At 37.4% G+C, this 1064664-nt stretch overlaps 5 protein-coding genes, 1 non-coding gene and 3 pseudogenes across 28 annotated transcripts; 5 read left to right on the top strand and 4 right to left on the bottom strand.

The window, feature by feature from the left end:
• Positions 1-15334: 15334 nt before the first annotated feature.
• Positions 15335-43122, bottom strand: CRYZ (crystallin zeta). Of its 3 annotated transcripts, XM_003830581.5 has the most exons (10): positions 42691-42827; positions 40226-40264; positions 34543-34666; positions 32949-33101; positions 29036-29199; positions 24432-24483; positions 19954-20103; positions 16954-17055; positions 16753-16848; positions 15335-16311 (listed from the first exon to the last, which is right to left on the bottom strand). In XM_003830581.5, the coding sequence occupies exons 3-10, from the start codon at positions 34651-34653 to the stop codon at positions 16150-16152; spliced, it is 990 nt and encodes a 329-aa protein (XP_003830629.4). In that variant the 5' UTR covers positions 34654-34666; positions 40226-40264; positions 42691-42827; the 3' UTR covers positions 15335-16149. The 3 variants fall into 3 exon arrangements, with proteins under 3 accessions (XP_003830629.4, XP_003830627.4, XP_008954283.4); XM_003830579.5 differs by lacking the exon at positions 40226-40264 and having other exon boundaries at positions 42691-43122; XM_008956035.5 differs by lacking the exon at positions 40226-40264 and having other exon boundaries at positions 34543-34659; positions 42691-42788.
• On the top strand, positions 42881-75652 carry TYW3 (tRNA-yW synthesizing protein 3 homolog). Of its 3 annotated transcripts, XM_003830582.6 has the most exons (6): positions 42881-43130; positions 46261-46341; positions 48407-48505; positions 57981-58052; positions 61528-61661; positions 72871-75652. In XM_003830582.6, the coding sequence occupies exons 1-6, from the start codon at positions 42957-42959 to the stop codon at positions 73088-73090; spliced, it is 780 nt and encodes a 259-aa protein (XP_003830630.1). In that variant the 5' UTR covers positions 42881-42956; the 3' UTR covers positions 73091-75652. The 3 variants fall into 3 exon arrangements, with proteins under 3 accessions (XP_003830630.1, XP_003830631.1, XP_034823575.1); XM_003830583.6 differs by lacking the exon at positions 48407-48505 and having other exon boundaries at positions 42957-43130; XM_034967684.3 differs by lacking the exon at positions 57981-58052 and having other exon boundaries at positions 42957-43130.
• A 361687-nt stretch (positions 75653-437339) lies between these two features.
• LHX8 (LIM homeobox 8) lies at positions 437340-464996 on the top strand. Its single transcript, XM_034967706.4, has 9 exons — positions 437340-438318; positions 440211-440297; positions 440708-440869; positions 444568-444689; positions 446695-446915; positions 447422-447525; positions 452176-452271; positions 460353-460536; positions 464282-464996. The coding sequence occupies exons 1-9, from the start codon at positions 438238-438240 to the stop codon at positions 464356-464358; spliced, it is 1134 nt and encodes a 377-aa protein (XP_034823597.1). The 5' UTR covers positions 437340-438237; the 3' UTR covers positions 464359-464996.
• Positions 464997-486491: 21495 nt separating this feature from the next.
• LOC112438338 (U6 spliceosomal RNA) lies at positions 486492-486595 on the top strand. Its single transcript, XR_003026784.1, has one exon. It is a non-coding gene; the product is annotated as a U6 spliceosomal RNA (small nuclear RNA).
• Positions 486596-505628: 19033 nt separating this feature from the next.
• SLC44A5 (solute carrier family 44 member 5) lies at positions 505629-1020198 on the bottom strand. Of its 17 annotated transcripts, none has more exons than XM_055117228.2 (27): positions 1020094-1020198; positions 1016498-1016554; positions 1005183-1005328; positions 938580-938699; positions 837917-837998; positions 693382-693420; positions 642639-642687; positions 603992-604065; positions 578700-578784; positions 554912-554996; positions 546578-546703; positions 545467-545527; positions 541981-542104; positions 540476-540559; positions 537494-537606; positions 531260-531391; positions 525875-525974; positions 523316-523408; positions 522773-522860; positions 522008-522270; positions 521384-521478; positions 519263-519366; positions 518117-518190; positions 517431-517501; positions 517214-517302; positions 514982-515066; positions 505629-507328 (listed from the first exon to the last, which is right to left on the bottom strand). In XM_055117228.2, exons 5-27 carry the CDS (start codon positions 837927-837929, stop codon positions 507222-507224), a joined length of 2154 nt encoding a protein of 717 aa, XP_054973203.2. In that variant the 5' UTR covers positions 837930-837998; positions 938580-938699; positions 1005183-1005328; positions 1016498-1016554; positions 1020094-1020198; the 3' UTR covers positions 505629-507221. The 17 variants fall into 17 exon arrangements, with proteins under 17 accessions (XP_054973203.2, XP_054973177.1, XP_054973179.1 ...); XM_055117202.2 differs by having other exon boundaries at positions 505629-510217; positions 1020071-1020184; XM_055117204.2 differs by lacking the exon at positions 1020094-1020198 and adding an exon at positions 1019149-1019300 and having other exon boundaries at positions 505629-510217.
• On the bottom strand, positions 834560-834657 carry LOC112438386 (U6 spliceosomal RNA; annotated as a pseudogene).
• On the top strand, positions 878127-878708 carry LOC100988338 (large ribosomal subunit protein eL29-like; annotated as a pseudogene).
• Positions 1020199-1020485: 287 nt separating the features above from the next.
• ACADM (acyl-CoA dehydrogenase medium chain) lies at positions 1020486-1059825 on the top strand. Of its 3 annotated transcripts, XM_063600366.1 has the most exons (13): positions 1020823-1020952; positions 1022971-1023092; positions 1024544-1024631; positions 1028790-1028887; positions 1028999-1029068; positions 1029675-1029775; positions 1030942-1031022; positions 1036255-1036385; positions 1042103-1042211; positions 1045707-1045847; positions 1046734-1046829; positions 1057467-1057715; positions 1059025-1059825. In XM_063600366.1, the coding sequence occupies exons 5-13, from the start codon at positions 1029041-1029043 to the stop codon at positions 1059094-1059096; spliced, it is 1008 nt and encodes a 335-aa protein (XP_063456436.1). In that variant the 5' UTR covers positions 1020823-1020952; positions 1022971-1023092; positions 1024544-1024631; positions 1028790-1028887; positions 1028999-1029040; the 3' UTR covers positions 1059097-1059825. The 3 variants fall into 3 exon arrangements, with proteins under 3 accessions (XP_003830620.1, XP_034823687.1, XP_063456436.1); XM_003830572.5 differs by lacking the exon at positions 1022971-1023092 and having other exon boundaries at positions 1020486-1020952; XM_034967796.3 differs by lacking the exons at positions 1022971-1023092; positions 1024544-1024631 and having other exon boundaries at positions 1020730-1020952.
• LOC100987437 (dihydrolipoyllysine-residue succinyltransferase component of 2-oxoglutarate dehydrogenase complex, mitochondrial-like) lies at positions 1038952-1041070 on the bottom strand (annotated as a pseudogene).
• Positions 1059826-1064664: the final 4839 nt, after the last annotated feature.

Here is a 1064664-nt window from a genome sequence, read left to right as displayed (position 1 = left end):
AGGAAGCTGCTGAGAAAGCTCGGGAGAGGTCAGAGCCTCAGTCAGGGCAGGGAATGTGGAGATGTAGCAAGTAGAAAATTTTCTTAGGAAAGAACATCAGCCAAAATTAAAGCATGTTTTGGGTGTGGACTCTGAGAAAGAAGAAGGATTTTGAAAAGATCCTTTATGTCTATATGGTTACAAACAAAAGGAGCATTTATTTTTCTTAAAAATAAAAAAAAAGAGAGTCTGGCCTTTTAGTGTAGATAGCTTTCTTTGTGTGTGGTCTTAGGAAAGAGTTAAAATATTTCACATCTTATGAGCGCATAATTGCTCAGCAAATCCAAGCACATAATTTTATAAAGTAAATTTGGAGATTTTCAAAAAATATTGATCTCACCTGAAGGCAGTGCTTAATAAGTGCAATTTGGAGACAAGGACTCAGAGACACTAATTTGTGTCAACAGTGCTTAAGTGCTCCAATGAAAAACACACTCAAGGTCCTTGAGAAATTTGGATGACCTTAATAAATGTTTTTTCAAAGGAAGGTTTAAAATATTTATTTATTTACTTACTTACTTAGAGACAGAGTCTTGCTCTGTCATCCAGACTAGAGTACAGGGGTGCTATCGTGGCTCTTGGCAGCCTTGAACACCTGAGCTCAAGCGATCCTTCTGCTTCAGCCTCCCAAAGTGCTATGATTACAGGCATGAGCCACTGTACCCATCCTAAAATTCTTAAACCAATAGCTATAGTTATAAATTGAGAAATTAAATATAGTGAAAAATAGGCCATGATTTCCCTCTCTGTCAAAGTAACTCAAAAGAATACATTTTCCCATTGAGAATCAGACAAGGGCATGCACTTATATTCATTTATTTAACAAATATTTACTGAGTGTTTGTATGTATGAACTAAGATAAAAGTATTAAAAATAATATAAATCCCTCAGCTTCCAGGAACAGATAGTCCCATTCATTAAAGTGTATATATTTAAAGTATATATATCACATATATGTATACAATATATACATACTCCTGTGTGTATGTATGTGTGTGCACATGTGTATGAGTGTGTGTATACATCTGTTTTAACCCATGAATTGCGAGGAAGTATTCTAGAAATAAACAATGAAAACTTTCTTATGTATTAGACATATTTTACCTGTGACAGCTGAATAGTGAGAACAGAGTATTTAATTATAATACCACTTATTTAGTCAAGTATGTTAAAATATAATTTACAGACACAAGGAAAAAAATAAATAAAAATAAAGAAGAAACTTGAATTAACCAAAGTTATAATATAATAATTATAAATATTACATATATATTCACTTGTATGGGTACTATGTACAAAGACATATATATTTTAAAATCATTTCACTCAATACATTACATGGTTCCACAGGAATAATTATTACAGTGTTCTTTTAAAAAACAAAGTGTGTGTTGAATATATTAAAAAGAGGTACAAAGGAATAAAAATTCAAACATAGAGTGAATTAATGTTGCCAGCTAATGTAATTAGAACTATCACCTGGGAAAACATATCCCACAATAAGCAAGGAAGCTGAATTATTTCTATCTACAAAAATATTTGATCAGAAAATAAAAATTATGTTTATTATGAAGTCTATTTTTTAATCATCTGCTTAAAATCTGCAACATGTATTTCAGAGGCTAATTTAAATGCCATCTGGTGGCATTTATTCTTATTTTGGAATTTTATATCAATCTGAATAAATTTTAAGAATTGAAAAAGTAAAATGATAAAAATAAAATTTCTTATAAGAACCAGATTTGGCTACGTAATATTGATTTCTTCATTGGAATGATTACCACATCCTGATCTACAAAATAATGAGCTTCCATGAGGGTCATGTAAATAAGCAGTATTGCCAATGTACAAGTGTCCTATATCAAACCTGCAAGGGGTAATTGTCTATAATTCAGCCTCCTACAAGTTTGGACATGCTTTACATGTAGCCAAGTGGATGAAAATATGAGATAAACTAGTTTATCTTGTGATGTTAAAAAATGAAAGAAAACTATTTTAAGTGTATTTGAATTTTTCAATGTAGGTAATCATCATTGGAAAGATGGTTTAAAATTAAACTTTATTTCATATAGCCATGCAAATTTCACTATTGGTTTTACAGAAATGTTTACTCCGTTTTGAATAAGACCACACAGGTATATCTCCTTAAGAATTACAGATACAATGTGTTATATTACAAGATACATAAACTGTTGAATGAATTAATTAATGTCATCAGCTTAATGACTGAGTTGGGCTAAATTATGATATTTCTTTCAAACACAAGATTACACCAAAGCCCCATCATCTTTCACTGGATTATTGCAGTGGCCTCTAAGTGGTCTTCCATTGTCTGTTCCCTACACAGCAGCCAGAGTGGTCTTGTTAAAACCCAGCTTAGATTGTGTATTTCCTGAATACCCTCCTATGACTGCCAGTGATGAATAGTGAGTGGTTTGAGTGGATTGCCACTTACTGGGTCTCAGCATCTACTGGAGCATCTTAGCCTGCCACCCTGTATAGCGAATGCTAGAATGCCAAAGTTTCTTTTAAAGTTTTTAAAAATTGTTATATATTTAAGAGACACAAGTGCAGATTTCTTTTTTTTTTTTTTTTTTTTTTTTTGAGATGGAGTCTCACTCTGTTGCCTAGGCTAGAGTGCAGTGGCGCGATCTCGGCTCACTGCAAGCTCCGCCTCCTGGGTTCACGCCATTCTCCCGCCTCAGCCTCCCGAGTAGCTGGGACTACAGGCGCCCACCACCATGCCCGGCTAATTTTTTATGTTTTTAGTAGAGACGGGGTTTCACCGTCTTAGCCAGGATGGTCTCGATCTCCTGACCTTGTGTTCCGCCCGCCTCGGCCTCCCAAAGCAGATTTCTTATACTTGCTATTCCTTCTGCCTGGAAAGCTCTGTATCCGGATATCTGTCCACAGGACTGACTTCCTCATTTCCTTTAGGTCTCCTGTTCAAATATCATCTTTCCTGACTATGCTGCATAAAAATAGCAACTGCTCCTGATATTCTCTTGACCCCTTGCTCTATTTCATGTTTCTTTGTAGCTCTTCTCGTCGCTGGACAGTGTACTTGCCTGTCTATCTGCTTATTGTCAGTCTTTCTCCATTGAAATGCAAATTCCATGAAACCAGAGTCTTTGTCACTGAAGTATAACCTACTTGCAGAACAATGTCTGGCTCAGAGTAAGGGTTTAACAAATACTTGTTAAATGAGTAATATTTACTTGAAACATTTATGGAAGATTTAGTCAGATGGAAAAGCAAAAGGTTTTTACAACTTGTCAACCACTTACTATGAGGAAAGTACTATTTTCTATCTTATGTGAGGCAAAAGATCACAGACCCATTCCTGAATAAATGAACAGAACAGTGGGAGTCAAATGTCAATAAATAATTGTAATCCATTAATTCATTCAACCTTTATTTATTGAACATTAAGTAAAAGGCGGCTAGATTTTTCAAATCTTTTCTATGTGCCAGGCATCAGGCAAAAACATAATAAGGTTTGTTTAATATATCTTTCATAACAATCAAATAAGTAACTATTATCCCTGATTTACAACCAAAAAACCTGAGGCTTTCCAAGGATATCCTGCTAGAGTCCAAGGTTGCCACACTACTGAAAAATAAAGACTATACCCTAGTTCTGTCTCATTCTATATTGTTACGGTACTGAAAGGAACACAGAGAAAAGCCACCTGATCATTAGTGAGGTCAGAAAAGCCTTCTAAGTAAAAGTAACACCTATGGTAAACCTTCAAAAGTAATATACTGAAATTAGGCAAAGAAAGGAGAGAGAGTAAGGCATCCTGGCCTGAAGAAATAACATCTGTGAATTATTGTGATATTGTAATTTCCATGAAGAGAGAAACACAGGTCTTAGTGCCTTTGTCTTTAATAATAAAGTAGATTGAAATTTAACTGTCTGAATTTGTTACTAAAATATAAATATACACCCCTCTAGAAACAATGACAGAATGAGTTAATATGTGATATAACTCAATCAGGCAATGCAAATAATCAGCATGAAGGAATTACCTATAAGCACAAGATTGAGGAACATCTAGTATTCCAGATTTTAACAAAAGAGATATGATTGCCTATAAACAACTTTTCCCATTTGTAGTATATAATTAAATAACTTATGTGGCAATTAAATTACATGCCAATTAAATAGAATTGCAAGCGCTAACATAACAAGTTAAAACAAGTGGAAGTTATTACTGAAGCACATCAATTGCCTTTTTCTACTAAGTTGAATTGACATTTAAAAAATTAATACTGACCTATGTTATGCACTTTCAGTATTTAGAATGTGAGTCAGGCTGTTAAAAGTTTTAAAGGTAAAAAATTGAATAAGGGTAAAAGAAGTAGATTCTTGTTTCACCTAAATAAAATAATAAACAAAAATAATTTTTAATAGATTGGTTTTACTTATTTTTTAATTCCTTTTTTTCTCTGAATAATCAAAAATAAGCTTTACTTTGAAGTAAGATGGCAGGTGCCCAGAGCTAAGCTTTGATTGCACATAAAGCCAGCTTTTTCATACTTGATCCAAATGTCAAATGTCAAATTTCTACTTTACAGTTAATGTACAAACATGTATATATACACCTCTGTGTGTTCTTCTGTGATACAATTTAAATTTCAAATTAAATGTGTATACATACATATGTATGTATATATATACACACACATACATACACAAATATATTAACTTTTATTTAAAGTTCAGGGGTATATGTGCAGGTTTGTTACATAGGTAAACTTATGTCCTACAGGTTTGTTGTACAGATTATTTCATTGCCCAGGTATGGAGCCTAGTTCCCATTAATTATTTTTTCTGACCCTCTCCCTCCTCCCACCCTCCATACTCTGACAAGCCCCAGTGTGTGTTGTTCCCCTCTATGTGTCCATGTGTTCTTATTATTTAGCTCCCACTTATAAGGGAGAACGTGTGGTATTTGGTTTTCTGATCTTATGTTAGTTTGCTAAGGATAATGGCCTCCAGCTCCATCCATGTCCCTGCAAAGGACATGATCTCATTCTTTTTTATAGATGCACAGTATTCTGTGGTGTATATGTACCACATTTTCTTTATCCATTCTATCATTGATGAGCATTTAGGTTGATTCCACATCTTTGCTTATTGTGAATAGTGCTGCAGTAAACATATGTGTGCATGTGTCTATAATGGAATGATTTATATTCCTTTAGGTATATACCCAGTAATGGGATTGCTGGGTCAAATGATATTTCTATCTTTAGGTCTTTGAGGAATCACCATACTGTCTTCCACAAAGGTTGAACTGATCTACACTCCCACCAACACTGTATAAGCATTCCCTTTCTCCACAACCTCACCAGCATCTGTTATCTTTTGACTTTTTTTGGGGGGGGGTGGGGGAAGGAGTCTTGCTCTGTTGCCAGACTAGAGTGCAGTGGCGTGATCTTGACTCACTGCAACCTCCACCTCTCGGGTTCATGCGATTCTCCTGCCTCAGCCTCCTGAGTAGCTGGGATTACAGGCATCCGCCACCACGCCCAGCGAATTTTTTGTATTTTTAGTGGAGACGGGGTTTCACCATGTTGACCAGGCTGGTCTTGAACTCCTGATCTCATGTGATCCACCCGCATCAGCCTCTGACTGGTGTGAGATGGTATCTCATTGTGGTTTTGCTTTGGATTTCTCTAATGATCAGTGACATATTAATCCTGAGAGAGAAAATTGTACAGGTAGGAAAACCTGGCCTGTTATAATCTTTCACTCATCAAACTTGAGTGCCTGGGGTATGCTAGGTCTTATCCATCATCTCAAGTTGCTTAAATTCTAGGGCAAAAAAAGCTAAAATTAAGATGAAAATATTCATTCCTCCTGATAAGCAACCGCACGAGTTTTACCTAGTCCATCTTTTTGTCTATTGTGAGGTTTATAGCAATTCCCTTTCCATCATGACTGGAGTGACATCTGATGAATAGCTGCTTCCACATTTCACTAACCTTCCAAGGGGAAAGATGCCTATCTCATCTTCTAAATACTGCACACAAAGACATACACAGATCATCCTAAAACTAATCAAATGATTAATTTTCAAATTTACTCAGAGAAAAGGTAATAAATGGAAATAAATGGCATGAGCAGAACTAGAGGCAGGAGAGTGCTGGGTTTGAAGGGCAAATTGGAGGAGGAGGCAGAACAGCACCTGCTCCTTATGATTGGCTACATCTACAATATACGAAGTGGTGAAAAAGCTGGAAGTTGAAGGTAGATTACAAGTTCCATCCAGGGCTAGGTTTCAATGAGTGACTTTTGAAGAAGGATGGTGATTCAAGATAATTGAAGGTAATTTAGTGACCAACTTAAGCTTGGTGGGATGTGAGAGCTGCTTAGAGCCTTTGGACTGAGATTGGCAATGAAAGATCAAATGAAGAGAGGGACTGAATGAGGTCAAAGAGCAGGGAAAATTGAAATGAGGGAAAATGATTGATATAGTCTGAATGTTTGCATGATCCCCAAATTTACAGGTACAAGCACCTAGCGCCAAGATGATGGTACTAGGAGGTGGGGTCTTTGGGAGGTGATTAGGTCATGAGTACCCAGAGAGCTAGCTCTGCCCTTCCACCATGTGAGGACACAATGAGAAGGCACCATCCATGAACCAGAAAGCACATCCTTGCCAGACACTGAATCTGTCGGACCCTTGATCTCGTATTTCCCAGCTTCCAGAACTGTTAGGAATAAATCTCTGTTGTTTAGAAGCCACCCAGTCTAAGGGACTTTGTTATAACAGCCCAAATGGACTAAGAACATGATTTTAATATCCACAACATGTTTTTTTTTTTTTTTTTTTTTTTTTTTGAGATGGAGTCTCGCTCTGTCACCCAGGCTGGAGTGCAGTGGCGTGATCTCAGCTCACTGCAACCTCCTTCTCCCAGGTTCAAGTGATTCTCCTGCCTCAGCCTCCTGAGTAGCTGGGACTACAGGCACATGCCACCATGCCTGGCTAATTTTTTTTTTTTTTTGTATTTTTAGTAGAGACAGGGTTTCACTGTGTTAGCCAGGATGGTCTCAATCTCCTGACCCCGTGATCCGCTCGCCTCAGCCTCCTGAAATGCTGGGATTACAGGTGTGAGCCACTGTGTCTCACCCACAAATGTATTTCAGAGGTTAATTTAAACACCATCTGGAAGCTCTGCCCTAGAACCTGATTTCCTCCCTCTCTAATGAGTTTAGAAAGGTGTGCAACCTAATTTCTAGTCCTCACCACCTGGGGGTTAACGGGTAGGGCAAATGAGGCCACAGAAATAGTAATAATGCAAATTCTATTATTCAGTGATCCCAGTGCCTGGTTCAGGGTATAGAGTTCCCTGAAAAATCTTCTCCAAGTATTTCTGGGGGTCCAGGGCTCTCTAGACCCAGTTTACTTTTCCTGCTCTTGCAGCTGCTAAGTCTTGCTCCTCTGCTTCTCCAAGTAGCAGCACCTAAGTGCTGCTACTTTTCCACTGTGCATTCAGTCTGGAAGGGGTTCTTGGCAGAGGGATGAATTAAGAATGACTGCCAGGCTTGGCTAACTAGGTACACAGTGTCTTTATACACTGAGATACGAAATACAGGAAGTAGAACAGGTTTGTTATTGGGGATAATTTGATTTGGAACATGTCGATTTTGAGAAGTTTTTAAAACATCTGAGTGATAACCAGTTGTCAGTCTAATATATGGACCTTAGGGCCTAGAACAGGCTAGAGATAAAGGCTTGAGGGTCACCAATACCCAGTGATACTGAGGCCTGGTTCAGATGCCAGTCAGAGGGAATGCATAGAGGAAAAATAAAAAACAGAAAGTAAAGCACAGCAACATTTAAAAAGCAAGTGGAAGAAGTGACGCTTGCAAATAAAGCTGAGAAGGTCCAGAAGTACCAGGAGAATGATATTTTGGAAGTCAGGATGGGAAAGACATTGAGATGTTTATATTTTTAGGAAGAAGATGAAGATACAAGATTCAGGGGCTGATTAAGCAAAGTTCATGGAGAGGCCAGAGCAATGAGATTTAGAGAAATTGTGCTTAGTAAGAAGGAGGGCCATCACTTTCAGTGAAGCAGGAGAATGGGACAAAAGAATGCAAATAAATTTTTAAGTGTGAATAGGATTATTTCCTTCATTGTAAAAAAAAAAATCCAGATAAATTGCCTACCATTGGGTAGAACAAAACTCTAGAAAGTAGTGTTCCTCATTTGGTTAGCTAGTAGGCTGACAATAAAGAAGCAAAGAATTCCAGCAATTGAAGAGTTTTCATTTATGTGGAAACACAGTTTGATAGACATAAAAGGGAACATAATCTGAGAAGCACTTAGAAGCTATAGTGATAGGCCTATAAACAAGACTAAGTGAAATCAGCTAATAAACTCAAAAGCTACTCTAGGATGAAAGAAACTGCAAGACATGTAAAAACTGAAATTACATGGATAAACTGTGAAACAGAATTACAGTGTTAATTCCTAAGCAAAAAAATATTTATTTCACCAAATAAAACATGGGTACAATTTTGTTAAAATTTGTACCATAAGAATCCATTTGTACCATAAGAATTCATTTGTACCATTAGAATCCATAATGGAACAAGTGTTGTTGATCTTTCTGACATGCCTGAACGAGATGAATGTGAATACTATCTTACATTTCTGCCTCTCCTAATGGTAATATTTCCCTTGAAACCAATGTATCCTTTGCAGTATGTTTACCCCATCTGATTAGAATTACTTTCAACTAATTCTATGCTTCCAAAATAATGGCAGCTAACACTTACATGGAGCTCCATATGTGCCAGGCACTTTATATAAAGTAATTTATTTACTCCTCACAATAACCCCCGGTAGATGTTATTAGTATCCCCATTTTATAGTCACACATACTAAAAGAGCTTTGATTAGAGGTGATGCTTACAATTGGATTTCAAATGTGATGCCACAATCAAAATAAACATCCAAAGAAAATCAATAAGCCCAAGTTCATTTTGGGTTTTGTATTAACTATGAGTTAAGTCTGAGAGTTCATTTCTAGAAATGCAAACACAAAGTTTTCCCCCAAGAATAGTTCTCATCACCTGAAGGATACTTTATCTTTTGAAAATAAAATGGAATATTTTCAAAGGACAATTTATTATTTCAAAAAAGAAATAAGTAAATCATTTTGATCCACTTAGTTCAAATTCAGTACAAACACACTATAATTTTGTACTCAGCATGTTTTAAGAATAAATCATAAGTTATTAGCACAAGTAAGAAATACAGTTGACCACTGAACAAATGTGTGGGTCCACTTATATGCAGATTTTGTTCAACCAAAGGCAGGTGTATTTGCAGGATGTGAAACCCACAAATATGGAGAACTGACTTTTTATATACCCAAGTTCCCCAGGTATGACTGGGGGACTTGAGTATGTGAGGATTTTGGTGTACTCAGAGGGTTCTGGATTCAATCCCTCATGTATACTGAGGGACAACTGTTAATCTGAATGCACAGACATACAATTACAGAAGATTCAAGATAATATAAATATATACATATTTGGAAATTCAAAGTAGGTTATTTTTATTTTTGATGTTAAGATTTTAGATTTTGTTAATATTTATTATTTAATAAATTATCCTTCCTAAATAGACTTTAGCTACTGATTTGTCAGAAATAACTTTTTATTAAAAATAATAAATTTGAAAATTTTGAAAAGTGTTGGGGAAAATATTTATAATCCCAGCACTAAGACAAATCATTTTGATAACTATCTACTAGGCATCTCTTGAAATGCATACACAAAAAGAATTATATAGAAGTAGAATTATACTACATACATCCCATATCTGCTATTTAAACTTATTAATAATCCTCTTAATACTATGCCTTAAACATTTTCGCGTATCTAGAACTATGGGTCTACTTTGTCATTATAATAGTTACATTGCATTGCACTGTATGGATGTATTGGCATTTTAAGCATTCAATTGATGGAAATTTAAGTCATTTCCAATATTGTACTATAATAAGCAATGCTGCAATGAAAATGATTTTGGCACATCTTTCCAGATATGTCTATCTCTTTAGGATAAATTTCTGTAGTGAATTAATGGATCAAAGGAAATCCACATTTTAAAATTTAAAGACATTACCTATCTGCTCTCCAGAACAGAAACAATTTTATACTCCTACCCATAGTACATGAGTGCCATTTCCTCTATTACTAGTGAGGTTGAACAACTCCTTCCATAAGTTCACTGGTTATATGTATTCAGTCTTGTATCCATTCATGCCATTTCTTTTGTGGGATGTTTTGCATTTACTAATTAGTTTGGATAATTTTTTAAGGTTAATATTTTTATTTGTTATTGGAGATCTTTGTCTACTTTTCCTATTTTGCTTATTCTTCTATAGTTTGGGATTTTGAGTAATGGTGTAAGGCTTTTCATCCCTCATGATTATAAAAATATTCTACCATGTCTTGGCTCTGTCACCCAGACTGGAGTGCAGTGGCACAATCTCGGCTCACCGAAACCTCCGCCTCCCGGGGTCAAGCAATTCTTGTGCCTCAGCCTCCCGAGTAGCTGGGATTACAGGCATGTACCACCAAGCCCAGCTAATTTTTTTGTATTTTTAGTAGAGATGGGGTTTCGCCATGTTGGTCAGGCTGGTCTTGAACTCCTGACCTCAGGTGATCCGCCCGCCTCAGCCTCACAAAGTGCTGCAATTACAGATGTGAGCCACTTACACCTGGCTCATCTAAAAGTTTTTGATGCTAGAAGTGAAGTCAAATATTAGCTTTATTTTTTTTCCCAAATGGGGAGCCAGTTCTCTTATTGAATAACCTCTCACCGCACTCAAAAGCCATTTTTATCATCCGCAAAGGGAAGCAGCATACCTGGACTCTATTTTGTTCCACTAATCTGGTTATCATTGAGCTAATACGAGTCCACCTTAGTAACTCTAACTTGGGAAAAAATGTTCACATCTGCTGGGACTGGTTCCAGCTCATTTTCTTTTCTTAATTTTTCTGGCTGCCTTTTTCTCCCCCTCCCTCCCCCTCCCCCACCAAAAAAAAACAAACACCTTTAGAAATATGTTGTCAAGTTTCTAAAAATTCCTATTATTTTGACATAAATAACTGAATTTCTAGCGTATGAAGGGAGAATCTTTACATGAATCTGACCAAGAATCATTTCTTTGAGTAATCCTTTATGTCCTCCATGAGAGTTTTGCAGTTTTCTTTTTAAAGGTCCTGTGTGTTCTTGTAAACTTGGTAGCTTGTATTTTACTACTTAAAAATTGTTTTTTCTTAAATTTTTGTGGGCACATAGCAGATGTACATATTTATGGGGTACATGAGATGTCTCGATACAGGCAGGCAATGTGAAATAAGCACATCATGGAGAATGGGATATCCATCCCCTCAAGCATTTATCCTTTGAATTACAAACAATCCAATTACACACATAAGTTATTTCTCACCGCTTTTAAAATTAGTGGTAGTAGTGGCATTGCAATTGTGAAAGAGATCTTTTTTCATTATTTTCTAATTTTCTAATATGAATCATTACTGATTCATATTAATTTCTATATATTATATAATTAACCAGTTTTCTTAACTCATCAATAGTTTTTCTGTTTGTTCTCCTGTATATTCTAGGTTTTGAATAACATAATTGTAAATAATGATCCTTCAGCATGCTCCCTTCCAAATCTATGTGAAATTTAAACATTTAAAGGATATATCTTATTACCAGGTCTTCATTAATTTTACACAGACATAATTAATATTACCAGTGAATAAACTTAGCTCTTTGGTTTAGGCCAGGAATTTTCTTTAATTATTACTTCTTTCATTATTCTGTGAAAGTTAGGGGGCATGCCTATAATTTAAAGGTTGTTTTTGCTTTTTGTTTGTTCTATCATATTATTTTCTTCATCTTTTTCTCTATACTTTTGGAGAGTTATGAAATTTGTTCACGTGACCAAGTTTTCTGTAATGTCAGTCATGCTCATTTGCACCTCCTCTGGGGATTTGCATTTGGGATTCCTTTTTGCATATTTCAGGATGCTCTCTCTTCATTCCTCCTCTGTCTCAATTTACTCTTTTTTGGCTAATGAAAAGATTATTAATCATTTAAACACGTGTTTGTGCAAGACAGAGTGCTAAGTACTACACGACCACTATCTCATTTAATTCTTACAATTCTGAGCTCCCTAAGCTCCAAATAATTAATTTGCCTAGGATTCCATAGCTCGTCAATAATAGTGCTAGGCTTTAAATCCAGTTTCTTTGCCTTCAGAACCCATGCTCTTGACAACTATACCAGAGATGTACTTGTGGCCTTCCTCCCTGCCCATAAGAGAGGTCAGTTTCTTCCAGATCAATATCTGGAGTGAGATAGCCTCTTCAATATTTTGTGTCAATTCCAGTGCCTGCTGGACTAAGGCACGGGCATCTTCTGCTCCAATTTTTACATTATCTGGCTTTGCTAGAGTCAGACAAATGTTGTTTGCACAAGTCTTGTATTTCTCCAGCAATTCCACTCTCAATCCATTTGCAAGATTTTCTCTGTGGTGACATCTGAGGGTGCAAAGTTCCACTTCCTCCTTAATCTATAGCTGTACTGAAAACTGAAACCTGTAGTCTCTAAAATGCATGTGAAAGCAAGGAGCTGAAGGATACTGTGGGGTGGACCTAGACCTCAACTCTAGCTAGTTCAGATGATTTCTGGTTAAAAAAAAAAAAAAAAAAAAGTGTGCGTGTGTGTGTGGGCGGGGGGCTTGGTTTTCCAGGCAGTGTACCTCCTGTGTCCCAAGTTAGAGGCAGTGATTGAGTTGTGGCTTTTTCCTGCCTACTCTGTAGATAATTTGGTTCAACGAATCAAATGATTAACACTTATGTTAGAAATTCCCAGTGGATTTTGTCACATGGTTTTCTCTTCACTGTCTTGTACCACTGGAGTTTTGTGGGTATTTTTACATGAAGTTGGGAATGAATAAATCAGGGACTGCGATCTGTAGTTATATTTAGCACATTTAATGAACATCCATATCACATAATTTTGGGATCAGTATTAGACTCACTTTTAACGACACACATGGAGTGTCTCCATGTATGACTTAGGGGTCGACACAGACCAAAGTGAACTTACGTTTCTTTCTATAACATTTCCTAGGCCTTGTCCTGGGATGTAGGAAGTTCCCACAGTATAAGCCCTACGGATTAGCAAAATTGTCATATGACAATTTTTAAATGACTTTTTAAAGCACTGTACTAAAAAAATGAAAGCATTAGAAATGATTGAGTATTGAGCTGAGGTGTTTTTCTGTTTGCGAGATACGGTCAAGGAGGCGGAAAGAGGTAGGTCAAAGTGACCTGACAGGTTTTGCTGTTCTTGGAAATCGTGCAGAAAAAGAAAGCTCTTTATACCACAAATTGGGGAAGCCCCTTGGCACACATACAATTTCTTGTCTCAACAGGCGAGTTATGGACATTAAAAAAATGCTAGTTTTTTTTTTCCCCCTTTCAGAAGCATCCTATTTTTTACCTCTATGGTTAAAGCTACTATGGATGGAGACAGCTAACAAATGCATCAAATGTATTAAATGTGTGACTGCAAATCCCAAGCTACACTAAGTGCCCTTCCTCTGTGTCTGTCACCCTTGTGATGGTTAGTTTTGTGTCAACATAGTCATCATGTGCCACTTACATATTTATACAAAATTATCAGTTGACTTTAAGGAGATGTCCCTCAATAATGCAGGTGGGCCTCATCCAATCAGTTGAAAGCCTTAAGAACAAAAACTAAGGCTTCACAGAGAAAGAATTCTGCAAGACTGCAACAATAGAAACTAGTTGTATTTCTAGCCTGCTGGCCTGCCCTACAGATTTTAACTTGCCAGTCCCCATAATTGCATGAGCAAATTCTTTCAAATGCATCTCTTAATATATTTTATTGCTTGTTTGTCTGGAGAACCCTGTATGACACTCCCTTATATTCTAAAATGTTTTACTTGGGTCTCATCCTTACTCAACTGTAAGCTCAAGGATATGCACTCTGTCTTATATATCTCTGTATTTTCAAAATCCAACAGGGTGCTTTCTCAGACTCTAGGTACTCAATAAATACTTGTTGAACTAATGGATGCACAGAATAATCTATTAGAGAAGCCAGAGGTACAGTGAGCAAGGAAAGCCAGAGGCCTGGAAAGTTAAATTTATGGTTTTATATCGACAGCCCACAAAAAAGTCAGCTGAATTTGAATCTCCTAGTCATGTGACCTTATGTTGATTCACCTTTTTGGGCTCAGGGTGCTGACCAATTTGGTCTCTAATACATTACATGACTAGGTCACACAAGTCAAAGCAACCAGGAACAGAAATCCAAAAGACTGAGTTAAGCAATGTTTGTTTATTATACAGGTTATTCTCTACTTTTCATCAAGAATGGGCACTGAAGACTATGTAGTAGCCCTAAGGCCACAGGCACCAACCAAGTAGTGAATGCAGTTGGCTGAAAGTTGGGACAAGACTAAAACCACAGAGATTTATGCAGAGAACATACCCAGTGCTACATCATAAATATGGTAGTTAATGCACACAGTTTGGCTAGTTTTGGCTTCAAAATTAATTAAACTGTATCAATGTATTTTGAAGTGTTAAGTCATCTGTATGCTTTAGCTCTTTCTATAGATGAGGCAAATATACAAACAGATTAAACTGACTTTTACAGAATAATTATTCTTTTACCTTGTTACATGGAAAGGAATCCTCCATTTTAGGATGCACATAAAATGCTAGCCTATGTTGATGACATTGCCTTAACACTTTTTTTTAAGTAATTTTACAGGGTAGTTAACCTGTAAAAGAAACAGTGGATAAACTTGGAAAATGCTAATAGCAAAAAACACTTCAGCCATGGCACATACAACCAGAAGCCAATGATATCCTTCAACTATAGAAATTAGCGGTGTTTTCTGTTTATTACTGAAGCAGGATTCCATGTTCAAGCCAGAAATTGTCATTCAACAGAAAAAATCAGGTCAAAACAATCAATCACATAATGTAGCAAGACAAAAGTATGTGCTCATGTGAAGAAAAACAAAAACAACAAATAACCAAACTTTTATTTCCTTGAATATAATATTGATGGCAAGATTGCTAAGAGGTCATCCCTGTATTTAGTTTAGATAAAGGCTTCCAGCATAGAACACTGTTAAGAAGTAACTGTCAGGAGCTATGCAGAAGTGATGAGAGGCAAATACTATAAAAACTAGAAAAGCAGGTTTTAATTTTCTATAGACTTTATTACACATTATTATGTTATGAGACAAATGCAGATAATTCTTAATTTATCAAATTTGTGAGCTTAATTATTTCAACAAAAATATTTGACCCTCACCAGAAAAACAGATAACTCTAAATCTACTCTGAAAATCTAATCAATTGCGAAGTATTACCTATTTGGAGACTATGTATTATATCAAAGATAAAGCTACTATTCTCACAGAACATATGGGGTCATTGGCAGCCAACCAATAATGAAGTAAATATTCTAATATTTGGGAAAATACTGAGAAAACTAATAAATTGTCCTGGACATTATTTATTCTTGCCTTTACAAAAGACTTACACATCCAAATGAGATTAGTTTAGAATAGAGGTTTTTAGTTCAGAAAATGTTCAAAGTCCAATACAGTCATGGCTAATCAGAGACTAGAGAACCTTTATAAAGGTAAGTAGGCTTGAAAACCCTTGGAAACTGAGCAGTCTTATTTTGAACTAGCATGTTTTAATCAAAGGTATGGAATTAATCAAATATCAATTAAGAATTACTGGAATGCACCCTCATGCCAAATGACGACTAACATGCTATTTCCTACTATGATGACTCCTTGATTTGAGACAGATGGCATAAAAAAATATTGCTAGCTATACAATGAATTTTACTCTTCTGCTTCTGCTCTCTAAAGAAAAATCTTATTTTTTCACCTAAGAAGCTCATGGAATCGAATGTTAATTAAAGAAAAGATAGGGTAAGTACAACTGGGGGAAAGACAGTACCTCTAATTACATAGGAAATCCATGAAAGAATTAATCATCATAAGAGAAGAATCATTTTTCCAGTAGCCCCACTACCATGAATGATATTTTCATGAGCCTCAGCCACCTTCTCCAATGGATATTGAGAACCTATCACAGGTTTCAACCAGCCAATTTCCATTCCAGCCTGAAGGGCTGCTGCATATTGCTGAAATTCCTCCTAAGAAAAGGAAAAACAAATTTCTTTTTGTAGTGAACCATACGATTTAATTTTCAGAAGCATTAAAAACACTTCAGAATCTAAGTGTTATACCATGAAGAGTCTCTTACAAATATGTGACTTTTGTCAACTTGTCCAGAACTATAGAAAAAGTAGTTATCTACAGGGTAACCATAAATCCCATCTGCCTGAGACAGTGTTAGTGTACAAAATACCTGTTGTCCTGAAATTATTACTAGTATCACATTTCTATCTCAAAAGGTATGCTTACCTGGATATAAATTATACTGTCACCCTAGTTGTCCTTCTGGTGACTAATACTTACCAACTCCCACTAGTCATATAACTAAGTTTAACATCTATTCAAACTTTCAACTTGCCTGAGTAGGCAAACTGTACCAATGTTTAAGTTACCAACATCAGAAGTACTTCTTTTCCTACCTTGGTTGAGGAAAAGAGAGTAACTCCAATTATACTCGACTCCTTTGCCATGGTGTCCCGTGGGTTTATTTCAATAGTACCTCTGCTGCCAACAACCTAACATGAAAAACAGCAATTCTACAGTTAAAGATTACTGTAAAATAGTGTTAAATTCTGGTAAAACATTAAAGTGGTTAAAAAAAAAAGAAAAGGAATACTTACTATCACTCGTCCTCCATGTGACAGAAGACTCAAGTCTTTACTAAGATTTACATTAGCTAACATTTCAATAATTACATCAATTCCTTTCTCACCAACATATTTCTATATAAAAGAGAAATGTAGAGTAAGATAGCAAGTGAAAAACTGTAAAATAGCTACTATCTGTACAAGATATTATAGAAATATGTTTCAAATGATATATAAATGCTACATCTTTGAGACTAATAATGCAAAATTTTAAATAATCTAATTATATAATCATGATGTAATTCCAAGGTACCAGCCAGAACATCTAAACTGATAAAAATTTGTACTAAATACATTGCTGTAGTGAAATAAAGTTTGTCTGGAATTTTCGGGTGCTAGGCTCAACTTGAGTATAAAATACTTAGCTGAAATTTTCTATCTGTAAAATAAACTTTCATAAAGAAACAATAAATCAAAAGCCCCAAACCCCCAGGGGGCTCCCATTTTTATTAATAAACAAAAAGCAAAAGAAGATATCATTAGCTGTTCGGTTTTGCATGATTTTTGTTGTTTTAGTGCATTTGGTTTTGTTCTAAATGGTTTATCGTCTGTTTGACGCACTAACTCTTTTGGGCTCTTGGATGTTGGATGCTGGCTCTTACAAAAAGCTACACACATCTACATTATATGCATTTTATTTTAACACACACACACAAATGAATCCCTGCGCCCAGGATTGCACTAGGTACCAGGAATACAAAGACAAACATAGGGAGCTCAAAACAAAACTAGTGAGAAAGATGGGAAATACTACAGTCATAGCTATAATGTAATGGGCTAAGTAACACATTAGCAGAAATAAATCATAGAATACAGAGAAAAAAGGTTAAGGTTTGATTGCCTGCCATGGTCAGATAAAGTTCCACAGAGACGATGAACTGGGCCCTGAGGGATGAATAGGAGTTTCCCAAGCCAAAAGAAAGGAAGATGAGTAAGGGGAAGCTAGACCTGAGGCTGAGTCAGTCTGGACCAAAGAAACAGAAAAGCAAAGATGGAGGGGACTGAGAACACAAGATCCTTGAAATACAAGCGGAACTGAAGTACATAATCAGGTAAGGGGGAGTGGCAGGGAGAGGAAGAGGTAGGAGAAAGGAGACTGTAAGTTGGGACAGATAGTGAAAATACAGTGAATGCCATATTAAAGGATTTGGATTGTGTGGGGGTTTTTTTGTAGTTGTTTTGTTTTGTTTTTTTCTTACAAGGGTTTATTACTGCATGTGCAAGTGCAGTAGGGAACAGAGAGACAAAACTCCTCTCCTCATAAAGCTTCCATTTTAGTTATTTCTGGAGATCTTTTTTAAGAGGGAGATGACAGCATAGATAAAAGGGGATATTAGCTCAGTTATGAATAACAGTCAAGGCTGGAGAAACTGAGGCCTAAGCTAAGTTATGGTGGTCAGTGGAATAGAGATAAGGAAATACATTTGAAAGTCATGTCAGAGATGAAACTGATAAAATGAGGTAACCAACTTGCTGGGTGGGAGGGAGAATGATAATTAAAAGACAGGAAAAACAAACAAAATGAGGGTTTCTGTCTTGGGCAACCAGATGAGTAGCAATGTCTAGCGGGTTGATGGCATGAAGGAAGTGAACTCAGGCCAAAGACAGTTTTGGAAATCAACAGTATATGGGTAGTAAGGGAGCCACAAGAGTATATGAGACTGATCAGGATGAAAGTCTAGCACCAGGGAAGATGAGAGAGCAAGCAAAAACAACCTAAGGAATATTAATATTAAATAATATGAAGAGGACGGAGATTGAAAGTGAAAAGTCAGGAAAGTAAGAAGAGAACCTGTTTCAAAGAAATGCGGTCAGGGTCATATGCTCCTGAAAAATCAAACAAGATGAAGACTGAAAGAAGACCAGCAGACTGTTAATTAGGAGCTTCTCAGTGACCTCTGGGAAGCAGTATAAATACTTGGGCTATAAGCAAAACTGCAGTGAGAAGTGGTGGAAGGTAAGGAAGTAAAAGCAATAAATGCTACTTTTTCAAGAAGTTTTGTGGGAAAGAGGAGGAGAGAAAGGGGGGTGAGATAAAGGTTAAGAGAATGTTTTTGAGAATGTGAGAAACTTAAGCAGAAGGAGTCAGTGGAAGCTCCCAAGACCTCATGGTCTTAAAATTAGGTTATTGCTGAACAAAAGCCATACTCTTAAAATAACGGGCCATTTTTCATCTTTGTGAATATTCTCGGATAATGGTATCAGCAGTGCTAGATCTTAGGTTCCCCAGACGTATAACAAAGGAGTGCTTTTGTTCGGCTTTTTGGCAAGATGATTGCAAAAAAGGTAATAAACTCTCACTCTTATTTTTTCCTTCATTTGTAATGATCTAGTTTACACAGTACTCAATATTTGGGAAATTCTAATCTCCCTAACGTGAGGAAGTGGTTGAGGATCAGCAAAGCAATAAGTGTTTAGCAAATTGCTAATATAGTACAAGTGAAGAACTTCAGAATCTGCTTGAATTCTGTTAAATGCAGCAACTAACTAAATGCCACCTCACCATTTTGGATGCAGTAGTGATTATTCCTCCAAAGCATCCAGCTAACAAATGAACTTTATTCCCTGGGCCACACAGATCCAGTTTGTAATTTACAGATATCTCACCTTCCATGAAGAATTCACATCAGTAGAAATTATATTAAGAATACCTCACAGTTGCAAATACAAAGCTGCAGCTTTACTTAGAATGTTATTTGCATTAAAAAATCAATTTTTATAGCTATAAGATTCTAGAGAAGCTATATTCTATTTAATACACATAAACAATACAAAAATGATAGTAAAAGTTTAAAACTTAGACATCTCTGTTTTTTAAATAAATTAAAGTTTTAAAACACGCATAAAAATTCATCGCACTGAAAAAAGGAAGCAAACAGCTTTAAAGGAGTAGTTGGTTAAAAACGTATTAAAAAACCACACAAGTCTCCAAGGAACAAAGTTTGACTTTTGTAAAACAGTGGAAAATTTTACCTTAATTTTATCAATATAATTCACTTCTCTGTGATTGAACACTTCATGGGCTCCATTTTGCAAAACAATCTTTTGTCCTTCCTCAGTACCAGCAGTGCCCAAAACCTTTAAGCCATAAGCTCTAGCAATTTGGCATGCTGCTAATCCAACCTGAAAAACAAATATAACCCAAGAGTTATATATTCTCTACATTCCTGTAAACACTTAAATACATACAATGAACTTAAGATTCCTATAGGACCCACCCTAACTTTAAGGAACTTAAGAGTGTAAATGAAGAAATAAGAAAAACAGCTAACTTTAACTGAGCATTTAAAATATTCCAGGAACCATACTAAATAATTTCTACATATTGTTTTATTCTATCTTCACAATGACCCTATAAAGTAGATACTATTATTGTCCCTATTCTACAGATAAGAAAGTTGAAGCTTCAAATTATAAGTAATTTGGCCAAGTCATATGCGGAGATGGAAACAGGAGTTAGACCAGTCTGACTGCAGAACTTGAGTTTTTAACCACTGCATCAAGATGTTTGCAGGGTTTAAAGATGATCAGAACATGCTCTCTGACTTCTTTGTGCATATGAAATTCTAAATAACAAATGTAAGGCCTCCACCATTTAAGTAGAAGAGACAGGTATATGGGCAAATTAACTAATTCATCCATATGGTGAATGTTTATAGAGTGTTTACGATGTGCTAGACATGGTACTTAATGTAAGAAATAAACCTATATTCTAAGGGTGGAGGAAGATAATAGTCATATGAGTGAATAAAATAAATTCAGGAAATAAAAGTGCTAAGAAAAAATAAGACTGGCTGTTGGGTTAAAGAGACAGGAATAGGGGCTATTTAGGTCATCAGGAAGAGCCACTCTGAAAAAATGAGACCTGAAAAAAGTGAGGAACAAGCCACGAGAACATCCGGTCAGCCACGTGGAGGATGCTGTGGGCATAGTGAATGGCCATGGCTAACCTGGCGAGGTGGGAATGCAGTTGGGGTCAAAGAACAGAAAGAGGGGCAGTGTGGCTCAGGGAGGGGCGTGTACGAAAGGGTCGAAGATGAGGCCAGAAAGGCCAAGTCACACAGAATCTGAGGGGTGAGGGTAGAGGCTTCCGAGTATATTAAAACCTGTGCAGAACCACGGGAGAGCTTAAGCCAGGAAATGATCTGGTTGACTCAGGCTTTAAAAAGGTTGCTCCAATTACATGTGAGGCACAAAGAAAGCGGCGAGGAAAATGGGAGGAGGAAGATCAGTTTGTAGCTGTTAGAACAGTCTAGATAAGAGATGAAGCTGGCTTGAACAAAGGTGGTGGCACTGGAAAAAATAAACAAATTCAGATATAGTTTAGAGGTAAGCTAATGGGACTTCCTCACAGATTGAATGCGGGAGATGAGGAAAAGAGAAAAATACAGGCTGTCTCCTATGTCTTTGGCCAGATTAACTAGGTAGAGTGAGAAGACCGGAGAACACTAAGTTTGTGAAAATCTCCAGATTTCACTTTGCCAAGTGTGGTGGCGCATGCCTGTAATCCCAGCTATGTGGAAGGCTGAGGCAGGAGGATCGCTTGGGGCCAGGAATTTGAGGAGTTTGGGATTGCAGTGATCATGCCACCGCACTCCAGTCTGGGCAACGGAGCAAGACCCTGTCTCTAAAAAATAAAAATAAAAGAATCACTTGGAACATGCTGAGCTGCACAGTGCTCATCTACTTACAGGCGAAGATGTTCAGCAATCAGTTGAATATGAGTATGGACTCAAAAGGGTTCAACTGGAGATATATATTAGAGATTCATTATCTTACAGATGGTGTTTAAAGCCAAAGGATTAGGTGGAACATGGTGGCTCATGCCTGTAATCCCAGCACTTTGGGAGGCTGAGGTGAGTGGATCACCTGGGGTCAGGAATTCGATACCAGCCTGGGCAACCTGGCAAAATCCCAGCCTCCCAAAATGCTGGGATTGTTAAGAAATCACTAGAATACCAGATAAATGTGCTTAGTATAAAAGAGAAATCAAAGTAATTTAAGAATATAGACAAAAGAGCAATTACTTAAATAACAATACTAGGAAATATATCTGATTAGATGACAAATGATGGTACAAATAAGTGTCACATACATTTAGAGCAGAGTTTCCCAAACTTGGCACTATCGACATTTTGGGCCAGATAATTATTTGCTGTGGGAGACTATCCCATGTATTGAAGGATATCTACTCTCTAGATGCCAGAACCCCTTCCCCAAATTGTGACAACCAAATATGTCTTCAGACATTGCCAAATGTCCCAGAGCAGAAGGAGAAATGATGCAAAATCACCCGCTACTCATAAGCAGTGATTTACAGGGAGGACCGGGTTCGGCAAGAAAAGAATTAAGATGAAAAATAATGATAGAAACAGATTAAAGCTGTAACAGACCTCCAGGCCTGAAGTGGACCTTAAAGATTGTATGGCACATGGGAATAACGAGGCTGGACTCAGCCAGGTTATGGCAGGAATTTGTTTAACTGAAACAAACAAATACCTGAAACTCACTGTCTGACGGAGGAGACATCCAATTAGATAAAACACAATCCACTATGGGGTGGGCACAATTAATTTCCTATTTTAATTTTCAAATTTAAATAAAAGACCTCTAATAAAACCACACTTTAAAAAGCTAACGTAACTACATCTCCTTGTGTTCTAACTGCTTTAAAAGGGCACTCAATAGCTCTTTTAAAAAGGCACTGTTTATTCTATTCTTGTCAACAATTATACCAGCAATACTCCTTCAACAGATTATGCACCATTATGTGTCAACTATTTTTCTTCTACTTATTTTGCTAACACTAAAATAGGGCACTCCCCACCAACATATCTGGATAATAGCTGTGTTCATAAATTCCACACCATTTTAAACACACAACATAATCCCAAAGAAATTCGAATTAAATGAGGACAGAAAGTACAAACAGAAGCAAGGCAAAACCCAGTACTGTTTCCCTCTGATAGGACAGGGAGGATCAGAAGCACTTCACAAACCAGGTCGCCAGCCTATCCCTGCCAGCTGAGGATTTAACAAACTCAGCCAGCTCAGACAACAGTGTGGATTTTACCTTAAAAAAAAATCATGGTGAAGCAACTGGGCTTTTTACAAGAGGGTAAAGGGAATATAAAGAGATTTTCTTTAAACTCTTCTCTCCCCTTCCTACTGAAATCTTTCCCTTCTGCACAGAGCACTAAGTTAGCTCTCTGAAAGCCAGGGTAATTTAAATAAATGTATGTGTTTGACAGACCCTTTAGTTATTTAGGGTTAAATTTAATTTAACCCAAAAATAGCCTCTTCAGTGAAGTTAAACAATGGGAGTTTTGGACAAGGTATATCTGTCATATTGTCTCAAGCCCCATAAAGACAATCCTAGTGTTTTTTCATAAATTGTTTGATCTGTGAAATCCTTTAGAATTGATCTACTTGAAGTGTAGGAAGCTAGGTGTGAAACCTCGTGATTAATCTACCTAAAGAAACAGAGAGACAAAAAGGACTGAAATTACCTTGGCACTTTTAAAGGTAAATTCACATTTTCAGGATACCACTCATTATTCAGGGGACAAGTGCCATTTAATAGGTTACTTCTTTCAATCCACTCTCCAGAACACACAGTGCTCTGAAATGGTTAACAGCCTCCTCAAAGTAAGCATCTAGCCTCAGGCCTTTTATTTTTAAAATGCAAAATCTTATCTCCAAAATTTCCAAAGCATCCAGTGATAGAGTTCATGTGGATTTCTTGTTAAATTCTAACTGCAGAGCTCTAACTTTTCCCTCTAAGCTCCTGAGAGGCAGATTGGCAGCTAGTTTCTCGAAGAGGTTTCTGACAGCCCTGCATTGGGTGATTTCACTGAAGGGCTTATTTTAAGTTCTGAGTCCTCCTCCCCCATTCCCCCACATTAGCATTTTCAGCCATGGGTTGTGGTGTTAAGGACAGGGCTGTATACGTGCACTCCATGGATGTCATCAAAGCGCAGCAGGCAAGCAGCAGAAGGGAGATAGAAAGGACTAAGAATTCACAGTGTGGCTTTACCGTGCTGTCTGGGGCAACATAGGTAAGCTTTAATGAGCCTTAGTTTCCTTATCTAAGGGAATATGGAATTAATATCAACCTTAAAGAACTGTTTAAAATTCTAAATAAATATTCTTATAACATATGCTACTTGAAGGCAAAATCAAGGCCAGTTTATCTTAGTCTACACCCAATACAGGTGGAAAATCTAACATATTTTTGAAGGGGTGCTCTGTTGAGTTTATTAACCAAGAAATGCTAAACTAATGACAAAACATCACCTTCAGAAGACCAAAATCAAAAGTTTTACTACATAAAGAAAAAAAGCACCTTTGACTCTATTTATAAATCTGACTTTTAAAAATGACCAAAGGAACTATAATGTGAAACCCATAAACCCAACCTTGTTTCAAAATACATTAAAAAAAATACTTACTCCTCCACTCGCCCCATGAACCAGAACACTTTCTCCAGCTTTCACACGGGCACTGCAAAGGAAAGCATAAGTTACATCACCTTATTTTTTGAAGCTAATTAATCTCGGGTGTTTTCATCATCTTAAGGAATTTCTACCCCTAGTCTGGCTAACACTTACACAAACAGCAAATGCAACCTGACATACAGCCCCAAATATTCCCTAAGCTCCACAGAATAAACAAAGCCTTCAATTCATTTATTCCTTGAACAAATATTTATTGGGAGTCTTTCTGTTCCAGGCACTATGCTGCTGGACACTGGGATGACTATGTGGTGCTACTTCTGAGTGGCTACAGTCCTTGTGGGTTGTGAAGTAAAATTGCTGAGCCTGGAGGATCTGGAATCTCTCATTCCCATATATCCCCACAGAAAGGGCCTCAAAGCAGGTTTATTATATAGCTCAGTCTTTATTCCGTGGTCTAGAGTAATGTCCAAGTAAACACAGTAGCTATTTTTTTTGCCCAAGGAAAGAAAGTAATTTTTCTTCTCCATGTCTCTGAACATCAGGTTGCACCAGCCTTGTACTCTCATTTCAGGGAGGAATGCTGAGTTAGCAAAGGTCAGAGAGTAGGAAATGCAATAAATTCTATCACAAAGATTCCCATGTCATCCCCCTAAAATGTCCAGATTCTCTGGTGAAATGGCATTTTCTTTTCACTTCCAGTTCACATGACTACTTTTCTAGTATGTACTGAAAAGAAGGGACATGCAGCAAGGCATGAGGGGATGCCTCACTATTCCAGATGGACGGTGCCAATGTCAAAAGCCAGCAGATGCTGTGAGATCCAGATCTGACTCTCAGGAAGGCTCTCTTACTTCCTCAAACAATGTGGGGTGGCCACACTGCAGAGACATTATAGAACATTATGCTCCACCTGGGAAAGAGAACAGTAACCAGAGTCCTGCTCCCAGCTATGCACCAACAGCTGAGAAGTGGCAACAATGAGCAATAAGTAAAGCTTTCTCCCACACTCTTGCTTAGAGCTGAAGGGACTGAGGACAATATGTTAAAGTAAAACATAAACATAAGGGGATAGGATGACTAGTGTTAAACTATGGGATATGAAATACCTCCCAAAGAAATTTTTCAAAAATTCTTATAAGATGCCCCTCAAACACTAAAGACACATTCTCATAAATCCCTGGGGCCTGGGGTGAGGGGAGAAAAAGCAGGCAAATCCCCTCCTGAATCCTTGCACAGAGTCGCTGTGACAGTTAATTTTATGTGTCAACTTGACTGGGCCAAGGAACCCAATATTTGTTCCAACATTACTCTGTTACAGAAACTGTTTTTTTTTTTTTTTTTCGAATGAGATTAACAATGGAATAGCTGGATTTTGAGTAAAGCAGATGACCCTCTAGAATGTGCGTGGGCCTCATCCAATCAGTTGAAGGCTTTTGTTTTCAAAGACTGACCTCCGATGAGCAAGAGTAAATTCAGCCAGCAAACTTTCTATGGACTTAAACTGCACCTCTTCCTTGTGTCTCCCATCTGCTGGCCCACCGCAACAGATTTTAGACTCACCAGTCCTCCACAATTTCATGGGCCAACTCTTTAAAATCAATCAATCTGTGTGTGTGTGTGTGTACAGAGTGACTGATTCTTAAGGAATTTATATAGAGATAAATGATAGATCAGATCAAATAGAAGATCAAATAGATAGATGATTGACTGATAGATAGACAGACAGACACACATCCCGTTGTTTGTTTCTCTGGAGAACCCTGACTAATACAGTCATGTTCCCTGGTGCTCATAGCACTCAGCCTGGCCTTCCATGCTGCTGTCCCTTACCATCTTCTAGTCACTGAAGACTAAGACCTGGCACATAGGCTTTCTCTCCCACCCCAAATCCAGCTCCAATCAAGGAGACACTGCATTCCCCAGAAAGAAAATCAAGCATCATAGTTCCTGAATTTTCCTCCACTTATAGCCACTCTCTCCCAGGGCTTAACTACCAGCAACCATTCTCCTTGAGAAATATCAGATGCCAATAACCAATATTATGACAGTAATCTATCCTAATTCTGAAAACCCATATTCTCTCAAAATCTTTCTTCAACTATGCAGAGATTACTGACTCTCAATAGCTCCATTTCTGCCCACTTGCTGCTCCAGGCCTTCCTTCCGTCCCTACTCAGCCTGGACTCCATAGATTGCCCAGCCTCCTCTCCCCACAGCCCCTGTGCTCTCATTTCTTTTGCACCATTCAATTTTGCCACCAGCATTCCAGCCCTGGATTAATGTTCAAATCTAGCTTCCTTGATACTCCATCCAAATGGCTAAGTATTACAGAAAAAAATCACATGACCATGCATTTTGGTGCCACTTCAGCTCTGATTCTTAAAATATCACTTTTTGCCGCCTACTTGTGAAAAGTGAGGCAATCACACACAAGTACCTTCAACACTCCATCTCCCTATCCATAAATGTTTCCATAATTATATCATCTTTACCCCTTCTAGGTTTTACAGATGAGCTGTCCTTTCCATACTGGAAGCCAATCTCTCTACCTATGTCCTAAGTCCTTTCCATCTTGCCTTATGCAGATCTTATTCCATCTGTAAATATGTTCAAGTCTTGTCTATCCTTAAAAAAAAAAAAATCCCTTTTTTCCACATACTCTCCTCAAGTAACCTTCTACTCTCTCTTCCTTGTCTCCCCCATTTTTAAAAGAATAGTTTCCATTCAAGGAATTGATTTCCTCTTCCTTCCTCAATCCACTCAATCAAGCTCTTCCCACCATTCTATTGAAAAGGAACTGACTAATGTCACCAATGACCTCTTAATTGCTGGGCCCAACTGTCATTTTTTTTCTGAACAGACCTCTGTTGCATTTGACAGCTGGCCTCCCTCCTTAGTAGCAATATCAATTGCCACTCCTAAGGCTGCCAGCAGTGATTGCGCACTTACCCTGTGCCAGCCCCGTACTAAGAACTTTATACACATTACCTCCAAGTAATTCTTACCACACCCTAGCAGGTAGGTGCTGTCATTATCTATGTTTGTCAAATCAGTAAACTGCCCTTGAGATGTTTAAGTAACTTAACCAAGGTCACACAACTAGTACTATGTGAAGACATTGACCCAGGCTGTTCTGTCTTCAAAGCCCATGCATTCACTGGATGCTTAAGGAATACCATGACCTCTAGATTCTGCCGGTCATGGAATCCTTTCGGTCTCTTACAACTCTATCCTTTTTCTCTGACTATATTCTTAAATGGTGATGTTCACAAGGACTCTATTCTCACTCCAGTGTTCTCACTCCCTGAGGAATTTCAACCACTTTTCACCTTGTCAATTCTTACCTACATGCTGCTCTCCCGAAATTTGTATCTCCAGTCTTCAAGCTTCCCACTTTTTTATCCAATAGGCTACTGAACTTCTCCATTAGGATGTGTCTCTCACAACTTCAAATCCGAAACTGAATACAGCTTCCGTTTGAAACTTTTTCCTTCTTTTCTTTGTCACAGTTAAACATGACCCAAGCTAGAAAGCTGGACTACTCTTAAGTTCTTCCTCATTCTCTACCTGAAAATAATCACCAAATACCCCGATTTTACCCCCACTAAATAGTTATTTCCTCTCTACTTACTTCTTCTACCAGAGCCCTTGCTCTGGCCCATAAGGATTTTGTCTAGTGGAGACTCCTATAAGACTCTCTTATCTCTCCATTCCTATCCTCAAATCCATCCTACACACAGCAGATAAGTGATCTCAATAAAACATAAATACGACAATAGCAGTCTCCTGAATAAAGCATTTCATTACTTCCAATCCTCTACAGAGCAATGGATAAGCTCTATAATCTGTCTTTTACAACCTGAATTCTATCTGATGACAGCTAACATTTATTGAGAGATTACTCTGTTCCAACTTTATTCTTCGCTACTCTTTCTCTTGAAATCTCCTCTCTAACAAAATCAAGTTTCTATAGCTGTTCCCACACACCATACTGTTTTTCCCCATACTATTCCCATTGTCCAGAATGTCCTCTCTCCTTCTAGTTACCCTTCCTGAGGTGAATTCCCTCAATGCTTTTCAAATACTTAGTAGATGGGATTAAACTATAGACTCTCAGGCACCAGCTATGGAAACTGACCAGAGGGTCTGGGGTAGGGCCCAATAGTGTACTATTAAATTGCTGCCTAAATGATTCTAATGGATAACAAGATTTTTGAACCATGGCTTTAAAATAATCTAAGTCTTACACCTTGCCAGGAAGCCCTACCTCATCACCACAGGCACATGCCTTCTGAGTCTATATATCCCTATGCACATCTCTACCACTGTACTTTCCACATTATATATAAATATGATCACTCTTATGTCATTTCCCTTACTAGACTGTGAGCATCTTGAAGACAGTGTTTGCTCTTCTTTGTATCCCTAGTGATTAGCACAATCCCCCAAATTCACAGTTTCCGTTATATAAATGTTTAATGGTAAGTAACTGGTAACCAAATATGATGAACAGATGGATGGACAGACAGCTAGAAGGCAGGCAGTTAACACTATCCTCTTTTGGCATTGGCCATAAAATTGACAGAATGTGTTATTACCTGTGGATCAGAGCTCGATAAGCAGTAAAATATGGAATACCAATGGCAGCTCCTTGTTTAAAGTCCAGTTTTTCAGGTAGTTTGTAAACAGTGTGGTCTGCTGCAAGAGCGTACTCTGCATAGCCCCCAGAGATGGTGCTGCTAGTGAAAACTCTGTCACCTTTCTAGGGGAAGAGATAAATGAATAAATGCAGGAAGACTAAGCATATTATGTCAAAATAGGTATAATCCTTTATAACAAGAAATAAGTGAGTACTTATATATTGTCCTCTATAGGGTCTCATATAAATAAATTTTTTTTTTTTTTTTGAGACAGAGTCTTGCTCTGTCACCCAGGCTGGAGTGCAATGGCATGATCTCGGCTCATTGCAACCTCCGCCTCCCGGGTTCAAGCAATTCTCCTGCCTCAGCCTCCTGAGTAGCTAGGATTACAGGCGTGCACCACCACGCCTGGCTAATTTTTGTATTTTTAGTAGAGACGGGGTTTCACCATGTTGGTCAGGCTGGTCTTGAACTCCTGACCTCATAATGTGCCCACCTCGGCCTCCCAAAGTGCTGGGATTACAGGTGTGAGCCACCATGCCCAGCCATAAATCATTTTAAAATACTTCACATTTAAAAATATTTATTAATGGGAACCAATAGGAAGAAAATCTAAGGAAAACAGAAAAAATATAAGAAAAAGAAGGATAAACTTCCTTGAATGGCATCATAATGATGTTGATGGCTCAGTCCATGAAGAGCTTGCTATACCAGGCACTGCATTAAGTGTCTCTGGAGTGTTATCTAATTTCATCTTCACAACAGCTAGTGAGGTGGGCATGTATTATCTCTACTTTAGAGCAATCCCCACTACACAGATGAGTAAACTGAGGAACAAAGTAGTTCAATAATTTCCTCAGATCAAGCAGCTAGTAAATAGCAGTCAATATAAACTGTTATTTTTGCCCAAAATGCTAGGGAGAAGAAACAAATAAGATATGAAGTTTCTTCCGCACACCAAACACCTACTCTAAATCCCATCCATGAGTTTCCTCACCCCTGCATTGCCGTTATTTCTCATGCAAACACCCAAAGGCAGAAAACCATACTAGGACCCTGACAGCAGGATGACCCAGGACAGCCTTCTTCTTGTCACGGCACCAGAAACACAGTAAAGCCTCAACAAATGTCTGCTGGACCTCACTATTAAAAAGTAGATGCAGGACTCAGGGTGAAATAATGCCCTAGGCCAGGCATTATTGGGCCAGTATGTAATTTGCACATTAGGGAAAATTAGACTGCCCACCGTAACCACCTACCTTAACTCCTCCTTCTTAGAAAAAAGTAGATATTCCTTAGAATAGGCAAATTATTAAGGTAATGATTGCTCAGTATACTTTAATTGAAATCTGAAAATGTAGAAATGTTATCTGATAGGATAAAGACAAAAAAGATTCAAAAGCCATCCAAGAGTCAAAGACAAGTATCACCACTTAATATGGTTGCCCAGAAATGTCAAATATGATGAAGATTAATCCAGTTTTAACAGCTAAAAAACATGTTTAATTGATTTCAATATAATTCAAACATTTACTGTGAATATACTACATAGAAAGCATTATTTCAAGTTATGTGAGGGACAGCAACACCACTGTCCCTAACCTCAAGCATCCTAGACTCTAGGAGGAGAGAAAAGCAAAGGATAGAAATAATTATAAAAAGCGAGGCAAACATGATGAGCCACTGAAGATAGGTACAAGAAAAAGAAAGAAATTACTTCTAAGTAGAGGAAATTAGGAATAGCTTTATCGAGAAGCTAACAATTGAAGTAAGTCTTGAAGAACAGGACAAGATTTTGAAAACTAGAATGGGGAAGAGTCACTACGGGTGAAGGAAACAAAGTTGGCCAAACGATAGGGACAGGAATAAATGCCACGAAATTAGCAGCATTTATTACCAATGAGTAAGCAGACTAATGTGTGGTATGTAACTGTTTCAGGAGATAAAATGAAAAGAAATTGAAGCTAAAGTGTAAAATCCTTTGAATCCGTGTTTGTAAGTTTCAATTTAATTCTGTCAATTAGAAGAACCAATATAAACAAAAACACAGAGATGAGAGAGCATGGGATGTGCAGGGAAGGACAAACAATTCATTACTGAAGAATAAACTACACTGTGAGGAGGAGTGGGAGTTAAGACTGGAAAGACAGATGGGAGAGAGCATGAAACAGTCTTATTTCATAGCAATAAGGAATTTTAAGAGTCTCCCTGAAGTCTACAAGACCATGGATGCAAGAATGAAAACAGAGGTGTAAAACAATCAGAATTAAATTCTATAAAGTGATTCATTCTAGAGTAAGGATGAATTCCAGGGAAAAGAGAAAGTTAAGTGTCTACTATAGAAATTCAGGTCAGGGGTATAGTTAAGTAGGTAAGATAGCCTGAACTAAACTACTGGCAGTGGAAATGGAAAGGAGAGAGAAAACAGTTCTAGTAAGGGAAAGCGAGGAGTAATCCTCAAATCCCAGAAGTCACCAAGACAGTCACACAAGAGAGGCGCTATCTGCAGTGAGAAAAGATAAGCTAGTTTTAGACACGTTTTGTAAGAGATTTCTGGAGGTTGACCATGTGAGTCTAGTGTCTCCAACAGAACTCTCTGTAATGATGGAAATGTTCACATCTGCACTGTCCAGCAGGATAGCCACTGGACACGGGAGGCTATTAAGCATTTGAAATGTTGCTAGAGTGACTCAGGAACTGAATTTTCAATATGAATTTAAGTTGAATTTTAAATTGCCACATGTAGCTAGTGGCTACTGTTTTGGATAGCACAGATCCAGAGCTTAGCAGAAAATTCTATGCTAAAGATGTAACATGTGATAATGGCAATAAAAAGAGTGTATGAGATTATGAAAAAGGTAAAGAATACAGAAAGCAGAGGTCTAAATAGAGACTGAGAGCCCCAGACAACACCAAGATTTAAGGATATCCAGAGAAAAAGAGAGGCCTGAAAACGGAGGCCCAGAAAGGAGGGGGAGAGGAGAACAGAAGAAAATGATGTCACAGAAGCTGCAGAAAAAGTTTTTTTAAAGAAAAAGTGGCTAAGAGTGTCAAATGTCACAGAGAAATCAAGAAAGATAATGACATAAAAGGGCCCATTAACTTCAGCAATACAGAGGCCATTAGTGACATTAGCAAGAATCCTTTCAGTGGAGCGATGGGGGCAGAAGCCAGGTTGCCACAGGCTGAGGAGTGGAAGGCTGTATGAATTTGCCAGTCTTCCTGTACAGGGGCACAGTAATCTTCTCTGTCTCAACCTAATTTTGGTAAGGTGCTGCCAAAGTTGAGCAGGTCAAGGAATTATGAGGAAAGATGCTAGGACATGAGCTTACTATGAATATGTCTTTTGGCATATATATATGTGTGTGTGCGTATATATATATATATATATATCCTGAGCATAACATTTTCACTGAGTCAGAGCTCCAAAACTGTATAGTGACCTTGCATTTTTTCATGTTTTACTTATTTTTCAAAAGAATTAACTTTATATTATAAAGCAAAATTTATAAAAGAAATTAAAAATTATGTTAGCTTATGTATCATCAAGAGTTAGGAAATAGTCTAACTTCCTTGTGTGTTTTCTTTCCTTACAAATTTCTATTAAATCAAAAAAATCACAGTTCATTCTGTGGGGACATGAAGATACAGAAATTACCCAGCACCTATTCACTACAATGTAGTAAACAAATAAGGCCTCTGGATAAAATCTAATTTCTTAATTCCTTTTTTGACTAGAGGAGTCCCCCGAGTGGCAGAAATTGTGTAATGGGGCCTTTTAAAACCTTAAATAAGATGCAGTTGAAAGCTATGTTCAAATATTTTTATGAAATAAATTCAGCCAAAATAGAAATAATTAAAAATGCAATACCTTGAAAGCAGATGCATTATCTCCAACAGCTTCTATCACCCCAGCCACATCTGAGCCAGGAGTATAGGGTAAGAGTGGTTTTCTACTATAAGTACCAGAGCGAATGTATGTCTCCACGGGGTTGACACCACATGCATGGACCTTGATTAGAACCTGCAATGACAATGTATTTTAGTTCACAGAAAGAATTTAGGCATTCATTTAACTTTATGCTAGGACTGTGCTGATTATGGGAGCTATCAAAATGGGAGAAAAAAGCAAAACAAATAAGTGCTTGCCTTCAACAAGCTCACATTCCAAGTTTTACAAGCTAACATAAATCAGTAAGACAGAATGGCTTATGTACTGCATTAAAAACATTTTGGGGAAAATAGTGAAAGAAATATCTAAGGGGATATGTGGCAGAGACCTCTGCATGTTCATCAAACCCGTTTTCTCCTTTTCCTGGGTACACAGAAAGAGTGGTACTTCTTCGCCTCCCTCATGGTTATGAGTAGCCAAGTAACTGAGTTCTAGCCAATGGAATGTTAGCAAAAGTGACAGTAGACACTTGCAGACCTGACCCATTAAAACTTCCTAGCCAAGCCACATCGTGCTTTTCTTCTTCCACGGAGACCCTGAAGACGGGTTGGGTGGCAGAGCCACATGAAAGAAGAAGCTGAGTCCCTAAGTCACTGTTGGAGAACAGCTACCCACCCACATTTGAGAACTTTTAAATTTAGTGTATAAGAAATAATTGTCCATGGCTGGACTATTGCAATTTTTAGGTTACAGCAATTGTGGGAGCTAATTTTACCTTAATTAACACAGAATGATTACCTCTGGTATAAAAGTAAGGGAAGGCTTTATAAAGGAAGTGGTATTTAGTTAGGGTTTAAAAGATAAATAGAAATTCTTTAGGAAGGAGAGAAAGGATAGGTTGGGTAAAAAAAAAATAGCATGTGCAAAGACAGAGGAATGAAAGGAAGTCTTAAGGAAATTGGACAAAAGCTGATGTTGTTACAGCACTGTATCTCTACATGGAGAGGAAGTGATGAGAAATAAATTTGTAAAGATAGATTATATCCAAACTGTAAAAACTCTCATAGGCTTGCTAAGAAAATTAGACTTGGGAGCCACGGAGGATGCAGTAATAAAAATACATAATTTAAAATCAAAAGTGTATTGTTAAAGTCATTGGAGATGATTAAACTATATACTTAAATTCTCATGAATCACACATGAAAAAGCATGAATGCAAAAGAAAATTGTTTTCCCAGCATGCAAAAAATAAAAATCATGAATGTTTGTAATAGAATAACTTATTCAAAATTCCTTATGTGTCCATTCAGAAAAATCCAATTATTGCACTACATAGATCATTCCCTAAATCAAAAATTTTCTTATAACCAGAGGTTATTCTTTTTCATACATCTACTTCACTAATTATCAGGTTTATGTTAACTTTATCAACGTCCATATGTATATATAGTGTAAATTGCATCCTAATTCAATGTTTTTAAAAATAATTGTGAGTCTGCTTCTTTTGAATACTATGTGCAAGAGACTCACACTCAGTATAATTATAGCCTCAATAAAGTAATTTTATTTCTACCTGATGGTCTTTTGGAATTGGTACTGCAATATCTGATCGCAATTTCAGGACCTCTGGTCCACCAAATTCAAAAACTCTAACAGCTCTCATCAACTTCTGTCCAGTCGCCATGGTGATCTAGATACTAAGAAAGAAAAAAAATTAATGTATTGTCACATTGTATCTAGGATATCACCATGTTTTTCCCCACTGGAGGGAGCAGATCAAACAATTTTTTCAAATAACAACTTAAATCATGAGCTTACCACTGATCTCATTTCATGTTTAAGGACCTTTCATCTTACAAATCCCTCAGCTATAAAGCAGAATCCTTCATGCTACTTCCTGTAGGGATTCAGTGCCTTCAACAAAGGAATCAAACATGCAAACAAAAACATCTGGATAGACATAGCATGACACCATATTTAGGTTTTCTTGCTTGAGTTGCAATACCTTAGAAATTTTATGAGTTGAGTTTTATTAACATTAGGTAAACTGACCTCCTTTTGTTAGATTATGAAACATTCCAGACATTTACCTGACACCCAGTGTATTGGTTCATTTTCATACTGCTATGAAGAAATACTGGTGACTGGATAATTTATAAAGGAAACAGGTTTAATGGACTTGCAGTTCCACATGGCTAGGGAGGTCTCACAATCATGGTGGAAGGCAAAGGAGAAGCAATGGCATGTCTTACATGGTGGCAAACAAGAGAGCTTGTGCAGGGGAATTCCCTTTTATAAAACCATCAGATATTGTGACACTTATTCACTGTCACTAGAACAGCATGGGAACTCCCTTCCCCCATGACTCAATTACCTCCCACCAGGTCCCTCCCATGACACATGGGAATTATGGGAGCTACAATTCAAGATGAGATTTGGGTGGGGACATAGCCAAATCATATCATTCTACCCCAGGACCCTCACAAATCTTACGTCCTCACATTTCAAAACCAATCATGCCTTCCCAACAGTCTCCCAAAATCTTAACTCATTTCAGCATAAACTCAAAGGTTCACAGTCCAAAGTCTAATTGGAGACAAGGCAACTCTCTTCTGCCTATCAGCCTGTAAAATCAAAAGCAAGTTAGTTACTTCCTAGATACAAAGAAGGTACAGGAAATGGGTAAATACAGCCATTCCAAATGGGAGAAATTGGCCAAAACAAAGGGGCTACAGGTCCCATGCAAGCCCAAAATCCAGCAAGGCAGTCAAATCTTACAGCTCCAAAATGAACTATTTTGACTCCATGTCTCACATCCAGGTCACTTTGATAAAGGAGGTGGGTTCCCATGGTCTTGGGCAGCTCTGACCCTGTGGCTTTGCAGGGTAAGCCTCCCTGCTGGCTGCTTTCATGGGCTGGCATTGAGTGTCTGCAGCCTTTCCAGGCACACAGTGTAAGCTATCAGTGGATCTACCATTCTGGGGTCTGGAGGACAGTGGCCTTCTTCTCACAGCTCCACCAGGCAGTGCCCCAGTAGGGACTCTGTGTGGGGGCTCCCAGCCCACATTTCCCTTCTGCACTGCCCTAGCAGAGGTAGGTTCTCCATGAGGGCTCCGTCCCTGCAGCATACCTCTGCCTGGACATTCAGGAATTTCCACACAACCTCTGAAATCTAGGTGGAAGTTCCCAAACCTCAATTCTTGACTCTTGTGCACTGGCAGTCCCAACACAACATGAATGCCTCAGAGGCTTGGGGCTTGCACCTCTGAAGAAATTGCCTGATCTGTATGTTGGCACCTTTAAGCCATGGCTGGGATGCAAAGCACCAAGTCCCTAGGCTGCACATGGCATGGAGGCCCTGGGCCCGGCCCAGGAAACCATTTTTTAACTCCTAGGCCTCTGGCCTGTGATGAGAGAGACTGCCGCAAAGGTCTCTGACATGCCCTGGAGACATTTTCCCCATTCCATTATCTTGATGATTAACATTTGGCTCCTCCTTACTTAGGCAAGTTTCTGCAGCTGGCTTGAATTTCTCCTCAGAAAATGGGTTTTTCTTTTCTATTGCATCTTCGGGCTGCAAATTTTCTGAAATTTTATGCTCTGCTTTCCTTTTAAACATAAGTTCCAATTCCAAACCATATCTTTGTGAATACATAAAACTAAATGATTTTAATAATGCGCAAGTCACCTCTTGAATGCTTTACTGCTTAGAAATTTCTTCAGCCAGATACCCTAAATCATCTTAGGTTCAATGCTCCACAGATGTCTAGGGCAGGGGCAAAATGCCACCAGTCTCTTTGCTAAAACACAACAAAAGTCACCTTTGCTCAGTTCCCAACAGGTTCCTCATTTCCATCTGAGACCACCTCAGCCTGGACTTTATTGTCCATATCACTATCAGCATTTTGGTCAAAGCCATTCAACAAGTCTCTAGGAAGTTCCAAACTTTCCCAACTCTTCCTGTCTTCTGAGCCCTCCAAACTGTTCCAACTGTAACCCAGTTTCAAAGTCGCTTCCACATTTTCAGGTATCTTTACAGCAGTACCCCACTCTAATGGCACCTATTTACTGTATTAGTTCATCTTCATACTGCTATGAAGAAACACCTGAGACTGGGTACAATTTATAAAGGAAAGAGGTTTTGGGATCACAGTTTCACGTGGCTGGGGAGACCTCACAATCATGGCAAAGGAGAACAAAGGCACAACTTGCATGGTGGCAGACAAGAGAGCATGTGCAGAGGAACTCTGCTTTATAAAGCCATCAGATCTCTGAGACCATCCTGGCTATCAGTGAAACCCCATCTCTACTAAAAAATACAAAAAAAAAAAAAAAAAAAATTAGCAGGGCATGGTGGCAGGCGCCTGTAGTCCCAGCTACTCAGGAGGCTGAGGCAGGAGAATGGCGTCAACCCGGCAGGTGGAGCTTCCAGTGAGCTGAGATCATGCCACTACACTCCAGCCACTACACTGCAGCCTGGGCAACACAGTGAGACTCTGTCTCAAAAAAAACAAAAAACAAAAAAAAACCCATCAGATCTCATGAGACTTACTATCATGGGAATAGCATGCAAAAGAAAAGACCTGACCCATGATTGAATTCCTCCCCCAGGTCCCTCCCATGACACGTGGGAATTATGGGAGCTACAACTGAAGATGAGATTTGGGTGGGGACAGAGCCAAACGATATTACCCAGCTTTAACAAATCTTAACATTTAAAAACCTAAACCATTATAGATATAATTGAAGCCAAACCTGCTTCTGTCCCACCCTTTCAAGAGGTGACTATAACCATAAATTTAGTACTCATCATTCTCAAGTATTTAATACCACTTCTACATGAGTATGTAATATTAAACAATATGTGTTATTGTTTTGCATGTTTTCAAACTTTATTTACACAGTTTAGGGAATATAAAAATCTCAGAAACTTAGTGCTGAAAGGAAAAAGAAAATTCTGATTTGAAAAAGAATTCTACAATTCGCTATTTCCTTTTAGCATTAAGTTTTTGAGATTTATCAATGTCAAAACACTTGGCTTTATGTAGTTCATTCATTTTAACAAAAGGGGAAAAACATCAAAAAACTAAAAACAGTGCACCATATGCAATCTTTTATAAATTACAAGGGCACAGCTAACCTTTCTGTCCTATCACTGTTAATACCAAATGAAATGAAAACTCAGAGTTCAAATAACCTATAAAAAAGCAAAGAACATTTGTACAGAAAGTTATATAATCTTAGAAAAATTTTTGTACCTGTAAAGATGTAATGAAAGGTTTTGACTATATCCCCATAATTTTATCTGTGGGTTATAATTTCTTGAAATCAACCAAATAGTGTTAGATTCTGCCATCACCTAAAACATCTGCCTCAACCACAAGAAGTTTAAACATTAAGAAGAGCTGCAGAAACCAGGACCTGATATGAAAGAATTCAGACTTTTACTGTATCAAAACTCCACACGGGACTACTCAGAACAGAGCCCATACAGGCTATTAAATGTCATTCCACATTTCCACATACAGCAGCTGGGGCAAGGGGTGGAATCATAAGTATTTTGGTAGTGTTATTGATGGGAAGTTCTTGATATAATTAATCAAAAGTTTGTGCCATTTTAAAACCCTTAAAAGGATTTAACACAATGTCTAGCACAAAGGAGAAAGTGACATTTCCAAAGGTTGTTTAGCAATGACATATCCTGAAGGGTGGTCCTTGGGGAAAAACAGAGGCAGAAGCAGGCCGACGGCATAAAGACTGCACTTTAGAACAGCTTGGCAGTCTCTGACGGGGAGATGATCTGTCAGAGGGCAGGGCTGGGAAAAAACAGTCCAGTCCTACTCAGCAATCTCACCACTCTACTTCCATTCAGGTCTTCACTCTAGCTCAGAATTCCTTAGACAAGAAAGTGAAAGTATCAAGAAAATAAAAAAGAAAAAGGTAGCCCAGATGAGAATTTTCCATGGTGGATATAAGAACATAGAGGTTGTTTTTGTTTTGTTTTGTTTTTCAACATGACGTTACGGAAAGAGCAGGTTTTGGAATATGCAGCTCGAGGTGTGAGTCCCAGCTCTATCATGTGGGAGCCACATGGCCTTGGGCAAGGCAGTCAACCTCTTGATGCTGTTTCCTCATTTGAAATCTGGGATCCCACTCAGAGTTACGTGCTAGAGATGTGGCAAGCACCAAGCACAGAACTTAGCAAACACATGATCTTGTATACAGTTGACATCATTATTGTTTTCCCCTCTATTCTTCTTTTCAATTTCTGAATCATAAGGATTGCCTAAGCCCAGGAGATCGAGGCCAGCCTGGGCAACATGGCGAAATGCCATCTCTACAAAAAAAAAAAAAAAAAAAAAAAAAAAAAATTATCCAGGTGTGATGGCAAGCACCAGTGGTCCCAGCTACTCAGAAGGCTGAGGTGGGAGGATCGCTTGAGCCCAGGAGATCAGGATGCAGTGAGCCATGATCCTGCCACTGCACCACTCCAGCCTGGGTGACAGAGTGAGACCCTGTCTCAAAAGAAAAAAAAACAAAAGCAGCAGACTAGAGAAGTCATTAAAATGTTATAAAAAAATATACTCTATAGTTCTATAATCATCTTTAACATAACGATATTTACAGAACTCTGGTTATCAAAATAAGCTCTTATTCTCAAAGAATTCGGTCTAGAAGATGACTTAAACAAAACATTAATACTAAACATTGGTTGTTACGCAATGTGTATTTTTCTGAACCTTAACTGTACATGAAGCGGTGTGTTAAACTCAGAGAACACAAAGAGCAAGAAGAAAATGCCCCACCCTGCCCCTAGCTTCTGTAAGCTGGGTGCTCTCTCTCTCTCACACCTACACACATAGCCTATGAGATGCTTGCTTTTTCCATTTTCGATATCTACCTACTTCCTACATATTTCTTTCACTCACATCTCACGATTACCATAAAAAAACCTGTTGTAATAATAAAAGTAAAATTACTCTGAAATAGGATCTGTATCTTTTCCCCCCCACATTTTGGCATTGGCTAAGTTGGGAGAAAGGAATAAAGGAAGATGACTCATCCTACTGGATTTGGAAGACTCATCTGCTTTGCCCAGTACTATCTGACTACATTATCCTATCGGGCTTGAAAGTGATGGGGCATGGCCTGACCACACTATCTCCAACTTTGCTTCTGTTGATCTTATTTCCCACTGAGCCTTTAGCATTCTGATTCATCAGGCTCCAACCTGCACTCATTGCCTTTGAACTCACCTATCCACGGGATCATCATATGCTTCATAACGATGAAGCCTGTCAAAGGAGATTACACAAAGAATAAAATAACGTGGCATACTGATGGCAAATAGGATAATACTTAAAATCCTGTAATACCAGATTTCTTCTAAAAGCATAAGTCTTCCACCTCCATTGACTTAACTGTTTTCAGAACAGGTAGAGAAGTTATTTAAACTATTATTTTATGCAGAAGTAAAAATAAAATCGCCAACCATTTTATGGATGAGAAAACATCACAAGAGGTTAAGAGACTTGGTCAGGGTCACACAGAAGCAAAGCTAGAACCCAAGTCCTGTAATTAAATGGTGTTAGCTGATTTTTTTCTTTACCATCCTTTTCATCTCACCCTTTGAGATGCTGGCATATAAGACCCTTTACTTCGTAGAGATAAACTTTACAATAGTGATAGTGAGACAGATTGAGCTAGAAAATGTGAAATCAAACTAACCTGCAGGTAGAATCGCATATTTTATGACTAAGGCATCTGCTTAGAGTTTGAAATTTCTCAAATGCCCACTAAGTCAGGGAATGCAGCAGAAATACAAAGGACATGATTCTATTTTTAAAAATGTATATAAAAAAATTACCCCCTAGCATCGGATCCTTGTGAACAGGACAGGCCTTTCCATTGCTTGTGCTTTTTAATTAAACTATACTTCAAACAGGCCTTCCTGTTTATCAAATATAAACTTTTAAAAATTAGAGTCCCTTGGTTTAATTTTTGGTTTAATTTTACCTCTGAAACGTTGCCAATATGCCTTACAAATCTAGGAAATAGGAAATCTAAAATCCCTCTTCCAACAGTGATCTTTTTCCTGGCTATGCTTGTATCCATTTGATTTCAACGAAAATTAAAGGAATTGGGAAAATGTTAGGAGTATATTTTAACATAGGATGAACAGATCAAGTCACAAAGCCAGAGCAAAGGAACATTATGAGACAAGAGCAAAAGTAAAATTAAATAAGAATTCTGGCAAGAATTTTAAAAACTGAAAACTTAGAAAAAAAATCAATCATTACAAATTGTTCTGCTGCTAATACACAATGACTCATGTAAGCATATGGTTTATTATTAACCCAGAAATGTAAAAAAGGCAAGAATTACAAGTGGTCAGAGAAAGTCTCTTCCTGGCTGTGTGATCTTATCAGGTCACTTCTGTTCACTTGAGATAGGACGGGGTATGAAGAGGGGAGGAGTTTAATAATTCCGGACTCCTCCAGGTTCCACGATCGTATGGAACAGGGCAGTCTGTTCCCTAATGCTGGAGGAGTAGAGCTTGGAGAGATTTGCTGCTGAACTCGCTGCGCTAACCAGACACGTAATCACAGTGGCTTCAGTGGGACTCGCACAGCAATTTCCATTAGCTACGGACAAGCATTCCAAACTTTAGCCTTTAGGTTTAATCATTGACACACCTTCCCTGGTCACTGAGTCTCCTCTAGACACTCAGTATAAACATCCAACGATGTGTTAACAGGGTGTTTTGTAATTTTGTTTTGAAGATTATTCTAGGTGGTGGGGGTCACAGGGTCAATAAAACTATATACATTTCTCTCAAAGACTGCAATCCTGATGGCAAAGCTGGAGGAAGCTCCGGGAAACCTGTAATTGTGGGAATCCAAGACAAAAAATCCCCCACAGCTGGGCTGTGGGAAGGGGCCCTACCTAGGAGAAGAAATCAAATCCCCTACAGCTGGGCCGTGCGAAGGGGCCCTACCTAGGAGAAGAAATCGCCTACAGCTGGGCTGTGGGAAGGAGCCCTACCTAGGAGAAATCACCTACAGCTGACAGCTGGGCTGTGGGAAGGGGCCCTACCTAGGAGAAATCCCCTACAGCTGACAGCTGGGCTGTGGGAAGGGGCCCTACCTAGGAGAAGAAATCAAATCCCTACAGCTGGGCTGTGCGAAGGGGCCCTACCTAGGAGAAGAAATCCCCTACAGCTGGGCTGCGGGAAGGGTTCCCTACCTAGGACAAATCCTCTACAGCTGAGAGCTGGGCTGTGTGAAGGGGCCCTGGACAGACCGCTAGGCGCTGCTGCAGGAATCCCCAAACCCAGGCACTGGCTGCAGGGAAGAATCAAGCGGGTGACTGGCGGGGGGGTGCAGCGTGGGGCTGGGGGACAGGGAGTGCGGGGGGCGGAGGCTGGGCAGGGGTAGTGGCAACGGACACCTCATGGTGTGGTAGCCTAAACTCAGAGCCTAAACGCAGGACCAGGGCTAGGAGCCCAGGACCAGAAGGCAAAACTTCCTACGTGATTTATGGATGGGAACTTGCAGCCCCTGGAGGGGAATGGCTTCGGTCTGGAGCTCTACGCACTAGTTCTCTGGGAGGACAGAGGGCAGGAAAGGGGTGCAGCCAAAATCAAACTCGGTTCCACTTGGACAAGCAGTGGGGAGATTCGCCGTCTAAACAACTAAGGAGAGTTTTTAAAACCACTTACCAGAATCTAGAGTGGGAATTAAAATCTGCGTGGGCTTCTTCAGATTCCACAGAAATGAGGACTGCCACAGCTTCTCCAACTTTTGCAGGCTCCACCCAGGCTGTGCGCCTCTCTCCACCCCTAGGCGAAGGCACTAGAATTTCCCAAATTAAGAACGAAGAGGAAGTTTGGACCTTTTCGGCCACCGCTCGCTTCAATATGGCTGCCCCCAGGGAGAGACGAGGCCACCGTGAAGGAGCCGAGCGCAGACCCTGAGTCCCTCACCCATGGATCGCAGCGCGGAGTTCAGGAAATGGAAGGCGCAATGTTTGAGCAAAGCGGACCTCAGCCGGAAGGGCAGTGTGGACGAGGATGTGGTAGAGCTTGTGCAGTTTCTGAACATGCGAGATCAGTTTTTCACCACCAGCTCCTGCGCTGGCCGCATCCTACTCCTTGACCAGGTGAGGCCCCTTTGCGCCTGTCCATCGCCTGCCTTCTAGTGCGAAACTTTAGGAGCCCTGTTCCCATCCAGTGACGACCCGATGCAGCATGTCTGTGTTTGCTCCTCTGCGGGGTGGTCTCTGTTTCTTTATATGTGAAATTTAGGGGATTAGATCAGTGCTTCTAAAAGTTTAACGTGGCTATTAATCAGCTGAGGATCTTTTAAAATACAGATCCCGATTCTTTAAGTGTAGGGTAGGGCCTGATACTGTGCATTTCTAACAAGTGCCCAAATGATGTTGAAACTGCTGACCTGGGAACTATCTTGTGTGGCAAAGTTTAGAAAATTTGATTTTATTATATGAATACTAAGGGAATTTAAAGACTTTGTAGTTTGCTAAGGTATTGAATGCCGGAATCCGCTCATCAACAGCTCTGACAAATCATTGTTACTGCATGCTTGAACATCACCAGTGTTAAGGAGTTTACTGCCTCCTAGTGAGCCCCTCCATTATTACAACTCTAGTAGTTTTACGCAGAGAAAAGTACGATCGTATATAATTTAGGATGGTTAGACTTTTTTTTTAAAACTTTTTGATGGGTTTACAGGGGTAGTAAATGCATTTTGACTTACATTTTCCACTTATGACGGATTTATTGGGATGTAACCCCATCATAAATCAAGAAGCAGCTGTACAAGCCATACCTCCTTATTTGCAGGTTCAGTTACCCCAGTCAACAGCAGTCTGAAAATATTAAATGAAAATTCCAGAAATAAACAATTAGTTAAGTTTTAAATTGCATGCTGTTCTGAGTAGCGTGATAAAATCTTGAGCCAACCAGCTCCTTCCAGAATGGAAGGTGAATCATCCCTTTGTCCAGAATATTCCACTATATACTCTTGCTGCCCTTTAGCTACTTGGTAGCCTTCTGGGTTATCAGATCGACTGTGGTGGTATCACAGTGCTTGTGTTCAAGTAACTCTTATTTTACTTAATAATGGCCCCAAAGTACGGGAGTAATGATGCTGGCGATTTGGATCTGCCAACAGTAAGTTTTAAAGTGCTTTTTTGAAGTGAAAAGGTGAAAGTTCTTAAGGAAAGACTTAAGGAAAGAAAAAACAGCATATGCTGAGGTTGCTAAGATCTACGGAAAGAATGAATCTTGTCAGTGAAATTGTGAAGTGAAGAAGGAAAAAGAAATTCATTCATCTGAGGTTTCAGGCATCCACTAGGGGGTCTTGGGACATATCCCCTGAGGATAAGGCTGCTTGGGAGTGATACTGCTTAGATTAAAAACCACTGGCTATGTGACCTTAGGAAAGTTATCTCAACTCTGCCCCTTCCTGTTCTATGAACTGAGGATAATAAAAAGTATCTGCTTTATAGGGATTTTGTGTGGAGAAAATAGGATAATTTTTTTTGAAATATTTGGCATTGTGCCTGGCCCATGCACTGTAAAAGTTGGCTGTGTACTGATTTTATTCGTAGTATTGGGTTAAGAGCATGAAAGACAGCACATTGTTAGGCTCATTCTTTAGGTCCATTATTGACTGATCATTTATTTGCTGATCTCTCAAGTTAGCAGGGCCTGTTCATTTTTAAATCACTTCCATTACCTCCAGAGCAATGGCATTCTTGCCCACAAACTCTCTCTTGCCCCATTTCCATAACTCTATCTCGCCTTGATTTTTGCAATGGTTCTCTAACAAGCCACTTAACTACTCTTCTCCAAACCATGTTTGACAAATTGCAACTCTGCTTATCTCTCACCTATGCTATGTTTTATTACACATTTTTCTACATCAGAAAATCCAAATGCTTACTCTAGTATACGTTTCAACCTTTTTTTCATTGCTTTTCTTCATCTTTAGCTAGTTACTGAAACTAAACTGTTCTTTTCATCTTGTATTTACTTGCTTTTGCTCATGTTTTTTGGCGGTTTTTTCCTGAAATGTTTTCCTATCTCTGCATATCTGAGACATGATTCCCAAAACTCCCCTCTCCCACCTGAACACACAAACACATACTACCTACTTGGAAGTAATGACTGCTTCTGTACTGGTTAGACTTTTATTTCTTATCTTACACCTTGTATTATGGTTTATTTTAAAATCTGCCTTATTTCAGTAAGGATTTGGGGCAACTTACAAACAGGCAACACAAGAAAAAATAAAAAGTGGGAAAATCTGGATAAAGAAAATATAGATAAGATGAAGCCAGCGATGGCATTAGTTTCCAATCCCACCACTAGATCCTGTAAAGTTGCTAGAAGTGGGCCATACATTTGGCTCTAAGATTCAGAATAGCCAGCACAATGTCAGATACGTAAGTCACCATCACCGAAGTCATACAATGAAGTCAAAATATTTATTTAGGACATGCATGGCAATTCCCGGTTCCAAGGGCAGACAGCAGAGTCTCTTGTGGATCCATCGTATAAATTATAGTTACTTTGAGTATAGTGATTTCTGTTCATGTGGTTTCCTGCATCCCCTTTCCAGTGTCCTTGAGGGGTAGATTCTGTGTATACCCAAAGTACCTAATAGAACTTTGCAAATAAACATTTGTTCAATTTAAGTTAATATTAAAATGTTTGCCTTCATGAAACTTTGACCTTTCAGTCTTAGCTGTATCCTTCAGGACTACATCTAAAGTCTAATTCAGAGGTCACAAATTTATGCCTCTAGAGACCAAGGAAGTATTATAAATGTGTAAATGGCATAGGTGACAATAAAGGGTAGTAGGTCTTGTGTGGAATTGGGACAGTGCTGTCCTACAAAAGAAATTAAAATTATTTTTTTTTTCATTTTTAAATACTGTGCTAGCCAAATAGCTAGAGTACAACTCAGGTGCTGCTAGTATTATCCCTTATACTAATCCCTTTTCTTCTTGCAAAATCATGACTATATTTCAGAAGATGTTTATCAAGTAGTTTTACCTTTCACATAATTTTCTACCTCAAGTTATTTGGGCTCATTCTTATTCTGGGTTAACATTACCCAAAAACATACCGAATTGTTTTTATTAATACTTAAAATCCTGACTTGGGATTATTAATTTAAGAAAGCCTACAATATACTATGCATTATGCTTATTATTTTTTGTAAAATATTATATGAAACTTAAATTATGTTATTTTTTATTTTAGGGTATAAATGGTTTTGAGGTTCAGAAACAAAACTGTTGCTGGCTACTGGTTACACACAAACTTGGTGTAAAAGATGATGTGGTAAGTTTTAAAAAATAAATTTGGAAATAAACTTTTAAATTCAGTTACTTTAAATACATATGACAAGAATAGAAAATTCAAGGTAATTTATATGCAGAATTATAATGGCTGAAGATTATAAAACCTAGAGAGCTTTCATTACAATGGCTCTTTTTGGGTTGTAGGAGATAAAAAGTATGGAAGCATTACTTACTGCTACTCAACAAAACACATCCTCTTGGACACAGCAGAAAGTTCATGGATATTGGACACCTATTGGATCCAAATTTTGAATTTTAATTCTGCTATTTGAAAACCCTGTAACCTAGAACAAATTATAGAAAGAGAAGGGGATTAGCACTATCTCTGTGTTACCAGCTTTACTGATATAAATAAATAATACATTACTTACTTGCATTGCTTTTTGAAAATCTTCATATCTCTGCTGGGTTATTTAGTTTCCTAAGGTAAAGAGTTTAGATGAATTCATAAGTTTTTATCAGCCAGGCACTTTTCATTCCCAGTGAATTTACAAATCCAATTCTGTTTTTAGCAAAAAAGATAATTTATTTAACTGGAAAGGGCGAATGGAGCTAGAATCAAGTATTGCTGGTTCAGATGTTCAAATCTTATCTTCAGAGTACCCACTTCATTTTCATCTTTAGGCACTGGTTCTCTGCAGTGTGCCTTTATTCTCTTCTGCTGCAGATAATCTTTGTTGCAGAAATGGTAGCTGTCAGCAACACCAGTAGAAAAAGAATTCCTTTTCCTGCAATTCATGTGTCCATCTTAGAGAAGGACTTGGAATTGTCCTGCTTAGATTAGGTGCTCTCCCTCTTAGGTTAATTATTTTTGCTAGTGGAATGTGATGATATCCTTGATCAGACATAAGCAAGCACTTGGCACCTCTGATATTGTGATAGGGAGAGTGATGTGTGACAGGGTAATGATTGACAGCCCCACCAGAAATCAAATGGTGTGAAGGCAGGACGATGTTGCCCAGGGATGCTGGGCGGACAGAAATAATAACTGTCTTGTATAAATTCTAGCTCAGACACAATATTACATGTTTCACTAGGGGGTCAGACTATGCCGCAGGATACACTGTAACATGGGTGCAGCCAAGGTTAAAAGGCAGGCAAGTGCTACTTAGGGAAGAGACTAGTACCTGACTCAAGGTCACTAACAACAAAAAACACGCATACTAGGCTCAAGTGTTGTAACATTTGCTTATAGCAGGAGGGAAGACACTACACAAGATCTAGCCCTTTGCAATGTATCAGTCCCCATGGCTAGCAGATTGGTTCCACAGCTGATCAGGGCAGAGTGATGGCATGTACCCCACTTTGTGCTGCAGTAGCTCCCAGACCCTGAACACTGCCGCATAGAGTCTGAAATACAGAAAGCTAGGAACATGCTTAGGGGCCATTGGTTCTCATGTAGCTGAGCAGTTCCAAGGTTCCTCTCCCAAAGTTAGGAGATAGCAAAAACAAACAAGTGAACAGGCAAAAAAAAAAAAAAAAAACTGCAAGTTGCAATTGTTACAACAACTGTGCCTGTTACAGAGGGAACAGGAACTTACTGGCTGTGCTCTGAGCTCTTTGCATGCACTGCTATTTGTGAGGTTACTAGTGCTGCTGGTAAGCACTGGTGCTTGGTACAGGATGCTTCTTGGGAACATGGGTGGCAGTTAGGCTTTGTTTGGACCCTTCTCTCACATTACATTTGTCTCTATCTCAATCTAACAAAAAATTTAAACAATCCTAATACAGTTTTTGTATACTACATTTCCTAATGAAAAATCCGTTATGGAATTAAATAAAGTAGTAGTTTACTTCTTCAAAGCACACTAATAGGTGGAAAGAATGGTATAGAAGATTTATGGGAGAACTAGAAATTTTAAGAAAATAAGCAAATAAATTTTTGGTGAAAAAGGACCAAGAAAGCAGAGGGAAAAGTTATTGCAGAAAAAATATGCTGAGTGATTCTGAAAATTTCTAAGAGAAATTGAAGTTATGTATGGGGTAAAGGGTCACCAAAGGACAGGCCATATACTTGTGTCTGATACCACTGTTCATTTATTTAGATTGTAGCTCTGAAGAAAGCAAATGGTGATGCCACTTTGAAATTTGAACCATTTGTTCTTCATGTGCAGTGTCGACAATTGCAGGATGCACAGATTCTGGTAAAATTTTGTTGTAATTGTACTTGAATTTATAGATATGTGGGTAGATGTAATTTTAAGCTTTTAACCTGCTATAAATATCAATGAGATATTACCTTATTCAACTAGTTATGTATTTATTATTTATTGGTCTGCTCAATCTATTAATTTTTAATATTAGAAAAAAAGAGTAGCTAATCATTGCTAGGAAAATATAAGTCCCAGGTTATGCTTCCTGTTTTCTTTCTTAACATTTTTATTTATAAATTTTACTTCAGCATTCTATAGTTTGTTTTTGTTTGCCAAGCTTTAAGAAAAAATACTGTGGAACTACATGTAAAATTAAGAGTTTTAAAGAATATTTCATTTTTCCCATTTAAATGAGCATGACGTAAACATCTGTGTAGTCTTGATTCTCCTTTTTATACCTTTTATATATTTATATATAAAACTGAATTGCATTTTAAGCAACAATAATGTGTTGAGTCTCAGTGTGTCAAGTACTAGGGGCACAGTGATGAACAAGATTAGAGACTGTCTTGGTTCCTCTTCCAAAGTTAGGAGACAGCAAAAACAAACAAGTGAACAGGCAAAAAAACAAAAAACAAACTGCAAGTTGCAAAATGTTCTACCAAAGGAAAAAACAACCTGGTAATAGAGAACAGTGCAAGAAGCAGCTCACTTCAAGATAGGCTTCTCTGAAAAGCTTTCTTTAAGCTAAGACTTAAAGGAACAGAAAGAGCTAGGCATGTAGCTGGGAAATGAACATTCCATGAAGATGGAAAAGTACATACAAAGTTTCAGTGGGTCTAGAGAGTGGAAAGAAGGTGCCAGAAGGAGGCTGGGGCCAGGTCAGTTAAGGCTTTGTAGACCAGATTAAAGAGTTTGAATTTCTTTCTGAGTTCAGGGAAAAGTTATTGAAGGGACAGTTTTAAGCAAAGAGTGGCTTTCTAGGTTTTTGTTCTGAAAAACTCAGTTCTGCTTCAGCATAGAGAAAGGAGTGCAGTAAGTGAAAAGATATGAGTTAGGAGTAGTTTGTGGTGATTTAAGTGGGAAGTGGTGGTAGGTTGGTGTAAGGTGATAGCACCAAAGCAGGTGAGAAAGGAATAGATTCAAAATGTATTTCAGCATTTGAATCAACAGACTTGTAAGACTGCCTGGGGAAGGACAGCCAGAGGGAGGAGGAGAAAGAGGAATCAAGGATAACTACTTAGGTCTGGCTGGAGCCCCTAGCTGTATGGTAGTCGCCTTTATCCAGATGGGGTGTGCTGAAGTTGAAGTGTGTCCACAATTGGTTCCTTCCAGTGGGTTCTTGTTCTCGCTGACTTCAAGAATGAAGCCGCGGACCCTTGCAGTGAGTGTGACAGTTCTTAAAGATGGTGTGTCCGGAGTTTGTTCCTTCAGATGTTCAGATGTGTCCGGAGTTTCTTCCTTCCAGTGGGTTTGTGGTCTTGCTGACTTCAGGAGTGAAGCTGCAGACCTTCTCAGTCAGTGTTACAGCTCTTAAAGGTGGCATGTCCAGAGTTGTTTGTTCCTCCCAGTGGGTTCGTGGTCTTGCTGATTTCAGAAATGAAGCCGCAGACTTCCACAGTGAGTGTTAACAGCTCATAATGGTAATGCAGACCCAAAGACTGAGCAGCAGCAAGATTTATTGTTAAGAGTGAAAGAATAAAGCTTCTACAGTTTGGAAGTGGACTGGAGTGGGTTGCTGCTGCTGGCTCGGGTGGACAGCTTTTATTCCCTTATTTGGCCCCACCCACATCCTGCTGATTGGTCCATTTTACAGAGTGCAGATTGGTGCATTTACAATCCTTTAGCTAGACATAGAGCGCTGATTGGTGCGTTTTTACAGAGTGCTGATTGGTGCGTTTACAATCCTTTAGCTAGACACAGAGCGCTGACTGGTGCATTTTTACAGAGTGCTGATTGGTGCGTTTACAATCCTTTAGCTAGACACAGAGCGCTGATTGATGCATTTTTACAGAGTGCTGATTGGTGCATTTACAGTCCTTTAGCTACACACAGAGCGCTAATTGGTGCGTTTCTACAGAGTGCTGATTGGTGCATTTGCAGTCCTCTAGCTAGACAGAAAAGTTCTCCAAGTCCCCACTTGACCCAGAAAATCCAGCTGGCTTCATCTCTCAATCCCCCCTCTAAACAGGACACCTCAACTGCTGCTGGGAATTGGGCGATGACGGCTCTAGCTACTTCCTGCTGGATAGGGGTGAAGAAGGCGCCCTGCAGTTGTAGTGTCCTCCAGAAGGGAACTCTTTAGACCAGTGAAAGGGCCAGTGGGTCTGTCCAGGGGTCCTCAGTAGAAGTTGTTAGTTGAGCTCGTTTGGCTACAGTATATAGTTCTATCGCAAAGAGTATGGTTAGTATGCTGCTAGATAATATGATGAAATAGTAAAAGGATTCCATTAAAGGGGTAAAGAGAGGTGTTAAAGATTATGTAGGTTTTCACTTATCTTTTTTAAGGAGGAATGGGTTTTTCCTCAGGATCAGAGGTAAGAGCCTTTTTAGTCTGGGATGTTTCCTTCCAAAATAGGAGATGCAAGTCCTCCAACGGTTCGCAGGTGTATCGAGGCTGGTCTGGCTGATCTTGGGACTCCTGAGCTGATGGTCCCGCAGGTTCCTCAGGGGGTGTCCAAAATTTAACTGGGGTGTGGTGAATCCAAGATTCCACTCCTGCCATCTTAACTGCAGTGGGGGTAGAGAGGATTACCGAGTATGGTCCTTCCCACAAAGAATCTATAGATGGGGAGGTAGAGGGGAGAGATTTGACTAACACTGGATCTCCTGGTTGAAACAACTCTGTTCCCTTTTCTCTGTGACATCCTTCAGGTAGGTTTTTAAGGTTTCGTTGATATTTTGCCAAAGAAGTTATATTTTTGACCAAGTTGGCCGTTTCCTGATCAAGTAGGAGTTCATTTGTGAGAAGTTCTTCCATACAGCATTTCATATGGACTGAGCCCCATTTTGTGAGGACAATTTTGGATTCTCAACAAGGCCATGGGCAAAAGAATAGGCCATGGGAGATGAGTTTCTTGTGTTAGTTTTCTTAAGTGCCTCTTGAGTGTTTCATTTGCCTTCTCGACCTTCCCTGAGGATTGTGGCCTCCAGGCGCAGTGAAGGTGATATTGTATCCCTAGCTCCCTGGAAATGTCCCTGAGTTATCATGGCTTTAAAAGCCAGACCATTGTTGCTCTGTAAGCTTTGGGGAAGCCCAAATCTAGGAATTATTTCATGAATTAGGACTTTAATCACTTCCTGAGCCTTCTCTGTCTTGCAGGGGAAAGCTTCTATCCAATTTGTAAAGGTATCAACACAGACCGACAAGTATTGAAATCCCTTTGACTTAGGCATATGGGCGAAGTCTAATTGCCAGTCCTCTCGGGGATAGTGACCTATTCTTTGTTCCCCAAAAGAGGCCTTAGGATGAACTAAGGGATTATTCCTTTGGCACACCCCTCACAGGCTTTGACTCCCTGTCGGATGGCCTGGAGGAGATTTGGCCCTGTAAATAGGGATTTGGCCATTTGATGCGTGTTTTCAATACCCATGTGAACAGTTTGGTGGAGGGTTTTAAGTATTTTCCACTGGCTGGCTTTGGGTATAAGTACCTTTCCTTCTTCTGTCGTTAACCACCCCAAGGGGAGAAAACTATGCCCCCGTGAAAGTCCCCACTCTGTTTCGGTTGGGGAATACTGGAGCTTAACCTCTTGGAGGGGGTTGTTCCATACCAAGCGTCCTTCCGTAGGTATGGGATGTTCCGCCTGGCAGCAATTTTAGCCTCAGCATCTGCCCGACGGTTTCCTTCTGTCTTTTCTCCTTCACCTTTCCGATGGCTTTGGCAATGTAAGACTGCCACCTCCTTGGGTTTTTACACTGTGTGCAGTAACTCCATAATTTCCTTGTGGTATTTAATGGGAGTTCCCCCAGAGGTTAGGAACTCCCTTTCTTTCTATATTGCAGCATGGGCATGTAGGATTAGATAAGCATACTTACTATCTGTAACAAAGTCTCCCAATCACAACTGAGGAGGTAGGAGAAATACCTGGTTACAGGCTGTCCCAGGATTCCTTGGATGGTAACGGACCTTGAGGACAACTCCCTGAGACAGGAGATTAACACTGAGAAAGCCACACCAGTGTCCAGGAGGAAGTCAATTTCCTGGCCCTCAATGGTTAAACATGCCCAGGGCTCAGCGAGGGTGATGACATGAGGTGGCACTTGCCCCCGGCAACCCGAGTCCTGTTGTTAGGTCAGCTGGTTGGGGGCTTCTGGCTCAGAGAACGTTTGTTCTCTGGGGCAGTGCACCTTCCAGTGATTGCCTTGGCATAGCAGACATGGACAAGCGGGCAGCTTGTTTCTCGTTGGACAATCTTTTTTAAGGTGTCCTTGCAAACCACACTGGTAACAAGCCCCACCGGGTGATTGGTCTGCTCCATTTTATGTCCTCTCTGAACCATCAAGGTTTGTTTGTCTGAGGGCCATGACTAAGTCTGCAGCCTTTCTCTGATCTCGCTTTTCCTTTTGGGCCTGTTCCTCTTGGTCCCTATTATAGAACACCAACGTTGCCAGGTTTAATAATGCCTCCAGATTTTTTCAGGGCCCAGGGCTTGCTTTTGGAGCTTTCTTCTGATACCTGCAGCTGATGAGATAATAAACTCATCTTTAAGGATCAGTTGACCCTCGAGTGAGTCGGGTGACAGGGGAGTATATTTTCTTAAGGCCTCCCATAGCTGCTCGAGGAAGGCAAAAGGATTTTCTTGCTTACCCTGTGTTATGGTGGACATCGTTGAGTAATTCATGGGCTTTTTCCTAATTCTCCTTAGTCCTTCTAGAACACATGTCAACAGATGTTTACGACTCCAGTCCCCATGATCTGAGTCAAGGTCCCAGTGGGCAGCCATACTGGGGATGGCTTGCTGACTGGTAGGGAATTTGTCCCTTTCTTCGGCTGTCATTCTATCATTTACTTGACTGAGATATCAGTTATCTCCAAACTCTCGGGCTACAGCTAAAGCCACATTCTTTTCATTAAAGGCCAGGGTTTGATCTAACAATAGCATGACATCTCTCCAAGAGAGATCAAAGGTTTGCCCTGGAGCTTGTAGGACATCTGTATACCTATCAGGATCATCTGAAAACTTCCCCAGATGTGCCTTGATCTGCTTTAAATCAGAGAGGGAGAAGGAGACATGCACCCAAGTTGGGCCAAATTCCCCTCCCGCTACAGCTTGAAGGGGACATAACTGATAGCCCAGGCATTTTTGTGGTCCTTTGGAGATTTCTTTGCTTGTTTCCTTCGGGGAGGGGGAGATTAGAGGAGGCTTATCATTAATAGGAAGGGGAGCTATAGGGACGCTAGGATGTGGGGGTAAGCTGAGCGATCCTCTTGTAGGATGTAAATTGCAAGTTTGCATAGTTGTGTATTTTCCTTCAATGAAAAGAAAGATTGGACGTAAGGTATTTCACTCCATTTACCTTCCCTGTTACAGAAAAGGTCAAGCTGCAGGATAGTATTGTAATTTATACTGCCCTCAGGTGGCCATTTTTCCCCATCAGAGAGAGAATATTGGGGCCAAGCTGTAATGCAGAAAAAAAAAAAATGAGCCGCCTCTTTTTCAGGGTTTGCGGGTCAAATTGGTCCCAATGGCTTAGGATGCATTTCAAGGGTGAGCCTGTTGATGCGTGAGTGTTTGGCCGACAGGTGCCTGGTATTTAGCCCCCGAATTCTAAGGAAAAATAGGACAGAATAGCAAGCGAAAGCAGGCCAATGGTACTCGCCACTTGGCAATAGGCGATTGTCCCATCTGGGTTGCCAAAATATGTCCCATCTGGGTTGCCAGATGTGTCCCAGCTGGGTTGCCAAAATGTGTCTAGAATTGGTTCCTTCGGGTGGGTTCTTGGTCTCACTGACTTCAAGAATGAAGCTGCAGACACTCCTGCTGGTTACAGTTCTTAAAGATGGTGTGTCCGGAGTTTGTTCCTGCAGATGTTCAGATGTGTCGGGAGTTTCTTCCTTCGCGTGGGTTCATGGTCTTGCTGACTTCAGGAGTAAAGCCACAGACCTTTGCAGTGAGTGTTACAACTCTTAAAGGTGGCGTGTCCAGAGTTGTTTGTTCATGCCGGTGGGTTCATGGTCTCGCTGACTTCAGGAGTGAAACCGCAGACATTCGCAGTGAGTGTTACAGCTCTTAAAGGTGGCACGTCCAGAGTTCTTTGTTCCTCCTGGTGGGTTCATGTTCTCACTGACTTTAGGAGTGAAGCCACAGGCCTTCACAGTGTGTTACAGCTCTTAAAGGTGGCCCATCTGGAGTTGTTCCTCCCTGTGGGTGAGTGGTCTCACTGACTAAAGGAATGAAGCCACAGACCTCCGCAGTGAGTGTTACAGCTCATAAGGGTAGTGTGGGCCCAAAAAGTGAGCAGCAGCAAGATTTATTGTGAAGAGCAAAAGAACAAAGCTTCTACAGCGTGGAAGGGGACCTGAGCAGATTGCCACTGCTGGCTCGAGTGGCCAGCTTTTATTCCCTTATTTGGCCCCACCCACATCCTGCTGATTGGTCCATTTTACAGAGAGCTGATTGGTCCATTTTACAGAGTGCTGATTGGTCCATTTTTACAGAGTGCTGATTGGTGCATCTACAATCCTTTAGCTAGACACAGAGCGCTGATTGGTGTGTTTTTACGGAGTGCTGATTGGTGTGTTTACAATCCTTTAGCTAGACACAGAGGCTGATTGGTGCATTATTACAGAGTGCTGATTGGTGCATTTACAATCCTCTAGCTAGGCAGAAAAGTTCTCCAAATCCCCACTCGACCCAGGAAGTCCAGCTGGCCTCACCTCTCAGAAGGAATGGAAATCAAGAATGTGATTCATATGTTAAGTGTGAAATGTCTGTTAAGACACCTGTTTTTGTCTGCTAGCGTTGACAGAACAATATAACACAGACTGGATAGTATAAACAACAGAAATTTATTTTTCTCACAGTTAAGAGGCTGAAAGTCCAGGATGAAGGTACTGGTAGGGGTAGTTCCTTCTGAGGCCCTTGTCCTTGGCTTGCAGGCAGCTGCCTTCTCCCTGTGTCCTCTCATGGCCCTTTCTCTGTGTATGCATGTCACTTGTTTCTTCTACTTCTTGTAAGGACACCAGTCCTGTTGGATCAGGGCTCCATCCTTATGATTTCATTTAACCTAATTAACACCTTAAAGGCCTCATCTCCAAATATAGTCACATTGGAGGTTAGGGCATCAACATATGAATTTTGAAGCCCTGTAGACACAATTCAGTCCATAAAAACACCACCTAAGTGAAAATTTCAAATAGACATTTGGGTAGAAGTCTGGAACTCAGGGGAGCCATGTGGACTGAGGACAGACATTGAGAAGATGCCAATACACAATTATTATTTTAAGCCATGAGCCTAGTTGAAATCACCTGTGGAGAAAGTACAGAAGAAAAAGAGAAGAGGGCCTGAGGAACACGAGCATTTAGAGATAGTCTCCAAAACATGGTGTTTAATCATTTAGTGGCTCATGGCTTCAGTCTCTGCTCTAACCCTGAACTTTTATCTAACCTTATTTTAGTCTCATTATACCACATCACATCACTGATGTGTCTCCAGACTTTAACTCTCCTGTTTCTATATCCATGTTCTGTTCTCTGTGCTAATCCTGATTGAGCCCAGCCATGCTCTTCTTTGGGCCTAAGCCTCATTGGAAGGCTAACATTTCAGGGAGCTAATTGAAGTGGACTTAGAGGAACTGAGAAATTCACTCATTCACAGCCCCTTTTTGAGGGGGGTCCTTACCTAAGGAGCTTATATTTGTATTCTAGGGGACAGAGGCAGACAATAAGTATGTAATAAAACAGAATTTCTCACTGTGAGATGTGCTGTGAAGGAGATAAGAAGGGCACTCCACTAGAGAGTCAGGGGAGAGCTGCATTTAAAGAGGTGGTTAAAGAAGGCCTTTATTCGAAGATTGCAGTGAGCCGAGATTGCACCATTGCACTCCAGCCTGGGTGACAAGAGTGGAACTCCATCTCAAAAAAGAAGAGGACCTTTTTAGGTAGTAGCATTGAATGGAAACAGGATGAATGACAAGAAACCAGCTGATGCAGGAAAGGGTTTGGAGTATGCAAAGAACAGAAGGGAAGTCACTCAAGGTTAGAGAAAATAGCAAGGGCTGGAGCAAATAGAACATCATTAGTCATGGTTTAGAGCTTGGATTCTGTAGAAGGGGCAAGAGTGAAAGAAGAGACTAATTGGGAGACTCCTCCAGAAGTTAAGGAGAGAGGTGATGGAGACTTGAAAAAGAGTGGGCAGTGGATGTGGCAAGAGCTGGATTAATTTGAGGTAATCGTAGAGGTAGAATCAATGGGAATTGGGTATAGGGGATGAAGAAGTAGAAAGCATCAGGGCTATCTAGGTTTGGAGCTTGAGCAGCTAGATAGATGATGGTGTCATTTACTGTAATTAGACTGGATGTGAGTATGTATACATATGTGTGTGTGTATATATATGTATACACATATATACACACACATATATACATATGTATATATATGGGCGTGTATATATGTGTATACACATATGTATGTATACATACACATACACATATACACACATATACACACGTATATACATATATACATATATACATATGTGTGTATATATGGTATTTAAACCAGGGAATCTCAAAAGGAGAGCATGTACTTAGAGCAAGGTTTCTCAACCATGGCACAGCTGGCATTTCAGGTCAAATAATTATTTGTGTGGGGGCTGTCCTGTACAATGGAGAATGTTTAAGCTGCATCCCTGGCCTCTACCCACTATTTGCTAGAGATCTCCCTTCCTCTTCCCTTGAGTTGTGACAACTTAACAACCAAAAATGGCTTCAGACATTGCCAGATGGCCCCTGGGGTTCAAAATTATTCTTGCTTAAGAACTACTGAGCTGGAGAAAATAAGGGACCCATGTCTGCTCCCCAGGGCTCTGTGACATTTAGAGACTGACAAAATAACTTACAAAGTCACCTCAGTCAGATCAGAATTTGTGTGCTTTCTATGCTTTCTTATATCATTTCAACAAAGTTTTTTAAGCAATAGAAGGGCTATTGAGAAACATTGTACTCATTTTAAAAGATTTTGTTTTGTTTATTTTTATACAACACAATTAGAAGAATGATTGTTTTTTGGTTACATTCTGCTTTCTGGAAGCAATCACTAGCCAAATGTCACTGTTTGTGATTGAATTCTACTTTTACTCTTTCTCAATGACACATCCATAGTTCATATTTCAATATTTTTCCTGATGTTAGGAGTTTGATCAAAGTCATTTTTAAGCATAGTCCGTATTGGCTAGACAAAAAATTTTTTTAAAAACCTTAATAGCTTTTAGGGTTATATATGTTTCTGTAGTTTGTGGAGCCAAACAGATGATCTGGTTACCCACAGTATCAAAATGTAACAAGTTTTATTTTCTTACAGCATTCCATGGCAATAGATTCTGGTTTCAGGAACTCTGGCATAACGGTGGGAAAGAGAGGAAAAACTATGTTGGTAAGATATTTTGTCAAAGAGCAATTTTTTTTAGTGTAAAGTGATCCAGAAATTGAATAACCTAATTAGACTCCTGCCTTTAATGTCTCCTTTCTCAAATCTTCTTGCCATTCTCTTACTCATAAACCCTCAGTGACTTACTCCTTCCTACAGGGCAAAGTCCAGAGTTTGGATTTACAGTTGAGGTCTTATTTAATAATATTCTTCTCCACTTACTTTTAACCTGATTCTTAACTCTGCCCTCCTCATCCTAAGTAGGCAAGGCCCAAAAGCACTATGACATCATGGAAAGAGTCACAGAGAGAGTTCAAAGTCCCCTTTACTGATACCTGCTGGATCACAGCTGTGTGAATTTGGGCAAGCTCCTCAGTCTCTCAGGGTTTGAATTTTCTCAGCAGTATCAGTGGTCCAGAAAACTACTGTCGTAGGGCCACATTCAGCCCACATGGGGCAGGATCCCACTATACTCATTTGATTACTTATTGTCTGAGGTTGCTTTTGTGAGACAATGGCAAACTTTAGTAGTTGTGACAGATACTATATGGCTTGCAAAGTCAAAAAATGTTTACTATCTATCCTTTTAGAGAAAAGATTTGCCGACCTTTCGACTAGATGGTCTTTAAGACTTGCTTTCTTTTTGAGTCCTTCTCTAGCCAAGCTAGCCCTTAGATATTTCGCCCTATTCTGATCTCCTGTGATATTTACTGTTTGGCATGGCATGTTTTTGAACTATTTGAGATTACCCTCCTTCTGCCTTCCTATATTCTCCTATTTTCTATCTATTTTTAACAATAACCTATTTCCCAAATAGGGGTGGATGACAAAAGAGGACACCCTTAAAGCATGGCTAAATAGAAAATCAAAGCCTGGCCAGGCGTGGTGGCTCATGCTTGTAATCCCAGCACTTTGGGAGGCCAAGGCAGGCGAATCACGAGGTCAAGAGATCGAGACCATCCTGGTGAAACCCCATCTCTACTAAAAATACAAAAATTAGCTGGGCGTGGTGGTGCGTAGCTGTGGTCCCAGCTACTCGGGAGGCTGAGGCAGGAGAATCACTTGAACCCAGGAGGTGGAAGTTGCAGTGAGCCGAGATCACGCCACTGCGCTCTGGCTGGACAGAGCAAGACTCTGTCTCAAAAAAACAAAGAAAAGAAAATTAAAGCCCGTGGTACTGGTTTGTGTCCCCAACTCACTCTTTACTCCATCTGGTAGCCCAGATGAAAGCAGAGCCATTCTTTCACCTTCTTCTTTGTTTCCATATTCAATTCGTTATAGGTCCTATCCATGCTGCCCCTCGTTTCTAATACTTGACCCCACCCTGGGTCTTCTGGCACTGCCCAGCCCTCAAGATCCCTAACCTCAGTCTTTACCATTGTCTCCCGACTAGTCTTCTTACTTTAGGTCTTCTCCTTGAGTCCCTCCAACCAGTGCTCTCAGAATCCCCCTTTAAAAAACTCAGGGCCTCAGCTGGGCGCGATGGCTCATGCCTGTAATCCCAGCACTTTGGGAGGCCAAGGAAGATGGATCACCTGAGGTCAGGAGTTCGAGACCAGCCTGACCAACATGGTGAAACCCCATCTCTACTAAAAATACCAAAATTAGCCAGGCATGGTGGCATGTGCCTGTAATTACAGCTACTTGGGAGGCTGAGGCAGGAGAATTGCTTGAACCTGGGAGGTGGAGGTTGCAGTGAGCCAAGATCATGCCACTGCACTCCAGCCTGGGCAACAGACCAAGACTCTGTCTCAAAAAAAAAAAAGAAAAAAACCTCAGGGCCTCCAAACATTTTCTTGGTATTCAGGGTCTTACCCAGACTATTTTGCATCTACCTGTTTATGTTCGTCTTCCAATTACATACTTATGCTCCAGCTATATAGAACTATTGGTTGTTTTCCAAGGGTATCATGCTCTTTCATGTCTCTATGCCCACAGATAAGTGGTGCCTCTGGCTGGATTTCTTCTCCCCCTTTCTCTCCCCTCCTCCTTTTTTTTTTTTTTTTTTTTTTTTGAGATAGAGTTTCACTCTTATTGCCCAGACTGTAGTGCAATGTCTCAATCTCGGCTCACTGCAACCTCCGCCTCCCAGGTTCAAGTGATTTTCCTGCCTCAGCCTCCCAAGTAGCTGGAATTACATACAGGCCCTTGCCACCATGCCTGGTTAATTTTTTTATTTTTAGTAGAGACGGGGTTTCACCATGTTGGCCAGGCTGGTCTCGAACTCCTGACCTCAGGTGATCCATCTTCCTTGGCCTCCCAAAGTGTTGGGATTACAGGCATGAGCCACCATGCCCGGCCCCTTCTTAATTTTTATGTCTGGTGAAATTGCACTCATCCTTTAAAATCCCAACTCAATTGCTGCCTTTCCCATAAAGCTGAGTTCTTAGACTCAGTTGCTTCTCTTCAACATTTTCTTGCCAGTGTGTGTGTATGTGTGTGTATGTACATGCACATGCATGCATGTGCGTTTCTTCTGTCATAAGTCTTAAAGCCAGAGGTCATGTTATAGTCACCCTGTATCTTCATACCTTATAGGGAGCCTAGAACATTGCAGATGCTCAGCAAAAGTTTATGGAGTGGCCAGGCATGGTGGCTTATGCCTGTAATCCCAGCACTTTGGGAGGCCGAGGTGGGTGGATCACCTAAGACTGGGAGTTCAAGACCAGCCTGACCAACATGGAGAAACCCCGTCTCTATGAAAAATACAAAATTAGCCAGGCGTGGCACATGCCTGTAATCCCAGCTACTCTGGAGGCTGAGGCAGGAGAATCGCTTGAACCTGGGAGGCGGAGGTTGCTGTGAGCCGAGATTGCACCATTGCACTCCAGCCGGGGCAACAAGAGTGAAACTCTGTCTGAAAAAAAAAAAAAGAAAATGTATGGAGTGAATTTTTATTCTCATAATAATTTTTATAGAGCTTGTATGGTTGTTCTTAACCTCTATCCAGTGTTTGCCTCTACTTGGAACATGTTGACTATTTCATCAACAGGGCTATTAAGATTGTGAACCCTAAAGCATTGAGAAGCAGCTCCTGTGTATGATAGAGGAGGCATAGTTTACTCTTGTAACTGTGCTCTGCTCCAAGAGCACTGAGACCCTTTGGCATCCAGTTCTTTTTTATTTTCCCTTGAGATTTCTGTTGAGGTTTTCTTTCTTTCTTTAAGTCGTGTATTATGGCTTTCCAAGCTATAGTGAGATTGAAATTGTTAAAAGTTATTTGATTCTTTGATATCATCTGTTTCTCTGAAAGGTAATGTATAGAATATCTTTCTTTAGAAATGACTGTAGATGATGGAAAAAATTTTATTTAATCTCCTTTGCTTTAACTGTGCTCAGCTAAATTCTATCAAAGCGCTGACTTAACTGTTGTAATGGAACTAAAGTATGTTAAAACACAGCCCTGACGGGACTTTTCTTGAGTTATTTTCAGTTTCTGTGGTATCTAAGTCTTCATATCTAAATTGTTTTTTCCTTGTAGGCTGTCCGGAGTACACATGGCTTAGAAGTTCCATTAAGCCATAAGGGAAAACTGATGGTGACAGAGGAATATATTGACTTCCTGTTAAATGTGGCAAATCAAAAAATGGAGGAAAACAAGAAAAGAATTGAGAGGTATATTAATTGGTTATTTCCATGTTATTCTTATATGCCTAGATCATCCTTGAAAACATTAATACTTACCATCTTCAGTTTATAATGTCAACTGCTTATCTATTTGTAGATAATTTAAAAATACTTTTATTATCATTAATAATAAAAAGATGATCAAAGTAATAGATGAGAGTAGGTCTGGCTGCCATGGGCACTAAATGGAGCATACGGGAGAGGCTCTCTGGGGGATGGTAGGCACATGACCACCAGAAGCCGGCATAAAGGGGAGAAACATAATTATTCTGGAAGGACAGCCCAGCAGCCACAGGAACTGTAACTGATCAATTTGTGAAGGCAGCCAGGGAAGAGATGCACACTGCCCCTAGATGGGACCTATCAGAGATTACCTAGTCTTTCCTGTTGAGGGGAACAGCTTGGTTGACTTTTTTTGTCTGATAAATATTTCACTTCTCTGGCTTAGGCTAGTTTAATACCAAACTCTTGTCATGGATTAGATCTAGAATTGCCATAACTTTCTAAATAGGAAGGTATGGCTTTCATTTCACGTCTCCATACTTCTTTTGTTCTTCATCGTTACCTCCTGGCAAAGGAAACTTTTATATTATTTTCTCTAACAACTTTTTCCCAAGAATAAAGTTTATATATAAAGCAGTAAATATTATGCTGTCTTTCATATATGAAAGTAATGCCACTGACCTACCATCAGCTAGATGCACAGTTTTGAGTTATACAAGGAGTAATAGCCAATTTGATGTCGTTTATAATTTTCTTCTTTCTTCTCCCCACTCTTTTGGCTACTTCCATTCAGTCAATCGCTGTCTGAATATCTCTTCAGTCATTCTGTCTCCATCCATACTGCTTCTTTCCTCATTCATGACCATCGCAATAGCCTCATTCAGGATGCTTCTGGTATGCCTCTCTGCTAAGCCATTCTTTATCAAATCATGTTTGTAAAGTGCAAAGGATTCCTGTTGCTTAACTTGCCTGCTTAAGATTCTTTAATACTTAGAACTTTTTTTGAAGCATTGAAGGCCAACAAGTGCTAGTGGTGGCAGTGTAAAAGGGTGAAGTGAGGTAGAAGTATGCCACCAAGGCAGAACTGGGTTCAAATCCTGGTTCTGAGTCACTCAGTGTGGTTCCACCAAATTGCTCAACTTTCCAGACTTCAATTTTCTTATCTCTAACTTCTGGGAAATACCTATCTTAAAGAATAATTATTATATTCATTAGATAGTGTATTTATAATGACTGCCCTGACCCTGTTATGTTTTGGACTCTCAGGACAGGATAGCCATTCTCCTTCATTGATTCATAGAGAATAAACCTATAATCATAAAAATATCACCATTCAGGCTTTCTCAACTAGGGTTCCTCATTTGAACCACATAATTCACAAAGTTATTTGAGTGACTATTTTCTGAATTCTCCCAAGGATTTTATGTAACATGTACTATTTTAGATACATTGGAGAAAAGTCAATTCATTACTTACAATGGATGTCTTAGGGTACTAGAGCTTAATTTTCCAGCCACACCCTGGTTGAGAAAAACTGACCACAAAAACCTGGCCACAAAATACTTTGAGCAGGTATTCTAACTAAAGTAATACTTTTAAATAAGCAAAACCCATTCCACCAGACTACAGACTACTATATGTAAGTATTTACTGGTACCATTCCATAAGTTTACCACTTATTAAATTGTAATCCAGTGAGACTGTTTGCTAAAACATAGGAGGTAGCAAATCAGTTTTTTCTGTTTCCTTTCTTGAATTTTAACAAGCTTATAAATAGAGCCCAAGATCAACTAACTGTACACCTGGTGAAGTTAATTGAGCCACGTTCACCAACTATAAAATCAAATTATGCTTAAATCCATTGACTCAAAAATATGTTTTGAGATTATAATGTGCATGCTGCCATTAAGAGCCATGCTTATCATATAAAATCAGGGAAAAATTAAAGAAGGGTAAAAATGTCTTAAGATACTGATTAGAAGATTACATGTGAATTTAGAAAGTGAGAACAAATTAAGGAGCTCCTTTGGGAACAGCTGTATGTTCAACCAAATGCAGTGAAAGAGTTACTCTTCTGATGTTGAAAAGAGAAAAAAATCCTGGAGGTGATGAGTTATGCAATCAGACATTCATTAAGTACTAAGATTGGTTTGCCATAGGACCAAAGTTTCACAATTCAGAGAATTTCAAAAACTCAAAAAATTCTGAAAAACATTTCAGCAATAAGAAATATTCTATAAATGTGAAAATTAAAGAGGTAGAATATTTTTAATAAAAAAAAAGGCCTTGTTCATGAGAAACAATTCCTAAGCCCACTTCTTATGGAAAGAGACTTATCCATTGGGTTCCTGTTGTTTCTGGAGCTGGGCAAGACAAGACCTTCAAGCAGCAGACTGCTTTATAAACATCTAATTTGGAGACTGGAAGAGACAGGGACTGACACCAGATGTAGGAAGACAATTCATACATAACGATCTAGAGAAATTTGGATAGCTATTGACTGACTACAAAAGGAAGGCTATCTTTGAATCTATTAATAAGCAGTCAGCACATGGGTCAGATGAAACCATCATCTGGCTATGAGTAGCATAAAATTAGCCATGTGCTTTTCACCAACTGTGTAATGAGAAAATATTACATAAAATGTACAATAAAGGGGCAGAATATATTGTCATCTAATATTGTTGATAAAGCAAATCTGGAAGAAAAGTAATTGAATCCACTTTCAATGGTTTTTTTTTTAAACTCTATTTTCTGATAAAATGTACGCAATAGGAAATTTACCATTTTAACCAGTGGCATTAAGTGCATTCACATTGTTATGCAACTGTCGCCACTGTCCATCTCCAGAACATTTTCATCATCACAAACTAAACTTCTATACCCATTAAACACTAACTCTCGATTCCTCATACTCCATTCCCCTGGTAATCACTATTCTATTTTCTCTATGAATTCCACTATTATAGGTAATTCATCTAAGTGGGATCATACAATATGCATCCTCCAGTATCTGGCCTATTTTACTTCGTTAATGTAGGATTCATCCATGCTATAACATGTATCAGAATTTCAGTTTCTTTAAGAGTGAATAATATTCCATTGTATTTATAGACTGAATTTTGTTTATTCATTGATGTGTCAATGGACATTTAAGGTGTCTTTCCCTTTTAGCTATTATAAATAATGCTGCTCTGAACATCATTGTACAAGTGTCTGATTCACTGCTTTCAGTTCTGTTGGATATATACTCAGAAGTGGTATAGTGTAATCAAAGAAAGCATATTGGAAGAAGTCACTGAGCAGGGCCTAAAATGCAGGCAGGGTTTTTATGTGAAGAGCTCTGTGGGAGGGGGAAATAGCATGATAGATAAAAAAGAAGAGCATGAACAAAGGAAAAAGAGATAGTGATATGGTTTGGCTTTGTCCTCACCCAAATCTCATCTTGAATTTCCATGTCTTGTGAGAGGGAGCTGGAGGGAGGTAATTGAATTATGGGGGCAGGTCTTTCCTGTGCTGTTCCTGTGATGGTGCATAAGTCTCACAAGATCTAACGGTTTTAAAAACGGGAGTCGCCCTGCACAAGCTCTCTTCACTTGCCTGCTGCCATGTGAGACATGCCTTTCACCTTCCACCATGATTGTGAGGCCTTCCCAGCCACATGGAACTGTAAGTTCATTAAATCTCTTTCTTTTGTAAATTGCCCAGTCTCAGGTATGTCTTTATCAGCAGTGTGAAAATGGACTAATACAGTAAATTGGTACCACTATAGTGGGGCACTGCTGAAAAGATACCCAAAAATGTGGAAGCGACTTTGGAACTGGGTAACAGGTAGAGGTTGGAACAGTTTGGAGGATTCAGAAGAAGACAGGAAAATGTGGGAAAGTTTGGAACTTCCTAGAGACTTGTCTAATGGCTTTGACCAAAATGCTGATAATGATATGGACAAGGAAATCCAGGCTGATGTAGTCTCAGATGGAGGTGAGGAACTTGTTGGGAACTGGAGCAAAGGTGACTCTTGTTATGTTTTAGCAAAGAGACTGGCAGCATTTTACCCCTGCCCTCGAGATTTGTGGAACTTTGATGTTGAGAGAGATGATTTAGGGTATCTGGCAGAATTTCTAAGCAGCAAAGCATTCAAGAGGTGACTTGGGTGCTGTTAAACACATTCAGTTTTATAAGGGAAGCAGAGCATAAAAGTTTTGAAAACTTGCAGCCTGACAATGTGATAGAAAACAAAATTCCATTTTCTGAGGAGAAATTCAAGTCAGCCATAGAAATTTGCATAAGTAATGAGGAGCTGAATGTTAATCCCCAAGGCAATGGGGAAAATGTCTCTAGGGCATGTCAGTGGTCTTCACAGCAGTCCCTCCCATCACAGGCCCAGAGGCCTAGGAGGAAAAAGTGGTTTTGTGGGCTGGGCCCAAGGTCCCTGTGCTGTGTGCAGCCTAGGAACTTGGTGCCCTGTGTCCCAGCCACTCAAGCCATGGCTGAAAGGGACCAATGTAGAGCTTGGGGCTGTGGCTTCAGAGGGTGCAAGCCCCAAATCTTGGCAGCTTCCATGTGGTGTTGAGCCTACGAGTGGACAAAAGTCAAGAACTGGCATCTGGGGACCTCCATCTAGATTTCAGAAGATATATGGCAACACCTGGATGCCCAGATGGAAGTTTAGTGCAGAGGCAGGGCCCTCATGGAGAACCTCTGCTAGGGCAGTGCCAAAGGGAAGTGTGGGGTCAGAGCCCGCACACAGAGTCCCTACTCGGGCACTGCCTAGTGGAGCTGTGAGAAGAGGGCTACCATCCTCCAGACCCCAGAATGATAGATCCACCAACAGCTTGTACTGTGTACCTGGAAAAGCCACAGACACTCAGTGCCAGCTTGTGAAGGTAGCCGGAAGGGAAGCTGTATCCTGCAAAGCCACAGAGGCAGAGCTGCCCAAGACTATGGGAACCCACCTCTTGCATCAGCATGATCTGGATGTGAGACATGGAGTCAAAGGAGATCATTTTGGAGCTTTAATGTTTGACTGCCCTGCTGGATTTTAGACTTCCATGGGGCCTGTAGCCCTTTTGTTTTGGCCAATTTATCCTATTTGAAATGGCTATATTTACCCAATGCCCACACCACCATTGTATCTAGGAAATAACTAACTTGCTTTTGATTTTACAGGCTGATAGGCAGAAGGGACTTGCCTTGTCTCAGATGAGACTTTGGACTGTGGACTTTTGAGTTCATGCTGAAATGAGTTAAGACTTTGGGGGACTGTTGGAAAGGGATGATTGGTTTTGAAATGTGAGGACATGAGATTTGGGAGGGGCCAATGGGGCAACCTGGTGGGAGGTAGTTGAATCCTGGGGACAAGGTCTTTCCTGTGGTGTTCTCATGATTGTAAGTCTCATGAGATCTGATGGTTTTAAAAACGGGAGTCTTCCTGCACAAGCTCACTTTTCTTGTCTGCTGCCATGTGAGACCTTCCACCATGACCATGAGGCCTCCCCAGCCACATGGAACCATAAGTCCATTAAATCTCTTTCTTTTGTAAATTGCCCAGTCTCAGGTATGTCTTTATCAGCAGCGCAAAAATGGACTAATACAGATGGCAATATGTAAGCCATAAATAGGGATCAGTGAATGGTTCAGTTTACCTGGAAGATGAGAGAGTAAGAATTTCTGTTGTATCACTTTGCTGCTTTTCTTCCTGCTTGTGATGTTTCTTCTTAGTTTCATTGTAGGTTTCTCTTCTTCCTCTTCATTAAATACTGTTCTTCAAGCTTCTGTCCTTGGCCCATGGCTTCAACTAGTTCTGCTACTTTTCCATGTACTGGCAGGTCTTCCAAATCTTTCTAGAGTCTTGGGCCAACATATCCAATAACCATTTGAACATATCTAATTAAAATATCTCACCAGCTTTTTCTTAACATGTTTCTTATCTTATTCTAAATCCCCCAGCCGTTTTCTTGGTTCCAATTCTTATCATCATTTACCAGCCATTTTCATGGTTCTGATTCTTATCATCATTTACCAGTGCAAAACAGGTGTTTCTATTACATTGAATTACAATTACTTAATTGCACATCTTTTTTTTCCACTGCAACATGGTCACGTTGAAGATAGGACTCCCCCCACCAGCCCCCAACCTTACACACATACACAAACACACTTGAGATATCTTATCCTACAATGTAACATGTATCTGGCTCATAGTAGAAGCCCAAGAAATGTTTATTGAATTAATGATAAAAGATAAAGGAGCTTGAAAGTTAACACATTATATTGAGTTCTCCAAAGGCAAAAACAGTTTCTTGTTCATTATATTCTGAGTGTCTGGAATGAGAATAGTGGTTAATAAATGTTCACAAATTTAGTTGACTAGACTTTTTCATAAATAGTGCTACTTTTTTTAAGGCTTCAAAGCATTAGGATGATTATTCTGGAAGACCTGTCAGATGGTTTAGAGATGGGGTGAGTACAAGTAGGCTCTTTCTATAGCCTAGGGAAGAAGTAATAGGTCCCTGAGTAACAAGATGAATGAGAATGAGACTGCAGAATATCCATCAGACATGGCAGCAGATTGGAAATATGGGTAACACAGAGAAGGAGGACTAAAGAATAACAGCTCTCTTAGATTCCTCATAGTTGCTAGTCTTTATCATTTTTCTTTCTTTCTTTTCTTTTTTTTTTTTTTGGTAGAGATGAGGTCTTTCTATGTTGCCCAGGTTGGTTTCAAACTCCTGGCCTGGCCAGAAGTGATTGTCACGCCTTAGCCTCCCAAAGTTTTGGGATTATAAGCATGAGCCACTGCACATGGTCAAGTCTTACCATTTCTAAAAATGGGTCTAAAGCAGCTAAATAAATAACACACATTTCCCTGTATAGTTGACCCTTGAACAACATGGAGTTAGGGTTACCACCCCCCTATGTAGTTGAAAATCCACATGGCTTTTGTTGTTGTTGTTTTTGAGACAGGATCTCACTGTCACCCAGGCTGGAGTACAGTGGCATGATCTTGGCTCACTGCAACCTTCGCCTTCCAGGCTCAAGTGATCCTCCACCTCAGCTTCCCGAGTAGCTGTTACTACAGGCATGTACCACCAAGCCCAGATAATTTTTTGTATTTTTTTGTAGAGATGGGGTTTTGCCATGTTGCCTAGGCTGGTCTCAAACTCCTGGACTCAAGTGATCGCCCGCCTTGGCCTCCCAAAGTGTTGGGATTACATGCATAAGCCACCGCACCTGGCTGACATATGACTTGACTCCCAAGAAACTTAGGTACTGATATCCTACCTTTGACTGGAAGCATTATTCATAACATAAGCAGTTGATCAGCACATGTATTGTATGTTATATATATTGTGTACTCTATTCTTACAATAAAGTAAGCTAGAGAAAAAAGTTATTAAGAAAATCATAAGGAAGAGAAAATATATTTATTATTCATTAAGTGGAAATGGATCATCACAAAAGCCTTTGTCTTCATCGTCTTCACCTTGAGTAGGCTGAGGAAGAGGAGTGGTTGGTCCTGCTATCTCAGGGGTGGCAGAGGCAGAAGAGGTAGAGAAGGTAGAAGGAGAAGCAGGAATATTTGGTGTAGCTTTTATTCAAAAAAAATCTGCATGTAAGTGGACCTGTGTAGTTCAAAACCATATTGTTCAATGGTCAACTGTATACTTAAGACCAAATAAGTAAATAATATAAAGCGAAAACATATATTTTATTTTCTAATAGTTTTTCCTGGGACATCCCCCATGCCCCCATCTTTTTTCCTCCTAATTCGTCTCTTAGCACATTGTCAGCTTCCATTCATCCTTGCAGTTCAGCCCAGGCATTGGATCTTATGACGGAGAGCATTTTGTGATTGCAGTTGGAGCACTGTGTCCCATCTTTTTCATGGTGTGTTAAATGTGGCTTTACAGTTCTGTAGCTCCTGTTAAACCATGAGCTCCTTGAGGGCACAGACCACAGACCACTTCTCTGGGCTTCTAGTACTGGGCACTTGGCCTGTCACATACATGTTGTTTTTTAAAGAAAATGCTAGTTAAATTCTAAATACATATTAGAATAGCCTTCTTTGATATTTGTGAATGATGGAAGCCTAAAGGAAATAAAATTGTGCCTCAGTTTCCTCAATTCTGTGTTTTTGTTTGAGAAGTTAGAGAAATTCCAGCTTTCTGTTGAAAGTGGTTTTCTAACTGACGTTGAAAAACAAGAATTCATTTTCTCAGGCTTGGCCTGAAAACTTATGAAGAGTTAGACTAAGTACAAGTTGTCCTATGCTATGATAATCTTGACTGCAGAGGCAGAAAAACTGAAGGCTATTTGCTTTTCTTTCAAGGAGAGAAAAAATACAGTTGCCTGAACATACTTTTTTTTTTTTTCCTTAAATCTCAGAGCTCATTTTGTTGCCTGTGAGAGTTCAGAAAATTGCACTTTTGAGAATCAGGCTTAAGTGTTACTGTATAAGGGGAGAACATAACTTTTGACTTATTGAGTACTATTTCTCAAAGGACTTTTAAAGTTCTCTTAGAAAAGGGAAAGGAAAACTAGTATTTGAAGTTTTTATTCAGGAAAGGATCTTTGTTCCATTTTACCAGTTGTTTTGGTACCCTAAGGACATAGCTTTGAATTCTTAGGTTCTTTAATGGTTGATGATTAAAGTAAGGCATACATTCCTTTTTAATTACTTTTTTTTAATGTGATGGATGAGGCATTTTTCACAAGCTGTTAATTCTCGGTGATCATAAAGGAGCAATTTAATCTTATCTTTCATTTTCTAGGAAGAAAGTATAATCCAGAAAAAAACACTCAGTTACCTAAGCCTAAAGTGCAGGGTTGATAAAGAATGGTAGAAGATGAGGTTGTATAACAGGGATGGCGTCTTATGATCAGGATGAGCCACACCATCTTGTGGCATGCTCAGATTTATGTTTTAGATAACGTTAATGTAAGTCATTCTGAACAGGCTGTGTGGAACATGAGAAGGATACCAGTCATTGACATCACCTAAGATGGTGACAAGACCTAGAAAGAAAGATCAAGTCAAGCATAGAAGTTTTCATCAATGTAAGGAACCAAACATTATTGATAGATGACATGAGGGGCAGATGGAGGAATTTGGGGAAATGTTGATGAGCCAGTTTTATTCTGACCTCATCTCTCAGCTCTGTGGTAGCAGGATATGGAAAACATAAGCAGTCTCCGCTTGGGAGGAATGACGGAAGATGGTGTCTACAGGGGAGCCAGGTTTCAGTAACGGAAGGATGTAAAGGGTGCATTAAGTGAAAGGATGTTACCATGGAACAAGGCCCAAAAAGTTATGTATGTCACGCATCTCAGTCTTTTTAAATTTAACTCTATGTCTGTTTTTGAAATTAATTCATTCATTGATAAAAATATTTATTGAGCATCTGTTGTTTGCCAAGCACAGCACTAGATATCAAGGTGTACAGTGATGAGTGCATAAGTTCTTGAAAATGGACAGGATGTGTACTCATCATGTTGTATATGTATTAGAGTTAGGTGACATATTTAGGAATAGGTGGATATTTGGAGTTTTCGAGTTTTATAGGCTTCGTAAGTAGAACTTAGCCTGTTTATTGAATCAAACAAAGATGAAAATTGGTCCAAATAGAGATCTATTCTGTAGATATCAAAAATTTCTTGCCATAGTCTCCCATTATAATAGGACATAAAAGTAAGATGAGATCTCTGCAGTGGCAGGGGGGTTTCCTAACTTTCAGATCATTCTGATTTGAGACCTAGGATAACACATTTATAGTTACATTTTTATTCTGGGGTTATTCATTCATTTATTCAATATAGTCTTACTGAGTATGCCAGCACTCTACTACATGCTCAGAATATAACAGGAGACAGGTAGATAGGATCCTTGCTCTCATGAAGTCTATATTCTATGAAAGTAGTCATTTTTGATAACTAACTCTCTGGGTACTTACATATATCATCTGTAATCCTGTGACAACCCTGATAGCTACAGGATAATAATATCCAGCTTTATAAATGTGAAAAATCAAGACTGTGGGAAATTAATTGGAATTAGCTGACATCACCTTTCCTAAAAGAATGTTGGTGTCAAATGCATGCAACACACCATGCTATGCTGCCTGCTACAGGCTACTGTGTCAAGCAGAGTTTTGTGTTAGTTGTTAACATGAGGGTAGAAAAGAAATGAGGCCTGGTTTTCAGAGAGCCTACAGTTTATTGTATCACAAAACTAACACTAAAACTCCAATAGAAAAATGAATAAAGGGAAACAATAATTTACACTAAAAAATTCAAATAGCTAATAAATGAGAAACATTCTATTTTACTTACAAAGAAATGAAAGTTAAAATAATGCGATATCATTTTCACCCATCCAGGTAGAATGTGTTTTTTGATGGGAATATTCAGTGTATAGGTGTAGTGATCTCTCTCAAGTGCAGCTATTAGAAGCATATTTCTTTGAATATCTATTGTGGGAAACAAGCAGTATTTATCAAGAGCCTTGTAATGTTTATGCCCTTTAACCATGTAATGATATTTCTAGGTGTCTATATAAAGAAATGGCTAAAAACTCACATCACATCATTTTCAAAAATGCTTACCACATTTTTGTTTGTATCAGGGAAAATTTGAATGTAAATAAAGGCCAATCTAGATGACATAATGTTGTACTGCCACTCTCAATAAATATTAACTTTGAAAAAACAATGTAAAACTTTATATGTAATATTCTAATTGTGACAAATAGGTATATGGATTAATTAATAAATACATTAATTCAGACTACATTAATAAACTGAAAAGAAAAATATTGAGAGGAGTTATTTCTAGTTATGTAGAGGTGATCTGTATTTGTAACCTCACACATTATACAAATTACCTAAAATGAGCCATTACATTTATGTAATAATAATTGCATTCTTTTTTACCCTCTTCTTTGACCCCTACATTTGGTTGGAAAGTGAGGTAGGACAGAGGTTGTCAAGAGGTGATTCCAATCCAGTTTTCAGGGCTGTTCTTAAAGAACTGAAATGCATTTATTTCCCTAATAAAACATATTATTTATTTGATTTATATTTATAAAGCTAATATGGGACATAGTCAAATTTACGTAACTTATAAGCTCTTGGTGTATTTCAGTCATTTCGTTTCAGTACACACAGATATAACAGTAGTACTTATTTCTTCACAGGTTTTACAACTGCCTACAGCATGCTTTGGAAAGAGAAACTATGACTAACTTACATCCCAAGATCAAAGAGAAAAATAACTCATCATATATTCATAAGAAAAAAAGAAACCCAGAAAAAACACGTGCCCAGTGTATTACTAAAGAAAGTGATGAAGAACTTGAAAATGATGATGATGATGATCTAGGAATCAATGTTACCATCTTCCCTGAAGATTACTAAGCTTTGGTTCTGATGTATCTAGGCCGTAATGTTTCCACTAGGTTTTATAAAGCTGCTCTTCATAAGAGTATTTTAGTTTGTTGAGTGTATCAGCCATTCATAAGCCAGTAATGACAAGTGCAGAGCTTCAAACTATAACTTTGTTGCCCAGAGGATGTGCAGTCGTCATCTAAGCTCTCAGCAGTACCCGGCTTATCCTACGACTTCACCTGAAATGCTATAGTTATCCCTACTTTTTTACCAGTTTCTCCCAGAAGCACCTGCTTAATAAATCAAAGATGTTTGAATGGTGTCTTATTCTGAAATAACCTGACCTAAGACAGGTATTTAGATTATTTTGGATACATTTTGAAAAGGGATAGCATAAATATTTTAAGTAAAAAGACCTTTATTTTAAATAATAGTGGATATTTTAATGCTGGAAATTAGCATTATAGTTGATATGCCAGAAATTATATCTTTGGTTGTGATTTAAACTTATGCTATAAACTAAATTAATGATGTAAATACATAGTTTTAAAAATTCTTTTAGGGACATGTAACTTTTAAGTATCACTTCTATAATATGTATTATTATAGGAACAAAGATTTGGGAATAATTGATTACAGGAGAGGAAGTACTGGAATTCCAGTTCAAGGAGATACCATTTCATTTAGGACTAAAAGGACAAGATACAAGTTCACATGATGGGAAAAATCAGAAAACCTCTCGCAGACAAAGGGTATATAATGGATATGAGGCATCAAAAAGCATGGTATAGTCAGTGATGGGGAATAGTCCAGAAAGTCTGAAACACAGCATGTGATGCGAGTCAAGGTAGTTGATGCCCAACTGTGAAGGGCCATTCTAAGCTAGCATGGAGGTAGACAGTGTTTCCTTAATATGGCTGCATATCAGAATTACCTAGGTCAGGACGAGGCATGGAGATGCTACTTTAATAGGCCCTGCCGCAGATCTTCCAAACCAGAATCTTAATCCTGGAGTCTAGGAATCTTTATTTTTCACACAACTCATCCAAGTGGTTCTGGTAAAATCAGTCCAGCACTTTTAGAACCCACTGATAACAGACTTATTCCTGGAGACAGCATTTGAGGAGGAATTGAAGATTTTCTAATGAAAAGAAAAAGGGTCACATGAACAGATGTTGCAGTGTACCTGTGCCAGGGATTTCATGTGTACACTTTATAGGAGAATAAGCAAGAGCTTAGGTAAGTTATAGTCCTTACCATTGGGTCTAAGGCAGTTTCCAGGAAAGCATGGCAACTCGTTCAGCTATGTAAGTTGAACTCTGTACCACTTGGGAGGGAACATTCCCTTAGATGACAATGTCAGTGGCACTCGAAGTTGTGCAGTGCACATTCTTATCTACCAACATATACAGCAGTCCTTCTGGGAAGGAAATTTTGGCAGGAAAGGGAACTCACAGTGTCGGAATGCCTGGAGCATTTCTTCTAGTCTGGTGGACAGAATATGGAAGTATCTGCCTGGCAGTGCAGTAAATGAAAAGAGAAGATAAATGAATAAAAAAAAGTTATAAATAACAGTAGGAAAGAGAGAGTGCAGGTGGAACGAGCCTATCCTGTGGTGAAATGACAACACATTCTGCAGTTTTGAAATCTAAGAGGCTCATTGACTTTTCTTCATTCATTTAAATTGATCTCCAAGAGAACTATGTATTTTAAAGATTCCATAAACTGAATATATGAATGAGAATTAAGAAGAGAGGGGCTGCTTCCTAATCTGTTTATATAAGGTATAGTATAGTATAATCTGTTTATATAAGGTTAGTAGAGAGGAGACACCAGGTGCTGGCCATAAACCTAAGAAGACATTGAATCCCATTCACTCCTTAACATTCCTTAATATACATTCATGAGCTACATAACATTTTAATCAATGATGGACCATATACCATATACGATATGGTGGCCCCATAAGATTATAATGGACCTGAAAAATTCCTATTGCTAGTGATGTGGTCATTGTAAAGCTGTAGCACAACACATTACTCACGTTTGTGGTGACAGTCATAAAAGTATGGTACATATAATTATGTACAGTGCATACATAATACTTGATAATATGTTACTGGTTTGTGTCTTTGCTATGCTTTGTATCATTATTTTAGGGTATACTACTTAAAATGTTAACTGTAAAACAGCTTCTGACAGGTCCTTCAGGAAGTACTCCAGAAGAAGGCGTTGTTATCATAGAAGGTGACAGCTTCATGTGTGTTATTGCCCCTGAAGACCTTCCAGTGGTACAAGATGTGGAGGAGGAAGACAGTGATACCGAGGATTCTGACCCTGTGTAGGCTTAGGCTAATGTGTGTGTTTATATCTTAGTTTTTCACAAAAAGGTTTTTCCAATGTTAAAAAAATATATAAAAAAGCTTATAGAATAAGGATATAAAGAAGTATTTTGTACAGCTGTACAATGTGTTTTAAGTTAAGTATTATTACCAAAGAGTCAAAAAGTTTTAAGAAATTAAAGTTTATAAACCAAATGTTCATTGTGAGCCAAGGTTAATTTATTGAAGAAATAAAACATTTTTAATGAAATTTTGTGTAGTCTTAGTGTCCAGTGTTTATAAAGTTTATACAGTAATACGTTTATACAGAACATCCTAGGCCTTCACATTCACTCACCACTCAGTGACTCACCCAGAGCAACTTCCAGTACTGCAAGCTCCATTCATGGTATGTGCCCTGCACAGATGTGCTATTTTTCACCTGTTATACTAATCTTAATTGTACCTTTTCTATGTTTAGATATGTTTAAATACATAAATACTTATCATTGTGTTACAATTGCCTACAGTAGTCAGCACACTAACATGCTGTACGGGTTTGTACCCTAGAAGCAATAGGCTCCACCATGTAGCCCAGTAGTGATGTTTGCGTGACTAAATCACCTTACAACCCATTTCTCAGAACATGTTTCTATTGTTAAACAACACACAACTATTTTATTTATGTGTTTTATTTATGCCTGATCACCAATATCAACTGAAACACAGCAGTTTAGTAATAATTTAATACACACCATAACCTGCCTATTGAGAATGGCATTATATTTGTTTTCATTGTAGTGGCTCCATCCAAAATAAAATGATTTTTTTCCTTCCTTCAAGATGAAGGCAAGCATTTATTCCTATGGTCTGGATTCCTCATATCACCTACAAGTTAACTGCTTTTGTGTTCTAAAAGAGAGAGGAAAAATGAAGTTGTCAACCTTATTGAAAAACAAGGAGGGAAACTAAGGAACATGCTTTTGCTTTTGAGGTTCTAGGCCAGAAGTCATAAGCTGTAACTTGTCCAAGTTATGGCCAAGCAGATATGTTTTGTGTGGCCCACATGGAGTATATTTTTTCTAATTGAATCAACATTTTAAAATATGATGATTTAATATTTAAAACTATAAAGCGTATCTCTAGTTTGTTTTGTGTGTGTTTTTTTAATTGGAAGATCTGGCTGGAGCCGTCTCACATTCCCATAGGACAACACTTAGCCGTTCAAGTACTAGCTCCTCCTTTTGGATAAGACTTGTTTTCCTATTCACCCCAGACCCAGCACCCCCTACTGGTTCCCTGACACAACTGCTTCAATCATTTACACATTGGTCCCTGTGGGCACCAGCATTGGCAAACTTTGGTTAGATCTTTGGGGAGAATTAAAGTCTATTATTATGTTAGTATATTATATAATAAATAAGAGATGAGAGCAGGACCAGCTATATAATTTTCAAAGGACAATGCAAAATGAAAATGTGGGACCCCTTAAAAAAGGTTTAAGAATTACAAGATGGCAACAGCGGAGCACTAAATCACGTACAGGTACATCTAAGCACGGGGCCCTATGCAAGCTGCACAGGTTGCACCTACCTGAGGCTTGGTGCTTTAAGGGGAATGGGTGCCTTCCCACTCAACTGGGTGTTTAACCCTCCTCCCCACATTGAGAAGGAGGCAGAGTGCTGCAGATTCTGTGATGTGCCAGGACTTGACTCCTGCTCACATGTGGCGCCCTTGGGTTCCAGGACAGTGGGTAGCTGTTTGGAAGCCTGCAAGGGTGGATGTTTTGGAAGCTAGGGCAAAGGTCTCAGTGGCTACCCTTAGATGGAGTAAACCGTAGTCCTTTTCAGAGCCACTTGATTTCAAATGTGAGCAAAGGCAGTGATGAGCACCACGTTTTGAAAACAAGGGCTTTCTCCATTTTGAGACGAGTTATATGATTTGCTGGGTTAAGTGTTGAAGAGCCATGAAAAATGATCACCATCATTATTCTTATAGATGGGTCCTTGAGCAAGCTTTAATTTGACTGGAGTTGCGGGGAGTAAATATTACACTCCCATATAAGGTGTATAATAGTGACTATTTTTTAGTTATGATTTTTGGCTTTTAAAAATGGGCTTTGACCTTCAAGCCTCTTCTTTCCATACTCTACTGGGCTTCTGTCAACATTCACGCTTCTCTAATGCAATAGGATTTTAATATTCACAAATGCTAATGTTTTTAAACTTAACAGTCCTTTAATGTCCTGGGTTTTTATGCATTCTATTCTTGCCAAGCAAGAATTTATGAGCCCTTTTTGGTTTTGCCTTTAATGTGGTTGAATTTAAACTATAACTTTAACTCATTGCATATTTTATTTATTTATTCATTTATTTTAATAACATTTTTTGGAACAGTTTTAGGTTTACAGAAAAATTGAGAGAAAAAGTTCAGATAGTTCCCATGTACCCACTTTATCTGCCCACACACGATATCCTTTATTATCTTATATATCCTACATGTTACATTAGTGTGGGACTTTTTGTTACAATCGATAAGCCAAGATTGATGTTTCTTGACTAAAGTCCATATTTCATGCCTCTCTTCATCTCTCTTCAATTCTGTTCTCTCCTGTAACTATTAGTCTATTAGTCCTATATTATACCTACTTATGGGCCTATTCTCTATATTGTCTAATCTTTTCATCCCCCTTCACCAGCTTCTCTTCATCTCTATGTGTGTCATTCTGTGTCATTCACTCGGGTTATTGTTTAGTTAACTCATACCCTCTTCAACTGTGTCTAATCTACTGCCTAGACAGTCCGTTGAGTTTTACATTTCAAAGATTATATTTAATTATTTCTAGTTCTTTTTGGTTCATTTTCAAATCAGAGGCAGATTATTTAAAGGTTCTAATAATTATTTCTTTCTATATACCTTTTCCCAGATATTTCAATAAATTATATTTACACAAACCTTTCATACACTTGTATATTATAGAAATGATCTACGTTCTTTAGCTATTCCAAGGATAATTGAAAAGAATGTCCTCACCACTACCAAATCTAAGCCATGCAAGAAGAAAGTGAACTATTTCTCAATAACCAGATTGTTTACATGCCATTTTTATTGTTTATTCATTTACATGACAAATATTTTTTGAGCACCCACTATATGTCAGTCACATGCAACAGGACAAGGACTCTGCCTTCATAGAGCTTTCCTTCTAGTAACATTATTAAAGACTTTGTTTGTATTGGCACTTGCCTAGGATCTTTAGTGCTCTTTAAATTTTACTCATCAATCAGGGCTCAGCTCAAATGTTGCCTCTTTTGAGAAGCTTTCCTAAAAGCTCATTTCATAATTAACTTCTTACATTCCTGTTTTTCCATAGCACTTTCCCAGTACTATATATACATAGCATTTTGTTTATACTTACATAACCACACAAACCAAGAAGTCTCTTGGTAGCTATTAATTGCATACATATATATCTATCCATCACCACCATCATATTAAACTTTGACTAACTGAGGGACAAAGCTGTTTTTCCAATATTTTTATATCCCCAGCATCTTGGACATTGTTTTTTTTTAACAACTACTTTCTATTCTGGTTTATAAATGCATTGTAGATGGGAGAGTTCATGAGTATTATGTAATTCATTATTTTATAAGCAAATGACAAAATCCCTAACCAAATTATATTACTATTCAATTCTTGAAGGAATCTTGAAATTGATAAAGTTAAATGACTGAAGTTAAAAAAAAGATGCTTAGAAGCCACTAAACGTGCATAATACTATTCTTTATATCTCACAAAATATCCAAATTTCCAGATGTTAGTATTCCAAGATATACCTTGTGACTAAACATGATAGGTCTTGTCTTTCTTTTTTCACACCAAGCCTTTTGAAAGCCTTTTTATTTTGAAATAACTTCAGATCAACAAATAAGTTATAATAGCACTAAGAATTCCTGAATATACTTTACCCAGAGTGACCATTCTCTCTCTCTCTCTCATATACAGACATACAGTACATATGAATAATCTCATATAAATATACAAACTTTTGAGAGTAAGTTAAATATATTTTACTCTTCACTCTTAAATATTTCAATGTATATTTCTTTAGAACCAGGAAAGTCTCATATAATCTCAGAAAAATTATAAAATCAGGAAATCTAACAGTTATACAACATAATTATATAATCTGCAAAACTTATCCAAATGTCATCATTTGTCCCAATGATATTCTTTGTAGGATAAACTGAATTGCATTTTGTTTCATATGTCTTTAATCTTGTTTAATAGTACATAATTGGTTATAAGCCTCTTTCTTTGATAACATTGACAGGCTTGAAGAATACAGGAAAATTTAATAGCCATCGATTTATATTTTTAATATTCATTTTTAACTAGATTCAAACTATGCATTTGGAGCAAGAATATTATATAAGTGATGTGTTCTTGTCAAAGCATGACTTCAGTGGGTACAGGATTTCAGTTTGTCCCATTATTGGTTATGTTAACTTTGATCTCTTGGCTAATGTGGTGTCTGCTAGGTTTAATGGTAATTTTCCCTTTTGTAATTAATAAGAAATTTGAAGGATGCTCTACTTTGAGAATATGTAAATAACCTATTTTTATCCAACTTTTACCCACTAATTTCAGCATCTGTTGATTATTCCTCTCCAAATAAGTTATTACTATGATTGCAAAATAATGATTTGTTACCTCCATTATTCCTTGTACGTTTATTAATTGGCATTCAACTTTAAAAGACAGCTTTGCTTTCACACTCTCTCCCCACATATGAACTCATGGATTCTTGTTTGATTCAAAAGGTTATAATCCATTGCTATCATTATTTATTTTAATGTTCATATTATTCCAGATTTGACCAGTGGGAGCCCCTTCAAGTTGACCCCTGTCTACTTTTAACGTATCTCTTTCAGTGTTTGAGCATCTCCTCATTATCTTGCACAAGGAGGCCTTCCAGGCTCATCTTGTACATTCATCGCCCCCAGTCATAGAATCAGCCAAAGAACCCCAATTCGTTTCGGTGGGGACTGGCATTTAGAAACAAAGTTCCTAAGCAATAAGTGCGTTCATGACAGATTTTCTCTTTTTAAATTACAGAATTATTCATCAGTCTATAATAATCAGTAAATAATCATTATTCAAAGGTTAGATCTTATAGTTTACATCGTCCATGAGATGTGTTGACAGAAATGACATATAAAACTGTCTACTAAGTTCATTTCTCTGTGATATAGCAGCGGGAATGTTCATATTAATATACTGAAATACTGTCTCATTATATTCATTTAATGAATTTTTTTATTCCTCAGCTTTTCATATCAACTCCTACCTATTTTCTGTGACATCATAAGACTTAAATAAACTGTCCTTAACTCTTTGGAGAAAATAACTTTGCAGAGATCAAGAAATATTGGCTAATTTCATTATACTTAACAATTGCCAATAAATTATTCAAACCTGTTTATCTTTGTGGCTAATTTTTAATGATGCTTTGAAATGAGGCAAAAGCAAATGTATAAGTCACGTAGACTAACCAGTCTCTCCTACAGCCACTGTCTCCCACAGCAATAGGCATATTGTCAAATTGAAGTTTCATTCATAGGTTCTATGAAACGGTGGGTAAAGAAGGAAAAAGGAGAAACCAAATGCTCACATTGTCTGATTTTTCACAATTATCCACCAGGTGGCAGAGTACTACACGCAGTGGACACAGTAGTTTGAGCTTCATTTAAGACAGAGTAGGTTTTCGTTTGTTGTTGTTTTTTTATAAAAACAATTCTATAATATTTTGATAGTTTTATTTTTAAGAAATAATAACATTAGGAAAACATAATTTCTGCTTATCCTTCTAATAAATTAAATTATCTAATATCAAAGGATAATTCGGTCATACGGTATTTTAATAGCAAAAGCTATCCAGAAGTTTTCACCTTTGTTATTAAAGTATGCCATTAAAATTATGTTATTTCTAAAGAGTAAAATGAAAGAAATATTGGGAACAAGAATTTACTTCAAATCTTTAGGCTGTTTCGGTCTAAAACCTGCATTTAGTTAAAATTGTGAAATCATTAAAAAAACTTCGTATCTTTAATTACATTATTCACACATCATGTATATATGTAAGGAATTCATAATCAACATCATTTTGTACAAATTCAAGGGATAAATCCTATTTATCCTATTCTAGCCAATTTCCTTAGACGCCTATACACACTAGACAGGGCTTATTTATTTGTGTATAGGTCTCTAAGGAAATTGTTCTCTCAGTGTATCTGTATTAAATCTACTCATGGTCTGAAAAAAGTAAACAATTACAGTTAAATTTATTAGGATTATAGATTTTTGTGTCAAACTGTTTGCATTTATACTTTTAATATTTCCATTCCTCATGCAGTCCCGTTTATTCTTTATGTTAACTGTAATGTTCAATACTTGAACAACAAATAGTTACAATATTTAACTACCTACATTTAGCCACCAAGTCTCTAAATAATCCATTGCTTCCAGGTTAAAACAATCATTCTAAGATTGGTAGTAATTCATGCCTAATGACAACTTATTCTGGATTTTGTACAACTATTGATAAATTATTTTTGATCCCTTAATTTTAAGGGATTTTGTGACACTGATTTCTCTTTGTGATTGTGTAAGTAAAATGGAATATACACTTTCAGTTTAGAGGACACTGCTGAGGATTTCGAAATACAGCACAGCTGAGTACTTAGGACTACAATTGTGGTTTGTGGCAGAAAAGTAGAAATAAATTAAGAGACTCTGGAAGTAAAGTCTGATAAGAAATATTGTCCTGCATGCAGATAAAAATAACCAAATGCTGAGAAACCTTTAGTGATTTGTTGTCTTGCTACTGCTAGTGTGTGTTAGATTTAGTCCCAGTAACATCTGGTTTATCCTTGTAATCTCTAGTTTGCACTTTTTATTTGAAAAACAAAGCAGGATTTTTCTTAAATATCACATTTGTATTTTCACTTACAAACTTTTGGAGGTATTTGGCATGTGTTCCTCCGTGAACTTAGCGTTTTTGCTTTCTTGCCTGGATCTCCGTTTTGGATGCTAAACTTAACTGCTTCCCCAGATTTCTATATTGCACTCTTAGTAAATCAATCTCCTAAATGGGAAAATATTATTTGTGGGGACATTCTTTCACTCAAGGGATGAAGAATGGTTATTTAAAAGGGTTACATTTCATCAGCCATTTCTATAGTCACTTTCTTTTTCTGCCTTTCCATATTTTTTAAATGGAAAAGCTACATATGATCCCTTAACTTGGTTGGTTGGTCAGTGGGCTGACCTGTTGATGTTGAGCGTCTAAATATAGAAATGAGCATATAGCTTGCATCAGTTCCAGTATCATGCCTTCTTTCTATGGAAAATACATGATTCAATTTAATTACATAATCTGTCATTCTCTAAGACAGGGCTTCCAACAGGGCTAAACAATTCTGAAGCGGGTTTGTCTCTTTTTTTAAGACGGCTAATCAGAAGGGATTTGTGATATTGAAATCACTAAGAGATAATTATGAATGATTTTGTGCAATTCAGAAATGAAAAATTCTTCCCCAAAGCCCCAAATCTTTGAGTCTGTTTTGTTTTAAAATAACGGAAATTTGTTTCTTCACTTATATATCATGCTAGCATTGTTAGGTGAATTTCTTAAATGCCAAAAATGAAAATATACTTCCACAAGAAAAGATGAATGAATTTTAAGTGACAATAAGAAATGACATGTAATATAATCCTGGAAGTAGAAATTTCCACAATGATAAAAAACAAGGGAATTTATTTCATGAAAATAATATTAATAATGGTTTTTGACACTGAGATTTTTCATTGTTTCTTTACAATCAGAGAAAAAAGACATTTTTCAGAAAACTTTCCTTAGTCTGTTGACACGAACACCAATTTTTGCGATTAAAGTAGAAACCAGTAATTACATTTTAAAAAAATGACACTCTGGTAATTATATATTTAAAATATGAATCCTAATGTTTAATTAGGTCATATGACTGTAATATCAGCTTGCATTAGCAGGAGATTATCAAATCCCAGCAATTCATTCCATAGAGCAATACAAGTTAGAAAAGACTGCTATAATTGTGAGATTTAAATAGAATAAACCGTAATGCAGTACAGTATTCTTTAAATATTTTAATGTTTACTAATGTTATTGAGTAATGAAGTTTATCATCATGGCATATTCTTCTTAGATAATTACTCTGTTAGCAATAAGCACATAAGAAGGTTGGTATTTTTTTTTCTTCCAGGAAAGCTTTCAAATTAATCTCAGAGCAGAGTTCAAAACATGTATTTGAAAGTGGCTTTCTGTATTTCTAATATGCATATGTATGTAGTATTATTTATTTTCTGAATGTAATTACATTGTTCTTGGATGTTAGGTAATTAATTTTTATTTTTTAACCTGTATCATAAATCTATAAATTATTAGTTCTTACTCTCATTTCTTTCTATTTTTCATTTATAAATAATGCAGTGCAAATAAAACCTCTTATTTTTAACATAAGTATCTATCTCATTTATGACTGATACTTTCTAAAAAGCTTACGTATATGCCTGTATTTTGTATTTTAATGTTTCATTTTGCATTAATTATAATCAGTGAAGGTTTTTTGTTAATTTTTGTCTTAATCCCTCCTTGCTTCTATAAACCACACTGATTGGTATTTACTAGCTTTGGTTATTTGACACAAATACAAAAAGTATCATAGTAGAGTTTATTTATTAATTATTGAATTGTAATGCAATCTTCTTTCAGCAATATTTTTCTTAGTAAAGAGATCTGTATACAATGTACATGTTGTACTTCTTTGATACCCTGTGGGAATTGTATTCCTTAATATTATATTTCTATCTCAAAGTTTGCTCTTTAAGATATAAAAATTAAGTGGCTACCATAGAATTCATTTGTGTAGGTTTAATGAGACAGTACTTTTAAATACTTAAGTTTTAGAGTCTCCTTATAATGTAGCTAATGATTTGCACAGCTAAAACAGCTTGAGTACTTTTCCATTTAACCATAAAAGCTAGGATTTCCCATATATAAGTAACTTTATTACTCAAGAAACTTGTTTTGAAATTCTTCCACACATTATCCTTGATGATGCTATCAGAATTTTTACTAAAAAATCTTTCCTTTTTCCTTCTTGTAGCTACATCTGCTATAACTCATGGCTATAAATATATATTGTATAATGAAAACAAAGTCCTTTCTGGATGACAAGAATCTCAAATTGCTTGAGTGGCTCTGAGGATTAGATATTCTTTTATTTAATGGGCAAAAGGACAGTGATTTCCTTTATCATACGCTTTGATTGTGTCTTTTTGTATTGACTAAAGCAGCCTATTATATTACAGGCACAGACAAAATAGGTGCTAACATTATTGTATCTATCGATGATATTTGGTGCCTGTGATTCACTGTAAGGAATCTACTTCCTAACACTAGGGGTCATTTCAGCTTGTGGCAACAGTGTATGATATTTAGTTTTAATAAAAGAAGAGAGTAGGAATATGACATTTCCTAGAAAAATATTATCCTGGAGAAACATTTTCCTGGGCTAGGATTCCTAATTTTTCCCCCAGTTAAAGTGTGAACAGATTCTGTTACAGTGTCTACTTTTCAAAATTAAAACCAAGAAGTGCTTTGGGTTTCTTTTCTTGAGCTCATTTTTGTTAATTCTACTAAAATGTTCAGGTTCCACTCCTGAAGGCATCATGTTTCATCTCACATTTTGCCTCTGGTTGCTACTTACTATTTTGTCATCTTTTGGGGTTTGCTTGGCCCTTTTCTTCAAGCCTTTACATTCTGATCGTCTTGAGTTACAATGGAAGTCTTACTTATTTTTCTCTAATTTTCAAACTGCTGTGAAGTATAGCACACGCATCTGCTAGAGTAGAGCTTTGTTCTTTCCATAACAAAATAAACACGTTCTATTATAGGTCAGATTTTCTACCCTTAAACGTTTTTAAAATTTCAAGCCGTTTCTTAAAAGTTCTTTGATTTTCCTCTCTGGGACTTAATAATATAAATTACTTATTTCTTTTTAAAAAATCACTTTAAGGGCATGGTGCTAGACATGCAAGATGACATAAGAAACTATTTTTTACAGAATAGCATTATGTATTTTCAAATGAGCTCTAGATTATGTAATATGAATTATGATCCTGTTTATATTGAATGGAGTGGGTAATTGCAAGCTATAAATCATTTCTGCATATCTGAAAAATTTAGCCTTCTTATTCGAGTTGCACACATAAATAAAGAGAGTTTTATTTGTTTCTTTAAATCTATTTTTTTAGATCTGCTTAAAATCGGCTGTGCTTCAGAAAGTGTGGTATATTATGTTTAATCTTTTCAATCTAAAATCAAAATATTTTCTTTGATTCAAAAACTAGATATGTTTTCCATATCTAGCATATCCTAACATATGGAAAATACCAAAGAAAGTTATTTTTTCTACTAAAAATGAATAAGTGATAAAAATGTTTATTAAGCTTACATTCATGCAAATGATAGAGAATTGCCCTTTTTCTAACTTAGAATCAGAATTACAGCCTGATTTTGCAGACATGACAATTGGCCCCTGTATAGCTACAGCTGCAGCAGAGGCCTGCATTCTGCTTACCAAATTCTGTCATTGGTTACCTACCTATAAAAGGGAAATGAATGACCAATACTGTGTTTTGGTTCTGCTAATTGTCTATTCAGTTTTAATTAGCTTGTTTTAATTTTGGAAATAAAAGAGAATGAGGCATATTTTCAATAGTTGACATTTAACATTCTCAGATCTGAGGACAAAACGGTTCTAAATTACAGATAGGTTTTATTATAAAGATAACGGAAAGTGGCAAAACACGAGGAAACAATATTACTGCTCACACTTCAGGCTTAAAGTTGCATGTTGATGTCAAGCATATTCTATTACCAAAAATCACTGATGCCTTTACTACATGAGGCTAATATGCCACGTTCCTAAAAATGCATAATTTAAAGCCATTTGAAAGAATGATTTTGAAAAAGTAACATATAATACAAAAGGTATGGTAGTCAGATAAGGTCAACCAAGTTCTATTTTAATCTCTGTCATTGGCTAGCTGTGTGACTTTTAGGAAATTATTACCTTACTGTAGCCTGTGTTTTCTCATTTGTACAATAATAAAGAGGCTGAATCTCCAAAATAGCATCTATGTAAAAGGAGCCTCATTTTAAAATATTAATGAAATGCTTGGCTATATATATCTTTCAAATATATGTACATATGCACATACACATTCCAAGTTAGAAGCTAAAAAGTAAGGTTGTAGATAATGACTGTATATTACAATATTTTCAGTAACAAAAGCATTATCTGAGCCAAATTCATCAACACTGAAAGAAAAACAAACTCAGTGAAGCATTTAAAGGTATTATTTTTTGTGAAGTCCAATTCTCTGAAAGGTCAAAATCCTTTCCAAACAGTGGTACTCAGAGAGAATCACCCAAACTTATTTGGGTGTATTATAGGTAAATTGTGCAAAAGAATTCACAGCTCCTCTTCCTCCTTTCTTCTTTGGAGACCCTTAATTTTGACCACATTGAAACATGTGACATGGCATACAATATCATCTTTCTCTCTTTCTTCTTTTTTTTTAAAAGCATATTTTCAATATATATTAGTTGCTATTCTATCATAGTGGCAATGGGATTTGATGTCATGAAAATGGTAGCCCACAAGAGAAACACATTACAAAAGCAACTCCTTTCCACCCTTCCCTCCCCCTGAAATAATAACAATTTGCTAAATTGTTGGGAAGTTGTTATAATTCCTTTTCCAAATTATTACTCGCCCTTTAGATTAGAAATGAGGCTCGGGTTAGCAATCAGCTATAAATGGTAGGATTTTTAAAGTAAGAAGCACTTGTCTGATTGTGAAGTGGAGGCCATTACTGCCTTGATTGGGCCTTTTTTTTCTTCAGCTTGCTTGATTTGTGGTTGAGAGCGCATATTCACTCCTGTACTGTGAGCAATCAGAGGCTCCCCCTCTCTTTTTTGCGCAGCGATTTAGGGTCCACTACTTTGGCACAGCTGCCACCTTTTAGCCTCCATCACGCAGAACATATCTCTTTAAAAAAAGGGGGTGGGGGATGGGAGCAGGTAACCAATGTACATTTGGCTCATTAATGTGCCTATTTTATATTTTCAGAGAGAAGTTTTTCACTCTAAATAACAGTCATGTTGGAACTTGAACTTCTACACTCAATAAATAAGTTTGGAAAGCGACTTGAAGCTTGTTAGAGCATATTTCCCATTTCTCTAACCCTTCAAAAAAAAAAAAACAGGTGTAGTGGTAAAAAGCTGGGGCTGAGACATCAGAGGGCACATTCAACTTTGACACTAGCATAGTCTTTGTTCTCTAGAAAATATTACAGAAACAAGATCTTTCTTGTTTGCTTTATTTTGGAGGGCATTTTATACGTTTCCTACCATATTTAAAGCCTATGGAAAGAAGGCATTTAAAAACTCTCGAAAATAGAAACTTACGTTATCAGGTTCAAAAATTACTTAATAGTTCCTCTAAGTTAAAAAGATTTGTTCTTGTCAACAGTAAGGGATATTTTTATTAGGAGTTAAACTCAGCACATTTTACACCTTAAAACTTATTAGAAAATCACCAAAGAAACTGGAGTTTCAACGTTGGAATGAGCTGATCATCTTCAAATAACTATACACATGTAAGAATCTGTGCCCTACACCCCTCTTCTGCTCCTGTTCCCCCAAATTAAAATGTCCTAATAATTTCCATGAAATGAATTTTCTTAAAAACACCCTCGAGTCTGGGTCATAATAAACCTGTGTAATAAAAGGAAGTTCACAAAGATTAATACCATTCTGGTAGGTAGTAATTCCCTCAAAATCTGAGTCAAAACTCATAATGAATTTTTCCCCAGTTTTCTTGAGTTATAATTTGCCAACCATAAAATTCATTCATTTAATGTATGATTTAATAAACTTTTGTAGAGTTCTAGAATTGCACAACTATGATCACAACCTAATTCTAGATCATTTCTATCATACTAAAAAGAAATCTTACACCCATTTACAATCACTCTCCATTCTCACCCCTAGCCCTATGCAACCATGATTCTATTTTCTATTTCTATATGTTTGCCTTTCTGGGACATTTCATATAAATGGAATAATATGATATGTGTTCTTTTCTGTCAGGCCCTTTCATTGAGATATTTTTAAAGTTTGGAGGTTCCTCCACACTGTAGCATGTACAGTCCTATTTTTCCTTTTTAGTGATGAATAGTATTCCATTGTATGAATGCATCACATTTTATCTATTCATCCAGTGACAGACATTTGGATGTGAATTGTTTGTGCTTTTGGGATGTTTGTATTATTACTGTTACAGACATTCCTGTATAGATCTGTGTGTAGACATATATTTTCATGGGTAGATACATAGGAACAGAACTGCTGAGTCATAAGATAAACCTGTTTAACTTTTTAAAAACTGCTAGCCTGTTTTGCAGATGTTTGCATTATTATACATTCCCAACACAATGTATAAAGTTCCTATTTTACCACAACCTTATCAACACTTGTTATTGTCTGTCTTATTAGTTATAGCCATTTTAGTGTGTGAAAATTTGATCTAGTGATTTTGATTTTTATTTCCCTAATGACTAATGATGACAACCTTTTCATGTGCTGATAAGCCATTTGTATATTTCTTTGGAAAAATGTCTATTCAAGTCCTCTGCCCATTTTTTAGTTTTTTAAAATTATTATTAATGAGTTTTAAGGATTCTTTATATATTCTGGACATAAGTCCCTTATTGGATATATGATTTGCAAATATTTTGTCACAGTCTGTGGGTTGACTCTTCACTTTCTTGATGGTGTCTCTAAAGCACAAAAGTTTTTAACTTTGAGCAAATCTCTTTTGAACTCTTAATGGAGAACGATATCCCATCAGTTCCTAACATAATTGTTTAAAGAAAATCAGAGCAAGATAGAAAAGTAAAAGGTTAAAAACAAAATCAACAGTCAATTTGTGTCAGTTTGAGAAGAAAGAAATTGTTTTGCATTACATTTCCTTTAAAGTAACATGAAAGTTTTCACTAAAACAAGCTTGTTTTTATTGTTTTTTAAAATCTTCATTTCTAATTTCGTGTTCATCATTAAATCTCTTCCTTGGTAGGTCAGCAGAATCTCAAAATTGAGCCTTGCCCAGGTCCAAGTGGTTTTGAACAATGCATATGTAAATGAACCTGAAGCCACAAAACCCCACTCTCTGTGCTTCTCCCTCTGAGTAACAGTAAATGACAGGAAAAATCAGGATGTAAAAAAGCTTATTCTCAGGCAAGAGACCCTGAGCTTTGCCCTCCCAGGCCTACTGCAGGATGTTATTTGTAAAATGCTTTCTTCTCAGCTATACTCACAAAAGTGATTACCAGCAGCAGCACCTTTACAGCCATTGCTGAAAATCAAGCTCACCAGGCAAATCTGGTAGAAATGTGGACAAAACTATTGGTAATTAATGCATTTGTTTTTGAAGTTCGTTGGTAGGGGGTCAGAGGGCAGATGGGGGGAGCTTACCTGTAAGGAAAACCCAGAACTTTTTTGTAATCTCCACAGCTCAGCTCTAAAGTAGCAGACGTACATGTACCTTGCTTTTAGCAATAAAATTGATAAGCATTTCATTATTTTCTAGAGACCACAATTTAAAACCCCTTGCAGTGAATCCTTTTAGAAATCAAATTATCAACTTTTAATGAATTACTTTGTAGGTCCAGTTTTCCATCCGGTATCTGTTGTATATCACAAGCAAGATATAACTATAATACAGTTTGGTTGCTCTAGAGGCCTCTCATTTCTCTCCCACCCTTTTACCAACAAGAATTTAGCCACCAATACCCAATAAACACAACATACAATTGCACAAAACATTAAGGACTCTTATTTGACTTAGTGAACTTAAAAGTGTTTCTTTTTTTTTTACAAAAACTGTGGATATAACTAATAATTCAGTAATTATCATTATTATATTTTATCTTATAGCTGCAAATGTTGTTGCAAATATAATGTTAAAAATGGCAAGTGCTGCATGGCCTGAATATTTCCATCAAATTTCATTGTACACAGTAGAAAGAAGTCATTATTTCTATTATTTTTATACTTGACTTGGTACTATGAGCCACCTGGATTACTTTTTTTAAAAGTGACTCTCAATGGAGACTCTGCTAAGAATATAATTCAATCTTAAAGACAGAGTTAATCCTTTTTTGACAGAGTTGCATAAGTTGTTCAAATCCATACACTGAAACCTAAACTGAAGGATGGTGCAGTTAAAGCTCTTGATTGTAATCAACCTAGTGATGTTGAAAAGCAGTGCTAATATGCAAGGAATTAAAACAGAAAGGCCTATTAAGGATAGTCAAGTTTCACCAGAAATAAAATTAGGTTAGTTGAGAATAAGAAATTGTCTCAATAAATGTAAAGTAACTAAAGCAGTGCCTAGTAGTTTTTATAAACGAAAATGGAAAAGGCATAGCCCCCACACAATAAGCTATGCTCTGGAAAGAAAAGAATGCCAAATAGAAAGGGGAAAAGACTGTTGATGTCTTTCAAGAACAAATGAAACCATTAACAGAATAACACCTGTGGTTTGGATCAACAAGACTTATTCTAAAATAAGGTGAATATTCTTTGATTTCTTAACTGACTGTTATATCAACTGAGCAACTTTATACACAGCAAGGAAATAAACCACTTTTCCCTCATCATGAAAGTTCTGCAACAAGGGAAATAGTTCTAATTCATCAAAATCTGAGTAGAAGCAGGGCTTATCAGCCCATTTTATAGCCAGAATATTAACAGTATATTATTAACAGAATATTAATCCAGGTGTCATTTTTTTTTGGCCCCCACATACCATGCAAGACATCAAGTCCCTGAAAAGTCCTCAATACATTTTCCGGGAGTCTGCAGAAGATACCATGTATAAACTAAGTAAACTGTTTTGAGATATGTGCTTACTACTGTTTCCACTGGGATGCTAACACATTTACTAACCTTCACTTGTGCTTCCGTTAGATACTGAAGTGTATACCAGACACCACTGTTCCTGTCAGAAACTAACACTGCCTCCTTTCAGGAACCTGAAGTTCCCTCCATGCCTTATCACTGCTCTGCCAGGTGCTGGCTACACCCAACGTACTGAATTCCTCAATGCGCCAAATAAGCATGGTAAAGGGATATATGTCTCCGACTGTTTGCATTACATTCTATTTGATGCATCTGCAGATCTGCCCTTGCCCTAATGTGTTACAGAACTTTTAATAAAACAGTGCTTTCTTTCTTCACCTCCTCCATTCCTTCTCCCCCTCCGCTTCCCTCTCTCCTTGTCCTTTCATTTATCCTTCCCCTTCTCCTCCCGCTTCTTCTTCTCCTCCTTCAATTTATAGCACTCCCTCCATGACGATTATCTGGATGTTGATCTAAGTGTCAAGCACCACACAGTACTCAGACTTGATCCTGTATCCCAGGTTAGCTCTATTTTATAGTTTCCACATCTTTGCTTAAATTTCTCATGTCTTCATGAATGTTTTCCACCTTTTCCATTACAAACTTCTGTGTCATAAGCTGCCTATGGAAAGGGTGACACGACAAAGAACTGCAGGTGCCCTCTCAGTCCTGAGAGTAGACACTAGCCAAAAGCTAGCAAAAAGCAGATTCCTCAGTAATACAGTTGCAAGAAATATAATCTTTCCAGCAATCTGAAAGAGGTTGGAAGTAAATTCTTCCCCATTCAAGCCTCCAACCCAATACCTTTATTGCTACCTGCTTAGATCCTGAGGCAGAGAACCTAGGCTCAGACACTTGATCCACAGAAATGGTGAGATAACAAATGAGTGTTGTTTTAAGTAACTAAGTTTGAGTAATTTGTTATACAATAGAAAACTAATGAAGCTTTCTAAAACTGTGTTAGTGGTTAAGATGCTGGAATCTGGGAACAACTGCCTGGGTTCACAATTCAGTTCCACCACCTTGAAAAGTTACTTAATCACCTTGTTCCTCAGTTTTGTCACATATAAAATGAGAATAATAATGGCATTTCTATGAATAATTGTGAACACTAAATTAGTTAATATAGGTAAAGCATTAGAATAGTGCCTAGCACATAGTAAGAACTAAGTGTTTGCTATTATAATAATGATAAAGTAGCAAGTAATATAACCTATTAATAAAACAATACTAAGCTTTTAAAAATGATAAAATAATAGTAAACATAAAATACTTATGATAAATAATATAAATAACAATATATTTTAATATCACCATTATTATACATATCAGAGTAGATTAGGTGATACTGCAGTAACAAAAATTGCAAAATCTCAGTGACTTTTGGCATCAATATTTATTCTTGCTCATATTAAATGTCCACCGCTGACAGGAGCAGTCTCTATTCATTGTATTCCCATAGACCCAGGCTGATACTGTCTTGAATGTTGCCAGCCACTGCACCAGAGTAAAAAAAAAAGTACTGGAGAGTCTCACATTAGTAATTAAATGCTCCAGCCTGGAAGTGACACACCTCATACCTCATTTCTACCTGCAACACATTGGCTCTACACAAATATAAGGGAACCAAAAACATACAATTCTACCATGTATTCAGAAGTAAATAGCGAGGCAGAAATTTTGGCAAAAAGCACTAAAGACTACCACACTTGCTACTATCAGTGTTAGTGTTCTACTCTTTAACCTATGAACAAATTTTGATAAAAATAAAAACTAAATTTGAGAAAGAAAACAAGGTGCCAGCCACACTCAAAAGGGTTAATCTTAGTTATTCTTGTCTTAAGTTGTTTGAGGCTAAACTTGGACTATCCTAAACCTCATTTGGATGTAAATTATTAGAAAACAAATCACTGGTGTTTCAATATATGTCAGTTACACCCAGACATGTTTGCCTCTTAATACTACGGATATTTTATTGAATAGTTATATTATTTTTAGAATGTAACTTACTACAATTCTATTTGTTTTGATATACCATAAAAGCAGATTTTTATTTTATCAAGATAGAAACCACAAACAACATTAAAAACTACAAAGATGATCATGTGGAAAGCTCCATTGCATCAGATTGGGCTCCCCAAATTGTAGAGTCATACTCTATTTCTGGAGGTGGACAATTGTTCCAAGAAGCCAAGCCTATAAGCAAGGATTATTCTGGGACTGGAGAAAGCCTCGGAGTCCAGGAGCAGACCTAACTGAGCAGAGTATATGGTTTGTAGTGTGGTCTTTTGTGACTCACAATGGATCTTCACTTGCTACTTCTGGGAAAAACTTAAATCACTTTTAAAAAGTAATATACACAAATAGATAAATATTTATCTGAACTTCAGGTGGTAAATGCTTTTCTAAACCTCACTCTAAAGAAAACAAATATATTTGGCAATACAAAAAAATGAAGACAATGACAATTGAGAAGTTTTTTGTTTCCTAAAAATAATGAAAATAGAAACAATGTCAATATAAGTGTAAAAGAAGATACCTACTATATATGTGTGCAGAAAAAAAGAGTTAAAGTCATTCTATATAAAGAGAATGTGTAAATCAATAAAAAGGGATATCATTGTAGAAAATTAGCAAAAAAGAGAAAAGTAATTTACAGAGGAATAAGCACAAATAGCCAATAATATATCTAAAAGATACAATCTATTTAATAATCAAAAATTAAAGTTAAAATGATATTTTGTTTTGACTCTTTGCTAAAAATAAAATGATTTATAATAGCCATTATTGGTGAACTTGTAGAAAAATGAGGACTAATATTTGATTACTTAACATTTAATACATTGAGAAAATACTATCTTCAATAAAAAAGAAAACAATGAAATATTAAAAGTGGTATGATCAAATTTACTAACACTAGAAATAATAAATAATATTTTAGAATACATACACAGAAACAAAAGCTGGAAAGCTATAAATCAAAGTTAATTAAAAAAATGGTTACCTATCTTTGGATAGAAAACTGACAAGTGACTTTTGTTCTCTTAATTTAAAAGAAATATTTTTTTCTAAATTTTGAAACAGTCTCAAATTAACAGAAAGGTTGTAAGTATAATACAAATAAATTTAATTTGCAGCTCTTAAATGGTCATAACATAAACCATTTGAGAGTCAGTTGCCAACATATTACCTCCAATATCTCTGAATACTTCAGTGTGTATTTCCTAAAAACGAAGACATTCATATGGATACCCAACCACCTGAAAAATATCAAAATCATGAAAATAACATTGATACATTACTACTATCTATCTTCAATCCCATTTAATTTCCGTTAAATGTCCCCCCAAATGTACACTGTAGCAAAATAAAACCAGTTCAGGATCACATATTGTATTTAGTTCTCACGTCTCATGGTATATTAAAGGGACATGAGAACTAGGAAGAGTTCCTATAGTTCCTCAAGCTTTCTTTGACTTTCATAACTTTGATATTTTTGAAGTTTACAAGCAAGTAATTTTAGAGTGTCCCCCAGTTGGTGTTTGTCTGGAATTCCCTAGTGATTAGATTCTGGTTATGCATCTGAGGCATGAATATCACAGGAAGCAATGATGTATTCTCACTCTATCCTATCAGGTAGTTCACAATTTTGATTTGTCAGCATTATAAATCATGTTCACTTTGATCATTTTATTAAAGTTGTGTCCTCTAGGCTTCTCCATGTAAAGTTACTCTTCTTACTTGTAATTAAGAAGTGTTTTTGTAGAGAGATGCTTTGGCACTATGCTAATATTCTTTCTCATCCAACTTCAATTTATTAACTGGTTTCTTATTTTGTTTTATTGTAATCTATTAATAACACTATTTTGATGCTTAGTTTTTCCTCTGTTTGAGCAGTGGAAGCTTACATGCCTCGTCATTTGTTGAGTACTTTTTTGCTTTCTGTCACAGCAAGGTATTCTGAGCTCATCTTGTATTTTCCTTCTTCCAGTCCTGGACCAAGTCATTTCTCTAAGGAGTCTTGATTTCTTTTAGTGCAGAATGGCATTTAAAAGATAACATTTTAGAGCCAAATGTGCTAATTATTTGCTTGTCACTGTTCTTGGTCCCTCAGTATACAGAGCTGTAAAACATATGCATTTACACCCATGTTTACATCTATATTTATTTTTATATATTCCTATAGTTATTGAAATCTATAAATTAATACCAATGCCTTCAATTCCAAGCAAATCTCACAGTATTCTTTCCCATTTTCATCCTTTTCATATTTGCAAATCCTTTCCTTGACAATGAGAAACCTAGCTCTCATGATTCTTAGTATTTCTTATTTGACTAATGCCTGTGTATGTAGCAATCTCCTATCCTACTCAGGATCTGACTCCCCACAGCGACCCCCTCCCTCCAATCCCTTCTTATCCCATTGGAGCTGTGTAAGACATGTTGGGCTGTCCACACAGAGAAATGCCCTCCTTACCTTGCTTGGGCTCTAACTCCCCATGCAAGGCAGTCTTCCTATGAATATGCCGTCCTATTTTCTCTTAATCACTAAGGGAAATGGGTAAGGTGTGCCCTTGTTCTGGGCCATTGCAACTCCTAAACCGTTACCCCACTGCAAGGCTCAGCTCCACCTACAGGCTCTGAGATCTAATTGTTTAGGGAGGGAAAACGAAGGACAAATAGGATGAATATTGAAACTTTTTGATATTTTGCAAAGTTCTTACAATAAATGTATATTAGTTTTATAATTTTTAAGAGTTTTTTGTTAATTTTAAAGATCAGATTTTGATACATTAGACCAAAGGTTAGCAATCTTTCTGTAAAGGGCCAAATAGTAAATATTTTTGGCTTTGCACTCTATACAATGACTGTCACAACTGCTCAACTCTGCCATTAGGAAAAGCAGATGGTCTTAGCTATATTTCAATAACAGTTTATTTACAAAAATGGGCAGCAGATCATATTCGGCCCTCAAGTCATAGGTTGCCAATCCCTGTCCCTAGGGTTTGGGTGCAATAAGCCAAAGTTCAAGCCTAAGCATGCTCTTTGAATACCTGTGAGATGTTAGACAAGTAGTTTATTATCTCCAAGCTTCATCTAAGATTTTTGGGAGTCTCTCATGGACTATCAGTTGTGTAGCTACATTGTAAATGGTAAACTGTTACATAATATACTTACTAAAGATGCTAACCCAGAAATGAGTTATGAGAGGGTGAGATGATTAAAAAGAACACATAAATGATCAAAAAAAGAAAAAAACAACCCCATCAAAAAGTGGGCGAAGGATATGAACAGACACTTCTCAAAAGAAGACATTTATGCAGCCAAAAAACACACGAAAAAATGCTCACCATCACTGGCCATCAGAGAAATGCAAATCAAAACCACAATGAGATACCATCTCACACCAGTTAGAATGGCGATCATTAAAAAGTCAGGAAACAACAGGTGCTGGAGAGGATGTGGAGAAATAGGAACACCTTTACACTGTTGGTGGGACTGTAAACTAGTTCAACCATTGTGGAAGTCAGTGTGGCAATTCCTCAGGGATCTAGAACTAGAAATACCATTTGACCCAGCCATCCCATTACTGGGTATATACCCAAAGGACTATAAATCATGCTGCTATAAAGACACATGCACACGTATGTTTATTGCGGCACTATTCACAATAGCAAAGACTTGGAACCAACCCAAATGTCCAACAATGATAGACTGGATTGAGAAAATGTGGCACATATACACCATGGAATACTATGCAGCCATAAAAAATGATGAGTTCATGTCCTTTGTAGGGACATGGATGAAATTGGAAATCATCATTCTCAGTATACTATCACAAGAACAAAAAACCAAACACCGCATATTCTCACTCATAGGTGGGAATTGAACAATGAGAACACATGATCACAGGAAGGGGAACATCACAGTCTGGGGACTGTTGTGGGGTGGGGGGAGGGGGGGGATAGCTTTAGGAGATATCCCTAATGCTAAATGACGAGTTAATGGGTGCAGCACACCAGCATGGCACATGTATACATATGTAACTAACCTGCACATTGTGTACATGTACCCTAAAACTTAAAGTATAATAATAATAAAATAAAATAAAATTTAAAAAATCCAAAGGAGTTTGGATTTTATATTAGCTAGTGGTTATTTACTAACATGAAAATGAAATATGAGGAAGATTAACCTAGCAGTGAGTGAGGGGGTGAAAAACATGGCCTTAAAGTGAAGAGCTAAGAAATGTTTGCTAGGGCCTAGATACAATACCTGTTGAAACAATTTGATCCAATATAGACTAAGAAGGTAGAGACAGTGAGTCTTTATAACCAATATATCAAGAAAAGCAAATGGTAGGAAGGGGAAAGGAGAAAGGAGAGGGAGACGAGGAAGGCGAAGAGAGAGAAATGGGATAAAGAATTTTTTAAAGATTCATTTGCATAACAAATTACCAAAACACATTATTCTGATTCTGCCAACAGACTATAGCCATTCATACTGAAATTTTAAAAATACTCAGACTTAAACTGCACGTCACATTTTTTTGTATCAAGGAAATGAAACAGAAGAAAATTGCCTGAGACTTAAGTACATTAATTCAAAAGTCTTAAAAGCTAAAGAAGGGAACATCTACAGACTTCATTAAGGAGTCTATTTAATATGGTATTAATACAAAAATAAGAAAGCTTCTCTCCATCTCCTGCTAAATTACTCGCTAGAGATCTGGGAGGACTGGGCAATCTTAAGAATGTCCTACTGATACCTTCCCCATTGTTTGTTCAACTTTACATATTTATGCTCTTGAACATCATTCATCTATGATAGTAGCTCATGGGTGAGAGGTTGCTCAAGATGAAAGGTTCACCATTAACATTTTTAGCCATTTTGAAGATTACTACAAATTTCCCAATGAGTCTAAAATTGGTCTAGGAAATTTTATCCTATCAAAAAGATCTCTGTTCTGCCAATGATATGATTTGGTTTATCAGTAAAGACATTAGTTTGGGATCTCAGGAAAAAAGAAGTATCATAATGTGAAGGGTTAATAATTTGAGAAAATAAATTGCGTGCTCTTTCTTCTCCTCTATAGCCATTGCCTATCCTCCCTGGAGAAGTGTGGCCACCATTTGTTTCATGAGGTTAATTGTCAAATAAAAACAAATCACAACAGAAAATTATTTTTATGCTTAAAAACAATGGGTCCAGATGTCAGGGGAAAAAAATGGGAAATAGAAGCAGAAGCAGTTAGTTTGACCCTAAGTTTCTAGTGTTGGCTCTGCTTCTTTCCTAGGACAGGAAATCGTTATTTTATTCCTGCTCTATGATAAACATAAAGTACGGTGCTCAGCAAACTAGATGTTCAATCAATGAATAAACAAATCTAAGACCTTGGGTAAGTCATTTACCCTATCTGGAACCATTTTAAAATTTTGAAATAATATTCTCATTTTAATTTGATATGAAGATTTAAAATGTGCTCTATCAATGTTAAGTGAAGAGTAGCTGTGATGATGATGGTGATAAATAAAAAATAGAGTTGCTATGTCCCCAGATTCCCCTGCACATTTTTTTTTCTTTTACCCAAGACATTTGTGATCTTTTCAATATCCGGTGGAAACATAATTGAAATGTATAAAACCATGGAAGCAAATGTTTTTCTCTAATTTAGAGAAAGAATGATGTTCAGGTCTCATGATAATCCCAGAGTCAACATTCTTCTAGATAGAGGAAAAATGAGGGGTACATAGACAGGAGGGTTGAAACCCATTCTTACGTGAAAGAAGAGGCCACTACATTTGTTCAGAAAAGGTAAGAACAAAATGCTAATGCACTGAACCAATGGACTGGCTGAGGTGTCTGCTTTGATGCTTGGACATAACAATGAAGACAGCCCCAGTTACCTGATTCCCAGCCCAATGCTCCAGCCCTTTGTCACTTATTAGACACATTTCCTCTTTAATAAAGTTCTAATTCAAGGGTCCATGTCAGATGGGGGTGATTTGGAAACATTTTAGGGACTGAAGGTTTATCAAAGTACTGTAATGGCCATGGAATGATTAAAAGGAATGTGTGTGTTCAAATACAAATGAAGAATGATCTGAAGGTAGGGCACAAGGAATAGCAGATGGTAACTATTAATTATTAGCCTATTAGCAAGGCTTCAGTCCAGTAAGAAAGAAGGTATTCTATGTCTGACTCATCATCATCTAACAATTTCAGTGCTTTGATTTCTCACAAGAACACAAAAAGAAGACATTTCCTCCTTCTGTTGGTATGTTTGAGAGAGAAAAATTGTGTGGCAATGTATGGAGGAGTACCACATTAAATTCCTGAACATATATGTCAGGAGCACAACAGACAAAAAAAAAAAAAAACCACCCGAAGCATGAATAATGAACAGCTCTGGAGACATTATTCTGTATATCTCTTGTTCTTAATTAATGCACTTCTATAAGACTGCACTGGCACATGGAGATTGAGACCCCCCTCTCAGCCTTATCTGCGTTGAGGTAGCATATAATAAGCGTGTAGTCAGTTTGTGCCCTAGTCAAACGGTTTTAATAAAACCCTACAAGCACTTCAGATATGAAGCTGGGGGTGTGTGGGAGGTAATGCTAGGCATGAGCCGAGCCCAACTTTATGAATGAAGTGGCTACATGTCATTAATGTTTCAATAGGTCCCCTAACAAGGGTAATTGGATCTCCAGGGAACCTCACCAAGCTTCCAAGTTAAATTTGCCAGTGGTGAGGATGCTCAGGTCTTGAAGGTAAGCGGAACCATTCCTGTTTTACCTTGAACCCACGGGTCAAACAGGCCTAAGGGAAATAGTTTGAAGCTGTCATTTAACATTATTGCCGACATGTACTGTATTTCCAAGCAGCCTGCAAAAGGAGCCAGAGACATGCATGCATGGCCCCAAGCTGCAGGGTGGTAGCATGTCACATGTCTGGTAACAGAAGGGGATAACCATCCCAGTACAAACTTGACATATATAAATTGATTACATAAGTGGGCAGTGGTGGTCCTTTCAAGTATTCTCCTTTTGTTTGAGCTTTACAGTAAAATTACCAGCAGCAGTTTACAATTAAGGGGAATAATAATAACTGAATATGCTTTCATCTGCACATACAATTATAATGAGCTGCATGCCTTAATAGGATTGTGAAAAATCTGCGTTTGACCCATAGAAAAAAGTAAACATTCTTGTTCTGGATACTATATCATTATCACAACAAAGAGAAACTCCTGAAATCTGATGATTTAAACATCTGGAGAATGTTAATCACTTCAAAATGACGGATGTTTTTTATTTCAGCTTTTGACAGACACACTCCTTTCATAGATAGATGATTATTTACATAAATTACATCATCAATGTGAAAAAAAATCAGAATAACTTCAAAGGATAAAATGCTTAATTAAGAAGAGACTTGTACTTCTACTTTTTCTCTCTTTCTCTGTTTTTCCTCTAAAGGAGGAGTAAAAAGGCAAATCTACCAATTCCATTGTAGGTGAATATGTAATGAGGTAGTTGTGTTTTTAAATTTCTTCATGTAGAATACATATAACTTTAAGAATAAATTACTCAATTTTTAGTATCCTGAAGCTTATTAATTGCTTTAAGTCCACTTCTAATTTCTAAAGTTTCCCTTTTTAAAATGGCAATTTGGGGTTCACTTAGTCATTCCAATATATGAAACAGAACAGATTCAAGCTCAAGTTGAGTCTGAAATTCACCCTCTCTTTTCGTTCAACTTTCAAATTAGCCTTGGTAGATGGAGGGAAACAAACTTTTAAAGCAACTCAGCACTGAATGAAGAGTTTAATAGATCTTATTTCATTGTTAATGCAGGAGTTTTTTTGTTTTGGACTTTTCGTTGTTGTTTTTTGTTTTTGTTTGTTTGTTTGTTTTTGTTTTTTGGTGGAGCCTGAGAAAATAAAAGTCAAGAGCAGCCCAAAAAGAAAGAATTGAAAACTCTGCTCTTTCAAGGAGCTCTGGCTGTAGTCCCTCAGGGTCTGCCTCTGACTGGCGGCATGCTGCCTAATGCTGGTTGGTAGAACTGGTGCAATTTTGTTGATCCACTACAATTTCCTCCTACACTCGGAACTGATCTGCAGACTGACCTTAGACAATTTGTCTTCTTTCAGGGAGAAATGTCACCCAAAAGGAAGCTATTAAGTCAAGAAGGTAATTCTCTTAGAACAGTCCACTGTATAAACAGAACTTGACCTCAAGTAATTTATTGCTGGTCCCTAACAAAGAGACTTAAGATTTAGGTCTGATATAGTTGAGATCTGAATCTGTCAATACAAAGGGCAAGCCAGAATCTTGCAAGATTTCTTTTGAGTGGCCATGTTTAGAATATAAGCCAGATCAATATAGTGTTCACACAGGAAACTGGCATTTGGTCTTTTAGAACGAAAAGTTCATTTTATTAACAAATCAGAAATTTGTACTTGCACAGTTCAGCCACTTCCTTAATGACTCCTAGATGATTTTTGTTAGGCTAATACCTAAACATGATATAAAGACTATATTTCCTTGAAAACACTGGGTTAGTTTCAGTGCTCAAGATACAGGTATGTCCCACATTGCTAAGAGGTTTATTTTCTTTTTAACAGAGTGGAAAGTGAAAAGTTAAATTTCTTAGTTGAGTGGAATGAATCATGTTACTTGGGGGCACAGAATCCAATCAATGAGCATCTCATGGTTCAGGATCTGAAAGGGTCAAACTGCTAAGCTGTCTCTTGACAATATCTCATGGACCACCTTTGACGGATGGATATTAGAGAGACTTCTAGAAAAAAAAAGGAAGAGGAGAAGAAAGCAAAGGAAAGGTAAGAAGTATATTAGGAAAACCCTTTAACTCACTTTAAACTACTTGTTTATGGTTACTATGGTGAAATTTCCCATTTCCTATTTACAAATGAGGATTTTTCTGCCTTTTCTATTACAACTCTAAATCCCAGCTCCCTTGATTAATGAATAGCTTGTTCAATGATTCCCTTGTAGGGTCCAGGTATTCTGCTGTGTCTGCTTTCATTGGTAAAAGCCTCCCCTACCTCCAGCTCACCATTTCTAGGCCCTCTCTTTTCCAAGTACCTCTCTCCTCCTCAAGTCCCATCCAATTCACCAACCAGCTCTACCAGGGCTGGTCCTGGAGACCACCCACATCCTACAAGTGGAAAAGTGCTGAAAACCTGTCAGCCACAGCTGACAGAGAGTCGGTCAGGGTAGATTTTAATGCTGTGAACATTTTGCTGATATTTTTCCACAGAGCACTGCCTGGTGTTGACATTTTAGGTTTCAAAGTAGCAACTAATACTTTGCTTCTTGACTGGAACTACCTTTCAAAACAGTAGCTAGAAAGCCTTGAGACTTTTAGAAATCTCCATTTGTTCAGTCTATAAAATGGGGCTAACACCACAACTGAATCCCCCGGAAAAACTGCAACACCTCCCTCACGTGGATGAAGAGCTTTGAGATACTCACAGGAAAATTCTAAAGAAGGAAGTGGAGAGTATAGTGATGTTTTTCTAAATTAAAAGTGACAACCAGCATTTAGTAGGGGAATCAGAAGACAGAATTGAGAGCAGGAAGCCTTATATTCATTACAACAGATGGTTTAGTTTTCACTGAAGAGGAAGCAGCTGAGTGAATGAACAGGGGTATGTCCTTAAAAGATTCAGCAGCCATCCAAATACACAGGAACAATCTAGTGGAAACTAAGGACTTGGACTAGTCTGTATTATACAAAATAAAGCATCCCTACTGAGTTTGACTTCAGCTGGCTGAAGTCATAAGCCACAGTGTTCTACTGTTAAATAACACCAATATAATTACTACTGGCACAGCTTTAAAAAAACAGGACTTTGTTCAAATTCTTAACACAAAGATAAGTCACATAGCAAATCCGTAATCAATGCCTGTTGAAAAAAATATTGAATGATTTTCAGTTCAAGGAAAATGTTTTCACTGCTTGGCTTTCCTCTCATCTCTTGCCCATCTCTGCTTTTCTTTTTTTATTTAAAAAACAATAAAACATTTCATTTGAAATATAAAACATGCAGCAAAGCACAGGATGTAATATAACAGACCTCTGTTTTCTACCACCAAGATTAAACAGACTTTAATGTTTTTTAAATATATGCTTGATATCTCCCTCTTTTATAGACATAAGTGTCATATAGCTATAGCCTCACTCCATCATCCTTTTCCCCTCAGTTCTCCTCAAAGGTGAAAACTTATCTGCAGTTTTTTAAAATCATTTTTGTACATATGTTTGTACTTTTCACTACATTAGTATGTGTTCCATACACTATCATTTCATTTCACACTTTTCATACGTGGTATTATGCTTTATATATCCATTTGCAACTTTCTAACACATAAGATTTATTCATATTTATGTATGTGATTTAACAGCAGGATAACATTTCTTTATCCCTTTATGTGCATAACCCATTCTCTTCCTGAGGGGCCAGTCCAAGTTCTCAGTAATTGCTAGATTGATCCCAATAAATAGGATGGTGGGATTTTTTGTTTTGTTTTTTACTATTACAAACAAGGTTGAAAATGACATTTTTGTATATATATTCTTGAATGCATGTAAGAGAGTTTTTCTAGGAGTCAAATTGCTAGAAGCTATGGAATGATCATCTTCATTCTCATGCATTGCCAAATTCCTCTCTAAAATGGTAACAATTTATACTACCATCAGCAATAAATAAGAATTGCTGTTTCCTCACATCACCGCTAACACTTGATGTAAACCCACTGATTAATTTTTGTCAGTTTAATGGTTGTGAAGTTATATCTCATTGATATTTTAATTTTGTCTGACTACTAATACTATTGAGCATATATTTTAATATTTTATTGACTATTTACACTCCTATGAATTGCTTGTTCATATCCTTTGCTAATTTCCCTTCTGACTTTATGACTTTATGTCTTCTTATTCTTGTTGGTTTTTAAGACAAAGGTTGCAAAATATCTTTCTATGTCAGTCTTTTCATCTTACAATGTCTTTTTCATGAAACTGCTTTTATTTTAATGGGCTTAAATTTATTGATATTTTCCTTTATGATTTTTGCGTTTTGTATTCTGTTAAAGAAATGCTTCTTCACATAATGCCATAAAAGTTTTCTCTAATATTTTCTTTTAAAAGATTTACAACTTTTATTTTTATATAATTATTATTATTATGTAGAGATGGAGTCTCACTCTGTCACTCAGGCTGCAGTGAAGTGGTGCGATCTCGGCTCACTGCAACCTCAGCCTCCCAGGTTCAAGCAATTCTCCTCCCTCAGCCTACCGAGTAGCTGAGACTACAGGCACATGCCGCCACACCCAGCTAATTTCTTTTGTATTTTAGTAGAGATGGGGTTTCATCGTGTTGCCCAGGCTGGTCTCAAACTCCTGAGCTCAGGCAATCTGCCCACCTTGGCCTCCCAAAGTGCTAGGATTACAGGAGTGAGCCACTATTTTTTAAATTTACTTTTGCATAAAATGTAGGGGTCTGTTTTAATCTTGTCCCCGTGTCAAGAATTGAATAATTTATCCCTCATCCTATTATTCACAACTCTCTTTTTTTGTAGACTAAACTTCCCAATATATATGATTTTCCTAGGTCTCTATTTTTATAGTCTTATACCAATATCACACTTTGGCTCCCCAAAGATGTCCACGTCCTAATCTCTGGACTCTGTGAATATGTTACCATGCATGGCAGAAGGAACTTTGCATATTTGATTCAGTTAAGGACCTTGAGATGGGAATATCCTGGATTATTCAGGTGGGCCCAACCTCATCCAGGAGTCCATAAAAGGATAGAACTTTTCCAAGCTGAGGTCAGAATTAGAGGGATATATAATTACAGCAGAATGGTGAAAACCATGCAAGGTGGTTGGCTTTGAAAATGGAGGAAGGAAGCATGAGCCAGGAATGCTGGCTGCTTCTAGAAGCTGGAAAAGGAAAGGAAATAGCTCCCCAAGAGACTCTAGAAATGAATATAGCCCTTCTGACACCTTGATTTTAGCCCAGTAAGAATTGTATTGAAATTATAATCTACAAAATGCTAACATAATGTATTTGCATTGTTGTAAGCCATTAATTTTGTAGCAATTTGTTATACCATCCATAGAAAATGAATATAAATAATAAGAAGAATTATCTCCTACTGTTTTTCTTTTCTAACCTTCCTGGTTATTTCTGGACCTTTATTCTTTTATTTGAACTTTAGAATGAATTTATCAAATCATATAAAAAATGGAATTTTGATTAGAATTGTATTAAATTCCAATCAATTTGGTAGAAGTGGCTGTTTTTATAGTAGCAACTCTTCCTTTCCATAAAGTTGGTGTGATGGTGAATTTTTTAAACAATTCATTCAAATTTATTTATTTATTTATATTTTAAGTTCTGGGATACATGTGCAGAATGTGCAGGTTTGTTACATAGGTAAACGTGTGCCATGGTGGTTTGCTGCACCTATCAACCCATCACCTAGGTTTTAAGCCCTGCATGCATTAGCTATTTGTCCTGATGCTCTCCCTTCCCTTTCCCCCACCCTCCACAGGCCCTAGTGTGTGTTGTTCCTCTCCCTGTGTCCATGTGTTCACATTGTTCAACTCCCACTTATGAGTGAGAACATGCAGTGTTTGGTTCTCTGTTCCTGTGTTAGTTTGCTGAGGATGGTGGCTTCCAGCTTGTGATGGCGAATTTTACATGTCAAGTTGACTTGGCAATAGAATGCTTAGATATTTAGCTAAATATTATTCTGGATGTTTCTCTGAGAGTGTTTTTGGATGAGATTAACATTTAACGTGGTAGACTGAGTAAAACAGATTGTCGTCCCTAACGTGGGTGGGCCTGAGCCAATCAGCTGAAGGCCTGAATAGAACGAAAAGGCTGACCCCTCCCTCCAGTAGGACAGAATTCTTTCCTTACTGACTGCCTTTGAACTGGGACATTGGCTTTTTTCCTGCCTTCAGACACTAACTTAAATACTGGCTCTTCCTGGGTCTCAAACCTTCTAGCCTTTAGTCAGGAACTAAACCATTGGCTCTCCTACATCCCCAGTCAGCTGATTCACCCTGCAGATCTTATGATTTGCCCACCTTAATAATCACATGAACTGATTCCTTATGATAAATGTCTTTATATATTACATTTTCAGGTCATCTTTTCTAATTTTTCTGCATATAAGTTTTTCACATATTTTAACAGATTTATAGGTTTTATTGGTATTATAAACAGTACCTATTTTATAATTTTAATTTATAGTTTGATGCTTGAGTATAGATTCCACATAAATAAATTTTGAATATTTATTTTATTTTCAGAAATGTAACTGAACTCTGCTATTGTTTCTAATGCTTTATGTTCTCTTGGACAGTCTATCTAGATGACCATATTAGCTGATATTAACCATTTTGTTTCTACTTTCTAATCTTTATGTACTCCCTTCTCAATCTACTAAAGTGTTATAACATGTATATTGTGTTATAGCGTGTGTATTTGTGAAAGTAAGCTAAATGCTATAAAAAATAGATGAAAGCTTTCAGTGGCTTAGTAAAACTGAATTATCTATTATGTAGTTCAACATATATTGGCAGGAGAACTCTGCTTCAGCAGTTAGTCCCTGTATTAGGCTGTTCTTACATTGCTATAAAGAAATGCCTGACAGTGGGTAATTTATAAAGACAAGAGGTATAACTGGCTCATGGTTCTGCAGCTGTACAAGGATGGCACCAGCATCTACTCAAAAGCTCCCTGAAGTCTCTGGGGAAGCCTCAGGGAGCTTTTACTCATAGCAACAGCAAATTAGAAGCTTCATGTCACATGGCAAAAGCTGCAGCAAGAGACAGGGGGAGGTGCCACACATTTTTTTAAATAACCAGATATCATGTGAACTCAAAGCAAGAGCTCACTTATCACCAAGGGGATGGCACCAAGCCATTCATGAGGGCTCTGCCTCCATGATCTGAGTACCTCACACCAGGCCCCATCTCCAACACTGAAGACCACATTTCACCATGAGATGTGGAGGGGACACAAATTCACACCATATCATTCCACCCTTGGCCCCCAGAATCTCATGTTCTTCACACATTGCAAAACACAATCATCCCCTGCCAATGGTCCCTCAAAAGTCACAAGTGATTTCAGCATCACTCAAAAGTCAAAAGTCTCATCTGAGACAAAGCAAGTCCCTTCTACCTATGAGCCTATAAAATCAAAACAAGTTATTTACTTCCAAGATACAATGGGGGTACAGGAATTGGGTAAACTTTTCTGTTACCAAAGGGAGAAGTGAAACAAAAGAAAGAGGCTGCAGGCCGCATGCAAGTTCTAAACATATCACGACAATCACTAAATCTTAAAGTTCCAAAATAATCTCCTTTGACTCCATGTCCCACATCCAGGGGGCACAATGAAGGGGTGGGCTCCCAAGGCCTTGGGCAGCTGCATCTCCATGTCTTTGCAGGGTTCAGCCCTTGAGGCTGCTCTCACAGGTTGTTGAGTTCCTGTGGCTTTTCCAGGTGCAGGGTGAAAGCTACCAGTGGTCTACCATTCTGGGGTCTGGAGGACAGTGGCTCCCTTCTCAGAGCTCTACTAGGCAGTGCACCAGTAGGGACTTTGTGTGGGGTCTCCAACCCCACATTTCCTCTTGGCACTACCCTAGTAGAGGTTCTGTGCGAGGGCCCCACACTTGCAGTAGGCTTCTGCCTGGACACTCAGGCTTTTTCATACATCCTCTGAAATCTAGGCAGAGGCTGTCACACCTCTTTCACTCTTGCACTCTGTGCCCTTGCAGGCTTAACACCACATGAAAGCCACCAAGGCTTATGGCTTGCACTTTCTGAAGTGGTGGCTTGAGCTGTATCTGGGCCTCTTTGAGCTGAGGCTGGAGCCAGAGTGGGCCTGGGTGTGTGGAGGGCTGTTCTGAAGCTGTGCAGGGCAGCAAGGTCCTAGGCCAGGCCCAGGAAACCATTATTTCCTCCTAGGTCTAAGGTCCTGTGATGGGAGGGGCTGCCTTACAGATCTCTGAAATGCTTTGGAGGTCTTTTTCCTATTGTCTTGACTATCTGCACCTGGCTCTTTTTAGTTATGCAAATCTCTCCAGCAAGTGGTTGTTTCACAGATTGCTTGAATTTCTCTCATCAAAAAGCTTTTCCTTTCTCTGCCACATGGCCAGGCTGCAAATTTTTCCAACTTTCACTCTCTGCTTCTCTTTTAAATATAAGTTCCAATTTTAAGTCATTTATTTGCTCCTGCATCTGAACACAGGCTGTTAGATGCAGCCAGGTAATTTCTTGAATGCTCTGCTGCTTAGAAATTTCTTCTGCCAGATACCCTAAATCATCACTCTGAAGTTAAAACTTCCACAGATCCCTAGAACATGAATACAACGCAGCCAAGCTCCTTGCTAAGGCATAACATGGGTGACCGTTGCTCTAGTTCTCAATAATTTCCTCATTTCCATCTGAGACCTCAGCAGCCTGGACTTTACTGTCAATATCACTATCAGTATTTTGGTCACAGGTATTTAACGAGTATCTAAGATATTCCAAACTTTCCCTCATTGTCCTGTCTTCTTCTGAGCCCTCCAAACAATTCCAGCCTCTGCCTGTTACCTGGTTCCAAAGTTACTTCCACATTTTCAGGTATGTTTATAGCAGTACCCCACTCCTCAGTACCAATTTTCTGTATCAGGCAATTCTTGCATTGCTATAAAGAAATTCCTGAGACTGAGTAATTTGTAAAGAAAAGAGGTTTAGTTGGCTTACGGTTCTGCAGGTTGTACAAGCACAGTGTCATCATCTGCTTGGCTTTTGGGGAGGCCTCTGTGAGCTTTTACTCTTGGCAGAAGGTGAAGCAGGAGATTTCATGTCGTATAGCAAAAGCAGGAAGAAGAGAAGGGGGAAGTGTCATACACTTTTTGACAACTAGATCTCATGTGAACTCAAAGCAAGAGCTCATTTATCATCAAGAGGATGGTGCTAAGCCATTCATGAGGGATCTGCCCCTATGATTTAAGCACCTCCCACCAGGCCCCACCTCCAACACTGGAGACAACATTTCAGCATGAGATGTGGAGAGGACACATTCAAACCATATCAGTCCCAGACTTAAGCATCTTCCTTTATGTGACTCGGCCGTCTTCTAGGACTTTCTCCTCCTCAGCATAAAGTCACATGGATAGAGAAAGAGAGAGCCTGGAGAGTTGTATGGAAGATTTCGTTATGGCCCAGGTGTTGAAGTGATGTAAATCACTTTTCCCTCATTGTAATTACTAGATCTCAGAGTCACCTGATTCTACCAAACTGCAAAGGAGACTGAGAGATATAGGCTAGGTACCCATGAAGAAAGAGAAGTAGGATTGGTAAATACATAGCAGTCATTTGTGGTATCCCAGTTTTCTTTAGATAGCTTTTTGGAATCTGAATTTCTGAGCCAAAGCGTATGCACTTTTAAAGAGTCCATGTTATTTTTATACTTTATTTTTGCATACAATGTCATATGGGAATATTGGTACAATTTCCAATTGTCTTCAACAATAGTAAAAATAAGCAATTAAGACTTATTTAAAAAATTAATCAAGCTCTGTCCAAGGCTGCTATCCTCTATGAAGTTATAGTAACAGTCTAAATTCCTTCTAACTAAAAACTGATTCCCAGCAGACTACATCATTCCAGGGCTGTTAAGTAGGTCATCTCTGGGGGGGAAAAAAACAACTACAGATGCACCCCATTCCACAGGAAATATCTTTATCTTCATTAAATCAGGGTAACAAAAAGAATGACAGGAAGAAAATTCATGAAAGAACACCCAAAGCCATGAGGGAGGGAAGAGAGGAAGTGGAGGTGACTTGCTGATCATGAAGATGGTAAAAGTGAGAATGTGGTGAGGCTATGAAGTATGCAAAGGCCACAGGTCTGCTCTACCTCTTGCTGAAAGAAATTTCTCTTTCTCCTTCAACAGGTGCCTCTTCGAATCTTTGTGATGCCTCTCAACTTCATCAAAGGTCATTTTGTAAATACACAGTTTAATTTACACAAATTTTACTACCTGGAAGAAAATTTTCCCACATTGCCTTCATTTCTGCACTTCAAACCTTTGCTTAGGAATTTCCAGGAAAGTCTCCATACCATTGGTCAACTAGAAACTAACTTCTCTGTGATGGGCATCAACCACTATTATGTTTCATGTCTAACACAGGAGTGCTGGACTTATAATAAGCTCCACTTATTCTATAAAGGAATATAAATAAGAAGTGACGATGTATTTAGGGATCTAGCATCCAGATTAGAGAGAGTTAGTTGATTGGTTACTTAGGTAACAAGTGATTTCCAAAAGGAAAAGTAATGACCTGATGGTGTGTATGTGACCAAACGTCAGGTTACCAACCATAACTGTCTGCAGCCTACATCTCAGATTTTCCAGTTTTCCCTGATGTTTGAGCCCTAGGGGTTAGTTATACTAGGAAGTCCCCAGAAGAATGAGCTCTAGGTGTAATTTTGTCACCCTGTGGCAAAAAGCGCCATAGAAGAAATACTACATCTTCCTTCCCAGGACCGCTGTGGTTAGCCAAAACATTGCTGGCTGAAATTCCTAACTGTGGAAGAGAGTAGCAAATTAGCTAATCAGAATTGCAAATTAGGTGAAAACAATGTGATAATTTATTATGAAGCCTAAATTAAAAAGCAGGCTATGCTAATATTAACCCCAAAATCTACTTAGCCCCTTTTCACGTTTTATTAAATCCCTTAATATCTTTCCCTGTGTAACTGTATCTCTTTTCCCTTTCTGCTTCTAATATTTTCCTTCATGTGCCTTCCTCCTTCTTTCTCCAATATTTCCATCTTGTCCACTTTTTTCTCCTCCCACTCCATCTTTAACTTCTTTATCTTCTTATCCCCCAACTGTTTTGTCCCCTTCCCAGAAGTCATTAACTGGCCTTTATCACGATACCAAACATATTTTTAATACTGATCATTAGTGTTAAAGACAGTCTTTAAAAATTCCTCAGTCTTAATGTAAAAGTTAAAATTAATTGAATGTTTCATATACAAATTTAAGTAACCTAACCTCATCTGAACACTTGGTGTGCTTCACAATTCCTTCTATTCTTTTTTTTTTTTAATGTGAACATAAAAATCTCCTAAAGAAGACATTAAAATACACTTGTCTGCCCTCTCCTTTCTGATTATGTAGGTTTAGAGTGGAACTGGGGACTTCTCATTTTTACCAAATATCCATAGGTGATTCAGATATGGGTGCTCTGCAAGATCACACTTAATGAAACTTTGCATTTTCTTATCTTTAATTGTTCTCTACACTCTCTCCCATGTTACCAATTTTAAAATCTCTTCTTCTATTTTTGTTTTTTTGTTTTTTTTTTTTTGAGATGAAGTCTTGCTCTGTGGCCAGGCTGGAGTGCAGAATACATTGTGCAGGATCTTGGCTCACTGCAGACTTCACCTCCCAGGTCCAAGCAATTCTCCTGTCTCAGCCTCCCAAGTAGCTGGATTACAGGAATATGCCACCACACACGTTTCACTATGTTGACCAGGCTGGTCTTGAACTCCTCCCTGCCTCAGCCTCCCGAAGTGCAGACCTGAACCACCATGCCGGGTCTCTTCTTTTCCTTAACTAGTGTTCCATTATTGGAATGCTAAGCATGTGGGAGTTATTTATATCCTACTGCTCAAGGTCATCACCAACGTCTGATTGCAAAAATTCAAAAAATTGCAACCTCAGGCATAAATGGGTTAAACCCCAGTATTCACTATCTACAGATGACCTTGCCTGTTACTTAACAGATAACAAGGTAACTAAGGTACATTTCTTCAGTTTCCATTCTTTGAGTGTCTCTCTCTTTTTTTCTGAATCCATCCTTGCAACTCTTCTCTTTATGACAGAGGGAAGAGAACTTCCTATCCAAGGCTGACATTTTGCCCAGTATCTTGAGACTATCTGCAATCCCATTATTCAGAAGACAACTCTCTCTCCTCTAACTGCCATCATTCTTCCTCCTTCCTTCTCTCCTTCCCTCTCCCACCTTCCCCACCTTAATAATCCTTTACCTTTCTTGTTATTGTCATTCTTATTATTAATGACACAAAGATTTGTTTCTCCTATGAACTGATAACCTTCTTGAGGACAGGGCCTACATATTCCTTTTTGTATACCTACCTACAAAGCATCTAGTTCAAACGTGTATTCACAATGAGCCTCCAATAAATATTTGTTGAATAAGTGATTAATATTCTTCTCCCTAAAACAAAACAAAACTGAATGGGTTGCTTTGTCCTTAGGTGTGTTTCTCAAAGGAATCTTTTTTTTGAATCATAGAGATGATGATTCCTATGTTGGATTAAGGAATTACACTAGTAGCTGGAGAGCTGGTCAGAGGCAGGAACAATCAGAAAATGTAGTGAATTTTCCCATCCAGAATGGCAATTAAAACTAAAATATTTAGGAACAACTTTCTCAAGAAACATGCAATATTTATATGTAGGAAACCACACTGATTGGGATATGCAAGGAACCTTGAATAAATGGAAAGGCATATTTATCCTTCTGGGAGCCGAAGGCTAAAAACTATAAAAATGTCAATTCTTTGTAAAGAATTCTTCCAACATTACTTGTACTTTTGCAAGCCACTAAGAAACTCAAGGTGTGTATATTCAGGGCAACTTGAATCTATGCTCCAGAGAAAAAAAATAAAATAAAAATAAAAGAAACCCAACCCAGAATATGATAATACTTTTGATTTTCTATCATGGCCAATGGAGGGGGCAGTTTCAGAGGCTTCTGTGTGGTGTTTGCCTCTGTGCTAGTCCTTATCCCACAGATCAAGGAACCCATGGGAGGGCTCTGCCAATTACTAAGTGTGAACATTTCAATTATACACTTGAGGCCTGGGAAAATGGCCACTGGGTTTGTGAACACAACTGACCCACTGAGGGAGATCAAGGTTAGGACTCCATTTACTACCTGGATCCCACTGACTGCTGCACTAATAGAAGAATCCATTGTGACACTTCCTTCAATGTCAACTTGTACAATTGTTTCCAGTAGTCCTTGAAATGTCTGGGTATTCTTACTCCAATGTATGGTCACCTAAGTGAAAGGCCATATGTCCCTTTGGATAAAGATACAGAGAATCATTATGACAAAACTTGCCATGCTATTCTAAGATTCTTCCTCATGGAGACATAGCCTCTCTTTTTAGGCACTGGGTTTAGGTCTGAAAATTGCCTGGTTCAGATCTGAATCATGACTTTTAAACTAGGGCAGGAACCCTCAGCTTCCTGATCATCCATGCTCAATTTCTTTTGGTTAAATAAGTTAAGCATATGCTTGTTGACTGCCCATCCATCTTGCCCATAGGAATGCTGAGTTCCATGGACAAACTCTATAGTTCTATGTAGGTCAGACTTTTCGGATGCCACTCTGAACTTGGTACTCATTAAAATAATTCTGCCTATTTTGCTTCTGGTTACATGTTGTCACTTTGTCTCTATTATTTCAGAATCTTTTTATCCCTTTGCTACTAGAAAGCCTAGTTCTGAAACAGTCCTGGATTACAGAGAACAGCCATTGATCTTAATGATGCTAATGCCACCTTCTCCAGCACATTCTTTATTGTTTTGACAGTGTTCCCCAGCTGAACATAGCTGATTGGCAATCTAGCATGCTCACCACTTGGGTCTTTTAATCCCTTCTACTACCATCTCCCATGGCAAATCTGCATTTCTATTTCATTTAGTGTGGGCTATCAGTTTTTCCAAGCTTTCAACAGCCATTCTAGAACATACTAGTGTTGTCTCCTAGGGTCCTTGCCAGGGCATTAAATCCTGTGTCCTGGGAAAACACTCTTATATTGATAAACTCTCTTTTCCCCAATTTTATATTCTATCCCTTTGATTCAGCGCCATCAGAATCCAGTCCCACATAAACTCTCCTGGCTTGTGGATTGGTGCTATCACCTAGCAGAGGATAGCCTTGGGCAAGCCAGCTCCCTTCATGAAAGGACAATTTTCACATCCACTGATTATTCTTATCTAAAATAATTATTATTATTGTGGCTGCTCAATAGCAATTCTCTAATTCCTTTATTACTTTAGTTTATGTATCTCTAAGACCCCAAAATAACAAAACAGAGAAAATGTAGTGACAGGTAATATTTGAAAAAAAATATAAATTATCCTCAAATGAAAAACATTACCTCTCCAGGAATCAAATTGACACAAATTAAGACAATACATATTTCATTGGAAAAAAAATTACTGTTTTTGAAAATAACATACTCAGTTTTGGCAAGGATGTAGTGAAAATGTGAATTTTTATTTCCTTGTGAAGAGAGCGTAAGTTTGCATTAAAAAATTTACTCTTTGTTTTCCAAGAAACAAACAATTCCTCCTCTAGGAATCTTCGGTAATTCCTTTTTGTCTAATTTTACTTTCTCTTTTTCTTCTTAAAGATAGAATTAAATTATACTTTGAATTAAAAGTTTTCTTAGTATCATCTCATCTGCCTTAGCTTGCACTGCCATACCAAATACCATAGACTAAATGCTTAAACAACAGAAATTTATTTTCTCACAGTTCTGCAGTCTGGAAAGTTCAATATTAAGGAGCCAGTGTGGATGAGTTCTGGTGAGGACTCTTTCTTTCTGGCTTCCAGTTGGCCACCATCTCTTTGTGTCCTCACATGACACAGAGAGAGAGAGAAAGAGAGCAAGATCTTCCTCTTCTTATAAGGCCACAATCCTATCTGATTAAGGCACCAGCCTTATTACCTGCTGAAGACCCTATGTCCAGATACATTGGGGATTTAATTTCAACATATGAATTTTGGGGAGATACAATTCAGTCCATAGCATCATCTTAAAATAATTGGCTTTAAATATTTATCCTACCATTTGTATACTTACAAAGGGATTTGTGAGAAATGATATTTGTATAATGTTAACTTTGGTGATTTCTGAGTGATAAGAATTTTTTTGCTTTTCACACTTTTCTACCTTGAATGTTTTTATAAAGTTACTTTTAAAAATTATAAATGAAAAAGGAGTGTCTTTTCAAAAGCACCTTGTTTGCTACCATGTTGAGTTGAAAGTGAGGGAAGAGTTTTTCATCACCTTAAAGACTCTGATCAGTGCACTCAAATGTCCCCACTAAACATTCCTATGAAGACTACAAGAGATAAGGGAAAAAGTATGCTATGGGAGGAATTTCTGGGGGTATAATCAGATGATTTCCTTGAAGTCTTATATAATAGCCTTTAAGTTGACTTGATTTTTCCATTTTATCCATAATATATCTGTTTGTTTCCATATAAAAAGAATATTTAAAATTACTTACTCTTGAGTAAAATTCATGTTCAAAGAAAATGTATCATTATTTATCCCAGGGCTTTAAGTGCCCCTTGATTCAATCAGCTTACATCTGGGGGCACTCAAATCCCTATTTGAGAAGCATGGGCTTAATTTAATTATCAAAATTATCATTTGCCTGAACTTCTACAAATTGTAAAATACCTTCCACATAAATTATCTTACTGGGACTCTCAGCATCCTCTTTTACAAGCTCAACATACTTCACCCAGTCCTTCAGCACTGGAATCCCTCCAGACTCAGTCCTATGCTGCTTTATCATATAACTCTATATTCACTGCCTAGATGATTACTTTTCTTGACCATGGTTCAATTACCTATTACATTCCAGTGATACTGAAATCTATATCTCCAGAGACACGTATACAACTGTCAGCTTGACAGCACATTATGGCTGTCTAAAAATCATTTTAAACTTTAAATATCCAGTATGAAATTCATGATCTTCCTCCAAATCTTGTCCATTTCCATTCAAAAGTGCCACCACCCTTCTAGCAAGCCAGAAGAAACTGGTGTAATCTCTGACACCTGAATATTTCTTACACTCCCATCTATCACAAGGTTTGAGAACATCTAAAAACACCTTCAGTTAGTTTATATCTCACAAGTTCACTACTGCCATCACCACACCATCCCAGTCCAAGCTACCATAATCTTCCTGACTACTGAAATATAAATATTTAAATTTCTACTTGGAAGTCTAGCAAGCATATTAAAAAGAGGCTGTCCACCTCAACCAATTCTTTTCCCCGTCTTCCTCATGGGAAAAAGTACCACCATAAACCTAGTTCGTTAGATGAAAAATGAAGACATACTTCTGGATTCCCCACTTTATCTCATACAATATAGGTCAACACACAGTTATAGAACATGTTTATTATCACATAAAATTATCTTTAACAGTGCTGTAGCAAGTCTTGAGATTAGATAGAAGTTTGTTCTTTTTTTAAGAATTGCTTTGGTTATCCCAGGTTCTTTGTAGTTTTGTATGAATTTTGGAATAAGATAGCCAATGTCTTAATCCATTTGTTTGCTATAAAGGATCATCTGAGACTGGATAAGTTATACAGAAGAGAGGTTTATTTGGCTCATGTTTCTGCAGGCTGTACAAAAAACATGGCACCAGCATCTGCATCTAGTGATGGCTTCAGGCTGCTTCCACTCATGGCAGAAGGGGAAGGGGAGCTGGTGATATGTACGTAGAGATCACATGAAGAGAGAGGACGCAAGAGAGAAAGGAGAGAGGTGCCAGGCTCTTTTTTAACAATCAGCTTGTGTAGGAACTAATAGAGTGAGAACTCACTGCCTGTCTCCACCACCAGGGAGGGCATTATTCTGTTCATCAAGGATCCATCTCCATGACCCAAACACCTCCCATTAAGCCCTACCTCCAACACTGAAGTTCAAATTTCAACATGAGATTTGGAGGGGTCAAATATCCTAACTATAGCAGCCAATTTTAACAACAAAGTTACTAGAATTTTGACTGGGATTGCACTGACTTATAGATCAATGTAGGGAGAAGTGACAATAATGTAGAATTCATATTCATAAAAGACATGGCATATTTTAAAAATTCATAAAACACGTGGCATATTTTTTCATTAGTTTAGGTTTTCATCAATTGCATCAGTATTTTAATGTCTGATTGTTTTCTGCTTATATTAATATATGGGAATACAACCGATTTCTGACTTTGAATCCCGTGATCTTGTAAATCTCACATGTTCTAGCAGCTTTCCTTTAGGTTTCTTGGGATTTTCAATGTACTCAATCACGGTGTCCACTAATAAAGACAGTTTTATTTCCTTCTTTTAAATCTGCATGCCTTTCTTTTCTTTTACTTGCCTATTGTACTGACTAAGAACTCTAGTACTATGTTAAATAGAATCTTGAGGAAAGCATTCAGTCTTTCAACCTTCAGTATAATATTACCTGTAGGTACTTTATCAAGTTGTGGAAGTTCCTTTCTGTTCCTAGTTCGATGAGAGCAATTTTTAAATCAGTCACAGAAATTAGATTTGTTCAAATGCTTTTTCTATATCTACTAGAATAATAATATGTCTTTTCTTTTTAAATTCAGTTACTATGATGAATTACATGGATAAAATTTCAAATGTTAAATTTTGCTAATTGAGGTATATCCCACTTGATCATGATATAGTATTTTTTATGTATTGCTATATTTAATTTGCTAATTTTCTTACAGATTTTTGAGTCTCTATTGATAAGAGATATTTCTTTATACAGTAGTACCCCCTTATCCACAAGGAATATATTCCAGTACACCCAGTGTATGCCTGAAACTGCAGATGGTACTGAATCCTATATATACTATTTTTTTCTACACATACATACCTATTACAAAGTTTGTTATAAATTAGGCACAGTAGGAGATTATCAACAATAATAAAATAGCACAATTATAACAATATATTAAAATAAAAGTTACGTGTATGTGTGCACTTTCCCTCTGTCTCAAAATATGAAATATTTTATTGTACTACACTCACCTATTTTCAGACCACGGTTGACTATGTTTGATTATGAGTGACTGAAACCATGAAAGTAAAACTGTGGATAAGGGGGGAACTACTGTACTTTTATTTTTATTCCTGCATTTGGAATAAGGGGAATGAGGATCTCATATCAGTTCCCTCCTTTTTATTTTCTGAAAGCATTTGTGTGGGACTGGTATTATTTACTCCTGAAGTATTTGATAGTGTGGTATTGTTTTTACTAGATAAACACTAGTATAATGAAACATATCCTATATAAACATATGAATGAAAAATATTGTTCCAACCATAAAACACTGCATTTTTGTATCTCCCAATATAGTAGAATAATTTATATTTTCATCAGTTATGTTCTTAGACCAGCATGCAACTTAATTGTTTCTTTAGATTTGACGGGAGACGAGTCAGCTAATAGACACCCTCAGAGAATTACTGAGAGAGGAAGACAAGTAACAGATTTTACATTTATTATTTCGTGACCCTATATACATAAATGATCATTTTTATGTGCTATTTACACCACATTCAGATCTAAGGGGAAAGACACTTCAGTGAAATTTTCCTTAATCTACCTCCTCATCATGCCTCCCATTTTAAACGCATCAAAACTACATAAACTGAAAAATAATTTACTGTTAACATTAATAATGGAGTCAGAACCACAGATGCAAAAAGCAATGAACATATGATCAATATTTCTTATATGTGATTCCTTAATATTATATGCAGAAAATAAAAGAATATAAAGAATTTAAGAAGGTTATATATTTTGGGTCATTATTCAAAGACAGAAATATTTATAATTATACTATAATACTCTCTATGCTATGAAATTATTTAATAATTATATACTTATTTAATAATTTTATATTAAAGATAATTCAATATAATCATATATTGTTATATATAATAATTGGTAATTATATGTTAAATATAATTATATATTGTTATATAATAATATATTTAATATAATCACATATAATAAATATATAATTGTATATATTGTTATATAATACATTTTATGTAATTATAAAATAGTATAATTATATAATAGTTATATTTGTTATACCTACATAAGTATTACATTATAAATTATATATTATTTCATATATAATTATTATAATATAATAATTATATGTAATTATATTAAATATAAAAAATATTATTATATAAAATATTAAATATAATTTAGTATAATTATGTTTATATAATTGTATTAATAATATTGTATAACAATTATACATTGTTATATAGTTATATCTATTACATATCATATGTAATGATTATTAATATAAAATTAATAACTAATGTAATACATTAATTATTAATATATAATAATTAATATATAAATAGTTAATATTATAATTAAAATTGCATAAGATAATTAATTAATATTATATCATAGATATCTATATTATATTATCTGTATAATATAATATAATAATTAATGTAATTGTGTTTATATTTAATTACATATTTAATAATTACTATTAAATTTAATTTATATTTACATTTTTATTCATTTTTAAGTTATCCATTGAATCCCTATTTATGTTCAAGAAATACAGGCTACCATTAATGAAGAATTATAATGTGTTCTCAAAGAATATTTTAAAATTTCAAACATTAAGAACTCTGGCTAATATTATCAGTTTTACATTCTTCCTTCTCAAATATTAAGTAAATTGAAATTTCCTCAAAGTTTTTTTTGTAAAAATGAGGCAGAAAGGTAACTTTTATTATAAAGGAGACGGGAACAATAAATCCAACTTCAAAGCCTCCTGTCAATATTGTTTTCTATTCTACTTCAGAAAGGTTGTTTGAAGGGAGCTGAAGTACTGGTTTTCAGAGCTTTAGAGTGAGCACTGCTCAGATGGCAAATTTCCTGTAGGAAACACATCCAATTTAAGCCTGGTATCCTACCCCTCATAACACACTGAAGCCATACTACATTAAAACCCAAATATCATGCAAATAGTTAGGCCAATGGCTCTGGAAAGCAACTCCGGTATTATAGGAGTACACCACATATGCTTTGATTGCCATTCATTAGCATGGTTTCCAGTAACAGTGACGTTTCCAAGTGATGCAGAACTGAAAGCAGATTCTGCATGAAATCCCCTTCCTGTACTGCACCTGGTTCCCACTCCGCCTTCCTTGCCCTCCACAGTGACGCTCCAGGCCTGGTTCCTGTCACTAGCCAGGCTATGGTTTCAAATCCCAACTCTGTGTTCTGGTTTTCTTCTGAGTCTTACTAGAGGCTTATAGACAAAATGCAGGCTCCCCATAATCTGTTTGAAAAGCCCACTGCATTCAGCAGGAAGATATGATTATCCTTTAGTGGTGAACACTGTGCTGTGTGTTGTCATTGTGGAGAATATATCCTTCAAGTATGTGTATGAAGGGAATCAGACTGGGAATTGGGGGGCGGGGGAGTGTGGTTTGTTTCCAGTCTACTGGTGAAACAACCTCTTCTCTGCCAAAAAACCTCAGATCCAGTGTCTCTTGGGAACTCTCTCCCTAGGTTTTACTTTGAAAACCATCTGCTCTCTCGGTGAGTATTGGCTCACCAGGGAAATCCTGACATCTCGGTCTCAGCCTCATGTCCGAGGAAACTCCATACCCAAGTCAGCCAAGACTTGGGTGTCCTTGGAGAGAACATTTTGTGGATCCAGAACTTAGCATGTGTTTATCTTTTGGGCCAAAAATTATCCAGAGATGAAACTAAGTTTCTAATTATGCAAATAAGTACCAAATATACTCCTTTTAAAAGAAAGCCATTATCATATAGTGTAAACAGTCTCTGAATTTCAATTTCAGTTCTGCCAATTAACCACCACACGACCTTGCACAAGTTGCAGATGAAACCTGGACACTGAGTGATCTGAACTGAAACAAATACAAGCAGAAAAACCAAAACCAAAAACTATTCTTTTTCACTATGTCTCTTCAAATGTACTCTTGACCTGTTTCTTCCTCACTGTTACAATGAAATCTTGGCAGGTTTCAAAATCTTTTTATTATGCTCAGGTAATAGAAGTGCTCCAGTCACTTTTATGTGTACCCATAGTCTTATTACAGGGCTAAGAATGTAATAATCCCTGCTCCTTATTCTTACCACTGCCACCACCTCTCACCTTGATATTGCTTTAAGCCTGGAAATACAGAATGAGGGAAAAGCACATTTCACTTCTCTCTTTTCTCCGTCTATTTTTCCTCATCCTCCTGTTCCTGTTTTTAGGACTTATCTGAGTTCTATCAGGCTTGGAGATGGAGAGTGAGGAAGAGAGGTATGCAACACTTGAGTGTTATTTGAGTGGCATGGATAAAATCTATGCTGGAAGCCCCTGAGTATGGCAGTGTTCCAAAGATGATTCTTCCTCTCGTGGGATGCTTTGGTGAGTTTCTTAATGATATCCCAACTGGATTCCTCTAATCACAACTCCCTTGATGCTTACTTGTTGCTTGCTAGCTGCTTTCAATTCTTCCCTCAGCCTCTGATCATGTGGCAGTCAACTACCTAACTGGGGTCACACCTCATATTCAGGCTGTTTCTTGAAGTGGTGGTGGGGGGTGGAATTTAAAGTAGTTCCAATCACCTCTCTCTCACGTGGCTCTTATCTAGCCTATGAAAAAAACTATTGCATCCTTGTCTCACCATGCTGTTGATGGATAAGGTTTTCATTCCTAAGTTAACCCTCTTTCTCTTGCTCTATTGTCTTGGGACAATTTGTCTCTAGTTTCTTTTGCCTTCCCTTGCTTCAGGGATCCAGGATTACAGGACAAGTCCTGCAAATAATTCCTTCGAAGCTTACTTTCTTAGCTCAAGGAGGGAAACAAGCACCCCTTTTATCTCGCAGGAGTAGAAACGCCTTCTCCATTGTAATCCTCTCTCCCAGCTATTTCAGCTTCAGCATTTTATACTTTCAAGGTGGATGATGGCTCAAGATCTCAAAATCAAGTCCATGTAACTCTAAATCCTGTGCTCTGAATCAGTAGGTGTCTTGGTCTGTTTTGTGTTGCTCTAAGGAAATACCTATGGCTGGGTAATTTATAAAGAAAATAAGTTTATTTGGCTTGCGGTTTTGCAGACTATGCAAGAAGCATAGCACCCACTCTTGTATCTGGTAGGGGCCTCAAGCTGCTTTCACTTACAATAAAAGACAAAGAGGAGCTGATATGTGCAGAGATCACAGGGTGAGAGAGAAAGCAAGGGATGGGTGAGGTCCAGGTTCTTTTTTAAAATAATCAGCTCTTTTGGGAACTTAACAGAGTGAGTCCTCACTTACCCATGAGGGAGGGCATTAATCTATTCATGAAGGATCTGCTCCCATACCCTAAACACCTCCCACTAAGCCCCACCTCCCAATACCACCACACTAGGAATTTAATTTCTTTTTTTGTTGTTGTTTTTATTATTATACTTTAAGTTCTAGGGTACATGTGCATAACCTGCAGGTTTGTTACATATGTATACATGTGCCATGTTGGTGTGCTGCACCCATAACTCGTCATTTACACTAGGTATTTCTCCTAATGCTATCCCTCCCCCATGCCCTCAACCCATGACAGACCCTGGTGTGTGATGTTCCCTTTCCTGTGTCCAAGTGTTCTCTTTGTTCAATTCCCATCTATAAGTGAGAACATGCGGTGTTTGTTTTTCTGTCCTTGTGATAGTTTGCTCAGAATGATGGTTTCCAGCTTCATCCATGTCCCTGCAAAGGACATGAACTCATCCTTTTTATGGCTGCATAGTATTCCATGGTGTATATGTGCCACATTTTCTTAATCCAGTCTATCATTGATGGACATGTGGGTTGGTTCCAAGTCTTTGCTATTGTGAATCGTGCCACAATAAACATACATGTGCATGTGTCTTTATCAGAGCATGATTTATAATCCTTTGGTTATATACCCAGTAATGGGATTGCTGGGTCAAATGGTATTTCTAGTTCTAGATCCTTGAGGAATTGCCACACTGTCTTCCACAATGGTTGAACTAATTTACACTCCCACCAACAGTGTAAAAGCTTTCATATTTCTCCACATCCTCTCCAGCACCTGTTGTTTCCCAACTTTTTAATAATTGCCATTCTAACTGGTGTGAGATGGTATCTCATTGTGGTTTTGATTTGCATTTCTCTGATGACCAGTGATGATGAGCTTTTTTTCATGTGTCTGTTGGCTGCATAAATATCTTCTTCTGAGAAGTGTCTGTTCATATAGGAATTTAATTTCATTATGAGACTTGGTGAGGACAAACATCCAAACCATAGCAGTAGGTAATATATATTACATTATGATTGATTGATAGCACTTTGCCCTCAAAAGTGAAATAGCAATTGATAATGAACAAAGCTTCAAATGAAAAGGAATAAATACATTAGATTAGCATGTGCTATTCAATCTCTACAAAATTCTTCAAATAGTACCTCTCACCATTCTTTTTATTATATCCTTCTGGAAGTTCTATAGGCATACATTGGCCTTTCTTATTCTAGCCTCCAAATCTCTTAACTGCTTACACATTTTTTTTATCTGTTTATGTGTTAGCTTCAGTTCTGGAAATGTTACCTAAAAGTTATTCTGGAAGTGCCAAGAACTGTTTGATTAAAATATAATAAATAAATGTGTACCTGAGTTCTCAAGAAAGTAAGCAAAATCCTCAAGGATCAGATGTGAGATGGTAACTAAAAGATAGAGTGGTAAGAATATAAACCCAATCTGTGATAACTCTCACTGGGATGAGGTTAGGAGGGAGGAGCCAGCATATTGACAATTTCAGAAAGTGTTTTTGACATTCACACACAAATTTGAGATATTAGGCCTACATGTGGGAGGGAGTGGGAAATGTAATACAAGTCAAAGAGCTACAGCATCAGTGAATGACAGGGTGAAAAAAAGAAAGAAAGAAAATCTGCTCGCTGGCAAGAAGATAACAGAGAACTTGTCTATAGGTGGACAAAGTCTCCCTTAAGACTTTATAACCACAGAACTGAAAATCATGTGTACTTTGGTCTCAAATTTTTACCATCTTTGTATTGTGGGAAACCGTAAGCTGAAACAAATGACTCCAAATTTGTTCTCAGGCCAATATTATCCCTAGATTTCCTGGAAGAAACCAACACAAAATGCTGTCAGTTCAGGTGTACTGAGTCTCATAGTTAAAGCCCCACTAAAGATCAGTTCACAGTTCCAAATGCTACAATCAAAGAGTACACAATTCATTATGAGTGCTACAAACAGCTGATTAGATAATATAATGTGATAGAACCTATAAGACTGATTATTTTTAATGTTTCAAAAATTTTTCAGACTTACAGAAAAGTTGCAAAAATAATGAAAAGAAGTCCTAGATACCTTTAATCTGGATTTTCCCAATGTTTAACGTAAGCATTCTATTATAGATATACAGATATTTTTCTGAACCTTTTGAGAGTAAGTTACAGATGTAATGCCTATTAACTACTAAATACTTCAGTATGTATTTCATAAAATAAGGCTATTCTCATATAATCACTGTATATAATTATAATATCAGAAAATAAACAATGATATAGTTCTATTATCTAATCTACAGATCTTATTTAAATTTTGTCAATTGTCCATTGAACATACTTTAAAGTAAAAGAAAAAAATGTTTGTCTAGTTTAAGGTCCAATTCAGGACCATACATTGCTTTTAGTTGCTATGTCTCTTTTGTCTCCTTCAATCTAAAATCCTTCTTCAGTCTTTGTCATTTATGACCTTGATATTTTTGAAGATTAGAGGCAAGTTATTTTGTACTGTATCTCCTAATTTCGTTTTCTCAAATTTCCTCATGAGTAGATTCAAGTTAGGTATTTTGGGCAGGAATAATATTGTGTTCTTCTTAGTGCATCATATCAAAGGCAAATGATGTCTATTTGCCCTTTTACTGTGGGAGATTAACTTTGAGCACTTGGTTAAGAAATGTATGTCAGGTTTCTTCAGCACAAACTTACTATTTCTCCTTTGTAATTAATAGATTTCATGTGGAGAGATACTTTGAGACTATGTAAATATTCTATTTCCTATCAAACTTCTACCCATTCATTTTAGGATCTCTTGATGATTCTTACCTGAAACAATTATTACTATGTTAGTTGCCAAATTATGTTAAATTAGTATTTTAAATAAATTAAAATATAAAATAAAGAAATGACAACATAAAAAGAAAAAAACAACAACAAAACTAGGCAGATTTGTAAAAGAACTAAAGAGAACATCCAGAAATGATAGACAATGTCATTGAAATTCAGAAGTTAATGGATGAATTAAAAATACATTAAATGCAGCTGAACAGAGAATTAATATACTAGAAAATGTGTCTGGAAAATTATTCAGAATCTAACCTAGCAATATAAAGAAATGGAAATTTTTAAAGCAAAATTAAAAGGCATGAAAGATCTAATGAGAAGGTACAACATAGGTTTAATAGATGTTTCCAAAAAAAAAGAAAAACAGGAAAGAAGTAATTTTCAAATAGTGGCTGAGAATTTTGCAAAATTATTAAGACACAAATCCTTGGATTCAGGATGTATAACAAGCAGAATAAATAAAACTAAATCCACACTAGATATACCTTAGTGAAATTGCAGGACATCAAAAATAAAGAAAAATTAAAGAACAAAAACAAAGTAAAAAGGACAGATTTGCTACATATGAAGAATGAGAATCCAACATACAGCAGATTTATGGACAACAACAAGAGAAGCCAGAAGACAATGGAGTATTTTAAAGCTGAGAGTTAACTGTAGTTCCCCCTTATCTGTGGTTTTGCTTTCCACATTTTGTTACCTGCAGTCAACTGCAGTTCAAACATACTAAATGGAAAATTTTAGAAAAAAAATGTTAAATTTGAAATTGGGCACCTTTCTGAGTAGCCTTGCCCAGGTAAGATGTGAATCTTCCCTTTGTTTAGCATATCCACACTACATACACAATCCACCTGTTAGTCACTGATTAGCCATATTGGTTGTGAGATTGACCGTTGCAGCATCTCAGTGCTTGTATGCAAGTAACCCTCATTTCACTTATGGCTCCAAATCACAAGAGTAGTGATGCCGGCATATTGTTATAATTGTTCTATTTTATTATTGGTTATTGTTGTTAATCCCTTAGTGTGCCTAATTTATAAATGAAAGTTTACCACAGGTATGTATGTATAGGAAAAAACATGGTATGTACAGGATTTGGTACTATCCACTGTTTCAAGCATCCACTGGAGGACCTGGAATGTTGCCCCCACAAATAAGGGGAGACTACTGTACTGTCAATATAGAATCCTCAGTCAAACTTAACAACCATTTAAAAGAGTGTAGCCATACAACAATTTTAAGACAAGAAAATGCTGAGAGAGTTTACTCTTTATAGTTTCTCTATTTTAAAAAATTTTAACACTTTTATGTGGTAGGCAGAATCCTAAAATGGCACCCATGATGCTTACCCGTAGCTATTGTAAACATACCTTCTACTAGTTATTCAATCAAACATTAATCGGGGTGCTGTCGTAAAGGGATTTGGCTGATGTATTGATGTCCCCAAATCAACTGGTCTTAAGGAGATTATCATATGAGACCTTTAGATCTGGGCTTAGGGATCAGAGACAGGGAAGCCAGAGAGACTCAAAGTGTGAGGGTAGTTGAAGGAGGCTACATGGCAAGAAACTGGGCAGCTTCTAGGAGCTGAGAGTGTAGACCCAAGCCAACAGTCACCAACAGAATGGGATCCTAAATCCTACAACTACAAAGAATGGAAGTCACCAATATACTGAATAACCTTGGAAGCATATTATTTCCCAGAGGCTTCAGGAAGCAATGCAGGCTGGCTGACAACCTGATTTCAACCCTTTGAAAAGCTGAGCAGAGGTCCAAGTTTCCATCTGTGTCTGGACTCTTGATCCACAGAAACTGAGAGAGAACTGAAAGGATGTACAGGCATACCTTGGAGATATTGCAACTTCCATTCTAGTGCACCAAAATAAAGCAAATATTGCAATAAAGCGAGTCACACAACTTTTTCTGTTTTATAGTACATATAAAAGTTATGTTTACACTACACTATAGTCTATTAAGTGTGCAATGTCATTATATATAAAAACAATGTACATATCTTAATTTAAAAATACTTTATTGATAAAAAATGCAAACAATCATCTGAGTCATCAGTGAGTTACAGTCCTTTTGCTGGCAGAGGGTCTTGTCTTAATGTTGATGGCTGCTAACTGATCAGGGTGATGGCTACTGAAGGTTAGTGTGGCTGTGCCAATTTCTTAAAATAACAAAACATTATAGTTTATTGCATTAGTTGACTCTTTCGTGAAAGATTTCTCTGTAGCACGAGATACTGTTTGATGGCATTTTAGACACAATGGAACTTTCATAATTGGAGTCAAACTCTGCCACCGCTTTATCAACCAATTTTATGTAAACATTCTGATTTTTTTGTTGTTGTCATTTCAGCAATGTTTACAGCATCTTCGCCAGGAACAGACTGCCTGCATACACTACATCCATTCTGCAGCCCATAGATCAAGGAATAATTTTGAGCTTCAAATCTTATTACTTAAAAACTACGTTTCATAAAACCATAGCAGCCATAAATAGTGATTCCTATGATGGGTTTGGGCAAAGTAAATTGAAAATCTTCTGGAAAGATTCATCATTCTAGATGCCATTAAGAACATTCATGGTTCATGAAAGGAAGTCAAAATATAAACATTAACAGGAGTTTGGAAGAATTTGATTCCAACCTTCATGGATGACTCAAAAAACCACTTTTTTTGCTCATCTATAAGAAGCAACTCATTTTCAGTTCAAGTTTTATGAGACTGCAGTAATTCAGTCACATCTTCAGGTTCCACTTGTAATTCTAGTTCTTTTGCTATTTCTACCACATCTGCAGTTACTTCCGCCACTGAAGTCTTGAATACCTCAAAGTCATCCTTTTCCGGAAGGTTTTCAAATTACTCCTTGATCCATGGGCTGCAGAATGGATGTTATATTAGCAGGCAGGAAAACAAGATTCATCTCCTTGTACATGTCCATCACAACTTTTGGGTGACTAGCTGAATGTCAATGTGCAATAATATTTTAAAAGAAATCTTTTTCTCTGAGCAGTAGTTCTCAGCACTGAGCGCCACATATTCAACAGACCAGGATAGATGCTCTGTCATCCAGACTTAATTGTTCTATTTATAGAGCAAAGGCAGAATAGATTTAGCACAAATTCTTAAGGGCCCTAGAATTTTTAGAATGGTAAATAAGCATTGGCATCAGCTTAAATTCACAAGTTGCATTAGCCACTAACAAGAGAGTTGACCTATCCTTTGAAACTTTGGGTTCAGGCATCGAGGGCATCTTTTTCCAGTATGAGGCTGTTTCATGTATGAAAATCTATTGCTTAGTGGAGCCACCTTCAACAGTTTTCTTACCTAGGTCTTCTAGATAACTTGTTGCAGCTTCTACATCAGCACTTGCTGCTTCACCTTGCACTTTTATAACTTCTCTGATTTTTCTTTAAACCTCATGAGCAGCCTCTGCCGGCTTCAAACTTTTCTTTGGCAGCTTCCTCACCTCTCTCAGCCTTTATAAAATTGAAGAGAGTTAGGGCCTTGCTGTAGATTCAGTTTTGGTTTAGGGGAATGTAGTGGCTAATTTGATCTTCCATCCACTAAAATGTTTGCCCTATCAGCAATAAGGCTGTTGTGCTTTCTTATCATTTGTGTGTTTGGTGGAGTAGGACTTTTACTTTCCTTCAAGAACTTTTCCTTTGCATTCACAACTTGGGTAACTGCTTGGCACAAGAGGCCATACAATTTGGCCTCTCTCAGCTTTTGACATGCTTTCTTCACTAAGCTTAATTAGCTTTTGATTTAAAGTGGGAGACTAGCAAATCTTTCCTTCTCTTGAACACTTAGAGGCTATTGTGGGATTATTAAATGGCCTAATTTTAATATTGTTGTTTCTAAAGGAATAGGGAGACTTGAGGAGAGGGAGAGAGTCAGGGGAATTGCTGGTCAGTGGAGCAGTCAGAACACACACATTTATCAATTAAGTTCTTCATTTTATAGGCACAGTGTGTGGTATCCCCAAACAATTACAATAGTAACTAGTAACACCATAAATCACTCATCACTGATCACCATAGCAGATATAATAATAATGAAAAAGTTTGAAGTACTGTGAGAATTACCAAAATGTGGTGCAGATACACAGCACGTGATAGTGGAAAAATGGTGCCAATGGACTTGATCAACACAGGGATGCCACAACCTTTAATTTGTGAAAAACACAGTTATCTGCAAAGCACAATAAAGTGAGGTACAATAAAAGAAGGTGGCCTGGATCAGTGGCTCATGCCTGTAATCCCAGCACTTTGGGAGGCCAAGGCAGGCAGATCACTTGAGGTCAGGAGTTCAAGACCAGCCTGGCCAACATGGTGAAACTCCGTCTCTACTAAAAAATATATAAAAATTAGCTGGGCGTGGTGGTACATGCCTGTAGTCCCAGCTACTCAGGAGGCTGAGGCAGGAGAATCGCTTAAACCCAAGAGTCAGAGGTTGCAGTGAGCTGAGATTGTGCCACTGCACTCCTGCCTGGGTGACAAAGTGAGACTCCATCTCAAAACAAAAAACAAAACAAAACAAAACAAAAAAACGCTTGCCTGTATGTTGTTGTAAACCCCCAAGTTTGTGATAATTTCTTACACTGCTATGGAATACTATTACACTGTATTTTTAAAAGATGGAGACAGGAGATATAAAAAGCAATGGGTAACTCTAAACAAACTGACTATATAGGACAATGTAAATAATAATAAAGATGGGGGAACACACAGAAGTTAGAAATAAAATACTAGCAAAAATTATATTTCAAACAGATGTTCAGAGTTAAAAATTGGAATATCATTGTGTTGATTGGAAAGAGCCTAAAGATACTGAGTAACTAGATTATTTAAAACCAGGTATGTATGTTTAAAATATGACAGCAACCACTAGAAATTGAATGTATAAGATTTCTTTTCACTGTATTATGGGTAATTTCTCAGATCTATTTTTCATATCACACATTCTGTCTTCAGCAGAATCCAAACTGCCTTTTATCCTTTTCATTGTGGCTCATTTTGTTTTGCTTTTTCGTTCTTTGCTTCATCCAATTATTCAGCAAAGGAAGTCATAAGGTGTGATTATTTATTTTTATATCACTATGTTTTAAGTAAAGTGTTTTAGCTTCGGCTGCTGTAACAAAATATTATAAGGTGTGCGCTTAAGCAAACATTTGTTTCCCACAGTTCTAGGGGCTTGAAATCCAAGATCAAGTTGCCAGCATGGTTGGGTTCTTGGTGAAGGCTTTCTTCTGGTTTACAGATGGCTGTCTTCTCATATCATCACATAGAGGAGAGGGTAATTTCATACCCTTATAAGGACACTAATTCCATTCATGAGGGTCCCATCTTCATGTTTTACTTACCTCCAAAATATCTCACTTCCAAATACCATCACATTGGAGATTAGGTTTCAACATATGAATCTGGGGGGAGAGGGGACAAAGAGTCCATAGCATAAAAAATTCTAGATACAGAGAAGATTACAAGTAAATCAACTCTCATAATTCACCACTATTAACATTACTATATCTCTGTGTTTGCTTATATAGATATTTATATTGGTAACCTATAAAGATATATGTGTGTGTCTACCTTTATTATGTTTATGCGATTCATACTTTCATTAATAATTATAGCATAATAGTTAAAAGTACAAACTTTGGAGTCAGAGACATGGGTTCAAGTCTAGCTCCAGCATTTACAAGCTTTGTGAACTTGGGCAAATTATTTAATCTTCTGAACCTCAGTTTCTTTATCTGTTAAGTGGAGGGGATGATTACAGTACTTGCCATATAGGATGGTCATGGAATTAAATTTCAGTTACTATTTTTTATTTCTAAAATGTACTTTTTCAAATAACCATTACTCTTTTCTTATAGGGTCTTACCATTTCATTAAAAAATTTTTATTTCCTTATTTTATGTCTCTAATTACTTTAAATATATTTGCTTTATAGGATCTTTTGGGTAGTTCTGTCTTTTCAGGTTTTTGAGGGAACACATTCTCTTTTGGATTGTGTTATTGCTCTAGTTTTTCATGGATTGTTTCTCGACGTGATTTACTTTTTTTAAATTTTTTTTCATGAGAAGATTTTAGGTCTTCTGTTTAGATGCTATGTCCTCCTGATCTGTGGTTTCAAGAGCTCACATTACTATCATTATGGCTACTGTTCATTTTTAATTCCAGCACATCTATGTTCCTTTTCTTGTTTGCTTAACTGTGTATTTTATCCAGCATTTCTTCGGGTTTGTGTTATTATAACTGTAAGAAATCATCTCCATCAGTAAAATTCTAGACATATCAAAATTGGGAAAATTTTAGAGTGGACACTTAGCTTCCCAGCATCCTCCAATAATATGTAAGGACAAACTGTTTCTAGTAAAGTGCAAGTCTGGTCTTGATTCATAAACATGCTAAACTGTCAGCCTCCCTCTCCTGAATTAAAAGCATATGCATCACTCTACTAGTTAAGCAAGACATTCTCATTTGACTATGTAAGTTGCAAGGAATGAGAAGGAAGGGCTTGAAGAAGTTTATGGAGGACAGGAAAGAAAGTAGAGAACATTAGTTTTTCAGACTTTTGTAACAGTCTGAGTTCTAAGGAAATGAAGACAGGCAGTTACAATGTGCCTTTGAGCTTTAACATCTGAGGTATTTCCCCAGACTCTTCCCCAGTGAGCAATCCTAAATGGGTTGCCAAGAGAAATGATCAGGGCTATTAGAATAGCTTTGTGACAACATGGAAATTTACAAGATACTTTCACACTAGAAAATTATAATAATGTAATAAGTGTATTACATTTTTAAAGAATAAGGGGATTATTGGCCAATGGCAAGGATTTCTATAATGTAAAAGCCCCAAGAATTTTTTAATAAGTAATGTGATCCACATGTACAGATAGCTGTAACATTACAATACAATAAAGACAATTTACTTCAAAACTCTTGAATCATGAATCTAAAAATTATAGCGCAATGCAAATAAACATTCATTTCAGGTTCATTCTGAGCCTGAAATAGTTCTTAATGGTGGTGTCTCATACTTCAGTTTGCAAATACACTTCATAGCTTCATTTAGAGTATACGCATTTCTGGTTGGGAGCCTTTATCTGGAACATGAAAATTACACTGAAGACCCTAGACAATAAATCCATGACATTCCAGAAAAACCTCTTAAGCAACATTAATATTACATACAATTACATAGAATTTGATTCACTTTCCAGAATGATTGGGTCATCATCTGGCTTGGTAGAAGATTTGGCTGTTATCAGGCATATTACACTTGGTTTTATTCCCTATAGGGCCTGAAGGGGAGGTCAAATAGTAACAGAATATCTTTTTTTACCACTGTGCTAAAAGACAATTTTTCTCCCCTCCTGGTCTGTCAAGATTTAAATCCCAACTAACACTGGCACATTACTTAACCATTCCTCCATGACTGTTTCCTCATCTAAAAAAAGTGAAAAACATTAACTATTCCACGTGCTGTGAGGATCAAATAAGCTAAATCATAGTTGCTAGTATTATTATACTATAACATTAACACTTATCATTTTAGGCCCTCGGGAAACAAATAAAAATAATAACGATGGTACTAAAATGTTACTTTACAAGAGACTTTCTAAAGATACATCTATTGAGGACTTATATTGTGCCAGGCAATTTAGAGTCCTTATATCTTGTTTTCCTAACACGACTCCAAAGTTAGCACTTTTATCCATGTTTTACAGATGATAGAAATGTGGTTCAGATGGGTTAAATTATTTAACTGTGACCAGCCAGCAAATTGATTTGAAAAGACCAATGCTTTTTCCACTCTTTCTACTGATGCAAGGACAATTTGACCCAAATATGAAAATGATCCTAGCCACTTCCACTTATTTTAATGAAAAGTGAGTGTCGTCATAATGGAGTAGGGGACATATATATAGCTAATTACTGAAAAGAGGGTTGGAAAAAGGCTCAGCTTTTCCACTGACAGGCTTTATGGCTTTTGCAAGTCATCTTACCTCTCTGGTCCTCATTTTCCACACTGGTAAAAAGAGGAACTTGGACTAGTCTAGTGCACCTAGTTAATTTTTCTGTCTCAGTTTCATTATTTGTGAAACAAGAATATAAGTTTGCCCTCTCAGGGAAATTTTGGGGATGAAATGATTTTGAAAGTGTCTTCTAGTTATCTATTTCATAACAACTTACCAAAATTAATGACTTAAAACAATAACTATTATTTCTGTTCACAGTGAATTGGGTTTTGATAAGACCAAGCTAGGCAGGTTTTGTTCAGGGTGTCTCATAGAGTTTAAGCTGGACAGTGGCTAGGGCTAGGGTCACCTTTAAAGCTTCCTTAGTTACCTGTCTGGTGCCTGAGCTGAAAAGGCTCAAACATCCAGGGACTGGAGGAGCTGGGGCTGTTTTTCTCTCTCCACATGTCATCGCTCCATGTAGGATCTCTACAAGGCAATGTTGGGATAGCCAGAATGCACACATGGTGGTTTAAACACAAGCTGTTATTATCCCAAGAAAACTTGCGGATGATACATATCCTTTCCTAACTGAACCTCTGAAATCACACAGCATCACCTCTGTTTCATTGTATTCATTAAGGAAGTCAGTAAGTACTAAGTCCTACTCAGGTTGAATAGGAGAAGGCATAGACTCCACCTCTAGACAGGAGGAGTATCCAAGAATTGCACACATACTTTAAAAACATTCTTTAGACCACCAAAACTTGCTGAAAGTGTAGGTATTGTTATTAATTTTATGCAGATGCAGATTATTCTCTCTGGGAATTATTAACAGCAAATAGAAAACATTTCATACCAAGTGGATTCTAAGACTGCCTTCTCCAAATGTGAAATTGTCGTGTTCTTAGGAAATATCTATCAATTTTTACGTTAGTCAAAGTAAAATATAACATGGATAAAAAAATTGTAAAAATACTACTAAACATGATGCTATCTCAAGCCAAATACATTTTTAAAGCTCATCTGCTTAAAAAAGACTGTTTTCCTTTTTTTTCCTGTCTGTTAAAATGGATAATAAAAAAGTGACTATACTAAGTATATTGGGGCATTTGGTCACTTTTGAAAATGCGACTGGGATTTTGAACCATGCTTTATAATCTGGGCCTGTTAACTATGAAGCCATTCTTAGGAACAAGAAAGGTGAGAGGTATGATTTCTTCTGTAAGGGCTACCAGGGTCTTAGAAGTGCCTCAGTCTCATAACTAATTAAAGATGAAGTTCTGCTGAGAAAGCTTCATTGACGAATTCAGGGATTTTCAGGGAGTTATCTGTTTAGCTAAAACTGGAAGCCAGGTCAGCTGACTCTTATTTCAGTGCTCATTTAATTATTGTACACAGTTTCTCAAGATCACTGCAAAACTTGCATGATTTTTTACTTGAGAATAAAATGCATTGAGAAGTTTAATATCTCTGTATAGTTTTGACATAATAAATGTCCTATTGTTTAAGCCCTGTTAAATTCCTATTTAAATTTGCAATGGAACCAATGTATATTTTCCATAATGGCAAGTTATTTTATCTCAGAAGTAAATAAATCAATAAATATCCCCAATTTCCTTTATTCACTGCTATAGATCCATGATCCATAAGTTTATCTAAACCCTTCTTGATTCTATTTATTTTCTTAAGCTTGTATAAATTCTGAGAACCATCACTAACTCTAGAACTCCATAGTGTTTAATTTAAAATGAACTCTTTAAAACTACAAGGGTACCTATAAAGTTTTTAATAGCTAATCAACTCACTCAGCTTTTGTCTTTCTGTAACAAAAAGGTGTTGAATTTTAAATTAGAGATTCCATATCCAGCTTGAACAATTTAAGAGTGTGATCCTATTTTTATAAGATAACATTTTTTATTCTATCTATATATTTTTCCATCCATCCATTCAAACATCCTTCCCGTATCTCCATGTATGTATCAGGCAATATTAACCAAAAAGATATCTATTTCCAGAGTTAAGAGAGGTGTCATTTGGAATTATTGAGAGTGATGGGTAGGCTTTTACTTTTTATTATGTGCTTTTCCATGCTGCTTGAATTTTCTATCCTTATGTAAGTATCACTTAAAATAACTCAGTTAGAATTGTGTGTTACTTAACATTTTAAACATACATTGGGGCCTGTCAGGGGAGCAGGGGGAAGAAGAACATCAGGATAAATAACTAATGCACGTGGGGCTTAATACCTAGGTGATGGGTTTATAGGTGCAGCAAACCACCATGCACACGTTTACGTATGTAACAAACCTTCACATCCTGCACAAGTAGTCCAGAACTTAAAATAAAATACATATTAAAAAAACAAAAATGCAATATCTGTGAAGCATAATAAAGTGAAACACACACACACACAAACACACACACAAACACTTTGATATATATGCTTCATATAATTTAATGCTCACTGGGACCTTGTAAAGTAATTATTATTATCCTTATTGTATGAAAAATGAAACAGGCACTGAGAAGTAAGGTAATTTTTCCCAAATGACACACCAAGAGTGGTTCCTCTCTAACCATGGGGCTTATACTCCAAGATCCCCAGCAGATGCCTGAAACTGCACATAGTACAGAATTCTATATATACTGTGATTTTTGCCTATATGTACATACCCATTATAAAGTTCAATTTATAAATTAAGCACAGTAAGTGATTAACAATAAATAATAGTAACAAAATAATTATAACAAAAGTCATGTGAAGGCGGTCTTTCTCTGCCCCAAAAATATCTTATTGTACTATACTCACCCTTCTCCTTGTGATGACGTGAGATGATAAAATGCCTCCCTGGTTAGATGAAATGAGGTGAATGATGCAGGTGTTGTGACATAGCATGAGGTTACTACTGGCCTTCTGATGATATGTCAAAAAGGAGGATCATCTGCTTTGGGTGATCCTGGATCATTGGGCCATGACAATGTTGACGGCTGGATGTCAGAAGCAGACAATGTCAATGACTAATGTATACATACATTAATCAGTGTCATGTATATAGCATGTATATGCTGGACAAAGTGATGATTCATGGTTATCTTCATTGCTACATATTAATAGGTGATTAATACCTTTTACAAAAAAATTATATTAAAGATTCATTCAGCACCTACATATGTCAAGCACTGTGCAATGCATTACAGAAACATCTTATTTAATCTTCGTAACAATTTTCCAATGTAATTATTTGAATTCATGGCTTTTGTTTTGATTCTGTGCAATACTAAGTATTAGCAGTTGAGTATAGCAAAATAATAATGTATGCTTATACTTATTTTCTGTTCACATTACTAATTGTTGGCTATTTTTTTTCAGTATGTGCTGTGTTAATGATCCCTATTTTAGGAGAATTAAATTCTTAGATAAAGAAAATAAATGTCAAAGTTAGGACAATCCACTTTTTTATTGATTGTTGTTGGACATTAGAACACATTTGAACTTTAGCCAACATACCTGTAAGATTAAGCATATGGAAGACTTCAATGCTTCAACCTCTGGCACTCCTACATAATGAGTTTTCCTTCTCATGGCAATACATAGTCTAATTAGATTATGGCCAATATTTTAAGGGCATATTGATGTCATGGCACTCTTTTCCTAAATTTAAAATGCGTATTTACATAGAAGAAAGTAAGAGATACTTGAAGTTCCTTTCTCAAAGCCCTTTGCCTATAAATTTTGTTTGCTTGGCTTTTTCAGTTGCATCTCATTTCAACCTGCTAAATCAGAATACCATAGACTGCATGGCTTAAATTTAAAAAAAACATTTATTTCTCATAGTTCTGGAGGCTGTAAGTCTGAGATCAGGGTGACAGCATTGTTGGATTCTGGTGAGGACCCTCTTTTGGGTTGCAGGCAGTGATTTACCTTTGTATCTTCACATGGTGCAAAGAAAGAGGAAGACAGCACTCTGGGATCCCTTTTATAAGGGCACTAATCCCATTCATGAGGGCTCCACCTTCATGAAATAATTACCTTCCAAAGACCCCACCTACTAAGACATCACCTTTCGGGTTAGGAATTCAACATATGAATTTTGCAGGGACACAAACGTTTATTCAAACCATAACGTGTTCTTAAATATGAATAGAGGAGGAATAAATCTCTCCTTTGTCTAAATAAGGCAAAAGAGGTTATAATCAACTTTCTACACAGACTCACATTTTTCTTTAGGAAACATAATAGAGTGATCAGAACATCCCACTCCTTCTTGGACAGGTCACTTGACAATACAGGAGTATGGCTATCCTACAAGTGCAAATACATTTTGTCCTCATCTTTAGCATCAGTGAATGTGACCAGCTCTGGAGCTTCAGATCATTGTGATGATTGAGGATTTCCACATTTTTGCAGAGAACTAGGAGAAACGTGGATTGCATCTGGATATTGCAGGACATTAAATTTAATAACAAATTAAAAGCAATAAAATCCTTTGGCCAGTCTCTCTTTTGAGATCCTGTCCTGAAATTTCTATCCAATTATGATTTTTAAAAAAGTCAAAATAGAATCTGCCCAGATAGGGTAGATCCCTACAACACACAAGTAGAAAAATGTAAAGTAAAAAAATATCCATAAAACCCAGCACAACCCACCAAACAGCTTTTATGGAGCAAAGAAGGGGTTTTGTACTACATTGATCCAGAATATCTTGCCATGCTCATTAAACTACCCAGGTTATTTTTCATTTCTCAATTTTGTATATGTAATATATAGCAAATAATAAGTTAATCTGAGTAGCAAAAGCAGAATTGTAACTTTTCAAAACTCTGATACTTTTTGTGAAAAGAACTAAGCAAATCATGCTGTCTTCTGCTCAACGGGGCATAGGGAATAGTGGCCCTCATCCCTCTTCATGTGCTGAAGGCTGAAATTATTCAATTTTTAGATCTACAAAGCTTTTCCAGCACTCAGACAGCCTGGCCCTGAAGATACATGAACTTAATAAATATTTTTGGATGGTGCTTAAAGCTCTTAAGTTGCTAAATAGCAATAATCACAGACTTTGGCAGTGTGCCCTATTAGCACATCTTCAACTGTTATATAAGCAGCCCTAAACGAAAATTAGCCCATGGGACTCCTCTAAACACTCTGCTAAAAATAAACTTCATCATCTCTCATTTCAATGTTCATGAGGTCATAAGCATTTTGTACATTCCATGCACTTGTCATGTCAGTACCTTTGAGCTCAGGAAGTTAGCACCTAGAAAAATCAAATATTGAGATCCTAATGGATTCCAGAAAATAGATTTCCCTCTTCAGGCCTGAAAAACACATACAACTTGAAGACTACTGATTATGCAAAATCCAGGTATAAAGCAATATAGTATAAAGCATTTAGCAAAAACGTTCTCTTGCTATTTTTTTAATTACCTGCCTGACACATGCTCAAAGACAGGATGGAGACTTGTGTCCTGCAGAGGCTTCATATATATTTGTTATTATTACTATAAATGCAATATAGAGTTCATAGCCAAAAATTAAAAAGAACCTAAGACAGGCCTATCTTATAATATAGTCTTGAAATGTAAATGAAGCAAAAATAGTACAAAGGATGGTACATTATAAAGCTGAAAATGTTAGTTGCCAGTACTGTTGTTCCCTATCTGCCTGGATTATTTCTTAATGGTTCTTTTGTAATATTTTGATTTTTCAAAATATGTGGAGTTCTTTTTTTCTCAGAAGTGAGTCGTGCAACCTTCTCCAAGTAGAACATTTTAGCTTTTCTCTAATGTATAACTAACTATTCCTGAATTAAATTTCCTTTCCTTTTTTCTTAGAACATGCCCCTAGTGTTGGGACAGCTTGCAACATTAGCCTTCTCCTCTGGTCCTTAGCAACCTCTGCCAAATGCTAACCTGATCCTTTACATGACAAATAGATATTATTGGCAAATCAGAATTCATATATTGCTCCAGGTCAGGATCAAATTCAGTGTCAATACCAAAGGCTTCCCCAAAAAAGAGTGAAAGTACCTTACTCATTCCAAACATGTCACCTTCTTTTACTAAAATGTCCTAAGTATTAAGCACTCTCTTTTCCTTTATTAATAACCCATGATTCATCAGTTTCCAAGATTCCTTACTAAATTAATCTGAATTAAGTAAATTAGATGCCTTCATTTAACAGATCCCACAAGTCCACAGCTAGTTGGAGAAAAAGTAAAATTTCAATTTCACATTCTTATAAATATTCAGGCTCACATATTTTTATCCACTGTTCATCTTGTTAATGTCAGCCTCCATAATTTATTGACCATGTAAAAATATTTTAGCATGGAAAGTGGAGAAAATGAGTGAGAATAAATCATTCAGTGCTCTTCCGCAATGCAGTCCGGAAGACCTTCATTTTAAATTCTGTATTCAAGCAACCGTTGAGACAAATTGGTTAGCAGTTCATTATGGGAACAATTTCAGAGCTCATTCATTTAGACTGTAAGGACTTTTCTGTGTTACTGAAGGCAGCCAACTCATATTTGGTGGTTTCAAGAACACAATACTTGGTGATTTCTAAAAACTACAGTATATGCTTCAGTTCTTAAAATTCATCATCTAATTTCCTCTGTCTCCCTTCCACTGGGTAAGACACATCTGTCAACACATGTGCTATTGGCCTATTATTCTTCCTCCAGTGGTTATTGAGCTTGACTCTCTATGCTGTGTCAGAGAAAAGTTGTTCTGACACATATGCAGGCACCATGGGGTAATGTAAACTATGCAAGGGTTAAAATTGGTCACCCCTCATCCCCACCCCTGTGAATCTACATAGAGGGAAAACTAAACATTGTTTTAAACAACATGACTCCCATAATCCTATATATTAGGAATTTACATTGTGAAAGTTAACTTTATTCATTTGTTTTCCTAACAGAACAACATATGTTATGCTTACATTTGAAAGCAATCTCAGAAAAAGGGCCTGCATGTGAATGCAATTGGCTGGGAGTTCACATTTCCCTTTGACAAAATTGTGAGCAAAACACATGTTTTTCCATCTAAGTTAGAAGATGGAAAATCATGCATTATTTTTCAGGCTTTTGTGGCATGCCATTTAAAATCAATGCATATTTCTTCATGCACATTTTCACAAATGTCAATGTTGATACATCCATCAGATCTGTTGTGTTCAATGCCTTCAGCACCTGGAGAACTTGTACTCTTGAAAATATTTTCCCCCTAACTTTTCAATTTGCTCCTGAGAATTGTAATTCTTTTTGACTAGTGATAAGTGAAAAACAGAACCCTCTATCTTTGTTTCCTGCTGAAGGAATAGAAATGTTTCTGTATGCTTGCTTTTAATTTCATGTAGGCCAAAGAATGGCTGTTCCACTAACTGCTATACTACAATAATCTCTCCAGCTCATCTCAAAACTCACAAAGAAAAGAGAAGCCAAGCAGCCACTAACATGTTATAGGTGACATAAGACAATCTGGTACAAGCAGAAAATTCTAAATATAGGAACTCCTGGAAGACAAATAATTTGCAAATAAAACAGAAAATATCATTATTTTGCCAGAAGAGTACTCATTTTTTTCTTACTGTTTAGGAAAGAAAGTAAGCTTTTTCTAAATTCTAGTTTTTTAAAATAAAACTTGGCTAGAAAAAGGAAATTGTAGGTCTTCATTTTAGCTATACACATTCAGGAATAAGGTTACCGGGAAGCCAATCAGACATTGATTGGATAGGAGAGAGAAAAGGACATGCCCCATGAGTAAAGTAATCTATTCAATATTAGAAAGGGCAGGATGCCAGCAGTAGATGTGTATAGACAGTGACTTCCTTCAATTTATGAAGAAGGGGTAAAGGTAAGCAGAACATATACTGTTTGCTACAAGTACTTAGAGAGATGTATAGAGTTTATCTTTATTTCTTTCAAATACATGATTAATTTTGAAATGAGATGGGCAGAAAAACTATCCACTAAACAGAAAATAAAGTAAGTTGGAACATTTTATGTACTTAACTCGACATCTGAGTAATCTAAGAAGTGGCTTTTAAAATCAAGAGCAAAATTTTGCTTTGTAAGATGCTGTCAGAATCAACGTGCCTTTATTCAGCTTCTACTGCCTATCGCTTCACCTACCTTTGGCCAAGACCAAATGTAGTATTTTTAAGTTGAATGACTTCACACATATAATATAGCAAATGACTTACTTTTTAGAGAGGTAAGTATAATCTCAAGGCTAGTATTGGGAGTAAAGTCTCTTGACATGTGAAATATGTCAAAACTTATTTTTTTTCTATACTTCAGATTAGAAGATGAATGCATTTTCTTCTAACCACAAAATAATATGATGCATGTAAAATAGGTAAATAAGTGAAACTTTATTTTCAAATCTGTTACAACTAAAAGGAGCACCAAAAGAACTATATTTCCATAGTGAGTAGAAATAAGTAAGTTGCATAAACATAAATATTTACTCCAATGAGCTACTCAGTCATCAGCATTTATTCCAGAGTTCTCAGAGCACAGAATTAAATAAAGTTGATGGTGAACTAGCATTTCAAATTATAAAATCAAATTAATCTTTCTTTGGGCATGAAGATGGGAACTACAATTTTCAAGAAGGAGCAAGTATCTCTTCATAACAATTCTGAAAATGGTGCTTTTAATTTGAAAATGTGCAACAACAACAAAAAATTAATTCAAATGACTTGAATCCTTCCTAAGGAATGTGTAATATATAGTTCAACAAGAGTTAACTTACATGTAAACAATCACAATGAATTATTAGTCATGCACAGGCACACATTCAATGTGTCTATCTATAGATATTCACTAGCATTGGCAAGGCTGTAAGCCTAGGGTTACTATATGTTCTAATTTTGTGCCTAGGAAAGTTTCACTGTAATACTATCCTTTTTCATTCTCAAGAGTCTCCTGGTTTGGATGATAAATTTTACAGCAACATTATGTAAGTCCCAAGTGGCTGATATGATGTCTTAGTATGAATTCTCCTATTTTCTTGTTTTCTATATGTTGTATCTCTGGTTTGCCCATGCTAGTCTGGCTTTCTGGAATAACCACATCAATATACTCAATAAACAGAATAAAGAGCCTTATAAGTTTTTCTGTATATAATTACTCAAAGTTCAATCCTTCATAAGTCTTTACTTCTCTTCTATAAAGAGATCAACAGTGCATGTCTAGTGTTACTATTTCTGTTACTAATTGCTATCACTTAAATGTGTGTAACTCAAATTCTTCCAGATACGAAACTACATGCAAAGCACTCTAAGCATCCATGATTTGGGGCTGCATTCACCTGCCTGGAGACTTTCCATCGTCTTTCAAGACGACTTTTACTCTATTTTTCCCTTCATTCATAATTGTCCCTCAACCCAGGGCATCAATAGTTATATAAACAAACAAAATTGAAATCTAAGGATAGAGTTCAAAGTTCCCCACTGAGGAAAATTTGCTGCACGGATGAGGACTTTGCTATTTACCTCTTCATGACCATGACAGATTAGTCATACCTGGGAGTCAAAGAAGATATTTAGAGACTGAATTGATCCCTGAACTGACACTAGGATAATGATGTTTTAGTAAAAGGAAGCTGAATTTGACATTCTCAGACCCAATTCTTGGATGCTGACTGGTTCAGGGACACTGTGTATGTTCATGGTACAATCCTGGGAGGTGTCTCTCATACAATATCAGTCAAACTTCTGTAAACCTGTGTGTTTCAAGTTCTTCAGCAGAGTCCAAAAACCTACAGGTTGGTTAGGCCTATAATCACCATAAGGAGAGAGGCCTCCTGAGAAGATTCCAGGCGTAGAAGTGCCAGGAATCATGGTGATAAAGACAACAGCAGGAAGTGAGAGAGAGTGATAACAAATGCCATCAGCAAAGCTGAGAGCCACAGCAGTGGTTCTCAGCTGGTCATTTCTAACAGGCTCAGATGATCAGTGCTGGTCATTTCTGACAGGCTCTGAGAGCAGCAACAGCTGCTATAGAACATGACAGCCAAAGATGAATAGATTGGAAAGTATATCAGCAATAGCAGCCAGAAATCATCAACTTTCACTAATGATGGGAAGATGGTAGGTGATGGGAGTTAAGAAGGATGGAGTTTGGAGTTAAAAATTTCTATGTAAAATCTGTATACTCTGTTGTCAATAAGTTTGGTGGGACCTATAGAAATAAAGATAACTTGGAAAATGATCAGTTGCCTATTTCACTTACATTCCCTAGACAGACACAAGCTTTCTGACACTTCTAGTAGCAAGTAAACCATGTTCAGGGTAGCCAAGAGAGTTGCGTGTGTCTATCTCATAATGGTTGAGCAACAACTGAAGGGCAACAGAACATCTGTTGGATGCCTTTCCATAATTATGTAATTTAATCCTCATGCCAACACTGCAAGTTTTGAATTCATAAAACCCATTTTATAGATCACTAAAATGGACCTCAGAAAGACTTAAGTAATTTGCTCAAGTACACACCAACAAGTGACATAGCTAGGATGTGAACACAGATCTGACTAATTCCAAAGCCAGTGCTCTTCCCATCAGACTCTGCTGCCTCCCTGGGAGCCCAAGATAAACAATGGAAGCAGTCACCACAAACACCAAGACCTCTCCCTGTCTACCTCCTGCCCCCTGCAGAGGGAAGTAGATGTTCGGCAAAGTATCCATACTTCTGGGCTCTGAAACCATCCATTTCTGAAACTGAAATCCAACAACTGAGAAGCTGCTGACATGGCTGTTGAGTCCTGCCAAGTCCCCTGGGTTTGAGGGCATTTTGGTGTAAAAAATGTTGATAATCACTGTAAATGGAGGAGTATGACTCTTAGCCCGGAAAATGAGGCTAGTACTTAAGTAGTTCTGGCAGCAGCATCGATATTGTGGTACTGGGAGGTACACGCTTTTTGCATAGAAAGTAAAAAATAGAAATAAACAGATTGTCTGGAACTCTTCCAACCACTGCCCCTCCTCTATCCCACTTTTGCCATCCCCCAGGGCTTGTAACCCAGTTCTCTCAGTCCCAAGTGTGGTTTTCCCTGTTAAATGCTTGCAGAAAGCAGGTGAAGTATGTGTTGCACGGGTAGATAATGATTGTATCTCCAGAGTACTAGTGTATCAGGCAGTGATGTTACTGTGGTTCCCACAGGTCCAAAATGAGGTTCTTTCTGAGGCAAACAGCATGAGCAGTTTCATACAGAAGACGGATGTCCCAAAGAAAGCTAGACTTCCATAGAAAGGGAGATAAAGTGGAAGGTCTCTGTAAGCTCCTCATAGAAATTGAAGCGTGAGGAGAATTTAGAAGAATCACAAGCATGGCAGGGTGTGCCAATTTTATTAATTAGTTGGTAGATAATTCTTTAGATGTTTAAAATGACATCTGAGAGATTTCCTCTAATGTCAACATATATGAAGACTGAGTTGGTCTTAAAATGCCATTATATTAAAGCTACAAGGAATATTACTAAGTGGAATACATTTCTAATATTTAAATTTCATATGTTTTCATCGTTAAGTCTGTGGAAAAAGAAAATATTTCCATGTTGACACCAGCATTTATTAAGCATTGTTACTGTTCTGCTCTCCATGCTGGGCTTTAAAATATATTATTTTAATTACTCTTCACAAACTACTTGCAAAGTATTTTGCAGATAACAATTGACATTTGTTGAGCATCTGCTCTGCACCATTTTAGGTGGTTTATGTATATTACTTAACTTAATCCTCCATAAAGTTGATACCATTTTTTTCCATTTTATAGACAGTGATAGAAATTATAAGGAAATGGTGATTATTTAATATAATTATATCTAGCATATATTGAAAAATTATTCTGTAACAGGCACTGATCTAAATACTTTTCATATATTATACAACTCTATAAAACAAGTACTGTGGTTACACCCATTCACACACAAAGCAGTTGGCTAAGAGAGTTTAAGTAATTTACCTAAAGCTACACAGTTAATGTGTATCAAAACCCAATTAGTTAGATTTCAATGTCTACTCATTTTAACCACTGCATATTTGCTCACAACTTAGTAAAGACAGAAAAGTTTAATAACGCTTCTAAGATCACACAGTTATAAAGAATAGACTTAATAAGACACTGAGTCCCAGGATTTTTTGTTTTGTTTTTTTTTTGTTTGTTTGTTTTTTACTTCAAAGTCTATGTCTTTTCCACTTCATCAACAGGTTGCCTTTCTAAGAAGTATTTCTTTGGCAATGAGATTCTACCATAAAGCCTACAATACAAACCCTTAATTATTAACACCCATTGAGTTCTCCTTATGTATATAACAAAAAACAGACTCGATGTGGACCAGAAGACTTTGGCTTTTAGGTACAGTGAAAAGTTGAAGATGGTGTTTCAAAGTTAAACAACAAAACTTGAAAGGCACTGTGAACAGTGAAAACGAAATTAACTCTTTTGGCTTAAGTAAAAATATAGCTTGAAATATTTCCATTTTAAATCTAAATTTTACTGATAAGACATGAAAATAAAATCCTGTCTTCTCTAAGAAATACCATTTCCTAAGTCAGCTAAACAATTGAGTGTCCATCAAATTTGACCCATCCTGCAGTGAATTTTCAAGTAATTTATTCCAGGTATGTAAGCATAAATTCATAAATGATAGCAAAACAAGCGGTATGTTCTTGCTCATTTAGTGTACTCATATTTATCAGTTTCTAGACCTGAAATAGATCTAGAAAAATATATCCATTTGTATTTCTTTAAAGACATTCTTAAATGGAACTTTTAAACCTAAGTAGGCAACATACAACGTGGCTTACACGTTTTGTTTTGTAATTAATCCATAAATCATCTTTCACTAGTGGAAGCTTATTCTGAAATTGTATTGATTATTTACATCTCTTAACATTCTGATGAATATGTGTTCAATGAATTGATGTCCTTTCAACCATTTCATGTTCTTATCTATGATTAGTTATAAAGAGTAATTTCATATTGAATACATAAGCCATGCTCCCACCCAGTCATGAAGTAGAATCAACACCACACCTTCAAATGCTAAGTTAAGTTGATTTAAATGCATGTAGTCCTAATTCAATGTAGGCTACAGTTAAATGTGAAATATAATTTTATAGTTGTATGTTATCAGAATGCTACCTTCCTGTCATGATATCTGTAATTTATATTGATATGATCTAGGAGAAAAAATGTGTGTGTGTCTGTGTGTGTGTGTGTGTGTGTGTGTGTGTGTGTGTGTGTGTGTATGAGAGAGAGAGAATAAATCTCATAGGTAAGCAGTTCAAGTCTGGTGTATCGGCTCAACAATGTCTTGCTTCCTCTGTCTTTCTGTCCTGTCATATTCAGCGCATTGCTCAAGGTCCAAAGTGGTTGCCTGAACTCTAGTCATCATATTTCTATTTCAGGAAGCAAAAAGAAAGAAAGGAGAAAAAATATATATAATGGCTGCTCCTTTTAAGGAGGCTTTCAAAGAGGCCCACACCACACTTTTACTTAGATTTTACTGAACAGAACTTTGTCACACTGTCACACCTAACTATAAGAGAAGCTGATAAATGTAGTCTCATAGATACGTGTGTTAGCATTGCAAATAAAATTTAATTGATAAATTAATAAAATTACTAAAAGAAATATTAGGGAAGGCATATTGCAATCTGCCACAGTACCCATTAAAGATGAACAAAACTATTTCTAACAGGATATTGGGAATATATTTCAAATTTTAACATTAATTTTAGCTTCCAGTATTTTCAGTTTGTTGCATTTCAGCACCAACTTATTAACCTCATGCTGTATGTCAGGCACTATTATAATTATAAATTCTTTTGATGAGTTTATAAATTATATAAAATATAATTTGTGTGTTATTTTATTATATTTATGATGTAAATTTATAATTATAAAATAAATTTCTATTTTAATATAAATATAAATTTATATTTAATTTAACATTAAATAAATGTAGATTATAATTTATAAATTCCTTTGAGGAATTTATAGTTATTCATTTGAGGTTAATATTGAGGTTAATTCCTTTAAGGAATTTATTATTCATTTGAGGGATTTTATAATAATCAGGACGTTTTCCATTGACAGTGACAGAAATCCTATTCAAACTAATGTTTGATGTTTATGATAAATGTGCTTTAACTGACACAGAAATTGGTATCAGTTTCCCTTCTTTGCTTTAGGAATAGATAGATGATAGATAGATGGATAGATAGATAGATAGACAGATAATAGATCGATGGATAGATTTTTTTTAAGTAGCATGATCATCATGTAGGCATGATTCTAAGTGATTGATATGTATTGACTCATTTAAATTCACAAAAACTCTATGAAATAGGTACTACCGTTGTCATTTTAAAACTGAGGAAATGGGCACAGAGAGATTAGTCAATGATGAATTTGGAATCAAATTCAGATAGTCTGGCTCTAGAATTCACCTTTATAACCATTATACTATTGTGCTTTTTGGAATGAATGCTTTCTAAGCAGCATATAACTCTGTAAAGTTATGAGTCTTTGATTTTTACATACATAATAGCTATAAATATTAAAATAAATTTAAACATTAATATTAAAGTCACTTTTATATTTACTTTTTACACATTTTTTATTTACTTGGTTCTTTTCAGTATTGTTATAAAATGCTTACCTAATTTTAAATTCTGCTTATTCTGATTAATAATAATTATCATTGTCTTTTTGATGTTCACATTGACCATTGGAAGCCCCCGACACTGACTCCTTTATATTTTTAACATGGCCTCTGATGTCATGGGATACATACTTGCTTTTTGACAACAAGAGGACATTCCAAACCCATCCTGAGTTTTCCAACCACAAGTATCTAGGAAATTCTATTTCATTTTGGTGTTGAAATAATATAAGACATAAAAATACAGGTATTATGAGTACTTATGAGAGTTGGTGATAGGAAAAAGCATGGCTGCTGCTATGGGACATTTTTAGTAGTGATGGAGTGGTAAAATACATCCTTTTTAAAGACATTAGCTCATACAAATTTTCCAATTGAATTGGCTGTATTTTTATACTCTACTGTTCTTATAGTATGAGATTTCATCAAGTCTAAAGACCTTCTATCATAACGGCAATAGGGAGAGAAATTCAAATATAAAATAAAACAACAACGAAATAGCATTGACACCCTGTCATATCCCTAAAGATTAAAAAAACAAAGCAAAACAAACAAACAAAAAAGACTGACAATGCACTATATGAGTAAGAATGAGAGGAAACAGTCAGTCACAAATGTTACTAGTCTAAATTAGTATAACACCTGGAAAAGGCAGTTGCCAATCTCTAATAAAAGCCTAAAATCATACACATCCTTTGAGCCAGCAACTTCACATCTAGGAATTTATTCTACAGATATTGTCATATACATGCAAATGATTTATGTACACAGTTATTCATGCCAGTGTTGTTTGTAAAAGCAAAAAATGTGGAATCAATCTAAATGGAGAAGTAAATTATAGTATATTAACACAATGGTATACTACTCAGATATTAAAATAAATAATGACAAAAGTTCTTATGCAATAACATAGAATAATATTCATGATATATTGTCAAGTGAAAACAGCAAGTGCTATAGGGCATATTAAATGAATCATTTGTACTTTAAAAAAACACTTTAAGGCATATATATCTATGTCCTGTATGTGTGAAGTACCCATGTACCTATATGTGTGTATATATATAACATATACTTGTATATAAATGAAGCATTTGTAAAAGGATAAATAAAACACTGGTATTAGCGGTTACCTTCAGAGTAGGAGTTGGGAGAGCTGACTCTACATCTGTCCTTTTTTGTTCCATTTGAACACATTAACTATTCTGTGACTCCTCCAAATTAATTAAATACAAATAAAGTGGAAAGGATATATTGCATTCCATTTACTACACAAAATGTAACCTTTAGAAAGTTCATACTATTGAACTTTCAGTTCATGGGATTAAGAATTTCATAAAACAGATCAAAATGAAGATAAATCAACAGACTGAAATAAAAAGGAAGCTGGCTGAAATACAGGCAGGATTATTTTTTTAAGGATTGCAAGAAATTAGGAAATATACATTTTAAAACTACAATTACAATCATAAAATTAAAATTAAAAGTAGATTCAATAAAAAGCACAGCTGAAGACAAAGCAGAAAACCAAACCAGTAATGTAAAAGACAAACTGGGGAAGTGTTAAATGCACAGGAAAAGGACAGATTGATGAGAAAGATGAACAGTGATCTGATATATGGTGCATGGTATTACCTAGGAAGAAACAAACAACGGAATTGGAATCAATTGTTATGACACCATAAGAGAAAATTTTTTCAAGTTGACAAATGATCCAGGTCTGTGATGTAAAGGTCCTAAAATGAATGAAGAGATATATATTCTTGGTCATCTCTTTGTACAATTTAAAATAGTCTGGCTCCAGGTTCTCCTCCAAATTACTGTACAACAAAGATAATAAAACAAATGAGCAAATTTGGAGTGGGTAATAACTTTTATTACCAAGAAATTTGTCACTCAACCATACAAGCATGAGTTCAAAACTCTGATATTTAAAAACTAATGGTTTTTAAAAGTTAATAAAAGTAGCAGCAAATCAACAAAAACAACAGGAAAGAAAAACAAAATATTCAAGTAAATGAGAAATGTGCAGAATTTCAATAAAAAAAAAATCTTAATCCAAACTGGTCAATATAGAGAGACCATATCTCTACATTAAATTTAAAAATTAGCCAGGCCTGGCAGCACATACCTGTGGTCCCAGCTACTTGGGAGGCTGGAGTGGGTGGATTGTTTGAACTCAGGAGGTCAAAGCTGTAGTGAGCTGTGATTGTGCCACTGCACTCCAGCCTGGACGACAGAAAGAGACCTTGCTGCAGGAAAAAAAAAAAAAAAAAAAGTCTAAGATTTTATATCCCAAGTTTTTACTGCTAACAACAAATAAGCAGTCACAAAACATTGATCAAATGGAAAAAATCTAAATTAACCAATACATTTAATGAGCCCCCAAATAAAATTTTCGTGGCACTTTCTGAACTTTGTGAAGCTGAAGGTTATCCAGAAGAATAAACATGGATGAAGAACCAGAAGGGAAAAAAGACAATGAGTACCCTATCCTTGTCAGATATAAAAAAGTTAGAATATTTGAAATAGTATAAAATGACATCAGGATAGGCTGACTAATAAAACAGAATAAAAGTACAAGAATAGACCCAAGCACAGATGAGAATTTATTATAACATAAAGGTAACATTTCAAATCAGTGTGCAAATGATTGATTACTTAATAAGTAGAATAATTTCCTAAATATTTAGAAACTTAAATTCTTTTAAGTTTTCCATGCATTAAAGACTTAGGGGCAGGAAATACATTTTTAAAAGTTCTAGAAGGGATATACCAGTAAATATATCTTACTAAGATGGACATGACATTTCTCAGTACAAAGAAAAATATCGACTAATTTGATTTCTGTAAAGCTACATCTTGCAAAAATTGCCATAAAGCTAAATGATGAACAACAAACTAAAGGAAATATTTCAGATATGGGTGAACTACATGCCACTGTTATCCTTATATATAAGAAACTATTATAAAACTAATAAGAAAAAAATGAAAATATGGCAAGAACATGAATCAACAGGCACATGAAAAAAGAAGTGCGTATGGCTAATACAACAAAAAGATGTTCCATGTAACTTGTATTTAACAAATGAATTATTAAATAAGACTTTTTAGTCCTCATTAAGTGAACAGTTCAGTTTATAAAACGATGTGCAAACTAATCGTGTGTGTGTGTATGTGTGTGTGTGACAGAGAGAGAGAATATATACCAAATGTAGTCTGAGTCACTACTGAGGTAATTATTCTGATTTATACTGTTCTATATTTATTCATTATTTATAATAAACATGTATTAATTTTAAAATCATAATATAGCACATAAATATTTTCGAAGAAAATGTACTGGACATAGATATTTTTAAACTTTAAAAAATACTATTTTCATGCTCCATAGCATGTTACAAAACAGAAAAAGAGAGAAATTTTAGAATGCATTTTACCAACAGAACACAATCTCAACCTCCCGCAAATGATATAAAGAAAACAGAGGTACATAAAAGAATATGGGAATAATTAGAAAGACATATCACATAGGTGGGTAGAAGAATGAATATTATAACAATGTCAATTCTTTCAAAAATAATTTGTAGACCTAATGTAGTCTAATCAAAATCTCGATGAATTATTTGCAGGGTAAGATGAAAGGAGTTTAAATGTCCCTGGAAGAAGAATCAAACCATAGAAGCAAAAATGAAGAGGGCAGGAAAAGAAAAGTGCTGACGGTGGATTAATTGATCAGACAATTAAAACGTTATAATGCCTTGAGAACTGAACAGTGAAGAATTGGTATAAAAATAGATCAATGCACCATTTAAACAGAATAGAAAGTTCTAATACAGATCATAATATGTGTTAGATTTTAATATATAAGAAGAGAAAAATATTTAACAAACGAAGTTGTAAAAATTAGTTAACTTTTCTGATAAAACAAAATAAAATCCTAAGTTTACACCAAAAAGGAGGTGTTCCTTTTTTACTCTCTTCTCCTTTCTGCTAACTGAAATGTAAGCTTGATGGCTACAGCTTAGGCAGCCATCTTAAATCATGAAGTAAAAGTCTATTTCAAGGATGGGGAAATAACAAACTTGAAGTCTTTGTCCTTGATAGCAGCTGCCAAACGACTCCTAGTCCGCTTACCAACAGACTTAATTTATGTGAGAGTGACATTAACATTTGTATGCCACTGTTATTCAGCTTTTCAACAACTCACAGCTAAATTTAATTCTAATTGATACACCTGGGTCAGAACAGTTGAAACCAATAGTACAAACATGGTTGCTAAGACTGGCCCTTCTGCAGGACTGATGGTTAGGGATAAGCAGCAAAGAAGGGGTTTTGAATTATTCAATCACTTCTAAAGATCGACAATATAACATGATGTATTATGAAAAGGTTTCTGATCAAGTATCAGTTAGGTTATTATCCAGGATTTAGTATGTGTCAAAATAGATTCAGGGCAATATTTAGAAACTACTCTGATTGTTGCTCCCCATGTTCTTATTCCGGGTTTATCGTATATATGCCTTACCATAGCCAATGAAACCAGAGTTGGCTAGCTTTTACTACTATTGAAATTCATTTATCAAAAGTGTACTTCGTCACTACCATGTACTAAGCACCATTCTAGCGATGCAGTAGTAACTGCCAAAAAAAAAAAAAAAGAAAAAACACGCTGCCCTCATGATCTTGTATTACAGTGAAGGGAGGCAGAAAACACCCAATCAAATAGCTAAAATATATAGTATGTAAGAAGTTGATTAAATGCAAAGAGAAAAATAATAAAGAATGGAAGGAGGATAGGGAGTGTCAGAGGGTAGCAATTTTAGATGGAGCTTGTAGAGAGAGCATTTGTAGGAAGGAGATGAAGTAGCAAGCCATCTGATATTTGTATTAAAACACTTTAGGCAGAGAGAAGGGCAAGTGCTTGGGGTGTGCAATGCCTGGCAAATTTGAAGAATAGTAATGTGGGCAGTGTGGCTGGAACGGAGTGAACAAAAGGGAGACTCACAGGGGATGGGATAAGAAAGGTAGAGGGGAACCAGCTTGTGTTGAGCTTTGGAATCTCTAGCTTTTACTCTGAGTGAGATGAAAAGCCATTAACAAGTTTTGAGCAAAGGAGTGACTTGATCTGATTTAATTTTAAACTAATCCTTCTGGATGCTGTACTGTAAATAGACTAGGCATACATACAGAGACTGATTCATTCAGGAGAGATGACGGTGGCTTTGACCAGTGTGGCAACACTGGGGATGCTGAAGAGGAGTCTGGATACCTTTTGGTGATAGTGATGACAGGTTTGCTCTAAGGAATTGGATGTGATGTATGAGAAAAAGAGAGAACGAATGGCTTCAAGGGTTTTGGCCTGGGTAACTGTTAAAAAGGTGATGTCATTTACTCAGATGGCAATTACTATACTAGAAAAGTCTGGACCTCTCTGTTGATATTCTAATTCTCTCTGAAGTCAACAGTCTAGTTGACTGCTTAGGACACCTGCACTTCACCCCATACTTTAAAGGGCCTGGACTTGGCCCTCCCAAGACCATGTCTTTCTTCACAGGGTGAGGCTTCCATGGAACCAAGAAGATGTGTCACTCAGCCTCCACTTCTAGATAATGTTCCAGGTGGGACCCTGGAAATCCCTGTCAAATTCTCTAAACCCACTTCCAGGATCTATGTAAGTGCCTATCAATCCAAGTGCAGGCCAGACCATCAATATATGTACCCCCAGCCCAAATGCATAGTAGGGGATAGCTGAATGTGAGATAGTAGGGGTTATGGATGAAATTCAGGGTGAGGTGCTCACACACATCTGTGCTAGACCTTTTGTCAAGTGAGACAGAGCCAGGGGTAAGAAGAAAAAGGGGGCAAGTTATGGGTGAGGTCCTAACCTTCACTTTGCCACATTTTGGCATGGAACTCTGGGATGCCTGAAAATTCTAAATTCAATTCCAACTTGAAAGTTTATTATAAAGTATATTTATCAAGCTAGGAATATAGTACATATTTTATTCAACAGGTTGAGAGCCTGACATAAATATTTAGGTGTGTGGTATGTGGGCTCTAGGCCCTGAAAATTATAGGTCTTGACCTGCATTGTAAACATATTGCCATTGATATCAGGCACATATTTACTTTCCTAGATGGGACCCTGAGAAGTAGAGACTGGCCTATTACTGAACATATTCTCTTAACATTCTTCTGTGGTAACAGACATGGATTTATTTTTTCAGATGGGGCCCTAAAAGGAGTCCCCTCTTTACACGCTCTCACAGTTCTTAGCTCAGTATTGAGCACCTGTGCAAGTGTTGGAAAACTACTGATCCTTTCTATTCTAAATTTTCATACCTTCAAAACGGTGCTAACAGCTTAAAGATTCTTGTGAGAATAAATAAATAACATATAAAGTAAATAAGCAAAATGCTAAGCATGCTGCCTCACACATAAAAAACACCCACATGATTGTTGTTCTTTTCTCAGTAAACATTATCTTACATTTTATGCATTCTTAAATTTTAGAAAAACATAAATAACTACAGAAGCAATGAAACAATTTACGTAAGTGTTTTTCTAATGCCCACTGAATTCTCTCTCACATCAAAACCTGGGAGAACATTTGCATGCAGATAAGTAATTCTTGTGTTCTGTTTTAGAAACTAGTACCATGTTTGCTTCTTGAGTTAAATACAGAATTCCCATTAGTGTTGATGGTAATTAGCCCTGCAGAACAAAGAATGATGAATGGATCCCCTGCTGAGGAATTACTTTAATGACTTTGAACTTTAAGAAATAAACTCAAGAAAGCTACACATGAAGATAACCTCAGGGCCTGCACTCCTGCTGCCATCCTAACTACTATTTTCAGTGGGTAGTCATAAACAAGTCACTTCTCAGCCATATTGTTCTTTATGATCAAATATATGAATAGAATATTCTAGAGGATGTGCCTTAATTTAAGAACATTTGACAGTCCTTAGTGGTACAGACTCCCTGTTTACTGTAAAATGCCCCAGCTATCAACTCAAAGGCCAATCTATATTACAGTAAAGTTGCAGTAGTAGGAATAGTAGTTGTAATTGTAATAACAGCATCCACCTTGATTGCTTTCATTTCTGATCACCCACCTAAACTGAAGGTTCAACTCTATCCAGCATTTTTAATATGTTCTTGTTACGTTCCTGTATTAGTCAGTTCTCACACTGCCATAAAGAAATACCTGAGACTGGGTAATTTATAAAGAAAAGAGTTTTAATTGGCTCACAGTTCTGCAGACTACATAGGAAGCATGATGCTGGCATCTGTCTGGCTTCTGGGGAGGCCTCAGAAAACTTGCAATCATGGCAAAGGCAAAGGGAGAGCTTTAACTCACGGCAGAAGGCCAAGCCAGAGCAGGCATCTTCACAGGGCCAGAGTGGGAGGAAGATAGAGAGTAGGAGAGGTGTCATACACTTTTTAAACAACCAGATTCATGACAACTCATTCGCTATACAGTACCAAGCGGGGGATGGTGCTAAACCATTCATGAGAACTTTTTCCCTATGACCCAGTCACCTCCCAGGCCCTCCAACATTGGGGATTACAATGTGACATGAGATTTGGGCAGGGACACAGATCCAAACCATATCAGTTCCTACTGTGTTTTTCTTATTCACCATAAAACTTTATATCTTCTCTACTCTTTATAGCCTTCGTTGAGCCATACTGGGAAACAGACCATACAATCAGGGAAACAAATTCTCATTATATTAAGTTAAATTATACCAAATAAATGTTTGTGCTAAAATTAAGAATAAAACTGTCATATGATCGAGCAATTCCACTTCTGGATATATACCCAAAAGAATTGAGAGCAGGGATTTAGAGAGATTCTTTGTATACCCATGTTCATAGTGGAGTGATTAGCTATAGTCAAAAGCTAGAAGCAACCCATGTATTCATGAAAAATTGATCGAATAAACAAAATGTGGTACATACATGCAATGGAGTATCATTCAGTGTTTAAAAAGGAGAAAATTCTGATACATACTGCAAAATGGATGAACCATGAAGACATTATGCCAAATGAAATAAGCCAGTCACAAAAAGGCATATACTGTATGATTCCACTTATATGAGTTATCTAAAGTAATTAGATTCATAGAAACAGAAAGAAGACTGGTGGTTACCATGGGCTGGGGGGAGGAGGAAAAGGGGAGTTGTCATTTAGTGGGATACAGTTTCAGATCTGCAAAATTAAAAAGTTCTGGAGATCTGTTTCCTAACAATGTGAATACAATTAACACTACTATGCACTTAAAAATGGTGAAGATTATAAAATTTCTGTAGTGTGTTTTTAACCACAATAAAACAAAAATAAAAAACAGAAAACTTTTTGTTTTGAGTTATAGTTTTTCAACAAATATGCTTACGTGCTTACCACATACCATATCCCATGCAGGCTTAATATTTTGCTAATGATGACATTAGGGAGCTGAGAGTGTAGCCATATAATAAAAGTTTGAAAATAGAGATGATTGAATAAAACTTTGCAATATAATTCTGTGCGTTTATCCTCTTAAATAATTATGCGTATAAAGGAATGCTCTCTATTGCTGGGGAAATCTTGTGCTGATTTATTTCCCTTTCCTTTACACACACCCTTACGTTAAACACATTTCTTTACCCTACTAGGCCAAAGCATCTACAAGAAGCATGCACTATAGCAAGATGAATTGTAAATGGCCTGACAGGCATTACTCAGCCTGAGATCACCAGTTTGGTGTTTATCTATGTACAAGAGCCAAAGTATTCCTAAAAAACTGCTTTAACTGCAAATTTCTGAGTAGCAAAGCTATTTTCTCACTTACATTAAAAAATTAGAGAATTGTTTTCATGGAAAATATTTTGATCCAGAGACATAAGTAGTGTTCTAATTACACCTACACAGGCAGTTTTTCTTCTTTTTAAAAATTCTTTTTAAATAATTTCACCTTTTAGTTTATACTCAGGGGATACATGTGCAGGTTTGTTACATGGGTATATTGCTTAATGCTGAGGTTTGGAGTGTGATTGAACCTGTCACCCAGGAATTGAGCATCATATTCAACAGTTACTTTTTCAATTTTTAGCCCTTCCACTCTCACCCTTTTATTAGTTCCAGTGTTTATTGTTGCCATCTTTATGTCCATAAATACCCAATAGTTAGCTGCCACTTATAAGTGAGAATATGCAGCATTTGGTTTTCTGTTCCTGCACTGATTCACTTAGGATAATGGCCTCTAGCTGCTTCCACGTTGCTGCAAAGGACGTAATTTCATTCTTTTTTATGGCTGCAGAGTATTCCATAGTATATGTGTACCACATTTCTTTATTCCCTCTCTTAAAGACTTCCTGAAATAATATATTATGAAAAAAATTATTATAGATGATCACTTATTAAGAGTGATGCCCTTAAAACTGACCAATAAGATCTTTCAGTAAATATCTATTATTTCATACCAGCCAACTTTTAGGCACTGCCCTAGAATCATAAATCATTGTTAAATAAATATACTCATGCTGCTACTCCCCCTGAAGTCCCTACATAGACTTTTCCATGTGACAAATAGGATGCAAATCAATGTTTACAGTTGCTGTGGTATCAATACAGAGATACTTTATTTCTGTCTCAGATTGCTGGCACAAAGGTCCTAAAAGTCTTGTAATTCCCTGAGTGATTAGGGATAGGAGCTTCTTCTGTTTAAATGAGGTAAATCTTTTTTTTTAATTTCATTTTTAGTGTTTGTGGGTACATAGTAGGTGTATATATTTATGGGGTACATGTGATATTTTGATATTGGCATGCAATGTGAAATAAGCACTTCATGAAGAATGGAGCATCTATCCCTCAAGCACTTATCCATTGAGTTGCAAACAATCTAATTATACTCTTTATTATATATTGTACAGATAGGTCATTATTAACTATAGTCAACCTGTTGTGCTATCAAATACTATGTCTTATTCATTTTTTCCAACTATTTTTTGTACTTATCAACCATCCCCACCTCCCCCCATCAGCCCTCCACTACCCTTCTCACCCTCTAGTAATCATCCTTCTACTCCCTAGGTTCATGAGTTCAATAGTTTTAATTTTTAGATCCCACAAATAAGTGAGAACATGAAATGTTTGTCTTTCCGTGCCTGGCTTATTTCAACTACATAATGATCTCCAGTTCCATTCAGGTTGTTGCAAATGAGAGGATCTCATTTTTTTTATGGCTGAATAGTCAGTCCTCCATATATGTATCACATTTTCTTTGTCCATTCATCTGTTGATGGATACTTAGGTTGCTTCCAAATATTGGCTATTGTGAGCAGTGCTGCAACAAACATGGGAGTGCAGATACCTCTTTGATGTACTGATTTCTTTTATTTTGGGTATATACCCAGCAGTGGTATTGCTGGATCAATGATAGCTCAATTTTTAGTTTTTTGAGGAAACTTCAAACTTTTTCCCACAGTGGTTTTACTAGTTTCCATTCCCATCAAAGTGTACAAGGGTTCCCTTTTCTCCAAGTCCTCGCCAGCATTTGTTATTGCCTGTCTTTTGGGTAAAAGCCTTTTTAACTGGGGTTAGATGATATCTCATTGTAGTTTTGATTTGCATTTATCTGATGATCAATAATGTTGAGCACCTTTTCACATGCATGTTTCCATTTGTATTTCTTCTTTTGAGAAATGTCTATTCAAATCTTTTGCCCATTTTTCGATCAGATTTTTAGAGCTTTTTTAGAGAGTTGTTTTAGCTCCTTATGTATTCTGGTTATTAATCTCTTGTCAGAGGGGTAGTTTGCAAATATTTTCTAAAATTCTGTGGGTTGTTTCTTCACTTTGTTGATTGTATTGTTTGCTATGCAGAAGCTTTTTAACTTGATGTGATCCCAGTTGTCCAGTTTTGCTTTGGTTGCCGGTGCTTGTGGGGTATTGTACAATGAATTTTTGCCCAGACCCATGTCCTACAGACTTTCTCCAATGTTTTCTTGCAGTAGTTTAATGGTTTGAGGTCTTGTATTTAATTCTTTAATCCATTTTGATTTTATTTTTGTATGTGGTGAGAGATAGGGGTCTAGTTTTATTCTTCTGCATATGGATATTTAGTTTTCCCAGCATCATTTATTGAAGGGACTGTTTTACCCCAACGTATGTTCTTAGCACCTTTGTTGAAAATGAGTTCACTGTTGGTGTGTGGATTTGTTTCCGGGTTCTCTATTCTGTTCCATTGTTCTACGTACCTGTTTTTATGCCAGTAGCATGCTGTTTTTGATCACTACAGCTTTGTAGTATAATTCGAAGTCAGGTAATGTGATTCCAAATGAGGTAAATCTTGGTAGTCCTCTAGTTAGTTTCAGGATGGGGGCTGGGAACCAAAAAGACTAATGTTTGATTAGAAATGTGGAACCTTCTGCCCCAATTCCCAAGCTCCAGGGAAGTGAGATGGGGTGGCGATTGAGTTAATCACCATGATCTAATAACTCAATTGATCATCTCTATCTAATGAAACCTCAATAAAAAAAAACCCAAATGATGGGTTTGGAGAGCCTCCAGGTTGATAAACACATTTACCTGCCTGGAAGATTGTGAGCCTCCACAATCTTCATAGTCCATAATCTCCCACACTTGGGACCCTTCCAGACCTGGACATGTGTATCTTTTCATTGGCTATTCATTTCTATCCTTTATAATAAACTGGTAAGTGTAAAATCAGTTGTCCTATCATGTATGTGTGGGTTTATTTTTGTACTTATTATTCTGTTTCATTGATCTACTTTTCTAACTTTATCCCAGTGAAATGCTGCCTTAATTATTATAGTTCTGTAATATGTCTTGAAATCAGATAACAATAGCCTCCACCTTTGTTCGTTTTCCAAATTTGTGTCGTCTATCCTAGGTCCTTTGTATTTCCAAATGAATTTTTGAATCAGTTTGTCATATTCCAAAACAATCAAACAAACAAACGAACAAACTTGCTGGAATTTTAATTGGGATCTTTCTTAATAATTTCTAATTTCATTCCATTGTAGTAACATAACATACTCTGTATGAATTAAATCCACTTAAGTTTAAAATTGGTTTTATGTCCCAGAATATGGTGTATCTTGGTAAATATTCTGGGTATGCTTGAAAAGAATGCACATTCTGCTATTATTGAAGGATCTTTGATCAATCTATGTCAAGTCAGTTGATAGTGATGTTCAAATCTATAATAACCTTGCAGATTTTCCTATGTAATTATCAAATATATTAACTATATTTAGGATTATAGTTATTAACTCAATTATTTACTATAATTGAGGATTTGCCTATTTATCCTTGCAGTTCTATCAGTTTGCCTCCCATATTTTGAAAGTCTCTATTAGGTATATAACTTATTATGTCCCCTTAATTAATTGGCCTCTATACCATTTTATTAATCTGTATCCATGTTGATATTCTTTATTCTGAAGTCTACTTTGATATTAACATAGCCACTACTGCTTCCTTTGACTAGTGTTTGGATGATATATCTTTGTCATCCTTTTACACTTAACCTATTTGTGTCTTTATATTTAAAGTGTGTTCTTTTAGACCACATGATGCTCTATAGAACGAGCTGAAAAATGTTCCATTTTTTTCTATTTATTGGAAGAGTTTGTAAAAATTTGGTATTAATTCTTTCTTGATGTTTGATAAAATTTACCAGTGAAGCTATCTTAGCCTGAGATTTTCTTTGTGGGTTATGTTTTTATTATGAATTCATTCTCTTTATTTGTTACAGGTCTGCTCAGGCTTTCTGTTTATTCTTGAGTGCATTTCATTAATTTGTGTCTAGGAAGTTGTCCATGTCATGTAGGTATCTAATTTGTTAGTATAAATTTGTTTATGGTATTCCCTTATAGCCTATTTTATTTCTATAAATTCAGTGGTAATATCTTCTCACTTATTCCTTATTTTAGTAAAGTCAGTCTTCTCTTCTTTTTTATTGATCAGCCTAAAGACTTATAATTTTGTTGATCTTTTCAAAGAACTACTTTTTGTTTCCTAATTTTTTATTTTTCCTTTCTCTATTTCATTATATTTCTGTTTTAATCATATGACTTCCTTCCTTTTGTTTGTTTTACATTTAATTTGCTCTTATTTATCCTGTATCTTCATTGGACCTTTGGGTTATTGATTTGAGATATTTCTTATTTTTTAACATAAGTATTTATAGGTATAATTCCTCCTCTAAACACTGCCTTAGTTGCATCCTATAAGTTTTGGTCAGTTGTGTCTTCATTTTCATTCATTTCAAAGTATTTTTATAATGTTCCTTATGATTTCTTCTTTTAATCCATTGGTTATTTAGGATGATTTAATTGCCACATATTTGTGAATTTCCCAAGTTCTTTCTGCTATTGATTTCTACTTTTATTCCATTGTGCTTAAATAAACACTTTGTATGACTTCCATCCTTTTAAATTTATTGAGACTTGTTTTCAGGTTTAACATATGATTTATCCTAGAGAGTGTTTCATATACCCTTAAGAAAACTGTATATTCTACTATTGTATGTCAATATTTTATATACATCTTTTTTGTCTAGTGGGTTTCAGTGTTATTCAAGTCTTCTGTTTTATATAGACCTTCCATCTAGTTGTTCTACCCATTTTTAAAAGTGTGATATTGAAGTGTCAAATTATTATTGTTGAATTATGTGTATCTCCTTCCAATTCTGTCAATATTTTGTTTTATCTATTTTGGGACAAGCAACAGACTCTTACCTCCATCTTCTGAACTCAGGGAGCTTTCTGAGCTTTGCCTGTGGTATCCTTCATCTAGCATGGCCTCGAAATTCACTCAAGACGGTAATATGGAACAATCATAGGGCTCACCTAATTTGTTTCCTGTCTCAACCATTGTTTCATATATTTTGTCCAGTTTTCTTTGGTTATTTCAGTTGGAAGAATAAATCTTGCCTCTGTCATTCTAAGAAACAGAAGCTAGTTATGTTTTAAGTCAAATTATTGCAAGATAATATCTCAAAACAAATTAACAAACTTTTTTAAAAAGGTCTGGATAGCAGATACTATTCATATACTATTACTATAATGTTACTATTTTAGGCATTGCCAGCCCTCTAGTCTCTGTCATATATACAGTACTTAACTCTGCTATTGTAGCACAAAAGTAGCCATAGACAATACATAAGTGAGTGTGGCTAGTCCCAATAAAATTGTATTTACAAAAACAAGAGGTGGTGTTCTGGATGTAATTTGCCAACCTAACTTAAAATATTAATTTTTGTTATGTGTCTTTTACAGACTTCCTTTTCTGTGACCCTTCCTTCTGTTAGTCAGATATTGCTTAAAAGAGAATTAAAATTGTTATAAATGGATGCAAAGGAAAAAGAAACTGACAAATTTTTAAACTGCCAAAATGGGCTCTTGAAGATTAAAACAGAAGTTTCAAGGAATGAAAAACAACCAATTTATGCCATAACACCAGAAGTAGAATTTAAGAAGAGCCAGACAACTTCATACATACTCTTTTCATCCTCCCCTCCCCTCCCTATTCTCATCTTTAGTCTTTACGGAAATAGATAAAAGTCACTGGAGCTGACGAGATTAGGAAAAGAGAAATGTGGTGTTGCCTTGGTCAGGGAGCCAGACATGACAAAAGATGACAAAAATAAAACACAAGGAGAGGATGGGGTAAGTATTAGGAGGCTCTGACTACAGTCAAGGACCAGTGCCAAGGAGATTCACAACATCTGGGTCGGTATCTACAAATCCTGAGTCATTATTTATGTGAGCTCTATTACCCATTCTTTTCATTTCTGTAGGTTAAGGGACTTGCTTTGACAGTCTCTGATATATTACCTGTTATATTATTATTCAACAGGACATTTGCCCATTCCCAGCTGAGCCCCATTCAGTCTAGTAACTAGTGAAGATGGATACTCCCATCTTTAAGAGACAAACACTTTTAAATTAAATTTTCACTTCCCTCCCCTGCCCCTCCCCAAAACAGACAGTGGGATGCTTGTCACTTGGAAAGGGATGAGGATATGAAAAGAAAAGTCCCAACAGGTGTTTTGGGAGATAATTAAAACTGGGAGAGAATTAGAAGAGGAGATAAGCCTCATCTTTATTATGTCCAACTATCCTAAATATATCCTCCAAATTTAGTGAAAATATCTACCTTTTCTGAGTGAAGCATTAACTGAGAATTATATCTCATAGATTGGACAGCATTTCAAGTTGGAATAAAAAAATACTCTCAACCAGTTTTGTGATCCATAGTTACTGATTTAGGGATTCCGTTCTTTTAATCCTTAAATGTATTTTATTTTCTGGTTGTTTAAAAATCTTTTCTGTTTGCCCAACTCTAATTCTACTAGTTAGAGTTTACAACCATACAATTGATTATTATTGTTTAGGCAGCTTACAAAAATTTAAAGGTCTACATCAATCACCTGTAATGGCATCTAATAATAGTACTCTTAGAAGAATAACGAGATCATGAGAGCTTCAAAGGACATTGGAAATCATAATTTCATCTTCATCATCGTACAGATGAGGAGATTGAGGCCCTGATAAGTGAAGTTGCATATCCAACATCACAAAAGTGGAACAAAGACTAAGATTAAGGTTTTTTGACACTAGTCCATGCTCTTTTAATGATTCTGTGCCAACAGATACATCATTTAGTTCAAAAATTTCCTGTGGAGCTTGAAATACATCTTAATAATTATTTGAGATTTCTTACACAAGAGAAGCCCTATTTCAGCACAAAATAATTTTGCAAAATAAATGTAATCTATGAGAAAATGAAAATCTGACCAACTGTGATATTTCACTAGCCCATTCATACGTCACCAAAGACAGTACAACTGACTAATGAGAACATTCATCAGTAGTGTTAAGTATCAGTTCCAAAGCACTGTGTACTAACTCTTGCAACAACAGCCCTTGGTATTATTAATCTGCTTCTGGTTTCTATTCTTTCTCACCAACACACTTTCTCTTCACAGTCAGGCCCCTTGGAGTTGATTCGAAAATACTGAGCTTAACCTGGCCTTAGTAAAGAGAGATTTATTGTAAAGAATTGAGAATATTTCCCAGAACTTCACGGCAAATAATTCAGCAAATGCTTTATTAGGAACTCTTGGGAACCCATGGTTTCTCATCTCTTCCACTTATCACATCTGCCCCCACTCTTCTCATCTGCATTTTTTTAAGTAGGTGGATTAGGTCAGAGCACAGTCAACAATACACAAAAGTCCAAAAAGTGCTGCTGAGAAACAGCCCCAGCCTCCAAGTCCACATTGCCTTACAGGTAAATTACCTCTTCTAAAAACTGTGTGACAGCATAAAGGAAGTTACTGAAATTTCTAATGTAACTGAGTATAGAAATAATGCTTACCACAGAAATTCTTTACATAGATATAAGGCTGTAGAATTTTCAAAATGCCTCCACATTCTCTTCTTTTCACCTCACCTTAATCCCATGGAGGAGGTGACCAGGTGTCATTCATCCCATTTTGCAGCTGGAGAAACAAACTCAGAGACTTTAAATGATTCATCCAAGCAATCAAATCAGATCTTGAATCCAGGTTTCCTGGCTTGTAGTTCATTTGCCCTTTCAATAACCATATCCATGGCCGCTGGCCTGTGAAAGACAGAAGTCGTGGTGATGTGGAGGTGAAGACGGCCAAGATAGGTGAACTCAACAGTAACCTATTTTAAAACTTGGTTCAGAATCCTACCAGTCTACAAACTGATTATTATTCTTGGGTCTCAACTGTACCCATCTTCCACCTTTCCTGCTCTTTCTTGTGGACACACCAAATTATTTTAATCTGTGTTTTCTAATTTTACTTAACTTTTAACTTCCTATGGTCTGATTCCTTTTCTGATTGTGAACCAGGAGTGACCTGAAAGACTGACAGAAAATAACATGAATGGTGATAACAATGATAATAACAACCTAAGGCCAGGCTTCTATAGCATTAGTTTCTTTTGGAACTGAGGAACAGCATAAAAAAATTTAAAGGCAAATGTTAAGTATCTGCCACTAGATGAAAGAATTTCTTATTTAGTGATTGATATGAGCCTGAGGAACTAACTCCATGTGTTGAAGCAGAGCAGAAAACTTGAGTACAAAGGTATTATGCAAACAAAGAACAGTATTTCCATATGTATAAGTTTGGGTCTGGCTGAAGTGAGCTCTGGGCACCTTCTCTAACACAGACATGCGAATCTGGGATTTGTATCTAAAACATTCTTCATGGTTAGATCATTGTTTATATAAATGTAAGGTGGTAGTTTCTGGTAGGATATCCTGAGTGAGAATTTGCTAGTGAAGAAAACCTGAGGACAGATTTTAAATGTTTCCAAGGAACATATAAACACAGTGTTAACACAGCATCAGCCTATGTCAAGTAAAGCAGACAACATCTTGACATAAGTTTTCTCCCACCAAGAAATTTGCCTTCGTGAACACCAGGAATCAAATCTCGAAGAAATGAATGTAACTTATAAACTTAAAACAGAAATCATGTGGCTCATAGGCCTATCCTCAAAGAAAACTGACTGGAGAATTTTAATTCAAATTGATGCTAAAACTGAACCTGCTCACTAAAATGTTCATTTTACACATCTTTAATTGACTAACATAAGAAGGATATGTTTTGTGTTTTTAATAAAATGACTACTACCTTGAATATCAATTATTACACTAATAATTAACCAAAAAAATCCAAAGTAATGTCTCCTCCTACCCCAGGAATAAACATTGTTACAGCAACTGCTTGCCTTCCTTTCATTCAAAACTTCCTCTTTAACTGAGTACACACAACTCCTTCCTGGTCACCATCACATTTCTGTTCTTCCATGTTCACCTCTCCCTAGGCTGACATTCTGGACTGGAAGAATGATAGGAAACAATGAAAGAAACCACCAAACCAAGACTGATGGATAACTTAAAAGAGAATCAAGTAAAAATGCTCACTGACAGAAACCCAGTCACAGAAACTTGAAACCTCAAGGTTTAAATTTGGAACGAAACTACAAAAAGTAAGCAGCGAATCCTATGGAAGAAAGATGCAAATTAGGCAGATGAGTGGCAATGAAAATGCATGCCTCTTCCCCTTATTTCCCATAAGGATTTATTTCATTCCTCCTACATCTTTACATTCTCTCTTGGCTTACTACAGCCTCGATATCCTGGCCTCAAGCGATCCTCCCACCTCAGCCTCCCAAGTAGCTGGGAGTACAGGTGCAGGCCACTATACTTGGCTAATTTTTGTATTTTTTGTAGAGATGGGGCTTTTCCATGTTGCCCAGGCTGATCTCAAACTCCTGAACTCAAGCAATCCACCTGCATCAGCCTCCCAAAGTTTTGGGATTACAGGTGTGAGCCATGGCACGAGGCTGGACTTTTCTGTTTTACTCCTTTTTTAATGGCTGCTTTTCTAATCCTCAACTCTTCCATTTTTTTCCTAACTTCTCATCAACCCTTTTTCCTTTTTCTTTGGTCTGCATTTAAGTTTAAAATATGAGGGGCTTTTATTGTAATTCACTTATAGTTGAAAATCCATTCGACTGCGAGGCAGTACTTCAGCTCAGGGGAGCTGGGATTCTGTAGCAAGCCCAGTCAGTGTCAGATCTCTGCACCAGGGGCAGGCTAAGCCTGTCTTTCACTATGTCTGGCCTGTGTGGCCAGTTAAGGGTGGATGGAGTCTTAAAGCCTCTTTCTTCTGGGTTTTGTTGATACTCAAAACCAACTAAAAATCCCCTGCTACTACATAAGGTACAGTTAAATCTGGAAAAAAATGGAAATAATTATGGTTTTGTGGCATCACTTTAAAAATACAAGCATCTTTTCTATTATTTTTCTTTTCTTGCAAATAACACAGAAGTAATATGACTTCCCAGGGATTAACTTGCTCATCTGACCAAATTTGGCTCAACATCTTGACAATGTCTGGTTAAAAGATGTGACTACCACAATCATAGCTTCTTATCCCCTACACCATGTTTTACTCATTACCTGGCAAAGGTACAAGCCAACATTCTCGTAAACCTTCTGATTTCCCGTTCATAATTTGAGGAAGTAAACCATGGCCGAGAAACCACATGAAACTCCATTAAATGAATCTAAATAAATGATAACTGTCCAAATGAATCAGCGTTTACCCAAATTCCATGCACTGCAGAGAGACAGGAATGGTCAATAAATACCAGACTCTCAATAATCACAATGCACAGACTTGATCTCAGGGTCAACTCCATCTCAGCTGAATGTAAAGCGAAAGGAATATGTACAATCCTGGTCACAGCTAGAAATGTGCTGGTTAAACAACAGACCTCATGTGTCTTTGTAATAACTGACACACAAGGCAGAATAAATTAGGAAAACTGAGTCAGGCCATTAAAATGGATGCTTAAACAGGAAAAGAAAAAGATTTTAAGGACTAAGGATCGCTTTGAAAGATTGCACAGAAGGTAACTTTTAAATTACACAAGATTTTTTATGATCATAACGAGGTCATTTTCTTGGCAAGGCTGTGCCTGAATGGTTTCGTTTGTTTGTTTGTTTGTTTGTTTTGAGACAGAGTTTTGCTCTGTCACCCAGGCTGGAATGCAGTGACACGATCTCGACTCACCACAACTTTCGCTTCCTAGGTTCAAGTGATTCTCCTGCCTCAGCCTCCTGAGTAGCTGGGACTACAGGCACATGCAACCACACCTGTCTAATTTTTGTATGTTTAGTAGAGACAGGGTTTCACCATATTGGCCAGACTGGTCTCAAACTCCTGACCTTATAATCCAACCGCTTCGGACTCCCAAAGTGTTGGGATTACAGGCGTGAGCCACCTCACCCAGCCCCATCTGAATGTCTTTTATCCCTTAAACAAATGTTTGTGGAATTCTTATTTTGTTTCAGGGAATGTGCTAGGTACTGGGGATATAGCAAACAAGAAGAATATACTTCTTATCCTTATAGGCCAAGTCCAGGTCATTGCTTGTTTTTTGTAAATAAAGTTTCATTGAAACACAATCATTTGGTTATGTATTTTGTCTCCAGCTGCTTTCATGCTATAATGACAGAGCTGAGTAGTTGTGACAGAGATTGTATGACCTGCAAAGCCTAAAATGTTTACTGTCTGGCCCATTAGAAAGAAGGTTTGTCAACCTCTGTTCTAGAGGGGAAAATGAACATGTATATGGAAAATTATAAAACTGTTTAATAAGAGCTAAGATGTGGGAATTGTGCAGTGTTATGGGTTGACAGAGAAGAGTACCTAGTCCTAATTTGAAAGATCAAGGAAGATTTACATTTAAGCTGAGACCTAAACATTAACAAGTAGGTAACCAGTTGTTGGGTACAGAAAGTATCACATGCAAAGACCTAGGGGCATTCACGGAACTGGAAGTATAGGATGTCACTTGACTAGAATAAGGCAAGTGAGGACAGTAGAGAAGAGAGATGATGGCAGAGGGAAAATCAGGACCCAGATCACAAATATTCCTCAATACTATCCTAATAAGCTTTGAAATTATTCTGCGAGTTTAAGGTGTAGGGTGAAATAATCAAGCTGTATGAATCTATAATTTGGTGTTTATATAGGACTTATAAAAAGGCTCATTTCTGACACAGTCACCAGGAAAACAAAAGCAATGAACTTTGAAATTGAGATTCATCAGGAAATGCTAATATTCAAATTAATCCATCCCCCCAAACTTTATCAACCCATGGCTGTGGGAATTAAGTGGCTGGGACAGCATGATAAGACAATTTCCTAGAACTCTTAAGCCAAAGCATCAGTTCCAGTTTGTGCTCCCAGCACAATCAAAGCACACCTGAAAAGATAGTCAGTGATGGATGCTATATTAGTCCATTCTCACATTGCTATAGGGAACTACCTCTTTTATGAAGGAAAGAGGTTTAATTGACTCACAATTCCACAGGCTGTGCAGTAAGCATGGCTGGGGGCCTCAGGAAACTTACAATCATGGCTGAAGTTGAAGAAGAAACAGGCACATCTTCACATGGGTGGGAGGACACTTTCAAACAACCAGATCTCATGAGAATGGTATCACAAGACAGCACTAGGGGCATGGTGCTAAACCATAAGAAACCACCTACATGATCCAGTTACCTCCCATCAGGCCCCAACGCCAACACTGGGGATCACAATTCAACATGAGACCTGGGTGGGGATACAAAGCCAAACAATATCATTCTGCTCCTGGCCCCTTCTAAATCTCATGTCCTTCTCACATTTCAAAACACAATAATGCCTTCCCAACAGTCTCCCAAAGTCTTAACTTATTCCAGCATTAACTCAAAAGTCCAAAGCATAAAGTCAAGGGACAGGGTTGAGGTCATAGCAAAAGTGTGGATACAGGAAGGGATACAAAATTGAGGTCAATAATTGAATTTATTACAGTAGATTAAGTAATAGACCATGTGATTATCTGGGGAAGGGGGTCAGGGAGAAAGAATCCCAGGAAGAGTAAATAGCCAGTGCAAAAATCCTAAGGCAGGAGGATCCCTGATATATTTGAGAAACAACAAGGAGTTTCGTAGGTCTGGAATGCAGTAAGTGAGGAGGAGTGTAGTAGGAGGTGAGACTGAAGAAGTAATGGCGGCCAGATGTGGGGAGAGAATAGCCATTTGAGTGAATGAAAAATCAATACAGGGTTTTGTTCAAAGGGCTAGCACAGTTTGACTTATACTTTAAATGAATCACTCTAACCCATGTGTTGAGAATAAACTTGATGAAACAACGGTGGAATCAGGGAGAACAGTTAGAAAGCTATCTCAGTAGTTCAGGTCGAAAATAGTGGTACTCAGTGGCAGCAATGGAGATGATGAGAAAAGGTTAAATTTGTATATATTCTGATGTCAGAACCAAGAAGATTTCCTGACAAATTGGATGAGGTGTGTGAGAAAAAGAGAAGAGTCAATGGTGACTTCAACATGTTTGGCCTGAATAGCAGAAATGATGGAGTTGCCTTCAAATAAGATGAAAAAAACTGCATGTGAAATAGTGTGAGATGCACCTTGGTGAGGAACATATTGAGTTTGTGATGTTTACTAGAAATCCAAGTGGAGATGTCAAATAGGCAAGAAGATACTAAAGTTAAGGAGAAAAGCCTGAGTTAAAAGTATACATTTGGGAATCATTGGTTTGTGAATGGCATTGAAAGCAAAAATACTGGTTATGTTCACGAAGAGAGTTAGTGTAGATAGGGTAGGTTTAAAGACTGAGTGTTGGGGAGGTCCAACATTAAGAGATCTGGAAGAGGAGGAACAGAAAATAAGACTAAAATGGAACAGCCAATGAGTATAAAGAGAGGCATAAGCAAGTATATAGACATTGTACTACAACGGAAGAAGTCAAATCTAAACTGTCCCAGTTGCCTCAGTTTTCAGGCAGGGCAGGATGGCTTTTTCTTCAGCACCTGATATGGTTTTGCCTCTGTGGCTCTGCAAGGAACAGCCCCACATAGCACAATGCCCCTGTGGCTCTGGAGGGTAAAGTGCTCACAGCTGCTTTCATGAGCTGGTGTTGAATGCTTGCAGTTTTTCAGGTGCACAGTGCAAGCTATCAGTGGATTTATTATGCTGGCATTGGGAGGTGGTGGCCGTCTTCTCTCAGCTCCACTAGGTAGTGCCCCAGTGGGGACTTTGTGTGGGTGCTCCAACCCCACATTTCCCTTCTCACTGCCCTAGTAGAGGTTCTGCATAAGGGCTCCACCCCTGCAGCAGACTACTGCCAGAACATCCAAGCATTTCCATACATCCTTTGAAATCTGAACAAAGGCTCCCATGCCTCAACTCTTGCCCTCTGTGCACTCGCAAGCTTAACACCACATGTAAGACTTGGCAGCTTCTGGGTTGCATCCTCTGAGGCAGTGGCCTGAGCTGTAACCTGGCCCCTTTTAGCCATGGCTGGAGCTACAGTGGCTGGGATGCAGGGTGCTATGTGCCAAGGCTTCACAAAGCAGTGGGGCCCTGGGCCTGGCCCACAAAAGCATTTTTCCCTACTAGGCTTCCAGGCCTATGATGGGAGGGGCTGCCACAAAGGTCTCTGAAATGCCTTGGAGGCATTTTCCCCATTGACTTGGCTATTAACATTCAGCTCCTCTTTACTTATGCAAATTTCTGTATCCAACTTGAATTCCTCCCCAGAAAAATGGGTTTTCCTTTTCTACCACATGGTCAGGCTAAATATTTTCCAAACTTTTATGCTCTGCTTCCTTTTTAAATATAAGTTCCAGCTTAAGATAATCTCTTTGCACACACATATGAGTATACACTTTTGTTGTGATTACTTGTGGTGCCTTTGTCATGAAATCTTTGTCCATTCCTATAGCCAGGATGGTATTGCCTAGGTTGTCTTTCAGGATTTTTATAATTTGGGTTTTACGTTTAAGTCTTTAATCCATCTTCAGTTGATTTTTGTGTATGGTGTAAAGAAGAGGTCCAGCTTCAATCTTCTGCATGTGACTAGCCAGTTATCCCAGCACCATTTATTGAACAGGGAGTCTTTTTCCCATTGCTTGTTGTTTTCAAAGGTCAGATGGTCATAGGTATGCAGCCTTATTTCTAGGCTTTCTATTCTGTTTCATTGGTCTATGTGCCTGTTTTTGTACCACTACCATACTGTTTTGGTTTCTGTAGGCCTGTAGTATAGTTTTAAGTTGGGTAACATGATGCCTCCACCTTTGTCCTTTTTGCTTAGGATTGCCTTGGCTATTTGGGTTCTTTTTTGGTTCCATATGAACTTTAAAGTTCCATATAAATTTTAGTTCTGTGAAGAATGTCAATGGTATTTTGATAGAAATGCATTGAATCTGTAAATTGCTCTGGGCAGCATGGCCATTTTAATAATATTGATTCTTCCAATCCATGAGCATGGGATTTTTTCATTTAGTTTATGTCTTCCCTGATTTCTTTGAGCAGTGTTTTACAATTCTCCTTGCAGAGATCTTTCACCTCCCTGGCTAGCTGTATTCCTAGTTATTTTATTCTTTTTGTGGCAATTGTGAGTGGGATTGCCTTTCTGATTTGTCTCTCAGCTTCACTGTTGTTGGTTTATAGGAATGCTGGTGATTTTGTGCATTAATTTTTGTATCCTGAGACTTTGCTGAAGTTGTTTATCAACTGAAAATGCATTTGGGCTGAAACTATAGGGTTTTTTAGATATAGGATCATGTTGTCTGCAAACAGGGATAGTCTGACTTCCTCTCTTTCTCTTTGGATGCCTTTATTTCTTGCTTTAGTTTGATTGCTCTGACAAGGACTTCTAATACTCTGTTGAATAGGAGGGGTGAGAGAGGACATCCTTGTCTTGTGCTGGTTTGTAGGCAAAATGCTTCCACCTTTTGCCCTTTCAGTAAGAGGTTGTTGGTGGGTTTGTCATTGATGGCTCTTATTATTTTGAGGTGTGTTCCTTCAATTCCTAGTTTATTGAGAGTATTTTAAAGAAAGGAGTGTTGAATTTTATCAAAAGCCATTTATGCATCTATTACGATAATTGTGGTTTTGTCTTGAATTTTGTTTATGCAATGAATCACATTTATTGATTTTTATACGTTGAAACAAACCTTTATCCCGAGGACAAAGCCTACTTGATCACGGTGGATTAGCTTTTTGATGTGCTGCTGGATTTCATTTGGAATTATTTTGTTGAGGATTTTTGCATTGATATTCATTAAGGATAGTGGCCTAAAAGTTTCTTTTTTTGTTGTATTTCTTCCAGGTTTTTAGTTTTAGGATGATGCTGACCTCATAGAATGAGTTGAGGAGGGGTCTCACCTTCTCAATTTTTGGAATAGTTTCAGTAGAAATGTTACCAGGTCTTCTTTGTACATCTGTTTGAATTTGGCTGTGAATCCATCAGGTCTGGGGTTTGGGGTGTTGGTATGCTATTTATTACTGATTCAATTTCAAAGCTCACTATGGTCTGTTCAGGGAATCAATTTCTTCCTAGTTCAGTCTTGGGAGGGTGTATGTGTTCAATAATTTATCCATCTCTTCTAGGTTTTCTAGTTTTTGTGCATAGAGGTGCTCATAGCAGTTTCTGATGGTTATTTTTATTTCTGTGGGGTCAGTGGTAATATTCCCTTCATCATTTCTATTTGTGTTTACATGGATCTTCCTCTTTTCTTTCTTATTAGTCTAGCTAGTGGCCCAAATTATTAAAATTTTCAAAACACTAACTCATGAATTTGTTAATCTTTTGAATGGTTTTTCATGTCAAGATTTCATTCAGTTCAGCTCTGATTTTGGTTATTTCTTGTCTTTGCTACCTTTGGGGTTGATTCATTCCTGCTTGTATCATTTTTTTCTGTTGTAATGTTAGGTTCTTAATTTGAGATCTTTTTAACTTTTTGTTGTGGGCATTTAATGCTATAAATTTCCCCTTTAACACTTCCTTAGCTGCTTCCCAGAGATTCTGGTATGTTGTACCTTTGTCATCATTAGTTTCAAAGAACTTCTTGATTTCTCCCTTAATTTCATTATTTACCCAAAAGTCATTCAAAAGCATGTCGTTTAATTTGCATGTAAGGAATTTTCTTAGTCTTGACATCTATTTTTATTGTGCTGTGGTCCAAGAGTGTGTTTGGCCATAATTTCCATTCTTTTGCATTTGCTGAGGATTGTTTTATGTCCAATCATGTGGTCAATTTTAGAGTAAATACCTTGTGGCAATGAGAAGAATGTATAGTCTGTTGTTATGGGGTGGAGAATTCTGTAGAGTTCTATCAGATCCATTTGGTCCAATGTTGAGTTCAGGTCCTGAATATCTGTGTTAACTTTCTGCCCCAATGATCTGCCTAATACTGACAATGGAGTGATGAAGTCTACCACTATTATTTTGTGGGAACCTATGTCTCTTTGTAGGTCTCTAAGAACTTGCTTTATCAATCTGGGTGCTCCTGTGTTGGCTGAACAAATATTTAGGATAGTTAGGTCTTCTTGTTGAATTGAAACACTTACCATTATGTAATGTTCTTCTTTGTTCTTTTTGATCTTTATTTGTTTAAAGTCTATTTTGTCTGAAATTAGGATTGCAACCCCTGCCTTTTTCTGATTTCCATTTGCTTTGTAGATTTTCCTCCATCGCTTTATTTTGAGCCTATGGGTGTCATTACATGTGAGATGGGTCTCTTGAAGACAGCATACCGTTGGGTCTTGCCTTTTTTTTTTTTTCAAGATGGAGTTTTGCTCTGTCACCCAGGCTGGAGTGCAGTGGCATGATCTCGGCTCACTGCAACCTCCGCCTCCCGGGTTCAAGCGATTCTCCTTCCTCAGCCTCCTGAGTAGCTGGGATTACAGATGCCCGTCACCACACCTACCTAATTTTTGCATTTTCAGTACAGACGAGGTTTTACCATGTTGGCCAGGCTAGTCTAAAACTCATGACCTTGTGATCTGCCCACCTCAGCCTCCCAAAGTGCTGGGATTACAGGCATGAGCCACTGCACCTGGCCGGGTCTTGCTTTTTTATCCAGCTTGCCACTCTGCGACTTTTTTTTTGAGATGGATTCTCACTCTGTCACCCAGCCTGGAGTGCAGTGGCATGATCTCAGCTTACTGCAACCTCCGCCTCCCAGGTTCAAGCGATTCTCCTGCCTCAGCCTCCTGAGTTGTTGGGATTACAGGTGCCTGCCACTACACCTAGCTAATTTTTTTGTATTTTTAGTAGGGACAGGGTCTCACAATGTTGGCCAGGCTAGTCTTGAACTCCCAACCTTGTGATTCACCCGCCTTGGCCTCCCAAAGTGCTGGGACTACAAGTGCGGCCACTGCGCCCGGCCTCTGTGACTTTTAAGTGGGAACACTTAGCCTATTTACATTCAAGATTAGTATTGATATGTGTGGAGTTGACCCTGCCATTGTGTTGTTAGCTGGTTATTATGCTGGCTTGCTTGTGCAGTTGCTTTATAGTGTCACTGATCTGTGCATTTAAGTGTTTTGTTTTGTATTAGCTGGTAGTGGTCTTTCCTTTCTCTATCCAGTGTTCCTTTCAAGATCTCTTGTAAGGCAGGTCTGCTGGTAACAAACTCCCTTAACATTTGCTTATCTAAAAGGATCTTATTTCTCCTGTTCGGAAGCTTAGTTTGGCTGGATATAAAATATTCAGTAAGAGATTTTTTTTTTCTTTAAAAACTCTGAATATAGTCTCCCAATCTCTTCTGCCTTATAGGGTGTCAGCTGAGGTCACTGTTAGCCTGATGGGGTTCCTTTTGCAGGTGACCTGCCGTTTTACTCTAGCTGACTTTAATATTCTTTCTTTTATTGGGACCTTGGAAAATCTGATGATTATGTGTCTTGGGGATAATCTTCTTGTGTAGAATGTTGCAGGAGTTCTCTTTATTTGCTAAATTTGACTGTTGGCCTCTCTAGCAAGGTTGGGGAAAATTTCATGGATGATATCCCGAAATATGTTTTCCAAGTTGTTTGCTTTCTCCCCTCCCTTTCTAAGATGACAATGATTCACAGATTTGGCCACTTTACATAATCCCATACTTCATGGAGGTTTTATTTATTTATTTTTACTCTTTTTTTGAAATTTGTGTCTGTCTCATTTCAAAGAGCCAGTTTTCATGTACTGAGATTCTTTCCTCAGCTTGATTTGTGTGCTGTTAATATTTATGATTTTATATATGTTAATATTTATGATATTATATTTATGATTGCATTGTGAAATTCTTGCATTGTGTTATTCACCATTAGGTTCTTTTTTATATCAGCTATTTCATCCTTCAGCTCCTATATCTGTCATTTTACTGTGGTTCTTCATTTCCTTGGATTGGGTTTTGCTGTTTTCCTGAATCTCAATGATCTTTGCTCCTATCCACACTCTGAATTCTATTTCTGTCATTTTAGCCAGCTCAGCTGGGTTAAAAACTCTTGTTGAAAAACTGGTGCAGTAATTTGGAGGACATATGTCACTCTGGCCATTTGAGTTACCAGTGCTCTTGCATTGGTTCTTTCTCATCTTTGCATATGTGTGTTCATTAAGAGCAATCAGGATGATGTCATTTACATTGACGCCATCAGAACTTGTGCAATCTTCAATGCCTTCATCTGAAAGATACTAACCCACCTGAGACAATGCTGCTTCTCAATTCTTCTATCCTAACCACCCTACTTTTAAAAAAGAGCTTTATTGAGATATAATTTTCATTCCATTAAATTCACCAACTGAAAATATACAGCTCAGAGTGGCTTTTAGTGTATTCACAGTGTATTTATTTCCTTTCCTATGGCTACTGTAAAAATTACCATAAATTTTGTAAATTAAAACAACACAAATTTATTATCTCACAATTCTAGAGGTCAAAATTCAAAAATTTGTGTGTCATTGAACTAATGTCAACATGTTGATCAGGTTGATTGCCTTTCTGGATGCTCCAAAGTATAATCCAGTCTCTTGACTTTTCTAACTCCTAGAGTCTGCTCATATTCTTTGTGTCTTGGCCCCCTTCCTCCATCTTCAAGGCCAGCAATGGCTGGTAGACTCTTTGACTTCATGCCACTTTTCTGATTCTGACTTTTCTGCTTTTCTCTTCCTCGTTTAAACACACTTGTGATTATATTAGGCCCATGCAGATAATCTCTCTGTTTTATAATCAGCTGCTTAATAACCTTCATTTCATTTGCAACCTTAATTCTCCTTGCCATTTAACATACCATATTCATAGTTTCTGAGAATTATAAAGTGGACATCTGGGATGAAAAGAGTGACATTAGTCTGTGGGCTACACACAGAGTTGTGTAACCATCATCACAATCTAAGTTTAGAACATTTAGAATATAACGATTCCTTCATAATCATGGTATTTTAAACTGCAACAGCCCTCTCCTATCAATAATCCCAATTTCCTTACTATGCTTTTTTTCATATCACTTATTACCTTCTAAAAATATCACTTGCTTTCTTGTTTTGTTAATTTTATAATTGTTTGTCTCCTCCCAGTAGAATGTAAACTCCAGGAGGATAAGGGTTTTGTCTGTTTTGCTTACAGATATATCCCAAGCATTATAAACAGTGTCTAGCACTTAAACAGGTGTTCAAATACTTACTGAATGAACAATTTCCTTGTCAATTTTAGAGCACAATATGTCTTTGTTCTGAAAACCTGAGACTGACGTCCTCCAGAATTTACTGGAACCTATAGTTTATTGCACTGTAATAGTTTTGTATAAAGTTAAAAAGGAGAGACTTCCTCTCTTATCATTACAGACCAAATTGCAGATATATTATCCCTAACCCTCGATATCTAGGTCAGTGTCACATAGCTGTATTTAGACCCTTGGTGGAGTAAGTCAATAGGGTTTAAGACTCAGGGAATTTAAGATGAACTTCTGTTTCAGACACAGGCCCTTTATGAATATGATACTCTTTGGATAGTGCAATTGGAGATACAGCAGAGAATAATCATCACAGATACTACTTATTGAATAATTAGTAAGTACTGGGTACTACACTAGGTGCTTTACATGTGTTATGTACAATTTTTAGCACAATCGTGCAATATAAATACTATTATTTTTTTCAGGTGAGCCTCCAAGAGGTTTAGTGATTTCCTCAAGGTTAACTGATTATTAAAAGGTAACCTAGGATTTGAACTGGGTCTGTCTTACTCTAAAGCCCTCTTACTGTCTGATATGTTTGGATCTGTGTCCCCACCCAAATCTCATGTCAAATTGTAATCCCCAATGTTGAAGACTGGGCCGGATGAGAGGTGATTGGATCATGGGGGTAGATTTCCCCCTTTGGTGTTTTTGTGATAGAAGTCTCATGAGATCTGGTTGTTTAAAAGTGTGTGGCACCTCCCCATTCTCTCCTCTTCCTCATGCTCTGCCATGTAAGATATGCATGCTTTCCTTTCACTTTCTAAAATGATTGACTGTTTCCTGAGGATCCCCTAGAAGCCACTATGCTTCCTGTACAGCTGGCAAAACTGTGAACCAATTAAACCTCTTTTCTTTATAAATTACCCAGTCTACATTATTTCTTTATAGCAGTGCAAGAGAGGAATAATACAGAAAATGGGCACCAAGTAGTGGGGCATTGCTATAAAGATACCTGAAAATGTGGAAGCAGCTTTGGAACTGGGTAATAGACAGAAGGTGGAGGAGTGTGGAGGGCTCAGAAGAAGACAGGAAGATGAGGGAAAATTTGGAACTTTCTAGAGACTTGTTAAATTGCTATGACCAAAATGCTGGTATTGATATGGACAGTAAAGGTCAGGCTGATGAGGTCTCAGATGAAAATGAGGAACTTATTGGAAATTGGAGCAAAAGACACTTTGGCTTCTTAGCAACAACAACAAAAAAATTGACTGTATTATGCTACTGCCCTAGGGATCTGTGAAACTTTCAACTTGAGAACGATGATTTAGGGTATCTGGTGGAAGAAATTTCTAAGCAGCAAAGTGTTCAAGATTTGGCCTGGCTGCTTCTAATTGCCTGTGCTTATATGCATAAGCAAGGAAATTATCTGAAAATGAAATTTATATTTAAAAAGGAAGCAGAGTATAACAATTTGAAAACTTTGCAGCCTGGCCATGTGTTAGAAAATAAAACCCATATTCAGAGGAGGAATTCAAGCAGGCTGCATATATTTGCATAGCTAAAAGGAATGCAATAGCTATTAGCCAAGATAATGGAAAAATGCCTTGAAGGCATTTCAGAGACATTTGAGGCAGCCCCTCCCAACACAAACCTGGTGGCCTGGGAGGGAAGAATGGTTTCCCGGGCCAGGCCCAGTGTCTCACTGCCCTGCACAACCTCAGGACACTGCTCCCTGCATCCCAACCATTTCACTTTCTGCTGTGGCTAAAAAGGCCCAAAATACAGCTTGGGCAGCTGCTTCAGAGGTTGCAAGCCACAAACCTTGAGTGTTTCCACATGGTTTAAGCCTGCACATGCACAGTGTACAGGAGTTGAAGCTTGGGAGCCTCCACCTAGATTTCAGAGAATATATGGAAAAGCCTGGCTGTCCAGGCAGAAGCCTGCTGTAGGAGTGGAGCCCACATGGTGGAGAACCTCTACTAGGTCAGTGTGGAGAAAAAATGTGGTGTTGAATCCCCCATACAGAGTTCCCACTGGAGCACTGCCTAGTGCAGCTGTGAGAAGAGGACCACCATTCTCCAGATCTCAGAACGGTAGATACACCAACAGCTTTCAACCTGCACCTGGAAAAGCTTCAGGCACTCAACACCAGCCCTTGAGAGCAGCCTTGGGAGTTAAGCCCTGCAAAACCACAGGCATGGAGATGCTCAAGGTCTTGGGAGTCTACTTATTGCATCAGTGTGCCCTGAATGTGGGACATAGGGTCAAAGGAGATTATTTTGGAGCTTTAAAATTTAATGGCTGCCCTGCTGGGTTTCAGACTTGCATGGTCCTGTAGCCCGTTTTTTTGGCCAGTTTCTTTCCTTTGAAATGGGAGTATTTACCCAATGCCAGTATTCCCACTGTATGTTGGAATTAACTAACTTGTCTTTGATTTTACAGGCTTATAGGCAGAAGGGACTTGCCTTGTCTCAGATGAGAATTTGGAATCTGGACTTTTAAGTTAATGCTAGAAAAAGTTAAGACTTTTGGGGACTGTTGGGAAGACATGATTGTATTTTGCAATGTGGGAAGCACATGAGATTTGGGAGGGTCCAGGGGCAGAATAATACAGTTTGAATCTGTGTCCCTGTCCAAATCTCATGTTTAATTGTAATCCCCAACGTTGGAGGGGTGGGGGGCTGCTGGGGTGATTGGATGATGGGGGCAGATTTCCCCTTTGGTGTTATTTTTGTGGTAAAGTTTTCATGATATCTGGTTGTTTAAAAAGTGCATAGCACCTCTCCCCTCTCTCCTCTTTCTCCTGCTCCTGCCATGTAAGATGTATCTGCTTCCCCTTCACCTTTCATCATGATTGAAAGCTTCCTGAGGCCTCCCCAGAAGCTGTCATGCTTCCTGTACAGCCTGCAGAGCTATGAGCCAGTTAAGCCTTTTTTCTTTATAAATTACCCAGTCTCAGGTATTTTTAATATATATAGCAGTGTTTGAATGGACTTATACACTGTCCACTGTACCACTATACTATCATTTGATCCCATTAAGACCATGTTTCTGGGGAACCTCATATATTGTGGAAAAAATCAAGGCATTAATAATCCATAAATATTGTTAATAAAATACACATTTAGCCAGTTCAACTTTTATTTCATCATTTTTTTTGCCTGACAATTAAATAAATACTACTAGGTAATTCAACTACTTGTTACTTTACATCTTGGTATAGTATTGCTAATTTTGCAAAAATTTCCTCAAGGCCTTTCTGACCTGGTTTTCACACATGTTCCTACCTTAGTCTATGCTTGTCTTGAAGCTACTAGACCAAGCATCCTACAGTTAACCCAACATCATATAAGTCCTAGTTGGTATTTGGATGGTCTTCGTCTGCCACTCCACTTAACTTTCCATTTGAATCACCGCAATATCTATGAACTCATTATGAGTACTCAAGAGCTCCATTTCTAACTAGACCCCCTTCATTTCCTCTGTCCAGCCTCAGACTATGTATACAATAAGCCATCAACATTTTATGTGTGTTCACTTTCTCAAGTTAGGATTAGTAACCTTGCCAATATCCATACCCTTCCTCTTTTCAGTAAACTAGTAACTTTAATCTTCAATGTCCAGAGGACATAATTCTGGAGTCACATTTCTTTCCTTGTCAGCATTCAAGTTAACACTATAGAGGCCTTATTTATGTAATTCATGACCAGAAACTATCAATGTCTTTCAATGAAAGCCCATACCTTGAAGTATGGGAATGGACACCTTTCTTTAGATGCTGGTTTCACTGCTAAATAGTTACGTACATTTGGACCAGTAACTTTATTTCCTCAGTTTCTTTATCTCTAAAATGTTTTAATGATACTCATTTCATAGGGTTTCAAGATTAAATGACATAATTAATGGGTGCCTAGATAACATTTTTTAGAGACAAGTTTATGCATGTAAATGTTTTTCTTCCTGAGTTTTCCACTTTAATTTACTTTCAGGAAAATTGGTAACTACCTCTATTCCTATTATTATTATTATACTTTAAGTTCTAGGGTACATGTGCACAACATGCAGGTTTGTTACATATGTATACATGTGCCATGTTGGTGTGCTGCACCCATTAATTTGTCATTTACATTAGGTATATCTCCTAATGCTATCCTTCCCCCCTCCCTCAAACCCATGACAGGCCCCGGTGGGTGATGTTCCCCTTCCTGTGTCCAAGTGTTCTCATTGTTCAATTCCCACCTATGAGTGAGAATATGCGGTGTTGGGTTTTCTGTCCTTGCGATAGTTTGCTGAGAATGATGGTTTCCAGCCTCATCCATGTCACTGCAAAGGACATGAACTCATCCTTTTTTATGGCTGCATAGTATTCCATGGTGTATATGTGCCACATTTTCTTAATCCAGTCTATCATTGATGGACATTTGGGTTGGTTCCAAGTCTTTGCTATTGTGAATAGTGCCACAACAAACATATGTGGGCATGTGTCTTTATAGCAGCATGATTTATAATCCTTTGGGTATATACCCAGTAATGTGATGGTTGGGTCAAATGGTATTTCTAGTTCTAGATCCCTGAGGAATCACCACACTGTCTTCCAAAATGGTTGAACCAGTTTACAGTCCCACCAACAGTGTAAAAGTGTTCCTATTTCTCCACATCCTCTCCAGCACCTGTTGTTTCCTGACATTTTAGTGATCACCATTCTAACAGGTGTGAGATGGTATCTCATTGTGGTTTTGATTTGCATTTCTCTGATGATGAGCATTTTTTCATGTGTCTGTTGGCTGCATAAATGTCTTCTTTTGAGAAATATCTGTTCATATCCTTCACCCACTTTTTGATGGGGTTGTTTGTTTTTTTCTTGTAAATTTGTTTGAGTTCATTGTAGATTCTGGATATTAGCCCTTTGTCAGATGAGTAGATTGCAAAAATGTTCTCCCATTCTGTAGGTTGCCTGTTCACTCTGATGATAGTTTCTTTTGCTGTGCAGAAGCTCTTTAGTTTAATTAGATCCCATCTGTCAACTTTGGCTTTTGTTGGCATTGCTTTTGGTGTTTTAGACATGAAGTCCTTGCCCATGCCTATGTCCTGAATGGTATTGCCTAGGTTTTCTTCTAGAGTTTTTATGGTTTTAGGTTTAACACTTAAGTCTTTAATCCATCTTGAATTAATTTTTGTATAAAGTGTAAGGAAGGGATCCAGTTTCAGCTTTCTACATATAGCTAGCCAGTTTTTCCAGCACCATTTATTAAATAGGGAATCCTTTCCCCATTTCTTGTTTTTGTCAGGTTTGTCAAAGATCAGATGGTTGTAGATGTGTGGTGTTATTTCTGAGGCCTCTGTTCTGTTCCATTGGTGGTCTATATCTCTGTTTTGGTACCATTACCATGCTGTTTGGGTTACTGTAGCCTTGTAGTATAGTTTGAAGCCAGGTAGCATGATGCCTCCAGCTTTGTTCTTTTGGCTAAGGATTGTCTTGGCAATGCGGGCTCTTTTTTGGTTCCATATGAACTTCAAAGTCGTTTTTTCCAATTCTATGAAGAAAGTCATTGGTATCTTGATGGGCAGTATGGCCATTTTCAAGATATTGATTCTTCCTATCCCTCTATTCCTATTATTATAGGGAAGGTATGTGTTTGGGGAGAAAATAGAAAGATTTTTATAAGGATCACCCACTTGTGCTTTAAAAATAAAAAGTTCAGAGGAAGCAATTCATGAGCATAACAGGATAGGTTAAAATATCTTGAGGATGTATGAAATCAAAATTTTTTCAGCATAAAATTAAAAGGATTCCCATGTGCTAGGGAAAGTGCTAAAGAAAAGTCTTTGAAACTCAGAACCAAAGTGGGACTATCCCCTGTTTCTGGCAGTGACACTGAGATTTGGCAAGATCCCCCAAAATTACATTTGGTTAGTATGTCAGGATCATGGAAGAATATAATGAGGGAAAAATCTAGGCGGGTAGCTTGGAGTGAGATTTTGCCACTTATAGAGTTTTATTTTGTTAAACAGAAAGTAAAGAGTTTTAAAACAAGGTAAGATTTTACTCAAGAGCTATTTTAGGAAAATTAATCTGAAGGCAGTCAAAATTGGAGAGAAAAACTGCTGGAAGAGAGAGATTAGATGGAAAGATAGGGATTACAATTTATTGCAATAGCCAGAGACTGAAGTGATAAAAATCTTAAAATTGTACGGTTTGAACCTCCCAGTTGCTGAACTTGAAAAGCTAGGTGAAAGAAGCACTTTGGCCAGGATTTCAAGATGCTCTTGGCTTTGCCTGAGAGAATTACAGCCATCCGTGAACTAAAACAGAGTTTGAAACACAAAGGTGTTAGGAATCTCATTTAACCTGGCCTCAGCATGCCAGGCATATTATGGGATGGACCCTTTGTCTTCTCTTCAGCAATCCACTTTCAATAACCTCAGGACTAAGAGGTAGAAAATTGGATGCTATGGAAAAGGGAAGGCTGAGAGAGTCTTGAGTGGCTCACTGATTGTAATGGCTCCAAAATCAAGCTAGCTGCACTCTTGCTGCCAAGTGTGTGTGTGTGTGTGTGTGTGTGTGTGTGTGTGTTTTCTTTTACACAGTACTCCAGAATATTTTTACCTAGTTTAAAAATCATTATTGCTATTGAAATACAAACTAGACTTTCATTAAACAACACATACTGGAAAGGTTTGAGGGTTGCCAGTTAAGCTTAGGGAAGCTTTTTCACTGCTCTTAGAGCTGTTACTCTCACAAATGAGAAAGAAATCCCCTGGTTACCATAAAGCATTAGCAAGATACTGACTGTACCTAAAAACTTAGTAACTATTGAATCCAGAAATAAATACCACATAACCAGTTATCTGGATAATTCTAGCCAAAAGATTACTTACTAACCTCCATTTTTCCTTGGAATGAAATATAGAGAAATGATAATATTTCACTAATTTTTATTTAAGGAATAAAGGAAAAGAGAATAATAAATTTTGAGATTCTACTATGTGACAGGTACTTTGCTAGGATTTTGGTATACATTATTTCCTTCAAATTTTACAACAACCCTAGAGCTGAATATTTTCACAAAAGAAAAAATAGAACCTCAGAGTAGTAAGGTTACATGACCCAAATTAAAATGTGTAAAAATTTATTTAAGCTGGATTCTAGTCCAGGTTTGTCTCTCAAATTTTAGAAGAGATAGTTTAGGGAAGTATATGATTAATTTCTAAATGAATAGACAAGAACTACTGATTAACAGGAAAGAGAAAAAACATACTTCTAACATATGCCACCTAACTGATATTGGTCCCATTTTATAAATATGGAAATTAAAGAGCTGGAATTTCACCCATTCTGACTGCAAAACTCCTGCTGTCTTTCATTGCACAGATTCAAAGCATGCTAGAATAAAAAGTTTCCTTATTTTATGCAACATATTTATTTAATAGACAGGCAAGTAGAGGGTAAATGAATTTTCCACAGGTAAATAAGTTATCAATAATCAGGAGGTTTTTTTATCAGCTCATGGAACATTTTCCATGGTAGACCATGTGTTAGGCTATAAAACAAGTCACAATACATTTTTAAAAATCAAAATCGTATCAAGTATTTTCATGGCCTACAGTAGATTAAAACTAGAAATCAATTCCAAGAACTGTTAAAACAATACAGATATATGACAAATTTAAAACCTACTCCTGAATGATTTTTGGGTCAATGATGAAATTAAGATGAAAATTAAAAATTTTTGAAATGAATGAACATAGAGACACAACATACCAAAAAATCTGAGATATATACAAAGCACTGCTAAGAGAGAAGTTTATAGCCCTGAATGACTACATCAAAAAGATAAAAATATCACAAATTAATAATGTAATATTGTACCTCAAGGAAGTAGAATAACAAGAACAAACCAAAGCCAAAGCTAGCAGTAGAAAAGAAATAACAAAAATCATAGCAGAACTGAATTAAGGTGAGACAAAAAAAAAAAATCCAAGGAATCGGTAAATGAAAAATTGTTTTTGAAAAGATAAAATTGACAGACCGCAAGCAAGATTAACCAAAAAAAGAATAGAGTAGATTCAAATAAGCACCATTCAAAATGAGAAGGAGACATTACAACTGATACCACAGAAATATTAAAGATTATCAGAAACTACTATGAACATTTCTATGACCACAAATTAGAAAACCCAGAAAAAATGAATAAATTTCTGGAAATACACAACCTCCCAAGATTGAATCAGGAAAAAAATAGAAATCCTGAACAAAGCAATAATAAGTAGTGATACTAAAACACCAATAAAAATATTTCAACAAGGTTGGGCACAGTGGCTCATTCCTGTAATCCCAACATTTTGGGAGGTTAAGGCACAAGGACCACCTAATGTGAGGAGCTTGAGATCAGCCTGGCCAACATGAGAAAACCCTGTCTCTACTAAAAATACAAAAATTATCTTGGCATGGTGGTTCCCACCTGTAATCCCAGATACTCAGGAGGCTGAAGCAGGATAATCACTTGAACCTGGGAGGCAGAGGCTGCAGTGAGCTGAGATCACACCACTGCACTCCAGCCTGGGCGACAGAACACAACTCTATCTTAAAAACAAAACAAAACAAAACAAAACAAACAACAAAAAAAAAGTCCAGAAATAGCTGGATTTATAGCCAAATTCTACCAGAAGTACAAAGAAGAACTGGTACCAGTCCTACTCAAACTGATTCAAAAGTTTAAGGAGTGAATCCTCCCTAACTCATTCTATGAAGCCAGTATCACATTGACACCAAAGCCAGGCAAGGAAGCAACAAAAAAAGAAAACTCGTGGGGAGGAGCCAAGATGGCCGAATAGGAACAGCTCCGGTATACAGCTCCCAGCGTGAGTGACGCAGAAGACGGGTGATTTCTGCATTTCCATCTGAGGTACCGGGTTCATCTCACTAGGGAGTGCCAGACAGTGGGCACAGGTCAGTGGGTGCGCATACCCTGCGCCAGCAGAAGCAGGGCAAGGCATTGCCTCACTCGGGAAGCGCAAGGGGTCAGGGAGTTAGTTCCCTTTCCTAGTCAAAGAAAGGGGTGACAGATGGCACCTGGAAAATCGGGTTACTCCCACCCGAATACTGCGCTTTTCCGACGGGCTTAAAAAACGCCGCATGAGGAGACTGTATTCCGCACCTGGCTCGGAGGGTCCTATGCCCACGGAGTCTCGCTGATTGCTAGCACAGCAGTCTGAGATCAAACTGCAAGGCTGAAGAAAGGCTGGGGGAGGGGCGCCCGCCATCGCCTAGGCTTGCTTAGGTAAACAAAGCAGCCCTGAAGCTTGAAATGGGTGGAGCCCACCACAACTCAAGGAGGCCTGCCTGCCTCTGTAGGCTCCACCTCTGGGGGCAGGGCACAGACAAACAAAAAGACAGCAGTAACCTCTGCAGACTTAAATATCCCTGTCTGACAGCTTTGAAGAGAGCAGTGGTTCTCCCAGCACACAGCTGGAGATCTGAGAACAGGCAGACTGCCTCCTCAAGTGGGTCCCTGACCACTGACCCCTGAGCAGCCTAACTGGGAGGCACCCCCCAGCAGGGGCAGACTGACACCTCACATGGCCGGGTACTCCAACAGACCTGCAGCTGAGGGTCCTGTCTGTTAGAAGGAAAACTAACAAACAGAAAGGACATCCACACCAAAAACCCATCTGTACATCACCATCATCAAAGACCAAAAGTAGATAAAACCACAAAGATGGGAAAAAAACAGAGCAGAAAAACTGGAAACTCTAAAAAGCAGAGCGCAGTTCCTCACCTGCAATGGAACAAAGCTGAACAGAGAATGACTTTGATGAGCTGAGAGAAGAAGGCTTCAGATGATCAAATTACTCTGAGCTACAGGACGAAATTCAAACCAAAGGCAAAGCAGTTGAAAACTTTGAAAAAAATTTAGACGAATGTATAACTAGAATAACCAATACAGAGAAGTGCTTAAAGGAGCTGATGGAGCTGACAGCAAAGGCTCGAGAGCTACGTGAAGAATGCAGAAGCCTCAGGAGCCGATGCGATCAACTGGAAGAAAGGGTATCAGCGATGGAAGATGAAGTGAATGAAATGAAGTGAGAAGGAAGTTTAGAGAAAAAAGAAATGAGCAAAGCCTCCAAGAAATATGGGACTATGTGAAAAGAACAAATCTATGTCTGATTGGTGTATCTGAAAGTGATGGGGAGAATGGAACCAAGTTGGAAAACACTCTGCAGGATATCATCCAGGAGAACTTCCCCAATCTAGCAAGGCAGGCCAACATTCAGATTCAGGAAATACAGAGAATGCCACAAAGATACTCCTCGAGAAGAGCAACTCCAAGACACATAATTGTCAGATTCACCAAAGTTGAAATGAAGGAAAAAATGTTAAGGGCAGCCGGAGAGAAAGGTCGGGTTACCCACAAAGGGAATCCCATCAGACTAACAGCGGATCTCTCGGCAGAAACTCTACAAGCCAGAAGAGAGTGGGGGCCAATATTCAACATTCTTAAAGACAAGAATTTTCAACCCAGAATTTCATATCCAGCCAAACTAAGCTTCATAAGTGAAGGAGAAATAAAATACTTTACAGACAAGCAAATGCTGAGAGATTTTGTCACCACCAGGCGTGCCCTAAAAGAGCTCCTGAAGGAAGCGCTAAACATGGTAAGGAACAACCGATACCAGCCGCTGCAAAATCATGCCAAAATGTAAAGACCGTCGAGACTAGGAAGAAACTGCATGAACTAACGAGCAAAATAACCAGCTAACATCATAATGACAGGATCAAATTGACACATAACAATATTAACTTTAAATGTAAATGGACTAAATGCTCCAATTAAAAGACACAGACTGGCAAATTGGATAAAGAGTCAAGACCCATCAGTGTGCTGTATTCAGGAAACCCATCTCACGTGCAGAGACACACATAGGCTCAAAATAAAAGGATGGAGGAAGATCTACCAAGCAAATGGAAAACAAAAAGAGGCAGGGGTTGCAATCCTAGTCTCTGATAAAACAGACTTTAACAAACAAAGATCAAAAGAGACAAAGAAGGCCATTACATAATGGTAAAGGGATCAATTCAACAAGAAGAGCTAACTATCCTAAATATATATGCACCCAATACAGGAGCACCCAGATTCATAAAGCAAGTCCCGAGTGACCTACAAAGAGACTTAGACTCCCACACATTAATAGTGGGAGACTTTAACAACCCCCTGTCAACATTAGACAGATCAACGAGACAGAAAGTCAACAAGGATACCCAGGAATTGAATTCAGCTCTGCACCAAGCGGACCTAATAGACATCTACAGAACTCTCCACCCAAATCAACAGAATATACATTTTTTTCAGCACCACACCACACCTATTCCAAAATTGACCACATACTTGGAAGTAAAGCTGTCCTCAGCAAATGTAAAAGAACAGAAATTATAACAAACTGTCTCTCAGGCCACAGTGCAATCAAACTAGAACTCAGGATTAAGAATCTCACTCAAAACCACTCAACTACATGGAAACTGAACAACCTGCTCCTGAATGACTACTGGGTACATAATGAAATGAAGGCAGAAATAAAGATGTTCTTTGAAACCAACAAAAACAAAGACACAACATACCAGAATCTCTGGAACACATTCAAAGCAGTGTGTAGAGAGAAATTTATAGCACTAAATGCCCACAAGAGAAAGCAGGAAAGATCCAAAATTGACACCCTAACATCACAATTAAAAGAACTAGAAAAGCAAGAGCAAACGAATTCAAAAGCTAGCAGAAGGCAAGAAATAACTAAAATCAGAGAAGAACTGAAGGAAATAGAGACACAAAAAACCCTTCAAAAAATTAACGAATCCAGGAGCTGGTTTTTTGAAAGGATCAACAAAATTGATAGACCGCTAGCAAGACTAATAAAGAAAAAAAGAGAGAAGAATCAAATAGACACAATAAAAAATGATAAAGGGGATATCACCACCGGTCCCACAGAAATACAAACTACCATCAGAGAATACTACAACCACCTCTATGCAAATAAACTAGAAAATCTAGAAGAAATGGATAAATTCCTCGACACATACACTCTCCCAAGACTAAACCAGGAAGAAGTTGAATCTCTGAATAGACCAATAACAGGATCTGAAATTGTGGCAATAATCAATAGCTTACCAACCAAAAAGAGTCCAGGACCAGATGGATTCACAGCTGAATTCTACCAGAGGTACAAGGAGGAACTGGTACCATTCCTTCTGAAACTATTCCAATCAATAGAAAAAGAGGGAATCCTCCCTAACTCATTTTATGAGACCAGCATCATCCTGGTACCAAAGGTGGGCAGAGACACAACCAAAAAAGAGAATTTTAGACCAATATCCTTGATGAACATTGATGCAAAAATCCTCAATAAAATACTGGCAAACTGAATCCAGCAGCACTTCAAAAAGCTTATCCACCATGATCAAGTGAGCTTCATCCCTGGGATGCAAGGCTGGTTCAATATACACAAATCAATAAATGTCATCCAGCATATAAACAGAACCAAAGACAAAAACCACATGATTATCTCAATAGATGCAGAAAAGGCCTTTGACAAAATTCAACAACACTTCATGCTAAAAACTCTCAATAAATTAGATATTGATGGGATGTATTTCAAAATAATAAGAGCTATCTATGACAAACCCATGGCCAATATCATACTGAATGGGCAAAAACTGGAAGCATTCCCTTTGAAAACTGGCACAAGACAGGGATGTCCTCTCTCACCACTCCTATTCAACATAGTGTTGGAAGTTCTGGCCAGGGCAATTAGGCAGGAGAAGGGAATAAAGGGTATTCGATTAGGAAAAGAGGAAGTCAAATTGTCCCTGTTGGCAGATGACATGATTGTATATCTAGAAAACCCCATCGTCTCAGCCCAAAATCTCCTTAAGCTGATAAGCAAATTCAGCAAAGTCTCAGGATACAAAATCAATGTACAAAAATCACAAGCATTCTTATACACCAACAACAGACAAACAGAGAGACAAATCATGAGTGAACTCCGATTCACAATTGCTTCACAGAGAATAAAATACCTAGGAATCCAACTTACAAGGGATGTGAAGGACCTCTTCAAGGAGAACTACAAACCACTGCTCAATGAAATAAAAGAGGATAGAAACAAATGGAAGAACATTCCATGCTCATGGGTAGGAAGAATCAATAACGTGAAAATAGCCATACTTTCCCAAGGTAATTTACAGATTCAATGCCATCCCCATCAAGCTACCAATGACTTTCTTCACAGAATTGGAAAAAACTACTTTAAAGTTCACATGGAACCAAAAAAGAGCCCGCATTGCCAAGTCAATCCTGAGCCAACAGAACAAAGCTGGAGGCATCACACTACCTGACTTCAAACTATACTACAAGGCTACGGTAACCAAAACAGCATGGTACTGGTACCAAAACAGAGATATAGATCAATGGAACAGAACAGAGCCCTCAGAAATAATGCCACATATCTACAACTATCTGATCTTTGACAAACCTGAGAAAAACAAGCAATGGGGAAAGGATTCCCTATTTAATAAATGGTGCTGGGAAAACTGGCTAGCCATACGTAGAAAGCTGAAACTGGATCCCTTCCTTACACCTTATACAAAAATTAATTCAAGGTGGATTAAAGACTTAAACGTTAGACCAAAAACCATAAAAACCCTTGAAGAAAACCTAGGCATTACCATTCAGGACATAGGCATGGGCAAGGACTTCATGTCTAAAACACCAAAAGCAATGGCAACAAAAGCCAAAATTGACAATTGGGATCTAATTAAACTGAAGGGCTTCTGTACAGCAAAAGAAACTACCTCAGAGTGAACAGGCAACCTACAAAATGGGAGAAAATTTTTGCAACCTACTCATCTGACAAAGGGCTAATATCCAGAATCTACAATGAACTCAAACAAATTTACAAGAAAAAAACAAACAACACCATCAAAAAGTGGGCGAAGGACATGAACAGACACTTCTCAAAAGAAGACATTTATGCAGCCAAAAAACACATGAAAAAATGCTCACCATCACTGGCCATCAGAGAAATGCAAATCAAAACCACTATGAGATACCATCTCACACCAGTTAGAATGGCAATCATTAAAAAGTCAGGAAAAAACAGGTACTGGAGAGGATGTGGAGAAATAGGAACACTTTTACACTGTTGGTGGGACTGTAAACTAGTTCAACCATTGTGGAAGTCAGTGTGGCAATTCCTCAGGGATCTAGAACTAGAAATACCATTTGACCCAGCCATCCCATGACTGGGTATATACCCAAAGGACTATAAATCATGCTGCTATAAAGACACATGCACACGTATGTTTATTGCGGCATTATTCACAATAGCAAAGACTTGGAACCAACCCAAATGTCCAACAATGATAGACTGGATTAAGAAAATGTGGCACATATACACCATGGAATACTATGCAGCCATAAAAAATGATGAGTTCGTGTCCTTTGTAGGGACATGGATGAAATTGGAAATCATCATTCTCAGTAAACTATTGCAAGAACAAAAAACCAAACACTGCATATTCTCACTCATAGGTGGGAATTGATCAATGAGAACACATGGACACAAGAAGGGGAACATCACACTCTGGGGACTGTTGTGGGGTGGGGGGAGGGGGGAGGGAGAGCATTGGGAGATATACCTAATGCTAGATGACGAGTTAGTGGGTGCAGTGCACCAGCATGGCACACGTATACATATGTAACTAACCTGCACATTTTGCACATGTACCCTAAAACTTAAAGTATAATAATAAAATAAAAATAAAATAAAATAGAAAAGAAAACTCAGACCAATATGCCCATTGAACATAAATGCAAAAATCTTCAACAAAATACTAGCTAACCAAATCTAACACTAGATCCAAAAGACAATACACCATGATCACTTGAGTTTTATTACAGGGATAGAAGAATGGTTCAAGCTATGCAAATCAATAAATGAGATTTATCACATAAACAAATAAAAACAATAACCATATGATCACCTCCATACATGCAGAAAAAAATTTGATAAAATCCAGCATCCCTTCATGATAAAAACCCTCAATAAACTAGGCATAGAAGAAATATACCTAAATAAAATAAAAGCTATATATGACAAACCCACAGCCAGCATCATAGTAAATATGAAAAGGTAAGAACTAGAATAAGACAAGGATGCTCACTTCTCCATGCCTATGCAACATAGTACTAGAAGTCCCAGTCAGAGAAATCAGGCAAGAGAAATAAATAAAAGGCATTAAAATTAGGAAGGAAAAACTCAAGTTATCTCTATTGGCTGATGACATAATCTTATACCTAGAAAACCCTAAAGATGCTGTCTCCTAAATTCAATAAATAAATTCACTAAGTTTTAAGCTACAAAATAAATGTAAAAAAAAAATTAGTAGCATTTCTATACACTAATACTATGCAAGCTGAGAGCTAAATCAAGAACTCATCTTAATTACATTAGCTACAAAAAAAAAGACCCTAGGAATACATTTAAACAAGGAGGTGAAAGATCTCTACAAAGCACTGTTGAAAGAAATAATAGATGACACAAAAAAATATAAAAAATCCATGATTATGGATTGGAAGAATGAATATCATTAAAATGATCATTCTGCCCAAAGCAATCTACAGATTTGATATGGTTTGGCCGTATTCTCACCCAAATCTCAGCTTGAATTCCCACATGTTGTGGGAGACACCTGGTGGAAGGTAATTGAATCATGTGGTCCGGTCTTTCCCATGCAGTTCTCATGACAGCAAATAAGTCTCATGAGATCTGATATATTATAAGGGAGAGTTTCCCTTCCCAATTTCTGTCTTTGCCTGCTGCCATCCATGTAAGACGTGACTTGCTCCTCCTTGCCTTCCACCATGATTGTGAGACTTCCCCAGCCACATGGAACTGTAAGTCCAATTAAACCTCTTTCTTTTGTAAATTGCCCAGTTTCAGGTATATCTTTATCAGCAGCATGAAAATGGACTAATACAGTAAATTGGTACCAGTAGAATGGGGCACTGCTGAAAAGATACCTGAAAATGTGGAAGCAAGCTTAGACCTGGGTAACAGGTAGAGGGTGGAATAGTTTGGAGGGCTCAGAAAAAGACAGGAAAATGTGCGAAAGTTTGGAACTTCCTAGAGACTTGTTGAATGGCTTTGACCAAAATCCTGATAACAATATGGACAATAAGGTCCAGAGTGAGGTGGTCTCAGATGGAGATGAGGAATTTGTTGAGAACTGGAGCAAAGGTTACTCTTGTTATGTCTTAGCAAAGAGACTGGTGGCATTTTGCCCCTGCCCTAAAGATCTGTGGAACTCTGAACTTGAGAGAGGTGATTTGGGGTACCCGGAGGAAAAAATTTCTAAGCAGAAAAGCATTCAAGAGGTGACCTGGGTGCTGTTAAAGGCATTCAGTTTTATAAGGGAAGCAGAGCATAAGAGTTCAGAAAATGTGCAGCCTCACAATGTGATAGAAAAGAAAAATCCATTCTCTAAGGAGAAATTCAAGCCAGCTGCAGAGGTTTGCATAAGTAACAAGAAGTCAAATGTTAATCCCCAAGACAATGGAGAAAATGTCTCCAGGGCATGTCAGGGATTTTCGTAGCAGCCCCTCCCATCGCAGGTCTGGAGGCCTAGGAGAAAATAGTTTTATGGGCCAGCCCCAGGGACCCTGTGTGTGTGCAGCCTAGGGACTTGGTGCCCTGCATCCCAGCTGCTCCAGCCATGGCTGAAAGGGGCCAAGGTAGAGTTTGAGCCATGGCTTCAGAGGGTGCAAGCCCCAAGCCTTGGCAGCTTCCACATGGTGTTGAGTCTGCAAGTGCACAGAAGTCAAGAATTGAGGTTTGGGAACCTCTGCCAAGATTTCAGGGAATGTACGGAAATGCCTGGATGTCCAGGCAGAAGTTTGCAGCAGGGGTGGCGCTCTCATGGAGAACCTCTGCTAGGCAAGTGTGGAAAGAAAATGTGGGGTCTGCGGCCCCACATACAGTCCCTACTGGAACACCACTTAATGGAGCTGTGAGAAGAGGGCCACCGTCCTCCATACCCTAGATTGGTAGATCCACTGACAGCTTGCACCATGCACCTGGAAAAGCCACAGACACTCACCACCAGCCTGTGAAAACAGCCAGGAGGGAGGCTGTACCCTGCAAAGCCACAGGTGCAGTGCTGCCCAAGACCATGGGAACCTATCTCTTGCTTCAGCATGACCTGGATGAGAGACATGGAGTCAAAGGAGATCATTTTGGAACTTTAAGATTTGACTGCCCTTCTGGATTTCAGACTTGTGTGGGACCTGTAGCCCCTTTGTTTTGGCCAATTTATCTGATTTGGAATGGCTGTATTTACCCAATTCCTGTACCCCCATTGTATCTAGGAAGTGACTAACTTGCTTTTGATTTTACAGGCTCATAGGAAGAAGAGACTTGCCTTGTCTCAGATGAGACTTTGGACTGTGGACATTTGAGTTAATGCTTAAATAAGTTAAGACTTTGGGGGACTGTTGGGAAGGCATGATTAATTTTGAAATGTAAGGGCATGAGATTTGGGAGGGGCCAGGGATGTAATGATATGATTTGGCTGTGTCCCTACCCAAATCTCATTTTGAATTCCCATGTGTTGTAGGAGGGACCCAGTGGGAGGTAACTGAATCATGGGAGCAGGTCTTTCCTGTGCTCTTCTCATGATAGTGAATAAGTCTCACAAGATCTGAAGGTATTATAAGGGGGAGTTTTCCTGCCCAATCTCTCTCTTTGCCTCCCACCATCCATGTAAGACATGACTTGCTCCTCCTTGCCTTCCACCAGGATTGTGAGGCTTCTCCAGCCACGTAGAACTTTAAGTCTAATTAAACCTTTTTCTTTTGTAAATTGCCCAGTCTTGGGTATGTCTTTATCAGCAGTGTGAAAACAGACTAATACAAGTGCAACGTAATGCCTATCAAAATATCAATGTCATTCTTCACAATATTCAGGAAAAAAAATCCTAAAAATCATAAGGGACCAATAAAGAGCCCAAATGGCCAAAGCAATCCTAACCAAAGTGAAAAAATCTGGAGGTATACATTACCTGACCTCAAATTATACTACAAGACTACAGTAATCAAAACAGCATAGTAATGGTGTAAAAATGGACACATAGATCAATGGAAGAGAATAGAGAACCCAGAAATAAAGCCACATACCTACAACCAACTGAACTTCGACCAAGTCAACAAAAACATAAATTAGGGTAAAAACACCCTATTCCGAAAATGGTGCAGAGAAAATAGGATAGTCATACATAGAAAAAAACTGCATCCATATCCCTCAGTAGATACAAAAATTAACTCAAGATGAATTAAAAACTTCCATGTAATTTCTGAAGCTATAAAAATCTTAGAAGAAAACCTAGGAAAAACTCTTCTGGACATTGGCCTAGGCCAATAATTTATGACTAAGACTTCAAAAGCAAATGCAACAAAACCAAAAATGGATGTGATATGGTTTGGCTGTGTCCCCACCCAAATCTCATCTTGAATTGTAGTTCCCATAATCCCCACATAGTAGGAAGGACCCAGTGGGAGTTAAGTGAATTATGGGGGCGGTTACCTCCATGCTGTTCTTGTGATAGTGAATTCTTATGAGATCTGATGGTTTTATAGGGGGCTTTTCCCCCTACTTCACTCTGCACTTCTCCTTGCTTCCACCATGTGAAGCAGGATGTGTTTGTTTCCCCTTCCACCACGATTGTAAGTTTCCTGAAGCTTCCCCAACCATGCTGAACTGTGAATCAATTAAACATTTTTTCTTTATAAATTACCCAGTCTCGAGTAGTTCTTTATTAGCAGCATGAGAATGGACTAATTAACAAGTATGATCTAATTAAACTAAAAAGTTTCTGCACAGCAAAGGAAACTATAAACAGAGTGAACAGAACTACAGAATGGGAGAAAATTATTGCAAACTATGCATGTGACAAAGGACTAATACCTAGAATCTACAAGGAATTCAATCAAACAACTGAACAAAAAAATAAATAACCCCATTAAAATGTAGGCAAAGGACATAAACAGACACTTCTCAAAAGAAGACATATAAGTGGCCAAAAAGCATATGAAAAAAATGTTCAACATCACTAATCATCAGAGAAATGCAAATTAAAATCACAAAATACCATCTTATACCAGTCAGAACAGCTATTATTAAAACATCAAAAAATAACAGATGTGGTCAAGGATGCAAAGAAAAGGGGATGCAAATTAGTCCTATCAAAATGATATGGAGATTTCTCAAATAACTAAAATAGAACTACCATTTGATTCAGCAATCCCATTACTCAGTATCTACTCAAAGGAAAAGAAATTATTATATCAAAAAGACGCCCCCACTAATATATTTATCTATTTATCACAGTACTATTCACAATAGTAAAGTCATGGAATCAAACTAAGTGTCCAGCAACAGATGATTGGATAAGGAAAATGTGGTATATATATACCATGGAATACTACTCAGCCATAAAAATGAATGAAATGGTGTCATTTGCAGCAATGTGGATAGAACTATAAGCCATTATGTAAAGTGAAATAACTCAGAAACAGCAAGTCAAATACTGCATGTTCTCACTTATGAGTGGACATGCAAATAATTTGTACACATAGATGTAGAGAATGGAATAATAGATACTGGAAACTCAGAAAGGTGGGAGGGTGGGAGGGGGGTGATGATGAGAAATTTCCTATTGGATACAATGTACACTACTCAAGTGTATACATTCAACGTCCAGACTTCACCACCATGCAATACACTCAGGTAACAAAACTGCACTGGAACCCCTTAAATCTATTTTTAAAAAAGATTTTGAGTCTACTTCTGAGGTTCTTTTCAACATCGCTAATGTTCAACATCACTAATCATCAGATAAGTGCAAATTAAAACCACAAAATACCATCTTATGCCAGTCAGAACAGCTATTATTAAAACATCAAAAAATAACAGACGTGGTCAAGGATGCAGAGAAAAGGGGATGCAAATTAGTCCACTGTTCTAAATTATGACAACTGTCACTCAGAAGTCTTTCAGTTGAACTTTCAGTAAGGGTTCTGTCATCTTCAGGGTTGCTTCTTTAACTCTTCAGTCTAAATCACCATCATCTCTCTCCTATCCTACTGCAGTCACCACTTAATAGATACACCCCACTAAACAACCCATCTCTCTTTACTTTTGTTCTCTTCTGATCTAAGCTCTATACAACCAGCAGTCAAATAAACTTTTTTAAATATTAACCTTATTTATTTTGTTTTTATTTATTTATTTTTTTGAGACGGTGTCTCGCTCTGTCGCCCAGACTGGAGTTGCAGTGGCGCGATCTCGGCTTATTGCAAGCTCCGCCTCGCAGGTTCACGCCATTCTCCTGCCTCAGCCTCCCGAGTAGCTGGGACTACAGGTGCCCAGTACCACACCCGGCTAATTTTTTGTATTTTTAGTAGGGACGGGGTTTCACCGTGTTGGCCAGGATGGTCTCATTCTTCTGACCTCATGATCCGCCCGCCTAGGCCTCCCAAAGTGCTGGGATTACAGGCGTGAGCCACCGCGCAAGGGCCAAACTTATTTTTATGATATCTTTAAAACCCTTCAATGACTGCTGATGTATTTAAATCAAATTTAAAAATCAATAACAGTGCTTGTATAATCTTGCCTGACTCTTCCTCTTGCTTTTGCTTTGTATCACTCTCTCCTTCCATCACTGTACTTCAAACACACTGCCCACCATTCATTCCTCATACACTTTCAGCTTATCTTTTCAGTATTTTACCAGTTTAAATATAATTTTCAGAGATGCTTTGCCTGTTTGCCCAGTCTAAACTGGGTGTCCCTTTAATTTTCAGTCATAGAAGCTTATATTTTTTCTTTGTTGTACTTATCTCAGTTTCTAAATACATGCCAGTTTTTGTGGTGGTTTACTGTTTGCCTCCTGCTCTGAACTGTAAAGACCATAAAGGTAGGGACTAGATCTCTTTTGTTCTCTGCTAAATCTTCTGCTTTATCAAAGTGCCTAATACATAGTAGAGGCTCATAAATATTTGGTGAAAAGGTGAATAAACACTCAAGAATAGCCTAATTATTTTAAGATTTGTTATGAAATTTTCTCAAAACAAAATTTACTAAACGTAATTTGCTTTAATCTTAAAAATCAAAGTTTTTATAATGTACTTGATAGTGGTAAAAAAGTATAAAAGAAGTATTAAGAAATACAAGTATAGACTGGGATTAACATGTTATATATACCACAAATATTGGAGAAAAGACTTCAAATATGTCCTACTTCATGAAAAATATTTAATGAATAGTGACTTTTTCTGCTGATTCCAAATTTAGTTGGAATAACATAATAAAAAGTGAAAAATACCTGGCCTTAATCAATTTTCTCCTCAATTTTATTGTTCTCAGGTTAAACTTTGTTCTAAAGATAATAAAATGTCCAAAGAGTAAGTAAAAATGGATTCCTTGACTATATGAAGAAGGGAAGATATAGTAATCTATTCACAAGATGTGACATCAGACTGGTTTTGTATATGTAAAGCAGGATGTACTCATTCATTAAAAAATATCTGCCTAAGAAGTACATGACTGTAAGGAAATTAGAAGTTCTGCTCACGAATTTATTAACTGACAAATCTCATAATTCAGTTATGTGCTGATGAAATATTCCTGACAAAATACCATGACAGGATTTGTTTTATTTACTCATCAAAGAAAAGCTCAGAACAAAATAAACAGGATAATCATGAAATTCAGGTAATTCAAGTTAAACCATATAGAGATGAGTTTGAGTGCATAATATACACACACATACATTTATATGTTAATGCCACTGAAGCAAAAAGTGTTTTCCTTAGCATTTTGAATTATACTCAAATTCTTCATTTAATTTTCCCTGTGTGGACACAGCCACTATGACACATATCTTCTCACATAAATTCTACTTGAAGATTACAATTAAATTGATACTTAGAGCTAATTTCACTATAATTTTGCTATCTTTCTAAGTAACAAACTACCTCTCCATTCACTCTCTCACCTAACTTCTTCAAATCCTTTGTGGAATGAGGCAGAGTAAAAATATTTAAAATAAAATAACATCCTAACTTGATCTATCTTTGTGAATGTTATAAATGGGGTCTTAACTAAAATGTATAAATCTTCTCCTTTGTGAGTCTTAATAGGCTTCTTTTTACCAGACGGAAGTAAAAGGTGAAAGTACATGCAACATGTGCTTGAAATGCTGCTGTCAAGGTTTTCATAAAATGATACACCTCTAAACATCCCATCACAGTTCAGATGTGTTGGGCCTGATATTTTTTAAAAAGTAGTAAAACAGCTAACTACAGGTATAGGCAGAAATCTGTTCCAGATTCTGCATAAAGGCTTCTTGAGACTTTTCTTAGTGATATTTAAAATAAAAAGCAGTACAGCATCCCAGAGCACAGAGTTAGAGAACATAAGGACCTACTCTATGTATGAAAATGACAAGATACTTCTAAGCCTAAATAATTGTGGTCTGAAAGCTATGTGAGAGAAATTGCCCACATTAGTTTACAGGACATCTCCTGGCCAGCAAAAGGCAAGATCAAGAAAAATAGATATAGTTCCCTTTACGGTAATCATTTACAAAGTACTGCTTTCCCAAACCGTCTTTCACATAATTCATATTGCAACTCTGTGGTATAGGTATTAGTCTTCCCATGTTGCAGATGAAGGAAATCATACCCTGAAAACTTATACAATTTGCCCGGTATCTTCACTGCAGCCAAGTGACAGTCAGCTTTTGCCTCTGGTTCTTCATATGCCAAATATAGTGCTATTCCCACAACAACACCAGGATGTTACATCTACCAAGCTTAAGCTCCTAAGCGCTTTTTGAATCTTGTTTTTGCTCACACAGATTACATTCCTCAGGCCAGATTAAGTTCAACACTCCTATCAAGAAAGACAATATAGTTGTGTAAGTGTGATTGGCAAAGAGCGTGGCTGTAGTATTTCAGGCCCTGAGATACACTGCCAGGATGGGGATATGGCCTTGAGTAAATGAATGCTATTCCTTGTTGAATTCTCTATTATTCATTGACTCTCATAGCTCTCCTCTCTTCCTGATCTTTTATTAAAATCTAACCTATTGTCTTAAGAGATAGTTCAAAATTAAGCCAAAATAAAACTAAAGTTCCTCAAATGTTCTTTGAATCAGTTTTATTATCCTTACTAATGAGTTCAATCTTGATACATGTCCATTCTACATTTGTATGAGAATCGTGTTTTTTAACATTTTTGAAAATTATATAAGCTCTTAACAATGTGCTATGTGTGCTTTTTCTTAAATTCTTAATTCTCAAATCAATGCTATAAAGTAGTATTATTATTTCCACTTTATGTAGGAATACAGGCTCACAGAGTTGAAGTGACTTTACTGAATTTGCAAAGCTAGAAAGTGGTAGAGATGGAAAAGGAATGTACAGGGAGGAGCTAAAATGGCTGACTAGATGCAACCAGGAAGAGCTTCTCCCACCAAGAGAGACCAGATGGTCAAGTACACCAGCACGCTCTGAATACATCTTCAGAAAGAAGGCATTGAGAGTGTACAGAGGAAAAAAGCAGACCCCATGATGAAAGGGGAAGGAGCTAGGAACACTGCAAGGAATTGCCAGCACCAGGGCTTATCCCTTGCCCTTAGCAGCTCCTACAGGAGTGAGTAAAATAGGTGTGGTGAGTAAAATAGAGCTTCTGCAGAAGGGGTGAGTAAAATAGAGTGGCACACTCTCACCACAGACCTCTGGAATCCTAGCTGCAGGAGAACTTCAATTATTAATGGAACATCAGCCCACACAGATGATAAAGAACCAGCTCAAGAACTCTGGCAACTCTAAAAGCCAAAGTGTCTTCTTACTTCCAAATAGCTGTACGCAGTGCAGCAGTGGTTCTTAACCACACTGAAAAAGCTGAAAGAACAGACAGAATTGAGAATCTGCATAGCGGCAGGACGTGGTGGCTCATGCCTGTAATCCCAGCACTTTGGGAGGCCAAGGCAGGAGGATCACCTGAGTTCGGGAGATTGAGACATGCCTGACCAACATGGAGAAACCCCGTCTCTACTAAAAATGCAAAATTAGCCAGGCATGGTGACACATGACTGTAATCCCAGCTACTCAGGAAGGCTGAGGCAGGAGAATCACTTGAACCCGGGAGGCAGAGGTTGTAGTGACTTGAGATCACACCATTGCACTCCAGCCAGGGCAACAAGAGCAAAACTCTGTCAAAAAAAAAAAAAAACAAAGAAGAATCTAGATAGCAAGGAAGCTCACCAAAATATAGGACAACATTAAAGCCCAATCCAATAAAAACACTAGAACAGTCCAAGAGTTGAAAGACAACATAGTCATTTTAAGAAAGAACAAAACTAAAGTGGAAATAAAAAATTCACTACAGGAATTTCAGAATGCAGTTGGAAGTATTAATAACAGAATAGATCAAGGTGAGGAAAGAATCCCAGAGCTCAAATGAACCATTCCTTCAAATCAACACAGACAGAAAAAAAAATAAAGAAAAAAGAATTTTAAAAAATGAAGAAAACCTCCAAGAAATATGAAATTATATAAATGGACAAGACCTGTGACTCACTGGCACTCCTGAAAGAGATGGAGAAATAGTAAGCAACTTGGAAAACATACTTAAGAATATTGTACATGAAAATTTCCCCAACCTCACTAAAGAGGTTGACATGCAAATTCAGGAAGTTCAGAGAACCCCTGTGAGATACTGTACCAGACAACCATCCTCAGGACACATAGTCATCAGAGTCTCCACAGTCAACAAAAAAGAAAACAATCTTAAAGGCAGCTAGATTCATAAAACACATTTTTAGAGACCTACGAAAGGGGCAGCTCACGTACATAAGGAACTCCATCAGAATAACAGCCGACCTTTCAACAGAAACCTTCCAAGCCAGAAGAAATTGAGGGCCTATATTCAGCATTTGTAAAGAAAAGAAATTCCAACCAAGAATTTCATATTCAGCCAAACTAAATATCATAAGTGAAGGAGAAATAAAATTCTATTCAGACAAGCAAATGCTATGGAAATTCATTACCACCAAACCTGCATTACAAGAGGTCCTTAAAGGATTGCTAAACATGGAAACAAAAGACCATTACTAACCACCACAAAAATACACTTACTTACATAGACCACTGATAATATAAAGCGACTATACAATCAAGTCTATGTAACAACCAGCTAACCGCATGATGCTGAGTTCAAATTCTCACATGTCAATATTGCAATGTTCCAATTAGAAGACAGAGTGGTAAGTTGAATAAAAAAGCAAGAACAAAGTGTATTTTGTCTTCAAGAGACCCATTTCATTATGACACCCATAGGCTCAAAATAAAGGGATGGAGAAAAATCTGCCAAGCAGACAGAAAACAAAAAAAAAGCACGGGTTGCTATTCTTATTTCAGACAAAACAGACTTTAAACCAACAATGATCAAAAAGGACAAAGAGCATTACATAATGGTAAAATATTCAACAAGAAGACTTAACTTTCCTAAATATATATGCAACCAACACTGGGGCGCTCAGATTCATAAAACACATTGTTAGAGACCTATAAAGAGACTTAAATAACCAAACAATAAGAGTGGGAGACATTAACACCCCACTGACAGCATTAGAACGAGGGTCAAAAAACTACCTATCTGGTACTGTGCTCACTAGCGGGGTGACAAAATCATTTGCACACCAAACCCTAGTGACACACAACTTACCCATGTAACAAACCTGCACATGTACCCCTGAACCTAAAATAAAAGTTGAATAGGGGAAAAAAAGTGGGAGAGACAATCTGTCTTATCTGGAGCCTTAGTCACAGTTACAAAGACCCTCTTACTAAAGCTTTAAATGGCCTCCTCTTCTCTGAGGTAAGGTAAGGCCATTGAGGAGCATAATAAGTATGAATATCCATGAACAAAGTATGATTTATTACTATGGGTTCATATCACAGGTTGATATAATACAAATCATTTACATATTCTTTTGATACATAATTATTGAGCACCTAATATGTCAAGTCCTGTTTGTTGATTGAGGGAATACAGATGATTGGTGGTAAAAAGATAAGTCAGGCACAGATTTTATTAAGGAACTTATAGTCATAAATAAAAATAACTAAAAAGTAAAACAGAAGCAAAAAAATTAATGTTTATTTTCTGTGTTTAATCATTCAATGACTATTAACACCTAGTATGTGTTAGGTACTGTGCTGTATACTGGAGGTATGGCAAAGAATAAAACAGTAATAATCCTTGTCCTCACGGTGCTTTTATTTCACAAAAAGAGAAAAACATTAAGTAATTGTAAGCATGACAAGTGTTTTAAAGGATACTTATAGTATGCTCTGCAAGCATGTACCTGGAGAATCCTATCTATTGGTGTTTTCTTTCTACTCTGAATCTTAAAAAATCTCAAAAATGCTGTAAATATCAATTTTATATTTAGATAAATATAAATTAATATCATTAAAAATACAAGATTAAAAGGGGCATGTTTCCTAAGAGATATAGACAAAGAAGTATAAGAATTCAGAGGAAAGTGGAATTGCCTCCAATAAGGGTGATAAAGGGACACTATATGGCCTAGTGACATTTGAAATGAGGAATGATATCAGAATGGTCCCATATTTCTCTTTTAGCATGACAAAACTGTCAGTTATATGCACTACAAATCCATCCACACCAGTTTCTCGACTGGAGGAAATGCTAAAACTTGATTTAAGTAAGGTATCTTCACTATCCCTACATACCCACTTCCCTATCTTTTGTCTTACAAGAAAAATAAATACTCCAAGACAGAGTGGTTAATCCCAAATCCACACCTAGTCCTTGCTGCCTTCTAGGTGCTGTTCACTTCCCCTCACAGTTAGGGGTAGCCATGTGGATAATTCCATCCATTTAGGATGCAACTGGAACTCTACAGGAGTAGGGATAGATTCTGGGAAAGCAGCTTCCTAATAAAACAAAGAATACCACTCGTTTTCTTTTCTTCCTGCCACGAAAGGAGATACAGTATCTGGAACTAGGTGGAAACTTAAAACTCAGCAGCTGTCTTATCACCATGAAAAGATGTCAAGAGCACAAAGAGATGGTGACACTAATATGGCTAAGCCACTAAACCACTGTTAGCAGCTGCTTATCTCCATACATCTTATAGTGTGAGGGGGGAAATGTTCAAGTTCCTATAAATTAAGTTACCTGTCAATAGAAGCATCCTTACAGGATATAGTAAACGTTCCAGGAAAGAGACCAGAAAGCAAATTATTCTGAGAGGAAAGAAGGGATCAACATGAATATTAAAGAGCTGGTGAGTGTGAAAATGTAACATGAATGTTAGGAAAATACCAGCAAAGAGAGGATTTCTCCTTATCTAATCATGCGCTCTCTCTCTCCCTTCATCCCAGAGTAATACTACTATTTATTTATCACATTCAGATCTTTTCCATTGGCTTTCTGTTTTGGCAGATGAAAATAACTCTTAATACCTCTTCCCAACCTAGTCTTTCTATATCCTCCCCATATGTTCACATTACAAGTTTTAATTAGTGATTACAGTTTACATTATTTTGACTACGTAAATGATACCTACTTCAGAGTCAAGTGGTATACAGTGGACAATGGATACACATTGTCTTTTGTATAATTTTGTCTTTGTAGTCCTCCAATATGGACTAGCTACTCTCTAGGCCTGATGCCCCATGGTCGTCAGGTACTCCCTTTTGTAGCTGTCTCATAGTAGATAAATATTCTTTGGGTTCTATAGCTTTGTTTCACTTAGTCTTCTTCTTGTTTTGCTGCATAATCTCATAGCTTCCTATGAAGTTGTGCATGAGATGTAAATTTCCACTTTGCACTTCTGAACATTTTATTTATTCTATGCCCACACTTTACTAATATGTGGCTTAGGTACAGAATTCTGAATACTATTCTATTTTTCTTTATTATTAATTGCCACTGTTCTTTTTTAATGTAACTTACTTTCTTCTCTGTGAAATCTGGAGATTGTTTTAAATCCCTGATACCAAAAATTTGATGATTACATGCTTCAGTGTGAATATTTCTCACTTACTGTGGTGGGCATTTCCTGTGCCCTTTTATCCTATGGCAGTGATTTTCAAACTGTAGTCCCTAGGTCAGCAGCATCACTGTCATCTAGGAACTTGTTAGAAAAGAAAGATTTTGAGTGCCACCTTAGGCCTAATGAATCAGAAACTCTGGTGGTGAGGCTCAGAAATCTGTGTTTGAACAAGTCCTGGACATAATTCTGATGATGTATGCTAAAATTTGAGAGCCACTAATCTAGACACATACTCTTTAATTCCAGAAATTTTTCTTGAAGGTTTTCTTTTTTTGATAATTTCCTCCACTCCATTCTCTCTATTTTCTTAGTCTGGAACTACTGTTAATTAGAGATGATAATCATGGATTGATACTCCAAGCCTCTTTTTCTTTCTTATTTTCAACCTCTTGGTCATTTTATCTTCTAGAATATTTCCCTGATTTTAACTTCCAACATTTTATCACTTTTTTTTTCAAATTTTGACTATTTTTTTTTATTTCTAAGGGATTCTTCTTGTTCTCTGGTGTTCTTCATATCTAGCATCTCATTCTTATTTATGGAAGCCATATCTATATTTATCTGTCTAAGGATCTTAGAGTCTGGGCAAAAGTTTTATTGTGCATGTTTTCTGTTTCCTCCAGATTGCTTTCATTTTCTACCTTTTTTTTTTTTTTTTTTTTTTTTTTAAGACACAGTTTCACTCTGTCGCTCAGGCTGGAGTGCAGTGGTGCGATCTCAGCTCACTGCAACCTCCGCCTCCCGGGTTCAAGCAATTCTCCTGCCTCAGCCTTCCAAGTAGCTAGGATTACAGGCATGCACCACCATGCCCGGTTAATTTTTGTATTTTTACTAGAAACGGGGTTTCACCATATTGATCAGGCTGGGCTTGAACTCCTGACCTCGTGATCCACCTGCCTCAGCCTCCCAAACTGTTGGGATTACAGGCATGAGCCACCACGCCCGGCCTATTTTCTAGTTTCTTTTTCTCTCTTTCTCATGTCAGAGGCTTTCTCAAATACTCTGCCATCCTTAGAGGAGTAAGATTATCACAAATTTGTTTAATCTAGTTGCCACCTTGGCATCCACTTTTAGTCCTGACATAAGTTATTTGAATCCTAGTTGTACTCCATCACCTTTGGCCTGGTTAAAATTTCCCATCCCCGCACGGTTTTTTATGATATAACCTGCTTGTTCCTGATTTCACTGACCCAAAACCCAACACATCCCACACCTGCTGACCATGATAAAACCTAATGTTCAACACCTAAGTCATGTAAATAAGTTCTTATCTTTGCAAGTGTTTTCTTTGAACTCCAATCCATAACCCCCTTGTGAAAGCCTAAGGGAAAGCACCCCTCATCCTTAACAAAGGCATAGTCCTACAGGTCCTCTCTCTCTCTTTCTCTTTCTCCCCACCTGCTGGTTGAGCTCCCTGTCATCTCTCAACTTCCCATTGGTGCTCCTGACCTCTCTAGGTTTCCTCCATTTTATGCATTTTGGTTTTCCTTCCTCATTGTGTCTCACCTGACACACACACACCTGAACCCAACTTTCTCCTCCAGTCAGGGGTCTCCTAAAGAGTAGCTATCTTAGCTTATGGCCACTCCCAACAAAGAGAGAAACCTCAAGACCAAATCAGAAAGAAACCATAATCATAGAAATCACAACAGGAGATAGGTACAACCCGTGACTTACTTTGGTTAAGAAAGTATGAGCAGAACTATGTCCTTGAGTGGTGAAGCTTCAAAAGTCAATTAGCAATTTGTCTTCCTCTTCTCTTGCCTAAGTAATTCTAGAAGCATATGTCAATACCGAGCCTCCATTAGCATGGGTGCCTGAGTGGCTGTGATAACCAAGAGTCCCTGGTGACTTGTGTATGACACAGATATCTTTAAATTGTTACTAGAGCATAACTGAACTTATCCTGACTGATAAAAGGGAGAACTCATGTACTGTTCAATAAATTAATCTGAGTCAATTGGGTATGCATAGGAAAAAACAAAATGGGATTCTTATCCCATCCCATACATAAAAATCAATGCCAACTAAATAAAAATTACATTAAAAGCTTTGGAACTTTTAAAGAAAACATAAATAAAGTATTTGTGACCTTAAAGTTGGAATTATATCTAAAAACAAAAACCTTATCAATAAAAGGGACATTGATCAACTCGGCATTAAAATTCATGTTGTAGGTACAATACCAAAATCCTGATGCATAAAAGAAGAAAATGATAAATTATACTTTATCAAAGCTAACAACTTCTACTTCATGAAAGAAAAAAAAAGATGTAAGGAAGGGATCCAGTTTCAGCTTTCTACATATGGCTAGCCAGTTTTCCCAGCACCATTTATTAAATAGGGAATCCTTTCCCCATTGCTTGTTTTTTTCAGGTTTGTCAAAGATCAGATAGTTGTAGATATGTGGCATTATTTCTGAGGACTCTGTTCTGTTCCATTGGTCTATATCTCTGTTTGGTACCAGTACCATGCTGTTTTGGTTACTGTAGCCTTGTAGTATAGTTTGAGGTCAGGTAGTGTGATGCCTCCAGTTTTGTTCTTTTGCCTTAGGATTGACTTGGCGATGCAGGCTGTTTTTTGGTTCCATATGAACTTTAAAGTAGTTTTTTCCAATACTGTCAAGAAAGTCATTGGTAGCTTGATGGGGATGGCATTGCATCTATAAATTACCTTGGGCAGTATGGCCATTTTCACGATATTGATTCATCCTACCCATGAGTATGGAACGTTCTTCCATTTGTTTGTATCCTCTTGATTTCATTGAGCAGTGGTTTGTACTTCTCCTTGAAAAGGTCCTTCACGTCCCTTGTAAGGTGCATTCCTAGGTATTTTATTCTCTTTGAAGCAATTGTGAATGGGAGTTCACTCAGGATTTGGCTCTCTGTTTGTCTGTTGTTGGTGTATAAGAATGCTTGTGATTTTTGTACATTGATTTTGTATCCTGAGACTTTGCTGAAGTTGCTTAACAGCTTGAGGAGATTTTGCACTGAGACGATGGGGTTTTCTAGATATACAATCGTGTCATCTGCCAACAGGGACAATTTGACTTCCTCTTTTCCTAATTGAATACCCTTTATTTCCTTCTCCTGCCTGATTGCCTTGGCCAGAACTTCCAACACTATGTTGAACAGCAGTGGTGAGAGAGGGCATCTCTGTCTTGTGCCAGTTTTCAAAGGGAATGCTTCCATTTTTTTCCCATTCAGTATGATATTGGCTGTGGGTTTGTCATAGATAGCTCTTATTATTTTGAGATACGTCCCATTAATACCTAATTTATTGAGAGTTTTTAGCATGAAGCGTTGTTGAATTTTGTCAAAGGCCTTTTCTCCACCTATTGAGAGAATCATGTGGTTTTTGTCTTTGGTTCTGTTTATATGCTGGATTACATTTATTGATTTGCGTATGTTGAACTAGCCTTGCATCCCAGGGATGAAGCCCACTTGATCATGGTGGATAAGCTTTTTGATGTGCTGCTGGATTTGGTTTGCCAGTATTTTATTGAGGATTTTTGTATCAATGTTCATCAAGGATATTGGTCTAAAATTCTCTTTTTTGGTTGTGTCTTTGCCAGGCTTTGGTATCAAGATGATGCTGGCCTCATAAAATGAGTTAGGGAGGATTCCCTCTTTTCCTATTGATTGGAATAGTTTCAGAAGGAATGGTGCCAGCTCCTCCTTGTACCTCTGGTAGAATTCAGCTGTGAATCCATCTGGTCCTGGACTTTTTTTGGTTGGTAAGCTATTGATTATTGCCTCAATTTCAGCTCCTGTTATTGGTCTATTCAGAGATTCAACTTCTTCCTAGTTTAGTCTTGGGAGGATGTATGTGTCGATGAATTTATCCATTTCTTCTATATTTTCTAGTTTATTTACATAGAGCTGTTTATTGTATTCTCTGATGGTAGTTTGTATTTCTGTGGGATTGGTGGTGACATCCCCTTTATCATTTTTTATTGCATCTATTTGATTCTTCTCTCTTTTCTTCTTTATTAGTCTTGCTAGCAGTCTATCAATTTTGTTGATTTTTTCAAAAAACCAGCTCCTGGATTCATTAATTTTTTGAAGAGTTTTTTGTGTCTCTATTTCCTTCAGTTCTGCTCTGATCTCAGTTATTTCTTTCCTTCTGCTAGCTTTTGAATGTGTTTGCTTTTGCTTTTCTAGTTCTTTTAATTGTGATATTATGGTGTCAATTTTAGATCTTTCCTGCTTTCTCTTGTGGGCATTTAGTGCTATAAATTTCTCTCTACACACTGCTTTGAATGTGTCCCAGAGATTCTGGTATGTTGTGTCTTTGTTCTCGTTGGTTTCAAAGAAAATCTTTATTTCTGCCTTCATTTCATTATTTACCCAGTAGTCATTCAGGAGCAGGTTGTTCAGTTTCCCTGTAGTTGAGCGTTTTTGAGCGAGTTTCTTAATCCTGAGTTCTAGTTTGATTGCACTGTGGTCTGAGAGGCAGTTTGTTATAAAGGCTTAAATGTTAGACCCAAAAGCATAAAAACCCTAGAAGAAAACCTAGGCATTACCATTCAGGACATAGGCATGGGCAAGGTCTTCATGTCTAAAACACCAAAGGCAATGGCAACAAAAGCCAAAATTGACAAATGGGATCTAATTAAACTAAAGAGCTTCTGCACAGCAAAAGAAACTACCATCAGAGTGAACAGGCAACCTACAGAATGGGAGAAAATTTTCGCAACCTACTCATCTGACAAAGGGCTAATATCCAGAATCTACAATGAACTCAAACAAATTTACAAGAAAAACGCAAACAACCCCATCAAAAAGTGGGCGAAGGATATGAACAGACACTTCTCAAAAGAAGACATTTCTGCAGTTAAAAAACACATGAAAAAATGTTCATCATCACCGGCCATCAGAGAAATGCAAATCAAAACCACAATGAGATACCATCTCACACCAGTTAGAATGGTGATCATTAAAAAGTCAGGAAACAACAGGTGCTGGAGAGGATGTGGAGAAATAGGAACACTTTTACACTGTTGGTGGGACTGTAAACTAGTTCAACCATTGTGGAAGTCAGTGTGGTGATTCCTCAGGGATCTAGAACTAGAAATACCATTTGACCCAGCCATCCCATTACTGGGTATATACCCAAAGGATTATAAATCATGCTGCTATAAAGACTCAAGCACACATATGTTTATAGCGGCACTATTCACAATAGCAAAGACTTGGAACCAACCTAAATGTCCAACAACAATAGACCGGATTAAGAAAATGTGGCACATATACACCATGGAATACTTTGCAGCCATAAAAAATGATGAGTTCATGTCCTTCGTAGGGACATGGATGAAGCTGGAAACCATCATTCTTAGCAAACTATCGCAAGGACAAAAAACCAAACACTGCATGTTCTCACTCATAGGTGGGAATTGAACAATGAGAACACATGGACACAGGAAGGGGAACATCACACACCATGAACTGTTGTGGGGTGGGGGGAGGGGGGAGGGATAGCATTAGGAGATATACCTAATGCTAAATAACAAGTTAATGGGTGCAGCACACCTACAGGGCACATGTATACATATGTAACAAAACTGCACGTTGTGCACATGTATCCTAAAAACTTAAAGTATAATAATAATAAAATTTAAAAAAAAGAAAGAAAAAAAGACAGAAAATATTTGCAAGTCACATACTTGATTAAGAACTTGTATTCAGAATATATAAAGAATTTTCAAAATGTAATTGTAAGAAACTAACACAATCTAATTTTTTTAATGGACAAAGATTTGAAAGATACTTCATCAGACAAGATACATGGATTACAAATAAGCACATTAAAAAAAGTCAACATCATTAGTTATTAGGGAATTGCAAATCAAAATCACAATGTGATACCACTACCTGGCCATTTGAATGGATAAAATAAAAAAGTCTGATTATACTAAGTGTTGATAAGAATGTGGAACAACTGGTACTCTCAAATGCTACTGATGGGAACGTAAAATTGTACAATGACTTTGACAGTCTGTGAGTACTATAGAGTTAAATACAACTACCATGTGGCCCAGTCATTCCACTTCTAGGTATCTATGCCCCCAAAATGAAAGCATATGTCCATATAAAAGCTTGTACATGAATGTTACTAGCAGCTTTATTTGTAGTTGGCAAAACTAGAAACAATACAAATGCATTGATACGTGAATTAATAAGCAAATTGTGGAACATTGCTGCAATGAGAAACTCCTTAGTAATGAAAGAGACAAACTACTAATACATACAACAACATAATGATGCTTAATGAAAGAACACAAAACATCTTCCTCTCCAAAACAAAGAGTACATGTTATATGATTCCATTTACATAAAACTCAGAAATGCAGACTAATATATAATGGCAGAAATTAGACCCATCGTTTTCTGGAAGAGGATACATGAAGAGATAGAAGGGAAAGTTACCAAGTGACAGGAGAAAACTTTTGGATGTGATTTTCTTGATTGTGGTAACATTTCACAGTTGGACAAACATGTCAGAACTTACCAAGTCATACAATTGAAATATTGATTGTTTTCTTTTTTCCAGTTTTAGTGAAATAAGTAGTTTTCTTTTATGTCAATTATACTTCCAAAAATCTAGCAGTAGGAAAGTAAAAACACATAAGTAAACACATACACATATACACACACATGAATGCATTATGAAATCTCTGGTTTCTTACAAGCTACCAGAGAGAAAAGACAATTTTTCTAAAAAGAAAATTACAAGATTAACTGAAAATGTTTCATGAGCAACAGTAGGTGCAGGAAGACAGTAAAGTACTATCTCCAAACTAATTAGGAAAAATAACCATCAGCCTAGAATTCTATACCTAAACTATCATATAAGAGTGAGGGCAAAATATTGACTAGATATTAATAAGATATAAAGACAAAGAGTGTTTAATACCTACAAACTCTCACTGAAAATTACCAAAACATACACTTCACAAAGGAAAAATGGAAACCTAAAAAAAAGAAGTAGGATTGAAAAAGCACTGGTGACCAAATAAGACTAGTCCTTGTCTTGTTGAGGAGATGGTAAGAGAAACTGGTAAAATTAATCACTTAGGAAAAATATGACATTAAAACTGTTAAAATATTAACCAATTATAGAAAAGAAATAGAATATGTAACCATCAAACTAGAAAAGAAAAAAGTGGTAATCAAAAGAAATGCTACTAATAAAACAGAAAGCAGGAAAAAAAAAAAGAAAAAGAAAAAGGGCTATAAGTAGAGAACATTAAAAAATGGTGATACTAAAAAGATAAGTAGAAAACTTCAGGAATCACAATAGATGTAAATTAAATACACTGACTCAATATGAGGCACATTCTCTTTTGCAAACAACATGCCTAAAACAAATGAGAAAATTCTTTTAAAATATGAAAATAAAGGAACAGAGAAGTATATATAGATTCAAAATAGAATTTTTAGAGTGTGCAAAGCTAATAAAACAAAATACAGATCATGTTTAAAAAAATTTTGTCCTAAGTTAGAATGAAGAAAATTGATAAGATTTAAATAAAAAATATAACTCTATGAATAAAGTGAGTAAAACAAGATATAGTCTAAAACAAATTAAGATCTATACTTCTAAATAATGCATTAGTAAAAAGATATCTATTAACATTTAAAAATAGTTTGAATTGAGCAGAAACAAAAGAACTGGATACCAACATGGGTGAACTACAGCTAAAATTACATGTGGAAGGAAATTTACAGCCTTAAATGCATATATTAAATTAAATTACTGAAAATTAATGAGTTAATAAATATATATTGCAAGAAGAAACGTTCATCTGAATTTGGGGGCTCTATTAGTAGTTCATTTTGATGGCCATATGGTAGTATGTTATTTGAATATACTAAAATATATTTATTCTCTTTCAGAGAGCATTTGGGTTTTTTCAAATTGTTGTTATTGTAATATTGCAATAGACTATTATATTAATACATAACTCCTGTAGTAAAAGTTTGAGAGTTTCTCTTAGGCAGATATCTAAGAATAGAATTGTTGAAGTGTAGGGTTTGTGAATATTCAATATTACAAGATAATGCCAAACTACTTTCTAAAATGGTTATACTAATTTATGTTCCAGCAGTAATTTAGGTACTCCAATTCTTCCTAATATTTGCCAATCAAAAGAATGTAAAATTCAAATGTGAAATGGCATCTCAATGTGGTTTTGAGTTGTATTTCCCAACTTGAAGAGGTTTAATATCTCTTTAGGTCTTGATTAGTCACAATTTTTTCTAGTTCATGGGTTATTCTTATCTTTCTATTGAGTTGTTTACACTTTTTGTAGTTCTTTTTTATAGTCTTGATTCTAATCCTTTGAAAATTTTATTTGCTATAAATACTATCTCCCAGTTTGTAACATATATTGTTTTTAATATTTTTATATTTTGGTAAAATACATATTACATAAAATTTATCATTTTAACCATTTTTAAGCATTCAATTCACTGGTATTAAGTATATTCACCTGTTGTGTAACCATCACCACTATCACCAGAACTTTTTCATTATTCCAAAGTGAAAGTTTATACCCACTAAACAATACCTTCCTATTACCCTTCTTCCTAGCCCCTGGTAACCATTGCTCTCCTTTCTGTCTTTATAATTTTGACTATTCTAGGTAACTCATATGAGTGGAAAAACATAATATTTGCCCTTTTGTCTCTGGTTTATTTCACTTAGCATAATGTTTTCAAGGTTCATCCACTTGCACAATAATGTTCCATTATATGCATATGTTACATTTTATTTATCCATTTATCTGTCGATGGATATTTGGATTATTTCCAGCTTTTGGCTATTGCTAATAATGCTGCTCTGAACATTCGTATATTAATATCTGAGTCTCTGCTTTCTATAACATGTATTTTGTACTTTATTTAAAGTTTCTTTGATCGAGATATTAATTTTATAGAGCCTTGTTAGGAGATCTTTCTCTACCCCAAGATCAAAATGGTATTTAGCTATATTTTCTTTATGCAGCTATATGTAGTAATACAATGATGGTTATAATGCTCAGATTAGTGGTATCTTTTTGATAAAGTTAAAAGCAATCAAAATGTTATTTTAAAGGAATACATATATATGAAAAAACATTTTAAAACATTAAAGAAGTGATGAAAGACAAGATTCAGGATAGTGCTAGTGGGGATGGGTAATGGGACAGAGATGTGTTGGGGTAGGAGGAAACAGAAAGTAGAAAGATGAATGTTAAAAGAATCGGAAAAGAAGAAAAAAATCATTATTCACAGATAGTATAATCGTGTATGTCTATAATCAAAACAATATTAAAAATTGTTAGAGTCTTTAAGGTTTGTGGATATAAAAATCTATAAACAAAACCAATTAGGTCTCTATATACTAGCAACAAAGTTAGAAAATGACATTTTTCAAAAATATGTCATTTAAGACAGTAAAAAAATATGGCATACATAGCAAGATGTGCAAGACCCTTGTAGAAAAATTATAAACTTTACTGAAAGACAATAAATGGAAAGATACATTGTGTGCATAGGTTGGAAAAAAAATCATTATTTTAAAGATGTCAATTTTCTCCTGATGGATCTATAGACTTAAAGCAACCCCAGACAAAATCTTAAACAGATGCTGTGAGTGTATGTATGTGTATGTGTGTGTCCATATGCAGGACTTCCACAGCATAGTCAATAGTACTTGAAAATTCACAAGACCAAGAACAGCCAAGATCTCCCAGAGAAGAAAATGCATCCAGGGATGAAAATGTACTATAAAGCTACAGTAATTAAGACCATGTAGGATTACTGCTTAAGGAGTTAATTATATATTAAGAAATGGCAGCAAAAAATACAAACTACTCAAATTCTATCTTATTTCTATATGTTCCTTAATATTTGTTTATTTTTAATAGGGTATTGGGCCATGTTTCTGTTAATTAATAATGACTAAACAAAAAAGTGTTGATGGATGTCAACTCGAAAGGGAGTTATGCTATAAAACTCTGTCTTATGCTTTTTATATTTAATATTCTTAAACAGCATGGAAGGATAAAATATTATTTTCACAAAATTATCTTGACAGTTATATTCTTCAGTTATGTTCTCTCACAATTTTGACAATTATTTTCTTTAACTTTGCATATACTATGCACTTTACAAAGCACAATTTTATAGACATTATCATATGTAATCTTTACAACAAACCTATGAAATAAGGAAAGGACGTAATTTGGGGTGGAATAAGTTTGAATCTATTATTGCCCTGAAGCCAACAGCATATAATGGCCTGAATTAGTTTTAAAAAATGAATTATACAAATACAGAAGGAAGGGATCTAGTTTAATGGCAATTTTTAGATGGAGTTGAAAAGGAGCCTTAACATGAGAAGAGATAATAATAAACAGAATTAATGAAAGTGTTTTAGACTGTTCAATAGTAGCAAAATATCCAATTTAAGGGAAGTGATGGCAAACTGTACTCTGCATTGGTCAGATAATACTGGAATGCTACGTTCAGATCTAGGCACCATGTTTCAAGGCACATTAATATACTAAATAACATCTGTAAGAGGAAGATTAAAATGGTTAAAAAATTTAAACTATTATCAGAGGAATGGATGAAATTAGCCTGGAAAATGAAATCTCTCATCAAATGTTTTAAAAAGGATCATGTTAATAGAGAAATAGAATTATTTAATGTTGGCTCAAATAACAGATATATGGACAACAGATGAAAATTATAGAAATACAGATTTTGCCTCAGTAAAGAGAAACTTTTTTAATTCAAAGTGTTCGTTCAACTTAAACTTCAGTTTTGGTATTGTGCAGATTAAATATCCAGATGAGTGCCTGACTGTTTTTTCTTATTTATTGAGTCATGACATGCATAAAATAAAAGTGCACTTATCTTAGATTTACAGTTCAATGAATTTTTACATTTGTAAACTACCATACAAATCAGCATGGAGTACATTTTCTACCACCCCAGAGATAAGTACTGTACTGTCATGGGGTTCATAATCTGGAGAAGAAGATAAGCTATAAGGGAGGTTCTGAAGCTCTATGAGAGCATCTAACAAGGAACTTAATTTCATCAAGGAGTCAAGTATCCCAAGGAAGAGACATTTAAATAGAGACTTGAGAGATTAGAAGTTAACCTGGCAAAGGATCATTTTGTTTGGGACTTTTTTGCAAGGTTGGTATAGCATGTGCAAGTCCCACCATTCAAAAGGTAAGAGACAGCATGTAATGTTTAAGAAACAGAAACAACTATGAAGGAAAACATGGAATAAGAATTCAGGTAAGTAAGTACCATACAAGTTTAGTGTTCCCTTTAGCTGATCCTGAATAGCTTCTGACACTTCCACATAATATTGATGAGAAAGAAACTACTTGATTGGAACAAACCAAAGAATATAGTAATTTTTCTCCTTATGTCTGAGTTTTCCAGAACCTTCTCTCTAGGCCAAAGCCTCCCTTTCCTAACTCTGCTCTTACAACTCCTTCCCAGTATCTTCATATTTTATTTCCTACATCTCATGTTTCCTATTCTTTCCAGTTGCTTGTATATAAATATTTCTCTTGGGATTCTCTCTGTTTTAAAGCAAAAGATTTCTTCAAGAACAAAAAAAAAGGTGAAAAAAAGAACTGATACTCTGTTAGGAAACATATTTATGGACTAAACTTTACTAAATTAGATCATTTGTCCCAGTCTAGGAAAGCAGTCTTATCAAACTTCTATTAATTATTAGCCACAAAAGTCCAATGTTCTTACTAAGAAAATAAGAGCCACTGTAAATTAGAACTTCAAAATCTTTTTCATATTCCTTTCCATTGTATTCCACTTTTTGTGGCATGTTCTAATTATACATTTCTAAAAATTGTAATAAGAGCTAAAATTCATAAAAACCTTAGCCTGAATGAGGCCTTTTTCTAAAATCTTTATGTGTATTTAATTATGTAATTCTTAAAACAATCCATGAGGTAGATAACTATAATTATGACTATTTAACACATGACTATTTAACAGATGAGAATACCGAAGCACAAAAAGGATGAGTAAATTGTTCAGGATCATATAGTTTGTAAGAAACAGAGTCTAACCAAGGCAATTTGGCTTCAGATCCTCAAATACTAAAAGAGTATTTGTTAATTACTATGATGAAAAATTGCAACTGTAGAAATATCTGGTTTGCAGAGTTTCTTCTATATATCATTGAGGCCATTCATGGAGTACTTGTGAATTGTCATATGTATTTTCTTGCCTAAATAATCCCCATAAAGAATTTCTGAAAAGGGCAAAAATCTAACTTCCCTTTTTCAATAAACTCTATTTCCCAACATAGAAGAAGGGTGGTTAGAAGATATCATGGAGTCTCTTAGGCTGTGGCTCTCAGGAACTGTGGCAAGAGGAGAAAGACTTCCTGTTCTTATAGCCAAGAGCAATCTTAAAGAGGGAGGTTGGTCATAGGATTTCTACCTCTGTCTTTGTCATCTTGATTCCTTTGGATCAGCCCTATCTCCCACCTTTACCCCACTTCTCATACCCCGCCCAACCCCAGGTTCCCAGTGTCCTGGACTGCTGCCTTTTTCACTGTGACCTAAAGCACCTTTCCAATACCGTCCCAACTCTGACCCTCTTCTTCAAGAATATGCCAACTAATCCGCCAAACTACCCTGTGTGTTAACTAATGATGCAGTAGTCTCTTATATCCTTGCTGTAATATAATAATAAAAGCATTAGAAATGGAGTCAGATGCTTCCATTTCCCACTAACTATATGACCTGGGCAGGTTATATAACTTCTCTGAACCTCAGTTCCTCATTGCTAATAAAATAACAATGGCCTATAGAATTTTCATAAAGAATTTTGCATCTTATAAAGTACTAGAAAAATACATGAGTTCATTGATATGTCAGTCAAAAACTCTTTAAGAGAGTCTTGTATCTGGAGATGTCTTAACCCATAGGATAAATATTTATGATAGGAATGTTAGGTGATGTAGGTAGCTGATACAGGACTTAATTAGGGGACTGAGATGATCTTTCTGCATTCTTCAAAACACATATCAAAACCAGATGTCTTTTATTCCCATATAGCTCTATATGGTAATCAGGTGCACAATTGATATTATATGAATGTATCTACCATAGTGAACGTTTACCCCCCAATCTGTTAGCAAATATAGTCTGAATTGGGGTGGGAGGACTGGGGGCAAGTCGACTGCTTTGGTTTTGTACTGTCCTAATCAGCCCTTATAACAGTAAATTGTTCTACATACATATCCTAATGAACATTAAGCCTCAAAGAAGTTTCATAGACATTTTGGCAAGATGTCTTCATGTAGTACAAACCTCAGATCACTACTGGAAGGCTGTTTTGTGTTTTTGAATAGCTGAAAATATACTGCCTATTTTTAAATTGCAATTAACTATTGTTTTCTTAGGCATGAGTCATTGAATTTGGTCATATGCCACCTCTGAATTCATTGATATAAATTTGTATTTACAAATATTAATAGCAGAATATAATCCACAACCTTTATCCACACAAATTGCAGTAAATTACAGTTCACTAAATTGCTCTAAGAGGAAAAAAGAAATGGTCATGGATTTCATAAAGTGAATACATTATTACTAAAATAATTACAGATTTGTCACCTCAAAAATATCCAGTAGCAACTTTTCCTCAAAACTAATCGGGATTAAGTAAAGATACTTTCAGACCATATTATATATCATCAACTTTATAGCTACCAAATCCCTTTTTTTGAGGGGGGTATTTACTTTAGAAAAGTTGGTCCTTTTTCTTTCTTCTGAAGAAAAAATAATGTATAAAAAGGAATATTAAAACATGTTTATAAATGCATTAATTTCATTTGTAGAAAATTATATGCCACTGATGTTATATAACTATTATTTAATGTCATGTTATAGAATTGTGGTTTATCATTAACTAACAAGAAATATAATCCATTTAGTATAGAGAATTTGATGTAATTTAAAACCGTAGCAAAAAAAGTCAGTTTTTTGTTTATTTTGCTTTTGAAGTAGTACCCTCCTGAACAAGCTAAAGTTTCACAAGAAAAACTTTTTGAGCAAGCTTCCACTGTCCTGTGCTAACTTTCATGTTAAATAAATTATATATACACAAAGCATATGTAAATGCTCACACAATATACAAGTTTGTTATATATTAAGTTTGAATCAGAAACAACCGAATACATTCTTATCTCAGCATAAGACTTAAAAAAGGACATTAAAATCTATGCTTAGTGTTGAGTAACTGAACAAATGGTGACTGATAAGATTTTCCTGGAGGCCAAGAACAATAGACACTGGATGGAAACACAAGGATTATTCCGTAAAATAAAATAGTAATCAAAATGTTTGTCAACAAAAGTCTGTAGATCTCTGTTTTAATGACTTTCAGTGCTAGCTAGAAGTGATCCAAGTTTGCTTCCGGACCTTTTACTTTCTGCAGTTATACAGCCAAAAGTTCATCAAAAACTGATGGGTCCTATAGCGCGTTCTATTGTTTTATGTAAGCCCAGTTCATAGGGGGAAAGTCACAAGGTGTTGATTTTTAATGCTAATTTTGATTTCTAATGCTTACAATAAATTAAGTCAGCCACTTTGTAAGTTCTGTACTGCCATACATCATCTAAACTGCTCAGTGAGGATAAAACATTTTAGAAGCTTATAATTCATACAGTATGTTTTGATTATTTTATACAAACTAAACTCAAACAGCAAAAGGGAAATTGTTGTGTGGTTTAAGGCCACATAATCTGGTTTCAACTCTTGTCTTTGCCTGAGTTAAAGGCATACTCATTAACTTGAAACAATAAACTCAAATTTTATGTCTCTGGAGAAAATTTAATTCAGGACTTTCGCAGTATCAATGGTAAATATTACACGCAGGCTCAATATGATTTTATACAGATATACAGGACATATAGGTAAAGTAGTCAGTGCCAAAATTTTTAATGAGCAACAGATATATTCATATCATTATCTTATATATGTGTACCAGCCCCTTACATGCACACAAAGTTTTCTAGCTTTTATAGTTTCCTAGCTTTCTCAGTGCTGAATTATAAGCTGTGGTTGTAACTTGAACATTTATTTAGACTAGAAATGTGGAGTAAGATTGAAATAGTATTAATTAAATACCACATTTAGAAAAACTGCGCCATGCAAAAGTCACTAAAAAAAATAACTATCCATCTGAGGTTTATAATAAAAAAGAAATGGCAAAGGCTAATAAACAACCTCCTAACACCTTAGCCAGATGTGATGGAATTAGACAAGGCATTAACACAGAGAAAAGATAAAAAGATGGAATTTTTTGTGAGTATTTTTTTTCTATTTACAAAACTAAAATGAGTAAAATTTAATGAAAGAAATAGTAGGATGCAGCATATTGAAAAGAGAAGGATGCATTGTAGAAAAGAGTAGAAAATAAAAGAAAATATCTAGAAGGCAATGAGGCTGAGGGAGAAATAAATTATTTTCACATATAAGAGCAGACCACAGTTCAGCATATATTTCACTCATATGTTTGACTCTTAAACCTAGTCAAATTGTTTAACTCGTGAACACATAATATAAGGCTATAAACAGTCAAGAGAATAATGAAACTTAGTGATTTAAAGCAAAATTATACTTTTTCCATACTAGTTGCACTATTATTCTTTGGAATGGAAAGGTTGGAAATATGTAATTCATACTGGACTAGTCATTGCGTATTTTTTCAGAAAAAAATTCATATATTCAGTCTGGATTTTTTTTAACTTTTATATTAGGCTCAGGGGTACATGAGCAAGTTTGTTATACAGGTAAATTCATGTCATGGGGGTTTGGTGTACAGATTTTTGTCACCCAGGTACTAAGCCTTGTACCCAATGGTTATTTTTTTCCAATCCTCTCCTTCCTCCCACCCTCCACCCTCAAGTATGCCCCAGTGTCTATTGTTCTTCTCTTTGTGTCCATATGTTCTCAATGTTTACCTCCCACCTATAGGTGAGAACATGTGGTATTTAGTTTTCTGTTCCTCTGTTAGTTTCCTGAAGATGATGGCCTTCAGCTCCATCCATGTTCCTGCAAAAGACAGGGTCTCATTTTTATGGCTTGCATAGTATTCTATGGTGTATATGTACCATATTGTCTTTATTCAGTCTACTGTTGATGGGCATTTAGGTTAATTCTGTGTCTTTGTTATTGTGAATAATGCTACAATGAACATATGTGTGCACGTGAGAATAATTTATATTCCTTTGGGTATATACCCAGTAATGAGTTGCTGGGTGTATTAGTCCATTTTCGTGCTGCTGATAAAGACATACCCAAGACTGGGAAGAAAAGGAGATTTAATGGACTTACACTTCCACATAGCTGGGGAGGCCTCACAATCATGGCAGAAGGCAAGGAGGAGGAATTCACATCTTACATGGATGGTGTCAGGCAAAGAGTGAGCTTGTGCAGGGAAACTCCAGTTTTTAAAACCATCAGATCTCATGAGACTCATTAACCATCACAAGAACAGCCCAGGAAAGGCCTGCCCCCATAATTCAGTCATCTCCCACTGGGTTCCTCCAGTGATATGTGGGAACTGTGGGACTTACAAGTCAAGATGAGATTTGGGTAGGGACACTGCCAAACCATATCATTCCACCCCTGCCTCCTCCCAAATCTCATGTCCTCATATTTCCAAACCAATTATGCCTTCCCAACAGTCCCCCAAAGTCTTAACTCATTTCAGCATTAACTCAAATGTCCACAGTATAGTCTCATCCGAGACAAGGCAAGTCCCTTCTGCCTATGAGCCTGTAAAATCAAAAGTAAGTTAGTTACTTCCTAGATACAATGGGGGTATAGGCATTGTGTAAATACAGCCATTTCGAATGGGAGAAAGTGGCCAAAACAAAAGGGCTACAGGCCCCATGCAAGTTCAAAATCCAGCGGGGGAGTCAAATCTTAAAGCTCCAAAATGATCTCCCTTGACTCCATGTCTCACATCTGGGTTACACTGATGCAACAGGTAGGTTCCCATGGTCTTGGGCAGCACTGCACCTGTGGCTTTGCAGGGTATAGCCTCCCTCCTGGCTGCTTTCACAGGTTGGTGTTGAGTGTCTGTGGCTTTTCCAGGCACATGGTGCAAACTGTCGGTGGATCTATCATTCTGGGGTCTGGAGGATGGTGGCCTTCTTCTCACAGCTCCACTGGGTGTTGCCCCAGTCAGGACTCTGTGTGGGGGAAAAGGAAAGTGACTTCACATTTTCCTTTTACACTGCCCCAGCAGAAGTTCTCCATGAGAGCTCTGCTCCTGCATCAAAATTCTGCCTAGACATCCAGGTGTTTCCATACATCCTCTGAAATCTAGGCGGAGGTTCTCAAACTCAATTCTTGTCTTCTGTACACCTGCAGGCTAAGCACCACATGGAAGCCTCCAAGGTTTGGCTATTTCACCTTCTGAAGCCACAGCCCAAGCTGTACCTTGGCCTTTTTTAGTCATAATTGGAGCAGCTGGGATGTGGGGCACCAAGGCCCTAGATTGCACCCAGCATGGGGACCTGGGCCCAGCCCATGAAACCACTTTTTCCTCCTAGACCTCCAGGCCTGTGATTGGAGGGGCAGCTGTGAAGACCTCTGGCATGTCCTGGAGACATTTTCCGCATTGTCTTGGGGATTAACATTTGGCTCCTCATTACTTATGCAAATTTCTGCAGCCAGCTTGAATTTTTCCTCAGAAATTTCCCCTCAGAATTCTTCAGAAATTTTCTTCAGAAATTTTTCTTTTCTATCACATTGTCAGGCTACAAATTTTCTGAACTTTTATGCTCTGTTTCCCTTTTAAAACTGAATGCCTTTAACAGCATCCAAATCATCTCTTGAATGCTTTGCTGCTTAGAAATTTCTTCTACCAGATATCCCAAATCATCTCTCCCAAGTTCAATGTTCCACAGATCTTTAGGGCAGGGGCAAAATGCCATCAGTATCTTTGCTAAAACATAACAAGAGTAACCTTTGCTCCAGTTCCCAACAAGTTCCTCATCTCCATCTGAGACCACCTTAGCCTGGATTTCATGGTCTGTATCATTATCAGCATTTTGGTCAATGCCATTCAACAAGTCTCTAGCAAGTTCCAAACTTTCTCACGTTTTCCTGTCTTCTTCTGAGCCCTCCAAATTATTCCAACCTCTGTCTGTTACCCAGTTCCAAAGTTGCTTCCACATTTTCGGGTATCTTTTCAGTCATGCCCTACTCTACTGGTACCAATTTACTGTATTAGTCTGTTTTCACACTGCTGATAAAGACATACCTGAGACTGGGAAGAAAAAGAGGTTTAATGGACTTACAGTTCCACATGGCTAGGGAGGCCTCACAATCATGGTGGAAGGCAAGGAGGAGCAAGTCATATCTTACATGGATGGCAGCAGGCAAACAGAGAGCTTGTATGGAGAAACTCCCATGTTTAAAATCATCAGATCTTGTGAGACGCATTCACCAACATGAGAGCAGCACAGGAAAGACCCACCTCCATGATTCAATCATCTCTGCCAGGTTAATCCCACAACACATGGGAATTGTGGGAGTTACAATTCAAAATAAAGTTTGGGTGGGGACATAGCCAAACCATATCACTGGGTCAAATGCTAGTTCTGCTTTTTAGGTCTTGGAGGAATCGTCACATTGCTTTCCACAATGGTTCAACTAATTTCCACTGCAACCAACAGTGTATAAGTGTTCCCTTTTCTCTGTAACCTTGCCAGCATCTGTTATGTTTAGACTTTTTAATGATAGCCATTCTGACTGGTGTGAGATGGTATCTTATTGTGGTTTTGATTTGCACTTCTCTAATGATTGGTGATACTGGTTTTTTATTCATGCTTCTTGGCTACATGTATGCCTTCTTTGGAGATATGTCTGTTGATGTTCTTTGCCCACTTTTTAATGGGGTTGTTGGCTTTTTTCTTGTAAATTTGTTTAAGTTTCTTATAGATGCTGGATATCAGTCCTCTGTCAGATGTATAGTTTGCAAATATTTTCTCCCATTCTGTAAGATGCTTGCTTATTCTCCTTTTTTTATTATTTGTTATTATAATTTAAGTTCTAGGATATGTGTGCACAAGGTGCAGGTTTGATACATAGGTATACATGTGCCATATTGGTTGCTGCGCCCACCAATTCATCATTTACATTGGGTATTTCTCCTAATGATATCCCTCTCTCAGCCTCGCAACCCCTGACAGGCCCAGTGTGTGATGTTCCCTTCCTGTGTCCAAGTGATCTCACTGTTCAATTCCCACCTATGAGTGAGAACATGCAGTGTTGGGTTTTCTATCCTTCAGATAGTTTGCTGAGAATGATGATTTCCAGCTTAATCCATGTCCCTGCAAAGGACATGAACTCATCCTTTTTATGGCTTCATAGTATTCGATGGTGTATATGTGCCACATTTTCTTAATCCATTCTATAATTGATGGACATTTGGGTTGGTTCCAAGTCTTTGCTATTGTGAATAGTGCCACAACAAAGATACATGTGCATGTGTGTTTATAGTAGCATGATTTATAATCCTTTGGGTATATACCCAGTAATGGGATTGCTGGGTCAAATGGTAATTCTAGTTCTAGATCCTTGAGGAATCGCCACACTGCTTTCCACAATGGTTGAACTAATTTACACTCCCACCAACAGTGTAAAAGCATTCCTATTTCTCCACATCCTCTCCAGCACCTGTTGTTTCCTGACTTTTTAATGATCGCCATTCTAACTGGTGTGAGATGGTATCTCACTGTGATTTTGATTTGCATTTCTCTGATGACCAGTGATGATGAGCATTTTTTCATGTGTCTGTTGGCTGCATAAATGTCTTTTTTTGAGAAGTGTCTGTTCATATCTTTAGCCCACTTTTTGATGGGGTTGTTTGTTTTTTCTTGTAAATTTGTGTAAGTTCTTTGTAGATTCTGGATATTAGCCCTTTGTCAGATGGGTAGATTGCAAAAATTTTCTCCCATTCTGTAGGTTGCCTGTTCACTCTGATGGTAGTTTCTTTTGCTGTGCAGAAGCTCTTTAGTTTAATTAGAATGCATTTATCTATTTTGGCTTTTGTTGCCATTGCCTTTGGGTGTTTTAGTCATAAAGTCTTTGCCCATGCCTATGTCCAGAATGGTATTGCCTAGGTTTTCTTCTAGGGTTTTTATGGTTTTAGTTCTAACATTTAAATCTTTAATTGATCTTGAATTAATTTTTTAATAATGTGTAAGAAGGGATCCAGTTTCAGCTTTCTACATATGGCTAGCCAATTTTCCCAGCACCATTTATTAAATAGAGAATTCTTTCCCCATTTCTTGTTTTTGTCAGGTTTGTCAAAGATCCGATGGTTGTAGATGTGTGGTGTTATTTCTGAGGCCTCTGTTCTGTTCCATTGGTCTATATCTCTGTTTTGGTACCAGTACCATGCTGTTTTGGTTACTGTAGCCTTGTAGTATAGTTTCAAGTCAGGTAGTGTGGTGCCTCCAGCTTTGTTCTTTTGGCTTAGGATTGTCTTGGCAATGTAGGATCTTTTTTGGTTCCATATGAACTTTAAAGTGGTTTTTTTCCAATTCTGTGAAGAAAGTCATTGGTAGCTTGATGGGGATGGCATTGAATCTATAAATTACTTTAGGCAGTATGGCCATTTTCACAATATTGATTCTTCCTATCCATGAGCATGGAATACTCTTCCATTTGTTTGTGTCCTCTTTTATTTCGTTGAGCAGTGGTTTGTAGTTCTCCTTGAAGAGGTCCTTCACATCCCTTGTAAGTTGGATTCCTAGGTATTTTATTCTCTTTGAAGCAATTGTGAATGGGAGTTCACTCATGATTTGACTCCCTGTTTGTCTGTTAATGGTGTATAGGAATGCTTGTGATTTTTGCACATTGATTTTGTATCCTTAGACTTTGCTGAAGTTGCTTATCAGCTTAAGGAAATTTTGGGCTGAGATGGTGGGGTTTTCTAAATATACAATCATGTCATCTGTAAATGGGGACAATTTGACTTCTTCTTTTCCTAATTGAATACCCTTTATTTCTTTCTCCTGCCTGATTGCCCCGGCCAGAAATTCCAACACCATGTTGAATAGGAGTGGTGAGAGAGGGCATCCCTGTCTTGTGCCGATTTTCAAAGGGAACGCTTCCATTTTTGCCCATTCAGTATGATATGGGCTGTGGGTTTGTCATAAATAGCTCTTATTATTTTGAGATATGTTCCATTAATACCTAGTTTATTGAGAGGTTTTAGCATGAAGGGCTGTTGAATTTTGTTGAAGGCCTTTTCTGCATCTATTGAGATAATCATGTACTTTTTGTCGTTGGTTCTGTTTATGTGATAGATTATGTTTATTGATTTGTGTATGTTGAACCAACCTTGCATCCCAGGGATGAAGCTGACTTGATTTTGGTGGATAAACTTTTTGATGTGCTGTTGGATTTGGTTTGCCAGTATTTTATTGAGGATTTTCTCATCAATGTTCATCAGGGATATTGATCTAAAATTCTCTTCTTTTCTTGTGTCTCTGCCAGGCTTTGGTATCAACATGATGTTGGCTTCATAAAATGAGTTAGGAGGATTCCATCTTTTTCTATTGATTGGAATAGTTTCAGAAGGAATGGTACCAGCTCCTCTTTGTACCTCTGGTAGAATTTGGCTGTGAATCCGTCTGGTCCTCAACTTTTTTTGGTTGGTAGGCTATTAATTATTGCCTTAATTTCAGAGCTTGTTATTGATCTATTCAGAGATTCAACTTCTTCCTGGTTTAGTCTTGGAAGGGTGTATGTGTCCAGGAATTTATCCATTTCTTCTATATTTTCTAGTTTATTTGGGTAGAGGTGTTTCTAGTATTGTCTGATGGTAGTTTGTATTTCTGTGTGATCAGTGGTGATATCCCCTTTATCATTTTTTACTGCACCTATTTGATTCTTGTCTCTTTTGTCCTTTATTAGTCTTGCTAGCGGTCTATCAATTTTGTTGATGTTTTCAAAAAACCAGCTCCTGGGTTCATTGATTTTTTGAAGGGTTTTTTGTGTGTCTATCTCCTTCAGTTCTGCTCTGATTTTAGTTATTTCTTGCCTTCTGCTAGCTTTTGAATTTGTTTCCTCTTGCTTCTCTAGTTCACTTAATTGTGATGTTAGGGTGTTGATTTTAGATCTTTCCTGCTTTCTCTTGTGGGCATTTAGTGCTATAAATTTCCCCATACACACTGCTTTAAATGTGTCCCAGAGATTCTGGTATGTTGTGTGTTTGTTCTCATTGGTTTCAAAGAACATCTTTATTTCTGCCTTCATTTTGTTATTTATGAGGAAGTTGTTCAGGAGCAGGTTGTTCAGTTTCCATGTAGTTGTGTGGTTTTGAGTGAGTTTCTTAATCCTGAACTCGAATTTCATTGCACTGTGGTCTGAGAAACAGTTTGTTGTGATTTCTGTTCTTTTACATTTGCTGAGGAGTGCTTTACTTCCAATTCTGTGGTCAATTTTAGAATAAGTGTGATGTGGTGCTGAGAAGAATGTATATTCCATTGATTTGGGTTGGAACGTTCTGTAGATGTCTATTAGGTTTTCTTGTTGCAGAGCTGAGTTCAGGTCCTGGATATCCTTGTTAACCTTCTGTCTCTTTGATCTAATACTGACAGCGGGGTGTTAAAGTCTCCCATTATTATTGTGTGGGAGTCTAAGTCTCTTTGTAGGTCTCTAAGGACTTGCTTTATGAATCTGGGTGCTCCTGTATTGTGTGCATATATATTTAGGATAGTTAGCTCTTCTTGTGAATTGATCCCTTTACCATTATGTAATGGCCTTCTTTGTCTCTTTTGGTCTTTGTTGGTTTAAAGTCTGTTTTATCAGAGATTAGGATTTCAACCCCTGCTTTTTTTGCTTTCCATTTTCTTGGTACATCTCCCTCTGTTCCTTTATTTTGAGCCCATGTGCATCTTTGCACGTGAGATGGGTCTCCTGAATACAGCACACTGACGGATCTTGACTCTATCCAATTTGTCAGTCTGTGTCTTTTAATTGGGGCATTTAGCCCATTTACATTTAAGGTTAATATTGTTATGTGTGAATTTGATCCTGTCATTATGATGTTCGCTGGTTATTTTGCCCATTAATTGATGCAGTTTCTTCATAGCATCGATGGTCTTTACAATTTGGCATGTTTTTGCAGGGGCTGGTACCAGTTGTTTCTTTCCATGTTTAGTGCTTCCTTCAGGAGCTCTTGTAAGGCAGGCCTGGTGGTGACAAAATCTCTCAACATTTGCTTGTCTGGAGAGGATTTTATTTCTCCTTCACTTACGAAGCTTAGTTTGGCTGGATATGAAATTCTGGGTTGAAAATTCTTTTCTTTAAGAAAGTTGAATATTGGCACCTACTCTCCTCTGGCTTGTAGGGTTTCTGCTGAGAAATCCACTGTTAGTCTGGTGGGTTTCCCTTTGTGGGTAACCCAACCTATCTCTCTGGCTGCCCTTAACATTTTTTCATTCATTTCAACTTTGGTGAATCTGACAATTATGTGTCTTGGGGTTGCTCTTCTCGAGGAGTATCTTTGTGGTGTTCTCTGTATTTCCTGAATTTGAATGTTGGTCTGCCTTGCTATGTTGTGGGAGTTCTCCTGGATAATATCCTGAAGAGTGTTTTCCAACTTGGTTCCATTCTCCTCATCACTTTAGGTACACCAATCAAATGTAGATTTGGTCTTTCACATAGTCCCATATTTCTTGGAGGCTTTGTTTATTTCTTTTTACTCCTTTTTCTCTAACCTTGTTTTCTTGCTTTATTTCATTAATTTGATCTTCAATCTCTGATACCCTTTCTTCCACTTGATCGAATCAGCTATTGAAGCTTGTGCATGCATCACGTAGTTCTTGTGTCATGGTTTTCAGCTCCATCAGGTCATTTAAGGTCTTCTCTACACTGTTTATTCTAGTTAGCCATTTGTCTAATCTTTTTTCAAGGTTTTTAGCTTCTTGCAATGGGTTCGAACATCCTCCTTTAGCTTGGAGAAGTTGTTATTACCGACCTTCTGAAGCCTACTTCTGTCAACTCATCAAAGTCATTCTCCGTCCAGCTTTGTTCAGTTGCTGGCGAGGAGCTGTGATCCTTTGGAGGAGAAGAGGCACTCTGAATTTTAGAATTTCCAGCTTTTGTGCTCTGGTTTCTCCCCATCTTTGTGGTTTTATCTACCTTCGGTCTTTGATGACGGTGACCTACAGATGGGGTTTGGTGTAGATGACATTTTTGTTGATTGATGTTGCTGCTATTCCTTTCTGTTTGTTCGTTTTCCTTCTAAGAGTCAGGTCCCTGAGCTGCGGGTCTGTTGGAGTTTGCTGGAGTTCCACTCCAGACCTTGTTTGCCTGGGTATCACCAGCGGATGCTCAGTTGGAAATGCAGAAATCACCTGTCTTCTGTGTCAATCACGCTGGGAGTTGCCTAGACTGTGAGACAAACCCTAGCCACATCTCCAGCACACAAGAACTTCAAAATGTCTGCACCGCAGCAGCCAGGCCTTCCTCCAGGACCTCTTACCCCAGGATCTTGCTTCAAGTGCCAGAAATCTGGCCACTGGGCCAAGGAATGCCCGCAGCCTGGGATTCTTTCTAAGCCGTGTCCCATCTCTTGTTTGTTCTCTTTATAGTTTCTTTTGCTGTGCGGAAGCTCTTAAGTTTAATTAGATCTCACTTATCAATGTTTGCTTTTGTTGCAATTGCTTTTGGCATCTTCATCATGAAATCTTTGCCAGTTCTTATTCCTGAATGTTACTGCCTAGATTTTCTTCGAGGATTTTTACAGTTTTGGGTTTTACATTTAAGTATTAAAATCATGTTGAGTTGATTTAGTATATGGCATAAGGAAAGGGTCTAGTTTTAATTTTCTACATATGACTAGCCAGTCATCCCAGCATCATTTATTGAAAAGGATATCTATCTATAACAAACTCACAGCCAGCATCACACTGAATGGGCAAAAGCTTGATGAATTCCCCTTGAAAATGGGCAGAAGCCTGGTACTGGTACCAAAACGGAAATACAGACCAATGGAACAGAACAGAGGCCTCAGAAATAACACCACACATCTACAACCATCAGATCTTTGACAAACCTGACAAAAACAAGAAATGGGGAAAGGATTCCCTATTTAATAAATGGTGCTAGGAAAACTGGCTGGCCATATGTAGAAAGCTGAAACTGGATCCCTTCTTACACATTATTAAAAAATTAATTCAAGATCAATTAAAGATTTAAATGTTAGAACTAAAACCATAAAAACCCTAGAAGAAAACCTAGGCCATACCATTCAGGACATATGCATGGGCAAAGACTTTATGACTAAAACACCAAAAGCAATGGCAACAAAAGCCAAAATAGATAAATGCATTCTAATTAAACTAAAGAGCTTCTGCACAGCAAAAGAAACTACCATCAGAGTGAACAGGCAACCTATAGAATGGGAGAAAATTTTTGCAATCTACCCATCTGACAAAGGGCTAATATCCAGAATCTACAAAGAACTTACACAAATTTACAAGAAAAAACAAACAACCCCATCAAAAAGTGGGCAAAGGATATGAACAGACACTTCTCAAAAAAAGACATTTATGCAGCCAACAGACACATGAAAAAATGCTCATCATCACTGGTCGTCAGAGAAATGCAAATCAAAATCACAGTGAGATACCATCTCATACCAGTTAGAATGGCGATCATTAAAAAGTCAGGAAACAACAGGTGCTGGAGAGGATGTGGAGAAATAGGAATGCTTTTACACTGTTGGTGGGAGTGTAAACTAGTTCAATCATTGTGGAAGACAGTATGGCAATTCCTCAAGGATCTAGAACTAGAATTACCATTTGACCCAGCAATCCCATTACTGGGTATATACCCAAAGGATTATAAATCATGCTACTATAAACACACATGCACATGTATCTTTATTGTGGCACTATTCACAATAGCAAAGACTTGGAACCAACCCAAATGTCCATCAATGATAGGCTGGATTAAGAAAATGTGGCACATATACACCATCGAATACTATGAAGCCATAAAAAAGGATGAGTTCATGTCCTTTGCAGGGACATGGATTAAGCTGGAAATCATCATTCTCAGCAAACTATCTGAAGGACAGAAAACCCAACACCGCATGTTCTCACTCATAAGTGGGAGTTGAACAATGAGAACACTTGGACACACTGGTGCCTGTTGGGGGATGGGGGACTGAGGGAGGGATAGCATTAGGAGAAATACCTAATGTAAATGACGAGTTGATGGGTGCAGCAAACAAAAATGGCACATGTATACCTATATAAGAAACCTGCATGTTGTGCACATATACCCTAGAACTTAAAGTATAATTAATTAATTAATTAATTAAATTTAAAAAAGAAATATCTTGCATAATTGAGTTCAGGGATTTTCAAACTCTCTTCAAGAAATTTCCTCTGTATCTACATGTACATAATTTACTGGTTCATTGTGCAAAGTCCTAAAGGTATGATACTCTCAATTTTGTGTTTCTATCTTCATCTTGTTTCTCACCACGAAAAATATGGCATCAGGATGGGTGCAGTGGCTCATAACTGTAATCCCAGCACTTTGAGAGGCCAAGGCAGGACGAAAAAAAAAAAAGAAAAGAAAACTGGCACAAGAGAAGGATGCCCTCACTCACCACTCCTTTTCCACATAGTATTAGATGTCCTGGCCAGAGCAATCAGGCAAGAGAGATAAATAAAGGGCATCCAAATAGGAAGAGAGAAAGTCAAACTATCTGTTTACAGGTGACATAATTCTATATCTAGAAAACCCCATAATCTTGGCCCAAAATCTTCTTCAGATGATAACTTCAGCAAATTTTCAGAATAACAAAATCAACATACAAAAATACCTAGCATTCACTTTCTTAAGATGACCAACTAGAAGCAGCTGTGGTCCACGGTACTCACAGAGAGGAATGAAAGTGGTGAGTGAATACACACCTTTAACTGAAATATTCAGGTTCTTGCATTGGGAGTGATTAGGCATAGAAGTCAACCCATGTAGAATGAAGAAAAGCAGGGTGGGGCAACATTTCACCTCAGAGTGGCACATAGCCAAGGGAAGCCCCACCCCAAGCCAAGGGAGGTGGTGAGTGATTATGAGACCCTGCTTGGGAAACAATGCTTCCCCCATGGATCTTTGCAACATTTGCATCAGGAGATCCCCTCGTGAGCCATGCCAACAGGGCCTTGGGTCTGACACACAGAGCTGTGTGGATCTCGGCACAGCAGCTACTCAGGCATACACAGAATCCCAGAAGCTTTACATACTCTTAGCCCAGGGATCCCCAGCAAGCCTAGAGGTTCATACATATCCTTAGGCAGGGGGCTGAATCCAGGGAGCCAAGCAATATTATTCTGTGGGCCCCACTTACAGGGTACCTCACAAAATAAGATCCACTGGCTCGAAATTCCAGCCAGCCAGCAACAACAGAGTGGAAACTGCCTGAGACGGTGTTCCTGGTGGGAGGGGCCTCTGCCATCTCTGTGGTTTGGTCAGCTCAGCCATTCCAACCCACTGGTTTTGGAGAGTCCAAAGAGCACAGACAAGAAAGGGTCCCCTCAGTGCAGCGCAACCATTTTGCCAGATCATGCCCAGACGGCTTCTTTAAGCAGGACCCCAATTCACTCTTCCTCAAGGGGCGGGTCCTCCCAGCTGGGTCCTGGAGCCACTCTCATCCATGTTCTATGATGGACAAAGCTCTAATTTCCCCCTGGGGAGGAGTGCCTGGGGAGTGGGGCAAGTCGCCACTTTGGCTGCCTTGGCTGTTTGTGCTTCTCAGTCCAACCTGTGGGCCTTGAAGAGCCCATACCAATCAAGGGCTGAAGGAATCCCCAACAAAGCACACCCACTCTACCAAAAAGCAGCCAGACTTCTTTAAGCGGGTCTCCGATCCCATTCCTCCTGATTGAGACCTCCCAACAGGGGTCTCCAGCCACCTCCTGCAGGTGCACTCAGGATAGCAACAGGTCAGTAACCCCCACTGGAACAGAGGTTCCAGAGGAAAGAGCAGGCTGTCATCTTCACTGTTTCACAGGCTTCACTGATGATACCTCCAGATATGGGAAAAACCGAAGCAACTAGGGTCTGCAGTGGACCCCAGTAAACCACAGCAGCCCTAAGGAAGAGTAGCCTGATTGTTAAAAGAAAAAACAAGCAAACAAAAACAACAACGACAATATCAACAAAAAGACCGCACAAAAAGCCCATTCAAAGGTAAGCAGTCTCAGAAATCAAAGGTAGATAAGCCCAGAAAGATGAGAAAGAATCAACACAAAAATGCTGAAAACTTAAAAAGCCAGAATGCTCCTTCTCCTCCAAAAGACTGCAACACCTCTTTAGCAAGGGCTCGAACTGGGCTGAGGCTGATTGCTGAAATGACAAAAGTAGGCTTCAGAAGGTGGGTAATAACAAATTTCACTGAGCTAAAGTAGTACGTTGTAACTAAATGCAAAGAAGCTAAGAATCGTGACAAAGCAATACAGGAGTTGACAGCCAAAATAGTCAGTTTAGAGAGGAACATAATCAACCTATTAGAGCTGAAAAACAAACTACAAGAACTTCACAATGCAATCACAATTTACTAAATACACCAAGTGGAGGAAAGAATCTCAGAGCTTGAAGACCATCTTTCTGAAATAAGGCGGGCAGACAAGAATAGAGAAAAAAGAATGAAAAGGAAAGAACAAAATCTCTGATAAATATGGAATTATGTAAAAAGACCAAACCTACAACTGATTGGGGTACCTGAAAGAGACAGGGAGAATGGAACCAAGTTGGAAAGCATACTTCAGGATATCATTCAGGAGATCTTCCCCAAACTAGCAAGACAGGCCAACATTCAAATCCAGGGAATGCAGAGAACTCCAGTAAGATACTCCATGAGAAGATCAACCCAAAGACAATAATCAACAAATTCTCCAAGGTCAAAATGAAAGAAAAAATGTTAAGGGCAGCCAGAAAGAAAGGCCAGGTCACCTACAAATGGAAGCTCATCAGACTAGCAATGGATCTCTCAGTGTAAACACTACAAGTCAGAAGAGATTGGGGACCAATATTCAAGATTCTTGAAGAAAATAATTTTCAAACTAGAATTTCATATCTGGGCAGACTAAGCTTCATAAGCAAAGGAGAAATAAGATCCTTTTCAGACAAGTCAATGCTGAGAGAATTTGTCACCACCAAACCTGCCTTGCAAGAGTTCCTGAAGGAAGCACTAAATATGGAAAGAAAAAACTATTACTAGCCACTACAAAACAAAACTGTTACTAGGCACTACAAAAATACACTGAAGTAAATGGACCAGTAATACTATGAAGCAACCACATAAAGTCTGCAAAATAACCTGCTAGCATTATGATGACAGAATCAAATCCACACATAACAATACTAATAACAATACTAACCTCAATGTAAACGGGCTAAATATCCCAATTAAAAGATGCAGAATGGTTAACTGGATAAAGAGTCAAGACTCATTGGTATACTGTCTTCAAGAGATCCATCTTACATACAAGGCTCAAAATAAAGGGAAGAAGGGAAAGTTACCAAGCAAATGGAAAACAGAAAAAAGCAGGGGTTTCTATCCCAGTTTCCTGACAAAACAGACTTTAAACAAACAAAGATCAAAGAAGACTGAGAAGGTCATTACATAATGGAAAAGGGGTGAATTCAACAAAAAGATCTAACTATTCTAATATATGTGCATCCAATACAGGAGCACCCATATTCATACAGTGAGTTCTTAGAGAACTTCAGAGACTTACATTTCCACAAAATAATAATGGGAGGCTTTAATACCCGATGGACAATATTAGACAAATCACCAAGACAGAAAATTAACAAAGATATTCAGAACCTGAACTCAGTACTGGATCAATTTGACCTGATAGATATCTAAAGAATTCTCCACCCAAAACCAACAGAATATACATTCTTCTCATTGCCACATAGTACTTACCTTAACATTGATCACATTATTGGAAGTAAAACACTCCTCAGCAAATGCAAAAAACTGAAATCATAACAAAAAAATCTCTCACACCACAGCACAATCATATTAGAACTCAAGATTAAGAAATTCACCCAAAACCAGAAAACCACATGAAAATTGAACAACCTGCTCCTGAATTACTCTTGAGTAAATAATGAAATTAAGACAGAAATCAAGAAGTTCTTTGAAACTAATGATAACAAAAATACAACGTACCAGAATCTCTGGAGCACAGCTAAAGCAGTTGTAAGAGGAAAACCTATAGCACAAAATGCCCACAACAAAAAGCTAGAAAGATCTCAAGTTGACAACCTAACATCACAGTTAGAAAAACTAGAGAACCAAGAGCAAACAAACCTCAAAGCTAGCAGAAGACAACAAATAACCAAGATCAGAGCTGAACTGAAGGAGATAGAGACATGAAAAACCCTTCAAAAATCAACAAACCCAGGAGCTGTTTTCTTGAAAAAATTAATAAAATAGATATACCACTAGCTAGACTAATAAAAAAAAAAAGAGAGGAGATTCTAATAAACACAATCGGAAATGATTTGGGGGATACCACCACTGACTCCATAGAAATACAAAAAACCATCAGAGAATACCATAAACACCTCTACATATGTAAACTAGAAAATCTGGAAGAAATAGATAAATTCTTGAAAACATACACCCTCCCAAGACTCAACAAGGAAGAAATTGAATCCCTGAACAGATCCAATAATGAGTTCTGAAATTTATGCAGTAATAAGTGGCTTACCAACAAAAAAAGCCCAGGACCAGATGGAGTCACAGCTGAATTCTACCAGGGGTACAAAGAAAAGCTGGTATTATTTCTGCTGAAGTCCTTCCAAAAAATTGAAAAGGAGGGACTTCTCCCTAAATGATTCTATGAAGCCAGCATCATCCTAACACCAAAACCTGGCAGAGACAACAAAAACTGAAAATTTCAGGCCAATATCCTTGAGGAATATTGATGCAAAAATTCTCAATAAAAAACTGTCAAACTGAATCTAGCAGCACATCAAAAAGCTTATCCACCATCATCAAGTAGGCTTCTCTCCCAAGATGCAAGGTTTGTTCAACATACACAAATCAATAAATGTGATTCATCACATAAACATAGCTAAAGATAAAACCACATGATTATCTCAATAGATGCAGAAAAGGCCTTTATAAAATTCATCATCCCTTCATGTTAAAAAAACACTCGATAAACTAGGTATTGATGGAACACACTCAAAATGTTAAAAGCCATATATGACAAACCCCTAGCCAATACCACACTGAATGGGCAAATGCTGGAAGCACTCCCCTTGAAAACCAGCACAAGACAAGGATGCTCTCTCTCATCACTTCTATTCAACATAGTATTGGAAGTTCTGGCCAGGGCAATCAGGCAAGAGAAATAAATAAAGGTATTCAAATAGGAAGAGACAAAGTCAAACTGTCTCAGTTTGCAGATGACTTATAATCCTATATCTAAAGATCCCATCATCTCAGCCCAAAAACTTCATAAACTGTGAAGCAACTCCAGCAAAGTCCCAGGATACAAAATCAGTGTGCAAAAATCACTTGCATTCTTATACATCAAAAACAGGCAAGCCAAGAGCCAAATCATGAATGACCTCCCATTCATAATTGCCACAAAAAAGAATAAAATACCTAGGAATACAGCTAACAAGGCAAGTGAAGGACATCTTCAAGGGGAACTACAAACCACTGCTCAAAGAAATCAGAGATGACAAGAACAAATGGAAAAACATTCCATGCTGATGGATAAGAAGAATCAATATCGTGAAAGTGGCCATACTGCCCAAAGAAATTTATAGATTCATTGCTATTTCCATTAAACTACTATTGACACTCTTTAGAGAATTAGAAAAATCTATTTTAAAATTTATATGGAATCAAAAAAGAGCCTGAAGAGCAAAGACAACCCTAAGCAAAAAGAACAAAGCTGGAAGTATCATGCTACCTGACTTCAAACTATACTACAAGGATACAGTAACCAAAGCAGCACAGTACTGTTACAAGAACATACACATAGACCAATGGAACAGAATAGAGAACCCAGAAACAAGACTGCACACCTACAACCATCTGATCTTTGACAAACCTGACAAAAACAAGCAATGTGGAAAGGATTCCTTATTTAATAAATGGTGCTGGGAGAACTGGCTGGCCATATGAAGAAAATTGAAACTGGACACCTTCCTTACACCATATAAAAAAAATCAACACAAGATGGATTACATACTTAAATGTAAAACCCAAAACCATAAAAACCCTAGAAAAAAGTCTAGGCAATACCACTCAGGACATAGGCATGGGCAAAGATTTCATGATGAAAACACCAAAAGCAATTGCAACAAAAGCAAACATTGACAAATGAAATCTATTTAAACTAAAGAGCTTCTGGACAGCAAAAAAAAATGATCAACAGAGACAACCTACAGAATGGGAGAAATATTTGCAGTCTATACATCTGACAAAGGTCTAATATCCAGCATCTATGATGAACTGAAACAAATTTATTTATTTAAAAAAATTGAAAAGTCGGCAAAGGACATCAACAGAAACTTTTCAAAAGAAGACATACATATGGCTCAGGAACATGAGAAAAAAACTCAATATCAACAATCATTAGAGAAATGCAAATGAAAACCACAATGAGATAAGATCTCACACCAGTCAGAATGGCTATCATTAAAAAGTCTAAAAATAACAGATGCTGGCGAGGTTGCAGAGAAAGGGAACACTTATACACTGTTGGTGGGAGTGCAAATTAGTTGAATCATTGTGGAAAGCAGTGTGGTGATTCCTCAAGGAGCTAAAAACAGAACTAGCATTTGACCCAGCAATCCCATTATAATCCCATTATATTCCCGAAGGAACATAAATTGTTCTACCATAAAGACATACATGCACACATATGTTCACGGTAGCACTATTCAAAACAGCAAAGAATTGAAATCAATCTAAATGTCCATCAATGATAGACTGGATAAAGAAAATGTGGTACATATACATACCATGGAATAGTATGAAGCCTTAACAAGGAATGAGATCATGTCCTTTGCAGAAACATGGATGGAGTTGGAAGTCATTATTCTCAGCAAACTATCACAGGAACAGAAAAGCAAACACTGCATGTTCTCATTTATCAATCAGTGGAAACAGAATGATGAGAACGCATGGACACATTGGGGGAAACAACACACGCTGGGGCCTGTTGGAGTGTGAGGGATAGGAGGAGGAGGGAGAGTATCAGGAAGAATAGCTAATAGATGCTGAGCTTAATACCCATTATGCTGATGGGAGTGATCTCGTGCAGCAAAACTCCATGGCACACATTTACCTATGTAACAAATCTGCACATCCTGCACATGTACCCCAGAAATTAAAATAAAAGTTTTTTTAAAACACACAAAAAAACCTATGACTGTGTTCATTTCACAAATGAGAAGACTGAGACTTAGAGAGGTTCTGTAATTTATTCAAGGTAATATAGCTGGTAAGTTGTAGAACCAGAGCTTGTATCGTGTTTTATTTGAATCTTAAACCTGATTATTGGCCACCACACTTTACGGACTTCTTCCCTTTTGCCCCTTCAAAGCCCAGATTAATCCCAACTCTACCATGTATTCCTTTTTGCAGGAGTCAGGTAAGTGCCACAAGGCATAAGAATTAACACTTTTTCTCAACAAAAAGTAGAGTGAAAAAGTTAGCCTTATACTAGCATTGCCCTAATATCAAAACCAAACAAAGATATTACAAGAAAAGAAAGCTACAGACACAGACCAGGCTAAAGAAGATAATTACATGATCATATTAATAGATGCAGAAAAAGAATATGACAAAATCTAACACCCATTCATAATAAAAAAAACTCAGCAAACTAGGAATAAAGAACTTTCTCAATTTGATAAACAACACCAACAAAAAAATCTATAGCAAACCTCTTACTCAATGGTGAGAAACTTGAAGCTTTACCACTAAGATCAGGTAACATAAGGATGTCCTCTTTCACCACTGCCTTTCAACATCATACTATAAGTCCAGATAATGCAATAAGAAAAGAAAAAATAAAAAGCATACAGATTGAGAAAGAAAAAATAAAACTGCTTTTGTTCACAAAGGATATGATTGTCTTTGTAGAAAATGACAAAGAATCAACAAAAACAGAAAGAAAAAGGAATTCAAATGAATAAGCAATTATAGCAAGGTGGCAGGATACAAGATTAATATACAAAAATAAATCACTTTCCTATATACCAGAAATAAAAAACTTGAATTTGAAATTAAAAACACAATGCCATTTACATCAGCAATCCAAAATATCAAACACTTAAATATAAATCTAACAAAATGAGTACAAGCTGTATATAAGAAAAACTGCAAAACTCAGATGAAAGAAATCAAAGCACTAAATATATGAAGAGATATTCCATGTTCATGGACAGAAAGACTCAACACTGTCAAGGCGTTCATTCTCCTTAAGTTGATTTATAAATTAAATCAAATTCCAATCAAAATCCTAGTAAGTTATTTTGTGAATATTGCCAAAGTTATTCTAAAGTTTAGATGGAGAGGCAAAAGACCCAGAAGAGCCAACCCAATATTGAAGAAGAACAAAGTCACAGGCAGATACTACCCAACTTCAAGGCTTACTGTAAAGCTTTCATAATCAAGATAGTGTGGTATTGGTGAAAGTATAGACAAATGGATCATGAAAACAGAATAGAGAGTCCAGATTAGACCCACATAAATATGCACAACTGATCTTTGATAAGGGAGCAAAGGCAATACAATGAAGCAAAGAGAGTTTCTTCAGCAAATGTTGCTGGAAGAACTGGACATCCCTATCCAAAAAAAAAAAAAAATCTAGACACAGATAGACCTTACACCTTTCACAAAAACTAACTCACAGACCTAAATGTAAAATGCAAAACTATAAAACTACTAGAAGATAACCTAGGAGAGAACCTAGATGAGCTTGGGTTTCATAAAAACTTTTAAAACACAATACCAAAGGTATAATCCATAAAAGAAATAGTTGATACACTAAACATCATCAAATTAAAAACTTCCCTTCTGTGAAGACACCCTGAATGAGAATACAAGCAACAGACAGAAAGAAAATATATGGAAAACACATATCTGATAAAGGACGGGTATCCAAACTACACAAATAATTCATTAAATTCAGCAATAAGAAAACAAACAACTCAGTTTACAAATGACTAAAGATCTGAACAGACACCTCACCAAAGAAGATGTAAAGATGGCAAATAAGTATATGAGAGATGCTGAACATCACATGTCATTACAGAATTGCAAATTAAAACAATGACATACCACTATAAACCTATTAGAATGGCCTATCCATCCTGGTGTGGTGGCTCATGCCTGTAATCCCAGCACTTTGGGAGGCCAATGCGGGCAGATCATAAGGTCAAGAGATCGAGACCATCCTGGCCAACATGGTGAAACCCCATCTCTACTAAAAACACAAAAATTAGCTGGGTGTGATGGCGGGCACCTGTAGTCCCAGCTACTTGGGAGATTGAGGCAGAAGAATTGCTTGATCCCGGGAGGCGGAGGTTGCAGTCAGCTGAGATATTGCCACTGCACTCCAGCCTAGCAACAAAGCAAGACTCCGTTTCAAAAAAAAAAAAAAAAAATAGAATGGCCTACCCAAAACCTTAACAATAACAAATGCTGTCAAGGATACGGAGCAACAGAAACACTCATTCACTGCTGATAGGACTCCAAAATGGTACAACCAACTTGAAAGACAGTTTAACAGTTGTATTTTGTTTTCTGGGATTTAAACATTTTGTTTGTTTGTTTTGTTTTTTCACAAAACTTAACATACTACTTTACCATACAATCCAATCATTGTACTTCTTGGTATTTACTCAAATGAGTTGAAAATTTATGTCCACCCAAAGCCTGCACACAGATGGTTATTGCAGCTTTATTCATAAATGCCAAAACTTGGAAGCAAACAAAATGTGCTTCAATAGGTGAATGTGTAACAAACTATGTGAACAAACATGCATACAATAGAATATTGTACAGTGATAAAAATAAATGAGTTACCAGGCCATGAAAAGATATGGATGACACTTAATGCATATTACTAAGTGAAAAAAAGCCAATCTGAAAAGGTCATACACACAGTATGATAATAAAAAGATCAGTGGTTTCCAGGAGTTATGAGGAGTGGGGTCAGGGAAGATGAATGAGGCAGAACACAGGGGATATTTATGGCAATAAAAGTACTTTTTTTGATACTACAATGGTGGATACATGTCATTATGCATTTGTCCAAGCTCATAGAATGTACAATACCAAAAGTGCCCTGATGTAAACTACGGACTCTGTATAATAATGATTTATCAATTGTAACAAATATATTACTCTGGTATAGGATGTTGTTTGTTGGGGGGTCTGTGCATGTGTGGAGGCAGAGGATCTATATGAACTTTGCACTTTCTGCTCAATTATGCTGTGAATCTAAAACTGCTCTAAAAAATAAAGACAGTATTTTAAAAGATACAAACCTCCAGGACAAATAGAACAGAAAAAGAGACAAAATTTTGAAAGATGGGGAAAAAAAGGTGAAATGAATGGAAACTGACTCATCAAGGCAGAGGTAGTTGAAACCCAACTGCCTAGAGAGAGAAACATCAATGAAAAACAACAAATTTGTTCTGCTATACTGTAGAAAGTTTCAGGAATTTAAGGTAGTTGAAACCCAACTGCCTAGAGAGAAACCAATGAAAAACAACAAATCTCTTCTGCTATACTCTAGGAAGGTTCAGGAATTTAAGGTACCAGGCATCTCTGAAGGCCGGGGGGAAGGGAAGGTGAGTACAAGACAAATGATTTTTTTTTAGTCTAAAAAGGAAATATTTAGAGTTTGGATGCCCTCCCACAACCTACACTGCCAGTAAATTACACTCTTGCCTGCCAAGAGAAAACATGACATTGCTGTAGAGAGTGACTGACTCAGAGAGGTTCTGGTCTTGAGGACACACGAAAGACATGCAATCCAGGATACAGAAAATCTAAAACAAAAGTGAAAGAGAACATCCAGGATAATGATAAAGAAAGATATCAAGACAACTACTATATATAGTAGATTTAGAAAGCAATCTGTCATGTTAGATCATAAAAAAGGAGAATTGATGAAGGAAGTTTCTAAGGGGGAAAAGTAGAACTTATCAATTACCTATGAGGATTGACAGTAATAAAAGGAGCTTTAGAATTTAAATAGAAAGCTTGGGGCTGAATAAAAAGAAAACAAGCACATAGAAAACTAAGCAAAAATCAACACAAGATAGTTAATTCTAGAAAAAACAGTAAGTAGATTAAAAATAATGTAACAGATTGTTACAGGATCAATGAAAGTCAAATTGTGTGATCCTAATAATATGAATAATATGAACACTAAATTATTTAACCAAAACAAAAAAAAATAGGAGAATGAAGGTAGAAAAAGTTTGAACAGAATGAATAAGAAAGCTAAAGCCTTGTGTTCCATAGTAAAAATCAATACATAATTTCTAAAATTGAAAAATCAAGAATTCACAGTGTAGCACGTCATTTGAGTAGTTTTTAATATCATTCCTGAAAAAGAAACTCCCCAAATATAAAATACAAAAGAAAAATCAGCAAAAAGAGTTTTAAATAGTTGCCTCTGAGGAGCAGGAAATTGGGGAGCAAAAGATGCTGTAGACAGAGGCTGCCATTTTTTCATCAAAGGCCAGCTAGACTTATATCCCACTTTTCTCAGGAATGTTAGTTTTATGCTTGTTTTTCTACTGTCCTATCCAGTTAGCAACCACCTTTTATTCTCAGAAATGCATGACAAATTAAATGTTGAACCCAATTATAAGTTTAGTAGTTATTTTACTTCTAAATTATGCAAATGTATTACTGTATTAAAAGTTTTTTTAAATTAAAGTGGGGGTCTGAAGTCAAAATAAAGTATTTATTTATGTCTTTTAATACTTTATGATTTGGGGCTCTGTGCCTCCTTTTTTTTTAATCTACAAAATAAGGATTAAAACAGTTCTCATCCCACAGTTTTGTTATGACTAAATAGACCATTTCGCACAATGTTGTACACATAATAGGTACTTAATAAATACAAATTATTATTGTATTAAATGCACAAGGCTATGACTCAAACGTTTTCTCCAAAACTCATGTTGTAATTTAATTGCTAATGTAATGGTATTGGGAGGTGTGGGCTTTAAGAGGTGATTAGGTCATGAGGACTCTGCCCTCATGAATGGGTTAATGCCATTACTGTAGGAGATAACTCCTAATGAAAGGATACATTTTGCCCCCATTAGCTCTCTGTCTATCACACTCATTTGCCCTTCTGCTTCTGCCATGGGATGATCCTAGCTAGATACCAGAACCATGTTCCTGGACTTCACAGCCTCCAAACTGTGAGCCAAATAAATCTCTTTTTCCTTTGTAAATTACCCAGCCTGTGGTTTTCTGTTACAGCAGGAGAAAATGGACTAAGACATCCACTAAATTTAAATTTATTCAGAATGAAACAATCTTCTCATATTCATAATAATCTCATAATCTTTAATATTATTGGAAATAAGTGACAAGTTTAAAGCTACATTTCTTTTCTCTTAAATCTATAAAGCATATTGAATAGGCTGTCTGCATGATGGCTTGAAGAAGGAAAGGCCAAATTTGGAACTTTTGATTACAAGGCAAAGACCCAGTAAAACTAAAGTCATTTAGTCCATTCAGATTTTTTCAATCTTCATATCCTAGAAAAATAAATGTCTCATGTTTTCATATCTGATTTTCCCTATATATTTGTCTATTAATCTTTACTTTCTGGACAAATGACCATGTATAATCACATATTGCTAGCTATCATGGAAGCCTGCCTCCTAGCTGTGATGGCAAGAGTTTCTTAGTCGCTACACTCTATGGGATTCTGGTAATACACTCTATGGGATTCTGGTAATTCTTGTAAGGGATCTATAGAGTCTATGGGTTAGTCAGATATGTGGGCAGCCTAAACAAGCTGAATCTAAATGTACTAGATCAACATTATTTCAAAAGAGTCCTATCAAGAGTAAGCACTATTTTACAGGTCAAATACACAATAAGTAGGTAATTTTTGTAGCATCCAGTAGAGAACTTTTAAAACAATATAACATCCTTATGGTTGTTATTTCAATAAATTGATTAAACTAGATATGATAATTAATTAGGCAGGTCCTGTGTTTTAAACTTTATGTTCTAATTTTTTATGTTCCAGCTTTCTAAATTTTATTCATTTGAAGTCTCACTTTCTTCATGGTCTTTTGCAAGAACTCTAGTCTATACAATCTCCCTTCCTTGATCTTAACTACTATTTTGACAATTTTTAAAAATTTGGCCTTCAATTATTATTATTATTAATATTATTTTGAGACAGAATTTCGCTCTGTCACCCAGGCTGGAGTGCAGTGGCATGATCTCAGCTCACTGCAACCTCTGCCTCCGGGTTCAAGTGATTCTCCTGCCTCAGCCTCCTGAGTAGCTAGGATTACAGGCACATGCCACCATGCCTAGCTAATTTTTGCATTTTCGGTAGAGACAGAGTTTCACCATGTTGGTCAGGCTGGTTGCAAACTCCTGACGTCATGATCCACCCGCCTTGGCCACCCAAAGGGCTGGGATTACAGGCATGAGCTGCCGTGCCCAGCCCCTTCCATTATTTTTTAAAAGACTTATGTATATAGGTCTCACAAAATTGTAATCAATGGCAGGAACCTTGCATTCATAGCATAACCATAAAATAACAACTTTATTTTTACTTTCAAATGAATGTTATTCTCTTCCAAGTAGTCACTTGGTATTCAGGCAACATTCAAAACTACTACCATTTTTTTAATACTATGATGCTTATAGTACATTCTCCTTTATAACCTGTTATAATGAATTTTCTTTCTTTGAAGATGAAATTTATTTTGCAAAACAATCAGTAATTATTTCTCACCAAATCTAGTACCAAGGTAAATGAGTAAGCAAGGGTAGTATTCGTGCTGTTTTGTAGTTTAAATAGTTCTGAATATAATTCCTGAAAGAGCAGCTCCCCAGATTTTTAAATGTAGTAACTTTCAGCCTCCTACTATTTTGTCATTGTTATAGATTGTACTTATTTTTATATATAATTTTAGAAATGTTTGTTTTTTAGTCTCATGTCTCCCTCCTACATTTCTCCTTTGTACTAAGTAAAATGAAGACACATGATGGGCACTTAACCAATGTCTATAATACTGAAACCTCTCTGCCTTTCTTTCTGTAGGAGGCAACCAGTGATCAGAAAGAAACGTAATAAAAACCACCTGGGCAATTCCAAACAACTCAGCATCTCTGGATTGAAATTAGTGGTTCGATTTCCATCAAAAATTTCTTTTTTTTGTTTGTTTGTTTCTCTTCTTCCATTTTTAGAACCAAAGACACCAATTCTGATACTTAGTTTTAAAAAAAATTCTAGACAGGCCTAGGTTTCAAGTTCTAGAAGAATAAGATAGAGCTGCTGGAATATTATGCTCAGATTCTCTTGGCCTTCCCTCTTACAATAAATACATCCACTGCTGTGCTTGGCAAAGTGACAAAAATAGCTGTCTCACTGAGGGACTGCAGGGGAGGTAAAACCTATCCTGGCACAGGCTCTCAGGCTGACTCCTTCTGCCAAGGACTCTCATCATTTTGACATATTGGTCTTGCTAGACTGACAGGAAAAGGCAAGAAAGCGGGTGAAAGGAGAGGAGAGTTCAACTCACTGACCCTTGGGTGGAGCTTTGCTTCCAGCTGTCCCCAACTTTTGCAATTTTGTAACCTTTTTCACTCTTGCCCTGGAGATTCCTATGGGAATGGTGGAGTTCCAGAACCACAGCCCTACAAATGGGAAGGGACATTACCAGTTCAAATAACCCAGGAGGGAGGAAGAGAAGAAAAACAAGTAGAAAAATATGAAACACATTTAAAAAGAAGAAAGATGAGGAAAGACAGAAAATGAAAATACATTAAATACAGAAAACAGAAAGAAAAATTTAAAAAAGGAATTAAAAAAGAAAAAAGCAGAAATAAAAAAGAAATTGAAAAGGAAAAACAGGAAGATGTAACAAGAACCTTTTCTGTGTGGTATATTGACAGAGGAAATAGAGAATCAAGGGTCCTAATGCCTGTAAAGTACATAATATTAGGAAAAATGCTAAAAAAAATGCCTACTTTTTTCTTAGCTATAAAATGGGCAAAATAAACTTGCTTATAATATTGAAAACTTTACCTGCTGAGTAAGCGTGCTACATTAAATCCATTAACAGAGTGATTTGGCTGGAAATTTTGCCTGAGTAAACCCTATGTCATCAAGATATACAATTAACTTACATTATTCCCAAGTTTTGCTGATATGCTCTAACCCTATTTCCACCACTTTAAATTATGTTTAAATTCTCATTATATAGTATTCTTGCCACTTTATATCTGACCTCCCTGTCTGCTGTTTACTTGATCTCAATTCATTCCACATAATGACAGACTGATCTTGCTGAAACATTCCCTAAACATACAAAGCCTTTCTTCAAAATCCCTAAGTGTGGCTCCAGATAAAGTTCAACATTTCATCCTGCCATCCAAGAAATTCCAGGATTGAATCCCAACATACTTAATAGTCACAGCCACCAACCCCTACTTTCACATCTGTCCTAAGCAGCCTTGCTGGTTGAGCCTTTATAAATCTTTTCTATCTCTGTCCAAATGTCAGGACTATATAAATTTTTTACTTGTCAACTAAAAGTGTTACTTGCTCTCCAAATAATTAAATTCATTTAAAAAAGGACAGCTTTGAAAATGGAAGAGAATAAAAATGGCCCTGTAAACATAATGATAAATGTGTAAATACTGATTTAAAAAAAAAACAGTGCATGCAGGACAGAAACAACAGCAGCCACCACCAAAGCTGCAGGAACAAAAGAGATTCAGAGAGGTGCTGGTTCTGTGGGAAGAAAAGCTTTTATTCATGCATTCAGTCATTCAACAAATATGTATTGAGCACCAACCAGGTGTTAGACAGATGAGGCTAAAAAGATGAAAAGACAATCCCTGCTTACAAAAGTATACTAATCAATGTTTGGGTAAATTAAAGTGGTACATAATGGCTGGAATATGATATCCAAGGGAAGTAGTAGATAATAAACCCATACAAAAACACGTGCTGCAATTTGAAGGCCTTTAATATCATGCAAAGAAGTTTAGATTTTACTCTCTAGGTGTTAAGGAAAAACTAAAATTTTAAGCAGAAAAGTAATACGATTCAAGTAATTAGAAGTGGAATATAAAAAAGTAAAACTTCCAAAGTTCAGACTTACTGGTGTGTGGGACCTTTCACCAAGGTATGAAATTTTGGAGAAAGACCAAGTTTCAGGAAAGACAATGAGTAAGTTTAATTTTCAATACACTATGTTTACATGCTTTTGTGACAACCAAATGGAAAGAGCTTATAATGAAGTCGATGGTGTAGGAATCTATAAATGCTTATGTGATATAGAAGAAGATGGGAGTTAAAGGGAATCAGAAAATTAAGATACTGAGGATTAAAACTAGTATAGAGGCTGGGCACTGTGGCTCACGCCTGTAATCCTATCACTTTGGGAGGCTGAGGTGGATCACTTGAAGTCAGGAGTTTGAGACCAGCCTGGCCAACATAGTGAAACCCTCTCTCTACCAAAAAAAATACAGAAATTAGCTGGGTGTGGTGTTGCCTGCCTGTAGTTCCAGCTACTCGGAAGGCCAAGGTGGGAGGATTGCTTGAACCTGGGAGGCAGAGGTTGCCGTGAGCCAAGTTTGCACCACTTCACTCCAGCCTGGGCGACAGAGTGAGACGTTGTCTCAAACAAAACAAACAAACTAAAAAGGATAGAAACTTAGAAACTGACCTGTCTGCAGCAGAGTCACAGTTCTTATTAAAATGAAACCAAACAAGGACCAAAATTCAATAGAATACGTTGAATAGATAGAGCTGAATGGGAAAATTAATATAGGATATTAGGTGAAGAACTCTCAATTATAAGGAACAAGCACCCCCAATTTCCCCACCAAACTATACTAACACTAGGAATTCTACTTGACAACAACCACTAATACCAACATTACCAGTGCTATCAGAGTCTCAGAAAAACAACCTTGCAAGTATTGGAAAATCATTGCCACTGCTGCCCTTCCCACCTGCATCAGCAAAAAATGGAAGCTCATTTATAGCACCCTACTCAAGATCCTAAGTGCAAAAGAAATTTGGAATTTGAGTTTTGACATATCCTTTGAAGAACAGAGACAAGAAGGAAACCAAAGTAAACAACAGAATAAATAGATCAGAGGAAAAGAGATTGGAACTCTGACTTATTCATTAATGACTAGAGAGATTTTTAACTCTATGGAGAGAAATTGACAAGTATAATAACAATAAAAACATAATAAAATCTATTGTTAGTTTAGCAGTTATTATATGCCAAGCACTGTATACACTACCTCTAAACTTCATAATAACCCTGTATGGCAGATATTACTATCATCATATTACGCATGATAAAACTGGAGTCAGAGATGTGAAATGAGCAATGTCACACAGCTAGCAAGTGGCTAAGCCATTAATTTATGTTTAAATTTACATATAATAATTGTACATATTCATGGGTTATATAGTAATGTTTTGATACATGTAATTGTGGTGATCAGGTCATATTAATTAGCATATCCATTATTTCTTTGTTTTAGAAATATTCAATAACTCACTCTAGCGATTTGAAACTATATATTATTTTTAACTACAGCCATCCTACTGTAGAACACTAGAACTTATTACTCTTATCTAGTTGTTGTTTTGTATCCTTTAACAAATCTCTCCCTATGCCACCCCTTCCTCCTCTCCCTCCTGGACTCTAGTAATCTTTTGTTCTACTTTTTACTTCTGATATCACCTTGTGATAGCTTCCACACATGAGTGAGAGTAAGTGGCATTTAACTTTCTGTTCCTGGTTTATTTCATTAACATAATGTCCTCCAGTTCCATCCATGTTGCCACAAATGATGAGATTCCATTCCATCTGATGGCTGAATAGTCATTTCATTGTGTAAATATGCCACATTTTCTTTATCCATTCATCTGTTGTAGACACCTAGGTTGGTTCCGTATCTTGGCTATCATGAATAGTGCTGTAATAAACATGGGGATAAATATTTCTCTTCAATCTCTTCAATATACTGATTTCCTTTCCTTTGGATAAATGCCAAGCAGTGAGATCATTTGGATCATATAGTAGCTGTATGTGTAGTTTTTTGAGGATCTTCCATACTGTTCTCCATAGTGGCTGTGCTAGTTTACATTCCCACCAACAATGTATAAACCTTCCCTTTTCTCCACATCCCCACCAGCATTTGTTGTTGTTGTTGTTGTTGTTTTGTTGTTGTTGTTATTTTCCATTTGGATAACAGACATCCTAACTGGGGTGAGATAATACCTTATTGTGGTTTCAATTCTCATTTCCCTGATTAGTGATGTTGAGCAGTTTTCAAATATTTGTTGGCCATTTGTATGTCTTCTTTTGAGAAATGTCTATTTAGATCATTTTCCCATTTTTAATCAGATTGTTTGGTTTTTTGCTGTTGAGAAGTTTGATTTCCTTGTATAGTCTGGATATTAATTCCCTGTCAGATGAGTAGTTTGCAAATATTTTCTCCCATTCCATAGGTTATCTTTTCACACTATTGATTGTTTCTTTTGCTGTGCAGAAGATTTTTAGTTTGATACAATCCCATTTGGTAATTTTACTTTTGTTGCCTGTGCTTTCAGGTTTTATTCATAAAATCTTTTCTTGGCCTGGCACGGTGGCTCACGCCTGTAATCCCAGCACTTTGGGAGGCTGAAGTGGGTGGATCACCTGAGGTCAGGAGTTTGGAACCGGCCTGACCAACATGGAGAAACCCCGTCTCTACTGTAAATACAGAATTAGCCGGGCATGGTGGCGCATGCCTGTAATCCCAGCTATTTGGGAGGCTGAGGCAGGAGAATCATTTGAACCCAGGAGGCAGATGTTGTGGGGAGCTGAGATCGCGCCACTGCACTCCAGCCTGGGTGACAGAGCGAGACTCTGTCTCAAAAAAAAAAAAAAAAAAAAAAAAAAAAATCTTTTCTCAGACCAAAGTCCTAAAGCATTTCTCCTATGTTTTCATGTAGTAGTTTTATACTTTCAGGTTTTATTTTAGTTGTTTAATCTATTTTGAGTTGACTTTGTGTAGGGTGAAAGGTGGGGATCTCGTTTCATTCTTTTACACGTGGATAACCAGTTTTCTCAGCACTATTTATTAAAGAGTCTGTCCTTTCCTCAGTGAGTGCTCTTGGGGCCTTTGTCAAAAATCAGTTGGCTGTAGATAGTGGATTGATTTCCAGGTTCTCTGTTCTGTTGCATTGATCTATGTGTCTGCTTTTATGCAAGTACCATGCTGTTTTGGTTACAACAGTTTTGTAGTGTATTTTGAAGTCAGTTAGTGTGATGCCTTCAGCTTTGTTTTATTTACTCAGGATTGCTCTGGCTTTTTAGGGTATTTTGTGGTTCCATACAAATTTTAAATTTTTTTTTCTATTTCTGTGAAGAATGTCATTGATATTTTTATAGAGATTGCATTGAATGTGTAGATTGCTTTGGGTACTATGGTCTAACTCTTTATCTTCTCCATGCTCTTCTGTCAAAATGCCACCAACATGGAATATATGTAATTAGGTAAACATTTCTATATGAATAATGTAGTAACATTTATTTATGCTTTAACTATATATTTTAAGTTTTTCTTGAATAATTGCTTTGATTCTAAAATTTTCATCAATGACATCTGTTCCAGGTTATAGAAATGTCTAACCTGAGATGAATGCTAATGAAAAAAGAGGTCAAGAAATGTTTCCACTTAGAGCTGGCCACAGAGTAGGGAATGTTATACAGATCAAGAGATTCCATTTGGCCTCAGAAAGACCATGGAGGTTCATCCTTCTGAGAATGGGAAGATTAGATCAGGCCAATCCATGGTTATATTATTCTACAACAAAGGTGACTTTTTCATGACCAAAGAAGGCCTTGCTGATGAAACATAATAAAAATGGTGCTGCCATTTTTAAAACTTCCAACAAGTTTATCATCAGGGCATATTCTTACCTCATGAATTTCCATTAGTTTTTCTGACAGAGTTAAAACATATACTTCTGTGTTCTGGCTGAAATATTCCTTCAAAAAGTTATAAAAGCTCTTGATAGTAAACCCACATGTCAGAGAATATGCTGCAGGTGGTAAGTAAATTTCTTTGTTTTCACTGCATTTAAATTTCTCTTTCTAATCACCCTTGAAGATATCCATAATGTTAACTTATTTCTGTATAATGTGTGTGGTATAAATGATTCTGTTCTCATAAACAATGCTTTCTTTATTATCAAAATGAAAGTATACTAGAGTAATACTTTTAAAATGTAAGTTGGATCCTGTGACTCCCTCCCCGATGAAATCCCTTCAAAGGCTTTCCATTGTTTTTATAGGAAACCCTAAAGTCCTTGCCATGTTGAAAAAGGCCCTGAATGATCTGGTTCCTGCTTACCTCCCTAACCTCTCTGGTATCACTCTCCCTCTGGAATGCTATGTTTCACCTATCTAGGTCTCTCTCTCTCTCTCTCGCTCGCTAGCTCTCGCTCTCTCTCTCTCTTTTTTTGCTCTATCTTGCTCTATCACCCATGCTGGAGTTCTATGGTGGGATCATCATAGCTCACTGCAGCCTTGAACTCCTGGGTTCAAGTGATCCTGCACCCTTTGCCTTTCACATATCTGGTATTATAGGTACCTGCCACCATGTCTAGCTAATTTTTTAATGTTTCATAGAGACAGTGTCTGCCATGTAGCCCAGGCTTGTTTTGAACTTCTGGCCTCAAGCCATCCTCTTGCCTCAGCCTTCTGAAGGGCCAGGATTACAGGTGTGAGCCACCACACCCAACCCTTAGGTCTCCTTTTGATTTCTCAAATGCACCAAATCCTTACCCACTCAAAGCCTTTATACATATTGTTCCTCTGCTTGGAGTGCTCTTTTCCAGTTCTCTGCAGAGCTGCCTGTTTCTTGGCCTTGGGTCTCATCTCAAATGTTCTTTGTTCAAAAAGGCCTTCACTCATTACTATCCCTAAAGGCCTACTTCCTACCTTATCACAAAGGCATTTCTATGACAATACCTGGGATATTTCTCTTTCAGCACCTATCACAATAGATTTGTGTGTTTGCTTGTTTATCATCTGCCTCATTCACTATAATATTGATCCATGAGCAGTGGCTAATGCCTGTAATCCCAGAGCTTTTGGGGGTTGGGGTAGAAGGATCACTTTAGGCCACGAGTTCCAGACCAGCCTGGGCACCACAGAAAGATTCTGTCTCTACAAAAAATTTTAAAAATTAGCTGGGTGTGGTTACACATGCCTGTAGTCTTAGCTATTCAGGAAGCTGAAGTGGGAAGATTACTTGAGCCCAGGAGACTGAGTCTACAGTGAGTTATGATGGTGTCACTGCACTCCAGCCTGGGCAACAGAGACAGACTCTGTCTCTAAAATATATTAAGAGAGAGATCCATGAAGGCAGTGATATCATCTGTCTGTACTGTTGTGTACTGTTTTGTTTGGTTTGTTCATTGTTTTTTTGAGACAGAGTCTCCTTATGTCACCCAGGCTGCAGTGCAGTGGCACAATCTTAACTCACTGCAACCTCTGCCTTCCAGGTTTAAGCGATTCTCCTGCCTCAGCCTCCTGAGTAGCTGGGATTACAGGTGCACACCACTATGCCTGGCTAATTTTTATATTTTTAGTAGAAACAGGGTTTCACCATTTAGGCCAGGCTGGTCTTGAACTCCTGACCTCAGGTGATCCACCCACCTCGGCCTCTCAAAGTGCTAGGATTACAGGTATGAGCCACCGTGCCCAGCCTGTTGTGTACTTATTAATAGCACAATAGCTGGCAGACAGTAGTCACTCAATAAACCTTTACCAATAGAATGAATGGAGCAGTGGAAGAATGGAGTCAGCATGGCCTGTGCCCTCCACCCTACCTCAGTTTTCTAGGTTTTTATTCCATGTCACATCTTGTTTTCCTGGGTCACATATAATAAATATTCCTGTAGTTCTTGATTAGTTTTTCAGGCTCCGCTTCTCTAAAAAACAAGAAAATCTTGTTTTACTAGTTTGATTCCTTTTTCTTTAAAGCTTTTACCTCAAGTGCTACTAACTCTCAAGAGCTACTGAATCACTTTGCTACCCTCCGTTGTCTGGAGAATTGAAGTTTAATCTATGGTCTACCCTTTACGCAAGCTAGCATCTAATACACTCTATGATGCAACTATTTGTTACTGCTATGTAGCTACTATTCACCATTGGCAGGGCCATCAGATTTCCCCAACTCCCAGTTTCACTTGTAGCCCTGGTGCCAGAAAGATGTCTCAGGAGTGCTGTGAAATAATTTTAGAGGCCTGGGAAAGCAAACGATTTAGAAGTACCTTGTTCATTTATTCTGAATAAATTTGTTCGTTAGGATAAGAAACTATCAAACGATGCAAAATGGGGTTTTATTCATCTTGATGAGGATGTTTTCAAATAGCTGGGCAAGAAACACCTTTTCCATATGTCTCACTCCCTTAAAAATTAACTGCTGAGCACATAATACCAACTGTGAACATCCCCATCAAGTAATTATAGCTTTAAAAATAAAAATAGCTCAAATGTAATAAAGAACCCAAACTAAACCCTATGGAGCAGAGACATTGGCTAGTGTTTGAGCATTAATTCTTGTCCATATATTTAGAGATACATGGTGTCATTGCTTTTGATGTAGTATAAACCTCATTTTCTAAACAATGTATTTAATTGTACTTCAACTTGGAGGGATAAACTGCGTTTGGTAAATAACAGTTTTGTGCAAAAGCTCACACAGGACAGGTATTCAATATCTTTTACAATTCTTTCTTTACAAGGTAGACTAAGACAGAATTTGAAACACTTCCTCATAATTGCTAAGAATGATTTTAAAATGATTATTATACAACTAAAGCCTCTATTTTTCAAACAAACACTGTTTTCTGCATTACTATATAAGATAAACACAAAAAATAGGAAAATAAGAAGATACATGTTCTTTAAGTACATAAATCTTGAATTTTGTTTAAGTGTGTTTGTAACGGATTACAAGTGTTTTTTTTTGTTGTTGTTGTTGTTGTTGTTGTTGTTTTTGAGACAGAGTCTCGCCCTGTCACCCAGGCTGGAGCGCAATGGCATGATCTCGGCTCACTGCAACCTCTGCCTCCTGGATTCAAGAGATTCTCCTACCTCAGCCTCCCGAGTACCTGGGATTACAGGTGCGCACCACCACGCCCGGCTACTTTTTTGTATCTTTAATAGAGATGGAGTTTCACCATGTTGGCCAGGCTGATCTTGAACTCCTGACCTCATGATCCACCTGCCTCAGCCTCCCAAAGTGCTGGGATTACAGGCGTGAGCCACTGCACCCGGCCACAAATGTTTAATTTTATTCTGTGTCCCTTATGACTATTTCCAATTCTGTCACACCAAAACGACCTTGTCCTCGGTGTAGTTACTATAAAAACACATTAACACATATGTAATATAAAAACTAAACATTCTTTAAGACTTTTTGTTTCCTAATCTCCACACATACCTAATCATCTATTGATCCCTCAATCTTTCTTTCAAACGCAGTTACAATTCACAGCAATGTGTGAATGTGTGTGTTTGTGTGTGCATGTGTGAATGGGCATATGTTTGGTGTCTTGCTAGATAATGATGAGCTAAGCTTAATTACTTCATTAGGCAGCAGGCCGTAGATCTCCTGCTGTCATCAGGGGCTGATTAGAATTTTAAAATATTATTTTCACTTAGTGGAATCTCAATTAAATAAATAAATTCCATTTAAAAGCAGCTACAGTACATTTGCTGTTGGTTTTGCCTGTTTACAATTGTTCTTGACCCTGAATTGCCCAAAGTGGTACATAGTTAAATTCTGGCAAATCTAATTTTACCATTTAAAATATGACAAGACTTTTCTGCTGTGCCAGAATATGCTTATTTTTGAAAGCATGTTCCCTTTTTTGCATCTCTAACATATTTCTCTAACATTATTCTGTCCCTCCTAAATTGTTGGTTAATATAAATTATTGTTGTATGATGAATAGACTATATTTTTGTTTACTTTTTTTTTTGAGACAGAGTCTTGCTCTGTCACCCAGGCTGGCGTGCAGTGGCATGATATCGGCTCACTGCGACCTCTGCCACCTGGGTTCAAGTGATTTTCCTTTCTCAGCCTCCCAAGTAGCTGGGATTACAGGCGCCTGCCACAAAGCCCAGCTAATTTTTTGTGTTTTTAGTAGAGACGGGGTTTCACCATGTTGGCCAGGCAGGTCTCGAATTCCTGACTTTAGGGGATCTGCCCACCTAGGCTTCCCAAAGTGCTGGGATTACAGGCGTGAGCCACTGCACCTGAATGTTTACATTTTTATGTATTTATTTCAGGGTGACATTTGCAGCTCTACCCAGACAACCATCACAATCTAAGGAAGGCAGAGAGCTGACTTATTCTGCTTTTAGTTACCCCTAACAGAGCTCTGAGAAGAAAGAAAAGAGAGAACTCAGAAATCTGGTTTTGGGTCCTGAAAAGCCAAAGTCATTAGATAAGTACCCTTTGGTATTCCTGCACAGAGCCAGACAACTTCTGGTTTATGTAAGCAAAGTTATTAAATTGTCCCTATCCTTCCTAATTAAAGACCTGAGCATGAATTTTAGGTTTCTTAGAGAATCATTGTTGGGTTTGAGGCACCACAGGCCACCCAGGGAAAATCCAGCTGCATCACATTTGGAGCTGTCCTATCATAGTCTGGAAAAAATGTTCCAATCTTCAAAATATGTCTATACCACTTTATTTTACTCCTATGTGAGTCTTACGAGGGGAAGGGGTAAAGAGAGATGAGAAAGATAGTAGTAAAGGAGCATTCTACATGAAAAGTCCTTTGGAAAAAGAACTTATCAATCTGTAAAGAAACTGATTTACAGTTAACTGGCATAGATCAGGTATACTCGTGTCATCAGTTTGTAGCAGGGCATTTTATGCCCTGCCTACAAATAGAGAGCGTGCAGAAAGTCCCCTTCCCTCCCAGGACTCAGGGATGGCCCCAGGCATGATTTTAACAGTGGCAGAGTGGCTTTACAATGGCCTCACTTTCCTAAAATCATCTCCTCCCTTTTGATCCCTAGCATCTCCATGATCCCCAGGTGACCAGGTTCTAGTATGTAGCAGCTTGCCCGGCTCTATTCTCCCTAGCAGGACTACCCACAATTTGGGATATATCCATTCTCCATGATTGCCATCTAGTACTTTTTCACACTGCTGATAAAGACATACCCATGACTGGGTAATTTATGAAGAAAAAGAGGTTTAATGGACTCACAGTTCCATGGAGCTGGAGAGGCCTCACAATCATGGCAGAAGGTGAAAGACATGTCTTACATGGTGGCAGACAAGAGAGAATGAGAGCCAATCAAAAAGGGAAAACTCTTATAAAACCATCAGATCAAATGAGACTTATTTACTACCACAAGAACAGTATGGGGGAAACTGCCCCCATGATTCAATTACTTCCCACTGGTTCCCTCTCATAACACATGGAAATTATGGGAGCTACAATTCAAGATGAGATTTTGGTGCGGACAGAGCCAAACCATATCAATTACTTACCAAATATAACCTATGTTTTCTTATGATCTTACGAGAAAAATTGTTAATCATTCTGTTTGGGAACAAAAATGGTCTTGACTAAAAATACCATAGGGTATTATAAACATAGAATCTTGGATTTTTGAGGGATAATACTTTAAAGATTATTTTACAAATGGGGAAGCTGATTTCCCAGTGAAATTGTCTAATTTCCTTAAGGTTACACAGGTACCTAATAATTGAGCCAGAACTAATGTCTGTTTCTCAGTTCCTAATCCATTGTTTTTATCCATGACATGTTGCTGCTTAATATTTCTGCCTTATAAAGAGATAACATTTAGGCATAGGCTGTCTAATCTGAACAATAAGATAGGGAGTTTAGGATCTGATACACAATCTTAAAATGTAGTATAGCCACTTCTCTGGGACTTCTTCCTTAAAAACACGTTTAAATCTCACAATTTACTTAGTTGAATTGGATTACATGCCTGTTCATTTGTTCCTGGCGATATCATCCCTTAATCTCAGTAGAAGAGGGACTGCAGCAGTTTCTTCTAGAAATACTGGTAAGAGCCATTCCCCTGAAAAGTGGTAAAGAAATATTGGTTCACTTAATGAGGGAAGTAGCGATAGCCCAAATATCACTTTATGTCATTGATATGGTTTGGCTGTATCCCCACCCAAATCTCATCTTGAATTGTAGCTCCCATAATTCCCACGTCATAGGAGGGACCCAGTGGGAGGGAATTGAATCATGGGGGTGAGTCTTTACTGTGCTATTCTCATAATAGTGAATAAGTCTCACAAAATCTAACGGTTTTATAAAGGGAAGTTCCCCTGCAAAAGTTACCTTTTGCCTGCCACCATGTGAGACATGGCTTTGCTTCTCCTTGCCTTCTGCCGTGATTGTGAGGCCACCCCAGCCATGTGGAACTGTAAATCCATTAAACCTCTTTTCTTTATAAGTCACCCAGTCTCAGGTATGTCTTTATTAGCAATGTGAGAACACACTAATACAGTAAATTGGTACCAGAAGGGGGTGCTGCTGTAAAGATACCCGAAAATGTGGAAGCAACTTTGGAACTCGGTAATATTCAGAGGTTGGAACAGTCTGGAGGGCTCAGAAGATAGGAAGATGTGGGAAACTTTCAAACTTCCTAGAGACTTGTTGAATGGCTTTGACCAAAATGATGATAGTGATATGGACAATAAAGTCTTGGCTAAGATGGTTTCAAATGGAGAGAAGGAACTTGTTGGGAACTGGAGCAAAGGTGACTCTCGCTATTTTAGCAAAGACTGGCAACATTTTGCCCCTGCCCTAGAGATTTGTGGAACTTTGAACCTGAGAGAGATGATTTAGGACCTCTGATGGGAGAAATTTCTAAGCATCAAAGCAATCAAGATACGACATGAGCATTGTTAAAAGCATTCAGTTTTGTGTATTCACAAAGATATGGTTTGGAGTTGGAACTTATGTTTAAAAGGGAAGTAGAGCATAAAAGTTTAGAAAATTTGCAACCAGATGATGTGATAGAGAAAAAAACATTTTCTTAGGAGTAACTTAAGAAGTAATTTAATGCAGAAATTTGCATAAGTAATGAGGACCCAAATGTTAATCACCAAGACAATGGGGAAAATGTCTCTGGGCCATGTCAGAGGTCTTCACAGCAGCCCCTCCCATCACAAGCTGGGAGGTATAGGAGGAAAAAATTGTTCACGGCTGGCCTAGGGCCTTGCTGCTTTGTGCAGTCAAGGGACTTGGTGCCCTACATCACAGCCATGGGTAAATGGTACCAACATAGCACTCAGGCCATTGCTTCAGAGGGTGCAAGCCCCAAGCCTTGGTGGCTTCCAGATGGTGTTGGGCCTATGGGTGCACAAAAGTCAAGAACTGAGGTTTGGGAACCTCTGCTTACATTTCAGAGGATGTATGAAAAAGCTTGGATGTCCAGGCAGAGATGTGCTTCAGGGGCAGTGACCTCATGGAGAACCTCTGCTAGGGCAGTGCAAAAGGGAAATGTTGGGTGGGAGCACCCACACAGTCCCCAGTGGGGCACTGCCTAGTGGAGCTGTGAGAAGAAGGTCACCATCCTCCAGATCCCAGAATGGTAGATCCAACAACAGCTTACACTGTGTGCCTGAAAAAGCCTCAGACACTCAATCCCAGCCCATGAAAGCAGCCAGGAAGGGGACTATACCCCGCAAAGCCACAGGGGCAGAGCTTCCCAAAGCCATGGGAGCCCACCTTGTGCATCAGCATGACCTGGATGTGATACATGGAGTCAAAGGCCCCATTTTCATTTCAGAGCTTTAAGATTTGACCACCCCATTGGATTTCAGACTTGCATGGGGCCTATAGTCCCTTTGTTTTTGCCAATTTCTCCCATTCAGAATGGCTGTATTTAGCCAATACCTGTACCCCCATTGTATCTAGGAAGTAACCAACTTTCTTTTGATTTTACAGTCTCATAGGCAGAAGGGACTTGCCTTGTCTCGGATGAGACTTTGGACTGTGGACATTTGAGTTAATGCTGAAATGAGTTAAGACTTTCGGGGACTGTTAGGAAGGCATGATTGGTTTTAAAATGTGAGAACGTGAGATTTGGCACAGGCCAGAGGAGGGATGATATGGTTTGACCGTGTCCTTACCCAAATCTCATCTAGAATTGTAGCTCCCATAATTCCCACGTCATGGGAGGGACCCAGTGGGAGGTAATTGAATCATGGTGTGTCCGGAATTGGTGGGTTCTTGGTCTCACTGACTTAAAGAATGAAGCCGCGGACCCTCGCGGTGAGTGTTACAGCTCTTAAGGTGGCGCGTCTGGAGTCTGTCCCTTCTGATGTTCAGATGTGTTCGGAGTTTCTTCCTTCTGGTGGGTTCGTGGTCTCGCTGGCTCAGGAGTGAAGCTGCAGACCTTCGCGGTGAGTGTTACAGCTCTTAAGGCAGCGCATCTGGAGTTGTTCGTTCCTCCTGGTGGGCTCGTGGTCTCGCTGGGCTCAGGAGTGAAGCTGCAGATCTTCGCGGTGAGTGTTACAGCTCATAAAAGCAGCGTAGACCCAAAGAGTGAGCAGTAGCAAGATTTATTGCAAAGATCGAAAGAACAAAGCTTCCACAGTGTGGAAGGGGACCCAAGCGGGTTGCCAATGCTGGCTAGGGCAGCCTGCTTTTATTCTCTTATCTAGCCCCACCCACATCCTGCTGATTGGTAGAGCCGAGTGGCCTGTTTTGTCAGGGCGCTGATTGGTGGGTTTACAATCCCTGAGCTAGATACAAAGGTTCTCCACTTCCCCATCAGATTAGTTAGATACAGAGTTTCCACACACAGGTTCTCCAAGGCCCCATCAGAGCAGCTAGATACAGAATGTCGATTGGTGCATTCACAAACCTTGAGCTAAACACAGGGTGCTGATTGGTGTATTTACAATCCCTGAGCTAGATATAAAGGTTCTCCACGTCCCCAACAGACTCAGGAGCCCAGCTGGCTTCACCTAGTGGATCCTGCACCGGGGCTGCAGGTGGAGCTGCCTGCCAGTCCTGCGCCGTGCGCTCGAATTCCTCAGCCCTTGGGTGGTCGATGGGACTGGGCGCCGTGGAGCAGGGGGGTGGCGCTCGTCGGGGAGGCTCGGGCAGCACAGGAGCCCATGGAGTGGGTGGGAGGCTCAGGCATGGCGGGCTGCAGGTCCTGAGCCCTGCCCCGTTGGGAAGGCAGCCAAGGCTTGGCGAGAAATCGAGCGCAGCTCCGGTGGGCCAGCACTGCTGGGGGAATCAGTCCACCCTCTGCAGTCACTGGCCCGGGTGCTAAGTCCCCCATTGCCCGGGGCCAGCAGGGCTGGCTGGCTGCTCCGAGTGCAGGGCCCACCAAGCCCACACCCACCCGGAACTCCAGCTGACCCGCAAGTGCCGCACACAGCCCCGGTTCCCGCTTGTGCCTCTCCCTCCACACCTCCCTGCAAGCTGAGGGAGTGGGCTCTGGCCTTGGCCAGCCCAGAAAGGGGCTCCCACAGTGCAGTGGGGGACTGAAGGGCTCCTCAAATGCCACCAAAGTGGGAGCCCAGGCAGGGGAGGTGCCGAGAGCAAGCGAGGGCTCTGAGGACTGCCAGCATGCTGTCACCTCTCAATGGGGCCAGGTCTTTCACATGCTGTTCCAGTGATAATGAATAAGTTTCACAGGATCTGATGGTTTTATAAAGGGGAGCTTTATAAAACCTACGCAAGCTCCCTCTTGCCTGCCACAATGTCAGACATGCCTTTGCTTCTCCTTTGACTTCCACCATGATTGTGAGGTCATCCCCAGCCAGGTGAAATTGTGAGTGCATTAAACCTCTTTTCTTTATAAATTACCCAGTATCCAGTACGTCTTTATTAGCAGAGTGAGAACAGACTAATACAATCGTCCCATTTAACACATGTGAATGCATGAGTGCAGGCAGATGTTGTTAGAGTAAATGGACAGGGTTGGAGGATTAATGCTGTTAACACTGCTGCCTGCTGATAGTAAGAGAAGATAATCTCACCCTGTTAAACAGCCCACCACCTAAGAAGCTTAACTTCCCACAGTCAGCAGAGCCTGGCATGATATCAAGGATGAGTTTTAAAACAATAATAATACTGAGTGCAAGGATATCATTTTAAAAATGGGATGAGGAGAAATTCGGAGAAAGAAAAGATGGGAAAACTAACCAAATTAACATGTCAAGCTACTTTTCAAGTCTTAAGAGTGCTATGGTATGATTCATTTGGTCCTGAGGAAAGTGTTGGGTAGCAGTATAAAGCATTTTGGCTTTTCTAATATTCCTATTACATGATTTGCCAAGGTCACTTTGTTTGGGGTTTTAGAGTAGTTTTTTTCCATTTTATTTATTATTTATTTATTTTTTTATACTTTAAATTCTGGGATACATGTGCAGAACGCACAGGTTTGTTACATAGGTTATACACATACCATGGTGGTTTGCTGCACCCATTAACCTGTCATCTACATTAGGTATTTCTCCTAATGCTATCCCTCCCCTAGCTCCCTACCCCCAACAGGCCCCGGTGTGTAATATTCCCCTCCCTGAGTCCATGTGTTCTCATTGTTCAACTCCCACTAATGAGTGAGAACATGCGGTATTTGGTTTTCTGTTTCTGTGTTAGTTTACTGAGAATGACGGTTTTTAATGGGTAATTTTTTTCAAAATATCTCTGTACAACCACCCTTATAAATATATTTATAAAGTTTACCTGTGGCTTCAAAACAAGATAGTATACCAGCACAGAATGTGGTTTCCCTTCCCCTAAATCAACCCTAGAGAAACCGCAGACTTGAGAGGGAAACATAGGTCTGAACCAACCAATATAAAAGCAGTAAGAAAACACCTAGGGAGAAAGCTTATGAAAGCCATTGTATAGGAGAGCGGCAGCCTGGGTCACAGCATTAAGCACTAGTTTAGAGACAGCTTTAAAATTCTGTTCTTAACCTTCCTCACAGATTACTTTGGGATAGTCATAGTCTGCCTCATCACCAATAAATCCACAGCAACCTTCCAGGTCACTGCCATGGGGTAATATAAAGGCAGAATAAAAGTCCTGCTGGAGTGAAAATATATTCCCACCACCCAGTCACATGCCATGTATCATTCCTTTACTTCTTCCCTATCTAAACCCCCTGAGCTGATGTGTTACAGCCCAAGGGGATTGCCTCTGTCCAGGAATACAAAGGAGGTGGCTGATGCACTGCAGTTAAACAGAACATTGTATAAAAATATACCATAATAGTAATACACAACTTTAAAGACAGAGATCCCATGTTAGATATTAATTTTTTTAAAAGGATTAAATAACATGCTGTTTAAAAGATGTATCAAACAATAGGATACAGAAAAGAGAAAAAAGTAACCTGCTAATTATTCCAAATTCCAATGAAAACTGGAATTGCACTGTTAACCTCTCACAAAATAAAAATCCATGGAAAAAATCATAAAGGACAAAGAGAAAGGACTAAGAGGAAAATCAAGAGTTCCCTTAATAAAGGAAACAATAGTGCAAGAATATTTAGGCATTGTGAACATAAATGCACCTATCAATATGGATAGGTAGCAGTGTGAACAAAAATAGACAAAAATTGTAGCTTAAGACTTTAAAACACACCCTCAGAAACTGTTAGATAAAGAAAACAAAATTAATTTCTAACTTGGTAATTATGTTGCAATAAAAGTAAAAGTTAATAAAATTTTAAATCCCATATATCTGAAAGCCACAAAATATGTATTAAATAACCTTTGGAAATCATAACAGAAATAACAAAGTATTCATAACTGAACAATGAAATTCATACTATATGTCAAAATTGGTGAGTCACACCTGAACAATATTTATGGAGAAGTTTATAACTTTGAACACATTTATTAGGAAACAGAAAGATTAAAGAAAAACATAGCTAAGCATTCAATTCAAGAAGGTGAAAAAGGTAAGAGAAAATATCTTTAAAAAACAAGGAAATAATAAATTGAGAGTGGAAATCAACTAAATAAAAAATTTAAATAGAAATAGAGAATCATAACACCAAAAACTCATTATTTGAAAAGGTCAATAGGTTAAATTAATCTCATGCAGGATCAAATGCAAAAATAAATAAATAAAATAAGGACACACAGATAAGCAAAATACAGTATAAAAATAACTATAGTGCTGGGATTACAGGCGTAAGCCACTATAATGTGGGAGGCCGAGGCAGGCGGATCATCTGAGGTCAGGAATTCAAGACCAGCCTGGCCAAAATGGTGAAACCCCGTCTCTACTAAAAATACAAAAAAATTAGCTGGGCATGGTGGCACGCACCTGTAATCCCAGCTGCTTGGGAGTCTGAGGCAGGAGAATTGCTTGAACCTGGGAGGTGGAGGTTGCAGTGAGCCGAGATTGTGCCACTACATTCCAGCCTGTGCAACAGAGCAAGACTCCATATCAAAAAAAAATTAAATAAATAAAAATAACTATAAGCACAACATGTATTTTTAATAATAATAAATAGTATTATGAAAAATTATATTGAAGTAAATTTGAAAACCTCAATGAAATGCATAAATATCTGGAAAAATATAAAATTCAAAAGTGTATATAAGAAGAAATAGAAAAGTTGAATGGACAAATTGGCACTGAAGAAATTTAATTTCTAAAAACGTCTCAGGCCCATATGCTTTTACAGTTGAGTTCTACCAAACTTTCAAAGATTAGTTAATCCCGTAAAGAGAAAGGAAAAGAAGACTGACCAGTTCATTTGATGAGGCAAGTGTAATCTTTATTTAAAAACTGAGTAAAGATAATACTTTAACAGGAAATTGTATATTTCACTTATAAGCATAGATGCAAAAATTCAAAATAAAGTTTTAGCTACATGTATCTAATTTTTTTTAAGTTTTAAGGATAGCATTATCATACATGGTTTATCCCAGGAATGCAATGACATTTCAACATGAGTAAAAACTATTGGTGATATGCACCACATTGATAGACTACAGAACAAAATCATATATTTTTTAAAAATACAGAAAATGATAAAGTTCAACCAATACCTTATAATAAAACCTTTTATAAAACTAGGAATTAACAGAAACACCTTTAACTAGATAAAGGTTATATATCCAAGCCCTTCAATTTTTAACACATTCCCTTTAATTTTGGAAACAAGAACAGAATACCCATTTTCTCTGCTATTAATATTGTAGAGTGAAGTATTAAAAGGGAACATCTTCTACATAGGAAAAACAACAGAATCCACACATGAACTACATGAATTCTTAGAAGAGTTCAGCAAAGTTGACAGATTCAAGATCAACCTATACAAAATCAATAGCATTTCTCTATATTAGCAATAATCAACTAGAAAACATATAAAATTAAGATGATATTCTTAAAGGAAACAGAAACTATAAAATTTCTAGGAATTAAAGAGTACTCAAGGATTTATAGAGGAAAAACTTAAAATTCTATTAAAAGCCTATAAGAGAATAGAGAGATATTCTATCATCTTAGAAAAGATTATAATAGCTTAAAGATCTAGTTTTTCATATTAATATATAAATTCAATGCAATTGAGATCAAAATTCCAAGTAGATTTTTTAAGGTAAAACATATTCTAAAATTGGTTTCAAGAAATTAAAATCTATGATTAGTTTAAGTCAACTTTGAAAAAGAGCAAATAACAACAAGAAATAAAGAATAAGGAGCAAAAAATAATAAGTAAGAAGAGACAGTATGGAACAGTATAAGACAAATAGATAAGCAGTATATAGTAGGGAGTTCCAAAAAGACTTGCAAGCATAAGAACATTATATATGATGAAGTTGGCACTAGAAATTGTGGTGGTCATGAAAATGTGCAGCTCAGAGTTCCTGCTGAAGACATGGAGTTGACAGCCCCAGATGCTGCCCCTCTGCATCCACTACCACATTCACGCCAAGCCCACCCTTCTTAGAGAATGCTCACAGCCAGGCCCTGAGCACAATGGAGGCACCAGTTCAGGCCCATTCCCATAAGACATGGTATTCCTCTGACAGACAGCTTTGGTGTATAATAACTCTACTGGCCTGTCCAAAACTTTCTTAAAACTGTACTATAATTTGAGACTTTTCCTACCCAATCCTCCTTCACAGGTGTTAGAAGCTCATATCAGCAGCCTTTTTGGCCCTCTCCCCTTTATCCTTCATTGGTGTTTTCTCCCATTAATCTTTTGCACATCTAAATCCATTTTGGCCTCTGCTTCTAGGAGAACTTGAAGTAACATTTTAAAAATGATGAACAGACAGATTATTGAATAGATGTAATTGGGGAAATTGCCTCCCATATAAAGAAAAATATAATTGTATCCCTAATATCATAATTGCAAGTGAATCCCAGATGCATTAATATTTAAATAAGAAAGGTATAAATGAAAACCTCAAAGAAGATAATGTCATCTAGGGCTAGTGAAAGACTCTCGCTTTTCAAAAGCAGCCGGGTGCGGTGGCTCACACCTGTAATCCCAGCACTTTGAGAGGCCGAGGCGGGCTGATCACGAGGTCAAGAGATTGAGACCATCCTGGCTAACACAGTGAAACCCCGTCTATACCAAAAACACAAAAAATTAACTGGGCGTGGTGGTGGGCACCTGTAGTCCCAGCTACTCGGGAGGCTGAGGCAGGAGAATGGCGTGAACCCGGGAGGCAGAGCTTGCAGTGAGCTGAGATCACCCCACTGGACTCCAGCCTGGGCCACAGAGTGAGACTCTGTCTCAAAAAACAACAACAACAAAAACTACAAAAGCACACATAAGGCAAAGGTATTAATTTGAGAACCTCAAAATTAAGGACTTCTGTTCAGTGAAGAACACTGTGGCATAGATTACCTCAAATATATTCTCTTCTGTCTCTAACCCTGACAGATTTTCTTAATTTTAGGTGAGAACATGGCCTCCTGAATAAATGACTATATTCATCAGCCTCCCTTGTAGCTAGAAATGACCCTACGACTATTTTCTAACCAATGAAATGTAAGCAGATTTCCAACAACAGTGTGTACCTTCTACCTTGTGCCCTTTAAATAAAGGAGCATGCTCTCTTCTCCCTCTTTTCCCCTTTCTCATGGCTGATGAGAGCCACCTTGCACCATGCTGAGAAACCAATACTCTAGAAATGGTGGAATAACAACACAAAAGGATCACTTCCTTCTAAATTGTCACTTGGAGGAAAAACTCCTTCTTGTTGAGCCACTGTTATTATAGGGTTCTACTACAAATAACAGAGTTACCTCCTAAATAATATAAACACCATGGATAATGTTAACGGACAGGTCACAGATTGGGAGTTCATTGGCAATGTCTAAAATCAAGAAGATAAAAATCTAAAAGATGCAAAAAGAATCTAGTGCAAGCAAATAAACAAGAAAAATAAAAAACAGGCAAAAGCTATTAACTTGCAATTCACATAAGAGGAAATCTGAAAGACTAAAAAGCATATAAGGAGATGATAAATTTTATTAGTAATTAGAGAAATCAAAATTAAAATAATATATCACACCCATTAAATTGTCCAATATTGAGTAATGCTAGAAATTGATAGTGATGTAACATTATAGGGATATTCTTGTACTTTTGGTAGGAAGGTATACACAACCATTTTTGAAAGCAACTTGGCAGAGCCTAATTAAATTAGGTATACATATTTCCTTTGGCCTAGCAATCCTACTCCTGGATAGATGTCCCAGAAAAATTCTTACAAAGATCCCAAAGCAGATACATAAAAGACTGAATTACAGGGATATTTCTGGTAGTCAGGAAATGGAGATACTGTAGGTCTCTATCATTGATGGAACAGGTAAATAAAATGCAACCATTAGAAGCAAAATATATCTAATGCATATGATATATAGATACTAAAAATAGTGCTGAATAAAACAAGAAATACAACGAGATTTAAAGCACTAGATAATTATGTAAATTAAAAATGCATGTCTACCAAAATAACATATTTTATAAATAAATAAATATTTATTTCACAAAAATAGACACAAAAGACCCTACATTAGAATGGTTGAAGAATAAGGATAAAATGAAAAATAAATAAATAAAATGACAAAGAGGGCGGGCATGGTGGCTTACCTGTAATCCCAGCATTTTGGGAGGCTGAGGCACTAGGATCATTGAGCCCAGGAAGTCGAGACCAGCCTGGGCAACACAGGGATACCTGTCTCTACAAAAAAATGAAATAAATTAGCTGGTTGTGGTGGCCCAGGCCTGTGGTCCCACCTACTCAGGAAGTTGAGGTGGAAGGATCACTTGAGCTCAGGAAGTCTAGGCTACTGTGAGCCATTATTGCACCAGTGCACTCCAGCCTGGGCAACAAAGCAAGACCCTGTCTCAGAAAATAATAATGAAATAAAAAGTAATAATAAAATAAAATAAAAAGGGTCATAGCATACACTAGTGATGACAGTGTGCTATATACTAAGTATAACTAATTCAATCTTCTGCACTCCAAGTCTAAGAAAAATAATCATAAAACAAAATAAAATTTATACAAATAAATTGCTACAAAATTAACTCTGCCCTTCTTTAGTACATGCATTATTGTTTTCTTTGTATACTCTTTGAGGTATTTTTCTTATATAACAATCAATCCTGTGAATCCTGTAAGAATTAATTTCACATTAATTTTCAAATTAATTTTCACAGGTCTGTAATCTAGGGAGTTAACCGGAGAGTAGAGGTGGTGATATGAAGGAAGAACTTTAAATGTTATTTTATCTTCTGGAAACTATATCTACATCTTCTCTGAATATGTGATTTATTTTAATACTAGTTCCTAGTATTATCTTCCTTTTCCACTCTAGGCTCAGAAGTACTAATCTATGTTCCTAGTGAACCTTTCTCTGTTTATAATTAGCAAGCCTAAAAAAGAAATGGAAAGGAGGTGGGGAAGTGATATGGTTTGGATCTGTGTCTCCACCCAAATCTCATGTTGAATTGTAATCCCCAATGTTGGAGGTAGTGGATGAGCTCTCACAAGATCTGGTTGTTTAAAAGGTATGGCACCTCCTCCCTCTTTCTTTTACTTCTGCTCTGTCCAGGTGACATGCTTGCTTCTCCTTCACCTTCTGCCATGATGTAAGTTTCTTGAGGTCTCCCCAGAAGCCAACTAGATGCCATCATGCTCCCTGTACAGCCTGAAAAACTGTAAGCCAATAAAAACCTCTTTTCTTTATAAATTACTCATTGAAATATTTCTTTATAGCAAGCAAGGACAGACTAATACAGGGGGATAACCAGAAAAAAAATGAAAAAGAAAGATAGCTAGTAAAATAAGTGCCTTGCTTTTTTATTCCATGTAGACTCTATGTCTTTAGGGTTAAGAGAATAAAAAGTACTGAGTGTGGAGCTCAGCTTTGAATCACTGAAACAACAACCATTTACCAGAATCCTTTCATGATCTGTCTCTTTCTTGGTCAGCCAACTCTTCCGCTCTCTAAAAGGTTCTTAATGCTGTAAGCCAAAATTGCTTGACTTCCTCCAAGTCTGATAGCCCTATGGATGCCTGTATATATTTCCTATTGGGAATTAATTCATAAATTTAGATTCAAAAGTGGATTTAGCCTTGTTATTTGCATCTCACTTTGGCAATTCCTTACTATAAAAAACTGTGCTTTGATTTGCTAACAGGACACCTTCTAGACCCTGTGGAATAGAGAAGCTCCACAGGATCTGTGTTCCCCACAGTGAAAATGGCCAAGTGTTCATCATTTGTCTTGAAAAAAGGGAATCTAAAACTAATCCTCGCTTTAGGTGAAGAAGCACTAATGTATTCACTCTACTAGAGCAAATAGATAAAAAAAGCAAACAACTATAGTAACAAAAAAAAATGTCTAGAGCAAAGAGGATCATGGCCACAGCAGGGAAAAAAGGATCATGGCTACAGTGTGGCTATAAATGCCCAGTATCTTTTTTAATAAAATACATTCTATAACCACAACCAGCTTCATGGATGTGCAACCAGTAGAGTCTCACAGGGCTCCATATTCGGAAGGACCCCACCTGGGGTTTAATGCTCTGGGATGGACATCTTGAAACTCTCCCAGCTGTGACTTGCCACTGCTCCCACCCTCTTCCTGAGGTAGCTACCAGTTCAAATTGACTGGAAGAGGTCATAGTTCCCTCCTCCAACCTTTCTCCCTGCTTCTGCATAGGGATCTGGGTGCAGGAAAGGTCCAGGTTAGGTATTCATCTCACCGTGCCTCTGGGTGTCAAAGCAGCAGTGCATTCAGTGTGTGACTCCATGGGGTCTCTCACCCAATCCCACTCAAGTATCAAGTAAGGCCTGGTGCTGGACGCCCATCTGCAGTAAATTAGGCAACATGCCTTTGGGTAGGGGAAACTAACTTCTCTGCCCCTGACTGTGGCTCCAAAGTTTCATTTTGCCCTGAGCCTGCAAATTACATAGTCAATTTGGCCTAAATCCTTCCAGGATCAGAATCAGTACTGAAAGGACATTTTTGAGGTGTTGGGGAGAAGTTTATCAAGTATTGTGACTCTACGATTGTTTCTCTATGTTTGATCATCTTGAAGTTCTTACTCTGGGTCCCAGTGCCCACATCACACTGGCCCCCAGGGTGCACTCCTCCCTCCTACCATGTGGATTTAAGAAATCCTCTTTATCATCTTTCATGCAATTGAACCAAGCCAGAAACTTCAGAAGTGTTTGTTATATGTTGAAGAGAACAAAAATAATAATAAACACAGAATGCACAGGGTATAGAAATGTTCCATCTAACAAAGTAAAAGTTGTGGTCCTAGGATAGCAGGCTTGTTCTTAGAAAGCCTATGACTCAACCATTCCATGTAATAGCCCATTCTACTCCCCTTACCTCTCCACAAACTTTCCCTTTATATATTTTTTAATTCTTTCCAGCAGTTCTAGTTTCCTCTCAGAGTAACCTATTACCAGGGTGACTTATACTAGGAATTAAGTTATATTTCAAAGGAAACCCTGCCTTCTAAAAAAAAAAGTAGTTTTAGCTTTATAGACCTACCATATAGCATAGCCATATTATAATAAAGTACAAAACTATTTCATTCATATATAAGGAAATACGTGATATAGCAACAAGGATATATCATTCCCTAGTAGTGGAATGCTAGAATATTTTTGTTTGTTTTCATCTCAAATTCTCTACAGTTAAACAATAATGTAGTCACAGGATCCACTGAAAAAGTAACATAGATTTTAGTGGCCATGGAAAGAAAGTAACATGTTCAAGCTTCTCTTTAAAGACCTGACATTGAACTGTGTTCCTAAAAGTTTTATTGTATTGCTTTAATACTTGATTGAGTTTTCTAATAAGTATGACCTAATTCTAACAGTATTTGATGGTTTTATTTTTCTTTTGGGTGTCATAGCTTGCTAATTTGTTTTCATATTTCTTCCTCATACAATTGGTTGATGTTAGCTATGATAGACTTTTTGTGCCAGCTTATATAATAACAGGCAAAGTCCTGCCAACTAATAAATAAATTATCTTAGGCTAGTAGATCCACGACTTTTGGATTTCATGGGATAGTAATTTTTTTTTTTTTTTCTGAGACAGAGTCTCCCTCTATCATCCAGGCTGGAGTACAGTGGTGCTATCACAGTTCACTGCAGCCTGGACCTCCCAGGCTCAAGTGATCCTCTTACCTCAGCCTCCCAATACTTGGGAATACAGGTGCACATCACCATGTCTGGCTAATTTTTAAATGTTATGTAATGACAAGATCTCCCTATATTGTCCAGGCTGATCTTAAACTCCTGGGCTCAAGCGATCATTCCACCTCAGCCTCACAAAGTACTGGGATTACAGATGTGAGCCACCATTCCCAGGTACTGGCAAATAATTTTAAAGTGAAGGTGAAACCGATAAATGATTGTCAATGTTTTATTTTATCAAGTAAAAAACAGTGGAAAGTAAAACACGATAATATTATTTCATAAAAGAAAGGATATTTTAACACTAAAGGAAGTCCTTTAACTGAAGAAATGAAGCTATGAACTCACTCCATTCTCATTTCGTTGGGGAACACTGAAGATGAACATCAAAGATCATCACTGTTATTAAAAGAAAAACTTTAGACAAACTACATTTAACAGAGTTTAATTCAGCAAAGAATAATTTGTGAATCAGGCAGCCCCCCTAAGCAGAATAGGTTCAGGGCAACTAGACAGAGAAAGAAAAGTGACATTAAAGAAAACTATGGTAAGTGAGGTACAGAAACAGCTGAATTGGTTACAGCTCATTTGAACAGTTGGCGGCCTGTGAGTGGTTGAAGTATAGCAGCTGTGATTGGCTGAGACTCGGCTACTTGTTACAAGAGCACTTCCAATCTCTGTACACATCCAGGTAGGTTACAATTCACTATGTACAAAGAAACTTTTAGGCTGAACTTAAACTATGTAAGGAGGCAGCTTTTGGCTAAACTTAATACTGGGCAATCTCCTGAATTAGAGGTTGGCAAAACTGTTGAATTCTTAATAAATATTTCCCTCCAAACTTTTCAACTGCTTTAAATATTTCTGTAATTTTTATGAACTCTTAGATATGACAATACATGAGATTCAACAATATGGACTCTCTTGTTTTTCAAAGCCATTCTAAATTTAAAAACCGTTGAAGTAAACATTTCATACTTTTTTTATTATTAAGAACAGTAAACAGAAAGCACTGTAAAGTGCCATTGTCTTCTCTTGAATTCACCGAGAAGTTTTTTTTCTGTCTTGTGCTTTGTATCCAAAACTTTTATTATAAAAAAATAGAATGCCATATATTGCAAGTTTGAGACATACTATGCATTATTTTTAATACCTGTGACATTACTTTCTAACTAATGGCCTAATTTGACAAAGTAAGCCTCTAGTCTCATCACTCCATATCAATATGAATGTCTTCTTCTCTTTACAAGGCTATCTTACAGATCAAATTTATCTTGGAAAGTATTCTTTACATAAATACATACATACACACACACACACACACACACCACACACAGAGACACACACATATATACACACAGATAAAAAGCGTTGGGAATTTAAAAAATTCTGACGAGGCTCTTTGCTTAATAAATGTGGTGTTCCTATATGTATTTTAAGCATATCTATCTAGAAATTTGTTGTTTCCTATGCAGAAAATAAAACACTGTATAGAAATAATGAGAAACTCAAACTCCCTCACCCTTTGTTGCATAATAATCAATGTAAGATATTATAAGGAAGTATTTATTATATCAAAACGAAGGACATTATTCTGATAGCTGTTGGATCTAAAATATAACATTTGACTTTCAAAGCAAGTAAATCAGCAGAGCTCCATATAGGGACTCGACCAACAAAGGATCATGAAGTTAAAAAGTCTCTGTTAATCAATGACAAATTTAGTACTTGTTGCTACGATTACAAAGATAATAGTTCCTTTATGTCAGTGCCTTTGGTTTTGCAGCTGTAAAATAGCTTTGAAATTCAGCATTTCAAGGAATAGAAATTAATAGGAGGTCATTTCTACCAGAGAAATTTTAGGGGCCCATCCTCTCTAATCATCATTAAAAACTAAATCCGTAGGAGAAGAGGCACTTTACTGATTGTCAAGTGGAAGCTATTATTCATTTGATGAAGCTCTTGGCACCGTGCCATCGATTCTGCACTACAGCCTGCTGCTTGTTCTCCTTCATCTCGTGCAATCAGGGTTGTTTCTGCCTGCCAGGAGCTATTTATAGAGCAAGGGGGGAGAAAAGCTGATATGTTCTCCTTTTTGAAAAACAACTTTCAAACTTTGTAAGTACAAATCTGTTTTCCTTGTCACCAGACTGTGTCTGCTTTTTACGTCAATGTAGAAGATAAGGAAGCTGACTTCAAGACAACTGCCCTTCCTAATAATGAAGATGGGATTTGGTTGAGTCACAGGCTACACTCATATTGCCTCTAACTCCCCCAGGATTTATATTCCTCGAAACTACATACACCGTCATATGTTCATAGTGTAATTTTGTCATTTCTACACTTTGTGTCCGTTCCTGTTCTATATCTTAATAATTTCTGGAAGACACTCTCTACTTTCTTATTAAAAGCATATATATTTGGCCCAAAAAAACCCTCAAAATATGAATGTAAGAAAACGGTTGGGGGCTTGATTTTTTTTTTTTTTTTGAGAGCTGGTTTAAACTGAATTAACAGATTTTGGTGAAATTGTTCTTTCTACACGTATAAAAAATGAATTTTCATAAATTTACTTAAAATACTGGTAATCTTAGGTGATATAAACCTTATTCCCAATTTACCCACATGATATGGACACAGTACTCTCAAAGTTATCTGCAAGCATTTTCACTGTCTTGCATTGCAGTTGTGAACATATTTTCTAATCTAAACTATTCAGAATCTTTATTTTTGAAAAAGTTTCAGACCTTAATCTCAGCAGTTGCAAAAACCATGTACAATTTTTTACCCTCTAAAATAATATATACAGAAAATAAAAACAAATAGTAGTCTGCATTCAATATGCTCATCATTAAGAATAGCAATAGCAACAGTTCTGATTGCTAAAATTTAATGAAAAGGAATCGTATTTGTTTAGAATTTAAAAAACTGAACTTTAAAAATACATGAAAATGCCAAAATTTTATGCCCGTGGATTGTTTTATGCAGATTCTTTTGAGAAATTTTGTTGGTGACTCTATCAAATGTTTTAACAAGAGACTTTTTTTTAAGTAGCCATAGAGGGTCTCTAGTAAATGTTTGCTTACAAACAGAATATTGAAGACTCCCTTAGATGGTATTTTAAAAAATACAATAGAGGATTAGTCAGAGGAGTGAAGTTATTCTTAGGAGAATAACTTGAGCTAGCAGGGTGAGAAACAGATCAAGGAATTTATTTGCTTTGTTTTACATTCTTAGAAGACCTACATTTCAACATCCCTTTTAGACTGTGGTATTTTCAGCATCCAGGCTTGCAGCAGTGACCAGAATAGTATGTTTATCTGTGAGGCTATAATACCTTTTCTTCTAAAACCTACATACCTACCACTAAGACATTTACCTAGAAAAAGCCAACATTAAATTAAATAGCTTTTGAACAAAAGCTATAGAATAGAAAGTGAGATTATTTATCATGGATCCATGATAAATAGACAGTCAATTGAGATAAGAAGAAAATAAAAAGTTCATTTGACTCTGAATTTTTGAAAATAATTCTGCATGGCCTGAACTTCTAGATAATTTCTGCCCCCTTCCCCCTTAACTTTCAGTTCTCAAAACCTTTCTCTGTATTCTTTCATTCCACACAATGAAGCAACTGAGGCACTTTTAGGATGGGATTATTAAATCTCTGCCACTAATTTGACTGCTTACTACTGGGGATCTGAAGGCTAGGCTACTGGAGCTAATCATCATCTTGAACATTTAATAATTCACTCAACAAGCATTTATTCAGTGCCTATTATGTGCCTACCATCATTCTAGTTGTTGAGATACATCAGGGAAGAAAAAAACACAAAAAAATTTTGTATCCTCATTAAATTTATATTCCAAAACAAAGATCATCAAAAAATTGTCTTTATAAATATAGTCCTATGTTTCTCACAAATGAACATTAACTGAAGGGAGACACGTTCTTAACAGTTACAGTTCTTGAGCATTGCCCATATATGCCAAGTACTGTGTCAAATAGTTTTCTATGCATTATTTCGTTTAGTTAATCCCATTTAATCTTATTATTCAAAACAATTCCCATTATATCGATAAAGAAATGGATATTTCAAAATAATATTAAAATATTTGCTAAGGTTAGAGAGGTAAAGGGAAGATTTAACGCAGGTCTCTCTCATTTATAAGAATAGTCATTCCAGGCCGGGTGCGGTGTCTCACACCTGTAATCCCAGCACTTTGGGAGGCCGAGGCGGGTGGATCATGAGGTCAGGAGATCGAGACCATCCTGGCTAACACGGTGAAACCCCGTCTCTACTAAAAATACAAAAAAATTCGCCAGGCATGGTGGTGGGCACCTGTATTCCCAGCTACTCGGGAGGCTGAGGCAGGAGAATGGCGTGAACCTGGGAGGCGGAGCTTGCAGTGCGCCAAGATGGTGCCACTGCACTCCAGCATGGGCAACAGAGCGAGACTCCATCTCAAAAAAAAAGAAGAGTCATTCCAGGCAAATCTTCTACTGAGGACTTAGTACCATTTATTCAGCAAATATTAAAAGTGCCTAATATGTGTCAGGCACTGTTTTAAACACAATATATTCATGAATCAAAGAGGACAAGGTCCTGCCTTGTGCCTCATAAACCCTAGTTGTAGCAGACAAACAGTAAAAATAAACATAACAGGTAAGCAAATATGTATTACATTAGAAGGATAACATTAGTGCATTGGGAAAAATAAGTCCAACTTTTTTGGTAATAACTGGATTTCTTAAGTTAGAGAGAAAGAAAACTTTTTACTTCAACTTTTATAATTAAAAAAAAAAAAAGAGCCCAGGGACCTGTGACTTAACAAAACACCCCAAAGGATAACTGTTAGAGAAGAACACACACTGTAAGGAAGAGGTGACTTCATACTGAGATAAACGGACACCTGTTTTCCACCACCGTGGAGAGCTGGACTTGTCATTTTGACCAAGAGGAGCTTGCGAATAAAGGACAAAGCAGGGCATCAGTAATTGCCCATCTGGACTACAACAAACACACATAAATCACTGGAAAATCACGTGTGGTTTGATGACATTTATCTACTTTGGCTTCCACTGACTGGCATGCCAAACCTCAGACACCAAAATGACTAAAGTTGGGGAATAAATACCCATCATTAAATTTCCAGTAGTTTAATAATTATCCCTCTTCCTGAGGACATGATTAAACCTCATACAACAGCAAAACTCCAACAAACTAAGCGACTTGGCATCAGAAGTGAAGGGAAAGTAAATGTGAAAAAGAGAAAAAGGATGAAAGTAACAAAGAAAATGAAAGAAAATAGAGGGAAGGAAAGGTATTGACAACATATAGAGGAAAATCTCTTTGGTGGTTGTCAACCACCTTTTGGCTTAAGTCAATCCACCCACAGGCACTAAACAAAGTGATTTAGCAGCAATTTGGATTGTACCTCATTCCCACCATTACAGGAGGTGGAACAAGCTCACCCTAGTGGCACCAAAAAGTGCAGAAACACAGAAAATATAATTCTACCCTCCTGCCAAGCCTTTTCCTAGGGACAAGGATAAGGTAGATCTTTTTAGCACAAAAATGGTGAACTTTGTCTCTCCCTGTAGTACTAACTATATTTCATCAATATTGCTTCCTCAAAAGAGGAAAAAATGTAATCTATCTTTTAATATTATGTTAAGTGGTCCCAGAGTTACAATTGGCTCAAACCTCAGTCACAGTTCCTTATGATGGTTGAAAACTCAAAATAGTTTTATATCATTGGAACTTCCGGGTACAGCTGAAGGGAAAAAAAATCTTATTACTGACTGGGACTAAGAGAAAAAAATTGACTAAAAGATGATGATAAATCTCATTTGTGATATAATGTAGGAATTACATATTAACTGAGGTCAAAATCAATGCTCCTTAAGTGGGCTCCTTCTCCATCTTTCCTATTTATAAACTGAAAATATCCTAGCAGGTCAACTCCAGAAACTATGTCTATATTCCTCACTGCTATAACTCTACATCCTAGAATAGTGCCTAACAAACAATAGCACTTAATAAATATTTGACCAGAAAAGTTCAAATTAATAAATTTATTAATATTATTTTTCTACCTCACAGGAGTACAGTATCATTTAGATATAATTACACATTTCCTTGAGTTCATTAGGTAACCTACAAAGGCAAAATGACTCTTAAATTCATTGTATTGTATGCCTCATTATTGACTTTTATATAGAACTTTTTCTTTTTAAGCGAAAATACTGTGTTACTCTCTGGTCAACATATAAGTGAAAGGAAAGTAACTAATATTTATTGACTCACTAGGACTGGCATGTGCCACATGCCTGCATATGCACTATCTCACTTATTTTTCAGGGCACTCTGATAAAGTAAGCATTATTAATCCCCTTTTTACAAAGAAAGAGACATAAGTTTACAGAGATTAACTAGTTTGCCTAAGGTTACGTAACCAGTAAGTGTCAGAGTTCAAATTCAAACCCAGACCCTTCTGATTGCAACGTTCATACTCTTTCCTTCTATTATATCAAATTGGCAGAGGAAAACATATTAAAGCTACAAAACCAAGCATCCATCTGTCAGACTGAAAAACTTCTCCTCAAGCTTGGGATATGTCTGAGCTCGCATGTTTGTGTTTTCATTATGATAATTCCAGCAAAGGAGAAAAATGTCAATTGAGTCCAAACACCAAAATATCTTTTATTTAAAGATTTTATTTTATAATCATATGCTAAGAAATTGCTCTTCTTTCAAAGGGGTCATTTTATTATAAATGTTTATTTCCTTATGTTTTAGTTTGACTTACCTTTAGTCAGATCAATCAGAAGGAAAAACACAATTTAAAGAAAATCAGAGAAGGAATAAAAAAATACAAAGAAAAGAGAATTGGAGAGATCCTGAGCAGCATCCTGGTAAATCCACTGATGTCCACCAAGGAAGACGTAAAAAACAAACCTTTCTTGATGAATACCAGTTTCCTGGAAGTGGACAATTATGTTCTTTTCATCCAGAAAGTTACTTAGAAAAGCCAGCATGACCTTTGCTTAAATCTCCTGTGAATAAGCTCTGGAAGATGTCCATGAAAGTGTAATCCTATATGAAATTGAGCAATCCTGTAGAAATTAGATTGATTATGAATTTAAGTCTTAGGGGAAAAGGTCTTATGCTGGTAAGTGAAGCAAAGATTATCTGTATTTTCACCACTGGTATAACCTGCACATAGATATTGCATGCACCCCTGAATTAATAATTACCAGCATTGAAAACTAAAGAGAGAAGCCTTTAGTGTGACACAGGAGTGCTAGTACGTCTGTGTGTTTCTTTCTTGGAAAGAAAAAAAAATCCCCCCCCAAAAAATGGCTCATTTTTAACTGGTCTATGTAAAACTCCCTATAATAAACACATGTTAAGTTAAAGAAGAAATTATTCAGTAAAATTTATAAAGAAAAATCATTTTGATAAACTTTTGGCAGCCTCAAACTACTTTAATGATCTGATCAAAGTTCGAGCATTGGTATTGGAAATCTCTGTAAGTAAAACTCTGCCAAAAGCAGGTATTAGGCCATGAGCATAAATAATCAGAATTATAACCTACCAAAAAGTGGTCTATGTTACCAATCTGTACTGTGCCTCAGTCTTTCTCACCCTAAGATAGAGTTTGTAAGCAATTCCTTTCTAAAAGAAAATATTTTAAATCATATTTGTTCTATAAATAGGCAATTACCTATGTGGTTTCTTTTGAGGGATAGAGTCTATGTGTCCCAAATATCACCCTTTGTTACACACATACTGCTCTAAAACTAAGAAACTCACCAGTAACGGTACTTCTTTGGTCTAAGAAATAATGTATGTTAACTGTCCATATAAATATATATCCTTTCCTTTAAGAGCGTAATTTGAGGGAAATTGAGTCTATTTCAATATGGGAAAGAAAAGATTTTTAATATCCATAGAAAATATCAGATGGCAAAATACCAGTTAAATAAGTAAAGATTCCAGAGTGCGTGACAATAGAAAGTTAAAGGTAAATTTTTCTAAAATAATAACATAATTCATCTAGCTCACCTTACTTAAGAAGATTAATGTATGCAAAGCTCTCTGAAGTCCTTGGAAAAAAAGCCACAGAAATAGAGTTCGTAATTATAGCTACATCTCCTAGTGCCTAAACAAATCTTGGTTAAAAGTCACATGAATTCATTCAGATCACCAGACAACCATTTTAGTAAACTAAAAGTAAAAACTCTCACATGCTAGTCAAGAAGCCAAAGAGTTAAATGCAACCTGCAAGGGATCTCATTCTAACCAGGATTCAACTTGGGTAGTATAAGAATCTCATTCACATATTTTTAATGGGCATCTTTCAGACATTTAAAGGAGAAAAAGATTAATAAATTATCTCCAGTCCCTACTCCTAACATGCAAGGAATGAAAAGACTGCCACCTGTCTAGGATTTGAGTTTCATAGGCATGTTTACTACATCAAAGCATCAAGGGACAGGCTTTGAGAGAAGACAGACAAGATCAAGAGACTTGCACATTTTAAATAAGATGTGAAAATTACGACATAAAAGAGGATCAGAACCTCTCTTTATTCATTCACAATTTTGAGGGCCCTTAAGTGAGGGCCCTTAAGTTAGGCTTAAATTTACTGTATGTCTAGGAAAAGGTTTACTGTGTAAAAGGAAATTTAAGGGGTAACAAATGTATTTCATAGAGTTTATATGGGCTCTATGAAAGCAAGGTGCTTTGAGATTCAAAGATTAAAGGCAACTGTGGAGCCTCATAAAGCATTCACATTCCCTAATGCTGTGAGAATATGAGAAACTTTCTCAGCTGTTGTCAAACAATTTTTTCCATATTTCTTCTTTTCTGATGCTATCTGTACCAACAAAAGCAATAACACCTTACATTTAAGTTAAGCTTTAAAGATTACAAAAGGAGATATATGTTACCTTTTTTGATCCTTATATATATTCTGAAGGTAGTTATTTTTGTCTTAATGTAGATGAGGCAATTAAGATAAAAAGAAATTTAGTAATTTGCTCAAGGTTACATACAGGTAAGCAGCAGAATTAAGTGTCAAAGCCATGTCTTTGGACTCCACATCCATGACACTGTCCCCGACCAACCTAGATTTATCTACCAGGTAATGATATGGACAACCTGCTGATTTCACAAGGAAGACATTCTAGTCAGAACTGTTAAAATACTTGATTTTAGTATTAAGGCAAATTATAGTAATTTTCATCACTGATAGCACAGTGAAGGTGCAAACTACAACTCTTTTACATGATGCACACTAAGCAAATTGATTAGAGATTTCAGGTTGTTTCTGGATCTGCCTAAGTGTGGCCATCTTGCTGATGCAAGTTTTTTGTGTTTTTTTTTTTTAATTTCTGGACCTGAACTTGTGAAACTGAGTTTCAGCAAATTTCAGGACGTGTTGATGCAATCCACATGCAGTGTGCATGAAACGCCTAGGCCATAGCCCCAGGGGCAGGTGGCTCCTTTGATCTGTATAGTTGTAAAGGAAACATTTGGTAATTAGACTTAAAAAGTACCCTGGAGGAAAACAGGAAGGCATTTGTACAATGAAGTGAAACTCTTCTTTTTCTGCCTGAATCTCATTCTTTCAGGAATAAGAGAGTCTGAAGGAGAATTCTGAGGATAGAAGGAACTTCAGAGGTAATTGTTAGATTGGTTCTTGCAATAACAATAAAAATAGACGTAAAAAATCAAAAATAGCTGTTTATATCAAAGCTTATAACAAAAAGCTTCTATAGTAGTATATTTCAGTCCTACTTCACTGGGTAACAAACCACCTCCAAACCTAATGGCTTTAAGAAAAAACAAAACAAAACAAACAAAAAACAAAAAAACGCTTTATTGCTTTTCACTATTCTGAGGGTTTGGCTGGGTGGCTCCTCTGCTGACATCACCTGCACTTTGCACTTACAAGCAGAATTCACCTGGAGGGTCAGCTATGTGGTCTATAGTCAAGGTGGGAAAATAGACTTCACCTGTTGATGGCAGAAGTCACATTGCATAAGTTTGTGGACACAAGAAGCTTAATTCTTGAGAGGCCATGTTTTAACAGTCTACCACACTAGGGTTTTTAACACCACCAGTACGCAGAATCATCTATTCTGAAACAAAATACTAATAACAGTCTCATTCCTAGAGACTGATTTAAGTTGTGTGGGGTGAAGCTCAGTCATCAACACTTTGTAAAAGCTCTCCAGGTGATGAAAATTAAGCCAGAATTAAGAACCCAGGTTTATATTTCAGTGACTGAATTTTTGCAGTTGCAGAATGAGTGAAAGTACTTCGCAGTAAGAATTTCATACAAATGTAAATGATAAAGGGTAAGATGAAATAGAAAACAGAAATAGAAGACAGAAAAGTATTGAAACAATGTGGATAAAAAAACAGGACAGAGACACTGTCTCCATCAAAACTAGCTATGAATTTCTACCAGTAATATCCTACTCAAGAGATATTGGTGATTGATGACTATACGTTATATTTGTTGTTTGTTGTATTCATATGCATAGATATGCTTAAATATTTTATTATAAAATCCAGTACACAGTTCATTTTGCTGTTTTAGTGTTTCTCAATTGATCCTTTGTATTTTCCTTCTAATACATGGGTTCTCAACATGGGCTGAACCGAGGAAGTTTTTTAAAGAATGCTGACTGATGCATAAGCCCAAACCCAAGAATTCTGATTTAAGTGTCCTGAAATGGGGCCCCAGTATCAATTCTTCAGGTGTTTCTATTGTGAAACCAAGCTTCAGAACTGTTGCTCTAAGACGTCATGTTAAACAAAACTTTTCAAGTATTCTTAAGGAGTGTTCAGCAATGACTCTGATAAATCAATACTATGTTCTCTCTTAGGGTTCTAAAATAGCTCTATGAGGGCAGAACCCATATCTTGTTCAACTCCATATGTCCACATCCTGGCACAATGAGTGGCATAAGACATAAACCAGCAATTGATTTATTGAATTAGCACCCCAACCTATTGTTATGTGAATTTGAGTGGTAACTGAATATGCAACAGTTTCCGGAAATACCTTGAATTCATCCAAAACTTACTGAGAAATCTACTGTTGGCAAAGAACTGTGACAGCTGCCTCATATATATATATATTCATTGTATAAATGCCAAGCCATTGGAAAAAAAATGCAATTGGCAGCTACATCCAGGGTAAACTAGTAACTGCAAAATCTTGTATTGCTTGACTACCCAAGTATTAACTGAAATAGTCATCCCCATCAGACACAGGCAGAGTTTATATAGTGAAACTATTTAAAACAGAGTTTATTAACAGCCAATATTCCTACACTCCATAGCACAGGAGTGACCTACCCAAGGACATGAGTCTCAGGCACCCCAGCCCAATGCCAAACAACTGTCTTTTTTACTCTTAGTTACATTCACCTTCCACATTTGCTCTTACTTCTTACTGTGTTCCAGCATCTGTTGAACTCCTAAATCCTGTCTTAAACTTCTGTTCCCAACAATGTTTAGCCTTTGGAATTTGACTTCTCTAGTTTCAACCCTCCATCCTCTCTAGAATACAGCTTAGACTGATTCCCTGACTTTTTTTACTCTCAGTCAATATCCAGAAAATGATGCCAGTGGATATCTAGACATGGGGCACTATCCATGATGTCCCACTAGACTGTAACCCATGTAAATTTTTCCCTCATCCCCAACCCACACAGCTTCAGGTCACGAAAAAATAGACTAAGCACTCAAGCTCAAAATCTTCATTATTTTCATGATTTATTTCCAAGCCCTCTAGTCTGCCTACTCTAGAAGGACTGGAGGAGGAAATCAGGAACCCCTCACCTTGAGTAAACAAGTTTATAGACCAGTGGTCCAAAAGTCCCAGTGTTAAGATCAAACTAGCAATATTTTGATGTACCCCTCAACAAGTAGAAGCCTAACATCCTGGTGTTTCAAGGATCAATATATTTTATATATCTAGTCTTCTATACCACACACTGGGGCTGCCCCTTCCTGTATCAAGAGAGTATATGGACTCAGGAGATTTCATAAATCAAGTTTTCCAAACTAATATTTGGCATTCTCCTAAATAAGAGAATTAATAAATATAGGAAATGATGAATTTAGCAAAATCAAGCTGATTTATTTAGTGGAGGTCTTCTTAGAGCTTTTATATACACTGTGACTTTCCAGCACCAGGTGGCTCCTAATGCTGCAAAATCAGTACTGATGATTTGAAGAATTCTGTGATTTCTCACTAACCATCCCAAATCTGGAGATGAGTAAACTGAATTTATATCATTTTATCTCTTTTTATATCATGATTGGCTGAGAAGAGAGGGTAGGAGGTACAGGTGGAGAGGGATGGATTAGAGACTGGGAAAATTGGAGAAATGTTTAGGGCTACTAAATAGAAACAAAGACTGTGGGAATTCTTACTAAATTGGGGGAGTTACCAAAGCCCTAGATTATCTCCTCACCATATGAATAGGATATATTTGTGATAAGGTAAAGTGAATTTTGATACAGTATATTTTACAAAATCTCAGGAGAGCAAAACTTCATACAACATTGGCTGAACTCTAATCAATTCCAGAAATCTTCCGATGCACTCTAACCACAGAAAAGTGGATGGAATACAAACTACCCAGCTCAAAAATTGAGCTCAGAGGGGAAAATGAACTAAAATCAAGAAAAATTCATTAATAGCATATAAAAGCAAATAGAATGTCTAGAAAACATGATAGCTTTGTTCAGCATAAGCAATATTTTATGCAGGTAAATGATATAACAATTATAGTTATCGTACTATAGAAGTAAAACAGTAAAAACAATAAGGGTAAAGAAGTAATAATAACAAAATGGAGGTCAATAGCCTTTTCAGGAACAAATGTAACTCAGAGGGTAGGAAAAAATTCATTGAGTGCTACAGAAGAACATAATAAAATAAGAATAAAATAAGTTCTTCATCAACTTAAAAGATGAGATAAAATGGGAGATTGCAGAATAAGAAAAAAACAGCTTTTTTAGAGAACTATGAAATAAATTGGAGACTGCAAGAAAAAATAGAATTACTAAAATAGAGGGAAAGCTTGAGGTAATCAAGCAAATACAAAGGACAAAGCCAAAACATTAAAACAATTAAAGAAAATATTATAGATATGAAGGACAGGTGAAGACAACAATGAAGATATAATAAATCATTCTGAACTATACAATCTCCAAAATAAAAACCAAAATATATCCAAAGATATAATACAAGACAACATATCAGAAATAAAGGAAAACTTAAATCTGTGTATCTAAAAGACAATATTTCAGGTGAAAATACAATGATCAACAAAAAATATACTTTAGTTGTTATTGAATTTCAAAAATAAGAAAAACTCTTCAGGAATTCCCTGCAGGAAAAAAAAAAGTCACATTAGCTTCAGACATCTCCATAGCATTGGTTGCCAAAAAATTTTAGAGCAATATCTACAAAGTTTTGAGAGACAGAAAGTATTACCTAAGAATACTATATCCAGGTAAGATATCTTTCAAGAATTAAAATAGATGCATATTTTAAAAAATAAAAAACAGAGGGAATGTAGCAGCTATGAGCTACTGTAAAAGACCCAGTCAGTATCTAAATTATTAGTAGGCAAGTCAATCAAGAATTCAGGAATGAAGGAGCCATGGTAAAAGACAGAAGGCTAATTTAATGGCTATTAAACTTGGCAATGAATAAACAGTAATATATCATGCAAAAACTGAGAAAGTGTGAGCAGCATAATACAGAATATGAAAACATTTCATTTAAAACATTTTCCATAATCTTTATTTGTAATGTTGGAGGAATTTTTTGTGAAATAATGCTGCTTATCAAGCAGAAATATGTATTTGAAGTTGAAGGGACTGCAACACATGGTTGAAATTTGAAATATGCAGCTTTTTCATGGCCCAACTCCAGGAGCACCATGCATATTATAATCTCAACAACTAAATGTGGTGGCCCTGTAGTTTCACTTCAGTTTTTCTTGTATTAAATTCAAATAAGACCATACTGAATGATTTATTTATACAAGCATGACATTTACTATCAATATATTTATCAAAGTATTTCTATATGCATATAATATCCCTTTATCAATAAATGTGCAAAGAAGATATCTTAATGTTTTCCTCCTCTTAAATATTATATAATTATGTTTGGATTTAACTGTTTAATAACTAATTATATGGAGATATGTAGCAATTTATAAGTGATGTTGAGTAGTCAGGAGAAACTATGGTACTGTCCTTGTCCTTTACTTTGGTGAATCTGGTTGTTTATCTGTCATTCATTTTATCCTTTTTAACATTCCACTCTGTCCATATATGTCTGAATCCTAAAAAAAGTTCAGCCTAGATGTGCTGAACATAATTTGTCCCACACACCTAATTTCCTGGATTTAATTTCTCTCTCAGAGAGCCTGAAGAAAGCATTCCTATGTGCCATATGACCCACATCATGGCCACAGCTTATTAAACAAGGATGGACACCAGGTCCAAGACCAATTCTTTGGTTAGCCATGAATGAATGAATAATTTGAATCAAAAAGAAATAGAGAATGTAGTAATTGGTGATAGCACTTGAATTAGATCAGAGTGAGGACAGCCATGTTGCGCCATGTGAAAGACGAGTAAGAGAAAAACCTAGTTGCTAAAGAAAGGAAAGAATTAGGCACTGTTAGAGAAGAAAAAAAAATTGGCCAGGCATGGTGGCACTTGCCTGTAGTCCCAATTACCCTGGAGGCTGAAGTGGGAGGATTGCCTCAGGAAGTCAAGGCTGCAGTAAGCCATGATGGCGCCACTGTTTTCCAGCCTGGGTGACAGAGCAAGACCCTGACTTATGGCCGGGCGCGGTGGGTCACGCCTGTAATCTCAGCACTTTGGGAGGCTGAGGTGGGCGGATCACGAGGTCAGGAGATAGAGACCATCCCGGCTAACACGGTGAAATCCCGTCTCTACTAAAAATACAAAAAAAATTAGCCAGCGTGGTGGCGGGCGCCTGTAGTCCCAGCTACTAGGGAGGCTGGGGCAGGAGAATGGCGTGAACCTGGGAGGTAGAGCTTGCAGTGAGCGGAGATCGCGCCACTGCACTCCAGCCCGGGCAACAGAGTGAGACTCCGTCTCAAGAAAAAAAAAAAAAAAAACCCGACTTATTTACTTACATAAATAAATAAATAAATATGAATTAGACAGTATTAGAGACCAAGGCAGTGAGAATTTGTGAGGCCAAAATTAAGAGGGAGACGCCAAGAAAAAGGAGCCTAGAATTTGAAGCCACTTTTGCCTTGAGGTAAATACTAGTACCAAATGAGAATACAGTATCTGAGAGCCTAAGAGTTTGAGAAGCTAATCAAAGCTTTCAACAGTCATAATTCAGAGGCACAAAATGTAAGAGTTCAAGGAGTTCCAAGGAAGTGGGGCCATTAAAAACTTCTAGCATTTAATTAGGAATCTGAAGGGTTACTTGCTAAAGTAAAAGAAATAGAAGAACCCTCAAAAGAACTGAAGCCCAGCTTTGAATCATCTCAATCTTTACTGCAATAAGGTGATCTCCTAATTAGATTGCTTGCCAAAAGTAAAAGTAAATCCTCTCTGGAGGAAGAAAACATCATTTAAACTTAGAGAACAAATGCTCAGCACTTAAATAAAAATAACCAAGCATACAAAAAAAAAAAAACTAAAACAAACAAGATTTGACTACAAATGAGAAGAACGAATTAACAAAAAATAGAAACACACTTATAGGGTGTCTAAATACTAGAGTTTTAGACACAAGTTGTAAATTGTTGATTAATACAGTCAAGCAATTCACTAACCAGCATTATGTCTCTTCTAAGCATTACATAGTGCTGCGATTACAGGCATGAGCCACCTGGCCTGGGCAAGAAAAAATCTTAAAGGCAGACAGGAGAAAACTTCATTACTTTAAAACAAAGCAACAGTAAGTCACACGATGTAACTTTTGATAGAAATAATGGAAGCTAGAAGGGTATGGAATAATATCTTCAAAGTGTTGAGGGGGAAACACCACTAAAAAAAAAAAAAGAAGGAAATGTGATAACATATTATATAACAAAAGTGGAAAGTGAAATAATAAAAATTAATCAATCCAATTAATCCAAAGAAGGCAAGAGAAGAGAGGAAAATGAACATAGGAGAGGTTAAATAAATAGAAAAACAATAAGATTATAGACACTTTTTAATCCAAATACATTATTAATTACATTAAATATAAATGAATACCCCAATCAGAAAAACAAAGATTATTGAACATGAAAAAAAATCTAACAACTATGTAATGCTTAAAAGAGACATAATGCTGCTTACAAGAAATATAATTTAAATATATGCATATGGAAAGATTGAAAGTAAAAATGGGAGAAATATACCATCAAACACTAATCAAAATAAAGCTGGTTTACCTATACTAAAACTAGAAAGATTAGATATGACAGCAAAACAAACTGAGAAAAAATGATATTTCACAATGATGAAAGGGTTAATCTATCCTTTAGAATGTTAAAATTCTAAATTTTTATGTACCCAATAACATAGCCTCAAAATATATACAGCAAAATGGACCAAAAAACTACACAGAAATAGAGAAACTCATACATGACAAAGAACGTAGACCTGCACAGAAGGTTTTATGGGCCAGGCCTGGAAGTAGTGTACATTACTTCTACTCACATTCCATTAAGGTTAAGAGTTCTAAGCAGTAGTGGTTCTCATACCAAGTAGGTGATTAATATTTAAATTTGGGGATTGAATAATTTAAGGAGAAATCAAACTCAGTTCTAGAGAAAGTGGCTAGCTGAGACCCAGTGAAGAGATTAGGATCTCTAGCCTCCTGTCTAGGATTCAAGTTTAGACTTCATCTTCAGTAGAAGCAGCAAGGGGAAAGAGGATAGACTATCCCAGTACCAGAGCCATAACAAGGGTCAATTCAGCAAACTGGCCACATCTGGTGGAGGTTAAGTAGGGAACTGAAGCAAAAAGAGTTGTCCCTAACACAGTAATCACTCTCCTGGCATTTAGACAACTTTAGAAAGGCTGAAATAGTCTCTCTTCAGGTCTTACTCTTAAGGAAGGGGAGAGAGAGAGAGAGACTCTAAATAGTACAAGACTATGATGGACTGTGATGAGCCTGCAAATAATTATAGATCATGAATGCGAATAGGGAAGGCAGGTCCTGATAAAAGAAGCATTTCTTTTTAGCTAAGTTCAATGTGGAGGACTCTCTCCCACAACTCAAAATTATTTTCTTCTAAGGTGGCTTTATTTCCCTTATTTTCAAAAGTTTTTTTAACCATATCATCCCCAACTTTTCCATTGGTAGCTGAAGTCTTTTCTCTTTCCACATTATTTAACCACATCATTCCCACTCCACATAGGTTACAGAATTTGTATTAAAGCTGAGAAAGGAAGAAAAAGTCCTGGCCAGATTCTAAGCAGAAGAACAGAGAGGCTAGAGTAAAACATAGGGATTAGCCATCAGAATAGGATAGAAAGGGAAATAGCAAGTGGCCACAGGATGATTAGATCATGAAATCCTGTACTACAAAAAGGTGACAGACACCTGAGATATAAGCACATGTCATAAGCTCTAAGAATTTAGCAACTGATGGTTTATTTTGGAAGAATTAGCAGGAAGAGAAAATAATGTAAATGTGGCTGGACTTATTTCAGTAAGCCTAAGAGTCAAGAACTTTCACATACTATTTAGAAATCCATGGTTATGTGGCCAGACAATCTCAAAATGCTACATGTCAGTCATGTGAAATCTTGGATAGACTTTTATTGTGGGTAGGAAATTTAAATTCAAGCTGAACTTTCAAGAGAAAAATTTGGCTGGAATTCTTTACCCTGGAGCCAAGAAAGGAACTTCGGATTCACTAGTCACTGAGGTATTTGTCAAAAATATGAATCCATGGAATTTTAGCCCATTCTTCATATGCTAAAGGCATAGACAGAGCTTAGCTTAAGCAAAAAGGTAAGTTGAAGAGTTTGTACTTTATAGCCTACCAAATTTCCTTGTATATCTATATCCTGCTTCCCTTTCTTCTCTATCCTGGAGACACTCATGCTTCATTCCAAAGCTGAAAGCTGTAAAGGCCTGTATTTCTTCAGAGTGTCCTATATACTTAACTTCTTATCTCTGCTTTACAGGTGAAAAAGGATGCTCAAGGTGTTTAAGTTTGGATTAGCTCAACATAATACAGAGTAAAAGTGGTAGAGCTCATTTGATTTCTTTTCTTCCTTTAAACATCCACTAATTCATTTATTCATTTTCTTAACATGTATTTACAAAGAGCATGTTATGCATAAAACATCTAACTTTCGCATGGAACCTCATGACTTTTTCAATTAGACTTTTCTTTTAATCCCCATAATAACTCTCTAAGACAGATAGGTTTCTAACATCATTTCACAGATATAGTCTTTAAGTTTCAAAGAGGTTAAGTAATTAGTCTTAAGTCACTAGGTTTATTAACTCTCAGGGCTAGGACTTGAATCTGGGTCCTCTCATGATAAATTTGGAAGAACTGCCCATTAAATAGTGCTAAAGGTGCAAAGAAGATAACATATTGTTCCCACCTTCAAAAATATCATCTAAAAACCAAAGACAGATTAAATATTAATAACTATCTAAAGCAATATAGATACTATTAAAACACAGTGCCAACTGGTAGACAATAAGTGTCAAGGATTCAGAGAGGAAAAGGATCACTGGTAACTGAGGAATCATGGCAAGTTGCACGAAAGGATCAGACATTGAGATGGTCATTAGAAATTAAGAAGATTGTGGCTAGGTGTAGTGGTTCACGCCTGTAATCCCAGCACTTTGGGAGGCTGAGGCGGGTGGATCACCTGAGGTCAGGAGTTCAAGACCAACATGGTGAAACACTGTCTCTTCTAAAAATACAAAAAAAAAAAAAAAAAAAAAAGCCAGGCATGGTGGTGCATGCCTGTAATACCAGCTACTCAGGAGGCTGAGGCAGGAGAATCACTTGAAGCCAAGAGGTGGAGGTTTCAGTGAGCCAAGATTGCATCATTGCACTCCTCCAGTCTGGGTGACAGAGCAAGACTGTCTCAAAAAAAAAAAAAAAGAAAGAAAAAAAAAAAAAAGAAAAGAAAAGAAAGAAAGAAAAGAAAGAAATTAAGAAGATTTAGGTAGAAAGGGAGGAAGGGGTCTTTAGTGCTTTAATGGCATAGTGGATGATATGAATAGTAACAGAGGTAGAAATAAACACACGTGACATGTTTAAGGGACAGTAAGTTGAGTAATAATAATAATAATAGTTGCTGTTTATTGAAAGGAAACAGCTTAGTGATTAAAAGCATTGCCTCTGAAAACAGACTCCTTGGGTTTAAAACATGTTTCTGGCCCTTACTAGCTTTTAAGATAGTAAACTAATTAACTTTCCTATTTCTCAGTTTTCTCATCTGTAAAGTTGGGATAATATTACCTATTTCAGGGGGTGGTTATAAGGATTAAATGAGCTTACAAAATATGTAGAACAGTGTGCAAACACTATGTAAGTTGAGTTATGATATCGTTTGGCTCTGTGTCCCCACCCAAATCTCATCTCAAGGGAGGAAACTGGTGGGAGGTGATTGGATCATGGGGTCAGTTTCCCCTGCTGTTCTCATGATAGTGAGGGAGTTCTCACAAGAGCTGATGGTTTTAAAGTGTGGCATTTCCTCGCTGTCTCTCTCCTGCAGCCATGTAAGACATGCCTTACTTCACCTTTTGCTATGATTGTAAGTTCCCTGAGGCCTCTCCAGCCATGCAGAACGGAGTGAATTAAATCTCCTTTCTTTATAACTTACCTGGTCTCAGATAGCATCTTTATAGCAATGTGAAAATAAACTAATGCAAGTTAATTAAAAGTTCTGAAAATATTGTAAATATTCTCTACTCCAGGCATTGTACTAAGCACAATTTATTATTTCATTTAATCTTCATAATCCTATCAGGTATGTACTATTTTCCCTATGTTACTAATAAGAAAATTAGAACTACAAGAGATAAATTCCTTAAGATCACACAGCTGGTAATCTGAAAAGCTGGGTTCAAATACAAATGCAGACTGTGCTTCTAACCACTAACCTATACTTTCTGGATATAGGAAGCAGTGGGAAAACAAAGAAAAGTAGGTTGAGGCCGAATTATGGAGAGCCTTGAAATCATCAGGCTAAGACGTTTAGATCTTATACTACAAGCAATGGAAAGCCACTAAAGGTTTCTGGACAGTGAGGTGTTTTAGAGAGATTTATCTAGTCACAGAATTCTGAATGAATTAGAAAGTTCTGGGCCATAGGAATATCAGGGACACACAAGCATATCCAAAATCAGTTTGAAGAATGGAGGACTTCGTTGTTGTTGCTATTGTTGTTCTTTGAACTTACTCTTAAAGATTCATCCATCTCTGTGACCCCATTTAGTCCCTAAGCCATAATGTATAATAGCTTCAATACCAAATAACCATAATTAATAATAGCTTCAACACCAAATAACCAAAGGAGATGTTAAGACATCTATTGGCTGATTCCTAAACCCACCTAAACCAAACCATCGTGTACTCTTTAGCTGCATAAATACAGGTACAGAAATTTATGTATATCTTTATTTCCTTTGTGGTGTACAAGTTAAAGGTATTTAGCAACCTGAACTAGAATATGAATCAATGCGTGTAATTTCTCTGCATTTAATAGCCCTACTCATCTACCAGATGTCATCCCCAACTGTAAAGCATTGCTGGAGAAAGCCATTCAACCAGAGTTGCTACTTCTACAAGCTTATGATCTTCAGCCTCAGCTGGGATTCAAATGCTGCCAAGCAGTGTTTCTTGGCAGCTCTGATTAGATATCTCTCCTTCTCTTTCAGCAGCTATTTCAAATTTTCACCACTCTTAAGCCTTCTATATCTCTTCCTCATCCCACCATCACTGATACCTCCTACTCCACACACACGTGCTCAACAGATGACCTTTTCTGTGTTTTACTAGGAAAATAAATTTAAATGCAATGAAGTAGGAATTTCTAAGCTCCTCACTTGCCACCATCATAAATTTATATGTAAACCCACTTATTTTTATGTCTTTTCCTCTTGGAGCAGTAAAAAGACATCCTTCCCTATGTGCAAAGCTAGTCTTTTCATCTATACTCTGGATTCCCTCCTAACTCTATGATATCACCCAACCAATTAATTTCTCTCAATTTAAAATTTTCCATCTTCCCTCTCCACTACCTCTTTCCTTTTAGCAAATTTTCTTAGAGTTCTACTAGTTAAAAGCCTCTTTTAATCCATCTCCCCTGACATTCTTCTCCATCTCCCTCGTTCTTTCCTTTCAAAGTCTAGTTGCTTGAAAGAAGATCCTTATATTCCTTGGGCTCCTTCATCTCTTCATCTAGTCTTTTGATTTTTCTTGTTCACAGAATTGGATTGCTCATAACCCTTGGTTCATGGCACACTCATTGGTTCATCTATGGCCCACTTTTAAATATTTAGTTAGTTGATCAGAGACTGCCTGCTCTCTTCCCCCACTCTCTCCTGCCTTACACTTTCCCTTATATATTTTTCCCAAAGAACACTCTCTTAATGAATTTCATAACCTAAATTCCTATCTTGTAGTCTTCTTCTAGAAAAACTAACCAAAGATACTAAAGCTGATAGAGCAGAAAGATTAAAAAAAGAGCCTGAAACACTGGTGAAATCTTGAAACCACCGCACTAATCCTGGACTGTCTAACTCTGGGCTTCTTGTTATGTAAGAAAAATACCTTCCTATTTGGTTAAGAACCTGTAGCTGGGTTTCCTGGACTTACATGAGAGCATATCCCCAAAATCCCAAAGCTATCTTCTCAAGCCCAGATCATTCTTCTAAATTTTGGATACACAAGTCTAAGTACTTTAGTAATATCTCCATTTAGTACTTCAAACCCATCTTGCCCAAAACTGAACTTATTTTCTCTCTAAATATGCACTTTCTGTATCTCAAACAACAGTGAATGCCACCCCTAACTGTTCAATTGTCCCAAACAAAATTCCAAATTACAAACAAAACCCTATATCCCTTCTTAGCAATTCCTTCCCCACCTCTCCATATCACATTCCTCTCTATCATTGCCCCAGGTGTATTTAGGCACTAGGTCCAGTCCCATGGATTCAATCTCATAAATATATATTTCAAATACATTCTTTCCTCACCATTCCTACTGCCACTGCCTCTGCCTTACTCCAAGCCCTCAGTATTTTGCTGTTTGATAACAACCTCCTACTTGGTCTGCTTGCCTGTTATCTTTATCTTCTCCAATTCATTCCTTACCCCACTTCCATCAGATGGATTTTAGCTTGGCAGGAGACAAAAAGTATTCTTTTCTCTTCCAACAAGTATTCTTCATGGTAAAATAGGATAAATTCGAAGTGGTTATTTCCTGAAAGAGAAAGAAGAAAGAGAAAGAAGAGAACTAAATTCAACATCTTGTTTCACAGATATAGTTTAAGGATATGTACAAGAAAAGATGGGGTTCCATGAACTGCATTAGTACAGTAGAAGCAGAAACTTTGAGCCAGAAAGGCCTAGGAAATCCAACAACCCTTCTCTTCCCTACTTTTCCACCAAATTCCCAGAGAGATAGGGAAGGACACAGGACTACAATTACTGTGGTTTGAAACTCAAGCAAATTTCATTCAAATTTCAGATGTCCTCCTACCTCTCTGATTGCTGAGCTACAACCCAAATCTGGTTTCATTTGTCTACTTAAAATTTTTCAATGATTTTCCGTCACCATCAGGAAAGATGTCTTAGATTAACCCTATGACTCAGCTGCAGCAAACCACCCTGCAAACCTAGACCACTGCTATGATCTGAATATTTGTGTCCCCCCAGAATTCGTATGTTGAAACTTAATCCCAATGTCATAGTATTTGGAGGTAGGATCTTTGGGAGGTGATTAGGTCATGAGGACAGAGCATTCATGAATGAGATTTGTGCCCTCATAAAATAGATCCCAGAGAGCTAGTTGTCCCCTTCCACCATGAGAGGACACAGTGAGAAGGCACCATTCTCTGCAGGAAGTGGGCCCTCACTAGACACCAAATCTGCTGGTACTTTGGTCTTGAACTTCCTAGCCTCCAGAACTGTGAGAAATAAAGTTCCAATATTGACAAGCCACCCGGTCTATGACATTTTGTTATAGCAGCCAGAAAAGACTAAAACAACTACACTACTCCAGTCACACTACCTCATGCTTCCATGCCTTTTTATGTGCTGTTGCCCCTGGCTGGCATACCATTTTGTTCTACCTTTTCTTCCCTACTGATAAGTTCTATTTTTCCTAGAGGTGAAGTTCAAAGCTTCTCTTGACCTATAAAGTCTAAATGCCCTTCAACTGGATTGCAATATTACTCTACGTATACTTCTATCAAAGCATTCCTAAAGCTATGTAATATTCCAATGGACTGGGCAGAGGGAAAAAAGCTATATAGTAATATCTGTGAAGCTGTGAACACCTTGGAGGAAGAAAGTACAATTCCGTTTTCCTCTGTGCCTCACATACAGTATGTGTTCCTTCTCCAAAGCTTATTTAATGAATTTTTTTTCACCATTTACTAAGGACTTACTATTATCCAGGTTCTGTACTAAGGGTTTTATTTTTTTTTCAATACTCACAAAAACTCTATGAATTAGGTACTATTATTAATCTCTATTTTATAAATGATGAAAGTGATTAGAGGGAGCCAAGATGGCTGAATAGGAACAGCTCCAGTCTACAGCTCCCAGCATGAACAATGCAGAAGAAGGGGGATTTCTGCACTTCCATCTGAGGTACCGGGTTCATCTCACTAGGGAGTGCCAGACAGTGGGTGCAGGACAGTGGGTGCAGCGCACCATGCATGAGCCAAAGCAGGGCGAGGCATTGCCTCACTCAGGAAGTGCAAGGGGTCAGGGAGTTCCCTTTCCTAGTCAAAGAATGGGGTGACAGACAGCACCTGGAAAATCAGGTCACTCCCACCCTAATACTGAGCTTTTCCAATGGGCTTAAAAAATGACACACCAGGATATTATAACCTGCACCTGGCTTGGAGAGTCCTACGCCCAGAGAGTCTCACTGATTGCTAGCACAGCAGTCTGAGATCAAACTGCAAGGCAGCAGCGAGGCTGGGGGAGGGGCGCCTGCCATTGCCCAGGCTTGCTTAGGTAAACAAAGCAGCCGGGAAGCTGGAACTGGGTGGAGCCCACCACAGCTCAAGGAGGCCTGCCTGCCTCTGTAGGCTCCACCTCTGGGGGCAGGGCACAGACAAACAAAAGACAGCAGTAACCTCTGCAGACTTAATTGTCCCTGTCTGACAGCTTTGAAGAGAGTAGTGGTTCTCCCAACACGCAGCTGGAGATCTGAGAATGGGCAGACTGCCTCCTCAAGTGGGTCCCTGACCCCTGAGCAGCCTAACTGGGAGGCAACCCCCAGTAGGGGCAGACTGACACCTCACACAGCCGGGTACTCCTCTGAGACAAAACTTCCAGAGGACCGATCAGGCAGCAGCATTTGCAGTTCACGAAAATCTGCTGTTCTACAGCCACTGCTGTTCTGCAGCCACCGCTGCTGATACCCAGGCAAACAGGGTCTGGAGTGGACCTCTAGCAAACTCCAACAGACCTGCAGCTGAGGGTCCTGTCTATTAGAAGGAAAACTAACAAACAGAAAGGACATCCACACCAAAAACCCATCTGTACATCACCATCATCAAAGACCAAAAGTAGATAAAATCACAAAGATGGGGAAAAAGCAGAGCAGAAAAACTGGAAATTCTAAAAAGCAGAGTGCCTCTCCTCCTCCAAAGGAAAGCAGTTCCTCACCAGCAACGGAACAAAGCTGGACGGAGAATGACTTTGACAAGTTGAGAGAAGAAGGCTTCAGACGATCAAACTACTCCAAGCTACAGGAGGAAATTCAAACCAATGGCAGAGAAGTTAAAAACTTTGAAAAAAAATTAGACAAATGTATAACTAGAATAAACAATGCAGAGAAGTGCTTAAAGGAGCTGATGGAGCTGAAAGCCAAGGCTCAAGAACTACATGAAGAATGCAGAAGCCTCAGGAGCTGATGCGATCAACTGGAAGAAAGGCTATCAGTGATGGAAGATGAAGTGAATGAAATGAAGCAAGAAGGGAAGTTTAGAGAAAAAAGAATAAAAAGAAACAAACAAAGTCTCCAAGAAATATGGGACTATGTGAAAAGACCAAATCTAGTTCTGATTGGTGTACCTGAAAGTGACAGGGAGAAAGGAACCAAGTTGGAAAACACTCTGCAGGATATTATCCAGGACAACTTCACCAATCTAGCAAGGCAAGCCAACATTCAGATTCAGGAAATACAGAGAATGCCAGAAAGATACTCCTCGAGAAGAGCAACTCCAAGACACATAATTGTCAGATTCACCAAAGTTGAAATGAAGGAAAAAATGTTAAGGGCAGCCAGAGAGAAAAGGTTGGGTTACCCACAAAGGGAAGCCCATCAGACTAAGAGCGGATATCTCGGCAGAAACTCTACAAGCCAGAAGAGAGTGGGGGCCAATATTCAACATTCTTAAAGACAAGAATTTTCAACCCAGAATTTCATATCCAGCCAAACTAAGCTTCATAAGTGAAGGAGAAATAAAATACTTTACAGACTAGCAAATGCTGAGAGATTTTGTCACCACCAGGCGTGCCCTAAAAGAGCTCCTGAAGGAAGCGCTAAACATGGAAAGGAACAACCGGTACCAGCCACTGCAAAAACATGCCAAAATGTAAAGACCATCGAGGCTAGGAAGAAACTGCATCAACTAACAAGCAAAATAACCAGCTAACATAATAATGACAGGATCAAATTGACACATAACAATATTAACTTTAAATGTAAGTGGACTAAATGCTCCAATTAAAAGACACAGACTGGCAAATTGGATAAAGAGTCAAGACCCATCAGTGTGCTGTATTCAGGAAACCCATCTCATGTGCAGAGACACACATAGGCTCAAAATGAAGGGATGGAGGAAAATCTACCAAGCAAATGGAAAACAAAAAGAGGCAGGGGTTGCAATCCTAGTCTCTGATAAAACAGACTTTAAACCAACAAAGATCAAAAGAGACAAAGAAGGCCATTACATAATGGTAAAGGGATCAATTCAACAAGAAGAGCTAACTATCCTAAATATATATGCACCCAATACAGGAGCACCCAGATTCATAAAGCAAGTCCTGAGTGACCTACAAAGAGACTTGGACTCCCACACAATAATAATGGGAGACTTTAACACCCCACTGTCAACATTAGACAGATCAATGAGACAGAAAGTTAACATGGATACCCAGGAATTGAACTCAGCTCTGCACCAAGCGGAACTAATAGACATCTACAGAACTCTCCACCCCAAATCAACAGAATATACATTTTTTCAGCACCGCACCACACCTATTCCAAAATTGAACACATAGCTGGAAGTAAAGAACTCCTCAGCAAATGTAAAAGAACAGAAATTGTAACAAACTGTCTCTCAGACCACAGTGCCATCAAACTAGAACTTAGAATTAAGAAACTCACTCAAAACTGCTCAACTACATGGAAACTGAACAACCTGCTCCTGAATGACTACTGGGTAAATAACGAAATGAAGGCAGAAATAAAGATGTTCTTTGAAACCAACGAGAACAAAGACACAACAACCAGAATCTCTGGGACACATTCAAAGCAGTGTGTAGAGGGAAATTTATAGCACTAAATGCCCACAAGAGAAAGCAGGAAAGATCCAAAATTGACCCCCTAACATCACAATTAAAAGAACTAGAAAAGCAAGAGCAAACACATTCAAAAGCTAGCAGAAGGCAAGAAATAACTAAAATCAGAGCAGAACTGAAGGAAATAGAGACACAAAAAACCCTTCAAAAAATTAATGAATCCAGGAGCTGGTTTTTTGAAAAGATCAACAAAATTGATAGACCGCTAGCAAGACTAATAAAGAAGAAAAGAGAGAAGAATCAAATAGACAATAAAAAATGATAAAGGGGATATCACCACGGATCCCACAGAAATACAAACTACCATCAGAGAATACTACAAACACCTCTACGCAAATAAACTAGAAAATCTAGAAGAAATGGATAAATTCCTTGACACATACACCCTCCCAAGACTAAACTAGGAAGAAGCTGAATCTATGAATAGACCAATAACAGGATGTGAAATTATGGCAATAATCAATAGCTTGCCAACCAAAAAGAGTCCAGGACCAGATGGATTCACAGCTGAATTCTACCAGAGGTACAAGGAGGAGCTGGTACCATTCCTTCTGAAACTATTCCAATCAATAGAAAAAGAGGGAATCCTCCCTAACTCATTTTATGAGGCCAGCATCATCCTGATACCAAAGCCTGGTAGAGACACAACCAAAAAAGAGAATTTTAGACCAATATCCTTGATGAACATTGATGCAAAAATCCTCAATAAAATACTGGCAAACCAAATCCAGCAGCACATCAAAAAGCTTATCCACCATGATCAAGTGGGCTTCATCCCTGGGATGCAAGGCTGGTTCAAATCAACAAATGTAATCCAGCATATAAACAGAAGCAAAGACAAAAACCACATGATTATCTCAATAGATGCAGAAAAGGCCTTTGACAAAATTCAACAACACTTCATGCTAAAAACTCTCAATAAATTAGGTATTGATGGGACATATCTCAAAATAATAAGAGCTATCTATGACAAACCCACAGCTAATATCATACTGAATGGGCAAAAACTGGAAGCATTCCCTTTGAAAACTGGCACAAGACAGGGATGCCCTCTCTCACCACTCCTATTCAACATAGTGTTGGAAGTTCTGGCCAGTGCAATCAGGCAGGAGAAGGGAATAAAGGGTATTCGATTAGGAAAAGAGGAAGTCAAATTGTCCCTGTTTGCAGATGACATGATTGTATATCTAGAAAACCCCACTGTCTCAGCCCAAAATCTCCTTAAGCTGATAAGCAACTTCAGCAAAGTCTCAGGATACAAAATCAATGTACAAAAATCACAAGCATTCTTACACACCAATAACAGACAAACAGAGAGCCAAATCATGAGTGAACTCCCATTCACAATTGCTTCACAGAGAATAAAATACCTAGGAATCCAACTTACAAGGGATGTGAAGGACCTCTTCAAGGAGAACTACAAACCACTGATCAACGAAATAAAAGAGGATACAAACAAATGGAAGACCATTCCATGCTTATGGGTTGGAAGAATCAATATCGTGAAAATGGCCATACTGCCCAAGGTAATTTATAGATTCAATGCCATCCCCATCAAGCTACCAATGACTTCCTTCACAGAATTGGAAAAAACTACTTTAAAGTTCATATGGAACCAAAAAACAGCCCGCATCGCCAAGTCAATCCTAAGCCAAAGGAACAAAGCCAGAGGCATCATGCTACCTGACTTCAAGCTATACTACAAGGCTACAGTAACCAAAACAGCATGGTACTGGTACCAAAACAGAGATATAGATCAATGGAACAGAACAGAGCCCTCAGAAATAATGCCAAATATCTACAACTATCTGATCTTTGACAAACCTGACAAAAACAAGCAATGGGGAAAGGAATCCCTATTTAATAAATGGTGCTGGGAAAACTGGCTAGCCATATGTAGAAAGCTGAAACTGGATCCCTTCCTTACACCTTATACAAAAATTAATTCAAGAGGGATTAAAGACTTAAATGTTAGACCTAAAACCATAAAAACCCTAGAATAAAACCTAGGCAATACCATTCAGGACATAGGCATGGGCAAGGACTTCATGTCTAAAACACCAAAAGCAATGGCAACAAAAGCCAAAATTGACAAATGGGATCTAATTAAACTAAAGAGCTTCTGCACAGCAAAAGAAACTACCTCAGAGTGAACAGGCAACCTACAAAATGGGAGAAAATTTTTGCAACCTACTCATCTGACAAAGGGCTAATATCCAGAATCTACAATGAACTCAAACAGATTTACAAGAAAAAAACAGACAATCCCATCAAAAAGTGGGTGAAGGATATGAACAGACACTTCTCAAAAGAAGACATTTCTGCAGCCAAAAACACATGAAAAAATGCTCATTATCACTGGCCATCAGAGAAATGCAAATCAAAACCACAATGAGATACCATCTCACACCAGTTAGAATGGCGATCATTAAAAAGTCAGGAAACAACAGGTGCTGGAGAGGATGTGGAGAAATAGGAACATTTTTACACTGTTGGTGGGACTGTAAACTAGTTCAACCATTGTGGAAGTCAGTGTGGCGATTCCTCAGGGATCTAGAACTAGAAATACCATTTGACCCAGCCATCCCATTACTGGGTATATAACCAAAGGATTATAAATCATGTTGTTATAAAGACACATGCACACATATGTTTATTGCGGCACTATTCACAATAGCAAAGACTTGGAACCAACCCAAATGTCCAACAACGATAGACTGGATTAAGAAAACGTGGCACATATACACCATGGAATACTATGCAGCCATAAAAAATGATGAGTTCATGTCCTTCGTAGGGACATGGATGAAACTGGAAATCATCATTCTCAGCAAACTATCACAAGGACAGAAAACCAAACACCGCATGTTCTCACTCATAGGTGGGAATTGAACAACAAGAACACATTGACACAGGAAGGGGAACAACACAGTTTGGGGACTGTTGTGGGGTGGGAGGAGGGGGGAGGGATAGCATTAGGAGATATACCTAATGCTAAATGATGAGTTAATGGCTGCCGTACACCAACATAGCACATGTATACATATGCAACAAACCTGCACATTATGCACATGTACCCTAAAACTTAAAGTATAATAATAATAAAATAAAAATAAATAAATAAATAAATAAATAAAATGATGAAAATAAGCCACATAGAGGTTTAGTGGTATATCCAAGTTCACACAGCTAGTAAGTGACTAAGCATATGTCAATAATCAATATCAAGTTCAATAATAATAAACATTTATAAATGTTTTGAAGTAGAAATGGCCATATGAGAATATATACAAGTAAGCCAAAAACTATACTTATTCATTTATTCAAAAATATTTACTGAGGATATATTAAGTGTTAGATACTTTTCTAGGTGCTTAGAATACAACAATTAGCTAAAACAGTACCTGCTCTCATAAAGATTACATTCCAGTTTGTGGAGACAGACATTAAACAGGTATATAGAAATGACAGAGAGAGAGAGAGAGAGAGAGAGATTCATTAAGTGCTATGAAGAAAAATAAAGTAGGGTAAGGAATATTAAGAATTGGAGATGGATAAATGAAGGAGGTCTGTTTCTTATGGGGTGGTAAGGGAAGGCCTTTATGATAAAGTATCTTTTAAGCACAGAGATGAATGAAATGAAGAGTCTTGTAGATACCTGGAAGAAGAATATTACAGGCAGAAGACACAACATATTAAAGGCTCTGACAGGAAGCAAGCTGGATGTGTTTAGGGGAACAACATAGCTGCAATGGTGTAAGCAAAGAGGAGAAAGGCATCATTCAACTGTACTCTGAGTTTCTCTAAGCAAATGTCTCTGCCCTTTAAAGCAACTCTCTAAGTAAAACTAATTAAACCCCTTTTTTTGCTGTAACTCTCAATTTTTTTAAGAAAACAAAACATATTGCTTAATTTTCTTTAGGTCTGCTATGATTTTGCTCATTCTCTGGGTATGTAGGAGAGAGATAATGTTCACATCTCAACTGAAGAGTTGCATAGTTTTACTGGAGATCTGTTACTTTTCATTTATTTAAAGAAAACATATGATCATTGATGGAGAAAAGAGAAAACCCACAGAAAGTTCATTGTGGATGAAATATATGGAAAAATAAGTATAGTCACGTTAGTCTACCAATTAGGAGAGCTAGGATAAATTAAAAATAAAAATAATTGTACTAAAAGTTAAAACCAGGTAAATCTAAAACTTCAGGACCCCAAAGCTACCACTCAAAACAGCCCAATATCAACTGAAATGAATGTCCAGTCCAAAGATACATCAAAAAGTAGATGCATTCAAATAGCATTTAAGTCTAAAGCTGAGTGCTCATTTGCCAAGCAGACAGGCCATTAAAAACCTGTGGTTTTGGATGTTTTCAACTGAACTTGAATTTTCAGATGTATAAATTAGTTTACCTCCTTGGAAAGACATGATTTCCTGTTTTGAAGAGAAATGTAGCCTTCTAAAAGCTTACTTAAAAGGTTCAAAAGGCTACTTGGGCATCAAATAACTATTAAAAACAATATTTTGACTATTTAAGTGTAAACGAATCAGAAACATATGGATTAAATTTCCCTTAAATTGCACATGCACCAAACTTAAGAGTAAAAGCATGGGTGAAACCTGTTTTGGATTTCAGTGAGCCCAAAACATTTGAAAAATCATCTGAGATGATCAGTGAACTCAAAGTACAGCAGGATTCATCCTTCCTTAATTCATCCCTGTCCTACGCTTCTGGTCTTAATATAAGGAAGAGTGTAAGTACACAAATAGCTTAGAGGTAAAATGTCTAGATCTAAATTTAAATGAGATTTTAAAATAAAGAGAGAAGAAATTGTTAAAATCTTTTTGAAACCTGTATTTAAAGAGAAAGTCTTTATGGTAAAGAAAATCTGAAATATTATTTAGACTCCTTGTACAATTTATTTTTGAGTCTCTAATTAAAGATTGAATTCGCATGATTCTAGGATGAATAATAAACCAACTTTTTAAACATATATTATGTTCTAGTCACTGTGCTTAGCACTGTCACATTCATTATTTCTTCATTTAATCTCACCGAAAAATAGCTTTAGGTCCCTGTTATACACAGAGGAGACAAGATATTTGTTGTTTACTCAGTCTTACTCTTTTCACCTTGAGCTGTTTACAATTAACAACCTGAATCAACTAACAAAAATATTATAATTTCCTCATCAAAGTAAACTAACATTAAGAATTGAAGTCCTTAGCTACTAGTAGTAGAACTACACAGTACTGGGAGACTGCATAGAAAGTAGTTAAGAGCACATGTTTTTGGGTAGCAAGATGTTTAGTCTTTTTATACCTAACTCCTTTGTATAATTGGAAAATACTTGTCCCATAAAATCGCTGTGAATATAAAATGGGAAGTTGTATGTAATATGCTGAAAGTAACTGCTTAATGAAAGAAAACTATTGCTTAAGAAATATGTGTATATTCACGTGCTCAATAATTATTTCTTCCAACAACGTCTCAGAGCCAGACTGTGTCACTTCCTGTAACTCTTCCTAGTATGGGCACCTCACTTCTCTCTCTAGACTCCCTAGGCCTAACTCTTCACCATGCACTGAGTAGATAATTAATAATTTCCACACCTGTTGAAAAGATTGCTTGGAACTACTTCCATCACAAGTTACAACCATCCACCTTATGGACTGTATCCTGCAGGATACCGTGCTGGCTACTTGAAGATGGAGGCTACTTCAGCACGTGTCAGGCCAGAAACTACCTGTGTCAACCAGTGGGGCTTGCCATGACCCATCTCCTACTAAGTGACATATAGAGGGAGCCTCCTTTTTCCCATTAAAATCTAGCTTGTCTCCTCTACCACCAGTTTAGGGAGTTTACTGCGTTCTAAGAAGTGATCTTTCCCTGGATACCTCTTAGCTTCTTCATTCTGCTCATCCACTCCGCATAACTGAGAACTGGGTAGCTCCAAAGTTCAGATTCATTATCTCTGAAAAAATGTGATAAAACATTGATATCACCCTCCCTACCAGCTACTCATGCTTTCTTATCTGGGGGCCATTCCTCTATCTCCCTGTGACCTCCAACTATTGCTCAGCAGGGAGATGGAAATAGAGTGCCTGGGAATAGTTCCCAGAACCATACTGTTACCTACAGAAAAAATATCACAGGACATTTTTCCTTGACCACTCCCTTCTCTGGCAAACACTTCCCTGTATGTCCTTTTTCTTGGGAAAAGGTCTGATTTCCCAGAATGACAGGCAGACCATGAGTCTCATAGTTCCTGTGAAGTTTTTAAACTTTTGAGTTATATCTAACCTTGTCAAATTTGCTGGTTAATCAACTTTCCATTGCCTGTCGGCAGTGAAAACCTGACCAGAAAAGATGTCCTAGCCAGCAGGGAACTGTGAGTTACTTATCTCCATGAGGTTTTAATGAGGCACATTAACTCAACCACTCTAATAAATCTGTACCTAAGGTAATTGGTTATAAATGCCTAGTGAGAGGCTGCATGTGGAGTGAAGGTGTTGAATGTTGTGTACTCACCACAGGTAAGAATTTTAAGAGGCAACTTAATGGTTTGAGAGCCATCTAATTATCATCAGGTTGTTCTTTGGTTGGTTTACTCTTTGTTTTAAGTTTGCAGGACTAGAAACTAGCTTTAAATCAAAGCTTAAGAAGATGAAAGTTACTGGTACTTAACAGAGAGCCCCCCCTTCAACCACGTGCTCTCTTGCAGAGGGAGGAAGAGAAATAATGAGACACTATGCCCTTCCTACAGCTCCGGTAATATTCAATTTTGGTTCATCCGTCAAAGGCAGGGTTAAAGCTGGCAAAGTGGAAGAATTCTGAGTGCTGCTTAAACTTTCATACCCCATTACCCACAGTCTTATTATTCAGGCCAGTCTGGAACAAGGCTGCAGGATTGTTGGGTCACCGTAGAAGAGAAAAATCATTATTGGAGCTGCTGGACTAATAATAGAAGGTGACTGAGTGAAGACATAGCTCAAAGTGGTGCCAAAAATCAGAGACACCTCAAAGCATAATATAATTGTCAAAACCCAGGGTATGTTTGTCAGACTGAGCATTGCAGAGCAGGATCTAGGTAGGAATTTATACATAATGTCCTAGTGTGTTATAACTGTGACCAAGGAATTATGTCCATATCTAACATATCTCCAGCCAATGGAGGTGGTTACAATGGACTTGTTTCTAGGGTAGACTTCTAGCCTGCAAAGAGACAGATGAGATATCAGAAACTTGCAGTAGGCTGACTTCAGGAGGTAAGTTATTCATCTGAGATACCTGACTAGGGTACTAGGAAGAGTAACTAGGCAAGCTACCAGGTGGGAAGTAAAGACTTCCCAAGACTCCTCTTTTTCAAACATTTCTCCCTCTTTTCCATAGCCACAACATCCCACTCAATTGCCAAAGTCAGAAACATAGGCACTATACATATTGTTTCCCTCTCCCATACCCTTCATATCCAAATCAAACACTAATCTTTTCTTCTGTACCCTTTAATGTCTTTTAAATTTCTCATTTCTTTCCATCCCCACTGTTATTACCTTAGTTCAAGACACCATCATCTATCAGTTGGATTACTATAGTGGCCTCCTAACTGTTCTTTCTGTCTCCATTTTTTACCACTACACTCCTTACAATCTATGCTCTAGACCTACCTAATTCCTTGTAGTTCCCTAAATGTGCTATGCTCCCTCTTGCTTCTGGGGTTTGCATATCTTCAGTTGGCTAAGTCTCACTCCTCCACTTCCTCAAAGAGCACTTTCCAAATTTCCAAAACTAGGCCTGGGGCTCCACCCCTTTGCTACCAAGTAGCCTATAATAAGGGCTATAAATATCATATTGTGCCTCTCTCTTCTCTTGCCTTGATCTTTTTTATCAACATTTTATTTCTAGGTCTTAGCGTAGTGCCTGGACCACAATAGGTTCAATGATATTTAATTAATATTTGTGACTTGGAAGATATACTCCTGACATATCAGATTTTGAATCTAAATAATATTTTTTAAAAAAAAAGAGTTAGGGAACATACTGGATCCCAGGAGTTGTGACTGTGCCTCCAGATTCTGAGTCTGAAGAATGTGACTATACTCAATGCTATGGTCTGAACATTTGTATCTCCCCCAAATTTTTTTGTTAAAATTCTAATCCCCAATGTGATGGTATTAGAAGGTAGAGCCTTCATCAGTCACCAAACCTGCCAACAGCTTGATCTTGGATTTCCCAGCCTCTAGATGTGTGAGAAATAGATCTCTGTTGTTTATAAGATATCCAGTTTATGGTATTTTGCTACAGCAGCCTGACGATACCCAAAGAAGAAACTAAGCTTCTAGCAAGTTTGGCTTAAGGAGTGGCAGAGGACCAAGATTGGCATTTCAGTGATCAAGAAGTGAATAACTGAATAAGGCAAAAGAAAAAAAAAATAAAACAGTACAAAAATAAAACAAAACACCAGGCAGAGCTAACAAAACATGTATACCTATGTTACAAACCTGCACATTGTGCACATGTACTCTAGAACTTAAAGTATAAAAATAAAAAGCAAAAAGACCCCCCCACCAAAAAAAAAAACAAAACAACAACAACAACAAAAAACAATACGTCCTCATCAAAATGGAGCTCTTTTAGTGGTAGGGGTGGCAGAAGACATTAACAATATTTGAAACTCTTATTCTATGTAATAATCTATTCAGACACTTCCTTTGGAGATTCCTATTTTCAGAAAAATCATCCAGTCACCCATTCCAACACTGAGTCTATACCAATATTTGTTCCAAGCTGATCATAAATTCTCCCTGCCTTCCCACCCCTACACATAAACTCTACCCACTGTAAATCAAGGTTATCAGGCACAAGTAAAACCAAGACCTAACCTTGATAACCAGTAGTAAAATGTTACTTTGCTAGAATGTAAGTAAACCTTTTTTGCACACTCCTTTTAATATAGAAAGCTGAAAAAGTTGGAATAAAACAAGTTAAAATCAGTGATTTTACATGATAATGTGAGAACAAACTGAGGATCCTAGTATATAGTAATGTTGCATTTAGGATTAGTCAGAAAGTAAAGCTTCTTAATTCTATTTGCATTAATTAGTCAAACAAACACTTTCTGTAGAGGTATTTGACACTCTCATGTGTTGAGATTTGCCAAAATATGCTAATCATGGTCAATCCTCATGTACCATGTGAAGGCTGGGCTGCTATTCTGTGTGATTGTTCAGGTGGCTCACTACATAAAGTTGCCTAGCCAGAATGATGACTGGAGGCTACAGCCAGCCTGCTGTATGCTCAGTAAGCTTCAGGCCCTGTCATAGGGCTTGCATCACCCAGTGGACAGGGTATCTTTTTCTAATCTACACAAAGGTACCATATGGGTAGTATAGGTCCTGTTTGAAAGGGTTAAGACTCAGACACTGTCATAGCTCTCAAGTAACCCTAGAAGATCCAACTTCTGAGTTATATATTTCAGAAATCCCACAGGCTCTCATCAATCTGAGAATATACCATTCTGCCCTCTAATCATCATGACTTTGAGTCTGAACTATTAAATGAACCTACTCAGCCACTGACAATGAGAATTTGTGCTTACAGTGGAGACTGCCAGACCTCTATACTATACATGAAAAAAACAAAAGCTACAAAAGTCTGTTACAGGATAGAGACAAAGCAAAATTCAGCTTTTTATTTATATCTCAGACCTGCTTGATTCCAAGTTCTTTGAGGACACTTATGTCTTTGGTTGTTAGTACTATATATCAACTCTTTGAGAACACATCTTCTCTGGGACTCAGTTGTCTTACTGACTTATGAGATCTAGTTTCAGTCTCAAGCCTGAGTCTTTCTACCCACACCCCTCCAAAGCTGACTATCCTTTCCACTAGTGATAAATCTCATCCAAGGCCCAACATATAGGCCTGTATAGGAGAAGGTCTCATATGGGCCAAATGATGAAGCTGAGGCTGACAATATGGTATATTTTATGGACTCCAAAATGCTAAACTTCACAAAAGTGTTTTCCTGTTTAAGTATTATTTCATTGTTTCCCTTAAATGCCTGTTATAAATACCTAGTGAGCTCAAAAGAGTCTGTCATATCATTAACTTTATTAATAAGAACAATAACAACAAATATCTAATCTGGTAAAGACCATCAAGCTAATTTCTAGAGATCAAAGATTTATGAAACTCAGGTCCCACCCATGAAAGTTGCCCCAAAAATACTGTATTATTTCTCAAAACAGCTATCATTAAGGGAAGCCTTGGCCATAACCAGGATGCCAGAGGCACTTCAGGAGGGCAACAAGACAAAGCAGGCCTAGGCTTCAAGGTACTTGAGAGCAGGATAGTAAACTAATCCTTTAGCCCTCAGTTTTTCCTAAGGCTGGCCCCACTGCAGAGTATTCTCCCTCCCTTAGATGACTCCTTAGAAAACCCAATCTCCTCTTTACTGTCTGCAGGTCTTACCTTACCCCCAGTATCTCTCCATATTCTCCCCTAAATGCCAAATTTGGTTTCTGTGCCTGCCTTTTTAACTGAGATCATGACATTCTTCCTTAAGACCCAGAATCATTTCTTACTTTGTCTAGGATCAGCCTCTATAATCTCTTCAAGTTTTTCCAGAACTTTTTAGTAAATTAACTAAGAATTTTTTTTTAGAGATGATGACTGAATATTCATATTATCACTACAGTCTTGCACTCTTTGGTGAGGCCCAGGAAGGCCTAAGTTTTCCTCCCACTTCAGCCCTGCTATCCTGACAGGTGGTCCTAGGCTGATGGTAATGTGTCTCTGGAGATCAAAATCCACATTGATATCACTTACTTTTCTTAACATCACTACTTTGGGCTGCATGATTACTGTTATCTACCTGTTGATATTATTCATCTTGCCCTTCTATGGTTCTAGGGGTCTCATAACTCAGTTACAGTTTTTGTTATTGCCTGAAAGAGGAGAATGAGAAATGAACTAGCTTTAGGGTGGATAAGTTGATGCAATCGACAGCAAAGAGAAAAGAAAGAAACAACCCAAGTCCTTGATGATTTTTTTATTGTGGTAAAAAAATAATAACACAAAATTTGCCATTTTAATCATTGTTAAGTGTTCAGTTCAGTGGCATTAATTAAATTCACAATGTTATGCAATCATTACCACTATGTATTTCCGAAACTTTCATTGCTCCAAAGAGAAACTTTGTGTCCACTAAGCAACAGCTCCCATTCCTCCTTCTCCTCAGCTTCCAGTAACCTCTAATTGACTGTCTTTATAAATCTGCCTATTCTAAATATTTCACCAAATGCAATCATACAATATTTGCTCTTTTGTGTCTGGCTATTTTACCTACATTTAGTATGTTTTCAAGGTTCATCCATGTTTAAGCACATATAAAAATTCCTTTCTTTTTAAGGCTGAAAAATATTCCACTGTATGTATATACAGCATTTGTTTATCCATTCATCTGTTGATAAACATGTGAGTTATTTGTACCTTTTGGCTATTGTGAATAATGCCGGAATGAACATTGGCATACGAATATCTGTTTGAGTCTTTGCTTTCCTTTTTTTTTTTTTTTTTTTTTTTTGGTTATATACCTAGGAGTGAAATTACTGGCTCATCTATGTCTAGCCTTTTAAAGAATGCCCAAACTGTTTTCCACAGCAGCTGTACCATTTACATTTCCATTAGCAATGAATGAGGATTCCAATTTCTCCACATCCTTGCCAACACTTATTTTCCTTTTATAAACATTATATATATAAAACCATCCTAGCAAGTATGAAATGTGGTATCTCATGATTTTAATAGGCCTTTTCTTAATGACTAATGATGTTCTCCATCTTTTAAGGTGCTTATTGGCTATTAGCATATCCTCTTTGAAGAAATGTTTATTCACATCCTCACCTCTATTTTAATTGGGTTGTTCATCTTTTTGTTGTTGAGTTGTAGGAATTCTTTATATAGTCTGGATAGAAACTTCTATTAGAGATGTGGTTTACAAATCTTTCCTCTCATTCTGTAGGTTGTCTTTTCATTTCTTGACAATGTCGTTTTATGCACAAAAGGTTTTTTTATTTTTTGATGAGGTCCAGTTTATCTACTTTTGTTGTTCTTGCTCTTGGTTTCAGTGTCATATGTGAGAACCCATTGCCAAGTTCCATGTCATAAAGAGGACTTCCACATTTTCTTCTAAGAGTTTTATAGTTTTAGTTCACATTTAGATCTGGGCCTGTTTGTCATGCCTATAATCCCAGCACTTTGGGAGGCCAACATGGGTGGTTTGCTTGAACTCAGGAGCTTGAGACCAGCCTGGGCCATATGGTGAAATCCCATCTCTACAAGAAATACAAAAATTCCCTGGGCTTGGTAGCACATGCCTGTAGTCCCAGCTACTAGAGAGGTCAAGGTGATAAGATCTCCACTTGAACCCAGGAAGTGGATGTTGCAGTGAGCCAAGATTGTGCCACTGTACTCCAGCCTAGGCAACAGAGTGAGACTCTGTCTCAAAAAAGCAAAAAACAAGCAAACAAAAACACAAAAATTAATTGGCCATAGATCTATGGGTTTAATTCTGGAATCTCAACTTCATTCCTTTAGTCTACATGTCATTTTTTTTACGCTCTTGATGACTTTTGAGTTGCTGAATTAACAAACCCTGAAGTCCACTATATTCATTTTCTATTGCTATGACTTCTGGGCCTTTTGGCTAAGATCAATTGCATTTTTTATGCTGCTATCTATAAATTACAAATGGTGGCTTTAAACAAACAAAAACAATTACTATCTTACAGTTCTGGAGGTCAGAGGTTCAAAATGGGTTTCGCTGAGTTAAAATCAAGGTGTCAGCAGGGCTGCCTTTCTTTCTGGAAAATCTAGGTTATCTCCCTATGTTAAGGTCAGCTGATTAGCAACCCTAATTTCATCTGCAGCCTTAATTCCCCTTTGCCATGCAACATAAAATGTTCATAGATTTCTGGAAGTAGGACATGAACATCTCTGGAGAGCCATTATATTGCCTACCATAGTCACTCTAGCTCTGGACTGATAGTCATTCAATACAACAAATTTCTCTATGTTTAAAGCCTACATAATTTAAAGCTGGGCCTTACTTATCCACCATAGTCTCCTAACACCACTCAACATAATGTCTGGAATATAATCTATGCTTGATAAATATTGTTGAAAGATTCATTTATTGATACCCTCAGTGTCTAGGTAGTTTAGGCAAGTATTTTTAAAACTAGATCCCACAGAGGCCTAAGCTTCCCTTGTTATGCCTTATGGACCACTTGAGGTGAGGAGGGGGAACTGCTGAGGAGGAGGTTAAGTTGGGACCAACTCCTAGCCTAGCTTCAAGCAAAGCAGTTTGCCTATACTATGTTTTTCATATTTTGATATTCTATGTTAAATTTTATTCATAAAAAGGGACTCTGCTACTAAAGAAAATTTGAAAACCTCTGGGAATAGGTCATTGACAACAAAACACAATTTCAAAATGTCTGCCTCATGAAGATGTTGATTTTATAAGATAAACTGAACCAGCTCTCAAGGTGAGTTACCCTTGTAATAGGAAGGACGTGCTTCACATGGTGCCCAGCTGAAATTGGGTTGAGTAGACCTAGAGCATGAAATAGTCTCTTTACAATGCAGCATTCTAAATGTAGTTTCTCATTCAATTCCCAAATATTTATTTCCAATTAAGTAATCCCTGTGGCCCTGTAAGTTTCACAAAGCTCATTGGAATTCAGTTGGAAATGAAGAACTGCCTTTTCTAAGCTACTGAGAAAAGAAAAACAACAGTGACCACTGTTAAGTGCTTACTTACTCTGTGGCAGGCACTGTACTCAGCAATTTACACACATTATCTTTCGTGTGTATGCCGTCCTTGCCAAAGTCCTGCAAAGTACGCAGTGTCTCCACTTTGCTAATAAGAAAACTGGACTAATACACATTAAATAACCTGCTGAGACCACAAACCTCTTTAAGAAATCTTTCAATATTTCCCACGATATAGTTTGAATATTTGTCTCCTCCAAATCTCATGTTGAAATTTGATCCCCAATGTTGAAGGTGGGGCTTACTGGGAGGTGTTTGGGTCATGGGGGTAGAACTCTCACAAATTTCTTGGTGCCATTCTCATGGGAGTAAGATCTCACTCTTAATTCCTATTATAATACATCTGGCTGTTAATAAGATCCTAGCACCTTCCTCTCTCACTGTCCTCCTTCCCCTCCCTCTTTTCCCCTCCCTCACTCACTCCTTCTCTTGCCATGTGACACATCTGCTTCCCCTTTCCCTTCTACAGTGATTGGAAGCCTCCTGAGTTCCTTACCAGAAGCAGATGCCAGTGCCATGCTTCTTGTACAGCCTGCAGAACTGTGAGCCAAATAAACTTCTTTTCTTTATAAATTACCCAGCCTCAGGTATTCCTTTATAGTCATGCAAATGGACTAAGACACTGCCATACAGAGGTCTTGTCACTGGTAGGCTGAATTCTTTCCCTGTTCTGTATTGATTGCAAAAAAAGAACACCCAATTAGAACAAAAAACAAGCAGGCTTTATTTCTGGCCAGAAATGAAGAAGAAGTGAGCTTACACTCTAAAGGCCACTTACCCCTGAACAATAGAAGGCATGAGGTTTTTTTGGACTGCATATGGGGAGGGAAAGGAATGTTAGCATGTGCAGGGTGGTACCCCAGACATGCAGGCTCAATTCATAAACATACATCTTCATGCAGCCAGTGTACATAGAATGGCAGAGATTTTCTTTTTGGAGAGGGAATTCTAGCATTATAATAAAATGTTAATAATCTAAAGACAACTAGGGGTCATCTGTTCCAGTTAGGGCCTGTTTAGGGGTCTTATCTCCCTCTTATATCTCATCAAGGGTCAGGAAGCTCTGGGGCCATCCTTGGCTGTCTGGTTTCTTTAAACAGCTGTGTCTACAAATAAATGACTAAAAAATAATAGTAAGAAAAAGAATGTTCACAGCTATTTCATCAGGCTGCTCTGGTAACAGTCTCAAAGATACCCATAAGACTAGGTGAACCGTCTATCTTGCTATCCTAAAATGATCCTTTCGTTTATATCATGTCCAGTGGCACTCACAGATATTCCAGATTTATAGTCATGTTTATGTGACAGTAAGTGATATGGAATGAGGCATCTGAGTAAAGACCACACCTTCACTAAGGCGTACAATATTTGGTTGATTTTGGAATAACTGGGAAAGTACTTACTGAAATCCCCACAAAAAGTTTAATACTGTGCGTAACTGAAATATAGTAAGCAGTTTTTACCAGAGGCAACTTAGCAGACGTTAACAGTCTACGCTAAGGCAGTCAAACTTGGGTTTTGGTTTGAATCCTGGCTGTGTGACCTTGGCAATTCTTAATTCTGCTAAGTTTATATGGTCTCATATGTAAAACTGGGGTGATAATAAACACTAAGAGAATAAAGCAATACTATGACAGTTGGAGGTGTCTGAAATAGTCCCAGTCACATAATAAATGCTCAATAAATATTGGCTATTAGTATAGTTGATTGATTTTAAGACTTTTGGATATGAATCTTAAATATTAATTCTCACTGCATATTAGCAATTATAATTAGTAGCAATAATAATAAATTACTAAAATAACAAAAGTTGCTCCTCTCTTTCCTGATCATCTTTTTCTCTCTACTGGAATGCTCCCTTCAGCATCAAGTCAGCTATAATATGCTTCATCTTAAAAAGCAACCCTCTTGTGCATGCTTTCCCCTAGCTATCATCCAATATTTATCCTTTCCATTAAAACAAAAATCTTCAAAATTCTGTTTATCTTGTTTATACTTACCATTTCCACTTCCTCTCCTCCATTCTTTCTTGAAACACACTGATGAGATTTTCCTTCCAATACCTCTTTGAAAACTGCTTTTGCCAAGATCACCAATCACTCCCTCATTGCCAGATCCAGTCCTCATCTTATTTGTCCTATCAGCAACATTTGATACAGTTGATCACCCCTTTCCTTTTTTCTTTTCCTTTTTTTTTTTTTTTTTCAGGCTGGCCTCTAACTCTTGTGCTCAAGCAATCTTCCTGCCTCAGCCTCCCAAGTGGCTGGGACCATAGTCACACACCACTTCTCCCAGCCTTTTCCCTTTACTGTGCCATAATAAGAAATAAAAGAAATAAATGTTTGTTCTTTGTCCCTTTTTCCTGAGAACAAGTTCCTAAAACCCTTGTGATATCCTAGTGACAGGGTAATAGGAGTTTCTTTTCTAATATTTGGTCTTTGTTCTGGTTCCTGACACAAAGCTCCTATATCCCCTGGAATTTTCTAAGTGATAGGAGCAACTTTTGTTGTAATCTGGTGATTCTTGTTAGGCTCTTAGGTAGTTTTGGAATGAGTGCTAGCCACCAGAAAGACCAAGACATGATTAGAGGGTTGGACCTTTCTGCTTCCTCCCCTCCAACCTCAGGGGAGGAAAGGAGGGCTGAAGACTGAGTCAGTCACTAATAGTCAAGGATTAAATCACTCAGGGCTATGTAATGAAGCCTCCATAGAACTCTTAAATGCTGGGAGTCACAAAGCTTCTGGGTCCTAAACACATCAAGGTGCTGGGAGGATGATGAGCCAGGAGAGAGTATGGAAGTCCCAGGCAATTTCCCCATTCATCCATCTCCTCTGCTTGGCTGTCCCTGAGCTGTATCTTTATAATAAACCAGTAAGCATACATAAAGAGTGTTCTTGAGTTCCATGAGCCATTCTAGCAAATTACTGAACCTGAGGAGAGGGTCTTTGACCTCCCAATTTGTAGGTGGTTGGTCAGAAGTACAGGAGGCTGGGATTTGTGACTAGCATCTGAAGTGGGGGAGGTTGTCTTGTGGCACTGAGTATTTAACGTCTGGGGTGGCAGAATTGAACTGAATCGTTGAACACCCTGTTGGCATTAGAGAGCTGGTTAGTGAGAGGAAACACCCACATATTTGGTGTCAGAAATGCTGTGAGTGAAAACAATTCCCTGTGAATATGACAGCAGTCTCTTAGTCCTTTTCAGTCTTCTCTATTGGTTCCTACTCATCTTCCGGAGCTCTTTTACTTAAATGCCCCAAGTCCAGATCCCTTTGTCCTTTAGCTGAACTCACTCTCTAGGTGATCTCATCCAGTTCCATACTTTACATGCCATATACAGACTAACAGTTCAATCCCAACTTTTCCATTAAATCCCAGATTTGTTTATCCAACTAGATGTCTCCTTTTGGATGCCTACTAAGCATCTCAAATACAACATGGCTATAACAACCTGAACATCTGTTTTTCTGTTTCTACTTCCACCGCCATCCCCACCTCCACTCTTCCTTGACTCCATAAATGGCAACTCCATTTTCAGTTGCTCAGGTCAAAAATTTCTTTGACGCTCTCCCCCACCAATTCCTGCCACATCCAGTCCATAAGCAAGTCCTATTCATTCTACTTCAATCTGGTTTCAGTCTAGTAATTTATCCTACAATCTACTAAGCAGCCAGAGTACCCTTCATTTTAAAATTTACATCAGATAGTGTCATGCCTCTGCTTTAAAATCCTATAATAGCTTCCCATCTGATTTAGAATAAAATCCTAGTACTTCCCGCTAGGTTACTCCACTCTAACCAGACAGATATCCTTCATGTTCCTTGAATACTCCAAGGCTTTGCACTTATTTGCCCTTTCTGCTTGGAGCATTCTTTCTACTTATTTCTATGTAACTTTCTTGCTTACTTTATTTAGGTGTTTGTTCAAATGTCACTTTGTCAGGGAAACCTTGAAATAGTCATCTCATCTTCATCAATATCTATTCCCTATGCTACCTCATTTTTCTTCAGTCACTTTTTATTTCTTTTGAGTTATTTGTGTTCCTCATTATACTATAAATTTCATGAGTATGTGGATTATGTCATTTTTTAAAATTATCCACTGCTGTAGCCTAAATGCCTAGAAGAGTACATGGCACACAGCATAAGCATCTAAAGTATTTATTGAATTAATAAATCATTTCTTAAGCTCCTACTATACACTCATTGTCTTAGTCAATCCTTACAACCACCAGAGTTAAGTGCTTGGACATTAGTGTCAGAATAACATGAGTCTGATGCTAACACTTTTACTGGTTGTAAGTTAGGCAAGTCACTTACATTCTCTAAACTTGTTTCCTCATCTGTATAACAGGAAATAATATATATTTTATGGCATTATTTTGAAGATTAAAAGGGCTAATGCATGAAAAGCTTTGAATAATACCTAAAAGTATCTGAGTATGAATATAGATAAGAAAATTAAGAATCAGAAAGGTTAAACAACCCAAAGTCAGACAGGGGTTATAAAAACAGGAGATTAAGCTAGATAACAAATATAGAGTTCTAAAGCTCAAAAACTTGTGTTTGATTATTCTCAAAGCTACATCAAGACAAGCAGCTTTTTTCCATCATTTGTTTCTATACCTAAAAAGCAGAGTGCATCCTTTGTTTTCAAGTTTTATGAGTGCCTGTGTAGGTGTCCTGTTTTCTGGAATGGGTACTATTACTTTTCTATTTTCATTTATGCACACAACAAACATATGACTAGGAACTTATAGTTTACTTAGGAACATAAGCCATGAGCTTTGGTGGCAAGAAAGAAGAAGAACTGAGAGAGTGCTAAAGAAATTCAGACAAGAGTGTCATATCTTTATTTCTGTGTAGGTGAGAACATTCTCCTATTCTTTTCCCCAATCCTACCTCATATGGCAGTTTCTTTGTAAAGCCCTTGCTATGGAAACACAAATACGTGAGAATGACCCACATACATTAACTTTTCTCCTATGTGTTAAGCATTCCTGCTTACATTTCTAGCTTCAATTTTTCAAAACAAAAATGCATAGATAATCTATGGGGGATAAACCATTGTAGTTACTATTCATCTCATGTGGTTTGCACACTCTTAAGTGGTGCCTCTGGGTACACCATGAAAAGAGCTTTAATTAAGAGCAAACATACTTGGGTTTTACTTATCTTGGGTCCAATAATCAGACTGGAGTTCATGAAGCGGGGAAAAAGCAGACACTTTTCCAAAGCTTTTGTCTACTTCTGCAGTTATAAAAAACAAAGCCACATATATTGTGTAAGACTATTTACAACCTCTGGAGAGAACTAATATGCAGCATTAGCGTGCATGGATATTGTCATGTGTTGAAAGAAACACACTTGCGGTGGGCTTGTAACTACAGAATTTTGGGGTTGAATTTCAGGATTTATTGGGTAAGGGAGTGATTTATAGGGATATTGATATTTTAGCATTTTCTGTTCAACATGGGAATTAGGGGATTATCCTATCCCAGGAAAAATGAAGGCAAAAGCTATATGTCCCAACTTTAATTTTTAATAACGGTAAATTTGCAGGGTTGTCAAGAATTGGATGGTCCATTTGCCAAATCTCTGTTTTACATATGTACTTTTTTTTACCATATTATTCCTTTCAAAAGGATGTGTTGCCAAGAGTCATTCCTGTCATGGTGTTTAGTGCCAGCGCTGACCAAATAAGAAGCTGTTCATTGTTAGAAAGAACTAGTTTCAGAGGCACAGATGCTATATTAGTGTTGGAAACATTCCTGTTTGGAAGCCTTTGTGTTTCACACTGAATAAAATTGTATTATATTTACCACTGCTTCACCCAGAAACCCCTCCTCTTTTTATTTATGGTAACTTCAATGTGTTTTTTTTAAACTACATCTGGACTGCAAATATAAAAAATACATTAGTTATAAGGAGGGTTGTGACAATGAGACAAAATCCTTGCCTTTACTGCTTTCACTCAAAGGCCTGGAACTCTTGTTTATGATTCTATTTCATAAAGTTAAGCCCCTGGGCAAACGTCTCTAAGCCTCAGCATCCACATTGGAAAATTAGGAATTATATCTACCACCAAAAAATGTTGTCAGGATTTAAAGCTATAACCCTCATATACCATTTAGCACATACAGCAAAGGCAAAATAAACACCCTGTAAATGCTAAGTGGAAGGGGAGTAGAGTGCTAGTTTCAATGCTGTTCTTCCCTTTATAAACTGTGCTACTTTGGCCACTTAATTTTTCAGTTTCCTTCTCTTTAAATTGAAGTGATATATTACTGATATGGTTTGGAGCTGTGTCCCCACCCAAATCTCATGTTCAATTGTAATCCCCAGTGTTGGAAGTGGGGCCTGGTGGGAAGTAATTAGATCATGGGAGCAGTTTCTCCTGAATGGATTAGCCTCATCCGCTCAGTGCTGTTCTCCTGATAGTGAGTGAATGAGTTATCGTGAGATCTGGGTGTTTAAAAGTGTATAGCACCTCCTACTTCTCTCTCTTCCTCCTGCCCTGGCCATGTAAAGGCACTGCTTCCCCTTCAACTCCACCATGATAGTAAGTTTCCTGAGGCCTGGAGAACTGTGAGGCAATGAAACCTCCTTTCTTTATAAATTACTCAATCTCAGGTATTTCTTTATAGCTATTCAAGTATGGGCTAATACAATTACCAACATAGATGTGTGATAATTAAATGTGATAAGCATCTAAAGTGCTTACCACAGTGCCTGACACATTGTAAATGTTCTATACATTTGGCCATTATTTCTAATTTATTACTTTTTGAATGCTTTAAAAATAACATATTTCAGCATATTTCAGCAAATCATCTATGAAATAAATTTATTTTCCATAAAAATGTAGATTGGCATTGGACCTGCTATAACTAAGAATTTATTATAGGCAATTATAAGTCCTAAAGTAGATAAGGTATATCCCTGAACTGATTAGATTATTTAAAAATCTTTCAGTCTGGATACCTCAATCCTAGCATGGATATATTCAGGCACTGCTGATTCAGATCCTGTTGAGAAACCTGTAGGCTCTCTGAGTTATATATGCCCCTGGAACAGGCTAGACATGCAAAGTATAAGGAGCTCTTGTCTTGCCCTCTTTGGGCTCTGCCCCATCTAGTCCAACCTCCTGAACCAGTTTCTCTGACTCCTTGATCAACACCTCTGTGGATCCCAACTTTCATGTCTCCTTCTGTTAGAGCTAGGCTTTGGGCTTTTAGTTCCTCTGGAATCCAGTTATCCTATCTTGTAGTCATTGTTGGTGTTCCTATATCCAGCTAACTCTGAATAAAAAATTAAAGATATGCACATACAAAAACCATCATTAACGCAAGTATACGGAAGATACACCCACCCAGAAGATCTGATGCATGCAGTCAATGCAGTTGGAGAGAAGCCACTATGAAGATGAAGTCAGGATCACAAAACTTTCAGCACCAAAAGGGTTTCTGGTTGTTCACATGTTCACTAAAGAATATGGCATTCTGAAAGCCAAAAAAAATCTACTTTGTGATAGATTGGTGTATGAGAGCAATGCAGAAATATTTAAGTCCTAAAAATAGAGGCACTTGATTCACTAATTCATTATTTCTGCAAACATGTGGAGAAGTAAGAAGAATGGCTGGCCGGGCACGGTGGCTCACGCCTATATTCCCAGCACTTTCGGAGGCTGAGGCAGGCAGATCACGAGGTCAGGAGATCGAGACCATCCTGGCTAATATGGTGAAACCCTGTCTCTACTAAAAAATACAAAAAATTAGCCAGGCGTGGTGGTGGGCTCCTGTAGTCCCAGCTATTGGGGAGGCTGAGGCAGGAGAATGGCGTGAACCTGGGAGATGGAGCTTGCAGTGAGCCGAGATTTCGCCACTGCACTCCAGCCTGGGTGACAGAGCAAGACTCCATCAAAAAAAAAAAAAAAAAAAAAAAAAGACTGGCTAATGTTTATTGAACATTTTCTATGTGTCAGACATAATTCTAAGCACTAAGAAATAACTATCATAGGAAAATAATGCTCTTAATGTCTCTAGTTCACTAAGTAAACTGAGATGCAGACAGATTAAATAATTTACCCAAAATCACATGTCTAGCACATGACAAAACCAGGTACTTTCCATGTACAAGGCACTTTGCCAGAGGGTGAGGATATAAAAATAACAAGATCTAGTCTTCGCCTTCAGGAAGATTAAACTCAAGTGAAAAGTCAGGCAAAAAGAGTAAGCTAATGAAGGAATTTCAAAAAAGTACTATAAAAGGCATATAAAATGAGACGAAGAATTCTGAAGAAACTACTTTCAGTAAGGTGGTTGTTATGAGCTAAATTGTGTCCCCCAAAATCCTTACATTGGACACCTAGTACCTCAGAATATGACTGTATTGCCAAAAGGGCCTTTAAAGAGTTATCTAAACTGAGGTCATATTAGTAGGGCCCTAATCTAATAACTGATGTACTTATAAGAAGAGGAGAATAGAACACAGACATAGGAAGAACCATATTAAGTATCTGAAGAAGATGACTATCTACAGGCCAAGGAGAGAGGACTTCAAAAGAAACCAAGCCTACCAACACCTTGATCTCAGACTTCTAGACTCTACAACTGTGAGAAAATAAATTACTGTTGTTTAAGCCACCCAGTCTGAGGTACTTTGTCATAGCAGCCCTAGCAAACTAACACAACAGTCAAGGGAGGCTTCTCTCTAAAGTGAGGACATTTAAAGTTAGGACTTGCAGAATAAAAATAGTAGAAGAGAGATCCAGGCAGAGAGAAAAGCAAGAGCAGAGCCCTTGAGGTGAGAATTAAAGGATTTATGCATTCTTCTGGTTTCAGAAGTCATCATAGCCCCTTCACTGAGTGATTCCTGACAAAACACTTTACAATTTGGAAAGTATTTCACAGGTTTATTCTCAATTATCACAACAGCCACATGAGGGGGGTATTAATAGCTTCATTTTACAGATAGGAACAAAGGCATCAGAGATATTAAGTGACTAGTCTAATATCACACAGTAACACAAGAGCCAGAACTTGCATCTAGTTCCCCTGATATCAGAGCCAACATTCTTTTAATTATACCAAACTTTCCTCCTAACTAAGAACATTCCAATGTTTCATAAAGGGCTGTAGGAATCTTATGTTATCACAAGAATTTTATAAGGAAAATATTGTGTCATTAGATTAAACCTTATATCATAAGGAATCTTATGGCCATATCTATGTACAGAAAGTCAGATTAAGAGTTGAGAAATTATAATCAGGGTAGAGAGGTCTTCTGGACAGCTCAGCTTTTCATTTCTTCATATGCTTCATCTCCCTACTCCTATACTCTCCTCTTTTAGTCCGTTGTAATGATGGTGTTATGGGTTATACTGGGTATTTTTTAAATTTGTTTTCATGAATAAGATATTTTAATTGCTTTAATTCCCCCTCCATTTTAACTGGATAGGCCCATCCATAACCTAGAAACCCAAGAATTCTCTTCAAAATGGCTTTGATTTAACTATAGCCTTTGCAAAATGGAACCTCAACAACTACCTCCAGTGCTTGCCAGCAGGGCATGAGGAAGTAATGCAGGCAAGGGAGATTTCCATATAACACATGTGTTCTAAGTACAAAATTACAATAATTAGAGATGGCAAAGACTGAGCAGTTTATCTTCAGCAAGGTCAATGAAAGATTATAAAATGTTTAGTCTAGGCCGGCTCCCATTCTTCTGAGGCCACATAAAGTGAACAAACCATATATGCCTTCTCTAGCAGACAATTATATTATCTAATCAAATGTAGTTTTAACATATTTGTACAATGTCATGACCCATAACCCTATCATATTTCACAATCAGTTTTTCCCTCTGAAGTATATGAAGATCTGAATGTATAAAAAGTCACTGACTATCTATTAAGTTATTCAACATCTATTTTAAGAGTCTGTTATGGAGAAGCACATTATTAGCATTGTGACATTTATAAAAATAATTAAGAATAAGGCTAGCCTTCAAAAATGAATGTAAAGGTCTAACAGACAGATGTCATCTATAGCTATGCCTGTAATTCAAGGAAGAATTTGGTAAATTGTGGAGAAAGCATTGAGAAATGAAAGGGAGAATTCTCATCTAATCTCGACGTTTAGGGAGCGTTTTACAGAAGAGAAAGTGCTTAAACTGGGCTATGAGAGGTAGTTAGGATTTCAACTGGTAGGATTGCAACTGGTAGAAATGATAAAGGGCTGACTTTGAGATAAAGAGAAAAAGAAATGAGCAAAAGTAAGAAAAAGTGAAGCATTTCTAGGGGACAATTTGATGAAAACTAACATGTCAGACTGGGAAGCAACTAACTCTTATTTTATAAACAATACAGAGCCACTGGAAGTGCTTAAATAGGCAATAGTCTAATGAATGCCTACCATATACAAGACATCAAGATTGTCCTGCTACATATGAGTCTATATTTTAATTCCCACAATCCAAATACCTACAACACTGAAAAATGAGGAAACTGAGGCTTAGGAAGATTAAATACAAAATGAGTAAGGCTTTAACATCATTAGAATTATGGTCCAGGAGACATGTCTAGTAATCATGTAGCAAGAACTCCCATTTATTATCAGAAACAAGGAAAAGAGGAAAAGATGATTTAGGATCAGGATAATGACATGCTACATTTTAAGTGAGTAAAAGGCAGCGAAGTGGAGTTTTCCAAATACTAATTTTAAAAGTAAGAATGGAATTCGTAAAAGAAGTCACAGCTAGATGTGAATTTGAAAGTCATATCTACAGAGGTGATACATTAAGTCATGGGAAATACAAGATTGCAGAGAGCAAATCAAGAGAAGATATACACAAATTGAAGAGGAAGATGAAGAGAATGAAGGAAGATGAGAGTAGAACAAACACCTTGAGAAAAGCAAAAAACTATGTGGAGAATGCTGCTCCAAAGCAGTAATGAAGTCCAGGTAACATTAAAGCAAGGATTAGTGGTGAAGTGAGAGAGAGGAATAGTGACTTTCTACAGGAATACTGATAGCCTATGAACATAAAAAAACAGGAAGTGAAAACAACTAGTCAAGGGGAAAAGAAAATAGAGAGTTGTTGAACCCGTCATGGATTCCAGACTGAGAAGAAGGGCAAGTGGATTCTGCTTTTCCCATCGTCTCTGGCAATCCTTAGTGTGGCTGAATTGATTGTTTTTAAAAAGCAAAGATATAGACATAGGATTATGTCATCTGCAAACAAAGATAGTTTGACTTTCTCTATTCCTATGTGAATACCCTTTATTTCTTTCTCTTGCCTGATTGCCCTGGCCAGAACTTCCAATACTGTGTTGAATAGGAGTGGGCAGAGAGGGCATTCTTGTCTTGCACCAGTTTTCAAGGGGAATGCCTTCAGATTTTGCCCGTTCAGTATATTGGCTATGAGTTTGGCATATATGGCTTTTATTATTTTTAAATATGTTCCTTCAATAACTAGTTTATTGAGAGTTTTTAACAAGAAGCAATGTTGAGTTTTATCAAAAGCCTTTTCTGCATCTGTAGAGATAATCATTTGGTTTTTGTCTTTAGTTCTGTTTTTTCTGATGAATCACATTTTGTCTTTAGTTCTGTTTATTCTGGTGAATCATATTTGTTGCTTTTCATCTGTTGAACTAAACTTGCATCCCCAGGATGAAGCCTACTTGATCGTGGTAGATAAGCTTTTTGATGTGTTGCTGAATTCTGTTTGCCAGTATTTTATTGAGGATTTTTGCATCAATGTTTATCAAGGGTATTGGCCTGAAGTTTTCTTCTCTTCTTGTTGTATCTCTGCTAGGTTTTGGTATGAGGATGATGCTGGCCTCATAGAACGAGTTAGGGAGGAGTCCCTCCTTTTCAATTTTTTGGAATAGTTTCAGAAGGAATGTTACCAGCTCCTCTTTTTACCTCTGGTAGAATTCAGCTGCAAATCTGTCTCGTCCTGGGCTTTCTTTGATAGGTAGGTAGGTTATTTATTACTGCCTCAATTTCAGAACTCATTATTGGTCTCTTCAGGGATTCAATTTCTTCCTGATTCAGTTTTGGGAGGGTGTACATGTCCAGCAATTTATCCATCTCTTCTAGGTTTTCTAGTTTCTATGCATAGAGGTGTTTACATAGTATTCTCTGATTGTTTTTTATTATTATTATTTCTGTGATTTCTGTGTGGTCAGTAGTGATATCACCCTTATCATTTCTGATTGTGTTTATTTGATTCTTCTCTCTCTTTATTAGTTTAGCTAGTGGTCTATTTTAATAATTTTTTCTGGCCCCCCCCCAAAAAAAACTCCTGGATTCGTTGATTTTTTTAAGGGATTTTGTGTCTCTGTCTCCTTCAGTTCATCTCTGATGTTGGCTATTTCTTGTCTTCTGCTAGTTTTGAAGTTTGTTTGCACTTAGTTCTCTACTTCTTTTAGTTGTGATGTTATGCTGTTAACATGAGGTCTTTCTAGCTTTTTAAAATGGACATTTAGTGCTATAAATTTCCCTCTTTTAGTGCAATAAATTTCCCTCTCAACACTGTGTTAACTGTGTCCTAGAGACTCTGTTACATTGTATCTTTGTTCTCTTTAGTTTCAAAGAACTTCTTGGTTTCTGCCTTAATTTTATTATTTACTCAAGAATAATTCAAGAGCAGGTTGTTCAATTTCCTTGTATTAATAGTTGTGTGATTCTGAGTGAATTTCTTGTTCTTGAGTTCTAATTTGATTGTGCTGTGGTCTGAGAGGTCATGTGTTATGATTTCAGTTCTTTTGCATTGGCTGAGAAAGCTTCTGAAGCTGATAAGCAACTTTAGCAAAGTCTTAGGATACAAAATCAATGTGCAAAAATCACAAACATTCCTATATGCCAAAAACAGGCAAGCCAAGAGCCAAATCATGAATGAACTCCCATTTATAATTGCCACAAAAAGAATAAACTACCTAGGAATACAGCTAACAAAGGAAGTGAAGGATCTCTTCAAGGAGAGCTACCAACCACTGATCAAAGAAATCAGAGATAACACAAACAAATAGAAAAACATTCCATGTTCATGGATATGAAGAATCAATATCATAAAAATGGCCATACTACCCAAATCAATTTATAGAGTCAATGCTATTCTCATTAAGCTATCATTTACATTCTTCATAGAATTAGAAAAAAAGTATTTTAAAATTCATATGGAACCAAAAAAGACAATCCTAAGAAAAAAGAACAAAGCTGGAGGCATCATGCTACCTGGCTTCAAACTATACTACAAGGATACAGTAAGCAAAACAGCATGGTACTGGCACAAAAACAGACAAATAAAGCAATGGAACCGAATAGAGAAAAAGAAGTAAGACCACACATCTGCAACCATCTCATCTTTGACAAACCTGACAAAAACAAGCAATGAGGAATGGATTCCCTATTAAATAAATGATGTGGGGGGAAACTGGCTAGCCATATACAGAGAATTGAAACTGGACCCCTTCCCTATACCATATACAAAAATCAACTCAAGATGGATTAAAAACTTAAATGTAAAACCCAAAACTATAAAAACCCTGGAAGAAAATCTAGGCAATACCATTGAGGACATAGGCACAGGAAAAGATTACATGACGAAGATGCTAAAAGCAATTGCAACAAAAGAAAAAATTGATAAATGGGATCTAATTAAACTAAAGAACTTCTGCACAGCAAAAGAAACTATCATAAGAGTGAACAGACAACCTAGAGAATGGGAGAAAATATTTGCAATCTATCCATCTGACAAAAGTCTAACATCTAGCATCTACAAGGAACTTAAAAAAAAATTTACAAGAAAAAAATGAACAACTCCATTAAAAAGTTGGCAAAGGACATGAAAAGACACCTGTCGAAAGAAGACATTTATGTGGCCAAAAAACATATGAAAAAAGCTCAACATCACTGATCATTAGAGAAATGCAAATAAAAACCACAATGAGATACCACCTCATACGAGTCAGAATGGCTATTATTAAAAATCAAAAAACAACAGATGCTGGAAAGGCTGCAGAGAAAAAGGAACACTTTTACACTGTTAGTGAGAGCGTAAAGTAGTTCAACCATTGTGGAAGACAGTGTAGTGAATACTTAAAGACCTACAGGCAGAAATACCATTTGACCCAGCAATTTCATTACTGCATGTATACCCAAAGGGACATAAATCACTCTATTATAAAGATACATGCACACATATGTTCACTGCAGTACTATTCACAATAGCAAAGATATGGGACCAAAGTAAATGTCCATCAGTGATAGACTGGATAAAGAAAATGTGATACATATACACCATGGAATATTATGCAGCCATAAAAAGGAATGAGATAATGTTCTTTGCTGGGACATAGAAAGAGTTGGAAGCCATTATCCTCAGCAAACTAACACAGAAACAGAAAACTAAACATCACATGTTCTCACTTATAAGTGGGAGCTGAATGATGAAAACACATGGACACGTAAGGGGGAACAACACACACTGGGGCCTGTCCTCTGACAGGTCCGGGGTGGGAGGAGGGAGAGTATCAGGAAGACTAGCTAATGGATGCTGGGCTTAATACCTAGGTGATGAGATGATCTGTGCAGCAAACCACCATGGCACATGTTTACCCATGTAACAAATCTGCACATCCTGTACATATAACCCTAAAACTAAAATAAAAGTTGGGAAAAGAAACTAAAATAAAAGTTGAGAAAAGAAAGAGCAAATATCAAAAGTAATCAAACATTAAAAATTCAAAATAAACATCCAAACCTACTTTGTTTTCCTAAGGAACATAGGTCTATCAGCCTTGACTAAAGGAATAAAATATGTACATTGTTCAATATCATTCAATTTGGCCAAATTTTCCTCCATAATTACCAGCCAAGAACCAAATTCTGACTTTACATAAGTACTACTGACCTTCCCATAAATAACTATTTTAAGAGGTATGCAGGAGATAGGCGATAAGGGAAAACTTACTGGAGAAAGTGACATTTAACGTAAGTGCTTAATAGATGTTCCTCCTCCTCCCACACATATGTAGACAGGACCTTGAAAGCCTAAAGACATTATTTCCAAAAGGTTATTCTAGAAACAGGTGGAGGGGTTGGGGGTATGTTGCTAAAAATTTGATTATGATCCTAAGTACTTTCCCCCTGTTTATTCTCTTCTAGAATCCTAGAATTTTAATGCTGGAAAGGGCCACAGAGATCTCAATCTAAATTTTATGAGTGAGAAAAATCAAATCCAGAGAGTGTCAGTAATATGTTTATCTATGATCACACAGCTGGAAAAGCTGGGCCAAAACTGAAACCTGTCTTATTCTTTTTCCATAAACCCAGAACCAAGCACCAAAAAAGATCTCTAGAACTGCTTTAGGTCCAGAACGATAATTATCTTTAGAGATAACACTACTCCTCTCTATCAAGGGTAGGCTAGGCCTTTCTTTGACTATAATCTTGCTACAGTTCATTCACAGTGACATTATCATCCACTCTGAACTCTTTCCTTCCTCTGTCACTTGTCCCTAAGTTTCCTGGAAAATTAGGTTGAATAACAATGATAGGAAATAATAAATGATCAATCTTTATTAATACTGATGACTATGGTCTTCAAATTATTTTATATTTTTATATACCCTAAACGTGTTCCAGGCAGTTTAGCAAATAGCATAAGTAATGCCTTGCCCTGTAACTAACATACAGGCAATGGACAATGAAAGTATTTTCCATGTAATGTTCACACATCTTTAAACTACAGAAAAGTGCAGGATCCACTTGGATTTTGAAGCCTGACACATTATGAAAGGAGACATTTCTGTCAATCGTTTGATCTCCAAGATACTTATCTCATTAAAATCCAGGATTCTTTGATGATCATATTGGCTGAATGAAAACTTACCCATGGCACTGTTAGGGAATTATTATGAGCCAAGAATGTTATTTTTTATTTTGTCTTTAAACTTTCCTTTTTGAATACGCAAAATATGTTCCTTAAAATCTTACTACTTTCATCATCTTCCTTAAGCACACATTTTAATGAGACTAGGAAAATGCTTATTTTGTTTTTGCAAAGAGAACTGAACAAATCAGGTAAAAGAACTCTAGTTTTAACTTAATTAAAGCTAAATTAAGTGTGTGCCTTTTTGCTTATTTAAATGGCTGAATGTTTTTGCTTGTGTTATTGTTCTTGGCCTACACTGATTTTCACTGCCTGTAAAGCCCAAATTTACTAGATATTTGCTAACTCTACAATTCATTCTAAGTCACAAATACTTAGCTAAAAATATACACACAAGTCTTCTGATTTTGCATGATACATTTATTTATGGACAGTGTAGGTTCATGACTAGGAAAAAAAGAAAGAAAAAAACTTGTGTTCAAATTGGTTAATAGTTCTCCTTCCATCTTTATATAAGGGAGGCCTGAAAACTTGTTCTACTTTTTACCTCTCTCAAGAGTTATTTTAGAATAACTATTTACAAATTCCCTAGAACAAGGAAAATACAAATTTGTCTATATTCAAAGGGGATTTAAAAGATAAGAAAATATTTTTGTTCATCTCTTACATGTATGCAAAATGTTCTTTCACAATTGCATAAGCTAAATAGTATTCAATAGTTATGAAAAGGTGCTCTTCACCACCCACTCCACCAGTTCCCTATTTAATTATTCATAGAAGAAATTAATTGAGTAAAAAATAATCTGCTGTTCATTTGCCTAAAATAGAAGCTACATTATCAAGAATGATGAACTATAGCTAAGAGAAAGTAAGAAATGCAAATATCCTTTATTAGTACAAAGAAAAAAGAATGCGTATTTCCTCAAAATAAAGTAGACTGTCAGCTACATCCGATACTGTGTAATTCAGGGCTGTTTGAACTTTTTGGTTCTTTTTCCTACTCTCATCCCACTTCTGGAAAGGGAACTATTCATAGTGGAGGATAAAGGTTACCTAATAAGACTATTATAGAAGGTATATAATTTACAGCCATTATATCCTACATCTATATAATTTCTATAACTGTTTAGTATAAATAGTAGAAAACACTTCAGTATGTTGGCTCTGTGTGTTTCCCCATTATACCATTTGTAAGTTACAATCATACGTTTTTAGCCTAAACTTTTCTTTGTATATGGTATTAAAATCCACAGTCAAGTCATATCAAGTTGGGATATACTTTATGCAAGGGTCATCTAGAAGCTTAAGTATACAAAAACAACCAACCCTAAGAAGCTAACTCATATAATTATCTCTTTTGAAGCTTCCATAACTTGTTACTAGCATGCTATTTCTTATCTTAAAATTCTTGCTAAACATCACTTGTTTAGGGACAAAAAAAATCTAACACATGTTTTGTTCCGTCAGTGTATTTTTCACAGTCCCATATCTCAAAAAGAAATCTACAGCAGATGAAGCTTACGTACACTATAAAAAGTCTAGCCATGTGAAATGTGATTTGCCATCATTACATTACACATGGAAGACAAGTTGACTCCACTGTGAATTTTTCATCAGCCAAGCAAAAGACTAATTGAAAAAATAGTTCAAGTTTTAAAAGTTTACTACTAATGTATGTGTTTATTAGCCATATTCTGAATAGAACTTGACTAACAGAGCATGGCCTGGCTATCAGACTTTACTGGATTGGATTATATAATGCAAAGAGAACTGCACCTGCAGTTAAAATAATTAGGTTTGAGTCCTTCTTCATTGATGTGCTGTGTGGCCTAAAGCAAGTCTCAACCTCTCGGTACCCCCATTTTCCATGTATTTTTTCATTATCAAATAAAACTAATTTGCAAATAAGTTAAAGAAGTGGAAGGCATTTGGAAAATTTGGAAGTTCCATATAAACACAGATAATTACTATTGTTGCTATCCAGGCATTCTAAGAAAAGGATTCTTAGCTTGTGTTGTAGCTATTGATTGTACACACATTTATAGGCAATTTATTAATATGCTTAAATTGGGGTTAAAGGATGGAATCATGTGAATAATTGAGGGTTTTGCCTTTCCTGAGACCAGTCTACACAGCGCAAAACAGGGTGGAGCATTTCTACATGGAAATCTCCACACAGCCAAACTCAAGCTAGGCTAGAAAATCTCACTATCAATTAAAAACTTCTTTAAAATCTTAAGTGTTTTTATCATTGCTTCAAGTTTCTCACTGGTTTAGGAAACCCAGCCATCATTGATCTAGTAGTTCTCATTCATTCATTCATTACTGAAAAGTTTGGCTATCATCTTCCAGCTAAACTGTAGTCATAAAACAATAACAAAAAAAGCCTAAAAATCAAAGTTTATAAAAATTGAGTAATTTCTCAGAACAAGAGAAACATCTAGAGACACTGTGTCCTCTTCTTCCTGCTCCTAACATTGTACACTTGCCAAATGTTTAAAAACTGCATCTGGTCATACTCCAATATCCAATCTATCCAGCAGAGAAAACACCTGTTGTGGCTTCAGAAATACAATAAGAAGGAAAATTAAGAGATTGCCACTAGCCAGAATGTTTTAGTAGAAACATAAAATACATTGATATACCTCTCAGAAGATACTCAACTGCTTTTCACTCCAAAATAAACCACAGTGATATCCCCATAGAGTTAGGTAGGTAATTAGGTGGGTGCAAAAGTAATTGTGGTTCTTGCCATACATAAGATTATCAGTAGAGGTTCAGTGGAACCTCTATATATTATTAAAATCCCAAAGAAGTATGCTGCCTCAAGCTCAGTGTAATATCAAGTATTGTTCCAAATTCCAAGACCAAAAGAATGCTAGAAGTAAGCTAACTAGCTTTTCATACAAAGCTAAAAAGATATTAATTAAACCACTTTTAGGACAGAAACAAAGCTTTCTGCTTCTTTTGTGTGCCACCTAACATCTAATCTGAAGATACAGAAATTTAATACATGGCTGTTGTTTGACTAAAGGTACATAAGTAAGATTTCAAAAACTCTGACTTATATATTAGATTAATGTAGTCTGAAATAAACTATTCTGATTAATCAGTGACTCAGATAATAAGTGATGTGTATCCCATACAGTTAAGAACATTTATCAAATCATTAGAACATATTAGAATTTTCTGGAAGTAAATTGAACTTTTTTTCAGTGTTTCAGTAAGCCCACCAAAATATCATGGGTCTTTAGAATAAAGAAAATTTTACTGTTTGCCAAATACTATGTTAAACCATTTATATGTATTAACTAGCTTTAACCATTTTACTACTTGTGAGGAAGGCAGTATTTTCTCCATTTCACAGATGAGAAAACTAGCCACACAGCTTGTAGATGTTGAAAACAAAACCCAATTCCAGATTGGCCTACCTCCAAAACTGGTACAGTAATCTTAACCATTACACTATACTACCACACTCTCCTCTTTGGAGGCTCACAGCTCTGCATAACAAATATTATGGCTTAAAATGCACAGCAGAAAAACCCCTGCAATTGATAGAATTCTTCCAAGGTCCATGCCACCAGTGTTCAAAGACTAGCGGAACACCAAACGGAAAAAATCTCTGGTTAAATCTGGCTAAAGGAGACAAAGCCTGAAGAAGATTGCAGGGCTGCAAGTCAGAAAATGTTGATCCAATAACCTGCCTAACTGTCTATAGCTGCTAATCCTCCAGCAGGATTAGTTGACTGCAACTCTGATGGGAGGCAGTTGTTTAAGATTGCTTCTGGGTAGCCAGATTTCTATTATCTCCCTTTTATGGAGGGACACCATAAACTGCACCATGCTCTAAGGTCAGAAGCAGTTCTCATAGGCTTTTCTAGCTGCTTCCTCCAGGGCAACTGGCTGAGGACACATGACTAAGGGAGTAACCTAAGTAACTTGAGCACTGGTTTAAGAGCTGGAGTTTGTTGCTTGCAAGAGTGTGTGCCCAACAGACTTCCAAAACAGATGTGCCAGCACACAGCCAGACTACCCAAATTGCTTTTCTCTGCTGTGTAGCGGTCAGGCAGAAAAGGATGGTTGCCAGCAATATACCAGCTACCACAGGTGGAATGCCCAGCAACCCTAATCTGAAGAAATATTTCAGAACTTTTATTTCACAGTTTTGTCCTTTTCTATTAGTTATGTAGGAGCCTCTTAGCTAAACCCTAACAGATGTCTCTTTAAAATGTTATTAATGCCAAACTGAAAGTGACCTTAATCTCTATAGAATTAATGTTATTTTTCCTGCAAGTGAAAGGAAAATCAAAAACAGAAGAAATTCAATTCAGAATGCTACTGCTTAAAATATTAAATACCACTACATAACATCAATGCCCTCATTAATGAAGAAAATATGTTGGTTTTTATGTTTAAACCATATGAATATATGCATATTACATAATTAGAAATAAAATGCGTGTGCATATCTTTTACTTTCTTGAGCTTGGCAAATAAGAAGAAGATGGCTTCTCTATATAAATGTTTTATTTCTTTACGATTACTGAAAAGAATATATGTACACAAATATTTTATATGGCTACTAGACTGCAGCATTTTTACCCCCAAAAATTAAATATGGTTGCATTTAACACTACAATTCCAAGTTAAGAAATCTGTAATTATAATGTCACTAAGAAAATCATAATTTTGGGGGGGAAGATAAACTACTTTTTTATATCAATTATATGACAAAATTAGAAAAAATATACTTACCTCATTTTTTAATTGCCTATAAATATTCCCTATAACTACCCTTCAAAACATTTTCCACTCATTTATCTAGCATATTAGCTATTATGGAAAAGGCATAAAATTGGCATTTTAATTCTATTTATCCAAAAATTATTATAATTAATTCTCCCTAACAGAAATACAGTTGACCCTTGAACAACATGAGGGTTTGGGGTACTGACACTCCATGCATTCAGAAATCCACATCTAACTTTTGACTCCCCAAAACTTAACTACTAATAGCCTGCTATTGACCAAAAGCCTTACCATAACATAAACAGTCAACCCATATTTTGTATGTTATATGTACTATATACAATATTCTTAAAGTAAGCTAAAGACAATGTTCTTTTAAAAATTATAAGTTAGAAAAAATATATTTACTATTCATTAAAGGGAGTAGATAATCATAAAGGACTTCATCTTCATGGTCTTCACATTGAGTAGGCTGAGGAGGGTGACAAAAAATAGGGAATGGTCTTGCTGTCTCAAGGGTGGAAGAGGCCGAAAAAGTAGAGGAGGTGGAAGAGGAGGCAGGAGAGGCAGGCACAGTTTGGGGTAACTTTTATTTTTAAAAAAATCTGCTTATAATTGGGCCCACACAGTTCAAACCTGTGTTGTACAAAGTCACAATATCCATACTTCTATTTTCACATCTAGAATAATTTAGTTATTTTATTTTAGATATGATTCTGTAGTGTCTATGATTTCTCTAAATAAGAAAGTAGCCCCAAAGATTTCTCACGGCAGCCCTAAGGGAAATATCTGCAGAGGTAAAGAAGAACATATATTTCTCCTGCCAAGAATGTCTCTACCAGGAGAGCCCTTTGATCTTAATTTAGTCTGCATCCACATTCTAGACCCTACTCTTTCTCCACATCTCTGTGAGGTAAAGATCAGCAGAATGCAATATTGCCCATGTTGTCTCTCCAGTGAGACTTCCTAGGTGTGAATATTAGCTTTGCTATTTACTAGCCAGGTAGCCCTGGACAAGTTACTTGACCTTTCAAACTTCAATTTCCTTTGCTGTAAAATTTGGCTAATAAAAGTACCTACCAAATGTCAAATAATTATACAAGGCACTTAGTAAAATTATTGACAAGTAGTAAATAGTCACTACATTTAGATTTTAGTATCATATCTATGAGATCATCCAGAGAGTTGAGGAAGGTATATTTACATTAGTGAGCAGTAGAACAGATGGCAGAAACAAGTTCTGTCACCAAGTCTAATGCTATTTCTAATGATATACATTAAATGTCCCTGAATAATGCCATACAAAAATGAACTAAAAAAATTTATCTTCTCACAAGAAGAGAATCTGAAGTTGAACGCCAGACTTCAATAGCATTGCTAAAAAAAGAAAATGTGAAGAGGTTAGGAATTGGGATCCTCAGGAGGAATATATTTTTTTCATTAGTGTCAGCCAAAGTGAACAGAGAATAAGCAAGAAGATACACTTTTGGGATGGCAAAATAAGAACTTCATATAATGATAAAGTAAAGACCTCAGAAAACCCACTCCTCCTAAAAAGCAACGTGAACACTGGAAAGAATTGCCAAAATCAACCATTTTCAGAACTTTGGAAATTAACTTAAAGCTTGCAACAATCCAAGAAGTGTTTATTTTAAAAAGAAAAAAGACTGACTCTCACTGACCACTAAGCCAACTAAACAGAGATTTAAATGGCCACATACAATCAAAAAACAGACTTTACAGAATTAATACTGGAAAGTCACTTGACAAAAAGAAACAACAGCAAAAAACCCCTGAGAAGGAAGAATGTGATTTCAAAAATTGTCCCATTATATTGTCTTAAATGTCTAGTTTTGAGAAAAATATTATGAGACATGCAAAGAAAAAAGAAAGTATGGCCCATACACAGCAGGGGAAAGCAATCAATAGAAACTATGACTGAAGATATCCAGATGTTGGACATACTGGACAAAGACTTTGAACATAAATTTGTTCAAAGAACCAAAGTAATACTGTCTAAAGAAGTAAAAAGAAATATGAGAATAATGCTTCACCAAAAAAAATACCAGTAAAAGGATAGAAATTATTTAAAAGTTGCTAATAGAAATTCTAGAGCTATAAAGTATAACTAAATTTTGCTAACCTGCCAGAAGGTCTCAACAGAAGAATGAACAGATTAGCAAAAGAATTAATCAGCAAACTTGAAAACAGGCCACCATCAATTGCTATCATTTAGTCTGAATATCAGAACAAAAATAAAAGAAAAATGAACAGAGCCTCAGAGACCTAGAGGACAACATCAAGCATACCAAGATATGCATAATGAGAGGAGAGAGATAAAGGGATTAGAAGAATATTTGAAGGAAAATAGCCAAAATTTCCCAATTTGGTGAAAAACATTAATCTATACAATAAGAAGCTCAAGAAACTCCACGTGAGATAAACTCAAAAGAATTAACACTTAGACACATCATAGTTAATATGTTGAAAACTAAAGACAAAGAGAGACTATTCAAAGCAACAAGAGGAAACAATTTATCACATATAAGGGATCCTCAATAAAATTAGCAGCTAATTTCTCATCAGAAACCATGGAACCAAGTAACTAATAGGAGAATATATTCAAGGTGCTGGAAAAAAAAAAGTGTCAACCAAGGATTCCAAAATTATCATTCAGAAACGAAGAAGAAATCAAAACACTCATATTTTAAAAAAACAGAAAAATGAAAACAAAAAACATAATTTGTCACTAATAAACCTTCCCTATAAGAAATACTAAAAGAAGTCATTTTAGCTAAAATAAATGGTCACTACACAATAACTCAGATCCACACAAAGAAATAAAGAGCACCAGCAAAGGTCACTGTATGCGTAAAAAAAATAAAAGACCATAAAAATGTTTGTAACTCTTTTCTTCTTTTATCTGATTTAACAGACAACTGCATAAAACAATAATTATGTGTTGATGAACCTAATTATATGAAATGTAATTTACATAACAGGAAATAATGCAATATTACAGCAAAGTTTTTATATACTATTGAAATTAAGTTGGCATTAATCCAAACTAGATTGTGTTAAGGTAAGATGGGAATTGTAATCCTTAGGGCAACAAGCAAGAAAATCACTCAAAAAAAATACAATAAAAGAAGCAATGAGAAAATTAGACTGGCATGCTATAAAATATCTATTTGACATAAAAGAAGGCACAAGTGGAAAAATAAAAAAATAAAAAGGGCCGGGCACGGTGGCTCACACCTGTAATCCCAGCACTTTGGGAGGCCGAGGCGGGCGGATCACAAGGTCAGGAGATCCAGACCATCCTGGCTAACATGGTGAAACCCTGTCTCTACTAAAGATACAAAAATTAGCTGGGCATGGTGGCAGGCGCCTGTAGTCCCAGCTACTCAGGAGGCTGAGGCAGGAGAATGGTGTGAACCCAGGAGGCAGAGCTTGCAGTAAACTGAGATTGCACCACTGCACTCCAGCCTGGGCAACAGAGCAAGACTCTGTCTCAAAACTAAATAAATAAATAAATAAATAAAACATAAGTTGTATAAAATACAAATAGTAAACTGTCAGGCATAAATCTTAATCATATATTACATTAAATATAAATTGATTAAACATCCTAATCAAAAGGCAGAAACAGGTGTAATGGTTATTTCAAAAGGATCCCAATAAATGCTGCCTAGAATTGACACACTTTAAATTCACAGACACAAATAAGTTGTATGTAAAAGAACTGAAAATGTTATACCATGCAAACAATGAACAAAAGAGAGCTGGAGTGACTAAACTAACAGCAGACAAAATACACTTTAAGATAAAAATGTGTGCTAGATACAAAGAAGAAAATTTTATAATCATAAAATTATCAATCCACCAGGAAGACATAACAATTATAAACACATATGTACCTAACAATAGACTCTCAAAATACACAAAAGAAAAAGTCACAGAATTGATGGGAGAAATAGGTACATCAACAACAATAGTTGGGCTTCAATATACTACTTGCAAAATAAGTATAGAACAACTAGACAGAAGGTCAGCAAGGAAATAAAAGACTTGAAGATTATTAGACCTGTAAGACATCTAGAGAATATGTCACTAATCAACAACAGAATGCACATTACATTCTTGTCAAGTACACATGGGACAGTCTCCAGAAGAAACCGTATGTTAGGCAATGAAACAAGTTTTAATTAATTTCAAATAATTAAATTCATATAAAGTATGTTTTCTACCACAGTACAGTGAAATTAGAAAGCAGTAACCAAAGGAAATTTGGGAAAATCACAAATACATGAAATTTAAACACACATCCTAAATATCTAATGGGTAAAAGAAGATATCAAAGGGGAAATTAGAAAATATTTTGAGATGAATAAAAACAAAAATCCAATACACCGAAACTAATGGGATGATGCAGCTAAAGCAGTGAAAAAAGGGAGATTCAAAACTGTAAATACCTATAAACAAATGAAAAACTGCCCTGGTGCGGTGGCTCACACCTGTAATCCCAGCACTTTGGGAGGCCAAGGCAGATGGATCACTTGAGGTCAGGAGTTCAAGACCAGCCTGGCCAAAATGGTGAAACCCCATCTCTACCAAAAATACAAAAATTAGCCCAGGCGTGGTGGCACACACCTGGAATCTCAGCTACTTGGGAGGCTAAGACAGGAGAATCACCTGAAACCAGGAGGTGGAGGTTGCCATGAGCCGAGATCATGCCATTGCACTCCAGCCTGGGTGACAGAATGAGTGAGACTCTGCCTCAAAAAAAAAAAAAGTGAAAAACTATAAATACCTGAAAAAATGAAATAGTGACTAAAAAGGCCATAAAGAAAATCAACAAAACCAAAAATGTATTCTTTGAAAAATCAAAAATATTGATAAGCTTTTAAAACTGATCAAGGAAAGAGAAAAATTTTGAAAAATCAGGCATGAAAAAGGGGACATGACTACCAACCATAAAAGAATAGAAAGGATTAAAAGGGAATACTAGAAACAACTGTATAACAACAAATTAGATAAGCTAGATAAAATGGAAAAAATCCTAGAAAGACAAACTAGTAAAACTGACTCAAAAAGAAAAAGAAAGTCTGAATAAACCTATACTAAGTAAAGAGGCTAAATTCATAATTTTAAAAGTTCCTATAAAATAAAGCTCAGGCCTAGATAGCTTCACTGGCAAATTCTACTAAACTTTTCAAGATAATTTAATGCTACTTCTTTAAAAATTCTTTAAAGGCCAGGTGCAGTGGCTCACGCCTGTAATCCAGCACTTTGGGCGGCCAAGGTGGGTGGGTCACCTGAGGTCAGGAGTTCAAGATCAGCCTGGCCAACATGCTGAAACCCCATCTCTACTAAAAATACAAAAAGTAGCCAGGCGTGGTGGCAGGCACCTGTAATCCCAACTACTCAGGTGGCTGAGGCAGGAGAATTGCTTGAATCCAGGAGGCAGAGGTTGCAGTGAACTGAGATCACACCATTGCACTCCAGCCTGGGGGAAAAGAGTGAGACTTCATCTCAAAAAAATAAAATTATTTAAATAAGTAAGAGCAGAAACACTTTTCAAGTTATTTTATAAGGTTAGTATTAACCTGATACCAAAACCAAAGACATCATTAGAAAAAAAAAAAAACTACAAGCCAATATACTTTATGAATAAAGAGGCAGAATATCTTAACAAAATACTAGCAAAGAAAATCCAGCAACATGTAGAAAGGATTACATACCACAATCAAGTGGGATTTGTTTCAGGAATGCCTGTTGGTTTAACATCTGAAAATCAATCAAGGTAATGCACCATAATAATAGAATAAAGGAACAAAATTATAATCTCAATATGTACAGAAAAATGTACTTTTTGTGGGAAAAAAACACTCAACAAACTAAGAATAGATGGAAATGTTCACAATGTAATAAAGGCTATCTATTTTTTTAGAATCCACAGCTAACATCAGACTTAATCATGAAAGACAGAGTAGTTCCCACTTAAGATCAGAAATAAGTTACCGGCTTGTGTCTATAACCCCACCTACTCTGGAGACTGAGGTGGAAAGATTGCTTGAGCCTAGAGTTTGAGGCTACAGTGAGCTATGACTATGCCGCTGCACTCTAGCCTTGGTGACAGAGTGAGACCCCGTCTCTTAAAAAAATAATAAAAAGGCTGGGCACGGTGGCTCACGCCTGTAATCCCAGCACTTTGGGAGGCCGAGGCAGGCAGATCACAAGGTCAGGAGACTGAGACCATCCTGGCTAACACGGTGAAACCCCGTCTCTACTAAAAATACAAAAAATTAGCTGGGCATGGTGGAGGGCACCTGTAGTCCCAGCTACTCGGGAGGCTGAGGCAGGAAAATGGCATGAACTCAGGAGGCGGAGCTTGCAGTGAGCCGAGATCTCACCACTGCACTCCAGCCTGGGCGACAGAGCAAGACTCCGTCTCAAAAATAATAATAAATTAATAATAATAATAATAATAACAAAACAAGGATGTCTGCTGTTGCCACCTCTATTCAACATTGCACTGGAGGTTTAAGGCAAGGCAAGTACCCAAGAAAAATAAGTAAAAGGCATGCAGGTACAAAAGGAAGAATCTATCTCTATGTGCAGATTTTTGTTACACAGAAAATTCTCAAGAATACACAACAATAACTTTTAGAATGAATAAAATATTTCATTAAGATAGTATGATACAAGATCGATATAGGAAATCTATTGTATTTCTATACACTAGCAATGAAGAATTCAAAACTGAAATTAAGAAAATTAAGAAAGTAATTCTATAAATAATAGCATCAAAAAGAATCAAATAATAATAGATTTTACTAAAGTATTGCAAGATGAGCACTGAAAACCACAAAACATAACTGAAAGAAAACCTAAATAAATGGATGGCTATTCTATGTTTCTGGATCTATATAGTTAACGTTTTTTAAGATGGTGATGCTAACTACAATGATCTACAGATCTAAAACAATTCCTATCAAAACCTCAGCTGCTTTTTTGAACAAACTTACCTTAAAGTTTATTCGAAAATGCAAGGGACCCAAAGTAAACAAAACAACTTGGAAAAAAAACCAAGTTGTAGAATGTATACATCTTAATTACAAAACATACCAAAAAGCTACAGAAATCAAGACAGAATGGCACTGGCATAAGAGTCGACAATAGATTAATAGAATAGAATTTAGAGTCCAGAAATAAGTCCAAACTGTATTGTCAATTAATTTTTAACCAGAAAGAATAGTCTTCAATAAATAGTGCTGAGGCAACTGGTTATCCACATGCTAAAGAATGAATTTGACATTCTAACACACATCGTATACAAAAATTAACTCAAGATGGATGACAGAACTAAATGTAAGACCTAAATGTAAGAGCTAAAACTATAAAACTGTGAGAAGAAAACACAAAACTATATCCTCAGGACTTTGCATTAGGCATTAGTTTCCTAGACAAGAAATAATAGATAAATTAGATGAATTGAAATGTTTAAACTTTCTTCAAAGAACACTACCAAAAAGATAAAAAGACAGTCGACAGACTGAGAGAAAATATTTGTGAATTGTAAATTAGGTCAAGGACTTGTATCAAGAATATACAAAGAACCCTTACAAATCAACAACATAAAGACAAACAACCCAAGTAAAAAATAGACAAAGAATTTAAGTACAGATTTCTCCAAAGAAGACAAAACAATAATCAAAAGCACATGAAAAAATGTACAACACCATTAGTCATTAGAAACACAAAAGTCAAAATCACAATGAGATAGTACTTCACGGCAACTAGAATGGCTACAATAAAAAAGACATACAGTAACAAGTACTCAAAATAATTGTGGAAATATTAGAACCCTTGTGCATTGCTGATGGAATTGTAAAATGCTTCAGCTTCTTTGGAAAAGTTTGACAATTCTTTAAAACTTTAAACATAGAGTTACTATATGACCCAGGAATTCCACTCCTAGGTAATATATCCAAAGAAATGAAAATACATGTCCACACAAAACCCTTTACATAAATGTTCATAGCCAAAAAATGGAAACAACCTAAATGCCCATCAACTAATAAATGGATAGACAATGTGGTATAGCCAAACAATGGAATATTATTCAGCAACAAAAGGAGTACATGCTATAGTACATGCTACAAAATACATGTTATAACATGATACAGCATGCAACACACATGCTACAACATGAATGAAATTTAGAAACATGTAAAGTGAAGCCAGTCACAAAATAAAAAAACCTTTGTACACTTCCATTTATATCAAATAATCAGAATAGGTTAATCCATAGAAACAACTAGATTAGTACTTGCCAATGGCTGGGGGAGGAACATAGGAAGTGACTACTAATACCCGTGTGTCTTCATTCCACTTGCCAATGGCTGGGAGAGGAACATAGGAAGTGACTACTAATACCCATGTGTCTTCATTCCACTGGGTTTCTTTTTGCAGTGATAAAAATTTTCCAAATTCAATAGGGGTAATGGTTGCATAATACCATTTTAGTGAATATACTAAAAGCTACTGAATTGTACATTTTAAGAGAGCGAATGTCATACTATGTAAATTATATGTTAACAAAGCTATTATAAAAATAATAAAACAAAGAAATGCAGCTGTCATAGTGATTTATTTAAAAAATCCAGTAGGCACAAATAAATGAAAAGATATTCCATGTTTATGAATTGTAAGAAATAATATTGTTAAAATGTCCATACCACCCAAAGCAATCTATAGACTCAGTGCAATTCCAATCAAAAATCCATTGGCCTTTTTCACATAAATAGAAAAAAAAATCCTAAAATTTATTTTTGACCCCAATAGCCATAGCAATCTTGAGCAAAGTGAACAAAAGCTAGAGGGATCACTTTATCTGATTTCAAAATATACTACAAAGCTAAAGTAATCAAAACAGCATGGTACTGGCATAAAAACAGACATACAGACCAATGAGCAAAATAGAATCCAGAAATAAATTCACATATTTATAATCAATTGATCTTTGGTAAAGTCAAAAACACACAATAAGAAAAGGACAATCTCTTCAATAAATGATGTTTGGAAAACAAGATATCCACATGCAGAAGAATAACATTGTACTCTTATCTCATACTACATATGAAAATAAATTCAAAATACATTAGAATTAAAGTAAGACCTGGGACTGTAAAACTACTGGAAGAAAACATAGGAGAAATGCTTCTTGACATTTGTCTGAGCAATGATTTTTTTTGATGTCACCCCAAAAACACAGGCAACAAAAGCAAAAATAAATAAATGGTATTATATCAAACTAAAGAGGTTTTGCAAAGCAAAGAAGCAAGCAACAAAACAAAAAGGCAACCTATAGAATGGGAGAAATACTTGCAAAGCATACATTTGATAATATCCAAAAGATATAAAGAACTCAAACAATAAAATAGAAAGAAAACAAATAACCCAATTAAATCATAGGCAAAGGAATTAAGTAAACATTTCTCAAATAAATACATAGAAATGGCCAAAAGTTACATGAAAAGATGCTCAACATCACTAATCATCAAACACATGCAAATCAAAACCACAATGAGATACCACACTTCACGCATATCAGAATTGTTACTATTAAAAATCAAATGAGGAGAGAGGGAGACCAAGATAGCAGAACAGAAAGCTCCACAGATCATCCCCGCTTCAAGGACACCAAGTTAACAACTATCTACACGGAAGAAGAAAAAAAAAAAAAAAAACAACACCATAAGAAGCAAAAATTAGGTGAGCACTCATAGTATCTGGTTTTAACTTCTTATCGCTGAAAGAGGCATTGAAGAGATAGAAAAAGCAGTACTGAATCACCGATGTGACCTTGCCCCCAGGCCTGGCCACAGCAGCAGGGTGCTGAGAGCATCTCTGAGCAATGTGCAGAGAGAGAGAACACAGCAATTGTGAGGCGGTGAACTTAGTGCTGCTCTGTTAGAGCAGAAAGGAAAACCAAACCAAACTCAGCTGATGCCTTGTATTAGTCCATTTTCACACTGTTATAAAGAACTACCTGAGACTGGGTAATTTATAAAGGAAAGGAGTTTAATTGACTCACAGTTCCACATGGCTGGGAGGCTGCAAAAATCTTAAAATAATGGTGGAAGGTGAAGGGAAAGCAAGACACATCTAACATGGTGCCAGGAGAGAGAGAGAGCAAGGGGGAAAGTGCCACACTTTTAAACCATCAGATCTCATGAGAACTCAGTCACTTTCACAAGAACACCATGGGGGAAAATTCACGTCCATGATCTAATCACTTCCAACCAGATCTCTCCCCTGACACATGGGGATTAAAATTCCACACGAGTTTTGGGTGGGGACACAAAGTCAAACCATATCACACCCACCCAGAGAGAGAGTATTTAAACCAGCCTGAGCAAGGGAGGAGTCACCAATCCCAGCGGTTCAAACTTGAGTGCCTGCAACCCTTTTGATCTCTAGGTAAACTTGAAAGGCAGTATAGGCCATAAAGACTGCAACTCTTAGGTGAGTCATAAGGATGAAATAGGCCCAGGGAGAATGGACTGGGGCTGGTGGGGGTTGGGAGGAAAAGCATGTTACATAATGAGACACCAGCTGGGGCAGCCAAGGGAGTGCAGACATCATCCCTCCCCTAATCCCAGGCTGCACAGTTTATGGCTCCAAAAGAAACACCTTCCTTCTGTTTGAACAGAGGAGAAGAGTGGGGAAGACTTTGTCTTGCAACCTGGATACCAGTGCAGCCACAGCAGGATAGGGCAACAGTCAGAGTCATGAGGCCCCTGTTCCAGGCCCTAGCTCCCAAATGACATTTCTAGACATATCCTGGGCTAGAAGGAAGCCTGCTGCCTTGAAGGAAAGAACCCATTCCTGCCAGCATTCATCACCTGCTAACTGAAGAGTCCTTGGGCCCTGAATAAGCAGCAATCATACCCAGGTACTACATCAAGGGCCTTGGGCAAGCCTCTGAGACTTGCTGGCTTCAGGTGAGATTCAGAACATTACCAGCTGTGCTGGCTATGGGACACTCCTGCTTGAGAAAAGCAGAGGGGAAAGTAAAGGGGACTTTGTCTTGCACATTACGTACCAGCATGGCTGCAGGGGTGTAGAGCAATAAGCAGGCTCTTGAGGTCCCTGATGCCAGGACCTGATGGTTGGATGACATTTCTGGACCTGCCCTTGGCCAGAAGGGAGCCCACTGTTCTGAAGGGTGAGACCCAGACCAGGCAGCATTTACCAGAAACTGACTTAAGAGACCATGAGCCCTAAGGGGACATTGGTGGGTCTGACAGTACTCCTCATGGCCAGGGGTAGTGGTGGCCACAGGGTGAAGATCCTCTGCCTTTGGAAAAGGGAGAGAAGAGTGGGAGGGACTCTTTTAGACTACGTCTTGTGGTTTGAGTGCCAGCTCAGCTGCAATACAATAGGATACCAGGTAGACTTCTAAGATTTTTTACTCTAGTCCCTGACTCCTAGACAGACAGCACCTCTGGACCCACATGGGGCTTAGGGGGCCTCGTCACCCTGAAGAGAATATCCCAGGCCTAGCTGGCTTTGCCACTTGCTGATTGTAGAGCACCAGGACCTTGAAATAACATAGGTGGTAGCCAGGGAGTGGTTACAGCAGGCATTGGGTGAGACCCAGCACTGTGCTGGCTTCCCGTGTGACTCACTGCAGTCATAGTGGTACTGGCCACAGGCTGTGCCTGAGTCACTCCACCCTCACTTTAGGTGACTCAGAACAGAGAGAGAGAGACTCTGTATGTTTTGGAGAAAGTAGACCAAATCTACATCCGATTGGTGTACCTGAAAGTGATGGGGAGAATGGGACCAAGTTGGAAAACACTCTGCAGATATTATCCAGGAGAACTTTCCCAACCTAGCAAGGCAGGCCAACATTCAAATTCAGGAAATACAGAGAATGCCACAAAGATACTCCTTGAGAAGAGCAACTCCAAGACACATAATTGTCAGATTCACCGAAGTTGAAATGACGGAAAAAATGTTAAGGGCAGCCAGTGAGAAAGGTTGGGTTACCCACAAAGGGAAGCCAAAGAGACTAACAGCAGATCTCTCGGCAGAAACCCTAAAAGCCAGAAGAGAGTAGGGGCCAATATTCAACATTCTAAAAGAAAAGAATTTTCAACCCAGAATTTCATATCCAGCCAAACTAAGCTTCATAAGTGAAGGAGAAATAAAATCTTTACAATAAGCAAATGCTGAGAGATTTTGTCACCACCAGGCCTGCCCTATAAGAGCTCCTGAAGGAAGCACTAAACATGGAAAGGAACAACCAGTGCCAGCCACTGCAAAAACAGGCCAAATTGTAAAGACCATCGATGCTAGGAAGAAACTGCATCAACTAACGAGCAAAATAACCAGCTAACATCATAATGACAGGATCAAATTCACACATAACAATATTAACCTTAAATGTAAATGGGCTAAATGCTCCAATTAAAAGACACAGACTGGCAAATTGGATAAAGAGTCAAGACCCATCAGTGTGCTGTATTCAGGAGACCCATCTCATGTGCAGAGACACACATAGGCTCAAAATAAAGGGATGGAGGAAGATCTACCAAGCAAATGGAAAACAAAGGCGGGGGTTGGAATCCTAGTCTCTGACAAAATAGACTTTAAGCCAACAAAGATCAAAAGAGACAAAGAAGGCCATTACATAATGGTAAAGGGATCAATTCAACAAGAAGAGCTAACTATCCTAAATATATATGCACCCAAAACAGGAGCACCCAGATTCATAAAGCAAGTCCTTAGAGACCTACAAAGAGACTTAGACTCCTATGCAATAATAATGGGAGACTTTAACACCCCACTGTCAACATGAGACAGATCAACAAGACAGAAAGTTAACAAGGATATCCAGGAAATGAACTCAGCTCTGTACCAAGCGGACCTAATCGACATCTACGGAACTCTCCATCCCAAATCAACAGAATATACATTCTTCTCATCCCCACTCACACTTATTCCAAAATTGACCACATAGTTGGAAGTAAAGCACTCCTTATACAAAAATTAACTCAAGATGAATTAAAGACTTAAACGTAAAACCTAAAACCATAAAAACTCTAGAAGAAAACCTAGGCAATACCATTCAAGAAATAGGCAGGGGCAAAGACTTCATGAATAAAACACCAAAAACAATGGCAACAAAAGCCAAATTGACAAATGGAATCTAATTAAACTAATGAGCTTCTGCACAGAAAAAGAAATTATCATTAGAGTGAACTGGCAGCCTACAGAACGGGAGAAAAATTTTGCAATCTATCAATGTGACAAAGGTCTAATATCCAGAATCTACAAGGAACTTAAACAAAATTTACAAAAATAAAACAACCCCATCAAAAAGTGGGTGAAGAATATGAACAGACACTTCTCAAAATAAGACATTTACGTGGTCAACAAACATGAAAAAACCTCATCATCACTGATCATTAGAGAAATGCAAATCAAAACCACAATGAGATACCATCTCACACCAGTTAGAATGGTGATCATTAAAAAATCAAGAAACAGCAGATGCTGCAGGGGAAATGGAGAAACAGGAACGTTTTTACACTGTTGGTGGGAGTGTAAATTAGTTCAACCATTGTGGAAGACAGTGTTGTGATTCCTCCAGGATCTAGAACCAGAAATACCATTTGACCCAGTGATCCCATTACTGGGTATATACCCAAAGGATTATAAATCATTCTACTATAAAGACACAAGCACACATATGTTTATTGCAGCACTATTCACAATAGCAAAGACTTGGAACCAACCCAAATGTTCATCAATGATAGACTGGATAAAGAAAATGTGGCACATATACACCATGGAATACTATGCAGCCATAAAAAAGAATGAGTTCATGTCCTTTGAAGGGACACAGATGAGTCTGGAAACCATCACTCTCAGCAAACTAACACAAGAACAGAAAACCAAACAATGCATGTTCTCCCTCATAGGTGAGAGTTGAACAATGAGAACACATAGACACAGGGAGGGGAACATCACACACAGGGGCCTGTCAGGGGGTAGGGGACAAGGGAAGGGAGAGCATTAAGACAAATACCTAATGCATGTGGGGCTTAAAACATAGGTGATGGGTTGATGGGTGCAGCAAACCACCATGACACATGTAAACCTATGTAACAAACCTGCATGTTCTGCACATGTATCCCAGAACTTAAAGTATAATAAAAAAATGCATCAGAGTGCTTTAATAACAGAATAGATGAAGCAGAAGGAAGAATTTGTGAGCCTGATTTAAAAACACAGAGTAAGAGCAGACAAAAGAAAAAAAGAATAAAAAACAATGGAGCATGTCTACAGATCTAGAAAACATCCTCAAAAAGGTAAATCTAAGGGTTATTGGCCTTAAAAGGAGGTAGAGAAAGAGACAGGATTAGAAAGTTTATTCAAAGGGATAATAACAGAGAACTTCCCAATCCTAAAGAAAGACATCAATATCCAAGTATGAGAAGGTTGTAGAACACCAAGCAGATTTAACCCAAGGAAAATTACCTCAAAGCATTTAATAATCAAACTCCCAAAGGTCAAGGATAAAGAAAGGATCCTAAAAGCAGCAAATAACCAATAACATACAATGGAGCTCCAATACATCCGGCAGCCGACTTTTCAGTGGAAACCTTACAGGCCAGGTGAGAGTGACATGACATACTTAGGTGCTGAGGGAAAAAACATTTACCCTGGAATAGTATATTAGGCAAGAATATCCTTCAAACGTGAAGAATAAATAAATACTTCCCCAGACAAACAAAAGCTGAGGAATTTAATCAATTTGATTTAATCATTTTTGTACCTGTCTTACAAGAAATTCTAAAGGAAGTATTTCAATCAGAAAGAAAAGAACATTAAGGAGCAATAAATAATCAACTGAAGGTACAAAATTCACTGGTAATAGTAAGTACATAGCAAAACACAGCATTTTATAGCACTGTAACTGTGGTGTATAAACTACTCTTATCCTAAGTAGAAAAATTACATGAATAACCAATCAAAAATAATTACAACAAGATATAGTACAGTAAGATATAAATAAAAACAAAAAGTTAAAAAATGAAGGGACAAAGTTAAAGTAATTTCTTATTAGTTTTTTGTTTGTCTGTCTATGCAAATAGTGTTAAGTTGATAGAAGATTAAAATAATGGGTTATAAAGCAGTCTTGGTAACCTCAAACCAAAAAACATGAAATGGATACATAAAAATAAAAAGCAAGAAATTAAATCATATCTCCAGAGAAAATTACCTTCACTAAAAGAAAAACAAGAAGGAAATAAATAAGGAAGAAAAAACAAAAACAACCAGAAAACAAATAACAAAATGGCAGGAGTAAGTCCTTACTTATCAATAATAATATGGAATGTAAATGGACTAAACTCTCCAGTCAAAGTACACAGACTGGCTGAATGGATGGGGGAAAAAAAAGAAGCAATAATCTGTTGCCTTGAAGAAACACATTTCACCTCTAAAGACACACAGACTAAAAATAAAAGAATGGGATAAGATAATCCATGCCAATGGAACAAATAAAAGAGCAGGAGTCACTATACTTATATCAGACAAAATAGATTTCAAGAAAAAAAACTATAAGAAAAGACAAAGAAGGTCACTACATAATGATAAATAGGTCAATTCAGCAAGAGGATATAACAACTTTAAATACATATGTGCCCAACACTGGAGCACCCAGATACATAAAAGAAATATTACAGCTAAAGACAGAGATAAGCCCTGATACAACTGGAAACTTCAATACCCCACTTTCAGCATTGGAGAGATCTTCCAGGCCAAAAATCAACAAAGAAATATCAGAGTTAATCTGCCCTGTAGACCAAATGGATCTAATAGATATTTACAGAACATTTTATCCAAAATCTACAGAATACACATATTTTTTCCTCAGCACATGGATCATTCTCAAGGATATACCATATTTTAGGTCACAAAGTAAGTCTGAAAACAGTCAAAAATATGAAATAATATCAAGCATCTTCTCTGACCAAAATGGAATAAAACTAGAAATTAATAAAAAGAGGAATTTTGAAACAATACAAATACATGGAAATGAAACAAAATGCTTCTAAATTACCAGTGGGTCAATGAAGAAATTAAGAAGAAAATTGAAAAATTTCTTGAAACAAGTGATAATGAAAATACAATATACCAAAACCGTGGAATACAGCAAAAGCAGTACTAAGAGGGGGGGTTATAACTATAAGCACCTACATGAAGAAAAAGAAGAAAAACTCCAAATAAACAATCTATGATGCATCTTAAGGAACTAGGAAAGCAAGAGCAAACCAAACCCAAAATTAGTAGAAGAAAAACAAATAATAAAGATCAGAACAGAGGCTGGGCGCAGTGGCACACACCTATAATCCAAATACTTTGGGAGGCCTAAGCGGTTAGATCGCTTGAACTCAAGTTCAAGACCAGTCTGGGAAACATGGTGAAACTCCATCTCTACTAAAAATATCAAAAATTACCAGGGCATGGTGGCACATGCCTATAGTCTCAGCTGCTCAAAAGGCTAAGGTGGGAGGATCACCTAAGCCCGGGAGGTTGAGGCTACAATGAGTCATGATCATGCTACTGCACTCCAGCCTGGATGACAAAAGTGAGACTCCATATTACAAAAAAAAAAAAAAAAACCTCAGAGCAAAAAATAAACGAATTTGAAATTCAAAAATACAAAAGATAAATGAACAAAAAGTTGGTTTGTTGAAAGGTTAAACAAAGCTGACAAACCTTTAGCCAGACTAAGAAAAAAAGAACATCCCTAGACAAAATTGACAAATTCCCAGATACATACAACCCGCTAAGGAAGAAATCCAAACCAAGAAGAAATCCAAAACCTGAACAGACTAATAACAAGTAATGAGATCAAAGCCATAATAAAAATCTCCCAGTAAAGAAAAGCCCAGGACCTGATGGTTCTGCTGTTGATTCTACCAAACATTTAAAGAAGAACTAATACCAATCCTACTCAAACTATTCCAAAAAATAGAGGAGTAGGGAATACTTCTAAACTCATTCTAGGAGGCCAGTACCCTCATACCAAAACCAAAGTCACATCAAAAAAAAAGAAAACTACAGGTCAAGATCTCTAATGAATATTGATGCAAAAAAATCCTCAACAAAATACTAGAAAACCAAATTCGACAATACATTAGAAAGATCATTCATCATGACCAAGTGGGATTTATCTCTGGGATGTAAGGATGGGACAACATACACAAATCAGTCAAGATACATCATTTCAACAGAATGAAAGACAAAAACCATTTGATCACTTCAATCGATGATGAAAAAGCATTTGATAAAATCCAGCATCCCTTAATGAAAACAACCCTCAAAAAACTGGGGATAGAAGGGACATACCTCAAAATAATAAAAGCCATATACAACAGACACACAGCTAGTATACTGAATGGTGAAAAACTAAAAGCCTTTCCTCTGAGATCTGGAACGACACAAGGATGCCCATTGTCATCACTGTTATTCAACATAGTACTGGAAGTCCTATTTAGAGCAATCAGACAAAAGAAAGATATAAAAAGCATCCAAATTGGAAAGGAAGAAGTCAAATTATCCTTGTTTGCAAATGATATGATCTTATATTTGGAAAAGCCTAAAGACTTCACAAGAAAATGATTAGAACTGATAAACAAATTCAGTAAAGTTGCAGGGTACAAAATCAACCTAGAAAAATCGGTAGCATTTTTTAAAAATTTTTTCTTTTAAGTTCTAGGGTATGTGTACAGGATGTGCAGGTTTGTTACATAGGTAAACATGTGCCATGGTGGCTTGCCGCACCTATCAACCCATCACCTAGGTATTAAGCCCAACATGCATTAGCAATTTTTCCTAAAGCTCTCCCTCCCCTCACTCCATCCCCCGACAGGCCCCAGTGCATGTTCTCCTCCCTGTGTCCATGTGTTCTCATTGTTCAGCTACCATTTATAAGTGAGAACATGTGGTGTTTGGTTTTCTATTCCTGCATTAGTTTGCTGAGGATAATGGCTTCCAGCTCCATCCATGTTCCTGCAAAGGATATGATCTAGTTCCTTTTTATGGCTGCATAGTTTTCCATGGTGTATAAGTACCAAATTTTCCTGATCCAGTCTATCATTTGTATATGTCAATAGTGAACAATGTGAAAAAGACATTTTGAAAGTAAACCAAATTATAATAGTCACACACAAAAGTAAATCTCTAGGAATTAACCAAAGAAGTGAAATATCTCTATACTGAAAACTATAAAACACTGATAAAAGAAATTGATGAGGATATTTTTTCCAAAAAATGGAAAAATATTCCATATTCATAGATTGGAAGAATTGATACTGTTAAAATGTCCATACTACCCAAAGCAATCTACAGATTCAGTGCAATTCCTGTCAAAATACTAATGACATTCTTCACAGAAACTGAAAAACAATTCTAAAATTTATATGGAACCACCAAAAGATCCAGAATAGTCAAGTCATTCTGAGCAAAATGAAGAAAATTGAAAGAATCACATTACCTGATTTCAAATTATGCTATAGAGCTACAGTAACCAAAACAGCATGGTGCTGGCATAAAAAACAGACACATAGACTAATGGAACAGAGTAGAGAACCCAGAAACAATTCCACACACCTACAGTGAACTCATTTTCAGCAAAGGTGCCAAAAACATACAGTAGAGAAAAGACAATCTCTTCAATAAATGGTGCTGAGAAATTGGATATCCATATGCAGAAGAATGAAACAAGACCCCTATCTATCACCATATACAAAAATCAAATCAAAATGGATTGAAGACTCAAATCTAAGACCTCAAACCATGAAACTACTGCAAGAAAACATTGGAGAAACTCTGCAGGACATTGGTGTGGGCAAAAATTTATTGAGTAATACCCCACAAACAGAGGCAACCACAGTAAAAGTTGAAAAATTGGATCACATCAAGTTAAAAAGCCTCTGCAAAGCAAAAGATACATCAACAAAGTGAAGATAAAGCCCACAGAATGGGAGAAAATATTTGTTAACTACCCATCTGACAAGGGATTAATAACCAGAATATACAACGAGCTCAAACAACTCTATAGGAAACAAATCTAATAATCCAAACAAAAGATGGACAAAATATTTGAATAGATTTTTCTAAAAAAAAAAACAGAAAATGGCAAACAGGTATATTAAAAAGTGCCCAAAATCATCGATTATCAGAGAAATGCAAATCAAAATTACAATGAGATATCATTTGACCCCAGTTAAAATGGCTTACATCCAGAAGACAGGCAATAACAAATGCAGGCAAGGATGTGTAGAAAAAGGGAACCTTTGTACACTGTTGGTGGGAAGGTAAATTAGCACAACCGCTATGGAGGACAGTTTGGACTTTCCTCAAAAAACAAAATATTGAGCTAGTATGTGATTCCACAATCCCACTGCTGTATATATAAATAAAAGAAAGAAAATCACTATATTAAGGAAATATCTACACTCCTGTTTGTTGCAGCACTGTTTACAATAGCTAAGATTTGGAAGCAACCTAACTATCCATCAATAGATGAATGGATGAAAAAAGAAAGGTATAACATATACACAATGGTGTGCTAGTCAGCCATAAAAAAGAATGAAATCCAGTGATTTACAACAACATGGATGGAACTGGAGATCATTATGTAAGTGAAACAAGCCAGGCTCAGAAAGACACACATAGCATGTTCTCACTTATTTGTGGGATTTAAAAATCAAAACGATGGAACTCATGGACTTAGACAGTAGAAGGATATTACTAGAGCCCAGGAAGGGTAGTGGGGAGCTATGGGGGTAGGTATTGATGGCTAATGGATACCGAAAAAATAGAAAGAATGAATAAGACCTACTATTTGATAGCACAACAGGGTGACTATAGTCAATAATAACTTTACATTTTTAAATAACTGAAAGAGTAATTGGATTGTTTGCAAATCAGTGGATAAATGCTTGAAAAGATGGGTACCCCATTCTTCATGATGTGCTTATTTCACATTGCATGCCTACATGAGAAAATCTCATGTACCTCATAAATATATACACCTACCATGTACCCATAACAATCTTAAATTAAAAAATAAAATAATAAAAAAGCAGAAGATAAGTGTTAGCCAAGATGTGGAGAAAAGAGAACCCTTATATACTATTGGTGGGCATATAAATTAGTACGGCCATTATCGAAAACAGCATGGATGTTCCTAAACAAATTAAAAATAGAACTACTATATGGTCCACTAATCCTACTTCTGGATATATATCCAAATGAAATAAAATTAATATCTCTAAGAGATATGTGCCCTCTCATGTTCATTGCAGCATTATTCACAATAGCCAAGATACAGAATCAACCTAAGTGTCCAACAGATGAATAGATTAAAAAAATGCAGTGTATATATACAATGGTATATTACTCTGCCTTAAAAAAGAAGAAAATCCTGTCATCTGTAACAACATAGATGAATCTAGAGAATAATATGCTAAGGGATGTAGGCCAGGCACAGAAAGACAAATACTGCATTATCTCACTTTTATGTGTAATCTAAAAAAGTCAAATTCATAGATACAGAGAATAGAATGGTGCTTGCCAGAGGCTGGGAGATGAAAGGGCTGGGGAGATGCTGAAATGGCACAACGTTTCAGTTAATCAAGATAAATAAGTTCTGGAGATCTAATGTACAGGTGACTCTAGTTAATAATACTGTTTTGTATACTTGAAATTTGCTAAGAGAGTGTATCTTAAATGTTTTCACCACATACAAAAGGCAAGAACTATGTGAAGGGATGAATATGTTAATCAGCTTCATTATGATAATCAATTCACAATAGCTACATATATCAAAACATCATGTTGCATACTATGAATATATACAATTTTTATTTGTCAATCACGCCTCAATAAAGCTGGGTGGGGAAAGGTAAAAGGTGGATAGGGTGTGGTTTGCCTCTAACAGTTTGAAGAAATGCCACCTTTTGTTTCCATTCTTGGCCCGCTTTAACAAACAGTCATATCTATGTAAGCTGGGGTCTGACTTGTCACAAGCAGGCAGAGGAAAGGGAACAGAGGGTTTCACTTGAGTTAACTGTCAAAGCACTTTCAGCCAAAATCTCAATCATTGGGTGCACTTGACAGATTTGGAAAACAATTTCTGGATCCATCCAAAAACCTGGAACTGTTGTAAGAACAATTCATCCCCTTTATTTGTCCTAAGATAAGTTCTGAACACAAGTAAAGAAAACCAGATTGCTCTATATCAGAATAAGTAAACAGACTGCACTAAAAAGCAAGATTGAAGGTAGCTTAAAAATACATCCAAGTTGTCCTGAAAGCTTTCAGTGCTTCTGACAATACAACAATCACATTAGCATCTATTTTCCAGTTTATACCTATTGGAATCTCTTCTTTCAACTCTGTTGAATTTTCAACCTTTTTCTACTAGTGAGAGGCAGAAAACCCGATGGGTTTAAAACCTGGATCTACCACATAGAGGAAATCATTCCTCTACCACTAGATGAAATCTTTCAACCTCTCTGGACCTTAATTTCTTCATTCCTAAAATAAGAATTAATAAGGTCTGGTCTGTCTACCAAATGCGGTGGCATGCAAATCAATAGATGTATGTAAAATTACTCTAAATTGTAAAATTCTACATAAAACACTTAGCATAATTAATATGAGCAGTACAATTAGTTCATAGCTAAGGTGGCTTGAAAATCCCTGCGCTTGATAAACACAAGGAAGAAGAATAAGGAATTTTTGCTAATCTTGGAAGAAACAGTAGTGGAAGGGAGAGAAAAAAGCAAAGATAACCTCCTTTGGAGTTCTCTTTTACAACTGGGCCCTTCTGTGAAAATTTTCCCCACATTCAAAAATCATGTTCTTCAATTCCAAGAGTCAGAATGTTCAACTGTACAACTCTGAACTCCTTTTCAGCATCAGGCAGGACTAAATCCAAATTATTAATACAGTACTTGTTTTATTTAGAATTTCTAAATGGATGTTTTCATTTACTTGTTCAGCTAAAGTAGACTATAGGCAGTCTTAAATATATCAGTCATGCATCTTTGATTGTCTTATGTCTCACTTCACAGTAAGACATTCTGTGAAGCAGAAAATACTATGGTTGAAGGAGCATTGCATAAACTATCTAAAAGGAGACCTGGAGCTCTAATCATAACTTGCTGTCTTGACCTTGAGCAAATCACAACCTCCTTTTGTTTGAGCTTCATTATCTATAGAACAGTGGTAATTATATCTGTCTTATATCCCTCATAGAGTAAGGGTGAAAGTCATGTGAGATTATCTGTGAAAGCAAGATATTTAAAAGATAAAAACTGTTAGGTAAATGCAAAAGAACTAGTAATGTAGGGTTTTAAATATATACATATATATACACACACACATATATATATAAAATATCATTCTATATGAATTCTACCAATGCATTTTATTTCTCCTTCCAGAGCAATACAAAATAAGACATCTTCCACACGCCAGCCTTTCATTTATTTACCATTCAGACATTTATTAAACATTATATACAAGACAGGTTCCTTTGTAGAAAATTGAAAAAATAAGTTCTGTATGAAGGTATCTGGATTGAAAGTGCAAATGTGCCACTACGTGACTTTGAGCAAATTGTGGACTCTCACCGTCAGTTACTTTAATAGCAAAATGGAAGTGATACTAGCCATTTTGCAAAGTTGTTGTGGCATTTCAAAGGAGATATTATATATAAAATTACCTAGCAGAGCACTAGCATATAGAACTGCTCAATAAATGAAGCTCCTGTTATTATTATTTCAGGTATATTTTCTCATGTCATTCAACCCAAGAACTCCTAATCTAGATTCCATAACCCCGTTGCAACTGCATGCAAAATTTACGTATATATGCACAAGTGCATCTTTCTGGGAGAAGGTACATAACTTTCATCAAATTCTAAAAACAGTAAAAACAGTCACTTCAACATAATCCATAAAGGTGATATCCAGCATAGAACACAATATTCCAGGAGTTGACTTAAACAGTGGACAAGGTTGAAGCCATTAGCCCCCGTAAAGCAGCTCCCTTCCACACTCATAGGAGACATCACAAATCAATCACTAAATTATGTTCCACTGAGACCTGAAGCAAACTAATAATGCCCCTCAAAAGATAGTTCTAGATAGACACTACCATTTTGCTAGAGGAACCTCTGAAGGTTAAACTCACTTGACCTCTTGACCTAGAACCAGCTTTTTTTTCCCTTTCACTTAGCTGATTTTAAGCTGATAGTCACCTGAAACCATTCTGTCTTTTCAAAGAATTGATATGCCATATAAACTTCCTACATCCCTCCCTCCATCTTATTACTTATTCAAATGTCAAAAGTTGGCCTCAGTCTTTTAAGATCATGTTAAATAATAATATAGTTATCCATTCACTTAATCATTTATCTAAAAAATGTTTATTGTAATGTCCTCTGTGTGCTTATCATCCACTGTGGGACTGTTAGCCAGCTCTCCAAGCTTTCAGTCATACATAAATTTGATTGATATGTTTCTGGGTCATTAATAAAAATCATATTAAAATGGTATTTATTGCAATTAATATGTAGATGTAAAACAAGATACCCACAAAATTTCTAACTTAGGCTACTTCCTGAATACAGAATTAGTAGAAATAAATATGTAATGGTTGATACTCCAATTATTAATTTATTGCCTCTAAGCTCCAAATCAATTCTTCATTACCTGCTCTGCAATAATGAAGCAGAAACCTGTAAATATTTCTTTTGCCAGCTGGCACAGTGCTAAACTTTGTCAGCAGAGGTCACTGGAGGGATACTGAAGAAGGAAAGAGTTTATGAATCTAGTTCCGGTATACTCCTCTTAGAAGGCTTCTGCACTATGAGCAACTTCTGTAGCATCCAAAGGCCAGTAGCATACATCACATCGTTGTGAATGGCTTCCCTCATTGCCCTCTAAGGTAACTTCTTCAGTGCCCAGCTCCTTAAGCAATTGAGGGCCAGCAGTGCCTGGTGGCCAGCAATGTTTGGCTTTGCAATGAAGTATGGCACCTCCGTTGGAAGCCTTCCTATAGCATCCTTTGGGAAGCTTTGCAGCAGGTTCTGAGTCACACCACCGCTCCAGGGACAGCTTTCTCAAGCACCCAGAAACTATATTATCAGCAAGTCCTGCCAGCACAACACCTCAGCAAATTCCTCCACCATTCGGTAAACTGCACCCTGTCCAACAAGATCTGGATCTCAGCCCAGAGGCATAGAGGGGCTTTTCCTTGGATGCTCTTTCTCAGCCACAGGGGTAGTGGCTGCTCTCTATGCCTGCTATTCCAGTACTGTTTAGAGATCTCTTTGTCCCATTCTAGCCAATTCCTCATTACTCCAATCCCCAGTTATAGCTAATAACTCTTTATATTAAAATTGTCCTGTTCAAATTATCATGTGATTTCAGTCTCCTGATTGGACTTTGCCTGATATAAAATTAAAATCACAACTGATCCAGGAGATAAACTGACAAAGTTGGGATTTTAGAATTGGTTTGGTCATGCGCTTGGGCTTCAGCATAGTGCTGAGCTCCTTGCCAAAAGGAAATAGGATGCTATTAATCCTGACATGCAGTGGCATCAAAATTAATCAAGCTATCACTTGTCACTTATTGTAATGAAAAACCAACTGAAGCAAATGCTTTGAAATCCAAGTGGCTCCTGCACTTGAACATTATAGCAATAATGATAATATTAAGGACTGTGACGTGGGATAGAATCTTTTAAGTGTGACTTGAATGCCTATTTTGTAATACCGGCAAGCTCAAATCCTTTAACTCTCAGTTCAAGTCACGGCCTAAGAGCCATAAAGCTTTCATGATAGCCCTAAAAGAATCTCTAATTTCTGTAGCCATGTGGCGGATATTGTTGAAAATAAAACACAAAATATAATTGTGTGAGTTTCTGAGTTATAATAGTTGAACTGACAGTCTTGCCAAGTTTCTTACATGACAGTACTGATTAAGAAAGAATGGAATTCAGAAACTTGGGATAAGATACCCAGTTGGACCCAGATGAAACTGACAGTCTTGAAAACTCCACTATTAATACACACAACTCTGATCCTCCCTTACCAGTGGAAGTAGCTTGCCCTCTAGTATCTAAAAATATAGCCTTCCTTTGCTTCAAAATCCTGTGATAATGTCACCTGGTGAACATATCTTGAAAGAGAACGTTTATTTTCCTTAAGACCCACCACAACCAGTTTCCATTGCCACTATATCCATAAATAGAGTTAAATGTCAGTATGCCCCAGGGATCAAGAACATACCAGGACCTAGGAAGAAATTATTAACATACACAAAACCTGCAACACTTTGCTAAAATATATGCAGAAACCATGGGAACATGTGTGGGTCTCGACATGTAGGCACCTGGGAGAAGCAAGTACTAAACCAATCTGGAGGCACACCCAAAACAAAAACATTATGGGATACCCTAAAAAAAAATTTTAAAGCCACTAAAGACTAGCTCATGATTAAATAAATATAAAATCACAAGGAAACAGTCCATAATAGGCAAGAATCAAGAGATACCAAAAAGGTATAATTAAAACCATAAGAATAGAACAAGATTCTGAAACAGATGACAAAACAAACATCTTTAAGTAACATGAAAGAAAGGATGAAAATCCTAAAACTAAAAAACTATGAAAATAGATGTTAGAAAAAGAGGCAAACAGAACTTTAAGACATGAAAAATGTCAATTAAAATTTTCAAACTTAATTAGCTATAGCTAAAGAGAGAATTCATGAAATTGAAGATAGGTCTGAGAAAATTATCCATAATGCATCAGAGATTTTTAAAAATTGAAAAACATCAAAGAGCATTTAAGAGATATGAAGGATGGAGTGAGAAGGTTCAAAGTAATCCTAATCAAAATTCCAGAAGAGGAAAATAGTAGCGAGAAGGTAACATTAAAAGATATGATAGTGGAGAATTTTCTGGTATTAATGAAATACATATATCCTCAGATTCATGAAATTCAAGATGTCTTGAGTATGATATAAATAAATAAAAAAGACACACATACTGTAATAAATCAAAAAAAATCAAATAGAAACATAGTATCTTAAAAAGTAGAAAAACATTATATACAGGGGAAATATTTACTGTTGATAGCCCTCTCAACAGCAGCAATATGTCAGGAGACAATGAAATAGTAACAACAAAGTGCAGAATAAAGATAACTTTCAATCTAGAATTCATCACCTAGTTTTTTTAAATCACTTTAGTAGAATAAAATAAAGATATTTTAGAAAAAAGTATTAAGAGATTTAACAGAGCCTCACTGAAAGAATCACTCAAGGATGTATGTTAGGAGAAAGACTATAAGCTTAGAGGGACTGAATTAACAAAAACCATAATGTTAAAGTACTAGTAAACATGTGGGCAAATCTAAAGAAGCTTTACCCATATAAAAACAAAGACTATAACCAAAAAAGAAAAAAAAAAAGGAACATTCATTTTGGAGGTCAAAATTAAGATGGAACTCAACTATTAGGCAACAACATGTAAGGAAAGTAGGAGGGATGCATGTTAAAAATAGCTAAGAAGAGGATAAAAATATTTTCTTAAGACTTTTTAAGCAAGGGTGTTAAAAACATTTAAGTAATCACTGCAAGAATAGATACAAATGTATAATTTTCAAATTAACAGAAAAAATAAGGGGAAGAAGGAAAATGGAAAAATAAAACAAGCAAGGAAAAATTATGGTGAAGTGACAATTACAAAATAAGATAGCAGAAATTAAATGAAATGTATCAATAATCACAGTAAGTATAAACATATTCAACTTGTTAGTTGAATAAATGAAACCTTTTTAAGGTTCTGTATGACATGTAGAAAATGCTGTGTTGGCGATTAGAAATCCAAATCAAGTCTCTGCAATAAATATTTGTGGCCATTTACCCAATTCCAAGACACCAGTTCACAGACCTGGAATCCCTATTTTATGGGGTAGGACATTGAGAAAGAACCCTGCAACATGGCCATAGGTATTTACTATAAATCTCTTATGAGACTTCCCCAGAGAGATTTGTGACCATATACTAAAATGATTATGCATTAGGTAAAAATAATTATTCTGGCTTTATGAGGGTTTTATAGTTGCTCTAAATTGATAACCTCTGAAGACTCAATGTCAAGGTGGTATATTGTCAGAGCAGGGACTTAAATTAGATGGTGAATAGAGTCTTGCCCCAAGTATGTCCTGCAGTGAATTCAGTGGGCCCACAGATATGTCTTGTGACTATTTCCTTGGTTCACAAAACGTGTAATTATAATAGATATACCAAGCAACTCAAAGAATCTGTATTTTAGATCCCTGACCCTGGAGGAAAGATTAATGTGATAGGGAAAGCCTATTGGAAGCCCCTGGAACTGTTCCTATCCCACTTCCCAAAATAGCAAATTGAAAGCAACATTGTATCCCCATGGAGATGATTTGCAGGGATTAATGCCACCAGTGAAGTTTTGAAAGATGCAGAAGTGATGTTTTTATTATATGCCCATTTGACTCACCTTTTGCCTGGTGCCTTTGAATTACTGAAAACTTAAATAGGTGGTGAAACCCATTGTAATCGCTATTCCAATAGTATTACATTTACTAGGTATAGCCCTCCACCCTTCTTGTGCAGCTACCGATCTCACAAATGCTATTTTCTCAATTCCAATTGCTAAAAACTATTGGAATCAGTTTACCTTCAATTGGTGTTCATAACAGTACCCCTTAACTGTACACTTCTGGGATGTAAACTCACCTGCTACCTACCATAATATAGTCAAAAGAGAACCAAATCACCTATCTATAGACCATCCCAGTGGTCCATTACATTTAAGACATAATGTCATTTGGACCCAGTCAGCAAGAAATAGAGAGTACTACAGACATCTTGAGAAGACACATGAATGCCAGTGTAAAATAAACCCTATGAAAATTCAGAGACTTGCCACATTAGTGAAGTTTCTGTAGCATCTAGGAATATTCTTTCTAATGTATAAGACAAGTTTTTGAACTTTACACTTTCACACTGAAACTCTTGGGCATATCCTTGGATTTGGAGGTAATATGTATCACACTTGGTTGTGATTACCTTTACAGATCCAGGATGGGTACATGCTTCCCAGTCATGTGAAGTTTATGATTCACCAGATCCATGGTATTTGGTGTATCTGTGGAAGATAGGTATACATATATTTTATTATTCCTCATGATTCTGAGTGAAGAATTTGGATAGGGTACAACTGGAATGGCTCATTTCTGCTCTACTTTATGTCTGCTGGGGCTGGAATGTCCAAGATGTCTTTTTCACTCATATATCTGTTGCCTCAGCTGAAATGGTCCAAACAGTTATGGTAGAATGATCCAAGTGGGATCATATGCCTGGCTTCTTTGTTCTTAAAATAATCTATGTTCCTTAATTTTCTTCCATATAGTATTAAGGCCTCTCCCTCTTCATGTGACCTCTCCAACAGGGCAGCTAGAGTTCTTATGTAGCAGCTCGTTGCTCCAAAAGTACAAAAATGAAGACTCCCAAACTTTCTTATTGCTTGAACTCAGAAGCCCTACAACTTCAGCCCACATTCTAGTGGTCAAAGCAGACGCAGAGCTAGTTAATAGTCAAGGGAAAGAACTATACAAGAGTGTAAATACCAGATGGCATGGCCCATTAGGGATCAACAATACAGCAGGCTACTAATCCACCTTAAGTCCCCTAATTATTCATGTTCCTTCTACAAGTAAACTATTCTCATTCACTCCTAATACTTTCAAAATCTCATCTCATTTTAGAATTAGGCTTTGGTTTGAAGTCTAGGATCTCATCATCTAAATCAGGTCCAGGTGTGGATAAGGATCTTCTACACGGTTCTTTGTATCTGAAAACAGAAGAACTAAAGAGACAAGTTATCTTCCCCCACACATCCACACACAATGTAGAGGGAGAGATAAGGTAACAACAATAGATAGTGCTCACCAAAAAGGGAGATAAAAATGAGAGGTACAAGGCAATCACTGGTCCACAGCAATTGAGAAATCAAGTCAGAAACATGTTGCCAACTCTCCCTGCTCCACAGGCAGAGAATGTTCACTGATAAGAACCCAGATCAAATCCCTGGAAATAGTTCTCCTAAATTCTGGCACTTTGGGGTCTGGCATCCTGGTTGCATCCCTGATTCATGTCCTGTTCTATGGGTTAGCAGCCATCTAAGCCTGCTTTCTGCTCACAGGAAGTTGATGGGCAAGAGACTTCTTTTCATTTTGATTGTCTCTGTCTCTTTAGTGCAAGCTGATGTAATTTTTAAAATTTTTGTGGACTTCTTGTGTATCAAATTATAAATCCATACTATTTGACAAAAAGCATGCCCCAAGAATCATTAAGACAGTCCCTCTCCAATATGGGCTAAGCATCAGGATGCTGTGGGAGAGTATCTTTAAGATTTTTAGAGCTCACAGATCTATAGTAAACAAAACAGCATGCTACTGGCATAAAAACAGACACATAGACCAATGGAACAGAATAGGGAATGGAGAAATTAATTCACATACCTCAGCCAGGTGCAGTGGCTCACATCTTTAATCCCGGCAGTTTGGGAGGCCAAGGTGGGCAAATCACTTCAGCCCAGGAGTTTGAGGTGAGCCTGGGTAACATGGTGAAACCCCATATCTACAAAAAAACACAAAAATTAGCCTGGCATGGTTGTGCACACCTGTAGTCCCAGCTACTAGGGAGGCTGAGGTGGGAGGATCTCTTGAGCCTGGGAGAGCAAGGTTTCAGTATGCTGTGATCATGCCTCTGTATTCCAGCCTCGGTGACAGAGTGAGATCCTGGCTCAAAAAAAAAATCCACACACCAACTATGAACTCATTTTTGACAAAGGTGCCAAAAACATACACTGAGGAAAAGACAGTCTCTTCAATAAATGGTGCTGGGAAAACTGGATATCCATATGCAGAAGAATAAAACAAGACCCCTATCTTTAGCCATATAAAAAAATCAAATCAAAACGATTAAAGACTTAAACTGAAGACCTCAAACCGTGAAACTACTACAAGAAAACATTGGGGAAACTCTCCAGGATATTGATCTGGGCAAAAATTTCTTATGTAATATCCCACAAGCACAGGCAACCACAATAAAAATGGGCAAATGGGATTACATCAAGTCAAAGTTCTGGACACCTAAGGAAACAATCAACACAGTGAACAGACAACCCAGAGAATCAGAGAAAATAGTTGTCAACTACCCATCTGAGAAGGAATTAATAACCAGAATATATAAGGAGCTCAAACTCTATAGAAAAAATATAATAATCTGATTTAAAAATGAGCAAAAGTTGAAACAGACATCTCTCAAAAGAAGACATAGGGCAAACATGTATATGAAAAGGTACTCAACATCATTGATCATCAGAGAAATGCAAATCAATACTACGATGAGATATCATCTGACCTCAGTTAAAATGGCTTATATCCAAAAGTCAGGCAATAACAAATGGTGGTGAGGATGTGGATAAAATGGAACACTCATAAACTGTTGGTAGGAATGTAAACTATTATAATGACTATGCAGAACACTTTGGAACTTCCTCAGAAAACTAAAACTAGAGCTACTATATGATCTAGCAATGCCACCACTGGGTATATACCCAAAAGAAAGAAAATCAGTGTTTAGAAGAGATGTCTGCACTCCCATGTTTGTTGCAGCACTGCTCACAATAGCAAGGATTTGGAAGCCACTTAAGTAATCATCAAGACGAATCGATAAGGAAAATGTAGTACATATAAGCAATGGAGTACTATTCAGCCATAAAGAAGAATGAGATCCTTTCATTTGCAACAACCTGAATGGAACTGGAGATTATTATGTTAAGTGAAATAAGCCAGGCACAGAAAGACAAACTTTGTATGTTCTCATTTATTTGTGAGATGTAAAAATCAAAACAATTGAACTCATGGACATAGAGAGTAGAAGGATGATTACCAGAGGCTGGTAAAAATAACAATTGGTACAATAATAAATTAATTGTGCATTTAAAAATAACTAAAAGAGTATAACTGGAATGTTTGTAACACAAAAATGATAAATGCTTGAGATGATGGATACCGCATTCCCTATGATATCATTATTTCATATGTTATGCCTGTATCAAAACATGTCATGTATTTTTTTAAATTTTTCATTGTTATGGGTACATAGTAGGTCTAAATATTGATGGGACTCATGAGATATTTTGATATAGGCATGCAAGTGTAACAGTCACATAAGAGTAAATGAGGTATCCATCATCTCAAGCATTTATCATTTTTTGTGTGTGTTACAAACATTCCAATTATACCCTTTTAGTTATTTTTAAATGTGCAATAGATTATTGTTAACTGTAATCTCCCTGTTGTGCTATCAAATAGTAGCTCTTATTCATTCTCTCTAATTGTATGTTTATACCCATTAAGCATCCTCACTTCCCTCCCACCCTCACACTACCCTTCCTAGTCTCAAGTAATTATCATTCTGCTAGCTCCATGAGTTCAATTATTTTAATTTTTAGCTCCCAGAAATCAGTGAGAACATGCAAAGTCTGTCTTTCTGTGCCTTGCTTACTTTAACATAATTTCCTCCAGTTCCATCCATGTTGTTGCAGATGACAGGATCTTATTATTTTATTTTATGGCTGAATAGTACTCCATTGTGTATATGTGACATTTTCTTTATCCATTTGACTGTTGATGGACACTTAGTTTGCTTCCAAATCTTGGCTATTGTTGTTTGTTTGTTTGTTTTTGGGATGGAGTCTCGCTCTGTCACCCTGGCTGGATTGCAGTGGTGCAATCTCGGCTCACTACAACCTCCGCCTCCTGGATTGAAGCAATTCTCCTGCCTCAGCCTCCCAAGGAGCTGGGATTACAGGCAGGCACCACAACGCACAACTAATTTTTGTATTTTTAGTAGAGACAGGGTTTTGCATGTTGGCCAGGCTGGTCTTGAACTCCTGACCTCAAGTGATCCACCCGCCTTGGCCTCCCAAATTGCTGTGATTACAGGTATGAGCCACACGTCTAGCCTTGGCTATTGTTAATAGTGCTATGATAAACATAGGCATGCAGATATATCTTTAATATGTTGATTTATTTTCTTTGTAGTATATACGGGGCAGTGAGATTGCTGGATCATAAGGTAGGTCTATATGTAGTTTTTCTGAGGAACATCCATACTATTCTCCATAGTGTCTGTGCTAATGTATATTCCCACCAACAGCATATGAGAATTTGCTTTTCTCCATGTCTTTGCCACAATTTGTTATTGTCTGGCTTTTGCATAAAAGTAATTTTATCTGGGGTGAGATGATAACTCATTTTAGTTTTGATCTGCATTTCTCTGATGATCAATGATGTTGAGTACCTTTTCATATACATGTTTGCCATTTCTGCATCTTCTTTTAAGAAATGTTTATTCAGATCTTTTGCCCATTTTTTATTTGGATTATTAGATATTTTCCTATAGAGTTGAGTTTCTTACAAATTCTTGTTATTAATTCCTTGTCAGATGTGTAGTTTGCATATTTATTCTCCCATTCTGTGGTTTGTCTCTTCACTTTGTTTATTGTTTCCTTTGCTGTGTGCAAAAGCTTTTTAACTTGATGTGATCTTATTTGTTCATTTTTACTGTGGTTGCCTGTGCTTGTGGTGTATTACTCAAGAATTCTTACCATAAACCAATGTCTGGATAGTTTCCCTGATGTTTTCTTGTAGGTGTGTCATAGTTTGAGGTTTTCAATTTAACCCTTTAATCCATTTTAATTTTATTTTTGTCTATGGTGAAATATAGGGGTCTTGTTTCATTCCTCTACATATGGATATCCAGTTTTCCCAGCACCATTTATTGAAGAGGCTGTCCTTTGCCCAATGTATGTTCTCGGCACCTTTTCAAAAATGAGTTCACTTCAGATGTCTGGCTTTATTTCTGGGTTGTCTGTTTTGTTCCATTGGTCTATATGTCTGTTTTTATGCCAGTACCATGCTGTTTTGCTGACTATAGCTCTGCAGCATAATTTCAAGTCAAGTAATGTGATTTCTCCAATTTTCTTCATTGTGATTCCTCCAATTTTCTTCATTTTGCTCAGAATGACTTTGCCTATTCTGAGTCTTCAGTGTTTTCATATAAATTTTAAGATTTGCTTTTTTCTCTTTCTTTTTTCTATTTCTGTGAAGAACGTCATTAGTATTTTGATAGGAATTACATTGAATCTGTAGAATGCTTTGCGTAGTACGGACATTTTAACAATATTGATCATTCTAATCCATAAACATGAAATATATTTCCATTTTTTTGTGTCCTTTTTGATTTCTTACATCAATGTTTTATAGTTCTTATTAGAGAGATCTTTCACTTCTTTGGTATGCCCTTGAAGTATGCTCCTAGGTATTTTATTTCTAGCTATTATAAATGGGATTACCTTTTTTTATTTCTTTACTTTTTAAATTATTGTGGGTACATAGTAGGCATATATATTTGTGGGGTACGTCAGATGTTTTGATACAGGCATACAACTTTAAATAATCACATCATGGAGAATGGGGTATCCATCCCCTCAAGCATTTATCTTTTGTGTTACAAACAATCCAATTATACTCTTATAGTTATTTTTAAATGTACAATTAGGTTATTATTGACTATAGTCACCCTGTTGTGCTATCAAACAGTATGTCTTATTCATTTTTTTATAACTATTACTTTCTGTACCCATTAACCATCCCTACATCTACTCCAGCCCCCTACTAGGCTTCCCAGCCTCTGGTAAACATCCTTCTACTCTCTATGCCCATGAATTCAATTGTTTTGATTTTTAGATCCCACAATTAAGTGAGAACGTTTGGTCTTTGTCTTTCTGTGCCTCGCTTATTTCACTTAATATAATGATCTCTAGTTCCATCCCTGTTGCAAATAACAGAATCTCATTCTTTTTTTGTGGCTGAACAGTACTCCATTGTGTATATGTACCCTTTTTCTTTATCCATTCATCTACTGATGGATACTTAGGTGGCTTCCAAATCTTGGCTATTGTGAACAGTGTGGCAACAAACATGGGAGTGCAGATATCTCTTCTATACACTGATTTTATTTCTTTTGGGTATATACCCAATGGTGGCATTGCTGGATCATATGGTAGTCCTATTTCTAGTTTTTGAGGAAGCTCCAACATGTTCTTCATAGTGGTTATACTAATGTACATTCCCACCAACAGTGTACGAGGGTTCTCTTTTTTCTCATCATCACAATCATTGGTTATTGCCTATCTTTCTATTACATTCTTGATTTCTTTTTCAGATTGTTTGCTGTTGGCATATAGAAATGCTACGATTTTTGTATGTTGATTTTGTATCCTGCCACTTTACTGAATTTATCAGTTCTAATCGTCTTTTGGTGGAGTCTTCAGGTTTTTTCAAATATAAGATCATATTATCTGCAAACGAGGATAATTTGACTTCTTTCTTTCCAACTTAGATGTCTTTTATTTCTTTCTCTTGCCTGACCGCTCTAGTTAGGACTTCAAGTACTATGTTGAATAATAGTACTGAAAATGGGCATCCTTTTCTTGTTCCAGATCTTAAAAGAAAGGTTTTCAGTTTTCCCCTATTCAGTATGATACTAGCTGTAGGTCTATCATATAAAGTTTTTATTGTGTTGAGATATGTTCCTTGTATACCAAGTTTGTTGAGGGTTTTACCATGAATGGATGTTGGATTTTATAAAACACTTTTTCAGAATCAATTGAAATGATCCTGTGGTTTTTGTTCTTCATTCTGTTGATATTATGTATCATATTGATTTATTTGTGTATGTTGAACCATCCTTGCATCCCAGGAATAAATCCCAGTTGGTCATGATGAATAATCTTTTAAATGTGTTGTTGAATTTATTTTGTTAGTATTTTGTTGAGGATTTTTGCATCAATGTTCATCAGGGATATTGGCCTGTAGCATTCTTTTTTTGATGTGTCTTTTCCTGGTTTTAATAACAGGGTGATACTGGCCTTGTAGGATGAATTTGGAAGTATTTACTTCTCTTGTATTTTTTAAAGCAATTTGAGTAGAATTGGTATTAGTTTTTTAATTGTTTGGTAAAATTCAGCAGTGAAGCCTTTGGGTTCCAGGCTTTTCGCTGCTGAGAGACATTTTATTAGGCTTCAATCTCATTACTTGCTATTGGTCTATTCAGGTTTTGGATTTCTTCATGGCTCAATCTTGATAGGTTGTATGTGTCTAGGAACTTATCTGTTTATTCTAGATTTTTCAATTTATTGGCATATAGTTGCTCATAGTAGCCTGTAATGATCCTTTGAATTTCTGTGGTATCAGTTTTATGTCTCCCTTTCCATCTCTGATTTTATTTGGACTTTCTTACTTTTTTCCTACTCTGAGTAAAGGTTTGTCAATTTTTTTATCTGTTTTTTACAAAAATCCACTTTCAATTCATTGATCTTTTGTATTTTTTTGTTTCAATTTCATTTATTTCTGCTCTCATCTCTATTATTTATTTTCTTCCACTAATTTTGGGTTTGGTTTGCTTTTGCTTTTCTAATTATTTGAGATGCAACGTTAGGTTGTTTATGTGATGTCTTTCTACTTTTTTGATGTAGAATGGTAGGAGTAAGTCCTTACTTACTATAACTACTGACTTTCTTCTGAGTACTGCTTTTGCTGTATCCCATAGGTTTTTGTATGATGTGTTTCTATTTTCATTTGTTTCAAGAAACTTTTTAATTTCGTTATTAATTTAATCATGGACCCACTCGTCATTCAGGAGCATATTGTTTGCTATGCCAATTGCCATGTGTTTGTACAGTTTCCAATCTTCCTCTCATTACTGATTTCTAGTTTTATTTTCTTGGGTCAGAGAACATACTGTATTTGACTTCAATGTTTTTTGTTTTTTTAATTTTAAGACTTGTTTTGTGGGGCCAGGCACAGTGGCTCACCCCTGTTACCCCAGCACTTTGGGAGGCTGAAGTGGGTAGATCACCTGAGGTCAGGAGTTTGAGACCAGCCTGGCCAACATAGCAAAACCCCGTCTCTACTAAAAATACAAAAATTAGCCAGGCGTGGTGGTGCGTGCCTGTAATCCCAGCTACTCAGGAGGGTAAGGCATGAGAATTGCTTGAACCTGGGAGGCAGAGGCTGCAGTGAGCTGAGATCATACCACTGCACTCCTGCCTGGGAGACAGAGCGAGACTCTGTCTCAAAAAAAAAAAAAAAAATAACTTCCTTAGTGGCCTAAAATATGGTCTATCCTTGAGAATAATCCATGTGCTGAGAAGAATATATATTCTGCAGCCACTGGATGAAATGTTCTGTAAACCTCTATTAGGTCCGTTTTGTCTATAGTGGAGATAAAGTATGATGTTTCTTAGTTGATTTTCTGTCTAGATGATCTGTCCAATGCTGAAAGTGGGGTGACAATATCTCCAGCTAGCATTGTATTGGGGTCAATCTCTCTCTTTAGCTCATAATATTTGCTTTATATACCTGGATTATCCAATGTTGGGTGCATATATACTTATAATTGTTAATTCTTCTCACGACCCCTCATCATTATATAATGACCTTCTTTGTCTCTTTCTACATTTTTGTCTCAAAATCTATCTTGTCTGATATAACTATAGCTACTGCTTTTTTTTGGCTTCTGTTTGCTGAAATATATTTTTCTATCCCTTGATTTTCAGTTTATATGTTTCTTCATAGGTAAAGTGTATTTGTTGTAGGCAACGGATCACTGGGTCTTGAGTTTTTGTTGTTGTTTAATACCCATTTAGCTTCCTCATATCTTTCAATTGGAGAGTTTAGTCCATTTATAGCCAATGCTATTACTGATAAGTAAGGACTTACTCCTACCATTTTGTTATTGTTTTCTGGTTGTTTTGTAGTCTTCTTTCTTTCCTTCTTTCCTTCCTTCCTTCCTTCCTTCCTTCCATCCATCCTTCCTTTCTTCTCATCTACCATTTTGAAAAGGTGATTTTCTCTGGTGATCTGTTTTAATTTCTTGATTTTTATTTTTGCGTATCTGTTGTAGGGTTTTAAATTTGAGGTTATAATGAGGCTTTCAAATAACATCTTTTACTCATTATTTTAAACGGATGAAAACTTAACACTGATTACAAAAACAAACAAATGAACTAACCAAACAAGCATAGAGAAAATGAATAAAACCTCTACACTTTAACTTCATCCCCCCAGCTTTTTAACATATTGTTGTTTCTAATTACATCTTATTATACTGTTTATGTCTTGAAAAGTTGTTTAGTTATTATTTTTGATCAGCTCATCATTTAATCTTTCTACTCAAGATATGAGTAGTTTACATATCACAATTACAGTGTTAGAATATTCTGTTAGTCTATGTACTTACTATTACCAGTGAATTGTGTACCTTCAGATGATTTCTTGTTCCTTAACATCCTTTTATTTCAGATTGAAGAATTCCATTTAATATTTCTTGTAGGACAGGTCTGGTGCTGATGATATCCCTCAGGTTTTTTGTTTGTTTGTTGGTTGATTTGTTTGTTGTTTTTTGTTTTGTTTTGGGTTTGGTTTTTTTTTTTTTTTTTTTTTTTTTTGGTCTAGGGAAGTCTTTATTTCTCCTTTGCATTTGGAGGATATTTTTCTTGGATATACCATTCCAGGGTTAAAAGGTTTTTGCCTTCAGCACTCTAAAGATGCCTTGGCACTCTCACCCAGCCTGTAATGTTTCCACTGAAAAGTCTGCTGCCAGACATATTAGATGGAGCTCCATTGTATGTTATTTGTTTCTTTTATCCTGCTGTTTTTTTAATCCTTTCTTTATCCTTGGCTGGTAGGTGACATTTACAGTTATGCACCAGCTATGGCAGAAGCCACTGGGTACGTGCTTTATGTTTGTTTACTGGAGAGTCTCTCTGTTGTCTCAGAAGTTGGGCTAGTCTGTGGAATGCCTGGTGTCCTGAGTTCCCTGCTCATCCCCAGAGGCTGGGGGACAAAGATGGGCAGAGATGGACTGCCAAGCTCTCCCTCAGATACCCCAATGATGAGCACCAGTACCAGCGCTGATGGGGTGGCAAGGAGAGCTTATGGTGAAATTCAACAAGTTCTCCAGTGGGTGAGGGAAGAGAGGGTTGCACCAGCTCCACATTCTGGACAGGCAGGAATGCGATCTGCCTCCCTATCACCCCTCTGTCCCAAGTCTTGTGACTTTCAGTTCAGACAGACACTGTCATTTATTTCCATGCTACAGTGTAACTGAGGGCCATGAAAAACACCTGTCCCATGGATTTCTGCTAGAATGGCCTCAGGATGGAACCTTTTTCCTCAAGCCAAAACAGACAGCTTTGCAGCTCACCTGACTTCTACTGCAGGAACACTGCCCTTCAGTGTAGAAAGTGGGAGGGGACCACCCTTCATGGAAGCCCAGCCTTGGTGGGCACACCACTAGTAGGGATGCAACAGCCCCTAATAGCACTGGAAAGGCCATCTGCAAGTATACCTATGCAAACCGCCTGGGGGAGCAGTTACAGCTGCATCCACCACAGTGGGCAGGGGTGAGGAGGAGAGGGTCCCATCTTCATGTCTCTTCCTGAGCACCAGAGCTGCCTGTTAGTGGGCTAGAACCACACTCTTCCCCTACAGACCTCAGTGCTGTGTCCACATGTCTGCTGGAAGGAGCACAGTCACCTTCAGCTCACAAGCAGGAAACTCTCAGGCACAGGAGTGTGTGCACTCTGGTTTCCTTTGTTCCAAGGGGTACTCCTTTGGAACACTGTATTCTCCCTTCCCCTAGGAGCAGTCTGCCCTGAGAGTTAGACCTATGGGAATCCTGCATTCTTCTGAATCCCACTGGCCCTCTGTGGTTGCCACAGTCCAAGTGTGCGGTGGGGAAGGTTTGCAGGGGATCCGGTGATGCACAGACAAAAGTGCTGAGACTACATGGGCAGGATAGAATCCCAAAATGGGTGCTCACCCCGTATACCTGCTACTCCAGCTCGGGTCTCAGAGAAGGGCAAGTGACCCTGTGCTAGCTGGAAGCCTGCTGCTCTGCTTTCAAAAAATTCCAAAATCGCTGCCCACACCAGTGCTTGGACTCACAAGGGTAAAGGGCAGGACTCTCCAACAGTTCAGAAACTAGCACTCTGCTGCATGGCTGAGGGGAACAAAAATACCTCCAGCTACCCTTTCTATGGGACTCCATGTTCCTCAGGGGTCAGTCTCTCCCAAACTCTTGTTTCCTTCTTTTTCTGTGCCCCAGCTTTTTCCCATGGGTTCTCTGATTGGCTCTAGACATCTCCCCTCGGTATTCCACTCTGGCCATAATTATTCACCTATAACTTTGGTTCTTCTGAGGAGAACTGGTGACTGATGTGCCTAGTTAGACATGTTGAAAAAAAAAACCTAAAATTTTAAAGAATAAAAACAAAGAAAAGTCAAATCCTTTCTTAAATACCAGCAATGAACAATACAAATTTGAAATTAAAAACACAATACTATTTACATTAACACCAAACAATTATATACTTAGGTATACATCTAAGAAAAATGTACAAGATGTATAGGAGGAAAACTCCAAATTACTGATGAAAAAAGTAAAAGATCTAAATGGAGAGCCATTCCATGTACATGGATAGAAAGACTCAATACTGTCAAGATTTCAGTTCTTCTCAACTTGATATATAGATTCAACACAATCCCAATCAAAATTTTGGCAAGTTATTTTATGAATATTAACAAACAAATTCTAGAGTTTATATGGAAAGGCAAAAGATCCAAAATAGCCAACACAATATTGAAAGGGGTAGAACATGGTCAGAGGGCTAATACTACCCAACTTCAAGACTTACTGTTAAGCTACAATAATTAAGACAATGGGATACTGGTGAAAGAACAGAAAAGTAGATCAATGAAACAGAACACAGAGTCCAGAAATAGACCCAAAGAAAAATAGCCAATTACATACCTATGGGAATGGATAAAATCCAAAACACTGACAACACCAAGTGCTAAGAATGTGGAACAACATGAACTCTCATCCATTACTTGTAGGAATGCACAATGGTACAGTCACTTTGGAAGGCAGTTTGTCAATTCCTTACAAAACTGAACACATTCTTATCATATAATCCAGCAATTGTTCTCCTTAGTATTTACCCAATTGAGTTAAAAACTTATGTCTACACTAAAACCTACATACCACCATAAAAGATAAATGGATTTTTCAAATTTAGTATACAAACACAACAGAATACTATTCAGCCATTTTTAAAAATTAAATCCTATCATGTGAGACAATACGCATGAACCTACAGGACATTATATTAAGTGAAATAAGCTAGGCACATAAGGACAAGTACTGCATGATCTCAGTCATATGTAGAATCTATAAAAGTTGATCTTATAGAAGTAGAAAGTAGAATAGGGATTACCAGAGGCTGTGTAAGATAAGGAGAGGGAAGGATAGGGAGAAGTTGGTCAATAGGTACTATTTTACAGTTACATAGAAGGAAAAAGTTCAGATGTGCTATTACACAGTAGGGCAATATAGTTAACAATAATGTATTATAGGTTTCAAAATAGCTAGAAAAGATGCTTTTGAATGTTCTTACCACAAAGAATGGATAAATGTTTGAGATGATACATATATCAGTTACTCTGATTTGAATGTATACATGTATCAAAACATCACGCTTTACGCCATAAATATGTACAATATATTGTATATATAATTGTGTATCAATTAAAAATAAAATTCAAAACTCTATACACCAATGTTTATAGCAGCTTTATTCATAGTCACCAAAACTTGTAAGCTATCAAGATGTTCTTCAATAGTGAATGGATAAACTGTGGTATATCCATGAAACAGAATATTATTCAGTGATAAAAATGAATAAGTCATAAAAAGACATGGAGGAAACTGAAATGTATATTGCTAAGTGAAAGATGTCAATCTGAAAAGATTACATACTTCATGAGTTCAAATATATGACATTCTAGAAAAGGCAAAGCTATGGAGAAAGTAAAAGGATTACTAGTTGCAAGACTTCCTAGACAAGGGAGTGAGGGATGACTAGGTATAGCACAAGGGATCTTTAATGCAGTGAAACTATTTTATATGATACTATAATGGTGAATATATGTCATTATACATTTGTGAAACTCCATAGAATATAAAATTCAGAGTGAACCCTAATGTGAACTATGGCCTTTAGATAAAAATAATATGTCCATCTATCTATGTAGACAGATAGATATCAATAAATTACTACAAATACAAATTTACCACAATAATGCAAGATGCTAATAATAGGGGAAATGAGGTGGGCAGGGTGGCACGTGGTATGAGAAGTACATGGGAACTCTTTGTACTTTCTGCTCAATTTTTCTATAAACCTAAAACTGCTCTAAAAAGTAAATTCTATTAATTAAAAAGGGGATTAGAAAGAGAGCAATATGTTATGTCCTTCAGTGGAAGGTCTTAAACAGAGTAATTCTTCCTAATTTGATCTATACATTAAATTCGTTACAATCAAAATTCAATTTTTTTCATGGAACTTGACAAGTTTACACTAAAATTCCTATAGAAGTGTAGAGAGCCAAAAACAACCAAAAAAACCAAAGATGGTTTTAAAGACAAGGCATAAACTGATACTTATTGACCTTGTTTCATTACTTACTAAGACGACAATAATTCTGACAATGTAGGACTTACAGGTAAGCAGACTAATAAAATAGAATGAATTAAAGGATCCATGTCTATATTAATTTCATAAAAGATCAAAGTGACATTATAAATCAGTGGGAAAAGGGTGGACAAATAACTATCCCTATGCCACTGTCTTTTCATGTGATGGAGATCTTCAAGTCTACAGGACTGAACGTTGGGAAGGAAAGATGAATGTGAAGTGGGGAACAGCAAAAACAGCCTGGATCTCATAAGCATGAGCTGAAGCCAGTGAGGACAGACTAAAATTCCTGACAGTTCTTGTTACCTCCAATCTTGATGTACAGGCATTCTATAGAAGCTGGGGCCCTTCTTCATGGAGCTAAAACACACATACCAGACCCAGGTGCTAGAGAAGCTAAAGGAGGATCCAGGGGAAAGTAAAACAGTCACAGCCTTACTGCTGCTTCATGCCAATGAGGTGATCCAGCAAATATAGGATAAAAGTGTAGGGCTACAAAATGCCTGTTGCTTCACTTCAGCCCTCCAAATCTCACACAAGAATCTCTCTTATGGCCTACCCTAACTGAAAACATACACAAAAGTAAATCCTGGGAAATTTAGTTTAGCCTAACCAAACTGACATACTATAAAGCCAGCACGATTAGGAAAAAATGTATTAATACCATCAGAACAAAAAAGCAAACACCACATATTCTCACTCATAGGTGGGAATTGAACAATGAGATCACATGGACACAGGAAGGGGAATATCATACTCTGGGGACTGTGGTGGGGAGGGAGGAGGGGGGAGGGATAGCATTGGGAGATATACCTAATGCTAGATGACGAGTTAGTGGGTGCAGCGCACCAGCATGGCACATGTATACATATGTAACTAACCTGCACAATGTGCACATGTACCCTAAAACTTAAAGTATAATAAAAATAAAAATAAAAATAAAAATAAAAATAAAAAAAATACCATCCCCGAGAAAGGACACAGACCATAGAAGAAAAGATAGATAAACGTTAACACTATAAACTCCTCTATGTCAAAAGAGACTATGAACAAAGTTAAAAGACAAGCCTCATACACCTAAAAGATAATTGAAATCTTTATAGAAATCACAAAAAGATTCATATCTAGAACATTTTAAAAGTTCCCACAATCAGTAAGAAAATTTTATGCAAATCAATAGATAGACAATTCAGGGAATAAAAATCTATAATGGACAATGAGCAGGTGATCAACTTCACAAACGTATCAGAAAATAAAAATTAAAATAATATCCCTGAGATTGGCAAAAATGTAGTAAATTTGAAAACACCAAGTATTACTGAGGACCCAGGAAAAGGATAGTTCTTATACATTGTTATTAAAGTATATACTGGTACAGCCATGTTGAAGAGATAATTTAATAAGTTGTGTGTGTGTACATGCACATAGTAGAGAACACAGAAATTTCACTTCTAGGTGTCTTAAAAAGAAACTTGCACATGTATATGAGAAGACATTAAAGAAATATTTACTGGAATACTGTTGACAACAAAAAAGTGACATCAACCTAACTATTCTTCACTTGGGGATAAAAAAACTGTTTATTTACACACTGAAATATATAGCAATTAAAATAAATTAACTGCTTTTAGTGTATCAGTATGGATAAATTTCAAAAAATGTTAATAAAAAAAGTTAACAAAGTTTCAAAATGGTACATAGAGTAGGATAATGTAAAAGTCTGAGCACATATCAATAACGTGTGTGTGTGTGTGTGTGTGTGTGTGTGTATAAATGCATACATATTCTGGACCTATACATATGTAGTAAAAAATATATGCATAGAAAAATGCCCCAAACTCAAAATACTACTGTAGTTTCTCATGATGTGAGACAGAAAAGGAAGTGCCAGGAGAGTGGAACTTTAGCTACCTCCGTAACATTCATTCATTCATTCATTTATAAGAGGGATCTGCTAAAATTTAAAAATCTATAATCTGTGATGGCTACCTGGATGTCTGTTTTGTTATTTTCTGAATTCTATATACTTATAACATTCCATAATGTAAGACAAAACACTTTAAGAAAAAAATTAAAGGCACACATGAGAAATTTATTTCACAGTACACCTCAGAAATTTATTTCACAGTCTCATGTGTAGGGACTCCATTTAACAGTTGAAGACCTAAAAACAACTATGAGATAGATCACTTTAATTACTTACAATTAAATTCACAGAAAAAATGATCAAGCAGACCATGTAGATGAGTTTAAATCTATACAAAGACTGGATAGGACCAAACAAATAGTTTCTAGTAACATGCAATGGACTTTGTGTCTAATCTTTGGATGTAATATCTCTTGAAGGATACATAAGAAACCAGTAATCAGTAGTCATAATTATTAAGAGAAACAGAGGAACCTAACCAGTAGTTACATCATTAAGAGAAACAGGAATGAATAAGCAGCAGTGGGAGACTTAAGTTTTCACTGTGTAGCATTTTGTAATGCTGAAAGTTTTTTGACATTTGAACCTTTCCAGAGTATACAATATCATATACGTAAATTTTTAAAAGGCAATCAAATATTTTCCTCCAATTGTCTTTCTCCTTTTTCAATGTAAACAGTCCTGGAAGCAGTAACACGATGATATCTCAGGGTAAGTTAGTTTACAGATGACATTCTGTAAACTAACTTATATAGAGGACTATAATAACAGAGTGGCAAATATTTGCTACAAATGCCACTACTCACTACTCTATTGCCCGTGACAGATATTGCAAATCTATGTGGCACTTTTTCTTGCCAAACCAAAGGCTCCAGGCAGCCATTGTCAATTGATCAAAGATAGCACTCCAGATAATGTTTACTTGTCATACTTACTTCATAAGTATATACAGTAAGTATACTTGCTCTATGCCGTGAATGAACAGTACGTAGGAAAAAATGAAAGAAAAAATGCAGAAGAAATTTTGATCTTCAATGGAAAACTATGCATTGTCTGGAAGACACTATTCTGGGTTGTCCGATTTTAGTCTTTCATTGTCTTTGAGCCATTTTACAACTTTAAAATGCAGGTAATTGATAAAGATACAAATTATGTCCTTTCGGGTAGAGATTTAATAGACTTCCCTTCCCATCTTGTGGGAAAAAACTATTTCACCCTCATTTGCATGTTTATTTCAGTATTCCTGATCTATAAATCTGCCTGTTTTACAGATTCTCTTTTAGCCAGTTATGACATTTCTCTGGTCCCTCATTGAATGAGTTAAATAAAATCTTTAACAGGTGTTCATTTTTATATTCATATAAGAGTCATTTTACTTTTCAAAAAATTTTAGAATGTTGTAGGGTAAGACAACAAAAGGAGACACATCAAAAAAGTAGGAGCAGTATCTCCTTTAGGGCACACTTTGCTTACTGTAGTATTTTACTTTACAGAAAGATTTCCTGCACTAGTATCAAAGGAATATTCTAGCAGTGCAGAAAGCTCAGGTGAACAGATTCAGGGTTTTTCTTCTTAAAATACATCAACATCTGAGCAGCCATATGGAGAATAATCAAAATAATATTCAAAATCTTTATTTTACTTTGCTCTTTTCTACAAGGTCACTGGCCCAAGTTATCCAAATACTAGTCATATTATATTCACAGACACAACCTAAAAGTAATTTCCCCCAAAGAATTTGTATTCTTTTAAGATTTCTGAAAAGTTGACTTATTTCTAGCAGGTTCCTTCCAGCTCAGTTTTCACTACGCAGCTTTGTTAAATTCATTCACAGGATTCTGGAGGCAGACTGAGAACATAGGACTTTCCAACTGGGGAAGTTTATGTATGCCCTCAAATGTTGCACCCCACCCCCAGCTCCCCGCTCAAGTCACCCCACATCCAATTCAAGAGCCTTGTTACTATACCAAGAGAATAACAAAAGCCTGGTTTTGTTTGGTTTTATACCAGTATGGCAGTATGACAAAGAACTCCAGTTTCTATAAACAACAGTAACTAAGCCACAGTTTTACTGAACACTGACCTAGCTGCTTAAGGTAAGAGAGCAAAAGATAGCTGAGTTTTTAAATTAAAACCACAAACAATGTGAGTTCCTCGCTTTCACAAAGTAGGTATCTAATTAAAGCTTTTCAAGACTATTCTACTCCCCCACCCCAAACCTGCTTCCTAGAGTTACTTTTAACTGCAGTTTTCACAGAAAATAGAAAAAAGAGGAAATGATTTGTAAATACACAAAAGACTGAGCTCATCCTCAGTGACTCCCGGGCATACTCCTGGAGAAGGGCTGAGCAATTAAGGTGATTGTGGAGGTCATAATCACTGTAGCTTGCTGTGAAGTTCGTGTGAATATTTGAATATCAATGCATGTAATATATGCAGAATTAATTTTCAGAAGCCAGGCTACATTGTTTACATGGAATTGAAAATCTCACTGCCTAGCTTGTGTGTATGGAGTTCTGAATAGAGAAACAAAAGGAATGGTTAAAACCATGCTTAATGGGGTCCTGAAAACACATTTTCAAAAAGGATCAGACATGATTTTTAAAAGGTAGCAATTTCATTTCTGGGAAAAATGACTTTTTTGCCCTCTGGATCTTCTTCTTATCTCCTTTTTCTGCTACCCATTGTCGATGATGATTTGGTAGTTGCTGAAATTGTTGACTGTTCTTTTAAAAAACTAAACAAAATTTACGTGGTAGCAGGTGCTTTCACATTTTATTAGCTTCCTTTTTTAGATGATAAAATCAACCCCAGAAGAGTAAAATGACTGGTTGGCCCAAGGTCATAAATGACGGGGTTAAGATTTGAACTCATATATCCTAACTTCATTTTGTCAGACAGAACCTTAAAAGTAATTTTGTTGAAACACCTCTGATATTTTCCTTTTAAAGACATTTGTATTTAAATAATCTTCTCCATTGCAATTTGGCACCACTCCAAATATGCAGGCAGCTGTGTATGATGCCAAAATTCATCTCAAGTTTATATACTAATCTTCATTTCCATTACTGTCACCCTCAAGACATTATCTCTCATCTAAACTACTGCAAAAGATTGCTAACTAGTCTCCCTTTGTCTACTCTTACCTTTCCTACTTCTTTCTTCTCTCCTTACATAAATCAGATCATGTAATGCTACTGCTAAATTCTTTCAATGATTTCCTATGGCACTGAAATAAAATTCAAATTCCTGACCATGACCTACATGACCTGATTCTTGGCCCATTTCTCCAGTGTCATCCTACTTTGTACTACTCTCCCCACAACTAACTATACTGCAGCAACACTGGCCTTCTTTCTACTCAGCAAACACATCAAACCAATTCAGTGTCAGGGCCTTTGCACTTGCTATTTCAGTTTCTTGCCAATTTTTAGCTCAAATGTCACCTCTTCAGGGAAGCCTTCTTCTCTATCAGAGTCTTTTATTTTAGTTTTTTTATAATGCTTACTACTATGAAATTTACTCATTTATTTGTTATTTATTTCTTGTCTTCCTCTTCTAGGAGTCTGTTTTCTCTCTTTCACCACTGTATCTCTTGTTTATGAAAAATGCCATAACTGGGTTGAACATATGAATGTGTGAATGAATAAGGTTGTCAAAGTCCAGTTGACAGCATTGCACAGATAGTTATGTGTGTTGGTTGGGGACAAACATCAAGGAGGAGATTTTTGTTCTTAACAAGGAGAGTAAGTGTCAGTACCCTTTCAGAATTTGTTTATGCAAAAAATTTTCACAAGCAATTCCCTGAATCTCATTCATGACTCCCTACAAGGCCATGGAACACAAATTAGGAACCTCTGTTTTAGTTCTAGTATATAGTACAAGTACATTATCTTGACTTACATGATGCTGAATAATTTAACTTTTGTTTAGTTTGCTTTACTCCTCCTGCTCCATCTCTGCAATCTAAGCTCAAGCCATACTGGATTACTTTCAATTCTAGACTCTTACTAGAAATTCACCTGCCTCTAGACTTTTCTTTTCCCCTACCTAGAAACTACTTTTAACTCCCACCCCTGACTTTCACCTAACTCTAATTTTTCAAATCGCTACATAGACCTCATTTTCTCTAGGAAGTCCTCCCTAATTAAGTATGAGTTTAGAGTCCTAAAAAAGGATCTCACAGTCTATTCTGTACTTGTCATATTAAAACACTTCCACAAAGTATTGTGATTGTCAGTTTACATTATTCACATGCACAGATTCAGGGAATATGTCTGTTTTATTCAACCTGGTATCAATAGTGCCTAGTATAAGGCCTCACACAGAGAAGGGCCCTTATTAATATTGGGGAATTAAAACAAACTTATCTTCCTGGCCTCCCCTTTATTTTTATAAATGTTGGTATTTCATATCAGGAAGTATATATGAATGTCAATCATATTATACAGGATCTTCAAATTAGAGTTTCCAAATTTAGTCACAAATTTTGTTTCTGATTTTAAGGAGAAATTTTTCAAAGACTAATACAGTTTGTATCAAGGTTTAAATTGTGTCTTTCAAATGTTTTCAAATGGTAAAATAAAGGGTAGTAAAACAAGCAATATTTGTAGTTACAATAAAAACAGAAATTTCTCCAATGTCACATTCATGTTAATACTGAATTTGCCTGTCTGTGGAATGCTTATTGCTATTGAACAATAACTTGAGAGGCCATGTAAATCACTCAATCAGCTTCTAAATTAAGCCAGTTTAAAGATCTTTCATGGGTAAGTTTAAATAAAACAATAATATAGCATGAATATATACTGTGGGAAACTAATGAGCCTGATGAATTAACAGTGCGATCAGGAGGCAGAACTAGCAAGCAATTTGGGTAATAATAAATGTTGGTGCTAATCTCTTCAACTTTGCTTCCTCTGTATTTTCATAGTAGAAGGAACACTTACAAACACAAAGACTTTTGATAGTCTACCAAGAAAAGTTCCTAATAATACTTTACTCTTCCAGCACCATTCATCTCCAAAGGGCCTTAAATATATTCCCCTTTTCTCATTTCAGATATACAGGGGGACCCCAACCAAGGAATGGCTCTTTATTCAGAATTCCCAATGAGACCGTTCAAATCCTATGCAAGAGAATCATCATTTTGGAAAAACATGTGTGCCTTCTAAGACAACTCATTTTTTAGTTTATATGAGAACCAGAGATGAAATATGAATATGAGCAAAATAAGCAGAATCACAATTCAGAGAGATATGGCTTGGAAAAACAAAATAAAAGGATGTGTTTACATAAATTATAAGCATTCCAGGGCTAGGATATTATTCTTTCTCCAGTTCTGTCAACCATTTACGTAGTATTGTGTACACTTGTGGCAATACAGAATGAATAATAATAATTAATACAGTATGTTTGTTCTGAATGTCACAGACTTCTTCTCATTGGGTTCCTGCAGTGCACTTTTTTTTTAGTTAATTTATAATTGACCATATGTATTTCCCAATCTTCGCCTGTTAGGCATGTTTCTCTACAAATCCACTAGTGATTATTTTGGACAAATATCTGCTATATCATTATTAGCAAGGCATGGACTTCAAAGAGTTCAACTTGGATAGTGTTGGAATGCTGGCCAAGAGCTTTAACCTCAAAGGGGTGTGATTTCGGTGATTTCTGGTTTCAGATGGCTCTGAAATGGAGAACAGAAATGGGGAATCGGTAGGGGAGTAAGAATAAAGAAGGGATAGCAAAATCAAGCATGAAGCCATACCAGTACCATTTAAAATACCAAAACATTAAAATTCAAAGCCATCTTTTTTTTCATCCTTCTAAGGTATTTATTTGTTGAAGGAATCAACAAATCAATGTGGAGAGTCCCTATTGAAACAACTTTCTAACTGGCTTCCTCACAAATCTTCTTCCTTCTCCAATCTATTTTACAGACTTCTGCCAGGACAATCTATAAGTATAGTTCCAGCAATAATTTTTCTTTAATTAAAAAAAAAAATCAAACTAACCACTGCCTGTACAATAACTCTTTGGCATGGATCCTAGGGTCCCTTGCAATTCAGCTGTGCTGGACTTTCTTGCCCAATCTCCTTCCACTCACCTCCACACATTCTAAGTGTCCACAATATTAATCCTCCCTACATTCTCTCAAACATCCTCTGTTGAGTTCCCAGGAATATCCCTAACTCGTCTATACTGCAGTGCCTTTTTTTTTTTTTGTTACTTACTCTATAACACTCATCCTCACTTTGTAAACCAAAAAAAAACTTTCTCATCACTCAAGGCACAGATCAAATATCATCTCCTCCATGCTAACTTTCCTTACTCTCCTCTTATTAGATGAGCTAATTCCTCCTTATCACTTCTTAGTTTATGTGACAAGCCACTAACCAGTCTCCTTCAATAGACCAAATTCATGGGCAGAGACATCTCTTTCAGCCTTAGGTCAAGCACAGCAGGTGCTCAGTAAATATTTGCTTAATAAAGGTATGAATTACTACAGCTTTAAAACACTAAAATAAAATGTGAAAAGTACATTTTCTTAGCAGGCAATACAGTGAAATCCCTAGCAATGCATATCACACCACTGTCCTTAGTATTTGCCTCCAAACAGAATAAAAACAATTATTGATAGAAACAGCCTATAAAGCAGATACTGGCTCAATCCCTCAACAAGTTCTATATAGAGGTTACGTTCTAGGTTTCATTTAGTTTGTGAAGCCCAGAAAGGGCACCCCCACCCCACCCTAGCAGTAAGCATTAATCACACTGAAAGTGCTAAATCCAGTAACCTCTAAGTGCACTTAAGTCCCACTCAAAGTTAAGGGAAATTATGTGTATACGAGAAGTAGAAGGGGAGGAGAAATAAGAAAGATGCCTTGCTATTTCATGAAAAAGTCAGGAAAAAGACCACAAAGGTTCAATTCCCGAGAAAATTATCACCCATTTGCTGTCACTTTTTCATCTTCATAGGAATTTATTGGATTAGGAAAGACCTTTGCTACTCCACATTATCCCAAGCTCCCAGTTGCCTTTGCATTAGTTAATGTCTGCACTTCCTGGTTAATTGTGGCAGACTAGCAGCAGGCTGCACAGATGTCAGATGTCATGCTCTATCAGATGAAGAGGTTCCTGCCTCAGGCTGTTTATATATGACCTACCAGGATTTCCTGCTGCATGATGAAATAATTAGGAGGCCCTGGCAAGCAAGGAATAATGTTGCATGTAAGTTGTAGCAGCGTTATATTTGAAAACAAAATTGAAACATTTGGCTTATCTGTATCAGAATCTTCCTTAGGTTTACTGTGAACATTCTATTCCTTATTTTTATAAAACTTACATTGGTGTTAATTTTAATGTTCACCGGAGAATACAATGAGTTTAGCAAGGCTTTCTTTAATGCTTGTGCTGTGATTTTAGTCAAGAGTAAACAGGGTAGGGAGAGGTCATTTTTGTTTAATTTTCTAAATAAAGTTTGTCTTTTGACTTTTATAAAAAACCAATTCTACAGACTCAACAAAGTCTGTAGAAATACAGACTTTGTAATTGGTAAAAAAGTTAGTAATATTTTCTAAATCAATTAATCCCTAAGTCTTACTGAACTCTAACTTCTTTCTCACGCAGAAAATAAGTATGCATTCTGTTTATAATAAATGTTTTGTCCATAAGAGTATATTCAAAGACTATAAGCTCTTAGCCACATATGATTCCCAAGGTACCAGGGAATCATCCTGTATACAAACGTGATTCAATATTAATAATAAAAAATCCAATAATTTCATAAATTCTATCAACACAGCTAAATCGGCTGGACAATTTAGATCAAGTTATATTAGTAGGTTTTCCACTACCATGTTATGTATCCCTCTGCCTTAGTTCTTAATACCTGTTCACATTCTTTATTAAACCACTCACCTTCCATAATAAGACTGTAAACTTCCTGAAGGCTGTCATGCATTTTTTGTATCTCCTATTCCTAGTACAGTACTTAGCACATGTAACTACTCAATAAATTTTTGTTAAACTGAATTATATAATATGAAGTGAGGAAGGGAGAACAAGTGCTTAAGAAAAAAGTAATGATGCAGTTGAATTCCTTAATTCTCCTTATCTTTTTCTGTGTTTATGTAATGCAATCTTTCTGTGTAGGTACAGTGTAATCTTTCTCCCCCTTAATCTTTCTACCCACTAATTCCTCACTGCTGCAATTCTTCTAAAAAAGCTAGTGATTCTCAAACCCCTCATCTGAATCATGGGCTTAGTATTATTTGTTTATATATAATTCCTATCATAAATTACTAAAAAAAATTAAAATCCATCCATGTTTTGTTGCTTGAGAATCATACATACAAGAAAGAGATGAGGTACATTCCTGGAAAGCCAAGGAAACACAGTTTCAGAGCAGAAGGGAAGTTTCCTATTATAGTAGTAGGAAAGTTTTAAGAAAAGCAAGATACAAGATATTTAAGAACAGCAAATGGTTTTTTCCCAAGCATCAACCCTGATCCATTAATAATAGCTACCATGTAAAGAGACAGCTTCCAGGTTCTGTGAGAAAGTACAATAATTCATTGGTGGTGTCTGTCTTGGCCTTGGAAGAAGTAACAACGTAAGTACCAACTACCTGCATCCCAGTAGTTCTTGCTAATGACCCAGAAGGCTGCAGTTATTTTAGAGGAAAAGTGGAGAACAAAGAGACGCTCAAGTAAACGAGGATCTCTGAAACACAGCAAAAGTTCAATTAGGCACCATACCCAGGTTTTGGCCTCCCACTACCTTAAGCTGCTTAATAAACATGTATTGACCACCTATAGGAGGCATACAAATAAATATAAAATTTTAATATTACGTGATTAATAACATTAAAGCCTACAAAGAATGTTAAAGGAATTCAAAGTGAAGTGACTAACCTTGGTGGTGATAAGAGTAAGGGATGCCAGGAAAGGTTTCCCAGAGAAAGAGATGGTCTGAAAAAGGCTTTAAGTATAGTAGAAATTATCCAGACCAAAAAAATAAAAATAAAAATAAAATAAATAAATAAAAGAAAGGCATTCTGGGCAGCATATACAACAGCATTCAAGGAAATATCCTTAGTTCAGTTGTGCTGTTTAATTGAAGTGCATGTGTGGGATAATTAGAGATAAAGTTAGAGAAGTGGAGAACAGCTGGACCTCAAAAAACTTTGTGTGTCAACAGAGTGGAGAATTTTCAGCAGGTCAGTGGTTTTTATCTCTTTCTCACCCTGCATTGACTATACCTTCTCTATCCCTTTTCCCTCAGTGATAAACACGTTGTGGTCTCTCCTTTACGACAAAAATTTTCCTTTGATCCTAAAATCTCACTGATTGTATCTTCCCTTCTCTCCCAACCAAGTAGACAAGTTTCTGAAAATAATCATCTAATTTCAGTCTCTACTTCATATTTACCACTAAGCCTACTGTAATATGTTTTCTGTCCCATTGCTCCATCTGACTCCATGAGAAAGCACCCTCAGCAAAGACTCCAATTAACTCTGTTGTCTGTTCTAACAGGCCTGGGTCTTAAGAGGACCGTTAGTGACATCTGACATGACTGATAAGCACTTCTTTGATGCCTTCTTCCTTGGCTTCCAGGACATAGTCTCTTTTGCTTTTCCTCTTACCTCTCTAGCATCCCTGAGTCTTCACTGCAAGCTCTGCCTCCTCTACAAAAATTTTAGATGCTAATATACCCCTCTTTATACATGCTACTCGTTAGTGAATTCCTTTCCATTCTTCAAGATCCAACCAAAATGCCACCGCCAAGGTAAAGCTTGCTCCTGAAGTACTTCATTTACAATTATCCCACCATATTGCACTTATGTGCATGTCAGCCTCTTCCTGTAAATGGTGAGCTCTTCAAAGGCAAAGGCCATGAATCATACAGTATCATTGTATCTACAGTCATGTGCTGACACTTGGTAAATATATTATCTTTCCTTATTGCAGAAAGGAAAGGAGGGTTAGTCAGTGGTACCCTTTGCATGAAATGTTCGGGTCTTAGAGCCCCTAAAGGGTAGTAATCCCTCATGTTACAAAAAGAAATTGAGGCTCAGAATGGCAAGGCGATTGACCCAAAACCACAGAGCATACAAAGGGCAAGATTTTGAAATTCCAATTTCCTGCTATTTCATAGCTTGCCTGCTCCATTTTAAGTAAAAGATTCATACAAACTATCAAAATCAGGAAAGAATTTTAACTCAGCAGTTCTGAATTTACAAGTAACTGTATAATAGACGGAACAAAAACAATTAGTTTGTGCAAATTTAGGTATCTTCTGTTTCTTAGGAGTGTGAAAGAGAAGAAGGATGCTAAAGATGAGAAATTTCTAGAAGAAACATTCCTGTGAGTTGCAGAAGCCTTGGTGTTTAATCCAGTCAGGAGATCCTCAGAAATGCAAATTACCCACTTGAAATAAGAAGGCACCTATTGTTCAGCCTTGATTGCCTCTGCAGGCCTACAGGCAAGGAAAAAAATATATATTTGAAGGAGAAAGGAGTCTAAGTAAACTGCACACATAGAAGAAAAATTAAAAATGAAGCCAAACTCCAACAGGGCTTCCATTTACCATCGAAGTGAGAAGAGATTATAGAGAAAAACCATTTGTGATTCTCAATCTTTTTAACTTTGTGTTGATTTTTGTTGTCTCCTATTTTCTTATAGGTGTTGATAAATCTAAATATATATTACAGTAGTTCCCCTTATCCTAGGGAGATATGTTCCAAGACCCCTAGTGCATGTGTGGGGTAATTAGAGTGAACGTGTGGGGTAATTAGAGTGTATGTGTGGGGTAATTCAAGTAATTACCTCAGTGGATGCCTGAAACCACAGATAGTAAAAAACCCAACTGCTGTCAATCAGAACATGTTTCTGTTCATGTCTTCCACAAATTTAATGTTTTTTCCATCCTAAGCAGTTATCATGCGCTACAGCCATACATTTTGCAGTTTCATGTGCAACAGCAAAACTAGCATACATTTATTTTTTCTTCTCCACAATTTCACAGATAAAAGATTCATTCTTACCACAGAACTTAGCAACCTCAGCATATAATTTTTGTCCTTACTTTTTTTTTTCTTTTCGTACTAAGTCAAGAACTTTACATTTGCACTTAAAGGAATCGAGTTACTGTTTCTCTTTGACATAATTGAATTGCCACCCACCACTACTCTTGTGCTTTGGGACCATTATTAAGTAAAATAGGGGTTACTTGAACACAAGCACTGTGATACTACAGCAGTTGATCTGATAACCAAGGAGGCTACTAAGTGACTAATAGGTGGGTAATGTCAGACAGCATGGAGACGCTAGACAAAGGGATGGCACAGGGCCTGGGCCGGATGGAACAAGTTGGCAGAAGATTTCATCATGCTACTCAGAATGTCACACAATTTAAAACTTGTGAATTATTTCTGGAATTTTCCATGTAATATTTTTAGATTGTGGTTGACCTTGGGAAACCAGATGTGGAAAGGGAATCCATGGATAAAGGGAGACTACTGCATTATATTTGTCCTGTAGAGCCCTACCTCCCCATCCATAAATGTATACAGGGAGAAAAATTAGAGATGTCTCATTAATATAAAATACTTTATGCCAACAGAATAGACTTATAACAATAGTAAAAATGATAGTTTTCACTCATTTTGACATGTTCTTCATTCAGATTTTTGTTTCTATCTTACTTCTGCAAGTTCTATTCTTTTGACTTGGAAGAAAATATGCTGATTTTTTTTACTTTATTCCTAACTCAATTTATCTTTGCAAGGAAAGGCTTAGTGAGCAAAAACATAAGAAAACTTTCAAAGTCTGAGTTTAAAACATAATGAATCCTTCAGAAGAAAATAAACAAGGTGCCTTTTTTTTTCTAAAATAATTCTCATCTAACCTGTTTACCAGCTGAGAAATAAAGGCCTTATTTAAACTTGAAATTTTTTTCATCTCTTTACCCTATCTCCTTTTCATCTTTATAAACAGAAGAAAATCTAGAATTACTACACTAACAAAGGATACAGCTGAACTACACACAGGTTAAAACATTCTAAATAAAGTAGAGAATAATAAATAATAGAATAGTCAAGGGAGTTAGCATAATAAACACATGAAGAGTAACATGACATCCTACAATGTAAGATGCCTCCCATTTCTAAGTATTTTAAACTTCCTAAATGGAAAGAGAGCTTTAAAGGCATAAGCTAACATTCTATTTGCATCAAAACTAGAGAAATCATATAGTCCACTTCTTAACTAATTCTAAAATCCTCATTAAAAATAATAGTGATAGCAGTAGTAGTGGAGGCGGTCATGATAGTGGTAATATCAACAATTACCATTCATCATTCACTGCACATATTTGCAATATGTCAATCACTATGCTAACTGCCATACATGCATTATCTCATTTAAACCTCATAACAATCCAGTTGGATAATTATCTCCACTCTACAGATGAATATTCAGGTATATTTCTGGCTACTGGTGAGCTAGCTTCTGTCAGAACATTTTTAATGTTAAAAAATTTATTACTTCCTAAGGCAGCCCTTTCTATTTTAAAATGATTGTGTTCAAAAACTTTTATTCATATGGACCCCAAATTACCTTCATGAAACCCCCACTCGTTCACCTTAGTCCTATTTTTTAGAAGCAAAACATGTCCAATATTTTTTCCAAGTGACAACCCTTCAGATCTTTGAAGATTGCTATCATGATATCATTTGCTATAACTAACCTGGTTCAGTATCACTGCAGCTAGATCTATCACCAAAGCCAGGCCAACCAATTTACTCCTCATCTGAAAACTCAGTTTTGAGCCAAAATCTGAGAAAAAATTAGCTTCTAGACAGGAGAACTATAGAGAATACTTTATCTCACATCCTTTATCACAGCAAGTTACCCTAACGCTGGCTTTTTTCTAGTTTGTGATTTTTTTCCAGTTTATGGTTAACCAGTTATCTGTTTCCTATGACAAATCCCCTGCCTTAATTTTATTCTACTCTGAATCCTTCAGTGATTTCTAATAGGAAATATAAGTCATTAGCAAACTCTACAGGGCAAATAATTTCAGGTTTCACTCTTACACTCTTTAAATAGTATCTTGTTGGTAATGCACATTGTATTTTAAAAGAATTAGAACTGAAAATGCAAATAACCAACACGTATTAGTGATTGCTGCAAGCCAGGCACTATTCTAAGCACTTTACTTATATTAACTCTTTCAATCCTGACAATCCTATTAAGATTGGTACTGTTATTATCACCATTTTAATAATGAAGAAACTGAGGCATAGAAGCTGACTAACTTGTCCAAAGCAAGTCCTATGGAACCTGGAATAGAAATCCAGGAAATATGACTTAACTCTTCATCGCAATATTATGCTTCCTTCCAGTAAATATTAAAGTCTTCTGGAATCTGAAAATTGTTTCCTATAGTTTGGCATGTTCCAGCAATTTCCAAAGAGCCTTCTAGATCAGCAATGTTTTTCTGGGTCATTCCACTCCTCTTTTGTGAATTAACACATCTTTCTTCTTATAAGAGTGGCTGCAATACGGGCTGGGAGCAAGGATACTTTGACTCAGGAATGAGGAATCAGAAATGCAGGTTGACCAACAAGACTCAGTAAGATCCAGATTTTTGTGGGAAGTGGAAGAAGAGGGATGCGACTACTTCAAGTGATATTGAAGATACAGTTTCTAATATATACTAATGTGGCCACCACTGCCACATTCAGCTATGCTCTGAAATGAAGACCCATTGGTCAATTATATCTATATTTGGTTCAACCTGTGTATCTTTTCAGGACTATGTACTCTCAGTTATAGTCAAAAGACTGGGTCTATTTTGCAAACTCATTGTCCTGAATATGAAAACAGAAAAAGCTAGAGTTTTGTTTGGAATGGAGCTCACATGAGTTCTATAGTCATCTTCCAAGCCAACAGTTAGAGACAGTATAGTTGTTTAACTAAAGACACTTAACCTTCTGGCCTTTTAAAATCTAAACTGAGAGGATACTAGATAAGAAAAAATCTGCCTTTCATAGTCAGCAGTTATGGAAATTAAAGAAAAGAAAAATGACTTTTTACAGGGACTTTTTGTTCATCATAGGTTAAAAAAGGTAAAAAATAAGGCTCATTTTTAAGATATCTCACTTTCTGCTCAAGTGCTATTTTGTGTCAAGCTCAATTGTCCACACAACGTATATACATAATCTATCTGTTAGAACTCAAAAAAGAATCTTATCTATTTTGACCAACCTAATCATGACTGAATGAATGGTTCCATCATTTCAAGAGAAAATTATAGCGAGCTATCCCACATATAGGCAGTTTTAACATAAACCATTCTCTCAACCTAACTAAGCAGTGGAGATTCTTATTTTAGGATGGAATGAATCTTCCAGATCTTGGCTCTGTCTTTTTTTCTTGGCTGCCTTCTAACTATTTGTAACCTCTTGTTGGTTACTTTATCTCCCTTTACATCTTTTCCTACACTCCCACTCAACCCCAACCTCTAAAATGCAAATCTTTTTTATATGTCAGCCTCCATTTGTCAAGCTGGATTACTGATTCAGGCATTTTTCTGCTGATTTAAACAAATCGCTTATCAGTTATTTTTCTGTCCCTAAATCCCTATGCTATAATAGGGTAATATGAGGAAATGTTCATCTCTTACTATCTTTTCTAAAGTAAAACATGCCTATTTATTGCACAACTATACACACACAGCCCAAGTCCCACAACCTTCTCAACTTTACAATGAGTAATAATTTCTTTTTTCAAACAATACAAATATATCTTCACTTTGGGAAGACAGATGAAGAATTTATCCACATGTATTTCTGATGCAGGTGAAAAGACAACAAAATATACTAAGAATTTAAGAACTTTCTCCATCTTTGTCATGTGACCATTCTGAACAGTCCCAGAAAAAATGGCATTTTCACTAAACACATGTGTGTTTCAGCTCTGGATAAATGTATTCTTACAATATTTTTCATTTGCTATATCATCTTTCCAAATAGTTTCTCACAGTCTATTAGCACCTCTCTACAAATCTTAGCAGCCCACAGCCCACAAAATATTTCCAAGTATCACAGTAGTTGGTTTCATACCCAATGTATACAAGGCTTGTTCTTCAGCATTCCATCTCCTGAAAAACACAGAATAGTACAAATTCTCTGGCCTGTGGGGCAAGAATGAGGTTCACAAAAATTTGTCAAGATAAATTCACCAACTTCTACGGCAGAAAGCACACAACAGTGGAAAGTTTCAATATTCACCTTCTCAGCTTCTCTATTCCCTGGTGTACACAACCTTCTTCGGAAATGGAGCCTGCTCTATTCAGAAGAGAAGTTCTCTCCTATCTATCATTTCACTTTCTGTGGTTTCAGTTACCTGTAGTCAACTGCCATCCAAAAATCTTACAGTATTTTGAGAGAGAGAGATAGAAAAAAGGAGATCTTATTCACATAACTTTTGTTACAGCATATTATTATAATTGTTCTATTTTATTATTAGGTATTGTTGTTAATCTCTTACTGTGCCTAATTTCTAAATGAAACCTTATCAGCAGTATGTGCAAGAAAAAAATCATAGTATACATACAGTTCAGTGTTATTGATGGTTTCAGGCATCCACTGGGAGTCTTGGAACATATCTGGAGCGGATAAGGGAAGACTAATCTAACCTGGAAACAATTTTTGTCTCTTTTTCAAAGAAAAAGGTGCTAGAGATACTAACTGAAAAAGCATCTGCCTTGGCTGCATAATAATCTTCTTGAGACAATGCAGGGCTTCTGCCTATAGCTGTGCAGGTTGCGTTCTGCACAAAAGTACTAAGCCAAGAGAGCAAGTGTGGCTAAAATCTGGGCTTTACATAGTTGGACAAAACCCATACCCTTAGGATGTGACTGCTGAATGGAGGTACCTTTACTAATTTGTGCAAAGGCACTAATGGGCTAGTGGTGACCCTGTAGATAAGGAGCATATCAGCTTTATGATATGGTCCCAGCATTTTGAACAACCCATGACACATAAGAGCCACAAAGTAAGCATTTGAGAGGTGAGGGGAGAGAAAGGAAATAAATAATTCTCCACAAGTAGTATCAATAAATGCAAAACTCAAGCATAGAATCTGAGAGAAGTGCTCCTTTCTTTGGCTGTATAATGTGCACTGTTAAACCTGCAAAGTCAGAGAAAAAAGAAAAATGAGCATTATATGTTGTTACTGTTTTTATTCATTTATTTTTAAAAATCATGACAAACATAAATTAAACTACAACCTAACTTTTAATCATCCTGACCCCCTAACAATCTAGCCAAATGTTTTTGATGCCAGGAGTATATCAGAATTTTATTAAAAATAAAGAACATTTTGATGGGCAAAATATTTTGTAAACTTGCAATGCATTTCATCAAGGTACAACTGTGTACTTTCTACTTGTAACCCAATATTAAAAGAAGTAGCATGATTTTTAAGTTACGAGGGAAACAAAACTTCTGTAAGCCTATACTCAACTGTATTAGTTACCTGTGGCTGCTATAACAAATTATCACAAACTTGATGGCTTAAAACAACAGAAATTTATTCTCTTAGAGTTCTGGAGGTCAGGAGTCCAATATCAAGGTGTCAGAGGATCACACTGTCTCCAGAAGCTCTTGAAAGAATCCATTCCTTGCCTCCTCCAGCTTCTGGTGGCCGTTGGCCTTCCTTGACTTGTGGCCATATCTCTATCTGCTCTGCCTTTACATGGTCTGGTCTTCAGTGCATCTTCTCTTCCACATGTCTAATTTCCCTCTGTCTCACCCTTATAATAATATGTGATTACATTTAGGGCCCACCAAACAATTCTGGATAAATTCCTTCTCTCAAGATCTTGAATGTAATTGCATCTTTGGCTCTATTATGTAATATTCCCAGGCTCTTGGGATTAGGAAGTAAATATATCTTTTGAGGTGCCCTTTTTTGCCTGCTACACCCACATATTGTATTTTACTGTTATTATATTATCCGAATAAATATTCATATTGTTCTCAGTTTTCATGGTTCTGTAAATAGATTACAATACTTTTAGGAACTCTCTTGAAACAGGAAAGATTCCTTACTTAAGACACCAGAATTTTTTATTCTAAATCTGAGTCCAAATTCAATGACAACTCTTAAGGAACATGTTTCACCTTTATATGGTGAACCTCCTATAAACATTCTGAACTAATTTTGTGCAATTCTGAAATATTTTCTTTAGATATCATAAACTGCTTTGTTACATAGTTGTAGTTGAACTGATAGTGCCAAATTACTAGACAAATAAAATATTTGACAAGTCAGCCCTTTCTCCTTTGTCAAAATCGGCTTGTATCTCAGAGAAATATAACAAGCTGAAGCAATTGGTACTTTGCAAATTGCCAAAATTATGTGCCTAAATTAGAATTTCATCAAATAATGGTGATGTTAACATCAGCTTACTATATTGACAACTATAGTGTAATGCTTTTAAATGTTTAGAATAAATTTCAATAAGAGATTATGGATAAAAAGAAGTGATAGCTGTCCACACAGATTTAAAGAGGGCTAATAATATCATAGCTATATCTTTATGCCCAGGGAAGTTATTGTTTTTTGTTGTTTTCAGTGTACCCAGAATTGAATAAGCTCCTGAAGACTGATTTAGGCTAGCTAAACTCATCAGAGTTCTGATTCATGAAGCAACATGTTCATTTACAATGAGGAATATGGTTTTCTTCAGTGATCACGGGAATGGGTCTGTCTGTTATTCAGGGAATCCCTTTCTTCAGATCAAAATGCTCAGAGGGCTGATTTATTTATCAGAAAGTAGCATTGTTAGCAAGGAATCTAAGCAAATTGAGTTTGAAATAGTAATTTATATGAGCCATGCACAACCTCACACACATATTAAGTTTCCACACATGGTTAATATCATCTAAAACCTGATGATTCTTACTTGCCTTACATTTAGAAAGTAGTCTTACTTTCAAGTTTTAGGGACTCCTCACTTTGCACCAATGTACAGTCTGTAACATGGTTAATTGGGTTGCAATCAAATAATCGAATTGGGGTTTTCTAATGCCAGTATTTTGGCAGCTTTAATAATATATCTTGAGTGACTGGAGCAAGTGAGTAGATACTACTTAGAATTGACATGATAGCTAAGATCACCCCAGCTAATTACAATAAATAGCTTTAATGTAAAGTAAATCCTTCACCTTTGACAATGATTCTGTCAATTACTGCAAGCTTAATTTTTTTTTTAAAGGCTGAATCTATACTTCAAACAAACAGGTTTAGTCAATCTCAGAAAGTGTATAAATGACGCAGTAAGGAGTCCTCATCCTGAGCCAGATCTAAATCCAATGATTACCAAATGAAAAAAAAAAAAAAAAAAAAGGAAGGATTTTGGTTTCTTTTCTCTGTTTATTCAAAAAAATTTACAAAATCCTATTGTTGACTATTATAAGAATAAGCAGGCTATCCTTATCTTGTGGTCTTTTCTCAGTTCACACAATTATTTTTGCTTCTTTTCCCTGGATGTAATATGCTTTTCCTTTACATTGTTTTAAAAATGCCTTTAGGGCATTAGGGTGGTGCTAGTTCAATAAAAGGCAGTCATTGTCTAATGATATAGGACTGATTCACTAACTGTTTGCAAAATATTTTGAAATATTGGCATTAACTTTAAAAACCAAAAATTATTATTTCCCAGTAGTAATCATAACTTTGAAACGCTAAGAAAGGAACAAATCCAGCATCTAGCAAAAAGACATGCATGCTGAGTTGAACCATACTCATTCATACATTCACTCATTCATTCAATGAATATTTATAGGGTGCTAGGATTTTGCCAGGTACTAAGAATACAATGCTGAGAAAAAAAAATACATAGCCCCTGTCTTCATGGAGTTTACAGTCTAGTAGTAATTTCAAATTCCATCAGATCAATGTATATTTCCTAGTCATGTTCTGAGAATGCTTTTGATTCAGGATTTTTGCTCTTCAGTTCAGCTAAGTCCAGGTTCTTTTCTTACGACCAGGAAAAAATTAGGCACGCAGACACATGGAAGGATGAGGAGGGCAGAATTTATTAAGCAAAAGGAAAGTTCTCAGCAAACAGAGGGGTCCTGCATGCAGACTTCCACCTCACAAATTGAACACCAGGTCCAGCACACCTGAGCTGAAGAGGCCAGGCTCCTCCCTTGCATAAGGCAAGAAATCCTGCTGGCTCCACCCCATTCCCCCAGTGTGTAAGTGGGCATGCCCAGGCAAGCCATAGGTAGTATCAGAAAAGGCAACATTCTATTGGTTAAAAGGCATTATTCAGAAAGAATCAATCAGGAAAGACTGGGCAGCAGAAGTTCTCCCTCTGGGTTTCAGGTTTCATCCTGGACCAGCAATCCGGTCTTTCAGCCTTCAGGCTGTTTTAGGCTTGAAAATGAGGTTTCACTGTGGGGCGGGGGGGGGGGGGTGGGGGCATTCCCTATCTGCCTAGGCCTTTGTCTGTCTCCTGCCTATATAATTTTTACGTTAGGACAATGAGGCAAATTGAAGTCGTAGATGGTAACAGTGACAGTACTGTCTACTTCTTGTAGACAGTAACGGTGAATACTGTGAATAGCCTAGATCTTGGTATACATGATATAAAGAAGACAAAATGAAAGTAGATATTTGAAGGACTGTTAGGTAGAAGCAGGAGTAGATTATTTGTTACTCTAAAAGCAGAAAGACATGGATTACAAAATGTTACATTTTGACTTAAAATTTTTTAAAACTGTAAAAAACTAGAATCACTCAACATCAGAGATATCCAAGAACAAAATAAGTATCAATCACAAATACTACAGAACAAATTACTATATTGCATGGAAGACTGTCTTGCTGATTGCCAATGTGTCTTCTGTTTATAATTTTAATATGCTAGGATCCCATGAATCTGTTTAGTTTATTTTTTGTTTTGTTTTTTGTTTTTTTTAAATAAATCAGCAAAAGAAAACAGTTACTAAGAAAAATAACCTTTTTGGTAATATCTGCAGTTTCCAGATAGATTATTTAGATTATAAACCTACTCTCATTTATCTGAAAGTATCTTAACTCTACTTCACTTTGTGTAGGTTCATACAATGTGCATTAACTTAGTCTTAACATTTTTAATAGTTTCAAATTGCTTTTGAGGTTGTGTTTTCTGCATAAATTAACCTTGAACACAAAATTTTCACTCAAGGGTAGATAACTTTTCTTAGCATACCATTACATGAACAAACCAAAGTCCAATTTAATCTATTTTCTTCATTTATAATTGACCTATTCTTCACCATCTATGATTTTTTAGTAACAAATATATTTCTGAAAATTCTGAAAAGAATGTATAAACCTCATTTTCCACAGCTACATCATCCTTATGTCTCAAATCCTAAGGTTATATTTCAGGGACACTACTTTCATGCTATGGAATTTTTGGTTCAATATCTTGTCAGATTCCATTATTTTCAATATATTTCTCATGGTCATTTCTGTTGTTCTACATTTTCAACAAAGGTGACATATCACTAAATAGGGCTGACCTAGGTGATCAACATGAAGTTTCAGTAGTGACAATATGTAACTTTTAAGTCTAGGTCATAAAAGGCATTGCAGTTTCTACCTTGAGTTATTGGATCACTTGCTCTGGGGAAAGCCAGACAAGCAGGTCATAAGAACATTCAGTCATCTCTTTGGAGAGCCCTAGGATGTGAGGAACCAAGGCCTCTCACCAATAACATGACTAGCACAGACTAACTTGCCAGTCTCTTGTGAGAAGTGAATATGCCAGCCACAGTCAAGCCTTCAAATGACTACAGCCCAACCAACATCTTGACTACAAACTCATGATAGAGCCTGAGGCAGAACCACCAAGTTAAGCCACTCCTGAATTCTTGTCTGAGAGAAACTCTGAAAGATAATAAATGTTTATTGTTGTTTTAAGCAAATAAGTTTTGGTGGGATCTGTTTCACATCAAAAGATAACTAATATACAGCATATTCCTAACCTCACATATATTTATGCTATCATTACTTATAGAGGGAAACATATATTGCTCACTTTTTAAAGTCTATTGTATAGTGTTTTTGTTTTGGTTGTTGATTTTATTTTTTGTCTTTTTATTAATAAAATCTAAATATTTTTGAAGATCAATTACATGAGAAAATGTTCATGTTAGTGTTTAATGAAAAAAGCAAGTTACAAACTCTCTACAAAATATGAATTATTCCAAAAGGTTAATTTACATCTATGCATAATGAAACAGTTAATTACTCCCACATAACAAACTATGCCCAAATTCAGTGCTTAAAACAACACAACCATTTATTTGCTAACAGTTATGCAATATGGACTGCATTGAGTTGGGCAGCTTATCACAAGCTGACTTCAAATTCACAAGTGAGCCCCATTAATACCACATGGTAAGCTGCCCATGTGGTATTAATGGGGCTCACTTGTGAATCTGAGGTCAGCTTGTGGCTTGACTGGAACTGAAGAATCCAAGATGGTTTCATCCTGTGTCAAGTTCCTAGGCTGGTACATCTGGAATGGATGGGATTTAGCAGTCTCTCTCTCTCTCCTTGTAGTCTTTCTGCAACAAGGCCTACCTTTCCACAAGACGTCATTCTCAAATAAATTACCTCAGGCTTCTTTATATCATAACACAGGACAAAGAAAAAGCTGCAGGCTGCCTAAAGACTAGATCTAGAACTTGTACAATTCTACTTTCACCACATTTCATTAGAAAGCAAATCAGATTCACTGTGAGAGAGGCCTACTCAAGGACATGAATTCTGATAGGTATGGTTCATTGAGAACCATTCCATAACAAATTAACACACACAATGTCTGTATTTTCCAAACATTCTAAAATAAAAATGCATTGCTTGTGATTTCAATAAAACAATAATTTTAAAAATCTGATGACCATAAAGTCAATATTTTGGAAGACAGTCATTGTCACTGCTGAGGCTAGTTTTGAGGAAAATAAATCTCTGATTGCTACGGCCTCATCTGGGAACAGAGAGTTCTTTGGGTCGATGCATACTGCTTAGTTAGAGCTCTTATACCAAATTCATGTTTAATAAGTGTGTGTGATGCCAATTTTAATAATTTCTAGGGATGGAAAGCGTCAATCCAATCACTATTCTCTGTACCTTGTTTTGTCTGCAATATTTCTGGATAGATAAAAGCACAGGGGTTAGGGTAGAAAAGCTTGGGGATAATTCATATTGCTATATTTCTCAAAAGAATCATGAATAGGTCATCAGGGACAATAAGAATGTTTAAATCAATTAACTTTTATTTAAAAATGTATTACATTCAAAACCCAATCTTGGGTACCATGTGGAATGCAAAGCAATGAAAGACAAATCTTTGACTCTACTGAACATTTAAAAAGTCAATAATCAGAAGGATCTAATATGAATCTTAAAAGATTGTCCCAAAATAGCTTTGTAAAATATTTTGTTGATATAAAAATTACAAATGTAACAACCAAACTTAGCAACTACTTTTCTTTCTCAAGTGATGGAACTAATTGGACCTATGACAAAAGACCTTGCCAACAGGAAAGATGCTGGCCCCACAGTTTGTAGTGGTTACAATAATGGTACCAACACTTGGAATAGTGGATGGAATCTTGAGCTGCCTCTGATGGTTAATATTAAGTGTCAACTGGATTGGATTAAGAGTGCAAAGTATTGTTTCTGGGTGTGTCTGTGAAGGTGTTGCAAGAGAAGATTAACATTTGAGTCAGTGGACTGGGAGAGGAAGATCCACCCTCAATGTGGGTGGGCATCATGCAATCGGCTGCCAGTGCAGCTAGAAAAATGAGGCAAAAGAAGGTGGAATAAGCTGGTTTGCTGAGTTTTCCGGCTTTCATCTTTCTCCTGTGCTGGTTGCTTCCTGCCCTTGAACTTCAGACTCTGGGTTCTTCAGCCTTTGGATTCTTGGACTTAACAATAGTGTTAGCCAGGGACTCTCACCTTCAGCCACAGACTGAAGGCTGCACTGTTGGCTTCCCTACTTTTGAGGCTTTGGGACTTGGACTGAGCCACTACTGGCGTCTTGTTCCTCAACTTGCAGAAGGCCTATTGTAGGACTTCACTTGTGATCACGTGAGTCAATTCTCCTTAATAAACTCCCTTTCATATATGCATACATTCTATTCATTCTGTCCCTTTGGAGAACCCTAACTAATACGCTGCCCTTTCTTCTTTTCCTTTTCTAGCAGACTTTTGCCTGTCCTGTGGCCCAGAAACAGCAGTTCTGAGCTACAAATCTGGTTTCAGTAGGATAGTAGCCCAGAAAGCCAGTACGGTAAGCTTGAGTACACCAACCTCCAGCTTCAAGTCTGTTCATTTACCCCAAGCCATGCACCAACCTATCTCAAGATGACTGAAGTCAACATAGCATGATCAAGAAACAAGCCTAAAACTACATGTCAGAAGTAAAGCATAAGGAGCTGATACTTTTTAATTATGAAATATCAAAAATTAAAATGCTTAATTATTAGAAATGATGTTATAATTATAAGATCATTAGAAATGACGTTATAGTAACAATAGTGGCCACCATTCATTGAATTCCTACATCTGTTTTTTATCATTCTAGCCACTATAACTACATTATCAATAATAATTCTATGAGGAAGATATTATTACAAACCCTCTCCCCTTTATACCTAAAGAAACTATTTAAGTAACTCACCCAAGGTCATAGAGTTTGGATTCCAGCCCAGGTCTCTCTGATGCCAAATCAGTATTCTTTTTACTTACAATCTATAGTACTCTCTTACTCAAATTTAAATAAATGATTCTCTCAGAAAGTAACAAATTTGATACAAACTACCATTGATTTTAGACATATAAATAAATCTGATGTTCAAAACTATTTTATTGGTTTCTTGGGCATATATATAAGTTGTTTCATCATCCTTAGAAGTTTTCTACATTTCAGAAACTAACAACATAAGTTATTGAAGTGTGCTATTTCTTGGGTCATCCTCAATATTGTACGTTTTATAATAACAGCTCCCATAAGACAAAAGCATTCAATAGAAATTTATGAAATGAATGCACAAATTCTATCTTTAGCTTTTTAGTAAGCAGTGTCAACTTAGAGTGCTCCACAAATATTAGTGATTATTATAATTACCTCAATTAAAAAGTACCAAAAGAACTAATGAGGTTTGGTGAACTCCTAAAGGATTTTCTACATGTCTAAAATTTTTGAGCCTTAATTTCAAGTCTCGTATAAATATTTTTGAATTGATATTGCAGAGATTTATCTATAGACTTTTTATCTTTATTCAGAATCTATTAAAATTATAGAACTCAAATATATTTGACTTCCAAGGACACTTGAAATTCTTAGCCCACAATAGTTTATATTGGATTGAAATGATGTCTTTAAAATATATATATTTATATTACAGATTTACATATTTTATTGACTAAGTGAGGAATACTGAATTCATGAGACAAACCTGGTAGAAATTATATTTAAAGCTACTAAAATAGCTATGAAGGAGTAACTACATGAGTGGATTTCCAGGTCATAGAATCAGTTTGACTAAAATGTTACAGGAAATCTATTTCTAGCTGTCCAACTAATTAAATAGATTTAAAGACTAATACTTGATATGCCAAGGGCAGAACAAAAGCCTAGCCTAGAGGGATTGGATCCTCTTCTTTTTCTAGCCCCCTTTATTTCTAGGAGTCCATTACACCCTAGATTTTGTTTGCATTTGTCTCAGTTTGCTTCATTCTGTACATTTCCAAGTCTTTTCTTGATAATAATTTTATTCCCCTGTCTGCCTTCTCCTGGCAACAGCTGACCTGGCTGCAAGCCCAAAACCGGGTAAATGACAAATCACTACCAGATGAAGCTGCAAGTTTTACATAGAGTATTTCCTTCAGGCTCAGAAACTTTGAGGCCCAATAAAATTACTGGAGTGATTCAGAATCACGGGGAGATCTATTTTTTGTGAAAATTTGTTAGGTTCTGCTAAATGATACAGCAGTAATAAAGAGTCTTATTAAAAATTTTCAAAATCAGAAAATAGAAAATAAGTTGCCAAGGGCCAGGAGAAATTATAATGGTGACTGGGAAAAAAGTTATTAAGCAAATGATTACATGACAAATTCTCTGCTTTTAAATTATTTTCCTGAGTATTTTTAATTTAAAAATGTATTATAAAAAAGTATGCATAATTTTTTATTGAAACATTAGAAACCAGACACTTCAAAGAATAAAATCACACACTCTCACCATTAAAATATTTGACTATATCCTTTTTTAAAAAGTTCTGTTACTTTTTTATTTAAATATTAAATATAGTATCCATATATAACATTCTAACCAACAAATAATAAAACTTTACTTTTAAAAACTTTATTATTATTTGGGTTTAAAGATGGGTTTTTAAGAGTATATGTACAATAATTTTTCTAGGATCTAATGCAAGCTTGTCCAACCCACAGCCTGTGGGCCGCATGCAGCCCAGGACGACTTTGAATGCAGCCCAACACAAATTTGTAAATTTTCTTAAAACACTTTTTATGAAATATTTTTTAATTTTTTTTTTTTTAGCATATCAGCTATCATTAGTGTTAGTGTATTTTGTGCAGCCCAAGACAATTCCCTTTCCAATGTGGCCCAAGGAAGCCAAAAGATTGGACACCCCTGAATGAATAAAAAAACAGAAATAAAAAATTTAGTTCTAAAACTAACAATAAAAACAAAACTACTTATGGGAATCACAAGTAAAATTCTCTTAATAGGCCTTTCTAATATGTTTAGAAATATTATAAAGAGGTGGAATTTTTCACCTCTTAGAGTCTTAAGAATCTACCTTCCTTAGTCCTCAGCGATAAATATCAGATTTTTAAAAATCTTACTTTATCCCACATGCCATATAACTTGTTCTGAAAAACAGTTGGAAAACTATTTCCTAAATATATGTGGTATTATTTGGGGGCAATGCTGATGACATTTAGAATGGTTATATACACAAGTAGAAAACGTACAGGGTCTACGAAATTAAAACTGAACATCTGTAAAATGCTTTGTAAAAGAATGTAAAAAGGTTATAAATCAATTTGTGGGTGTTTAAAGCAACGCATATTTGCCCTGCACTTTGCAGATTTGATTTATTCTCAGCTTAATGATGTTTACATAGGTTAAGCCTTCAGCAAAGTTCAAGGAGCCAAATTTCTCCATAATTCCCTCCCACCAAGGTATCCTCATTAAATTTTGGTATAATGGCAAGATCTTGCAATCAGAAGACCTAGGTTTTTATCCTTCGCCCCTTACTAACTATGCAAAGTTAAGAATCTTGCTAAACATAATCCTCCATTTCCATATCTTTAAGAATGAAAATTTGGTAATGGCTATTTGATGGTCACTCTTTAAGCATTACTTTTAGGATCAAAATCAAAGAGATATTATATACAGGTAAAATTCCTTTTTAAACAGTAGTGCACTCCATAAGACAAGAAAATGTTATTCTTAAAACTGTCTTCTCTGGTCTGGCAATATTTATGCTGCACCTTCTCTTTCATCCTCACTCCCCCTTTGAAATGAACTAATACAAAAATTAGCCTCCTAAATCTTAGAGCTAATTCAATTGTGTGATTATAAGAGACCTAGAGCACTACCTAAGAAATATTACTGCATTTCTTGGGGCAAAGATCCCAGTTCCCTCAATGTTAGCTAACTTATTAGTAAATTTCCCCATGGGAATTAAGACCTTGGCAGACAAACAGTAAACTTCTGCTTACAAAAGGTTTTTGCAAACTGACCACTTTCACATTTTTCCTGAAACATCAATTTAGACAAAGCAGATGTGAATTTGAAGTGAATAAACCTTTTTACTACAGCAAGAAGAATGGGAGTTATTGACATTAAAAAGGGAGGCGGAGATATGTAAAATTGAACTCGAAAGTTTATCCTTTTATTCGTAAAAGAAAAAAATATAGAATTACTATAAAGTAACTCCCACCCCCTACTCCTTCCCTTCCTCCCTAAAAGAGTATGCTTTGGCTGTGGGACTGACTTCTGGATGTTGTAGTGTTTTTTGTTTCTTTGTGTTGTACGTAAAAGTCTGAAGGAATTTCAGAGTCTATTAAAGTTATCACTTCTTTAACATTACACTTAAGACGAATAAGCCAAGGACTATCTTAAAGACAGAAATATCAAACCCTTATCCCCAATCTACTCTATCCATTAGAGAAAATAGGGTACATTGAGGGGGATGAACATTTTTCTTAAAGGGACAAATACTCATTCTTTTGAAACTCTGCCCAACGTAGTGTCAAAAAAATTAACTACATTGCTTTATGACGGTAACATAAAAAGAATAAAATTAAAACAATGCAAGCTTTTAAAATTAGTTAAGAAAATGGCTGGGGCACCATTTTTTTCTGTCACTATTAATTATTACCCATTTTAAACTGCAAATTTGCAGTGTAATGTTCTGTTCCTCAGAAAAACAAACAAAAAATTTCTATCCCCTGACTGAGATAAACTCCCTTCATGTGGACTTTTCCGATTTGCAAAGTCGTCTTCCCAGCTTCCCTCTGTCTTTCTCCCTGGCCTGGAGCCACTGCCTGGGTAAGGGCCACCCAAGGCTGACACTGAATGAATTCCAGGCAAATTCCATAGCCAGTCGGACTTTTTTCCTCTTGTACAGAGTAGTACAGTAAATGGTTATAATAATTAAAGCAGCATCATTGAGCTCTGAGTGCTTAAGGTTGATGACCCCCAAAAATGAAATTTCAGTGAGCCGAAGATGGAAGTAAAAGAAACTTCAAAGGATCGTGTCTAGACGACACCTTCCTGTCTCAGAGAATTGCTTGCAACCTCCACTCAGATGCAGACAAGCGAGAAGGAAAGCCTGTCAAAGTTCATTGACCATAGGTAATGATACAGGGTAATTTCTTCTGATAATGTCACCCAAAAAGGAAATTCTACAGACCAAACCGATTAAGACCTCAAGGGAAATATATGAACAAAATTGTTTTTTGTTTTTTGCTTTTGTTGGGGGGTTGTGGGGAGGAGAGTATAGTTCTGGATGGGATTTTTAAATTGATTAGGACCTTTTTTTGTAGAGGGAGAGAAAATGAAACTAAATTTTTTAAAAATATTGTGATACGTAAAAGATATGTCTTTTACAAGTTTCCATTATATATTTATGAACTCTTATATCCTTGGTTCCTTACAATCAAAAACCATTTGCCTTATCAAGAGGAACACAGCTATTTCTTTGAAAAGAAAGAAGTTGATTTGGCAACTCTAATAGTTTATATCTTACTATATGTTTCTGAGATGAGACAGAAATATATGGTTTGTGATTAGCTGAATTGATTTTATGTGAATATATATTTAGTATGAACACGTTTATAGCATACATTTATTCATGTATAAACAGTGTGACTAAAGAATAAATAGAAATTTTAGTAATTTCAAGCTGTCTTATGTGAGATATCTAGTGTTTATTATTATATTATGTTTATATTTTTATCTAAAGTGAATTTTTTAATGAAGACATAAACTTCATTTTGTGTTTTAAATTATTTTATTTTCTCCATTTGTCCAAATTGCCTTTAAATTGCCTCTTAAAAAGTGTGAGTGTTTTAGCTCTTTATAATGACCACCGAGTCAGTGGGCTGATTTATCTTGAAGTACATGTGTATATTAACGAAGTGTACTTCACATTCCAAGATAATACATCTGGTGATTTATAGCCATATGAATGTGAACAGGCTGTGAAAGGCTGATCTTGCTAGCCATCCCTGGCAGGCTATATGGATGAAAATAACTCTTTGATCCTATAGCTAGCTACAAACTAGGGTAGCTAGTCAGGTGGGTCTATCTCCCTGTTTATCAGAGTGGGTCCTATATTATCCTGCATTATTTGAAAATAGGCTTTGCTGTACCCCTTTTCTCACTTAGTTTGACACTTCAGTAGGCACCCTCACTGATACTTCCATATCTCACTCTGGGATAGTGAAACACTCACTCTCTACAACTTCTATGAGATTGCAACCTTCTTCCAATGTAGTTTTCTGTAAAATAAGACTCATATGTGATAGTCATGACTATTTTTAAAAGTTGTCCATGATATTCTGGAACTTTGATTTGGTGAGAAGCATAAAACCATATCAACAGCCACATTTATCAACCCTAATTTGGTTTCCTGTTTTTCTTTAAATATGCTATTGAACAGTGTGACTCAGGTATCAAAATTCTAATAACCATTAGTTATTTATTACTAATGAAATTACATGCTTCTACAGTAAAATTGCTGTAATTTAGGCTAAGAGAAAAGAGTAATTACAAACTAGGAAAAGTCTCATTTGAAACTTAAAAGCTATTATCACTGTTATTACTTTTCAGATTATTACTTAAATTACAAGTAATATATATTCTATATTATTATTTAAGTCATACTTTTAGGACTAATACATTTTGCCTGGGAGACATCTTTAGAAAACTTGCTTATTTAAAATTTCAACACTTACGTTTTTCTGATTATGAAAGTAATTAGGGATGCATTACAAAAAAATGTGAAGTGCAAAAACATTTAAAGAAGAAAATAAAAATCACTGATCACCAACATTTTCACACATTTCATTCTATTCTTGTTTTCCATATATTATTTTGCATATAGTTGAGATCATACTTTACATGATTTTTTTTTTAATTATACTTTTTTAGGGTACATGTGCACAACGTGCAGGTTTGTTACATATGTATACATGGGCCATGTTGGTGTGCTGCACCCATTAACTCGTCATTTAACATTAGGTATATCTCCTAATGCTATCTCTCCCCCGTCCCGACATGTTTTTAATTATATCATAATCATCTCGCTCTTCAGAAAAATTATTTTAATAACTATATAATACTCTATCCTAGAAATATATCTTAATCATGTACCTAATATGAATATCTTGCTTGCTACAAATAACTTGCTATTAATGACAACAAAAAAAGCTGTATATACTCCTTCTGCACAAAATTAGAGGCAACCAGCACAAACTTTTTTAAAGCTCCCTCCTTTCATATTTAAAAATAAACTAATGCTCTGCAGTTAGTAGTAGTGAACAAAAAGCAGCAGAGAAGAAAATACCCATGACTTTCTTCTTGTGCAACTATATTCTGTTGCATTTCCTTCCAGTCTTTTTTCTTTCATTTTAACACATTTGAAATTATTTTGCATATAGAATTTTGTATCCAGCTTTTCTTGCCTAACATATCTGAAGCACTTTCATGACATTAAAATTATTTATGTATTTATTGTTTTTAGTGACTTATTAATAACTACATTAGGTTTCATCACTTGAGTAAAGTATAATTTACCCAACCACATCTCTAGGCATTTAGACAGTTTACAATTTTTTCTTATTATAAATAGGGCTGTGCCAAATCTCTTTGAGTGCAAATCTTTATGAGCATTTTATATTATTTTCTTTGCATATATTTCTTAAAAAGGGAATACAGCATTATAAACCTCTTAAAGGTTTTTTTGCTATATTGTTTTAAGCTATATCAGTTTTTACTCCCAGCAAGAATGTAAATTACTTTCACCGACACCAGCATTATCTTTTAGGCTTTGCTAATCTGATTTGTGAAAAAGGTAATTTAATTACTCTACTATTTGCATTTTACCAGATACAATGAGGTTAATTTTTTAATATATATTTCGTAGCCATTTGTAATTCTTCTTTTATAGAATGGTCATACCTTTTGTCCATTTATCTATGGGACTTACTGCTTAATGACTTGTATGAACACTTTACACAACAAGGTTATCAATTCTTGGTCACATTTGTTGCAAATGTATTACACCTTAGAACATTTATTGTTTAAATAATACACAAGACCATATTTTGTAAAGTATACAAGATATGTTATTTAACATAATCATAGTTTATACAGAAATTCTATCTCAAAAAAGTCCCTGAGGCTGGACATGGTAGCTCACGTCTGTAATAATCCCAAAACTTTGGGAGGCTGGGGTGGGCAGATGACTTGAGCCCAGGTGTTTGAGACCAGCCTGCACTACATGGCAAAACACTGTCTCTACAGACAATACAAAAAAATTAGCCAGGCATGATGGCATGCACCTGTAGTCTGAGCTACTCGAAGGCTGAAGTGAGAGGATTGCTTGAGCCTGGGAGGTTGAGGCTGCAGTGAACCCTGATTGTGCCACTGCACTCCAGGCTGGGAAACAGAGTGAGATCCTGTCTTGAAAATAAATAAATAAATAAATAAATAAATAAAAGATAAAAGATAAAAAGTCCCTGAAATATTCTGAATGTTACTAAAATAATATTGCATAAATTATTCATGAGTATTCTCTCTAAAGAAAGGAAGACTCCATTTATATGATCACCAACTTTAAATTAGCAGAGTTTGAATTAATAAAGATTCTCTGAAGGTAGATTAGACACATTACCTCTCTGTCACTTTAAAGACTAGAGATGATTATAAAATGATAATGACAATTCACATTTTTTTGTTTTGTTTTCACATAGGAAATCATGTGCACATGCAGAGATCTTCCAGATTCAGACACTCCTGTAGGAATTTCTGTTTTTGCAGCCTATTGAGTATAAAAACATTTCCAGAAGATAAGAAACAATCAACTTCAGGTCCCCTATGACATCATTAATTATGAACGAGTACAATAAGCAAACTAGTGATAATATAATGAACGTATTTTTTAAAGTGGAAAAAATGAAACCAATATGGCAAAAACTCTTCCTTTCATTACATTAATAATAGAAAATAGATTTCATAAAAAATACTATTTCATTTTAATTCACTCAAAATGATAAAAGGGGCTTGGTGCAGTGGCTCACACCCGTAATCCCAGCACTTTGGACGCCTGAGGCAGGCAGATAGCTTAAGCCCAGGAGCTGGAGACCAGCACTGGCAACAAAGTGAGACCCCCATCTGTTTTAAAAATTAGCCCAGCATAGCAGCATGCACCTGCAGTCCCAGCTACTGGAAGGATGGGGGCGTGGCTGAGGCTGAGGTGGGAGGATCATTTGAGCCCCAGAATCAGAAGTTGCAGTGAGCTGATATTGCATCACTGCACTCCGTCCTGGGCAACAGAGCGAGACTCTGTCTCGAGATATATATATATATATACACATATATATACATATGTATATATATGTGTATATATGTATGTATATATGTATTTATCGTGATTAAACAAAACTCAAATGACAAATTGTCTTTCTAGCTCCACAAAGCCTTTTAAATACTTAATTGTGTTATACAGCTTTAAATTATTTTGTAAGTTATAAAAAGCTAATACAATTATCATTCATGCCTTTATATTTTGATGCTTTGAGGGGTTAACAAATTCTGAGTAAAAACATTCATTTAAGAAATCCAGGCTAGTTATGGTGGCTCACGCCTGTAATCTCAGCATTTTGGGAGGCCAAGGCTGGAGGATCACTTAAGTCCAGGAGTTGGAGATGAGCCTGGGCAACAGAGTAAGACCTCATCTCCACAAAAAATAAACAAAATTAGTTGTTTTCTTCCTTTTAAAAATCTACGTTTTTTTCTACAGGATCCAACAAAGTGAAGAAACAATCTTTTATCATTTAAAAATGTAACCCATCCTGCATGTGAGATTTTGGGTGGTTTTTGTTTGTATGTTTAATATTTTAACTTTTAGTAAGTATATATACCATATTTATAGTTAGAACAAATGACACAGAATGATTTTTAATTGGCCCCAAAATATTTTTCTAGTTTGTCTTCATGGCAAAAAAAAAAAAATGTTAGTAGTCCAAAAAATTAAGCCTTGAAGTCATCATATCTACTATTATAATTAATCAAATAAGCAGTTCACATATAACAACTGTTTCTGGCTCAAAATTATACTTTTTTAAACAATTGTAATAACTAGCAATCCATGTATGGCTTTCTTTTCAAGCATTTCTGCACCATCTAAGTAGCTCATGAGCACTCTTGGTTTTTTCTCCATTCAAAGTAAGTCAAACATAAAACAAATCTACCTTGATTCACATACAAGGGCTTTGTGCCTAATGATATGGACATCATGAAACAGCTGGTACCATGTCTTTGATGAACCAAATAGAATGCAGCTAAGAAAATAAAAGTCAAGTTTCCAACTCTAAAGCACTTTTACTTTGTATAAACATAGCTCATTATTTCACATTATAAAATGTGAAAATATATCCAGTGTTGGCATAGCTTATAAAGTGCAAAAAACAAACAAACACAAAACCCAAAATAGCCTATGCTCTTCATTGTAGTGTCTTTTTAGTTTCATTGAACACATCAACTATTTCAAAATGTCTTTCTCAAGATTTTTAGGGTTTTTTTTGCGGGGGGGGGGGCCTTGACATTGGCTTTAAACATTTTGGAACATGTTCATTTTCTTATTTGTGTTCACACAGAGGAATTCATATGAAATTAATGCCTACACTCTAATTCTAAAGTTTAATGCCCAGTTGTTTAAAATAACATAATCTTAATAAATGCTCTATTTACTAATTATAATATAGTATTATATCCTATTAGACAGACATAAGTATGATTAGCAAACAATTATAAATGCTAACTACATTTATAATTATCTCATGTTAAACATTATAAAATATTATATACAATATTATATAATATGTTACTGCATAACATTATCAAACTTAATTATGATTATTTATACATATTTGGTTATGAGGAATAAAACTATAATCTAATGCCTTTTAAAACATAAACTAGCATTTCAATTTTTATTACTTTTTTTAAAAAATTATTATTCTACTTTAAGTTTTAGGGTACATGTGCACAATGTGCAGGTTAGTTACATAAGTATACATGTGCCATGCTGGTGCGCTGCACCCACTAACTCGTCATCTAGCATTAGGTATATCTACCAATGCTATCCCTCCCCCCTCCCCCCACCCCACAACAGTCCCCAGAGTGTGATGTTCCCCTTCCTGTGTCCATGTGTTCTCATTGTTTAATTCCCACCTATGAGTGAGAATATGCGGTGTTTGGTTTTTTGTTCTTGCAATAGTTTACTGAGAATGATGATTTCCAATTTCATCCATGTCCCTACAAAGGACATGAATTCATCATTTTTTATGGCTGCATAGTATTCCATGGTGTATATGTGCCACATTTTCTTAATCCAGTCTATCATTGTTGGACATTTGGGTTGGTTCCAAGTCTTTGCTATTCTGAATAATGCTGCAATAAACATACGTGTGCATGTGTCTTTATAGCAGCATGATTTATAGTCCTTTGGGTATATACCCAGTCATGGGATGGCTGGGTCAAATGGTATTTCCAGTTCTAGATCCCTGAGGAATCGCCACACTGACTTCCACAATGGTTGAACTAGTTTACAGTCCCACCAACAGTGTAAAAGTGTTCCTATTTCTCCACATCCTCTCCAGCACCTGTTGTTTCCTGACTTTTTAATGATTGCCATTCTAACTGGTGTGAGATGGTATCTCATTGTGGTTTTGATTTGCATTTCTCTGATGGCCAGTGATGGTGAGCATTTTTTCATGTGTTTTCTGGCTGCATAAATGTCTTCTTTTGAGAAGTGTCTGTTCATGTCCTTCGCCCACTTTTTGATGGGGTTGTTTGTTTTTTTCTTGTAAATTTGTTTGAGTTCATTGTAGATTCTGGATATTAGCCCTTTGTCAGATGAGTAGGTTGCGAAAATTTTCTCCCATTTTGTAGGTTGCCTGTTCACTCTGATGGTAGTTTCTTTTGCTGTACAGAAGCTCTTTAGTTTAATTAGATACCATTTGTCAATTCTGGCTTTTGTTGCCATTGCTTTTGGTGTTTTAGACATGAAGTCCTTGCCCATGCCTATGTCCTGAATGGTATTGCCTAGGTTTTCTTCTAGGGTTTTTATGGTTTTAGGTCTAACGTTTAAGTCTTTATACCACCTTGAATTGATTTTTGTATAAGGTGTAAGGAAGGGATCCAGTTTCGGCTTTCTACATATGGCTAGTCAGTTTTCCCAGCACCATTTATTAAATAGGGAATCCTTTCCCCATTGCTTGTTTTTCTCAGGTTTGTCAAAGATCACATAGTTGTAGATATGCGGCGTTATTTCTGAGGGCTCTGTTCTGTTCCATTGATCTATATCTCTGTTTTGGTACCAGTACCATGCTGTTTTGGTTACTGTAGCCTTGTAGTACAGTTTGAAGTCAGGTAGTGTGATGTCTCTGGCTTTGATCTTTTGGCTTAGGATTGACTTGGTGATGCGGGCTCTTTTTTGGTTCCATATGAACTTTAAAGTAGTTTTTTCCAATTCTGTGAAGGAAGTCATTGGTAGCTTGATGGGGATGGCATTGAATCTGTAAATTACCTTGGGCAGTATGGCCATTTTCACAATATTGATTCTTCCTACCCATGAGCATGGAATATTCTTCCATTTGTTTGTATCCTCTTTTATTTCGTTGATCAGTGGTTTGTAGTTCTCCTTGAAGAGGTCCTTCACATCCCTTGTAAGTTGGATTCCTAGGTATTTTATTCTCTTTGCAGCAATTGTGAATGGGAGTTCACTCATGATTTGTCTCTCTGTTTGTCTGTTGTTGGTGTATAAGAATGCTTGTGATTTTTGTACATTGATTTTGTATCCTGAGACTTTGCTGAAGTTGCTTATCAGCTTAAGGAGATTTTCGGCTGAGACGATGGGGTTTTCTAGATATACAATCATGTCGTCTGCAAACAGGGACAATTTGACTTCCTCTTTTCCGAATTCAATACCCTTTATTTCCTTCTCCTGCCTAATTGCCCTGACCAGAACTTCCAACACTATGTTGAATAGGAGTGGTGAGAGAGGGCATCCCTGTCTTGTGCCAGTTTTCAAAGGGAATGCTTCCAGTTTTTGCCCATTCAGTATGATATTGGCTGTGGGTTTGTCATAGATAGCTCTTATTATTTTGAAATATGTCCCATCAATACCTAATTTATTGAGAGTTTTTAGCATGAAGTGTTATTGAATTTTGTCAAAGGCCTTTTCTGCATCTATTGAGATAATCATGTGGTTTTTGTCTTTGCTTCTGTTTATATGCTGGATTACATTTATTGATTTGCGTATATTGAACCAGCCTTGCATCCCAGGGATGAAGCCCACTTGATCATGGTGGATAAGCTTTTTGATGTGCTGCTGGATTTGGTTTGCCAGTATATTATTGAGGATTTTTGCATCAATGTTCATCAGGGATATTGGTCTACAATTCTCTTTTTTGGTTGTGTCTCTGCCAGGCTTTGGTATCAGGATGATGCTGGCCTCATAAAATGAGTTAGGGAGGATTCCCTCTTTTTCTATTCATTGGAATAGTTTCAGAAGGAATGGTACCAGTTCCTCCTTGTGCCTCTGGTAGAATTCGGCTGTGAATCCATCTGGTCCTGGACTCTTTTTGGTTGGTAAGCTATTGATTATTGCCACAATTTCAGATCCTGTTATTGGTCTATTCAGAGATTCAACTTCTTCCTGGTTTAGTCTTGGGAGAGTGTATGTGTCGAGGAATTTATCCATTTCTTCTAGATTTTCTAGTTTATTTGCGTAGAGGTGGTTGTAGTATTCTCTGATGGTAATTTGTATTTCTGTGGTATCGGTGGTGATATCCCCTTTATCATTTTTTATTGCATCTATTTGATTCTTCTCTCTTTTTTTCTTTATTAGTCTTGCTAGCGGTCTATCAATTTTGTTGATCCTTTCAAAAAACCAGCTCCTGGATTCATTAATTTTTTTGAAGGGTTTTTTGTGTCTCTATTTCCTTCAGTTCTGCTCTGATTTTAGTTATTTCTTGCCTTCTGCTAGCTTTTGAATGTGTTTGCTCTTGCTTTTCTAGTTCATTTAATTGTGATGTTAGGGTGTCAATTTTAGATCTTTCCTGCTTTCTCTTGTGGGCATTTAGTGCTATAAATTTCCCTCTACACACTGCTTTGAATGTGTCCCAGAGATTCTGGTATGTTGTGTCTTTGTTTTCATTGGTTTCAAAGAACATCTTTATTTCTGCCTTCATTTCGTTATGTACCCAGTAGTCACTCAGGAGCAGGTTGTTCAGTTTCCATGTAGTTGAGCGGTTTTGAGTGAGATTCTTAATCCTGAGTTCTAGTTTGATTGCACTGTGGTCTGAGAGATAGTTTGTTATAATTTCTGTTCTTTTACATTTGCTGAGGACAGCTTTACTTTCAAGTATGTGGTCAATTTTGAAATAGGTGTGGTGTGGTGCTGAAAAAAATGTATATTCTGTTGATTTGGGGTGGAGAGTTCTGTAGATGTCTATTAGGTCCACTTGGTGCAGAGCTGAGTTCAATTCCTGGGTATCCTTTTCGACATTCTGTCTTGTTGTTCTGTCTAATGTTGACAGTGGGGTGTTAAAGTCTCCCATTATTAATGTGTGGGAGTCTAAGTCTCTTTGTAGGTCACTAAGGACTTGCTTTATGAATCTGGGTGCTCCTGTATTGGGTACATATATATTTAGGATAGTTAGCTCTTCTTGTTGAATTGATCCCTTTACCATTATATAATGGCCTTCTTTGTCTCTTTTGATCTTTTTTGGTTTAAAGTCTGTTTTATCAGAGACTAGGATTGCAACCCCTGCCTTTTTTTGTTTTCCATTTGCTTGGTAGATCTTCCTCCATCCTTTTATTTTGAGCCTATGTGTTTCTCGGCACGTGAGATGGGTTTCCTGAATATAGCACACTGATGGGTCTTGACTCTTTATCCAATTTGCCAGTCTGTGTCTTTTAATTGGAGCATTTAGTCCATTAACATTTAAAGTTAATATTGTTATGTATGAATTTGATCCTGTCATTATTATGTTAGCTGGTTATTTTGCTCGTTTGTTGATGCAGTTTCTTCCTAGTCTCGATGGTCTTTACATTTTGGCATGATTTTGCAGTGGCTCGTACCGGTTGTTCCTTTCCATGTTTAGCGCTTCCTTCAGGAGCTCTTTTAGGGCAGGCCTGGTGGTGATAAAAATCTCTCAGCATTTGCTTGTCTGTAAAGTATTTTATTTCTCCTTCACTTATGAAGCTTAGTTTGGCTGGATATGAAATTCTGGGTTGAAAATTCTTTTCTTTAAGAATGTTGAATATTGGCCCCCACTCTCTTCTGGCTTGTAGCATTTCTGCCAAGAGATCCGCTGTTAGTCTGATGGGCTTCCCTTTGAGGGTAACCTGACCTTTCTCTCTGGCTGCCCTTAACATTTTTTCCTTCATTTCAACTTTGGTGAATCTGACAATTATGTGTCTTGGAGTTGCTCTTGTCGAGGAGTATCTTTGTGGCGTTCTCTGTATTTCCTGAATCTGAACGTTGGCCTGCCTTGCTAGATTGGGGAAGTTCTCCTGGATAATATCCTGCAGAGTGTTTTCCAACTTGGTTCCATTCTCCCCGTCACTTTCAGGTACACCAATCAGATGTAGATTTGGTCTTTTCACATAGTCCCATATTTCTTGGAGGCTTTGCTCGTTTCTTTTTATTCTTTTTTCTCTAAACTTCCCTTCTTGCTTCATTTCACTCATTTCATCTTCCATCACTGATACCTTTCTTCCAGTTGATCGCATCGGCTCCTGAGGCTTCTGCATTCTTCATGTAGTTCTTGAGCCTTGGTTTTCAGCTCCTTCAGCTCCTTTAAGCACTTCTCTGTATTGGTTATTCTAGTTATACATTCTTCTAAATTTTTTTCAAAGTTTTCAACTTCTATGCCTTTGGTTTGAATGTCCTCCCATAGCTCAGAGTAATTTGATCGTCTGAAGCCTTCTTCTCTCAGCTCATCAAAGTCATTCTCTGTCCAGCTTTGTTCCGTTGCTGGTGAGGAACTGCGTTCCTTTGGAGGAGGAGAGGTGCTCTGCTTTTTAGAGTTTCCAGTTTTTCTGCTCTGTTTTTTCCCCATCTTTGTGGTTTTATCTACTTTTGGTATTTGATGATGGTGATGTACAGATGGGTTTTTGGTGTGGATGTCCTTTCTGTTTGTTAGTTTTCCTTCTAACAGACAGGACCCTCAGCTGCAGTTCTGTTGGAGTACCCTGCCGTGTGAGGTGTCAGTCTGCCCCTGCTGGGGGGTGCCTCCCAGTTAGGCTGCTCAGGGGTCAGGGTCAGGGACCCACTTGAGGAGGCAGTCTGCCCGTTCTCAGATCTCCAGCTCCATGCTGGGAGAACCACTGCTCTCTTCAAAGCTGTCAGACAGGGACATTTAAGTCTGCAGAGGTTACTGCTGTCTTTTTGTTTGTCTGTGCCCTGCCCCCAGAGGTGGAGCCTACAGAGGAAGGCAGGCCTCCTTGAGCTGTGGTGGGCTACACCCAGTTTGAGCTTCCCAGCTGCTTTGTTTACCTAAGCAAGCCTGGGCAATGGCGGGCGCCCCTCCCGCAGCCTCCCTGCCGCCTTGCAGTTTGATCTCAGACTGCTGTGCTAGCAATCAGGGAGACTCCATGGGCCTAGGACCCTCTGAGCCACGTGCGGGATATAATCTCCTGGTGTGCCGTTTTTTTAAGCCCGTCAGAAAAGCGCAGTATTCGGGTGGGAGTAACCCAATTTTCCAGGTGCCGTCTGTCACCCCTTTCTTTGACTAGGAAAGGGAACTCCCTGACCCCTTGTGCTTCCCAAGTGAGGGAATGCCTCGCCCTGCTTCGGCTCGCACACGGTGCGCGCACCCACTGACCTGCGCCCACTGTCTGGCACTCCCTAGTGAGATGAACCCGGTACCTCAGATGGAAATGCAGAAATCACCCGTCTTCTGCGTCACTCACGCTGGGAGCTGTAGACTGGAGCTGTTCCTATTCGGCCATCTTGGCTCCTCTCCACAATTTTTATTACTTTTTAAAAAGCCTAAATTTAAAGACATGATTTCCTTAATACAAGACTGTTTTATATGTAGTTATCACAAAATAAATAAACTCATAATATTGACAAAGTCTCTATGTCTTTAATCATTTTTTAAATTTCATTTTCACAATAAAAATATCACCCCCAAAATTACAACTTTTAGAAAGTGGTTATTTTGTTGTCCCCAGAAAATATGTACTTTGTTATCTCAGTAACAGAGGTAAATCTTCACTACCTAAATACTGTATTTTCCTCTATCATAATAGTTTGACACGGAGAATTAAGATGTTGGCAAAAAACAAAACCACTGACTCCCCTTGCTATTTCACCCTGCATAAAGACTCACTTTAAAAATCTTTTGTCAAAAATAAAAAATTAAAATGTACTGGGAACAAACTATGAAAATATATCTTCTTTATGCTCTAATCCTCATCAATTACTTTTATCAACTCATAAATTCAGGATACATTGCTAACCAATTTTCTCAAAACACTGTAATAACATTTTCCACAACACAGTTTTTTTTCTTTTTAAATCCAAATGGAATGACTATCAACCTTTCATTCATGTAATATAAATGAAATTTTGGTTATTTTCACTGTAATTTTAGACATTCATAAATCTCTACTTAGCATTTCTCTTTGGTAATTTAAGATATTTTATCAAAAATATTATTTAAAAAATTTTTTCCACGGAAAAGAGGAGGAAAAAAAGTCCTAAAATTAGAGATGTTTTACTTGTAATTTAAATCTTGCTGAGACTTTTGGCTTGGTGTCCTCAAAAGAAAAAAAAAAGCCCCTTTTACAATGGATACGATAGCAAAGCGGCCAAAAAATGTTAGACTTGAATATTAAGGGTGTGGTGTTTTACTTTATTTCCCCTTACCCTGAGATCTCTAGAAATCATTTCCAAAGATAAAATTCTGATTAAACTATATCTCAAGCAGATCTAACAGAAGATCTAATACAAATAATAATTGCACTTATTGCACTTGACCCATTACATTTTACTTAAACTTTAAAGATATGATAATCCCAGCACTTTGGGAGGCTGAGGCAGGCAGATCATGAGGTCAGGAGATCTAGACCATCCTGGCCAACATAGTGAAACCACATCTCTACTAAAATACAAAAAATTAGCCAGGCTTGGTGGCACATGCCTGTAGTCCCGGCTACTCAGGAGGCTGAGGCGGGGCAATCACTTGAACCCGACAGGTGGAGATTGCAGAGAGCCGGGATTGCACTATTGCACTCCAGCCTGGCGACAGAGCGAGACTCCGTCTCAATATATATATATATAAGTGTATGTGTATATATATATATGTGTGTGTATCTATATATATGTGTGTATATATGTGTGTATATATGTGTATATATGTGTGTATATATGTGTGTATATATATGTGTATATATGTGTATATATATATGTGTATATAGGTATATATATGTGTATATATATGCGTATATATATATTTAATTAGCTACCTGTGCATATTTTAAATACATCAAATACAATATTTACTTGTAAATTGCTTGATTTGAAATAAAGCATTTTCCTATGCTTAAATTTTAAACTTACTTAGAGGGAAAAAAAGATACTAGAGCTCTACCCTAAAAGGATCAGCAGTGAACATGTTTAGAACTGCATGTACTGGCCTGTAACAATTTACTTTAAAAACCACCAAAGCCAGTGCAGTAACACATGCACCTGTAGTCATAGCTACTCAGGAGGATCATTTGGGCCCAGGAGCTCAAGTCCAGCCTGAGCAACACAGTGAGATTCCATTTCTAAAAGTCTGGAAAGTCTCTAGAATCACTAATATGTATGCCTTTGGTCAATTATCTATTGCCACAGCAACTGACCATCGGAGAGCCTAATCAGAAGAGGATACCAACTGGTAAGCTTTATATGAGCAAACCGTGAAAAGAAACTGAACCCCAGAAAAAAGGTACCATGTAGGTCCAGGAAAGATCTCTACCCTAACTGTGTGCCCTAGAGAGCCCATTCTTCATTTTAAAGGAAAATAGACTTTTCCACCTAACCTCTCCATTGAAGACTTTTCAAAACCAGAGTCTAAGCCAAAGAGAAGCAAACACCTGAAGATATAAGACATTTATTGTATAGTTTCTTAAATGCACCTCCCACCAGCAATTAAAATAGTGAACGACATCTTGATGAATGGAATACATAAGACTTAGAAAGTCTCAACCAGCAAGGCTGAAACATGACTAGTTCTGAATTTCTGGCTGGCAAATAGCCGCAGTATATAGTTATCCCCTGAATTTCATGATTTTCAAAAGCTTTCAAGTTGGAGTTTTAAGTTTCCTGTTGGTTATCTTTAGGGTAGATGAACATTTTAAGAAACTTCACAGAAATAAGAGATAACTATGCTTTACCTTAAAACCCAAATTTCCATAATTTTTTCTCTCTTTACAATATCAAAATTTATCAATATGTCAACATTACTTTTAAGTACTTTATTTCTTAAGAGCCATGGGAAAGTAATCTATGAGGAGTATTTGTCCCATGTAAACCCACAAACTGGAAAATATTATAAGCAAAACAAGTGAACAGTAACTCAATATAGAGAAAAATAGGCAATACCCTTTTTGAGAAAGCAAATTCTCAAAAATATTTAGAAGACAGTTTAAAGTTTAGCAAAAAAGAACATCTAAGCCCTTTATCAGACACTCTGAATTAAAGACTCAATTGCCCAAAATATTTTGAAAGAATATCAAATGGTAGAATTAGTGATTTGATAGTTACTTAGTAATACAAAATACTTTCTTATATATGAAAGCTTCAACTACATCATGACAAGCAAGTAAGTTTATTTATTTTTCTCTGATCTAAACTACCAGATTAGCTAGTAGCTGGAAATAATTGACAGATGTGAAAACTTCTCTGTAAAACAGTTTTCTAAATAACGTATCTGTGCTGAAACTGAAATAGGTAATAAATACTTAAGATTAAGCATTCTGAGATGTGCAACTGACTCTGAAGCTAGCAACTTCTAAATAGTGTTTGTTTGCCTTTGAGGTGTTTTGGTTTTAAATTCTTTCTGTCCTGTAAACTATCAGGTTTTTTATTTTTTTATTTTTTTAAATTAAAACTACAGTCACCAGTTCCATCAGGTCATAGCCTATAGGAGGAAAGTATAATCTCTTTGTTCCATCACTATATTTTTACCTTCAGGATCTGACCATGAATTTATTTAATTATGAACAAATATTTATTAAGCACCTACAACAAATGAGATGAGAAAAATAAGAGATAAGTAAGAAGAAATATGTTTTAACAGGGTTTCACCTAATAAGAAATCACTAAAATGTATCTCAATTAAAAGGTTTAAAAAGATATATGGTTAAAATATTTATCATATCTTTTGTTCTCATTTCTTTTGCTTTTTAATTATTTATTTACTTTGCTCTCAAAGTAAATAAATATTCGAGAATTTACCTATCCCTATTTTCAGGGTTGAATTAAATTCTATAATACATTCTTAAATAATCAGCTGTAGCAGTAACCTTGAAAAATAGAAATAAAGAAGCATTTTAAAATTCTTTTAAAGAATGCATAAAATTAATTCAGAGAGAAAAGATGAAAAATGATATTATTCTACATCAGATAATTGGTTCATAAATATTTTTATATTGTCATCTATTCCTATCTGTGGGAAAAACCAGTTGTAGAGTAAGTTATTTAATGTCTATCTCAGCCAGCCATCTGCCTGTAAGCATCAAGGGATGAGGAAGGACAGGACTGGTCTGCTCTGTTTATCAGAGTGTTTCCCAAGCGCTTGCCACAGTGCTTGGCCCATAGCAGGTGCTCAATAAATATGCATTGAATGAATATCCATAGGCCATCTTTTCCATTCTCTTGCTATCAGAAGAAAGGGTCTACTGCTGCTCTGCTAATCACTCAGGTTGTCTGTCTCTTTCTGTGTAAAGAAACAAACAACAACAACAACAACAAAAACAGTTCTGTCTATGTACTCTCCCTCCTTGGGGAAAAAGAGCTTTAGTGCCATAGCTCTAAAAATCTTTCCCCACAGAAGGGTTTTAAACTTCCTTTTCGTAAAGGCTTGGCTGTGAAGGGAAGACCAAGAATCAGCACAAATTCATTGGGAGATACATAGTTAATCTCTGCAGGTGCATAACCTTCTAGGTTAGGCAGTCTCTGACCATTTGTTATTCAACCAGGAATTTCTATGGTTGAAGACTTCCATTATAAAGTCTTTAGAAAGTCCCAAACATTTCTAATCCCTGGGTTCCACACTATCTACCAAAATCAAATCCCCTGAATTTAGATAGGAATTACAATAGAAACCACTACCAGACTTCCTCATTATGGTCCCTAAGCGCCAATGAGCCCTTATCACTGTGACTTTCTGTTTATTCACATTTAGAATGTCCTTTACAATTCATTCTCTAGAGATTCACAACTTACCTAACATTTGCTTATTGCTCCACATTTAAAAAAAATCTTGATACAGTATCTCTTTTGATCATCACAATGACCTCAGTACTTAGTCAAAGAAGTTATTTTCCCAATTTGCCAAATAAAAAGTAGGCATAGAAAGGTCACAAGTCTAGTAAGTATCAGAGCTGAGTCTTTTATCTCTAAGTTAAGATGTTTTAAAAAAGATGACTTAATGTACGAATCACAAACTAGTAACCTTCTTAAGTGTCTCAACACACTTCTTTTATAAAACAAAATTAATTTAAATGTGCGTAAGCAAGCTACGTCATAGGCCCCCATGCTGTATGGTATTTTACCAAACCCTTCCCACATTCATATTACTATCTGATCATTAAAATTGTTTGCACTGTGATCCCATCAAATGGAACAGTCATTCATTCATTCATCCATCCATTTGTTCGCGAAACACAGTTGTAGTCACTATCTGAGGTATTAGGAATCAATCTTAAGTTCCATAAGACATACTCACTGACCTCAAAAAGTTTTTAGGCTAGTAAGGGAATCACATAAGCCCATCTGGACAAAAAGGGTAACAAATAGAGGAACACACAAAACGCCAGCCAAGCATAAAGGTCAAATATTTAAATCAGTATGTGAGGATCAGATCATAGAAGGTAATCTATATGGCTAGTATGTCTCCATTACCTCTCTCACTTTGGTTTTCAAATGGCATTCCAGAGTGCAGCTTTCAAAATTTAAATTCCATGTCCTTATTAACATTCCATCATATGGAATGATAAGTTTAGATTTCACTTCAGATTAATCTCAATTCATTACAGATTCATGTTAAACACTGGTAACTACGTTTTGGAGGAAAGCTTAAGGCTATAATTCTACCATAAATTTTAAATTTTTTAAACAGATATTCAATATATAACAAAAAAGGTAGATAAGAGAGATGCCTTATTTCTGATCAACAAAAAAATTATATTCTATTTTATAGCTAGATTATAGCCACTTCAAATGTTTTAACACCACATGGACCGCTGTTTCTAAGTACATATAGTCTTATTGTATCAAACTCAGTGAATGTGAAAAGCCACATAACCAAAATGTACCCAAAGGGAACACATCAAGTTTTCTATACATTGCCTAATACTCACTAAGCCTCTGAATGTAAAAAAACTGAATTATATTTTTTAACTATTTGTTGATTTGTGAAAGGGGCTCTGGCTCAACTACAACATAAAAAAAAGTTTGGATTTGACATCTTGGAGTTTCTACCAAAAACCCTAATCCAGTCCAAGACTGTCAAAACTGTCAAAAACAAAACTGTACTAGTTTTGTATTCGTCTTTAAACTCCTAGCCTCACGAATCAGCATGTATAGGAAAAGAACATGTAATGAAGGTGCTAATTCTGTTATACACCTTGAGCTGTTCTCAGTATATCAGTTAAGATACTTTCGGCTGAATCAAAAAAAAAATCTAATTCAAGATAGTTTAAATCATAGAAGTAATGTTGAGATATAGTTTTAACACAGAGGCTCTGATTCTCATTCATTTTCTCAGCTTTGCCCTCTCGTTTCCCCCATGTGTCAGTTTTATCCTTGGGCCTACCCTTCCTGGACACAGGATGGCTACATTTGCTACATTCTCCCTAGTTTATGTCTAGGGAAAATAGGGACTATCCAACATCCTGAAGATCAAACAAAACTCCTAAGGATTATTTTGACTAGACAATCTTGCTTCATTCATTCTTTCAACAAGTATTGATCACCTACTCTGTGTCAAGTACATTTTTTGGCACTGGGAATACAGACTGAACAAAACAGAGTCTCTATCCTTATGGAGCTTGAGTTCTTGTAACCATTCATTAATCAATCAGTGAGACAGGATTGATTTACCTCCATTGATTTACCTCCTGGGCCTAGGATTAGGGACAATCCCAGTCAAACCACATGGCTACTACACAATACTGCGAAGAATAGAATGAATGCTGGTGTGACAACAGCAATGTTTACTACTCTTACCTATAAATATTTTGGTGATGGGTATTGATAATCAGTTAGATTAATTCATACACAGTTCTATATGAGTTGAGAAAAGATATGCATACAGAAGTGGTTTATATAGAGATAAACTATACTTTGGGGAAAGTGGAAGTAATAATGCCTTGCAGTTGTAAAGTGGGCCACAGATCCCAGCCATATTCAGCATGATGAGACTTCTGTGCTACCCAGATGCTACTGAAATGCCAACCACCTAACAAAAATTAGCCATGCCAATGTTTTTGCCACCATAATTAGTACCAGGAAATATGTTTAAAAAACTTTTTTATAACAATATGTTTTTGGAAAGTAAAATATCATCACACTCCATACCAAGACTACAGAATGTCCTAGTTCCCATTAGTCTCTTCCATGGACACTGCCTTCATCTGTGAATTTAGTCCTGCAGATATCCACTAAGGAGACCTGAATGGGGATGGCCATTTCAATCTAAGCCCATTAAAACAACCAGAAAAAAAAAATGCATGTCATATTTATAGTGAGAAGTCTCTGAAATAAAGATAGAGTATATTATGTTTACAAATGACCTATCACATTACTTGTTTTCAGCTCTGCCTCACCAGAATCAGTAGCGGTGTTTACTTAACACCAAACTGTAAGGCTAAATCACTAAAAATAAGATCCCAGAGACAGGGTATTAGAAGAATCACACTCAGTGTGTCTTGCAGTGGGCATGAACTAAATAACCAAGTAACTGCCCGATTCAGTAAATATGAGTTCTCAAGGAAATCACCTCCAGCTTAAGTGAAAATGCTCATATGGAAGGCAGCACTGAAGGTGGGCTTTAAAGGTTGAAGGAAGATGCGTAGAAGAATTAAGGAGACAGGTTTGGGAATTTGCAAATATTTTTATTGGTTGGAGTAAGGAGATTATCAACAGTAGCAATTAGCCAACTGTTAACAAATGTTTGAAAAATTCAGAATTGGAAGATTTAAAATAGTAACACTTGATCTTTGTAATTTCAACAATTTTGTGGAGTAGTTTTGCTTTAGGAGATGAGTGTCATTGTTTTGCTCTTGTTTTCCAAGCTCTGAAAAATAACATTAAATATATGTCTTATTTTGTTAGACTTGGATTCATACTCTGAGCTGGAGTCAGTTAACTTCTCATAAGACAATATTGATTAGCTTTGAAAAAGGAACTCCTGCTAGTCTAGAGACCAGAATTCAGCTACAACTTCATTTTCACAAATAAACTATGACATGGTGGTACTCCAACAGGAATATAACCTGAAGAAAAACTTCTCTGGAAGACTGTCAGAACTAAGATTTCAAAGCTGGCTTGAGGAAAACTCTTGAAAATCTGTCAACAGAGTTTTAGTCCTAAAAGCCAGAAAGATTTTCAAAGGGTAATGATATCTTACTTTTATGACCCTTATCTCCCCAAAAGATGGGGAAACTGAGGCTCAGAAAGTTATGTGATTTCCCCACGGTCACAGAGCTAAAAACCAAAGGGGCTGAAATGAAAACACAGGTCGGTAGATTCCAACTCTAAGACCTTTCACTTCAGCATTCTGCCTTTCTAAGAAACAAGAAGTTGAGAAAAATTGAGAAAATCAGAAATAAAATATGTGACAAATGCCAGTAGAAATCAATAGCTCATATAAACAGGTCTGTGATTATGGTGAGGCAAAATGAGGAGCAATCTTCTCTATAAGAAAAGCACAACACAGACTTAGTCCAAAACCCAAGATTAAACAGAAAACAATTAAAACGGCAATGTTTCCTCGGGGTAAAAAGCATTAAATTAATTCAATCAAATAATTTATCCTTTCTCTCCTGATATTTTCCAGCAATGTATAAAGGAAGAAAATTATACTTTGATCTCTAAAATTATCAGAGATAGTAACTAAATTTAACTTTATGGTAATTCTTGTAAGTGCTAAAACATCTTAACATCTAAATTTTTTACTCTAAATTCCCAAAACTTTCCATAGACAAAAACTTTCAACTTTTTAACAAGAAAGTCTGCTAAATAGTTTATCCCCAATTTGTCTGTATGAAAAACAAACTCAGCTTTGCAGTTTGGGGATAATTAATCCCCAAAGCTAGCAAATATATGGTGGAAAAACAGCAAATACTGACTTCAGTAATATATTGCCTTGAAAGATAGTATCTGTAGAATCCTCCTTCCTCCCCTAATCATCTAAAAGTTTTCCATAATAAAAATATAAAATTATTATGTAGGAAAGTGAGAGGGAAAGGTTAGAGGAAAAGAGCTGTTCAGGTTTTAAAATCCAACAAACTAAAAAACTAGCCCCAATACTGTACCCAATCACCACTCTTTCAACAGATTCTACAACAGACCAAAGGAATAATTATGATGCAAGACTCAAAACAATCCAGCAGATGTTTTAGGAACACCAAGTTAAACCCATCCCCTCCTCATACCTGAAAAAGTACAGAAGGTATAGGTTATCTCAAAAGCCATAAATTAATTCCCGATAGCCTTGTGGGGGTAATTTGCTTTCATTCCACACAAATGACTTAAAGATTCAACTTTAAGATTTTTATAACATACACAAGGTATTGTGATCATCTGATACTTTACTAATTCATATACAAAGTATTGTGATACATTACAAAGTGTTGTGATATATATACTTTACTAATTCATATACAAAGTATTGTGATCATCTGATACTTTACTATTTTAATGCCTTTAAGATTTTTAAAACATACACAAAGTATTGGGATCATCTGATACTTTACTAATTCAAAGTCCAGGGGGTAGATAAAAATCATTAAAGAATTACAGGGATGAGCTAGTTGTATTTTTGTCAGTCTCCTTAAAAGATTGAGAATTTTCTGAGAACAAGGACCACCCATGTCTTATTCTTTGTATCCCCAGTTCCTGGTACATAGTAGGTGCTCAATACATACTTGATTAATTAAATTCACAAAGATGTATATAGTTTTCTTTTGATAATCATTGACACTCATTTGAAGATGCCTTTTTGTACTGATGTAACTGCAAAATTTTTTTAAGAAAATGAATCAAATTAATTATTCTTCCAATCCCACGTTTTATAAGAGTATAACTAAGAACTAAATATGTGTAGGAGAAGGCATTAGACCTTAAAGAGGCACATAGAAAACTCATATAGAAGTCCAGATTGACTAAATCAGGTTTATTATTTTATCCATTAGTCTAAGCTGATTAATTGGAACCAGACATGTGAAGATCCATAAGGTTTTTTAGTAACAATTACTTAAAAAGAAATTTATAGGCTACATTTCAACACATCCAAATTAACAGTTTAAGAAAAATGTAGATCCTGATAAATATTTAAAAGTGTATATAGGCAAAAATGTTATGATACTTATTCTCTTTTTATAACCATACTTATTACACAGTTAACAAGGTACTCAATTCCAAATGATTTGTATAAATAATGTCAATTATCCACATTACCATGAATATATTTTATTTAGAAATTACACCAAAACAAAAATTTGTTTTCTTAAATAAACAAACAGAATGACGATACATCCCTAAGTAGTTATTTAATAGACACACCTTAACCACAGCATCTGATTAATGAGCAATAAAAGCAGTCTGTCCAGGTAACAACTAAAAGAATGTGACAACCTGGTTTTGGTAGATCGCAAAGAAAACTTATTTGTCAATTGAAAAATACTGATCTAGGAATAAGTGGCAGAAGCTTATTAAACCAAATGTCAAGGTTGATATTTCTAGACTTATAACTAAAATATCATGAGAAATTGCCATTTTTTAAGTTTTATACTGGGGTACACATATTGGATGTAAACAAGATAGGTCAATCTATCAACCAAAGTGTTCCATTCTAGAAAAGATATTTGAAATACACAGCCAATATTTGCTTTTTCAAGCCAATTCCTGCCTTGCAGTTATTCCACTGTTAGATATAAGCTTAGCCATCAAGCATAGATGCTTGAACATATTTTGAATTACCACAAATGGCCTTAAGGTTGTTAGCTTTTGATAATATAATGCAAAACCCCTGAGTAGCCACAAAATTAAAAAAAAATACCACTTTAGGTAGACTCAATGCTTATCTGTGTTACGTTTAATATATGCTTAATATGATCCCATTACAATGTTACTCTATTTTACTATTTTAAAAGTCAATTATTACACCTTTGGAATAATGTCAAAAATATAAATTCCAAGTTTAATATAATGAAGAAATACACAAATTATCAGAATTATACATTAACTCCCAATAGCCACCATCCAAGTTCTGTGCGTGTGTGTGTGTGTGTGTGTGTGTGTGTGAGAGAGAGAGAGAGAGAATTGTTTATTTGGGTTATTTTATTTTAAAGTTTTGTTTTGTTTCCAAATATTTTTCCTGTACTGTTTTAATAGTTCCTCCCATCCAACACTTAGCTCAACTGCTTTTGACCTATGTGAATGTGTTTCTGATGTCTGCCAGTCAATACAGAAGCGTAATTTCATTAAAATATATTATATATGCTCAGGACTGAGAGAACATTATAAAATGAAGTTTGGCTAAAGTTCAACAGGGCATCAAATAGCACTGGCAAGAATTTTCTTAGATGGTGTAAAATCTTGCTAACACAATAGTGTGTGCTTAACACAGGAACAATATCAGAAACAGATGTGTTCCAAATGACCAAAGTACCAAACAGAAACAATAATCATGGAATATGCATTTAAAAACAATACGCTTGCCAACTGAGAAAAAAAAAATTTAAATGCATGTCTTTGTCAAATAAGAAATGCTACTGATATTTTTCCAGACTAAACTTGGCATACAAATATTTTCCCTTTTGCATTCTCTTATATATTGGCATTAAACTTCTATGAGGGTGGCCAAAATTAATGATATAATTATTAATACATGTTAAAAGAAACTAATCATAGGAAAAGGAAATAAGTCCTTGATTTAACCTAAGAAATTCAGAGGATCTAAGGCCTTCTATCCATCATTTGGAAGGGAAAACATTCTCAGCCCAGAAGAATCTCACAGGCGCGCGCGTAGGTAGACACACACACACACATACACACACACACACACACACTCCTTTTACCTTTTAAAAGGGCTGTATACTCGTGCGTGGTCAGTTACATGTATTTGCCCAAGCATTACACCATAGTATTAAAAGTTCTAAGGACCAAGGGCTATGGCTGGCACAGGAACTAAAGCCAAGTAGAAGAAACTCGAATCCCCGAGGAAGCCCTCCCAGAGGCTGAAATCGCGGGCCTCCGGGGTGATGGTCAGGCCCAAGGCCCCTAGCGCCTGGCCCCTCCAGGGCTACTGCCTGCCCGCCTAGACGCCGCGCCCGAGGAAGGCAGGCGGCGAAGCCTCTCCGAAACGACAGCGGCCTCACCCGGCCGTATCGCTCCCTCCAGCCTTTCTTCCCGACTCGGGCATCCGGAGCCTGTCCACCTCACGGGACAGCTCAGGCACATGTCTGTTCTGACCTAGTTAGGCCTTGCCCCCGTGGCCTTGTTGTTTGTTGCTGGTTTTTCCTCTTATTTTCACAGCGTTTTGTGGGGTGCTCGAATGTGTACAGCGGGACTTTTGAAGTGTTGGACAAGAATTACCTACCTATTTACCAGTAGATACGGCTGAAGGAAGGAGGGCTTGGGCCTTGAGTCTCCTTCAGGCTCTCCTTCTCAGGAAAGAAAAGTCTTATCCTCTGGAAGACCGATCTGATTCCAGGAGAAGAATGTTACCCATGTGAAACCCAAGCCTCTGCCCTGGGGTTTCCCACGGAAAAGGATGCGAGGAGGGCGGCGGTCAAACCCACCAGGGCGACGCGAGGAGCCTGTCTCAGGGCCTGGCCTTAGGTAGGCGTCCAGGCTCTCGGAGCCGCGGCCACCCACACCGACTCTGGATTAGTGATGAGGAAGGGCGGGGGAGAGGATCACACAGGTCCTCCACCTGCTTTCTGAACAGAGCTTGTTTCCGGGGCACCCGCTCTCGTCGCCCAGCCCTGCGCCCAAATGCCTCAGTGCCTCCCGGAGTGCACCGCGCGGTGGGGATGCTCCCAACATGCACTGGGGCTGGAGAACTGGGGCCTGAAAGCCGTGGGGACCTGCCTGACTCCAGGGCGTTTCTCTCGAGGTCGCTTTCGAAGGCAGGCGCCAGCCCAGGCCTCCGGGAGAGAGAAAGGGCCTCAACTCCCAATGGTGGCGCCCTGCGGGCCTCCGCCTCGCCTCGGGCGTTGGGGTGTTACCAAGGAAAAGCAACAATATTTATGACCAGCAGGCGATGAGAAAGTGTTCGCCCATCACGCGATCCATCTCGCTCCCCTGGCTGATTGCCATCCTGGAGACCATCCAACCACCCCCCGGTCCCCCCGCCCCCATCCCAGGCCCAGGCTCCACACGTGCCTAACTCCATTTCCGCCTGACTCCATTTCCACCTAACTGACCCGGCGCAGTGCTCAGGTCCCTCAAGACTCGCCGCTCCTACCCCGCCGCCAGTCCCGCCATCCTCAAGGTCTTCTAAGAGAATTCTCATTTCTATTATAATACTTCAGGAGACTGGGAGGAGCCACACAGCCAACCTGCAAGGGCGCAAAATATTCTTTACATGCAGCACAATGGTTAAGACCTTGTTATGAGTTTAGGTTCAGCCTCTGTCGCTAGTTTGTCGTGAGAATGTGGGACACCTCTCTGAGCTTCAGGTTCCCCATCTGTGAGTCAGGCATAATAATACCTACTTCACAGAAGATTGTGAGGAATACATATGACAACATATGTAAAAGCCGGGCAAAGCTAAGCATGTTACTTCTTATAAAAGGATGCAAATTCATCTCTAAAAATACAGTCTTTTTAGGAAAAAAGTTGTCTCAGCCTTGGGGGAAGGGTGGTTTAAAGAAGCAGGAATTCTGGCTTAGTTTACTGCCTGCTTTTTTTCTGTATCCTGACCTCTAAAAGACAGATTTACATGGATTAATCCAGGGTTTTTTTTTTTAATGCAAGAGGTTCCTCCCCACACAAAATACCCCAAAACTACCGAAGCAGGGCAGAAGTATTCTGAAGGAGAGGAGGGGAAAGAAACCTTAAAAAGGCATCGTATGTATTAAAAGCTTCAAAAGAAACTGCCGCCTATTTATTTCTTCCCAAAACTTTGAGATGCAAAAACAATAATGATGCAAACTGTAAAGAGCTTAGCCAGATCAGGGTGTTATTACTGAAAGTTGGAACAACCTAAAGACTCCATTTAAAATTAATAGTAATAATAATAAACACCTGTCGGAGGCCCTTCTGAGGAAGGGGGGTGGTATTTGAGGGAAATAAATGGGATTAACCACTTCTGAAACAATTTTTGCCGTGTTTCTAAGCCTACAGCAGCTATAGCTGAGTTCGCAAATCTTCTTGGTGTGTCTGCCAAGAAGACACACCAAGTCTTAAGAAACCTAGTGGTTTCTCCCTTAGCGCTGAGTAATTTCAATATCGCAAGCGCTGGTAAAACCATTCCAGTTTGCATGGTCTCTTCCAGCCCTTTTTCAGGACTTTGGAATCCCAGCCAATTCCTAGACAAGGGCCTGTTTCTGCTTGGATGGACTGTGACTGGGGAGAGACTAGGCCCAGCCACCAAGGCACCCAGGGCACACTACTGTGATCCGCTGTAGAGTGGGACCTGTCGTACTCAAGAATCAAGACTCCATCTACTGCCCTCGCGTCTCCTCCGTGTTCTTCCTCCTCTTTGTGGACTGTAAACGAAGGTGTATCTCCTTTCTAGGCCAGAGAGGACGGCGTGCAGCAGCGCCTGGCTCCAAATGACCTCAGCTCCCATTCTGACTGTCCATCTTGGGTCCTCTTTTTACCCTGAAGCAAGCCAAAACCTACATCAATGTCTGGCAATCACACACAGCATTTCCAAGTGCGCGTCCAGAGTCTGTCTATGGGGGCTTGCCCCAGGCTTGGCTTCTCCTATCCAACACATTCCTACTGGCCGCCCCCTCCCCGCCCCCAGAGCCTCCTGTATAAACAGAGGCTCTGACTCAGTTGGTCTCTTAGGCACTCAGAGTAGGTTTCCCAATTTAATTGCAAACGCTGAGGTCTGAAGGACTCGCAGGAGGGAAGAACTCAAATGAAGCATAATGCCTGAGGATCCCTTGGAGGTTATAAGCTTATAAGCCTCTGTTATAAGACAAAATAGCAAAGTAATTAAAAGTCAGCCCTCCGTGTCGGATGTCTGGGTTTGAATTCTGACCTGGCTTGGTAAAATATGACTTTGGGCAAATTAAAGAAGTGAGGTTGTATATGCCACAACATCAGTGGGGCGTTTGACAAATAACAAGCCACTTGCTAATTATTATGTCAGAATTTTCATGCCCTTTCTTACCTAGCTCTTCAAGGGCTTGAAAGATGCAGGAACTGGGCAAGAAGGTACCTATGCAAAGAGGTAGGAGCGCTAGAATTAAGAAGGCAGAGAAAGACATGAAACCCCCTGCGCCTGCCAGCATATACTTTCATTCAGAAAGCAATTTTTTATTGTCTAGTGCCAGGCACTGAACTAGGTTTCGGAGCGTCGTCAGAACAGCACATGGTTCCTGCATCCAGGAAGCTTGTAGAGCCTCAGGAAGAACTGCAGGGGTCGACTTTATTCACGTTTGTGTCGGGAAAAACTATTGCTAAAGGCTTCTCCCGAGTGGTCAGTGAATGAGAAACAATAAATAGCCTTTGCACAAACTGAACCACGCAGCGCAGCCTCTGCTACTGCACACAATAACAGGAGTTCGGTCAAGGCCCAAAAGGAAAGTTCCAGAAGTGAACGCGGACCTTTGGACCTCAGTCAGTACGGAGATCGAGTCACCGTCTATTCAATCCAGGTTTTGATCCACTTGCTGATGATTAGACATCAAATTATGCAATCTGCAAGGAAAAAGAGAGAGAACGATTTTACCGCCGATTTAAGCGTTCTCCTTTTTCCCCTTCGTGGCCGTTTTATTCGGCACTGAAATGCTGTTTAACCTCAGCAAGAGTAGGCGTGGGAAGGTGGTGCTCTTCCCCACAGCACACCAGGCACTCCCCAGCTGCTCAGCGGAAGTGGGCAGAGGCAAGAGGCTAGCGGCTGGACCACTTGTGCTGGAGTGGTAAAGAACTATCATGAATCCATTTACTGAAAGTGTCCATTTCTGAACTCACCCTAAAGAGGACAAACACCGCAAAGTAGTTAAAAGTCAGGCATTCGCGTCGGACGTCTGGGTTTGAATTCTGCCCTGGCTTGGTAAAATATGGCTTTGGATAAATTAAAGTAGGGTTGTGTGCCATAACGTCCGTGGGGGCATTTGACAAATAATAATCAACAGCTATGATTACTGCCATTTTCACAATATTCAGAAGGTTGTGCAAACTGACAGAAGGGTGCCAAGCATTTTTAAATGTTATAGATTAACTCTCAAATAAACCAGCGACAAAGGAGATGAAAAAGGTGTTCATTGTGCATCCTTGGGCCTAGTTGCCGCGACAGAGGTGGCTACAGGCAGCTGCACTCATCTCTGGAGCCTCTGCAGCCCAGGGAGGTGCGTCTAATCTCATGACCCTCTGAACCCCTAGAAGTGGTCAACTCGCTGAAGAACATTGACCTACTCTTCACTGGGGAAATTGGGCCTTTGGTGGCTCCTCTACATCCAGACCTCTCTAGAGAGGTGAAGGAGGATGTGGTAGGAGAAACATTATATTCACTAAGAACCTCCTGTGTGGATGAGCACTTAATTCAACATTGTGATTTTTATGACAATTTCCAAGTGATGCCATCTTCATTTTACAAATGAGAAAGTTCAAGTGTTAAAAATTTAAATTGCTCAAAATTCCATTACACATTTGACTAACTTCAAACCTGTGCTCTTACTATAATAACACGTTGCCTACCTCTTAAACCCTCAACTCCCACGAAGGAAGGAAGGCAAACAGGGAAGGAGGAAGGGAGAGGAGGAGGATAGGAAGGAAAGGAAGAAAACCTTGCCACAGTTACAAGAACCAGTCTCCTGTAGCAGAAATGGCATATAGAAGTTATTTAAGTTTTTAAAATTCATGGCTCAAGATTCTTGGGCCAACTTTTTTTTTGTAAAAGCATAGCTTTATGAGTTACACCGGAGGTGGAAGTGTTGCTGGGGAGAACCTTAGACACCAAAGTTGTGGGCGGTCGGCGGCGCAGGCTTGTGTGGGGGCTCATTCACCCTGGCTAACAACTTGAGCTGAGGGTTCCCTTATCAAAATGTCATCCAAGCCTGTGAATAGGAGACTCACACAGCCCCACTTCTGCCTCTCACCTATCCCCAGAAACCGAGAAAACCATTCTGGTTTTTGCACTTAGATAAAGTTTAGCTTTCCTGCCACACTGGCCGAGTTGCGCTTTCAGACATCCCCGGGGAAGTGGGAAAACGGGGATGTGGAAGGGGAGGAGAAGCCTAAAGGGTCTCGGTTCCATCCTCTTTCTTGATCAGCGAACTCCAGGCTATATCTGCCCGGTTTGCCTAGGACTTGTAGGGAAACGCGGTAAAGGGAGGCGGGTAGAGAGTTGGATTCTCTCTCTCTCTCTCTTTCTCTCTCTCTCTCTCTCTCTCTCTCGCCACGTTGGATTTCGGCTTTTACAGAATTATGCGGGCAGAGTTCTGTAGAAAGAGGTTAGAATCAGGTTTCCATTGGTCCTGATTTGTTTATCATTCTAAACAGTAAAATGCATATAAAACCGGCACCTCCAAACCACAGGCGTGCTTAAGGCGCTATTGTCGGCTTGGAAATGTCACAATGAATAAATGGTGTGATGGACTTTAGCGTTTCGCGCCATAGCTTTTAGCCGGGAAGCTTTCCAGGCTGCCCTGCTTAATTTCGGCGTGGTTCCTAATTTTCTCTCTCCCATCCTCTCTCTTAGACTGGAAACGCTTCCCCTATTTCTTCCGTAGCGGACCGGGAGAGCTTACTGGCGCTCTGCGAACCGGCTGAAAAGAAACACCGAGTCACTCGTACAGACTCTTGGTCGCAGAACTTGGCTTTCCGCTATTGGTCCTCCAGAACCGCTTGAAACAACTGGCCCCAGCTGGCGCATCAGACCGCAGTGAGGAATGCCTCGGGGCGGGTGGCGAAGGCAGGGTCTGCCCGCCAGTGGATTCCCGGGTGTCCCGCGTGGAGCAGGCTTGCCCAGCTGGGAAGCCCATCAAACCTCAGTCTTGGCCCACAGTGGGAGAGAGACCAGTGGGTCCCAGACGGAGGCCCTCGCCCGCTTTTGGCGACCTCCACTGGCGTGAATAAAAGCACCCCTCTCTTACCCTCAGAAACTGTGGGTAGCAAGGTCTAAAACGGAGTCTGGGACCGGTAAGTCCCAAGGTGAGCCCGTATACAGCTCTGCCATCTCTGAGGGGTTATGCAGATTCTGAGCAGGGTAAGTTTGTGGAAAGAACCTCTAGAAGCAATCTCCTAAAGTCTTTTTCCAGACTAATATTTATAATGGTTACACGTGATGGGCAAAAATCCAAAGACACGGTCTCCTAACCCTGAACCAAGTGTGACATCCACAGTTTCAGAGTGGTTTTAGCTGAGATTTCACCTTCAGGGATCGAAGGAGTCGCCAAACAGAATTCCGCCAGAATCTGCACCTTCTTATGATCGCGAAAGTCTCCCCATCCTCCACCGCCTCCTACAGTCCTATGGCCCACTGTACCCTTGGCGCTGGTGCCCTGGAGGTGGGCGGTGAGGGCCGCGGGCCAGGGAAAGCTCGGGTCCGCAAGAGCAGGGCTCTGTTTCTGCGCCTGCAGGCCGCCCGGGAGTCCTGGATGCGCCTCCTTTGACCACGTTTTCTCTCAGGCTCCAGCTGTGCCTCGCCCCGGTCTCCACAGGTCTGACCCAGGCGAGTCCCTAGAAGGCGGGCAGGAGGAGGCGTAGCAGGCGCAGTTTCGGGAATCCGAGTTTCCGGAGATTGCCTGAGCACCGCAGAACCTCCAGGTTAAGTTCTCTCAAACGTGTGGTTACTCACCCCGAGGAGCTCAGAGGCAAAGGGTTCAATAGTCAAGTTGGTGGGGACTTTCCCTACTTAAAGTTATAATTTGCTAATTCGGATCTATTGCTTTTAAATATCGAGTTCCAGAGACCTCTGTCAATGCAGGCTTAATTTCATCCCACTGATGAAGGATGTTTATAAACGGCGCCTGCAGTGCGAGCTGAGTGTGAAAATATCAGTTTTATGCCTTTTGATAAGAATTACCGAGGCAGAAGGCTTATTAGACGATTACAAATTTCGCAGCTGCTCGCAGCCCAATTAGGCAGCTCTTCGGGTGAGTGGAAGCTGTGGGGGTCAGGGCGGGTTGATGTTCCCTCTCTCCAGCCCGGACCTCCAATCAAGGCCTGGCTCCACGGGATCTAGACCCCTTCCCTGCCCCCATCTGTTTTTAGAGAGATACACTCAAGGCTTCCCTTGAGCAGGAGAGGCACAGCCTGGGACAGGACGCACTCCGAAGTCTCTCAGGCTGTCTTTCCCGTGGGCTTGCAAAAAGCCCTGTGGTCCACGGATGTTGGTAGACACCTTGGGTGGGCCTGCCGCCTCTGATTTTCAAATTTTCAATTTAGTAGGTAGGAACTGTCACAACGCAGGCGATTGCTTTTCCACCTGTGGACACACAAGATGATGTTTTTTTGATCAGAGTCTTCGTTCAAAATTGGAATCAATTGGCGTTTGGGCTAAAAACCCTCATTACTAAGACCAAACAAACAAACAAAAAACTCTTTTGATTTTTAGCCCAAGCACCCCTGTAAAGTAGGAAGATAACTTTTCCGTTGCCCCAGCCGAGGACGAGCGCGGGTAAGAGGCGTGACGCGAGCTCCAGGGAACCGGGCCACCAGGAAGAAGCTATACCTTCCTACGCCCACCCCTGACGAAAGGTCAGAAGGTCGTTGGACCCCAGACCGACAGGACGATCAGCCCTGGGATTCATAGCAAACACATTCCCCTCTTCTTGCACACTCGACCCCCAGCCAAAGGCTTATACCGCCCAGGACATAGAAATTGACTCACCGCCCAGAGGCTTACAGCTCAAGGAGGGGTGCGCGCAGCTGCACCCCGGGACAGGTCAGCATCCCACAGGGCGCCTGGAGTAAAGCGAGGCCAGACCAATCTTTCAGGTCTTCTGCTCCTGTCTGACGACCATTCTTCTTCCCCAAGCCCAGAAACCTCTAAAAATGAATCATTTTCTCCACTTATGCAGAGATAGACGCTCTTAGATCAAGGTTAGTATTTTGAAAACCTGACTGAGAGCCGCCTGATTAGGCGAGGGTGGGTGGAAAGACCGCATAAATGCCCGCACCCCCGCCCTGCTTCCCTAACACTGCTCCAGCTCTCTCTGGATCTCCAAATGACCCGCGCGATAAATTCTCCTCAATAGTAGCCAGACAGTACCCCAGATTCACTTTAAACCCTAACACACACACACTCACACACACACACACACTGTAATTAAATATCCAAACCGGACCTTTATGTTTAATTCCACTTTCAACGAAATCCTGCTCTATACACGACCTGATGGCGCCAATGTTCTGCACGACTCTGACTTTCCATTCGGAAGAGCGGTCTCCAGAACGATGCTATTTCATGGAAAATGCATTATGTGAATTTCTCCACCACCCCCAATACCGATTTCTGCATTTGATGAAAAACACAAGTCTTTCTGGTTCCCACGCACAAGTTAGCTTTTGGAAAAGTCAGTCCACCCCAATCTTTCAATTTTCTAAGAGGGCACAGATTAATTATATCGTCCTCCTCCCTTCGCTCGGTAAATTTAAACGAGATCTCCCAGAAAGGACCGGCAGGGGGATGGCTAATATTAACTTGTGCGCAGCTGCGCGAAAAGAAAAACAATGGCGATAGGAAAATGCTCTGAAGACTCTAGTGTTTATGGGAGAAAAATGCAATGGAGGAAAAACTAAATTTGTAGTGGTAACTCGGTCCCAGACTCTTACACAGGCTCACTTCATCACAGGAAAGGCTTTCTATCTCCTCCGTTAGCCGGCTGCTGACCGAGCTGGGGTCTGGGCAAGATCATTTCGCTCTTTTTCTTCTATACAAATAAGGCAAGGAGATAAGATATGTGTGTGTGCCTGTGTGTGTTTTACATATATATTTCCATCTAATTAAAGCAAAATCCTGTGATTCTGTTAAAGGCCTTTAAGAAATAGACTCCTAGATCTTCTTAGTTTCAGAAGTTTAGTTTTTTTAAATGGAAACAAAAATCATTAAAAATAATCTTTTAACCAAATTTGTCTTTATACACTAAATAATGAAATAAAGTTTATACCACAAAGAGTCTGTTTAAACAAACACACCTTCCAATCTTAATCGAAATTACGGTACCCTGAATACCTCCCTCCGCCGCTTCCCCGCCCCGCAGTCAGAACTTGAGGCAGAAGACAAGGCTGCTCGGGCTTATATTTTGTCTAGGAGATGAAAGAGCAATACTCATTAGCAACATACTTTTGTCTTTCTTGTAGCCTTGATTTCAAATCTAGTCGCAAATCATAAGCTTTTGTGTTGCTCAGATGTTCCTTATCTTAATGAGAAAACTTTTCGGAAAGGGAGCGCGAACTGCTAGGTAAGTCAGCTCCCAGGCTGCCAGGAGCGGTGGCATTCCTCGGCTACACCGGACAGCTGCGAGTTTCAAGAGAATGACTAAAACTTTCAAGTCACCCAGACCTCCACTTCCCCTTCTGCTTGCTGCAGAAAGAGATGTAACCTGAATCTTTGTTTAGGTTTGGGTTGGGGAGCGAGAATTTAAAAGTTATGGCAAATGCAGACAGCAGATTTTTTAAAGTCAAGTTAACAGGACATCCCCCAATTTTTTTTCTTTAGTACTAAACCTGAAGTCAGTTGGCGTGTTCTTATAAAGATTTTAACATGTAGAGAAGGCGGGTTTTCCTGAAAGAGGCGAAGCAATTTCTCCAGGAAAAGACTTTCCCCCACACGCCCCCTTCCTTTATATTAGGTTCCACCCTCTGGAAAACAAAACTTTTTTTTTTTTTTTTTTTTTCTTTTCCTGGAGGGACAGAGCTCAGTGAAGCTGGGAAAGGAATTTTAAGAACGGTTCATCAGAAAGTGGTCAGGCCACAGCGGCCTCTTTGGACGAAGACACACTTGTAGCATTATCCTTCTCGGCATCAGCTTTTATTAGTGGATCGGGGCGGGGGAGGGGGGAGATCGGCAGACACGGACAGCCTCTGACCCTCTGGAGTTGGTATGTGATAAGCAGCCCTAGCAGTGCCATGTATTGGAAGAACGATCAGATGTTTGTGTGTAAACTAGTAGCAAAGGACGTGCCGGAGCTGGCAGTTCCCCCTGAGAAGGTGAGCGAGCCGACGCCTGGCCAGACCAGCTGAATCGCAGTGTCCTTGAAACTCGAGTTGTGTGGGCTCCTAAACAAGGTTCAGAAACTACCTGTAACGGCCTCATCTTCAGACCTGGCAATTTTTTTTTTTATTACGTAGTAGCGTTAGTCAGTAATCATTGCACTCCCTCCCCAAAAGCTCACTTAACCTGAGACATGGAGACTGTAATTTGGGAGATGAAGCCTCGAGCCTAAGGCGCTCTCAGGTCCATGTGAGTCGTGCTTTTGTTCTATTTGCTGTGGTGATCGTGGCGGTCCGGGAGAGTGGGTCGGGAGGACTGGGCGGCTGTCGGGTGGAACCGGAGACCTGGCTCGTTTCGTTCGGCTGCCCGCGGACACTTGCCTGCCCTGAGGCACACCTCCCTCTGCGGGGCTCCAGAAAGGCCTCCGGGATCCCTGGGCTTGCCGGGAGAGCCATTTTACCTAAAATGCCAAAAGAAAACCGCAGGGCACAAAACGAGTCACGCGGTTTGTCTGAGTAGACTGGGGAAGCTGACAAGCTCTCACCTCACTCGGGAGGCAGGACCTGTGGGTATTTGGTGTTTTAAGTTTGAAATCATCTGCAGCCTGTCTGAGGGCCTCAGCAGGACCCGCGCGGGGCGCCCCTGACTATTTCTTTGCTCCGAAGCCGGTTGGGGACACCAGGCGAAAGCGGAGCTGTTCTGTTTAAACGCCCTTTGTGTGTGAGGACGCGGCCTCAGTGCAGCTACGCTGGGTCCCGCGTAGGGAGCGCACCCCAGAAAGGGAGGGTCTCGGCCGACGGTCCGGGAGGCCCCCAGGTTGGTATCTTGCCTGGTGCTTCCAGAGGGAGGGAGAAGGGGAGGTGAACAGTCAGAAATGCAGAAGTGCGAGTTCGGGGGACCCACCCGCCCCCGAGCTAGAGTTTTTGGAAACGAAAGCGGTCTAAGCCCAGAGACGCTGCGTTTTCGTTTAAGAACAAAACTCCAGCAAATACTTGGAAACACTTGAGTAACGCGCGTTGTTTCTTTAAAACATTTTGTCAGAGGTTGGGTGAGTTCTTGTAATGGCACAAATTAAATTCAGCTGGATATTTTCCATTATTCTACCCGCTTTTTGCGCTGGTTAAAAATAATCCTTTAGTAGCTCAAATGTTGACTTACTGAGCAATAAGTGGCAATTTACACCTTAAAGAAACGAGTGTAAATCACTCGCCACTCTAATTGCTGTAAGTTTACGAAAGAGCTGCTGGCTCGGTTTAATCTGAAGCATTTTCATTCAAATTGTCATCGGAACAAACACCAGGCTTCTTAAATCCCGCTGTAATTAGCTTTCAAGTATCCTATTAAACCTCTTCACCTTTCGGGCTATCCTATTCAAAAAGCCCCCTTTTAAAAATATATATGTGTCTTGCTCTTTTAATTGAGGTTATTAAAGAAATCAAGTTTCTTCTCCCACCCCCTCCTCAATCCTCTTTTCTTCTCTCGCACTCCACCTCCCACTGCCCCGCACCCCCTTTAGCCCGGTGTTCCCCGCTCCGCTATGATTGACGTCTGGAAAGAAAGAGCTTTGTGAGGGGATGATTGTTATTAACTTGTTATCCCCGGCGGGGGGGCGGGGAACCGACGTGCCCGGGTGAGCGCCGGAGACCCGGAGCCCGGGGAGCGCGGGACGAGCTACCAGCGCTCGGGTGGCGGCCGCCAGCGGCCAGCGAAGGAGGCTGCGCGCCAGCCCGCCCGCGGCGCCCGGGCTCCGGCGCCGTGACGGCTGCACGCGCTGCCCCGCACTCTGAGGGCCTTCATTAGCTCGCTCCCCGCGCCGAGGCTGGGGCGGGCAGCACGCTCGGAACTTCTGATCTGTTTCTCCATACTTTCTCCCCCTCCTACTCCGCAGTGTCAGGGGCTCATGTCAGAGGAGTGCGGGCGGACTACAGCCCTGGCGGCCGGGAGGACTCGGAAAGGCGCCGGGGAAGAGGGACTGGTGAGTGCGGAGGGGCTCGCGTGCTGGCAAGACTGGCCGTGGGGAGGCGGCGCGGGACGAAGGGCCGCTGTCCCTGCGCTCCTTCCAGGGCCCAGCTGGCCCCTCCTGCAGCAGACAGAGGACGGGGCGGGGAGGGTCTGGGTGGGGTGGGAAGCTTAGCTGGCCCGCGAGGAGGGCAGGGGCGCAAGACTTCTGGGGTCCGAATAGGTCAGGGGTCGGCAGCCCCGGCGGGTGCGTGGCCAGAGCTTGGACTCGGGGAAGAGGGCGAGAATCGTGACCTTAAGAAGCTGGGGGTGGGGTGGGGTGGCCAGGGGGAAGGGAGGGGAGGCGGTGGGGGCGCCCTTGTGGGTAGGTGGGATGCGAAGGGGAGGAGGGGTCTAGAACCGCCTGCGCCTCGCGGTTTCCTGCAGGTGAGCCCCGAGGGAGCGGGGGACGAGGACTCGTGCTCCTCCTCGGCCCCGCTGTCCCCGTCGTCCTCGCCCCGGTCCATGGCCTCGGGCTCCGGCTGCCCTCCTGGCAAGTGTGTGTGCAACAGTTGCGGCCTGGAGATCGTGGACAAATACCTTCTCAAGGTAGGATAGGGCCTCGGGTGCGAGGCCCAAGGGGAGCGGGCTTAGCGTGGGAGCTCTGGGTAATGTTCCTCCCACCAACCTTTCCGTTCAAGTTCTGGGTGGAGGTTGTAGGCTTTCGCAGAAAATCAGCCCAGTTTAGGGCAACTCATGCGGTGGGATAAAGTGAGAAGAAATCCCAGACTCTTCTATGTCGTTGCAAAACAGCTAATGTGTGACACATCCTGGTCTGGACGCGCCGTATGTGTGTGGATGCGCTGGAGTCAGCCACCGGCTTGTAGTGGAAGGGAAGTGGAAAAACCCTTATCCATTCTGAGACAGAAACCTGCTTAGTTATTTTTCACCCAGCCCTGAATTATTCCTTTCTTAAACATCTTTGTTCCCTCTAAACGGACTGTGGTCTCTCCACCCCAGTGACGCCCACGCCCATGACTGCTTAGAAGAATTTTAAGTTGGTATGTATTAACTGATTCCCTTTTGCAGTGTCTCTTTTGGTGAAAGCCACTGTAAAGTAGCTTAAAGGATCTTTTCTGGACAAATTTTAAAAATACAGTCCTATGTTTTTTTACAGTTACCTGAGGTTTTTCCAAAGTAAAAGTTTATAGGTCCATTTAAATAAAAACCATTTCAATATCTTCCTGCTCTTATTAAGGTTTAATACTTCTAGGCCACTCAATGCTGTTGTTACATCATCTTGAGTGCTTGGGGAGAAAATGGAAATTGATATAAAGTTAGACACACACAGCCTGGGAAGAAGTGTTTCAAGTGTGGTTTGAGAGTTGATTGTCTTAATTTGTTTTACTTTTCTCTTAAAATATTGTGGGGGAATTTTGGAGTAGAAATTTTGGCAGGCCACAGTTATCCACCTCAGTGCAGATCATGGTCCCATGTGTCTTAATCAGAATATCATGGGGTTTCAACTTAAACAGCTTTTTAAAACCACTATTTAAAATAATGGTCTCTCCTACACTGAATTAGTAGCAAACCAGTTCACTTTCTATTCTCTCCCCACCCTGCTTAGGTTTTCAAAAGGATTAATTATGGAGAGTATGTGTTCAAAATTCGTGTTAGTGGGTTTCTTTAAGTTTCTACCTCAACATACAAAGCTGCTTCATCTGTAAAATGGGAATGCTACCCTATAGATAAAACCTAGAGAAAATGCCAGAAGAAGTTTTGGTAAAAAGATTTAAAAATGACTAAATTAATCTTACTTGGTGGTTGATTCTTAAAGCTGGCAAATTAACATTGGCTTTCTCTTTAAATCTGCATTCTTAAGATTCCACTTTCAATGTTTCTAAAACTGAGCCTTTTGGATATTGCAAAATCATCTTTTGGGTTAAAACTAGCATCCTATTTTTAATGAGCCCTCTCAATAATTACCATAATCTTTAAGAATGTTTCTGAGTAGACCTATGAAGGCTCTAACCCTTCACAGCAGAGAAGATATAGAAGGGTTATGATGAAGTGACATTTAACACACCCTCTGAAATAGATAATAGTTTCTAGTGTTAATCTTGTATACATTTATATATTATATATCTTTGTATTGTATAAAAATCTAAGTTAAGTGAGTTACATAAAGCTTTCCTTTGTAATAGGGCAGGAGTCCTCCCAATGAAGCCTTCCATGTACAGTATTATTGTACCACTTCTTGTATTCTTTAGTGTGTAATTTCTAACTAAAGTTTGATACTATATGATTGACAAAAACTGAATTATTAACCTTTATTTTCCATTTTGAGTACTTCCTGCAGAAAAGTTTGAGTTTAACTTGAGTCACTGATTAAAAAAAAAAAAAGTTAGACCTAGTATGGAAATATTATTTTAGGGTGTAAATAATATAGAAAAACACTATCTTGTGAGGCAAATAAAATGGAGTTAGAAAAGTATGACAGGAGTTAGATGCATTGATTACCTTGTCCAATAACTTCAGTGCTCTGTCCTTTGGGTAGTTTTTCTGGCTTGGTCCAAGTTGTATGTTTAGACATACACAGATTAGATTAATAGTAGGTTTATAGTCTCCAGAATCTCCTCTCTTCACCTTACTTTACTCCCTGGCAAAGAAATGGAAGATAAACAGACATTTTAGGAGGGAAGTGAACTTTGAAAAAAGGTGACAACCAGGTCTGGCTTTAGGAGGGAGTAAGAGGGAGGCCATGGCTCTTCCCCTAAAGCCTAGCTTTAAAAACAAAACAAAACAAAATCCTGGTTAAGACTGAAATACAGAAGGCCCTAAACAGTGGAATTTTAAAGGAAGCCTGTTCTTCTAAACTTTATACTGGTTGGTCTCATTTTAGGAAAAAAAATAAGGAAAATGCTTTTTTTACTTCCAAGGCAGTATTCAACATTGTTAATATTATTTATTCAGATTTCCTCAGATTTCTTTCTGTTTTCATTATTTTAAATATTGTCTATAGTGAGCATGTAAGTTCTAAGTTCTTGTAAAGACCAAAACTTTTTGAATGTCATCAAAATGAGACTCTCATTAATGCTTTGGAAAGAGACACATAACTGTAATTAGAAGTCAGTAAAACTTTCAGCTTCGGAGTACCTTTTATATATTGCAGAAAAACATGTTGGACCGTAGTTCTAATTCGATAGACACATAGTCTTTATTATGGAACAGTTGAGCAAAAGCCATATCTCACAGTCATTTACTTTCCTATTTTAGTCATTGGATCCATTTTTAGGGTGTAATTGGTGTTTTTGTATGTTACTGTTCTTTTACATGACATTCAATTAAGCATAAATCAGGTTCTTGTGTCCACTTAACAAGAGCAAACTTTGGGAGCCTGCATTGCATGCAAGCCAGTTCTATCTAATACACATCTTCATACTCCAGGGCTAAAGTTGTAGCGCTTATAATATAATGGCAACAGTTTAAAGTGAAAGTAATTATGACTTGTTCCCTGGATTGACAATATTTCATGTTCCTATTTAGAAAGTATAAAATACTGGCCTTATTAAACACCATCTTATGTTTTACTACTTGAAGTGTAAGTGGAAAACAATGCTTGGGTGCTTTTTTAGAACCACTTATGATTAGATTTATTTTTTTCTCCTGTAGCCAAATCAATAAGCAGTTTTACCAATATACTTTACTACTTACTTCTATTGTTTCTGTTCAGCTGTTTAATATTAGAAGAGAACCCGGGCTTCTGCTACATCAACATTTAAATTTATCTAAGCAATTTCTGTCCTGTATAGGTAACTATCTTACAAACCTGCGTTTTCACTTTCTTTATTGCTCTGTTTAGGAGGTATACAGTTTATAATTGTTTAGCCAAAAAATAGGTTGAGAGAGTATGTGTTTTGTCTTCTTTAACCACAAGGTTTCATGCTGGGAAGAACTTGGTAAAATATAACAAAAAAACCTGTATGTAGGACTTTAAAGTAACCAAACTATTCCCTGTGTTCATAAAGGTTCCATTTAAGAAAGAAAGAAAAAGCAACCTGAATTCTTCAAAGGAATAGAAAATATTATAAACACAAAATGTGGCATATATTAGTATAAATTTTTGGTTGAGGTCTAAAAGATAATATATCCAGATACATGTTTACAAAAATGACATCTTTTGGATGAAAACATTCAGAGCATGTGTTAATATATTAAGGGGCCAGTTTTTTAAATTGCCCAATACACAAAACCAATGAATACTTTTCTTAAATATGATATTACAATGGCTTCTCTTCCCTTCACAGGTGAATGACCTATGCTGGCATGTCCGGTGTCTCTCCTGCAGTGTTTGCAGAACCTCCCTAGGAAGGCACACCAGCTGTTATATTAAAGACAAAGACATTTTCTGCAAACTTGATTATTTCAGGTATGTTATGAAGCTTTTTCTTAGTAGATACTTGAATAAATTATTATGCAAAGAGACTTTTGTAATAGGCTTTTTCTTGTTCAGTTTTATTTAATGAAGCCCAGTTTTTCTTATTTAAGAGATTTCAAAATGAGGGTGCTTTCCTGTTTGAGATATAATGTGTATAAATAAGCATGTTTATCCTTTTTGGGAATTCAGTAGACAAAAGTTAAATAATACTTTCACTTTGGGGAGTGAAAGTTTGAGGCATTACAAACAGGGAATCTTTTTTGCCGTACATAGGTATAAAGTATGAAAAACAAGATAACTTATGACAACGCCCCTGTTTGGTGGGAATGGTTAGATGAAATAAAATCATTATGGGGGAGAAAAATCAAGATTTTGTTATGCTTTTACCAGTTTACCATAGAATGATCCCTACTTATAAACCTATAAAATTCTAAGGGTTTGGCACCATGATAAACCATAGTATTCAGAAGAATTGACCATTCTGGTATAAATACACCAAATCTAATTCTGCCTCAAACTATTTCTTTTGTCCAATCTTCAGTTTCTGAAATTAGATGAGATATCACATTTTCTGCATGTGATCTCTGTGTAGTTTAAATTTAAGGTTTCTTCCAAGGTATAATTCTGTATGAACAGTTGTGTAGAAATTAAAATAATTCTCAAGAATGACTTTTAAAAATTACAACATATTTTCTTTATTTACTTTTCTAAATGAAAAATGTTCATTGTAAAACGGGGAAATTAATACTATATAATAAAGGCTGTAATACTAATTATGTTTGTACTCCATTTCAAAAAATTATTTCAAAGAGTTTAGTGATTAATTTGAATAAAAATTGCTAGGTAATTTAAAGTAATTTATGAGACCCAGAGTCTTCTTTAAAATCACAGAATTTTATAATTACCAAAAAGGCATATTTCTCAGCAGGTTTACTTTTTATTACTTCAATATTGGTAATAATTTGCTTCCTCATTCACTTGGGATAGGCTAATCTTAATTTTTGGTAGTAACTTAAAGCCCTTTGAAAGGTTTACTTTGAAAGATTTTACAAGTGAAAGTCTAGTTCTTTAGGATTTTTAAACTCCTTGCTTCATGTTATATTCTGAAATTTGTCTTTAGGATTCTATTTTTCAGAGTAACTAAAAAAACAAAGTGGTAATAGCTTTAAAGATGTATCTGTCAATAAATAGACACTGACTAATCTAGTGTGATTTGGGCATGCAGGGCCACGACTGTGATTGTAATAGGAGACATAACAAAGAGTTCCAGTCACTCAGGCTGTAAGAAGAAAAGAACTATTTACATATAGCTTTGGTATTTTAAGATTGACCTGCATTTAATGTCCAGTTAGGACTCTGAAAATTTAGAAAATATTTCCTTCCTTCTATGGATAACAATACAATAGCTTTTTCACCAAAGGAAACATTTCTGACTTTTCCTTTCTCACCCAACAGGGTGAAGAATTTCTGTTATATACATTCTTTGATAATTTCAACATTAAATATTTACATATTTTAACATCCTAAAAACGATATTTAAATCATTTTCTAATCTTAACTTGGTTTTAAGAAGTCATTATTTGTATCTTCGGTTTTTCAGTATAAATATCTTCAGCATACTTTTGCACTTTTAGATTTTCAGTCTGGAGAGTATGTGTGTTTATCTTGATTCTTTAAGTAAATTTATAAATATACTGATATTTGATACAACAAAAGGGATTTTAAAACTCATTTTAAAAGAAAACTTCAATCTTCTTTTAGAGGAACAGAGAAAAGGTCTTATTTTTATAAACAGGTTTGAGTTGTGACCCTATCTCATCTTGATTTCTTATTATATTGACTTTTAGAAAAATAATTGATTCTTGTTTCATTCTCACAATATTTAAATACTTAGGTTATTTCAATGGGGTAACATAATGTGCCGGTTTAATATTCGACTGATGAATATCTCACCAGGCATTAAAATATTTACCTTCCACACCTCTATTTAATGTAGAAGGTATGGAACTCGCTGCTCTCGATGTGGGAGACACATCCATTCTACTGACTGGGTCCGGAGAGCCAAGGGGAATGTCTATCACTTGGCATGCTTTGCCTGCTTTTCCTGCAAAAGGCAACTTTCCACAGGAGAGGAGTTTGCTTTGGTGGAAGAGAAAGTCCTCTGCAGAGTACATTATGACTGCATGCTGGATAATTTAAAAAGAGAAGTAGAAAATGGTAAATATGTACTTAAATACTTTTGAGTCTTTTGAGACAGTGAATACAGGAATAAAAATAACTTTTCCTAAGGTCATCTGAATGCATTATTTTGTACAATGTATAAGTGTGGTAAAACTCATTAAGTACTCTACTGTTTGTGATGGTCTCTATTTGTTTATTTACAAGGAAAGCCATGGTGTATGTATTAGTTTTGTGCCATATTCTCAGGCAGCAGCTTTGAGTTAGGGTTTTGCTTTTCTTTTTGTAAATAGTTGTTTTCCTGTATTTGCTGGGCCTTAGATGTGTACTTCTAACTTTTTGAACTTTTCACTAAATATACAAGTCTGTAAATGGAATATTTTTTGTACAGTATATCTGTAGTATGTTTTAAAACTTAAGGGGTTTTGCCGTCTAGAAAACATATACAGTTACACAAAAAGCCAAGAGATATAAGAAACCTGTTATTGCAAGATGGGTGTACCCATTTGAATTACCAACATATATAGTGTGTTTTTTAAATGCAGGGAATGGGATTAGTGTGGAAGGTGCCCTCCTCACAGAGCAAGATGTTAACCATCCAAAACCAGCAAAAAGAGCTCGGACCAGCTTTACAGCAGATCAGCTTCAGGTAAGCATAACAATGAATTTTTGATTTTTGAAGCCCCTCCCAACCAAAAAAACAAAAAGTAACCTCCATGCTGCCCAAAAACATTTTTATGTTTTCTAAAAAATTAGCCTATGTGTTTTATGAAAACTAATTTGGTGAATATATGAAAACATACTTATTGCCCTAAAGTGTTTGCATTTCTAGCATCATAATATAATATGAAATAGTCATTCAAGTTTTGTTTCCCTGGGGTCTATTGGTATCAACATCAAAGTGGAAACAAAGTATTTTGTCCTGACTTCCTGATTGCATCGTTCTGAACCAGGCATTTATATTACTACACATAATTGCAATGGAAGACAAAATATTTTGAGACTCTGAAAAGAGACATACATGTCCCATGTGAGTCTATGGGACGCTAATGTGTTAGTCTTTGTAACAAACTGCAATGAGTCATTTAATGAACACAATTGTACGGTTTTTGAGTAGGAAATAATTGAAAGTGCCTTAAAGTAAATAGGAAACTACTGGTTGACTACAATTGAGCAGATTCCTTTATGTTTTTAAAGGTGGTAAAGGGAGTACTTCTATAATTTGATATTAAAGTTTTATTATGTCTCCTGAAAAGGGAGGGTTTTTTTTTAGCTTAGTTGCCCTAAACATGATTGTTATAAATTTGATTTATACAAATTATCAAAATAATTAAATTACTCTTTGCTTTATAAACCTATATAATGATTCCTTCTGGCATTTTTGCAGATAATGAAATCATATTTTCTAAAAGATTAATGTGGCTGAGGTATTTGTTTCATGTTAAGGAAAAGTAACATTTGTTGAACACCTATCACACTGCTGGGTGCCTATACATAGTATCCATCTTAGCTCAGACTTTAAAGGACATTTATGCAGTGTTAACAAATGAATAAAAGTAACTTTTTCAAAAATCACGTTTAGTATTCTAAGACCTGCCAGTATTTAAGATGGATACAAGTGTTTCAGGAGATAATTTTTATTTTGAGAATGATTTAGGAAAGAAACCTTGATGTGACACACATATTCCAAGGGAACGTGGCAATGGGAAGCACTCTAGCATTAAAATCTAGATCCATTCAGAAGAATTTTCCAAATGGATGATTGTTTCAGATTTCTTAATTTAGGCATAAATTCGATTTCTTAATTTAGGCATAAAGTACATAGTCAATAAGCAAAAAATGAAAGATAAGCCAATTGAAGGAAGTATCTCTGTTTGAGCCTTGCTTTCTGGGTTCTTCATTGGATTATTATGAAGATCACACAATGCCCTGTCAGAAGATGTGAGTACTTCTGAAAGACCTGGAAAAATACTCAGTCACTAAAGGTGTCTAGTTAAAATAGAATCTCTAATATAAATCTGTTTTCACAATGGTCTGTTCCCATGAAGGACTGGCTGTAATTTTAATAATTACAAGGTTGATAACTTTTATTTGATATAATAATTTATTATTAAAAATAAAATTGTGAAAATTTGAAACCACTGTAGATAGACACTTTTCTATGGGAAAATAATTACAAATACTAATTAAATAAAATGGGAATAATATTTGTGGAGGTCTTTTTATGCCAAATCCTATACCAGGCATTTATCTACTTTATCTCCTTTAACTTTTACAACAAACCTCATTCAAGAGTGCAGGAACTCCTCAAAGCAAACCACCAAGGGAATGGTTGAGAAGAGATTTGGAACCTTCTCCTCAAACATCTGGTCTCTTCATTTTGCTTGATCTTCCAGGAGACCATGAGTGGAAGTCTGTCTTATCAAAACTCCAATTAATAGCAGCAGCAGCTAAAACAAAAGAGTGAGATTTTGAATCTTGTAGATAGCCTTATGGTTAAACATGCATAAAATATTTAAGCCTTGCATTATGGTATGTAAATGTGATCTAAATCATAAGTTTTAAAAATTGTATATCAGAATTATAGGTTTTAAAAAATGAAAGCATATTACCATTTTCAGATTACTGATGAAAGCATAGGTAATATGCTTTCAAAGTATATTCTCATTCAATATTTATTAGCATTTTATCTTATGGAAGGGGTGGCTGAAACAAATGAGATACAATCTTTGTCCTAAAGTGGTTCTTTATAATTTAGGAATCTGAAATAGATATTTTAAAAAACTTTGAATCATTTATTTTAGCCAGACACTCTAATAAATTTGGTATCCTTATTGTCAAACTCTCCTACATTTAGGAATGCTGAATATTTTCAAGTAGAGCTTGAATTTGGCAAGATAATAAAATATTACATGTGACCAGTGAGTAAGTCAAGACTATCTAGTCAGTACCTGCTTTGGACAGAGGAGAGTTAAAATGGAAGGGATAAATAAGAAAAATTTCCAAAATTATTCTATAGAGATTTATGGGGAGAAAAAATAGTTTAAGACTCAGAGGATGTATTGGCAAATATATTTCAAATACCGCCCCATTTGTAGAAATGATATTTAAGAATTTCCTGCTAATATTATGGATTGCTTATTCTATGTAGAAGCACTCACTTAGTGATTATTAATATTAAACACACCAAAGTTAGCTCCTGCTTTAGTCTGTTTTCAGATTGAGTTACTGCTATGCAGCCTCCTGACTTTTCTGGTAGATCTCCTGGCCTAAAAATGATGAGTGTCTACAGAGGCTCACTCCTTGTCCACGTTAGAAGAACTTGGAAAAGGAGTGAAGTAGGCTTCAGCAGCATTAGTGCCTAGAGAATAGTGAAACTAAGTAGAAATTAAAAGTACCTCTTTTTTCTTTTTGTGTGTGTGAGACTAATCATTGATACTATTGAAAGGAAGAACAATCAACTCATCTTACTTTTCCTTTAGAATATTTCAATTCTAAATGATCAGAGTTGTTTTGCTTTACTCTTTAATGAGAAATTACTTAATTAAATACAATTTGATTGCAGTTAAATTTGTGAATTTAAAAATGCATTTATGAAAGGCATGAAGTTTCTGTTTTGTAAATTATTAATAATGACCTTACAAAAAAAATCCCCAAATCTGTTCAACATTTTTCTATTTGAAAAATTAAAAAACAAAGACATAATTTGCTCGTTCTTTTTCTCTTTGGGGTTATTACATGTTCAACTGCATAGAAACATAACTCTATTTTCACAGGAAGATACCAAAGTAACACATTTGGAGTAGGAAAGAAAGAATAAAGTGAACTGAGCAAGAATAAACTTTTAAGCCAATTCTGCCCTTTTTTAAAAGCAAAAATCCATGTTCTGTTTACAGTGAGTCTGTAGATACAATATAGTTAGATGGGAAGCCAAGAATACTTAATTCTAGAAGGGTAAATTTGTAAACCTCAAAATTTGTAAACCTCAGAAGGTTTCCCAGAACAATATTGGCCTTTTTTTCTACACTGTCTTCAGATTTTCCTTACATTGCCAAGTTTTACTCTGTCAGAAACTCTTAACATACTCTCTGACAGAAAGGGAGTTTAACTCCTAGGGATACGAAGAATAAGACATTCCCCTTGATCTCAAGGAACTCACTTTCCACTATGGAGATAAACTTGAAAACAAATTATTTAGCTACCCTGTGACAAGTGCAGTGGCAGAAGATAGTATTATATGAGGAGCATAGTGGAGAATGCAATTAATTTTGCCTGCTGAAAAGAGTAAAGTCCAGCAGTGCTTGAGGTCTTTAATAGATTGGTTACCCACATCCTGTGCCTGTAGACAAGCACAATCACATTGGGTGCCAAACTCTTCTCTCTCATTCTTCATAATAATACATTTTTTACATTTTGTAATGCTTCCCTCAGTTGACTGACTTTTAGTAATAAAATTCAAGTATCTCACTTAATTCTCATAATGATTCTCTTTTCTGAAAGAATTCGAAGTTTTTGGCTTGTGCTTATATTCTAGTACTCTCTCCCACACTACTCTTCTCCCTTTATCTTTTATTATAGGTAGTCATTGGCATGTCAGCATCTTTCTGCCAGGAAATTAAATCCAAAGAGTTTTGTTTCATATTTCACTATCTCTTAGCACTTGGCATAGTGGTTTCAATCCAAAGTCTTACATCAGAATCACCTGTAAGCTTTTAAAATATATACATGTTTAGACTCTGGTAAATTCTTATTCAGTGGACTGGTGAGTGTCTCTTTTTAGACACCTTTTTTTTGCATAGAGCTAGTGCTCAAAACTATGATGGAGTTGTTACAATTAAGTGGAATCCTTCTGTTGATCTGTATACTATTAGGTATTAGGGGCCTTGAACATCTTTAGCTCAGGAAAGGTTGGAGACAAATGTGATATGATTTTTGTATTAAGTTTTCAAATGTTGGCAATTTTTTAACAAAATGGAAAAAACAATAAATGAAACTATTGCTATTTGATTTGTGGGTTATAAGATTGAAAGAAAAGAAAAGGTGAGCTTATTTTTAACAGCATAGTTGAGAGAGTTTTACATTGAAATGGATTTTTTTAAAGTTCTCAGCATAGCAACTTGTGTATAAATTTACAAAATATGCATTCGTTTTCACTTACACATATTTCCCCATACCGATTTTCAAGTAACAAAAGTATCCCATGTTCTTGTGCATGTCTTACCTCTTATGATAAAAATGCAGGAAGAAGACTGAGCTGCTTGTTTTTAGCTATTTACTACATACATGTTTTAAACAACAGGTTATGCAAGCACAGTTTGCTCAGGACAACAACCCAGATGCACAGACACTCCAGAAATTGGCAGAAAGGACAGGCTTGAGCAGACGTGTGATACAGGTGATTACTTTACTTTTTTTTTTTTTAAGGTTTTTAAAAAATAGATATCGGGTCTCCCTATGTTGCCCAGACTGATCTTGAACTCTTGAGCTTAAATGATTCTCCCACCTCAGCCTCCCAAAGTAATGGGATTACAGGATGAGCCACTGTACCTGGCCACAGGTGATTAACTTAAAGGTCAATCAAGAGAAACAAAAAATTCTAATTCTGGGTATTTATAAGTATGCATTGGGGTTTTTTTGTGTGTGAAGAAATGTGAAAACATTGCTTTCTCATTTTAAGTCTCTTCACATTCTAAATCAAATTTTTAAAATGTAATGATTATCCTGCTTGGGCTAGGCTACCATTTGTCAAATGAGTCTTTGCTCATGTTACTTCATTCAGTACTCACAGCAACCCTAAGATCCTCAGGCTAAACATGTTCCAAGATAAATCTTGCTCTAAGGTCAGTGTTTTTTCCTACTTTTTTTATGATTGTGTGTGTGATGGCTGCTGATGGCCTTTGCCAAAGATCCAGGGAGAGGAACTGGTGTGAACAAAGCTGAAAAGTGATGAATTAGTGCAAGTTTTTTCAAATGTAGAATTTATGTTTGGAAATAGTGGGAAATGAAATTGTTGGAGTTAAAGTTGGAGAGGCCTGTGAATGCAGAGTTCTCTTATGAGCAGGTAAAAGCCATGATATGTGATTTTAGGAAGAAAGGGCTAGTCACAGCACATGGGAAGAACTGGAGTTGGGAGAGACTAGATAGAGGTAAGCAGCTTAGTTGGAAGGCTGGAATGCCCAGCAAAGTAGTGTGGTTTTGTTGTTGTTGTTGTTGTTTGTTTTTTGTTTGTTTGTTTCTGAAGAGACACTTAACTGGGGTAGAATTCATTTGGGAAACTTTTTGAAACAGGGTCATGTGTGGCCTAGGCTGGAGTGCAGTGGCGCAATCACAGCTCACTGCAGCGACCTCCAGGTCTCAGGTGATCCTCCCACCTCAGCCTCCCAAATAACTGGGACCACAGTTGCACACCACCATGCCTGGCTAATTTTTAAATTTTTGTAGAAACAGAGTCTCACCGTGTTGCCCAGGCTGGTCTCAAATTCCTAGACTCAAGTAATCCTCCTCCCTTGGCCTCCCAAAGTGCTGGAATTATTGGCAATGAGCCACCATGCCCAGCTGAGAAACATTTTATTGAGTGAACACTGATGACAGTTGATGGATGCTAGAAAGACAAGAAAGAATTGGTAACTGCAATGGGGAAGCAGAGAGGAGTCAAAGAGTAAATGACTCTGCCAGGCTCAGTTGCTCACACCTGTAATCCCAGCATTTTGGGAGGTCAAGGCAAATATGTCACTTGAGTACAGGAGTTTGATACCAGTCTGGGCAAGATGGTGAAACCCCATCTCTACAGGAAAAAAAAAACAGCCAGGCATGCTAGTGTGTACCTGCAGTCCCAGCTACTCGGGAGGCTGAGGTGGGAGGGTCACCTAAGTCCAGGAGGTTGAAGCTGCAGTCAGCCATGATAGTACCACTGCACTCCAGCCTGGGTGATGGAGTAAGATCCTCTCTCAAAAACGTCAGTGACTTATAAATTTCAAGTCAAAGTAATCTTGGGAATGGTGCCATTGACAGGAATGTGAAAGTCAAAAGAAAGCTGGATTGGAAGTTGGACCCTTTTAGCTGTGCTAATTATGCAGTGATGGTGGCAGTTAACTATGCAAACAGGTATTTGAAAGAATGAACAGGACTCAAGCAAAGAGATCTAATGCCATGAAATTAGATAAGATCCTTTAGAAAGAGATCATAGGGTATAAAAGGTGAAGAACGGGTTTCAGAGAGGAGAGCAGGGTAAGAGGTGCTATTTAAATGGGACGTAGTAACAGCCAGAGTTGAGGAAGGAGTCGGGTGGAGAAGAAGCATGGAAGCTGAAGAAGTGGGGTGAATTCAAGAACGAGATGGCCAGCTATGTCAAGATTATCAGAGAGACCAGGGAAATGGAAAATAATTTTATTTCTTTTTTTTTTTTTTTTTCCGAGACAGAGTCTCTGTCACCCAGGCTGGAGTGCAGTGGTGTGATCTCAGCTCACTGGAACCTCCGCCTCCCGGGTTCAAGCAATTCTCCTGCCTCAGCCTTCTGAGTAGCTGGGATTACAGGTGCAAGCCACCATGCCTAGCTAATTTTTGTATTTTTAGTAGAGACGGGGTTTCACCGTGTTGGTCAGGCTGTTCTCAAACTCTTGACCTTGTGATCCGCCCGCCTCAGCCTTCCAAAGTGACGGGATTACAGGGGTGAGCCACCGTGCCTAGCCGGAAAATAATTTTAAATAACACTGGAAGTCCAAAAAATTTAAGGAGTGAAAGCAAGTAACCATAAAAGGCAAGAGGAAACTCAGGGAGGGGAGAGGCAAATGTCTTCATTGCACATATTATATTTTGTTTCTTAATTTGGGTGGTTGATACATGGGTACTTATTCTTCTGTAAGCCTAAAGGTTTCATAATTAACAAATCACCTGTACAAAGAAGCAGATGGAAAAGACCTGATGATACTGCAGCTTCTCTAAAGACCTAGGGTTCACAGTGTTTTAATTGACTGCAAGGTAATGAGGCTGTCTTAGGAGACAAGTTCTACCACTTCAGCACTTTCAGATATCCAGATTATTGTGCTTATTTCAGAGTGCCAAATTTTAAGAAGGGACTAATAAGCAATCTGAAAAACATACTACCTCAAAGGCTACCAGGGTTGTGAAAGATTTAGATCATGCCATAATATTAAAGGCAGCAGGGATATTTATCTGGAGATAAGGCCAGGAGATGGTAAGAGAAAGAGTAATATCCAGAGTAGGTGTCTTTAAATATTTGTGAAAGGCTTCCCTGCAACGGAATGTAGAAAAAGGCACTGGTGTTCACTCATAATGAATTTTTTCGTTATTGAAAGGCTACACAAATGGCACGGACTACCAAGGAAGGTAGTGAGTTTCCTGTGCCTGGGAGAACAGTTTTCTTTGGCAGGTAGTTCCGACTCCATGGGCTAAAAGTTCCTTCTAATTTAAGACTCTGTATATTCATAACAATGATAGCTTCAGGTAAGTCAGATGCATGACTTATATCATTTTGAAGTTGGAAGCAAAGAAGAAGGAGAGTTTTCTTAGAGCTTTTCATATTTGAAGGACTAAGGAACACAGGCAGACATCTGTCATGTAATTTCCAGGCATTTAGGTTACTAGTACTATGAGCAAGTTAACTTTGCCCTAAGCCCTACCATTTGGAGAATATATTTTGAATGTTGGCTTTCAGTATGTTAAGGTTGAACATTAAATATTTTTGATATGATTCCAAAGGAAAGAGTACTAGCATGCTTATGTGTTTATTATTTGTATCTATACATAGGCTCACTATATGTTGTAGCCCTTCAGAGTATTTTATAAGAATTACTGTGATCTCAAATAGTAATCATACTTTCCCTCAGCCTCCTTCCTAGCATTGGGCATAATATTTTAGAAAGGTAAGAAAAAAGAGTTTTTATTACTAGACTTCTTCTAATATGCAAACTAGGTCACCCAAAGATTAGGAGGAAACTGGTCTGATACATGGAGAGTTTCACGTTTCCTAGTTACAAATATGCTTAGTAAGACATTTGTAATAAAAGCAGAGTGTCCTTATACTGAAGTCAAAGAATAAAGATGAGTGATTTTTTTCCCCACACACTGCATCCAGATACAATCACTGTTCACATACTCTTTCAGATAAGTGAATTATGACTTTTATGTTGTGCAGAGACAGAGTAAACTATTGCTATTTCTTCCAATCAGTGTACTAGGAATACCCTTCCATATTAACATCATATTTATTGCCACATATATTGAGCATAGCACAATTTATTTAGCTTCCAATTTTTCACTATTATAAAATGCTGCCATGAGCAACATTGTATATCTACCTTGCGTGCTTGTTCAATAGTTTCCTTAGGATAAATTTCTGGAAGGGAGATTGTTGAGTCCCAAGATAAAACATGCATAGGGCCTTTATACAAACATGAAATCTCTTTGCCTTTGAGAAAGTTCATACAACTTTATTCTGCCAGGAGCTACGTACAAGAGTTCCTTTTCCCCAACTCTGAAGAATCCTGAATACTGTTACTCTTTTACATCCTTTACAATTTAATAGTTAGAAAAGAAAATCTCATTGATTTTATTTCTGTTTCTTATATTATCAATGAGCTTGAACAAATTAGTTTATTTTTTCATTTTTAAGACCGTATGTTTTTAGCTCACTCTTCTGTTGGGTTATTTTCTCTATATCTTACTGATATTTATTAATCCTATCTGTCATGTTAACCTTTCACGGTTCATCAATTTCCTTTTTATTTTTTCCACACAGAACATTTATATTTCTATGTGTTTAAATCTCCCAGTCTTTTGATGGTTTTGGCCTTTTTTTTGTTTTGTTTTTCTTTTTTTGAGATGGAGTCTCACTCTGTCACCCAGGCTGGAGTGCAGTGGCACGATCTCAGCTCACTTCAACCTCCGCCTTCCGGACTCAAGCAATTCTCCTGCCTCAGCCTTCTGAGTAGCTGGGACTACAGGTGCGTGATACCACACCCAGCTAATTTTTGTATTTTTTGGTAGAGACGGGGTTTCACCATATTGGCCAGGCTGGTCTCGACTCCTGACCTCGTGATCCACCCACCTCGGCCTCCCAAAGTGCTGGGATTACAGGAGTGAGCCATCGCGCCTGGCCTTTTTGTTTTGTTTTGTTTTGTTTTTTGAGATGGAGTCTTGCTCTGTTGCCCAGGCTAGAGTGCAATGGTGCAGTCTCAGCTCACGGCAACCTCTGCCTCCTGGGCTCGAGCGATTCTCCTGCCTCAGCCTCTCGAGCAGCTGGGACTACAGGCACCTGCCACCATGACTGGCTAATTTTTGTATTTTTAGTAGAGATGGGGTTTCACCATGTTGGCCATGCTGGTCTTGAACTCCTGAACTTGTGATCTACCACCTCGGCCTCCCAAAGTGCTGGGACTACAGGTGTGAGCCACCACGCCGGGTCTAGTTTTGGCCTTTCTTATGCTTCCATATCTAGAGAGTATTTCAATGTTGCCTTTTGTTTTCTTAAACTTTTATTGTTTCAATTATTTACGCCTAAACTTTAATTTATCTGGCTTGGTTCATGGGAGATAGGGTTTTATCTATTTTTTTCTCTCTTTCAAACTCTATCAGTTTTCCCTAAATCAGTGAAACATGCTTTCCCAATAAAATCCCATCTTTGTCATATATAAAATTATTATATTTGGCTTTTTGTCTGGGCTTTCTAAAGGTTTCATTCTCTGCATTAGTATTTTGCTTTTCCATTATATCTACATGGCCTGATTTTAGCTTAGTTTATGATTTAGAAGTCAAAAAATTTAAAGTAGTTACTCAGAAAATGTTAACTCTTGTTGGAGGTTTGCAAACAAGAAGGAGGAAATTTTGTCAGTGAGGAGAGTCAAAAGGACTTATATTTGATTCTGAAGCTGGGTAGCATTCATGCCAGAAGGAATTTCCTGATGTCTGGAATCTTAAACTATATTTTGCTCTACCAGTTAGTTACATGATACTTTGTTTTTGCAAACCTCCTTCTGCTTGATTACCTGTGGATGATCTTTCCAAGAAGCTGCTTAACAAGATAGTTATTCTGCTGTTTATATTATACCTTCTTCATGTTTATTTACAAAGTTTGAGTGTTTTTTTTTTTTTTCAATCAAAAGATGGTGTTTCTTTTGTTTTACAACTGCATAGGTTCCATTCAATATATAATTTATTGGAGACAGATACTTTGAAGAAACTCTGGGAATCATAGTGCAACATGTTTTAGGTTATATGTAGTCCTCTGGCGTATATGTCTTCTGGGTCCCATAAGGGAAAAAGGCCGGTGGCAGTGGTTCCCCCTTACACATTGGAGAATGAGTAATGTCATCCTATTTGGGTGAGACTAGTGTTAGTAGTGACATCTATTGTTCCAGAGCCTGTGGGCAGAACTGTGGAGTTTGGGGTGTGGTCTATAGGTATCTCTGAGTCTCACTAACACTCCAGAGAACAGGGATGTGGAGGAGGCTGTGACTTCCCACTTGTCTTACTGGTGGATACCTAAGTCTTGTCCCAGAAACATTCCTTAGCTGCTACTTTTCAGCCTCCTGCTCAAGGCTATATACCCCACTAGATTATTAATTTTTTATTCTTTTAGTTTTTATCACTCTTGAGAGTATACTTTGCCAACCTTCTATTTTTGAATGCCAGGGGCAGGGTGTAGTTCTGAAGTAAGGCCAGCTTTTTCTTATAAATTCTTTGCAGCTTCCTTTTATTTCACATTAATCAGCCCTGATTGCCTTGTGCCGTCAAGGCCCTACCACCAGCCTTGAACAGACTTATGCCCCTGATGTTTTCCTGGCCTCATATCCCTGATCCCAAAATGTTCTCATGCTAAGTTTTTATCCCTTCGCCTCTCTTTCCTCTCATGACAGAATTGTTTGGAGTGATGGAAAAAAAGTGATCAGTATTTTAATGAAGAAACACTCTCTCTTTTTTTTTTTTTTGAGACGGAGTCTCGCTCTGTCGCCCAGGCTGGAGTGCAGTGGCATGATCTTGGCTCACTGCAAGCTCCACCTCCCAGGTTCACTCCATTCTCCTGCCTCAGCCTCCCAAGTAGCTGGGACTACAGGCACCCGCCACCATGCCTGGCTAATTTTTTGTATTTTTAGTAGAGATGGAGTTTCACTGTTTTAGCCAGGATGGTCTCGATCTCCTGACCTCGTGATTCACCCGCCTTGGCCTCCCAAAGTGCTGGGATTACAGGAGTGAGCATTCTGGGCAGCCTAGACTGACCTGGATGTAAAGCTCCACTTGCCCTGAATTTGCTTCTTTTATTTCTGCAGTAGAGTGGACAGCAGGGTGGTTAGCACTTTACATTTTGTGAACTCTCATCAGTGGATGTGTTTGTATTTAATTCTACTTAAATATTATGAGTTTTTTTCTTATTAAAGACCTGACCTTAACATGCTTCTTAGGGAATAGCCTATGTATTCACCAAGAGAAATTGAACTCAGCAGGTTAAAATCTGACTGGAATAACTGAATCAAGAGGTTTGTAGAAAGCTTTAAGTTCTCAGTAGGGATTTTAGTCATTTGAACAAGGATTTGAAATAAGTCCAGCAGGTGCCTAAGAATACATTTAGTAGTCTTTTTTTTTTTTTTTAAAGTTCTGATTAAAAGAGCTTTTTCTGCTTTTCTTTTTGTCCTAAATACCAGTAGTAAAACCAAGGAGATTTCTCTGGAATTCTTGAGGGCCCTTCCCCACCTTTTCTGGGGAAGATGCCGATTTAGTATAGAATTGGCTTTTATTTTTATTTTTTTAAAATCTAATGGAGTTTTTGGGGTATTTTTGTTTTGGCTTTTTTGTTGTTGTTGTTGTTTTGTTTTGTTTTGTTTTGTTTTTGAGACAGAGTCTTGCTATGTCGCCCAGGCTGGAGTGCAGTGGCGCAATCTGAGCTCACTGCAACCTCTGCCTCCTGGGCTCAAGTGATTCTCCTGCCTCAGCCTTCCGAGTAGCTAGGATTACAGGTACGAACCACCACGGCCAGCTAGTTTTTGTATTTTTAGTAGAGACGGGGTTTTACCATGTTGGCCAGGCTGGTATTGAACCCCTCACCTCAGGTGATCTGCCTGCCTCAGCCTCCCAAAGTGCTGGAATTACAGACATAAGCCACAGCACCCAGTCAAATCCAATAGAGTTTAATAATTGCATTCAAGGGGTAACCTTAACATTTGACCAACTCAAATTCAACAAACCAAAATCCCTTAAGCAATTGGTCCCCTTTCCTACTTAAATAGAATTGGCTTTTAGGTAAATCACCAGAGAGCTATCAACTGAGCAAGAAAAATGACCACTGTTATTTGGACTAAAATGTTTCTTTTCTGTCTATAGAACTTTTATAAAAGCTGAGTTACATTTATGCAGTGCTTGTGTGGTAGTGTGATTGAGGTTGCATTCATTTTTTAACTGAGTTGATAATGTGCTCAGAAGCTGGTGTGTAACCTACCTACTTCTCTTGCTTTTCTCCCTGCTCAGGTGTGGTTTCAGAATTGTAGAGCACGCCACAAGAAACACGTCAGTCCTAATCACTCGTCCTCCACCCCAGTCACAGCAGTCCCACCCTCCAGGCTGTCTCCACCCATGTTAGAAGAAATGGCTTATTCTGCCTATGTGCCCCAAGATGGAACGATGTTAACTGCGCTGCATAGTTATATGGATGGTAGGTATCCCAACATTTAACGGCTGTCTCCCAGGCAATCAGCAACTGGTAACTTCTAATATTAGATTATTGATACAATTCACATTTTGAAATATTACCTCAGTAGTAGCTGAAAAATATTGTGGGGGGTGCAGTAGAGAGCAAAATTATCCAAACATTTTTATTTCTGTGATTACATTTTAAGGAAGAAGTTTAATACTCACCTTGCAGCTAAGATGCAAATATTAATAATGACTCAATGCTTGATCTTTACTTAGAAATTTTTTGTTTGTTTTTACCGGTAAATATTTAAATACTTTATTTCCTGTGATCAGAGCAAGTGTTCACTCAGATCTTTAGATGGGAGTTTAATAAGTTTTGTTAAAGAGTTGTTTTTTATAGAAGAAAATCACACATTTAGAAGAGTGCATACGTAATAACTATTCAGCTTGATGAATTAATAAAATGAATGTATCCGTATAGATATTGCCCAAAGTAGCAGATATAATTAGCATTTCAGAAGCCTCTCTTATGTCTCCTTCCAATTATTATCCTTTTCTCCCAAAGTAACATGGCACTGATTTCTAAAACCACCCTTTAGTTTTGCCCTTTTTGAACCATACAGAATGTATTTTGTGTCTCACTTCTTTCAATTACATTGTGAGATTCACCTATATTATTGTGAGAATCTGTTATTTGTTTTCATTGTTATATAGAAATCCACTGTAGGAATATACCACAATTTATCCATTTCCTGGTTAATAGATATTTGTGTTTTTTCTAGTTTGTGCTTTTATGAATATGCTGCTATGGACTTTATTGTACATGCTTTTTGTGCACATTAATTCACATTTCTACTAGATATGTACCTGGGAGTGGGACATAAGGTCATGGGCTACACATATGCTCAACTTCAGTCATTCTGACAGATAGTTTTTCACAGTGGTTGAACCAGTTTACACCTTGACCAGCAGCAAGGTTCAAGGTGCTTCACATCCTCACCAACACTTGGTATGGTGTAACTTCCTGATGTTAGCAAATTTGATGATTGTGCAGTGCAATCTTATTTTAATTTGCCTTTCCCTGATGACTGAGCATTTTTTCATCAGGCATTTGTATATTCTCTTTTGTGAAGAGCTGTACAAGTCTTTTTGTCTTTTGGCCTACTGGCTTGTCTTTATTATTTATTTAAATGGATTTGCTTAAGTTCTTCATGTAATCTGCATATAAAGCTTTTTGATAATTGTATGTGCTTAGAATATTTTCTCCTACTTAGTAGCTTGGCTTTTTCTACTCTCTTAATGGAATGTTTCATTGAGCACAAGTTCCTAATTTTAATGTAGTTTATTTCATCATTTTTCCTTCATGAGCCATGCTTTTTTTGGTGACATGTGCAAGAAATTGTTTATACTCAAAGATAATGAAGATATATCTTCTATGATATCATCTAGAAACTTTGTTTTACCTTTGCTGTGTAGATTTACAATTCATTTGGAACTGAATTTTGTGTGTGGTGTGAGGTAGAAAGTGAAGCTTTTTTGTTATGTTGATGAAAATAGAAAATGTCCAGCTTCTCTGTAGAGACATATTTGCCATAAATCAAATGTCCATATGTTGTGTCAATTTCTGTACCTTCTGTTCTATTTTATTGGTCTATTTATTTTTGTGTTGCTACTTAATCATTCTAATCATGGTAGGTCTATAATTTTTAATATATGATAACGCGTTTCTATTTTGTTGTTATTCAAGTTTGTATTGCCCATTCTTGGCCCTTTATGTTTTCATAAAATTTACCTACTTGTCTATTTCTACCCCAAAAGGGAAAACAATTAAGATTTTGATACAATCTATTACAGCAAATATATTGATCAATTTTAGGAAATTGCCATCTTAACAGTATTTTCTTCCATACCATGAACTTTAGCATGTCTTTCCATTTGTTTAGATCATCTTTAAATCATCTCTTATGATTTAGAGTTTTCTGTTTAGTAATCTTGCACATCTTCTGTTAAGTTTATCTCTAAGTATTTCTTTTGATTCAGTTGTAAGTGGTATTTTCTCTATAAGTAGAAATCTGGGTTGGTAGTTATTTTCTTTCAGCGCTTTGAAGATATGATTACCTTGTCTTCTGATTTTCATTGTTTGTTTTGCATATGGATAGCTAATTAACCTGGCCCCATTTATTGGTAAAGTCAGCTATTGACCTTCTTGCTCCTTCGAAAATAAACGTCTTTTTTCCTCAACTTTTTTCTTTGTGTTTGTCTTGAAAAAGTTTTATCATACTGTGCCTGGGTGTGCTTCTTGAATATGTAGTTTGATGTCTTTCATTATGGAAAATTCTCAGCTTTTGCCTCCTCAAATATTGTTTTTGCTCCTATGAAAAATTTTTCTTGTTTTCTTCTGAACTATTTTTCTAGTTCACTAATGCTCTCTGTATCTAATATCCTGTAAAAAAAAAATCATCCACCGACTCCTTAATTTCATTTATTATGTTTTTCAGTTTTAAGATTTCCATTTATATGCTGAAATCATCCATTTTGTCACTTTATCCTTATTTAAATTGTTATACTAAAGTTCAGGTGTGATAACTCCAATATCTGGATCTTTGGTGGGTCTATTCTGTTTTCTTAATTTTCCTCTTTATTTTCTTTCAAGTCATGTCTTGTTATTTGTCTTCTTATTTGCTATTGCATTTCAGATGTTGGGTATGAGTAACTAAAAATAATTTGAGGCTGTGGATGATATCTTCCACTAGAGAAGATTAGTTTTACCCCCCAGGTAGTCAGAATAGGGTGAAATCAACTTAATCCAATCAGGCACAAATCCTTAAGAGGGCTGGTGTATTTTTGTTTTACTACTTCTTGGAGTTAGCCCTTTGGAATCACAAATGAATCCCTGTTTTGTTTTGTTTTCTGTTGTTGTTTTTAACTAGGGCTTCTCCTCTTCAGCGGGCCCTGCTTTTTAATTTTTGTTTCTCACCACTCTGCCAAAGTCTAACTTCTGAATGCTCTGCTAAACTTCTTGGCCTATCAGACATTTGTTTTGTTTTAAATTGTCACTTTGTGGGAGGAAAAGCATCCTCATTTTCTTTCCCTCCACTCTGGGACTTTGTAAGTCCTCACTACTTAAGTGTCTTTCAGATGCCTTCAAACAGATTTTAAAAATTTTGTCCAGATTTCCTAGTTGGTCTCAGAGAAAGGTTTGGTTTGAAGCAACATAGCCCTTGCTGAAAGCAGAAACTTCGTTTTAAGTTTTGGTTAGATAAAAAATCAGAGCCTGTACTGTTGTTGCCATTTACTTATACTAGCATTAAAATTGTGTGTGTTCACATGAAAGACAGTAGTGTTGCTTGAGTCCAGTGTGTTTTGATGTATGCTTAGGGAGGAGGTAATTAAACATTAATGAAAGAAACTTGGGGAAGATCATCCTACACAAACACCTTCATGAGAAAGCTAGCAGCATCTCTGAAGAGGAACCCATGTCTTTCTAGCTTCAGGGTGAAGTGCAGTGAATGGGGTATGGATGGAGGACATTAAAATGGCAAAATCTTGTGGCCCCAAATAAAGATTTGGGGGTAAAACTGTTCCTGGACTCTCACTATGCTGAATAGGTTAATGCTTCTGCTGAGGTCAGTGGAATGAGTGTAGCTTGGTGCCCTCAGCTATAATGAGTGATGAAAACATTGCCTTGGATTGTTTTTGTTTGTTTATAAATCAGTTTTATGCACCCTACAAAACTGATCCACAAATTTCTTTCTATTTTGTAGCTCATTCACCAACAACTCTTGGACTCCAGCCCTTGTTACCCCATTCAATGACACAACTGCCAATAAGTCATACCTAATTCTGTTTTCAGGGATAGACTTGATTAAGGATATAAATTTGTCATTTATTATGTATAAAAGACCATTGAAAAGATATTACTGTTAATTTTTTATTTAACACCTAAAGCATTTCCAACATCACTTTGCTGCCCAGGTATGTATCTATAGTTGGCCTGCAAGACACTTTTATTGATTCTTCATTTTTTGTAAAACTTATGTTTACAAGAAGAAAACAAATCAAAACATTTTTTGTATTGTCTGGAAATAGTTCACTCTAGTGTGTATCTGTTAATTTATTTGTCATCAAAAGAGCACTTTGCCTAAAAGAAAGGACTGACAAGTGTGCAAAATGTTTACAATCTTTTGTGAAATTGTAGTTTATCATTAGTTTGTATCTGTAAGTTATTGTTATAAATATTACCTGTATTTTTTGTTATATACAACTTTATACTTTGAAGCTTGTATCTGTGAATTTGCAACTGAAATTTATTTTGCCAATGTTTTCTGAATGAACTGAATAAAGCTTCTGTTGTAGCATGCCATGCAAACACATTATTGTGTTTGTGGTTGATGAATTATGGCTGTAAATAACACTATAGTTTAATAAGCCCACCATTCTGAGTTTATTAAACATTTTCCATACTTGTGAAAATTTCAACCAGTTTGTCCTTTTTGTGTGTTTTCAGCAGTAAGTTGACTTTAGTCTCTTTAAAATCTAACAACTAATAAGTTTAAAAAGTATTGTGTTTTGAGCTGTATTGTATGAATACATTTGAGTAGGAAACATATTATTCAAAAAAAGAACACAGTAAAACATTTAATTTGGCAAAAATTGTCTTTTAGGCCAGCTAATAAAATCAATGTGAAACAGAAGGCAGAACACTTTTCAGAATGGACTTCAGAGGGTATTACAAGCCAGAAATGAAATATGGGCCATAATATATTTCTTCAGGAATGAAAAAAGAGAACTAAAAGTTTCTAGAGCAAGAACTCTTTGCATTTTCTTCTTGGTGAATACCCTTTAGGGATGGTGATTCTGAGAGCTGAAATCTTAAACCTCAGGACTTTATCTTATGTGGCAGTGGACTTACAAATTTTTGAATTTAAAGAATTTAGTACTCACTTTTTGTCTTTTTATATGCCAGTTGGGGAAGAAAAATGGTAATGAGAAAAAACTTTTAGAACTTAGATTTAAGTCTGTGTTTAACTGAGCAGATTTACATCAGGCTGAGGACTGGAAATAATAGCAGAGTATTTGTAATTTTATTCTAGTAATCATAAATACAACCAGAAAGTAATCATATGGATATAAGTAACTTATCTGCCTGAAACCAGAAGCAACAAACCTGCTTCATTATGGGAGAAAGGGGAGGGATTTTTTTTTTTTTTTTTAAACCGGCTACTCTATTTTAAATCCCTTTGTAGCCAGAAGTCAACCCATCTAATCTTGAGCCTGATACTAATCTCTGTGGGTTTTTGTCTACCTGTCCCAGGCATGAAGTGGTGAGGTCAGCTTTACCTTTACCTGATGTCTAGGAAAGCTTTTGTAGTATAGCCAAGCTCTGCACTGTTAGCAGTTTACAGCATTTCCCAGCTGATTATAATTGGCATCCCTTAGCTTGGGAGGTGGCTGATTGTGAGTATTCATTTTTATTTGCTGTCTTTTTCCTGTGCTCATCATCCTCTGACTCTGTACAGAGAGTTTTTACAAAATATATCACCACCCTTTTTAGTTCCAAAGATGAATGCCCAAAGTTGAAGTAAAACTTCCTAACAAAGAGGCTCAAAGCTATCAAAATAGATGAGATTTATATATCCTGCATATAAAACTGTTAATCATGAAAAGAGATAGATATGAAAGTACTAAAAATATGATATGTGATAGAAGCTTCTGACTTTGCTATCTCTAGCCAGAGATCTTATTTTTAAAACCTAATATTAGGAAAGAATTGAAGTATTTCCATGCTAGTAATATTCAGTGTTTAAGTATGTGAGCACAATACTTACTTGAAATTGAGTATGGTCAGCTTTTGTGAAGATTAGAGAAAGAAAACTCTATATTGTTGGAGTAGCAAAGATGTGGGTAACAAGTAGTTATCTCTTAGGTGTGAAGACATTCATGAGCTGTGAGAGGGTAGGATACCTTTTTTTTTTTGCAATTCAAATCAAGAATCCCATTCAAACATTGAAATGGAAGTCACACTAAGTCAATACTCTTTAAGTGATTCTTTTTATTTGGACAAGGTAGTATTTAGTAGTAGTTTTACATTTGACAAATGTCATTTTTAAAATTCCACATCACTCGTTGTAAATTATAAGTACATCTGTTTTGAATATCCCATAATAAACATTGTTAGATAGAATCACAGCTCATGCTTTTAAAATTTGTTACAGTCATCTGAAAGCTGATAGCTGTAGTATTTCTTGATGTGGTATATTATGTGTATAATTACTCTACTAGCATGATTAAACTAGGTGGCATCTTGGGACTTTTGTTATGGCATGGATGACTTTACCAGTTAGCAAAAGTAATGTTTCTATTTTATTATTTAGAACAGAAGTAATTTAGGTTGCAATACACTAAGTACCAAAAGTATATTAGTGTAGGAAAAATTCTCAATGGCTCCTACCGGAGGAGATAAAGAAACTGATATTAGCACTATATGATTTTTACTCTTTTGAAACACAACTAAATATTTAGATGGATCTGAGTCCAAAAAAAGTTCAGGTACACTGGATGACATCTCATAAACATCTACTTGGATTCAATCAGATAGTAAGTACTATTTTGTAGCCTACATTTTCCCTTTAGTAAATATCTTTACAAGTCAAATATTACCTACAATATCATTTTAATTGATATATAGTACTATGTCCCCTCAAATTTCTTGTATTAAAACATAGTCTGCAATGTGGTGGTATTAAGAGGTAGGGCTTTTGAGAGATAACCAGGTCATGAGGGAAGAACCCTTGCAAATGGGATTAGTGCCCTTATAAAAGAGACCTAAGGGGCTTGTTTGCCCCTTTGACCTTCAGCCATGTGAAGACACACAGGTGCCATCTATGAGGAACGGGTCCTCACCAGACAGAATCTGCTGGTGCCTTGATCTTGTTCACTACCTCCAGAACTGTGACCAATACATTTCTATTGTTCATAAATTACCCCGTCTGATATTTTGTTATAGCAGCCCGAATGGACTAAAACATATAGTATTACACTGCTTGAATAAAACAATTTTATTAGATAAATAGGTTGTATCTAACTTTTTATTATTATGAATAGAGCCTAACATTGTGAGCACTTTCAGGATGTCCTGTTTGAGTGCCTCGGGGGTATTTTGATATGTATTCACAGCAACTTCATGAAATGGATTCTATTATCACCCTTATTTTACAAACATAGAAATTAAAAAATTGATATGTCCACTATCTTGGCGGCAAGTAACAAAGCCAGTATTTGGATTTAGCAGCTCAGTGATTCCAGATGCCATAATCTTAACCACTATGCTATACTATTACCATTTTAAATGACACTGTGAAGGCATCTTTGTGGCTACCTGCTACCTTTTAATGTATATTCTTATTTCCCCAGTGTGAATTCTTGGAAGTGGAATGGATGTGCATGCATAGGTTTAAAAGGCTCTTGAAATGCATTGATTTCCCACCAAATGTTGCACTAAATTACATCTCCACCAGCAGTGTTTGAAGTGTTTTTGGAACCCTTGTCTGTCCTGCCTAAATTGGAGTTGATAAATATTTTTTAATCTTATACTCAAAAATACAATTTTAAAAAACTTTATTTATTACTTGATATAAAATTGTAGTTTGCATTTCGGAGAACCAGTATCCTTTTTTTTTTTTTTTTTTTTTTTTCCAGGCAGAGCCTCGCTGTGTTCCAACTACTGGGCACAAGTGATCTTCCCAAGTAGCCAGAACTACAGATGCATGCCACCACACACCACACAAATTTTTTTTTGTAGAGACTAGGTCTTGCTGTATAATATGACGCACAGGCTGGTCTCGAATTCCTGGGTTCAAGCAGTCCTCCCACCTGTCTTCCCAAAGTGCTGAGATGATAGGCATGAGCCACCACTTCCAGCCGAAAACTAGTATCTTATAAAGGGGCTAAATTTAAGCACAAGCTGCCACTTTTGTGACTTTTTTTTCCCTTTAGTTATTCTGCATATATGACTAAAGTGAGCATTCATTAGGATTTTTTCAGCTGAGGTTTCATTCACTTGATATCAAATGTTTTACTTTATTACCTGGCACTCTATCATATTCTATTTTCTTTGTTGCTGATTATGGTGATAACTTTATTACATGGTCCTTCATACTTTTTAAATGCGTTTCTGTATATCATCATGCTCTCATTCAACAGATGAGGGAATTGAAATTTAGGAAGCTTCAATTAACATAATTAGGCCTTTGGTTTTAATATGCAAGAATTCTCCAGGGCACCAGATTATTTTTATAAATGTATAGAGATCTTAGGAGAATAAATTAACAAATTTCCCCCAGTTCCTTGAGTTTCATAAGAAATAGACTGCCATAGGCTTAGATGATGTGAAAACCACTGCAAGGAACTGCTTCTCCTTTTCTAAATTGTCATCAAGTACAGTACTTACCACAAAGATCTAAACTTGCTAGGGGGCTGAGAGTGGAGTTTAGGGATGGACTGTGTATGGGCACTTGTATGGGGGTATCAATGGAAGAAAAAAAGATGTTAAGCAATAAAGAATAGAAGGGGTCCTGGGGAGGTAGAAACAACATCTGTCTTGCTTTCCATTACATTCCCCAGTTCCTGCCACCAAGTAAGCACTCAGGGATTGAATGAGGGTGGTAGAAAAACAATCAGAATAAGACTCTATGTTTGAGCGTCCTAGGATAACTTCAAATTCCAAAACAGATCTTTTCAAATCCTTAAGGAAAATATTCTACCCTTCCTTTAGCAAATATCTTATATACCTGTGGCAATTTATATTCTTTTTACACCATTTAGCATGGAATGTGAGACAGCTGGATTTTGACACTTTCTCTGACACCAATTAACTGTATCCCAAGGACACTTAGCCTCCCTGCATGCTGATTTCCTCAACAGTAAAAGGAAAGTTTTTATGAAGCAAAAGTGAGATGAATGGAAAAAAGACATGATAAAAACATGATCCATTAATTTTGAAGGGCGGGGTTAGTGGCAGGAAATCAGGCACTCTGAGGCCGGGCAGTTGGAGCTGATGGAGCACCAGAAGTTTGGCAAGCACTGCCCTATCCCAGGCAACCCCAGGAACAAAGCACTTTGTGCATTTCTTTAAATAAAGTCAGAGGTGGAGCATCTATGCTGCTAATGAGTTACACATTCTCCAGCAAAGTGTTTTTACTCCAACCTCCCTACAAATGGAAACCATCTATTTCCTGTCTACATTAACTCCCTTCTTGATCTTAAAGAATTATTCAGTCAAGTAGAGGTATGACCTTCTGTGATTTGGATGTAGAGAGTCTGTAAAATTTAGTTTGCAGAAATGATTTGAATGTTTTCCAAAATAATTTTCTTAAACCCAAAGGAATTATGATGCCATATTTGAAAATGGAAACCATTGTTACAAATTCAATTTCAAAATATTTACTTCCCGGAACCAGGGTGATGTCTCTAGAGAACCACTACTAGTTATTAGCTCATTTCTTTCAGATGTATTGGAATGAGGCTGTTATTTTGCCAGCATGGTTCTGAACCACAAATTTCATCTTTGGTTGAAACTCCTCCAAGCGAGACCATATGCAATTTTCCTAGTTCATCATTTGTCTTTCAGAAGACAGCATGGTGCATTTATGACAATGGTAAAAACATGTCTCAGGAGTCTTGGTGAACAAAACTAGCTTGACAGGCTCCACAGTAGAGCCTAGCACTTGCAAAGGGTCATCAATGGAACCAAGGTGGAAGAAGGATCGGGAAACTTCTAACAAAGACTTGGATCCAATCCTATAATGGGCTTCCTCTCCTGTTAGGACAGAATGAGGGCGATGAGACAGTCCACAGGAAATTCATGGGCTCAGAGGAGCATGCAGTGCTCATGTAGGGCAGGGGATAAGGTGTCGAAGTGGAGCTGAGCTGGCACAGGAGCAGGCAGGGCAAAGGCAGAGTTGCAGCCTCTGTGTGTCACTTGCCTGCTTGTGTTCTAATCTGAGAGCGGACTTCTGGCCTTTGTGAAGCATTAGTTTATTCTGCTCTGTCATGGACATCTGCAGGAATGCCATGGCAGTAGGGCTGAAGCTACATTACAGACAACATGGAGAAGTACCACAAAAACTTTCATGTCATGCTGTCTGGAGTCCTCGTTTTGCCACATCCCACCATGGTGACTGTGGGCAAGTTATTAAACTGCGCTGTGCCAGAGTTTTCTCATATGCAAAATGGACTAATAATAGCACTTTTCCCAAATGGTTATTGTGACCCTGTGATAAGATAGTACATATAAACTGCTTAGAAAAGTATCTGGTGCACAATAAACCCTGAAGTTATCTGTATTTATTCCTTGGTAAACTAACTCCTAACACCAGAGGGAAAAAAATGCCACCATCTTTCACTAGCTTTCCCTCTTCTTTCTCCATTTCTCTTTTCCTGACTAACAATTCCTCATCATCCAGGACCAAGCTCAAATATCATCCCCTCCAGGAAGCCTGCCCTGATTGTTCCCCACACCCCACCCCAATGTGGGTGAGTTCTTTGTGTTCCCATAATTTCCTCAAAGGATATCTCTACACTTTAATACATTTTATTATAATTTTCCTTCCTCAATTTTGTCTCAAGACTAGACTAGAGACCCTAGACTATTCATCTTAGGGTTTCTAGGAGCTAGCACAGGGCATTGACAGAGCAGTCTCTTGACATGGTTAATTTACTCCATGCCAGGATCCCAGGGACAGCCTTTCCCCAGCAACTCCTCAGCCTGGGCTACACGATGGCCCATGGAAGTTCTCTGCCTCAGATGAAACTGTTTCTTGTTCTCTTCGACTAAGCAAAACAGACAGGTTGGGTCATTATCGAGTAATTCGGGCAAGAGAAGCAGCCAAACACATGTTTTTATCTGAGTTACCCAAATTGGCTGACTCCCCAGCCTGCAGTTACTGGGTAATTGCTCAATCTTCCATTTGGCTTTTACTGTGTAAATGTGGCTGCAGAGTCCTTTTATTTCTCTCGAATGGCTCCTCCCATTTTCTGTCTAATATAGGTTAAAATGTAAAGTTTTCTTTTTCCTCTGCCCGCAGTAGCTGTCTAGGCCATCAGCACACCTTGCTTCATTAGCCTTCAAAGTGGGCCAGAATGGTCGGATAGGGATCTAGTCATAGTTTTCTGTTTGTTTGTTTGTTTGTTTGTTTTAGACAGAGTTTCACTCTTGTTGCCCAGGCTGGAGTGCAATGGTGTGGTCTCGGCTCACTGCAACCTCTGCCTCCTGGGTTCAAACTATTCTCCTGCCTCAGCCTCCCAAGTAGCTGGAATTACAGGCACCCACCTCCACACTTGGCTAATTTTTACATTGTTTTTTAGTAGAGATGGGGTTTCACCATGTTTGCCAGGCTGGTCTTGAGCTCCTGATCGTAGATGATCCACCTGCCTCAGCCTCCCAAAGTGCTGGGATTACAGGCGTGAGCCACTGCACCTGGCCTGGTCATTGTTTTCTATTTGTCCTGGATAATTTGCTGTCAACCCCTCTTTTTTTTTAAAGAGAGAGGACACACAGGAAACACATAACTCAGTCATATGTTTCACACACTGGGAGCTTTTCCTGTTCTGGCCTCAGGTGCAGGAATTCTGAAATCCCTTTCTCAGAAGCTATGACCACAGCTCACTGTAGTTTGTGGAAAGCTCACAGGGTCTGCTTTCAAGTAGTTAGAGCCTGGTTCCAATTCCAGTCCAGCCTCTTACTACCTATGTAACCATGGGCATATCACTTACCAATTCATCATATGCTGCTTGTTTTACCCTTGAAATGTCTCTAGAATTTACCTGCTTCCCCACATCTTTGCCACTCCTACCTACTGCAAAACATCATCTCCCACCTGGACTATTAAAATAGCTACACAACTTTTTCCGGGCTTCCACCCCTTTCCCCCTAAAATATGTTCAAAGAGATGTGTTTAAAACCTAAATTAGAACTTTTCTGTTGAAACCCCCCCTGTGGCTTTCCTTCATATTAAGAAGAAAATGTAACATCCTTTGTGGCCTTGAAGGGCACTTTTCATGGGGTGGCCACTTCACACCCATGCACCCCATTACTTTCTGCCTTCATCTCCTACCCTCTCCCCTACTCATTCACTTGCTCTCTTGCTTCCAGTCACACTGGCCTCCCAAGCTATATGCAAGTGGGCAGGATAAAGTAGTGTTTATGAGATTTGGAATGAGACAGCTTGACTCTGCCATTTTTCTGGCTGCATGTCCTTGTTGCTTAATCTCACAGAGCCTGTTTCTCTTCTGTAAATGAGCACACCACTACCCACTTTGCAGGGTTACCCTGAGGATTAAATGAGATATTAAATATAATGCAGTTGAGCACAGTATTTGGCATATTGTCAACCCTACGTCAAGAAGTGGTGGCTACTGAAGTGAGGTGTGAGTGAGGAGAGTGGGCGGTGGAGGTGGGTGGGTGCTCTGAAGTGGAAAAGGGGCTCTAGAGCTTTCCCTAGAACAGGATAACCCTTTCCCTCACAAACAGTACTCCAATTTCAAGCCCAATTTCTGCTGAAGTTCAGCTCAAGCCCTTTCTTTTGATGTTCTTAGTAGAAATATTTAAACTATCACTGAGCCATCCCAATGAACTGTTGATTTCCCCTGCATACTCACTCTGCCAGCCCACAGCTCCATTGCTCTGGTCTGGCGAAGGCCAAGCCCTTGAAGAATTTATTCCCCGGAAGCCTGATTGATCTTGATTGCCTTTCGTGGCCCTACTCCAAGTTCTCCGTATCACTACTCAGCTGTGGGTCCCATTTAATAAAGGCGCCACAAATGTGGAGGGGGAGCTCCTGGTCTTTGCCAGTGAAACTGGCTCACTTTTCAGGCTTCATGGTGCTGCCCTGGTTCCACTGTTGGATGAACACTCTAGGAGCCTGCCAGCTATGCCAGCTCTGCCAGCTCCATTTTTTCCTTTTCGGCAGATACCCCAGGTCTATGTTGCCAGAGAAATGGCCACTATGTGCTGTTTGGATTCTTACCTCTGTGCTAACATGAATCCACACTGTCATGCCTGCTGAATCATTTTTCTCTGCTCAGCTGAAAACTCAAGACTTCAGTGCTTCTGGGCTACGATTTCTTTTGGACTATCGAGTACAAGAACCTGTGGATTTTAGACCAGTCACCTTGTATGGTAATTGAAATTTTAACAAGCTAAATGAGTAAGTGATATAAAATTCTGTTTAATATTAACTCTTTAACCCAGGGAGTTAGGTAAGTGCCACCCATTGGGCCTAAATCATAGCACAAAATCACTCAGTTGCTCAGTTGGCCAGCAAGTCAAGCAAAAAAGACAAAAACAAAAGCAAAAACAAACACAAAGCCAGCTTCCCTATAAACTACTTTGATCAGCTTTTTAAGCTTTCCCAAACTGACCATATTATTTAATTGTTAAGAGAACCTGTGGACCTTGGGACACAGGAACTGCAGAGTGCTTAAAAATCACTGAAACACATGAGCTGTCTATTTCTTTACAAACCAATGACTAAAAAGATAACAAGTTTTAAATCAGGCTGTAATTCAGTGGCTCTCAAATTTTAAGATACTCAAGAGTCATCTGGAGACTGGGGAGGTATTAGAAATGGTCAGTCTCAGAGATTCTGATTTGTCACATCTGGGGTAAGGATCAGAAGTCTCTGTCTCTCCTAAGCTTCCTGGAAGGATTCTGCAGCAGATGGTCAGAGATCACACTTTGAGAAACCCTGAGACTGTAGGAGGGAGTTGCTAATTCACACCATATTTGCCCTCATTAATCTACTGTTTATTTTTCTAGTGTCTGCTGTGAGCTGGGGGCTTAAAGTACACTATATTTACTGTTTACAACATTGCCACATGGTATATTATTATCATTCCCACTTTACAGATGATACAATTGAGGCTCAGCACGGCCAAATAACTCACCTGGTGGGCTGGGATTTGAACTCAGGTCTTTAATTTCTTTTTTCACCCCATATGATACAGTGAAAGTTGAGAATGAGGGAGGCAGGTGGCCTGGGAACAAGCCAACTTAAGGCACACTCAGAGCTTAACCAGCCCTGGCAGGTCAAAAAGTTAGAATAATTAGATCTATTTTGTTTACACCAAAATTCCTTTTGTTGATTTTTTTTTAATTCCATGAAATCTTTTACCAAAATGTTATTTGGCATTATGCAGTTGCCAAAATGTGAGTTAATCATTTGAGTGAGTACACTTGGTAGCCAACATCTACATATTTTTCAAATATGCAGACATTTTGGCTAGTTACAGAGATACTGACTTAAGCCTAGTTTTAAGGTAGGAAATCTGAGTCACTGAGTGACCAAGAGATGGGGCCAAATTTTTATTATTATAATTATTATTTAGTATATTTTCTCTACCTGGTGTGCTAACCTGCATGGATGCAAATGCGTCTTCCAAAATGGGAAGGGCCCAATATACTCGGTGTTGCAGGAGGTTGTTCTCACATGAGAATCACTTATCCAAAGAAGCTGACAACTGAGGATAAAGTGAATCAGTGCTAATAGGCATGTTCTCTGTGCCTCGAGAGAAGATTGACCAAGCTGCAACCATAACAAAAATGCTACTGAACTGTTCCATGCTGTTAAGATGGTGAAGGCTGGGGTGAGCAGGAAGGTAACACCAGAGGAGGGCTGCTGTTCCAGGTTTCAGACGATGACTTATAAAGTTTCTCTTGCCTTCCCTTCTTTCCACCAAAGAAGGAATGATAAACAGGGTAACAATGGCCATCTTAAAGACTGAATGGCAGAGGGAGAAGGAGCATGGTAAGTCTGTGGCTTTGCTAATGGACAGAATAGAGTGGCACAGCTCCTATACTGAATGCTTAGCCAACATCTTGGCAGAATGATTGGTGTTTGTGTAGGGCGAGAAATACTGGCCTGGAAACTTCAGGGATGTGCTGGTAGAATAATAGCAAAGAGATTTGCACAGCAGCTGCTTGTCTCATCCCTGGTTCTTGCCAAAGCTTCCCCCATCTTTCATCTCTTGAGGCACAAAAATTCCTCTCTTGCAACAATACTTCAATTCCATTTTAATATTCTTATTCATCAAATGGCATTTTACAGCCTAATTTAATGACCTTATAACACACACACTCTACTCATATCACAACTATTTGGACTGCTGCTTACAGATATATGAGACCACTATACTAGTCCTGAGATCTTTAAACAGTCACATTTAAATACAATTTAGGAATTATTTTGCCCTCGTAAGTCTAGGCCTAATAACTATTGCCCAAATAGGAGATTTCAAAAGAGAATAGGGAAGATTTGATTGTAGCCACTGTTGAATTTGTCCATCAAAAGTCTTTTGAAGCTTCCTTTGACACAACATAACTTCTAGCCATGGTGAAATGAGGAAAGACTGACTGAATAAGAAGCTTATATCTCTGCCAGTGTAAGATTTTTCCCCAACCTTATGTGTTTCATTTTATTTTCCATAATTCTGGGTATGAAATTCACATCATTTCCCTTACCAGGATATTCTGAGGTTCAGCAGGAATTTGATTGGGACATATTTTCCTGAGCATCTGCCTGAATTCTCCTGCCTTGAATATTTTTAAATCTTCATTCTTTTAGTCATGCTCACAGACTCAGTGCCTTGCAGAATGCTGGAACAGTCTTTGGAGATCATCTTATCCAATCCCCTTATATTACTTTCTCAATCCAAATTCCTCTCCCTTCCAGCTTTTCCTTAGAAATGGAAACAAAAATAATCGTGTTTGGGCCCCCTGCCTGAATCTCCTAGGAACACCCTGGGCTCTGCTAAATGATTTGCTTGCCAGTGGAGTCTCTCTGTGAGAATACTGAACTGCTCCCAAGTCTTCATGACACTACCTGCTTGTACCTTAAAATAACTCTCAGCTGGAAACCCTAATGTCAAACTCTGAATTCTGGTATTCTGTTTCTTTTCAGCTCAGTCTCTTTCTTTTGAAGAAAGGGCTCTGTCATTAAGTGCTGATTGTGAGTATGCTCAACCTGTTCTGGGAGTCTTTTGGGAGATTCCATTTCCACTGGAGTAGGCAAGATATCTAGGAAAAAGAAACAAGAGAATATTAATATGAATACCTGACATTTAGTGAACACTTGGTATGTGCCAGGCACTGTGCTAAGAGCTTACACATGTTAACTTTCTTTAATCCTCCCTATATCCCACAAGTTAGTTATTACCATCCCTATTTCATGTTTGAGGAGACTTGAGCACAGGTCACAAAGCTTGTAAATGGCAGAGCCAGGATTTAAATCCAGGTGGTTTAGCTTCAGGATATATACTCTTTTTTTTTTTTTTTTTTTGAGACGGAATCTCGTTCTGTCGCCGAGGCTGGAGTGCAGTGGCACGATCTCGACTCACTGTAAGCTCCACCTCCGGGTTCACGCCATTCTCCTGCCTCAGCCTCCCGAGTAGCTGGGACTTCAGGCGCCCGCCACCACGCCCAGCTAATTTTTTGTATTTTTAGTAGAGGCGGGATTTCACCGTCTTAGCCAGGATGGTCTCGATCTCGTGACCTCGTGATCTGCCCGCCTCGGCCTCCCAAAATGCTGAGATTACAGGCGTGAGCCACCGTGCCCAGCCCAGGATATATACTGTTAATCATTATGCTATCCTATCTCCAAAAATCTAAGGTGTAAGCAAGAAACCATCTTAATTTACATGAGTTAGGGAATTAAAAAAGAAACTGATCTTTTTGATTGTCTGATAAAATAACTCAGAGACCTCATCCTAACTGCAAGTTTGTACTTCTTCTTTCCAACCATGGTAGCTTCTGGGATCCTAGCTATACAGTTTGAGCATCTCAAATCTGAAAATTCAAAATCCAAAATGCTCCAAAATCTGAAACATTTTTGCACCAAAGGAAATGCTCCTTGGAGCTTTTTGGATTTTGGATTTGGCAATGCAAATATTCCAAAATCTAAAAAAAAAAAAAAAAAAAAAAAAAGTCAGAAATCTGAAACGCTGCTTGTCCCAAGCATTTTGGATAAGGGATGTTCAACCTGTACTTCCTTAGTCCAATGAGTTGGTCTTTATTACTCTGGTGCTAAAGAGAAATCACTTTCAGTTCTGTTGGAGACACTCATGATTCATTTGGCTCTTGTGCCAAAAGAATGTTGTTACTGAAACATTGGCAGCCTAGCAATTTGGTCATCTACCCTGCCCCCTATCCTGGCCATCCTGGAGTCTGGTACAACCCCTGTCTGCTGAAGAAGGGCTTTGGTGATATTAGGCCCCTGTTCCTGCCAGCTGGAAGCTCTCCAGATACAGAGAAGAGGATGCCTCTCTTCTGATATCCTCACCCTGGATATACTCAGCTATAGTCCCTCCCTACACCTGTAATTCCAGCTCTCAATAATTTTTTATGCTGGGGTCCATAGCTTCTCTATTTTACACATGACTACATGTGAGTGTGTGCAGACACACATGCATACACACACACACACACGCCACAGCCATTGCCCCAAGACAGGTCTGCAAGTTCTGGAGGCTAGAACCAATTCCTTCCCCTAATTCTGTCCTTTAGCCCTGAAATTTCAGCCTCAAAAGCCATCCTATTTCCTGTTTCAGAATAAATGACATTTCCTCTAGAGAAACACTCCCCCAGCCACCCCGGCAACATATTATACAAGGTAGAACATGATAAAGTGCTACAGTGCATGGTAGCAGATAGAATATATCTTCACAATTCCTGGTTTTCTTTTTTTTTTTCATTTTATTTTTATTTTTTATTTCTTAAATTTTTATTTCGATAATTTTGGGGAAACAGGTGATGTTTGGTTGTATGAAAAAGTGGTGATTTCTGAGATTTTGGTGCATCCATCACTCGAGCAGTGTACACAGTACCCAGTGTGTGGTTTTTATCCCTCACCCCCTCCTACCCTTCCCTGGAGTCCCCAAATTCTATCATATCATTCTTATGCTTTTGCGTCCTCATAGCTTAGCTCCTGCTTATAAGTGAGAACATAAGATGTTTGGCTTTGCATTCCTGAGTTACTGCACTTAGAATAATGGTCTCCAAGTCCATCCAGGTTGCAGCAAATGTCATTATTTTATTCCTTTTTAGGGCTGAGTAGTATTCCATGGTATAGATCACATTTTCTTTATCCACTCATTGTTTGATGGGCATTAAGGCCGGTTCCATATTTTTGCAATTCAAAATTGTGCTGCTATAAACATGTGTGTGCAAATGTCTTTTTCATGTAATGAATTCTTTTTCACTGGGAAGATGCCCAGTAACGGAATTGCTGGATCAAATGGTAGATGTACTCTTAGTTCTTAAAGGAGTCTCCATACCATTTTCCATAGTGGTTATACTAGTTTATATTCCCACCATCCAGGTGAAAGTGTTCCCTTTTCACCATATCCATGACAATATATGTTTATTTTTGATTTTTTAATTATGACCATTTTTGCAGGAGTAAGAGGTTATTGCATTGTGGAATTTGATTTGCATTTCCCTGATAATTAGTGATATTGAATATTTTTTCCTAAGTTTGGCCATTTGTATTTCTGCTTTTGAGAATTGTATATTCATGTCCTTAGCCCACTTTTTGATGGGATTATTTTATTTTATTTTATTTTATTTATTTTTTATTATACTTTAAGTTCTAGGGTATACATGTACACAACGTGCAGGTTTGGTACATATGTATACATGTTCTGTGTTGGTTTGCTGCACCCAATAACTCTTCATTTACATTAGGTATTTCTCCTAATGCTATCCCTCCCCCATTCCATCATCCCCCAACAGGCCCGGTGTGTGATGTTCCCCGCCCTGTGTCCAAGTGTTCTCATTGTCTAGTTCCCACCAATGAGTGAGAACATGCAGTGTTTGGCTTTCTGTCCTTGTGATAGTTTGCTGAGAATGATGGTTTCCAGCTTCATCCATGTTGCTACAAAGGACATGAACTCATCCTTTTTTATGGCTGCATAGTATTCCATGGTGTATATGTGCCACATTTTCTTAATTCAGTCTAACATTGCTGGACATTTGGGTGGGTTCCAAGTCTTTGCTATTGTGAATAGTGCCACAATAAACATAAGTGTGCATGTGTCTTTATAGCAGCATGATTTATAATCCTTTGGGTATATACCCAGTAATGGGATGGCTGGGTCAAATGGTATTTCTAGTTCTAGACCCTTGAGGAATCACCACACTGTCTTCCACAATGGTTTAACTAGTTCACACTCCCACCAACAGGGTAAATGCATTCTTATATCTCCACATCCTCTCCAGCACCTATTGTTTCCTGACTTTTTAATGATCACTATTCTAATTGGTGTGAGATAATATCTCATTGTGGTTTTGATTTGCATTTCTCTGATGGCCAGTGATGATGAGCATTTTTTCATGTGTTTGTTGGCTACATAAATGTCTTCTTTTGAGAAGTGTCTGTTCATATCCTTTGCCCACTTTTTGATGGGGTCCTTTGATTTTTTTCTTATAAATTTGTGTAAGTTCTTTGTAGATTCTGGATATTAGCCCTTTGTCAGACAGGTAGATTGCAAAAATTTTCTCCCATTCTGTAGGTTGCCTGATCACTCTGATGGTAGTTTCTTTTGCTGTGCAGAAGCTCTTTAGTTTAATTAGATCCCATTTGTCAACTTTGGCTTTTGTTGCCATTGCTTTTGGTGTTTTAGTCATGAAGTCCTCGCCCATGCCTATGTCCTGAATGGTATTGCCTAGGTTTTCTTCTAGGGTTTTTATGGTTTTTAGGTCTAAAATGTAAGTCTTTAATCCATCTTGAATTAATTTTTGTATAAGGTGTAAGGAAGGGATCCAGTTTCAGCTTTCTACATATGGCTAGCCAGTTTTCCTAGCACCATTTATTAAATAGGGGATCCTTCCCCCATTTCTTGTTTTTGTCAGGTTTGTCAAAGATCAGATGGTTGTAGATGTGTGGTGTTATTTCTGAGGTCTCTGTTCTGTTCCATTGGTCTATATCTCTGTTTTGGTATGAGTACCATGCTTTTTTGATCACTATAGCCTTGTAGTATAGTTTGAAGTCAGGTAGTGTGATGCCTCCAGCTTTGTTCTTTTGGCTTAGGATTGTCTTGGCAATGTGGGCTCTTTTTTGGTTCCATATGAACTTTAAAGTAGTTTTTTCCAATTCTGTGAAGGAAGTCATTGGTAGCTTGATGGGGATGGCATTGAATCTATAAATTACCTTGGGCAGTATGGCCATTTTCACGATATTGATTCTTCCTATCCATGAGCATGGAATGTTCTTCCATTTGTTTGTGTCTTCTTTTATTTCGTTGATCAGTGGTTTGTAGTTCTCCTTGAAGAGGTCCTTCACATCCCTTGTAAGTTGGATTCCTAGGTATTTTATTCTCTTTGCAGCAATTGTGAATGGGAGTTCACTCGTGAATTGGCTCTTTGTTTGTCTATTATTGATGTATAAGAATGCTTGTGATTTTTGCACATTGATTTTGTATCCTGAGACTTTGCTGAAGTTGCTTATCAGCTTAAGGAGATTTTGGGCTGAGACGATGGGGTTTTCTAAATATACGATCATGTCATCAGCAAACAGGAACAATTTTACTTCCTCTTTTCCTAATTGAATGCCCTTTATTGCTTTCTCTTTCCTGATTGCCCTGGCCAGAACTTCTAACGCTATGTTGAATAGGAGCGGTGAGAGATGGCATCACTGTCTTGTGCCAGTTTTCAAAGGGAATGCTTCCAGTTTTTGCCCATTCAGTATGATACTGGCTGAGGGTTTGTCATAAATAGCTCTTATTATTTTGAGATACGTTCCATCAATACCTAGTTTATTGAGAGTTTTTAGGATGAATGGCTGTTGAATTTTGTTGAAGGCCTTTTCTGCATCTATTGAGATAATCGTGTGGTTTTTGTCTTTGGTTCTGTTTATGTGATGGATTACATTTATTGATTTGCATATGTTGAACCAGCCTTGCATCCCAGGGATGAAGCCAACTTGATCTTGATGGATAAGCTTTTTGATGTGCTGCTGGATTCAGTCTGTCAGTATTTTATTGAGGATTTTTGCACTGATGTTCATCAGGGATATTGGTCTAAAATTCTCTTTTTTTGTGGTGTCTCTGCCAGGCTTTGGTATCAGGATTATACCGGCTTCATAAAATGAGTTAGGGAGGATTCCCTCTTTTTCTGTGATTGGAATAGTTTAGAAGGAATGGTACCAGCTCCTCTTTGTACCTCTGGTAGAATTTGGCTGTGAATCCGTCTGGTCCTGGACTTTTTTTGGTTGGTAGGCTATTAATTATTGCTTCAATTTCAGAGCCTGTTATTGGTCTATTCAATGATTCAACTTCTTCCTGGTTTAGTCTTGGGGGGGTGTATGTGTCCAGGAATTTATCCATTTTTTCTAGGTTTTCTAGTTTATTTGCTTAAAGGTGTTTATAGTATTCTGTGATGGTAGTTTGTATTTCTGTGGGATCAGTGGTGATATCCCCTTTATCATTTTTTATTGCGTCTATTTGATTCTTCTCTCTTTTCTTCTTTATTAGTCTTGCTAGAGGTCTATCAATTTGTTGATCTTTTCAAAAAAATCAGCTCCTGGATTCAGTGATTTTTTGAAGGATTTTCTGTGTCTCTATCCCCTTCAGTTCTGCTCTGATCTTAGTTATTTCTTGCCTTCTGCTAGCTTTTGAATGTGTTTGCTCTTGCTTCTCTAGTTCTTTTAATTGTGATGTTAGGGTGTCAATTTTAGATCTTGTGGGCATTTAGTGCTATAAATTTCCCTGTACACACTGCTTTAAATTTCTCCCAGAGATTCTGATACATTGTGTCTTTGTTCTCATTGGTTTCAAGTAACATCTTTATTCCTGCCTTCATTTCGTTATTTACCCAGTAGTCATTCAGGAGCAGGTTGTTCAGTTTCCATGTAGTTGTGTGGTTTTGAGTGAGTTCCTTAATCCTGAGTTCTAATTTGATTGCAGTGTGGTCTGAGAGGCAGTTTGTTGTGATTTCTGTTTTTTTACATTGCTGAGGAGTGCTTTACTTCCAACTATGTGGTCAATTTTGGAATAAGTGCTATGTGGTGCTGAGAAGAATGTATATTCTGTTGATTTGGGGTGGAGAGTTCTGTAGATGTCTGTTAGGTCTACTTGGTTCAAAGTCAAGTTCAGGTCCTGGATATCCTTGTTAACCTTCTGTCTCTTTGATCCGTCTACTATTGACAGTGGGGTGTTAAAGTCTCCCATCTTTATTGTGTGGGAGTCTAAGTCTCTTTTTAGGTCTCTAAGGACTTGCTTTATGAATCTGGGTGCTCTTGTATTGGGTGCATATATATTTAGGATAGTTAGCTCTTCTTGTTGAATTGATCCCTTTACCATTATGTAATGGCCTTCCTTGTCTCTTTTGATCTTTTTTGGTTTAAAGTCTGTTTTAAAAGAGACTAGGATTGCAACCCCTGTTTTTTTTTTTTTTTTCTTTCTGCTTTCCATTTGCTTGGTAGATCTTCCTCCATCCCTTTATTTTGAGCGCATGTGTGTCTCTGCACATGAGATGGGTCTCCTGAATACAGCACTCTTGAAGGGTCTTAACTCTTTATCCAATTTGCCAGTCTGTATCTTTTAATTGGGGTATTTAGCCCATTTACATTTAAGGTTAATATTGTTATGGGTGAATTTGATCCTGTCATTATGATGTCAGTTGGCTATTTTGCCTGTTAGTTGATGCCGTTTCTTCCTAGCATCGATGGTCTTTACAATTTGGCCTCTTTTTGCAGTGGCTGGTACCGGTTGTTCCTTTCCATGTTTAGTGCTTCCTTCAGGAGCTCTTGTAAGGCAGGCCTGGTGGTGGCAAAATCTCTCAGCATTTGCTTGTCTGTAAAGGAATTTATTTCTCCTTCACTTATGAAGCTTAGTTTGGTTGGATATTAAATTCTGGGTTGAAAATTCTTTTCTTTAAAAATGTTGAATATTGGCCCCCACTCTCTTCTGGATGGTAGGTTTTCTCCTGAGAGATCTGCTGTTAGTCTGATGGGCTTCCCTTTGTGGGTAACCTGACCTTTCTGTCTGGCTGCCCTCAGCATTTTTTCCTTCATTTCAACCTTGGTGAATCTGACAATTATGTGTCTTGGGGTTGCTCTTCTCGAGGAGTATCTTTGTGGTGTTCCCTGTATTTCCTGAATTTGAATATTGGCCTGCCTTGCTAGATTGGGGAAGTTCTCCTGGATAATATCCTGAAGAGTGTTTTCCAGCTTGGTTCCATTCTCCCCATCACTTTCAGGTACACCAATCAAACATAGATTTGTTCTTTTCACATAGTCCCATATTTCTTGGAGGCTTTGTTCATTTCTTTTTACTCTTTTTTCTCTAAACTTCTCTTCTGACTTCATTTCATTAATTTGATCTTCAATCACTGATACCCTTTCTTCCACTTGATTGAATCAGGTACTGATGCTTTTGCATGTGTCACGTAGTTCTCATGCCATGGTTTTCAGCTCCATTAGGTCATTTAAGGTCTTCTCTACACTGTCTATTTTAGTTAGCCATTCATCTAATCTTTTTCAAGTTTTTAGCTTGCTTGCGATGGGTTCGAACATCCTCCTTTATCTCAGAGAAGTTTGTTATTACCGACTTTCTGAAGTCTACCTCTGTCAACTCATCAAAGTAATTCTCAGTCGTGCTTTGTTCTCCTACTGGCAAGGAGCTGCGATCCTTTGGAGTAGAAGGGGCACTCTGGTTTTTAGAATTTTCAGCTTTTCTGCTCTGGTTTCTCCCCATCTTTGTGGTTTTATCTACCTTTGGTTTTTGATGATGGTGACCTACAGATGGGGTTTTGGTGTGGATGTCCTTTTTGTTGATGTTGATGCTATTCCTTTCTGTTTGCTAGTTTTCCTTCTATCAGTCAGGTCCCTCAGCTGAAAGTCTGTTGGAGTTTGCTGCAGGTCCACTCCAGACCCTGTTTGCCTGGGTATCACCAGCATAGGTGCAAAACAGCAAATATTGCAGAACAGCAAATATTGCTGCTGATCCTTCCTCTGGAAGCTTTGTCTCAGAGGGGCACCTGGCTGTATGAGGTGTCAGTCAGCCCCTACTGGGAGGTTTCTCCAAGTTAGGCTACACGGGTATCAGGGACCCACTTGAGGAGGTGGTCTGTCCATTCTCAGAGCTCAAACACCATGCTGGGAGAACCACTGCTCTCTTCAGAGCTGTCAGACAGAGATGTTTAAGTCTGTAGAAGTTTCTGCTACTTTTTGTTCAGCTATGCCCTGCCCCCAGAGGTGGAGTCTACAGAGAGAGACAGGCCTCTTGAGCTGCAGTGGGCTCCACCCAGTTCGAGCTTCCTGGCTGCTTTGTTTACTTACTCAAGCCTCAGCAATGACAGACACCCCTCCCCCAGCCAGGATTGCCAGTTCGATCTTGAACTAGGAGTGAGCAAGGCTCCATGGGCGTGGGACCCTCTGAGCCAGGCACGGGATACAATCTCCTGGTGTGCCATTTGCTAAGACCATTGGAAAAGCACAGTGTTTAGGTGGCAGTGTCTCGATTTTCCCGGTACAGTCTGTCATGGCTTCCCTTGGCTAGGAAAGGGAAATCCCCAAACCCCTTGTACTTCTTGAGTGAGGCGATGCCCCGCCCTGCTTTGGCTGGCTCTCCATGGGCTGCACCCACTTTCCGACCAGTCCCAATGAGATGAACCAAATACCTCAGTTGGAAATGCAGAAATCATCTGTCTTCTGCATCGATCATACCAACAGCTGCAGACCGGAGCTGTTCCTGTTCGGCCATCTTGGAAGGGACCCCCATTTTATTTTTTTTTCTTGCTTTATTTTTTGAGTTTCTTGTAGATTCTGGATATTAGTCCTTCGTTGGGTGCATAGGTTACAAAAATTTTCTCCCATTCTGTGTGTTGTCTGTTTACTTTGCTGATTATTTCTTTTGCTGTACAGAAGCTTTTTAGTTTAATTAGGTGCCATCCATTTGTCTTTGTTTTTGTTGCATTTGTGTTTGGGTTCTTGGTCATGAATTCTTTGCCTAAGCTAACATTGAGAAGAGTTTTTCAAATGTTATCTTCTTGAATTTTTATGGTGTCAGGTCTTAGATTTAAGTCTTTGGTCCATCATCAGTTGATTTTTGTGTAACGTGAGAGATGAGGATCCAGCTTCATTCTTCTACATGTGGCTTGCCAATTATCCCAGCACCATTTGTTGAATAGGATGTCCTTTCCCCACTTTATGTTTTTGTTTGCTTTGTCAAAGATCAGTTGGCTGTAAATATTTAGCTTTATTTCTAGGTTCTGTATTCTGTTTCATTAGTCTACATGCCTATTTCCTTTTTTTTTTTTTTTTTTTTTTTGAGACTGAGTTTCACTCTTGTTGCCCAAGCTGGAGTGCAATGGTGCGATCTCAGCTCACCGCAACCTCCACCTCCTGGGTTCAAGCAATTCTCCTGCCTCAGGCTCCCAAGTAGTTGAGATTACAGGCATGTGCCACCACACCCAGTTAACTTTGTATTTTTAGTAGAGACAGGGTTTCTCCATGTTGGTCAGGCTGGGCTCAAACTCCCAACCTCAGGTAATCTGCCCACCTCGGCCTCCCAAAATGCTGGGATTACAGGCATGAGCCACTGCGCTCCACCTTACATGCCTATTTTTATACCAGTACCATGCCACTTTTGTAACTATAGACTTGTAGTATAGTTTGAAGTCCAGTAATGTTATGCCTCTAGGTTTGTTCTTTTTGCTTAGTCTTGCCTTGGCTATGTGAGATCCTTTTTGGTTCTTTTTTGGTTCCATATGAATTTTAGGATTGTTTTCATAACAAGAAATTTCCTTTAAACATGTTGGCTGATTGTCCCACCCTTTTTTCCTTCCTACATAAATAGAAATATTAGATGAGTGAGGTTAGGAGTACTACTGAGAATGGTTAGCTGTTCACTCCTCTTTCTTAGGAGCCAGCTGCCCTTGGGGAACAGATATCTGCCTTGCTGTTATTACAAAACTTGGCTTATGTGCTCACTTTAACAGCACCTGTACTAAAATTGGAATGATACAGAGATTAGTGTGGTCCCTACACAAGGATGATATGCAAATGTGTGGAGTGTTCCATATTTTTAATCATTGGCATCCCTGAAAGAGATGGGGAGGGCACAAACAACTTGAAAACTGTTCCAGGTTATAATTTATGAAAACTTCACCAACCTCTCTAGAGAAGTCAACAGTCAAATTCTGGAAATACAGAGAACCTCTGCAAGATTCTACAGAAGAAGATCACCCCCAAGACACATAATCATCAGATTTTCTAAGGTCAAAATAAAAGAAAGGAATGTTAAAGGCAGCTAGAGAGAAAGGGCAGGTCACTTACAAAGGGAACCTCATCAGGCTAACAGCAAGCTGCTCAGCGGAAACCTTACAAGCCAGAAGAGATTGAGAGCCTATATAATGTTCTTAAAGAAAAAAATCTTCAACCAAGAATTACATATCCAGCCAAACTAAGCTTTCTTAGCAAAAGAGAAATAAAATCCTTTCCCTATAAGCAAATGATGAGGGAGTTTGTTACCACTAGACCTGCCTGACAAGAGATTTTGAAAGGAGCACTAAATATGGAAAGGAAAGACCATTACCAGCCAATACAAAAACACACTTAAGTGAACAGACCAGTGACACTATAAAGCAACCACACAAACAAGCCAGCGTAATAACTACCTAACAATAGAATGACAGGATCAAATGTACACATATCCATATTAACTTTGAATATAAATGGGCTAAATGCCCCCACTTAAAAAGCACAGAGTGGTAAGGTCTATATAGAAAACCAAGACCCAGCAGTATGCTGTTTTCAAAACACCCATCTCACATGCAATTACATCCATACATTCAGAGTAAAGGCACAGAGGAAAATCTTCCAAGCAAATGGAAATCAGACAAAAGCCAGACTTGCAATCCTAATTTCAGACAAAACAGATTTTAAACCACAAAGATCAAAAAAGACAAAAGAGGTCATGACAATAATGGTAAAGAGTGCAATTCAACAAGAAGACCTAACTATCCTAAATATATATGTACCCAAAACAGAAGCACCCAGATTCATAAACCAAGTTCTTAGAGACTCACGAAGATACTTAGACTCCCACACAATAATGGTGGAGACATCAACAATCCACTGACAGCATTAGGCAGAGACAGAAAATTAGCAATGATACTCAGGACCTGAACTCAACATTAGACCAAATGGATCTGATAGATCTCTACAGAATTCTCCTTCCCAAAACAACAGAATATACATTCTTCTCATCGCCACCTGACACATACTGTAAAATAAACCAAATAATCAGATATAAAAGAATCCTTAACAAATAGGAAAAAACTGAAATCATACCAAACACACTTTCAAACCATAATGCAATAAAATTAGAAATCAAGACTAAAAAAATTTATCAAAACCACACAATTACATGAAAATTAAACAACATGCTTCTGAATAACTAACATTATTCATAACTAAATAATGAAATTAAGGCAGAAATCAAGAAGTTCTTTGAAACTAAGGAGAACAAAGATACAACATACCAGAACCTCTGGGACACAGCTAAGGTAGTGGTAAGAGGGATATTTATAGCATTAAATGTCCACACCAAAAAGTTAGAAAGATCTCAAATTCACAACTTAACATCGCAGCTAAAAGAACTAGAGATGCAAGAGGAACCCCAAAGCTAGCGGAAAAGAAATAACACAAATCAGAGCTGAACTGGAGACCAAGACACAAAAGACCATTCAAAAGATGAATAAATCCCACAGCTGTTTTTTTTTTTTTTGGAAAATTAATAAAATAGGCCATTAGCTAAACTAATAAGAAGAGAGAGAAGATGCAAATAAAAACAATTAGAAATGGCAAAGGGGATGTTACCACTGACCCCACAGAAATAAAAATAACCATCAGAAAGTACTACAAATACCTCTATGCAAACAAACTAGAAAACCTAGAAGAGATGGTTAAATTCTTGGACACATACACCCTCCCAAGACTGAACCAGGAAGAAATTGATTCCCTGAACAAACCAATAACAAGCTTTAAAATAGAATCAGTAATAAATAGCCTACTAGCCAAAAAAAAAAGCTCAGGACCAGACAGATTCAAAGCCAAATTCTACCATATGTACAAAGAAGAGCTGGTATTATTCCCACTGAAACTATTCCAAAAATTGAGGAGGAGGGACTCCTCCTCATCTCATATGAGGCCAACATCACCCTGATACCAAAACCTGGCAGAGACACAACAGAAAAAGAAGACTTCAGGTCAATATTCTTGATGAACATTGATGCAAAAATCCTCAACAAAATACTGACAAATGGAATCTAGCAGCACAGAAGAAAGCTAATCCACCAAGATCAAGTAGGCTTTATCCCTGGGATGCAAAGTTGGCCCAAGATATGCAAATCAATAAATGTGATTCATCGCATAAGCAGAACTGAAAGCAAAACACATATGATTACCTCAATAAACTAGGTATTAAGGGAACATACCTCAAAATAATAAGCGCCATCTATGGCAAACCCACAGCCAACATCATACTGAATGGGTAAAAGCTGGAAGCATTCCTCTTGAAAACCAGTGCAAGACAAGGATGCCCTCTCTCACCACTCCTATTCAACATAGTATTGGAAGTCCTGACCAGGAAAATGAGACAAGAGAAAAAAACAAAGGGCATTCAAACAGGAAGAGAGTAAGTCAAATTTTTCCTGTTTGCAAACGACATAATCTTATATCTAGAAAACCCAAGAGTCTCAACCCAAAAGCTCTGTTAGCCTATAAACAACTCCAGCAAAGTTTCAGGATACAAAATTAAAGCACAAAAATTACTAGCATTCCTATACACCGATAATAGCCAAGCCAAGAGCCAAATGAAGAATGCAATCCTATTCACAATTGCCACAAAAAGAATAAAATACCTAGGAATTCAGCTAACCAGGGTAAAAGATCTCTACATTGAGAATTACAAAACAATGCTCAAAGAAATCAGAGATGACACAAATGGAAAAACATTTAATGCTCATGGATTGGAAGAATCAATATCATTAAAATGGCTGTACTGCCCAAAGCAATTTATAGATCCAATGCTACTCCTATCAGACTACCAATGACATTCTTCATAGAACTAGAAAAAAACGATTTTAACATTCATATGGAACCCAGAAAGAACTCAAACAACCAAAGCAATCCTAAGTAAGAAGAACAAAGCTGGAGGTATCACATTACCCAACTTTGAACTATATTACAGGGCCACTGTAACCAAAACAGCATAGTACTGGTACAACAACAGACACATAGACCAATGGAACAATAGAGACACCAGAAATAAGGCTGCACACCTACAACCATCTGATCTCGGACAAAGCTGACAAAAACAAGTAATGGGGAAAGGACTCCCTATTCAGTAAATGGTGCTTCTGATTTCTTGCTCCTGGTCTGCATTCAAGTTGGGGAGACATTTCCTTTATGCCCTGTATCCATGATAAAAGGCTGCAAGGAAAGTGTTTTAATCTCTTACTTAGGGTATAGGAGAAGGAAATGGTTTGCGAGGACATGGTGTGCCCTTGTCACAGGTGTCACCACAGCAAGGTCCTTCAAATTAATGACACAGGAGAGGATGGTTTCTGAGAACTTTGCTTGTTAGCTTCCAAGGCAGCTTTGAAAGGCCATGTAGCTGTGATTTCCTGAGTGCCAACATACATGCACTCAGGAAATACCATGCAGGGCACTTGGCACACACAATTCAAAACAATACTACCAGACAACTATTTAACAGATGAGAAAACTGAAGCATAGAAAGTTTCAGTGACTCCTTTAAGCTTGCCCAGTGAAAAAGTGGCTGACCTATGCAGAGCTGTTTTAACTTATAATTGGAAGCCCTGCTGATTAACTGCAGTAGCAGTTCTGAATTCCCAGGATCAGAGTGAAACTGCCTAGACTGGTATCTTGCTCAGAATAGACAGATGAGTGAATTAATCCATAGTTAAGATGAGTCTGCCCAGTAAGCAGCCTCTTTTTGCCAGCATAACATTCTCCTAGTGAAATCTTAATGTTAAAACTCAACATACAAAAATCAAAAGCTGAGCAACTTCGGTTGACATGAAGGTGGCTGAACCAGAGCACCACTTGAGGCTTCCTTCTTATTCCCACCTAAAGTCCCCAAAGCACTGCCATAAAATTGCAAAACTTGGCCCCAGTAAAGTTTGAAAACTACCAAATGAGTCCAGCTCCCAACTCAGCATGATAGACAGTATGCTATTTATCAGAAAAAGTCCTGCATTGGGTTATAGGGTGTTAACATGGAACTCTTCCTATTTTGGTTTCTGTTGACAACAGATGCCACATTCCAAAATGACAGACCATCTTGGCTGAGAAATTATTACAAGACTTGTCCGCAGCATACAGGGTATAGAAGGTTCAAGTTGTTGGCTATTGGAAAGGGTCTTGTGAGGAAAGTATTGGGGGGGTCCCTTTCCTTCTCATCATCTCAATTCAAGGGAAAGAGGCTCTGGTGCGTTCATTTGGAGAATTTGAGTCTTGCTACTTCTGGTTGGCAGGCATAGTGGAGCAAGGGAGGATGAGGAGAGAAAGACTTGGCCAGTTACTTTACCAGTGGAGTGGAGAAGAAATGCTGTTGTGATAGTAAGGGCCTGCACTTACAGATTGTCAGTGTGTGAAAACAAGACAGCATGGGAGTTTTCTTAGATCTTGTTCAGTGGGGTCACCTGAAGGATACTAAAGCCCCAGCAGAAAAGAAGCTGAAGGAAGATTCCTAGGGACAGAGGGGAAAGGAGAAACAGTTGGACTAGACTGCATTCACCCAGGTCAAGGAAACTACAGACAGGAGATAACCAGGAATAAGAAAGATCCCTGAGGAGCACAAAAAAGAGTCAGCTTAAACACCTGCCAGCCCCAGGGAAGGTGAGCCATTGTAGCAGCACAGTCACAGTGGCTTTCATGCCCCTTCATCTGTCCTTCCTTCCCTTCCTTCCCTTCCTTCTACATGGAAGGGTCAGAAATCATGGTGAGCCAGCTATGGGAGGAGAAAAAGCATGAGGCAAAGAAATAGAGAAATCTTATACTCCCATAACATCCCTTTCATTTTAAATTACTGTTTTGTTGTTGTTGTTGTTGTTTTGTTTTTGCTTTGTTTTGTTTTGCTTTTTTTTTTTTTCATGTTAAGTGGCTGTAAAACTTTCATTTACCTAAAGGGCTTTTTATCCAGGGCAGGGAAAGACCACACTCAATGAGAAGATTTAAAGACAGAGTGGGAGTCAAATGTCAACTTTAGTTTGTATTTATACCCATACGTGTTGCTCATCCAACAAACAAATTTTACTTATGTTCAGATGAAATATACACCTTGTAAATTCTTTCTATAGAGTCTAGTCCAGCCTTCAGGAACTTACAGGTCAAGACTTTCTACAACAGCTCTGGGAACTTTTGAGCAAAGATTGTCCTGTTTCTCCTGAACTACTTTTCTCCAGGCTCTTTTCTCATGGGCCACAGCTTCACAATTCTCTCTCTTGGGCTCCCTCCCTTGGAACTGCCTGTCCTCCATACGTTTTCTTTTGTCCTTATGGAGCCCATTCCTGGGCCCAGTGCTCCCTAGGTAGAGGCACTATTCCTCTTTGGTGACTGTGAGGAGAATTCCTTAATGTTCTCCATCGGAAAATTAACCTACATTGAAATGATAAAGCTCCGAACATGTGAGGTCTTCTGAGCTTTGTTTTCCTTTCCCTCCATCATCACATTCAGATCCTGAGAACTTCCATCATGAAAACATCTATGAAAAGATCTGGGCACCAATGACTGTGTTCACAGCTTTGAGCTTTCAGCCCCACTATCAGACTTTTTAAAATCAATTCCATCTTAACACCCTCTATGGACACTGCCTGTTCTGAACTGTCTTCTGAACCTTTCCTTCTTCTCTCAAATAGGATTTTATTTTCCTCTTTACATATTTTGTATTGACTTTGGCATGCATCAGCAGTAACCAAGTAACCATTCTTGACATCTTGGCCTGCTGTTTAGAAAACCCTCCCACAAAATTTCAACAAGAACTACCCCCTAGAGATGGTATCAGATAGCATTTGCCGTTATAGACAGTCATATTGCTATTTCCCAAGATATCTTTATAGGAAACAGCTGGCTTCTGCCTGCACCATCTGACAGACAAACAGCATTATCAAAACATAAGCAGGCTGCTTCTTTCTTGGGATAAAGGAAAATAAGATAACAGTGAGTAAACAGAAAATTATGATCCTTACTTTCCCCTTGTTTTCTTGTATTTAATCAAGTCATTTTCTAAAGGGAAAGTTTGCCATCAAAATTTGGATGCAGGTTACTAGACCAGCCAAACAAACTATTAATTTATAAAAATATCATGATAAATATAATTCAAGCCTTTAAGTGAAGAGAAAGGAACTAGCAGCCCATTCTATTGATTTTAGCACACATAGCACATGCAGCTGATATGTACAATTTAATTTATGGATAGGGTGTCTAAAGATGATTTTCAGCATCATCTATTAGCAAATGAAACAAAAAAAGTCATGAAATAAAAACAGTTAAATGTTTTCTAAGTAGATTGAAATTAGAAAATATCTAATAGCCCTTTGCTGAAACTAAAATCTCATCACAGTAATATCAAATGTTAGTGATGTCATAAAAACAATAATATAAAACATACTAACTGACTTGATTTAAAATGTAGTCTATCAATCAGGAAAAAGACATCCTTTCTAAGATTGATATCTATCATTGTGTTCTCCCTCATCATACTGTAATCTCTATGAGGGCAAAGACCAGGACAGCTTTGTTAATTCTAACACTAATACTGAATATCGCCTAACACTAATACTGAATGAATATTGGCCATTTAATCAACTGTTCAATGCTATTCACTCATTCATTTTTTAGTCATTAACAATTGGATTCTTTGCAAAGGCCTCGTCAAAATAAGGATAAATATGATATTGCCCCTGCCTCCAGTTGCTCACAGCCAAAGGAGAAAGACAGACTTATAAATATATTATTGTAACACAAAATGTTCAATGCTCCAGGAAATATTTGAGCTGAACACAGATGAGATAATGGCTAACTCTGCCCTGGGGAAAAAGCAAATCTTTTTAGGGTAGGATTCCTTTTAGCTGGGTCTTAACGAATGAGAGGCCAAGGAAACGATAGAGTGTAGACGGACTCTTTAACAAATAAATCTGAAAAAAACTTTTTTCTTTATAACCTAAAAGTCAAGATTATTTAAATAGACTTTTTTGGGGCTTTTTATTGCCATTCAGAATCATGCAGAGTATTCTTTAATAATCAAAATTTTTGCCCTATATTTTTCTTTTTGAATAAAAAGCAACAGATAGATCATTCCACTTGGCTACATGTTCATACGTTGATTACTCCTCCCAAATTTGGAAATTGATTTGAAGTGATAGTCAAGCTTGACATTTGTGTCCCACTGCTTATTTTGTTTTCACAAGATTGTTTTCTATATTATGAGATGTAAATACCATTTCTCAACCAGATATCATTTATCTTGTCCTAAATAAATAACTGCTCAAAGTAATAAAATCAAGATTCTTCAAAACAAACCATGAAAACATCATTCATGCCAGACCAAAGGAGAAAAAGAAATTTAAAGATACGTGTAGTGGAATTAATTTTATTAAACCATGAAAATGTTGATCTTGTCTACATACATCTGTATATTCTGGAGCTGGAACTTTTTCTTAGAGATAAACAAAATGTTACAATGTTTAAAAATGTCTTCATAAATAAAATAATCCTCTTTGGGGAAGATAATAACCACATCTTGTGCTAACAGTAATTCTATGTAATGTAAGATATTAGCATATTTACTTAATATTTTGTTCAAAGAGTTTGAGTTTAAAAAAAGAAAAGATTATGGTGATAGTTACATGACTCTGTTTGTTAAAATTCATAGAATATACACTTAAAAGGTTGATTTTATTGTATGTCAACCTAAAATATAAAATTTTCAAAAATTTAGAAGAAATGAAAAGATATGAGAGAGAGGAGAGGAAGAGAAGAGAATTTTGGTTTTATCATTTGGAAAACATTAAACTTTGAGCCCTTCCCCTGACACTCCTCTGGACTCCTTTCCAAAAGGCAAACACTTGGTACATTTTAAGCAGAAAAATTAAAATCGATCACCCACACAGCCAGGCCAAGAATGAAGAGCAAAAAACCTGGAATTTGACAAGAAGGAAAGGGATCCAAGACAGGAAATTGACTTGGTCAGACGTGTGGAAAATCAAGGCAACCCACAATGCCATTAATGAAGGTCCCCATAATATGGCCTTGCCTCTACACCCCACCCGCAGCCCCCACTCTCTCCAGCTGAGAGGATTTATTTCAGAGGAGCAGTGCCAGCGCCTTCCAAGGGAAACACGGTTGGAGCACGTTTTACCATGCAATGCTACAAAGGAGGCACAGGTGGCATGCTGGAAGCTCTTCCTCAGGATGGAGGGAGGGAGCCAACCGCAGCCAGTGTCCTTGATCCTGGTCTAAGGAAACTAAACCCCACTGAACAGAAATCTCAGCTCCAAAGCCAAAAAAGGGAAAACACAGTTAAGAGGTCTTTATTCTTCAAAACAGCAGAAGCTGTGTGTCTTTTCCTGTCTCCTGTTACTAAAACATGTTAGAGGCAAAGTTTACTAAGAAGATGGTCATTAGAAATGACCTAAAGATAATGGGACTAAAGAATATTAAAAAGGATATGAAAGTGGATTGCCATCATTGGCCAGAAGCCAGTGTTAGATCAAAATTGCACAAGGATTAGCCAAAGAGGATATAGACCAAAGCATAACCATAAACTGCCCAAAGCCAAGCATGTCTGTTAGCTCAACAGTCTGTGCACAGTTAGAATTGATTCTTGCAGAAACTTTTATAGTTTTACATGAAAAGGAGAAAAAATATGTATAGCCAGTCTTCTAAGAAGAAAAAAAAATGTTACATATTTGAATCCTATCTCCACCACTGATGAGCCCTGTGACATTTGGTTATTTATTTGTGCCTTAATTTCTCCATCTATAAAATGGAGAATATCACTACCTATTTCATATAGTTGTTTTAAGTGATTAAATACAGTTAAGACATCTGGAACAGTGAGTGGCAGATACTAAGTGGTATGTAAATGTTAATTAATATAGTTGTCATATAATAAGCATTTCACATTAGAGTTGGTTTTGGTATGCCGATACCAAGTATATTCTGAAATAGCCCTGAAACCTGACAAAGGTCTGTAAACCATGCAGAGGCTTGTTATAAAATTCCTCAAGTTTTCCTACAGAGCCATTTGCTAAGACTACCATTGATTCTTTCTGGATTTCTAGCCATATCTCCTTGAACCCAATTCCAGTATTCCTAATTCCCAAGGCCTATTTTATCAGAATAACAGTGAAGTGCAATAAACCCTGAGTTTGCAGTCAGGTGACTTAATGTTGTTATTTCTCTACTGAGGCACCTGTCAAAATCAGTGCCCCTTCCTGGACCCTTGATTCCTCCCATCACAGAAAGGGATCGGACTGGATGACATCTATGCTTCCTTTTAGTTGTGATATTTTGTTGTTCTTTTATAACATTTTAAGTAATTTTTTTTATTTTTTACTTTTTTCATACATTGTGTCCAGGCGCTATGCTTTTTTTGTTTGTTTGTTTGTTTTTGAGACAGAGTCTCGCTGTGTTGCCCAGGCTGGAGTGCAGTGGTGTGATCTCGGCTCACTGCAGCCTCTGCCTCCTGGGCTCAAGTGATTCTCCTGATTTAGCCTCCTGAGTAGCTGGGATTACAGATGTGCACCATCACACCAGGCTAATTTTTGTATTTTTAGTAGAGACGGGGGTTTTGCCATGTTGGCCAGGCTGGCCTTGAACTCCTGACCTCAGGTGATCTGCCTGCCTTGACCTTCCAAAATGCTGGGATTACAGGCATGAGCCACCATGCCCAGCTAGGTGATTTATTACATTTTTCATCTGAATGTCTGTTGCAGAGATACAGTGCAAGAGGACTTTATTTATGAGCTAATATGCTTTTCCAGCTGCCTTTTGGACATCTATATCTGGATACTCCCTGCAGGCTCCTTCATCTCTCTATGTGAAGTCAAATTATCACCTTTCTATCATCCCATGAGCCCAACCTGTTTCCCTCCTGAGATTCCCAAGAATAACCCCACTGTACTTTTTGTCCCTAGCTTAAAGTGTCAGCTGCCTTAGATGATCCCAGCACATTGCCTTTCCACATTTCTCTCCTGTCTCCTCTCTGCCATCTTTGAGCAGCCACTTAGGTTCAGGCTCTTCCCAGTTCTCCTTTGACCTTGCTTCTTACATCTTAATGTGCAGCAGAATCACCTGTGGATCCTATTCAAATGTAGATTCTGATTCTGTAGGTCTGGGACAGCCAGAGGTTCCACATTTCTAATATGCTCCCAGATAATGTAAAACTGCTGGTCCCCTATCACACGTTGAAGAGCAAGGCACATAGACTTCTAATGAGAGCCCCAGAATCCAGAAGGTTTCCGTTTTAATCTAATTTTCGGGTTTGTATTCTAAACTATGCTTCTGTTCTTTCCTGCTAAAATATGGCTTGCATAATTCAGTAGTAAATAAAATCTCTTCACAATATAACTCCAACCTGTGTTTTGCCTTAACTTCCAGAATCCCTAGCCTACATTTATCTAACTAGCTACTTTGAGGATGTATTTTTCGCTTTCTGCCTTCATGCCTTGTTGGGCTCAATTCTTTGCTTGAAGTGCCATCTTCCCCCTTTTATTTGTGTTACTCAAAATTTTATAACTCCTGAAGACCTGACACAAATACCACTTAGTCCACAAACCATGTCTATTTCCCTGAAATTCATCCTTTCCTTTAAATACTCATGGTGCTTTGGTGACTTTCTGATGATTCACATTCTGCTTTAAATTTTATATTTATACATCTGACCCCTCTCCCATCAGACCAAGGGCTGCTTAAGGGGTTGTTTCAAAGCAGGAAGAACTGTTTAGAACAATTGAACAGAAGCACTCCTTCACTAATCATTCAAATTCATATAGGCTGAAAATATGAAACAAAAAGTTTAGACAGCTTCACACAGCATGAAACTATTAGCCATTATTGAGGGTAACTCCAACTTTTGGGGCATACCTCCTACTTTTTTATTCATTTAGCCTATATTTACTAAGGGCCACCTCTGTGTAAGACCCCATGATGAGGGCAGTGGCAGGACCCAAATAATAAGGCTGGCATCCTGGAGGTCCCTGCCATCTGGTTAGGGAGATAGTGAGGGGGCCACTGAGGGTGTCCACTGCAGTCTCCTGGGCTCCTGCTTGAGGCAGGGTCCTGGACCAGAGGAGCCATGAGCCTTGTCTGCAACATAATTGTTATGTTCTGAAGGCTTATGGCTCTGGGGATAACACACTTATTAGACAAACACTGTGAGGATTTATCTAGAAATGTGCTTTCACTGTAATTCCCTGCATTTGATAGCCTCCCTTTCCAGCATTTATAGCCACCACCTGTGCTTTCATTATTCACTCTAATGTCTCTGTTTGAGGCTGATGTGCTTAATTTTCCAGTGTCTCAAAGGAAAACAGGAAGTTTCTCTCATGAACTTAAGCTTCCCATTTACTCATGAGTTACTCTCTTAAGAAATAAGGATCTTGGACACATTCATTGCCTGTGTAAGAAGGAAGATCCTTAGCCACTAGGATCAGGAAGTGTTGACATGGCATCCTTAATGCTTGTTGATGAAGTTAGATAAAGATTAGTTTATCTGCCTCTCCTAAGAAATTTCTCCTGAGAAATTACATTGTTAGAAAGCCTAAATATGTGATTCCCAAACATTCCTCTTTATAATCTGAGAATTAGGGAATCTTACAACTTGAAGGTAGTTGAGAGATTGCCGGGTTCATTCTCTCATGTTTTGCTCTTGAGGAAACAGAGACCCGTGATCATTTGCTTAGTGGAAGAGCAAGGCCTCAAACATAAGTCTTTAGAGTCTAAGGCTAAGAGGCTAAGTGGGAGAAAGAAAACTACATATCTCTATCTATATAATTTGTATCTCTCTACTTCTTTCCATATCTATCTGTCTCTCCTCTGCAATGTGTCAGGTACTGTGTTTTTGGTACTTTAGATGTCTTACCACATTAAATTTTCACATTACCCAAATTCCCAGAGGCAGATGTTGTCCCAGTTTTATAGATGAGAAATCTGAGTCTCTGAAAGGTGAAGTAACTTTCCCGAGAGTAGGTAGAAAGTGTATAGATTATACAACATGCCCATGCGCCCTTCCTCAAGGAAAGACTTCACCTGGTGGCCAACAGGAAGGGGTCTTGCTATTTGGTGGTATAAGAGGGAGAAAAGGAAACAGTCCTTATCCTTAGGTGAATGGATGAGGATATCTTTATTCTACCTTATGGGTTACTGCTTTTTTTCTATTCCCACCTCTGAGTCTTATTTCTCAGTCATTGTGTACTCCACACCAAGAAGCTTCCCAGCCCTCATGCCTCTTGGCTCACAACCTCTCTCTAGTATGGTATTCATTCCTGGGGCTCCCATTGTCCTCCTGCTTCAAACACTTGTTATTCTATACTTTGAGACCTAATCTATCTCCCCAGCTTCGGTTACTCATCAACAATTGCATGCTGTGCCCATCCCAGTGGTGCACAAACTCAAGGGTCAAAACATGAGACTCATCTCTCTCTCCCCTCTCTCTCTCCCTCTTTCCCTCCCTTTCTCTCTCCCTCCATCATTTTGGAAGTCTCATTTTCTTCCTGATGCCTTTAATACCTTTCTTTCTTCAATTCCCTATACCTACTTTCAATATTCTTCTGAAGACAACTCAAATCCTATATTCCCCATGAAGTATTCTCTCACCTCATTTACTTATTAAAGGAGCATTTAATAAGCACCTGTTGTATGATAGAGAGCAAGGCAGATACAGTCTGTGCCTTCATGGGACTTATAGTCTGGCGGAAGCTGTAAATAACAGCAGTTGTAATGACTGCTCTGAAGAGAAAGCAATGGACAGTGACAATATACTTTTAAATCTTCCACACTGCCTTCCATTCAGAAGGATTTTAATAACGATCGAGTTGGATTTTTTTTTCCCTCAAATCTGAGGGAAGATCTGGTGGTGGCATCTGTTAGCATGCATTTGTATCTGGTTCCTGTGAGCACTATTGTCAATATTCTGCGGTCTTTGCTGTCTGGGACACTTCAGAGGTGACTGATAATCAAGTGATCAATTCCGGGTGAGAAAAGTTCATGGAGCTGTGCTGCATGGATATTAAGTATAGTCTGAATCAAGCATCAAGCAGCTGCTTCTTTGGGGGCCAACTGGGTGGTACTGGCAGGAATTTCAATTCCCTGGAGCTTGAAAGAAATACACATGACACTCTTTAATGTGAATCCAGCTAAAAGCTGGCTGGGGAACAAGTGACAGCCAGATAGCTTGCCCTGCCATAGTTGTGAATCTTCCCTTTGAAGATTGCATTATTAGAGTTCTTTCCTCCCAAAACACTGTATTATAAACCTAATGCGTGGCTCAGTGGTTTAGGGATATATAAGAAAGCATAATAGAAAACATTCTAGATCAGCTCCTATTTCTGTTCTCAATATTAAGATAATTTTGGTATCTGTATCTGCCTAAGCTTCATATTAAGAGACGGAAAGAGATTGTTTTTTGTATTTCTTGATAGCAGCAATAGACGAGAGTTACTCATGTACTCTGCTGTATGCTGCTCACACACATCAAATTACCCTCCTAACACATATACTTGCATGTCTTGCACATGTACAGGCACATGCTGCAGGCATAGTCCTCTAAGGCAATCAAGGCACATCAAGGGTCCTGCCTACGTGTGCTTTTAAGTTCCATTAAGGACTCTTGGAGAGTGACTATTTCATAATGGCTCACACTTGATAAAACCAGTTCAAGAGCAATTTATATGCCCAAGACTAACATATGAAAAAACAACAACGCAGAACAAAAAATTGTATGAGCAGCAAACCAAAATTATTTTTTAAAGTTTCTAATAGCAGGAAAAATTAAACAATTTTATAAAAAGGGTAAATTTAACAATTTATGAAATAATTTAATTTTAAAGTATTAATTAGGAAAACACAGAAACATTTTTTGTTAAGATTTGGCATGTTTCATATCGGAAATTTTTTGCTCCATTAACTTAACATTTACTTTTTTATATGAACTGGGAAATATATTTGTTGTTTAGATATTCTCTACTTCTCTCTATCACTTAAAGTGCTAAAATTAGCATTCTAAATATATCCTGATGCTCCAAGAAACTATATTAAAAAACATAGTTGTATAGTTCCAAAAATCTCTACTTTGCTCTTTTGATTTGATTTGATTTGATTAAAATAAAAAATTTAAATTTGATTTCTCTTGACCTCACCTCCCTAAATCACAGTGATAGTTCAAGTTACATGTTATAGATGGCAAAATGATTTGCCTATCTATAGTTGTTTAAATAACATGATATAAAATGACTTCTAGCCACTTCTTTTTTCTCTCTATTGCGGTCACCAAAAGCTAATTTAGGACTCACTAAAAGAAAAGGAATATTGCTTTTAAACATGGTTTTTTCTTTGCCGATTTTATTTAAGACTGGTAAGCCATCTTGTTCTGTCTCAGAAAAACAGGAGCCTCACCTATAAGGCTGGAAATAGTCCTCTAGACAGATTTGAAGCCTGCAGTTTTCAGGGGTTTCCTGTCTACAACCCAATGTAGAGAAGCAGAATGAAAAAAGTCTTTCCACTGACCTACACAAACTCATGGAACAGGGGCTGCAGAGAAAAACCTCTATCAGATTAATCAAATGAAGATCTATGGCCTTAATTTTGAAGCCTATGATCATCCAGTTATGAAACATTAAATTTAACTGTTATTCAGTTTCCAGAATTATTTAGAGAATAAGTAAAGATTAAGGGACTCTAGAAACGCCATTCAATTTGCCAACTTCACAAACCTGGCTTAATATCAGGATTTAAGAGAAAGGTAATGGTGAGGAAGCATGAGACAGGAGACCTGAAATCTCAGTGAAGTTCCCCTTGGGTACTCCGAAAGAGTCTGTCATTAGTGACCCAAGAATTCAAGCTATGTTAAAAAAGTCTCATATGGGATTTGGACTGAAGCTCCAGAGAAGGAGGGAAAGTCACCTATATCTTCTCATTTACTCTGGCCTGGGTGCAGGGATGGTAGTGGGAAGAGTCTTCCAGTACTGTGATGCCCTTCACTAGCTTCTCAGAGAGGCCCAAATAAACTGTCCACTGGGGTAGGAAGGGAGTGGTAAAGTCCAGGTGCTGAAAGTCTTCAGTCAAGAGAATATCACTGTTAATGACTAACAGGCATTGCCCAACTCTAGGTACCAGTCCTCAATAATGGATATGATGCTCACTCTCATGTTATCTTTTCAGCAGCACTGTGAGGAGGGGGCTTGCTTCAGTTGTCAGTTGAGGAAGCCTTTGAGCAGTTTAACACCTTGCCTGTGGTCGCAGAGTAACAGGGTGACGTTGGAAAGCTCCCCTTGGCCTGTTTCTCAAGCCTGCATTAACTGCCTCCATGCTATATCACAGGGCTCTGTCATTTGCCTTTCCTTATGCCCTAGCATGGTTCAGAACTCATACTATTGATCTGCCAGTCCATAGCACAAACCACCTGCTGGTTCAAGTCTTCATTTTCATAATTTTTTTCCTCTTCCACCTCCATTTCCTCCCAAATACCTTATTAGAAATTCAGACTTTTGTAAGCCAGGGAAAATGAGAAAAGAGATTGAGTTGGAGGAAAGGAAATGACAGGGAAGATCTGAAAAAGAATCCATCTTGATGTTGAGAGGAAAGAGAAAAACACAAGCTCATCATGACAGCAAAGCTTTGGCTAACATGTAAAAGCACTGTGAAAAAGAGGCAGATGTTTTTGAATACCTTAGTCATAAATCATATTGGGACATCATTCTTTTTTTGCTTGTTTAGGCTAAATGCAAATAAGCATGTGATTAGTTTCATTGTAACACAGTTGGCTTCAACGCTGTTTATCAGAGGATAGAAAAATAATTTTATTTGCTTAATTATTAGCTTATGATTTGCTATTGAGTTTCTTTTTCAATAGATTTATGAATTGCGTTCAGAAGGCACCCCACTTCCCGTAACATTGCCCTCTTGGATCCCACTAGAGATTTTTGTGTTTTAGGTTCTCCAGTCTCTCCTTGGATACCAATGCTTTTCACAACATCCTACCTTCATTTTCTCCTTTCTGTGCAGACACACATGCAGCAGTGCACATTCATCTGCCTGGAAGAATGTGGAGATTCCAAGGTTATTCTAACAATGGATCAAGTTCAGGCTCCACGTTAATTTGTAAGTACAATGAAAACATCTTTCTCTTTTGATAAACTTTTCCCACCCTTGTTAACATACTGTGCTCTTTAATTGCAAAGGGACAGAAGATGAAGAAGTATCATGTTTTTGTGCCAGTGGTAGAAGGGTGTTTTACTTGCATTGACAATTTCCCCACTTGCTTAAATTATTGTGATTCATACAGTAAATACAAAAGAAAAAAAAAAGCCAAGGAGTTAAATTTAAAGAAAATAAAGCTAGTGACTTCAAATAGTAAAATTGAATTGCTTGCTTTTAAATTTGTCACATAACAGCCCCCATTCCCCCAGTGCAGAAACCATGACAAAAGATGTCGCCAGATTCTACACATTTTGGCTGCCTTTCATTCCAAGCAATTGTGAAGTTGTAAATGGGGGAAAGGACAGTTAAGTTTGACCTGATACATTTAATAGGGTCCATGATGGTAACATCATTCTGTTGTCTAAGCCTTGAATAAATGATACTCTATGTCCATGAATGAATGCACTTTTTTTTTTTGACAGAGTCTCGCTCTGTCACCCAGGCTGGAGTGTAGTGGCACGATCTCAGCTTACTGCAACCTCCACCTCCCGGGTTCAAGCAATTCTCCTGCTTCAGCCTCCCAAGAAGTTGGGACTACAGGCTCGTGCCAACACGCCTGGCTAATTTTTTGTATTTTTAGTAGAGACGGGGTTTCACCATGTTAGCCAGGATGGTCTCGATCTCCTGACCTCATGATCTGCCCACCTCGGTCTCCCAAAGTGTTGGAATTACAGGCGTGAGCCACCGTGCCCGGCCTCACATTTGTTTTAATGGGGGTTGTCTTTGTTTTCTTGATGATGATTGATTCACTAATAACCGGAAGTAACTCAGCTAGGTCCTGAGAGAAATGTCTTTAATGCCCATTTTAGCCCTAATATGGGAAGTAACTTCGAAGAAGTAATGTTTTATCTGCACGCTCTCTCTCTCTCTATATATATATATATATATTTGTTTTTTTACTTACTTTATTTATTAGACCTAGATAATGAGAATTAGATTATAAGACACAAAGTTGTTAATACCAATGGAATGTGGATCTGCTATATTGATTTTTTCATTAATGATTTGTTGAATTGTATTCTTATAATCATATATCTATATTTTATTATAAAACAATCATTTACACACATCTAAGGTTAACATTTGCAAGAAACTGGAAAAAACGTTAAGATGTCATTTCATACACTATGGTCTGCAATAATGATTTTAGTTCAAATTTGTCCCCATATCTTTTGCCAACAAAAACTGATTTATAAAGCATGTTCCCCAATCCAGAACCAGATAATATGGGAGATAATTACTATGCCTGGTTATAGTTTAAGAACAATTTCCTGAGGCACCACTTGTAAAAGTGAAAGAACATACATTGGAATGAGTGCTAGTCAGCTGTATACTAAAAGAAAAGTGAGAAATTGTTACACAGAGCCTGTTTTCCAATAGCAGTTTAAATAAGAACTACATTGTCCCTGACAATCCCATAGAACCTTTCATAGTGTGATTTTACTATACAGACACACTAACTCTTTTTAAGCTCTTTAGGGACACAGAAAAACCAGATTAATCATTGCACAATTGTATATCATTTATTTACCAACTAAGTGCTTCACCATTGAAAAGTAGGAGTTATTAAGACGTAAAGCAGAATTTGACTTTCTTGTGGAAACTACATTATATTTTATTTCAAATAAAAAAGAATCATTAGCCATATTAATACCATGTCTTATTATTTTATTATCTTATTGTGTTATTTTAAAAGAACACTGAAAACTGCAAGATCATTGTTTAATGTTTTCATTGAAAGAAACCCATTAAATTCTAGGGCTGGGCGCAGTGGCTCACGCCTGTAATCCCAGCACTTTGGGAGGCCAAGTCGGGCGGATCACCTGAGGTCAGGAGTTCAAGACCAGCCTTGCTAATATGGTAAAACCTCATCTCTACTAAATACAAAAATTAGCTCAGCATGGTGGCGGGTGCCTGTAGTCCCAGATACATGAGAGGCTGAGGCAGGAGAACTGCTTGAACCCGGGAGGCGGAGGTTGCAGTGAGAGGAGATGGTGCCACTGCAATCCAGTCTGGGAGACAGAGCAAGACTCTATCTCAAAAAAGAAAAAGAAAGAAAGAAAGAAAATAAACCCATTAAATTTTAAAGAATAATTAATTTTGAAGATTTAATATATAATTCAACCTAAGACAAGACATCAATATATTTGTTTTAAAATTTAGCTTAAGATAAATCAGTGATAGGTATGTTTAATCTTGCTTTAGGAAACTGTTAGTTAATTGGTGTTCATATTCTTTAGGGCCTCTAAATTTATATCCGCCTTGAAAATAATGTTTTCCTCCTATAAATTTTGACAAAATGAAATGAAGGACTGAGCAAACCTTTGGCAAATAAAAACAAAGAAAAACTAATTTAGGCCGTTTGATTTTTTTTTAAAGTATCTCATCCATTTAGCTTTGACTTATTTCCTTTGTATAAATTATCGGTTTCACTTATTTGATTTGTCAATGCACAGCTGGAGAAAAGTGGAAAATTTTAAAAATATAAATCTAGATTAAAATAAAAAACCCACCTAGATATTTGGTATAGAGAAGATACTGTCATAGTATAGTGGGTTTTGAAAACAAAAGCTTTTCTTTTTCTAGATTAAAGAAACCAAAAGACAGGCAGTTATTTCTTATTTAAATCTTTATTAAAAGAAAAAAGATTTAAAACAAGTAACAACAAATTTCATTAAATATTCAACATTTTAATTATCAAAGATATTTAGACAATACGTTTCTAACATTTCTGCACAGCAGAAGCACACTGATTATAGAGCTCAGACTGTCATGTGCTCATGTGAGTTTATTTTTGGCATAAAAGTATCTAAAGTCACATTTAAACAAATGTGATAATATTTTATAAACTGATAGTAACTTACTGATGATTGATTCTCAAAGCTTTCACAAATTATCATTATATGATTGACATTCTCTTAGGGTGAATACTTTTCTGGACTCTTTCTGTAACAAACACTGAGTAACCAACTGAATTAATTTCCTTAAAAGTTAGTAGTACTGGTAAAATTATTTAAAACTGAATTGGAAATTATGTTCCTGTTTATAGTAGTACAATACAATTAACATATTGTAAGTAAACTGATTTTTTCATACCAAAAGTTAGAAAATGAAGTGGCATATATAGAACAGGCTTTGATGAAAATAAATGATCATTTAAAAGGGAGCTATTCAGTACATGACATCTGTGAGCACCCTTTCGAGGAGTAAAGTTTCCCTTTGCAATTCCTAGAAGTTTCTCTTTCTGATCTTTGTAAAACACTGAGAAATGCAGTATTATACCTATTGTATTTTCAAAGATCTACTATAGAAAACATTTCATTTTAAAACTTCTCTTTTAGTAAAAAAAAAAAACAAAGAAATCCAACAAGTGTTCTTTCGGGGTTTGTTTCTTCTTGCGTGTAGTACACATTCATGAATGTCCACTAGGCGCAAGGGAAATTGTTTAGCTGCACAATGTATTCCATAACAGTGAGGATATCAAACAGAGCAAAATGACAAATGTTTTCCAATCAGTGAGCTAAGAGTGAAACAAATGCAATAAGACTTGTTTTAATCACGAAACATTGCAGGTTTTAATTTTTTAAAAAACAATGTTTGTAAACTTGCCCATAAAAGCTGGGTAATATTAAATAGCCAGTAAGGCACTTTGTCAGAGGGCGAAGTAGTAAAGGCTGGATGATTGGCAATTTGTTTAAGAGGAAACATTCTATACTTAAAGAGAGCAAACTCTGAACTGGGGCAGTCCTTTCACTGATTTACTGTCCAACGAGAGTGGGAAAAACTTTAAAATTTTTAATTTCACTTTGCTGACCAATTTTCCCTGCAGAAGAAGTCTTTTAGTTGTAATTTTAAAAATATATTAGGAGCTATCAATTTAAGTAATGTATCATTTTTCAATCTAAGATTTAAAAGAATATTAACATATTCAGTAGTATTTTCAAAACATCCAAGCCACTCTTTAAAAACGAATTACAAAACAAATGATCTTAGTATAAAAATGTTTTATGTTATTAACAATTCCCTTGCGACTTCTGATGGCTTCACATAGTACAGTATAAGCTTTGGTATAAAACATGCAAATGCAAGCCAACAAGGTCGTGAATACAGTGTTGCTAAACACAAAGCACTTATGAAACAAATGTTGCACAGACACAGCAGATGGAGAAAAGGTAACACACAGCTGTAGGACGACCAGTTTGCTCTTCTACTGCTTCCTAGTTTGTGGATTTTCCTCCTGGAAAATCTTCAGCAAAGGTTGACTCACGTAATAAGGTCTTGCAGTAGAACCATCATTTCTTTCTAAATCTTCCACTAGGAGGAAGAATGGTACAGAGTAAATATCAAAGCAGAACTGTAAGAGAAGTAACACCGCCATCTGCTGTATACTCGCTTTACAGCAGTTCAAAATCCTTTTTTTGTTGTTGTTTTTTTGTTGTTGTTTTTTAAACAGCATAGTTTGGCATCAACATTATTGTAAACATAGTTATGTGAAAACAATAAGCCCTTGTGATTATGTCAGCAAGATATTATTTCATTCTGTGTAACAGGTCAGATTCTGCCAATATTGCGTGTCTCTCAGTTGCATGATTGAGAAAATAACTTTCACCTTCTTTTTTTCAATTTACTTTCTAAATTACTATATTTGCTTAAAATTGATTTTGTTTTGCCATCAATAATTTAAATAGTATAGCCTTGAAAAATAAAAATTGTGAAATTTCAGATTTCAAACACCTCAACTGCAAATTTTGAGGAACATTGCCCTGGTTTTTCACAGTTTTTAGTTTAATTGCTTTGTAAGAAAATGGCTTCTAAATATCTTCTCAAAAACAATGCTCATTTTTATTCTACATATTTCAATTACACAAATAAGTAGTAAATGGAGAATATTTTTCTGACTAGATGTTAGCTCATAATATAAATTGGCAACTAGTTTATGTGTTGATTTTTATTTTATTCAAGTGATTTTTTTCAACTTTTTTTTTTTAAACAGGGTTTTGCTCTGTCACCCAGGCTGGAGTGCAGTGGTGTGATCATGGCTCACTGCAGCCTCGACCTCTTGGGCTCGAGTGACCCTCACATTTCAGCCTCCCAAGTAGCTGAGACTACAGGTGTGCGCCACCACACTTGGCTAACTTTTATATTTTTTATAAAGATGGGGTTTCACCATGTTGCCTAGACTGGTCTGGAACTCCTAGGCTCCAGTGATCTGTCCATCTTGGACTCCCAAAGTGCTGGGATTACAGGCGTGAGACACCACACATGGCCAATTTTTCAACTTTTATGTGTATCAGAATCAACTAGAGAACTTTATAATAATTCACATCATGGCTCACATCAAATCACAGTATATCATCAGAATCTCTTGGGCAGAGCACAAACATCTATAGTTATAACAAATTCTCAGGTAGAGGTCACTATTCTACTAGTCCTTTGTTGTGGCCTTTGTCTTGTTGAATAATAAAAGAATAATCTGGAAAGATAAGTTGTCATTATCTGCATTATGCTTCAAGGAGAATAAGAATGCAGAAGGCTCTTTGCCAAAATGTGAAGCCAACTGACACTTTTGAATACAATAATCTCAAGAATGTAAGCCAAGAACAAGCTGGTAGTCATTATATATTAAAAATCTTCCCTATTCATTGGCTTATTGCTATTAATTAATCTGCCACAGAGTCAGTTTAAATCTAGGTGTCTACACTTGAAGATAATTAATACGTATTTAGATCAATCTATAACACAACAATACATTTCTGACTCTTTTCTTGGATATATGAGTGATATTCAGATCAACATGTTCCTTTCTGTCAATACATAAATAATCCTTATATACAAGTTTAAGGTAAAAGCCAAGAAAATACAAATTGATTCAATGCTCCTTTTGGGGTGCATTTTTACATGGTTAACCACATCATACACATTTGCACACAGGGGATGGCTAGGCAAGATGTGTGTCTGATTCATGCTTTGTTCTGCCATTCAAAACTTACACATGACTATCAGAAACCTCAGGCAGCCAGCGGTGGCAGGTGGCAACAACTTTCCTCCTAAGCCCTGCAGAGAGAGATTTCCTAACCCACAGTATGCCCCTCATAAAGGTATTAGATGATGGAGGGCCAACAGTATATTTCCTTAGGGTAAAATCTGAAGTGTCTTTCTTTTCTCTTTCCTCACTGAAAGGTGAGACAAAATCAAACCTTCTGTAGAACAAAGCCACACAATCTCTTTAATCTAGAAATACAGGTATACTCATGAAAAGATATAATCACTCTTCTGAAACAAATTCATATTGATTTTCTATATAGTGGGAATAAGACATTTGGGTTAAAGACAAAAGGCATGAGTTATGTAACAATTTCAGTTTTGTTCAGAATATTTTCACCATGGACAGAGGTTCATGTTGTTGGAAATGACACTCCAGAACTCAGATTCGACTTCAATATAAACATGATTTCACTAAAACAGAATGGGCTCTGAAGGTTCCACAGTATTTTTTACCCAGTAATGCTCTCCGTAGAACCTATATAACATTAACATCTATGTTTGTTATGGACATGACTCACTGAAATATACTTCCTAGGGAACCATTAATACAAGTTTAATCACAGTTTAGAGAGTTGTCCACCAGCTTGAACAGTATAAATATAACCATAGCACCATATTTACAAATTTAGTACCATATGCTGGTTAACTATAAATCAATATTTTATGGCTAATTAATTACACATTTATAGTGTTTTCAAAAATTGCCTGAATATCCTTTACAAATATACACTTATAAAAAGAAAGGCTATTAAAGTGCTGCAATGGAAACAGCACGCTGAGTTATAAAAGTTATTAAAACACTCTCGGCTACAGATTTTAAAAAACGTTTGACATTAACATTTTGATCTTTAGCTGGGACCACCGTCTATAAAGTAGACAGCAGCTAACGTCATCAAATACCTGACACCTCAGGTGGTACCAGGTGCTGACTTCTTACAATTAAGCACAGAAATTTCACATTACTCAAAAGCAACATTTCCAAATTACAATCAACCTAATTTACACAACTTCTACTTAAAAGTGAGTGACACTGTTTGGAGCTTTTCTACTCTTTCTGCTTCTGGGGAACTAGTTGCTTCTTGATCAGAATTCCGTGCAGGTTAGGGGTTACGAAGTAGGGTTTTTCTGTAGATCCATCATTTCTTTCCAGATCTTCACCTGTATATGCAGCAGCCAAAGCAGGCAAAAGCAGAAGCAGCAGAACAATTATATACATTTTTATAAATTGGAGGGTCGAACAGGGAAAAATCAGAAAAATCAGTGTTAGAAAGTCAAATATAAGACAAATTAGTGCAGTTTACTTGCTGATTCTGGGCAAGGTAAGAAACCTCAACCTCTGCCAGGAAACACTGAAACTTCCTAAATCCCTCCCACTCCCAGAGAGATGTATTTTGATACTTTAAAGGCTAAGAAGATATTCTATGTCCCTTCAAAAAAGTGTCATCTTTAAATTCTATAACTGTTCATTTCAGAAAGATATAAATTGCCAAATCCTCCGGGATGGAGCTGAATAGGAAGTATATTAATTCTGTGATAAATGTAGAATAATAATGGAATTTCAGACTTTCAAGTCACTTCTAATGGTAGTCCATACTCCGATGTTACAGACGAACACCCTGAGGCCCAGGAATATAAAACAACTCGCTGAAGTCAAAAGCTCTGAGGTAAATAGGATGAGATAGGGACCCAGCTTCTTGACACCTAGTTTTGCTCTTGTTCTACTTAACTATAAGGCACCCTGTCCTAAATTCTTGCAGTCTTCCTCAGATTGTATTTGAAAGCTAATGTCAATGTATTCTGACTCTTATAATACATTAATTTACCTTTCAGCTTTGCTTAGGCTAATATTAAATTGATGGCATGTTCACTGACCACCCACCTGCTGGCTAGTTGGGAGGAAGCACCAGAATTATGCTGAGAAACAAGGATACATTTGCATGAAATTAAGCCTCCCGCAGATATATACAAATCACAGCAGATAGTAGCTATAGTCTTGGGAATGGTTGGGTCATTGGTTTAGTAGATTTCTACTAGCGCTCACAGTGACCTTCCTCACATACAAAATGAAAAGCAAAAGAGGGAACATGATAGATGCTGAACATTTTGCTTTTTTTTGTCCTTTATCCTATTTCTATACAATAGTCCCCTCTTACCCACAGTTTTGCTTTCTACAATTTCACTTTCTGTGGTTTTAGTTACCCAAGGTCCAGAAATATGAAATGCAAAATTCCAGAAATAAACAACTCATTAATTTTAAATTGTGTACTATTATGAGTAGCATAATGAGACCTCAAACCGTCAAGCTCTATCCCACCCTGGCAGGGAATCCTCCCTTTATCCAGCATCACCTCGCTGTCTAGGATGCTCTTCCCTTAGTCACTTAGTAGCTTTCTCAGTTATCTGTTGCAAGATCACAGTGCTTGTGTTCAGGTAACCCTTATTTTAGTTAATAATGGCCCCAAATTGCAAGATTAGTGTTGCTGGCAATTTGGATAAGCTGTAAAATGCTTCCTTTAAGTGAAAAGGTGAAAGTTCTCGAGTTAATAAGAAATAAACTTATACTGAGGTTGCTAAGATCTACATAAGAACAAATCTTCGGTTTTTTGTTTGTTTGAGGCAAAGTCTCGCTCTGTCACCTAGGCTGGAGTGCAGTGGCGTGATCTCAGCTCACTGCAGCCTCTGCCTCTCAGGTTCAAGTAGTTCTGTTGTCTCAGCCTCCAGAGTAGCTGGGATTATAGGTACCCGCCACCATGCCTGGCTAATTTTTGTATTATTTGTAGAGACAGGGTTTTGCTATGTTGGTCAGGCTGGTCTCGAACTCCTGACCTCAAGTGATCTGCCGGCCTCGGCCTCCCAAAGTGTTGGGATTACAGGCGTGAGCCACCATGCCCGGCAAAACACATTTTTTATACGTGAAATTGTGAAGAAGAAAAAAGAATTTTAAGCTAGTTTTGTTGTATCTCAAACTGCAAAAGTTACGGCCACAGTGTATGATAAGTGCTTAGTTAGGATGGAAAAGGCATTACATTTGTGGATGGAAGACATAAACGGAAACATGTTCCAATTGACAGCAATTGGGTTTGGTACTATTAGAGAATTCTGGCATGTCCAGGGGTCTTGGAATGTAACCCCCATGGATAAGGAGAGATTACTGCTATATATAACATATCTATCTTGTTATTACTCTTAAGGTACTGGTAAGAAGTCTGGCCTGGATCACATTAATAAGCATCTACAACTATTATTTTTTTCCCACTCTGAGATGATGAATCTCAGTACCTTGTAATAAAAAGATTCCATGTTTCTAAAAATGAAGTGTTTACAAATGGTTTGCATTGTAAAAATCACCAGTTTTCTGGCAGCCAAGACAATAGGAATAAATAAATAAATAAATAAATAAATAAATAAATAAATAAATCTACACATTCAGAATTTGGCTCAGGGCATCATTTAAGAAGAATATTTTACAAAGTGTGATGTTGCCCATAGTAACAGCTAGGGGAGGAAGAGAAACACAATTTAAGTTTCCTTGTTCTTTGTTATCACAGACAAGCGTCTCTGAAAGGAAATGATTCATGTCAACATGCAATACACTGAATCAAGCTGATGTACCTGGCTTTCAAGGAGTTGGCAATTAATAAAGATGATGGAAAACATTTCTTACTGTCAAAATTCAAAATCAACTGCCAAACTTAAAATCCACATATTAGCCAAAACTTCCAAAGACTGGAAGCTAGTAGGTTCTAGACATTTCCTGAGACAAATTTTCGTAAGTATTTTCAGCTACAAGAATGGGGAAGGTCACACAGTGATTTCCAGGTATTGCTCCCATGGTTAATGTTGGAGATGAGAGGAGAGATCTTTGAGCATTCTAGAGCCCTGCCTCCACCGTGTTTTAGTGTTTGACCTTATTCGTGCTCCTTCTTCCATCCCATACCTGAACTGTTTGTTCATGTGATATTTTGTAGATAGATGGCTTTCCTTAGACCACTGAAGCACTAGGAAAACATTAAACATTTCATTTCCATTTACAACCAGAGGAAGAGCTAACTAGTACATAAAGTTCTCCTGAATTCTTTGTCCGGTTATCGAGAATTGATTTTAACAGGCTCAGAAACAAACAAACAAAAAACAAGGCCAAATTTTTTCTAGGAGGTTTTCTTTGAATATATCTCCCTATAGTTATCTTCTGTCTTGATCCCAGTGTAAGTTGGTGCTGTGGGTTATTCTAAAATGCAAACTGTAAATTTTATACTAGTGGATTGTTCAGTAATGGCCTGTCAGAGAGTAAATGTTCTCTGTTTCTCTTAAGGGCAATGTGCTAGAGAAATAATCTCTCAGGATGTGTAGTTGTGCAGCTAACAAGTTCTGCTTTTTTACTTACTGACTCTACTTTCTGTTGGTTTGCCAAAGAAATGGCATGGAAGGTGAAGGCCAGATTAAGCTTCTGCTAGGTACTAGGTTCTCCAGGACTTTTCAAGTGAGGTACTAATATTAAAAATATCTTTTTTTTTTTTTTCTCAGAGCCAGGATCTTGCTCTGTTACTCAGGCTGGAATACAGTGGCACTATCATAACTCACTGCAGCCTTGAACTCCTGGGCCCAAGTGATCCTCCCACCTCAGCCTCCTGGGTAGCCAGGACTACAGGTGTGTGCTACCGTGCCTGGCTAATTTATTTACTTATTTATTTATTTTCTAGAGATAGGGTCTCACTATGTTGCCCAGGCTGGTCTCAAGCTGGGCTTCAAGCAGTTCTCCCCATCTTGGCCTCTGAAAGCACTAAGATTACAGGTATGAGCCACAGTGCCTAGCCAAAAAAAGAAAACCCTATTTTGTGTACAGGAGTTGCATATGCAACTATAGGAGCGTCATGTATAAGTCAGTGATGAAAGCTCTAAAGAAGTATTTTAACTCTATGTATCAAAATTAATCCAACTATTTCCTAGAGGCACTCATCTCTGAATCCTATCCATTTGTCATTGTGATGCACAGTGCGAATTGGCCCTATATGTCCTCGAAACCACCTTGTCATCTTGGCTTTATCAGAATTTATAAATCCTCTCCTCAAAGAATTCCACATAACTAGTTCCCAGAGTCCAGTTATGTCTTCAGTTCTGTTAACAAAGCATGGCAGAAGCCAATCATTATTATTCACTTAAAAAATCAAGAAATGAACAAAATAATTTCATGCTAACAGTATGCCATGAAGCCTGTGCTTCATTTCAGTAGTTGACTCTTCTGTGCTTTGCAAACTCCATTCTCTTAGCTGTTAAGATTTCTTTTTAAATTTTGTATTTTTCTCTAAGCTTTGTTGAGGTATAATTTTTTTGTCCAACTTTATTGAGATATAATTAATAAATAACAACTGTAAATATTTAAGGTGTGTAATGTTTTGATATATGCATATATTGTAAAATGATTGCCACAGTCAAGCTAATGAACATGTCCATAACTTCCCATAGTTATCTTTCTGTGTGTGTGGTGAGAATACTTACGAGCTTAGCAAATTTCAAGTTAACAATACAGTATTATTAACTATAGCCACCATGCTGTACATGTGAGTGCCATAATTTATTCATCCTGCATAACTGAAAGTTTGTACCCTTTGACCAACATCTCTCTATTTTACTGACCCCTCAATCTCTGGTCATCACCCCTCTACTCTGTTTCTATGAGTTTGACATTTTTAGATTCCACATGTAAGTAAGATCATGAAGTATTTGTCTTTCTGCATCTGACTTATTTCTCAGGTATTATGGTTTAAATAACATCTACTAAGCAATATCTCTTTCCAGATAAACACGTTTTGTGGTTGCAGCCAGGTAACAGCAGATCCCCAAGACAGCTAAGGACATGGGCCTTCACCATCTCACCTTTCAGTTATCCACCGAAGGGGGAAAACACACATACTGAATACTCACAGAAGCAGATGAAAATTGTTTCAACACACATTGCATAGACGCTGAAGAACCCATGTGCAATCAGGTAAGACCCAAAAATGACCGTCTGTAAATGGATGAAGAACAGAACCAACATGTCATTTACTTTGACAAGAAGAAGAATAATGCAGCTATAAATGAAAGCCATGATGAGAAAGTTTTGAAGTACTCTGTATGGGAAAAGAATTCAGTATAGAGAACAAAAAGTTCAATGATAATGCTTCTGCATACTTTGTACTGAGACTTAAACAAGTTTTATTAAATTAACTGCCTTTTTTTTTCTTTTTTGGGGGGTACTATTTTCTTTCTTCCTTCCCTTCCTTTCCCCTTTCTTTTCTTTTCTTTTCTTTTTTTTCTTTTCTTTTCCCTCCCTCCCTCCTTCCCTCCCTTCCTTCCTTCCTTCCTTTCTCTCTTTCTCTTTCTTCCTTTCTTCTTTCTTTCTTTTTCTTAATAAAACAGAAGTTTATTTCTCCCTAGGATAACAGTTTATAAGAGGTGTTCCAGATAACAGAACGACCCTTCTCAACACAGTGATCCAGGGATTCTGGCCACATGCCCAGCTCTTTAGAAGAAAGAGAGAACAAATTTTTGTATCAAGCAAAGAGATTTTGCCAATGATATTTTGTGTCTCTTCAATCAGTTGATGCCAGTGTTTTTATTTCTGAAATATTCTTTTGAATTCTTTTTAAACTTTTATTTTTTTTAACTTTTATTTTTGGTTAAGGGGTATGTGTACAGGTTTGTCATATAAGTAAATTATGTGTCATAGGGGTTTTGTGTACAGATTATTTCATCACCCAAGTAACAAGCATAGTATCCAATAGGTAGTTTTTCGATCTTCTCCCTCCTTCTACCCTCCACCCTCAAGTAGGCCCCAGTGTCTGTTGTTTCCCCCTTTGTGTCTATGTGTACTCAATATTTACCTACAACTTATAAGTGAGAACATGCAGCATTTGGTTTTCTCTTCCTGTTTCAGTTTGCTTAGGATAACAGCCTCCAGCTCCATCCATGTTGCTGCAAAGGACATGATCTCATTCTTTCTTACGACTGTATAGTATTCCATGGTGTATTTGTACCACATTCTCTTTATCCAGTCTATAATTGATGACCTGCTCATTTTCTTCCTGCCACCCCCAGTACTTAGCAAACATATGTCAGTTTTAGTATCTTGTACCCAAGGCAATAAAGCATTAGGCATTAAGAGCACATACTGCCTGGGTTTGAATCACAGCTCAGGCACTCAACAAGTGAATTAACCTTTCTGTGTCTCCTAGATAAAATTGGCAGCGGGGGAGGGGCAAATGTGAGTAATGACAGTATTTTTGAAATGTGGGTTAAATGACTTAATATATTATTATGATAGATACTGCAGGGCTTCACCCAGATCTACACTGCCTCATCCATCCTCAATTGTTGGAAATCTAGGCTGCTAATGACTCAGTTGCTTCCCTTACTAACAATTGCCCTTCCTGCAGGGAATTGCCTCACCCAAAGTTATACCCTCATGCAGGGGTCGGTTCATGACCAAAAACTACCTGATGCAGCATACAAAGGTCCAGCCTCTTTGCCAGAATGTCCTGCAATTCTGAGGCCTCAGCTGTAACTTCGGCATGGGTCAGCTTCTCCTGCTACCTATCCTGCCCTCCTCACTTTCTTACCAATGTATCTCAGGAGACAGCTTCCTGACATACCTTCCGCATGCAATCCTCTGTCTCAGGTTATTTCCAAGGAACCCAGTCTCTAAAGTAGAATGTGGGTTGGCATAAAGTAAGACCAATAATTTTAGCTATCATTACTATTTCTACTATTCCTTTTTAAAATTGTGCTATCTCTGATAAATCACAGAATCAACAATACCCAGCTGCTACAGAATGAATTGTGTACCCCCTAAATTCATTTGCCGAAGCCCTAAGCCCCAGTGTGATTTGAAGGTGGCACCTTTGGGAGGTGATTAGGTCAGGAGGATCGGATTAGTGTCCTTATAAGATAAATGAAAGAGATAATCTCTCTCTCTCCCCACCATGTGAGGATACAGGAGGGTGTCTCTCTGCTCACCAGGAAGAGGACCCTCACCAGAAATCAAGTTGGCTGACACCTTGATCTTGGACTTCCCAGCCTTCAGAACTGTGAGGAATAAATTTCTGTTGTTTAAGTCATCCAGTCTATAGTATTTTTATTATAGCAGCCTGTACTGACTCAGACACCAGCTCTTACCAGCAAAGGTACCCAGTAGTAATTTAAAGATGCTGGTCCTTGTGCAATCACTGGCAGTCTTTGTGTGAAGAATAGGAAGGCCAGAACACCTACATTGAAAAGGTAGAACATGTATATTATACTTTTGCAAAGGAATATAGTTTTTTGTAGTAAAGCAGTTTTTCCAAGCATCTTTTAAACTTTTTTTTTTTTAATTATTTTCATCATGATTACTTACCTATACTTCCAGCAACTAGAAGTTTCCCCAGGAATAATACAAAGTATGTAACTTCATCTGTAACTGCAACTCTGAGTATCAGAAAAAAAGAAAGTATAATTCTGTGTTTAAAATATACTTGGTACTTGAAATTTATGGCAGTAAATTTTCATGAGTTTATTTTGGTGTGTCTTTGCTGAAATTGTATTTGGCAATTGTTTTGCAAGAAATGATGGTGGAACTCATGGATGATGTTCTGACTTATTTTTAATGTAAACAGAAGATGGCATTGTAGGGCTGTCAGGAGCCCTGCAGTGGTGGTGTCAGCCTCTCTGATTTGAAGCCTATAGACACCCTGAGTCCTGAGGATGCTGTATTGTTCTCTGATTTTGTTCACTCAGGCTCCACCAATTCTGGGAGGGGGAAAGATGATAATGTGGTTCATCTGGGGGAATTTCTTGAGCAGAGGGGATAATAAAAATGAAAAAATGCCAATGGACCTAAAGACACAGGTGGGTAATGGAAGCAACAATTCTCAGATATGAAAATAAATTAATGGTATGAGAGATAATATTTAAATCTATCAAGTTAAAAGATAATATTCATATCCAATAATGCCACCAACACTTTAAATAACAACATGTAAAGGATGTAATGCTCAAGGTTCACTACATTGTTAAATTACATTGTGCAGCCTGATTACTTACTTCAAAACATTTCTCATCAGCAGATTGAAAGCATCTTTTGCTGACCTGCAGAAGTTTCTGCCATATATTGCAATCTGAGGAAGACAGTTGCTATTATTCTGGAGCCAGTAACATACTCTAACAAGTCAAAAGACAATCCAATGACAGGAAGGTAACCAAATTAATTCCTGTCATTTGTAGAGCTATCTCCACTCTTTTTTCTAACGTGTATTTGTGGGACACACTGTGTGTCCTCAGCTCTACACAACTCTCAGGGTCATTGACAGTCAGGTGTGCTTCCGATACTGTATGCCCTCAAACTCTGGGGGATTAGACAGCCTTAAACAGAGGCAGGTCTTTTTCCCAAATTCCGGATAATGGCTTCTGTCCTTAAAATGTTTGGGCTAGAGTTTATTGCTAAAAAGGTTAAATATTGTAGTCTCTACATAAAAAATTACTCTTAAGGAAACCCAATACCTTTCACTAAATTTGATTTATTGATGAATAGGTTTAACATAATACTCTCATTGGAGGTAAATTAATGACTGTTTGAATCTCCGTAACTATTTCAATCACTTTTCCAGACCCTGTGCTACTGTGATAACAAGCAAATGTCATAAGGTTATACTGTAGCTTTCTAAAGGTTAGAAGAATTATATTTCTGGATCCCTTATGTTAAAAAACATATTTAGGAATTTCCATATAGCCATAGGAAACAAGTAAAACTCAGTCAAACATTGTCAATGTCCACACATTTCAACACAAGATTCATAAAAAGGATAAGACCCTTCTTTAAAATTATGTAAATTCCAGAATTAGAAAGTATTTTCTTCTCAGAATAAAACATAGATTAAATACTCTTTCTTCCCACTAAACTATGCCAAAGACACACAAAATCATTTTTTATCCAACACACTTACAAGTTTCCAAAGTGTGTAATATTTTTTTCTCTCAAAAAAGATATTGCAGGTAATAATAAAGTATAGTTCAGATACTATCTCAACTAGGGAAGCATATCCCTGAATCATGCATTGGATTCACAGGCCTTATATCAGCATAGTGATAAATTCAACTGCATGATGTAAAAGTACTTTAGAGAGGGCAATGTAGACACGAGGTTTGGGATTGCAAAGAAGCAGCTTAGTAAATAATAAATAATCTACCTACCATAATATAGGCATTTCTGTTTAAAAACTTTATTGCATTTTCCAAACACCAGAAGCAGCATCTCAGGCAGCATTGTAGGAATTTAGAAAATGTGTTCTGGGTACCTATGAGAAGGAGATATTTAAATCTATTAGTGATTTGCAGCTGAACCTTATCAGTCAAAATAAATATAATACAACATTTAAAATGAGATTTAAAATTTTTTATTGTTATAAAATATACATAATATAAAATTTGCCATTTTAACCATTTTTAAGTGTACAGTTCAGTGGCACTGAGTAATTTATAATGTTGTACAACCATCACTGCTATCCGTTTCCAGAACTTTAAAATCTCAAACACAAATTCTATGCCCTTCAACAGTAACTTCTCATTCCCCTATTCCCCCAGCTCCTAGTAAACTCCATTATATTTTTTGTCTGTATAAATTTGCTTCTTCTAGGTGCTTCAAATAGGAGGAATCATACAATATTTACCCTTTTGTATCTTGCTTATTTCACTTAGCATGATGTTGTCAAGGGTCATCATTTCATTCCTTTTTAAGGTTGAATAATATTTCATTGTGTGTACATAACACATTTTGTTTATTCATTTGTTAATTGGAATTTGGGTTGTTTATACCTTCTGGCTATTCTGAATAATGCTGTTACGAACAGTGATGTGCAAGTATCTGTTTGAGTTCCTTCTTTCAATTCTTTTCATGTATATCTAGATATGGGATTTCTGGGTCATATAAAATTATATTTAAAATTTTTTTAGAAGCTGCCATACCGTTTTCTACAGTGACTACATCATTTGACATTCCCTCCAGCAATACACAGGGTTCCAATTTCTCCACATTCTTACCAACACTTGTTATTTTCTGCTTTTTTCTTTGTTTATATATATATATAATAGCCATTCTAATGTGTATGGAGTGCTGTCTCATTGTGGTTTTGATTTGCATTTCCCTAATGACTAGTGATATTAAGCATCTTTTCATATCCTCATTGGCCATTTGTATATCATTTTTGGAGAAATATCTATTCAAGTTCTTTGTCCATTTTTGAACTGGGTTGCTTATTATTTTGCTGTTGAGTTGTAGAAGTTCTTATATGTTCTGGATATGAATTCCTTATCTGGCATATGATTTGGAAATATTTTCTTCCATCATGTGGGCTGTCTTTTCACTCTCTTGGTAGTGTTCTTTGTTGAATAAGTGTTTTTAAATTTGATGAAGTTCAATTTATTTTTCTTTTGTTGCCTATGCTTTGGGTGTACTATCTAAGAACTAATCACCAAATCCAATGTCATGAAGCTTTCATCTTATGTTTTCTTCTAAGAGTTTTATAGTTTTTGTGCTTTTGTTTAGGCCTTTGATCCATTTTTAGTTAATTTTTGTATGTTAATGTAAGATAAGGTTGAACTTCATTCTTTTGCATGTGGATATCCCATTTTCCCAGCACCATTAGTTGAAAAGACTGATCTTTTCCCATTGAATGGTCTTATATGTGAGAGTTAGTTTCTGGGATTTCTGTTTTATTTTACCTCTATATGTCTGTCCTTATGCTAGTACCGCACTCTTTTGATTGCTGTAGATTTATGATAAGTTTTGAAATCAGGAAGTATGAGTCTTCTAGCTTTTTTGTTCCTTTTCAAGTCTGTTTCCAATATTAGTAATAAAATATTTTAAGGTACATTCCAAGCAAAGTTTATGTGTTTGTAAATAATATATATCAGGTATGAAGATTTATGCCCGTGACACCCACATTTATATTTTAAGCCTAACCTGACCTGAACTATAGACTTGGAACTGCCAACCTGACATCTCCATCATGCTTCTCAACAATAACATCTCAAAACAGAATTCTTAATCTCCTTTTTGAAATTTGTTTCTTCTGGCTTCCACAGCTTAATAAATAGGATCACACACCTTTTCTCTCTTTTATTCACCACTGTCCCTCCCCTCCCCTGACATCAACTCCTTCAGCAAGCTCTCTCTGGTTTTCCTTCAGAACAGAACAGGTCCCAAACATGCCCTTTCATCCTTACTACCCTAGTCCAAGTTATAATCATCAGGTCTCCCCCAACCCCCGACCCAATTTATTATCTTCACAAAAGTCAGGACATCTGAAATCTTACGTTTAAGACGGTGGTTCAAGTATTCTAGTACAATTTTAAACATTTGAATTAATGCAATAATTAAAGATCCAAATGCTAGGGATCCTGTGTGATATCTGCACAAAAATAAAATGAGAATAAGTTAAAACTTAATACTATTATTTAAAGGGATGCTAATTGAATAATTTTCACAAGTAAAAGGTATCTGCAGAAGGATTAACAGCAAAGAGACTTTTGCACTCTCTTATTTAGATTGATAGAAGTCTCTATAGAGGATTTTAAACCATATACATCTGTCTTATCCTTTATCAGCATAAATGACACCAATAGTCTATCATCATAAAATAGGATGTTTTTACTGCTCAATGGAGACACAGAGCCAAGTTAATCCTTGATCTTTCATTTGGTATCCTCCTCTATCTTTTTCTCTCTCTAGTAACCTATAGCATTTAGAAGGAAATTGGCTTGGGTAGGGATTGTAAAACTGGCTATGAAACCAGACAAAACCAATGGGCATCCATGAATTTTGATTCATACCTTTGATTTCATTTGTACCTTGCCACTTGAATTAATGAGCCAAGACTGAATTACAAGCACACTAAATGTAACTGACAAGACAGGTGTAGGCTTCAACTTGGAACTTACCGTATGGCTCGTCCAAATGCAGTAAAAAGTGGATATCGTGGGATGTCATCAGGTTTTTTCATGGCCCAGTAATAAGTAGCGAATGCACCAGCAAGGGCGCACTGACCCAATGCAATGACGAAGTTTATAAGCCAGAGAAAGACAAATAAGTTGTATACATGGAAGGTAGGGATGTACTGATGGTACAAGCTCTTTCCACCATAGAAAGCAAAGTTACACAGAGCCCCAGGGCAAGCTTTGGCAATTTCAGTTGTATTAAAAATCTGCATTGAGAAAAAAGAACACAAGGACATAATATTAAATATCACTCCAAGATAGCAACTCCCTGTGTTTTCCTCTTCCCCTTAATTGCATGTCCTGTTGTTTCTCTGTTAGCTCCTGCTCTTACTCCTCTATTTTCTGTCATATCACTTTATATAATTCTCTAATGAGTGCTGGAAAGTATCCCATTTTTCATCAAATGCTCATAATCAGTACCCACTATAATTTCACATTTATCAGTGTTGTTGTTGACCATACCTACTTTCTATGGTCTTGGGTATATGGTAGGGCAGGCAAGCTCAGGAAATACAGTGCTTTCTCTCCATTCCGCCCACTGTTTTCAATACTCTCCTGCTTACCTGACGCACACTCCCCTTCAGCACATAGTTGTCCCCATCAGTGTATAGGATCTCTGCTTCGGGACAATTCCTATCACAACTACAAAATGAATTGCAGCAGAAGTCTATATTGAAGTAAGTAAATGAAAGAGTTTCTTGTACTTACCTCTGGGTCACAGGTTTGATTTTCATGTATACAATGCCCCCCAGGAGCTATGACTTTGTATACAGGTACCCCCGATGTCGCCAAGAAACTGAATAAACTCCATTAAGGATAAACCATTTGCTGGTAGATTGAAAATAAATGGACAAGAAAACAACACAGACAACTCAAAAGTGCATGAGAAATTAACTTCAAAAATGCCTAATATTTTAATAATATTCATCTATTTTTCAGGCCTAGATTAATGTAATGTGGGCCAGCTGCACTGAGTGGCCCCTTAAAAACAGTAAAATGTATAGGAGCTTTCTTGGCTTATTGCTAAAGAGCAGTATCATGTGGAGACAAAATAAAACAAATCTACAATATGAACTATTTGAGGGGAAATTCAATCGGTAGATTGAAACGTTTTTAGAGCTTGGGAAAAAAATAGTTATTTCTTAGTACATTCCTCATCTTCCCAGGGATAGAAAACACTGAACACAAACTCCTGGTTCACGAGTAGTCATGTGAACCTGAGGTTTAAAGAGGCCAATTGCCAAAGGATACACTGCTGTCACGACCCAGTAGCAAATGCAGATTGAGAGCAAAATGAAAGTTAAAGCTGGATAGACTAATGTACTAGGAACATATCCAATGGCTCTGAAATAAAACAAATAGTTGAAATTCAATTGTTAAAACTAGAAATAAGCTTTAGACTGAATTGATTCTAAGAAAACTGCTAATAACCACGGACTCTTTTTTGGTGATCATTCTGGCATATTCTCAGTTGGTTTTACATTTTTATTTATTTATTTACTTTTTTAAAAAGTACGTTGAGGCATTTTTCCGATGCACATGTTAGACTCCTGCCTAAAGTCCCTCAAATTTTCCTCCCTTTGGTTACTACTGTCTGATTTGATACATTGTAATCATGGCATTTCTTCCTTTCGTTTAGATTCTTAGACTTTTAAAATTGAAGAAGACCTTGAAGATCATGCGTCACACTGAGGGAATTCCCCACTAATTCAAGAATCCCCTATACTTCTTCAGAATGTGTTCACTAGCCTTCGGTGAACACATTGAGTGATGGGTACTTACTTTTACATGACATGGCTTATTCTATTTTCTTATCAAGGTATTAGAAATGTCTTCGTTATCTGCCTGTTTGCAACCTATATCCTCTAACTTCTGGGGAAGAAATGACCATTTTACCATTTTTTCCACATAGCAACACTTCAGGTAATTCCTTATTCTTTTTTCTTTGGAAAATATAATGTCTATTTGCAGTTAAATGTATTTTTAAATTATAAATTTAAATTATATTTGAAAATATAATTTCTAAAATGCAATTTTGGAAAATATAATTATCAAGGATAATAATTTCTTTGATATTTTCTAATAGGACATGGCTTGTGAAATGTTCACTAACTGACTGCATTACTTCTAATGACTTCTGTTACATGATCTTTTCAGCATATGACACTGGATTAAACACAATACTGTTTCATATGGCCATTGAGAAATCAGATGAAAATCTTATCACTCCTAATGCATTGATGCTTAGATTTTTTTGTATTTGCTACCTTCCTCACCTCACTATTTAAGCTATACTGTTTTCTCTTTTCTCCATACACTGCTGTTAAGTGAATTATTGTGTGTTCTTAGGTTTACCCTGTATTCTCACACCTATTTATTTCAGTCCTTATTACCCCCTGAGCAAACTACCAACCTGTTTCAGTTTTACTGGCCCTTTAACACAAACACATATGCTCACACAAATGCACATTTAGAAGTGAAACAAGTAGAGCAAGTTACAGTGAACTGCGCAATATCATACTACTTAAGAAATAAACCCAGAAAATCAGTAGTTTTCAGTGTCTAATGATAGGTTATTGTGGGAAGGAGAGAGAGTTTAACTAACTGCTTGTTAACTATTTAAACCACTGACTTCAGGTGGCACTATTATAATAAAAATAATAATACAGTAATTTTCTTCAAATAATCCTTAAAGACTGTTAAAAATAATTTGGTTCTTGGTCATTAACAATGTAGTTTCCATCACACTAAATAGAGAGCATGGGCTGTTGGCTTTATAATAATGCTTTCCCGGTTACTTCCATGCATTATTAAAAAGTTCACAGTATTATTCTTGAATGACCTTTTGGAATAGTGTGGAAACTATAGGTGTTATTATCTCTTGGCATGAATTTTATGAAAGATTTAGTGTTTATTTTGTAACTTTTAAAAAATAAAAATGACTCTTGGTATAAAGTGTTCCTAAATTATGGGCTTTAGATATGAAATGTATAGTCTGGTGCTCCTAGAATCAATTGTCCTGTCTATTAGAAAATTATGTCACTCAGACAGAAGTGGCAATAGCATATAATTGACTTTATAGAATTATGGTGATTTAAAGTTTTGCAAATGATCTCAACCATTAATATGAACATATGACCCAGTATGAAAATAATATTACATGTAATCTAGCTAACTTTTATATAGCACTTTATCACTTACTTTCACATGTGTCATTCTCCTAACACATATTTGGTGTTCAAAAACTGCTAATACATAGACTAAATAGGTTTTACCCTTATTCTACCCAATGATTATTGAGGTTTGGGGATATTAAAGGACTTGTTAGTGGTGATCTTTCTAATAAGTGACAGAGTGTGAACTTGAACAAGTTTTCCTGAATGGAAGATGCTTTCTTTTAAAAGTCTTCTTCTTTTTTTTTTTTTTTTGAGACAGTTTTGCTCTTGTTGCCCAGGCTGGAGTGCAATGTCACGATCTCAGCTCACCACAACCTCTGCCTTCCAGTTCAAGTGATTCTCCTGCCTCGGCCTCCAAAGTAGCTGGTTACAGGCATGTGCCACCACGCCCGGCTAATTTTGTATCTTTAGTAGAGACGGGGTTTCTCCATGTTGGTCAGGCTGGTCTCGAACTCCCGACCTCAGGTGACCAGCCTGCCTCCGCCTCCCAAAGTGCCGGGATTACAGGTGTGAAACACCGCGCCCAGCAAAAAGTGTTCTTAAAAGGAAAATAGGTGAGATATTTATGCAAGGGACAGTGACTGATTTTACTGACTGATACACTTTAGCTGAGTTTCTACATTAAGGGCCTTACTTGCTTCCTTCCTTCAGCAGGATAATGGCGACTCGGATTCGATTCCTGAGGAAGATCAGCATGAGGATGACAATCACTTCAATGATGCAGAGTATTATCACTTTGAACAGGAAAAAAAAAAAATCAGTCTGTAATACAAGTAGATACGGAAACAAACCTTCCCTGCAAATGCTAGGATTGAACTTTATGATTATTTCTGCCAATTCTGACACCTCATAATCTAAGAAGTGTTATCTCTCCAAAAATGCCAATCTTAGAAATTAACTTTCACAAAATCCTAAGAAATCTAGATTAAAGCCTTTAGCAAGAGCCTGAACATCTCTTTTGGAAAGGGTTCATCTCATCCATAAAAGCATTTCACACAACTTGTAGAACTTAGAAAATAGGAATGGAAAAAGGGAAGGGCTGCTTTAGGTAGTTCTATTTTAGATGTTTTCACCTTTAGTTCATTGAGTAAGACAATATACAGAAGACACGTTTTGAGCTGTTCACTTTCCTCATAATGCCTCTTAACTGTCCTTGCTGGCTGGCAGGGCAGGTTCTTGGCTGTCCCATTATTATTTTGTGACTCTTCGCACTATGGGCACCATTGATGGAATCGGGGTGTAAACTTAACCCAACTTGGCCAATATAAGTATTAGAATTTAAACTAAGGGAACCTAGTTTAGTCAACTTGATTTATTTAGTCTTGAATTGAAGTTTATAAATCTTGAATTGCAGGTTATACAAACTGCGTCAAAACCATCTTTATGTGAAATAAGTGAATCTGCAGAAAAAGAATAAAGTATAGTTGTATAAAGAAAGACAGCAAGGAGAGGAAATCTTGGGTTCTTTTTGGCTTTCATTTCCTGACTCCAAGTAAACTTTAAAGTCCAGCTACCTTTCTGCTTTTTTGAGTTTAATGAAGCACTTCTATATCCTTACAGTAAATACCATCTGCTCTGTTCTCAGCCTGTTCCCATTTTCTTTTCTCTTCAGCTAGCTTGAACTAGTTTTTTTAAACTTGAAGCCAAATATCATCAATTATTATATTTCCTCATTTCTAAGACATATCCTTAATTAAATAATAACTTTTTAGGAAAAGTGAAGAAACACTTCATTAAATGTTTAATAATTTTAAGATGCATCCTGATTTCAGAAGTGTTAAAAAGTAAAAGGTATGGATCTTAAAATCAAGAAACAGAATCTAAAATTGTACAAGGAACTTAATGGAAACTTAAATTCCCACTTGTGAAAGAATCCAGTCTATAACCTCCTTGCTAGATGGTTATTTAGCTCATGCTTGAACCGTTCTGTTGATGGAGAGCTCATTATTTCATTCTATTATTATATCACTAAAATTCTGACACATCACACATCAGTTACTGTCTCCGAGTAAGCAGAAGTTCACCCAGAGGTATATGAAGATCTTAGTAACGTATCATCTCACTTCTACATCTTCCTTTAGTTATACTACGTATTTATGTTTTCATGTACATTTTATTCTCTTAAAACACCAATTTGAACCCAAAATTGTGGCATGTAACCATATTATGCTAAAATTGTTACCTTCTTTGAATGAACCTATAAAGATAATACATATAAGAGTCACTTTATATTATGACATTGCACCGTTAAAAAACCCTCTATATCTAACTTCCACCTTTATAAAATTGCACCCTCAAAATAATTACATTAGAGAAATATAACTCTCTTTTGAACTTACATACAGTCATGCACTGCATGACAATGTTTTGGTTAACAATGGACTTCATATAAAATGCCAGTCCTGTAAGATTATAATGGAGCTGGAAAATTCCTATTGCCCAGTGGCATCGTAGTGCAATGCATTACTCATGTGTTTGGAGTGATGTTGGTGTAAACAAACCTATTGTGCTGACAGTCATATAAAAGTACAGCACATACAAGTAGGTATAGCATATAATGCTTGATGCTAATAATGAATGAGTTTGTTATTGTTTTATGTATTTACTACACAATAATTTTTGTTATTTCAGAGTGTACTCCCACTACTTACTATAAAAAAAGTTATCTGTAAAACAGCTTCAGGTGGGTCTTCCAGGAATATTCCAGAAGAAGGCATTATTATAATAGGAGATGACAGCTCCATGTTTTTTATTGTCCCTGAAGACCTTCCAGTGGGACAAGATGTGGAGGTGGAAGAAAGTGATATTGATGATCCTGACCCTGTGTAGGTCTAGGATAATGTATGTATTTGTGTCTTTAAATTTTAAATTTTTTGTTTCTAATTTTTTAGATAAAATAGAGATACGGTCTCATTCTGTTGCCCAGGCTGGTCTTGAACTCCTGGGCTCAAATGATCCTCCCACCTTGGCCTCCCAAAGTGCTAGGATTATAGGCATGAGCCACCATACCTGGCCTGTGCCTCCATTTTTAACAAAACATATTGAAAGTAAAAAAAAAAAAAAAAAAAAAAAAAACTTTAAAAATAGAAAAAGCTTTTAGAATTAGAATGTAAAGAAAGAAGATGTTTTTGTACAGCTGTTTGTATAAGTGTGATTATAAAAGAGTCAAAAATTAAAGCTAAATGTTATTATAAAAGAGTCAAAAAGTTAAAAAAATTAAAAATTTATAGAGTAAAAGTTATAGTAAGCTTAGGTTAATTATTGAAGGAAGAAAGTTTTTAATAAATTTATTGTAGCCTACATGTACAGTGCTTATAAAGTCTACAGTAGTATACAGTAATTCTTTTCACATTCACTCACCACTCACTTACTGACACCCAGAACAACTTCCAGTCCTGCAAGCTCCATTCATGGTAAACACTCTCCACATGGGTACCATTTTAAAAAATCTTTTATGCCATATCTTTACTGTATCTTTCTTATGTTTAGATACACAAACTCTTGCCATTGTATTACAATTTCCTACAGTATTCAGCAGAGTAACATGCTGTATAGGTTTGTAGACTAGGAGCAATAGGCTATTACGTGTAGCCTAAGAGTTAGTAGGCTATACCATCTAGGTTTGCATAAGGATACTCTATGATGTTTACACAATGAAAAAATTGCCTAACAATGCATTTCTCAGAATGTATTTCTCTCATTAAGCAACACATGACTATCCTATATCCCCCCTTTTGTTTGAATAAGAGTAAATAATATAAATATATTTGATGCCCTATAGAGTCATTAGTATAACTGTAACTTAACAAAGGATGAGACTGGCACCTGAGGACTAAGAGATATACACGAATTCATAGTTAGTTAATAGCAGAGATGTGAATAGAACCATCTCCGAACACAAAATAGAACTCATAAAATTACAATTTTGGTATTTATAACTCTGCCTACTTTCAGTGTTTGTGTTAATGAGTGTAATTTCATATATATGCTTTTGTTTTTGGTGCCTAGAATTTTGTCCAAACACAGAGCAAGTAATCAATTAAAATCTGAAAAGTGAGTTATGAAAGCGGAGGCTTATTTGAGTTATCAGTATTCCTAGACTTGAAAATTCTAATAAGCTCTGTATTTTCCTAAAGGTACATCTCTTTACTTTTCCAATGGCAGATTCTGATCACCTCAATGGCATTTGTGTGGAAGGGTCTTATGAGACAGCCGGGGGTGGGCACAGAACCTGTAACTAAGATCCATCCAAGAGTAAAACTAGAAGTTTCAATACATAATGGGTGACATTTGTCACCTTTAGAAATAATAGACAACAGTAAGCGGGTTGCTGAAGAGATGTGGAATCATTTAAATTCAGGAAAAATGATGAGGATGCAATTCCCTCCCTGATCCTGATGAGGATGGCTGATTTTTGCAGTTAAAAAGGAAAAGGTATAAATGAAACAATTCCATAACATATTTGGAGAAAAGATGTCAGTGAAGGATATTAGTCTGCATGAGAGCTAGAAATGAGAAGCCAAACAGTAAGAAGTTGGAGTTTGATACAGTATTTTTTTTTAAGAGAAAAACTAAATGTGGTGGAGAAGGAATCTGGGAGGGACATCTGTGCTGCTCAGCTAGGTCATCAAGGTTGGCATCGTCTGAGGAAAGCATCTCCCACCGCTGTCTGAGCCCCTTTGCTAAAATAGCTTCTGATTGGTAATCTTGCTTTCCAGGTGCTCTGATCCCAGGAAGGTAGTGTCCTATATGGAATATGTCTGCACTTTGGTCACCAGGAGACTATCCTAATGATGTAAACAAATATAGGGTGCTTTGGTGACTTAACATGAGCTTGTCCTTGAAAGCCTGAGTATCCTTGAATGAAGTGGCAAAGTCAAGTTTTCAAATTGATGGGAATGGGACGCATGCCTGGAATCATGATGCCCCACCAAGATATTGCACCCTTCTGAGGTTCTTTCTGGGCTTCTTACCAGGCTTCCTTGAATGTGTATTGTCTGGCTCTCTAACTTCAAGAATATAAAGATGATTTTTTTTTAAAGCAACATGTAGTTAGAGATTATTTTGAAAATCTTGATTAAAGAACACAAATCTTACAAGGAGTATTAAAATAACACCATTCTAGGAATATAAGATTAAAACCATCACTAAAATCATCCTGCTTAAAAAATTTTGTTACATTTAAATAAATATTTACATTTGTTAATATTAAAAAATATCCTTAAGAAATTAAAAACCTTGAAGAAACACTTCAAACATGCAAATTTATTTTCAGATACTTATTACTCATAATTCCTATAAGTGGTTTAAATGTTTTGTTATAAAAAATTGTTGTTTGTTTTTCCTTTTCCTTTTTTAAAAACAAGTTTGAGGCTGGGCACGGTGGCTCACGCCAGCACGGTGGCTCATGACAGCATGTTAGAAGGCTGAGGTGGGAGGATCACTTGAGCCCAGAAATTCAAGACCAGGCTAGGCAACATAGGGAGACCCCATCTCTACAAAAAATTTAAAAATTAGCCAGGCATGGTGGCACACATCTGTGGTCCTAGCTACTTGGGAGGCTGAGGTGGTAGAATTGCTTGAGTTTGGGAGGTCAAGGGTGAAGTTAGCCATGATTGTGCCACTGCACTCCAGCCTGGGTGATAGAGCAAGATCCTATCTCAGAAAATTAAATAAATAAATAAATAAATAAAAAGTTTGAAAAATCAAGCATTTGTTTCTTTTTAAACATCTTTCTTAGACATCAGGTTAATGCCTATAAATGTCTACAACCAAACCATTTTAATTTGAAGGCAAATGGCTTGAGGTCCTTGTAAGGTAGTATATTCTTAGATTATACAATAAATTTTCCTCAATGACTTTTCCACTTACTGTAGTTAGAGGAATATAGACACATTACTTTTTATGACACTAGTGATAAATACATTTAACAGGTTATACCAACCCAAGTTTTCCTTTAGGCAAAAAGATATTTTCTCATTATTACAATTTTAATGAAACCAGTTTTTAAAATACTCACTAAATGCGAACCATGTTTGTTGCAGTTCAAAGTACATGCTTATGTTAGTCTGAATCCCGATGTCATAGATAGTTAATACAGAACTTGGGCGTTCCTGAAGATTGGTGTACTGCTGGTAACAGTGCCATATTCCTTGAAAAAGAAAGAAAAACAGAATAATATAAAATATGATTTTCTGAAATAGGAGCTATATGTGCTCATCATACATATCTATATGAAACTGATCAGCATGGTAATTTCTGCAAAGGCAAGACACATATTTACACAGCAAATATTTTATTTGGATCCAATAGTCTAAACATGCTACTGTATTTGATATAAATGTTTTCAGTATTTGTCTTGATAATTATGGCAACATCTGGCTTTAAATGTCCTTTTGACTAGAAATGACCTTAATGTCCATCAGTAAGACATCATGATATATTTGTTCCGTAGAAAGATGCATCAAAAACTCCTCCTAAGGTTTATACCTAATACGAATTTATGATTATCCATTTATTTATCCTTGCAATTCTATGATTTTTGAGGTTATTTTAATAGATGCAACAAGTTTAGGGTTGGCATATTTTTAGTGAACTAAATCATTTTTATCCATAACATTGTCATTCTAAAATCTATTTTGTCTGATATGTCTTCTTCCACTTTCTTTTGTTATTGATTGCTAGTATATTCTTTCCATCCCTTCACTTGCAAATGTTCTGTTTCCTTACATGTTGTATAACTTTTATAAATAATTTATAGCTCCAATTTGTATGTGTATATTTTAATCTGACCTGACAATCTCTGTATTCTAATTGGTGAGTTTAACATATTTATACTTTATATATTGATATATTTATATTTGTTTCTATGTTCTTAATTTTGCTTTTCATGTTCTACTTTGTGTCTATACTTCTTTTCTTCCAATTCTTGTCTTTTAAAAATTGATGATTTTTTGTTTGTTTACTTATATTCCATTTTTCTTCTCTACTCTTTTTGAGCAATCTATTTTTATAATAGATTACCTTGAAAGTCTGTTCTTTTTTTTTAATAAGCCTAGAGTCAATATGTTAACAAGAAATACAAGACCTTAGTTACTCAATAATCACCCACTCTAATTATTGCTCAATAATTTTGTTATATACATTTTAAATAAATTAGTTAGCATGTAGGTAAAGCTAAACAAATTTTGCCTGCATAAAATAATAATTTTAGTGTCCAATGTCTAAAGCAATTATTATTTTATGTAGGCAAAGTTTGTTTAGCTTTATCTAAATGCTTACTAATTTATTTTCTTTGTTCACTATCTTTTCTTTTTTTTATTTTTTATTTTTGTATTACATCTCATATATTTCTGTGGAATCATTCTCCTTCTTCTGTCTCTCATAGCTGCATTCAATCCATCAGGAAATACAGCTATTATACAAATAAAAGCATGTATGGCCACCCTCAAGAGTTTCCCTCATTTGGCATATAAATTTCGCAATCATCTCCTTACTGGTCTCATTGCTTCCACTCTTGCCTCACCACGGTCTATTCTCAACACAGGGACTAGAGCAATCGTTATATCTCATCTCTTTGCTACCCAAAGCCCTACATTGCCTCCCTGTTTCATTCAGAGTAAAAGCCTAGGTTTTATAATAATCTGTAAGGCTCTGCTCCCTTCATAAATTCTATGACCTCATCTCCTACTATTTTTTCCTTTACTCAGTACACCCATCCACACCAAGCTCCCAGCCATTTCTTCAACACACTCTTATGTTATAAGGCCTTTGCTCTAGCTGTACCCACTGTCTGGAACTTTTCCTTCACCTTGACTGTCTAACTCCATTGCTTCCAAGTGTTTTCTTAGATATTTTCCCCAAAAGAGCCCTCCTACTAATACTGCCATTTTCACTCCTTGCCCTACCATGGCACTCTCAATCTCCCCTTACCTGCTCTACCTTTTCTTTTTTCCATAGCAATAACCACCTTCTAAGATATATATTACTTAGACTGTGAGCATCATGAGAGTAAGAACCTTAGTCTGTTCCTTTACTGTTGTAAATGAAGAGTCTAAAATAGTGTCTGTACACAGCAGCTGTTCAATTGATATTTGTTGAATAAACAGAATAATGTATGACTAGATGTGGATTTCTCTTCCTTTACTCTCCTTAGTATAATGAGGGCTTCCTATATCTATGGATCCATGGTTTCATTGGTTCTGGAAAATTCTCAGCCAAGAGCTTTCAAATATGGTTGATATATGTTAGGCCTTTCTCAACCTATTTTCTATTTCTTTGAACCACACAATCATATTTTTGTCCCTTTGTTACATTCTGCTATATTTTTGGTAATTACTTCAGATTCATATTTCAGTTCATTAATTCTCTATTTTGCTGTTTAGCTTATCAATTAGTTTTTAATCTAACATTTTTATTTTGAAAAGTTCTATATGGCTCATCTTCATGTATGCCTGGACATTTTTGTTGATTTTTATTTTTGTTGCCCAAGCCTTTAATAAATGATACTCCATGTCCATGAATGAATGAATTCACTTTTTTTTTTTTTTTTTTTGAGACAGAGTCTCTCTCTGTCACCCAGGCTGCAGTGCAGTGGCACAATCTCAGCTCACTGCAACCTCCACCTCCTGAGTTCAAGCGATTCTCGTGCCTCGGCCTCCCGAGTAGCTGGGACTCAGGTGTGTGCTACCATGCCCAGCTAATTTTTGTATTTTTTTTTAGTAGAGACGGGGTTTCACCATGTTGGCCAGGATGGTCTCAATCTCTTGACCTTGTGATCCACCTGCCTTAGCTTCCCAAAGTGCTGGGATTACAGGTGTGAGCCACTGTACCCGGCTGTGATTCTATCGTTAATTCTTTAAACCTTTCATGCATGGTTATTTCATGTTCTATATCTTTCTTTCTTGATTTGTTTTTGTCTTTTGAGACAGAGTCTTATTCTGTTGCCCAGGCTGGAGTGCAGTGGCATGATCTCGGTTCACTGCAACCTCCTCCTCCCAGGTTCAAGCAATTCTCCCACCTCAGTCTCCCAAGTAGCTGGGACTACAGGTGTGCACCATCATGCCCAGCTAATTTTTGTATTTTTAGTAGAGACAGGGTTTCACCATGTTAGCCAGGTTGGCCTCCCACTCCTCACCTCAAGTGATTGGCCGCCTCGGCCTCCCACAGTGCTAGGATGATAGGAGTGAGCCACTGCAGCCAGCTACATGTTCTATATCTATTAATTCCCATATTTGAATTCTTGGAGACCTCAATCTCATGTTTATAGTATCCACTGATTTTCACACAGAACTGTTTTCTTGCAGGTCAGGTAGTCTCGGACTTTATTGATCTGAATCTGTGAAAACCTGGTGACGTTAATTGAGGAAACTTTCATCTAGAGGAGATTTACATTTGTTTATTTTGGCAGTCAAAGGGTACTAACAAACTGGGGTCACTTTAGACATTTCTAGGATGCCAGACTTACTCCAGGAGTTTCAGGTATGATCCCCTGTTCTGCTGCCAACTCAGGTCTAAGTCTCCCGATCCCAGCACTGCTATGGGTTACCCAGTGCTTCCTGCTTGGTTCCCCGCTTTGATTTTAGCTCATGAGTTATTTTTTCCATTTGGAGGAGATTTCCTTTATTTCCTAAAGTTTATCAAAACAATGTATTATATAAAACAATACAGTGCAATACTCTTTTTAATGTCACGATTTCATAGCAAGAAGGTCCTTCAGACAGTTTACTTTCCTCCTACTAGTGAATGTGAAAGTCTAGACAATATTTTCCAATTTCTCTTTCTTTGCTTTCTCTCTCTTGTCCTAGATTTTTAAAAATTATGATCTCTGGACTTCAAGTCCTCTTTCCTCAATAATATTCCTGAATAACAATAATATCAGCAACAACAAAAATAGACATTATTTATTGAACATTTACTATATGCTAGCAAAATCTAAGTACTTTATAAGCATTATTTTCTTTAGTAGTCACAGATTCCTGTTATATGATTGAGAAACCTATGAATTAAAGAAAACTGTATGCTTGCAGAGGATCACAGTTAATATGTGATGAATCTGGGATCGTGCCTTTTTCATACCTTAAATAGATGCTCATAACCAAAGTGTTATATGTCTTCTCCTGTATACCTCTTAACCTGTTCTGGCCAATGAGAATTGTTCCATTGCTGTTCATAAACACTTGCCCACAAGCAGTCTGGCTTTTTCTCTGCTCAGTATGACACATCCACATTGTTATTTGCTCTAGTAAATGGGCTGCTGTCAGTAGGAAATTTCAGTAGAAAAAAATTGGTTTCTCATGATATGTAGAAAGTCAATTGTCCAGGATAGTAGCAGAGGTCAGTTACATGTAGTCTTATTTTCTGACACTCCTCAACCTAACTGGACCTTTCCTCCCTCAATAAATACCGTCAAGCTTACTTCCTACACCATTAATTTTCGGGTTAATACTATCTAGGGAGTCAATAGGGAGCGAAAATTAGTTGTTTTACCTGCATTTTTTATATGTTGACCATCTTTCTCCTTTTTGCCATTGTCAAAACGGCACTACAGCCAATCTCAGATTTTTCTTGCTACTTAAGACATCAGTTAAGCCAATAGCAGACTTTACTGCCCTTTCCTTCCTGATGACAATGCAAGAGTGATTGAATCACAAGCCCAGACTCTCCAGTGGCAAAGGGCAGAGATTATTTTAAGCTCCAAGCAGGAACACAAAAACAAGACGTTTAAACAACTTTTTTTTTTTTGCAGTTTCTGATTAGAGAATGGAAGTTCTTGTGTTCCTGGACCAGAGTGATCCACCTCTTATTTGTTACCTGGCTGTGCTCAACAAGAAGCCCAGGTGGGATGCAAGAGGAGCTGTACAGCAGGAGCAGATAGGGAACACCTGAGAAGACCAAATGATTTACTAAAAACTCATTGGAGATAATGAGGAGGGTAATAACAATAACCCAATGCATACTGATTGTCAGCTGTGTTCCAGGTACTGCTCTAAGAGCTTTATATTCATTGTCTCATTTAATCCTTAAGATCCTCTGAGATGAAGATACCATTATTATGCTGATGTTATAGATGAGAATACCGGGTCTTTTAACCACCAACAAACTTCCAAAGTTACCCAGTTGTATGTTATGGAGCTGGATTAGAACACAGGCTAACTATACAACCTGCAGATTCAACTGCATTCTTATATGTGCAAAGCTCTTCTTCATTGAATGACAGAAATAAGAGATTGTTATTTTTGATGTCTACTACCATAAAACTGTTGTCAGTCCAAATGGTGCCGTAGGGGAAATCATTCTTTTAAATAGAAACATCTCAAACATTCATATAATATATTGGCTCATACCTTTTTTAGAAGACTGAAAGGAAGCTGCCACAGGTGGTATATACTGTTCCACGTGAGACACTTTAATTCATATGTAGAGCTCACATTATACCTGATATGTATTGTTTTGGGGGGATCAAGTTTGTGATTAGATTTCAACCTTGATTTTAAAAATTGTATTTGTATAAATTTATGGGGTACGCATATAATTGTGTTATATGTATATATTGCATAGTGGCTCTTAGTGTATCCATCGCCTGAATGACATGCATTGTATCCATTAAATAATTTTTCATTATCCACCCCCTTCCAGTCGTCAACCCTTCCACGTTCCCATTGTCTATTACTCCACACTCCACGTCCACGTGTACTCATTATTTAGCTCCCGCACATTATTTAGCTCCCACAGACAGTACTGTAATTCTCCATACAAAAGTGTAATTCGGAATACTTGCCTCTAGAGGGCAATGCTTCATTGTGGAGTACCAATTATTAAACGGTGTGACAGCACCTGGATTAAACGTACTAAGTTGAAAGAGAAAAATAGATCACACTTCTGTAACTTTTCGGACCTGGCCTTTGATCGGATAGAAACGTTAAAGAAATAAAAGAAGTTGTCTGAAATGTTTTTCATTAATCTAAAAGGATTTCTTTTTACCTCCTTCTTAGTATCCATGAGGCAGGAGACCAAAGGCTGGTAGGGAAAAGAGTAAAATGTTCTGACAGCATTTTTTCCCCAAAGATACAGGAAGAAAAAGTTACAGAGACAATATATGCAAAATGAAATATTTTTCTAAGTTTAAAGCTTTTTTGAGGGTAAAGAATAATTAGATCCACTGAAAACAAATGCTTTCTGGTAACTGATAACAGCGATTGAAAATAAAAGGATTATTCTGATATTTGACAATTTGAAGAGGAGTGATACCTACCATAACCTATAATTCCAATCACACCAATCATGAAGACCCAGAAGAGGCATCCAGCTATGAACCTCAGAAGTATCAAAAATATCCAACTAAGGACCATGGCGATCGTCAGGCCACTAGAAAAAACCCACAACAAACACAGTGGTCAATTGTGCTAAACACAACATATTACAAACATCAAGACAAAACTTTTTTTCTATTCAAAATTATTCTTAAATTCTTTTATTTTACCTGGCTATAGAAACATTAATAATGTTAAAAAGTATAAACAATGATTTCCATTAAGACTTTCATATGAAAGAATAGGATCATCAGGGACTTTATACAGAACTCATCTTCGTGTACCTGGGTAAACTGAAGTCTAGCATCAGTCATTGTTCAAGGAAAAATACAATTTCTCCAACCTACAATTTTGATCTATCGGAGACAGTTGCCATGTCTTATTTTTTCCCTTCCTACCTATCTACTAGGTCATAAATTGTGAAATGTATTCATGATGAATTTGTTCTGTTCCATTTACTTAGTGACTGGTGGAAATCTTCTATAATATGGCTATCTAGAAGTAAGAGAATCATTTTGGGGCAGAAAGATAAGAAAAATAACTGGCCATCCCTGGAGCCCATAATGCTGTAGTCATTATCACTATGGTCTAATTATCTCTAGGAGTTTGTGATGCCTTACGTCATCCAGACTTCTATTCCAGCTCCCCAGTGATCTGTGGGCCATTATTTGGAATCATGATAAGGCTTCTGTGTCTCCAGGGACATGTGACTTTATCAAGCAATTAACAGCATGACTATTTTCTGTCAGCTTTAATTTCTTCTTAGAGCTTGACTGAACTACTAGAGAAGCTTCTTTTCCTCCCATATATCCAGGTTAAGGTCACATTGGAGTCTTCTGATGTAATTTCCTCAAAGAGAACTCATTAAGATCGGAAAGTTGGCTGACTGTTCTATTAAGAACTGATATGTCTGGTGCTATCTGTAAGTTTCCAAACATAGCAACAGACAGAGTGTGGTACATTTATTAAGTTATTGTCTCAAGTGTTATCTTTTTATTATAAAAAATCTCAATAATTACTGTCACTGGATAGATGACAACACAGTATTGAAGTACCATGGTCTTGCAAAGCCTGCGCTTTTAACTTGAGAAGTCATTCCCTCTTAAAATCACGGACACTTTAATGCTTAAATATTCAATATGGTTGAAAGATTATTCCATGGCCTAGCCCAAGGGAAGTATTCAGAAATGTCAGAGGAAAAAAAACAAAAAATACAGCTGTTTCAAGCATATCAATACTTTAGATTTATATTTATAAAATAAACAAGAGCAGAAGAATTGAAAATAAAGGGAGATGTTCATGTTTTACTCTTATGAGTGGTGCCTGGGTGGAGAGGGTTTCATTGTGTGTTTTGGGGGTGAGGTAGGCAGGATAATCTATCATAATGTACACTTGTTCAGGTAGGTGTAAAAAAGCCAAATGAAGAAGAAGCATGGAAATTATCTAGTGACATTTGGGTCTGACAATAGGAGAATCAATTTAAATACTGTCAAGAATAGACTACAATCTCTGCTGGAGAGAAATCCTAACATACTAATAGTAATTACTGTAATTGTTTAGGACAAAGCATCAAAATGAGTAAAATCTCATAAAGTGATCTAATTTTACAGCTCTAAACACCACATACAACTTAGACTTTATTATGCATCATATAGTTACATGCATCTATCTTGCTCCACTAGTGTTTTTTGTACTGTTCCCTGAACCACATTTTTTTTGTGCTGCTACATTCAAGGACCCATATAGAAGTTAGGAAAACAAAGATGAGTTAGACATAGTTACTACTGTAAAAAGTTCATACTTTATCAGAGGGAAAGGGCCAGGTAAATAAAACACAGAATGGTAGGTGCTATATGGAAGATAAGTATGTGTGTGTATTTATAGGTGTGTAAACACACACATGTACACACATGATGGGTATGAGAAACACATAGGAAGAAGTAAGTAATTACATCTGGGGAAGATAATAAAGGTTATAAATGATACTAAAGCTGATTTTTAAAAAGGAGGTGCAGTTGCCCAGGACTCAGTACCAGGAAAGGAAACAGAATGTGCAAATTTACAGGATTTGATAGTCTAGGGATGGGCACATTATTTGATATGTTTAGAATATAGTGTTAACCAAGAAACATGGGTGGAGATGAATCTGAGAAACTAAATTGGGCTAGGTTTTAAAGGGCCTTAGAAGTAACTGAAAAAGTTTTAATTTTAGTCTTTGACCATTAGGGAACCATGGGAGCTTTTAAGCACTGGAGGGTAACAAAAGAGCCAGACAGTAATGACAGTCTTAAATGGGAAACACATTTACCTATTCCAGTCCAGTGACTACATTTCCTTAACTTTCTAGGAATGCAACTCTTATGCCTAAAAATGTTACATCTCCTCCTCCTTGTTATCTATACATATATATTTATGTGTCGCATACGTAGCTATGTAGCTTTCATAACTACAATGACTTCTGGTTATGATGAATACCAATCATTACGTGGAAGGGATGTGTTGAAAAATAGGAACGATCCTTTTGAAGTCAAGGGAGGGACAAATTAGAAAAAAGAATCTGAGAAACAATCCTGCCTCCACAGTAGCATGTGATGAGAAGCACATGAGTATTACAGATACAGAAGTCCTGCAGATATTGCTCCATGTGACTTGAAGTATATATTCATAAGTACTTTTATTAGTACTTTAGTGAATAAAATTAAAATTTACATTCTGCCAACAGTGGGCATATTTCCAAATATCTTTTCCCTGTCTCACCTCACCTGAAAAAGAAAATGGCAGGAACTGACATCTGAGTGAAATTTGTTATGCCACCAGTACATTTCTTTTATTCATGAATAAAAATATAAAATTTGAAGGTAGAGTTCTACAAAGATAAAATCAGAATGGGGCTGGAGAAGAAACATCTATGTGTTTTCACTTACATGAGAATCCAATACCAAGTTCTTGCATAGTCTTCAAACACTTTCAATCCAAGTGACTTTGCATCAAGAAGTTTATTGATACCACTGCATTGAAAGAAGGGAAAAAATCAATTATTTTTTGATGACCACTAAACAGAAATGTTCTTTTTATGATAAAAGGGATTCTTCAAGGTGCTGTTGAAAGCATGTTTTCAGAAACCATCTATCAGTAGTGACTCTTTTCCTAGCCACGATAATACATAAAATGTCACTTCAGTAAACCTGCAAAGGTAGTTATAGCTGCACACAGAGAGAACACGGTTTTCAAGAACGGTGAACAAATCCTTTTCCACTGTATGCAACATTCCCTCAATATTGCAGAAACCTCACTGTAAGAAATGAATTTAAATGATAAGATTAGCTTTTAATTTGCAAAACCCATAGTCAAGAATGGACATGATCTTTAATTCCTCTTCCTAATCCTGACAGTAAGGCATGATGGAACACATACTAGAAATTTCACAATCATCACTGTCCAATTTGAGGAATTATCAAAGTGAACACATTTATGTAACTAAACATTGTCAACCCCTTCTTCATGTGCCCCAGTTGCAACACCTCTCCCTCCCTCAAAGTAACCACTATTCTGACTTTTGTGATAATTCCTAAGTTTTCTTTTTCATTTTACTAATTATATATGCATCACAGGGAAATAAATTTAACTCTGCTTGTTTTTGACTTTTATATCAATGAAATCATATTTGTATCATTATTTTGAGACTTCTTTTACACAGATTTATATTTCTGAAAATCGTGCAAGCTGCTGTTGTATTCTAAATCCGCAGGAACTACACTGTACTAATTATACTCCTAAAGTCTTTTAAGATAAATAAATTTTTAGAATATCTTTTTTATCTATAATTCAACAACTGAGCAATGCAGCGATATGCTGTATACATTTATGTTTGTGCACATGTGTGTACGCGTGCACACAGGGAAATATATTTTCCAGTAACATGGAGCACCATGTGTGTAGAGCCAAGGGACGTGGGGAATTTACTGCATTATGCTTAGTACATAGAAATTTGATATGCCACCAATACATTTCTTTATGTCACACTTCTATACCTGTTGATAATGAAAGATTTAACCATTTTGAAAAGCATCATTATTCTTTCTTTTATTTTCTTTTTTTTTTTTTTAAATCCCAGCTAGTCAGGAGGCTGGGGAAGGAAAATTGCTTGAACCCGGAAGGTGGAGTTTGCAGTGAGCTGAGATATGGCCCCACTGCTCTGCAGCCTGGGCAACAGAAAAAAGCATCATTATTCTTTCTAAATGATTCTGGGTTCTCCCTTACATGCTCTTCTTAATGAATATGTATCAAGCTCTTCAATTGACAGTAACATGTATATTTCATATATATATATGTGATTATTTTCCTATAACCCTTAACCCAATAGGCGCTTTAGTCTCGAGTGCAATGACAAAATGCATCAAACTGAAAATTAGAATGTAAACACACATACTTTGCAGCAATCCCGAGTTCTACAACACTTCTTGTCCCTCCATTTCCATCTTGAAACACCATCTTACTTCCTATTGTTAAAGTGCCATTTTTGGTAGAGAAGTCAGGGAAACATCTCTGGAGAACTGTAAAAATAAATTAAAATTATTGTAATCACTTCCCTATTTCTTCTTTCATGATGTCCTCCCTTTCTTAAGCTTTCTGTTATATATAATCAAATTCTTGCTAGGCATGCAAATTGCTCAATATAGATAGCTCGTTGCCTGTTACTTGATGATATGATTTTCTAATGGTCCTAAGACTAGAAGGCAAATATGATCACACTCTGAAACTACATTCTAAACTTGATTATTTTACACCTGGTATATTCATCAAGTCATCATAAATAAAATGCACATCATAGGTTTTAAAAGAGTAACAATGATACATATCATTCATGGTAAGCACATCTTAGTAGAAAGGCCACATTAACTTGTACAGCTGGATGAGTTTAGTTTTACTATTAAAAATACATACTAGGAACTACTTGAGCAAAATTTTGAAAATTGGGGATCAGTGAATAATACCTTGGCAAATAAGAACCAGCTCAAATTTTAGGCTACTAAAACAATTAAATTTTTGTCTGTGAATTCTTAACAATTTGTCTCCCAGCTTTTTCATTGACAACAGTTTTTTAGTGGAGCTGAAAATGGAAATTCTGAAACTATCAAAAGAGGCCTACACTTTGTAGACTAGTATGATTTCTAAGAAAAGTAAAATCACTGTTCAATCTTCTATGTTCTTATTTTGATTGGAGTCTTTGCCTCTTTACACATTTATTTCTAAAAATATTTTAAAACCACAATTTTAAAGGAAGAAATAAGGAAAATCAGAAATGGATCATTTTCATATTTTTTTTCTTATAAGAAGCATCACTGATTTGCACAGGTTCATATGTAGTTTAAACCTGAAAATATTAAAGCAGTTGAGCTGGGGAAAGAAAAAATAGGTCTCTTTAAAGCCTTTCCCGACTTTCCTGGCTTAAAAGGAATTTTCTTGTCTGCTCACCTCTAGCTTCTGCTGCACTTAGGACGGGCTGATTCCTTTACCTGCCCCACCTTTCTACTGCTCTTCCCTTCCTTTCTGTGGCAAATTTGACACAGTAGCCTTTACCAGCTGCTTCTACACCCTCAGTTTAATCAGAGTTTTGGCCCCACCACTTCATGGAAATTATCCTCCCAGTGATCCCAATGACCTCTGAATTGTCAAAACCTCCAGATATGTTTTAGTCTTCATCCTGCTTAAACCCATTACCTAGCACAAGGCTTGGCACACTGTAGAAATCAGTCAATATTTGCTGATGAATGAGTTAACTTTTTCGAGCCTTTGACATGGTAGATACTCCTTGGCATATTGAAACTCTCTTTTCTTGGCTTCCATGGTCAGTTTCTCTCCTGTCCTCCCATATTTCTGTGCACTCTTTCCCTTTCTACTTCTTAAATACAAGTGTTCCTATCTAGAGGGTCCCTTGACCTTATTTCATATATTTTTTTTCTGGATAATCTCATGCAATCTGTTAGCTTTCATTACTAAATGTGTTCATTACATATTTGGAAAGTGGATAAAATATTTAAAAAATTAGTCCTTCCACCTACAGTGTACTATATTAACATTTTGGGGAATTTCTTTCCAGTCTTTCTTCTACGATAAATATTTTTTGAGAGTCAAAATCACACAAGACATGCAGTGTTTTCCCTTGTTTACTTGTTTTAACCTTACTTATTTCCTTTTATGAGCTCTTTAATGAACAAATTTTATTATCTGCATACTATTCCATTGAGTGCTATTTAATCTTATATTAGGAGGAACACAAGTTGATTACAACATATAATGTCTTTCTCACTAGACTGTGAGGGACTACGCCTTATTCATTTTTGTACCCTCAATGTATACTTTATCCTGTGTACTTAGCCAAACTGTACTTGTAAGGGCAGAGACTATGTCTTATACCTTTATACTTATTATATCTTTTGTTACTAATGATTTATATTTATCCTTTTGCATAAAAATTTATAACATTGATTTTGGCTATGGACATTTGTTGCTGAGAGCTTCCTGGTAAGTGCTGTTGCTGTGGGACCTACATCTTTGCTTCAAGGTCTTTTATGACCCAGGGAAGAGTGATGGAAGTATGTAAGACATATTTGGTGGTAGCTACTTCAGTGGGTATTTGACTATCTACTCAAACTAATGACTAATGCCTTTCCTCCATTTTAAGAGAAATATATACATTGTAAGAAAGTGAATAAATAGAAAAAAGAAAGAAGAGTGAAATTTCCCACAGTTTTGCCACTCCCAAAATGACTACTTAATGTTTTGGTATATTTCGTTCCAATCTTTTTCTTTGAAGAGGTTTTCTTGTTGTTATTTATTTGTTTGTTTTAATTTATACATGTTTATCATTATAAGGACGGTAACAGTTTGAATTTTATTTAACATTATAACATACATGCATGTTATTCTAATAGTTATATTTAATAATTCTAAAATATTTCATTTACTGAATACATTATAATTTAAATATTCTCTTGGTCTTGGATAGTAGAGTATTTCTTTCTTTTTTCTTTTTGACACTTTAAATGTGATGGACATTTTAATGTAAAGCTTTTTTTGCAAATTAGGATTATATCCATAAGAAAGAAAACTCAGTGATTATTTCATTTTCTTCTTTTTCTTTTTTTTTTTTTTTAGAGACAGCGTTTCACTCTGTTGCCAAGGTTGTGTACAGTGGTAGAATCATAGCTAACTACAGGCTTCAACTCCTGGGCTCAAGTGATCCTCCCTTCTTGACCTCCCAAGTAGCTGGGACTACAAGTGCACATTGCCATGTCTCACTAATTTCTTTTTAAAATTTTTGTAGAGACAGGGTTTCACTATGTTGCTGAGGTTGGTCTCAAACTCAAGCAATCCTCCTACCTTGGCCTCCCAAAATGCTGGGATTACAGGCATGAGCCCCTATGCCTGGCCTCATTTTGTCCAGAGTATACAGTTCATAATTTTAAAGAAATAAAATATTGACTAATTCCAAATATATACAAATATTTCAAGTGATAAAGACAAGTATATGTCCTCCCCCTACTCCTTAGGCAATTTCTGAACAAACTTTTCAGCTAAAATCAGGAATGGGTGTATATGAGCATATCTGTGTGTGTGTTTATACATGCTTCCAAAGTACCAAATGATCAATCTGACTGAGCTTTCAACATTCAATCTTTTTCTTGTATGTTTACGAAGGAAAATTCAAAAATTCAGAGTTCCAGTGAAAATGTACCTGGCTGGAGCCAAGAGATGAGCTCTACTTTTGACTTTCCTGCTAATCAACTCTGGGACTTTAGGCAGTCAGAGGACCATTCTTGGCCTCAGTCTCATCAATTGTGAAATACGGGAACTTAATTAAGTAGCATTTTGGTAGATTCTATGTTTCTAAGGTAAAATAATTGCCACTTACAAGGTTTGCTTGGAAAAATCGCTGTTGGACAATCATCATCCAGTAAAAGTTGTGTGAGAGACTAAAATAGAAGGAAGAATGTTAACATTTCAAAGGCCATGTGATGATTACTTTATACTCAATCTAAATATGTCCTTTAAAAAATTTAACTCCATAATAATCTCCTTATTTCAAATTACTTCTACTAATAATATTAATTGTAAGATTATCACACACACAATCTTGCTTGACATTCTTAACTGTCCTAACTGTAATTCAATCGGACCAACAATAATAAAACCAGATCATCTGAAAACAAGGAACACCTTTGGAGGTGTGTGTCTTTGTCTTAGCCATATCCTGAGTCTCTGATTTCTTTATGGTTTTTTTTTTTTCTGGAAAAACAACATCTTCTCTAATTTAGAAACCATTCATATTATTTAACATTGTGATGATTTTGAATTCTCTTACGTATCTCTTAACTGTCCTAACTGTAATTCAATCGGACCAACAATAATAAAACCAGATCATCTGAAAAGAAGGAACACCTTTGGAGGTGTGTGTCTTTGTCTTAGCCATATCCTGAGTCTCTGATTTCTTCATGGTTTTTTTTTTTTTTCTGGAAAAACAACATCTTCTCTAATTTAGAAACCATTCATATTATTTAACATTGTGATGATTTTGAATTCTCTTACGTATCTCAAACCTAGGTAAGGGTTGGGGTTTTTTAAATGAGTTGTTATCAAACTGGGCTTGGAAATAAAATTCTACTTGTTACTAAGTTGCTATGGGGCTTCATCACCACATTAACGAAATGGTGACTGCAAATGACATTAACTCCTAGTTCTAGAGTAAAAGTCTATCCAAGTAGATAATTTATTAGTGTCGGGGAATAGTAGAAGCTAATTAACCAGACATAACAGTCTTTCATGACACCCCAAATCTACAAAATGATGTGCTATAAATGGTGTGCATGCACACCCAGTACACATGCATTTGTGTTTCAATGAAATTGTATCTAATCATTTCCTAGAAGATTTGGGAGCTTGTTCAGTAACAAATTCTCACGTTACACTTGAGATTGAAAAAAAAAGTTAAATTGTTCTCTTGCTTTAAGCCTAAACACACATACCTTCACAGGCTTAGCAGTGGTCTTACAGAACTGACGGTAGTCTTCCCAGTAGCTTTTGTCTTTTGTGTACAAAAGTTGCATTTCCACATAGGTTAAAAATTTTTCTGGGCACTTGGAGACACAGATCTGTGAACGAACAAAGTGATGAGAACTGAACTGAGTTGAACAAACCCAGGAACTACCTATAAAGCTAGACTTCTAAATTATCCACCATAACAAAAAGCAATGCACTGTTTTCCATCTAAGAAACCTAAATCAATTTCCTTGCTCTCTCTCTTTTTCTTTCTTTTTTATTTTTTTAGAGACAATGGCATGACCATGGCTCACTGCAGCCTCAACCTTCCTGGGCTCAAGTGTCCTCCCACTTCAGCCCTTTGAGTAGCTGAGACTACAGGCAAACACCACCATGCCCAGCTAATTTTTGTATTTTTTGCAGAGTCGGGGTTTTGCCATGTTCCCCAGGCTGGTCTCAAACTCCTGAGCTCAAGTGATCCATCCATCTCAGCCTCCCAAAGTGCTAGGATTACAGGTGTAAGCCACTGCACCTGGTCTAAATCAATTTTCTAGTCTTATTGTAAAAAATGAAATTTCATGTACTAGTTACCAATCTCTATTCTTTGCTCTTTGATACTGATGTTATGTTAAAACAAGATACCATACAGTGATAGACTTATTTTTAATTTTTGATTTTGAGATAATTGTAAATCAACATGTAGTTGTGAGGAATAATAGGGATTTCACATACCTTTCACTCTGTTTTCCTCAATGGTAAGAACTTGCATAACCATAACACAATATCATAAGCAGGAAATTAATATTGTTACTGGTATAGTTTGGTTATTTGTCCCCACATACCTCATGTTGAAATTTGATCCCCAGTGTTGGAGATGGGGCCTAATGGGAGGTGTTTGGGTTCATAGATGCAGCAGCACCCTGTTCTTATAGTTCAGGGAAGCATCTGTCCTGTTAATGGGGGGTTCATGAGGGCAGATCCTCCTTGTTCTTGTGATGATGAGTAGCTTCTTAATCTATTAATTCCCTCAAGAGTTGGTTGTTAGAAAGAGCCTGGCACCTCCCTCATCCTCTCTCTTGCTTCCTCACTAGCCATGTAATTTCTGCACATGCCAGCTCCTCTTTGCCTTCTGGTATGAGTGGAAAGCAGAAAGCTGAAGCCCTCAACAGAAGCAATGCTGGCTCCATGTTTCTTGTACAGCCTGCAGAACCATAAGCAAACAAACCTCTTTTCTTTATAAATTACCCAGCCTCAGGTATTCCTTTTGTAGCAACACTAAGCAGAGTAAGACAGTTAGAAGCCACTAACCTTACTCAGAGCTCACCAGTTTTATATTCACTTGTTTGTGTGTGCCTGTGTATGTGTGTAGTTCTATGCCATTTTATCAGACATGTGGTTGTGTGATCACTACCACAGGACAGAGATGGACTTTTAATAAAACACTTTATGATTTTACAGTATAATTTAAGATTAATATTGCCTGTGTAGTGAATGCATATTCAGGGTTAAAATCTTCCTTCCTTTCCTAAATATGAATAAAATGATGATTTAAAATTCTCTGAATATTGAACACTTATGCCACTAATAATTATTAGTGTCCATGAATTCTCAAACACAATTCTCAAAATGTAACTGGGGTTTTATCACCATAAGAAACTAACAAATCAAGGCTATTTGGCACAATCAATCATCATTATGGTCTTTTACCAATACCATCTAAATGTGGACAGAGAGGTCATCTTTGCAATTATTTTACATTAATAAACTTTGGGGGCCTATCAGTGCCAAGCCAGATCACCATGCTAGTTCATGAAGCCACCATAGAGTGACTGAAATCCAATTAGTAACTCCACAGAGGGAAGGCAGAATCAGAGGAGATACACTCTATTGGTTTTGCTTTTTTTTTTACAATAAAAAACAAAAGTCAGATGAAGCCACGTGAACTGCAGCTAACCCTTTCAAGTCTCTCCATCACCTTTAGTTCCTCCTTCTGAAATCTTTCTCAGCCCTGACTTGCTCCATCTCCCTACTCTGGTAATTATTCTCATTGGCCAACTTGTAGCTCAACCCACTGGCAGTTAGGTAAAAACACTGCTGCTTAGCTGACATCTCCTTTCCATCTTTTGGGTTATGTACCTGCTATACACAAAGGCATTTGGTGTGGACCCTACAGCTAAGTTAGCAGGAGAATAATGAAATGTATAGGCCTCAAATCTCACAGTTAATATTTTCTTGAAGCAATAGCAGTTCAATTCCCTCTAGAAATTTTAGCAGGGCAAACAACTCATCTCCACATCTACACCTCCACATGTATTTCCTCTTTCTTAGTCTCTCATCCACACATGTGCATGCACACACACAATGACATTTGCATATTCATGTACCTTCAGAGAAAATATTAGTGGCTTCATAGGTATCTTTCTAAGAAAGCTGAAGAACAATTTAGGGACATTCACAGCATGCAACACACCCACATCTTTTAGAAAGTTAAGATGATTACCAATGCAAATGTCAAAAGTTCATTCTGATTGGAGCCAAGCTGAATAAACCATTAACATATTAGGAGATACTTGACAGACATTTAGACTTCAACAATTGACTCATGTAACTTTGAAAGACAACTGAACTACTTCTATTGAATACACTTAAATGGATTTATAAAAGTGAGTACTGAAAGAACTAATGCTTTCACAGGCTTTAAATGATGGTAGGTACTTCTGAATTGAGACCATGATGATTCTGTATTTATAAAGCACACACAAACAATGTATACTACACATAGAAAAGTGCTGTGTATGCAACACGTAAAAGAAAGTAATTAAAATAGTAAAACGTAGTTTGTTAAGGAGAATCACATCAAATCTCATTCTAGACACAAATGAGCTGTTAAAAAACAATACAACTGCACTTTACTTTCTCCTTCTATCAGACCAATTTGTTCACTTCAAATAGGGTGCAGATTAGTAGTAATCAACATATAATTAGCCAAAATGAAGGTCACATTGAGATTGGATGTTCTAATTGATCACAGTCTGTCCTTTAAGTGCTTGTGACACATGTCTGGACCATGCCAGCAGTTAACAAAAACATCATGCATAGAAATATGGCTCAGATCAGTAGATGCACCACTGTCTGGAAGACTAAATGCAAGTCTTCATTAGCAGTCAATAATGACTCAGCTAATAATGAGCTAATTCTGACTCAGTTCTGATTCTCTGTGCACCACAAAGGGCACTTTGCATAAAGCTCTGTATTACCATTTCTATCTTTAATTCAGATAGGCTTAACACTCAGTTACAAATTGGAATTTGGTGGCTGGGAGAGTGAATTACATTGAAGGTTAAAACACCACATTTGTTATGAAGAAAAGATGATCTAGTAACTCATTTATGAAACAAGAAAAAAGCATAATATGCAAGTATATTTTGTTTTATCATAGGAATGATAGATTTGTAGAGTATAGTGGAAAAATTCTTAACTAGAAGTAGGAAGATATTCATTCTCTCATTCATTCAGTCATTTGTTCATTCATTTAATAAATATTTACTGATCCCCTACTCTGAGCCTGTTCCAGGCACTGAGGACAGAAATAGTAGTGAACAACACATAAAAATCCTTGCCCTCAAGCAATTTGTCTTCCAGTAGTGGTAGTGGGAGAGATATAAGAAATAATAAATAAGTAAAATGTTTGTCATAAGATGGTAATAAATAGTAGTAAATAAGATGGTATAAGATGATAAATAAATAAGGCTGGAAAGGAGGCTACAGAGAGAGAAAGGAGTGGCTGGGTGGGATTCTAATTTTGAAGAGGTAGTCAAAGAAGCCTCACTAAGAAGGTAACATTTGCAGAAATTCTTGGACAGGATGAGCAATCAAGACATACAGTCATCTGGAGAAATAATTCTCTAGGTAGGGAGAACAGCAAAGTCTAAGTCTCTGAGGCAGGAGAGTTCCTGGATCCTTTTAAGTATTAATACAACAAATGGCCAGTGTGACCCAAGTGTAGTGAGAAAAGGGAGTAGAATAGGATATGTGGTCAGACAGTGGGTCAGACAGTGAAGGATCTTACAGGTCATTGTTAGGACCTTGGCTTTTCATATAAGTAACTTGGGAAGCTATTGGGGCATTTAAGCAAAGAAGAGACATAATCAGACTTATATTTAACAGGACCACACTGGTTACTGGGTGGAAAAGAGACTGCAAAGGATATGGGGGCAAGGACGGAAACAGAAAGACCAGTCAGGAGATCCTTGAACTAATCTAAAAAAGAGGTGATGGCTCCTTGAACTAGGGAAGAGGTGGTGAGAAATAGTTTGGCTCAGGGTACATTTTGGAGGGAGACCTAAGGAGACCTCAAACATGGGTATGAGAGAGAGAGAAATCAAGGATAAGGTAGAAATCAAGGTATTTGGAGCTGGCATTAATTGAGACAGGGAATACATTGGGGTGGGGAACAATTTTAGGGATAAAGTCAGAGATTAGGAATTCAGTTGTGGACATGTTAAATTTAAGATGCCAACCAAATATTCATGTAGAAATATCACATGGGTGGTTGGATAGAAAGGTCTGGAGTTCAAGGAGCAGATTTATTTGGAGATGTAAATTTGAGAAGTCAGTAAGTAGATGGTGTTAAACCCAATGGACTAAGTGAGATCATCAAAAAAGTAAATACAGACTTAGAAAAGGACCAAGCTTCTTGTGGGAGGGAAATACAGTGTTTAAAAGATGTTAGAAAGATTAAGATAACTCATCAAAGGAGACGGATAGGGAATAGACAGACAGTTGGGAGGAAATATAGAAGAATGTTGTGCCCTGGAAGCCAGGTGAAAAAGGTATTTTAAGGAGGTGGGATTGATTAAATACTGTTGTTAGATCAAGTAAATGTGGATTTAATACTAACCATTAGCTTAATAATGTTGAGGTCGATGGTATTGTTTAGGGGAAATTGAAGTAGGGATAAAAGCTTGGATGAGAGTGAGAGGAAAGGATTTAGATAGGTAAATGTGGACTATTCTTTTGAGGAGTTTTGAAAAAAAATAAAAAAGGCACAGAGATATAGACCAGTAGCTGGAGGGGGATGTGGGATCAAGGGAAAAATTTTTTAAGATGAAAGAAATAACAGTAGTGAACAAAACAGATAAAAATCCTTGTCCTTAAGCAATTTGTCTTCTAGTAGGGTGAGACAGGAACCAAATGACAGATAAGTAAAATGTTTGTTGTAAGATGGTAATAAGTGGTAATGAATAGATGGTATAAGATGGTAAGTAAATAAGGATAGAAAGGATACTAGAGACAGAGAGGAATGGCTGGGTGGAATTATAGTTTTGAATAAGTATTCAAGGAAGCCTCACTAAGAAGGTAACATTTGCAGAAATACTTGAAGAGGATGAATGATCAAGCCATAGCTTTGTATATTGATGGAGATAATTTAGTAGAGAAGGAAAAAATGATAAAAAAACAACATTTCAAAGTGATGTACTTAATTATGCAAGAGGATGAGATTTAATGCACAAATGGATGGGCTGGTCTTAGAAGCACAGGCAGTTCACCCATGGGGAATTAGAGGGAAGGCAGAATGAGTATATGACATAGACGAAGATAGGTAGGCAAATGGATGTCAGAGAGGGAGATTTTAAAAGTTGTCTTCTGAATGCTTATACTTGCTCCGTGAGACAGGAAGCAAAGTTAGAAGCTGGCATGGAGATTGGGAAAGAGATCTTGGAAGTTCCAGGTGAGAAGAAAAGGTGTGAAATTCTATAGCAGTAGGCTATAGAATGGACAAGGGTCTGTAGTATGGTTGAGAGACAGCATTAACAGCCCACTTGAAGTTAGGTCCTGAATTTAAATGGCTGTTGTATGTTTTTCTCCAAGAACACACAGCTGCCTGGATTCAGGCATGGAGTAGGCTGAAAGCTACCTTTATAGTCAGGTTTTGCCAGGGACTTACAACTAAGTGAAAGGGGACAATGGAATTGAGAATGTTTATACAGGAGTGATTTCACTGAGAGACTGTGGAATCTAAGTCAGGTAAGGAGAGAGATGCAAACCTGAGGGAGCTGAGCGATACTTTGGATGGGTTAGGATCAGTGGTTTGCAGGTCCCAGTAAGGTAAAAGAATTATTGGAGTTGCAGTGTCAGAGGAATCAAGATGATCAGAGAAATTGAGATTACAAAGGGTAGCAATTATTAATACTGGAAAGGTCAAGGGTTTGCCCTTGGGGAAGTGGGTAGAAGTGGTCACAGAACTAAGATACCAACATCCCAAGTGGGCTTTAGTCTCAGCAGAAGTAAGATTTCAAAAGTCTTTGAGGGAGATGAGGAAGCAAAAAAATAAAGCAGATTTACAAACTAATCCTAGGGACTAGCTTTGGGTATAGTTACCGGCACATGGAACCAAGAAGAAGCAAAAAAGTCAGAAGTCTATTAAGTTTCTGAAGTAACTGTAATGCTAGAAAAAATCATGAGGTAGCCTTAAAAAGCCTTTCACTGTTAAAATAATATTTGTGATATGAAACTTGCACAACTGGAAGTGAGCTTCAAAGCAATATGGGCCCCAAGACAGCACACTTTCCACTGCTCAGCAATGGTGTGGCCTGGAGGCTAAAGGACAGAAAATCACCTCCCAGGTGGCCAAGCAAATGGCTATAGGAAGCAATGGACAGGGAAATCTTCTCAGAGAACACAATCCAGGTGAAATAAAAGACTATTCTCCATTGCCACAATCCAGAAACTGCTGTGTATTTATCACTCCTTTTCTAAATGAGAGTTTGTAATTCTATTTTTTCTGTCCACGTTACCATTGTACATGTAGTGTCAAGACTTGATAAAGAGAACTATACATCATCTATAGATTCTGGACTTTGAGTTAAAAACAGTACTACATGTGATTCTGGGTTCTCCTTTGGGAAGAAGAAGGGTGTTCTGGAGGCCAGAGAGGTAGACTATAGAAGACACGCTTAACTATTCATTGAGGTTTGTGTCTCTTCTTCCATTTGTTCCATGGTATAGAAAAGGCAGCTCAGCTCATAGCTACATTGCTCAATTCCTTTCTCCTTGAATCTGGGTGTGACCTATTTTTTTGTGGGATTAGAAACATATAAATTTCTTTTTTAAAAACTTTTATTTTAAGTTCAGAGGTACATGTGCAGGTTTGTTACATAGGTAAACTTGTGTCATGGAGTTTTGTTGAACAGATTATTTCATTACCCAAGTATTAAGCTTAGTATCCATTAGTTATTTTCCCTGATCTTCTTTCTCCTCCCACCTTTCACCTTCTGATAGGCCCCCATGTCTGTTGTTCCCCTCTTTGTGTCCATATGTTCTCATCATTTAGCTGTCACTTATAAGTAAGAACATGTGGCATTTGGTTTTCTGTTCCTGTTTTAGTTTTCTAAGGATAATGACCTCCAGCTCCATCCATGTCTCTGTAAGGGACGTGACCTTGTTCTTTTTTTATGGCTGCATAGTATTCCATGGTGTATATTTACCACATTTTCTTTATCCAATCTATCATTGATGGGCATTTAGATTGATTCCATATCTTTGCTATTGTGAATAGTGCTGCAGTGAACATACATGTGCATGCATCTTTTTAGTAGAATGATTTATATTCCCTTGGGTATATACCCAATAATGGGATTGCTGGGTCAAATGGTATTTCTGTCTTTAGGTCTTTGAGGGATGCGACCACTTATAACCAGTTTGTGTCTGTGGCATATGAGTGGAAATGCAATGTGTGAAGCTTCTTATCCAAGGCTTTTAAGAGCAGGAGTGTTTTATTCATCCTCACTGTGTCCTTTTCATTGCTGGATGCAGATGATGGGGAGGATTTAAGGAATAGCAGAGCCACCCTTAAGTGCTTAAGCCACCCTTAAGATGGAAGGGGCCTAGAGGAGAGTACCTACTGACCACAGACACCTGCCTTTTACTGTTATATGGTCAAAAAATTAATGTTATTGTGTGAAGTCACTGAAAAACTTGGTTTGTTAGTTACAGTAGCTAGCTTTACTTTTCCTAATACAATGTTGATCTTGATAAAAACTCCATTTCTCTGGGCTGCACATATTTATTTATAAAAGTAAGTGGTTGGACAAGACAATCATCGAGCTTCCTAAGTGATTCTAAAATGATTAATTTCTGCTTAGTTTTGATTGTATATAAACTAATATAAGCTCATACTTGTATCTTCCCATCTTCTAGAAATTCATAATGAACCCCCTGCCCATACACACACAGAGAGAACTCAAATGGAATTTCTCAATTCTTTTATCCAAGAATGTTCAGAATGGCTGACACTACCAGTGAGGCACCTTTTGCCTTACCTGTGTGGTAGGGCACTGTAGGTTTAGCAACACGGAGGGACTGGTACAGCGTAACAGGTTAAAGTAAAACAAAATGGTCTTGTTCCTGTTAAGAAAGAAAACACAGTCTTTTTAGTGACCATGGAAATGTTCCATATCATTTCAGACCCTGAACACTTTTGATAAATAACCTTTAAAAATTCGTTTCATTATCTATAGATGGCTGAAATATATTCTCCCTCCCCCTTAGGTACCTAACCTTTAAAGTATCTTTTTTTTAATAGTAAAATGTTGAAACAATCAAACTATCCATCAACAGAAGATTGCTTAAATAGATTTGTATACCCATAAGGTAGAACATTACATTGCCATTGAAAATAATGCTAAAGAACAAATTTAATGGATGGTGAAATTTACAATATGTCAATTTTAGGAAGCAGGTTACTAAAGAGTATTAACATATGGTTTGATTTTAATTTTATTAAAAACAAGTATAACATGAAGAAACATTATTACATCTGAATGTTGGGATTATATTGCTTAGTTTATTTTTTGTGCTTTTATGGATTTCACAAAATAAATATACATTACTTTGGTAATCTGAAAAAACATAAATGAATTAAGTGATACTTTCTCTCTGCTGAAAATTATAGCCAGTGGCAGAGTAATGAAGCAGGTTGATATTCATTATCATTAGCTTTGAGTGGTGTATTACTCTGCTATTTAGCAAGCCACAGTTCTCTTTTGAATCTCAATTTTCTCATCAGTAAAATGAAGATAATACTATTCCTACCTACTTCACAGAGTGTTGGGAGGGCCTAAGATAATGCGTAGTGGACTTAAGACAAGTGGTTGCCCAACTTCAGCATGCACAAGTAAAACCTGAAGTGTTTGTTCAACATTTTGATTCCCGACTCTTTCCCAACCCTTGAGAGTCCAAATGTCTAGATATTGGGCCCAGGAATTAGTATGTTTTCCCCTAAGCTCCCCAGTGGATTCAGAGAGAGTGTTCTGTAAACCATATCTTAAGAAACACAGCTCTAAATATTCAGGAAGAATGTTTCTTAACTCTTTGTCAACTCCCCAGTAAATTAATGTGACTACATGCATAGCACAAAATGTAATGGGCTATTGAGCAATATTTTTCCTACCACTCAAAATCAGTAAGTAGGATCCAAATCTAAGGATCAAGAAAGTCTTCCACAAGAAATTGGGGCTAGATCCTTTAATCACTTCTACCTGCTTCCTACACCTGTCTACATAAGCCAATATTGTGGGGAGGGAGATGGATCAGAGACAGTGGAGTTGGCAGGATACAACCAATGATTGCAGTTAATAGAACTTTCCCTACCATCCTCACTGAGGAGAGGACTAGTTGTTTCTTCCAAATTCCAAGTTATAGAGGGTTCTAAGAGAATCTCTCATAGAGACTGAAGGTGCAGTAAGAGGGGTAGACCAACATCTCATTTTTCAATTGAACGTCTCTTATGTGGCAGACCTGCTAGTCAGCCTTCCATGCCCATTTGAGCAGGGAGAAATGAGACCCAAAGAGACCACAAGAGAATTGAAAAAAAGTCAATGAGGCAGAAAGAGGGCAGCAGTAAAACAGCCCATCATAATAGGATATGGAGTCAATAAATGGACTTGAGCCTCCCTGGTGGTACCTCACCTGACATTAAGAGACTGTGGAGGTGAATCACCAGGGATGGAGCTGAAAGGGTTTGGAGGAGGGCAAACCAAAGCTGATCACTTACATGAAAGAACTATTCAGTGAGGACTCCCCCAGAAAATGTCCACCTGCACCCCATGAGAGAGCCAGCCCTTGGATGCCCGCCCCAGTGAGTGTTGATGGCTGGTCAGTTATGTCCGAGCCACAGTGACAACAACAACAGCAAAGTAAGTCCACAGAAATATTCCAGTTGCTTTTTCTTTAGTAAGAAGGGGCAGTAGCTAGGAAAGTAACACACATCGTCCCTTTTCTTCTCTTTCCATCCCTCACAGCATAATGAATAAGCCAGAACCAGAAAGGAAGAGAGGAGACAAGTAATAGCAGGCCAGGCCCTCTCTCTCACTCCAAGTTCTTTGGCAGAGTCAAACCTGAGCTTGGGGATTGGAAGAAATGAAACTGAAATCTTAAATTGGACTACATTGAACTTTTAACAACAGAAAGTGTCTGAAAACTGTGTAATCTGCCCGAAATATCAAAGTGAGAAGGGAAATCTGAAAAAGCATTTTTAAAGGCAATGATATGAGAAAAATAAACCCATTCTATGTTTGTATTCCACTAAATTCAAATGGCTGAAGAAGCTGTTCATAAATTAATACACAATATGTACAAGGCTACTACTTTGAGATCTACAAGTGCTAGCTTGGTTGTTTCACCACCCAGTCAACTACATCATCCACACAGTCTCACAGTGCATGTGATTCAAATTTGTACTTGAGCAAATGAATAAATTATACATATCTTGGATCACTGGGGTCCCTTGGGAGTATTTAAAACTGTGAATGGTAAATCAGTAAGTGCCAAGAGTTTGCCATAGGTAAAATTGATTTATAAACTGCAAACTGCTATGTAAACTCAAGTTATTCACCAGATTATATTATCCTCAAGGGTAAGGTTTATACCTTATTCATCTTTACATCCTACCTTGCCAGAACTTAACCTCATACTTGGCCCACTCTAGACACTTATCAGATGTTTTGGAATGAATGAGACCAATTCCATAATAAGTTTTTGAAAATATTTATCTCAAAGTTTTTTCAAGTAAGTCTTAGAATCATCCTTAGTACTTCAGCACAAATCTATAGTCATTCTATCACAGTCACTGATATTCTCAAATTTCAGGGGACCACAACTTTTTTTTTTTTTTAGATGGTTTCTCACTCTTGTCGCCCAGGCTGGAGTGCAGTGGCGCAATCTCCGTTCACTGCAACCTCTGCCTCCAGGGTTCAAGCAATTCTCCTGCCTCAGCCTTCTGAGTAGATGGGATTACAGGCACCTACCACCACGCCCGGCTAATTTTTGTCCTTTTAGTGGAGACGTGGTTTCGGCATGTTGGCCAGGCTGGTCTCGAACTCCTGACCTCAGGTGATCTGCCTGCATCGGCCTCCCAAAGTGCTGGGATTACAGGCGTGTGCCAGCGCACCCGGCCAGACCTCAGATTTTTTAGGTGCAAAGTAGATGGTGGTGGTTGCAGCTGAGCAATTCTGTGGAAGTAATTGAGGAAGTAACTCATAATTTAACTTAAATTATATTTCCACCAAGAAACAAAATAGAAACAATAGCAAACTACTAGTTCCAGGTGATGTATCAGGCACTTAAGCCTATCTCTCTTCTTTCCTGAGACTCATTGGAATAAAATAATAAAAGTACCAATAAATGAATAAACCTCGCCACACAAGCTAAGAATGTGGAGGATGTGATTTGATCACAATTTTACAGGAGAGTTCAGCAATATTTGGAATATGGGATGCATATTGAAGTGTGCTGAACAATGAATGCACATACAGGGGTACAGGGAGGGTAGGACAGAATTTGCCTGTTAGAAATCATGAAACATGCTAGACTGAGTTGTAAGTGAGAAATGTAGCCAAAGCAGAGAGATTAATTGAAAGTTTCTTTACAGATTTTCAGTGCAAATCAGAACCGCTGTGTTTCTCCCAGACCTCTATGCTTAGAATACCAGCATCCAGAAAATAGCTGATGAGCTAAAACTAAAATTGCAAAAAAAATCTCATAATGTTTTAATAAAGTTTATGATTTTGTGTTGGGCTGCACTGAATGCCATGCTGGGCCACGTGGAGCCCATGACCTGTGGGTTGCACAAGCTTGTTTTATGGCGTTTTGAAAGCCAGTGCCTGACATCCAGCTTTCCACCAATTCATGCTGTAATGGAATATGACAGTCAACACAGCCCTGTCACCCCACATGGTGCAGAGGCCTCCTTGGTAAGATGACCGACTAACACAGCAGCAAAGCAAATCCACCCAAACCACCCAGTCCTTTTTTCTTTAGTAATAGATAATTATGTAGCATCAGGCATATATGAGGAATCAAAACATAAAAGAGAAAAACTAAACAAACAAACAAAAATTAAATTATTAAAATAATTAAGGGCATAGGAGGGAACTTTAAAACCTCTAATATATTCAGAGAAATTTAAGCAGATTATTCACAAAATAAAAATGTGATGTTATTGTAAAAGAATAATTGGAGAACAAGAAAGGCTTATAAAGATTAAAATATAATTGCCAAAATAAAAAAAATCAAAAGAAGAGCTGGAAAAAATTAAGAAATTCTAAAATACAGAACAAAAAGTCAGAGATGAAAAATAGAAGGAAAAAAAGGAGAGGCACTGAGACGAATCCAGGTATGACCAATAGTTCCAGAAAGACAACTGAAAAAATGGAAGGGATAAAAATCGCAAAGAAATAACAGAAGAAAATTGTCCAGAGCTGATGAGAGTCATAGTTCTTCAGGATTAAAGGACTTACTAAGGACTCAAAGAAAGAATTAAACAGGCCTCTATCAAATTGTGAGATTTCAGAACACTAAGAATAAAGAAATGATTTTAAGTACTTTCTAAAAGGAAAATACTTATCATGATGTATGTGAATTCTACTGGCATTAGACATTCTGGATAACAAAAATGATGGAGCAATGTCTTCACATTTCTGAAAAGAATTGTTTTTCAATCTACACTTCTATAGCTATACCATCAATCAAATATAAAAAGAGAAAAGAAAAGATGAAGAGACAAAGAAGACATTTATAGGAACTCAGCAAGTTTACTTCTTATGCTTTCTTTTTTTAGGAAGGTAATTGAGAATATTCTGCATGAAAACAGGTGGGTCAACAGAAAGAGAGGCAGCCTTGGGCTATAGGAAACAATAAATTCACATACTTATACTAAAAATTATTATTTATATGAAATTAAAAAGTTAACTGGGCATTCTGTGCTTTTGTTTCATAAATCTGATAACTCTAGAAAAAGACAATTTAACAAGGTAGAGAAGCCCCAGAATTAAAGCTATGCAATAGGCCTACAATTTACCAGGTCCTGAGTAAAGCAAAAGGACAGCAGCTCTGCAAGGTAGATCTTCAGGGAAAAGGGGCCCCTGAAAAATAGTATGATTGAGATGGCAGAAAAGCACATTGTTCTGATGAAGGCTATCCAAGAAAAACCTTGTGGGTAAACAAAACATTATGCGAGAAAGTCACTATGTTGAAGCAAACTAAAATGTGAGATGATCCTATGCTGCTAATGAAGTGTGAGATTTGGCTTTGATATCAAGGACATGGTACAAATAAGAAAGTAATGGCCTGACAGTGAATACAGTTTGTAGAGTTATGACAAAGCAAAAGATTTTTAAATCATTTTCAAATTCTGGAACCAACCTACCAATACATCATGCAAGATTCTGTTGAAGTTCCAGAACTGAACATAAATGGTGACAAATCTGATCATGTAAAATGGTATTTATAGAAAGTATTTCCAGAAAGTAAAAGGTGAAAGGGAACGAAAAGATGGACAGAAGGGTAGGGGTGATAATATCCTCTTACATAAAGATGAGCTGAGACACTGACAAAAGTTAGCAGAACAAGAAGTAGAGGTATTGCATACTATTTAAAGTCATAAAAGTAACCACAAGGAAATCCAAAAGTAGTAGTTTAACTACCAAACATGGGTGAAGGGGATCAGTAAGATAATGTATATGAGTCAGAAATCTTCATTTCCCATAGCAGACTGTCAGTGGATATTATCTAAACTTAATAAGCACAAAATAAAATAAGCTTATTATTTAAAGTTCTGTAAAAACCAACTGCCAGAAGAACTAAAACCAGAGAGAGAAGAGATTGTCCCAGTGAAAGGAAAGTGTGGGTGAAGAGTCCTAGGATGAGAGACCATTGCTTTTATTATAAACTCTTCATTACTATTTTGTTTGTTTTCACATGCATATATTATTTTGATTCAAATTTTAAACATTAAACAAATTGTGTGTGGATACTGGTAGTAAGTTCAATCAAAGAGATTTGTGAGATGCTTTTGCCATTTTGTCAGAGGTCAGTGAATTGAAAACTAAGTTGCTATTGCTTCACATAGATGCTGAATTGGATGCAAGGCTTAAAAGGGAGGGACTTCAAAATGGCTGATGAGAGGCATATAGTACCCACTTGCACTACAAAGAAGAACCAAAATAACAAGTAGATAATCACACTTTGAATAGATCACCTAAGCAAGAATGCCAGAATTCAACAGCCAAAGTGAACAGGAAACAGCTAAGGCATGGAAAAAGAGTGAAGAGAGGCAGCATGCTCAGCCAGGATCAGCTGGGAACCTAGAGAGGCTTTCCGATGCAGGAAAAGGGTGAGAGACCCCTAGTGGTCCACATTCCCAACACAAACTCCTGCAATTCTAGCCATGGGTGAGCCCCTTGACCCACTCAGGCACTGAGACTAACATAGGAAATTGCCTGGAGACTGCATAACAGCATTGCTCCAAAGAGAAAGCTTCTACTGGGTCTCACAACCCTCCCTGAGGTCTAAGAAGAAATAGCAAGGTGGCTGGCAAGATGGCTGAATAGGAACAGCTCTGGTCTGCAGCTCCCAGCAAGAACTACTCAGAAAAAGGGTGATTTCTGCATTTCCAACTGAGGTAACCAGTACATCTCAGTGGGACTAGTTGGACAGTGGGTGTAGCCCAGGGAGGGCGAGCCAAAGCAGGGTGGGTTGTCACCTCAACCAGGAAGCATAAGGGGTCAGGGAACTCCCTCTCCTAGCCTAAGGAAATAGCCATTAGGGACTGTATCATGCACTCTGGCCCAGATTTTGAGCTTTTCCCACGGTCTTCGCAACGCGCAGACCAGAAGATTCACTCCAGGGCCCACCCCACCAGGGCCCTGGGTTTCCAGCACAAAACTGGGTGGCCATTTGGACAGACACCAAGCTAGTCACAGTTTTTTTTCATACCCCAGTGGCGCCTGGAATGCCAGTGAGACAGAACTGTTCACTCCCCTAGAAAGGGGGCTGAAGCCAGGGAACCAAGTGGTCTGGCTTGGCAGTTCCCACAACCACGGAGACCAGAAAGCTAAGATCCACTGGCTTGAAACTCTCACTTTGAGCACAGCAGTCTGAGCTCGACCTGGGATGCTTGAGCTTGGTCAGGGGAGGGGTGTCTGCCACTGCTGTGGCTTGAGTAGGTGGTTTTACAAAGTCGTTGGGAACAAAGTCGTTGGGAAGTTGGAACTGGGCGGAGCTCACCACAGCTCAGCAAGGCCACTGCTGCCAGACTGCCTCTCCAGATTTCCTCTTCTCTGGGCAGGGCATCTCTGAAAAAAAGGCAGCAGCCCCAGTCAGGGACTTACAGATAAAACCCCCAACTCCCTGGGACAGAGCACCTGGAGGAAGGGGCAGTCGGGGGTCCAGCTTCAGCAGACTTAAAAGTCCCTGCTGGCAGCTCTGAAGAGAGCAGCAGATCTCCCAGCACAGCGTTTGAGCTCCAATAAGGGACAGACTGCCTTCTCAAGTGGGTCCCTGACCCCTGGGTATCTTGACTGGGAGACACCTCCCAGTAGGCGCCAATAGACACCTCATACAGGAGAGCTCTGGCTGGCATCTGGCAGGTGCCCCTCCGGGACGAAGCTTCCAGAGGAAGGAACAGGCAGCAATCTTGGCCGTTCTGCAGATTCTGCCAGTGACACCCAGGCAAACAGGGTCTGGAGTGGACCTCCAGTAAACTCCAGCAGACCTGCAGCAGAGGGGCCTTACTGTTAGAAGGAAAGCTAACAAACAGAAAAGAACAGTATCAACAGCAACAAAAAGGACATCTACTCAGAGACCCCAGCCAAAGGTCACTGACTTTAAAGACCAAAGGTAGATAAATCCATGAAGATGGGGGGAAAACAGCACAAAAAGGCTGAAAATTCCAAAAACCAGAACGCATCTTCTCCTGCAAAGGATCATAACTCCTCGCCAGCAAGGCAACAAAACTGGACAGAGAATGAGTTTGACAAATTGACAGAATTAGGCTTCAGAAGATGGGTAATGACAAACTCCTCTGAGCTAAAGGAGCATGTTCTAACCCAATGCAAGGAAGCTAAGAACCTTGAGAAAAGGTTAGATGAATTGCTAACTTTAATAACCAGTATACAGAAGAACATAAATGACCTAATGGAGCTGAAAAACACAGCACAAGAATTTCGCAAAGCATACACAAGTATCAATAGCAGAATCGATCAAGTGGAAGAAAGAATGTCAGAGATTGAAGATCAACTCAATGAAATAAAGCGAGAAGACAAGATTAGAGAAAAAAGAGTGAAGAGAAATGAACAAAGCCTCCAAGAAATATGGGACTATGTGAAAAGACCAAATATATGTTTGACTGGTGTACCTGAAAGTGACAGGGAGAATGGAACCAAGTTGGAAAACACTCTTTGGGATATCAGCCAGGAGAACTTCCCCAGTCTAGCAAGGCAGGCCAATATTCAAATTCAGGAAATACAGAAAACACCACAAAGATATTCCTTGAGAAGAGCAACCACAAGACACATAATCATCAGATTCACCAAGGTTGAAATAAAGGAAAAAATATTAAGGGCAGCCAGAGAGAAAGGTCAGGTTACCCACAATGGGAAGCCCATCAGACAAACAGCAGATCTCTTAGCAGAAACCCTACAGGCCAGAAGAGAATGGGGGCCAATATTCAACATTCTTAAAGAAAAGAATTTTCAACCCAGAATTTCATATCCAGCCAAACTAAGCTTGATAAGTGAAGGAGAAATAAAATGCTTTACAGACAAGCAAATGCTGAAAGACTTTGTCACCATCAGGTCTGCCTTACAAGAGCTCCTGAAGGAAGCACTAAACATGGAAAGGATTAACTGGTACCATCCACTGCAAAAACATATGAAATTGTAACGACCATTGACGCTATGAAGAAATGACATCAACTAAAGGGGAAAATAACCAGCTGGCATCATAATGGCAGGATTAAATTCACATATAACAATATTAACCTTAAATGTAAATGGGCTAACTGCCCCAATTAAAAGACAGACTGGCAAATTGGATAAAAAGTCAACACCCATTGGTGTGCTATATTCAGGAGACCCATTTCACATGCAAAGACACACATAGGCTCAAAATAAAGGGATGGAGGAATATTTACTAAGCAAATGGAAAGCAAAAAAGCAGGGGTTGCAATCCTAGTCTCTGATAAAACAGACTTTAAACGAACAAAGATCAAAAGAGACAAAGAAGGGTATTACATACTGGTAAAGGGGTCAATGCAACAAGAAGCAGTAACCATCCTAAATATATATGCACCCAATACAGGAACACCCAGATTATAAAACAAGTTATTAGAGATCTACAAAGAGGCTTAGACTCCCACACAATAATAGTGGGAGACTTTAACACCCCACTGTCAATAGTAGACAGATCAATGAGACAGAATGTTAACAAGGATATCCGGGACCTGAACTCAGCTCTGCAACAAGCAGACCTAATAGACATCTACAAAACTCTCCACTCCATATCAGCAGAATATACATTCTTCTCAGCACCACATTACACTTATTCTAAAATTGACCACATAACTGGAAGTAAAACACTCCTCAGCAAATGCAAAAGAACAGAAATCATAACAAACAGTCTCTCAGACCACAGTGCAATCAAATTAGAACTCAGGACTAAGAAACTCACTCAAAACTGCAGAAGTACATGGAAAGTAGACAACCTGCTCCTGAATGACTACTGGGTAAATATTGAAATGAAGGCAGAAATAAAGATGTTCTTTGAAACCAATGAGAACAAAGACACTCCATACCAGAATCTCTGGGACACATTTAAAGCAGTCTGTAGAGGGACATTTATAGCACCAAATGCCCACAAGATAAAGCAGGAAAGATCTAAAATCGACACTAACATCACATTTAAAAGAACTAGAGAAGCAAGAGCAAACAAATTCAAAAGCTAGCAGAAAGCAAGAAATTACTAAGATCAGAGCAGAACGGAAGGACACAGAGACACAAAAAACTCTTCAAAAAATCAATGAATCCAGGATCTGGTTTTTTGAAATGATGAACAAAATAGTCAGCTAGCGAGAGTAATAAAGAAGAAAAGAGAGAAGAATCAAATAGACCCAATAAAAAATGATAAAGGGGATATCACCACCAATCCCACAGAAATGCAAACTACCACCAGAGAATACTGTAAACACCTCTACTCAAAGAAACTAGAAAATCTAGAAGAAATGGACAACTTCCTGGACACATACACCCTCCAAAGACTAAACCAGGGAGAAGTTGAATCCTGGAATAGACCAGTAAAAAGTTCTGAAATTGAGGCAGCAATTAATAGCCTACCAACTAAGAAAAGTCCAGGACCAGATGGATTCACAGCCAAATTCCACCAGAGGTACAAAGAAGAACTGGTACCACTCCTTTTGAAACTACTTCAAACAATAGAAAAAGAGGGAATCCTCCCTAAATCATTTTATGAGGCCAGCATCATCCTAATGCCAAAACCTGGCAGAGACACAACAACAGAAATTTCAGGCCAATATCCCTGATGAACATGGATGTGAAAATCCTCAATAAAATACTGGCAAACTGAGTCCTGCAGCACATCAAAAAGCTTATCCACCACGATCAAGTCAGCTTCATCCCAGGGATGCAAAACAATAAATGTAATCCATCGCATAAACAACCAATGACCAGAAACCACATGATTATCTCAATAGATGAAGAAAAGGCTTTCGACAAAATTCAACAGCCCTTCATGCTAAAAATTCTCTTTAAACTAGGTATTGATGGAATGTATCTCAAAATAAGAGCTATTCATGACAAACCCACAGCCAGTATCATACTGAAAGGGCAAAAACTGGAAACAATCCCTTTGAAAACCGGCACAACACAAGGATGCCCTCTCTCACCACTCCTTCACAGTATTAGAAGTTCTGGCCAGGGCAATCAAGAAAGAGAAATAAACAATGGGTATTCAAGTATGAAAAGAGGAAGTCAAATTGTCTCTGTTTGCAGATGACATGATTGTATATTTAGAAAACCCCATCATCTCAGCCCCAAATCTTCTTAAGCTGATAAACAACTTCAGCAAAGTCTCAGGATACAAAATCAATGTGCAAAAAGCACAAGCATTCCTATACACCAAGAACAAATAGAGAGCAAAACCATCAGTGAACTCCCATTCACAATTGCTACAAAGAGAATAAAATACCTAGGAATCCAACTTACAAGGGATGTGAAGCATCTCTTCGAGGAGAACTACAAACCACTGTTCAAGGAAATAAGAGAGGACATAAACAAATGGAAAAATATTTCATGCTTATGGATAGGAAGAAACAATATTGTGAAAATGCCATATTTCCCAAAGTAATTTATAGATTCAATGCTATCCCCATCAAGCTACCACTGACTTTCTTCATAGAATTGGAAAAAACTACTTTAAAGTTCATATGGAACCAAAAAAGAGCCCGCATTGCCAAGACAATCCTAAGCCAAAAGAACAAAGCTGGAGGCATCACACTACCTGACTTCAAACTATACTACAAGGCTACAGTAATAAAAACAGCATGGTACTAGTACCAAAACAGATATATAGACCAATGGAACAGAACAAAGGCCTCAGAAATAACGTCACATATCTACAACCACCTGATCTTTGACAAACCTGACAAAAACAAGCAATCTGGAAAGAATTCCCAATTTAATAAATGGTGTTGGGAAAACTGGCTAGCCATATGCAGAAAGCTGAAACTGGATCCCTTCTTTACCTTATACAAAAATTAACTCAATATGGATTAACGACTTAAAAATAAGACCTTAAACCATAAAAAACCCTAGACAAAAACTTAGGCAATACCATTTAGGACATAGGCATAGGCAAGGACTTCATGACTAAAACATGAAAGCAATGGCAACAAAAGCCAAAATTGACAAATGGGGTCTAATTAAACTAAAGAACTTTGGCACAGCAAAAGAAATTAACATCAGAGTGAACAAGCAACCGACAGAATGGGGGAAAATTTTTGCAATCTACCCATCTGACAAATGGCTAATATCCAGAATCTACAAATAACTTAAACAAATTTACAAGATAAAAACAAACAACACCATCAAAAAGTGGCTGAAGGATATGAACAGACACTTCTTAGAAGAAGACATTTATGCAGCCAACAAGCATATGAAAAAAAGCTCATCATCACTGGTCATTAGACAAATAAAATCAAAACCACAATGAGATACCATCTCATGCCAGTTAGAATGATGGTCATTAAAAAGTCAGGAAACAACAGATGCTGGAGAGGATGTGGAGAAATAGGAATGCTTTTACACTGTTGGTAGGAGTGTAAATTAGTTCAACCCTTGTGGAAGGCAGTGTGGTGATTCCTCAAGGATCTAGAACTAGAAATACCATTTGACCCAGCAATCCCATTACTGGGTATATACCCAAAGGATTATAAATCATTCTACTATAAAGACACATGCACACGTATATTTATTGCAGCACTGTTCACAGTAACAAAGACTTGGAACCCACCCAAATGCCCATCAGTGATAGACTGGATAAAGAAAATGTAGTACATATACACCATGGACTACTATGCAGCCATAAAAAAGGATGAGCTCATGTCCTTTGTGTGGACATGGATGAAGCTGGAAACCATCATTCTCAGCAAACTAAAACAAGAACAGAAAACCAAACATAGCATGTTCTCACTCATAAGTGGGAGTTGAACAATGAGCACACATGGACACAGGGAGGGGAACATCACACACTGGGGCCTGTTGGGGGGTGGGGGCTTAGGGGAGGGATAGCATTAGGAGAAATACCTAGTGTAGATGACAGGTTAATAGGTACAGCAAACCACCATGACACGTGTATACCTATGTAACAAACCTGCATGTTCTGCACATGTATCCCATCACTTAAAGTATTTAAAAAAAAAAAAAAAGGAATAGCAAGGCACCATTTTCAGAGCCTGGAACCTACTGTACCGCATCCTGTCCTAGGGCTCAACAACCCTTGTGTCTCCACATCCCTGGAGCCCCATTGACATCCCCTACCTGCAGCCATGTGCTGCTGCTGGCTGCTCTCACCAAGGCCAAAGTGCAAGCCATTGGCATTGATCCCCATGTGCCCAGTGGCAGGGCCACCACACGTTTACAAGTTCCCTGAGAAAGATTATTCTGTTTGCAGCTGCCACTCAAGGCCAACTTGTGTGATTATGAAAAATTAAAATCATATCAAGTTTCTTCTTAGACCACAATAGAATACAATTAGAAATCAATAATGAGAAGAGCTTGGGAAACTATAAATACAGGGAAATTAAATAACATGCTTCTGAATGACCGTTAGGTCAAGAAAGAAATTAGGAGGAAATTTAAAAATTTTTTCAAACAAATGAAAACCAAAACACAACGTATCAAAACCGATGGAATAGAGAGAAAGCAGTGCTAAGAGGAAAATTTATGGCAGTAATGACCTACATCATAAAAGTACGAAGACAATCTAACAATGCACCTCAAGGGACTAGAAAAGCAAGAACAAACCAACACAAAATTAGTAGAAGTAAATAAAAATGAGAAGAGAACAAAATAGAGATTAAAAAACAATGGAAACAATTAACAAAACAAAGTTTTTATTGAAAAAAATAAAACTGATAAACTGCTAGCTAGGCTAACCAAGAAAAAAAGAGAGAAGACCCAAATAAATAAAATCAAAAATAAAAGAGGAGACATTACAACTGATACCACAGAAATGAAAAACGCTATCAGAGACTGTTATGAAAAACTGTACACCAACAAACTAGAAAAATGGATAAATTCATGGACACATACAACCTACCAAGGTTGAATCAAGAAACAGAAAAACCAAACAGACCAATAACAAATAATGAGATTGGATCAGTGATACAAAGTTTCCAAACAAAGAAAAGTTCAGGACCAGATGGTTTCACTGCTGAATTTTACCAAACTTACAGAGAAGAATTAAAATCACTTCTCTTCAAACTATCCCAGAAAATTGGAGAGGAGATAATTCTTTATAAGTCATTCTGTGAGGCCAGCATTACTTTGATACCAAAACCAGACAAGGACATAAAAACAAACAAACAAACAAACAAAAAAACACTACGGGGCAATATCCCTGATAAACATAGATGCAAAAATTCTCAACAGAATACTAGCAAACTGAAAGCATATGCAACTGGGGCAGGGGCTGGGGAGTGAAGAGAGGCTGGTTAATGGGTTAATGGTTAATGGGTACAAACATAGAATTAGATAGAAGGAATACATTTTAATGTTCCATACCATGGAAAGGTGACTATAGGTAGCAACAATGTACTGTACATTTCAAAGCAGCTAGGAGATGGGACTTGAAATGTTCTTAACACATAGAAATGATAAATACTTGGGTGATGAATACACTAAATACCCTGACTTGAATATTACACATTTTACGCATGTAACAAAATATCACATGCACCCCATAGATGGGTACAAATATTACATATTACATATCAGTTTTAAAAAATCTTAAATAGAAGAGCATTGTCCTCTTAATCTTTCTTGTTTCCTTATCTTAACCTCATGGGGCCAGGTATTTCAGTCTTGGTAATGGTGCTACATCAGACAATGTTCAAAGTAATTTCAGCACAACCTTTACAAGCTGAAGTTTTTGTAGTAGCCAGTAGGTGGCATCAAAAATCAATCACGTTCTCTTTTTTGTGGAAATCTCAAAGAAAAGGTCTGTACCTAAGTGTCATGAGCAACTTTCCCAGAGCTCAAGAGGCAGAGAAAGTTACACACAACAACAAAGCACTCCGTTTTCCTTTGAAGTCGCTGTTTCATCTCTTTTGACACTGTAAAAACCCCTGGTGTTTCTCCTAGAGTCTTTTCGGTTAGATAAAGCACAAAAGGCCAAAAGCCACATCTCAAATATCACACCACCTCTAAACATGGACTTTAGGCTCGGTTATTAAGGAATGTCTTCCAGAGTTGGGAATCAAAGGATTGCTTAAACACATCATGACAATTGTTAAAGTCTAACAGGTAAGTTTCCCAATTTTAGAGCTGCCTAAATTTCTTACACATCCTAACATAGATGCATTTCATTTTGGCATAGAAATACACACACACACACACACACACACACACACATTTATTTGTGGTGTTTAAAACATGTAATGATACTTTTACAAGCTATGCTATGTTTAAGATTTTTAGGCCTGGGTTAAACAAGTAAAATGGAAAGCCAAGTTCACTGCAACTGTCTGTGTGTAACCTAAACAGCATAAGACTTAGGGTTAGAATGTGCTACCTTTGCCATTTAATAGACAGTTGAACCTTAACAAGTATTTTAAACTTTCTGAATTTTAGTTTTCTATATTTCCAAATAATAGTAATAATAGTCAGACTCACTTAGCAGTGTTGTTGAGGACCTGATCAGATCTTTAAGCTGACCTCCACTTTGGGAGCAAATCATTCTTATCTGTGTTACCCCTTTTTTCTCATTCATTTAACAATGAATTTACTGAGCACATACTGTAATGCCAGACAATGCTGTAGGTTCTGAAGATACGACAGTGAAAAAGACAGAGAATGGCCCTGATCTCAAAGCACTTTAGGCCCAGCCCGGGAAGATAAATGAAGCTAACCAATTAATAACCAGGATAAATTCAGGCAGTGATAAGTATCTAAGACAGTAAATCAAGATCTTGTGCCAGAGACTAGGAAGAGGAATGGTGAAGGTGAGTGCGGCTGCTTCAGATGAGATTGTCAGCACTATATTTTAGACTTAAAAAAGCACACTGCGCTGAACACAATAGATCGAATCCATAGCTTTCTTGACTTTATCTCTGAAGACCAAGAGACTCTTGAAGAAGAAATCTGTGCCTTATTTGCTCTAGTATATTGCATAGTGACTGGCCCATTGGAGGACCTCAACAACATGAAAGTGCTTTTAGAAGGCCAATGCATGCTTCTCCTACATGACTGTTCTCTCATTTAATTTTTGCTTCATTATCAGGAAATAAAGACTGAGATAGGTTGTGTTCCATGCCATGGGTCAATGCTATAAGGAGGTAAAGTCAGAATTTGACTCCAGGGTACATATTCTTTTGAGAAAATGTTTATCTGGTTTTTTTTTTCTTTTAAAGGGGCTTTAATTATGAAGACAGTCTATTGTCTCAGCATATTTACTTCTTTTTTAAATTATTTAATTTTGGAAAATTCGGTGGGAATATAAAAGTGATACACATTTTTGGTAGAAACTTGCAATGCACATAAACATACAAGAAAATAAAAATACTTAATTTTCTGTCATGATTCTATAAGAATATCTGCCATTATATTTATTTTTATTTTTATTTTTTTAAAATCAAACAAGGTCTGGCTCTGTTGCCCAGGCTGGAGTGCAGTGGTGCAATCTCAGTTCACTGCAACCTCCACCTCCTGGGCTGAAGCCATCCTCCCATCTCAGCCTCCTGATAGCTGGGACTACAGGCACTCCATCATGCTCAGCTAATTTTTTTAAATTTTTAAATTTTTGTTTTTATTTTTTGGTAGGGACAGGCTTCCACCATGTTGCCCAGGCCAGTCTTGAACTTCTGGGCTCAAGTGATTGGCTTGCCTCGGCTTCCCAAAGGGCTAGGATTACAGGCATGAGCCACCTTAGCTGGCCTAATTTTTAAATGAAAAAAAAGCTTAATATTTTTCTGCATACATGCTTATTGTGAACCATTGAAACAGCTCAAGAAGGTATAAGGAAGCAGCAAGAATGTTATTTTTAAAATGTAAAATGGATTGGGTCACTCTTGTTGGAACACCTTTCTATGTCCTTCTCTGCACTTATAAATAATCCAAATACTTTATCAGAGTCCATAGGACACAGAAAATATGACTTCTACCTGTTTCTCAGACATCTCCTCATTCCACCACCCTCTTTATTGGCTACGTTTTGGCCTCTTGGCTTCCTTCTAGTGCTAGTCCTGGTGTATCATAGGGTCACTCATGCCTCAGGACCTTTGCACTTATTGCCTCTGGCTTGAGTGCTCTTCCCAGGGCTTTTGAAAGGCTGGTGTCTTCCTGGTCTTCACATCTCAGTTCAGAAGTCACCTCCTCATGAGAGTGCTTCCCTAACCCCGTAACCACAAGGTAACTACCTCCCATTGCACACCAGTCATTCTCCGTTAGGCCATCTGCTTTGTTTTTTTTCTTCATAGCATTGATCACTATTTGAAGCTATCTTGTTATTTACATTTTTATTGAGAATCTCCCTTTAACTTAAATGTAGGCTTCATGAGGGCAGGTAGCTTGTTCATTTGTTTTTACTATAACCTCAGCCTTTAGAAAACTGTCTGGGATATAATAGGGGCTCAGAAATATGAGAATAAAAATAAAAATATAATCCCATAATTGAAAATAATTACTGTAAGCATATGTATATCCATTCAGACTTTTTTCTTGCATATGTTTTCATATATGTGAATATAGAGTATACAAGGGTACAAACATACCAACAAAATGAAATTATACTACACATGCTATTTTAATAACTTCATTTCTTGAATTAACAATATATCTTGGGCACATTTCCTTGCCAATAAATATATCTCTACCCAATAATTAATGATTAAATGGTATTTTATAATTGACTATACCGTAATTCATTTAATCAATTCCTATTGAGAAACATTTAGGTTGTTTCCATTTTATTATTACTATTACATAGTGACTATAACATTAGGAAATCTATGCAAATTTCCACTAGATGAGTTTCTAGGATGAAAACTACTGAATCAAAAAGAACCTATATGTTTGATAAATATTTTATAAAATCTGATAAATATCATATTACACTACTGTCAGTAGAAAATGAGGTGATTTTTTCTCCTCACTCTGGCCAACACCGGAAATTTTAATATTTTAAAATTTACTTGACAACCTATAAGACAAAAATAATATTTTAATTCATTTGCAATTCCTTTTTTAACTGTAGTTGAACTATATTTCAATCATTATTGGCCATTATATTATTTCCTGTTTATGACTTTTACCTACTTTCATATAGGATGATCTATTTTTCTTTTTGATTTTGAAGAATAGCTCATATAAAAAAGGTGTTGATACATTTGGTCAGATATATATGTTGAAAATATTTGTTTTTCCTAGATTTCCATTTATCTTTCAACTTTGTTTCCAATGAGTTAAGGTGTATTTATGTGTTGAAATTCTTCAAAATTTCTATTTTCTGCTTTTGATGTTATCTTTAGAAAAGTTTTCTTAACCCCATAATTCTATAAATATACCCTTGCATTTTCTTCTGTTACTTCTATGGTTTTATATTTTATATACAAAATCATCAATGCTTTAGTGTTTATTTTGGTATAAGATATGAGATAAACATCCAATTTTATTTTATTTTTATGAATGGTATTTCAGTTAATTCAATACTATTTATTTAATAATCATCTTTCTGCTACTGACTTGAAATCCATCTTTATCACATTCAAAATTTATATTTTTAATAGGATTTATTTCTTTCTGTCTGGCTTTATAATAGTTTCACATTGTTATAATAATGTTACTATTATGATATATTTACTCCAATATTTTCCCTTGATACCATTTGATATGGTTTGGCTGTAACCCCACCTAAATCTCATCTTGAATTATAGCTCCCATAATTCCCACATGTTGTGGGAGGGAACCCGTGGGAGATAATTGAATGGTGGGGGCATTTCTCCCATGCAGTTCTGTTAGTGAATAAGTCTCACAAGATCTGATGGTTTCATAAGGGGAAACCCCTTTCACTTGGTTCTCATTCTGTCTTGTCTGCCACCGTGTAAGACGTGCCTTTTGCCTTCTGCCATGATTGTGAGGCCTCCCCAACCACGTGGAACTGTGAGTCCATTAAGCCCCTTTTTCTTTACATATTACCCAGTCTCAGGTATGTCTTTATCACCAGTGTGAAAATGGACTAATACACCATTTTATACAATAAAACTTATGCTTAAAAAACTTTTAATATTGACTAAAATCTTGCATTTTTGTAAATATTTTACTACTGAAAGTCCAAATATAATTTAGAGTAACTTATTAAAATTTTTAATTAATACACATTTATCATAAGAATTAAAACAATCATGAGACTTAAAAATGTACATTAGAGCAGATTACAGGATTCAGAAACAAATACATAAATTTATTATTTAGGAATTTTTTTAGAAATCAGAGAGGAAATGGGTATATTATTCAACAAACGATTCTGAAATAATTAACTCAGCAATTTGGGAAAATAGTTTGATTTCCACTTCAGTCTATATACAAAAATAAATTTCTAGGGGATTAGAAATTTAAATATAAGAAGGAGGCCATCAAAATACTAGAGAAATATTGGAGAATGTTATTTTCAGGGTGAGGAAGGCAATGATAACCCAGACCCCAGAAACTGTAAGGGAAAATCAACAGAATCAACTGTTGAACATATATACATGATTTTCAGTGGTTCCATTCTATTTCATTAAATTGATGGGCCATAATTTACTATCATTCACATATTGTTGAGTATCTGTGTAGTTTCCAATATATTATTATTTTGAATAATACTTTAATGAACATGTTTGTGTTAAGCGAAGATTATCTTTGAAAGATCATTATGTACTGAAATTTGTGCTGTCATCTTTTTGTTTGACATAAGTGGATCATTGGCTTATGTCTGGAAAACTTATTGTTACAAATGCCCTTTTAAAAATAAACTGTCTTAAAGAACTAGAGATTGAGAGATTTGTATGGTTTCTTTTACCACTTGGTGCTCTCTTTGTCCTTCATAGTGTGAAGGTTGCAAAGGTTTTGTGGGCAATGTCTAGAATTTTCTGAGTTACTGAAGTTAAAATAATTACCTCCCTGGATCAAAATTTAGCCCAGTCATCTCTAACAGGCGATGAGGAGTCAACTAGTCCCCTATAAATTTACCCTGACGTGATTAGGAATTTGCCCCTCTCCTTAAATTTCTGGGTTTTCTTGATTGTGATAATTCTACTTCATGAATTTTGTTAACCATTTTCTGAATCTGTCTTTTTTCTTTTCTTATTTACATTTAAAAATTATTTTTAAAAATGTTAATAGTTTTTTGGGTACAGATGATTTTTGGTTCCATGGATGAATTCTTTGGTGGTGAATTCTGAGATTTTAGTGCACCCATCTCTTGAGCAGTATATACTATATGCAATGTGTTTTCTTTTATCCCTCACCTCCTCATAGTCTCCCCACCCTCGAGTCCCCTAAGTCCATTATATCACTCTGCATGTTGTGTGTGTGTGTGTGTGTGTGTGTGTGTGTCCTCATAGCTTAGCTCTCACTTATAAGTAAGAACACACAGTATTTGGCTTTCTATTCCTGAGTTACTTCACTTAGAATAATGGCTTCCAGCTCCATTCAAGTTGCTACAAAAGGCATTATTTCATTCCTTTTTATGGCTGAGTAGTATTCCATGGTGTGTATATACAACATTTTCTTTATCCACTTGTTGGCTGAGGGGCACTTACGTTGGTTCCATGTCCTTGCAATTGTGAACTGTGATGCTGTAAACATGTGTGTGCCTGTGTCTTTTTTACATAATGACTTCCTTTCCTTTGGGTAGATACCCAGTAATGGGATTGCTGAATCAAATGGTAGACCTACCTTTAGTTTTTAAGGAAACCCCATACTGTTTTCCATACTGGTTGTACTAATTTACATTCCCACCAGCTATGTAAAAATGTTCCCTTTTCACCACATACATGCCAACATCTATTGTTTTTTGACTTTTAATTATGGCCATTCTTGCAGTAGTAAGGTGGAATCTCATTATGGTTTTAATTTGCATTTCCCTGATGATTAGTGTGTTGGGCATTTTTTCATATGTTTGTTGGCTATTTGTATATCTTCTGTAGAGAAATGTCTATTCATGTCCTTAGCCCACTTTTGATGGGATTGTTTGTATTTTTCTTGCTGATTTGTTTGAGTTACTTGTAGATTATGGACACTAGTCCTTTGTCAGATGCATAGTTTGCAAATACTTTCTCCCACTCTTTGAGTTGTCTATTTACTCTGCTTATTTATTTTGCTGAGCAGAAGCTTTTTAGTTTAATTTGGTCCCATTTCTTTTTTTTTTTAGACTTGTAATATTTTATTTCTCACAAGATAGATATTGTATCATGACCAGTTTGCTTTTCTTTTTTTTTATTTAATTTTTTTAGTTTTGTTTTTGTTGCTTTGCTTTTGGATCTTAGTCATGAATTCTTTGCCTAAATCAATGTCCAGAAGAGTTTTTCCAATGTTTTCTTCTAGAAGTTTTATGGTTTCAGGTCCTAGATTTAAGTCTTTGATCCATCTTGAGTTGATTTTTGTATTAAGTGAGAGATGAGGATCCAGTTTCATTATTCTACATGTGGCTTGCCAGTTTTCCCAGCACCATTTATTAAACAGGATTTCCTTTCCCCAATTTATGTTTTTGTATGCTTTGTCAAAGATCAGTTGGGTGTTAAGTATTTGGCTTTACTTCTGGGTTCTCTATTCTTCTCCATTGGTCTATGTGCCTATTTTTATACCAGTACCATGCTGTTTTGGTGACTATGGCCTTAAAGTACAGTTTGAAGTCAGGTAATGAGATGTCTCCAGATTTGTTCCTGCTTAGTCTTGCTTTGGCTATGTGGGCTCTTTTTTTATTCCATATGAATTTTAGGATTGTTTTTTCTAGTTCTGTGAGGAATCCTGGTGGATGAGAATTGCACTGAATTTGCAGATTGCTTTTGGCAGTATGGTCATTTTCACAATATTAATTCTATCCATCCATGAGCATAGGATGGGTTTCCATTTCTCTGTGTCATCTAGGATTTCTTTCAGCAGTGTTTTGTAGTTTTCTTTGTAGAGATCTTTCACCTTGTTGGTTAAGTGTGTTCCTAGGTATTTTATTTCATTTTTTGCAGATGTTGTAAAAGGGATTGAGTTCTTGATTTGATTCTCAGCTTGGTCATTGTTGATGGAGAGCAGTGCTACTAATTTGTGTACATTGATTTTGTAACCCGAGCCTTTAGTGAATTCATTTATCGGGTCTAGGAGCCATTTGGATGAGTCTTTAGTTTTCTAGCTATGTGATCATATCATCAGCAAACAGTGACAGTTTGACTTCCTCTTTTCCAACTTGCCCTTTATTTCTTTTTTTGTCTGATTGCTCTGACTAGGACTTCCAGTGCTATGTTGAATAGAAGTGTTGCATGTAGACATCCTTGTCTTTTTCCAGTTCTCAGGGGGAATGCTTTCAACTTTTCCCCATTTAGTATGATGTTGGCTGTGGGTTTGTTACAGATGCCTTTTATTACTTTGAGGTAAGTCCCTTCTATTCCTTTTTGTTGAGGGCTCTCATCAGAAAGCAATGCTAGATTTTATCAAATGCTTTTTCTGCATCTATTGAGATTGATCACACAATTTTTGTTTTTAATTCTGTGTATGTGATGTATCACATTTATTAACTTGCGTATGTTAAACCATCCCTACATCCCTGGTATGAAACTCACTTGATCCTGATGTATTATCCTATTGATGTCCTGTTGGATTCAGTTAGCTAATATTTTGTTAAGAATTTTTGCATCTATGTTCATTAAGGATATTGGTCTGTAGCTTTCATTTTTGTTATGTTCTTTCCTGGTTTTAATATTAGGGTGATACGGGCTTCCTAGAATGATATAGGAGGAGCCCTTCTTTCTCTAACTTTCGGAATAGTTTTAGTAGGATCGGTACCAATTCTTTGAATATCTGGTAAAATTCAGGTGTGAATTCATCTGATTTTGGACTTTTTTGTTGTCAATTTTTAAAATTACTGAGCATCTATTCTTAAAATCTGTATATCTCTTGGAATAATATGCTACATAATTACAAGTGGGCAGCATAGACAACATAACTGAAGTGTCCTCAGCTATGTTTTTTGTTGTTGTTCTTGGAAGTCAGGGGTGTGGTTGCTTTGGGTTTGTTTTTTTTTAACCATCTAGAGCCAGCTTTTATAGAAACTGGATTGGTTTTGAAGAACCAAAAGATCCAGCAACCACCCCAGGTTTCCACAGAGAAATGGACCAGTGAGAGAAGAGGGAAGGTTTTCTAAAAATGTGAGATTTATGGGGGGCTGCTTGTGTGTGTGGTTTATTTTCTTAGATTAGAAAAATAGACAATGTGCTTTCAGAAATGAAAACTTCTGTTATGATTACCATTAGAAAGAAATTTGATGGAACATTCTTCCTTGTTTGTTTCAGCTACCCAGGGACATTGCCCACAGCAGCCAGGTTGCTTGGAAAAGGATACCAAACATTGAAGACTTTCTGGGTGTGCCCCTTACTTCGAAAGGTGGAATGATTTATCAGTAGACACTGTGACAAAAATAATCTTAACAATTGGACTGTCTAGCTTTGTAGCAGCTACTCATACCTCAGTCTTCTAATAGCCCATTTATAAGGCATTTTAAAATATAGCTTCTGATAAAATCATTGGTCCAATCTATTCATTATAATTATATTTTTATAACTAGAGTCTTCATGCATTCTAATAAAATGCTGCATAACACTGACATCATGTCTTAAGACATATAATATAAAACTTCCCAACTGCTTATAGCTATCTGTTAGAAAAAGGGGAGGGAAGGCTTCCTTTATGAATTTAAATCTTCTTAAGAATTCTAGTTGGATTACTGCAAAAGTGATATCTAGGTTCCAGTTTAGACAGTAAAATCACACAAAGCAAAGGTGGCCATACTCACTCATTGGGAGTGCCCTTCTGGCCACAAAAGTGGCCCTGGCTGTCTGTAGGATAGGCTGCTCTTCTGGGGTCCCCATGTACCCAGGCTGCAGGAACAAGAAAGGACAAATATGCTATCAGCAAAAGCCAGCTAAAGGCAGTTTGATTTGAGATATTAGAATGCACCACTGCAACACACTAACCTCTCCCCTCAGTCACAGAAGATTATTGATTTTCTTCAAAGAGTAATTTCTTAATGAAAAGTAAAATAAAATATGGATGAACCAGTCAGAAAGCACATTTCTCTTATTCTCTCAGGATTCAGCTGGGTTGTAGCCAAAACATGAGGTAATGCACTTAGAAAATGACATTTATTAAAATGTGAATTAGAGGGCACATTATAAAAGCTCAGTTGGCTAGAAGTCACTTTTTCTAGGGTTCAAAACTAAATGACTTCATAGCAGACCTAATACATTTCCAGTAAATAATATGATGTAATACTTTTGGGTTATGCATAGGTGAAAACCATTAAAAAATTCAAAGGAATGAAACTATAATGCCCAATTCAAATTTACTAGTTCTTTATGATTTCATGTGACATTATAAAGGCAAACAATAGCAACTGCAGAGGCAATATGTAATAAAGACTTACCCTAAGTTCTGTCTGATAATCTCAGAGCTTAATAGAAGTATCAAGTGATCTCAAACTTCATGAAAACTAAGGACTTGATTTTCTATGAAGACAATGGGCTCAAACACATTACCCTTATTTTTTAAGAATTATAAACTTAATTTGAGAGCTAGACCATAGGACCACAGAGAGTAACGTATATCAGGTCAATTAGGAAATGCTTTCTAATTTTAGCTGAATATTTCTAACTTCTCCAATTTGACTAGTACAGTTCCTAAAAATCTGGGAAATGTGCTCAGGTCATCTAATGCTTGCCTCTGAATATGGAAACATATCTCTTTGTCCTTTGCTTCCTTTAACATTTGCCCAGCTATCTCCCTTCCCACATTTATTGGATTTGACATTTCATGTTATAATTCAATCACTCTTATGTATATGGCCTGTGTGACTTGGGAAGATAAAAAAATCAATTCTGTATGAGAATTTCAATATGGAAGAAAAATTTTTCTCAATAATTTTTCTCAATCTAAGCCTGTCTTTTTAGTATCTAGCACTCACAAAAGTCCCCTTTGTCTAATTCTTTCTCCAATGTCATAGAGGCCAAATTGGTTTCATCTTCTAATACCTTCTTATTAAATCTGACTCATTTGGGTAGCTCTCAGCTGCCATATCTTCCCGTCTCTATTTCCCAGAATAAAAAAAGTGGACTACAAATAAGGCATTTAAATAACAAAGTGTTCAATGTGTGATGTCTCCAGACCCTGTATCATTACATTCTGCTTCTATACCTTAGTTTGTCATGTTTTGGCTAAATCTAAGAAAGAGCTTTATTTTACCTATTTTTCTGTAATGTTTTTAAAGCTTTATTCTAAAATGCCTTATTCTTTTTTTGTATACAATTATTAATTCAGAAATGAGCACCCGAAGCATTTGGATTGTTAGATTTTCCCTGAGTGAGTCACTTAATTATTTTGAGTCCTGACTTTCTAATTTGTTACTACAAAATGAGTATAATAATACCTAATCCCACAAGACTGTTGAGAATATAAAAGAAGATAATGAAAATAGAGTGACTAACATGGTGCTTGGCATACAATATGGACTCAGTAATCTTAGTTCTTGTCTTATTTGGGTTTCCCCAAAAGCAAAATCTAAGACAAGAGCTTTGATGCAGGTGGTTTATCTGGGAGGTGATTCCAGGAAGCTTAAATAGGTATAAGGGAGATGAGACGGAAGGGAGCAAAGCCAATCAAGTGCATGTTAATGAGTGGAATACTGTTGCGGGCAGCTGGGGCTCCATCCCTCTGGGAAACTTCTGCAGAGCCGTGTGGAACATGTCTGTCAGTAGGAATTGTAAAACTGCCCACCACAGCTGCAAAAAAAGTCAGGTGGGTCAAGGGGAAGCAGGGTCAGGTATCCGCAGCATCTGCTATTGTTTTCTTTCCCTTTTTCATCATCAATTAATTAAGCAAATGATTTACTAAATGATCATGATGTGTCCCATACTAGAAGTCATACCAATGTGAATTTATGTTAGAGTTCTCAAGAAATACATGAAAAGGGGAGAATAAGGTTTGTAGAAGGTTTAGAGAACAGGTGAGACTTGAGAAAGACTTTAAAAACTAATTAGGATTTGGACATGTGGCTGGAAGTAGGGAAGGATTTATAGATTGAGGAAATAGTATAATAATAAGATCTTTCATTTATTAATTGCTCACAATGTGACAGCTGTTGTGCTAACTTGATTACACCCATTGTCTCAGCTGAGTCTTATAGCAAGCCTAAAAGGTAGGTATTACTTTCACCTGAATGGTATAGATAGCTGCAGCTCAGAGTTTAATTTACTACTCAAAATCACACAGCTTTAAGTGAGATAAACAAGGTATGAACTCAGGTGTGTTGCTTGCTTTCTATTGCCTGTGGTTTTAACCACCAAACTAGAAAGGCGATAATGCTTTCTGCAAAAGGATAAAGCAGGAATGAGCTTGTTAACAGGGGGAAAACAAGGACATCAGCTAAATAAAGATCAGCAAAATGTTCATAATGTAGGAAAAGAGATGACAGGCAATTTTGGAGCTTTTGCCATTTGGAGAGAAAAGCTTCATACTTGTGGCAGGGGGAGAAGGAGCGTATCTGATTGGGAGGGATCTGAGTGTCTGGGGATAAAGGAGAGAGAGATGAAGATGGAAGTGTCAAGAGAAGAATACTCCTTCTTGACTTTCTGGTTTTGAACTGTGGCAGGTGGTTGTGTTTACTGAGCTGCTGCTACACCTCTCCACACAGCCTCTGGCACAGAAGTTGTGCTGCAGATGGTCTGTGTTTGAGCTGAAACATAAAGACTTTGAGCTGAAAGCTACAAAAAAGAGGAAAAAAAGGAGATGGGCAGCAGCCATCATTTTGTCCCTATTAATAAATTAAGGAGCTTCTGACATTTTACTCCCTTTCTTGGAATTTTTCTATTCATGGAACATCCAAAACTATGCTGTCCAATATGGTAGCCACTATCCATGTGTCTATTCAGCACTTGAAATGGCTTCTCCAAATTGGGACTTACTGTAAGTGCAAAATACACATCATACTTTAAAGACATTATAAACAACAACAAAGAAGAATATCTTAATTTTTATATTGGTTACATTTGAAATATTTTGTTATATTTAAGTAAATAAAATATATTAAGTTATTATTAAAATTATTTTCACCTGTTTCCTTTTATGCTTTTAAATGTAGCTATCAGAAAATTAAAACTTACACATATAATTCACTTTATATTTCTCCTGGACAGGTCTGTTCTAGTAGAAAGAACAGTGTCAAGGGCTTCTTTAAGGTGATTATGAGTGCCATAACGTCACCAGTTTGTATGACAGTCATTCTCAAGCACATCATACCCAACACATCCTTTTTATAATAGTTAACAATGCTCCTTGTACAATCTTGAAATAATAGTCACAGATAATATATGCCAAACTCATAATTTCCTTTAAAAAGGCAATAAAATATCCTATGTAATATGAATGAGAAATAATAAAAAATAATTTATAATTAAATAGTATGCACATCAATATGCAAATGCTCAAATGTGACTAAACTGGAAGAGATGTGAGTAGTCAAGTGCTTACACCTAGTAGAATCACTGTGAATGTAGCAGCTTTAAGTGCAGGATGAAATATGTATATTGAATAGGAAAATCAAATACAACAAGTGGTGTGTTTTGAATGATATAATTTTCCTAAATGAACAAATTTTAGCAAATTCTAACAACAAAAAAGTAGAATCTTCTCTCAAATTCCCTTGGTACTTATTGCAATAATGCAAAATAACTTTTATTACTTTATTTTATTTTATATTGTTATTGATATATTATAGTTGCACATATTTTTAGGGTACACATGATGTTTTGATACATGTATACAAGGTTTAATGATCAAATCAGGATAATTGGAATATCTATCACCTCAAACCTTTTTCTTTGTGTTGGGAACACTACAATTCTTGTCTTCAAGCTATTTTGAAATACATAATAAATTATTGTTAACTGCAGTTTCCCCACTGTACTGTCAGATACTAAAATTTATTCCTTTGAATGGCATATTTGTACTCATTAACCAACTTCTCTTCATCTCTCCCTCCCTCATTCCCTTTCCAGCCCCTGCTAACCACCATTCTACTCTGTACCTCCATGAGATCCACTTTTTTAAGCTTTTGTAATGTTAGAACAGAATTTCTAGATTCAAATATGTGAAAACAAGTTTTCACCTACATCAGTGGGACATGGGAAAGTCAAGCAGAAAGTGAGGTGTAGGAGTAAGCCACCTTGAAGGCACATCCTCCACCCTAACTCAAGCCTTCAGTTGACTGCAGCTTTGGCTTACATCATAACCACAACTTCATAAAGAACCTGGACCCAGAACCACCCAACCAAGCCGTTCCTACATTCCTGACCATGGAAATTGTGAAATAAGAAATATTTGTTTTTTAAGTTGCCAAGTTTGAGTGTAGTTTACAATGCAGCAATAGATAATGAATTATTATATAGTTTTTAAAAAATCTTTTTTTGTTCTTCAGAATTTATCTTATAGCTTTTTTACCCTTTGACTTATATTTTGAATTAATGTATAGTATCCCCAAACAGTTTCCTTTTTTTACAACTTATAAAGTGTATGTTTGTATGTATATATACATGTATGTATGTATTTTTATTTCAATAGGTTTTGGGGGAAGAGGTGGTGTTTCATTACATGGATAAGTCCTTTAGTGGTGATTTCTGAGATTTTGGTGCACCTGAGCAGTGTACATTCTACCCAATGTGTAGTATTTTATCTCTCAACCCCTCCCACTTTTTCCCTAGAGTCTTCAAAGTACATTGTATCATTTGTATGCTCTTGCATCCTCATAGCTTAGCTTCCATCTATAAGCGAGAACATACGATGTTTGGTTTTGCATTCCTGAGTTACTTCACTTTGAATGATGGTCTCCAGTTCCATCCAGGTTGCTGCAAATTACATTATTTCATTCCTTGTTATGGCTGAGTAGTATTCCATTGTGTGTGTGTGTATATATATATATATATAATATATAATATATATATAATATATAATATGTAACACCTTTTCTTTATTCACTCATTGATTGATGGGCACTAGGGCTAATTCCATATGATATGGTCTGGCCTTGTGTCCCCACTAAAATCTCATCTTGAATTGTAATCCAAATTATAATCCTCACGTGTTGGAAGAGGGATCTCGTGGGAGGTGATTAGATCATGAGGGTGGTTCTACCATGCTGTTCTCATGATAGTGTGTGAGTTCTCATGAGATCTCATGGTTTTATAAGGGACTTTTCCCCCCTTCACCATGCATTTCTCCTTCCTGCCTCCATGTGAAGAAAGATGTGTTTGCTTCTCCTTCTGCCATGATTGTAAATTTCCTGAGACCTCCCCAGTCATGCTGAACTGTGAATCAATTAAACCTCTTTCCTTTATAAATTACACAGTCTCGGGTGTGTCTTTATTAGCAGCATGAGAACAGAATAATACAATAAATTGGTACAAGAATGGGGTGCTGCTATAAAGACACCCAAAAATGTGGAAGTTACTTTGGAACTGTGTAGTAGGCAGAGGTTGGAGCAGTTTGGAGGGCTCAGAAGAAGACAGGAAAATGTGGGACAGTTTGGAACTTCCTAGAGACTTGGAGGGCTCAGAAGACAGGTAGAGGTGGGAAAGTTTGGAACAACTTAGAGACTTGTTGAATAGCTTTGACCAAAATGCTGATAGTGATATGGACAATGAAGTCCAGGCTGAGATGATCTCAGATGGAGATGAGGAACTTCTTGGGAACTGGATCAAAAGTGACTCTTGCTATGCTTTAGCAAGGAGAATGGCAGCATTTTGCCCCTGCCCTAGAGATCTGTGGAACTTTGAATTTGAGAGAGATGATTTAGGGTATCTGGTGGAAGAAATTTCTAAGCAGCAAAACGTTCAAGAGGATGTGGAGCATAAAAGTTTGGAAAATTTGCAGCCCAACAATGTGATAGAAAAGAAAAACCCATTTTCTGGGGAGAAATTCAAGCCTGCTGCAGAAATTTGTCTAAGTATCAAGCAGCCAGATGTTAACCACCAAGAAAAAGGGGAAAATGTCTCCAGGGTATGTCAAAGACTTGAAAGGCAGCCCCTCTGATCACAGGCTCAGAACCTAAGAGGGGAAATCGTTTCCTGGGCTGGCGCCAGGTCCCCCCCCTGCTGTATTTAGCCTAGGGACTTGGTGTCCCACATCCCAGCCACTCTAGCTGTGGCTGAAAGGGGCCAGGGTATAGCTCAGCCCATTGCTTCATAGGGTGAAAGTCCCGAGCCTTGGCAACTTCCATATGGTGTTGGTCCTGCGGGTGCACAGAAGACAAGAATTGAGGTTTGGGAACCTTCACCTAGATTTCAGAGGATGTATGGAAATGCCTGTATGTCCAGTCAGAAGTTTGCTTCAGAGGTGGAACCCTCATGAAGAACCTCTGCTAGGGCAGTGCAGAAGGGAAATATAAAGTCAGAACCTCCACTGGAGCATTGCCTAGTGGAGCTGTTAGAAGAGGCCCACCATCCTCTAGATCCCAGAATGGTAGGTCCACCAACAGCTTGCATGATGCAACTGGAAAAGCCACAGACACTCAATGCCAGCCAGTGACAACAGCTGGAAAGGGGGCTGTACTCTGCCAAGTCACAGGGGTGGAGCTGCCTATGACCAAGGGAGCCCACCTCTTGCATCAGCGTGACCTGGATGTGAGACATAGAATCAAAGAAAATCGTTTCAAAACTTTAAGGTTTAATGACTGCCCTATTGGATTACAGACTTGCATGGGGCCTATAGCCCCTTTGTTTTGGCCAATTTCTCCCATTTGGAATGGGTGTATTAACCCAATGCCTGTATCCCTATTATATCTAGGAAGTAATTAACTTGCTTTTGATTTTACAGGTTCACAGGCAGAAGGAACTTGCCTTGTCTCAGATGAGACTCTGGACTTGGACTTTTGGGTTAATGGTGAAATGAGTTAAGACTTTAAGGAACTGTTGGGAAGGCATAATTGTGTATTGAAATGTGAGAAGCATGTGAGATTTGGAAGGGGCCAGGGGTGGAATAATATGGTCTGGTTCTGTGTTCCCACCAAAATTTCATCTTGAATTATAATCTGAGTGTAATCCCCACGTGCTGGGAGTGGAGCTTCATGGAAGGTCACTAGATCATGGGTGCAGTTTCGCCGTGCTGTTCTTGTGATAGTGAACAGCAAGTGAACCATACAGATCATGAGATCTAATGGTTTTTATAAGGGGCTTTTTCCCCCTTTGCTCTGCACTTCTTCTTCCTGCCGCCATGTGAAGAAGGATGTGTTTGCTTCCCCTTCCACCATGATTGTAAGTTTCCTGAGGTCTCCCCAGCCATGCTGAACTGTGAGTTAATTAAACCTCTTTCCTTTATAAATTACCCAGTCTTGGGTATGTTTTTATTAGCAGTGTGAGAATGGGCTAATACACCATATTTTTGCATTTGCGAATTGGGTGACTGTAAACATGCATGTGCAAGTATCTTTTTCGTATAATGATTTCTTTTTCTCTGGGTAGATACCCAGTAGAGGGACTGCTGGATCAAATGGCAGATCTACTTTTAGTTCTTTAAGGAATCTCCACACTTTTTTCCATAGTGGTTGTACTAGTTTACATTCCCACCAGCAGTGTAAAATATTCCCTTTTCATCACATCCACATCAGCATCTATTTTTTTTTATTATGGCCATTCTTGCAGGAGTAAGGTGGTATTGTGTTGTAGTTTTGATTTGCATTACCCTGGTAATTAGTGATCTTGAGCATTCTTTCATGTGTTTGTTGGCCATTTGTATATCTTCTTTTGAGAATTGTCTATTCATGTCCTTTGCCCACTGTTTGATCAGATTCTTTGGTGTTTTTCTTTCTGATTTGTTTGAGTGTTTTGTGGATTCTGGATATTAGTCCTTTGTCAGACACATATTTTGTGAAGAGTTTCTCCAACTCTGTGTGTTGTCTGTTTACTCTGCTGATTATTTCTTTTTCTGTGCAAAAGCTTTTTAGTTTAATTAAGTCCCATCAATTTATCTTTGTTTTTTTGTCACATTTGCCTGTGGGTTCTTGGTCATGAACTTTTTGTCTAAGCCAATGATCAGAAGAGTTTTTCTGATGTTATCTTCTAGAATTTTTATGGTTTCAGGTCTTAGATTTAAATCTTTGATTCATCTTCAGTTGATTTTTGTATAAGGTGAGAGATGAAGATCCAGTTTTATTCTTCTACATATGGCTTACCAATTATCCCAGCACCATTTGTTGAACAGGATTTCCTTTCCCTACTTTTTTTTTGTTTGCTTTGTCGAAGATCAGTTGGCTATAAGTATTTGGCTTTATTTCTGGGTTTTCTATTCTGCCCCATTGGGCTATGTGCCTATTTTTATAGCAGTACAATGCTGTTTTGGTGACTATGGCCTTATAGTACGGTTTGAAGTTGGGTGATGTGATCTGTGATCCCTTCAGATTTGTTCTTTTTGCTTACGCTTGCTTTGGTTATGCAGGCTCCTTTTTGATTCCATATGAATTTTAAGATTGTTTTTTCGACTTCTGTGAAGAATAATGGTATTTTGATGCGAAATGGCCTAATCTGTACATTGTTTTCAGCAGTATGGTCATTTTCACAATATTGATTCTACCCATCCATGGGCATGGTATGTGTTTCCATTTGTTTCTGTCATCTATGATTTCTTTCAGCAGTGTTTTGTAGTTTTCTGTGTAGCGATGTGTCACCTCCTTGGTTTGGTATATTCCTAAGTATTTTGTTTTTGTTTTGCAGTTATTATAAAAGGGATTGAGTTCTTGATTTGATTCTCAGTTTGGTCACTTTGTGTATAGCAGTGCTACTAATTTGTGTACATTGATTTTGTATCCTGAAACTTTATTTATTTATACTGAATTTATTTATCAGTTCTAGCAGCTTTTTGGATGAGTCTTTAGGGTTTTCTAGGTAGACAATCATATCATTGGTGAACAATGACAGTTTGACTTCCTCTTTACTGATTTGAATGCCCTTTATTTATTAATGTTGTCTGCTTACTCTGGATAGGACTTCTAGTACTACATTGAATAGAAGTGTTGAAAGCAAGCATCCTTGTCTTGTTTCAGTTCTCAGGGGGAATGGTTTAAACTTTTCCCAGTTTAGTATAATGTTGGCTGTGGGTTTTTCATAAATGGCTTTTATTACCTTAAGGTGTGTCCCTTATATGCCAATTTTGCTGAGGGCCTTAATACTAAAGGAATGCTGAATTTTATCAAATGCTTTTCCTGTGTCTATTGAGATGATCATACAATTTTTGTTTTTAAATCTGTTTATGTGATGTATCACATTTATTGACTTGCATATGTTAAATCATCCCTGAATCTCTGGTATGAAACCCACTTGATCATAATGTATTATCGCTTTGATGTGCTGTTGGATTCAGTTAGCCAGTGTTTTGTTGAGGATTTTTGCATCTATGTTCATCAGGAATATTGGTCTATAGATTTTTTGTGTGTGTTATGTTCTTTCCCGGTTTTGGCATTAGGGTGATACTGGCTTCATAAAACGATTTAGAAGGTTCCCTCTTTATCTTTTGGAATAGTGTCTATAGGATTGGTACAACTTTTTCTTTGAATGTCTGATAGATTCATCTGTGAATCTGTCTGGTCCTGGACTTTTTTCTTGTTGGCAATTTTAAAATTATCATTTCAATCTTGTTGGTCTGTTCAGAGTTTCTATTTCTTCCTGGTTTAATCTAGGAGGGTTGTATATTTCCAGGAATTTATCCATCTCCTCTAAGTTTTCTAGTTTGTGCACATACAGGTGTTCATAGTAGCCTTAAATAATCTTTTGTATTTCTGTGATATTGGTTGTAATTCTCCCATTTTGTTTCTAATTGGATCTTCTCTCTTCTTGATTAATCTCACTAATGGTCTATCAATTTTGTTTATCTTTTCAAAGAACCAGCATTTTGTTCCATTTATCATTTTTTGTGTGTTTCAATTTTATTTAGTTCTTCTCTGATGTTATTTCTTTTCTTCTACTGGGTTTGGGTTTGGTTTGTTCTTGTTTCTCTAGTTCCTTGAGGTGTCTATTTGTGCTCTTTCAGACTTTTTGATGTCAGCATTTAATGCTATGAAGAGTCATCTTAGCACCACTTTTGCTGTATCCCAGAGGTTTCATTAGGTTGTGTCACTATTTTCGTACAGTTCAAATAATTTTTTTAATTTCCATCTTGATTTTATTGTTGACCCAATAATAATTCAGGAGCAGGTTATTTAATTTCCATGTATTTGCATGGTTTTGAGAGTTCCTTTATGAGTTCATTTCTGATTTTATTCTACTGTGGTTTGAGGGAGTACTTGATATAATTTTGATTTTCTTAAATTTATTGAGACTTGTTTTGTGGCCTATCGTATGGTCTATCTTGGAGAATGTTCCATGTGCTGTTGAATAGAACGTATATTCTGCAGTTGTTGGGTAGAATTTTCTCCAAATATCTGTTAAGTCCATTTGTTCTAGGATATAGTTTAAGTCCATTGTTGCTTTTTGACTTTTTGTCTTGATGACCTGTTTAGTGCTGTCAGTGGAGTGTTGAAATCCCCCACTATTATTATGTTGCCATCTAATTCATTTCTCAGGTCTAGTAGTAATAGTTTTATAAATTAGGGAGCTCTAGAGTTAGGTGAATACATATTTAGAATTGTGATATTTTCCTGTTGGACTAGTTCTTTTATCATTATATAATGTCCCTCTTTGTCTTTTTAAACTGTGGTCACTTTAATGTCTGTTTTATTTGATATAAGAATAGCTACTCTTGCTTGATTTTGGTGTTCATTTTCATGGAATATCTTTTTCCACCCCTTTACCTTAAGTTCATGTGAGTCCTTATCTGTCAGGTGAGTCTCTTGAAGATAGCAGATGGTTGGTTGGTGAATTCTTGTCCATTCTGCCAATCCAAATCTTTTAAGTGGAGCATTTACATCATTTACATTCAATGTTAGTATTGAAAAGTGAGGTACTCTTCTATTCATCATGATAGTTGTTGCCTAAATACCTTGATTTTTTTCATTGTGTTGTTTTATAGGTCCGTTGAGATTTATGCTTTAAGGAGGTGCTATTTTGGTGTATTTTGAGGATTTGTTTCAAGATTTAGAGCTCCTTTGAGCAGTTCTTGTCATGCTGGCTTGGTAGTGAGAAATTCTCTCAGCATTTATTTGTCTGAAAAAGCTTGTATCTTTTTTTTCACTTATGAAACTTGGTTTTGTTGGTTTTGTTTAAGGAGCCTAAAGATAGGACTCCGGTCCTTTCTAGCTTGCAGGGTTTCTGCTGAGGAATCTCCTGTTAATATGATAGGTTTTCCTTTATAGGTTACCTGATGCTTTTGCCTCAGAGCTCTTGAAATTCTTTCCTTTGTCTTGACTTTAGATAACCTGATGTATATGATAATCTTTTTGTGATGAATTTCCCGGTTGTTCTTTGAGCTTCCTGTATTCGGATGTCTATATCTCTAGCAAGGGCAGGGAAGTTTTCCTCGATTAGTCCCTCAAATATGTTTTCCAAACTTTTAGATTTCTCTTCTTCCTTGTGAACACAAATTATTCTTAAATTTGGTTGTTTATCATAATCCCAAACTTTTTGGAGGCTTTGTTTTTTTTTAAATTATTTTTCTGTCTTTGTTGGATTGGGTTAATATGAAAGCCTTGTCTTTGAGCTCTGAAGCTCTTTCTTCTACTTTTTCAATTCTGCTGTTGAGAATTTCCAGGTATTTTGTATTTCTCTAAGTGTGTTCTTCATTTCCAGAAGTTGTGATTGTTTTTTATTTATGCTGTCTATTTCTCTGGAGATTTTTCTGTTAATATTCTGTAACTTTTTTTGATTTCTGTAAGTTGGTATTCACCTTTCTCTGGTGCCTTCTTGAGTAGCTTAATAATTGACCTTCTGAATTCTTTTTTTTTTTTTTTTTTTTTTTTTTTTTGGCAATTCAAAGACTTGGTTTGGATCCATTGCTGGTGAGTTAGTGTGATCTTTTGGGGATACTAAAAAACCTTGTTTTGTCATATTACTAGAATTGTTTTTCTGGTTCCTTCTCATTTGAGTAGACTATGTTGGGGGAAGATCTGGGGCTCAAGGGCTGCTGTTCAGATTATTTTATCTCACAGGGTGCTTCCTTGATGTGGTGCTCTTCTCCTTCCCCAAGGGATGGGGCATCCTGAGAGCCAAACTGCAGTAGTTGTTATTTCTCTTCTGAGTCTAGCCACCCAGTGGAACTAAAGGGCTGTGGGCTGCTACTGGGGAGTGTCTACGAAGAGTTCTGTGATGTGATCCATCTTTAGGTCTCTCAGCCGTGAATACCAGCACCTACTCTGGCAGAGGTAGTAAGGGAGTGAAGTGTACTCTCTGAGGGTCCTTGGTTGTAGATTTATTTACTGCCCTTATTTTGTATTGGCCTCCAGCCGAGAGGTGATACTTTCAAGACAGCATGTATAGGAAGGATACAAGCTTGCTCTAGGGTTGTGTGGATAAGTATTCAGGTTTCTCGGGAGCTGGATGGGGCCATGGAGCTTCCAAGAGGTTGTGTCCTTTGTCTTCAAAGGTTTTTGGCTGTCTCACAGAGCCTCAGCAGCAAGCCCTAAAAAAACTTTTATATTTGAAGGAAATAATTTCACCATCTTTCTTTTTTCAAATTAAATATTCATAATAATTAGGAAACACATCTTTTCTATTTAATTTATTATGTGTTAAGCTTATAGCTACACTTTCTAGGATTTTAATATTTTTCAGTCCTCACTGTATGATTTAACACATGGAATCCTAAACTTGATTTAAAATATTCCCTAAGACCTAAACTATTACACAGTATCTGACATCTATTTACCTTAGTTCTTAAAGTAAACATGAAAAACTTTATTTTAAAATTCCAGTCTAGAATATGATCAAACTCCTTTCATTCATTCATTCATACTGAATTGTCAATTGTCACATTTCTATATATTTGGTCATTCATGAATGAATGATATAGGCACACATAAACTCTGAAGATATAGAGATGAATACATCTCATATTTAGTATAATACTATTTCTCAACACATTCTTCCTAGAGAAACTATATATGATACTGATTGGCAGTGCAGAGGGAAGACAGGTTCTGAAGATTGTTAGTGTATTCTCTTAAGCTCAACCAAGTCATCGCCTTAATTTCAGCTGCTCTTCAAGTTGTTGTCTCTATGCTAGAACAAATCAAAACAGCCTCTGTCGCTTTGGATGCAGCACTAGATCAAACAAATGCTTTCTCCTTTTTCCGATAAGTGGATAACCTTAGGGGCATTTGCTTTTACCTGGTAAGGATAGTACTGCATCTTCACTTTCTTCCCTCAAGGGTATATGACCTTCTAGCTCTTTGCCACAATTTAGGCTACAGGGTTTTGATAATATCCTTACTCCACAGGATGCCACACAGATTCCTTATATTCATAGCATCATGCTGTTAAGATCTGGGGAATAGTGGTTAGCATATAATCTTGATGCCTTATAAAGACACACATGTGCTAATGGATAGGAGAAAAATATGACAATACAGGAGTCTTCCACCTCATTGAAGTTCCTGAGGGGTCCAGTAGTTATATCTTCTCCATAATGAAAGATAAGTTACTGTGTCTTACATTTTCTGCTATTAAAAGGGGTGCAATACTTATTAGTTGTCAGATTTGAGTAGAGCTCAGAGAAATAAAATACTTTTCAGATAATCTAGGCTGCTGTACAAACAGGTGTGTCACTGGGTCTAAAATACCTGTCAGAGAACAAGATGGTTTATGGGGCCTGTGGCAAATGTCTATGAGAGTCACAGTAGAGGTCTCTAGGGTGTTGAAGAAAATCCATGTTTTTTTCAGAAAATAACTATTCTTCTTTTGAGAAATAGCCCCTTGGCCCTGAATGAACACCCAATGACATGAGCTTCCCATCATAATGTTTAAAGGATACTATTCGGTCCATCAAGCCTAGAGGTGGTTGTGCCCAGAAGTACTCCATTCCCAATGGATATGACATTCCTACAATGCTTCAGAAGGTCATAAAGCTCAAGAAAGTTACATAAGAAGAATTCTTACAATAATAATATATTAACTTCTGATGCCAATAGGCATGTGTTAAAGAAACACATACATGAAAAAGTCCCTTTGATCATGGAAATTTAATCATGGAAAGGTACCTTTGATCAACTGACTGAAGAAAAAAAATTAAACCAGATTTATAGACGGCTGTGGAGGATCTCTTAGCATTGACTAGGGTAAATTTTTCTGGTTGTCTACTTTGACCGAAAGAGTAGAAGATCTGAATCATTTAATCTATTCATAGATAGAAGCCAATGATTTGGCTACATTGTCATGGACTACAAAAGAAAAATATTAGACAATCAATGGCCAGGAAGTTTGAGAAATACCTACAAGGGTTGACTTCTAAATGGACCCAGAATTTGAGATACTTTTGTCTCACATAGCTGCTTAGTGAAGCCCCTTCTGTAGAGGTAGTTTTCAATAATCAAGATGGAAACCACTCATTCAATGATTTTGTAATAAAGTAACCATGATAACAGGGATGAAGATTATGTGTGGGTTTTGATAACATGGACTTGTACTCACAAAAGATGACCTGGCTTCTAACAATGTGTATGCAACAAATTTATCAGCATAGATGACCAACACTGAACCCCATTCACCCAGAAGTAGCTGGCATAATGGAAAAGTAGAATAACCCCCTGATGAGCCAGTTATATCCCCTTGTAGCAAACAATGCCCTTCGAGGCTGGGGAGCTGTTTTCTAGAGTATGGCAGGATCCTAGCAGGAGACAGATGTTAAACTCATATAGAATAATTGAGTAGAGTTTAATAAAGAAGATATTTATAAAGGTATGAACAGCGTGAAGGGAAATAAGCAGGAGTTGATGTAGAATCCAGAGATTGGCACCAATAGGGAGCAGTTTCCACCCCTAGGCCTGAAGAGGCCCAGAAGAAGTGACCCAAACCCAGGAGGAGAAGCTGAATGGAGAGAGCTCACTGACAGCACTGACAGGAGCAGGAGTCTTAGGGAGGTGTAGCCAACCTGTTGTGACCCATCAGCAAAAGAGTCAAAGGAAGAAATTCTACAAACTCGCGCTCCTACCTTCCAATCTCATAAAATTGGAAGTCAGAGGACAAGAGAGCCACTTGCTGTAACCCATAAATGCCAGATTCCCAGGGGACAGAGCAGGATGAGGAGAATAAGGAAAAGATTTGGAGGGGAAAATGAAAAACGCCCAGCCCATATTCTGAACAAGTGACCAGCCTATTAAAGAGTGGGACTTCAGATATATACGGCAAGACATTCAGCACTTCATTTAAAAAATATATAAGGTTTTCAGACTTTCTTTAATCAGAATTTACTGCTACATGAAACAGCGATAGCAAAGAGCAAGAAGATACACCCAAATTTCAAGGTCTATGAATTGGAAGGAGAGTAGGATGTAAAAGATGGGACAAAGCATATCCTTAAAACAGATTTGCAGAAAATAGACACAGAATTGAAGAAAACAGAAAAACAACCAAATTACCAAGAAATGGAAATAGGCTTTTTATAACACCTGTGGGTTTTTGTTTGTTTGTTTGCATTTGACTTTTTGCCGATTACTTTAATACGCTTATTTTTCTGATTATTCTAAGTGGATGCTAGACCACCACTATTCAAGATTTTATTTAAGATTTTGATTCACATTAGAAGATAAGTTTTTCATTTTCATTTTAAAGGTAAGGAAGTATTTGAAATAATGAGGACAAGAGTTTATGGGGTTTTTTCCTTCATTCATTGTACAAATAATTTCTTCATTCATTCTACAAATATTGTTTAAAGTGCTTCCTCTGTGTCAGCACCAAGCTAGAACCTGGGAATATAATGGACCTTGCTCTCCCAAAGCCTACAGTCTGTTGGGAGAAATAGATTTTAATGAATTAACTGCACAAATAAATGTAAAATTCCAATTCTGACACGTGCTACAAAGGAATCATGAAGAACATGATTCACAGGGGCAGATGATCACATGACGGAGGTCAGGGATGATGTTTCTGAAGAAGTGATTCAGGAGCTGAGACCTCAAAAACGAATAGAGGCCCAAGAGGCTTCCAGCAGATGAACAACATGGACAAAGGGCCTGTGAGGGGTGGGAGTGTGATGGGTACTGAGGACAGAAAGGAGACCAGTGTGGTGCTTACACAGAAAGCAGGGTAGGCCGGGCACGGTGGCTCACGTCTGTAATCCCAGCACTTTGGGAGGCCAAGGCGGATGGATCACGAGGTCAGGAGATCGAGACCATCCTGGCTAACATGGTGAAACCCTGTTTCTACTAAAAAATACAAAAAATTAGCCAGGCGTGGTGGCGGGCACCTGTAGTCCCAGCTACTCGGGAGGCTGAGGCAGGAGAATGGCGTGAACCTGGGAAGTGGAGCTTGCAGTGAGCCGAGATCGCGCCACTGCACTCCAGCCTGGGTGACAGAGTGAGACTCTGTCTCAAAAAAAAAAAAAAAAAAAAAAAGAAAGCAGGGTAAAGCAAATTTCAGATATGGATGGAGAGTTAGCATCTTAGGATTTTCTATGATGAACTACAGGGAGATTTTTTTTAGTTGTTAGTGTCAGCTGTGAATTCCCTGGTAAAGGTTCTGTTCAGGCAGGTCCTTATCTTCCTATTCAAATTTTCTTGGACGAGGTTGAGGCCACCCCCTATTCAGTGTTTCTGGTCTTGTCTTTACTTGCTTAACTGTGGTTCTATAATTAGCCACATCTTCTTGCTTTATATGAAGCAGCTCTCATGGTTCCTAAAAATCGATACAATGTATTGTATCTGAAAATGTTACATGTAATACTCATTAACATCTACTAGTAAATAACACTTTTTTGGGAGACCCATGAAATCCTTTGAGGTTTTTCTGGCCAAAGAATGAAATATTGCCTAAAATAATTTTATTTACTCCATAGTATAAGCATTAACTGAAGGAAAGAACACCAACTATTTAGGTATGGATTATGATAAAGAATACACTCCCCTTTTTAGTCTATACATAATAGAGACTAATTTTTTTAATTACTGAAGATTGACAATGGCACTGCAGCAAAGTGACCCATATCAGTCTCAGAGGGGCAAGACTGAAGATAATAGATTGTTGATGATCTTTGCAGAAGAATACTTGCCTTTCATTTATCCCCCAAACTGTTATTGGATACTCGCTGTTTTAAGCCCAACTCAGTGTGGAATTAGAGGAGGCAGGAGGGGAAGGAGGAAGAGAAAAGCATTAGTTGAGGATCATGGGGTTCTGGTCTACCCCTCTCTCTGTAACTTTCATTACTTATTCCTCATTTATTGTTTTTATTAAATAAAATACAGTATAGTGTAGTGTTCAAGAGCACAGGCTCTAGAATTAAATTACTTGGGTTACGTTGGTGAATAAAACCAATACAAATCTGGTTCAGTCATCTTTTTTCTTCATTATCTCACTGTTTTAGAATAACTTTAAAACACCACTTTAAGTGAAGCTGACTCATGTTTGTGCAGGTGCACATGTGCTTCATGTGTGCATAAAACAGAGAAGAGAGAAGAGAAATTATTTGTAAAAGAATTCTATTAGGGAAATTCATAGCAGATAACCAAAGATTGGTAAGAGATGGTGAAAAATTTATTCAGGCAAATTATCTTTTCACTCATATCGAGGAAATGCATGTTTCTGAAGTACCAGGAGCGAGTATTATGATCTAACATTATCTCTCATTTTCAAACATTTGCAAAGCATGTTCTTGTTGTGCTCTAGGGTTGAGTCAGGAGTTGCAGCCATTTAAAAGCCCTCTGTCAAGGAGAAAATGTGATTAGACCAACTGCTTGCACTGACACTTAAAAATTAACTGCAAATCTGTTTGGGGCAGGGAAGGCATTCCCTAAACACTTGCTGGTTGGGAATGTTGGCTTTCGAATCATTACTTCGTATCCCTTAAAGGTACATTTTAACTGTTTTAATATGTGAGGAACAGGCCTGCCAAATTGTGCTTATGGCTTTTTAACACAAGCAATTTACAAATGCAATGAAGCAGATAATAGGACACATGATACCAAATTTGAAAATCTGTGTTGATGACACCGCTGCTATAGAAACATTTTTGGAAGCAGTCCTGTATCTTGTTGCTTAGATAAGAAAAATGTTGTTTGTCATTTCACAGGTGGCCTCTTCTACCCAATGGTGAGTTTAGGGTCATGTCCTTGAGCACAAATCAATCCCTCTCATGATAACAATACTCCACTTAAAATCATCTACCATGAATGCACTCAACAAAGTAAACAGTAAAAAACTCACTCAATACTAAAATATCTGCTCAAGTAACAGTGAAAACTAAATGCTTTCTTTTTAAAATGAAGACTTCCAAAATAAAAGGAAGTATAGGTTTGTAATTTAATTTGTAAATATTTATATATTTGTAAAAAATGCAAAAGGACATTTAATACTAATTCTGGTTATAAATACAATGATAACATTTTTCATTAAGAAAAGGTTCCTGGAACAATTTGAAAAACAATAGAACTGGAATTTCTAAAAATTCTTACTTTTTAATTGGGAGATATGATTTTACTTGGCTAAAACAATGTTTCCAAGCTGTGATCTGATAGGTTCACTTATTTCCAAAAGTAGATTAACAGCACAATGTAATTTCCAGTTATACTCATTGCCAATTGCCAGTTTCCTCTTGCAATGAATATTGTGGTCACACCACCAAGTTCCCAAATTAGAACAACAGGATGCCTAGTGAGGTACAGATGGTTATTATAAAAAAGACAAGATATAAGCGTTGAGGAGATGTGGAGAAAAAAGGAATTCTTGTACACTGTTAGTAGGAATGTAAATTAGTATAGCCATTATGAACGATAGCATGGAGGTCACTCAAAAAATTAAAAATAGAATTATCATTGATCCAGCAATCCCACATCTGGGTATTTACCCAAAAGATTTGAACTCAGTATGTTGAAGAGATATCTGTACTCCCATGTTCATTGCAGCATTATTCACAATAGCCAAGATTTGGAATCAATTTAAGTATCGATCAATAGTTGAATGGATTAAGAAATTATAGTGTATGTGTGCTTGTGTATGTGTGTGTGTATGTATACATACATACACATGTACACACAAAATGGAATATTTTCAAGCCTTAAAAAAGAAAAAAATCCTGCCAAGTTGTGACAGCATGAGTGAACCTAGAGGACATGATGCTAAGTGAAATAAACAAGACATAGAAGAAAAGTATTGCGTGATCTCCTTTATATGTGAAATCTAAAATACTCCAACTCATAGAAGCAGAGAGCAGAACGGTAGGTGCCAGGATCTGGGGGTGTGGGAGAAATTAGGAGATAATGGATAAAGAGTAAGAACTTTCAGTTATAAGATGAATAAGTTCTAGAGATCTGATTTACAGCATTAACTACAGTTAATAATGTATTTTATTCTTGAAATTTGCTAAGAGAATATATCTTAACTGTTCTTTCCAAACTAAAACTCACTTACAAACAAAAGTAACTACGTGAGGTGATATATATGTTAGCCTGACTGTGGAGATCATTACACAAGATATACATATACTAAAATACCAGGTTGTACACCTTAAATATATACTTTTTAAAATGTGTCAATCATAGCTCATAAAGCTAAAAAATTAAATTAAATTAAAAATGTATATTTATGTGTTTATTTATTAGTAAGAGAAACTGTTCACTGCTTCTTTGTATGGACAGAATGAAAAAGTCATCTTGGAATTATCTTTGTTCTTCAGAAGGTCACTTGAGTGACTTCTCTTAGTTATGAAAATATGCTTTCTTCCTTCCTCATGTTTATTGGGATAGAGGAAGACTAATTTGCTTTAAGAGAAGGAAGAGATAAGACCTCAAACTTTTCTCCCTGAGATTTTAATTTAGGATAGATCAGATTGACTCTGAACTAGGTTTGCTGGACAAAAAGGATAAAAATACCCTCAAAGGGAACTTACTATGGAGGAAGAGACTGGGCTGGGGTCCTAGGCTTAAAAGCAGGGCCTAAGAGTAAGGGCTGGTTCTGATCAACCAAGAAGCCAGTTTGGATGCAGCCATTCTGACCCTTGTCATGCTTTGGGAACCAATGTTTGAATATTGGTGAAAGACTTAAAAAGCAGTAGTCTTGGATTGGGAAGCCACTACAGTAGTGGGAAGATTAAGATGAGCAATGGACTATGAAATGTACTAAATGGCACAACCAAAATGTCAGATCTCCAGAACAATACAAAGTCTCTACACCTAGAAACTGGAAATCAGATTGCTCCCTCCTTGGTGTTTTGGGAAAGTTTAGTCAGGAAAGAGTGTGATGTGCTAGATTTCCTTAAGTAATAAATGAAAAAATAGATGTGACTGTATTATTGCCCCAAAACAATAAACATATAGTTTGATATCAAAAATGATGAGGTAAATTTTGACTACTTTATTATTAACTATTTTGTTTATTCTCTACCTTATTCTACAAAGGATTAAGGCTGAATATGAAAATTTAGCCTTATGTAATTATGTAAACTTCTTTCTTTCTCTACTTGGTATTTTCAGTTCCACTGTCTCCAGTCTCCAGTCAAGCCATGATGCCATTCCTTTAATCCTTTGTACTGATCTATAAATTATCTGCATGTCAAGGCTCTTTACTGCTGTGCTTTGGCTTGGTTCATTTCTCTATTAAAGAAGCAATCACAAGCCTGACCGTATTCAAGGGGAAAGGATTGCAGATCCTACTTCTCAATGGGAAAAATGACAAAGAATTTGCAGCCATGTATTAAGGCTACCATAGTCCACCCTCTAGCCAGTTTTTCTTCTTTTTTTTTTTTTAACATTCCCTCCAAATGTAAATACACTTATCTTCTCTCAAGATCCCCAGAAGCTTCATCCAATTACCTCATCAGGCTCTGGCTTAAGGTCTAGATCTCATCACCTAAGTCAGGTCCAAGTGTGGACAAGGCTCAGCAGGGTTAGCTACTTTCCTGAGGATGATTTTTTTTTTAGCTAGATCATTGAATTCATTAGGTACCTTTCCTGCATCCCTCATTACCACAGCAACAGTGACGCCAGACTTTTCACCACTACATAGCGAGGTGCCCTGCCCCCCTGCTTCCAATCACATCTTTCTTATTTTCTTTCAAACTCACCGACAGCCTCCTCAAAACTCACGGGGTTTCTGAACACCACCTGGTCTCAAAACCAATGCCTGTATTGTAGGTTTTGTTAAGCCAGGATCCCACTTCCAGGTACCAAATTTTGTTCTGCTTATCTATTGTTGCACTCCCAAACTCACTGGCTTAATATAATAAATTTTTATTTTGCTCATGATTTGGGGTGTCAGGAATTTGGGGAAAGGCTTAATTCTCCCTTGGGATCTCTCATACAGTCAGGTGTTGACTGGGGCTTCAGAAAACCCAACTGGGCTGATAGTGGACACTAATTATCCCTGGGAGCCCAGTTGAGCCTGTTGGCCAGGACTCCTCCACGTAGCTGCTACACATAGCTTGAGTTTCTTACAGCATGGTGACAGAGTTCTGGTCTTGTTTGCATTAACTTTCTTGTTAACTTTTTACTTTCTCAGCTACTAGAGATAATTACCCCTGGGAAAGGTTAAAAAAAGGAAAACCAAAACAAACTTTGGATCCTAATTTTAAGCACTTCCTAAGTAAATACAGTAATGAACTAAATCACCCAAAGAGTAATCAATTTAAAAAGAAACCAAATTAAAACTATTTCTTTACTTATTTATTTTTGAGACAAAGTCTGGCTCTATCACCCAGGCTGGGATGCAGTGGCGTAATCTTGGCTCACTGCAACATCTGCCTCCCAGGCTCAAGCCATCCTCCCACCTCAGCCTCCCGAGTAGCTGAGACTACAGGAGCACACCATGACACCTGGCTAATTTTTGTATTTCTTGTAGGGACAGGATTTCGCCATGTTGCCCAGGCTGGTCCCAAACTCATGAGCTCAAGCTGTCAGCCCCTCTTGGCCTCTGTAAATGCTGGGGTTACAGGCATGAGCCACTGCCACCACACCTGGCCATAAAAATTTATTGAATGTTAAAATTGTGCTATTATATCATATACTTAATGATAGCAATAAGTAAAGAATAATTTGCATAATAAATATTCCTATTTTTTTCTAATTAGTACAATAATTGAATAGTAACCATCACCAAAGTAGGACAAAGAAGGGCTGTTACCATAAAGGTTAGTTTGATCTTTCAAGATTTGATTACTTCTACCCAGACTCCACTTCATCCACTTGAACAAAGGTTCTGTTGTTCATCAATCAAATGTTAAGTGTCTCTGTTGCATTGAAGTATTACCCTAGCTGGCCATATTCCACATAAAGGGCAAAGAACAGTTTCTCTCAGCAGATTTTGTAAAAAACAAAACAAAACAAAAACAACAACAACAACAACAAAAATGTATCTTCCATGGAAACACTTCTTTATGAAAAGATCATGGATGAAAGATAAGTCTACAAAGGCACTAATCTAATATAGTTGGCAAAAGACACCAAAATAACTGTAACACATCAGTGAAACTGACAGCATCATATTTGCTCAAATGAAGGTATATATTCTTTCATGGTAAAAAATCCTTAACACTTCTAGTAACCTCTGCCATAGTTTCCCCTCATGCTTCTTTTAGTCCAACATTAGATATAATCAAAGAATTAAGTTTATCTTGAAATGAAGCCAGTAAGGCTATATATAGTTCAGGGATTTAAAAAAGTATATATATTTTGTAAATTTTGTGAGTCACTAATTTTAATCAGTGGCACTGGGATTAATCTGGAGACATCACTGAATTAATTTACTACTCAACACAGTTTTTTATTGAGTAACATTAATCTGCCAATTTCCTTATGTGAATTAAGACATTTACAAACTGAATTTGGGGTTCTGGGGAAAAAAAGGCAAATTTCTTATCTTGCTCCAGAGAAAATAATGGCATACACTCCTCTGTTTTGTCTACAGAAGAGTGGCAGTGGGTTTTCCCACTCTATATAAGGACACAAAGCATTTTTCTGTGGACTACATTAGACTGGCTTCGAGATACAGAGGAGAGACTTATTTGATGAAAGAATAAGGCCTCCTAGTGAAAAGATCCTGGTCACAGGATGAGATCTTTGTGAAGTTCCTGTGTGCAGTCAAACTTTAATAGACCAAATTATGGGTTGCCATGGAAATAATATTGTAAATTATATTGAAAAGAATTTATTAAAATTCAGAACAACTCAGTTATACAATGGTAGCAAACAAACTACTACCCAGAACTGTTATGCAGCATTATTGGTACAGTTAGGTATTATTTCATTTACTCCTCACAACAGCCCTGAAAGGCAGGTAATGTTTCCACACTTTCCAGGTAAGAAAACTGAGGTTGAGTAAGTAACCCAAGACCATCAAAAAATGCTGAAATTCTAGATGTGCCTGATTCCAAATCTTTCACTTATGTAACACATTTCAATTCTATGATGAAAAGTAAAAACAAACAAAAAATTACACAGATAATAAAGATGTGTCCCAAAGTGAGAGAAACCAAAATTCTATATTTTGTGTAAGAAAATTTATTTTATTATAATATTTACTCTAGAGATTACATATTGTACTACAACTTCATTAATGTTTAGAAGTTAAAACACTTTAAGAAATAATGAAAGAATGTTCTGAAGTTCTTAGAAGAATATATTTAGCTTTGTGATTTATGCTCCTTTATTTTTCTCTCCCTCCCTATTTTCCTGTCTTAATTTTTTGAATTCTCCAATTCTGTGTAGCTTTTGCATGGCAATATTGAGATTATCTTTTGGAAATGACTTTCTTTCAGTTGGTGTTCTCAAAGTATTTCTCTTATTGGAAGATAAAACTGAAGAGCAGGGAAAAATGTTTTTCATTGTTCTCCAGTTAGGATATAACTTTCTTTCTGCTAATACATTCTATCCACATTGACTCCATGCCATTAATTATTGGTACTAGCTAATATCTGACTTTCACAACTTTCACCCTAATAATAACATATTAAAGTTTCCTAAGTCAGAATTTAAGGGACAGAACCTATGTCTCTGGGGAAAAAGAAGTTTGATCCATTCATATACAATTGTGAAACCTTCTTACAGAAAATATTCACACTAGTCCCTTTGGTAGTTGTTTAAAAAAAATCCAAATGGGCCAGGCACAGTAGCTCATGCCTGTAATCCCAGCACTTTGGGAGGCTGAGGCGGGCAGATCATGAGGTCAGGAGATCAAGACTATCCTGGCCAACATGGTGAAACCCTGTCTCTACTAAAAAAAAAAATACAAAAATTAGCTGGGCATGGTAGCGCATGCCTGTAATCCCAGCTACTCGGGAGGCTGAGACAGGAGAATCACTTGAACCAGGGAGTTGGAGGTTGCAGTGAGCTGAGATTGCGCCGCTGCACTCCAGCCTGGGAACACAGTGAGACTCTGTCTCAAAAAAAAAAAAAAAAAAAAAAAAAAAAAATTTCAAATAAAGAGTCTCCATACTTCTCTTATTTTCACTTTCATAGAAAAATCTTTAACCTAACAATAAATAACAGAGTATATCTTTGCTAGCTATCACTTGGGCAAAGAGACTAGAACTTTTTGTATGTCAATGAATTATCTGGTGAAATTCTTAATAATTGTTCCTTCTTTTTAATTTGCTTATAAAAAGAAAAGTTTATATATTTAGTATTACCTAAAAAGATCTAGGCCCTAGTTCTTATTAGCAAACAGCAACATGAACATAATTAGTTGCTTATTAGAATTTCAAAAGTAACAATGATTAAAAAGAAACCACAAACTTTTCTCTTTCTGCTTTATAATTGTATTTACTTAAGTAATTTGGGCTTGCCTTTGACTAAACTGTTTTATGTTCATTTTTTATTGTCTGCTACCCGATAAATCCTGGTGAGGCACATTTCCTCCAGGAAAGACAACAATCAATAATAGGAAGGCTTTTGGAAGACAATAATTAATTTTTTATATGTGACACTGACTTAGTTATTCCATTAGCAAGTGTTAAATATTTTCTATACCTGTATTTACTCACCCACAAGTCCTAAAATAATGTAGCCAATAATACACAGTAGGAAGATCATACAGCACAGAACATCTGTACAACTCCTAAAGACAAAAAAAGAAATAAATAATTAAAAGAGGTCCCAAATGACTTCCTGTTTACTGCAAAAAATGAAGAGAGAAAAAGATAGTAATAGTGAGATGCTATTTCATAATTGCATATTTTATTCAATAATTTGGAAAGGTAGATCAGATGTATTTCTGCAAAGACATTAGCAGCCGTGGAGGGGCCATAGTTCCATGATTAATGAACATCCCTCAGAACTCCTAGTATTTGTTCTCTCTTATTTATTTGTAAAATGTTTTTAAAGATTAGAGTATGCCAACATCAGATAGCCATTTTTTATTTGAAATTGTAATATAAGCTATTTGATTTTATGATTTTCTTCTTCATGCCTCCTTCACACATGGTATAAAATAGCCATTTCCCACCCTCTTCTTCTTCATTTTCTTCATACACATTATAGGGGTACTATTATTAGATAAAGGATTGACTACATTAATTTTCTATGGGGAATTGAGTTATAACTATTCCAGGAACAAGGTATATAAAGCATTAAAAATAAAATGCCTCAAAAGTATAAGTTTTCTAGCTATTTCTGTAAGCTACACATTGTAAATGTAGGTTTAGAGGAAATCTGACTCACAGAGAGTCAGTGATGTGCTAAAGGTCAGAAGCCCAGCCAGGATCCAGCAGGGATACTCAAGGTTTTCAACTAAAGTATTTTCTATTCCCAATATTACATCTTGTTCAGCTTATAAGTGGTTTGGAAGGTCAAAGTTATGGCTTGAAAGTGAGCAGCAATACTGTCATTCTTTATTTGAAACTTAATGAGGACTCCGTTAGTAAAGAAAAAGATCAGCTCATTTGACAGAATTAAAAGTTGCACATGAGAATTTTCATAGTAAAAGTTATTGATCTTGAGGGCACACAGATATGCCCTAATCTTTTAGCACAGGCAGGTTGAAGTTATGCACTTATTTTCTGAAGTGGTAAGTAATGAATAATAATTGCACAGTAACAAACACACATTGATAAAGCCTGTTATACTTGTATTACTTTCAGAAACATAACCTTGAGAGATTCCTAAGAATATCTTTAGGCTATTATGGGTAGTAAAGTGAGTTCGCTTACTTAAGGTACGTGAAAGAGGTTCTTAAAGAAGGGGGCAAATATCTAGATCTCCAACGCCAAACCTTTTTCACTTATGAGTTATGTTGATATGATTGTAATTTTCTGCAAGGTTTTAAAATAGCTACATCTAAAATCAATTACACACATTCCTATAATTCTTTACCTTGGAACAGGAAATGGATCTTTCATAGAGAAAGTTAATTGTGGGCAAACCAGAAACAAACTGTCATTTGTTTAAATCTAGTTTCAACCCAGGAATTTTTCATTTCATTTGAATTTAAGAATTATGAGAATAATAATAACAAGAGAAGAAAGCAGGTGCTCTAGTTTTTTTTTTTTTTTTTTTTTTTTTTTTTTTTTTTTTTTTTGGTTAACAACCATTGTAAGCAAAAACACGCTTGGGTGGGAGCAGGGTATCTGTTTCACCTGCATTCTTACATATCCTACTTAATATTAGATTCTCAGTCTGTCAGAGCAGTTGTTACATACCTCAACACTGAATAGAAAATGCATGCAGGTAAGAAACTCAAAGAGAAAAATCTAGAGCATAGATGTGCTTTAATTAGAAATATTGCATTTTTCAAAGCCCTGGTGTGTAATCATAACTACCAGGAAGCTGGAGAAAGGGATATAATCAGAAGCACCAGCCAGGGTGGCCTGCCATCCCGTCCTTATATATCTATAATGTTATATGTTTGTATCATTTCTAATAATACATAATATAACACATACAGTAGTCTCCCCTTATTCACAAGGGAGGCATTCTAAGACCCCTAGTGAATGCCTGAACTGCGGATGGCCCCAAACCCTGTATTTTGTTTTTTCCTATGCATACAGACCTATGATAAAGTTTACTTTATAAATTAAGCACAATGAAGAAGTTAACAATAACTAATAATAAAATAGAATAATTATAACAATATGCCGCATCACTACTCCTGTGCTTTGGAGCCATTATAAAGTAAAATCAGGGTTACTTGAACACAAGCACTGCGATACTGGGACAGTTGATCTGACAAGCAAGATGGCTAGCAAGTGGCAAAAGGGCAGGCAGGTTAGGTGGCCTGGATAGCGTGGATACACTGGACAAAGAGATGATTCACATGCTGGGTGGGACAGAGTTTGATGGCATGAGATTTTATCCTGCTATTCAGAACAGTGGGCAATTTAAGACATAAATTATTTATTTCTATAATTTTCTATTTCATATTTTCTGTGCATCACGGATGGCCACAGATGACCTCGGATAACTGAAACCTCAGAAAGAAAAACTTCAAATAAGGGAGAACAATTGTATTCATAATGACTCTATGTTACATACTATTATAAGGTTTTGTATTTATAATGCTACATAGTCAATGCAAGTAGAGGTAAACATCTAGGAAGATCAATGAAAGAAACTTAACAGTTTCAAAGAACAGAGCACAAGGACAGAAGCAGAAGCAGATCCCAAATGGAAGGTTTTTGTTTGTTTGTTTGTTTTTGGAGCCGGAGTCTTGCTCTGTCACCCAGGCTGGAGTGCAGTGGCATGATCTCAGCTCACTGCAACCTCCGACTCCCTGGTTCAAGCAATTCTCCTGCCTCAGCCTCCCAAGCAACTGGAACTACAGGCATATGCCACCATGCCCGGCTAATTTTTGTACTTTTAGTAGAGACAGGGTTTCACCATATTGGCCAGGCTGGTTTCGAACTCCTGACCTCGTGATCCACCCACCTTGGCCTCCCAAAGTGCTGGGATTATGGGCGTGAGCCACCGCACCCGGCGGAAGTTTTTTAAAAAGTAAAACCCACACTCTTTCACTACTTGCACTAATGAATGAGCATCAGTTGGTGTTTTGGTTCTATATAGGGTTTTACACTATAATTTATTTTTTATTCTTTGGTGCCAAGGAAACACTAAAGCATCAGGAACTACCCTGTCCCCACCCAACTATTTCCCCAGCAGTCTCTCACCACAATGGGACAGCATTTCTCAATAATTCACACCTTAAGATGTTTGGAGATTCTCTTCTGGGGCCAGGGAAAATAATATATTAAAGTCTGCTGGGAGGGGGGAGGGATAGCATTAGAAGATATACCTAATGTAAATGATGAGTTAATGGGTGCAGCACACCAACATGGCGCATGTATACATATGTAACAAACCTGCAGGTTGTGCACATGTACCCTAGAACTTAAAGTATAATAATTAAAAAAAATATTTCAGTAGAAGATCTAATTACATAGTGATTGCTTTATTCCTTAAACAAAACAAATTTGTATGGAATGCTTACTATATGCATACAAATAAAGGATATAAATATCCAAAAAAAAAAGTCTGCTTTGTTTTTCTGGTACACTGTTTTAGAGAAATGGCAGACCATACCCTATGGCCAGACTGGTTAATTTTGTCTTACTTAACCAGAGAAGGTTTTTGAACAAAAACTAAGAATTCAAATCTCCCCAGTAGTAGACATTAGTATTTCTAAATTTGTTTCTGTAGCAACTTGATTCACTTTATTGTTTTAGAAAATTTTTAAAATAGGTGTGTGTGTGTGTGTGTGTGTGTGTGTGTGTGTGTGTACTTTCAGGTAATTATAATTACCTGCTATTTTTTCCATTAATTTATCTGCTTCTCTCCCTTTCCTCAGATATATTCTCTCTAAAAAAATAATTAGTGCTTAGAAAGTTACCGGAAAATTGAATGTGAACAAATCAAAATATAGCTTGGACACCATTTTGTGAGTCAAGGAAAGTAGCAGAAACTCAATTCAAATGTTTAGAAGTTGTAGTGCCTTATCATTGTTTCTTTATTTTTATTTCAGAGCATCTGTCACAATCCTAAATGTTCTATAGGAAATGAGTTCTTTTTTTAAGAAAAATAAGGTTTTAATTGGGATAGTTCTCAAAACTCTTTAGACAGCTATTGAGATAACTGGGTGATCTAAGCTCATGGCTGAAAATTATTCTGAATCATATTCTAGCTAGAGGCTTGTCATAACTGGACTTTTTCCTTAGGTGGATTCATTTTTACTTTCACAGCAAGCACTGTGAACCATTGTACTAAGCTAAAAATGGGTTGCATCCCACTGGGTCCCAGAAAGAAGACAGAAAGAATAGTTACAGAGACAGTTGCCCAACTCTCTCCCTCACCCTCCCTCCAAATCAAAGTCCCACTTTTTCAAAACAAGCTGCTCACACCCCCATTTATCAGAGAGCCACTCAAAACTTTACTTAGATTGTGTTTCTCTGGCATAAAAGTGTTTTCAAAAGTTAAACTACAGAACTACTATTGCTACCTTATATCTATATTCCAAATTAAAAGAATAAGAATAGGATTCCAATTACATGTGCATGTGCAGACTTCCCTTTCCTCCTACTTCTAATCCACAAATATTGTATGCCTATAGTCATCCAGACTTAAAGTGTTGGGAGTTGTCTTTGACTTTCCCTTTTTGTTAGCTTATCTTTTATATTCAATTGACAAGTTCTCTTGACTCCTTTTCTCTGATATGTCTTTCATCCACCCCTTTCTTTCTATTGATGTTGCCTGGACTTAGTCCAGGGTTTTTAATCCTCTCTTCAGACTATTGCCGTGGTCTCTTAATTGGGATTTTGCAAGTAGTTTCTGCCTGATCCAATTCGGTCTGCACATCACTGATATTACTGATATGTGATGAGTCAGTTTACTGTTTAAAAAATTGCAGGACCTCTCCATTACCTATTTAATAATTTCCAAATATCTTCACTTCATGTTTAAGAACCAAGATCAATCCTAATTCAAGCCCCAGGCTACCTTTCTAGCTGTATCTCCCATTATTCCTTCTTAATGTGTTTTAACCAATTTGGACTTTTTCAAACAATGATACACAGCCCTTGGGCACACTCAGAGCTCTCTGCTCATAGCACCTCTAGACTCCCCCTCTGGGATAACCATATGTCCCAATTTGCATGGGATAGCCAGGGTTTACACCTCTTTCCCTAGAATAACCGTTAACAATGTTTCCATTTACTCTCAAAAAAGCTCCAGTGTGGATCGCCACATTCTATACTAAAATCCTATCCCTCAAGTCAGCTGAAATGTCACCTCCTTCTTGAAGTTTTCAACTAGAAGAGCTCTCTAATCCCCGTAGACCTAGGGAACTTTTGTTTGTATCTTTAAGGCAACTATATTTAATCTATTATAGCCTAGACCAAGGGCAGCAAACTACAGTGTATGGGCCAAATCTGGTTTGCTGTCTGTTTTTGTACAGCCTGCAAGCTAAGAATAGTTTTTACAATTTCTAAACAATTTTTTAAAAATCAAAGGAATAATATTTTGTAACCTAGAAACGTTATGTAAAATTCAAACTTGCATTCATAAGTAAAGATTTTTGGAAAACAGCAATACTAATATATGTATATCGTCTAAGGCTACTTTCTTTTGCTACAATGGCTTAGTAGTTGCATTAGATACCACCTGGCCTGCAAAACCTAAAATATTTACCACCTGGACATTTATAGAAAAAGTTTACTGACCTCTGACCTAGACCATAAAGTCCTCTATTGCAGCATTTAGCAGAGTCTTGCATGCTACAGACATACAACAATCTATGTCCTGTGAATTATTAGTGAGATGCATCCTTCACTGACAGTCTAATGCATCATAAACAGGGCCTGGTAAAAATCAAAATGCTGTGTTTCAAATTTCAGATCTTTTTTATTTTTTGTAGTGAATATGTTGCTTAGAGATTCAAATTTTTGGTCAAGCTTAAACATGCTATCTGGACATTGCTATCTCCAGTAAAATAAATCACTAAAAAACAAATGCAAACAAAAAAAACCAATTAGATTTAATTTAGAGGTAATAAGAGAGTTTTGTTTGATAAGTGCATATTTTGGTTTCACACTAGTTCTTATTCTCCAACAACTGTCATTTTGCTTCCTTTTCAGGGACAGCTTTCTACTCTCATCCAGAAACTGATTCATTTACTGGTTTCCTTTCTTTGTGGCAGATGAAATTCCAATGATATCAACCATCCTGAAAGGTCATTAATATCAAGCATTAGAGTGAGAACAGAAGTCCTAAAAGTCATTATTCTCTGACAGATCATCCATTTGTGCCTAATGAATCAGTTTAGGGACTGTCCACTGCCTGTGATTCCAGTCGGATGCTCACCTCTCATTTGAAAATTGTTGGTGTCACCTGGGTACATCTGTCTACAACATGGCTGCATTTATAACCCAAAGTCTAGAAGCATTGGTCCTCTGTGGTTCTGTTGGCACCTGAATGATGCCATTCAGTCATCTGTTACTGCTCTGATTCTTACCACAAAAGTCTGTCCCAGGAAGCAGAATGAATGCTTCACTTCCCACAGGCTTTATTAGAGGATAATGCACTTTGGGGCCATCTTTCAAGCTTCACTGAGATACGTTTGGCAAACTGCAGACCGTGCTGTGAATTAGATCATCTGAGTTGCTACTAGTCAGTGTCAGCTGGACTCTATTTTGAACTATTTAGGAGTAGAGATCTATGTAAGTTAAAAATATTTTCCCTTTTTTCCCCTACTTCTCACGAATAATAGAGAATCTGGTGATTTTTGAGAGGGACATCCTCTAAGAGCTTGCGTTTGAAAGCATTAATTGTATCCACCCCCTTGGTTCCAGTTTCTCTTCTTCCCACATACATTGTCTGACAGTTCTTTGTTGTTCTGTTCCCCAATCCACAGCTTTAGGTTATGCCGCACACCATTCTTTGTGTATGTGAGAGCTGAGGTTTTATTAGAAGGCAAGTTACACTGGCTGTTTCTATAAGAGGTTAAAGATTATCTTGAAGAATTTCGCTCTGTTACTGAAATCAGAAACCTCATAGAAAGGCACAAATGAGCTTTTAATTACATGAACCTGTATTTTCAGGTGTTTGATATTAATACAAGTTTTTTAAGCGTCCTAAAAAATTTTAAAGATGACTTTAAATTTACATTTACCTTTGAAGATAATCCTGGCATCCAACCATTGAGAAAGAAGTGTTGGTTTTGTAGGATTATTATTTTTAACACATTTTAAACTGTTGTTTAAAAACAAAATGTACCAAATGACTCAATACCCTATGAAAAAACAGTATAATATTGATAATATCTTTCAAATGTATTAGGTTATATAAGATAACATTTAAGTATTGTAGCTGCTTTAGTTAGTTCTTCTGAGTAATTAGATCTTAAAAGCTTCTCTATCTTCTGATTAGTCTTCTATTCTAAACTGCTTGCATTTGGGTTTCCATTGCCTTGAGAGAATAGCTTTAACTGGTTGTGATTTATATTTTCATTTGTAAAGAGAAATGAAACCTGATTTTTTTTTTTTACAAAGAGGAGTTTAAGTGATGCCTGTATAAAAGTGTCTTTTGTTTGAAAGGGGGCAAGATAAGACAAAATTGGTTTTACGATGTTATTCATCGTGTGTGTAAAACTTGTATAATATTCAGTAATCTGTCAGTAGGTGGAAACCACTCTGCAAATGCTAATAAAGTGAAAGCGAGATCACAGTTACTGCTTATATTACAGCTGGGGCATTGTAGACCAAAGGCACTACACAGCAGGGTGCAAAGAGACCTAGCTCTAGACAGCTTTGGGACATTAGTCCAAAGTCATCAACAAAGGTTGAAGGGAATTCATATCTGTTTGGAACACTTTTTAATCTTTTTGGAATAAGTTAGAATCTATGCAGACACAGAGTAGTGCTCAAAAATGTTTGTTAAAACAATGAATGAACTTCTGGAAATTCTCATTCAGCTATTAAAATAGAAAAATGCATGTCTCCTACTAATCATATGATAATCTTTTTTAGTAATTAAAAGCATACACATTAAAGTGAGGAGATTACTATTTGTCACCTCAAATTTTAATAAGTAAATAAAAAATATTGCCTGATGATGATAGGGGACTTAGAAAATTGCAAGCCCTTTGACCCAGTAATTTTCTTTTTAGTAATTTATACCATGGGCATAATTATAGATGTAGTAAAAATTTATTTATAAAGATTTAAAACACTGCACTGTTTATAATAGAGAAAAGTTGAAAACAACTTTTAGAACAATATTTAATTATATGAAAAAATGTTTTAGGCTGGCATAGCGGCTCATGCCTGTAATTCCAACACTTTGGGAAGCTAAGTTGGGGGGATTACTTAAAGCTAGGAGTTTGAAACCAGCCTGGGCAACATAGTGAGACCTGGTCTCCATAAAACATTTTAAAAATCAGCTGCATGTGGTGGCATGTGCCTATAGTCTCAGCTTCTTGGGAACTTGAGCTCACGAGTTCACTGTTGGAGTGAGCTATGAATGTGCCACTGCGCTCCATCCTAGGAAACAGAGCGATACCCTTGCCTCTAAAAAAAATTTTTCAAATAATTTTTAAAAATAATAAAAAGGAAAACAAGATTTCTCTATTATAAGCATATTTTACTTATTGGTTTTGGAATTATTTCAGTCCTCAAAGGAAAACAGTAAATACAACATGCCATATTTGACATAAATAACAGCAAACATTATACAAGTATGCTATTGGTAAACTTTAGTATGAATGGGAGGTTTGCACAGATTTTGGAAAGAAAATTAACAAATTTGTGAAATAGTATAATAAGGAATAGTTATTGCCCTGGGTTGTCCATAGCAAAGAAGCATAGGCATTCGGTACATACCTATTGAATGGATCAATGAAAATATTATCTGAACATTAGACAATATTTTGTAGACATTTTAAAAAACACATAAAATGCTGTATCTCTCCTGTTCTCAAAGTGTTCAGCAAAATGGGAAACTCCAACCATTGTAATGGAAATTTGAATCATTTGGTTAGAGCCCAAAGTAGTACGAAAATTCTTTTTTGTGAATATTTGCCAACCTATTTTATCTACAGGCTGGTTATACTATAACATAGCATTACTAGTAACAATAGGGTCATTATTATTAGCAAAAGTAAAAGACAAACTTTGTAGAGGTGTTAAGATAAAACTAAATATTCCCTAAATGTTTATTGATTTGAAATTATTAAATATAATCTCCATGTAATAAAGTTTAAATTTGTACCTAGGTGATGTATCTGTTAAGAATTTGCTTGGCTGAAAACACCAGGAAACTTAAAGCCAGAAATGTGGTTTAAATTTCAAGGAATTTATTTGTTAAATACAACAGGAAGTGCTGCAGTTGGCAGTCCTGAGCTGGGGTGGTGCATCATCCAGCGATGCCATTAGGGACTTGACTCATTTCATCCTTCCACCCCTCTCATTCTTAGCTTGTAGACATTTGTCTTCATGTTTATGCCTCATGTCACAAGTTGACTGCTGCACTCAAGACACCTGAATCTCTTCAAAGAGTCTTTGTTTTTTTATTTAGGGAAGAAAGTCCCTCCTGGCAGTCTTTCTCTTTAGCTCATTGGCTATTCCTGTGTCTCATGACCATCCCTACCTGGAAGGTGCTTTAAAAAAGTGTTTGGCTTTTCAGCTTCTCTACTAGTGGATACAAGAGGAAAGATGATTTGGAATGCATGTTGAGTGAGACAAATTACAGAATATATCACAGCTACTAGTGAGATTTATTTTAAACAATTATAAAAAATAAGATTTTCCCATTCTAATAATTTCAAGTCAACCCAAATGGATTGTGCAAATAATATGGGCTTTTTGCAACTATTATTAAATACTAAATAGAAATATAAAACTGAATATTATATATTTTCACAGAATTCAAGTAAGTTAAACTGAGATTCGTTTCCCAGCAAAACCATGTTCTAGAGCTGATATCAGTAACAGCAAAATAGCAAGTAGTTAGATTTTAACTCTGAATAATTTTATATTTTATATTCAATTGTTTATATAATTCTTGACATTCATATTCAGTGAAATGGAATTTTAAATTTAAATTTAGCCATAGTAAATATACACATTTACAGTTGTCATTACATTGAGTATTAAAATATAAATTTTTAAAGTTAAATATATGCATATATATTTAAATCATTAGACATAAAATGTATCACAAACTGTACTAGTCTCTTTCATTTTAACATAAGATATTCAAAATAGCATCTTTTTTTTTTTTTTTTTTTTTGAGATGGAGTCTCTCTCTGTCACCCAAGTTGGAGTGCAGTGGCATGATCTCGGCTCACTGCAACCTCCGTTTCCCAGGTTCAAGCGATTCTCCTGCCTCAGCCTCCCGAGTAGCTGGGATTACAGGCACCCACCACCACACCTGGCTAATTTTTGTATTTTTAGTAGAGACGGGGTTTCACCATGTTGGCCACGCTGGTCTCGAACTCCTGACTTCAGGTATCTGCCGGGCTTGGCCTCCCAAAGTGCTGGGATTACAGGCGTGAGCCACCGCATCCAGCCCTCAAAATAGCATCTTAATGTTGGGAATGAGTCATTAGGCAATCTATACTTAATTTTGTCCAGAGTGGTCTCGGTTCTCTTACAACAAAGCACTACAATTCAACTTACATAACAGGTACCAGCTCCTACTAATATCCTCTTTTCTGCCATTCTGAAATATGGCCTTCAAAGACTCTAATTTCATGATTAATGAGGTACCTATTTTGTGCCGGATACTGTGGCAGATGCTATGAAACGTTGGTGAACCACACAGATAAGATGCTTTCTCTCACGGAGTTCCCAGTTTAGTCTGGGGAACAGATAATAAATAAGTAACCATCAATCAATAAAATGATGACAGATTGTGTAACTGCTAGGGAAAAAAACATGATTCTATGAGGGAAAATATTAAGGATGGCCTACATATAGAGGGTTCATAAGGAAGGGCTCTCTGAAGTGGTTGTAGGACTTGTATTTCAGGCAGAAGAAACAGCAAATGCAAAGGCCCTGAGGGCAGGTGAGACCAGGGTATGTCCTGGGAGCTGACAGATAGCCAGTGATATGGTTTGGCTGTGTCCCCAACCCAAACTTCATCTTGAGTTGTAGCTCCCACAATTCCCACATGTTGTTAAGGGGGGCTGGTGGGAGATAGTTGAATCATGGGGGCAGTTACCCCCATACTGTTCTCATGGTAATGAGTAAGTCTCACGAGATCTGATGGTTTTATAAGGGGAAACCCCTTTCACTTGGCTCTCATTCTCTTTCTTCCCTGCCACCATGTAAGATGTGACTTGCTCCTCCTTGCCTTCCACCATGATTGTGAAGCCTCCCCAGCTATGTGGAATGGAGTCAATTAAACCTCTTTCCTTCATAATTCCCCAGTCTCGGGTATGTCTTTATTAATAGCATGAGAACAGACTAATACAGCCAGTGTGGATACAACAGGGGAGAAAGGGATAGAGCAGCTGCTACAGTTTGAATGTGTCCCCCAAGGTTCATGTGTTGGAAACTCAATCCCCAATGCAACAGTTCTGAGAGGTGAGATCTTTGAGAGGTGATTAGTTTCTGCCCTCATGAATGGAGTCTCAGGAGTGAGTTCTATATCTGGAGCGGGGATGGGGGGTGTTACAGAAGCGAGTTTGGTTCTTTCCTGTCCTTCTTCTGTGGCACATGTGATGCCTTCTGTCATGTTTTGATGTAGCCCCTCGATCTTGGACTTCCCGCACTCCAGAACTATGTGCCAAACAAATTTCTATTCTATTATATATTAATATATAATAATATATATATAATCTATTCATTATTATATATATAGCAGCACAAAACATGCTAGGGCAGCAGCACAAGAGGTGGTTGGTACAATTAAATGACTGAATAGCCCTCAGTGTGGAGGAGCGTGGACTTTTCTGTCAGGAGAGTTCACTCACAACATTTCATATGTTAAAGGACCTGAAAGTTCATGACTCACCTTGAAATATACTATCTCATTTGGATGATTACAAGTTGTAAAGTTGATATGAGAGCTGTTATTAATACATCACTTTACAAATTAAGTCACTCCTGATTACAATTTCAGTTCATTTTCTATTGGAAGTTCTTGAATAGGGGGAGTAATATAACAAAAGTTCTATCTCAGATTTATCTTGACCAGGATGCAGAATGAATTGGGATGAAGCGTGTGGTGAATGCGGTGTGGTAGCAACACAGAAGAGAATGAAACCAGGGCCAGTTCTGTTTCATCTTCATCATCAGCCTCCCACACATGTCTGTTTTCCTGGGTACCAGGAATACTGTGAAAATAAATGTCAGAGCATGGGAGAGTCTTCAGCTCCAAAAAGATGCCTCATGGGTTGAAATGGATATGAATGGATTTCTCTCTAACGGTTTTTAACACAGAGGGAAGAAACAATGGTTATGGATCATTTCAGCACCAGATCCTATATTTGTCTCTCTGACAGTTTTCAAAGTAAACTATTTCACTTTTTTTATTACATCAACTTGATAAAAGCATATTTTCTCTAAGCTCTTGGAGATCAAAGATCATATTTTTCAGTTTTCTGCTGTGAATGTAGTTAGCTGGCATCTGTCTTTTCTGTAATGGACATAAGGGGTTGTTGCTGTATTGTTGGCTTTAGTCCCTGAGGATCAAAAAAGAGCTGGCCTTGACTGCTCCTGGATGTGGACTGTCCATTATGAACAATATACATGACAACTTACTGAACTGTGTTGTTTCTAGGTCTTGTCAACTGTATTTAAGGGAGCAAAGACAGAGTAAAAGCAAGGAGGGAAAGAGGATAAAAGTGACATCTAGAAGCAAGACAAAACCAAGATAGAAATAAGCTGAAAAGGGATTTAAAGGAGAAAGAAAATGAGAGGAAGCAGTAGGGCTCCTGATGAAAATCCGAAGTTATTAAAGATTGAGAAAGAAAAAGGCAAAAGAGAATAAATCAGAAAAAGAAGATCAAGAAAAATGCAGAAAACTATTTCTGGTTATATGGAAAGGAAAATAAAAGTTGTACAGTGAAGGAAGCTTACTAACATCTGTTTGAATCTGGAGAAAATATAAAAGCAGATACATATCCTAGTGTAAAAGTACTAGCTTATGTGCATGAGAAAGCAGATAATAAGGTGCATGGCATGATGATATTAATTTCCCGTAAATGTATTTAATTTCTCTATTTTTACTTTATAGTTTAAATAATCCTAACAGTCAGATACACTAGAGAAAAGTTTAAAGACGTTGGTCTTTACTGTTCTCCTCCTTTAAACATTTACAGTTTATTCCTTTCTAATACAACAACAGTTTTTCAGCTACCAAAAAGCCACTTAACAGACTCATGCATCTCTTTGTCTCCCCCTTTACTAGACTTAGAGAATTTACCTCAACTCAATGTCTGTGCAGCCTGGTCCCAGTACAGTAACAGAACGACCTGTAATCCAGTGCTATCTTGCATGGACAATAAAAAACACACCAGCATCATCTTTCATATTTTGATGTAAAAAGCATGTGAAATCTATGTTTTATTATTAAAAGCTCCAAGACTTGCAGACTTTCACATTTGCTTCATCTTTCAGTTACTGGAAAAATGTGCCAAAGTGTGTGGAGCAGTCTATCTTTAGACTTTCATTGATGCTAGGGTTGCAGTAGTGGCAATAACAATAGGTGAGATACAACTTAAAGACTTAAGAAGGCCATAGTGAAATATGCCCAGCACATAAAGAATTTCAATTTACCTTAAGTAATGCAAGTATTTAGAATGGTAACTGGGACTCCTAGGCTCTATTCTCAGGAGATCAGCATCAAATAACTCTGAACCATCCCTGATTCTTGATCATCACTTTTATTGAGCTCAATGCTTTTCAGAATTTAGATCTATCAAATTTGATTTTAAATTTGGGCAGCAAATTAATATGATTGCTTTGTTTTAGTTAGTGTTCACTAAGAGTTTTCCTAGAAGAATAAAGTATTAATTTTAGGTAGTTGAACTGCAGATTTTAGTCATTCTGTCTCATCATGCTGCAAAGAGAAAGGAAGAATATACTAGAATACAGTCTCCTATCTGGGCTTGAGCCTTAAGGCAAAGATTTGCCTTGAGAATCACAATCTGGGAATTTAGATTCTATCTACAATTAACACCTGGCAAGTCTCTCAACTCCCCACTTACCACCACAAAGCAATTGTTTCTATCCACAACGGAGTTGCAGGATTATTTATGCAGTATCTGTAAAGCACGTAGTACTCCTCATAGAAAAAGTTGAGTTAGGAGTATATGTCCATTTATGTGTGTTTTAAAAAGCAGAAAGGGAAACAGAAAACTGAAACTTTGACATGGATTGGATTATAAATTATTACCATCATTATTTATACATCTATATATAAAAGCTTAAAAATAAAAAGCTTTAGGGCACAAATAAGTTTGCACCAGTCTATAAAGTCTTTGGTTTTCTAACCTGTAAGGTCTAAATTATCCCAATAATATTCAATATTGGTTAATTTTACTAGGCAGAACACCACAATATATGTATACTTTTAGTATGCCCCCAAACATGAATTTCCCAGGAAATCATAATTATTAGCACTCCATCCTTGTAATCATCCCGTCTGGTCTTCTAGAAAAACCCTCTCACATGCACTGTCTTTCATCTTTTCTGCTCCTCCTCAATCTTCCTTGTGGACTGTTCTGTCTCTACCTGTGTCTTAATGTTTGCCTAAACCTCAGGGCTTTCTCATGATCTTCTAATTCTATCTGTTAATCTAAAGTAATCTCATCTATACCATAGTTTCCAAGACTTTAGCCATGATAACAACCCTAACCTTTCTCCTGAGTGCCAGCTTACTTTTAAATTTTCAAATGTTCCAAATCGAACTTACTACTTCTCTGTGAGGTCCCAGATTTTCTCTCTTCTCCTTAACTATCTCTGCCCACCACTCACTCTTTCATCCAAGCTAAAAATTCTGCCATTCTTGACTCTTCTCTCTTATCCTCCACATTTAGTTGTCTGACAAGCCCTGCTGATTCTCCATCCTACAATGTTCTGTTTCTTTCCCTCCAATCTCATTGCTACTTTCCAGGTTGAAGCCTCATCATCTCTTATATCTGGAGTGATAGCACAGCCTCCAGACAGCGTCTTGCCCTTTTTGGCCCCTAATCCACATTTTATACAATACATAACTTGACATATAAATCCACTAGTCAAAACATTTTGAGACTTTCAATTGCTTACAAAATAAAATCCAGATTTCTTAGTCTGGCCCTTGCTAAGCTGCTCAAAATTACTTTTTATCTTCTGTCCACTCTCACGTACAACCTTTGCATTCCCAAAATCTTAGTGGCTTTTTATCTTGATGAACCATATACATTTTGATGTATTTTACCTGTTTTTGACATTTAAAAATGGCAGTTTCATATGGCTCAACTAATAATGGCTATCTGCCTTGAAAGCTCTCTCACCCTTAAAACTTGTTAAAACATCATCAACACCCAGCTTAAATGTTACCACCTCTGTGAAGCCAGCTTAAATGTTACCATCTCTGTGAAGCAATCATTTGCCACACTAGGTTAAAGAGCAGTTCCCTCTTTGATGCTCCCTTACCTCTGGCATAACACTGTGTTCTAATTATTTGTACCTACTTGTCTCTATCATTTGAATACGGGAAAATTCAGGGTAGAACTTGGGACTTAATTAACTCTATATCTTTACTTCTATAATCAGTAGTTAATAAATATTTGTTAGATAAATGAATAGACTTCTTTGGAATTTGTTATACAAAGGAGCTGGTAAAATTTTTGGTTAAAAGTAGAAGGAGGGTTAGTATTCTGATTTAACATATTTTACAATGCTTCTTTTCTCTTTTTATATCACCTTCTCCCTTTGCTTCTTACTGGGTAATGTATTTGTTCTTACCAGATGGATTTAATATGGCTATGAAAGAAATGCTTATTCACTACCAGGGCACATGGCCACAGTAAGTCTTGATGTGCATATATAACCCACATGAATGCAAATGTGTAAGGTTGAGCCAGCAAAATCCCAGAAGGCAGCAAACAAGATTAGGCAGCAATCAGAGGGCAAATCATTTCTAGGCAATATCAGATTGTTTTTGATAACATTCGAACCAAAATTCTTTTCAAAAGGAAAATCCCAAGAACAACAGAAATAGAAGAGATGAAGTTTGTAGAAAAATAGGCCTTCCAAGTTAGCACTTAGGATATTGCATATTTTAAAAGTATGATTTTAAACCAAGAGACTATGTATGCTCCAATCTTTCAATCATCTCTGATACCAGGAAAACGCCATTTAACATAGACTGATCTAGGTGCAGACAAGAGGTGCAAGATCACAGCAGGTCAGTGAAAGATGCAGCATCAGGGCCACAGCCAGACTTAGACTTAAGAAGGACTTATACCAGGACAGAGACTCTGCCTCAGCCAGTTTCCCCACACATGAGTGAGAAGGAATTTTTAATGCCAGAGACATAGTGTTCTGATTCCTACATATTACTGGTTGCTGGAATAGATAAAAATTAGTTAGAAAATTAAATGTAGCAAATTCCTTAGTTGGGTTCAGTTGCTTATTCTCAATGTTTTTGTGGTTTCATGAAATCCCTTTCACACACAATTAAAGACAGGTTCTTAAGAAAGATACACTATTTAAAAGCACTATTCTGGTGGGTTGGCAGAGTGAACATCCTAGATGTCTTAATCAACTCAGGCTGCTATAACAAAATACCATAGGCTAGTTGGTTTAAATAACAGCCATTTATTTCTGACAGTTCTGGGGGCTGTGAAGTCTGAGATCAGTGTGCCCGCATGGTCAGGTTCTGGTGAGGGGCTTCTTTTCTGATTTACAGCTGCTTCCTTCTTGCTCCATCCTCACATCACAGAGAAAGAGCACTAGCTCTCTGGTTTCTTCTTATAAGGGCACTAATCCCATCAGTAGGACCCACCCTTATGGCCTTCTCTAAACCTAAGTACCTCCAAAGGCCCCACCTCCAAATACCATCACATTGGGGATTAAGGCTCCAACATACAAATTCTGGGGGACACAAACCTTCAGTCCATAACACCAGGTAAGTAGCATTTCTCCTAGTGTAGTCAGAATAGAACCTACTCTCATTTGGGTGTGCCATCCCTCTTGCATACAGTAAACCTCTTTTAAAAGATACAGTTGAAGTTGGTCATTTAAATCTGCTCTATAGGGCTGAGCTCAGTGGCTCATGCCTGTAATTCCAGCAACTTGGGAGGCCAAGGTGGGAGGATCACTTGAGGCCATAGTTTCAAAATCAGTCTGGGCAACACAGTGAGACCTTCGTCTCTACACAAATAAAAACATTAGTCACACAGGGTCACGAACACCTGTAGTCCTAGCTACTTGGGAGGCTGAGGTGGGAGGATTGCTTGAGTTGAAGCGTTCAAGGCTACAGTGAGTGATGATTGTGCCATTGCACTCCAGCCTGGGCAAAATCCCATCTCTTGAAAGAAAGAAAGAAAGAAATCTGCTGTATAGATGTATAGATAAAAGTGAAATATTAAGTATTTTACTTTTGTTAGTATATTTTTAATTTTAAGCCAGATGATCTGCTTTATTTTATGCAAAAGCACAGATCAGTAAGTCAGATAAAAATGCAGTTCTATGACATGTATATATGGGTTTCATATAGGAACTTGAGGATTCATGTCCTTGAATCTTGGGATAAACAAAATCTCAGAAGAGGCAAAAGAATGACACATAAGCCAGGTTAACTTACATTGCCCTCTGGCTTTCAATGTGGAAGCATTACCCTTGGATAGCTCTTGAATATTCTACTCTAAGCTTCATTTTTGGCCAGCACAACTCTTTGTGGCTGCCTTGTTCCATGGTCTCTTTGGTACTCTTGGCAGCTGTCTTCTATGGAGAACTGAGCACCAGAATAAAATGAAGGGCAAAGCCCTGCTTCCTTCAACACCAGTATTTAAAGTTAATCTAGCATTCTTCATTTCAAATATACAGTTCAAATATCACTCCCAACCCCCCCTGCCAACGCACATCTCCCCAGCTCATATTTTCAAGGCCTTTCTGGATCTGCAAATATGTAAATCTTCAGAGATATGTGCTTAGTTCTCCAAAGCACATCAAGACTATTAAATAATAAGGCCCCAATAAAAATCTAGCTATGCTGACATTTAGATGACAAGCTGGTAAACAGTACATTATGTTGATTTTTATTTAGCTCCATATGATTCTGTAAAGACTTTTGTGTGCTTTGTGATACATTAATATTTGTACAAAAGAAAAGTACAATCTTTCCTTCCTTTCCCTACCCCCAATCCCTGGGCAAAAACATTCTCTCTGAATATATGACTAGCTTACAGGAAATAGCATTTGTTGTAGATGCCATATCAATTCAGATGGTAGAAAAATTTATAAACATAATCCCAGGATAATAGGTTGAATTTGTTATAAAACTTTTGAAGTTTGATTTTATTTGCGGCATGGACCTCAATAATAGATAGCTCTCAATCTGTTTATTCCCAGAAGTGATACTGAAAGGTGAACAATTCTTAACTTTATTAAAATGTTTTTATTATAGATATATTTATGTCATTATCAGTTGTTCTAAAGACAGTGAAAGAAAAAGATCTTAAGTCCAAGACCCAAGTTCTGCCTTTTTTTCTCCTGAACTATATTCCGTAAACCCCACAAGAGGCAAGACTATGACGGCATTTCTGCCTTTCTACTATCATCATTCTGGCGAGGAGAACAGACAAAAATATGTGTGTTTAACTATAAAGAAGGGTTATAGTTTGGATTGTCTTAGCATGGATCACAGGGAATAGAATGTATAATGATCATATATCATGAGTAGCTCAGCAGAAGGCTTTCAAAATATAACAGATAAAATAAAAATGTATCCTAGAAGAGGAAAAAAATAGACTTAAGTAAAGGAAACAGAGGATAAAATACTTAAATGTTGAAAATGCTGTGAAATATTCTTATTTCATTTTCCTAAGTTTGTTAAATGCTTGGCTTTTGTACGTGAATTGGAAAATCTGTTCTCTACTTCCCCAATCTCCTACTCTGCACCATCTTCACTCTGATCCTTTTCAAATCTTACAGACCTTCCTAGCCTAAAGAAGAGATAATTACTCAAAAACATAAAAATGTGTTTATTATACATAATTCAAATATTCTGGGAAGTCAAGAATGTAGGACGTCTAAGCCTATAGTGTAATATGGTTTACACAGAAGCTTACATTTAAATTTAGTAAAAGCTACCTACCAGCAGCCTCAAAGAAAACCAGATCTTTGAAAAAATAATAGAGAATTGTATCAAACTACATCTGACTAGGCAAAAAAGAAAATCCATAAAAGCAATCAAAGAAATTTATAAAAGGAAAAATGAACAACAAAAGATAAGGAAGTTGATCATAGAAATCCTAGAAATAAAAAATATTTTGAAAGGGGGATTTTATAATTAATTTGCTCTGTAGCAAATATTAGAACTATGTGATAGGTGTTTAAATACAACACACCATTTATTTGCAAAAAAACCAAATGCCCATGTATTGTACTCTAAAAGACTTAGCATAACGAAAAGAAAAAACCAAAGATATATACATATTGTGCCTTGTAAGTTAAGGGAGGTCAAGTTCATCCTATGTGCCTAAGGATATAAGTTTGTCATTAAGTTATAGTCCAAAGGGTTGAATATTAATGGTTGCTAACTTTCCTTAATGGGAGCATTATTTTGAATGACATATATTTGTCAAATAATAAGGATCATTTAATTATATGTATGTCCTCCTAACTGCTTAACATTCAAGAGGTATGTGACCTAAATCATAGATTTGGTTAGATAACTTTGTACCTGAGGGTCCCTTCCTGTCCAATTACCAAGCAAGCTTTTCAAATGCACTGAAAGATTTAATTCATAAAGCCCTTAAGAGCCTTCTGGTAAAAGGTTGAAGCAGCACAAATAAGCTACTGATACATGACCATGTTTCAGAAAATCATGCCAGGACTCTAAGCAAGTGTGCTTATTTATCATTGCTGAATTGCTACAGTAAGGCAAAAAAAATTCCCGAGCAATATGAATATATTTATTATAAATATGTAGGAGAAAATGCAAATTACAGTTTAGTATCATAATATTAAGATGTTTATTTATAACTTTATGACATTAGAGAAAGCATTTGTTGCTCAGAAATCTTTGTCTATATATAACTACAGGTCTCTAATTTTATGAGACAAAGGTTACTTGCCTATATTTATTGGCATTTTGTCAGTTCCAAAGCTGCTTCCACATTTTTAGGTATTTATTATAGCAGCAATCCACTTCTCAGTACCAATTTACTTCTCTTAGCTCAGGCTGCTATTAACAAACACCACAGACTGAATGGCTTAAACAACAGAAATTTATTTATCACAGTGCTGGAGCCTGGGAAATCAAAGATCAAAGTGCCAGCCAATCTGGTTCCTTATGAGGGCCCTCTTCCTGATTTCTAGATGAATGCCTTCTTGCTGTATTGTTATATGGCAGAGAGAGAGAGAGAGAGAGAGAGAGAGAGATCATCCCTATTGTCTCTTCTTACAAGGGCACTAATCCCATTCCTGAGGTCGCCACCCTTGTGATTTAATCACATCCCAAAGGCCTTTACCTCCAAGCACCATCACACTGAGGATTGGGGTTTCAACACGTATATTTTGGGGGACACAAACATTCAGTTTATAGCAGAGATTCATCAAAATATAATGAAGCAGATAAAATATTCAACAATCCATTCATAGTGCCTGATTTATAAGTTTATTTCCACATGTATTTTAAAAATCATGCTTTATATAAATGATAATTTAGTATTAGCGACTTTTTCCTTTTAAATTTCACCAAAAAATATTTGATTCATCTTTAACACCCATGTCTTTGTCATTGCTAGGTTTCTTAGTCCAATTGTTCAGAGTATGTCAGTTTCAATTCTAAATTGTCTGAGATGCAAACTTTTTTGAATCCATTGATGAATTTCCATGGGAAATTCAATTCCAAACTTCCCATTTGTTATCTCCACAATGTAACTACTTCTTGCATTGCTTTAAAAATTGATCTTTAAAAGGATTGTTTACAGGCCAGGTGCGGTGGCTCACGTCTGGAATTCCAGCACTTTGGGAGACTGAGGCAGGATTACTTGAGGTCAGGAGTTTGAGACCAGCCTGGCCAAAATGGCAAAACTCCATCTCTACAAAAAAATATAAAAATTAGCCTGGTGTGGTGGCACATGCCTGTAGTCCCAGCTACTCTGGAGGCTGAGGCAGGAGAATGGCTTGAACCCAGAAGGTGGAGGTTGCAGTGAGCTGAGATTGTGCCCCTGTACTGCAGTCTGGGCAACAGAGCAAGACTCCATCTCAAAAAAAGAGCATGGTTTACAATGACATCCAATATTGCTACAGCCAAAAGTAACCAATACATCCTTATTATTTGCTCCCTCTTTTCAAAAAAAAAAAAAATCTCATTTCATCTGATGGTCTGTAATGATTTCAAATTAGCACGGTGATCATTATATGCTGGTGTGTCTTCCCCCAAATATTAATTAACTCTTCTAGATAAAGGAATTGAGAGAAAACTCAGTAATTTAGGAGACATTCTTAGGATTCCAGAAGTACTCAGCAACCAGAGGACATTAGACATTTGACATAATTTTGAGGCAAATCTTGGATTTAGAACCAGTCTCAACTTCCGTTATCTTTTTCCTCCACCCATGGGATAGATACGGATTTCCTTTCACTCTCAGCTTGCTTCCTCACTCAGCAAAAACAAAAAAAAACAAACAAACAAAACACTGCACGGACAGATTTACTTGAAAATGATTTTGGAGAAATACAGGAGAAAGAACTCTACACTCATAACCTAGACCTGGATTCCAACCTTGTCTTTGCCACCAAGTCACCAGGTAATTGTGACTAAGCTTTTTCATGTTTTTAGGACTCTGTTTCTCATCCGAAAATAGGAGACTGAACCAAATAAACTCTAATGTTCTTTTTTTTTATTATTATACTTTAAGTTTTAGGGTACATGTGCACATTGTACAGGTTAGTTACATATGTATACATGTGCCATGCTGGTGCGCTGCACCCACTAACTCGTCATCTAGCATTAGGTATATCTCCCAATGCTATCCCTCCTGCCTCCCCCCACCCCACAACAGTCCCCAGAGTGTGATGTTCCCCTTCCTGTGTCCATGTGTTCTCATTGTTCAATTCCCACCTATGAGTGAGAATATGCGGTGTTTGGTTTTTTGTTCTCGCGATAGTTTACTGAGAATGATGATTTCCAATTTCATCCATGTCCCTACAAAGGACATGAACTCATCATTTTTTATGGCTGCATAGTATTCCATGGTGTATATGTGCCATATTTTCTTAATCCAGTCTATCATTGTTCGACATTTGGGTTGGTTCCAAGTCTTTGCTATTGTGAATAATGCCGCAATAAACATATGTGTGCATGTGTCTTTATAGCAGCATGATTTATAGTCCTTTGGGTATATACCCAGTAATGGGATGGCTGGGTCAAATGGTATTACCAGTTCTAGATCCCTGAGGAATCGCCACACTGACTTCCACAATGGCTTCCACAATGGTTGAACTAGTTTACAGTCCCACCAACAGTGTAAAAGTGTTCCTATTCTTTGCAAAGTAAATGAATCATTATTATAATTCTATTTCAACAAAAGTATTAAATGATACTAATTCTTTTAGATTCTATGGTTGAATGTAATGAGTAATTAAATATGTTTCGCTAATTCTTCCTATTTCTACTTCTGCTACCTTAGGTTTTGGCTTTACAGCTCAGTTGCTTAACATGTTAACATCTATGTTTATCTCTAAAGTTTATCTCTAAAGTCTTTTTAAAGAATCAACTAAGCTTATTTTGGGTTAAAAAATGGCTATTGAGCTCATTCAGCATACGTATTTCAAAGCAACCAACAACTGCCATTTCCATTACCTATTTTTCATGTTAGGCTAAGAAAAGTAAAATTTACTGATGTTTTTCTAACCCCAGCTTCCCTACTGTGCACAATGAATAGTTAAGCAGAACATTAGCAGAACATTTTCATTTCTAACTCTAGCCGTGAAGATTTCCCACCACTGTGACACAGAAGGATGCACACTTAAAGACAATACATTTATTTAGTGGATATGAACGTCTTTTGACTAGAAAAAGAAATAACAATCATCTGCAGTACTTTAAATAGCAAACATCTGTTTTTCCCAACATACTTCAAACACTTTGAATTTCCTGATTAGTTGTTATATGAGAACTGTATTTCTGAAAGACATAATGAGGCAGTTTAGAGATGAGCTTAAATGATCTTCAAAGCAAAGTGAAGAAAAATGCTCATGCTCTGGGTAAGGATGGTTAAGCCAGATCCACCATAACAGGAACAAATAAGAAATAATTCTTTCAACTATTTGCATTTAAACTGAAAGTTCTATTAAGTATTGCAAGCAAAGGAGGATGATATAAATGAGCAAAGCATAGAGAAATGAAAATATAGCACTATGGTCTTATATCATAGCAACAAAATCCATGATGCTATTAAAGCAATCTGTGCTTGACTAAGCTAAACATAAAAATATTTGAAGTAATGACATGAAGCATTTTTGTGAGTATTACACAAGTGCATGCATACATCATGAGGTAGGTTCAAGAAGTGTATGTACAAACACATTTATGGGCAATTGCTCCAGTCTGAAGGTTGCAAACTTATTTTGGCCACATCAGCCCTTCCTCAGGAATTTGTAACATAAAATGAAGAGGATCATCTATTTTTTCTCATAAAATTTTCTAAAAAGTGCATTGTGCCAATATTTCCAGGTGACATTTGTTTTATTTTTAACCCATAATTTTTATCTGCTCCATGGTTTTAAAAATGTTTTTACTGAGAAGATAAATATCGCAAGTCAAATACCAAAGAATAACAACAACAAGGAAAAGAAATATAGACCCAATGAACAATGAAAGTTAAAGTGCTCTCACTATTTTTTAATCAAGCAAATATTTAGTAAGCATTTATTATATACCAGGTCTTGTACTAGGGGATGAGGATCTAGAGAGAAACAAAAGCTTTAAGGAACTCACAATCTACTCATGGATAAAAACACACAAACAAGCAAACAAAAAATTCTCAACACAACCAGGGTAATAAATGGAGTGTATAATGCATAAAGCACTCGAAGAGCATAGACAAGAGGGGAACTGATTCTGCCATGGAGTAACTGAGGCTGAGTTGAAGAGGGAACATGTGGACTTGACCTTCACATGTGAGTAAAAGACAGAAGAGGGCACTGAGGACACCATTTTTCAAATTGTATGAATAACAATAAAATTTTAAGAATCTGATACATTTATTTTTCTCAAGACCTTTCTTTAAACACCTATTGTTGCCCTATAGGTACTGATGGATTAATTTCCCAGAAATATTGTTAGGTTAAAAAAACACAATTATAGCATGTTATTATTTATATGAAGAAAGGGAGATTTTTATATATACATATATACAGTATACAGTAGTCTTGCCTTATCCACAGTTTCGCTTTCCAAGGTTTCAGTTACTCTGGGTCAACTGTAGTTAGAAAATTGGCAAGTACAGTATAATAAGGTATTTTGAGAGACAATGAGAGAGAGAGACCCCATTCCCATAACTTTTTTTACAGTACATTGTTATAATTGTTGTATTTTATTATTAGTTACTGTTGTTAACCTCTTCTTGTGCTTAATTTATAAATCAAACTTCATCATAGGTATGTATGTGTAAGAAAATGCATAGCATATGTTTCAAGCATCCACTGAGGGTCATGTGCATGCATGTGTGTGTGTGTATGTGTGTCTGTAGAGTATCCCTTATCCAAAATGCTTGAGACCACAAGTGTTTCAAATTTCAGATTTGGGAACATTTGCAATGTACATAATGAGATATTTTGGGGGTGCAACCGAAGTCCAAACATGAAATTCATTTATGTTTCATATACACCTTATACATATAGCCTGAAGATAATTTTATACATATTTTAAATAATAAATGTAACCATCACATGAGGTCAGGAGTAAAATTTTCTACTTGTGATGTCATGTCAGTGCTCAGAAAGTTTCAGATTTTGGAGCATTTTTTATTTTAAATTTTCAGATAGTGATGTGCTCTCTCTCTCCGTGTGTGTGTGTGTGTGTGTGTGTGTATAATATTTTATATACATATAAAATATTATGTATTTCATATATATGTATATACACATAAAACCTGCTAGAGATGAAACACTGCTCAGGAAAGTATTCCATATTCTGAATTAAGACACCTTGCTTTTATTCTTACTGTTTTTTTTTTTTCTCATTTGGAATACTTTGTCCTTTTCCTGCAAAATACTCATCTTGCCCACCTTTCAAGGCTCAGTTCTAAAGCTTTCTCCTACATTAAATCTTATCTTTAAAATATAACTGGGCTGTCTCTTCTATGACTGAAAGTCCTATTTTGCTCTTCCAATCACAGTTTAGTAATTAACAGCTCTCCAAGGTTGTATGAGCTAGTTTTAACCCCCCAATTGTATTGCAAATGATATAGGTGGTATATAAGGTTAAGGAAGTAGACATGGTCTACTAACCTGGAGTTAGAATCAATAAACAGCACACCAACATTATAATAACCTAGTTTAGGAAAACCAAGAGTGTTTAACAAATTCATAAATTCAGCACTTATATTATGTACAAGCATTGTATTATGTACAAACATTTTGGGGAGGAAGTTGATGGCAGTGGGATAGGAAATCAAACCTCTTCCAGAAAGAGATGGAGTTTCATTTCCTCTTTTATTGAACAGTAGAAAATTAAATTATGGATAATCCATATGGAGAAGATGGCTTGTATGGTTGCAACTTTAGCTCCAAAATCTTAAAAAACAAGTGATATCAAATGCAAAACTGTAGAAGAACAGAATTTTCTCCACCTATTGTAGGGGATAAACTTGCCCATCTACAGAAAAGGAAACTATAAAATGCTAATACATATTACAATGGATCATTTTCAGGAAGAAAACATTAAGAAATAAGGTACATGTAAATCAATTGTGGTATGAACTTTTTTACTTTAAACTTTGAGTTAATGATATTTTCCTTCAGTTTTCACCATTGTTTCTAAGCTTTATTTTTTTTTTACTGTCTGATAGTAAGCATCCTATGATGAATAAACAACAAATTACCAAAAACATGAGATTAGTAATGATTATGAGGAACACAACTTTGCCAACATGAAGAAATTGTTTCCTGAAGACATTCAGTAAATAAATAGAAGGAGACTTCAATCAGAAATAAACTCACAGTGTGATCTGAATTCAAAAGTCCAGAGAATGTAAACTGATGTCTATGCTGGTAAATCATGAAACACAATATCCTGAATACAGTTCAACAAGCAACTGAAATCTAAATGACAATATGATATGTGTTGGGAAGTTTAAATCTAATTTTATCATGTTTAGACTTAAAAAATATGCAGCTGTGAGGTTTGTCCTCACTTTTACAATTTGGGTTTATAAGGCTAGCAGTGAAAAGCTATTCCTTTTCTTCCAGACACTATACACGAAGTTTGGGTAAGCTCATATCAAGTAAAGAATCATGCTTGAGTGATGGCTTCAATTACCAAAATAGAGAGGCATCTCAAGTAATGCTTAGCTGACAGGTGCATACACTATTTATATCCTAATCCCTTATTTAACCAACCCAACAAAATAATCATTACAAAACTAATATGTGAGTAGAAAAAGATCTAAATTAAATACCAATACCCAGATAAAATTAAATACCAATACCCAGATAAAATTTAATATATTTCCCCATTAATTCTTCCTCACAGGTCTAACTAGAAAATGACCTTGGTATGGAAACCCTGCATAGTCATTACATTACGAAAGGCATGTTAGTGCGTGAAGAGGACTCTTCCAGTCTTTGCCTTTGTGCCTCCTGATAAGCTCTTTCTTTGCCCAGGTTCTCTGCACTACTGTTTAGATCTGGTAACCTGGCTCCACACTGTTAGTTTCTGAAGGACTGAGAAATCCCATAATGGGATGCTGCTACTAGGATCGCCCCTACGGTCCTAGTTCACCGTCTCCAGGATGGTTACATGGTAGGTGGTGCCACGCCCCAGGGCCCCAGTCCACAGAAACTACCAGCTGCTTTCCATCCCTGCTGGCTTCCTAACCAAGCCTACCCACTGGTCTTCTGTCCATCTGAGCACAAACTGCCTTTAATTTTTTAATAGAAAAATAATCAATTTTCCCACTGTCTTGCCAAAAGAATGTACACTTAAATATATAGATTGATTGAGAGCAAATAAAAACAAATCCATTTAGCAGCAAGACAGCCTGGGCAGAACAATATTTGAAAAATATAGCTAATATATTCTTCTGACACAGGTATGTTGGTCTGACACAGGAATACGGTAAGACAGATAATATTAGTTTCTCTAAAAAGAGGAGATATGGGTCAGTTACAAACATTTTAGTTGTAACCACAGTAAAGGTGAAGGGTCAGGTGAATTTGGTTTGAATGAAATATCAAGATACTGTTATCTAAGAATAGGAGATAGAAAAAGAAACTGGACACCATGTATGGGCTACCTCCCCTATGCCCCCAGCTGCCAATTCATTAGGCAGCTGTGTTCTATGGCAACTATGACTTCTAAGAGATTCTGGTGCTGCAGGTTCACTATCTGGCATTATCTCCTGAAAGCAAGGTATTAGATGATCATATGGCCCTCCTTAATTCCCTAACAAAGCTCCCTGGGAAAAAATAGTCTCAAATCCTCATCATGGCTTTCAAACCCCTCTACAATCCCGCATGATCTATTCAGCTTCGTTGCCAAAGTGTCTTCCATCCTAGTCTCTGTTCAGCCCCTCTGGGGTACAATGGGATATGCTATGCTCACGTGCTGTGATCCACACGAAAAAGCTCCACCCTGGTTTCCTTTTAAGGAAAGACTGGCTGCCCAGCAGTGAGGAGTGTGGTATGCAGACAGCCTCCTGTCTCCAGACAATGTCTGCCAGAGCCTCAGAGCCACTTGAAAATGGAGGGTGTGAGGAGAAAGAGGATCAAAAAACTACCTATTGGATACTATTCTTATTACCTGGGCAATGAAATAATCTGTACACCAAACCCCTGTATCACACAGTTTATCTATGTAACAACCTTCGCATGTACCCTTGAACCTGAAGGAAGAGTCAAAAATAAGTAAATAAAGATGTGGTCATTTCAGAATTACTCTAGACTCCTCCCTGCTGGGTAGCTGAGGCTTTGTTGGACCTAGCAGTTTGAAAACTTCCTCCCTCTTGCCTCCTTTCCCTTCTTTTCACAGACACTGATCACTAGTAAAGAGCCTGCACCGCAGACTACATCTCAGCATCTGACTCCAAGAACCCAATCTGCAACACATACCTCCATGAATCCAATTATCTTTTCCATTCTTGTATCTGTTAAATCATTCTCCTCCTCCAGGGTCTAACTCAATGATACCTCCAAGAAACATTTCTTGATTTTTTTTTTAGTCAATAATAATTATTCACTTTACTCTGTTCCCCAAGTTATGCTTATACTTCTATTTAGCAAGTCATTCATTTTTAAATGTATTAACATTAGTGGTTGAAATTTTAAGTTTATTGGGAGCATAGTCTGTGTCTTATTCAATTCTGCATACTCCACTAGAATGAAGGAATAAACTAATGCACAATCTGGAATCCTCCTTAACCTCTTTTTTCCTTTTCCATAAAAACTGAAATGAAATTCTGCCAATATTTCATCTCTGATATTTTACACATATGCCGAGGCCCCTTCACTTTTCAGCCATATGTTTTATTTAGGCTCTACTTTTTGGTCTAGCCAAGCAAATCTACTTTGTATGGCACATGCCTACTCCTATTTTTAAGCCATTGCAAGAGATACTATCTACCTCCTTTGCCAATATGATCCTTCCTTCAAAATATTGCCGAAGATTCTCCTACTACATGAAGCATTCCAGGGTACTGTCACCCAGCTTCAGTCACCTCAAGATCTCCTGGTTCATGTAATTTAGGTATCTAATATATGCCCACAAATCATTGTTCTTCATCACTTTTAAGTACCAATTTTTATGTTCCCTTAAGTCTTTCCTACGCTAGAATAATATTCTGTGTGGCAAATGAAATATATATATATATATATATATATATATATATATATACACACACACACACACATGCATATATGTACATGCATATATATACATATATATGCATATATATACGTATATGCATATATATATATATATTCTAGATTAATAATATATGAGGCTTCACTTCCCCATTCCCAAAATGTGTGCTTCATATTTTCTCTGCCCTCTCCAACACTCAACACTCCAGCCCTGGGCCTTCCACCACCACCACTACCACCCCACCATCACCACTGCCACCACCCCTGTGATGGCCTTACCTCATAATTTATTGAGAAAATAAAAGCAACCAGCAAGACTACCTCTTCTTTTCATTATCAAAACTATTGACACTCCAACATCTCTAACATATTCCTTGCTTACTATCTTGCAACTATGGTTCAAAGTCCCTGCTTCCATTGTAGGCAAGACTCTCCAATTGTGTTCTGGACTCTGTCTTTAGGACTTTGTCTCCATAATTTCTTCTTTATCTTGTGTCATCAGTGGCCTTCTAGATAATGTCTAGCACCACACACCACCATGTTCTAGTGTCTCCCATCTTCAGAAAGCTCTTCTTTGGCCCCAGATTCCTCTCATCCACCAGGAAAACTTACTGAAAGTGTTGTCTTTATTGCCCCTGGTAGCCATCTCTACTAGATTCACCACACAATCTCTAATGAACTCTTCTTAGTCACACTTTAGTGGCCACTGCTGCTGAGCTTGCTCTTGATGAAGTCACTAATGACTCATATTGCCAAATCCAATGATCATTTCTCAATTTTTATCATTTGACCTTTCAAGGTAATCAACATACTGGGCCACTTTAAAAACCACAACAGAACAAAAACCCAAACTCCTCTTGTAAAACTTTCTCTCTTTTTTTTTGGCTTCTGTAACATCTCATTCTCCTGCCTTTTCTCCAACTCACTGGGTGTTCTTCCATGTCCTGTACTGATTCTTCCACCTCTGCTTGATCTCCAAATGCTTTTGAGTCTGGAGTGTTGTTCTGGGGCCTCTCCTCCACCCTCCTAAGTGTTCTCATCCAGAAGCTCAGCTTTAAATCTTATCTGTAGGGAGACAACTCCCAGTTCTTGATCACCAGCCCTCATTTTATTCTTCACTGAGCTCCAGACTCATGCATAGCATTCACAGGCTGATATCTATTTAGTATCTCAAATTTAACACAGGCAAAACAGAAGTCTTAACCTCTCTAATCTTTTCATTTTTACTATAGGGGAGCATCATTCTCCTGGTAGTTCAAGTCACAAATCTAACAGTTACTCTTGACTCATTTTTTCTCTTGCTTTTCACATCCAATCCCATCAGTAAGTGCTGCTCCCTCTACCACCAAAACATATCTTGAGTCTATACAAGTCTCTCTATTTCCACTACCACTACCCTCTTCCAAGTGACTGACTCCTTCACTTAGACAACTGCAAAAGCTTCCTGTGAATCTCCTTGCTTCTGATTTTGGACACTTAAATTCTCCACAGGGCAGTCAGGATGAGTTTGAAAAACAGATTAGCTCACTCTGTTACTAAAACCCTCACATGACTTTTCCACTGCACTCACTGTAAACATGCTTAGCTTGCAGAGCATCTCCTACCCACCCACTGCCTAAGTCCCGCTCCCATCCACCTTGCTGCACTCACATGGGCCTCTCTGCTCCCTGCACTAAGTGTATTCCTGCCTTAGGGACTCTTCATTTTGCCTCCTCTATCTAACATGCTATATCCTCAGACTCTGCCTGACTTACTCCTCTTATCATTCAAGTCTCATTTCAATTGTCACCTCCATAAAGAGATCTTCCTTCATCACCAAATCTAAATTAACACTTCCCCTCCCCTACAAAGGCCCTGTTACATCACTCTGTTTTACTCTCTTCCTCGTACTTATGTTCATTTCTCAGATGTTTTCTGCCCTATTTCTTCCCTCTTCCAAGAAGACACCCACCTTATCTATATTGCTCATCACAGTATCTCTAGTGCCTAGAAGACATGGGGCATGAAATAGATGCCCATGAATGCACATAAAATATGCTCTATGAAAAATGCCTCTTGTAATTTAAAACTAAGAAAAATCCTTATATACTGAATAATTGGTATATTTTCTTCCAATAAAAAGAACTGTATAATCCACTATGTTTTTCTTTTTATATTGACATGTAGAAAGCCCACTGATAAATTTAATTTCAATATCAGCTACTGTATTAGTCTTGAGTCAAAAATTTCTTTTGGGACTTTGAATTTCTATTTTCATTTTAATAATTCTAATGCATCCAGGTGTTTTAAGTCATTTCACTTAAGATCCTTTCTAGAAAGAGGCATATAGGTATATAAGTAAATAGAAATGAAAGCTTGAATGTTCTATAGTTGTCCTTTTTTTCTTTATACACAAAAGAGTATACTAAACAAATTGGTAGGTGTCACAATACTGAAAATAACTATTATTATAGAAGGTGGAAAATCTGTCTGAAATTTAGTAAAATCATTTATTTTACCTGAAGCATTGGAGAGGTGGTAAGTTCACTATCATGAAAAGATTCAAGGAAAGAATGAAGAGCCACTTATTAGGGATGTTGAAGAAAGGGTTCATTCATATAAAGGAGTTGGATTAAGTGACCTCAAAGTCCTTTCCAATCCTGAGATTCACTGACTCTGTGATTCAACTCTTGATGCCAAATCACAAAAGAAAAAGTTCAGCTTTAGGCCTTAGTGATAGCACATAATGCACTATGTGGACACACACCACACATTCTTATAAATTCTAAAGTGTTGTTATCAAGTAGACATCTCAAATCATTGTGACAACACTGTGCTGTCTTCTAAATGTATGCCTTTCTCATATTTGCTTCTTGTTGAATTAATTGGTATGCTTTTTCTAATTGTAGAAGAGACTTAAATATATGAAGGTAGGGCTCATTATCATAGAAAATTATGATTGAAAACCTATAGAAAAAAAGAACACAAAATTAAAAAAAAAAGTAGGTCCTGTGTTGTAAAAATGTCTGCAAGAGGTTACAAACCATTTTGATTTGTAAAATAGTTTGGAATAAAAAACCTACGTCCGTAGCACTTCCTTTGAAAACTTTTTTATAAAGTCTCAAATGTAGAAGGAAATGAAGAGAAATAAAAGTAAATAATTGCCCCAAATGGCTAATTCTTCAGAATGCAAATGTGAATTGAAGATGTGCTCTAAACCTGGCATTTACATTCTTCATTCAGAATGGAGCAAATGGCCTAATGTGATTAATTATTTATCAGCGTGACTCTTTTCCACAGAAAGATGTAGGCTAACACTCATCTTTAATATTTGTGGCCTCTTTTATTCCTCAATATATGAGCTTGTTCTTTTTTCTATTTTTTTTTTTTGCACTTTAAAATGTCACTGTCTACAAGTTATTCCTGATAATTATGCAAATAACTTAAAAACTCTGTAGGCACCTTTAAATCAAGAGATTTTTTAAAAAGTATTAACTATGCTTTCTATGTGCTAGGCACTGTGCTATGTGCTAGAAATACAAAGATAAACTAAAGAAAGTTTCTCCACAACAGAGTTTGAAGTTCAGTAGGAGAGGCAGATAATAAAGAGATTAATGTGATCAGTGAAATTAATAGTTATTGATGAAAGCTCTGGAAAAAGGAGAGTGTGTCTAGTACTGATAGGAGTAAGAAGAATATAGAAAAAATTCAAAGAAGAGGTGACCCTTGCACTCATACTTGAAGACATTCCAAGAAGAGCCAATAGTACACATCAAAGTATGAGAGCCTGAGAACACTTATCCTTTCATTGTAGTCACACTTGAGTTCTTTCCATTCCTCAAACATTCTAAAGTTGTGTCCATCTCAGGGACTTTGCATTTGTTATCTTCTGCCTGAATGCTTTGACCCTAGATCTTTGCATGGCTGGCTCCCTCTTGTCATCCAACTCTTACCTGCCATCTGCCCAAGAGCCCTTAACAACAGCCCAGTTCCCCATTCACTCTCAACCATATCATTTGATTGTATTTATGTTACAGTATTTATCACTATTGAAAGTAGCTTTATTCATTTCTTTGCTTATATAATTGATGTCCTATCTAGAATCTCAGGTCTATGAGAAGCCAGAAGCTTGTCTGTTTTGTTCATCAGTGTATCTTCTGGGCTGAGAAAAGTATCTGGTATATAATGCATATTTGCTGAATGCATAAATAAACTATCATCCTGGTCTCAAAATTAAGGATGGACTCAATCCTGAAAAAGACAGAATTCTGGCAGGACAGAGTTGGTTAGAAGGAAAGCAAGACAGCATTTAAAAGACGATTTCAGTAACTCAGCTAAGAGATTATTAAAGCCTCGACTCAGGCAGTTGTCCTGGGAAAGCAGAGTTCTAAGAGTAAAAAGAAGACAAAATCTGCAAGGTTTTAGGACTATTATATATTCAGGGTAGAAGCAAGAATCTAGCACTATTGTGTTTAACAACTAGTTTGATTGTAGTTACATTCACCAAGGAAGGAAACACCATGAGAAGGAGCAAGAAGGGTATAAAGGGCAAAGGAGCTCATGAGTTTAGGCTTTAAAATGTTGAGTTTAGGATGCCCATGGCACATCCAGGTAGAACTATCAAGTAGAAAGTCAGAAATATAAATATATTTCTGAGGCTTTTTGAAATACTGATATATTTCTTTTAACTAAAACACCTATAAAAAGGGGACATTTTGAAAGAACATTAAAGTCTAGTGGAAAATTCTCTCTTCTGAAAAATATCCTCTGATCACCCCTGGAGTGAATTGCAAGAACTCTTCCTTGGTGCTCCAAGAGTAGTCTGTGCACTTATAATACCACGTTGTAGTTAGTTGCTTGCTTGGCTGACTCTTCAGTTAAGCCATGAGCTCCACTACAAACAGCTGTACATTGCAGACCTGTGAGTAACAGTTTTGATCATGTCACACCACTCCCCCGGTACTAATTTCTCCAATGAGTTCCCACTGCCTAAGAATCAGCTCCAAATGCTTTAGCATGGTATTCAAAGCCCTACATAATTTTGTCCTAACATATCTGCCTAAACAATCTCACTCTGTGTTCTCTAAATGCTTGAATAAACTCTCTGCTGAGCCAAACCAGTTATGTACATTTCTGCAGGGTCTGAATATTGATTTTGTCATGCCCTAGAATTACTCCAACTCAGGGATGATGACTGGCACTAACAAAGCTCACAAGAGACTGATGTCTAAAATCAGAATGCCAATGAAATAATTTACATTGAGAAATTTAATTGCTGAGCCGAACTGATGTTCATGTTGCCCTGACCAGTTCATTCCTCCCTGTAGGCAAACTACATGAAAAACCTAATTATCAAAAGGTTGCTTGATGAGTGTGGAGTCAGAACAAGGGGAATTACATGAATAGAATATCTGATGGCATCCATCTCTGCTAGCCTGTGGTCAAGAGAGCAGGATCCTTACATCGGATCCTCTCATCAATTTGACTTGGTGCCCTAATCTGGAGAGGTCTTGGATGGACAGAGTTGGTTGATCATCATTTGTACTTCTCTTTAGATATGTTAATAGATTGAATAAATTTATCATCAAGCCTTGCTGGACTAGAAGCCTTACAGGTCTCATTATGGTGACTATCTACATCTGTGCTTTAATTATGTGTTAATTTCTAGTTTAACTCTTAGAAAACAGTGCTATTTTCCAAATTCCTAAGTTTGGGAAAGTGCCTCCCATAAATTAGTAGTCTTCTTTGCTCTGTGGCCCTGCCCAGGAATCAGCACCTCTGACCCCAGCCTCAGAGTGCCCTTCCTTCCCTGAAATCCTGCAGCAGCTTTTGCTGTGGACCACACATTTGGTGCACAGCCCATGTTACTTGTGCTTGCTCTTTAGCTTTCCATATGCTTGTGGGGTCTTGTCATCTGGTGTGTAATTTCCCTTGGAGTGCATTCAATATTTGTGTGAGTAATTAATGATGAGGTCTAGATTTTCATTTTTTCTTAGTATACCACTGGTTATAGCACCTATTCCTTGGACAGCGTTCTGTTTGTAAAATGTATGGTTATTATTATTATTTTTTTTTTGAGACAGAGTCTTTCTCTGTCGCCCAGGCTGGAGTGCAGTGGCATGATCTCAACTCACTGCAACCTCTGCCTCCTGGGTTCAAGCGATTCTCCTGCCTCAGCCTCCTGAATGTGAGATTAAAGGCGCGCACCACCACACCCGGCTACTTTTGATATTTTTAGTGGAGACGGGGTTTCACCATGTTGGCCAGGCTGGTTTCCAACTTCTGGCCTCAACTGATCTGCTGGCCTCAGCCTCCCAAAGTTCTGGGATTACAGGCATGATCCACCGTGCCCAGCCAGAATATGATTATTTCTTTCACAGCTATGCTTGAAAATGTCAGCATTATTTAAAATTGCATCCTTTTTTCAGGATAGTTTACATATTTAAAACAAAAGGAAACAAACTCCATCTCTAAAACCCGAGATGATAATATGTGGCCTTTATTACAGGATGCCAACTGTAGCAATTTGGACTTTATTTTCCTAGACTTGGAACACAGGTCAAGTAAATGATCATATAACATTTTAATGACTTTGCCCTAATATAAAAAGAGAGAGATAAACAGAATAGGCTGAACTTTTTGTATGAGGACCTGTAAATCTTTGACCTCCCTTGACACAGCATACTTGGATCCACACCATATGCAGTGTCATGCCCCCTGTAGACATGTTATAAAAACTAATTGACTTGAAAAATAGTATGAGGTGTATTCCATGAGACCTAGTAATGCAAATAGTGCAGAGAACTCTGCTACTACTTTCCTGTTAGCAGAGTATCTTATTTAGGAATATAAACCCAATATCACACCATTGGCATCTGAAAATGGTTGAGGGTTCAGATAGCATCTTAGCAAGAACTTTAAATATAGACTTAGAAGTCCTGAAGTTTAAACCCATAAGTGAAGCTTCACTTACATATGCTGACTGTTTTGTCTCAAGTGTAATAACGCTATGGCCGTTACTCAGCCCCTTTTGAAGTTCATCCTTGTGTTTATCCCTGGATTCTATGTCACACTGCTTCCTTCCCATTCTTGTTTTCTTTCCTTCACTCCTTAAATAAATGTGTATAGTACCCCTTACTCTATCAGAAGAATTATGCTAGTTGGTAATAATACAAAGATGAGATGTTATTTTCCTCAAAAATAAGTGGGCTTATCAGTAGGCTTCCTACAAGGCAGTATAGGAAGAGAAACAGTGGATTACATGGTTCTTACCTAACAGAAGAAAGCATACCAATTCTCCATTAAATAAAATTTAGTTAGGTCTACATTATGAGATGAATTTCTCATGTAGCATCTTATCGGAGAGCTTTCATTTCTTAGTTTTCTATGTGTATTCATTTCCAATGTCTAATGCCAAGGATAATGCTGAATATCTTTTTCACTAATCAATCATTTTTTGATTCTGTTGAATATCAGGGAGAAATCTTGGGGCCTGAAGATCTATTTTGTGAAAAGGGCCTGGGGAAACACCTTAAACTATCAAAATCATCTTCTCTTGGTTATTGGACAATAGCTCTCATACACCCAGTTCTTGGTAGATGGGAACAAATGAGACACTGAGTTCACCTCTCCTATGCATGACCATCATCCCTTCGTCTTTTCTCAAAACAAACACAGTTGGGTGGTGACTAGGCACAAAATGCTGCCCTTGTGAACTGAGAGAAGAAAGCAGAACATAGTGGACTCACAAGCAGAGAATGCTGTAAGAGTCTGTCTGAATATCCAATAACATTTGGGATTTTTCAGGAGAGCTGCATGATGTAAGCACAAGGTGTTATTAAAGCCAGTCCTGCTGCTAAAGGCAATGTGGAGAATTGGGGGCTTCTTACTTGCTCCTTAAACACCCCGATTATTTTCCCGGTAAGGACAGTATAGAACCCTGCTGTCTGAAAAAGTTACAAATAGGCCAACTGTGTCTTCCTGTATTTATGCCCCCCTGGTTTTACAATGCTTTCCTCCATTCTTGGATTGAAGGCGGAGGAAGGTCTGCCCACAGAATGACCAGCTCACCTTTGAAGGTCTTTGTGGTGCCGGAGGCATCAAAAAAGGCCCCAGGTAAAAATAAATTACTCTCCTCACAGTGATTATCACAGTCATTTAGACTTTACCTGAACTACACGGTTCCATCATTAAATTCTACATAATGGAAGACAGGAGATCTCACCTCTTTTACTACACCTAAAACCAGCCAGGCATAATTCTGCTCTCTTATCTATGGCCTAGAAAGACACACCCGTAATCTGTATTTCCTCTTTCTAAATGTGTCAGCCTATTTATTATAATTATTATTACTGTTGAATCTGATTTATACCTAAAGTTCCCTTGAAGCCAACAGGCTACATTCAATGCTTACAAATAAGTTATTGTAAAATGGATGTAATGATAGTAAAAGTAGCCACTACACTGAATGAGGCTGTTTGTATACTAGACAACAAAATGTATTCATGGTGTTACCATGGAGAGAATGGAGAGGTTTTGGACTCATTTTAAAGAAGGTGCCTTTATTCTAAGTATACCTTTAAATGAGTAACCTGAAACAAATGACTTGTTTTTTTTACAAAATTAGAACAAACTGAATATACATCTCTTTAAAGCTGGGCTATTATAGGGACATAACAGTAAATGCTAACGTACATACTGATGGTTGGCACGTGCAAATGAGCATGCTGATCGCTAGTTCACATCACGGTTCATTATGACATACAACTGACAGAAATCAAAGTTAAGCAAAAAACAGCCACCAACTGCACAGTCTTCCCTCCATATGTAGACATTTTACCTCACAATCCCCTTTGTGATTAGCAAAAAGCTTGCAAATAGAGGCTAAAATAAATAATAAGAGGACTATGAATTACTGGCTAATTTTAAAATGGCACAGAACCTTGGAGAGGGCAGGAAGCACCAGCTGAGATGAGTACATATTTCCCTAGAGCATTTTAAACTATCTTAAAGTGCACACGATGCATTGGTGAATGACTGCCTCTGAGAAAGCACTCTGATCTTGGAAGCTGAGCAGCACAAATACTTGGCTTGGAAGAAGTTGGCATGGCAACTCTGCATTTGCAATGGTGAGTCCCAGAGTAAACAGGTGCATAAAACAACTACTTGAATGAGTTTGCTTCTCTACAAAGTGGTTAAATCTCATAAAGCATTTTTTTCACTTCTCTTTTTGAAAAGTACAAACACTTAGTTTAATAATGTAAGGCAGTTCATTTGCTAACGGGAGAAGATATTCATGACTCATGGAAAGATTTATTCTCTGTACTTTCCCTGTGTAAATAAGGTGACATTTAGGCAGAAATATATCATTTTCCCCTCACAGTAGACACAATTCTCCACTGACTAGAAAACAGTATCTCCCCCATCCCCCAAAGCTTTCTGTGTATGTTTAAAAAAGCATATTCCCCAAAAAATAATTGCTTACCTGTTGGCAACAGGCCCCTTGAAATCTGGGTCATATGTCCTCGGATCACCTGCATTTAAAACAAAGACATTTTAAGCATATAAGCCAGCAAATAAATTAATATAAAATATTAATGAAGAAATATCTACATATTGGTTAGTCCACTGCTCAGTGCAGTGATGAATTCATACTTTGGTTTGATGAAACATAAGTATGTCTTGGTTACAGTTGTCAATTCTTTCTCCTCTCTCCAGCTTAGAAGGAGGACTGGGAAGAGTGGTTAAGGAACATATTCCATATACCCAGTGAATGTATCCTCCCACCATACTGAGTACCAACATTAAAGATTGTATCCAGGGTAGCAAAACTTGAAGCCTTTATGGTCTGCAAAACAATTTTACCATCTTCCATCACCAAGTGTTGCTGAGGACTTGTGAGGTGCACAGTTCAATATGAGATGCCTCCTTATCCCAGCTCTCCCATTCCTCTCAGTAGATTAGAGTTTCCTTTGAGAAGTTCAAATACTAGGTACTGTTGGTCTCTATCATGTTGGCTGTATGGTACATAAAAATTAATGTTCTATTATAAAAACATTTTTATTGCAGTTTTTTCAATCTACTGGCAGACTTCATGCCATATGGGAAGGTGCCCTTGTCACTTTACTGCATTATGATTGTGATATATTACCCTTTTCTTTAAACAGTGAAAGTACATATGGAATGGCTTTTTTCTCCCTACATGTACTGTGTGGGCAGACCCAGTAACAAATTATGTAAAGTCATTGCTGGCCAAGGGTGTGCATTTTGCAATCCCCGACTTCTTGACTCTTCCCCTACAACCTAAGCATTCCCACCTGTTCCTCTAGGGATTTGTCCCTATAAAAAGGTCTGGTCCTGAATAAAAGATAAAATTTTCCTGTTTGAGACAGTTGATTTGTACTTCAGTGCCAAGTTCTCTAGCACACTGTCTGCTTCTCTTTTTTGGACAGCTTATCTGAATCTGCCTCACTGCAACAGATAATATTAAAAGTGTTTAAGTCTACTTTATCTGAGAACTGACCATCCCCCTGTCCCCCAATCCACAGGAGTAGGTCTTTAGTAGTGACATTTCTTCTTTGTGCCTGTTTTCTGGCCATGGCCAACTGGATCTGGTTCAGATATTGGATCCAAGCTGGGCCAGTCAGATTCTCAATCCCAGGAATTTAGAATTAGAATGGACAATGAGTTATTCTCAGTAGAAGACTGGAACTGCAAAAGATAAACCTCGAAAACAAGAGAAGCAGAGAAATCTGGCTTTCAGAAAGAAGTTATTGAAGTAAATGTTCAAAGAGAAACAGAGACGATGGTCCTAATGGCATTTATCTTGTGGTCTAGTTCCTACCTGAAGCCCAGCGTTGAGTTTCATGAGATACCTTATAGTCTTAAACTGCATTCCCTTTTCTCACTTTTAACTAGTTCAAATTGGTTATATGTAACAAAAGAGCCAAAGAGTCCTATTAATAATTCGTTCTCTCTTGGCTTACATTTTAACTATTTATTTTAACAACATTTTTTGGATCCTTGCCATGAACACTGGTGTGAGGATATGAAGAGGAATTTTTCAGACTAAGTCTGCCTTTATGAATCTCATACTTGAATAAGAAATATAAGCTCGAGAGGGCCGGACATGGGTGGCCCACACCTATAATCCTAGCACTTTGAAAAGCCAAGGCTGGTGGACTGCTTGAGGCCAGGAGTTCCAGAGCAGCCTGGGTAACCTGGCAAAACCTCAGATTAGCTGGGCGTGATGGTGCACACCTGTAGTCCTAGCTATTCCAAAGGCTGAGGCATGAGAATCCCTTGAACCCAGGAGGCGGACGTTGCAGTGAGCTGAGATTGTGGCACTGTAGTCCAGCTTGGGTGAGAGAGCAAGACAGATGAGAGAAAGAAAAGAAAGAGAAAGGAAGGAAAGGAAGAGAAAAGAAAGAAAAAGAAAGAAGGAACGAGAGAGAAGGAAGGAAGGAAGGAAGGAAGGAAGGAAAAAAGGAAGGAAAGAAAAGAAACATAAGCTGGAAACATCATTTCAACACTGTGTGGTAAGAGCTGTGATAGAGAATGCTGTGGGGCACAGGGCGGGTCACGAATGAACAGGCTTCACAGGCTCCTAACACTCAGCTCTGGCTTCATTTTCTGCTCATGCTCTGACCCTGTGCTCTTTGACTTGAATCTTTCACTCTGATGTTGAACAGTAATATTTGCATCATTCCTGGTTCTAGATTTCAGTTCCCTAATCTGTCTGAATAGCTGAAATAGCTCAAAAACTTTTAGGGGTACAAGATTCCAACAATCCCCCATATCAAATATTCTAATTCCATAGATCTGAGGAATGGGCCTGAGAATCTGTATTTTTAGATGACCCACTAACTGACTCTGATGCACAGACAGATTTGGGAACCATTAATCTATTTGATTTTAGTCTCAATTTAATAACTACATCCCAGTTTACACACTGTCATTATGTCTAGTTCTACTTAACAGACCAACCTAATGGAGAAAATGAGGAGAAAAGCAGGTCATCATGATGTGTATGAGTTTTGGGAGACAGTACCATTAGATGTGAGGAGCCAGTGAAAGAGTTTTAGGAAGAGACACAGACATTCAAGAAAGTCAAATAATTTCAAGAAAAAGGAAAGATCATAAATTCTATAAAATTTATTCTTATTTGTACCAGGGACTACCGTAAGTTCTTTACATGTAGGTCTGCCATCTTGCACAATTCCACATAGAACGCAATGTGAATTGTACTTCTCTGAGCACTGCAATGCAATAGCCCTAGTGTATTTATTATGTCATTTAATGTTTCTAAAAATTCATGCCATTTCAATGTAATAAAATATGCCATTATTATTATTCTATTTTACAAATGAGGAAGTTGGGGTACAGAAAGGTGAGATAATTTTCCCTAGCTCACTCAGCTAACAAGAGGCGGAGGTGGCATTGGAAGGCAGACTGTCCAACTCCAAAGCCTGTGTTGAACCATTTAGCAGTAAGTTACTCACTGGTCATTTTAAAGTAATCCCACAGATGAGTAAGGAGAAGACAGGTTTAAAGGGGTTAACAACTTCTATTGATTTTGTAACTATTTGCTGTTTACATTAAAGGTAGGCAAAACCAGCTTAAAAGTATTTAGGCTGGCTTCCAATCTTCCTGTGATTTGTACCTCACCAAGTGAGAAAGTGGATTGCAGTGTAAATGAAATGCCATTGTCGAATCTGCCTGAAAAGCTGACATTTTCTGATTGTAAATCCTGGCTGCTTTATATTTCAGTTGAAAATACACCAAAACCAGTCAGATGATAAGACTGAGCTGATTCTGTATAGTAATGACAGCTGGAAAGTGATTACTTCACCCTGCCCCCATGTGCTGGCAGAATTTGTATTGTCATGCAAATTTTTATATCCTGCAAATCAATAGAGGGCAGTGCTTTTATAGGGGCCCTCACGTACTCTAATTGCGTCTCTGGAATAAATAGACTGAAGGGCCAGCTAAATGAAAAAAGCCACAGTGGTTCGCTGTCATGTGGCTTAGCTCCTTGAATGCAATTCATATTTCTCACTTAAAGACAAAAAACCCTAAAATTATATAATATTTTATAAGCTTCTTAAGTCATTTGACTTTCTGATCACCAAGTTTATTGTCTTGCAACAGTAAATTTAGAATCATTGAAAAACATTTATAAAAGACAGCTACACATTTGTTGTGGTGGTTAACAGTTGGTATTGCAGCCATACAATGCAATTTCCAAACCAGAAATAATTCATGAAGATTAAGGAAAATAGTTCAGGTAATTAATTCAATTCATAGGGGCAGATTTCACATGGCTCCATTGAAAGCAAATGGCAAGATAAAGCAGCCAGTGATGCTTAGAAAGACTCTTTTCTTTAAAAGTAATCTGTTTCTCAAAGAAAATGACAATATAACTACCATTGATAAGCTATAAAAAGTAAAAATCCAAAACATTTGATTTTATTCCTGCAGGAATACTCTCCTTCTGAGAACCTAATATTAATTCAGATAGCAAAAAAGGAACTCAGGTGGGATGAATACATGTTCTAGAACTTAAAAGAGACCTACTGTGAGTAAGCAGGTCAGATTACTTTCCAGTGAACATGGAAAAATGGAGCAGTACAAAATTAAGACTTTAATATACAACAATAGCCAGCAGAGAAATGTGAATACTTAAGTACGTGTTTTGTTTTATTTTTAAAACATGCTTTATAGTATGTCTATAAAAGAGGGCCTGTCGTTTCATTCAAAGAAAGGGTTCTGTTTTCCTCTAAGTCTCACCAAATAATAAGGAATCATGTTCTTAGCCATTTCTTACAGGATGATGTTCCCACTTCTTAGCCCAACACACATGGCTTTTTACGATATGGCTCATCTCACCAGTCTTATTTCTTATAATGCCCCTCTTTTAACTTGATCTTATGCAATTCTGTACTATGTATGGTTCCCCCCTTTTCATATTCATATTCTGTTCCCTCTGAGTAATGTGACTTTCTCCTCCTTATTCCCTTGGTGATGGCTAAAGGAGGCCTACACTTCCCCTCACAAACTTCCTACTGATTCTCAAGAAGGACAAGAACAAAGACATTCTACTGGCCACTGTGCCAAAGTGGGCCAAAGTGAATTCCACCCACTTTGACAGGAGAAGAATCCTGAGAACTTCCAAAGAATTCCATTCCAAAGCAGCTAATTCCATTAATCTCTGAGACACAGTACTCCCATTTGCATTGTTGAGCTTAGGACACTATAATACAGGTTATCTGTTTACATGTTGTGGTAGACAGAATAATGGCCTCCCAAAGATGTTCACATCCTAATCCCTGGACCCTGTAAATGTTACCTAATATAAGGAAAGGGATTTTGCAGATGTGAATAAATTAAGGACCATGAAATGGTGAGATTAGCCTGGTTTATCTGGGTGAGCCCAATGTGATCACAAGGGTACTTCTATAGGGAAAAGGGAGGCAGATGAGTCAAAGAAGGAAATGAGACAACAGAAACAAGGTTGGAAAGATGCAATGTTAGAAAAACTCAACTGGCTATTTCTGGCTTTAAAGATGTAAGAGAGTCATTAGCCAAGGAATACAGAAGCTTCTAGAACCTGGAAAAAGTAAGAAAATGGATCTCCCCTGGACATCCTGCTAATCCCTTGATTTTAGCTCATTGAGATGTATTTTGGACTTCTAACATCTAGAAACGTAAGATAATAAATTTGTGTTTTTCTAAACCACACTTAGAATTGTGTGGTAATCATTACCACAGCAATAGGAAGCTAATACACATGGCTATTTATCCTACTGGATTACTACATAGTTTCTCTAGGGCAGAAATGAGATCTTGGTTATTTCTCTGTTCCTGTTACCTACATTAGTGCCTGTTGTACACATAGCAGGCATTCAGTAAATATTTACAAGATAAGTTTTAAAAGAATGTCAATGTAATTTTGATATCTTATATATTTAATTTAGATTATGAAAATACAACTAAAGGATCAATCTTGGCAGTCACCAGCAAATCACTTTAGATAAATTTCAACTTAGATTAAAGGAAGTTAATAGACTCCTAGAAGTGCACTGATGTGAAAAATTACTCCCCTTATCACCAACACTAATTCAGTATCTGATTGTAATGTCAAGGCAAGTAGAAGCTGACAAAGGAAGTAAGGGAGAAAGTATCCCATATTGGTGAATAAAAACTGGGTATCAAATTAACTGGTATAAAATGTTATTTCTACCATCTATAAGCAGTATGATCTTGGGAGAATTACTTTTTGCCCCTCTAACCTTCCATTTTTTCATCCATAAAATGATAGATAACGGAGGGAAAAAAAGTTGGGAAACAATTTCTACCTTCAGAGGGGACCAACTAACATGGGAAACAGTAAAATGTAAATTACCCACATAACTAAAGCGATCAGTGTAGAATCAGTACAAACCAACTTGTTGAATTGACACGTTGGCTACAAATACTACCAATAATTCTAGAAGGATTTCAGTGACTAAGCTGGGTGTGATGGTTATGGAATAACTTTTAGAAGGAGAGAAATTTTAACCATACTTAGAGGAAAGAATGTGTCATGTGTGAAAGCTAGACAACAGCACATACTTAGCTGTAACAAAGAGCTATGCCTAGGGAACAAGACATGACAGCAGTTAGAGGAATTAAGCACATTACCAGGAGTTGGAGAAGGACTTACACCACCCCCAAAGTCTTCTAAATAAGCAACATAATTGTTATGTGTTTATATATTTGATGCAGAGGAAATAAGAAAGTTAAGGCAGATGAATCAATGAGGAAATGGCTGTTGTATTTCAGACATAAGATGGTAGATGCCTGGCTGAGGCTGTAGCTGTGAGAGAGGATGAGGTAATTCAGGAAGCATTACAGAGGAATACATTTGTTGGGGGTGAAAGAAAGGGCATGGTACCCTACTTCATCACCTAATGATGACAACACCTCATGCAGAAAATGATGAGCATTCCCAAAACTCATCTCAGGCAGAAACATGACCCCACATTGGACATGGCATGATTAATGGAAATGCAAATGAGATTCCTTCAGCACTGATTTCAAACCAAACAATACAGTGGTATCATGACCTATGATGGTTGTTTTTCCTCCCAGTCTGAGTAACTTCCTAAACAAGAGATGATGAATCACCTTATATTCTACCAAGAATGTCAAATCTCTTGTTTTAAGAAACATTTTCCAAATCACTAGGATGTTTTTTAAGTAGTTTGCATCATCATTTGAAATAATTTGCTCTATATGAACACAAATCATAAACAATTCAGTTATAACCTTAGAAGTAATAACTAAAAGAAGCACCTCAAAAGAAAAAATATATAAAGCACTCAGGCTGCCTCTTAACAGACTGATTTTATAGGCAGTGCTGAAGAATGGACGTTTAGGGGGCATTTGAAATGCACTTTTGAAAAACTGATTTTTCTTGATTAGTGTGACAAAGCAGTGAATTTGTGCTATAGAACAGCCATGAATTATTGGATAATCACACATCATCTCAGAATAAATAAATTCTGAATCAATAGTGATTTAAAAAGAAAGTCTGGAAGCAAACAAGAACATGAATTGAGCTTGAAGGTTATCAGCTTGGGTTTTCTAACATTTCTTTCTAGCTATATTTGTATTTTATTGCTCAACATGAATCACTCAAAAAAAAAAAGACCTATGAAATACTCTAATTACATTGAAACAATTCCTTATTTTCCTCTAGTTTCAAAGGTTATGCAATTCATTATCATGCCAGGCCCTTTTCCCCTACCTTCTAAAAAAAATAACAACTTCACAATTAAAGATGGAAAACGAACAGCATACGCATTCACCCTAAATATAAAATAAGTGACTTCATCTTGCTTTTCTGAGTGCGGAGTTCAGGCAGCGGCACAGTAAATGAATAAAGATTGGGGAAAATGATAATTTTCATCATTAAATAAATGTAAGAATTAAGTTCTTCTGTAAGAAGGGGAAAATTGTCTTTAAAGTTATAGCCAAGTAAAAGACTTTCTATTAAACTTAAGAATAAATACCACTAAAGAAAAACAGCAAGAGTTTGTCAGTTTATCACAAGTGCCTAAAGCAGTTTGGTAGCTAGTGATAACATCTCTCCTGCTTCCTCATATCACCCACAGGTTATTGATGAGAATAAAATTAAACTGCTTATCAACTCTGACTTTTGCCACAACTCAAGAAGACAGACATTAATAATCACTGGGAAAACATCCCTATTCCTGGGCCTAAAGTGTAGGAAAGAAAACATGTTTTAGTGCACAATTTCTACCCACAATACATCATGATCTAACAAATAAAAACTACAGGTGGAGTATTCTATTAGAATCTGTATCACATGGATGCTTCTATTTACAGGGTAATTGAGCAAAAATGGTGGTAAACTACGATCTCTCACCAATGGGTCAGGCCAGTCACTTAGAACTATAAACAGGAGAAACAGCAGACAACAGAGATACATACAACCTACTGTATTATCCATTATAAGCTGTTATTGAGAGAGAGAGAAAGAGACAGAGAGAGAGGAGAGATCTTCTTTCCCAGGGCTAAGGGAGTGGTGCTGAGTGTGTGTGTGTGTGTGTGTGTGTGTGTGTGTGTTATAGATTAAGATAATCATAAGAAATAGATGCCTAGAGCTGATCTCACCCTCTTTTGGAGTTGTATCTCCTTGGCTAAAGTCAAAGATACAATAGCCTGGATTTTATATACTTGTAAATTCTGTGGACCATATGTGAGGCAGAAATGTCGATGAAATTTTTTTCTCACAAAATGGATTTTTTGTAAAGAGACTGAACATATTGTGAACTAATTGTCAAAAGAAAACCTTGGGATTATTTCTGTTATATTCCACATAGATTTGGAAGAGAGAGTGAAAGACTAGAGAAGGAAAACCTAGCATTTAAGAAAATGGATTTGCCTCATATTCTTCCATGATGCCAGTAGTAGAAAACTGTGAGGATAAATCTGCAAGGAAAAACTATACCTGCTAGCTTCAATTCCAAAAGTATTGTAGGCTCCCTTCTCTCTCTCTCTCTCCTCTCTCTCTCTTTCTCTTTCTCTCTCTCTGTCAAAGCAACTAAAAATTTGAGATATAAAGCTTAAAGAATATCTTAAAAGCACTATAAAATTGACAAAATAGTGGAAAAATATCAGGCCAAAATACAGGAAAAGGGAGAATCCAGAGAAAGAAAGACACTACTAAAGCTACTATAGCCTCAAAGATATTTATCAACTTAGCAAATTCCATGAGCAAGGGGGCCAGAAGACATAACCTAGAGGCTGTTCAAGATGAGGGCTCAAATAGACTGTCCCTCCGTACAGTTGGAACTTTAGAGAGCTATCCCTCAGATTAAATCCACCATAGCCTTAAGAATGGTGGCACTAAGCAAAAAGATGAGGAAAAACACCTCATTTGAATTTGCAGTGTATGTGAAGTAATCAAACTCTATTCCACCTGTAGGTGCTCCTAGAAAACTGACAGATTAATAACAACAAATGACCTCTGTTGGAATGTACTTTTATTCTATGTGTTCTCATAATAGTTTTCCAAAGAAAATATGCAGCTCACACAAAAAAAGCTACATCAGGAAACAAGACACCAAGAAAGAACTAGATCATTAGCAAACAGAAATAGATACACGAAGTCTTCAGATATTTAAATTATTAGTCCTAGTTTATAAAACAACTATGTTTACTGTTTTTTAGAAATAAAAGACAAACTTGTAGATAAATGTGAAGAACTATAAAAAGTTACCTAGTAGATTTGAAAATGAAGCAAATTGAATCAAGAAAAGAAAGTCACAGCAAATGAAATGTAAAACTTGGTAGATAAATTTGACATCAGATTAGACACAGCTGAAGAGACAATTAGCAAACTAGAAAGTAAGTCAACATAAATTATTTAGAATGTAGCATAGAGAAATAAAGAGATGAAAAATATTAAAAAATAATTGCCGGGCCAGGTGTGGTGGCTCACACCTGTAATCCCAGCACTTTGGGAGGCCAAGGCGTGTGGATCACCAGAGGTCAGGAGTTCTAGACATGGGGAAACCTCATCTCTACTTAAAATATACAAAAAATTAGCCAGTGTGGCAGTGCACACCTGTAGTCCCAGCTGCTTGGGAGGCCGAGGCAGGAGGATTGCTTGAGGTCAGGAGTTCTAGACATGGGGAAACCTCATCTCTACTTAAAATATACAAAAAATTAGCCAGTGTGGCAGTGCACACCTGTAGTCCCAGCTGCTTGGGAGGCCGAGGCAGGAGGATTGCTTGAGCCCAGGAGGCAGAGGTTGCAGTAAGCTGAGATCGTGCCACTGCACTCCAGCCTGGGAAACAGAGCGAGATTCCATCTCAAAAACAAAGAAAAAAAAAGTAGTTGTTACACTGAGGATGGAATGTGAGGATGGAATGCAACGTTCTAACAGATATCAAATCAGATTTCCAGAAATAGGGAATAGAGATGATGGAGACAGGCAATGAAACAAAATAGCCACCAACATAGAATTCTATATCTGGTGAAAATATGTTCAAAAGAAAGGGTGAAATAAAGACACTTTCAGCCAAAACAAATGAGAGTTTGCCCCAGCAGGCCCTCACTAAAATACATTGTGTAATGAGAGAAGAAAAAGTAAGCCAGATCAAAGACTTTCGATGAAAGAAGAAATGCAGAGTGAAGAACTATGGAGAAAGGAGAATGATCATTTATTATTTAAAGCAATAATTAATAAAGTCTTGTGGGGTTAAATAAAACGAGAAAATTATGGCAATAATATAATATAATCCAAAAATTGAAATATTATGGACTTTGGTATTATGTAAAAAAAGGGTAAAATATGAATGCATTTTAAACTTTTATAAGTATGCAGGCTGCAATTTTAAAAGAGTAGAATCAGCGTACATTACTTCCAGACTAGTAGAGGAAGGAAAATAGAATACGAAATTTGGTCCATCTATAATCAGGTAAGAAAGAAAAGGAAAATAAACATAGACCAGTCTGGGAAATAAGAAAGCACAACATAAGATGATATATACTGTTATGGACTGAATGTTTATGCCCTCCCAAAGTTTATATGTTGAAGTCCTACCGCGCCCCCCCACTCCAGCCCAACTATGATGCTATTTGGAAGTAAGGGCCTTTGAGGTTTAGATAGAATCATGAGAGAGGGGTTCCCATGATTAGATTAGAGTTCTTATAAGAAGAGGAAAGGAGACCAGTGGTCTCCCTTTGCCGTGTGAGGACACAGCAAGGGGATGTCTGTCTACCAGCCATCTATAAATCAGGAAGAGGGCACTCAACCAGAATCACAAATCAGGAAGAGGGCACTCAACCAGAATCAAATCAGCCCACACCCTGATCTTCAACTTTTCATCTCCAGAACTGTGAGAAATAAATGTGTACTGTTTGAGCCACCCAGTCTATACAGTATTATGTTACAGCAGCCTGAGTAGGCTAAGAAATATACAAGCTCAAGTTTATTTACAATTACATTCAACACAAAGGGACAAAATATGCCTGTAAAAGATAAAATTGTCATACTAGATAAAAAACAAAATCCAACTATATGCTATATGTATATACAAAAAACAAGGATAGAAAAAGGTTGAAACAGACTGGGCCTGGTGGCTCACGACTGTAATCCCAACACTTTCGGAGGCTAAGGCGGGAGGATCACAAGGTCAGGAGTTCAAGACCAGCCTGGCCAACATGGTGAAACCCTGTCTTTACTAAAGACACAAAAAATGAGCCAGGCATGGTAGCATGCGCCTGTAATCCCAGCTACTTGGGAGGCTGAGAAAGGAGAATCGCTTTAACCCAGGAGGTGAAGGTTGCAGTGAACCAAGATTGTGCCATTGCACTTCAGCCTGCGTGACAGGGTGAGACTCCATCTCAAAAAAAAAAAAAAAGACAGAAAGAAAAAGGTTGAAACAAAAGGATGGAAGAAGATAAAGCATGTGAATTTAACCAAAAGGAATGAGTTGAAGTTGATCTCTAGAAATCGAAATTATAGTAAAATATATTACTATTAGGTTGGTGCAAAAGTAATTGTGGTTTTGCCACTGAAAGTACAGCAAAACTCGCAATTACTTTTGCACCAACCTATAGCAATAAAGAGGGTCATTTCATAATAATAAAGGTTCAGTTAACTAGGAAGATGTAATAATTTTAGTTACATGCACTTCATAACAAAATTCAAAATGTGAATGTTTAGAACCACAAGGAGAAAGAGACATAATCATGGTAAAGATTGTAACACATTTTCTCAGTAATTTATCCAATATTTTGATCAAAGAGACAAAAATCATCAGTAAGTGTACACTCTATTCAATAAATGGTGGTAGGACGATGGATATCTATAAAGAAAAAAATAATAAACTCGGACATTACCTTATATCAGGCACAAAAATCAATCTCAGATAGAAAAGCCTGAAGTGAAAGGGTAAAATTATAAAGTCATTATGACCTCAGAGAGAGGATTTATTAAGCAGTGCACAAAAAGAACTAGTTATAAAGTGAGTCTATTTGTAGAGAGACAGATATAAGGTATTTTTACGTTATTGGAAGCATCAGGCTTTCTTCCTTCTATTACACTGGTATCAGTAAATGAGTTCTAATGTAAGGGAAAGCATTGCCACACTTGGCAAGATAATGCGCTTTGATGTACCCGACTCTACAAAGATGTTCTTGAGGATGGAACTAGAGTGGTTGTACTGAGAGTGGTTTAGAAATCCTGGCCACTTTAAGAGTCTTCCATTCCAGTCTTTGAGATTCTAACTGTCGCCCCACCCCCCCCAAACCATCCCCCAAAAGCACTCATCATAATGAATAACACACTTTACCAAAAAAAAAAAAAGAGAGAGAGAAAGGAAAAGAAAAAGAAAAGAAATTTTAGTCATGGAAAGGCTCAATAAAGAGAGGGATAACATTGAATTACTAATATCTAGAATATGTAAAAAATCCCCCTTTTTTAAGCACTTTAAATCAAAAGAACCTTGAAGCAAAACTGGAATCTGTTCTACTATTTTTGAAAAACAGGATTTCTTTGGAGTACTGATAAAAGACTAAGAAGGTTCTTATACCCCATAAGTTATCTACCTAAGGAAGGAAAAAACAAAGATAAATTCTGTGTTTTAAGATACTTTCTGTGCTTTATGTTGTCTTCTTTGTCTCTTTTTTTTCTTCAACTTTTATCTTAAGTTTCAAGGTACATGTGCAGGATGTGTAGGTTTGTTACATAGGTCAAAGTGTGCCGTGGTGGTTTGCTGCACAGATCAACCCATCACCCGGGTATTAAGTCCAGCATCCCTTAGCTATTTTTCCTGACATTCTCCCCCACCGCCAGTCCCCCAACAGGCCCGAGTGTGTGTTGTTCCCCCCGATGTGTCCATGTGTTCTCATTGGAGAACTTCTGGTTTTTTTTTTTTTTTAAAGACAAAACTTTATAAAAACATGAGCAAAAGACTTGGATAGGAACTTCAGCGAAGAAAATCCAAATGGTCAATAAATAATGAAATCATATTCAATCTCATTAGCAGTTAGGAAGATATACATTAAAACCACAGAGAAATTATTATATACCCCTCAAAGATGCATAAAAATTGAAAAGCTTGATAATATGATGTCTTGACAAAGATGTGGAGTCTTATACACTGCTAGTGAGAATAAAAATTGGTAGAAGTGTTTTCAAAAAGTTTGGCATGATCTGACCCTATAAAAGAACAATTTCAGTCCTAAATATATACCCCATACTACGTGTATGTGCATTAAGATACATGGATAATACGGTTCATGGCAGCAGCATTTGTAATAGCCAAAAATTTAAAACAATCTAACGTTTTTGAAAAGTAGAGAAGACAAATAATGACATAGTCGTACAATAGGATACTAAACAGTTACTTCTTTGCTAAAGTAATCACTGTCTTGAATTTTATGATCATCATTTATTTGCTTTTCTTGTAGTTTACTATTTCTTATACATTCCTAAATAATATAATTTGTCTATTTTTGGCTTTACATAGATGGAATCAGATGATACGTGTTTTTTGCTCTTATCCTTATGTTTGTTAGATTCATATGGCCATATGTATGTTCTCTCTCACTCTTTCTAAGACATACCCACACACTCACTCACAAAACAGAAGAAAATGAAAGGTTACATTTTTCCAAAAAAGAAATCCAAAACATGTTAGCAATATTACTTCAAAGACTCAAGTAATCCAAGTTCAGAGACTGAGACAGTCCATTCAGTGAGCCAACTGAGCATCTGCTATCATTTTGATTACAGCTGGAAATCTGTGTAACTTTAGCAAGTCACTTCTCTAACTCAAGATATAATAATTTTTTGACTATCTATTAGTCCTCACACAGGTTTTGTTTATTGTCAGCCATCCCTACTCAAATTTAAGAGAGTCAACTTTAAGAGGGCAGGAACTTTGTCTGTTTTGTTCATTACTGTATGCCCCACCACTCAGAACAGTGGTTCTGGATCATAGTAGAAGCTGATTAAATATTTGCTATGAACAAATAATGAAATTTCTCTTAGAGCTGTCTTTTTAAAAAATTATTTGTTCTGCTACTTTTTATTCACTCTCCACACAGGCTGATGCCAGTTAGGCTTTTCATAATGCTGCTCATGCAACCATTGGCTAGAATGCATCATAAAACTGACTTAAGAAGTGTTCTGCTTTCACATTTTAAAAGTCTAAACAGCCAGCCAGATTTCCAACTTACTTTCTGCAGAGAGATAATGATGACAAAGTCACAAGGCAGGATTAATATGTACACTTCTAAGCAATTTCTAGTCACTTGGTTGCTTCACTTATATTTCTGCCAATAGTCATTCCCTCCTGCTAAGGCAGCTAAGGAGGGGTGGCACCTCCAGCTTTCGGTTCAAAAACAGTAATATGGGGTAAGGTAGAACCTATTCTCAACACTTTCCAAGGATTCTTCTTCCACATTGTATTCACTTGAAGGCCTGCAAATTAACACATGACCTTTCACTCACTACTGATTTTTAAAATGAATGAAATGTTTTAGAATCCAAATATAAGTTAGCAGAGGGATTTTAGAACAAAGTTTCTATTTCTAAAGAACATATACAGGTTATATGTGTGGAATCACTATAGATGTCTGTTTCTCTAACCATAAATTCCCTTGATCATCCTAGGGCCACAGGAAAGTCTCTTAGAGGACTGAGGCTGAACCCTTTAAAGCTGTGTGCAGGTGGGTGTTCTAGGCATTCTGTAGATAATTCAGGTTATTTCATTTCCAATCATTCCCCAAACTTCTTGATTGGTGGAATACTTGAATTAAAATATCTGGAAGTATTGGGAGAAAAGCTGTGTTGGGAGAGAAGCTGAGGCAGGGCTTACATATCTCATAGACTTGCTGGCTCCCAGCTTCTAGCACTCCCATTATCTCAAGCAGCCACATGTTTCTCATTCACTTGATACACTGTTTCCTTTCAACCCCCACATCCTCACTACCTGTTTCTTTGAGCACCAATAAAAAGCGTGGGCTCCCAGAGCTTGGGGCCTTTGCAGCCTCCACACTCGCGATGGCCCCCTGGTGCCAATTTCTCTCTCAAACTGTCTTTTTCTCATTCCTTTGACTCCGCCGGACTTCGTCACCCCCACGACCTGGTGTTGGGTCTGATCACTCCAACACAGAAAAGCTTACAAAAATCAAAGTATCATCCAGTGGCCCAATCAACTTTCGAGCTCTTAAGTAAAACCTCCTAGGTCTTCTTTTTCTCCCAGGAATTTTCCAGAATTTCTGAGGTATCTATTTTTGACTCAGATCTTTTAGGTAGCCCTACGTTCTCAAGAAGAAAGGAGCTCCGGGCTTCTTTTCTGTGCCACAGTGACACCAATCCAAGGAGGGTCCACTATCTTCTTCTACTTAGGTCAACATTAAAATTGAGAAATATTACTTCATTATGTCATAATGTATATCTGTTTCTTGATGTCCACTTTCCCACCACTGTGTGTTATCAGTTACCGTCATAAATGAGAGGTTGGTAAGATGTGCTTATTTATTTAGTAATATACATTTAGTCAAAACTTTTAAAGTATGGAATTCTCTGTGTTTAACCAACAAAAATTTCCCATACACATTCTTATTAAAGAAAATTTTACAAAGAAATAAAACCAAGGTTGATGCACATGAAGACATAAAGAGCTCTTAACTAATTTTAAAAATACTGTATAAAAACTATAAACTGTATTTTGTGCTAGGAACAAAAGATGTAGTAGAAAGAGCTAATCAATATACAAAAAGTTTATATTCTAACACTATGTTTTTGACTCAATATGTAACCTTGAAAAAATCATTTTGCTTTCTTATGTCTCAGTTTCTGTTAAAGGAAGAATATAATCCATACACTACCTATATCACAACTGGAAAAGTCAAATGAGATCATGATGTGAAATTATTTATGATATTTCCATTAATGTGAGAAAGTATTGTGATTATTACTGTTACCTATTAAGTGACATGTGAAATGTCTGACAGACAAGAAGTCCTCAATAAAAATTAGAGTTATACATCACATAATGATGCTTCAGTCAATGATGAATCACATACATGAAGGTAGTCCTCCAAGAAAATAATGGAGCTGAAAATTTCCTATTACCTAGTGACTTAATAGCCATTGTAACTTCATAGCACAAAGCATTACTCATGATTGTGATGTTGGTGTAAACAATACTATGCTGTCAGTTGTATAAAAGTATCACACATACAATTATTTACAGCCACGATACTTGATGATAATAAATGACTATGTTACTTGTTTATGTATTTACTATACTGTATTTATTTTTTTAAAAAACCCAGTAAATTGTAAAACAGCCTCAGGCAGGTCCTTCAAGAGGTATTCTAGGCCTCTTGAAGTCAGTGGCTCATGTCTGTAATCCCAGCACTTTGGGAAGCCGAGGTGGGCAGATCATCTGAGGTCAGGAGTTTGAGACCAGCCTCATCAACATGGTGAAACCCCATCTCTACCAAAAATACAGAAATTAGCTGGACATGGTGGCGGGCACCTGTAACCCCAGCTACTCAGGAGGCTGAGGCATGAGAATTGCTTGAACTCAGGAGGCACAGGTTGCAGTGAGCTGAGATAGTGCCACTGCACTCCAGCCTAGGTGACAAAGCAAGACTGCCTCAAAAAAAAAAAAAAAAAAAAAGAGATATTCTAGAAGAAGGCCTTGTTATCATAGGAGATGACAACTCCGTGCATGTTATTGCTTCTGAAGACCTCCCAGTGGGACAAGATGTGGAGGTGGAAGACAGTGATATTGGTAATCCTGACCCTGTGTAGGCCTAGGCTAACATGTATGTTTGTGTCTCTGTTTTTAACAAAAAGTTTAAAAATTAAAAAATATAAAAATAGGAAAAAGTTAATAGAATAAGGATATAAAGAAAGAAAATTTTTTGTACAGCTATTTATGTTTTAACCTATTATTACAAGAGTCAAAAAGCTTAAACAATTTAAATTTTAAAGTAAAAAAGTTACAGAAAGTTAAGGTTAATTTATTATATATTATACATTTTTAATAAATTTAGTGTAAACTAAATACACAGTGATATACAGTAATATTCTAATATACAGTAATGTCCTAGGCCTTCACCTCACTTACCATTCACTCACTGACTCACTCAAAGCAACTTCCAGGAAGTCTTGAAAATTAATTCTAAGTGCCGTATTTACAGGTGTGCCATTTTAAATCTTTTATATTGCAGTTTTACTGTACCTTTTCTATATTTAGATATGTTTAGGTACAGAAATACTTGCCATTGTGTTACAATTGCCTACAGTATTCAGTACAATAACATGCTGTACAGATTTGTAGCCTACGAGCAATAGATTATACCATATGGCCTAGGTGTGTAGTAGGCTATACCATCTAGATTTGTCTAAGTACATGCTATGATGTTTGCACAACAACAAAATTGCCTAACAATGCATTTCTCAGAACATATTCCCATCCTTAAGTGGCACATCGCTGCATTTCCTATCTTTTTTCTCAACTCTTCTCCTAAGAACTCAAATCAATTTTAATTCCCACAACCATGCCATCCAATCCATCTTCTGTTATCTTACTTGCAGGAATTTAGAGAAAGAAAAGAATTAACGTTATGCCTTTTCTTGGCCTTAGTTACTGGTGTCTTTCCAACCTCTAAAAGAACCAAGAGCACTTCCTGTATATCGTCACTAAAAGCTCTTGAACTTGGAGGCTCAGGCTGCCCGTGATACTATTCATTGATAGAGAGCCCTTAAAATGTGAACGTGTCTGACCAAAAACTTCCATCTAAGTTCATTTCAACCTCTGAAAAGGTTTCTCTGAGCATTGAGTAGAATTGAAATTTCACTGAGTGCTTTCTCTATAAGGCCCTATCAGAGACACAAAGATGGATAAGAAACAACTCCTCTTGTGAAGCAGAAATACACAAATGTACAAAGACTGTAACACAAGAACTCAAAGAGTGCTTAAAGAGGAAACACAAAGGCCCTGGAAAATGTGAGGGAAAGACAGCTCATATTTAGCTGTGAAACCAGGAAAAGCCTCATGTAAGGAGGTGGTCTGCAAGCTGGACTTTGAAAGAGGGGTAAGAAAATGGGCCCAGTGGGTGGAGGAAGGAAAACTTGGGATAGAAAATCCAGTGTGTCAAGGAAATAGTGAACCATGAGGAGAGAAATGGATAATTATGGTCATAGTTTAAGTTAAAGACTTACTCAAATCAGCTAGTTTTCTTTCTTACTAATTTAACTTTAACCTTGCTCTCAAATCTCATTACAAAAAGATAAGCATGCGTCAAAGAGTTATATGTCACACATCACTTCCAGAAAACCCGTTCCAGAACTTTAGAAATGTTAGAAAACAACTTGCCTTTAAAATTTAACATGGTTTTTGCACTAGTCTGTTTCTAGTTCTGTGCTTTTTCAATGTCACTTACACACACACACACACACACACATACAATACACACAACATAGTCCTGCATACTATTGCTTAGGAAAGATTTTTACTACATTAGCTACTTTATTTCCTGCCAGAAACTGTATCTGATTCATTGCTTAAGTACTAAATAAAAATATAAAGAGAAGAACAGAACAGAAAATTGGTAAGTTTGAGCAGTCAGGTTTTTCCAGTAGATACCTCAGGAAAAAATACTTGAAATAATGTAAATCAAGATACAGTGAATGTATGGGGTACAGGGGAAACCTGTTATGAATTACAGATGTTTGATAAGTGTGCATGCCATATTTGGTATATTTAACCTTTAGCTATTGTTGTGCTAGTGCTATACTTTATATATTTAAGACTCAATTTGGTATGTTAGTTAAAGTTTTGCATTGCATTATTTTTTAAAACGTTTTTCTAGCTTTATCAGTGTATAACTGGAAAATAAAAATTACATATATTTAAGGTATATAATGTGATGATTTGATATACATTGTGAAATAACTACTACAATCATACTAATTAACACTAGCATCTCACATAGTTACCATTTTTGTGTGTGTGGTGAGAACACTTAAGGTATATTCCTTTAGTAAATTTCAAATATATAGTATAGTATTATTAACTGTAGTCACCATGCAGTACTTTATACCCCCAAAATTTATTTTTTGTAATTGAATAATTTTTTATTAACATTATTTTTAACCAACAAATCATAATTTTGTACATTCATGAATGGGATATGATGTGATGGTTCAATACATGTATACAATGTAGAATGATTCAATCAAGCTGATAAACATATCCCTTATGCTTGTTATCATACTTTGTGGTAAGACATTTGAAATTTAAACTATTTTGAGATATACAACGTATTATTGACTTAGTCACCCTGCTGTGCTATAGGTCTCAAAATCCTATTCTTCCTAAGTGAAACTTTATAACCACTGACCAACAATTTCCCATTCCCTCCCTTCCCTCCCCTCCCCCTGCAACCTCTGGTAACTACCATTATACTCTCTCTTTTATGAGTTTGACATTTTGAGATTGCCCATGTAAGTGAGATCTTGCAGTATTTGTCTTTTTGTGCCTGGGCATATTTCACTTATAATGCCCTCCAGGTGGCTCCATGTTTTTGCAAATGACAGAATTTTCTTTTCTTTTTTTTTTTTTAAGGTGGAATAGTATGCTATTATGTATATATGCCATTTTCTTTTCTTTTCTTTTTTTTTTTTCTTGAGACAGGGTCTCACTCTGTCACTCAGGCTGGAGTACGGTGGCGTGATGTCAGTTCACTGCAGCCTCCACCTCCTGATCTCAAGCCATCCTTCCTCCTCAGTCTCCCAAGTAGCTGGAACTACAGGGGCATGCCACCACGCTGGCTAATTTTTGTATTTTTTTTTTTTTAAGAGACAGAGTTTCACCATATTGCCCAGGCTGGTCTGGAACTCCTGGGCTCAAGCAATCCACCCACCTTGGTCTCCCAAAGTGCTGGGATTACAGGCCTGAGCCACCATGCCCAGCTATACCACATTTTCTTTATCCATTAATCTGTTGATGGACACTTAGGCTGATTCCTTATCATGGCTGTTATGAATACTACTGCAGTGAATATGGGACTGTTGATAACTCTATAACATATTGATTTCAATTCCTTTGGATATATACTCAGAAATAGGATTGCTGGATCATGTGGTAATTCTATTTTTGGTTTTTTGGGGAACTTCCATACCATTTTCCCATAATGACTGCACCAATTTACATTCTCACCAGCGGTGCACAGGGTTTGCTTTTCTCTACATCCTCACCAACACTTGTTATCTTTCATATTTTCGATAATAGCCAACAGGTATAAAGTGATACCTCACTGTGATTTTAATTTTGCATTTCCCTAGTGATTAGTAATATTGAGCATTTATTCACATCCTGTCAGTCATTTATATATCTTTTTTTGAGAAATGTCTGTTCAGGTCCTTTCCCTATGTTTTAATTGAGTTATTTGTTTCCTCGCTACTGAGTTGTTTGAGCCTCTTATGTATTTTGGACATAAATTTCTTATCAGATGTATGGTTTGAAAATAAGTTTTCCCACTCACAAATTGTCTGCCTTTTCACTTTGTTAATTACTTCCTTTACTGTTCAAAAGCTTTTTATTTGATGCAATCTCATTTGTCCATTTTTGCTTTCGTTGGCTATATTTTTGGGTTCATATCAAAAAAATCCATGCCCAGACAAGTGTCATGGAAATTTTCTTCTGTTTTGTTCTAGTAGTTTTATAGTTTCAGGTACTATATTTAATTCTTTTGTCCATTTTAAGCTGAATATTTATTTTATTTCATAGACAGGGGTCTCACTTTGTTGTCCAGGCTGGTTTTGAACTCATGGCTTCAAGTGATCCTCCCACCTTGGCCTCCCAAAGTGCTGGGATTAGAGGTGTGAGCCACTGCACCTGGCCAGTTGTTTTTTGTATATGATGTGAGATAATAATTCAATTTAATTCTTCTACATTTGGATATCCAGTTTTCCCAACACTACTTATCGAAGAAACTATCATTTTTTTCCCATTGAGTGTTCTTAGCACCTTTGTTGAAAATCACTTGAATGTAAATGCGTGAGTTTATTTGTAGGTTCTCTGTCCTGTGCCATTGTTAAACGTGTCTGTTTTTAATGCCAGTGTCATGCTATTTTGATTACAACTACTTTATAATATATTATGAAATCAGGGGGTGCAATGTCTTTGGCTTTGTTCCTTTTGCTCAAGATTGTTTTGGCTCTTCAGGGTTTATATGGTTCCATAAAATTTAACAATTGTTTATCTCTATTTGTGAAAAATGCCATTGAAATTTTGATAGGGATTGCATTGAATCTGTAGAGCACTTTGCATAGTATGAACATTTTAACAATATTAATTCTTCCATTCCATGAACACAAGATATCTTTCCATTTATTTGTGTTTTCTTTAATTTTTGGCATCAGTGTTTACAGTTTTGGGTATACAAATATTTCCCCTACATGATTAAATTTACACCTAAGTATCTTATTTTTTGTTGCTAGTATAAATGAGATTTTTTTCTTCATTTCCTTTTGAAATAGTTTGTTGTTTGTGTATAGAGGTGCTAATGATTTTTCATGTTGAGTTTGTATCCTACAGCTTTTCTGAATTCATTTACCAGTTTAACAGTTTTTTGGTGGAATCTTTACAGATTCCTATCTTATGTATATAAGATCATGTCATTAGCAAGCAGACGTCTTCTTTTCCTATTAGGATACCTTTTATTTCTTTCTGTTGCTTAATTGCTTGGTCTAGGACTTCTAGAGTTATGTTGAAAAGAAGTCATAAGAGTGAGCATTCTTATTTTATCCCTGATCTTAGAGGAAAAGCTTTCAAGTTTTCACTGTTGAAAACTTCACAGTATGTTAGTTTCACTATTGAAACTTTCACAGTATGTTAGCTGTGGGCTTATGATATACAGTCTTTATTGTGTTGAGGCACATTTCCTCTATACCTAATCTGTTGAGAGTTTTTATCATAATAGGGTGTTGAATTTTGTCAAACGCTTTTGTGCATCTATTGAGATAATCATTTAGTTTTTGTGCTTCATTCTGTTAATGTAGGGTATCACAATTTTTTATTTGCATATGTTGAATCATCCTTGTATCCCAAAGATAAATCCCACTTGATCATGATGCATAATTGTTTTGATGTATTGTTGAATTCAATTTGCTAGTATTTTGTTGAGAATTTTTGCATTTATGTTTATCAGAGATATTGGCCTGTAATTTTCTTTTTCTGAGGTGTCCTTGTCTGGCTTTTTATCAGGTTAATGCTGGCCTTGTAAAATGAGTTTGGAGGTATTCCATTCACTTCAATTTTTTGAAACAGTTTGTGAAGAATCAGTATTAGTTTTTCTTATTTTATCCCTGATCTTAGAGGAAGACATTTTGTTACTGATTAAATCTCCTTAATTATTATCGATCTATTCAGATTTTTTATTTATTCTTGATTCAGTCTTGGTAGATTGTATGTGTCTAGGAATTTATTTCTTTTAGGTTATCCAATTTGTTGACATATAATTATTCATAGCAGTTTCTTATGATCCTTTGTGTTTCTGTGGTTATCAGTTATAATGTTCTCTTTTCATGTTTGATTTTATTTATTTGAGGCTTCTCTCTTTTTTAATCTAGCTAAGGTTTTGTTGACTTGTTTTTTTAAAAAAATGTTCGTTTCATTGATTTTTTTTCTATTGTTTTTCTAGTCTCGCATTTATTTATGCTGTGATCTTCATTATTTTCTTCCTTCTACTAACTTGAGGCTTATTTTGTTCTTCTTTTCCTACTTTTGTGAAGTCAGATGTTAGATTGTTTATTTGAACTCTCTTCTTTTTGGATATAGGCATTTATTGCTATGAATTTCCCTTTTAGAACTGTTTTTGGGGCATCCCATAAGTTTCTATACATTGTTTTCATTTTCGTTTGTATCAAGGCATTTCTTGACTTCCTTTTTTATTTCTTCTTGACTATTGATAATCAATTACCCACTGGTTATTCATGAGCATGTTGTTTAATTTCCACATATTTTATATTTTCTGAAATTCATTCTTTTATGATTTCTAGTTTTGTACCACTGTGAACAGAAAAGATACTTGTTACGATTTCACTCCTCTTAAATGTAAGACCTGTTTTGTGACCTAAAATATGATCTATCTTGGAGAATGTTTAATATGCCCTTGAGAAGAGTATGTATCCTAATCCTGTTGGATTGCATGTTCTTTAGACATGTTAGGTCCATTTGATCTAAAGTGTAAGGGGGGTGAGTATAAGTCCAAGCGAGTATAAGTACAAGTCCAGTGTTTTCTTTTTGATGTTCTATCTAGATGATTTGTCCATTGTTGAAAGTGGCATATTGAAGTCCCATAATATTATTGTATTGCAGTCTATATTTCCCTCAGTTCATTTAATTGCTTTATATATTTAGGTTGGGTGCATATATATTTACAATTTGCATATCCTCTCGATAAATTGGCCTTTTAATCGTATCTTTGTCTCTTTTTAAAGTTTGTAACTTTAAGTCTATTTTGCCTGATATAAACATAGCTACCCCTGCTCTCATTTGGTTTCCATTTGCATGGATATCTTTTTCTATCTTTTCACTTTTCACTCTATGTATGTCTTTACTAGTAAAGTAAGTCTCTTGTTGGCAGTATAGAGTTGGGTCTTATTTTTTTAACCCAACCAGTCATTCGTCTTTTGATTGGATAATTTAATCTATTTACATTCAAGGAATTATTAATAGGTAAGGATTTATTGCCATTTTAAAGTTTTTTTTGGTTGTTTTGTAGATACTTTGTTTCTTTCTTGTCTTTTTTGTGGTTTGGTGGTTTTCTGTGGTGGTATGCTTTGAATCTTTTCTTTCTGTTTTGTGAAACTACTTTAGGTTTTTAATTTGTGGTTACCATGAAACATATAAAATATTTTATATTTAGGCTGTTTTAATCTGACATCTTCATTCTAATTGCATACAAAAATTCTATATTTATACTCACCTCCCTATATTTTATGATATTGACTTCAAAATGTACACCTTTTTGTGATTTGTATTTCTCAACAATTTATTGTACCTGTAGTTGTTGTTAATAGTTTTGTGTTTTACCTCTCATATTAGAGATAAAATTGCTTTCCACACCACCCTTACAATATCAGAGTATTTGGAATATAATTATATATTACTTATTTGATTGACTTTTGTACTTTCATGTGTTTTATGTTGTTAATTAGCAGTCTTTCATATTAGCTTAAATAACTTTCCCTAGAAATTCCTATTAAGAAGGCTTAGTGGTGATTAATTTTCTTAGTGTTTGTTTGCCTGGGAAAGCTTTTGTGTTCCTCATTCCTGAAGGACAGCTTTACCAGACAAAGCATCCTTACTTGGCAGTTATTTCCCCCCAGTACTTTGAATATTCATCCTACTTCTCCTTGTCTGCAGCGCTTTTGCTAAGAAATCTGCTGACAGATGTATTGGGACTTACTTGTATGTGGCATATCTTTTGTATTTTGCTGCTTTCAGAATTACTGTCCTTGATTTTTGAAGATTTTATTATGATGTGTCTTGGTGAGTTCCTCTTTGGTTTGAATTTGATTGCAGAGATCTAAGCTTTTGTATTAGACCATTCTTGCATTGCTATAAAGAAATACCTGAGACTGGGTAATTTATAAAGAAAAGAATTTACCATTATTGCAGGCTGTACAGGAATCATGCTGCTGGCATCTGCTCAGCTTCTGGGGAGGCCTCAGGAAACTTAAAACCATGGTGGAAGGTGAAGGTGCAACAGGAACATCACATGGCCACAGCAAGAGCAAGAGAGAGTAAGGGCTTGTTGCTACACACTTTTAAATGACAAGATCTCATGAGAAATCACTCACTATCATGAGGACAGTAACAAGAGGGATGATGCTAAACCATTCATGAGATATGCCCCATGATCCAATCATCTCCCACCAGGCCCCACCTCCAACACTGGAAATTATAATTAAAACATGAGATTTTGGTGGGAACACAGATCCCAACCATATCAGCTTCCTATACCTGGATGGTGGTGTTTTCCCAAGATTTGAGAAATTTTCACTCAATAGTTCCTTAAAAATGCTTTGTTGGCCTTTTCTCTCTCTTCTCCTTCTAAACACCTACTACGCAAAGTTTAGTTCTCTTGATGGTTTCCCGTAACTCCCATAGGCCTTCTTCATTCTTTTTTATTCTTTTCTCTTTTTGTTCCTTTGACTGGATAATTTCCAATATCCTGTCATGGAGCTCACTGATTCTTTATTATGATTTATGAAGCCTGCTACTGAAGTTTTCTACTAAATTTTTTTGTTCACTTATTGTATTTTTATTTCTAGGATTTTTCTTATTTATAATTATTTCTATTTTTGTCAAACTTATTTTGTTCATGAATTGTGGCTTTTGATTGGATAATTTAATCTATTTACATTTAAAGTTGACAAGTTAGGACTTTCAAAAAGTTGCCATTTTGTTCATTGTTTTATGAAGGTTATGTGGTTCCTTTGTCCTTTGTTTCCTTCTTTGTTTCCCAGGCAAACAAACACTAAGAAATTAATCACCACTAAGCCTTCTTAATAGGAATTGCTATCTTTTTTTTACGTTTGAATAACACAGGATTTCTTTTATTTTTATTTTTTAACTTGTATTTTAAGTTGAGGGGTACATGTGCAGGATGTGCTGGTTTGTTACATAGGCAAATGTGTGTCAAGGGGGTTGGCTGTACAGATTATTTCATCGGCCAGGTGTTAAGCCTAGTATCCATTAGTTATTTTTTCTGATATTCTCCTTCCTCCAACCCTCTGCCCTCTGGTAGGCCCCAGTGTATATTGTTCTCCTCTATGTGTCTAAGTGTTCTTATCATTTAGCTCCAACTTATAAATAAGAACACATGGTATTTGGTTTTCTGTTCCTGCATTAGTTTGCTAAGGATGATGGCCTCCAGCTCCATCCATGTTTCCTCAAAGATCTAGAGACAGAAATGCCACTCAACCCAGCAATCCCATTACTGGGTATATACCCAAAGGAATATAAATCATTCTATTATAAAGACACACGTATATTTATGTTCATCGCAGCACTATTCACAATAACAAAGACATGGAATCAACCTAAATGCCCATCAATGATAGACTGGATAAAGAAAATATGGTACATATACTCCATGGAATACTATGCAGCCATAAAAAATGAGTTCTTGTTCTTTTTATTTGTAGTTTGTTAATATTTTCTAGCAGTATACTTTGTTCTGTTCTCATTCTATTTTATTTATCTGCTAGAGGTTTTTTTCCTCTGTTGTTACCAGGGGGGTTAAATGTATATCTTATAGTTATAACAGTCTATTTTAAGCTGATGGCAACTTCAATTACATATAAATCTCTATACTTCTACTTCACTACTCTCACCTGTATGCTATTGATATCACACTTTATATTTTCTGTGAATGAATATACAATATAAAAGATATAACTATTCTTTCACAAATATTGTAGCTATAGTTATTTCTAATACCTTAGTCTTTTTTCTTTCATACTAGAGTCAAAAGTGATTTACACACCACCATTAAAGTATTAGAATATTCTGAATTTGCCTTTACCAGTTAGTTTTATACTTTCATGTGTTTTCATATTTTTACTTAATATCATTTCATTTTAACTTGAAGAACTCCTTTTAACGTTTCTTGGAAGGCAGACCTAGTGGTGATGCAGTCCCTCAGCTTTTGTTTGTTTGAGAATGTCTTCATCTCTCCCTTTCTGAAGGAAAACTTCTCTAGGTGTAGCATTTTTGTAGCTTTTTTTTCAGCCTTTTGAATATATAATCCCATACTCTCCTAGCCTGCAAGATTTCTGTTAAGAAACCCATTGGCAGCCTCATTAAAGTTCTCTTGTGTGTGATGAGTCATTTTTCTCTTGCTGCTTTCACAGTACTCCTTTTGTCTGACTTTTGACAATTTGATTAGAATATTCAAGAATATTCAGAAATTATTTTAGTTGACCTTTCTTGGGGACCTTTAAGCTTTATGAACTTGTAGTCCCATATTGCTGTCAAGATTTGGGATGTTTTCAGCCATTATTTATTTAAACAAGCTTCCTTCCCTTTTCTCTCATTTCTTGTTATGAAATTCTTATAATGAATTTATTTGTTTGTTTTATGATGTACCATAGGCGCTGTATGCTTTTTTCACTCTTTTTCATTCTTTTTTCTTTTTGTTCCTCCAACCAGGTAATTTCAAATGAGCTATATTTGAGTTTGCTGATTCTTCTGCATGACTGAGTCTGCTGTTTATGCTCTCTATTAAATTTTTCAGTTCTGTCATTGTATTTTTTAGCTCCTAGATTTCTGTTTGGTTATTTTTATAGTTTCTGTTTCTTATTAAACTTCTCATTGTGTTAATGCTGTGTTTTTATTATTTTTAAAAAATTATCTATCTATGTTATCTTACATCCCATTGAGCCATTTTAAGATGATTATTTTGAATTCTTTGTCAGATAATTTGTAGATCATCATTTCTTTGGTGTCAGTTACTAGAGCTTTGTTAGTTTCCTTAGGCAGTGTCATGTTTGCTTAATTGTTTGTAATCCAGGTAGCCTTGCATTGGTAGCTGAGCACTGGAAGAGATAAAGACCTCTTTCAGTCTTTACAACCACTTTCAGCAAGTAAATACCTTCTCCTGTTAGGTCCCCAGGATAATGGGATTGCCTCTGGAATTTCAGTTCAGTGAGGTTGAAGCTGGGTCACATGGTTCTTGCTGGGTCCACAGTGGGATCTGTGATTAGTAGGTCTGTTGTCAGGGGGCTTAGGTAGGCATATCTCCTATGGGGTCCCTAAGCAGATGAGACTGTCTCTGATACCTTGGTCAGTAAAGTTGGCATTGAGACAAGGATCATATGCTTCAGGATCCACAGTTGGATCTGCAGAAGGTGGGCCTATTAACAGGTTTGTGGACAGGTGTGGCTCCTGCTGGGTCATTCCTGTTGCATTATTCATCAGACAGGACTGCTCCTGGATCATGGCTCAGAGGACCTGGAGTTGGGTCACGTACTGCTTCAGAGTCCACAGTCAGGACCAGTGTCAGCAGGCCTGTTACCTGAAGCAGGGACAGATGTGGTTCCTCGTGCGTCCCTTGGTGGATGGTGCTGGTGGCAGGACTAAGGCCAAATGGGGCTGTAGCAGAGTCCATAGGGGGATGGAGCTGTTTCCAGGTTTGTAGCCAAGGTCACCATCAGTGAGCCTGCCACCTGGGCACAGGCCTGCCTTCTCAAAACAGCTGTCATCAGTCTTAGGGTCTACCAGAGCTTACAATCACTTACTTGGATCCCATAGCTCCCACAAAGGCATTTTTTTCCCATAAATGGCTGAGAAATTATTGTTGGAGTTGGGAGAATATGAAAGGAGACCTCCCATGCCACCAAATCGCTGACGTCACCCCTGTGTTGCATTTTTATACCACATTCTCTATGGTTAAGGAATACACTGATTGTTTTCGGAAAAAAGCACTTAACAGTTTCTAAACATTTAACAAATAGCTAATGATTTTTTGTCAATATTTATTGAGGCTGGCCTCACATCACTAGGCCAGGTATTAGAAGAGAATATCAATATTACTGAGAAATTTGCTTTAATCAGAATTATCTGACAAAGCAACCAATAAAAAAAAACACTCATAAATATCACATTTTACAAGATGATCTGATCAATCAGTACAAAGTTCTTATCATAATCACAGAATTGAGTAATTACAGTTGTTCCTTGATGTCCACAGGGGATTGTTTCTAGAACCTTTCCCTTATAACAAAATCCACAGACGCTTAAGTCCTGCAGTTGACTCTGCAAAACACATGAATACAAAAAGTCTGCCCTCTATATCTGTGGGTTCTGCATCCCACAAATACTGTATTTTTGATCCACAGTTGGCTAAATCTGCAGGTGCAGAACCCGTAAACACCAAAGGTTGACTGTATTTGTTAAGTAAATACTTACCTAATACACTTTGGCTTTGACTTAGGTGGCATTAACTCAATATTTCTAGAAGATATGTTTATAAAGTCTACTTTAATAGGTATCTTCAGATCATAACAATAAAATTGATTTTGCTCTCTCTGTCTCTTTAAAATGTGCATGCACACACACACACACACACACACACACCACACTCAAATTGGTATTCTGAATGCTCCAAATCAAATCTTGGTGTTCTGAAATATATCCTAAGAAATGTCTATTATTGTCAAGGGGAACTCCTTCGTGACGCATATGCAACTATGAGAATGTTCTGCATGTTTACTGTTTTCACTTCTGTCATGATCTATTCAAGAAGGAAGTTTATGTATAAAACATTAAGTGTACTAACCAATTAAATACATATTAAAATGTATCAACATCATTAAAGTCCAACAGAAATTTTCCTAGCAGGTATACGTCTCTCTTATTTTTCTGGTTTTGTGGAAGACATCCAAAGAAAGCAAAAAGTGATTCGTTCTGTCTTTCTCACATTTTTTTTTTTAAAGACAGGTTCTCACTCTGTCACCCAGGCTGAAATATAGTGCCATAATCCATAACTCACTGCAGCCTCCAATTCCTGGGCTCAGGGAATCTTCCTGCCTCAGCCTCCTGAGTAGCTATGACTACTGGTGCACACCACTACACTTGGCTATTTTTTTTTTTTTTTATTTTTTGAAGAGACAGGGTTTTGTTTTGTTGCCCAGGGTGGTCTCGAAATTGTGGCCTCAAGCTATCCTCCTTCCTCAGCCTCACAAAGTGCTGTGATTACAGGTGTGAGCCACTACTCCTGGCTTCTTCTTACTATTTACATACTTTCATACAAAATAAAGAATCTACTCCATATAGTATCAGAGAAATTTAAAAATAATGCTATCTATTGCATTTTTATTTTTAAGGATGATTAGTACTTTTACGAGTTCCTGAGGTGAGGAGAAGAAAGAATGCATGTTCTTTTCAGTGCAATGACAAAATTGAGATGATAGCCGTGATTCATAAGAGATACATACATTCCATAAAAATGTCATGATAGAAATTTCATTTTGATAGAGTATTATTATTTAATTTGGGGAAAAATGTAAATGTCTCCAAATAGAGGTTGATTCTTATTTTCACAGCAATACTTTTGGCACACAGTTAAATGTTTATTTAAAATAAAAGTCATAATTTATTAAATCTATTTTTACATTTTCTATTAAATGTGGTTCTTTCATTTCTTCAATATAAAAATAAAAACTTTTTTAATAACTGAAGATGTTAGTTAAGTTTATAAGGAAAGAAAAAGTAAAACTTCACCAAGAGAATAAAAAACAGAGATGAAACAGTTCAACCAATTACCAGGTTTCCAGCTGGAAGTTTTCCCATTGCTTGGCCTTATAACTTACTGCTTACAGCTCATCTTCTCTAGCCCCAATCATGGATTACCATGTATGCAATCCAGTTTTCTCAGAAGGTTCTACGCCATCAAGATACCATTCATTTATGTTTGAAAATAAAATTATTTGAATAGGTTAGGCTTTTACACTAAGAGTAGTTCTGACTGAACTAAGAACTTTATTCAATGAATAGGAAAATTATGTTCCTCATCCTCCATCCTCTGGCTTTAAGCCAGGCCTGGAACCTGGCAAAGAATGTCAAGCATCTAAAGCTAATATTCTAGACTATCCTTTAGTTCTAGGAGGAAATAAATAATTTCTGGGTTTTTTGTTCCCATATGCTGTAACATAAACTTATACCTACCTACATAGAAAAATAACTATTTTAGAAAGAAGAATATCAATTTAATAATTTGTTTATTGAAATTTTTCCAGTTAAAATAATTTTTTCCACTTCAAACTGCTTTATAACTTCTTTCATCTCCTTAACTACTGAGACAGACTCAGCCTTGGGTAGCACAGTGATCAGAATATTTCCAACCACAGTTTCTTATTGCAAAGACGCCCAGTAGTGTGTGTATACAAATACCTGGAGGTGACCTCTTCCAGGCAATTTACGTAGGATAAGTATTTTGGACCGCTCAGTGAACTACAAAGTCAATCTCAAAGGCTGTAGAGAGAAGATGGAAGTAACAAAATTCCTGGAGCATAAACCAGAGCATTCCTAGCAGATATTATATACTGGTTGTACTCAAAACATTCCACAAAAACTCACAAGTGTATGATGTCCTGCAGAATCAAACAGGAAACTGAGTATCACCAAAGAGGGTAACTTTGATACAGGATCAGAGTGGGTATATGGTAGGCTAATGAGAAGAGTCAGGGGTGTCAGAGAGATGGAGAAAATCAGCAACAGGAGAAAAATGTAATTTCCTGCTGTAAAACTGAGCATTTAGTAAATTTCTACTTATTGCAGTTTGTCCCTACAAACTCTTTAATAATATGATCAGTTTTACTGGTTGCATGAAACAACGTACATGTGCTACAGGGAAGATCTAAACTAAGAAGCATATTAAGAAAGAGGAGTGAGGAGAAGGATTGGGACAATGCTCTCATCTCATACAGAGAAAACTCCTCAGTTTTCCTGTTGGGTTTGGTAGGTACAAAGCAAATAAAGGGGCTGGACTCCAGTTTTATCACATACTTCAAACTTCATGCTCCATCTCCCCATCTCTTTACGTGCAGCAAGGATGTGGCAATGGGAAATTATACATTCACCCCATTTGCGAAGGCAGGGAATCAAAATTTATTTTTAATTAAAAACAAGATATAAAGTATTTTTAAAATAGAAAACTTCATGCAGTTTGTGTTCAATTGTTACTGTGTTTATCTGCACAAGTTACTTAACTTCTCTATGCCTCAGTTTCCTTATCTATAAAATAGGAGAAATAGAACCATCCTCAAAGGGGTTTTAGATACATTGAGTTAGCATATGTAAAGCAGTAAGAATAGTGTCCAACTCACAGTAAATGCTGTAAACTATTTTTATTGTTATTTTTGTAGTCACATCAACATATCCAAAGACCCAAGTAGCTTTCTACAAAGCATAATATTCAGCCTTTCCTGATTATCAAGAAAATTAAGAAAATGAAAAATTAAAAAATCAAAAAATGAAAAACAATGGAGAAATAAAATCAGATCCATCCCAGAGTAGCCACTTTATCTGTTTTTAATAATTTGAAAGAGACAGAGAGTCTAAATTATTTCCAGCTAATCAATAAAAGATATATTCATTTCTATTACTTTAGACTAACCTATGAAAAGCTAAAATGAAGGCCCACCTATTTAAAAGTGTGAGATTATATATTTTTTTATTTAGTTCAACCTTCTAAAGGCTGTTTTTCACACAGGTGAGGAACAGTTGATTGCAATACTTTGTGCTAAGAGGTAGTTCATCCTGCCAGAAAGAAAAAGCCAGGTTGGATTAACAAGGTATATAAAAGCTCCAAGGTAGCTGGGCGCAGTGGCTCATGCCCGTAATCCCAGCACTTTGGGAGGCTGAGGCAGGCAGATCACTTAAGGGCAGGAGTTCAAGACCAGCCTGGTCAATTTGGTGAAACCCCGTCCCTACTAAAAATACAAACATTAGCCAGGCATGTTGGCACATGCCTGTAATTCCAGCTACTTGGGAAGCTGACACAGGAGAATTGCTTGAACCTGGGAGGCAGAAGCTGCAGTGAGCCAAGATCATGCCACAGCACTCTAAACTGGGTGACAGAGTGAGACTCTGTCTCAAAAAAAAAACAAAAAAAACCTTCAGGATAAGGAAAGAGCTTTTTCCCAGTGAGTCAGAGATCAAATGCATGTAAAATGTTTTACCTAAATAAAAAATTTGCCCTTTTTCCTTAAATTTACACTTACTTTTCCCCAGATGCCTTTAGGCTTTCTGGAATTTCTATATTGAGTCAAACCTGTTTTAGCAATAATTTTTAATTGTTATAACTCTGGCTAACACTTACATGCAGATTGAGAGGAAAAAATAAAGAGTAATTAAGATTACGGGAGAATATTTTAATCCTGGCATTCTGACACTGAGGATATTCAACATAAAATACAACTTTACCCAAGCAAAACAAGATTAGGAGGAAATCATCATGACAAAATAAAACTAGCAATTCTAAAGACATGTACATATAGTGAAGTGAATTTTTTCTTTGTAAAAGTTAGTTGAACAATGGTCAAAATGGGTTAAAGAATCACATATTGTTAGTAAATCAGAAAACTGCAAAAATTGACCTTGGAAGAAATGAAACCTTCAGAGAAGTTATTAACAGAAAAACGAATTGACATTAGCTAAACTTTTCATGGTAATGTTTACTGACCAAAAATTGATAAAAGAATTATATCTTCCTTTAAAATTTGACGTTGGAAAATTGTATTAGGGAGAAATAATGACCACAAAAATATTTAATGAAATAGCTTTGGTTGTTCAAACAATGTAGATAAAACATAATCACTAAATCAAATCTTTGTTTTTAAATTGACATTCAGTCCAATGAAGTTTAGTAGAATAAAAAAGAATAAAACCATAGTTTAACACTGCTATACAAAAAATTAAGGAATCAAACTCATAGATTTTACTTCAAAAAATGTAAGAACTCTTTATTGACCTGAATTCATTGATGATGGTATAAATCTGAATATTGGTATTTAGAAGCAGAGTCAAAATATCCTGAGGTCAACATTTAAATTAGGTCAAAGTGTCAGAATCAAGAAAAAGATCTAGAAGATGGCTGACTAGATGCAGCTGGGAAAGGCCTCCCTCACTAACAGAAACCAAAATATTGAGTAAACCATTATACTTTGAAAAAATATTTTGAGAGAAAACACCAAAAGTCGATAGGGAGGTGACAGACATTGTGGCTAAAGAGGGAGGAAATTGGGAAGCCTGCATGGAGTCACCGAGCACCAAGACCAGCTCCTGGCCCTCAACAGGTCCTAAGGAAGGGGTGAGTAAAGGAACTCCAAGGCACCACACCCCAAATACAACCCTCTGGGATCTTAGAGACAAGAGATCCCATTACCCCCACAGACATTTGAATTGGCAGGAGGAACTTCTGAGAGACCAGACAGAGGCAGAGATTGAACCTGCATAGAGCCCTGAAGGTTTCAAGGTGGCACGTGGTACAGCAGCAACAAAACGTGACTTCAGGCATTTATCCCACAAGGCTCTCCATCTTGCTCTGAGTGACTGTAGCTCCTGCTGACTGTTGGGCCAGGAGAGAGCAAGGCTGCCTTTCCTGCAGGAGCAGGGCACATCTGATCCACATGCTGCCTTGTACACCAGTCCCTCCTAAGACAACCTGCCTGGCTACTCCTGCAGGAGGTTGCCCACAGCACAGCCTCTACTGCCCCACCTGAGTGTTTTGCCAGCTGCCTGGGAGGAGTTAAACTCCCCCAGCACAGCTGGCACTCAACCCTGAGGGTTCAGAGGACAAAACTACTGGCCCAGTCCCTACCCCCCAGGATTCAAGCACACTACCCAGGGGCATCAAGCTGAGATCTGTGGCCTGAGCACAGGTGGGGGAGGAAACCCCACTCTCAGAACACTGAGGGAGCGTGGCATGTGCTCACGTGGTGGCATGGGAGCTGGTCATCCCTCCCTCCACCAGACCAGTCCAGAAAGGGTGTAGCCTGTTAGCTGCAGCTTCTGCCCCAAGGAGCCCTGCAGCCTAGAACATTTTGGAACAGCAAGTGACCTGAATGCAGAAGGCTTGGGACAAATCTAGCTGGTTGGGCCTGTTCTTAGGCAGGCATCAGAGGGAGACCCAGTAGGAGTGCAAGCCTAGCAGGTCCCACAATCATCCTCTGGGCTAAAATCCCTGGCCACAGTCAACACACAAGCTGAACACCTATGGTACCACCACTCTGCCTCAGGATCCTCCACTCTTGACCCACTGAATCACCAGACTACCTACAGACATACCTCACAACCTCCTTGGACTCTGCCAGACTTAGAGGACCAGTAGGTCTCCAGGGAATTGTGGGTCTCCTGCTGACCTAACACTTGGCACAGACCACACCTAAGAAGGTGTGGAGAAGGTAGCCCACCAAAGCCCCACTTGATGCTAAGGAAATGCAGGTGTGATGCCAGTAACTGCAGGGGACTCCACTAAGGCCTGTGGACAAACTTGGTGAGGAAGTCATCTTTTGCCCCCCAATCCCCTCCCCAGAGCACTGCTGCACATGCACTGAAACACATGAGAGGCATGTGGCTAAGAGCCTATCTGCCAGCCCTGACTCTTAAGCACCATCTACTGGATTGCAACCTGAATCACACCAGGAAGCAAAAATACATCCCTTCAGCACTCAATGCCTGGAGACCCATGCAGGAAAGGATCCACAACTGAGGAACTCTACAGAGCCTTGGCCCTCTAAAAGCACATAGAAATGAAGCCAGTACTATACACAACATACACCACAGTCAAACACAAAAATTATAAACACAAAAAGTCCCATCCAAATGACAGCAATTTCAAAAAGAAATACTGGCCCTCTCATATGAGAAGGAATCAGTGCAAGAACTCTAGCAATTTAAAAAGTCAGAGTGTTTCCTTACCTCTAAAGGATTGCACTATCTCTCCAGCAATGGATCTTAACCAGATTGAAATGTCTGAAACAACTGACATAGAATTCAGAATATGGATGGCCAAGAAAGCTCAATGAGATTCAAGAGAAAATTAAAACCCAATCCAAGAAAGCTCAAAAAATGATCCAAGTATCGAAAGACAACAGAGACATTTTAGGTAAGAACCAAACTCAACTTCTGGAATTGAAAATTTCACTATAGAAATTTCAAAATACAGCTGAAAGTCTTCATAACAGATTAGACCAAGCTGAGGAAAGAATTTCAGAGCTTGAAGATCAGTCTTCCAAATCAACTCAGTCAGACAAAAACAAATAAAAAAGAATAATTTAAAAATAGACAAAGCCTCTAGAGACTATACGTGTGACTCACTGGCATGTCTGAGAGAGGAGAGAGAGTAAGCAACTTGGAAAACATATCTGAGGATACAATCCACAACAATTTCCCCAATTTTGCTAAAGAAGTTGACATGTAAGTTCAAGAAATTCAGAGAATCTTTGTGAGACATTATACAAGGTGACCTTCCTCAAGACACATAATCATCAGAATTTTCAAAGTCAACAAGAAAAGAAATCTTAAAGGCAACTGTAGAAAAGGGTCATATCACTTACAAAGGGAACCCCATCAGGTGAACAGTGGACTTCTCAGCAGAAACCTTACAAGCCAGACTAGACCTGGAGGCCTATTTTTAGCATTCTTGAAGTAAAGAAATTGCTACCAAGTATTTTGTATCTCACCAAACTAATTTTCATAACAGAAGGAGAAAGACAATTTTTTCCAAACAAGCAATCACTAAGAAAATTCATTACCACTGAATCGTGGAGGAGCCAAGATGGCCGAATAGGAACAGCTCCGGTCTACAGCTCCCAGCGTGAGCGACGCAGAAGACGGCTGATTTCTGCATTTCCATCTGAGGTACCGGGTTCATCTCACTAGGGAGTGCCAGACAGTGGGCGCAGGTCAGTGGGTGCACGCACCGTGCGCGAGCCGAAGCAGGGCGAGGCATTGGCTCACTTGGGAAGCGCAAGGGGTCAGGGAGTTCCCTTTCCGAGTCAAAGAAACGGGTGACGGACGCACCTGGAAAATCGGGTCACTCCCACCTGAATACTGCACTTTTCCGACCGGCTTAAAAAACGGCGCACCACGAGATTATATCCCACACCTGGCTCGGAGGGTCCTACGCCCACGGAGTCTCGCTGATTGCTAGCACAGCAGTCTGAAATCAAACTGCAAGGCGGCAGCGAGGCTGGGGGAGGGGCGCCCGCCATTGCCCAGGCTTGCTTAGGTAACAAAGCAGCCTGGAAGCTCGAACTGGGTGGAGCCCACCACAGCTCAAGGAGGCCTGCCTGCCTCTGTAGGCTCCACCTCTGGGGGCAGGGCACAGACAAACAAAAAGACAGCAGTAACCTCTGCAGACTTAAATGTCCCTGTCTGACAGCTTTGAAGAGAGCAGTAGTTCTCCCAGCACGCAGCTGGAGATCTGAGAACGGGCAGACTGCCTCCTCAAGTGGGTCCCTGACCCCCGAGCAGCCTAACTGGGAGGCACCCCCCAGCAGGGGCACACTGACACCTCACACGGCAGGGTACTCCAACAGACCTGCAGCTGAGGGTCCTGTCTGTTAGAAGGAAAACTAACAAACAGAAAGGACATCCACACCAAAAACCCATCTATACATCACCATCATCAAAGACCAAAAGTAGATAAAACCACAAAGATGGGGAAGAAACAGAACAGAAAAACTGGAAACTAAAAAGCAGAGCACCGCTCCACCTCCAAAGGAACGCAGTTCCTCACCAGCAACGGAACAAAGCTGGATGGAGAATGACTTTGACAAGCTGAGAGAAGAAGGCTTCTGACGATCAAAATACTCTGAGCTACGGGAGGACATTCAAACCAAAGGCAAAGAAGTTGAAAACTTTGAAAAAATTTTAGAAGAATGTATAACTAGAATAACCAATACAGAGAAGTGCTTAAAGGAGCTGATGGAGCTGAAAACCAAGGCTCGAGAACTACGTGAAGAATGCAGAAGCCTCAGGAGCCGATGCGATCAACTGGAAGAAAGGGTATCAGCAATGGAAGATGAAATGAATGAAATGAAGCAAGAAGGGAAGTTTAGAGAAAAAAGAATAAAAAGAAATGAGCAAAGCCTCCAAGAAATATGGGACTATGTGAAAAGACCAAATCTACATCTGATTGGTGTACCTGAAAGTGATGGGGAGAATGGAACCAAGTTGGAAAATACTCTGCAGGATATTATCCAGGAGAACTTCCCCAATCTAGCAAGGCAGGCCAACATTCAGATTCAGGAAATACAGAGAACGCCACAAAGATACTCCTCGAGAACAGCAACTCCAAGACACATAATTGTCAGATTCACCAAAGTTGAAATGAAGGAAAAAATGTTAAGGGCAGCCAGAGAGAAAGGTTGGGTTACCCACAAAGGGAAGCCCAACAGACTAACAAGCGGATCTCTCAGCAGAAACCCTACAAGCCAGAAGAGAGTGGGGGCCAATATTCAAAATTCTTAAAGAAAAGAATTTTCAACCCAGAATTTCATATCCAGCCAAACTAAGCTTCATAAGCAAAGGAGAAATAAAATACTTTATAGACAAGCAAATGCTGAGAGATTTTGTCACCACCAGGCCTGCCCTAAAAGAGCTCCTGAGGGAAGCACTAAACATGGAAAGGAAAAACTGGTACCAGCCACTGCAAAATCATGCCAAAATGTAAAGACCATCGATACTAGGAAGAAACTGCATCAACTAACCAGCAAAAAAACCAGGTAACATCATAATGACAGGATCAAATTCACACATAACAATATTAACTTTAATGTAAATGGACTAAATGCTCCAATTAAAAGACACAGACTGGCAAATTGGATAAAGAGTCAAGACCCATCAGTGTGCTGTATTCAGGAAACCCATCTCACATGCAGAGACACACATAGGCTCAAAATAAAAGGATGGAGGAAGATCTACCAAGCAAATGGAAAACAAAAAAAGGCAGAGGTTGCAATCCTACTCTCTGATAAAACAGACTTTAAACCAACAAAGATCAAAAGAGACAAAGAAGGCCATTACATAATGGTAAAGGGATCAATTCAACAAGAAGAGCTAACTATCCTAAATATATATGCACCCAATACAGGAGCACCCAGATTCATAAAGCAAGTCGTGAGTGACCTACAAAGAGACTTAGACTCCCACACATTAATAATGGGAGATTTTAACACCCCACTGTCAACATTAGACAGATCAACGAGACAGAAAGTCAACAAGGATACCCAGGAATTGAACTCAGCTCTGCACCAAGTGGACCTAATAGACATCTACAGAACTCTCCACCCAAATCAACAGAATATACATTTTTTTCAGCACCGCCCCACACCTATTCCAAAATTGACCACATACTTGGAAGTAAAGCTTTCCTCAGCAAATGTAAAAGAACAGAGATTATAACAAACTATCTCTCAGACCACAGTGCAATCAAACTAGAACTCAGGATTAAGAATCTCACTGAAAACCACTCAACTACATGGAAACTCAACAACCTGCTCCTGAATGACTACTGGGTACATAACGAAATGAAGGCAGAAATAAAGATGTTCTTTGAAACCAACGAGAACAAAGACACAACATACCAGAATCTTTGGGACGCATTCAAAGCAGTGTGTAGAGGGAAATTTATAGCACTAAATGCCCATGAGAGAAAGCAGGAAAGATCCAAAATTGACACCCTAACATCACAATTAAAAGAACTAGAAAAGCAAGAGCAAACACATTCAAAAGCTAGCAGAAGGCAAGAAATAACTAAAATCAGAGCAGAACTGAAGGAAATAGAGACACAAAAAACCCTTCAAAAAATTAATGAATCCAGGAACTGGTTTTTTGAAATGGTCAACAAAATTGATAGACTGCTAGCAAGACTAATAAAGAAGAAAAGAGAGAAGAATCAAATAGACACAATAAAAAATGATAAAGGGGATATCACCACCAATCCCACAGAAATACAAACTACCATCAGAGAATACTACAAACATCTCTACGCAAATAAACTAGAAAATCTAGAAGAAATGGATAAATTCCTCGACACATACACTCTCCCAAGACTAAACCAGGAAGAAGTTGAATCTCTGAATAGACCAATAACAGGATCTGAAATTGTGGCAATAATCAATAGCTTACCAACCAAAAAGAGTCCAGGACCAGTTGGATTCACAGCCAAATTCTACCAGAGGTATAAGGAGGAGCTGGTACCATTCCTTCTGAAACTATTCCAATCAATAGAAAAAGAGGGAATCCTCCCTAACTCATTTTATGAGGCCAGCATCATTCTGATACCAAAGCCAGGCAGAGACACAACCAAAAAAGAGAATTTTAGACCAATATCCTTGATGAACATTGATGCAAAAATCCTCAATAAAATACTGGCAAAACAAATCCAGCAGCACATCAAAAAGCTTATCCACCATGATCAAGTGGGCTTCATCCCTGGGATGCAAGGCTGGTTCAACATACGCAAATCAAGAAATGTAATCCAGCATATAAACAGAAGCAAAGACAAAAACCACATGATTATCTCAACAGATGCAGAAAAAGCTTTTGACAAAATTCAACAACCCTTCATGCTAAAAACTCTCAATAAATTAGGTATTGATGGGACGTATGTCAAAATAATAAGAGCTATCTATGACAAACCACAGCCAATATCATACTGAATGGGCAAAAACTGGAAGCATTCCCTTTGAAAACTGGCACAAGACAGGGATGCTCTTTCTCACCACTCCTATTCAACATAGTGTTGGAAGTTCTGGCCAGGGCAATTAGGCAGGAGAAGGAAATAAAGGGTATTCAATTAGGAAAAGAGGAAGTCAAATTGTCCCTGTTTGCAGATGACATGATTGTATATCTAGAAAACCCCATTGTCTCAGCCCAAAATCTTCTTAAGCTGATAAGCAACTTCAGCAAAGTCTCAGGATACAAAATCAATGTACAAAAATCACAAGCATTCTTATACACCAACAACAGACAAACAGAGAGCCAAATCATGAGTGAACTCCCATTCACAATTGCTTCAAAGAGAATAAAATACCTAGGAATCCAACTTACAAGGGATGTGAAGGACCTCTTCAAGGAGAACTACAAACCACTGCTCAAGGAATTAAAAGAGGATACAAACAAATGGAAGAACATTCCATGCTCATGGGTAGGAAGAATCAATATCGTGAAAATGGCCATACTGTCCAAGGTAATTTACAGATTCAATGCCATCCCCATCAAGCTACCAATGACTTTCTTCACAGAATTGGAAAAAACTACTTTAAAGTTCATATGGAACCAAAAAAGAGCCCTCATCGCCAAGTCAATCCTAAGCCAAAAGAACAAAGCTGGAGGCATCACACTACCTGACTTCAAACTATACTACAAGGCTACAGTAACCAAAACAGCATGGTACTGGTACCAAAACAGAGATATAGATCAATGGAACAGAACAGAACCCTCAGAAATAACGCCGCATATCTACAACTATCTGATCTTTGACAAACCTGAAAAAAACAAGCAATGGGGAAAGGATTCCCTATTTAATAAATGGTACTGGGAAAACTGGCTAGCCATATGTAGAAAGCTGAAACTGGATCCCTTCCTTACACCTTATACAAAAATCAATTCAAGATGGATTAAAGACTTATATGTTAGACCTAAAACCATAAAAACCCTAGAAGAAAACCTAGGCATTACCATTCAGGACATAGGCATGGGCAAGGACTTCATGTCTAAAACACCAAAAGCAATGGCAACAAAAGACAAAATTGACAAATGGGATCTAATTAAACTCAAGAGCTTCTGCACAGCAAAAGAAACTACCGTCAGAGTGAACAGGCAACCTACAAAATGGGAGAAAATTTTCACAACCTACTCATCTGACAAAGGGCTAATATCCAGAATCTACAATGAACTCCAACAAATTTACAAGAAAAAAACAAACAACCCCATCAAAAAGTGGGCAAAGGACATGAACAGACACTTCTCAAAAGAAGACATTTATGCAGCCAAAAAACAAATGAAAAAATGCTCATCATCACTGGCCATCAGAGAAATGCAAATCAAAACCACAATGAGATACCATCTCACACCAGTTAGAATGGCAATCATTAAAAAGTCAGGAAACAACAGGTGCTGGAGAGGATGTGGAGAAATAGGAACACTTTTACACTGTTGGTGGGACTGTAAACTAGTTCAACCATTGTGGAAGTCAGTGTGGCGATTCCTCAGGGATCTAGAACTAGAAATACCATTTGACCCAGCCATCCCATTACTGGGTATATACCCAAAGGACTATAAATCATGCTGCTATAAAGACACATGCACACATATGTTTATTGCGGCATTATTCACAATAGAAAAGACTTGGAACCAACCCAAATGTCCAACAATGATAGACTGGATTAAGAAAATGTGGCACATATACACCATGGAATACTATGCAGCCATAAAAAATGATGAGTTCATGTCCTTTGTAGGGACATGGACGAAATTGGAAATCATCATTCTCAGTAAACTATCGCAAGAACAAAAAACCAAACGCCGCATATTCTCACTCATAGGTTGGAATTGAACAATGAGATCACATGGACACAAGAAGGGGAATATCACACTCTGGGGACTGTTGTGGGGTGGGGGGAGGGGGGAGGGATAGCATTGGGAGATATACCTAATGCTAGATGACGAGTTAGTGGGTGTAGCGCACCAGCATGGCACATGTATACATATGTAACTAACCTGCACAATGTGCACATGTACCCTAAAACTTAAAGTGTAATAAAATAAATAAATAAATAAATAAATCCAAAAAAAAACTGAGTATTAAAAAAAAAAAAGAAAATTCATTACTACTAGACCAGTTTTATAAGAGACACTTAAAGGAGTTCTAAACGTGGAAATAAAAGAATAATACTTGCTACCACAAAAACACATAAGTACATAGTCCACAGAACCTATAAAAAACAACTACACAATTGAGACTACAAAGTATCCAGCTAACAGCATCACAACAGGATCAAAACCTCACATATCGTCCAGGTGCGGTGGCTCACGCCTGTTATCCCAGCACTTTGGGAGGCCGAGGCAGGTGGATCACGAGGTCAGGAGATCAAGACCATCCTGGCTAACGTGGTGAAACCCTGTCTCTACTAAAAATACAAAAATTAGCCAGGCGTGGTGGTGGGCACCTGTGGTCCCAGCAACTTGGGAGGCTGAGGCAGGAGAATGGCATGAACCCAGGAGGCAGAGCTTGCAGTGAGCCAAGATCGCTTCACTGCACTCCAGGTTGGGCGACAGAGTGAGACTCCGTCTAAAAAAAAAAGAAAAGAAAAAAGAAAAAAAAACCTCACATATCAATATTAACCTTGAATATAAGTGGCCTAAACACCCCACTAAAAGGCATAGAGTGGCAAATTGGATTTTTCTTTTTAAAAAAAGACCCAACCTTTCTCTGTCTTCAAGAGACACATATCATGTGTAACAACACCTATAGGCTCATTGCTCCTGAATGACTTTTGGGATAGAAAAAGGTCTATCAAATAAACAGGAAATGAAAAAGAGCAGGAGTGGCTATTCTTGTATGAGATAAAACAGGATTTAAACTCACAACAGAAAAAAAGACAAAAAAAGGGTATTACATAATGATAAAGAGTTCATTTAAACAAAAAAGACATATTTGCCCTAAATATATATGTACTCAACATTGGAGCACTCAGATTCATAAAACAGGTACTTCTACACCTATGGAAAGACTTAAACATCCAATAATAATGGAGAACCTCAATACCCTAACTAAGAGTGTTAGATCATTGAGGCAGAAAACTAACAAAGAAATTCTGGACTAAATTCAATTCTTGACCAACTGGACCTAAAAGACATTCTACAAGATACTACCCAACAACCACAGAATATACATTCTTCTCATGTGCATATGGAATAGTCTAAGATCAACCACATTCTTGGCCATAAAGCAAGTCTCAATAAATTTTAAAAAACTGAAATCATACCAGACATATTCTCAGACCACAGTGGAATAAAAATATACATCATCGCCAAGAGGATTTCTCAAAACCACACAACTACATGAAAAGTAAGCTCCTGAATGACTTTTGGGTAACCAACAAAATTAATGAAATAAAAAAATTCTTTGAAATAAATGAAAAGAGAGACACAACATAGCAAAATCTCTGGGATGCAGCAAAAGCAGTGTTAAGAGGAAAGTTTATGGCACTAAATACCTATATTGAGAAGTTAGAAAAATCTCAAATTAACAATCTAATATCACACTTAGAGGAACTAGAAAAACAAGAACAAACTAATCCCAAAGCTGGCAGAAGAAAATAAATTACTAAAATCAGAACTAATTGACATTGAGGTGCCAAAATTCATTAAAAAGGATCAACAAAACAAAAAATTGGTTCTTTGAAAGGAGAAACAAATAATGCCAATAGACTACTAGCTAGATTAAAAAAGAAAAAAAGAGAGACAATCCAAATGAGCACAATGCCAACGACAATGGTGACATTACAACCAATCCCATAGAAATACAAAAGATCCTCAGAGACAATTATGAATACACCTATCTACACAAACTAAAAAATCTAGAGGAAATGGGTAAATTCATAGTCTCCCAAGATTTAATCAGGAAGAAACTGAAACACTGAACAGGCCAATAATGAATTCTGAAATAGAGCCAGTAACAAAAAATGTATCAACCAAAAAAAGCCCTGTAGCAGACAAACTCACAGCCAAATTCTACCAGATGTATAAAGAAGAGCTGGTACCAATCTTACTGAAACTATTCCAAAAAATCAAGGAGAGGAGACTCCTCCCTAACTCATTCTACAAAACCAGCATCATTCTGATATCAAAATCTGGGAAAGACACAAGAAACAGAGAAAACTCCAGGCCAATATCCTTGATGAACTTAGACACAAAAATCCTTAACAAAAAAAAAAAAATGAGCAAATCAAATCAAGCAGCACATCAATAAGCTAATTCATCCTATCAATTAGGATTTATTCCTGGGATGCAAGGTTGGTTCAACATACGTGAATCAGTAAATGTGACTCACCACATCAGCAGAATTAAAAACAAAGACCATATGATCATCTCAATAGATGCAAAGAAAGCTTTTGATAAAATCCAATATCCCTTCATAATAAAAACTCTCAGTTTTTAAAAAATCTTCAAATGTCTAACAAAAGTAAGCATTAAAGGAGCATACCTCAAAATAATGAGCAATTTATGAAAAACCTGTAGCCAATATCATACTAAAAGAGCAAAAACTGGAAGCATTTCCCTTGAGGAACTGGAACAAGACAAGGATCCTCACTCTCACCACTCCTATTCAGTATAGTACTGGAAGTCCTAGCTAGTGCAATCAGGTGAGAGAACAAAACAAAACGGATCTAAATAGGAAAAGAATATGTAAAATTGTCTATCTCCACTGAAGATAGAACTCGATACAAAGAAAACTCTAAAGACTCTCTTGAAAGACTCCTAAACATAATAAATGACTTCAGTAAAGTTTTAGGATACAAAATCAATGTACAAAATCTAGTAGCATTTCTGTACAGAAGTAACATTCAAGCTGATAGCCAAATCAAAAATACAGTCCCATTTACAATAGCCAAAAATAAAACAAAATACCTAGGAATACATTTAACCAATGGTGTAAAATAGAGAACTACAAGGAGAACTACCAAACACTGCTGAAAGAAATCATAGATGACACAATCAAATGAAAAAATGAAAAAATATTCCTTGCACATAGATTGGAAGAATCAATATTGTTTAAATGGCCATACTGCCCAAAGCAATATACAGATTCAACATTATGCCTATCAAACCACCAACACCATTTTTTACAGAATTAGAAAAAACTAATCTAAAATTTATATAAGACCAAAAAAGAGCCCAAATAGCCAAAGCATCCTAAACAAAAAGAACAAAGTTGGCATCACATTACCCAACTTCAGACATCACATTACCCAATTTCAAACTATACTATAAGGCTACAGTAATCAAAACAGCATGGTACTGGCATAAAAACAGACATATAGACCAATGGAATAGAATAGAGAACTCAGAAATAAAGCTGCACTCCTACAACCAACTGACTTTCAACAAAGCCAACAATAATAAGCAATAAGGAAAGGACTCCCTGTTTAATAAATGGTGCTGTGGTAGCTGGCTATCCATATGCAAAAGAAAGAAACTAGACCTCCTACCTATCACCATATACAAAACTTAACTCGTGATGGATTGAATATTTAAATGTAAGACCTCAAACTGTAAGAATACTAGAATACCACCTAGGAAATAACCTTCTAGACATTGGTCTTGGCAAAGAATTTAGAACTAAGTCCACAAAAGCAGTTTTAACAACAACGACAAAAAAATTAAGCCAGGCACAGTGGCTGACACCTGTAATCCCAGCACTTTGGGAGGCCAAGATGGGTGGATTGCTTGAGTCTGGAAGTTTGAGACCAGCCTGGGCAACATAGTGAGACCCCCATCTCTACAAAAAACATAGAAATTAGCCAGGCATCATGGCACATAGTCCCAACTACTCAGAAGGCCAAGATGGAAGGATTACTGGAGCCTAGGAAGGTCTAAGCTGCAGTGAGCCATGATCACGCCACTGCACTTCAGCCTGAGGGACAGAATGGGAACCTATCTCAAAAAAAAAATTGACAAGTGGGACCTAATTAAACTAAAGAGCTTCTGCACAGCAAGAGAAACTATCAACAGGGTAAAGAGACAACTGACAGAATGGGATAAAATATTAATAGCAAACTATGCACCCAACAAAGGTCTAATATCCAGAATCTATAAGGAACTTAACCAAACAAGTAAAAAACAACTCCATTAAAAGGTGGACAAGATACTTCAAAAAGAAGATATACAAGTGGCCAAGAAACAAATGAAAAAAATGCTTCACATCATGCATCATCAGAGAAATGCAAATCAAAACCACAAAGCAATACCATCTCACACCAGTGAGAGTGGTAATTATAAAAAAGTTAAAAAATAACAGATGTTGGTGAGTACACAGAGAAAAAGGAACTCTTTATGCTGTTGGTAGGAATGTAAATGAGTTCAGTCACTGTGGAAAGCAGTTTGGAGATTTCTCAAAGAAGCAAAAATAGAACTACTGCTCAACCTAGCAATCCCATTGCTTGGTATATATCCAAAGGAAAAGAAATTGTTCTACCAAAAAGACACCTGCACTTGTATGTTTATTGCACCAGGATTCACAATAGCAAAGATATGGAATCAAACTAGGTGCCCATCAACAGTGGAATGGATAAAGAAACTGTGGTACATATACACCAGGGAATACTATGCAGCCACAAAAAGAGAGAAATTATATCCTTTGAAGCAACATGGATATAGGTGGAGGCCATCATCCTAAGTTAATTGATGCAGAAATAGAAAGCCAAACACTGCATATTTTCCCGTATAAGTGGGAGCTAAACATTGGGTACATACAGACATAAACATGGGAACAATAGACACTAGGGACTATAAGATGGGAGTGAGGATGGGGACAAGGGTTGAAAATCAACCTATTGGGTACTCTGCTCACTATTTGGGTGACAGATTCTACCTCAATAGTTCTATCCCAAACCCTCACATCATGCAATATACCCTTGTAACAAGCCTGCACGTGTGCCCTCTGAATCTAAAATAAAATTTGAAATTCAAAGAATAAGATAGAAAAATATCTAAACACTGTTTTCATTGTCTCGCATGTCATGCAGATCTTTGCCTAGAAAAGCTGGAAAGCCATCTCAACTTTCTTTGATTTGGCTAAGGAAGTGTTATTTGAAGGATTATTATGAAACAAGTATTGATACCTCATTTAAAAAGACTCTCTGTATACATACACATATGCCCATACATATGTATACATATGACAATGTAATCATGTTTTATGTTATTACAAAGGGTTAAAAACTCTTCCTTATCCTGTATACTTTAAAGTAATATATGTTTATGTTTGGTTATAAATAAAGATTTTGACATGTCAGAATCAAATTGGTAGGGTCAAAGTAGCCAATATCCAAAATGGCATACTGTACGTTAGGCTAATATATTTGCTTTTGTGGTTTGATAATTATGTACTATAAATTAGATAAAATGTGATAAATGAAAAAAGTAATATTGACTCATTAGAATTGTGCTTTGAGCATTTTAAATAGCAGTTGGTTATTTATTTGCTCACTTCACGACTTGATTTTGAAAATAGGAACTGTAATTATAAACAGATTTGTCTGATTATTTTGTGGAGAATAGAACAGAGTAGGGTAATAGCTGCAGATAAAAATGAGTTAGGAGGTAATGGTAGGTATCTAACTGAGAAATAACAGTTGTTTGAATGAAGCAATTTAGTGGAGATGGTGAGTGGTGATGCCCTTATTAGAGAAAGGAAGGTAGACACAAGAGCAGATTTGGTGGGGTATAAAGTCAAATAAATAAGTCCAGGGCAAGAAAGAGCAATCAGGGCTAGAGATGTAAATCTAGGACTTAACAGCACATTCATGGTATTTAAAACTATGGGATCAGATACAATTACCTAGAAAAGTCAGAGAAAATGCATCCTGGGGGCTCTCCAACACCCAGACTTTAAGTGTGAGTGACTGGCCAGAGAAGGAGAGATCAGAGAGTCAGGAGGAAACCCAGGAGAGTGTGGTATCATGGAAGCAGAAGAGGAAAGTTTAAAAAAGTAGAGTGGCTGAGCATGCTAAATGCTGCTGAGAGAGAGTAAGGTGAGGAAAAGAATTCTGTAATGGAAGCGCAAGATACAAGTCTGTGGAAATGATAAAAAACTGTTTCATGAAGTAATGCAGATACAACTCCAGTTGGAGTGGGTTAATGAGGGAATAGGAGAAAAGTGGAGTCAATGCCTATAAACAATTCTTTTGAGTTTTAGCGTGATGAAAGGGTTAATTGATCATTTTTTTAAAATAAATTTCAGGCGGCTGTATTAAGGCATATTTACATGTAGGCAAGAGAGAGAGGGGATAATTGCAAGAGCAAAGTCTTTGAAGAGGCAATGCTGATAGAGGTGCTATGAGCCTTGGAAAGGATGAGGACAACCCTTCCCTGTAACAGAAGAGGAAGTGAAACGAGCCACTGGCTTTGGTGGGCCTCAGCTTCTTTGGAACACAAGGCTGTTGAAGAATGTGTCCTATGGGTTAACACCAATAACACTCCAATTCTCCCAAGCTTACCCACATTGTTAGCACAGTTAAGCTTTCTTTAATATCAGGCTCTTAAAAAGAAGTGTAAATGTGGAGTGAATGAACCAAAAAGAAAGGACAAAAATGCCATCATCCACCCAATTGAAATCCAAGGCCTGTTTATCCACTCACCCCTGAATACTGAGTGCACCCCAGATCTTAGGATCTGGGAGTGTTTCCCTCTGCTGAGATGCACTTTTAGTGGATGCAAAACCAACAGTTCCTCCTGGGCCATGACTCAGCAGAGTTATCCCAGTAATACCTTGTCTGGGAGAATGGAAATGGCATAGTACAATATCCTATATTGAACCTTTCCTCTTTCTTTTACTTCTGTCCATTCAAGCAGAAGCAGCACTCAGTGGTACTTCTCTCCTTGGGCTACTTTATATCAGAAGTGGAGTGTTTTTCCTCATTAGCTTATTTATCTCATAAACCTTGTGAGAAAGATGAGGGCTTTATTTTAGGCCTAATTACTTTATTCCAAGTGAGAAGACAAGGTATATGAATAAAAACATAACTCAGATCATACTGAGCAAAAAACATTATTTTGACCCATGATACATTTTGAGGCAGAATGATTCAGACTTCTGATGGCACAAAAAAGACTTGACCTCTACTTTGTTTTAAGGTAGGAAAAAACCATCTGCTGATACATTTTTTACCTTTTTATTTCAACCCCTGAGATTAAAAAATTACAAATGGAAATTTACAAAATAGCCTCTACAAAAGTTTCTATTACCTACCTTTCTACCTTATATGATCATATATGATTAAGTAACAAAATCTATATGAAGGAATTTTGAAACTGTAAAATGCTATCTAAGTGTGAGAACAAACAGCAGCATCTAAGTAGGTAAAATTAAAGTACATGAGAGTCAATAAATGGGTTTTGAGAAAAGAGGCAGGAAAGTACATGTATGATCATATTTTCTTATACATTTATTTAATCGACAAACAATAATTGTGTATATTTATGGGTTGCAATGGGATGTTTTGCTCTATGTATACATTGTAGAAAGATTAAGTTAAGCTAATTAACATATCCATCACCTTGCTATGGTGATCACAGTTAATAATAATGTATTGCATATTTTAAAATTGCTAATAGAATGGACTTTTAACATTCTCACCACATATATAATAATCTTTTATTTGAAGATTGGGGATCCAAGTAATGTTGGAAGTCACCGAGTAAAAGTACTTGTTTATATACCTCAGGGGCAATGAGATTGCACAAAGGAAGAGAAATTCTTGAAGCCAGTGCTGCTGAAATTTTTGTTTGCACATGAATCACCTGAGAATCTTCTGAAGGTGCAGATTCTGATTCAATAAGTCTGGGATGGGACTTGAGATGCCGAATTTCCAACTCCCAGGTCCTACTCATGCTGCTGGTCTACAGACCACACTTTGAGTAGCAAGAATCAACTCTATGGGGCTGACTAAGGAGAGAGCCGGCTGTCGGAAAAAGAAGACTGAATAATATACACATAGTGTCATGAAAGCTGGAGAGTGAAGGTGTTTATTGGAGAGAGAGATTTGAACAAGACTCATGTGTCAAAGTCACAAACTGAGCTGAAAGGAAGGAAAGAAAACAAGATGTGTCAGGTGAGCTGGGGTGATAAAGCATCAGTAGCTGCATGATGCTTTTCCTGGGAAATTCATTTACAACTCCAAAAAGAGGGAACCCTTTCAGGAAGGAGAAACCAGACAGTTGAAAGAAGAATCCAAAAAAAGTTTCAGTCAGCAATTATTCTTTACCAAACAAATATTTCGCTATTCCTAGATTTTAAAAGAATCACATATTTCTCAATGGATAGACTGTCATGAAAGATTCTTAGCACTTAATACTCAGACTATGACTTACCAAAGTCCTCTTCCTCAGAGGGAGTATCTGCTGGTTTTTCTAGGAAAAAGCACAAAAGGCAAAAAAAATATTTGTAGGGGCTGATGACTCTGAGGTTCTATACACATCTCTCCCTATCCTAAAAAATCTTAGTCTTTAGACTAACACACAAAATAACATAAGGCAGTTGGACTGGTTGAAGTAATTCTTTATACACAAAGCTGCCAATAATGAGCATTTATTCTTAAGAAGTTACCAAAAAAATAATTCATGAAGGTGCTGGAGGTAAGAGGTTTGGGGATGATGAAATAAAGCTGTTAATTCTTCCATTTGCATCTATGACTTGTATAATGTAGGTGATATGTAGAGACTTGAAAAATTCATTACTAAGAAATGAGGCATTTTGTTTACTTTCATTTTCTGTTCCTGCTTTAAACTTCAGAAGACACATTAGTCATGAAAAACTTAATATGCATTAAATACCTTTTATTACATGCAGAATAGCCAGTGTAGCCTAGGGAAAAGAGATATATTTTGAATTCAGCAGTCCCACCTTAATCACACTATGTGTGGCCTTTAGCTTTAACAGAAACTCCCATGTGATAACTATGAATGACTCTATTCAATTTGGAAGGTACAAATTATGGTAATTTTGGGGAATGGGGAGGTGGCACGTGCCATAATGAACAATAACAGCATCCTAATGCTTCAAGTGTCACATATGTTAAACAAAAACACTAATGCTTTCTATGAACACCCCATTCTCTGGTGCTTTATCAGACTTGCCAACTCATTAATTAGAGCTATTGAAAAGAATTCCGTCTATAGACCTCATGGGCAGAAATTACAATGCTTGGTTTCCCCATTGATTTTTCATCAATCGGACTAACAGTAGCAAATCATTGAGAGTCAGAGTTGGGGTAAAGATTACAGGGAAAGCGAACATTTGTAAATTGTGTTCCTTTGGGAAAAATAATAATAACGATAATTAAAATAGTAACCAACTTTTGAACACTTACTATGCACCAGGTGCCATGTTTCATTTATGTTATCTCATTTAATATTCACAACAAGCCTTGCAGTAGTTACAATAATCGGTTCACTTCTAAAAATGAGAATCCAAGGTTCCCAGAGGCAACGTGAACTTTTGGGTCTAATCTTTGTTTAAAGTCACACTGCTAGTAAGTGGGGAAGCTGGAATTCAAACTTAGGTCTGTGTGCTCCAGAGTCCATTTGTAATCAATATAACTACTAGCCTCCAGTAATGTCAAATGTATGAGAAAAATAAAGATTACTCATAACATTTTCAGGATATTCCCCACCACCACACACACACCTTTAAAACTAGCAATGCTGACCCACATTCATTAGGATGGTAAGCATTATTAGGGACATACAGGTTTCACACTTACCATTTAAAAAGCTAAATGAAATGCCCAAAATATAAAATAGCCATCCCTTGCTGATTTTCTTAAAATAGTATGTACGTGCAAGGATTGGCACCTGAGAGGTAGAATAAAATGAATAAAATGTCAAGATACAATACGGACTACCTTTTTCCTGTTCCTGGGCCCTAAATGACTGAGTTTGCCTTTAATGTCCTGAATACATTTTTAAAAAACAACAAAATTGGAGGTTCATGGTTATCTTAAAAGGTTACATGTCATAGCTTTTTGTATCATGCACTTCTAATCACATTTTAGCTTATATAATAACAGTGGTCAGCCTCTGCCTCCAGCCCTCTACTCCAATTTTCTCCAGCTCCCTCAGCTATATAAACTAGTAAATTTCACCTGCAGACCCAGTCCCATTTGGAATCAGTGCCGGGTATAGCAGGAAGCATGTCAGTAATCTCAGACCCTGCCAATGAGAGGAGAAGGGAACTGGTAGTTACTATAATGCAGGTGTTTCACAGATGAAGTTAAATCCTCTTAACAACCATACACTGTATCATATACCCCATTTTACACTTGAGAATACTGAAACTAGGCTGGTGAAAATATTTGACCAACGTTGTACCTTGTCATTGGTTAAGGAACAAACAAAGCAAACAAAGAAAGCAGGATCTAGGTGGTCTCCATCTCCCAGGCTAAATTCCATACAGTATAGTTTTGACTCCTCTTTCTCAATTTTGCATAATGAATCAAAAAAAGCAAAGTTCATATTTTGGCATGATCAGTTTACAAGATGGTTGAGCCTGAGTTCTGTAACAGCTTATGTCTTTTTCAAAACTTGTTTAGGAGAACATTCGTATCTTATGTAGGCTGCCTTCTGGTGTCTGCGTAAGATACCAAAGCCATACTATTTTGACCTTGACAACAACTGGGAAGACTGGAATCTAGTGTGAGAGAAGTTCTTGGACATTCACCCTGCCTGCTTATATCTAGTATAGAAAATTTAGAATGAAGTTTCAGACTAGGAGCCAAAAGAGTCATACTTTCCAGTTTTATTGCTGGGCCTTTTACCACACTTTATTCCCTTTTATCTTTCTTGCTTGGAAGGTCTGTTCAGGGGGATGAGAACTGGTAGGAGATGGAGGTGGAGGAGGGGGTAGCAATGAGTGGAACTCATTGATGTGAGTCCTGCTCCTATTGTGTCATCCTGAGACCTTATTAAAAAGAAGCAAGACCCTAGACCCATAATCAAGCACAGCATCACTAATGATGGGTCAACCGGATGTTGTTTCTCCTGATGTAAGGCAATAGAGTTTATACGGCATACCTAGCTAGTATGTATTCTGGCTGAAAATACCCAACAGGAGCCACCACCAATGATTTAGATTTAATCTAACCTACACATAAGAAATAAAGAAGATAAATAAACTAAATGAAATCACTGGAAAGGAACTAAACAAATCCAGAAAGTGAGATATTCTCCAGGGCAATAGGTCAGTGTCAGAGGAAAAGCGGAGTGTGCTAATCAGAAGAGACTTCAGGGACATAGCTACCAGATGCAAGGTCTGGCCCTGGATTAGACCCTGATTTGGACAGAATGTGGTAAATACAGTGTTGGGGGACAATTGGGGCAATCTGAATTAGAATGAATATTAGCTAAATTTAACATTTGTTGTAATGGAAAGATGGAAAATCTTAACAGAAAAAAAGCAGGTAGCAAAAAGCATGTAAAAGCAAAATCTCATTATTGTAAAAAAATTGTATATCTGGAAGGAAATATAAGAACGGTTATATCAGTGGTGATTAAAATATGTTGCTTTATTTAGTTAAATTTTCCTTTGATGTTTTCTTTGACTTTCTGTAATGCATGTAAAACTGCTTTTATAAGCAATCTACAGATCTTTTTACAAAAAAATACCTGCACTCATATGTTTATTGCAGAACTGTTCGAAATACCAAAGTTATTGAATCAACCTAAGTGTTCACCAACAGTAGGTTAGATAAAGAAAATGTGGTACATACACAACCATGGAATACTAAGCCGCTGTTAAAAAGAATGAAATCATGTCCATAGCAGCAACGTGGGTGAAGCTGGAGGCCATTATCCAAAGTGAATCAGCACAGAAACCGAAAATCAAGCACCACATTTTCTCACTTACAAGTGGGAGCTAAACAAAGGGAATATGTAGACATAAAGATGAAAACAATAGACATTCATGACTCTAAGAAAGGAGAGGAAAGGATGGGGATACAAGGGTTGAAAAATAACATATTAGGTACTATGTTCACTATATTTGGGTGATGGGTTCCATAAAAGTCCAAACCCCAGCATTATGCAATATACTCACATAACAAACCTGCACATGTATCCCTGAATCTGTAATTTTATAAAACCTGCTCTTACAGTAATAAAAATTATTTTAATTAAAAATAATTACTTTGAAATGGAAGTGCATGGGTCCTTCTCACAGAGCCTATTTTTTAGTACTCAGAATACATAACTAGTAGGTAGAATCTTCAGGAATCAAACACAAAGGTTACACATTTTTAAGTACGACCTTTACTTCTATTCACTCTTTGGGCTTCAGGTGCCAGGGATGAGTCCCTGCACTCATTTAACATTTGAGTTGCTCTAGCATTCTTGTCACTGTCAGCAGCTTTCCCTCACCCCCTGTGTTGGGCTCATCAATGTGAAAGTCTGGGCTTCTGCCTTAGTTGCTTTGCCCAGGGCTCCATTCCCCTTTCCTGAGCCCACCTGCTTGGCTTTGGCCTGAGGTCCTACCTTGCTTCTGCCAACCCTGAAGACTGAATCCCACTCTTAGAACTCCAAATCTCTGACTTGACTATGTCTGTGAGTAGAGAGAAGGCTCAGTGCCATGATGCTGCCATTTATCTGAATTTCCAGCATCTTCTCATGGCAAGGACTGCCACTGCTGTGCCCTGCTTGCCAAATTGGATTCTTTTTGATTGCTGTTGTCTGTCCAAACTATGCCTGATCTTGGCATGCCTATTATACTGCAATAGACAAGGCAACTGCTCTTGTAAGGTGAGCCTCTGAAGCTGGCTTCATTTCCTACTCTGTCCTGGCTTCCACCCTCATTCTACTCACTGGCTTTTGCTATAGAGCCCTGAAGTCTGGAAGCCCAAGACAGAGCTGATGCCAAGTCTGCATCATTTGAGAAAGAGGCTGGTTATAAACTCACTACTTAGGGCAAGAAATGGAACCAGGGTAAGAGGACAACCATGTCCAGAGGCTTATTATTTCCTTCCTTTAATTTATTCACTCATTTAACAAACATTTACTGAACTCTAACTGGATATCAAATTCCATGCTGGGCACTGGAACTACATAGGTGAACAAGAGAATCTCTGTCCTCATGGAGTTTTTTATAATGCATCAGGATGATAGATCTTAAGCAAATCAGCATACCAATCATTATTTGCTTGCAAATGTGACATGATACATGCTGTGAAGAATAAATACAAGGTGTGAAGACAGCATTTAATCTGGAATTTAAAGGATGAGTAAGAGTTTGTATGATGGTTGGCAGCCTCAGCAAAAGGCAAGCATGGCCAGAGATCCTATGATGGGAAGGAGCTTGGCATCTATGAGGAACTGAAACAAGGCCAACATGTGGCTGGAGGACACTGGGCGAGGGGCTGGGTGGTGTGAGCTGGGGCTAGAGAAGTGAGATGGGAAGGAGAATGAACACATTTGACTGTCATATAGAAGGCCCCAGCTGCTCCCCATCTAGATGCCCTTGTAAACATATATACTGCAGCACGGAGGTTTGAGATGGACCTGAGGCTGCTGAGTATCACCTGTAACCTTCTGTGTTCTCAAAAAAAATTTGCTGCTGAGTCCAAAAAGTAACAGTATTCTGGGCATCATGGTTGGGCACTGGAAACAAAACAAAACTCATTATCCTGTGCATCAGTATCCTGTTTTTCAATTCTAGCAGACAAAATTTCAAGAAAAATGTAGTGGAGTTAGAGATGGCCCAGAGAAAGGCAACAGAGAAAGGGCTAAAAAATGTGATCCACACATGAAGCACCCCACCAAGAGAGAAGAAAGTTGATAGTTAAGATGACCAAAGTCTACAAAATCATAAAGCTATAGAATGGTTACAGGGGAGAGGAAGTTGAACACAACATTTTGATAGTTAGAAATAGTATGTGTGTGTTTTGAAATGTATAAGGTTTGAAAACTCATAGCCTGAAAAAAACACATTTTGGACAAATGAGATAATGTTCTGTTTTCTGTATAGTCACAGGGGAGTCCAAGAGGCCTGGCCCAGTACTGCCTCTCACTCACTATGGCTTTGGGGTAAAGAAGGATCCTGAGTTTGTCTCCTTCTCTGTAAAATGGGATGGAGCTGTTTCACGGGGTTTTTTAAGAAACAGATGACATTTGAAATGTTCACTACAAGAGGTGGCTGGCAAGATGGCCAAATAGAAACAGCTGTGGTCTGTGGCTTCCAGCAAGATCAACGCAGAAGGCAGGTGATTTCTGCATTTCGAACTGAGGTACCCTGCTCATCTCATTGGGACTGGTTAGACAATGGGTGTAGCCCACAGAGGATGAGCTGAAGTAGGGTGAGGCATCACCTCACCTGTGAAGCACAAGGGGTTAGGGAACTCCCTCCCCTAGCTGAGAGAAGCCATGAGGGACTGTCCCAAGAGGAACGGTGCATTCTGGCCCAGATACTACACTTTTCCCATGGTCTTCACAACCCACAGATTAGGAGATTCCCTCAGGTGCCTACACCACCACACCACCAGGGCCCTGGGTTCCAAGCAGAAAACTAGGCGCTGTTTGGGCAGACACTCAGCTCAGCTGCAGGAGTTTTTTTCATACCCCAGTGGTGCCTGGAATGCCAGTGAGACAGAACCATTTACTCCCCTGGAAAGGGTGCTGAAGCCAGGGAGCCAAGTGGTCTAGCTCAGTGGATCCCACACACATTAAGACCAGCAAGCTAAGATCCACTAGCTCGAAATTCTCGCTGACAGCACAGCAGTCTGAAGTCAACCTGGGACACTTGAGCTTGATGGGGGGAGGGACGTCCACCATTACTGAGGGCTCAGAAGAAGGTTTTCCTCTCACAGTGTAAACAAAGCTGTTGAGAAGTTCGAACTGGGTGGAGCCCACCACAGCACTGCAAAGACACTGTAGCCAGACTGCCTCTCTAGATTCCAACTCTGGGCAGGGCATCTCTGAAAGAAAGGCAGCAGCCCCAGTCAGGGGCTTATAGATAAAATGCCCATCTCCCTGGGACAGAGCACCTGGGAGAAGAGGCAGCTGCGGGCGCAGCTTCAGCAGACTTCAATGTTCCTGCCTGCTGGCTCTGAAGAGAGCAGCAAATCTCCCAGCACAGGGCTCGATCTCTGCTAAGGGACAGACTGCCTCCTCAAGTGGGCCCCTGACCCCTGTGCCTCCTGACTGGGAGATACCTCCCAGCAGGGGTCGACAGACACCTAATAGAAGAGAGCTCTGGCTGGCATCTGGCTGGTGCCCCTCTGGGATGAAGCTTCCAGAGGAAGAAACAGGTAGCAATCTTTGCTATTCTGCAGCCTCCTCTGGTGACACCCAGGAAAACAGGGTCTGGAGTAGACCTCCAGCAAACTCCAGCAGACCTGCAGCAGAGGAGCTTCACTGTTAGAAGGAAAACTAACAAACAGAAAAGAATAGCATTAACATCAACAAAAAGGATGCCCACACAAAAACCCATCTGAAGTTCGCCAACATCAAAGACCAAAGATACATAAATCCACAAAGATGAGGAAAAACCAGCACAAAAAGGCTGAAAATTACAAATACCACAATGCCTCTTCTCCTCCACAGGATCACAACTCCTCACCAGCAAGGGAACAAAACTGGACAGAGAATGAGTTTGACAAATTGACAGAAGTAGGCTTCAGAAGGTGGGTAATAACAAACTCCTCCGAGCTAAAGCAGCATGTTCTAACCCAATGCAAGGGAACTAAGAACCTTGCAAAAAAGTTAGAGGAATTGCTAACTAGAATAACCGCTTTAGGGAAGAATATAAATGACATGATGGAGCTGCAAAACACAGCACGAGAACTTTGTGAAGCATACACAAGTATCAATAGCTGAATTGATCAAGCAGAAGAAAGGATATCAGAGACTGAAGATCAACTTAATGTAATAAAGCATGAAGACAAGATTAGAGAAAAAAGAATGAAAAGGAATGAACAAAGCCTCCAAGAAATATGGGACTATGTGAAAAGACCAACCTACATTTGATTGGTGTATCTGAAGGTGACCAGGAGAATGGAACCAAGTTGGAAAACACTTTTCAGGCTATTATCCAGGAGAAGTCCCCAACCTAGCAAGAAAGGCCAACATGCAAATTCAGGAAATACAGAGAACACCACAGAGATACTCCTTGAGGAGAGCAACCCAAAGACACATAATCATCAGATTCAACAAGGTTAAAATGAAGGAAAAAATGTTAGGGGCAGCCAGAGCAAAAGGTCGGGTTACCCACAAAGGTAAACCCATCAGACTAACAGTGGATCTCTCTGCAGAAACCCTACAGCCAGAAGAGAGTGGGAGCAAATACTCAACATTCTTAAAGAAAAGAATTTTCAAACCAGAATTTAATATCCAGCCAAACTTAGCTTCATAAGAAAAGGAGAAATAAAACCCTTTACAGACAAGCAAATGCTGAGAAGTTTTGTCACCACCAGGACTGCCTTACAAGAGTTCCTGAAGGAAGCACTAAATATGGAAAGGAAAAACCAGTACCAGCTACTGCAAAAACATACCAATTGTAAAGACCATTGACATTATGAAGACACTACATCAACTAACGGGCAAAATAACTAGCTAGCATCAAAATGACAGGATCAAATTCACACATAACAATATTAACCTTGAATGTAAATGGGTTAAATGCCCCAATTTAAAGACACAGACTGGCAAATTGGATAAAGAGTCAAGACCCATTAGTGTGCTATATTCAGGAGACCCATCTCACGTGCAAAGGCACACACAGGCTCAAAATAAAGGAATGGAGGAAGATTTATGAAGCAAATGGAAAGCAAAAAGAAGCAAGGGTTGTAATCCTACTCTCTGATAAAACAGACTTTCAACAAACAGAGAATAGAAGAGACAAAGAAGGGCATTACATACTGGTAAAGGGATCAATGCAACAAGAAGAGCTCACTCTCCTAAATATATATGCACCCAATACAGGAGCACCCAGATTCATAAGATTCATAAAGCAAGTTCTTAGAGACCTACAAAGAGACTTAGACCCCCACACAATAATCGTGGGAGACTCTAACACCTCACTGTCAATATTAAACAGATCAATGAGGCAGAAAATTAACAATGATATTCAGGACTTGAACACAGCTCTGGACCAAGTGGACCTAAAATACATCTGCAGAACTCTCCACCCCAAATCAACAGAATATACATTCTTCACAGCACTACATTGCACTTATTCTAAAATTGACCACATAATTGGAAGTAAATCACTCCTCAGCAAATGCAAAAGAATGGAAATCATAACAAACCATCTCTCAGACCACAGTGCAATCAAAGTAGAACTCAGGATTAAGAAACTCACTCAAAACCATACAACTACATGAAAACTGAACAACCTGCTCCTGAATGACTACTGGGTAAACAGCAAAATTAAGGCAGAAATAATGAAGTTCTTTGAAACCAATGAGAACAAAGAGAAAATGTACCAAAATCTGTGGGACACAGCTAAAGCAGTGTTTAGAGGGAAATTCATAGCACCAAGTGCCCACAGGAGAAAGAAGGAAAGATCTAAAATCAACACCCTAACATCACAATTAAACAAACTAGAGAAGCAAGAGCAAACAAATTCAAAAGCTAGCAGAAGACAAGAAATAACTAAGATCAGAGCAGAACTGAAGGCGATAGAGATTTAAAAAAAAAAACCCTTTAAAAAATCAATGAATCCAGGAGCTGGTTTTTGAAAATATCAACAAAATAGATAGACCACTAGCAAGACTAATAAAGAAAAAAAGAAAGAAGAATTAAATAGATGCAATAAAAAATGATAGAGGGGATATCACCACCGATTCCACAGAAATACAAACTATCGTTAGAGAATACTGTAAACACCTCTACACAAATAAAGTAGAAAATCCAGAAGAAATGGATAAATTCCTGGACACATACAACCTCCCAAGACTAAACCAAGAAGAAGTTAAGTCCCTTAATAGACCAATAACAAGTTCTGAAGTTGAGGCAATAATTAATAGCCTACCAACCAAAAAAAGCCCAAGACCAGATAGAATCACAGCCAAATTCTACCAGGGGTACAAAGAAGAGCTGGTACCATTCCTTCTGAAATTCTTCCAAACTATGGAAATAGAGGGAATCCTCTGTAACTCATTTTATGAGACCAGCATCATCCTAATACCAAAACCCGGCAGTGACACAACAGAAAAAGAAAATTTCAGGCCAGTATCCTGATGAAAATCGATGTGAAAATCCTCAATAAAATACTGGCAAACCAAATCTGGCAGCACATCAAAAAGCTTATCCACAACAATCAAGTCGGCTTTATCCCTGGGATGTAAGGCTGGTTCAACATATGCAAATCAATAAACATAAACCATCACATAAATGGAACCAATGACAAAAAGCACACGATTATCTCAATAGATGCAGAAAAGGCCTTCAACAAAATTCAACAGCCCTTCATGCTAAAAACTCTCAATAAACTAGGTATTGATGGAACGTATCTCAAAATAAGAGCTATTTACGACAAACCCACAGGCAATATCATACTGAATGGGCAAAAGCTGGAAGCATTCCCTTTGAAAACCGGCACAAGACAAGGATGCCCTCTCTTACCACTCCTATTCAACATAGTATTAGAAGTTCTGGCCAGGGCAATCAGGCAAGAGAAAGAAATAAAGGGTATTCAAATAGGAAGAGAAGAAGTCAAATTGTCTCTGCTTGTAGATGACATGATTGTATATTTAGAAAACCCTATCGCCTCAGCCCAAAATCTCCTTAAGCTGATAAGCAATTTCAGGAAAGTCTCAGGATACAAAATCAATGTGCAAAAATCACAAGCATTCCTATACACCAATAACAGACAAACAGAGAGTCCAATCGTGAGTGAACTCCAATTCACAATTGCTGCTAAGAGAATAAAATACCTAGGAATCCAACTTACAAAGGATGTGAAGGACCTCTTCAAAGAGAACTACAAACCACTGCTCAAGGAAACAAGAGAGGACACAAACAAATGGAAGAACATTCCATGCTCATGGATAGGAAGAATCAATATCATGAAAATGGCCATACTGCCCAAAGTAATTTATAGATTCAATGCCATCCCCATCAAGCTACCATTGACTTTCTTCACAGAATTAGAAAAAAACTAACTCAAATTTCATATGGAACCAAAAAAGAGCCCATATAGCCAAGACAATCCTAAACAAAAAGAACAAAGCTGGAGGCATCACGCTACCTGACTTCAAACTATACTACAAGGCTACAGTAACCAAAACAGCATGGTACTGGTACCAGAACAGATATATAGACCAATGGAACAGAACAGAGGTCTCAGAAATAATGCCACACATCTACAACCATCTGATCTTTGACAAACCTGACAAAAACAAGCAATGGGGAAAGATTCCCTATTTAATAAATGATGTTGAGAAAACTGGCTAGCCATATGCAGAAAAGTGAAATTTGACCCCTTCTTTATACCTTATACGAAAATTAACTCAAGATGGATTAAAGTCTTAAATGTAATACCTAAGACCATAAAAATCCTAGAAGAAAACCTAGGCAATACCATTCAGGACATAGGCATGGGCAAAGGCTTCATGACTAAAACACCAAAAGCAATGCCAACAAAAGCCAAAATTGACAAATGAGATCTAATCAAACTAAAGAGTTTCTGCACAGCAAAAGAAACTATCATCAGCGTGAACACGCAACCTACAGAATGGGAGAAAATTTTTGCAATCTATCCATCTGACAAAGGGCTAATATCCAGAATCTACAAGAAACTTAAACAAATTTAGAAGAAAAACAACAAATAACCCCATCAAAAAGTGGGTGAAGGATATGAACAGACACTTCTCAGAAAAAGACATTTATGTGGCCTACAAACATATGAAAAAAAGCTCATCGTCGCTGGTCATTAGAGAAATGCAAATTAAAACCACAATGAGATACCATTTCACACTGGATAGAATGGTGATCATTAAAAAGTCAGGAAACACAGATGCTAGAGAGGATGTGGAGAAATAAGAATGTTTTTACACTGTTGGTGGGAGTGTAAATTAGTTCAACCATTGTGGAAGACAGTGTGGTGATTCCTCAAGAATCTAGAATCAGAAATACCAATTTGACCCAGCAATCCTATTACTGGGTATATACCCAAAGGATTACAACTCATTCTACTATAAAGACACATGCACACATATGTTTATTGCAGCACTATTCACAACAGCGAAGACTTGGAACCAACCCAAATGCCCATCAATGATAGACTAGATAAAGAAAATGTGGCACATATATACCATGGAATGCAGCCATAAAAAAGAATGAGTTCATGTCTTTTGCAGGGACATGGATGAAGCTGGAAACCATCATTCTCAGCAAACTAACACAGGAACAGAAAACCAAACACCGCATGTTCTCACTCATAAGTGGGAGTTGAACAGTGAGAACACATGGACACAGGGAGGGGAACATCACACACTGGGGCCTGTCGGGGGCTGGGGGCTAGGGGAGGGATAGCATTAGGAGAAATACCTAATGTAGATGATGGGTTGATGGGTGCAGCAAACCACCATGGCACATGTATACCTATGTAACAAACCTGCACGTTTTGCACATGTATCCCAGAACTTAAAGTATAATAATAATAATGTTCACTACACAGGTACTGTCACTTAATAGGTACTTGTTGAATGTTAATGCCTTTCCTTACAGACCAAAGAAGTTCTGAAAGATGGTGCTATATGAAAATAAAATAGGTGGATGAAAATAAAAGGTGATTGATTCAACCATGCATCCGTAAGAAAGAATGAAATCACATCCTTTGCAGCAACACGGATGCAGCTGGAGGCCATTATCCTAAGTGAATAAACGCACAAAATACCACATCTTTGCTTATAAATGGACGCTTAACAATGAGTCCACATGGACATAAAGATGGGAACAATAGACACTGGAGACTCTAAAAGATGGCGGCAAGGTTTGATAAATAACCTGTTGGGTCCTATGTTCACTGTAGGAAGTCCATGAGTCCTTCTCACATAGCCTATTGTTTAGTACCCGGAATATATAACTGGGTATGTGTTTTCTGGGTGAGTACACCTACAGAATGTATTGGGTAATGAGTTCAATAGAGGCCTGAACCCCAGAATTAGTCAATATATCCATGTAACAAACCTGCACGTGTACTCCTTGAATCTAATTTTTTTTAAAAAAGAAAGGTGATTGATTCAGAAGAGACAGGGTCTTGTCGTTTCTAGTGCTACCCTGTTAGAACAGAGTGAGTGTTCAAAAAGAGAGAAAGGCAACAGAGAAAGGGCCAGAAAATGGCCCTACAATACTTCAGTCCAGATAGTAAAGAGAATAATATTTAGAGAGTTTTGGTTGAATACATGAAAATAATACAAATATATTTAATTGTTTATTATTTAAAATAATTTAGAATAATTATTTTTAAAATTATTGATATTTCAGGAAATAGCCTGAACTATGAAGCAAACATTTGCACCTCAAAATATACCCAATGGTATCACTTCCCAAAACACAATGCTACTATAGATGGTCATTGATAATTATGTAGGGCAGGAGTCTCCCAATGCCTCTTTAAGAATCATGCCCAAGGCAGCTTCGGCCCAAGGTTGTTTCAGAGCTTATTCTCTTGATTGTCTAGTAGCTTTTGCCACTTCAATTAACATCCTACATGACATACATACATACATATATACTTGCAATACACGCAAGCATACATTTTCCAGGATTCCTCAGCTCACATTTTTCACCTGTTCCTACCTCTCAATGCTCTCAAAATTAACCTATTCTTATTCCAATAATTCAGATATAATGTGTCTTACTTTTAAATCCTCTTACCAGATGTCTTTAATACTATAGTGTGAATTGTAGAGAGTATATGTTATATATGTTACACATTTCAGAGTGAAATTGCCCATATTTGTATTAACTACATTTTAAAAGATGTCCCAAAGCAGAGAAATATAACGCACAAATTTCTTGCAGAAATTGTGGCATCAGATGATGGATGGCAGACAAAGGAGGTAAAGAAAAGGATAGACTTGGCCATAATTATGCCATCTCTGAATTATTCATGCAATTAATTACCTGCCATGCCTATTTATAAGGCAAGTCATGGGTTCCAACATATACTATCGCATCTTTTCATTTGTGATAAAAAAAAAAAAAGAAGCCAATCTCTACGCCCAACAAAAGACTAAGGGTTCATTGAATGAAGAAGACCCATGTGGTAACAACTCAAGTGAAGTCATCTTAAATAAACCCGTGTTTCTAGGAGATCATATCTTTTGTCTAGAATTAGAACTGTCTTTTGAATAAAGAAAGATCCAGCCTCTTTCCTTATCAGCCTTTATAATATGCCATAATGGTGTGTGGCAGGGGAGCTGAGAAAAGGAAACGTAGAAATTGGGTGGAATATAGAATCTAATGGCCACATATAAAGTCACAAGCTTCAAAACGGTTCGCAACAGTTGGTGACAAACTGGTATAACTGATTTTTTGCTTTGTTTTGGGGGAGGGAGTTTGTAGAAATCGTGCTTATTACATTTATTTACATTTTAAATGAAAATAGATTTGTATTGTTTTCATTCATTCACCCAAAATTTCTTGAGCAGCTGCTCTGTGCTAACAGTGTGACACTAGGGCCACAAAGAAATAGTGAGACCCTGTCTCTGCCCTTGAATAGTTTGCAGTCCAGTGAGAATGAGAATTTTGTCATATCTCTTGAGGTAGTGATAGTGCATGGGGTGTAATCATAGTAAGACATGGGGAAAAATTAAAACGTGATGATCAAAGTATAGTGTGGAAGTTACCAGCTTTGGGGATTCAAACTGGACTACTGGCATAATGATGTAGCTTATTTTTCAATGCTAGAAACATAGTCAATGTCAGAGTTTTATCTAGGTCCTTGGGACTAGAGAGCAGATTAGATAAAAAACAGTATTCATCATTCCCTACTCATTTCAATGTATCAATTTAAGCATATTTAGAGAGTTGAGAAGGAAGAAAGTGGTCTCAAGTCCAATGAGGCAGGAAAAGCTAAATATGCCCCATGAAGTAGGCTATGCAAATTTGTCTAGTGTCAATGTACTAGTCAATTCTCCAACCTTCAAGAGACGTCTGAAGGTTATGTAATCTTCACATATTTTCACCTGCCTTTGGAGAATGCATAATTACGTTTCCCCCTGTAAAGGTCAGAAGCAAAACAATATCAATACTTCAGCCCAGATAGTATATAAAGAGAAAAAATAGTGTGCAAGTTGAAAGAGCATGAAGTACCAACTATTTGATATATTGGAGATAGGGAAAGGAATAAACAGCCACGAAAGGGGAAATTGAGGGATTCTTTATTTCACAATCGTCAACCCATAACAGAGCCAAATAACCACATACAGAGAGAACAAAACCATGATCCTCAGTGAAAAATAAACTCTAGTATGCCTGGATCAGGGGCTGGGGATAATGGTAATAGAGAGAAGGAGAGGAAAATATATATAGGGACAGATTGTTCTATATGCACAGATACACTTTTAATAGGACTTCTGTTTTCTGGAATCATTTTTCCATCTTTATTCTTAACAGCTGTCACAGCACAATGATATTTTGTTGTTGTTGTTTTGCCATGGAGGTTTAGAAAATGTGCCAAAATACCACTGTTAGTTCAGTGTTATCCATAGATAACAATGTTCTCTGTTGAATGACAATTCTCTATGATTTATAAATTTTGTAAGACCTTTCATCTTGAACTCCAAATGAGTTGAGAATGACAGTTTTCAGCCTACTTTTAGTATCTAATTAAACCAAGCAGATTTTATTCAGTAGAATTTGATGAGGAAAAAACAGGAAGAAAATATAGCACTTCACAATACTGTTCATGCAGAGACATAGTATTATTTTCTTAAATATAATAACATTGTTATTTCTAATCATCTTTAAATGCAAGGAATATATCTTTTTTAATCTTTGTATCTCCAGCGTATAACACAGTGCCAGGCACATCTAAGTATTCAAAACTTTTGTTGTTGAATAAATAAAAGAATGGATTTCAGTGATTTGGTGGGGGGAGATAAGTTCCATCACAACATAGAACAAGGAGGAACAATTTGTTACCAAGTGCTTCTATAACTACATCCTGGGCCGATTTCAACCATTTTAATCATATCACTCTATGCATTGAGCCTAGATCGAACCTCAGAATCCTTCTCAATACAGCGGACCAGGAAGTTACACTTTATTAAATAAAATTTGCATTTGGAGTAAAATTTCTTTCCTATAACTACAATACAGGTCTCCATCAGGCAGACCACGAACAGGAGGTGTATTTCCAAAATTTCTTCTCTGGTATCAACATGCATATAGCAGTCCTCTCTCATCCACAGTTTTGCTTTCTGTAATTTCAGTTACCTGTCATCAGCTGAGTTTAAAAAATATTAAACAGAAAGTTTCAGAAATAAACAAGTCATCCGTTTTAAATTGTATACTGTTCTGAGTAGTGTGATAAAACCTCATGCTGCCCTGCTCCTTCTTGCCCAGAAGGTGAATCATCCCTTTGTCCAGCATCTCCATGCTATCTATGCAACCCACTCATTAGTCATCATCATCATCTGCTCCTGACATCCAGCCATTAATACTGCCATGGCTCAATGATCCAGGATCACCCAAAGCAGATGATCTTCCCTCTGACATACCATCAGAAGGTCAATAGTAGCCTAATGCTACAACACAATACCAACATCCTTTGCCTCATTTTATGTAATCGTATAGCCATTTTATTATCTCACACCATCACAAGAAGAAGGGTGAGTATAGTACAATATGGTATTTTGAGGAAGAGAAGCCATATTCACATAACTTTTATTATGCTATGTTATTACAATTGTCCTATTTAATTATTAGCTATTGTTAATCTCTTACTGTGCCTAATTTATGAATTAAACTTTATCATAGGTGTATATAGAAAAAATAGAGTATATATAGGTTTTGGTACTTGCTATGATTTCAGGCATCCACTTGGGGTCTTGGAATATATCCCTCAAAGATAAATGACCCTTGTATATTCATAGTTCAAATACTTAACATATCCATAAACAAGCATATTTTAGAGTTTGCTATTCTGTCTTCTTCTTCCTCTCTTACAAGTCACCATTTACACCTATAATTCTTGAGCCAACCACAGGACCAGCATAAGAAACTTTTGCTAGTATCCTTGTTATAAATAAAATTAATTTGTGAATTTGTAGTATTATATTATTTATAAGATTTGATACCAGTTTTTCTATTATCTGGGATCTCATATATTTATTTATGACTGTCTAGAATTTTACTGAATCACTAGTACTTCACAATGTGAGGTGCTCAATAAATATTTGCTAACAGGATTATAAAATTTTCAGGTTGTACAACTTCCTTTCTCTCTACCATAGACACTCTTTGCATGTCCTGACCTCCACAGAATAGCCCACAATAGATCTGTTATCCACAAATTTCACTCTAGCCAAGTCTTTGGGCTAATGTTACCTAGGTCCAATGGCACAGTTTTAAGAAATCACTGATAATTCTGAGAATACTCTGTTCCTCTATGCCAAAAAGCCATATGGCTAGGGATAAATACAGTCCCAGGCAGTCCACATGAAGTGAAAGCTATATTCTCCCTAGCTTTCCACCATATGTGGCCAGTCTTGCTTTTCTTCCCTTGGCTGTTGCCTTACTGTATTCCTTATGTTCAATCCCTAATACTATCCATTTTGCATACGGACAATGGAGCCCAGCAATCAAAAGGGAACCCTATTTTTGTCACCATTTTTCTATCAGTTTTTTTTCTTCCAGAGCTAGATCTTGAGTCATTACTCTCTCACCCTGCTTGCATTTAACCTAAATTCATAGAGTTGCCAAAAACATCCTGTGCTAAAAATGTCCATGTTTTAACTAATTGTCCTTGATCTCCACTACTCCTTCCTAAATCATATTCTTCCCGACCACTGACTTGGTCAAGATCAAATTTGAATTGTTATAACACCTTGGGCTTTATATATACACATATATACATACATACATACATACATACATATCCACATACACACACACACACACACACACACACACACACACATATCTTTTCCTCTTGTGAAGAGAGAGATGCACCAGCAAACCTTTCAAAGATTCTTTTAATCCAAAAATATCTACAGAGTATCTACATTCTTAAAAACACTATGCTAGGCACCAGAGTTAGTAAGAAATAAGAGAGACACAGGCTCTGCTCTCATGGAGCTTAAGAGAAGGACATAACCAACTATTTATACAGTAAATTGTTGAATTAAAGTTGTGTTTAGGTGTCATTAAAAAGAGGCTTTAAGTGCTATAAATGTGTAAAGCAAGTAAACTTGACTTTGTGAGTCAAGGAAGGCTTGCAGTAAGTGTGGAAAGACAGGCAGGAGTTAAATAGGCAAAAGGTTAGAAGGATGAGTGCTCAAGGCAGAGGGAACAGCACATGTGAAGCCTATGAGGAAGGAGAAAGCATGCATATTAAAGGATCTAATAAAAGTCTAGCATAATTGAAAAGAAGAAAAAGAACCAAAATGACAGTGGAAGAGAAAAGGCAGAGACAATAGTAAGAAGACTTTATGTGGGGCCTTGTAGGCTAGAATTTTTATCTTTACTGTGACATCAGTGGGAAGCCATTGAAGAGTTCTAAGCATGAAAAAAATTGTATTTCTTTCAAAGACTATTCTGGCTGCAGTGTGGAGAATGACGAGAAGGAAATAAGGATGATGCAAAGAGACCAGTCAGGGGAGTGGAAGAGTATTCCAGGTGAGAGATGATTATATCTTGGATAAGGAAATGCCAATGGACATGGGGAGAAATACATAAACACAAATGATATTTGACGGGTAAAAGTGACATAATTTGATATAGTTTGGCTGTGTGTCCCCACCCAAATCTCACCTTGCAGCTCCCATAATTCCCACGTGTTGTGGGAGGGACCTGGTGGGAGATGACTGAATCATGGGGACAGGTCTTTCCCATGCTGTTCTCATGATAGTGAGTGGAACTGATGATATCTGATGGGTTTAAAAATGGGAGTTTCTCTGCACAAGTTCTCTTTGCCTGCTGCCATCCATGTAGGATGTGACTTGCTCTTCCTTATCTTCTGCTATGATTGTGAGCCTTCCTCAGCCATGTGGAACTAAGTCTAATCAAACCTCCGTGTTTTGTAAATTGCCCAGTCTCAGGTATGTCTTTATCACAAGTGTGAAAACAGACTAATACAGTAAATTGATATCAGTAGAGTGGGGCGCTGCTGAAAAGATACCCAAAAATGTGAAAGCAACTTTGGAATTGGGTAACAGGCAGAGGTTGAAACAGTTTAGAGGGCTCAGAGGAAGCAGGAAAATGTGGGACAGTTTGGAACTTCCTAGAGATTTGTTGAATGGCTCTGACAAAAATGCTGATAGTGATATGAACAATAACATCCAGGCTGAAGTGGTCTCAGATGGAAATGAGGAACTTGTTGGGAACTAGAGTAAAGGTGACTCTTGCTATGTTTTAGCAAAGAGACTGGTGGCATTTTGTCCCTGGCCTAGAGATTTATGGAACTTTGAACTTGAGAGTGATGATTTAGGGTACCTGGTGGAAGAAATTTATAAGCAGGAAAGTATTCAAGACGTGACTTGGGTGCTGTTAAAGGCATTCAGTTTCATAAGGGAAGCAGAGCATAAAAGTTCAGAAAATGTGCAGCCTGACAATGCAATAGAAAAGAACATTCCATTTTCTGAGTAGAATCCAAGCCAGCTGCAGAAATTACCATAAGTAATGAGGAGCTGAATGTTAATCCCCAAGACAATGGGAAAAATGTCACCAGGGCATGTCAGAAGTCTTCACGGCAGCCCCTCTTATCACAGGCCCAGAGGCCTAGGATGAAAAAGTTGTTTCATGGGCCACACCCAGGGTCTCCCTGCTGTGTGCAGCCTAGGGACTTGTTGCTCTGTGTCCCAGCTGCTTTCACCATGGCTGAAAGGGGCCAATGTAGAGTTCAGACTGTAGCTTCAGAGGATGCAAGCCCCAAACCTCTGAGCATACAAATGGTGTTGAGCCTGCCAGTGCACAGAAGTCAAGAACTGGGGCTTGGGAATCTCCGCCTAGATTTCAAAGATGTATGGAAATGCCTGGATGCACAGGCAGAAGTTTGCTGCATGGGTGGGGCCCTCATGGAGAACCTCTGCTAGAGCAGTGTGAAAGGGAAATGTAGGATTGGAGTCCCCACACAGAGTCCTTACTGGGGCACCATCTAGTGGAGCTGTGAGAAGTGGGCCACCATCCTCCAGACCCCAGAATGATAGGTCCACCAACAGCTTGCACTGTGTGCCTGAAAAAGCTGCAGACACTCGACACCAGCCCATGAAATCAGCCAGGAAGAAGGCTGTACCCTGAAAAGCCACAGGGGCAGAGCTGCCTAAGACCATGGGAACCCACCTCTTGCATCAGCATGACCTGGATGTGAGACATGGAGTCAAAGGAGATAGTTTTGGAGCTTTAAAATTTGACTACCCTATTGGATTTTGGACTTGCATGGGGCCTGTAGCCCCTTTGTTTTGGCCAATTTCTCCCATTTGGAATGACTGTATTTATCCAATGCCTGTACCCCCATTGTATCTAGGAAGTAACTTACTTGCTTTTGATTTTACAGGCTCATAGGCAGAAGGGATTTGCCTTGTCGCCAAGATGAGACTTTGGACTGTGGAACTTTTGAGTTGAAACGAGTTGAGACCTTGGGGAACTGTTGGGAGAGCATGATTGGTTTTGAAATGTGAAGCTATGAGATTTGGGAAGGACCAAAACGATATGATTTGGCTCTGTGTCCCCACTCTAATCTCATCTTGTAGCTCCTATAATTCCCATGTGTTATGGGAGGAACGTGGTGGGAGACAATAGAATCATGGGGACAGGTTTTTCCCCTGCTGTTTTCATAATAGTAAATGGGACTCACGAGATCTGATGGTTTTAAAAATGAGAGTCTCTCTGCACAAGCTCTCTTTGCCTGCCACCATCCATGTAAGATGTGACTTGGTCCTCCTTGCCTTCTGCCATGATCGTGAGGCTTCTACAGCCACATGGAACTGTAAGTCCAAATAAACTTCTTTCTTTTGTAAATTACCCAGTCTCAGATATGTCTTTATCAGCAGTGTGAAAACAGACTAATACAGAATTTAACCACAGTTTATGGGGAGGGGAAAGAGAAGTTCATGATGATGTTTATGTTTATGGACTAAATAACTATGTCTAATCAAATGGTTGTGCCAGCCACTGGCAAAAGAAACAGAAGTCATGGAATGAGTTTGGAAGACTGATGATTAATTTATTTCTGGACATAGGTGAGATCTCCAGATGAAAGTGTCATGTGTCATGTTGACGTTGGATACATGGGTCTGGAATCCAGAGGAAACATCAGGATTAAAAACATACGTTTGAAAGACAATCTACAGGCAAGGGTAAGAATGGCTAAAGAAAGAGTTCTAACAAGAACGGCAGAGAGCCAAAGAGCCAAGGCTAAAATCTTAAATCCATACTGAAAAGGATGGGAGGAAGGATATGAACCAACAAAGGAGACTAAGAGGCATGTGGAAAACTGTTGTGCATTTCTCAAAATCAGCAATCAGAATGTTTTGTAGTAACTAAAAAGCAATAGGAAAATGAAACATCTTCTGTGCTATGTGTTTTAAAAGATTGTAACAACTAATAGTCACAAGCACAAAAACACTCAGGAAATGACATTGCCTTTTGCTTTTACCCCTCACACCAAACTTCATGTGGCACTAAAAATACAGAAATAAAGAAGCTGTGACATTTAGATATTTTCTTATAATTGTATGTTTTCTTATAATGATTCTTGTTGCTTGCGTTCTGTGCCCTGCACTGTGTAATGATGCAGAGCATGGAATCCAAGCAACAATGCAGTGCTCCATTACCAAGTTTACACAACAATTAGTCAACAGACATTTGTTGAATGTCTACTATCTGCCAGAGCCTAGGAATACAAGAACGTACAAAATAGATACAATTTTGGAGCTTATCATCTACCAGGCAGATGAACAATTAAAAATAAGCTTACAAAGAAAACGTAACTAGTAATTAGGTTCAGTATTTGTAAATGAAATCTACAGGATGCTATGGCAGAATATAACAGGGAAACCTATTTTGTTTACATGGGAAGGGTTCAGGGGGTAAAAAATCACTCTGAGTAAGTGGCATTCAAGCCTATGTCTAAAAGATGAGTAACAGGTCCCTAAGAGAAAATGGGGGAAGCATTCCAGGCAGAGACAAGAGCATGCATGGGAGGTCCAAGGAATAAAAGGATTTAGCCAGTATCATTGGAGGGTTTGAATGGAGGAAAGAGTAGTAAAAGATGCATTTACAAAGGAAAGGCAGGACCAGATCATGCAGGGCCTCTGTGCCTGGAAAAGGATTGGGGATGTTATCCTAAATGCAATAGATTTGCTCACAAGATCATATATTCCTATTTGTATTTTGAAAAGATCAGTTATTTTTTAAATTTTTGAATTGATTAAAAGTAAAGCAGGAGAAACTTCTGCTTCTAACTGTGAAGAATTAATTGCTGTCCTGCTATAAATAACTAGAAAACCAGAAAAAAAAATAAAATACAACAGTTTTCAAGGCAAAGGACTGTAATGCCTAAGGGAAGGGGAGCAAGCTAGGTTCACCTTCCAGTAGTCCCAGATTATTGCCTGGAAGTAGTGTCCAGGCCAAGGCTCAGAGAAGGGAACCAAAACAGAGCGCAATGATTTCAGCAGGTTGAGGAGACAGAGATCAGAGTTTGAACAGGTAGAAGCCTAAAATTTGTGGGCAAAATATCAAGAATCTAATGCTATTAAGTGATCAAATACATACAATAAGAATCCCCAAAGCAGGAGAAGGGCAGAAAAATATTTGAAAAAATAATGGATAATTTTTTTTTAATTGGAATAAAACGATAAACACACAAAGCCAAGAATTTCATCAAACCCCAGGCAGGATAAACATGAAGTCAACCACACCAAGGAACAATATAATCAAATTGATGAAAAACAGCAAAACAGAAAGTAAAATCTTAAAAGTAACCAGAGAAAGACATATATACAGAGAAAGAAAGATAAGAATGAATGACGGTAGACTGCTCATCAGAAAACTAAGACAATGAATGACATCTTTAAAGTGCTAAAGAGAGAGAGAAAAAAAAAGCACTGTTCGTGTGAAATTCTGTACCAGGAAAAAAAAATCTTTCAAAAATGAAGATGAAATAAAGACTTATTTCAGAACAGCAAAAGGTGAGAGAATTCATTATCAGATCTATATGGTAATGTTAAAATAAGTTCTCTGTCAGAAAGAGAATCATACCAGATAGAAAGTTGAATCTACACAAAGGAATTAAGAGCATCAGAAATGATAAATACATAGGTAAATATAAATACAATTTTCTCAGTTTTAATCTCTTCAAATCCTAATAGGCTATTTAAAGCAAAAACAATATCAATGTATTGTGAAGTTTATAACACGTTTAATTTAAATGTGCAACAATAATTAGACCCAGGACAGGAGACTCTTAACTATACATGGAGTGGTATAATATTACTTGAATGTAAACTGGTAAGTTAAAGACGTGTCTGCTGTGAACGCTAGAGCAACCATTGCTATGGTGTGAATTTTGTGTCCTGCTAAAATTCATATGTTAAAATCTTAACTCCCAAGATGATGGAATTAGGAGATAAGGCCTTTGGGAGGTGATAGTTCATGGGGGCAGAGCCTTCATGAATGAGATTAGTGTCCTTCTAAGAGAGGCCCAGGAGAAATGGCTCATCACTTCTACCCTATGAAAACACAGTGAGAAGACCTATCTATAAACGAGGAAGCAGGCCCTCACCATACACCAAATCTGCTGGTGCCTTAATCTTAGACTTCTCAGCCTCCAGAACTGTGAGAACTAAATTCCTGTTGTTTATAAGCTACCCAGTCTATGGTAGTTTGTTAACAGCAGCCCAAGTGGACTAAGACAATTGGTAAAAAATAAAACAAAGTATAGCTATTAAATTATTGGTGTAGATAAAGTACAATAATAAAAAATGCTCATTCAAAAAGAAGGAAAGAAAAGAGGAACAAAGGAACGCAGAACAGATAGGACAAATTAACGAATGAACAGCAAGATGCTGGGTTTGAAACCCAACTCCACTGATAATTAGATTAAAAGTAAATTGTCTAAATACTAATTAAAAGGCAGAGCTTGTAAATTTTCATAAATTTTGAAAAAGCAAGAAACAACTATCTGCTGTTCATAGAAACACAAATTCTGGGACTGACTATTCAATATAACTTCCTCAATTTCTTAGGTTTTGAGTGCTTTGAGTAGAGCCTATATGTTTTCAGATTATTGTGGAATGTAAAGTTTTCTTCACTCAATAAGAGAAATACTTTTTTGTTGATACATTGACCACATTATTTTCTTAGTAATTACTATAACCCAATAATTGTAGAGACTGGTTTATAAAAAAAATTTCATATCAAAGGCCAAAATTACTATTCTTATACTTTACTTTCATCTATTACTCTCTGTCAAGTGAAAACGTTTATGTCCCACAGTTAAGAGTATCTCTCAAAATACCAAGGCCTTAGAAGTTTCTTTCCTGATACTTCCATACTTGATAATGGCTATAGAATAAATAGCCATTAGAACATAGATGTCACAAAAATGAAAATAGCAAGCATTTAGACACCTAGGAAATAATCTCTTTGGAATATAATATAACTACCCTTTCAGAGGGGGAAATAGTTGTGTCTTTCTCACAGGATTGTTTTCAAATATATTATAATATGGTCCACTTCAAATTTTGCCCTTTCAAAGCACAACAATTATTTACCATAAAATAGCTTGAAAAATGGGAACAATTTTATACATACTGTTAGTATGTATAAAAATATACCTAAAATCATGTTATATCATTTTAATTAACATAGATAGAATGTGACATCTACAGCCAGTCTAGGACTAGGAACCCTGCAGGTGCTAAAAAGCCATCATTATTTTAAAGACACCCTACTTGGCCTGAAGACTGCAAACTTGAGGAGGAATAAAAGGAGTTGTTGCTTTTTCTATACAGAGAAAGATACTGACTAGTTAGAGATTTTTATGTAGGCCATAAGCCATATGTGCAAAAAAATGAATAAATGGCAGCCCAGTTAATCTTCTTATTTTATTTTTTCTTTCAACATGAAGGGATTGTCAATGACCCACTGCACTGTGGTGTGCTATGGCTCATTTTGCTGAATGCATAGAGACACTGTTTCAGAATTGTCCTCAACGGTGCCCTAATAGTCTGAGAAATTTGCTAAGGCTTTCCTCTTCTTTCATTAAGATCACCATTTTGCATACAGCTCTCAAAGAGCTAATTGCTGGCTATTCGTTTTATATATGTCACTAGCTCATTGCTGCACTGCTAAGGGGAAAAACACATAATAGAGGAAGGAGAAACATGTAGGTGGAAAAAAGCTTTTGTTATATAATACAAACTTACAATTCATAAAAGCTTATGGAATAAGGTGAAAATTTTATTCACCAGAAATCTTTAGAAGAAATCTGTTACTTTTTTGAAAAAAAAAAAAAAAGTACTTTGGTGAAGTGTTTGAAGTGTGGTCCATATATCAAGAATTGTCCTGGGACTGCTATTCATGTGACAAGGACAGGAATTTGAGGAGTGGGCTGTGATTGTATAAAATGGTCGTACTTGTGACCCCTCTCAGATATTCAATAAAATTACTGAACTCAAGAAATACTTGTTAAAATCACTGGTGTGTGTGTGTGTGTGTGTGTGTGTGCACGTGTGCTTAAGAGGCTGTGCTTTTTTACCCAGACTGATGTGATGTAAAATTTGGACATGAAATGCCCTTTGAAAAAGGCACACATGGAAAAGCAAACGCCCTTTCTGGAGTGAATACTAATGAGCATTGAAGCCTCCAGGTTAGAGTCATCTAATAGTTCTTCTAAGAGATATGATTTCTATCAGGCTAGTTATGGACACATCTGGACATTTCACTAGGCTGCAAGATCATAGGACGCCAGAAGAGACTCTTATTCATAGCCTTATCCAGTTTCCCAGAGTGCATAGCACAGTGTTTTGGACTTACAAGTCCTCAGTGAATAATTGGCAACAAAGAAATGAAAACATAATTGCCTTATGACGAGCTAGTTTTGTTTCACCTCAAAATATTTGTGTAGATAAAAACTTAGAAAGTAAACTTTAGTTTATTTAGTTTGGGTAAATAATCGGTATCCTGCACCAACTGATACCATACACAACAGTAGTGATTACAGATGTTTTGACTGAGGGACATATTTATATTACTAACAGAAATGGGAATGTCAAAAATAGAGATTTGGAATGTGGAGCAAGTTTTACACGTTAAGAAGCTCCTAGAATACTTGGCAGTTGCAAAAAACCTTGATTGCATGAAGGAAGCCTTATCTGTTTCGTTTGATGTCAAGAAAACTGGCCCAGAGGGGTTATGTGAATCTTTCCAGGAAGACCAATGGTTAAATGGCCAAACTGGAACTTGGGCCTAGATTTTGACTCTAGGTCTATTGCACTTTCCACTACCCATAGCTGCTTTCTATTAGGTTGGCGCTAATAGTAGAGACTCAGACTTAGAAGCCAGCCCTCTTCTCTTCCTGTTGTCTTTATGTGCTAATTTGAAACAAACAAACAAAAAATAAAATAGTAAAGTCTTCCATCTTCTCTGCTCTCTAAATTCTCAAGGCTTAAGCTAGTTCCATTTATTGACATTAAATCCTGATTCATCTCTCAAATGCCTTTGTTGCAAGGATTGGAAGAAAAGCATTCTCTGGGGTAGGCAGTGTTATTTTGGTTGCCTGAAAAAGAACAGAAAGCTATAGTACTCTCTACGGAATGAATACCTGTAGCAATTTCTCACGCATATGGCAATTTCATACATACACCGTGAAACAACGCTTAGCAACCTCCTTAGTAAGGTCAAGCTTCCTCAGCAAACAATGAAATATAAACATATCATACTGCAGTTTCCTATGGCTGGTGCAATTAGATTAGATGGTTGTCTGCTTGTTATATGAATCTTCTATCAACTCAGCTGTAGCCAACAGAAATACTGATCTAACACAGAACAAGAAAGCTGATATCTTTAAACTATTGCTTGGCCCTTGGTTATTTCCCCTGAAGTATATATTTTTATCAATGTATTTTTATTTTGACCTTAAATTCCTAACTAGGGTCTATGATTTAAGGATTTTAAGAAATGAAGCTTTCGCATCATATTTTGCTATTTTACTATCGTTCTATTAAAGATTGGAGAAGCAGAAAAGTTAAATGTTTGCTACGTTAATATGTGCCTGGCTCTATTTGCCTTGCGTCTTTTGGAAATTGCGAGCAGCTCCATACTCCCTGCTCCCAGGACGCACTTATCTGTTTACTAGCTGTCAAAGTAAATTTATAGTACTGAGTGACACCATTAGATAGCCTGGGACAGGCTTGCTGAGCACACACAGATACACTTGCATACCCATTAAGTTGAAATTTTGCCAAGAACCTATTAACCCATCCTAATCAACTGCTGTTTTCCATTTAAAACACCATTAGTTTCCTATGGTTTGTTGCTCAGGGTATAAGCAGAAAAGACACCATCAAGTGGTTAGAAAGGGTGTTGCTTTGCTGGATGCCCCTATGCCTCCGGAGAATTTGAATTTGGCATTAGTATGTATCACTTTCTTTCCACCGCTGGAATTAATCATGCATTCCAAATATTTAGGACTACCTCACAGAACACAGGATTTTAATACAGTTCATTGCTTAAAGATTGTGGATAATTAATTTGTGCTCAGCCTGCAGAGGCTTTTGTTTCTAAAGAGGACTGTATAATATAATTGTAACCATATAGAACCAATGACTCTCAGTCTAAAGCTATATGTTAATAGATTAACAAAGATCTGCCTACACACCCCACCCCCTTGAGCTTCCTCTCCAAGTTTTTAAAGTTTTCTCTAAGGTAGTTTTGTTTGTTTGTTTGTTTGTTTTGTTTTTTGAGATGGAGTCTCGCTCTGTCACCCAGGCTGGAGTGCAGTGGCATGATCTCAGCTCACTGCAACCTCCACTTCCCAGGTTCAAGCAATTCTCCAGCCTCAGCTTCCCAAGTAGTTGGGACTACAGGCACGTGCCACTGCGCCTGGCTACTTTTTGTATTTTTAGTAGAGCCAGGTTTCACCACGTTGACCAGGCTGGTCTTGAACTCCTCACCTCAAGTGATCTGCCCGCCTCGGCCTCTCTAAGGTAGTTTTAAATACCTGATACATTATCATAACTTCTAATAATAAAGTCCCTTGTAAAAGCAAGAGTTCTAATAATAGTGAAATGACAAGTCAGCCAAAAAATGATGTCTGATTTTGTGAGGTTTGCTTTGGGATTGGACACCTAAGAAGATGAAAGATGAAATATCAAAATGTCAAGAGTTTTTTTTCAAACAATGCATTCTCTGCAATCAAATTGCAAGGAACAGGATTTACATTACAGTATCTCAATATAATTTCTTCTTATAAAGAACATGAAAAGTGAAGAATTTAGTGAGACAACTGTATTCCCCAACTCAGCAAATAACAAAAACATATACAAACAATTCATTTGAAAAGTTCAAGCAATTCAGAAAAAATACTAAATACATTTCCCAACAATAGGAACACTTTGGTGGTACGAAGCATTTAAAATAATAGCACTGCTCCATTAGGTTCATTTAAAAAATAAATATTTCACCTTCTTTTTCCAGGTTGTTAAAATGTTATCTTCATTTATTGTAGCTCTTTAAGCACAAGTTGTTCAAAAGTTAACACTAAACAGGAAATTTAATGTACTAACCAGGTAGAAGGTGAAACAAGAGGTACAGCAAAAGGAGCCAAGTATTGTGCAAGTGCAGCCCCAGTGTGGGGAATAACAAAGCCATGGTCTTTGCATATTCCTACAGGTACTCAGCACTATATTAGGCACATGTTAGGAACTTAATTAAGCATTGGGTGGTTGATTAACTGAGTGATAAAAGACTTATGAATAGTAAAGAGCTTTGTAAAATGGAACAATTAAAATCAGAGAGAAAGGCCAAAACTAATTGTGTGAAAGTGGCAGATGGTCGATAAAGCTGTGAAGTCCCGAAGTCTGTAAACTTGCAGAAGCATTGCATTTTAGAGGAACACTGTCAGCAATCAAGGGACCACAGCCTAGTGGAAAAGAGGCTGCACAGACGATTATCTTCTCGAGAACCCAAAGGCTGTCAAATAGACAGGCCAACTTAATTAAGAAACTTATTTTAGATGTACCAAGTGTGTCCTAGTCAATCTACTAGAGAGTAAAGACCATGGGTAGTGGCAGCCCCTACATGGATTCCTCCAGTAATAACAATGCTGTATTCTGAATTATTTGGAGAGGTCAAGTTAGGTCCCCCTTGAACATGCCATGCTATGGGCCCTTCTTAGCCGCAGAACTCACGGTTCTACCAACACTGCAGAACATCAGAATCACCTTGCACAGAAAATACCAGAAGGAGGCTACTCCAGGACAGGTTTCGCCGTCAGCACTCTCAAACAATCCAGCCCTCCCTTCCTCCCTTTCAGTGCCCTTTTTCTCAGGTGAGAAAGGTAACATTTTAAAACGCTTTTTCTTCAGGTGAGTTTTCTCATGCTTTCACCTCCATCTGGTTTTATTTGTCTCTAGAGAATGATGCCTGAGGGTTCAAAGGAAGTGAAGGTGTCAGAGGTGTTACAGGATTTACCCAAGGATGTCCAATACACTAAAACCTACTGACCACATTTCTGCCAAAAAAAGAAATGCTGAAAAATGAACAATGAAAGATTGTGAGAAATAGTTGATTAAGATAGGGTTACACAGGGGAGGAGAGGAACTAGGTAGGTTCTTATAAAATTTAGAAGCCAAGCCAAACCGTAGCAGGATTTAGTTAATTTACGGTGGGAAAATATGATTCTGAAAGTCATTCCTGATCTCTCCTAACACAAAAACATTCCAGGTGTTCTTTTAGGAAGTAGTTAGTTGTTTAAATATTAGAAATGGTTATTGCTGAAATTGGCAGTGAGTACAACTGTTGCCAAGCACCAGTTCCATAATCAGAATTCCTAAGGATGGAGCTCAGGCACATGTCCTCTTTAAAAGCTACAGTTAATATGAAAGAAAGCAACACAATAGACAAGGAAACAAGGATATGGTTTCCCGACTAATCACACAAAATGACACTGCAGAAAGACACATCTAACCAGTTACAGTGAACATTTGTCTTCCTAAAAAAATTATTTTGGCTGTTCAGAATCTGAATGCCCTTTCTACATTTGGATAATTCTCCATATGTGAAGAAGTAAGAGTCTACCTCCCACTGTAAAACTTAAAAAGGAGGCTGACTCACTTTCCTAAGCTCTTTGGTAACTAGAGCATGGGCACCTGCCCCAGGCCTGGCCAAACAGCTGAAGCCACTCACGACTTTGAATGTGGATCCAGGGCACAAAGAAGCAGGGAGAGAAGAGAATCTATTCTGGCGGCACTGATAGCAGCAGCGGTATGGAGCTTCCAGGTGCAGTGGCAGCATCCTTGCCAGCGGGACAAGCTGCAGCGTCCATCTTTCAGCGCTGGTGCAGCGGCGCTTCGCCAGATGGGTGCTCATGATATTGGCTGTGTTTCTAGGATCCCAGCACCACTTGGTTCTGCCTCTTTTCTGGGGCTCATTTTCCAGCATCCCCAGCAGCCCTGCCGGCTACTTAGGTTCCATTTAATAAATCCATTTGCTGCTTAAGACAACCAGGGTCAGATCCTGCTGCTTGTCCCCCATCACCTTGACTTGATGCATGAGGCTTGCAGAATTGTTCAGGGGACCCCTCTACACCACAGCGAGATTCTCTCAGCTTGGTTTTGCATCCTCATTATTTCTCATCATTAAAAGTTAACAGCCCTACATGCTACCTTCATTAATTTTTGGGCAAACATGTTTTAAAGTCAGATTGCATTTTGATTTCTATAAATAAGCTATCATTTATTTCTCCTAAACAAATCAGTCTAAATTAGAGCTTGCCATAGGGATACCAGTCATGCATTGAAATTCCAAAGCATACCAAAATAGAAAAATGCCTGCTATAATAAATGTCCTCAGGATTGGGCCACTTCTATTTCTGTAGGCTTACAAAATACTAGCAACAATTATATTTCACACCTCTGATATGCCTGTACACTCAGAATTTTCCTAGAAAATGTGCCATTAATTAATCATGTCTCAAGGAAATCACATTATTTATGACTGATACAGATATAACAATACAGTTTAGTGGTTAAGAGCATGGACTCTGCAGCCAGACTGCCTAGGATTAAATCCTAGGCTGTGATGGGATTTTGGATGAGTTAGTTAATCTTCTGTGCCTCTATTTCTTATCTTTAAAATGAGAATAATAAAAATGCCGTTGTGAGGATTAGATATTTTACACATAAAATGATTAAGACAGTACCTAACCCTTATTAAAAAGCCATTGAAATGTTTGTTTTTATTATATTCTCGAATTGTGCCTACTCAGGGAAACTATTAGAATGCATGACAGTCATGTGTATGATTAGTCAAATAAAATTCTCTTTCCCTATAGCACATGGTGCTTCTTATCTTCCTTGTGGTTGGATGGAGCCATGTTTCTAGGTCTGGCCAATGAACCAGTCACATACATTAGTGTATTTAACAGGCAGTGTGAGATTCTCCAGAGTGCTCACTTCCCTCTAGTATGGCAAGGAGGAATGTTTGATATGGTGGGGACTGGAGGGCTGGAGTGATTAAAATTAGCAGAGTTCCTTTGCTGCCCTGAGATGGGTACGTTACATGAGCAAGAAATAAACCTCTGTTGTTTTAAGCAACTGACATTTTGGGGGAGTGTTGTTACTAAAGCATAATGTAGTGTATCCTGACTAATGCAGAATGCATGGCAATTATCTGGATATTTCAATTAAATAATATTTCCTATTCAAGTGACTAGCATCCTCAGAAATACCTAGGGTGGGATAATACCAGTAAAGAATAAAATTATTTTTCCATTATAGGCAGTCATCCTGCTTACCCCCTCTGTATTTGTCCATCAATTATCCTTGTTAGCAACTCAAGGACAGGGAGTATGTCCTATTAATTTTTGAATCTCAGAATTTAGCACAGTGCTTGATATACCAGTTGGAACTCATGAAATGTCTGCTAACTCAAATGAAGCTTTAGAGTGCAAATGTGATCCGATCAGATGTTCTCATTGTGGAAGTTGCTAATCCATGACTTTGGAAGCTAAATTAGCTTCACCAAGAGGGCACTATTTAGCATAATAAACTAAACCTGACAGGCATCCCCAGTACAAGCACCAATTTAGAAAGATTTGTTTAGGAAAAAATACACATACAGGATACACATACCACCTGTGTAATTCTGTCATTCCAGTGTCTGATTTTACTTTGGCTTATACTCATAAGAGTATGGCAGAGTAGAGTTGTCAAGAATCTGAGAGATTGTCTACGCAATACCCCATGTTAAATATAACAAAATTGAGGCCCAGGAGCAATAAATATAATAACTGGTGTCAGGCACAAAGCTAGTTAGTGCCAGAAGTAAGAGTCTTAGTTTTTTTGTCTTTCCACAATACCAAATAGTTTAAAGAGCATACACCACATAGGTGGTCACTAAATACATTATTTTGCATGCAGTTATAAGCAGTGTTTTAACACTGGTTAAATATCAGCATCCTCCCTGTAGGTTTTAAAGAGGACATGTGCCTGAGCTCCATCCTTAGGGATTCTGATTATGGAACTGGTGCTTGGCAACAGTTGAACTCACTGCCAATTTCAGCAATAACCATTTCTAATATTTAAACAACTAACTACTTCCTAAAAGAACACCTGGAATGTTTTTGTGTTAGGAGAGATCAGGAAAATAGGAATCATCATTAGCCTAAAGCTACGTTAATGTGCCCCTCTAGGTAGCAGTACTGAATGAATGTGTGCCACATTCTAAGTTATTCAACTTGTGCTACAAGTTCTTGTTGGAGGAATATATTCTAACAAACCAAGAAACAGGCTCCAGGGTCAGTATATCTGGATCCTGACTATCATGAACTAGCTTTGTGTTAAGACTATGTACAAAAGTAAGAGTAGAAAGCCATCTTTCTTGGGCAAGTGAGGGCTATGATGTCTAAGCACTGATCCATTCAAAGAATATTTGTGGGCATAAGTGTTGGTCTGTTTACGTTGCTATAAAGGAATACCCGAGACTAATTTATAAAGAAAATGAGGTTTATTTTGGCTCACAGCTCTGCAGGCTGTATAAGAAGCATGGTGCCAGCATCTGCTTCTGGTGAGAGCCCCAGGAAATTTCCAGTCATGGTGGAAGATGAAGGGGAACATGTGTCACATGGCAAGAGAGAGTGAGAGATCGAGCAAGGGGTGGGTGTATGCCACACATGCCAGATCTCGTGTGAACTCAGAGTGAGAACTCACTCATTACTGCAAGGATGGCACCATGCTATTCATGAGGGAGCTCCAAATGCCTCCCATCAGGCCCCACCACTAACACTGGGGATTACATTTCAACATGAGATTTGAGGGGACAAACATCCAAACCATATCAACATCTATTGTGCTGGGAGCTAAGGATACAACTTCCAAAATAGATAAAGTCATGGCCCTCATGGAGCTTGCTGTCTCACAGAGCTCTCTAATATAAACGTACCCATAGGAATAGTCAGGTGAGCAGTTTGGAGCAAAGTCATTGCTGTGGTCTGAATGTGTCCCCCAACATTTATGTGTTGGAAACTTAATCCTCAGTGCAGCAGTGTTGGGAGATGGGGCCTTCTGGGAAGTGTTTAGGCTCTGCCTTTATGAATGGATTATTACCATTATAAAAGGGCTTAATGAAGTGAGCTTGGTCCTTTTTCTTCCCTTTCCTTCCCTTTTACCACATGAGGACACAGCATTCCTCCCCTCTGGAAGATGTAGCAACAAGGTGCCATCTTGGAAGCAGAGACCAGTCACTCACTAGATACAGAACCTGCTCTTTCCTTGATCTTGAGCTCCCAGCCTCCAGAACTGTGAAAAAATAAATTTCTATTGTTTAAAAACTACCCAGTCTGTGGTATTTTGTTATAGAAGCGCAAATGGACTAAGACAATCATGTACAATAGCATTTGCTGATCCTGAAACAGTATGATGTGGAGAAAAATGCATATGTTTCCTTACTGATCACTGTTAGTGGGAATGGTGAGAGATGAGAGATAACAGCTCTGGAAGGGCTGTCATTGATGTGCCAAGAAACTTAGACTTTATCATATAGGTCAGGTCCTCAGACTTTAATATGAAGTCCTGAATCTTGTTTAAAATGCAAGTATGTGGACACCATCCCCAGAGAATCTGACTCAGTAGGTTGGAATGGAGCTCCTTGGGTCTGCCTTTTTAACCAGCACATCAGGAAATCTCACCCAGGTGGTTAGAAACTCTGTTGTAGATAAGCAAGATAGTCTCAAGGGCAGCAATACATTTTAGAAAGATCACTGGCCTTGAGCTCAGGCCTCTGGGCTCCAACCAGATTCAGCTCACTCTCTACTATTCCCCACCACCTCTCTTGTAACTTCGCCCAAGCACACAATTTCATTTAAACATCCAGCATTAAAACATACCAACAACAGAATAAACAGCAGCAGCAATGGACACTACAATAAAGCGATGAATCTTTACCAATGATTAAGAACTGGTTTTATCATACACCTGTACAGTTATGTGAGGGGAGGATGGAGACATAATTGAGAATTCCATGGGAAAAAAAAATCCAAACCTTTTTATTGAACTGGAAAAATCTCTCCAGTCAAAAGAGCCAATCCAATACTTGAAGTAAACACTGGCTTTAAAAAACAATGCAGTTGAATATATTAGTTTCTGGGCCTCAATATATTATCAAGGAAGAAACAAAGCAAATACTTAGGGAGTCAATAAAGTCATTAAAGATTCTGGTCACTTCTATAAACCCTCAGTGGTTCCCCTCCTGCCAAGCTATCATGATTACTATTCAGACCAATGAACTGTGTTTCTAACCATTAGAAAATCAGCAGCTTATTGTGGCATACTGTGTGTGGGATTGATTGGGTTACACTACTTTAAATGAATGTGAGATATGAAATCATTATTTCAATATTGTTTAAAAATTAATTAGAACTTTTCAGAATTGTTTTAGAATGTCAAGGTTTAATTAACTTATTTATTTAACAGACGCATATGTGACCTTCTTTGCAGAGAGCCTGTGGATTTCTTCAGCATTTAATAGTCTAGTGGCGAGGAGGAGTGGGTTTTTGTTTTTTATTGGAGAGCTGAAATACACTCATTGTCTTTTTATCACTTTAATAGTTCTTTGTGTTGCAGGTAAAGCATTATTAATTCATGTCCAATGAGAAATATACAAGGTTTTTGATGACATAGCAAAAACTAAGCAATAAAAACAATCATCCGAGGAGAAGGGGAGGAATAGGTCAGTCCTTTAGATGAAAACAGGTAATTCAAGTAAATGCTCAAAAGTATAGTTTGCATATTTCCTAATAGTCAGAAAGTAATGTCTCTGTATCAAAGTTCATTCCTTTGCCAAGGGAGGAGAGGGGTATTATTTCACAGTGTCGAATTTTAGCGCATTCTTCAGTTCATTTTATTCTTGCCTATGTGTAGACAGTCTCCACTTAGAATATGTGAATGTCAAGCCAGTTCATGTCAATAATGAAAATAGGATTCCCTTGTGACTCCTCCCCCTTCATTTTTGTAGCAATTTGCATTAAATCAAAGTTAAGTTATCTTGTCAACTTTGATCTCTCCTCAATTGCTCTAAATCCTCTAAGAAATCCATTTCCCAGGCTGCCTGGTGAACCTTCCTAAAATGAATCTTTATTAAACAATACCTTTGCAGCCAAAGGAGTTTCTACACAAATTGAATCGAAGTATGAATATTCTTCACCAGAAACCAAGCTTCTTTTATCCCACTATGAGGCTGTTTCAACTAGCCCCTGCAAACATTTTCTGCAACTCACACAGGGGGAAACAGTCATCTTTACATCACAAAGTAAGCAAAGGGTCTCTTCTGCAAGACTAGTACATGCTCTAAACACTGTCATATTTTTTTATGAATAAAAGCATAATAGTTTCTTCAGCTCTCAAAAATGTTTAAATATTATGTGTATCATTATACATTCAGAGGCTGACACTGCTATTATTTTACATGATCACCAATTGATGCCAATAGGAATCATTTCCAGAGAATGGTTATAATGGTCTACATGGCAAGTAAATTATCACTTGAGAGACTATTTTTGCTGTGTGACTACACTACTGAAAATTATACCCAGCTTCATTTTGTAATACTGTCTTAAATGGCTAGGTGGAGTCTTAGTACTGTAGCTCAAAATACATTTCAAATGATGTTTAGAGATCTCTGTTCACCTGAAAAAAAAAATGCGAGGGTCCATTCCAAAGAAAAATTCTATTATTATGCTGTGTCATAAACAATTATCACAGACAATAACAAGCCACAAAGAAAGCCACTTGTTAGTGTGGATTTAAACTGAGAGTTCTGAATATACAGCCCCAAATCAACCACACCCTTTTCCCCACCCACCCTAACATCTTCTGGACCAAAGCAAATCTCTCTACCTGTGCTTGGAGTTTATCCCTTCCTACCTGTTGGGAACTTGGTTCTATTATTTATTTTTCATTTTTGTAGCCTCAGTCTCTCCCTCTGCACTGCCTCTTTTTCTTCTGCTATAGTTTTATCTTTCCCATCAAAAATAATGTTTCCTTGACCCTGATTTCTCCTCTATATAACTATCTCATGTCTCCCCCTTCTCCTCACTTCACAAATGAGAAGCAAATGCTCATTAAATATTTATGGATTAAATGGGTAAAGAGAAATCTATTTCCCTATTGCTTCATCTCACACTTACTCCTCATTCCACTGCAATAGATAGAAACTACTGAGCCCATTCCTCTACCACAGCTGGTCTCCAGAGGTGGCCAATAACTTTCTCATTAAAAAGTTCCATGAGCTCTTTACCCTTCATTCTAGCTGACCTCTACACAGCATTTGATATTGCTAACCAGCCCTCATTATGAATACTCTCTCTTTCTTAAATTTTCTTATAATATCCTAAGTCAATTATATCACCAGTTCTTTGAAAACTCACTGATGGCACATGTTTTTCTAACCCTCTCCTCCTTTTTGCTCTACACTATTCCAATGGGAGATCTCACCCACAGACAAAATTTCAACTACCTTCTCTGGCAGCCTCTTCCAAATTCATAATCTTAGTTCTCTTTTTCTTTTTTCATCTCTTAGATCTGTCTTTCTAAATTCCTTTTGTACCTCTCCTGATAGAAAATCATGTTGGCACCTCAAACTAAACAGATCTGAAACAGAATTCAATCTGCTCTTTCTCTGTATTTGTTCGTTTTCACGCTGCTGATAAAGATGTACCCGAGACTGGGTCATTTATAAAGGAAAGAGGTTTAATTGATTCACAGTTCCACATGGCTGAGGAGGCCTCGCAGTCATGGCAGAAGAGTAAGGGAAGTCTTACATGGCAGCAGGCAAGACAGAATGAGGACCAAGTGAAAGGGGAAGCCCCTTATAAAACCATCAGCTCTCATGAGACTTATTCACTGCCACGAGAATAGAATGGGAAAAAACACGCCCATGATTAAATTATCTCCAACTGGGCCCCTCCCACAACACATGGGAATTATGGGAGCTACAATTCAAGATGAAATTTGGATGGAGACACAGCCAAACCACATCACCCTCTCATCTCTAAGCCCTCTTTTCCTCTGTGTTCTCACCTTAGCCGAATAACAGCACCATCCTCCTGGTTACATAGTTAGAAACTTGAGTGATTTTTAAGGAGGCTCCCATTTCCCTTACCTGCAGCTTCCACTCAGTGTCAACAACTCTTGATACTTTTTTGAAATGTCTCTTGAGTTTGCCTCATACTTTTCCATTTTCCTTGCTATTGTCCTAGCTTAAATTTTTAGAATTTCTCAATGGGACAATTACAGAAGCTATTAACTGATCTCTCTGCCTCCAATCTCATCCGTTCCCAACCCAGTTTTTCATATTAATAGACTAAGTTCTCTGAGAGTAGAAATGTCTTAGTCACCTTCATATTCCTCTGCACAACTGCTCAATACATATTTGTGGAAATGAACTCCCACTGCCAGCAATTATCTTCCTAAAATACAAATCTGTTCCTATAAATTCACTGCCTCCAAATCTTCAATAACTCTTGCTGCAGAATAAAGGGAAAACTCCTTCATGTGACACTCAGTCTGCTGTGGCCGGGTCCTAACCTACTGTTTTGCCTGATCTCCCTCCCACCTCACGCCTCCCACCTATCTGCCACTCTAGCCACTATTTAGTCTTTCCACTTATTTCTAGAATCCACTCTGTATTACTCCATCCATGGTTTGGTGTGCCTGTTTTGCATCCCTGCCTATTGAAATCCTACTCAACTTTTAAGGTCAAACTACAATTTCACCTTCTCCATAAATTTTTCTCCAAGTCTTCCTGTAAGGAGTAATTGCTTCCCTCTCATGTACCCTGGCACTTTGTACTTCCACATGGCCCACACTGTGCTATGCCCCATATTACAGTTAGGTATGGATACGTGTTTCCTTAACCAGCCTCACACACACTCTGTAAGGACATCTTAAATCCCCCACTATGCTTAGGCCAGTGCCTCACAATAGAAAGATTCAATAAAGGATTACTAAAGTCACTTAATAACTCTTCTTTCATCTCATTTTACAAGAGCCCAGTTTAGTAATTTTAGTACTTTCCTCTCTGTTACTGCCATATTTGGTCCAAAATACTTAGATGTATTCTGTTCACCCAGGCTACCTCCATCCCCAAAAGCATTCTTTGTACAAGGTACTAGAGTTTCAGTTAACTGAAATATATATGTCAATTAACTGAAATACGTTAATACCTATTAACTAAAATCTACAAGTAAGATAAATGCTATCTGTGTGGTTTTAATGTGGAAATTAAGAATCCTGTCAATAAATCTTACGTTTTAAATCATTAATCTTTTACATCAGCATCACTCTTGGCCCTTGGGGGGAAAAAGGAGCCTTCTTTTCTAAGGTTGTTCATTCCAGGGATGCTTCCATGATCTCTGATTCCAGATTTTTATACACCAAAAGGATACTCCAAGAGTGACTATTCTCCACACCTCATATAATGACTTCACTTCTTCCCACACAACTGTGGAAAGAAAGACTCCACTGTGGAGCTGTGGAGACAAAGACCTACTTCACTCCTCTAGGTCAGGTAAAGCTGGCTCATTCCTATAGGAGCAAACTCACACATGATGTCCTTTTATTGGTTTATGAGAACCCAAGACTCAAACTTAAGATTGTAACAACTGAATTCTATACTGCTTACCTCATAAAAAATAAAAAGATCATCAGCAATGTTATCAGCATTCTTTCAAAGACATCTTTAAAACCCATGTCTTTGTATTTTGCTCTCCACCTTTTGCACCATCACCACCACCACACACACATACACACACATATACACACACATACACATGCTCACAAAACTACCACAACCTGATCTAAAAAACATTTCACCTGTTAACTTCAGGGAGATTACATTAGAAGTTATAATCGCAAATAAGAGTAGCCATTAAAAATAAATTTAAAAACATAAATGAAGACACACTAGTTTACAAAATTATATTTGTACATGGCACTGAGTTTTAACAAATTTATATTTTATTTCCTGACTATAAAGTATCTACTTATCATGATAAAAGAGTAAATTGGTTTTCAAGATGTAAACATCTTTATCTTTACCATAAAGAATCATCTAAATTATGTGTGTGTGTAAAACCCTCAGTTTGGTTAGTTCACAGGGAGTAGCAGCTAATGTTCATAATTATCATGATGAATTTAAGTAATAGGGTAAATGTGGCTTCCTTCTGTATTATACATTTTTTTAGGTTTCACAACTTCTATACATGTCACAATTATAATACTCTTTTTCTATCACTGATTATTTAAAGTTCTATTTCTTTCTAAAGAAACTTTCAATTGGTAACACAATAGTAAATATTCATGTATGTAAAAATATCTAAACAGAAAAGGTACAGTAAAAATACACTATAAAAGATTAAAAATGGTATACCTGTATAGAGCACTTACCATGAATGGAGGGTGCAGGTATGGGAGATGCTTTGGGTGAGTCAGTGAGTGAGTGCTGAGTAAATGTGAAGGCCTAGGACATTACTGTACACTACTGTAGACTATACAACCACTCAACATTTGGGCTACACAAAATTTATACACAAATATTTTTCTTTCTTCAACGATAATTAACCTTAGCTTACTAATTTCTTTACCTTAGGAACTTTTTTAATATTTTAAACGTTTTGACTATTTTGTGGTAACATTTAGCTTAAAACAAAAGCACAATATACAGTTATAAAAAAGGTCTGTTTTCTTTTTGTCCTTAGTCTTTAGCTTTCTTCTATTTTTAAATTTTTTATTGTTTTTTTAAAACTTTTTAAACTTTTTTGTTAAAAGCTAAGACATAAACACACATATTAGCCTAGGCCAACACGAGGTTAGGATCGTCAGTATCACTGTCTTGTACCATGGTCTTGACCCACTGGAAGGTCTTCAGGGGCAATAGCACACATGGAGCTGTCATCTTCTATGATAACAAGGCCATCTTCTGGAATACCTCCTAAAGGACCTGCCTGAGGCTGTTTTACAGTTTACTTTTTTAAAAATAAGTAGAATAAGTACACTCTAAAATAATAATGAAAAGTATAGTATAGGAAATATATAAATACATAAATCAGTTACACAGTCATTTATTACCATTATCAAGTATTCTGTACTGTCCATAGTTGTATGTGCTATATTTTTATACAGCTGACAGGCCAATCGTTTTGTTTACAATAGCATCAACTCAACTACAATATTACAATGGCTATGATATCACTAGGTAATAGGAATTTTTCAGTTCTTTTGTAATATTATGGGACTATCACTGTATATGCAGTCTTTCATTAACTGAAATATCATTATGCAGCACATGACTGTACATGCAGCTCCTCACTTTTCATATGAAGAATGAGCCAGTGACATCATTTGCCTCTATCCTGACTTAAAGGACTTATAAGACAAACAAAATTTTATCCTGAATTCTGATGTCTGTATTTAGTCTTTAACAGTATTTACTGGGAGAACTTGTCTTTGTGGGAATTGTAGAATTTCATCAAGAGTGGCTTCAGTTATTGTTAATGAAATAACAGAGTTGTCCAAAGTGAAGAAGGGCCTATGGGGCATCACAGCGATGATAAAGCAGGATGGTACAAAAACACCAGAATGATTAGCATCATCTCCAACACTCTCACTGGTATTGATAGGTGGACAATAGTTTTGTAAGCTTCTGAAAATTTACCAGAGCCAGCAAGAAAGCAATAATTTTTCTCTGACCCCTTTACTTCTGAGGAGAGATTGTTAAAAGAGCATCAGCTTCCCTGTTGAAAGACTGAGTTAGCTGAGGGGAGAGATAAATTTTGTGTGAGTATAGTGGGTTTCCAATAATGCACATTTCTTTTGATCTATTGTTAGTACTGTATTTGTCCTTTTGGATTCCTGAAATGTGTGATGCAGTGATTTTGAGTAGGATTAGCCCCCAGAGTGAGCCACTGTTAAGAACTACTTAGCCATCTTCTTATTCACTCTAATAAAAAAGAAACATCTCAGAAAATCAAGCAATTCAAAGCCCAGCTACTCAACAGGTTATGTGAAAGAATGTTAAAGTTTTCATTCAAGAAATGGGGAGAAATCATGCTAAGATATTAAGAGAAATGAAGGCTAGTCATTGGATTCAGCAATCTGGAAGTTATTGATGACCTTGACAAGTGTAGTTTTACGACATGAAATCATGGGGAAGAAAGCCTGATTGGAGTGGTTTTCAGACAGAATGACGGTTTCCAGAAATGGCAAACTAGAGTTTCTGAAAGAGACCCTTCTGCAATAAACCAAGTATATCATGAATAAAACATTCTGCTTTAAAGAACTGCTGGGTTTGCAGAAACTAAGAACAATATCCAAGCATCTCTATAACCACCACCAAAACACAGCACAACATAGAACAAATCCAGGAGCTGAAACCTAAGTAGGGAGCACTGTGCAGTACTAAATGAGAAGAGGAAGTGGGGTATGTGCAAGGCAAACAATTGCTGACCTCATCACAACTAACTAAGACTAAGCTTTAGGCAGCTGCAAGACAGGGAAGCTGAACCTCAGATTCTCAAATTAGTCCAGATACCTCAAAGAGGCTACAATGGTCCAGGCTGATAGGATCCTAGGCTCTGAACAAAAAAGCCTGGGACTCTTTCTGAAGAAAAGCATCCCAATTTAGGCCCATAGCACTCTCAATAATTAAGGTATAACAAATATAAACTTTCAATTAAAAAAATCACCTAACACACCATAAGCAAAAACAAACTGACACAAATGATAGATTTAGATCTCTTCAAAGACTTCAGATATTGAAATTAACAGCAAAAAAATAAAGTCAAAGTCTTTTAGGATAAAGACTATCTATGAAAATACCAAAGAAATAATACATGAAAGCACAAAATAAGCAAGCAATATGCTATGGTTTAAATGTTCCCCCAAAGTTCATGTATTGACAACTTGACGATCCCCAGTGCTTCAGCACTGGAAGGTGGGGCCTAATGGGAGGTGTTTGGATCCTGGAGTCACAGCCTTCATTAATGAATTAATGCCATGATCTTGGGGGCAGATTTGTTATTGTGGGAGTGGATTCCATATAAAAGAATGAGTTCAGACCCCTTTACTCTCTCTTGCCCTTTCTTTGCTCATCTGCCATGGGATGACACAGCAAGAAGGCACTTGCCAGATGCCAGCCCCTCAGTCTTAGGTTTCTCCACCTTTGGAGCCATGAGCCAATAAATTTCTGTTTATATAAGTTGACTAGTCTGTGGTAACATGTGGTAAAAAAAATGACCAAGGAGATTTGAAAAATAACTAACAAAACTTTTATAAATTAAAAACATTATTGTTGATATTGAAAACTCAATGGATCTAGGCAAAATGGTGCATGCCTGTAATCCAAGCTACTCAGGAGGCTGAGGCAGGAGGCTCACTTGAGCCCAGGAGTTTAAGACCAACTGGGGCAACATAGTGAGACCCTGTCTCTAAGGGGAAAAAATCTCAATGGTTGAAATAACAACATTTTAGCAAAGCTGAAGATAGAATCAGTGACTAGAAGACAGAAATAAATAGATAATCCACAATGCAGCTCAGAAAAACACAATATGTAATATTAAAGTGATATAAAAGAAACAAAGAGTAGATTTAAAAGATCTAACAATCCTCTATCCAAAGTCCAGAAAGAGAAAATGGAGAAAAGGCAATACTGGAAAAGGTAATGGCAGAGAATCTCAAATTGATAAAAGACATGAATCCAAAGACACAAGAGACACAATACCTACAAACAGGACAAAGAAAAAATATCCATTCTAAGACACACTATAATAAAAACTGAAGAAGTATACATAATGAGAAAATCTTAAGCCGGTCAGAAAGCAAGCTAATATTATCTAAAGATTGACAGCACACTTTTGAACAGAAAAAAATGGAAGCCAAGAAGACAGGGGGAAAATAACATTAAGAAGTACTGAAAAAAAGTGACATAAAATTGTACATGTCTTTATTCATTCACATTTATTTAGATGCCACTATGTGTCAGAAACAGAAAAAAAATGCCTTCATGTAACTTACATTGTAGTGGTGGGAACAGATAATGAAAATGTAATTAAATATGTCAGATGCAATGGTGCAAATAGAATAGAAAAGGGAATAATAGTACCAAGAAAAAGGAGAATTTGCAATTTTTAAAATCACTGTGGTTTGAGAAGTTCTCACTGATCAAGTGACATTTGGACAAAGACCTGAGGGAAGTTGGAAAGAAAGTTAAAAAGATAGTTATGAAGAAGGCATTAAGGAAAAGATGGCAAATTCAAAGGCCATGTGGTAGCTCCAGGACATGGCTGGGGAAAAGCAAGAATGCCAGTGTGGCCATAGCAGTGGGAGTGACAGTGAGAGCAGCAGGAAACAAGGTTGGAGAGATAACAAAGCTAGGGTAAAGGATACCACTGAGACCTTCCAGGTGACTACAAAGATTTTTCCATTTTACTCTGAGTGAAATGGAAAGCTATTAGAGGGTTTTGATCAGAGCCATCTCGTGATCTGTTTTACATTTGTAAAGAATGACTTGAATGAGATTATAAGATGGAAAGAGAAGCAAGGAAACCAGCTGGGAAACTATTGCAATAATCTAGATTATGGTAAACATGGTGCCATGTACAAGGGTGGTAGTGTGCTTTAAGGAAAACTCTTTCAAGAATGAGGGCAAGAAAAAAACATTTTCACATAAGTGATAACTCAATTTACCAGCAATAGTACTTCACTGAAGGAATTTCAGAAAGCAAAGAAATCATCTCTGAAGAAAACTCGAAATTTAAGAAAGTATGGCAGGCAATGACATTGGGAGGTTATAATACAAATATTAATATTAAATAATATTATATAATATTACTAATATAATAAATTAAATGATAATGACAATAATGCATAATTTCTCGGGTTCCAAATAAAAAATGGTAGAACTAAAATTCTGCAAAATAGCATACATAACACAAGAAGGCTAATGACAGCACAAATGTTCTGGAATCCTTGAATTGTTAAAGAGGAGGATTAAGATTTTAAATTATTTTAAATTAAGCATCTGTGGTAAGCTTACAAGGATAACTGGAACAATAGAAATAGTGCATGACTTTCAAACCAGTAGAGCAATGTTTCTCAAGGGGAGTGTAAATGACAATTTGTGCAGGACATTTATTCATTAGACAAAACTATTCTGCCATTTATGCAACATATTCAGCATTCCTGAACTCTGCTCTCCAAATGCAAGTAGCACCCACTTCAGTCATTGTGATAATCTAAAAACACCACAGATTTCCAAATGTTTTCAGGGAGAGTACTGTATCACCTTTACATGAGAACCACTGAAGTTCATGGAGAAAACAAATTAATATAAAAGTTTAGCCACACTCAAAATGAAAAGCAAGATTTAAAAAATGTCAAGGAAAAAAAAACAAATAGAGAGGCCAACGGTGAAAAAACAGTATATAACTAATTATAATAATAAACATAATTGAATTAAATTTGCTGGAGTATTGGTTGAATTAAAAAAATATATTACCCAATTACATAATTACATTGTGTACAAGTAACACTTCTAAAACTTAAGAACACAGAAAGATTTTTTTAAGCATTAGAATACAGCATGGTCTTCTCTGCTGCTGAATTTTAACATTTTTTAAATGTTAAAAAATTTAAGTGTTTTTAAATATTAGCCAGAAGAAAGTTAGATTATATTATTAGATATATTACAAGATGTATATACTATTAGATGGTATATATTAGGAGATTTTGACATGCTTTAATTATTGCCAGGTCAAGGACACAAAACCACAAGTAAGGTATAAGTGATTTGAACAACTCAATTAGCAAGTTTGAAGATATGTGTGTCCATATATTCCTACATATATTTCTATACCTAAAATGGGTGAACACATATTCTTCTTTTATAAGAATGATCATTTAACTAATTTCTTGATTGAGTGATAATGTGCCAAAGAATATTACAGACACTTGACAGGCATTAACTAATTCAGTTAATTCTCATAAAACTGCCAAGAGATAGCTTTGTAAGGACAGAGTTTAAATCTGACCCTTTGTAATTTGGCTCTAGTGTCCATGTGTTTAACCCATATGAAACATTTTCTGAAGGAATATTTTCACAACATAATACTTAGAAATTTTCACAAATTTAACAAATTTATAGCTGCTAAAGGAAAAAAAATAATGAACCTTGTTAAAGATGGTAAAGGAAGACTATTCAGGAGACTACTGCAATTGGGCTTTGCGGTAGGGAAAAGAGATTGAACTCAACTCCCTGACAAAAAGTGTCTTCTTAACCTTGAGTCAGGTTCCTCTGAGACCTCTTCTTGACTAGGCCCTGATCTTAGGTTCTGCCCTTTGTCTGCTTATTCCAATTTTAGCAACCATCCTGTTGTGTTACTTTAGTAAGAATTCCCCTCCCTCAATATCTAATCAGATGCCTCATTCTCCACCCTTGATATCTTCTTCAGGAAGAATACTTTCAAGTCAGCCATTACAAAATCTCCCTTGCCCTGATGTTTTCCTCTTAGTAATTTTCTTTCCACTGACTCCCACCATGATCCTTGGCTATCAAATCCCATTTGTCCTTCTTGTATTCAGAGTTCAGCGAAGACTCTTTCACTCACTGCAAGACCCCTCTGCAGCCATCGCTTCCCCCTACTGAAAAACCCTATTGCAATAATCCCCTTCTTGAATAAAGTCTTCTTGACCATCTTTAACAAGTGCCTAAATAATTTTCAACACAGTCCACATGCTCTTGATCCAATACTGTTCATTTAGAAGTCAATAACAAGAATAACAGAAAAGGATAATTTTAAACTCCGTAAGTTGGATATTTAAAGCAAACATGCATACTTCCACATACTTCTAAATAACTCATGGGCCAAAGAAGAAATCATAACAAAACCTTTTCAAAAATCTTGGAATTGATTAATAAACTATTGCATACTGAAACTTGTGGGAAGCTGTGAAAGCAATACTTTGAGGGAAACATTAAATTAATCATAAAAAATTACCATTTTCGGTAATTCAATAGCAGCCAAATATCAGCAATTTCCTATGGTTTAAGCTAAACCTGTAGCCTTACATGCTTATATTAGAAAATAAGAAATGCTGAAAATTAATGAGTATAGCTTTGAACTTAAGAAGTCAGAAAACAATAGAATAAACTCAAAGAAAATAGAAAAAAGTAAATAAATTTAAAATTAAAAATAAGCAAAGCAGAAAAAATCCTACCTCAGAAAGACTAAAAGCTTTGAGAAAACTCATTGATTGATACATAAAAAAAGAAAACACAAATAAATGGATATTGAATATGAAAGGGGTGTATAACTACCAACATAGGAATGTTTAAAGATAAAAACATGAACAACTTTATGCCAATATTTATAAACTTATAAAAATGTATAAATTCATAGAAAAATATAACTGACCAAAACTTACTCAATAGGAAGCCTGAATTATAACTATTGAAGCATTTAAATGACAATGCAAAATCCATATTTTTTTTAAAGACCTATATTATTTTATAGGCAAGGTCTACCAAAGTTGTGAGGAACATATCTCAATATTCAAAATGTTCCAAAGAACAAAATACAAGAAAATATTCCCAAACTCCCATTTTATTATCTAGTATAATCTTAATCCCAAAAGCAAACAAAATTACTGTTTATTAAAGGAAAACTTCAGCCTTTCCCAATCATAAACATAGATACAAAAATTCCAAATTAATTTTTTAAGAAAATCTAACAATACAAGAAAAATGTGGTAAGAAATGGAAAGACCATTTAAAAATAGAAAAATTTATAAATGTTATTTTCACAGTAAATGATTTTTAAAAACCATATGATCATCTGAATGGATATTGTCAAAGAACAATTATACATATGGCATCATTTTACCCAGAGTTTTACTGTAAAGAAAAGAAAATAAATAGTGCTGATGGCCAGGCATGGTGGCTCATGCCTGTAATCCCAGCTCTTTGGGAGGCTGAGGCAGGCAGATCACCTGAGTTCAGGAGTTTGAGACCAGCCTGGCCAACATGGTGAAACCCTACCTCTACTAAAAATACAAAAATTAGCTGGGCATGGTGACGCATAGCTGTAATCCCAGGTGCTTGGGAGGCTGAGGCAGGAGAATCACTTGAACCTGGAAGGTGGAGGTTGCAGTGAGCTGAGATCGCTCCACTGCACTCTAGCATGAGTGACAAAACAAAACTGTCAAAAAAAAAAAAAAGAAAGAAGGAGGGAAGGAAGGGAGGGAGGGAGGGAGGAAAGAAGGAAGGAAAGAAGGAAGGAAGGAGAGAAAGAGAAAGAGAGAGAAAGAGAAAGACAGAAAGAAAGAAAGAAAGAAAGAAAGAAAGAAAGAAAGAAAGAAAGAAAGAAAGAAAAGAAAGAAAGAAAAGAAAGACAGAGAAAGAAAGAAAGAAGAAAGAAAGAAAGAAAAAGAAAAGAAAGAAAAGAAAGTGCTGAAGATCGAAGGAGACATAGGAATAAGGAAAAATTTTATTGTTATTTTTGCTTTGGTTTTTTTTAGGATGGGAGATAATACTGCATATTTGTATGCTAATAGAGATGATACAAGCAACATGGGAGTGATAGATGCAGCAAGAGATAGCAGGATGATTATAAGAACATAGTCCTTGTACCAGAAAGAGGAAATCAGATCCCGTGCATAAGGGGAGGGTTCCATCCTACAGTGGAGCAGAGGCAGTCCACTTGTTTTAGCAGATGGGAAGGCAGATTAGACACAGATGATATACTTGTGATGGGAAGATCATGAAGTACTCTTCTGAGCCACTCTGTTTTCTCTGTGAAGTACAAAGCAGGGTCAAAAGCTAATGGTGAGATTGGGTTAGGTAGAGGAGAGAATGATGGAGATTGAGGAGAAAGAAGAAGGTGGGAAATAATTAACCGTGAGAGTAGGAGAGTATATTGAACAAGAAAATGTAATGAGACATCCTCTCTCTTGATGTAAATTCTCTTGGTATTTCCTCACCTCACTGATATGGTTTGGATATTTGTCCACTCCAAATCTCATGCTGAAATGTGATCCTCAACATTGGAGGTGGGCCTAGTGGGTGATGTATGGGTCATGGGAGTGGATCCCTCATGAATGGGTTGCTGCCCTCTCCATGGTAATGAGTGAATTCTCACTCTATTAGTTCACGTGAGAGCAGGTTGTTTAACATGCCTGGTATCTCTCTTGCTCCTTCTCTTGCCATGTGACACGCCTGCTCCCCCTGTGTCTTCTGCCATGAGTAAAGGCATCCTTAGGCCTCACCAGAAGCCAAGCAGATGCTGGTGCCATCTTTGTACAGCCTGTAGAACCATGAGCTAAATAAATATCCTTTTGAATTACTCAGCCTCAGGTATTTTTTGTGGTAACACAAATGGACTAATATGCTCACTATCCAATCCTTACTATATAAAATATATTATATATAATATTATACATACAATATAATATATGTATAAATTATGTAATATATACATATATATGTATAAATTATATATATAATCCTTTCCTGGATTTTTCTCCTCTTCCTGACCTCTAAATATTAGAGTGCCTGAACTCAGTCCTCAGATGTCTTCTTTTCATTATGTTTCTGTGTGAGCTCACCTACTCCCAGGGCTTTAAATACCATCAACATGGTAAGGACTCATAAATTGGTATTTACATCTTCTTCCTCTGCCAGGAGCTCCAGACGTTTCTATCCAACTGCCCATGTGGCATCTATGCTTGGATAGCTAAAAAGCACCTCAAGTTCAACATGTCCAAAACAAACTTTTTATTTTTCTCTCCAACCTGTTTCCATTCAGTCTTCGACAGTTCAGTAAATGACACCACCATTCATCAAGTTGCTCGGGGAAGAAACTTAGCTTTCCCCTTGATTTCTGTTTCTCTTGTACCTCACATCCAATCCATCGGCAACTCATATGAGCTCTACCTCCAAAACAAACCCCAAATTGAATTCCTCTCACCACCTCCACCACTACTACTCTAAGCTACCAGCATCTCTTCTCAACATCATTGCAGTAGTTTATCTGACCCCCCATTAGTTCTACTCCCAGTCCTGGTTCATTCTCTACATGCAGTGGAGTGATCTTTTAAAAACGGATCAAGTCACATATTCTCTTGTTCAAAACTTTCCATTTTTTTATAGCATTTTGTACAAAGTCCAGTCTTCACTGTGATCTACCTGGCCCTACATGATCTGGCCTTGGCTGCCTCTCTAATCATATCTCCCCCTCACTCAATCTGCTTCAGCCATACCAGTTGTTTTACTGTTTCTAGCAGATGTCAAGCTCATCCTACTTCAGGGTCTTTGTATCTGTTTTGAATGGTACCCCAGAAATGTTGAGATTACTCACTCTTTTGAGTCTCTGCCTAAATATCACCTCTTCAAGCTTACATTTTTATCCAAAAAAAACCCCTGTCTTCTTTATCTCTCCCTCTTTATTATGCTTTATTTTTCTTGATTGCATGGATGTTATTTTGTTTTAGATATTTTGTAAATCTCCTCCATTAGAAAGAAGGTCCTATAAAGGCAGAGATTACCTTGTCACCACTGTGAACTGTGAATAGTGCCTGGCTATACACACACACACACACACACACACATACACACACACAATGGTTGAATGTATTCAAGCCCATTTCAAATGGCTTTGGAAACCATGACTAAATTCTCTCTTTCTATTTGGTAAATCTGTCTTTTAACTAATTTTGTTTGCATTATGTTTATTAATGTATGGATCCTGTACCCTCTAAAATCTGCTTGCTTCCTAGTAGAAGAATAGTTATTTCTTAAACTGACTTTCCCATCTTTAAAATAACACTGAAAATTTTGGGAATTAAGTACCGACAGAGATCACTATTTAGATGCAATTATTCATTCATCAGCATCATTTCAAATACATTGTATTATTCTTTAATTTGATCATGAACTTCCATTTGCCATAAGAAAGCATAGGCCTGTGGAAGGTACCCGGGGCTGATGTCAGAACACTCGGAGTGGATGCCTTACTTAGTCTCTGATTAGTATAGAAACCTACGAAAGCTTCTGTTAATCAATGATTCCACCACTTCATGTGTTAAACAGGAACAGCTGCCCTAATATGCTTTCAAAGAATTATCTATGACTAAGTATAAAGGAGTTGAAGTGTTGGGAGAGAAGGTATAAAATATTTTCTATTAAGATCATTGCAGGAATTATTGAGGTCTTTCACTGGTTTCTATCTCTTTAAACTTACAGGAAAAGCTCATAAAATTTCAAGTGAGGTTAATATGGATTTTGTAAAGTAAGGATAATTTTTATTAAAATAATCACTTATTTTACCTACTTCTAGCTTCTAATACTTTGGTAATAATTAAGTCTCTGGATAAATAATATAGAAAGTGTTTTGATAGAAATATTTTAAAATAATCTTTGAGATACCATGGAAAACAAGAGATGCTAAAAATCTGCATTTGATGGCTGTTTTGATTTTTGAAAGGAAAGAGGGTTTATTCTGAATACTGAGTCTGGATTCTATTTCAAATAAAATCAACTGTATTAAGTGTAGAGCATGTAAACCCTTCTTAAAATTGAAAGTGATGATTTCTAGAGACTCTCATAGGTGAACTAAAAACTAAACTCAAACAAAAATACCCTAATTTTTTCTTTTCTTTTTTCTCTCCTCCTCTTTATTAATTTTTTTGCCTTATTTGCACCTTGTTTGTTGAATTAGATTGATAGGCTAGTTCATAGTTATAGAAACAAATATATCTAGGTTTCAGTAAGTCAGTTTTGTTTTTCATTATACCTTAATGGTTTAGTAAATATAAGCAAATGATAGCACAGTTAGATAAAATTATAATTCCCAAAGCTTAATTTTGTAAAAAAGAATGAGTCTGTGACAACCCAAGGAATGAAAAAGTTTTAAAACATTTTTATTAACTACTCAAATTAAACATAAAATAATATTCAATTAAATATATAAAAGACCAAAAGCTGAAAAAGATTATGAATGTTTTCCATCTCAGTGAATGGCATCACCATTTATCCAGTTCAGTCCTCTCCACCATCTGAAACAATTTGGCTAAGTTGCTGTAACAAAGGAATCCAAAAAATGCTCTATCACAAATAAAAAATGCAAAATGAGTAGAACAAAGGCAGTGGGGAGGCTCTGCTCCACAAGACTATTCAAGAATCTGGGCTTTGTCTATCTTGCCCTAAAGTTCAAGTCTGCATAGATGGAAACATGATCATCAGCAAGGTGTCCATGTCCCAGCCCATGGGAAGGCACTTAGAGTCCAGGGCAAGCAACTTTGTATTTTAGGAGGGGGCCCGAATGTTGGCCCAAATTTAGTCCACGATCATATGTAACTGAAAGACAGCTTGACAAAAGAAGACGTTAGCTAGGTGGTCACCTGTGCAGCTCAAACTCAGAGTGACGTAGGTGGCACTATCTCTAAATGGAAGAAAGGAATAATAGATACTGGGGTATTTAATGGTTTCTGCTACACACATCCCAAATCTAATCCATCACTGAGGTAAATCTATTTGCCTCCTAGACATTTCACAAAAGCACACATTTCCCTCCATTTCCACTGCCACAGACCTTGTCTGAGATATGATCACCTCTCACCTGTTTTGCTACAATAACCTCCTGACTAGTCTCCCTACCTTTACATTAGCCTTTGCTCCCAAAACAATTGTCTTCATTACAGCCAAAAGGCTCATTTTGAAATGTAAATCTAACCATGTCATAACTCTGAATAAAAATTTTCAATTGCTTATCATTATTCTTAGGAATCCTTGACAAGAACTCTAAAGTCCTAAAGATTTGACTCTCCTTTCCTCTAGTCTCACCTCTCACTATTCTCCTCTCTCCACTCCACTCCTACTCAGTACTGCAATCACATTTGCCTTCTGTTTCTCAACCACAGCATGCTCTCTCCCACCACTAAGATTCTGAACGTGTTCATCCCTCTGACAAGAATATTCTCTTCCATTTGCCTCACTGACTTATACATCAGTTCTCCACTCCAACTGCTTTCTCAGAGAAAGCATCCCTGAGCCAGACATTGTCAAATCCCCTGTAATACATTGTCATAGCTCCCTGCAATTTTGTCACTGTTGGTAATGATACATTTATTTTTGTGATTATTTGAGCTGGGGAAGTCTGCAGCTTTAATTTTGGCTTGTTGCTTTCAATTATGTCTTGCCACATCGGTTGTGTTCTCTTCTCTGGGTGCTTGTCTCCTTCCAGCTTTAGACATTCATGAGACTGGTCTGGCTTACAGTGAAGAACCTCAAATTACAAATCCTGATAATATTAGCTTCCCTTTTTGTTCCTTTACCCATTCTCACCTCTAGCAATCTCCCTCAGGTAAGAATCTAGGTTACAGTTACCAAGATAGTTAGCCTATGTGGCTCCCCTTTTTGCCCCACTCTCTTGGGGTTTTAAGAGTGGAACTTGGACTTTGCGGGAATCTTCCTCACTTCTCCTACAGCTCTCCCATGCCCCTATAACTATTTTCTTCAATTGAAAGTTCATTAAATGGGCCTTTCAGAACTGTGACATATATGTTTATAGAAATCTATTTAACCCAAGATCTAAGAAGAGTGGTTTTTTTCCCCAAGATAGAGGATTAGAAGCTTTTAGTGTGCCTCAGCCACTTGAAAATATCATGGTGGCTCACGCCTGTAATCCTAGCACTTTGGGAGGCCGAGGAGGGCGGATCACAAGGTCAAGAGACCAAGACCATCCTGGCCAACATGGTGAAACTTCGTCTCTACTAGAAATACAAAAATTAGCTGGGCATGGTGGCGCATGCCTGTAGTACCAGCTACTCAGGAGGCTGAGGCAGGAGAATCTCTTGAATCAGGGAGGCAGAGGTTGCAGTAAGCCAAGATCATGCCACTGCACTCCAGCCTGGTGACAGAGCAAGATTCTATCTCAAAAAAAAAAATTAATTGCAGGATAATGCATAATGATCAACTTTGTGAGCTTTATTTAATTCAAGAAGAAAAATGAAAATCCACTTGAATCATGTAGGACACCCCAGATCCCAGGGAAGTGAACACGAGCAAACTTCCCCCATGACACCAATTTGCTGATAAAAGCGAGTGAAGCTCCAGTACTTGAGAGAGGCAGAGAGCCTCCCTCTGTGACTCATCTTTCCACTGAGGATCTGATCAATCAAGGTCAAGGGGGAGCACTGTGTTTCTCCCAAGCCCTGGAGCTAAGTTGGGGAGAGGCTTCCTGATACTGTGAGGGAAAGGCGCCAGGAAAAGCTGTAGACATTTTCCCAGACCCAGGGTTGAGAGCTAGATGTCATTTTTAATCTGGTCACATACAAAATCAGCCATTCTTTGGCAACCTGGTAGCATTGCCATGTAGGCACTTTAGTCTCAGGCCAGAGATTGGAGAACCTGCTCTGGATCAGGGTAAGGGCTTACATAGCAAGAACTGTGGAACACACCTCAGTAGTAGGTGCTGGAATTTTGCTCCCTACCCCCCAACTGCAATCCTGGGGCAGAAGAAAAACTGCTATTGCTGCAGTTTCCTCTGGCTGGCAAGACTTGTAGCCACAGCCAGCTTGAAGACATGAAACGGGTCTATGTGCACTATTGCTGGGTACCCCAGTCTGCTACCCTGAGGTTATGATGAAGTGGGGCCCTCTCCACCCCATGCCCAGGCAGATTTCCAGGGACTTGGAGCACCTGCTCACCTGGATCAGCAGCCTGAGCTACACCATCCCTCCTGTGCAAAGATCCTAGTACAGGAAGGCCCTCCCTCCTTCATGCACAGGCAGAACTCCAGGTATTTGGGGCACCCACTCATCTGGTCCAGCCTCCTGAGCCACCCCACCTTTCCTGACTTAGAGTGTGTTACAGCAAGGCCTTCTCTGTTCCACATCCAAGCAGATCTTTAGGCATCTGGAGCATCCACTGTCTTGGATTAGGAGTTCAGCTCACCCCACAACCCCAGGCAAGGAAGTTGGAGCCAAGGAGGTTTCCCAGCTGCATGCTTAGGCACACCTCTAAGCACTTGGTAGCTACCCACTGGATTCTCCCTTGGGACTGGTGCTTGTGCCTGCCAGCAGGCGACTTCTAGGTGGGCCATCTTTGTCTTGCCCATCATGGCCTCCACTGCCCACCAGAGCTGAGCAGGGAGCTCAGACCACTATGCATTCCATGAATTGGCCCATTATCTGAGGCAACAAAGAGCTTTTGCTAGTAAATAAGGATCAAGTAAGTACCCAGACGTGTTAGCTGCAGCCAATTCTTACCTATAAGCACAATCTATGGGCTTGTAGGTTGAACTGCACAGCCCAATATAATACCTGCCAAAAAAATGTGCATAAGGCTATAGAAGCAAAACCAAAGAACCCTACCCAGCATTCTCTACCATCGTACTCCCTAGGAAGGGAAGGGATAGGAAAATGAACAAAAAATAATAATATTATACAAAAAGAAAAAAATAAAAAATCCTACCAGCATGAAAACAATGACAAAAATTAAAACTAATAGCATCTCCAGATGAGAAGCAACCAGCTCAAGAATTCTGGCACCATGGAACATCTGAAGGTAGTGTCACCATTAAAAGATTGCATTCTGTCTTCTGAAATTGAAAAACTCACTTAAGGAATTTCAAAATATAAGTGAAAACTATATTGAGAGACTAGACCAAGAAAAAGAAATAATTATTTCAGAACTTGAAGACTGATCTTTCTAACTAAATCAGTCAGACAAAATATTTTTTTAAAAAAATTTTAAAAAGTAAACAAAGTCTTCAAAAAATATGGGATTATTTAAAGCAACCAAACCTATGAATTATTGGCATTCCAGAAAGAAGGAGAAAAAGTAAACAACCTGGAAAACACTTGATCTTAGCCAAAAGGCCGAGAAGCGATACAACCTGGAAAACATATTTGAGGAAATAATTTATAAATATTTCCCTACTCTGCTAGAGAGGGAGGCATCCAGATACAAGAAATCCAGAGAACACCAGTAAGATACTATACAAAACAAACCCCACAAAGGTATATAGTCACCAGACTGTCAAAGGTCAATGCTAAAGAAAAAATCTTAAAGGCAGCTAGAGAAAAAGGTCAGATCACATACAAAGGTAACTCTGTCAGTCTAACGGTGGACTTTTCAGCAGAAACCTTACAAGCCAGGAGAGATTGAGGGCCTATTTTCAGTGTTCTTAAAGATAAGAAATTCTGACCAAGAATTTCATATCCTGCCAAACTACGCTTAATAAACAAAGGAGAAATAAAATCTTTTCCAGACAAGCAAGCACTAAGGGAATTTCTATCACTAGATCAGTCTTACAAGAGATCCTTAAGAGAGCTCTAAACATGGAAATGAAAGAATGATACTTGCTACCACAAACACACGCTTAAGTACAGAGCCCACAGACCCTGTAAAGCCCCCACACAATAGAAAGTAAAAAGCAACCAGCTAACAACTTCATAATAGGATCAAAACCTCACATATCAATATTAATCTTAAATGTAAATAGTCTAAATGCCTCAGTTAAAAGGCAAAGAGTGGCAAGTTGAATAAGTAAACCAGACACATCTGTCTATTACCTTCAAGAGACCTATCTCACTTGTAATGACACCCACAGGCTCTAAGTAAAGGGTTGGAGAAAGATTTATCATCCAAATGAAAAAAGAGCAGAGGTCACTACACTTACATCAGATAAAACAGACTTTAAACTAGCAACAAACAAGGGCAAAGTGGGGCATTACACAATTATTAGGGATTCAACTCAACAAGAAGATGTAACTATCCTAAATCTATATGCACCCAAGATTGGAGCACACAGAATCATAAAACAAGTACTTCTAGACCTATGAAAAGACTTAAACAGCCACATAATAGTGAGGGACTTCAGCTTCCCACCAAAAACACTATTCAGACCATCAAGGCAGAAAACTAACAAAGAAATTCTAGACTAAAAGTTCAACACTTCACCAATTAGACCTAATAGTCATCTACAGAATACTCCACCTATCAACCACAGAATATACATTCTTCTCATTTGCACACAGAAATTAATCCAAGACGGACCACATTCTTGATCATAAAGCAGTCTCAATAAATTTTCAAAAACTGAAATCATACTTTATCTCAGACCACAGTGGAATAAAAATATAAATCAATACCAAGAAGATCCCTCAAAACCACACAATTACATAGAAATTAAACAACTTGCTGTTCAATAACTTCTAGGTAAGCAATTAAAGTAATGGAGAAATCAATAAATTCTTTGAAATAAAATGAAAACAGAGACACAACATAACCAAATGTCTGGGATGCAACAAAAGTAGTGTTAAGAGGAAAGTTTACAGTACTAAACACCTACATCAAAAAGTTAGAAAGATCTCAAATTAATAATCTAATATCACATCTAGAGGAACTAGAAAAACAAGAACAAATTAACCCCAAACCTAACAGAAGAAAAGAAATAACCAAAATCAGAGAATAACTAATTGAAATTGAGACCGAACTGAGACCCTTTGAAATTGATACAAAGGATCAATGAAACCAAAAGTTGCTTATTTGAAAGGATACCCAAGATCAATAGACCACTAGCTAGATGAACAAGGAAAAATAGAGTGAGGATACAAATGAGCACAATCACCAGCGACAATGATGACATTACAGCCAATCCCATAGAAATACAAAAGACCTCAGAGACTATTCTGAATACCTTTATGCACAGAAACTAGAAAATCTAGAGGAAATGTATAAATGCCTTGAAACACACATTCTCCCAAGATTGAATCAGGAAAAAATTGAAACCCTGAACAGATCAATATCAAGTGCTGAAATTGAATCAGTAATGAAATAGCTACCAATGAAAAGAAGCCCTAGGCAAGATGAACTCACAGCCAAATTCTATCAGACATACAAAGAGGAGCTGCTACCAATTCTACTGAAACTATACCAGAAAATTGAGGGAGAGGGACTCTTCCCTAACTCATTCAATGAAGCCATCCTCACCCTGATCCCAATGTGTGTGAGGACACAACGAAAAAAGAAAACTATAGGTCAATATTCCTGATTAACACAGATATAAAAATCCTCAGCAAAACACTAGCAACATGAATCCAGCATCACATTAAAAAAGGTAATTCTCCACGATCAAGTGGGCTTCATTTTTGGTATATAAGTTGGTTCAACATACACAAATCAATAAATGTGATTCATCTTATAAACAGAATTAAAAATAAAAATAACATATGGTCATCTCAATATATGCAGAAAAAGCTTTGATGAAATCCAACCTCACTTTACGATTAAAACCCTTAAGAAACAAGGCATTCAAGGAATATATCTCAAAATAATAAGAGCCATCTATGAAAACCCACAGCCAACGTCATACTGCACATGCAAAAGCTGGAAACATTCCCCTTGAGAACTGAAAGAGATAAAGATGCGCACTTTTACCACTCCTAGTCAAAATAGAACTAGAAGTGCTAGCCAGAGCAATCAGATAAGAGAAATAAATAAAAGGTATCCAAATAGGAGAAATCAAACTCTCTCCCCACAGATAATATAATTCTATATCTAGAAAACCCTAAAGAATCCCCCAAAAGGCTCCTAGACCTGATAAACAACTTCAGTAAAATGTCAGGATACAAAATAAATGTACAAAAATCAGTACCATTTCTATACACCAAAAACATTCAAGCTGAGAGCCAAATCAGGAACACAATTTCAATTACAATAATAGCACAAAAATATTTAGAAATACATCCAACCATGGTGGTTAAAGATCTCTACAAGGAGAGCTACAAAACACTGCTAAAAGAAATTATAGAGATATGATGCAAAAACATTCCATGCTCATGGATTCAAAGAATAAATATCATTAAAATGAACATACTGCCCAAAGCAATCTACAGATTCAATTCTATTCCTATCACACTACCATTTTCACAGAAATAGAAAAAAACTATTCTAAAATTCATATGGAACACAAAGAGCCCAAATAGCCCAGACAATTCTAAGCAAAAAGAACAAAGTCAGAAGCATCACATTACCAAACTTCAAACTATATTATAAGGTTGTAGTAACCAAAACAGCATGGTACAAAAACAGACACATGGATCAATAGAACAGAATAGAGAACTCAGAAATAAAGCCACATACCTAAAGCCATATGATCTTCAGCAAGTCAACAAAAATAAACAATGCGGAAAGGACTCTCTATTCAATATATGGTGCTGGGATAGCTGGCTAGCCATATGCAGAAGAATGAAACTGGACTCCTACATATCACCATAGACAAAATTTAACTCAAAATGGATTAAATATTTAAATATAATACCTCAAACTATAAGAATCCTAGAAGAAAATTCAGACAAAACCATTCTGGACATTGGCCTTGAGATAAAATTTATGACTAAATCCTCAATAGCAATTGCAACAAAAGCAAAAATTAACAAGTGAGAACTAATTAAACTAAAGCACTTCTTCACACCAAAAGATACTATCAACAAGGTAAACAGGACAGCCTACAGAATCAGAGAAAATATTTGCAAACTACACATCCAACAAAATTCTAATATTCAGAATCAATAACTAACTTAACAAGCAAAAAACAAATAACCCCATTGAAAAGTAGGCAAAAGACATGAACAAACACTTCTCAAAATAAGACATACAAGAGGCCAACAAATATATGAAAAGATTGTCAACATCACTAAGCATCAGAGAAATCCAAATCAAAACCGTAATGAGATACTATCTCATACCAGTCAGAATGGCTACTATTACAAAGTCAAAAAAACAGTGGATGTTGGTGAGACTACAGAGAAAGGGAATGTTTAAACACTGTTGGTAGGAATGTAAATTAGTCCAGCCACTGTGGAAAGCAGTTTGGAGATTTCTCCAATAACTTAAAACAGAACTATCCTTTGATCCAGCAATCCCATTACCTGAGTACTTATCCAAAAGAAAATAAACCATTCTACCAAAAAGACAGATGTACTTGCTTGTTCACTGCAGCATATTTATAACAACAAAGACATGAAATCAACCCAGATACCCATCAACAATGGATTGGACAAGGAAAATGGGTACATATATACCGTGGAATACTACACAGTCATAAAAAGAATGAAATCATGTCCTTTGCAGCAACATGGAAGCAGCTGGAGGCCATTATCCTAAATGAATTAACACAGGAACAGAAAACCAAACACTGCATGTTCTCACAAGTGGGAGCTAAACATTAGGTACTCATGAACATAAAGACTGCAACAGTCAACATTGGGGACTACTAAAGTAGGGAGAAAAAAGGGAAGTAAGAGTTGAAAAACTGTTGGGCATTATGCTCAGTACCTGGGTGACAGGATCACATTTGTACTCCAAACCTTAACATCACACAAAATACCCAGGTAACAAGCCTGCACTTGTAGACCCTGAATCAAAAATAAAAGTTGAAAAAATAAGTTATTTTGGCTCCCAATTAGTCTTACATATTTGATCCAAATTTCACTACATTTGGCTGATAGTCTTAATAATTGTATTTCTGTTCTGTTTTCACTTGGAGTTTTCTTCCTTAGATTTTTATTCTTTTGGGATTTGTGAGAGAATGAGGGTTTTTTGTTTGTTTTATTGTTTTTAAGAATTTCTAAAAGGAAAGTAGCATTAAAATGCCTTTATTCCACCATCTTCAACTAGAACTATCTGTAGCCATGAGTAAATGTTAATATACTAGAAAGTTGTGTCTGCTTATTCTGTGGCTTCACACTCCCAAGAGAATGCTTGCCACAGTTATAAGAAGCACCTTATAGTGTATTTAAATAACATTTTCTCCAAATAAAGCAGAGAATATTACCAAAAGAAAACCATCTACGGACATCCCCAATAGGTCCACACATTTTCTGATGGGAGAAACAGCCTGTTATAGCACACAGGTGGAAAATAATATCGATTCCCCAAGCCCATGAGGAAGCACAGATCTAAGATTATAGAACTGCAAAGGCTTTCTGTTTGCTAAGCCTCTTGCCCGTGACTACTTTTATTCAAATACTATGTAGGTAAGCATATAGCACATAGTGATAGGAACATACAAGGTTCTCAAAATTTTAATTGTTTCTTTCGCCTGTTAATGCAGAAATAAAAATGTTTCTTTTAAAGAAAAAGAAAGCTTTATCAAGTGCCTACCGTATGCTTGGGACAGTGATAGACACCAGAAGTCCCAAGTGGAGGAGAAAGACAAGTAAACCCAAAAAGACAATTAGCATAAATAGTATTGCAATCACAGAAGATGCTTTAAAAAAACAGAAATGAACCTTCTGATCTATCCTATCATCATGGGGAAGAAAAACAGAGCCTTCCAAAAGGAAGACATGCTTAAGTCAAGCTGCAGTCTTAAAGAATAATAATAACTAACCCCACAGAGAAACAAGGGAAAAAGTATTCCAGGCTGTGGAAGAACATCATCCTATAAGCTCTCTAGAAGCTAGGTTGTGCAATATTCAAGGAATTATAAAAAGTTCACCGAGGCCAGGTGCAGTGGCTCACTCTTGTAATCTCAGCACTTTGGGAGGCCGAGGTGGGTGGATTACTTGAGGTCAAGGGTTTGAGAACAGCCTGGCCAACATGATGAAACCTCATGTCTACTCAAAATACAAAAACTGGCCGGGCATGGAGGCGCATGCCTGTAATCCAGCTACTAGGGAGGCTGAGGCAGGAAAATAGCTTGAACCCGCGAGGCGGAGGTTGCAGTGAACTGAGATTGTGCCACTGCACTCCAGCCTGGGCAACAGAGTGAGACTCCATCTCAAAAAAAAAAAAAAAAAACTTCACTGAGGTGGAACAATGGAGGGAGAAACAAGTGGAAGTAAATGTGGTTGGAGAAAAATCAGGACCACATTCCTTGTAGCATGTGTCAAACACTGAGGATACAAAGACTAAGACACAGTCCTTACCCTCAATAAGTTTACAATCTTGTAAATGAGCCCAGCACATAAACAGAGAATTTCAATATTGTATGATAAGCTAAGTCATAGTGAATGACACTAACTTACCCCAGAAGTCAGGAAAGATGAATCCTAGCCAAGCCTTAAAGAATGAGAACAAGATAACCAGAGGATGGTGAAACAGAAGTTAGAAAAAGTATTTCCAGTAAATATTTTTACAAGTGCAGGCTTGGAGGTGATAAATGGCATGTTGTGTGAGATCTCACCCAAACATAAGTAGTTCAGTGTTTCTGGGGGCATAAAGCATGAAGAAATGGTTTGGTCATGAGACTAAAGTGAAAGGAATGAGCTGACTATTGAAGGGGAATTAACGTCCTGCTAAGAATCTTGAGCTGTATCCTACAGATAACATAGAATTGCTGAAGAGTTTCAATTAGGGAAAAACATACAGTTTAGGCTGATCACTCATGATAGGTTTGAGGGAAACAGTCCTGGAGGATTGAAGGACAATCAGAAATGCTATTACAATAGCCCAATAAAGAGACTCTGATAATTTGATCAAAGGTTGTTACATTACAGAAGGATAGAGTGATGGAGATAAACTTGAGAAAAAAATTAGACAAAATCAGAAGAATGTATTCATTGGGAATATGTAAAAAATGAAGGGAAAAGGAATCAAGGATACTATCTACCTTTCACAAAAACTGAGGAAGGGAATATCTCTTATACTTTGCTTAATTTATAGTATATTTATTAATATTAGTCTATAATCTTAATGAAGGAAAGAACTATGTTATTTGCTTTTCCAGTGCCTAACCCAATGCCTTCACAAAGTGTGCACTTAATAAATATATGAAGAATTAATGAGAAAAAGCAAGGAACTGGTGGAAAAAATGAGTTTGTTTTTGAATATAATGAGTTTGAAGATGCCTGTGGAATTTCCATACAAAAATACTACGGATCTAGAGTTCAAGAAAGAGGTTCAAGTAAGAGACAGAGAATTGAACCCCATCAGAATAACTAAAGCCAGAAGAATGGATGAGCTCAGAGAGTGAAAAAAGATATTGGTGAGGGATAGTGCCCTGGAGAAATCACTTTAATAAAAGTTTCATTCTTTTTGGCCCAAGGATAGAGAAAGATAATTTATCCAGATGAAGATTCAAGAGTCACAAGGACGTCTGCTCTAATCCAAGCACAAGGAAGAACCATCTCTCCTCTAATAGTCACTATAAAGCTATTGCCTGTCTTACGAAATTGACATCCCATGGAAAGAAAAAAATAATAGCCTTTATTCATTTAGTATTTAGTATTTACAAAGTTCCTTTTTAAAGTATAATTTACATACAGTAAAAATTTATCCATTTTTTGGACATTCAGTTCTGAGCCTTGACAAATGTACATAGCTATGTAGCCACCAACATCATCAACATATAAAGCATTTTCATCCTCCAAAACTTTTTATATGATCCTTTGTAGAGGATCCCCTTCTATTCCCAGCACCTGACAACCACTCGCAGATGTTTGTTCATTTGGTGAGGTGCAAGAAAGGTATGGTAATTATTATCACCCTCCCTTTCCCGAGAAGGAAATACAGTAGCTTTCAGAGTTATGTGACTTGCCCAAGTAACATAGTTAGCACCTGAGCCCTGGGGTTCTAATTCTAAATGGAATATCTTTCCTTTGAAACCCAGAATGTCATCTTATCAGCACACAATTATTAGAATTCACGGCATGTAATGCAGGCCAATAGTCATAGTCTGTAAAGCATCTAGAATCTTTCAAATGTTCAACCAATATAATGGTAATTGTAACTTAAAAACATATTACTTTTATTATCATTATTTAGATAGGGTCTCACTATGTTGCCCAGGCTGGCCTTAAACTCCTGGGCTCAAGAAATCCTCCTGCTGCAGTTGGAACTACAGGAGGCACATGAATCTTATACAAAGCAGTGCTTAAGCAATGCCCTGAAAACCAGGAAGTAGAAGAAGGAAATAATTCTTGGAGAGTTGGTTTTAAAACTGGATTGTTCAGGTAGCAGGTGTTCCTGAGAGTAAGGGCGACTATATTAAAATTAATGACTATATACACATCGAACATAAACTATACAAATCTGCCTCACTATATATACATTCTCTGCACTGTTCTCTCCACATGAATGAGCTCTGCTGTAGGAGCTCTTGAACTCTGGAACTCTGAGGACAAATGGAGTTTATAATGTTATGATAATGAGAAGCCCTATTTTAAAAGGAATCATTATTAAAGTACTCTGCTTTAATTTGGCATTGCCTTCCTACTTCCGTCCAACTTTACTTGGAATGAATTGAAATTTCTAACCTACTACCAGTACAGAAACTATGTGATTAAGACAATAAATATTTCACAAAATGTAAACTCAACTTTTGGGGCTTTAAACATCTGCTCTAAAAATAAAATGTTTACAGATGCACAGTCATGGACAAAGTGAAACCTTTCTCCCAAAAACGTTTTATGAAACTGGAAGGTATAAGCCCATTTACAAACAAAGTTGGTGTATTGCTAAACCTACTGTGTAGATTTAAACTAATTCACATGTAATGTTGGTCATTTATATGGGTCTTTATGCAGCTGTGGGACAATCTCAGAGTCTTTTTGACTACTTTAGATAAAATTATTCAATGAGACTAAAACTCAACATTCAAGATTCCAATAAAAGGGATCTAGATATTGGAATTGAAATATCCCCCAAATCTCTACTGATATTATTGCTATTTTTATTGCCAATATTCTCAATAGGAAAAATCTCATGTCAACATTTAACCAATCTTTTCTCCGTTTATCTTTTCTACCCTAGAAATGCAAGACAGGTAAGAAAATCACTTACATCCAACTACCTTCTAGTTGGATAATTGTTCACTTTTAGTCAGGGATTTGAATGGTTTTCCATTCTTACATAATTCATCTCCATTAAAATCAGTCTGACATCCTTGCAAATTTATCCACAATATGGGGAGAGTTTTACAGATGTATATCACCATAATATTAATGATAGTGAAAAAAAAAATGGAAGCAACCCAATGTCCGAGAAAAAGAAAATGGTTAAATAAAGGCTGGTATATTGATTAAACAAAATGTCATGCACCATTTACAAGAATGTTTACAAAGATTATATAGCGACACAAAAAATGCTTTTGGCATACAAAGTCTTCACATAAACCAAAAGAGATCTCTTCTCTGGTGATCGAATTAATTCCACAGATAATCGAGCACATTACTACTATACATCAGGTATGAAAGTAGTTTTTAAATTGTTCCCTAACCATTTTCATCTCTGACAATTTTCACATGCACCTTTCTCCCTGTAAGATAATATTATTTAGGTCACAACCTTCACACACGTATTATCTTAATTGAATCCTTATAAAATCCAAAGAGGTAAATAATATTATTAGTTCACTGGAGTAACTATTAATATTATTATGAGTGGTGTGTCTCAGGACATTAGATATATTTAATTGTGTTTTGAGGATCCCATTTGTCCAAGTCAACCAAGTCACCAAATTTTGCTAGCCACGGTGACTAAATAGCTCTTTCCTAGCAAAAGAAAACATAAAATTCTCATTGTTGAGTTACTGTCTAGGCCAGCACTGTCCAATAAAAATACAAAGCAAACCCTTGGATAGCATTTCTGAAATTGCTCTAGGCCAGAGGAGTGCCTACTACCCTAAAGAGTGAGTCCACCAAGGCCAGGCAGCATTCACAATAAGCTGACTAAAAAGCCCTTGGGCCTTAGGGGGAACATTGGTAGTAATCTGCCAGTACTCCTCATGGCCTGGAGTGGTGGTGGGTACGGGATAAGACTCCTCTGCCTTTGGAAAGGGGAGGGAAAAATGGAAAGTACAATAGAACATCAGATGGCCTTTTAAGGTTTTTGACCTTAGTCCCTGGCTCCCAAACAACACCTATGGACCCTCCTGGGTCCTGGAGAAAATCACAATCCTGCAGGGAAGGACGTGGGCCTGGCTGACTTTGCCACCTGCTGACTGTAGAGCCCTATGGCACTGAGCAAACATAGGCCATAGCCAGGGAGTAGTTAAGCAGGCCTTGGGCAAGACCCAGTGCTGTGCTGGCTTCAGGTCTGACCCAGGACATTCCTAGTGGTAGTAGCCAAAGGGTGCTTATGTCACTCCACCCCCATCTCCAGTTGACTCAGAACAAAGATATAAACTCTGTTTGTTTGGGAGAAAGTAAGGGAAGAGAACAAGAGTCTCTGCCTGGTAATCCAAAGAATTCTCCCAGTGCTTGTCCAAGACCATCAAGATGGCACCTCTACGAGTCTGCAAGAACCACAGTGTTACCGGACTTTGGGTGCCCCCTAAAACAAATACAGCGTAGATCACAACACTTACATCTTTTAGAATATCTGGAAAGCCCTCCCAAGAAAGACTGGTACAAGAAAGCCCACACTGAGAAGACTAGAATAAATACTTAACTCTTCAATGCCCAGACACAGATGAACATCTGCAAGAATGAAGACAATCCATGAAAACACAACATCACCAAATGAACTAAATAAGGCATCAGGGACCAGTCCTGGAGAAACAGATATGCGACCTTTCAGACAAAGAATTCAAAAGCTGTTTTGAGGAAATGCAGTGAAATTCAAGATAACGCAGAGAAGGAATTCAAAATGCTATCAGAAAAAATTTAACAAAGAGATTGAAATAATTAAAAAGAATCAAGCAGAAATTCTGGAGCTGAAAAGTGCAATTGACGTACTGAAGGATGCATCACAGTCTTTTAATAACAGAAATGATCAAGCAGAAGAATGAATTAGTGAGCTTGAAGACAGGCTATTTGAAAATACATAGAAGAGACAAAAGAAAACAGAATTTTTTTAAAAAAATGAAGCACACCTACGATATCTAGAAAATAGCTTCAAGAGGGCAAATCTAATAGTTATTGGCTTTAAAGAGAAGGTAGAGAAAGGAATAGGAGTAGAAAGTTTATTCAAAGGGAAAATGACAGAGAACTTCCCAAACCTGGAGAAAGATATCAATATTCAAGGACAAGAAGGTTATAGAACATCAAGCAGATTTAACCCAAGGAAGTCTGTCTCAAGGCATTTAACAATCAAATTCCCAAAGATCAAGGATTAATAAAAAAAGATCCTGGCTGGGCGTGGTGGCTCATGCCTGTAATCCCAGCACTTTGGAAGGCCGAGGCAGGCAGATCACAAGGTCAGGAGATCGAGACCATCTTGGCTAACACGGTGAAACCCCGTCTCTACTAAAAATACAAAAAATTAGCAGGGCGCGGTGGCGGGCGCCTGTAGTCCCAGCTACTCGGAAGGCTGAGGCAGGAGAATGGCGTGAACCTGGGAGGCGGAGCTTGCAGTGAGCGGAGATTGTGTCACTGCAATCTGGCCTGGGCTAAAGAGCGGGACTCCATCTCAAAAAAAAAAAAAAATGATCCTAAAAGCAACAACGGAAAAGAAACAAATAACATACAATGGAGCTCCAATATGTCGTGCAGCAGATTTTTCAGTGGAAATCTTACAGGCCAGGAAAGAGTGGCATGATATATTTAAAGCAATAAAGGAAAAAATTTTTACCCTAAAATAGTATATATCTGGTGAAAATATCCTTCAAACATAAAGGAGAAATAAAGACTTCCCCAGACAAACAAAAGCTGAGGGATTTCATCAATACTAGACTCATCCTGCAAGAAATGTTAAAGGGAGTACTTCACTTAGAAACAAAGGAATGTTAATTAGTAATAAGAAATCATCTGAAGTTACAAAACTCACTGGTAATAGTAAGTACACAGAAAAACACAGAATATTATAACACTGTAACTGTGGTGTGTAAACTACTGTTATCCTAAGTAGAAAGCCTAAACAATGAACCAAAAAAAACAATAACAACTTTTTGAGACATAGCACAATAAGATATAAATAGAAACAAGAGGCCAGGCGCAGCGGCTCATGCCTGTAATCCCAGCACTTTGGGAGGCCAAGGCAGGAGGTTTATGAGGTCAGGAAATCAAGATCATCCTGGCTAACATGGTGAAATCCCATCTCTACTAAAAACACAAAAAATTAGCCGGGCACGGTGGTATGCACCTGTAGTCCTAGCTACTCGGGAGGCTGAGGCAGGAGAATCACTTGAACCTGGAAGGTGGAGGTTGCAGTGAACCGAGATTGCACCACTGCACTCCAGCCTGGGTGACAGAGTGAGACTCTGTCTCAAAAAAAAAAAAAAAAAGCAAGAAAGAAGAAAAAGGTAAAAAGCAGGGGGACAAAGCTAAGGCATAGAGTCTATTTGTTTTCTTTTTGCTTGTTTGTTTATGAAACAGTGTTGGTATCAGCTTAAAATAATGAGTTATAAGATAGTATTTGCAAGCCTCATGGTAACCTCAAACCAGAAAACATACAATGGATACACAAAAAATAAGCAAGAAATTAAATCACATCATCAGAGAAAATCGCCTTCATTAAAAGGAAGGAAAGGGAAGAAAAGACCACAAAACAAGCAGAAAACATATAACAAAATGACAGAAGTCCTTATTTATTAATAATAACGTTGAATGTAAATGGACTAAACTCTTCAGTCAAAATATACTGACTGAATGGATGGGGAAAAAAAGAAGCAATAACCTGTTGCCTACAAAAAATACACACATAAACTGAAAATAAAGGGATGGGAAAAGATATCCCATGCTATTGGAAACCAAAAGACAGCAGGAGTCACTATGCTTGTATCAGACAAAATAGATGTCAAGACAAAAACTATAAGAAGAGACAAAGGTCTCTGTATAATGATAAAGGAGTCAATTCAGCTAGAGAATATAACAATTTTAAATATATATGCACCCAACACTGGAGCACCCAGATACATAAAGCAAATATTATTACAGCTAAAGAAAGAGAGAGGCCCCAGTACAATATACAATAATAGCTGGAGACTTTAACACCTCACTTTCAGCCTTGGACAGATATTCTAGACAGAAAATCAACAAAGAAACATCATACTTAATCTGCACTATAGACCAAATGGATCTAATAGATATTTACAGAACATTTTATCCAAGAGCTACAGAATACACATTTTTTGTTCATGAGCACATGGATCATTCTCAATGACAGACCTTATGTTAGGTCACAAAACTAGTCTTAAAATATTTTTAAATGAAATAATATCAGTCATCTTTTCTATACACAATGGAATAAAACTAGAAATCAACAAGAAGAATCTTGGAAACTATACAAATGCATGGAAATTAAATAATATGCTCCTGGATATGGGTCAATGAAGACATTAAGAAGGAAATTGGGCCAATGAAGAAATTAAGAACACTGAAAATTTCTTGAAACGAATGATAATGGAAACAACATGCCAAACCTATGGGATATAGCAAAAGCAGTACTCATACATACCTACCCAAAAAAAGAAGAAAAACTTCAAACAACCTAACAATGCATCTTAAAGAACCAGAAAGGCAAGAGCAAACCAAAACCAAAATTAGTAGACGAAAAGAAATAATAAAAATCAGAGCAGAAATAAAGGAAATTGAAATGAAGAAAACAATACAAAAGATCAATAAAACAAAAAGTTGGTTTTAAAAAACATAAACAAAATAGACAAACCTTTATCCAGACTAAGAAAAAAAGAGAGAAGACCCAAATAAATAAAATCAGAAATGAAAAAGGAGATATTACAACTGATACAGAAGAAATTCTAAAGATCCTTAGTGGCTACTATGAGCAACTATATGCCAATAAATTAAAAAATCTAGAAGAAATGGACAAACTCCTAGACACATGCAAACTACCAAGATTGAACCAGGAAAAAATCCAAAACCTGAATAGACCAATAACAAGTAACAAGATTGAAGCTGTTATAAAGTCTTCCAGTAAAGAAAAGACCAGCACCCATTGGCTTCACTGCTGAATTCTACAAACATTCAAAGAAAAGCTAATATTGATTTTCCTCAAACTATTCCAAAATTAGAGGATGAGAGCATACTTCCAAACTCATTCTACGAGGCCAGTATTACTCTTATACCCAAATCAGAAAAAGACACATCAAAAAAAAGGAAACTACATGCCAATATCTCTGATGAATATTGACACAAATATCTTCAACAAAATACTAGCAAACCAAATTCAACAATATGTTTAAAAGGCCATTTATCATGACCAAATGGGATTTATCCCTGAGATGCAAGGATGGTTCAACATACGTAAGCCAATCCATGTGATATATCATATTAACAGAATGAAGGACAAAACCCATATGATCATTTCAATTGATGCTGAAAAAGCATTTGATAAATTTCAACATCCTTCATGATAAAAATCCTCAAACAACTAGAAATAGAAAGAACACACTGGCCGGGTGTGGTGGCTCATGCCTGTAATCCCAGCACTTTGGCAGGCCGAGGTGGGCAGATCACGAGGTCAGGAGTTCAAGACCAGCCTGGCCAACATAGTGAAACCCTGTCTCTACTAAAAATACAAAAAGTTAGCTGGGCGTGGTGGCAGGTGCCTGTAATCCCAGCTACTTGCGGGGCCAAAGCAGGAGAATTGCTTGAACCTGGAAGGTGGAGGTTGCAGTGAGCCGAGATTGTGCCACTGCACTCCAGCCTGGGTGACAGTTCAAGATGCCATCTTAAAAAAAAAAAAAAGAAAAAAGAAGGAACATACCTCAATAGAATAAAAGCCATATATAACAGATTCATAGCTATTATCATACTGAATGGGGAAAAACTGAAAGCCTTTCCTCTAAGATCTGGAACATGCCAAGGATACCCACTTTCACCACTGTTATTCAACATAGTACTGAAATTCCTAGTTAGAGGAATGAGACAAAGAAATAAAGAGCATCCTAATTGGAAAGGAAGAAGTCAAATTGTCCTATTTGCAGATGATATGATTTTGTATTTGGAAAAACCTACACTGCACAAAAAACTATTAGAATTGATCAACAAATTCAGTAAAGTTGCAAGATACAAAATCAACATACGAAAATCGGTAACATTTCTATATGCCAATAATAAACAATCTGAAAAAAGAAATTTAAAAAGTAATCCCATGTACAATAGCCACAAATTAAACTAAATACCTAGGAGCGAACTAAAGAACTGAAAGACCTCTATAATGAAAACTATGAAACACTGATGAAAGAAATTTAAGAGGACACCAAGAAATAGATAAATATTCCAGGTTCATATACTGAAAGAATCAATGTTGTTAAAATGTCCATACTACCCAAAGCAATCTACAGATTCAATTCAATCACTATCAAAATACCAATGATGTTCTCCACAGAAATAGAAAAAACAATCCTAAAATTTATATGGAACCACAGAGGACCCGGAATAACCAAAGCTATCCCAAGCAAAAAGAACAAAATTGAAGAAATCAAATTACCTAATTGCAAATTATCCTATGGAGCTATAGAAACCAAAAACAGCTTGATAGTGACATAGAAACAGACACATAGACCAATGGAACAGAATAGAGAACACAGAAATAAATCTACACACCTACAGTGAACTCATTTTCAATAAAGGTGCCAAGAACATACACTGAGGAAAAGACAGTCTCTTCGATAAATGATGCTGGGAAAACAGGTTATCTATATGCAGAAGAATGAAAGTAGATGCCTATCTCTCGCCATATACAAAAACTAAATCCAAATGGATTGAAGGTGTAAATCTAAGACTTCAATCTATGAAATTACTAAAAGAAAACTTCAGGGAAACTCTCCAGGACATTGTTCTGGGCAAGAATTTCTTGAGTAATACCCCACAAGTGCAGGCAATCAAAGCAAAAATGGACAAATGAGATAACATTAAGTTAAAAAGTTCTGCACAACAAAGAAACAATCAATAAAGTGAAGAGACAACTCACAAAATGGGAGAAAATATTTGCAAACAACCCATACGACAAGAGATTCATAACCAGAATACATAAGGAACTCAACTCTATAGGAAAAAAATCTAATAATCCAATCAAAAGATGAACAAAAGATTTGAATAGACATTTCTCAAAAAAAGGCATACAAAAGGCATATAACAAGGTTTTCAACACCATTGATTATCAGAGGAATGCAAGTCAAACTACAATAAGATATCATCTCATCCCGGTTAAAATGGCTTATGTCCAAAAGACAGGCAAAAACAAATGCTGGAAAGGAGAGGAGAAAAGGGAACTTTCATACACTGTTGGTGGGAATGTAAATCAGTGCAACTACTATGGAGAACAGTTTTGAGATTCCTCAAAAAATTAAAACTAGAGATACTATATGATCCAGGAATCCTACTGCTGGGTATACACCCAAAAGAAAAAAGATACCTGCATTCCCATGTTTGTTGTAGCACTCTTCACAATAGCCAAAATTTGGAAGCAACCTAAGTGTTCATCAACAAATGAGTAAATAAAGAAAACATCATATTATACACCATGTAGTACTATTCAGCCATAGAAAAGAACTAGAGCCTGTCATATGCAACAACATGGATGAAACTGGAGGCCATTATGCTAAGTGAAATAAGCCAGGCACAGAAAGACAAACATTCCATGTTCTCACTTATTTGTGGAAACTAAAAATCAAAATAATTGAACTCATGTATATAGAGAGGAGAAGGATGGTTACCACAGGCTGGGAAAGGCAGCAATGGGGTTTGGGGGACGTGGGGATGGTTAATGGGTACAAAAAAAAATAGAAAGAATGAATTAGACTTAGTATTTGACAGCACAACAGGGTGACTATAGTCAATGATAATTTAATTGTACATGTAAAAATAACAAGAAGAGCATAATTTGATTATTTGTGACCCAAGAGATAAATGTTTGAGGGGATGGATACACCCATTTTACATGATGTGATTATTATACATTGCATACCTGCATCAAAACATCTCATGTACCTCGTAAATATATACACCTGCTATGTACCCACAAAAATTAAAATGAAAAATTAAAAGTGTATATATATTGCATGCCATGTATGCAAGTTTTAATTTTTTAGTAGCTGCATTAAAAAGGTAAAAAGAAACAGATGAAATTAATTTTAATAATGCCTTTTACTCAACCCAATATATTCAGATTATCATTTCAACATGTAATCAATATAAATTCATTTATTTGAGATAAAAATGAGATATTTTGAATCCTTTTTGTTTTAACCAAGTCTTTGAAGTCTGGTCTGTATTTTACATTTACAGCTCATCTCAATTCAGACTAGCCACATTTCAGGTGCTCAATAGCTTCATGTGAAAAGAGGCTACCATCTTGGACAGCACAGTTGAAGACTAACTGATTGATAAAAGAATGTTGAAAATACTTATGAAAGGTAAATGATGACATAATAAGCGTGAGCTGTAACACCATGTGCCACTTAAGAAGACAATAATACCATTTATATAATTTAGATGCAGATTTTACTAGCATTCCCAGAAAAAAAAAAAGTGTAGTGAATTTCTTCTTCTTTCCTTTTGGCAATATCATTCTGAAACCAGTGTGTGTAGAACTTAGGGGAAAAAATCACTAAAATGGTACAGAGTATAATGGAATAAAAATATTATGCCATTGGGATAAGGTGTCCTGGCTTTGAGACAAAAAGTAGAGTCAAGCTGAGCACAGTAGCTTATGCCTGTAATTCCAGCCTTCTGGGAGGTGAGGCAGAAGGATTGCTTGAGACCAACGGGAGACACAGCAAGACGCTGTCTGAACGATAAGTAAATATTATCTGGGCATGGTGGTGTATGCCCGTAGCCCTAGCTACTCAGGAAGCTGAGGTGGGAGGATCATTTAAGCCCAGGAATTCGAGGTTACAGTGAGCTATAATCACACCACTGCACTCCAGCCTGGGCAACAGAGAGAGACCTTGTGAAGAAGAAGAAGAAAAAAAAAGTAGAGTCAATGTATCCTGACTCTCATAATAAAAAATTGCAGTTCAAAGAGAGGAGGGCTTCATGGATGACTTACATATTTCCTAAGCTCCTAAAACATTCTTTAGAGGCAAGTATTTATCACCAACCTTTCTATTTGACAGCATATTAAAGATATTCCTACAGTTTAGGTGTTTCTGTAAGAGCAACTAAGCAATAACCCTGGAAAGATAAGAGCTTTTCATAACAACCAAGCTTTCAAACCAATCAATCCTCAAGACAATACTTGTTAAAAAATTGAATGAAGTCTACACGTGAAGCTAAAAGCTTTGGTTTTCAAGAACCCTAGGGCTATACTTTAAAACAGCAGTAAAAAACATACTCAAAGATGGAAGAGAATGAGCACTCAAGAGAAACCAAGTGAATGTATAGTTGTGCCTCACCTTATAAATGTTCTCACGTACTGCCACAGCTAAAATTAGGTCCCCACGTTTGAAATAATCCTTCCACAAAAGGTAGTTTATGTTGAATGAGCTCTTCTGTAACATAACGGTAGAATTTATAGTCTAGTGAGGACTACTACAGCCAAGTAAATAGGCATCTAAATTATTATATAGTGTGAAGACTACCAAGATAGGGAAGGTATAATGGAAGCACGCAGGAGGGGCCATAACCCAGACGTGAGGGGGAGGGAATGTTACCGGCGTCAGCTTCCTGAAGAAAGTGAAGTCTAAACTAAACCTACACCATGAGTAGGTGTTAGCCTAGTGAAAGGAATTTGAAGCAGAGGAAATGGAATGTCCAAGGCCAGAGAGAAGCGTGACCTGGCATGGCATGTCAAAAAACGGAGATAAGTATGGTAGGAGGGTTGGGTGGGGCTGTCCAGGTGGAGAGATGTGGGTAAGGAGTTAAATAAGAGTGCCATCCTGCCATCCCTTTTAAGCTACCTTAACGAGTATGGACTTAATCTCTAGAACAATGGATAGCTACCAGAGGCATCTGAGTAACTGTTTCTGCTTTGACTCCCTACCTTTGGTGGGTTTCTAACTCCTCAATTACATGAAAATTCTAAAACTAAAGCATTTTGCAAGGGTTTTGGGGGTAAATGAAAAAGCTAACAAAACACAACTATCTTCAAATATAATGCAGAGAGGGAAAAATAGAGGGCTCAGACACATTTATTCCCTGGACTTGGAAAGTTAGTATTTTCTCAGTGATTCGTTGAAGATCTATTTTTTAACCTTTTTTTTATGGCCTGGCTGTTTCTTTGGAGTTTCATAAAATTAATGGCTTGTAACATCTCATTACTGGGCAAGTCTAAGGGCACCTTTCTCATCATTGCTTGAATTTCTGCCTTGAAGGGAATCCCCAGGATGGGAATTTTCCTGTGAGATGGATTGCTGTTTCATTTGAAGCCTTCCTTTCAACAAGGAAAAATTTCAAATCCCTCTCCATCTAATACATAAGCTTGTGTGCATGAACACACACACACACACACACACACGCGCACACACACACACCCATGAATTAAATCAGAACCAGGACAAAAGAAAAGGAGGGAGGAATGACATAAGCAGCTTCCAAAGCACTGCCTCTACCTGATCATAGTCTTTTATCTCAATCATGGCAGGGGGAAAGCCCATGCCCTCAATCAAGCAAAAGATCTCAAGAGAATGCGGGCAGAGCTCATGTCTCTTCTCCAAATATGATTTTTTTTCTCTTTTTCCTTTGCTAATGTGTTCAAAGTATTTCCTCTCTCTGGCATTCCACTGCCCTCTATTTCTTAATTTTCTTCTACTGACTCTAGACTGGCGGCTTTTTCTTAGCTCAGTCTCTAAACCCTTTGTGTAGTTTCTTATGGGTATTTACTCTTATTCTACCTATGCCTAGAGAAGATCAAATAAGCAAGTTGGTATTCTCTGTCCAAAACTTCTGCACATTCTTAAGGACCATGAACAAGGAACCACTAAGGCTTTTTTTCTCTGATCTATATTTATAATGCCACTTCCTGGTTATTTTTATTTTCCAGACCCATAATCTGTTTTGTGGCAAGCCCTGGAAGGAACTCTCAGGTTTTTCATGTCTCTCTAAGCAGGATTTGGCAATACTAGATACTGTATTTTAGTAGGATTTTGGCTAGTGTTCAGGACAATAGGCAGAGCATATCCCCCTGGGTTTAAAAAAAAAAAAAAAACTACTGGGGCCTGGGTGTTTATTCTTCTTCTCTCAAGCCACTGGGAATAGAGCTTTCAAACAAGACCAAAGAAAAATATGAGAATAAAAAGGCTTCATGGAAAAAAATAAGGTATCTTTAGGGTGAGTCATGCAGGGGAAAGTATGCCGAGCACCTGTCAGTAGTACCTTTCTGATTCAGTCATGAGTATCAACTTAATTCTTTCTTTTGAGAAGAAAGCCAAGGTATTTTGAAATGCAGAGCTGTTTAGATGTGGTACCCATTCTGCAAAGTTAATAACATTTTTGAGGGTTCATTAATCTCAACAAGCCTGAAAAAAAATAAATTTTCATGTTCTTGCTCTCCTACTATCATTCTTACAGTTCTTTTACATAAATAATTGGTTATGGTTCAAATTAAAATAACTTTGACAATTATTAAGCAGCTAGGAGTGTTTTGAGCTTGCGCTGTGATGTGAGATATCAGCGCCCCAGGGTGCCTCAAGACCATGTGTTATCTTATGATAACATTCAACTCACTTTTTTCTAGGCTTATAAAATACAAGTTTTTCATTTAGCAGCTGAAATGACTGTGTTCTTTTTAGATAATATTCCCTCACTGAAAGGTTAGTCTCAATAGAATTTTTATGATTAAAGCACAAATGTGGTATTTATGAGGACTAGGATTTGTGTTCCTGGCAACCCGAGTGTCCTCAAAAGCATTGCAACCCTGTCCTCATTTCACAAGTCCTATAATGTTTTGCAGACCACTGTGTCCTCTATACTTAAATCCTTCTCATAGACTAACAAGTGGCAAGCCTTCACTCTTACACATATTATAATCTTTGTGGGATGCACTAAAGACCTCTGTGTGATGAATTGTCATCTCCCTCAACCTCAAAGGTAACTGGCTATAAAATTGTTTTATGTTCCTAGTATTCCTAGTCCTCGTGTAAAAATACTAGCTGTAATTCAGTGTTGGCAATGTGGTATTATTCATAAAGCATTCAGACTGTACAGTTTTAGAATGTCATCAGAACTTCCTGATTGAATTACAATCTAGCATTCAGCTAAGTGTCCTTTTCTATGCATGAAAATTACTCACAAGCATTTCCCAACATCTCCAGGGCCTACATGGGAGTTCCAGAGGGAGCAACACTTTGCATAATCCTTCAAAAATATCTTCAGGGACATTCAAGAACCAAGAATTGGATAAAGCTTTTAAAATCAATGCTGGTTAAAAAAAAAAAAAACATAGCTTACAAAATGAAAATGTGTTGATGATTTTCCAAAGAGGAAGAGGAAGCCTCTGAAAATATGACTCAACTTCACTTGCTGGTTTCCAAAGCAAAATTTCTAAGTTGATGACATGGATTTAGCCCAACTGTGTCAGATAATTTTTGGTGAGGTAGGCGATGGGGTTTTGTTTGTTTCTTGCAGAATTTGGGGGTACTTGATTTGTGCTGTTCTTTGCTAAAAACACTTATCTGCCCCACTCAAAATCCATTCACACATAGATGTTTTCTTATTCACATTTCTATGTTTAATTTCAAGAGATAATACCTTTACAGATGACTTTCCCTATTGTATCAGCTTCTCTAATTCTAGCACTATAATCAGCATCTTATTTTACAAGTGCTTTTTCTTGACTCTAGCCTTATTTTTTTTATGTTCTTTCCATAATTTTATAAATTCCCTTTCTTTATAAATAAGAAAATAATTTTTTCCTCTGTTGTGGCCTTTTCCAACTTTGTCCAATAGCAAATTTGTCCAGCCTAGCTGGTGGCAGTATATTTAGTACTAAGTAATATAATGAATTCTCTAAATATGAGCTCTGTGGCTCTGTAGTATGGTGATGTCATAGAATATCAGAGATATTTTAGTCCTGATTCAATACCTGCACATACATGACATATAGACATAACATTGTTTTATGCCTGTAGACTTGCTTTGTTTCTTCAAAAATATATGTTAATAAAAATGTGAGCAGATTTGCTGCTTCACTGAATATTTAACACTCCTTCATTAAATTAGTTCACAGTCAATAACAGATTTCATTCTAAGATTCAAGGCAGGAGATGGGGAATGGCAACAATCTGAAAAATAAAAAAAGAAGGAACTTCTAAGAATATTTAGATTTCATTGTCATACAGTCTGCACCTTCTACCAATTCCTAGGCACTTACTGTCGATAGTAAATTTGTCCAGTCTAAACTTACTAGATTCATTCTGTTTTATTATTAAATAAAGTCATTTAACACTGCATACTAAAGCTAAATTAAACATGTTCCCAGGATAATTATCTCTATATATACTTACATTCATTCACTAGAACACTACTTTCAATCTTATAATACTAATGCTTTCAAATTCACACCTCAATGCCAATATTCTCCTCTGACTTTAACATTTTCTGGATTGATAATCAATATAGTGGAGTTATTGTCATTCATAAAATTAAGATATAGATCATTAGCTAATCTTGATAGTAAGACATTTACGTGTAATGTTACACAAGGATGTTTTGTTTTGTTATTGCCAATTAGTAGTCCAAGTTAATTGGAAGTTTGCTTTGTGGAGCATAGAATTATGTGGCTCAAACACATTTTCAAAATGACAATACAAGACAGAGTCATAATTAGTAAAATTTTATACCCCAAATTTCTCTTATTTCAATACATATTTAATTATGATGTGAGTGGGCTTCCTTTAAAAACAATCCAGAAAATTCTACTTAGACTAACTTTATAATAAACAATATAACTGCTCTTTTCATATAATTTGTTTCATAAAGCATATGTTAGTAACTGGAATTTTCAAGTAATTCTGAATTCTTCCAAAGCACAGGTCTACTAAAATGGCCCTACTAAGACCTCTGGTAAGAGAGCAGCAACAATTCAACTGCCTGAATGAAATGCCAAATGGCATAAAGTAAAATCGTTGTGTGTCGCCCCTGAGTTATTCACACATCAGCAGGAAGTGAAATGAGGAGCCTGAATTCCATGTCCTTTACCACTTGCCCTCTGTGCCATTATGAAAGAACCCCTCATAAGGAAAAATAACATCAATAATGATGATCTTACGCCTCATCTCTTAAATATTCACAGCTCAGCAAAAGCCTAATAAGAAGAGTGGCCTTTATGTCCTCTGTCTAGATGTCCTTCCAATATCATTTGAGGAAACCTTGTAAAAGACAAATAACAATCATGATAGAAAATTTATTTCGAAAGAAGGAAAGGCATGATGAGGAAGGTATTTAATAGAAATTTCAGTAGATGAGCTTTGATATTATCTCTTGTTTTGCTACTCCTCTTGGGAAGAACCAACCCTCAAATAGCGATTGAGTTTAAACTCCTCTGAACAAGTATTATTTCTCTGATTACTCAGAAAGATCTATTTTCTTCCAATATTTTATTATTACTTGTCCAGCCAGAATTCCAAACCAACATTCCTTCTAAAATATCTCCTTGCTCCTCTTTTCATTCTGCCAGTTTCACCAGCTTACTTTCATTCCCATTTCCCACTATTTTCACTGCCACTCTAATATATATGTCTCACTTATAACCCTCAGCCATCTCCAAACCTTTCAGAGAATACCCATAATGGAAACATTACAGGATTAGGAATTAGGGCTCAGAATATCTCAGCTCTAATCAGAGAAGCAATACAGTATATGTGTTTAAGAGTGAGGCCTAAAGAGATTAAATAAATAGATCCTACTCCCAGCTTTACCACTTACTAATTATGTGATGGTGGTGAACTTATTTAACCTCCCTGGGCCAATTTTTTCATCTGTAAAATGGAGATAAAAACAACATATATCTCAGTGGCTGGGCGTGGTGGTTCTTGCCTGTAATCCCAGCACTTTGGGAAGCCGAGGTGGGCGGATCATGACGTCAGGAGTTAAAGACCAGCCTGACCAATATGGTGAAGCCCTGTCTCTACTAAAAATACAAAAATTAGCTGGGCATGGTGGTGCGCACCTGTAATCCCAACTACTCAGGAGGCTGAGGCATGAGAATCGCTTGAACCCGGGAGGCAGAGGTTGCACTGAGCTGAGATCAGGCCACTGCACTCCAGCCTGGGAGACAGAAAGAGATTCTGTATCAAAAAAAAAAGTATATATATATATATAGAAAGTTATCAAGATTAACAAGGTAGAGCATTTAGAATTCTACCTACTAACTGGGGAGCAGCCAAGATGGCCGCATAGGAACAGCTCTGGTCTACAGCTCCCAGCGTGAGTGACGCAGAAGACGGGTGATTTCTGCATTTCCATCTGAGGTACCGGGTTCATCTCACTAGGGAGTGCCAGACAGTGGGCGCAGGTCAGTGGGTGCAGCGCACCATGCACGAGCCAAAGCAGGGCGAGGCATTGCCTCACTCGGGAAGTGCAAGGGGTCAGGGAGTTCCCTTTCCTAGTCAAAGAAAGGGGTGACAGACGGCACCTGGAAAATCGGGTCACTCCCACCTGAATACTGCGCTTTCCCGACAGGCTTAAAAAACAGTGAACCAGGAGATTATATCCCACACCTGGCTTGGAGGGTCCTACGCCCACGGAGTCTCGCTGATTGCTAGCACAGCAGTCTGAGCTCAAACTGCAAGGCGGCAGCGAGGCTGCGGGAGGGGCGCACGCCATTGCCCAGGCTTGCTTAGGTAGACAAAGCAGCAGGGAAGCTCGAACTGGGTGGAGCCCACCACAGCTCAAGGAGGCCTGCCTGCCTCTGTAGGCTCCACCATTGGGGGCAGGGCACAGACAAACAAAAAGACAGCAGTAACCTCTGCAGACTTAAATGTCCCTGTCTGACAGCTGTGAAGAGAGCAGTGCTTCTCCCAGCACACAGCTGGAGATCTGAGAATGGGCAGACTGTCTCCTCAAGTGGGTCCCTGACCCCTGACCCCCAAGCAGCCTAACTGGGAGGCACCCCCCAGCAGGGGCAGACTGACACCTCACAAGGCCCAGTACTCCTCTGAGACAAAACTTCCAGAGGAACGATCAGACAGCAGCATTCGCAGTTCACGAAAATCTGCTGTTCTGCAGCCACCGCTGCTGGTACCCAGGCAAACAGGGTCTGGAGTGGACCTCTAGCAAACTCCAACAGACCTGCAGCTGAGGGTCCTGTCTGTTAGAAGGAAAACTAACAAACAGAAAGGACATCCACGCCAAAAACCCATCTGTACATTACCATCATCAAAGACCAAAAGTAGATAAAACCACAAAGACGGGGGAAAAAACAGAGCAGAAAAACTGGAAACTCTAAGAAGCAGAGCGCCTCTCCTCCTCCAAAGGAATGCATTTCCTCACCAGCAACCGAACAAAGCTGGACGGAGAATGACTTTGACGAGTTGAGAGAAGAAGGCTTCAGATGATCAAACTACTCCGAGCTACAGGAGTAAATTCAAACCAAAGGCAAAGAAGTTGAAAACTTTGAAAAAAATTTAGACGAATGTATAACTAGAATAACCAATACAGAGAAGTGCTTAAAGGAGCTGATGGAGCTGACAGCCAAGGCTCGAGAACTACGTGAAGAATGCAGAAGCCTCAGGAGCCGATGCGATCGACTGGAAGAAAGGGTATCAGTGATGGAAGATGAAAAGAATGTAATGAGGCGAGAAGGGAAGTTTAGAGAAAAAAGAATAAAAAGAAATGAACAAAGCCTCCAAGAAATATGGGACTATGTGAAAAGACCAAATCTACGTCTGACTGGTGTACCTGAAAGTGACGGGGAGAATGGAACCAAGTTGTAAAACACTCTGCAGGATATTATCCAGGAGAACTTCCCCAATCTAGCAAGGCAGGCCAACATTCAGATTCAGGAAATACAGAGAATGCCACAAAGATACTCCTCGAGAACAGCAACTCCAAGACACATAATTGTCAGATTCACCAAAGTTGAAATGAAGGAAAAAATGTAAAGGGCAGCCAGAGAGAAAGGTCAGGTTACCCACAAAGGGAAGCCCAACAGACTAACAGCGGATCTCCCGGCCGAAACTCTACAAGCCAGAAGAGAGTGGGGGCCAATATTCAACATTCTTAAAGAAAAGAATTTTCAACCCAGAATTTCATATCCAGCCAAACTAAGCTTCATAAGTGAAGGAGAAATAAAATCCTTTACAGACAAGCAAATGCTGAGAGATTTTGTCACCACCAGGCCTGCCCTAAAAGAGCTCCTGAAGGAAGCACTAAACATGGAAAGGAACAACCGGTACCAGCCACTGCAAAATCATGCCAAATTGTAAAGACCATCAAGGCTAGGAAGAAACTGCACCAATTAACGAAAAAAATCACCAGCTAACATCATAATGACAGGATCAAATTCACACATAACAATATTAACTTTAAATGTAAATGGACTAAATGCTACAATGGAAAGACACAGACTGGCAAATTGGATAAAGAGTCAAGACCCATCAGTGTGCTGTATTCAGGAAACCCATCTCACGTGCAGAGACACACATAGGCTCAAAATAAAAGGATGGAGGAAGATCTAACAAGCAAATGGAAAACAAAAAAAGGCAGGGGTTGCAATCCTAGTCTCTGATAAAAGAGACTTTAAACCAACAAAGATCAAAAGAGACAAAGAAGGCCATTACATAATGGTAAAGGGTTCAATTCAACAAGAAGAGCTAACTATCCTAAATATATATGCACCCAATACAGGAGCACCCAGATTCATAAAGCAAGTCCTGAGTGACCTACAAAGAGACTTAGACTCCCACACAATAATAATGGAGACTTTAACACCCCACTGTCAACATTAGACAGATCAATGAGACAGAAAGTTAACAAGGATACCCAGGAATTGAACTCAGCTCTGCACCAAGTGGACCTAATAGACATCTACAGAACTCTCCACCCCAAATCAACAGAATATACATTTGTTTCAGCACCACACCACACCTATTCCAAAATTGACTGAATAGTTGCAAGTAAAGCTCTCCTCAGCAAATGTAAAAGAACAGAAATTATAACCAACTGTCTCTCAGACCACAGTGCAATCAAACTAGAACTCAGGGTTAAGAAACTCACTCAAAACCACTCAACTACATGGAAACTGAACAACCTGCTCCTGAATGACTACTGGGTACATAATGAAATGAAGGCAGAAATAAAGATGTTCTTTGAAACCAATGAGAACAGACACAACATACCAGAATCTCTGGGACACATTCAAAGCATTGTGTAGCGGGAAATTTATAGCACTAAATGCCCACAAGAGAAAGCAGGAAAGATCTAAAATTGACACCCTAACATCACAATTAAAAGAACTAGAAAAGCAAGAGCAAACACATTCAAAAACTAGCAGAAGGCAAGAAATAACTAAAATCAGAGCAGAACTGAAGGAAATAGAGACACAAAAAACCCTTCAAAAATTAATGAATCCAGGAGCTGGTTTTTTGAAAGGATCAACAAAATTGATAGACTGCTAGCAAAACTAATAAAGAAGAAAAGAGAGAAGAATCAAACACATGCAATAAAAAATGATAAAGGGGATATCACCACTGATCCCACAGAAATACAAACTACCATCAGAGAATACTACAAACACCTCTACGCAAATGAACTAGAAAATCTAGAAGAAATGGATAAATTCCTTGACACATACACCCTCCCAAGACTAAACCAGGAAGAAATTGAATCTCTGAATAGACCAATAAAAGGCTCTGAAATTGTGGCAATAATCAATAGCTTACCAACCAAAAAGAGTCCAGGACCAGATGGATTCACAGCTGAATTCTACCAGAGGTACAAGGAGGAACTGGTACCATTCCTTCTGAAACTATTCCAATCAATAGAAAAAGAGGGAATCCTCCCTAACTCATTTTATGAGGCCTGCATCATCCTGATACCAAAGCCGGGCAGAGACACAACCAAAAAAGAGAATTTTAGACCAATATCCTTGATGAACATCGATGCAAAAATCCTCAATAAAATACTGGCAAACCGAATCCAGCAGCACATCAAAAAGCTTCTCCACCATGATCAAGTGGGCTTCATCCCTGGGTTGCAAGGCTGGTTCAATATATGCAAATCAATAAATGTAATCCAGCATATAAACAGAAGCAAAGACAAAAACCACATGATTATCTCAATAGATGCAGAAAAGGCCTTTGACAAAATTCAACAACACTTCATGCTAAAAACTCTCAATAAAATAGGTATTGATGGGACATATCTCAAAATAATAAGAGCTATCTATGACAAACCCACAGCCAATATCATACTGAATGGGAAAAAACTGGAAGCATTCCCTTTGAAAACTGGCACAAGACAGGGATGCTCTTTCTCACCACCCCTATTCAACATAGTGTTGGAAGTTCTGGCCAGGGCAATTAGGCAGGAGAAGGAAATAAAGGGTATTCGATTAGGAAAAGAGGAAGTCAAATTGTCCCTGTTTGCAGATGACATGATTGTATATCTAGAAAACCCCATTGTCACAGCCCAAAATCTTCTTAAGCTGATAAGCAACTTCAGCAAAGTCTCAGGATACAAAATCAATGTACAAAAATCACAAGCATTCTTATACACCAATAACAGACAAACAGAGAGCCAAATCATGAGTGAACTCCCATTCACAATTGCTTCAAAGAGAATAAAATACCTAGGAATCCACCTTACAAGGGACGTGAAGGACCTCTTCAAGGAGAACTACAAACCACTGCTCAATGAAATAAAAGAGGATACAAACAAATGGAAGAACATTCCATGCTCATGGGTAGGAAGAATCAATATCATGAAAATGGCCATACTGCCCAAGGTAATTTATAGATTCAATGCCATCCCCATCAAGCTACCAATGACTTTCTTCACAGAATTGGAAAAAACTACTTTAAAGTTCATATGGAACCAAAAAAGAGCCCTCATCGCCAAGTCAATCCTAAGCCAAAAGAACAAAGCTGGAGGCATCACACTACCTGACTTCAAACTATACTACAAGGCTACAGTAACCAAAACAGCATGGTACTGGTACCAAAACAGAGATATAGATCAGTGGAACAGAACAGAGCCCTCAGAAATAACACTGCATGTCTACAACTATCTGATCTTTGACAAACCTGACAAAAACAAGCAATGGGGAAAGGATTCCCTGTTTAATAAATGTTGCTGGGAAAACTGGCTAGCCATATGTAGAAAGCTGAAACTGGATCCCTTCCTTACACCTTATACAAAAATTAATTCAAGATGGATTAAAGACTTAAATGTTAGACCTAAAACCATAAAACCCCTAGAAGAAAACCTAGGCATTACCATTCAGGACATAGGCATGGGCAAGGACTTCATGTCTAAAACACCAAAAGCAATGGCAACAAAAGCCAAAATTGACAAATGGGATCTAATTAAACTCAAGAGCTTCCGCACAGCAAAAGAAACTACCATCAGAGTGAACAGGCAACCTACAAAATGGCAGAAAATGTTCGCAACCTACTCATCTGACAAAGGGCTAATATCCAGAATCTACAATGAACTCAAACAAATTTACAAGAAAAAAACAAACAACCCCATCAAAAACTGGGCGAAGGACATGAACAGACACTTCTCAAAAGAAGACATTTATGCAGCCAACAGACACATGAAAAAATGCTCACCATCACTGGCCATCAGAGAAATGCAAATCAAAACCACAATGAGATACCATCTCACACCAATTAGAATGGCAATCATTAAAAAGTCAGGAAACAACAGGTGCTGGAGAAGATGTGGAGAAATAGGAACACTTTTACACTATTGGTGGGAGTGTAAACTAGTTCAACCATTGTGGAAGTTAGTGTGGCGATTCCTCAGGGATCTAGAACTTGAAATACCATTTGACCCAGCCATCCCATTACTGGGTATATACCCAAAGGACTATAAATCATGCTGCTATAAAGACACATGCACACGTATGTTTATTGTGGCACTATTCACAATAGCAAAGACTTGGAACCAAACCAAATGTCCAACAATGATAGACTGGATTAAGAAAATGTGGCACATATACACCATGGAATACTATGCAGCCATAAAAAATGATGAGTTCATGTCCTTTGTAGGGACATGGATGAAATTGGAAATCATCATTCTCAGTGAACTATCACAAGGACAAAAAACCAAACACCGCATGTTCTCACTCATAGGTGGGAAATGAACAATGAGAACACATGGACACAGGAAGGGGAACATCACACTCTAGGGACTGTTGTGGGGTGGGGGGACAGGGGAGGGATAGCATTAGGAGATATACCTAATGCTAAATGGGTGCAGCACACCAGCATGGCACATGTATACATATGTAACTAACCTGCACATTGTGCACATGTACCCTAAAACTTAAAGTATAATAATAATAAAATAAAAAATTAAAAATTAAAAAAAGAATTCTACCTATTAACCAAAATACTGAATACACATTGGCTATTTGTATTAGTGTGTGTGTGAGTTTGTGCATGTGTATACGGCACACACTATACTAGCTGCAACAGTCTCTGATGTTTCATTTTCCTTGTCTGAAAAATAGAAGTTTAGATTGGACCATCACTAAAATTCCTTCTTGCTCAGAAATATCAGGAACATGAGTCTAATACAAATCTTCTATTTTTTGAATTCTACGACTTTAATAGCAATCTGTTATTTAACTTGTATAGCAGATGAAATGGAAGATCATAAAACAAATAAATAGCAAAGCCTCTGTCCTTAAGAGTCTTAAAATATTTTGTTTTAAAAAGTAAAGATAAGTTTCAATTTGTTCCCTCAGATATATATCATTTTCTTCCTGTATTACTTGATAAGGTTTTCAGGAAAATATAAAACACTAAGGAAATTTACTTACAGGATAAATGTTATGATATATTATGAAATAAAATAAAGTCACATGATACGTTAAGTTTACCAACCAAATAAATTTGAAAATTGAATAAATAACATTTATGGTAAAATACAATAAATTACACTTTTATTCACATTCAATTAATATTTGCTGAGCTTCTTCTATTTGCTGAGTGTAACAATAAATTAGAAAAGGCTTTAGTGTAAACATTTAGAGAGGAGACAGGAAATGGCTTGCCACCTCAGGACAAAGGGAAAACTGCGTTGGCCAAAACTGGCCTGAGGAAAACAGAAGTGCTACCTCAGATGGAGATTAATCAATCTGAAATTAAGAGAAAAAGATCCTTAGATGTGGTAAAGAGGTGAGCAAAGCTTTGTTTTAAAAATCCAGATATCATTTTTATTACTGGTGTTATTAAAATCAAAGTTCTAAACCTCAAAAAAAGCTTAAAAACATTTGGTTCCCTAAAGCCACAAATAGTTTCATAGAACATAGCATAATTTAGGTATTAAAAAGTCCTCATTATTTGAAACAAGATAAAACAGAGATGTGCTCTAGCTAGGATTTAGAAAATATGTTAAGGAAAATCCAAATGGGGGCAAAAATGAGACCCTGGAATAAAAGAGTTGCTGAAACATTTAGAGAAGTAGATTTCCCCTTCTTTTTAATGAGATAAGAAAATAAGAAATTATTCTTTATTTAAATATTTGTTTACAATTTGTTAATTTCAACTACATTTCAAAAAATGTTAATTATGTTACTTTAAAAAATAAATTTTAAATGAGGGTATTGGACTAGATGATCTCTAAGAAATTTTCTGTGTTAGTCCATTTTCATACTGCTATAAAGAGCTACCTAATACTGGGTAATTTATAAGGAAAAGAGGTTTAATTGAATCACAGTTCCATATGGCTGGGGAGGCCTCAGGAAAATTACAATCATGGCAGAAGGCGAAGGGGAAGCAAGGCACATCTTACATGGTGGCAGGAGAGATAAAGAGAGAGTGAGGTGGGAAGTGCCACACTTCAAAACCATCAGCTCTCATGAGAACTCACTCACTATCATGAGAACAGCAAGGGAGAAATCCACCCCCATGATCCAATTATCTCCCACCAGGCCCCTCCTCCAACATGTGGGAATTCCAATTCAAAATGAGATTTGGGAGGGGACACAGAGCCAAACCATATCATTCTGTCCCTGGCCCCTGCAAAATCTCATGTCCTTTTCACATTTCAATATCAATCATGCCTTCCCAACAGTCCCCCAAAGTCTTAACTCATTCCAGCATTAACTCAAAAGTCCAAGTTCTGAGACAAGGCAAGTCCCTTCCACCTATAAGCCTGTAAAATCAAAAACAAGTTAGTTACTTCCAAGATGCAACGGGGGTACAGGCATTGGGTAAATGTTTCCATTCCAAATGGGAGAAATTGGCCAAAACAAAGAGGCCACAGGCCCCATGCCAGTCTGAAATCCAGTGGGGCAGTCATTAAATCTTAAAGCTCTAAAATGATCTTCTTTGACTCCATGCCTCATATCCAGCACACACTGATGCAAGAGGTGGGTTCCTACAGCCTCAGACAGCTCCACTTCTGTGACTCTGCAGTGTACAGCCCCCGTGGCTGCTTTCACTAGCTGGCATTGAGTGCCTGTGACTTTTCCAGGTGCACAGTGCAAGCCGTTGGTGTATCTACCATTCTAGGGTCTAGAGGATGGTGGCCCTCTTCTTACAGCTCCCCTAGGCAACATTGCCCTCTGCATTGCCCTCCCCTCTGCATCGCCCTAATGAAGGTTCTCCACAAGGGTTCCACCCCAGCAGCAGACTTCTGTCTGGACATCTAGGTGTTTCCATACATCCTTTGAAAGCTAGGTGGAGGCTCCCAAAGCTCAACTCTTGCCTTCTGCACAACTGTAAGCCCAACACCACGTGAAAGCTGCACAGGTTTGGGGCTTGCACCTTCTGAAGCAACAGCCCAAGCTGTTCCTTGGCCCCTTTTAGCCACAACTGGAGCTGGACCAGCCAGGACACAGGGCACTATGTCCAGAGGTTTCACAGAGCAGCAAGGCCCTGGGCCTGGCCCACAAAACCACTTTTTCCTCCCAGGCCTCCAGGCCTGTGATAGGAGGCTATGCCATGTAGATCTCTGAAATGCCCTGGAGACATTTTCTCCATTGTCTTGGCTATTAGTATTTGGCTTTTCTTTACTTATGCAAATTCCAACAGCAAGCAGCTTAAATTTCTTCCCATAAAATGGGTTTTTCTTTTTTCTCATCACACAATCAAGCTGCACATTTTCCAAACTTTTACGCTCTACTTCCCTTTTAAACATAAGCTCTAATTTCAGACAATCTCTTTGTGAACACACATGATTGTATACTTCAGAAAAAGCTGGAATGCTTTGCTGCTTAGAAATTTCTTCTGTCAGACACCCTAAATCATCTCTTTGAATTCAAAGTTCCATGTCTAGGATCTCTAGGGCAGGGGCAAAATGCTGCTAATCTCTTCGCTAAAGCATAGGAAGAGTGACCTTTGCTCCTGTTCCTGGTAAGTTTCTCATCTTCATCTGAGACTACCCCAGCCTGGGCTTCATTGTTCATATCACTATCAGCATTTTGGTCACAATCATTCAACTAGTCTCTAGGAAGTTCCAAACTTCCCCACATCTTCCTTTCTTCTTCTGAGCCCTCCAAACTGTTCCAACCTCTGCCTGCTTCCCAGTTCCAAAGTCACTTCCACATTTTCAGGTATCTTTATAGCAGTGCCCCAAACAACCAGTACCAATTTTTCCATATTAGTCCTTTTTCACACTGTGACAAAGAAATACCTGAGAGTGGGTAATTTATAAAGAAAATAGGTTTAATTGCCTCACAGTTCCACATGGCTGGGGAGGCCTCAGGAAACTTACAATCATGGCGGAAGGGAAGGGGAAGCAAGGCACACTTTACATAGTGGCAGGAGAGATGGTCGGGGGCAGGAAGTACCACACTTTAAAACCATCAGTTCTCATGAGAACTCACTTACTATCGTAAGAACAGCAAGGGAGAAATCCACTCCATGATCCAATCATCTCCCACCAGGCCTCTCTTCCAACATGTGGAGATTACAATTCAACCTGAGATTTGGGTGGGAATGCAGAGCCAAACCATACCACTTTCTATTTCTAAAGTTACATAAATTTATTTAGTAATAAAATAATAATATGAAAATACTAAAACAACAATATGACAACATTTTCAAATATGGTATTTCTCCTACAAAGGAAACTTTACAAGGCTCTATTCAAGAAAGCAAATCAAATGCCTGTTGCTAAGAGAATCTGAGAATATTTGTCATTCTGTCCTTGATATAGACAAGAAAATTATTTCACACCTAAGTTAATCAAGTAAGTCTCCAAGATAACTTGTGTTTGAAAAAAATGCAGGATGGGCATATGTCTGTGTGTGTAGAGGGAGTGATATTGAATAATTAATTTTTGTTTTGTTCTGTTTTTAAAAGAAAATAAATAGATCTTAAGCTGAATTGAATAGATATCAAATGTTTTACTCTTTTTCTATTAATTTTCCAAAATTCAGAGAAAAGAAGCACAAACAAAAGAAATGATTTATCTTTAAAGAAGGTAACTATTGACTTAAAGTCAAAAGTTTTGATTGGTTTAGAGTCGATCAGTCTTTTTGAAAAGCAGAAGCTTTTTAACTGTTGAAAAAAACTTTATTTTGCGGTAAATGTTTCCCTTCCAAATGGGAGAAATTGGCCAAAACAAAGAGGCCACAGGCCCCATGCCAGTCTGAAACCCAGTGGGGCAGTCATTAAATCTTAAAGCTCTAAAACGATCTTCTTTGACTCCATGCCTCACATCCAGCACACACTGATGCAAGAGGTGGGTTCCTACAATAGAAAAAAGCTTTCATTTTCTTTCTGTTCTGAATCCTACTGTTCTTGATATTGTATTATTTCAATAACATTCATAGAGAGGCCTTAATTACTTAGTTCTGTTATGCTTCCCAAATATATCATGGAAATTAGACAGTGGTTGAATTTAGGTCATGTGAAGGATTATTTTCTACATGGGTAGAAGATAGGAAATAATTTAATTGATATTTTATTGTAAGTGTGCAGTGGCTAATGTACAATAATAGGGATTCTGGAGACCTAGGATTAGGTTCTGGCCTTGACACCAGGATCATTCATTCAGTCATCAAATACTTAATAAATGTCTATTAATAGTATCTATTATGTGTCCTTGCTCCTATGGAGTTTTCAGTCTCTGAGAGATAGGAATGAAGGGACAACAGACAATAAACAGATACATAATTATAAGTTGCAACAAGTAAAGAGAAGTAAATAACAATGCATAAAGAGAGAGAATAACAGGAAGAGGAACTCTTATGGAGTAGTGAAAAACTGGCAACTCAGAAGTGATGATACTTGGCTGAAACCTGATATATAAAATGAATCTAGCCTTGCAAATAGGGCAAAAATAGCTCCAGGCAGAGGAAACCGCATCTATAGTAGCTCCGAGACAAGATAGAGTTTGGCACTTTCAAACAATTACAGAAAAGTGTGCATCACACATACTGCATAGAAAATGTCTTATCTAAGACCAGTAAATTGTTCGGGGTCTAAAGAAATAATCTGAATGGTCTACTACAGAGTTGACTCAGAGCTCAATGGACTGTGATCATTTCTATGAACCCTCTGAGGGCAAGGTACTCTATGTTGAGATGATTTTTGGCCAAGTCTAAAATATGGTCATCTGTCACTTAACATCATGAATCACTTCTGAGAAATGTGTCATTAGGGGATTCCATCATTGTGTGAATGTCATAGAGTATACTTACAAAAACCTATATGAGATCGCCTACTACCCACCTAGGCTACATTATATAGCCCGGGGGTCCCCAGTCCCCAGGTCACAGATGGTACCAGTCCGTGGCCTGTTAGGAACTGAGCTGCACAGCGAGGGGTGAGCAGCAGGTGAGCCAGTGAAGCTTCATCTGTATTTATAGCTGTTCCCCATTTCTCACATTACCACCTGAGCTCTGCCTCCTGTCAGATTGGCAGTGGCATTAGATTCTCATAGGAGTGCAAACCCTATTGTGAACTGCACATGCAGGGGATCTACCTTGTATGCTTCTTATGAGAATCTAATGCCTGATGATCTGTCGCTGTCTCCCATCACCCCCAGATGGGACTGTCTGGTTGCAGGAAAATAAGCTCAGGCCTCCCACTGATTTTACATGATGATGAGTTCTATAGTTATTTCATTATATGTTACAATGTAAAAATAGAAATGAAATGCCAAATGAATATAATGTGCTTGGATCATCCCAAAACCATTCCCCTCCCAAAGTCCGTGGAAAAATTGTCTCCCAAGAAACCAGTCCCTGGTACCAAAAAGGTTGGGGACCACTGGTATAGCCCATTGCTTCTAGGTAAACCAGTACAACATATTGCTGTACTGAACACTGTAGGTAATTGGAACACAATGCTAAGTATTTGTGTATCTAAACATAGAAAAGGTAAAGTAAAAACAACGTAGTATAATATTAGGGGATCACCATTGCATACGTGGTCCACATTTGACCAAAATGTCATCATGCAGTACACGACTGTAAAATTAACAAAGTACTGAGTTAATTTGTGTCTGAATTTTAAAATGACTGTCCAAATAATCCGGATTTTCAAAAAATCAACTGCCATCATTCATATTTAGTCTTCTGGAGTCACTCAATTGTGCATTAATGTGTTGGCAGTAACTAGAAATACTTGAACTTTAATTATTTTTTTTAAAAATCATTTATTTCCCTAAGATGAAATCTGTCATGTGATAATGAGATGTATGTGACATTTTTCTGTAGTTATAGCAATAATTTATATGTTCTGTGGTGAAATAACCTGATGACATATATACAACTTGCTAAAAATGTGTACAAGTCAAATGTCTAATATAGCTGATTGAAATAATTTAATTTTTTGAGACTGAGTTTCGATCTTGTTGCCCAGGCTGGAGTGCAATGGCGTGATCTTGGCTCACTGCAAACTCTGCCTCCCGGGTTCAAGCAATTCTCCTGCCTCAGCCTCCCAAGTAGCTGGGATTACAGGCATACACCACCATGCCTGGCTAATTTTGTATTTTTAGTAGAGATAGGGTTTCTCCATGTTGGTCAGGCTGGTCTCAAACTCCCAACCTCAGGTGATCTGCCTGCCTCAGCCTCCCAAAGTGTTGGGATTACAGGCCTGAAGTCAATTTTAATACTATGATAGCTGTTCTCCAATCCAAAATAAAAGTAGCCTTTCCTTACTAAAAATAAGCCCAGAATTTATACATGAATTTAGAGAGTAATTATTTTTAAAAAAACATAAATTCATGTGTGTGAGGAGAGGAGGAGTCAGAAAGCTTTAATGAACTGAAAATAAAAATATTCAGAATTTTTGCTCCATAACTCTTGCTTCACTAACAAAAGTGTGTCTAGAACCAAAATAGTTAGATGAAAAAGAAAAACATAGAGCCAGCTCTCAGATATTCTGTCTTTACGCTCACCCTGTAACCATGGAATACAGGATGTAAGGTCAATAACTAGGTTTTTCATTTGTTTGTTTGGTTGGTTGGTTGTTTTTAAGACAGGAAATTTTCAGGCTTAAGTCCTTAAAAAATCAGAAGCAGCACTAAACAGTTATCTATGTTTTAGCAGGTAGAAGCTTTAGATGGAATGGCCTGCCTTTGTTAGCACAGTGAGTCTCCATCATATCTTAGGTGATGGCATGAATGAAATAACAAATGGAGTACATTGGCAAGTCAAGAAAACAAAAGACAACTTAAAAAAATTTGCCAAAGATACTGACAAAAAATAAGTAGATTTTAATATTCAAGGAAGGATATTTACAACCAATAACAACTTAGGTCTCCAACTATTTTAACAGTAGATTTACTCACTTTTAATAGTAAGCAAAATAAATAATTTGTACCTACTAAATTAGGAATATTAATCCTTTACTCAGCTTCATTACACACTAACCCATATAAAGAGTTAACAAAAAACAAGAGGTGATATTATTATATGTTCAATACGCTTAGGTATTTGATCTCCAATAAGGACACTAAAATTCACACTAATTAGAATTTCAGCTCCACATGAAGATGTTAAATTGTAAAATTTAAAAAATAATAATAAAGTTAATAAAACATCAGAAAAATAGTGAGTCAACAATGTCTCTTTAATATTTGTCTATTATTTTAATAAATAATCTATTCTTCCTATAAATCACTACATAAAACCTATAATAGCTCTGATGTTCTCATATCTCAGCCTAAGGAGGAATGAATAATGCATTGGATATCTAGCGATATGAAGAATCATTATCATTTATAGCAATTACTGACATAAATAAACAGAATACTACATTTAACCACTGGTAGATATTAATGGATTCGTTCATTTAAAATTGCTTATGTCTTTAACAAAGGCATTTAGGATATCTTTGTGAATTAAGTGATTTTCTTTGCTCACCTACAAATGGCTTCTTTTTTCTAGGCTTTCCATAAAAAACACACTGGGATAATAGCTTTTTTAATTAATAAGGTTGGTCTCTCTATAGAAGAAATATTTATAATTTATGAAAAGAGCATCTTTCTTTACACTGTTTTATGACACATTATTGATCAATATCTGAAGAATAATTATTGAGACAGTTACTCAAAACCTTCTACACTCTCATTGTCTTTATCCATGTAATCTTGCCACTATCGTTCATTGAAGAGAGAAAAGTTTGTAAAAGATGCTTTGAAATATTGTTAGAGTTTTGTTCTCTCCAAAAACTAAAATATGTGTCTCCACATGCTCATTCAAGTTTGTATGTATGGATAGCACAGAATAGAAAGATTAATTCTATCTCCAGTGGTCAGGGAGAGACACATTCAAGAACAGTGTAACTCTTTACATGGGTTGGTGCATACAAAAGCTGAGTAAAGAATTGATATTCCTAATTTAGTAGGTACAACTTACTTATTCTGCTTATTATTAAAGGCAAGTAAATCTACTTTTTTAAAAAAAAAAAAAGGTGATCTAAGTTATTTGTTCTTAACACTTGCCTCATATCAAATTTCCTTTTCTTCCTTGCTGGAAGAGCCTAGATTTTGTGCAGTATATACCCTCCTCTTTTACCACTCCAAAGTAAATACTTTTAATTCAAAGCCATGGTAGTAACCCCATTCCCCTCTCCAGGGATTGGCTTAGTCAGGGTTTGTGACCTAACCCTGGCAAATGAGCTATGAGGGGAAGTCTCCTGGGGCTTCTGGGTATAGTTTCTCTACTCTGAAAAAGACACATGGAAAAGACAGATCCTTTTCAGCAGGAAATTGTTGTGACTGGTTGTGATACCATCTTGCCACCATCAGATAAACAGCTTGAGGTCAAAGTTGATATGCTAAAGATCAAAGAATTTTGAGACAGCAAGAATCTAGGATCTCAGTGATGTCACTAAGATGTGAATTAACCAATCCAGGAAACTCTAGGTTTCATGATACATTTCCTTATTGTTTAAGTTACGTGAGTTGAAGATTTCCTGTTAGTTATAGTTGGAAGATTAAAATTAATTGAATACACAGAAGAAGGGGAGCAGTATACATATAACAAACAGGATGTATAAAATCACAAAGGTGAGATAAAATATTGGATAAAAATAAATGCATGAGTGCACTTTTGATTTTCTAAGGAGCTTCCTGGCTCATGATGCTTTATTTTTCCCAAAACCATATACAGCTGTCCTGGGAAAATGTGTAGGTAAGTGTCACAGAGTTTAATAAACTCATACACTTGTGCATACATACACACACAAGCGCGCGCGCACACACACACACACATACAGTATTATGCAGGTTTTTGGTAACATCACAGGATCTGCAGGAAAATATCAAGCTGTGTGGGAACATCAGTTGCTTGTTTCTAAAGAAAGGTTATTTTGTCTTAGAAAGAGGGACTTGATTTTAAAACATTTTTTATGATCGCAACAAGTGGACAGAATATGGGGTTTTCATTTCTTCCATTTTTTATTCTACCTTTTGTTCTATTTGGTGATACCCTGAGAAGCAGTGGAATTTATTTTAGTGACTTCAAGGTGTTAAAAAGTATCCTGAAATAGCCTGTGGCTGACTGAACACAATGGGTATGTTACCTGTTTTAATGAAAACAGGGATGTGCTGGGCCCTGCAGTTCATCTCTCTGTGGAGAGGATTTTGGCCTGCTTTGCTCTTTTGCCTTATCCCTGAAGTATCACATTTCAAAACATGATGAGGAGGTTGGTATGCCAATCCAAATTTTTTCTCTTGAAATGCACATCATGTGTAACATTTCAAAGGTCATTCTCTAGACTTTGTGCTTTTAAATTACAATAACAGGAAAATGAAATGAAAGCAACTAGCCTGTCAAAACTTTAGTAGCATAACAGAAACATTTTCTGAGAATATCCAGGAAGTTTTATTCAAGAAGACATTTATTTATTGAATGTCCACTATTTGCCCAGTGGCTATGACAATATCTGGCAAAAAGGAAGCACTCAATAAATATTAGTAGAATGAATGTATGATTGAATTAATGAATAAATAAAGATAAAAAATGAAAAGGACACCGTCCTTTACCACACAGATTATAGTCTAATAAGGAAGATATACACTGCTATAACTGTGAGGCAAGGTAATAAATTCTATAAAATACAACATGCTAAGAAAGCACATAAAACTTTATTAAATACACATAGATAAGACTAAGGAAGCGCCATAAAGGCAAAGATAAAGATATATTGCTAGAACAAGCTTAGAATTAAAGAAGGGCCATGTTCTTAATCTCTGGGAAAGTGGGAAAAAGGTATTATGATTATTGCTTTTATTTACTCAGCACGTCTTCTCCCTTCCTTTGGTAACAAATTCTACCCCTTGGCCTCCTGACCACAGTGCTACCATATTAAATAAACTAGATCAATGATGGTACTCATCTATTTGGGCACAGGAGATTGGGTAAGGAATGGGCAAATGTCCAAAGTTGGAACAAAAACTTTTCCTTGGAATTTTCTACCTGAAGGTGAGAAGGTAGTATCCTTCCTTTAGCTGGTTACAAAGTCCTTCATATAAAATCCTAGAAGTGATAAAGACCATGACCTCATCATGTGAAGAGTCCTGAATGCATTAGAAGAAAAGTCAAAATGCAAAGAAGTGAAAAAAGTATTATGGAATCATCTAGTTCCCTGATTCCAGACACATTCAGCGTCATGTTTGCCCTTTACAATTAGTTGAGTTAATAAAGTCCCTAATTTGTTTAAGCTACTTTGCAGATTTCTGACCCCTGAAACTAAAAGAACAATGACATACATAAAGAATGTCAGAGAATTTCAAGCCTTTGGTTGCGTCTGATGATTTTTTTCTCCATAATTGAAAGTAGATGGTGTTTAACCTTTACATGTCCAAGCCAGATATCAAACAATACAAATGTACAATTATATACCAGTGAATACATGTGTATCATCAATATATGTGTAATCTAACAATATAGCCTGAAAATACAATATGCAAGAACCAACAGAATTGCAAGAAGAAATAGATAAATCAGCAACAAGCAGAAAATCTATTAGAGAAGAAACAGAGATTAGCCATGGGACAACACTAATTAGATTTTACAATGGAATTATCAGCCACAGTAGAGACTGAAAACACAGTGTAATAATATCTTCAAAATCCTAAGGGGAAAAAAATAGCTTTTAATAAAAAATCTATACCTAGCTAACTGTCATCATGAATAAAGATATATTTTCAGATATATAAGGACTTACAGAATATAAAACAAACCATCTCAGTAAGGATGTCAGCAAGATGACAGAATAGGAGGCACAGGATTCTCCCTCCACCCACAGACACACCAAATAAACAGCTACACATGGATCAGTTTCGTCTGAGAAAAATCCAGAAGCTTGTTTATAGACTCCTGTACACAAAGTGACTGAGGAAATTCTCACTTCAAAGCAGCATCTGCCTGAGGTTCTGGCTTTTAACTAGCTTGTACTGGAAACTGATGAGGTAAGCAATCTCTAGTCCTCTGGAAGCATAAAAGGGAATGTGGGCAATTCCTATGGTTTCTCTCACTGCTATGGTTTGAATGTTTGTCCTCTCCAAAACTCACATTGAAATTAACAAGTGGAATCTTTGAGAGGTGATTAGGTCATCAGGGCAATGCCATTATCAAAGGGTGAGTGTGGCCCCATTTTGTCTCTTTGCCTTTCTGTTTTCTGCCATGTGGTGACACAGCAGGAATGCCCTTGCCAGATGCTAGTGCCTTTATCTTGAACTTCCCAGCCTCCAGAACTGTGAGAAAATAAATTTCTGATCATTATAAATTACCCAGTCTCAGCTATTCTGTTATAGCAACACACAATTGACTGAGACATTACCCCCAGCCTCCTCCAATGATAAAATCAAACCCCCAACTTCTCCCTGGAAGAACCTGGACCACACACGTAGCACCCAACTCTTATAGCTAGTACCCAAGGAATTAACTCCAAACTTGCATATCTCTGGAAGTTGAGAATCTAGCATCAAAGTCACTGGCTCTTGGAGCTGATGAGGCAGGCAATCACTAATGCCCTGGGAATTTAAACAGGCATGTGGCATGCCCAGAGCTCCTTCTCTGGGAATAAAACCAAGCCTCCAACTTCTCCCTAGGAGTTGGCCTACCCATCTAGTATCCCAATTTTTCTGGTCGTTACCTGAGAAGCTGGTCTCTAGCCACCTTTATCTGACAGCTGATGGGGCCTGGCATTCACTAGACCCCTGAGAGTGACAGAGAGCAAAGAAGTGATTTGAAAGAGCATTCAGTCGGAATGAGCACACAGAAATTTTCCACAGCTCTCCTCTCTGGCTCAGTGAAGACTGAGAGGGGAATAAACCCCAGCTTCCAGCTTCTCCATGAAGAGAAAAGGAATTGGATCATACATCTAATACTCCAACTTTTCTAGCTGCTACTCTAGGGAATGGATCCTATCTCACTGTCTCAGAGCACTGATGAAACTTAGTAAACTTCAGTCTTCTGAGACCATTGAGAAAAAAGATGGCTCTTTGCAGCACATAATTTGAGAGGCACCCAGAATCTCTGAAGACTGGGAGAGATGGCTGTCTTACCTAATGCACAGAAACCAACTAGGAAAATGAGGAAACGGAAATATGTGCCAAACAGAACAACAAGATACTTGCCCTAATGAAATTGAGATATGTAATTTGCCTGTTGGAGTTAAAAATAACCGTCATAGGCCAGGCGCAGTGGCTCACGCCTATAATCCCAGCACTTTGGGAGGCAGAGGCGGATGGATCATGAGGTCAGGAGATTGAGACCATCCTGGCTAACATGGTGAAACCCTGTCTCTACTGAAAATACAAAAAATTAGCCAAGTTTGGTGGCGGGCACCTGTAGTCCTAGCTACTTGGGAGGCTGAGGCAGGAGAATGGCGTGAACCCAGGAGGCGGAGTTTGCAGTGAGCCGAGATCGCGCCACTGCACTCCAGCCTGGGTGACAGAGAGAGACTCCGTCTCAAAAAAACAAACAAACAAACAAACAAAAAGTCATAAAGATGCTCAATGAGATAAGGAGAATAATGTATGAACAAAGTGAGAATTCCAACAAAGAAACAGAAAACATAGAAAAGTACCAGGTATCATAGAGCTGAATAATACAATAACTGAAAAATTTCAATACAAGGGCTCAACAGCAGACTAGATATGGAGAAGAAAGGATCAGCAAACTCAAAGACAAGTATCGGAACTCCTTCAGTCAAAAAAGCAAAAAGAAAAAAATGAAAAAGAGTGAAGACAGCTTAAGGTAATTGTAAAACACCATCAAATGCAATCTCTGTAAAAATGCAATCTCCACAAAAAATTTAATTTTTTAAATTTTTAGTTTTTGTGGGTATATAGTATGTGTATATACTTAAGGGGTACATAAGATGTTTTGATACAGGTGTGCAGTGTGAAATAATCACATCATGGAGAATGGGGTTTCCATCCTCTCAAGCATTTATCTTTTGTGCTACAAACAATCAAATTACACTCTTTTAGTTATTTTTAAATATACAATTATTCATTATTAACTATAGTCACCCTGTTGTGTGATCAAATACTAGATCTCATTCATCCTTTTTTTGGTAATCCCTATCAAATTTTTAAAAGCAATTTTCACAGAAATGAAATCCTAAAATTTGTACAGAACCACAAACAACCCCAAATAGCCCAAACAATCTTGAGAAAGAAGAACAAAGTTGACAACATCACACTTTCTGATTTCAAATTACACTACAAAGCTATCCTAATCAAAACAAGATGATACTAGTATAAAATCAGACACACAGACCAGTGGAACAGAATAGAGAGCCCAGAAAGAAACCCACAAATAAATTGTCAAATAATAATTGACAAGGGTACCAAGAACAGACAATGGGGAAAAGACAGTCTCTTCAATAAATGGTGTTGGAAAAACTGGATATCTACATGCAAAGAAAAGAAAAATGGAATTGGACCCTTATCTTACAATATACACAAAAATCAACTCAAAATGGATTAAAGACTTAAACATGAGACTTGAAACAGTAAAACTTCTAAGAGAAAACATAGGGAACAAGCTCTATGACGTTGGTCTTGATGAAGATTTTTTTTTTGCATATGACATCACAAGCACACAAGGAAACAGACAACAACAACAACAAAAAACAATAAAAGGGGACTACATCATGCTAAAAACAAACTTCTGCAAAGCAAAGGAAACAATAAGATGAAAAGGCAACCTACAAAATGAAAGAAAATATTCCAAACCATATATCTAATAAGGAGTTAATATCCAAAATATATAAGAAACTCATAGAACTTAATAGCAAAAATACAAATAGCCCCATTAAAAATATGGGCAAAGGACTTAAATAAAAATTTTTCCAAGGAAGACATAGAGTTTCCACTAAGTATGTAAAAAGATGGTTAATATCACTAATCATCAGGGAAATGCACGTCAAAACCACAATGAGATGTCACTTCACACCTATTAGAATGGTTATCAAAAAGACAAAAAATAAGTGTTTATGAGAATGTGAGGAAAAGGGAACTCTTGCACAGTTATCAATGAGAATGTAATTTGGTATAGTCATTATGGAAAACAGTATGGAAGCTTCTCAAAAAATTAAAGGAAGTACTGCTATATGTACGATCCAGCAATCCCACTTCTGAGTACATATCCAAAGGCAATGATGTCAATATGTCAACGACATATCTGTGCTCCCATGTTCATTGCAGCATTATTCACAATATCCAAAATATGGAAACAACCTAAGTGTCTATAGACTGATGAATGGGAAAAAAAATTGCCGTGTGTGTGTGGGTGTTTTATTCAGACTTTTATAAAGAAGGAAATCCTGCCATTTGTTACAATGTAAATGAAGTTGGAGGACATCATGTTAAGTGAAATAAATCAGACACACAAAGAAAGTTACTGCATAATCTCACTTATTTGTGGAATCTAAAAAAGTCAAATTCATAGAAGAAGAGAGTACAATGGTGATTTCCTGGAGTGTGGGGGGAGTGGTAGGTGGAGATGCTGGGCAAATGGAACAATGTTTCATTATGTAGAATAAATAAGTTGTAGAGATCTAATGTACAGCATGAGGACTATAGTTAATAGTACCGTAAGACATATGTGAAATTTCCTAAGAGATTAGATCTTAGGTGTTCTTACTATACACACACAAAATGGTAACTCTGTGAAGAGATGGATATGTTAATTCTATATTCAGTTTGTAGTAATCAGTTACTTTTGTATATGTATATCAAAACAATACATTGTGTACCTTAAATATATACATTTCAATTTAAAAAATGTTTAATTCCATAAGAAAAATAATTACTTAAGAATATACTTCATCTGGAAAGAAAATAAACTCAGAGGTCAGGTGTGGCTCACAAGAAACAATACCACAGAAATTGATTTTTTGAGTACTGCTGGATTTAATTGCTAATGACTACAAAATTAGTAACATATTTCATGTGTTTAAAAATGCAAAACCGAATTTCTACACAACAAGATAAGGAGGATGCTAATCAGTGGCTATTTAAAGCATGCCAAGGTTTTCATCATTTTGAGGAGGAGAATAAGAATACAACTTGAAAATTGCTAGAAAAAGATCATCATTATGTATACATTAAGACTTCTTCAAAATTAAGATTATGTATACAGTAAGACTTCCATTTCTGATAGTATATTGCACTAAATAACCTGAAATTTGCCATTCATTCACTCATTCATTCAATATTTCTTAAAACCTGGTTTTAGGTCCATGTTTCCCAGTAGGTCAGATATAATGGTGCATGTACACTGCACCTGCTCAGTGTAAACTTTCCCTTTTCCACACATCTAATCTTAAATATATCCAAGCCAAGGAACCAACAATAAACCTTCATAACAAAACTACTGAAGTAGCAGCACAACCTTCCTAAAATTTGATATTACTTCAGTCCATTTAATCATAATTTCCTTTTTACAAATTCTAACCTTATGTTGCATTCTTTAAAATGCATAGGAAAATATGGTACTCATTCAACTGTCTTAATTTATTTTCCTTAACATAATAGCAATTTTTACATTTGATTATAACATCTGCATGCTAATCCAGTTTTTTTTAACTTAAGTCTTCAAAAAGATTTTCTATTTAATAATACAATGAAAGCTATGCAGTCTTTCTCTTTGTCACTAAAGTCAGACATACTTAGTGAAAGAAAAGTACACATTATCATCAAAATCATGTTTTTTAAATCAGCAGGCATGCAAATTTTTCATGAAATGAATTTAATCCAGTTGCAAATATGGATTATTTTCAAGATGAGAGAACTCACTCATAGATCATAAGTACACCTCCTCTCTCAAATGATAGAATTTTATGCAGTACATTGAAAGTCAAGTTTTTGCTATCAGCAAATATACTCAGAACAGGTTCACCTAGTGTTTTGTCTATAGTCATATGCCATGTAACGATGTTTTGGCCAACAACAAACCACATATATGAAGGAGGTCCCATAAGAGTCTCATACCATATTTTTACTGTACCTTTTCTATGTTTAGCTAAATGAATACTTACCACAGTGTCCTAGTTAGCTGCAGTATTCAAAACAGTAGCATGCTGTGTAGGTTGGTAGCATAGGAGCAATAAGCTATACCATATAGCTTAGGTGTGAAGTAGGTTATAACATCTAGGTTTGTGTAAAAATACTCTAAGGCAGTGTTCCCCAACCTTTTTGGCACCAGGGACCTGATTTTGTGGAAGACAATTTTTCCATGGATGGGGGCCGGAAGGGAGTGGTTTGGTAGTTTCAGGATGAAACTGTGCCACCTCAGATCATCAGGCATTAGATTATCATAAGGTGCACACAACATAGATCCCTCGCACGTGCAGTTCACAACAGGGTTTGTGCTCCTATGAGAATCTAATGCCACCCCTGATCTTGACAGGAGGCAGAACTCAGGCAGTAATGCCTGCTTGCCTGCCACTCACCTCCTGCTGTGTGGCCCAGTTTCTAACAGGCCACATACCAGTACTGGTCCATGGTTCGGGGGTTGGGGAACCCTGCTCTAAGGTGTTCACACAATTATGAAGTTACCTAGCAAACAACGCATTTCTCAGAACATATCTCCATTATTAAACAATGCATAACTGTATTTATAAATATATTTTGTATACTCAAATAAGGCACAGGAACTTTTAGCTGGAGCTAGTTACCTCTTTGACTACCCTATCTTTTTCTCTTCTTATTTCAGGGCAGGAATATTTTTCAGTACTCTATCATTTCATGTGAACACACTCAGTTCTTTGTCAAATGTACAGATGCAGCTAGTGTAAATATGCTCATTACCCACTATGGCAGAGAATAGCTGTCCACCAACTCATTATCCCTTCTCCTGGGCACACAGCTCTACTGCACTTTCTAGCCTCCTTTGTAGTTAGGTGTGGGTATGCTAACTTAGTTCTAGGTAACGAAATGTGGACAGAAGTGATAGGCATTATTACTAGAACCTGCCCATAAACCCCTCCCATCCACTATCTGGCTGTCAATGCCCACGTGATGTTGAAAGCCACCTGCTAAAGATGGCATACCAATGAAGGCCAAGATGTCCAAATGGCCATGTGTAGCACAGTCCTCCTAAACCTGATTTCTACCATCCCTAACACACAAGTATACCATTGTGAACCCAATATTGCTATTATGTGAGCCGGAAATAAACTACTATGTTAAACCATGGCAATTCTAAGGTTTATTTAATAAGAGCAACTATTCTATCACAATCAATACTGAAAGTCATGCATCAAAATGGACTACTGCTATGAGAAAAATCTAAAATATGTGTCACTTGTGGCCAGGCAGTAAATAATAAGAAATTAATGTCTGAGGATCGAAAGATAGAGATTCTTGGCATGCAGTGGCAAAGCATTTGGTAAAACTATTGCCTGCAAAAACTGGAAGATAAACAAAAGTAATATTTACCATCACTTTATCTACCTTCTGCCAGTACACCCTTGGAAGCCATATGTTTAAAATGGAGGCTCCATAAAATTGAAGGAACATAGATGCTTGAGTCACTGCTTGTAGGAGAGGCCAACCCTGTCAATTATATACAAGATATTTTTTAACTTTATATGAAAGGGAAATAAACTTTACAATATTAGAACCATTACACATTTTAGGTATTTTTGTTACAGTGGATATTTTGACTGATACAAACACTCTGAGGTTCCTTTGTAAAATTGAAGCAAATCACTTCTGCTCTTCAGTACAATTATTGGTAACATCAGAGAAAGTTACTTTGGTGAAAGAACCTTGAAAACTTCAAATCAATGAGCATTTCACTTCAAAGTCAGTATTGCAGGTAAGGATTAAAAGCATGAGTAAAGGGTTCCAAGGAGTCTAGTCTTGAATGCCAACTCTCTCATTTTCTAGTTGTATGGCCTTGAACAAATCGATGTATCATCTTGAAACCTCTTTGTTCTCATGCATAAATTGAGGATAACTTGCCCTAATTTGTAGGGTTGCCATAACAATATTACAATATACACAATATGCTTAAGGCAAAGTCACGCATTTAATAAAGTGCTCAGTTGATTCTTTCCTCATCCTATCGTATTTTCAGAGTACTAAATGAACCTTAGAAAACTAGTAGTTTGTATTGATATATAAGATCACTTTAGAAGAGAAGATTTAATTTAGTAAAAGACTCCATCCAACTCCAATGAACATTAATAAAAAAAACATAATAAAGGCATAATACAAGTACAGATTAATAGGGTCAGGGAGAGACAAAGAGCCAGTCTTCCCAGCACATTTCAGTAAAAGTCTCTCCAGGAATTATTTCCCTCCTATATCTTGATTCCTCTATACCTCCTCAATCTCACTCTCCTTTGCCAAGTGCTGAAAGCCTAAAAGACAGTGACAAAATAGATAATAAATCAGATATTTCTTTGTCAACAGAGATTATTTGTTACTACATTCCCATAACTTGCACAAAACTAAAGATAGCAGATCTTGCTACTTTTTCAAGGTAATCTCACATTATTAAGGGGAGCATTCCAGTAAGCATAACTGATAATGATAGCAATACTTTAATGTTTGCTAAGCATTCTATAAAGTTCAAAGCACTTTCAAATCCACTTTCTCATTATATTGAAAGAAACATGATCAAGTAAACCTTGCAGTCATGAATTTCATGGGCCAAGGAGAGTTTATGTTGGTTTTGTCAGTCTCCGGTAAACTGCCATATCGCCCCAAAGGACATCTGAAATAGTTTACACTCCAGGTTCTTACACAGAGGCTTCTTGCTGAGTAATTATGCTTATCTGATGAATTGTTATCTGAATCAAAAGCTTCAGGCATAGAGAAATGACAGATGCCAATGAATAATGCCAAAGCCAAATGCTTAATAAAACAGCATTATACAGCAAAATAATTAACTTCCGTAGTTCTTTTTAAAAACCTGCTTTCTATCTAGGCACACATGTGCTAAAAATGAATCTAACAAGTTCAAGTCACACATACAAAGCTGATAATTCAAATACAATGAGAATAAAATTACTAAAGTTCTTTGTGATGAAACAATGCATAAGATAGATTCAAGCCCTAAAAGCAAGTGTAAAAATCAGCACATGGTACCCAGTGACGTGCCAACAATAGTTTTGTTAACAAAAGCAGCAGAAGAAAGGCCGCAATTTTGATGCACCAAGTAAATGGTCAAATTCTGTACTACACACACATGCACACTCACAGGGACGCACAACATGCACATACACACACATGAAGCTTCTCTGAGTACAGAGCTACTTGTTTCAAAGTCAGTGACAGTTCTGTGCCTGATAAACCTTGTTTTCCTGCAGAGGAGGGCACAGATTTAGCTGAATAAGACTAAACAACACTGATCAAAGGACAGGAAAACATTTTTGCCTGTATATCTGGCAGCATGTTTTTAGCCAGCAGCGTTTTACCTTAACATGGCCTCATGGGAAGTCTGAACTCACAAGAAATTAGTCATTTACAGTGCCAACTACAGTATGGACCCTCAATTAATAATCATGCATGAAGAAAATAAAGATATATTTCAAGATCTCTACTTTCTTTTTTATTTATTTATTTTTTTATTATTATACTTTAAGTTTTAGGGTACATGTGCACAACGTGCAGGTTTGTTACATATGTACACATGTGCCATGTTGGTGTGCTGTACCCATTAACTGGTCATTTAGCATTAGGTATATCTCCTAATGCTATCCCTCCCCACTCCCCCTACTCCACAACAGTACCCACTTTCTTAAAATAAAAATTTATATTCTTTCCACCTATAAATGGACTTAGAAAAATTAATATTACAAAAATGGCTCAAATAGGATTTTAGCATATTTTTTGAATAAGTCCCAGTATTGTAATATAATAGGCCTCGCACTGGGAACTTAAGAGTGGGGGCTCCGCCTTGCTGAGCTAGCAATTTGCTCTGCCATGCCTCAAACCACACAACCGCTCATGAACCTTAATTTCCTTATCTGACTCACATTTTCCTTGCTTACGTCACAGAGTTATTCTGAGAATTAAATAAGATAAACATACTCTGACAATTAAAGTGTTACATGAACAAAAGGTACTATTGTCATTATGTTTTATTCGAAGTAATACAGCCACAGGAATCTTTACAAAAATACACAGATATTCCTGTATAGTTTCACTTTACCTCAACTCTTTCTCAAATCTTCTCTCAAGTCAGGCCAATTAACGCTTCTCCTGGATAGTGTTAATACATATTAATAATTTATAGTTGTGGAGTCACTATCTCAGTACTTGAATCACATTCTCTTCAAAAAATGCACTAACTCTGGTTTGGCTCTGTGTCCCCAACCATATGTTATGGTGGGAGGTGACTGGATCATGGGGTCAGATTTCCCCCCTTCTTTTTTTGTGATAGCCAGTGAGTTCTCACGAGATCTGGTTATTTAAAAGTGTGTAACACTTCCCCCTTTGCTCTCTCTCTCCTGCAGCCATGCGAAGACATGCTTGCTTCCTCTTCACCCTTCTGCCATGATTTTAAGTTTCCTGAGGCGTCCCCAGTCATGCCTCCTATACAGCCTGTGGAACTATGTGTCAATTAAACCTCTTTTCTTTATAAATTACCCAGTCTCAGGTAGTTCTTTATAGCAGTGTGAGAAAGCATTAACACACTCTTATAAACCTCTCAAGTAATATGTGCTGTAATCAAATTGTCCATTGGTAAATCAAGTTCACACACATGCTGAAAGAATTATTGGCCTGTCATAATACTTAGGTTGCAATGAGAGAAAAAGATTGTGTCTACATAAACGGCCATGGAACTACTCTGACAATAATACTCGGTCAGGCTAATCCAACATGGAATATGCTCTGAGTCACCAAAAGTGAAAGCTGGAAAACCAGGTCTGTAGTGTATCCTGCCACTATATGTGTAGGCTGAATATGCAAAGACCTGAAGAAATGCAGGATATTTTAAAGAGAGATTTTTTTGGTCTACATTTTGCTGCTTAGTTATGTTTTGTATTTTGCCCCTAAACAGTGAGGGGATTTTTTTTACTAATCTTTATCATTTTTTCCACTTTTAAAGATTCATTTTTGTAACTTTTATGAGATAATCAAACTACACAAGTATTTTTATAACTCTAAATTGGCAAAGTAACTCAATACATGCTTGTGTGTCATAAAGTTATCTTAAAATAATTAATATACAGTATTTCCATTTTCCCCAAGGTTTTTCTTATTCCACAAATGAGAAATTCTCACATTTGTAATTTTACTTTTGGTCATTAAAAAACAGGGAAAAGCAAGCACTGCTGTTAAAATAATAGTTACCTTTAGGGGACGTGGTAGTAATTGGGAAGGGGCATTAAAGGGATTCTGAGGGACCAATAACATATATTTCTTAATGTTTGTGGTAGTTACATGGATCTGTTTATTTTGCAATAATTCATCAAGCTGCTATCATATAATGATGTGTATATTTTTCTTTGTATGTATGTCAATAAAAAACATTAAAAATTGCATAGAACATAGGAATATTGAAAATTTATACCTCAATCACTATGCTAACCCCATATTTATGAAATTTTCAGTTTTACAGATAAAATGTAGACACAACCATAGATATATACCTTTTCTTTTCTTTTTGTTTTTACTAAAAAATATAAATCTTTTATATAAAGGACCAAGTAAAGGATGTCAATACTGGAAAGTAATTTGAAATCTGTACATGTAAAATCATTGTGGAAGCCTGTCATTAAAGTTCTAAATTAGGGCAAAATCATTATCTTCTTTGCCTCAGTATACAAAAGTTTTCTGTAACTAGGGAAATACCGCCCTATCCCCCAGTTTGTCAGAGTAAATAATTATTTCCCTTTTTTATAATTTCAACTTTTATTTTAGATTCAAGGGATACATACATAGGTTTGTTACATGGGTATATTGCATGATACTCATGTTTGCGTTATGAATGATCCCATCATCCAAATAGTGAGCACAGTACCCAATAGAGTGGTTTTTCAGCTCTTTCCTCTTCCCCCTCTCCCCTCTCTAGTAGTCTTCAGTGTCTATTTTTCCCATCTTTGTGTCCATAGGTACCCAATATTTAGCTGTCAGTGAGAATACACAATATTTTGGTTTTTGTTCCTTCGTCATTTCATTTAGGATGATGACCTAGAGCTGCACCCATGTTGCTGCAAAGGACATGATTTTGTTCTTTTTATGGCTGCATAGTATTCCATGGTATTTCACAGTATATGGAAAATATTTTCTTTATTCACATTTTCTGTATTCAATCCACTGATAATGGGCACCTAGTTTGATTCCATGTCTTTGCTACTGTGAATAGTGCTGTGATGAACAAATGAGTGCATGTGTCCTTTTGGTAGAATGATTTGTTTTTCTTTGGGATACTAATGGGATAGCTGGAATAAATTGTAGTTTCGTTTTAAGTTCTTTGAGAAGTCTCCAAACTGCTTTCCACAGTGGCTGAACTAATTTACTTTTCCACCAACAGTATATAAGTCTTCCCTTTTCTCTGCAGCCTCACCATCATCTGTTATTTTTGGTCTTTTCAATAAGTCATTCTGACTAGTGTGAGATGGTATTTCATTATGGGTTTGATTTTCATGCCTCTGATGATTAACGGTATGGAGCATTTATTCATACTTTTTTCGCTGTTTGAATGTCTTCTTTTCAGAAGTGTCTGCTCATGTCCTTTGCCCACTTTTTAATGGGGTTATCTGGGTTTTGCTTGTTGAGTTCTATAAGATACTTTTGGATTTCAGATATTGGACCTTTGTTGGATGCATAGTTGCAAATATTTTCTCCTATTCTGTGTGTTGTTGTTTAATTTGTTGATAGTTTCTTTTGTTGTGCAAAATCTATTTAGTTTAGTTGGTCTCACTTGTTTTTTGTTTTATTGAAATTACTTTTGAGGAAAAACTTAGTCATAAATTGTTTGCCAAGACTAGTATCCAAAATGGCATTTCCTAGAATTTTTTCTAGGATTTTTATAGTTTGAGGCTTACATCTAAATATTTAATCCATCTCACATTAATTTTTGTATATGGTTCAAGGTAGGGGTCTAGTTTCATTCTTCTGCATATGGCCAGCAAACTATCCCAGTACCATTTATTGAATAGGAAGTCCTTTCCCCATTGCTTATTTTTGTTGACTTTGTTGAAGACCAGATAGTTGTAGGTGTGTGGGTTTATTTCTGGGTTCTCTCTTGTGTTCCATTGGTCTGTATGTCTGTTTTTGTACCAGTACAATGTTGTTTTGGTTACTGTAGATTTATAATATCATTTGAAGTTGGATCATGTGATGCCTCAAGCTTTGTTCTTTTTGCTTAGGATTACTTTGGCTATTCAGGTTCCTTTTGGGTTCTATGTGAACTTTAGAATAGTTTGTTTCTAATTCTATGAAAAATGATGTTGATTGATAAGAACAGGCTTGAATCTATAGATTGCTTTGGGTAGTATTGCTATTTTAATTACATTAATTTTTCCAATTGACGAGCATGGAATGTTTTTCCATTTGTGTCATCTATTATTTCATTCAGCAGTGTTTTGTAGTTCTTGTAGAGCTCCATCACCTCCATGATTGGATGTACTCCTTGGTATTTCATATATTTTTGTGGCTTTTGTAAATGGAATTATATTCTTGGTTTGACTCTCAGCTTGAATGTTATTGGTGTAGAAATCCTACAGATTTTTATATTGATTTTGTATGCTGACACTTTACTGAAGTTGTTTATCAGGTCTAGGAGGCTTTTGGTGGAGTCTTTTGGGTTTTCTAAGTATATAATCATATTGTCAGTAAAGAGAGATAATTTGACTTATTTTCCTATTTGGATCCCTTTAATTTATTTCTCTTACCTGATTGCTCTGTCTAGGACTTTCTGTGCTATGTTGAAGAGGAGTAGGAATCCTTGTCTGGTTCCTATTCCTATTCTTTTTTTTTTTTTTTTTTTTTGAGACTGTGTCTCACTGCCCAGGCTGGAATGCAGTGGCTTGATCTTGGCTCACTGTAATCTCTGCCTCCCAGGCTAAGCGATCTTCCCACCTCAACCTTCCAAGTAGCATGGAACCACAGGCACAATGCGCAGATAATTTTAGCATTTTTTGTAGAGATGGGGTTTTACCACGTCACTAAGTCTGATAGTTCCTATTCTTAAAGAGGATGCTTCCAACTTTTGCCCATTCAGTATGATGTTGGCAATGGGTTTATCACAGATGGTGCTAATTATTTTGAGATACATTCTTTCAATGCCTAGTATGTTGAGAGTTTTTATCATGAAAGGATGTTAGATTTTATTTAAAGCTTTCTCTGCATCTATTGAGATGATTGTATGGTTGTTGCTTTCATTTCCATTTGTGTGGTTAATCGCATTCATTGATTTGCGTATGTTGAACTGACCTTGCATCCCAGGAATGAAGCCTACTTGATCGTGACAAATTAACTTTTTGATGTGCTACTGGATTTGGTTTGCTAGCATTTTGTTGAGAATTTTTTTGTGTCTCTGTTTATTAGGGGTACTGACCTGTGGTTTTATTTTTTCATTGTGTCTTTGTCAGGTTTTGGTACCATGGCGAGGCTGGCTTTATAGAATCAGTTAGGGAGAAGTCCCTCCTCCTTGATTTTTTAAATGGTTTCAGTAGAATTGGTACCAGCTCTTCTCTGTACATATGGTAGAATTCAGCTGTGAGTCTGTCTGGTCCAGGAATTTGGGGAGTTGGTAGGTTTTTTATGACTGATTCCATTTCAGAACTCAATATTGGTTTGTTCAAGGTATCACATTTGTCCTGTATCAATCTTGAGAAGTTGTGTGTTTCTAAGAATTTAACCATTTTCTATATACGTTTTAGTTTGTGTGAATAGAGTACCCACTCAACATTGGAACACCCAGATTCACAAAACAAGTACTTCTAGGCCTACAAAAAGACTTAGATAGTCACACAATAATAGTGGGAGACTTCAACATCCCACTGACAGTGTTAGATAGACCATCAAGACAGAAAGCTAACAAGAAAATTCTGGACTTAAATTTAACACTTGATCAATTGGATATCTACAGAATATTCCATCCATCAACCATGGAATAAACATTCTTCTCATCTACACATGAAACATACCCTAAAATTGACCACATGCTCAGCCATAAAGTAAGTCTCAATAAATTTTTAAAAAATCATACCAATCATACTCTTGGACCATAGTAGAATAAAAATAGAAATCAATACCAAAATACTACACCATTATATGGAAATTAAACAACTTGCTCCTGAATGCTTTTGGGGAAACAATGAAATTAAGGCAGAAATAACAAAAATTCTTTGGAATAAATGAAAACAGAGACATGTCATCCCAAAATTTCTAGGATGTAGCAAAAGCAATGTTAAGAGGAAAGCTTATCACACTAAACACCTACATCAAAATTTAGAAAAATCTCAAATTAACATTCTAACATCATACCTAGAGGAACCAGAACAACAAGGACAAACTAACCCCAATGCTAGCAGAAGAAAATAAGTAACTAAAATCAAAGTACAACTGAACAGTATTGAGACACAAAAATCCATATAATTAATAAAATCAAAAGTTGGTTCTTTAAAAGGATAAACATGTTTGATAGGCTGGTAACTAGATGAAGAAGGAAAAAAAAAGAGAGGATCCAAATAAGCACAATCAGAAATGAAAAAGGTGACATTACAACCAATCCCACAGAAATACAAAAGATTCTCAGAGACTATTATGAACATCTCTATGCAACAAACTAAAAAATCTAGATGAAATGGAGACTTCCTTCTTTATGTAAAGAAAAGGTTACAAATAGAATGGGAATAAATGAAATATTCTTAGTATATTAATATGAGAGAATAATTTGGGGAATCTAGGGAAGAGAGTGAAAAAATGCTAAATGATTTGACCTATGCCACACCTTTGAGATGTAGACCCACAGTGGGTTTTTCTAGACCTTCTGAAGAAGCCTATGTAAATTATTTTTGTAGAATTAAAAGGAAATACATGTCATGATGACAATGACAAAGCTGGGAACCAGTGAAAGTATATGGAATTTGGATTTGGGTTGGGGGAATGGAAATGACTTGGACAGACTGGCATGAGCCTTCAGAAGTAGTTGATTTTTCTCAGGCATATCCACAGACCATGCCCCACTTCGTGCTTCACACTGAGATAAAAACTACTATGAAGGAATACCTATAAATATCTTTGCTAACAGAAAATTCAAGACTTGGGAAACTAAGGTTTCATTTTTTTATTCAAACTGTAAGCTTGAGTTTGGGATGAGAAAAGAGTAAGAGAAATGAATGGTTATGAGATTATGCAGTGTGATTCGTATTTCTGAAATTGTTTGATATCAAAAACATAAATTTTTTAGTTGGGACAAACACTCATCTTTTGAGAACTAGAAGACTCAATGTTTGCCCACAAATTCACAACTTTGATCGGAAAGGCTTTAAATAGGAAATGAAAGTGGTAAAATAAAAATGTTTGGTTAAAACAATGAAAATAGAATGGTTACTTTGGAGGACATGAGATACTGGAAGAAGACTCACAGTGGAAAAGATACCCAGTAATTTATAGGAGAAACCTATTTGCAAAGAGGAGGCAGATATAAGAGTTATGATGTAAGTTATCTATCCTCCAAAGCACCATGGTTCATAAATTTAAGAACTAACACAAGGAAGTAAATGGAATTTTATTTATTGAATGCTAACTATGTGCTAAGCCCTGTGTTACAGAGACAAAATACAGTGCCTGAGAACCTCAGTCCCTAAGACCCACAGTCTAGTGAATGACGCAGATTATAGGGCTTACAATTAAAGTATAGTATTTTAAATACTGGTAAAGATTCATATGGATTTCTACGTGTATTAGTCTGTTCTCATGATGCTAATAAAAACATACCCGAGACTGGGTAATTTATAAAGGAAAGAGTTTAATTGACTCACAGTTCCACACAACTGGGGAGGTCTCACAATCATGATGGAGGACAAAGGAGAAGCAAGACACATCTTATATGGCAGCAAGAAAGAGCATGTGCAGGGAAACTCCCCTTTATAAAACCATCCGATCTCATGAGACTTATTCACTATCATGGGAACAGCATGGGAAAGACCCACCTCCATGATTCAATTACCTCCCACTGGGTCCCTCCCATGAGACATGAGAATTATGGGAGCTACAATTCAAGGTGAGATTTGGGTGGGGACACAGCCAAACAATATCGCTATAAAATCTGAGATGAGGGACATCTAACGCACACCAGACAGTCATGGAAAAACTAAAAGTAAGTAGACCTTGAAGAGTCCTAAAATGCAGCAGAAAGTCCAAGGATGTTCTAGGAAAATAAGAAAAATACTGTATTTCTCAAATTTGATAAGATAAATTTGCAACTAGATTTAAGAGATAAAAATTTATATCCCAGTGAAAAGAAATCAAGATTGAAGACAGAGCAGTGATATGGGTACAAAAATTGAAAAAGACAAAAGGAGAGAGAAAGAGACATGAGACTTATTCAGGTCATGTACTATAGGCTATTTGGCCAGTTGGGGAATATGAATATCGCATTCCTGATACATTTTAAAGGCAAACAGGAAATGAAAACTCAAATTTACTGAACATCACTATGGAGCTACAAGACTATGCTAAACAAATTCACATATACTGCCTCAAGATATAAAAATTATGGGAAACCTTAAATAGCCAGGCATTCTGTGGAAGTCTATTTGCTAAACTCAGTGCATCTCATAAATTCTTAATGTGCCTTGATAAAAGTCCCTGTTTGAGAAGTTAGAAGAAAAAAATAAAGATATCTAATCTCTGAACCCAATTCTGATCAACAACAACAACAAAAATAGTTAAAGAAAAATGGTGGGCCGGGTGCGGTGGCTCACGCCTGTAATCCTAGCACTTTGGGAGGCCGAGGCAGGTGGATGACGAGGTTAGGAGATCGAGATCATCCTGGCTAACACGGTGAAACCCAGTCTCTACTAAAAGTACAGAAAAATTAGCTGGGCGTGGTGGCACGCGCCTGTAGTCCCAGCTACTCGGGAGGCTGAGGCAGGAGAATGACGTGAACCTGGGAGGCGGAGCTTGCAGCGAGCAGAGATTACGCAACTGCACTCCAGCCTGGGCGACAGAGCGAGACTCCGTCTCAAAAAAAAAGAAAAGAAAAATAAAAGAAAAAATGGCACAAACCTTGGGAAAAATTCAAAATGTTGCCTTAGATCTTGCTATAGTCAGGAACAGAAATGCTAAATGTAGTCAGACTTGTATTCTAAATATAGTTAGATTTGTTATTGGACATTACTTTCTGAACTTTTCAAGTATAGGGACTTCTTTTAAATGTCAAACATGTTTCATAGACTTTTACACGATAATTATATCAGTTAATTAAAAATATACATAAAGGCTATGGATGGGCAGGGGTATTGAATAAACACAGCTACGATAAAAGCACATGTGATTTTTAGAATCTGCTTGAAATTTTTATCCAAAAAAACTACGAATGCAGAATAATATAAAATCAGCCTAGCAGAGTATTTCTTATTTAAAAAATATCATCTATTAAATTTATTTTAATATATTCCCAGTACAATTTCACCAGCATTATTTTTACAAGGGATTAACAAAGTGATATAACTAATGCACTTTTATGAAAGTCACTCTTAAAAGATGGGATGCCTGTTTTTGCCAGTAAGAAGTGGACAATTTCTCAGTTTGGGGATGTGCATTACATCTTTAAGGCTAGCCTGGGGTCATTTAATAAATTATCTTTCCAAGCACTAAATAACTACTAGCTTCAAAGAGTTAGTGAACCCCTTAAAAAGCAAATGATTTATTTCTTTCTCGCCATTAGGGTCAAGCCAGACTATTCATTAATCCTCTTCCCATTCAAGTGAGGCATTAAAGAAACTCATATTATAATCTCAACTACATAGCTGGGACATTAAGTCCAGAAGGGCTTACTGACTGCAGAAGGCCATGAAAAGTTATGTGCAGGGCTGTGACAGGAACTCATAAGCTTCTGGGTCCTGTGCTAAGTCCACAGAGCAATCAAGTTGATGTGCTATAGCTTGGCCTCAATAAATGAAAATGTGCTCATGTAAATAAGCACAGCCCAAGTAAAAAATAAAAGCGTTGAGATACAGATTTCTCCCTGAATATATAATCTACTTTAAGGAATTATTTTATAAATGAAAAATAAAAACTGACTCAAAATTTATTTACAAGCAGATTTTCAACATCTAAGATGACTGACTGCAGTTCAATAAAGAGTACTAAAACCAGAAATCCCTTTCATGTAATATTAAAAGAATCAAGTTTCCTCCAAGCTGAGGGCCCAAAAGATGGCAGTCTGCATCTGGGTTTAGACTAAGCATAATTAATCCCGTTTTAACTAGAATGACTGTCTATGCCTTCACCTCTGTAGATTACTTTCTTGAGTTTTTTGTAGCATTTTCTGAATCCAATTTTTAGTTAGTGTCTGAAGTTGATTTAGATAAGCATATTAACAGCTGAAACTTTTATCCAACAATCATTCAACAATGATTTGGTGTCAGACACAGTGTACTGATGTTAAAGTATGTGAGCAAAACAAACAAGTTCCTACTCTCATGAAGCTAATGAGAGAGACAACATAATATGCACACAAGTAGATACTGGATGTAGTACTATGAAGCGTAGTGATCATAAGAGTATATTGGAGGTAATACACGTAGTACCCATTGTAATGGGGTAGGAGTAGAGGAGAAGGCAGTTGGTAAGATTCTCCTGAGGAAGGCTGATGCAGAGCTAACTAGCCAAAGAGGGATGGGAAAGAAATAGCTATGAAATCATATCCCATATTTACATTTCCCGCAGATATTTTATGCCATCAGTTTCACTTTGCTGTGTGTTTGCTAACCATGCCTACTTCATTATTATTACTAATTTACTTGGGCTGATCATAGTATTCGGGACTTTTTCATCCATTATCTTAATTCTATTTGATTCTCACAATGACTCTATCAATTAAGTAGGATGATACTGTTAGGTTCATTTCACATATGAGAACCTTGAGTCTGAGATAAAATACTTGCTCAATGTCATATGGTTAGTAAATAGCAAATCCAGAATTGGAAGTCAAATCTTCTGTCCAGTGCAACTGAAGAGAGACTTGAATCTCAACTACACAGACAAGATTAAACAGAAGGGATAAGTCCAATAGTGGCTTATACAGACAGCCAACATTTATAATTGAGGCAAAGCTCATTTGGAGTCTGAATTAAATGAATTGGCATAACACATTCCACAAATCCACTTGCCGGTATATAATATTTTAATGGAGGAATCATGTTTATTACAATGCAGTCACTTGGCTTCTCAAATTCATAGTTAGATATTTTATTCATAGAGTTTAAAATCTAAGCATTTGTAAAGTGCAGCTTTGTCCATAGCTTTATCAATTGGTACTAGATAATTGGATGGAATAAACTGCCCTATAACATAAAAGCTTAAGAACAAAACCAGCTTGATTTGTAGAGTATATCAGAGGGCTAATACTAAATTTGAAGCTTATCTCAAATGGAAGATACAAACAAAAATATGTTTTTCTTTTTTACATCTAAAACAACCCTAGTTAGATTTAAATTCCCAGTTAAACTTGCCAACCACTCACTTGGAAATGAATGCTATGCACCAATCTTGATTGGTACACAGCTAGAGGTAGACAAGGAGTTCCAATCCAACATACAAAAGGGAGCCTTCGAAGAGAAAATTATACTTTTCCTATTGGCTCTTCTCTTTATTGTATGATGAGTGTATTGAATCTTATTCTAATTTTAAATCAATGCTATATAAAGGACTGCCATATTATCATTGTCTATTTGAATTACAGCCCTGTTGCACAGCCTGGAGTGCAGTGGCACAATCATAGTTCACTGCAGCCTTGAACTACTGGGCTCAAGCAATCCTCCTGCCTCAGCCTCCCAAGTAGCTAGTAGTACAGGCATCACACCTGGCTACCACAGCTGGCTAATTTAAAAAATTTTTTTTTTGTAGAGCTGGAGTCTCTCTATAGTGCCCAGGTTTGTCTTAAACTCTTGGCCTCAAGCAATTCGCCCTCTTCATCCTCCGAAAGCACTGACATTACTGGAGTGGGCCATGAGCACCCAGTCCCCTTGTCACTATTAATATAAAAAAGAACTCTGTACTGGTTGGCTCTTGTTTAATGTCTCTTCTTCACATTTGTTTGAACCAAAAATTACGAGCTAAGACCTGATAGCTGTATACTTTAAATCCACCCTCTGAGCCTCTCAAAGCTGATCTATATTCTTATATACTTATCTTTCAGCCAACATTTGTCTGTCACACCAAAATTCTGAGAGTGACAACAATTTGTAAAAATGTGTTACATTTCCAGATGAGTCAGTGCAGTCATCATGTGAAGTACTCAGATACTCTACAGGCCCCAAAGGAAATGCTAACATGGCGTCCAAGTGAATAACAGACAATGAATGGGCATGATTCATTTCTTTTTGGACTCCTTCCCTCTAATCTGAGAATCTCCCTTTCACCAAAATAAATTTTATCTGGAACACATTATTTGGTACTTCATTAAGTAATTAGTGTCTTTAAACACACATCATAGGAAAACACATGGGTTGCACCAGGTAAGCAGTTCATTTTAGACTATGCAAAGGCAACAATAGACTTTTGATTTAAATATTACATTATGAATAAAAGTGAATTGTTAGAGTCAAAAGAACTACACTGATCTATAAGTACAAACCCAGACCATATTTCCAGTACAATTTTGGGATACCTGTTAAGACTGAAAAGAAAATATGATGTTTTGCTACAGAAACTGTAATTTTATCTTCTCTGAGTATCTGTCTTTCAGGTACATGGACCCTATAGATGGAGATCAACTGATAAAATAGACATAAATAAAATCAGAAAATTTTTTTAATCCAAGTAATTTTATTGAACTATTAGGATCTCATAGCTAGACTGTATGCACAATACATCTCGGCAATATTAATTGCAGCATAACTTGAATGCCACAATATTAATGCAGTTCAGCTTATCATTCTCTTACTCTTCACTTTTCGTGTGTCTTTTCACTTTTTTCTCCATTTTTGGTTATTGCAAATGTTTATTTTATTGTAAATTGACAACATAATTGTATACATTTATGGGGTACAAATGATGTTATTATTTATGAATGTCATGTGGAATAATTAAATCAAGCTAGCTAACATATTCATCACATCAAATACTTAATGTTTTTGTGGTAAGAACATTTGAACTTTACTCTTAGCAATTTTGAAATATACCATATTCTATTATCAACTATATTCACAATGCTGCATGATAGATGTCAAAAAAAAAAACAAGCATATTTCTCTTGTCTGAAATTTTGTACCTTTAACCATTATCTTCCCATTCCCCACACACCTCAGCCTCTGTAACCACCATTCTACCTTCTGCTTCTGTTAGTTCAACTGTTTTAGATTCCACATGTAGGTAAGAATGTGAGATATTTTTCTTTCTGTGCCTGACTTATTTCACTCAGCGCGATGTTCTCCAATTCCATCAATGTTGTTGCAGATGACAGAATTTCTATCTTCTTTAAGGCTGAACACTTCTTTCATTTTTTTAATCCATTCATCTGTTGATGGACATTTAGTCTGATTCCATAACTGGTCATTGTCAGTAATTCTGCAATGAACATGGGAGTGCAGACATCTCTTCAACAAACTGATTTCAAATATTGGGGGTTCATACCCAGAGATAGGATTGCTGGATCATATGGTAGTTCTATTTTTAGGTTGCTGAAGAACCTCTATAGAATTTTATATAATGGCTTTACATTCCCATCACAGTGTACAAGGATTTTTTTTTCTCCATCCTTGCCAACACTGCTATCTTTTGTGTTTTTAGTAACAGCCATTCTGACAGGTGTGAGATAATATATCATTGTGGTTTTAATTTGCTTTTCTCTAATGATTAGCAATGTCGAGTATTAAAAAAACTTTTTAAATAACTGAAAGGGGCTTAAGAAATTATTCAGTTCAGTTTTCCAATTATAATAGTTAGAGCCACTATAAAAAATTCTTGGTTATTTCAAAAATCGTGTATCAATCTGAAATCATCTATCTTTGCAGAAATACCATTCTTTCTAGATTTAAGATGTGAGTTTCCAAATTCCTTATCTAAAGCCTGAGTTCCCATAGATAATAAACACAGGCCGGGCCTGGTGTCTCACGCCTGTAATCCCAGCACTTTGGGAGGCCGAGGCGGGTGGATCACGAGGTCAGGAGATAGAGACCATCCTGGCTAACAAGGTGAAACCCTGTCTCTACTAAAAATACAAAAAATTAGCCGGGCGTGGTGGTGGCGGGCGCCTGTAGTCCCAGCTACTCAGGAGGCTGAGGCAGGAGAATGGCGTGAACCTGGTAGGCGGAGCTTGCAGTGAGCGGAGATGGCGCCACTGCACTCCAGCCTGGGGGACAGAGCAAGATTCCGTCTTACTAAAAAAAATTAAAAATAAAAAAAATAAGCTACACTCAGACTGTGGATTACATGAGGTCAAGGTTTAAGACTTTGTTCATTTATATTAAGGGAATAAATAAATGAACTGATGGGAGAATGAATCTAAGTTCTATGTTAGATTATGACCAGGGTAGGCACCGTGCATGCTGATTCACCTACGGGTTCCCAGCATCCAGCACAATGCATGGCACACAGTCGCCCCACAAGTTTTGTCAAATAAGCTCTTTGACCATCTCTTCCTGCAAGCTGGGGTAAGAACTTTTAAATAACGATTTTTTGTCATATGGTGTATTTAAGTTTTAAAATCTATCATTTAAAATCTATTTCAAAGTGGCTCTTAGCTGCTGCATCCTAGACTATCTCCCCCATTACAAGTCTCTAAAATTATCAGTTCTGTTCATGGGAAGAATTGCATGTGGCTCTCTAAATAATCATACTTGTAGAACTAGCCTATTTTTAGAGGTCTTCCTTCAAAACAATGATGAATCTCTGGACTTAAGGTAGGGAACTTCTTAATAGGAGCAATATGTTGAGAAATTTCCTCTTCAGTTTGTCCTTCTTTAAAGTGAATCTACATTTGGAGCTGTTGTTTCATCAAGGATCAATAGCTGCTCTGTTCATTTCAATGTTTTCTTTCAGTCTCAATCCTTTTCTTTTAATTTCTCTGCCCTTTCTGAGACTATATAGAATGTGTGAGACGCTCCTGCACAAATTCAGGATCACAAATGAGGAGAGCTAAGGTGAAACACATATTAAATAAACACACAGCGAGAGGGAGGGAGAGAGAGAGAAAGAGAGGCAGCAGAGAATACCAAGGCACAATAGATTGAAAAGGGGGACAGCTATACCACTGAATTTAAAAAAAGACCTTGTGACCCAAAAAAAGTCAGTGACAAAAAAAAAACTTTATGACCTAAAAAAAAGGAGTGGAGGTGGATCAAACAGCCCCAAAAAAACAAAAGCAGGAAAGCAAAAGGTGGGAAGAAAATGGCAAAACACAAAGGGTAGGAGAAAAGCAAGAGGCCGACAAGAGAGGATTTATGTTTGGATGTCTTTGACCCCGGGGGGAGACAGCTGACAATAAGATCTGACTGCATGCAACAGGAAGGATTTCACATAAATAGAGGACATGTCATGCAAAAAGCAGAAGAAGCAAAAGGCTTGAAAAAGAAAAGTGGAAAGCAAATAAACTCATAAACATCAAAGAAAAAATATTTCTTGAACATCAACGATTCTATCGTCAGCATCTCTAAGAGTTTTCAACAGTAACTTTCCTGTCCCTGTCTTACTGACAATCTCTCCAGGCTCTTCTGTGAGAAGTTAGAAAGTGCTTTGGAGGCCAGAGAGGGCCAAGAAATCCCCTCAGAGCTCTTTTTGGCCATCCTTTCTACTGGATTTCTTTGAGATTTCCCAAATGTCTTAAGTCAATGGCAGTGAGAGTAGTTATTAAACAAGGAATGCTGTGAACACCTTTATCTTCAGAAGCCATAAATCTTAGGTCCTGATTCTAGAGGGATCTTAAAGCTACATATATATTTGAAGGAATTAATTGGCAAATATTGGCCAGAAGTTCATTTGCTTCCACATGTAAGCTTTTTTCTACTTTAAACCTCAGGATGAATGTCATTTATGAGCAGTTTAAATTCGAGGAAATATTCAAATTTCCAATAAACTTGGTATATTCATCCAGCAGAAAATTATGAAGTCATTAAAAATAGCAGTCTCAAAGAACTAAGAAATGAGAGAATATTCATGATATAGTTTTAAGAATACAGTTCCAATTATTTATAATACATATAAATAGGCATATATTGAATAATTTCTTTAGAGAAAATTAAATTAAGTCCCCATTGTATACTACGAGCAGTCTGTATTTATCATTTGTAGCACTCGCTGTGATGGTTATTACTTATTTCCTCAATAACCCGTAAGCTGTTTGTCGTGTGTATCTAGCATGCCCAGTGCCCAGCACTGTAGTTGATCCATACTGAGTACTCAATAGATGTTGCTAAGCAAATTAATGAGAGAAATAAACAAGTAAATAGAAAAAAAACTGAAAAGCAACATACGATATAATTAAATTTGTTTTCTTTGGAGTAATGTCATTAGAAGTCGTTTTAATTTTCTTCTTTAAACATTCTATCTGTTAAAAACTTCTAAAATTAGAATAACTTCCATAATCACAAAAAGTTATTAGTAAAAGAATCCAGTCCCAAACAGCACATATTGTATGATTCCATATACGTGAGATGTCCAGACTAGGAAAATCAATAGAGAGAGTCAGATTAGTAGTTGCCTAGGGCTGGGGGCTGGGTGTGACAGGGACAGGGAGTGAATGCTAACGAGATTTCTTGTTGGCATGACAAAAATGTTCTAAAATTAAATGCTGGTGATGGTTTCACAACTCTGTATATACACTCAAAAGCACTGAACTGCATACTTTAAATGGGAGAATTTTGTGAAATGTAAATTATATCTCAATAAAGCCGTTTAGAATACTTTAAAGTTATTAGTAAAAATAAATCATTACTAGCTCTTATTTTTTCATTTGAACCCACAAACAGGGCTTTGGTGTTATAACTCTGAATATCTCTCTAAAAATTAACTTTTTCATCCTAATTTCTCAACAAAGGGCAATAGACAAGTTTAGCACAAAGTGTGAGCACTTTCAGGAGAGATATTTCTTAGTTGATAAGCTAGGTTACCTTTAGATAAATTTTTCTGGGCTTAAAACATTCTTGGCGAGGTGTGGTGGCTCACGCCTGTAATCCCAACACTTTGAGAGGCTGAGGAGGGAAAATAACTTGAGATCAGGAGTTTGAGACCACCCTGGCCAACATGGCAAAACCTCGTCTCTGCTAAAAATGCAAAAATTAGCCGGGCATGGTGGCACATGCCTGTAATCCCAGCTACTTGGGAGGCTGAGGCAGGAGAATTGCTTGAACCCGGGAAGCAGAGGTTGCAGTGAGCCAAGATCACACCCCTGCACTCCAGCCTGGGCGACAGAGCTAGACTCCGTCTCAAAAAAAACAAAATTATTATTTGCATCATGCACACACATATACACACAATTCTCAATAACAAAACACAGGAAACCTATTATGTTTGAAAAATATGCAATATTCCACAAATAATAGCTCAGCAGACTAAAGCCATTACTACCTTTCTTCCTTTAGTGAACATCTCTATCATCTCCTAAAGAATATATCTTATCATTTAACAACAACTCTCTAACAACTTTGCTCTGAGTCAACTAAATTCCTCATAATGTCTTTCATAAGAGGGAGGTAGGGTTGTCTCTTAGAAAGGTAAGGTTGTCTCTTAGAAAGTAAGACATCTCTTTGGATTGCTGAAAGCAAGCTCCTTGGCCAATGGCCATTTCCCTTTAGAGTTTACAATGTGGAATAATCTTGAGACAGCTGATGTAGGACCAGCTCAATCATGGAGAAAAGTGGTCGGGACTGAAATGGCATAGTCACTGAAATCATAAAGGTCATTTTTTAAAAACATACCATGATGGAGACAGAAACCCATTTTTATCACACTCTGAACTGACTTTAAGTTTCAATCTCTTAAGCAAAGGCTGTCTTTGTTTTTGTCATCACACAATGTCCTATAAATTGTAAGCACTAGGTTAAATGATTATACTTTAAGGGATAATAATATAATATTGTTATGATGAAACACTCTTGAAATCGGAGTGGCATGCCCAGAGTGATGGTGCAATCCAGCTACCTGAGAGACTGAGGTGGGAGGATTGCTTGAGCCCAGGAATTCAAGACCAGCCTGGGCAACATAGTTAAACCATGTCTCTAAAAATTGTTTTTAAATTGGGATGAGCAGGCCAATCCCAAACTCACTTAAACATACCCAATTTAAGAAGACTTTTAAACTTCAAATTTTGAAATTGTTCTTTGACGATTATGCATGCTAATAATGGGCTTCCCTATTACCTAAAGCCAAATAAATGGATGAATGCGGGAATGAACAGAAGGATGGACAGACAGTAGATATAGATGAAAGAATAGACAGGGATAATTGAAAGAAAGAATGAGAAAGAGGAGGGGAAAGGTGGGTAAGAAGGGAGGAAAGGAGGGAGACAATGAGAATTTCAACTGGGAATGATGAACTATAAGAAGTCAGTTTAGAAGAAATAATAATTTTGGTCTGAAAGACTCGCAAAATGAAGTAGAATTAAGAGGCATAAGTTAAAATAGTATCATGATAGCTAAAGAAAATCCACTTTATAGTATGCTTGTAAGAAAATAGAGTACAGTGGGGCAGTGGGCAGGGGGAGATTGTACTGTTTTTAACAATACACTATTTTTCAATTATCCATAATTTACTGAAAAATAAATTCCAACTCTGTCCTATTTTAGACAACACTGTCATATGTTCAAGTTTGCTTTGACAGGGAGAAAGGTCGAGGGTTTTTTTAAAATATGACTCAGCAATATATTCCTGAGGTGAGTTGTCCTGACACAGGGTAGCAGGGGTTGAAACACAGTAACACTTAACTCGTTAACAGACAAGTTCTCATAAGCTCAAAATGGGATGTACATACAGCAATAAACTTTTCAACCTTACACAAGGACACAAAAGTGAAAAACAAAAACAGGGGTAGCATTCAAATTTCAAACAGCATAGTGGGCCCACTGAAATATCACATTGAAGTTGAGGGAAGTCAACCACATGATCATACTTTTAAATACTATTCACAGATGGACTAGTTTAAAATGCAGTCAAAACAAGAAAAAGTCTAAAAGCAGGGAAATAGTGTAACGTCTGGGACGACATAAGCATTGGGATGAAGTGCAGACAGCACAGAGGTAGGCGTCAAGGATCTTCTGTCATTCTTAATTCTATAAAAAAATCACAACTTCTTCAGGTTTCATTTTCTCTTCTGAAATGTGAATATCTGTCTGACTTGCCTCTTGAGATCATTTTATAGTGATTAAAGAGCTAATATTTGTGAAAACAGTTTAAAAACCATAGAGTACTACAAAACATAAAGGAGAATTTGAATTTAAAAACAGGTTAAGATAATGGAGGCTCCCAGTGTCATCTGGTCCCAGGCTGATGCTTGACAGGTAAAACTGGAATTTGCTGCCCCAAACTATAGTAATTCTCCGGAATTTTTTGCTTTGCTTGTGCAGAGAAAAGGAATACACCAAAAAGGTAGAAGCTCAAATATAGGAGGTGCTGCCGTACTGCTGTGGTCTGAGTGAATAGGTGCCCCTTTAAGTTACAAATGTCACTCGCCTACATCCTGGACTCCTCCACATTCTAATGAGAGTATTGGGACAGACATCACATGAGGCTTAATCTGGAAGAACTAGAAAAAAAACAATGCACGCAGTGTACAAGTCATCAGGGGCCCTCGTTTAGCCAGCAGCATCCTTTTCTGGTCTTTGGGTTTCACAAAATAATAGAGGAAAAAGACATACTCTGAAGAAATCCCAAAACAGGAAGAGAAGGAGCAGGAGGAGAGGAAGCACAACACTCACAGTGCCCAGGAAAGTGGTGATGGTGAAGAAGTTGATTAAAAGAGCTCAGATATCTCCCCTGCAAAAGCAACTGCCTGAGGAGTCTACAGCAGGTGAATAGTTTTCAAGGTCTTTTAATTTGGATAAAATGACCAAAGAGGAGGAGGATGCTTGTGACTTTAGTACAAACGACATGTAACAGAACCTGGTTTCTTAATGTTTTGAGCAAACTGCTGGAGTGTTCTATGTGTATAATGCACCAGTGTGTTATGGCATGACATAAACTGTATAAATTTTGTAAATATGTATCATAATATATTCATGAAAACAATCAGGACTTTTTTTAAAAAAAAAAGAATAAGTTAAGAATAATTGAGAAATCCCTGTATTTGGGATCCAGGTCACTTTTTTCTTTCCTGGTGTAATGTTTTCAAGGGGAAAAGTGATTCAGACATCTTATGTCTCTGCTTTTCCTTTCAAGAGCCTGCCCTGCCAGATTTTTTTTCCCACCCCCTCATCTCTCAGGCATCAACTGGCAGTGCTGGTGGATTAACTCCAGCACAAGAATGTGTGAAAGTTGCTCTTCCCAGTCTGGTCCTCTCCCGACTCTTTAGTCATATGCATAATGGCTTAGAACCTGTCCCCAGACAACCTTGAACTAAACTAGATATGCAGTGCTCTACTTCTGGAGCTTGAAGGACTTTCTTATTATGAACGAACAGCTTTTGAAACAGAAGGAAATGAGAGGGACCAACATTTCTTTCTGTGACTTAAATTGTACTTGTTTCATTTTGGGATGCCTTGGAGTCTGTTCACATCCTGTTCTTTTCTTCTAAGTGTGAGTTCTCAACATAAGGGAAAGCAGAGAGGGCAGCTCTTGAAGGTAGAAAGAAGGAAAGATACTCTGTCTCACTTCATTTGATTCCCCTTAGAGTTCTGCAAAGACTCATTAGCAGAGGGCTAAGATAACCCTAGTACAAGTGCAGCTAGAAATGAATGCATATTTAGCACCTACTATGTGCCAGGACCTAAGTTGCATGTTTCTATTCATTGATTCTACACAACCATACCCCATTTACAAATGATAAAACATAAGAACTACCATGGTAGTTCCCAAATGATTGCCAAGAACTCACTGAAGAGAAAATGCTTCTTTTCCTACTGCTTGCCTGTTTAGCAATGACTAGTGCATGAGAGTAGTACTTACCTGTGCCCTTCAGGTAGCATGTGGATATGACTCTGGGGACAGACAAGCCTAGTTTTAAATTCCTATTGGGTCACTTTTGTTCATATAATCTTGAGCAAGAAATATCTACCATTTCTGTTATGTTAGATCCCCCAGGCTGGAGTGCAGTTGTGTGATCTCAGCCCACTGCAACCTCCACCTCCCACGTTCAAGCCATTCTCCTGCCTCAGCCTCCCCAGTAGCTGGGATTACAGGCACCTAACACCACACCCAGCTAATTTTTTTTTTTTTTGTATTTTTAATAGAGATGGAGTTTTGCCGTGTTGGCCAGGCCAGTCTTGAACTCCTGACCTCAGTTGATCCACCCGCCTCGGCCTCCCAAAGTGTTGGGATTACAGGCGTGAGCCACCATCCCCAGCCTAAACAATTCTTACAACAAAAACACAACAACTTAAGACAAATAAGCTAGATGTGAAGGATGTTGCTGCTATTATTCCTGCACATTTTTCTAAACCAGTGGTTCACGCTTGAGGTAATTTTGCCCCACAGGGGACATTTGACAATATCTGGAGTTGCTGTTGATTGCTACGCCGGAGAGTGGCAATGCTACTGGCATCTAAGAAACAGAGGCCAAGGTTGCTGCTAAATCATACTACAATGCAGACAGCCCTCTTAAAACAAAGAATTTTCTGGGCCAAAATATTAATAGTGGCAATGTTGAGAAACCCTTCTCCAAGGGAATAAAGTAGGCAAAGTTGAAATCAGATAAATCTGTTAAGACCAATTGATGACATTCTACTTATTTAACAGAAATACAAGTGACATGGTTTGGCTCTATGTTTCCACCCACATCTCAGGTTGAATTATAATCTGCAGTGTTTGAGAAAGGACCACGTGGGAGGTGATTGGATCCTGGGAACAGATCTCTTATTTGCTGTTCTCATGATAGTGAGTGAGTTCTCACAAGATCTGGTTGTTTAAAAGTGTGTGGCACTTCCCCCTTAGCTCTCTCTCTTCTGCTGTCATGTGAAGATGTGCTTGCTTCCCCTTCACCCTTACACCATGATTGTAAGTTCCCTGAGGCCTCCCCAGACGTGTCTCCTGTACAGCCTATGGAACTATAAGACAATTAAACCTCTTTTCTTTATAAATTACCCAGTCGCAGGTAGTTCTTTATAGCAGTGTGAGAATGAACTAATACAACAAGCAAGAGAATATGTAGACAGACCCTAAAAATATTTATGTACTGTGATCTACTCACTTCAGTTTTAGGAATTCACCCTCATGAATGCACCCAAAAATTTTCATAAGAGCAAATAGATTGGAAAATTCAAAATAGCTACTTGTCAATTGTAGATTAAGTGATTACAGGAAAGGTAACCATACAATTTGTTTCCCAAACTTGTATGATATGAAGAGTAAAGGAGGGTATTTTATTAATTTTTCAGGATAATGGTCATATATCAGGATTTCTCTGGGCAAACAAGGTTATATGGTTCCCTGGTTATAAGAGAATGCGAAAATAAAGTATGTCACGTTGTTATGGAATGATATGTAGTCAGCAAAAATATTTTAAAGGATATTTAACAACATTGTAAAGTATTAATAATGTATTTTATATATCCAGCCCTTTACAAGGCTAGATATATTTATGAATCAAATTTTATAATATATATCCTTATCTGTGTTGAAAAAAGAATGGAAAGATATAGTACATAGCATTTTTAACATTAGTTCACTGGCTGTTGAAATTACAGCTGATGATTTTGGTTTTTCTCTATATTCAAAATTGCCTATAATTTTTTTAAATTATAAATATATCCTGCTTCTTTAAGAAGAAATGTAATTCAGTCCCAGTTGATGAGGCAAAGTTATTCTTCACAGAACAATGTCAGCTACTAAATATAGAAAAAATGATATAAATTAGAAAAATCACACTTTTTATACCTCCCAATGAAATAATTATTTCAGGCAAAGATCATCAATGCATTTTAAAATATTTAGGTGAAAGATTGTTGAGATACTCACAAGGTGCTAAGGTATTAACCAACAAGTTATTTCCTAATTGTAAAGTGAAAAATAAACCTTCACAATGAAGAGATTTGGTGATGACCATACCAACAAAGTGATCAAATTTAACATCATTTTAGTGAAAAACCTGGCATTATATGCCTTCTGTTGTGATGTAACATGAAATAAGAATATCACTTATGGAATATCCTAGCCAAAAATGTTTAATTTAAATCTAATTAAGCCATTAGACCCACTTTAGTTTATAAGAAATCCAAAGAGTATAAGAACTAGGAGAACCACAGCATGCAGAAGAAATCAGACAAATCCAGAATGTGGGACAATACAACTGTCCTGCAATGTCTTCAAAAAGTAAATGCTATAAAAAAGAAATAAAGGGATTTTGAGATTAAAAGACACTAGAGAAATGTAACATGAATACAATCTGTGAACTTTGTTTGAAAAAAAGAGAGGGAATGAGAGAGATAAATGTCATCTTTAGATAATTGGGGAAATTTGAATATAAATTGAATATAAATTGGTTATATTATCATGTGTGTGGGTATAATATGAATATAAAATTATCTTAGATATGATGATGGCATTGCAGTTATATGAAATATTATGGTAAATATTATGTCTGCAACATATTTTCAAGGTGTTCAGTAAAAAGTTCACATACTTACAAATAGCTATACAAAGTAAATATGGCAAAACATGAATAACCGCTGAACGAAGGTAATGAGTATACAAGCGTTCATATTATACTATTCTTTCAATCTTTCTGTATATTTAGAAAATGTTTAAAGTTAATGGAAAAATATCCAAAAAGGTACGTTTAATGTAATATATTTGAAGCAGTGTGATTACATTTAAAGCAGCGTAATTAGTAGTCCCAGAGTTAACCTTTGTCTTTGTAGGTTACATGGAAATGATGAACCTACAGCCATTCCCTTATTCTGCACACCACTTCAGGCCAGCTTTTCCAGTTTCACTTCTATGGGTCTCGTCACTTCCTGTGATATATTTCAGTTTCCGTCCCCTCCACCACAGACAGTACCACTTTCTTCTACCTCCTCCATCTTTGAGGGTCCTTATCTCCCCAAGAACAATGGAAATAGAGCACAGATCAATCAGTAACTAACTTCCTTCTAGTGGCAAAAACAGTTAATGTCAAATTAGTTACTCCCAGGTACTCCCCTACCTTTCCCAGGCTACCTCACAGTTAGGTTGGGGTCATGTAACTGGCTCAGAGGAAAAAGGCCGGTTCTAGGCCAAGATAGCTATGAGCTATGCGGCCACTTCCATCCTTGTCTACCCTTATCGCAGAGGCCCTTAGTGTGGCTGCAAAATGAAGGAAGGTCCCCCATTCACATTAGACTGTGATATGAACAAGAAATACATGTCTGTTGTGCTAAAGCCACTGAGATTTCAGGGTTTGTCTGTTACAACAGCTAGTCAGAATTTCTTAGTTTCTAAATCTTTCTGAGAGGCTAACAGGAAACCCCTCTACTACTGCATCCAGTTTACCCTTTCTTTGAATATTGCCTTTAATATGCAATTAAGAAAAAACTATTGGTGTTCCCTTAGGAAATTTGTATCTCCCACAATTTTCAGAGTAAACAATGCGCATTCTTCCAAATCTCTACTTAACATAGCAACAAGCACATTTGACCATTTCCTCAAAAAGAAAAGAAAAAAGGCTGGGTGCGGTGGCTCACTCCTGTAATCCCAGCATTTGGGAGGCCGAAGTGGGCGGATCACCTGAGGTCAGGAGTTCGAGACCAGCCTGGGCAATATGGTGAAACTCTGCCTCTACTAAAAATGCAAAAAATTAGCCGGGCATGGTGGCATGCATCTGTAATCCCAGCTACTCAGGAAGCTGAGGCAGGAGAATCGCTTGAACCTGGGAGGCAGAGGCTGCAGTGAGCCGAGATTGCACCACTGCACTCCAGCCTCAGTGGCAGAGCAAGACACTGTCGCAAAAAAAAAAAAAAGAAAGAAAAGGAAAGGAAAGAAAAAAAGAGAAGGAAGGAAGGGAGTGAAGGAGGGAGGAAGACGGAGAGAGAGAGAAAAAGTGAGAGAGAAGGAAAGAGAGAGAAAGAGAGAAAGAGAGAGAGAGAAAGGGAGGGAGGGAGGGAGAGAGGAGAGATTGCTTAATAGGTTAGGAAGTTCTTTTGCCGGGACTTCTACATATCCTCCTGTATGGGTCAGATGTGTCACACCCAGACACACAGAAAGCCAAAAAAGCATTAAAATGGGCTACAATTTGGTGACTTGGGAACAAAAACATAAAAACATAATATTTTCTTAGAAAGGATTTCTAAGCCTAAAAATGAATTATTGCCTGGACAATGACAGCATTAATCCTGGAAGAAAACATATCTGGCTGGCTCTGTATGAGAATTCAAATTTCTTGATTTCTTTACCACCTATTGATTGGCAACATCTCCAATGAACAATTTTACTTATTTCATTTTAAATTGATTTCTCTTTTTAGCAAGACTTTGCTTTTTGAGAGCACTGAGGCAAAAAAAAAAATCATTTAATTTTACTTTTCAAAATCAATGTCTACAAGACCCTTTCAGTCAATGGATTACCCTTGCTATCCATTAGACACCTTTCTAGGCTGTTCACTGACCTTTTGTATCACATAAACGATTGCAGCACTTTCAGTCTTACATAAAATGTTTTTGTCATTTTCCCCCCTTGCTCTTTCTGTCACTTTTAAGTTCTGAACTTCACTCTGTAATTGCTCAGCTTCTCTTTTAAACTTGACATGCATTATGTGTCTTTTGTGCCCTTAATTACATTTTGTACTTTGGGGTTCAACTGTGTTGGTCTTTTCTAATCCTACTATATTGATTGCTATACAGCAAGCCTCCTTCCCTCTGGGAACACTGTTTATCTTTAAGCTATTTTTTTTCCAATGCTGAGAACCACTAAATTTCTTTCTACTGCTCTTTCCAGGAAATCTCAGACTATCCTGTTGTGATGCCAAGATCTATTCACTAGAAACATAATTACTTCTCTTTCAACATGAGCTCTCTATAGGCATATTTGAAAAAGAAACCAAAGTGACAAAATGTAGAAAAGATACATGTGTCAAGAACAGACAAGACATTTCAGAATATTCAGGAAGCAAAAAATATATATTTTATAAAATTATGAGAAGGAGAAAAAAAGGATGGTTTCTTAAAGAAATATAATATGGGAAACATTGAGTTAAAGCACAGTATAAACACATGGATTTTACGAAATTAAGAGTATACAACTTTAAAGTCTAGTGCACCAAACACAAAAGCACTAGCTGTGAAGAATGTTATCATTTGTCAAATGCAGGCAAACATCTTCTTCTATGAAAACATGTGCGACAGTCTCCTCATTTGTCCCACTCTACCCAGTATTATCTCCCTCCAACATTCTCCAGAATGCAGCCAGAGTCCTTACCATAAAATGCATCTTTAATCATTTCTCTGCTGGAAAAGCTTTTAATGACTCTCCATTCTAGAATAAAGCCCAAATGCCTATAAAACCCTAACTATCTGGACCCTATTCACTTTTCTTTCTTCATTTCTAGCCACTTCCCTTTCTTCCCAAAAGCTGTATGTTCCAAACAAAATGTTCTTATGGTTTTCCTCTGGACCTTTGTATACACTGGTTTCTCAGAATGCTCTTTCCTGCCCCAACTCCTCTTGGTCTGTCTATTGCTTATTCATCTTTCATGTAAATGCCTCTTCTTACCTGACTCAAGTAAAAATTAAGCAACTTGCTTCTGTATATTATTATAGTTCATTGTATTTCTCCTATCATAACACATAACTCACTGTTACATTATCTTGTTTACTTACCTGCAACCCACTTTATTCAGCAAGCAATAGGATGGTAATGACAAATATTTATCATTTTTGCCAATATCCCAGCACCCGGCACTGTACCTAGCACCTGATGAAGACTGATAAATGCTTTGTTGGATGGATGTCGTACAAATATTTAGTAACCCAAGGTCTAATTTTAACCTCTGGTTGCAATTCTTGTTGAAAATCTCTCCAAAATAAGAACTGGCAACCCTTAGAATGTGCATTAAAAATGGCTCATTAGCAGGATACCTTTGGGATATGGGAGAGTTGATGCCTCTATTATCTCTTTCCTACTAACCATAAGGGCTTGTAGTGATAAAAGATGCCCATCATGTTCAAAATTCAGCAGTTGGGGTTCTCTTAGCACCCACACAGTCCATCTTCACCTGTTTAGAGGTACTCATTTAGCCACCAAAACCTTCCAGGTTCTACTCTACAGAAGAATCAGGGTGGCCCAGTAAATGCCATCTCCCACAATTTTTAGCCTGACAATAGGATGGATTAAGCATTTTAGAAGGAAAAGTACTCCTTCCAAAGGCAGTCAGCCTCTTTCTATTGTGTAATGAATCAGTCTACTTTTCTGTCTTAGTAAATCTAGTACAATAAGAAAAATTGCATCTCTTTGGAATGACTAAGCAGCTTATAGGATCTCAGAGTCCTCATCTTAGAAATAGTATCCTGGGAACTTTAGATTCAGAGATAGAGAAAAGTGGCTCAAAGCTGTACTAATCCCCTCTAGAAGTCTCTGAAATGAAAAACTACTTAATTAAATATATTCTGCTTGATTTTAAAAACTTCATTCCATCCTTTCCAAAATTTCTCCTGCAAGGGCAGGAAATTCAACCAATGGAGGGTACAGTAAAGGGAAACTGTATTGAATCAGATTTGGAATATTTACATATTGAAGTTTATGCTCTAAAATATCAAATTTAGTGACTCAGGAGAAAACTTCCTTTAAAAATTATGTGAATGTCATTAAGTACTACCTTGATTTTGCAAGAAATAACGTTTTGTTTTTTGAGACAGAGTCTTGCTCTGTCACCCAGGCTGGAGTGCAAAAGGTAATAAGAAATAAAGAAAGCCTTTGAGCATTTGGAGGAACAAATTCAAATCAAAAATAGTTTTCATTTTTTTTTAATTATTAACAGAAAAGGGAAAAACATGAAAATTATCTGGCTTACTGCCCAAACTAAGGGCATCACTAAGAAAGTATTTTCACTCCTCTTAATATCAAGAGTATAAGAATTCTGCTACCAAAAATTAAAAAAATTGAAGCTTCATGTCCAGGAGAGTGGAGGTAAAGCAAAATGCTACCCAAACTATTGGTAATTTATTAGTAAGTGTAATTTAAAATCAAATGCTTTTTGAGTTATAGAATGTGGAATAATCAACCTTTCAGGGTTCAAATGGGCCACAGATTTTCAAAAAGGACATCAATAGAAATAAACTATAGAAAAGCGATTTGGACTGTCCTAAATCTAAAATAGCCCTAGTTCCCAAATATGTCTGTTCATGTGCTTCTTTTTATGCCTGACTACAAATTTGCTGACAGATGTTGTGTCTCTTAATAGTCAAATTTTGATATTTCTTCTTTGTTTACCCAGTAATTGCTCTCAGTAATACCTCCCGACTTTACTCTTACCAAAAACTAAACTTGGGTACTTTATGAGTGACCCTGACATTTTCTAGTAGCTCCTTATTTCCTCAGATGCCAAAACCAGCAACTAATTCTTGAATATTTTTTCCATACCTGACAGAGCCTGCAATCCCATCCTATGACTGTCCAAATAAATACAGTTCAGCCATCAAAGTGAGTCAGAAGTAGGTCACCTACCTGGACCAGTGATGGAAAGGTTGGGCATTTGAACAGAAAATTAATGAATATTAAAGTGAGGAAGTTTAATGGATATTAAAGTTAGAAAGTGTAAGGTGCTTTCCTGCCCAGAGATTAGAAAACCTGACAAGTCTAGAACTCTAATAACCACAAATGGCCTATTGCAGCTTTATCAAGATGCGCTCCACAGGACAGTAACATGGGAAGATGCCCCCCAGATTGCCTTTCATGAGCAATAAATGTAGAAGCAACTACACAACACAGTTTTTCTCTTGCAGATTCAGGAAGTGCATTAGCATATTAAAAGATTTTTAAAGCCTGTCCATAAATAGACCTATTTATCTCTGTTTAATCTGATATTTAATCAGCTTTTTGCCATTTTTAAAAATTATGTTTAATTTGTATATATTTATCTTGTAAAATATATTGCCAAACTTTTTTGACCACTGAATACCTATTAAGATCTCAGAGAACTGGTATCCCAAGAAATATGCTTGAGAAAAAGCTGACCTGCTCAGTCATTCATATATGCTGCTGCTTCTTGATCACCTAGGACTACCCTATAAGGTCAGGCATTGACCATTTGATGTCCTAAAGCTGCGTTTCTTAAACTTCTACATGCCTATGAGTCACTGGGGATCTTGTAAAAACATAGATTCTGATTCAGTAGGTCTAAGGTGGGCTCTGAGAGTTGGGGTTTCTAACAAGCCTCCAGGTGATGCCAATGCTGCTGGTCCGTGTCACACTTTGACAAAGCTCTACAGGGACCTGGCAATGGGAAAATATTCATATCTCCAATCTCTTTATCTTACCATTCTTAGTAACAAATCTTCCTAAAATACTGCTTTCATTATGTCACTTTGCTGGTCAAAACTTTCAGTGCTTCCCTCTTCTTTTCCACGTTAGTCATTCAATGATAGACATTTATTAAACCTTTATTGTGTGGTAAATAGATTAAGAAAGCCTCTGTCCCTATATACTCAAGAAAGAGGTGGGTAAGAAACAAGGCACAGAATGCTGGGAGCCAAAACAGTAGAGAATAGCTAATTTCAGTAATTTGAACCTGCTACATGACTAAACCAATGATTCCCAAAGCGTGTTGCCCAAACCATCAATGGAAACCATCAGCCTGGAAACTTGTTAGAATGCAAATTCTCAGGGCTCATCCTAGACCTACTTAATCAAAAACTTCAGAAGTGGGGTCTAGAAATCTGAGTTTTAACAAGCTCTCCAGGTGGTTGAAAACCACTGGATTAGACAATCAGTAAGTTTCTCTCCAGCTCTAAAATTCTATCATTTTGACTGCTGATACCTCTTTCAATGATTTTTGTTATCCAGACTTTTATAAACTAAAAGCATACTCTCTGGAATTAACTTCCGGGATTTAAAATCCACCTCTTACACTTAATTGCTGTTTACACTTGCACGTTACTTCAGTTGTCTAATGCTTCAGATTATCATCTATAAAATGAGGGCAATAATAGTTCCTATTTTCATACGGTTGTTCTGAAAATTAAATAAACTATAATAATATAAGTAGCTAACCAGACAAGATGCCTGGCATGCGGTGCTTCAGATCATAACACAGTCATTACCCTCTTAATAAGGCCTTTCTTGGCCACTCTATCCAAAATTGCCACCCACCCCTACCATTTCCTTGTCCCCTTCCCTGCTTTATTTTTCTCCTTTGCAGTTATTATTCTCTAACATACTACATATTTAAATTGTTGCTTTCTTTACTATCATTTTCCATTAGAATGTAAGAGCTATAAAACTGCCAAAGATTTTTGTCCATTTTGCTAAGAGCTGTATCCCCAGTGTTCAGTATAGAGTTTGGCACATTATAAGCACTCAAAACATATTGGTTGGGGCTGGGTGTGGTGGCTCATGCCTGTAATCCCAGCACTTTGGGAGGCTGAGGTGGGCAGATAGCCTGAGCTCAAGAGTTCGAGACCAGCCTGGGCAACATAGCAAAAACCCATCTCTACCAAAAATACAAATTAATATGTATAGGTTGGATTAATAAGTGAATAAATGTTAACTATTACTGATATTTATCTTATTACTAATAATTAGCAATCTAAACTTTCCTTATTGAAACAGTTTCTACTTATTGTTCATTGCCACAAATTGCACTAATGTCTCATTCCATGCTCTACTCAAATTATGCCCCATTTCTAAGATGCCCTTCTGCCTAAATTCAGCCCATTGTAGACCCTGCTCAAGTTCTGCCTTTTCCTTTAATATTCTCTGATGACTGAATGACTCTGATGATTCTGGCTCTATAGCTCTCTGAATGTCTACATTGTTTACAATCTGTGCCATACAATTTAGCACTTAATTATCTTAATCTAGTGTCAGTAGAATGAGTAACTTTTAAGGAATTTACTGAAAGAGTCTGTGTCATTCATGCAATAAATATTCCATGAAAAATTGGAGGAACGAGGCCCCAACGGAAACAATAGAAAACCTTATCATTAATTATCCATGTTGTCCTCAAATAATAAAAATAGCACTTTACATTTTACAAATAACCCATTAAGGCTGTTGGAATCAAAATGGAGTCCCTTATGTTTAAAAAAATATCTGACAAATAGAGCCAGGGAAGGCAACGAAAAGAAGGCTCTCACACTTGTATACCTGATTACAAAACTTATCACAAAAGACTGCAAATACCAAAACCTTGCAGGAAGGCCACTGCACCCTTGTGTCCAACCTCAGACTGACGTTATTCATGTTATTATATGTCTTTGTACCCAAAGATAACCATTTCAATAAAATTATGTAATACTCCTCATTTTTTCTGTAAAAACTCTTTGTCTTCCTTTACCTATCTGAATACACGCATAGTTTACTATGCACATTTCCCCACTGCAATGCCCTATTCTTGAATATTTTCTTTTAGAGAGCTTCTCTGTGACTTAAGTTGACACACTTTTTAACATATCATCCTAATTTTGATTAGATGATCTCAAAGACTATGTATCCTTGGTCTCAAATTTTCAAAACGTCTTTAGGTAAATTATGAAGAGACCATTTCCTGAACTGTAAAACATAAGAATAAATTGCAAAAGTCATTAAAAAAGCAGATAATTACCCAAGAAGTTGTCAAGTTCAGGGATGGAAAATAAGTGGCTCTTTTGCCCTGAGTCCTCCTGCCAACTGGATCTGCAAAAGGCTTCACCATCATCCCCATGCAGCACTCGAGACAGGCATTATCAATTGATCAGAGCTGGCAGAAAAGGGGACACCTATTTGCCATGCTATCTTACTCTAACCATTCTGCTTTTAAATGTAAAGGAAACAGATATTTAAAATTTTAAAGTGATTTACCTTTTACAAATCACTTGTTAAAGTCGTCGGAATCAAAATGGAGTCACTTATGTAAAAAAGAAAAAAAAAATAGAGCCGGGCTCCATTTGTCCAGGTACATACATGGTCATACATGGTGACAGAACCAAGACCTAAGCCAGCCTCCTGATTCTGTCCAGGGCTCTCTGCCCCTCCTACTCCATTTCTGAAATTCAGTACCTACATTTTCCTTCTAAAGCAATCAAAACATAAGAAGCAAACCTTTGACAGAGAGTTTTCATACTAATGCTCATTAATATAATGCTGAAATGAAAAATGACAGCTTCAAGTCAAGTGACAGACAGGGTTGGTTAGCCTGTTATTTTTCAGTTCAGTTTATTTACCTAAACCTAGAATGTGTCATGACTGGAAATAGACAAAACAGATTATTCTAATTCCACTGTCCTAGAAAAAGAAAAGGAAAATAGTCCTCATTAATAGGAACTGGGCTCAAATCCAGTCCTGAAATAACTTCTATTACTGAATCAACTTTTTAAAGGTGACTTTTCCTTTATTAATGGCAAAGCATTTTAAGCATAGCTTTAATTACTCAGTTTAAATTATAGGCAGACATACAGAATTGGAAAAATATGAAAAAGAGGTGAGAGAGAGATAAACATCTACTTTAATATAATGACCATTCCCTTACTATGGAAATTATGCCCACATTATAATTTTTCTGGAGCCTCTCTGTGAATCACAGCTTCTAAATATTAAAATCACCTCTATAATGCAGTTGGAATAAAAACTGACTTGTCAAATTGTACCTAGTTAATTGATAATTCTATCTTGATTAACTCTCATTTTTTAGGCTTACTATAATTGAAGCTGCTTTTTTTTTTTTTTTTTTTAAGAAAAATCATCATCTAACACAGAAAATGCTTCTGGCACAATCTGCTTACCTAAGGAAACCAGGATAACAGGCAGTTCTGTTACTTCACAGAGTTAATCCATTTTAGCACCTATGTTACTTAGTTACAAGGTACCAGCAGTTGGTCCTATAGTTTGTCCTTTCGCCCTGAGAAGGTGAGCCTGATACATATTTGAAGGAAGAAGGAGGAAAGCAGCAAATACACAGAATCACTTCTCAGCACGCACCCTGCCACAACCCTGGGAGAGATGCTGAATCCGCAGCTGAAGTTCAGGGTCTGTGCTGCCCCTCCTCCATGCAAAAGGGCAGTCAGTTCTAGGGTTCTTCCATCGTGTGGAAACAATGCCAAAGGCCCTCAGAAAAATCCAGCCACAAAGCTGGAGTGATTCTCACCTTAGCCCCCTAAGTTAGCCCAAAGATCACTGGTGTACCATGAATTGGGGTCAAAGCAAGGATGTCACCAAGAGTTCTGGCCATATCCCACCATGCTAGCCTGGGCATGATACCTTTAGACAAACAGGGTAGCCAGGACAAATTTTGACTTCTAGAAAGTAGACTAGTATTTCCTAAAGAATGGTGCAGGAAACACTGGAGAACTCTACTCTCTAGCCTAGTCATTACAAAAAATCAGAGACGGCTTCCCCTGTATCACATTACTGAATGAGTTTTTCAGGCAATAGATTTAATCATCTGGAAAACAGTACAAGTACCCCAACTCATTCAGCAGAAACATTTTTAGTAGTTGGCATCTAAGACACCATTCACAATTACTGGAAACCCTATAAAACACTACCACTTTCATAATAAAAACCCAAGGCCAGGAGTGGTGGTCCATGCCTGTAATCTCAACACTTTGGGAGGCGGAGGCTGGAGGATTGTTTGAGCCCAGGAATTTGTGAGCAGCCTGGGCAACATAGCAAGACTTCGTCTCTTGGAAAAAAAAAAAAATCCTTGAGAAATGGCTATATGCTTGCTAAATCCGAAACAGTAGGTAGAAAATAAGTTTAAGAGTAGAAAGGACTTGATAGGGAATTATGGGAATTACAGTTTGGTCACTGCTCAGTTCTGTAACCTTGAGTGAAATTACTTCGTATCTCTCAGTCTAACTTTTCTCTTTTTAAAAATAATCATAATAAAACTAATTTCACAGCAGAGTCCTGAGGATTACATAAAAAACACGGAAAAAGTATCTTCATAAAAATGCCTGGCCCGGCCAGGCGCGGTGGCTCACGCCTGTAATCCCAGCACTTTGGGAGGCCGAGGCGGGTGGATCACGAGGTCAGGAGATCGAGACCATCCTGGCTAACACAGTGAAACCCCGTCTCTACTAAAAATACAAAAAAAATTGGCTGGGCGTGGTGGCGGGCGCCTGTAGTCCCAGCTACTCTGGAGGCTGAGGTAGGAGAATGGCATGAACCTGGGAAGCGGAGCTTGCAGTGAGCCGAGATCGCGCCACTGCACTCCAGCCTGGGCGACAGAGCAAGACTCCATCTCAAAAAAAAAAAAAAAAAAAAAAAAAAAGAAAAGAAAGAAAAAAGAAAAAAAAAAGCCTGGCCCATGATAAAAAATAAATAAATAAATAATCATTATTTTCTTCTCCCATTTTCTTTTTACTAGCAAAGAAAATATCTATGCCAAATGATTTTGAATATGTATATAGCTTAAAAACTTAAGTAACATGCCAGTGTCTTATCTATGAAACTGTTGTTTGTATTGGTAATTTGAAGCAACTACTATTTATGTATGTAATTATATGTGAAATTTGAATGAATTATAACTCTGGGCAATCATCTAGTTGAACAATTCAAACTGGTACCATAATCTGGATCTCCTTTTCCAGAAATACATTGCAACTTTATTTCTCTTCTAATCAATCTCATTATGATGGAAGAGAAAGAGGGAAAATCTATCCCTCATCAGTTGAATAATAGCAATGTGTTATGGCTTCTTTTCTACTGCGTCCATTTCTTTTGTGTTAGATAACATGTATCTCTCAAAGTATTTTTGCTTATCTGTCTTCTAGAGCCTGCTTATGCATCTTATATTGCAAATATATCATTCTGTTCAGTTTTAGAAGCAAGTATGTACAATTCGGAAAAAGGAGGAGAGAAAGAAATGCATGTTTGATGCATCTAAGAGAACAGGCAGAAACAGTCTATGGCCAAGGACAACAGCAGGCTTGTCCATCTGCCCATCATCAAACTGAACTGTGTCCACTAGTTATCAGCAGGGGGTGGCCAGTGGGCATCACACTAAAATAGACTTTCTGCCATTGGGAATACAAGGTGAGGAGGGAAGAAATTGTTTCAGAATCCATTTCTGCTTTGGCATGATGTATATAAAGAATTGTTGCTTGTTTCTTACACATAAATATAAAAATTCTTTCATTCTTTTTTTTCATTTATTAAACATTTTCTGGATGCTTTTTAGAATCTAGGCACTGTGCTGGCCACTAGGAATATAAAGAATAATTTCTTTCTTTAGCGATTCTGTTTTCTGAGGGGGACAGAGAAGTAAACAAATAATTATAATACAGTAAGATGACAGCTAATATACATACAATGTGCTATTGGAACCCAAAGAAAGAAGTAATTAACTATGCAAAAATATAGCAAGTTTACAAATTTGTGAGGCATCTTTGCAAGAGGCTATGCTAATCTTCTCTGTAATATTCCAGTGTTGATACCAACAGGAATGAGACCACTACAGGAGTGAGACCAACCACAGAAGTAGAATAGAACATCCAAGAATAAACAGATGGATCTTGATGAGTTATGTTTGTCTTAGGGTAGGAGAAAAAAGTGTTTATTGTCTTTATCTTCATTTATTACAGTCTTTTTTATGTGTGTGTATGTTTATGATATAATTTTTAACCTTAGTAATAGCATCTAAATGTCTCAACCTCTGTACTCTATATCAGTATGCTTGAGGGTATGACCACTGGAAAACACAGATATAGATATGATATAAATGTAGATATAGATGCAGATTGTGAAATAGATTTAGATAGCTTCTTGTCTCTGGAAATACTACTTACAATATACTTTTTAAATTTTACAATAAAGCATTGTCTTTTAGGTAATTTCCTAACAGAAAAGTGAAGATAAGGCATAGCATTTATTGGCACTTAGCAAAATTAAGATGTTAATACAAATACAACCTTAGTGTGCTTTTAGACATACTATAAAGGCTTCTTTTCGATTACAGAAATGAAGAAGGAATGAATTGAGGCACTCCAATTTAAGCTAAAGTAGAAAGTGTGGGTAAACTGTCAGCTTACTGTTTAAATGCCTGTTGGCTTTGTTACTAGCACACTAATTTGGAAACAAAATTCACATCGGTTTCCGATAAAATTTATTGTTCCTCTTTGAGGCAATTTTTTGTGCTAATTTACCCAAGTCTCATCTTGGGTATCCCAGGCATTCCTCTGTGCTGTTCCTGAAACCATACATTGGCCTGGAGCTATTTGAGTAATAATATTGGTGTTCCCCCTCCATGCCCCAGTCACAGGAGCCAGTGGCACATTCTGAAAGGTACTCCAAGACATTTGCTTGCCCCAGGAGCACCATGGTTTTAAGCATCAGGCTTAGCCGGAGTCTAAGTCTGCTTTGAAGAACCCACTCCAAAGAGTAACAGCTGTCACTTTGCCTGTCTCTGTCCTGGTGGACACCAAAACTTAAATAGTCTATCCCCTGACGAATTCAAGAGAATATAGTCACATTGTTATTATTATCCATCAATTGTACAAGACATAAAAAGTCCTAAACTTACCTCTAATCTCTACTTTAGTCAGATAATTGACTTTTTTCACATATCAAAATTTCATTTGTACCTTACCTACATGTAATGAAAACCACAATGCCTGTGGATATAGCTTAATGTTTTTATTCTTTCCACCTGTCAACTCTGTATAAGTAATTTGAGGTCACTGTTCTCAATGTGTTTCTCTTTTAATAATATCTAGCACAGCTTCACAGGCAACTTTATTTTAAATGAATGTTTTCTATTGATAGTGGTGGTGCTAGAGGTGTTGCCAGCTTTTCTGTTCCACTCCAACAAGTATCCAAGTGTTGTCCTATGAGTGAATAAAGTTTTGCCAAGATCTATGTTATTTTCTATGCCTTTTATTACAAATTTCTAGCCAACATAATTTTTCATTCCCTGCGTATGTAAAAACTGCAAAAAAAATGGAATTTAAAAATAAAAAGTAAATGTCCTTATGCAGTAATGGCTCAAGCCTTGAGTAATGGCTCAAGCCCAAGGAATCTGACTCATAAATGCTACGGAGAAAGTCATTCATTAACTTAAGGTCAAAGACATGCAAGCTAGTTGACAATAAATGGAGGCCAACAGAAACATTAATTAGTGGAAATGTTTAAAAAGTAGATGTCACTGTGAAAGCAATGGCTTATTTCTGATGATGAAAGGTGCGATATAGAAAAGGACTAGGTAACACCCAACTTATGAGCAGCTTCAAAACTCCAAGAGCATGCCAGTTGTATAGTTTTAAGAAGGTATTTTCCCTTACAGTATTGTTAGACATGGTAGAAACACTTTGCTTTCAGCTCACATAAGCCAATCTAAACTATAATGTAGTTGAAATATAATATTGCCCTGGTAATTCTATATTAAACTCACCTAACCCTTTGTAACACACTTCTGAATTTCTATCTGTGAATAATAATGAAAAAACACCATTTATTGAGCATATATGTACTACTTCTCAGGCACTGTGCCAATTTAATCCTTACCTCAGTCTGTAAGATAATTATTATTATTATCTTTTACAGATGCGCAAACAAATCTAAAATTCTAAAACAATCTGCTATAGGCGTGAGTATGTTAATAATGCTGTATGTATGCATAAGAGAAAATGTTCTCTAAGTCTGTCGTTCTCCAGTTTTCATACTTAAGAAACAAGAAGCAATCCACAGTCAAAGGGCAGAGGCTCTGGACACAGAATTCTCTGTAACATGTTCACAAGATCAGATAAATGCCTCTGTCAGTGACTGTCCATATAGTACAATGTATTTGCAGCCTTGAGGAACATGTGTAGATTCAAACATATTCTTGGTTCCTCTTTTAAGAATCTTGTTAGACAGACCTTTAGATCTTATTTTTAATAATTCTTAATCTTTTTTATATACTCAGCCAAAGATCAAAGCTGCTGCTTAACTTTAAGCTATACATTCTGTATTTTCTACTTTAACTTGTACTTATGCCACATTTTTTTTTCATAGCAAGAGATAGATTTACCTTCACGAAGGAATACAATTTGCCCTTAAGGAAATGGTATTCATTTTCAATAAACATTTGGTAAGTAACTACTTTTTCAAAAGTCAAAGACTAAGTCTGAAGAAGGTAAAAAGATGGATAAGACCTAACCTATGCCTGTAAGGGGCTTAAAATCTAACTATGGGGACAGAAACTGAATCAGGGCTAAGTTTGAAGTAAAGCCTCACACTCCCTCTCCAAAGAACAATTTCTGACACAGTATTGTTTCTCTAAGGAGCAAGCTCTAACTTTGTCTCAATACGAGAAAGGGGGCTAAACAATAATCGTCTAGGATAAACTGTTAAAACTAAAAGATTCTGGTTCTACCAATAACTCTGAGGGAGAGGGGGCAACGCTGGAGAAAGGGAACAGTTTCAGAATTGACATAAGTGTGCCTGAGGATGTTCCTTTACAAACCACATACCCCCAGCTTGCCATGTTCCCAAGAATCACTGCTATAGGGAGTCCAGGTATAGAAAGGAAGACGTCATGCGTCTCAGAATCTTGAGATAGGCAAAGACTGAGAACCACAAGGTCTAACATGCTGTAGTTTTCCAGGTGCAGCTTCCAGTGACAACATAGTATATACTCATTTTTCTATTTGTCCTTATTTAATATTAAATAAAAAAGAATATTTGGCACAAAAGTCCAGATCAAGAGGAACTTAATTCAAGTAGGTGATTACCTGTGTCATTCATTGAGATAAAAGGCTGTCTCTTCAGAAGTAGGCCTGAATCACTGCAAACTTGAGTTGCTTAGAAAAGAGTCTGTGATAAAAACAAGTATGAAGATAGTTATCTAAAGCAAATTATTTTTACTCATTAACAACTAACCTTTTGGGAATGCTCTCATAACTTACTATAATTTACTCTCCCTAAAAACTCAGAGAATTAGCCTAATTCTCTTCTACACATAAAATACTGCAGATATTTTCTCTCTTTGGAGAAGCAGCCTTTCTCCTTTTTACCGAAATGAAATTCTTAGTGCCACAGCTTCCTAAATCTATTTCAGTCCTTATATTTATCTTTTATCTACTTTCACACTTCACATTCCCCCTGTAAAATACACCCCTAACCAGTTGATATTCTATCTTATCTTCCATCCTCATGCACCATTTAGCATTTACATTTATGTTTTATGTTTTGCTGCCACACTGATTACCAAATGGTGGTGGATGACATTTTTGTTTTGAGTTCAGCATTTTGTTTCTGTTTTAGTTTTAGGGCGAGGGGTTTTTTAAATGGCATTATATGGCATTTAAAATTATATGGCATATCACTCTATAAAAATTTAAGTTAAAGAAAAGCCTTTTTCCAAATGAAGGGGAAAAGCTATTCAATTTTACCACACAGAAACCACTGCTAAAATTTTGGTATTTTTCCTTGCAGCATTTTTTTCTATGTATGTTTTTTAACTTTTCATTTTGAAATAATCTCAGACTTACAGAGAAGCTGCAGAAATAGTACAGAGAGTTACCATGTACCCTTCACCCAGCTTCTACCATTAATATGTTAATGACTTCCATAACCATAGTATAGTTGCCTAGATCTTCTATGTATATTTTGACAAGGTTGAATTTATATTTTTTGTTCATTGCTTTTTTTGCATTTAATATGATAGCATAAGCATTTATATTAAGTTCTTCAAAAATATTTTAATGTCCAAGTAATGTCATACTACATAAATGAATATTTTAATTAATTATTTCCATACTGTTGGATATTGAGATTGTGATTTTTTCTATTATTAAAAACTCTCATCAACATGTTATCATTTTTTAAGTATCTACTAATTTTATGGGTCAAAAAGGTAGTCTCTCATTTTAAATTGCTTTTTTGTAGTTATTATTGAAGGTGAACATTTTAAATGCTTACAGTTTTTATTTCATCTTTTGTAAACTGTTTATTCAGGCCCTTTTCCTTGTACTGATTGGTGTCTGAATGTATTACTTACAAAGTTATGTAAAGCTTACATATTTAAGATTAAGCTTTTGACTCAAAGATTACAAAGTGTTTTATCGTTTTGTATTCACCTTTTGATTATTTTGTTTTTATTTCAATAATCCAAAATAATTTTGCTGACTGAAAACAACATATCTCTTTTATAGTTGTAATTTGTAATTAAATAACTTTTTTATAAAGTAAAACTTCCTTCCATTCTTCAACTCAGTATTTCTCAAACTAAGATCTGTCAACCACTAGTTATCTGAACATGTGACTCTTGGGAATGATAGGAATTTCCTTCCTTAAAAGAGTCTATATATTATTCAAGTTTGACAATTACTGCAAAAGGTACAAAAGTCAAAGGAGGAATTCCATGTTTAATAAGATGCCATGCATACACAATAAAAACACTTTATCAAAGGATCAGTTAGTATTGTATGTTTTCTAGTGTTAATTATTTTATACTATTTTAATGTCTTATAAATACTCATAACTGACAACTAATTTCTTTTGTGTTGTTACAAGCTGAACATCAAAAAGCTGTATTTCACTTCTACAATACTAAATTGCTTAAAAGTCCCAAGGCACCCCTAGCTCTTATGTCAACTACCTCTGCTCCCTTTGCCTGGAGTACTCTCTCACTCCATTCCTCCACCTCAATCAAGTGGAAAGCTTGTGTGCCTCATTGTCATTCCTCTCCACCAAACCATCCCGCAAAAATATCTGAATTGTTGTATTCTCTGCTAACTTTTTCTCCATGTTTACTTTCACCGCTGCATTATCCTGGCATTTTGTTATGTAGCTGTTGCCCCTCACAACTGTCAGAGACTGTTCTCGATATTAAATTATCATCTCTGTAATTCCAGTGAGGTTAGAAAAGTTCCTATATATATATATATATAAATATATATATATACACACACATATATACGTATATATACACATATATATACACATATATACACATATATACACACATATATATACACATATATATACATATATATATATATAATTGGAACTTCTTTAATGTTTATAAAATGAATTATCCATATAAGGTAGCAATCATCTGGGAGAGTTCTAAGAAGCCCAACCTTGTTTGCTAAATTGTACTGACAAATAATACTGCAAGTTCATCTTCCAGCTCTGCAATCAGTTGTCTCATGGGATCCACACTTCATTTTGGCAATGTCAAATGCTTTCTATTCTGTGATGAGTGACTCAAGCCAAAGATAACATCTTTGCTCAGGCAGGTGATTAATAATCACTCTTTATAAAGACTTTTTATATTGAAATAATTTCAAACTTACAGAAGAGTTGGAAAATGCTATGGTTTGAAAGTTTTCCCCTCTCAAACTTATGGTGAAATTTAATTGCCATTGTAACAATATTAAGAAGTGGGATCTTTAAGAGGTGATTAGGCCATGAGGGCTCTGCTGTTATGAATGAATTAATGCTGTTATCAAGGGAGTCGGTTGCTTATAAAAGGATGAGTTTGGCCCGATTTGTTGCTTACTTTCTCCCCCTCTCTTTGCCCTTCCACCATGTGATGCCTTCTGCCATTATGATACAGTAAGAAAGTCCTCACCAAATGCAGCCTCTCGATCTTAGACTTCCCAGCCTTTAGAACTATAAGCCACTATGTTTCTGTTTATTATAAATTACCCAATCTGTGGTATTCTGTTACAGCAGCACAAAACAGACTAAGACAGAAGAATGAAACAAAGAACTGTTGTATATTCTTTAACCATACTCCTCAATTGTTACCATTTTGCCACTTTTGATTTCTCTTTCTGTGTGCATGTGCACACACAAACACACAAAACAAAATACTTTTGCTGAACCATTTAAGAGTTACTTGCAGAATTATGTCCCTTTATCTCTAAATACTTCAGTGTTCATTTCCCAGTAAAGAATGTTCTCATAAATTAACACAGTATATTTATCAAATCCAGGAATTTAACATTTATGCAATACTGTTATCCAATATACAGCCTCTATTCATTTTCCTCTAATTGTCCCAATAATGTCCTTTACAGAATTTTTTTCTCTGATCCAGATTCAAGATCACACATTACATGTAGTTGGCATGTTTGTTAATCTCCTTCATCTGGGACACTTCACATTTTGTTTTTCATGACATCGAAATTATTCAGAAGTACCAAGGGATTTTTTTTTTTATACTTTAAGTTCTGGGGTACATGTGCAGTTTTGTTACATAGGTGTATACACGTGCCATGGTGGTTTGCTGCACCCATCAACCTGTAATCTACATTAGGTATTTCTCCTAATGCTATCCGTCCCCTAGCCCCCCACCCTCCAAAAGCCCCGGTGTGTGACGTTCCCCTCCCTGTGTCCATGTGTCCTCATTGTTCAACTCCCACTTATGAGTGGGAACATGCAGTGTTTGGTTTTCCGTTCTTGTGATAGTTTGCTGAGAATGATGGTTTCCAGTTTCATCCATGTCCCTGCAAAGGACACGATCTCATCCTTTTTTATGGCTGCATGGTATTCCATGGTGTATATGTGCCACATTTCCTTTATCCAGTCTATCATTGATGGACATTTGGGTTCGTTACAAGTCTTTGCTATTGTGAATAGTGCCACAGTAAACATACGTGTTCATGTGTCTTTATAGTAGAATGACTTATAATCCTTTGGGTATATACCCAGTAATGGGATTGCTGGGTCAAATGGTATTTCTAGTTATAGATCACCAAGAGATTATTTTAAAGAATGTCCCTTTGGTTCTGTCTGATGTTTCCACTTGGTTAGATTCAGATTATGCTTTTTCAACAGGAATACTGCATAAACAATGTTGTGCATTTCTCAGTATAACATGTCAGGAATCATATCTCAATTTATCTCATCATTGGTGATGTCAACTTTGACTTCTCAGTAAGGTGGCATTGGTCAGGCTTCTCCACTTTTCATTCTGTAATTAATAAGTAACCTCCAGGGAGATACTTTGATGAAATTTAAATATCCTGTTCGTCTTCAAACCTTTAGCTTATTGATTATTCTTCTGAATAAATCATTTTATAATGATTGCAAAATGGTGATCTTCTACCTTTACTATTTCTTCTACATTTATTAGTTAATTAGCCATTCTTTTTTCTTTTCTTTTTTTTTTTTCTTTGAGACAGGGTCTTGTTCTGTCACCCAGGCTGCTGGATTGCAGCAGTGCAAGCATGGCTCACTGAAACCTCAACCTCCTCGGCTCAAGTGATTCCTCCCAACTCAACCTCCCAAGTAGCTGGGACGATGGGTGTGTGCCACCACACCAAGCTAATTTTTTTTGCCCAGATGGGGTCTCCCTATGTTACCCAAGATGGTCTTGAACTCCTGGGCTCAAGTGATCCTCCCACCTCAGCTTCCCAAAGTGCTGGGGTTACAACTCCGAGCCAAGGTGCCCAGCCCATTCTTTTTTTGAAAGTTCTTCTCCTTAGTTTGTATTTTTGTTCTTCATAAGACTGTTCAAATTCAAAAATTTTTAAAGTGGTATCTTTAAACCTATTTTTGAATTTTAATCGCATTTTTCTTTAATTTTTACATTTCCAGTGTAACATGTTAAGGACACCTAGAGCCGACATTCTATGTTACTCAACCACTTTCTACTTTGTAAAACTTTGAAACTTCTAAGTCTTGCCACAAACTTCTAATTAAAATCGAAGACTAGCTCTGTCTTGTTCCAATGCTCCTTAATCAGTCCTCAAAAATGTCTAACTCCTAACTAGGAATCTGGTTATTATATTAAGGGTCTTCAGAAGGTTCATGGAAAGTGTGTATTACGAAAAAAGAACCATGCATGGATTTTTAAAAACTTTGCACCAAAAGAAACTCATACTAACTTGTTATAAAAATGTCTGAAGAGGATCTAGTTTGAGACACTAAGACATCACTTTGAAAATACCCCTTATCAGAGCAACATGAATTCTGCTAAAATTGAAGCAAGAATAAACATTAAATTTATGGTAGAGTTTGGATGAAAGAATAATGAAATCATTCATGTTTTATGAAAAGTTTATAGGGATAATGGCCCAAAGAAATCAGCAGTTTACAAATGGATAACTCACTTTAAGAGTTAACTCATTTTAAAAAGGGATAAGACCATACTGAAGATGAAACCTGTGCAGGAGACCATCCATATCAATTTGCAAGGAAAAAAATTCAACTTTATTATGTCCTAATTGAAGAAAACCAAGGATTAACAGCACGAACAATAGCCAACACCATAGCCATCTGCATTGGTTCAGCTTACACAATTCTGTCTGAAAAATTATAGATGAGCAAACTTTCCACTCAATGGGTGCCAAAACTATTGCACCCAGATCAGCCACAGAAAAGAGCAGAGCTCTCAATGGAAATTTTAAATAAGTGGAACTGAGATCCTGAAGCATTTCTTCAAAGAATTGTAACAGGAGATGAAACTTAGCGATGATTCTAAAGACAAAGCACAATTACAGTAATGGCTACCAAGAGGTGTAAGTGGTCCAGTCAAAGCAAAAGTGTCCTGGTCAACAGAGAACGTCATGGCAACAGTTTTTGGGGATGCTCAAGACATTTTGCTTGTTGAGTCTTTGTTGGGCCAAAGAACAATAACATCTACTTATCATGAGAATGTTTTTGAGAAAGCAAGCCAAAGCTTTAGCAAAAACAAACAAACAAACAAAACACCCAGGTAAGCTTCACCATAGTCTTTCTCCACTATAAAAATGCACCTGCTCATTCCTCTTAAGAAACAAGGGCAATTTTGCAAGAGTTTCCATGGGAAGTCATTAGACATCCACCTTACAGTCCTGATTTGGCGTCTTCTAACTTCTTTTTGTTTCTTAGTCTTAAAAAATCTGTAAAAGAAACCCATTTTTCTTCAGTTAATAGTCTAAAGACTGCATTGACTGAATTAAATTCCCAGAACCCTCAGTTTTTTAGGGATGGGCTAAATGGCTGGTATCATCACAAGTGTCTTGAATTTGATGGAGCTTATGTTTAAAAATTAACCTTATACTTTTTATTTTAATATTTTATTTCCATTTTCCAAATAAAAATTTATTTTCATAAAATCCAGATTCTGCACAATATTTTTCCATGAACTTTTTGAAGTCTCCTCACATCTTTAGTTTTAGACAGACCAAGTCTCATTTTTATTATGTTTCATTACACAGTGGAGATTAAGGAGGACTTAGTCTAATCTTTTAATTTAGAGACCAGTTTCCTTCTCTTCAACTAGTTCAATTCTGTGTTCAGACAAGAATCAAAATAAAATCCTCAGAAAATGGATTGATCTAATAGTTTTAGTGAAAAAATACTTTAGATGTTAACTTTATGAAATTCAATGATCTTTTAACTTTATGAAATTTAATGATCTTTAAAAATGTGTTTACCATTAAGCAACCACAATACTAAATAATAATTTAGGCAATTTTGCTACTAAATATTACTAATTTTTTTTTGTTTCTGAAGCTGTCTTTCTAGACTGCAGATTAAGAGCTGTTGGTCCCAAATATGCGGTTTTCCCGACTCAAGTAACCATGTCAAGAAATGCTATTCTGTCTAAAAGGGGCTAAAAAGGACTCAAAGAATACACATAACACATCTCGCATCTGTGAAGACTGTTCACTAATGAGATCATCAAGAAACAGCCAACATCAATTGTTTAGAGTGGAAATTTGAAACTTGGAAACTGTGGCATAGAGCCTCATAGATTTTCATAGCTGGAAAGGACCTTGGTGGTCATATTCAGCCCAAAGCTCCCACTTTGTAGATGAAGAAATTGATACAAAGAGACATGACATAATTTGACCACAGCCAATTCATGTCAAAGTAAATAAGGATAAAATGTTAATTAAGAGACAAACAGGAGGTTGATAATTTGAAGAGTCTAAGTTCATTAGTGTTTCTATAACACAATTTAGGGTTTGTCAAGTCCAGTCTGGTTTCCCATATCTTCCATCTTTCCTATCCCAAAAGCTATGGCTATAATCTCAGCCAGGTTTCTGGAAACAATCCTCGTTGAAGACAGATGAGATTTAAGGAAATCTAGTCAACATCTGCAGAATTGATATCAAATTAAACATGTTCTTTTTTTCCCTAAGCTCTGATTTTATTTCCAGAGGTTTTGCTTTGACTCCTTGACCAAATTCCCTTCTTGAATACAGTTTGGGTAACTAGACACTGAGATTGGCATTGTTCTCTGTTCTTGAGTTCCAGTCTTGGATAGCTGCCTAGTAAAATACTAAGGCTAGGACTGTATGTTGTTCTTACCAAGCTCTGCTTCTTCCTACAGAAAGAAAAGTTAACCACAAATCTCAGACCAATTGGCCTGCTCCATCATTTAATGATGCAGCTGCCTAGATCTTCAAATATTCATGAAACTAAAAATTCTCCACCGCCCCACTCTTCCTTCTTCTTAGTACACCTCTATCACGATGTATTGGATTACTCTATCTCATTTTCAATACCTGTGACCTTTCTCATTTTATTCATTTATTCAACAAACATTTATGGAGTGTCTCTTGTATGTCAAGTATTGTGCTAAGCATAGGTGCAGAAGGTAGGAATGAAAAATAGTTATACCTTAATTCCTGACCTTAAGGGATTTACAGTCTTGTGACGGCAACAGATTGTAACTGGTACACAGACAAAACCATGTACTTACAAGATGAGAAAAGCATCAGGAAGGAAACACAGAATTACCCAGTTTAGTCAGGGAAAAGTTTTCTGGAGAAGTAACATTATATCTGGAGATTTGAAGGATAAAAATGAACTAGCTTGCGAAGCACTGGAAAAAGTATTTCAGACAAGGAACCAGCAGATGTGAACATCCTGTAAAGGCTCGGGAAATTGGGGAAACTAAACAGAGATCAGTATGGCTGGAATATATTGAGGGAAGAGGAAAGCTGATTAAATGAGAAAAGAGAAGCAGATTGTACAAACCCTTGTGGGCCATGGGAAAGCATTTTAATTACAATATAATTGTAATGAGAGGTCATGTTTTTAAGTGAAGAAAAAAACATAGTTTTCATTTTTAAAAGATTATTCTGCTGAGTTGAAAACAGGCATTCAAACAAAGACATGTATACAAATGTTCATAGCAACATTTTTCATAAGAACCAAAAAGTGGAAACAACCCAAATGTCTACCAACTGATGAATAGATAAACAAAATGCTAAATAACCATGTAACGAAATATTATTTGGCCATAAAAAGGAATGAACATCATGGGTTAACCTTGAAAACATGCTAAGTGAAAGAAGCCAGACACAAAAAGCCAGAAATACATGATTCCATTTAAATGAAATGTCCAGAATAGGCGAATTCATAGAGACAGAAATAGATTAGTGGCTTCCAGGGGCTGGAGGATGGGCATGGGATGTGACTGCTTAATGGATGAGGGTTTCTTTTGGGGGTGAGGAAGCTGTCCTGTAATTAGACACCAGTGATGCTTGCAAAACGTTGTGAATGTATTGAAAGCCACTTCATTGTACACTTCTAAAATGGCAAACATGATAAATTTTACATTACGAAAATTTTATCTTAATAAAAAAAAGATCATTATTTGAACAATAGACTACTTTGCAAGAGAGAGGGGCTAGCTGCTGAGGGAGTAATCTCCATACATGGACAAAAGCAGTAACAGCAGAGACCAAGAAATGGGGAAGATCCACTGTAATTTCACAGGATTTGATGTCAGTAACTGAATCAGGGAGAAGGAAGCAGAGAGGAAGGAAGACATCCAGAATTACTCAGAAGATTCTGACTGAAAGAAGAACATGTTTCAAGAGGAAATGAAGGGCTTAGCTTTGGACTCATTAACCTTGAGATGCCCATGACCCAGTCTAGGATATCCTATGCTAAGACACTTCCACACTTTAGAATATTACTTTAACTTTTCTAAACTTCACTTTTCTCACCTACAAAATAGAAATATTAATAGTGTCTATCTAAGATAATTGTTGTTAGAAAGAAGTTAGGTAATTGATGTAAAGTTTTTAGCACAGTTCTTAACACACAGTAGACCCTCAATCACTATTAGAGATTATTATTGTTGTTATAATCTTTGTTTTAATTACTATACTTATTCCGTATGCTGATTCTCTGTTCCTGCTTTCAGCTTCTGCAGATGCTTAGCCCACCCAAAAGGGCTGGTTTTGAATGAAGTTTCAAGCCCTCCCAATTTGCTCCATTTTACTGCAGCTAATGAGTCCATAACTAGTCATAATCTCAGATATATTGACAGGGAGGGACCTGTCTGGCTGAAAATAATATTCAGATTCCTTAGCCAGGCAAGTATATTCCTATGGTGGAGAAGGCACACTGAGCTCCAATAACCGCATGACAATTTTACTTTTAAAAGCATCCAACTCACTTTCTTCTAATTTTATGCTTTCTTGGGATCCTCCTATCCTTAATTTTATTTCCCCAAGCTTTCTCTCCCACAGGGAATAAAATGTGCTGACAAGCTGACAGGAGTATTCCAGTCTACTTGGCAGTTAACTTCCTCATAGAGACGTCTAAATTGATGTTCTGGTTTATAATCAGACTCTTGTAAGTTTGGTCAGAAGGGATCAATTTGCCTGGGTCTGTTAACCTCTAGGTGTCCACATAATAACCTAGTTTCTGAACCTGAAAGCTGCGTATCAGAACCTGGGCAATGAAAAGCCACTAAGAAATGACACACACACTGTATCACCAGGCTAGAAACAGCCACTCAGACTTCACAATACAATTTTGTACAGAATTGTGAATATTAAGGAGTTAATGTATATTAAAGTGCCTGGCACATGTTAGACTCTCGGTCAACATGAGTTTATTTTTTATTTTTTAAATCATATGCAACTCACAAGGGAAAAGAATCCAAGTCTGAAAAATTTCAGATGAACTGAAATGATCCTACATTTTTTTGTGCTCCATCTCAGTCAATCCCTAATTTTCCTTTCTCTGAAAAATTTCTTTTTTAGTGTTTTCTCATTTGGGCAGCTGCCTTTTGCAATTGGTTGTCTCCATAGTTCATCACTCAATAATGCTTAAAGAAAGTATTAGTGCAAATGAAAGTGCTATCTGAGAATAATCGTATATATTCTGAGGAATAATTAGCTCACAAACCCTGTGATCTTGGGCGAGCCATTTAACCTTTCTACATGTCTGTGTCTCATTAGTCAGCAAACATGCCTCACCAGCCCATCCTATAATGTCTCTTAGTGTCCTTTTCATCCCTAGTATCTGTAAACTATATTCACTACTAAATCCTCAGCACTTAGCACCCATAGGTGCTATTGACATATATGTTGAACAATTGAATGTATGTATTTTAGGCCTATATTTGGTTCACAAATCTCATAAATAAGCCCAATTTTTACAATAAAGAAAAGGAAAATCAGTCACTAACTTGCTTTACACAAAAGTTTAAAAGTTCTAAGCCTTAAAAAATATAACTGGCAAAAAAAATATATAGGCTAAAATTTGAAAACAGACTCTCATATAGGCATTCTATATGCCAACCTCAACATCATTATAAAGGGTGAATGAATGAATGTATCTATCGATTGATCAAAACTTGTTGAATTTTTTAAAGCATAAATTGTATGGCTGTTTTTTTTTTTGTCATTTGGGCCCTTTTTCCCACCTCTGAATGCCCAGAGAGCGTTGTTCACAATAACTAATTTAACAAATCTATCCTTTTGGAGTGTCTGTTGCTTTAAAGAAATGATGACACTCTTCAACACTGATTAGAATCACAGTACCTAAGAGAAGCTCTTTTATTTTTTGGTGGCATACTTTCTAGAAATTATCTTTGGCTTTTTAGCTCAACTAATTCACATTTGTGGCTACAAAACAATTATAAATGATAACTTTTCCATGCTTTTCACCTTTGTTAATAAACGGTTTAAAGAATGAGGGAGGTTTTTTTAAATTCCATTTTAATCTATCATTCCTGGCATTTAACAGAAATCAGGACACCAGTTCAAAAATTACATACCAAGTCAACAATGAAAAACTTGAGCTTGCAGAAAAAGTTGTGTTGTCTTTTCTAACAAACTTCACATTTTCCAAAAAAGAAGTAGACTATATTTCTGATTTCTTATTTTGTTCTTCATTTACTCACCGTGACTATGGCATGAATACAATTATGTATATTTTCTATACTACAGTTTCTCTCAGTTCAATTAGTTCAGTTTCACAAGTATTATTGACTACCTATTGGGAGCCAGCCACTATGCTAGGTTCTAAGGAATACAAGAGTAATAAGACATATTTTCTAACTCTCATGAAGTTCACATATTACTAAATTTTTTCATTGTTTTTTCAATATCTCAGCTGCCACAACCATTTTAATCAAATAATTTTACTTCTGCCAGTTTTATATTTTGAGGTTTAATATATAACTGCTTTAATATTTTTGAAAAATTACTGGTCTGAGGGAAGCTAGAAAAATTTAAGTAATTACAATACATCATCATTCAGGTAATAATAAAAGCATTGTCTTACCCTGGGTTCCCCAGAATACCAAGCCTAAGACACAAAAAATGTAACTTAAGGTCCAGAGCTAGGGAATGGGGGAGAAGGGAGGAAAGAAAAGTATGTCAATAAAAGATTCCATGTTGAGTTGACTGGTCACCCATAGAGATGGCTGGATATTCAGTCTTACAGGACACCTTAATAACCTCTTAGAGAAAGTATGAAGTATTTATTCATTACTGTTGCCTTCTATTGATCAAGGGTGGTCCCCCAATTATTCAACTCCCCATCATTTCTAGGTTGCACATGCATGGAATACTGAGCAAAATCTCAGGCATGTTTTATTCCCTACTGCTTCACTACCAGTAAGGAATCCTTGTGGGTGGGAGGAGGAGGAGGAGAAGGAGGAGGAGGAGGAGCTAGGGGTAAATTGCACCAGCCTGAAGCAGGGCACTGTCAGGTTGCTCCCCCATGAAACTGGGCGGCACTTTCATAGAAATGGTCACCACAGCCACAGCTGGGATAAGAGTTGAGTTGAGGCCAACAAAATTTGAAGCCGTGTGTAAGAAGCATTTGATAAAAGTGCATGTAAGGCACAAAAGTAGAACTGAATAGAGAATTATTAATTCTGTCTGCAGATAAAGGGATCAGAAACTTCACAAACAATTCCTCAGAAAAATTATTAAAAGTAATTGAAGTATCAGGCCAGGTGCAGTGGCTCATGCCTGTAATTCCAGTGCTTTGAGAGGCCAAGGCAGGCGAATCATTTGAGGTCGGGAGTTTGAGACCAGTCTGGCTAACATGGTAAAACTTCATCTCTACAAAAATTAGCCAGGCATGGTGATGTGCGCCTGTAGTCCCAGCTACTTAGGAGGCTGAACCATGAGAATTGCTTGAACCCAGGAAACAGAGGTTGCAGTGAGCCAAGATCACATCATTCACTGCACTCCAGCCTGAGCAACAGAGTGTGACTCTGTCAAAAAAATATATATATAATTGAAGTGTCAGATGCCAAAAGGGGATTAGTAGTCCAGACAGAAGGAACAATACATATGACACAGATGTTTGAAACAACAAGATACATTTGAAGAAATGAAAGAAAATTAGTACCTGTATTCCTGGAGTTGAAGAAACAGTAGATGTGGTTAGAGATGTAAACAGAGCCCAAAACATAGTGGATTTGATAAGCCATGTTAGGAGTTTAAATTTAGTACCAGAAAAAAATGGACAGTCATTTGAGTGGTTTTAAACAAAAATATAAATTTAGGGTAGGGTGTAAATAGAATTATACTAATAAATATTATTATGGAAGTAGGAAATACAAAAAAAAAAGATACTGCCTTTAAATAGATTCAGCTATGTTAAGGATACATATTATTAGCTCTAGAGTAAACACCAAAACACAATAATAAAAGGTATATCTAAGAAGCTAATAGAGAAAATAAAATGGAACACACACATACAAATTCAACCAGCTCATAAGAAGGCAGAAAAAAGAAAGAGAGAAAAAAATAGAAAGACAGAATGAAAACAAATAAAGACAGTACACTTAACGCCAACATTTCAACAATTACATTAAATGTAAATGGACTAGACACTCCAATTAAAAGTCAAATAAATGCAACATGGTTGAACCTCACAGATATTGTGCCACATGAAAGAAATTGGACACAAACAAGTACATACTAAATAATGTTAATTTATATAAAAGTTTAAATCAGACAAAACCACTTTATATTGATAAAAATCAGATCAGTGGTTGCCTGAAAAACTCGTTAGTGCAAGATATTGACTTCAAAGATGTAAGAATGGACTTTTTAGGGAGATGAAAATGTTCTATATCTTAATTGGTTTGGTGGCTCTACAAATGTATATGTTTCTCAAAGTCATTGACCTGTACACTTTGAATATGTAGGTTTTACTGTATATAATTTATACCTAAACAAAATTGACTAAAAAAAGAGCAAACAAACATCTCTCAAGTTCCTGACTTGAATGAATAAGTGGTGATGATGGTGAGAGTAGAGGAGAAACAGAATGTTTTGGCCTCACATTATAGGTTTGTTTACATGGAGTGCCCGTTCAAAGCCAAGCCATTATGCTAGGGGCTGGAAGAGCAAGGATAAATAAGACACAATTCACCAATTTGAAGGGTAGTCACAAAGTCTAATGCAGAATATATGAAAACAACTTTGTTTACTACACTATGGGAAATGTTCCACTAGACTTATGGACTAAGTGCTGTGGAAGACAGATACTTCATGTAATAAAATATTTAAAATTCTCCATCGTTAGATGAAAAACAAATATTTGTATATCCACACAGTAGAATGTTATTCAGCAATTAAAAGAAGCAAAATATTAAACTTGCAACAACATAGATGAATCTCAAAGTAATTGTGTTGAGTGAAAGAAGCCGGACTTACCTTCCCCCAAAAAAGTACACATTATATAATTCCATTTGTAGAAAACTCTAGAAAATAAAAACTAATCTATAGTGATAGAAAGCATATGAGTGATGGTGTAGAAGGAGGAGGGGATGGAGAGTGATGGAAAGGAAGGATTACAAAGGAGAATGAAGAAGTCATCAGAGGTAATGATATAGTCATTATTTTTATTGTGATCATGATGTGAAACTTTTTCTGACCCCTCTTCCTCCAAGCAAAATTAGTCACATTGTATTTTGTTCTACTGTGCCCTATGTTTGTTTCATGGGTAATACATACGTCAAAACTTACTAAACTAATCTAAATATGTGCAGTTTACTGTAGCCAATTATACCTCAACAAAACTATCTTAAAAACACTGAAAACAATCTTGGAAGATGAAAGAGATATATTATGTTATAGCTGCACTGAGTAGCATATGATCTACATTAAAATCTAAATTTCTAACATTAAATATAATAAAGAAAATATTCAAGTTGGAATAATGATATTGGCAAGCCCCCACTGAGTGTTTACTCTGAGACAGGCACTTTGTTAAGTCACTCACTTGCATCTTTTCATTTCATCCCTGCAACAACCCTATGAAGTAGGTACTATTAACATTTTCAAATAATAAAAGAGGAAACTGAGGACATAGAGTTAGAAGTGTGTTCACCTGTGAGTAACAGAAAAACCAACTTCAGGGCATAAACAAACAATGGCTGTTATTCTTCAAAAAGTAAAAAAGGGGATTGGAGATAGGCAATTCAGGTCTGTTTTACCTACTAAGTAATTTGGACAAGGACGGGTAGGCTGTTTCTTTTGCTGTCCCCACCCCCACGCACAGTGTACTACTTTCCTCATAGTTACATGATAGCTGCTATATCTTCTGGAATCACAGGACTCCAGGTAAAATAAATAAAGAAAGACGGGTGATGAGTACACTAATAGCCAAGACTTCACCACTACACAATATATATGAAAAAGTGAAGAGAAAGAAGACATAAGGGTCATACTGGCTGAATCCCCTAGCTTCCTCAGGGGTTTCACCCAGAAGGCTTTTGCCTATTTGTCATTGGCCAGAACTGTGTTACATGGTCACCCCTAACTGGAAGATGGCTAGGAAGAAGGTGATTGTAGATAGAAGCCAGAGCAGCAAATTAGTAATTTCTGCCATTGCTACTAAGAGATGGAGTGAGAATTAGGTCTAGACTTATTCCCCAGGCCTGTGCTATTAACCATAATGTTATACGAATAAAGTTCTCCATAAATTCTCCCCAAAGCCATCTTAATATGCCAAGCAAAAAGAAAAAATTTCATCCAGAGAAACATGGATTTGACACAGTGTAAGTGCATAGGGAGCATGTAGATGACTTTTTAGAGTAGCATTATTTTCTTATCTAATGCAGGCAACATTGAAAATGTGGGAGAGAAAGGAAGGAGTGAATACACAGAAGAAAGGTGGGCAATGGTGACCTATAACTTAATTTCACATATTTTCCATCTAATAGCTCTGTCTCTTCTGTGGCCTTGTGATAGAGCACCAGTTCCTGAATGTCTCATCTAGAAAGTTCTCTGGTGCTTTGTCAGGGTAATTTTCCACATTCTACAAGTGTTATCTGGGTATAAACAGGAGGCAAGGTAGTTTTTAAAACAGAAAACAAAAATTATATGGTTCATATTTAGAAGACATAAATATTTTCAAACCACTGGCTATTCAAGTCATTTCCACTATGAGATTAAGCCTATACACATTTACACTGTAGTATACTTAGTGTCTGTCCAGTATTTTGGTCAATTAGAATTTATGTAATTTATTTGCTCAATGATCCAATAGATAGAAAAAGCATTTTGTCAAGTATAAAATATTATGTGAGTATTAATGGCTATTTATGACTCTATTAGAATATAGTTTTTGGTCAGTGAGTTGAATATTGGTTAAGAATCCACTTTTTCAATCTAAATTATTAAAGATTGATTATATATTAGCACATTCCAAAAACATACGGAGAAATCCACAGCCATTTATTGAGCATATACTATGAGTTACACATTGTACTGGGTTCAGAAATAAAGCATAGTAACTATACTATAAAAGATCACAATCTAATGATGACAATTTGATAACTGCTATAGTAAATTTATGTAATTGGCACAACAAATGTCCTTCCGATTTCTCTTCCCTCTGCATTTTTAACTTTTATTTTATCTTTGGATGTAACTGCAAGGTAGTTGATCAAGATGATAAAGTAATAGCAAGAACACTGTAGAGTTTACACCTGAGAGATTTAGAAACATACTCTCTAAATTTTTTATTATTTGATAAAATGTAAAACAAATTTTCAAGTTACTTGCTAGGACAAAACATTGCCAAAGATCAAGTGTGTTGGTTATGGAGACGCGTCAATAATTTTCTGCTGGAGATTCAAACTGCAGCCTAGAAACTAGCACAGCCATCACGCTGTACTAAAACTGACAGATGTGAGTATTCAAGCACAGTTCACTGCTTTTTGTCATCTACATGCATAGCAAGTACACACCGCTGATTTGCCATTCCACTCAGAGAAGAGGAAAAACTCCACACTACCTTAATATGGCTGTAGGTTGGTTAGCTGCTTTTTAAAAAGAAAAAGTTTGAAGATCATATTCAAGAAAATCCCCAAACTTTTATACAGAACTACAGGATATGAACGATGCATCATTTTCTTTATCAACAACAACTTTGCGATATTTTGATGTAGGCCCTGAGACTTCAATATTGAGTCATTATTATAAAAACAACACTTTCCGACCTGAGAAAAACATATTCATGTAGAATTAAACTCATTCAAAGAGAAGGAAAGTGCAGAGTGATCTTGGTCACACTTTCTTTTCCTCAGAATCAAAACAGGTAAAATAACTTATTATAATTATTAAATAAAAGTCATAAGCTTACTGATGAGACTCAAACAAGATTCCAAAAGGTCTCAGACAGTAGCCAACACTAAATGCTTCTTGACCATCTGCCACATTTCAGGCACTGTGGTAGAAGTGCAGCTATTGACTTGCTCACAAGAAGCCTGTTATCTACTAAGAAAAGTCTTATTAACATGAAACCATGAAACAATAAGAGTATATATTCTCAAAGTGTTAAGTGAAAATGTACAAACTATTAGAAACTACAGTTTGTATATCTATATATACACATATGGAAATGATATATATGTAATTGTTTATAAGTACTTTATATATATGTATAAACAACTCCTAATAGGTACTCAGTGTCTGGCTCAGTCAAGCGTAATAGGAAATCACGATGAGCAGTAAAGGAAAAAGAAGCAGAACTGGAATAGGGTGTTAAATGATTTACAGAATACAAACAAGAGGAAAGCAGAGCAGCCTAATGCTAGGAACTGCACAAGCAAAAGCACAGATCTGGAAATGCACCATGACTGAGGGAATTGGCTGGGACATAAAAAGGAAAGCTCTGGCTATCATGGTCAGTTAGCACCAAACATTGGATCTGATAATATTGGATAGTTCACTTGGAAGCACTGAGTAGTATATTGAGAACTTTGCATTTCACCTAGTGGGCAACAGGCAAAGGCAGTATCTGAACTGGGATGACATTTCATTCAAGATTTTTATATGCACTGTTCACAGTACAGAGTATATGCTTCTTGCATACACATTCAAATGTTTATCACATGACATCAAAAGCATAAGCAACAAAAGAAAAACGATATAACTTGGACTTCACTAAAAATTTTTAAATTTTGTGCTCCAAATGATACAATCAGAAAAGTGAAAAGACAACCCATGGAATGTGAGAAAATATTTGCAAGTCATATATCTAAAAAGAGACTTGTATCCAAAATATATAAAGAAGTTTATAACTTGACAATAAAAAAGAAAAATAGCCAAATAAAACATGGGCAAAGGATTGGAAGAGTCATTTATCCAAAGAATATATACACATGGCCAATAGCACATGCATAGATGTTTATCATTAGTCATTGGAGAAATGCAAGTCAAAAACCACACTGAGATATCACTTTATAGCCACTGGAATGGCTATAATCAAAAAGATTTAGACAGTAACAACTGTTGGTGAGGATGTGAAGAAATTGGAACCCTCATACATTGCTGATGGGGATGTAAAGTGATTCAGACATTTTGGAAAGCAGTTCCACAGTTTCTCAAAAAGGTAGAGCTACCATATGATACAACAATTCCACTCCTAAGTATATACCCAAGAGAAATGAAAATATATATCCACAGAAAAACTTGTACAAATATGTTTGTAGCTACGTTAACTATAGATGTACTGTGGAAATAACCCAATGTCCATCAAGAAATGAATGAAAAGCAAAATGTGGTATATTTTCATACAATGGAATAATATTTAGCCACTAAAAGTCTGAATAAAGTATCCAAAATAGGCAAACCTATAGAGACAGAAAGTAGATAAGTGGTTGTCTAGGATTGGCAGGAGGTTGGAGGAATGGAGAGTGACTGCTAATGAGTTTTGGGTTTCTTTTAGGGGAGACAAAATCTTCTAAAATTATATTCTGGTGATAGTTGCACAACTCTGTGAATATCATAAAAGAAAAATGAAATTGGACACTTTAAATAGTTGACTAGTATAGCATGGGAATTATATAAAGCAGTTTTTACAAAAGTACACTTTAAAAATTGCCTGGGTTCTAATTGTCCCAGTAAAGTTTTGTCTGTGGCAGATTTGGTCCTTTGCTTCCCTGTGCCCCAAGACTCAGCCAGTGCCTCCAGAGATGGAAGAAGCTCAGTTTCTACTCACTGAAACAGGCTTGTCCCTGAAAAAGATGTTTATTAATCACCTATTACGAATCATCTACTATATCTGCAAATCGGTTGACCTTTTACTCAGATTTCTAATTTAGTTACCTTTTAAAGGTATGTTTTCAGTATATACCAATAAATACCAATAAATACATTAACTATGTTGATAACAAATGATGTACCTCATCCTATTTAGCTACATCTGATGTAAAAGTCCTAATAATAAGGTTAAAAACTACCTCTGATTAAAACTACTTCTCGCCAAGACTCCCATTCATGTGTCCACAGGGTAATTCAACACTTTGCCAGCTATTTAGTTGTGGCTTCTTAAAGGAAACAAGATGTCAGTCTCTATTTTCATGGATCACTTTTATCTGAAATCTTTTCTCTGCATGATACAAATTTACTAGAATCATAATCTGTCCTTTGTAATATGTCAAAAAGTGGAGAAATCAATTATGTGTAATTATACATGGAGTCTCCCGGTATACTTTCAGAGCTTATTATTAGTAAATTTTGTGACAAAAGAAGGACAAGAATAGAAATATTTCATTACAAAGAAACGAGGATAAGGTAGTTGTTTTTTCAAATTACTCTTACCCTGACTTTTTCTCATAGTATTTAATACCCACTGGCATACTTTACATGCATTTGTCATTTTACTTTTATTATTGTCTGTCTCTTCCCAGAGGAGTACAAGTACTATGAGGAAAGGAACTTTGGTATTTTTCACTCCTATGTCACTAACACCTATAACATTCAATACTGTAGGTCCTCAATATTTCAGTATCATAGGTATTCAATAAATATTGAATGCATTTAACATTTAGGAAGCATTGGAAGAGTCCTACAATTGCTGGCTGAATAAAATTAAAAGGAAAATAAAATGCTTTTACATTTTAACTATTTTATCTCACAAAATCTCTCCAACATCCTGATAACCCTATCTCTACTGTTTGCAGAATAAGAGTTGGCATTTTCAACTTGGTCAGCAAACATGTTTGAGGTTATCATTCACTGTTAAACTATGGTTATTTTAAATTCATTGTGTATTATTATTGTAATTTACCATAGAGTGACAGTTATAATCTGATTTGCATTGGAATAAGCAAAATGAGAAAATTTTATTTGAAGATGCAGTTGTACTTTTTATCAAGCCATCGTTAATGTAATATTTTTTGTTATAAGAACACAATTTTGGGAGGGAGGGAGGAGGTAGAGGAGAAGAAAAGATAACTATTGGGTTCTGGGCTTAATACTTTGGTGATAAAATAATATGTACAAAAAAATCCTGTGACACATGTATACTTATGTAACAAACTTTCACATGTAACTCCAAACCTGAAATAAAAGTTAAAAAATAAATTTAAAAAATTAAAAGAAACACAATTTTAGGATATTTTGATAAAATTTTGATGAACTCCTCCTTGGAGGTAGTCATATAAGAAATACTAGTATTTCCCAGATTTTTTATTATTTGAATTTTTTTCTACCCCAGATCCATCAGCACCCCTCTATGGAAAATGTTTTTAATTCTTAGACTTCTTTCATTTTGTTTTCAGAAATAAACCCAAAAACTATATCACCAGGTTTTCTACAATTTTCTTATTATTTTTATAAGTGAGAATTTTAAAGAAATCGCTAAGATAATATAATTTTTAGGCCAGGTGCAGTGGTTTACACCTGTAATCATACCACTTTGGGAGGCTGAGGCAGGCAGATCGTTTGAGCCCAGGAGTTCAAGGCCAGCCTGGGCAACATGGAGAACCCCTATCTCTATAAGAGTTACAAAAATTAGCCGAGTATGGTGGCCTGCACCTGTACTCCTAGCTACTCGGGGGGCTGAGGTGGGAGGATTGCTTAAGCCCGGAGATGGAGGCTGCAGTGAGACATGATGGCTCCACCGCACTTCAGCCCACGTAACAGAGTGAGATGACTCTGTCACAAAAAATATATAGATAATTTTTGTCTCTTAAGTCTTGAGTAATTTTTCCTTAATCTTTACCTTATGCCAATTCAGGATCTGTATCCTCTCACAGTTTCTCTTTCAAATAGGTGATCACTTATCTTTCTTAGTGGTCTATTATTTTTTGCTCCTATACTCTGTTCTAGCTGTCATGATACCATAGTAATCCTCAATATGTGAAACAACTCAAGAAACAGTTCAAGGAAAAACACTGACATTTTTACAAAAACACTTGTATATTGCACTTCAAAAGTTTTGGTCTGCTTGAGGCTAGTTTGTGTTTCTTTCAGCTACTGAAACGTTTCTTACTTTTTCTCTTTGATACGCAATCATTACATTCTGTGGATTTTAAATATAGATTACATATATCTTAATATCATCATAATGTAGTTTTATACAAGAACTCTTTATAAAAGTATGGATATAAAAGAATCCCTCCTTTGGTAGGAAAATAAAAGAATTTGGGATGTAAATTGAGTTTCACGGAAAATCTCAAGAATAGTTTTGTTTTTGTGGGAAATCTAAAACTAAGTTAAGCAGTTACAGAGATTAACAGCTCAGGACCCATTTCCTTACTAGCATATTAACACTGAAGAAAAGTATCAGAAGATGATGAAAAGATAAGGGTAGATATTTTTTTTTCAAATGAGTAAATGTGTCACACCTAAACAAGAAAGGGTCTTATTCAGAAACCATTCTGTAAAACATGTACTTTGTCTGCTCTACGTACTCTGCATGCCAAAATCTTGGCTGAAATTTTCTACTGTATCATCCCAGTTGAGATATTATATTTAATGCCATTTAGAAAAATTATTTTTACATATTATTTTTAAATAATAGTAAAAAAAATTCAGAATGACTAAATGAATACCTTAAAATAAATTATACAGATAGCTAAACAAATAATTTAGAACATGGTTTTCTATACTGTTCTAGAGGAACTTACAAGTCTCCTATAAAAGACAAGCCAAGACCGTGGTCTTGGTATCAAATGTAAATGAAATTGTTATATTTATAAGAGCGCATTATCCTAAACCACATAATAAGTGCAAATAACATAGTTGTTCTATTGCATTATATATTGAGGCATTTGACTCCATCAGTTTTCAAACAGGTGTCTGAAAATCACACAAAAAGCTTATGATTTCCAGCTCTGTCTTAAAGCAAATCGTAAGAACTATCTTCAAAAAGTTTTATTGGAAAAGATTCATATTAGCAATAGAGAATATAGGGTAAAAACTGAATTATACTGTTGAAATTTAAAATCTGTAGCCTCTAGCATGTAGGAAAAAAGAAAAAATAAAACTGGTATATTACCCCTCTCTACATATTTAGATGGTGACAATTCTTGCCATCAATGACATCAAAACACATTTTCACCAAATACATCAGAACACTGTACAAATACACACTGGCTCCTTGTCACAAGTTGCAATATGCTGATCAATATCAAATGGGCTAGATTGACCTGTGAAAACAAAAACTACTGTAATCTACTGTGCTAAACCCAAAGAAGCAGTTTACAGGAAAATTAGAATTGTTTCTTCATTGGGCGAATTAATTTCAAATTAAGCATTCTTAATTTATGTTGAAGTGATCCACTGGGGTAAAGAAACAGCAAATTTGATTTTCAAGCATTAACATCACTATCAAAAGCTTATTAATTTGGGTATCATGATTTTGAGAATGAATCACCTTCCTCTCATAAGTCCCCCAAAAGGATTTTTTTTGCAATCGTTTCTGTTTATTTTCCTACTCAGAGAAAAGCTTTGTAATTAATTTTACATAATCACCAAATAGAATGAATAATCTGGCTCTTTACCTGAGAAGTTAGGACCCATGATCTTTAACTCCATGGCTTCCGCAACCCTGATTTATTTATTTACTTTTTTTAAAATTTTTATTTATTTATTTATTTATTTATTTATTTATTTATTTATTTATTTATTTTTCGAGATGGAGTCTCACTCTGTCGCCCAGGCTGGAGTGCAGTGGCACTATCTCGGCTCACTGCAAGCTCAGCCTCCCGGGCTCACGCCATTCTCCTGTCTAAGCCTCCCAAGTAGCTGGGACTACAGGTGCCCGCCACCACCAGGCCCGGCTAATTTTTTGTATTTTTAGTAGAGAGGGGGTTTCACCGTGTTAGCCAGGATGGTCTCGATCTCCTGACCTCGTGATCCACCCACCTCGGCCTCCCAAAATGCTGGGATTACAGGCATGAGCCACTGCGCCCGGCCTATTTTTATTTTTATTTTTAAGTCCTGGGGTACATGTGCAGGATGTGCAGGTTTGTTACACAGATAAACATGTGCCATGGTAGAATTTTAATATCTGCAAATGACCTAGAACCATTAATGTTGAGAATCAGAAAATAAATGATTAGAAATAATCTATAAGTTGTTGACCATTACAAACATTTATCTGAAGTCTCTTCCCCAGGTTAAACATTAATGAGGTTGCCTGCCCCAAAACCATCACTATGCCAGCCTACTTTTCCCGACCATAACTGGTGAAGGAGTCTTCAATCTATTTTCATCGGAATATTCTCACATTAAATTATGCTGAAAACAAAAGCATTCGCCTTATTGGAAGGATGCAAAACACTGATTAGTTCATCCTCAAAATGTTTAACAAGATCTCAGCAGGAGACAAAGAGAAGTCTAGAGAGAACAATCAAGCTCTTGGTAAAACGAAAAATTCAGCTAGCCTCACAAAACTGCCACTAATGCACAAAGTTATAACAGCAGCAGTTAATTATGGCCAATGCTGTATCCTCACGTATGGTAACAAAATTTATAACTAAAATGTATCTATATCAGAGTCTTTTGTAGAAGTGGGATAATTCTGTAAAGGGGTCCTTGGCAGAACTATTCTTCCAAATGGCCATAGCCATTTCCATTTTTGCCACACATATTTCTTTCTCCTTCACTCCAGGCAGTAATGTAGAACAGGTGAGCAGCCTTTGGTATCAGAGCCAGGTTCAAGTCCTAGTTTTTCACTTACTCGTTTTGCAAATCATTTTACCTCTGATCCTCAATTCCCTTCTCTCTAAAATGAGGGTAATAATTCCTGCCTCCAGGAGCCATTATGAGAATTAAATAGTACAATTTATGCAAAGTGTCTGACACTGAAAAGCTACCAAATAAATATAAAATGCTTTTTTACCTGGTATGGATAGACCTTTATAGGTAATGAAGTAGCATCTGAAATACAAATTTTTAAAATCCTATTTGGCATCCAAAACTTATTAATATTGAAGGTGTTATTTTTCACACTGATGTATTATTCAAATGTTAAAAAAGAAAAAGGAAAACACTGCTGTCTTTAAATAGCATACATTTCACTTCAGGCTACCTGTTTATAACAATGAACCAGGAACATTATGCAGTAATAAGGCAGTTCTGAAATCAATGTTGGAGTCTGTGAGAACCAGGAGGAAATGGAATGCCACAGCACCAGAAGTTATTGAGACTCAGTGCCCAATGATTAAAGCACAACTCATATAAAATTAAAAAGAAGACAAATTATTCTAGTACTAGCTATTTATGATAAAAATACACGTGTGGCACCACCTCAAGCCAGTTTATAACAACTAAAATTCTATGAGATTTAGAAATCATTTTGATAGAATGAAATTATCAATACTAATAAAAATATCTATCTTTCAAAAGAATAAGAATGAGTCTCTGAAATAAAAGGCCAGTTCCAGCTGCAGTTAAAGCAGAATATGTGTTATTTTTGTTACAGCAATTTTAAGCATTCCTTCAAAAATACCACAGGCCCAAAGCTTCAGTACCAGTATGAAATAAATCATGCTGCTAAAAGGTAAATATTTTTATTATCTCTAACAACTTTGTGTTAAAACCATTGTGAAAATGCAGCTAGATTCTTTAAAAATCACTCTCAAACATGTATATGCATTTGAATGATGTGTAAATTATGTTACTAAGTTGGTTTTATACAATGCAGAGCACAGCAGAAAAGAAAAAGATTTCACTCAAAAAGTTGAACTGACAATGCATTTATCTGGCTACAGCCAATGAAAGATTTCAGCACAAACTTAAATAAATGGTCTTTACATGCTCTAAAAGTAATAAAAATAACACCTTATGTTTATTTAATATTGAAAACATTTGAAGCCCCTCACTTAATCTTAACAATTCTGTAGCATACGTATTATCAGTATCTGTTTTACTGTTAAGACAACTAAGGCAAAAAGAGGTTAATCAACCTGTCCAAGATCAGAACTGTAAGTGGAAAATCTGGATTTCATTGTTTGACTATGGATCCCCCACTTTTATCTGTTACATTATGTTACTCCATCTCTGCTTCGTATTTTCCTAATCCAGTAGTGGATAGCAACGTTGACTAGAGGCAGGGGTGGGTGCTCAACTTATATGATCTCTTTCAGCCTCCATAGCCTAATGATCATGTGATCTTAGAAGTGGATTATTTCAGACAGAGCCATACTGCTTCTGCAGGTGTTTGGGTATCCCTGGTTTCCTCAGGGATAACTTTTTGCACTTTTTCCAAAACTAAATCTGAAACAGAAAAGAGAGCTACTTTCCTATGTACAGCTCCCCCACATAGATGACAACCTCAGAATTCACCCAGAAGACAGATGTCCTGTCCTGGCATTAGAACCTTTTGCATAATTTGCTAAGCAGAACTGTCTGACAGTAGCCAAACAGTAATATGCAAATTATATTACTATAGATTATGAGCAATGACATCATTGTTAAAAGAACAGTGAGAAAGAAGAAAGATGAGATTAGAGTATATGAAAGCTTCAGAGTAATTGCTAATTCCAAAGCCATAAAAAGCAAAATTCATATAGGATGGCCTGTTTCAATATTGTTGGATAACAAAAGAAAGGAAATGGACCTCAGGGTAAATTACTAATAAGCAAAAATGTAGATAACTAGAAGTGTGTGATACCACTTCTACCAGTCACTAACAGAGGAGACAGTGAGAGTTGGCCTTTCATGGATGTATGAAATAAAGCAAATGCTTAAGATTTAGGGTCTGATAAAGCAAGTAATATGCTAGAATCATTCTAAATACGATTTAATAAGGCTAGGAAAGGGAACAAAGGCCAGTTACGAGATTATTTAAGCTTTTCAATTCCTGAGATTGTTGTTTTCTGAATTAACTTTATTCCACACCGATATTCAAGGAAGGAGAAAAATAGAACACAGACTACTTATTATTGGAAGAGCAATTTCTCTGAAATAGTAGCTCATAACTTATTAATGTGTAGCTATTGCTACCCCATGGCTGCAATAATGAGCACAGACTTCTCGGCATATAGTTAAATACATTATTAGTGACTTTCCCCACTAATAATGCTAACTTATGTATTGGTGCTTAAGAAATTGGCAATGTAGGAAAGCAGTAGATTTTGTTTTGTACTTTTTTTCCATGCAAGAAGTCTTCACATGGAAATCAGCAAAACAACTGTTGTGACTATAGCAGTAAATTAGTTCAAATAGAAACTGTAACGTATAATTTGTGGGCACTAAAAGTCTTTCAGTTACACTCAAGGATTTATTATCAATAAAGAATGATTATTTTCTATTTTTTAAATGTTTCCCATTAAAAATCCATTAGGAAACTGGTACCAAAAAAAAAATCAGGATAAACCCAACACATAACCTCCCACAGATTTATACAATTCTTCACCAACTCTTTGGAAGGACATAGATGGTTAGAAATAGTGAGAGGATAAATAGAAGATGAAGCAGAGCTCCGGCCAATAAGCTACCGAGCTAACCTCAATTCTGACTGGCCCAGATACAGGAAACAGGCCTTTTTTTCTTTCTTATTCCCTCTATTATCCTCCCCACTTTGAGAGATTTCTCAGAGAATGAACTTGTCCTTTGAATTTTTCCTTGCTTTTCTATTTTCCATACCTCTATCTGTTTTTTCTGCCTTTGGCAATTCAGATTCTTCTTCCATATTTCTCAAAGTGGCCCTCTGATTCTTAATCCTATGATCCACCACAATGATGCAGACTGAAAAATTACCACATCCCTGCAATAGCGTCTTCCTTACCTACATCATTCTATTCCTCACGAGAATAGAACATCCTAAAGCACAAAGTTTTCTCATAAAGGTGCTTTCAATTTCCCTTCACAGAGGAATCTAATGGCTCCCATTTGCTTCCACATCAAATCCAAATTCCTGATTATATGAATCATTTATCACCAATCTCCATCAATATTTATATGAGCATCTCCTTACAATTTTAATTAATCCTGTGTACATGTCTGGGTTTTTGTATGTACTTATACTTGCTTCACATAATGTTGCCTTCCCTCACTTAGGCAGGTAAGGCTTCTCCTGAGTGAACCATTCCTCTTCACATGCCACCTGAAAAGGGACTGTGCTTATTCTGTTTCTTCCCTAGGAATGTCCAGCCCCATCACTTTATCTTCAAATTGACTTCCCTTTGACCCAACTCAAATGTCACCTCCTCCTGAATTCATCCCTAACCACCCATCTTCAAATAACCTTTCATGACTTAAAGCCCAATGACACATTCATCTCTACTTTTTTTTTTTTTTTTTGAGACAGGGTCTCTGTTTGTTGCCCAGGCTGGAGTGCAGCAGCATAATCATGGCTCACTGCAGCTTCTACCTCCCAGGCTCAGGTGATCCTCCCACCTCAGCTTCCCAAGTAGCTTGGGACTACAGGTGCATGCCAACATGTCCAGCTAATTTTTGTATTTTTTGTAGAGACAGGATTTCACTTCGTTGCCCAGGCTGGTCTCGAACTCATGGGCTCAAGTGATCTGCCCTCATAGGCCTCACAAAGTGCTGGGATTATAGGTGTGAGCCACGAAGGCTGCCCTCAACTTTTCTTAACAACACTTAAAACATTCTATTGAATGAATTATCTGTTCAGTGGAACACAAGTTCCTTGCAGGTAGAATTCACGTATAACTCATTATTCTACTCTCCATGAATAATACCTGGCTAACGGTAAATGCTCAAAATAATATCAGTTAATAGGATTCAGATTCAATATAAGGAAAGAAGTACTTAGTTGTCTGCTCTTCCATCTAATATTTCATTGAAATTATAATAAAGAACAAATTTAACCCATGGTATCTCCATTTGAGTTGCTCAGAAGCAGACCTTGAGATAAGGATTCTATACCACAAGCAATTTATATGAGAGGTAATGCCAGGAAACACTAATGCAGGAGAGGAAAAGTGAGATATGAAATGAAGGAGATTCAATAAAGGGCTCACTATCAACAGATCATTTGGCACCTGGTGCTTAATTCAGCTAAGCAACTCGGAAGCCAGAGTAGAACATGCAACTCAAAGTTATCCCAACAGAAGGAAAAAGAAGCTGAGGTGTTTGTTCACCAATTCCTACTAGTCATTTGTTGAAGGCTGATGGGAGGGGACATTCTCTGGCTCCACCAGACTGCTCATGGACAGGTAGAGCAAGCTCTACATCCAGACAGGACCTTCAGGCTAAGAGCTACAGGTGCTGGCATTGAAAAATGGGATGGGTGCTGAAAAACGGGGAGCAATGACAGGATGTAAGTAACTAACAGAATCTACTACAAACAATAACAGAAAGAAGGAAGGGGCCCACAAGTGGATGTGAATTTGAAAGACAAAATACTGATGGAAGATTTATGACTGAGAAGTGAACGAAACACAGAAATACACAGAAGAAATCAAAATACACAAAGAGAAAGGCTAAACCTCAGGCATGGTGGTAGGTGAAAGAGGAGGGTTCAATCTATTTTATGGAATCCCCATCTAGATAGGATTGAGACTCAGAAGTTGACAGTGAAACATGAGGCTGAAGAGGGAGGGACTGATGCAAGTCTGTTTTGCAGAGACTGGTATACCATATCCCAACACCTATTTTTGTAGTTTTTGCGGTTTTAAAGCATTGTTTATAAAATGAGAATTTGTGCCAGAAACTATATGTAGTTTGCAATGCCTAAATTTTTACTATCTGGCTTTCACAGAAAAAAATTTGCTGACCCCTGGTTTATGGAATAGAAAGCACACATACTAGCCCTTTCCCACCCCTGGAAGTAAGACTGCCTAAAACCAGGCACTTAATACTGAACGAAAAAAATGTGGGCTATCTTCTCTGATCATACTAGAAAAAAATAAGACAGTACGTTAATGTGCTAATTAAAGCCCTCCTCATCCTAGTAATTAGGGATTCTCAGGCTTAATGATCAGTGCCCTAGTCATGAAGCAAAAGGCAGAGGATGCCGGTCAAGAAACATCTCCTGTACCCAGAGCCCCCAGTCAGTTTCATTCTTCCAGATGGACAGCCCACCAAAATCACTAAATGTTTGACTAAAGCCAGCAATATGAAAGAGAAAGATATAAACTAGTAGAAAAATGGCTCCACCACAAGTGCTAATAATCCAGAGGATTTAAGAGTGCTTTTGAAACCCTCAAAATAATATTCTCAGAGACATTCCCAAAAATGTTGACTCTGCAAACAGGAAAAATATATTATGAAAAAACATAGGTGAATAAGAAAATGATCTTAGATTAAAACATATAATTTAAGAGAAGTCTTACAAGACAAAACCAGGGAAGTCTCCCAAGACATAGAACAGTAAGGACAAAGAAACAGAAAATATAGACTAAAGAAACACAGAGGATATATCCAGAATGATCAATATTGACTAATAAATGTTGAGAAAGTACATAGAGGGGAGATGATTAGCAAAAAATAAATACAGACATCCCCTGACTTTCAATAGGTCAACTTAATTTTTTTACTTTGCCATGCTGTGAAAGTGATATACATTCAGTAGAAATCATCCCTCAAGTACCCATATAACCATTCTGGTTTTCACTTTTAGCACAGTATTCAAAAAAATAACATGAGATATTCAATACTTTATTATAAAACAAGCTTTGTATTATATGGTGTTGCCCAACTGTAGGCTAATGTAAGTGTTCTGAGCACCTTTAAGATAGGCTAAGCCAAGCTATGATGTTTGGTAGGTTAGGTGTATTAAATGCCTTTTTGACTTATGACATTTTCAACTTAAAGTGGGTTTATTAGGACATAACTCCACTAAGTTAAGGAGCATCTGTATAAGAGAAAATAGTAAATAAGTAAATAAAGTTGTTCAGTTGAAAACAAAGATAAAGAAAAGATCTTAAAAACTTCCAGAGATTAAAAAAAGCAAAGTAATCAACAAATGAATTAGAATTAGTCTGATATCAGATTTCTTATCAGCAAAACTAAGTGCTAGAAGACAGTGAATTTATGCTTTCAAAGTTCTGAAAAAAATGATCTTCAACGAAGAAATATATGTCCAGCCAAATGACTTGATCAATTAAGTGTGAAAGTAGAATAAAGATCTTTGCTGTTTGCAAGATCTCACTCATTTTATCTCCTGTGTACCCTTCCTTAGGAAGTTAACTTAAGGATGTAAGCCATAAAGAAAACATAAGATCCAAGTAACAGGGTGATGCCCAGGGAACAGTGAAAGTAAGTCTCACAATGACAGCTTTGGAATGACCCTAGAGAGTAACCAGGGCAGACTAGACCCAGTGGATATAGCATTCCAGGAGGCGGGTCTTCAGAGGAAAAAAGGAACTGAATGGATTCAGAACTATGAAAAGGGTAAGGATATGATAAAGTCTATTAGTGAAGTGTTTAAGAAGATAATTCATTGGGATTTGAAGCTAGAATATTCTCCCCTGAGTGGCAGAGAAGTCCTATATAAAACCTATTGAGAAAGAAGTATAACTTCCATAGACCAATAGAGAAGGAAATATATTACTAACGCACTGTGCCTAGCTCTGCAGACATATTATATTTATCTTGTCATTTTAGAGGGAATATTGTTTATTGGCTTAGAAGATTGAGAAGTACCAAGGTAAAAAGAAGTGGAAGAAAGACTAGGAGTTATATTGTGTTTGTCTTACAAAGTGGAGAGTTCAGAGGTACTGTCCATTGTCAATGAAATAAGAAATACAGATTTGATTATATTTTTGAAGTACCAAAGTTAATCTGTAGGAAAACAGACTATTGATATGATCATATGTAGAAAAAGAGGAATGGGGAAGTAAAGAGTAATATAAATAAATTCAGTCTTAAGTATATCAAGAAGAAAATATGGCCAGGCGCAGTGGCTCACCCATGTAATCCCAGCACTTTGGGAGGCTAAGGCAGGCAGATCGCCTGAGATCAGGAGTTTGAGACCAGCCTGGCTAACTTGGCAAAACCCCGTCTCTACTAATAATACAAAAATTAGCTGGGCATGGTGGCATGCACCTGTAGTTCCAACTACTAGGGAGGCTGAGGCAGGGGAATTGCTTAAACCCGGGAGGCGGAGGTTGCAGTGAGCTGAGATTGCACCACTGCTCTCCAGCCTGAGCTGAGCGACAGAGCAAGGCTCCATCTCAAAAAAATAAAATAAAATAAAATAAAATAAAATAAAAGGAAATAGTATATAAAGGTACTAAAGCAAGAAATAATGATACATATTAATTAGAAATATAGATATAACAATCCCAGCTACTCAGGAGGCTGGGGCAGGAGAATCGCTTGAACCCGGGAGGCAGAGGTTGCAGTGAGCAGACATTGCGCCACTGAACTCCAGACTGGGTGACAGAGGGAGACTCCATCTCAAAAAAAAAAGAAAGAAGTATAGATATAACTGCCAGAAGAATCAAAACAAAACCAGTTAAACGTTGGCCACCTCTGGGGGTAGGGAAGGGTGTGGCTACGGATTGCGGTTTTTTATTATAAATTCTTCTGTATTGTTTGATATTTTTAACCACATAAATTTGTTATTTAAATAAAATTGCATGTTTATCAATGCACAGATAAATGAAAATATTCCTTAGAGTGTCTCCCTCACAAGTAATACAAAATGAATATGTTTAACCGTTGCTGGGTATCGTCCTGACTACTAAAAGTGACAATGATTATACACAGGGAGCGTAACCCAACCACATATAAGCTCTATTGCCACAAACTATGCCAATTTATTGTATGAAACAAATAGAAGCTACTCCAGTAAGTATCAGGTAAATTGTAACAATAATAATTTATTTAATATGGTATACAACTCAAATAAGAAAGCCAGAAAAAAAAAAGATATTTTTTCCTCCTCCTATGGGAGTTTTTGTTGTTTTAATAAACATGTACAATGTTTTGGCCACACTGAGGTTCAGAAATAGCACTTGCATCTTCTACCCGAATATATTTATGGCAAAGATAATTATGCACCCCATGCACTGATGCACTCAATGCATCAGCAAATATGGCAAATCTGAAGACTGTCAGCGAAAGTCTCAACTTCTTGTAGTCTCAGCTGAATAACCTTCATGAGGTAGCATTTGGAAAAATATTTTTTTAAAAAGTGAAGAAAGCAAAATGTATCAAAGTCAACACCTTGAATTGCACCTGGAAGCAAATTGTGGAACTAGAGGACAAAAATATAATGTTCCCCCTGTGGCTTATCCTATTAAGAAATAAGCCTTCACTCATTTTCTGAGTTGCATTTTCAAAAGCTGTTACAAGTAGACTGCATTGCAGTAATATAGTTTTAAGAAAGCAATGTGGACAGAGAGTCCACATTGATATTATTTAGTAAATGATCTAAACCATGCCATTTGGCTTTGGTGCACCTGACTTAAGCAAGAACGACCTAATAGCAAATCATTATCTGTCACTAAATTTGGGATGTTATCTTCTGTGACACCTAAAATTCATGCAGTTTTAAACAGATACATCTTGATAAAATATTGACAATAATAAATATATCTGATACTTAACTATAAGCCAGCAGTGCTGATAAAGCAAACTGCCTAATGATATAAAAGCAGAAGCAGGTCTGGCTCTTAGGCAAAACTGTGGAGCAAGTAGCCCTCAGCGACCCACCTCATTTGGAGCTCCACTCCTACCAGCACCCTATAGACCAAGCCCTGCCCTCTACAATATCACCCAAGTACTATTTCTACTTTACCATATACATCTCTCCTATATGTGATTCTGTCCTCTCTTTGGTCCAGTCATTAGAAGTATTAAGACCATATTGTGGGAATCTAAGTAATATGAGAAAATTATTTCAACAATAAAAGGTACATAAGGGAGAAGACTGAGTATCCATTTATGGACTTTTGTATGCAACATGCTTAAGAACTAACAGGAGTAAAACACAAAAGGGCTGGCCAGGTCAGCTTGGTCTGTAAGGGAATAACAGCAGTACACATTCTACTGGGAAAATAAACAAGGACAATGAAGAATGAGAGAAGCCTTAGGATGACTCCGGAAATCAAGGTCCAGTGAAGAGGGGTACTATCACTCCTATTTTCTAGAGGAAACGTATAGGATATCAAAATGCTTACTAAAGTTGAGTCAAGCAGAAAACCCAAAAATCATTTTCTTTCCCTAAAATGACTTAATTTCTAGATGCTGCACATTTTTAATAGATAATCAAGTTTCTTAACTCTGTCACACATACTTTCGATGCAGCCTAATATTAAATTCCCTCAACTGATTATATTGTTTCACCAAATGCTTCCCCCACGTGTCATTATTTGTAAGTATGAACTAAAATGATTTCAGACTTTAACACTTTAGTTTAATCATAGGGTAATACAGTGTACAATGTAGAAAGGAAAAAATTTAGCATTTTATAATGTACTTATTCTGATGGGACCAACCACCAAGTGACAAATGAATCATATTATTGACTATGCACTACATTTGTATTGATTTGGTGAATGTATTGCTGAATAGTTAATGGTATGTCAGCCATTCACTTACAAATACATATTTCTAAGGCTGTCATACCAAGATATAAAATATTTCCTAGGAGCTGGTAGGAAATTTAGCGCAGATCATGCATAATTCTTTTAAAACTGTGTTTTTTTAACTCCACAATTGTTTGGACAAGTTATTTAGAGTAGTCCACACTTACACTATCCTACTTAATACAGAGGGTATATATTTCTATTGTAATAACTTGTTTTGCTGAGTTATATAGTGCACAATGCAACCCAAAAAATCTGAGCTGACCTTGTGTGGCTAGATTAATTGACAAAAGAATACCTAAACAGCTGCTGTGTGGTGAGTTAACCATAAGCACATTGGACAAAATGGAAATGTAGGATACACGAAGCCTGAACAATGTCATTAACTATGGACTCCTAGGAAAGTAGAATGTTGGGTCAACCGACATTCAGAAAGTAACCAGGAATGGCAAGAACTTTTTGAAAGCTAAAATGTTGGAGAGCTTGTGACTAAGAGGCATAAATACAAACAGCATCAGAAATGTAGTAGCCAAAATGAGAATGGTTGTCACAAGCTATTAAGAGCTATGTAGTACAGAAAACTGCCACCCTAGCTAGACAGATGTGAAAAACAGCTCTCTAGAGTAAAGGTGGGGGCGGGGAGTGGGAGAGAGAGAGAGAGAAATAGAGATGAATGGGATGTCTATTACAGTAAAATAAAAATATTTTTATAAAAGAAATAGAGATGAGAGATAGATAGAGATAGATGGAGAAATGAAGATGGAGATGAAGTTGGAGATGGAGATAGAGATAGAGCAGAGAGAAACCAAAATACTTAAGGTTTTATAAATGTTCCTTTTTTTTTTTTTTCTTTGCTTTTTGAGAGGGAGTCTTGCTCTTTTGCCCAGGCTGGAGTGCAGTGGCGCGATCTCCACTCACTGCAAGCTCCACCTCCCGGGTTCGCACCATTCTCCTGCCTCAGCCTCCGAGTAGCTGGGACTACAGGCGCCCGCCACCATGTCCGGCTAATTTTTTTGTATTTTTTTTTAGTAGAGACGGGGTTTCACCGTGTTAGCCAGGATGGTCTCGATCTCCTGACCTCGTGATCCGTCCACTGTGGCCTCCCAAACTGCTGGGATTACAGGCGTTGAGCCACCGCACCTGGCCTAAATGTTCCTTTAAAAAGAGCCATTTTAATCTAAGCTATTGCAAGTCCTAGATCTGATGGGTGGTAGAGTTTTCCATATTATAAGTCTATATGATTCAACACAACTATACTCATTTCTGAAATCCTTAGACGCAGATCTCATGGTGCTTAGAAGCAGGGGCTGTGATGTCAGACTGCCCAGGCTTGAATGCTGCCTCTGTTACTTGCTGATGAATAAAGAGAAGTTAACCTTTCTAAACTGTTACTTTGTTTGCACAATCAGGACAATACTGGGAACTACCTCACAGAGGTGTAGTGAAGATTTACCTCTTCTTGGATGTCTAATGGGCATCTCAAATCCAAAATGTCCAAAACTGAATTCTTGATCTTCCTTTCCTGAATCTGTTTCTTCCACTGTCTTCCCAATGCTTTTCCCATGATTCAGAGCAAAGCCTTGCATCTCATTGACTCTTCTCTTTCAGACACCATATCCTGTTGGCTCTATCTTCAAAATATATCCAGAATTCAAAACTTCTCTCCACACTCCACCCCTACCCTGATCCAAGTACCATAATCCTTGCTTGGGCTATTTCAACAGCATCCTACTTGACCTCCTCTTCTAACTCTTGCCCCCACAGTCTATTCTCAACATAGTAGTTAGAGGAATCCTGTTAAAATGTCTTTTCTCAAACCATTCATTAACTTTGCATATTTCTCAGAATAAAAGCCCAAGTCTACAAAATCAGGCCCTTTATTAACTTTCTGACCTCATCTCCGGTTGCTCTCCTCCTGGCCATGAGCATCTCTGCTTCTGAAACAAACATGCAAAGCATGCTCCCGCCTCAGAGCCTTCACACTTATTCCCTCTTTCTGGGCCTTTCTTCTTCCAGACATCCAGATGTCTTTACCAGCGATTTCAGATCTTTGCTCAAATGTCACAGTCTCAGTGAGACTTCCCTAAATACCTTCTTAAAATGAAAGACCACCACATTCATACATCATACTCCCCTTCTTCCGTTTATGCCTTTATTTCCCCTCATAAAACTCACCACCATATAACACACTATATGTTTTATTTATTAATTTTAATTATTTTGTGTCTTCTCCCCCTAAAATATAAATTCTCTGAGAGCAGAGCTACTTCTCTGTTTGATTCCTCATTGTATATCCCCAGATCCTATTGTGTACCTATTCTGGGACATTACTGAGTTCAATAAGTTAATAAGTACAAAACACCTAAAAATGTGTGACACATACTAAGTGTACAATAAATGTCAGTTGTTGTTTACTCAGGATATTCATTTATGTAATTTCTCCTAGTTTTTAAGTCTTCCCAATATATACTGCGATTATAAATTACATTAGCTTCAAAACAGATTGTTTCTTAATGTTTCACTTTTGTCTTTAATATGAAATTAATCTAACATTAAAAACTCATGACTATCAAGCTTCAAAGACATTCTCTAAAGATGATCTGCTAAAAACTAGTTTTTAATAGCTTTTAAATAAATATTTTATACTCCTTAAACAATCCATAAATACAGTTTCTATATTTTTCCCAAGTAAATTTTGAGTAAGAAGAATTATAAAAATTAGTGATATATAATTTATATATGGTTCTGTATTCATTTTTTATGATTCCTTAAAAGTTTCAAGCTAATTGAGTTTAAATAAATAGTTAAAATAATTTCACTCAAGCTCTGTGATTAATAACTGAAATAGCACAGAAAAACATCTAACACACCAATATTTTCCTCTTGTCATTCTCTTTACCTTCTTAAATTCCAAAGATAGACAAATAGATGATTGATAGAGATAGACAGATGATTGATAGATAGATAGATAGACATAAAATAGAATACTATTCAGTCTTATAAAAAGAAGGAAATCCTAATAAAACTGAAGTACAGTGTGCTAAGTGAAATAAGCCCAGCATAGAAAAACAAATATTGTGACCTCATTTATATGTGGAATCTAAAACAGTCAAATTTGCAGAAACGGAGCATAGAATGGTGGTTGCCAGGGGCTGTGGGGGCAGGTGCAGGGATGGGGAGATGTTGGTCAAAGGGTGCAAAGTTTCAGTTAGACAGGATAAACAAGTTCCAGAGCTTTATTGTACAACATAGTAAAACATAGTTAATAATAATGTATTGATACTAGAAAATTGCTGATATAGTAGATCTTAAATACTTTCACCACAAACAATATGTGAGGTGACAGATATGTTATCAGGCTTGATTTAATCATTTTTCAATGGATATATATATAAAATATGCTGTACACTGAAAATACATACAATTTTTATTTGTCACTTACAAAATCATCTGTATTGCTAAATTCAGCATTTAAAATATGAAAATATTAGCATACATAATCTACCATATGTACTAAAATGGAACATATATTATAAATATTCAAATCAATAATAGTAATATGGATTAAAAGCTGGTATCTTTGAGTTCTAAATGCTCATTATCAACCTAATAATTAAAATCCACAGTTTAAATTGCTGAAAGTAGAGGTGTTTCAGTCAGGAAATGAACTCTGAACTATGACCATTAATTAAACAGGAAAAGGAGTTAGTTATAATCTGGGAAAATGTGCCATTTGGATGACTACTGAAGGCATTGCAGAATTAAAGGAAATGCCTTTGACTAATCAGCTGAACTTGATCAGAATACATAAATTTAAGTCAGTTATCTGGGCATGGAGGCAAACATCTATAGTCCCAGCTACTTGGGAGACTGATGCAGGAGGATCGCTTGAACTGAGGAATTCAAGGCTGCAGTGAGCTGTGATCACACGACTGCACTCCAACCTGTGTGACAGAGCAAGACTGTCTCCATAAATAAATAAGTAAATAAATAAATAAAATGTAAGTCAAGAGCTTAGAATAAGTTATAGGTCCCTAAGCAAAATATTTCAAGAGGACTCTCATTCACTTCCCTACACTGATATATTCCTTTTCAGTATGAATTCTAAATGGATAGCCTTTTTGCTTGAACCCAATGCATTTAAAAGACCCCTTTCCTACTAATTACACCTCTTGCAGGAGTCATATGAAATATATTAAGATCTAGGAATGTTTTTGAATTGATAATGAAAAAAGTTTTCTCAATAGATAAGGTTTAGAGAAGACAATATATAGAAGAACAAATCTGAAATGATTCTATAGATTTTCCTTTAACAAAGAGAGAGGATTTGGAGAAGACAAAATTCAACTATCTACACACACACACACACACACACACACACACACACACACACACAAAGTAGTCAGCCTATCTGAACCTGCCAACCAGGAGATTTTTTTAAAAAGTAATTCAGGAAGATAACACAAATGGTCAGCATTTAATATCTCAGATCAAATTTTTGGATGTTTTTAATAATTCAGCATGTAAGGAGCAAGCATAGTATTTTCCATGCATATTTTTACTAGTTGAAAATTGTTAACTATCCAGTGAGCATGTCTCTGTGGAAGGACTCACACTGCATAAAATCTATTGATAAAATATTAACAGCAGAGAGTCTTTCATTTAAGCACTTCTCAAAATAAAAAATAAAAAAAGACTACCTACAGCATAGAATAAAAATATTATATTTTTAGCATCAAAAGATAGAAATCTAATTCCCAGATATAATATTAGTTACAAATAAACAAAAAATAAAAATAAAAAAGCAAAACTTTAAGTTGTAGGATTTACGAACTTAGCCAAGCAGTAAAACATGCAGCATTCTGAAAAATGAATTACCACGGGGTGGGTGTCCCATATGACTAGCTCTAAAATGTGTGGTTTGAGAGTCAGGTGCAAATATTTGTGCTGTCTTATGTTGTCTCAACCACAAGGTCCATAGCTGCTTGTTCATGGTAGGAAGATAAACTAAGTACCACATACAAACAAGTTTGTTAGCAGAAAGGGCCATAACACTCCAAAGTTGGTTCTTCTGAAGAATTCATAGGAACAAAACAGAATAATGAGTTAGGGCCCAGCGCAGTGGCTCACACCTGTAATCCCAGCACTTTAGGGGCTGAGGAGGGTGGATCACTTGAGACCAGGAGTTCGAGACCAGCCTGGCCAACATGGCAAAACCCTGTCTCTGCTAAAAATACAAAAATTAGCTGGACATGGTGGCCATACCTGTAGTCCCAGCTACTCAGAAGGCTGAGGCAGGAGAATCAGTTGAACCTGGGAGGCAGAGGTCGCAGTGAGCTGAGATCAAGCCACTGCACTCCAGCCTGAGCAACAGAGCAAGACTCTGTCTCAAAAAAAAAAAAAAAGAAAAAGAAAAACAAAGAAAGGAAAGGAAAGAGGGCCCATATGTTTAGCATAATGCACAGGGAATATTTTTTTAAAAAATCAAAACCTACAAGATGGAATTAGTGCCTGTGGGGAAGAAAGATACTTTCTTTCTCAGATACCTACTATCCATAAAGCCTAGCTATAAACACACATCAGAAAGTCAGAAATATCTTAAGGCAATAAAATTTTTAAAAACAAATTATGTTACTCCATTTTGTCCATTTAAAAGGCAGACAAGCCAGACCCTGAAGGCTGATGAAAATAGCCAAATTCAACATATAATGACATCAATGATTTAATCCTTTCATTACCAAGAGTATCAAAGACCATTCACATTAGTAGACAAAATCTTAAAAAACTGGAGGTGGACCTAGAATTTATATTATACTATATGATCAAGCTATTTCCAAAAACCAAAGCTCATTGTCTAAAAATGGAACATGGAGCCTGTTAAAATTGTTCCTTGTGAGTCTTGGTTGAAAGAAATGGTGGAGGTAACTAAATGAACTGGCTTATACTCAAAAGGCTTAAGCCATTATGGTCCACTAGGTAAAATATATAAAAATGCCAAATAGTTAATGTCACTATTAGGACCAACAATTGTTGGTTAAAGCTGCATTGTCAGCAATGAAGAATGTAATTTTAGAAATATAATGAAAACTCTTCTATGATAATTCATAAAAATAATGTATATGGAATAAGATGATGTGGGAAAGGGGTACAGTATTCCAAAATAACACTTGATCCCAGGTAGTACTGTTTGACATTTGTTCCCACAAATCCTCAGTGTTGGAGGTAGGGCCTAATGGGAAGTGTCTGGGTCATGGCTGTAGATCCTTCATGAATGACTTGGTGCTGTCATCACAGAAATCAGTGAATCCTCACTCTTAGTTCCCTTGAGAACTGTTTTTAAAAGAGCCTAGCACCTGCCTCTCCCCTCTCTCTTGCTTCCTATTTCACCATGTGATTTCTGAACACAGCAGCTCCTCTTTGCTTTCCACTGTGACTGGAGGCAGTCCGAGTCCTCGCCAAAAACAGAGGCTGATGCCATGCTTCTTGTACAGCCTGCTGTGAGCCAGGTAAACCTCTTTCTTTAAAAATTACCCAGCCTCGGGTGTTCTTTTACAGTAATGCAAACAGACCAAGATATCCAGTTATATACAAAAGGATACTGAGCTTTCATTTCCAGGCGCTTCAGGAGCCACGGGTTACAGTGCAGACATGGCCAAGTCCAAGAACCACACCACACACAACTGGTCCCGAATATGGCACAGAAATTGCCTCAAGAAACCCCAATCACAAAGATACGAATCTCTTAAGGGGTGGACCCCAAGTTCCTGAGGAACATGCGCTTTGCCAAGAAGCACAACAAGAAGGGCCTAAAGAAGATGCAGGCCAACAATGCCAAGGCCATGAGTGCACGTGCAAAGGCTATCAAGGCCCTGGTAAAGCCCAAGGAAGTTAAGCCCAAGATCCCAAAGGGTGTCAGTCACAAGCTCCATCGACTTGCCCACATTGCCCACTCCAAGCTTGGGAAGCATGATCATGCCCACATTGCCAAAGGGCTCAGGCTGTGCGGGCCAAAGGCCAAGACCAAGGATCAAACCAAGGCCCAGCCTGCAGCTCCAGCTTCAGTTCCAGCTCAGGCTCCCAAAGGCGCCCAGGCCACTACAAAGGGTTCAAAGTAGAGATCTCCATCTGCCAATATGAGGACAGAAGGACTGGTGTGACCCGCCCTGCACTGCCGTCTGCATAGGGCTGGTGTCCTCCTGTGCTATTTGCACAAATAAATCTGAGCGTAACACTCCTCCCCTACCCCCACAAAAAAGTATAGATTTTTAAAGTCTGAAGGTATCAAGGAAACTTTCTAATTTAGCCTCTTATTTAAATGAAGCCTTTCACTACAGTGATTTTCTAAGTTTATAATTCAGAAAACGGAATCCTCTCCCATCATTTCCTTTTCTCTACAATTTATCTGCTAAGGAATCTGGGCCCTTCATTATTAATTATTGCATGAGCTGGACTCGGTAGCAATCAGGAAACAGCTTCATTTTTCTCCCATCACTGCATTCAGACATTCTGTCAGGTCTCCCCTCCTCTAGCCTTGACAGTGTCTCTTTCAGATTTCTTTTCATGATAACAATTTTGTCATCCAGTATTAAAAAGTTCAGTCTTGTCTAACTCAAAACATTAATCTAATACTTGATTTGGAGCATCCCCTCCTGTCAGCTCAGGAATGACTCAGTGTGAGGGGAAGAGAAGCTGTGAGAAGACATAGGGGAGGACTGTGTTCTGGTTTTTTATACTCCTTTCTTCTCTCCCTATCCCACCCCCAACCTTGCCCTTTCCATTTCTGAATCCTGGGAGATGGCAGGGATCAAAAAAGGAGCTAATTTATAACTCTCATTTGACTATCAGATGCCCTCTGTCATAGCAGCCTTCCAAATATTGGATCTCATTAAGTACATTTGCAGATTCTTGGGAGACTCTCAACAAGTTCCTATGCCCTACATGTTTCCTACAATAGACAATGAGCTCTTTATCTGACCACTCAGAATCACCTGCACCCCTCAGCTTTGCCCCAGTAGGCAGCCCTCTTAGGGTCCTCTTGACTCACAGGGAGTACAATGAACGTGCAGCTTGACAAACTGCTGACTCCTTCCTCGTTGCCCCGCAGTCAAGGGCAGCTCTACTTTGTTTTCTATCCTTTGTCTTTTCCAGAAAAGAAGCAGAGACCTATTATTATCACACTTTGCTTCAAATTATGGAGAGTCACATGTCAGTTTCTCTCAAGAAAAAACTCACTTTCTGCTCAGCTAGATGCAAAGGGAAACCCCACTAATTTTTGCAATTTGGCAAACATCCAGCCAGGGACAGAGATGACACTCTACCATTTTGTAGATGACCATAACCTCTATATGCAGTACTCTTGGGGCTTCCCAACATGTGATTTGGTGGTGAGGGAAGCATCTGCCTCCCTTCCCTCTAAAAGAAGTCTGAATAGGCCAAAGGCAGATCACAGACCAGTTGGTGGTCCGGCCAATTTTCAGTAATTCCTATGGGGCTGGGTCCAGCACCAATCTCTGAAGTATGGAGGAGATTGTCACTCAATGTCCCAAGCTTTGAGGTCTCAAATTCTAAGACAAGAGGACATCTCCCATTCCACATGTTCTTATAGATTCAAAGTGGCTTTTTAATAAAGTATCTTAAATGAAAATTTATCTTTCTGAATTGCCACCCAACTAACTGGGGAGGAGAGATCCAAAATAAAGGGCTTAAGGGCCTCACTCCAAATGGCTCTGTCCCTTTACAGTGAAACTGTCCTTTTGAGCTTCTGTGGTCTAGTCTATGTGGAAAGGGTGTAAGGCAAAGGTAATTAAAAGGTTCATGAAAGTAAGAGCAGTGCAGCACTATCCTAACTGCATTCTTTCTGGTGTGAATAAATTAATCTGTTTCAGTCACTGCACTGGCAAACTAGTCTAGGTACCGTATCACATTAGAATATAAAAACCCTTACACAGTAAAAGTGGTAACTATATTCTGAATTAACAATGAATTAGGACACTGTCAGTATTTCTACTAGCTAATTAGAAAAGCTAGAGTCCTCATATTTGGAAGACAGATTCACTGACACCTTCTTTAGGATTTAGGAACATAAAATCGAGCCATAAATACTGTGTTTGCTTTTGGGGGTTTTGTGGGGGTTGTTTTGGGATTTTTGTTTGTTTGTTTGTTTAGTATTTTTGAGACTGAGTTTTGCTCTGTCACCCAGGCTGGAGTGCAGTGGTGAGATCTCAGTTCACTGCAAGTTCAAGCGATTCTCATGCCTCAGCCTCCCAAGTAGCATGTGCCACAATGCCTGGCTAATTTTTGTGTTTTCAGTAGAGAAGGGGTTTCACCACGTTGTCCAGGCTGGTCTTGGATTCCTGGGCTCAAGCAATCCACCTACCTCAGCCTCCCAAAGTGCTGGGATTACAGGTGTGAGCCACCATGCCCAGTGGGGTTTTTACAATTTCTAAGTAAATTTAATGATCAGGAAGATAATTAATCCTGCAAATAACACATAACTTATCTTTCTTATTCTAATTTTATACATAAATATGTGATTAAGTAGTGGTTCAAAAAAGCTAAACTCCATAGCCAGAAAATCAGAAAGCCTGGTTCCACACTCAACCCTGGGACTTCCTGGTTGTATAATTTTGGACAAATCACTTCATCTCACTCAGCCTTGGTTTTCTAATTTGTAAAACAGCAATGATTTAAGAAAATTTGAAAGGTTGTTATGTTTTGTAATGGGACTGCAAATCACTTTGTAAATATTAGTTTTCTCTCTCTTTAAAAACACACTTTTTTCTGGTAGATCACATAAACTGAATTTATCTGAATAATTAGGAGCATAGTCTTTAAAGTCAGACAGACTCATTAATCATCCAATGCCAGTAAGTATTTGCTGAATAAATAAATGGAATACTTTTTCAGTTTTATACTATATCAAAAACCATAGTCAAATTATGCATTCTCTCGAAGCCTCAATATTCATGTATGTAAAATATACAAAAAGAATACCCACTTCAGTGATTCTCAATCACAGTACATATTAAAAACCAAACAGTTTCTGATTCAGTAGGTCTGAGGCAAGACCTGGACAATTGCATTTAAACTTCATGAGTATTTGGAAACTGACCCACAGCTGAGAACCACTATGCTCCCTCTGAGGGCTGTTGTGAGGATTAAATGAGATAATGTCTGAAGGCATTTCATGTATTAGCACATGTTTAATACATATAAATATATAGATTATACCCTTCTTTTTTAACACCATTTTATACATATTTATTCAGTAAATTATATAATACATTTAAGAATTAATAAGTGAATTATTAAAGCATTGGTTCTCAAACTTCAGCATGATTCTAATGGGGGACTCATAAAATACAAATTGACAGACCCCACCCTCAGAGCTTCTTCTGACTCAGTAGCTTTGAGAGGAAGTTCAAGAATTGCCTTTCCAACAAGTTCCCAAGTGATGCTGCTCCAGGGATGACACTTTGAGAACCACTACCTAACAAAAACTTTAATCATATTTGTGATGGCTCATTTTACAGGTCAACTTGACTGGTCCACAGAGTGCCCAGACACTTGGTTAAACATTATTCTGGATGTATCTATGAGGGTGTTTCTGGATGAGATTAAATTCAAATCTGTAGCCAAAGTTAAGCAGATTGTCCTGCCTAATATGGGTGGGCATCATCCAATCCTTTAGAGGCCTGAATAGAACAAAAAGGAGAAGTAAGGGAGAATCTGCTTTCTCTGCTTGTTTTTGAGCTGGGATGTCAGTCTTCTGCATTTAGACTGTAACTATACCACCAGCCTCTCTTCTGGGTCTCCAATTTGCAGACAGTAGATAGGGGATTTCTCAGTCTCCAAAACAGAAGAGCCAATGCCTTATAAATCTCTTTCTGTATGTATATACGTGTGTGTGTGTGTGTGTGTGTATCTGCCTGTGTGTGTCCTACTGATTCTGTTTCTCTGGCGAACCCTAATACAATATTTAAGAAATTATATATATATATATATATATAAAATTTAAAATGACAGGCAGAAAATACAATTTCAAAATGCTATATTTTAGATGTCTGGAGTTTGATTTTTTTTTTGTTTGGTGACTTGAAATATAGTCTCATATGATTACTCCTTTCTCAACAAGGCCTTAACTGACACCTGTCTTCTAGGATGAATGGGAAGACTACACCTTTGCAGGTCCACTATACCATATATTGACTTAAGATATATGATAGCACTTAACAGCCTTGAATTGAAATGGACTAATAGGGCATTACTTGCTATCTTTAATAGAAAGCAAAGTCCTTGAAGGCAGAAATCAGATCATAGTTATTATCTATGTACCCCAAGGGCCTAGCACGGTGCCTGCAGACAGTCAATAAAATGCTTAGTGAATGCATGAAATAGAGTAAATTACTCCACTCAATTTGGAATAGAGTAAGTTTTGTGATTTTTTTTTAAGTCTTATGGTAACTCCATGGGAAACTCTAGACGTAGATAGAGTTATCTCTCAGCTCTTTTATCAAAGCAGTGGTTCTCAAAATGCAGAGCTGGGGCAGGCTGGTGCCCCCTAGAAGACATTTGGCTATGTCAGAGACATTTTTGTATGTCACAACTGAAGAGGGTCCTAAAAACATCTAGTGAATGAAAGTCAGGGATGCTGCTAAACATCCTACAATGCCCAGGACAGCCACCGACAACAAAATATTCAGCCTAAAATGTCAAAGGTGTCTAGGTTGGGAAATTCAGCATTAGAGGAATGCAGCTGAGCTAATTAAGCAAGGGTCCTAACCCTTCTCCCATCACCTTCCTAAACAAAAGTTTGGCCTTAAATAAAAGCATATCAATAGCAGCAACTTACACATGTATAACAATTGGTTTTACAGATAACATTTTGCAACCTGAGGCTCAAGGTCACAAGGGCTCAAGTTAGTGGTAGATTAGCAGTAAAATGTATTCTTACCCTGAGCCAAACACTCTTAAACACTTTCTTCTTAACTCCTGGCCAGTTCATTCATCATTTAATGTGAACCTCGTCAGTAGCTACTTAATCACTGCTTTCTCATGTTACCTCAATTTCTGAGCCTAGACAAGATCACCTGTGTCAAGAGATACCTTTCCTCCAGTTGTTGTTTTGGTAATAATTTTTTACGATTTTCTTTAATTCAGTTATGTGGCTTAGCTCTTTTTCACATTAGGCCTCTTTCAAAATATATATTAAGTCTAATATTGGTTTAAAACATTTTGCAATAAAGCCTGATTGAAAGATAATGAAATGGCAACTTTCACAGTCAAGAGCAGGACAAACAACCAGTTGTGACCTTCCCTTTTTCCTTTTCAGTTGGGCCCTAAATTGCATTCCAAAGACCCTGCTCCTGGAACAGCCTTCTGCAATCAACACAACCTCTTGGAGGTTTTACTGTCTCTGGCACTCGCAGGTTCCCCTGTTCTCACTCTCTCTCTCTCTGTTTCCTTGCTGTGAAAAACGTGTTGACCATCAGGCATATGGCAGAATAATTGGATTTCAGGCAAGCCAATGTGAGAAACCAGAAGGCAAATCTGGTCATTTGTGGGTATACACAGGACAAAGAAAAAGGAGTGTAGAAAAACAGAGGCTGTCCTGGAGGTAAGCTGAGGCTGAAAGTAGTTTACTCGATAAAGCCCTGTTGCTGTAAGACAAAGCAAACTTTGACTATGTTGCAGCACTCTCGTATCCAAAAAAGTGGAGTTAGGAGAAGGAAAGAAAGAAGGGATGAAGGAAGGAAGGAGGGAGGGAGGGAGGGAAGGAAGGAGGGAAGGAGGGAGGGAGGGAGGGGGGAGGAAGGGAGGTGGGGAGGAAGGTGACAGGGAGAAAGAAAGGGATGGAGTAAAGAAGAAGGGGAAATGGAATGAGCATTTATTGAATACCCACTATATATAACTTTGCTATTTGTTATGTCATTTAATCCTCACCATAGTCTGTAAGGTAGGTAATATAGTCTCCATTTTTTTCAGATAAGGAGAGTGAAGTTGAAAGGTTAAGTAATGTGCCCAAAATCACAGAGCTGAGATTGGAACACATATCTGCCCGATCCGAAAGTTCGGAAAAAAAAAGAAAATGGTTAGGTTCTGGGAAAACGTGGGGTTTTTTCTCCCCACCCCCAGAGATAGATGTTTTTAAAAATTTTTTTAAACATATTAAGAAAAATCATTTGGGGAACATTGTACCCGGCATGATAGAAAACTGAATTGAGATATGGGATTGTTCTTCCTGAAATAAGATATCTGGTTCCTATACTTACTTCATACTGGTTTTTTTTAAAAAACAGATAATATTTTTTACATTTATTTCTTCCACAAATAATTGGAAACACTAAGTGAAAGGCACTGTGCTAGTCATCATTGAAGGTATAACTGTGAACAAGGCATGAAATTTACAGTCTAGTAGAGAAGAAAAGTAAACATGCAATTATGATAGAGTTTGATAAATATTATAACAAGTGAAACCTCAGGGAGTTATGGGAACAAGTTAATATTGACAAAGAGAAATGCCAGAGTTTCAGGTTGAGGCTTAAGGCATGAGTAAGCAAAGTGAAAACCCCTTTCTTCCACAGAAGAAGTTAGAAGTCAACGTTAAGTTTGGAGGAACTGCATTCACGCACACACTCTCTCTTTCTCTCTCTCTCTCTCTCAAACAATACTCTAATTCCAGACAATAAAAGAAAGACCTCTGCCACCTAATCTGCCATGTCATTCATTAAAACAGAGCTAATTCCATAACATGTGGTAAAAAGCAGCATTGGACTAAAAGCCAGATCTGAATTTTCATCTAGGCTTGCCAGAGTGCTGGCTATGTGACTGTGGGAAAGTAAGTTTAACTTCCCTGATCCTAAGTTTCCTTATCGGCTAAGGGAGTTAAGCTAAACCATTTTTAAGTCTCTCCCACTTTTAATACTCTCTGTAGTTCTAACTCTAATGACTACTCAACGACATAGTGTAGCTTGCAATCAGAAATTTGTTTGATAAACTGTCTTAGAACTTTAGACTTTTGAATATTTATGGAGAGAGAGAGCAAGATGGTATAATGGAAAGCTCTACCCATCGTCCTGCCAGCAAGAATATCCAATTAACAACTATCTACACAGGGAAAATACCCTCATAAGAACCAAGAACCAAAGTCAGGCGAGCATACATAGTATCTGGTTTTACCTTCATATCACAGAAAGTGGCACTAAAGAGATAGAAAAAACAGTCCTGAATCACCAATGCCACCCTGCCCCCACCTCTGGCAGCAGCTGTGTGGTAGTGAGAGCATCTCTGTGTGCTAGGGGAGAGAGAACACAGCAATTGGGAGGCATTGAAGTCAGTGATGTTCTGTGAGAGCAGAAAGGAAAACCCAGATCAAACTCAGCTGATGCCCCCTGCAGAGAGAGCATTTAAACTAGCCCTAGCCAGAGGGGAATTGTCCATCTCAGCGGTCTGAACTTGAGTGCCTGGAAACCTCACCACCTAGCGCCAAGGTGGTCTTGGTCTCTAAGTAAATGTGAAAGGCAGTCTAGGCCATAAGGAGTGCAACTCCACAACCTGTAGGCAAGTCCTAGGGATGAAATAGGCCCAGAGACAGTGGATTAGGGGGGCACACGACGTACTGAGACACCAGCTGGGGTAACCAAGGGAGTGCTGGCATCACCCTTCCCCTAACCCCTAACTGCTCAGCTCCGGGCTCAAAAAGAGACCCCTTCCTTCTGCTTGAGGACAGAAGAGAGAAGACTGAGGAGGATTTTGTCTTGCATCTTGGATACCAGCTTAGCCACAGCAGGATAGGTCAGCATCATGAAGCTCTGTTCTAGGCCCTAGCTGACAGATGACAATTCTAGACATACCCTGGGCCAGAAGGTAATCTGCTGCCTTAATGGAAAAAATCCAGTCTTGCCAGCATTCATCACCTGCTAACTACCTAAATAACCAGTAGCAATACCCAGGTACTACATCAAGGGCCTTGGTAAGCCTCTGAGACTTGCTGGCTTCAAGTACCAACACTGCCACAGAGGCATACAGCACCAGTGGGCTCTTGGGGTCCCCAGTTCCAGGACTTGACTCTTGGACAGCATTTCTGAACCTGCCCTGGGGCAGAGAGGAGCCCACTGCCCTGAGGGGAGTCTAGTCTCAGGCTAAACAGCATTCACACAAGCTGACTTAAGAGTCCTTGGACCTTAAGGGAACATGGCCGATAGTCTGGCAGTAGTCCTCATGGCCAGGGGTGGTGGTGGCTATGGGGTGAGGTTCCTCTGCCTTTGGAAAAGGGGAAGGAAGAGTGGGAAGGACTACATCTTGCAGTTTGAGTGCCAGCTCAGCAACAATAAATAGAAAATCAGATAGACTCATAAGGTTTTTTATTCTAGTGCCTGACTCCCAGATAGCACTTCTGAACCCACCTGGAGCTTAGGGGACTCTGCTACCCTGAAGGGAAGGAGACAGGGTTTGCCACCTGCTGGTTTTAGAGCCCCAGGGCCTTGAGTGAAGATAGGCAGTAGCCAGGGAGTAGTTACAGCAGGACTTTGGCGAGACCCTGCGCTGGGCTGGCATCAGGACTCACTCAGAGCAGTCATACTGGTGGTGGCCACAGGAGCTTTAGGTGGCTCAGAACAGAGAGAGACTGTATGTTTGGGAGAAAGTAGGGGAAATAAACAAGAGTCTCTGCCTGGTAATCCAGAGAATTCTCCTGAATCTTATCCAAGACTAACAATGTTGTACCTCTATGAGTCTGCAAGAACCACAGCATTACTGGGCTTCGGGTGTCCCCTAAGGTGGGAGAAAGTGAGAGAAATCACCTTCACTAAAAGGAAGACAAGAAGGAAGAAAACACCACAAAACAATCGGAAAACAAATAACAAATGGCACGCATAAGTTCTTACTTAACAATAACATTAAATGTAAATAGACTAAACTCTCCAATCAAAAAACATAGAGTGGTTAAACCCACTTGATCACGGTGGAGTATCTTTTTGATATGCTGTTGGATTTGATTACCTAGTATTTTGTTAATAATTTTTGCATCTATGTTCATCAGGGATATTGTTCTGTAGTTTTCTTTTTTGTTATGTCTTTTTTTGGTTTTGGTATCATGGTGATAACAAAGAAAAGTCAAAAATAGAAAACTACAGGCCAATATCTCTGGTGAATATTGATGCAAAATACTCAACAAAATACTAGCAAACCAAACTCAACAATACACTAGAAAGATCGTTTATAATGACCAAGTGGGATTTACCCCTGGGATGCAAGAATGGTTCAACATATGCAAATCAAGAAACATGATACATCATATCAACAGAATGAAGGATAAAAATCATATGATAATTTCAATTGATGCTGAAAAAGCATTTTATAAAAGTCAACATCCTTTCATGATAAAAAAAAAACCCTCCAAAAACTGGCAATAGAAGGAACACAACTCAACAGAATAAAAGCCACATATGACAGATCCACAGCTAGTGTCTACTGAATAGGGAAAAACCAAAAGCCTTTCCTCTAAGATATGGGACATGACAAGGATGCCCACTGTCAACACTGTTATTCAACATAGTACTGGAAGTCCTAGCTAGAACAATCAGACAAGAGAAAAATATAAAGGGCATCCAAATTGGAAAGGAAGAAGTCAAATTATCCTTGTTTGCAGATGATATGATCTTATATTTGGATAAACCTAAAGACTCTATTAGAAAACTATTAGAGCTGACAAATTCAGTAAAGTTGCAGGATACAAAATTAACATAAAAAATCAGTAACATTTCTATATGCTAACAGTGAACAATGCAAAAAAGAAATTTAAAAAGTAATCCCATTATAATAGCCTCACATAAAATTAAATACTTAGGATTTAACCAAAGAAATGTAAGATCTCTAAAATTAAAACTATAAAATACTGATGAAGGAAATTGAAGAGGACACCAAAAAATTGAAAAATATGAATATTGTTAAAATGTCCATACTATGCAAAGCAATCTACAGATTCAATGCAATCCCTATCAAAATAACAATGACATTCTTCACATAAATAGAAAAAACAATCCTAAAATTTATATGAAACCACAGAAGGCCCAGAATAGCCAAAGCTATCCCAAGCAAAAATAACAAAACTGGAGGAATCACATTACCTGATTTCAAATTATATTACAGAGCTACAGTAAGTAAAACAGCATGATACTGGCATAAAAGCAGACACATAGAGTAATGGAACAGAATAGAGAACCCAGAAAGAAATATACACACCCACAGTGAACTCATTTTCAACAAAGGTGCAAAGAATATATACTGGGGGAAAGAGATTCTCCTCAACAAATGGTGCTGGGAAAACTGGATATCTTTATACAGAAGAATGAAATTAGACCCCTGTCTCTCATCATACACACAAATCAAATCAAAATGGATTAAAGAAATCTAAGACCTCAAACTATGAAACTACTATAAGAAAACATTAGGAAAACTCTCCAGGACATTGGTCTAGGCAAAAATTTCTTGAGCAATATCCCACAAGCACAAGCAACCAAAGTAAACATGAACAAATGGGATCATATTAAGTTTAAAAGTTTCTGCACAGCAAAGGATACAATCAACAAAGTAAAGAGACATCCCACAGAATGGGAGAAAATATTTGCAAGCTACCCCTCTGACAAGGGATTAATAACCAGAATACACAAGGAACTCAACACTAAAGGAAAATGTCTATTAATCCAATCAAAACATGGTCAAAAGATTTGAATTGACATTTCTCAAAAGACACAGAAATGGCAAACAGGCATATGAAAAGTTACTCAAAACCATTGCTTATCAGAGAAATACAAATCAAAACTAAAATGAGATATCATCTCACCCCAGTTAAAATGACTTACATCCAAAAGACAGGCAATAACAAATGTTGGCATGGATGTGGAGAAAAGGGAACCCTTGTACACTTTTGGTGGGAATGTAAATTAGTACAACCACAAAGAAGAACAGTTTGGAGGTTCCTCAAAAAACTAAAAGTTGAGTTACTATATGATCCAGCAATCCCACTGCTAGATACATACCCAAAAGAAAGGAAATCAGTATATCAAAGAGATATATGCACTCTTATGTTTGTTGCAGCACTGTTTACAATAGCAAAGATTTGGAAGCAACCTAAGTATCCATCAACACATGAATAGATAAAGAAAATGTGGGACATATACACAATGGAGTACTATTCAGCCATAAAAAAGGATGATATCCTGTCATTTGCAACAATGCAGATGGAACTCGGGATTATTATGTTAAGCGAAATAAGCAGGCACAGAAAGATGAGTGTCACATGTTCTCACTTATTCATGGGATCTAAAAATCAAAACAATTGAACTCATGGAGATAGAGAGTAGAAGGAGTTACCAGAGGCTGAGAAGGGTAGTCGGGGGATGGAGGGAAGAGGGCATAGTTAATGGGTACAAAAAATAGAGGGAAGTGGGGATAGTTAATGGGTACAAAAGATAGAATTAATAAGACATACTATTTGATAGCACAACAGGGTGACTATACATTTTAAAATAAGACAAAATGTAATTGGATTGTTTGCAACTCAATGGATAAATGCTTGAGAAGATGAATACCCTATTCTTCATGATGTGCTTATTTCACATTGCATGCCTATAATAAGACATCTCACATACCCCATAAATATATACACCTACTGTGTACCCACAGGAATTAAAAATAAATAAAACACTTAAGATCTTTACATTGAGACTATCTCAAGTTGCGTCATTTAAAAATTATACTAAGCCCAAGTCACATGAATTTTACAACCAATATTAAACAAGGTAAGAAAAACTGACATCATAAATGGAGATATATCAGCTTTTGAAAAATCCCAAAATGAAGTTCTGAAGGGAAAAAAAAGAACATGTTTAAATATAGCACGACAGTATTCTAAGCCAGATCCAAATGTCATTAGTGTCTCCAAATGAAATGTTAAAAGATTGAATTACCCCATTTTCTATTATATTATCTGACTGCTTATACAGAAGAAAAATAGTAAGACTAAAAAAATTAGAAAAGCTGAATTTTGGTCTTAATATTATTTTATTCATAGGTCAGCATTTTTTAAACTATCAGTATGTCAACTGTAAAATGGCATTCAAAATTATAATGAAATCATCAAGTGATATGTAAATTGATAATAAGCAACATAAATTCTATGCTTTCTTATCTTTAGAAATAAGAACATGAACATTTTCAAATTTTCTCTGCCTTTTGAAAATTAATTAGCTAACATTTATGAAGTTTTTATACCTTGGAAGAAAACTAATGATGTAACAGAAAAAGGCAGAGGGAAGATGGTACCTTTTTTTTAATCATGTTAGTAAAAAAGAAAGATTATTAAACTAACAATGTTAACCAGTAACAACCTGAAAATAAAGTCAATATTTATTTTTTCATAAACAATTAGTGAGGGTAGATAAAGTCAATATTTCAGTGTATATTTTGCCCCTGATTTCAGTAAAACATATAAGGCTGAAAACAAATTATAAATTCATTTTAAAACCCTTAAAATTATATTTGGTATTACAACTCTGAAGTTTTTAGTGTGACCATTTTCAATAAATTACTTTTTGTTAACCGAGACTAACCCAAAATAAGAAAATAATTATATCAAAAGAAGAAAGAAAGGGAGGTAGGGAGGTAGAAAGGGAAGAAAATATACCTCTTCTAGTGCTTCAGAAATAATTCTAGAGTAACGAGTTTTAAAGATTCCAAATGTGGAAAAGTCATCTATTAAGTATTAACTAAAGACTAACTCCAGGTTGACAGTGATGTATTCTCTGGAAAAGACTTTGCCTAAGGGCAGCTTTTCACACTTTATTCACACACACATCCCATTCCATTGTCTATATTTTTAAATCAGAAATTTTCCTGCCCAAAGCATACCAGATTTCAATATTTCAAAAACATCTCAAAGGCCCTGACCCATAAATTATTTATTCCCTGTGGATCATGGAACCAACTTTTTCACTACAATTAAAAAAAAAACATTTGATGAGTTAGATAGTTCCCTATTTGAAACCTGAAAGAAATGAAAACCATAATAGTTAATTGATTATCCAGAAATAGATTCATGATATTGATTATTCAGGCATGATCTGAAAATTCTTACTACTACAGAAAGAAGCAATATCCACTCTGAACTATGTCTGTAAATTTCAGCTCACTGGCTGGCACCAGGACTCTTCCATTCACTTGCATAATTTTTTTAAAAACTGCATCTTAAAACTCATTCATATGTTCATTTAACAAATAATTATTAAACACTTTCTAAGTGCTAGGCACCAATAGAAAGATTTAATAGTCTCTACTTTCAAGAAGTTTATGGCTTAATTTTATATTCATGTATAAACGTACCAGCATTAAAGGAAGAATAGGACAGAAAGAAAAATGAATGATATTTGAAATATAAGCCTTAAAAGTTCCTGTTAAAAAGAGATAATTTAGCATCACATTCATTTGTACCTTTTCCCTTAGAACTCAAGCTAATATTACATATCTGACCTATTGACTAGCTTTCTGAGAATTTCTAACATCATTCAAAAAGAACACTATTAAGATTTACAGCTAATATCAAATATTCTAATAGCCAATTGGTACAAGTCCCTGAATATATTAATAGCAAATTCACTTTTTCTTTTTCTTTCATGGGCCCACACTTAACCTTTAGGCTCAGATGATACTGAGTTTCTTCAAACTAAAGTGATAGTTCAACATAGTAGACACACGCACACACACACACACACACAATGTAATGTTCACAAGAGAAAATTGAATCCCTGAACAGACCAATAATGAGCTCTGAAATTGAGGCAGTAATAAATAGCCTACCAACCAAAAAAAAGTTGAAGTTGCACCAGACAGATTCACAGCTGAATTCTACCAGATGTACAAAGAAGAGCTGGTACTATTCCCACTGAAACTATTCCACAAAATTGAGGGAGGGAGAGTGACTCCTCTCTAACTCATTTTATGAGGCCAACATCATCCTGATACCAAAACCCTGCAGAAATAAACCAGAAAAAGAAAACTTCAGGCCAATATGCTTGATGAACATCCATGCAAAAATCCTCAGCAAAATACGGTCAAACCAGATCCAGCGCACATCAAAAAGCGTATCCACCATGATCAAGTAGGTTTTATCCCTGGGATGCAAGATTGCTTCAACATATGCAAATCAATAGTGATTCATCACATAAACAGAACTAAAAACAAAAACCACATGATTATCTCAATAGATGCAGAAAGGGCTTTTGATAAAATTCAACATCCACTCATGTTAAAAAAGGTCTCAATAAACTAGGTAGTGAAGGACCCTACCTCAAAATAATAAGAGCCATATACAACAAACCCACAGTCAGCATTATACTGAATGGATAAAAGCTGGAAGCATTCTCTTTGAAAACCAGCACAGGACAAGGATGCCCTCTCTCACCACTCCTATTTAACATAGTATTAGAAGTCCTGGCCAGGGAAATCAGGCAAGAGAAAGAAACAAAGGCATTCAAGACCAGCCTGGGCAACATGGCAAACCCCCATCTCTATGAAAAACATACAAAAATTAGCTGGACATGGTGGCGCTTGCCTGTAGTCCCTGCTACTTGGGAGGCTGAAGTGGGAGGATGGCTTGAGCCTGGGAGGTGGAGGTTGCACTGAGCCAAGATCATGCCACTGCACTCCAGCCTGGGCAATAGAGCCAGACTTTGTCTCAAAAAAAAAAAAAAGCCACAAAAAGAACAAAATACCAAGGAATAAACCTAACGGGGGGGTGAAAGAGCTCTACAAGTAGAACTACAAAACACTGCTCAAAGAAATCACAGATAATGCAAAAAAATGGAAAAATATCCCATGCCCATGGACAGAAAGAATCAATATTGTTAAAATGGCCATGCTGCCCAAAGCAACTTATAAATTCAATGCTAATCCTATTAAACTAACATTGATATTCTTCACTGAACTAGAAAAAAAATTTCAAAATTCATATAGAACCAAAAAAGAGCCCGAATAGCCAAGGCAATCCTACACAAAAAGAGTAAAGCTGGAGGCATCATGCTACCCAACTTCAAACTATACTATAGGGCTACAGTAACTAAAACACCATGGTACTGTTACAAAAACAGACACATAGACCAATGGAACAGAATAGAGAACCTAGAAATAAGACTTCACACCTACAACTGTCTGATCTTCAGCAAACCTGACAAAAACAAGCAATGGAGAAAGTATTCCCTAAATGGTGCTGGGATAACTGGCTAGCCATATGCAGAAGATTGAAACTGGACCTCTTTCTTACACCATATACAAAAATTAACTCAAGATGGATTAAAGACTTAAATATAAAACCTAAAAGTATAAAGTCCAGAAAGACAATGAGGGCATTACCATTCAGAATATAGACACGGGCAAAGATTTCATGATGAAGTTGCCAAAAGCAATTGCAACAAAAGAAAAAAATTGACAAATGGGATCTGATTAAACTAAAGAGCTTCTGCACAGCAAAAGAAACTACCAACAGAGTAAAAAGAAAACCTAGAGAATGGGAGAAAATTTTTGCAACTATGCATCCAACAAAGGTCTAATATCCAGCATCTATAAGGAACTTAAACAAATGTACAAGAAAAAAAAACCCATAAAAAAGTAGGCAAATGGTATGAACAGACACTTTTCAAAAGAAGACATACATGCACCCAACAATCATATGAAAAAAAGCTCAGTATCACTGATAATTAGAGAAATGCAAATCAAAACTACAATCTCACACCAGTCAGAATGGCTATTATTAAGAAGCCAAAAAATAACAGATGCTGGCAAGGTTGTGGAGAAAAAGGAACATTTACACACCATTGGTAGGAGTGTAAATTAGTTCAACCATTGTGGAAGACATTGTGGCAATGCCTCAAAGAGCTAAACAGAGAAATAACATTTGACCCAGCAAGCCCATTACTGAGTATAAACCCAAAGGAATATAAATTGTTCTATTATAAAGACACATGTACATGTATGTTCACTGCAGCACTATTCACAATAGCAAAGACATGGAATCAACCTAAATTCCCATCAATGATAAACTGAATAAAGAAAATGTGGTACATATACACCATGGAATACTATGCAGCTATGAAAATGAAAAAGATCATGTCCTTTGCAAGGACATGAATGGAGCTGGAGGCCATCATCCTTAGCAAACTAACACAGGAACAGAAAACCAAATACTGAGTGTTCTCACTTACAAGTGGGAGCTAAATGATGAGAGCACATGGACACATAGAGGGAAACAACACATACTGGGGCCTATTGAAGAGTGGAAGGTGGGAGGAGGGAGAGGATCAGGAAAAGTAACTAGTGGGTACTAGGCTTAACACCTGGGTGATGAAATAACCTGTACAACAAACCCCCATGACACAAGTTCACCTATGTAACAAACCTGCACATGTACCCCAAGCTTAAAATAAAAGTTAAAAAAGACTATTCATAAACAAATATATATATAATGTTCTTTAGACTATTACATTTCCACAGAAAACTCAGTTAATTATGCCAGTTATGCTAAATCAATGCAATTGAATATTACCAAACCATTTAAAATAAAATTATGAAAATATATAAAAATATAGAGAAATGTTTGATTCATTCAATAAATGTTCATTTAGTATCTGTGATATGTCCAAAATTACACTTGACATTTTGGATTAAAGGATAAATTGCGCACAATCAAAATGCTCGCATTGCTCACAGCCTAGTAATGGGTATCTAGGAAGGGACAAAAAGATTGGGAGCAACGCTAAGAAAGAGATGACAGTTTCTAGACAACTGGCTTGGAAATAGAGCACTGTTTTTTCAAGCATCAATGTACAGGCTGGCTGGCCTAAAACTAACTGATAGCGCATCAACAGAACAATTGGAGACAGAAGTGGACCAGAGCGACACTCTAACCTGGGATGTTAAGCCACTGACTGATTTGCGGTCAGGTTTTTGGTTCCTTTTGCTTCAGTGCAGAAGTAGGGCTGAAGACCCACATGAAGATTGAGAAAGGAGATGGATGTGTAGAGTCTACATTTAAATTGACATAAGAGCACTAACAGAGGTATATGAAAGATGTTATGGGAGCAATGAGAAAGAAGTGCTTAATTTGAAGGTGGTAGTCAGAGAAGATGGGAAATTTTACAGAGAAGTTAACATTTGTGCTTAATCTTGGAAAAAAATAGAAATTTTCAGAATTATACATGTGCACACACACACATACAAACCATCCAAAACAATAACATCATGAAGGCAGAGAAGCATAAAAGAATGTGTATGGCCCCCAGTATTTAGTGTGGTCGGATCATTAAGATTAGGGTGAATGTGGGAAGTGGTGGGAAATGAACCTGGAAGGGTAATCATAGGTCAGATTCTAGACTTGGATGCTTTGCTACAGAATTTTGATTTTGTCTTGTGTAGCCAATGAAAAGCCATTATTGGATTTTAGGGATGTGAAATGACCAGATTTGTCTTTCAGGAGTGTCATAAGTGCAGGAGTTTCTTAATTGCAATAGAGTAAAAAATAAATTGGAGGAAAGCAAGGTCGAAAGCAAGGAGACCCCTTAGTGCAGAGGTGGTCTAATCCATATTAGAAATGATAACACTGACTCAGATCTGTGGCAGCAGAGATAGAGAAAAGTAGATACTTAGGATCAAGAGTAGTGACTGACTTTATTAGTTTGAGCAGAGCCTGGAAAGAGGATGTGAGAGGGAATATGGAGTCAAGGACTCTTAGCTTGTGCAAGCAGACAGATAAAGATGTCAGTATATAAAAGTACAACCATGAAAATTATATATGAACCAAGACTAGATGGTAAACTACAAAAATAAAGGAAAAAAAGTTGAGTTAGAACAGTAGGACCACTTGTTTTCCAAAACTTTTTCAATGTCATACTGTATGTCTGAAATTGTTTGGGGTTACATCTAGTTTTAAATATTAACTCTGTAAATCATTAGTTTTATAATTTTGAGCAGGTTGTTTAACCTCTGTGAATTGTCTCATCCAAATATTTATTTATTTATTTATTTATCTTGTTTCAAAAAATATTTTAAGTAGTTTATAAAAATAAATACAATTCAGCAAAACAAAGTACAGTCATGTGCCACATAATGACATTTTAGTCAATGACAGACCACATACAGAATAGTGGTCCCATAAGATTATGATATTGTATTTTTACTATACTATTTTTATGTTAAGATATACAAATATTTGCCATTGTGTTATGATTGTCTAGAGTATTTAATACAGTGGTGTTCTGTGCAGATATATAGCCTAGGAGTGGAGCAATAGGCTATACCATATAGCCTATCTATGTGTATAACTAGATATGGCTACACCATCTAGGTTTCTATAAGTACATTCTATGATGTTTGCATGACAAAATTACCTAATGACACATTTATTAGAATGTAGCCCCATACTTAAGCAATGCATGACTGTGTATAAAGAGAGACAGTGAGAAGAAAGAGTAAGAATATGAGAAACAAAATGAATCAAGTGCATGACTTATGATGACATAACCTTGAGCAAGAAGTGAGCTCAACATTAGTTCTGAGACTTCCTGTCTACCCATAGTGGAAAACACAATGAGTTCCATGAGTGACATTGTTCATTTTGGCTAGCGACATTTCAGAGAAATTTATCCATGAGATCCTCATAATACAGATTCTAAAAACAGTGATCAGCACAAGAAATAACATCCCTTGAGTTCATGTCATTTGCAGGGACATGGATGACACTGGAAACCATCATTCTCAGCAAACTAACCCAAGAACAAAAAAACAAACACCACATGTTCTCACTCATAAGTGGGAGTTGATCAATGAGAACACAGGGAGGGGAACATCAAACACTGGGGCTTGTCAGGGGCTGGGGGGGCTGGGGGGCTGGGGGGCTAGAGGAGGGACAGCATTAGGAGAAATACCTAATGTAAATGATGGGTTGATGGGTGCAGTAAACCACTATGGCATGTGTATACCTATGCAACAAACCTGCACATTCTGCACATGTACCCCACAACTTAAAGTATAATAAAAAAGAGAGAGAAATAACATCCTTGAACTTAATACAATGTCAAGTTTCTCAATGCCAGCCAATATTATAACAGGTAAGCACAAATCAGCAAAAGCACTTCTACAGGGACCAAAATAACACAAGCTGGGTAAAGAGCTATCTCAAGGTCTGACTGATTCCAGGAAAAAATTTTAGCATATCTAAAGCAATGAAAATCTTGCATCTTTATTTAGAAAATCTCTCACAAATTTCCCTTCCATAAAGATCACTCAGCGACATCATCTAACCACCTTCCCACCCCGAGTTGTTTTCCTAATGATTCCTGAGACATTGGTCTGACAATGACAGTTCTCAAAATTCTCAGCCTCAAAACAAACAAAAACTCAATTTTCAGAAATACAAGATGCAGCATAAAAACTCATTAAATAGGGCCAACTGAAGGAAGTCTGAACTTGTGAAAATTCTGAATATTCAAAAGTTATTCCAGTCCTTTAATACAAGCAATTGGCTAAAGAAACTACTCCTTAGACTTCCTCAAAGATTTGCTTTAGTAAATGATTATTTCTAATTAGTATACTTTTCTACCACTTACTGCTGTTAAAAATTTGAAAATGGGTTGTTTTCCCAAATAGGTTAAATAGGTTAAATGCCTCTCTTGACCTCTGTCAACTTATTTATAATCTATTATTTGCCTACGCTTCATTATACCTAAGGTATTTATTCAGGCAGTGAGAGTTTACAGAAGTTAAAACATAGGGAGCCTTGGCCTTAGAATTAGTCAAGTGAAGGCTATGTCCTTCTTTTGTCTTAGTAATGTTTCCATAAATTATTAAATACAAGTTGGTGTGTAGGAAGTGTGATAATTATTCAATGCAGTTTTCATAAAGTTCAAAAAATAATACGTATTAACGTAAGACTTTCTGGGTGGTTAAGGATTGTGAAGGGGTGTATTCCAAAGCTGTGCTTTAAAATTTCAAGCCTATCATACCTCATACAGTTAAGATATCCCTGGACACATCTATTTATGATTAAACATTTTTTAAAGAGCAATAATGGTCCTCCTTTAGTCACCAATACTCTTTCACTAAAGCAAAGGTGTTAAATCAGCAGAATCAATGTCATTGCCATGAGTAAAGAATGTGATGACATTCTTGTGCAACCAAACAAAAGTGTGATAAGAGGCTGAGATAAATAAGAAAAATGTGTTTTTCACTTTGAAAAAAAGTATTTCAAAGTGAAAGGTGCTGTTAATACTAGTTTGTGAAGCATAAATGCCCAGTAAGTAGCTTTTACCTTTGTTGTTGAATTTTATGACTTTGGATGTTTTTAAACTTGTACGTACAAATGTGTACAATCATAGGCTAAGCTTAAAATAAGTTTTGACTTTCCTGTAAGGCAAATCTAGAGTAGTAATACATTTTTAATAAAATGTAAATTTATTTATGTATATTTAATTTGGGTTTGAGAGTTTTTCAACATTTATTTTAGATTCAGGGGGTACATATACACATTGTTACCCGGTTATATTGTGTAATGATAAGGTTTGGAGTACAGTTGATCCTGTCACCTAGGTACTGAGCATAGTACCCCACAGTTCATTTTTCAACCCTTTCCCCCAACCTCCCTCCCCACTCTAGCAGTCCCAGTATCAATTGTTGCCATCTTTATGTCTATTAGTACCTGTTGTTTAGCTCCCACTTATAAGCGAGAACATGTGGTATCTGATTTTCTGATACTGCATTAATTCATTTAGGATAATGGCTTCTAACTGCATCCATGTTGCTGCAAAGGAAATGATTTTGTTCTTTTTTTGGCTATATAGTATTCCATAGTGTATTTGTACCTTTTTTTTTTCATCCAATTCACTGTTGATGGGCACCTAGGTTGATTCCATGTCTTTGCTATTGTGAATAGTGCTGCAATTAACATGCGGGTGCATGTGTCTTTCTGGTAGAATAATTTGTTTTTTGAGGATATATGCCCAGTAGTGGGATTGCTGGGTCAAGTGGTAGTTCTGTTTTAAGCTCTCTGAGAGACCTCCAAACTGCTTTCCACAGTGACTGAACTAATTTACATTCCCAACAGTGTGTATATGCTTATAAGCATTCCCATTTCTCTGCAGCCTCACCCAAATATTTTTAAATTTTAATAATAGTTATTCTGACTTATATGAGATGGTATCTTGTGATTTTTGATTTGCCTTTCTCTGGTAATTAGTGATGTGGAGCATTTTTTCATGTTTTTTTTTTTTGCCGCTTGTATGTCTTCTTTTTTTTTAATTGTATGTCTTCTTTTGAGAAATGTCCATTCATGTCTTTCTTTTGCCTATTTTTAATGGGGTTATTGGTGTTTTACTTGTTCAATTGTTTAAGTTCCTTATAGATTCTAGATATTAGACCTCTGTCAGATGCACAGTTTGTGAATATTTTCTCCCACTCTGTAGGTTGTCTGTTTACTCTGTTGATAGTTTCTTTTGTTGTGCAAAAGCTACTCAGTTTAATTAGGTCTCACTTGCAATTTTTGCTTTTGTTGTCATTGCTTTTGAGGACTTAGCCATAAATTTTTCCCAAAGTCAATGTCCAGAATGGTGTTTCCTATGTTTTCTTCTAAGATTCTTATAGTTTGAAGTCTTACATTTAATCCTTTGATCCATCTTGAGTTAATTTTTCCATATCATACAAGGTAGGGGTCCAGTTTCATTCTTCTGCATATGGATAGCCAGTTATCCCAGCACCATTTATTGAGTAGAGAGTCCTTTCCCCATTGCTGATTTTGGCTTACTTTGTTGAAGGTCAGCTGGCTATAGGAATGCAGCTTTATTTCTGGGTTCTTTCTTCCGTTCCATTGGTCTATGTGTCTGTTTTTGTACCAGTACCATGCTGTTTTGCTTACTGTAGCCTTACAATATAGTTTGAAGTCAGGTAATGTGATGCTTCTGGCTTTGTTCTTTTTTCTTGGGATTACTTTGCCTATTTGGGCTCTTTATTACTTTATTACTTCCATATGAATTTTAGAATAGTTTTTTCTGATTCTGTGAAAAATGCCATTGGTAGCTTCATAGAAATAGCATTGAATCTGTAGATTGCTTTGGGGAGTTTGACCATTTTATTATTCTTCCAATCCATGATCATGGAATGTTTTTCCATTTGTTTCTGTCATCTATGATTTATTTCAGCAGCGTTTTGTAGTTTTCTTTCTAGAGACCTTTTACTTCCTTGGTTAGAGGTGAAACCAAGGGGTGTGTGTGTGTGTGTGTACTGTAAATTAGGCTATGTTCTTCATTTGGCTCTCAGCTTGAACATTATTGGTGTAAAGATATGGTACTGATTTTTGCACATTGATTTTGTATCCTGACACTTTACTGAAGTCATTTTTCAGTTCCAAAAGTCTTTGGCAGTCTTTAGGGATTTCTAGGAGAGATAGTTTGACTTCTTCTTTTCCTATTTGGATGCCTTTTCTTTCTTTCTCTTGCCTGATTGCTCTGGCTTGCACTTCCGGTACGGTGTTCAACAGGAGTGGGAAGAGTGGGCATCCTTGTCTTGTTCCAGTTCTCAAGGGGGATGCTTCCTAAAATGTCAGTTTGAAAGCCTGATTTTTGTCTTTGACTTTGAACACTGAAAGGCAATCCAGAGAACTAGAAAATTTACATTAAAAAACCTGCCTTTTAAGTTTTTAAAAACTATGAATTTAAAATTGCTTCTTTTAAAATTGGGTTTTAAATTTTTGATTCTACAAGAAAATTTTCATTCAACAAGCACTTAGGACCTGTTCTGAGTTTCTTCAGAGCCTTTCTTAAAAGATAAAGCACATATTGAAGGTAGAGTTATTAAGAATGAGAAGGTGGAGAAAAAATAAAAATAAATAAATAAACAATGCAGCTCTCATCCAAAATCCTAATGGCCCAAAAAAGCTACAAAAAAAGATGCCTGAGAGGCCACCCCTCCTTTCATATTAAAAAGCTATAGTGATTTGTAGAGTCAGAGCTTAACAAATCACCCTATTCTTCATCCTTTCCTTCACTAAGTTGTCAGACAGATGCAGAATAGAAATCAGCAATGTGAAATTGTGGTTTCTCAACTGAATGAAGAATTTTTCACCATGACTTTAATGTTCCTCTGTCGTGGGCCCTAATGGGAAACTACCAAAAGTTATAAAATTCGATTATACTATGGGAATCCACAGAAGGGGGTAAAGAGAAAGCAAAGGCAAAAAAGAAATGTCTTTATTTTGAACCCTAATCATTTATTTAAAAGCTGTGTCTCATCTAAACACAGAACAATGGGATAGGGAAAGCTCCTGCTTCTGGATCCCTTTTTCAGAAGCAGCTTCCTAGCTTCTCTCTGGAAGAAAGGAAAGATGATAGGGCTAGCCCATAGCTTCTCAGCCTTGGCAACATTGACAATTTGCACTAGGTAATCTTTTGTTGTGAGGAGGTACATTATAGAATGTTAGTAGCATCCCTGGTCTCTACCCACTGGATGCCACCAGCGCCACTCCAGTCATGACAATCAAAATATCTCCAGATATTGTAAAATTGCCCCTGGTTGAGAAGCATTAGGCTAGTTCCCACACAAATTTTTTTTTAATTTTTCTTTAGTTCTTTAAGATCCTTTCAAGTGAGGGAATGGACTGCCACAGTCAGCAACAAGATGACTGGCAAACTCTTGTCTTCTGGAAACTTTTTCCTACTATGGCATATTTTATTATTTTGTCAGAAAATCCATTTCTATACCTCTCTTAATACTCCATTTAATATTTCTTAAAGATAATATATTTAAAGACGTAAAAGAAGATAAAAGAGAAACATCCTTAGAACTAGGCAACATAAGACCATTCTACATTAATTCATCTTACCTCCATAGGAAACTGTCATAAAAAGCACCCAAAATTTAAAATAGTAAAAGAGAGGTTAAAACCCACCTCAATACACAGATAGTAACAAACAACAAGGAATAAAACCCACTATTATTCTTCCATCTTAAAAAAGCAAATCTTTTTTCAACTCCACAACTCCCATCCCCAGCCATATCATCATTTCTTTGCTCCCTTTAAAGCAAAACCCTTCAAAACAGTTGACTGTGCTGTCTTTAATTTTCCTCCTCTTCATTCTCTCTTAACCCACTTCACTCAAAGGATCATTGCCACCACTTCACCTGGGCTGTCTTTGACTTTCATATTAATTAATTAAGGTCTTCAATGACTTTCATATTAATAAATACAATGGCCATTTCTCAACCCTGATCTTACCTGACCTATGGGCAGCGTTTGGCACTGTTGATTATCATTTTCCTCCTTGATACACTTTCTTCCTTGGTTCCAAGACCCCACACCCACTTCTTAGTCACCAGTTGCTCTTTCTCAATCTCCTTTACTGACTCCTCCCCTTCTCACTTATCTCTTAATAATGGAGCAGCCCTGGGCTCAGATCATTTCTCTCAATCTATACTCAATTCCCAGTGAGTCACCCAGTCTGTGATCTTAAATACCACCCATGTTCTGATGACTTCCAAATTCATATGATCAGCTCAAGACTCTCTCCAAGACTCCAGACTCACATATCCAGCTTCCTACTTGTCACCTTCACTTGTATATCCAATAAATATTTCAAACCCAAATGTGTCCAAAACTAAACTTCTGATCCTTCCCCATAAACTTGCCCCTTCTACAATCTTCAAATAGTAGTTGATGCCAAGTCCACCTTCTCTTAGTTGCTTAGGTCAAAAACTGTGCATTAATCCATCACTCCTTTCTTTCTCTCACATGAAACATCCTGTTAGTTTTTAAAATTATATAAGTTCTACCTTAAAAATATATTCAGTATCCTTCCATTTCTCATGTTCACCACTGCTTCTACCCTGATAGATGCCACTATCATCTCTCAACTGAATTATTTTTATAAGCAACTTTTTATTTTAAAATATTAATTGACAAATAAAGACTGTATGTATTCAAAGTGTACAACATGATGATTTGGTATATGTACACGTTGTATAATAAATAATTATTACAACCAAATTAAATAACACATCTGACATAGTTTGGGCTGTGTCCCCACCCAAATCTCATCTTGAATTGTAACTCCCATAATTCCTACATGTCATGGGAGGGACCCAGTGGGAAGTAATTGAATCACGGGGGTGGGTCTTTGCCATGCTGTTTTCATGATAGTGAGTCTCATGAGATCTGATGGTTTTATAAAGGGGAGTTCCCCTGTACATGCTATCTTGCATGCTGCCATGTAAGATGTGACTTTGTTCCTCATTCACCTTCTGCCATGATGGTGAGGCCTCACCAGCCATGTGGAACTGTGAGTCAATTAAACCTCTTTCCTTTATAAGTTACCCAATCTTGGGTATGTCTTCATTAGCAGCATGAAAACAAACTAATACAATATCCATCACTATCTATGCTGTATATTATGTCCCCAGAACTTGTCTTATAACTGTAAGTTTGTACTGTTTGACTAGTATCTCCTCACTTCTCCCACTCTACCAGCCTTTGGCAACCACCATTCTACTCACTGCTTCTATGAGTTCAATATTTTTGGATTCCACATATAAGTGAGATCATACAGTATTTTTCTTTTTGTGCCTGGTTGATTTCACTTAGTATAAAGTCCTCCAGGTTTATCCATGTTGTTGTAAGTCAATAGCAAAAACAAAACAAAACAAAACAAAAAACAAAAAAAAAAACAAATAACCCAACTTAAAAATAGGCAAAGGAAAAGATATTTTTCCAGAGGAAAAGATATTTTTCCAGAGAAAAAGATATGGAATCAACCTACGTGTCTATCCACAGATGAATGGATAAACAAAATGTGAGGGGTATGTTTGTGCATGTGTGCGTTGTGTGTGTACACAATGGAGTATTATTCAGCCACCAAAAGAAGAAAATTTTTACTGAGTTATTGCAAAAGATTCCTTACTAGTCTTCTAGTTTCTCATTACCCCTACATATTGGCTCGATATTCTCAACACAGTCGCCATAGCAATTCTTTTAAAATGTAAGTCAGATCATATTTTTCCTCTGTTCAAAATCTGAACTGGTGCCACATTTCCCCAGAGTAAAAACCAAAGTCTTAAAACTTTCTAAAAAGTTTAATATAATTTAGTCTTCCCTCATCTTTCTGACTTCCTTTTCTATTTCTATCACCCTTACTAATTCTACTTGGTCTTCTTTCTGTTAGTCAAACATACCAGGTATATTTTCACTGTAGGGTCTTTGCTCTGGCTTTTCCTTCCTTCTGGAAGTCTCCTCCCCTTCCACTGCTTCATGTCCTTCAATATTACCTCCTCAATTGGTCCTACCCTAACCACCCTATTAATACTTGCAGCTGGCCCACCATCATCCCATGATTAGGAATCCAAATCCCCCTTACTATGCTCATTTTTTTTTCTTTCTGTCATGGCACTTTTCAATTTTTAATATCAACAATGTATTTATGCTTATTATTCATTGTTTGTCTTCCCTATGTATAGTGTAAACCTCATGAAGAATTCATTTTGTTCCCTGATTTATCCCAAGCATGCTTAGAATAGTGCCCAGTACATAGTAAGCGATTGATTAACACTTATTGAATGAATAGAGAACTACATGAACGAATAAAATAGATTAATATCCTACTCTCAAGTAGAAGAGATGGCAACCTTCCTTTTTCAAATCCTCTTTCTCAGTCTCCTATTTATACCTCAAAGGACTAACTGGGCTGGGAGGAGGAAGGGATTCTTTGGTAAGGAGGAATAGATAAATACAGCTGGAAGGGTTTTTATTTGAATATTTTAGGGTTTCATTTCTTTGGGTTTTTTCTTTTTTAATTGGCAAGTAAAAATTTATATATTTATGGTGTGAAACCTGATGTTTTGATATATATACACATTGTGGAATGGCTAAATCAAGCTATTTAACATATTCATTACCTCACATTCTTATTTTTGATGGTGAGAATAAAAGATTGTAGATTTTAAGAAACTTTCTGTCTTCTTAGTTTGGAGGACTGTGAAATCTTGTGCTGTTGGGAGATTTTAGGGCTTTTGTATTCTCTTTATCACTCTGATTTTTGGTTCAGTAGTGCTTCAATTTGGAAAGTATCTTCTAAACTAAATGAACTAGAGGAGCCAGGAATGAGTACTCAAAAAAGCAGAGGAGAAAGCAAGCTGCTACAAGAAACTCAAGGGAAACAAGAAAAGAGAACAGGGTTTCAGCCCAATTCACTAAATAGGAAAGAGGGCTAAGATTCAAGATCAGTGTTGGAACTAGTAACAAATATTACATTTCATGATAGAGGTGCAAAAATAATGAACCACAGGTATATTCATGATCTAATGTTATGTAACCTATTACCCCCAAATTTTAGTGGTTTAAGACAAGAGTAAGCATTTATTATATCTTATGGTTTCTGTGATTCAGGAATCCAGAAGCAGCTTGATTGGATAGCTCTGGGTTGGGGCTAATCATGAAATTCAGTCAGATGTTGGCTGAAGCTACAGTCATCTGAAGGCTTGACTTGGTTGCAGGGTCTGTTCCCAAGATAGATCACTCACATAACTAGCAAGTTGTTGCTGTTAGCAGGAGGCCTCAGTTCTTCCCACACAGAGCTAAGATTCAAGACTTCTATGCAAGTCAAGAAATACACACACACATAGTGAAGTCTGAATATAAATTAGGAACTGAGCTCTTCTTCTCTCTCCATAGGTATATACATATACATACATATACCTATATACACATAGATATCCTGGAGAATTATTTAGATAGAGCAATATTTCTACATCAGCTCCCTAGGCCAAGTAAGGTGACCCAATGGACTTCACTTTTCTAAAAAGTGCAGTTATACTTATGTATCTTCTCTTACTATTCATCAAAATACGGACAATATTTTGGGCTGAAATGTTAATAATATCTGTATGAACCTCTGCTTCAAAAAACAATCCAAGGGATCCTTGAGTATTTTTAAAACATGGTATCTGGTTTCCCCAAAATGAGCAACATAAGAAAGCAAAGAATATAAAAGAACAAGGCAGAAGCCATAGTGTATGTCTTTATGATGTAGTTTTCTGCTGTACAGTACTTATCACATGGTCAGCTGTGATTCATTTTGGAAGGGGAGTATGAACAGGTGTGAATACCAGTAGGTAAGGATTCCTAGAGATGTTATCAACATCTCAGCCCGAAATATTGTCGATATTTTGGTGAATATTAAGAGAAGATACATAAGTGTAACTGGACTTTTTAGAAAAGTGAAGTCCATTGGGTCACCTTACTTGGCCTAGGGAGCTGATGTAAAAATAACACTCTCTTTAAATAATTCCCCAGGATATCTATGAGTATATATGTATATGTATGTGTATATATATATGTATGTATATATATATAGACACACACACGGAGAGGAAGTGCTCAGTTCCTAATTTATATTCAGACTTCACTATATATATATGTGTGTGTGTGTGTGTGTGTGTGTATTTCTTGAGTTGTATAGAATACATACTTATGAATAATAAACTTGACCAATTTTCCTACAGACATAGACTTCTTGCATTTAGCAGTATCACTCACCTCTTACCCCATCATTTCTTCAATAACTCCATCAACACTGAACCTTCTAACTCTAACATGCTATGATTCACTACTGTGAAAAAAAAGCTGATGTCATAAACACATTGTGTTCCAGTATCACTAAGGGCCATACCCCATTCTTAGGTAATCCCTGAGGTCCTACTAGCCTTGCTAGCCTCAAAGGAGTCACTTGGAGTATAAAGAGGGGGAGGAGACTGAACAAAGTCCTGGAGCTATAGTATATGTTTTCATTGTTAATCCTTGGCAAAGAAGTAGGTAGTTTGGAGGTGGAAGTAGGCCATGATTACCTTTAAAATAATCTATTATTATTTGTGTCTTTCCTGAATATCATAGCACCTTCTTGTCACAAATGCTTAGGGGAAAGAAAATCATCCAATATACCCCATATCCCGCTTACCAACATCTCTACAGTAAAATGAGACCCAAGACCATGATTTCCTTAACTAGCTATCAAGCAACTACCTCCAACAAACAGCAGTTATCATTAATATGTTCATGCTATTTTTATTTGTGAGGTCTGTAATCCATCAGAACAACCTGATAGTGATTAAGTAAAATCAAAGAGACTTTGTAAACATCTGTATGCTTTTATTGTTACAAATGCTTCATTATAAAAAGATCAGTCAAAAGCACAAAAGTACCCTGGTTTAAATTTTTCTGTGTTTGAATGAGAATGTTTCTCTTGGAACATGCTCATATCAGGCTTCCACTTGGCAAAATCACGAATTGGCTGATGTTGTTTTAGAGGCTTTCTCATGTCCCCTTCCAAACATCACTCTTCTCCTTCCGTGGACCCCTTTCTGTTACCTAGGAGCCCCTCATGCTGCCTTCCACATTCTGCCTACTGCACAGTCATGTTCTGGACCACTCAGAATCCCCCTCTACCATTACAATATGTTCTTCCTAAGACTTACTTGCACTGAAAGGCTTGCCAGGGAAGTGACTAATCTTATCATCTTGTACTAAATGTTAAATTAATCCTCATTCTCTCTAGAATTGTTTTCTGAGCAGGGATTCCTAGAGATGCTATCAATATCTCAGCCTGAAATTGCATAGGTATTCTGGTGAACAGCAAGAGAAAATAACGTGAGTATAACCGGACCTTTTAGAAAAGTGAAGTCTATTAGGTCACCTTAGTTGGCCTAGGGAGTTGATGTAGGAATGCTCCTCTCCCTGAAATAATAATCTTCCAGGAGAGGAATGTATCCCCAAATAGCAAGTGAATATCCAATGGCTTCTCATTGCACTTAAACTCTATATTCCTTTTTATGACCAAAAAGGCCTGGCTTCTCCCTAACTGTCTCTTCCTTACACATTACACCTCTTCCTTTTGTATGTGAATGTGCCAAGCTACCACCTCATTTCTAACTTAAGGCCTGAAGTGTTATGTTCCAGTTCTTGGCATGCAAATTACTCTTCATCACTTGTTTCCCGACACAAATGCCACCTTTCCAGACAATCTAAAGTAACCTCAAAATCATTTGCTCGCACATCACTTTGTTTTATTTCTCCTGGTATTAATCACTATGTGAAATTTTCTGGTTCATATATTTGTCACCTGCTTCTTCCAGGCCTCCTCTTACTTCATTGTCTATCATGTTCATTACTGTATCCCTAGTGTTTTGCACAGAATCTGGTACATATTCAGTGCTCAATAAATATGTGCTAAATGAATAAATGAATAAATTAACCTAAACATAAGTTTTACACTTAAGTAATTGAGTAAGAAGTCTTTGTTGTACTAATATTGGAAAAGGCATGGGTGGGGGTGGTAATATGATTATAACCAATGTAACCAGCTTGCATTTATAAGACTTGTATTGATTATGAACTATAGCATTTTTTTGTTAAAAACATTATCAATATTGGATTGTAAAAGATTCCATTTGCCTTTCTGAAAGACTGTCCTTTTGATGAGATGTCACAAATGAATGCTAATGTCCCTTGAGAAATCCTGCCAACAGATCTTATTCTTCTATCAATGTTAAGAAACTGCATTTCTCTTTGGCCAATTTCTAGGCTTATGGATAGTCTCTCTTGCTAGGACTTCAGAAGCCAATGAGCAACTTGCCTGTCACAAGATCCGACGAATGATCTCTCCCTGCATGCAGTGTAGCTAAGCAGAGAAGCAGCTCTTGTAAGAGAATAACCAACACAGCATGGAATATTGCTAAATCTACAGTGTTTTATCCAGCAAAGTTCACCCCAGTAGCCTGCCCCTGCCAATAAAGCCTAGAAATTTTTCCTACCAGGCAGTCCCAGTTTAGTTGGTTGTAGCTTAGAAGTAGATATCTGAGAGCAGTTCAGCAAGCCTGCAGTCAGATGCTTTTGTAGAGCTCTCCTCTTAAAAGGCAAAATTGAGGCAAGTCAATAGATTACAACTTTCTGGGTTTGCTTCTGTCATCTATCAAATATCACAATTCGTCCTGCTTCGCTAAAGTGAAACTCCAAGGATTTGTTTTTAAAGGTGTCCTTCTTTCTGTGAAATACTAAATGAACTTGTTTTAAAAAACAAGAACAACTCAACACAAGTCGATAGGAGCTAAGTAACATAACTTTTCCTTTAAGAAAAACATGTAGCATGAGAAAACCTTATTTTTAAAGTACTACATAAAATTTATTGAGACCACATGTCGTAGGAAAGCTTGATTATTAATCCTTCCAGAGAAACTGTTAACACTTAACTGCTATTCTTCAATTATTTCACTATCAAATTAAACTTATTCAAGAAAATACAAATGATTCCATACTGACCTACAAAACAAAAACTTTTTGGTGTTTTGAGGGGAGGGAAGAATAAAGGGGAAGTGTCTTTTTCATCAAATCTCTTATATGAGCTCATTTCATCAATCTAATTGTATCTTTTTGTGCTTCTGCCAAGATTATTAATTTCAAGGGTAAGATTTTCCCTGGCTACCATGTACTGTAAAACTGTAAAATTTTTTCCACTCTTCATGGACCATTTACAATCTGCAAGGTTTGGGGTGGGAATGAAATGTATTTCTGCCAATGGATAGCCACATCAGCAGTGCTGAAAACCAATCCTTCTGTTTCACTCATCGTGCCATATGGTTCCATAAAAAAGGAGCGAACCAAAAGTGTAGCTCATACGCCTTGTCAATCTGGGCTTAGACTAATTCTTTGATATTATGATAAAGAGAGGAATCTGTTTGTAGGTGAATATATTCTCTCTTCTTTCTTTACTCGTGTATCTCTATACTCATGTGCTAATTTACGGAGGGGGGGAATCAGAGATTTAAAGCCCCTCTAATTTTACAGGAGCTATAATATTTTAAGAAAAGGCATTGCAATAAAATTGTCATACATAGGTTATAATTTTTAACAACAAAAAATCCCAGGTGTTTTCATAGTAATGTCTTCTTAAGAATTAAAGATCATGATTTTAAACGCTTTCCAATAAGTGCTTTGAGTACTCCGGAGCAATTAAAAAGCAAGCTGATGCGCCAAGATAAAGTTGTGTCCCCCTAGTGACCTCTAGAGCGGAGCTAAGCTCCCGCAAGCCAGACTTGGGAGGAAAAGCAAAAAGCACGCCAAAGCCTAGAGCGCTGCTGTAGTCCAAGCAAATGTATTCAGTAATACCCTTCACCCCTCAGTTATCATCTGAGTTCCTGTCCTTTTTTATACAACCCCAAAGGCTCAGTAAGTCGCTGCCTCCCAGGTCATTGGGCCCATTGTGTTGAAATCCAACTTCGAACGACGCCCCTTCCTTGCCACCATCCTCAGGTCCAGTTCCCCCGCGCACAGCCTTCCTCACCGCGCATGGTGTCGAGCCCACTTCCACCTCTCTGCAGTGCTGCAGACAACCTCTCGGGCTCTGCGAGTCCGCCAGCGAGAGCTAGGGAGCCGGCAAGCTGCGACCTCTGCGAGTCCGCGCTGCGGGAGCGGGTGGCTTGCACCTGCTCCCCGCGCGCCGGCTCTGCGACCCCTGGGCAAGACGCAGCCCAGGAGGCTCCCTCCCGTGTCGCGCCCCGGACCACGCCGCAATGCCTCGTCACCCCAACAACAAGCTCTTCCTTGTCCTCCCCCCCATCGCTTCTCCCCGCGAACTTTCCAACTTTGGAAGCCCGGGTTCCAAAGGAGCAACAGGGAGACTGCTTAGCCGGAGCCACTGCCCGTCTCGACAGGTTGGGGAGCAGGAAGTAGCCTGCAGGGACTCGGCCGGTAGCAAGTCCCCTTGACCGCAGGGAAAAGGAGAGGCAGCCAGCTCCAATCTCCTCCTGAGGATGGAGGTTGGGGAAATGGATGCAGAACTTGTCACCCTAGGGACGAAGGGGCGGAGGGAGGGGGGATTGGAAGAAAAGAATAGAAGAGACCATGAAAAACTCTCTCTCTCTCACACACACACACACACATACACACACACACACACACACACACACACACACACACACACACACACAGAGGAGAGGGAGAGAGAGAGAGATTCCTGAAAAGACAAGATGCTAGGAGCCCAGTCGCTTCTCTCCCCACTGCCCAGAGGCGAGGAGGTGCAACAGATAGATACCCAAGCTCGCTGAGTAGCAAAGGGGTGGGGTGAGAGGAGTCTCCAGGTTTCCCCAGGTTGCAAAAGGGGCACAAACTCCTGTCAGAGTGTCCCCGGAGGCCAGGGGAGGTGCAGCGGCGCCGCGGTTCCCCCCACCTCCTCCCCGGACACGGCAAACTCTTCCCCGGCAGGAGCCTTCCACTTGGCCGCGCCTGGATGTAAACAGGCCGGCCCGAGGGGCAGAGGGCGGGTGAGAGAGGGGAGGCGGCGAGGGGAGGAGGGAGCGGGACTCACCCTTGATGCTGGGGGGCTTTCTCTTCTTGGCCATCTTCTGTCCCCTTCCCTCCCCCGGACCCCCCACGCGCTTCCTCCGGCTGCCGCGCAGCTCCCAGGCGAGCCCTCGCCGCGGCTCGCAGCTCAGCGAGCTCTTTGTTGCTGTGATGGCATCTGCGAGGCAGCAGCGGCGGCCGGGCTGCGCGCTCAGCTCGGCTCGGCTCGGCTGGGGCGGGCGCCGCCGCCCCTCTGCTCTCGGCCGCGCCGCTGGCCCCCCTCTTGCGCTGCTGTGGACGCGGTGGCTGCTGCGGCGGCGGCGGCTGCTGTGCTGCTCCTGCTGCTGGAGGGGGCAGCGCTGGGTCCCCTGAGCGCCCGCCCAGCGCTGACCTCCCCCTTCTCCACACCCTCCCTCCCCCACGCCCCCACCCCCGGTGTCCCGTCTGAGCCGCCAGCCCCCATCCAACCGGCTACCGCGCCGTCATCCAGCAGCCTCTACTGGAAAGACAACGGTGGCGGCGGCGGGGAGCTGCTGGGGGGCGCGGAGAGACCGCGGCCATCTGGGGCCGGGAAGGAGAAAGCCAGGCAGAGTCTGATGGAGTCTGCGTCCGGCCTGCCTTCCTCTGGGCCTTCGAAGCCCCCTCTTAAAAGGCCAGGACGCGCTGGGCCCACGAAAGACACCGGTCTTCACAGGCCAACCAGAACTCTGGCCACCTGCGGGAGGACGGCACTGTCCCTTGCGACCCGGCCCCGGAGCCGTCCTCCTCCACAGCCTCCTCGAGGATAGCGAGCCCGAATTCCACGCGGGCGATGAGCCCCGAAGCGCGCGGTTGCCTCTGCCCCTCCCGAACCGAGAAGGAAAGAGGGGAGAGGGAAACAGGAGTCTGATGGAGGGGAGAGAAATGGAATTCCAGAGGCAGCCCACGGGCAGACACCTGCAAGAATGGCTTTGTTCTGGCCCTGAAGTTCTTAATAGTGAGGGCCCAGGATAGTTCCCTTGGGGCTGTGGGAAAAGAAGGAAGAAAGTTCACGCTCTCAGGTGTTGGAGGAATTGGAAGCCGGAGGTGTGATTTCTTGGCCTCCAGCAGAAACTTGGTTACAGTGGCCACGTTCTTTCTCGCTCTGATTGGGGGTTTGCTTTGGAAAGTTCTCATTTTCCTGGAGGAGCTGTCCTCCCCTCGCGTGCTGATAAGGGATGAAAAGAAGTTCTGCCGGCGTCCCAGAACTGCAAGGGCAGGCGAAAGTTTAAGAATATAAAGGAGTAGCGGACCTTAAAAAGAAACGCTTAAAGGGTAGGGTAGGGAGAGGTTACCAGGGTGTGCCACTGTGGGAAGAGGCTACAATATCGAATTTTTTTTATATGCTGCAGGTGAGATTGCCACCAAAACGCACTTCCTAATTCGCAGTGACCTTCTTAATACTTCTCCTTTCCTCCTCCTAGGTTAGTACAGTTCCCAGCCCAATCTGATTGTCTAAACATTCAGTGAGTTAATTCAATATCTCCACCCAGAAGTTGCCCCAGTACTAGTGTGGTGCGGCAAAAAGAACAGTGAAGTCAAAAACCCCAATTGTGAATTCTGGCCCTGTAACTTCGTAGCTCTGAGAATTTGGACAAGTCACTCAATCTCTCTGCTCTTCTGTTTTCTGATACGTGCGATATCATCTCAAAAATTTCTTCCAGCTCCTGAGATATTAGTGACAAAATCATCACAAGTTATTTTTTCAGCCCTTCTAAATATAGCTTCATATAATGTAATATATTGAAGTAAATAATCTAGAAACATGTGAAATGACCAATTCCTCTCACAATGAAGATGTGCATCAGAAATAAAAAACAAAGAACATGTTTATTTTAATAAGCAAAATAGACCCATTCTCAGACTTATGATCAGAAATAAGACTGACTCAAAGTTTTCCTCTTCCAAACAGCTGCCTCTTATTTAATTAAAAACTACTCTTCTAGGTCTTCAAATGTTTACTGTGTATAAATATTAGACTTTGTAAATATTTCAGTCCATTTTATGTGCTCATATTTTATCACCAACTACTAATTATTGCCTATATTAGAATAATGTTTTTCTGTTTATTCATTACTTTCACATACTTTATTTCATTTAATCATGACCGCACCCATGAGTTGAAAAGCAGGTCCTGTCTTCTAGGTTTTACAGACGGTGAAATGGGATTCGTGGAGGTATGATAACTTGCATACAGCTTCGGTGTAACTCTTTTAACTCAATACCCAGCTCTCTCCACGACACTAGCTGCCTATTGAAATAGAATATTTCTGCTTCAGACCAGGAATGGTTTCCTTTTTCTAATTTATTCCTTCCACAATGTCAGTACTATTCTCAACAGAGGAGACTCAAATTTAGTTGACTAGTTAGGACTATTTTTGGTACACGGATGTGATTAATATGCTTTTACACTGTTAGCACTTCAAAGTGTCCTTACATGCATTATCTCAATTAAGGTCACGACAATCATATAAGATCATCAAAAGAGGTTTATTCAGCCCTGCTGAACAGATGAGGAAACTGAGACCAAAAGACATTAAGGCCACAACTACCCAGGCCCTGGATTTCCAGGCCAAGTGTTTCCCCTATAGCCCACACTGTGTGTTTTTGTTCAAGGGTTGCAATTAGAATGACTGCAGGGAACAGTAAGACAGAATACATGACACCATCAGTATAAATATACACTCATGCATTGCTTAACAATGGAAATACATTCTGAGAAATGTGTCTTTAGGTGATTTCATCCTTATGCAAACACCATAAAGTATACTTAAACAAACATACATGGTATAGCCTACTATACACTTAGGCTATGTGGTATAATCCATTGCTCCTCAGCTACAAACCTGTAGAAGATGTTACTATACTGAATATTATAGGCAATTGTAAAACAATGCTAAGTATTTGTGTATCCAAACATATCCAAACATAGAAAAGGTGCCATAAAAGGCTGGGCATGGTGGCTCAGCCTGTAATCCTAGCACTTTGGGAGGCTGAGATGGGTGGATCACCTGTAGTCAGGAGTTCACGACCAGCCTGGCCAACATGGTGAAACCCCATCTCCACAAAAAATACAAAAATTAGCTGGGTGTGGTGGCAGGTACCTGTAATCCCAGTTACTTGGGAGGCTGAGACAGGAGAATCGCTTGAACCTGGGATATGGAGGTTGCAGTGAGCTGAGACTGCACCATTGCACTCCAGTCTGGGCAACAAGAGCGAAACTCTGTCTCAAAAAAAAAGGGGGGGAAGGAAAGAAGGAAGGAAGGAAGGAAGGAAGGAAGGGAGGGAGGAAGGGAGAGAAGGGAAGGAAGGGAAGCAAAGAAGGAGGGGGGAGGGAGAGTGGGAGGGAGGGAGGAAGGAAGGAAGGAAAGAAGGAAGGAAGAAGGGGAGGGAGGAAGGGAGAGTGGGAGGGAGGCAGGGAGTGAGACGGGAGGATGGAAGGAAGGAAGTAAGGGAGGGAGAGCAGGAGGGAGGGAGGCAGGGAGGAAGGAACGAAGGAAGGAAGAAAGAAAAGGTGCGGTAAAAATGCAGTATTATGAATTTATGGGACCACTGTCATACATTCAGTCCATCATTGACTGAAATGTCATTATGCAGTGTGTTGCTGTATAGATGTACTTGACCAAGGGAAGGGGACTGTAGAGAACTGAGAGGGCGTGTACCACTAGTCAGCTGCAGGATGCCTTGTGGGAATGAAAACCTCGGGGCTGTAAGAATTCTGATTTTTCAGGAGTCAGAAATCCAAATTTTCTGGTGAAATATTCTTTTTGATGTTGATTAATACATTAAAAAAAACACACAAACACAAAAAAGGGTAGGCCTAACAGAACGCAACTGCCAATAATATGTAGACTATGAGCTATGTGTCCATGTGTCTGTTTTTAAATTTCATCAATTGCTTTTAACCCCCAAACAGCAAGGGCTGAATCAAATCCTTGAGTATGGTTCTAATTCTGATGGCATCTAATGTCCCTAGAATTAGAGATGACCAAGGCCTTGGGTGCAATTAATTATGATTTATAAAAATGATTTGTGTGATAGGTGTTTCTAAATTTCTGGCTATTCTTATTATTATACTTTAAGTTCTGGGATACATGTGCAGAATGTGCAGGTTTGTTACATAGGTATTCACGTGCCATGGTGGTTTGCTGCATCCATCAACCCATCATCTACATTAGGTATTTATCGTAATCCTATCCCTCCCCTAGTCCCCCACCCACTGACAGGCCCCATTGTGTGATGTTCCTCTCCCTGTGTCCATGTGTTCTTATTGTTCAACTCCCACTTATGATTGACAACATGTGGTGTTTGGTTTTCTGTTCCTGTGTTAGTTTGCTGAGAATGATGGTTTCCAGCTTCATCCATGTCCCTCCAAAGGACCTGAACTCACCCTTTTTTATGGCTGCACAGTATTCCATGGTGTATATGTGCCACATTTTCTTTATCCAGTCTATCATTGTTGGGCCTTTGGGTTGGTTCCAAGTCTTTGCTATCGTAAATAGTGCTGCAATAAACATACATGTGCATGTGTCTTTATAGTAGAATGATTTGTAATCCTTTGGATATATACCCAGTAATGGGATTGCTGGGTCAAATTGGTATTTCTGATTCTAGATCCTTGAGGAATCACCACACTGTCTTCCACAATGGTTGAACTAATTTACACTCCCACCAACAGTGTAAAAGTGTTCCTATTTCTCCGCATCCTCTCCAGCATCTGTTATTTCCTTTTTAATGATCACCATTCTAACTGGCATGAGCTGGTATCTCATTGTGGTTTTGATTTGCATTTGTCTAATAACCAGTGATGATGAGCATTTTTTCATATGTTTCCTGGCCACACAAATGTCTTCTTTCAAGAAGTGTCTGTTCATATCCTTTGCCCACTTTTTGATAGGGTTGTTTGTTTTTTTCTTGTAGATTTATTTAAATTCTTTGTAGATTCTGGATATTAGCCCTTTGTCAGACAGATAGATAGCAAAAATTTTCTCCCATTCTGTAGGTTGCCTTTGCACTCTGATGATAGTTTCTTTTGCTGTGCAGAAGCCCTTTAGTTTACTTAGATCCCATTTGTCAATTTTAGCTTTTGTTGCCACCATTGTTTTTGATGTTTTAGTCATAAAATCTTTGCCCATGCCTATGTCCTGAAATGTACTGCCTACATTTTCTTCTAGGGTTTTCATGGTTTTAGGTCTTAATTTAAGTCTTTAATCCATCTTGAGTTAATTTTTGTATAAGGTATAAGGAAGGGGTCCAGTTTCAGTTTTCTGTATATGGATAGAATTTCTGGCTATTCTTGAAGCCATCAATGAGAATGATCACAGTAAATGAAATAATTTTTAAGTCACATGTGGTTCTTCTGGGCAGAGAGACACACATTTTTCCTGATAGTGATGACAAGGTTCTGACAATGAAGATGATGACAAGGACAAAACTGGCCTCATCTCTATTTCCCTTAAAGGATAGTTCTGAATGAACCCTTTTGAAAAATAGACACAGAACTGAAATGGTAACATTAGTTACATGTAGTATAATCATTATTCTTAGATTTTTCTAGCCATGCCAAGACTACACATAAAGTAAGAAATAGTCAAAATGAGGAAAGGAATACATGTTCCTACGTGGAAGTATTAAGTAAGCTCAATAGGAATAATGAACTTATACAAATTATACTAAAGACAAAAATGAAAATATAATTCATAGTACACAAAGCATGATTGCCATGAATGTTTGTTAGTGAAATTGCAGTGAAAAGGTTGAAAAATATGACCCACAGAAGAGTATTTTTGACTGAAATATTTTACATTGAATACCTGTGCATAAATTAACTACTGTAGTTTAGAGAAAAATAAAAAGAAATAACAAATGTCCCACCGATTTTAATAATACTGTAACATCGAAGGATGTCAAATGATCCAAACTTGCCCCACTGTTGAAAAACCACATTGTATTTTAAATTTTTACACACAAAAAAATCATAATATTCACCTCAGCTGAGGTTTTTAGGGACTGTACAATTCTGTGACTAGAAAGGTTAAAATAGAAATAATAGTTGAAAGAGAATGAGATCAGCCAGCTAGTCCATTTTTTAAAAAATTTGTTTCTGGCACTTACAGACTCAATTAACATATGAAGGGGCGGAGAAACTGAGGTTGGCTTCCTACCCCATGCCACACACCATTATGTACACATGAGACTTAAATAACACTTCTTCCCTTTCTTGTGACTGACACAGATACTTACTATAATAAAATTTCACCTGAATTAAACAGAAGGTCTTCGGGTGAGACCCTGTAGAATTTTTAATCTCTTTACTCCATTCTGATTATCACATTGATGATCCTTAACTCAGAAAACATGCAATTTCATTTATGTGTGTTTGAATTGGGCAGAAAGATATGAAATTCAGAAACATCATTGAAGGGCTTAAATGCAAATTCTGGGTTTCTTAGATAAAACCTTCACAAAGAGAGTCCTCCTCGCCCCACCCCCAACACTTTACTGCTTTCAAAGTACCCATAACACTACTATTACTACTAGCAATTAAAAATATTGTGCTCAATCTGTGCAGAGGAAAATTTTGTTTAATTTTGCCAAGTTCAATTTGCCAACTGTCATCGAACCTCTAGAATTGCATTCCTCTAGAAGGAGTTAATTAATAGGGCACTTTTTTGTACTCACAGTGAAGTGTCTGCTTATTGCAGTTCAACTCCACAGAAACCCCCCCAAAAAAATAAAGAAAAAAAGAAAGCATTTGGGATGGCCAAGAAATCTTAAAGCTAGTTATCTAATCATATAACCCAGAAATTTCACCAAGAGAAATGGCACAGACTTGGCTTGAGTGAGACAGAGTATGAATGGAAGGACACTGTCAGACATTACATAGAGATAGTTGTGTATAATCCACCGTTAAACTCTCAAGGTTTTCTGAAAAATACATAAACAACTAGAATTGGTTTCTTTAATACTCCAGTTGGCCTGCTCTAGGACAGAATTTTCTATATTACTCCTGCCAGCTTCCAATTAATCAATTTACCTCCAAAGTGTTCTTAAGTTGTCCCATTATAATTTGTTTATAACTTTGGTCCTTGGCTCAGTTTACCAACTCATTCCCTCATATATGAGTGAATCATTTGCATAAAAAACGAATGGCATACCAATTAACTAAATGCTTCTGAGATATTTTTGACAATGAACCAAATTGTATTTTTCCTTGCCTTCTTTTTTCTACTTCTCTTTATGCAGTAACCATCCAACATTTATTCAACAAATATGCATTGAGTAAAACTATATGCTAGTCATTCTTTTAAGTGATTGGTTATATAATGGAGAAATAAAACAGCATAGTTCATACATTCATAGTATTTACAGTTTTACAAGGGAGATAGAATTAACCAAATAAATAGATAATTACAAATTGTTACAAGTTCTATGAGAAGAAAAACAAAAAACATAGTGCTATAGGAGAGGGCAACATATAGCATAATTTAGATTGAGAGTGTCAAGGAAGATTCCTCTAAGAATGTGATGTTTAAAAAGAGAAATGAATGACAGAAATGAACTAGGCAAAAAGTAGGGAAAAGACTGCTCCAGGCAGGGAAAACAGCATGCTGAAAGGCCCAGGTAGGAAATTCAAGATCAGAGCAGTAATTTCTAAATTCCAAACTGACCAAGCATCCCACCAATTTTTTAAAAATTTCTCACACTTCTTCAACTACATTTATCTGGTTACTTTTATATTGTGTATACTATTGTACTGATATATTATATATTATAAAACATACACAAAAATTTGAAAGTCTCAAAGGATAAGGTTTTTTTTTAAAATGGACCATCTTGGACACTTTCAACTTCAGAACCTCCTGAATGAGATGAACTGAAGGACCAATGTGGCTGAAGCTTAGGACATGATAATATTAAGCAGAGAAATGGTATAATATAATTTACACTTAAAAGTACCAGCCTGGTTCTTGTATAGGTAATTGGAATAAGCCCTATAAACTAATGATATAGCTATAGAACTGGTTGAGAGTTAAATTTGCACACCACACCTCAGTTGTGCTCTGGAGCCCCTCATTGAGTTGGGGACTGATACTGAAACTTTCCATTTAAAAGTAATTCAAGAACCTACAAGCAATGTACTCCATAGCCATGAGCACAGAAGACACCCACATCTTGGTTTCTAAATACGATCATTCACTAAAAGAAACAGGGATCCTTGGAAAAATGACTCCAGGTCTGCAGCAGGGAAAGTACCAGGTAAACCTGGAACATATTGATGTGTCAGAAAACACAAAAGAATTTAGACTAATTAGATCATGTTAAAAGGACAAAGGAGCCAGCTTGAAGTGGTTGTCTACTGATCAAACATATGAAGAGCTGAGCCCCAAAAAGATTAACTATGATAATGTATTCTAATACATTGAATAAAATAAAATGTATAAGTCCATAGTGATAGTCAAAAGAGAAAATATTAACTAAATATTAACTATTTTTAGAAGAATATGAGCTAATAAATGTAGAAGAAATGATAGAATTACAAAGTCATCATTTTGCAATGCCCGATGTAATAACTATGAAATCAACGGATGCCAAAATCATTGGATAAAAGGTTGTTGGGAACATGATATGCATATGGTCTCAAAATATTACCTCATATGTTAGTCATTAATTTTTTTTTCAGAGTGCTAAGGCTTTATTACAAATGGAGTTTACACTAGAGGGGCTCTTCTCCAATCTTTCTTCTGTACCCTCTTCTCTCCCAAAGATATCTCTCTAGGGGAGGTCAGTAGGCCATTAGAGAAGAGGAAATCTGGAGAATGAAAACGAGCACTGCTTTTGCCAAAGTCCTCTGAAACAACCACTGAGTCCTTCTGGCTCCAGTTGAAAATCTGGACCTTGAAAATTAGAGCTAAACTTCTTCCACTAGAAGAGGATGATCACTGATGCTACGGGTCCTCTGAGACTTAGCGATATCTTCTCTCTGAACCTCAATTTTGAGCTGCCCACTCACAGCCATCACTATGATGTTCCTTTGAACACAGACCTCTACTGAAACCAGCTCTGCTGTGACTTATGGCAAGTATATGAATGCTTATTTCTAAATTACCCTTTATATCTCCTCAGGGTCACTAAGGAACCCTAGATCTCTTCCATAACGTGCACCAGTCACTGTTCGGCCACCATTTTTATTCTGCTGTGGTCACCTCACATTGACACAGCGCTTCTCTCAGAGACTTCCAACCTCTCAGCTACTGATGTTCCAAAGTTCCCGCAAAAACTATGAACCCACTGAGTTGCACTGTGAGTAAAGGGCACTGCATCATCTCTCACTTACTTGTCTCCCACACACACCCCTTAACTCCTCCCCTAGGACTTTCTACTTTTCATATGGTGGGACTTCCCTTGTATCATCTCCTCCATGCCTTCTACATTATGACTTGTTGTAATATTCTATTTCCAAAGAGCTAAATTTTCCTTTTGGTTTATAAAGGGCTACTTTTGGAACTTAGAAACCAGAAACTATTTCCTCCTTTCAAAAATCCTGGATTTCATGACAATTGTCTCACAAAGGGCTCAAGAAAATTGGCCTTGCAATTCAAAAACTGAAGAAAGATCCCTTTTCTCTAGGTGGATTATGCCTTTCCAGAAGTAACAAATGCCACTAATTCAAGGCGTAATTAGCCACAGGGCAAAGGGTTTATTAGGAATTAAATATTCATTGGTTTCGCAGGCCAAAAATACTATCTTCACTAGGGTTACCAAAGCATATTGAATCGGAAAATCTGGATTCTGGTTGCAACTTGTCAAATGATACACTTTGTGACTTTTGACAACTCCCATAATAAAAAATAATAGGATCAGCAATTTTGGAGCCCCTATTTGGGCCAGTGAAGCTGGACTATCAGTGATGCTGCGTCTCTTATTTATTTATTTTCTGGTACTCCTGTCTATTTATTTCTGGTACTCTAGTCCCCTAGTTACCATCCTAAATCTTCACCATACCCCTGTAGTTTCTGACTCCAGCCTTCCAATGTAAGAAACCATAAGCTTCTGTAGTTTAAATTGCTGTTGTGTTTACTGATATTTGCAGTCACTTTCCTAACTGGTGCACCAGGTGGGTCTGGGTACAGTTTGTAGATATGGTGGCAAGAAGTTAAGAAAGTTTCTGTGCGCTTCTATTTTCTCTTTGAAGTAGGGCATATAGTTATCTGCTGAGTTTGAGGAAGTAGGTTGTGGGGAAGAACATCTGAGAAAACCAGAAATGATTTTAGATGCCTACTGTGGAGAACAGGGGAAAGGAATAATTAAGAAAACATTGAAAGAATCTTAGTCACTATTAGGGTCAAGATGCTGTTAAAGGCAATGGATTTATTTAGAGTAGAATCAAGCCTGAAATCATTTTATTTTGCTCCATCAATGTAAAGGACCAGAGAAGGTCAGTGATCAGATTCATCTAGATGTGTGTTTTGTAACAAGGATTTGAGAGAAGGAGAACAGGGCACAGAGTTTAAGAGATTCATAAGAAACAAGAAGTAGTGTGTTATGGAATCCAGCCAGAATTAACAAAGATGTGAGGAAGGGAGGAGGCTGACCATCTCTCTCTCTCCTGCTAATATACCTGCAATGGTGTTCCATTGCTCATAGAAAAACAGTTCAAACACTCAAGATGCCTACACAGGAATGATCTGATTCATGACTCTTTCCAGCCTACTCTTGTGTTGCTCTTCCCGTTGTTCTCTATACTCAAGCCGTGCACACAGAGGGCTGCAAGAAAATAAGCCAAATATATAATTTTTGATGAATTCTATTTGCTTGCTTTTCCATGTACATCCTCTCAGCCTGCCTTTTCTAGCCAAATCTTTATTGCTTCCCTGGGCTTACTTTTCATTAGCTCAGTCCCTTCTCTCTGTTCTAGCAACACCACATTTAACTTTAATTCTTTTAATTTCTTCTCCTTGAAACTTAATTGATCTCCCTGACTCCATTCTTTCACCTCTCTAATCCATCTTCACATTGATGCCTTGGTTATCTTCACATTACTCTGAGCAAAGCATATTATGTTTCTGTTCTTAAAGCTTTTATAGTACAGCATGAGTTTCCTATGTCATGTAAAGTTCTCTACTACCTGGCACCAGTTCACCTTCCCAGCCTCCTCTCTTCTACTCTCTGCCCTCAACATTCTATGTTCTAGGCACACTGGATTCTTTATAATTCCTTAAATATGCCACATATGTTCATATGGGTTTGCTTTCAATCACATTGTTTTTTCACTTCCCATCTCCATCTTTTAAAGTCCTAGTCATCCCTTGAGTCATAAATGGTACTCATTTTCTGAGAAGTAATGGTTCCCTTTGTGTATTACCGTAACATGTTGGTTATACCTTTATCATTAAGATTTATTTCATTTACATTATATCTTGATTATCTGTGTGGATATCTGTCTCTGTATCAAACTAGAAGGTCTGTTTGGGTTGAGATTTTGTCTTAGTCATTATAATAGGAACTTAGTTCCTAGTTCAGTGGTAAGTAATCCTTAACAAGAGCAGTAGGGGATAGGGTTGCAATAGTATTTTGGGATCAGATTAGGGAGCCCCTGAATGTCAAGTTACAACGAAGAAAGGGACTAAGAGTGGTGGCTCACACCTGTAATTCCAGCACTTTAGGAGGCCAAGGTGGGAGGATCATTTGAGGCCAGGAGTTCAAGACCTAGCCTAGGCAATATAGCGAGACCTTGTCTGTACAAAAAAAAATTTTTTTAAATATCCAGGCATGGTGGCACACACCTGTAGTCCCAGCTACTTAGAAGGCTGTGGCAGGAGGATTGCTTGAAACCAGGAGTACGAAGCTAGAGTGAATTATGATCACGCCACCCACTCCAGCCTGACCAACAGAGCAAGACCACATCTCTATTAAAAATAAAAATTAAAGAAGAAGGGAAATTTGTATATAATAGATATTTAATAAATACTTTTTAATTGAAGAGCTGTTAATAACCCAAATCTCTTTTTTTTCTTCATTTGACAGATTCTAAGTTTTCCCATTTGCACAGGAAAGGAAACTCTTCCTTTATTCTTTGGAATATTATTCATTGATTCATTCATTCAGCTTTTCTTGAGCATCTAGTATGAGTTGAAAGAGAATTTATAGTCCATCTAATTCAGTTTTCTCAGTTTAAACCTAAGGAAACTGAGGCCCAGCAAGTTGAAATGATTTAACATAGGTCTTACAGCTAGTACGTGGCGAAAGAAATGACTAGAAGCTAGTCTGTGCCTTGCCTTCTAACCCACAGCTTCCTAATTTTACAAAATTCTTACAAGTTTGAGTAGGTGATAGGCAGAGTGATGGCACCCTAGAAACCTATGCAGAAAAAGATTCTAATTACCAAATTCAAAACTTTAGGATATGAAAGAAGTTTCCCTCTGCCTCAGGTTCTCATTGCTTTATATCTGATTTTATAAAACCTTCCAAATTTGTTTCACTGCTTTCATAGTTCCCTCTCTGCAAATTGATTTCACATATCTGTATCAGACCACATGCTAGTTCCCAAACCTAAAATTAATGTTTCATTTCATCAGTCACCTATTTAAAAATCCTGTCTACTTTTCATTGATTACAGAATAGAATATTGATTACAGGATAAAAGACAGGTCTAGATTCAAATCATGCCTCTACCTTGCCTCTTTCTTCCATAAGCTGTGTTTCAAGCAAATCACTTAAACATTATGACCTTTAATTTCTACAACTGACAAATGGCAATAAGAGAGTTTAACGTTTCGATATTGGATTTCAGCCAAATATTTAAAAATATCCTTCCCACATAACTTAATTATATGAATAGCAAATGAGAAAAACTAAAGCAGCAAAAAAAGTAAATAGCATTCAAACAAGAGAAAGGTTCATGTCATAACATTCAAAAAATTGTAGCCATCAAAGAAAGACACAAAGAAGTTTTCAAGAATTTACAGAATAAAGCTTAGAACAGTATGGCAAACCTCTTAATGTCGTCCTCCAAACAAGCACTTTGTAGGGAAGGCGAGCAAACAAAACTCTGAAAAGTATAACCACCTACTCCTACACTATAACATGGTAAAGGTAGCTTTAGATGAAATATGAGTAACCCTTAGAGGAGACAAAGAATTTTGCAAGAGGGGAAAAGTCCCATCTCAACAAGTTGCATGTTCTACCAGAAAAGGGAACTATTGGAAATCTCCCTTTTGGCATCTTCCAGCTGGGTGAAAAAGGAGAGGATGCAGAACAATCATAAACACCCATAGTTAATTATCTCCAACAATAAATAGTGATATAGCAGAAAGGAAGAAAAAAATAGAAAATAATTAGGACAAGAGTCTCTAAGGGAGGGAAAGTGGAGAAGAAGCATGTGTAGTGCCTGAAGGGAAGTAACCTCCATGTACTTCCTATGTTGTTTATTTTTTTCCCAGAAGATAAGAGAGAGGAGCTTGGGAGGAAGAGAAATTGCTACTGGGGAGAAATGGGCAAATATGGAAAGGGAAACATAAAACAAGCTAATGACATTGAAATAGAGAACTCAACGAACAAAACCAAATTCCAGATTACTTTCTTTAAAGCAAACAAAGAATCTGGGCTCCATGTTGATTAGAAGAAATAATCCAAAACCCAAGAATACTTCTCAGTGTAATGAATATAAACTCCAATAGATTAAGATTTTAGCACAGAAAACATTTACTAAAATTCCAGAAGAGAGTAGAGTGTGGATCCTCCTCCAACCGTACACAGCCACAGTTGAGCTCTTTCTTCCTCCTTGAATCTAAGGTAATAGAAAAGCAAGTGGAATTCACTCACACTATAGCACAGCGAAGAGAAGGCCTAAACAAAACTGCTGTATTTTAAAAGATAAAAAGAAGGGACACAATAACTTTGCAAACACGTTATCAGCAAAAATAAATACACATGAGAAAGAAGGATACAAATACAGATGAAAAACCATGCTGGAAGTAAGCAGAACTTCACAAAGAAATAATTTCCAGCCAGTGCTTCATGATATAAAAGTTAATGAGAACATAAAATCAATTTTTAAAGAAATAAGGTGTAAAACAGTATTGAAGATGAAAGGGAAGAATGCAAAGCTGAGAAAACCAACTGAGAACCACACAACACCATTAAAAGCAAGTTAGAAAGCACAAGATACATCTCCATTGAATATAATTTCAAACTCAAAACTCAAATTTAAATTTCTTCTATCCCCAGCCTATGTAAGTAGGAGGTAAAATTAGCTTTTCTTTTTCTAGCTCCATCCCCCCAATTTGCTAGTCATTGTTTCTGATATCTGTGGGTAGGAGGGTAACAGTTGGGAAAATGCAGCACAGCTTTTGTGATGGCTACAGTTGTAATCTACCTGCAGGGCCCTCTGGGTGCCAGAAATACAATAGCTGACTCTGTAGGGTGCCTTTGTGGGTTTCTCATCAATCCCAGGCAATTGGCTTGTCTGCCTCTTTTCTGTCTGCCTGCTGGATTTCTGGGGTCCACCCCTCAGTTCCTGTCCTTCAGGCAAGTACTCTTGGTTACAATCATTTCCATAGGGTCCTTATCAAGTCTCAGAAACATTCACCATTGGCCTGCCACATGAGGAAGTACAGCCCAGTCACAAAGCAGCCACCTGCGTGTTTAGCCGCCAGACTGGGCAGTTCCAGCCACAGCATCTCAGCTTTAGAATATTCACTGGTAAGATGCTCAAGTTCCTGGAGACATGCAAAAGCTTTCCAAGTGGTCCTCTAGAAAAGCCTCTCCTTAACCTGAGGAGAGAGGATTGTGCATCTACCACATTCTGCCTTTTTTCACTATTATTATTATTATTATTACTATTACTGGGCTATCTGACTGGTCCAAATTCAAGGACAGGTGAAAAGACAACTTGGCTTCTACAGAAGGTTGTTTTTACCTGTTTACTCCCAAAGAGTAAATAAACCGTCATTGATAAAAATAAAATAAGAAGAGATCAGTGGATGCAACTCCCCATGCTTTAAGTGTATTTCACAGAAGCTCACCTGAGGTTCAGAGGAATTGGCAACCACCCAATTTTCCAGGTCAGAGAAAGACATGGACTCACTGTCTTTCAGGTCCCCAACTATGTCAATACTCAGAAACAACTTAGAACACCAACAGAAGGCATTAAGTCGCCTATCCAGGGAGCCATATTCTTCAGGGTCTGAAATTCTTGCTGTGCCAGCACTGAGGCAATTTCCACTTCTCCGAGCATGCTCTGCAGTGTCTATTTAGGGGATTTGTACCATCAAAAAATACATCCTCTTCTCCATCAGAGGCTGGTACTTAAGGTGGGTGAAATGTAAAACACTGTCAATTTCTCACCAAATAAATCTCTTTCTCTTCAACCTCAACTTCTTATGTAGACTAGAGAGGAGTGAATCACTGCAGCTGGCAGAACTAGTTTAGAACCTTGAACTTTGAAAGTTCAACATGAATGGTCTGGTTCCTCTCTTTAGAATGGGAAACATATTGTTTTGTTGTTAACTTTTCCAACAGTGCATCTTGTTGTCTACCATATCCTTTCTTGTATTATTACTGCTAGGGTATCTGTGACTTCCTTAAGACAGAGATAATATCACTCTTTTTTTTTTGAGACGGGGTCTCGCTCTGTCACTTAGACTGGAGTGCAGCAGCCTAATCTCATCTCACTGCAACCTCCACCTCCTGGGCTCAAGCTATCCTCTCACTTCTGTCTCCCAAGTAGCTGGGACTATAGGCATGCACCACCACACCTGGCTAATTTTTTTTTTTTTTTTTTGAGACAGAGTTTTGCTCTGTCACCCAGGCTGGAGTGCAATGGCACAATCTCAGCTCACTGTAACCTCTGCCTCCCAATTCTCCTGCCTCAGCCTCCCGAGTAGCTGGGATTACAGGCCCACTCCACTGCACCCAGCTAATTTTTGTATTTTTAGTAGAGACGGCATTTCACCATCTTGGCCAGGCTGGTCTTGAACTCCTGACCTCAGGTGATCCACCTGCCTCGGCCCCCCAAAGCACTGGGATTACAGACATGAGCCACTGCGCCCAGCCAATTTTTGTATTTTTTGTAGAGATAAGTTTTTACCATGTTGCCCAGGCTGGCCTCAAGCTCCTGAGCTCAAACAATCTGCCCACCTTGGCCTCCCAAAGTGCTGGATTACATGGATGAGCCACCCTGCCTGGACAGTATCACTCATCCTTATTTTCTCTGCAGTGCCTGGACTCACTGACGACAAATCATAAGCACTTGCGAAATTTAATTTTAAGGAGAAGCCAACTTTTCCCTTCCTGTGCACATATTACCCACCCTTCAGTCCTGGATAAGGCTACCTTTTCCATGAAGAATTCCCTTCTATTTCAGCCCCATTATTTTCTCCGTGTCTCTGAACTCTGAAACTTTGTTCATATGATGCTTATGTCATCATGTAAATTTTTCTTTACCTTGCCTCTTCAGTACAGACTTGAGCTCTTTACGGATCATCTTATACTTACTTCTTTAGAGACATTCTCATAAAATATTCAATAAATATTGAAAAAAATGCTGTGCTAACTCAGATAAAAAATCATCTCAGCTATATGTATTTCAGAAGGAGCTACTTCTTTTTTTTGCTTGTGTTGTGTAACACTGAACTAAAAATAATTCAAATAAGGATCATCCTGAAATGTTAGAGCAAGAGAGGACTTTAGAGATGAGCAGTTCCACACAGTTTACTCCATTGTAATGAAGTGGCATCTTACAAATGCTGCCTCCCTTCACCCTCTGCTGACCATTATAGAAACTGCGCCTTTTAAAATCTCATTGCAGAATGACTATCATTCCTGTTTTCTCCATGCTCCTGAAATTGTTTTTCAAGAGTCAGGTTTAAATGTGTTCTATATAATGGCACTTGTTCACACTCCAGAAAAACTAAGACTCTATTACCCACAGGGAATATTTGAGCACTTGAGTTCTAGAGCCAAATTGCTTATGTTCATAAGTTAGTCCTTCTGCTTCTGGCTCAGACAAGTTACCTAACATCTCTGCTGATCAGTTTCTAATCTAAAAAATAAAAACAACAATAATAATGGTGATCTCTAAAAGTTTCTGTGAGGCTAAATGAATTAGTGTCTGCAAAACATTTAAAACCGTTCCCAAAAACAGCAAGCCCTCATTATTATTTGGTGGTGCTGGTAGTAGTCGTGATTAATAACTTTTATACCAATGACAAATATTTCTTGTTTGTTCATTTTAGTAGGCTAAACTGGAAAAGCTATACACACACTCTGGTCTATTCATCTTTATATCCCTAGTATTCAGCATGGTGTCTGGGACATAGTAATTACTCAACAAATGTTTGTTGAATAAAGTTTATAAATAATATGATTACTTAAAATGCAAGCTCTTTGTTCTTTTGGCTTAGGATTGACTTGGCGATGCTGGCTCTTTTTTGGTTCCATATGAACTTTAAAGTAGTTTTTTCCAATTCTGTGAAGAAAGTCATTGGTAGCTTGATGGGGATGGCATTGCATCTATAAATTACCTTGGGCAGTATGGCCATTTTCATGATATTGATTCTTCCTACCCATGAGCATGGAATGTTCTTCCATTTGTTTGTATCCTCTTTTATTTCATTGAGCAGTGGTTTGTAGTTCTCCTTGAAGAGGTCCTTCACGTCCCTTGTAAAGTGGATTCCTAGTTATTTTATTCTCTTTGAAGCAATTGTGAATGGGAGTTCACTCATGATTTGGCTCTCTGTATGTCTGTTATTGGTGTATAAGAATGCTTGTGATTTTTGTACACTGATTTTGTATCCTGAGACTTTGCTGAAGTTGCCTATCAGCTTAAGGAGATTTTGGGCTGAGACAATGGGGTTTTCTAGATATACAATCATGTCATCTGCAAACAGGGACAATTTGACTTCCTCTTTTCCTAACTGAATACACTTTATTTCCTTCTCCTGCCTAATTGCCCTGGCCAGAACTTCCAACACTATGTTGAATAGGAGTGGTGAGAGAGGGCATCCCTGTCTTGTGCCAGTTTTCAAAGGGAATGCTTCCAGTTTTTGCCCATTCAGTATGATACTGGCTGTGGGTTTGTCATAGATAGCTCTTATTATTTTGAGATATGTCCCATCAATACCTAATTTATTGAGAGATTTTAGCATGAAGCGTTGTTGAATTTTGTCAAAGGCCTTTTCTGCATCTATTGAGATAATCATGTGGTTTTTGTCGTTGGTTTTGTTTATATGCTGGATTACATTTATTGATTTGCGTATATTGAACCAGCCTTGCATCCCAGGGATGAAGCCCACTTGATCATGGTGGATAAGCTTTTTGATGTGCTGCTGGATTCAGTTTGCCAGTATTTTATTGAGGATTTTTGCATCAATGTTCATCAAGGATATTGGTCTAAAATTCTCTTTTTTTGGTAGTGTCTCTGCCCAGCTTTGGTATCAGGATGATGCCGGCATCATAAAATGAGTTAGGGAGAATTCCCTCTTTTTCTATTGATTGGAATAGTTTCAGAAGGAATGGTACCAGTTCCTCCTTGTACCTCTGGTAGAATTCGGCTGTGAATCCAACTGGTCCTGGACTCTTTTTGGTTGGTAAGCTATTAAGCTGGAGGCATCACGCTACCTGACTTCAAACTATACTACAAGGCTACAGTAACCAAAACAGCATGGTACTGGTACCAAAACAGAGATATAGATCAATGGAACAGAACAGAGCCCTCAGAAATAATGCTGCATATCTACAACTATCTGATCTTTGACAAACTTGATAAAAACAAGCAATGGGGAAAGGATTCCCTATTTAATAAATGGTGCTGGGAAAACTGGCTAGCCAGATGTAGAAAGCTGAAACTGGATCCCTTCCTTACACCTTATACAAAAATTAATTCAAGATGGATTAAAGACTTAAATGTTGACCTAAAACCATAAAAACCCTAGAAGAAAACCTAGGCATTACCATTCAGGACATAGGCATGGGCAAGGACTTCATGTCTAAAACACCAAAAGCAATGGCAACAAAAGCCAAAATTGACAAATGGGATCTAATTAAACAGCTTCTGCACAGCAAAAGAAACTACCATCAGAGTGAACAGGCAACCTACAAGTGGGAGAAAATTTTTGCAACCTACTCATCTGACAAAGAGCTAATATCCAGAATCTACAATGAACTCAACAAATTTACAAGAAAAAAACAAACAACCCCATCAAAAAGTGGGCAAAGGATATGAACAGACACTTCTCAAAAGAAGACATTTACGCAGCCAAAAAACACATGAAAAAATGCTTACCATCACTGGCCATCAGAGAAATGCAAATCAAAACCACAATGAGATACCATCTCACACCAGTTACAATGGCAATCATTAAAAAGTCAGGAAACAACAGGTGCTGGAGAGGATGTGGAGAAATAGGAACACTTTTACACTGTTGGTGGGACTGTAAACTAGTTCAACCCTTGTGGAAGTCAGTGTGGCGATTCCTCAGGGATATAGAACTTTGGTATATACCCAAAGGACTATAAATCATGCTGCTATAAAGACACATGCACACGTATGTTTATTGTGGCACTATTCACAATAGCAAAGACTTGAAATCAACCCAAATGTCCAACAATGATAGACTGGATTAAGAAAATGTGGCACATGTACACCATGGAATACTATGCAGCCATAAAAAATGATGAGTTCATGTCCTTTCTAGGGATATGGATGAAATTGGAAATCATTCTCAGTAAACTATTGCAAGGACAAAAAACCAAACACCGCATGTTCTCACTCATAGGTGGGAATTGAACAATGAGAACACATGGACACAGGAAGGGGAACATCACACTCTGGGGACTGTTGTGGGGTGGGGGGAGGGAGGAGGGATAGCATTAGGAGATATACCTAATGCTAAATGACGAGTTAATGGGTGCAGCACACCAGCATGGCACATGTATACATATGTAACTAACCTGCACAATGTGCACATGTACCCTAAAACTTAAAGTATAATAATAATAAAAAAAATGCAAGCTCTGAGTTACACTCAGTCCAAATCTTGACTCTGCCATTTAATAGGTATGAAACTTAACTCTGGGGAAGCATTATTTATGTATTTATTTTTAACTTGTTTAAATTTATGGGGTACAAGTGCAAATTTGTTACATTCATAGATTGTGTAATTGTAATGTCAAGGCTTTAGGGTATCCATCACCTGAATAAGATACATTTTACCCATTAAGTAATTCCTCATCATGCACCCCTGTCACACCCACCCATTCACCCCTCGGAGTCTCCTTTGCCTATCATTTCACTCTCTACATCCATGTGTACACGTTTTTTAGCTTCCACGTATGAGTGAGAACATGCGATGTTAGGCTTTTTGTGTCTGGCTTGTGAAACTTAACTTTTCTGAACTGTTATCATATATATAAAATGATGGTGATTACAGCTCACACTTCCTAAGACTGTTACAAGAATTAAGTTATTATATACAAGAAAAGCACTTACAATAAGATCTGGCACAGAGTAAACAATAAGTAAATGTTAGATAATATTATTTATAAAGATTTCCCAAAGTAATATTTATAAAGTATAAGCAGACTTGTAAGAGCATCTGACATACCTGAGTTTGAATTCTGACTCTACCATTTGCTAGATATAGGGATTTAAACATGATACTTAGCCTGTAAACTCCAAATCCTGATTCAGAATTCAGATAATACTACTTCCTTTCTGTTTTAAGAAGTAAATGAAATGGAGTGTATAAAACAACACTGTGCCTGAGGAAATGCAATCATTTAATAAATGACTAGTTTTGTTTTGCTGATGTAGTTCTTGTTTTTATTATTAGCTTTGCCAATAAGGAATTTTAATCCAGATAAGAAACAAAGAAATAAATAACTACAGTATAATGCAAGTAAATGTCATGGAAATAATAAAGTTAACAAATGCTTTGACAGTTTATGAGTAGGAATGATCAGTGTGAGCTGCAGTAATAAAGAATACTTTCTGAAACAGATAACATTTCTATAAAAGAAAATAGAGAATAGGTAAATATCCCAGGCAAAAAGAAGTATGACCTCAAGAAAGGTAAACCAAAGCACAGAAGCAGGAAGAACAAGGCTTATTTGAGCAGTAGAGAAAATGGGCACAATTAGTAGATTTATTATAAAGATATTCATCAAATTATTAATCCAGACCTGCACTGACCAATATGGTAATCATTAGCTGTATGTGACTAAAGAGTTCTCGAAATATGGCTAGCATAACTAAGGGACTGAATTTTTAATTTAACATAATTTTAACTAATTTAGATTTAGAAACTGAAACAGTTCATAGGAGCCAGCAACTCCATTCCTCAGTATATATTCAAAATAATTAAAAACAAAAACTCACACCAATACTTGCACAAAAATGTTCATTGCAGCATTATTCACAGTAGCCAAAAGGTGGAAATAACCCAAGCATCCATCAATGTATGAGTGGATAAACAAAATGTGGTCTATACATGCTATGGGATATAATTCAGCCATAAAAAGAAATGATTCTGATACATGCCACAACATTGATGAACCTCAAAAACATTACACTAAGTGAAATAAGCCAGACCCAAAAGGACAAAAGTTGCACTTACATTAAGTATCTAGAATAGTCAAAGTCATAGGGAGAAGAAGTAGTGTAGAGGTTACCAGGGGCTGGTGGAAGTGAGGAATGGAGAGTTATTGTTTAATGGGTACAGAGTTTCTGTCTGGGTGATGAAGAGTTTTTGGAAATAATGGTATGGTTGTACAACACTGTGAATTTAGTTAATGACACTGAATTGCAACTGAAAAATGTTTAAAATGACAATATTTTTGGTGATATATATTTTATTACATTAAGAAATTAAGCAGAGTAAAATATTTTTCTGATAAACATATCTTCATTGTATTTAAAGTTTATCAATTCCGGATCAAACTGGGGGAGTGGAGAAGACAAATTAAAAAATATTTTATTAGGAAAATTTATAAGAATTGAAACAATGGAATACACACTATACACAGACATGCCTTTAAAAGGACTAGCCATGAGATCCCCTTAAATTAGCCTCTTCCAAAAATATATTAAAATAGTGCTTGAAATTTTAATTCAAAAGTATAGTGAATTTCTTTCCCTCTATTACCTAGTACCTCACTGATATAAATCCGCCTATGCAGTTGACATAGTTTTGCCAAATTATTGTATATTCTCTTGACCTTCCTTCTTAAAATATTTATTATAATTTTGTAATAATAGCTAACATTTACACGGCAATTGTTGTATTAACTCTTTTAATCCTCATGACATCTCTATGCAGTAAATATGATACAAAATAAAAAGACTTAAATAAAATGACATAATTTATTGTCTTATTATAATATTAGAAGCTAATAGTACGATTAAAGCAAGTTTCATGTTTCAAGTATAGTGACTCTGATGGCCATCACTGCTCCAAAATCACACAAGTGAAACATAGAAGCATTTGTATGATTTAACATAGTAAGTAGAATCTAGTTTTAATAGCTATTTTATAACCTGAAATGTATTTATTCTTATAATAACAAACACAGTTGTTAATATGTATTAAAGTTGTAGGATCTTAATATCAAAACAAAATGAAATAAAACCTGCAAGGAATCAGGAAAAGTTCAACACTGTCCCATGAGGATTTATAGTGAGGAAAGTGGTGCAGTCTAGGTTTAACTAAGGTAGGAAAGCCAACGAAAGAGCCCAGGCTGTGTTACACAGAGACAGCAGTTGAATATACTCCACAGCTGAAATCATAAAGTTTCTCAAGCAACCCATTAATAATTAAATTTGCTTTCTCTGATAAATCTTGTCAGCCTGCTCCAAGGAAAACGGTCCTTCTTTCTTTGTAGTTTTCAGCCAATCAACTTGCCCATGGACAAAAAACAAAATTCATTATTTTTATGACTATACATAGCTTTCCACTATGTATATTTACCACATTTTCTTTATCCATTCATTCATTTTCGACACTTAGATTCATTCCAATATCTTGGCTGTTGTGAATAGTGCTGCAATAAACATCAGACTGCAGATATCTTCTGCCAATTGCAACAATATGAATGAACCTGGAGGACATTGTGTTAAGTGAAATAAGCCAGGCACAGGAGCACAATTATCACATAATCTCACACGTATGTGGAATCTAAACAAGTTGATTCATATAACTGGAGAGTAGATGAGTGATTTCCACGGGCTGAGGTGGATGGGGGGAAGAGAGTTGGAAAGATGTTGGTCAAAGGATATGCAATTTCAGTTAGATGAGAGGAATAACTTCAAGAGATCTATCATACAACATGGTTATAGTTAATAACAATATACTGTATTCTTGAAAAATGCTAAGATAGTGGATGTTAAGTGTTCTCACCACAAAATGATAACTATGTGAGGTAATGCATACATTAATCAGCTAGATTAGGTGAATCCACAATGTATGTATACATCAAAACATCATACTGTGATAAACACATGTAATTTTATCTGTCAATTTAAAACAAAACAAAACAAAATTATTGTTCTACCAGTCTATAGTTCTTGTTTTAATAAAGCCTTCTTTACTTTTGTTCCATGATAATCAACCTATGCTTGATACAGGGAAAATACTACCTCTCTCAAATCTAAGTTAACTCAGCTCAGTTTCTAGCCAAACTAAATACCTCTAAATTATTCTTTGACTGTTATTCCGATAAGCCTCTGAGCCCTTAGAAGCATGCAGCCTAAGAAAGTTTTTCATCCAGACCCACCGTGTTCTGTCTTGCCTTTGCTCACTTCCCCAGTGCATGCCATTATACAGGGATCAAACTCATGGGCTCTTACATGCTAAACCTGGCTCTTAGCCATGTGTGTTTTTGTTCACAGTTGCAGTTGAATTAATGTTGGAAAATTGTTTTCTATGGTCTCTGACAAGTTACAGGTAACTGGGAATCTGCTTGGCCCTTTATCTTTGTTTAGTTGTTTGTCTGACTGTCATAGAAATTCTGATATCTCCTGATATCTCTTAACCAGATGATGAGATAAGGGGGTAGTCAGATTTGGCTGGCCTCAGCCTTGGGGTTGAGGAATTGCCCTTGTAACATCTGCTTGATTTGTTAACTTTTCCAACCATTGAAAGAAACTTCATGTTGTTTGTCTTATGATCTATAATTGCTTTGGTCAGTTATTTTTAGGTCGTTGTACTGAAAGGGGGAAAAGGCCTTTTACTTTCCTTAGAAAATAAAGATATGTAAGTTATTTGTTACTGTGTGGCAAACCACCCCAAAACACAGTGCCTTGAAACAGCAACAGTTTCGCCAAATTTTTGTTGAGTTTCTTCTGCTGATCTTGCCAAGCCTAACTCATGTGTTTGTAGTCATCCCTGTATTCAGCTGGGGCTGGATGATATCATACAACTTCTCTTACATGTCTACAGTCTCAGCTTGGATGGTTGGACCAGCTAAGCCAGCTGGGTCTCTCTCTATGAGGTCTTTCATCCTGGTTTCTTCACATGGTGGCAGAAGTGCTCCAAGAGAGCAAGCCCCAGTGCACACATGCTTATCAAGCCTTTGCTTGCTGTATATCTGCTGATATCTTGTTGGCTGGAGCAAGTCAATGGTCAAGCCCAGAGTAAATGTGACAGGGACTACACAAGCATATGGAGACAGAGAAGTGTGATTCATTGGGAAACCATCACAGAAGGAAGCATGTCTTTATAATAGTCTGTTTATAATGGTAGTTCTTTCTGTACCTGTGAGTGATTCTACCTCTCATTCTCTCTCTCTCTCTGGGGGAAATTTTGAACATTAATTGATCATAACAATATATCATTTGTGCATGTGATAGAAATATCCAGTTCAAACAGACCTTCATAGGAAGAAGATGCATGCAAATATTAAAACCAGTTTTTCATGGATCATGAAGTAGAGTTGTGCCTTCTGAAAGAGCTTTGCTTGGTTTGTATTACAGTTGTATGCAGGCTCGAATGTCCTTAAAATGGGAATAATTGCTTCTGGCTTGTCTGGGGCTTCATGGCCTTCTGAGGAAACTAAAGGATTCAGAGTACATGAATTTTTTATTCTTTCCTCTTGGAAAATATTAATAAATAAAAAAGTCCCATGGAAATAGTCACAAATGAGCCAAGTGAAGATGTGAGGAAGAACTTCATGTGAACTACCACAAAATATTATAAAATCTTACAGTAGAACCCATAAGTTGATCATGTCTGAACAAGTCTTCCCCAAAAAGGACATAATAAAATACAAAGAAAGGCAACTTTAGACTCTCCCAGAGTTCTTTCCTTGCCCAGAGATATGACAAGATACTTCTGCTGAGTATGAAACATTTTCTAAACAAATGGCATATTTGTGTCTATTTCTTTTTTATTTTTAAATATTTTATTATATTTGAATAAAATTTGTCTCCATCATAATCTTACATGTTTAAAGCATTTAAGAACACTACTGTTAAAAAAGAGTCCATAGGCTTCAGACTGCCAAAGATGTTGGTGGTGCAAAACATGAGGAATCTCTTAACTTTAGTATCGTCTCCGGGCATAAACTCTTCATGTGTATATGAGCTTGAATTTTGTACATTGCTTTGTGGAGAATAAGCACTACTTCTACTGCCAATCTTTCTAAAGAGTCTTTGACTTCCACTGCCAGCAGAAGTTGGGTAATAAATGTAAACATTGTGGTCTTCTGCACTGACTGGCTTTTCTACAAATGGCTTTTGAAAAACTTCCTCATTTACTTCTACATGATCTTCCCCTTCAATCAGATTACATTCTTTGGGATTATTTGGGTCACGGTTCAAAATTGCATAACAAGGAAGTAAAATAGCTTCAGCTTGAAGAATACTATATACCTCTCTCCAATCTTGTATGAGATACTGCATATTCAAGTCATTGATTACAAATGGATTCCTGAGTTTTGCATAGGCAACCACTTTGTCCAGTGGAAATCCTTTAGAGTGGAAAGAAAAAAGACAATCACATAAAGGCCAGTTTTCCACTGGTTCCCTCAAAATAACCTCCTCTTCAAATACCACTACTGTGATATATTTAAATAAGGAGACCCATTCAAGAATTTCCTTCATTGGTTTGGATTTGGATTTCTTTGCCATGGAACATATTCCAACCACAATCTGCCTTTCTGGTGGAGAATCATCTTCCTCCTCATCATCTTCATCTGCATGGTGGAAGAAATGTCGATAATTTCCAGGATTTATTTCTGTGTCTTCTGGTCCAATGAAGAATCTGGGGGCTTCACTAATTTTTTATTTTATTTGATGTAGATATAATTGAAATGATTTATATTAAAACTGCCTGTAAATAAATAGCATCAGAAGAAAGCATTCTCCTTATGTTAGCTGACACACAGGTCTGTGACAGCTTGTTTCTGCTTATACAATCACTTGATATTATGATGACTTTTGGCAAATGCTCTTTTGTTCTTAGATACCATTGCTTCATTGTTGATATCAAAGTTGTTGTTGCAATTCAAAATACAAAGACAGTGAGGCTATTGCTTTCTTGAGTTGATACAGCAATCTTTTTACCTGCCATGAATGTGGTCATCACGTGAGCAGCTGTGAGATGGTCAAGCCCATTCAGGTCTAGGTTTCCCCCTTTCATTCTGGAGGCAGGGCTGAAGTGTTCGTCAAGATTTGTGTCTATGTCTGAAAAAAAAAATTAATTTAATTATAAAGTATCTTACGGTTAAATGAACTCCTATTCTGATTGACTTATAGAGACGAATAAGAAATTCAATAATCTTCAGTAAGAAGAGAGAAAAATTTATATCCTAATGTTTTAAGTGTGCTGACCATTTATAAAAGCTTGAGAGGCTTGTTGAAGCCATAACTCAATAAAACAAGAAGGAGAAGTATGAGGAGGAGGAGCTTACTATAAATTAAATTAATGGCCTTGGTTGCAAAGTCTCAAGAGGCAGAAAAATATAAGTAGTTATCAGTTTGGAAAACAGTGGGGGTAGGGGAGAATTCTAAGAGAACAGTACTTTTAAACAAAAATTGGAAAGTTTTAATATTTGGTAAATACAGAAAAAATTGTAAACAAATAAGTTTAGGTTATATTTCTATCAAGGCAAATCACTGGACAAATTAAATTGATTTGGTAATTTGGCTTTAAAAATAGCTACATGTCTTCCCCTGATTTCATCACAGTGTGAAAAATGTTAGCATATTATTTTCTCATGAGAAACTTAATTAATTCTGATTTGCTAGATTTCCTATACTGATTTTTACTTCCATTAACTGTTAAAAATTATAAAATTATCATTCAACCATCTTTGGAAAGATTTGCTCTTGTGAGCTTCAGATAATACCATAAATCATATAGATCTAGTAACTTTACTTATACTACCTATATCAAATTTTAAATATCATATTTGTCTGATGAACTGTTTTAAGATCAATAAGGATTGTGTTTCTCTTTAATGTCAACCTCAAACAATTTCCAAAATCTCTGACTGACTTCAAGACCCCAGACTATTGTTAAACTAATTAATTTCATTAAAATAGTCTTTGGTTATCTGGATATTTTCTAAGTAGAACTAAATTCATAAATATAGAATATAAAAACAAGCAAATATCGTTTAATTATACATATATGTATATATCTTATTCATTTACATTCTAGATTGTCCATTAGTTAACATGATAGAAAAAAGATGTGTAAATACCTTTAGGTCATTGGTTTGGCTGTGTCCCCACTGAAATCTCATCTTGAATTATAGCTCCCATAATCACCATGTGTCATAGGAGGGGCCCAGTGAGAGGTAATTGAATCATGGGGGCAGGTTTTTCCCATGCTGTTCTCAGGATAGTAAATAAGTCTCACAAGATCCCATTGTTTTATAAAAAGGCAGTTCCCCTGCATGTGCTCCCTGGCCTGCGACCATGTAAGACATGGTTTTGCTTTTCCTTCGCCTTCCATCATGATTGTGAGGCCTCCCCAGCCATGTGGGACTGTGAGTCCACTAAACCTCTTTTCTTATAAATTACCCAGTCTTAGATATGTCTTTATTAGCAGCATAAGAACAGACTGAAACAGTCATGTGAGTATACATGGTCATTTTTTCTACTTTATAAAATATAGAAAAGATATAGAAGCGTGTTCACAGAACATTAACAACCCTCACTGGAGTTCATTCAGGGCTAAAACATTTGTCTATGATAGACAGTTCTCAGTTATCTGCATCCTAATTGTTCTGTGACTGTGCCCATTCACTAGTTAGTTGCTTTTGTTAAAAGATGTAAATAAAATAATGATATATTCATTACAAAGCAATAAATATGCAAGATAATGGGCATGTTTTATCCATTTGTCTATCAAGGGAACTGGTAAAATTTTACTAAGATAGTAAAAAATATTTAGCATATGCATTGTTTTATGTATTAATAAGGCAAGTGTATTTTGAAGCTATAGTCAAGAGTTTTAAATGTGTCATTTAACCATATGTGCATTTACGTATATTTAAAAATATACATACAAAGGTGTAATAAATTAGTAAACAAAAGATATGAATAATAAACAAGGGATCATTCAGAGAAACAATTGGCCTATAAGTACAGTTTCAGTGCCTTTGTCATACTATTGAATGACTTGTTTAACAAAAGTTCACCTCTAAAAAAGCTAATGTTTCTAACAATTATTCTAACTTGCTTTTACTATTTTTACTATTATAGTGGAAAAAAGATTTATTTCTTCACCCATCACAGGGTTCATGGCTGATACACCTGTAACAAAATACAAATTAACAACAACAAAAAGCCTAACAAATTTATTCAATATAAGTCTTTATATATATATTTTTTAATTATACTTTAAGTTCTAGAGTACATGTGCACAACGTGCAGGTTTGTTACATATGTATACATGTGCCATGTTGGTGTGCTGCACCTATTAACTCGTAATTTACATTAGGTATATCTCCTAATGTTATCCCTCCCACCTCCCCCCACCCCACAACAGGCCCCAGTGTGTGATGTTCCCCTTCCTGTGTCCAAGTGTTATTGTTCAATTCCCACCTATGAGTGAGAACATGTGGTGTTTGGTTTTCTGTCCTTGCTGAGAATGATGGTTTCCAGCTTCATCCATGTCCCTACAAAGGACATGAACTCATCCTTTTTAATGGCTGCATAGTATTCTATGCTGTATATATGCCACATTTTCTTAATCCAGTCTATCATTATTGGGCATTTGGGTTGGTTCCAAGTCTTTGCTATTGTGAATAGTGCCACAATAAACATATGTGTGCATGTGTCTTTATAGCAGCATGATTTATAATCCTTGGGGTATATACCCAGTAATGGGATGGCTGGGTCAAATGCTATTTCTAGTTCTAGATCCCTGAGGAATCACCACACTGTCTTCCACAAGGGTTGAACTAGTTTACAGTCCCACCAACAGTGTAAAAGTGTTCCTGTTTCTCCACATCCTCTCCAGCACCTGTTGTTTCATGATTTTTTAATGATCGCCATTCTAACTGGTGTGAGGTGGTATCTCATTGTGGTTTTGATTTGCATTTCTCTGATGGCCAGTGATGATGAGCATTTTTTCATGTGTCTTTTGGCTGCATAAATGTCTTCTTTTGAGAAGTGTCTGTTCATATCCTTCGCCCACTTTTTGATGGGGTTGTTTGTTTTTTCCTTGTAAATTTGTTTGAGTTCATTGTAGATTCTGGATATTAGCCCTTTGTCAGATGAGTAGACTGCAAAAATTTTCTCCCATTCTGTAGGTTGCCTGTTCAGTCTGATGGTAGTTTCTTTTGCTGTGCAGAAGCTCTTTGGTTTAATTGGATCCCATTTGTCAGTTTTGGCTTTTGTTGCCATTGCTTTTGGTGTTTTAGACATGAAGTCCTTGCCCATGCCTATGTCCTGAATGGATGGTATTGCCTAGGTTTTCTTCTAGTGTTTTTATGGTTTTAGGTTCTAACAATTAAGGCTTTAATCTATCTTGAATTAATTTTTGTATAAGGTGTAAGGAAGGAACCAGTTTCAGCTTTCTGCATATGGCTAGCCAGTATTCCCAACACCATTTGTTAAATAGGGAACCCTTTCCCCATTTCTTGTTTTGGTCAGGTTTCTCAAAGATCAGATAGTTGTAGATGGGTGGTATTATTTCTGAGGGCTCCATTCTGTTCCATTGGTCTATATCTCTGTTTTGGTACCAGTACCATGCTGTTTTGGTTACTGTAGCTTTGTAGTATAGTTTGAAGTCAGGTAGCATGATGCCTCCAGCTTTGTTCTTTTGGCTTAGGATTGACTTGGCAATATGGGCTCTTTTTTGGTTCCATATGAACTTTAAAGTAGTTTTTTCCAATTCTGTGAAGAATGTCGTTGGTAGCTTGATGGGGATGGCATTGAATCTATAAATTACCTTGGGCAGTATGGCCATTTTCACGAAATTGATTCTTCCTATCCATGAGCATGGAATGTTCTTCCATTTGTTTGTATCCTCTTTTATTTCATTGAGCAGTGGTTTGTAGTTCTCCTTGAAGAGGTCCTTCACATCCCTTGTAAGTTGTATTCCTAGGTATTTTATTCTCTTTGAAGCAATTGTGAATGGGAGTTCACTCATGATTTCAATAAGTCTTAACGTGACATGAGAACCTTCAGAAATGAAGGCCCAAAGAAATAGGGAAGCCTGTGTATTTCTATGGACAGTTGATATGGCCTGGCTCTGTGTCCCCACCCAAATCTCATATTGAATTGCAACCCAAATTGTAATCCCCACATGTTGCAGGAGGGACATCATGGGAGGTAATTAGAACAAGGGGGTGGTCCCTGCATGCTCTTCTCATGATAGTGAGAGAGTTCTTACGAGATCTGATGGGCTTTTTCCCCTTTTGCTTGGCACTTCTCCTTCCTTGCCACCATGTGAAGAAGGAGTAAAGGCCATTCTTTCTATGCTTTAGCAAAGAGACTGGCTGCATTTTGCCCATGCCCTAGAGATCTGTGGAACTTTGAACTTGAGAGAGATAATTTAGGGTAGCTGGCAGAAGAAATTTCTAAGTGGCAAAGTGTTCAAGAGGTGACAGAACATAAAAGCTCGGAAAATTTGCAGGCTGACAATGCAGAAGAAAAATCCATTTTCTGATGAGAAATTCAAGCCAGATGCAGAAATTTGCATAAGTAATGAGGAGCCCAATGTTAATCCCCCAGATAATGGGGAAAATGTCTATAGGGCATGTCAGAGGTCTTCACAGTAATCCCTCCCATCACAGGCCTGGAGGCCTACGAAGAAAAATGGTTTCTTGGGCCAGGCCCAGGGCTTTGCTGCTTTGTGCAGGCTTGGGACTTGGTGCCCTGCATCTCAGCCATGGCTAAAAGAGGCCAATGTATAGCCCAGGCCATTGCTTCAGAACGTTCAAGCCCCAAGCCTTGGCCACTTGCAATGTGGTGTTGGGCCTGCAGGTACAAAGAAGTCAAGAATTGAGGTTTGGGAACCTCCGCCTAAATTTCAGAGGATGTATGGAAATGCCTGGATGTCCAGGCAGAAGTTTGCTGCAGGGCAGAGCCCTCATGGAAAATCTCTGCCACAGCACTGCAGAAGGGAAATGTGGGGTCAGAGCACCAATATAGAGTCCCCACTGGGGCACTGACTACTGGAGCTGTGAGAAGAAGGCCACCACCCTCCAGACCCCAAAATGGTAGATCCACTGACAGCTTGCACCGTGCACCTGGAAAAGCCACAGATACTTAATACCAGCCCGTGAAAACAGCCAAGAAGGGGGCTGTACCATGCAAAGCCACAGAGGCAGAGCTGCTCAAGGCCATGGGAGCCCACCTCTTGCATCAGCATGACCTGTATTTGAGACATGGAGTCAAAGGAGATCATTTTGGAGCTTTAAGATTTGACTGTCCCACTGGATTTCAGACTTGTGTGAGGCCTATAGCCCCTTTGCTTTGGCCAATTTCTCCCTTTTGGAATGGGAGCATTTACCCAATGCCCATACTCCCATTGTACCTTGGAAGTAACTAACTCACTTTTGATTTTACAGGCTCCTAAGTGGAAGAGACTTGCCTTGTCTCAGATGATACTTTGGACTTGGACTTTTGGGTTAATGCTAAAATGAGTTAAGTCTTTGGGTAACTTTTTGGAAGGCATAATTTCATTTTGAAAGGTGAGAAAGACAAGATTTGGGATGAGCCAGGGGTGGAATGATATGGTCTGGCTCTGTTTCCCCACCCAAATCTCATCTTGAATTGTAATCCAAATTATAATCCCCACTTGTTGGGGAAGGGATCGCATGGGAAGCAATTAGATCATGGGAACAGTCCCATTCTGTTCTTTAAATAGTGAATGAGTTGTCATGAGATCTGATGGTTTTTTAAGGGGCTTTTTCCCACTTTGCTTGGCACTTCTCTTTTCTGCTACCATGTGAAGAAGGACATGTTTGTTTCCCCTTCCACCATGATTAAAAGTTTCCTAAGGCCTCCACAGCCATGCAGAACTGTGAGTCAATTAAATCTTTTTCCTTTATAAATTACCCAGTTTTGGACAGTTCTTAATAGCAGCATGAGAATGAACTAATACAACAGTCATGCAGTATGATTAAAATACAAAGAATATAATCTAATGATAATAAACTGGAAGTAACTTAGCAAGGCTGTTTACTGAGACTCTTCTCAGTGTTTCTGTATAATGTTCCTTCCCTTCAGGTATAGGGCAGGACACTTGGCACATGATGGTCTTCAGGGGAGGAAGAAGGGAAGGTCAGAGAGTGACCTTCCTAGATTGTATGGCCTGCTTTAGGAAAGAAGGGAGAGGTGAGAGTGGCCTTCATGCTTCGGATGTTTTTTCCAAATGCCAAGATGCCATATTTTGGGGTAGTGTCTCCCAATCCCTGTCACTCTAAACCAGGGGTTTTAGGAAATCTGAAGATACAGTTCAGGGAATCCTGAACTTTGATGGGAAAAAAAAGGATTTTTTTTGACATCCTGACTAAAACTTAACATGTCCTTGGATTATGAGCATGGGCAAGCAAATAAATAAATACCACTGTAATATTAGTAGTGCCTATGATTTTGTCTCAAATGGGAATTATGGATATTTTATAATATATTACAGCTGTTGCAGAGGTTGAAATATATTTTAGATTCATGTTATTTTGAAATTACAATAATTTTTAGATCATGAGCTATATCAAATGTGATTGCAGTCTTTTTGTCAATAGATGCTCTTGTGATGTAGCTGGGAAACTATTGGGTAACTAACTCTGTGCCTAGTAGTTGTTCAGCAGCAAAATGGTAATGTTGCATGTTTTTACAATGATGACCCAGAAATCCCTATCTATAATTGACTGTTGATTAACGACACAAAGGGAGAAGCATCATTTTCATTCTCCGTTAGTATTTTGCAAATCTGGGCAGTTCAAATGAGAAATCTTGTCTTAATCCCTAAGGCAACATGGCCTTTTGAAACACAAATAGGTGTACAGGCTACTTGAATAGACCAGACAAGTTTAAATACATTTAACAGTTGAGGTCACTCCTGAAGTGTTATTTCTATTTATTACTTAAAATAAATATAGATAATGGATTGGACAGTGATACAAGTCATGTATGGTGTTGAAGTTCTGTGAATAGCTAGAAGAAAAGTGTTAAAAGGGTTGGTCTGCCTTCCATTCACTTCCTTCAAGAAATGGAAAGGGAATGGGCATCCTTGGGAAAAATTTAAAAACCAGGAGACCTGATCTAATCTCTTTGTCAACTGTATTTCTAGGTCTATTAAATAGACTAATAATATTCACTAGAAGAAAGATAATTTATCTCTGAAAAATCTTTAGCAGAATGGTCATGGCCAAGGTCTTCAGTAAATAGAATCAGGATCTATGTCTTCTTGAAGAATGTCTCATAAGCTATGTAACTCTCTAAGATATAAAATATCCTAGATATAAAATAGGATGCTTCATGTTTTAAACACTATGCCTGAGAAATCCCACAAAACTCACTTAGGAATCTCACCTATTCTGGAGCAGAGGTGTATGCCTGTACTGAAAAGGAAGGACCTAGTGACCTGCTCTCAATGCCTCAGAATCTCTCTGCTTCTTCTGAACCTCTGGATTGCCTGTAGCCTTGAAAGTATTTAATAAGTCTTGATACTGGGTAATATCTCTTACTTGTTTAAGCCTGATTTATAATAACAATCCACTCTTGTGTGTTAGCTCAGCAGCAGAGATTCTTTCTTTTATATTGCCTTGTGTATTCTCTCTCTCTCTCTCATTATTACTTTTATACTTTAGGGAGTATGAGTACAGCTTTGTTACATGGATATATTGCATAGTGGTGAAGTCTGGGCTATTAGTTTTACCATCACCCATTAGCGTACATTGTACCCATAGATAATTTCTCCTCCCTCACCCCTCTTCCCAGCCTCCCAGTTTCTCTCTTTTTCTAAACATCATCTGTATTATTAAGCAAAAACATGCACATGCAGTTTGTTGTACAAATGGTGTTCATGAGTCATTATTCTTAATACTACAAATTTTATAAGTAACTTTGTGCAAAAGTAAATAACATCAGAACTGAAAACCATTATTTCGGGAAGGCACAAAATGCCACAAGATGACACATAAAACAATTGCCAAATTCCAGAAGGATATTTTAATATAATTAGTTTTCTTTGAAATTCTGTGCATTTATCTAAGCTTTAAAACCTATTTTTGTTAGGAATGGTGTAGACTTCATCAATCTGCCACAGGGTCCATGATAAAAAATGTTTAGAATTTCTGCTCTGAACCAAGTCTAATTATTTCTTGCCTTTAGGCATATATGCCCTATATATAAGTCTTATTAGAATAACAGCTCCTCAGACAAATCTTCAGGCTGGAGTGCAGTGACACAATCACAGTTCACTGTAGCCTTGATCTGGGCTCAAGCGATTCTCCCACCTCAGCCTTCTAAGTAACTGGGACCATAGGCATGTGCCACCACACCCAGCTAACTTTTTTGTTATGTTGAGACTGATCTGAAACTCCTGGGCTCAAGCAGTCCTCTCACTTCAGCCTTCTGAAGTGTTGAGATTACAGGTGTGAGGCACTTCACCCAGCCTAGATATTGCTTTTACCGAATTCAGGCCACAAATTCAAAATAATAAAACTGCTCAGATGTCCTTTATACCCAGACTGTCTTTGATACTTCCCAGATGACCACTGATAAACCCAAATTTGTTCCATCACCCTATAAAAAAGAATGTTGAAATAAATCAATGTTTGATATTTGCCATAATTTAATTGGCTTAACTGCTCTAAGTAAATAAATTGAATGACCTAGAACCTTTTCCTTGGGAGCCAAATGTCAAGAAGTCATTTACCATTCTTAAACATATAAGCCCTGACTTGGGTATTCCTAACTATGCTAAATTGTGTACCTAAAAGCATGGTTGTAGTTTAGGGGTACTCCTTCAAAAACGAGGAACTCATAACAAGCACATCGCTTATCTTAGTATTTCTCTTGACCCTGTAGCTAAGAATTATCTGCCTTGTTTATATCCTACAGCAGAAGCAGCTAATTTAGTTGAAGTCTCTACAGACATTGTTCTAGGTCTACTTCTCACTCACGAGTCCATTGTGTAGTAGAAGACTTTTTACTCCAAAACAATACTCGCACTTTGGGAGGCCAAGGCAGGCGGATCACGAGGTCAGGAGATCAAGACCATCCTGGCTAACACGGTGAAACCTCCTCTCTACTAAAAAATACAAAAAATTAGCTGGGCGTGGTGGTGGGTGTCTGTAGTCCCAGCTACTCGGGAGGCTGAGGCAGGAGAATGGCGTGAACCCGGGAGGTGGAGTTTGCAGTGAGTCAAGATCGCGCCATTGCACTCCAGCCTGGGCGACAGAGCGAGACTCCGTCTCAAAAAAAAAAAAAAAAAAAAAAAAACCAATACTCAACTCTTCTTGGCCAGCCACATTACTGATTATAAAATTATTTGATTATCTGCTTCCCTCCTTGTTACAGTAGATAGGCAGACCTGAGCAGGGCAGGAGAGGCCCCCCACACACACACGCACACGTGGAACGTCAGGCGACCATCAGGTTGTGATCGGGCAGTTGTTAACTATCTCTCTAAAATAATAATTGGTCACAGCCAGCTTCAGAGAAAGGCAGACTCCCAACAGATAGAAAACCCTGAAACCAGTGATCAGCTTCCCAGTGAGATCTCAGGAGTTGGGCAAGGGGGCTCAAGCATGCTCATTAAGAGGCAAAATGGTGGAGTTTAACTGGTAGATAACCTTCCTCTGGGAACATTCAACTGGTAAGAAAAAAATGCCTCAAGTGAGCACGTGCACAATTTCAATAAACACACTGTACATGCAGCCCCTCCCAAGTGCTGGCAGGCCACTGCACTTGTAGACAGCCCACCCCAAGGGAAGAATCAGGGAATAAGGGATGGAAGATCCTGGATATACACCAACATATAAAACCCTAAGTCAAATGTCAAACTGCACTTGAATCTCTCAAGTTGCCTGCTTGGCCCTCTTCCAAGTGTACTTTACATAAACTTTCGCTTCTGCTTTAAACTTGCCTCAGTCTCTCACTCTGCCTTATGCTCCCAGTTAAATTCTTTCTTCTGAGAAGGCAAGAATTGAGGTTGTTGCAGACTTGTGCGGATTTGCTGCTGCTAACATCATAAATATCAAATTCTGTTCCAATCTAAATCCAGCTACAAGCCAGGCACAGTGGTTCACAACTGTGAAAATCCCAACACTTTGGGAGACCAAGGTGGGCAGATTGCTTGAGACCAGGAGTTCAAGATCAGCCTGGGCAGCATAGCAAGACCCTATCACTACAAGATTTTACAAATTAGCTAAGCATGTTGGTATACACCTATAATCGTAGCTACTCAGGAGGCTGAGGCAGAAGGATGGCTTGTGCCCAGGAGTATGAGGTTGCAGTGAGCTATGATCACACCACTACACTTCAGCCTGGGAGACACAGTGAGACCCTGTCTCTCAAAAAAGAACAAAAACAAAAAAACAGTCCCACAATCTTATTTTTCCTTCTTGACAAAAGTAAATTCTATGCTAACAGTTATTCAAAAATCTAAGCATGCAATATCCTGACTCTCCTTATATTCCCCTGGACAATTCTGATATGAAATTTTTGTTAATGGCTCATTACTTAAAATTTATAAAAGTATATGTTGTACTGGATATGCTATGCCATCTGACCATTCTGTGATTGAAACTTCCTCTTTATATCATAGCTCATTCTGCTCAGATGACTGAGTTAATAGCTCGAACCATGACAGCTTGTTAAAGGTTTAATAGTTAATACCTATGCAAATAAACATGCCTTCAAGTTTTTTATGATTATGAAAGGACATTGAAACAAACTCAGAAACTCATTCAGAAATGAAAAACAGGCCGGGCGCACTGTAATCCCAGCACTTTGGGAGGCTGAAGCAGGTGGATTACCAGAGGTCAGGAGTTTGAGACCAGCCTGGCCAACATGGTGAAACCTCATCGCTACTAAAAATACAAAAATTAGCTGGGTGTGGTGGCACATGCCTATAATCCCAGCTACTCGGGAGGCTGAGGCAGGAGAATCACTTGAACCCGGGAGGCAGAGGTTGTAGTGAGCCAAGATTGCCCCACTGCACTCAAGTCTGGGCGACAGAGAGACTCAAACTAAAAAAGAAAAAGAAAATAATGACTCATGAGAGCCAATCCAACATCTGAAGGGAATCTCTGTCATTAAGACTGAAACACGTATATAATTTTTTTAAGCTAAAGGAGATAATCTAAGCAATTACTCTGCAAAATCAACAGCCCACACTGATTTAACCACTATTTAGCATCTAAAAGATAGTTGCACAGTCTGATATAAAGAACTCAGAAGGACTAATTCAAATATAACAATTATTCTATCTCTAGAGAAGAGAAAAAGATATTGGTTATTTCAGACCTGTCTCATGCATAGCAAGCTGGACTTTAGCATTTCAAAGAAGGCAACTTGGTGGTGCCTAAGTCAATTGTCAGAACTTTTGTTCTCATGTCACATGAAAGCACCTACAATGGCGGGACAGATTGGAACAAATGTTACAAAAATATTGGTGAAGATGATTTAACCTGACAGCTTCAGCTAGTAACAAAGCCTTGCCTTATTTGTAATTGTAACCCAAAAAACAACTATAAAGGTAGGGTAAAGCTCTGACCAACTCAAGGACTATCTAACCATTTAGAAATGGATAGCATTCAGGTGCCTAAATTGAAAACCTAGACGTTTCATCTATAATTTTCTGGTTAAATTATATTTTCTTTTGCCAAATGATTTGACCCTTAATTGTTAAAATAAAAATATTTATAGGTTTTACTTTCTCCACATGAGGAATACATTCAATGACCTCTAATGATAAAGGAATTCACTTTACAGGTGAAGTACTTAAGGAATTATAAAAGGTTCTCGCTTTAAAACAGAAACTTATTTGTCTATATAGTCCTTAAAGCTCTAGAAAGATAAAATAAACTAACATTATTTTAAATTAAAATTGTTCAATGTTTCAGAAGAAAGCACATTCTAAATTGTCAGATGCTGTCAAAAACAAATATAGTCACAATCACATGCTCAATGGATGCATGTTGCACATTCCAAGCACACCATCAAGCAAAACCCTGGATGATACACAATCTGGAGGCTGGGTACAATAGAAAGATACCAACAAAAGTTAGCCCTAGAAACATGATAAAAGGGTCATTAAGGTACTTTTAACCAGAAATACTGCTCTTTAAAATGAAGGGAATATGCCTGTGGATTCATGATTTTAGGTGTAAATGAGCAAAGAATCTTACAAACTAAACTTGCAGTTCTATTGAAAATCTAACCCTGAAGCCCATTAAAAGACCTCCAGAAAGAGATGACTTCCATAGACAGCTTCCCCATAATACATGGGCAAAAAGAAAGACTACATCAGCATAAACAGCTTCCCCCCAAAACTTTTCCTATCAGAGTAGAATAAAAGACAATTTTATTATTAATACTCTTCCTCTTTCTATTTGCAATACTCATTTCTTTCTATTGCTCGAAAGTACTGGACTGCTAAAAATGGTCACCTTACTCTTCTGTTCCCTTCTTTCAACTGCCTTCTTTCCTATAAACCCCTTTGAGCTCCTTAATTTGCCTTTCTCAAATAATTATAATGCCTCCAATCTTTTCAAATTCGGGTTTGTCATCTGGCCATATATCCCTCTAATAAAGATTAACCCAGATTAAAAGATTAAACTAAATCTTAACTGGAGTCTAAACTCCCCCAAATTAGCTAATGCTTCTGTTATCCTATAGAGCATCAAATAAACTCAGAAGTTGGGGATTTAAATGACTAATGACAAAAGTTATGTAGCTTCAGGTACTATGCTTATTACCTGGGTGACAAAATAATCTGTTCACCAATCCCCCATGACACACAATGTACCTGTGTAACAACCCTGCACATGTACCCTGACCTAAATAAAAGTTAAAAAATAAATAAATAAAGCGATGCAGCACCAGGAAGAATTTTTCAGGTGCCCAGGAAGGGAGTATTTAGGCTAGCCCTGGGGCAGAGGGGAATCTGATGTCTAGCAAGAGGAAAGTGGGTCCTGACTGGCTTCACTACCAGCTTCTTAAAGTGGCCTTGGTCGCCAGATACATTTCAGCTGCATCCAGGCCATAGTAACTGTGGTCTTCATGCAAGCTCTTGTACTACACTGGTCTTAGAATCTGTGTGCTAGGGGTACAACCCAGCATGAAACCAGCTTTGGCAGCCATGGGAGTGCCTGTGTTGCCAGCACTCCCAACTCTGGGCAATGCAGCACAGAGAGACACTCCTTCCAACTGGGGAAGAAAAGGGAAGAGTACAAGAAATTTTGTCTTGCAACCAGGTACCAGCCCAGTCACAGTAAAGCACAGCATTGGGCAGAATCCCAAAGCCCCTGATTCTGAGCCACTGCTCCATACGTCCCTTTGGGCCAGGCTAGAAGGGAAAGAGAGGTAGAAAAATATATATTAGAAAGTTTATTCAAAGAAATAGTAACAGAGAACTTTCAACCTAGAGAAAGATATAAATATCCAGGTATAAGAAGGTCAAAGAATACAAAGAAGATTCAAACCAAATAAGACTACCCCAAGGCATGTAATAATCAAGCTCCAAAGGTCAAAGACAAAGGGAAATCCTTAAAGCAGCAAGAGAAAAAAAGCAAATAACATATAAAGGAGTTCCTATACATCTGGCAACAGACTGCTCAGTGGAAATTTCATAGGCCAAGAGAAAGTGGAATGACATCTTCAAAGTGCTGAAGGGAAAAACTTCCAACTGAGTATACTGTATTCAGCAAAGTTATTCTTCAAACATGAAGACAAAATAAAGACTTTCTCAGACAAACAAAAGCTAGGAGAATTAATCACCACCAGACCTGTCTTACAAGAAATGGTAAAGGCAGTTCTTTATTCTGAAAGAAATAGACACTTACATGTAGCAAGAAATAATCTGAAGGCATAAAATTCACTGGTAAAAGTAAGTACATACACAAATTTGGAATACTCCAATACTGTAATTGTGGTGTATAAAGCACTCAGATATTTAGTATAAAGACTGAAAAGCAAATCTACCAATGATAATAACTACAACAATTTGTTGAGATAGGCTATATAAAAAGACATAAATTCAGAAAACATAAAGTCAAAAAGTAGAGGAATGAAGTTAAAGTACAGAGTGTTATAATTTTTTCTCTGCTTAATTGTTTATTTTATTCATGATTAAAGTTGCCATCAGTTTAAAATAATTTCTAATAACTATGAGATTATTTTGTAAGCCCCATGGTAATCACAAAGCAAAAACATTTAATAGACACATTAAAAACAAAAAGCAGAAAAATTAAAACATACTGCCAGAGAAAATCACTTATTTACCAAGGAATACAGTAAGAAAAAAGAAAGGAGGAGAGAAATTCTAAAACAACTAAAATACAAGTAAAAAAATGGTAGTAGTAAGTCGTTACCTATCCATAATAACATGAACTAAATTCTCCAATTGAAAGATATATTACCAGGCATGGTGGCTCATGCCTGTAATCCCAGCACTTTGGGAGGACAAGGCAGGCAGATCACCTGAGATCAGGAGTTCGAGACCAGCCTGGCCAACATAGTGAAACCCCATCTCTACTAAAAATACAAAAATTAGCTGGGCATGGTGGTGCACACCTGTAGTCCCAGGTACTCTGTAGGCTGAGGTGGGAGGATCACTTGTGTCCAGGAGGTGTAGGTTGCAGTGAACTGAGATCAAGTCACTGCACTCCAGCCTGCGTGACAGAATGAGACTCTTTCTCAAAAAATAAAAATAAAAGACATAGAATGACTTAATAAATTTTAGAAAAAGATCCAACTATATGCTGCCTACAAGAAACTCACTTCACATATAAAGACACAGAGAATGAAAGTGAAGAGGGCCAGACGAGGTGGTTCATACATGTAATACCAGCACTTTTGGAGATGAAGGTCGGTTGATCACTTGAGCTCAGGAGTTTGAAACCAGTCTGGGCAACATGGTGAAACTGCGTCACTACAAAAAATACAAAAATTAGCCAGGTATAGTGGCACATGTCTGTAGACCCATCTACTAGGTAGGCTGAGGTGGGAGAATCACTTGAGCCAGGAGCTGGAGGTTGCAGTGAGCTGGGCTCACACCATTGCACTCCAGCCTGAGTGACTGAGCAAGACTCTTTCTTAAAAAAAAAAAAAAAAAAGCGATGGGTTTAAAAGGATATTCCATAAAAATGGAAATTTTTAAAAAGCAAGAATAGCTATATTTACATCAGATAAAATAGATTTCAAGTCAAAAACTGCAAAGAGAGACAAAGAAGGCCACCATCTAATAATTAAGGGGTCAATTCAGTAAGAAAATATAAAAATTATAAATATATATGCCCCCAACATTGGAGCACTGAAACAAATAAAGTAAACATTAATAGATCAAAAGGAAGAAGTAGACTGCAATACAACAATAGTAAAGGACTTCACTGTCCCTCTATTATACCACTCTGTTATTATCCCTCTATTAGTAGCAATAGACAGGTCATTGAAACAGAAAATCAACAAAGAAATATCAGAATTAAGCTACACTCTAGATCAAATGAACTCAACTGACATTTACAGAACATTTCATGCAAACTGTTGCATAATACACATTCTTCTCATTGGACATGGAACATTCTCCAAAATCACCACATGCTAGGCCACAAACAAATCTTATGGTTTTTGTTTTTGTTGTTGTTGTTGTTTTGAGACAGGGTCTTGCTCTGTCACCTAGACCAACACAGCTCACTGCAGCCTCGACCTCTGAGCTCAACTGATCCTCCCAACTCAGCCTCAAAGGTAGCTGGGACTACAAGCACATGCCACTATACCTGGCTAATTTTTCTATTTTTTTGTAGAGATGGGGTTTCACCATGTTGCCCGAGCTGGTCTTGAACTCCTTGGCTCAAGCAATCCTCCCACCTCAGCCTACCGAGTAGCTGGGACTATAGGTGTGAACTACTACACTCAGCCTGGTAAACAAATCTTAACAAATTCAAAAAAATCAACATTATATTAAGTATCTTTTCTGACCACAATTAAATAAAACTAGAAATCAATAACAAAAGGAATTTTGGAAACTGCATAAATACATGGAAAGTAAATAATGTGCTCCTGGACAACAAATGGGTCAATGAAGAAATTAAGAAAGCAATTACAACATTTCTTGAGACAAATGAAAATACAACATATCAAAACCTAAGAGATAAAGCAAAAGCAGTTTTAAGAGGAAAGTTTATAACAATAAACACCTACACCAAACAAGTGGAAAGTTGTTAAGTAAACAACCTAATGATGCACATCAAAGAACTAGAAAAGCAAGAACAAACAAACCCAAAATTAGTAGAAGAAAAGAAATAACAAATGACAGAGCAGAAATAAATGAAATTGAGACTCAAAAACAATACAAAAGATCAGAAAAAGAAAATTTGGTTTTTTGAAAAGATAAATAAAATTTTAAAACCTTTATTTAGACTAACAAAAACTAAAGAGACAAGACTCAAAGAAATAAAATCAGAAATGAAAAAGGAAATATTACAACTGATACCACAGACATATAAAGGATCATTAGAAACTATTATAAACATCTATATGCCAATAAATTGGAAAACCTAGAAGAAATGCACAAATCCCTGGACACAGACAACCTAACAAGATTAAATCATGAAGATATAAAAGATCTGAACAGACCAATAATATGTAACAAGATAGAACAGTAATAAAGAGTTTCCCATCAAAGAAAAGTCCAAGACCTGATGGCTTCACTGCTGAATTCTACCACATGCTAAAGAAAACTAATATTGATTCTACTCAAATAGAGGAAGAAATACTTCCAAACTCATTCTATGAAGCCAGCATTACTCTCATATCAAAACCAAACAAAGATTTTTTTAAAAAAGAGAGAGAAAGAGAGAGAAAAGGAAAGAAGAAAAGAAAGAGAGAGAGAAAAAAAAGAAAGAAAGAAGGAAAGAAAGAAAGAAAGAAAGAAAAAGGAAAGAAAGAAAGAAAAAGAAAAAGAAGGAAAGAAAGAAAGAGGGAGGGCAGGAGGGAGGGAGGGAGGGAAGGAAGGAAGGAAGGAAGGAAGGAAGGAAGGAAGGAAGGAAGGGAAAACTAGGCCAGGCACTTTGGGAGGCCAAGGCAGAATTGCTTGAGCCCAGGAGTTGGAGACCAGCCTTGGCAACATTGCAAGACCCCATCTCTACCAAAAAAAAAAAAAAAAAAAAAAAAAGTTAACTGAGCCTGGTAGCACATACCTGTAGTCCCAGCTACTCAGAAGCCGAGGTAGGAGGATTGCTTGAGCCTGGGAAGTTGAGGCTGGTGACAGAGTGAGACCCTGTCTCAAAAAAAGAAAAGAAAACTACAGACCAATAATTCTGATGAACATAGATACAAAAATCCTCAACAAAATACTAGCAAACCAAATGTAATAATACATTAAAAGAATCATTCATTATGATCAAATGGGATTCATCCCACAATGCAAGAACACACATGCAAATCAATAAATGTAATATATCAGATTAATAGAATCAAAGCACCTTGGAGGCCAAGGCAGGCAGATCGCTTGAGGCTAGGACTTAGAGACCAGCCTGGGCAACACGGCGAAGCCCTGTCTGTACTAATATTACAAAAATTAGCCTGGCGTGGTGGTGCATGCCTATAATTCCAGCTACTCAGGAGGCTGAGGTATGAGAATTGCTTGAACCCAGGAGGCAATGGTTGCAGTGAGCTGAGATTGTGCTACTGCACTCTATCTAGCCTGGGCAACAGAGCAAGATTCTGTCAGAAAAAAAAGAATCAAGAACAAAAACAAAATGATCATTTCAGTACATTCCAAAAATTATTATATAAAATTCAGTATCTTTTCATGAGGAAAACATTTGACAAACTGGATATAGAAGGAACATATCTCAAAAAAATAAAGACCATTTATGACAAACCCACAGCTAGCATAATACTGACCAGGAAAAAATTGAAAGCCCTTCCTCTAATACCTGGAATAAGACAAGGATGCTCACTTTCATTAAACATAGTAGTAGAAGTCGTAGCCAGAGCAATTAAACAAAAGAAAAGACTAAAGGGCATCCAACTTGGAAAGGAAGAAGTCAAATTGTCCTCATTTGCAGATGACATAATTTTTATATTTAGGAAAACTTAAAGATGTTAGCAAAAAACTAGTAGAACTGATAAACAAATTCAGTAAAGTTGCAGGATATAAAAACAACATACAAAAATCAGTATCATTCCAGCCAACAATCTGAAAAAGTAATCAAGAAAGCAAGCCCATTTACAATAGCTACGAAATATAGATTGCATGGGAATAAATTTAAGCAAAGAAGCAAAAGAATGCTACAATGAAAACTATAAAACACTGATGAAAGAGATTAAAGAAGACATCAAAAAATGGAAAAATATCTCATGCTCATGGATTGGAAGAATTATTATTGTTAAAATGACCATATTGTTGTTAAAATGTCCATACTTTGTAGACCCAAAGAAATCTGCAGATTTAATGCTATCCTTATCAAAATACCAATGACATTCTCCACAGAAATAGAAAAACAATCCTAAAATCTGTATGGAATCACAAAAGATCCTGAATAGCCAAAGCAATTCTGAGCACAAAGAACAAAGCCGGAGGTACTATATTACCTGACTTCAAAATATACTACAAAAGCGTAGTAACCAAAACAGCTTAGTACTTGCATACAAACAGACACACAGACTAATGGAACAGAATTGAAAACACAGAAATAAATCCACACATTTATAGCTAACTTATTTTTGACAAAGGCACCAAAAATATACACTGGGAAAATGAGAGTCTCTTCAATAAATGGTGCTGAGAAATTGGATATCCATATGTAGAATGAAACTAGAACTCTATTTCTCACATATACAAAAATTAAATCAAAATGGATTAAAGACTGAAATGTATGACCTAAAACTATGAAACTACTGCAAGTAAAAAAAAAAAAAAAAAAAAATCACCATGGAAATGCTTTAGCACATTTGTCCAGGCAAAGATTTTTGGGGTAAGACTTCAAAAGCACAGGCAACAAAAGCAAAAATTGACAAATGGGATCACATCTACCTAAAAAGCTTCTGTACAGCAAAGGAAAAAATCAGCACAGTGAACAGACAACCTACAGAATGGGAGAAAATGTTTGCAAACTATCTATCTGACAAGAAATTAATAAAAGACTATATAAGGAACTCAAACAACTCAACCAAAAAAATCCAATTAAAAAAACAAAACATTTGAATAGCCATTTCTCAAAAGGAGACATACAAATGTTCAACAGGTATATTTTAAAATGCTAAACATCACTAATAGTCAGGAAAATGCAAATCAAAATCACAATGAGATATCACCTCATCCCAGTTAAAACGGCTTTTATTCAAAGGACAGAAAATAACAGATGATGGTAAGGTTACAGAGGAAGGGGAATGCTCGTGCATGGTTGGTAGAAATGTAAATTAGTATAGCCACTATGGAAAGCAGTATGGAGGTTCCTCAAAGAAACAAAAATAGAACAAACATATAATCCAGCAGTCCCACTACTGGGTATGTATCCAAAAAAAAGGATATCAGTATATTGAAGAGACATCTGCAGTCTCATATTTATAGCACCACTATTCAAATAGCCATGATATGGAATCAACCTAAGTGTCCATCAATGGATAAACTGATAATGAAAATATGGTATATATACACAATGGAATCAATTTTATTCAGTCATAAAAAAGAATGAAATCCTGTCATTTGCAGCAACATGAATTGAAGTGGGGGACATTATGTTAAGTGAAATAAGATAGGCACTAAAAGACACATATTGTGTGTTCTTACTTATATTTGGGAACTAAAAACATTGATCTCACAGAGGCAGTGAATAGAATGGTGGTTACCAAAGGCTGAAAAGGAGAGTGGAGAGGGAGCTGGAGTATGAAGAGGGGTTGGATAATAGGTACAAAAGTACAGCTAGATAAGAGGAATAAGTTCTAGAGCTCAATAGCATGATAGAATGACTATAATTAATGATAATTTACTGTATATTTTTAAATAGCTAGAAGAGAAGATATGGAATGTTCCCAACACAAAGAAATTATAAATGTTTGAGGTGATAGATATCCCAATTACACTGATTTTATCATTACATATTGTATGCATGTATCAAAATATTACATGGTCCCCATAAATATGTATAATTACTGTTTGTGTATAAATTTTAAAAATTAGATATATGTATGTAATACCCCATTCAGGGTTTTTGCCTTTCACAATTAGAACAATTAAATTTAGATAGTGTTTGATATAACCAGTTAATAATGATGTGTTTGTATTCTCTCAATGTGTACCTCAGGACTATTCTTTCTGTGTACTTATTATATGGCCCTTCAGTGCTTACCATATCAAAATGTGATATTTTCACATCCTTTCATATAGTCATTTGGCCTTTCAATGTATTCAAAACAAACTCTCCAGCTGCTCTTATTTATTTAAGATCCCAAGTTGAAAGTTACTAGGATGTATCCAAAACACAAGATTTCACCTATTTATACAAAGATTAGTTCCCAAAGTAATACATGATTCAATACATAGTCAGTTTATACCTGACTATGACCAAATAGCACACCAAAGAGCTCGAGCTTTAGAAGCCAAAAGACTAGCATGTACTTATTAACTAAATAACAGAGTTACTCTCTATTTCTACTGACCAGTTACTATGGATTGAATGTTTGTGTCCCCTCAAAATCCATGTTGAATCTTAACCCTCAATGTGATGGTGTGAGAAGATGGGCTTTTGGAAGGTAATTAGCTCATGAGATTGGAACTTTCATAAATGGGATTTATGCCCTTATGAAAGGGACCTCAGCATTCTTTTGTTCCATCATGTGAGAATACAAAGATAAGTCACTGCCTGAAACACATACAGGGCCCCTAACAGAATCCAAATATACTGGCACTCTGATCTCAGATCTCCAGAACTGTGAACAATAAGTGCTTGTTCTTTAAGCCATTCAGACTGTGGTAATTTGTTGTAGCAGCCAAACAGACTAAGACACCATTTCAAGAAAGGATCTGCCTCAGAAACTATTATGAACACTTCTGTGCACACAAACTAGAAAATCTAGAGGAAATGGATAAGTTCCTAGACATACACAATCTCCTTGAAACACTGAACAAACCAATATCAAGTTCCAAAATTAAATCAGTAATAAAAAACTTACCAGCCAAAAATAGTCCCAGACCAGATGGACTCACAGCTGAATACTACCACACATACAAAGAAGAGCTGGTACCAATCCTACTGAAACTATTCTTAAAAATAGAAACTATTCTTAAAATAGAGGATCAACTCTTCGCTAACATATCCTATGAAGCCAGTACCACCTTGATACCAAAGTCTGGCACAGACCCAATGATAAAAGAAAACTACTGGCCAATATCCCTGATGAACATAGATCCAAAAACCCTCGACAAAATACCAGCAAACTGAATCCAGTGGCATATCAAAAACTTAATTCACCATGATCAAGTCGGGTTCATTCCTGGGATGCAAGTCGGTTCAACATACACAAATCAATACACATGATTCACCACTTAAGAGGAATCAAAACCAAAAAAATCTGATTATTTCAATAGACACAGAAAAAGATTTTGATAAAATCCAACATCCCTTCATGATAAAAAACCTCAACAAACTAGACATCAAAAGAATATACCTCAGTAAGAGCCACCTATGACAAATCCACCCACCACCAACATCTTACTGAATAGGCAAAAACTGGGAGCATTCCCCTTGAGAAGAGAATTGGAATAAGACAAGGATGCCCACTCGCATTACACCTATTCGACATAGTACTGGAATACTTTGCCAGAGCAATCAGGCAAGAAAAAGAAATAAAAGGCATCTAAATAGGAAAAGAAAAAGTCAAATTATCTCTCTTCACTGATGATACAATTCTACACCTAGAAAACTCTAAAGACTAAACCAAAAGGCTCCTGGAACTAATAAAAGACTTCAGTAAAGTTTCAGGATACAAAATCAATGTACAAAAATCAGTAGGATTCAATAACATTCAAGTTGAGAGCCAAATCAAGAATGCAATTCCATTTACAATGGCCACAAAAAATAAAATAAAATAAAATATCTAGGAATACAGATAACCAAGGAGGTGAAAGATTTCTACAAAGAGAACTACAAAACACGATTAGAAGAAATCACAGCCTGTAATCCCAGCACTTTGGGAGGCCGAGGCAAGTGGACCACAAGGTCAGGAGATCGAGACTATCCTGGCTAACGTGGTGAAACCCCATCTCTACTAAAAATACAAAAAATTAGCCGGGTGTGGTGGTGGGCGCCTGTAGTCCCAGCTACTCAGAAGGCTGAGGCAGGAGAATGGTGTGAACCTGGGAGGCTGAGCTTGCAGTGAGCAGAGATTGCACCACTGCACTCCAGGCTGGGAGACAGAGCAAGATTCTGTCTCAAAAAAAAGAAAAAAAAAAAAAAAGAAATCACAGAAGATCACAGAAAAATGGAAAAACATTATACGTTTACAGATGGGAAGAATCAATATTATTAAAATGGCCATACTGCCCAAAGCAATCAACAGATTCAATGCTATTTTGATCAAGCTACCAACATCATTTTTCACAGATCTAGAAAGAACTATTTTAAAATTCATAAGGAAACAAACAAAAAAAAAAGAACTCAAATAGTCAAAGCAATCTTAAGAAAAAAGAACAAAGTCAGAAGCACCATCTTCAAACTGTACTATAAGGCTACAGTAACCAAAATAGCACGTTACTGGTACAAAAACAGACACATAGGCCAATTGAACAGACTGGAGGACCAGAAATAAAGCCACACACCTATAGTCACTTGATCTTAAACAAAGTCAACAAAAATAAGCAGTAGGGAAAGAACTCTCTATTCAATAAATGATGCTACGTTAACTGCCCAGCCATATGCAGAAGAAAGAAACTGGACTCTTACATTTCATCATATGCAAAGATTAACTCAAGATGGATGAAATATTTAAATGTAAGATCTCAAACTATAAAAATCCTAGAAGAAAACCTAGGGAACACTATTCTGGACATCAGCCTGGGGAAAGAATTTATAACTAAGTTTTCAGAAGCAATTGCAACAAAAGTAAAAGTTGAAAAGCAGAGCCTAATTAAAAGACCTTCTGCACAGCAAAAGAAACTAACAGAGTAAATGGAAAACCTATAGAATGGGATAAAATATTCGCAAACTATACATCCCACAAACTACGCATCCTAGAACTATGCATTCTAATATCTGGAACCTATAAAGAACTAAAACAATTCAACAAGCAAAAATAAATAACCCCATTTAGAAATGGGGAAAAGACATGAACAGACATTTCTGAAAAGAGGATATATGAGCAGTCAACAAATACATTAAAAAATGCTCAACATCGCTAATGATCAGAGAAATGCACATCAAAACCACAATGAGATACCATCTCATACCAGTCAGAATGGCTACTATTAAAATGTCAAAAAAACAAGAGATGCTGTTGAGGCTACAGAAAAAAAGGGAATGCTTATATACTGTTGATAGGAGTATTAATTGGTTCAGCCACTGTGGAAAGCAATTTGGAGATTTCTCAAATAACTTAAAATGGAACTACCATTCAAACCAGCAATCCCATTACTTGGTATATATCCAAAAGAAAATAAATTATTCTACCAAAAAGACACATGCACTCACATGTTCATCGCAGCACTATCACAATAGCAAAGACATGTAATCAACCTAAGTGCCCATCCATGGTGGATTGCATAAAAAAAATGTGGTATAAAAAATATGAATTACCATCAGAGAATACTATAAACACCTCTACGCAAATAAGCTAGAAAATCTAGAAGAAACGGATAAATTCCTGGACACATACACCCTCCCAAATTCAGGTATTTGACTTCCCAGAAAGAAGTCAAATCCCTGAATAGACCAATAACAAGTTCTGAAATTGAAGCAGTAATTAGTAGCCTACCAACTAAAAAAAGTCCAGGACCAGATGGATTCACAGCCAAGTTCTACCAGAGGTACAAAGAGGAGCTGGTACCACTCCTTCTGAAATTATTCCAAACAATAGAAAAAGAGGGAATCCTCCATAACTTATTTTATGAGGCCAGCATCATCCTGATACCAAAACTGGGCAGAGCCACAACAAAAAAATAAAATTTCAGGCCAATATCACTAATGAACATCGATGTGAAAATCCTCAATAAAATACTGGAAAACTGAATCCAGCAGCCCATCAAAAATCTTGTCCACGATCAAGTCAGCTTCATACCTGGCATGCAAGGCTGGTTCAACATACACAAGTCAATAAATGTGATCCATCACATAAACAGAACCCATGACAGAAACCACATGATTATCTCAATAGATGCAGAAAAGGCATTCAACAAAATTCAACATCCCTTCATGCTAAAAACTCTCAATAAACTAGGTATTGATGGAACATATCTCAAAATAATAAGAGCTATTTATGACAAACCCACAGCCAGTATCATACTGAATGGACAAAAGCTGGAAGCATTCCCTCTGAAAATTGGCACAAGACGAGGATGCCATCTCTCACCACTCCTATTCAAGATAGTATTGGAAGTTCTGGCCAGGGCAATCTGGCAAGAGAAAGAAAGTATTCAAATAGGAAGAGAGGAAGTCAAATTGTCTCTGTTTGCAGATGACATGATTGTATATTTAGAAACCCCATCATCTCAGCCCAAAATCTCCTTAAACTGATAAGCAACTTCAGCAAAGTCTCAGGATACAAAATCAATGCGTGAAAATCACACGCATTCCTATACACCAATAACAAACAGAGAGCCAAATCATGAGTGAACTCCCATTCACAATTGCTACTAAGAGAATAAAATACCTAGGAATCCAACATACAAGGGATGTGAAGGACTTCCTCAAGGAGAACTACAAACCACTGCTCAACGAAATAAGAGAGGACACAAACAAAATAGAAAAAGATTGCATTCTCATGGATAGGAAGAATCAATATCATGAAAATGGCCATACTGCCCAAAGTAATTTATAGATTCAATGCTATCCCCATCAAGCTACCATTGACTTTCTTCACAGAATTGGAAAAACTACTTTAAACTTCATATGGAACCAGAAAACAAAAACAAAAACAACACAATCTAGTACTAACCCTATTTTACAGGATACTGAGACACAGATATGTATAGAATATCTGAAAGAATACACAAGAAACTGGTGATGGTAGCTGCTTTGGGGAAATGGAATGAAGTGCCGAACTAAGAGGAGGACTTATTTTCTCTGCTGTATTGTTCAAATTTTTTTGCCATGTGAACATACTATTGAATGGCTGTCACAAAGAAAAACTGATTAAACAGATGGAAAAACCCAGCAGTCACTGTCAAAAGACATAACATTTCTTTTTATTCGAAGAATATGGAAACACATGAAGATGTTTTCACAAAGCAGAAGATAGCAAGCATGCTCCCAGACTGGGGTCTCTTAGAAAGCCTGAATTTTCACCTGGAAGCATTCTGGTTGTCTCTTATTTTATATAACTAATTTATTCACTTCCAAATAATTTGCCATTTGTGAAACTTTAAATCCTCTAAGAGTGTCTATTGCCATGTTTCTGCTAAACACATTGCTATCTCATTAAGACAACAACGGAATTACCTATTAAAAATTATAAATTTTTAAACAAGTTATATCACTCCAGGTATAAGATAATAGGTTTTACTGTGAAAGTGGCACTGGGCTAATAAAAAATAGGTAACTATCAACTTGTTATAATTATATTCCTTGGAGAGGATTACTTAAAAAGAATGTCCTGGATCCTAGGAGCCTTTTTTTTTTTTTTTTTTTTTGTAAATAAGATCTCACTGTCACCCAGGCTGAAGTGCAGTGGCATAATCACGGCTCACATGCAACCTCGACCTCCTGGGCTCAAGCAATCCTCCAGCCTCAGCCTCCCGAGTAGCTAGGATTACAGGTATATGACACCATGCCTGGTTAATTTTTTGAGAAGGAGTTTCACCATGTTCCCCAGGCTGGTCAGCTGGCCTCCAGCTCCTGGGTTCAAGTGATCTGCCTGCCTTGGCCTCCCAAAGTGCTGTGATTACAAGCCTGAGCCACCACACCCGGCCCTGGGAGGTTTTCAATAGTATTTTCTGAAACGCTTGTTTATCTTTCTGTGGTTAAAGGAACATTTGACTGTGTGAAGAAAACAGACCAATTGGCTGGGCACAGTGGCTCACGCCTGCAATCCCAGCACTTTGGGAGGCTGAGGCAGGCAGATCACCTGAGGTCAGGAGTTCAAGACCAGCCTGGCCAACATGGCAAAACCCCATCTCTATTAAAAATACAAAAACTAGCCGGGTGTGGTGCAACGCACCTGTAATCCCAGCTACTCGGGAGGCTGGGGCAGGAGAATCACTAGAATCCAGGAGGTGGAGGTTGCAGTGAGCCAAGAGTAAGCCAAGATCATGCCACCGAACTACAGTCTAGGTGACAGAATAAGACTCCAACAAAAGAAGAAGAGAGAAGAAGAAGAAGAGGAAGAGGAAGCAGACCAATAGAAAGGTATCTGGTCTTGAGACACAATCTTTTCAATTAAACTTCCTATTCATTTGTCCATCTGTCTATTTTTCTTGAGTTCTTTTTTCTTTTCTTTGTACCCAGATGAGCTCATTTCTTGAGTTGTTACATAGCTGGAAGATAAAAAAAATTCTGCCAATCAAATGATGCTTCCTTAAATCTCATCTCTGCTGATGTTCTAGTCTTTAAGCTTGACCCAGTCCCATTCCTGAATTCCAAGCCTGACATGTGGATTCCTTATACCCAAGGTCACTGTACTGATTCCCTGCTTATGGTCTACTCCCTCTACATCTAGTCTCCATTCTGGCTTGACACTCTCAAACAAACTTTAGTCGAAGGCCTGCTCTTCCTGGGACAGCCCCTAGAGTGTATTACCTTTAGCCAGTGTATAGTCTCACCCAGTGGAGGACACAAATAAGATCTCATGTCAAACCATCACTGCTGTCCCAACTTAGGAGGTGGGTAGCCAAGATTGATAAGGAGTTCTTTAATCTCTGGGAATGAAACACTTTAAAAATCTTATCACTTTTAATAATGAACATTCCCCTAACTCTTGTTGTCAGAATTCTGATGCCACTATAAGTTCTCCCTTACGTTCCTCCCATCCCCACAACACATACACACACAAACACACATGCACGCACAAAAAAAAAAAAACACCAGACACATACAAACCTATGTATTTAAATAAATAAAATACTTGAGCAATTTCTTCACAGTCTTGAGGACAGAAATTGAGTCTCAAACATATCAGGAGCTTTACTAAATTCTCTATATACATCTTTCACCTTCATTGATGAATGAAAGTGTTTCTGCCAACACTTCAGTAAATTATAAAAGCCAAATATCTCTGTTTTGAGGGTTGAATTATTAGGGGAAAAACAAATATGGAACCTATTTAAAAATGTATAACATGAGAGAAGGATAGCACTTACTATACAAATTAGAATTAGACATAATCCCCAGCCTGAAGGAGCTCAAGAGTTGAGCAAATAGAATTAATGATACAAATTACAAGACTTCTAAAATACAAAAAGAGAAGATAAAGAGATCAAAAAGATAGAAGATATGATAATGAATACAGAAAATAGTCATATTTCTAACCTTTTGAACCTGTAAATAACAGAAAACTCTAAAGGACAAAGGAAAATAAAGTAAGCAAAGGTAATAACCAATGATACCTAAAAGAAAACCTTCCCAATTTAAGAAGTTATTTGATCCCAGAGTTGAGATATTCCTACATGTAAGGAAAAATTAATAAATATATTATGATGACTTTTAAAGCTCAGAAGTAAAGAAAGACTCTAAAAAATTCTAGACAACACAAAATGAAATTACATACAACAGAATGAAAGGGAATTTGCCTTCTTTTTTGCAATTCTAAATGCTAGAAACAATAGAATTAAAACTAGGTCTAAATCTCCCATGAAAAACTAAAGTTATTTTGTTTTTATATTTGACAATTATATAAACATGCTTAATAATGTTTTGAAATTTGTAATGGCTTAAAGTGGAATTTAAAATAGACTGTCCCAACTTCTAGATCACTGGAGAAGAAGGTGGGTAAACCAATCTATATATAGGAGAAAATACAGAATTGGGGAAGAAGAAGAGTGTGCTGAACAATTCAGAAAAGATAGCTGTCATTATATTCTTTCTGACAAGGAGTAAGATAGAAACCACACCCCCTCTTCAAAGAGGGTTCTTGTGACTATACTTTGAAATTCATGACCTGATTATCCCAATAATAGGGATAGTTGTCTTACTGGAGTTTTAAATGCCAGACATATGGTGAGGAATTGTGTTAAAATATATCTGGGATTTGTTTTAATTGGGTATGATAAGACATGCACACACAGAAACAGAAATGACCGTCATGAAGAAAGAAGTTTATACTCACACATCCTTAGAAACAGGAAGCACTGCACGTAACATAGGGAAGCACCAAGGTCACTCAGGAGACAAAGGCGTAAGGAGAAAGCATGGACCAAAGACTTTCCTATGGTTTTTGCAAGAAGGAATGAGTAAGGTAAGGTAGGCAGATATAGGAGTGGTTTGTTTGAATAACTTAGTGGGCTCTGGGGTATAGGAATTCCCCCATTGCCTGGAACCTGGCCCTGAGGTGATCTTAGGGGATAGGGCTTAACCTGTGGGAGCTCCATAAAAGAAGCAGTTGGTGTGCGTGGACTCTGGATTTACTCATTTTCACATAAAAACAGTATTCACAGGAGAGTAATTTGCTAGCTCTAGAAATTAGCTAACCATAGGAGGAGCAGTCGCTTCAAAATTAGCAAGGCCCTCAGATGTCAAAACATCATAAAATACAGAAAATAGAAAAATGCTAATATACGCATCCAGGAGTTACAGAAGCAGAGAGACTCACTGAGAGAAACCAGTAAGTAAAATTCATAAATAAATAGATGCCATGAGGAAATAGAACCATAAAAAAGCAGAAAATCATAAAACTATAAGTTCTCTGAGAACAGTAATTGCCTCCATCTTATTCACAGTTCAATATCTCCAGCAACTTTGACATTGTTTTAATAAAGGTATTGAATTAATGACTGGATCACTCGCTTTAAAAATCAAACAATACTAGAGAAAACAAGGGCAAAGAGAATTGATAGTGATGAGTGCAGTAGAAAGAGAGTCACTTAAAAAGGGCGAAGCTCTCAAGCACAGAAACAGACATTAGCTGCTGAAAGGACAATAGGAAAAGCTGATCTCGAACCAAGCTGTATTCTGATTCAGGCTGAAGTTTTCTGAAATGGCTGTAGAGGAAATGAAACTATTTCTTTTTATTTTCACATGGATTCTTAAAATAATTCTTATTAATAATACCTAATATGTGCTAATGGAAGACTAACCATAACCTTACATCATACAGAAAGTTCCAACTTGGAGGACGTAGAGCAACGTGGCCTTCTAGAAACCTCCAGTGATCATTTCCACCACAGCAACACCAAACTGACCAACTATCCACCCAAAAAAGCACCTTCATAAGAACCAAAATCAGGTGAGCAATCATAGTACCTGCTTTTTGTTTCTTTGTCTGTTTGCCATGCAAACCAACAACTTGCAACAGTATCTGCTTTTAACATGTCAGAAAAGAGGTGCTGAAAAAGGCAGGTACCAAATACAGGCTTGAATTGCCTATACCACCCTTCCCCCATCCCCTAGAGTTAGCCACATGTCACAGAGAGAAAAATCTGTGTACTTTGGGGAGGGAAAGCACAGTGATTGTGAGATTTGCATTGGAATTCAGTGCTGCACTGTCACAGTGGAAAGCAACAAGGAGCAAAACGCAGCCTGGGCCCACAGAGAAAGCATTTAGACCAGCCCTAGCCAGAGGTGAATTATCCATCCCAACAGCAAGAACCTGAGATCCAGAGAGTCCCACCACCATGGGCTAAAGTGCTCTGGGGTGCTTAATAAATTTGAAAGACAGTCTAGGCCACAAGGACAGCAATTCCTGGGCAAGTCCTGGTCCTGTGCTGGTCTTGGAGTCAGTATACTTGAAGTGCATGCAACCTAGTGAGACAGCAACCAGGGCAGCCAAAGGAGTGCTTGCATGACCCCTCCCCAAAACCTAGGCAGCACCAATTGCAGCTCTGGGAGAGATTCCTTTTCTCTGCTTGAGAAGAAGAGAAGGGACAGTAAAGAGAACTTTGTCTTGTAACTTGATACCACCTCAGCTGCAGTAGAATAGGGCAACAGGCAGAGTCCTGAGGCACCCATTCTAGGCCCTAGCTCCAGGATGACATTCATAGACATGCCCTGGGCCAGAAGGAAACTCATTGCCTTGAAGGGAAGGACTCAGTCCTGGCAAGATTAATAACCAACTGACCAGAGAGCCCTTGAGCCCTGACTAGTCAGCAGTAGCCCAGTAGTACTCACCATGGGTCTTGGGTGAGACTCAGAGCTCTGCCGGCTTCAGGTATGACTCAGCACATTCCTAGCTATGGTGGTTTTGAGAAAAGACTCCTGCTTGAGGAAAGAACAAGGAAGAGTAATGGGACTTTGTCTTGTAGCTTGGTTACCAGCTCAGCCACAGTGGGGTAGAGCACCAAGTGGGCTCTTGGGGTCTCTGATTCCAGGACTTGGATCCTGGATGGCTTTTCTAAACCTGCCCTGCACCAGAGGGGAGCCCACTGCCCTGAAGGGAGAGACTGAAGAGGTCTTGGGCCTTGAGTGAATATTGGCAGTAGCTAGGCTGTACTTGCTGTGGGTCGGGGGTGTGATGACCACAAGGAAAACTCTGCTTGAGGAAGGGGGAGGAAAGACTGGGAAAGACTTTCTCTTGTGGCTTGGGTTCCAACTCAGTGTAGTAGAATAGACCACCAGGTAGATTTCAAAAGTTCTTGACTTCAGACCCTAGCTCCCAGACAGCATCATTGGACCTACTAGGGGAAGGGGGGATCTCACTGCCCTGAAGGGAAAGACACAAGCCTGACTAGATTCTCCACATGCTAACTGAAGAGCCCTTAGGCCTTGAATCAACATAGGTGGTAGGTAGGGAGTGGTCACAGTGGGCTTTGGGCAAGACCCAGTGCTGTGTTGGCTTCAGGCCTGACCCAGCATAGCCCCAGTGCTGGCGACCACAAGAGTGCTTGTGCCATCCTTCCCCAAGCTCCTAGGAGCTCAGAACAGAGAGACTCTGCTTGTTTGGGGAAAGATAAGAGAGGAGAACAAGAGTCTGCCTGGTAATCCAGGGAATTCTCCTGGATCTTACCTAAGATCACCAGGGTAGTACCCCTATGAGTCTGCAAGAGCCATTGTTTCACTGAGCTTGGGGTCTCATAATGCAGATATGACCCGAGAGATTTTCCTCACAACACTTAAGTCCCTTTGAATACCTGGAAAGCCTTCTGAAGGAGGACAGGTACAAACAAACTGCAAAGACTATAATAAATACCTAACTCTTTAATGCCCAGACACCAATGAACATCTAAAAGCATCAAGACCAGCAAAACATGACCTCACCAAACAAACTAAAGAAGACACCAGGCACCAATCACAGAGAGAGAGAGATATATGACCTTCCAGACAGAGAATTCAAAAGAGCTGTTTTGAGGAAGCTCAAAGACATTCAAGATAACACAGAAAAGGAATTCAGATTCCTATCAGAAAAATTTAACAAAGAGATTGGAATAATTAAAAAGAATCAAGTAGACATTCTGAGGTGAAAAATGCAATTGACTACTAAAGAATGCATCAGTCTCTTAATAGCAGAATTGATCAAGCAAAAAAAAAGAATTAGTGAGCTTGAAGATAAGCTATTTGAAAATACACAGAGGAGACAAAAGAAAAAAGGATTTTTTTTTTTTTGAGATGAAATTTTGCTCTTGTCGCCCAGGCTGGAGTGCAGTGGCATGATCTCAGCTCACTGCAACCTATGCCTCCCGGGTTCAAGCGATTATCCTGCCTCAGCCTCCTGAGTAGCTGGGATTACAGGCATCTGCCACCATGCCCAGCTAATTTTTGTATTTTTAGTAGAGACAGGGTTTCGTCATGTTGGTAAGACTGGTTTCGAACTCCTGAGCTCAGGTGATCCCCCCCACCTCGGCCTCCCATAATGCTGGCATTACAGGCATGAGCCACCTCGCCCAGCCAGAAAAAATAATTTTAAAAAATGAAGTGCACCTACAGGATCTAGAAAATAGCCTCAAAAGGGCAAAACTGTGTTATTGGCCTTAAAGAGGAGATAGAGAAAGGGATAGGAGTAGAAAGTTTATTCAATTTTAATTTTCTGCATATGGCTAGCCAGTTCTCCCAGCACCATTTATTAAATAGAGAATCCATTCTCCATTGCTTATTTTTGTCAGGTTTGTCGAATATCAGATGGTTGTAGATGTGCAGTCTTATTTCTGAGTTCTGTATTCTGTTTCATTGATCTATGTGTCTGTTTTTGTACCAGTACCATGCTCTTTGGTTACTGTAGAGCCTTGTGGTAGTTTGAAGTCAGGTAGCATGATGCCTTCAGCTTTGTTCTTTTTGCTTAGGACTCTGTCTTGGCCACCCAGGCTCTTTTCTGGTTTCATATGAATTTTAAAATATTTTTTTCTAATGCTGTGAAGAATGTCAACAGTAGTTTAATAGAAATAGCATTAAATCTATAAATTATTTTGGGCAGTATGGCCACTTTCACAATATTCATACTTCCTGTCCATGAGTATGGAATGTTTTTTCATTTGTTGTGTCTTCTCTGATTTCCTTCAGCAGTGGTTCATAGTTCTTCCTGAACAGGTCCTTTACTTCCCTCATTAGCTGTATTCCTAGGTGTTTTATTCTCTTTGTAGCAATTGTGAGTGGGAGTTTTTTTCACGATTTGGCTCTCTGCTCATCTGTTGTTGGTGTATAGGAATGCTTACGCTTTTTGCACATTGATTTTGTATCCTGAGACTTTGTTGAAGTTGCTTATCAGCTTAAGAAGCTTTTGGACTGAGACGATCACTCCCTTACACCTTATACAAAAATTAACTCAAGATGGATTAAAGACTTAAATATAAAATCAAAAACTATAAAAACCCTAGAAGAATATCTAGGCAATACCATTCAGGACATAGCCATGGGCAAAGATTTCATGACAAAAACATCAAAAGCAACTGCAACAAAAGCAAAAATTGACAAATGGGATCTAATTAAACTAAAGAGCTTCTGCAGAGCAAAAGAAACTATCATCAGAGTGAACAGACAACCTATAGAATGAGAGAAAATTTTTGCAATCTATCCATCTAACAAAGGTCTAATATCCAGAATCTACAAGGAACTTAAATAAATTTGTAAGAAAAACCAACCCCATTAAAAGTGGGCAAAGGACATGAACAGATGCTTTTCAAAACAAGACATACATGTGGATAACAAACATATGAAAAAAAGCTCAACATCACTGATCATTAGAGAAATGCAATTCAAAACTGCAATGAGATATCATCTCATGCCAGTCAGAATGGCAATTATTAAAAAGTCAAGAAACAACATATGTTGGCGAGGCTGCAGAGCAATAGAAATGCTTTTACATTGTTGGTGGGAATGTAAATTATTTCAACTATTCTGGAAGACAGTGTGGCAATTCCTCAAAGAACTAGAACTGGAAATACCGTTTGATGCAGCAATACCATTACTGGCTACATACCCAAAGGAATAGAAATTTTTCTATTATAAAAATATATGCACACATATGTTCATTGCAGCACTATTCACAATCACAAAGACACAGAATGAACCCAAATGCCCATCAATGATAGACTCGATAAAGAAAATGTGGTACATATAGACCATGAAATACTATGCAGATGCAGCCATAAAAAGGAACAAGATCATGTCCTTTGCAGTGACATGGATGGAGCTGGAAGCCATTATTCTCAGCAAACTAATGCAGGAACAGAAAACCAAACACTGCATGTTCCCACTTATCAGTGGGAGCTGAACATAGAAACATAGGGTGGAGAATAACACACACTGGGGCTTGTTGGGAAAAAATGTTGTAAGGGGGAGCATTAGGAAAAATAGCTAATGCATACTGGGCTTTATAACAGGAGATAGATTGATAGGTGCAGCAAATCACCATGGCACACATTTACTTAGGTAACAAACCTGCACATCCTGCACATATACCCTGGAACTTAAAATTTTATTTAAAGGTATAGTAACAGAAAACTTCCAAAACCTAGAGAAAGATATCAATATCCAAGTACAAGAAGGTTATAGAACACCAAGCAGATTTAACCAAAAGAAGAGTACCTCAAGACATTTAATAATCAAACTCCCAAATGTCAAGGATAAAGAAAGGATTCTAAAAGCAGAAAGAGAAAAGAAACAAGTAATATAAAATGGAGTATTTCTGGCAGCAGACTTTTCAGTGGAAACCTTACAGGCCAGGAGAGAGTGGCATGACATATTTAAAGTGCTGGGAAAAAAAGTTTATCCTAGAACATTATATCCGGTGAACATGAAGGAGAATTAAGGACTTTCCCAGATAAACATAAGCTGAGGGATTTCATCAACACCAGATCTCTCCTAAAAGAAATGCTAAAGACAGTTCTTCGATCTGAAAGAAAAGGACATTAATGAGCAATAAAAAATCATCTAAACATACAAAACTCACTGGTAAGAGTAAATACAGAAAAAAAAAACGCTAAATAACACTGTAATTGTGATATGTAAACTACTTGAGTAGAAGGGCTAAAAGTTTAACCTATCAAAAATAATAACTACAAAAACTTTTCAAGACATAGATAGTATAATAAAATATAAATGGAAACAACAAAAAGAAAAAGTGTTGAGTTTTTGTTTTCTCTTTGCTTGTTTATTAATTTGTTTATGCAATCAGTGATAAGTTGTTATCAGTTAAAAATAATGGCTTATATTATTTGCAAGCCTCATGGTAACCTCAAATTTAAAAACATAAAACAGATACACAAAGAATTTTAAAAAGCAGTGTGTTAAAACATATCATCAGATAAAAACACCTTCACTAAAAGGAAGACAGAAAGGAAAGGAAGAAGAAAGAAAATGCCACAAAACAACTGGAAAACTAATAACAAAATGGTAGGAGTAAGTCCTTAATTATCAATAATAACTGCAAGTGGAACAAACTCTCCAATCAAAAAACATAGAGTAACTAAATGCATAAAAAAAACAAGACCCAGTGCAATCATCTGTTACCTATAAGAAACACATTTCCGAGGGAGGAACCAAGATGGCCAAATAGGAACAGCTCCGGTCTACAGCTCCCAGCCTGAGCGACTCAGAAGACGGGTGATTTCTGCATTTCCATCTGAGGTACCGGGTTCATCTCACCAGGGAGTGCCAGAGAGTGGGCACAGGTCAGTGGGTGCGTGCACCGTGCCTGAGCCGAAGCAGGGCGAGGCATTGCCTCACTCGGGAAGCGCAAGGGGTCAGGGAGTTCCCTTTCCTAATCAAAGAAAGGGGTGACGGACAGCACCTGGAAAATTGGGTCACTCCCACCCGAATACTGCGCTTTTCCAACGGGCTTAGAAAATGGCGCACCACGAGATTATATCCTGCACCTGGCTCAGAGGGTCCTAGCCCACGGAGTCTCGCTGATTGTTAGCACAGCTGTCTGAGATCAAACTGCAAGGTGGCAGCCAGGCTGGGGGAGGGGCGCCCACCATTGCCCAGGCTTGCTTAGGTAAACAAAGCAGCCTGGAAGCTCAAACTGGGTGGAACCCACCACAGCTGAAGGAGGCTGGCCTGCCTCTGTAGGCTCCACCTCTGGGGGCAGGGCACAGACAAACAAAAAGACAGCAGTAACCTCTGCAGACTTAAATGTCCCTGTCTGACAGCTTTGAAGAGAGCAGTGGTTCTCCCAGTACGCAGCTGGAGATCTGAGAACGGGCAGACTACCTCCTCAAGAGGGTCCCTGACCCCTGACCCCCGAGCAGCCTAACTGGGAGGCACCCTCCAGCAGGGGCACACTGACACCTCACACTGCAGGGTACTCCAACAGACCTGCAGCTGAGGGTCCTGTCTGTTAGAAGGAAAACTAACAAACGGAAAGGACATCCACACCAAAAACCCATCTGTACATCACCATCATCAAAGACCAAAAGTAGATAAAACCACAAAGATGGGGAAAAAACAGAACAGAAAAACTGGAAACTCTAAAAAGCAGAGCGTCTCTCCTCCTCCAAAGGAATGCAGCTCCTCACCAGCAACAGAACAAAGCTGGATGGAGAATGACTTTGACGAGCTGAGAGAAGAAGGCTTCAGACGATCAAATTACTCTGAGCTACAGGAGGACATTCAAAGCAAAGGCAAAGAAGTTGAAAACTTTGAAAAAAATTTAGAAGAATGTATAACTAGAATAACCAATACAGAGAAGTGCTTAAAGGAGCTGATGGAGCTGAAAACCAAGGCTCGAGAACTACGTGAAGAATGCAGAAGCCTCAGGAGCCGATGCAATCAACTGCAAGAAAGGGTATCAGCAATGGAAGATGAAATGAATGAAATGAAGTGAGAAGGAAAGTTTAGAGAAAAAAGAATAAAAAGAAACGAGCAAAGCCTCCAAGAAATATGGGACTATGTGAAAAGACCAAATCTACGTTTGACTGGTGTACCTGAAAGTGATGGGGAGAATGGAACCAAGTTGGAAAACACTCTGCAGGATATTATCCAGGAGAATTTCCCCAATCTAGCAAGGCACGCCAACGTTCAGATTCAGAAAATACAGAGAACGCCACAAAGATACTCCTCGAGAAGAGCAACTCCAAGACACGTAATTGTCAGATTCATCAAAGTTGAAATGAAGGAAAAAATGTTAAGGGCAGCCAGAGAGAAAGGTCGGGTTACCCTCAAAGGGAAGCCCATCAGACTAACAGTGGATCTCTCAGCAGAAACCCTACAAGCCAGAAGAGAGTGGGGGCCAATATTCAACATTCTTAAAGAAAAGAATTTTCAACCCAGAATCTCATATCCAGCCAAACTAAGCTTCATAAGTGAAGGATAAATAAAATACTTTACCGACGAGCAAATGCTGAGAGATTTTGTCACCACCAGGCCTGCCCTAAAAGAGCTCCTGAAGGAAGTGCTAAACATGGAAAGGAACAACTGGTACCAGCCGCTGCAAAATCATGCTAAAATGTAAAGACCATCAAGACTAGGAAGAAACTGCATCAACTAACGAGCAAAATAACCAGCTAACATCATAATGACAGGATCAAATTCACACATAACACTATTAACTTTAAAGGTAAATGGACTAAATGCTCCAATTAAAAGACACAGACTGGCAAATTGGATAAAGAGTCAAGACCCATCAGTGTGCTATATTCAGGAAACCCATCTCACGTGCAGAGACACACATAAGCTCAAAATAAAAGGATGGAGGAAGATCTACCAAGCAAATGGAAAACAAAAAAAGGCAGGGGTTGCAATCCTAGTCTCTGATAAAAGAGACTTTAAACCAACAAAGATCAAAGAGACAAAGAAGGCCATTACATAATGGTAAAGGGATCAATTCAACAAGAAGAGCTAACTATCCTAAATATATATGCACCCAATACAGGAGCACCCACATTCATAAAGCAAGTCCTGAGTGACCTACAAAGAGACTTAGACTCCCACACATTAATAATGGGAGACTTTAACACCCCACAGTCAACATTGGATAGACCAACGAGACAGAAAGTCAACAAGGATACCAAGGAATTGAACTCAGCTCTGTACCAAGCGGACCTAATAGATATCTACAGAACTCTCCACCCCAAATCAACAGAATATACATTTTTTTAGCACCACACCACACCTATTCCAAAATTGACCACATACTTGGAAGTAAAGCTCTCCTCAGCAAATGTAAAAGAACAGAAATTATAACAAACTATCTCTCAGACCACAGTGCAATCACACTAGAACTCAGGATTAAGAATCTCACTCAAAACCGCTCAACTACATGGAAACTGAACAACCTGCTCCTAAATGACTACTGGGTACATAACGAAATGAAGGCAGAAATAAACATGTTCTTTGAAACCAACGAGACCAAAGACACAACATACCAGAATCTCTGGGACGCATTCAAAGCAGTGTGTAGAGGGAAATTTATAGCACTAAATGCCCACAAGAGAAAGCAGGAAAGATCCAAAATTGACACCCTAACATCACAATTAAAAGAACTAGAAAAGCAAGAGCAAACACATTCAAATGCTAGCAGAAGGCAAGAAATAACTAAAATCAGAGCAGAACTGAAGGAAATAGAGACACAGAAAACCCTTCAAAAAATTAATGAATCTAGGAGCTGGTTTTTTGAAAGGATCAACAAAATTGATAGACCGCTAGCAAGACTAATAAAGAAAAAAAGAGAGAAGAATCAAATAGACGCAATAAAAAATGATAAAGGGGATATCACCACCTATCCCACAGAAATACAAACTACCATCAGAGAATACTACAAACACCTCTACGCAAATAAACTAGAAAATCTAGAAGAAATGGATAAATTCCTTGACACATACACTCTCCCAAGACTAAACCAGGAAGAAGTTGAATCTCTGAATAGACCAATAACAGGATCTGAAATTGTGGCAATAATCAATAACTTACCAACCAAAAAGAGTCCAGGAACAGATGGATTCACAGCCGAATTCTACCAGAGGTACAAGGAGGAACTGGTACCATTCCTTCTGAAACTATTCCAATCAATAGAAAAAGAGGGAATTCTCCCTAACTCATTTTATGAGGCCAGCATCATTCTGATACCAAAGCCGGGCAGAGACACAACCAAAAAGGAGAATTTCAGACCAATATGCTTGATGAACATTGATGCAAAAATCCTCAATAAAATACTGGCAAACCAAATCCAGCAGCACATCAAAAAGCTTATCCACCATGATCAACTGGGCTTCATCCCTGGGATGCAAGGCTGGTTCAATATACGCAAATCAATAAATGTAATCCAGCATATAAACAGAACCAAAGACAAAAATCACATGATTATCTCAATAGATGCAGAAAAGGCCTTTGACAAAATTCAACAACTCTTCATGCTAAAGACTCTCAATAAATTAGGTATTGATGGGACATATTTCAAAATAATAAGAGCTATCTATGACAAACCCACAGCCAATATCATACTGAATGGGCAAAAACTGGAAGCATTCCCTTTGAAAACTGGCACAAGACAGGGATGCCCTGTCTCACCACTCCTATTCAACATAGTGTTGGAAGTTCTAGCCAGGGCAATTAGGCAGGAGAAGGAAATAAAGGGTATTCAATTAGGAAAAGAGGAAGTCAAATTGTCCCTGTTTGCAGATGACATGATTGTATATCTAGAAAACCCCATCGTCTCAGCCCAAAATCTCCTTAAGCTGATAAGCAACTTCAGCAAAGTCTCAGGATACAAAATCAATGTGCAAAAATCACAAGCATTCCTATACACCAACAACAGACAAACAGAGAGCCAAATCATGAGTGAACTCCCATTCACAACTGCTTCAAAGAGAATAAAATACCTAGGAATCCAATTTACAAGGGATGTGAAGGACCTCTTCAAGGAGAACTACAAACCACTGCTCAAGGAAATAAAAGAGGATACAAACAAATGGAAGAACATTCCATGCTCATGGGTAGGAAGAATCAATATCGTGAAAATGGCCATACTGCCCAAGGTAATTTACAGATTCAATGCCATCCCCAACAAGCTACGAATGCCATTCTTCACAGAATTGGAAAAAACTACTTTAAAGTTCATATGGAACCAAAAAAGAGCCCGCATCACCAAGTCAATCCTAAGCCAAAAGAACAAAGCTGGAGGCATCACACTACCTGACTTCAAACTATACTACAAGGCTACAGTAACCAAAACAGCATGGTACTGGTACCAAAACAGACATATAGATCAATGGAACCGAACAGAGCCCTCAGAAATAATGCCAAATATCTACAACTATCTGATCTTTGACAAACTTGATAAAAACAAGCAATGGGGAAAGGATTCCCTATTTAATAAATGGTGCTGGGAAAACTGGCTAGCCATATGTAGAGAGCTGTAACTGGATCACTTCCTTACACCTTATACAAAAATAAATTCAAGATGGATTAAAGACTTAAACATTAGACCTAAAACCATAAAAACTCTAGAAGAAAACCTAGGCATTACCATTCAGGACATAGGCATGGGCAAGGACTTCATGTCTAAAACACCAAAAGCAATGGCAACAAAAGACAAAATTGACAAATGGGATCTAATTAAACTAAAGAGCTTCTGCACAGCAAAAGAAACTACCATCACAGTGAACAGGCAACCTACAAAATGGGAGAAAATTTTCGCAACCTACTTATCTGACAAAGGGCTAATATCCAGAATCTACAATGAACTCAAACAAATTTACAAGAAAAAAACAAACAACCCCACCAAAAAGTGGGCAAAGGACATGAACAGACACTTCTCAAAAGAAGACATTTATGCAGCCAAAAAACACATGAAAAAATGCTCACCATCACTGGCCATCAGAGAAATGCAAATCAAAACCACAATGAGATACCATCTCACACCAGTTACAATGGCAATCATTAAAAAGTCAGGAAACAACAGGTGCTGGAGAGGATGTGGAGAAATAGGAACACTTTTACACTGTTGGTGGTTCTGTAAACTAGCTCAACCATTGTGCAAGTCAGTGTGGCAATTCCTCGGGGATCTAGAACTAGAAATATCATTTGACCCAGCCATCCCATTACTGGGTATATACCCAAAGGACTATAAATCATGCTGCTATAAAGACACATGCACACGTATGTTTATTGCGGCATTATTCACAATAGCAAAGACTTGGAACCAACCCAAATGTCCAACAATGATAGACTGGATTAAGAAAATGTGGCACATATACACCATGGAATACTATGCAGCCATAAAAAATGATGAGTTCATGTCCTTTGTAGGGACATGGATGAAATTGGAAATCATCATTCTCAGCAAACTATCGCAAGAACAAAATACCAAACACCGCATATTCTCACTCATAGGTGGGAATTGAAAAATGAGATCACATGGACACAGGAAGGGGAACATCACACTCTGGGGACTGTTGTGAGGTGGGGGGAGGGGGGAGGGATAGCATTGGGAGATATACCTAATGCTAGATGACGAGTTAGTGGGTGCAGCACACCAGCATGGCACATGTATACGTATGTAACTAACCTGCACAATGTGCACATGTACCCTAAAACTTAAAGTATAATAATAAAAATGAATAAATAAATAAATAATAAATAAATAAATAAATAAATAAAAAAGACTTGGAAAAGAAATAAGACAGAAAAAAAAAGGAACACATTTCCTCTATAAAGACATATATAGATTGAAAATAAAGGGATGGATAAAAATATTCCATGCAAACAGAAAACAAAAAAGAGCAGAAGTAGCCATATTTATAGAAGACAAAATTGATGTATTAGTTCGTTTTCATGCTTCTAATAAAGACATATGTGAGACTGGGAAATTTATAAAGGAAAGAGGTTTAATAGACTCAGTTCCACATGGCTGGGAAGACCTCACAATTATGGTGGAAGGAAAAGGAAAAGCAAAGGTACATCTTACATGGTGGCAAGCAAGAGAGAAGTGTAGGGGAACACTCATTTATAAAACCATCAGATCTCCTGAGACTTATTCATTACCATGAGAACTGTATGGGGGAAACTGCCCCTGTGATTCAATTATCTCCACCTGGCCCCACCCTTGGCACATGGGGATTATTACAATTCAAAGTGAGATTTGGGTAGGGACATGGAACCAAACCATATTATTGCATCCTTGGCCCCTCCAAAATCTCAAGTACTCACATTTCAAAGCCAATTATGCCTTCCCAACAGTCTCCCAAAGTTTTAACTCATTTCAGTATGAACTCAAAAGTCCAAGTCCAAAGTCTCATCTGAAACAAGGCAAGTTCCTTATAGCTAGGAGCCCATGAAATCAAAGCAAGTTAGTTATTTCCTAGATACAATGGGGATACACGCATTAGCTAAATTGGAGAAATTGGCCAATTTCAAATTGGAGAAATTGGCCAAAATAAAGGAGCTACAGGCCCCATGCAAGTCCAAAATCCAGCAGGGTATTCAAATCTTAAAGCTCTGAAATGATTTCCTTTAACTCCATGTCTCACATCCATGTCACACTGACATAAGAGGTGGGTTCCCATGGTCTTGGGCAGCTCCGCCCCTGTGGCTCTGCAGAGTACAAACACTCCTGGCTGCTTTCACAGGCTGGTGTTGAGTGTCTGCAGGTTTTCCAGGTGCATGGTGCAAGCTGTCAGTGGTTCTACCATTCTGGAGTCTGAAGGATGGTGGCCCTCTTCTCACAGCTCCATTAGGCAGTGCCCCAGTGGGGATTCTGTGTGGGGCTCTGACCCCACATTTCACTTCCACGCTGACCTAGAAGAGGTTCTCCGTGAGAGCTCTGCCCCTGCAGCAAACCTCTGCCTAGACATCCAGGCATTTCCATACATCCTCTGAAATCTAGGCAGAGCTTCCCAAACCTCAATTCTCAACTTCTGTGCACTGGCAGGCCCAACACCACATGTAAGCCACCAAGGCTTGGGGCTTGTACTCTCTGAATCAATGGCCTAAGCTGTACCTTGGCCCCTTTTAGCCATGGCAGGGATGCAGGGCACCAAGTCCCAAGACTGCACAAAGCTGCAAAGCACTGGGCCTAGCCCACGAAACCATTTTTTTTTCCTAGGCCTCCTGGCTTGTGATAAGAGGGGCTGCTGTGAAGACCTTGGACATGCCCTGGAAACATTTTCCCCATTGTCTTGATGATTAGCATTTGGATCCTCATTACTTATGCAAATTTCTGCAGCCAGCTTGAATTTCTCCTCAGAAAATGGGTTTTTCTTTTATACTGCATAATCACGCTGCAAATTTTCTGAACTTTTCTGCTCTGCTTCCCTTTTAAATATAAGTTTCAATTCCAAACCATATCTTTGTGAATACATAAAACTGAATGGTATTAAGAGCACTTTTGACCAGTTCCCAAGAAGTTCCTTATCTTCATCTGAGACCACCTCAGCCTGGACTTCATGGTCCATATCACTATCAGCATCTTGGTCAAAGCCATTCAACAAGTCTCTAGGCAGTTCGAAACTTGCCCACATCTTCCTGTCTTCTGAGCCCTTCGAGTCTCTGGGAAGTTCCAAACTTTCCCACACTTTTCTTTCTTCTTCTGAGCACTTCAAACTGTTCCAACATCTGTCTGTTACCCAGTTCCAAAGGTTGTTTCCATATTTTTGGGTATCCTTATAGCAGCACTCCACTCTTCTGTGGTACCAATTTACTGTATTAGTCCATTCTCACACAGCTAATAAAGGCATACATGAGACTGGGTAATTTATAAAGGGAAGAGGTTTAATTGACTCACAGTTCCACATGGCTGGAGAAGTCTCACCATGACTTACAATCATGGTAGAAGGGGAAGCAAACATGTTCTTTACACATGGTGGCAGGAGAGGGAAGTGCTGAGTGAAGGGGGAAGAAAGCCCCTTTAAAACCAACAGATCTCATGAGAACCCATTCACTATCACAAAAACAGCATGAGGGTAACCACCCCCATGGTTCAATTACCTCTCACCAGGTCCCTCCCATGACACATGGAGATTATGGGAACTACTATTCAAGGTGAGATTTGGGTGGGGACACAGCCAAACCATATCAGAGGTGAACAAAATAATGCCTTTTGTAGCCATTTGCACACGTGTGTGTATATGAAGATTTCAGAGAGTGAGAAACATCACAAAGAATAATAAAACAAGCTGTGAAGACGGAATATTAGGAGTAAGTGGGGAATGCTAAAAAATAAAAAATAGTCATGGAAGCCCTCCTTAATAAGATGAGATATTCACAGAGACATAGATGAAGTGAGAGAATGAAACACCTCAACATCTTGAAGTAGAGCCTGTTCGCAAAGGTCAATAAGTACAGAAGCCCTAAAGCAGGAGTGTTTTTGGCCTTTTGAGAAACAGCAAGGAGGCCATAAATGATGGGAAGAATCGTAAGGAATGAGGTCAAAGAGGTAAGAAGGAGTCAGATGTTGCAGGATCACAGAGATTATTGAAGGGACTTTGGTTTTGCTTTTAGTAAGGTGAGAAGTAATTCAAGAATTTTCAGCAGAAGAGTGAAATGTATTATTTGCATTTTAAAAGGATAACTCTAGTGAAGTAGGAAATCAGGAAATTGGAAGCTGTTACAACACATCCTTACAAGGGAAGAGATGATGGTTGCTAGGAGAAGGGATTACTGTGGATAGCTACCATGTGGACAGATTCAGGATGTATTTGGATAGTACAGTCAACAGGATTTGCTGAACGTGGATGTATTTGGACAATAGAGTAAATTGGACTTGCTGATGTATGGATTGTGATATGAGAGGAAGGAAAAGGTCAAGGATGATTCTAAGGTTGTTTAATCTGAACAATGTGGTAAATACTAATGCTTTTTGACACAAGAATAATACAGAGTGGTCGCAGAAGAATAGAGAATTCCAGGCAGGAATTTTGCATAACTAGCAAAAGGAAACTTTTGAAAGAGCTACATAAGCTAGGGTCTGAAAAACAGGATGTGTGCCAACCTAAGACTGACTGAACCCAGATTGGGTCCAATCTGGTGCTAAATTTGACCTAGGTTTCACCTAGGACCTCATTACACACTCATTAACATACTAAATCACACACCCACCAGCACCATGACAGTTACAGGAATAACCATATCTCATGTGAAAGTGAATGGCTCCACAGTGCTGAAAAATCTTCACCTTTTTTCCAGAAATCTTTTTTTCATACAGAGTCTCACTCTGTCACACAGGCTGGAGTGCAGTGGCACAATCTCCATTCACTTCAACCTCCACCTCCTGGGTTCATGCCATTCTCCTGCCTCAGCCTCCCAAGTAGCTGGGATTACAGGCGCCCACCAACACGCCTGGCTAATTTTTGTATTTTTAGTAGAGACGGGGTTTCACCATGTTGGCCAGGCTAGTCTTGAACTCCTGACCTCAGGTGATCTGCCCACCTCAGCCTCCCAAAGTGCTAGGATTACAGGCATGAGCCACCACATGCAGCCTTTTCCAGAAATCTTTATGAATATTTCACCACTTAGATAAAGAAACCTATAAGAATAGAAGCCTCAAATTTCATTGGATGTGAATTTCTCCCCAGGACACTCTCACTTCCGTTTCTTGTGTACTTTTTGCTTTGGAATAAATCTCTGTACTTTCACTATTTTCCAACTCTTCCTTGAATTCCTTCTTGCAATCGTGTCAAGATCCTGGACACCAGCAGGAGTCAAAGTCCTATGGGCATTTGGGGAGCTCCCCTAGCCCACTAGTATCACCTTTATGGTCATCCAGCCAAGAGACTTGTCATCCCCATTTTAGGACCAGCAGCAGTTGTTATGTCTCACTTTGACCTCAGTCAAAGTCTTCTCATTCCCTGAAGTTATTGCTAATTTCTTCCTTGTTCCTCAGAGCTGACTACAGCTTGAATCCCCTCAGTCATAGTGCCTCTGCTCTCTCTGACTGGAGAGCAAACCTTGTTTGCCCTGATGAGTGACAAATGGAGGTGGAAAGGTTTCAACCTACACCAAGTAGTTCTGAGATGCCACAGTCTTTCCTGACAGGAGGCTAATGAAGGCAGTAGGCTAAAGTCTCATACTATGCAGTGCTTGGCTAGCCTCCTAGGAGCACTATAACTTTTCCCAGGAAGAGTCTTCCATTTTCTCAAGGAACCAGTTGTGGCAAGACACTGACCCCAGTTGGGAACTATTTTCTCTTTCCCATCTTTCTTTAAACCTTGCTTTTGCAATTTTTATCTTCTGTGCTTCTTCCTCATACTTCACACAAAAGCTCAGTAAACTTTTTGGACACAGCAAGATAGGCCTCTTAGATATTGCCCTCTGGAATGCCAAATCCAGGCCTATGGTTCTTAAGATGTCCTTTCGAGGTCCTTCTTTATTGGCCATGCTGAATCATCTCTATTCCCAAGTTTTACTTGATAATAAATGTTCAGATAGATATTGCATGCTCACTGCTTTCAAATTAGACCTGCAACTCATCCTACTTGCCCTCAAAAGCCCTCCCATTTTCAAAGCCTCGGGGGCTGTGAACACCTGAGCAATGCTAGGGCTCCAGGGAAACACCTGGATGCCAAACACATGCTCAGCCAGTGATCATCTCTTTAAAAGACAAAAATAATTTCCCATACAAGTGTCAGTATCCCCTCAAACCAGAAGCCAGGCAAGGACTCCAATCTCTAATTAAGAAGTTTTTGAAACATGGCCTCATGGTTCCATGTCAGTCTCCTTGTAATACTCCTATCTTCTCTGTTCAAAAACTAAATGAAGAATTTCATCTAGTTCAAGACTTATGAGCCATTAATGAGGCTGTAATTCCCTCACATCCTATGGTGCTAACCCTTATACCATACCTATCCAAATACTGAGAGACACCAATTGGTTTACTCTATTAGATCTTAAGAATGCTTTCTTTTGTATTCCTTTGCACCCTGACTCTCAGTATTTGCTTTTTGAGAGGACTAATCCTGAAACTAATATTACCCAGAAGTACACCTGGATGGTACTGCCTCAGAGCTTTAGGAATAGCCCTTACTAGTTTGAAAATGACTTGGCATGAGTATTAAGGGACCTAGAGCTAGAAAATGGAGCCATATTCCAATACGGGGATGACATCCTTGTATGCAGTCCACTAAAGAGGACTCAGATAAGAATCCCATTCAAGTCCTAAACTTCCTGGGAGAAAGGGGGTATCAGGCTTCTCCATCCAAGGCCCAGATTTCCAAACTGGAAGTAAAATATCTAGGGTACATCCCAAGCCTAGGAAACCAGATCTTGTCTGTTGAGTGAAAGGAGGCTGTCTTAAAGGGGGGAACTCCACAAATGAAGAAGCAACTCTGAACTTTTCTAGGTATGGCAGGATTATACAGGATTTGGATCCCAGGTTTTGGGCTCATTACTAAGCCATTGTACGAGGCCCTAACAAGACCAGACCATGAACCACTCAAATAGTCAGGGAAATAACAAGAAGCTTTATCTTCTAGCTGAAGAAAGAGGGGTTTGCACAGAAATAAACCACACCTGATGTTCTTATATTAACATTTCAGGATTAATTGAACTGCAAGTTTGAAAGATTTACCAACAGGCTACCTGGCTACATAATTTCAATAACCCCACCACTCAAACCATCTGAGACTCTGTCAAAGGATACCTACCAACTGTGATCTGGTTCCTACATTTCCTGGGACCTTTAATAGCTACCTTATTACTACTAATCTTTGGTCCTTGCTTGTTTAGCCTCCTTGTAAAGTTTGTGTCTTCTAGGTTGCAACAGTTCCATGTCAAAATTTTGGTCATGCAAGGATTCCAACCAATCCCTGCCTCAGATTCAGACTCTCCTGATGAATCACCCTTGGGACCCTTAGACCAGGCAGCTGGAGACTCCCATTCCCTTTCCAGGCAGGGCCAACACCCCTAATCAGCAGGAAGTAGAAATAGAAGACTAACCTCCTCCCTCATCAACACTTAAGAATAAGGAATGGTGTTTTAGTCCGTCCTCACACTGCTATAAAGATACTACTGGAGACTGGGTAATTTATAAAGAAAGGACATTTAACTGACTCACAGTTCTGCATGACTGGTGAGGCCTCAGGAAACTTACAATCATGGCAGAAGGTGAAGGCGAAACAAGGCATGTCTTACATGGTGGCAGGCAAGAGAGACAGAGGCAGGGAAGTGCCAAATACTTGTAAAACCATCAGATCTCATGAGAACTCCCCCCACTATCACAAGAACAGCATGGGAGAAACTGCCCCCATGATCCACCAGGTCTCTCCTTTAACACACGGGGATTATAATTTGAGATGAGACTTGGGTGGGGACCCAGAGCCAAACTATAGCAGATGGAAATCTCTGAGAGGGGGAAATGAGACAAGAATAATACAAGGTGGCTGCAGAACAATAGGATAATCCAAGCAGGAGTTTCACATGACTAGCTAAAGGAAGATGTCAAAATAGCTGTATATGCTAGGGGTTAAGACCCTGAAAAACCGTAATGTTGGCCAAGCTGGGTAAGACTGACTAGACTCAACATAGTGCTAGATTTGATCTAGGTTTTACCTAGGACCTCATTATACACTCATTAACATACTAAATCACATACCCACCAAGGCCATGACACTTCCAGGAACACCCATATCTGGTGTAAAAATGTGTGGGACCATAGTGCTGAGAAATCTTCACTTTTTTCCAGGAATTTTCATGAATATTCCACTCATTGGTTAAAGAAAGCCATAGGCCAGTTGCAATGGCTCATGCCGGTAATCCCAGCACTTTGGGAGGCTGCAGCAGGCAGATCACTTGAGATCAGGAGTTCAAGACCAGCCTGGGTGACATGGTGAAACCTTGTCTCTAATTTTTTTAAAAAAAGAATAAAATAAAGGAAAAAAAAAAGAAACCCATAAAGGTGGAGGCCCCAAACCCTGTCAGGTGTGACTCTCTTGAATACACATGCACCCCCCCCTTTCTTGAGTGTGTACTTTTCGCTTTCAGTAAATCTGCATTCTTTCACTATTTTCCAACTTGTTCTTGAATTCTTTCTTGCAACAGTGTCAAGAGCCTGAACACCAGCCAGGGTCAAAGTCCCACCAGCATTTGGGAACCTCCCCTAGCCTGAGAGGAAAACTCAAAATTTAGTTTTGTATTTGTTAAATTTGACAGGTCTTTTAGCCATCTAAAGGAAAATGATAGCAATGAGATTTTTGAGTCTAAAGCTCAGAGGAGGGGTCAAGGCTGGTAATATAAATTCTGGAGTTGCTAGCATAAAAATGGTATTTAATACCACTGTACTAGATAAAATCATCTAGAAAATGAATATAGAGCAAAGACAAGCTACAGAGTGAAATCAGTTTCCCTGGAAGCAGAGCTTGAGATAAGGATTAGAGGCACTTGATTTATTGAGAAGTCTCTCCTCAAGAAAAACTTGTAAGGCCACGAGGGAAACAAAATGAAAAAGGGGAAAATCTGAGTAACAATATGGTCTCAGATAAAATATGGCCTTCTCCTAATCCTTGGTTGGGGCATGGGTGGCTTAGAGCCTCTGGGAGCTAAGTTGACCCACCGTGAGGCAAGGAAGATGGGAGGCTAAGAAATACAAGATCAAGGTGCAAACCAATTCAGTGCCTGATGAGGGCCCTTTTCCTGGCTTGCAGATAGCTGCCTTCTTCCATGTCTTTACATGGCAGAGAGAGAAAGATCTGGTCTTCCTTCCTCTCTTTATAAAGATACTAATCTCATCATGGGGGCCTCACTCTCATGATCTTATCTAAACCTAATTATTTCCCAAAGGCCTCACCTCCAAATAGCATCACAATGGAGGTTAGGGTTTCAATATATAAATTTGGAGTGGGGGGACACGTCAGTACATAGCATGCTTCATTGTCTCATTATACTTTACTTACAAAACACAAATTTAGATATAAAATTATTAAGTGTGCAACTACAGTGTTGAATGCCAGTGAAGTTGATCCTGCTAATGGGAATGATCCAGCAGACTGGGAAAACCACGAGTAAAAACACAGAGAAAGAACAATTCAGAAGTAAAGTGTTTGCATAGATGAGAAAAGATGGGATTCTTTTTTTTTTTTTTTTTTTTTCTGAGACAGAGTCTCGCTCTGTTGCCCAGGCTGGAATGCAGTGGCACGATCTTGGCTCACTGCAACCTCCACCTCCTGGGCTCAAGTGATTCTCCTGCCTCAGCCTCCCAAGTAGCTGGGACTTTGGGCATGTGCCAACATGCCCAGCTAATTTTTTTTGTATTTTTAATAAAGACGGGGTTTCACCATGTTAGCCAGGATGGTCTCAATCTCCTGACCTTGTGATCCGCCCGCCTCAGCCTCCCAAAGTGCTGGGATTACAGGTATGAGCCACCGCAGCCGGCCCAAGGATGGGATTCCATGCAGAAGTAGAAGGGTTGACCTTAAATAGGAGCATTAATGGTTTATTTCGTGTAATAGGAGAGGAAGCAGAGTGTATCTGTACATGTGCTGGTAAATTGTTTGATGTGGTTATGAGAGCAGGTGATAGTCCTCTTCTTATTGCTTCTGTTTACTCATTGGTATTAGAACATTATTATCTAAAAAGGAAAGGAATGGGAAAAACGAGAGAAGGGAGAGAAAAATATGTAGGTAGGTTTGAAAAGAGAAAAAGTATGTAATATTCATCTAGGAATGTTTATGAAGCGGGTAAATATAGTAAGATTTCTAGAACCCTCATGAGGGTTGGTCAATTTGAAATGAGACCAGTCAGTCTTTAGCCACATCTCCCCTGGGAACAGATGCAGAGTAGTCAACAAGTTAGATGTAAGTGTGATGGAATTCTGCCAGCTGAGAATAGTGAAGGAAAAAGGGGCAAGACTGTTGAAGGTATATGCAAAGGAATGATTATAGTAATGAAACATGGAATCTAAATCATTCAAGGAGCAGAAGTGAGGACATGAAGGGGTAAATAGAGTAAAGATAGTAGGGCAATGGATTGGAGATCCTAGTGGCCTCAAGGAATTGCTGAGGTTGGGGTATCAAAGACTGAACTGGAAAGATAATTACAGTGAAATGATCAAATGGAGGCTGGACAGTTAGTCAGGAATTCTAGAGTTCTGGCTGTGCCATGTGAATTCATTCAGTTCTAGGGAAGTTTGGTGCCATCTGATAGCAGTTTTCAGTATTGGCCTCAATATTGGGTTATATTCTGGCCTCTGGCTTGCTTAGACTTTCAGAAAGCAGAAGTTATCCAGGAATTTCCCATTTACCTTGGCACCCATTTCAGCAGCCCCGGTTAGGATTTGGGGGAACAAACCCACTGCCTCCCAGTTTTTCAAAGAGTTATCTGCTGTTTGTTCACCTGGCCTTACTTTATTGTCTCTATCCCCTACCCCATAGAAGATAGCTCATATACATTTGAGAATGGGTACTGAGTAAAAGACCAGAGCCAACAGTCAATTAGATAATATCTAGATTCAAGTTACTGAAGCGTTTCTTATCCCAAGGCAGTATTGTATTTTAAGTCACAAGCCTGATAAAAATGGTACGGAAGAGTTCTGAGAACTGCATACTGGAGCCCACCAATGTTTACAGGTTCAGGAGATAAGGAGAAACTAGCAAAGGAAAAAGACATAGAGACCAGTGAGGTAGGAGAAAATCTAAGGAAGTGGGATATCCTGAAAACCAAGTGAAGAAAGTGACTCCAGAAGGAGGAAGTGATCAGCTATGTCAAATTGTGCTGCTAGGTCTAGTAAGATGAAGAATAAGAACTAACCATTGGTTTTAGCAAGATAAAAAGTAATTTTGATAGAGTTGTGGAGCAAAAGCCTGAATGGGGAGGGTTTAAGAGAGAATGGGAAGATGAGAACTGGAGGCATTAGGTCCATACAGTGTAAGTCTTTTGAGTTTTGCTGTGAAGAGCAATGAAATGGGATGATAGTTAGGAGAGGAAATGGAGTTGAGTTTTTTTAAAGATGAGAGTGATAATATCACATTTATATACAGATGCAAATGACCAAGCAGAAAGGCAAACGTTGATGTAGAAGAGGAAAATAAGAATTACTAAAGTAATACCTTTGAGTAGGCAAGAAGGAATGGATTCTGTGAGACATATAAGTGGAAGATTTGGCCTTATGTCAGAAAAATGGACTGTTATCTACAAATAATGGCAGGTAAGCAGAGTATAAAGGTGTAGATACTAGTAGGTAGAAAGAGGTGGTAATGAGAGTTTGTGCACATTCTATTCTGATTGCTTCAATTTTTCTTTTCTTTAGAATCTCCTGAGTTATACAACTTGTGGAAGGGAGCCATTGGTACATGTTAATTTCCATTTTTTAAATCAAGAATCTGTTTTCTTCCTAGCATTTATCACTATTTTTAAAAAACATGCCTATTTCTCCTTGTTGTTACATGTAAATCCTATTGGAATGGTAACTCTTGAGCAAGAATACTGTGTTTTTTCACTGCTATGTCCCCGTTACATTAAGATGTGGGACATAAGTACCTTACCTCATAAGGTAAGAAAATGTCACTCTAATATTAAAATAAATTAGATGTTACATAGAAAAACTGTAGAAATATTTACTAATAGAAACAATACTCATTAAAATCTATGTAAATGTGTAATTGATAGAAATTGCACTGTCTTTAAAGTTGTATTAAGAAGTTTAATATATCTATCATGTCTCATTGGGAAACTACCAATTTAAATGAATACATGAAAAATATAGTATGGAAATTTTTATCATGCTAAGTCATTCAAAATGGAAGGTTGTATAATAGCTTTTGTGGAGTTGGTTAAAAGCGAAGTTGGTTGGGACGCTCAGCATTTGACATATTACTTGGCATACAAGTGGAGCAAAACAACTATTTTCATTCCAAATAATTTGATGACAGTATTTTTACCAAAAAGAATTGTTAACCAGTTTCTAGAAGAACTTCTGATTAATCAGACAGAACTATTACAAGGGTAAAAAAGGCAATTGATTAGACTACTAACTTTTTGGGATCAGCTCTTTTTTGCACTTAATTTATGTCACCAAATTTAATTTCATGAGTGGATATAACCACCATCTCTGTGCAGATGATCATTAGAAATTACAGTAGCAGACATTCTGCCCACTGAAATTTATGATTGGCATTGGAATTCACAAACTAGTTCCTGTTGACTTTGGCTAACAGAGATCAGTGCCCTAAAATCAGATGCTTCTAGGTAAATTTACAAAATCAGGTTTCTAAATCTGTAAAACTAAATATATCAGATAACGCCAAGTAGACTTTTATTTGTGAATGGTGTCTCCTGGAGCTGTTTAATGTGACATCTCAACTAGAAGATAAACTAACTCCTGGAGGTCCAATTATTACATAACAGTTACTTTACAAAATGACCACGTTTGACTTCTGATAGCCTAGGAATATAGCATCTGTTAATGAGCTAGAACTGAAAGGCAGTTATCAACACTTTAAGGAGCATACATCCCCAATTCCTAGGACAATACTTAAGGAGGAAAACAAAAGACTTAGTAGTTTACTAAATTTGTAGGGAAACAAATAAGGTATGTTGTCAGCAAATAAGATTATGAATACTATTTAATATATAGTATTTATATATGTACATAAAAATATATGACTTATATATGTATATAAAATATATATTGTTTACATATAATTTATATATAAATAAAATAGTATTTATGATACTATGTATACTGTATAAATTAAATAATATATATTATTTATATATAAATTAAATAGTATTCATAACATATATATAAACCTGATACTGAAAGGAATTTCAAAGTTAATTTCCTGACATTAGAGAATTGGGAACACTACTGAGTGAATCTGGGAAAGTCTTACACTAATAGGAAACTAGCCTTTTTTTTTTAATGGCAGCACAGCTGAAGGACACACTTAAATGTTACTCATATTCCACATTGGTATTTGCATCAGTCAGGATATGTTAGATTATACTGCAGTAACCAAGAACTCCAAATGTTGGTGGCTTTAGATAATACAAGTTTATTTCTTACTCAGGATAGAGTCAGGGGAGGGTCCTGCTTTACATATTCTCACTCCGGGACTTAGGCTAATAGCCACAAGGTGGAACACTGCTTATTGTTGTGGCATATGGGATATGGTGCACTTGTCTTAAAGGCCTCTGTCCAAAGGTGACATGTGTCACTTCTTACATTTCATTGGCCAAAGCAATTTACAAGTCACATGACCACACTCCTAAGGAGTAAGAAAGTACAATTTTATCATATGTTCAAAGGAAGAGAACTAGAATATTTGTTAAAAGACTTTATGACTATCATGATAGGAAAAAGGAGATTCATAAAGGATAGGAATAGGAAGCATTACATTAAGACATAAATTGGAAGAGAAGTTGCTAGTGATTCAGTGACTAAAATTGAGAAAAGGTAAATAAATATTGAGGATTGGAGTCATCAAATCAAGTACCAACAATCCAGTCAGCCAAGAGGTGGGAAATATGTCGACTCTCTTAGACTCAGAAGGTGAACATCGGCCAGGTGCGGTGGCTCACGCCTGTAATCCCAGCACTTTGGGAGGCCGAGGCAGGGAGATCACGAGGTCAGGAGATCGAGACCATCCTGGCTAACATGGTGAAACCCCGTCTCTACTAAAAATTGAAAAAAAAAAAAATTAGCCAGGCGTGGTGGTGGATGCCTATAGTCCCAGCTACTCGGGAGGCTGAGGCAGCAGAATGGCTCGAACCTGGGAGGCGGAGCTAGCAGTGAGCCGAGATCCAGACCGGGCAACAGAGCGAGACTCTGTCTCGGAAAAAAAAAAAAGGTGAACATGAGAGTCACGGAGTTTTGTGTTTTATGTGATCAGGAGTGGGCCAGAGTTCTGAAAATGAGAGACGAAAAGGAAGTTAGGACTTTTTAGAGTGATGTAAATATTCCCTATTTTGACTGTGATGGTGTATGCATTTGTCAAAGCTCATCAAAATATGAGCCTTATTGAATATAAATTACATCTCAATAAAGTTGATTATTTAAAAAGCAGCTAAGGGGGCCAGACATGGTGGCTCACACCTATAGTCTCAGTACTTTGGGAGGCTGAGTAAGAGGACTGCTTGAGGTCAGGAGTTCAAGGCCAGCCTAGTCAATATAGCAACACTCTGTCTCCACAAAAATTGTTTTTTAAAGTAGTTAACAGACTTAACACTTGTTGAAAATCTATTTTTGTGACAAAGGCCATGATAGACATTTAAATATATTTCAATTAAAGCCCACAAGAATCTGACAAGTTCATAGGATGTAAGGCTCAGAAGAGTTCAGTAATTTGTTTAAGAACATATAATCAGAAGGTATAAGAATCAAGATATCAATCCAAGTATTATTGACTCCTAAGCTTGTGCACAAAGTTAATGCAAGAAAATAGAAAAGTAGGCCAGGTGCAGTGGCTCAAACCTGTAATCCTAGCACTTTGGGAAGCCGGGGCTGGTGGATCACTTGAACTTAGGAGTTCAAGACCAGCCTGAGCAACACGGCGAAACTGTCTCTACAAAAAAATACAAAAATTAGGGGGAGGAGCCAAGATGGCCGAATAGGGACAGCTCCAGTCTACAGCTCCCAGCATGAGTGACGCAGAAGACAGGCGATTTCTGCATTTCCATCTGAGGTACCAGGTTCATCTCACTAGGGAGTGCCAGAGAGTGGGCGCAGGTCAGTGGGTGCACGCACCGTGCGTGAGCTGAAGCAGGGCGAGGCATTGCCTCACTCGGGAAGCGCAAGGAGTCACGGAGTTCCCTTTCCTAGTCAAAGAAAGGAGTGACAGATGGCACCTGGAAAATTGGGTCACTCCCAACCGAATACTGCGCTTTTCCAACGGGCTTAAAAAACTGCGCACCAGGAGATTATATCCTGAACATGGCTCGGAGGGTCCTATGCCCACGGAGTCTCACTGGTTGCTAGCATAGCAGTCTGAGATCAAACTGCAAGGTGGCAGCGAGGCTGGGGGAGGGGCCTCCGCCATTGCCCAGGCTTGCTTAGGTAAACAAAGCAGCTTGGAAGCTCAAACTGGGTGAAGCCCACCCCAGCTCAAGGAGGCCGGCCTGCCTCTGTAGGCTCCACCTCTGGGGGCAGGGCACAGACAAACAAAAAGACAGCAGTAACCTCTGCAGACTTAAATGTCCCTGTCTGACAGCTTTGAAGAGAGCAGTGGTACTCCCAGCACGCAGCTGGAGATCTGAGAATGGACAGACTGCCTCCTCAAGTGGGTCCCTGACCCCTGACACCCGAGCAGCCTAACTGGGAGGCAATCCCCAGCAGGGGCAGACTGATGCCTCACATGGCCGGGTACTCCAACAGACCTGCAGCTGAGGGTCCTGCCTGTTAGAAGGAAAACTAACAAACAGAAAGGGCATCCACACCAAAAACCCATCTGTACATCACCATCATCAAAGACCAAAAGTAGATGAAACCACAAAGATGGGGAAAAAACAGAGCAGAAAAACTGGAAACTCTAAAAAGCAGAGCGCCTCTCCTCCTCCAAAGGAACGCAGTTCCTCACCAGCAATGGAACAAAGCTGGATGGAGAATGACTTTGACGAGCTGAGAGAAGAAGGCTTCAGACGATCAAATTACTCCGAGCTACAGGAAGACACTCAAACCAAAGGCAAAGAAGTTGAAAACTCTGAAAAAATTTTAGAAGAATGTACAACTAGAATAATCAATATAGAGAAGTGCTTAAAGGAGCTGATGGAGCTGAAAACCAAGGCTCGAGAACTACATGAAGAATGCAGAAGCCTCAGGAGCCGATGCGATCAACTGGAAGACAGAGTATCAACGATGGAAGACGAAATGAATGAAATGAAGTGAGAAAGGAAGTTTAGAGAAAAAAGAATAAAAAGAAATGAACAAAGCCTCCAAGAAATATGGGACTATGTGAAAAGACCAAATCTACATCTGATTGGTGTACCTGAAAGTGACTGGGAGAATGGAACCAAGTTGGAAAACACTCTGCAGGATATTATCCAGGAGAACTTCCCCAATCTAGCAAGGCAGGCCAACATTCAGATTCAGGAAATACAGAGAATGCCACAAAGATACTCCTTGAGAAGAGCAACTCCACGACATATAATTGTCAGATTCACCAAAGTTGAAATGAAGGAAAAAATGTTAAGGGCAGCCAGAGAGAAAGGTCGGGTTACCCTCAAAGGGAAGCCCATCAGACTAACAGCAGATCTCTTGGCAGAAACTCTACAAGCCAGAAGAGATTGGGGGCCAATATTCAACATTCTTAAAGAAAAGAATTTTCAACCCAGAATTTCATATCCAGCCAAACTAAGCTTCATAAGTGAAGGAGAAATAAAGTACTTTACAGACAAGCAAATGCTGAGAGATTTCGTCACCACCCGGCCTGCCCTAAAAAAGGTCCTGAAGGAAGCGCTAAACATGGAAAGGAACAACTGGTACCAGCCGCTGCAAAATCATGCCAAAATGTAAACACCATCGAGACTAGTAAGAAACTGCACCAATTAACGAAAAAAAAACCCAGCTAACATCATAATGACAGGACCAAATTCACACATAACAATATTAACCTTAAATGTAAATGGGCTAAATGCTCCCATTAAAAGACACAGACTGGCAAATTGGATAGAGTCAAGACCCATCAGTGTGCTACATTCAGGAAACCCATCTCACGTGCAGAGACACACATAGGCTCAAAATAAAGAGATGGAGGAAGATCTACCAAGCAAATGGAAAACAAAAAAAGGCAGGGGTTGCAATCCTAGTCTCTGATAAAACAGACTTTTAACCAACAAAGATCAAAAGAGACAAAGAAGGCCATTACATAATGGTAAAGGGATCAATTCAACAAGAGGAGCTAACTATCCTGAATATATATGCACCCAATACAGGAGCACCCAGATTCATAAAGCAAGTCCTGAGTGACCTACAAAGAGACTTAGACTCCCACACATTAATAATGGGAGACTTTAACACCCCACTGTCAACATTAGACAGATCAACGAGACAGAAAGTTAACAAGGATATCCAGGAATTGAACTCAGCTCTGCACCAAGCAGACCTAATAGACATCTACAGAAATCTCCACCCCAAATCAACAGAATATACATTCTTTTCAGCACCACACCACACCTATTCCAAAATTGACCACATAGTTGGAAGTAAAGCACCCCTCAGCAAATATAAAAGATCAGAAATTATAACAAACTGTCTCTCAGACCACAGTGCAATCACACTAGAACTCAGGATTAAGAAACTCACTCAAAACTGCTCAACTACATGGAAACTGAACAACCTGCTCCTGAATGACTACTAGGTACATAACGAAATGAAGGCAGAAATAAAGATGTTCTTTGAAGCCAATGAGAGCAAAGACACAACATACTAGAATCTCTGGGACACACTGAAAGCAGTGTGTAGAGGGAAATTTATAGCACTAAATGCCCACAAGATAAAGCAGGAAAGATCTAAAATTGACACTCTAACATCACAATTAAAAGAACTAGAGAAGCAAGAGCAAACACATTCAAAAGCTAGCAGAAGGCAAGAAATATCTAAGATCAGAGGAGAACTGAAGGAAATAGAGACACAAAAAACCCTTCAAAAAATCAATGAATCCAGAGGCTTGTTTTTTGAAAAGATCAACAAAATTGATAGACTGCTAGCAAGACTAATAAAGAAGAAAAGAGAGAAGAAGCAAATAGATGCAATAAAAAATGATAAAGGGGACATCTCCACCAATCACACAGAAATACAAACTACCATCAGAGAATACTATAAACAACTCTATGCAAATAAGCTGGAAAATCTAGAAGAAATAGATAAATTCCTGGAGACATGCAGCCTCCCAACACTAAACCAGGAAGAAGTTGAATCTCTGAATAGACAAATAACAGGCTCTGAAATTGAGGCAATAATTAATAGCTTACCAACCAAAAGAAGTCCAGGACCAGATGGATTCACAGCCGAATTCTACCAGAGGTACAAGGAGGAACTGGTACCATTCCTTCTGAAACTATTCCAATCAATAGAAAAAGAGGGAATCCTCCCTAACTCATTTTATGAGCCCAGCATCATCCTGATACCAAAGCCTGGCAGAGGCACACAAAAAAAGAGAATTTTAGAGCAATATCCCTGATGAACATCAGTGCAAAAATCCTCAATAAAATACTGGCAAACCAAATCCAGCAGCACATAAAAAAGCTTGTCCACCATGATCGAATGGGCTTCATCCCTGGGATGTGAGGCTGGTTCAACATACGGAAATCAATAAACGTAATCCAGCATATAAACAGAACCAACAACAAAAACCATATGATTATCTCAATAGATGCAGAAAAGGCCTTTGACAAAATTCAACAACGCTTCATGCTAAAAACTCTCAATAAATTAGGTATTGATGGGATGTATCTCAAAATAATAAGAGCTATCTATGACAAACCCACAGCCAGTATCATACTGAATGGGCAAAAACTGGAAGCATTCCCTTTGAAAACTGGCACGAGACAGGGATGCCCTCTCTCACCACTCCTATTCAACATAGTGTTGGAAGTTCTGGCCAGCGCAATCAGGCAAGAGAAAGCAATAAAGGGCATTCAATTAGGAAAAGAGGAAGTAAAATTGTTTCTGTTTGCCAAAGACATGATTGTATATCTAGAAAACCCCATCATCTCAGCCCAAAATCTCCTTAAGCTGATAAGCAACTTCAGCAAAGTCTCAGGATACAAAATCAATGTACAAAAATCACAAGCATTCTTATACACCAACAACAGACAAACAGAGAGCCAAATCACGAGTGAACTCCCATTCACAATTGCTTCAAAGAGAATAAAATACTTAGGAATCCAACCTACAAGGGACGTGAAGGACCTCTTCAAGGAGAACTACAAACCACTGCTCAAGGAAATAAAAGAGGATACAAACAAATGGAAGAACATTCCATGCTCATGGGTAGGAAGAATCAATATCGTGAAAATGGCCATACTGCCCAACATAATTTATAGATTTAATGCCATCCCCAACAAGCTACCAATGACTTTCTTCACAGAATTGGAAAAAACTACTTTAAAGTTCATATGGAACCAAAAAAGAGCCCGCATTGCCAAGTCAATCCTCAGCCAAAAGAACAAAGCTGGAGGCATCATGCTACCTGACTTCAAACTATACTACAAGGCTACAGTAACCTAAACAGCATGGTACTGGTATCAAAACAGAGATATAGATCAATGGAACCGAACAGAGCCCTCAGAAATAATGCCACATATCTACAACCATCTGATCTTTGACAAACCTGAGAAAAACAAGAAATGGGGAAAGGATTCCCTATTTAATAAATGGTGCTGGGAAAACTGGCTAGCCATATGTAGAAAGCTGAAACTGGATCCCTTCCTTACACCTTATACAAAAATTAATTCAAGATGGATTAAAGACTTAAATGTTAGACCTAAAACCATAAAAAGCCTAGAAGAAAACCCAGGCAATACCATTCAGGACATAGGCATAGGCGAGGACTTCATGTCTAAAACACCAGAAGCAATGGCAACAAAAGCCAAAATTGACAAATGGGATCTAATTAAACTCAAGAGCTTCTGCACAGCAAAAGAAACTACCATCAGATTGAACAGGCAACCTACAGAATGGGAGAAAATTTTTGCAATCTACTCATCTGACAAAGGGCTAATATCCAGAATCTACAATGAACTCAAACAAATTTACAAGAAAAAAACAAACAACCCCATCAAAAAGTGGGCAAAGGATATGAACAGACACTTCTCAAAAGAAGACATTTATGCAGCCAAAAGACACATGAAAAAATGCTCATCATCACTGGCCATCAGAGAAATGCAAATCAAAACCACAATGAGATACCACCTCACACCAGTTAGAATGGCAATCATTAAAAAGTCAGGAAACAACAGGTGCTGGAGAGGATGTGGAGAAATAGGAACACTTTTACACTGTTGGTGGGACTGTAAACTAGTTCAACCATTGTGGAAGTCAGTGTGGCGATTCCTCAGGGATCTAGAACTAGAAATACCATTTGACCCAGCCATCCCATTACTGGGTATATACCCAAAGGATTATAAATCATGCTGCTATGAAGACACATGCACACCTATGTTTATTGTGGCACTATTCACAATAGCGAAGACTTGGAACCAACCCAAACGTCCAACGACGATAGACTGGATTAAGAAAATGTGGCACAAATACACCATGGAATACTATGCAACCATAAAAAAGGATGAGTTCATGTCCTTTGTAGGGACACGGATGAAGCTGGAAACCATCATTCTCAGCAAAATATCACAAGGAGAAAAAACCAAACACCGCATGTTCTCACTCATAGGTGGGAATTGAACAATGAGAACACATGGACACAGGAAGGGGAACATCGCACAGCGGGGCCTGTTGTGGGGTGGGGCGAGGGGTGAGGGATAGCTTTAGGAGATACACCTAAGGTTAAATGATGAGTTAATGTGTGCAGCACACCAACATGGCACATGTATACATATGCAACTAACCTGCACATTGTGCTCATGTACCGTAAAACTTAAAGTATAATAAAAAAAAAAAAGAATCTGAAAATTCACTCCTCAGAGTGTGTGTCAGAAGGAATACAGCATGTTCTCTCTTCAGATGTCCTCTGGAGGTCAGGTGCCACGCTTGTTCAATACCAGACCTTGTCTACTCAAAGGTAGCTTTTTGCGTCTGCAGGGAAGCCCATACGAAGCTATAGTGTAGTATTGTCTTTACATGAATCAACAAATTAGCAAAATAAAGGAATCAAAGAAAAAAAAAACCTCCAGGCCAAGCATGGTGGCTCATGCCTGTAGTCCCCGCATTTTGGGACGCTGAGGCAGAAAGATTGCTTGAGCCCAGGAGTTCAAGGCCAGCCTGGGCAACATGGTGGGACCCTGTCTCTAATTAGTTAATTAATTAATAATTAAAAATAAACTTGGAAAACAAAACCAGGGAGAAACTAATGAATCGATGTGTTACACCTGCATATACTGAACGAAAGTATAAACCAAGTATATCTCAAAATAAAACCCAGCCCTAAAAGCTCTTTCTGGAAAGTAACAAATTCTATACAACCATAGGATTATTAGGTATAAGGTATAAAAATCAGGATATTAATATAGTCAATTGTTATGCCCATAGGCTTCTGAGAATTCATTTAAACATACATTATCAGTGATTACTCAATATAAGCTCTCTTTAACAACAGGAAAATAAAGCTCAGCAGAACATCATGTCTCATACCTGTAATCCTAGCACTTAGGGAGGCTGACGGGGGAGGACTGCTTGAGCCCAGGAGTTCAAGTACAGCCTATGCAAAATACCAATACCTCAGCTCAAACAGACAAAGATTCTTATGTTCTGGTTAGTTTGGGTTTCTTTATTCAAAGCAATAAAATTTGTAATTTTCTCCCTAAAAAATCTGCACCTATTTCATTACATTTCCTCTTAGTTATGGTTTCAATGCTGTTGTGAATAATACTTTCTTTTCCATTATGTTTTGTAGTGGTTATTACTGGTTTGTATAAAAAGTATTGATTTTATATGTTGATCTTGAAGCATAGTGTACTACCTTGCATGTGGTAAGAGACCAATAACTGTTTAATATTATTTCTATGTAGACAATGATATCATCTACAAATAATGACATTGTTATCTTTCTTTTTTCTAATTCCCAAATTTCTTATTTCTATTTCTTCTTACATTACATAGTCGGGGATCTCCAGCACTAAACAACAGAATTAACAGCATCTTGTTTCTAACTTAAATGGAAATGCACTGTTTGATAGTTACTACAGGTTTTGGTTCTCTCTAACAGGTAACTTAGCTAGTTTTCCTAGTTTGCTGAGATTCTTGTGTCATGTATCATGAATAAACATGATAATCATGTGGTTTATTCATGTTTATCTATATCAGCTGAGATAATCATATGTCCCCCCATTAATCAGATAATATACCTACTATGTGCCCACAAAAGTAAGTAAATAAAAATCAGATATATAGCATAACATTAATGAATTTTTGGATGTTGGATCATTTTTGCACTACAGAGATAAATCCTACTTAGTCATGATATGTTCATATTGCTAACTTTAGTTTGCTTGTCCAATCATAAGAGTGATCACACAACACCTTTTTCTTATACTCCCCTTTCTAGTTTTAGTATCAAGTTTATACTATCTTAATAAAAATGAGTTGCATTGCTGTCTTTTTCTATTGTCTGAATTAGTTTATATATGATAAGACTCACCTATTTCTTGAAAGAACGAATCTATAAAACCATCCAGAGCTTGAGGCAGTGTGGTTGGAGGGCGGTTGATAGTTTATTCAGGTTTACACTTTCCCCTTGATACAATTTTCGTGATTTACATGTTTCTAGAAAGTGTCTGCTTTATTTCTATACTCACAAAACTTTTCGTGCATTCTCTGATTTTTTTAAATATTCACTAAATCTATAGTTATCCCTTTTTATTATAATACTGTTTATACATTTTCTCATCTTTTCCTCAGTCTCGCTAGAGGTATATCTATTTTATTAAATAATCAGCTGTGTTTTTGTTTGTTTGTTTGAGACAGAGTCTTGCTCTGTTGCCCAGACTGGAGTGCAGTGGTGCAATCTTGGCTCACAGCAACCTCCACCCTGCACCGGGTTCAAGTGATTCTCTAGCCTCAGCCTCCCAGGTAGCTTGGATTACAGGTGCACCACCATGCCAGACTAATTTTTGTATTTTTAGTAGAGACGGGTTTTGCCATGATGGCCAGGCTGGTCTCAAACTTCTGGCCTCAAGTAATCCTCCTGCCTTAGCCTCCCAAATTGCTAGGATTACAGGTGTGAGCCACCATGCCCAGCCTCATCAGCTTTTGACTTTGTTAATTCCATTACTTATTTTCTGCTACATTAATAGCGGAATCTTTTGTTCCTTCCTTGTACTTTATTCAGGTTTACTCTGGTTGGTTCATTGCTTTTTAAAAATCTTTCTGAGCTAGGTATTTCACCGTTTTTTGATTTTTGAAAAAGATGTGTTCAAGGTAATAAATTTCCCCTAAGTCCACTAATTCTAATATGTGGTTTTTTATTAAAGAGTTCAAAATATTTTGTTTTGATTTCTTCTTTAACTTACAAATCACTGGAGTTCATTTCTAAGTTTCCAAATGCATGGAAACTTGTTATTAGAGAACACAGTATGTTATATAATATTAGTTCAAAAAAATTTGATGAGGTTCTTCTTTTGACCTCAAATATAATTTTTGCAAATATTCCATGTATACTTCAATTTAAAAATTATTTTCTCTATTTACTCTGCACAGATGTATATTTTATCACCCTTACTAATTTTGTTGTTAATCTATATTATTAATGTTTTCTTACTGAGGTACTGATTTCTGAGAGTATTACATTAAAATTACCTAGTGTGATTGTAAATTTGTCATTTTTTCAATATATCTGTTATTTTTGCTCTTTATGGGCCCTGCTTCTGTTATTAAACACAAATATTTTCCATCTCTTTATTTTCAATGTTTCTGTATTGTTTTGCCTTGTGATTCTTGCAAGCAACATATCTGATCATTTTTTAGAAGGCAATTTTGTGATGAGTGATGTTTATCTGATTTCTGTCATATTGTCCCATGTGTCCTGTTTACCAATTCATTTTTCTTTTTTTCATTTTGGATTGATACATTTTCCTGTTTCTTTTGCTTCCCAACTGCTACTGTAGTGTCCACAGCAGCTAACACGTGAAATATTTCTCATGATTGGTAATTTTATAAGCCTCTCACTCTCCCTCAATTGCAGCTTTACTGAAGGATGACTGATTTTATCTCTAAAATACCTTCTAAGACCCATTAAAGAAACTTCATGCTTGCTACCTAGTTTGTATGTTGAGGAAGACCATTCCAGATATACTTACAAATTTTGGTGAGAATCTGTTTAGTCTTTTTCACATGATACGGTAACAGAAAATTGACCATATTTTAATATGTGTATGTAAAGAATAATATGTATATAATAATGGAACTATTTAAAATCTAGTTAACAACAAATTAATAAATGCCAGGTCTGTCCCATAGACCCTGGCTGACAGATGAAATGAGTACTCAGACACAGGTATGCAGTTTAAGAGCAGCTAGGTGACTGCCTGGCTCTAGTGGCCAGAGAGCAGCCTCAAGAAGCTGGAGCTGCTTGTTTTTATTCAGTGCAGGCACAATGCCAAAAACCTGGAGTCAACACAACCTGTAGGTAATTCACATTTTTTTTCTCCTTTCTGAGAACTTCATGTGCAGATGATCAAAGGTCAGTTCCTGGTCAACATAAGTAAACAAGCCTGTTTAAGATTAATTACCCCACACTCCCTTGTACCTACTCCTTGACCTCTGACTCAGGGTTATAGAACAGCTGCCTTCAGCTATTCTCCCCCAGGGCTCTGCAGAACCTTCTGACCTTTGAGAAGGTTTGCGTCCTTTCCCTATAGTTTTTCCCACTACTCTGACGGATCCCCCACAAATAAAAGGTATTCTGCTTTACTTGATAATCTTATTTTTTATAATTTCTATGAAAACCCTATCCTCTTGCCATTGTTTTGAAACCTCAAAAGTATTCCTTGTAAAGGGTTTCCAAATATATGACCTGGAGAACAAAACAGAAAAATCAAAAGAAAGACAGTACTCCAGGGGAAAAATATCAAATTTGGATAAATTGATTAATACAGTAAAAGTCCAACATGACTATTAATCAAAATATGCAAATTAAAATGTTACAAATTTTCATCTATTAACTTGTCAAAGATGAAAAAATAAGGAAAGTTGGGAAGAAATTGCTATTGATTAAATTAGGTAACTTGTATGGTATTTGACATGTAGTTGGCACATAGTAATTATTTAATAAATACTACTAAATGTATTATTGCTCTTAATATTATAATTTTATTTGACAAGGCTAGTGGGAATGTTAACTGGTAAAATATTTCTAGAGATTATATCAAAATCCTTAAAAATGTTTATTCTCGGCTGGGTGCGGTGGCTCACACCTGTAATCCCAGCACTTTGGGAGGCCAAGGTGGGCAGATACCTGAGGTCAGGAGTTTGAGACCAGCCTGGCAACATGGGGAAACCCCATCTCTACTGAAAATACAAAAAAAAAAAGCCGGGCATGGTGGCATGTGCCTGTTATCCCAGCTAATCAGGAGGCTGAGACAGGAGAATCGCTTGAACCCATGAGGTGGAGGTTGCAGTGAGCCAAGATGGCGCCACTGCACTCCAGCCTGTGTGACAGAGCAAGACTCTGTCTCAAAAAAAAAAAAGTTTATTTTCTTTGACCCAGGAAGTATGTGAATTTCAGGATTATGTGCCAAAGAAATAACTGGATAAGTACACAGTGATACAAGTTCAATGATGGTTATTTCACCACTGCTTAAAAAAGTAAAAATATTAGTCTATATAGTCAACAATATGAAATTGGAAAACTAAATTCTGATATTTAGTATATAGTTTGTGAAAACATTAAAAACGATGGCAATTATATCTTTATGGGGGAAATGTTCATGATTACTATATTTTCAAAAGGCAAATATAAAATTATACATATAATAAAACTCAACCTTTCCTCCAGAAAAACCTCAACTTTGTAAAAATAAGATTATAAATATATGTCTGTATTCTATGCACTAAATTATACAAGCTATATATCAAATATTAACATAATTTATTTTTGTATTTATCTTAATTTGTGGGGTTTTAAAATAATTAGCCCGTACTTATAATCTTATGAATCAATCTTATTTTAAAAATAAGTCAGTTTAAACCTGTTGTGGCAATTTTGCTATCATTCCTGTCCCACTCTCCTTCTTGTTCTTGTTCTTAGCTATTTTGGCTATGTTAAACTTGCCTTTGTTAATCCCGGATACTGATGAGTTGTTGCTGTGCTATGATTTTGACCTCCCGGTAACTCAACCACTTATGATCTTAATCTCAGAGTTTTAACTTGATTCTCCTGGTTGAAACTTTCCTGGTTCCAGTCCATGACTCTTTAACCTATAACCAAATATACACGGCTCCCTTTAGCCTATAACCAAATGTATGCAAGTCCCTCAGTATAAACTGATACTTCCAGTTCAACATCAGATTAAGAGTACATGCTGAGATTTCAAATACTTAGAAATCTATTTTAAGTTTTTGAAAAGCATATATGTAGAAAAACACAATAACTAGACCTGTAGGAAGGAGGTATTATTACATACTGATACTCATTATTATGAAAAACTGTTAAATCATTATTATGAAATCTTATTACAGACCGATCCTGGTTCAAAATACTCACATCGCCAAGAATTTTTAACTATCTGAAGCTCAAGTCTTTGAAGTATGATAGTGGGGAGAATGAGTAATGGCTTATTCAGGTTTTTTCCTTCTTCTTGATGTAATTATGGTAATTTCTACAGTTATGGAAAAGTATGTTTTGTTTCCAAATTTATTAACAAAACTTTTCATAGCACTCCTGTGGTTTTTAAAAATCTCTCCTAAATCTGTAGCTATTCCTCCTATAAAGTCTAAAACTGTTTAAACATTGTATCTTTTATCAGTCTTGCTAGAGGCACGCCTATTTTTAGTTTTTTTTCTCAAAAATCAGTTTTTAATTTTGTTGATTCCACTGTTTGTTTTCTACTACACTAATTCCTGTTCTTGTACACAAATGCTTATAGCAGCTTTATTTGTAATACTCATAAACTAGAAACAACCTAAATATCCATCAATGAATTCTGGTATATCCAACAAAATGCTACTCGGCAGAAAAGGAACAATTAGTGATACTCGAATATGAATGAATCTTAAAATTATGGTAAATAAGTAAGCCAAAAAAGGTACATACTGTATGATTCCATTTATATAAAATTCTAGAAAATGCAAATTAATCTACAGTGACAGAAGCAGATCAGTGGATGCCTGGGAACAGGAATGAAGGAAGGATAAAAAAGGGGCATGAGGAAATTCTGGGGTGATGGAAATACTTGTCATCTTGATTGTGGTGATGGTTTCACAGGTGTATACATATATCAAAACTCATTCAAGTTGTTCAAGTTGTACAATTTAAATATGTAGAGTTAATTGTACATCAGTTATACCTTAAGAGAGCTGTTGGCCAGGTACGGTAGCTCATGCCTGTAATCCCAGCAATTTAGGAGTCTGAGGCAGGAAGACTGCTTGAACCCAGGAGTTTGAGATGAGCCTGGGCAACATGGTGAGACCCCCATCTCTACAAAAACTTTCAAAATTAAAAAATTAGCCAGAAGTGGTAGCATGTGCCCATAGTCCCAGCTACTTGGGAGGCTGAGGTGAGAGAATCACTTGAGCCCAGGAGGTCAAGGTTGCAGTGACCTGTGATCCCACCTCTGCACTCCAGCCTGGGTAACAGAGAGAGACCCTACTTAAAAAAAAAAAAAAAAGAAAAAAAAAAAGAAAAGGAAAAAATAAGCAGTTAAATAAAAGCTAAAAAGCATAGAGATAGATGAGTACACAAAGCACAGAATCTTTGTAACTAGGCACAATTTAGCTTGATTAGCATAGCTCCCTATAAAAAGGGAAATGGTTCCTTGGTTCTTATGGTTGCAGCAGAGATCTGCTCAGGCTATTTTAAGAGGTTTTACTATGAAGATACGGCAAGACTCTTATGCTACTCCAAGAACAAAGTGCCAAAGTATAATATGGTCTAGTGACAACTGAAACCAGAAGGCAGGTCTTAGAAACAACTAATATAATCATCTCTATTTGAAGATGTGAAGTTTTTATTTTCCTGTCTCTCCTGGTAATTTTATTTTTCTTTACTCATTTTCTCTCTACCCATTGGCTTCCCCTGTTCCTAGTTTCTGTTTCTCTATAACTTTAGCTTGCACATGACAATCATGAGCTATTGGTGAACTTTCAGTTGCCCACAACCAACACCTCTGCTTCTATGACTTAAATTCCCAAGACAGCCAATCTGATTGACTAAATTCATCATTTTGTGCCAGGCTATTGGTAAAATCCTGACTGGCTCATGAATTGACTTCTGTTAGGTCAGACTGCATATCCCTTGGCCCAAACAGCCATAGGCCAGAGGCAGCAAGGTCACTGATAGTTCAGAACACAGCTGCTTGGGGAGCACAAGAGCTACGCAGGGCAAATTCCCATAGAAGCAGATATAAAGGCAACAGCCAGTTCTTGACATCTCTAGTAGACTCACTTTATGCTGAAATTATGTCATCAACCAAGTGACCTGTGGGCCTCTTGTTGGTCGTATCAACTGAAGAAAAAAATAAATCAAACTTTTAAAAAATAGTTTTATTCAGAAGTCTTACTGAGGACTGTAGACCACAGACTACAGCATGGGAGCTGTTCTGTCAGACTGCTTCAGCACAATATTTCAGCTCATGGCTAATAAATAGGTAGCAGGAGTTTAGTATGTGAAAAATCATACCAAAGTTGGGTACAGTAGTACATCTGATTTATTCCATCAGATGCTATCTTATGTGCAGGAAAAGTCAAGGACAAGGGTCATTTTTCTTTCAAGGAATATAGTGACTCAGGCAAGAGATGTGGGGGTATGGTGATGTGCTCTATCTTGTTTGTCCTCAAAGCATCCCTCTGTCTCAGAATCAGAGACTTTGTGAAATCATGCTGGCAAGCAGAAATGAGCAAGTATGACTTCTTATCTTTGCTACTTTGTCTCTCAGGCATCTCCTTATATGACCATCTTATTCTGACTCTTGCCAACACAAGAGTTCCATTAATATTACTGTTTGGTCTCAGATATTTCCAGTTTCTTTTCAAATCCCTCCAGGTATAGTCCTCTCACTCTAGTTCTGGATTATGCTCTATTCTTTGGCTGTCAAAGGATTTTGGCATTTGAAGGTGGCATTTACTAAGCACAGTGTGTCTGATCTAACCATATAAGCATTCTCTTTGTCCTTCTATTGGTTTCCAAGACCTAGGAAATCCTACTCTTGCCCCTAACTTGTTTCTCTCTGTTTTCTGACTGGAAGAATGTACACTACATGGTAAAGACTGGTTTTACCCTTTGGTAAATCTCAGCTCCTTCACCTATTATGGTCCAAATTAGAATCTGAGTTTACTATCTGATCTTATTTGGGAAAACTGATAATTTCATATTTCTGAGTCTGCAAAGTTAAAAAGGTCTATCTGTGGTTCCAAGGTGACATACCTCCTAAGGGCCACCTAAAAATGAATATACAGATTAATCTTTCAAATGTAAAAGAAAGAAGTCGTTAAGAGAGAAAACCTCACTAAGTATTAGTTCCTGGGATCTAAGCCAAATAGCTACATCTAGTGCCTGAAGTAGGATCAACAATTTTTAAGCATGACTTTTGCTCTATAAACAGAAGTGTCAATGAATGTGAAACTGGCTTTTCACTGGCAAGGCTGACAAAGCCTTAAGTAACACCAGATGCTTGGCAGTGGTACAATCATAAATTACTTTCGTATGAAATAACTTTTTATAAAAACATAATGTAATGTGCCCAGTTCTATTACTATTGCTACAGAAGACAAAACAAGCATTTGAGAAAAAAAAAAAAAAAACATGGAAAAGAAAAAAAAAATCAGGTACCAAAAAATGCTGTCGTTTAAAAAAAATTAGTTTTATAATTACAATTCAATCATCTTTTTTTCTATTTATCTGAGGGAAAAAAATATGAATGCTACCAAGAGTTTTGCACTTGGCTCAAACTCACCTTCTCTCAAACTACCGTCATAATTCTTAATAATTTCAATATTCACAAAGATGATCCCTCCAGCAACATGGCCTCTCAGTTCTCTGGCTTCCCTTCCTACAGTAATCCTGCTATATACTTCAAAAGCTCACTCCACGATGACAACCTAGACCTTGACTTTACTATAACTGCTCCTGTTCTACCTAACCACTACCCTCTATCATTTCAGCTCATTCTCTCCAATCTTCCAGTTCCATTAACTTTTCAAACTCACTAGGCATGCCAATGTATTGAACCTATTACCTCTGTATTTTTATTCACCCCTCACATCCTTACTTCTCAAGTGTAAAGAAATAGGAGACAGTGTATATTGATATAATAATTTTATACTCTTTCCTCAAACTTCCAACATTTCCTCATTCTCTGCTAATGACCTTATTTCCTATTTCATTGAGAAATAGGAACAATCAGAAGAAAGTCTCCAACTATTTCCTCCATAATGTCTACCAATCTATGGGCATCTAAACTCATATACTCTTACTTTCCTTTCTGCATGAAGGTCTTCTCCTCAGGAATATATGACTACATATAAGATTTTGTATTTAACTCCAAAGGATTCTCAGATCCATTTTAAGTTTATTCAGGAACTGCAGGTTAAGAACCACTAACCTGGAGAACTAAAGATAGCCTATCAATTATATCATATGCCCATGGGTTAGGGAGAGATGCGGTGGAGGCCAAAGCAACTTTATCTTGGGTGCTACTTTGCAATGATGACTTCTGACTCACCCTATTTCTGAGAACACCTGTAAGATTTATATTGTATCTATTGTCCCTTGTGTAAGGACACATAATTAAAGTAAGTCCTGCCCTTAGGTCAAAATGATCTTGATGTTATTATATTTAAATTATGCTATACGTCTCTCTGAGTCACTCTTTCCTTATGGTATATAAGTCCTAGGTCTGGGGAAAATGGCACTGAGATCTGACACTTTGTTGCCCAAGCTGAAGTGTGGTGGCACAAACACAGCTGAATGCAACCTTAACCTCCCGGGCTCGAGCAATCTTCCTGCCTCAGCTTCTCAAGTAGCTGCGTGTACAGGTGTGTGCCACCACACAAAGGAAATTTTTTACTTTTTGTAGAGATGGGATCTCACTATGTTGTCCAGGCTGGTCTCAAACTCCTGGGCTTAAGCCTCCTGCCTTGGCCTCCCAAAGTGCTGAGATTATAGGTGTGAGACACTGTTCTCAACCTTGATGAACATATATGCAAAAATCCTCAACAAAATGTTAGTAAATCAAATCCAGCAGCACATCAAAAAGCTAATCCACCAGGATCAAGTAGGCTTTATCCCTGGGATAAAAGGTTGGTTCAACATATGCAAATCAGTAAATGTGATTCATCACACAAACAGAACTAAAGATAAAAACCACATGATCATCTCAGTAGATGCAGAAAAGTCTTGATAAAAGTCAACATTCCGTCATGTTAAAAACCCTCAACTAACTAGGTACTGAAGTGATGGCTCAAAACAATAAGAGTCATCTATGACAAACCCATACTGCCAACACCATACTGAAGAGACAAGGATGCCCACTCTTACCACTCCTATTCAACACAGTACTGGAATTCCTAGCCAGGGCAATCAGGCAAGGGAAAGAAATAAAAGGCACCCAAGTAGAAAGAGAGGAAGTCAAGATGATGGAAGTCAGCAACATCTCTCTTTGCAGACAATGTAATTCTATACCTATAAAATCCCAGTCTCTGCCCAAAAGCTCCTAAGTCTGATAAACCACTTCAGCAAAATTTCAATGTACAAAAATCAGTAGTATTTTCTTTTTTTTGAGATGGAGTCTCACTCTGTCACCCAGGCTGGAGTGCAGTGGCACGATCTCAGCTCACTGCAACCTCCACCTCCTGGGTTCAAGCAATTCTCCTGCCTCAGCCTCCTGAGTAGCTGGGATTACAGGCATGTGCCACCACACCCAGCTAATTTTTGTATTTTTAGTAGAGACAAGGTTTCACCATGTTGGCCAGGCTGGTCTCAAACTCCCGACCTCAGGTGTTCCACTCACCTCGGCATCCCAAAGTGCTGGGATTACAGGTGTGAGCCACTGCACCCAGCAAAAATCAGCAGCATTTCTATACACCAACAATGTTCAAGCTGAGAGCCAAATCAAGAATGCAGTCCAATTCACAACAGGCACAAAAAGAACAAAATACCTAGAAATATAGCTAACCAGGGAGGTGGAAGATCTCTACGAGAATTACAAAACACTGCTCAAAGAAATCACACACAACACAGAAAAATAGAAAAACATTCCATGCTCATGGATAGGAAGAATCAATATTGTTAGAATGACTATACTTCCCAAAGCAATTTACAGATTCAATGCTATTCCTGTCAAACTACCAATGGCATTCTTCACAGAGTTTAAAAAAACAATATTTTAAAATGTATGTGAACCAAAAAGGAGCCCAAATAGCCAGGGCAACCCTAAGCAAAAAGAACAAAGCTAGAGACATCATGCTACCCAAATTCAAACTATACTACAAGGCTACAGTAACCAAAATGGCATAGTACTGGTACAAAAACAGACGTAAAGACCAATGGAACAGAATAGAGAGCCCAGAAGTAAAGCTGCACACCTACAACCATCTGATCTTCAACAAAGTCAACAAAAACAAGCAATGCGGATAAGACTCCCTATTCAATAAATGGTGTTGAGGTAACTGGCTACCCATATGCAGAAAATTAAAACTGGATGCCTTCTTTATATCATATACAAAAATTAACTTAAGGTGGAGTAAAGCCATAAATGTAAAAGCTAAAACTATAAAAACTCTGGAAAATAACCTAGGAAATACCATTCTGGACACAAGCCCTGGCAAAGATTTCATGACAAAGACGACAAAAACAATTGCAACAAAAATGAAAATTGACAAATAGGACCTAATTAAAGTAATGAGCTTCTGCATAGCAAAATAAACCATCAACAAAGTAAGCAGACAACCTACAGAATGGTAGAAAGTATTTGCAAACAAAGATCTAATATAAAATATTTGCAACGAAGGTCAATATCTAGAATCTATAAGGAATTTAAATAAATTAACAAGCAAAAAGCAAACAATTCCGTTAAAAAGTAAGCAAAAGACATGAACAGATACTTTTGAAAAGAAGAGAGACACGTGGCCAACAAGCATATGAAAAAATGCTCATCATCAGTAATCAATAGAGAAATGCAAATCAAAACCACAATGAGATACCATCTCACACCAGTCAGAATCTCTATCATTAAAAAGCCAAAACATAACAGATGCTGGCAAGGTTGTGGAGAAAAGGGAACACTGGCCTGGCACATTGGTTCACACCTGTAATCCCACTACTTGGGAGGCCGAGGTGGAGGATTGCTTGAGTCCCAGAGTTAGAGACCAGCCTGGGCAACATAAAGAGATCCCACTTCTGCAAAAAATTAGCCAGGCACGGTGGCCTGTGCCTGTAGTCCCAGCCACTTGGGAAGCTGAGGAAGGAAGATGGTTTGGGCTGGGGAGGTCGAGGCTGAAGTGAGCCATGATCACGCCGCTGCACTCCAGCCCAAGTGACAGAGTGGCACTCTGTCTCAAAAAAAGGAAAAACAAAAAGAAAAGGGAATGCTTATACACTACTGATGGCAATGTAAATTAGTTCAGCCACTGTGGAAAGCAATGTGGCGATTTCTCAAAGAACTCAATACAGAATTACCAGAAATCCCATTACTGGGCATATACCCAAAGGAATATACATCATTCTACCATAAAGACACACGCACATGTATGTTTATCGCAGCATTATTCACAACAGAAAAGACACGGAGTCAACCTAAATGCCCATCAACTGTAGACTGGATAAAGAAAATATGGTGGCCGGGCATGCTGGCTCATGCCTGTAATCCTAGCACTTTAGGAGGCTGAGGTGGGCAGATTGCCTGAGCTCAGGAGTTCAAGACCAGCCTGGGCAACATGGTGAAACCCCATCTCTACTAAAATACAAAAAAAATTAGCTGGGCGTCGTGGCATGTGCCTGTAGTCCCAGCTACTTGGGAGGCTGAGGCAGGAGAATCGCTTGAACCCGGGAGGCAGAAGTTGCAGTGAGCCGAGATCGCGCCACTGCACTCCAGCCTGGGCAACAGAGCAAGACTCCATCTCCAAAAAAAAATAAAATAAAATAATAAAATATGGTACATATATACCACAGAATACTCTACAGCCATGAAAAGAAATAAGATCGTGTCATTTGCAGCAACACAGATGGCACTCAAGGTCATTATTCTAAGCGCATTTACACAGGAACAGAAAATGAAATATTGGCCCAGCGCTGTGGCTCATGCCTGTAATCCCAGCTACTCCGTAGGCTGAGGCACGAGAATCACTTGAATCTCGGAGACAGAGGTTGCAGTGAGCCGAGATTGGGCCACTGCACTCCAGTCTGGGAGAGAGAGTGAGACCCTGTCTCAAAAAAAAAAAAGAAAAGAAAAGAAAAAATATCAGAAGTTCTCACTCATAAGTAGGATCTGAACATTGAGAGTACACATGGACACAAAGAAGGAAACAACAGACACTGGGGCTACTTGAGGGTGGAGGGTAGGAAGAGGGAGATCAAAAAACTACCTATTGGGTACTACACTTATTATCTGGGTGACAAAATAATCTGTGCACCAAACCTGTGACATGCACTTTACCTATATAATAAACCTGCACACGTACCTCTGAACCTAAAATAATTTTTTTAAAAAAATAAGGTGAATTTAAAAATATGTATATTGATGGGGGTGAAACTTAGAGAAAAATTAGAGTCATGGGACTCATCCCAGCAAGGTGGGAATCTTCAAATGGTTATTAAGAAATGGAATGAATAAAATGGAAATTGATGGGGTTAAAACAAAGGTCTTAATACAACACTACCAAAAGTTCAGTGGACCAAAGGGAGCCCCTGCTGGTCCCTCAACATTAAAGGGCCAATTTTCTGTATTTGCCCGATTGGAGAAATTGTAAAAGAGAAAGCTGACCAACAACTGCCTGAGGTAATGTTGAGGTGGTTAATGAAGATATACAAAGTTCCTTGGCTCAATTCCCTACTGGGAACACAAAGTGTTTTTCACCAGAGGCTTTTTTACAAAATGATCTTGGGTGGAGAAGAAAAGTTTCTGGGTCTAGAACACAAAAATGTAAAGATTGATAGGATTATGAAAGTTAAAAAGTTTATAAATAAACTTTACATAAAGTTGTGACACCTTTACTTAAACGTTTCATGAAAATGGACATTGTATCTGACCAGAGCATGTTTCTCCTACTTAGTACTGCAAACTAGAAGGCATTTCTAGTAATGGTAAATCTGCCATTTAAGCAATATTAACTGGACATGCTAAATGGGAGCCAGTAAATTGCTCAAGCCCTCAGAGGGTAGAGTAGAAGATGGAGTGCTGGTAGGGATGAAACCTCCACTTGATAGCTCTTTGTGGAGTGTTTACTAGGGGTCATGGAAAAAGCCTGTGAGCACCTCCCAACAACCACTACTGGGACTGTGGACTACAGAATTTCTACTTGAGAGGCATTTCTGCCTTGGAATGGGACATTAACAGAAGCTATCCCTATGACTGGAGGACATAAAATGATCTTGACACCTAAAATACACATGCTGTCTGGAGTGATGTCAGAGAAACACTCTAACGGGGATAGCAGTGCCCAGAAGAGTACATAATAAAATGGGAATGGATCTTGCTACCTGAGGAGTGCAAAGAGGATATACTCATGAGCTGCGAGCCTCTTTCTCTCCTAGGACTGATCCTGGAACTGGTGAGGAGTTGCTGGATACCATAGTACCTGACAAACAGCTCTAACCTAAGAGTTGCTTGGCTTGTGGATGGCAGTTCCAAGGTCATCAGGCAACATCCTGTTTGGAAGGCATTACTCTGATTGAAGAAGAGTCAAGAAAACTTTTTTGTTTTGAGCTCTTTATAACTTATAATGATTAAGTATATTTTTGTAAGCAAAATTTGTCCTTCTCTCTATATGAGTTCTCCCAAATTTGAAAACTATTTGTGTTATTTTATGGCAATATAGTTATGTACATATGTTCAATATGAATTTTTTCTTTTGTAATAGGACACAATTGGAGACACATTATTTTACCAAGGCTTTGACTGGAATGGTCTATTTTCAGACATGATCAATCTGCTTGGGGAATTGAAGTTGACTGCAGAGAGCCAATAAAAAGCCCGTGGAAAGACTGGTTCCCTAAGAAGTTTCCTGACCCGTGGTAAGTAATGAATGTCACTTTCTAACAGGATCAGAAATCTCAAGATATTTTGAGACCTCAAGAAGAGAGAAATTTGTACAGGTATTATAAATGCAGTCTAATGGTGAATCCTTGGCTTTGCTTCTGGCATTGAGGCTTTAAAACACTGGAATAAAAAATTCTGACAGTTCTAGCAAAGCCAACTTAAAAGGAGCCTATATGGCTGATCACTATTCCTGCTACAATTTATTCAAATAACCAGGCCAATATAATGAGACAAATTTATTTTGCAAATAAATTGGTCCTAGTATAATTTATCCTTGGTAGAAATAAGAAAACTGGAGAAAAAAAAATCTTAGATTCTAGCCCTGACCACTGCTTTTGAGTTTTTATAATCTGCCTATAATTTGGACTAAATCCTGAATTATTTCCTGGCTACAAGAAGTCTCTAAAAAGGAACTCGGTTTTAATTTTCTTCATGATGCTTTTAGTTGGCTGCTTACTCGAATAGGCTCCTTTCATTTTTGTTCTGGCATACAAATTCTCTTCTGATTGTAATCCTTGTGTGGATTGTATTTCTACTATTCAAATTATTGATGCTATGTATCTTTTGTTGTTTTACTTCCGAGAAAACTAAAGTCATGGTATTCTGAAGACTAGAGAAATTCAACGAAGCCTGTCAATCTCCCTTGTTTGAAATCCCAAGGAGTATGTTGGCAATGAGAAACCAATATGGCCCAGTGGGATTTCAAAGGCTCTGGGACCATTGCAAAAAAGAAGGGTGCGTGAGACTCTACACATGAATTAGTGGAATGTGGAGGACAAAGCAACTCCACCTAGGATGTTAATCCACCATGTGGACTTCCCCTATTCTGGGAAGGCTTCTAAGATTTCCCCTCTCTCTATTGTTTCTTGTGTAAAAGCATGTACTTACTGTAAATCCTGCCCTTAGATCAAGACAACTTTGATGTTATTGTATTTCAATTGTCCTACATGTCCCTTCTGAGTCACCCTTTCCCTGTGGCATACAAGCCCTGGGTCTGAGGGGTAATGGCACTGGGATCCACCATCTTGTCTCACTGCCGCCTGAGATGCAGACAGGGCTTCTGTTTTTAAGTCTCCATTAAATGTTTCTTTTTGAGAAACGTTAATATGTCAGCCTCTTTCTTTAGCCTCTCAGCTTCCTTAGACTTTGGAGCGTAGGTCTGTATAGTCCTGCTTACCTTGAAATAGATGGGTTAGGGAGAAGGAACACCAGGGAGACGTTCGAATTATTTCACCTAAAAATGTAGAGAAGATTTGTGAAACAGTGCTTAATTAATAAAAAGGTATTTCTTGAGAGATGGTTCCATTCCTACTACTGGCAAAAATGTAGATGAAAGATTGTTTGGCATGATGCCAAATATTACCCTATAAATTACTTCCTAATTGCAAAGGGAAAACTATAACTTTACCATAGAAAGAACTGTCTGTCAATAATCAAATGATCAAATAGCATTGTCAACAAAGAGTCAAACTTTGTAAAATATTTGAAGAGATTTATTCCGAGCCAAATATGAGTGATCATGGCCCACGACACAGTCCTTGGGAGATCCTGAGAACATGTGCTCAGGGTGGTTGGGGTGCAGGTTGGTTTTATATATTTTAGGGAAATATGAGACTTCAATCAAATACATTTAAGAAATACATTGGTTCAGTTCAGAGAGACAGGACAACTTGAAGCAGGGGTGGAGCTGGGGGGGTAGGCGGGGGGAGGTTCCAGGTTATAGGCAGATTTAAACATTTTCTGGCTGACACTTGGTTAAGTTTATCTAAAGACCTGGAACCAACAGAAAGGAAATGTCTGGGTTAAGATTAAAGGATTGTGGAGACCAAAGTTCTTATTGTGCAAAGGAAGCCTTCAGGTGAGAACAGAAAAGCATTCTGTTATCTCTCCTTCAGAGAGAAGAGATTGTAAATGTTTCTTATCAGACTTAAGGTCTGTGTTGATGTTAACATCACTGAGGTATAAAGAGGCCTGTCCAACCCCCACTTCCCATCATGGCCTGAAGTAGTCTTTCAGGTTAAATTTAAATTTTAGAGTGCCCTAGCCTACGAGAAAGTCCATTCAGATAGTTGGGGGGAATTTAGAATTTTATTTTTGGTTTACAGCAAGCTTGTCCAACCTGCTGCCCACAGACCACATGCAACCCACAGGCCACATGCAGCTCAGGACAGCTTTGCATGCAGCCCAACATAAATTTGTAAGCTTTCTTAAAACGTTATGAAATTTTCTTGCGTTTTTGTTTTGGTTTGTAGCTTATCAGTTACCATTAGTGTTAGTGTATTTTATGTATAGCCCAAGACAATTCTTTTTCTTCCAGTGTGGTCCAGGGAAGCCAAAAGATTGGACACTGCTGGCTTACACCATCACCAATAGTGGGACAAATCTGATATTAAATGCCTCCTAATGTAATACAATATTAACTACACAGTATGACCTTTGAAGTATCCTTATCCAATGTTTAATCTGAACTCCTCAAGCCTCTGGTAACTTGCAACTGATAGGAAATACAAAATCTAGAGGTACAAAATAAATAAAATCGGACAATCCAGCATTAGGGCATTCTTCATGACAACTGCTTGGTATCTTAAATTTGTTTAAAACGACAGTTATTATTGGGAAAAATGAATTAGATTAAAAGCTTTAGATTAAAAGAAGCCAAAGAAAGTTAAAGCCCAACTTCAATGGGCAATCATTCATAGGATCCTGGTTCAAAAACAAACTATTTACAAAAGGTATTCTGGAGACAACTGGACAACTGGAGAAATGTAAATATTCTCTGGACATTAAATAATAGTAGCGAATAATTGTTAATTTTCATTGATGTGATAAAGGTTATATAGGAAAATGTCCTTGTAGGAGACATATAGCTAAAGTATTCAGAACTGAAGTGTCTTATCTACAACCTACAGATCTGAGAAAAATAAAACCAACAACCAAAACACACACACATAGGTACACATATAAATATATAAATAAATATGGAAAAATATTTGAATCTAGGTGATAATGATATTGAGAAGAAATTACTCAGGCAGATAGTACGAGTATGGGAGTCCTCAGTGTAAAAAATGAAGTAGAGGTTCCTCTTCAAATGGACTTTCCTTTCCGTCTAATTAGGAATAAACAGTAACTTCTCTTAAAAGCAAAATTTATTCAAAGAACTGTGCTAACATATTGGAGGCCGAAAGAATGAGGTTCGTGATCAACTCAGTATATCACTGGAGGCTATATGAGTAAGCAGCAAACTGTTTCTCATAAATGCAGAACGTTGGCGAACTGACAAACTGCGTATGCCACCCAGGAGGACTGCTGAGGGTAGTTACGATCCAGGCACAAATGTTTCTTATGATTAGGCATAATTGAAGCCTGTCAGTAACAATATGAACCTGTGATCAATTAAGCAGCTGACCAATCGTTACTACCTCCTCCCTGCTCCTGTTACCCAAAAAATAGGAAGGGCTGTGGAAGCTCTGTGGCTGCCTTTGCTCACGAGAAGCAGGGAGCTCTCTTCTTCCCCTGGCCCTTTCCTTAAAACAGTTCCTTTTGTCTTAAGTTATCATTTCTACGTTCGTCCCTTCATTTGATCTCACAATGATGGTCTCAAGCAGTAACAGTAGTAACTGCTGTAACGATGGTCTCAAGTAGTAACCGTGGCAGTTGGCCACACTAACATTCTTTGATATCTGTTGGTCGTAATAAAGAAATCAATGTACTTTGTGCTCTTAGCTGCCACATTTTAGCCTAGATATTTGCCCTGGCATGCTTATACTGGTCCAAGGAAGCATTAGGCCATAGCCTGTTTTCTTCCTTATCTGGAGGTGTTTTTACCTTTCTCAGCATTCCACAAGTTGCTTCCTCCTTCCTTTGTTCTCCTCTGTCTTTGCCTCTTTTGGAAAGTTCTAAGTTGCTAGCCAATCAGGACAAGTACAGAGGTCCCCTTCCAGCCAATGGAAACCGGACACGGTAGTAGGGTGCACGTGTCAGGTTATAAATGACCCTGTCTCCTTTATGCGTGTGTGCTCTCGTGGCAAGACTACTAGCGAGCAGCAACCTTTCTGCAGAAAGTAAACTAGCCTTGCTAAGAGCTCCTTTGTCTCAGTGTTGATTTTTGCAACACTGAGCGCCCGTTCCCAACATCAGTAAGGCTTTTCTTTTTAATGAGAAGCAGCCCCAAATCCTTTTCTAAGAGCAGCCTGTAAAGTCGAGCTGCAGGCACAGACAAACAAGGGGGTAGCTTGCTCGGGTGAATGGTGGCAGGAACTACCGACTAGACATGTTTAAGATGAGGGCTCCATCTTCGCTTCTCTGCCAGCCACGTGTACAGTAAGAAGGGGTTACAATAGGCATATGGGTGATTTTGTGCTTTTCGTTCATCTTTTCTGTGTTTAAAATGTTCAGAATAAGAAATTGGAACAAAGGAGACATGAATAGACAATTCCTAATCATCTTTAAGAGTCTGCTTTGTGTTTTACTTACCACCACCACTTCGAAGGCTTTCTTGCCTATACCAGGACAAACTCAGCTCTTTATCCCTTTTCCGAATTTTCCTGGTACTTTCACTTTGAATATAGCACTTAATTAACATTCTGCCTTGTACCTAGGACTAACACACTATAAATTCCCAGAAGACAAAGTAGGGGAATACAATAACAGGATATAGAATTTTAACAGCTAAATTAGATGAATTTATGGGTGACCTTTATTGGGCAAAAGAAAATGTTAAGTTAGTATAAGATTTAGTATAAGCTACCATCTCAAAACTCAGGGTCTCACTGGAAGAGAAAGTGACTCCAGGTAGAATTCCTCAGGGAGACATTCACTTCCATCATTCGCTGAACCAGGAGCTTTGGACAGCCTCGGATTGCACCCGCATATCCAAGGACACCACATCCACATCAGCGGACAAGTCATAAACAGCCTTGGGAATACGCGGAAAGGTCAAATTTACCTAAACAATTAAATTCTCTTTTAAATTTTAAGGAAACACAAGTATGCTTTCGCTTTAGGTAGGGCATTTGAGAGCAAAATGTACTAATACTTTGAATCCGCCAAGCAGACACGATCTGGGTTTGACCGTTCTCTCCGGGTAAAGGTGAAGGCTGACCACGGGGGCCGCTCTCCGTCCAGGCCCCAGCCACGCCCTCTAACCCAGGTTCCCGTCCTGCACCGCGCCGCAAGTACCCCCACAGTTCAGCTCCACCGGGCCCTCCCAGCCCCGCCGCCGTCCCCCTCCCCCGCCCTGGCTCTCTTTCCGCGCTGCTGTCAGCCTCGGCGTCCCACAGAGAGGGCCAGAGGTGGAAACGCAGAAAACCAGACCAGGATTATCAGAGATTGCCCGGAGAGGGGATGCGACCCCTCCCCAGGTCGCAGCGACGGCGCACGCAAGGCTCACTGAGCATGCGTTGGCTACCCGGCGCCGGGGACCGCTCTCACCCCGCCTACCGCAGCGCCCCGTCCTTCCGCAGCCCAACCGCCTCTTCCCGCCCCGCCCCATCCCGCCCACGGGCTCCAGTGGGCGGGACCAGAGGAGTCCCGCGTTCGGGGAGTATGTCAAGGCCGTGACCCGTGTATTATTGTCCGAGTGGCCGGAACGGGAGCCAACATGGCAGCGGGTTTCGGGCGATGCTGCAGGGTGAGAGGGAGCCCAGCGGTGCGGTGGGGCTGGAACATGGGTATTGTGGTGTCGGAGCAGGGGGCCGTGGGCCAAAAATAGGTGCGGCCGGGAGGAGTGGGAAGTCGGGCTGAGGAAGGAGCCAGCCTAGGGGCCCCCAACCTGCTTTCACGCCTCCTACCACCGGACGGAACGGAGCCTAGCGTTTCATTTTCCGTATCCTCCCGTCAGGCGACCCCGTTATAGCCGGCATCCTCTCTTTAGAATATCGTTTTTCTTTCTCTGGTAAACCCTCCAAATATTTACCCAGGGAATCCCACCTTTTTCCGAAGTGACCCCGTCTCTGTGTCAGAACCACGGGAAGAAGAAAAATGGAGCAGCTACTCCTTGAAATACTTAATGTTTAATAAGCTTTTCGTTGTAACGTTTCCACGTTGCTTACGGGAAAAAAAAAAAAGTAAAAAAAAAAAACCTACTGCAGAATTTTATGTGAACTTGTGTGCATATTCTAGTATTGGATCTTAATAGATTCTAAATAAGTTTGTTACTAGATGAATTTTGGTATCTTAAATATTCTTGATATGTTCACACGACTGCCATTTAGATGTCACTTAAAATTAAGTTAAAGTTATGTCTTGGACCAAGAAAGCTGCGGTTTTAGAATAATCCTAAAGAATTGCTGCCCATGTTTTGCTGGTGTTATACAAGTTAATGTGCAGTGAAGGCAGAAATTGGGAGATTTCAGCTATTTTTAACTCCCAACACCAGAAAAGCAGATTTCTCAACCTCCAAGGAAGGATCTAAAAAAAAACCTGATATAGAAAACTTGCACCCTTTTTCTCTTCTTTAACCCATAAAACTGACACTCTTATATTCCCAAGAAATGCACAAAAGTGTTCAATTCTAGTGGTGGTGTTTCGATATTTGGAATTTCATTGTTCTAGACAGAGAGCCCGAAGTAATAAAACCAATAGTTATATAGCATTAGGCTTTCAAAACATTATCGTACTTTAATCGTCCGAAAATACGCAGTGAGATTAGTCCCATTTTTTGGTTTTGAACGGAAGCTATAAGCAGTTTGTAACCTGTCTGCGGCCACAAATATGGTTGTGGAACCTAGATTCACATTCAGCAATTATAACTCCAGATCCCGTGCTGTTTCTGTTTTCTATTTGCAAACCACCTCTCTAATTAACTGGCTAACTTTGTTATGTAATTAACAGGTTGATGGGCATTGTATTCTGGTAATAGCAACCTTTGCACTTCGTTCTATGTGACATATTTTCCTGAAGTCACATGTGAAGTGACTTTTTCCCTATTTAAATTCCCTCGGTTGGCCAGGTGCGGTGGCTCACAGCTGTGATCCTAGCACCTTCGGAGGCCTCGGCGGGTTGATCACTTAAGGCCAGGAGTTCGAGACCAGCCTGGCCAACGCAGGGAAACTCTGTCTTTACTAAAAATAGGAAAAATTAGCTGGGCATGGTAGCATATGCCTGTAATCCCAGGAGGCTGAGTCTGCAGTGAGCGGAGATCTCCCCACTGCACTCTAGCCTGGGTGACAGAGGGAGACTCTGTCAAAAAAAAAAAAAAAAGTCTCTCAGTAGACCATTTAACCTGGTTTGAGTTCTGACTTTTGTGCATGGTATTTAAAAACGCATTTATAATAGAGTCAGGTTTTTTGTTCTGATTTTTGTGGAATGTTTTCCTTTGTTATGGAACCTAGTGACCAATTAGGATACTAACAGAAAGATCAGTATAGCAAGGTGGTTAATAGCATGCGCTCTTGATAGTAAATGTTAGAATCCTGGTTGCACTAATAGTAGAGTGACTTTGCCTAATTTAGTTGACTTTCTGAGCCTTCGTTTCTTCACATGCGAAAGTGGAATAAAAGTAATGGCTTAGTCCTAGACTTGACCTGGGATTCAGTGAATTAACCTGTGTAACGTGACTGTAAATCAGAGTAGATTTGGTCTGTGACTGCTGGACAATAAACACCAGAGAAACTGTTTCACTTTTTTTTTTTTTCTTTTTTTTTTGAGACGGAGTCTTGCTCTGTCACCCAGGCTGGAATGTAATGGTGCAGTCTAGGCTCACTGCAACCTCCGCCTTCCGGGTTCAAGCGATTCTCCTGCCTCAGCGTCCCGAGTAGCTGGGACTACAGGTGCGTGCCACCACACCTGGCTAATTTTTGTATTTTTAGTAGAAATGGGGTTTCACCATGTTGGTCAGGCTGGTCTCAAACCCCTGACCTTGTGATCTGCCCACCCTGAGGTGGGCCTCCCAAAGTGCTGGGATTACACGCGTGAGCCACCCCACCTGGCACTGTTTCACTTTCAAAATAAAATTAATGAAGTTGCAAAGAAAATGCGAGTTTTCATACTCTGTATGTTTTTATTACTGTAGTATGAGGTATGTTATTTGGAAAGCACTGTTTCAATTACAAATATTTGACACTCTTAATTATATTGTCACCTTACATGTAGGAATTCGTCTTTTATAAGTTGAAATTGTCATCTACAAAGACAGTTTCTTTTTACGGATTTTGAAAAACATAAGAATTTAAATAAAGAAACTTTATTCTTCAGCTGCTCTTTTCTCTTAGTATCTAAGCTTGTTAAAATTGCCAGATAGTTCAATTAAAATCTTTTACAGTGAAAATTGTGTAATTTTGACTGTCCTGAAACCTTTACTCAAGAACACCATTGTGGTTCCCAGTTTGGCAGCTTTAATAAATGCAAATTTTTACTTTTGTATCCATTAAGCTGTCATGAATATAAAAGTAGGTTGCAAAACAATAATATATGTATATTTGATTGTTTGTTTCTTTATATGTTCCTTTGAAGAAATATGACTATATTTCAGATCCTAAGACAAGTAGTGTATTAGTAGTTTAGAAGAGGGATGGCAAACGTGTTTGTAAAGGAACGGATAGTACATGTTTTTGGCTTTGTGAACCAGATGGTCTCTGTGGTAACTACTTAGATCTGCTGTGAAAGCAGCAATAGACAGCATGATGTGGCTGCCCTGGTTTGGTGACTCCTTGCTCAGAACATTGTAAGAATCCCTGTAGACAGCAGAAAATACAGAACATGGTTTTATGCTAATTTGTTTTGTTAGAGTGGGGTATCCTAAAAAATGAGATCCTCTGAGGGGAAGGTTCCCAGAGGCATGCATGGGAGGCTCACAGTGACAGGGTATGAAAGTTGATGGACTAGGCAACTCTTGAACACAGTATGTTCACTTCCAGCCTATCGTTCTCCCCACCCCAACTCTCCAACCATCAATGTCCTAGGAGCTTGTAAGATACCCAGAATAGTGGTCCTACATCTACTACTACCCTTGACTGTTGTTTGTCCTAAACCCTCCACTTCAGTAGTATAAATACCACTGACTTTATTTTCATTACTTTTTAAAAACATCTCTGTAATAGGAATTTATATAACTGATAATTGGCTTATTTAAATTATGATTGAAGGCATTTAAATAGTGATGACTTTAAAAACTATGAGTATGGTCAAACCAGTTGCTGTACTCACTTATGATTATCAGTAGTCTCTTATCTGATTAATGTTTAACTTATCAAATTTATTTTAATAAAAGTGTTCTTTACAGGTCCTGAGAAGTATTTCTCGTTTTCAATGGAGATCACAGCATACAAAAGCCAATCGACAACGTGAACCAGGATTAGGATTTAGTTTTGGTATATGTTCTGTTCTATCTTTTGACTTTAAACTTATACATATGAAGCTTTATATGTTTGTTTGGAATATGTTTGTAAATAAACTTAATAATGTCTTTCAATGAGTAGAACCAGTCCACCGTCCGCAGATAGTTTACAATAACTCACACTCCATTCTTCCTGATCTCATTTTCTTCCTCAGTATACTACACTATACATTAGATCTGTTTTAGCAGCATACATACACTTATATTCCTTCCTTTTTTTCTGAGTGTTTAGCCCAAAATAAATGAGATTTACTGATATATATGAATAGTCTTCAACTTACATATCTGAATGCCACAAATACATTTTAAAAACACTTGTTAGATTACAATTCTAGGTGCCTGGTAATAAGCTAAAGCTTGTTTTTGCTATAATATATCCAAATTGCAATTTTGGTACTATTAGATGAAGTTCTCACTCCTGGGACCAGGGAGCCATGATTTTTTTTCCTCTGCCCTCTATAAAATGAAAACTACACACAAAAAATTTGAAATAATATCTATCTTTGGCATTCTTGGCCTTCTAAAGTGCTTCTTCAAAATTTTTATTTTTTCTCTAGTTAAAAACCATTTACTCAATTTGGTCTCAGAAAATAGTTAAAGGCAGCTGCGATAACTCACAGCTAGGTACAAATGACAATCTCAAAGCTCTCCAGAGTTGTTTTTTTTTATTATTTGTTGTGTTTTTTAAAGATTTTTCCCTTTTCTTTATAAAGGTTTTTTTTTTACCAGAATTTAATGAAAATTTTCTTTTCTTTTTCTTTCTTTTTTCTTTTTTTTTTTTTTTTTTTAAAGATGAGGTTTCATTGTCTCATTATGTTGCCCAGGCCGATCTTGAACTCCTGGGCTCAAGCAGTCCTCTTATTTCAGCCTCCCAAAGTGCTGGGATTATAGGCATGAGCTACTGCACCCAGACCAAATGAAAAGTTTCTGTGTTTTTTTTTTTTTTTTCTGTGACTTCTAGCCAAAGACTGAATGAAAATTTTCTCTTTTCTTTCTTTTTTTTTCTTTTTTTTTTTTTTGAGACAGAGTCTTACTCTGTCACCCAGGCTGGTGTGCAGTGGCTCACTGCAACCTCTACCTCCCAGGTTCAAGCGATTCTCCTGCCCCAGCCTCCTGAGTAGCTGGGACTACAGGTGTGGGTCATCATGCCTGGCTAATTTCTATATTTTTAGTAGGGATGGGGTTTTGCCACGTTGGCCAGGCTGGTCTCGAACAGCTGAAGACAAGTGATCCACCCGCCTCTGCCTCCCAAAGTGCTGGGATTACAGGCATGAACCACTGTGCCCAACCTAAATGAAAAATTTTTTTCTTTTCTCTTTCTGTAGCCAAAGACTAAATGAAAGTTTTCAAGCAGTGTGAGGATAGCCATTTGGGATGGTGGATTTTTTTTTTTTTTTTTTTTTTTTTTTTTGAGACTGAGTCTTGCTCTGTCGCTCAGGCTGGATTGCAGTAGCTCCATCTGGGCTCATTGCAACCTCTGCCTCCTGGGTTCAAGCGATTCTCCTGCCTCAGCCACCCAAGTAGCTGAGATTACAGGTGTGGGCCACCACGCCTGGCTAATTTTTATATTATTAGTAGATATGAGGTTTCGCCATGTTGGCAACGCTGGTCTCGAACTCCTGGCCTCAAGTGATCCACCCGTTTTGGCCTCCCAAAGTGGGATTATGGGCATTAGCCAGCATGCCCAGCCAGGTAGTGGATCATACTGAGATAATTAGCATTAATTTGGTATGATTGCTTGTCACTTAAAATTTCTCTCTCAGTAGTAAGAGACTTGCAGGAGAAATCTATGGTGGTTCACTGAGTGACAGAGGATGAGTTAGATATAATTGTTTGGGAGGGAGATTGTGAAGTTCAATACGGGTCTATTCCTTGAACCAGTTGCATCTGGTTCTTTATCTGTAAAGTGGAAATAATATCTATAACACAGAATTTCTATGAAGATTAAATTATATGCTGTATTTAAAGCCCCTAGCACATAGTGACTGGAGCAAAGTAGTTTCTCAATAAATAATACATAATACATACTTGTCATTTTTCCTTTTTTTTTTTTAAGAGACAGGGTTTCACTCTGTCACCCAAGCTGGATGCAACCTTGACCTCTGGGGCTCCATGGATTCTCTGGCCTCAGCTTCCTGAGCAGTTAGGACAATAGGTCCATGTCAACCACACCTAGCTGATTTTTTAAATTTTTAAATGTTTTGTTGAGACAGGATCTTGCTATATTGCTCAGGCTGGCCCCAAACTCCTGGCCTCAAATGGTTCACCTGCCTCAGCCTCCCAAAATTCTAGGATTATAGGCATGAGCTACCGTGCCCAGACTTTCTCTACCCTCTATCTACCTGCAAGATTGTTATCAACTGGCGCCAATCTTAGAAGTAAAGCTGTGATAGAGAGAACACTGGACTGAAACTCTTAAGTATACTTCTGCTAATTCATTGTGAGACTGTGACACTAGAATTTCCTTACTCTGCATTAGTTTATCAATAAAAAGAGAGATTTGGCTGGGCGCAGTGGCTCACTCCTGTAATCCCAGCACTTTGGGAGGCCGAGGTGGGCGGATTACGAGGTCAGAAGATCGAGATCCCGGTGAAACCCCGTCTCTACTAAAAATACACACAAAAAAATTAGCCGGGCGCGGTGGCAGGCACCTGTAGTCCCAGCTGCTCAGGAGGCTGAGACAGGAGAATGGTGTGAACCCGGGAGCCGGAGCTTGCAGTGAGCCTAGATTGCGCCACTGCACTCCAGTCTGGGCGACAGAGCGAGACTCCGTCTCAAAAAAAAAAAAAGAGATTTGATCTTATGCTCTTCAATTCAGCACCAGAATTCAGCTTTTATGTATTGTTTCTCACATCCCCATACAAATGATTACTGTAGTCTTAAACATTCCTCTGTGCATTTGCTCTCATTTTTCTTGCTTGAAATACCCTATTATCTCTTTTAAATTTTACCTAATCTTTGACGTTAGATGCAACCACATTAAAACACAAGGATACCATGGATTTGAAAAGATGCAGTTAGCAATTGACTCCTCTCCTCAATCAAGCCACCATACTAATTTCATTAATTTTAAAACAATCCCTTATTTTATGTAAACAAATTGTTGGACACCATTTATTAGCATTGCAGCAGGATTTTATGTTATTATCTTTTGAAAAACCTTTCTACCACTTTCACCAGTTGCTTTGTGCTAATTTATAAGCTTGTCTGAGTTTAAAGGAGCTGTAAGCCTAGGCTTGGTGTCTCATGCTTGTAATCCCAGCACTTTAGGAGACCACGGCAGGAGGATTGCTTGAGGCCAGGAGTTCAAGACCAGCCTGGCATCATAGTGAGACCCTGTCTCTATGAAAACAAAAAAAATGAAATAGATAGGGTGAGGTGGCTCCCAGCACTTTGGGAGGCCAAGATGCGAGAATCACTTGAGCCCAGGAGTTCCAGACCCATTTGGGCAACATGGCAAAACCCTGTCTCTACAAAAATTACAAAAATTAGCCAGATATGGTGGCATGTGCCTGTGATCCCAGCTAGTTGAGAAGCTGTGGTGGGAAGATCATTTAAGGCCAGGAGGTCGAGGCTACAGTGAGTCCTAATTGCACCACTGCACTCCAGCCTGAGTGACAAAATGAGACTGTCTCAAAAAAAAAAAAAAGCAGAATTATGATATTGATATTCTTATATGACACTTTGAAATAAGTTTTATTGCTTTATGTCACTGAGTGTGTTTCATCTATTTCGTTAGATTGATTCTTGTCGTCAGGGAGATGTCTTGTATATTAGTTTCACTTCAGTGTTAGCAAACATTTGATAAATTGACTTAGGAACTAATAATAAGTTAAACGTTTTTTATATCACCAATTGGAAAAGAAAAACTCACTTGAGCTCTACAGGTTAATATCTATTACTCATTTGTAAAAGTTAAAAATCTTACCTATTTCCTTTAGCATTTGGATTGACATAGGTTTATTTATATTGTGTAGTGAACTCTTGATTAGTCAAAAAATGCACTGTAGTCTGAGTTTCTGATAATCAAGGATTTAAGTCCCCACAATAAATACACATTTCTACATACTGACTTCATAGGACATTTTTCCTTGTTATCCAGTTTTAACTTTTCTAAATAATTTTCCCTTAGAGTTCACCGAACAGCAGAAAGAATTTCAAGCTACTGCTCGTAAATTTGCCAGAGAGGAAATCATCCCAGTGGCTGCAGAATATGATAAAACTGGTGAAGTAGGTATATACATTTTAAAGAGGGAAAAATCTTTTACATTTTTTACAAGATTAGGTAATCAAACTATCTGGATTTCAAAATATATTTTAACTCAGTTCTTTTTCTTCTAGTATCCAGTCCCCCTAATTAGAAGAGCCTGGGAACTTGGTTTAATGAACACACACATTCCAGAGAACTGTGGTAAGCTTTCTTTATATTTTTAATACTGGAATGCATATGAGTAAGAAAAATTGTGGAACTCTACTCAGTCATTTTTTTCAAATATTTCTTGCCATTAAATGACTTTCTACCATTGTCTTCCTGCTCAGACTACAGTGTTTGCCCACTTTTGGAAGCTTGCACTCTATACTTAGATGCATTTTTCCTTCTAACTGGTTCCAACCTTAACTTGCACCTAAACCTTGGTAACTTCCATTTCTAGAGTTGGTCAATTTGTTGCGTTTTATTCCTATCTTCTATATTACATTTTATTGAGTCTTTTTTGTGAACCATGATTCTTTTCCTCAGACCCAGTTTTAGAGTTGAATTGAGTTTTAACAAAATCAAGTTAGAACAGGAATACAGGTTCAAATTACAAATAGTAAAATAATTTTTTGAAAATTTTAGAGCTTACTTTAAGAAAGTATAATTTCTTATTGTGCCAGCCAGAACACATGTAGATATTATATTGCAAATTTCCTTTTAAAACAAATTTTGGTCATATTGAAAGAAATTAAAATAGTTTACCTTTATTTCTATTGTGATGTACTACATATTACAATGTGTTGAAACATTTTGATACTGTAGGAGGTCTTGGACTTGGAACTTTTGATGCTTGTTTAATTAGTGAAGAATTGGCTTATGGATGTACAGGGGTTCAGACTGCTATTGAAGGAAATTCTTTGGGGGTAAGTGACTTAGAAAATTAACTACCTAACTGAGCTCTTGTTAATGAGATAGTTACTCCTGAAGAAGTTGGATTTTTAGAAGAAAAAAAAAGGAGAGTCAGTTACTACTAGGTAAGGTTAGTGGGTACACACAGTTTTCTTTAAAGAGGAACACAAGATTCAGCAGTGAAACCTGGAGTTCTGATTTCAAGGCTTGATAACTCTGACCTTGTCTCTAGTACTCGGAGTTCTGACTGTCCTTTGGAGGAAACTGTATACTTTGGCTGCAGCTTCAGTGGCAATTCTTAGGTAAAGCCAAGGGCTAAATCCAGAATTCAGGAGCAGGATTGGGATGGCTTGCTGCCACTATGGCAGTACTGAAATTTAGCAAGCGATTCTTTTTTTTCTCACTCTGTCGCCCAGGCTGGAGTGTAGTAGCGCGATCTTGGCTCACTGCAACCTGCACCTCCTGGGTTCAAGCAATTCTCCTGCCTCAGCCTCCTGAGTAGCTGGGATTACAAGTGCGCACCACCACGCCCAGCTAATTTTTGTATTTTTTTTTTTTTTTTTTGAGACGGAGTCTCACTCTGTTGCCCAGGCTGGAGTGCAGTGGTGCCATCTCAGCTCACTGCAAGCTCCGCCTCCCAGGTTCACGCCATTCTCCTGTCTCAGCCTCCCAAGTAACTGGGACTACAGGCGCCCGCCACCATGCCCGGCTAATTTTTTTTTTTTTTTTTTTTTTTTTGTATTTTTAGTAGAGACGGGGTGTCACCCTGTTGGCCAGGATGGTCTCTATCTCTTGACCTCATAATCCGCCCACCTCGGCCTCCCAAAGTGCTGGGATTACAGGCGTGAGCCACTGCACCCGGCCTAACAAGCAATTCTTAGGCCTGATCATACATACTGTGTCACATATTCTAAACATAATTTTTTATTAGTGCATTTCACTATAGTAGATTTTCACAGATTATAATGCCACAGGTCCTACATATAACCTAATTTTATGAAAATACTTAGATTAGCAGATTTATTTCCTCATTCTAACTTAGAGGCAAGGTATAGGCCAGTTCTTTGGACTTACCTGTTAGGTGAAGAATAGTTATTTTTTCATTTTGAATTATAGCATCTCTGAATTTACATATCCAATAAAAATGACTTGATTTTTTAATGTCAATTTTCTTCGGTAGCAAATGCCTATTATTATTGCTGGAAATGATCAACAAAAGAAGAAGTATTTGGGGAGAATGACTGAGGAGCCATTGATGTGTGTGAGTATGTGTAACTGCCGCTTTATTTCACACTTAAGAAGGGAACAAAGGTGCTATTTCTCCTTTTCAGTCTATATGTATATTTTGGGATATTTAGCATTGAAACAAAACTTAGCAACATATTATTACAATGATGTGTCAAGGATGCCAAGAAAGTATCATAATAGGCCGAGGGCAATGGCTCGCACCTGTAATCCCAGCACTTTGGGAGGCGGAGGCGGGCAGATTACTTGAGGTTAGGAGTTCACAGCCTGGCTAACGTGGTGAAACCCCATCTCTACTGAAAATACAAAAATTAACCAGGCGTGATGGCGCCTGCCTATAATCCCAGCTGCTCAGGAGGCTGAGGCATAAGAATCGCTTGAACCCGAAAAGTGGAGGATGCAGTGAGCAGAGATCACACCACTGTACTGCTACCTGGGCGACAGAGTGAGTGAGACCCTGTCTCAAAAAAAAAAAAAAAAAAAAAAAAAAGGTGTCATCATAATTTTGTTGCTTATTTCCAGGAGAAGAGAGATCTACTTGTGATGTTTTTGGGATGTCAAAAAGTGTCATAATAATCCTCTTACTTCAGGAGAGAGAGATCTATTTAATGGAGCATTCTACACTTTAAGAACTGAGTCATTGTGTCAGGAAGTTCAGATTGAATGTAGGGCAATGTGTGTTTGAACTAGTAGTGTTTTGAATTAGTAAAAAATTAATGTTGGCTGGTCGTGGTGGCTCACGCCTGTAATCCCAGCACTTTGAGAGTCTGAGGCAGGTGGATCACCTGAGGTCAGGAGTTCGAGACCAGCCTAGCCAAAATGGAGAAACCCCATCTCTACTAAAAATACAAACATTAGCTGGATGTGGTGGTGCTTGCCAGCTACTTGGGAGGCTGAGGCATGAGAATCTCTTGAACCTGGGAGGCAGAGGTTGCTGAGTAAAGATGGCGGCACTGCACTCCAGCCTGGGCAACAGAGAGAGACTCTGTCTCAAAAAAAAAAAAAAAAGCAATTAATGTGGGCTGGGCATAGTGGCTCACACCTGTAATGTCAGCACTTTGAGAGGCTAAGGCAGGAGAACCGCTTGAGCCCGGGAGTTCAAGACCAGCCTGGGTAACACAGTGAGACCCTGTCTCTAAATAAATAAATAAATGAATAAATAAATAAAAATTAATGTGAACCTGTAACTGAAGAAATAGCAACTTATTTGTTGAATGACTGAATGACTTGGGAAGAATAGTTGTAGAGTTTATTTAAACCTCTGAAAGCAACTCAACAAATTTTTAAATTAGATTTTTTTAACAAGATAAATACACACACATACACACACACACACACACACACACAGGCTCTATTCTGAAACTGTTGTTTACCTAAGGATTTTTACTTCTTGTTTACTCAAACATATTTCAATCTAAGGTGTGGTTGTTATACTGAAATACAGTAGATTTATTAGTTTTGAGCTAATGATGAGAATTCATCTTGAAGAACAGAAAATAATATTTGAAAATAAATGTTTTTTATTTCAGATACCTAAAATTTCAAGCAAACTGTTTAATAAAGGAATTTGTACATATTTGCTAGGAAATTTGCAATTTTTTTAACAATTGAGAGGTTAGCTAAACATTCTCACTATTGTCTATAAGAACTGTGTGAAACGTCTAGATTGTTCTCCTGTAGCATATACAGTCAGCTCTCCATATCCATGAGGGAATAGTTTAGGACCTGTTGCCCTCCATATCAAAATTTTTGGTTGCCAAGTCTGTTATACAAAATGTACAGTTAGCCCTTTATATCTGTGGGTTTTGCTCCACAGTTGGTTAAATTCCAAAATTCGTGGATGCCAAAGGCAAACTTTTAAAAAATTAAAATTTTATAACTTTTCTAATTATAAAATACTGAGTATAGAAAATTTAGAAATGTTTAAAGTAGAACAAAAATATCTGTAATCCCTCAGATATGGAGTTAATTAGTATTACTTCCTTATTGTAGTGCCTACCACATTTTTAAATATGTAATTGTGTTTTTAACAGTTAGCCCCCTATTATATACATGTAGTTTTATGTACATCTTTATTTAACAACATGAACATTTTCTTATGCCTTCCTTCTTTTTACATGCTGTAACAATACTGCATAATTTGCTATCTAATGGATATGCTATAAATTGTTTCACTTTTCTGTACTGTTGAATGTTTAAACTCCTTGGGTTTTTACTTTGGAAAATAATGTTATGGTAAAAAATAATACAGAAAAAAATAAATAAAAATGATCAAATAAGAAGCCAAGAACAGGCCAGGCATGGTGGCTCATGCCTGTAATCCTAACACTTTGGGAAGCCAAGGCAGGAGGATCGCTTGAGGCCAGGAGTTCAAGACCAGCCTGGACAACGTTGAGAGACTGCCACCACACACACACACACAAATATATATATATATATATATATATATATATATATATATATATATACACACACATATATATATATACACACACATATATATATATATACACACATATATATATATACACATATATATACACATATATATATACACATATATATACACATATATATATATACACATATATATATATATATGAAACCAAAAAGAAGACAAAAACAACTCTGAGGAACCAGTAGTGACAAGCCATTTTGTATAGAAAAAAACAGGCTCATTTACTTCACAGGCTCTAAAAACTTCACTGTATTATGAAACAGACAGATGTCTAATAGCATATTTCAAGGAAAAAAATACCTTAAAGGTGGTTAAAACAAAATTTTGGTACTTAAAAGGGGCATCTTTTATGGACAACTCCTTAATTTGTCATGATGCTGAATACATCAAATCTCCAGGTAGCAGAGTAATCTGGTTCAGTTAACTTGAGTGAGACCTGAATCCCCTCTACAGAATCCCCGTCAAAAGACCATCTGGCTGACATGTTTTTATACCTCAGGTGCCTGGGAATCAACACCTTCTGAAACAGCATCATTTGCGAGCATCTGTTATCATTAGAAAAATATTTTAGATTACATAATGCTTAAGCACAGAACCTGTCATTTTTTTTTTTATAATTTTACCAGTTCATACTGTAATAGGTGTTCAATAAATGTTAGAGTGATTTCACTGTACTTTTCTTTGGCTATATTGCCCTTCAGATGTTTGAGTATAGTTATTTTTATTTATTTATTTATTTTTTGAGACGGAGTCTCGCTCTGTTGCCCAGGTCGGAGTGCAGTGGTGTGATCTTGGCTCACTGCAACCTCTGCCTCCCAGGTTCAAGCGATTCTCCTGCCTCAGCCTCCCAAGCAGCTGGGACTACAGGTGCGTGCCACCACGCCTGGCTAATTTTTTGTATGTTTAGTAGAGACAAGATTTCACTGTGTTAGCCAGGATGGTCTCTGTCTCCTGACCTCATGATCTGCCCACCTTGGCCTCCCAAGGTGCTGGGATTACAGGTGTGAGCCACCGTGCCCAGCCAAGTATAGTTATTATTATTTTTTTTTTTCTGAAATGGAGTCTCTCGCTCTGTTGCCTAGGCTGGAGTGCAGTGGCGCCATCTCGGCTCACTGCAACCTCCACCTCCCAGGTTCAAGCAATTCTTCCTCAGCCTCCCAAGTAGCTGGGATTACAGGCGCCCACCACCAAGCCTGGCTAAGTTTTTGTACTTTTAGTAGAGACAGGGTTTCACCATGTTGGCCAGGCTGGTCTCGAACTCCTAACCTCAGGTGACCCACCTGCCTCGGCCTCCCAAAGTGCTCGGATTACAAGCCTGAAGCCTCAGCCACCATGCCCGGCCCTAAGTAATCATTTCTAGTGCCCCTACATATGCTTACTACTTTGAATTAAAATGTATATAGTTTCTTTTTTTGTTGTATATTTTAAAAAAATAAATTGACATGGGTTCTCGGCATGTTGACCAGGCTGGTCTTGAACTCCTGGTCTCAAGCGATCCTCCCATCTCAGCCTCACAAAATGCTAGGATTACAGGCGGGGGGCCACCATGCTCGGCCCAGTTTCTTTCATCTTTGGACTGTAAGTACCTTAAGGGCAAGTAACTTGTTTCTTTAGTATCCACAGTACCTGCCACTCTTGAATTAACTTGCACTAACACTTGCCTTCTACCACCCCCTTTTATCCATTACTGCTTGTGTCTTGTCCCTCCTCTGTTTAAGAGCTCTAAGAGGCTCCCCTGTTTCTACCAGATAAAATTTTAAATTTGTAATGTGATATAAAAGATTCTCGTCGACCATTTCCTTCCTTTCTTTCCAGACTCATGTCTTACCATTCCCTTACATGCACAGAATTTACATACTGTGGAACTCTGGTACTTTCAGCATTAGAAACACTGGGTAACTCTGTTTCTTATCTTAGTATCATAGTATATGCCATTACTTGTACCTGGAATGCATATTCTTCCTCTTTTTCCCTCCTCCCAAAGAAGCCATTTTCCTTTTTGAGACTTAATTTAAACATCCTCTCCCCTGGGAAACTAGTTTCTCAAGCCCCTTGTCTGTGACTTTCACACATAGAGTTGCGGTATAGTTATTTATCTTCACTGTTACATTGTGAAAATCTCTAGGACTGAATGTCTTTTACCTCTGGTTTCCCCATATCCTAATTTATATCGTGGTACATAGTAGATATTCAACACATGTTTGCATGAATGAATACATGTGAAATTGAATTTAATGAACTTGTTTAAAGCTATCTAACATTTTCACTTTTTATTAAATATATGATTTGTTGATATACCTATGCCTAATTTGAATTATATATTAAGTATTTTTAGGCCAGGCACTGTGGCTCATACCTGTAGTCCTAGCACTTTGGGAGGCTGAGGCAGAGGATTGCCTGAGCCCAGGAGGTTGAGACCAGCCTAGGCAACACAGTGAGACGCCATGTCTACAAAAAATTTAAAATTAGCTGGGCATGGTGATGTGTGCTTGCAGTCTCAGCTATTATACACGGGAGGCTGAGGCGGGAGGATTTCCTGAGTCCAGGAAGCCAAGACCATTGAGCCTCTGCATTCCAGCCTAGGCAAGAGAGTGAGACCCTGTCTCTTACAAACAAAACAGAAAAGTTTTTACATTTGAGTGGTTTCTTTGATTTTGTAAGAACATTTTAATTTTAGATATTTAAAAATATTTAAAATACAGCTTAAAAAATAAAACAATCCTGTTTCCAAACAGTCAAAATTTAATCACTAACATTTAATTTCATTTCTCTTGTTTTTATATATTCAAGGCTTATTGTGTAACAGAACCTGGAGCAGGCTCTGATGTAGCTGGTATAAAGACCAAAGCAGAAAAGAAAGGAGATGAGTATATTATTAATGGTCAGAAGATGTGGATAACCAACGGAGGAAAAGCTAATTGGTATGTTGTTCAAAACATCTTTGTATATTTTTTCTTAATTGTTTTATCTTCAAATCTCTCTTTCTTCTTTCTGTATATTTTTAAACCACTACAGTTAAGGTATGTTTGTGGAACTGGAAGGCCTATAGGAGATTATAAACAGTTCAGTGATTTTCAAAAACTAATTTTAAGCCCCTGCACTGTTTTTTCAAATTAACTCTCAGAAGTTTAATGTGTAAAATAAAATACAAATGCGTGCTCTGTTTGAATCTGATTAGGAAGGCTAGCACTCTATCTACTTGGCTTATTATCTCCACTCCTCATCTCCTATACCAGTCGCTCCTTGGAATCCCTAAAACCCTAAGGAAAAAGGAAAACCTTTGGTATAGTGCCTGTCTCCAGTTGTCAGAAATAAACAGAGTCAGTCTTAAAACAGGTTATCTATTAGAGAAGACAGAATTTGACTTTAATAAAATCTGAAAATTTCTAATATATGGTCAAAAAATATGAAGTTCAACAAAGGATCAAAAATAATTTGTATAAATATAAAATACTAAAAAAAAACCACTCGATTATTTGTTGATAAAAGATGAGGAAAGTTCAATAAGTAACTGTTAAGTTCAATAAGAATCAATAGTATGAGCCTTTAAAAAGCCAATGTAATTTTAAGCCAAAGTAATAGAAGTACAGCATCAAATAGAGAAAAAATGGTGACAGTTCTGGGCAACACATTTTAAAACATGTATTGAAAAACTTGACTAAATCTAGAAGCATGTAAGTGTCTTGCATTAGGAGGAGCCTACAAAACATGTTCTGAAAAGCAAAGCCTTGGTTATTTTGGAAGAATCTTGAAGTTTTTCAAATATTATTACACAGAAAGATGATCAGGCTTATATGTTTACTTCCGGATGCCAGCTTAGAATTAATGAGTGAAAGTTAGAAAAATGTAGAATTTAGCTTAACATAAGGACAGGCTTTCTATCAGCAGTGCTGTTAAGTTGTCATGGGAAATATTGTATTTACCCATCACTACAAGTATATAGAGAGTTTCTAGAATAACTTTTTATTGATTGGAATAATGTACTAAATGACCTGTCTCTCTTTGTAAAAAATTCAGATTCAATATATTTGTGTGCCATATACTACAGTTTTCTAGCAAATAAAACATCATTTTTTTTCAGAGTGAGCCTACTAAAAAGTTACTTAGACTAAACATATCAGTCAATTCCTTATGAGCATCCTAAATATATTCAGTATTATGGAGTGCTATATCTTTACCTTTAACCAATTCCTGGTAATATCAGCAACTAATAAAAAGTGAAGAAACTATTAAAATTTAACAAGTTGAGAGAAATCTAACAATGCAGTTTGAAGTTTTCGTAATTTTAAAAACGGATTAGCCAGGTGCAATCACTCACGTCTACAATCCCAGCAGTTTTGGAGGCTGAGGCAGGAGGATTGCTTGAGCCCAGGGGTTCAAGACCAGCTTGAGCAACATAACGAGACCCCATCTTTACAAAATTAAAATGAAAAGAAAGAACTGATTACAACTGTTCACTGTTCATATAGTAAGGCAAATTAGGTAATATATGAAACCAGATAACAATTTTTACGATTTTGTTACTATTATTAAATAAAACTATAGAATGAGTGGTAATGTATTGGTTTTAACCAAAGAAAATAAGTTTGTGTTGTTTAGGGAAGAATATACCTTTTTAAAAGAATTTTTCGTGTACCAGGATATATAGAACATGAATTAGACAGATGCTTGGATATTTGCATTTTTTTCTTATGTTGCACTTCAAGATCTTTCTGAGAAATTCTTCTGTAGGAACAAAATCAGCAAATATTCATAATAACTCAGCTATAACAAAAACACTGACTTGCTGCATAAAGAAACAGTAGTTGGAACATATGGGTCTCCATTTTATTTATTTATTTTTTTGAGAACATCTGCCCTTTAATTTGCATTTAAAATCAGTTTCTTTAAATACTTTAGTTACAAGTTCTGAATAGTGAAGACAGAGTAGTAGATGCTGCAGGCACTCAGTATTGGCTCCCACCCCTTCCCCCCTCCCCACCCCCAGGCCTCACTTCTTGGCTCAAGATACAAAAGGGCACTCTCTACTGGCCCTGGTGTCAAATGTCAGCAGCCTCAGGCCTGGATGCAGTTGGATACAAAGCCATGAATCCCAGTAGCTCCAAGGAATTCCAATGATTGTGCCCAGATCCACCGGCAACACATCTTAGAAATGACCTCATCCATTACACCACTATCTACTAACACCCTCAGGGTGGTTTCCTACCCCAGTCCACGTCCTCCAAATCTGTGTCCTGCAGAGGAAGAGACAAGGCCCCGCTATAACGCAGGAAGGAACAAGAACTGCCTCCTCAGCCCACGTGCTTACAGCAACTTACTTGAAAAGCTCAAGGCAATCTGAGTCAGTCTAGAGGAGACCTCCCTTCCCTAATCTCTACCAGGCTCTGGCCCTTCTTCGGGACTACGCTCGGTCCCACTGCCATGATGTGCTAGAATCTGCTCTAAGTAAGAACAAGGTGCTAGAATGAGGCCCAGCAACCAGGAAAGGGTTGCTACAGCCCCAGCTGTGTGAGATTGTGCCAAGATGAGTCTTCTTGGTGTGAGCCTATGATGGAGAGCGTGAGGGCAGACCTGGGCTCTCCTTCTATGATGATTACAACACATGACCTCAGGGAACCTCTGCTCTCTCCTCCCACTCACACACCCAGATCCCCTGGCCTGTGCTTCCTGGTAGAGGTAGAAGAGGCATCTTGAAGTCAATGACAATGGAGAATGAAGGTGCCATTGAAGAAGGAAAGCAGCACCTCTTTGCCTGTGTTCAATCCCTCCATACAAGTGGAATCGAGAATGTGCACAGCCAGGACAGAGGCTGCTCTGAGCTTGGGAGGCACAGCATCCTCCTAGATGTCTCTGCAGAGCAAACTTTCAAAAGATAGGAACTTAATCACATGGTCCTTGGGGGTTTCTCTATAGTATACCGGCACTAGGGAGAAGCAAAATCATCTTTGCAGAGAGCTGATGGAAGAAAGGCACGAATATGAATGAGCATCCATTAAGGCTCTCTCTCAAGCCTAAGGAATTAAGATATTCGAGGGTATGAGACAGGTGCAGAGAGGGAGAGAGCCTGGCAGGAATACCAAGAAAAAAGCTGTGACTGCTGGTTACATAGTGCTCTGCTTCCTTGCTTGAGGCCAACAGCATGTGCCTGCCTGTCACCAGGCTAACCTGGGACCCATGAGGGGACAGGGAGAAGACTGGTTTTCAGTTCCTGCATGATCAATTTGTAGGGTGTGTGGGTTCCTCCTAAAGATCAAGGAGGAGGACTCTGGGATCCTCTACCGCTGCCTTGATTTTGCGGAGGAAAGTCACAGCCTCTCTGCCATCAATCAGCCGGTGATCATAGGTCAGTGCCACGTACATCATGGGCTGCACCTCTACCTTGCCTCCTATAGCCACTGGCTTGTCAAAGATGCCATGCATCCCCAGGATGGCAGACAGGGGGGTTGATAATGGGTGTTCCAAAGAGTGAGCCAAAAACACCTCCGTTGCTAATGGTGAAGGTACCGCCATCCATATCTTCAATGGCAAGTTCATTCTTTTGGGCCTTCTCTCCCAGTTCAGTGATGGTCTGTTCAATATCTGCATAATTCATAGCTTCCACATTCCTGATGACTGGAACCACCAGACCCTGTGGGGTGGCCACTGCAACACTGATGTCAATATAATCCCTATATACCACCTCTTTGGTTATATCGTCAATCACTGCATTTACAACAGGCTGTTCCTGCAAGGCAAAGGCTGAGGCCTTCACAAATGCCGACATGAAGCCTAGTTTGAGGTTATGTTTCTTCAAAAAAGCCTCTTTGTGCCGAGCCCTCATCTTCTGGATGTTACTCACGTCAATCTCATTAAAAATTGTCAGCATTGGCACATGTATTCTGGGCCTCCTTCAGACGCTGAGCAATGCACTGCCGCATCCTGTTCATTTTCTCCCGATGTTCTGAATGCAGACCTTTGCCAGCTCCTGGCTCAGCTAGTGGTGGGACAGCAGTGGGTTTTACTGCAGACACAGGTTTGCTAGAAGGAGGTTGTGAGGGCGAGGGCACAGGTGGCATCTGAGTGGGTATGGGTGCTGCACGGGGAGGAACTGCCGCTGCTATAGGTTCTGCTTTTGGGGCTGCAGCAGCAGGAGCTTCAGCCAGCTTGGCCTTAGCAGGAGCAGCACCAGTTTTCCCGAGTGTGAAAAGCGGAGTGCCTCCTTCGACTTTTCCCCCATCAGGTACGAAAAGAGCTTCAATCATGCCATTTGCTGGTGATGGAACCTGCACCAATGTCTTGTCAGTTTCAATCTCACAAACCACTTCATCTTCTGCAACTGTGTCTCCAACAGCTTTCTCCCACCTGACATCTCTCTCTGTGACAGGTTCTGCAAACGCTGGGGTTTTGACTGTAACCAAGTCATCCTTGCATACAGTTGTAGTTCTGAAGAAGCGAACACTGAAGACACTGTTGTTAATGACAACCTTCCTGCTGTTAGGGTAACCTGGTCCCTGGCATAAGGAGACCCCAGGCAGGGAATGTCTCCCTAGAGGGCAGTTCCCCTTCTGGAAGGCAGAGAGCGAGTGGCTGAACGCCCGGGACACACAGTGGGACCGGGACAGCATCACGGCGGCCGGGTCTCCATTTTATATTATTCCTTTTCACAGGCAGCTCTATTTGCCCTCCTTTTCAAGATAGCATGCCCCTTAAAGAATAAAATTAGTTTTGGGAAAGAAAAAGTGCCAGTTTCAACAGGCATAGACTGTCTTGTTGTAATAATAATACTATACCAGGAATTTTTACTTGCAACTCATATTACTAAAAGAAAGTTAAATAGCATACTATAGTCCCTCCTTATCCTTGCAGGATACATTCCAGGACCCCTAGTGGATGCCTGAAACCTCCGAAGTACCAAACCCTGTATATACTATGTTTTTTTCCTACACATATATACTTATTATAAAGTTTAATCTATAAAGCGGGCCCAGCAAGAGATTAACAACAACTAATAAAATAGAACTATAACAATGTATTGTAATAAGTTATGTAAATGTAGGCCAGGCATGGTGGCTCACACCTGTAATCCCAGCATTTTAGAAGGCCCACGTGGGAAGATCCCTTGAGTCCAGGAGTTTGAGACCAGCCTGGGAAAGGTAGTGAGACTTCATCCCTACAAAAAATAAACAAAAAATTAGCTAGGCATGATGGCACATGCCCATAGTACCAGTGACTCAGAAGAGGTGGAAGGATGGCTTGAGCTGGGGAAGTCGAGACTGCAGTGAGCCAAGATCATGCCACTGTACTCCAGCCTGCGCAACAGAGTGAGATCTTGTCTAAAAAAAAAAAAGTTATGTAAATGTCCTCTTTGTCTTTCAAAATATCTTATATATACTGTACTGCGGGTAACTGAAACCACAGAAAGTGAAACCCCATGGAATGGGGGAGGGCCTACTGTGTTACTAAGACATAGACCTCAAATACTAGCTCTTCCATATACTAGGTACGTGACTAGGCAAGTTTTTAAACCTGATTATTTATTTCCTCATTTGTAAAATGTAGGTAATAATAATTGGGATTGTTAAGAGAATTAACTGAGAGAGTAATCACCATGTGTTATTTGCCGATATTATCACCATTATCCGGTATGTGTATCCCTTAGGTATTTTTTATTGGCACGTTCTGATCCAGATCCTAAAGCTCCTGCTAATAAAGCCTTTACTGGATTCATTGTGGAAGCAGATACCCCAGGAATTCAGATTGGGAGAAAGGTAAAGTATTTATTAATGATTAGGGCCCCAAATATTATTTTAATTATAAATTGCAAAATTACTTAACTTTCCTTTAATAAAAACATTTGTTTGTATTAAGTTGGAGTAAAAATAAAGCTATGTTTTGATGATATTAGATCAAATAGTCTATATACTACTGAAGATTTTGTGAACAGTCATTTCAAGTCATTTTGAAAGAGTAGTACCAACCTGTGGAGAAGGCTAATAACAGCTGTGAGGAATAATGAAGTAAAATCAAGCTATCATTTATATTACCTGACCAATAATAAGAATTCTGGATATTTGAAGGGACTTTCCCACTCTTTTCCCCATTGGATCCTCACAGCAACCTTTTGGTAGGATAAGTGGCATTATGCCCATTTTACAGATAAAAACAATGTGACATAACTGAGATTTTACTAGGTCATACAACACTAAGAAAAAAGTCTATGCCTGAAAAGAGTGTGGAAAATAGCAAATAGCCTTGAATATGGAAAGGCAAGAAAATTTTACTTAAATAAGAAAAGGTAATTTAACATATTTGAAAAGGTTTGTATTCTGAATATGTGGAGATAAATTTGGCATTTAAAGTAGACTAAAGAGAAAAGAGTTTAAAATTTTATAAATCAGAATTTAAAATTATAAATTTTATAAAGAAGGAAAGAAATGAAGTCAATAAAGTAATTTTTTTTTTTTTTTTTTGAGACAGCGTCTCGCTCTGTTGCCCAGGCTGGAGTGCAGTGGCAGGCTCTCAGCTCACTGCAACCTCTGCCTCCTGGTCTCAAACAATCCCCACCTCAGCCTCCTGAGTGGCTAGGATTATTGGCATGCACCACCATACCTGGCTAATTTTTGTATTTTTTGTAGAGACAGGGTTGTGCTGTGTTGCCCAGGCTGGTCTCAGACTCCTGGGCTCAAGCAATCCTCCCACCTTGGCCCCCTAAAGTGCTGGGATTACAGGCATGAGCCACTGTGCCCAACCAAAGTCCCAAAGTTAGAGGCAGAGTTGAAATCAATATGAAGGTATCCTAGGACCTTACCCAGTATAGTTTCTGATACTGTATTGTGCTATATTTTCAATCAGATATTAAAGGTAGACTGCACTTGACAAAACAGATGATACTGTTGTATGTAACAAAATATAAGAATTAAAAATTATTGTACTTTTCCCAAGAAATTGTTTTTTATTTGTATAACAGATCATGTTTCTGTCTTAGGGATAGTTGCTAGCAAACTTGGCCAAATGTATGGCCCATCTTTAGAAAGTATAAAGGACCTAACAGCTTATACTTTTTTTAGTAGTAAACTCACTCCTGATTTTATCTTGCTATTTCTAGTTTTTTTCTTTGCCTAATTTTCTCACTTAAAAAAAGAATCTACTTCAATAAATATTTATGTAGTGCATACTATATACAGTATTCTAGCTATTAGGGATACAGTATGGATCAAAATAGACAAAAATCCCTGGCCTTAGGTAAATTACTTTCTGGTGAGGGATAGAGATAATTATATTGTGTATATTTAAGCCTCCTTAAATCTTTATTGAAACAAAGGGATATTTACAAATTTGTGAAATTTAATGTTTTCAGGCCAGGTTTGGTGGTTCATGACTGTAATCCTAGCACTTTGGGAGGTTGAGGTGGGAGAACTATTTGAACCCAGGAGTTCAGGACCAGCCTGGGCAACATATTGAGACTTTACCTCTACAAAAAAATTTGAAAATTAGCCAGTGGCAGTGGCGCACACCTGTAGTCCCAGCTACTTGGAAGGCTGAAGTGGGAGGATCACCTAAGCCCAGGAAGTCAAGGCTGCAGTGAGCCATGCTCCTGTTGCTGTCTGTACTGCAGCCTGGATGACAGAGTGAGACCTAATGTTTTCAAATCTTTTGTGTTTTAGAAATTATATGGTTTGAGATGAGCCCAGGAAGCATTTTGGTTTTAAATGTTGTGGGGTTTGGGATAAATCTGGTAGGGTGTTTTCTCATTATATATGCATGGTGGTCCAAGATTCTAGTTTATTAACTTTTAAAGACAAAATAAAGGGATGTTGGCTTCTTTCTAGGTCAAACTATCGTTATCATTTCTTCAAACTCAGAAGCAGACTATTAAAACCAGCAAATTAAAGGGTTAGTTTATAGCTCTTTGTTTCCATTGCTCCTGTTTCTTATTCTGCTTATTAAAAATGAGATCAAGTTTTTTTCCTTATTAAGAGTTATGTCTGCAACTTCCTCTCATGATTTAGCATAACACTAATAGTCATATACAAACAGAAAGAGAAATAAAAAATAAAGCAAATGTATCAAAATGTTAACAATTGGTGAATCTATTATAGATGAAGGGTGTATAAGTACTTACATGCCTGTTACAACTCCTCCATTGGTTTGAAAATTTTTAAAACAAAAAGTTGAGGGAATGTAGCTAGTTTAGTAGTTTCTTATAAAGTCAAACATGCACTTATCACAAAACCAGTGCCCTTAAATAAATACCCAAGAGAAATGAAAATAAAGACCTATATACAAATGCTTATTGTAATTTTATTAATGATTGCTAAAAAGGAGGGGAGTATCCGTCAACTAGTGAAAAGATAATGGATATATGGTACATCCATAGAGTGGGATACTACTTAGCAGTAAAATAAATGAATTATTGATCATGCAGCAACATGGATGAATCTCAGAAGCACTATACTAAGTGAAAAGTCAGACACAGAAAGCGGACTTTATTATTTCACTTAAATGACATTCTGGAAAAGGAAAGACTACGCGGAGAGAAATCACAGTGGTTGCCAGGGGATAAGTGTAGAATAAGGAAATTGACTATAAAGGGAGAACAAGGTAATTTTTGGGGTTCTAAAGTACTCTGTATCTTGAGCATGGTGGTGGTTACACACATATACATTTGTCAGAGCTATTAGAAATGTATACATAAAAATGGTGACTTTTCTACATGTAAATTATACCTCAGTAAACCTAATTTTAACAAAGAGTCAAAGGAAAACAAAATCAATTTTTATTCAGTAGATTATTTTACTAGCTCTATTAAGATTAAAGGTCTCAAATCAGATTGTGTTTACTAAATGTTTTTTCTGACATGGTAAAATAGATAGCTTTCAAACATATGAGATTTGTCTTTGTTGATAAGATGTAGACCTTTAGACTAGTGTTGGTTTCAAAATTTGTGAAACATTGTTTTAGATTATGGTTGGCAAATTTTTTTGTAAAGATCCAAATTATAAATATTTCAGGCTTTGCAGGCCATATCTCTGTCACAACTACTCAGTTCTGCCATTGTAGCAAGAAAGTAACTGTAGATGATATTTGAACAAATAGGCATGACTGTATTCCAATCAGGCTTTCTTTGCAAAACAGGCATTGCAGACTACAGTTTGTTGATCCCTGTTTTAGGTAATTGCAGAAAGTCATGAAACAGTGATTAAAGCAAAAATTGATGCTGGCTCAAAAAAAAATTCCTTAAAATATATCAATTTTCTTATTAGGAATTAAACATGGGCCAGCGATGTTCAGATACTAGAGGAATTGTCTTCGAAGATGTGAAAGTGCCTAAAGAAAATGTTTTAATTGGTGACGGAGCTGGTTTCAAAGTTGCAATGGGAGCTTTTGATAAAACCAGACCCGTAGTAAGTAATATGGGTTCATAATCTTTATAGGATCTTTTATTTATTACATTAAATAAGTATTTTTACTTTAAAATTGTATGTTCAGTGTGTTTCTCTTTTTAATATCTGCTTATTTTATTAAGGATATAGGAAAAATACTGTTACTTTTCTTTTTTTTTTTTTTTTTTGAGACAGAGTCTCACTCTGTCACCAGGATGGAGTGCAGTGGTGCAATCTCAGCTCATTGCAACCTTCACGTCCTGGGTTCAAGAGATTCTCCTGCCTTAGCCTCATGAGTAGCTGGGACTACAGGTGCACACCACTCTGCCCAGCTAATTTTTGTATTTTTAGTAGAGATGGGGTTTCATGATGTTGGCCAGGATGGTCTCGATCTCTTGACCTCGTGATCTGCCTACCTCGGCCTCCCAAAGTGCTGGGATTACAGGCGTGAGCCACCGCGCCTGACCATATTGTTACTTTTCTTAATTTGTTAAATAATTCTTCAACTTTTCTTACTATCCATTATAGAAATTATTTTAGCAACTGCAAAATTACTGTAGTTGGTGCTAGATTTAGAGAGGCAGTCCACCCTAAATATGATCATCCTGTTAATATGTACTCATTTTCTGTTTTTACTCATTAAGAATATTTCCCCTAGTAAGATTTCTCTTGTTAAACAAAAGCAATGACTTTTTTCTAGAGTATGATACTATGCCTAACAAATGCCTCTTACTACCTTTAATTAACAAATAATATAAACTTACGTGCCTATTCCCCGTTCCCCACCAGTTTCTTGTTGCTGTACATCACCTTCTCTTTGTACACTCCCTAACATAGACACTTAGGCAGATATTGTGTGTTTTAAAGATAACATGAACTTTTGCTTTATAATATCTTAAAATAATAGGTAGCTGCTGGTGCTGTTGGATTAGCACAAAGAGCTTTGGATGAAGCTACCAAGTATGCCCTGGAAAGGAAAACTTTCGGAAAGCTACTTGTAGAGGTAATTTTAATACTGCTTGCTTTGTTCAAATGTAAAGACACTCATTTTCATTTAATATTTAGAAATGATTTTTAAACCACAAACTAATCAATTTCTACTTTGATAGCAAGAAGATAATGTGGTTTTATCAAGATGAGTTTCAAAGACATTTCTTTTTAGAGTGTGCCACTATTGGTTACTTCTGAACCTGACACTGTGCTATGCGTTTTTTTTTTTTTTTTTTTTGAGATGGAGTCTCGCTCTGTTGCTCAGGCTAGAGTGCAGTGGCACAATCTCGGTTCACCACAGCCTCTGCCTCCCGAGTTCAAGCAATTCTCCTGCCTCAGCCTCCCAAGTAGTGGGAACTACAGGTGTGCACCACTATGCCTGGCTAATTTTTGTATTTTTAGTAGAGATGGGGTTTCACTATGTTGGCCAGGCTGGTCTCGATCTGCCCGCCTCAGCCTCCCATAGTGTTGGGATTACAGGCATGAGCCACTGGGCCCGGCCTTGTGCTATGCATTTTAAATATATTTTCTAGCCGGGCGTGGTGGATCACGCCTGTAATCCCAGCACTTTGGGAGGCTGAGGCGGGCGGATCATGAGGTCAGGAGATCAAGACCATCCTGGCTAACACGGTGAAACCCCGTCTCTACTAAAAATACAAAAATTAGCCGGGCATGGTGGTGGGCACCTGTAGTCCCAGCTACTCGGGAGGCTGAGGCAGGAGAATGGCATGAACCCAGGAGGCAGAGCTTGCAGTGAGCCAAGATCACGCCACTGCACTCCAGCCTGGGCGACAGAGTGAGACTCTGTCTCAAAAAAGAAAATATATATGTATATATATTTTCTGATTCTCTCAGTAACCCTTTTTTGGGTGGTGTTATCTCTTTTAAGGATCAAGAAACTGAAGCTCAGAGGTATTAAATGATTTGTCCAAGGCCACACAATTTATAAGTCACAGATCCAGGATCCTATTTTATGCTTTTTTTTTTTTTTGCGGGGGGTGGGAGACAAAGTCTTGCTCTGTCGTCCAAGCTGAAGTACAGTGGCATGATCTGGGCTCACTGAAACCCCCACCTCCTGTGTTCAAGTGATTCTCCTGCCTCAGCCTCCCGAGTCGCTGGGACTACAGGCACACACCACCACATCCAGCAAATTTTGATATTTTTAGTAGAGATGGGGTTCCCTTATGTTGGCCGGGCTGGTGTTGAACCCCTGGCCTCAAGTGATCTGCCTGCCTCGGCCTCCCAAAGTGCTAGGATTACAGGCCTGAACCACTGCGCCTGGCCTATGTTATACTCTTAATTCTTGTTACTTCCCATGTCCTCTTGAGTATCAGATAATTTTAGTACTATAAAGAGTCGTGTCTTCCATGAATTTCCAGGGTAATTCTTAACTCTTACCCCTTTAAATATTGATGCTCCCCCATTATCTGTATTCTTTCCTGCAACTCACTATGCGTTGTATAGTGAACCTCCTATTTCTCTTTTTTTTTTTTTTTTGAGACAGGGTCTTGGTTGCCCAAATGCGAGTGCAATGGTGCAGTCATGGCTCATTGCAGCCTCTTGGGATCAAGCAATCCTCCCACCTCAGCCTCCTAAATAACTGGAACTATAGGGGCACACTACCATGCCTGCCTAATTTTTTTATTTTTGTAGAGATGGGGTCTCACTATGTTGCCCAGACTGGTCTCAAACACCTGAGCTCAAGCAATCTTTCCACCTCAGCCCCCCATGAGCCTCCTATTCCTATCTCCATTTGTCAGTGGTTCTCAAACTATTTGTGGTGAAAGACCAGTTTGTTTTAATTTCCAGTTAATGTGGACCATTATTTTTGTAAAATATAAGAATGTCACAACAATGTTAAATTGCTGTAAAAGTGTCTAAATGCTTATTCTCATCTTCTGTACCATCAACCAGTAACAGTTTGTGAATTGGCATTGTGGACAAACTTGGATTAGCACTGCTCTGTGTCCCTTAACCTTAGTTTCATAATGTATCTTTCTGCACTATATTCTAGATAATTTTTTCAGATCTGCTTTCTAGTTCTCTTATCTTGTGCCTAATCTATTTAATCTGTTGATTTTTTATTAATGACTACTTTTCATTTCCAGAAGTTATATTTGGTTTTTTCCATTATACCTTCTGTTCAACATCATACCGCCTTTTCCTTTTTTCTCATTAATCATGTAAAAATTCTTCATTTATAATCAATTTCAGATTTTTTTGTTATCTTCAATTCTTTGGGTGCTAATCTTTCAAGGTGTATTGTGTCTTCTAACTCTTTTATGGTCAATTATTTTGCTTTTATTTTTTATTTGTAAACAACTTACCGGAAGTACTATATTTCTCAGAGCATTATGGAAGCATTTTAGAAATTGGCTTTTGTACTTTTTTGGCACTTTTGTTAGGTACTCCAGAGATTTCACCATTCTAAGAGCTGTTATTTTACATTAATTTCTTGACTTGGAGAATCCTGTATCACGGAGCTCGTACATTGATCTCACACATTAAGAAACTCCGTACATCCCAGTCTGGGCAACAGTGTGAGACCCTGTCTCAAAACAACAACAATAACAAAAGTCCTTTTTTTTCTTGTTCTTTTTTTAACCCTCCTGGGCAAGAGATCAGCTTCTTTGTGGCCCTCCTATGCTGATGAGCCCAGACTTTTAATTGCCCCTTTGGAAAGCAGAGCTTTTACATGCAGTGATTCTCAGTTTTAGCCCCTTAGATTGTTCATGCTCACATCGAAATCTCCTGTTCTTATGTGTTTCTTAAAACTCTGGTTCCTATCCTGCTGAGCCCAAATCTGAGTCTGATTTTTCTTTTCCTCCATGTTATCTCTTCTCAGGATTTAAATTCCTTTTTAGAGGCACTTAGAGATTTCTGTTTCTTTCCTATGAGCTTTTTTTTTTTTCTTAACCAAGTATTTCTTTGTTAACTCCTTCATGTTGCCAGAACTACATATGTACATTTTACTAAATGTTAGTTTATCTTATTCATAAACAAATTTCAACCTAATGCTTTTCAGTGAAGATCTGTCATCGTCTTCCAGGTCCTCCTTACCCAAGTATCTGATGATAACTGTATTTTTGGCTTTCAACTCAATATAGAATCTTCTCCTTTTATGTTCTCTTTCTTATAAATTCTAAAGATTTTTTTCTTATTAAATATTGAAAAATCTTAGTTTTTCCTTACTGCTTAACTCAAAATAGTCTTTTATCATTTGATTTCTACTGAAGATTTGCTTATCTTTTAAGCACTCTGCAAAATGCCGATAGCTTCTTTTTTTTTTTTTTTTTTTTTTTGAGACAGGGTCTCACTCTATTGCCCAGGCTGGAGTGCAATGGTGTGATCTCAGCTCACTGCAACCACTGCCTCCTGGCTTAAGTGATCCTCCTACCTTAGCCTCCTGAGTAGCTGGGACTATAGGCGTGAGCCACCATGCTCGGCTTTTTTTTTTTTTTTTTGTAGAAATGGGGTTTTGCCATGTTACCTAGGCTGGTCTCGAACTCCTGAGCTTGAGTAATCCGCCCATCTTGGTCTCCCAAAGTGCTGGGATTACAGGCATGAGTGACTGCGCCTGGCCTAGTTTTTCATTTTTAATTGATAGGTACAGTGATATGACACTGTAATTCCTTGTCACTCCTTTGCTAGGTGTCTCTCAACCCATTTGTGTGCCCTTTGAAACTTCAGTTTTTTGTTGTTTTTTTTTTTTTTTGAGACAGAGTCTTACTTTGTTGCCCAGGCTGGAGTGCAGTGGTGTGATCTCTGCTCCCTGCAACCTCTGCCCCTGGGGTTCAAGTGATTCTCCTGCCTCAGCCTCCTGAGTAGCTGGGATTACAGGTGCCCGCAACTGCACCCGGCTAATTTTCTTTTGTACTTTTAGTAGAGATGGGGTTTCACCATCTTGGCCAGGCTGGCCTTAAACTCCTGACCTTGTGATCCACCCACCTTGGCCTCCCAGTGTTGGGATTACAGGCGTGAGCCACTGCGTCCAGCCACTTGTCTTTCAGTCTGTGTACTCTATGTATAGCATTATGAATGAAAAGGGTTAGGTTATTCTTGGAATCCACAATTAAATAATTGTTTAGCCATTTCATGTGTGGTATTAGAAAATATACAATGATCTGCCCAAGGGTTCCAAGATGGCTGTATAGGAACAACTCCAGTCTACAGGTCCCAGCGTGAGTGACGCAGAAGATGGGTGATTTCTGAATTTCCAGCTGAGGTACCGGGTTCATCTCACTGGGATTTGTCGTACAGTGGGCGCAGCCCACAGAGCATGAGCCGAAGCAGGGCAGGTCATCACCTCACCCAGGAAGCGCAAGGGGTCGGGGAATTCCCTTTCCTAGCTAAGGGAAACTGTGACAGATGCTACCTGGAAAACTAGGACACTCCCACCCTAATACTGCGCTTTTCCAACAGTCTTAGCAAACAACACACCAGGAGATTATATCCTGCGCCTGGCTTGGAGGGTCCCACACCCATGGAACCTCGCTCACTGCTAGCACAGCAGTCTGAGATGAAACTACAAGGAGGCAGCAAGGCTGAGGGAGGGGCATCCGCCATTGCTGAGGCTTGAGTAGGTAAACAAAGTGGCCGGGAGGCTTGAACTGGGTGGAGCCCACTGCAGCTCAAGGAGGCCTGCTTGTTGCTGTAGACTCCCCTCTGGGGGCAGGGCATAGCTGAACAGAAGGCAGCAGAAACTTCTGCAGACTTAAACCTCCCTGTCTGAAAGCTTTGAAGAGAGTAGTGGTCCTCCCAGAATGGAGTTTGAGATCTGAGAACAGACAGACTGCCTCCTCAAGTGGGTCCCTGACCCCTGAGTAGCCTAACTGGGAGAGACCTCCCAGTAGGGGCCGATTGACACCTCATACGTCCGGGTGCCCCTCTGAGACGAAGCTTCCAGAGGAACAATCAGGCAGCAGTGTTTGCCATTCTGCAATATTTGCAGTTCTGCAGCCTCTGCTGGTGATACCCAGGCAAAGAGGGTCTGGAGTGGACCTCCAGCAAACTCCAACAGACCTGCAGCTGAGGGTCCTGACTGATAGAAGGAAAACTAACAAACAGAAAGGACATTCACACCAAAACCCCACCTGTACGTCACCATCACCAAAGACCAAAGGTAGATAAACCCACAAAGATGGGGAGAAACCAGAGCAGAAAAGCTGAAAATTCTACAAATCAGAGTGCCTCTTCTCCTCCAAAGGAACGCAGCTCCTCGCCAGCAACGGAAGAAAGCTGGATGGAGAATGACGAGTTGAGAGAAGAAGACTTCAGATGATTGGTAATAACAAACTTCTCCGAGCTAAAGGAGGATACTGGCAAACTGAACCCAGCAGCACATCAAAAAGCTTATACACCACGATCAAGTCAGCTTTCTCCCTGGGATGCAAGGCTGATTCAACATACCTTGAATCAATAAATGTAATCCATCACATACAGAACCAACGAAAAAACTTATGATTATCTCAATAGATGCAGAAAAGGCCTTCAGCAAAATTCAACAGTTCTTCATGCTAAAAACTCAATAAACTAGGTATTGATGGAATGTATCTCAAAATAATAGCTATTTATGACAAACCCACAGCCAATATCATACTGAATGGGCAAAATCTGGAAGAATTCCCTTTGAAAACTGGCACAAGACAGGGATACCTTCTCTCACCACTCCTGTTCAACATAGTGTTGGAAGTTCTGGCCAGGGCAGTCAGGAAAGAGAAGGAAATAAAGGGTATTCATTTAGGAAAAGAGGAAGTCAAATTGTCCCTGTTTGCAGATGTCATGATTGTTTATTTAGAAAACCCCATCATATCATCCCAAAATCTCCTTAAGCAGATAAGCAACTTCAGCAAAGTCTCTGGATACAAAATCAATGTGCAAAAATCACAAGCATTCCTATACACCAACAACACACGTACAGAGAGCCAAATCATGAGTGAACTCCCATTCACAATTGCTTCAAAGAGAATAAAATACCTAGGAATACAACTTACAAGGGATGTGAAGGACCTCTTCAAGGAGAACCACAAACCACCACTCAATGAAATAAAAGAGGACACAAACAAGTGGAAGAGCATTCCATGCTCATGGGTAGGAAGAATCAATATCGTGAAAATGGCCATATTGCCCAAGGTAATTTATAGATTCAGTGCCATCCCCTTCAAGCTACCAATGACTTTCTTCACAGAATTGGAAAAAACTACTTTAAAGTTCATATGGAACCAAAAAAGCCCACATTGCCCAGACAATCCTAAGCCAAAACAACAAAGATGGAGGCATCATGCTACCTGACTTCAAACTATACTACAAGGCTACAGTAACCAAAACAGCATGGTACTGGTACCAAAACAGATGTATAGACAAGTGGAACAGAATAGAGCCCTTGGAAATAATACCACATGTCTACAACCATCTGATCTTTGACAAACCTGACAAACACAAGAAATGGGGAAAGGATTCCCTATTTAATAAATGGTGCTGGGAAAACTGGCTAGCCATATGTAGAAAGCTGAAACTGGATCCCTTCCTTACCTTATAAAAAATTAATTCAAGATGGATTAAAGACTTAAATGTTAGACCTAAAACCATAAGAACCCTAGAAGAAAACCTAGGCAGTACCATTCAGGACATAGACATGGGCAAGGACTTCATGTCTAAAACACCAGAAGCAATGGAAACAAAAGCCAAAATTGACAATTGGGATCTAATTAAACTCAAGAGCTTCTGCACAGCAAAAGAAACTACCATCAGAGTGAACAGGCAACCTACAGAATGGGAGAAAAGTTTTGCAACCTACTCATCTGACAAAGGGCTAATATCCAGAATCTACAATGAACTCAAATTTACAAGAAAAAAATCAACCCTATCAAAAAGTGGGTGAAGGATATGAACGGACACTTCTCAAAAGAAGACATTTATGCATCCAACAGACACATGAAAAAATGCTCATCATCACTGGCCATCAGAGAAATGCAAATCAAAACCACAACGAGATACCATCTCATATCATTTAGAATGGCAGTCATTAAAAAGTCAGGAAACAACAGGTGCTGGAGAGGATGTGGAGAAATAGGAATACTTTTACACTGTTGGTGGGACTGTAAACTAGTTCAACCATTGTGGAAGACAGTGTGGCGATTTCTCAAGGATCCAGAACTAGAAATGCCATTTGACCCAGCAATCCCATTACTGGGTATATACCCAAAGGATTATAAATCATGCTGCTATAAAGACTTCTATGACCAAAGATGTAGGAGGATTTCCCACCCACACCAAGCAACAGACACTAGCTGGGTATCCTCCAACTTAGTTCTGACACTACCTACCCAGAGATAGCATCAGATCCCACAGGCTTAGTCTCACAAGACTGCCCCTTCTTTTCCCCTAGTTGCAAGTCCTGGACTCCAGAACTTCTGGCTGACTGGCTTCAAGTTGGGGTTCCCATGACCTCATCTGTGAATTCCAGTAATTTGCTAAAGCAGCTCACAGAACTCAGGGAAACACATTTACCAGTTTATTAGGAAGGATATCTAATTTTTTTACTTTTTTTTAATTATTATTTTTTTCATACAGAGTCTCCCTCTTGTTGCCCAGGCTGGAGTGTAATGGCGTAATCTCGGCTCACTGCAACCTCTGCCTCCTGGGTTCAATTGATTCTCCTCCCTCAGCCTCCCACGTAGCTGGGATTACAGGCACCTGCCACCATGCCTGGCCTTTTTTTGTTTGTTTGTTTTTTAAGTAGAGACAGGGTTTCATCATGTTGGCCAGGCTGGTCTCAAACTCCTGACCTCAGGTGATCCACCCACCTTGGCATCCCAAAGTGCTGGGATTACAGGTGTGAGCCACCACGCCCAGCCAGGAAGGATATTTTAAAGGATACAGATGAAGAGATGTGCAGGGTAAGGTATGAGGGAAGATGCATATGGCTTCCATGCCCTCCCTGGGAATCTCACCCTGTAGGAACCTCTGGAAGCTCTCCAAACCCTGTCCTCTTGAGAGGTGAAGCCAGCTGGACTTCCTGGGTCGAGTGGGGACTTGGAGGACTTGTCTGTCTAGCTAGATGATTGTAAACACACCAATCAGCACTCTGTAAAAATGCACTAATCAGCACTCTCTGTCTAGCTAAAGGATTGTAAACACACCAATCAGCACTCTGTAAAAATGCACTAATCAGCACTCTCTGTCTAGCTAAAGGATTGTAAACACACCAATCAGTGCTCTGTAAAAATGCACCAATCAGTGCTGTGTCTAGCTAAAGGATTGTAAACACACCAATCAGCACTGTGTAAAAATGCACCAATCAGCGCTCTGTGTCTAGCTAAAGGATTGTAAATGCACCAATCAGCACTCTGTAAAATGGACCAACCAGCACTCTGTAAAATGGACCAATCAGCAGCATATGGGTGGGGACAAATAAGGGAATAAAAACTGGCCACCCCAGCCTGCAGCGGCAACCTGCTTTGGTCCCTTTCCACGCTGTGGAAGCTTTGTTCTTTTGCTCTTCACAATAAATCTTGCTGCTGCTTACTCTTTGGGTCCACACCACCTTTAAGAGCTGTAACACTTGCCACGGAGGTCCACGGCTTCATTCCTGAAGTCAGCAAGACCACGAACCCACTGGAAGGAAGAAACTCTGGACATATCTGAAGGAACAAACTCCAGACACACCATCTTTAAGAGCTGTAACACCGCGAAGGTCTGTGGCTTCATTCTTGAAGTCAGCAAGACCAAGAACCCACTGGAAGGAACCAACTCTGGACACACTCTTGGGTGTTCATGGAGGCTTCATTACATAGGCATGATTAATTAAACCATTGGTCATTGATGATTTAACTTGACTTGTAGCCCCTCTCCCCTCCCTGGAGGTTGTAGGGGTGGGGCTGAAACTCCCAACCCTCTAATCCTGCCATTGTCTTTCCAGTGACCAGCACCACGCTGAACCTAGCAGACAAAAGACAGCACTTTGGAGATCCCAGGGAATTTAGGAGTTGTATGCCAGGGAACAGGAACATATTTCCATCCTATAACATATCTTGGCCATATAACTAACTCATAGAGCACTTACTATCCCTTATTGAAAGTATTTATGTCTTCTATTTAATTCTGAGCCTCTAGAGTCTAAGAAGCATCTTTTAGTTGTCCTTTCCTCTGTCTTGGTATCTGATACAGTGCCACATTATTTTTCTCTATCTGTAGCAACTTTTTTTTTTTTTTTTTTTTTTTTGAGACAGAGTTTTGCTTTTGTTGCCCAGGCTGGTTGTGTGATCTTGGCTCACCACAACCTCCACCTCCCAGGTTTAAGCGATTCTTCTGCCTCAGCCTCCTGAGTAGCTGGTATTACAAGCATGTGCCACCATGCCTGGCTAATTTTGTATTTTTAGTAGAGACGGGGTTTATCCATGTTGGTCAGGCTCGTCTCAAACTCCCAACCTCAGGTGATCCACCTGCCTCGGCCTCTCAAAGTGCTGGGATTACAGGTGTAAGCCACTGCGCCCAGCCAGCAAATTTCTTCTAGAAAGTCCTAGCAGAGGCTGGGCATGGTGAATCACACCTGTAATCCTAGCATTTTGGGAGGCCGAGGTGGGTGGATCCCTTGAGCCCAGGAGTTTGAGAACAGCCTGGAACAGCCTGGGCAACATAGGGAGGGACCTCATCTCTATTTAAAAAGAAAAAAAAGAGGCCGAGTGCGGTGGCTCACACCTGTAATCCTAGCACTTTGGGAGGCTGAGGCGGGTGGATCACCTGCGATCAGGAGTTTGAGCAGCCTGGCCAACATGGTGAAACCCTGTCTCTACTAAAAATACAAAAAAAAAAAAAAAAAAAGCCTGGTGTGGTGGCACACGCCCAGCTACTCGGGAGGCTGAGGCAGGAAAATTGCTTGAACCTGGGGGGCAGAGGTTGCAGTGAGCCGATATCGCACCACTTCACCCCAGCCTGGGCAAAAGAGTGAAACTTTGTCTCAGAAAAAAAAAAAAGAAAAGTCCCAGCTACTTTGGGGGCTGAGGCGGGAGGGTCGTTGAGGCTGCAGTGATCTGAGATCATGCCATTGCATTCCAGCCTGGAAAACAAAGTGAGACCCTGTCTCAAAAAAAAAAAAAAAAAAAAAAAAATTAGGCAAACTGAAATTGAAGGACATTTTACATAAAATAACCAATCAACATTCTTCAGAAGTGCAAAGACATGAAAGATAAGGAAGGATTGAGGAATTATAATAGCCTGGGAAAGAATAAGAAGAAATAACTAAATTCAACGTATAATGGTGGAAAAAGAACATTAGTAGAAAACTTGACCAGATTTGAGTAAGGCTTATAGTTTAGTTGTTAATACTATACCAGTGTTAATGTCCTGTTCTCGATCATGGCACTATGGTTTGGTAATATGTTAACATTAGAGGAAGCTGGGTGTAACTTCTATAAACCTAAAATTCGTTAATGAAAAGTTTAAAAAATAAAAAGGTCAGGCACAGTGGCTCATGCCTGTAATCTCAGCACTTTGAGAGGCCTAAGTAGGAGGACTGCTTGAGGCCAGGAGTTGCAGACCAGCCTGGGCAACATAGCAAGACCCCGTCACTATAAAAATGAAAAAGCCGCAGGAAAAAACTTTTAAGTTTTCTCAATAAATATCCTTTAATTTTTTTCTTTTTAATTCTAGCACCAAGCAATATCATTTATGCTGGCTGAAATGGCAATGAAAGTTGAACTAGCTAGAATGAGTTACCAGAGAGCAGCTTGGGAGGTTGATTCTGGTCGTCGAAATACCTATTATGCTTCTATTGCAAAGGCATTTGCTGGAGATATTGCAAATCAGTTAGCTACTGATGCTGTGCAGATACTTGGAGGCAATGGATTTAATACAGAATATCCTGTAGAAAAACTAATGAGGGATGCCAAAATCTATCAGGTAAGGTTAAAGATGATTTTTTTGGTTTGCAAGGAGAGAGAATATTCATAAATGACAACGTGGATTTCTGATTAGAAATTTTATGTCCCTAGTAGCAATAAATGACTGTCATATATGGCTGTGAGCCAGTTTTTGGAATTAATTAATAGAAAGAAGAATGTTATTTGTGATTAAGTATAAGTCTGAAGAGAGAATAGGCTAAAAAAAAATGGTACAGACATGTGTATTACGTTTGGATTAGATTTCTTTGAGTTTTAACAGATTGGCTAATTGTAACCCAAACTTTTCTCTCCAAAAAGTATGCATGTCATTTAAAATTAATTATTTTGATTTGAATCTTGCCTGACAACTATTTAATTTATTGTACCTATACTTGGAGTCAAAAACCAACATCAGGAGACAGTGATGTAGATTAATTCCAAATTAAATTGGTAGTCAAAAAAACTTAGGAGGAATTCAGTAAAAGGAAATATAAATGTGCATGTTCTCTACATGTGGCTTAAGTACTTACTTAATAATTACCACATTCTTGCTCCTCAGTATCTCTTCCCTTGTTCCCCCTACACCTAGCAAATTATTTGACTCATCCAGTCATTGGAAATACTGAGTTCGAATCAAAATGCTGGAGTGAGAAGGAATGTTACACGTAGTGCAGCCTCTCCATGTAGACATGAAAAAACTGAGGTCCAGAATTTGTGCCTTATCCAAAGTCACAGGTTTATGTGGTGATACTCTTCCTCTCCTAGAGCCTTTAATTATAATTATTACTATTATTATCATCAACAGTTTAGCTTTTCTCTGCCATCTGAGAAGATGAACTAACGAATGGCTAAAGTTAGAAGTTTAGAATGGAAATAAGGTCTGACTCTTGAAATCCTTCCAGCATCTTTTTCTTTAGCAACTCTGTTCCACAGGCAGTGGGAGAAAAAAAAAATTTAAGGGTAAGAATAAAAGACTGAAGGAGACAGCTAGCTAAGAACAGTTCAGAAAATTAGACAAATATTTTGGCCACATTAAACTTTAGTTTTCCCAAACTTTATGAAATGTAAATATCTTTTCTTTTTTTATGTTTTGAAGACTCTTCTCCAAAATTTTGATAAATGGCTTTTTATAATCAATCTTTAGAGAATTCCATATTTTCAGACTTTCACAAAATCAGGTTTTGGAATCTGTAGAGGCTACAGACCCTATATATGGTTTGATTCGGTTTTATATTACAACACAGCTTATGCTACTGTCTAAAATGTTGAATAAATCAAAGTATTTATGTACTAAAGATATTTAACCTACACTTATATTTTTCTTGCAGATTTATGAAGGTACTTCACAAATTCAAAGACTTATTGTAGCCCGTGAACACATTGACAAGTACAAAAATTAAAAAAATTACTGTAGAAATATTGAATAACTAGAACACAAGCCACTGTTTCAGCTCCAGAAAAAAGAAAGGGCTTTAACGTTTTTTCCAGTGAAAACAAATCCTCTTATATTAAATCTAAGCAACTGCTTATTATAGTAGTTTATACTTTTGCTTAACTCTGTTATGTCTCTTAAGCAGGTTTGGTTTTTATTAAAATGATGTGTTTTCTTTAGTACCACTTTACTTGAATTACATTAACCTAGAAAACTACATAGGTTATTTTGATCTCTTAAGATTAATGTAGCAGAAATTTCTTGGAATTTTATTTTTGTAATGACAGAAAAGTGGGCTTAGAAAGTATTCAAGATGTTACAAAATTTACATTTAGAAAATATTGTAGTATTTGAATACTGTCAACTTGACAGTAACTTTGTAGACTTAATGGTATTATTAAAGTTCTTTTTACTGCAGTTTGGAAAGCATTTGTGAAACTTTCTGTTTGGCACAGAAAGTCAAAATTTTGACATTCATATTCTATTTTACAGCTACAAGAACTTTCTTGAAAATCTTATTTAATTCTGAGCCCATATTTCACTTACCTTATTTAAAATAAATCAATAAAGCTTGCCTTAAATTATTTTTATATGATTGTTGGTCTCTAGGTAGCCTTTGGTCTATTGTACACAATCTCATTTCATATGTTTGCATTTTGGCAAAGAACTTAATAAAATTGTTCAGTGCTTATTATCATATCTTTCTGTATTTTTTCCAGGAAATTTCATTACTTCATGTAATAGTGTATATTTCTTGTATTTACCATGATGAAAAAAGGTCGTTTTAATTTTGAATTGAATAAAGTTACCTGTTCATTTTTTATTAGATATTTTAAAGACCTCAGAAAATATAAATATGAAATAATTTAAGAACCCAAATCTCTGAATTTAATATTTCTTTGTAATTCTAAATATCAAATACTGCTAAACTGTGTTATACTAAATGGAGTGCTTTCTGACATCACATCTCATTCTCCAGTTCTTTGACATCAACTGTGTCCTACATTTTAATTCTGTTCTGACACTATGCAGCAGAGTTAGGCTCAACCCCATAAGGCTGCCCTCACTTCAGAGGCCAGTCACAAGTCCTGACTCCCCAAGCTACCCATACTCTGTCCAACATGGCTACAAATTCAGGTATTCCCATGACCCTGCCCTCAGGGTCGATAATTTGCCAGAATAGCTCACAGAACTCAGGAAAACACTTAACTTACATTTACCTGTTTATATCAGAAAGGGTACAACTAGGAACAATTAATGAAGAGGTGCATAGGGAAAGGTATGGAGGGAGAAGGGAGGTGCAGAGCTTCCATGCCTTCTTCCAGCATATTACCTTCCCTGCATGTCTCTGTATTCCTCAACGTGGAAGCTCCCCAGCTCAAATTCAATAGTTTCCATGGAGCTCAATCTCCAGTCTTCCACTCCTCCCCAGAGGACCAAGGTGAAAGCTGGAAGCTCCCAACTGTATTAGTCTCCTAGGGCTGTCATAAAAAATACACTGGAGACTTGGTAGCTTAAATAAATTTATTTTCTCACAGTTCTGGAAGCTAGAATTTCAAGATCAAGGTGCCATTTGGTTGTTTCTAGTGAGGCCTCTCTTCCTGCCTTATAGACTGCCACCTTCTGTGTCCTTACATGTCCTCTTCTCTGTGCATCATGAAGGGTTGGGTTAGGGGGAGCTCCTGTGTCTTTTTCTCCTCTTCTAAGGACACTAGCCCTGTGAGATTAGAGTCCTATCCTCATGACCTTAATTAACTCCCTAAAAGATCCTATCTTCAAGTACAGTCACATTGGGAGTTAAGGCTTCAACATAGGAATTTTGGAGGAACACAACTCAGTCCATAACATCACCCTCTAATTACTTATTCCTTCTGGTGACCAGATTCCTCCTGAGATTATCTAGGGGCCCCACCCTAAGTCATCTCATATGCCAAATTCAGGTATGATTGAAAAGGTTTATAAGGAATAACAGAAGATAACTCCAAGAACTCAAGAAATTCCAAGGGTTTTAGGAGCTCTGTGCCAGGAACAAAGACCTGGGAACAAAGACCAAATAAATTTCTTATACCACATTAAATTACCAAAATAAAAATCAAATTTCTTACAAATATAAAATATTTAAATGACATTTCCTTCATGCTCAATGATGAAATTTTATTTAAATGATACAACTTGAGATTGGTAAGGAGATTTAGAGAATTCTTAATTGGGAATTAGAATGTAGAAATGAGAAGTTAAATAGAATGTATATATTTCAAATGCAAATTTGAATTTGCAGTACAGAGGCCCAACCATTTCTAAACATAAAGCTTCTAGACATGGGCTGGGCATGGTGGCTCGTGCCTATAATCCCAACACTTTGGGAGACTCTGAGGTGGGAGGATCACTGAGGGCAGGAATTTGAGGCTTCAGTGAACTGTGATGGCACCATTTATACTCCATCCTGGGTGACAGAGTGAGACCCTAAAAAGAAAAAAAAGGTCCAGGCAAGGTGGCTCATGCCTGTAATCCCAGCACTTTGGGAGGCCGAGGCGGGCAGATCACAAGGTCAGGAGTTTGAGACCAGCCTGGCCAACATAATGAAACCCGGTCTCTACTAAAAATACAAAAAATTAGCCGGGCGTGGTGGTGAGCACCTGTAATTTGAGCTACTTAGGAGGTGAGGCAGGAGAAACGCTTGAACCCGGGAGGCCGAGGTTGCAGTGAGCTGAGATTATGCCATTGCACTCCAGCCTGGGCAACAAGAGCGAAACTCCATCAAAAAAAAAGGAAGGAGAGAAGGGAGGAAGGAAGGGAGGGAGGAAGGAAGGGAGGGAAAAGAAAAGGTTTCTATACCAGATATAAATGTACTCCAAAAGAAGGGAGGGAGGAAGGAAGGAAGGAAAGAGAAAAGGTTTCTATACAAGATATAAATGTACTCCAAAGCCTTATGATGAGAATATTACAGAATCCTTGCTAATAAATATTAAGCACTTATGTAATTTTGCATCAGTTAAGCCTTTTTAGTCACAAGTAAATGAATTTAAGCTTCTTTAAGCAAATATGTATTTTAAGTATGTGGAAATGACTCATAGATCTGAAAGGGAGGAATGAAGTCAGTCTCAGGAAGGGACTAAAACTAGAATAGTCAGTCCTCAGGAATCCATGAAATATATATAGTCTTTTGCTAACTCTCTACTTCTGTCATTTTATTCATTGTTGCTCTATAGTCTAACTTTCTCTGCTTCTTTGATCCCACAATAGAATCAGACTTCACGGTAGCATATTTATATTTTGGATTGACCACCACATTTATAAGCTTGCTAACTAGGGCCATTACAAGAAGGAGGGTAGGTACAGTCATGGACTACAAACATGACTATTAGTTGCCTCCATCAGTGAATTGATGGTTCCTAGAGAAAGCACAGTTTTACATGTGATCTAGTAGGTTTACCAGAATTTTAATGAATGTTTAAGGAATCTACCAGAGTCATCAATTTGCATAGAGGGAGAAGAATTATTCAGTGACTCCTCTGGATTAAAAAAAAAAAATCGTTGTTGATATGGCTTCTAGAATTACAGCCATTAATTTGAATACATTATCAAATAGTACAAAGGGTCTTTGGAGATTACAGATTAAATTCCACAGGCAACAGTGTTTTTTCTTTTCTTAATATGTGAAAGACTGTATTTAACTCATTGGATGAGGGAACTAGTACAAAGTTAAAACTGGTATAAGGGAGAATTTAAAGAGCAGATAGAGGCAGTAATAAATGCTTAAAAGAATTTGCTAGGCTGGGCGTGGTGGCTCACGCCTGTAATTCCAGCACTTTGGGAGGCCAAGGCGGGCAGATCACCTGAGATGGGGAGTTCGAAACCAGCCTGACCAACATGGAGAAACCCTGTCTCTACTAAAAATACAAAATTAGCTAGGCATGGTGGCACATGCCTGCAATCCCAGCTACTCGGGAGGCTGAGGCAGGAGAATCACTTGAACCTGGGAGGCGGAGGTTGCAGTGAGCTGAGATCGTGCCATTGCACTCCAGCCTGGGCAACAAGAGTGAAACTCTGTCTAAAAGAAAAAAAAAAAGAATTTGCTAGTAGATTGACCATATCCTATACAGCAGGGGTCCCCAACCCCCAGGCCACAAACCAGTAGCAGTCTCTGGGCCATTAGGAACTGTGCTGCACAGCAGGAGGTGTGTGTTGGGCGAGCAAGCATTACTGCCTGAGCTCCACCTCCTGTCAAATCAGTGGCAACATCAGATTCTCATAGGAGCACGAACCCTATTGTGAACTGCACACATGAGGGATCTAGGTTTCGTGCTCCTATGAGAATCTAATGCCTAATGATCTGAGAACATTTTTATCCCCAAACCATCTCCCCTTGCACCCCGCACTGTGTCTGTGGAAAAATTATCTTTCACAAAACCGGTCCCTGGTGCCAAAAAGGTTGGGGATCACTGGTATAGGGCAATAAACCTAATGGGACCATCTTTTCTACAGAGCAGAAATTAGTTGTAGTTAAGGTTCAGTTGCATTACTTTCCTTTTTTTTTTTTTTTACAATTTAACATCTACATTTACAATTGTATAACAGTCTATCCAATAAAAAGACAATGGTACATATCCCATCAGATAATATGCAGAGGATCCATTAGATAATACCTAGCACACCACTAAAGGGACACCCAATAATTTATTGTATCCTTTTTCAAGGCTTTGACAGTGTTTCTTAACAGTCTCTTACTTTTCATCAAAAGGAATCTGCCACAAGTATTCCTGATCAGTAAAAAGCAAATTTCATTAGGTTTATGTGGATTATTTGCCTAGGTACAGCAAGAGTGTTCGTTAGTCATGTAGCTCTCCTCAAATTTACTTTGCAAATCCAGAACCATACAGTACTGAACAAATTACTAAGGCCACAGGATTAACTTCTGTCTGAAATTTTTCATCAGAGACCTCAAATCAGACTTTTAAAAGCTTCTATAGCTTGACATCCCAAGGCTGGGGAACCAAATCCAAGAAACTCTCCACTAGATTTCTCCTGTAGTACCTAAGAGCTTGGGTGAATCTCTCTCCTTAACGTCTTCAGAATTTGCTAGGGTTCCTGGCCTGCCGAGCATTGCTCTTCCTTACCACTTACAAACATTTAAGCCAGGCACTTTTCCAGTGTTATTGAGACAGCTTTGTAGGTACTGACTCTACATATAAAGTCAACTTGTTTTTAATAACGGGCTTCTCATAACTGATTAAATTAGAATTATTTTCAAAAAGGACACTCTAGGTATGGCCCTCATGACCTAATCAGTTATCCTGGTAAAAAGGAGGTCAGATTCCTTTTGAATACTGCTGTGAAATAAAAGGAGATTCAGCACATTCCTGAATTCTGAGGGCTTAGAATCACATGCCATTTAAAAATGTCAGGGCTGGGCGCTGTGGTTTATGCCTGTAAACCCAGCACTTTGGGAGACTGAGGTGGGAGGATTGCTTAAGCCCAGGAGTTCAAGACTAGCCTGGGCAAGATGGTGAGACCTCATCTCTACAAAAAATTAGAA

Source organism: Pan paniscus, chromosome 1 (assembly GCF_029289425.2).
Source record: "Pan paniscus chromosome 1, NHGRI_mPanPan1-v2.0_pri, whole genome shotgun sequence".
Taxonomy (NCBI): domain Eukaryota; kingdom Metazoa; phylum Chordata; class Mammalia; order Primates; family Hominidae; genus Pan; species Pan paniscus.
This window is presented reverse-complemented; position numbering and strand designations above follow the sequence as displayed.

Coding starts and splice junctions, on each gene's coding strand:
- CRYZ (XM_003830579.5), bottom strand. CDS start 34,653: ATGGCGACTGGACAGAAGTTGATGAGAGCTGTTAGAGTTTTTGAATTT. Junction 24,484..29,035: donor TATCGAGCTCTGATCCACAG/GTAATAACACAT, acceptor TTTCCTTTGCAG/TGCCCGTGTGAAAGCTGGAG. Junction 16,849..16,953: donor CACATGGAGGACGAGTGATA/GTAAGTATTCCT, acceptor TTTTCATGTTAG/GTTGTTGGCAGCAGAGGTAC.
- TYW3 (XM_003830582.6), top strand. CDS start 42,957: ATGGATCGCAGCGCGGAGTTCAGGAAATGGAAGGCGCAATGTTTGAGC. Junction 46,342..48,406: donor TTGGTGTAAAAGATGATGTG/GTAAGTTTTAAA, acceptor TCATTTATTTAG/ATTGTAGCTCTGAAGAAAGC. Junction 58,053..61,527: donor AGAGAGGAAAAACTATGTTG/GTAAGATATTTT, acceptor TTTTCCTTGTAG/GCTGTCCGGAGTACACATGG.
- LHX8 (XM_034967706.4), top strand. CDS start 438,238: ATGTATTGGAAGAACGATCAGATGTTTGTGTGTAAACTAGTAGCAAAG. Junction 440,870..444,567: donor TGGACAAATACCTTCTCAAG/GTAGGATAGGGC, acceptor TTCCCTTCACAG/GTGAATGACCTATGCTGGCA. Junction 447,526..452,175: donor TTACAGCAGATCAGCTTCAG/GTAAGCATAACA, acceptor TTTAAACAACAG/GTTATGCAAGCACAGTTTGC.
- SLC44A5 (XM_055117169.2), bottom strand. Junction 642,688..693,381: donor CTCTGAGGAAGAGGACTTTG/GTAAGTCATAGT, acceptor TTTTAAATGCAG/GTGATCCGAGGACATATGAC. Junction 521,479..522,007: donor GCATTTGGACGAGCCATACG/GTAAGTTCCAAG, acceptor ATTTTTGTGCAG/ATATCACACAGGATCCCTAG.
- ACADM (XM_003830572.5), top strand. CDS start 1,020,923: ATGGCAGCGGGTTTCGGGCGATGCTGCAGG. Junction 1,029,069..1,029,674: donor ACACATTCCAGAGAACTGTG/GTAAGCTTTCTT, acceptor TTGATACTGTAG/GAGGTCTTGGACTTGGAACT. Junction 1,029,776..1,030,941: donor TTGAAGGAAATTCTTTGGGG/GTAAGTGACTTA, acceptor TTTCTTCGGTAG/CAAATGCCTATTATTATTGC.